This window comes from Phyllostomus discolor, chromosome 4, assembly GCF_004126475.2.
Source record: "Phyllostomus discolor isolate MPI-MPIP mPhyDis1 chromosome 4, mPhyDis1.pri.v3, whole genome shotgun sequence".
NCBI classification, from domain to species: domain Eukaryota; kingdom Metazoa; phylum Chordata; class Mammalia; order Chiroptera; family Phyllostomidae; genus Phyllostomus; species Phyllostomus discolor.
Window position 1 is genome coordinate 93647288 of NC_040906.2, and position 1153433 is coordinate 94800720.

The 1153433-nt window shown below is 35.3% G+C and overlaps 1 protein-coding gene, 1 long non-coding RNA gene and 1 pseudogene across 5 annotated transcripts; all 3 read right to left on the reverse strand.

Moving 5' to 3' along the window:
- Positions 1 to 18747: 18747 nt before the first annotated feature.
- DPP10 (dipeptidyl peptidase like 10) lies at positions 18748 to 733847 on the reverse strand. Of its 4 annotated transcripts, none has more exons than XM_028510436.2 (26): positions 733138 to 733847; positions 567459 to 567573; positions 541061 to 541156; positions 417046 to 417140; positions 387940 to 388014; positions 207944 to 207996; positions 207760 to 207841; positions 138081 to 138201; positions 127909 to 128060; positions 120940 to 121037; positions 109625 to 109748; positions 100051 to 100089; positions 92814 to 92921; positions 67840 to 67931; positions 67199 to 67246; positions 63748 to 63869; positions 62384 to 62431; positions 52399 to 52494; positions 52222 to 52291; positions 38208 to 38402; positions 37488 to 37542; positions 28236 to 28335; positions 27927 to 27985; positions 27741 to 27813; positions 24071 to 24144; positions 18748 to 21903 (listed from the first exon to the last, which is right to left on the reverse strand). In XM_028510436.2, the coding sequence occupies exons 1-26, from the start codon at positions 733207 to 733209 to the stop codon at positions 21769 to 21771; spliced, it is 2397 nt and encodes a 798-aa protein (XP_028366237.1). In that variant the 5' UTR covers positions 733210 to 733847; the 3' UTR covers positions 18748 to 21768. The 4 variants fall into 4 exon arrangements, with proteins under 4 accessions (XP_028366237.1, XP_028366236.1, XP_035879535.1 ...); XM_028510435.2 differs by having other exon boundaries at positions 127909 to 128063; positions 733138 to 733844; XM_036023642.1 differs by lacking the exon at positions 733138 to 733847 and adding an exon at positions 732899 to 733015 and having other exon boundaries at positions 127909 to 128063.
- LOC118500136 lies at positions 295392 to 304606 on the reverse strand. Its single transcript, XR_004902667.1, has 3 exons — positions 304484 to 304606; positions 300939 to 300944; positions 295392 to 295422 (listed from the first exon to the last, which is right to left on the reverse strand). It is a non-coding gene; the product is annotated as an uncharacterized LOC118500136 (long non-coding RNA).
- LOC114495714 lies at positions 375634 to 375745 on the reverse strand (annotated as a pseudogene).
- Positions 733848 to 1153433: the final 419586 nt, after the last annotated feature.

The following is a 1153433-nucleotide window of genomic DNA, read 5'->3' on the forward strand; positions in this document are numbered from 1 at the left end:
AAACATTAAAGATGAATGACATACGTTGACCTGAGCAGCTGGTGATTTGCAATTCACTTTACTGTAAAAGAGAAGATAGGAGTAGAAAAAGATTGAGGGACAGCATCAGATCTTGCTTCAGGCATGTTAACTAGGAGAGGCTCATGAGATATCTCAGTAGATACATTAAATAAGCAGTTGGCATATAAGCACTCAATTAGAGGCTATGGAGTAGGATTTGTGACAATTAACACTGTAGGAGGCAGGTATGTATTACCGTATGTAGACATATATACCATAATGGTATAAAATAATAGCAAGAATAATAAAATATTACCTTGCATTTCCATACCATTTCATAATTTTGTAATAAGTAGTCAAAACAATATTTTATTCTTATAAAAATTATATCTAAAGGTAGGGCAGTTATTATAATATTTTTATATGAAGAGACTAAAATACCAGCTGTTAAAGTTACTTGTTCACAGATATATACAAGTGTAGGCCATAGGAAATCTGGGATAGTTGGATTGTTCCCACAAGCCTATACTTGCTACTTCTACATTTTACACTAATATAAAAATTGACACTAAGAGAAGGGCACAAATACATTACCAAACTTTACCAAGACTTCATATCCTATAAAAATGAAAAAAAATGATTTCCCTAATAGTTTCCTGCTAAGAGTAATGGTGATGACATGAGAAACCCCTTAAACCCTTTAACCTGGAAAAGACTTCTATGAGGAACAGAAGTCTGTCTATTAAGCAGCTTGAGAAGGTATGATATTTGCTTAGACATAGGTTATATTCTCTTTGTTTCTATAATTGATTCTATACTAGCATATATTACCAGGATTTCTCCCCTCCTCAAATGGACAATCCAATTCTTATAACATGTACACTAATGATACAAAGCCACAAGGCAAATATTAGAAAAGATAAAAGATAAATCCTTAACTTCTGATTTAAGGAGACCCAGGCCTACTCATTAATGGCATACCGTTTCTTTGGTCACTAGAAATACTCAGCATATGACATTAATAAAAGATAGGAACAATTAAATTTGTTAAGCTCCTATAGAAATCAATATCTTGGTTAGAAAACAAACATAAGAATCTATCATATTTATAAAACTTGGAGTGAAGTGATTATCTTTGACACCTGATCTGTTTGGTAAATTCTGTACTTTTACTAATCTATTTTTTAAAAAAGATGGCCACCTATCATATTTTTCAGGCTAAAGTGCTTCATTTGGAAATTGAGAGAGTTGGGAAGTTACTCATTTTACTTATAGTCAATTAGCTCAATTGCATTACCAATGACATTTTTAAGAGGCAGGATAAAACTATCCTGTGGCAAATTACTAATTTATTCCATTTCAAATGTCTAACTGCACATGAAATTATAAATTATATTTTCAATATATGTGTTTGAATGTAATTTTCCCTATTTCAAGTAGGTCTCTCATTGCAGAAAATCAAAACATCTTTATAGAGTACCTTCTGAATGTCTATTTATACTAAATTCCAGGGGTTCAAAGATGTATAAGGATGGCATCTTTACTCAAGGATCTCAGAGATTATATTTACATATTTATGTTTTCTTTTGAGATCTGGGGAATAAATATGCTCTCACAATTTAAGATTTATACTGCAAATTGAGTAGTTGTTTCATAAAGTCTAATTGAATAATGCTATTTTTCCAAACAACTTCTGCTATCATACAAAATTTGTTGAAAAGGCAAAGTTCTGATAGTAATTTTATCTCATTAACAATAAAGGAAAATACTCATTTATAGATAGCAACAAGTAAGGCTACCTTCAGTTCTTTCATATTGACTCTCTTTTTATGTCTACTTCTGGGGTTTAAAATTATCAAAATTAAAAATATATAAAGCCAGGTTTTATAGTAATAATATTCACAGTATTTAATCACAAGTAAGGTATGCTTACTAACTAGTCAGAACTTTCTCCTCAACAAAAACAAAGCAGATACAATTTATAAGTAGTACTACTTACCAGCTAAATATAGTTCCATTTAAACATAGTAAATGGAGTTTGGGCTATCAATACACCATCGTTGACATTAAACAGCAGAGTCTCACAGCAAGAGTTATATTTTCTAATCAATGCTACTTTGGGAAGGAAAATTTTGGGGAGATGGCAGTAACATAGTTTTAGAATATCTCTGAACATTTGTGTAAGGATAGCAAAACAATAAACATATTGCCAGCCTCTAGAACAGATTTAAGTGATGAGGTACATTTGTAGTCCCCCAAATACAAATGGAACAAATAACCAATTAGAAAAGACCTGTGTGGTGTTAGCAAAAGAATGGAAGGAAGCAGAAGGAAGAAAAAGAGAGTGCAGAGTTCCCTTTAGAAAGCTTAATGAAGCAACATGAGAGCTGCTGCAGACAATGAGATATGATTTCAAACCTCCAGTGAGTGGCTAAATTGACTGCTCTGACATAAAGTCAAGTAGTCCTCAAGTATTTTGGAATCTCTGAACTACTGAAATGAGTCACTAAATTTTTCCTTTCAAAACAAAACTTCCAAATTAAGATAAACCACTGGGATCTACTTGTCATGGCTTGATCCACGGATGATTCTGTAGCATTATGAATTGGTAATTTGAAGATATGGACTCATTAAATTAGGCAATTCTTCCAATTATTTATACATTTCATATAATATCAAAAAATTGTATTATTAATGCATCACTAATGTCACCCCTAAGTTGTTAAATGTTGGGAAGCTGTCAAAATTATGGTGGTGTACTAAGTTTTCCTACATTTTAATGTTTACTTGAAAATAAATACATTTTATGGGTAACAAATGCAATTAGTTTTTTTCCTTGAAATAATAGGCTTCATTAATTTTAAAAGTTTAAAAAATATCCAAGTTTAAATACCCATAACGGGTCATTTTCTTCAAGTAAAAGTAATGTTTACTTGAAGAAGTAAACATTGATGTGCCAATGTGTAACACAATGGCACAAGACAAATACTTTTCCTAAAGACAACCTTTATACTTTGGTATGCAGAAAAAGTGCTTTATACATGTTGCTCATTGTGTCACTTCAAATATTAAGAAGGAATTTCCTCATTGGTTAATATTTAAAATATTGATTTTTCTTCATCAAAAACGTCCTTTAATTGGAACTGGTTTTGTTTGTTTGTTTTCCTATAAATGTATAGTAAGGGAAAATATAATGACTACTTGTTTGGTTTTACTGCCCTAGTTATGATAAATAACCACCCTTTTAATGCTCCAATCTCATTGATTTTACATCATCAGTACAAATGTTAACAAAATTATTGTTGGACAGATTATGAAGTGAATGTAGATGTCCCCTATCTTCAGCACATGCCAACAGGCTACAGAAAGTGATTAGAGGTGTAAGGACTGGAGAAAAATAAGTATAAATACTTTTATTTGTGTATGATATTATATATCTGATAACTTTCTAAAGGAATCAAAGAAAGCCTATCCTAAAAACTAAGTATATTTTGTAAAATAGCTGATTTAGAAAACAACATAGAAAAATCAATAACTTTCATGTATACAAAGAAAAACCAGTTATAAGAAAGAGAAGAACTGCCCTAGCAGGTGGCCCAGTTGCTTGGAGTGTCATCCTATGCATCAAAAGTTGTGATTTACTCAGGGCACATTCCCAGGTTGCAGGTGGGTTTGATTTTCAGTCAGGGTGCATATGGGAGGCAAGTAGTCAATGTTTCTCACATTAATGTTCCCCTCTCTCTCTCTCTTCCCTCCTATCTCTCTAATATTAATAAACATCTCCTCAAGTGAGTACTAAAGAAGAGAGAGAGAGAAGAAATAATTTATCATAACATTCAAAATAGAACAAAAATAAAAATATCCAGGTTAAAATAAGACATGCAAATCCATATAAGATAAACTAAAAACACTTCTGAATGAAACATATATCCAAACATATGTTGTGTTCTTTCTCAAGAAGGCTCAACATTATACAGATATTACTTCAGAAAATAATTTATAAATTTAATACAATGCCTCAAAAAGGTAGATATTATTATTGTAATATTTTTATACTATGCACCAGTAAAAAGTATGAGAAACACATTCTGATAATCCTATGGATTGATTACCAGGATTTATTTTTGAGTAAAAAAAAAATAGGTGGAGATAAGTCTTAATGCAACACTATTTATTTAAGAAGTGAGATATGAATATCAATCTATGTATACTGTCAAATCATTCTGTTTAAAATTAATACCTAAACAATATTTTTAAGTGCTAGGTATGGGAGGGATAATGGGTTTATAGATGAGGAATAGGATCTAGTTCATATTCTGTTTTATATCTTTAACTTTGAATATGGAGATATTTTAGATTACTATACAACAAAATTGAGAGTAATAAGCAGAGCTTACTACGTTATATTGAGTATAAAGCATAATTATATTGAAAGTTTCTTTCCTAAGCGATTTTTAAATCTAGTAATTTGTCATCATACTCCCAGGATTGAAAAAAAATCAAATAATATAATTTACTAATCCTATTATTAGTGGTAAGGTGGGCAGGTTTTCCCTGAGACTATAAAATTATCAGTTAAAATACATAATTATCTAGATGCATTAAAAACTAAAGTGATTACCAAACTCATAACATGTATAAATTTTGTTTTAAATTATAGTTCATAGCTCCGCATTGAAAGAGTTTAGAAACAATTACTACAATCCAGTAAAAATAAGCCCTTCTATTGTTCAAATTATAATGTATAAATACAATTTTGTACCGTAAAGAACCAAAGCTCTGAGCCTGAGGAAAGAAATACAAAGAAACAAAACATTTTGTCATACCACAAAAACAAAAAAGTCAACACAGACTACATGGCTTATGCCAAAAGAACTAAGGGACCAACTTAAAGAGGATCCAATTGTGTAACAGAGGCATGCTTTGAGCACCTGTTAAAATAATTACCTTGATGAATTAAAACCCACAAAGCATGTTTAAACTTGTAAGTTCATAACAGTTTTTGAAATAAAATAATTCCTCATTAAATTTAAAAACTGAGTCACTTGTCATACCTTCCTAACATGTACTATGGGAATATCTTTAATGGCAATAATTTTTCTTTATGTACCTTTTTAAATTAACTTAGAAGAATGAGCTATGTGATTTAAAACTTTGGAACACTTGGAACATGTGAATCAAGCTAAGAGTTGTAAAAAGTTTGTAAGTGCACAAGGAGAAAATATTTTATGTTCCTTCCATGAAAAGACCCACATAAAGGGAAACATTATTTGCAAGTTATATGTCTTACAATAGATTAATATCCAGAATTTTAAAAGACTTATAAAATGACGATCCAATTAAAAAAAGGCAAAGATTTTGAGTTGACATTTCTCCAAAGAAGATATACAAATAACCAATAAGTAAATGAAAAGATGTTCAATATTATTATTTATTAGGGAAATGTAAATTAAAATCATGAAATACTTCACACCCAAAGAATGGCTGTAATAAAAGAAACATGGAAAATGTCAAATGTGATCAGGATGTGAAGAAATTAGAATGACTCTACATCACTGGCAGGAGTGAGGTAAGCCAGGTAGTGAAAGACAAATACCATATGATCTCACCTTTAAGTGGAACCTAATCAACAACAACAACAACAAAAAAAAACAAGCAAGTAAAATATAACCAGAGGCATTGAAATTAAGAACAATCTGACAGTACCCAGAGGGGAAATGGGAGGGAATGATTGGGAGAAAGGGAGGAAGAGTTTTCAGGAACAACTATAAAGAACACATGGACAAAACCTAGGGGGTTGGAATCAGGCAAGGATGTGGGGATGGCTGGGGTGGGAGAGAGTGGTGGGGGTAAATGCAGACAACTATACTTGAAGAACAATAAAATAATTTTTAAAATAATTGCTACAATTATTTTAATTGCACTTTATTTTAAAAAAGTGCAGCCACTTTGAAAAACAGTTTGGCTGTTCCTTAAAAGTTAAACAGAGTTCTCATACAACAAAGAAACTTTCCTCCTAGGTACATAGCCAGGAGAGTTGAAAATATGTGCACACAGAAACTTTTACATGAATGTTTATAGCTTCATAATTATAAATAGCCTCAAAATGCCAAAACCCCAAATGTCCACCAAGTGATCAATAAAGAAGTGTGGTATATCCCATATAATAAGATATTGTTTAGCCACAAAAAATAATTAAGTATAAATACATGCTAAATCATGGGTCAACCTTGAAAACATTGTGCTTAGTGAAAGAAGCCCTTCACTAAATCCATACATTGGATGATACCATTTATATTAAAATTTTGGAATAATCAGTAGAAAAAGAAAGGTTAGTGGTTTTCAGGAGATAGGGGCAAGGAGGCATGGAGGGTAATTGCAAAAATTTAAAAGGCTTCTTTCTGAAATGGTAGCAATATTCTGAAATACTGGTGATTTTTGCATTACATTGTGAGTATAGTAAAAATCACAGAATTGTACACTTTAAGAGTGAATTGTATGATTATGTGAATTATAGCTCATTAAAAATAAATTTAATAATAAAATCATAGAAAGCATGTAGATATTAGACTTGATTAAATAAGTCTCAGGATCACAAAGGTCTAGTAAAATCTTTCTTTTGAATAGAGTATCAAGATAAAGATCAAATAAAAAATGTGGTCATTTATTGCTAGAGAAGTTCTTAAATTAGCTACCAATATTTTTAGTATTAGGGAAAGAATCTCTCATACTCTATCCCTCAAAAGAGAGTCTGCATTCTTAAACTGTGTTAAAAACAATTTAGGTTTGGTTACTGGCTATAGACCTGTTTGAAAGTAAATACATAAGAAATGTACTTATTTTTTAATATTAAATATAACAGAGCCTACCTTAACCACCATTTGACTGTTTAAAATTTAATAAGTTATTTGGTTCCCCAACTGTCTATAAGCAAGAGACAGGCTAGGAAAGCTGTGTTACTCCCTAAAGCAGTGTAATCCACTCTTTCTCTTTCAGGTGGGACTATTTAAGTTGATTGTCTCATTATTTTTCCAGTTATATGGAGAGCAAAAACTGATCATTTTACATTTCAAGTGTATTCAGACCAAAAGGAAACTTATGTGGACTAACTATAAAGACCACTGCACAATTCTCAGAAATCTTGGGCTTTGAGCTGGCAGGGACTAGAATTATGTCTCCTGGGGTGAGTCAATTCTGCTCTGTGTATAAAGGAACAAAAGAAGCCAAGAGAAACTATTGATGTCCAGAATGGGTGGGCTGCACCAGTGACAGCTAGTACTCCTTATAGTCTCCACTTGTTCCCCTGTATTTTTCAATCTCTTTACTGTTAGGCTGGGATACAGAGAGCTGTCCTAAAAAATGGACTAAAAAAAGATGCAAAATGGAATACAAACAGATGTGATGAGTGTCATTTAAATGCAAGCTGATATTGTGTAGCTCCTTCAATCTTCTCTTCCCTTGAGGTTACAACATGGAGTTGTATGTTCCAGGTAGCAGTTGAGAGTGAGATAGCTCTCACCAGCCCACAAATGACATCATGTGAGTGAAAAATATAGCTTTACTTTCTTAAAATACTGAAGTTTGTATTTCTTTCATTGTATAAGTGGTATAGCATAATGTAATTAATCCGATGACTTTCAGTAACTCATTTAACTTGAGCTTACAGTCCCTTTGTGTACATATTTATTTTTTCTTGTTTATTCTATTACAGTTTTCCCAATTTCCCCCTTTTCCCTCCTCTGTCCTGCCTCACCCTCACACTCCCATAGTCCATCCTCACACCATTGTCCATGTCCATGGGTCATTCATAGATGTTCTTTGACTACTTTTCTCCTCTTTTTTCCACCATTCCCCCCAGGAACGGTCAGTCTGTTCCCTGTTTCCATGTCTCTGGTTCTTTGTACCTCATTAGTTTATTTTGTTCATTAGATTCCTATTATAAGTAAGATCATGTGGTGTTTGTCTTTCATAAACTGGCTTGTTTCACTTAGCATAATAGTCTTCAGTTCCACCCATGCTGTCTCAAAGAGTAAGAATTACTTTTTTCTTCCTGCTGCATGGTATTCTGTTGTGTAAATATGCCAATTTTTTTTTAATCATTCATCTACTGATGGGCACTTAGGCTGTCTCCAACAATTGGCTAGCGTAAATAGTGTTGCTATGAACATTGGGGTGCAAAAGTTCTTTTGAAATGGTGTTTCAGGATTCTTGGAGTATATTCCCAACAGTTGAATTGCTGGTCAAAAGGCAGTACGATTTTTGTGGGGTTTTTTTGTGGAAATTCCATACAGTTTTCCAATGGCTGCACCAGTCTGCATTCCCACCAATAGCACACTAAGGTTCCCTTTTCTCCACAACCTGGCCAGCACTTGTTATTTGTTCATTTGTTCATGATGGCCATTCTGACCAGTATGAAGTGGTATCTCTTTGTTATTTTAACTTGCATCTCTGTTGACTAGTGATGTTGAGCATTTTTCATATGCCCATGGGCCAATGTTATGCCCCCCTTGGAGAAGTGTCTATCCACGTCCTCCAACCATTTTTTAATTGGATTTTTTTGTCTTCCAGGTGTGGAGTTGTATGAGTTCCTTATATATTTTGGAAATTAAACCCTTGTCCAATGTATCATTGACAGATATGTTTTCCCAGACAGTCAGTTCCTTTTCATTTTGATGATGGTTTCTTTGGCCATGTGGAAGCTTTTTAATGTGATGTAGTCCCATTTGTTTATTTTTTCCTTTATTTCCCTTCCTCTAGGAAATATATCATCAAAAATATTGCTAAATGGCATATCTAAAATTTTACTGCCTATGTTTTTCTCAAGGACTTTTATGGTATCAAAACTTATATTTAAGTATTTTATAGATTTTGAGTTTATTTTGGTGTATGGTATAAGTTGTTGGCCAAGTTTCATTTTTTCGCATGTACTGATCCAGTTCTCCCAACACCATTTATTGAAGAGGCTATTTTTACTCTATTGTGTGGTCATGTCCTCTTTGTCAAATATTAATTGACCATAGAGAAATGGGTTTATTTCTAGGCTTTCTAATCTGTTCCACTGGTGCATGTGTCTGTCTTTATCCCAGTACCAGACTGTTATGATTCCAGTGGATTCCAGTATAGTTTGATATCAGGAATTGTGATCCTTCCAACTTTGCTCTTCATTTTCAAGATTGCTGAGGCTATTTGGGGTCTTTTTTGGTGCCATTAAATATTTGAAATATTTGTTCTAGATCTGTGAAATATGCCATTGGTATTTTAATAGGAATTTCATTGAATCTATAGATTGCTTTTGGTAGTATAGATATTTTAATAGTGTTAATTCTTCCAATCTATAAACAAAGTATAGACTTCCATTTATTTGTATCTTCCTCAATGACTTTCTTCAGTGTTCTATAGTTTTCTGAGTACAGGTCTTTTATCTCCTTGGTTAAATGTATTCCTAGCTATTTATTTATTACTGCTGTAGTAAATGGATTTTTTTCTTAGTTTCCCTTTCTGATAGTTCATTATTGATGTACAAAAATGCCATTTGACTTCTGAATATTGACTTTATATCCTGCTACTTTGCTGAATTCACTTATTAGGTCTAGTAGTTTTGGTGGAGCCTATAAGGTTTTTTGTGTAAATTATAATGTTGTCTGCAAATAATGACAGTTTTACTTCCTCTTTTCCAATTTGGATGCCTTTTATTTCTTCTTTATGGTTGCTGTGGCTAGGACCTCCAGTACTTTGTTGAAGACACAGTGGTGAAAGTGGGTGCCCTTGTCTTGTTCCTGATCTTAATGAAAATATTTTTAGTTTTTGTGCATTGAATATGTTGGCAATAGGTTTTTGGCATATGGCCTTTATTATATTGAGCTTTGTTCCTTCTATTCCCACTTTGCTGAGCATTTTTATTATAAATGGGTACTGCATTTTATCAAATGCTTTTTCCGCATCTAATGATATGATCATGTGATTTTTGCCTTTCATTTTGTGTATGTTATGTATCACATTTATTGATTTGAAAATATTGTATGATCTTTGCATTCCTGGAATAAATCCCACTTGATCATGGTGTATGATCTTTTTACTGTATTTTGGGGTCTGGTTTGCAGAATTTTGTTGAGGATTTTTGCATCTATGTTCATCAGAGATATCGGCCTATATCTTTCATTGTTGTGTCTTTATCTTGTTTTGGGATTAGGATAATACTGGCTTCATAAAAGAGTTTGAGAGTTTTCCCGAACTCTTCTTGTATTTTGGAATAGTTTGTGAAGGATCAGTATTAGTTCTTTAATTGTTTGGTAAATTTTGCCGATGTTGTATGTGGTTTCCAATTATTACTGGCCCATTCATTGGTGGGAGTTTCCCTCTGTCTGGTTGGCTAAGAGGCTCAACCCCTATTACGTGTTGTATGCTGTTGAATAGGTGCTGGCAGAACATAGCAAAATGACACCAGAGCAAGCAAACCCCATTTCCTACCACAGCAATATCAACAACAAGAGAGGAAGAATAATAAAAGTAAAGGAAGAAATGGAATAGTGGAGAGAGGGGAAAGGGAAAAAGGATATGAGAAGACCTAAAGAACAAAAAGTGATTATTAGAGGAGAAAGGGGAAGAGAAATACTACTTATAATAATTTGAAAGAGGAAATGGGGAAAAATACTGTAATGGTAACAAAAACAATACATGGAGAGAAAAAGGGAACAGCGGAGTACTCAAAGATAAGAGAATAGCATATATTAAAGAAAAATTAGAGTAGGAAAATGTGAGAAAAATTTAAAAAATAGATAATAAAATACACAAGAAGTCTATGGAAAAGAAAAAAAATAGCTAATATAATGCCAAAAGAATCTAGTGTATTTTTCTCAGCACAGTTTAGGTCTTGCCTTCTGGTTTCTCCATTGGATATTTCTCTGATGCCTGAGTCTGGTGTAAACCACTGTCATGGGCTATCCGTGTCTGGTCCTCAGCCACCTTTTCAAAGCTACTAGTGATCTACTGTTTGTGGTTGATTACTCCGGACTTGGGTACTCCCAGGGTGGGCCAAACTACTCTGCAAAGCTGGCTTTTATCAACATTGGGTTCAGGGGTATCTCAGCAAATATCCCAAGTAGCCACAGGATTTACCTCTGCCAGTGTCTGTCTGCTGGCCTGCTATCACTCTGAGACTCGTTGCAGACCAGAATATTTCTGGGAGGGCTTCCAGCAAAACAAGGGGCTGTGATTCCTAGATCAACCATGGCAGGTGATCTTCAGACTTCAGAGAAGATGATGGGTTTGTCCCCCCTCCCCTGAGCCACTAGACTGACTGTCCAGGATTATCTATCTGTATTCAGCAGCTCAAGGCCTCTATCAGAGTTCCAGAGTCCAGATTTTGGGTCTACCAGATATTTGAAGGGTGTTTCCATGGGTTTTCCATGAGAGAGAAGTACCAGTCTGTTTCCCAGGTTAGCATATGGGTTCATTGTACCCTACTGCCAGTCTCTATTGATCCCTGGGTCTATTTATGTTGCTATCTCTTCAGTAAGGGTTAAGATGCATGATGGTAGAAAAGAAAGAAAACAAACAAAGCAGAACACCAAGACAGAGCAAAACTGAAAAAAGAGCAACAAAAAAAATGTGCTGAGTAGAGTGAACAGGTTTTCAGGGTTTGTGGTGAGGGGATTTCCAGAGGGTGTGGTGAGCAGTATCCCACAGGGCAAGGTGATTGATTTCCTCCTGGAAGGGGTTAGCTCTTAAAAAAGATGGCTATTTTGGAGCCCAGGTATATAGGGGCTCTGTAAACCCCACAGCCACACCTCCAAGACTCTCCTCAGTGCCTCCCACTGCAGACTTTCCTTGTGCGACTCCAAACTATACCACCCTCCCTTCTCTGGGGCCCAAGGTCAGTAGCCATTAACAAACTGCTTGTACCACTCCCTCCAGTGAGTGTCAGCCTCAGTCTCCCACTGTTACCCTGCCACTTAGCTACTATATTCCTGGTGTGGTCTCCCCAGTCAGCCCTGCCTTGGCCACCTCTCTGCCCAGGCACTCCCAGCTCCTGGACCGATTTGCAGCCTCCTCAGTCTGTATCTACAGGAACTGTATGTGGTTCCTGTAGTATCTGGGATCTGGGAGGCGACAGCTCCTCCTCTGTAGGTACTGCAGTCTCCAGACCCTGGTTCCTTTCAGCAGCTGGGTACACAGCCCAGCACAGGGCAGGGGGCAGAGAAACAAGTTTGACCACCCAGGTGCAGACATTTTGGAGGCTTCTTTCTGAGGGAGATATTTTACACTCCTCAAAATGGCTCTGCTCCAGAACTGCAAAGCCAGAAGCACCAGGTTGGGCAGCAGCAGTGGCAGCTGTTCCACCAGGAGAGCCCAGGGCATCTGTTCACACACACCCACCCACTCACTGGTGTACATGCTCACTTGTGTGCTCACTCACATTCAGCTGGATTTTTTAGTTGATCGTTCTAGGGTTTATCTGTAACACCTGTCCCATCTGGGGGCAGGAGGATGATGCTTCCAGCTACTCTGCAGCCAACTTGGACCCCCACCCCACCATGTAAATATTTAGTTAGTGATTATACTAAATTTATGTAAATGTTTTAAAAGTAAAGTACATAAGTCTATTAATGAGCTGATCCTAGGCCCAGGTACAAATTAAGCCACTAGTTAGTTTTAGCTGTTATTATTATTATCGTTATTACTATTAGCTTTTATTTCCCTAGAAAAATTACAGATTAAGGTATAAAATAAATTACATACATTAAAAATGTGTACCTTATTGGAAGCATTTATTCAGTGAAATAGGAAAATTTGGCGTTTCAGAATTAAAAGTAACTAAGAGATGTATTAGAATTTGATAACATTAATAAGGATAAAATAAAGAAAATTTCCACCATTGTACAGAGTTTAGATTAAGTTAAAAAATAAAATTTCATACACCAAAACTTTTAACTCCTTTCACTAATACCTATCAACCTGGAGGAAAAAGAAAACTATGCAAGTAATGTTTTTTCCTGGGCCTGGGGAATGAGGTAAGTATACTGGAAAAAAAAAAGTTAGTAAAGAACAAAAAAAGAGACCAGTTTGGGGTCTAACCTGATAGAGACTAAACTGAGTTCTGAAGTCAGGTAGTATGCTACAAGCAGTAAGTCATTTTAGTTTTTATTTTCTGGAAAATAAAAACTAAATCTTTCAATAGAATATGAATTCTTTCAATAGAATTCATATTCATCTTTCAATAGAATATGAATTCTTCTTTCAGTTAAAACAAAGCTAACACAATACAAAATAAGAAAACTAAACTAAACTAATTAAAAAAAATCAATATATCTCTGCCAGGGGTGATTTAGATTGAGAAATAATTGTCAGAAAATATCAGGGCTTTACTACAAATTTTCCTAAAATTAGGAGTGAGACAGGAAGCTGCATACAGACCAACTGCTGTTCAGTGTAACAGTGGGCCATAGAGGCCTTTGAACTTGGATAAAACAAGTGCATTCATTATGGGCTATTTATTCAAGTGAGATGGGGCCAAGGAAATAGCCAATGCAATATGGGGAACATTATAAATGACTTCCTGGAAATCAAAACATAATTGATTATGCAAGTACATTTTTGTAAATAATGACTCAGCTACAACACTTAAACTAAAATATCCATTTATACATTAGATGTGTTAATTGGATTAAGAGTTTTAAAAAAAGGATCATGAGGGTGTGCACATTTCCTGGCATATTGCAAGCACAAAATATCTTTGAGTTATTTCACGATTTGAAGCCATCTACGAAGCTGAAGTTTTCCATTTGTCTTGGCAGGAAAACTGGCAATTTGTTCTCCCTAAAGGCCTAAAATCCAATTATACCATACAGATCATTAAAAGTCACACATGCTGTCCTAAAGGGATGGCAAGTTGGAGTGTAATGAGAACTACAGCATTGAAAGTGCCTATGAAAGGGAAGGCTCTGTTACCTGTGTTTCCTTAGCCAATATTTTTCTTTCATGGAACTAGGCCTTGTGCAATCCATCAGTCAGGAGAATTAATGGTGTGACAGGCAATTCAGGCCTTACAGAGATAATCAAGCCCTCATAAATTGTGTAAGAGCAAATAAAGCCTGCAAAATGGGACAGTTAACAGAGCAATCAAATTTCAAAACTGCCTGCCTGCAGTAGAAAGTGTGCCAATAATGAGGAGAGGTAAAATGAGAAAATATCAGCTAGGTACAAGTGTACTAACTCTTAGGAACAAAGGGTGTGTCTGATGTTCCAGATGTTCAGGTCTTTTGGGAGGAAAAGTTTAGACACCATCACATGAAGGGTCTGTATAAAACACCCAGTCCTCACTGTTCAATGTTTTGAGCTGTGCATCTAGCCAAAATGTCAGCAGTAACGCGTACCTGTCTCTTCTAGGCCCTACATCCATTTTTCTACCATTCCTACTTATTTCATCCTCACTAAAGAGGTCTAAATTTCAGTTATATAACTTCCCAGTCTTCTTTATATCTAGGATAGGAGTTTGCATCAAAGCTTGGAATTCTGCTTGAGACCTCTGGAGAAAATTATCTGTTTTTGATAAAAAGAAAATAGTCATACATTGCCTCTCTGTCATTGGACATTGCTTTGGATGGACATATTTCCTGGGCTACCTGCAGTTATATTGAGCCAATTGAAGGGGACAGGCAACAAATGGAAGCTAGAGAAGTGGAAAGGTAGTATAACAGGAGTACAGAGTATGGGTCCCCTGAAAATGGGGCCACCCCACCAACCCTGCAAAATGGGCAGGGAATGCCCACAGAGTGAAAAGTTCATGTGGTACAACAAAAGCAGTTTAACAGCTTGACCCCTTCCTGAAGGGAAGATCTTTGGAAGGAGGCGGCTACTTCCTGTGGCAAATTGTGTATGTGACTGTGTCCTGGCAGAGTGACTCATAACATAGCCAAGGGGAAGCTCATACAGAGCTGTGTGAGCTGTGAGGGCAGATGCCCCCTGGGTGCATGTGCATGGCTGGGAACTCTTGCCCTAACTAAAGATGGCAGCTGAAAGAAGGTCAGAGACACTGGGGAACTGACAAAGATGGTGGACACTAAAGCTCCATAGGAAAATCTGGATGTTTGGCCATGCAAGAAGTTCTGAGACAAGCATTAAAAATTTGGGTATAGCAAGTAACACAAGGTCTGCCACAAGGTCTGGAGGTCTGCCTAGGGGTCTACCTGTTAGTCAGTCGGTCTGTCTGTGGTTCTGTCTGTAGGCCCTTTGGAAACATCCCCAGCATCCTACCTACATAGAAGATAATAGCAGAGCTGGCAGATCTGCAGGGAACCTGCCTGGCCAAGCACAGAGACACACTGGTGAGCTGATGGCTAGAATAAAGGCAGTTCTACAGGAGAGAAACAGACACTGTGAGAAGGACCCAGGTTCATGCATCTAGACTCATGAAAGATGCTTGCAACTCTACTGGGACTGAGGATGCTAATCTTCAGTCTTCTGCATTTCTGAAGGATGGTACCTCTGAGTGGTTTATTCAGAAACTGGTCTGGCTTGGCAGAGGGAGGGCAGGGCTGTTTATTTTGGGGTGTTGTAAAGGGAGCGGGACTTAGCAGCAGAAATCTGTCATTCTGTGTGACCTTTAACTAAACAACCCCTTTCCTTTTTCACTAGACTCTTGCCTTGGGAGTCACATTTCTTGGCAGCAGACAATCAAACCCCATAGCTATTATAGAACATCAATGGTTGGTTCTATAATAGTAGGAGAAGGCTGGGATTCGATTCCTTCATTTATCTGTTAAACTACCCCTAAGAGCACCCAAGTTTAGCTTTTTTTTATGTGAACAAATAAAGGTTCTTGTCATTTAAGCCAGTGCTTATCAAATTTCACTGTACACACAAACCACTTAGGGATCTTGTTACCATTCAGTTTCTCATTTAGGAGGTGCAGGGTGTTACCTAAGAGTCTGTGTTTCTAATAAACTCTCAGGTGATGTCCAAGCTTCTCACATATTGGGTCACTAGTATTTAAACTACTTTTAAGTTTACATTGAGTTACTTGAAAGCCAGATGTATAATATGTGATGATGCAGAAGAGTGAAGGATTTGAATGTTGAAACCAACTTAAAGGTATGTACAATGAATCTTAGAAATTCACCAGCTAAAAAATTCATATATGTAATCACTTGTGAATGAGGGCTTTGAGGTCACCATTATCTGTGTTCAAATCCTGATTCTGTCATTTATACACTATTTGACCTCTCTGGATCTTGATTACTTCATCAGAGATCACCACAATGTATCTCACATAGTTGCTTTAAGGTTTAGTTGAGATAACGTGATAAGAAGCCTAGACCTTTAACAAATATGAGTTCTTTTTCTATGATGGGATTGGCAGTATGGAATTCTTTATTATCAAGCTGCACTAATTCCAAAGATTACTTATTTAAAATGGTACTAAGCATGATAATGTGAGAGCAGGGCAAACAAAATGACATTGGTTTGGTCAAGATAGGATAAAGTGTATAAAATTAAATGACATCACTCGTGCCGGCCAAGATGGCTGCCAGTCAGTCATGACACTTTGGTTCAACAAGGAAACCACCTAAATCATGCTAGACATATCTGGCAAGGATGCATGCTTAACATATCTGTACATATGAACAGAAGAACTGTTTCTACAAGGAAGGACCACCCAGAGACAGGCTCCTATGAAAATTCCCCACTCACCATCAGGGGTCCCAAGACACTTATCAAGAGACCCAGAGGGGTGGAGTATACAACCCTCAAGGATGTAACTGAGGTAGACTTCAGATCATTTGCTTGGACATTTGAGTTCCACACACCAAGGTGTTGCTCCACACTATGCTGATGTCCTGACTGCCGTGCTGCCAGAGGCTGTGCTCTGGTGGACCAAGGGCTTCCTTTGCCCTATTGCTGTCTGTGCTCTGGGCTCCAAAGATTCTGCCTATAAGATACTGATAGCTCCCCTGCCTACTGTGCTGTCTCTTGGACATGCAGACTGGGACTTTGGGACTTGGATTTTTTATCCCCCAGTTCTCTTGTGTGATGTTATTAGTGATTATTTCTATTACTTAGATATAATTATTTATTTATTTATTATTGCTATTAAGTTATTATAGGTTTTGATTAAATCTGCATTAATAAAAGCTGAGTGAACCTGCGTTAATAAAAGGTGACTGAGTAGCACAGTAGCCTGTGTAGGCTCCCTGTTATTTATCGGTGTCAGTGTCACCTGTAGGCTTGGTGGTCACACAGGTGGTTACTGGTCACACAGATGGTTACTGGTTGGTCACACAGGTGGTTACTCAGTTCTTAAGACCCAGATCAGATGACCTGAGTGGGAACCAGAGTCTGGCTTATAGGAAAGACTATATTGTGAAACATACATTTGTGACGGATAGAATAGGACAGGTTGTAGTTGTCAGCACAAACTTTCTTTGTATTCAACATACTATACCATAAGCCTGTGATGCTCATATCAGACTATCTTACATTTAATTGAAAGTCTGATAAAATATTCAAAATTGGACTTTAGTATGATATTTCTTCTAAAAAACCGGCCTACATTGCCTTTGATGAGAAAAAAGGTTTTTGAATTTGCAGGCTCTCTTTTGCAAAATTGCTGAAATATTGCCAAATGAGTGTTGTTAGTAGATGTGATCAGTGGTAAATAAAAATCTATTGCCTATAGTGATAGGAAACTAGGTGGTAATTCAATTCTCTTAAGTCAGATAGTAAATAGGATTGTGGACATCAGCAGTGCATTTAAATATTTCAACATGCTTTCTGGATTTGCAGTGCTTGAAGACTAGGTGATCTTTTTGTGTTTACAAGCCTGGGTGCTTTGAAAAATACAATGGTTTGAATGCCCCTGAGAATGATTTGGAATGCCCTTGGCATAATACCAGAGCAAGAGATTTGACTAATGACTTCCCAGACATAGGGTAGTTGTGGTCAGCTGGGCAAGGGTCCCCAGGAATAGGAAGAGCTCTTACATATGTCCAACAGATATGTTCTCTTGACACTAGGAGATTCATGTTAACTTCCATGCAACTACAGTGATATCATTTACCTTTTAGTATTACTGCTATCAAATAATTCTCAAATATGTCTGGAACTATATGTTTACATATTTGGAATTTATTCTCATATGGGGTGAACAATGGTTAAAAATCTCTGTATCGAAGGAGTACTGTGGAGGAGAATGGTTGACAATATGGGCTTCTAAGTTAGCTAGAGCTAGGTTTTAGGCTATTCACTCATTAGTTATGTAAATATGTACATGTTCCATACTTATCTGAGATTCAATTTCATTATCTAAAAAATGGGAATCATAATACCCAGAGTATGTTGAGAGCATGTTAGAGCATGTTGAGAAAATATAGAGCATTTAACACATGTTTGGTACTTAGTAAGAGTATAATAAATTTTAGATAGAAACAGCTTGTTTGAACCTGAATGAAAGCACTTCTTCATTCTCATTTTATTTCTTCATCCTATAATATTCATAATGGTCAGTTTTTGTGTAAAGAAAGGGTTTCTCCAGAAAGTAAAGCCAAGTCAACAGCTGATATACTTGGAGTTTGTTTAGGTACATGATTTTAGGAAATAGGAATGGGGCACTGAGAAGAGTAAAATGCAAAATAGGGAAATAAGAGGGTATGCAGGTGTGGGCAGCTGAGTTTCACAGGCCTTCCAAGGAGAGTGTAGAATGTCTGAGAGAATGGAAAAAAAGGCATATATAGTCTTCTGCTCCTGTCTTCCATTAATTGTATTTTAATGGGAATATTAACATCCTCATATGGGTTTGCCTGTGTAAGTGATGAGTCTGTTGGTTCCAACAGACAGACATTATTGTGAGAGGATCCCCAGGACAGGAAGTGAAAGGTAAAGCACAGCTGAGGAGTCAGGTTTTATTTATGCTGCAGAACATGAAGGTGAAGAGCTTGTGAGGAAGGACAAAAGAAGTAGTTCATATGTGATTTTAGAAGCCATGTGTCCTTAATGAGATTTGAGAGCAAATCAATCCTGGGTACCCACTGTTTGAGGACAATAACTTAAGTAATTCTCCTTATAGTAAAGACCAATATTTAAGTCACCTTATTCTAGTAGATCTATAGTTAGAATCAGCAAGACCCTCACTGGTGGTGTTTATGCTAAACATCCAATCAAAAAAGACACATTTAGGGTGAGCTGAGATTCAGGTTTTGAAGGACACCCTTTCCCTTGCTTATATCAGAAAACACTAACAGATCAACATCATCTTCTTAGTTCCTAAGTGTTGTGTCAGGGGCCTCAGTGGAGGAAATTAGTGACAAAAATACTTTTCTCTTTCAAAATAGTTTCAAAAGTTATGTGTTTATCTCTGTGGAAGATTTTATACAGGCAACCTATTTTATTTTATCATTTACCTTGATTTTTTTTTTAATTTAAGGGGGAAATATCACTTGGACAACTTGCTACTGGGTTCCCAGAAACTATTAGAATGCATAAATACATATAAACTGGTGGAATTATGATCAAAGGCAAATGTATAAAAGGGAAATCCCACTGGCATTATTCCTCTAAAAACTGGTGTTTAAATGGACCAATTATTAAACTCAAAACATGAGTTTATGAAAATGAAAAATTTCCACCTTCCTACTAAACAGTATGTGTTCATTTGAGCCCTATTGGGCCTTGAAGGCAAAAGCGGGTTCCAGACAAATGTCTTTCACATTATAAACTGTATTAAATTAATTGACAAATAGATAAACATTGATAATAATAAGAAGACAAGAGAAATAATGAACAATAAAAGGTAAATACGTTTTAAATGTCACTCAAAGAGACATTCAATAAAACCACATCTTTCAGACAACATAATTATTTTCATCATAAAAATCTCTAGTGGTTGCAATTCAAAAACGTTGATTTAAAAGCTTCAGTTGGACTTCAAATCAGCCTAAAAAGAAATTTCCATTTTAATAAAATAGGAAAAATTTTCCTTTGAAACATTGCAACGTATTTTTTTAAATGTGTTTACTATCCTTGAAAGGACCTAAAATGGGTCGTTCAGAAAAGAGAGCCTTTCCCATTTGAAAATAAATTCAATGGAGCAGTAAAGACACAACTGCAAAGCATTCAGAACAACAGAATATCCCCATAATGAGTGAGTCATACATTCTCAAATACCCAGATCTGATGGTTGATCCTTTGACTAAATAGGAAGGTATGCTAAGAAATTCTGTGACATTTTAAAATTTCTTCCTGGTGTTATGATGTCATGATTATCCAGCCTATCATAAGGAATTTTAAAACCACTAAAATACATTATGTTGCCTAGATTTACATGAACTTTTACAGACTTTTAGACATCTTGAAAATCCCTTATATGAAGGGAGAAGATACTCTTATTTTAATCACCAAATTTAATGTTTTCATGACTTAAATTGATTTCATACAGTTAAGTTTATTTTACACTCTCCATTACTTAGTAGTTTACTTACTACTGTAAATCAACACAGCATAGGAATTAAGGCATTTTGTGCCTTAATCTCAAATTAAACAGCAAACATTGCTGTCTGTGAATTTTTGGCCTATGAATGAAAAATTTCAGTTTTAATTCTCACCAGAAGTATTTAAATTAAACAGTAAAAGGTGAATTGGGCAGACACAGAATACTGAATAGGAACTGGGAAAAGAAATAATCCAGCTCTTTGCTTTTACAAATGAAAATGAGAATTGATTCTGCATTGAGAGAGAGAAGTAAAAGGACCTAGTATTTTTAAAAAAGCCTTCTCCACCAAAAGAGCAAAATAGCACTCAGTGGCATTGCATTGTTAACAAAAGTTCTTTATCAGAAACTATAATTTAATATTTAAGTATCTAATTTACATGTGACAAGGTATCATATCCAAAAAATTAAATTGCAACTAGAAAACTATTAACCACTAAAAACGATACCAAACACAACCCAAATAGTTATAGGAAAGCAATAGCTAGAATTTGAATAGGAAAAAAATGTTTCATCATATTTGGCTCATTAAACAAAGCATCCATTATAGCCTGTAAAAGAGCATTTCTTCTAATTCAGCAAAAGTTTATCCTTTGTAGCATGAATAACATGTAAAGATAGATTTATTGAGTGTGTATATATATATTGTGAGACACACACTCATGCGTTGATTTAAAGATATCATATCTACTGATAACTGGTTGAATTTTGGAAGGTGCCAAAATCCATATTTCTACATGACCTTTGACCCACTTAATAATGCCTTTTTGTAAACAGAAATTACATAAAATACTCTGATTTTATTAACTGAATATTTTCTTAAGCATAATAATAGACAATGAAGGATTTGCACTTATTCTACAGGTACAGTAAAGTGTTAGACTGCAGCTCAGCCATCAAAGATCAGGGTCTGTAGTGCTGATAAGTTGTGCATTATACGCAAAGATGATGGTGGACATTGAAATTAAACTGAGAACAACTAGTTATAGAACAAATAAGGGATAACAGAAGAAAACATGCACTATTCCTACTTCGATGCAAAACTAACTTCTCCCAAGAAACCAACCCTCTGACCTTTCTTACACAAAGAAATAGGTTCTGCACCCTTGGCAAAACAGTAGACTTGGACTTCTTTATTCAAATTCTAGTTTATCGTCTCTGAGTGTGCTGTTCCAGTGTCATCTCCGTAAGCTGCCCTTGAAATTCTGGAGCATCTATAATATTACAGTCTCTAGGTTAGATTTCATTGATCCTCAATATCCCCCTCAGTTCTATATAAATAGAGTCCATTATTCATCTTCTTCTGGTTCCTGTGGTATCACAGATATTTCTTCCTTTAAACAATCACTGAAGAATCTGAGGATTGTGCTGTAGAGATGATACTTGCTCTTCTCAGAAATGTTATGACCTTCATCTGGATAGACCTACAATGTTGAGGGGAAAGGAGATTTAAAGTTACAAAAGCAAGTATTGTCCCTCAGGATTTATTCTTTTAGCCCCAAATGGCAAAGGGACTTCAGGAAATGATATCTAATGAAAATATCACTTAATTCAACTCTGAGTTTTTCATATTAAACTTTCCCTGTTTATTATACTCGTAAAGAACATTTGAGACAAAGTACAATTTTTATGTATTTAAATTAAGATTTGTTAACAAAAAAAAATTTAGACAGTTTCTTTAAACTTTAAGCCCCTGGCCTCCCTTTTCTTAGAGCCTTTCATTTGGAAAATTTAAGATTGTAAATTCATTCACTGTCCCTTTGAAATGTATGTAAATCTTCTTTCAGCCTATTGCCAGTTTTACAACCCAGGAAATGTCTTTTTCAAGGGCTAGAAACAATCTCTTTGATACACAAACATTGAAAGAGACAGAGCCCTTATCTCCCAGTCTCTGTGGAAGGGAAAAAGCCTTGATCCAAGTTGTAAAACTACCTCTGTCATAAAGATACAAGAAAGTTTATGTTACCTTTTGGAAAAGACAATTACTAGAGGCAGGTGGACTATGAATTCCTCCACCCCAGCTTCAAAACTTTTACAGGCCTTTGTTTCAACAATGTTGAATTTAGCCTCTCTCCTTTATTGGAAGGGTCTTGAATAAAGTCCTGTTTGTCTGTTTAATCTTATGTAGTGCCATTTTTACTTGGACGATATAAAAGACGTTAGTGACTTCTACAATATAAATACAAATATTGTCACATCAATTCCTTAGTATAAAGTTTTTAAACCCTCAGATTATTAATGGTGTTGATGCAGGAACCCAAGAGTTGGAAATTTTTCATTTTAAGTAATAGTTAATAAGCTTAGTAGTTAATACTTGTAAAAAGCTATTGTCACAGAACTGAAGGTGCAGCCCACCCTGAGTCCAGGAGACCACCAGGGACCTTAAGCAATCAAGACGGTATGTGAGCCATTGTGTTCCAGGGAGACATTCCTCTGCCTAAGACACAGATAAAGAGAATCATCCAGGACTCAGGATGAGATAGAAAATCAACGGTGAGTGAATGAAAGGATGTTAGGGAAATTGCCAGACTGCAGCTTTTATCTGATTAGCCTCTTTCCTGAATTCCAAATCCCTTACCAACACTTTTTCCCCACTTGAATTCCAATCCTTTACCTACACTTTTTCCTCCTTATTAAAGCTGGCTTCACTGGCTGGCGTAGCTCAGTGGATTGAGTGCGGGCTGGGAACCAAAGTGTCCCAGGTTCGATTCCCAGCCAGGGTACATTCCTGGGTTGCAGGCCATAACCCCCAGCAACCGCACATTGATGTTTCTCTCTCTCTCTATCTCCCTCCCTAAAAATAAAATAAATACAATCTTTAAAAAAAAAAAAAAAAGAAAAGCTGGTTTCAAAGGAAATGTAAGACAGTCTGTTAGAGTACGAACCCGCCATCTTCTCAGATTGCCGGCCATCTGAATAAAGCTCCCATAATGATCCAATCCCTGTCTCTGCTTATTGGGTCTGGTAAGGACAGGCAGCAGGAACGCTGGCTTGTCTGGTTTCAGTCTGACCCACTATCTGCTTATCTATACATCTTAATCAGTCACCATCCTAACCGTGGTTCCTGTGTTTGAGATATGTTGAACTACTTTTAGTTCTTCCACATGTTGAGAAATCATTTTCCCCCTTTTTCATACCTTCTTCAGACTTTGTTAAGTCCTTAATAAATATTTATTAAATATGGTTAAAAACACAGATATAAAAGGTGTTTTAAGTTCTCCTTTTTTCTCATAACATTTACTCAAACTACTTTTCACCACTTTCTAGTGTAAGAGTGATGAAAAATGAGAAAAAAACAAAGGTACTAGGAGAGAAATAGAGAATTGTTCTTTTTTAAAAAAAATAGTTATCAGTAATGAGAATAAAAGCCTAAGGAGCAAAAGACATTGCAAAGAGTATTATGCAATTGTAAAGCATGAGCTGATCCACATTCTCAGTGTATTTAAGAAAGAAAATGCAATCTTTGGTAGCTAAAAACACAGTAAAAATAACAGCATAGAAGATGGAGCAGCACTGAAGCTGTGTTTTAATCTCATAACAAAAAACATAGGTAGAAAAACATAAACACATTCTTTTGAAAAAGTGGCTTACCTGCATAGTATAATTCACCCCAGCTTTTATTAGGTGTTTGATTAATTCTGCAGAATGCTGGAAATGAACTTTTGCTGCAAGAAATCATGATATTTGAAGGAAATATGTTTATAAGGATCAGAACATTTTATGTCATGTTTTTCAAAGACATTAAGTCTTTTACTTTATGTGTATTACGCATTTAAAAGACATATATCTGGCTTTAACTAGGAAGCCAGTATATACAATAATGATACAAATTTGAGCATTACATTAGTTAAAAAGCTAAAACAGGGTCTATAGTATTAAGTCTCTACTTATTGTACAGGTGTTACTTAGATTTACATCATTCACTATTATTCATCAATTTTAGTTGTTCACACTTTATACCATTATAGCAATTTTAACAGTAAATGCTTATCTGGGTAATAATTCAGCAAACTAGTTACTATTCTTTTGTGAGGATTACCAGGGCCCAATCTCAGTTAGACAGCAACATTCTGTTTTATTTTAAATTTGAAAAGAATACTGCATGTTGAGAAAAGAAAGTACACGTCTTATTATTCAAAGGCTAAATATTTAATGTGGATCGTGCTGGTTTTTTCTGTTTCCTTCCAGCTTCTTCCTGCCTGAACCTAAGGTCTAAATATCTGAAATGAGCACTGCAGCAGGCCGGGGTTGAGTGGCAGCACTGGCCCTAACTAGCTTTGAAAACTTGACGGATCACTCAGATCTCTGGACAACAGTTGGCTCACAGGCTGCCTGAGCTATTTACTCCTATACTACATACATCTTCACATTTTTGTAAATACCTTTTAAGCTAGCATTTTCAAACTGTATTGGTAAAACTGGTACAGGTTCATCAATAATTTAGGAACCTTCACTGCTTTAACTCTATGATACTGATTAATACTACTACATAGCAGACAATATAGGCTTTCTTTTCAACATCTTGGACAATGACCATGTTCTCTCTTTAGAAGTTTATGACTTGCTATATAAATTTAAGCTACTAAAAATGCTAATGAATAGAAGCAATAACTGAGGTGAAATGATCTTCATAATGCTCATTTGTTTACTGTAGGAAAACATTTTGGAAAGGCCTCCATCATTGCTTGTTGTGGATACAGCTGCAAAGATAAATGTATTAACGGATTTTCAAAATGGATTATCTTCCTGTTTAGTTTCTAGTTCAAAGCCTGTTCACATTTGTTATTTGTCCCCTTCCTAAAACTAAACAGGGATATTAAGGTCAAATTGACTGAGTTAACTGATTTGCTGGTAATTTTTGAAGAAAATAGTCATGATGGTTTATTGTAGTGTCATTGACTGAGCCACCAGGTACATATGGGGGTGCGTGTATAGTGTATGCATAAGTGTGTATGTGTGCACATATTTGTGTGCATATGCAAAGATATAGGTTCATTTCCTTTAACATGACCAGCACTGAACCTCTGGTGGCATTTCTTCAGACGTATGAAGCACCAGACCCATGACTGAGTCAGATAGGAAAAATTATTTACCTTAATAGCTGCAACATATTGACAGAGGAACTTGAATAGCACTAATATATCCTACAGTGAATGCTAGGTGTAAAATTATTTAATCTTGAATATAGTTCTTTCCTACAACTAAAGCTTCAGAGCATAATAGGCAAGACTCTCAATGTCAGATTGAAATCTTCCTTCTATGAATCAGTAGTTGTGTGGTTTTCATCACGTTATATAATTACTTATTTTCCCAATTTGTTAAATCAGAAAAATAGAAATACCTATAGTATTTTTGTGGAAAATAAGTAAGATAATATTCAAAGTTTTTGGCACACATGGCGACATATAGTCTGCACTTAATAATTGCTACTTGTTATGATTACTAATATACATCTTATATCTTAATATCTTACAGCAAAATTCTAATGTCCTTCAAAATGTTTGTGTTCTCTTTCATTATTGTTTACCAAGAATAAGTAAGATATCATCTATGGTGTTTTTTTTTTAAGGTTTCAAAGTAATTTTAGATTTTCAGAAGTGTTATGCAGACAGTACCAAGAGTTCTGTATATCCCTTACCGAGTTTCCCCTGTTGTTAAGATTTTACATTATTATGGCACATTTGTCACAAGTTGGAAGCATTTAGACATCATGTCTTTTTGACCTCTGTTGGTCTGTCAGAATTTGTCAGATTTTCTTTGTTTTTGATGATTTTGACAGTTCTGAGGAGTATTGACTTATTTGGTAGACTGCCTTTTATTTGGGTTTGTCTGATTTTTTTCTCATTGTTAGACTGGGGTTATGTTGTTTTATTTCTTGGACTACAGAGTGGATGTAGAGTGCCATTCTCATGAAATCACATCAAGGGCACACACTATCATTGTGAATTGTCACTGTGGATATTAACATTGACCACTTGGCTGAATGGTATTTGTTAGTTTCTCTGCTTAAAGTTACTCTTTCTCCAAACCCCATAATCACTAGTTTCAACCCACTCCAAAGTGGAGAAGGAGGAGAGTTAAGTTTGCCTATTTGAGGGGGGGAATACTTACATAAATTATTCAGAATTCTAGCTCAGGAAGAAAGAGATTGGTCTCATCTTGTCCCACATTTAACTATTTACCTATTTACATATATATATATATATATATATATGTATATGTTTATATATATACATATATATATGATGTACATATGTACATATGTATATGAGACTTCATATACAGTATCATATATAGTATCATATATAGACATATATAGTATCATATATACTGACTTAACATTGGCCTGACATGCTTGAAATTTAAACTCTAGACCTGCTATGATCTTTGCTATAACACCTTTTTGGCTATATACTTTGCAAAATAGAGTAAAAATACTGAGACAGGACAGAGTGAAATAACAAAAACAAGTTCAAAATTCAGGGAATTGACTCAAGGCTTTGACTATTTTTGCTCAATTGCTAGGTAACCTTAAATAAATTCTTTTCCTCCTTGAAATTGATTTTTCTCATCTATGAATGGGAGGATAAAATAGCTGGCCCTCTGTTGTAAAGTTTTACACAGAATAATAAAATATAAATTTTTTGAGTCCTGAACAATTTGTGTAAATATAAAATGATATTATTTATTACTGGTAATATCAGTCACATACATCTCCAATATTTAATGTGATAAAAAATGAGAGTTGATATGAAAGATTTTGTTTTAACTTTTTAAGTGCATAGCTTCTTCAGAATCTCATGTCAGTGTTGGTAACTTCTTCCTATCTTGATGTTTTAGTTCAGTTTCTTTTTGAAGTATATTGAATAACAACATAGTAGTGGTCACTAGCCTCATGTGGTTATTTAAATTTAAATTAATTTTAATTAATTAAAATTCAAAATCCATTTTCTTAATCATTCTAAACTCATCTCAAGTGCTTATGAACCATATGTGGCCAGTGGCTACTGTGTTCAACAGCAAAGATTAAACATTTCTATTATGCAGGATGTTGATTGTCCAGTGCTGCCACTGAGACTCATAACTTCCTCTATTCTTAGTCCTGACTTCCTTCTCCCCACTTCCCATCATAAATTAGATTTTGTGTAACTCTACTCTCTTCTTCAGTTGGTTTATAGGAACCCCGTAAGCAAGTCTTTGGATGTACCTCTTTGCTCAAGTTCAAACACCATCAATGACTAGCAGCAAATATAATACTTACTGTCAGCAGTCCCATGAATTATTAATATATTTTCTTCTTTTAAGCCATGGATATTATGTAACACACTTGATGCCTATTAAAAAACAAACAGAAAAATCTTTGTACTTAGACCTATGTAATTTTCCATTTTGACTGAGTTTTTAGAACAAAAATACTCTTCTTTCTTCATTATTTTTAAATAGTTACCTGGTATGTGCTTTCTTCTTTTGATGGCATGCCAAGGTATCTTTCAGAGAAAGCTGAGGCTGTGACCCAAGAGAACAGAAATTTAAGAATAAACTGGAAACCACTGGAATAGAATATTTAATTATTTAATTTTTACATTTCACATTTAACTTTTATGTCCAGTAAAACAGAATGAATCAGAGAAAAGAAAAACAGCTGAAAACATCTCTGATAATACATAAGTGAGTTGAATTGAGCTTCTTGGCATTAGGACTTTTTTTTTCTACAAATCAATGTGCTATATTAGGTCATTCTATAGGAAGTACTCACCATACAACTTCAGGTCTGTGATGGGTGCAATCACTGATCCACATTTAAAAAGCTTTTCATCTGATTTTAAAATCATCGATGCAACATAGCCACCATACCCCTGAAAAAATATACATGTATCAATTATTCCTGGAGATGATTTTAGCTTTGATCACTTTGTTTGCTAATATGCACATCAGAATACCTCCTGTCCCAAATGTGAACAAAGACTATATACTAAGGTCGCTTTGTACAGATAAAATTTTTGATAAGAGTTTACACTTTTATACAATGAGTTATTTTAATAATTTTAGGTAAAATACAAAATCACCAACTGTCAAAGCTCTGCTCTTTGATTTCATAACAAATATCACCAAAGCACCGCAAACAATTTTAACCTAGGTAAACTCAGTACTTATTAAATCATGTGTCATTTGGGAAAAATCAGATATTATATTTAGAATCATTTAATATTAATGATAGTTATGTAGTTTTAAGAAGGGAGAATTAAATATTTTGTATCCATCCTCATAAATATAGATTCTGCTGTAAATTTCATACAATTAAATATTTGAAGGAAAGATATGGTAAATAATGTTGTTAATTAGATGAGTTGTGTTATTGTTTAAATTTAATTTAAAAATATCCTCTTGAAGTGTTTTGAATTAATTTAATTATATATTCCTAACAAATGAATCAAGATGTTTAGTTTTCTGTTGCAGCTCATGAGCTTGCCAGAAAAATTTCACTGGAGACTTTAACAATTACAGTAACAGTAGCCTAAGGGAACGACATACTGGTTTATCTATTCATTTTAGAAAGTAAGTTTAAACTGTGTCTAGACAATGTTCTTCATCTTGCTGGACATTATAGTATTCTAGGAGGTATTAAAAAATATTAACACCCAAGCATTAGCACCAGAAATTCTGAAGTGATTCATGTATGATAAAGTCTACTTTTGAAAGATTTCCAGATGAATCTAGTATGGTTTACTGCTATAGGAATATGCCATTCTCACCAAACACATGAGATAATACATACAGAATTGTATATGCTTATTTGGAGCATCATTTAAATATTGGTACATAAAAGTCCAAAATGAAGTCAGACATTACCAAAGTGACAGAGAACTTATGTAAAGAGTAGCAGAATATTCCACTCCAAAGTATTGCAATGTGGCATATAGATTATTTTGAGCTAGAGGTACATAAAAAACAGCAAATTCAGGGAGAACCTTTCTCTGAACTCCCCTAAAGGCAGATCCTCTAACGAGCACTCAATTGTCAGAGGTCCCTTCCCCAGGATTTACATAATCCAGGGAGAACAGATTCTTGGGAATAGAAGTCAACAACCTACCCCCCAAAAAATGGTCACAAATTGCATCTCCTATTCATTCTGCTAAGGTCCCATTCATCTTGTGTAACAAGCATTTATCTCTCCTAAAAGGCCCACATCTATTCTCTTATTTCCCTATTAAGATGGTAATTTAAGCCTGAATTCTAAGCCACCTCACAGAGCTATTCATTTTGCCCTGGATATCTCCCCTGTAGACAGGAGTTATATATGTCAATAAACATGTTTTCATTTTTCTCTTTTTAATCTGTTTTTACTACACACAGTCCTCAGACAAGAACTTAGAAGAGTACAGGGAAAATTAATTTTTATACCCTACATATATCAGTTCTGTATGGGAATATTCAGCTAGTACCCAGAAGTTTGAGCAAATCTCCCCCAACAATTAGGAGATAAGTGAAATAAAATTATCTTTTATAGTGTAGTTTTTATATAAAGTCATCAAGAAATTCTTTGCTCAATCTCATTAAGAGAGACAAAAATAACCTTTGATTAGCAAAACTTAAAAATAACAGGCTTAATTTTCCTAACACATCTAAAGAAAGAAGTGGAGGGGAGAAAAACAATTTCCTTCTACCTTTCTGAGTCCTTGGTTGAAATGCCTTGTAATAGACAAATCAATAAAAGAAAAACAAACAGGAGTTTATTAACATGTGTACCTCAGGTACATATCAGAAATAACCAGATAAACTGAGCAATTCTGTGAGGTAGCTCAAGACACCACCTTAAATACTACCTTCAACTAAACAAAAATGTACAAGGAGGTCTATTACACGAGGTTACCCAGAAAAGAACATAAACAAGGCTTGTTATGCACACTGAAGTCAGTGCCTTCTCCATTACTAAGAGTCTCCTATGATTTTAGAGTCATCCTTCTCTTTCTGATACAGAGAGACACACAAATGGAGACTGCCTTTATAAATGTAAATGTCTCATAAAAAAGTGACTTCAACTCTGAGTAAAAGTGTCTGCTGTTTCTTAAATTAATCAGCTCAAAATAATTTTTCTGCCAAAGAGGCATATTCTGTTGTGGCATATTCTGTTCCCCTTCGGAAGTATGAAAGGGGCATGGTGAATCATGCAAATTAAGTAAATAAATAGTATAGAGTGAAAGCATGCTGAGCCCTTAAAATTTCTGCCCCTAGAATGAGAATTTTTAGTGTATTGTTTCTACTTCTCTAAAATAGAGATGAAACAAAGGTGTCACATTCAAATGATTTCAAGTATTTCCCACAGAGTAATACTATTCCCATTGTGAGAAATGCATTTTATTTTATTTATTTTTTATGTATGTATGTATTTATTTATTTATTTTTTAATATATTTTATTGATTTTGCTATTACAGTTGTCCCATTTCCCCCTTCTCTCCCCTCCCCCCGTACCCCCCTCCTGCCCACTTTTCCCCCCTTTAGTTCATGTCCATGTGTCATACTTGTGAGTTCTTTAGTTTCTACATTTCCCGTACTATTCTTGCCCTCCCCCTATCTATTTTCAACCTACATTCTGTGCTACTTATTCTCTATACCTTTTCCCTCTCTCTCCTCCTCCCACCCCCCTGATGCTAACCCTCCATGTGCCCTCCATTTCTGTGGTTCTGTTCCTGTTCTAATTGTTTACATAGTTTCTATTGGTTTTGCTTTAGGTGTGGTTGTTAATATTTGTGAGTTTGCTGTCCTTTTACTATACATGTCTTTTCTTTATCTTCTTTTCTTAGATAAGTCCCTTTAGCATTTCATAAAATAAGGGCTTGGTGATGATGAACTCCTTTAACTTGACCTTATCTGAGAAGCACTTTATCTGCCCTTCCATTCTAAATGAGAGCTTTGCTGGATAGAGCAATCTGGGATGTAGGTCCTTGTCTTTCATGACTTGGAATATTTCTTTCCAGCCCCTTCTTGCCTGTAAGGTCTCTTTGGAGAAATCAGCTGACAGTCTGATGGGAACTCCTTTGTAGGTGACTGTCCCCTTATCTCTTGCTGCTTCTAGGATTCTCTCCTTCGTTTTTACCTTGGCTAATGTAATGATGATGTGCCTTGGTGTGTTTCTTCTTGGGTCCAACTTCTTTGGGGCTCTCTGAGCTTCTTGGATTTCTTGGAAGTCTATTTCCTTTGCCAGATTGGGGAAGTTCTCCTTTATTATTTGTTCAAATACGTGCTCAATCTGTTGCTTTTCCCCTTCCGATTCTGGTACCCCTATAATTCGGATATTGGAACGTTTAAAGGTGTCTTGGATGCTCTTAATCTTTTCCTCAATTTTTTGAATTCTTATTTCATGATGCTTTCCTGCTTGGTTGATTCTATCTTCCTTCTGGTCCACTGTATTGTTTTGAGACTCAGGTTCCTTCCTTTCACTATTGGCTCTCCTCCTCATATCTTCCTGCATCTCTTTTATGGTAACCTGCATCCTTTCATCTAGATTTCATCCAAAATCTACCAGTTCCGTGAGCTTTCTGATCACCAGTGTTTTGAACTACGCATCTGATAGATTGGCTAATTCTTGGTTGCTCAAAAGGATGAGTCCTGGGGGACTGATCTGCTCTGTTGAAAACATTTTTTTCTCCTGTCTCTCCTTTTTTTTTTTTTTTCCCCCGGCCTGGTTGCTCCTGTTATGGTGGGGGGTGGAGCCTTAGGTGCTCACCAGTCGCTAAATTGTGACGTTATATGTGGGGGTGGGGTGGGAGCGGGAGCAGGAACGGGAGAAAACAATGGCGATAGTTCTGTTCTCCTGGACTCAGACCCTTGTCTGGGCTTCCGGGCCACGAGTTCTGCCCTGGTCCACAATCGCTACCCCTCTGAGTCTGCCAGCCGCAGCTTGCGTACTCAGGGACCACCGCTGCCTTCTTGTGCCCCCGGATGGCTTTTGCGCCGAGTTCGTGCCAAACTTTCCCCCCGACCTCCGCGCGCTGCCTACCCTAGCCAGCCCCGCACCCGCCCGGCTCGTCTTCTCCTACCAGTCCGGATGAACGCGTCTACTTCAACTTCTTGGCTGCCCGACTACCATTCAGATAAATCCTCTGCCGGATCTGGGTGTTATTCTGATAGTAAATTATTGTTGTAAATTATTGTTTTACTAATCTTGGTTGTATGAGGAGGTACGGTGTATCCACCTATTCCTCCATATTGCCGGAAGTCCCGAGAAATGCATTTTAGATTATTACAATTTAGGTAATAACTTTTCTGGTTCTAATTCCACAAATGCCAAAGCAAACTTCAACTGATTATATATCATATATATGTATATGATATATGTATATCATGTATATCATATATATCATATATCATTTATTTATGATATATATGACTACTTTGAGAGAATAGCTGAGTATTCCAACCCTCAGAACAACTGTATTATCACATATATAAATAATGTAAATTAATAAATTGGCATTATGTTTTTTCCCTCAGTTTAACGTGATTCTTAGAGGTTAATTATCTCCAGGACTAAGAATATGGTGCCTCTAAGGCCCTGGCTGGTGTAGCTCAGTGGATTGAGCATGGGCTGCAAACCAAAGTGTTGCAGGTTGAAAGAGAAGCAGATCCTAGAAGAATGCTTCTCAACTTGAATGTCCATTCAAAGTACTTGGGAATCTTGTTAAAATAAATATTCTAATTTAGCAGGTCTGGTGAGGGCCCCAACATTTGATATTTTTAGAAACTCCTAGGGCATACCTATGCTGCTGGCCCGCAGTTTGAATAGCAAGTTCTTTTTTTTTTTTACATTTTTTTAAAAGATTTTATTTATTTATTTTTAGAGAGGGAAGGGAGAGAGATAGAGAGAGCGAGAAACATCAATGTGTGGTTGCTGGGGGTTATGGCCTACAACCCAGGCACATACCCTGGCTGGGAATCAAACCTGCGACATTTTGGTTTGCAGCCCATGCTCAATCCACTGACCTACACCAGCCAGGGCTGGAATAGCAAGTTCTTACAGCATAATAACATAGTAAAGAACAAACCAGAACATCTTCCTAGCTTTAGTGAGCATTCCCTAGACCAGTGGACCTTTAAAAATATATCAATACCCTTGAAAATAATTCAATCTATGAAAATAGGCTGTGGAGCTCTCTGTGTGATTCTAAAGTGAAAGTAGGGTTATAAATCATTGCTGCTACACATGGAGCTGTATTTTAATATTTTTTTAAATATAAAATTTTGATATTAATGAAGCTAAATACTCTTTAAAAGAATGATAGTGAAAGCTGTTGAATATTATTTTCTCTGTACCATTTAAGAACCTAATCCAAAATGCTGCTTTAATTTAATTTATTTTAGAGAAATGACTTCTATTTTTAAATGAAAATCAATACTGGTATTAATTAGAATAAATTAAATTTTTGCTCACCTTTCTCACCACCATTTCATATTTATTCACTGAATGCAAAAGTGAATAATAGAAATGTTTCTGGAAAATATATCCCAGAAGAGGGTAAGCTAGATAGAAAGATAGTGATTTTAATTCTGAAAACACTTCAGATCTATCAGAAAGATGCCAAAACTGGTCGACATCGTATTGATCCCCAACCTTTTTGACACCAGTGACCAGTTTCGTAGAAGACAATTTTTCCATGGACTGGGGGTGGGAGTGTTTTCAGGATGATTCAATCACAGTATATTCAAGCTCACCTCCTGTTCTGTGGCTCCTGTCATAACAGGTCATGCATCCTTACAAGTCCATGGCCTAGAGGTTGGGGACCCCTGAGTTAGAGAATGTTTCCAATTTCATTTAAATAAAAAATAATCAGTACTATAGTCTGCTCTGTTTCAACTGTGCTGCTTTTATACTGGTTGCTCAATGATCATATTTTTCCATTCATTACAGTTATTATGTCTATTCCATTTGCAAATCATTTTTGCATTATTTATATAATTTTAACAACTTTATTTTATTTTTATAAAATATTGCTTACCTATAGAGAACTTATAAAATATTGAAATGAAATTGAATAGAAAAAGCCAAAGTTTCCTATGCTGGCTGAAGTTTTTATCTTCTCTTTTCCTCTAATACCCATGCGATAGTTTTAGAATGCAATGTGTTTATTAATCATTGTTTTCCTGGTGTTTATAAGCTTAACATTACAACAAGTAAAAAAGTCGGAAAGAGTATTTTCTAAATATATATATATTATTTCACACAAATGGCATTCTTAGAAATACTATCATTCTATTTTTTAATCAGCTTGCATGCCTGGAGAGCATAGATTAGAACTGCTTTCCAATTCTTCAAGTTTGAACTAGAATAAATTACATGCAAAACAAAAAATATTAACCAGTTTTTTGCAGTTTACTCTTTTAGCATTATGAAGATCAACAGTGAAATGTACTGCAGAACATTTAGTTTCTACTGGCAAAATTAATTATACTGGAAGGAGTTAGAGGTAGATGCAGATATACATGTAGATGTAGATACAGATGTAGACAGGGATGCAGATGCAGATGCAGATGTACTAGATGTAGATGTAGGTAAAGATGTAGATAAACAGACCATTAAAAATAAATTTTAGATCAAAAAGACAAAAAATAATAACTGGTATTTCAATCAAATATTGCTGAATATCAAGAAAGAAGTTGATCAAAGATGGTGAATTCCTGGCCCTAGTGCTGACATTTGCCCACCTTTCCCAGTAATTATAATTGACTATAATTAATTATAATCAATTTCTTTCAGGGTTTTCCAAACGTTCTCTTTCCTGAAACTGGCATCTACACGAGACTGTTCTCTTTGCCCTCTATTTGCTGAATGATTTTTACCATCCAGTTCATGTTTCACTTTCTCCATGAGGTTGTTTACAACCTTGTGAACTTGTTCTAAATATCCATAGTAGTAAATGTTCGTACTACTCATTTGGTCCTTTGTGCCTGTTTATGTGTACAGTAAGTACAGTGCTGAAATACATAAGCCTTAAGTCATTTGTAACTTATTACATATATCAGGATCATTAAGTACTGAAATGTTCTCCATTATGTGCTTTTTTGTGAGGATAGAGTAAAAAGTAATATAACATAAAATTTACTATTTTACCACTTTTATTTTTTATTTAATCTTTACTGCATTTTTTTCACTTACCATTTAGTCCCCTTATACCTCCTGCCCCCAGCAATCACCACACTGTTATCTTAACCACTTTTAAATGCATAGTTCAGCAGCATCAAGTGTATTCACATTGCAGTAAAACTAGTATCCAGGAACATTTTTATCTTGTGAATCTGAAATTCTAAGCCCATTAAATACTGCTCTTCTTTTCTTCCACCCAGCTGCCCAGGCCCTGACAACCATAATTTAACTCTCTGTCCCCATGAACTTGACTACTCTGGTACCTCACATAAGGGGAACCACACAGTATCTATCCCTCTGCACCTGGCTCATTTCACTCACTACAATGTCCTCATTGCACAGTCTCTTCCATGGTCTTCCATGTTGGAGCACAGGGCAAGGTTTCACTACATGCACATTTTAAAGTCTCTGGAGGTCCATTTCTTTGAAGTGATTACTTTCTTAGATATCTTTGTGTTTTTTCCTGCTAATATCCTTACCATTAACTATGGTCTTTCATTTATTTACTTGCTTGCATTTATGTTGTGGTAACTGTCAGGATGGGCAGGGTAGGACAAGTGGGGATCTAGTTACAATTAGCATTTTGGACTACAAATATGGTCACCGTTTGGACTACAAGTAATATGGCAACTGAACTCTGAACCAGAAGAGGTGACTGACATCAGACCAGGAGCCACCAATGCTAAGTTGCTTCTTTGTTCACCAAGAACCAATCCTTGGCTCCAGAGAAGTCAAGCCATATAAAATTCCCAGCCTTTCCCTTCTCCCGAGCTGTCTTTTCTTAGCCCCTTCTCCTGGTGGGGAAGATGTCGCCCGGGAGCACAAACTTCCAAAATAAAGCTCATCTGCCTGTTTCCATAGCTAATTGGCTGTTTATTTCCTCAGCGGGGTCTCAGAAAACCTTACAGTAACATTGTTCACAAGTATTTTTATTGACACCTTGAATATTACTGGTGGCCAGAATTAAATACAGCAAACAGTGGTGCACTGCAGATATTCGAGTTAATTAGGGAAGAATGGGAGTAAACGGTGCTGATTTACATTTTGCTCATTTGTTAAGTATCTTTTTATGTACCTATTGTCAGTGTACACTACCAAAATGTATGCCCCAGAAAAATTACCAGTTATTTCATGTCACATGTCTCTCAGTTCACTTACAAATAGTAGAAAATATTTCATATTTAAATCTATAAGCACCAAGAGTTTGCTTCATCTCAAACAGTACAAGATTGTCTTCCATTCATCTTTCTGTCCTTATAGTGTCTAGCCCAGTGATATATATAAACTAAGTGTTTAATAAATATCTACATGAGGTTGATTTTATTACCTTAAAATGGTATTGAACATGAAATAAAAATTATTACAATAAGAAATAAATACTGTGCAGAAAACATAGAGGACATAACTATGCACGTGGTCATCTTTCAGTTGCTAAGCCATGTTAGACTTCCTAATAGACTTGCTCTTCCTGCTGTGCCTTAAGTGATTTCTATGACTGGCTCCCTTTGATTATTTATGTCTCAGTTTAAATATCACTTAATCAGAGGGCCCACTAAATCTAATGACATTGGCCTTTCCTGCAGTTAATTTTTATCCATTGATTTTTTAATGTTTTTTATAAGACTCTACCATATGAAACTATTTTTCATTTATTTGTTTGCCATCACTTTTCCTCTAGAAGGTAAGCTTCATGAAAAGAGATCCCTTTTTTGCCCTGTTATTCTAACAGTAGGCATTAATTACTCAACAAATAGTTGTTAAATTAATAAATTATTGAATGCATATATTTTAAAGGATAATACAGATAATTTATAGCAAGATGAGGAAACTAATTACACACACACAAACACAATATTTCTACTATTTACCTTTCCAAAAATGCTTAATCTTTTGGAGTCAATGTATGGCAGTTTCAGTAAAAATCTGCAATGAAAAAGAAAAAAGAACTACAGTTATATCTCTTTAGTTAAACGCACATGGGAATTCTTTCTTGGTGTGCACACACACACAACACAAGGCAAACCAGAAATACTTTTGTGGTTGTAGCTCTGTTCATATATTAGGGTCACAAATTTCAAAATCTTGCTAGTTGAGTGATGGTCCAGTAGTTTAGATATCACCTGGCAACTTGTTAGCAAATGCATATTCTTGGATATCGTTTCAGACCCACTGAATGAATGTCTACATTTTAATAATATTCTCACCAATTTCTACATGCCATTTCAAAGAACCTATTAGATTTCTCAGGCCACACTTTTATGCCAGTGTGGTAATGGTAACTGTGAAATCTCAGAAATTATTAATTAACTAGGGGAATAATAGCCATTGTGGATTATGTTAAATAAATAATATAGTGGTATAATAAAGATCTATTTTATTTTCATAAATCCAAAGTGAACTCTAATTCCACAGAAGAAGTATGACAATTCTTTTTTTATGGAGCTGAGAGAGAAAGGTACTTGAAAAATATGCAATACTATCTTATCACTAAAATACAAATCTCTGAGTCAGCATCAGTCATATTATATATGATATACTTAACTCCTGTCACAATAGGAAAAACAATAAAAATATGTGCAGCCACTTACTTCACAGCTGCTATTTGGTCCTTCACTTCCACTGAACCTAACCTTTGATGGATCTCCTGTAAAATTTTCAGGCCCTGGAATCCACTTCCTCTGCCATCAAATCGTGCAATGATGATGTTATCTGTGTCAACAAGTACTGAATCCCAGTCAATACGGAACTTATCTGTAACCTGCTGGCTTCCTGGTTCTTCATCCCTGCAACACCGACACATTGGACCAAAACAAGAGCAATTGAAACTTTGGAAGAAATTTTGGCTTTCACCCTTATTACTTAACAAAAATTATGAAAAAGAGGTATGGTGGCTATTAATTAGTTTTATTAATTCTTGATGATAACTTCAAACATTAAATTCCATTTTCCCTTTGAAATTTTTAAATGAAAATTTCTCTGAATAAAATGAAAATGCAAAACTAGATTTAAAACTATGTATAAGAGAGTAATTTAACTCATTTTTTCCAAATGGAATAAATGAGGAAAAATACATGCATTTTCCATTGGCCTTTCTATAGAATGATCATCAAGTTTACATTAAAGCTCCTACTTCATTGTGTTTCTTCCAGACAGTGTTTTAGGAATGTCTTTCAAATGGCATACAAGGGCTAATGATTTTGATAGAGAGAGGAATCAGTTATGGAATCTCAGCAATAATAATTTAACAAGAGATGTACAACCCTAAACAATGTCAGACTCAAAAAGAAAAACTACACTCATGGTGCCTAAATTTTTGTTGTTATTGTTGCTGTGGTGGGGGTGGAACTTGCACTGAGAAGAATTTAAACAGTGAAGAAATCTTTTTCATCACTAAAACTGACAGCAGGAAAAGAAAGCAGAGATACATAAATTTGAAAAACTTGAAGTTAAAAGTAAAGAAGGACTCAAATTATAAAGCATGAACGTTCCCTCTGTAAGGAAAAGGTGATAACATTTTAAATTGTCCAGTGGTATTTAATATTTTATTTGCCAAATATAAAATAGGTAAAACAATACAATAAAATAAAGCAGACACTCATAAAATCATACAGATTATCTACATTCAAACCTTAGTATGAGCACACTGTCAGTGATCGATGTGATAGTTTTGAAGAGCATCAAAACATCTAACTCTCTGAAAAGATTTTCATTTTTAGTTGGACTACATACCAGGTATCTTTACCCTATTCAGTCTCGTATAAAGATGTCAATCAAACTCTTTTGCCTTCATATTTATGCAAATGTGTTACCTAGGAGCACTACTACACAAACAAGTTCTTAGGTTACCACACTTGTAAAGGAAAACAACTCTTGGGAGTAAATGGAACTGAGCAGATACAGCAGTTTTTTGGGACCAGTGAGTTAAATAAAGGAGGAAGAAGTAGGAAACAGGATGAAACTTTGGACAACTATAATTTATGGAATGCTGTTATGGACTGAATTGTGTCTCCCAAAATGTATGTGTGGAAACTCTAATGTCCTTTACCTTAGAATGTGATTATATTTGGAGACAGTGTCTTAAAAAATGTGTCCCTTAGGGTGGGCCCTAATCCAATCTGATTAGGCTACAGGAAGAGCCCCCAAGGGCATGCATGCACAGAGAAAAGACTGTGAAGAGACAGCAAAAGGGCAATCATCTGCAAAGAAACCAAACTTGCTGACAACTTGATCTTGGATTTCTAACCTCCAAAACTATGAGAAAATACATTTATGTTGTTTAAAATAGCCAGTCTGTGATATTTCCTTCTTAGCGCTAGCCCTGTTGAGGTTGTGGCTGATCTGAGATATACAAACAAACTCTTTTTTAAATATCGTTACACACGTTGTGTGCATAGGTTCAAGGTCATAACTAGCTGTGCATTTGTACATTACTAATGTTAAGCCATAACATTTAAGCTGTCAATTTTGTTATAACACGTGTTTCATAAGGTTGTGTTGTATTTGATAGTAAATTGTATGTGAAATATACTGCAAACTCTGAAGTCAGTGTTAGTGCAGTTGTTTTCTTTCACAAACTTCGAAGTCAGTATTGTGTGTGTGTTTTTTACATTTACCATTGAAAATGGCTGGAAAAATATATCAATTCAATAATTCAAGAGATGTTGAAGACGTTCAGTTAATGTTACTGAGTTGCTTATCAAAATATTTTTGCAAGTGCTGTGAAAAGTGTTTATGCCTTGAGCATAGCAATATTGTCTGTGATGACTGTTACAAATGTTTTGCAAAGCCACCTTATTGAAGATTGTGATTAATTAATGTTAAAGGCATTTTTGGTTATATTTTTATCCATGTCCAAGTTTCTGTTACTTGAGAACAAAAATTGTTATTCTCTATATTTTTATATGTCTTTGCTTAATAATTTCTAGATTATAACTTAAAATAAATAAAAATTGTGTATTTTATTATATAAATATTATAAATACACATTTGCGGTATTTTTATTTTTATTTTTTTGCATTTCGGCATATACTAGTAATGAATATATCTCTCAGATACATGTAACGTACACTTTAATACTTTTGACCATGACCTCTGTAGGCTAGAAAACTCACATAAGTGTTTTCTGTTTTCCAAGTACTTAAGAGTACTTGAGATTATTACCTTATTACTATACACTACCAACATTTATTTAACCTTTTAAAAAAGAAAGTTACCTGTTCCATAGTTTATTACATGTAGTATGTAGGATTCTGACACCATAAATAAGGAAAGTGTGCTATGGAAGTTATTTAATCACAACCCACCCCGGCCCCACCCCCCACATTCACTCCTAAATCACAGTGGTGATCCTGTGTTCAAAATCCAAATCTGCTTTGTCCTTCCATAGTGTTTGCAATCTTAGCTTTCTTTTTAAATTTAATTTTTAATTTTTAATTTTATTTTAGTTTTGGCAACCTTAGCTCTGCTCAGTTTGTTTGGAATTCTTCCCATACATACCCACATCCTTTAACATTGAATTCTAATTGCCTATTTCACAGTGAAGCCGGGAATTGTTTTTTTTTTTTTCCCAGTCTCCTAGGTGACAGTGATATAACCTGTTTACCATTGAGAGATAGCATGAATCACTATGCCTAGCACAGTTTCTGGTACACAGAGAACACAGCAAATGCTTGTTGCACTAGACCCTTTCAGGGAATGTAGGCTCAGGTGTTTAAAGTGGAAAGCCCTTAAAAAGCATTGAGTTTAAATAGTGACACTATATTTTAAAGCCTGGATATTTAGTGCAAATATTAGAAAGCAAGGCATGATTCCCTGAAGACAAGATACAAGGATTAATTTCACTTTTTAAGCTGGGTAAAAATATCACAATTTGAGGCCTAATATCACTCTGACTATAAGCAATATACTAAAACTCTAAGACTCAGTTTCCTTATTTTTAACAATAGTAAATTTCTGTTTTTGTCTCTCTCAAAGAATTTTGCAAACATTAAATAGCATATTTGAAAATATTTTATGAAATACAGCACAGTAGGTAATGTAAAAGCATTGTTAGATTCATCAAACAGTAAGAACTGTTATTACTTTTTTGTTGGAAGCCACTCTTGCTGTACTGAGCATATTTCCTTACAGGTCAAACTAAAGAACTGTATAAAGGATTTTGGCCAGTTGTGCAGAAATTAAACTGGAAAATATTTACAGATAAAGATACTGTACCATGTCATATGACCTATTATGTCAGAAGGACTTCCATTTTCTGGATGGACTAATGATATTTCAATACAAGAAAATTAAAAAGTTAATTAGATCTTTTGTAGTGATTATGACAGTGTTGTTAATTATTAAGACAGAATTGTCCAAATTTAACCACTGGCAGCAGCTCTAAGATAATGTAAATGTTTCATTAATCTGGAAGACATGCCCATTGCATTGTTCACAGCTATTTTAGGAATTCACAACTAAGTTAAGTTTAGACAAAATGTAAGTAGTCACAGACACTTTATGGCAGGAAAAGAAATCATTTTAAAATATTTATAGTAAGGCACATTCTTAAACTTTTATGATCAATGAACAGTTGCCAATTTTTTTAAACAAAAGCCTTCAATCCTTTATTCATACTTGCAAAACCCACATAAAGCATTACAATTTCACTCCTTTGCTCTTTTCTCTAAATTGTCATTGTTTAAGTTTTATTCATTTTTTAAAGATTTTATTTATTTATTTTTAGAGAGAAGGGAAGGGAAGGAGGGAGAGAGAGACATCAATGTGTGGTTGTCTTTCACACACCCCCTACTGGGGACCTTACCTGCAACCCAGGCATGTGCCCTGACTGGGAATCGCACTGGTGATACTTTGGTTCGCAGGCCAGCAGTCAATCCACTGTGCCACGCTAGCCAGGGCTCTAAACTGCCATTTCTAACTTCAGCCTTGTCTTCATGATGTTTCAATGTCAGAGCAAAATATTATCTTAACACATTACCAGCCAATGATTTTAACACATTTCTCTGTCTAGTTGAGTTTGTTCTCCTTTCATGTTTTTCTTATATAATACAGGTTTCCTTATATATATTATATAATATATAATATTTCAAAGTGAGTTATAAGAGAACATGAATTACGGTGCTAATGTGATCATTAAAAGGACTAGCCCAGACACTTGTGGGAACAGGGTGGAGATTATAAATATGGTATAGAACAAAAAATATCAGATTATTTTTCCTACAAATAACAAGAAGAAAATACTACTTATTAGGTGAGGTAGAGATAGCAAGATATTTAGTAGTAGACATGACTATAAGGCATGTACTATAGAGCATGTCACTTTCCACACAATAAATTGGTAACAAAACTCATGTGTGTATTGGCCAAATACACTTTGTAAGCTTCAGTTCTCTTTTTCTCTGAGTTTCTCCCTAACCTTTTTTTTCTACATTATTTTGCTTTAGTATCTTGTTTCAGAAACCCATGGGGACCCATAATGGAGGGTTGAAAATGGGAATATGCAATTTGGTTGAAAGTCGTGAAAAGAACAGTTCTATCTTTTTTAAGCATTGGAAACACCACCATGATATGAAACTTGACTATTTCCTAACATAGGCAGTGAAATTGAATTAAGATGGTAAACTTTTCTTAGAAGTTAAGATATTCAAGAGCACAGTCCTTGTCTATTTTTGTACCTTCAACGCTGAACGTGTCTATATGAGTGAAGAGTTCAGGATGTGAAAATTTAATAAAATGAAGAAAAAAATAGATGAGTAAAATGCACAATATCTAATAGATCATTAAAATAACAGAACAAACCACCTTTTATGATATAAAAGAATATCATCTAAACTACAGCTTAATATAAGATACTTGTTTAGATTACATATTCGGTCAGATTCACAAAATGGTATTTGATTTCATGAAAAGAGGGTTGAATTTAGGTTCAGAAGTCATAGGTTTTAGTCCTGATTTTATTGCCAGTATGCTGAGTTCCCTTCAGCAATTATATGTTCTTTTTATCTTCATTTTTTGTTTTCATTATTAAGTTTACAATGTGTTGTAAATAGTTAAGATTCTGATCAGTTCATTTTAGAAAGTTTTCTCCTAACCAGTAAAATTGTGATGAAAATAAATAGAACAAAATTCCATGAATGATCTATTGCATGGCATTTTTTTTTTATTCTTAATGGAAGCCTTTTCTAAATTGCCATATTATATTGCGGATGAACCTTAAAGACTTTATACTAAGTGAAATAAACTGGTCACAAAAGGACAAACACTGTTATTCCACTTATATGAAGTACCTACAGTAGCCAAATTATGGAGACCAAGAGCAGAAAGGAGGGTGTCAGGGGCTGTGGGTAGGGAATAGAGAGTCATTGCTTAATGGGAACATGTTTTCTATTAGGGAAGATGAGATTCTGGGGTGGCAGTGATGGTTGCAAAACAAAGTGAATGTACTTAATGCCACTGAACTAGATACTTAAAAGTAGTTTAGATGGTAAATTTTATGTTCTCTGCATTTTTCCACAAAAAAATTTTTAAAAATACAAGAAATAAAAAATAAAAACAAAATTTCAATTCTGAGAGCTACATATCTCTGTCCATTGGAAAGTGGAAGGAAGGAACATAGACTCAATTATAATCAATATCCATTCTTTGCTCTTTCTAGGCCTAGAATAGATTGACTTTAGCTTCACAAGTGCTAGATTAGGGCTAGAGTCATTGAGAACAAAGAGTTGCAATTTTATTTCAGATATACTAAACTCAAAGAAGAGTGTGAAAGGAAGGGTGAAGAACACAATGGAAGGCAAGGTAAGAGCCACATCACACTACATTCTTAAGGAAAATCAATGGTCAGCACTTCTGATGTTGTTCTTTAGAACATATTCATTTCACCATAGAACATGAGTTTGACATAAGACAGTGGTAGCCTTAAACAGCATTTGTCTTGCCTTAGTCAAGTAAATTAGGAAATTTACTTTATAAAAATGTATAAGCAGAGATCATTTAGTTCTAACATATGTACATCTAAAGCCTAATGAAGATATACACATTAGTTAAGGGCATTTTAGGCCAATTCCTTCTCTTCATTTCTCATTTTACTAACCTAACATTTCTTCTCATGGATGACTTGTCTTAACACACAGACTGGCAGAATGAGTTTTCTCATATATTTACTACACCAAATGAGAAGTAACATTATTTTTCCTGTCAGAGAACTGCTTCTTGCCCATTTCCCTATCTTCTTCCATTAGAAATATCTAATTTTTGGCTGACCTACTTTTCTTCTGAGTTATAACTGGGGAAGTGTCTGTTATGGTCAAGGTTATTTATATCTCTACCCAAGACCTTATCTTACAGTTCCTAAGCCTGGGTTTCTAGTGGCAAGACCTACCTAATAATGACAAGACCTACCTAATTATGACAAGGCCTACCTAATAATACATCAAAATTTATGCTTATTGACTAAATTCTAAAATTGTATTACTCTCCATCACTTGTGTTCACATATGTGCATTCATAAATCTTGTCCATGTTAAACTTTTTAGAAAAATTGCCTGTGTTAATGGCCTGAACTTTATAGGTATGTGGTGGTGTCATTGTGCATACAGGTGATATATTGATAAAACCACATTGACTTATGCACCTTTAAATGAGTCACCTTGTCTATGCTTAAGTTTGCTTATCTTTGCTATTTAACATGGTAACAATAGTGTTCACCTAGTAGAGTTATAGCAAGGATTAAATTAAATAATATATATAAATTGCTTATCAAACGTATGGTTCTTATTAGGTTTCAGATATTAACTCAGTTCTAGTTAATGCTATGAAACTTGACCTATTCATTTTCCATTTTCCTATTAGAAGCAGAGCTCCCAAATTTGACCAACCCTAGGCAGCCCTACATTAATAATTCCTGAGCCTTTATATAACAATAGCCATTTACTTTTTATAATTTGGCATAACCCAAGCAAATGACAATTCAATTGCATTAAATTTTTTCCACTTTTCACAGTGTGTGGGTCTTTAAGTTAATTTAGAATGAAAAGTAGTATTTATGTATTTCTATCCTTTTGTTTGTGTACTTGATTTCTTTACACACATAGTCATGTGTGTTTTGCATTTGAGCATAATTTATGTGACTCTATATTTGTAAGTTCTTTCTTCTTCTGCTTCCACAGATATATACTTATTCCAGCACTGTCAAAGCAAAAGAATTCTATCCTAAAATACCTCCTAGATTATAGAAGTTGTGACAGAATTTAGACCTTCTTTTTGAGGCTTTTTTAAAAAATGTTTTCTTTATATTCAAAAATTGCCCAGACAAATTTTTTTTCCTGATCAGAATTTGGATCCCTGGGCACTTTGCATTAATAAAACTGAATCTTCTTAAATCCTTTCTCTACTCTTCTTCTAAATTCTCCCTCTTTCCTCCTTCTACTTTTAATAGGATAGCCTTCTGCATATCAGGGTCAATTTCTGTCTACTAAAGGCATTCTTTCTGTTCTTGTTCTTTTGGTTTCTCTTGAATAGGAGACAGAGATTGTCTCCTTAGAGTTATACAAAAACTGCATAACTAATTGAAAACCAAATAATAAAAAGCTTATCAGAACACAGACTAAAATACTGAACAGCATGGATATTAAGAAGCCAGCTATAAAATTCAAAAAGGGATTGTTAGTATTAGCCACACAAAATTAACCTCAGATACACATTTTAGCACATGGAAATAGCAGAAGAGAACCAATAGAAAGGGGCTAAGGAATAGGTTCCAGACAGAAATTGTACAATAAAATGGGAAGAAGCACCACTACCCTTTGATCACCTCTGCTATTGAAGCCCTACTACATTAATTCTTATCCATGGGCCAATTTCCATTTAGAATAATTTTAACACAGTGAGTGAGGAGATAGAAAGAGAAAAGGGTTTAATGATCTTTACTTTCAGTTGCTGAGAATGGTTATGTAAGCAGGCAGTATTGGGTAATAGAAAGGACATAATTTTTTAATCCCCCTTGAAAATAATAGAGGTATGCATAGGATTATGTGTAATGCAAACATATCATGAAGTATTACTAGAACTTTTTCAGTTGAAAACAAAATTAAGGTACTAGAAGACTGTGTAACAAATTCAGAGGAATGATTGAGAAGCCGGTATTTCCCAGGAGGAAAAAAAAAGCATTTTTTAAAAAATAACTAGAACATCTGGGTAAAGTCAGATGAAGACAAAGAAGAAGGAAACAGATGAAGACTTTTGTATGTTGTGTTAGGGAATGTGAATTTCTAATCATTGGAGAAAAAAAAAAAATGAGAGGATTTTACCTAGGAAACTCTCATTTTCAGATATGAATCTCACAAAGTTTAACCTAGCAGCAGAGTGGAAAAGCAACTGAAAATACAGGATAAAAAAAATAAACCATAACCAAAGGGATATGGGGAGAGAGTCACTAGAGATCAGGTTGGCAAATTAGAATTGCATCATCCAGATATGATGGCTGCCTGGAATGGTACTTGAAGAAGAAGAGTGTAGATCTTGAACAACCCCAGAGGTCCAAAGATCAAGGCAAGACACTATGATCCCATGGCATAAAGTTATTCACAATTTTCAACAATACCTATATTGTTTTTGAAAGGGAAGCCTGTGTATGAAAACCATGTGGATGTTATTTGACAATTGGAGATGAGTGGCTATTGATTTCATTCATTAGGAAATTCTATAGGAAAAAGATGACAGCTCAATTTCATCAATATGGCCAAGTTGTAGGATTTTGATATGAATACCATTGATTGAGTGATGAAATATCTAGAGAAAAGTGAATAATGATCTCCAGTTAGAACTGCAATAGTAATGATGTTCACCTGGTTTCTCGACATCATCATTTATTCCCTCCACGTATATTTGTGGAGTGACTCTTATGGCAAAAGCTGTTGCTATAAAAAAAGTACATGATTAATTGGGTATTGTTTAATATATAGAATACATAAATAAAGATTTTAACATTTGTATTTTCTTAAGCTTTGAAATATTCCATAAGCTAATCCATTAATTAGTTTTCTAAACAGTCACACCTAGCCTGTAGGTTTTCCTTCATAAACATTGGTTCAAAATGTAGTGGGAATCAGAAATTCTGTAAATAACATTTAAAAACATTCTCACAAATATTTGGGTAAAATGGTAAAGTGACTCATGTGGTTTAAAATATATGGACAGCTTTCAGATAGAAGGTTATATGAGTATAGTTGTACAGAAAGGCATGAATATAGGATTGTAATAGGATAATATAGATGATCTAATGAGGTGAGTGGAAATCAGCTTAAGATAAGACTTGATGGATAATCAAGAATTCATTAGACTTTCAAGAAAGTTGAATTCAAGGATAGGGAAGAAGGTCAAAGGACAAGCTAGAGTACATTGCATTCCATAAACCAATTGTTGAACAGTCACTGCCTCCCTGGCTTAGACCTTTATCAAGTGTGGCAGACATAAGTTAAACACAAAAGAGTAGAAAATGGAAAACATATGATGATTCCTTGGCCCTGAATGAAACTTCCCAGCTCAACAGTGCTTTTCTGAATGGTTACATCAAACAAAGAAATAAACAACCTTTATCTTTAATAACAGCACATATGCCTAAACTGCTTCCTACCAGGGTCTAGACATTTAGATTTATAGTTATGTATTTATCAAATAAGCATGTATAACTGTAGGTTATCTCACATAATCTTCAGTATTGCACTATTAACAAAATTACATGTTAGTCAGTAGGTTTTCATAAGGCTCCTCTATGTGTGCTTAGGCATTGGGGGTATATCCTTAACTAATCTAAAAGATTTCAAGATTCTTGTCATCTTTCTGTCTCTTTACAGCCATTAATACAGCTTCTTACACATAAAAGCAATGTGTAAATGTGCATTGCATTAAATTACATACACATGAGTAGAAAATAAGAATAAAATAAACAATAACAGTTCAAGGTAATAAATGCTAAAATGAATATAGGTGTATATCCATTTCATGCATATAAATGTATAAAGATGAATATGGACTGTTGGGTCCTGGAGACTCCCTGTAATGTTAAACAGAAAGACTGGAAACAGACAAGTAGGCATCTGGAAGGAAAACAGAAGTAGGAAAGGAAAAGGGGGTCACTATCTCATAGAGACCACTACTAACAGAAACCACTGAGATACATTCATAGCGGCAATGCTCCTTGGGTTGTCTATTACAGTAAAATGTCCTGTTGCCATTGATTCACTAGCCCTTTCAATATCGTGAAGTTAGTTTTGGGTTTCAGATAACATGGACACAGAAGGGTACTCAGAGGGCCATTTCTTCTGAAGTTCAACAATGAATATTTAACAGAAAGGAGTTTGCTAATTTCCAGTGGTCACTTCTTCAAGGGAAATCTTCCATCCAGCTACTCAGGTATTTGCTGCAGCCTGTCTCCCACTCATGTATTTATTTTGGAGTTTCCTGGTTATAAACCCACCTGTGTATGTGACATTAGAGGCTGATTCTCTTGGGAACTAGATGCACTGCACAGAGTAACATTAAAGTACAGACACCAAAATCACAAAATCATCTCTTAGCCTCATTTAAATAAGAATCACTTTATTATTCTTCACTAATTGACCATTTATGGAAAAAAATCAATTATCATTATTTTCTTTTGTAGGGTCAGAAATCCACTTGTCACTGAAAACATGGCTTAACCTTAGGAGAAAAATGCCTTTAAATTATAAGCAATCTAAAGAAACAGTTACAAAACACTTCACACTTAAGCCATTCTGACACATAAAGATTTCCAAGCATAAAGATTTTAGAAATGATCATGCGGTTTAAAACAATAGGTCATTTCTTAAAATTTAAAAAAATCTTCTGTTTAGTTTTTTTAAAGGCTTTATTTATTTATTTTTAGAGAGGAAGGGAAGTACAGAAGGAGAGAAACAAATGTGTGGCTGCCTCTCACATGCCCCCTACTGGGGACCTGGCTGGCAACCCAAGCATGTGCCCTGACTGGGAATCAAACTGGTGACTCCTTGCTTCACAGGCCAGCACTCAATCCACTGAGCCACACCAGCTAGGTTCAGTTTAGTTTTGTAAGTCATGTTCTGCTAAACTGAGAATTTACATCTGAAAACCAAGGGGTTTAGATAAAGTACATTAATATTTACTGTAATCAGCTTATAGACACTAATGAACTAATACTTACTTTCATCAACAAAAAACTAACAAAGTAAATTCTATAGACCTGAGAAAATTATTTTATATGTTTTAGTAATGAATGTCTATTAAATAACTTTATGGATGCTAATTTTATATTACATATAAATACTAAAAATACTACTAATAATAATTATGGTTACAATGATTATGGTTACAATTTATTAATACTGAGCAGAAGTGTTTATGCTCTACCAAACACTATGGCAACAGGTTTAAATAAATTATGCCATGTTATTATCTCCCATTTATTTATAAGGGAATGGAAGATATTGGAAAATCTTTGAACTATGATTTGAATACAGGTGTACCTGACTCCTAAGCCAGTACCTTTACTCAACCATTCTGGCTCTAAAGAGGACCTGAATACCTCTTCTAATAAGAGAAATTGAGTCTTGTACTAGTTTTTACATTCCCCTTACAAACTGAAAATCACCCACATCAAAGCACAAATCTAATGCCAGAACACACCAGTTGGCTTCTCTGAGTCCAGGCTGCAGAGAATCTGGAGCTCTTGTCTACTTTTTCTCCCAACTGTGATGCTGCTCTGGAGCCCTCTGATATGTTAGAGCAAGGATGCCTAGTAGGATTCCTTTCCCTGAGAAACCATATTTTTTAGTGAATGTAAAGAACAATCCTTTTTTCCCAAGGCAGCCATGACTGAAACAGAAAATGAGGGTGATTTTTTTTCTTTTTGTGTCTTATTTTTAGGCCCTAACTATGTCCTCAATATATTAGACATGTAACTCAACAGGAATTGAGTACAACTAGGTGAAAGAGAAGAGACAAAAGAAGAAGTTAAGATAAAAAGAACACATACGAACTTGCCCAGAGAGATTCCAGGAGCTTTGGGGACCTTCTGGGTATTAAGGAAAAAGGAGAAAAGTCTGATCTTAAGAAACAAAATGAGGCTAAGGGACTATAGGTAGGAATAAATGCTAGACTAAGGGAAAATATTATGAATTGAATATTTCACATTATTTGACTTATTAAAATGAAGTGGAGGATTGTTTCTACTTATTAAAATACCTAAATAAAATCAATATAATCTAAATAAAAGAATGAATTAATCACATTAAGTATAATAATCATGTATACCAAGTACTTCATATGATGTATTTTGTTTAATTTAAAAGCAACCTTTAGATACAGGCTGTATTGCAATGTTTGTTTACCTTTGGAAAAACTGAGCCTTATGGGAGGTTAAATACCTTGCTAGAGGACATGCCACTCATAAGTGACAAAACTGGAATTTGAAGCTAGACGGTGTGATTCCACAGAATGAATACTGTTCTCTACATCCAGTAGTCATAACAAGTAGTGTTATTTTCATTTCTACTATTTCTACTGAGACTCTGATGCAATTCTAGACTGTCATAGCAATATGCTGGCTGGACTCTTAATATGGTAAATAACTTACTACTCTCAGGAACACAACACTACATCAATATCAAGTTAGTTAACCATAACCTCTTAGGGTCCCCTGTGCCCAATACCATAGAGTCACAATACAGTCTCATCGAAAGTATGGATTAATTTAACTCTAAAGTAAATTCTATGTTGAAAATATGGAAGAGCCCAAGTTTTATGAGTGTGAGAGCTGCTTTCTGGGCCATGAATCCAGGAAGGAAAATTGATAGCAGTGATGTAAATGTAACCAAAAGTTTCAGCATTGGAAATAAATGTTTCCTCAATGTTACCTAAACAACTGATAAAGAACATAAGGCTCATGTGTTGCATTATGTATGTACCTTAAGGAAGTTATGCTAAGTGAAATAGCCCAGTCACAGAAGGACAAAAATGCATGATTCCAATTACACGAGGTTCCAGGAGCATTAAAACACATAGAAGCAGAAGTAGATCCCAGTGGCTGCAGGAAGAGAACTGGGGAGTTCCTATTCAGTGGATAGAGTGCCGGACATGCGAACCAAAACACTGTTCCTGTATTTAATATACTGGGTTGTAAACACACAGATTTAACAGGTAGATCTCATGTTAAGTGGTCCTACCACAATAAAAAATGTTTTTATGAAACTAGCATAACTTTGATATGACAAATATATCCCCAAGAAAGAAAATTACAGACAAATCAATATATTAAAAAAAAAAAGAGCATAGGGATAAACAGACATAAACCAAATTATATATTTCATGATACCCAGTGGTAACATTGAGTTCAATTTGGGATATAAGAAGTATACATAGTTATACATCCTTCTATGTTATCAATGGCAGTGCCTTTGAGGAACTCATACAAGCTGAAGCTGCCCAGTCGACTACACTTCCTCTGTCCTCATTATGGTTGTTTGTAATCAGGATGTTGTCATGTGAGGCATAATAAAAATTATAAAATCTTTAGATTCCTTTTCCCCAAAAAACAAATAAAATACTTACATTATTAACAGTAGAGCATACTTGTTTCGGTCCATAAAGTCTTTGGGAAAGGACAACTGTAAAGGAAGTTCTTTTAAAGAAAGAGCAAAATATTAAAGATGTATAGTCATTTACATGTAAAACTATAAGATGAAGAGAAAGTTGTTCTTAAATAACATAGCATGCACAAAACTTTACCATAGTCATCAATATGAAGCGTTTTAATTTCTGACTTTACTATCTTCTTCAGGATAGCTTCCTTCAGCATAGAATTGCTTTCCAATATAAAATATTCTACAAATCAAAAAATGTAGTGTAAATTACTAACTGCTATGTGTTGATCAAGAATCAGTGCAAAACAAGAAATAATTATGCAGCTGTTACATTTGGCAGGCGCTGTGCTAAAAGCAGTGATTAAATGCTTGTAATTCTTCTCCTGGATAACCACAACAGTTTTCTAACTGAATTCCAGTGACATTTTCTCCAGTTGCCCCTATACTTAGAATTAGCATTTACATTTTCAAATGCAAGTCTGATCATGTTACTACTCTGCTTATGAATATTTAAAAGAATACAAAATTATCAAGCATGCAATGAAATGAAATTCATGAAGCCAGGATTCCAATACAAAATGACTAAGCATGCAAAAAATCATAAAAAAATGCTACATATAATCAGTTCAAAATTTAATCAATAGAAACCAGAAATGATACAAATGATATAATGGATAGAAAAGTATATTAAAAAGAGATTTTAATTCTATTTCATGTGTTCAGCAAGATAGAAAAAGCATGAGGATGTTAAGGTGAAATATGAAAGAAATTTAAAAAGGACATGTTAAATTTCTAAAAGTAAAAACTGCAAAATCTGAGGTACATGAAAACTATGAGATCTAGGGTACAGAAATCCTGAGTAGGATTAAGAGCATATTAGACAGCACAGAAAACAATGAATGTATCTGGCAATATAATCACAGAGAGTATAAAATTTAAAACACCAAAAAAAGTGAAAGGAATAATCAACAAATATGGAGAGAGCATCAGTAACTCTCTATATTTTTAAGTGATATATTAAATCTTTAGATTTATTGGGGAAATTATACATACTTTAAATTGCGATCTTTCTAGTCCATAAATATGTGTGTGTGTGTGTGTGTGTGTACCCATTTTCATCTTTAATTTCTCCCCAAAGTATTTTTTTTATATCTTAGGAGACTTGTACTTTTTTAAAATTAATTTTTGAGTATTATATGATTTCTGATATTATTTCAAATAGTATTTTGAGCTACTTTTAAATTTTGCATTGTATCATAGCTTATAAAGTAGTTGATTTTCTATATTGGTCTATAGCCAAGATAAATTCATTCATTATTTCTAATAGTGGGTGTGGATTTCATATTTTTATTTGTTTTCTGTTTTATTTACAACTATATCCTCTGCAAATAAAGACAGTTTTTCTACTTAAATATTTTTTTCCTCATTTCACTGGCTAAGTCCTCTAACACAAAGTTGAATACAGGGTAGGAGAGCAAATATTCTTTTTCCCAATCTTGGGTAAAAGCACTGTGTTTCAATATTAAGTTTAATGTTAGTTGTGGTGTTTTTGTAGATACCATTATCAAGTTAAGGAACTTCCTGTCTTTTCTGAGTTGTTAATATTTGTTATTATTATTATTGCTAAAACTAATCAAATGCTGTCTTCTGAAATATTTGGGTTTACAACATACTGTACTGAATTATATTGATTGATTGTTGAATATTATAGATATCATGGATTCTTCAGTTAAACCCCATATAATCATAATATGTTATCCTCTTATAAAATGCTGGATTTTACTTGTTAGTATTTAGTTAAGAAGATGTGTATCTATATTCACAAAAATTTAATTGTTCTGTCTGTATAATATAAATGTCGGATTTGGAATCTGGTTAGTACTGGCATTATATTTTCTAAATGTTTATGTAAGCTTAGTATTCATACATTAAATATTGCACAACATGTACCAGTGATGCTAACTAAAGTGGGAGTTTTCTTTGTGGAAAGAATGTTAACAGAATTAATAATTTTAGTAGATAACAGGATATTAAATATCATGTCTTTTCCTTTTTGAATGTTTAACACTTTATGCATTTAAAGAAATTTATCTGTTTCATATAAGATGTCAAATTTACTGCTATAAAATCACTTATAAGGTTCCATTACTAACATTCTAATATCTGTAGAATCTGTTGTTGGCATCACCTATTTCTTTAATAAAAATGGTAATGATAGTGTACTCTTAATGTTGTGAATCCATCTAGAATTGTATTGATCTTTTCAAAGAAAAATCTTTTGGTTTTTATATATATCCCCCTACTGTTTGTCTATTTTCTATAGAATTTATTTCTACTCCTGTCTGTATTATTTTATTCCCTTAATTTACTTTTCATTTATTTGCTCTTCTTTTTCTAGTTTTTTTTTAAGATGGAATCTCAAATTATTGATTTTAAAGTTTTCCTTTCTTATAAAGTAACAATTTAGAGCCATAAATTTATCTCTAACCACAATGTTAAGTTTCCCCATATTTGGATTAGTTTTGTTTTCATTTTCACTTGACTCAAAATATCTTTAAGTTATTTTTCTCAATTCTTCTCTAATCACGCCATTTGTGTCCTTCCAGGACAGGCTTATGTCCTTCACATATTGTCTTTAAGGTGCATATATTATTGCATATAAGCTGTATCTGTGCTCTTTACTAGTTCTTTCAAGTTGTGAGTCTCATGACAAAGCATTCTCAGCCTCTTGATTTTTTATTTTGGTTTCACTTTTGTCATTCTAGTTTGAGGACTTTGTTTCATTTTTCATCTGTATGTATTTTTTACATTTCTTTATTGTTCAAGTACAGTTGTCTCCATTTTCCCTTTCAGGGATCATTTCTGTAGTTCATTCCATCTGTATTTTAAACATTTTGGCTCTATTATATTTTGGTTTGCTTTCTTCTGATAAGTCCACAGTCATTCTTGGCTTTGTTGCTATGTATATAATATTTGGATGCAATGTGTTTCTATTTTGCTGGTTTAACTTTTTTTTATCACTGTTTTTCTATTGGGATTTATCCTGTTTGAGGTTTGTTGAGCATTTTTTCACAAGGGATTAAGCAAAGAAAAAAATCATAGACACAGACAACAGTATGGTGATTAAAAGAGGGAAAGGGGGCTGGGGAAGTAGAAGAGGGTAGAGGAGGGATAAATGAGACATTACTTGGGGTGGTACACAGTACAATATTACAATGATGTATGATAAAACTATACAACTGAAACCCATATAATTTTGGATGTGGCCAGTATTTCATCAAATATTTTTCCATGCATCTCCTTTCTGATTCCAATTTAAAAATATAAATTAAGTTGGGCTATGTTCATTTCTTTCATTCATTTTTTGTCCTCTGTGACTCAAGTTTTCTTTGATAATGTTTAAAATTCACTGATCTTCTACAAGATTTAATCTAATTTTGGTACTTAGGAATTAAGTTTCTTTCAAATATATTAAGTTTATAATATTGCCTTAAATAACATATTCTGTTATTTCTTTCCATCTTAATTTTTCTTGATCTTTTAAATATATTTATAGTAGCAGGTTTTTCATATTTGTCACTGGGTTCCATCATCTCTGTCATTTCTGAGTCTGTCTCTATTCACTGTCTTTTTTTTCCTGCTAGTAATGAGTCGTATTTTCTGGTTTCTTCACACAGCCAGTAATGTTTTATTAGATTATGGCTGTTGCGATATTAATGTTGGTGAGTTCTGGATTTTGTTCTCTTATTTTAAAAATATTAGACTTTGTTTTTCCCCACAGATGTTTTAGGCTATTTGCAGGTCAGCTTAATCATTTCAAAGTTTTTAAAAATATCTTTCTTAGTGTAGATTTAAGTGACCTTTGCTGTATGGATAGTTCATTTCTGCTGAAGTCCAGCTCTCCCCAGATCTCTCCTAAACATCACAGTATCCTGTGTTGTGCAGGTCTGCATTTCCTAGGCTCAAAGAGTGTCTTCCTATAATATTTACATTATACGTTTTTAGGTATTTTCAACAATAGACTCAAGATGAATCTCCAGTGTCTTTTCCCCTTCCCAATATTCTAAAAGCTTCACTCTTTCTGAAGTCCAATTACTGTCTCTATTCTGACTCCACAATAACATACTTTAGTTACCTCTTGATATCCAAAGGGGACTGCTTTCAGAACCCCTGAAGAATCCACAATCAGAGGATGTTCAATTCCTTTATATAAAATGGCATAGTATTTGCATTATAACTTTTCATACACCCTCCTGTATACTTTGAATAATCTCTAAATTATGTATATTACCTAATAGAATGTAAATGTTATGAAAATAGTTGTTACACTGGGAATAATCATGGAAAAAGAAGTCTATAAATATTCAATACAACTGCGACCATCCATAGGTCTAACTACATATTGCACATCAGCAACAATGTAACATTTTTCCTTGTATGTTTTCTATCCACATTTGATTGGACCCAAGGATACAGAACTTGCAGATACAGAGGGGCAATGTGTACTCTTTTTGGATTCCTCCTCATTTTACTAGAATTCAGAAAATGAATCCAGCCAGAAAGTCAGAGCAATTACAATTAAATTTCACTTGTTTCTCTTCTTTCAGAGATGTCCAACCTATCCTGTTGTTCCATGCTTGGAAATTGTTGTTTTGTATATTTTATCCAGTTTTAATTTTATTTTTTCTTTTCTCCTTCTTTCTCCCTTTTTTCTTCTCTCCTTGTTTCTCTTTCTTTTTGGCAAGAGGCCATGTCTACTAGTTACTCCATGGACAGATTAAGAATTCTTTAAATTGTCAGTGTTTATCACTGATAATTTATTGTTAAATTCAAACTCCTTCGAATGAGACATAAGACTTTTATGATGTCTCTAGTCTATCCATATAATTTCTATATCTTTGCTTTTTAAAATATGCTTTGTCCCATTCATATTGAACCAGCTTTTCTTGAAAGTCCGAGCATTTTCATGCTTCGTTATGTTTGTACATTCACAGTCCTTCTTCCTGAAATGCCTTTGCACAAACTTCTTTTTTTTAATTTATGCTTCTTTTACCAGGAAAATTATCATGTTCTATTATAATCATTTAACTTTCTGTTACCTGCATTGGACTTTGAATTCTATGTGTAATTTCAGGCCTATCAATCCTGAAATTTGGCTCTTATAAACCTGGCTCTTATAAATAAATGCCATTCTTTATAATACAAATTAGAGAAAATAGGTATTCTCAGATTTTTTCCTATCCTCAACATATAAAAAAGTTCAGATTATTTATTTATTTTAATTAATTTATTTTATTATTTTATTTTTTAAAAGATTTTATTTATTTATTTTTTAGAGAGGGAAGGGAGGGAGAAAGAGAGAGAGAGAGAGAGAGGCATCAATGTGCGGTTGCTGGGGGCCATGGCCTGCAACCCAGGCATGTGCCCTGACTAGGAATCGAACCTGTGACACTTTGGTTCACAGCCCAAGTTCCATCCACTGAGCTACACCAGTCAGGGTTATTTCATTATTTTATTTTTTAAAAATATTTTTATTTTAGTTGTTGCAGTACAATTTTCTTTTACTCCCATCCCAACCCACCCACCCAGCCCTCCCCTCCTCCCTCCCATTTCCACCCACCCCTAGTTTTTATCCATGTGCCCTTTATACTTCTCCCTATAAACCCTTCATTTAAATAACAGTATATATTTCAAGAAAGCTATCCCAAACATTCAATTATAAAGTTTAAAATGTACTCTCTAAACATTCATCATGGATTCAGGATTTAAAATCTAAGAACTATCATAAAAATGATCTTAATGTACTTACTTGTGGAAAATAACATTCATTTTTATATTTAGAGGAAGCCAATATTACTTGGCATTTGCTAGCTACAAAGGGGACAATTTTTAAAAACTAAAGCCCATTAAATGTTTAAATTTAAGTACAGATCATCTTCCTAAAAAAGTTTTTTATGAGCCCTGGCTGGCATAGCTCAGTGGATTGAGCGTGGGCTGAGAACCAAAGTGTCACAGGTTCTATTCCCAGTCAGGGTACATGCCTGGGTTGCAGGCCATGGCCCCAGCAACTGCACATTGATGTTTCTCTCTCTCTCTTTCTCCCTCCCTTCCCTCTCTAAAAATAAATAAATACAATCTTTAAAAAAATTAATTTTTTTTATAAATAAACAATGGTTTATTGTAGTAAATGGTTAATTGATTAAAGGAATGAATAAATAAATAGATACAGCTAGAGGCCAAAATATGAGGGTAAAATATTAATAAGTATTCACTTTCTCCTTGCTATCAAATGTCAGTGGGAAAAATAGGCCCATTATATTAGTGTATGGACAGTTGAGAATTTTTTACCTCTAAGTCAAAGGCCATTCATTTACTTGTGAAATAAAAGTAATCCATGGTCACAAGAAAATAAATTCCATTTAAGAAAAAGAAGTATAGAAAATATAAAAGCCATTTTAAAAATATTAAGAGCAGATAGCATTTTATCATGATAAATTCAGAAAATAAGCTTAATAAATTTTTTTTGGAAAGTGCTGTGGAGTGAAGAATGTGTTAAAACATAATTTTAAGTGTAGGACTGAGGAGAAAAGAGAATAAAATAAGAACAGAAAATTGTGAAGGTGAAAAAAAGGAGATAAGAAAGTAGAAGTATAAAGTGGCATGACAGGAAAGGAATGGGGTGGGGAGAAAAGAAAAAGAGAGAAAAGACTAAAAACAGAGAAAAAGGAAAAAATATTATATATACAAACTAAAGAGCAAATAAAAAATATAAAAGGAGTAGAGGGAACAATAGTAATGTGATACAAAGCACTTTTGAAATGTTAAAGTAAAATTTTACATATTTATACCTTGTCTCAAGTCACTGAGCATTTCATTGAAGTGTTTTTTGTCATTGTAAAAATAATATATGTCTACTGTAGAGCACTGGGAGAGCACTCAAGAAGAAAAGAAAAAAATCACCTGGATTGCTGCCAGGTAGATGGAAGAATTATATTTATCATTTGCAAATATTTTCTTCCTGTCATTTTCTATTCATTTCCAAATAGTTTTGTTCAAGTGGCATAAACATTTTGACTCTAATTACTTAGAAATATAGCTGAAACATTTTTGAAGAAATGACTTTAGTAAATCTATTTTTATTTTGTATTATTTTTTAATTTTCCAATTACAGTTCACATTCAATATTATATAATTTCAGGTGTACAGTATAGTGGTTAGACACATAATTTAATAAGTGATCTCCCCAATAATTCTAGTACCCACTGGCACCATTCATAGCTATTACAATACTATTGTTTACAATTCCCAGGGCGCACATCAGTTTGTACTCCATCCCCTCATCTTTTTCACCCAGCCTCCCAACACCCTTCCCAACACATTCGTATCTTTAATCCTAGTGGGAAGCTAATGGCAACTTTGTTAGGAAAATTTGATGACAATTTAATAAAGGACTATTTACAACTATATGGACAATATGTGGGGGATCACAAAAAATAGCGCAATAACCCAGTTTGTATGACAGTAGCTAGGCCTATAGGCCAAGGGGAGAGAGCAGCTACTTGGAGATGTTTGTGTGAAAGTTCAACCGTGTCCTCAAGCCAGGACCTGTAGCAACCTGGATGACTGCACAGGGATAAGGCCAGGAGTTTAGCTACTGCAAAATGACTTTCACTTGTCTCCAGCCACCTACACGATTTACTTCAGACAAATCCAAGTGACAGCCAAATGACAACAGAACGTAAGTCATCCATACACACTACAGGGGCAGAGACTGGGGCAGAGAAAATTAGAGTTAAGACTGGTTCTGGAAGGACAAATGAAAAATATCCAGCAGAATATTTATATTCCACTAAAGTTTTTTTACAAATTACCCTTGTTTAAAGTTATATTATGCTTTTTCACTATTATCAGTAACTCTATTATAATTTTCTCTAGAATTATTTCCTCAGTATAAACTATTACAAGGAAAAACACTAAATAAATAAATATACAACATTTAAGGCTTATTACTTATTCAAAATGTTTGATATAATTTATATTTCTACCATGAAGTTGAGGTTCTCATTATATCCTCATTAGCAATGCAAATTTTGATGTCATTAATTTTTTAGAAAAAAATTACATGGCAGTATTTTACTTTGTATTTCTTCAGTAATTAGAGGGTTAAAGGTTTGCCATGTTTATTAAATAATTTCATTTTTTTTTCAGTTTTATTTTCATGCCTTGTTCTACTTCATGTGGCCCCAAAATGAGTTGTGACTGCCTGAGTAGTATATCAATATTTAATGAAAGATCCACTGGCCCAAAGGTTTGGTTGCAATTAAATGTATATTTCTTCTTAATAGTTGCCTATTGGAAGGAAATACAGGCACAAAACCACTGTTCACAGCCCCCTTTTATTTTTCTTGACCCTACAAAGATCAGAATTTGCTTATAAATTGGGAAATCAGAAAGATTTCCTTTGACAAAGGAAATGTTTTGTGATTTGCAGTAAAATATCTTAGAAAACAATATTGCCTTGTGAACATAGAATAATATTTATTAACATTTTTAATGATTTTTAAATAGTAAGTTTTACAGAATATACAATGTACACAAATAGCTGCCTTTTATTGAGTGCATCTTATGTTACAAATACATCTCATCTCAGATCCCACAAAGATATGTAATGAACTCATTATATACAATGATTTTGCTATCTATACAATTGAACCTACTTTCTATTTTATCAAATATACCATTTTTATTATCATAATTGCTGCTGTTAGTGTTAATATTGAATAGATTTAACTTGTTTACCATAACCTTTTAAAGATTTATACTAATAAGTAGAAACTGAAGGTGTGCTAAAATTTTTACAACCATATAAAGCTCAATTAAAAATCTAGAAATTTTGAGTTTTTCTGGAATAGGCAAGAAGTCTTCACATGGTGGTATGTGAAGGGTATAAAAGGTCTCCCTCTATACTTTAAAATTGACCTTTATAATTCAACATTGCACTTTTATACCTGCATTTCTTTTAAGTCTAGGCATCTCAGTAAAACTCCTACCTAAATATAAGCATGTAATGTGAGAGACAAAAGCACAACAGAATCAGGTGCCATCAATGCAGTACTGATTACAAAGCCTGTTCTGGAACCAGACTGTCATCTGATTCCTGGCTCTGTCGCCTGTTAGTATGACTCTAGCTGAGTTATTTAAATTTTCAGACTATGTCTCCTCATCTATAAAATAGGTTAATAAAATGAACAATCTCAGGGTGTGTTCTGAGGATTAAATAAGTTAATAAATATAAGCCTGACTTATTATGTTATAGTATCCTACAGTAAATCATTAGAACATAAGAATACTAATTAAATATTTTTTTAAATTGTAAGAAGGAAAAGAAACATGGAAAAAAAAGTAAGAAGAAAGGGTGGCAGGAAGCAGCCTGGCTATTCACTGTTAAAATTAACTCAGCCATGTATTTAATCACTCTACTATAAGTTCTTAAAAATATTGACCATATCTTGCCAGCGATGTACATCACTCTATGTCATATTGCTTGATAAGTAAGTGCTCACTCAGTAGATGAAGGACAGTTGAATAAATATATAAAAAAACTAAATGTATATATATGTAAATAGAAAGTCCTGAATATCTGGAAAAGACAGGGTGTGTGTGTGTGTGTGTGTATAAGAATTATATATATATATATATATATATATATATATATATATATATATATAAAATGATCTTTATAATGTTCCCAGAAGTACACAAAATGTGTTGCTTTAGAGGAATAATTTATATGAGGCCCAGGGAAGAATAATCCAAGGGCACAAAGGGATCAGTCAACTGAAATATACCTAAATGAGCCTCATCAATCGCTCCTCATTTAATACAGACACAGTAGACATGTTATTTTAGACATATAAGACCCAACTCCGGCTGTAACATGACTAAAATCATTTGCTTTACTGTTTCTCTTACATACACAAGGTCAAGTTGATGGTGCCTACACAGTTTTCCTTGTGCCGGGGACTCTTTTGAAAAAGGTTCTAAAGAGTATGACACACAGAATAGATAATAAAACACTTAAGACCAATACTAATTGTGATTCTTCTGCATTGCTGTGTTCATGTACTTACTTGCTGGGTTGTCCGTGGTATGTAGGCTGACCACTGGGACTCCTGGACCTGGATTTTAAAAATATATGTACAGACATTTTAAAGAAATCTAAATAATAATCACTGTAAAGGCTACACGATAGAGTTCTCTTTTTTCTCAAATGGAAGCATTTCATAGTTAAAGCATAATGAAACAGAAACCAGACCACTAGATTCTATTCCCTTCTATGGATATTTTATTCAGAAAAATAAGAATATATGGGGAAAGAAACTGTTTGCATAGAAGGATGTTAAGATCCTTTTTTTCCAAAATCCTATGTTTCTATAAGTCTATGGTTTTAGCCAATATGGTACAACTTACTCTTTCTTTCTCTAGTCTTTTATAGAACAGTCACAGATATTCAGAAAGTGATTCATGACTCTGTGCCCCTGCCCTCATCTGCACAAGCAAGATTAAATTATATTTACCACTCAGCCAAGAAAAAAATGCATGCATATTAGAATTGTTTCATTAACAACACAGCTAACAATGAGGGCTAATTATATTTTAATTTTAAAAATATGTTACTGAAATCACTAATTATTTTAAATATACTAGTTAATTCAGGTGTAGTAACCATAAGAAACTTCACTTCTCTAGGGAGCTCTATATAGAGATCTAATTATTTTCCCCTGGTGTCATCAAACGAGTACTTTCTTTTTTTGATTACTTCATTTCAGATGACAAGAGGAAAAATAATTTCAATGAGTAAGTATTGGTTTATTCTTCATGGTGTGTTAACACAGGATGTACCAGCTGAAGTTGTAGCACTCAATTTATCACATTACAGGAGGACATATATCTTATTTCAACTCTGGGAAATGCAGTATCTTATTAAAGGGGCAATGATTTCTATCACTATAACCTAGAGATACCACACCCCTGTGTATGACTATACTATTTACAGAGAGAAGAAATAACTGGAGTAAGTGTAATTTGTCTGAATTGAATGGGACTAGACCCAGAAAATTAAATTTCTGTATATCCTATCTTTTAGCAACCAAACCATTATTTTAATGACTATTGCTTTTCTGAAATATAGCTAAATTAGTGTATTATTGTAGCATGACTTTGCTGATATAAATATATTTATTCACTTTTTTAAAAGGTCCATATTCAAATAGCCCTTGTTGACTCCTGTGTACTTACTCCCAATGCCTACTTATAAATGAAGTATGTAAATATAACTTGTACCTTAGTAAATACATCACTTATAACTTTTAACAAAAATTTATAACTTAAAATATTAAATCATGTAGCTAGAGAGTAACAGTTACTAATGATAGTAATAGATGTTGATCAGAAAAAAACAGTAAAACAAACTTCATTAGAAATCATCTATTACCTTTACAGAATAATAAGAAATGTTGATTCATGGGACTAAAACTGGCACCAAAATATGTACATCGTTCTTTCATAAAATTACATGAAATGCACTGACGATTCAGTAATCCTTCAGTAGAGGCACTGGGAAAAGAAAGAAAGTTAGAAATACTACCATTCCAGGTATTTGAATATAAGTCATGAAAATTTAAGTGTGAACATTAACAGAAGAACTACAGCATTACTTACATGGAGTGTTCTTATAAATCATGACTTACCATAAAAATGCAAAATCAACTTATATTTCTAATGTTAAGGCATACATAGTTTCCTTCTATTTAATGGAATTAAAATTATGTATGTATACCTCTATGTATGTAATATGTATATATACTTATAAATAGATTGATTTCCACAGAACTCAATAAATCTTATTTTTAACTGCATTTTTGTATAGATATTTCTTTGTAAAATATTGAAAGGACTTACCCACAGAGACTAGCATAAAGTCCTCATCAATACATATTAATTGTAAGAGTAATAAATGTTTTCACAAGTCACACACACAGAAAAAAAACATATTATTTAGTCAACTCAACATTCTAAGCATTAGAATTTGATATTAATGTTGAATATTTCCCACTAAACATTTGCACTGATATGATAATGTACATAATGTTAGTAATCATACACACTTTGAGACATCAGAGAGGTAAAAAAGAAAACAATCATCTCTTTAGTTACAAAAATAGTGGTGCTTAGGGTCAGAGAGGCTGAAATATATCCCCAAAGTTAAGTTTCATATTTAGATTCATTTATTTTTAAAAAAAGGGTGTCATAAATTATCTATGTTGATAGATAAAAAAACTACTAATAATACATTTAATAAATGTTGATTTGACAAAAGATTCTCACTTTTGCTTTTAAATGAAACATGATTTGGTCTGTATATTCGGAAATGACTCATGGTCATGCTGGTTTTGATGAGCTGCAGGCACAGACATGGGGGCAGGGGTTTTGATTTCAGCATCAGAAGCACCAGAAATAATAAAGTATGATTTAAAAGTTACAATTTCATATTTGGAACATCCTGAGTTCAATTTTTTTTTTACTAGTAAATGTGATTAATATACAGTAGTCACTGAAGCCCATTAGCCAAACTAGGTAATGTTTGGCTAATGGACTTAAGTGTCTGGTTTATATGTATATGTAATAGTGTCTAGTGTATATACACACACACACACACACAAAACATTTGACATTTTAGCCATTCCAGGTATACAGTCCAATATCATTCATTATATTCACAATATGTGCAACCATCACCACAGGAAAATTAAGAATACATACTAATTACATGATAATATTTAGTGACATAACTAGAATTGAAAACATTTACTCTCTTTACTCCATGTAACTTTTCAGATCCAACCTCCCTAGAAGTTAATGTTGGTAATTTATCATAATTTAGACTATGAAATTACTGAAATAATAATGCAAATTTTGAAGCAAAAGTGTAACATTGAATATGGGAGCAGTTCTGATTCTGCAGGGGTATCTAAATTGTAAGCCAATGATTATTTTTATGGCCTTGACAAGACATTGATTGGGTTTTCTGGATTAAACACTAACATTACCTTACAGTCAAGCCAACTGGCATTTGATGAGCTATTTAAAGAGAAATTTATTGGTACTATGTTAACTTTATAGCGCAGACTGTTATGCTAGCCCCAGTCACAGAATAATTGACTCTTCTGCTGCATTCACTAAGGAAAAAGTCAAGTACACAAATCTAAGAAGTCATTGGGATTCAAATCACATTTTAGGCTAATAGAGGGAAGAGAAATTGGGGAGTGCCATTGACTCAACCTGGCCAAGTCTAATCTTCAGACACTAATTTCCCTTTAAGAATTTTATAAAAACAAGAGAAATAAAATTTTGGTCAAGTATTTCCACATCTTAAAATGTCATGACTGCCATTTTCAATCATAGTATAAGTTTCAAGGAAGATAAGCTTCAGGTATCAAAAAAAAAAAAAAAAGAAACCCCAATAAAACAGTGACAAATACTTTAATGAAGACCTCTAAACCAAAGTTAGAATCAGTCTTTAAATAAAAAGGTGTTCTTCTTTTGGAAGTCATTAGGATAGAGAATGTGGGTTCCAGACTCTCAGAGAAAAGACAAAGAATATGAAAATGACATATTGGAAGGGGCGATTAAAAGGAGAGGCTTCAGATAAAAGCAACTTATGTATAAATATAAATATAAATATAAATCTATGGATGAATTGGAGGGAGTTAGGGCACTTTAAACACACATTTTCACTTATAAAAGAAAGTCTAGGCTACTTGGTAAGACTCAGTGGTGATACTTCTTCAAACAAGATGAATTTCCAATGAGGATATCCCATGGCAGTTTTGACACTTTAAAATTGGGAAATGGAAATTAAACATGCATTTAAAGTCCAGAATTAATAAATTGCTTGCCAGATGAAAACAAAAATCATTCTTGTGAAGTTCTATTGAAACCGAGTGAGGAGACATTTTAATACTAAATAGGATTGACCTTAAGCCTTTTTTATGAATTTAACTTTCCACCTGGGAAAATTGGACAGATGAAAATGTTCCCCATCCACTGCTTTATTTAAATAAACAAGCATTACTGGCTCTAATAACAAACTTAATGGATTTTAAACACTATGGAGGCGGGTGGAAAGAGATACTTCCACTTGATCCAGTCTACTAAGCATTCACAATGCTTTTATTTTTTCAGAAATAAGCTGCATGTGTACAATATTACTGCCCTGAAAATTCAAAATGAGGCTTAGCAGAAGAAAAGGCCACTGTGGAAAATATGTGAATGCATATGATCTAGGTAGTTAAGAAAAGCAAGTCTCATTGTGGCAGGAAAAGAAAAACTCCAAAAGTTCCTGTGTAACTGTAACACTTGCAAAATTTCACACAGGACTGTAGAAGCTGACCAGTCGACACCAAGGCAACGGCTGGTTATCTCAAAGCCACTGACCTTGCTGCTGTTTCTGAATGCTTGCTTTCAGCAGCTGGTTCCCCCTCCCTTTCTGCCTGTGTAACTGGTATATAAAAAGGACTCCTAACCTAGCTTTTTTGGCTCAGAATTTGGAATTCCCCTCTGAGCCCCCTGGGGTAATAAAGTTGGTGCTTCATCATCTTCCCTGCGTGTGAGTGACTTTTCCACAACATCATAAAAATGTTTTGAGATTATAAATATAGGTGAAAAAAAAGAGCAGCAAGATGGTCTTAATTCTGATTCAAACCTTTGAGGATCACAAAGGTTTGAGCTGAGGGACTCGACCAAGAGTGTGAGGTTCTGCCATGCAAGGTTGGCTCTTCCCTAGCTATGTCAAAAACAACTTCAGATTTTCCCACCCCATTATTAAGCTGTGTAGATGACCATTGAGAAATCACCCTGTGCAGAGAGATATGTGCATGGCTTACCTGTACAACTGCCTCCCTCTGGGAGAAGACTCAGTGCTCAGAAAGTAACTGCCCAGGAAAGAAAACAACAGAAACCAAATGCAATATGTAAGCATTGACTGGGTGCAGCATTTTAAAAATATACTGTAAAGCATTGTGAAAACAACACAAATACATTTTTGCTACACTCTTTTTATTTGAATTTTTACAGTGTAGGATCAAGGGTAGGAAGTAGTGATGGCTGGGGTGGGGGGAGTGGTGGAGGGAAATGGAGACAACTGTTCTTGAACAACAATAAAAATAATTTTAAAAAAGAATATAGAAAAGTTTTTCTATTATTTATTTACAGCACTTTGACCCTTTTAGGATACATTTATCTTAAAATATTATTATAATATTTTATAATATTTATAATAGTTATAATATTGTAATTTTATAATATTTATAATATTATACTTTTTATTATCTCAATCTCTCTGAATGTGTGTGCATGTGTCTGTGTAAGTGTGTGCCTGGGTGAAGGATAGAGTCTTTAAAGTAAATGCTATTAGGTGGTCATGTTGTTTGGACTAGGACCATGGTAAGCAAAACATAAACCTGACAGAAAATATTGCAACTGACAACCTGACTTCCCACCTGACCTTAGAACCAAAAATGCTCACATTTTTTGTGTAGTCTCATCATATGCCAAGATCTTTATCACTTCCCAGTTTCCTGATGTTAAGTGGCGTATGGTAATTTGATCATTTTTACTCTGCAAAGAAATAGAAAATATTAATTTAAAAAAATTTAAACAGCATCTCTCTGGTCAAAACAAATGTAGTAACTGCTTATGTCACTTTTAATTCTTTAATTCTCACCTAATGTTCAGTTTCTTATTTTCCATCTCAGTGATGCATGCACATTTATATAAACATAGATTCAGGGAAGGAAGACAGTGCCTTTATTAATATGCTGTTGGAAAACCATTCAGAAGTTACATCTAGGTGAGGATCTCCTGTGCATCATCTGGTAAAGGATGTCATCTTGGCATTTGGTGCAGACATAGAACTTTGGTAAGTCTCATCTAAATAACTGGCAGCTGTGCAGTTTTGACAGACTTAAAACATTTCAGAACAAACTTTATTCCAAATAAATATTAAGGATTATTTACTTTCAAACTTTATACTATGTGCATAACTATAAGAGTAGTTATTTTCAATGAATAATTTGTTTGAGGTTAATCCATGTCAATGCATGAGGCCATAGTTTTATTGTTATATGGTATTTTGTTATATAAATATGTCATTACTTATCTTCTTCTTGACATTTGAGTGTTTCCAAATTTTTGCTTTTTAAAAATGTTGTCTATGAACAGTTTTACTAATGTCTCTTGATGGCCATGGCAGGGTTTTCTTGAGACAAACAACAAAAAGTGGGGGAATGCTTAGTTAGAGTGTATACATGTCTTCCACTTAACTAGATGGTGACAAAATGCTTTCCCAAGTTAAATATAGTCTAATAGCAAGATGAGTTTCTATTGCTCAACATCTTTCTCACTTCCTCATCAATAGTTAATTTCATCAGGCTATTTAAATTTTTGTCAAACTAATGACTATGAAATTGTATCTCTTTTGTTTGCTTTTTGTTGATAAAATAATCAAGCCTATAAAAAGGCTGAATGATTAATACACTAGTACTCATACAATCCTTACCTAGATTCACCAAAAAATATCCAACATTTTGAATATCTGTCCTCCCTTCTTTTATTGTTTACTGGATCATTTGGAAATAAGCAATAAGTATCAGGCTATTTCACCACTAAATACTTTAATATACATATCTTAAGGTTAAAAACAGTTTATCATATAAACAAATTGCATATCATACCTGTGAATATTCATATTAATATCATCTAAATATATGGTCTATACTCTAATGTCCATAACTTCTCATATAGTATATTTTTAAAATGCTGAACCCAATCAATGTTTACATATTGCATTTGGCTTATCATCTATTTATTATTTTTTTAAGATTTTATTTATTTATTTTTAGACAGAGTGGAAGGGAAGGAGAAAGAGGGAGCAAAACATCAATGTGTGGTTGTCTCTAGCTCATCCCCTACCAGGGACCTGGCTTGCAACCCAGGCATGTGTCCTGACAGGGAATCAAACCGGCGACCCTATGGTTCACAGGCTAGTTCTCAATCCACTGAGCCACATCGTCCAGGGTCTTTATTATCTCTTTAAGTAGAACAATTATCCATCTTTTTTATTTCTACATTGACCATTTGTAAGCTTCTTAATCTTACAGAACAGTAATTTTCAATTGGTGTTCCATAAGAATTTTTAAAACATACAATATCTGATTATTTACTCAGGGGCACTTAACTCTTTTTCCTCAGATTGTCAAATTAAAAAATTACAACAGCCAACACTACAATAGCCATTTGATGTGCATGAATCAAAATTATACTTATTTTTTAGCCATAGAGATATAAAGTACAGTAGAGGAAATAGGGTAGCTAAAGAACTTACACGCATGACCCACAGACATGAACAATGATGGGAGCATTGCCTGAGGGAGTAGGGGGCACTAGATGGAGGGAAGCAAAAGTAGGAAAATTGGGGTAATTATAATAGTATCATCAATAAAATATAATTTTTTAAAATTTATATTACTAGTAAAGATTTAGGGAAAAAGCTGAGGATATGCACTCAAGGAAAATTAATATAAATGGATGTGATTTGGGAAAAGAAAAAGTATGTACTCATGAATAAATCACTTTGATAGCTCTGAAAAAATTATACATATTTTTTGTCAGGTCAACAAAAAATAAATATTTTTGGTGTGCTGAAGACTTTTAGTAATTATGTGTGTCATGAGATGAAAAAGGTTGAAAATTGATGTTATAGAATATTTAGCATTTTGGATTTCTCTGATTGTTTTCTAATTATTTAATCTAGGCCAAACTTTTTAGGCAAGTGTATTATATAGGTGATTGAATACCTCTGCTTCATGTAAGGACACAAACACAATTACATACCTTCACACTCATGATAATATTATTTATATAACTGTGAGATACATTCATTGTGAAAGTACACTTCACTTTATAATTGAAAGCAGAATAATACTTGCAAATTATGTAAACAGCTTGTTCTCCATAAACTTTTCATTCAGTAGCTATGGGTCATTCATTTATGACCTTTACATGAATAATTATTATTTCAAAAAGTGATTTTTGGATTCTAATACTGCTTCTATTATTTATTTATTAAGTATTATATTTTTCAATAAAAAGAACATCTATTTTTTTCTCTCACATATTTTAACTCTCTTTCCCTTCTTATATTATTACAGACTTAAACATTTTAAATATTATTTTCCATTACTGTTCTTATTCTTTAAAATAATTAAATTTTTAAAAATTGGTTAGTGGAAATTCTTTGAATTCAATCCCTCTATTCTTTGAACTTGATTATATTAGTCTTTGAGCATGTCTTTTTTTCTTCACAATAAGATGTTGTAAGAACATTTTACTTCCTATGTACCATATCTGTAATCAGTCATTTATACAAGGAGTTTTCTTCTATTGGATTATGGTATTTAGGTATCAAAATTTGGGGTTAGGTATGTCCAGTGTTTAAAACATTATTAATTCTGGGCATTTTCAGAGGCTAAAATATATAGATGGTGATAGATAAATAGGTAGATAGATAGTAGATTTTCATGCTTTCTTTCTATATGTATACGTTGTATATGTTTGGGTTCTAATAATATCTTCAATTAAAATTCATATCAGTGTACTTTATTTTTTTTAAATATATTTTATTGATTATGCTATTACAGTTGTCCCATTTCCCCCCTTCTCTCCCCTCCACCCTGTACCCCCCTCCCACCCACATTTCCCCCTTTAGTTCATGTCCATGTGTCATACTTATGAGTTCTTTAGTTTCTACATTTCCCGTACTATTCTTGCCCTCCCCCTATCTATTTTCAACCTACATTCTATGCTACTTATTCTCTGTACCTTTTCCCCCTCTCTCCTCCTCCCACCCCCCTGCTACTAACCCTCCATGTGCCCTCCATTTCTGTGGTTCTGTTCCTGTTCTAATTGTTTACTTAGTTTCTTTTGGTTTTGCTTTAGGTGTGGTTGTTAATATTTGTGAGTTTGCTGTCCTTTTACTATACATGTCTTTTCTTTATCTTCTTTTCTTAGATAAGTCCCTTTAGCATTTCATAAAATAAGGGCTTGGTGATGATGAACTCCTTTAACTTGACCTTATCTGAGAAGCACTTTATCTGCCCTTCCATTCTAAATGAGAGCTTTGCTGGATAGAGCAATCTGGGATGTAGGTCCTTGTCTTTCATGACTTGGAATATTTCTTTCCAGCCCCTTCTTGCCTGTAAGGTCTCTTTGGAGAAATCAGCTGACAGTCTGATGGGAACTCCTTTGTAGGTGACTGTCCCCTTATCTCTTGCTGCTTCTAGGATTCTCTCCTTCGTTTTTACCTTGGCTAATGTAATTATGATGTGCCTTGGTGTGTTTCTTCTTGGGTCCAACTTCTTTGGGGCTCTCTGAGCTTCTTGGATTTCTTGGAAGTCTATTTCCTTTGCCAGATTGGGGAAGTTCTCCTTTATTATTTGTTCAAATACGTGCTCAATCTGTTGCTTTTCCCCTTCCGATTCTGGTACCCCTATAATTCGGATATTGGAACGTTTAAAGGTGTCTTGGATGCTCTTAATCTTTTCCTCAATTTTTTGAATTCTTATTTCATCTTGCTTTCCTGCTTGGTTGATTCTATCTTCCTTCTGGTCCACTGTATTGTTTTGAGACTCAGGTTCCTTCCTTTCACTATTGGCTCTCCTCCTCATATCTTCCTGCATCTCTTTTATGGTAACCTGCATCCTTTCATCTAGATTTCATCCAAAATCTACCAGTTCCATGAGCTTTCTGATCACCAGTGTTTTGAACTACGCATCTGATAGATTGGCTAATTCTTGGTCGCTCAAAAGGATGAGTCCTGGGGGACTGATCTGCTCTGTTGAAAACATATTTTTTTCTCCTATCTCTCCTTTTTTTTTTTTTTTTTTTCCCCCTGGCCTGGTTGCTCCTGTTATGGTGGGGGGTGGAGCCTTAGGTGCTCACCAGTCGCTAGATTGTGACGTTATATGTGGGGGTGGGGTGGGAGCGGGAGCAGGGACGGGAGAAAACGATGGCGATAGTTCCATTCTCCTGGACTCAGACCCTTGTCTGGGCTTCCGGGCCACGAGTTCTGCCCTGGTCCACAATCGCTACCCCTCTGAGTCTGCCAGCTGCAGCTTGCGTACTCAGGGATCACCGCTGCCCTCTTGTGCCCCTGGATGGCTTTTGCGCCAAGTTCGCGCCAAACTTTCCCCCGACCTCGGCGCACCGCCTACCCTAGCCAGCCCCGCACCCGCCCGGCTCGTCTTCTCCTACCAGTCCGGATGAACGCGTCTACTTCAACTTCTTGGCTGCCCGACTTCCATTCAGATAAATCCTCTGCCGGATCTGGGTGTTATTCTGATAGTAAATTATTGTTGTAAATTATTGGTTTTCTAATCTTGGTTGTACGAGGAGGAACGGTGCGTCCACCTATTCCTCCATCTTGCCGGAAGTCCGTAAAATGTTTTCAAAATTCATATCAGTGTACTTTAAATTTTGGTATTGTGGGAGCTTGATTCACATTCTCCCTCACACATATAAAAATTTTTATCATTCTTTTTGACCAGGGAAACTCTATAAATAAAAATTAACATTTTTATCACTATAAATATAAGTGTAAACCTAATTACACACATATAAATTAGAGATAATGCAGGGCATGCTGTATATTCCTTATAGATTTTTTTTTCTTTTTATTATTATGAAGTTCTTCATTGTGTAGGTATACCACAATTAATTCAACTAGCCTCCAGTGAGGCACGTTTCAAATAATGCTGTAGTGATTAACCCTATATATATGTTTGGTTGTTGCTTAATGTACAGGGAAATATTTTCAGGATATCCAAGGTCTGTCCATAAGGTATCTAGCCATGTCATATGAAAAATAGAGGCAGTTAATGAAGAAGATACAAGAAACATTGTACATAGGACAATGATGTCTCAGTTCCCCTTTAAAGTAGGGACTTTGAGACCTCATATAGTTCTCCCAATTGGCAGCTGCCCTGTTGTATTTTTCTGAATCTCGCTGAAATTTCTTCCCTTTCAAAGGTGATTTTAGTTTTGGGAGAAGCCAGAAGTCACAGGTCCCAAATCTATGCTGTAAGGGGGCTGAGTCACCTGGGTGATTTGATGTTTTGCCAAAAAACTGCCCAAAACATGATACATGTGTGGTGCATTGTCATGATAAAGCTGCCAATCACGACTTGCCTATAGTTGTGGCCTTCTGAATTATCTGAATAATTTCCACAGAAGAATGTTCAAGCTTAACACAAAATCTGATACAGATTTGTTGCTCTACTCACTCAGTCATTTTGAATGCTACAGCTACACAGTTCACATGTTCACTCAACAGTGTTTATGGCCCTGCTGACTAGTACAGTGACATCATCATTGTTTACACATGCACATTCCAGTTGTCTCTCCTTGGCTGCCAGGTTACCTCAATGTCTTGCAAACTGTTCTCATTGTATTAATAATGGCTGGACTTTTTCCAGATAGACCTCATCATATTCTTCCATAAGGGAAGTATTTTTCACATCTACTGGCAATATATGTGATACCTGTTTTCCTATGGACATGTTACAGATATGTTCTTCAGGGTTTGAATTGTTACCAGTGTGATAGGTCATAAATGGTGCTGTGGTAGACACTATGCCAACGAGAACACTCATCTGAAAGGAAGGACCTACTCCCTTAGTGGCCAGCAGTGCTTCTGGAAGAAGGCCCTCTGCTGACAGTCTTCTTTGGGAATTGCCTAAACTGAATAAAATAGCCTCACCCAAGTTCATTCCTCTTTTGAAGGGCAGCTCCAATCCCAAGGCAGCCTGATCAATATTGGAGCACAGAAACCCAACATTCTTGCCCTAACTTGGGACGTCTCTGAAGGGCCATGCCAGTCCAGAACTCTGAATGGTCAGCTGAGACCTTCATTCAGATGACACTGCAGCTCCAACTCTTCTGCCCAATCTTGCTTCTTTCTCCCCTTTTCTAAAGTTACTAAATTTCTCTGTAATAATTGCCCTACAATCTTCATTTCACAGTTGGCTTCCAGTGAAACTCAACTTGAAAAAGGTATGTTGGTATAATTTCACTAAAAAATTTGAGCATCTTTGTATATATATATATATATATATATATAATAACATAGATGTAATATTCCATTCACATGTGTCTAACTCTTAATGTTTATCTATGCTATCAAATTTTTTTAGTGTTTTGGATTTTTAATTTTAAAAAATATTTTTGATTGTTGTTCAGTTACAGTTGTCCTGTTGTTTTCCCCATTGCTCTCCCCTGCCCTATCCCCAACTCCCACAGTCATCCTTTCCCATTGTCCATGCCCGTGAGCCCTCTATTCATGTTCCTTGCCTTGTTCCTTCCACTTTAATTTTTAACAGCTCATTATGTCTATCATTTTATGTGAAATATAAGCTGAAAACTGTCTTTGTTTATCATTTTATGTTTACATTGGTTATGATGTTGTATTTTTTCCAAAAAGTTTTTTTCTAATCTTTATATAATCAAATTTACCATAATAATTTTATTGCTACTAAGTGATGGTGTATAGTTTAAAAGGTTTTATTTAAGCCAAAGTAACAAAGAATTTATTGATGTTTTTCTCTAAGTACTTGTAAGGTTTTATTTTTTAATATTAGAGCTTTGATCATTTTAGAGTTACAGTGGTAGTATAGAACTACTCTTATTTTTTCCTAACAGATAGTCAGTTTTAGCAAAACTATTTCATTCAAAATTCATCTTTCCCTGGTGGTTTTCAAATGCCATCTTTATTACATGTTAGATTTCCAAACCCAACTTAATCTGTTTCTCTCTTTATTATTTATTTATTTATTTACATTATGTGATATATATATCTTCATACACATTCATAAAACCTTCAAGTCAAACTCCTTTCCCCAACCCCATATCTTTTTTTAAAATTTTACTTAAATTGTTGTTGCAGTACAATTTTCTATCTTTTACTCCCATCCCAACCCACTCACCCAACTCTCCCCTCCTCCCTCCCATTTCCACCTGCCCCTAGTTTTTATCCATGTGTCCTTATACTCGTTCCTGGAAACCCTTCCTCCTTTCCCCTGAAATTCCCCTGAAATTCCCTCTCCTCTCCCCTCTGAACTCTGTCAGTCTGTTCTTTATTTCAGTGTCTTTGGTTATATTTTGGTTGTTTCTTTGTTTTGTTCTTTAGGTTCCTGTTAAAGGTGAGATCATATGGTATTTGCCTTTCACTACCTGGCTTATTTCGCTTAGCCTAATGCTTTCCAGCTCCATACATGCTGTTGCAAAGGGTAGGAGCTCCTTCTTTCTTTCTGCTGCATAGAATTCCATTGTGTAAATGTACCATAGTTTTTTGATCCATTCATTTACTGATGGGCACCTAGGTTGCTTCCAACACTTGGCTACTGTAAATTGTGCTGCTATGAACATTGGGGTGCATAGGTTCTTTTGTGTCTCTCTTATCTGTGATGTTCCATTAGTCTCTGTTTCTTCATGTCTCAGTACCATACAGTTTTAATTACAGATTTATTTATTATCTGTATTATTATACCTTTTATTGTTACTTCTATTTAGTTATTATTTATATAAATAAAATTATTGATTTCTGTATAATAAATATTTTTCCTGCTATTTCACTAAATATTTTCCCAAATCTTATGATTGGCTTCTTATTCTTATCTAATTTACATTAACTAATACCTCCAAAACAATACATGGCAGTGGGGGCATTGTGCATCCTTTCTTGTTCCAAACTTGGGAATGTTATTCCCAAGTTTGGAACAGTTATTCCCATGGGAATGTTATTATCTTGGCTTTCGGTTTGAAGTATAAATGTTTTATCATGTTAAGCAATTTATACACACACGCACACACACACACACACACACACACACATATATATATTTAAAAACAATAATTGGAATTGCATTTTGTAAAAGGCTTTAAGGCAACTATGAAGAAATTCATGCTGTAGGACAATTTAAATTGTGTTGGCATTGCCTTTCAAAGTCTGGTTTCACCCATAAAAGCATGTGGGCCTATTGCTCCTTTTTGGTGAAGGTCTTTGTAATACCATTCTATTTTTTCAGTCATTAGTCAGTTTAAGCTCTTTATCTCTCATGGAGATAATTTTGGTTGTGTATTTTCTCATGAAATTGTTCACTTCATCTCAGTTTTCAAATGAATTGACACAGGCTTCTGAAAAATAGTCTCTTATGACCTATTGAAATGTCCTTTGTTTAATTTCCCATGGCCATTTCTTTTTTTATTTTTTATACAATTAGTATTATTTATTCCATAAATGTTGTATAAAATGTATTGATGAAGCTCTATGGGCCTCAAGTTTTCCAGGGAGTTCTTGGATATATCTGAGGGTTTTTTTAAGTGTATTATATTGATTATGCTACTACATTTGTCCATTTTTTTTTCTCTCCTTTATGCCCCTCCACTCTGCACCACACTCATACCAGCATTGGGCCACCTTAGTTCATGCCCATGGGTCAGATATGGCCCAAATGAAAGAACAGATCAAAACTCCAGAAAAACAACTAAGCAACAAGGAAATAACCAACCTATCACATGCAGAGTTCAAAACACTGACAATCAGGATGCTCACAGAAGTGACGGAGCATGGATGTAAAAATAGAGAAAGAAGTGAAGGCTGTGCACAGTGAAATAAAGAAAAATATACAGAGAACCAACAGTGAAGGGAAGGGAACCAGTGCTCAAATCAACAATTTGGAGCAGAAGGAAGAAATAAACATTCAACCAGAGCACAATGAAGAAATAAGATTTCAAAAAAAATGAGGAGAGGCTTAGGAATCTTTGGGACAACTTTAAATATTCCAACATCTGAATCATAGGGGTGCCAGAAGGAGAAGAGAAAGAGCAAGAAATTAAAAACTTATTTGAAAAAATAATGAGGGAAAACTTCCCAAATCTGGTGAAGGAAACAGATTTCCAGGAAGTCCAGGAGCTCAGAGAGTCCCAAAGAAATTGGACTCAAGGAGGAACACACCAAGACACATTATAATTAAATTACCCAAGATTAAAGATAAGGAAAGAATCTTAAAAGCTGCAAGAGAAAAGGAGACAGTTACCTTGTAGGGTAAATGGAGGCAGTCTGGCTTCCTCACTCAGGTGTCTAGGTAACTAAGGGAAGAAGTTTTCCCATAACCTTGAATGGGCATGATAAGTAGTGTTCTCATAGCCTTAAGCCTGGGTCAGATAAATTGTTCCCATAACATGAAGTGAGCTTGCATGTGCAGAATTATGCTATGTTACAGATTTTTTTTTGTCTTGAAGTCAGCTTTGTTTGCCTCTAGTACTTAAGTAGGGGGGTTCTCACCCCCTCTTAAGAGGCAGAACTTGCAGTGTGTGTGGCTCCACCACCCATGAACACAGGCATGTCAAGCATCCCCATTGCTCTATGCACTTTCTTTTGTCTGCCTGAATACCATGATCTTGTCAGGTCTTGAATGATTGAAATACATACCTACAAAGGAGCTCCCATAGGAATATCAGCTAATTTATCAATAGAAACCTTATGGACAGGAAGGAGCTGGGAAGAAGTACCCACTAGCCATTCCTATTTTGTATGTTTGTTTGTTTTCTTCTTTTTCCTTCTCTGGGTCACCATGTATTCTCATTCTCTCTCTCTCCCCCCACCCCCATGTTGTCTCTCTCTCTCTCCCCTCTACACCCATGTGTGTGTTTTCAAAGAGTAAGCATTTTTTTCATTTATTCTACATTTTTCTGTGTATAACCTACTTTATTTGTGCTTCAAATTTGTTTACATCTTTTATATTTCTGTTGTGTTTTTTTTTTTTTGCTAAAATTTTATAGTTATTTGTCTTGGAAATTCAATGCATTTAGTTTCATTCTTCCACTTTCATCTTTAAGTTTGTAGAGCTATTTTTATTCTGACAACCAATTCTGATATAAAGGCTTGTTATTCTTTTCTAAATATATTTTATTGATTATGCTATTACAGTTGTCCCATTTTCCCCTTTATTCCCCTCCATCCTGTACTCCCCATCCCACCATTATTCGCCTACCTTAGTTCATGTCCATGGATTATAATCACAAATTCTTTGGCTTCTCCATTTCCCATATAATTCTTAACCTCTCCCTGTCTATTTTGTACCTACTATATATGCTGCTTATTCCCTGTACCTATTCCCCCATTCTCCTCCCAGTCCCTCCTCACCGAATACCCCTCCATGTGATCTCTCTTTCTGTGAGAGAGATCTAGTTTGCTTAGCTTGTTTTTGTTTTTGTTTTTGTTTTCAGGTTCAGTTGTAGATATTTGTGAGTTTGTTGTCATTTTGTAACAGGGTGCAGCCAAGAGGGTAGCCTCAAATAGGGATCTGTAATAAGATCCAGAAGAGCCTGGAGATAATTGGCTCCACACCACAGGGCCACACCTGCCCGGAATCTGGCAGCTGTAGCCCATTGTGAGAGGAGCCGGAAATGGGGCTTCAGAGGAAGATTGGTGCCGGGATTTAAACCAAGACGCAGCAGCCATTGGGGGGGGGGAGAGTCATGCACAGCCCTGCAAGAGAGAACCCCACAGCTTTGGCAGAGTGAAGACTCCCTTGGCCCTGAGAGGAGAAGGAGAAGCACGCAGACTTGATGGAGTGTAGACTCCTGCAGCCCTGAGAAGAGAACCACACAGCAGCCCTGAGGAGAGATCCACGCAGCCTGGCAGAGTGGGGCCCCCACAGCTTTAGAAGGGGGAACCACCACCTGGTTTTAACAGAGATCCCAGTGACTCAGCCGAGGGTGCCGGAACCCAGGGAGGTCTCCCAGTCGAGAGGGAGTACTAACTGAGAAGAACCAGAGGACTACCTAAGCCATGGACTTCTATTTCCTTCCCTGAGATACGGTACTCTGGACTGGGCAAAGGGGGAAGGAAGGAAGGACTGTGTGTTTGTGGGTATTTTAAGCAACTTTGGGATTTTGGTGAAGACATTAGGTCACTACTTTAAGTTTGTATATAGCATTAAATAAACGTTTCCTTTCCTTTTCACAAATCTCTGGCATTGAGAGACGTCTTTCCTCTGGCGGCGGACATAACGGACCCTTCTTTCAATAATAGTATATCATCCCAGGCCCCCCTTGTTGTGTGTTCTGTAACAGTTTTACTGTTCGTATTTTTGATCACCTTGTTTTTCTTAGATAAGTCCCTTAAACATTTCATATAATAAGGGCTTGGTGATAATGAGCTCCTTTTCCTTCTTACCTGGAAAGCACTTTATCTGCCCTACCATTCTAAATTATAGCTTTGCTGGATAGAGTAATCTTGCATGTAGGTCGTTGTCTTTAATGACTCCAAGTACTTGTTTCCAGCTGCTTCTTGCCTGTAAGGATTCTTCTAAGAAATCAGCTTCTAATCCTATGGGCACTCCTTTGTAGGTAACTCTCTCATTTCTTCTTGTTGATTTTAAGATTCTCTTTATCATTAATCTTGGCTAATGTAATGATGATGTGCCTTGGTGTGTGCTTCCTTGCGTCCAACTTTTTTGGGACTCTCTAGGCTCCCTGGACTTCCTGGGAGTCTATTTCCTTTGCTAGATTAGGGAGGTTCTCCTTCATTATGTTTTCAAGTAAGTTTTTAATTTCTTGCTCTTTCTCTTCTCTTTCTGGCACCCTATGATTTGGATGTTGGGATGTTTAAAGTTATCCAGGATCTTCCTAAGCCTCTCCTGATTTTTTTGAATTCTTCTTTCTTCATTGTGTTCTGGTTAAATGTTTATTTCTTCCTTCTGCTCCAAATTGTTGATTTGAGTCCTGGTTTCCTTCTCTTCACTGTTGGTTCCCCGTACTTTTTCCTTTATTTCACTTTGCATAGCCTTCACTTTTTCCTCTGTTTTCCAACCATACTCAACCATTTCCATGAGTATCCTGATTGTCAGTGTTTTGAACTCTGCATCTGATTGGTTGGCTGTCTCTTCATTGCTTAGGTGTATTTTTTTCTGGAGCTTAGATCTATTCTTTCATTTGGTCCATATTTTTTTTTTGTCATGTCTTGCCTGTTAAGTAGTAAGAAGTGGGGCCTTGTGTATTCACCAGGGTGGGGCAAACCACCTCATTGGGCTGTGGTGCTGTATGTGGGGAGCATTCTGAGAGGGAGTAGTACCACTTGTTCAGCTCTCCATTGGCTTTCAGTCACTTCTCCCCACTACCCATAAGCTTATCGGGGCCTTCTGGTGCTGATTCTCAGGTGAGTGGGTTTGTGCATTTTCTAGGATGCTGTGTGTCTCTCCAATGAACTCACCTGTGAGGCTGGGAATTTCTCCTACAGGTATTTTCACTCACAGGTTTTGAGGCTTTATTTCCTTTCACTGGAACCCTGAGTTGCACAGTTTGTCTCGCTCCCAAGTTGTTCCTCCCAGTTTATCTGCATGGAAATGTGGGTCACCCAACCCCACCAGCTGCTGCCTCACCCAGTCTGCCAGCTGCCACCTTGCCTTGAGTCCTCTCTGCCCTGGCTTCCCATCTCCCACCCTCCTACCAGTCTAGATGAATGTTTCTTTTTTAACTCCTTGGTTGTCAGAGTTCCACACAGTTAGATTTTCCAGTTAGATTTTCTGGCAGTTCTAGTTATTTTGTGTTTTTAAATTTGTTGTTGTCCTTTTTTGGTTGTGTGAGGCCATAAAGTATATGGCTACCTACACCTCCATCTTGGCCAGAAGTATATCACTATTTTATAAAGCTTGAATTTTTTATTTAAATTCTCCAAAGATTTGTTTAATTGGTTTATTTTCCAAAAATTTCCAGTTAGAAGCTCATTAAAGAAATCTATTATTGATTTCTAGACTTGTTACATTGTGATTATAGCATGCTTTTATATGATTTCTAATTGGTAGAACATGAGCTCTTTTAGTGATCTAATGTATGTTCAACTTTTGTCAGTGTTCCATATACGCTAAAAAGGTCATATATTTCCTTTTATTTAGATGTGTTTGGACATACATATGTGTGTATTTATATTATGTGATGCTATATGTATAGCTTTACTTAATTTTTGTCCAGTTGACTCACTTTGGACTAAGAATGGAAAAATAAGATCTCATGTACAAAGTAGTTTCTGTGCATAGCTTCATAAAGCTAGGTACTGTGCTTTTTGGGGTGTAGATATTATATCTTCCTTGTAACTTGTGCCCTTGGGCACTATAAAGTTTCTTCTTTTGGTCTTCTTGTTATTTTGGTGAATGAAAGCTCTCTTCTCTGGTATCAAGATTTTAGCCTTTCTGTCTCATTTTGTTTTAGAAGCATATTTTGCATGAATGATTGAATTGTATAGTTTCCTGAGCCAATCTAAAAATATTTTTTAAGTTTTTTGAATATATAAGCCAATTTAAATGTATTGCTATAACTGATACCTTTTTAAAAATTAAGATATTTTTCTATTTATCATGGATGTTATGTTTAATAAATTGTTTTTGCAGGCAGTCTTTTAATAATTTTTTAAAATATTTAAAATGCTCTCTTAGGTTTTTATTTTAGTTTTACTTGTTATTATCATATTAATAACTTTAATAATGTTCTTACCCCCCTCCTAAAGTTATCTTTCTTTTCTTGAATATTTTTATTGTTCTGGTTTGCTGTCATTGGTTTATAGAGCTTTTTTAAAAATAATTTTTCATTTTTATATTATAGTTGACATACTATTATAATAGTTTCAGGTGTATATGTACAACACAGTCCTTAAACATTTATATAACTTATAAAGTGATCCTCCAATAAACCTAGTGCCCATCTGACACCATACATAGTTATTGTAATATTATTGACTATATTTCTTATGCTGTACTTTATATCCCCATTACTATTCTGTAAATGCCAATTTGTACTTCTTAATCCCTTCACCTTTTTCAGCCATCCTCCCACTCTACTTCTCAAATAGCAACCATCAAAATGTTCTCTGTATCTATGAGTTTCTTTCAGTTCTATTAATTCATTTATTTGGTTGTTAAGATTCCACATATAAGTGAATTATATGGCATTTGTATTTCTCTGTCTGACTTATTTCATTCAGCACAATATCCATTAGGCCCATTCATGTTGTTGCAGATGGTAAGATTTCATACTGGTTGATCCATATTCCATTTTATATATGTACCATTTCTTTATTTATCTATTGAGGGACACTTAGGTTACTTCCTTATCTTGGTTATTGCAAATAATGCTGCAATAAACACAACACATATGACTTTTTAATTTATTGTTTTAGTTTTCTTCAGATAAATACCCAGAAGTGAAGTTCCTGGGTCTCTCATTGTTTCTTATTATATAGATTCTGATTTGAAGTCCATTTTTGTCTGGTATAAGTATCGTTATCCCAGATTATTTTATTATTTCCATTACTATAAAGTATCTTTTTTCATCCCGTTACTTTCGGTCTGTGTGTGTTTTTTGATTCAAAGTTAGTCTGTTGTAGACAGCATATATAAGCATCTTTTTTTTTTTATTCATTCAGCCACAGTGTATCTCTTGATTAAATTATTTAATTTATTTGCATTTAAAGTAATTGTCGATAGACTATGTATTTATTGCCATTTTATTATTCTTATTTTCTATTTTTCTTCTTTTCTTAAAGGGGACCCTGTAACATTTTTTGTAATACTGATTTAGTGATGATGAACTCCTTTAGCTTTCTCTTATCTGTGAAGCTCTTTATCTGTCCTTTGATTCTAAATGATATTTTTATTGGCTAGAATAATCTTGGTTGCAGGTCCTCACTTTATCACTTTGAATATTTCATGCTGGTCCCTTCTGGCCTGCAAAATTTCTGTTGAGAAATCAGCTGACAGTCTAATGGGAGCTCCCTTATATGGAACTAACTGCTTTCTTCTTGCTGCTTTTAAGGTTCTCTTTTTGTCTCTAACCTTTGTCATTTTAATTATGATATGTCTTGGTGTGGTACTCTTTGGGTTCATCTTGATAGGGACTCTTGTGCTTCCTAACTTGTATGTGTATTTCCTTCACCAGGTTAGGAAACTTTTCTGTAAATATTTTTTTTTTCAAATAGGTTTTCAATTCCTTGCTCTCTTTCTTTTCTTTCTGGCACCCCTATGTTGGCTCTCTTAAACTTGCCCCAGAGGCTCCTTAAACCATCTTTATATTTTTTAAAATTTTTTTCTCTTTGCTATACTGATTGGGTATTTTCTGTTTCCTTATTTTACAAACCACTAATTTGATTCTCTGCTTCATCTATTGTACTGTTGATTTCTGGTAACATATACTTCACTACAGCTATATTATTTTTTATTCCTGCTTGTTCTTTTTTTCAGTTTTCTATCTCTTTGTTGAACTTCCTACTAAGTTCATCTACTCTTTTCCTAAGTTCATTGACCATCCTTATAACCAGTGTTTTGAACTCTGAATCTGGTAGATTTTCTTGTTTCCATTTTGTTTAGTTCTTTCTCTGGATTGTTGCTGTGCTCTTTCATTGGGTCATATTTCTCTGTCTCACAATTCTGGCTGCCACCCTGTGTTTGTTTTTGTGTATTAGGTGGAGCTGCTATTTCTTCTGGTCTTGGTAGAGTGGCCTTATATTATGGGTGTCCTGTGGGGTCCAATGACACAGCCTTCCTTTTCATCTGAGCTTGGTGCTTCAGGCACATCTCTATGTAGGCACCCTCTATGTGTGCACCTTCCTGTTTTAGTTGAGCTGTATTTGTTGTTGGCACGTCAATGTGCCCCCTGTCTTGTTGTCTCTTAGGACTGGAAGAAACCACTATGGAGGTTCTGCTTTGCAGTGGCTGACCCCACAAAGTAGGATTCACTTCATCAGGGCCCTGGTGCCTGCTGAGTTCACTTCTTGAGTGTGTTGCTCATGGAAGTAGTGGTTTGTGATGCAGAATATGCTGAAGCTGTCCACTTGGTATACTGGCTCTGGGGCCTCCCAGGGGGTACAGGCCAGGATCAGGCAGACATAAACTACAAAGGGCTACTACTCGTGCTGTGATGGGGTGCTCGAGAAAGACCAAGCTGCAAAGCCAGGCCAGATGCCACTAGTGCCAGGCCTGGGGCCATTTAACAAGAGGTATTAGGCACACCAAGGCCAGGCATTGCTTGTTTGAAAGATTTTAGGAAAGACTGCAGCATGAACCAAGACAGGCCATTTATATGGAAAAGCCACTGGGAACAGCTTGAGTGGGTCCAAACGTTGGATGGTATGGGGTCCTGGGGAATCACTAGGGTGGGGCAAACTTTATTAGCCAGATTGATAGAGACTCAGATACAGTACCTGTGTATGTGTGTGGGGAGGCCTCAGCAAAGGAACAGTGGCTTTTATCGGCATTTTTCTCTAGGTGAAAGCTGCTTCTATAACCCTTGCTCTGATGCCAGAAAATTCATTTTCTCTCTGTATGTTCCTGGTGCCTTTCCAGCTGCTGCCCCAGTGAATCAGAGTAAACCCATGTGTAGTCCCTTTGAGAGGAACTTCTGGGACTCCAGCAGTCCTCCTTTTCATTCAAGCCATAACCCAACTAATTTTCAGAGCCAGACATTTTGGGGACTCCTCTTCCTAGCACCATTAGGGTTCTGGTATGGAGCTGGGACACCTCATTCCTCAGGGTCTACCCTGCAGCTGATATACCCCTCCCAATTTTTAACAGCTAAATGCAGGTATAGGTCCAACACATTCCACATCTCTATCCTTCTGACCAATCTCTTCATGTGGCATCTTCTTTATATCCTTAATTAAAGGACATTTGTTCAGATAGATTTTAGGTGTTTCTGAATGACAGTTGTTCTGTAGTTGTAATTTTGATGAGGTTGTGTGAGAAGGTGAGCACTGCATTTACCTATTTCATCATCTGGACTGGAAGTTGCATTATGGTTTCAAATGCTGCCTCTACACCACTGTTTTATTTATCTTCTTTAAGAATTCCAATAAAATATCAGGTGTATCTTTTTTCTTCCTGTCTTCCCTATATAACTCTGAACCTCCTACTTTTAGTTCACTTCATTCTATTAGCTAATATAATTTCTTTTCTTGATAGCCATTAGGATATTTTCAGCAATGTCTGTTTATCCTTGGTCACCTTTCAATTAATTTATTTTTGTTAATATATTTTTCAATTTTATTCCTGAACTTTGTCAATTTTTGGTTTACAACTTTTATTTCTACAATATAAAGCTATTCTTAAGTTTTAAATATCCCATTTGATAATTTTATATCTTCAAATGAATATTTAACAATATTTAATTCTTTTTGGAATATTATTTTACTTTATTCTTCTGCTTCATAGTTTCTTGAAGAGAGAAATAAATATATTTATTTACTGAGTATTTTTATTCTACATTCTGTTTTCCTCATATAGTAAGTTTGTGTATTTATTGACTGCCATATTTTGAGATTTATCAATATCATAGATTTTTCAGGATATATATATTCATGAGGATGATGAATGATTAGGTGGCTCACTAGAGTTCAATTACTAGTATTCTAAGGAGCAGTGTCACTAAACATATTACTAGTACTAATAATAGTACTAGTACTATAAAAATAGTGCCTCAAAGTGTACCTTAAGAAGACACCATAGGAGTGAATTTGTGTATTCTGATACTTAATGTTTTTCTTGGTAGGGTCCTTAATTTCTGTCATTAATTTCCACATTTCCCTTTGCAAGAATATTCTAACAGAACATTCTGTCCAAGTTTTTTCTCTTGTTCTTAGGTGGTAATTTTTTAAAAACAATTCATATTTTAATGGTTTTGTGCACATTCAACATACCTTATTTTGATTGCTTGTTTCAATGTTGATTTTAAAATGTATGCTACTAATGCTCCCTATAGATGATACTATATTAGCTAAGCTTTTGGTGAGTGACTTTCTCAGCTTAAGGATGTTGCCTTTATTCTTAAATTTCTAAGTTTTTTAATATGGATTTTGATGAATTTATTGAACCTTGTTTCCACAGCTATTCAAATGATTATAATTTTTGCATGTAGATGCAAATGTAGTAAACTATAGCACAGGTACTTAATATGAAACAAATTTGGAACTTTTGTGTTGGAAAATAACTTAGTAAATTTTTAATCCATTGAAAAATTAGTTTGACAATATTTGGTTTAGGAATTTTTAGCTGACCTGGAGTTGGCATTTCTCATATAGTCTTTATGTGGTTAGGTTATAAGATAATACATATGTTATAAAATGAATTGAAACATTTTTTTCTCTTTTCTGAATGAGTTTCTACAAAATTGTATGTTCTTCTTAGATATTTGGCAGAACCCACATTTAAAATCTATCTGTGCCTGATGTGAAGAAATGTTGAAACACTGACTCCATTTCCCTTATAGTATAGGACAACTCATATGATATGTTTCTAAAACCAGGTCAGGGATTTTTTCTAGAATTTATCTATCTCTCAAGTTGTAAAATGTATTGACATGAGATATTCATAGCATTTTAAAATGCATTTTTAAATATGAAATTATACACCCTCTTTTCCATTATTTACATTTTGGGGCTGTCCAGTTTTTAAATTAACATTGATAGACATTAGGTTTAATTATTTTTGCAAAGAACCAGTTTTACCACACATTTTTGCTTTATCTTTGCTTTCTAGAACATTAAATTCTATGATTGCACCTCTAATATCCTTCCTTCCTTTAATATACATTGTCTTCAGAGAATGTAATTATTAGCTGAGTAACACTTCAAATCCATTTTTTATATATTTAGAGTCTAGTGTTTGATGTGAGAACATTTTATTAAATTGTCTATTTTCCTACACTATTGGAAGCAGAAACTGAAAGGACATTCTATTTTCTACTATGTATATGTAGTATTAGAATTTTTCTTCAACAATTTCCCTGTCTTAGTACCCAGGTTTATTTTGACATCTCTCTAAATTTTCTATTCCTTACTCTAAAAATGTATCTGTTCAAGGTCAACAAATGGTATATTACTTCTTTAATTTTTATATACTTTCTGATGCATTGTAGAATTTTACAAGTATTTGCTGAATAAAATAAGTGCAAAGATGAAACATAATTTCTGAGACACGAAGCAAGCACTTCCCAAAGGGTCATGGAGTTCAAAAGTCATTTACAGATCCTACTTTGAAAGAGCCAGTGGTGGATACTAAGATCTTAAGGTTTTAATACATATTATGTGCCCAAGTGTCAAGATGAAAACTATCTCAAAGCATTAAAAAGTATACTTTGCTTGATAGTTGTACATATCTGGGAATGCTTTTGGCTCACAGATTTCTTGGTTGTTTATATTTTCTGTTTTTCAGGGAATTGTGTTTGTGTGTATGTTTTAAACACAGAAGAGTGGCCACATTAAAAGTGATCATGAACAAAAGTCCAACACATTGAAAAATGTCTCAACATAATGTTTGCAAGAAAAACAATCTGCACATTATTCACTTCAATGATGCATTTAGAATCAAAATGATGCTTCTAGGTATGGAACCCCAAGAACTCTTGCTGAAAGCCATTATAACAACCTTTGAATTTTACATCAAATATTTGTAAGTTCCTTGCTCAAACATTTGTACGTTCTCTCTACCAGGACACATCTGGAATGGGGGATAACTTCGAACATTTCACATATAAGAGCATAGACTGCCTTTTATAGTTATATAATTACAGTTATGAGAACCAAGATATTTTCCATTAATATACAAAGGATTATTTCATAACAGTGAGCATATTAAGTTTGATCTTGATTCTAGGTACATAATCCCAGTACCAGTCAGAACATGGTAGACAACCAGTGAATTCCAAATCAATATCAAGGGACTTGAGTATCTTTATGAGGGGCTATCAGTACTTCAATTTGTTTTCCATCAACCTGCAGCAGATATACAATCACAGGCAAGGGAATTTAATAAAGCAGGGAAGAATAATCATTTTCAATCCAAAGTAATACTCTTTCTGTACTACCATGATCTTTATCATATTTCCTTGTTTGAATAGAAACACTGATTATGATATGAAACCTCAGCGAACTTTTAACAAGGACAAGAGGGCAATAAACTTTAAATTGAACTCATTTCACTTCTAGTTTTAGAATAAACAGCAATAAAACTAGTGATTTCATTCATTCTCGATGGATGGCTGAAAATCTAGGATACACAAAGGGAGTATTTTTATTTAAGATATTAGACATCAGACTTCTCACTTTCAATTGGTACAGGTTATATCTTGCTAAAATTAAAAACTTATTTCATATTTCTATATATTATCAGTAAAATTTTAACAATGCATGTGATTTTTAACTGTTTCCACAGTTCATTCATTGTTTTATATTGTATTCTATTTAACTTTTAGAGCTCCTAGATAAGGGAAATATTGTAGTGCTTAAAAATAGCATGCTTTAATTTACTGTCTATTCACCAGATGAGGTGAACTAATTGTTTTCAGACAATGTCCTAATTAAATACAGTGGTGAAATTTAATGAAAAATTGTATTGGGTTGATTAGGTGGTAAAATTATGGACAAAGGCATGTTATTTTCTGTAGTATTTGTAATCGATAATGGCATGCAAAATTATTTCAAGTGAATTCTTCATTTATGAGCAAATTTTGGTGTTGCCACATATAGAAAATGAATGGATTCACCAACATACATAATTTTTCATTTAACACAGGTTTAGAAAATGACAGGGCAGTTGTATATGCTTGTGAATCTGAACCACTTAACAAGATTGAAACAATACTTCTTATCCCATATTTGAGAAAAAAGGTGGCCATGTCTTTGAGAAAATAACTTTTCTGCTAACCGTGGGCTGCACTGAAAGACATAGGATTGAACAGTTTCAGAAAGTAGTTAGGCATCTACAGGAAGCAGGCTTTGGTGGAAACAGATGGGAATAATATCTGAAGTGATCAAAAGTTTAACAGCCTGAGGTAAAAGAAGTTTTGCATTATTATTTGATTCAGGAATGACATAAATTGATATTAACACTGCATATTTTACTCAAAAGAATAATTAAATTAGCTACATAGATTTTTGAAAGAGCCATTTTAATTTTTATTACTATCATCTTTATGAAATATATAATAGAGAAAATGCTCACAAATTCTGCTTACACATATTTAATTGAAAGTAATCTAGAAATATTTATAACTATATACATATTAAGGAGTATTAACTTTTAAAACTAGAAATTCCAGTTATCTTAATCAAAACTAAATAAATGATTCATAATATAAATAAATTTGATATAGAGTGACATCTATAATTACAACAAATTGCTACTGAATGAAACATGGAGTAATAATGAATAAATATGTCAACTAAATATTAATATTCTAAAAATTATTTTTCAAAACTATTTAGCATTAGGGAAAAAGTAGGCTTTAGTTTAAAATTTAAATTTAAAATAAAAGGGTGAAGTGCTGTAGTTTGCATAAAATTATAATTACAGTGTAAGAATACTGGAGGAGAATATATACATTCCTTCTATTTTTATTTTTTTGGAGTTAATTGAACAACAATCACTTTTGTAATTGGGAAAAAAACTCTAAAATATTTCTAATGTAAGCCATCACTGTCTGTAACAAAAACAGACTAAAACTGAGAAGCTCTCAAAGCTAAAGCATGAAGTACTTATAGCTGAAGCATCATGGGGGTCTTCCTGACTCCCGGCTGCCAAGTTCTATTCCTGTCATTTCTCACTTTCTGAGCACATCAATTTTAAGTGGAATCCCCTAGCATGTCAAGGGAAGAAAGAGAGGATAAAAGCCATCAACATTGGTATGCATTGCTTTTTAGATTGAAAGTTATTATACTGTTTTTGAAGAGCTAATTTGGCACTCTATCTAAACTTCAGCAAATTTCTATGTACACATATGCTTTGTCTGGGTATCTTTTGACATCTACAGATATATTTTTGTGGGAATTCTTATAAATAGAAATAAGTATTTATGTGTAAAATTGTTTATGTCTGAATAAATTATAATGTTAAATATTAGAAATGATTTAATGATGATTAAAGTGGTTTCATTTAAATACAGTATAGTATATTTACTTGATGAAGTGTTGAACAACTATGAAATCACATTTAAGAATAACATTAAAATAAAATTACAAACAAGTAAATGATGTGAGAAAATGCTCATTATTTTAATGATGCAATCCTAGATATATGCTTTGACTATAATCTTTAAGAGAAAATAATATATAATTTAATGTAAAAAGATATTAGAAATATATAAACCAACTGACAGTGTGAGAGTGTGGAGTGTAAGATTGTGTTTGATTTTACTTCTTTGTTCAGTTTTTTAGAATTTTACAAATTTTTAGCTTATATATGTCAATATAGTAATCATATACAATTCATAAGAGTTTTTTAATAAACTATTAAAAATTGAGGCAAGGGGATTCAAACTATTTACTAAATTTTTTTTGCATGCATGCATGCATGTGTATGTAAGCATAGTTATAAATTGTATTTACCTAAGCACTAACCTCCAATTCATTAATGAAGTAAATTAATTTTAGTCATATTGCCAAAATATTCATAAATGATTGTGCAGTCATTTTATTTTTCATTGATACAAAGCACACATTCTCTGAACTGTAACTAGAATATGTCAAAATATTTTTTATTTTAATTAAAGCTTTGCTATAATCTTCATATAGAAGAAGAACAAAGTAAACATATTTGCTCTATTAAGTTGTTATGAACATTTCAGAAATAATGAGTTAGACTCATATCAGTATGGTTAGATTGAGAAACATAAGCTATTTATTCCCAAGATTTACAAAGAAACTTCTGTTAGGGGCATAAATATCTCAATTTCTACATGCCAACATCAACAGCTTCCCTCAATTCCACACTATCTAAGACACTATATTTCTTGTAAGTTGTTGAATAGGTTGTATATCTTGGAATTGTATATAGTATAAAGATGTATTATACACTTTCTGCATCATTTGTCATATCTTAAAACATTCACAATTTCTATGTAATTTTGACCACCTGGGCTTTTAAAAAGTTTCTTGAACATAAAATACTGGGATTTAAGGATTCAATAAGATGTTACAGTCAATTGTAAGGCTTGGAAAGTGGGATTTATTTTTTAGGCCAAATATCTGTCTGGTATTTATAATGATAAAATTTATTATTAGTTAGCAAAAGTGAATCAGATAAAGCAATTTGCTACTGAAGCTTTTACTAGTTCACGTAAAAGGAAAAGTTTCCTTAATCTCGTCAGCCTGACATAAATATTTAATAGTTGAATATTGAATCACCAAAATTTTTATTCTTGTATAAATGCATACGTTTATTTAGAACATAAATAAGAGCACATTAAAAATTAGTCTTCAGCCTGTTTTCCAAATTTAATGATACACTATGAAAATTAGTCTACATTTCTTCTGTGAAGATTATATGTTCCAAATTATTGTTTTAGCTTCAATTAAAATAAAAGTTAAAACATGACAATTATTTTAACAGTCCAGACTTTGGAAACATTTTAAATATTAAGCTATGAACACAAGTTTTTGAGAATTCTAGGCACTGAACCTTGCAGTATATATACATATTGATCATTATAAAAGGTTGAGGTACACACAAGATTTGAAGATTCTAAGAACATAAAAGTGTCTAGTCTGCTTAGAGACCTTTTGTGACGTTGATATTTACTCTATATATTATAGGTATGAAATTGATTCTTGGCTAGTTTGTTTGTACAACTTTCATAGAAGATTCCAATTTATTCACAATGCTTTATCTTTATAAATTGTCTTTTCACTATGAGACTATGATGTTAACTTATTTGGACTTTAAAAGAAACTTGATTTCTCATGAATATTTGTAATTGCCAATTTTATTTAAATGGATTTGTTAACCTTGTCACATTTAAACAACCACTTGTTAATTCACTAATTTTTTAATAATCAAATTGTATAAACTATTCATATTCCATCGAAGTTTAAAGAAAAAAATAATATTTTCTTCTCTTTTATCAGAAAGTCCATAAAAATAAATCTGCATTCTATTCCCTTGTGTGGGTGTAACATACTTTATTCAACTATTCAATTTTTGATGGACATTTATATTTATTCAAGTAAGTGAAAAATTTATAAAATCTTGAAAATATTACTTGTACAAAATAGGTAATGTGTATTTGTTGATGAACAACAACAACAAAAATCTAATCTAGATTTTTCTCTGGCCTTGAGTAGGGATTGAGTACTTTTATTAAATTCTATATCCCAAGGTCTTCAACTCACAGCATATATATGTAGCTCACTAAGTTTTGTTGAATGGTGAGGTTGTATTTTGAAGAAAAGACAGAGAGGAAAAGCCTGAATTAAGGTTATAGATGAGGATTTTTTTTTCTAGAGTGTCCTCGAGTTGGGTATATGGCTGGACTTCCAGACATTAACTGCAGATTCAGAGTGCCACAATAATCAGGACTTCATAAATGAACATGTCAATAAAACCAAATCATAGAAAAAGAAGCACTTACCTGGACAAAGAACATAGCTATGTGGTGGAATTCTCCACGGCCCCCTTGCTTAACAGGAACTGTCATAAAGAATTTGCTGCCATCTCTTGAAAACACCGGCTCCTCATTCTAAAATACAAAAGTGATATAACAATCTCAGAATGACATATGAAATTTGTATTACCAACTATTGCTAATTCATGCAGAGATTAGACCAATTATTTATTTAGAATTAGTTTAGGAAATGGACAAATTAATTTTAAAAAGTATATGATCATATTTTTTAAAGTGAACTGAATGCATTATATATATTTAAGTGATGGGAAAGATTGGGAAGTTCCTTAGATACTGGATGAAAATATTTTACAATTAAACTACAGCTTTTAAATTGGTTCAAGAAAAAAGCTAATTTTTCCATAAGATATGATAATTTTTAGCAATTTATATTTTAAAAATAAGGAAAATACGAGCATCTTCACCAGTTTATCAAAATAACTTGTTTTTAATATAGGAAATTTGATAACACAACATTTAATATATTTTTTCTAAAATCTTTCACTCAGGAACTCTACTTACTTGCAAATAGATTTCTAATGATTTACAGATTAATTTATTAAAAATATGAAAATCAAAAGGCCACAAAATTGTACAGAGTTTATTAAAAAACCTTTAATTCATATTTTCCATCCTCACTTCTCACCCTTTCACAAACACACAAACACAAATGCCCAGTTTATGATTTTTTAAAATTAAACTCTAGTGGCATGTTAAATCAATAGAACTATTTTTGATATTTAAATGATGGAAACTAGACATATAGATTACTTTCTCTTGTTTCAGGGGAAACATTAAGAAAATGGATTTACCTGAAAAAATATTGAATTCTTTTTTGTTGGATTATTGAGAGTGATTACACATATGGTATAATGAAAGTCTTTGATATGGTTTCTTCTCTAGACCTTTAAATTGGTTGCAAACCCTTGTAGATGATTTGGACCTCGACTATTTCTGATCTCATCTTCTTCCATTTTTCTACTTCTTCATTATGTATTTCAGGGCCTTTGCACTATTTATCCCCCTAGTTTGGTTCTTTCTCTTATTATTTGAATTATTGCTGTATTTCACCTTGTCAGTGAGGTGTTTCCTGATTACCCTATATAAAGGGTGATCAAGGAAGCCAGATGATCCAACTCTATGTGAATCTATAATTCTCTTTCACTTACCTTTCATTTTTCCCCATAATCCCTAACAACATGGAATATATTATATTTTGTGTTTGTACACATTTTATGTATATGAATGTATGTGTGTATGTGTGGATTTAGGGACATAGGTAGGTAGTTTCCTATAGAATATAAGCACCAGAGACAGCATACCTCAACATAATATAGGCTATATATGAAAAACTTACAACCAACATCATACTCAGGGGCCAAAAACTAAAAGTTTTCCCACTAAGATCAGGAACAAGACAAGGATGTTCACTTTCACCACTTTTATTCAACTTAGTATTGGAAGTCCTAGCCAGAGAAAGCAGGCAAGAAAAAGAAATAAAAGCCATCCAAATTGGAAAGGAGGAAGCAAAGCTGTCAGTGTTTGCAGATGACAGAATAATGTACATAGAAAACCCCGTACACTCCACCAAAAAACTACTTGACCTAATAAGTGAATTTGGCAAAACAGTGGGATATGAAGTCAATATTCAGAAATCAAAGGCATTTTTGTACACCAAAACTGAAATATCAGAAACAGAAATCAGGAAAAAAGTACCTAGGAATAAACTTTACCAAGGAGGTAGAAGACCTGTACTCAGAAAACTACACAACACTGAAGGAAGAAATTAAGGAAGACACAAACAAATAGAAGCCTATACCTTGTTCTTGGCTTGGAAGGATTAATATCTTAAAAATGTCCATACTACCCAAAGCAATTTATAGAGTCAATGCAATTCCTATTAAAGTTCCAATGGCACAATTCACAGCTATAGAACAAACACTTCAAAAATTTATATGGAATCATAAATGGCCCTGAATAGCTGCAGCAATTATGAGAAAGAAGAACAAAGTAGGAGGGATCACAATATCTGATATCAAACTGTACTACAAGGCCACTGTAATCAAAACAGCCTGGTACTGGCATAAGAACAGACACATGGACCAATGGAACAGAATAGAGAGCCCAGAAATAAACCCAAGTCTCTATGGACAATTAATATTCGGCAAAGGGGGGCAGCAGCAGAAAATGAAGTAAAAATAGCCTCTTCAACAAATGGTGTTGGGACATCTAGACAGCTACATGCAAAAAAAAAAAAAAAAAAAAAGAAACTCGACCACCAGATTACATCATACATAAAAATAAACTCAAGGTGAATAAAAGACTTAAATATAAGTTGTGACACCATAAAATTCCTAGAGGAGAACATAGGCAGGAAAATATCAGATGTTCCATGCAGCAATATTTTCACTGGTATGTCCCCTTAAGTAAGGGACATAAAGGAAAGAATAAACAAATGGAACCTCATCAAAATAAAAAGCTTCTGCACAGCTAAAAAAAAAAGTGAGCAAAATGAAAAGAGAACCAATCGTATGGGAAAATGTATTTTCAAATGATACCCCCGACAAGGGTTTGATCTCCAAAATATATAAAGAACTCACACAACTCTACTCTAGGAAGACAAACAACCTGATTAAAAATATGATAAAAGGACTTGAACATGCACTTCTCCAAGGGGGACATACAGAGGGCCTAGAGACATATGAAAAGATGCTCAGTATCACTATCCATGAGAGAGATGCAAATTAAAACCACAATGAGATACCACTTTACACCAGTCAGAATGACCATCATAAACAAATCAACAAACAAGTGGTAGCAAGGTTGTGGAGAAAAGGAACCCTAGTACACCGTTGTTGGGAATGCAAACTGATGCAGCCACTGTGGAAAACAGTATGGAATTACCTCAGAAAACTAAAAATGGAACTGCTTTTCGACCCAGAAATTCCACTGCTGGGATTATACCCTACAGATTCTGAAACACCAATTCAAAGAACCTATGCACCCCAATGTTCATAGCAGCACAGTTTACAATAGCTAAGTGCTGGAAGCAATTTAAGTGCTAATCAGTAAATGAGTGGATTAAAAAACTGTGGTACATTTACACAATATAATACTATCCAGCAGAAGGAATGAAGGAGATCCTACCCTTCACAACAGCATGGATAAAACTTGAGAGCATTTTGTTAAGTGACCTAAGCCCAGCATGAAACACAAATACTATATGATCTCACCTATAAGTGGAAACTAATCAACTAAATAAACAAGCAAACAAAATATAACCAGAGTCACTGAAGTAAAGAAGAAACTGACAGTAACCAGAGGGGAGGGAGGAGGAGAATAATGGGGAAAGAAGGGGAAGGGTCATCAAGGACATGTATATAGGGCCCATGGGCAAAGACACAGGGGAGAAGGATTGAGATGAGAAGTGGTGATGGGTGGGGAGGGGGAAGTGGTTGTGGGAAAATGGAGACAGCTGTACTTGAAAAACACCAGTAACAACAAAAAGAATGTAAGCATTATGATGCAGGATCCTTGAATTCTTCATTGCTGTATCTCCAGAACCTGGGACAGTGACTATCATAAATTGTACTTAATAATAATTATTTATTGAATGGATAAGTAAATCTATTTTAATGATATTGAGTCTGATTCTAGCTTTATTAGTAAGAACATCCATTGATAGAAATATAAGAATAATATTTTACTTATCAAGTTCATGAACATTCATTAAATTATACAATGATATATGTAAATAATTTTAAACTGTGAAGTAATATACAATTTAAGGATTGGAATATTGTATTACTGGGAATATAATAATACTGAAAAGATATGTGATTGTAAAAATCACATCTTTCAACTCTGAGAGAATGAATAATTCTTATATTCCATCTTTTTCTCCTAGGATATTTCTCTCTTTGACTTTGTACATGGTGTTTCTTGTGTTTGGAACAACTTCTCATCATTCTTCCTTCTTCTTCCTTCCTCCTCCCTCCTTCTCCTTTTCCTTCTCCTTCTTCTCCTTCTCCTCCCCCTTCTTTCCCTTCTTTTTCTGCTAAATCTTATTTATTTGCTTAAATGCATAAAACAAAAAACATTTTCAAATTTCCCTACTTAAAGAGTCTCTCCTAGTTAAGAAATCTCTTCTCAGAGATTCAAAAAAGGCCCCTGTATTCATTTCTTCATGGCTTGCAATGCATTCTATTACATGCTTGACTTCTTTCACTAGACAAATAACAATTAAGTTTGCAATTTTGATTTTTTAGTTATATTGCCTAGGACACAGTAGGTGTACACCCATAAATGAATAGATAAATGCACATATACAATAGACATAAATATTTGTTATACAAATAATTCAGTCACATTTAGTCCAACCTATTAGTCCTCCCTTAACACTCTCCATTTGCGTTCTACTACAAAAACAATTTTTTTAAATGTTATGGATACGTCTGAGTATTCTCCTTTTTACTGAGTTCTCCAAACCTGGTGCCTTATCAACAGATCAGTAAAAGAACAGATAGGGACTATAATCTTAAATTCATAGTCGGATTTAAAAACCTTCAGCATGAGTCAATATCTGGCTATAAATGTATTACTCTCAGCAGAACCCTTTCCTAAAATCAAATAAAAGAAGTGGACCCAATAATACACTTTCCATTCCCATGAACTTAAGCAAGTCAGTATTTATGACATACTGGGTAATGAATTGGAGATAACAAATCTTAGTCCTGACCAAATTGGTAGTAAACTGATTATCCCAACTCTAAGTCTCTTGAAATTTGGGCAAACATGCCCACTTCTCTCTGTTCTTCCTCCTGTCCAGAAAGTAAGCATATGTTGATTATAGTAAATATCTAAAAAAATTTGTCTTAGAAATTTGCTTCATCTCATAACTACTACCATTTTCATATTTTAGATTCCTTCAGATTCTAAGTATTTCATGACATTTTCTTAGAGCACCTGGAGAAGAAGTCAACTGTGACAAACTGCCACTTGCATTTTTTTTTACTAAATAATTGATAACTGGTTTCTTTGCTTAAAATGGTTCTATTAAACATTCATAAGTTTGGTATTTAAATTGTAGATAAAATAATGCCAAAAGACCATACATTGTATGTTAGCCTATAATGAATGTCACTGGCTATAAAAATGATAACAAAATAGATTTAATAAGGCAGGATAATTCAGAATACATCAATATCCATATATTATATTTTTCACTGTTTTTATATTCAGTATTTAAATTAATTTTTAAGAGTCCATTCCTGGCCACAAAAATCAAGTTTTTTCTCCAATTTCATTTTGCACATGACTAAGATTAAATAATTCATATTAATATAGATAGATGATATATAGATAATATATATGTATGCCTATGTGCCTATTATTCAAATGAGCAAAAGTTTAGACTATTTACAGTCCTCCTTACATATTTTCTTTATTCAGCAAATATTTATGGAGCTTTTCTTCAACCAGACTCTATATTAAGCATTTAGTTTACAATAGAGAACAGGAATGAGTATCCTTCCTGTCTTTGCAAATTCAGTTAAAAAAAAAAGAAGAAAATCACAGAAATAATTGTATAAGTATTATACAAAAATTACACTTGACTTTAAAATAACTTGTATTACGGGACTTTATTTAGCGTGGCTGGAGAAGGTGACTTCTTAAGTAGGTGATTTCAGGTAAGGTTTGCAATGAGCAGCCTTCACATACGAAAGTAGTCGAGGGACTCCTTTTTAGAGGAAAGGGTTCATACAATGGCCTTGTGGAAATGAGAGCTAATGTGCCTAGAATGAAGAAAACATTGAAAGAGTGGTATGGCACAAGCTGAAAATGCTTTCAATTTAATTCCTTGTAGACCCATTAAGAATGTTGGTCTCTATATGCAGAACAAAAGGATATAAAAAACTGTTTTAGTTGTAAGAGTGAAGCATGAGATTGATATGGGTAGTGAGCAAATAAATACTCCAAAAAGTTCACTCAGTTAGCCTGTAGTATGAACAATTTGAAGGTTCTGTAGGGGTTGAGGGTGCATAAGTGAAGGAGGTTCTGCATTACCTGTGGTTTGATCCTGGACAATGCTTATGAACTGTAAAATGACATGAGAAAGGGTTCAAAAATAACTACTAGGTTTATGATTTTAATAGCTGGATGTATAATTCTGTCTTCAACTCCTATGATAAGAAGACATAAAACTGACTAGAAAAGAGATGTGTTTGGTGTGGAACTATGGAGTGTACAATTACTTTTATAGATTTAGAAGGAAATGCCAAGAATGAATATGGATGTTTTAAAAGTCAGAGAAGTGAGATGCCTGAGGCTATACATTCAGAGGTCTCAGTATATTTGTGGTCAATGAAACCATAGATATGTATGATAAGTAGGGAAAGAATATAAAAGATGACTACAAAGAAAAAAAATCAAAACCAAAACAAACACTTGTCTTCACAAAAAGTAGTGGAGTTATTAATAAAATTTGTACAAGCATATATGAATAATCTACTTGTGTTTTCTTCGGAAATGTCCAATATGAGACCATGTTGTAGAGACATTTGGTTGTTTTCCATTGTGATCATTTGGATTCCATACTCATTGTGTCACATGGCTAGCACTGACACTGGGATCTAGGATGTACCTAACAAATGAAGTGTTCATCTGAATAATCTTTACAACAATAATTTATTGGACAATCTAAAGAATGTTGATTATTTCTAGTTTCAATGGATTGCAACTTTTTCTGTCATCTGCACAAACATTTATTTACATGAATCACACTGAAAATGGATCATTGTTATTCTATGAACTATATTCTATAAAAAACAGAAGCAATTTTTTTCATAAAGATGTCATAGAAAGGGCAAGTTATAAATATTTTCATAGAGAAGACTCAGTTAAACATGCAAAGGAACAGGTACACATGACCCATGGTCATGGACAATAGGGTGGAGATTGTGGGAGCAGGGGGTGGGTGGGGCAGGGGAGAGCAGTGGGGGAATAGTGAGACAACTGCAATAGAACAACAATAAAAAATGGGGAAAATGGGGAAAAAATAAAGTAAATAGTTTTCGATCTCAAAAAAACATGCAAATCCTTTCATATTACTAAAATAACTTTTGAAAGTTATCACATAACAAATGGCTAAAAAGGATGAACACAGTGGCCAAAATGTGAAATAAAGAAACAACCTATACTATACCTGTTTGGAGAGCCATGTATCTGATGTCATCTCATATTTCTGAAACAAAACAATTGACTTCATGAAGCATCTAAAGGCCAAAATAAACACACATCAATTTAACAATTGTTACAGTGTTATTCTCTAGTATTTTCCCCTTTCCTCAACTGGTGAAATACCACCAGAGATGCCATTGCAATTGTTGATTTAAACAAAAATGAATGATTATAAAATTGGGATTAAATAACAATTTAATTATAAAGTCTTTTTTGTGTGTGTGAACTATTCAGAATTCCCAGTAGTATATCACTAGGATAAAAGATCATTTTCCAGTTCTGTTTTCTTACCTCAAACTGTTTTCAATCACTAGACACTTTCTCTTTTCACTTTTACTTATCAACAGGAAAAGAAAATTATTAAGTCTTTCAAAAGAACTGGGCTAACAGCTTGGAATAAAATTAAAAGGTGGACATTGTTTCAACATTCAATCCACTCCAACATAGTCATTAGCATTTGAAATGACAAAATGTTAAGTTCTTTTAAAATAATCTTGAAAAGACCAAAACCAAAATATGTTTCAAAAAGCAAAATTAGCCTAATTTAATCTTGAGTTAAATACGTGTAGATAAAAACTTCAGTAACACTGTTTATATGTAATAATTTAGGAAACATCTTATAGTTTTCTGGAAAAATATTCCGAAGAAAAATTTCATTCATAAAGTTTCAACTCAAAGCATTTCTCCCTGTCAATTTTTTTTATTTGTAAAACAGAGACACAAAACATGTCAATTTCCATTGCTCATTATTATTACTGTTTTATTAGAATTCATGAGATTCCAAAATTTCACATATAATTACTTGTCTTATTATTTCATTTATAATGCAAAGGAAAATATTTTAACTCCATAAAGGGATTTAAATATAATTGAATACCAATAAGGTATCAAATCATATCAAACCTATCAAATAATATGATAGGTTTCCTATGTTTATTTTTATTGAAGCATTTTAATATATCTTTGCAGTTACCTGTATAGATTTTCCTTCTATAGAAGAGATGATATGCAAGTTCTAGAAAAAGTGAATTCCAATGTTTTACATTTATTTTTACCTTATTTTGTAATTATTTTATCTTTTAAAAATTCGAAACATATACAAAAATCATGACAACCATAATAATCTCCCATGGACCCATCACCTAGCTTCAAAAATTATCAAAAATCCACCATTTTTTATTTTGTTGACTCTCGAACACTTTATCAATGAACTACCTAAAAGCAAGACTCATATATATTATTTTACCTGTAAATTTATTGCCATATATTTCTAATATGTATCTTTAAATAGCCACATTTATCACATTTAACAAAATTAACACATATCTAATAATAAAGCCTGTTATCCAAACTATGTCAGTTTTTCTTGCTCTCAAAAATTCTCTTTTTTGTACTTTATTTTACTTTTAAATTATAGATGACATACAATATTATATTAGTTTCAGATGTCATCAGATGCCCAGTTATTAGAAATTTTATAATTTACTAATTGATCATCTTGGCTAATCTCACACCCATCTGACACCTTACATATTCCCTATGCTGTATTTTACATCCTCGTAACTATTCTGCAACAACCAATTTGTACTTCTTAATTTCTTGACTTTTTTTGCCCATCCTCCAAAACCCTCTCATCTGGCAATTGTCATAATGCTTCCTATATTTATGAGTGTGTTTTTGTGTTCTGCTTTTTCATTTACTTTGTACTTCAGATTCAATTGTTGATAGATATGTATTTGTTGTCATTTTATTTTATATATTTTTTCTTTTTCTTCTTAAAGAAGACCCTTTAACATTTCATGTAATATTGGTTTAGTGGTGAACTCCTTTAGTTATTACTTGTCTGGGAAGCTCTTTTAATTTTAAATGATACGTCCTTTAATTCTAAATGATAGCATGCTGAGTAGAGTAACCTTGGTTGTAGGTCCTTGCTTTACATCACTTTGAATATTTCTTGCCAATCCCTTCTGGCCTGAAATGTTTCTTTTGAGAAATCAGCAGACTCTCTGTCTTTTTTAAATAGTATATATATACTATATATATATATGTATATATATATATATACATATATATATAGTATAAATATATATATATGTTTTTATTTGACTTCTTTCTTTATTTTTTATTGTTATACTAGTACAGTTGTCTCCATTTAAAAAAAAATCAGCAGACTTTTTTATGGGCACTCCCTTGCACTTAACTGCTTTTCTTTTGCTGCTTTCAGGAATCTCTCTTTGTCTTTAACCTTTGGAATTTTAATTATGATGCATATCAGGGTGGCCTCTTTGGGTTCATCTTGTCTGGGACTCTCTGTGCTTCCTAGACTTGTATGACTATTTCCTTCACCAGTTTAAGGAAGTTTTCTGTTATTATTTTTTCACATGTGTTTTCTATTCATTGCTTTCTGACTTCTCCTTCCAGCACTCCCACGATGCAAATGTTATCAAAGAAGCTCCTAACAGTATTCTCATGTTTTTGGATTCTTTTTCATTTTGCTTTTCTGCTTAGGTGTGTTCTGCTTCTTTATCTTCCAAATCTCAAGTTTGATCCTCTGCTTCATTTATGTAATATATTCTTCATTTCAGTTAATGTGTTCTTCATTTCTGACTAGTTCTTTTTTTTTATGTTTTTTAGTTTCACTTTTCTGTTTCTTATTTTTTATTGAAGTTCCCATTTTGTTTATCTGCTCTTTCCCTGAGTTCATTGGGCACTCTTATAACTACTGTTTTGAACTCTGGATCTAGTAGTTTGCTTGTCTCCATTTTTCTGGAGTTTTGTGTTCTTTCATTTGGGACATGTTTCTTTCTCCTGATTTTGTCTGCCTCCCTGTGTTTGTTTTTCTTTATTAGGTGGAGCTGCTATATCTCCCAGGCTTGGTACAATGGCCTCACGTAACAGGTATCCTGTAGGATCTAGTAACACAGCATCCCTGTTCAACTGAGGTGGGCCTTCCAGGTGTAACACCCATATCCATGTGGGCTTTATACACATTTTTGTTGTAGTTGAGCTTGGATTGTTGTTAGCACATCAGTGGAAGAGATTTATCCCCAACCAATCAGCTACAAAGACTGGTTGTGATCATCATGGAAGATCAGCTGTGCTGGGGCCCACCCCACAGAACAGGACATGCTTCAGTGGGGCTCTGGCACCTACTATTTGGCAGCAGACAATGGTGCTTTGTCTGGTGTTTGTCCCTTGAGTGTGTCCCATATGGAGATGGTCAAATTGTGTTCCAGCATGTTTTGAACCTGTCCACTTGTTGCACTTGGCTGGGGACCTCCTGGGAAGTGCATACAAAGGTCAGCCACAACCTGGGTTCTGCTTGGTGCTACCTACTATGAGCTACAAAGTGATATGCAGATAGCTTCTCTTTGTGCTGGGCTTGCAGTTGCCCAGGAGAGGCCAACTTCTGAACCAGGTCCAGCTACCACTAGTGCTGGGCCTGGGGCCACTTAGTGAGAGATACAGGGAATGAAGAGGACAGATGCTGCTTATTTGAGAGATTTTAGGAAAGCCTAAAGCATGAGACAAGATGAATCCTTTATATGGAAAAGACATTGGAAACAGCTTCGGTAGCCCTGCATGTTGGGTGGGGCAGTGTCTCGGGCAATCACCAGGGTAAGCAAACCAGTGTGAGTCAGGTTGGTGAAGATTCATATAGGGGGCCCACTCACTGTAAGGGGACAGCTCAGAATAGGAAAAATGGGATCTGCCAGCACTTTTGTCAGAGAGAACTCTGTCCTCAACAGTTCTCTTCTTAATATCGGACCATTCAGATCCTCCCCATATGTGTCTGTAGTTTAGACTTTTTTCTGACATGGTTGTAGGAGCATGTGAATACTGCATTAACCTATGCTGCCATCTTGACAGAAGTGTTGCTATATTAAATGTCAGTAGCCATTCCTTGAAGGCTTCTTCTCACTTGGTTTGAGGCTTCGTTAAAAAATTCACATACAACTGACATTATCATCCTCTTTGTCTTGACTGCAGCTTTTGCCACCCCCATGCCTGCAGCTCTACTTCCAGCATACTTTCCACTTCCTGGCCCCCGCATTCCAATTTTTAAATGACTTATTAATCAGCTACATAAGAAAGCCTCCAGAACACTTTAACAAATGAATGGTTAAGTCCTAATCACTCTAAGCTATCAAGGTAAAAAAGGATGATTGAAATAAATTTTCTAATAAATACAAGCTAAATTTAAAGAGCATTGGTCAATCCAAATAGTGAATAGCTGATTCACATACCTCATTTCCACACATACCATCATCATTTTAATTAGAGCAATCTCTTTCTCTTCATTTCTCTCTGTTATAGGCCATTAAAATGATGTTTTAGAAGTACTGTAGTATAAATTGTATATAGTGAATGTACAGATTGGAAATGTATGAGATGAATTTTGACAAACTTATTTACATGCCATGAAGATTAAGACCTTTATATTTCCTCACTCATTCCCTCATGCCTCTTCCCATAGTTTCCAAAAAGGCAACCACCCTTCTGAACTCTTCTTCATATTTTTCCTGTTTTAGAAATTCATAAAATTGAAATAATGTATTATGTGCTGATTTATGTGGGGCTTATTTCACACTACATGTTTTTGAGATCCATTCATATTTTTGAGTGTATCACTATTCTGTTTCTGTTTCTTCTTAGATTGCTGAGTACAATGCACTCTGTAGATATTTTGTTTATTCACTTGTTTCTCTCATTTTGTTTATCCATTCCTTGTTAACAAACAATTAGATAGTTTCAAGTGTTTAGCTATTGTCAGTGTAGTTTCTCTAAAGAGTTACTTTTTTTTGTAAATCCTTTGGTAGACACATGATTTTATTTCTCATGCAAATATATAGAAATGAAATTTTGTGATATATATGTATGTGTGTATATGTGTGTGTACATATATACATAAGATTTGCCTCACTCTCTACATAACTTTGTCAGATACATATCTTGCAAATCATTTTCTCTCAGTTTGTGAATAGTTCTATAATTTCTTAATAGTACCTTAATGAACAGTTTTTAATTTGGATGATGTCTATTGTATTTTTTTTTACTTAATGATTTTTGCCTATCTAACATAGTAAAAATATCCCATATTTTCATCTAGAAGATTGGCAATGTAAGTTTTAGATAAGGCTGGAATTTATCTTAAATTAATTTTAAAATATGGTATGAGATAAATGTCAAACAGGCTTTGTTTTTTGTTTTTTTGTTTTTTTCCATTTGGTTATTGATTTTTCCAGCACCATTTTCCCATACTGAATTGTTTTGGCACCAGTGTTGAAAATCAATTGATCATACAAATATGAATCTCTTTCTGGAAATTATGTTCTGTTCATTTGATATATTTGTGTGTCCTTATGTATCTGCTACATTCTTTCAGTTTCTGGGGCTTTCTAGTTATTCTTCAAATCAGGTAGTACAATTCCTCCAACATTTTCTTTTCCACAAGATTGTTTTGGCTCATCAGGTTTTTTGCATTTCCATGTGCTCTTTTTAAATTTTTAATTAAATTTATTGGATGACATTGGTTAATACAATTATATAGGTTTCTTGTGTATAATTCTATAATAAATCAACTAAATATTGCATTGGATGTTTACCACACAAAGTCATGCCACACTGAAGGTACCTGACCTTGTCCATATACATTTTAGTATCAGCCTGTCCTTTCTTCAAAATATAAATTTTGCTTTTAATCAATACTATATTAAAAGTACAGTTCAATTTGAGTAGAACAGAAATCTGCAACACTAAGACTTTCAATTCAAGAATGTAGCATTAAGTTTCTATTTATTTTAATGGTATTTTTATTTTCCATCATAATATTACAAGTATATAAAATATATTTTCATTTCTTAATTATTTAGTTGGAAATAAGTACAAAGTTACAGAGAAGTTAAAGACAATTTCAAGAAGTATCTATATATCCTTTATACATAGTTCTCATTTATATTGTGTTTTATTATTATATCTTATATACACAGTTTCTAACCATTTGAGAGGAAGATAGAAGTATAAGTCTTTAAAAGCAATTAAAGGTTAGAAATATTATTTTATCCTTAAAAATTTCTACACAAATTTTGAGACACTAGATCTATTTACCCATAAGTAATTCAGTAATACTTTCTTAAGAAAATTATTGTATTCTACATATTTATAAATTCTTAATAGTAAAATAATCAAAATTATCAAATGGAACAAACAAATGAAGTTAGTTCCTTGATGTAGGAATTTTGGCCTGTTTTTGTAGATTTCTTACACTTTATTTATACAATAATGCCGTGCTCAAATAAAGACACTTTTACTTGTTCCTTAACAATCAGACATTTTCACTTCTTCCTTAACAATCATATTTATTCCTTGCCAAGTTGCTATGATTAGAGCTATAATAAGTTTGTATAATAGTTAGAATTTATATTCTTAGCTTATTGAGAATCTTAAGGTGAATAAGAAAAGTGTTTCAACATTGAATATGGTCTTTATTTGGGTATTTAGGGTACTTTTATCAGATTAGGGATACTAATTTATATTCACTCATGTTGCAAACTATGAATAAGCATTGCATTTTATCAATTGTTTTTTTAATCTTATGAAATATTTTTTTTCTGTTAAATATGAGATATTGATTGATTTTTAATATCATTCTGAAACTCACAGGATAAACCCCATTTAGTCATGACTGCTATTTTCTATATTGCCAGGGATGACATATTAATATGTTTAAGGATTTTTAAATGTATGTGTGTTTGTGAGAGGTATCAGTCAAAAATATTCTCTCTTGTAATGTCCTTGTTTATAAGAGTAGCATAATCCTGTCTTTGGTAACAGGATCATGCTACTACCCTCAAAAAGTTAATTGAAAAGTTAGCTTTTTTCTCTACCCTTTAGAGCACAGGTGGCAAACACAAGGCCCATGGGCCTCCTCTACCTTGTTTTATCTGGCCAGGCACCTTATTTCTACCCAGGGGCAGTGCCAAATTCTTGCTTAACTGTTAAGGAGTAGTTACATTTATACCATCCTAAAGTTACATTCGGCCCTCTGAAGGCAACCATGAGGCTGATGTGGCCCCCCGTGAAAATGAGTTTGATACCCCTGCTCTAGAGAGTGTAGAACTCAAATTATTCTTTTGTCCCCAGTTTTATTTAGGTATACATGACATATAGTATTGTATAATTTAGGGTATATAACATAATGGTTTGATATATGTGTATACTATGAAATGATTACTACCAGAAGTTTAGTTAACATCCATCACCTCACAAGGAATATTTCCCCTTGTGATGAGGACTTAAGATTTATCTTCATAGAAACTTTCAAATTTATTATACAGTATTGATAACTATAGCCATCATATTGATATTACATGCCCAGAATTTATTTATCTTGTAACTGGAAGTTCATACCTTTTTAATCAGCTTTATCCAATTACCCCATGTCCCCCTAGCCCCACCCACCCACTTCCAGGAAACACAAATCTAATCTCTGTTTCTATAAATATGATGGGTTTTTTTTTCAGATTCCACAAATAAGTGAGATCATATAGTATCTGTCTTTCCCTATCTGACTTATTTCTCTTAGCATAAATGTCCTGAAGGTCCACCCATATTGTCACAAATATTAGGATTTCCTTTTTTTATAGCAGAATAGTGTTACATTGTGTGTATGTGTAACTTTAAAAAAATCTATTCATCCATTATTATAAATTTGATTATCTTTCCATGTCTTGGCTATTGTAAATAACATTGCAATAAACATGAGGCTATAAATATCTTTTCTGATAGTGATTTTGTTTCCTTTCTATTACTAGAGTTTGAATTGTTGAATCTCAGGGAAGTTCTATTTTTTTCTTTATTTTTTAAGTATGTGCCATACTGTTTCCCTCAATGTCTGTAGTAGCATACACTCCCACCATAGTCTGCAAGGGATCCCTGTTATCTACTTCCTTGACAGCATGTTACTTCTTGTCTTTTTGATAATAGCCAGTTTAAGACATGTAAGGTGATATGTCATTGTGATTTTGATTTGCATTTACTTAATTATTAATGATGTTGAGTACTTTTCATATACTTATTGGCTATTTGATTATTATCTCTTGGAAAACTGTTTATTCAGATTCTTTGCTCACTTTTAAATGTGATTATTTATTTCTTTTTCTATTGAGTTATATGACTTTTTAAAAATATTTTAGATACTGACATCTTATCAGTTATATGTTTTGCAAATATTTTAACGTTCTTTTTAAAGAGTAAACATTTTTCTGTCAGACAGCTAATTTATGGGCAGATGAGTTTGATTCCTTCAAGGTTTGACTTAAAAATTTATGAAAAGTCATCTAAAACAGCCCTATTCCTAATGCATTTTCTTTGTGGGCCCTGAGTTGAATGAATTGGGTTTTTAGTGAGAGCTTTCTCTATTTTTGCTCTTCAGAACTCCAAAGTTTCCAAGCATTGTGCAACCTGCAGTTTCTCTCTCTGATTCTCTCTCTAAGGTATGTCTTGTACTTACACAGCTAATCAGCTAAAGACCTCAGTGATCCTTCACAGATAACTGGATAACAGGATTTTTTCTTTTTAAAGCCCCAAATTCTGCATTACCTGTCTTGCAAATTTCAGCCACCAAAAGTCTAAAACTCTGATTCATCCTGCCTCCTTGAAGCAGTGATACCACTGTGTCTTTCTTAGGTAACATCTCCTTGCATTGTGATCTCAAAAATGTCACAATAAGAAGTTATACAGGGGCCCATCTTATGTATTTACACTATTTCACAATTAATTTCCTAATCGTTCTGATATTCCACATCTGAAAATAAGTTTTTAATATCTTTTGTAATTTTAGAATTCATGATAGCAGAGATGTTAGTCTGATAACATTTACTCCATCTTCTCCAAAAACAGAAATTTGAAATGTGTGTTATTAAATAATTGAGAATCCTTTACCTAGTACCAAGAATATACCATAATAATTTGAAATGATTACAGTATTTCTTCTACTAGGAACCTTAAAATGACACATATAGAATTTATTGCAGTTTATGAAAACTGATTACAGAAATATAATTACAACTTAATTTCAAAGTGCAGTGGTTCCAAAACCATTTTTTTTTTACTCCTTTTACTTAATTTAAGGACAGTGATACTCTGTGTTCTTTAAAAAGACTAATCTAAACTATAAAAACTTGAATTTTTGGAATGTGTTTAAGGAAAACAGGAAAGGAACAGTCTATATTCTCAACTTAATCAAAATCAAAATATAAAGGGACATTCCATTGTTGAGAATGACACTAACATGGCTCAGACAACCTAGTAAACTACACAAGAATTTATTTTTTTAAAGTTAGTGTTTTCTCTTCTGCTTATCATCTATATTTCTTACTTCACATTTTGGAAGCTTTATGGATTAAAGTATATACTAATAGAATGACTCTTCCTACTACTATTTGAAGGTAAATATTGAAGTCTTTGCACAAAGGATTTTCTGATATCTCTATAAACTACTTCATTTTAAGCATATAAGGAAAGTAAATTATACTCACTCTACTGCAAGCACCAGTTGTGGTCTCACAGACTGTGAGAATGGAGATGTTCTGAGGTCGGTTTAACCATCTGACCACCGTCTTGGTATTGCTTACCCATTTAACCATTGTGATATAGTATTCTCTAGTTGGAAACAAAATTAAAATTTACATTTAGAGCCAGAAGACTTGTAAAGTACCAATAATGTACACTGTTATATGCAAGAATAAATGAAATATTATTAGGCTATAAGAATGCCACATCAAAAGAATTTCTATTTATGAATATATACACATCGCATTTTCAAATAGTCACTATATAAATGCAAATATGTTTATGCATGTATGTGTATGTATGTAAACACATGCATATACATATAAATGCAGCCACAGATATATAGAAAACTTAAGGACAAAATTGAAAGTGAATGATTTCCCAGAAGAAAATCCTTGGAAAGGATTTAATCAAGACGTAAAAATAATCAAGATGCTAGATATTTTTGAATAATTTGTTATCCTCTATTTCTTAATAATAACATATATGCAAAGTAAGTATAATTTTTCTAAGCTTTTTATATTCTACTTCATTTCTTTAAAATATAGTCAATAATCAATTAAAAGGTAAAACTTATTATAGGCTTAATTATTTTTTATGCATGGCCTTGATGTTATTTCACATTATGCAGGAGAACTTAGCCTATAAACCTACGAAAGGTTTGGTTTGGTGCTTGTCAGTTGTGGGTAAAGGGCCACTTCCAGTCTTATTCATATTATATGTTACAGTATTTTTTAAACTCTTATTTATTTAAAACAGTTTAAAAAAAAAAGAAGAAATCAAAATGAAGGAGATGAAGGGTTACTGAATATTTAGACCAGAGGGTTTATTAATTTATGTGGCCTATCATGTCTTTAGGCTGGCTGTAAATTGGGAGTTTATATTTTTTCCTTTATAGTTTATAAGTCTTTCATTGTGTATTCTTATATTTGGAAATTTACATAACATAGCACAAAACCTCACCCCAAACAGAACAGAATGCAATCATCAACATTGATTCAATCAATTAATAACAAAAAATCACAATTTTCCAACAAATTTGCCCAGTTTCAGAATAGACGAGATGTTTTAGAAATGGCTTGAAAGAACTTACACACACATACCATGGACAGAGACTAAAGTGGGGTTATAACTGGAGGGAAGGGGGGCACCTGGAGGAGGGGGAGAAAGGGAAAATAGTTGGGACAACTGTAACAGCATAATCAATAAAATATACTTAAAAAAGAAATGGCTTGAAAAATGCCATCCATAAGTATCATCTTAAAGTTCATCCACTCAGTTTTAATAGGACTTACAAAAAAAATCACCTGTGGAAGAAAAAGCTTGTGAGACAAATCACCTGTTCTTGTACACATCCGTGTTAGACATTCAGCTACTTGAATCTTACATTTCTAACATCACTGACTACTACTTTCTCTAGCAAACCTATTAGCCCATCAAAGCTAATATGTCAGTAATAGGGTAAGCAAAACTTATCATACAGTGAAGCCTGCCATATTGTTACAGGGTGCAGCCAAGAGGGGGGCCCCAAATAGGCATTTGAAATGGGGTCCAGAACTTAAGGTGTCCAGGAGATTTTAAGATGTCTCCATCCCCCACCCCAGGGTGTGGGTTGGGGGAAGGGACAAATGGAGCAGGGCCATTGAGAGCTGTTTTGCATAGCAACAGCCTTGCAGCTAACCTCTGGCTTGGCCACCACCCTTTAACATATCTATAGCCTTTGGCTGGTCGCTTAGATATGTTAAATAGCTGTGATCAGCTCTAAGCCAGGGGAATGGAAGTAACTTCCCCACCCAGATGTAACTGGGGGAGGGGGGTGGGTCCCCTGAGTTACAGCACCTGCGTGGGAGCTCAGAGAGGATTGGCTCCAGGACATGGGGCCACACCTGCCCAGACTCATGATGGCAGCCCAGTAAAGCTGGAAGGATACGAGTTCCATCATGTGAAGCCGAGTGTGGGAGGAGTCGGAAATGGGGCTGCAGAGGAAGATTGGCCGCGGGGATTTAAAAACCCAGATTTGGCGGCCATTGAGGAGGAGAGCCATGCTGCTTTAGGAGGGTGAACCATGCTGCTTTAGAAGGAGAGCCATGCACAGCCCTGAGGAGGAGAACCATGCTGCTTTAGAGAGGAGAGCCATGCACAGCCCTGAGGAAGAGAACCATGCTGCTTTAGGAAGGAGAGCCATACGCAGCCCTGGGAGGAGAGCCACACGGACTTGACGGAGTGGAGACTCCTGCAGCCCTGAGAGAGGGAACCACGCAGCCTGGCAGAGTGGGGACCCCCACAGCTTTAGAAGGGGGAACCACCACCTGGTTTTAGCAGAGATCCCAGTGACTCAGCCGAGGGTGCCGGAACCCAGGGAGGTCTCCCAGTCGAGATCAAGTACTAACTGGGAAGAACCAGAGGACTACCTAAGCCATGGACTTCTATTTCCTTTCCTGAGATACGGTACTCTGGACTGGGTGAAGGGGGAAGGAAGGAAGGACTGTGTGTTTGTGGGTGTTTTTAGGGACTTTGGGATTTTGGTGAAGACATTAGGTCACTACTTTAAGTTAGTATAGCATTAAATAAACATTTCCTTTCCTTTTCACGAATCTCTGGCATTGAGAGATGTCTTTCCTCTGGCCCCGGGTGGACATAACGGACCCGGGGCCTTCTTTCAATAATAGTATATCATCCCAGGCCCCCCCTTGTTGTGTTCTGTAACAATATTTTCTTCAATCTTTTTAAGACATTTGGCAGCTTTCACAACCCAGTTGAGTCCCACTTGAAAACTGCCTGGAAATTCATGGAAATTATAGTGTCATGTTCCCCAGACAGAGTTAATAAGGCAAGATTACTTCAAATCAAATATGCAACTGGTTTAGGATTAATCTTTAGCCAAATTAATGTTCTTCATTAATGAAGAAGTTCTTCAGAGAATGATGTCCTATTCATTTTCACTGCACTTTGTTTAAACTGCTTTACTTTTTATGCATTGTTATATTTGTCACTGTGAAAAAAGGGGAAATATAGGTATTAGACTTTAATAGGTTTATCTAGAAGTTTTAACATGGATAAAATAATAGTGGTAACTATAATCAATCAGGAAAGAAAATGCTAAATTCTGACAATACATATTTCTGATTTATTGGCATACATATTGGTTGAATTGAAGTAAAAATAGTACAACTATTATAAACAACTGACCAAGGACTATAAAATCAAAGTCATATTTATGGAAAATATAAATAAAAGAGGTATACAAAATATTTTCAAACCAAATCAGATATTTGTCTCAATTAGCGAAAGTGAGTAATATCTTTTGTGGCAAGTAAGATAAATGAACATAAAAGATTTTAAAATAAATACCAACACATAATTTAAATATTAATCATGAATGGTTTCCCTTTTACAGTGGCCCTCAAGTAAAATGTTACAGGGCCATATTTTTATAATGTCTTCCCAGACATTGACACATTACAGGGATTATTACCTATGATGAAAAGTCTTGATTTAAAAAAAAAATTTCATATTTGAAAAGCAATTAAAATTCAGCAAGTGAAAATATGGTAAATAAGTGGTTTTTATAAGGGGCACTAACTTAAGTGTTAAGTTTAAATTATTATAGCCATGCCACTAATACTTATTTTTGATTAATGTGATTACTTTGTTATTTCATGGGTAATATATCTATGTTCATGAGCAAAATTTAATTTGATGCAAGATATCTTAGTATATATCTTATTTATAATTTGAAGAATGACAGTTATCAGGAAAATTGAATTGCGAAGACCTCCAGGGGTAATTTCAAACCACTGAAATTTCATGATAAAGTGTTAGGAATGTCTAAAATGTAAGTTAAAGTAGAGCTTAACACTTAAGAAGTGAGGAAAGATATATTTACTAACTAAATCACACTCTATGTCCTTTCTTTCTTTTGTACCAAGATCCTAGGTGCATATTTCTTTATGATTCATATCTACCTCATATGATTCATATGATTCAGTTTGCTCCTAAGTATCCAGGCATCCTCTGAATGAAGGATCAGGAAAGCACTTTTACCTGCAAATGTTATACTCCTTGGCCTGCCTGCAGCAAATGTGGCTGTCCTCTGGAATTCTATTTTATGAACACATTAGATCAGGTACCCCGTGACCAGTTGTCAGCGGTGTCCCTTCCTTATAACTATTTTTTCCCTTCTTGTTCCTAGTCTCTATGGCTATGGATTACCCAAGAAGTCCTAGAGAATCTAGTCTTTTTGAACCACAGGGACAGACACACAATCAGGTCACAGGGATTGCACTCAAGTCAAGAAAGACCTTATATCAGTGGTGTGGTCTGTCATGAGAGATCTAATTATTCACAAGGGTGTGTGGAATGGAGGCCTCTGCATCACCAGCAGACAGGTGTGTTAGAAGCTGCATCGGTTTTTTCACTGGTTTCCTGTCCAATCACTGCTCTTTATTCATAACATAATCTTTACATATATAGTTATACTGAACTCATTTTCTTCCAGGTAATCCAGTATCTTTGTCCATAAGTGTATTGTGATAGCATTCAGGACCAATTCATATCTACTGTCCTTCAAAGACCTCTGTTAATAACTATGTATTATGAGCAATAGGGGACATTTAGGACACTTCCATGAAGATTGATAAATTTATTAATTAGACTATCTAGGAAGGCACAGACATTCCTTGTCAATAAGAAATGTAGACTAGACATACACAAATGAAAGTAAATGAATGGATCAAAAAAACTATGGTACATTTACATGATGGAATACTACACAGAAGAAAGAAAGAAAGAGCTCCTACCCTTTGTGACAGTGTGGATGGAACTGGAAAGAATTATGCTAAGTGAAATAAGCCAGGCGGTGAAAAACAAATACCATACAATCTCACCTATAAATGGAACCTAATCAACAAAACAAACAAGGAAGCAAAATATAACCAGAGACATTGAAATTAAGAACAAACTGACAGTAAGTAACCAGAAGGGAAGTAGAAGAGGATAATGGGGGAATAAAAGCAAAGGGTTTTCAGGAACATTTACAAAGAGCACACGGACAAAACCAAAGGGGGATTGGATTGAGGGTGGGGGGGGATGAAAACAACTGTACTTGAACAACAATAAGAAAATAAAAATTACAATAAAAAAAGAAATAAAGAAAGCACAGTACTATCAAGACCAGAGTGACAGGGCAATGTAACACTGTCACATCAATGACACAGGCTGAGAACAATGGTTCACAAAGGCTGGGTGACTAAAATAAAAATTCAAATAAGTAAAAAATGTCAAATAATGTCAAATAAGTAAAAATAATGTCAAAGACACAGAGTAAGGAGAAGCCAAAAACAAACCACTGCCATTATTCTGTTCAGACTGCAGGTTTCTGAACATAAAGAATAATAATTATCCCACCAAAAGAAAAGTGACAACATTCTGTAGAAAAATCTGCATTTTTCATTATCATAAACATATTTTCACAGGAATTTAATTATTTTAAATTCATACTTGTAAATTCCAATAAAGATACTAAGTACTTCCAATACCCTGAACTCATAGTGTAAAAATTTACAAAATGTTTCTTCTTCAGATGAGATTAATTGTCTAAATTCCACTGGGTCTGAAAATATTTGAGAAGGGTCATTATCTTAGTTCCTACCATGTTACATTCTGAAGAATCAACACAGACCATAATTCAAATAAAAATAAAAGTCTGAATTGAATTAGTATTAAAGAAAAGTTGCATTCATGATCTGAATTTGATGAAAAGTTTTTAGCTGAGTCACTATTTTTTTTTTAATGATGGGAGTGTGGGGCAAGTAATTATAAACATAAATTATGCATTTCTCTGATAAACTTATCCCTTTAATTTCTTTTTATAACCATACAAATAAATTGATATTTATTTTACATTCTTTAGGCTATAAGTATCTGGTTAAAGGGAAATTCTATTCAATGATAAGACTAGCAAAAGGACTTTTTTCTGTCATAATTGTAAACATTAGTTGTTATAACTAATTAATTCAACTAACCAAAAGATCAACAGATCAAACAAAAATGACCTAATACCTTCAAATTAATAGCAAATCTTGTGCTTTGCGGGTAGATAGAGGTCGGGGATACAGTTTATAAAGTAGCTAAAGTCATAAGAAAATATTTTTCTATATGCTTCTTAATCTTCCTCTCTATATAGATACATATATATTCAATTATTATTATCATTGTGGTGATTTTATTAGAAATACAAAAGCTATAGAGATTGGTATACATGAAGTTTAATTTTAGTGAAAAAAGTAAAAAAACAGAAAAAGTTTATAACTAGAATGAGTAATAGAATATGGTTCACTTATTTGTTGGCATTGTATAGGTCATGTGAAGATAAAATAAAAATACAGTAGATGCCCAGGTAATACAAAAAATAAGCATATAAATTATTATTTGGTGAATTAATTATTTAGGTATTCTGTTATTGTGAATTTGAGCAGCATCTCAAATGATACTAGTAGCTATACTATGAATACAGTACAAACTCCAAAAAGAAGAGTGGGCATTTGAAGTCTTAATAGGGCATAGGGAAAATATATTACTAATAAAATAAGTTGGTATTGCTTGGGATTTATAGAAATACTAATAAATATGAGAGTCACTAATAAGTATGGGAATATTATTAATATACTGGTATCAAAAATAATATATTTGAACTGTTCAAAAACATAAAGAATTTGAGTTAGCTTAGAAAAATTTAATAATGGGGTAAAGAAAATTAGGAAGACAGGTAAAAGGAAATAAGTTACAGAGGCAAGCAAATATTACCATGAGTAAATTTTATGTCCAGCAGACACTAATGCAAACAATTAAAACATAATCAGTTTTATGACTCATAGGCACATAAGAAAAATATGGCAGGCCCTGACCAGCTAGCTGGGTTGGTTGGAGCATCATCCCAATATACCAAGGTTGTGGTTTGATCTCTGGCCAGAGCACATATAAGAAGCCAACAATAAATACATAAATGAATGGAACAACAAACTGAGGTCTCTCTCACTTTCTCTAAATATAAATAAATGAATTTTTTTAAAGAAAAAAATATGGCAGGTTTTCAGGAGAAGCACAAGTATTGCCTAGCTAAATCATAGATGTATGTGTATATATACATACAATTCAATTTCTCTGTTTTTATACACACACACACACAAAGATAGAGACAGACTGAGAAAGAGGAAGACAGAGAGACAAGAGAAAAAGAAACAGAAACAGAAACAGAGAAAGAACACTTCTCCCATGGATTCAGAAAGATCACTGTGTGTTCTTGTGAGTCTGCTCCTTACTCCTGCAATCCTGAGACAGTAATAACTTTCTGCTTTTACAGATTCGATGTTTTCCTGTCCTTTGTGAGTTTCTCTTTAATCCTGGCCATATCTTTATTTTTGGGGGGGGGGATTAAGATTGTATTTATTTATTCATTTTTAGAGAGAAGGGAAGGAAGAGAGAAAGAGAAGGAGAGAAACATCAATGTATGGTTGCCCCTCACATGCCCCCGACTGAGGACCTGGACGGCAACCCAGGCATGTGCCCTGACTGGGAATCAAACTGGTGACTCTTTGGTTCACAGTCTGGTGCTCAGTCCACTGAGCCACACCAGCCAGAGCCATATCTGTGTTAGTAGTCCTTTAATTACCTACACTTTATTATCCCTTGAGTGTGCTGCCTTTTTTAATTTCTAGGACACTGATCAATAAATTATAAAAAAAAGATATGTTCTGTTAGATCTCAAGTACATAATGAGGGAGGGAATAATAATTTTCAGACAAATTCCTCTATGGAATTTGTTAGAACTCCTCTATGAAATTGCCTCTATGGAAACTTAGAATACTAAGTATTGAATATTAGAGATATTGGTACTCCCAAAACAAATTCAAGAAAGTAAGAGTTTAGATTCCCTCTGATGTGCATCAAGATGAATGCAGCCTTCTTTAATTCACACCATGGATCTCTCTCTCTCTCTCTCTCTCATGTTTCTGTATATGTGGGTCCATTAGGTAGTAACTGGACTCACAGTGGCTAAATGCAGATGACATAAATTTCAGTAATTACCTTTTTTCTTTTCTCCAAAAACAACTAAAAAATACATTTCTGTAAAACAAGCTTGGAAAACATTTGAAAATAACAGTTTTGAAGTAAATTTTGATCTTGATTTGTGGAAACAAAAGAGTAAATCACACACTTTGGTGCATTTCCTATGGCACAGTTAGCACTCACATAAAACCAAGAGGCATAAAAAGCAAAACTGTAATGTACATTGTATAGATATTACATGACTCTCTCCAAATTGTAGACCAACATCACTGCTAAACCAATATGTCGGAATTACATTTAAGTACTTTTTCTTCACAGGAATTTCACTCCCTGTCGGTAGGATATAGTATTATTTTGTTGGGAACTGCCCTGCCTGGTATCAGAAGCTGTAACCTCCCCCCACACCCCCCCCCCCAAGGCTAAGGCGAGGGAGTGACCTTGGACAGTAAACCAGCAAGGAGACAAAAGCTTATCTCCCTGGCAGGAGTGCTGCTTCTGCTGCTTCATTCATAACTGAACCCCAATGCTTGGTTGGTTAGCCAATGACGGGTAAGATTCTCCAAGAGGGGGAATGACCTAAGACAGGCACCATCAGGTGGGAGGCCTCCCAGAAAGGACTTTGGGGGCTACAGCAAAAAGGGGTGATGGACACTGGCTCCTCAGCTGTGATATAGCCTGAGTCCTCATTGTCTGGGAGAAAATCTCCTTATCTCTTGGTTGCCTTAGTTCCCTTGCTCCACTGAAACAATGACAGGGTGGTGCAGCTCTGTGCTGAAAAGGGCAGGTTCCCTGGGTGATCAGGCCTAAGAAAGAATATGTAAAATCCTGTGAAACCTGCTTTGTTTAGAATGCTCTCAGTTGAATGATAAGGGTCCAAGGAAGAAGTAAGTTTGTTCTTTAAAGTTTTACAGCTCTTTGATCCTGACGCAAAATAGGCCCTCAGACTTCCTTGTTATCTGTTACTTCCTTACTTCCTTACTTCCTTACTTCCTAGCAATGACTAATGAGCTTTACCTGAATTCTTATGCAAACGAAACCAATAAAAAGCCTCTCTGGAGGGGGAACAGCGTGCTCCCCACAAGAGGGAGTGACCATGATGCCCTCCAGGAGAGAGGGTGGCCAAGCAGCGCTCTCCCCACCAGAGAGAGTGGCCATTTTGTTCCTACTTCCCCACAGGACTTGGTTGTCTCTGTGTATGTTTTTCTCGAGTGTTGACTAACCATCCACAGCGTTCCACACTCACTGCAGGCAGGTGGGCACGCATCATTATTCTGTGTTTTGGACTTCCAACAACTAAGATATGTGATATCTCTTTGCAATTGGTGACTAATTTTATCATTTGTACATCAAATATCAAAGATATGCACACTTAACTAATACTCCAATATGTGATAATTGTTTTGTTTCATTTTTTTAGAAAATGTTGTGTTTGATGATACTCTGCTGTAGCCTAGTGAACTCATTAGAAACATTTTCAGGTAACACATCAAGGTCAGGAATCACTACGTCTTATTAAAAAGGAATGTGGATATTTTAAAATTGACCTCCACCCTGGCTGGTGCAGCTCAGTGAATTGAACACTGGCCTGCAAACCATAGCATCACCAGTTTGATTCCCAATCAGGGCACATGCCTGGGTTGCAGGCCAGGTCTCCAGTGAGGGGCACATCAGAGGCAATCACACATTGATGTTTCTCTCCCTCTCTTTCTCTTTCCTTTCTCCTCTCTCTCTAAAAATAAATTTAAAATATTAAAAAAAATAAAATTGACCTCCATTTAAAAAACTTAAAAATAATGAAAATTATAAACTATCCTTTCAAGGTTAGGGTAGTCAGACCCAGAGAGAGAGTGAACTACCCAAGGTGACATAATGAGATGGTAGTAGGGATGTGCCTCAAATAATCTAGTCTACTACTCTTTTCTGTTAATTCACAGTATCAAACAAACCAAAGACAAAAATAAGAGTTAAGAATCACACAAAACATCATTACTTTTTCTGTTTCATTTGCATCTAAATCTTTCACATCTGGTAGACTGAGCACAAAAGTAGTTTTTATCTTATTAGGTCAACCCTACTGCATTGTATATGTCAGTTCAGGTGGTCTTTAAGGTCCCCATTACAACCTGGATGCAGTGTTCTGTAACTTTATGAAGCAGGCTTTAACTCATTTTCTAACTCAGCTAAAAACTAATCCTGAAGGTCTATCTGAACATTTTTTTATCTGTGGATCTTATCTTTTCCACTAATAAAAGGAGCAGATTATATTAGGTAGTTAATGAGAAACCTTCCAGTGTAAACATTCCATAAATTTTTATTACCCTTCAAGTGGGAAAATTTTCCACACAGCAGGTTGCACTCTCTGTGAAAATCCCCAACTGTGATGAAATTTTTCCAAATATATCAATGTGACAACATTTGAGTGCAATTTCTTTTTGCATCAGTTGCTCTGCTTTGTTTGTTGATATCATCAAAATAAACTTTGAGCTGAGCCCCACAGCATTCAATATAGTGTGAAACCATTTTCCTATATAGCAGCTGCCTATCATATCCCATTTATAGGGTTGCTTTAAATTTTCAAAGTGCTGCATATTTGAAAGAATCACCATTGAAGTTTGAGACCACTCTGGATTTCAAAATGCAAATGGCTATTTGATCAGTTGTTCATTACTGGAGATTTTGCTAATATTAAAATTATGCTTCTGACATATAAAATGTGTTTCTTTTTTCCCTTCACTTAAAATTTCTTAGATAAGAAGGCTTTTATGTTGGATATTGAAAAACAAAATCTCATTAAATTTCTCTGCTTAGAAATGAATGCTAGAGAATCATTGATAAGCTGTGGGGGAAAAGTTGAAGAAACTGCACAAATTTTAGAGTACAATAAAAAAAATGGAAGGGGTGTTTTCAGGAAGCAAAATCAGTAGAAAAGTATCCTTTGTTCCCTTCTCTCTGTCACATATCCTGAAAAAGGCCTAACCCTCAGTATCAGCATATTTAGTCATTTTGTGGTAGGTACTGCTAATCACCTTGAAATTGTAAATGCTTTCTGGGAACAGAAACTCAGAATGACTTCATTCCTGCACTAATGGAGGCAACCTCAGCCTAGTTTCAAGTGGATTTGTTGAGGTGATCACATCGCTCTCCAAACTGAAACAAAATGATAATGGTGTTAAACTATATAGTCCCTGGTAAAAGTGAAACTGAAATCGCATACCTTGATTTAAAGCTGTCAGGTGGCATGAGTTCCAAAGTATGAGTTGGTCCGTATAGGTTTACAACATATAATTTGATTGTTGGGTTCACTTGACCTGCCTTTGAGAAAATAAAAGTTGTAATGCAAATACATTAAGCATTAGAATATATTGAGGAAAGAAAGAAAATGCAATTGATTGTTTTATAATTTTGTGTTAGGATGAAGTTTAATTTCTCTGGAGTAGAAATTATTTTAAATTCAACAACTTGATTGCTTTCAATTTTTTAAAGATAGCTGCTTCTAAAAGCATTTTAGTCAGACAATTAAAGGTGATAGAAAATTATGATGACTTTGTTTACTAGGTAGTGCTACTGTGCTCTTTTCTTAGAATGACACTGGAGGGCTGACTTTACAAAAAAAAATTATAGTTCAAGTAGCTAGTCATGTTATAGGATATAAAATGTAATGGGAAAAAGTTGGCTAATTTTAACAAAAAGGAAGAAAAAAGGGGAAAAATACCAGTTTAGGTGCCACATCCTTATAATTCCATAGTATCTAATCTATCCCATGCATTAATCACCCTAAGTTGTCTTTTAAGTTTATGAACACCAGATGGAGTGTAAGTGACCCTTAGGAGGTGGGCTATGAACAGGCTCTCACTCAGTGCTTGGCATGAGGAGTAGAGACACAGTGGTAAGAACATGGAATTTGAATTTAATAATTCAAAAAGAAATTATCGCCCTGGCTGGAATAGCTAGGTGTATTGAACACAGGCTGCGAACCAAAGCATTGCAGGTTCGATTCCCAGTTGGATCACATGCCTGGGTTGCAGGCCACGGCCCCCAGCAACCACACATTGATGTCTCGCTCTCTCTTTCTCCATGCCTTCCCTCTCTAAAAATAAATAAATAAAATCTTAAAAAAAAGAATTATCAAATAACAACTAGATGTTTAGCAGTTACTAACTATATTTCTGGTTAATAATATCTGTTAAACATTACATAAATTTTCTCATTAAATGTTTTACTGCAGTACTAAGATATAATTGGAACCACTTCCAGATGAAAATGAAGAAGCTAAGCAAACCATACGAGGTGAAATACAGTGACTGAGGGAAGCAGTCTGTTTAAACCCAGGATGCTCTTAACTACTGTAGTTTTGCTTGAGTTCAGTTTTAGGCAATGGCCATCAAAGTTTTTCTAAATATACTCACAACTCTTGGGGGCAGAAATAGGAACTCACACTGAATATCTCACACATGTTGAATGAATGAATGCAATCATGTTTATGAGAATAAATATTTAACAGAATCAGTTGACTACCTGTGGTTTAATGTGTTGTACCATTGTGCCATGGCAGATCATATGAGCTATACAGAGGAGAATGAGGAAATTGAATTAAAAGTGATTTGAATTCAAAGACCTGACAAAAGTCTAAAAAGAACAATAAAACTGATTTAATGATAACAAAGAAAAATCCATGTTCAAGGAATTGGCATCAACAACACCCAGAGTTAAATCAGGACAAGAAGCAATATATTTCATTCCTTCAATAGTCAGTAATAACTCAAGAACTGTTTTGTTAGGTTATTAATAATAACTAGCAAGAAAGGAAGGGAAGAAGGGTAAATAAATGGAGTAAGAGAATTTGTAGGACAGTGAAAACACTCTGTACATTATCATGAAGAAGGATATATGACATTCTATATTTGTCCAAAACCCATGGAATATACAGCACCAAAAACAAACCATTATGTAATTATGGATGTTTGGTCACTATCATGTGTCAGTAAGTGCTCCATCAGTTGAACCAAATGCACAGTTCTGGTGGGGGATGTTGATAATGGGAGTGGCTATAAATGTGGGGAGCTGGAACTTTATGGCAAATATCTGCTATCTCCTCAATTTTGTTGTGAACATTAAGCAGCTTTTTTTAAGCCTATAAAGAAAAATAATTAGTGCACAGTTTGAGTCAAAGAAAGAAGTCAAGAAAGGCTGTCACTGAAGAAATGCAGTGACTAGTGATTCAGGAGAGATCATGGAAATGGTTCCTATAGTAAAGGGCTTCCTGGAAGGTAAATTGTGAACCTGTGCCTCACAAAGAAAACTCCTGTGTCAGATTTTATAAAGCTGAATCATTGCTCTAAAACCCTCTAGTGTCTGGGAGTATCTGTCTTGGGCAATTGTGAGTAGTGTTCTACCACACTTAGCAGCTATCTTTCACATCACTTTTGATTTTTTAAATTGAAATTTTCCTCCCTGAAAATGTTGGCCTTATTCATATATTTTTGATCTAACCATTTCTTTAGCTTGATCAGGTATGTTAAAACTTAGAGCTGAGACATAGTATTTAGTAGCTCCATCCAATATGTTGTTCTGTAACCAAGAGCATCAGTAGGTATCCTCTGGAAAATTAGGCACTCAAATTTGTGTGCCTCACCCAGACCTGTATTCAGATCCATAATCAGAATCTCAGGGTGTGAGCCTTAGAAATCAATTTTAACAAGATTCAGAAAACTATAACCAATATGCAAATTTTAATAAAAATTGATATGTAAATATCAATACATAAATATTAGTATTTTTATCAAAATGTGCATATTGATTATACTTATGCAGGAATCTCATTAAAGCCCACATATAACAGTTCAGTGGTTATCCAAAGTTAATGCATTTCAGAATCACCAGTGAGCCTGAAGGGCTTGTTTGACCACAGACTGCTGAGGTGGCCCTCCTCCAAGGGGCAGAAGAAATTTGCATTTCTAAAAAATCCCCAAATGAGGTTGATGCCACTGGTAAAAGAACCACATTTTGAGAAATGGTCTAGCTCTATCTGTGAGTCAGAGAACTTTGGCTTCAAATTTGACTGTTATTTACTGGAGATGGACCATGGGCAAGATGTTAATGGTCCTCAAGGATTATTTTACTTGGTTATCAAAAGTGAGACAAAACTCTAAGAATAAAATCAGAAGTCAAAAGTTTTGAGTCAAAGTAGATTTTTTTTCTGTAGATAAAAATATCTCATTGTTTTGTTATATGAACTAACAAAAAATGATTTATAAAAGTACCTAAATAGTATATGGTAGTTAATTTTAAAAAGTCATTATTAAAATACCAACTTTTCTAGTTAGAGAAAAACTATGCTTATATATCTCTTTCAATAAACTCATTAAAGAAAAAAGAAATTAAATTTGATCTTTTTGTGATTTCTTATCAATGCTATATAATTTTATGACACACTTTGTCAGACACATATGGTTATTACCACAAGTTAAGGCATTTTTTTTCATGTCCTTAGCACTGTAAAGCTTTTCCTTGCAAAGAATCAATGATATCCCAATTAGCTTCTATATGAAAACAAATCAAAAGTTGTGTACCTATGTGGCCAATTTTAGGCGAAAGCCAAACATCAGGCTGTCTCAAAAATTCAGCTGTTTTAGCATTTATTTTATAATCTAAGATTTTTATCTATCCATGGAGTTTAGAAATTAAGTTTCCATTGCAAGTTCATCTGTACCTTTTAATATTTGAATTGTTTCAATAGGTTGGAAATTAGAGGAGTTTATGTGCTTTTCACTGTCACATTTGTGACAAAGACTGCAAATTCCCAGAATCTTTCCCTCTATGATTCTGAAACACAAGCCTCAATAATAATTAACCTTATTTTACTGGCAACTAAGTTGTCATTAAACAAGATAATGTTTTAATTAAGAACATTAACCTGAGGTTACTGAGATAGAACTGCACATCTCTTTTGTGCTGAATTGCTAATGAAGAGTATTTTATGAGTTCTGAATCATGCTGAATTAAGTAAAATAAAAATACATGTGTTTAGTGTAAGTATTTCATTAGTAAATCTGACTACTTTGGGTATTTTCTGTACTCGTTTTAATCTGGTTTAATTTGAAGCACAACTTAGTGTGAACTCTATGCATTACTTCAATGTCTAAAGTACCACTTTTGAAAGTTTATTGCATAAGTAAGAGCAAATTAAAATAATATATCTGTTAGTGAAAAAAAAACACTTTTAAAGAAACCTGAGTAGAAAATTAGAGTTAGAAAATTCAAGTAGTACACCCCACATAATACTGAAATTTAATATGAGAACAAGGGAATAAAACCTCAGACTTAGTTTCTTTGAGGCCTATTATCTTAATTACTTAGGCAGGTATTCCTACTGACAACCTCTTGAGGACTTGGGATTCTTTCTCTCAGCTTTGGCCATTAGAATATCTTTTGATTTTTAATAATCCTAAGTTGTAGTCATTAAACCACACTCAGGACCTTCACTATGTATTAAATATATTCATATATTATAGATATCACTTATTACATCTGAATATATAAATACATATATATGGCAGGTGTAAGGCTTTCTAAGAATACTATACACATTGGATGGGGGAAAAGTAGGTTTATAGTTAGTTGTTCAGATAAAAAATAATACAATAATAAATAATAATATAAGAATAAACTCTGTGTTTTGCATATTCACAACAGTAAACCTACTTTTGTCCCACTCTGCACACAGCTAAGTCAAAAATAGTAAATGGAGTAAGAGTTCTGCACATATTTGTTAACTTGACAAGGCGATATTTTGATTCCAGGTATGTCGTCTGTGATATGTTGACCTTTTGTAGTTTTATAGAGTGGGACAGAATCAATATACTTGAGTTATTTCACTGTTCTTAAAGTAACTGTGACTTTCATCAAAGGACTTGGCTTTTTAGAAGCTCAGTTTCTTTATTGGTAAAATAGAGCCAATTGTGAAAAAGATTAAAAGAGGAAAAAACATGAAAAATCTCTCTGAAAGCATAAAGTATATTAATCGCACATATGATTTATATAATTAATAAACATTAGTATTACTTTATGCTTAACTTACTATTAATAAATATTAGATAACTAAATGATAATAAAGTGTCTAGGTCTGTCATCTTCATAACTTCTGAATTACTGCTGATATATTTAAATTTCTTCAGGTGCTTCTGTTTGTTCATTTGTTTGCATCAGTCTTGTTAAAATTATGAGCCCTAGGAAAGTCCAAGTTCAAGCATCAAAGGTCCATAACTGAGAAGGCAATTTAAAAATGCAGCTATTGCATATAGCCCTTATGTGTGAATCTTAAAATAGCCCACTTTGGGGGGAAAATGAATTACAAAACTGTCCCTTCTCAGGAGCCGATTTGATTCTCTTTGCCAGGGCACACAATGGACCATTCTGCCTGAACACCTTATGTACTGACATAAACTTTTTACAATATGCCACAAAATAAGCCACTACTTATTATTTTATGTCTAAATTATCAGATGATCTTTCAGCATAATAAATAAATCAAATTGTGTGAGAATTAATGTATTGAGAAGTCTTTTCAATTTTTCTTTGGAAAAAAGCAGGTGCAAGCATGCTGTGTGGGCACAAACTGAGTCACAAAACATGGCTAAATCTATAACTGGAAAATTCCCAAATACTTCTCTTGGAGTACAATAAAAATCTCTTAGTGAATATGTTCATTTTGTTGTTAGGTCCAATTGCTGTTTTCTGCTGAAGAGCACTGAGTATATGTGATTTCCAATCCCTGTTCAAAGAAGACCCTAAAATAATATTTCAAAATTCTGGGATCTGGTCCCTCTCGCTCTTGCTGTCCTCCTTAGTGTCACTCAGTTATTTAATGATACACCCTATGGAAGGAAGACAGGCTGGAGAAAAAAACACAGCACAGAGTCTCACTGAGGAAACACTCTTCTTATTCTTCACTCTTCACATTTAAGCCATATTTCTTTTCTGACCATGGAAAAGTTGAGTCTGGCTGATGACAGAAAAATAAGGGATGTCACCTCCATCCTGACCACACCTTCATTGCAGCTGTAAAGTAATATGTGTTATAGATAATTTGTCCAGTGCTTTGTCCAGCTAATGTAATGCACAGATTGAAAAGTATAAAATCTATCATGCTGGGAAATACAAAATAAAACTCACTAAAGAAATGGCTTAAAAATAGTTTCTAAATGAAATCAGTGGCCATGTCTTGCCTAGTTAAGAGGTAAAATGTGTAAAGTGGAATTAAAATATTTGCTATAAGATATCTTTACATGCTTAATGCATAGGGGCTATCCCTTATGAGGCTTTTTCTTTCTTAAACAAACATGGGGAAAATAAACTGTAGTAAAAGTCCTTAAGTAATTAAGCATAATATATACTAGAAAAATCAATATTCTTCAGGTGTTTTTGCAACCTGCTCCAGAAGCCTCATCCAACACTTGAAAATAGTTATGCTCTCTTGGCAGGTTTTCCATATTTGCTTCACTTAGTAAAACATTTCCATCTATTCTAGCTATGCCTAGCCATGACTCTACCCCAGTGTTTTATAAAGTATGTTCCAGAGTCTGCTCTGCCAAAACAGTACTGAAGTTAATACTAATAAATCCTTTATGCTTAGTCTATTCTTTATTGGTGACTTTTTATGCTTCTGGAGATTCTTTATGCTTATTCTACTTTTTTTACAGGAGATTTATAATGTACATTAAGATATAGTACATTAAGTGCTCTAAGAAATCATGTGAAAGAAGCTAGATTTTTTTTTTCAACTAAGCATTTCCAATGTATTTGACCATGGTACTTTTTCCTCTTTATCACATCTATTGACCACTCACAGAGTGTACCTTGGAGAAGAAGCCCTTGCCATGGCATTGGTGCTGCACACTCTCTATTCTCACAATCTTTCATGCAGGGAGGTGAGAGAAAACAAGAATGAGAACATCAAAGGAAAAGAAATGCAGAAAAACAAAAGTTCTTACACCCTGAATTTTATTCATATCCTCCTACCCAAGTACTCTGTACAGACTACTGTGAGCTCTAAAATGATGACTCTGTGGACAAGGGGAGCTTCTTGTATTCTCCAAAGACAACTTGTTTGTGAGCCAAAAATATGATCAGTCAAGTCACTGGTGCAGAGAGAAGGGCAGCAACCTAGCACTACCATGTTACTTACCTTTGGATACGGATACTGCTTTCCTTTGGGATACAATGCTCCAGTAAACCGAGGAATAACCATGTTAGGCACCAATGAATCATTTATCATCAGGAAGGCAAGTCTTTCTCCATCTGGCGACCACCAGTGGGCGATGTGAGAATGAAGAAGTTCTTCTAGAATAAATGAGTGTTATTTGAAACCCACTGTAGAGATGTGGGCTCAGTGACCCACATACGTCTGTCCTTGAAATATCCGTTTTACATAAACATATATTTATTCAGTGTGTGGATTTTTATCAACTTCATGAAGAATTTTCTATTTCTGAGTTAGTCCTCTAACACCAGGAAAAGCATATGCAAAGGAAGGAAGGAAGTCAAGATATCATGCCTTGTCAGCAATGTGAACAGAGACAATGAAAGTACTATCAGAGTGAAAAGAATGATGACAGTAATTGAAGACTGAAATACAGCACAAAACCATATCCATGTTACAATTCATTCATATTTGCATTTAGTCTTGCTGTGTGCTTTAAATGATGTCACTATTCTTGACAACACAACCACCTCTCCACAACATTCTCCTTTTGTACCTGCTAATGGTTCAACTCTATGGCCATAGGCTGCTACTAGTTCAGGTGGTAGCTCTGTCCTTTATATTTCCTCTACAATTTCAATTTTGTAAATGGTCTCTTTGTAAATGCTTTCTAAATTATTGAAGTGCCATCTCTTTCATTTTGGGACCCTAACTAATGTAGTGATTAATATCAAAAGATACTCAGGAAATATAATTTCAAAATTATATTTTAAGATTAAGTGGGAGATATATCCATCTCTATAACTATATCTATATTTTTAATTTAATAATAACCTTTCTGGGGAAGGATGAGAGCATAGACAATTCATAGCAAGGGGTGGAACCATGAGTAATCAATTGCCACTGTTAATGACATACAATGAAATGCAAAAAGAGAGGTAAGGCATTATTGGGGACAAGTGGTTGTGACATTTAGTTGCTAAAACAATGGCAACTGTAAAGATTATAAAGTTTACATGGTTCTTGTGACACCTCAGAGAGATTACATAGGAAAAATAAAAAATAATATTATTACTGCAAAATTAGGAATACAGAAAAGTTCATTAAGACATCTTTGAAAGAGCCCCTTCCTTCTGTACTTGTAGGGAAGGTGTGGCTGAGGTCCAAGAGAGCATAGTAAGGGTTGCAGAATGCAATACAAATCAGGGACTCGATTGTACTTGATTTTTAAAGTTAATACACAAATATTGGTGGAGAAGTGTTAAGACCCTAACACATACCATAAGGATGCTTGTGTAAACATGTACATTATGCTTTCTGAGTCAGTCTCATAAATACCACATTTCATAGTGGAATACTGCTACATGTGTCTAATTTTATGGCTGAAGATTTTGAACCTCAAAAATTCCCACAAGTCTCCTTGTTAACAGAGGCAACCTCTATGTATAAAGGCATTAAGGTGGAGTGGAAGAAGAATCCCTGTAAAGTTTATGAGTCTGCATCCTTAGGGAAGAGTAGAGATCTAGTAGACTGGGATATACTGGGCTATGTTTTCTAAAGTGAGAGAAAGTTGGTTGGAACTGTACTTATGCAAAAGTAAAGAGGGACTGAATTCTGGACTTTGAAGAAAATATAAACCACATTCACATGTGCTGCCTTGTTCTATTTCCCAGGTAAACTGTAAAATGGCCAGTTCTGGTAGAACTTGAGCAAGAGAGAGCTATACAGCTGGAAAAGGTCATGACACAACATTCCCTACCATCTTTATCCTGTGACTTAGCAGACACCATGGCAATGCAAGTATCCAAGGCAAAGAGAGATGCTTTGGAGCTTTTGACACTCACTATATCATAATCAAAGCATAGGCATTAAAAGCTTCACAGAAAAGCCAAGTTCTCCTGTGACGATAAATAGTCTCTATTTCAAAAGCAGTTCTCTATTGGGCTCTGGCAAAAGCAATTAGCCTGACCATAGGATAGCAAGTGACTATGCAACCCAAACTGCCCATCATGAGCTGATTATTATCTGATTCATACCATAAAACTAAACAAAAGCAGCAACATTTCACTATAATATAGAATTGGTACATATGGGATTGGTCCAGAACACATTAGTTAATGCCCATGGCATTACATCCACAGCTTTATCCTCCCTTCTTATCTCATATCTATGCCTCAAGATGTGTTTCTAACATAAACTGGCAGAGGAGGAAAACAATGCAGGTTGGGTATGTGGATAGGTTTGCACAACATACTTGAAACACACTGGAGTTGGGTAGGCTGTACACTGCAGTCTGATTCAGTAACGGATTACAAGCCAAATATAAAAACATAAATCTTCTGAGTTGGCAGTCCTTTGAACTGTGTGTAGGCTATGTGTGGAAGGAGATTTGGCTTGAAGCATGGATCTCTGACTTATGAACAATATCTAATAAATGGCTACCTGATTAGGGATCTGAGAAAAGTAACATTAGAAAATCAGTAAAAACAAAGTTTAGGGAAAAATAAGTGAACAGACTTATCAGAAGAGGTAAAAATGTGAAGTAAAAGTGTTTTGTTTAATGTCCATCAGAGCACATCCACAGTAGAAGGTGTACTCAATAATCCAATAAACAAGGTGTATAGCAAGTGCACATCAGTTTGTCTTTGGCTGCCACCATTACCTGATAATAATAATAGTTGTCACTAAACTGTTGATACGGCATCATTTCCCAGCAGTTCCAGCTGACTATCTGGTGGCCGCTGGCTTACATGGTTGTAACATGGGAAGCTGGCTTCTATCAGGAAAGGTAGCATTTAGTTATTACTGACATAGACACATATTCTAGGTTTGGCTATGCCTTTGCCACCTGCAGCTTTATCAGCACTGGTATTCATATACTTACAGAATAACTTATCTGTTATTATGATAACCCATATTATGTGACTTCCAAACAATAAATACATTATAGCAAAAAGAAGTGTAGTGGGTTCAGACTCTTGGTATTCACTGTTCTCATCAGGTTCCCCATTGGCCAGGTGAACTTGGCTTGTTAGAAAAGTGACAAAGCATGCTCTTTCTGGTTTTGGCACTTTTTTTTTTTTACAATGACCTTATAGCTGGGTAATCATCTTACAGCATGCAAGTGTCCCTCCTGCATAGCCAGGAACTAAGTGATGGAAGTATAATGCTCTCTCTCAATATCACATCAATGACCCACTGCATACATTTTGTTTTTTGTACTCATTATAATGAGTTTGGCGGGTTTAGAAGTTCTAATGCCTACAGGAGGATTATCTCCTACAAAGAATATAGTCGTAATTATGTTTCTCTGAACTGGAAGCTGAAATTTCCTCCTGACCATTTCGGCTCAACATGACTGAGAAAAAATTAACTGACAGAAAGCATAGTCACTGGGCTGGGCTTGATAATTAATCTCATCTCCCAGGAAGAAAATGATTCTTTCTTCTACAAGGAGGGCAAGGAAGACTGTATTTGGAACTCAGCTAATACACAAATATTCCTGTGTTCAATTCCATCTCACTTTCCAACTTCACATTTCTATATTGCAATTTCCATTTCAATAGAAAATGGATATTGTAGCATCCCCATTAAGAAAAAAGAAACAAAGGAATACGGTTTGGCAGAAATAAAGTTTTGGTTTGTTCCACTGTGTAAATAATCTGTGTAGTCAGAATGCTGGCAGATGGTAAAAGAATAAAATAAAGAAATGCCTGATTACCAATTAAAGTCACATGATAATGCTTATTTCTTTACTTAATTGGAGAATTTTCCCCAAAACCTTATATAAAAAGTGAGAGTGTTGGCTGTAGTTACAAATTTCAAGCAGGTGTATATAACTGGACTAATACCACTCTACAGTGAAACAACAGCAGGAGGGACCTTGTGTGCTCCTTTTGGGGGGACATAAACTTTTTATTTAATAAAAAATTTTATTAACTGGCTGATATACTAAAAGTTATAACTGCCTTTTTGTTAGCTATAGCTATCATGAAAGTAAATAAAATCAAATAAGAGAAAAAAGTTAGTGCATGTTGTTTATTATTTGGTCCCTACCCATTAAATTCATGTAGGCCTGGCTGGGTCTCCCAACCAATGCTCACTGCTCTTATTACTATGAAAACTATAGAATTTTCTCCTCCTAGGTTCTGGTAATAGCTTCTTCCCCTTCCCACCTCAGGTATTAATGGATAAGCCATTGTTAGCCACAGGATGCTGTATATCCCTCCTATTTATCAAGTGCCCTTCTTCATAGATAAAACTTTGAATACTACTTTGAATGTACCATCTTTTATTCCAGTTGTGGTCTTTACCCCAATTCATACAAGTAACTTACAATTCAGATGAGGAGACATGAGTCATCACATGAAAAAAAAGAGTTAAATGTCAATTGAGTGTAAATTCCAAGTCTTATGGGACTTGAAGGTATATGAAAATGAAAATCATGTTATCTGAATCAACACTTAGGGTTTTTAAGAAGCAATGAGGGTTCCATCCTGGGTGCTGTAGCTGTGTACACAAATACTTCTCAGGAATTAGAATGGCCCAGGTTCTAGAGCATCATTAATTCAAAACTTTGTATTATCATTTATTTGGAGTAATCTATGACTAAAGTTGTTCCTCATAACAATGTTAAAATAGTACAAATAAACAGTTATTTGACTTCCTCCAGGTACAAAAACAAAGCTAACTGAAATGGAAAGAATATGAATAAAAGAACATTAAAAATGCATTTTCTTAAGAGCCCTGTTGTATAAGTCACAAATTTTACTCCTGGGTTGAAATTTCCTGTGTTGATTATATTATATTATTTATAAACAAAGTATTTTTAAGAATTCTATTTTAATGTAGGTTGGGTTGTTCATTGTCTTTATTACACAGATTTGGAAAATCTCACTGCAAAGCAGATGGAATTTTCAACACATGTTGTTTTATATCACAGACACTTAAAAACAACCTCAACAGAAAGCATTTAGGAAAAAAAACTAATATATAACCACTGTGTTCTGAAAAGGAAGCTGATTTTATCCACTTCTTCCTTATCAACTTAGACAGGATTTCCTGAGGATCTTATTGCCATCTCTGTGGAACTGTGGTTGGTTATTTTTCTCTAATTTTTAGTATCTCACTGTCAATTTTCTTGAAAGAATTTTTTATATTCATAACTTTCTCACTTCCTATTTATACCTCCATCCACTGCAATCTTCTTTCTGGTAAACAATTGACTGATTTTGCTGTTGTCAAGTTCTAGTAGCAAATACAAAGGCAACTTCGGTGTCCTTAGCTTGTTTGCCCTCCAAAGATTCAGCAATGCCCATTATCCTGTCTTCCTCTTGCTTCCACAGGTGCATCTCTAATTTTTTTTTGTTTATCTGTCACAGTGCAGTTTTACTGGAATTTAGTAAGTACTCAATAAATCTTTGTTGAATCAGTGAATAAATAAATATAACTCTGTGTCCAAAAGAAAGCAAAATAAATGGTGAAAATGGGCACTTTCCATTTTCTCATTAAACAATAAGAAAGTAACAATCACATTTTGTGGAAAAAGATACTGTTTTTTTCCCCTGTAATTTCTTTCTCTTAAGTGTCTGTTCCTGTCATTCTTAAAGCTCAGCACAATGATCATTTCCTCTATGACGCCACCTATATTTCCCTATGTCACCAGACTCAATTCTGTTCATACTTTTATTTATTATGCTGACATGTAGTTCTATTTATACTTCTATTTACCACGCTCCAACATAATAGTATACAGATTTTCACTTCAGTATGTTGGAAGTACTCAAAACATAGAAACCCTTACTCCTCATTTTATTGCTCTCAGATAAGGCTTGACAGATATATGGGCTCAATAACTGTTGAACTCAATTTCAAAGAATTTCTTAAAAATATGAGTGATATTTTAATATGCTTAAATGTAAATCATTAAACATATTTGTTCTATAACTTTATATGCTTAAATGGTTGAAAGTGAAAGTCGTTTTTTGTTTCTACTTATATATTCAATACTATGGAAAAATTTAAAGTTGTAAATAAAAATGTGAATTTTACACTTTTTAAGAAAACACTAATCAGATACTTTATTCAGTTAAGTTACCATGCTAAATACACTAATTTATATAAATAGCATTAGATGTACTTTGTGTGCATTACATTTAAAATAATGTTTAATTTTGAGAATAATGCTTTGTTTTTTCTTCTGAATGTCACTAACTCTTAAAAGACACTATATTTTATTTGTTTTCCTTCTCTTAAGAATGAAATAATACTAAAAATAAAAGAAAAAGGGCTTTAAGATTTTAAATAACACTTTTAAAGACTTTTAAAGCCTTGACATTAGTGACTATAGTTACACAATTACAGATTGGTGAGGTCCTCAAAGATTAAGTTATGCCCTTAAAATTTGCCACAAAACATTTTATTATCTTTTTATGTGATTCCTTATCTATTTTTCCTCTTCTATGACATTTACAGAAGGCAAATTTCAATTACAAAAGTAAGTTGAATTGTTATATATTACTTCTGGAGTCTCCTACATATACTAATTCAGATTGTAATTGATTTCTATAACATAATAAAAAGGAAATCTCCACACTAGATTATCACACACATACTGTTGAAGATCAGATGCATTCCTAGTAGAAATCACTGTGTTTTGGTGAGTACTTTAAAGGAAAAGAGAAGCACTGGATTCTGGATGCTCTTGGCACACAAGACAAGCAAATGATAGTGGGAGATTAAGGTATGTGGGGGACTCTTGAAGCACAGGTTGGGATGACAGGCAAAATGTTGAAGTGAAAACAATGACAGGAATTTGAGGTCCTAAAATATATTCCTAAATCCCTCTACCATACCTTAACATTGATTCCTGTGGTAGGGTCCCTTATCTTTGAACTAAAGCAAAATGACTTAAATCAATGGATAGTAGGTTTCAGAGTCTTTGGCTGGTAAAGAGACCAATGAAATCCAACATCTTAGGTGCATAACATATGTCATCCTTTAGGGAACAATGAAAGGCACCGTACTGTGACAAGTATAGCTAATTAGGACTAAGCCCTGATTCTGAAGATACACATTCAAGTGTGAGCTCTGCTTCTCATGAGTTCTGGGGCTGTGTCCATGATCTGGGTTTCCTCCATGTGTATCCTCCATTATCTGGGTTTCTTCAGTAAATGATTAGACATATTAGCAAGGTAAGGTTAAATCACATAGTACATCTAGTTTCCTAGTATACTTAAAACATAAAAGCCCAAAGGATTGAATTTAATTTGAATGGCAAAAACTATAATTTTTCCACTTCCCCTTTGGAATGTGCCAGACCTGCACATATCATCACAAAAGTTTCTGTTACCTGTTTGTCCTCGCTATCCACCAATGCAATTTTCACTCTTAGCCCAGATATATACATTTTTATTTTCTAATTAAGAAAAAAAACCATAATCCATCAGAAAATGGTCTCTTTGTCTTTTATAAATTTCTTAAAAATGTAATACCATATGCTGTATGAAGCCTTCCCTAAAGGACAGAGGCCCAAGCCATCTTGATCATTGGTCAAGTCAGTACAGTTTACATTGAGTATACCCCCATTTGACCGAAAGTTCTTTAATGTTAGGGATCACTATTTGTCAGACAATGTAGAATGGCAGCACACCAAGAAGCATCAATGTTCTTTCTAAACTACTCCTCTCCTCTCTGAAGTCCACTAGTCCTAAAGAATGCCTGCTCACTGTTTTGTCACCACTATCTACTAGTGATCCAAACCAGAAGCCAAGGAGTTATTCTTGTCTTCCATTTTCCCAAACTATTTAACCATGAAATCTATCTATTTTACTGGCTCATCAGTTTTAGAATTGTCCTTCCTTCTTCCTGCTTTAACCATAGTCCTATTGCTCATTAGCTCTTTACAGAACATAAAAACTTTTGTGGCAGTATGAATGGAACTGGAAACTACAATGCTAAGTGAAATAAGTCAGTAGGGGAAAGACAAATACCATATGACCTCACTTATAACTAGAATATTGAACAAAATAAACTATTGAGAAAAATAGAAGCAGAGTCATGGAAACATGGAATAGACTGATAATTGTACGAAGGTGGAAGGGAGGGGGTAATGGTAGTAGGAAGGGGAAGGAACTAGTCAAAGAACAAATATGAATGACCTATGACCATGAACAATGAAGAGGGGATTGATCATGGGCTAGAGGGGTGGATTGCGTAGAGGGGCAAAAGGGAAGAAGTTGGGACAACTTTAATAGAATAAATAATAAAAAAATAAGAAACGACACCTTATGGATACTCACTAGTTCTTTCTGCTATTCAATCCCAGCTTCACTGTAGCCAACTGATCTGTTTATATGAAAGAATTGATACACTCCCTTACTTGAAAAGCTCTATTAGTCCTCCCATTTACTAGAAAAAAATAATTGAAATCTCAGATTATTTTTAAGGTCACTATACCTTGTTTCTTGTTGCCTTCTTTTTCTTCAAGTGTTATGCCTCAATAATAACAAGCAGATTTCAGTTCCCTATGCACTCACTATGCTATTTAACCCTACTGTGTTTTTACAAGCTTTTAACTCTTGCTTACATTTTTCTTCCTAGTTTCTTCTTATGTGTCCCACTTAATATTTTAGACTCAACTCAGAGGGTTTCTTTTTTAGGAAATAGTTGCCAATCCCTAAGGATGAGATAAATTTCTCCCCTTTGTTCTTTCATAGAATTTTGTGCTTACTGTGATTTGACTACTTAAAACACTGAATTGATCTTTTTTGTCTGTCAGAGTCTCACATAGTCCAACAATTTTAAAGATAAAGGGCATATCTTACCTAGTTCCTGCAGTTAAGATATGGTTTGCTCTGGCTACCTAGTTTACCAGAAATATCCAAGTTTTATATTTGTTCTCCAGTTGTTTCTTCAATTTACTGGGCCACCCCAGGTACTTTAAATAAATTATCTTTTTGAAATAAGAAAGCCAGAATTAGCTTCTAACACTTTTAAACAGAGAACCCTATCTATCCACTTTGGTATTTCAATTTTTAAAAAAAATTTCCATAGCATAATAATAGTTATTTTCATAGTAGCTACCTCTGGACCTTGGGATAAACTGTAGCCTCTCAAATCTCCTATTATTTGATGCTGGCATATCCACAAAAATATCTTACAGATATAAATATACATGCAAACATACACATATAAATATCAAGGGCCACACACAACATTACTTTCTTGATAAAAAAGCTCCATCCAGCAAAACTTGTCTCTTAATGTAAGGTTCTGCGAGCAGTAATTTATTTTGTTCCCTGATATATCTAAGACCCAGAAAAGTATTTAGAACATAACAGATCTTTAGTGATATCTGTTGAATGAAAGAATAAATAAATAAAAAACTGAGCTAAATAATTTACTTCTTTACAGAATTAAAAATATTGACTCTGAGGCAGAGAAATTGCATTTGCCAATGTTGCTCCAGAAAATGCATTTTCTGAGTGATACTTAGCCTAATCATTTCTAATAAAATAGACTAACTTAGTTTAAATCTTGACATATTTTGCCAAAATCAGTTTCAGAGCCTGAAATCTAGGTATTAAAGTCAAGCTTTGAGTTTCCCCAGGAAATCGGTACCTATAACTCAGCTGACTATTGGTACATAATCAAACTGGACAGAAGTTTTCCTCATCTAATTTCTTTTTATATTCTAAGTTATTATTAAAACTTAATTCAATAGTTATTGCAAAGAGTTCTTTAGGTTGGTTTTATTTTCTTCCTTATGCAATGGCTTTCCAAATGTGACATAATGTTCTTAACAGGAATGATTAAAATCAAGTGGCTTTATTGAGCAGTAGAGGTTTTTTTCTTCTTTTCCAGAAGTCAGAAAAATTCAACATCTAATTCCTGAGTGATACAACGTAATCGTTCACTTTCATATTTTTTATACACACACACACAATGTCAAATGTGAAATCATATAAGTAGATGTAAATCACAACCAGTCTAAATATGACTATATGCAAAGATATGAAAGCATGAAGGAAATGTTGAAAGGAAATGTAGAGAAATAGTGCTATATGTGTTGTTTTAAAATGAACAGATTTTTCTTAAAGATATTGTATTCAAATATGACATTTGCATTATTTTGAAACTAAATCTATTCAACTCACCTTCATATAACCAGTCAGCAATCCCATTGAAAATAATTCCTTCTTTCCCAGAAGATGTCAGTCTCAATGAACTGCTCTTTATATCAGGTTGATAGTAGATATTGTTTTCAAAAATATAAATCTGGATCAGGAAACATGTAAAACACACAAACCAAAGACCCAACATATTAGGAAACCTTTTAAGAAAATGTTCTTATTATAGAAAAATAGTTGAAGAGCTAAGAGTTTTATTTGCCAGCCATCAATTTCTCTTTATTTAATGCATATATTTGTATTGCTTTTTTATTGTTCTTCAGTTACAGTTGTCCCACATTCTCCCCCATTGCTCTCCCCTGCCCCACCCATGCCCCTGTTGCTCCCTCAGTCAATTCTCAACCTGTTATCCTTGCCCATGGGGCATTTATATATGTTCCTTGACTTTCCCCATCCCCTACTTTCTCCCATTATGCCTCTCTCTCCTCCCCTCTGGTAACAGTCAGTTTGTCCCTTATTTCCATGTCTCTGGTTCTATTTTGCTAATTTCTTTTGTTGATTAGATTACACTTATAGGTGAAATCGCATGGTATTTGTCTTTCACCACTTGTGAACAATTGGGGAGCATGATACTCCCCAGTTCCATCCATGCCATTGTGAAGGATAGGAGTTCCTTCTTTCTGCTGTGTAGTATTCTATTGTGTAAATTTACCACAGTTTTTTGATCCATTAATTTACTGAAGGGCACTCAGGCTGTTTCCAGCACTTTGTGATTATAAATAATGGTGCAAACGATACCTCCAAAAAGGGTTTGATCTCCAAAATATATAAAGGACTACGATGACATCACTCTAAGAAGACAAACAATCCAATTGAAAAATGGGCAAAGGACCTGAACAGATACTTCTCCAAGGAGGACACACAGAAGGCCCAGAGACATATGAAAAGATGTTCAACATCAGTAGCTATCAGAGACATACAAATTAAAACCACAATGAGATACCACTTCACACCAGTCAGAATGGCCATCATTAACAAATCAAAAAACAAGTACTGGCAAGGATGTGAAGAAAGAGGAACCCTAGTGCATTGTTGGTGGGAATGCAGACTGATGCTGCCACTCTAAAAATTTTATGGAATTTCCTCAAAAAACTAAACATGGAACTTTCCTTTGATCCAGTTATTCCACTGCTGGGATTATACCCTAAGAAACCTGAAACAGCAAAAGGACCTATGCACCCCAATGTTCATAGCAGCATTATTTACAGTATTGCTTTTAATTATTAATTGTTTCTTTCTCTATCATATCAGTATCAAATTATCATTTGGAAATCACATTTCTCAGTGTTGAAACTTTTAAATCTGTATTTTCAACAAAAATTTTTCATCTATTTAATAATCTCTTTTTGCTACCTCAAAATTGGTTTGTGTTCGGGATAACATTTTTCATGCTTAAGAGACTGATAAATATACTAGACACCATTTTAGTGACAGCCAACTGACTGATTGAAAGGCTTCAATTTTGGGTCTTTACTGATATAAAAATGCATTTTGTGATCAATGAAGTAATCTTGATAGAATCTCTCTTATTTTATCTGCCTCAACACACAAATCCACCAATGAAAGGAAAGGAAAGCAAAATTCCTTTTAATTGATAAGTGAACACATCTCACTATGCATATCATCTGGCAATTCTTTCCCAAAAAGCATGGCAGTAATAACTATCTTGTGCTTGAGGGCTCAAGAAGGAATTTTAATTTGAACACATCACAGAGACTTCCAAAATAATATCAGCAGCAACAATGGGTCCAACAATAGGACAAAATTATTTATAACCCAGTTTAAAATATTCTTAATGATAAACATTTTAAACTACCAGCCTATGTGATAGTATAACCTTCACAGAACCATGTTTCATCCACATGTTGGAGGAAACAGAATATTGTCCACTGTATGCCAAATTGCTATTTCAATTGATCATTCTATTAAGAATGTGAAAGCTGGACTAGTGCCCATGTGTTCCAGCATGCTATGGGATAATTATATAAGAGGAAATGCAGTAAACATAGAAACTTCTGAAACAATTGTCTGATTAATTATGAAGTCCTAGATTTAGAATCTTGGTGTGCACAATGAGAAAACAATGTTAATATCCAGAAAATTTCATTGATATTCTATTTTGATTTTAGTCATTTGGCAAATGTTTAACAGTTACAGTATTTAATTAATCATTCTACCACTATCTGAGATTTATATTACCAGTGAGAGTGCTGATAGAAAAAATAATTTGGCAGGGAAAAAGAAAGAAATATATATCAGGGTATTTAAAAATATGGGGTTCATAATCAGGCAGTGTAAATTGAAAATATCAGTGACTTGAACAATTTTCCTTTATTCTGTATTGCTGTTCCAGTACAGTTGTCTCCATTTTCACCCCACCACATCTATCTCTGCCTCCCACCCTTGAACCTACCTCTTTGGCTTTGTCCATGTGTCTTTTATACATATTCCTTGATGGCCCTTCCCCTATTATCTCTCATTATCCGTCTCCCCCCTCCTCTTTGGTTGAACAATTTTCTTAATTTTTGTAAATCTTGGTCCTCTCCTTTAATAAATGTCCATGTCTCACTCCTACCTTAGACATCTGTTCTGAAAAATAAATCAGGTGATAAATATAGAGCATATAGCACATGTGGCTATTAGCGGAAGCAAAGCTGACCTCACGCAGGATAATTTGGCTCAAAATCCTGAACTTTACTGAGGTTACAAACCCTAAACCAAAACAAACCTATATGCCTTCAGCCAATGTGTAAATTATCCCAAACTATTGACCAGTACTCATATTATACTGGTGTATAAATTATTTATTAAGAGTAGTAGAATAATAATACCAGTATTAGTAATAGTCCTATATGGAGAAGGAGAAGAAAGAGGTATTAACAAATAATATTTACTGCTTTCTCTTCATTTAAGAAGTCTTCAAGTGATAACAGAAAATAGGAAATAAGATTATTATTGGAAGCACATGGGTTACATTTAGGCAAAAGTTTAAGAACTATATCTTAAGTGTCTTAAAATCGGATGGAAGTTTATTTTAATGACTTTCATAGTCCGTCATAACCAAAAAAATTAACTTTATTCCAGCCATTTAGAGCTTAAATTTTATACCCTTGGTATACAAGCTCCATTTGCCCTTCACAAACGATATAGGAGATAGGCACACAAAGTATTCCTTTCTTGGAGGGAATCCCTGTTTTGGATCTGAAGCTTCTGATTAGGACTTGTGAGTAAAAATCTACAGCAAGGCTACTTAAACACATGTGACTATTACTAGACGTAGGAGTGACTTAACTCAAAGTAATATTGTTTCAAATCCTCCTTCTTAAGGGGACAAACTCTAAGTCAAAATAATTAAGAAAACCTCCATGATTTCATCAGATGTATAAATTATCCAAAATCATTGACCAGTAATTACATTTATATTTGAAGAACAGATTGGATGATATTCAGAATCCATATGTAGCTGACATCTGAAAAGAACAAGCAATATGGGATCAGAATTTTAATGATATTTATTCAAAGCTGCAATATCAGAGATTGTCCAAAAGATTATTTTTCTGTGGACAAAAATTACTTGCTGCCTTCATGAAGATGTACATTTATAATCTCCTAACCCCTTTCAATTACTAAGGTTTTTCCATGAATTATATAGTTTCAGATAACAATCACAAACTCTAAGCACTACCTTAGCAATTCAAGAGCTGCAAGTATTCTCAGGTACTATATGGGTGCTCTGATGAAATTAAACTGCATCCAAATGGCAATCATCAGCAGCTGCAGCTAGTTTTCAATCACAATGAAAATATGACAAACACTGATGCCATTTATTTTAATGCTGCTGATTAAACTGTCACAATATTTTGATGCCATTTATCAATTCTTTCAATGAGCTACCTGAGCATTATAACAAATACAAATGGGTAGCTATTTGACCATTTAACTCTCCAATCTATAGACCAAGCTAACTACCAAGGTTTTTTCAAAACTAATGATGTTAACACACTTACAAAATAAGTAAAAACTGGTAAAGTCACCACTAAGGGAACAGGAAGACAACTGAAATACTATGTGCTAAACCATGACAAGTTGAGAAATGTCTAATACGTGTTCCAAGAAATCATTCTAATAAATATGTTAGTCAATATTGCTAATTACCAAGTGATTGGGCACAATATATGTCATTGATGGGAAGAAGTTCCTCAGGGCTAATGTTCAACTTTCAGCCTTTTCTCTCCCTGCCGCAACCACCAGCAATGCTTCAGCAGGTGGTAAATAGCCATGGAGTAAACTATTCCTAATCCAGCCAACTTGTAATGGACATATAGCAGGAACTGAACACTTGATGTTAAAAGTCGTTAAGATTTTGAGATTGAGAGTAATCACAATATAAATTAGCTTACTGTGACTGATTCAACCAGGGACAATACCTGATACAAACACTACAGACTCTCCCAAGCTTTTAGCCATCTTAGAAAAAACACAGCAAAATAAAACAAAAACATAATTGAACATTGTATCTGTCTTAGCTGAAATATTACTGAAAAGCTACTCCACCTCTATGGGATTAAGTCATTTTCATAATAATTTTACACTAGAAAACTGTAATTATTCAAAAATCCCCAAGCATTGTAATGATGCATGATAATCTGTAAAGTTGCAGTCTAGTTGAGATAGTATTTTAGGTTATCTTCTGCTGTGACTTGTTTTCTTGGGGGGAAAAGAAAAAAAGAAATGCAAAAGACTATCCCAGATAATATGTCACTAGCAGAGATTTGATGAAAGGGGTGCTTTCTTATGTTGATAGCAAAATATAAAGTATATGGTCATATGGGAAAGCAACACAGCAACTGAAAACAAAACCTATTCCATCTCAACAGTGATCCCAAACTTGGGTCATTGTCCTAATAGGGAAAATAAGTACCAATATATAGAGAAGGATGAAGAGTGAAATTTATTTCATCAGTGTTAATGATGGTCAAAAAGAAGAGTCAAAGTGAAAATCCATTAAAATGAATGGCTGGATGGATCATGACTCATCCACATCATGTGATAATGTTCAGGCTTAAAGAGCATAAATTAATGCCATATGAGCTGACTTCAAGAAGTTTCATTCAGATATTGTCAAGTGACAAAGGCACAAAATGAACAAAATAATTTCAACATGAACTCATTTTTGTGCACAAGACAATGATAATAGTAATACAAAATCTTATCCTAGCATGAGTCTCACTAACATTGGATATTATCTATTGGTACTCGAGCCCTTGCCTGCCCTCTATAGTCTTCTATTACTGTGGGTCATTACAAGCCTGAAATGTACATTTCCAAGACTCATTTGGAAACTAGTCTTCTGATCTTCTTTGTTAGATGGGTTCTAGTCTGGAAAAAGGAGAGAGTTGTTAGTTAGAAATTGAAAAGACCTTTGCCTCTGGCAGTGGCTCTAGAATGGAGACCTTGGAGACCTCAGCAATAGTGGCTCACCAGCAATTTATAAATAGATGAGGAAACTATAGTAATATATATTTGTATAATATATATGAGGAAATTATAACTATGGAAGAATAAATGCTTGTCTTTTAATATAGGTATATGTTTTGGAAGGTAGATATCCAATGAAAGAGACAGAAAAAATACCTAGTCAAACATAAAAGACTGGGAAAATAAACTAAGTATAAAATATACTAAAAAAATTTGATCACATTTATGCTTGCATGTAAATTACACAAATTAGTAGATTTATAAGTAAGGTACCAGTATTCATTTCAATGGTAATGAAAATGATGACAGTTATGCAGAAGTTAGTCTCACATGTGGGTTACATAAATAGTATTGTTAATTTTTTTAAAAAATTGAAACAAATAATAATAAGAGTGTTTTTTGTAACTTAGAGTATGGTTTTTCAACATGGATACTATTATCATAGAGACTGGATATTTCTTTGTTGTGGAGGACTGCCCTGACTTTGTAGGATGATTAGCAGAACTCCTCATTTCTACAGACTTGATGTTGGTAGCAGCCCCTTTCCTCAATGTGACAACCAAAAATGTCTCCAGACTTTATCTAAAGTTCCCTGGAGAGGGGAGAGGCAACATCACCTCCAGTTAAGAACTAATAACTTTGAGTTAAATAAGTTTATTTTCTTTAGCTTAAAAAAATAAATGTCATGGATATACAATATATTAGCTATATTAGTTTCAGGAGTACCATGTACTGATTTGACATTTTTATACGTTATTATGTGAACACTCCACTGATTCTAGCAATAATCTATAATTGTGAAAACTTATCACGATATCATTGACTATATTCCTTTTCACTTTGTTCACCCATTTGCCATCACCTCTCTTTTTTGACATGCTTATATTCCAAAAACAAAATATTTGTTTTATTTCTCTAAATCTTTAAAAGCCAATTTTCCATTTGTTGTTAAAAAGTACTCTGCTAAATGTGTCTGTATTACAATGATTTTTAATGTATAGTCCCTGACTTTAATTAGGTTATAATTTCATGTGAGAGACAGGTAGAAAAAATTCTATAACCCAGTAATGGGGATGGGAACACACATTACAGGGCTTAGCCATTAGTGGTAGGGCTCAAATCATGGAAATCTAGTCTAAATTGTGTCATAGAGGACAAGGAGTGATGCCATGGAATAAGGAAGGTAGAGAGGAAGAAACTCCCGGTGAGAAAACAGAATGAGCTAAAGCAAAAGTTGTACAACTATGGAAACATTAGGAGAACTGTTAGATTTAGAAACAAACAAACAAGATTCACATACATCTCTCTATATAAATGGTTACTGTCAAAATTAAGATGGTGCTGAACCATACTGCAGCATGAATATCGGACCAAATAGTTTGAGCCCCACTTTTTTTTTTCAGTAATTATGTTGTTTATGAGCAGGTGAGTAATTAGGAAAATAATTGGTGCCAGTAAAAGAACAGAAGGTAAATTGGGGAACTGCGGGCAGCAAAATAATTCAAATATTATTCTTAATAAAGATAATAATGATCAAAATGGAGTTATTATTCTTAATTTATGGCTTTCAGCTTATGTCTAAAATGTTTATATATTCAAATGCCAATGTTTTAGTATCTCTTACTTGGATCCTTTTAAGTCTTACTCTTCAGAATCAGTCATTACAGTTTTTAATACCAGATTCATACCCTTCAAATCATATGCAGACTTATATTTGCCCCTGCTCTTACAGGCTTTGAATATTCATATAACCATATGCTTGCCTCCTTTTGGCCCATCAACCATACTCCAACCTCATTATACTCTCTGATCCAACATTGGCACCAAAATTTGTGTGGAACCTTTACTTTTACTTTACCAAAAACAGATTTTAAATTCTAATCATGGCAGCTTATCAATTTCTTTAAAAAATTAATCTAAATATTTGTCATTAAAATTAATTTAATATTATATTATTTTGAAAATAACTGACAAAAAGATTTTTGGTGACTTAGAGTGATTCAGTAAATAAGTGATCAGGGACAGATGTTATCATGTTTCAATAAATAAGAGAGTTTCATTATATGAATAGTATTAAACCATAATTTCACATATAGTTGTTTTTATCAAGACAGTGTAAGAATAAGACATTTTAAGCTCCATCAGATACATAAGATGTTGCATGACATTTAAAATTTTTAATAAATACAAAAGACTGAACTATCTAAGCCATATTCTATTAATGGATCTGGTTCCATTGAAGTTGAAGAAAAATTTTCCTCTTTTAGCAATGTGCTCCCCTGCTACATTTCAGTATAGAAAACATTTTGAACAATTCTTTAAATCCTTTAAACATAAACTTATACAGAAAGATTCTTTTTTGATTAATATTACTTTGATTCTTTTGATAACCTGAAAGAATATAAGTAGACACATTTTCAGAGCATTTTATTTTTACACTTAGAATGGCAAAAATGAGAGCCAATAATAGGTACTGCCAAAGATCTAAAGTAACTGGAACTTCCAGCCAAGATGGAGGCACAGGTGGATTCACTTTGCCTCCTGATACAATGAAAAGAAGGACAACAACAAATTTGAAAACAAAAAATAATCAGAACTGTCAGAAAATTGAATTGTCCAGCAACCAAGGGGTTAAAGAAGAAACATTCATTGAGACCAGTAGGAGGAGCAGAGACAGGCAGCCAGAGGGAGACTATTCAAGACAAGGTGATGGCTGGCAGACCAGGGAGGGCAAAACAGCAGCTGGTAGACTAGGCAAGGTGGTGGCTGATAGAGTAGGTGGTACCACATTTGTGAGCTGAAAAACTCAGAGGAGCAACTGGGGAGTGAGGCAGACCGAGTAACCCAGGGTTTCAGTGAAGGGGAAAAAAGCCTCAAAACCTCTGACTGAAAAAATCTGTGGGGCTTGAGGTGGTGGGAGAAACTCCCAGCCTCACAGGAGAGTTCTTTGGAGAAACCCACAGAGTTCTAGAATGTACACAAACTGACGTACCTGGAAATCAGCACCAGAAGGGGCTAATTTGCTTGTGGGTAGCAGAGGAAGTGACTGAAAGTTTGCCAAGAGCTGATCAAACAGCACTGTTCCCTCTCTGACCGTTTCCCCACATACAGAGCCAGGACGCAGTAAAATGGGTTGCCCCACCCTGATGAATAACTAAGGCTCCGCCCCTTATTACATAACAGGCAACAGAGAAAAAAGCATATGGCCCAAATAAAAGAACAAATCAAAGCTCCAGAAAAAATGCAATGAAGAGATAGCCAACCTATCAGATGCACAGTTCAAAACACTGGTAATCAGGATGCTCACAGAAATGGTTGAGTATAATAGCAACATAGAGGAAAAAGTGAAGGCTATGAAAAGTGCAATAAAGCAAAATATACACGGAAGCAACAGTGAAGAGAAGGAAACCAGGTCTCAGATCAACATTTTGCAGCAGAAAGAAAAAAATAAACTCAGAGCAGAATGAAGAAACAGGAATTCAAAAAGTGACAAGAGGCTTAGGAACATCTGGGACAACTTTAAGCATTCCAACATCTGAAGCATAGGGGTGACAGAAGGAGAAGAGGAAGAGCAAGAAATGCAAAACTTATTTGAAAACATAATGAATGAGAAACTCCCTAATCTGGCAAAGAAAATAGACTTCCAGGAAGACCAGGAAGCTCAGAGTGTCCCAAAAAAGTTGGACCCAAGGAAACACACACCAAGGCATACCATAATTACACTACTTAAGATTAAAGATAAGGAGAGAATCTTAAAAGGAGCAAGAGAAAAGGAGACAGTTACCTACAAATGAGTGCCCATAGGACTAGAAGCTGATTTCTCAAAAGAAGCCTTACAAGCAAGAAGAAGTTGGAAAGAAGTATTCAAAATCATGAAAGGCAAGGACCTACATTCAAGATTACTCCATCCAGCAAAGCTTTCATTTAGAATAGAAGGGCAGATAAAGTGCTTCCCAGATAAGGTCAAGTTAAAGGAGTTCATCATTCCCAAGCCCCTTGGGAATTAACATTTCATATGTGAAATGTTAAAGGGACTTATGTAAGAAAAAGAAGATCAAAAATACAAACAGTAAAATGACAACAAACTCACAACTATCAACAACTGAACCTAAAAAAAAATAAAAACAAACTAAGTGAACAAGTAGAACAGGAGCAGAATCACAGAAATGGAGACCACCTGGAGGGTTATCAGTGGGGAGGGGCCAAGGGAGTGGGGAGAATGGGTTAAAAGATACAGGGAATAAGAAGCATAAATGGTAGGTATAAAACAGACAGGGGGGTGTTAAGAATAATATAGGAAATGGAGAAGCCAAAGAACTTACATGTACAACCCATGGATATGAACTAAGGGATGGGAGTAATATGGGTGGGAGGACGGTACAGGGAAGATGGGAATAAAGGGGAAAAATGGGTCAACTGTAATAGCATAATCAACAAAATATATTTAAAAATATCTAAAGTAACTGGAACTTTCATGTACATCTGGTGGGACAGTAAATTGGTGCAATCACTTTTTAAATCTCTGTAACAGTTTTTACCAAAGCAGAACATACGTATAACTACATAACTCAGCAAATCCATGTAAGATACAATACCTCTTCACTTATGATGGAGTTTTGCCCAGAAAAAAACATCATAAGTTGTAAATATCATAAGTCAAAATGTACCTTTTCCACCAAATGGCATAGCTTAGCCTAAGCTACCTTAAATGTGCACAAAATACAATATCCAGAAATCGCTAGCAACACAGTACATAGTAGAGTATTGGATGTTTACTCTCATGATCATGTGCTTGACTGAAGCTGTGTCTTGGTGCATCATGAGAGAGTATTGTAACCAGAAAAAGTTCAAAATTCAAAATAATGTTTCTACTGAAAGGGAGTCACTTTTGCACCACTGTAAATTGAAAATTTGCAAACCAGACATTGTATGTCAGGGGACTGTCTGTATATACCTAACACAAATGTATATGAATATATGTCTAAATATCCATATAGATATCCATACTGTCTATTCCTAACACAGATGTATGTGGGTAAGTATTGACATATATCTATCAGGGGGCATACATATGAATTCTCATAGCAGCAGTGTTATTTATATTAGCCAGTTGATGTTACAAGTCAGGATAATGACTACCCTTGGAAGGGAGTAGTGACAGATAAAGGGCAGAACAAGGGCCTCTGGGATTTGAACAAACTTCTGTTTCTTCTCTGGGCATTGTGTAGAAGGCAGCATTCACAAAAATTAGTTCAATATATTTGGCAGATGCATATTAAAATAAGAGAAAATGTTATGTTGAATTTTATTAGTAATCATAATTCCTTTAAAATATCACTATAAAGACTATCAATATGTTACTGAAAGCCACAGCGCATCCTTCAACTTCATAAAAATTCTGTTTCCTTAATTTACCAGTATGCAATAAATTCTGAGTATCCACTTGTATAATTCAAAGTAAAGCTATGAACACAAGTTAAATAGTTTGATTACCTCTGACATTTTGACTTTGAATAAATCTCTCCGTGGGTTATTAAATACTGCTTTCATTTCTCTGCAGGACCATCACTGGGATATAGAACAACTCACTCAAATCATTTATGTCACCTTTGCTCCAGCACCTGACATTCTTGAAACAGAATTACTATAAGAGAACTCTCATCCCTTGACATTTGCAATTATTCATCTCAGGAAGTCCTTTTAAATAGATATTTCTTAAAACCTTTATAGAACATTGTGAATTTTCAAAGAAGTGAAAGATAACCCTTTGTCTTAAATTCATAGTTATGTTAAGTCACTTCCCAGTTCTAAAACCCTTTTATGCATACTTTAATTTTAGAGGAAACTGGATACCAGATAAAAGTTAGCATAGAGATAACCGAAGACTAACTCCAATCATTGAAGTGTAACAGCAAATTCTCTTGACCACATCAGTCCAAAAATTTTCTTTAGAATAAGAGAACATCTTATGAAAAATAGATCATGTTGATAATTAAAAAATACTAAAAATTTTTATGGGCCCTGAGTAATAAAATTATACCCACAAAAGATAGTCATCAACATTATTATATCATTAAAATATTATTATCATGTACTGATGTATATGTGTTAAAATGCTAGGAGACGGTATTATCTAGCCCCTGTAAGATGGTCTTATCCAGCTCTTGTATATCCATTTCCTCTTCTACTCCACTTTCTTTTCTTTCATTTTTCCTTCACCACCCCATTTTCTTGCATTATTTCTCTTCTTTCAGTCTTCCATCATAAACTGACTTTGTATCTGGCATTATTTATGTGCTAGGCACTGTGCTAAACCTGGAATATATAAGTACAAGGCCTTATAGTCTATTGAGATTTCTAATGCAAGAACATACAAATCATTGTCAACATAGCTGATAAAGAAGGAAATAAAACAATGTATGAGAACATTAATCTAGGGGAACATATTACTGCCTAATATGTGTCATGACAGTATAACTTGAAATGAAAAATAAAAGCAAAAATGTAGAAAAATGAGATCTCTATCATAGAGACATGGACCCTAACCCTGACAGTGCTCTTGGTAAATTTGGGCAATTAACTTACTTAAACTTTCTGATACTTAGTATTCTTGTTTATAAAATGGTGGTATTAACACCCTCATGGTGGTCTACAGGATTAAAGAAACCTGGTCATGGATGTTTTCTAGATACCTGTACATAGATGCTCAATATTTAAACAAAATAATTGATGATAATATTGTAATTGGCCATTAAAGATATTATCATAATTTGAGGAGAATCAAACATTCTTATGTTATCCTAAAAAATTTAAGCATTTAAGATGGTAGGTTAATAACTTTACCTCCTATTTCTCCATATCAGCAACCTAGTGTATGTATTTTCACTTATCTGACCATTCACATCTAATTTTCCCTTCTTATTTTGGAGGGTTCTTGCACTATGCGTGTATTAAGGGAAAAGTAGAACCTAGTCTCTAATCATAAAGACAAAAAAGCCAAATAAAACATCCCTAAGTCATGACCACACCTTTAACTCAGATTCTGTTTTTTAATTATATTTTAATTGCTGTTCAAGGACAGTTTTCTGCCTTTTTGTCCCCATCCCAGCCCACCCCACCAGCCCTCCCCACCTCCCTCCTGTTTTCACCTGCCCCCTTGTTATTCTCCATGTGTCCTTTATACTTGTTCCTGCAAACCCTTCCCCTTTTCTCCTGAAATTCCCTCCCCTCTCCCCTCTGGTCACTGTCAGCCTGTTCTCAATTTCAGTCTCTTTGGTTATATTTTGCTTGTTTGCTTGTTTTGTTGGTTAGATTCCTGTTAAAGGTGAGATCATATGGTATTTGTCTCTCACTGCCTGGCTTATTTTGCTTAGCATAATGCTTTCTAGTTCCATCCATGCACAATGAGATACCACCTCATGCCAGTGAGGATGGCCATCATAAACAAAGCAACAAAAAACAAGTGTTGGAGAGGTATGGAGAAAAGGGAACACTAGTGCACTGTTGGTGGGATTGCAGACTGGCACAACCCCTATGGAAAACAGTATGGAATTTTCTCAGATAACTCAGATTCTTAAGGGAATGAAGTTGAGTTTGAGAAACTATTTACAAAAGCAACTGTGAACCCTCAAGGATCCAGAAAGTGTGGAACTCAAATGCCCACTGAAGTAGTTGCCAGATGCAACATCACCAAATTTTACTGAATACATTCCTGTGTCAACAATGCCTGGCTCTTCACGACTCCTTTTTATTTTCCAGTCCTAGAGTTTCAAACTTCCATTGATTCTGAGAACTTTCAGTTATATTATTAATTAGTTCATTTTCTCCTGAAATAAGCCTAAGCCAATCCTCTTGCTTCTTCCAGGAATCTTACTTGCTGGATGGCATGCAACTGTCTAACCTTCAAATGCTCATAAGTAAGAAACTGCTTCATTGTTATCTATGTTGGAAGAAAGCTAAGTTGACCTCTCTTTTTCTAGGTAGCTCCCCTCCCTTTAATCCATCCAAAGTTTAGCAAAATGCATGGTGCATATGCACTTTAGCTTCTGATATTAAAACAATGTTTTATATTTTTATTGTAACTCCTTTCATTTCAAATGGTGAACATTATAAAAGAGATTCCATAAAGGAAGGTTGAGAAATACTGGAAGAAATTATCACATGCTTATCAATGGTTCGGGTACCTAATGCTTTCCAGTTTATAGGCACGCTGATAAGAAAACAAATTGAAAAATGCAGAAGGTGAAACCAGCCTTGGCTATCTCCCATACACATTTTCCCCACAGCTCTAGACTCTTTAATCCACTTCATGCAGTTTCAAGATATCCTTGGCTGCAGATGAAATATATATACACACATATACATCCTTGGCCACAAATGAAATGTATATACACACATATGTGTATATACATTTATATACACACATATATAAAACATTTACATTTACATTTATATGTATATTATACTTATATTTATATTTATTTTTTGGTTTTGTGTTTTCAATGCAGAAACATTCAAACATGGTTTATTTTTCAAAAATATTGGATATCAGTAGAATAACTATAGAAACATACAATTAGTAATGAAATGTCTATGTCTAGAATCAATGTGTTTATTCTAATTAATGTTTTTATGAACTTAAATTTAATTAAACCAACGATGAACTAAGGATAAGCATCACTTAAATTCAAGCATAACTTGAAATTCTAGGGGGACTAAATGGTGATGAATGGAGACTTTAGTTGTGATGGTGAACATACAATATAGTATACAGATGAAGTTTTCTAGAATTCTGTGACTAATACCTGTATAATTTTTTTATCTATATAATTTTGTTCACCTCAATACAATCAATAAAAAGGGAAAAAAGTTGAGATATGTCACTGTTATTTCCCATCCTGTGAGACACTATAGAAATTGCTATCCCTTGGGCTTCAGTTTTCTGTCTGCTACAATGGGGCATAATTAAAGCCTGCCTGTGAAGATGTGTAGCTGCAACGCCGTCTGCTTTAATAACCTTTTCTTTTGTAGATGAAAGCATGGGAGATGGTATTTAAAAGAGTCATTTTTGATTCTTAGGAATTCATGTTTGGGGTGGGCCACAGATTATTCACTGTTGTTCCTCCCTTTATTCTCCTTATTTGCATCTTTCCAATAAAATGACAAATCAAAACCTTTCTGTCAGTAGTTTCACTGTGACATTGTCCAATTAAAGAACTATTGTATTACCATATCATAAAGAATCAACTTATTTAGATCATATTTCTAAGCAAAGTGGACAGTTCAGTAATTACATATTAATTCCTTTTTAAGGCAACCTCTGCCTCAGCAAATCTCATCTACTTGCAATCACATATATATATTTTTTTTTCCTGTATTTGTTTTATTTAGTTCTACCTTGCTTATACATTAACACACAAAACAGAAAAATCTTACTTGGACAGAGCAGTTATATAGACTTCTCGGTGAAATAACACTATTTTCAAATGCTAATGTCAGATGATATTATACATTTCATAATATTTAAAGAAACATTAAGTATATATTTACCACTGGGAAAATTTTTTCAAGTTTCTTAAAGAAGAAGCCTTTAAAATGGAAAAAAGAGAGATCTGGCCAAGATGAAGCATAGGTAGAAATGCTTTGTTTCCTTGCACAACCAAAAGAAGGATAGCAACCAATTTAAAAACAATAAACAACCAGAACTGCCAGAATAGGAAACTCCATGAAGCCCTGACAACCAAGGAGTTAAAGAAATATTCACCCAGACCAGTAGGATGGAGTGGAGACAGGAAGCCAAGCAGGCAGAGAGGACCCACAGCAAGGCTGTGGACCACATGGGTGAGGAGTGGCTGGCTCATCAGGAAACTAAAGACTCAAAACATCTAGCAGTAAACTACTGTGGGTGGGGGTTGCAAAGTTAGGATAACTCTCACAGGAGAGTTCCTTGGAAAGGGTAGCTAGAGTAGAGTAAGCAAGCAGCATTGTTCACTCTCCGACCCCACGCTACAGACAGCACCACAACGTAGCCAAGAGAGTTTCACCACCTCCTTACAACTTAACAGGTGTGCTGAGACAAAGAAATATGGCCCAAATGAGAGAACAGGTCAAAATTGCAAAAAAAAAGAGCTAAGCCATGAGGATAGACAACCTATTTGATACAGAGTTCAAAACACTGGTAATTAGGATGCTCATAGAATTGATTGAGTTCGGTCGCAAAATGAAATAATAAATGAAGGCTACACAAAGTGAAATACAGCAAAATATACAGGTAACCAACAGTGAAGGGAAGGAAACTAGGACTCAAGTCAATGATTTGGAACAAAGGGAAGAAATAAATATCCAACCAGAACAGAATGAAGAAACAAGAATTCAAGAATATGAGGAGAGGCTTCAGGACCTCTAGGACAACTTTAAAGACCACAATATCTGAATCATAGAGCTGTCAGAAGGAGAAGAGGAAGACCAAGAAATTGAAAACTTAGTTGAAAAAATAATGAAGGAAACATCCCCAATCTGGTGAAGGAAATAGACTTCCAGGAAGTCCAGGAAGTCCAGAGTCCCAAAGAAAGTGGACCTGAGAAGGAACACATCAAGGCACAATTAAGTTACCCAAGATTAAAGATAAGTAGAGAATCATAAAAGCAGCAAGGGAAAAGGAGACAGTTACCTACAAAGGGGTGCCCATAAGACTATCAGCTGATTTCTCAAAAGAAACTTTGCAGCAAGAAAGAGCTGGAAAGAAGTATTTCAAGTCATGAAAGACATCCAAGATTATTCCACCCAGCAAAGCTATAATTTAGAATGGAAGGTCTGATAAAGTGCTTCCCAGATAAGATCAAGTTAAAAGAGTTCATCATCACCAAGCTCTTATATGAAATGTTAAAGGGACTTATCTAAGAACTAGAAGAAGGTCAAAAACTATGAACAATAAAATGACAACAAACTCACAACTATCAACAAAACCTAAATAACATAAACAAAAACTAAGCAAACAACCAGACAGCAACAGAATCACAGAAATGGAGTTTGCATAGAAGATTATCAGTGGGGAGAGCAAGGAGGAAAATGCAGGGGGAAAGTTCTTACGGGAAATAAAAAGCATAATTGGTAGGCATAAAATAGACAGGGGGAGTTTAAGAATAGTATAGGAAATGGAGAAGCCAAAGAACTTACACATACAACCCATGGACATGAACTAAGTGGAGGGATGCTGGAAGGTGAGGGGGCAAGGGTGAAGGGTGTGGGTATAAAGGGGAAAAAACAATTGGGATAACTGTAATAGCATAATGAATAAAATATAGTTTAAAAAATAAAAATAAAATGGTAAAAGATAACAAATGATCGGGATATACACAGATACATGATAGTTATATGTTAAATCATTCTAATATGCTCCTAATATGTACCATGTCTATGAGATAACATTGTCTAAATCTTAGTTATTGTTCAATTCATAATTGAAAATAATAAAGAAAAATAATTTATAAAATATGGTATTCTTATAATACAGTCATGCACAAAAGTTTTAGAATGTGAGTGAAAGACATGTGATACCCTGAGTCTGATAATTGGATGATGAAATCTCATGTATAAACAAAAAAAACAGAAAGACGCCCTGGCTGGCATAGCTCAGTGGATTGAGCGCGGGCGGGCTGTGAACCAAAGTGTCACAGGTTCGATTCCCAGCCAGGGTACATGCTTGGGTTGCAGGCCATAACCCCCAGCAACCGCACACTGATGTTTCTCTCCCTCTCTCTCTCTCTCTCTCCCTCCCTCCTCCCTCTCCTCTCTAAAAGTGAATACATTACAAAAAAAAGAAATAAAAAACAGAAAGAAAAGGAAGAAAAATGACAAGGTTAGGGACACGTGTTAGACAATAAGATGGGCCAGACTATAAGTATCAAAGAATCATTCGGTAATGGGAGAAAAATGGGAAAATCATGAAGCTATGGAGGTGCTTTCTGAACAATTTTTCTTTTACTGGTTTTAATGATCATTCTAAAATCCAGTTCCATCTAAAAACTGATTAGAAGAATATTAATCCATTTGTGGAGCTATGAGGATGAATCAAGTGACTTGAAATAAATTTATGGTGAGCCTAGATAGTTTCATTTAATTTTGAATTAATTTGAGAAATTATTTCCCTCTTCTCTGATATTTTATTTCTTTTTTTAAAAAATATTTTATTGTTGTTCAATTATTTCTGTACCCTCTGTTCTAGTTTAGAGACAAAAACTGAAATTGTATCTCAGTGATTTCAATGATACTGTAATATTAATAGCTAAGGCAAATGATATCTCATAGTGAATCTCCAAATACCTTTCCTATGTGGGTTTTCTGATTCCACCAGAATTCATACTGCAAACATTTACCCTCCATTATTACAGACTGTTTTTCATATTAGCCTTTGGTGGATAATAGTTGTGTTTCAAATTTGATGCATATTATACTTTAATGTTAGATCACAGAACACACAGACTAATAGAAATAGAAGAAACAGATGTGACAGATAGCAGCATACTTTTAGAGAGAGTCCAAATTTAGTTTCCACTGATGACTTGGTATCATAACTCTTGAAGAGACATAATATGATTAATAAGCTAAAGAGCATTTGGGTTCTGGAGGAATATCACAGTGCATATATATTTCAGGGCTTATAAGTGGAGAATGGGTTAGAAGGGAGATGATGGCTTGATTTTAACTAACTTTCAGAACAGTCTTTCTGAAAATTTTCTGGGAATTTAAAGGTAGTAAGAAGGAGAATGAATGAAAGGAGAGAAGCAAAGGGAGAAAGAGAATGAAAATTGAGGAACTACACCCAGTACTTATATCCTCCAAATCATTTAGGCTACATATACTGCAAGTCTGTTGTCCAGAATCCTTCATCACACAGTTCAAGCAATAGGATGTCTTGTATTAGCATTTATCCTACTGGTGAAGACTATCAAGCTGCCTATGGATCCCATCATCATAGAAGTTAAGTCTCCTTGCCCCAGGCTTAGTGTCTGCCTTCCTCACACAGACTCTATGGAGTAAATCTCTCATGTCACTTATTCCTACTTGCATCACTCACTCCAAGATTGCAATTATTTTCATTAACAATTGTTGCTCCACCACACCATCATTCCTAGAGTAATGGTCAGTATTCCTTGGCCCCTTATTAACTCAACCTTCCATTCTCTTTCATTCTGCAGTTGAAAGCTGGCAATCCAAAACCAACCAATTTCCCCCTACTCCATACCTTCTTTGAAGGTTTTTTCTCCCTCTTTGCCATAACTGAACCCTGGTTTCCCTTGAAGACATCATTACCCAGCAGCCCTTTCTAGTGACTCTTGCTTCTACCTTATACCTCAAGATGCTCATTGATCCCTTGTGTTTCCTTAGAACATAACTTTTTCACCCCATTGTTAAAAATCCTTCTTATATGAGGTTCATGCCAGTCAGCTTTACCATTCGCTGCTTTATGTTGAGGAGAAATGGTATTATAAAATACTAGTTCTAAAATAACTGGCAGTATATTTAAAAAGAAATTCCACCATGTAGGTCAGGGGGCAACAAATTATTGTGCATGAGTAACACCTAGCCTGCCCCTATTTTTGTATGGTTCATAAACTAAGAAGTGTTTTCACTGACCAACATTTATCATAGTTTTTTTAAGATTTTATTTATTTATTTTTAGAGAGGGAAGGGAGGGAAAAAGAGAGAGAGAGAGAAACATCAATGTGCGGTTGCTGGGGTTCATGGCCTGCAACCCAGGCATGTGCCCTGACTGGGAATCAAACCTGCGACACTTTGGTTCACAGCTCGCGCTCAATCCACTGAGCTACATCAGCCAGGGCTCATTTATAATAGTTTTGATGAGAGGAGCACTTACTTGGAAACTCAATTAAGTAAAAAGTTTACCCACAAAATAGTGTCATTCCTCACATTAGTAGAGATACATTACAAAATATTGTACTTATTATTATTTTATTTTGAATTATATTAATAAAATTTTGTGGCAATTTGTTTTCTGTCATGTTATTTAAGTACCTACATAATACCCTCAATTTTGCCTCCTGTCCTGCAAACCCCAAAATATTCACTATCTGGCACTTTACAGAATGAGTTTCTAACCCTTGGTCTAGGATGAAACAACTAAGAAATATTGAGTTAAACAAATTTAGACTTTCTTGCTTTCTCCGTTCCTTTCTCTCTCTCTCTCTCTCTCTCTCTCTCTCTCTCTGTCTGTCTCTTAGATTCAGGATTCTTCAAAGGTTTTACTATGGGTTGGCCAAAAAATTTATTTAGGTTTTTTTTTTTTCCCATACAGTGGCTCTAGTAGCACTTAGTTGTCTTTAACATCATAAAAACAATTTTGTTAGAATGTGTTGTGACAGCTGTCATATCATCATGCATTTACAAAACACATCAAAATTGGTGAAGTTTTGTGTGGCCATTTTAATATTGAAGATGGAAGAAAATATGCAACATTTTTTGTACATTATGCTTTATTATGTCAAGAAAGGTAAAAACACAACTGAAATGCAAAACAAGATTTGTGCAGTGTATAGAGAAGGTGCTATGACTGATCGAACATGACAAGACTAGTTTATGAAATTTCTTGGTAGTATTGACATTTTGGCCAAATAATTCTTTGCTGTGGGGCTGTCTTATACACTGAAAAATGTTTAGCAGGACCCATGGACTCTACCCACTAGAAATTAATAGCAGGAGAGAGCTGACATACTCAAAATATCCAAATCAATAAAGTTATTGGTGGAAATTAAAAATAATGTGTTATTCTACAGAAAAAAAACTAAACAGACTTTTTAGCCAACACAATAATTTCATTGTGAATTATTGAGATCCATGATATTATATCACATTTCCTAAATGCATTTTACCATGCCATTTTTAAATCACAACATCTTATAGGCCAAATATTCTAAAGAAAGCTTTAAAAATGTATTTTAAAATAGGTCCTATTTTTTAAATAAAATGAATTGTTATATGGATCATTATTTGCATGATTAAGGGCCAATGATTTTCACAGCTTTCAAACTGCATAATGCTTCTAGACATGGGTCAATTCTTTGTCAGCAAAGTTCAGTAGCAACAACCAAACTTATCTTGAAGAAAAAATATTAAGGATTGACTAAAATTAATATGATCAATTTAGAGCAAGATTTTCACATTTTCCTTAAGCATTGGGTTGGGATCTCCCAAACCAATTGATTGATACTTGCACATAATCCTTACATTAAGTGTATGTCTACTTAAAACAGGTGATACTGAACACAGACCAACACATTATTCATAAACCAGCTTCATTTATCAACTTCTCATTATCTCCCCCTTGTATCTACAATTTCTGTATTGTTTTCATATCACACATAAGAAATTAATTCTGATCCTTTTTATAATCTAGGCCTCTTCACATGACCATGTTTTCATTTAACTCCACAAAAATAATTCTTACACACACCATTTATAAACTATGCAGCTTTTCTTTTCATACCCACAAGTATAATGGGTTTATATTTCAAATCCTTATTAAAGGGAGAGTCACTTCAGTGTACAGCATTCCATTCAGTCTCCCCCCACACTGAAATAAGTCCATCATACATACATTTGTTGGAGTAATCTTAAACTCCATTTGAAATGCATAAGAGTCTACAATGGCTCTCAATTTACAAACCCACTTAATGTATAGTCAAAATAGTGCTCCAGGACAATGAAGCTAACCAAGCCAATCTCATTTTATCCAGCATTCCCTACTTTTTCAACTTCATATTCTCTGAAATAAGCCAGACATCCAGAGCAAATACTACACATCCTCTTTGAAAATAACTTTTCCTTTTTAAAGTCTGTTTTTATTTTCTGAGAATAGATGCATATCAGTTACACTGCAAATAAAAAAATGACTATTCCAAGAAAACAATCCCACTATTACCCCCCTTGAAACACTATGCATTCAACTTGCCTTATCTGCATGTGATTGTGCTATATCCATTGCAATTTTGCCCAAGTATTTATCACCTGCTTCTCAATTTTGAAAGTCTCAGCAACTCTCCAGTTTCACTACCTCTGAGTTATTAAAAACTTCCTATTCTTTAAAAATTTATGTGCCTTTTTTTTCTACAGGGAATGTTTTCCACATTTTACTAAGTTCTTGATGGTCATGATGTTTGAGAGGAATACGTGCTACCAAGAAAACTTAGTTACTTAATAAATATTTTATTAATCATATGATTAAAGCCAAATTAGCTTCTCAGAAAATACATCTGAAGTTTGGGGAAATAAGACCAAATTGAATCAAAATCTCAAAAGTTTACAATGTTCTAGAAAAAAGTTGAAATGATTATATATTATTAATCATTAGAATGCACTTTTGGACTGACTAGTTTTAACTTTTGAAATATATTGGGCACAAAAATGTTTAAAAATGAATATTGTTTATGAATACAGGATTTCACCTACCATTTGACCTAACACATAGCCTTAAATTCTAAATTATTTAACAGACAATTTGAGTTTTATTATTCATACACACAAACACACACACACACAGGCCTATCTGGAAAAAGTCCAGCCATTATTAATATAACGAGAATGTTTTGCATGACACCAATGTAACCTGGCAGCCAAGGAGAGTGGACTGGAATGTGCATGCATGAACAATGATAACTTCACTGGTGGTGGTCGATGCCACTGAGTGAGCATGTGCACTGTGTGGCTCTCACATTCAAAATGACTGAATGAGTAGAGGAATGAATCTGCATCAAATTTTGCATTAAGCTTGAACATGCCTTTGTGGAAACTATTCAGATTCAGAAGGCCACAGCTATGGCCAACTGGTAATCAGCAGCTTCACGACGATAGCATGCCAGCTCATGCATCACATCTCATGCAGAGCTCTTTTGGGAAACATTAAACCACCCAGGTTATTCAGCCCCCCTACAGCCCAGATTTGGTGCCCTGTGACTTCTGGCTTTTCCCAGAACTAAAATCCCCTTTGAGAAGGAAGAGATTTCAGACCATCAGTAACATTCAGGAACATATGACAGGGAAGCTGATGGCAATTGGGAGAAGTGTGTGAGGTGTCTTAAAAGGGGACTGAGGTGTCATTGTCCTATGTACAATGTTTCTTGTATCTTATACCTTCTTCAATAAACATCTCTATTTTTCATATTACATGGCTGGATACATTCTAAACAGACCTTGAAAAAATATATCAACATTATATAAATATGTATATTGGTATATAACATTTCTATCTTGTCATTACTTTATGCATTTATTTTCCTGACTCTCAAGGAACAAAGAATAACAACTTTAAAGACCTTGCTTGAAATTTGAAGTAGCTGTATTTTAGGTTCTGTCACAGACTTAACTAAGTTGATTCACACAACTGATTATACCTTTCATTTGACTCCCCCAGAGTTTTCCCCTCACCATTTGGCAGTCATGGCCACCCAGGTGGCTCTCCCACTTGCTCCTGAGAGAGTGGGTTTTTCTTTCATAGATTCAGTATCCAATGCATCCACTTCTACTTCAGGTATATCAGGCTGTAGGATTAAATCCTAAAGAAACCAAATGGAGGACTTGTACCTAGCTGTTCAACTTACTGTTAACTTTGACTCCCTCCCAAAATCTGTCTGTCTTTCTTCAGGCTTCGGTATTATTAGGTAGTTTTTGTTTTCCTTTTTTCACGTGTATTTTTAAAGTTTTGTCCAAAGGTTAGAACTAAATTTTCATAAAGACTGCTTCGTTAGCAGCTTACTCCTCCATCTCAGATTCGAGAAACAATTTATTCAACTTTACTTGAAGCTCTTTTAATTGTAGATTGCTATGGAAGTAGAAGGTTATTTTCTAGTATAAAATTTATCATATTCTTAAAGTAATATTTTACTTTTATCCTTTTCAAATTGAATTTCTTGATATCAAGTAAATTACAATTTTAAAAAAGTGATAGTGGATCAGAATGCGAAGCAACTTTATTTCTAAGAATTTATGTAAAGACATGATATATCAGTAGGTATACGTCATTATGTTTCCAGGGACAAAATAGTGTTTTTTTGAGAGACATAAAACAAGTTAAAATAAAACGATTACAAGTGGTGTAATTTTTCCAAGGAAAAGTCATTTGGAAGACAGTGAATTTAGATAACACAAAGAGAAGTCAAAGAAATTAGTGAACAGCTAAAGTTGGCTATGTTTACCCCAATGTTTAGTTTTAGGACATAAAATGTAATTATTAGAATGATCTTAATGGGTAAAGTTTTGCATACCAATTTGTAAAATAATTATCTCCATTCTGATTTTCACATTTGTGCACATCAGAAACAACAGAATACTAGAGTTTTTAACATTTATTTTAAATATTACCTGCTTTTCTCTAACAAATACAATTGAAGGTACAAGCCATGATTGATTTTTATTGAACTTCAAGAATTTTTATGTTCTTTGTATCTTCTCAAGTATGATTCTTCTTCTAACAAACAATATAACAATATATTGTTATATAACAATATAACAAACTATAACATCGGATATTTTTTAAGAACTACTAAATTATCTATTATTCTACTACTCTCAGATAGTAATTATTTGTTTAGTAGACAGGGTGGGACATAAGTAGGTTTCAAGATGTTCATATGGAAAATAATACAATAATTAACAAATAATAATACAAGAATAAACTCTGTGTTTAGCATATTCACAACTCCAAACCTACTTTTGCCCTACCCTGTATTTTCTTGGCACTTTTTCCTTGATTGTATTTGATATTTGAAACACAGGTGTTTCTCATGCCATTGTATATGACCATTGCTGACATATAGTTCAGAGAACAAGACATATATAAACTTGTCACCTTATTCAATTTTTGAAAGTCCCTGATGCACTTTGGTTTTCACATTCTCCATTAAAAGTAATTAATTTTGTGTTTTAAATTTTGTTTTATTATTCTTAATAACTTTTAAAATACATCTTTTGAAATATAAAACATGTTCATAAAAATATTAAATTAAATACTGTGAAATATCTCTCTCATACCTCAGTTCTGTGCCAGGAAAAAATTATTCTTAACAGTATCTTGTAAAATCTACAATTTAAATTATATATCTCTAATATATTTAATATATAATATTTGTTCTTATATTGCATGTAATAACATCATACTAATTAATCTTACAGACTTTTGTAACCTGAGGGCATTGCACATCTGCACATATAGGAGAATCACCTTAATTTTCATGTCTTCTTAATGTTTTATTGTTTTATGCACCCTAATTTATTTTACTGGTCTTTTAATAATGATTTATGTGTTTCTAGTCTTTTATTTTTATTTTTAAATTACAAAAAATATTTCAATGAATTTACTTTTTAAACATCCTTAAGCATATGTCCAATATTATCTACAGGATAAATTCTACATTTGAAATTGCTAGATATATAATTTCATGTTTCTAATTGGACATATTCTTTAGCCAATAAAAATGTGTGAGTGTGTAATTTGCTTATTTTTTATTTCTAATTTAATTCCTTTGTGCTTGAAGACATTCTCTCTGTGACTCCATTCTCTCACATTTATTGAGATTTGTTTTATAAACCAGTGTGTACACTTAAAAATGCCATGCATTCTGTAATTGTTGGGTATAGTGTTGTATAAATGTCATTTATGTCATGCTGGTTGATTGTGTTGATCAAATTTTTTATATCTTTACTGATTTTCTATCTACTTGATCTATTTTACTGTAAGTAAAGTGTTGAAATACCAGCTAAAATTGTTAATTTGTCTATTTCTTTGTTTCTCAAATTCCACTAAAATATATATTTGCTTTCAATCTATTCCTGGATCCAGAAGAATTTTTATTTCATGTTCCTTAGAAATTACATTTTTGGCTGTGATTAATTGTATCACAAATGAAAGAGTTTCTTTTCACGTTTTAATCTCTTTGTTCTTAAGGAGGAGAGTGAGGAGAGAGCTCCTCTTCTAAACACATCATATAAAGGATGTTGAGTTACCTCTATCATGAAGAATCTTGACATTAATGCAGACTACAGTTCCCCTGTGGGAGTTCTCTTCAAGCCATTTAATAAAACACAGTAAGTTACTAGAATACAGAACTTTTCCTAATTGGAATCTCTTTACCTCCAGGGCTGTGCAGGATCCTTTTCATCTTACAATAAACAATATTATAATGTTATATTTAAGTTTTATTTAGATTGCTGATAGAATATAACTTGACATTACTGTAGAATACCCTGTATAGTTAAAAGTAAGAATAATAGATATGCAAAGTTTAGTTTTAATGAAACATAAAGAATCTTATATTTAGGAACTGTCACTGATTCTTCTCTCCCTTCTTATTCCACACCAGTGGTTTGCTTAGCAGGAGCTGTCTAAACTGTTCTGTAAATTTCATTATTCATGACTCAGATTTATAGTTTAAAAATCTATAATCCTGGAACTTCCATGGTTGTTTCCCACAATTTGTTATTTAATTTAATGTTAGAAAAAAACATGAGACAAGATGTATCAGATAAGCTGTTATTTATGCTGGACAACAAAGAGGAAACAAATATATGATTGTTGCATTTACTTCATTATTACTAAACTCAAAATTGTTTAACTATATGTTAAGGGAAATATGAATTGTCATTGGAAATAGGACATAATGGCCATTTTTTCTAGTACAACTCAGCTGACATTTTATATTTCTGATTTATTTTAGATTTTTGTATTTTCATATTTGGATGCCATATCTAAGTTATAGTTTTCTGTTATTAAAAATACAAACAAAAGAATTAAAGCATATGACTCCAGGTAAGTCTACCCTATTTATTTCTATACTGAGAACTTCAGTATAGTTCAGAAGGATGCCTTAAATAAAAGTCCAAACTTTGCCCTGGCATGTAACTTCAAATTTAGCTTACAGGTCACTTCCTCCAGGAAACTTTCCTCTATCCCCTGCACAGTGAAGTCTATATCAAGACTCTCTTGTTTTAGGTGTTCTAAGTGGTGGGTATTCTCACCTTTAACACTGTTTTCTATGAGTGAGTTCCTGGAATACAGAGATCATATATATTCTATATTCCTAATGAGTATCATGTTCAGAAGATAGAACCTATAAGAAAAATAATAACCCATGTTGGATAAACCAACTGAAATACTTTATGTAGCAGCAAAAGTATCAACCACATCCTTCCTAAAGAGATGAGTGGATTTCAGATGTCCCAACATTAATGTAGGTACTACTTATAATAAAATAATGGTTTCCATTTTGTTTTCCTAAATGTTGAAGAACCATTATAAGCATAGCATAGATAAAAGATATTTTCAGATAGCCCACAGGAGATCAATGATTTTCTTTTCTTTTTTCTCTTTTGCTTTTATTGTTGCTGTTTTCTTTTGATATAAGCCTGGTGATATTTCTACCCAGTCTCTAAATCTCGAGGGTTGGTCTGACCTAGAAACTGTCAGCATCTAAATATATTCCATTTCTGCATGCTGGCACAAGTTACAATATTTTGCCCTTGCAGCTTCTTTTATTATATTCTATGGGAAATCCATGCTTGTTGCCTCTGTAGCTCAGTACACATTTGCATATGCTATCACGATTACAGAATTTGAGCTCAAGCCATGAGAGAGTTTATAGTCCAAGGCAGTCAGCAATGTTAAGTCAATACAGACTCATCAAGTGACTTCTAAAATTGCCAAAACAAGCACTTTAAAACCACTAAGAGTACAGCTAACAGTATGGAAGTTGCTCAGTTTCCTCCTTACATTGAAATGTACAATACTTAACCAGAAGAAAATAATCTAATGTGTGTCTATGAAAAACCAAACTTTGGGTAGGAGGATGGTGGTGAGATAGGTGGGAGTGGAGTCTACTTGTCCTTGAACACAGATGAAACACCTAGCCAATCTTCTGAGCAACACAGTGAACAGCCAACAGTACCTCATATATGAAGATTGGAGACCAAAAATTGTACAGACATAGAAAAATCAGATGCCTCACAGTGTCCCCGAGGTGGTGCAAAGGTCCTGCTACTAAATGAATACTAAGAAAGGTCCTGAGCTCACAACCGAAGACCTGGGAACCATGTGCACCCTAACCTGCTAGACAGCAAGCTGATTATCCTGCCACACCCGCAGGCTTGGGTCTGAGTGTGCCTGACCCCGCCACCCAGAGGCACTGACCACCCAATCTCTGTGCCCCCAGAGAAACCACAGAGGAGGCATGCACCAGCATCCATGGTGGCACCCCTGCCCTGTTGGGCTGACTGGCTCTTTAAGAGGAAGGCAGAGATGCCCCTGCAGAAGAGCACTGCAGGGCTCAGGGAATCAGCAATCTCCAGAAACACTTAACACAGTGGGCAGGGGAGGGGGCAATGAACTAGCCTGAAGGGGCACCTAGAGTCCCTAGCATCTAGGACAGCAATGAGGGAAAAGGCAGTGTATGAATTGCCTCTAATTGGTGCACCTCAAGGACAGCACAACTGGTGGACTGAAGGCCTACGCTGGGAGCAGAAGGGCTCTGGGGGCCCAGCAGCGACCTGAAGGAACTGAGCTGGAGGCAGGTCGAGTGCTACTCAGGAAGGGAGAAAAGTGAAATGAATTCCCTCTCAGCCTGCTACAGCCAGGAAGACCACCAGAACTGGCTTGGATAGTTTGAAGCCAACAGAAGGCTTTTTTTGATTATTATTTTTTCTTTTAACTCCTACTTCCTTTCTTTCCTTCTTACTTTTTTTATTCCTTCTTCCTTTCTGTCCTTTTTTAAACTCTCCTTCCTTTTTTAAAAAAAAGAATTCCCATAACTGAGACAACAAAACCTGGAACTGTGAAAAAAACCAGAGTTGGACACAAAGAGCTCACCCTAACAGCTCAGACAGTGAGACAAATTTCACTTTGCTACTCCAGAGAACTTTCAAGTTATTGTATACTTACATTATTTTTTCATTATTCTTACATCTTTCATTTTATTAGTATTTTTGTATTTCTCTTCTTTCTGTTTAGTCTTCTTAGCCTGGCTGCTTAAATTGCATTTTTTGACTGGTTTCCCTTGTTCTCTCTTTCATAGTGTATTTTTAATTTACTGTCTTTCACTTCACTTGTGTTCCATTAGAACACTACTCGAGGTCCTATACTTCCTGTTCTGGTTATCCAGATCACATAGATTCTGTCATATGATTGTTGTTTCATTATTATTGTAAATAATTGCTGTTCCCATACAACTGTAAATACTACACAGCACCCCTTCTAAGTCTTAGCCCACTTCACTGTTTCCTGAACTTTATTACTTTAATGGCTAACTCTATTCTCTCACACCTGTGAGAGAAACTACACCTATTTTCTATCTTTTACTTTCACTTACCTCATAATCTGACTTCCCACAAGCTCCCTGCTTTCCAGATCCAACTCCCAATCCTTCCCCCGCCAACAAGAGACTTATCTACTTCCCACCCTTTCTTAAAAGTTGATAGTTGGGTGACATATCACAGTTAACAGTATACATATCCAAAGGATCCCCTATCTCTCCTCTATGGGTTGGTACTTTAAATATCATAGAATATACTCCTGCTGTCTTAAACCATTTTTCCCTCCACCTCCAACTGATCCCCCAAAAAGAGGAGGTGGAAGCTGTGAACACAAGTATACCTGCTAGAAGAGGTAACCCACCAACAAAGAAACCACCATCAGACAACAACAAAATAAAGTGAAGGAGGAAGTGGAAGCCACACTAACTCAACCCAGGATCTATCTGGAAATACAATTACTATCTGGAGAAATTACTCAGAGCAAACAACTGAACAAGAGAATGAGGGAATGCTCAAAACCTTGTACACATGTAAGAACCAGCTTCAACACAACCTGCCCAAACCTGCACAACATAATACCAGAGATGGTGGACAGAGTGACCCTCAGTTAACCAGCAGAAGGGAAGGACTCACCAAAGAAACACCCAATAACAATGAAAGCTCAAAGACATACAGAGAGCCAACATAAATGACAGCCCAAGACCAGAGAGCTCAGGAGACCAAGGAGACTGCACCACTAAATCTTACACAATCTTACAGGTGTTCTACCATAGAAGTTCACATCATAAACCCAGGGAGTCAGAACAGATCAATTTGACAAGCAGAGGATAACAAGAAGAGTCTCACAAACAATGGAAAGACAAAGAAACAAACCCAAAACAAAAGGAAAGGAGGAAGCCTCAGAGAGAATGCTAAATGAAATAGAGGCAAGTCAACTATAAGATATTAAGTTCAAAGCAATGGTTATCAGGAAGTTCAATGAGCTCACAGAGAATTACCAAAAACTACAGGAATGCTACAATGAACTCACTTCAAACTATATTAACATGAAAAAGAAAATAGAAACTATCAACAAAGGACAAGAGAAAATGAAGAACACAATATTGGAACTGAAGAACACCTCCCTGAAGAAGGAATCAAAAGCAGACTCAATGAAGCAGAGGATTGGATCAGTGAGCTGGAGGACAATGTAGAAAAAAACACTCAGAATGAGGAAGAAAAGGAAAACAGTCTCAGAAAGAATGAAGAGGGGTTAAGGGAAATGCAGGACAACATGAAACATAATAATATCCAAATAATAGGGATACTAGAAGGAGAAGAAGAAGGGCAAGGGATAGAAAACCTGTTTGAAAAAGTAATGATGGAAAACTTCCATAATTTGAGGAGAGAAAAAATCACACAAATCCAGGAAACACAGAAAGTCCCAATCAAGAGGAACCCAAGGAGGCCACTTCAAGACACATAATAATTAAAATGGCAAAATTCCAAGATAGAGAATCTTAAAGGCAGCAAGGGAAAAGCAAGAAGTAACATACAACAGAACCCCTATAAGACTAGCAGCTGACTTCTCAATGGAAATGCTCTGAGCCAGAAGGGAATGGCAAAAATTATTCCAAATAATGAGAACCAGCGTCCTGCAACCAAGACTACATTATCCAGCAAGGCTCTCAATTAAAAACTGAAGCCAAATAAGGAGCTTCCCAGACAAAAGAAGTCTCAAAGCATATATCTCCTCCAAACCAGCTCTGCAACAGATGCTAAATGATTTCCTTTAAGAACAATAAGAAAAACAGTAAAAGAGAGAGGAACACAGGTATGAAAAAATGACAATGAATAAGTACCTATCAATAATACCTTAAACATAAATGGATTAAATGACCCAATCAAAAGACACAGAATATCTGGATGGATAAAAAAAAAAAAAACAAAAAAAAAAAAATGACCCACACATATGCTGCCTACAAGAGACCCACCTCAGAATAAAAGACCTACACAGACTGAAAGTGAAGGGCTGAGAACAAATATTGCAAGCAAATGGACAGGAGAAAAAAGCTGGGGTAGCAATACTCATATCAGAAAAAAAATAGACTTCAAAAGGAGAGCCATAAAAAGAGACCCAGAAAGTCACTTCATAATACTCAAGGGAAGAGTCCATCAAAAATACATAAACACTATAAATATATATGCACCCAACATAGGAGCACCCAAATACATAAAGAAAATCTTGGAGGACTTCAAAAAGATATTGACAGAAACATGATCATAGTAGGAGATTTTAAAACGCCACTGTCAAAAATGGAAAGATCTTCCAAACAAAATATCGACAAAGACATCATGACATTGAACAATGCCCTAGAAGAAATGGACTTAACTGATATATATGGAGCCTTTCATCCTAAAGAAGTAAAATACACATGCTTTTCAAATGCACATGGAATATTTTCAAAGATAGGCCACATGACAGGACACAGAACAAGCCTCAACAAATTTAAGAAAATTTACATCATAGAAAGCATTTTCTCTGATCACAAGGGACTGAAAGTAAAAACCAACTGAAGGGAGAAAAACCCAAATACTCAAACTCATGGAGATTGAATAGCATGCTATTAAACAATGAATGGGTCAAGAATGTAATTAGGGAAGAAATCAAAAAGTTCCTGGAAACAAACAAAAATGAACTCACAGCTATCCAAAACATATTGGACACAGTGAAGGCAGTCCTGAGAGAGAAGTTCATAGTCATACAGGCCTACCTATAAAAGATAGAAACATTTCAAATAAACAACCTAAGCATATGCCTAAAAGAACTCGAGGAACAACAACAAAGGCAACCCATAACAAATAGAAGGAAAGAAATAACCACGATTAGAGCAGAATTAAATGACATAGAAACTAAAAGCACAATTCTAAGGATTAATGAATCCAGGAGCTGGTTCATTGAAAAGGTAAACAAAATCGACAAGCCTTTAAGCAGGCTCATCAAGAAAAAAAGAGAGCGGACCCAAATAAATACAATCAGAAATGAAAGAGGAGAGATTACAATGGATATCACAGAAATACAAAGGATTCTAAGAAATTACTATGAAAAAATATATGCCATGAAATTTGAATCCCTAGGTGAAATGAACAAATTTCTAGAAAAATATAATCTTCCAAAACTCAATAAAGAAGAAGCAGAAAGCCTGAACAGACAAATAACTGCTGATGAAATTGAAACAGTAATCAAAAAGCTTCCAACACACAAAATCCCTGGACCAGATGGTTTCACAGGAGAATTTTAAAAGCATTTAAAGGAAAGCTAACCCCCATCCCCCACAGATTATTCCAAAACATTCAAGAAGATGAAAAACTCCCAAACTCTTTATGAAGCCAGGATCATCCTAATCCCAAAACCAGATAAAGACATAACAAAGAAAGAAAACTTCAAGGCAATATCACTGATGAACATAGATGCTAAAATACTCAACAAAATATTGGCAAATTGCATCCAGCAATATGTTAAAAAGGTCATACACCATGATCAAGTGGGATTCATCTCAGGGATGCAAGGATGGTACAATATTCAAAAATCAATTAACATAATATACCACATAAACAAAATGAAACACAAAAATCACATGATCATATCAATTGATGCAGAAAAAGCATTTGATAAGGTACAAGACCCATTTATGATAAAACATTCAGCAAAGTGGGAATAGGGGGAACATTTCTCAACATAATAAAGGCCCTATATGAGAAACCTACAACCAACATCATACTCAGGGGGCAAAAACTGAAAGCTTTCCCAGTAAAATCAGGAACAAAACAAGGATGTCTGCTTTCACCACTCTTATTCAACATAGTATTGGAAGTTTTAGACACAGAGATAAGACAAGAAAAGGAAATAAAAGAAGTCCAAATTGGAAGGGAGGAAGTAAAACTGTCATTGTTTGCAGATGATATGATAGTGTACATAGAAAATCCTACAGAATCCACCAAAAACCTGTTTGACCTAATAAATGAATTTGGCAAAACAGTGGGATACAAAGTCAATATTCAGAAATCAAAGGCATTTATGTATGCCAACAATGAAATATCAGAAACAGAAATCATGGAAAAAAATCTCATTTGATATAGCAAAAAGAAAAATAAATTACCTAGGAATAAACCTCACCAAGGAAGTAAAAGACCTGTACTCAGAAAATTATACAACACTGAAGAAAGAAATTAAGGAAGGCACAAACAAATGGAAGTATGTACCATGCTCATGAATTGGAAGAATTAACATTATCAAAATGGCCATACTACCTAAAGCAATTTATAGATTTAATAAAATCCCTATTAAAGTACCCATGACATACTTCACAGATATAGAATAAACATTTCAGAAATTAATATGGAACCATAAATGACCCAGAATAGGTACAGCAATTTTGAGAAAGAAGAATAAAGTAGGAGGGACCACAATACCTGATATCAAACTGTATTACAAGGCCACTGTAATCAAAACAGCCTGGTACTCCATAAAAACAGGCACACAGACCAATGGAACAGAACAGAGAGCCCAGAAATAAACCCAAGTATCTACAGTCAACTAATATTGTACGATGGGTGAAGAACCATAGAATGGAGTATAAATAGCCTCTTCAACAAATGGTGTTGGGAGAATTGGACAGCTACATGCAAAAAAAAAAATGAAACTTGATCACCAAATCACACCATACACAAAAATAAATTCAAGGTGGATAAAAGACTTAAATATAAGTTGTGATACCATAAAAGTCCTAGAGGAAAACATTGGCAGGAAAATTATAGACATTCCATGTAGCAGCATCTTTACTGATATGTCCCCCTTAAGCAAGGGACATAAAGGAAAGAATAAACAAACGGGACCTCATCAAATTAAAAAGCTTCTTTGTAGCTAGAGAAAACAGCATTAAAATGAAAAGAAAACCAGCTATATGGAAAAACATATTTGCCAATGATACCTCAGACATGGTTTTGATCCTCCAAAATATATAAAGTACTCACACCACTCCACTCCAGGAAGACAAAAAACCCAATTAAAAAATGGGCAAAGGACCTGAACAGACGCTTCTCCAAGGGGGACATACAGAGAGCCCAGAGACATATGAAAAGATGCTCAGTATCACTATCCATGAGAAAGATGCAAATTAAAACCACAATGAGTTACCACTTCACACAAGTCAGAATGGCCATCACAAACAAATCAACAAACAAGTGTTGGAGAGGATGCAGAGAAAAGGGAACCCTAGTGCACTGTTGGTGGGAATGCAGACTGGTGCAGCCACTGGAAAACAGTATGGAATTTCCTCAGAAAACTAAAAATGGAGCTGTATTTTGACCCAACAATCCCAATGCTGGGATTTTACCCTAAGAGCCCTGAAACACCAATCCAAAAGAACTTATGCACCCCAATGTTCATAGCAGCACAATTTATAATAGCCAAGTGCTAGAAGCAACCTAAGTGCCCATAAGCAAATGAGTGGATCAGAAAACTATGGTACATTTGCACAATGGAATTCTATACAGCAGAGAAAAATCCCTTTGCAACAACATGGATGGAACTGGAGAGCATTATGTTAAGTGAACTAAGCCAGGTAGTGAGGGACAAATACCATATGATCTTACCTATAAGTGGAACCTAATCAACAAAACAAACAAGCAAACAAAATATAACCAGAGATATTGAGATTAAAAACAATTTAACAATAGTCAGAGGGGAGCAGGGAGGGGACTGTGGGGAGAAGGGTTTTCAGGAACATGGACATGGTCATGGACAAAACCAATAGGGAGAGTGGAAGCAAAGGAAGGAGGTGACTTTGGCTGGGCTGGGGGGGAATGGTGGGGAAAAATGCAGACAACTGCAATTGAACAACGATATAGTAATTTATGAAAAGAAAAAAAAGATGAAAGCAATAAAACAGAACATATGGGAAAATGTAGAAAAAAAAACAGTAAGATGTGTTACAATAGACCTTAAAAATACAAAAAACAGAGAGAAGAAAAACCAAAATTTATTTTTTATATTTCTTTTGAAAAGCTCTGAGTTTATAAAGAAAATTGTAAATATGCTATCTACATAATTATAAGACACTAAGAGGTTTATGGGAGTACTTACCTTGTGTTTGATTTTTACACGGTAATGCAAGGTAATTTTCTTTTAAATTGTAGATGATTGTAATTGCATAGGTTTGTTTCCTTTCTACACATACATATACATTGTTATAAAATTTTACTTATATGAAAATGTATTTCATGTCACATTTACATACATAATATGTTAATATAAATATGTAACTTAATACACTGCAAATTTTATCAAGCAAAATGGTTGAGATATTTAAAGGGTGTTTTGTTGTCATTTTTGCTAAGCTGAAACATAATTATCCTATTAGGGTTCATCATATATTTTCAATCTAAATATTAAGAAAATAAATTATAGGAAGTTCTTGATATTGGTTTTCCTGATGTCAAATTTGAATTGAGACACAACAGACTTTAGGCATATACAGTACTATAATATGGTAAGAGGATTGCTTTTATTTCCTGGAACTAAACACAAACATGAGATTTTACCAAAAGGGTAACCTGTTCAATTATCTCCACTAATGAAGATGAATAAGGTTTTAAAAAGTCCAAATTCATTTATATGGAAAACAGTAATTATGAAAAACCCTTTAGGATGCTAATGATGTCTGTTTTTTGGCTTTATTCCCTAGAAGTTTTCCTGCACAAGTGTGCTAGCTGGGAATGAACACCATACACTACTGTAGTGAAGGGCTCACTTGGAATAGAACTTGACTCTTACTGGCCTCTTTCTTTTTTATATACTTCTAGAAAACTGTGGTATGCTAGGACTTCCATGTAGATAGCACCAACAACAGTGTGTCTGTGGGAATGAGTGAGTGTGTGTGCTTTGTGTATGAATATATGAATACGTGATCTTATGTTTGCATATGTTTATTATATATTTATTGACTATACCTTAATGATAAAATAATTAGTTTATGCTAAAATATTTACATAATGGGATATAAAGAAAATAATATTGATTTTTAGTAAGAAATATGAGATTTCAATGGCATGAAAAATGCTATCTATAACACCTTCCAATAAACCAACAAAGACTAAATTCATACTGGAAAAGTCAATGAAATTGTTCAAAATTTCTATTAATAAAAACTAAGCAATTACATCAAGAAAATATAAGGTCTTAGAGACACTAACCACTGCCCATTACTTAAGATTTTAGTAAAATTTTAAGTTAAAAATCTAGTACTAGTTCTGGCCACGATGAAGGCATGGGTAGAAACCCTTTGCTTCCTTGCACAACCAAAAGGAGGATAACAACAAATCTAAAATCAATAAACAACCAGAAGTGCCAGAAAATCAAACTGCATGGATCTCCAACAACCAAGGAATTAAACAGTCAACCAGACCAACCAGACTGGCAAGGCAGCAGACCTGAGGGCAGGGCTGACTGACTGGGAAACTGAGACTCAGAGCTGACTGAAGACTATAGAGGACTACAGTGGGAGACACTCCCAGTCTCACCAGAGAGCTCTTTGGAAAGTGGGCTAGAGCAAAGCAGTCAAGCTATATTGTTCCCTCTCTGGCTCCTCCCCCACAGGCGGTGTCACAGCACAGCAAGGAGGGTTGCCCTGCCTTAGTGAATACCTAAGGCCCACCCCTTAAAAACTTGACAGGTGCCCAAGACAAAGAAATAGGGTTCAAATGAAAGAACAGAGCAAAACTTCAGAAAACAGAGCTAAACAATGAGGAAACACTCAACCTATCTGATGGAGAATTTGAAGCCCTGGTAATCAAAATGCTCACAGAACAGATTGAGTTTGGTCAAAAAATGAAACAAAACAAAACAAAACAAAACAAATGAAGATGCCCAAAATAAAATAAATCAAAATATTCAGGGAACCAACAGTGACAGGAAGGAAACCAGGACTCAAAGCAATGATTTGGAACAAAGAAAGAAATAAACATACAACTGGAACAGGATAAAAAAATAAGAAATCAAAAAATGAAGACTTATGAACCTCTGGGGCAACCTAAAACATTCCAATGTCTGAATTATAGGTGTGACAGAAGGAGAAAAACAATAGTAAGAAACTGAAAACTTATTTGAACAAATAATGAAGGAAAACTTCGCCAATCTGGCAAAGGAAATAGACTTCCAGGAAGTCCACAAAGCCCAGAGAGTCCCAAAGAGGTCGGACCCAAGGAGGAACAAACTAAAACACATCATCATTAAATTACCCAAGATTAAAGACAAAGAGAGAATCTTAAAAGCAGCAAGAGGAAAGGAAAGAGTTACCTACAAAGGAGTGCCCATATGGCTATCAGTTGATTTCTCAAAAAAAGAAAATCTTGCAGGCAAGAAGGGGCCAGAAAGAAGTATTTGGAGTCATGAATGGCGAGGAACTACATGCAAGATTACTCTATCCAGCAAAGCTATCATGTAGAATGGAAGGGCAGATAAAGTGCCTCCCAGATAAGGTGAAAAAGGAGTTCATCATCACCAAACCATTATTATATGATATGTTAAAGGGACTTATCTAAGGAAAAGAAGATGAAAAATATGAAAAATAAAATGACAACAAACTCACAACTATCAAGAAATAAACCTAAAAAAAGGAAAACAATGAAAACAAAAACTAAGCAAACAACTAGACGAGGAACAGAATCAGAGAAATGGACATCACGGGGAGGGGGAAGGGAGGAATGGGGGGGGAAGGTACAAGGAAGGAGAAGGATAATTGGTAGGCATAAAATAAATGGGGAGAGGTCAAAAAATGGTACAGAAAACAGAGGACTCAAAGAACTTATATGTACAATCCATGGACATGAAGCATGGGGGGGGAATGTTGGAGGTTTTGGGGGTGCAGGGATGAGTGGGAATTAAAGGGGAAAAATTGGGAAAACTAATAGCATAATCAATAAAGTATACTTAAAACCTAGTAATAGTAAAAATGAAGGCAATAGGAAAGTTTCATAGTTTTCTTTTTATTTTAAGAAGTATTCATAAACTTATTTTGGCACAGGGAAAAATGTAGTTTTAATAGGTATCTGGTTGCATTGAGATTAATGAAAGGCTGGCTATTACTTCAACGGATAACAGCATACCAAAGAAGTTTTGATGATGGCATACTGTGCAAAAAAGTCAAACCAGTGTGGATCAGTTGATTGCACATCATCACACAAATTGAAAAGTTGCCGGTTTTATTGCTGGCCATTTGGTTATGAGTTTGGTCGGCATGTATGAGAGGCAGTGATTGATGTTTTTCTCTCACATCAATGTGTATCTCTTTCTTTTTCTCCCTCTGCTTCCGTCTCTAAAAATAAAAACATAAAATCTTTTTTTTTGGAGACAGCTGTCCTTAACCAACAATAAAAAAATATTCAAAAGGTCTTAAATACATGAAATCTTTAAAATACTGGATATTTAAAATTTTTATGCCACTGGAAGGATGAGTATAGTGATTATATTTGACTCTGAATAGTGTAAAACATATTAACAATAACAAAGGAGTACATTTTATGTTGTATTGTAATCACAAAAAAATAAAGAGTGTGGTAGGAAACTTTTGGAGGTGATGGATATGTTTCCGGCATTGAATGTAGTGATAATTCCACAGGAGAGATACTTACCTTCATCTTATCAAGTTTTATACATTGAATATGTACAGTCACTTGTATGTACTCAAGGCAAAGTATAGCCTTCTGTATGTACCAAATTTTTATCTGCACTTAATAAACTGGTTTTAAAAATTAGGAGTCTAAAATGATTTTTTGTAAAATAGTGTAGAAATACACATATAATATCTGTATAATTTAAATTGCCTGAATGTGTATTTATAAAGCAATTTTTATATTTGGACTGCAGTAAAATTTTAGATCTGTGTTTAAAATTTATTTATCTCAAATGTATTGTTATTTATCAACTCAGTTATAGGTTTAAATAATACTCTCTAAACCTAGCTCTCTCCTTCTAGACTCAATTTCTCACCATCTGCCATGACCTCTTCTACCAGACTTGTTTTTTCATGCCTGACTTCACTTCATAGTATGCCATTCTCAAAACTGTCTTTGGGATCCTGTTTTCCATGGATATAATAGTCAGCTTTTCATCACTTTCTCGATGTACCCAGATAATTATTAAAACTACATCTTTCCCTGTGCTGAAATAAGTTTACGAATAAAAAAGAGGAGGAGGGAAAGAGAGAAAGGAGAGAGATATTTAGCACATTCTGTATTATGTCTGCTCTGGAAGTAACTGTAGGTTGGTGGTGGAACATAGCAACATAAATAACTAACAAAATTATTAAATAATTTGAGATAAAATAGAAGAATGCTAGGATCCTGAGTAGGCAATTTACTTAGCTTGTAGGAATGTTGGGAAAAAATATTAGAAGAAGCAAAGGTATTTGACAAAATTCTGCTGAAAACAGTGTGCAAAGGAGCAGTGTGTCACCCTCTGGAAATTATAAAGTTTAGTTTAGGTAGAGGAAATCTGTGCTTCTGCTCTGTGATGGAGTGGCAGCAGCCAGACGATGCATCACCTTAGTCACATCTTGTATGTCACATCAGTGACATTGTGTGTTCCTTCAATGACATTTCATAACCTTGTGGGAACCATTAAGAATTTGCATTTTTAATACATATTGCAGGTGGTGGATGGATTAGAGTTACTAACAGTTGGAAAAGGGATATTAGAAAATAAGCTACTAAAATATTTCAGTGAAAGAGGATGAGACAATTAAATGTACTATTTTAAGAAAGTATTAGGGATCAAATTAATAGTTATAATTTATTGAGCACTTGCTATGCTGTGATGGCTAATTTTAAGTTTTGACTTGGCTAGGTTATGTTAACCATTGGTTCAAAATCTAGTCTTATTGTTCAAAGATGTGATCAATATTTAAAATCAGTTGATTTTAAGTTTAAAAAAATGAGTGTGGTCCTTATACAGTCAGATGAAGGCCTGAGCAGCCAAAACAGGTTACCAAAGAAGGATTTCTGCCTAGAAAACTATAGCTCAAGGCTGCAACATTAACTCTCAGCTGAGTTTCCAGCTTGCCAGACTGCCTCATAACTGTATGAGACAATTCCTCAGAACTATTTTCTCTCCCTCTCTTCCTCCACTCACATTTCCCTCTTCCTCTCTCTCTCTAAAAATGCACCATACAGACACATATTTTTTATTCTGTTTTTGGAGCATCTTGACCGATGCACATGCCCTAGCTCATTTAAACCTCAAAAAGCTGGGAGTAGTTATGATTTTCTTTCATTTTTAACATAAATAAACCTTCCCTAAGTCACACAAAAAGAAACTAGACACGAGCTGAGTTTTAATGACTCTAGGTAAAAATTTCTAATCACTGAAATGTTTTCTCTTCTCAAATTCAAACTTTAAATCTGTTCTTCAATTCTTATGGTAGAATTATGAATAAGTATATTTTATATGAATTTAAATGAATTCATATAACTATGCAAATTTTTAAATTGTTATACATGAATGATTTTAATTTTGTAAGACAAATTTATATTTGAAAATAAAAAGAACATGCCCTCATAAACCAGAAGGCTTTTCATTATTTTTCCTTTTTTATTTAATATTTATTGCATTTTTTCATCACCACTTAGTCCCTTTACATACCCTTCTTGCCAGCAATCACCACACTGTTGTCTATGTCCATCAGTCCTTTATTCTTTTTGTTCAGTCCCTCAAGTCCCTAATTTCCCTTTCCCCCACTAGCTGTTATCTACTCTCCATCTATGAGTCTGTCTCTGTTTGGCTTGTTAGTTCAGTTTGTTCATTAGATTCCACATATGAGTGAAATCATATGGTATTTGTGTTTCTCTGACTGGCTTATTTCACATAGCATAATGTTCTCTAGGTCGATCCATACTGTTGCAAATGGTAAAATTTTATTATTTTTTATGGCTGAGTAGTATTCCATTGTGTAAATGTCTGATAGTTGTTTTATCCATTTATGTATTGATGGAGAAGGGCTGCTTCCATATCTTGTTGATTGTAAATAACATTGAAGCAAACATAAGGGTGCTATGTTCTTTTGAATTAGTGTTTTGGGTTCCTTTGGATATACTCCTAGAAGTAAAATCACTGGGTCAAAAGGTATATCTACTTTTAATTTTTTGAAGTATCCCCATACTGCTTTCCATAGTGGCTGACCCAGTCTGCATTCCCACCAACAGTGCAAAAGTGTTCCCCATTCTCCATATCCTCCCCAGCACTTGTTATTTGATGATTTATTGATGATAGCCATTCTGACATGTGTGATATGATATCTCATTGTGGTTTTAATTTGTATTTTTCTGATGGTTAGTGACATTAAGCATCTTTTTCATATGTCCATTGGTCATCTGTATGTCCTTTTTGGAGAAGTGTCTATTCAGGTTCTTTGCCCACTTTTTTCATTGGGTTGGTTATTTATTTATTTATTTATTTATTTATTGGTATTGAGTTTTGTAAGTACTTTATAAATTTTGGATATTAACCCCTTATCCGATATATCAGTGCATATGTTCTTCCATTCTGTGGGATGTCTTTTTATTTTGTTGATGATATCCTTTGCTGTGCAAAAACTTTTTAGTTTGATGTAGACCCATTTGTTTATTTTTTCTTTTGTTTCCCTTGTCTAAGGAGATATGTCTGATAAAGAATTGCTACAAGCAATATCTGAGATTTTGCTGCCTATGTTTTCTTCTAGGATCTTTATGGTTTCAGGTCTAACATTTAAGTCTTTAGTCCATTTTGACTTTATTCTTGTGTGTGTGTAAGAATGTGGTCGTTTCATTTTTCTGCACGTATTTTTTCCAATTTTCCAATACCATTTAGTGAATAAACTATCTTTAGTCCACTGTATGTGCTTGCTTCCTGTGTTGAATATTAATTAACTATAATGGTGTACATTTATTTCTGGGCTTTTGATTCCTTTCTATTCATCTATGCATCTGTTTTTATGCCAGTACCAGACTGTTTTGATTACTGTGGCTTTGTAGTATAGTTTAATATTAGGTAGCATGATTCCTCCAACGTTGTTCTTCTTTCTAAGGATCATTGTTGCTGTGCAGGGCCTTTTGTAGTTCTGTACAAGTTTTTGAAGTATTTTCCCTGTTTGGCATGGCTCAATGGATTGAGTGCCAGCCTAAGAACCAAAGGGTCACTGGTTCAATTATCAGTCAGGGCACATGCCTGGGTTGTGGGCCAGATCCCCAGTAGGGGGCTCACAGGAGACAATCACACGTTGATATTTCTTTCCGTCTCTCCATCCCTTCCCCTTTCTAAAAATAAATAAATAAATAAATAAATAAATAAATAAATAAATAAAAAACCTGATGAGTAGCTGCAAAAAATTTTTTGAAGCTTTTGTTCCAGTTCTGTGAATTAGATTGTTGGAGTCTTCATAGAAATTGTGTTGAATACATAAATTGCTTTGGTAGTATGGAAATTTCAATAATGTAAATTCTTCCTACCCATCAACAAGGTATGTGCTTCCACTTATTTATATCTTCTTCAGTTTCTTTCCTGAGTGTCTTGTAATTTTAGATGTACAGGTATTTTACATCCTTGGTTAGGTTTATTCCTACATATTTCGTTTTTTGTAGTAATTGTGAATGGAAATGTTTTCTTAATTTCTCTTTCTGCTAGTTTATTATTGGCATATAAATATCCAACTGACTTCTGGATATTAATTTTGTATCCTGACACTTTGCTGAATTCCTTTAACAGTTCGAGTCATTTCTTGGTTGAATCTTTGGGGCACTCTATGTACAGTATCATGTCATCTGCAAATAAAGACTGTTTTTCTTCTTCCTTTCCAATTTAGATGCCTTTTATTTCTTCTTTTTGCCTGATTACTGTGCCTAGGACTTTCAGTACTATGTTGAATAAGGGAGGTAAAAGTAGACATCCTTGTCCTATTCCCAATCTTAAGGGGAATGCTTGTAATTTTTGCCCATTGAGTATGATTCTGGCAGTGGGTTTGTCATAAATGGCCTTTATTATGTTTAAGTATGTCCCCTCTGCTCCCACTTTTCTGTGAGTTTTTATCATAAATGGGCACTGGACTTTATCAAAAGCTTTTTCTGCATCTACTGATATAATATTGTGGTTTTTATCCTTGCTTCTGTTTATGTGGTGTATCACATTTATTAATTTGTGAATGTTGTATTAACCTTGTATTCCTGGAATAAATCCCACTTGATCATGGTGTATGATCTTTTTGATGAATTACTGGATCAGGTGTGCCAATATTTTGTTGAAGATTTTAGTTATCTATGTTACTCATGGATATTCGCCTGTACTTTTCTTTCTTTGTAGTGTCTTTATCTAGTTTTAGAATTAGGAAAGTGCTCATAATATTAGTTCAGGAGCTTTCCCTCTTTTTGAATTTTATGAAATAGTTTGAGAAGGAGAGGTGTTAATTTTTCTTGGAATGTTTGATAAAATTCACCTGTGAAGCCATGGGGTCCAGGGTTTGTTTTTTGTTTGTTTGTTTTTGGAAGATTTTTGATTAGTGCTTAAATTTATTTAGGTGTAATCTGTCTATTCAAATATGCTGACTCTTCTTCATTTAGTTTTGGAAGACTGTATGTTCCTAGGAATTTATCAATTTTGCCTAGGTTGTCCAGTTTTGGGCATACAATTGTTCATAATATTTTTTTACAATCCTTTGTATTTCTTTGGTGTGAACTGTTATTTCTTCCCTTTCGTTTCTGATTTTACTGATTCATGCATTTTCTCCTTTTTTTCTTGATGAATCTGTTTAAAGTTCTGTTGATCTTATTTATCTTGTTAAAGAACCAGTTCTTGGATTCACTGATTTTTTTCTATCAGTCTTTAGACTCTATTTCATTTATTTCTGCTCTTATCTTTATCGTTTCCTTCCTTCTACACATTGCGGGCTTTGTTTGTTCTTTTTCTAGTCCCACTAAATGTAAAGTTAGATTGTTTATTTGTGCTTTCTCTCTCTTTCTCTCTTTTTTTTGAGATAGGCCAGTAATGTTATGGATTTTCCTTTTAGGATTGCTTTCCCAGTGTCCCATAGAATATGGATTGTTTTGCCCTCATTTTCATTTGTTTCAAGGTATCTTCTGATTTCTTCCTTGATCTCATTGTTGACCCATTCATTGCTTAATAACATGTTATTTAGCTTCCATGTCTTTGTGTCTTTTTTTAGTGTTCTTGTGATTGATTTCTAGTTCCACAGCATTGTGGTCAGAGAAGATGCTTCGTATGATTTCAATATTCTTATATTTACTAAGATTTGTTTTATGTCTTGGATAATGTGATTTATCCTAGAAAATATTCAATTTTCACTTGAAAAGTATGTATATTCCACTGCTTTGGGGTGAAATGCTCTGAAGATATCAATGAAATCCATTTGGTTTAGTGTGTCATTTAAGGCTGCTGTCTCCTTGTTGACTGTGCCTGGAAGGTCTATGCACCGAAGTCAATGGGGTGTTAAAATCCCAAAGTATGACTGTGTGTCTGTCAATCTCTTTCTTTATGTCCATCAAGATTTACTTCACATATTCAGGTGCTCCTATGTTGGGTGCATAAATGTTTACTAAGCTAAACACCCTCTTGTTGAATTGCTCCCTTTATCGTTATGTAGTATCCTTCTTTGTGTCTTACTACAGCCATTGTTTTAAAGCCTCTTTTGTCAGATAAAAGTATGGGTATCCTAGTTTTTTCTATTTCGTTGGAATGAAATATCTTTTTACAATCCTTTACTTTTCTTGTTTTCTTATCTATTCAGCTATTCTCTGTCTTTGGGTTGGTGTAGTTAAGCCATTTACATTTAAGGTGATTATTATCCAGATGTAGTGCCATTTTATTGTTAGACTGCTTTCCTCTATTTTTTTCCTTTCTCTTTTTCTTCTTCATAAAGCAAGTCTTTTAACATTTATTGCAATATTGGTTTGATGTTAACAAACTCCTTTAGCTTTTTCTTTTGTCTTTATAGTTTCTTGTTTTTCCTTACATTTTAAATGATAAGCTTGTTGGGTAAAGTAGTCTTGGTTGTACACCTTCACTTTTTATCACCTTGAATATTTCATGCCACTCCTTTCTGGCCTAAAATATTTCTGTTGGGAAATCAGATGACAGTTTATTTGGTGCTCCCTTGTAGGTAACTATCTGCTTTTCTCTTGTAGCTTTTAGGATTCTCTCCTTGCTTTTAAGCATTTTCATTTTAATTATGATGTGTCTCAGTGAAGGCCTCTTTGGGTCCAACTTGTTTGAGACTCACTGAGCTTCTGGGACTTATGTGCCTTTTTCCTTCACCAGATTAGGAAAATTTTCAGTCATTATTTCTTCAAATGGGTTCTTAACCCCTTGCTCACTCTCTTTTCTTTCTGGCATTCCCATTATGTGGATGTTGTTTCATGTCATGTTGTCCAGAATATTTCTTAAGCTGTCCTCACTGTTTTAAAATTCTTTTTTTCTTTTTACTGCTGTACCTGGGATTTTATTTTCTACCTTTTCCCAAATCACTGATCCAAGCCTCTGCTTTATCTAACTTATTGTTTATTCCTTCCAGTGGATTATTTATTTCAGATATTGCATTCTTTATTTGTTGTTTCTATATATTTTTTCATACTGTTGTGTATTATAATTATTACTCTAAAATCTATATCTGATGAATTGCTTGCCTCCATTTAATCTAGTTTTTCTCTAGAATTCTATCATTCTTCCACTTTCGGGTCTATCTCTTTGTCTTCCTATTTTAGTTGCTTTGTATTTTCTGCCTTAGCTGTTAAACTAATCAGGCATTCAAGCTTATTGGCTGTTAATCTAATCACACTGTAATCAGCATCCTGGTTTAAGCACCCCAAGGTTCAGCAGAGTAATTCCTGTGGGTGAAGGTATTATTTCCCCTCAGGCTGATGTCATTATATTTTATTCTGCTTGAGAGTAATGGTTCCTGCAGTATGGGGAATGACTCAGCACAAGGGTGCTGGTGGCTGTTCCCTCACTTCTCTCCCCAAAGCTACCAGCCCCAGATTCTTCTCATGTGTCTCTAGTCTACTCTGCCATCTCTTTGTTGGAGCCCAGGGTAAGTGGCTGCAAATGAGATTTTGTGCATTTGCTCTCTGTGTCTCCACCTGTCTCTCCCTGAAAGACAAAATCCCTGATGCTTTTCACAGCTGGATGTTATCTAGGTTCCTTCCCAGCTCTGTTGCTATAGGCTAGGGAGCCCAGTTTGGGGTTTAGACCCCACACATCTCAGGGGAACCCCCCAGCCCTGAAATATACCTCTGGCACTTCAACTGATTCCTTTGGAAGCCTAGCCAGCCCTCTCAGACCTCCTCCATAATCCCTACTGGTAATGTTGTGGTGAAGTGGTTTCTTTTGTCTGTCCATGGTTATAAGGCTTCTCTCCAGTTAGTGTTCAGTTGGTTATTCTGTATGTTTTCTCTCCAATTTAATTGTAGTTCTATATTGGTCCTGGGAGGAGGTTAGTGTAGCTTCCACTTACTCCTCTGCCATCTTGGATACTTGAAGCTTTTCAATTGAATGAATAACATCATTTTTCTGTCTTAGAAACTCCCATTTCTTTTTAAAAAGCATTTCTTACACATAGAGCCATTTACTCACCTTTTCTAGATAATGTGTGCTATATTGTATCAGTTTTCCTTCTACAAAGTGTCACATCCAAATTGCCTTCTCCCATACCAAATGCTACTGAACAATCCCCCATTCTCTGAGTTCTAACTCAGACTCTCTTCTGTAAATTACGTCAATTTTTACCTCTCTTATATACAGCCAGAAATTCCTTTTGCAGCAGATAAAATTGGAAACTGAAGTTAAGGATGATAAATTACTTGTGCTTAGTTTATAAACAAACAGGACTCTAATTACATTTAACACAAAACTAATCAAAGTATTGCAATGACTCTTCTTTATTAAATTCATATTGCTGAGTTTGCTGATGGCTTCAAATATTGACAAAGCTTGTCATATTCATATGAAATGGACTGCAGGGGAACTTGCTTTAAATGCTTTATGGCTCCAGGAGCAAAGGCATGTGGGAAATGTTGGACTCTCTGTTTAACTATCTGTGACTGTTTAATGCTCTATAGCCTCAGGATTGGCTGAGTACCCAGAAAACCAGAATGCAGCCCAAAGATAAACATATCCCCAGGAAGGCAGTTAACAAATGTATACAGTGTGATAACTACCTGATGGTTTCTTTTACCCCAGGAATGCACTGTTTTTTTCTGGTGGTCTACATGACTACCCACTATATGGTTTTACTATTAACCCCCTATATAAAGGGATTCTGTCCTGGGAGGGATGTGTATTTTTTTCCAGCCTGCCACCACTGGGAGCAGCTGCCTTCCTGGTATATGTAAGTTTCTCCTATTAAAGCTCTTATGAATTTGAATAAGGCTACATGCCAGTTCTTTGGAATCAATCCTGAATTTAGACTTTTGGGACTCTCCCTCTAATTGGATCACTAGCCATTTGTAAAGATGCATCCTTAATTTATATAGAATTGTATGTTAATATTCACAGAAAAGATAACCTTGACAAATATAGAATTTATCTCAAAACTCCCAAAGATTTTAGAAATTTTCATTACAAAAAACAGGCTTAGTTATTTATAAAACTCATGAAATTAAAATTCCTGAGGAAGGTAAAACTATATTTTACCTTATTTAATTATATTAAAATTATATTTTAAAAAATATTTTAAAAATTAAAATGAACATTTCTGAAATACTATATGCCAGATACTTTACAAAGTGCTTTATAATTATACATTAAACACGAGGGTAGCACTGTTAGTAAAGTACTGTTATTGTCACTGTTTTAATGATGATGAAACTAAGGCACTTAGAGATGAAGTAATATTCTCAAGTCAACAGCTAGTATGAAATGGATCCAATCACTTGCAAATTAACTTCAATGAGATCTATGATTTTTATAAACTTCCAGTATGCTTTATGATTTTCTCAGATATATTTAAGAATAAGAAAATAATAATGTATAGGAACAATTAAAGAAAGTAAAGTTTTAATATTAATTATTTAAAAATATCAAAATATTACTTTGACATAGTTGTAGGCTCCTTTCAGACTTGGAGAATAAGAAAGTCATTTAAAACAAATCAAAGTTTTAAAGAATTTCTGAAAGACTCCTCAGTGAGACAAACATACATTTATATGGGGTTTTCTAAGTTCTGGAGTTTTGTGTGTTTGTAATTTGCCTCTGGATTAATAGATCAACTCTATTAAGAGCATCAGAATAAAACAGGTAAGATGAGAGTGCATACCCATATCTTGGTGCCATTTTAGCCCTGTCTGCAAATATATAGATTCATGCCTTCTCTGAATCAGTCCTGGCATCTTCACATACAACAGCTTCTGCTGCCACTCTTCAGGAGTATTGTAATTGAATTGATCTAGAAACAATCCTACATAGGTATATTAAATACATCATTTTAAAATTTCTCTAAATGTACACATGATAAAGGAAAACATACTATATATAATCTATGGTAGCTGAACCCTTGAATTTCTTTCACTTTTAATCATTGACTTATTTTCTTCATAATGATTAAATCAATTATTCAGCCATTTAGTATGGATATGGATGGCAGCAAATACAGTGTTACACAGAATTTCATTGTGAAACAGAACTATAAGGGTGTTTAAGCAATTTCAAGTACAATGTCTGGCAATTTTATGTATGCTTCTCTCAATATTTTTGGTAAATCATTTTTTTCTCAATGTCCCTATAATCTGAATTGATAAAATCACATTGAGCATATGGGAAATTAAAGACTAGGGATAATCATTTATTTTACTGTTGATACTTTATTATATTATAATTAGTTTCTTATTTTATTTTTTAAAGATTTTATTTATTTATTTTTAGACAGAGGGGAAGGGAAGGAGGAAGAGAGGAAGAGAAACATCAATGTGTGCTTGCATTCATGCACCCATTACTGGAGACCTGGCCTGAAGCCCAGGAATGTGCCATGACTGGGAATTGAACTGGTGACCCTTTGGTTTGCAGGCTGGCAGTCAATCCACTGAGCCACACCAGACAGGGCAGTTTTTTATTTTAATATTACATTTAACACATAGTTTATATGTTTAAAAAACATTCACCAAGACACAATGAAAATTGTTTTTGCATTTGAAAAAAATGTTTTTCCCATTTCAAAATGCTAATCTATTGCACAGTTGACCTTGGAAATATTTCTGAGGCAAGCTATAATTTAAAAGAAAAAGAAGAAATTCTGTTATGACAACCACTCCTTTTCTCTACTTTCATATTTCCCCTTCTTTATCTCAGTCATTTAGAATTACTAAAAAAATTAAGATAATCCCAGTTTTTAAAAATTATAAAATAATGCTTAGAATTATATTGTGGAATGCAATAGAAATGAGGGCAAGAAGCACACTCAAATGCTCTCATTTTACTGCTGATAAAAATGAAGTTCCAAGAGGAAAAATGACTTGGTAACAATCATATGATGATGAATCATTAGCAGAGATTCTATCTTAGGTGCATTCATTTCAAGGATATTTCAGGTCCAAAGGTTTTTCAATGAAAAGAAATGTCATTTAGTAATAGTATAGTATTCTGCAGCCTTCTTGTGATGTGGAATTTCTAATACTAGTTCCATATTATCACACTGTTCTGCTTAACAAAATGTTTATTAGATTTATAAAATGAAATAAAAATAACAGGATCTAAGATGGCGTCAGAGTAGGAAGGAGCAGATTCGGCTTTCCTCTGCTCAGGGGAGAAAATCCTGACCGATCTATGGAGTAGAAAGGCAAGCAACCAACATATTTCAGCATTTTTGAAAACAGAGGACCAAGGATTGTGGCAGAACTGAAAGAACAAAGAACAGATCCTAAGGGGAGTGCTGCAACAAGGTAGGGTCCCAGGACAAGTGTGTGGGCCCGGGGCTGCAGCCCCAGGCCCGGGTCGCTGCTGGGTTTACCATAGGGTTCTTGCAAGAGAGCCAGGTCAACTGCTCCCTCTCCAGCCAAGCAAGGTCTGAGCGGCTCTGGGAGGAATCCAGGTGCTGGCAAACACCGGGGGCGGTGAGCGCCTTTGGAGGCGGTGGTGGACACCAGAGGGGCCCAGTCGCGCAGCAGACCCGGACTCCCAGGGTAACTGGTCTGGCTGGAGCTTTGGAACTGGGAGAAGCCAGGCCATGGTGGGAGAAGCCAGGCCACTGTGGGGAGCGGTGGGCTTGAAAGGGAGGAATTTCTCAAGAGGAAGGAGTGAATAGACACAGACACTGTTTGGGGAATTCTCCTAAAGTGATCAGTGGCTCCAGCCTGTCTGCATCCCAGCTGTGTGGGTGCGCCTGCAGGGAGAGCATCCCCGCACCCCAGCCCACAGCAGTAACCCTGGGGAAAGACCTGATTCCCACACCCAGGGCCCAAAGCTGAGGAGCCAGTGCGAACTCCACTGGCCAAGGAAGAAAAGCCAAACAAATCATCCTTCAGCCTGTCTCAACCAGCAAGAGCAGAAAAACCGGTTTGGACACTTTGAAATCAAGAGACTTTTTAATTTGATTCTATTTTTTTAAACAATTTTTAATTTTTTAAGTTTTATTGTTTTTATTCTCTTTTGATTTCTTTTTCCTCTCTTACCTGATTTCTTGTTTTATTCCTTCCTCCTTCCTGTCCTCCAATTTTATCTCTTCTTCCTTCCTTCGTCTGCCTTTTCTATTTTTTACTTTTTAAAATTTTTTCCTAAATACCTAAAAGTGAGACAAAATCCTGGATCTGTGAAAAGACCAAAGTTGAACCCAAAGAAGGGGCATCACAACAGCTGGGACAGTGAGATAAATGTCACTCTGCTATAACAGAGAACCTGCAAGTTATTGCATATTTGTATCATTATTATTTTTCCAGTGTTCCTACATCTTTTTTTAACAGTATTTTTATATCCCTCTTCTTTTTGTATAGCCTGCTTTGCTAGGCTGGATATATTGTGTGACCTGACAGCTTTCCCCTGATATCTCTTTCTATACTGTATTACTAATCTACTGTCCTTTAACTCACCTGTGTCCCATCAGCACACTACTCGATGTTCTGTACTCCCTATTCTTGTTACCTAGATCTCATAGACTCTGTCATATGAATGTTACCATAATATTATTGTAAATAACCGCTGTTCCATGCAATTGTAATTACTTCACAACACCACCACCCCCCCCCCCTCCCCGATCTTAGCCCATTTCAAAGTTTCCTGAACTCTATTACTGTAGTGGTTAACTCTATTCTCTCACACACTACACCTATTTACTATCCTATACTCTCACCTTACACCAGAATCTGACCGCCCACAACCTCCCTGCTTTATAGATCCAACTCACAATCCTTCCTCCCCAAACAAGAGTCTTATCTTCTTTCCATCCTTTCTAGAAATCAGCTAGCTGGGTGGAAGACCACGGTTAACACTACACATAGTGAAAGGATCTCCTATATCTTCCATACTTGCTACTACTGTAAATAGCATAGAATTCTCTGTTGCTGTCTTAAACCATTTTGCCTTCCCCCTCCAACTGATGACAAAAAAGAATAGGTGGAGGAGGTGAACACCAGGATACCCACTGGAAGAGGAAACCCAACAACAAAGGAACCACTAACAGATAGCAGCAGAAGAAGGTGAAGGAGGGAGTAGTAACCACACAAACCTCAATCCAGGACTTATCTGGAAATACAACTAAACAGTAGAGACAGTACCCAATACAAGCAACTGAACAAGATTTCTTTAAACCTTGTACACACAGAAGAACCAGCTTCAACACAACCTGCCCTCACCAGCACAACAAAATACAGAAGGTGGTGGACAGAGTGACCCACATTTAACCAGCTGGTTGGAAGGAACCACCAAAGAAAGACTCAACAACAATCAAAATGCAAAGGCAAACACAAAGCCAACTTAAACGACAGCCCAAGACCAGTGAGCTTGGGAGATCAAGGAAACAGCACCACTGAAACTCACTGCTATTCTACTAAAGAAGTTCACAACATAAACCCAGGGAGCCAGAACAGATCAATATAAGAAGCTGAGGCGAACAAGAAGAGTCTCACAAACAATGGGAAGACAAAGAAATAATCCCCAAAGGAAAGGAAAGGAGGAAACATCAAAAAGAATGCTAAATGAAACAGAGGCAATTCAACCATCAGATATTGAATTCAAAGCAGTGATTGTCAGGAAGCTCAATGAGCTCACAATGAGTTACGAGAAACTACAGGGAAGCTACAATGAACTCAGTGAAAACTACATCAGCATAAAAAAGGAAATAGAAACTCTCAACAAGGGCCAAGAGGAAATGGAGAATACAATTTCTGAACTGAAGAACACAGTAGAAGGAATGAAACGCAGGATTGATGAAGCAGAAGATTGGATCAGCGAGCTAGAGGACAAAGTAGAAGAAAACACCCAGAAAGAGCAAGAAAAGGAAAAGAGGCTCAGAAAAAATGAAGAGGGATTGAGAGAAATGCAAGACAATATGAAATGTAATAATATCCGTATAATAGGGATACCAGAAGGAGAAGAAGAAGAACAAGGGATAGAAAACCTAGTTGAACAAGTGATGATGGAAAACTTCCCTAATTTGATGAGACAAAAAGTCACACAAATCCAGGAAACACAGAGAGTCCCAATCAAGAGGAACCCAGAGAGGCCCACCTCAAGACACATCATAATTAAAATGGCAAAATTGCAAGACAAAGAGAGAATCTTAAAGGCAGCAAGGGAGAAACAGGAAGTAACATACAAGGGGGCCCCAATAAGGCTAACAGCTGACTTCTCAATGGAAACACTCCAAGCCAGAAGAGAATGGCAAGAAATAATCCAAGTAATGAGAACCAGAGGCCTGCAACCACGACTACTTTACCCAGCAAGGCTCTCAACTAAGATCGAAGGCCAAATAAGAAGCTTCTCAGACAAAAGAAGTCTAAAAGAATACACCTCCACTAAACCAGCTCTGCAAGAGATGCTGAAGGGACTGCTTTAAGGAAAGAAAGGAAAAGAGAGAGTGAGAGAGGATCACACGTACATAAAAGGCAATGAATAAGTACTTATCAATAATAACCTTAAACGTAAATGGATTAAACGCTCCAATCAAAAGATATGGAATAGCTGATTGGATAAGAAAACATGACCCACACATATGCTGTCTACAAGAGACCCACCTCAGGATAAAAGATCTGCACAGGTTGAAAGTGAAGGGTTGGAAACAAATTCTCCAAGCAAATGGACAGGAAAAAAAAAGCCAGGGTAGCAATACTCATATCTGACAAAATAGACTTCCAAAGAAGGACGATAAAGAGAGACCCAGAAGGTCATTTCATAATACTCAAGGGAAGAATCCATCAAGAAGACATAAATATTGTAAATATATATGCACCCAACATAGGAGCACCCAAATACATAAAGAAAATCTTAGAGGACTTCAAGAAAGATATGGACAGCAACACAATTATTGTGGGGGATTTTAACACCCCACTATCAAAAATGGACAGATCTTCCAAACAAAATATCAACAAAGATATTGTGGCATTGGACAATACCCTAAACGAAATGGGCCTTACTGATATTTACAGAACCCTCCATCCCAAAGAAGCTAAATACACATTGTTTTCAAATGTACATGGAACATTTTCAAAGACTGACCACATGATAGGACACAAAACAAGCCTCAACAAGTTCAAAAAAATTGAAATCATGCCAAGCAATTTCTCAGATCACAAGGGACTGAAACTAGAAACCAACCCCAAGGAAAAAAACCCAAAACACTCAAATTCATGGAGATTAAACAGCATGCTATTAAACAATGAATGGGTCAAGAATGATATTAGGGAAGAAATCAAACGGTTTTTGGAAACAAATGAAAACGAACTCACAACAACCCAAAACTTATGGGACACAGCCAAGGCAGTCCTGAGAGGGAAGTTCATAGCAATACAGGCCCACCTAAAAAAGTTAGAAACATTTCAAACAAACAACCTAACCCTATGTCTACAAGAATTTGAGGAACAACAACAAAGACAGCCTAGAGCAAGCAGAAGGAAGAAAATAACCAAGATCAGAGCAGAATTAAATGACATAGAGACTAAAAGCACAATTCTAAAGATCAATGAATCCAAGAGTTGGTTCTTTGAAAAGATAAATAAAATCGACAAGCCTTTAAGCAGACTCATCAAGAAAAAAAGAGAGAAAACCGAAATAAACAAAATCAGAAATGAAAGAGGAGAGATTACAACAGATACCACAGAAATACAAAGGATTGTAACAAATTACTACAAAGAGCTGTATGCCAAGAAATTTGAAAACCTAGATGAAATGGACAAATTTCTAGAAAAATTAAATCTTCCAAAACTCAATAAAATGGAAGCAGAAAGCATGAACAAATCTTAACAGCAAAAGAAATTGAAGCAGTAATCAAAAAACTCCCAACACACAAAAGCCCTGGACCATATGGTTTCACAGGAGAATTCTACAAAGCATTTAAGGAAGAACTAACACCTATCCTTCACAGACTATTCCAAAAAATCCAAAAAGATGGGAGTCTCCCAAACTCTTTTTATGAGGCCAACATCATCTTAATTCCAAAACCAGATAAAGACACAACAAAGAAAGAAAACTACAGGCCAATACCACTGATGAACATTGACGCTAAAATCCTCAACAAGATACTGGCAAACCGCATCCAACAGTACATTAAGAAGATCATACACCATGACCAAGTGGGATTCATTCCAGGTATGCAAGGATGGTACAATATTCGCAAATCAGTAAATGTAATACATCACATAAACAAAAGCAAAGACAAAAACCACATGATCTTATCAATAGATGCAGAAAAAGCATTTGATAAGGTACAGCACCCATTTATGATAAAAACACTCAGTAAAGTGGGAATAGAGGGTGCATTCCTCAACATAATAAAGGCCATATATGAGAAACCTACAGCCAACATTATACTCAATGGGCAAAAATTAAAATCTTTTCCACTAAGAACAGGAACAAGACAAGGATGTCCACTTTCACCACTTCTATTCAATATAGTACTGGAAGTTCTAGCCACAGCAATCAGACAAGAAAAAGAAATAAAAGGAATCCAAATCGGAAAGGAGGAAACAAAACTGTCACTGTTCGCAGATGACATGATAGTGTACATAGAAAATCCTATAGACTCCACCAAAAAACTGCTTGACCTAATAAATGAATTTGGCAAAACAGCAGGATACAAAGTCAATATCCAGAAATCAAAGGCATTTCTGTACATCAACAATGAAACAGCAGAAGCAGAAATCAAGAAAAAAATCCCATTTGGAATAGTAAAAAAGAAAAATAAAATACCTAGGAATAAACCTAACCAAAGAGGTAAAAGACCTGTATTCAGAAAACTACATAACACTGAGGACAGAAATCAAGGAAGACACAAACAAATGGAAACATATACCGTGTTCATGGATTGGAAGAATTAATATCATCCAAATGTCCATACTACCAAGAGCAATTTACACATTCAATGCAATACCTATTAAAGTACCAATGGCATATTTCACAGACATAGAACAAACACTTCAACAATTTATATGGAATCATAAACGACCCCGAATAGCTGCTGCAATTTTGAGAAAGAAGAGTAAAGTAGGAGGGGTCACAATACCTGACCCTAAACTATACTACAAGGCCACTGTAATCAAAACTGCCTGGTACTGGCATAAAAACAGGCACATGGACCAATGGAACAGAACAGAGAGCCCAGAAATAAACCCAAGCCTCTACGGTCAATTAATATTTGACAAAGGAAGCAGCAACATAAAATGGAATAAAAATAGCCTCTTCAACAAATGGTGTTGGGAGAACTGGACAGCTACGTGCAAAAAAATGAAACTCGAGCACCAACTTACACCTTATACAAAAATAGATTCAAGTTGGATAAAAGACTTAAATATAAAGCGTGACACCATTAAAGTCCTAGAAGAGAACGTAGGTAGGAAAATCTCAGATATTTCACGCAGAAACTTTTTTACTGACTTGTCTCCTAGAGCAAGGGACATAAAGGAAAGAATAAACAAATGGGACCTCATCAAAATTAAAAGCTTTTGCACAGCTAAAGAAAACAGTATCAAAATAAAAAGAGGACCAACTGTATGGGAAAACATATTTGCCAATGATGCCTCAGACAAGGGTTTAAACTCCAAAATATATAAAGAACTTACACGACTCCACTCTAAGAAGACAAGTAACCCAATTAAAAAATGGGCAAAGGACTTGAACAGACACTTCTCCAAGGAGGACATACAGAAAATCCAAAGACACATGAAACGATGCTCAATATCGCTAGCCATCAGAGAGATGCAGATTAAAACCACAATGAGATACCACTTGACACCAGTCAGAATGGCCATCATAAACAAAGCAACAAACAACAAATGTTGGAGAGGCTGTGGAGAAAGGGGGTCCCTAGTGCACTGTTGGTGGGACTGCAGACTGGTACAACCACTATGGAAAGCAGTTTGGAACTTCCTCAGAAAACTAAAAATGGATCTGCCTTTTGACCCGGCAATTCCACTGCCGGGACTCTATCCTAAGAATAGTAAAACACCAATTCAAAAGAACCTGTGCATCCCAATGTTCATAGCAGCACAATTTACAATAGCTAGGTGCTGGAAGCAACCTAGATGCCCATCAGTAAATGAATGGATCAAAAAACTATGGTACATTTACACAATGGAATTCTATGCAGCAGAAAGAAAGAAGGAGCTCCTACCCTTTGCAACAACATGGATGGAACTGGAAAGCATTATGCTAAGTGAAATAAGCCAGGCAGTGAAAGACAAATACCACATGATATCACCTTTAACAGGAATCTAAACAACAAAACAAAACAAAACAAAAACTAGCAAAATATAACCAAAGACACTGAAATAGGGGATAGTCTGACAGTGACCAGAGGGGAGAGAAGAGGGAATTTCAGGGGGGAATGGGTAGGGTTTACAGGAACAAATTCGGAGGACACATGGACAAAAACTAGGGGTGGGGGGTAATGAGGGGGAAGGGCAGAGGGTTGGGTGGGTGGGCTGGAATGGGAGTAGGGGGGAGAAAACTGTACTTGAACAATGATTAAAATAAAAAAAATAAAAATAACAATATTTACCTAATTAAGAGAAATACTTATATTTATACAATAATTATCATAAAGATACTGGTATAGATATTTCTATTTTACATAGTTGAAATTGTGGCTTGTGGGTAAAAATAAACATACCTCAGCCTGCCAAGTTGTTCTTTATGCAGCAATTCTAATTTTAAAAAATTTAGATGATTTTAACTTCTGTTAAAAGGTTCTGTTAAAGGTAAGAGTTAGGCTTAGTCAATTAGAACTTTTAAAGGTAAGTAGAGCAAACATATCAATAAGGGATTGAGAAACTCAACTGAAAAATTTATTTAACATTAAAACCACCCATTCTTCAAAATGTCGTTCAACTTATATAATGCAAAACTGATAGGGCACTAAGGGAAAAGATTATATACCAACTACCACTGGTTAAAAACAGGCTTAAAATGGTTATTAAGAGACCTAATAGGCATTTATAAAATATTGTTTATATGACATAGAAAACATTTATAAAAGCTATATTAAGCTATAAATCAAGTCCAATCAATTTCAAAGTGACTATTCTAAAGATTTGTTTCTTCACTCTACAAATTGTTTTAACAACAATTCTACATGATTGTAATTTAAATAAAAAACATCAGAGGATGCAAGATGGTGAAAGAGTAGGTGAAAGTTACACTCATCTCCTCCTAGGACCAAACTGGAATTACAACTAAAATATAGGGGAAAAAATTCCTATAACCAACTAAAGACTAGCTTAACAGAAGTCTTAAAAACAAGGATTCACAGAAACCACACACACACTGGTGGGAAAGGCAGACACTTAAAATGGGTTTGACCCTCCCTCCTACTCACACGTGGCAGCTGAGAATCCAGAGGGGTATCTCAGCTGCAAAAGGTTTCCTCCAATGAGTATGGGGCCCTAACCCAATGCCAGGGTCCCTAGTCCAGACACCAAAGCCAGGAAGAGGTCCCCACATAACATCTGGCTGTTAAAATTAGCAGAATTTTGACTGTCAGTGAGAGATAAGTGTCTGCTAGAAACCCAGGCACCTTCTTAAAGGACCAACACAAGTCTCCTTTACAGCCTGGGCTCCAGCCGAAGTAAGGTAGAGCAGATGGGAGCTATATGAGAGAAAGCAGGTTTTGTGGCTCTGAGGAGAGAACAGACAGAACACCCACCAGGGTCCCCGTGTTGAGTCTCTCTCCCACACCACAGATCTTTCTTGGGTTGCACACTCTCCTCCATTTAGCATCAGTCTACAGGAATGAAATAACCCTACCTTCCAGATACCCTGTCAAACTGCCCTCCAGAGTTCATGCCCTGTGGAGGTCCAGATTGACTCAGGGGTGTCAGTGACTGAGTTGTGTGGCTGTGGAAAACTGGGCCACTGACTCCACTTACTTGACCAGAACCCCTTCCTCATGGGAGTTTTACTAACCCCATATTCCTGACTCCCAGTGACTGGCCTCACCAAGCTGAGGCTCCCCAGGAGGTTCTGGGCAGAATCTGGAACATACTAAGTTGTCTAGTTCTGGGACAGAGGCCCAATTTCCCTTCCACATGCAAATGGTACAAAGCCCTACATTCAAAAGCCAAATCTTGGTTAGTGTGGGCCTGATAAATTCTGCTGATTTCCCCCAGTTATTCTGAGACTCCACATTACTACAAAGGTTTGCAGGAACCTAGCAGGGGTGGCAGCTAGTCCTGGTGTTCTCTGGGACTTTTGCTGAATGGACTCAGATCCAGAACTGGCACCAAGTTTAAATCCATATCAATCTGGTTAACACCACAATGCCCTATTTGGTGACTCACTGAGAACCTACCTCACACAAATAGCATATAGCCAGAAGCTCTTTCAGTGACTGAATCTAGCAGGCAGCTAACAAGCAATTAACAGGCAGAAGCAGATAGAGGTGAATCTTGTGGAGTTTCTTAGGTCTTTTGCTGACCTGTTCCCGGGCTCAGTGATGGTACAGACAAACATTTGTGGAAAGCCTTGTATTTCCCACACATAACCAGACCCAGCAGAGGCATCTGCAAACTATGGGTTTTTCTGTAACTTCAAGCATTTAGCTAGTCACTGTCAGACATGGACCTGCATCAGATCCCCCCAAAAGCCCCCCGAAACAACACACTGAGTGGCAGGCTTACAACCACATCAGAACAGGACCCAACAGTAATACAAGTGGAAAATTCAAAGGGAGACCTTGGCAGGAACCAGACCCTGATGGGTGGGACAAATTTCAATTTATGTGGTCAGCACCAGCACAGCAGCTTATACACCATGGTCAAGGTTGATCCTCACAGTGAGCCAGCCTGAGGATTAATCACATGGATGGGCCAACAGTAATCAAGATTCAACTATAACAGGAAGGCTCACATAACCCAACTGTGCAGGAGCTGTGATGCATGAATGGGAATGTTGTTGTGATGAAGCTGCCAATCACCAGTTGCCCATATATGCATACTTCAGAATCATCTGAATAGTTTCTGTAGGGGAATGCTCAAGCTTAACACAAAATTTGATGCAGATTTTTTTGCTCTACTTGTTAAGTCATTTTGAATGTGATGGCCACACAGGAAAAATGCTCACTCAACAGTGTCAACCACCCCTACTAACTAGCATAGTGAAGTCATCATTGTTCATGCATGCACATTCCATCCCACTCTCCTTGACTGCCAGATTACATCAAAGTCACAAAATCATTCTCATTATATTAACAATGGTTGGACTTTTTCTGGACAGCCTCATATATGCAGTTTACAAGAGACCCACACCAGAAACAAAACACATGCACACTATAAGTAAAAATATTGAAAAATATATTTCATGCAAATAGAAATTTATAAAAAGGCTGGGTATGAATGTGTCAATACCTATGTCTGATAAAATGGACTTTAAAACAAAGGCTATCATAAGAGACAAAGAAGGACATTATGTAATGATAAAAGGATCAATCAATAATAGGATATAACCCTTGTAAGTATTTATGAACCCAACATAGGAGCACATAAATATATAAAGTATTTTTGATGGACATAAAGGGAGAGATCAACAGTTATACAGTTATACTAAGTGGATTTTAACATCCCATTGACATCAATGGGTAGATCTTCCAGAGAATTGAAAAGAAAACATCAGCCTTAAATGACACACTAGAATCAGATAATTTAATTGATATCTTCAGACTATATCATCCCAAATAGCAGATTACACATTTTTTAAGTCCACATGGAACACTTTTTTAGGATAAATCATATGTTAAGACACAAACCAAGTCTCTTAAATTTAAGAACATTGAAATTGTATCAAACATCTCTGACCATAATGGTATAAAAATAGAAATCACTCTTAAGAAGAAAATTGAAAACACACAAAGACATGGAGTTTGAATAACATGTTATTAAATAATGAATGGGTTAACACTGACATAAGGAAAGAAATCAAAAGATACCACGAGCCAAAAAAAAAAGACAGGAAACAACTCAAAATTTAGGGAACACAGCTAGAGCAGTCCTAAGAGGAAAATCCATAGCATTACAGGCTTACCTTAATAAATAACAACAACCTCAAATACACAATTTACCCTTATATTTAATGGGACTAGACAAGAACAACAAACAGGTCAAAGTAAGCAGAAAAAAAGAAATAATAAAAATCAGAGTAGATATAGATTAAATAGAGACTAAAATTAATAGAAAAGATCAATGAAACTAAGAGCTCATTCTTTGAAAAGATTAAAAGATCGATGAACCTTTAACCGAACTCATCAAGAGAAAAGGGACAAGGACACAAATAAAATCAGGAATGAGAGAGAGAAGCAACATAAGCAAAAAAATCCACTTATTTTTGCTTGTGTTTCTGATACCACAGAAACACAAATTATTATAAGAAAAATGTACAAAGAACTATATGCCAACAAATTTGAGTATAAGGAAGAGACAAATTCTTAGATAAACACATTCTTTTAAAACTAAATGAAGAAGAAACAGAAAATATGAACTGAATCATGACAACTACTAGAATAGAAGTATTATTTAAAATTAAAAAAAAACTCATAACAAACAAAAGCACTAGGCTTACTGGCTTCACAGGTGGATTTTACCAAATGTTCAAAGAACACCTAATTTTACCAAACCATTCCAAGAATTTCAGAGGAAAGAAGACTCCTAAGCCATTTTATGAGGCAACATTACTGTAATTCTAAAACCAGATAAAGACACTACAGATAAAGAAAATTATAAGCTAATATCTCTGGACAACACAGATGTGAACATCTTCAACAAAATATTAGCAAAACAAATCCTACAATACATTAAATAGGTCATACACCATAATCAAATGGGACTTATTCCTGGGATACAGGATTGGTACAATATCCACAAATCAATTAACATGGGACACCATATAAATAAAATGAAGGAAAAAATTATATGATCATATCAATAAATGAAGAAAAGCATTGGACAAAATCTTGTACCTATTTATGACAAGAACTCAGCAAAGTAAGAATAGAGGGAACTTGACTCAACATAATAAAGACCATATGTGACAAACTCAGAGCTAACATCATACTCAGCTGGGGACAATTAAAAGTATTCCCCTTAAGATAAGGAACAGAACATGGGTGTTCAATTTCACTACACTAACACAACATAGTATAGAAAGTCTTAGCCACAGCAATTAGGCAGTAAGAAGAAATAAAAGACATCAGAATTTTTTAAAAAATGGAAGTAAAAGAGTCACTATTTGCAAATGACATTATAGTGTACAGAGAGAACCCTAAAGATTCCACCAAAAAACTACTAGAACTGATAAATGAAAGTGAACTAGGAGGATATAAAATTAATACTCAGATACAGCTGCATTTTGGAACACCAGTGATGAACTATCAGAAAAGTGAACTAAGTAAACAATCCCATTAACAATTGCATAAAAAATTAAATATGTAGAAATAAATTTAACCAACAATATAAAAGACCAGTACTCAAAAAATTATGACACTCAAAAAAAAATTAAGAAAATATAAATAAGAGAAAGATATAGAATGGAAGAATTAACATCTTTAAAATGTTCATAATACCCAAAGCAATCTATATAGAGAATGCAAATTCTATCAAAATACTGATGGTATACTTCACAAAACTAGAATTAATAATCCAAAAATTTATATGTACCACAAAAAACAGTGAAAAGTCACAGCAGCCTTGATAAAGAATGAAGTTGGAGGTAACATGCTACCTGATATCAAACTGTACTATAAGCTTATAGTAATCAAAATAGTATGTTACTAGCATAAAAGCAGACATATTGATCAATAAATGAGATTAGAAAGCCCAGGAAAAAAGCATACTGTAAGGGCAATTAGTATTTGACACAGGATCAAAAACAAGCAATGTGGTAAACACAGTTTATTCAATAAATGGTGTTAAGAAAATTGGTCACATACAGGTCAAAAAAGTAACAAGAACACCTTCTTATACCATATACAATAATAAACTCAAAATAGAGTAATGATTTAAATTTAAGCCTCAAAACTGTAGAACTTTTAGAAGAAAACATAGGCAGTAAAATCTTAAACAATCCTCTTAGCAATAACTTTTTCTGATATATCCCCTTGGGCAACAAAAACAAAGAAAAAATAAACAGCATTATATCAAACTAAAAATGTTTTGCACAGCAAAAGAAACCATCAACAAAACAAAAAGTTAACATACTGATATATTATAGAATTTTACACTACAACCAATATAATTGTATTAACTAATGTCACCCCAATAAATTCAATAAAAAAGAAAAAGGAAAGGAAAAGTCAACTTACTGAGTGGGAAAAGATATTTGTCAATGAAATATCTGATTAGGGGGTAATACCCAAAATTTATAGAGAACTTATATAACTCAACATCCAGAAAACAGTCAAATTATACTCCTGGCCAAGATGGAGGTGTAGGTAGACACACTCTGCCTCCTTAAACAACCATAACAAGGACAACAAGAATTTTAAAACAAAAATCAACAATAACTGACAAAAAATTGAACTGTATGGAAGTCTGCCAACCAAGGAGTTAAAAAAGAAACGTTCATCCAGACTGGTAGGAGGGGTGGAAATGGGCAGCCAGGCTGAGAGGACTAGGCAAGGAAGGGGCTAGAGGACTGGGGTGGGCAAGATGGTGGCTTGTGGACTGGGTGGTCCCACATTCCAATGCAGATAAACCAAGAGGAACAACTGGGGAGTGAGACAGACCATGCAACCCAGGATTCTAGTATGGGAAAATAAAGCCTCAAAGCCTCTAACAGAAAACACCTGTGGAGGTTGAAGAGGCAGTGGGAGAAACTTCTGGCCTCACAGGAGAGTTCATTGGAGACACCCAGAGAGTCCTAGAACATATACAAACCCAGCTAACAGGGAATCAGCACCAGAAGGACCCAATTTGATTGTGGTTATTGGGGAAAGTGACTGAAAACTGGCAGAGAGTTGAGCAAATGGTACTGTTATCTCTTGGACCCCTTCCCCACATACAGCATCACAACTCAGTGACATGGGTTGCCTGCCATGGTGACCACCTAACGCTCTGCCCCTTACTATGTAACAAGCATACTAAGACAAAAAAAATGGCCGAAATGAAAGAACTGATCAAAGCTCCAGAAAAAATACAATTAAGTGATGAAGAGATAGCCAATCTATCAGATACACAGTTCAAAACACTGGTAATCAGGATGCTCACAGAATTTGTTGAATATGGTCACAAAGTAGAGGGAAAAATGAAGGCTATGAAAAATGAAATAAAGGAAAATGTACAGGGAACCAACAGTGACGGGAAGGAAACCAGGACTCAAATTAACGGTTTGGAGCAGAAGGAAGAAATAATATTCAACCAGAACAAAATGAAGAAACAATAATTAAAAAAAATGAGGAGAGGCTTAGGAATCTCTAGGACATGTTTAAATGTTCCAACATCTGAATCATAGGGGTGCCAAAAGAAGAGGAAGAGCAAGAAATTGAAAACTTATTTGAAAACATAATGAAGGAGAATATCCCTTATCTGGCAGAGGAATATCTTCCTGGTAGAGTTCCAGGAAGTCCAGGAAGTCCAGGCTCATAGAGTCCCAAAGAGGTTGGACCCAAGGAAGCACACACCAAGGCACATAATTAGATTAGCCAAGATTAAGGATAAGGAAAAAATCTTCAAAGCAGCAAGAGAAAAGGAGACAGTTACCTACAAAGGGGTTCTCATAATAGTGTCAGTTCATTTCTCAAAAGAAATCTTGCAGGCAAGAAGGAGCTGGAAAGAAGTGTTCCAAGTCACGAAAAGCAAGGACTGACATCCAAGATTACTCTATCCAGCAAAGCTATCATTTAAAATGGAAGGGTAGGTAAAGTGCTTCCCAGATAAGGTCAAGTTCAAGGAGTTCATCCTCACCCAACTCTTCTTATATGAAATGTTAAAGGGATTTAACCAAGAAAAAGAAGATCAAAACTATGAACAGTAAAATTACAACAAACTCAGTTATCAACAACAGAACCCAAGGAAAAAAAAAATAAACTAAGCAAACAACTAGAACAGGAACAGAATCACAGAAATGGAGATTACATGGAGGGTTGTCAGTGGAGGTATGGGAGGGGGAGAGAAAAGGGAAAGGGAATAAGTAGCATAAATAGTAAGTAGAAAATAGGGAAGGTTAAGAATAGTATAGGAAATGTAGAAACCGAAGAACTTATATGTATGATCCATGGACATGAACAAAAGGGGACAATGCAGGTTGGAGAGGGTGAGCAGTGCAGAGGGGAATAAAGGGGGGATGGGACAGCTGTAATAGCATAATCAATAAAATATATTAAAAAAAGAAAACAATCAAATTAAAGAAGCAAATGGTCAGAAGACCTGAATAGACACTTTTTAAAAGAGGACATACAGATGGCAAATAGACATATAAAAAGATGCTGAACGTCACTAATCATAAGAGAAATGCAAATTGAAACCACAATGAGATATCACCGCACACCTGCCAGAATTCTGTCATCAATAAATAAACATGTTGCCCTGGCTGGCGTAGCTCAGTGGATTGAGTGTGGGCTGTGAACCAAAGCATTGCAGATTCAATTCCCAGTCAGGGCACATGCCTGGGTTGCAGGCCATGCCCCCGGCAACCGCACATGGATGTTTCTCTCTCTTTCTCCCTCCCTTCCATCTCTAAAAAATAAATAAATGAAATCTTTTAAAAATAAATAAATAAATAAATAAACACAAAATGCTGGGGTGGATGAAGAGAAAAGGGAACCCTAGGACATTATTAGAGGGAATACTGATTGGTGCAGCCACTGTGGAAATCAGTATGAAGTTTCCTTCAAAAATGAAAAATGTACTTCTTTCTCAAAATTGCTGTAGATATTCAGTGTCATTTATGGTTAAATATAAATTTTTGAAATGTTCTATGCCTGTGAAATATGTCATTGGCAACTTAATAGGGATTGAATTGAATCTATAAATTGCTTTGGGTAGTATGGACAATTTGATGATGTTTATTCTTACAACCCATGAACACAGTATATGTTTCCACTTATTTATGTTTTTCTTAATTTCTTCAATGTTCTGTAGTTTTCTGAGTACAAGTCTTTTACCTACTTGGTTAGGTTTTTTTCCTAAGTACTTTACTTTTCATGTTGCTATAGAAAATGGGGACATCAAACTATATTACAAGGCCATTGTAATCAAGGTAGTCTGGTACTGGCATAAGAACAGATATATAGGTCAATGGAACAGAAGAGAGAGCCCAGAAAACAACTCAAGTCTTTATTTTCAATTAATATTTGACAAAGGTAGAAGAAGCAAAAAATGGTGTAAAAGTAGCCTCTTCAACAAATGGTATTGGGAGGTCTAGACAGCTACATGCAAAAACATGAAACTTGACCACCAGCTTATACCACACACAAAAATAAACTCAAGATGGATAAAAGACAAATATAAATCACAACACCATAAAAGTCCTAGAGGAGAACACAGGCAGAAAAATCTCAGATATTCCACACAGCAATAGTTTCACCAATGTATTCCCTAGAGCAAGGGACACAAAGGAAAGAATAAACAAATGGGACTTCATCAAAATAAAAAGCTTCTGCACAGCTAAAGAAAACATGAGGAAAATGTAAAGAGAACCAACCATATGGGAAAATATAGTTATATATGATACCTTGGACAAGGGTATAATCTCCAAAATATATAAAGTACTTACACAACTCCACTCCAGGAAGACAAACAATCCAGTTAAAAAACGGGCAAAGGACTAAACAGACAGTTCTCCAAGGAGGACACACAGAGGACCCAGAGACACATGAAAAGATGCTCAGCATCACTAGCCATCAGAGAGATGTAAATTAAAACCACAATGAGATACCACTTCACACTAGTCAGAATGGCCATCATAAACAAATCAAGCAAAATATAACCTAAGATACTGATATAGAGAATAGGCTGGCAGTGACCAGAGGAGGAGAGGGGAGGGAATGTCAAGGGAATTTCAGGGGAAAAGGGGAAGGGTATATAGGAACAGGTATAAAGGACACTTGGACAAAAACTGGGGTGGGGGGTGGAAATGGGAAGGAGGTGGGGAGGGATGGGTGGGTGGGCTGGGATGGGAGTAAAAGACAGAAAACTGTACTTGAACAATGATTAAAGTTAAAAAAAAATCAACAAATAAGTGCTGGCAAAGTTATGGAGAAAAGGGGACCCTAGTGCGTTGTTGTTGGGAATGCAGACTGGTGCAGCCACTGTGGAAATCAGTATGGAATTTCCTTAAAAAACTAAAAATGGAACTGCTTGGACTGGCAATTCCACTGCTGGGATTATACCCTAAAAATCCTGAGATGCTAATTCAAAAGAACCTTTGCAACCTAATGTTCAAAGCAGCACAATTTACAATTGCCAAGTGCTAGAAGCAACTTAAGTGTCCATCAGTAAACCAGTGGCTGAAAAAAAACTATAGTTTTAGTTTTCTGTATAAAACTACATTTACACAATGGAATACTACACAGCAGAAAGAGACAAGGTGCTCCTACTCTTTGTGACAGCATGGATGGAACTGGAGACCATTGTGGTAAGTAAAATAAGCCAGGTTGTGAAAGACAAATACCATATGATCCTGACCTATAAGTGTAACCTAATCCACAAAACAAACTAACAAGCAAAACATAATCAGACAATGAAATAGAGAGCAAATTGACAGTAACCAGAAGGAGGGAGGAGGGGGATAATGGGTGAAAGAAATGGAATGGTCACAAGGAAACATCTATAAAGGACACATGGACAATACGAAAGGGGGGCAGGATTGAAAGTGGGAGGTGAGATTGGTTGGGGTGGGGGAGAATAGTGGGGAGCAAATGGAGACAACTTTACTTGAACAATAATTTAAAAAGTTAAACAAAAAAAAGAAAAGAAAAATGTAAATGTTTTATAACCCAGAGATTCTACTCTGGGTATATGTCCAAAGAAACCCAAAACACTAATTCAAAAAAATATGTGCTCCCCTATGTTTATTGCAGCATTATTTACAAACAGCCAAAATTTGGATTAACCCCAGTGCCCATCAAAAATGAATGAATAAAAATTCGGTGGTACATATATATAATGGAATATTATTCAGCCATAAAAGAGAATGAAATCTTACCATTTCCAACAGCATGGGTGGACCTACAGGGCATTATGCTAAGTGAAATAAGCCAGAGAAAGTCAAATAACACATGATTTCACTTATATGTGGGATCCAAACAATAATATAAATGAACAAACAGAACAGAAACAGTTTCACAGATACAGAGTAGAAATTGATGGCTGCCAGAGGGGAGGGTGATACGGGAACTTGGTGAAAAAAAAATGAAAGGATTATAAAGTACAGATGGTTATTTACACAATAGTCACAGGGATATAAAGTACAGCATAAGAAACATAGTATGTATGTATGTGTGGTGCCAGGTGGGTACTAAGTATATTAAGGGAACACTCTGCAAAGTATATTAATGTCTAACGAGTATGCTGTACACCTGAAACTAATACAAAATGGTATTTAAAAAAGGAAACATCAAAATAACCCACCTAAAATTAGAACATACAATAACAATTTTTAAATGTTCAAATTAAATACTATTAAAATATTAGCATTAAACATGTTGAATGAAGATTAAGCAAAATTTAGAAAAAATTACAGTCTTCAGTGTTTGTATTAGAAAGGGAAAATAAAACACTAACACAATAATAGCAAGGATTGAATACATATAAAATTTAGCTTCTTGAGAAAACAGATATAAGATTTACAAATATTCACCAAAGTTGATCATGGAAAATAGAGAAAAATACTTATAAACAATATTAGGGAAAATAAAAATATAACAAATGCAAATATTAACACTTAAAACCTTACCTAATACCTAAAAATAGTGTTTAAAATTGAAAATTTAGGTGAGATTGGTTTTTAGAATTGTATAAGTTACCAAAATTTATTTTTTAAAAAATGTAAAACTTAACCCTGAAACCATAATAAAATAAGTTTTTTAAAACTTTTTTTAGTAAGAAGGGGAAGGGTTATCAAGGAACATGTATAAAGGATCCATGGACAAAGCTAAAGAGGGGTGTATGATGTATGAGTGAGGGTGGGTGGTGGGGTGGGTGGGGCATGGGAGAGTGGTGGGGGGAAAATGTAGACAACTGTACTTGAACAACAATAAAATACAAAAATAAATAAAAACTTTTTTAAAATAACATTTATTTTTCAAAAGTTAACGCACAAATAATAGGAAACTCAAAATCACAAGAAGCAAAGAACAAAGTCATCCACAACCACAAGCAGCGTTCAGTTTAATAAACAACATGTACCTGGACACATTCATAGTATAGCCAGTGCAAGATTATAATAAAATAGACAGTATAAAACTTGGAATGGAAGGAACAATACTGTCCCTATTAACACAATAAAGTAGTCTGAAAAAGACAGGTGTTGGTAAGGATAGGGAAAAAAGGAACTTCTCACATTTTTGCCTGTAGACATATGAACCCTCACATAACAGAAATCATTTTGCACTGAGTAAGTACATCTGAGCATGAGCCTGTCGTACAAGCAAGCAACACCATTTCCAGAGCAGTATTCATCTGAAGTCTTTATATGGGCATCTTGAGACATGTGCACAAATATAATGTTGCTCAAACTGCTTAATACATCAATAATTCTCTTTTTGAGCTTGTGATAATTTTAAAATACTATTTAAAAATTCTCTCTTAAGAGAACATTGTCAAATCTAGACTTCTGTCTAGAATTTTTACCCTGAACGATGTTTAAGAAAAAATTAAATAGGCAACATTACATAATGTAAATGTCACAAAACTAGACACTAATATTCTTGACTCTCCTTTAGGTTTTACTATTAACTAGCACTATAAACTTGTAAAGCTATAATAATAAATTAACAACTAGCATGATTAACTAATAATCATGCATTAATCTATAAGATCTTTTTAATTAAATGAGGAAATAATACTAGTGTTATTTAATATGTTCTTAAAACACTAGATAAAAAATATAAAAAGGAAAAGGAAGCCTCACATATAATGACAATCTTTATAAGGCAGTGGTTTGTGTAAACATTCTCCCCAGGGCCCAGGCTGACAGTACTTGGTTCATTCCAATGCCTGTGCTTACCAGCTGCTGTCCCTGGACCCCCCAGGCCGCATACTGCAAGACAGAGTCCTCTACTTCTGGAGGGTTTAACTCCCAAACTTCCCTTGAAAAAAGGTAAACATTTTACATGAAAAAAAAATTGACATCTACAACAATAATTTAGTTGGACTATATCTCATGAAAACCAGAAAATCAAAGATCTTACCTAGTGTGTATGTTGTAAATCACATATGAAGCAGTATATGAATAACGAAACACCTGAAATAATAAAAAAGAGTTATTGACCATTTAAAATATTCTATCTTAATATGTATATATGTTCTTATTAAGTTCCAGCAAATCCAATAATTGGTTTTAAAGAAAAATCAAAATGTGAAATACCCCAGTTCTTTAGTTTATTACCTTCTCTGAGCCTTCCTGCAATAGCCTTCTAATTTTTTCCCAACCAGCAGTCATGTCCCTTACTAAATCCACTCTGCACTTAGTAAAATTGTGATTATAATTCAATCTTGTTTAAAATATTTAGTGATTCCTCATTACCCATAAAATAAAGTTCACACCACTTAATCAATGCTCAAGGATTTTGGTATTTGTAGTCTATTTCTCCACCTTTATCATCCTTTACCTAGTCTATTCCTCAATCACATTAGACAAAATTTCTTCATGTATTCTTAACTGCTCCCCCCACCCCTTTTTAAAGGTCTTCCCACCCCAACTCAGGTGGATATATTCCTCCTTCTATTCTATCTCTCTCACAGTTTATTCTGACTCTCAGGACATTCTCACTCTGCAGCATAAAGTATATAACTATTTTAATTATATGTCTCCTTTTCTTACTATAATATTGTCAGGTGCAGTTGTGTGCTACCTGTGCATCCTCCACATTACCTAATACAGTGCCATGTTTGCATGCAACATGCAATAGATATTTGTTGAGTAATGATTCTGATGGACAAAAACTCACTTAACTTGAAGTGTTTTTTGGTTGAAACAAAATGGGATAAACTGCTCCCCAAATCCTTCATAGCTAGAGTTGAAAATCATATGTCAAATAGTTGGTTACAAGCATATGATCTTCAAGAGATTTTAGTACAATCTTATAAAGAACTCTGTTTCTTTTTAAAGCCCATCTTCCCAGGATCACAGGCCCCATGATGGGTGATATTAAATCCCACAGACATGACCATAGTGGATAATGCAAAGCTATCTCTACATTTTGGTTCTTAGTAATTAAAGTTGCAATAGTGGAATAGAGTAAATGTCCTTGAAAAACTGCAACAGATTGGTTAGCAAAAGAGATGATAAATATGTTACATTTCAGTGAAAATTATTTTTCTCTAAGCTATGTGGTCTAGTGAAGAACATTTCTATCTAGCCATATTAACTTGTATTATTATTTTTAGGATTTACAGAACTTATATTTCTATTTTCAGCATGCGATTATAAAAAGCTTATTTTATTCCTGTAGTGGATGTACATTGCACAAATACAATGCTGCCAATTAAAACTCCCTAGAAGTCAAACTGTTATTTCTTCTTAGTGCAGTAATAGCTTCAATTAAACATAGTTGGCCACATAACTAGTAAAGCACTAGTGTTTTCTCTTCAGTGCAATGACAATCCTCCCCCTATTTGTTATAATATTGTGTTTTACAAGGAAGCTTTATTCCTTTTGAAATAACTATTAAATTTGAGATTGCCTTCACTATAGAGTTGCAGAAGTAAAAATAATTTTTCCTGGTGTCTATTCAGACATTCACATTGTGTTCTATACAATTCCATATTGAATACAAATTTTGAACCTTGAATTTGCTACTGTAGCTGACAGAGGTGAGAAATGTGACCACCTCTATAAATTTAAAAGTCCTGTTGCTAAAGCAAACTGCTGGGTGAACACTTGGAATTCAAAGCCAACAAATGTGTAAATGAAATTATGGGTAAAAGGAGACTACTCATTCCACCTGTTAATTACCTAACACACTGTACCTGAATTCTAGGCTCACATCCACCTAGAGAGAAAAAATGTTACTGTGCTTTACTTTTAGTCAAGCTGGCCAAAACAGCTAGTGAGACCAAACTGGATATAGCCATTAAATTTGGCATCTTTCTATGTTTGTTACACAACCTCTTCTCAACATATAAATCCAAAGAACTTAGATGTCCTCTAAATGATGTGATTTGGAGAGGGAGATACATAAATCCACTTTTTGTTTTGTTATTCTTAGCCTGATACAGCATTTGCTTCTCTCAGCTGGTGTGCTCAGGTAGAAGACCACAATAAAGTGGCTTGCTTGCAAACCCGTAGCAGGTTTAAGTAACAATTTGAAGAGTTTTGGCCTCATCTGTAGATGTCATACAAAGCCACAGATGACACAAACACAAAGCCAGCAGTTTCCCATTTGCAGATAGTTAGAACCTAGCCTTTATTTCTAGCTCAGAGCTCTTTCCTGTAAGTCCACTGTCTTTGGTGTGTATAAGTGTGAGTACACTCCAAGCATGTTTCAAACAGTTCTTGTTTTGTAACTTTTCCATAATTAAAATAACATTCTATGCACACAATAGAATAAAACGAGTATAGGGTAGGAGGAATCTTGAACAGGGTTAGAGACAGAGGTTTCTTTTTGTTTGTTTACTTAGTGTTGCAGTCATTTTAAAAGAGTTTTCAGTGAGAACTGAATTTAGCTTTAGTAAACATCAGTATTAAGATACACTGGTCTAAATGTTAATTTGCATCTCTCACTCTCTTTCTTCTCCTCCTCCTTCTTCTTCTTTGGATAGCATTTCTCACCCCCCCCCCCCCCCCCGCCCCATATTCCTCATTCCCTCTTATCCTGGGTGTTTCTATGAGAAGGGCTAGATAAACCTTGTTTCATGATGCAACATTGAGAATAACATTGAAGTCACTAACGTTAGAGACAGTCTTTTTCCTCTAGAGTTTCGTTGTTGTATAATGGGAGGCAAACTGAGACTCTGATGAGATACTTGGGGACATAGGCATTTCACAGTCAGAACATGTTCATCCCACCTTTGCAGATAGTATGTCACTGATTGTTACAGAGTGTGAGTAGTTATGGCAAAGATAATGGAAATGGGGCAAAACTCCCATATACTATGTAAAATCTTGATCAAAGCTTACTCTTGAAATGCCCAGTCATTCAATCTTGCAATGCCAAAGGCATTCATTGGGAAATACAGAAAGTCTCATTACAGAAAGTATCATAAGATCCTGCAATGCAATCCGATCCCCATCATCTCTACATTACTTGAGAATTCCCCCAAAGAGGTTGATTGACAAATAATAATTACTAAGAATTGTATAATAAATTGTTATTATTTGCTGTAGTTATGTTTTATAAGTCATTGCAAACATTGAACTAGCAAATACTGAACCATGGCTTTGGATAAATACAGGGTTAGGTTGCTGTGAGCCTCTGGTTATAACAGTTTCATCAACCAATCAACACATAACCTTGTTTCATGCATGTTTACTTATTTTTTTATTTTAATTGTTGTTCAAATACAATTTTCTGCCTTTTATTGCCATCGCAGCCCACCCCCCGAGCCCTCCCCACCTCCCTCCTGTTTCCGGTGCCCCCTTGTTTTTGTCCATGCATCCTTTATACTTGTTCCTATAAATGTTTCTTTATGAAGTCACTGTATCTAATATTTAATATTGTTAATTTATTACCATGGAACTCATGGACAACAAAGAGCATTATAACTCACGCCTCAGCAAAGCTTATCTTTGCCAAGTACTTTCTCTGTAGAGCACAACAAAGACTTCTTGTGCTTAGGAACACTAAATAACACCTCAGCACTTGTTCAAGGGGTATTTTAAACAGCAAAACCATCAACAAAAAGCATCAACATGTGGGAAACATAGTACAAACAAGATCATGAAAAGCACACAGTTTTACAGTATGAAAGCTGAAATAAGAAGGCACAGTGTTGCCCTGTATGATCCCAGCTGGGAAAGTGTGCACCATGCATCTCCAATGTTCTGCTGCTCTGTACACACTGATGATAAGACACAGTGAGTGTTGATTTTCAGGTTACAAATAAATTTTAGAAATTAGGCAAATTTGCAAATCCAGAATCCACAAATAATGAAGTTTGACTATATTACTACAAACACATAGCCTTAGATATTATTGGAAGAAAGAAAAAAGAGGCCTATTTAAGGCCTGCCAGAACATGAATAAGGAAAGTATAGATGTTATCCAGAGTGGTGAAATTCATGCTGTCTAATAAAAAGTAGCTGCATTCATTTATCACTCTTTATTAAGCAACCTTTTTGACGCAAGCATTGCACTGGTAGTATTAAAAACATTGTGATAATAAAAGTTATCTTTAAAACAGAATAAAATAAAAAGAAGTATCAGTTGATAACTTTTATCTTCTCTTATATGTAGTCTGTCAGTTTATAAACACTTATGGAATACTAATTATGTGCAAAGTCATATGTTAAGTATGTTACCAAATAAAAAGACTATAATAAATTTGCTTTCTGTCCCCAAAAAACTCTTGATGCAATGGGAGTGACAAGGTTAAGAAACATTCTATTAGCCATGGGGTGCTGTTACTGGTCATAGTTAAATTAACACTCATGCAGTATAAACCTATAGGCTTTCCAAGAGGCAATTATTCTGTTCAGCTTCAAGATTGCATCATAAAGAATACAGCAGTTATTTAGACATTGAAGGGGCTACTATAGCTGAGAAAAACGGAGCTACTGTACCAAACTTAAGTTAACCCTATAAAGTAATCCTATAAATGTTGATTCTTGAAATCGGCATTTACTATATACTGAACTCTTCTGAGTGCTTTATACATGTCATTTAATATTTAAAGTGACCTTAAGAAGTAGATACAGTAATTCATAAATAACATGATAGGCTCTGGAAACACTGAAAATTTAAGTAGGAAACTGAGCCACAACTAAGCCCATGTCTGTCTGATTACAACTCATAGTGTGACTTTCTCTCTGCATAATCTTTCAGGGAGCTCAGATAGGAAGCATGACTGCAGCTTTGCAAAAGATTCATTTCTGAAAGACCTATTAAGCCACCATCCAAAGATTTATTGACAGGAGTAGGCATAAATTAATTGTGATTACTACAGTTAAGAGAGATCTCATTTTGGAAAAATGATCTAACATAGCAGATTAAAAATGTAAATCTCCTTCTCCTTTAGTGTTTTTCACAATTTTTTCTTGGAATATCAGTTACTGCCTAAGACATCTGTAGGGATTCATGTCAAGAAGAGTTACACTTACAAGGAAAAAGAATAGGGTACTTTAGTAATTTATGCTTAAACCAGATGTTTATAACTCTGAGTGCCAAACTGTTTTCTGCACTGCAGTTCAACTGCCAAATTGGTATAAATAGCATGCATTTTCATAGCCTGGAGAACATTTAAAGTAGGATTATGTTTTGCTATGGATTAAAACAGTTAGGAAGATTAACCTATGGGGAAGCAAGTATCTGAGCAAATAGCATTTATGAGAGAATGCCAGTGAGAGAAAAGACAACAAAGGCAAAAGGGCATTTGTTTCTTCTGGAAGTGTTATAGTGATGCCAAGCTTGCTCTAGAATAATGAAATACCTTGCAAGATGAGTGAGCAGTAATTCTATTGTTCAAAAAAGTTATCTTTTTTATGTAGTAGAGAACTAGATTATCAGGTAGGATATTGCAATGTAGTAAAAGCAAGTCACAAAATTACAAGCTTCTCTTTACCAATTTTTTTAAACATAAAAAGGCTTTCTGAACAGTGAGCATTATTCATTAAAAGGGAAAAGAAATATGAAAGGGAATTAAAGGTATAATTAATACTTGTCAGTGTTTTAATCTACTTTCATTTATTTTCTCACTTAATGTTCACCATAAATTTCAAGGTATTATTTATTCAGGATACACAACTAGTAAAACAGAGATTCTAACCAAGTATTTGATAACTCATTGTTTTAATGTGTTGTCACACAGAAGAAGCAGGTAGGATTCTTTCATCTTATCACCATTATGTTAAGTGGCAGACAGTAAAACATAAATGTTGCTGAAGAACATAAGGTTTGTGTTGCTTAAATTTGGTTTTATTTATGCCAAAATATATATAAAACAGATAAAAATGAACCTGATAATAACAAAGAAAATCAGATTATCTGCCACAAAAAAGCAACAAGTTATTCTGTCAGCCTGCAGGTGTCATGATGCCATCATCACACAGAATATAGTAAAGTAACATTTTTACTTTCTCTTGCTTTATTTATGTCTAGTAGGCTTTCCATTTGGAAAAAAATAGGATTTTTGTGATATTTTACCATTTACAGTTTACTCTGAATTGAAGTGTATCCACTCTGAATTAAAATATGATACTGTCAGCATACTATGAAAGCAGACAACCTAATAAAAGATTGCATGAGATAAACATGTTTTCATTTAATAAAATTATTTTAAGAAAATGGATAGCTGATGACTCAAGTCTTAAAAGCAGACAGACACCAAATATTACCTCAGCATCATTTTTTATAGAAAACGACTGTGTCCAAGATATACTCTAACTGTCCTGTCATACATATTAACAACTGGCCAGCAAAGAATATACTTTATGATGTAATAGAAGACCTTTGAGTTACCAGAATAAATTGTTTTCTGATTTATTCTTTGTTAAATAAATTAACAACCATCTTAGTCAAAACCCCTTCAAGTTGTTCTTAGAATTCAATGTTGTCCAGAATGCCAAATTCCACTTCAAAGACAGTCCATTGTGTTAGTTTTTCTATGATTTAGCCCTGGCCAGTGTGGCTTCATTGGAGCACCATTCCACAAACTGAAGGGTTGTGGGTTTGATTCCCAGTCAGGGCACATCTGTAGGTTACATGTTCAGCTGCCAGTTGGGGCATGTAAGAGTGGCAACTGATGGATGGTTCTCTTTTACATCTCTGTATCTGTCTATTATCTATCTATCTATTTATCTATCTATCATCTATCTAATCTATCTCTTTCTCTCTCCTCCTCCCTCACTCCCTTCCCCTTTCTCTAAAACCAATAAGCATGTCCTTGGGTGAGGATAAGGAAAAATAAAAATAACATATATAACATGTAACCTTTCCCATAATATAGTAGTGACTAGCATACTAGACCTCAATGACAATGCCACTCTTTACAATTTTTTTCATGTGCCAGGCTTTTGCAGTAATTATTGAAAATAAGCTACTTTTATATCAGTTGGTGTTAAACTATGTCCTATGTGTCATCATTGAAAATGTCTGGCTTGGTAACCTGAATAGCACTTAAAGGTCTATTGCTACCAGTGGAGCAAGAAGGCTATGAATTACACATTGAAATAAATTTAAACACCATTTAACTACCTATAAACTAGTTTTCTTTCTAGCATGTCAATGCAGAAATAAATATTGCAATGGAACAGAATGAGAGATAAACTCTCAATCTTTAGTGCTAGAACTAGGAAAAGAAGGTCATTTCTGTGGGATCAAGTCTTAGCTTGTGTTTTCTTGAGCAGGTTATTTAAACATTTTAATTTACTCATCAGGAAAATGGAAAAAATTAAAATATTTCCAACTGTATTATTACAAAGATTAGAGGACACATTATATGGAAATTATTTAATTATTAATAAAGCTATGCCAAGAGAATGGAGCTAGAAATACAAGTTTATTTCAATTGCAGCTTTTTGATTTCTTTAATAAAATCTTACTATCAAGCAGGAAAAACACATAATACTTAAAATTAGTTGTATGGTTGTATTAGTCATTTTTCACAACACTATATTCCCACAGAAAATTAAGACTCAAATGTGCTGAATTTTTAAATATTGAAAAAGGTTATAATAAACTGAATTTTCAATAGTGTAAAATTTGTGTCCATGTTTACATATTACAGCTATTTATGTTGATTATATATTTCATATGTTATACAAAATGCTGGGATTATTTTCATCACATATTTATGCATACTTTTAGGAAGTATATATTCTTAGAAGTAAATTTTATAGGTTTGAAGATAGGCATATTTTACAGTTTGATTCATATTACCAAGTAATTTTCCAAAAAAGGTTAAAAACAATTTATGCTGCTGAGTGCTTCACAAGTATCCTTTTTCTTCAATGACACAAAAAAGTAATATAACCTATTGTGCTGATCTGAATTGTTTGGCAAAAACAAAAACACAAACACTTCATTATTTAGACTTGCACTTTGTGATTAAGCTTAAATATATCGTCAGAAGCTTTTAATGCTTTGTATTTCTCCACTTGTGACTGGTCTATCAATGGTTTCCACAGGATTATTCATCTTTTTCTTGTTCATCTCTAAAAGCTCTTTTTATGTTATGAATTATAGCTTTGTTTACATGAATGCAACAAGTACTTTACCCAATTGATACTTGTCTTTTACTTTGTATGTATGTTCTATAAAGAAATTTTAAATCTGTATATGGTTATTTTAAAAAGTTCTTTTCTTTTTGGGGGTCCTAGAATAGCATGCCAAGAGATGCTTCAGTCACAACTATATGAACTTTAATTATTTTTTCTAGTACTTTTAAAATCCATGATCTCTTAAATTCACCTAAAATTATTTTTTGTTTAAGATGTGAAGTATTGAGGCTAGCCATTGTTAATATAATGAGAATGTTTTTTGTGACATTGATGTAACCTGGCAGCCAAGGAGAATGGACTGGAATGCACATGTGAGAGCAATGACGACATCACTGTACTAGTCAGTGGGGGTGGTAGACACCATTGAGTGAGCATGTGTACTGTGTGGCTGTCACATTCAAAATGACTGACAAAGTAGAGCAACAAATCTGCATCAAATTTTGCATTAAACTTGTGCATTCCTCTGTGGAAACTATTCAGATGATAGAGAAGGCTGAGCTATGGGCAACTGGTAATTGGCAGCTTCATCATGACAATGCACACATTCATGCCTCACATCCCATGCAGAGTTTTTTGGTGAAACATTAAATCACCCAGGTGACTTAGCCCCACTATAGCCCAGATTTGGCACACTGTGACTTCTGGCTTTTCCCAAAACTAATATCACCTTTTAAAAAGAAAAGATTTGAGACCATCAATGAAATGCAGGGAAATATGACAAGGGTAGAGGGGGCTGCTGATGGTGATTAGAACTTTGTGAGGTCCCAAGGTGCCTACTTTGACGGGGACTGAGGTGTCACCTTCCTATATACAATGTTTCTTGTATCTTGTATCTTTTTCAACAAATGTCTCAATTTTTCATATTGCATGGCTGGATACTTTATGGGAAGACCGATTTTTTTTAAATATGTCAATTTTTAATGCATATTCCATGGCAATTCATGAAGAAAGGATAAACTTTTTAAAAATGTTGCTAGAATAATTGGCGATCCATATGAAAAAAATAAACCTTTATCTTTTGCAGCTTATGTTAATATTAACAAAAACAAATCAGAGTTCTCAATGTGAAAGGTGAATTGTGTAGAAGAAAATAGTACTAGGTAAAATATTTGTGACTTTTGGTTAGGCAATATTTTTTTAGGTACAAAGCTAATAGCGCCATAAACAAATGAAAAACTGAATTTGATTTCATCAAAATGAAGGCTGTCTCATTTTCAAAAAAAATTTCACTAATTTCAAAATGAAATTTTGGCCACAGACTGGGAGAAAGATATTTGCAAATTATATATGATAAAGGGTTTTTGTCCAAAGTAAATAAAGAACTCATAGTTCAAGAATAACAAAACTAACAATTGTTCCCTTTCAAAACGTGGTAATATTTGGACAAGCATTTATTCAAAGATATATTGATAGCAATCAAAGCTATTAACCCATTTTTTAATAGCTTTACTTTCATTATTGACGGCCCTGCACTGTGAGACCCCTGATGACCCTAGACCTGGTTATTTTTTTTAAGATTTTATTTATTTATTTTTTGAGAGGGGAGGGAGGGAGATAGAGAGACACATCAATGTGCCGTTGCTGGGGGTTACGGCCTGCAACCCAGGTGTGTGCCCTGGCTGGGAATCGAATCTGAGACACTTTGGTTCACAGCCCGCTCTCAATCCACTGAGCTATGCCAGCCAGGCTGCTATTAACCCATTTTAAAGAACATTTCATTAGGAAAGCTCAAATATCACTATACGCTATTAGAATGGAAAAATAATTATACTGATAAGAAAAACACTGACTATAAGGAGCAACTGGAAGTTTCTAATACTCCTGATGGGACTATCAACTGGCACTTCAGAAAATAGTTTCACAGTTTTTTATAAAGTTAGATTACACTTAACATATGATTCAGCAATTTACATTCTTAAGGATTTATTAAAGTAAAATGTAAATCTATGTTTATACAAAAAGCTGTGTTCTGATGTACTGATATATAAGGGGAACCCCCAAAACCCTGGACTTATCTTCAGGTGGGTGAGTCCCTTCTAGTACAGGCTTCCCCTGCTAGATGAGTGTTCTAGGAACCCATCTGTATCAGTGTACCAACTGGAATTGTTGTGAGAGGCTGCATGTGGCTTCAGTGAATATATTTTGAAGACTCTTTCAATATACTTGCCCATTTCATGATAGGGGATTTATAAGCACACCTGCCCACACCATGCTGAATATTCAGCAGTTTTTGACCAAAAACTTCATGATCCCAATGCCCCACCCCCTATTCACCCAATCTTGCCCCAAGTGATTTTTTTGGTTTGTTTCTCCAGATGATAACAGCCCTCAAAAGAATATGTTTTGCTCATGTGGAAGAAGTGAAACAAAAAACAGCAGAAGCATTTAAAGGCTCCAAAACTGATGAGTTAAAAAACTGTTTTGAGCAGTGGAAAAAAAATATCTCAATAGGCGTATTGCATCAAATGGAGAGTACTTTGAAGGTGACTAAAGTTTGAACATGTAAGAATAAATACACAATTTTTAATAAATAAATTCTGTGTTTTTGTATACCTGGTTTTTAGACAATCATCATCAACTTGAAATCATCCAAATGTCCCTCGACTGGGAAATGGATAAATAAAGAGTGGTATATCAATACAATTAAATACTAGTCTGTAATAAAGTGGAGTAGACTACTGATACATACAATAGCACGTGTGGACCTCAATGAATTATGTAAAAGTAAATAAACTTAAAAGGTTACATACTGTATGATTCCATTTATATAACTTATTAGAAAATGCAAAACTACAGAACAAAACAAATCAGTAGTATCATGGGTTGAGATTTAAAAGCAGGGATGAGTACAATGTGACATGGGGTAATTTTTCGTGTTATAGCACTATTCTATATCTTGATTGTAGTGGTGGGTCCATGACTACATGTACCTATCAGAAATTGCAGACCTACACACTAAAAACAAATACATTTTCTTGTACTTAAGAATGCCTTAATATAGAAAAAACAAATATGAGTACTTGTCATCTGAGATTAAAGCCAAATTCATACAAATAATAAAGAGATAGAGGGATATTTTAAGAAAACACTAAATCCATTAACACACTGGCAAGTATAATTTTATGTACTTAAGTTGTCTTATTCTATGTTGCAAGATATGGTTTTGCAGACAAATGGAGACCTAGCTTTTAATTTTACTGTTTTTCAATAAATCTAAGATGTGCATTTTTCACATTTTAAGTGCTCTGAAATTGAGTTGACTAAAACAATGGAATGTCATAATTTAATTACTTCCTGGAACACAAAATGATGGTGTATCTTTTAATTGATGACATCCAGATTAGATGAAATACAGTAATTAATCTACTTTAGCAAACAAGTTGTGAGAAAGAGAAGTATGTATGTCTTTGTCAAAGGGTTAAAGGCTAAAATGCTGTGACTGCTGTGCTTTGATGAGTTTCACCCCACAAGACAGCCCTAATTACCTAGTGGCAACTGCTAACGGGAAAGGACAAAATCAATATGGGAATGTGGCTTTTAGGATGTCATTGGAGTATTTAAAGCATGATTCAATAGGATTGTAAGTTCAAATGAAAATGTCTAAGTGTTTATGCCAGCATGATCAAAAGAACTTTCTGCAATGATGGGTATGTTTAATCTGCCATGGCCACAGTCCCCAGGGACCATAAAAGAATTGAAATGTGTTTAGCATAGCTAAGGAACTAAACATCTCATTTTATTTAATATTAATTTAAATTTAAGTGTCCACAAGTGATTAGTAGCCTTGTATAGATTGACAGGCTTAGAAACTGGGTTCCATCAGTTTTAGAATTAGCAAAGAAGGACCAGGCAGTTGGTGGCCCTACTACACAGCTCTGGCAATATCAGTGTTTATTTGGCCTTAATGGTCCTACATCATCAACCTAGTTGGGATTGGGAAGAAACCACAGTTAAGACGGTGACTAGCACAGGAGACAGGTCAGCAACAGGAACACTAGCCGTTTCTTCTTTCTCAGTTCCTGCATAAAGCTTCCAGGTTTTTCATGAACTGAAGCATTCAACGTCCTAACAGATTTATCTTTATTAACTCCAATTTTATTTTCAATTTTTTCCTCAATGTTAGTAGAAAGAATAACAAAATTGGGAGCTACAAAGTAAGCATTATCATTAGTTACATTTTCTAAATATATAACAAGTAATGGCAAAAATAATAAGATTCAGGACCTTAACTCAGCTCTGTACTGAGATTAATCAGAGATTCAAATTTTCCCTGCTGATGAACTAAAACTTTATAATCAATCATATTTTATATAATTTTTGATAATTCTACTTTGCCATTTTTCCAATATATTTTTGTATCTCATATTCTATATTCTTTTGGATAAAAAAGTTGGTAAGTTAAAAATATTTTTTCAGTATAAAATAATTACTAAATTCAGATTATTTCTGAAGTATCTTAACATGTTTATGTTGTAGAGTAATTTGAATCCCAGTAAAACTAAATGACCTTTAAGTTAAGTTAAATGTCTCCTTTTAATACCATCACTGGCATACTCTATGCTTGTATATAAATACACACATGTATACAATATATGTAGATATACCAAGGTTATTTCATAGGGTTGTTCAACTTGTTCTCTACACAAAACAACATAACTGAGAGGAAAAGAAGCTGAAAGCCAGTCTATATTGTGGCTATCCTATGGCACAGAGCTGTGTTCAACCAGAGGAGAAAACATCTTCCTCATCACACAACTGCTGAGTGCTGGCCAAACAGTGTCTCCTTGGATGCAAGTGCTCGGAAGAGACAGGTTGTCATAATTTGTCCATCTGGAGGAAGAGTTCCATTTTAACACAAAAATGCAGTAGCTCTGATGTTTTAGCTCTACATGTTCCATGCATTTATCATGCTGTTTGTATATATTTAGGTCTTCATTATTTAAATAAAGTCTTAAGAAAAGCTCTATCAGAATTCTTTAATATGAGTAACAAATTGGCTTTTAGATAATTAAACATAAAAAGAATGTATCAAAATTTTATTATGGATCTCAGAATAGCTGGGAGGACTAAGAAACTCAAGGGTGGGGCTAACTAAGAATGTTGGCTCAAACTATACCATGAAATTGGCTGGTCAAAAAATAAATAAGTAAAAACAACAGAACATTGCTACTGAATGGAACCCAACAGAAAACTTCCCATTCATTCACTTCACAAAAGGCATTTCAGTACTGGGAACATGATTTGTAACAACTGAGGTCAGTGAAGATAGACACTTCTGTGACTTAGACACGACACAGAAAGCCTTTCCCCTCCCTCTGATTCACATCAAACTAAAGTTCAGTAGATTGGTGGTCTAGGTTACATGCCTAGATCCTACCTCTATGAGATTTATATGCAAGAACATAGAAATATGGGAACTATAGAGAGGCCAATCAGAAGATGATGGGAAGACAATGGAATTATGTAACCCAATGCAAAACCAATTAAAAATGTAACATTTTATGTAAAAAAATAGCGTATAGCAAATGAATCATGAACTAATTGCACATTTATATTTCATTATGATTATTTTTTGATTTTCATATTTTGACAGAAAACTCCTGGTTTTTAGGAATCATCTCAGAACTCATCTTGGTCCAACAGTTAGTCAGAAAATTAGTCTACAAATGTGGCACATGAAGGATATTATTATTTATTTAATATAAGGTACAATTTACTAATTCAAAATAGTCTTGTGATTGAAATAAAGCAAAACAGAAAATAACAAAAATACCTAGTGCAACTATGAAAATAAAATTAAAAACATACATACTATCAGATAAAATGAAAGAAAAATATAAAAAAAACCCCAAACTTATAATGGGACCTCAATTAAAATTGTACTTTCAATTAGTGTATTTGACTTCACATTGATTGAAAAGATGTTTTACAAAGGATTCATATCAAGCAATCTGAATTATTAGGCCCCAAATAGTCTGTTTTCAACAAAAGACTCCCCATCTTCCAGAGATATTTGTATAATAAAATGTTGGACTAAGAAAGGATGTTTGAGCTTATTTAGCTTAAGCCTCTCATTTTATGTCCAAATATTTGATTACTTTATTTTACAGTGACTATATCAATAGCCACAGAAATGTAAAGAATAATCCAAGTATCTCAAAAAAATGCAACTTGACTGAGTTAAACATTGGGGAGGTGGAAGAGAAAGAAGGTACAATTGTCATAGTTGGTTTTCATAGTCAAGAAGTATGTGACATAGCTGCGAATGTGAGAAACAGACATTTGGAGTAGATAATGATGTAAGAATCATATAAATAAATGATAAAGTAAAAAGTGTTGATTCAGGAAAAAAAAAAAAAAAACAAGACTAGTGTACACTGCAGAAAGCAGTGAGCGTCCCATGGAACCCTTTCCCCAGGACCACAAAACAGATTTCTAAAATATATTTCTGATTTCCTTTTGAACAATTTCCTGTTTGGGGGTTAGAATTTTCTGTGGTTTGATTCTTTCCTTGCAATTTTGAACAACACATCATGAAATCTTAAGGATTTTTGTTTTATTTTGTTTCCCCAGTTTGTTTTTATCTTTGGCAGTACTTTGAAAGGCTCTAATATATATGGTCCTAGTTTTGATTTCTCTTCCAAAGTCATTTTTTTAAAATTGTTAAAGTATATTTTATTGAGCATGCTATTACATTTGTCCCAATTTTTCCCCTTTGTCCCCTTCTACCAAGTCCCCCCCTTTCCTCCAGCAATTCCTTTTAGTTCATGTCAATGGGTTATACATTTTTTAACCTTCAAACATATTAATTATATTTTCCTTCAAGCGTCACAGGATATCTCCAGAATTTTTTTAAAAAATAGCTAGCATTTTAGAATATGTTGTGACAAATGTCAAATTCATCTGGGAGCTATGATTAGACCTTTCTCTATATTGAGTTTGTTCTCAGAAACCTCCAAGAGATGGGCCCGGTCATCCTCATTTTATGGGTGAAGTTATATAACTTGCCTATATTTACATATCTATCAAGTAGAAGTGTAGATTTTCTGATTCTAAAGTCCATGTGTGTTTTTCTCCCCAGAAGCAATACAGCCTAAATTTCAATCTAGTTTAAAGGCAATCAAGCCACCCAGTAGAGAGATGTTATAATTGGTACATTGTCTAATTAGCCAGTTTTTTTAACAGTTCCCTGACTTCTCCAATTATTCAAATTCCAAAAGGACATTCTCACTCTGTAACCACTATGATGAAAATGTTGGTACACTTGAAGTTATCCCAGAGGCACCTTACACTACCCTCATTTCTTAATCTATTTTTTCTTTTTCTTTGCTGATTGGGTGTTTTATGTTTCCTTTTATTGCAAATTACTTATGTGATTCTCAGCTTCATCTTCTCTACTATTGATTCCCTGTTAATTATTCTTCATTTCAGTTAGTGTGTCCTTCATTTCTGACCAGGTCTTTTTTATGATTTCCATGTCCTTTTTTATGCTGTTGTTCTTACTAAGTTCATCTACTCTTCCACTAAGATCATTGAGAATCCTTATAACCAACGTTTTGAACTCTGCATTTAGCGCATTTCTCATTTCCATTTTATGTAGTTCCTTTTCTTTAGTTTTGCTCTGGTCTTTCATTTGAGACATGTTTATTTGTCTCTTAGTTTTGGCAGCATCCTCTTGTTGTTTTTATGTATTAAGTAGAGCTTCTTCAAGATCTTGGGCTTGGTAGTGTGGCCTTATTTAGTAGGTGTCCTGTAGGGTCCAGTGGCACAGCCTCCTGAATCACCCAGGCTGGGCACTCCAGGTGTGTCTCCCTTGTGGGCTGCATAGACCTTTCTGTTGTAGTTGAGCCTTGATTGATGTTGGCATGTAAATGGGAGGTATTTATCCCCAGGCCAGTTGGCTGCAAGGACTGGCTGCAACTACCAGCTGAAGGGTCAGCTGTCCAGGAACTGACTCAACAGAGCAGGACTTACATCAGTGGGGCTCTGGTGCCCATTAAGTTAGCCCCTTAAGTGCGTCCCATGTGCAGGGGGTTGAGTGGTACTTCTACATGCTCTGAAGCTGCCCACTGACTGTGCTGGCTTACCTGTGCCTGGGCTACCTGACATGAACTACAAAGTGATCTGCCAATGGCTGTTACTTGTGCTGGGGTTGGAGGTACCCAGGAGAAGTCAGGCTTTAAATGAGAGCCAGCTGCAGCTAGCACCAGACCTGGTGCCATTTAATGAGAGGTATGTGGCAAGCCCAAGCCAGATGCTGCTTGTTTGAGAGATTTTAGGAAAGCCTAAAGCATGAGCCAAGATAAGGCATTCATAGGAAAAGCTGCTGGGAACAACTTAAGTGTACCTGCAAATTGGGTGCAATGAGGGAAACACTAGGACAGGGTGAATAGTGATAGCCAGGTTGACGGAGACTCAGATATGGTACCTGCCTGTTGGCTCTGTGGGAGGAGGGCTTGGAAAAGAAATAATGGCCTCTGCAGCAGTTCTCTCTGGCAGAAAGCTGTCCTTCTAGCTCTCACTTGGTGCCAGTTTCTTCTGACATGTGTCTGGCACATCTTTCAAGCTTCTGTCCCATTTCTGAAACTCAGAGACTGTGAGTCAATAAATCATGAGAGGTCTTTTTAAGAGAATGCCTGGGACTTTAGCAACCCTCTCTCTCCCTCAGCCATAAATTTCTGCTGGTTTTAGCCAGAAGTTAAGGGAAATTCTCTTCCTGGCTTAGAACCCTGGGCTGGGGGGCCTGGTGTGAGGCTGGGATGCCTGACTCCTCAGGGGGAAACCTCTGCATACAAGATACCCCTCCCAATTTTTTTCCATCACATACCAGCCTGTTCCACCTCTCTGTCTCTCCTACCAGTCTCAATGTGGTTTCTTTTGTATATCCTTAGTTCTAGGACTTTTGTTCAGCTAGATTTCAGGTGGTTCTGAATGATGGCTGTTTTGTAGTTTAGCTGAAATTTTGAAGTGATGTGGAAGGATTAGAGTACTTCATTTACTTATACCATTGTCTTGAACAAAACCCCTATTTTTGTATTTTAATGGTATTTTCCTCCTGCTTGGACAAGTGATCTCACATTTTCATTCTGTTCTAGGCCCCACAATTTATGTACCTGATCCGAGTATCACCCTGAAAGTTAAATTTTGTTAGTATTATTTACTCTGGTGTACTTCTCATATCATTTTTTTTCAGGTATTTAATTAAATTCCATTTCAAACCATGTGAACAGAAAATCAGCTTTGACATCAAAACTCTGTCAACAATAAAGAAAAATCTGACATTCAGGGATGATCATGCTATCTACTGATGTGGTTTCTCATTAGTCCAATTGTTTCTGTCAACTGATGATGACCAGAAAGTTTAAAGTCATTGCCTGTAAATTCTCAGATTTACAAAGTCAGACTGGAAAGAGCTAAAAACATAAGATTTGGAATCCAGAGTCCAATAACTATTTTTGGCTTTTCTATTCAGTCATTAACCCTTGACAATATGCCTAAATTTGCTCACATAGTTTGTCATTGTGTAAAGAGGAGAATTTCAATTAGATAATCCTTAAGTGCTTTCCAATTACAAATTGGAAACAATATATGGTAAATGCCTACCATACCAAATGGACACAGCTGCAGTTCAGTAAATGAAAGCTATTTTAAAATTCTAGGATAACCTATTTCATAAATTAACTTCCAAGCCATGGATTTTTATCCTTAGATGACATTATGACTAATTCACTTTTTGCTTGTCTGTGAGAACAAACTGGAAAAACTAGAAATAATGACATAGAAAAATAAATAAATGTATTTTTTAAAATGACTCATGGCTTTTAGCACTTATGGTATGGTTAATTAATAAAAACTTAAAACTGAAAGACATTTGCCTGGGGTTGGTAGAAGTTAAAACTGAATGAAAACTGAGGAATTCTTCCTTGGAACAGTTGTTGACTGAATTTTTATGTCAAATAGGCAAAGACTCAGTTTCTTTGGAAATCTCTTTTTTATAGTAAATATGCAAAAAAACTATCTTGTTATAATGATTATATTATTATTAAGGCCATCATACACCTTCATGCACACTATGCAGATACTGTCTAAATATTGAATTCATAGTCATTTGGGGAAAATGTGACTAAACCAAAGTACTGACTTGTGATACAAATTTTATGTATTCTAATATTTAAATGCAGCTTTAAGACCTTAGCTAAATTGAAGCTTTTTACAGATGCATATTAAAGTAGACTTTATTTGCATTTTGTAGCTAATTGGAAATAAGTTTTAAACTAGACCATGCTTTTCAAATAATTTTTATTGCAGAGTAAAAAAAAAAAGCCCTATGTGGGAGGTGGGATGGAAAGTTGGTCAGGAAAACAGTTTTGATCTCATGTTTGCTAAAGATTCACTGTACAACCTGGGACAATTTCCCCTGTCTAGACCTTTCATTTATGTTATTTATTTATAAAATGGGAAGATGGGCAAATTTTCTTTTGCACTTAATATTCCCAGGTACTTTCATTTAGTATGTGATTCTACATAGGGAAATTAGTGATGGTTTTTTCTAGTTTCCTTAGACTGTCTCATGTTATGAAGAAAGGAATATTCAAAGACAAAAATAACTAGTTTTTTAAATTCATAGTGACCTGTCTTCTTCAGTTATTTTAAGATTCAGTTCCTATAGCTCTAACAGATTTGGTGCACACATGTTAACTAACAAGGTCATAACTCTGTAAACATCACATTGATTTGACTCAATCGGCATCAGTTACTTCCTGGCGATTGATCACAACCAGTGCCACCACAGGTCACAATTATAGATGAAATCAACAATTGGAGGAGTGAAATACAAGTCATAACTCAGGATTACTGTTAAACTAAAATAAATGTAAAAAGAGAGAGATGTTAAGACATCTAATTCATCCAAGGAAAAAAAAGGCTGTGAAGTAGAACTAAACCTGTCAGGGGAAGAGATTGGGGCTTGGAAGGACAAGTGAATGATTCAAACCTGAGACATTACACTGCATTAATAAAAAAGATCCATATGGGATAGTGGAAAGGAACCTATGCAGAGTGTACATCAACTGTTAATCAACTGTTTTCATTTTAAGCAGTTACTATAGCCATCTTCAGATTGCTGCTACATTTTCTAAGCTTTCAGGTTAGAAAATGACCCATGTATTGCTGGCACATAAAATCATATCAACTGGTAGCATTTTAGTTAATTTTATGTTTTCATTTAATTTTAAATTTAGATATTACATAAAATGATGTCAACAGGTAGCAATTTAGTTAATTTTAAGTTTTTTTATATTATTTTCCCTCTAAATTTTCAATATAAACATAGGTAATGCTAAAAAATGGCAATATTGAAATAAGAAAACAATAAAGAAAAAATCCCTAACTAGAACTTATAATTTCCTTCTATCATATACATAGATTTATGTTTCTCCTTTTTATGCAAAGATGCAAGATGAGGGGGAAGCAAACTTTTTCATATCTTCAGAACATAATAAAAGCTGCTTCAGTCTCTAGTTTTTTATTAGCTCAGAATTTTAAACAAATGTTTAAGCTCTAAATGTACATTTAGGCCTAAGAAAAAACAATTCAAAACAGAAACAATATCTTCCAATACATCACTGTCTTATTGCATTTCCCATAGTTAATTAACATCCATCTTTAAGGCTGTGTGTGTGTGTATGTGTGTTTTGCCTTCTCTCTCAGTCTTCTTCTAGAAACATATTTGTCTTGAATAAACAGCTAATTCTCTGATGATTATAATGAACTCAGTTGCTCAGATGTTGAGCAATTTTATGATCAACCTCCTAAAATTATTAATAATTTGAAATTATATTAAAACAATAACATGTTTATTAATTGTCTTGTGTTATTGACTTAAGTGAATGATAAGAATTGTACATTTGAAAGGGATTTGCCAGAAGTAGAAAAGGATAAGAATCTATATAACATCACTTCTGGCCAAGATGGAGGTATATAAAGATACACTTTGCCTCCTCGCAATAACCAGAACTGCCAGAAAATCAAACTGTATGGAACTCTGACAACAAAGGAGTTAAAGAAGAAATATTCATCCACACTTGTAGGAGGGGCAGAGACGGGCAGCTGGGATAGAAAGGACTTATGGTAAGGTGCTGGCTGGAGGACTGTGGCAGGCAAGGTGGCAGCTGAAGGATCAGGTGAGGCAGTGTCTGGCAGAGTGGGTCATCTCATATTTGTGTGCAGATAAGCTGGGAGGAAAAACTGGGAAATGAGACAGACCACTCAACCCAGGGTTCCAGAGCAGGGAAATAAAGCCTCAAAACCTCTGACTGAAAAAACCTGTAGGGGTTGAGGCAGCAGGAGAAACTCAGCCTAACAGGAGAGTTTGTAGGCGAGACCCACAGGGTCCTAGAATATACACAAACTGCCCACCAGGGAATCAGCACCAGAAGGGCCCAGTTCACTTGTGGGTAGTAGAGGAAGTGACTGAAAGCTGGTGGAGAGCTGAGCAAGTGGCATTGTTCCCTCTCAGGCCCCTGCCCCATGTACACTGCCAGGACACAGCAAAGTGGGTTGCCCTGTCCTGATGAATACCTAAATGCTCTGCCCTGTACTACATAACAGGTATACTGAGAGAAAAAAAAATATGGCCCAAGTGAAAGAACAAATCAAAGCTCTAGAAAAAAATACAACTAAGCAATTAAGAGATAGCCAACCTATCAGATGCAGAGTTAGAAACACTGGTAATGAGGATGCTCACAGAAATGATTGAGTATGGTCTCAAAATAAAGGAAAAAGTGAAGACTATGAGAAGTGAAATAAAGGAAAATTTACAGGGAACCAACAGTGAAGGGAAGGACACTGGGACTCACATCAATGGTTTGGAGCAGAAGGAAGAAATGACATTCAACCAGAACAGAATGAGGAAACAAAAATTCAAAAAAATGAGGAGAGGCTTAGGAACCTCCAGGATAACCTTAAACATTCCAACATCTGAATCATGGGGGTGCCAGTAAAAGAGGAAAAGCAAGAAATTGAAAACTTATTTGAAAACATAATGAAAGAGGACTTCCTCATCTGGCAAAGGAAATTGATTCCAGAAAGTCCAGGAAGCTCAGAGAGTACCAAAGAAGTTGGACCCAAGGAAGCACACACCAAGGCACATAATAATTATGTTATCCAAGATTAAAGATAAGGAGAGAATCTTAAAAGCAGCAAGAGGAAAGGAGACAGCTACCTACAAATGAGTTCCCATAAGACTGTGAGCTGATTCCTCAAAAGAAACCTTGCAGGCAAGAAGGAGCTGGATAGAGGTATTCCAAGTCATGAAAGGCAAGGACCTATATCCAAGATTGCTCTATCCAGCAAAGCTTTCATTTAGAATGGAAGGGTAGATAAAGTGCTTCCTAGATAATGTCAAGTTAAAGGAGTTCATCATCAACAAACCCTTATTATATGAAATGTTAAAAGGACTTATCTAGGAAAAAGAAGAAGATCAAAACTACGAACAGTAAAATGACAACAAACTCACAACTATCAACTGAATATTAAAAAATAGTGAAAACAAAAATGAACTAAGCAAACAACTAGAACAGGAAGAGATTCACAGAAATAGAGATCACATGCAAGGTTATCAGAGGGGATGGGGTAGGGGAAGAGGCAAAAGGCACAGGGATTAAGAAGCATGATTGGCAGGTACAAAATAGACAGGGGGAGGTTAAGAATAGTATGGGAAATGTAGAAACTGAAGAAATTACATGTAAGTATAACCCATAAATTTGAACTAAGGTTGGGGAATGCTGGTGGGAAGGGTGGTGCAGGGTGGAGGGGAATAAAGGGGAGACAAAAATGAGACAACTGTAATAGCATAATCAATCAAACATATTTTAAAAAGAACCTATATAACTTGAGAATTTCTCTCTATATTCCTGAACCAGTAATTCAGTAGAACCATCAACAAGGAAATAGGATGGTGTAGACAATATGTAAATAAATATAATTGATGAACAAAACACAAATTGTGGTTTCACTCAGTCTAAATTTATACAATATAACTTTTATCATTCAATGAGAAAAATTTCTGAAAGATGATATAATCTGATCAAAGCAAAAAATATTCTGGTACATGTATGTACACTATGTATAAGTGCTTTCTTAAAAATAGCACAGAAAGAATACCTACTATAGGGGCTGTTGTTATTGTTCTTTTTCTTTAAATTTGAGTTTTTAAATCCCAATTACAACTTTCAAGAATGTTTATTTGGCCAAATACTTACAACTAAAGACATCTAAAGAAGTTATATATTTGGGATACCATAAACATTACAAAAGGCAATCTATACTTTCATATAAAATGCTACTGAAATCTAAAATTCATCCCACCTTTACTTACAATTGATGGATTTACTGATAGCCAAAGGGTAAAATTAGAAAATACAAAATTAAATTACTCTCTAAAAGCCTACTTGGAGGAATATTTACAAGGAAAATAAGAAATGGAAAACTGTAGAATATACAATTTTTTATTTTTACTTATTTATTTATTTATTTAATATTTTATTTATTTATTTTTAGAGAGAAGGGAAGGGAGGGAGAAAGAGGAAGAGAGAAAAATCAATGTGTGGTTGCCTCTTGTGTAGCCCCCACTGAACCCTTGGCCTGCAAACCAGGCATGTGCCCTGACTGGGAATCGAACCAGCAACCCTTTACTTCACAGGTCTATGCTCAATCCACTGAGCTACACCAGCCAGGGCAGAAAATACAATTTTTAAAAATTAGAAAAATTGGAGATAATTCCATGAAGAAATCCAATTTAAAAGTCAAACTTGTGAGAGTTAACACCAAATGACAGCTTTCTCTACCCTTATAATTATTCTAATGAGTCTGTGACCTACTTTGTCTCCTCCATGCTAACATTTATTGTACCTCCTTTGCCATTTGTTATCTTAATGGTGACAAAGAAGTTACACATTAGGATCAAAATATATTGGTTTGTCTGTAAACAATAAAGACCATTATCCTGACTCTTAATGGGAAAACATACAAGGAATTCATTAAAAAGAATGCAGGAAGACAATGTTCTTTTTCCTTATGACAAGATTATTTAAAGCAGATTATTTAATTTTCATGCTTTCTGACTAAAGCAAGAACAAGCTCCAACCCCAAATGATGATTTATAGACTGTTTTGTTTGCTTAGGCAATCATTGTTAATTTTTTTAATTCTTGATCTTTCTATATGTATATCTTATTTTAAGAGAAGGAGAATAAAGGGGGAGAGGGAGGGAGAGAAACATCAATGCAAGAGAGAAACATTAATTGGTTGCCTCTCATATGTGCCCCAACTGAGGACTAAACCAGCAATCTAGGCCTGCGCCCCGATGAAGGATGATGCCTAACCAACCAAGGTACACTAGCTAAGGTTATATTTACATCTTTTGGTAATTCTCTTTTTAAACACTTTCTCCAAATAATTATTAACAAAAATAATATTTTGTGCTTATTTTAGTCTAATGTATGTATCTATTGACATTGTAGTAAGAGGGAATTTTAATGAGATTTTATGTCTTCTGAACTAGGTGTGTCTTGAAAGAACAATTCACAAAACCTTGTTTTTAGCTGCTCACTCTGGGCTCTGGCAGAGGGAGGGTGAAGTAGACAAGAGTCATATGAGGCCAGACTGGGGTTTGTGGTTCCCTGAGTAGAACTAAAGGGAGAGCCACCAGGAACCCCGTGCTGAGTCACTCACTCACACTTCATATGCCATCTTTCTTCGGTGGAGAAGTCCTCTCCTTATAGCATCAGCCTAGGGGTATACAATAGCCCAAACTTCCATACTCCCAATTGTCCCACCTTGCGAAGCTCATGCCCTATGGAAGAGTCAGCTAACAGGGACCTAGATATAGAGGTATGGAAAGCCTCAGAGGGTGTTAACAACTGAGTTGTGTAGCTCTGGAGTGAAGACCATTACACTCACCTTCCCCTGAGCCTGATTGGGTCCTCCCCTTTGCAGGAAACCCAATACCCCCACCCTGCAAATTACCAGGGCCCCCATCCTTATGACTTCAAATTCTTTTGCAGGTCTGGGTAGAATTTAGGACAGACTGTGTTGTGTAGCTGTAGGATAGGGACTATTTTTATCTCTCACACCCCACTGATGCAGAGTCCTCTCCTCACATAACCAAATATTGGTCTGTTTGGACCTGATAAACTCTACTGGATTCACTCTGACAACTCACTGAGACTAAGCCTGATCCAAGTGTATGGGCACCAGCACATGGCAGATAGCTTTAGGATTACCTGGAATTTTGCCTAGTGGTTTCAGACCCAGCACTGACATAGTGTTCGAATATGTATCAACATGGTGAGCATGATTGACCTCTACCTGGTAACTCACTGGAAACCTATTTCATGCGACTTGAGTACTGCTAGGGGCTCTTTCCATGACTGAGCCTAACAAGTAGTCAGCAGGTGAAGGCAGATGGAGCTGGATCTTGGGGTGCCTTGAGCCTTTTGCTAGTCTGCACCTGGGATTGGTGCTGGTATAAATCAGCCTTTGTACATAGTGTGGTCCTTATTACACACACCCAAGCTAAGCAGAGAAGCTACAAACTATGGATCATTTGGCAGCCCCAAACAGATAGGTCTAGTCATAGACAATATCTGACATTGACCTTCACTAGAGACCTTCCCAAGAGAATCCAGAACCAAACAATTCAGTGGCCAGCTTCAAACAACATCAGAGCAGTATCCAATTAGCTTCATAAGTTTCATATCCAAAGGTAGAGCTTGGCAGGCACCAGACCCTGCTGAAGCAAATTCTACTTTGTGTGGTCAGCAACTGCCAGCAACTCATACATTGTGGCTGGGTTTGATTCTAAAATTCAGAAACCCTAACCCACACATGAATGAGCCAACATCAATCACGACTCAATTAAAACAGGAGAACCTACATAACCCACACAAGGGACATTCCTGGAGCACCAAGTCAGGTGATCAAGGAGATTGTTCTACTGGGTCCAAGGACAATTAAGTACACAGAGACATTCTACCAAGACTGAGAGATATAGCATTCTACCTAATACACAGAAACAAACATAGAGAGTCAGTCAAAGTGAGGAACAAAGAAACATGCCCCCTCCCTGGGAAAGAACCATAGAAATCTCAGGAAAAATAATGAAATGGAGGCAAGCAATCTACCAGGTACAGAGGTCATAAATATGGTCATAAGATTGCTTAAGGAACTCAGAAAATCAACAAAGAAATAGCAAGCAAAAAAATACATGTAAACAATAATAAAAAATAGTCAGAGATGAAGAATACAATTGAAATGAAGAATACACTAGGAGAAAACAGTAGGTTAAATGAAACAGAGGATCAAATCATTGATTTAGAAAAAGTAGTAAAAACAGCTAATCAAAGCAGCAAAGAGAAAAAAGAAATCCAAAAATATGAAGACAGTGTAAGGAACATTTGAGGTAATATGAAGCATAAAAACATCTGCATCATAGAGTATCAGAAAGAGGAGAGACAGAGCAAGGAATTGAGAAAATATTTGAAAACATAATGACTGAACTTTCCTAACCTGATAAAGAAAAGAGATATACATGTTCAGCAAGTGCAGAGGATGCAGCACAAGATATATCCAAAGAAGCCCAAACCAAGGTGCATTATAATTTTTTAATTAAAACTAATTTATTTCTATTTATTTTTATGTTTTACTTCTTTTTTATTTTAATTGTTAAGTACAGTTTTCTGTCTTTTATTCCCATTCCAGCCCACCCCCCTAGTCCTCCCTATCTCCTTCCCATTCCCACTCCCTCCTAGTTTTTGTCCATGTGTCCTTTATACTTATTCCTGTAAACCCTTACCCTTTTCCCCTGAAATTCCCTCCTCTCCCCACTCTGGTCACTGTTAGCCTGTTCTCTATTTCAGTGTCTTTGGTTATATTTTGCTGGTTTGCACTGTTGGTGGGATTGCAGACTGGTACAACCACCATGGAAAACAGTATAGAATTTTCTAAGAAAACTAAAAATGGATCTACCTTTTGACCCAGCAATTCCACTGCTAGGATTATATCCTAAGAACCCTGAAACACCAGTCCAAAAGAACTTATGCTCCCCAACGTTCATAGCAGCACAATTAACAACATCCAAGTGTGGGAAGCAACCTAGGTGCCCATCAGTAAATGAATGGATCAAAAAACTATAGTACATTTACACAATAGAATTCTATGCAGTAATAAGACAGAAGGAGATCCTACCCTTTGCAACAGCATGGATGGAAGTGGAAAGCATTATGCTAAGTGAAATAAGCCAGGCAGTCAAAGACAAATACCATATGATCTCACCTTTAACAGGAATCTAATCGACAAAACAAACAATCAAGATGCATTATAATTAAGATGGCAAATATTAAAGTCAAAAGGACAATCTTCAAAGCAGCAAAAGAAAAACTGTTAGTACCTATAAGGGAGCTCCCATAACACTGTCAGCTGATTTTTCAGCAGAAACCTTTCAGGCAAGAACCTAATATGAAATTGATGAAAAACAAAGATCTACAACAAAGACTACCCAGAATGTCCATCACTAAAACTGAAGGACAGGACTTCTAGTCAAGATTGAAGCATAAGTAGACACACTTTGCTTCCTTGTGCAACCACAGAGAAAATTACAACTAGATCTCAAAACAAATAACACCCAGAACTGTACGAAAATTGAGCTATATGGAAGTCCAACAACCAAGCATTTAAAGAAGCCACATTCATCCAGATAGGTAGGAGGGGCAGATTCATGGAGATGGCCAGAGAAGTATGGAGATGCTGTGTGGCACAGAGAGGCAGTGGTGGCAGAATGGATGATCCCACATGCCTTATGGTAAATAAAAGTTGGGAGGGATACCTCAGGAGGGAGTGATCCCCCTAGGCTAGACCATACAGCCCAGGTTTCCAGCACTGGGAAGATAAATCCCAATAATTTCTGGGTATAAAAAACAAGGTGGAGGTTGATATGGTAAAAGAAAATGCAGGATTTTTTAGGAGGTTCAGTTTAAAGGGCCCACACAGATTAGAATGTGGGCAAACATACATACTCTGAGATTGTCCACCAGAGCAACAGCTGGAAAGGTGCCAGCTGCATACAGGAAGTGGGTGAAATGACTGAAAATGGGGTGAGTACTGAGCAAACTTCCAAAGCCAGGCAGTGGCACTGCCCCCTCTCTGAGCCCTCCTCTCACAAAGCAGTGAAGTGGGTTGCCCTGTGCTGGCAATTACCTAGGCCTTCACCCAGCACAATTTATGGGTGCCTTTTTTATAATAGGTCACACTACTAAGACAGGGAGTCAAAGCAGCTCTATTTAATACACAGAACAAACATAGAGAGATTGCCAAATTGAGGAGACAAAGTAATATGGCTCAAATGAAAGAATAGAACAAAACCCCAGAAAAAGAATTAAATGAAATGGAGGTAACCAACTTATCAAATTCAGAGGTCAAAACATTGGTGATCAGGATGTTCAAAGAACTCACTGAGTATGACAAAACATAAAGGAATAAATGAAAGTTACACTAAGTGAAATAATGAAAAATTATTTCAGGGAACCATCAGTGGAGGGGAAGAAGCCAGGATTCAAATAACAGTTTGGAACATAAGGAAGAAATAAGCATTCAACCACAAAAGCAAAAAGAAAAAATAATTTAAAAAAATAAGGATAGTATAAAGACCCCCTTGGACATCTCAAAATGTACCAACATCTGAATCATAGTGATACCAGAAGAAGAAGAGGAAGAGTGAGAAACTGAAAAACTTATTTGAAAAAATAATGAAAGAAGGTTTACTTAATTTGGTGAACGAAATACACATACAACTTCAGGAAGCACAGGGAGTTCAAACAAGCTGGACCCAAAGAGGACCACACAAAGGTACATGATAATTAAAATTCCAAAGGTTAAAGATAAAGAGAGAATCTTAAAAGCTGCAAGAGAAAAGCAGAGAGTTACATACAAAGGAGTACCCATAAGACTGTCAGCTGATTTCTCAAAAGAAACTTTGCAGGCAAGAATGGACTGGCAAGAGTATTCAAAGTAATGAAAAAACAAGGACCTACAACATATATTACTCTATCTAGCAAATCTATCATTTAGAATGAAAGGGCAGATAAAGTATTTCCCAGACAAGGTAAAGCTAAAGCACTTCATCATCAAGCCATTATACATAAAATGTTAAAGGGAATTATTTAAGAAAAAGAAGATCAAACTATGAACATTAAAATGGCAACAAATTCACAACTATCAACAAATGCATCTAAAAAACAAACTAAGCAAACAACCAAAACAGGAAGACTCAAAGGTATGGAGATCATTTGGAGGGTTATCAGCTGGAAGGGGAAAGGAGTAGAATGGGGGAAAAGGTGACAGGATTATAAAGCATTGTTTGTAGGTAAAAAAATAGAAAGGGAGAGGTTAAGAATACTATAGGAAATGGAGAAGCCAACTAATTTACATGCATGATCCATGCACATGAACTAAAGAGGGGGATTGCTGGAGGGAAGGTGGGTACCAGTTGGAGTGGGACAAAAAGTAAAAGAATTGGGACAGCTGTAATAGCATAGTCAAAAATATATTAAAAAATAAACAGGAGAAAAAATGAGCTTCCTAGAAAACAAAAAGCTAAAGCAGTTTGTTACCATAAAACCAGCATTACAAGAAATGTTAAAAAGCACTCTTTAAGAAGGAAGATAAAAAGTAAACAACATAATAATAAACAGTAAAATAGCAATAAATATGTATCTATCAATAATCACTTTAAATGTAAAGGACTTAAATATATCAATTAAAAGATGAATAGATGGAGTAGATGAATAAATAAGAAAATAAGGCTGATATATATGTTGTATACAAGACACCCACCTCAGAACAAAAGACACATAGGAATTAAAATAAAGGGATTGAAAAAGACATTTTATGCAAATAGAAATTTAAAAAACTCTGGTTGCAATACTTACATCAGACATAATAAACTTTAAAATGAAAGCTATAGTAAGGGACAAAAAAGGACACTGCATAATGATAAGTGGAGCAATTCAGTAAGAGCATATAAGCCTTGTAAACATTTATGCACTTAACACAGGACACCTTAATATACAAAGCAAATATTAATGGACATGAAGGGAAAGATTGAGAGTAATACAGTCATAGCAGTGGGTTATAACATGCCCCTGACATCAATGGATAAATATTCCAGACAGAAATTCAATGAAAAAACAGTGACCTTAAATGACACACTAAATCAGATTAATTTAATTGATATCTTCAAAACATTTCACTCCAAAGCAGCAGAATATATTCTTCTTGAGTGTACATAAAAGATGATCTAGGATATACAACATGTTAGGAAACAAAACAAGTCTTAATAAATTGAAGAAGTTTGAAATTATCTCTGATAATAGTGATATGAAACTGGGAATCAATCGCAAGAAAAAAAACTGAAAATCACAGAGACACATAGAGGCCCAATAACAAGGTACTAGACAATGAATGGGTTAATAATCACATCAAGGAAGAAATAGAAAGATAACTAGACAAATGAAAATGAGCACACAACAACCCAAAATCTATGGGACAAGCAAAAGTAGTCATAAGAAGGAATTTCATAGCATTACAAGCCTATCTCAAGAAATAAGAAAAATCTGAAAAAAACAATCTAAACTTAAACATAACAGAACTAAAATAAAACAAAAAAGCCCAAAGTGAGTAGAGAAAAATAAATATCAGAGCAGATATAAGCAAAATAGAGTCAAAACAAACATAAGAAGAACAATGAAAGCAAGATCTGATTCTTTGAAAAAATAAAGATTGATAATCCTTTAACCAAATTTATCAACAAAGAAAGAGGATCTATAAACAAAATCAAAAGTGAAATAAAAAGAACACTGACACTGAAAGAATCCAAAGAACCACAAGAAAATGTTATGAACAAGTATGTGCCAATAAATTGGATTATCTTGAAGAAATGGTTACATTTTTAAAACATGCAAAATTAAATCAAAAATAAAGAGAAAGAATGAACAGATTTACAATTTATGGAATTGAAGTAGGAGTCAAAAACTCCCAACAAAGTAAAGTTCTGGACCTGAAGGCTTCATAGCTAAATTTAACCAAACATTTGAAGTATTCCAAAAAATTTAAGAGGAGGGAAGACTCCCAAGCTCATTTTATGAGGTTAGCATTATCAAAAACAGATAAGGGCACTACAAAAAAGAAAATTATAGGCTGGTATGCCTGATAAATCTACATGCAAATATCCTCAACAAAATATTAGAAAGTCAATTCAGAAATACATTAAAAATTCACAAACACTGATCAAATGGAATTTATAACTGGGAAGCAAATTTGTTAAAATATTCACAAATCAATTAACAAATACACAAATAAACACACATAAATAAAACAAACAGTAAAAATTATATGACTATACCAATCAATGCATTACAAATTTTTGACAAAGTCCACAAACCACTTATGAGAAAAACTTCTCAGCATAGAATAGAAGAAACATAACTCAACATAATAGTTGCCACATATATGTGACAAACCCAGAGCTAACACTGTATTCAGTGGTCATTAGTGTTTGACAAAGAAGGCAAGAAGATACAAGAAAGATGCTCTCTTCAATAAATGGTGTTGAGAAAAATGGATAGGTACATGAAAAATATGAATGTAGGCCATCAGCTTGTACCATATGCAAGAATAAACTCAAAATGGATAAAAGAGACTTAAATGTAAGTTATGAAACTATAAAAATCCTAGAAGAAAACAGGCAGTAAAATCTCAGACATCTCTCATAGCAATATTTTTGCAAACATATCTACTAGGGCAAGGAAAACAAACAAAAAAATAATCAAATGAGACTACAAATTGAACAGCAAAAGTCTCTGCACAGCAAAAGAATCCATCAACAAAATGAAAAAGGAGCCTACCACATGGAAGAATATATTCATCAATGATACATCTGATAAGAAGTTAATTTCCAAAATACATAATGAACTTTTATATAACTCAACACCAGGAAAACAAACAATCCAATTAAGAAAATGGGCTCCCTGGCTGGCATAGCTCAGTGAATTGAGCGCAGGCTGCAAACCAAAGCATCGCAGGTTTGATTTCCAGTCAGGGCACATGCCTGGGTTGCAGGCCATGACCCCAGTGGGGGCCACATGAGAGGCAAACACACATTGATGTTTCTCTCTCTCCCTCCCTTCCCCTCTCTAAAAATAAATAAATAAAATCCTTAAAAGAGATGGGTATTATTATTTTAAAAAATGGGCAAAAGACCTGAATACACACTTCTCCAAAGAGGTCATACATATGGACTATGGAAAAAAATTGCTCAATGTCACTAAACATCAGAGAGATGCAAACTGAAACCTCAATGAGATATCACCTCACAGGTACCAGAGTGGCAACCATCAATAAATCAACAAACAAGTGCTGGTAAGGATGTGGAGAAAAGGGAACCCCAGTGCACTCTTGGTGGAAATGCAGACTGGTACAGCCACTGTGGAAAACAGTATGAATTTTCCTCAAAAAATTAAATAAGAAATTGCCTTTTGATACAGTCATTGCACTTCTGGGAACATACCCTAAAACTCCATAAACACCTATTCAAAAGAATTTAGGCACCCCTATGTTTATAGCAGCTTTATTTACAATAGCCAAGATCTGGTAACAGCCCAAGTGCCCATCAGTAGATGAGTGGATAAAACAGCTGTGGTATATTTACACAGTGGAATACTAAGTGGCCATAAAAAAGAAGGAAATCTTGCCTTTTGGGACAGCATGGTTGGACCTGGAGATTATTATGCTGAGTTTTGAAATGACCCAGTCAGAGAAGGGCAAATATCATATGATTTCACTGCTATATGGAATTTAATGAACAAAATAAGCAAATGACCCAAATAGAAATAGGGGCATGGATACATGGAATAGACTGACAGTTTTCAGAGTGGAGGAGGAAGAAGGGGACTAGGTGAAAGAAGGTGAAGGGATTTGCCAAAGAACATACATGCATACCCTATAGACAAAGATAACAATATGGTGGTGGCCAAAAGGAATGGGGGTTGGGGGTTGGGTGCAGGTAGGCAAATGGGGGAGAGATATGGGGACATCTATAATAATGTGAACAATAAAAATAGAGAAAAAATGAGAGCTATGTTCATCACTACTCTCCTCTTCTCTCCTGTGATATTAATATTTCCATTCTTGATGTTATCATCATAAACTTAGGTTCTGCAAAAAATTAAGAATAGAGCTACCATATGACTCAACAATCCTGGGTATCTAATCTCAAAATTTGAAAACACTTCTTCTTACAGATATATGTGCCTTTAGGATCATTACAGCATCATTCACAGTAGCCAAGACATAGAAAAAACCTGTGTCCTCTGATGGATGATTGTATAAAGATGTGTGTATGTGTGTGTGTGTGTGTGTGTGTGTATATATATATATATATATATATATATATGAATGATGGAATGTTATTCAGCCATAAGAAAGGATAAAGTACTGCCATTTGCAACAATGTGAATGGGAATCGAGAGCATCATCCTAAGCAAAATAAGTCAGATGGAAAAGGTCACAAACCATATAAATTGGATTTAAAACAGAAAGGAACAAGTGAACAAATCAAAGGAACAAAAACTTACAGACACAAACAATGATAAGGTGGTTACCAGAGGGCAAAAGCATGGGTGGATGTTGAAGAAGGTAAGATGAGTCAAATATATGTTGACTAACAGAGACTAAACTTTGGGTGGTGAGCACACAACACAATTCACAGATCATGTGTTACAAAACTGTACATTTAAAACATATCTTATTAAACAATGTCACCTCAATACATTAAAATAAACTGAAAAGCCAAGGAATAGAGTTTATGAGTTGGAAAAAAGGAAATCAAGTCATTTAGGGAAGAGATATATAAAGTTAATTATGGATAAAATTTAGTGTATTTAGGGTGATCAGCAGCATAGAATGGGGCTGGAAATAAAAATGAAGGCATATTGTTAGGAGCACCTATGGAATACAAAGGAGTTTGGACTTCATTTACATATTGAAAATTTCCAAAGACCTTTTAAGCACAGGGAGGACAGACTTATAGTTTTAAAAGCAAACTACTGGTACTAATGAGAATGGACTAAAATAGGGTACAAGAGTGGGGATAGTTTTGTATCTGTTCTGTGTACTCTTTTATTACTTTACTACTTTAAAATATTTTTCCAATTTGAATTGGACAGATTATACTTTTTTTGTCCAACTCTCTGATTCCTAAAGCCCATACCTATGTTGCAGATACCTCAAATACTTAAGATAAATAGATACATCTTTATCATCATTCCCTTGATCTGCTTTTCCTATATTGTCTTCCCTTTTGACATTTTTTTAGTACTTAGTCCTTTCAGTTACATGTAACAACATTCTAAATTGGGCATATCTTCCTCTAACTAAATGATGATGTCATTTATTCATTAAATGAACATTTACTGTGTATGAAATATGGACCAGACTCCACTCTTCATTGGTGCTTTCCCACTCCTATATCCCTTGCAAAAAATAATCATAATATTAATTTTGAATATTAATTTTTAAGTAACTATACAAATGTTTCCATCTTTTTTATATTTTTATTATTGTTCAAGTACAGTTGTCTCCATTTCCCCCCACCATGGTCCCCAGCCCACCCATCACTGCCTCCTACCCTTGATCCTACCCCTTTTTGGCTTTGTCCATTGTGCTCTTTATACATGTTCCTTGATGGCCCTTCCCCTATTTTCCACCATTATCCCTCTCTACCCTCCTCTCTGGTGACTGTCAGTTTGTTCTTTATGTCAATGTTATCTGGTTACATTTTTCTTGGTTGTTTGTGATGGTGTTTCTGGAAGAGATGAACATTTTAAGCAACAGACTGAGTAAATTAGATTGTCTTTCTCAATGTGAATAGACCACATTCAATCCACTGAAGACATGAATAGAATAAAAGGCAGAATAAGAAAGAATCTGATATGTCTTTCTGACTATTCCCAAAGTGGGATGTTGGTTTTCCCCTGGCTTTGGATTCAGGCTTCAACTAGAACTTAAACTCTTGACTCTCACGGTACTCAAGCATTTGAACTCAAACTGAAACTACTCTGTTGGTTTTCCTCATACTTCAGTTTGCTGGTTGCAGACATTGGATTTCTCAGTGTTCATAATTGAGTGGCTTTTAATATAAAGAATATCTCTCTTCCTTTCCATGTAGATGTATGAATACATAAATAATATATGAGTAATAGAAATGAGAAATATTTGCTTCCGGCTACTGGATGCCTACTACATGTAATGTTTTATGCTATCTATACACTTTATTTACCAAATAATTTAAAACTTCATTTTTTTCAGTTTCTTCATCTATAAAATAGGTACATTAGTTATACAGAAATAATACATTTATTTGGATAATTAAATACATTAAATTTTATAAAGAACTTGGAGGTATCCTGCATTTACTCTGTACTCTATTAATCCTATTTTTTTATTATTTTATCACTACAAGACTTCACCTATATATTACAGCTGAGAAAACTAATTTTTCCAACATCACAAAGTCAATTTGGGGAAGCCTAGATTTGAATTCACATATGTCTGAGTCTTAGAGTATTCTCACATCCTACAGATATCAGTGACTTGATGTGCTTCTGAGAGGTTTGACAAAGGATCACTAATTTTTATAGCTAGAAGAACCCTAAAATTTAATTTAGTTTGACTCTGATAGATCAAAGAATTGAATATTCCACTATTTGATGATAGAAAGATGGAAAACTAGTAAAACTTAAAAAAGATACCCAACCATAGAGACTGCTCATTCCTATCACAGTAAAATTTTCAGTATAACAAAAGGCTAAAGAATACAGATAAAATAATGCACCATTTCTCATTTCTTCCAAATGCTACACAGTATGGTCAAAGTTGAGGTAGCAAGTAAATATGTCTGACTGACATTATTGCACATCCCATGAATTATTCTTGTCATATTCATCTTTTGTCTTGTTATATACAGGAATCTTTTTGGCTTCCAAGATAGCCATTCTGTCAGTCAGTTCTGCTAATAATCAGTCAGTTCCTCCCTCTACTTCTAATTCTATGACTTGAAAATGAAAATTAGTTTTCTCCCTCTAGTTGCCTAATAAAATTAATTAACTTTCTACTTAGGTGCACCATTTTAGGAGATAATTAAGGGTAGAGAAGGAAAATAAGACAACAGAAGAAGACACAGATCCCAGTTATGTTCTTTATATGGTGACACCCTACCTATATTTTTAGGGTTATTTTCCTTCAACTTACCAACTAGAAAGACTAATTTACATGTCTATTTCTATTATACAAATAATGTTTGGTGAATCAGTTCTTTTTTGTTAGCTTGTTTGTTTTGTTCTTTTATTTAAATAAAAATGTATAGTTTCCATTCAATACTCTGAAAAAAAATTAGCCTTACTTAGTACTAGGTGATAGGGAGATAGAGATAGACCAAACTCAGACCCTTCCTTCAAGTTTTGAATCATCTTTATGAGAGGGGAAAAAACACAAGAGAATACTTTTTAACACCATATGAGTTGCTCTGTGGTGTCAGAGTGCAAGGTATGATAGAATAGGCCCATCTGCCAGAGGTTTCAGAAAGCCTGAGTAGGTGGGGACACCTGAGGTGAGCTTTGAAAAATAAGTAGCAGTTCTCTCTTTCCTACTTGTTTTTCTCTCTTTCTACAGGGGCAAAAACGTGGAAATGTAGGGGAGTAAGGAGTGTGTCAGCATGACACCATGTCAGCATTTTTAGAGCAGGAAATACCTGAGAAGGATGGTAGTTAAAGGAGGAGAGACAGGTACAGGGCCACTACTTGAAAATGTGTAATTCTAAGAAAAAATAATTCTACAAACAATATAAAGACATTCTATTTTTCTCTCAGAAGGTGGGTTATATAACACAATATGAGACAGAACAATAATTTTTGAAGAACCATGCAGAATGGACTTAAAATTGTCATAATCAGGCTTATAAATTAACACTACATTTATTTTTAAAAAGTAACAATACAATTATCCTTATTCCCTTACCACTGTTCCTGTGCTTGTAGGGCTTTTTTAATTAAATTTATTGGGTTGACATTTGTTAGTAAGACTAAATGTTATCAAAGTGTATATTTGTATGATACATGTTCTGTATATTGCATTGTGTGCCAACCACCCAAAGTCATATCACCATCCATCACCATATATTTGGGCCCCTTTACCCTTCTTACCCCTCTTCCCTCCAGTAACCAACATACTGTTGCCTAGGTCTACTAGTTTGTGTTCTTTATTTTTTTGTGTATTCTTGTATATTCTTTGTTACTTTTAGTTTTATAACCCACATGAATGAAATCATATGATTCTTAACTTTTTCTGATTTACTTTGCTTAGCATGATATTCTCAAGGTCTATCCATATACATCTTTATCTTAACACAGATTTTTCACAAGCAAAAAGATAAAAGCTGTAAAGTCAAAAAATTACCACTGAAAATTTTAAGATAGCCTCGGAAATGATCATATTAAATAGGAAAGCTCTCAGCAGCACATGGATTCAAGCTGAAGTGAATAAAAAGCACATCTGTGTATCTAATTACTGCTGATAAAACACTCCAGTGCCTAAAATTCAGTGTGTCTAAGATTTGTTGATTCTTGTGTGTGGTATAAGAAGTTGATCTAGTTTCATTTTTCTGCATGTGTTTGTCCCATTATCCCAACACCATTTATTGAGTAAAATATCCTTAACCCATTGTATGTAATTGTTTCCCCTGTTGAATATTAATTGACAATTAAGTTGTGGGTTTATTTCTGTGCTCTCTATTCTGTTACATTGATTTTTGTGTCTGTTTTATGCCATAGCCATGCTGTGCCAGGCCATGTTTTATGGCCTTATAATATAGTTTGATATTAGGTAGCATGATTCTCCCAACTTTGTTCTTTCTTAGGATCCCTATTGCTATGTGGGACCTTTTCTGCTTCCACGTTAATTTTTTAAATACTTGTTCTACTTCTGTGAAATACATTGTTGGAATCTTGATAAGAATTGCATTGAATCTACAGATTGCTTTCAGTAGTATGGATATTTTAATGATGTTATTTCTTCTTATCCATGAATAAGTATGTGCTTCCACTTATTTGTATCTTCTTCAATTTCTATCTTCAGTTTCTTAAAATTTTCTAAGTATAGTTCTTTTACATCCTTGCTTGGGTTTATTCCTAGGTATATCATTCTTCTTACAGTTATTGTTAATGAGATTGTTTTCTTAATTTCCCTTTCTGTTAGTTTGAAATGTAAAATGCAATTTATTTCTGGATATTAATTTTGTATCCTGATACTTTGCTGAATTCCTTTAACAGTTATAGTCATTCCTTGGTTGAACCTTTGGGGTTCTCTATGTGCAGTATCATGTTATCTGCAAATAATGACAGTTTTACCTCTTCAATTTGGATGCTTTTTGTTTCTTCTTGTCTGTTGGCTGTGGCTACTATACACAAGAATAAATTCAAAATGGATCAGAGACTTAAATTTAGACCTGAAACCATAAAAATAGTAGAAGAAACCACAGGCAGCAAAATCTCACACATTGCTAGTGGCCGTATTTTATTGGATATATCTCCCCAGGCAAGGGAAGTAAGACAAAACAAAAAAAAATAAACAAATGGGACTACATGAAACTAAAAAGTTCTGCACAGCAACGGCTATCATCAACAAAATAAAAATACAGTCCACAGAATGGGAGAACATATTGGTTGATACATCTGATAAGGGGTTAATGTCCAAAATTTATAAAGAACATACAAAACTCAACACCAAAAAACCAAACAACCCAATTAAAAAATGGGCAAATGACCTGAAAAGACACTTCTCCAAAGAGGACATACAGATGGCCAATAGACATGCAAAAAGAGGCTCAACATCACTAATCATCACAGAAATGTAAATTAAAACCACAGTGTCACACCTGTCAGAATGGCTATCATCAATGAATCAACAAACAAGTGCTGGTGAGCATGTGAAGAAAGGGGAACCTTTTTGCACTGTTGGTGGGAATGCTGATTGGTGCAGCTGGTGTGGAAAGCAGTATGGAGTTATATCAAAAAATTAAAAATGGATCTGCTTTTTGACCCAGCAATCCTATTTCTGGAAATATATACAAAGGAACCCAAAACATTAATTCAAAGGACCATAAGCACCTCTCTGTTCATTGCAGCATTTTTTATAATCACCAAGATATGGAAGCAGCCCATATCCATCAGTAGATGAGTGGATAAAACAAATATGGGACATTTACACAATGGAATGCTACTTGGCCATGGACAAGAAGAAAAATGTACCCTTTGCACCAGACCAGATGGACCTGGAGAACATTATGCTAAGTGAAATAAGCAGTCAGAGAGAGAAAAATACTATATGATTTAAATCATGCATGGAATCTAATGAACAAACTGAACTAACAAGGAAAATGGGGACAGACGCATACATGGAGAGCATGATGACAGCTAGCAGTGAGAGGTGTGCGGGTCGGAGGGATTGAGCAAAAAGGGAAAATGGACTCATGGACTTGGATAACAGTGTGGTGATTGCTGGGTACAAGGGAACTAAATGATAATGGATACAAATATAATGAAGGGTTTTTTTGTTTATTTTTTTTACTGCTGTGCAATTACAGTTGTCCCACATTTTTCCCTGTTGCTCTCCCCTTCTTTGCCCATTCCCCACCCCACTCCCACACTCAGTCCCCACAAAATTTTTTTAAAAAAGATTTGTTGTTTCAAGATCTATTCTTAAAGTAAGGCCATCAGAGGAAATTGTGTTATTTTATAATACAGGAATTCTTTGTGCCCATAAATTAGTACTGGCCACATGAAAAAATATCACACACTGTTTTTGTTTCTGTTTTCTGCCAACAAATTCAAGGGATCAATGAGTTGACACATTTGACCTTGCAAACAAAAAAATATGTTTTAGATATTTTGTTTTGGAGAAAATGTGGTATTTGCCAGATAACTTTAATAGCAACCACCCTTCTTTGTGGGAATTTAAGGTGAAAAAAAAATCTCATGGCTGATTAGAAGCCAAATATATGAAAAGATGTAGGAGAAGGAAAGAACATATATTTATTTTTTCACTATTTGAATTAATATAGAAAACTAAGGCATTATATACTCTGAAAGTATAGGATATATTTTCACTCAAATTAAATAGCATAGAGCATAAAACACAGCACACAGTACTTAAGAAATTCACAAGGTTAGGAAATGTAAAATTTAATTTGATTCTTTTTTTTTCACCACAGAAAGCAAAATAGTATTAAGCCTGAAGGTTAATTTTAAGTATCATACAATTAACTTAATCTCATTTTAAAAGGTAATTTGAAAGAATGGAAATATTATAACATTAATCAATAGCTTCTCAAAAAGAAAAAAAAAGTTCCTATAAAAATATCTTGAAGGACTAATAAAGGTTGAAACACAAACATATGAATATAGCAAAATTTAATCTCTAGTTTGTAAAATGTATTTTGTGAAATTAATATTAACAATATCTTATATTATTCTTCCTAATAAACTCCCATCTCACTTTGTTGATTGTCATTAAATCCTGTCAAAACCCACGATAATCTCTTTCATTGTTAATGAACTCAGAAATAGTAAGGTAGCTCATCTCACTTAACATTGAACATTTGATCTGGCACTTGGGTCATTTATAAGCATTGATTAATGTCTCCAATGAAAGATGAATCATTTCCTATCACTAATACTCTCAACCTTGCTGTTACACTATTTGTTTATTCATTTCTCTCCCCATGCCACTGAATTACCTCTAGGCTTTGCTATTTTGTTGGCATCAGTGCTAGAGAAAAACATATTTAGGGGGGAAATCATAACAACATGGACTTGCTCAGAACTCACATGAGCAATAACCTGGTTTCAATTACTGCTTTGCTTTCCAACTGAGCTGGTGCCTCTACTTCATTAATCTGTAAATCTTGGCTCATTCTACCTTTGCTAGGTGCTAAGGAAACAAAGATGAATGGTGAGGACCCCCCATATGATATTAATTAATGCTTTGCTTTCCAACTGGGTTGGAATCTCTACTCCATTATTCTGTAAACTCTCACTTCATTCTACCTTGGCTTTTATAGGTTGTCATTATCATCTTTGATACGGTATAATTAATATAAATTAGTACATCAGTGGCTTCATATAGTTGCTTTAAATTATTTTTTAGTAAAGAAATCATAAAGGCTCACCATTCCTGTAGCTCAAATGGATCCTTCTCATGGTACCTTAAGTGAGCAACTGCTTTTATCTCTCTCGGGAAACTAAATTGGCAGAGGGAGGTCACTTATCCCTCTGGACACACAGGCAAAGCAACAGCATAAAATAAGTTCTTCCTTCCTATTAAGAATAAAAGTGATGAGACAGCCTTCACTGGGTTTATTTGGTTGCATCCTTATCCAAGTTATCACAGTCTTTTGTTTACTAATTTATTGTGTATCATGTATTCTTTCTAACATAGCATTTATACTATTTTATTTTAGTTATTACTCTGTACAGCAAATGTATTGCTTTGTATGATACAATCATGGATTGCTTAATGACAGAGATATATTCTAATGTGTTGTTGGGTGATTTTATCAGTGTGCCAGCATTGCAGAATACACCTATACATACCTAGATGTATAGCCCACTATATACTACAGACGCTATGCACTTGGGCTACACTAAATTTATAAAAAAAATATTTCCTTCTTCAATGGTAAGTTATCTTTAGCTTACTGTAACTTTGTTACTTTATAAACCTTTCATTTTTTAAACACCAATCCAAAAGAACTTACTCACCCCAACATTCAGAGCAGCACAATTTACAATTGACAAGTGCTGGAATCAACCTAAGTGCCTGTTAGTAAATGAGTGGATCAAAACATTATGGTACATTTACACAATGGAATACTATGCAGCAGAAAAAAAGAAGGAGCTCCTACCCTTTGCAGCAGCATGGGTGGAACTGGAGAACATTATGCTTAACAAAATAAGCCAGGCAGTGGAAGACAAATACCATATGATCTCACCTTTAACTAGAGCCTAATTAACAAAACAAACAAGCAAGAAAAATATAACTGAAGACATTGAAATTAAGAACAAACTGACATTAACCAGAGGGGAGAGAGGAGGGGATAATGGGGGCAAAAGGGTCAAGGGTTTACAGAAACAACTATAAAGGACACGTGGATAAAAACAAGGGATGGAAACAGGGGAGGGAGGTGGGGATGTTTGGAGTGGTGAGGAGGGGTGGAAGTAAAGGCAGAAAACCGTATTTGAACAACAATGAAATTCAAAAGTATTTAATGAAAAACTTCATTTTTAAAATTTTCAACTCTTTTATAACACAGCTTAAAACACAAAAGCATTATAGAACTGTAAAAATATTTTCTTCTTTTTAAGATTTTTATTTATTTATTTATTTATTTTTAGAGAGGGAAGGGAGGGAGATAGAGAGAGAGAGAGAAACACCAATGCGCGGTTGCTGGGGGTTATGGCCTGCAACCCAGGCATGTACCCTTGCTGGGAATCGAACCTGCGACATTTTGGTTTGCAGCCCGCGCTCAATCCACTGAGCTATGCCAGCCAGCGCTTTGTAAAAATATTTTCATTCTTTATATCATTTTTCTATAAGTTTATTATTTAAAATTATTATTTTAAAAGTTAAATGTTTTATTAAAAACTACGACACAAACATATTCATTTATACCTACACAGGGTCAGTATCATCAATATCACTGTCTTCCACCTCAACATCCTGTTCCACTGGAAGGTCTTCAGGTATATTAGGCATGGAACTGTCATCTCCTATCATAACAATTCCTTCCTCTGGAATACCTTCTGAAGGACCTGCCTGAGGTCTGGTGGAGGTGTCACTCTTTTCAGAAATATATTAATGGTGGCTTGCTTGTTTTTTTTTCTTTTTTCATCATTGATTTACTTATAAGCAGACAATGTATCATAAACATTCTTCTGTATTAATTAAAACCTTTTGGTGTTGAGGTCCATATTTTCAAATATTTTAAGAAATTTGTTGAGGTCTGCAAAAATTCTGCTAAACCTTTCACTGTAAATATTCTTGGGGTTCTCCTTTATTTTCTTCTGCAGTTTTCTTTTCTCTTGCATCTTTATCATCTATGCATTCCTATTCCAGTTCCAACAACTCTTCTTTAGTCAATTCCTCAGGAACCACCTCTGGGAGCTCCTCAGTGTCATCTTTGTCCACATGTAGGTTAAAGATGCTTGCCATCTCAACCAAGGATTGATTTTTATGACTTCCTCATGTTTGGTAAATCCTTCAAAGTTATGGACAAACCTCTTGAGTGTATGCTTCCAGATGCCATTCATACACTCCTTGGTGACATCTCTCCAAGCCCAACTAAGATTATTAAGATTCTTTTGTTTTTAGAAAGCCCATTTTAAGCTTTTCAAAAAAGATTTTGTTTGTTTGTTTATTTGTTTATTAGTTATTTACTTAGAGGGGAGGGGAAGGTGAAAGAGAGGGAGAGAAATATCAATGTGTGATTGCCTCTTACACAACCCCTACCAGGACCTGGCCTGCAACCCAGCCATGTGCCCTCACTGGGAATTGAATCGGTGACCATTTGGTTTGCAGGCTGGCGCTCAATCCACTGAGCCACACTAGCTGGGGCCCAACTAAGATTCTTAATGCAGTTATAGATTTCATAATCCTTCCATAATTGCATCAGTGTCTTCCTCAGTTGTATCAATAGCCAGCACAAAGGTTCTCCTCAGGTAATAAGCTTTAAAAGCAGCTATTGGAATGAAAATCCCCAATAAAATGAACAATTCTGAGAGTATTATCAACAATGAGCAAAATCATGAAAAGTGTGTTATTCTTTAAACAGTACTTCTCCATTTAGCTGCCATAGCAATTCAAGAGGGTATCTTGGAAGACAGCATGGGTCATCCATGACATTTTGTTGCTCTAATAGTACATTGACAGTGTATGGTCATTATTATGCTTAAAGGTCATGGGGTTCTCACTGTGCCATATCACAAAGGTTTTCAATTTTGCCCCCAAACAAGTCTTGTCTTATCCTTAAAATGCCTTGAAACCTGGCATTGACTTTGCTTCCTTATGGATGAAACTCCTTTTAGGCATCTGTTTCCAGTATAAGGAGGTTTAATCCATACTGAATATTTGCTCTGGCAAGTAATTTTTCTCTATAGTTAGCTTATTTAGAATTTCCAAAAATTATTCAGCTGCCTTCACATCAGCATTTGCAGACTAATTACTCACTTTCATGTTATATAATGACTAATGATTCTTGAATAATTTAAGCCACCCAGAGGGAGCAGCAAATTCAACATCATAGTGAGGTCCAACCTTTTCTTTCGACATTATAAACCACCTTTTTTTGCTTTGGCCATAATCATCATGGTGCTAAGAAAGATATGTTCTGTAGTTGGTCTTCAATCCAGGTTATTAGAAGCTTCCTTCTGTCTCAAAATTGTATTAGTTTTGCTGCCTTCAGTGAAGCAGATCCTTTAACTGCTTCCATCACTTTGCTCTTGTTTTTCAAGATCATAGCTATGGTGGAATAAGACATGCCTGATTGGCAACGAATAACCTTCACTGATTTTCCACTTCATAGATCTAATCACTTTTAATTTTATTTCCATGTCCATCACTTGACATGGCCTCTTACTTGCAATGGTAGCAGTAAATTTTGTAGTTAGGGGTCATGATGAACAAAACAATGTGAGAGTAAATCAAGCACAAGAGACAATGATGCAATCAAGAATCATGTTAAATAGGAAACATATGAGGCTATTGCTGGCATAACATGACATACTGTTTTACAGCAACCTTTTTCTGATATAAGTAGGAAGAACAAACACTAAAATAAAATGTATAGTATGATAAATATGTAAACTAATAACAATCACTTGTTATCATTATCGATTATTATGTACTATACATAGTTGCATGTGCTATACTTTTATACAACTGGAAGTGTAATAGGTTTGACTACACCTGCGTGACCAAAAACATGTGAGTAATGTATTCCACTATGATGTGGTGATGGCTATGGTGTCACTAGGTGATGGGAATTTTTTTGGTTCCATTATAATGTTAAGAGACCACTGTCACATAGGGAGTCCCTGGTTGACTGAAATGCTGCTATGTGGCACTTGACTATAGTTATCTGGAGTCCATATCACAGTGCCTGGCAAATACTAGCCACTAAAGCATTGTCTGTAGAAAGAACTAATGAAGGAGTATAATCATTATACAGCTGCTTGGAGAGGTTTAGAAAGCTTCCTAATTGTGTTGCTATTTCATGTTTTACTGTCTACTTGTAAGCCTGAAGTTCTAGCATTAGAAATGAATTCATTTCTGTGAGGAGTGCTTACAAGGATACTCATTAAATAGGTTATACTGGTGAAACAGTCTTCCTCTCTAATTGCTCCTCACCCAGAAAAGCAAAGGTCTGATGTACCTTCAAATGTCTGTGTTACCTTATTTCTTCCTACTGTTCACACATCTGGAGCCCATAGAAATTGCAAATATAGGAATAAATTCTAGATTTCATGAGAATAAATTTTATGATTACTGTAAAATGAATATATCTTACTTCTTATGCATGACCTACCAAGTCTGATTAATTTATATACAATAATCATTCTCATTTGTTGAGACTGGTTCAGGACCAAGGAGTGCGTACATAATGGCAGAAAAAGAAAATTTATAATGATGTAATTCAACCTCTTCAATTTAGAAAGAAAGAAATTAAGACTCAAGGATATTGACTTTCTCAGACTTGTATGGCAACAATTTTTTAACTTGTCAAAATGAAATATTTTGAAAACAAGTTTCATTTGGAAGACTTAAGAATATTTAACTGATGTCGATGTAGCCATTCACACAATATCATGTTACATATTAGCCAAGGTAGGTAAAAGAAACACTTAAATGTACAGTAAACACACACACACATACTCATAGAAACACACACAACACACTCGTACTGTCTGAATGACCTTGTATCTTACATTCAGTGTATAGGACACTGGTGTTTCAGCAAAAATAATAGAGCAGATGGAACTCATTGAATTACCACAGACCTCCTGAGAAGCAATTTTATTTTTTGTTTGTAAACTTTCATTTTGTTATCTCTTAATTTTATTGATGTGATTATAGAATCTCCCATATGTTAAGTCCTCAGTTTTTTTTCTTAGCAGGAGGCAGGCTGTGTTTCCATTCACAATTCTAATAACTTCATTGAAATAATCCTTAAAGATCTAAGTAGGGTGTGGTGGTTTTCTCTTTCTTGGTCTTCATAAATATATTAGACTCAAGAGTAATCTCTATTACTCCCAGACAGAAGCAGAACAACTATAGTGATTGACTATAATGAGCATTAAGCACTCAATAACATTATTGAATAATAAATAAAAATACACAAATACATAAATAAATAAATAAATAAGAAGAGGGAAAAGAGCAAAGTGTGTGTGCATGTGCATGCTGTCAGGGGATATAAATATCTATATATTTATATTATATATTTATAACGCAATATTCTATATTCTATTAATAGTTATACTATAATAATAGTTATAACTATTAATAGAATAATATTATATATTGTATTAATAATATTGTATATATTTATTTATATAAATATAGGGTTATATTTGGTCCTTTTAACAAAGGCCAAACATAGTGACTTAACATATTTAGGCTTTTCTAATTTTCCTGACTCTGAAGCTTATATTGTGCCTTTGTCCCAATAACTACTGCCTCATGATCATAATATGGCTGTTCCAGCTTCACCTTAATATTTTATGTAGGAAAGAAAGGTATGAAGAGTTGGCCAAACTTTCCCAGAAATCCCCAATAGAGTTCAAATATATAATATTGAAAAATAGTATGACACATAGGCAACCATTTTTGCAAGACAGCTGGAAATTTAATGGTTTTATTTTTCAATTAGACACATAACCATGCAAATAATAAGGTTTATTTGTTTATAAAACACTAAATACATATTCATATCCACACACAATAAAATAATTTCAGCTGAACTATATCATAAATAAAACAATGAAATGAGTAATGTTTATTTGACAACTTGCATACCAAAAATTAAAATAAATCAATTACATCAACTGTAATTAAAAAATAATAAAAGGATTTCAAAAATGAAAACAAAGAAATACAGTGATAAAAACAATTGAAGTCAATCAAATTGGAATGACATAAATACATAAATAAAAATCCAATAGATTGTACCTCTATTATATGTATTGTTGTCTGTCTCAAAGGAAAAAAAGCATACAAAACTGGTAGTATTCTAAATAGTTAATGCCGATTAACAAAAGAACCTTTTGGAGTACAAAGGCTGTGGAGAGTTATGCTATTTTTTATGCATTCACAAATGTGATTAGATAGGAGAACTCTGAAAGCCAAATACATTTAAGCATAACACAAATTGCCTTGTGTTCAAATAGATTTGGTGATTTTTTTAAGATTTTATTTATTTATTTTTAGAGAGGGAAGGGAAGGAGAAAGAGAGAGAGAGAAACATCAATGTGCGGTTGCTGGGGGTCGTGGCCTGCAACCCAGGCATATACCCTGACTGGGAATCGAACCTGCGACACTTTGGTTCACAATCTGCGCTCAATCCACTGAGCTACGCCAGCCAGGGCTAATTTTTTTTAAATACAAGTTTAAATTTCAGGCTTCTATTATCATCTATTCTCTTTTTAAGATGTACATTTATAGTCAGAACAAGCTTTTTTAACACTCATTAGATTGGGCAAGATCAAGTCAATCATCATGCAAATGTGTTAATCTTGCAAAATTATGTTAAGAAAAATCTGGATTATGTACATATAGCTCAGGCTGTGACCAGCAAAAAAGGTAATGTACACTTTTCTGATGCAAAGCATTTTATTGCAATGCCAGCTTGATTTCAAATTAGGTCTTCCTTTAATATGATGCTAAGACTTCTTTATCATGTATGCTTCATGAATCATAATGAAAACAGAAAAACAATCAGGATTCTTTTAGACTTTTGCTCTAATGGAGAAGGGCAGGACAAGAACAATCAAGAGTGAAAATATAGTTTTGAAAATGTGTTTTTAACAAAATTTTTGTGATAAAGATTTTTGTAATAAGGAAGAAAGTCATACAACATGATGACTCAGGTAAGTTTCATTTTCTGTGAATTCAGGCAGATTATTTCCCATTCATAACCCAAATATTTATATAGGGGTGAAAGGGTTTTAAGAGATGGCAAACTCATATAATTACGGAGTCCATGGAGGTGATGTAAAAAGAAAGTGGATGGTGAAGATTGTTAAGCCGTGGGTATTACTTACCTGAAAGGAGAGGAAACTTTTCAGCTCCAGCTAATAATGGTCATGCAAGAATGTGCACCAGATTCAAATTTCCCAAAACGATTACAAATGATTATTTTTTTGTCTAAATTTGCTATTTTCAATATTAGTAACTATAATAAATTTTTTAAAATACAATGCAACAAAGCAAAATACATGTGAAGGTTGGAGCCAGCCTATCATGAAAGAGATTAAGACTTCAAGGTGATATCATTTCTCAAGGCACTTATAGTTGAAACAGCCTGTATCTTGGCTTTCTGTCTTACTCCATTACAGGATACTTTTCATAGCATCACCAGAAAGAACACTTAAAATAATGGGGGATAATGCTGTAAGCCCAAAATGCAAGTTACTGTGTAATTTGCCTTTGGAATCTGATGCCTTTGATATCTGACTTTGCTATTAGATAGATTATCCTCTGACTTGCTCACCATTGTAAAGAAATATAGCACAAAATTATATTGTTTGACATGTTTATGTTTCAACATAAAAAATTAAATCTTTGGTGGGTATAATTTACTCCAACTGCATTAAGTTATGCTAAACTTTACCAAACACAAACACTGCTATTCAAGAAATAACTACACTACAAAAATATTTCTTTTCTGTGGGTTAGACATGGTTAGGCTTTTCTAATTAACATTGTGGTTAACCACAGAGTGGATCTGGATTTAGAAATGTTAAGCGGATTGCATAGAATCAAATTCAATGAGCCTGGTCAGCCAGTCAGGGGTTGAGAACACCAATGGTTATGACAATGACAGGAGAACCTAAAAATGAGCACAAGAACTAATACATATCTAAGTAGACTTTTAATACATTTTTTAAAGATTTTATTTATTTATTTTTAGAGAGGGAAGGCAGGGAGAAAGAGAGAGAGAGAGAGAGAAACATCAATGTGCAGTTGCTGGGGGCTGTGGCCTGCAACCCAGGTATGTGGCCTGACTGAGAATAGAACCTGTGACACTTTGGTTCGCAGCCCACACTCAATCCACTGAGCTACGCCAGCCAGGGCTACTTTTAATACATTTTTTAACCAAATAGTCTAAAATAGTGTTTATAAGATGACTTAATATGTCCCAAACTAACACTAAGCACATGTAAAATAACTGGCTAAGTCCACCAGTACCTGGTACAGAGTAGGAACTCATAAGTATTTGTTCAATCAAGGGCTTAACAAAAGCAAAACCTGTGGACAACACACACACACACACACACACACACACAGACAAAACTATCTCATCAACTTTCTAACAATATGCCGAATATAGGTAATTTGTAAGCCAAAGTATGCTAACAGTACAAGCAATTCTTGAAACTGAAAAAAATTTTGATGAATAATTCTGTTGATACAACTTTATTTGCTCCTACCGTCCTAATCTAATCAAATATTCTGAGTTAGATATCTTACCTTTTATACCAAACCAATGTATCATGGGTTCATTTTAAATTTTTTTGCAGAATATGTATTTCATAATTTGTATAGGTAGATCTCTTGAGCCTTTGGTTTTACTGTCTCTCTGCAATTTTACATCCTACTACTGTTATTAGCAATCATGTTAATTATAAAATACAATGACTTGGTTCTTTAAACTCTATGCAGTCAAACTTGCCAATTTCACAGTGGAGTGTCTTGGGCAATTAAAAAAATTATGCTGAGCATTACTTTGAATGAGAGTGATAACATGTACATGTATTAACAGGTTACATAAGACTAACCAACTAGCTGAACAACTACATGAAAAATAAAATGAAACTCAAGCACCAACTTACACCATACATAAAAGTAAATTCAAGGTGGATAAAAGATTTAAATATAAGTTGGGGCACCATTAAAGTCCTAGAGGAGAACATAGGCAATATTTTCACTGATATGTCCCCTAGAGCAAAGGACATAAAGGAAAGAATAAACAAATGGGATCTCATCAAAACAAAAAGCTTCTGCATGGCTAAAGAAAACAGTATTAAAACAAAAAGAGAGCCAACCATATGGAAAAACATACTTGCCAATGATATATCAGACAAGGGCTTAATCTCCAAAATATATAAAGAACTCACATGACTCCACTCTAAGATGACAAGCAACCCAATTAAAAAATGGGCAAAGGACTTGAACAGACACTTCTCCAAGAAGGACATACAGAGGATCCAGAGATACATGAAAAGATGGTCGGTATTGCTAGCTATTAGAGAGATGCAAATTAAAACCACAATGAGACACCACTTCACACTGATCAGAATAGCCATCATAAACAAAGCAACAAACAACAAGTGTTGGAGAGCTTGTGGAGAAAAGGGAACCCTAGTTCACTGTTGGTGGGATTGCAGACTGGCAAAACCACTATGGAAAACAGTATAGAGTTTTCTAAGAAAACTAAAAATGGATCTGCCTTTTGACCCAGCAATTCCCCTGCTAGGATTACATCCTAAGAACCCTGAAACACCAATCCAAAAGAAACTATACACCCCGATGTTCAGAGCAGCACAATTTACAACAGCAAAGTGTTGGAAGCAACCTAAGTGCCCATCAGTAAGTGAATGGATCAAAAAACTATGGTATATTTACCCAATGGAATTCTATGCAGCAGACAGAAAGAAGGAGCTCCTATCCTTTGCAACAGTATGGATGGAAGTCGAAAGCATTATGCTAAGCAAAATAAACCAGGCAGTGAAAGACAAATACCATATGATCTCACCTTTAACAGGAATCTAACCAACAAAACAAACAAACAAGCAAAATATAACCAAAGATACTGAAAGACAGAACAGGCTGACAGTGACCAGAGGGGAGAGGGGAGAGGGGAGGGAACTTCAGGGGGAAAGGGGAAGTATTTGCAGGAACAAGTATAAAAGACACATGGAGAATAACAAGGGGAATGGAAATGGGAGGGAGGTGGGAAGGCCTGAGGGGTGGACTGGGTTGGGGGTAAAAGGCAGAAAACTCTACTTGAACAACAATAAAAATAAAAATTAAAAAAAAAAAGACTAACCCACTAAAGCCAGCAATTCTCTTGAATAGTAATACTATCACACTTGCTATAACTACCTTTTTTTTCCAGATAATTTTATTGATAGATCCGAGACTGAATTTCATTGTTAAACCAGAGGAAATAAACTAAGTTGTTTATTCCTTCATCTGTCTTTCTTAATGTATGTCAAATAATTGAAATGACTTCATACTTCATAGGCATTACTTATCATCTTTTGATCATTAATAGTAATCTACATATACACTTTCAGAATTGAGAGGTAGGCCAATATATTTGATACTGAATATATAAATAAATAAATAACCAAATAAATATTTAGATATATTATATACATTTTTCTCATTAGTAGATTTTTAGGTTATGGTTCTGTGGAGGCTTAGAAAGTCCAAAATTTGACAAAAAAGGCCAGCATTCTGTGGACTTAGGGAAGAGATGCAGTTTTAGTCCAAAGACAGTCTGATGGCAGAATTCTTTCCTGCTCAGGGGAGGTCAATCTTTGTTCTATTAAGATTTTCAACTGATTGGATGAGGCCCACCCATATTACGAAGGGTAATCTGCTTTTTCAAAGTTCACTCATTTAAATATTAATCTCATTTAAAAAACAAACCAAAACCAAAACAAAATACCTTCATAGAAATATCCAGAAAGACGTTTAACCAAATATCTGGGCATTACCTCATTTCCATTTAAATATGTATCCATTGTGAAAACATAAACTGTATTTTGACAAGTTACAGCAACATATAACATGAAAATAACATTTATAATTTTTTTATTTAACCATTCTAAATCCCATGACTTGAAATCTAGTGCCTTACTCACCCTGTCTGTGTGTTGTTTTTTTTTTTTCTTTTGAAGTGATCAACTTAAATTCTACATGAGCTTTCTTCTCATTGCTCCATCTGCCTTAGGAAGAAGTTTGTTCCAAGCCTAAGTAGTATGCCCTGTTTCATTATTTCAGAAACTGTGGCTGAAATGCATAATATGCTTTAAATCCATGATATATAGAATAACATAAAAAAGATTTCCTTTGGAGCCATCTGTATCCCATAATTTGTCTGAATCTGGCCACTTGCTGAGCTATCACATATAAGAGAATGCCTTTCATTCATTCATTCATTCATGTATTTAGCATGTGCAGTGAACCCAGTATGTGACAGATACACTTCAAGGAATTACAAATACATGACAAAGATATTACCATTATTAAGCAAGCACTTTAGCACCAGAAAACTAATAATACACATATAATCCAGTAAATAAATAAATTTAGATAGTGAGTGCTATGGAAAAAATACAATGGATAATGGTAGAGGGAGAAAATTTAGGATATTCAATTTAGGCCAGGGTGTCAAACTCATTTCCAAGAGGGGCAACATTTCCTTCAAAGGGCTGAATGTAATTTTAGGACTGTATAAATGTAACTACTCCTTAACAGTTAAGGAGTTGAAATTACTTTTGGCCCTTTGAAGGCACCTATGAGGTCAATGTGGCTGCCAGTGAAAATGAGTTTGACATCCCTGAGATAGGCTGATTTTAAAAGGTTTCTCTGAAGAAGTAATATAGGGTGGGGCAAAAGTATATTTGTAATGGGGTTTACAGCTAGAGGTCCCCCCAAATGGGAAAACCCTCACTAACATGGCTGGGAGAAGGGGAAGCTGAGCAGGGCCATTGAGAGTTACTTAGCATATCTAAGGAACTTGGCCAGTATTTTAGTAATGTTAATAGCTGTGCCTGAGGGAGGTAAAGAGATGGACCAAAATCTAACCCTTGATGTAGCTGGGAGGCAGCCCCCCAGCTACAGAGCTTTCACAAGAGGCTTGGATGTGGTTCCTACATCATGGGATCAAATTTGCCTGGACTAAGAATGGCAGGCAGAAGAGACCAGAGTACTGACAGCAGTAATCCTTTGTGGCAGGAGTTGGAAATGGGGTTACAGAGGAAGATCTGCCCCAAAATTTAAAGTCAAGCTTGGCAGCCACCCTAGGGCTTCACTATGTGGCTTGTGAAGGCGAAGCATCTCTTGACCATGTGGCTTGGAAGCAGTCTTGGCGATGCAGTATGAAAGGATGCAGAAGGACCCCCACCATCACCATTAGGAGGGGCCTGCGGTTTTGGATTAAGAGGAGGAGCCTAGCCGAGCAAGGATTACTGGGAGAAGCCAGGAATGCTGAACTGGGACCAGGGCAATGCTCAGCTGCAGACGTCTGTTTCTTTGCCTGAGAGACCATACCTCTCATTGGCCTGTTTTGGTAAGGGGAGGCAGGACTGTGTGTGTTTATGGGTGTTTTTTGTTTCTAAAGAGAGTGGGATTTAACAGCACAATTCCACCACTATTCTTAATCTGTATAACTGTTGAATAAATAGTTCCTTTTCTATTCATAAGACTCTGGCATTGGGAATCATGGTGTTTTGATAGAAGGCAGTAGAACCCAGAAGAAAATAACTCAGAGTAGTTCTGTTTCAGATTTACAGTTGTGAGTATGCAAAACACAGTTTTTCTTGTATTATTTATTAATTATTGTATTATTTTCCACATGAACAACTGTAAACCTACTTTTGCCCCACCCTGTATTTGAGGAAAATTTGAAAAACAAAAATAAAGATGGAGATAAGCATGTTTGATGATTACAAAGCAAGCCTGTGATGCTGGAATATAGAAAACTAAAGGAACACATAGCATTTGTGGCCTGGAAAACCAGGTGAGGACAAATTACATGGGGCTTTGAAGCTATCAAAGCTATCACAAAGTTTACACTTATTGCAAAGGAATAACAAGATCAAAACAACTTGAGGAAGCAGATAGGCACAGGGGAGATAATTTAGGAAACTTGTGGCCAGAGAAAGATGATGGTTTAGGCTAGTCGAGATAGTAGAAAGCATCAGATTGGGAATGTTGGAACGAACAGATTTGTTGCTGATTCAGGATTATTTTTCTCTATGCTGTATGTACATCATATAATACATATTGCTTTACATATTTTCCAAGCTATTTTACAATTTTTATCTTGTTAGTTTTAAGAGTTCATCAAAATGTAGGAAGAAGTATAGCTTTACTCTCATTTGGTGATAAATAGCTAAAAGAATTAATGTTGAGGGACTGAAACTTCATGTTTTATAAATTAATGGTTCATAATAACCCTGTATAAAGACCAGGCCCTTAACAATGACTTTAATGTAGAAAAAATATCTAATTCTCAAGGCAACTCTAACCAGCAGGGCCAGGTCTGATTGTCATAAAGGAACCCAGCAATCTAGTTGTCCTTGGAACTCTTGCAGTAATGTTGAAGTTTGAAGGCAATGAGTCTGGGTCAGAGCCCAACTGCCAGAGCTAGGCGTACCTTTACAGGTGATACCTGAGTTCACGGCATTCTTATACTTCATGTTTCTTCAAAACATGGTTAAATAAACTTGACTAATGTGAGTCAATAGCATTGCTCTTAAAAAGATACACAAAGAAAGTCAGATTTTGTTTATTATCTACAAAACTAACATCACATATAAAAGCCAGAGACTCTTTTCTGAGAATAAGTAGGAACATTCAGTATTCGAAGGATACACCACGATGAGGTGCTTCCACAGAGACAGAGGAGGAGGTACATCAGAAAACAGGACAAGTGTGAAGTTCTCATTTTCTTGGGAGGGATTTTCTCAGCCCTTCACATTGTCCATCACTTGTTTGGTAGTTTTGTTTTGTTTTGTTTTGTTTTGTTTTCTGGGGGGTTGGTGGGGACCTCAGCCTCTAGGAGTTTTCTTAGAAATCCACACACACAGTTTAATGGGCCATAGGTACTACTTTTACTTCCCTGAGGGCTCTCACTGATATTTATTAAACAAATAGGTGAGTGATTCAGCAAGCCTGGCCATTTTACCACATTTAATAGCCTTAGGATACCCTTTGGAGCCAAACAAACATGAATTAGAACAGAAACCCAACCAGTGCCTTACTAGATATGACATGAATATTTGTCATTTCTAGCTTTAGTTTTATCTTCCCAAAAAATATCACCTTATAGGTTTCACCCCAGTAAATTTAATAAAAAATAGCAACATGTATTCTACTAGTTAGTTTTGTTTTGTGTTTTAAATTTTCATTTATTCCTCTGTTCCTCTAATTCAGTCCTGTGCTCAGTGCTGAAATACAGTAGTGCCTCAAGGACCTGACCTGCACTTGTCATGAATTAGTCACTGTACAAGTTCTAAATCTCCAAACTGTACTGCACAGAAGAATAACATGAGGATCTTATTAAAATGCAGATTCCACCCTGGCTGGAGTAGCTCAGTGGATTGAGCGCGGGCTGCGAACCAAAGTGTTGCAGGTTCGATTCCCAGTCAGGGTACATGCCTGGGTTGCAGGCCATGAACCCCAGCAACCGCACATTGATGTTTCTCTCTTTCTCTCTATCTCCCTCCCTTCCCTATCTAAAAATAAATAAATAAAATCTTTTAAAAAATGCAGATTCTTCAGACCAAACTCACAGTCTGAAAGGAGGTTCCAGGAATCTACATTTATAACAAGCATATCAAAAGTTGCTATAATTCATTTTCTCATAGCTTTATTTGGAGAAAAAGAAATCCACAATGAATTTGAGCTTCATTCACCTATGGCCCCCCTAGTCATTTCAGAGGTAAGTACATCTTGCTTCAGTCTGCATCCTGGTGCAAACCTTCTGACCCTTGACCTCCTACCTGCTGTCATAGCATTTACCACCAGGACAGAAGCAATCTGTCTGGACTCTTTTCTTTTCTGTCTGCCCTCAACTGGGTGATTTTTTTATATACAGCACCTGACTTATTTCCTTATTTTTTTATATACAGCACCTGACTTATTTCCTATTAGTTGCCTCAATTCCTAGTTTACAATCTACTTTAGTCTCCTGATTGTCCTAAGTGACATCTGGTTTGTGTGCCAGGCTAGTACTGAGTATTACATTGCCCAAATACCATTTTCTTTATGGGTACTAGTTAGAGTTGGCCAGAAGAGAAAGTTTGGTTAGGTATGGAAGACAGAGAAACAGAAGCCACTACTTTCAAAAGGTGATCAAAGAAAAAGCACATCCATGGGCAGACACAGTTTTATGGCATGTCCCAGTTTATTCTCATTCTTCTCTTCTTTGAATCCAGTGCATCTTTCCATCTGTCAGCTCTGCTAACCAATGGTGGCCCCAGACCTATCACGTGTCTGTGAACCTACAGTGGTTGCAGCTCCTCAAGGCAACATTTTCTTATACAAACTGCCTCAAGTTCCCTTGGCGAGTTCCACTTTGGTGACATTTTTCTTTTATTTCTGTGAAAGCTTTTACATGTCTACCTGAATTGATGCTTCAGACAAACCTGTTAGTGATCCTTTTTCTAATCTCCCCACTCCCAGTTCAAGACCTTTGGTTAATCTGCTGCTCCCATATTTGTTTCAGGCTTAATTCCTATAATAAATACCTATGCCCACAATGATTTAAGTAATTCCATTTTGTTGATAAAAATCAAATATACTCACTAAACCAACTCAACTCTCAGTTCAGTCCCTTTATATTTTTTAGTCCAGTGGAGGACATCAAAGGAAAATTCAGTAGGACAACTGATACCTAACCTAGGCTTTTTTAAAGCATACCAGATTATTTTAAGTGACCTATGGGGAAACATGAAGAATTCTTCACACATTCCTATTCTATTTCTAGAGATCAGTATTAGTATTTTAGGCACAGCACTTTTACCTGACATTTTGACTTAGAATCCAAGAATGAAGAAATGAAAAAGCCAAATTTTGTCTCCTGAAGACTCTGATTTAGCTACTTGAATCTAGTCTTAGTGATAAATGCCAAGGTTGACTGAAATATGCACTGATGAAGGAGCGATTACCATTGCAAATTGTGTTAACATACTTCCTGCATGGTTGACCATCACCAAATGAGTTTGTCCTTCTAGATTGCAATCACATATAATATCAGAGAATTAAATCACCCATTACCAACTCATTAAGTACAGTCTTAGTAAATGTACACTGAGACTTCTAAGTAAGTTTTGACTGAACAATAAATGTGCAATCAACTGATAGACTTCAAACTCATGATACTTTTCTTTCCAAATAATCACAAAGCATTGAAATTAGACAGAACCACAGGTGAATATGAAACTGTATATATCAGAGATTTTTACAAAGCTTATTCTGAAGAAGAGTGAGCTTTGCATTCTAAAGGTTTTATTAATCCTCAGATTTCTCTTCTATTCCTTATAGTTAAACCTAACATGGAAACAAAATTTGGGGCTATTATGCTACATGTCACCTTCTTATTTTACACAATTCAATGCTCTTACTCTTAACCTTCATTTGAATTATACCAAGTGAATGTCATATATGCAGCAGTCATAAGAATTATACAAGTCACAGACTTGTAACGTTTAGGCCTAATGGGACTTCACACAAATTTGGTTTGACTGGCATCATCAGCATTCATGCCAGCTGGTGAAAGCTGTGTGCAGACATGCCTTAGTAAGTACTATAGGCCTCGACCTGATAAAATGGAAATTTAATCAAAGCCTTGTGCCTATAAAACACATCCTAATTCTGGACTTACTAGTAATTTGAATGATATTGTTAGTCTTGGTTCTCACAAAATAACCTGTATTCATAATTTGGAGCTGCTAAATGAAATGCTTCGGGGCTTAGAAATCCTCTCCTAATAATATACTGCATTGATTCTCCCAAACTCTGCTTTGTTACCCTGCCATTATTGCCCAGTCTTCCTCTATCACTTGCATTGGATTTTTCACATTTCTTAAGGCTCAATATTCTGCCTCTTATTTTATTATTTTGTATTTTCTCCTCTAGTTTTTTATATTTGTGCCTTATGTCTACCTTTTTAATACTTATTCTAGTTTAATTTAACAAATGTAAAGATAATTAAGTTACCCAATTCCAAACCATACAAAAACTATGGTATACTACTACCTTACTCACCTCCCTACAGCTGATTTTGTGATCAGGTTTTTGTTTTGTTTTTCAAGTTCCAAGAAATATTTTTCTCATTTTCATAAAATTTCAAAGTATTATTATCTCATAGTTATTTGTCTAGCTTTAATCACATATTTACCGATATAATTCCTCCTAATTTATTCTTGCTTCTGAGGTAGCATTTCCTTCTGCCTAAATTATACCTTTAGCCTTACTTTTATTGATACTTTTTTGGTTCATCTCAGCTTGTGTGTTTGAAAATTTCTTTTTTCATCTTTGCTAATGAAAAATATATTACTCAGCATATAATTTTAAGCTATTTTAGCCCACTGAAGATAGTATATAGACAGTATATTTGGGTTTGTCCTTGTTATTAATGAGATACCTGATTATAGTCCACCATTCCTTCTCAGTCATAACAATATCATGATATCTGCATTCATTAATTCCTTTGCATTTCTCTTATTTATCTAGCTGATAACTTACATAATAAGGCAACTGAATCATGCTTCAGGACACTATTAGTATTTTCACCAAAAAAATTTGTCTTTCTAACACAACTTCCTCATTTGTTAGACCAATGTTATGGATCAGTAGTTATATTTACTGCATGACAATTATCTATTATGTATCTCACAACAAGCTGAGATAAGTATCATCGACTTCCTAGATTACATAAGTGAAGAAAGTGAGTAGCACAGGAAGGTAGTTATTGATGAAAAGCACAGCTACTAAATGGAATTGTGGAATATTGACCTTGGGTTTCACACAGTTCAGAACTGTAATTGACTGAGCCAAACATTTTAGGTGATCTCCTAGATTGTTTTCTAGTTTCAATTCTAACCTAGTTGAACCTCCTTAGCAGTGCTTGCTTTAGATTTTGAGGGGCTGTTTCTGAGAGGTTCAATAAAAACATGGCAAGGGGACTGTGATAGCACTTTTAAAAATATTGTCCAACCATTAATTCATAAAGGAAGAAAAGCATTAGAAAGAAAAAAGAAGGGGGTGTGTGAAAAGATAGTATTGGTCTTTAAGAACCAAACACTTTACTTGGAAAAATTTGTCTCCAAGTCAATTAAAAAAAAGTAAGATGAAGTAATCCTTTTAAAAGTGTTAGAACCCAAGGAACAATAATGTATTATATTATCTTTCTTTTTAAAATAATTTTTTATTGTTATTGTATTACAATTGTCCCAATTTTCCCCCTTTGCACTCCTTCACCCATTCAACCCCTCACTCCCACAGTCATTGAACTCTCTCCTCCATGATCTTAAAGTGCTTTAGAACAATTCATATGAAAGACAGGTATTAAATAAAGGAAAAACTTAACTTTAAAGATCCTGTGAAAGAGATATTACCATACTAATTGATAGGCTTAGTATCTACACAAGGGAATGTTTTAAGATCCGAAAGTTCACATTGTACTAGAAAATCACAGGTGTTGAGTATGTTATCTCATTTTGCTTCCAGGAGCTTTTACAATTTTTTCCATCTTTAACTCAATTTTTGAGTAGCAAAAATCTAAATAATTTTTTTCCAGAAAATGTTTCATAAAACCTTACTCCTGTAAAATTCTCTGTAGAACTAAATGGTGATAAGTAATTTTGGGGAATCCAATGAAAAATTTTTGATATACATGTCATGTATTAAAGACTCTGGAACATGACATAGAGAGGGAAATCTATTCCTTAGACACGAAGCCTGAAGGTCATTGTACCAGAGATTGTTTTCTCTCTCATTCACTCACAACACTGAGAAATACTGTCACACTTTGGGAAATACTGTTCTAACAGTTCCTCAGACTAGTCCTTATCAACTCTTATTCCCCATCTTCCCTCCAGCTGTCAACTCCACTGTGCATCCTGAACCTCATCACTTCCACTCAGTAAGAGGCAGTTTTTCCATAAATTATGAGCTTTGTTACAGCAAAGGTCTTGCCCATTCTCACTGCAATATCCTCAGGGTCTAACATATCTATAGGCACATAGTAAGACTTTAATAAGTATATGGAATCAATGACTATTTGATAAACATGTTGGATGAATGTCAGTGAGTGAACAAATAGAAAAACACCAACTACAAGTTCATAGTGTATCCAAAGTCATTTCAGCCATTCTCTCCTTATATAATTACATACACTTGTAGCTCTTTTTAAGCACCCTGTTGTATGAAAATTCACATGTAAATAAAACATATTTGAGGATGTGAATTTTTTATTTGTGAAAGAAGGACTGGAAAACTTCTTCTGTAAGGGGATAGACAGTACATATTTTAGGCTCTGGACTTTTAGATATAATTCTAAAATAGAGAAATGAAAACACTTTCCAACAAACAGAAAATATTGGTATGAATAGCAGCTTAAATGTCAAAAGCAAAAACAACCCAAATTTCCATGAACTGATAAAATGTGGTATCACCTATGTAATGGAATATTATTAGACAGTAAAAAGGAATGAGGTATCAATACACAATGCAACATACATGAACTTAAAATAATTGCACTAAGTGAAAGGAGGAAACACAAAACACCACATATTGTACTTATGCTATTTATATGAACTATACAGAGTAAACAAATATACAGAGACATAAAGTAGATGAGTGTTGTCTATGGCAGGGTTGGCGGTTTTGGTTAGAGGTAGTAAAGGAATGAGGAATGATTGCTAAGGTATTGAAGGTTTCTTTTGTGGGGGATGATAAAAATGTTCTATAATTAGATGATGATGATGGATGTGCAAGTCTATAAATAGGCTAGAAATTATTGAATTGTATATTTTAAATAAATGAGCTTTTTGGCATGTGAATTATATTTACATGAAGCTGTTAAAAAACACAGATTTTTTTATGTGTCAAAGAGTTTCCAATCTAACTGATTCACAAGGCTTACTTTTACTAAAGAAATAATTCAGTTTGTCAAAATCTGAGTTATGGCCCTGGCTGGTGTGGTTCAATGGTTTGAGTGTCAGCTTCCAAACTGAAAGGTTGCCAGTTTGGTTCCCAGTCAGAGCATGTGCCTGGGTTGTGGGCCACATCACTAGTGGGGTGTGCTAGAGGCAACTGATCAATTCATCTCCCACCCATTGATGTTTCTCTCCCTCTAAGATCCTGACCTTTGGCATGTAGCTGATTCCATTTGAGCCTCAGTCAGAAAAAAACAGAATGTAATAATAAAAATTGTACCTCCCTTCCCCTCTCTCTAAAAATAAATAAATAAAATCTAAAAAAATCTAAAAATCTGAGTTATGCATAGTCTTCCAGAACCCATATATTGAATGACAATGTATACCTGCATAGACATAGAAGTAGATGTTCTCCATTTCAGAGGAATTATAGGCATGCATTCAGGAAAATATTTAGATGCAAATGAACACATCTCCCTGCCCCTTCAAAATGGAAAAATTGATGTGATTTTCATTAGCCTGAATTAGCCACGGCCTCTGATATCCATTTTGTATTTGTATTTGTGTCCTTCTGGAGATTTTCTGGATTGGCCTCTAGATTCTCAGCACAAAGGATTCTGCCTCATTGGTTCATTGATGCAGTCTCCAGAAATTTACCTGGTACCTTAAAAAACTTCACTCTTAATTTTGAAACCAGGGAGATAAAAAGTGCATAGAATTCAGAATTAGAAAGACCAACTTTAAAATGTCTAGGATTCTGACCTTTGGAATGCGGCTGATCCAATTTGAGCCTCAGTCAGAAAAAAACAGAATATAATAATAAAAATTCTCTTACCCAAATCACAAATTCCATGTGAGACATGTGTAAGCCTTTAAAGAGTACTATATAAATATCCAGAGTGATGATTATCATGATTACTTTAGGCAGATACGTCTTTGATCTTTTAAGTTTATTGTATTTTTTATGCAACATAAGAATGAGCTGCATAATTACTCACACAAGTAAGTAAAATAAATGCATTCAAGAGAAATTTACAGACCTACCTGAATGTGGGTGGAAATCCAATATATGAAAAAATTCAGTTATATTTAAATTATATATGTATAGTGACTTACTAAAGGCAGGTGTTCCAGCACAGTAATCTTTGTAACTACATTGCTAGAATGATGTTTGAATATGTGATGCTCCATAAATATTTCTTGAACAGTTTGTGCTCTTGTATTATTAAAATAAATGCATTTTTAAAAATGACATTAACTCTTTAGATTGTGACTTTAAAACATCAAAAACTAGAACATGTCACTGGTTCATAAAGGCATGTTTGATCAGAAATGGCAAACTTGGTAATATCAGATCCTATCAAATAAGTGAAAATCATTTTTATGAAATTCTAATTTCATGTAATGATTTATAGACATATCATAGAAAGGATTCTTGAAGAAAAAAATCCTCAAGGCTTAAGTAGCAGCCTTACTCAGAAGACTATGGGCTGAAAGATAAGAGACAGGTGTTGTTAGCCCTGAAATCTTTTGCAAATATGCTTGTTCAAGTGCCTCTTCACATTTTTCTGGGTCCATGGTTTGATCAGATTTGCAAAGTAGTCCACAATGTTGAGAATCATTTTACCAAGCCTATATAACCTCATCAACATGAAGAAAAAAGGGACTCATTCTTTTCTGATACCAATTACAAGACAGAGACTTAACTGAAGAAAGTAATCATTACACACCAACTGGATGATAATAGATCATGTTATATGAACATATAGAGAGTATGCTCTTATACCCAATAGCCACTGGACATTTTCTTTTCCTGTAGTAAAAATGGATTTTCTTTTAGTTGACTTGATGATCAATGGGAAATATATGCCAGTAAGTTATTCTAGAATGACTTAAGTGAAGGATTCAAGTGAGAACTGGATCCATTACTCCCAAACTTAATGACATTTGGCCATAACAAGTCTTTATAAAGCTCTATGTACTAATTTAACAATAGTATTAAATTCATGGTTTGTTGGTGTTTCCTTTATGAGATATTTTTGATAATGTTCCCAATCACTTTAACCCAGTATTTTTGCAAAAGTTTTCTGTTTTATATCTCTTCCAAGCATCATTAATAGGTATTATGAAAAAAACACATTTAACATTTTCTAAGTGTGATTGACCTTGAGAGACAGTTATTTTCCATTACACTTTGAAAAGCACAGCTTTATCTCAAAGATGAAGAATGCACATTTATTCACAGATCAACTAAGAAAGTTAAAATTATTTTGTCCTTAATAGAGATAAAGTAATGTAATAAAAATCACCTGAATGAAAAAAGAAAAATGACAACAAAAATCTTCAACATTTAAAAAATCCACTCATTTTTAAAGGTATTCACTATCTTCATCTATAATAATTTTCCTCTAGACTAAAGTTTACAGAATAAAAAGAAAAATATACCCTAACAAATAGAATACATGATCTTGTCTCCAAAGAGTGTCAGTGCCATGCATGATAGAAGTATAAAGAAATATAAGGAAAATACTCATTCCTGCTCAAGAGCCAATTCTGGAAGAAAAAAATAGGAACCCACTGATCTCCAGTATTTCCCAAGTGACTACTATAGATGGCCCTCCATATGGTACCAGCCTACTTAAGAAGCTATGTTGAGATTGAGAATATAACCCAAGAATTAAATTTTCCATTATAACATTTGCATTACAGATTTTACATTGTGGAATTCTAGTATAGAAATATCCCTTATGTGTTTAAAACCCTCTTTTTACTATCCGTGAAGCTTATAATCTATAGGAATAGAAAGTAAAGTCAATGAAAAAACAATCTACCTCCAAAATTAATGGGCTCATCTTTCTTTTTTTTCCAATTTATAAATGCTTTGCATTAACTATGTATCATACAGCCTTGCCTATTTATTTTCGAAGACAAGTAAAACATTGTGCATTAAAATATATATAGCTAGAAATAATTATCATAAGTTTAACATTTTCTAATAGAAGGTTAGTTGTAAATAAAGTATTTATGCTTATTTCTACTTTTTTGAACACTGATATTTAAATTAAAAAGATGCCCAAAATAAAAAAAAAAAATGTATTGGAAGTAGTGTCTAAAATTGTTCAAGGTTTAACATTACTCTATAATTCAAAAAGACATGCTCAAGCACCATAGTTCTTGGCATCGTGCTTTCTTCTTTTGATATTTGATTCCAACAATCAGATATAAGTACAGAAGGGATTTAGTGTAATACATTACTATTGTCACCATCTCTCTACACATGGATGATAATCATATCATTTCAAAATATAAAGGGCAAATTGTGTTTTGAGAATGAGCTTAAAGTCTCTGGTTTAAGATTTGTGTTATTGGAAAATATCTCCTCTTATTAAAAATGATCTAGGTTGACCACACATTCAAATTTATGCCTACCATACTGGTGTAATTACAAATGGAGCTTTCTTTATTATCAGAGAATGGCCTGACTTAAACAATAAATTATATGATCATTCTACACTAGTACCATATTTATCATGGAATTACCTAAATAATAGCAAAGATCTTATTTGAGTTGAAATTTATGGAAATAAGACATTACCGATCTTTATCACATATTAAGAAATATAATTTTTTTTTTCGATTTTATTTATTTATTTTTAGGGAGGGAAGGGAGGGAGATAGAGATAGAGATAGAGAGAAACATCAATGTGTGGTTGCTGGGGGTTATGGCCTGCAACCCAGAAACGTACCCTGGCTGGGAATCGAACCTGGGACACTTTGGTTCCCAGCCTGCGCTCCATCCACTGAGCTATGACAGCCAGGGCTAAGAAATATAAATTTTAAAAAGGCATATATTTAGCAATTAGATAGAGTAATATGACTCTTTAAGCTATCCAAAAGTATCACCAGCCAGAATTGTTAGTATGGACAGGCAAGAATGATAGTTTCTCCATAAAATATGACAAAGTTTCTGTCTAGTTGACAGAGTTTTGCAGGCTTAATTTCTAACCATAACATTTTATCTTTGTCTTGCTTTACTTTTCTAGGTGACCTTATAAGACTTTTTAATCTGAAAAGAGTGACAAACATATGTTCTATAAATCCCACTCCATACTTCCAGTAGAGAAAATAAAAGTTGGTAGCTACAGCTTCTGAAAAAGGGCAGTCTGATCTCTTTAAACTAAAACATCACTATGTGTGCTAGGATTTACCATCATTCATTTGAACATAAATAATATGTGGGTGTTTGTGGAGAAAATAAAAAGAGATACAGGGAAAGGCAGGGTAGTTCAGCACACAATGGAGTCTAGATTACAAGTTTGAACCTGGACCAGTACTCTGTTTGGGAAGCAAGGCTTGGTTTTCAGGTGAACTTATATCCTCTTTCCTGAAGGATAGCTGATATATATTAATAGTAGTGAGGAAAGATTCAGGAGATGGAATGCCCATTTGTAAATCAGAATGTTCCAATATGTTACATAGGAGATATGGAGATATTTGAATTTGAGGGTAAAATTGAACTCATGAAATAAATCTTCTTTCATACTTTATGTTTATTAAAATATGGTTTCAGTGGAGCCCATTTCAATATCCTTTCCAAATTTTTTAAATTATTCTTTCATCTACTCATATAGTAATCAATTCTCAGGTGTCGACACTATTCATTTTTGGAAGACACAGTTAGAAAAAGTACCATACTCACTGAGTTTCTTAAAGGAAATAAAATAGTAAATGACTGAACTCAATAAATGATAAGCAGGTGTTGTGATCAATGTTTAACACAGAGTAAAGCAGGGACATTGAGAAAGTTATATGCCTAGTTCAGAAAAAGGCTCACAGTGTGGCATTTGACCGAGCCTTGAGAAAAGGGTGGGTGACTAGAATAGCAAAGCATTATACAAAGGAATCAGCATGGGGGAATAGCAGAAGTGTTAGATATAGCTGAGCCTATTCAGAAAACTGTGAGTCTAAGCTGAGTATTGATCTTTTATGAAAAAGGTGAGAGCACTTTAAGTAAATAGCCATGCCAAAGATATTAGACTTATTATTATAGGTAATAAAGACATACAAATATGTTAAGCAAGGAGTTAATATGTGCAGACATGAATTTAAGAACTATAATTAAGATAAAAAATTCAAAAAACAAATAAGGAGGATTGCAATACATATTTAATCTAGACTTAGGAAGGCTATTCTATGTAGGTGATATCTGACATAAAGTTCAAAGAATGAACAGAAGGTACTGAGACAAAGAAGGAAATTGTAGATAGAAAATTGTGAGAAATAGGACTACAAGAATTGATACAACTAGATCAAGAAGAAAATAGATTGTCATACAGGACTTCTACCTCCCTTTTACTACTGACGGCACAAAACTCAGGGCCACCAGGTCATACCCCTCTAGGGAGTACTGTTCAAATCACAGTCTCAGTGAATGATAGCCTTTCCTGTTTTGAGGTACACAGCTGTACACAGAAATCTTCAAAAGTTTTAAAAACTAAATTCATATAATTAATTTGGATGTTAGAGAAATAAGTAACTTTGGCTGCACAGTGAATAGAAGATTGCCAGGAAGAAAGATCAGAGCCTCGAGTTGCTGGTCTCCAGGAGAGACCAGCAATAGTGGAGAGAAAACTATTTCATACATTAAATCTTACAATAAGTGAAACCAAGAGATGCAGAACAATGACAGGTGGCAACTAGGACCTTTGAACTTGCTCTTCAGATAAGTCAGATTCTATGAGCTTGTTCTTCCCGCTGTGGCCTATTATATACTCTTTCTCTAACTCTTCATAAATTCCACCATTTCATCATTCATAAGTCTGACCAAATATCACCTTCTCAGAAAAGACTTTCTTTACTCCTGACAACCTCAATGGCAGCGCACAACAAAGATAATTTCCTTAACTGCCACATTTCATTCAATGTATATTTTAGATAAAGCATTACCTCCCTTCATTCTTTAACCATTTATCTGTTTAATGGCTTTTTGAAACACTCATCCCTAGTAGAAAGCATATTATTTATCTGTTCTTCAGATTTATTGTTTTATCAATGCCAACCTCTTAACAAGGACATATAAGCCTCATGAAGGCAGTACTTTATCATATCCAAAATTTATAGCCCCATCAAATGAAAAATAATTAATATAAAAATATTTTCAAAATATTTTAAAATAATTATTTTGTGTTTATGTGGATACTTGTGTGATATAGTATACTCAATCTTAGTTTCTCAAAAGGTCTTGCTTTTGTCATTGTCATGTACTACATTAATCATAACTGTATTAAATATATTTCATATGTAAATAAATATGAGATATTTACAAAAAGAATTAATACATGCATTAAGATTATATAATAATATTTAATATTGGGGGAGTCACATAGGACTTTCTGGGTTCTAGTATGGTGGATTCGGTATAAGAAAAGTTTCAAAGGAAAATAATTTACTATTGTACATAAATTTCTTGGATCAAGTTTATGTACATCAAGCTTTTAATGGTGGTGTCCAGTTGAATGTATGAGCTAAAATTCTGGAGCAGTCTGGACTGAAGTTAATAGCATGAGATGGTGTTTGAACATGTGTAATGTCCCAAGAAGAGTGTATATCATAAATATGAGACACTATACAACACCAACCGTTTACAGAAAGGCAGAAGAGAAGTCTGTAAAAGAGACAGAGAAGTAACCATTAGAAGTATAAGAGGTCAACCAGAAGAGTGCAGGTGTCTGGGAAAACAGGAGCATAATAGGGTCCAGACAAAGGTGGTGGCCACCTTTATCAAAAGGGTCAATAAAAAATATGAAAAATATTTTTCACTAGTAGTGGAAATTGTGACATATTTTTATAGATAAATAACTGCTGATTGAAGGTTAGGAATCTGCTTCAAAAACAATTTTGAGGTAGAAATACATTTGTGCTGAACAGAATATAGTATATATTCTGACAGGTTAGGGAAGGGACTCTGGAGGGCTAAAAAGCAGCTTTTCTACATATCAGCTAAATAGTCATGGCCATGATTCTTAATCTTCTCTGATTCACTTATCATATTTAGAAAATGGAAAAATATAACAGTGTCTATCACATATATTTTATGAGAATTAAATGACATAATGTACAAAGTACTTATCAAACAATTATCACAAATATATCTTTGCCTTATATAGAGAGTGATATTTTCATTATTATAATTGTCTAATCCCATTCCATAGCATAATATACCCTGTTGCACTGAATATGAGCTTCAAAGCTATCTTGTCTTGCATAGATAAGATATACAAAGATGGAAGCCCTGGGTTAGAATCCCTAAGGTAATTTACACAGTTTTAACAAAGTTACTTTTCTATTTCATCTAAATAAGAATTTATTGAATTTAAGCAGGTTTGAATTTTTAGAAATTTTTAGAATTTTAAAAAGTTTTACAACTCTTATATTAGAAAGAAAAGATTTCTAATTTTTGAAATGGTCAGCTTAACAACTCAGGCTATATCCAGGTATTTTTCACATCTCTTTAACTGATATACTCATGATATTACATTTTTCTAAATGTACTATCAAACTCAATTCTCTAATATAATCTCCATTTCAATTCCTTTTGGAAAGAAAAATGAAAAGGAATTCAAGATAAAATGTTTAACTTTGTGTAAATAATTAATTCAGCTATTGTTACAAAATATTACTTTTGGCACTCATGTTCTTAATCCCATAAACAAATGCAAAGGTCTTAAACAGATACAACTTCCTAATTTTAAGCAGGAATTAATTATATTTTTAAATAAGTCACTCTATCATTTTCTTTGGCAATTATTCTTCTAGAGTTTACATTCATAGACGATTTCAACAACTTGAGAATATGTTTATTTTGTAATGATAAAATATTATAAATAGAATTTGTATTTGCCTAGTCTGTGGAGTCCCAGGTGATGCAGTTGATAAGTCCACACAATTCTCGAATTTATAATCAGTTAATCAAATGAGATACACAATGTCCTTTATAAAACACATATGATTCTATTTTAAAGATAAAATCATCTAAAATAAGACCAAAAATGTTTGTGTGTATGCATGTTTGAGCACATGTTTAAAATTGACTAACAGTCAATATAGTACTATATGTTATAGTACTTGGCCAGCAAATTTTCAGATAAAATAAAAATATAACTAGATTTTTTACTTATAGTAACTATGAGCTTGCCATTAACTGTTTTGTTTTTTTTTTTTTTAGTTTGTATTGCTTTCATGGTCGTTTTTGTTAATTTCAGTACTTACTAAAATCAATCTGATTTATTCCTTCTTACAGAGAAAAAAACATTTAATTTTTTATTCTCGTTGTTCTTATTTGTTTAACATCAAAGTTACTTGATTTTCCTTTTTTGATCCCAAAATGTTTTCAATTCCTCCTTTATTCTTGATTTTCTGCAGCCATTTTGGGGGTTATTTTTCTATTCTGATGGCTCTTAGCCATTTAAAAAAAATCTTACAGACCCAAAAGATCTTCATCTAAGCTTCTGTCTATAGAATGGGTAGGAAATAACAACAAGCCACAGAATGGGGAAATATAATCTACACTCAAGGAGGAGGGACGTGTTCTTTTAAAATGGCCTCCTTCTCAGTATTTCACTTTCTCTTCCGACTATATATTATCCTCCTTAACAATACATAAACACAAAAATTATCCACTTATTCAGTTGGACAAAACTAAGCACTGGGATAGTGTATGGCTAAAGAGAGGAAGTTACTCAGGTGAGTAATCATTTCATTTGTAATGACATCCTCAAATGACAACAGGTATTAAATAAGTTTCAGTGGTCACAATAACAAGGGAGTTTACCAAAATATATGTTTTTAAATATGCAAGTATTTTGGCAACTTGTAATAATTTTCAGTGGAGACTCTTTTTTCTCTTCCTCTCCATTGTGCATATTTATTTACAATTAAGAAGGGAGGTGAAAAAAATCAGTGAGAGAATTGTAGGGCTACTTGGTCGACATAATAATTTAATATTATTCACTCAAGTTTTATTTTATTCTTAAATCTCTCCAGTATTCCAGTATTTATTGCTGTCCAAGCACAGTAAATAAGGCAAGGTCATCCTCAAAGAGGGGATCTCTGTCCTCACTTCAGGGGACTCAGGAGATGAGCACTACTGTAGCTGAGTGCCTTAAGAAAGTCATTTCACCTCTTCAAAATAGAATTCCTGCCCCTATAAAATTGTGGATTTCAGAGAAATGTTTAACCAACAGTCATGCTACTGTCAGGAGGTAACTAAAAATGTGCTGTGGTAATGTGTACAGTCAGAACACCTGGGTGCCTGACTGACAGGAAATGGACAGGTCAAAATGGACAGATCATGTGTATGCACAGCTCCACCCAATGAAGAAGTTTCTTACTCAAATGTTCTCAACAACCTATTTAGGAAACATAGTTGAGGACTGATCTAAAATTCCCACATTTATAAACATTTTTTGGCTAAATGACCTCAAGCCTAAAGTTATATATTTTAGTGAAATCCACTAGGTTACTATTATAACCTTATTTCATCCCTCCCTCCCTCCCTCCCTTTCTCTCTTTCTTTTTTTCTTCCACACATATAGTGAAGTAGATGATATCACTCTGATTGCCATCCACAGATTTTTCTTTAACATTTTTTATTGTTGTTCAAGAACAGTTTTCTGTCTTTTCCTCCCACCCCTCCCCACTACCCCAGCCCTCCCCACCTCCCTCCCATTTCCACCCCTTGTTATTGTCCATGTGTCCTTCATAATTATTCCTGCAAACCCTTCACCCTTTTCCCGTGAAATTCCCTCCCCTCTCTCTTCTGGTCACTGTCAGCCTGTTCTCAATTTCAGTGTCTTTGGTTATATTTTGCTTGCTTTTTCATTTTGTTGATTCCACTGCTAGGACTACATCCTAAGAACCCTCAAACACCAATCCAAAAGAACCTATGCACCCCAATGTTTATAGCAGCACAATTACAATAGCCAAGTGCTAGAAGAAACCTAAATGCCCATCAGTAAATAAATGAATACAAAAACTATGGTACATTTATGCAATGGGATTCTATGCAACAGAAAGAAAGAAAGAAAGAGCTCCTACCCTTTGTGACAGCATGTATGGAACTGCAGAGCATTATGCTAAGTGAAATAAGCCAGGTGGTGAAAGACAAATACCATATGATCTCACCATCCACAGACTTTTAATGTGCTGATATCCTCTGCCAAAACGTAGCAAGTGATATTCTTTGCATATTATTTGCAGGCAGAAAGACCTGGTTGGAATCTCATGTCTGTACTTTACAGTTAAAGTGATCCTGGGAAAATTAATAATCCTGCCATTCTAAAATTGCCTAAGGGAATTGTTTTAAAGAAGATAATGGTAGGCACTTCATTTTCTTCTCATATCCCTTTGGCCCTTAACATATCAGTACATGCTCTGAATTCCATCTGATATTATCTTTGTTGCTCTGATCCAGTGACTTCTTGGGCCTTCCTTTCAATAGCCTACAGAATGGCTGGTAATTAATGTCCCTAGGTTTACCTTTGAATCAAGGACTGAGTCCACCCTTCTCCCTCCTTTTGGCGGGGGTACCACAGTATCTCTGAAGCATGTGTTCTATACCATTTCCCAGAGTTCCTCAGAGGGATTGAACTCCAGCTTCCCACAGTGTTAATATGCTTGACTATGTACCTTTTAGTGTGCCTTTTCTTTCCTGTTCCACTTTCTCACTGGGGTTTCTAAGATCATCCTAGATCCACTTAAATCCATGCTCAGAGTCTGCTTTTGAAGAAATGCAAAATGACAATAATGTACTGTCTCTCAGTGTTAAAAAATGGTTCTGGGAAGGAAGGTATGTTAGCAAGAATCTGTTCAAATTGTTGGGAAAAAATTTTCTGAAGATTGAGGTTTGTGATAGGACAATTAAGTGGAAAATAGGGAGTAGAACATTGGAACACAGTCTGCTCTATGCATGGGTGCCTTTGAAAAACAGTTCAGAGTTTATATGATGGGCAGGCAGTGGTTACTCTAGATTAAAAAGGTTGGAGGCACTTAGCCATAAAAAACTTATGGATACTGAGGCACAGAACTGATCTGATGAAACAATGACATAAGAATTTTTATCCAACAAGGACTAAAAGGTATTCTATCAGCATATATGAATCAGAAACACAGATATATTATGCAAATATGAGCCCTTGAATATTCCCTGGGTGCTTATTAAATACTGGGCTAAGCACTGGAATTGACTGAACTTCATTCAGAAGTATGAAACTCTCACCTGGTCAACTACCAAAATAAAAAGCACCATTCCAAGAACTTCCAAAAAATGGAGAGATTCCTTTCCCAGCTAAATAAAAATAGCATCCAAGCATTTGGCTTTCCTAGAAATCTCTTTAGCTTCAAGTCACAGAAACAAACCACCAAACACCATGAGAACAAAATTCCTTAATATCTTGGCTAAATATGAATTATCTTAATAGCAAAGTATAAAAGTCATGAAGCAGTCATGATTACAATCATTAAAAAATTGAACACAAGCCCTGGCTGGCATAGCTCAGTGGATTGAGTGCGGGCTGCGAACCAGTGTCGCAGGTTCCATTCCCAGTCAGGGTACATGCCTGGGTTGCAGGCCATGACCCCCAGCAACCTCATATTGATGTTTCTCTTTCTCTCTCTCTATCTCCCTCCCTTCTTTCTCTAAAAAATATAAAAAAATAAAATAAATCTTTAAAAAATAGTTAAAAATAAAAAAATAAAAAAAAACATTGAACACATTCTTTGCTTTATGTCCTATTTTACACAGCTGATTTATTAAGTTCTCCCTGCCTTGTAGTAATATTATCTCTAAAATTAACACCTATGATACTGTTATTGTGATTGAATGAAAGTGATAGATGTGGCAAAACAAAACAAAAATGCATCTAACTTTGTTAGGCATACCAATATCTCTATTGTATAATTTCATATAAATTCACAAATATAGTTAGAATATGTATCAATGCACACAGCTTTATGAAAGAAGCACTGGTAGTTCTATTTTACAAAAGAGGCAACTGAGGTTCAGAGAAATTAAGTAACTTTCCCAGGATCACTATAACTTTGAAGTGCAGACATGAGATTCTATGCCAGGTCTTTCTGCCAGCAAAGCACATGACTCTCACATGCTATATTTTGGCAGAAGCTACCTGTAGATTAAAAGTCTGTTGATGGAAACTAGAGATTCAATCTACTTAATTATAAATGTGGAAGAAATAAATAATATTATGGTTATAATGATGCATTTTCCAGTAAATTTCACAAAATTTACAACTTTAGTCTTGAGATTGGTTAGCCAAAACACATTTGTAAAATAATCCTGCAAACAGATATCTAGAAACACAGAAGGATGATCATCACACTAAACTAAAGTACTGCTATATTGTAATTAAACCCCCATGTTTGCAGAATGACTTTCCATCTTTAATCCAGGAGGAAAAATCATGTCAGTCACCAAATGCTATGAGTACTGGTCTTATTTTTATAAATGAGATTCTGTTGGAATATTTTATGCCTCATCAAGATGTCAATTTGGTCATATTAAAAGCAACTCAAGTCAAGCACATAGTTAGAAGTTAATGGGGATATAAAATATGAATTTTGGTTAAACACATGTCTCGCTACATATGTATTGTTAGTTCCCTGTTTAAGGCCTCGGGAAAGTGTCACAGTGGGCATCATTTTCCTTCCTTATTTTAATCTATCTCATATGCCTAGGAAGACATTAAGGAAAGTTACATTTTCTCTAACCACATGATCCAGTATCCCATTTCTGGTATTTAATTAAAAATAATGAAATCAGGATCTTAAAATAGATATTAGCACCCCCACATTCATAGTAGTTCTGATCACAATAGCCATGATCCTAAAACAACCTAAAAGTCCATTGGTGGGCAAGTGGATAAAGAAAACATAGTATACACAAAATGGAATGTTTTTCAACCTTAAAAAAAGGAAGTAATTCTGCATTATGTGATAATACGGATGAAGCCTGATGACATTATGCTGAGTGAAATAAACCAGTCACAGAAAGAGAGATTCTGTATGATTCTGTGTAGTATCTAAAATACTCAAGTTCACTGAATTGAAGAGTGGAAAGGCAGTTTCCAGGGGTTGGGTATAGGAGGAAATGGGAAATTACTATTCAACAGGCATAACATTTCAGTGAATCAAGATAAATATATTCTAGAGATCTACTGTATAATATTGTACTTATAGTAAACAACACTGTATTGTAAACTTAAACATTTAAGAGGGTCAACCTTATGTTAAGTGTTCTTGCTATGATAATATAAAATTAGTAAAATAAAGAAAGAAAAAAATGGAACAAATCAAAAAATCATAAATCTGATATCTGTGAAGATACCAAACTGAGAGCCAGGACATATATACTCAAGGTTTGGTTCAAATCTTACTCTTTATTCAATCTTGAGTAATGTTATACCCAAAGATATTTTGGAGATTATCAAGTTCACTGTTCTGATTTTACAGATTGAAGAGAGAAAGAGAGGGAGAGAGGGGAAAGGGGGAGGGAGGGAGGTAGAAAGGGAGGGAACGAGGGAGAGAGAGAGATAAAGAGAGAGAGAGAGACACTCCTGAATGTAAGGTGAATGACTTGAGGCAATGAATAAAATAAATGTCTATGTTAACACAGGACTTCCAACTCTAAGATTACTATGTTTTAAACATTATCATATGGCTTCTGCAACATGATTCCAAAGTGTGATTCTAAAATCAGATCATTCTCTGATATCTTCATATCTGCAAACTTAATAGATGAAGCATGAGAGAAGTCTGGAATTGTAAATATTTTCTTTGAAGAAGTTGGAAAGTTGTATTGTTATAAAGGAGTATCACTTGAAGAAGGAAAAAATGTATCAGCCATGCACTCAAAGCCTGGGATAAGCACTCAATTCTGCTATTAATAGGCTATGAGGGTAGGGGAAATAAAGTTTCACAATTGGGCTTTGCACAGAAATGTTGGCAAAGCTGTAAGTACTGTGGCACTGGAGTGACTCCCTAACATAGTATATTTCATTCCTTTGAAGATATTAATTTACTTTTTGAAATGTTCATTGCTTACATTAAGGTTCAGTTTTTGAAATGTGTTTTCACATAAACACATTTTGTATGTTTTCACATACACAGGAAAAAATATACTCTTCCCCCAAAGTGCAGAGTACTGATTTGAAAATGATCTATATTCTATAATCATTTTACATTTCATTCCCCAATGAAAAGTAAGGATACTGCTTACTTATTTTCCTCTTTAATTTCCTGCATGAAGGTTTTTATGCACCACAATTCAAGAATATTAGTCATACAACCCAGCTTTATTAAAGTTCTTTTATTTTTACTCTGAGGATATAAGCTACATTGATTTGATATAATATAGATACGGAGAAGGAAAGATCTATGTCTTAAGATGCCAATTCCCAGCCATTATCAAGTGGGTAGATTCATTTCCTGACATCCTGAGGGATATCAATGTTCTACTAAGATGTATGCTTTCTAAAGACATTCATTTGGCCACTATTCATTTATTTATTTTACTCTCTTTCTTTCTTTTTCTTTTTTTCCTTTCTTTATTTGCTTTTTTTCTATTAGCTTTTCTCTACCATCCTACTCAGTGCTTATAGTTTTGCAGTTCTCTTTAAGATATTCATACAAAACAGCCAATTCCAAGTACTCACATCTTGCTTGCACCATATTAGTGGTTCTGGGAAGCAGATACAAAGAACTTACAGGAGGTGTATACCTCATTCTCAGTAACTCAAGATCCCCCTCAATAATTAAGCTGCTAAATATTTATAAGCATTTTAGGAGGAGACCTAAGACTTGTTTCATTTACATGAATACTTACAAAATTTAATATTTTTCAAATACTGGGGCTTCTCCTCTGGAGTTCCTTGTTAGCTGTTTTGAGATTGCTTCTAGAATTTATCTCATATAACACACACACACACACACAGTTTGTAGCAGCTAGCCTCCAAGACAGCTCCATATCACATCTTCTCCAATCCTGAATTTAGTTTATCTCGATAAATAATTTGTGAAAATAATTTGTGATGTCTCAGACTAGACATAGTGACCTTCCTCTACAGCAGCTTTCTTTTGAATTACTCACTCTGGAGAAATGGGAGCTGCCATACTGTTAGTCTCAAACACCCTTCAGAAGAGGCCCATGTGGGGGAGACTGAAGCCCCCCTCCTATAGGCTGCCTGCCATTCACATGAGTGAATAATATTGGAAACCAATCCTTGAGCACCATTCAAACCTTAATGACTGTAGGTCTGGCTAGCATCTTGACTCTAACCTCATGGGAAATCCCATCCACACACTTAAGCCACACCCACATTCCTGATCCACAGAAATTATGTAAAATAAAACTTTAATGCTGTTTAAGCTACTAAATTTGTGGATAATTGGTTATGTAGCAACTGATAACTATTACACAACATTTTCTTGATTTAAAAATTTCACATATTCTCTACTGATAGTCCAATAAATATTGACTGTAGCTCTCAAACTCATCCCACATGATTCCCCATCCATTTATGCAATATAAGTCAATAATTTGACTTCAGTAGTTTTACTATTAATGAGTAGTTTTACTAGTAATCAGTAGTTTTACTATTAATGATTGCATAAATACTATCTAGAAACTGAACCATTAAATATATTTTACTACTTGAGAAAACTTTGGTTTTGCTGAAGTAAATAATTTGCTTTTTAAATTTATTTTACTATTCCATGTAAAAAAAAAACCCTCAATTTATGTCCATACTCCCCACATGGATTTTCTTTTTCCAAGTATATTTTATTGATTATGCTATTACAGTTGTTCCATTTTTTCTCTCCTTTATCCCCCTCTGCCCTGCATCCTCCCTGCTCCAGCACCACCCCCTTAGTTCATGCCATTGATTATACATATAAATTCTTTGGCTTCTCCATTTCCTATACTATTCTTAACCTTCCTAAGTATATTTTGTGCCTACCAATTATGCTTCTTCTTCCCTGTACCTTTTTCTCCCTGTCCCTCCTTTTTCCCTCCCTACTGAAAACCCCCCATGTGATCTCCATTTCTGTCATTCTATTCCTGTTCTAGTTGTTTGCTTAGTTTGTTTTTGTTTTTAGGTTCAGTTGTTGATAGTTGCAAGTTTGTCATCATTTTACTGTTCAGTTTTGATCTTCTTTTTCTTAGACAAGTCCCTTTCACATTTCATATAATAAGGTCTGGGTGATGATGAACTCCTTTAACTGGACCTTATCTGGGAAGCACTTTATCTGCCCTTCCATTCTAAATGATAGCTTTGCTGAATAGAGTAATCTTGGATGTAGGTCCTTTCCTTTCATAAGTTGGAATACTTCTTTCCAGCCCCTTTTTGCTTGTAAGGTTTCTTTTGAGCAATCAGCTGATAATCTTATGGCACGTCTTTGTAGGTAACTGTCTCCTTTTCTCTTGCTGCTTTTAAGATTCTCTCCTTATTTTTAATCTTGGGTAATATAATTATGATGTGTCTTGGTGTGTTTCTCCTTGGATCTAACTTCTTTGGGTCTCTCTGAGCTTCCCAGACTTGCATGTCTAGTTCTTTTACCAGATTGGGGAATTTTTCCTTTATTATTTTTTTTGAGTAAGTTTTCAATTTCTTGCTCTCCCACTTCTCTTTCTGGCACCCCTATGATTTGGATGTTGAAATACTTAAAGTTGTCCCGGGGTTCCTAAGTCTCTCCTTTTTTAAAAAAAATTCTTATTTCTTCTTTCTGTTCTTGTTGAATGTTTATTTCTTCTTTTACTTCCAAACAATTAATATGAGTTTTGGTTTCCTTCCCTTCACTGTTTGTTCCCTGTATATTTTTCTTTATTTCACTTTCTATAGATTCACTTCTTCCTTTATTTTGTGACCATACTCAATCATTTCTCTGAACATCCTGATTACCAGCTTTTTTAACTCTGCATCCGATAGGTTGGCTATCTTCTCATCACTTAGTTCTTTTTCTGGAGCTTTGATCTGGAGCTTTGATTTGGTGCTGTATGTGTGGGAGGGGTCAGAGAGGGAACAATGTCACTTGTTTAGCTCTCACCTGACTTGCAGTCACTTCTATTTCCAAAAAGCAAATTGTGACATTTCAGGTCTGATTCCCAGGTGGCTGGGCTTGTATACATTCAAGGATCCCATTGGCCTCTCCAAAAGACTCACTTGTGAGGCTAGGGGTTTCTCCCACTGCCACACCCACAGGCTTTCAGGAACAGAGGTTGTGAGGCTTTATTTCCCTGCATTGGAACCCTGGGTTGTGCAGTCTGTCTTGCTCCCCAGTGGTTCCTCCTAGCTTATCTGCACATGAATGTGAGATAACTCTTTCACCAGCTGCTGTCTTTCTGTGTATCCTAGCCAACCTGACTACCTGTCTCTGCCCCTCCTACTGATGTGGATGAATGTTCTTCTTTAACTCCTTGGTGGTTGGACTTCTGTACCATTTGATTTTCCGGCAGTTCTGGTTGTTTTTGTTTTTAAATAGGTTGCTTTCCTTGTTTTGGTTGTGCAAGGAAGCAAAGCATATCTACCTAAGCCTCCTTCTTGGCTGGAAGCCCCCAGATGGTTTTTCAATGTTACATTAGGCTCTGGCATTCTGTAAGTGTTTGCTTGCTTGCTTGTTTGTTTGTGCATTTGTCTATATGTTTATATCCATCATTGCTGAATCAAGAAAGGGACACTAAAGGCTGATTAGAAATTCTTATTACACATGTAGTTTGAGGAATGATGATCCTTACTGTACAGTAACCTGATAGAGTCATTTTATTTGGGATGACTATGTGGAGATATTTGTATATCTTTTCTCCTTTTCTAGATGAGAGATTTCCAAATTCCTTCTTGAGGGAGTACGAGTAGGATTTTTGGATCACAGCAGAAGAAAAAAGTTGGGGATCTCTCATCATGCAGAATAAAAACTTTAGCTATTACTTTTCTGTTTAATAAGCACTGGTGCCCTCAGCTGAATTATATTCCAGACAAGATATACAAATGTGTTTCTAATCCACCAGACCACTCTATTTGGAATATCATTAAGTTCAAGTACGTATAATAAAATATTCCAAATTTAATTAGTCTCTGCAAGAATTCTATATATTGATTCTGGGACCTTATCCTGGGCTTCCATACATGATTTACCAACCAGGGCTCCAACTTTCTATATTACACCCACTGAATGTGCTTCAGATACCATGTATCAGATACTTTGAAGATCTACCTTGGGCCATGTACTATACTAGGCATAAGATGAACATGTGTTACTGAATAAAACAGGTGTGATGTGGAGTTTACAAGCTAGTGGAAAGATATAAAATAAAGAAGAAATTAGTTGGTAATATTAAGTTCTAATAAATACTAATGGATGTAAAAAGGGTAGAATGCAATGGAAGCACTATTTGCTTTTACTTTTATACATTGCTTCTAAACATGCTACCTAAAATGACTTGAGAATGTTTTCAACAGCCACATCATGCTATCTGGCTCATGTTGTGCTAAAAATGCTCATGTACCTTTTTTTCAGATAAACAGTTGTTAAATAGCATTTCTCCCCATATATTTGTGTAAATGTTTGTTTTCATTTGTGTGTGTTTACTAAATGTGAGCTTCTATCCACATTCATTTTCGTCCTGTGAGAAAATATTTAATTTCTTACACTATTGAGATACATACGAATTATTTGTATTTCTTCAAATATGTTGGCCAAGTGTCCCATCGGTATATCATCACCAAGCATAGGCATACCTTCTTTGACATTAGTATCCAAATCATTAACAAGATGGTAAAACCATAAGAGTGTATCATTTCATTAATCAACTTTAGCCTTTAGGATTCTTTTATTAAAATATTTTCAGTGAATCCTTGGTTTTCCTTCTTATACCTATTTTATTTCTCACTTTTAGATAGTTTGGAGTCACAGACAATTTAAGAGCTCTCCCAGCCTGAGATGGTCAAGGGCACTGAATTGCATTGGACCAGTTTTAACTGAGGCAGAGAAGGGACATTAAAAGCTCTCAATCTTTCTCTTCTTTTTTGCCTGATATGCTGTTCACCACTTCTTATCTCCCAAAGTAGTAAAGAACAAAGATTTTTATGGATTTAGAAAATAGGAACAGAGATCTTATTTTTATTGTGGAAGCACTTATATCTGTCTCTCACCAGGCAAGTGAAACCTCCTTGAGAAACAGCTCAGGAAATCAGCGCTGGCACTCACATCCTGCATTTTTAACTTTTTAATGGCATCTGTAGAGCAGGAATGAGTGAATAGATGAACCACCACTCCTCTCTACTGGAGGAGAATCGCTTCAGAAATTCTGGGCTCAATTGAACTCAAAGTCCTTTGCTATTTGAGAAGTTGAGAATCCTTCAGCCTCTGGGTTTCAAGGGTTTATAAGTATCTGTGGATGTGCTGCTAGATCCAACATTTCAACTCTCAAGAGGATAGTGAGAGAAACAATTCAAAGGAAATTAATCAGTATGCAGTGACAAGTTACACAGGATGAAGTAGACCAAAAAAAAAAAAAAAAAAAAAAAAAAAAAGGAGAGAGAGAGAGGTAAGTACAAGTATTGGCTTATTTATATTTTTAAAAGTGTTTTTGGTTTAGCAAGGTTTTGTCTTCTACACCCACAGTTTCAACTTGAATCTACTTTTTATTTTTTTATAAACCACAACCAAGTGGAATTTATTCCATTTTGGAAATCTGGGTCAACATTTTAAGAAATCAATCAGTATAATCTAGAACATCGACAGGTCAAAGAGGAAAAGTCACATACCATATCAACCAATGCAGAAAAAGCATTTGACAAAATCCTACATCCACTCATGATAAAAATTCCCAGCAAACTATAAATAGAGGGGAACATTTTCAGCTTGATAAACACCATCTACAAAAAAACATTACATTTAATGTTAACACACTGGACACTTTTCCCCAAAGCAAAAGAATGTGAAAAAAAGGACATAGATTAATGAAACTATAGTGGGTTCAGGAACAGATACACTAAAATATATTCAACTGATTTTTGACAAAAACAAAGGCAATTCAATGAAAAAAAAGTTTTTTAATAAATGATAGCTTATAAATTGGAAATAAAAAAGAATCTAGACAAAGACCTTATACCTTACAAAAATATTTTATTATTATTATTCTATTACAGTTGTCCCAATTTCTCCCCTTTGCTCTCTGCAGCCCAGACTACCCCCTACTCACAGAGCTAATTCCCGCCCTGTTGTCCATGTTCATAGGTCATTTATACTTGTTCTTTAATTAGACCCTGCCCCTTCTTTTTTCCCTTACCTGCCTCCCACCTTCCCTATGTCCTAGTCAATTTGTTTCCATGCCTCTGGTTCTATTTTTTTTCTTTGTTTTGTACATTAGTTTCCTGTTAGAGGTGAGATCATATGGTATTTGTCTTTTGCTGCCTGGCTTATTTCACTTACTATAATCCTCTCCAGTTCTATCCATATTGTGGCAAAAGGTAAAAGCTCCTCTTTCTTTCTGCTGCATTGTATTCCATTATGTAAATGTACCACAGTTTTTTTTGATCCACTCATTTGCTGATTATCACTTGGGCTGTTTCCAGCACTTGGCTATTGTAAATAACACTGCTATGAACATTGGGGTGCATAGGTTCTTTTGAATTGGTGTTTCAGGGCTCTTAGGGTATAATCCCAGCACTGGAATAATTGGGTCTAAAGAAGTTGCATTTTTAGTTTTTTAAGGAAATCCCATCCTGTTTTCCACAGTGGTTGCACCACTCTGCATTCCCACCAATAGTGCATAAGGGTTTCCTTTTCTCCACATCCTCTCCAACACTTGTTCATTGATTTATGATGGCCATTCTGACCAGTGTGAAGTGGTATCTCACTGTGGTTTTAATTTGCATCTCTCTAAGGGCTAGTGATGCTGAGCATCCTTTCATATGTCTCTGGGCCCTCTGTATGCCCACCTTGTTAAAATGTTTGTTTAGGTCCTTTGCCCATTTTTTAACTGGATTGTTTGTTTTCCTGGCATTGAGTTGTATGAGTTTTTTTATATATTTTGGCGATCAAACCCTTGTTCGAGGTACCACTGGCAAATACATTTTCCCATACAGCTTGTTTCCTTTTCATTTTGATGAGGTATTCTTAAGCCGTGGAGGAGCTTTTTAATTTGATATAGTCCTATTTGTTTGTTTTTTACTTTATTTCTTTTGCCCTAGAGGATGTATTGGCAAAAATATTACTGCATGGGATATCTGAAATTTTACTGCCTAAGTTTTCCTCCAAGATTTTTATGTGTAAGTCTTTTATCCATTTTGAGTTTATTCTGGTGCATAGTATAAGCTGGTGGTCTAAATTCATTTTTTTTTCACGTACCATTCCAGATCTCCCAGCCCCAATTTTGAGGAGTCTCTCCCAGCCCCATTTTTGAGGAGGCTCTTTTTACTCCATTGTATGTTCATGCCCCCATTGTCAAATATTAATTGGCCAAAGAGACATCGGTTTATCTCTGGGCTCTCTATTCTGTTCCACTGATCTATGTGTTCATTCTTATGCCAGTACCAGACTGTTTTGATTATAGTGGCCTTGTAATATAGTTTGATACAAGTTATTGTGAGCACTCTTACTTTGTTCTTTTCTCAAGAATTCTGAGGCTATTTCTGGTCATTTTTGGTTTCATATAAATTGTTGAAATATTTGTTCTATATCTGTGAAATATATCATTGGTATTTTCATAGGGATTGCATTGAAAATATAGACTGCTTTGGATTGTATGGACATTTTAATGATGGTGATTCTTCCAATCGATGAAAATGGTCATGTTTCCATTTATTTGTATCTTTAAATAAATGGAAATTTATTTGTAATGGAAATTTATCTTGTAATTTCTTTCTTCAATTTCTTTTACTTGTCTGATTGCTAGGGCTAGAAATTCCAACTATGTTGAACAAAAGTGGTGAAAGCAGACATGCTTGTGTTTTTCCTGATTTTAGAGGGAAACCTTTTAATTTGATGTTGGCTGTAGGTTTGGTGTATATGACCTTTATTATGTTGAGATATATTCCCCCCATCCCCACTTTTTTGAGCATTCTTATCATACATGGATACTGGGCTTTACCAAATGCTTTTTCAGATTCTATGGATAAGATAATATGATTTTAAGTTTCATTTTGTTTATGTAGTGTATTACATTTATTGATTTGTGAATATTGCACTACCCTTGCATCCCTGGGATGTATCCCATTTGATCATAGTGTATGATTTTTATAATGTATTGCTGGATCTGGATTGCCAATATTTAGTTGAGTATTTCAGTATCAATATTCATCAGTGATATTGGCCTACAGTTCTCTTTCTTTGTTGTGTCTTTACCTGGTTTTGGAATTAGGACAATACTGGCCTCATGAAAAGAGTTTTGGAGTATTCCCTCTTCTTGAGTTTTTTGGAATAGTTTGAGAGGGTTAGAGGTTAGTTCTTTACTAAATGTTTACTAAAATTCACCTGTGAAGCTGTTTGGTCTAGCACTTTCGTGTGCTGGGAGTTTTTTGATACTGCTTCAATTTCACTAATTGTTATTGGTCTGTTCCAGCTTTTTGCTTCTTCTTGATTTGGTTTTGGGAGATTATATGTTTCTAAAAAATTGCCCATTTCACCCAGGTTTTCAACTTTCTTGGCAAATAGTTGTTTGTAGTAATGTCTTACAATCATTGTATTTATATGGTCTCAGTTACAATTTCTCTTTCATTTCTTCTTTTATTTGAGTTTTCTCTCTTTTATCTTTATGAGTCCAGTTAAAGGCTTGCTGATTTTGTTTAACTTACAAAGAATCAGCTCTTGGATCTTTTGAATTGTTCTTTTAGTCTCTATGTCATTTAATTTTGCTCTAATCCTCATTGTTTCCTTCCTTCTAGTAGCTCTGGGGTTTGTTTGTTGTTGTTCCTCTTTACATGAATCTAGTTTTTAGATAAAATAATGCTTGGAAAATGGAGACAACTGTATTTAAACAACAACAAAAATATTTTTTTTAAAAAAGAGAAACCCCAAAAGGCTAGTAAACAATGAAAAGGTGAAAAAATAATGCTTGAGATGTTAATGAAAACTTCTTTTAATTATTAATTATATTCTGTTTTTATAGTTTTTAAAAATAAAAAAGTTAAAAGCACATATTGAGATGTGAATGTCTGATGTTTCAGTTTACTTTGTGGAATCTGAAAAAGGTATTTTCTTCTTTCATGAGTTAAGATTTCATCTAAAATTGTTATCAGTGATTAAAATAAACTTTACTCAACAACTCTTTGTTAGACAATAAAATTTTCATTTTGTGAGTGAACATCCATAGGTATATAATTTAAAATGATTAATAAACTTTTGAATTAGAAATCAGTTCATTTTTATTAACTTGTCAATTTTAATTTTAGCCAGAGAGCTTCATATTACCAACAACTCTATACCACAAATCACATCATCTAATGATATACAATGAGGTCTGTCCTTAAAAAGTCCAGCCGTTGTTCATACAATGAGAACTGTTTGTGTGACATCAATGCAACCTGGAAGCCAAGGGGAGTGGACTGGAATGAACATGCATGAATAATGATGACTTTACTGCACTAGTCAGTGGGTATGGTAGATGTTGTTGAGTGAGCATATGTACTGTGTAATCAATGCATTCAAAATGACTGAGCAAGTAGAGCAACAAATCTGCTTCAAATTTTGCAGTAAGCTTGAACATTCCTCCACAGAAACTACATGGATGCAACTATTTGGATGATTCAGAAGGCCATCACTATGGGCAAATGGTGATTGGCATCTCCATCATAACAATGTACCTGGTCATGTATCACTTTTCATGCAGAGATTTTTGATGAAACATCAAATCACCCAGGTGACTTAGCTTCCCTATAGCCTAGATTTGTCACCCTATGACTTCTGACTTTTCCTAAAACTAAAATCACCTTTGATGGAAGAGATTTCAGACCATTGATGAGATTCAGGAAAATACATGGGGCAACTGATGGTGATTGGGAGAACTGTGTGAGGTCCCAAGATGCCTACTTTGAAGGGCACTATTGCGTTTGAAAAGCATTATTGTCCCATGTACAATGTTTCTTTTATCTTGTATCTTCTTCAATAAATGTTTCAATTTCATATTACATGGCTGGATACCTTCTGGACAGACCTTCTATAAAACAGCAAAGGCATTCAATGTGATGTCTTGAGATCTGGTTTGAATCTCTGTGTGATTTTTAATAAAATTTAACCTATCAGAGCTTAGTTTCTGATTCTCCATAATATGCATAATAATTTTTATTCACAGTGTTATTTTTAAAATGAAAGAAAAGTTGATTTTATCATCACAATGTAGGTAACCTATAAATAGTGCTTGAGCTTCAGTTTTAAAAACAAGATACAAGTTTCTTTTCTTAAACTAATTTACTTTGGCAAATTTACTTTCTTTGATCACATAATGGGAATAATCTTGGCTGGAATATGTCATAATTTGGCACTAGGTAGGAACTTTGCTTATCTGTTGGCTTTTTCTCTCCTCCTTTTCATTTCTCTCATTCAAAGTTCAATCCATACTGAGGTTAAAGAGAAAGGTCAAATGCCAACTCCTTTATTTAAATTTGAGAGGAAATATACTTCTCTTTAGCTTAGCATGGACAGAATCAGAATGAGAATACCTAGAACTTTTTGCAAAACTAAGAAAATATTTACCAAAGGAAAAAAATTAAAACCTAAGAATACTGGAATAAAGGCTCTTGATTAAAGCAAGAGAAAAATAGCTCACAGTTTAGAAGGTTATTCAGTTACTATGCAGTGTCATCAAGTCAATGAATTTTGTATGACCTCAGTGACAGTCCAACTTAATTACCCTGATGGGCAAAGATCCTCCTAAAAACCATGCATTAATAAATAACAAACCAAGTAATACATAACCTATTTTCTAGAAGCAAAGAATGACTAAGAGGAAAATGTAGGTACAAGGTGAGAGTCAAAAATGTATTACAAATCCTCTAACATTTATGAAGATTCTTGGCAATAAAAAGGGATTTAAGAAATTATAAATCCAAAATTATGTATTTTAAAATAATTTTCAATTATATACATCAACTTCAGTTTCTATAAATGCATTCAGGAAAGAAATAAAAAGTGGGATTTTATTCTGGGAAATGGAGCATGTGTGAAAGGATGGCATATGCAGATTTTTATCTATTTGTTTACTTTCACAGGTGTCTTGCACCACCCATCAGTTAGGACCTAGTATGCTTACCTTTGGATGTGTAATAGTGAAATAATTTTAACATAGGAGAGCCCAAAATTTTGCTTGTGTGCTGTGACATTGAAACACATTTTCTTTCTTTTTTCCCCTCTCTTCCTTATTTCCTCTTTCTTTCCATCTTTTCTCTTCTCGTTTCTTTCGTCTACCTCTTCTTATTTTTTTCTCCCAGGTTACACAATTTAAATATATAAAAGGTTTGGACTGCTCTGGTTTGGAAACATCACTGGAGAAGTTCAACAGAAAGTTACTTAGGTGCAAACAAAATCTATTTATTATATCTCAATATGTTTGTAAATACTGAAACATATACTATATAGTTAAATGCAATATTTAAAATAATGTAAGTGTTTAAGATTTCAGGAGTGAGCAATAAATGAGGATTTGGCTATCTTATAAAATAAAATTTATTACAGAAGCAATGATTCCCACATAAACTTTTATCTTCTTCATTCAGAGAGACCACATGGGGTAATAAAAACATTTTGATATCCCTACTCAAAAAACGTGTCCTCTTCTAAGCATCAAAATGGTAGAAACAATGCAATTAGTGTGTCTCTTACTAGCATTAACTGATACAACATATTTGGGATCTCCAACAGTGATTACACCCAATTAATGTCTGTTAACTGTCATCTGCCCAAAAAAAGAGAATCCCAAATTCTGTTTATTTTCCAAAAGTATATTTATGACCTAATCCTGAATAGTAGGTGAATACCGGTGATTATTTTTCTCTCTTATTTTATAATCATTTGTTCATCCTCATATTCTTTTGTAAGATCAAGAAAATATCTCTAGAATTCACCTTTAAGCAATGTTATAAAAATCAGTGGCTCATCAAGTCACTTATTAAATTACAACAAACATTTTAAAAAGTAGAATTAAATACAATAAAATGTATCATAATTGCTTGTGCAATTAATGTTTCCTAAAATCTTTGTGGTAAGAATATGAGATGAAATAGAAGACTTTCAGATTTTAACTGACTTTAACAGTCTCATTTTGAAAATTTTGATAAGAAGGAGATGCTTACTCATTGTTTTCAAAAACAAAATGATCTGATGGAAAAGTTGGGCAATAATATTGATATTAGCACATTGGGACAGAGTGGGATGATATTTAAGAGTCTCTGTCAGATGTAGAGTCATGGAATGAAAAAGGCTTGGATTTAGGTGATGGTGTTCAAGGTGAATTATGTAGCCTAAATCTGAGTGACATTTCCTTGAAGGAAACAGAGAGCAGCTGTGAATCATGATAGCAATTACCTAGACAGAACAGAGCTATAGTGGCCAATTCAGGCTCAGAGAGTGTTATGTTGCATTGGGCAAGTGGTCTAGGTTAAGAAAGTTCTTCTATGGTCAAAGAAGAAATGACAGGTGTCAGAATTGCATTTAGGCAGTTTAATTTTAAATCAGAAGTAGGACAGTTCTTTATGTAATATATATTGTGCTAAGTCTGATGCCAAGACACTGAAGTTCCTGAGAGACATTGAGGGAACACCAGAATTGACTGATTCAGAAAACAGAGTTCCAGGCAACCTTGTGAGGAAGACAATCTTGAGAATCAGCTATTATCACTGCATTTTGTTAAAAAATAGTCAATTTCCAGTCAAGATGGAGGCATAGGTTAGAAACTCTTTGCTTCCTCGCACAACCAAAAGGAGGATAACAAACAATCTAAAATCAATAAACAACATGAAGCACCAGAAAATCAAACTACATGGAACTCCAACAACCATGAAATTAAAGAAACAGTCAAACAGAACAACCAGACTGGTAAGGCAGCGGATGAAGAGAACCAAGATGAAGCAGCATACTCTGTGGGTGGGCTGACTTAAGGGGAATCTAAGACTCAAAGTTGACTGTGGACTGTGTGGTTGCCATGGTAGGAGAAACTCCCAGTCTCACAGGAGACTTCATTGGAAAGTGTGCTAGAGATGAGCAGGGGAATTGCATTGTTCCCTCTCGAGCCCCTCTCCCATAGGCAGCACGGCAAAAGAGCAAGGAGGGTTGCCCTGCCCTGGTAAATACCTAAGGCCCCAACCCCTTACAACTTAACAGGTGCCCCAAACAAAGAAATAGGGCCCAGGTGAAAGAACAGAGCAACACTTCAGGAAAGAGACCTAAACGATAGCCAGTCTATCTGATGGAGAATTTAAAGCCCTGGTAATCTAAATACAGAACTGATTGAGCTTAGTCAAAAAATGAAAGAACAATGAAAGATACCTAAAATGAAAAAAAGCAAAATATTCAAAGAACCAACAGTAATAGGAAGGAAACCAGGTCTCAAAGCAACAATTTGGAACAAAAGAAAGAAATAAATATCCAACAGGAAAAGAATGAAGAAAAAAAGAATTCAAAAAAATGAAGAGAGACTTAGAAACCTCTGAAACAACTTTAAATGTACCAACATCTGAATCATAGGGGTGACAGAAGGAGAGGAACAAGAAATTGAAAACTTATTTGAACAAACAATGAAGGAAAAGTTCCCCAATCTGGCAAAGGAAATAGACTTCCAGGAAGTCCAGGAAGCCCAGAAAGTCCCAAAGTTGGACCCAAAGAGGAACACACCAAGGCACATCATCATTAAGTTACCAAGATTAAAGACAAAGAGACAATCTTAAAAGCAGCAAGAGGAAAGGAAAGAGTTACCTACAAAGGAGTGCCCATGAGGCTATCAGATGATTTCTCAAAAGAAATCTTGCAGGCAAGAAGGGGCTGGAAAGAAGTATTTGAAGTCATGAAAGTCAAGGACCTATATCCAAGATTACTCTCTCCAGCAAAGCTACCATTTAGAATGGAAGGGCAGATAAAGTGTTTCTCAGATAAGGTCAAGTTAAAAGAGTTCATCATCACCAAGCCATTATTACATGAAATGTTAAAGGGACTTATCCAAGAAAAAAGAAGATAACAAATATGAACAGTAAAATGACAACAAACTCACAACTATCAACAAATGAACCTAAAAGAAAGAAAAACAATGAAAGCAAAAACTAAGCAAACAACTAGAACAGAAACAGAATCAGGGAAATGGACATCATATAGAGGGCTTTCAGTAGGAGGGGGAAAGGAAAAATAGGGGAAGAGAGGTACAGGGAAGAAGAAGCATAATTGGTAGGCATTAAATAGATGGGGAGAGGTAAAAAATGGTACAGGAAACAGAGAACTCAAAGAATTTATATGTACAATCCATGGACATGAACTAAGGGGAGGGAAATGCTGGAGGGTTGGGGAGGTTGCAGGGTGGAGGGGGAATAAAAAGACAAAAATTGGGAAAATTGTAATAGCATAATCAATAAAATATACTTTAAAAAATAAAATAAAGTCAGTCAGGTCACAAAATATCAATTTATTTGAAAGGGTATCTGTAGATCCTGAAGGATTTTGAGCTACTATAGTGAAATAAAATAATGTGAAGAGAGGTTTATTCTAATTATGGCTTGTCCCTAACTTAATGTTTTCTCTACCAACCCAAAATACATTTACCTCTGTGTTTTTATAAAGCGAGTTACTATAAAGGCATGTCCTTATTCAGCATTCAGTTGTTGATATTCTTTTTGTCTTTTTTAAGAATGAAGTTTTTAGGTTTATACTTAAGTTTGCATAGATGGCTCTGCACCAAGCATATAGTCTGCAAGTCTGTTGCTTAATAAGTGCCTCCTAACAAAAATCACCTCAGAAATATTTTACATTACTGAAAAAATTAACCCTCTGTTTATTACACCATTTGGTCAGTGGACCAAATTTGCTCACTGATACAAATTCTGATGAAGAAACATTACTGGTCTGAGATGTCTAAGATTTATTTTACACAAAGTGCAGCTTTAAAAAAATCAGCATTGCCCACAGCAAAACTGATGCTTTTTCTCCTTGTCTATGTTAGGCTGACATGTTAAAAGCTGTCAAGAAACCCAAGGAAAAACAAAGCTGAAGGGAGGCCCAGTTCTTCCAGCCAAGTTGTGTTATTGTTATGCCCAAAGGTTACATAGGAACAGCCAACACAGTCTTACCTGTCTCTTCAGACACAGGGGAGAGCAGAGAAAGCTGAGAAAACATTTCATATCTATTATATTGGTCACTGCCATTGTCAGAATTGAGACTGAACTCCTTCAGGGGCCTTTTCCAAGTCACAGTTCAGAAACAACCTAGCACCTTCGTCACCAATTGAAGAAGGTACAAGACAACGATAGGGTGTATCTTGACCAGAACGTTTTGATGCAAATCCAGACTATTTTTTTTCCCATTAGAATCTATTCAACTATCAGATGGGAAAAATATACATGAATTTATCTAGAATGTTGAATAAGATGAAAGGGAATAGGATTCAAACATTCCAGGTAGAATAATAAATGTACCAACTTTCTGGAAAGTACTGTGTCAATATAAATTAAGATCCTTCAAATAACCATATCTTTTTAATTATATACATGTAAGCCAGTTAATAATTCTAGCTCTTGGAAACTTTTCAGGGAAGTAAAAAGTGAGCCATAGGTTGATTTATGTAAATGTAAACATTACAATATTACTTAAAATTGCCAGTGACTAGCTGGCTTTTTTCAGGACACTAAATTAACCTCTGGCAGATAATATTAGAGAAATTTGCAAAGCCCTGTCTTCTCCACAGATTCTGTTATCTGGCCTGTGTATGACCAGCTGTGAAATAGGTGATCCCTGGAAAAACTGCTGCCTTACAAACAGATACATTTTTTTCCTTCCCACACAAAATATTTGTCTATGAGGAAGGCCCTTATTTCCTTTCATAAAAATCTCAGTCTTCTAAGATCAGCAACTTCACATGAAATAGTAGAAAGAAAAAATATGGGAAAAATCTATATGGCTCAAAATTCAAGACACTACAGAAAGTACTTTGAAAATATGCTTTCAGATGTAGATTGAGATAATATTTTTCACTAGACACAGAACTAAAAAAATAACAAAAAATAAGAAGCTAAGAATAAATTATTTAATGTGATGAATATTTGATTATAAGGTTTTTAGAAGATATTATGTTAAAATGAATGTTGACTTTGGAAAGAATATATTCTTGTAGCACTCTTTGACCTATTCATTACATTTTCATATGTATAACCTTGCCATTCTATAGAAATAGACCTTCCCAATAAACACCATGTCTAATAATTCTTTGAGACTTCAAAATATATGCAGATGAATAAGATTAAAAAAAATGTCACTGCTTAGAGCCTCCCATCCATTGACAAGCAGACTTTTACCTAAAGGCTGTTATATTCCTGCTTGCATTCTGGGGTATTATTCATGGAAATGTTCATTTTTGAGGAAAAAGAAAACTACAATGTGATTTAATACAAAATAAGTCTAACTTCACCATTGAAGAAACAGAAGCTGTGAGAGGTGATTTGCCTAAAGTTGTACAACTGGTTAGTGTGGTCCAACTAGTTAAGAATTAGGCTTTCTCTCTCCCTACCTAATGCTCATTAATCCAAGCAATAATTTCTTCTTTTGCTACTATAGTGTCCTATTTAAAATGAGATAGAACTTCTGTCAAATGATCAAATTTTATCATCATGATCAACTTTAATAGAAACACACTTATGTAACTTATCTTCATTACAGATAAATCCTAGACATGGCAGTATTTAATATGAAAAAAAGACATAGCCTTTAATTATTGATTTATATGTAGGTAGTTGGTTATATTGCTGCTGTTATAAGAGTAATAGGAATGTTAAACCATTCTGAAGTCCAGATAATGGGAAAAATGAAATACATAGTATTTTACATGGAACTAATTTTATCTGACCAAGTTCTGTGCTCAATCCTTGAGAACACTTTCAGATGATCTTTGGCAAGTTGGAACACTTCCCATAAAAATCAGCTAAGTTCAAAGAGTTCAAATAAATGAATGATCTTTTTTAAGAAGTAGGTAACTGGGCTAAATAGAGAAATAGTCTAACCTTCCCTTGTGATAGAATATCTTCTTTCGGTTTGAGTCATTATTGTAAATTTATGAAATCTGACAATACTGTTTTTACCTAGCCATAGACATATGAGTCAAATTGGTGGGTGAGACATTGCAGGGGTAGAATAACTTGACTAACTGAATGTGGGGTGGTGGTGGTGAAGAAGGTTTACCTGGACATGGGAGAGAGTTACAGAAATAAATGCGAGGAGATGAGACACAGACGGCAAGTTTCACAGCCTTTACAATTTTGCCTGACAATTGAGTTCACAGATGCCCAAGGCTATAGAATATAATCCTTCAATAATCTTTGGAATTAGCCTAGAAAAGGTTTCTTGTAGCCAAGTCCATGGTTCTGAAATCAAGACCACAGATCTGTTTAATTGGGATTTCTATATTTCTCTACCATGTACATCACCCATTTTCTTTAATTAGTAATGACAGTCATCTTGGACGTAATTTTTTGTTTTATTTTCCCCTATTTTTACTGACATTATACAAGGGATGAGATTTCCTGTGCTGCTGGAGTCTGAGAGCTTATGGAAGCCAGTACTAGGGGAAGCTGCTCTCCTTGGCTCTCACAGAGAATGCATTGTTGTCAGCCTAAGGGGCTCTAGCTGGGGAAGTCCACAGCTGCGAATGCAGTTATTCACAAAAACATAGATCTACCAGAGACATTGAAATCATGAACAAACTGACAGTAACCAGAGGGGAGGTGGAAGAGGATAATGGGGAGAAAGGAGGAACAGTTTTCAGGAAGCCATGGACAAAATCAAAGGGGTGTAGGATCAAGGGAGGGAAGTGGGAATGGCTGGGGCTGGGGAAGCAATGGGGGGAAATGGAGACAACTGTACTTCAAAAACAATAAAAAATGTGGAAAAACACATATCTATAAACTGCAATGACATCTTTTTAAATGTATCCTATATTTGTAAGGCAAGATGATAATTTACAGGCAGGGTAGGATGGTGCTTAAAGCAGATGTACATGTCTTCAATGTGTCATGGTATGGTGTAAAGTGTGAGAATGGCTAATTCTATCATAAAATAATAAAATCTACAAAAAAGAAATATTCTAACCTCATAGGTACTGAAAAAAGGACATGGAGAATATAAATAAGTGAATGAACGTGAAATAGAATGACTTAATGTTTTTATTTTATTTCCATGCACTAAGTCTTAATTTTAAAAGACCTCTTCACATCCAAGTGACTGCAAGCTTTGCCTATAATCAGAGAATGGGAGAAAGAGACTCAGATTGGTGTCACTTAAATTGTAGCAATTTTTCAACAACAGTTAAAATTTGTGTAATTTCAAGTTTGATGGTATCTTCTATAGATTATTGATCAAACAGAAATATTCAACTATGGTTTTCCCTCATAATTAAATTTTTATTTTGCATAATATGCCATTCACACTTCATCTGCAGCTGCAATCTCACTGATATAAAAGAAATGTCAACTTCAAAGTTGCCATCTCTTACAAATTAGAAATTCATCTTGGTAGATTAATGTTATAAGTGGCCTACTCTTATGATAATTAAATGTGAAGAAACCTCACTTTAGAGGCAATCAAGCAGAAACTGTTTTCCCAATGGTGTACAAAAATAGATTACCTGAGCAACTCAGTCCTGTGCATCTTAATACATATATTGAAATTAAGAAAACACAATTTTATTCTGTTTTTTAAAAAATATATGTATGTTAATGAATCTGATAAAATTTATTAAAATTTGTATTATACATGTGAGGAAAATTTATTTCATTATTCCTTTCATTATTAAAATATTATTGAATATAAAGTTTATATTTCTAGCGGAAGAAGTGAGCTGCTAAAAAACTTATCTTCACCCGAATAACAGCCATGAATGCTGGAAAAAATATAAAAAGCAACTAGCTAAGGGTTTTGGAGATTGAACAAAGCAGGAGATTTCTGAGGCACAATAGTGAAACTCTAGGAAAATTCCTCAGTAAATAGAATGGAGTAACTGAGACAGGTAGCTGATTCACACAGGCGTCCTCCAGCACCTGCCTTATCTGCCTCCTTTTCCCTTGCATGACCACTCCCATAAGCATTAAGCTCTCACAGGGCAATAAGGTTCATATCAGTGTCAAGTAATCTTAGGAACAAAGCCTGGAGTCTGTTGACCACATAGACAGAGCATTGGTCAAATGAAAGATAACATCTAGGCCTCTATTGTGTTTCAGCTGCACACCTAGAAAAGCAGCAAAACTAGAGACAGTCATGCCATGGCTGACATCAGGACCTGATGCAGTGGCTAACGAACTTTTGTTCTAGTACTGATCAATCAGTAGAGACCATGACCTTGAAATGACACACCTGAAAAGATGATGAATATTCTATTGAGATCCTCCCCTGAAACCTCTCCTAAAATTCCTGTTTTTAGGAATCAAATAAATACCCTTAAGACAAAGGACCCAGTGCATGCCATTACTCTTTAGAGCTCACCCTGCACATTTCCCCCCTTCTTTCCTAAGGTGAGTAGTTTTGTTTACTTTCTCCAAGAACACCCCCCCCCCTTTTTTTTTGGCCTCTGTAACTTTTTTCCTGAGTCCATGCAGCCCAGCGTGGCTCATTTCTTCTGCCTCTGTGACTTTCTTTCTAGAGGATCAAGGCAGCCTTGTCTAGGCTCAACTCTTCCTCATGTTTCAAAAGGGCTAAGACATTTTCATTTAGGTTCACTCATGTTTCTATGATCCTGCTTCTTCTTTCTTAAGCCCTTTTATTTTATTTACTGTCCCCAGCATTAATAAGCACACTCTCAGTTGCTTGGATTTGTGTTATGAAACCTTTCCTGTACAAAGTCAAGAACTAAGAATCCATATTGTCACTAACATTTCTAGAAATGAGGCAAAACTTGGAGAAAATTATCAGCTTATAGTAGATCCTTATTTTCTTGGTGGTTTACCCTTTGGCAAATTCAGAGGAGACAGGCTACAATGACTTCTGGTTAAAGGAATCAGGAGAAGGACTACTGGGATAACAAGGCTGCTGAAGAATAAGGGCTTAAATGGAGACACCCAGAATGAAAACCATTAATTTAGTTCATAAACTCAACTCAAGATTCTGACTGACTACTAAACCACTAAAGATGGAGTGAGGAATGGTGAGCAGAATTAAAGTAACTTACAACTAAAAATTACAAGATAAGAAAATATGAGTCATTTTGCACTGCAGGGATGGCAGTCTGCAATCTGAGTTTGAACAAGAAAATTCCCTACTAAAATCAAAAGTATAAATGATCTTCAGAAAAATATAGAACAAAACATAGACTCTGCACAGAATAGCACTCACAATTTCCAGAATGTAATCCAAAATTGTTAGGTATAGGAAGGCAAAGAATGTGGCTAAATTCCAAAGTAAAAGATATTCAGTAGATACCAACCTGGATGGCTCAGAGGCTAGAATGATCACATTAGGATGGTAAAGCAGCTATGTAATTATTTTTGTGGGGTAAATAAAAATGTACTCATAAGGAATGAAAATAGGATATTTCACAAAGATACAGACAACATAAAAAAGAAATAAAAGGTAATGTTAGAATAAAAATAAACATATGAAATGAAACCACTAGATGAACTTAATAGTAGGGTGGAGAGAACATGAAAAAGAACGAGTACACCTGAAAATCTATCAATAGATTTCATTAAATCAAAAGATTAGGGTAAACTAAAAAAAAAAAAAGTAGACTGAGTCTGTGGTAATTATAGGATATTTTGTATATTTAAATGCCTCCAAAAAGATATAGAAAAAAAGAGCAATATAAACCCAAAGTAAATTAAAAAAGACATAATTATAAGAGCAAAAGAAACACAATAGAAAAGATGCAAACAGTAGAGAAAATTTATGTTATCAAATTTTGTTTGTTAAAAATGAAGATTAATTTTTTAGCAACAAATACAAATGCTAGAAATGGCTAGCCTTAAAAAAAGCTAGTCTTAAAAATAAAAGTTTTTTCAGAAATTAAAATAATTAAGTATATTACAAATAACTTCATGCCAAATATTGTCATTTGAGATGCAATAAAAATTCCTTGAAAGATAAGAATGAAAGAAGATTTGATGATGGGAACAAAATGCAATATATAGATGATATACCATGGACATGTACACTTGAAATCTATATGGTTGTGTTAACCAATGTCAGTAAATTTAATTATAAAGAAAGCAATACACATAACCCAATGATCTGGTTGGCAGGCATCAGGTGTTTTAAAAGTCAAAGTATTTTATCTTTAAAGAAATATAAGAACTGTGAGAGCCCACTCAGAAAAAAGTAAACAACCTGGATAGCTCTGTAATAACTATAAAAATTGAAATAATAGTTAAACACCTTCTTACAAGTAAAATTACAGGCAAAGATGGCTTCATGAGTGGATTTAGCCAAACATATAAGGAAAAAAAAACAAATTGTGCACGTATCTTGCATAAAATAGAGAACAGTTCTCAACTCATTTTACATCTTTGATATTACTTAAAAACTGAAAGAAGCATTGGGTTAGAAGATATAACAAATGATAAGTGTGATTTTTCAGATCAGTATAGAAGATAAACTTTTAAACATGGTATAGGAATAACTGGAATACCAAATTAAAAACTGAAGTATCATAAACTACTCTCATGTTACATAACAAAATAAATACCCAACAAATCAAATATATAAAATAAAGCTAAAATTATTCAAGTATTAAAGAAATAGAAGGTTGTCCAGATAGTGGCCTCAGTAAACACACCTCACCTTCTTACACAACCACACCAAAATTACAACAAAACTACAGAACAACCATCACTCAGAACCATCAAAAATAAAGCTGAATAGAAGTCCCACAACTATACAATTAAAGAGGAAACCACATCCATCCAGACTGGTAAGAGGGTTGGAATGGGCTGGTCCCACACCCACATCTAGTGAATAACAATTGGGAGGGATATCTCAGGAGCAAGGGGTCCAAGCCCCACACCAGACCCTCTAGCCCAGGGTTCCAGTACCAGGAAGATAAGTCCTATAACATTGGGCTGTGTAAACAGTGGGGATTGAATGAGTGGAAAAAACTTTTGGATTCCCAAGCATTTCCATTTAAATGGCAAATGCACAGACTCACTCAGACTAACTCCCTCTGAGCTTCAGCACAAAGCAGTAGCTTGAAAGGTGCTAAGGCATATGGGAGGAATTGAAGTGTCTGGCATCAAGCAAAGAGCTGGGAGATAGCTTTCCCCTAGGCATAATTGCTAGAAGAGTCCATTATTCCTTTTCTGAGTCCTTCCCCCATAGAGCCATAGAGTGGCAGCCACCATATCTGAGACTCCATCAACCTGGCTCACACTGTTTGCTCCACTCTGGTGATTCCTTTAGGCTCTACCCCACCTAACTTACAGGGCCAACACAAGCTGATAACAGTGGCTTTTCCACACCAATGGTTTGTCTTGGCTTGTGCTTTAGATATTCCTAAATCTTCTCAAACAATCAGAAGCTGGCCTCAGCAAGCTCCTGTATTTCTCATAAGTGGTTACAGACCAAGCACTAGCAGCAGCTAACCTTGGGTCATAGCCTGGCCACACTTGGGCACCTCAAAACCCAGCACAAGTAGCAACCATCTGCAGATCACTTTATAGCTTATGTTAAGTTGCCCCAGACAGAACATAGGCAGTGGATGACTTTCATTTGCACCTGCTATGATACCTCAGAACCTGCACATTCAGTGGACAGCTACAGACCATATTGGAACACCACCATCCAACCACCTCCATGAGTGACACACTTAATGGGCAGATTCAGTGGGCTCCACAGACCTGCTGAAGTAAGTCCTATGCTGTAAGGTAGCCCCAGCACAGCTGATCCCCCAGAGAGGGCAAAGGTTGATGGTCAGTGGTCACAACCAGTCCTTGCAGTTGATTGGACTGGGTAAATCCCTCTCATTGACCTGTCAACAGCAATCAAGGCTCAACTATAAGAGAAGGGTGTAGTCAGCCTACCTGGAGGGCAAACCTCAAGCACTCAGCTTCGATGATAGAGGAAGCTGTGCCACTGGGCCCTCTAGGACAGCTACTACATTAGGCCATGCAATCAAGACAGGGAGTTATAGTAGCTCTACCTAATACAACAAACAAACAAACAAACAAACAAACAAGCACAGGAGTCCATCAAAATGAGGAGAAAAATAAACATGTCCCAAATGAAAGAACCAAATAAAACTCCAGAAAAAGAACTAAGCAAAATGGAGATAAGCAATCTATCAGATGTAGAGTTTGACATGCTGGTTATAAGGATGATAAGGAACTCAGTGAGAGCCTCAACAGCATAAAAAGATCCAATCAGAAACAAATGATACACTAATTGAAATAAAGAACAATTTATAGGGAATCAAAAATAGGGTGAACAGAGTATAAGGAAGCAAAAAAAAAAAAAAAAAAGAATCAGATCAGCAAGAATAAGAGTCCAAAAAAATGAGGATAGTGTAACAAACCTCTGAGACAACTTCAAGCACTCCAACATTTGCATCATAGGGGTGCCAGAAAGAGAAGAGAAAGAACAAGAAATTGGAAATCTATTTGAAGCAATAATGAAAGAACATTTCCCTAATTTGGTGAAGGAAATAGATATACTAGTTCAGAAAGCACAGAGTATCCCAAACAAGATGGATGCAAAGAGGACCACATCATGACACATTATAATTAAAATGCCAAAGGTTAAAGATGAAGAGAGAATCTTAAAAGTAGCAAGAGAAAAGAAGTTAGTTGTCTACAAGGGAACTCACATAATACTGTCACCCAAATCTCAAAAGAAACTTTACAGGCTAGGAGAGATTGGCAAGAAATATTCAGTCATGAAAAGCAGGGACCTACAGCCAAGACTGTTCTACCGAGCAAAGCTATCATTTAGAATTGAAGGGCAGATGAAGAGCTTGACAGACAAGAAAAATTTAAAGGTTTGCATAATCATCAAGCCATTAGTGTATGAAATGTTAAAGAAACTTATTTTTTAAAAAAAGTTTCAAACTATGAACAGTAAAATGTAATATTTACACATCTATCCACAACTGAATCTAAAAAACAAACTAAGCAAACAAGCAGAGCAGAAACAGAAGCATAGATACAGAGAACATTTTGATTGTTGCCAGAGAGGAAGAGGCTCTGGAGGAAGGTATGAAAATGTGAAACAGTTTTTGAAGTACAAATTGGTTGTTACAGAATAGTCAAGGAGATGTAAATTATAGTAGAAATATGGAAACAGCCAAAAATCTTATATGCACAGTCAATAAACATGAATAAAGGTGTGGAGAATGCCTGAGGGAGTATGGGGTGCTGGGTGGTGGGGCAGCAAGGGAAATATTGGGACAACAGTAAATGCATAATCAAAAATATAATTAAAAAAAGAAAGTGGTTTATTTTCTTTATATCCTTAGAGATGAGAAATTCCCTGTGTCTTACTTCAAAAATGTTAATGGAAAAACCAAAGTTGGCTGAACAAATTTTAAAATGCTTATACGTGTCAAAATTACCTAAGCAAAATATGACAAACTGGGACTAATATTTGCATTTTATATAATATATTAATAATGGTAAAATATATAAAAATGCTTTAAAATTACATAATAAACACAATTTTAATATACTTAATACATGATGAACTTCAGTGAATTGAGAGGTAAATTCAGCAAATGGAAAGAAAAATGCACACAAGATGTGACCAGTTGCAGAAATAAATAAACTTCCAAATGTGCTTCAAACATATAAATTTCTGCTTAATTTCTTATAAGAACAGAGTGACTGAAATGTTGATAAGCCTGAGGAAATACTACCTTCCATAACTGCAGGGAGTGCAATATAGAATGAAATTAGACATTTCTCAACTAAATCATATATTTATTTAGCTTTTGACCCAGAATTCCTATACCTCAGAATCACTAAAAAATGCATGAAAATGTAAGATAACCTATGTCATTGGCTATTTTTGACATTATTTTTAAGAGCAAGAGATCAGAAACAACCCAAGAGGTGATTAGATAGATAAACTATATTACATCATCATAATGAATTAGTATGTAATTGCAAAAAAGCATGGAGTTATCTTTACATATTGCTATGCAGTGATCTCTAGGTTATATTGTAAGGTATAAAATAAACAAAGACAAGATGCAGAAGAGTGTTTAGAATGCTATCTGTTGTTTTAAGAAAGTGGGAACATGGAGAGACAGGTAGCTTTATACACATGAATTTGCTTATGTATCAAAAGGAAACACTACGTGTCTCTGTGCGCCTCTGCCTCAGCAGGACCACACCCTGCTGCTGCCAGGAACCAGGATCTGGAGATTGCAGTACTTACTGGGGAAGGGCTAGTCACATCCCTGACTGGTGGGCACCACGTAAACTATGGACAGAATCTGGCTGATAAGGTTGTGGTTTGGCTCAGGAGCCAGGAGCTCTGAGGTCACAGAGAGATGGCTGGGGTCGTGCTGGCTACAGAAACAGCATAGCAGCAACAGGCCCATCTGGGGCTGAGAATCACTGCAGGGAGCAGTGAGAGCATACCCCGCCCCCCCATATGCCCACCCTGTGTGCTATAGTACTATTCTGGGACTCTTCCCAGTACCACCACCCGGGAGAGATGCAGAGAGAAACTTTATCTAAAACTGTCAGAGGCTCTGGCACGCTGTGGCAAGTCCAGACCTAGGGAGACTTTGGGTTTTGTGGGGAAGGTGTGTGTATGAAGAACAGGTCTCCCCAGGGCTTGGTGCTGCAGTGAAGAGCCTATACAAAAACTCTTTTAAAAGACAAGCTGAGGCAAGACTCAGTACTTGGAAGGACACTGTGCTCACTTGTGCTTACACATGCACATAGCGGCTCTACCAACAAAGAACACAGAGGGATAGAGTCACACAGAAGGGACTGTGAGACCCTACTCAACATGGCTGGAAAGCAGGGGACTGTGCAGTGTGGAGAGTTCAGGCCCAAGATTCTGATGAGAGTGACAGGGTGGGGATTGCACAGCCAGGAGCTGAATGTCTGCGATTTGCTATAGTCAAGCAGATCTCCTCACAGACAGGCATGCTCAATTCCCAGAGTACTGGCTCTGTAGATCAGTGAAGCCAGGTTCAGGAGTCCCTTGCTGGGCACATTTTAACAGGGGAAAGCTACAAGCTCTGAAAGTGCTCTTTCTATCAGACACTGCAAGTTACATGGTCATGCAGACCCTGATCCACTGAAACCAGCAAAGCAGAGAAATTAGAGACAGTCACAACAAGGGGGTGCTCAGGGCCCTGCCCAACCTCTGTGCCTAGACAGAACTGCTGCTATCAGTGTCACACAGGAAACAGCTGCCCCTTTTACATAGTTTGGCCCCTCAGAAAATGAATAGCAAATTCACCAGAAACTATACATTATTGGAAAGAATCTGAGACAGACCAAGTCCTGTAGCAAGGGGGCAGGGAAACACTTCCACCATCTTCCCTGAAAACTGAACAGCACCACCCAGGGGAAACCCAGGGTTTCCATCCTCCTGACTACACCAGAGGCCCCTCTGGAGACAGTTGGAGAAGGTACTGGCAGTCCTCTAGTGTCATTAAATGAAGCACTCCTGGGCCCTGGGCTGAGGGACAATCAGCAGGGCAGAACAGTCAGGACCAGCCAAATCTGAAGGGTACAGCCAGACTGTGTATCACTTGTAGTCTCAAACTGGCTATCTAGTGCCATACCAGGATAACATTTGACATTACCAGGATGGATCCAGAAAGAGAAGACAGTGGTAAACACTAGATTGGATGGAGACAAATTACACCATGGTCTTCTTCAATATTTGTGTTATTTTTTTCTTGTGTATAGCATTTTAACCTTTGTTTCTTCACTTTCAAATTTGTGCCTATTATTCACTAGTTTATATATTCACTAGATTTTTATATTTTAGTTTATTTCAAAACTCATGTTTTGCCCTTCCCTTCTTTTATTCCATTTTGCCTTCTTCCTTCCTCTTCTTGTTTTTGTTTTACATTTTTTCTCATCTACAACTAGTTCCGTTCCACACTCTTTCTATTTCTACTCCTTCCAGCCTCTCAAAACCATTTTTTTGTGTTATTAGTCATCTCACATTGTTTTTCCTGTTCTTAAAAAACCCTTATTCTCTCTTCACCTTTATCAGTGTTCATTCATTGGTTGTTGGTATAGTGATTGATGTTGTATTTCCTCAATTTAATTACTAGACCTTCACTATTTTTCTATTTCAAATATCAAATTTTACCATTCTCCTCTCCTACTCCATTTACCTTCCTCTTGCCATTTTTAATTTTTCTTTTTTGTTTTAAATTTTACTTTTCCCCTGTCTACTTTTTAGCCTGGTTTTCATTACTCATTCTCAGTATTTCTCCCTCTAACCTTTCCAAATCAATTGTCTTTCTTCTAGACATCTTATAAACCTTTCCTTCCTTTTTTCCCCCTTTTCTTCCCATTCCATCTACATTAATCTCTCCTCATTTCTTGTTGATATTGCTGCGGTGGATCTTTTTCTCTAACTTGGTTCCTAATTATTGGTGAAAAATAATTTTTAAACCTCATACTATACTCTTCCTTTTTCTTACTCCACTTTGCCTTCTTCCCCCCTTTTATAAATTATGATGTAAATTCTGTTTGCTTTCTTCACCTTATTTCCATTCCCTACTCTTATTACTTCTCCTCCTTCCACCATCTCAAAAACATATTTATTTCAATTACTGATCTCATATTTGTTTCTCCTTTCTTATAATACTCTTAATCTCCTTACATCTTTATTAATATATGCATATCTGCTGTTGATAGTGTGGTTTTGGGTGGGGGTTACTGCTGTAAATGTAAATTTTGATTCCTGGGTTGTTTTGTTTTGTTCTGGCAGCACCTGTGCAACAGCATACGAGATGTGATTGATGGTGTGACACTTAGACAGTCAGCTGGAGGGAAGAACCCACCAAAGAATGACCCAACAACAACCCTAACCCAATTACAACAAGAAAGCCCACATAAATGGCATAAAGGACATCCCAAGAGCATCCAGCTCAGAAGATAAAGGAGATTGCACCACTGAGTCCCACAGGTCTCCTACTACAGATGGTCACACAATGAAGACAGGGAATCAAAGCAGATAAATCTAATATGCCGAAACAAACAAGAAATGGGGACACAAATAACAACCCCAATTGAAAGGAAAGGAGGAATCCCCAGAAAGTGTGCTAAATGAAATTGAGGCAAGAAATCTATCAGACTGAGTTTAAAATAATCGTTATAAGGATGTTCAAGGTGCTCATTAAGAACTACAAGGGACTCTATGGAAGCTACAAGGAACTTACTAGAAACTACATCAGCATGAAAAAGGACATAAAAATTATCTATAAGAGCCAAAAGAAAATGAAGAACACAATATCTAAAATGAAGAATACACTAGAAGGAATTAAAACCAGGCTAGATGAAGCAGAGGCTTGAATCAACAAGCTGGAGGACAAAGTAGAAAAAAGAAAAAAAAAACTCCTAGAGCAACAAAATGAAAAAGACTTATAAAGAACAAATAGTGTTTAAGGGAGCTTCAAGACAACATCAAATGTAATAATATGTGGATCATTAGGATACCAGAAGGAGAAGAGGAACGTGGGATAGAATGTGTGAAAAAAATAACAGAATACTTCCCTAACTAGATGAGTGAAAAATGTTACATAAGACCAGGTATCACAGATGTTCCCAATCTAGATGAACCCAAAGAGGCCTATTCCAAGACACATCATAATAGAAATGACAAAATTTAAAGACATAGAGAACATCTTAGAGGTAGCAAGGAAGAAATAGCTAGTAACATACAAGGGTGATCCAGTAAGGCTATCAGCTGGTTTCTCAACAGAAACACTGTAAGACCAAAGGGAATGGAAAATGGGATTCCAAATAATGAAAGGCAAAGGCCTGAAAACAAGACTATGCTATCCAGCAAGACTCACATTTAAAATGGAAAGCAAAATAAGGTATTTCCCAGCTTAAAAAAAAGCTAAAAGAATACAACTCTATCAAACCAGCATTGCAAGAGATGCTAAAGAAATGCTTTAAGAAAATGAAGAAAAAGAGAGAGAAAATGATAAACACAGGCACACAGGGAAAAAGTGGCAATGAATAAGTACCTATCAATAATAACCTTAAACGTAAATGGGATAAATGCTCTAATCAAAAGGCAAAGAGTACCTGAATGGATGAGAAAATGTGACCTACATATATGTTGTCTACAAGAGACCTACCTCAGAACAAAATATCTACACAGACTGAAAGTGAAGGGATGAAAAAAATCCAAGAAAACAGACATAAAAAACGCTGGTGTAGCAATACTTACATCAGACCAAAAAAAAAAAGAAAAAAAAAAAAAAAAAAACAACCCTTCAAAACAAAAGCCATAAAAAGAGACAAAAAAGGTCACTGAATAATACTTAAGAGTCCATCAAGAAGATATAACCCCTGTAAATATGTATGCACCTAAATAGGTGCATCTAAATATATAAGGAAAATCCTGAAGGACTTCAAAAGATATTGGCAGCAACACACTCATGGTAGGGGGGTGATTAATACCCCATTGTCAATAATTACCAACTATATGAAAAGAAATTGGACAATTTGGATGAAATGGACAAATTTCTAGAAACATACAATCCTTCAAAACTGAATCAATAAGAAGCAGAAAGCCTGAGTAGACCAATAGCAACTAGTGAAGTTGAAGCAGTAATAAAAAAATTTCCAGCACAAAAAAAACCCTGGACCAGATGGCTTCACAGCTGATTATTACCAAACATATAATGCAAAACTAACTCCTATACTTCTCAAACTATTCCAAAAAATGCAAGAAGAAGGAAGACTCTCAAATTCTTTTTAAAAGGACAGTATCATCCTAGTTCCAAAACCAGGTAAAGATACAACAAAGAAAGAAAACTACAGGCCAATATCACTGATGAACATAGATGCTAAAATTCTCAATCAAATAGTTGCAATCCAGATCCAGCAATACATTAAACAGATCATACACCACAATCAAGAGGGATTTATCCTGGGGATGCAAGGATGGTATAATATTTGCAAATCAATAAATATAATAAACCACATAAACAAAATGAAAGGCAAAAATCACATGATTATATCAATAAATGGGGAAAAAGCATTTAATAAAGTCCAGCACCCATTAATGATAAACACTCAGCAAAGTGGAAATAGAGGGAATTACATAAACCTATTAAAGGCCATATATGAGAAACCTACAGCCAACATTATAATCAATGGGCAAAAATTAAAAGCTTTCCTTTTAAGATAAGGAATAAGAATAGTGTGTCTGTTTTCATCACTTTATTCAACATAGTATTGCAAGTTTTAGCCACAACAATCAGACAAGAAAAATAAATAAAAGACATCCAAATTGGAAAGAAGGAAATAAAACTGTTATTATTTACACATTTCATGATTGTGTGTATAGAACACTATAGGGAACTGGTCCACATGGCAATAGTAAATGTAGTTCAGCCCTGGTTTGGAAAACTGATAGGTGTGAGGCAGCACACAGGAGCCAGGCTCACAGATCAGCTTTCCCACGGGGAACCAGCCTGCATTATATCTAGGCTGCTTTGAAGCTTGCTTTTGCTAAAATTACCTCATCCTGAGTTAAGGCAGCAAATGTTCAATGCATATCTTTGAAGTAATTTCCTAAAGTCTGTGCTAAACCATTCCAAGGGTGGAGTGTAACCAGTTCAACTACTTTTTCCCTCGCATTTGCAACATCATTTTCTTTGTTATCAGTAAGAAGTAATCAGCAACATCCTTTTCTTTGTCATCTGTGAAAGATAATCACCTAAAGCAAACCTGAGCATAATGAATGAGGACCTTCCTTGATGTAATGCTCCCAGAAAAGTAATAAAAATGTCCAGGCAAGGGTCAGGGTGCTCTCTCACTCAAGAGAGTGGCCGTGCTGTCCCTTTTCTCCACAGGACTTCTGTAGTCTGTGTAAATTTGTTCATCACATCCATAACATCAAGGACCCCACTGGTCAGAGCCTGCATCAGGAAACTATACAGTCGCCACTAAAAAAGTAAGTGATTTTGCCAAAATAGGATACAAAGTCAATATTCAGAAATTTAAGGCAATTTTGCACACCAACAATGAAATCAAACCAGGAAAAAAATCCTATTTACTCTAGCAACAAGAAAAATAAAATACCTAGAAATAAAGTTAACCAAGGAGGTAAAAGACCTGTACTCAGATTACTACAGAACACTGAAGAAAGAAATTAAGGAAGACAGATAAATGGAAGCATATACTGTGTTCATGGATTGGAAGAAATAACATCATTAAAATGGGCATACTACCCAAACCAATCTATAGATCCAATGCAATCCCAATTAAAATAGAAAAGGGGTATTTCACAGATATAGGACAAATATTTTAAAAATGTATGTGGAACTGAAAATGACCACAAACGTTCTCAGCAATCTTGAGAAAAAAGAACAAAGTAGGTGGGATGATAACACCTGATATCAAACTATACTACAAGGCCACTATAAATAAAATAGTCTGGTACTGGCATAAGAATAAATACATAGATCAACAGAATAGTACATAGAGCCCAGAAATAAACCCATATCTTTATGGTCAATTAATATTTAACAAAAGGGGCAAAAGCATAAAATGGGGTAAAAATAGCCTCTTTAACAAATAGTGTTGGGAGATCAGGACAGCTACATGCAAAAAAAATGAAACTAGACCCCCAACTTATACCATATACCAGAACAAACTCAAGATGGATAAAAGACTTAAATGTAAGTGGTGACATCATACAAATCCTAGAGGAAAATAAAGGCACTAGATTTCCAGATATCCCACACAGCAATATTTTTGCTGATATATCTCCTAGGGTAATGGAAATAAAGAAAAACAAACAAACAAATGGTACTGCATCAAATTAAAAAGCTTCTGTATTGTCAAAGAATATATCATCAAAATGAAAAGGAAACCAATCATATGTGAAAACATATTTGCCAATGATACCTCTGACAAGGATTACATAAAGAACTCATATGACTCAACACCAGGAAGAAAATTAATCCAATTATAAAATGAGTGAAGGACCTGAATAGACACTTCTCCAAAGAGGGCATACAGAGGGTCCATAAATATATGAAAGGATGCTCAACATCACTAGCCACCAGGAAGATGCAAATTAAATCCACAATGAAATACCACTTCACACCTTTCAGAATGGCCATCATTAACAATTCAACAAACAAGTGCTGGCAAGGATGTGGAGAAAAGAGAACCCTACTGCACTGTTGGTGGGAACACAGACTGGTGCAGTCACTGTGGAAAACATGAATTTCCTCAAAAAACTAAAAATGGAACTATTTTTTGACCCAGCAATTCCAATGCTGGGATGATACCCTAAGAATTCCAAAACACTAAAGAACTTATGCACCCCTATGATGACAGCAGTGTTATGTATAATAGCGGAGTACTGGAAACAGTGTAAGTGCCCATCAGTAAGTAAGTGGATCAAAAAATTGTGGCACATTTACATAATGGAATACTATGCAGCAGAAAAAAAGAAGGAACTCCTACCCTTCATGATTGCATGGATGGAACTGGAAAATATTTTGCTAAATGAAATAAGCCAGGCTCTGAAATACAAATACCATATGATCTCACCTATTAGAAGAACCTAATGAAAAAAACAAACAAATGAGCAAAATACAAGCAGAGCCATGGAAACAAGGAACAGACTGACAGCAACCAGAGAGGGGGTCAGAGGGGGATAAGAATATAAAGAATAGGAAGGAACTAGTTAAGGAATATGTATGAATGACTCATGGACATGGACAACAGGGTGATGATTAACTGTGGGAGTGGGGTTGGGCTGGGCAGAGGAGGGCAAAGGGGGAAAATTGGGACAATTATAATAGAACAATAAAATATTTAAGAAAAACTAAAATAAAAAGGAATCACTAGACTAGACTTACAAACCAAAATTCAATGAAAATGTTAACCAATTAAGGGAGAAAGAAAAGTTTGTGGAAGATAGTGTTAAATTCTAGAATTTCTTACGTGACTATAGATGAACTACTTTATAGCAATATATCTTGTTACTTTGGAAAAAAAGAAAAAGTAAAAAATTGAGAAAGGCAGAGAAAAGAGTAGGAAGGTGATGTAGATAAAATTTCATGTATTTTACTTTGGTTTTGTTGTGAAGCTCAAATGATATCAAACATGAGAAATTGCAATGTTCAGAAGCCACTGTAATTACTAATAATAAACAAGGATCTTGATAAATTGCTAAGTAAGAAAAGATATTCCTATTTTTTTCAGTGCTGCTTATGTTATTTTTTATTATGTCTCTTAACGATGTTATTTATGTGTATTACCCAAGATTGCAACTGGATTGATCTCTGGGTTAGTCGCTGTAATTTATTAAAATGGAAATCATTGGAATTTGGTTAATAGTAATCTTAACTGATTAATTTACTTTTTGGCTACAAGTGCTTTGAGGACTTGAATAATATTCCCTAAATGAATTCAAAAACTAATACGTTGCCTCTAGAGCCATCAAATGAGGAATTTTTCTTAAATATTAATTTCCATGGCAAGCAGGCCCATATAACAGTTACTCTCTGTTAAGCCTGTTGCTACTGTATCTCTGTCAGTGTGGATATTTGGTATAAACATGGTCAATGGACACAATAAAAATTAACAGCTATGCATTTATAAAGCTCACAACTGCATATCAGACCCCACCATGTCGGCTGAAAAATCTCTTACTTGCTTAAGCATTGTATTATGCAACTGGTAGACAAAGTCAACACATGAAAAAAGACTGTGAAAGATCATATAACTAGTACCTAACTACCTTGAACCCAAAATGAACACACATCACTCTTGCTTATCTTCTGTTAGTGTGAACTATATGCATAGTCTCACTAGATTCCAGGGCAAGTCTTAGAATTGTAATCACTAGCCTGGATTGCTCATGCATAGCGAAAACTCTATACCACCAAATGGGGAAATGATATGTTATTAGTCACCGAATAGAGTCAAATACATCTATTTAAACAGGCAGCAAACACAAGTTCATAACAGTGCACTAAAAAGACAAACAAGAAGAAAGTGTGTGTTGTAAATTGGGTCAGCAAACATTTTCTGTATAGTGCCAGATGACAAGCACTTCAGGTTTTCCTGGTCATATATAGTCTCTGACTTGTCCTTCCACCTTTCCTTCTTCTCTCTCCCTCACTTCCTTTCACTTCCTCTCCACCCCTCATTTTCTCTCTCTCACTTTTTAAAAATGTTGGCAATCATCTTTGTTTGAAAGTCATTTAAAAGCAGCCTACAATCTAATTTGGCCAATGAACCATAATCTGCTAACTCCTCCTCTAGATCAAGGCTGTCTAACAGAACCAGCTATGAAAACTGAAGAGTTTTATTCTGCATTATCCATTACAGTAGTCATAGAGACATATGGCTATAGAGTACCATATGTGACTGAAATGTGACTAGTACTAAAGAGGCACTGAATTTTTGCATTTATTTAATTTTAGTTAATTTTAAATAGCCACAGATGGCTAGATGCTACTCTCTTGGACAGCACAGGTAACTCAACATTTCCAAACAATATTCTAATTTTATTTCTTGAAATTACATGTAGACTGTAGTTTATACCAATAAGTTTTCTCTCATCTAGTTGTTTGTTTCTGACTAAATTAGATCTTAAAATGTTATATAATACTCAGGAGATTTCATTCATAAAATTTTCATTCTTAATATATGTATTTTATTAATATGGTCATCTTGGCAACATTTGGCTCTCTTACTATGTTGTATAGAAGAGGGAAGTGCTGATTTCTGATTTGGTAACTGCTCCAGTCCCAAAGTCTAGTGCAGAACTTGGCACATCATGGGCATGCATTTGTTGACTAAAACATGGAAGATCCATAATAAAATGATACTATGGTCAAACAGTATGGAAAACACTGAGTAAAACTGGTTTTCTCTATGACTTTTATATATTAATATGAACATTGTATATTCACAAAATGGTTGTTAATTATAGCATTCTCCAAAATATTGGGAACTTTTGTATTTTGTGTTTATTTTTAAAATATTCATTAAGACCTAGTGGAATACTAATTCATGATAAACTGCAACTTGATAAATGGTGTTCTAGGTCTTATACTAGAGGGAAAATGTAGTTCTTGCAACTCACAGATTTTCTAGCCTAGTGCCAGCCTTAAAGCTAAAGCTTTATAATGGTAAATAGTGTGTTTTTCTAAAATGGGTTCATTTCAAGTTAAAATAAGTTAAAACTACTACTAGAAAGACTCTTCTATGGTTTAAAAATAATCATCACAAAATAGCGATTTGGAAATTGTTGACTTAGGAAACCTCATAGATAACAGGGGTGGCAGGAGTTGGTTTCCAGAAAAGAATTCAGTTATTCAATATATTTGCCCCAAATTACATGTCCACAACAGACAAGTGAAATAGCAAAAATGTTAGAATAGCAAAGACCAGTTTTAACTATTTTTCCACTTTTTTTCCTAGGGAAATAGCTTTTTCTCATAGGCGAGATACATCTTCTAATGCTTACCATTCTCCACATTTCACATATCCCCTTTACTATGCTGCACAGCATAAATTATCATGTCAGATGTTAGTATGCTGACCATAATGCAGTAAAAATAAATACAATGCGAAGGTTAAATATGGCCACAAATTTTGTGCCATTTTCCCCATTGAGAGGTGTTGTCCATACCTCTATACCTTGAATTTGGACAGGCCCTGACAGCTTTGACCATTAGCATATAATAGAAGTGTTGCTACTAGTTTCCACAAGACTCTTATGGCACTAGCAGCTTGGTATCTTTTGGAACACTCTTTATCTGAACCCTGAACAACCATGTCAGAAATCTAACTATCCTGAGACTGTCATATGTGACATTTAGTCAATAGTCCCAGGAGAGCACAGTCTTGCAGCCATCTATTCTAAGGCACTACCCACTCCAAGAGACTATCTCCTCCAAAGCAACAATGAGAAGTCTTTTTAGACCTTTCAGGTCAGCATATTTGTGACTGAATACCATCAAGTTATCTGTGTTGATGTTCAGTGGAAAAGAACAATCTCAACCAAAACCCTGACTCATAAAACCATGACATATATAATGCAATCATGCTGATTTAGGTCAGTAATCATAGAGATGGCTATGGTTTGCAACAATAAACAACAAGAATAGAATGAAAGAGTCCTCAGTGAACATGATTCTGAAAGGGCCAAAGAGAAACTAATATCCTTGTAGTCCTGACAGCAAATAAATCTGAGAAAAGTCCTTTTGTTTGGAATGTGATCTAGAACATATAAACCTAAAGTGTGTGTGTGTATGTGTGTGTGTGTGTATGTGTGTGTACACACACACACACACACACACACACACATATATATGTGTGTGTTTCTAACCAGAAAAAGTCCAGTCATGATTAATACACAAGAACAGTCTGTGTGACATCAATGTAACCTGGCAGCCAAGGAAAGTGGACTGGGATATACATGCGTGAATAAAGACAACTTCAATGTAGTAGTCAGTGAGGGCAGTAGACATCATTGAGTGAGTGTGTGTACTGCGTGGCTGTCTCATTCAAAATGACTAGAAAATGGAGACAACTGTTATTTGAACAACAATTTAAAAAATGTGAAAAAACAGAAGAAACAAAGGCATCAAAATCAACAAGTTCAAAAACTGTTTTTGAGCAGTGGAAAAAGTCTAGATAAGTACATTGCATCAAAACAGGAGTACTTTAAAGGTGACTGAAGTTTAAACATATAAGAATAAATACATGTTTTATAAAAAATAAGATAAAATAAAATATTGAAAATTCACAAAAATGCTCAAAGATAATCCCAAACAAACAGTATTCAGAGTGCCCTAGCCAAAAGATAAAATATTTTGTCCCTGAGGCAAATACATCCTTATTATAAGAGTGCAATTAAATAGAAAGCCTAGTAAACTCTTTTTATTGTAAGTCTAGATTCACTAAATAAAGTGGGAAGAGAATGAAAAAAAATGACTGAGAAAGTAGAACAATGAATCTGCATCTAATTTTGCATTAAGCTTGAACATTCCTCTACACAAACTATTTGGATGATTCTCAGAAGGCCACAGCTATGGGCAACTGGTGATTGGCAGCTTCATCACGACAACGTGCCTGCTCATGCATCATGTCTTCTGCAGAGTTTTTCGGCTAAACATCAAATCACTCAGGTGACTCAGTCCCCCTACAGCCCATATTTGGCATCCTGTGATTTCTGGCTTTTCCCAAAACTGAAATAGTCTTTGAAAGGGAAGAGATTTCAGACCATGGGTGAGATTCAGGAAAATATAATGGGGGAACTGATGATAATTGGGAGAGCTGAATGAGGCCCCAAGGTACCTACTTTGAAGGGGAATGGAGTGCCATTACCCTGTGTATAATGTTTCTTGTATCTTATATCTTTTCCAATAAATATCTCTATCTTTCATATTACATGGCTGTATAACTGGATACCTTCTGGATAAAAGTATATATATATATTTTTTTTTATATACTTTTATATATAAAAAGTACATACACACACACACACACACACACACACACACACACATATATATATATATATATATATATATATATATATGAATCTCTTTTCTATTTAGGTTCAGCTACAAAAGCTTCCTGAGCCTCAATTGAGAATTTGAGATTATAATACCTGATCATCTTACAGAGCTGCAAGATGATAAAATAATATAATGGCATAGCAGGAATAACAAACAACAGAAAACTAATGTGAACTGAGTGTCTAGTCTAGTATATGGCAGGTTTGTACCAGTTATTCTTCTTCCCATTGTAGACTGGTGACAAGTGGACAGGCTTGAGAGATCAAGTAATGATAACATTGAGATATTAGATAAACCATTAATATCTCTGAAAAATTCTGTTAGAATTTGACAATGAGGGAGAGTGTTATTTTACCTACTAATCTCATTAGGTCATTTATATTGAGATTCAAATATATCAGTTGCTATTAACGGACTTTATGAAGTTAAAAACTCCTGGGAGATATGACATAATAATGTTGGCCATGGAGGATGAAAAGGAATCCATTATTTTTTCTTGACTGAAAACCTTTAGATCCATGTTTCAGTTGCAAGTGCGTGTGATTTGCAGTGAGCACCATGGTGACACATACAGAAAATAACCTTGTTCCTTCAATTCGACTTCCCCTCAGTCACTCAGGAAGCCAGGTTCTTGGATCACAGTAAAATTCAGACCAACTTTTCACTAAATGCCCATCCTTGAATAACCAGATGACCTTGTTGAACTTCCTAGAACATTTTAGCACTGCTGAGTAAAATTAACTTCGAGTAATGGGGTCATTAACAGGTACCATTGAAAGCCCTGTCCTTATCATACTTACAATTTTGTATGAGTCTATGGTTAGTTTAATCTGTTGAACAGGGTTATTTTGTACAAAAGCTTAGTCATATAAATGGCTAAGCAAAAAAAAATTTGGTAGTGAAAATTCAGGTCAGAAATTGGAAATCTGTACCTGAGTTCTAACTCAGTCACTTTTTTGCTGTGTGACCTTCAAAAAAAATCACTAAACCCTTGAGATTCAATCTTCCCATCCATAGAAAGGTGAAAATAAGCCCTGATTCATTGGTTCAATAATATGTAAAATAACATAAAGTGTATAACAGTATAGGGCAATAGTAAAGAGATCTGCAAATAGAAGTTACTTCTTTAATACCACTACTAAGAGTACTTGTGAATCAAACTATTTCTTTAGTTGAGCTAGGCACAGTACACAGGAAGAAAGAGTCATTTATAAATGAACACTCAACTCTTCTACTAAGATAGAAACTCCACTAAAGACTCTAAAGCATGAGCCTTGGTTATGATACTTTTGTTTCTCTTAGGTGAATAGATGCACAGTAAGACTTTAAGTAAGACTACATATGACAAAACCAGTTTTACCACAGACTAATTAATATAAACAAAAGTTAAGAAACTATGGTATATTTCTGGTGACAAAAAATCACCAAACTTTTAAATAGAGACCCAAAACACTTCTAATATTAAACACTGAAATAATTGTGAGCTATACATTCATTTAAGGAAGATTGATAAGAGCAAGTAAGTCATTCTTTTCCGACCAATTTATTCCAGCTCAGGGCACAGGGCAGGACCCCACCCTGGACAGGATGTCCCTACATCACAGGGCTCCTTGCACAAGGAGCAAAAACTAGAAAAATTAAGAACTAATTCAGGGAAGGGAGGCTTTATACAATGTAGGTTTCTAGATCCTACTCATGACTGGAAAAATCACAGTTTCTTGAGCCTATGACATTTCAACAAGATCTCCAGATAATTCTTAAAAACACTGAATTTTGAAAGCCCCTGCTTTAGTTATTAGGAGTCTTGATTAACTAATTCCACAGGGGCAGCTAATATAGTAAAATCCAACTTTATTTTTTATGTCAGAGGCTTAGGTGTGAAAAATCCTCAAATCCTTGTGGGAGATTTCTCCCCACATCGATTAAATGGATCTATAAAACAGGCTTCTGGAATGATTAGCATCTCAAACTATGATTCTGTGTATGCAGGTTTCCTTGAATTGTTTTTTTCCAGGTGGCTTCTCTTCCTTGCTCAGTTTTCCTGAGCAATGAAACAACATTTCGGATAAATGTTGTTCACTGTCCATTTATTTGCTTGTCTGAGGACAGTGTAAATGGTGATCCTGAGAGTCTCAGATATAGCCCGTCACTATAGATTACTCATTGTAGTTTGTGGTTAAATGCAGGGAGGCTCTAATTGGAAATGACAATTATGCATGACAATTTTGGCAGTGTTTTTATTTTCCAAGAATGGAATTTAGAATTGCTGTTAAAAAGTTGCTGCTTTCAAACAAAATACAACCAGAGACACTGAAATTAAGAACAAACTGGCTGTAACCAGAGTGGAGGTGGGAGGGGTAATGTGGGGAAAAGGAGGAAGGGTTTTCAGGAACAAGTACACAATGACACATGGACAAAACCAAGAGGATATGTGGAATCAGGGGAGGGAGGTGGGGATGGCTGGGATGGGGGAGGGGTGGTGTTGGGAAAATGCAGACAACCATACTTGAGCAACGATTAAATTTTTTAAAAAGTTGCTGCTTTCCATGACTCTTCTGTCATCAGAGTCCATTTTCATAGGTAAACTGGGTACCTTTATGTAGTATGAATGGGACCATAATTGGAGTACAGTTTTTTATGTAAAGGTGACAAAGCTCACAGAAGCCAAGGCACCATCTTGAATGGCTAGTTGGGCAAAAAAAGGCACTCACTGCAGCCTTATTGACAATTCTTGTTGTCCTTGAGAAGTGGTGATTTTGTGACTCTAAGGCCTGAAAAGAACCTGAAATAGGCATTCACTATTTTTGTAGATAAAGTTCACTTAACACAAAAATATAATTTAACCACTGAACTGGCATTAACCATCATAGTGATTGCTATAGGCTGAATTGTGCCCCCCAACCCAAATTTCATACATTGAAATCTTAGCCGCCCCCCACCCCAGTTCTTCGTAATGTACTGTATTTGGTGATAGGGTTTTTAGTGAGATAAATAAGCCAAAACTAAATCACTGTGGTATGTTCTAATTCAATATGACTGTTGCCTTAAAATGGAGAGGAAACATGAATACATATAGTCAAAGAGAAAAGACCACGTGAAGACACAGGAAGAAAATGGCTATCAGCAAGCCAAGCATCTAGGCTGCCTATATTCTCTGGCTCATGTTCTCCCTCCATCAATGTGGCCTCACTTCAAATGACTTTTCTGCCTTCCTCTCCTGCTTTAAAGGCCAATATGATCACACTAGATTTACAAGAGTAATAGTATCACCTGGATAATTCAGTATACTTTCTATTTTAAAATCAACCAATTTGCAGCCTCAATTTCTTTTTGCCATGTAATGCAATGTATTCACAGGTTCTGTAGTTAAACCTGTGGACATTTTGGGATCATTATTATGCCCACCAAAATCATCAACCATGGGTGATTGCATGGGTACTACAGAAGTCTAAAAATTCTGTTTTAGGCAATTCTGAAAATGCACTGAATTCAGCCACAGAGTGAGCACTTTCTGAGAAAGTAGGAAGCTCCTACCTAGTGTGTATGTACAAGAAAAACCTACTCTTGATCATTTAGCAACAAGGACAATGAAAATTAAAGGAGACTACCAGCTGATTCAGTTGACACTAATGATGATGCCTGTGAAATGCCTCCCTGAACACTGACTCCTTACACTTGAAATCCTTTTTAAGATGAAAGTCTATTCAGGTCCTTTGACCTTTTTTAAATTGGATTGTTTGGTTTTTTGGTGTTGAGTTGTATATGTCTATCATAAATTTTGGATATTAACCTCTTACAGATGTATCATTAGCACATATGTTCTCCCATTCAGTTGGTTGTCTTTTCATTTTGTTGATGGTTTCCTTTGCTGTACAAAACCTTTTTAGTTTGATGTGGTTCCATTTGTTTATTTTTTCTTTTGTTTCCCTTGCCCAAGGAGACATATCAGAAAAAATATTGCTGAGGGAAATGTCCAAGAATGTACTGCTTATGTTCTCTTGTAGAATTTTTACAGTTTCAAGTCTTACATTTAAGTCTTTAATCAATTTTGAATTTATGGTTATGTATGGTGTAAGAAGATGGTCTACTTTCATTTCTCTTGTACAGTTTGTCCAATTTTCCCAATACCTTTTATTGAATAAACTGTCTTTGCCCCATTGCATGTTCTTGCCTCCTTTGTTGAATATTAACTGACCATAAAGGTATAGGTTTATTTCTGGGCTCTCTATTATGTTCCATTGATCTATACGTCCATTTTTATGCCAGTACCATGCCATTGTGATTACTATGACTTTAGAGTATAGTTTGATATCAGGTAGTCTGATTTCTCCAGTGTTGTTTTTTTTCCTCAAAACTGCTGTGGTTATTCAGGGTCTTTTGTGGTTCCATATAATTTTATAGTGTTATTTACAATAGATGGATTTGGAAACAGCCTAAGTGCCTGTCACTAGATGAGTGGATACAAAAGCTGTGGTACATTTACATAATGGAATACTACTTGACCATTAAAAAAGGAAATCTTACTGTTTGCAACAGAATGGATAGACCTGGAGAGTATTATACTAAGTGAAATAATTTAGTCAGAGAAAGACAAGTACCATACAATTCCACTCATATGAGGAATCTGATGAACCAAATAAACAAACAAAATAGAAACAGGCTCATAGGCACAGAAAACAGACTGATAGCTGTCAGAGGGAAGGGGGTTTGGAGATCTGGATGAAAAAGGTGACAGGATTAAGAAAGAAAAAAAAAACAACTCAGAGAAATAGACCACAGTATGGTGATTACCAGACGGGAAGGGGTTAGAGAGACGTAGCAGGGTGTGAAGGGGAGATAAATGGTGATGGAAGGAGACTTGATTTTGAGTGATGAACACACAATACAATGTATACATGATATATTATAAAATTGTACACCTGAAGCATGTAGTTTTGTTAACCAATGTTATCCAAATAAATTCAATAATAATTAAATTTAAAAATGAATTCTAAAAGAGTGCCTAACTCTCATTTCCATATGATGGTAGTTAAAGATATATTTTATCAAAAAAATTCAAATCCAAATATAGTGAAAAGCAAGAGATATTCATTCATTCATTCATTCATTCATTTGTTGTTGTTTTTATACCATATGTAACTATGCAGTCTGATCCCCAATGTGCCTCTTGTTTATGTGCATTGTGCCTTGGCTGCCAATCCCCTTCTAGTAATGTCAAAACACATCTTTCTAAAAAAGAAGATTTTCTTATCACAGGGCAAAGATAACAAGCAACAACTGAAGAGTTCTTCTAGATGTATGGTCAATCAAGGAAGGAAAAATTGAGGTTCTTTAAAATAAAACTGAGGAGTAAAAAAGATAATTTTAGCAAAGCCAGCTCTCAGGAACTCGAGCTTATTTCTAAGCCTCTCTGAGGTACAGTGGCAGCCACACAGGGTTAAGCACAGCAGGCAAGTAAGCTGCCATTAACAATCCAGAGAAGATTGAGATCATGTGGACTCTGGAGGTCATTTAAATCGAAGGGCCTGCAATGTCAATTAGTTTATTGGAAAAAGATGTATTGGTCACTGGCATTTTCCAGGCACTGTTCCAAGTGTAATAATAAGCAGTCCCCATGATCAACAAGCTTACAGCTTGGTGAAAAAACAATTAAGATACTGGTTTGTTGGAGGTATCATAGCTATGGAAGCTCACAGGAGGATCCAAACAACTTGTTTAAGAAAGTCTTTCTAGAGAAAATAACTATTTAATTAAACATTGAATAACAGTGGGAGATGCCATAGCAAGTAAAATGAGATGGGTGTTTGAATCTGAGGCAATGGGGCAGGAAGTGTGAAAGAGGTAAGGGTGGAGAGATAGAAAGAACCAAGACATAGAGAACTTAGTATAAGGGCAAGAAGCTTATGACAAGGCTCTAATCATAAGAAAAGTAAATAGTCATATTTATGTCTCATATCAATTACCTTAAATAAAATGTTAAGGATGATAAGGAAATAAGATCAGTGTGAAGGAAATAGTTCCTAGACTCTCACAACAGCACAGGGAAGAGATATTACTCTGGTGAGAGAATAGTATTAAAGAGGAAGGGGGTTCATTATTCCTGAGAATTAGGTGGCAGGACTGGAGTGAGGTGTGAATGGAGATGAGGGAAGAGAGGGTGTTGGTGAATAGAAGAGAAGAGTGAAGTATGATTTCCAAGTTCTTGAATTACATGATTGGATGGTAACTATATTAGCTTACAATAGCTCTAGAAAATCATGGTACCTGCCATGAATTGTGCTTAGGAAGTATATAGATTTAATTAAGGGTCAAGTCAAGGAACTTGTATAAGGGACCCATGGAAAAATACAACAGGGATGGGGAGGGTGGCAGGGTGGGGAGAATTGAATGTAGAAGGAGGGGGGTGGGTAGGGCAAGGGAGAGTAATGGGGGGGAAATGGGGACAACTGTACTCAAAGAACAATAAAAAACTTTAACAACAAAAAAGTTTTAATGGTTCAAGGTGTAGAGACAAGGCTAGATAAAGAAAGGGGTTATTATAAGATACATACAGAACAATAAAAAGATGAGTGTCACACTGGAAATTTAGAAGCTTATAATTCCCAGAGGTCTGGGGCTTCATGAAAGCTGTATGTCAGGCTGGGCTGGCACTTCAGCAGTAAGAGTTTATAGATATTCACTTTATAGCTCTGCTCATTAATATGATGACTTCACTGTATCTGATGGCATTATCCACCAGTCAGTGAAATGGTCTATAGACTGGTCTATTTCCCATTTCCTACTAATAGCTTTTTTTTTCACTCTCTACCAGGCATGATTTTAGTATTCTAACATTTCTGCTTTCTTAGGGATCTGCTTAACACATTCTGCGAAATGTACCTCCAAGGGACCATGAGTACAATACCAGCCTTTTTTCTTCAGGACTGTGACAGAGTATTTAGCTTAGGCAATAATCAGTATATTTGTAGTACATTGTTATTACAGATAAAATTCTAGATCTATTATTTTCTTCACTCTCTTTCCAGCCAATGAAACATGAAATACTCATGGTTCACGCAAGTCAGTTATTTCACATGAGACCCAAAGGTACTCCCAAAGCTTTCAAAGATAGTTTAAAGAAAACAGAATAACAATGGTAAAATTTGGATTCATTAATAATTGAATGATTTATTAAACACTCTGTCAAACCCACAACTCCAACCTATGCTAGGGTCCTAAGTCCCTAGAGAAATATTGTCTTCAAACTCTAAGGCAATTAAAAAAAATCTGTATGGTATCTCTTACATAGGTTAAATGACCTTGATTCTTTCCCAAGAACACTATAAGAATTTTTATTCTAGCTCTATGTTCACAAATACATAAAGAGAGAAGACACAACATGGATGCATAAGTACATTTAGATACACACATCATGCCTTTGTGTGTTTATAAATGTTTATAAACATATATACATATGTACACACAAACACACTTCACATTATCAATTTGGCAAGCCAAGTCTGAAAATTTGCAAATTATAACTTTTTTACTGATAATTCCAATTTAAATAAATATATTTGTAGAGAGAATATGTCAGAAGAATATGAGATATGAAATAGAAAAGTATAACTCATTAAAGGGCACATAATATCTTACACCTGTATTTGTCCCACAGAAAATAAAAGGCATGTTTGTGGGTATTTAAGTTATGGTTAAAATCTTTAGCATACTTATAAAACAAATGCATTTATTGTTCCCTTTTTTAAAATTCTGATATAATTTAGATATTTGTATAGCAACCCAGCTGTTTTGTTACATGTTTTGATGGGTAAATATATCAAGCATATTAAAGAGTACAATATATTAATACTGTATTAAATTAGCTTTGTTCAGACAATAGCATGGTAAAATTTTCTATTTAAATTGAGTGATATGATTGTCCAATAGAAGAATCACCTTTATAGTTTAGATTGGAAAGGTGAAGATGATTTACTTTGTATCCCCTTTGGGAGTGTATTTTTTTATTTTATAAAACACATATAATCACATACATGCACATGTGAATGTGCAAAGCTTTTGCAGAAAAGATATAAAAACTGTTCAAGACGTTCTTTCTGGGTTTTGAAATTATAAATGATTCTTTATTTTAAAAGATTTCCCCATTTTTTATGTCTTCCCTAATGAGTACATTTTTCTTCTAAAATCAGGGGAAAAAACAACAAACAAGTATATACACTGTTTTAAAACAAAAGAGGACTAAGCTCTCTTAGGTAGGGTCCTTAAGATTAAGGGATGGCAGTGTTATGATATCAGTGACCATTTTCAATATGCTGCTATTCCTAGCATATATTTCCACACATTGCAAATTTCATTAAATATATCTGCAACATTCAAGGTGATGTAATGACTGAATGCTTTGATAGTTTTTTGCATTTTACTGACTGGTGGTTAATGCCTTAACAGATCTAATTATTTCACTTCTTTAGTGAGTTGAGTAAAAAGAACTAGGCTGAGAGTGCAGTGACATGGGAATTATTCCTGGCTTCTGCAATCAATAATTATGTTTGCCAGTGCCTAGGACAACAGACTGAATCTTCACATCCTGATTTATATTGTGGCTGACACCCAAGGACTCCCCTGTTGGTTTGGTGGGGGCTGGTTAATGAGTCAACATAGACCGTGTGAAATGCTTCAATAATAGCAAAGACTGACCCAAGGCAGTATGTGAGACACAAATATCTTGAGGAACAATTTTGTCTCATTATATATTTATATTTATATTATCTGTTCAAATTATTTAGAGTCTTCTATCATGCAGAATTACTGTAACCCATTTTAGTAGTTTAACAAGTATAACTAAGAAAATAATTTCTAAATCTATGCTGTTAACAAAACAACTTTATTTTCAGCCCTTTCCCCCAATAAATTGGCATTTATTTTCCTGTTTGGTGATTAGAATAATTATACTTCAGCATTAAATTGGAACAGATATTTTGTCATGCCTCTGAAGATGACAAAGCAAGAATTGGAGGTATGATTTCTTTAAGAAGACATTCCTACAAAAATTCCTTAAGTTTTCATCAAACATGCGGCCAAAGATGGAGAACTGTAGGTACAGATTCTATGTGTGACCTGAAGCAGAAACTCCATTTGAAATACCAAAGCTTTTGCTGCTAGAAGTTTCAATAAAATATTTACTCTTAGTAAAATATATGAAAATATTCTATCACAGCATAAGAATAACATTTTTAACATGTGTTTTTGAAACCATTGAGCCAATTTAGGTAAATATGGGTTTAAGATTTTCTTCCCTTATTTTGACTTTACTAAGTTCATGGAATTATTTAAAAGACTTCTGCTCATTTTGGTTCAGCAGATGTAGTCTCAGAACCTTACTGATTGTTCAGTTTCTATCAACTAACCTATGATAAATATCACCTGCACAAAACAAGAAAAGAGCAGGTATGAAAGGCAAAATTTTTCCAGGTGTCTTGATTTCTCTGCAGTATGAGGACTCTTCCTCACCAACACTTAAATGCTAGAAGAAATATAATTACATAATATTTTCTCAGACAATGACTTCAGTCTTTATTTCACACAGATAATTGCAAGGTAATCGCAAATGCAGTGAAATGAATTTAGACAAAATATTTTGATATCAAAATTTGTTCTTTGATTATCATTTAAGTTTGAACAATTAGTACTCCATATGGTACATTATTATTTTATTTGAAATTAATTTTAGTTGATATTTGTGATAAAATTGATTCATAATACTGCTACTTATAACAAACTGGGTTGTGATCATGAGCTTGTATCAACTGAATCTCTTGGGTTCTTTCTGATTTCTGATTCTGATGACTTCAAAATGCTCTTAGCATGGGGAGGTGTTTATACAATCTGCACATGGATGTAGCCATGAACACATATTCACAGAGGTCTGTGACAGCTATATTTAGTTATGTTAAGAAAATTCATTAGGCGAAAGTATATTCCCCACTGATCATTTCTTGTTAGATATGTCTTCCACCAAATAAACCAATAATATCATTCAAACTTGTAGACATGACCTAAGTGTATTTTAAAATCAATCAGTGCAATTTCATATTAATGAATTCTATATTAATACTTCTCCCTCTACAAAGTGTAATTAAATTCTGGATCTATCTCATTAAGAACAAATTAATTTTCAAAACCACTGACACTATAGAATAGCAATTATATAATATATGAAGTACAGCATACTATTGCCCTTCTAATTAAAATTAGATATCTCATTTACATTATGTTTATCAAGCAAACATTTGACATTTTAGAGCTTAGGATACAGTATTGCATATCTTAAAAATTTCAAAACCAATGAAATATATTTGTCCTATGCAACATACCAATTTGAGTTCAGATTCTGAAAGTAGACTACCTGTGTCCCAAACCTGGCTGTATCAATTACTAGTTTGTTTTTTCTTTTTTAGTTTCTTGAAGTATATGGTTAGTTTGTTTATATGAGATCTTTCTTTATTCTTAGTGTAGACATTTATCATATAGATATCTTTATTAGACTACTTTTGCTTCATTCTATAGTATGTTGTGTTTCCATTTTCACTTGTCTTCCCATATTTTTCATTTCCCTTTTGATATATTTTGATGCATTAGCTGTTCATTTGTGTGTTAATTTCCAGCTTTCTTCCAATTCCTTATTTTAAGTTTCATATATTGTAGTCAGAAAAGATACTTGGAATGAGATGAATCCTCTTAAATTTGTTAAGCTTGTTTTGTTGCTTAATATATGATCTATACTGGAGAAAGTCTCATGTGCATTTGAGAAGAATGTGTATTCTGTTGTTGGATATTGTCATTTATGACAATTGCTTTAAAGGATAGTTCAAGTCTATTATTTCATTATTGATTTTTTGTCTGGATGATCTTATCCATTGTTGATGCTTGGGTTAAAGTCCCCTACTATCATCATGTTCCTGTCTATTTTAGCCTTCAGATCTGTTAAAAATTGCTTAAGATATTTAGTTGATGTAATATTAGGTGCATATATTTGTAACTGTTATATCCTCTTAAAGAACTGACACATTTATTACTATATAATGACCTGTTTTTGTCTCTTGTTATAGCTTTTAGTCTATTTTGTCTGGTATAAGTATAGCTACCCCTGTTTCTTTTGGTTTCCATTTTCATGGAATAGCTTTTTCATCCCTTTACTTTAAACCTGTGAGTGTCCTTAAAACTTATGCGAGCCTCTTGTCCTATGTTTTTGCCTTTCTGAATTCTTATTTAGTTGTACTTGTTGTCTTGGGTCTGAAAGGGCTATTGCTTTTTCTCTATCAGAAGACATATATGATACATTATTTTTTGATATATATCAGATAACTTAATGAATACAAGAATTTTGTAGATGCACTGTCTTAGAACACTAATATAGAGTAATATTTATAAAATCAGCAGAATAAAATATACACTTCAAATGAAGACAAATTGAGAATTTTTTAAAATTTTATTTTAATCATTGTTCAAATACAGTTTTCTCCCTTTTACTCCCATTCCAGCTCACCCACACATGCCTCCCCACTTCCCTCCCATTACCACCCTCCCCCTAGTTTGTGTCCATGTGTCCATTAAATTTGTTCCTGTAAACCCTTCCCATTCTCCCCTAAAATTCCCTCTTCTCTTCCTCCTGGTCACTGTCAGCCTGTCCTCTATTTCAGTGTCTTTGGTTATATTTTGCTTGTTTCTTTGTTTGGTTGTTTAGGTTCTTATTAAAGGTGAGATCATATGGTATTTGTCTTTCACTGCCTGATTTATTTCACTTAGCATAATGCTTTCCAGTTCCATCCTTGCTGTTGCAAAGGGTAGGAGCTCCTTCTTTCTTTCTGCTGCACAGAATTCCATTGTGTAAATGTATCATAGTTTTTTGATCCATTCATTTACTGATGGGCATCTTGGTTGCTTCCAGCATCTAGCTATTGTAAATTGTGCTATGAACATTGGGGGTGCAAAGGTTCTTTTCAATTGGTGTTTCAGGGTTCTTAGGATATAGTCCCAGCAGTGGAATTGCTGGGTCAAAGGCAGATCCATTTTTAATTTTCTGAGGAAGTTCCATACTGTTTTCCATAGTGGTTCTACCAGTCTGCAGTCCCACCAACAGTGCACTAGGGATCCCTTTTCTCCACAACCTCTCCAACACTTGTTGTTTGTTGCTTTGTTTATAATGGCCATTCTGACCAGTGTGAAGTGGTATCTCATTGTGGTTTTAATTTGCATCTCTCTGATAGCTAGCAATATTGAACATCATTTCGTGTGTCTTTGGATCTTCTGTGTGCTATCCTTGGAGAAGTGTCTGTTCAAGTCCTTTGCCCATTTTTTAATTGGGTTTCTTGTCTTCTTAGAGTGGAGTCATGTAAGTTCTTTATATAGTTTGGAGATTAAACCCTTGTCTGAGGTATCATGGGCAAATATGTTTTCCCATATGGTTGGTACTCTTTATTTTGATACGGTTTTCTTTAGCTGTGCAGAAGCTTTTAATTTTGATGAGGTCCCATTTGTTTATTCTTTCCTTCATGTCCCTTGCTCTAAGGTACATGTCAGTAAAGTTTCTGCATGAAATATCTGAGATTTTCCTACCTACATTCTCCTCTACGACTTTAATGGTGTCATGGTTTATATTTAAGTCTTTTATCCACCTTGAATTTATTTTTGTATAAGGTGTAAGTTGGTGCTCTAGTTTCATTTTTTTGCACGTAGCTGTCCAGTTCTCCCAACACCATTCGTTGAAGAGGCTATTTTTACTCCATTCTATGTTGCTGCCTCCTTTGTCAAATATCAATTGACCATAGAGACTTGGGTTTATTTCTGGGCTCTCTGTTCTGTTCCATTGGCCCATGTGGCTGTTTTTATAACGCTACCAGGCTGTTTTAATTACAGTGGCCTTGTAATACAGTTCGGTATCAGGTATTGTGATCCCTCCTACTTTACTCTTCTTTCTCAAAATTGCAGCAGCTATTTGGGGTCATTTCTGATTCCATATAAATTTTTGAAGTATTTGTTCTATGTCTGTGAAATAAGCCACTGGTACTTTAATAGGTATTGCATTTAATGTGTAAATTGCTTTGGGTAGTATGGACATTTGGATGATATTAATTCTTCCAATCCATGAACACAGTATGTTTCCATTTGTTTGTGTCTTCCTTGATTGCTTTCCTCAGTGTTATGTAGTTTTCTGAATACCGGTCTTTTACCTCTTTGGTTAGGTTTTTTCTTGGGTATTTTATTTTTCTTTTTGCTATTTCAAGTGGGATTTTTTTTCTTGATTTCTGCTTCTACTGTTTCATTGTTGGTGTACATAAATACCTTTGCTTTCTGGATATTGACTTTGTATCCCACTGTTTTGACAAATTCATTTATTAGGTCAGTCAGCTTTTTGCCCAAGTCTATAGGATTTTCTATGTACACTATCATGTCATCTGCAAACAGTGACAGTTTTGTTTCCTCCTTTCCTATTTGGATTCCTTTTATTTCTTTTTCTTGTCTGATTGCTGTGGCTAAAACTTCCAGTACTATATTGAATAGAAGTGGTGAAAATGGACAGCCTTGTCTTGTTCCTGATCTCAGTGGAAAAGATTTTAATTTTTGCCCATTGAAAATGATGTTGGCTGTAGGTCTCTCATATATGACCTTTACTATGTTGAAGAATGTTCCCTCTATTCCCACTTTGCTGAGTGTTTTTATCATAAACGGTTGCTGTACCTTATCAAATGCTTTTTCTGCATCTATTGATATGATCATGTGGTTTTTGTCTTTGCTTTTGTTTATGTGATGTATTACATTTACTGATTTGTGAATATTGTACCATCCTTGCATCCCTGGAATGAATCCCACTTGGCCATGGTTTATGATCTTTTTAATGTATTGTTGAATGCAGTTTGCCAGTATTTTGTTGAGGATTTTAGCGTCAATGTTCATCAGCGATATTGGCCTGAAGTTTTCTTTCTCTGTTGTGTCTTTAACTGGTTTTGGAATTAGGATGATGTTGGCCTCAAAAAAAAGAGTTTGGGAGTCGTCCATCTTTTTGGATTTTTTGGAATAGTCTGTGAAGGATAGGTGTTAGTTCTTCCTTAAATGCTTTGTAGAATTCTCCTGTGAAACCATCTGGTCCAGGGCTTTTGTGTGTTGGGAGTTTTTTGATTACTGCTTCAATTTCTTTAGCTGTTATTGGGCTGTTCAGGCTTTCTCCTTCTTTTTCATTGAGTTTTGGAAGATTATGTTTTTCTAGAAATTTGTCCATTTCACCTAGGTTTTCAAATTTCTTGGCATACTGTTCTTCATAGTAATTTCTTACAATCCTATATATTTCTGTGGTATCAGTTATAATCTTTCCTCTTTCATTTCTGATTGTGTTTATTTGGATCTTCTCTCTTTTTTTCTTGATGAGTTTGCATAAAGGCTTGTAGATTTTGTCTGTTTTTTCAAGAACCAGCTCCTGGATTCATTGATCCTTAGAATTTTGCTCTTAGTCTCTATGTCATTTAATTATGCTCTGATCTTGGTTATTTTCTTCCTTCTGCTTGCTCTGGGCTGTCTTTGTTGTTGTTCCGAGTTCTTGTAGACATAGGGTTAGGTTGTTTGTTTGAAATATTTCTATCTTTTTTAGGTATGCCGGTATTGCTATGAACTTCCCTCTCAGGGCTGTCTTGGCTGTGTCCCATAAGTTTTGGGTTGTTGTGAGTTCATTTTCATTTGTTTCCAGAAACCTTTTGACTTCTTCCCTAATATCATTCTTGACCCATTCATTGTTTAATAGCATGCTATTTAATCTCCATAATTTTGAGTGTTTTGTTTTTTTTTCCTTGGGGTTGGTTTCTAGCTTCAGTCCCTTGTGGTCCGAGAAAATGCTTGGTATGATTTCATTTTTTTTTGAAATTGTTGAGGCTTGTTTTGTGTCCTATCATGTGGTCTATCTTTGAAAATATTCCATGTACATTTGAAAAGAATGTGTATTTAGCTTCTTTTGGATGGAGGGATATATATATATATACACACACACACACACACACACACATTAGTTAAGTCCATTTCATCTAGGATATTGTTCAATGCCATGATATCTTTGTTGATATTTTGTTTGGAAGATCTGTCCATTTTTGACAGTGGAGTATTAAAATCCCCCAGTATAATTGTGTTGCTGTTCATATCTTTCTTGAAGTCCACTAAGATTTTCTTTATGTATTTGCGTTCTTCTATGTTGGGTGCATACATATTTGCAATGTTTATGTCTTCTTGGAGGATTCTTCCCTTGAATATTATGAAGTGACCTTCTAGGTCTCTCTTTATGGCCCTTTTTTGGAAGTCTGTTTTGTCTGATATGAATATTGGTACCCCAGCTTTTTTTTTTCCTGTCCATTTGCTTGGAAAATTTGTTTCCAGCCCTTCACTTTCAGCCTGTGCAGGTTTTTTATCCTAAGGTGGGTCTCTTGTAGGCAGCATATTTGTGGGTCATGTTTTCTTAACCATTCAGCTATTCTATGTCTTTTGATTGGAGTCTTTAATCCATTTACGTTTAATATTATTATTGATAGGTACTTATTCATTGCCTTTTATGTACATGTGTCCCTCTCTCTCTCTCTCTTTTCCTTCCTTTCCTTAAAGCAGTCCTTTTAGCATCTCTTGCAGAGCTGGTTTAGTGGAGGTGTATTCTTTTAGAGTTCTTTTGTCTGGGAAGCTTCTTATTTGGCTTTCTATCTTGATTGAGAGCCTTGCTGGGTAAAGTAGCCTTGGTTGCAGACCTCTGGCTCTCATTACTTGGGATATTTCTTGCCATTCTCTTTTGGCTTGGAGTGTTTCCATTGAGAAGTCAGCTGTTAGCCTTATTGGGGCTCCCTTGTATATTACTTCCTGTTTTTCCCTTGCTGCCTTTAATACTCTCTTTGTCTTGAAATTTTGCCATTTTAATTATGATGTGTCTTGAGGTGGGCCTCTTTGGGTTCCTCTTGATTGGGACTCTCTGTGTTTCCTGGATTTATGTGACTTTTTCTCTCATCAAATTAGGGAAGTTTTCCTTCATTACTTTTTCAAATAGGTTTTCTATCTCTTGCTCTTCTCCTTCTGGTATCCCTATTATATGGTATTACTATGTTTCATATTGTCTTGCATTTCTCTTAATCTCTCTTCATTCTTTCTGAGCCTCTTTTCCTTTTGTTGCTCTTTCTGGGTGTTTTTTCTACTTTGTCCTCCAATTCGCTAATCCAGCTTTCTGCTTCAGTGATCTTGCTTTTCATTCCTTCTACTGTGTTCTTCAGTTCAGAAATTGTATTCTTCATTTCCTCTTGACCTTTGTTGGTAGTTTCTATTTCCTTTTTCATGTTGATATAGTTTCCAGCGAGATCATTGTAGCTTCCCTCTAGTTTCTGGTAGCTCAGTGTGAGTTCATTGAGCTTCCTGATAATCATTGTTTTGAGCTCAATATCTGATAGTTGAGTCATCTCTATTTCATTTAGCATTCTTTCTGAGGCTTCCTCCTTTTCCTTCAATTGGGGATTGTTTCTTTTTCTTTTTTTTTAAATATTTTATTTATTTATTTTTAGAGAGGGAAGGGAGGGAGGGAGGGAGGGAGGGGGAGAGAGAGAGAGAGAGAGAGAGAGAGAAACAGAGAGAGAAACATCAATGTACGGTTGCTGGGGGTTATGGCCTGCAACTCAGGAATGTACCCTGGCTGGGAATCGAACCTGGGACACTTTGGTTCCCAGCCCGCGCTCAATCCACTGAGCTATGCCAGCCAGGGTTCTTTTTCTTCTCATTGTTTGTGAGACTCTTCTTGTTAGCTTCTGTTTCTTAAATTGATCTGTCCTGATTCCCTGTGATTATGCTGTGAACTTCTGTGGTAGAATACCTGTGAGATTCAGTGGTGCAGTCTCCTTCATGTATCCTGGTGTTCACAACTTCCCCCTACTCTTTTTTATGATTGGTTGGAGGCGTAAGGAAAAATGGTTTAAGACATCAAGACAGTATTCTATGATATTCACAGTAGCAGCCAGTAAAGAAGAGATGGGAGAGCCTTTGGTTACATATAATGTTAACCATAATCTTCCACCCCACTAGCCACATTTTAGAAAGGATGGAAAGAAGATAAGACTCTTACTGGGGGGAAAAGGATTGTTAGTTAGATCTAGAAAGCTGTGAGGCTGTGGGAGGTCAGATTTGAGGTAGGGTGGCAATAAAGAATAGTAAATAGGAGTAGTGTGTAAAAGAATATAGGCAGCTCCCACAATAATAGAGTTCAGGAAATTGCAAAGTGGGCTGAGATCTGGGAGGGGTGTTGTGTAGTATTTACAATTGTATGAACTAAGTCTTATTTATAGTAATATTATAGGAACAATCATGTGGCAGGATCTATGAGATCTAGATAATAAGAATAAGGAGTATAGAACCTTGAGTGGTGTTCTAATGGAACACAAATTAAGGACAGTAAATTATCAGCACATTGTGAATGAGATAACAGGGGGAACATGTCAAACGATAGTATAACCAGCCCAGCAAAGAAGATTTTATACAGAAGAAAAAGAATACCAAAATACTATTAAAATAAAAAATGTCAGAAAAAGATAATACAAATTTGCAGTAACTTGCAGGCTCAAAAAAAAAGGAAAAAAAAGCAGAAGATGGAAAGCAGGAGAGATAAATTTGGAGTGGAAGGAATAACACTAGGATGAAAGGGAGAGAAACAGGAGGAATTGAGAGATATAAAAATAATAAGAATTAAAAAATAAAGTCACTTAAAAACAAGATAAAATCAAACCATCAAACAACAACAGCCCCCCCCCCCAAAAAAAAACAACCAACCAAACAACCAAACAAACAAAAAACTCTTGTTGGTTTCTAGCTGGCCAAACCAGTTTTTCTGGTCCTGCTGGCTTCAGCAGGCTGAGGGGTGTTTGGAATGCTTTTCACTCTTCCCAGTCAGTACTTAGTCAGTCTCTAGTGTACTGACCCCAGTGCTAGCAGTGCGCCCTCGCCAGAGCTGATCTGATGCTTTCCTGCAGGACCCTGGGTTTGGGTTTGGGTGCTCCCAAGCATGTTCTCTGGGCTCCGGTTGCCCTGCAGAGTGCCTGCGTCTTTTCCAGGTTCACGATGTATTCTCCAGGGATCGCAAGGGGTTGTGCCCTTCCCCCAACTTCCCTGCTGCGGGCTCCAGGAACCTGCGAAGTGCTGAATCTTTTCCGGGTTCACAATGTGAGAGTCAGGAATCCCGAAGGGGTCCGCACTCCCCGGAGTTCACCACCGCAGGCTCCAGAAACACGTGAACACCTGTGCCCTTTCCTTGTTCAGGGTTGTAGGTTCTGGGTCTTCCACAGAACCACACTCTCACCGGGTTGAGGACACGGGCGCAGGGCCAGGCTGCCCTTGGTCTGGCAGGCTGGGGCACTCACTCTTCCCAGGGCTATGCGTGGGTGCTCTCAGCCCCTGTGCGACTGTCTCTCAGTCTCACTCCCCTCTCTGTGCCTTCAAGCAACAAGGCCTTCCCTGGTGCTGCTCAATCCTTGTTGTCCGGGAGGGAGCGATGACTCCACACTCAGGTGCCCAGAGGCAGACCTGGGAGTACCAGGCATGAGGGCTGCAACCTCCTTGGTCCCAGCGCTAATCCCTGGGTCCTTATTATCCTGAAGCAGCCTCCTTACCATCTGGTTTCTCAATGCCCGCTATAATTTTTGATGTCCTGTTTTCATAAATGTTGTGATATCCTAGGCCCCTTGCTCTGTTCCTCTGTAGATCTGAGAATTTCTCTCCCCTGCATAGAAGAAGGGGATTACACTCCCTCCAACAAAACTGTCATCTTCCAAGTCCCAAATTGAGAATTTTTACTATGGTTCAGGAACAGGAAAAATGCTGAGGGTACAATGATGAATAACAAATAGCTCCTGCTCCAGAAGCAGTCATAATGCCATAGTTCACATGAGTATGATTGGCATGGTTAAAAGATGACTGTTTTATGTTTTTGTGTTTTGCATTCAATGTTCACTAAAAGAGAAACAGGTTAGTCCTGACACATGCACAATATTAAAGATACACAAAAGATAAAAGATAGTTGAATATGTTATGACTTTATGCATGAATAACTGTCATATAGAAAGACAGATAGCCAACTAACTTCATATATTCATGACTTGGAAAATTTTATTAGTTTATCACTGATCACTCAGCTTTCTGATGGTCAACTCATTACTAATGAGTTGAAATTGACAGTTATGGGACGTATTTGATTGTTCAGATCAAATGCTTTTCAGAAAGACAACTTAAAATTACATAGATAGTAGAAGGCCTAAAATCTTAAAAAAATGAAAAAAATGAACTAGTCCTGTTCAGTAATATGAGTGTACATTGGGGAAATTTTATTTAAGGTGAAACTCAGCAAATGCTTAAGTAAAATCCAGATCTGATAGCTAAAATTCAGCAAGGAAGACACAAATAGATAAGGTTGTTTGCAAGGAAGTTGTTATTATTTTAGACTTAGGAATCTATGCTGGTTTAAGAGAGGTATAAACAGAAGGAAATGATGGACAGTGAAAACAGAACAGAATGGTGGTGTAAAGAGACCACAATTGTTCAAGTGTGGAATTTTTAGAATCATGATTGATTATAAAGGAGTGCTGTTAAATGGTGACAAAGTGTAGGGTTTGAACCTTGGAATGATAAACCAAGTTAAGGTAGAGGAAAAGATTTTTGAGACAAGTAAATCAAGGGATTGAAAGCCTAAGGTTTTAAAAGCATTTTGATGCTGAAGTCAAGTAGAATAGAGACAGGAGCAGGAATGAAGATAAATAGTGGGTCAAAATTTAAAGCCATAAATACCTGGAAGTGAAAGACAAATATGTTAGTAGATAGCAAATATGGGAAGGGGGAATTTGCACAACTAGCTGACTTGAGCTTTAAAAAACCTGAATTCGTCAAAGAGAAAAAGAGAAAACTGATTTAAAAATGGCAGTGCGGGGCAAGTAAATTATCTCTTGTACATTCTGGCTCTCTAACACATGGGGAATGAAAAAAAAATGTCATTCCAACAGAAGCTTTAGAGATTGTGTTTTCAACAAACAACTGACAGAGTTTACAGAAATAAAGGAGATGAAGGGGATATTCAGAGAAGAATTTAAAGACAGAGGGCAGCCTTGCAGATCAAAGAAGAATAATTCTAAAATACCCCATACAATGTTTTTATTTCTTTTGTGTTGTTTAGGAAAGTTTGAGAAGTGGCAAAGTGATTTGAAGCATATATGTAAACCCCAAAAGTAAGAAACTCTACATCTGAACATTTAGTTTTTCAAAATTATTTCAAAAGCATTTTAAACGATTAAGAAAGAGACCAACATGTATTTGTATATTATCTTCCTATAAGAAAATTTAATATCCATGGCCAAATTTAGATAATTGTTTTTATTATCTCAAATAGCTGAATGATTTTATTTCCAAAAATTGTTTACTTTATATGAAAGAATTATATTCTTATTTAATTCTTATTTGTTTCTATAATTATTCTATAACTATAATTATTTTATAATTATTTCTATAATTATTACTTCTTAATTATTTCTATATTAAAAACTTCTTACACATACTATAATAAATTTCTCATAACATTAACTTAATTCCCTTAAAACAAAGTGTGAATATGTCCACTATTTTTGGACATGATAACTTGGTTCTGGGTCAAACCTTCAGTTCTTGTGATTTAAGTAGGCAAATTATGTCAGTTCAGTATAGATGATGAGTTAGTTTCAGTCCAACTTTGTTATAAAAGACTAACAAAATCCTGAAATCCCTATTCTCTCTTTCCTAGAAGAAACTGCCTCCAGTGACAATCTGTTTTTACTTCTGTTCACTTTCAGTGGCAGGTGTGAAGGGGAGAAAATCTAAATAAACAGAGGTGTCCATAGTGTGACTCAAAGAGGGCTGGTGATGTATCTAAAAATTCCTGCCCTTTCAGAATGGAAGAGTAAGTGATAATAATGGTTAGATGAACTTAACAATGAACATTAAAACATTAATTTCTTATTTGTTCTTTCCTTCTTTCCTTTAAATGTTCAATGTGTGATTTTGCTTGATTTTTTTCCTATACAATCCTAAGTTTCAGCAGATCACCACCTACAGACCTGGACTGAGGATAGGTAATACACTATTCTAAACAAAACTACCTGGAGGGCTTTTCTGGTTTCTCCAAGAAACCTGAAGATTTCTGTGAGCTCTTCTTTTTAGGTTCTTGGCAACAACAAAACACTACTTGAAGACTGTATATACATTTCCAAAAAGACAATTTGTAGCGTGTCTTATTATCTTACAAAGCATGAAGACATTGTGAGATCTTTTGTAGCAGTGAGTTTCTGAATAGAGACCTCGAGTGTAAAGGGAAGGATTCAAAGCATGCAGTATCTATCAGTTCACACAGAAGAAATGACTAATTTTCTTTAGATTCATGTGTATTTGTCCACAGACAGATCAAAGAATTCTAAAACAATAAAAAAATGTATTCTTTGTAGACACTATATCTAACAGAAAATCACCACAGACTTATGTAAGAACCTTAGAAATAATGTGAGCCCTGGCTGGTATGGCTCAGTGGATTGAGTACCAGCCTGTGAACAGAAAGGTCGCTGGTTTGAATCCCAGTTAGGGAATGTGCCTGAGTTGTGGGCCAGTCCCTGGCTGGGGGAGTGTAAGAGGTAACCTTCAATGTATCTCTCACACATTGATGTTTCTCTCTTTCCTTTCCCCTCTCTCCAAAAATAAATAAATAAAATCTTTAAAAGTAATATGTATGTTGTATTGTGTTTTTACCACCCCACATCAAATCTCCTTCCATCACCATTTATCCCCACTATGCCTCCTCCTCAAACCCCTTTCCCTCTGGAAATCACCATACAGTTGTCTGTGTCTATGCATTTTCTTTAAATCCCTTCACCTTTTTCACCAAGACACCCTCCAGCCCCCCTCCACTCTGACAGTTGTCAGTCTGTTCTCTACCTATGAATCTGTTTCTATTTTGTTTGTTATTTTATTCATTAGAGTCCACATACAAGTGACACTTTTTAAAAAAATGTTTTGTTCACATTAAATTAGTCACTTTTTAGAGTATTTTGCAATATTTCTAGAAAGCAATTTTTATTTATACTAAATCTACTTTTCATATACTTTCATATTTCCATTGGAACTTGTATCCATCCCACTTGAATATATTTTTGTGAGTTTTAACAGCAGGAAAATGAGGAAGTTCAAAAAGGTAGTGAATGTTCCAAGATATAGTTATCCATAATGAATCCAACCAGCAGTTAAACAACAAATCAAGAACACAAATACTACTTAAAATTCTACATAAAATCATATGCTCTAATGATTTTCTCTTTGTTTCCCAAGAGATTTATCTTGTTTCTCAGTCTTATCTAGGAAAAATGCCCTTTTTGACCTGGAAATCTTGATCAACTAAACTAGCTCAGTGTGGGAAATTCATTTGCATTAGTATCTGTCTTTCACAAATACAGTGATTCATTATGATGAGAGTAGATAATGGCACTTAGTGTATATAACACAGAGATACTGGCTGAGAAGGGAAAAATGAAGACCTCCAAATGGCTGTCAGTCCTTACTCTCACTTGTGAACTTCCATAAAAACTGCTAATCTAGATGTCTCAGTTGCATTACATTTTGCACCAAATACAATTTTCTGGATAAATAAAAAACACTCTTAATTCCCAGAGTAGGTTTTTAAAATATGAAAACCTAGTACATCTAATTTTCTTAAATAGAGTATTTTTAAGTAAAAGCTTTGTGTGTTCTCTATGACTTAGGTGGGTCAGTGTTTTTCACTGTGCAATAGACACCTGAATCCACTTAGTTGTTCCTTATTAACTGTGCATCAAATGCTCAAGACTGAAACCAGCATTTTAGCCAGTATTTGAGGTTTATTTGAAAACATCTGACTGATGGTTCTCATCAATAATGGCTTCTGCCATCATTCAATCATTATTGAATCTTCTATCCCACTGAACCCACTGTCAGGTTTACACTGGGTTTCCCAAAGGATGCTCTTGGAAGGGTACAAGGACAAGTCCATTTCTGCAGGAGGTAGAATTCCCTGAAGGTTAACTGTTGGAGAGCATTCCCCAAGTTAAGCCTGACTGAAGATTTCTCATATCTCCCCTACAGTCTGAAATACTACCTAACCCTAAGTTCTTTGTTCCCTTTCCTTCTACAAGTGTCGAAACTTCAGTGGGGTGTGAGAACCCTCCCTGCCTATTCCTGCTCTTTCCTTTTTACCCTTCTCAAGCTTTTCCTTAATAAACCTCTTGCATATCTAATCCAATCTTGGATTGAGATTGATTTTTGAAAAAATACACACTATAAAATATGTATAATATACACAATATAATGTCTTATATAGTAAATATATTATCTTCATTTAAGCAAATTGTTCAAGGCCCAAAATGTTAAGTAGTGATGGAATGAAGAACAAAGTGAATCTGATTTATAAGTCTCTAAGGTCATACTTTTTTTTCACTAGACAATGTTGCTTCCTTCTTTTGAGCATCAATCAGGTTGACACTTAAAAACTTCACAATAAATAAAGTCCTGAGTTCTCTCAGCACATGAAAATGTCTTCCTCAGAAAGAGCCCATGCATTTCAGAATAAGTGACAAAACAAATCTGATCAGATTATTCTCTGTTTTTCTCTGACCTTGGTCTTTCCTGCCCTCCCTCCGCCCCCAAGGCCTTACAATCCATGATGAATCTGACACCTCTGGAATATCTATAATAAAAAAAAATGTTTTGGGTATATCTGAGCTTTCTACAATATGCCTACAAATCTTGAACCCAGTTCAATAAATTAAAGAATATTCTGCTCTGAGGAAAGTGTTCCTATAAAATTTAGAAGGGTAATTTCAAGAAGTCAGGGTTAAGGTGATGGAGAAGATACTAAGTGAGGTAGTGCTTCAGTTTGAAAACTCTGTAGAGGTAGAGGGCAGGGTTCTTGATAGAAGAATTCTCAATGATGCCTAATTCAATGGTTGTCCTATGAAGAATCAAAATGGCAGCTGGTTTGGTAGTCTGTTTGCAAAGGTGCTTCAGTTTTCATTCAATAAGGTGTCAAAGTAGGTGGAAGGTACACTCACCTCCACCCAGGATCCAACTGGAATTACAACTAAAACATAGACCAAGCAACCTGAATAACCAACTGAAGTCTAGCTGAAAAGAAGACTTAAACCAGGGGCTTACAGAAGAAGCCACACGGAAGCTGGTAGGAAGGTCAGAACTGTGAACAGGGCTGACTCAGCTCCCATAGAGCTGAAATTCTGGAGTGATATCTCAAATACAAAGGTTTCCCCTGAGGAGCATGAGGTTTCAACCCCATGCCTGGCTCACTAGCCTAGAGCACCAGAGATGGGAAGAGACACTTACATAACTAATACAGCTGTGAACATCAGTGAGGATTCTGTGCACCAGGGAGAAACAGCAGTATGCTAGAGACAGAGGTGCCCTCATAAAGGGCCAATGTACAAAAGAGCATACACAGCCACTTAGTCTGGGCTGTGATGGAAGAAGGTCAGAGCAAACTAGAATCATGTAAGGAGAGACTGAAATTGGTGGCTCTGGGGAGCCACCTGAAATTGGTGGCTCTGGGGACCAGCTGAAGAGATAGCTCCCATGATCCCTGTGCAGAGTCCCTCTTCTATACTCAAGACATCATCTTTCTTGCATAAAGCATTCCCTTCCTTAAGCCTTCAGGCTGGGGGAATACAATAGCCCCAACCTGTGAAACTCACATCCTGCTGAGGTGTCAGATTCCTCTTTCAGGGTACAGAGGTCTGGGCAGACTCTGGGGGTGCCAGTGACTGAGTTGTGTGGCTTTGGTGCAGGGGCCATTTCCCCCACTTTCCTGTGAACCTGATCCATGCGTGATACAGACAGAGGTATGTGACTTTAGTACTAGGCCATTTTTCCCTCACACAGCTGACTGATGCAGAGCTTTCCCTTCACAATGCTATATCTTGATCATCTGGGCCTGATAAACTCTGCTGGCCTCATCCTGATAACTGAGACCCTATCACACCACAGAGTCTGCAGGTACCTAGTAAGGTACAGCTAGACTTGGTATACTCTGGTGGGATTTTTGCTGAATGGTCTTACATCCAGCACTAACACCTATTATGAATCTATATCAATCAGATGAACACCATTTGCCCCTACCTGGTGACTCACTGAAAACTTACCTCATGAAACTCCATTGTCACCAGAGCTCTTTCAGGTACTAGGCCTAATAGGCAACCAGAAAGAGAAGGCAGGAAGAGGGAGATCTCAAGGTTGCTTGGGGCTTTTGTTGAATGTATCTGCACTCAGTGCTGGTGAAAGCCAACCTTGGTGTGCAGCTTGGTTCTACCCAATGCATGCCAAGGTCCAGAAGAGGAAGCTATAAATTGTGAATTGCTCTGAAGCTCCAAACAAGTTTCCCAGGGTCAATCACAGTCATTATCTAACACTGACTTGCAACAGAGTCCCTCCCAAAATGCCCCAGAAGAGATACACCAAGTAGCCAGCTTCAGACAATATCAGAGAAGGATTTGATTAGCTTTACCAGGGGCATGTCCAAAGAGATATCTTTGGCAGGCACCAGACCCTGTTGAGGAGAATACTATTTCATGAGGTTAGCGCCTGCACAGCAAGTTGTGGTCAGGATTGATATAGCCAGCTAATCTGAGGGTTGACCCCATGCATGAATAGGCCAGTAGCTATCAAAACTCAATTACTACTCACATAAATCACACTAGAGACATTCTTAGAGCACCTGGCTCAGGTGATGAACAAGACTGTGTCACTGGGTCCCACAGGATACCGTTTATGTAAGGTCACCCTAACAAGACTGGGAGATATAGCAGTTCTACCTTATACATAGAAACAAACACAAAGATACAATAAAAGGGGGGAGACAAAGAAATATGCCCCAAGTGAAAGACCAGAAGGAATCTCCTATAAAATAGCAAATAGCAAAAGGTAAATGCAAGCAATGTAAAGATACAGAGTTCAAAAAATGGTTATAAGGATGATCAAGGAACTTAGAACTTCAAGGAACTTAGAACTTAAACATCATTAAAAATGAGATAGATACCAAGAAAAAAAATAGTCAGAAAGGAAGAATACAATATCTGAAATGAAGAATACACTGAAAGGAATAAACAGAAGGTTAGATGATGCAGAGGATCAAATGAGTGATTTGGAAGACAAGGTAGCAAAAAACAACCAGTGAAAGCAGCATAAAAATTAATTAATAAAATAAAGGTAGTTTAAAGGATCTTTGGGACAACATGAAGAGTAACGACATCCACATTATAGGTGTACCAGGAGGAGTAGAGAGAAAGTAAGGGATTGAGAGCCTATTTGAAGAAATAATGGGGAAAAATTTTCCATTCCCTAACCTGATGAAGAAAAAACATATATAACTCCAAGAAGTACAGCAAGTCACAAACAAGATGAACCCAAACAGACCCATAGCAAGACACATCACAATTAGGCCCTGGCTGGTGTGGCTCAGTGGACTGAGCTCCAGTCTGTGAACCAAAGGGTGGCCAGTTGGATTCCCAGTCAGGACACATGCCTGGGTTGTGGGCCAGGTCCCAAGTAGGGAGCATGTGAGCGACAACCACACACTGATTTCTCTCTCCCTCTCTTTCTCCCTCCCTTACCCTCTCTCTAGAAATAAATGAATAAATCTTTTAAAAAGGCACATCATAATTAAAATGCCTAAAGACAAAGAGGGACTCTTAAAAGTGGCAAGAGAAAGCAGTTAGTACCTACAAGAAAGATCTCATAAGACTGTCAGCTGATTTCTCAACAGACATTTCAGGTCAGAAATAACTGGAATGAATAGTCAAAGTGATAAAAAGTGAGGACCTAGAAGTAAGTCTTCTTTACCCAGGAAGCCTATCATTTAAAATTGAAGGAGAAATAGTTTGCCAGACAAGAAAAAGCTAACGGAGTTAATTATCACCAAACCAGTATAACAAGCATTATTAAAGGGTCTTCTTTAAAAGAAGAAGAAAATACAAATGAACATAGTTATAAAGAATAAAATGGCAGTAAATGCATACTTACTAAAAATCACTTTAAATGTAAATAGCTTAAATGCTGTAATCAAAAGACATAAGGCAGCCAAATGGATAAGAAAATGAGACCCATAAATATGCTGGTTTAGAAGAGATCCACCACAGAACCAAAGACACAGGCACACTAAAAGTAAAAGGATTGAAAAGGATACTTCTCACAAATAGAAAAAAAGAAAAAGCTGGGGTAGCAATACTTGTAATATGACAAAATAGACTTTAAAATAAGAATACTACATAATGATGAAAGAAGCAATGCAACAAGAGGATATAATTCTTGTAAATATTTATATAGTCAACATAGGAGCACCTGAATATATAAAGCAAAACCTGATGACCATAAAAGGAGATACTGACAGTAATAGAGCCATGTTAGAGGATTTTAACACCCCATAAACATCAACAAATAGAGCTTTCAGACAGAAAATCAACAAGAAAAGAGTAGCCTTAAATAACACACTAGATCAGATAGATTTAATTGATATCTTCAGAGCATTTCATCCCAAATCAGCAGAATATACATTCTTTTCAATTGTACATGAAACATTGTTTTTAGGATAGGCCACATGCTAGGGAACAAAACAAGTCTCAATAAATTTAAGAAAACTAAAATCATATTAAGTGTCTTCTTTGCCCATAATGGTATGAAAAGAAAAATCAATCAGAAGAAAATACGAAAAACACACAAAGACAAGAAGGCTGAATAACATGTTACTAAACAATGAAAGTATTAACAATGGGATGGAGGAAAATAATGAAAGATACCTTAAAACAAATGAAAAAGAGAACACAACAACCCAAAGTCTAGGGGACACAGAAAAAGTAGTTATAAAATGGAAATTCATAGTATTCTAGGCTTACCTCAAGAAACAAGGAAAATCTCTAATGAACAATCTAACTTTATACTTAAAGAAACTAGAAAAAGAATAACAAACAAAGCCCAAAGTGAGTAGAAGAAAGGAAATAATAAAAATTATAGCAACAATAAACAAAATATAAGCTAAAAACCAAATTAATCATCAATAAAATTAAGGGGTATTTCTTTGAAAAGATAAACATTGCTGACAAACTTTTAATCACACTAATCAGAAAACAGAGAGGACTCAGATAAATAAAATCAGATTTAAAGAGAAGTAACAATTGACACCAAAGAAATACACAGATTTGTAAGAAAATATTATGAAAACTAATCTGCCAACAAGTTGGACAATCTGGATGAAATGGATAAATGAATTCCTAGAATGATACAATCTTCCAAAACTGAATTAGGATGAATCAGAAAATCTGAATAAACCAATAAAAACTAATAAAATCAAAGGAGATCAAAAAGCTCCCTAAAAACAAAAGTCTCATATCAATGGTTTCACAGGTGAATTTTGCCAAACATTAAAAAAAGAACTAATGTATCTTTCTCAAGCTATTCCAAAAAAATTCAAGAGCAGGAAAGAGCTCCGATTTCATTTCATCTGCTCACCATTATTATATTTCCAAAGCCAGGAAAAGACACTATGAAGAAAGAAAATTATAGGCCAATATCCCTGATAAACATAGTTGCTAAAATCCTTAACCAAATATTAGCAAACCAGATCCAGCAATAGATTAAAAAAGATCATACACCATGATCAAGTGGGATTTATTCCAGGGATGCAAGATTGGTAAACTAGCACTAATCAGTAATTGTGATATACCACATAAACAAAATGAAGCATAAAAATCATATGATCACATCAATAGATGCACATAAAGCATTTGATAAAATCTAGCATCCATTTATGATAAAAACTCTCAGCACACTCTGTGGAGGTATATAGAGGGACCTATATACCTCCACATAATAAAGGCCATGTATGACAAACCAACAGCTACCATCATATTACTCAATGGGCAAAAACTAAAAGCAGTTCTCTTAATATCAGGAATAAAATAGGTATGTTCATATCATCACTCTTAGTATAGTACTGGAAGTCCTAATCATAGCAATTAGACAAGAAGAAATAAAAGGCAACCAAATTGGAAAGAAAGAAGTCAAACTGTCTTTATCTGTAGATGACATGAGACTGTATAGAGAACCCTAAAGATTCTACCAGATAACTACTAGAACTGATAAGTGAATATGGTAAATTAACAGCATACAAAATAAATATCTAGAAATCAGTCATTTTTATACAACAGAAAGAGAAACTAAAAAAACAATTATGCTTACCATTGCACAAAAAATTATATATGTACATATGATATAAAAGACCTGTACTCAGAAAATTATAAGACACTGAAAAAAACCCCTGAAGTATATACAAATAAGTGGAAACATGTATTGTGTTAATGGATAAAAAAACATTAACATCATTAAAGTATCCATACACCACAGCTCTGGGCTGTGTCACTCAGTTAGTTGGAGCATCATCCCACACATGAAAAGGTTGTGAGTTTGATTCTCCATCAGGGCACATACCTAGGTTGTGGGTTTGCTACCCAGCTGAGGTGCATATGGGAGGCAATGATGTTTCTCTTACCTCAATGTCTCTCTCTTCTCTCCATCCTTTCTCTCTCTCTCTCTCTCTCTCTCTCTCTCTCTCAATATCAATGGCATATTTCACAGAACTAGAACAAAAATTCCAAAAATGTATATGGAACCTACAAAGACCCTGTATAACCATAGCTATCTTGAAAAAAGAAGAAGATAGCTAGAGGAATCACACTACCTGATATCAAATTATACTACAAGGACATAGTAATCAAAACAGTACAGTACTGGAATATAAACAGAGATATAGATCAATGGAACAGAATGAAGAGCCCAGAAATAAACCCATGCTTTTATGGTCAGTTAATATTTGACAAGGAGGCAAGAGTATACAATGGAGAAAGACAGTCTATTCAATAAGTTGTATTAGGAAAATTGGCAGCACAGAAAAAAACGAAACTAGACCATTTACTTCTACCATACACAAATAAACTCAAAATGGACTAAAGGCTTAAGTGTAAGACTCCAAACCATAAAAATCCTGGAAGAAAACATAGATGGTCAAATCTGTGATGTTTCTGAGTGCAACATTTGTTCTGATATATCTCCTTAGGTAAGGGAAACAAAAGAAAAATTAAAATGGCACCACCTCATAATAAAAAGGTTTTGCAAAGCAAAGGAAACCATCAACAAAATGAAAACACAACCTATGGAATGGAAGAAATATTTGCCAGTGATACATCTAGTAAGGAGTAAAGGGTTAATATCCAAAATTTATAAGGAACTTATAAAACTCAAAACCAGAAAAAAACAAACCGAAACAAACAATCTAATTCAAAAATGGGCAATGGAGAGGAATAGACAACTCTCCAAAGAGGACATACAGATGGCTAACAGATGTATAAAAAAATACTCAGCATCAGTAATCATTAGAGAAATGCAAACTGAAAGTGCAATGAACTATCCCATCACAACTGTCAGAAAGGCTATCATCAATAAATCAGCAAAAAATGTTGATGAGGGTGTGGAAAAAAGTAAACCCTTCCGTACTGTTGTGTACTGTGGGATGCAAATTGGTACAGCCACTGTGGAAAACATTAAAGGGTTTCGTCAAAAAATTAAAAATAAAACTACCTTATGACCCAGCAATTCCAGTTCTGGGAATATATCTGAAGAAACATGAAACACAGATTTGAAAGAATGTATGTACCTCTGTGTTCATTGAAGGGCTATTTTCAAATCAAGATTTGAAAACAGCCCAAATTCACATCAGTAAATGAGGAGATAAAAAATGCTGTCAAAGGAATACTATTCAGTGGTAAAAGAGGGAAAAAAGGAAACCTTACCTTTTGTGGTAACATAAATGACTGTAGAACATTATGCTAAGTGAAATAAGCTCATCAGAGTAAAACAAGTGCTATATGATTTCATTCACATGTGGAATCTCGTGTACAAAATAAACAAACAAAATAGTAACAAGCTCACAGATAAAAGAGACAGACAGCTACCAGAGAAAACAGGGCTTGGGGGTTGCTGGGTGAAAAAGTTTAAGAAATTAAGTAAAAAAAATAATAATGCTCATAGACATGGACAGTGTGATTACCAGAGGAAAAGTGAGATGGGGGAGGTAGAAGAAGGTAAAAAGGTGATAAACAGTGGCAGAAAGAGACTTTATTTTGGTTGGTAAGCATATAATATAATATACAGATGATGTATTGTAGAATTGTACACTTAAATCCTGCATAATTGTGTCAATTGATGTCACCCCAATGAATTTAATAAAAAATTAAAAAATTAAAAGGAAATAATAAAAAATAAAATAAAATGTGCTTCAACCTCTTCTTGCTACAGAAAAAAAAAAAAACATCAATTTCTCATCATAAGTGACATGTTGAAAAAAATTGTCATCCAACTAGAATTCTTTTGACAACATTTTATTACATTAGGTAATTAAGCACACTTGCAGCACACATTTCATGTGGTTAAGTTTTAATTTTTAATATAATATAATTCCTGGTCTACTTCCAAGTTGCAACTGTAAAGCTTCTATAAAGCTTTGATTGTTTACTTAGCAAAGTGGAAATAGAATGGTTATCACAATAGAAAATGTTTGAAACTTGAGTTTAGCACTGCTCTGTGACCTTGGGCAAGAGGTACAATATTTTATTATCCTCACCTGAAAATGGAGTAAACATGTCTGTATTACAAGGCTGTGAAAGCTTTATGTGCTATAACTTCATAGTAGCTTATAAAGTGTAAGCATGAAGTTATTCTATCAATTTTTGACCACTTTCAGACAGTGAAAGTAGCTCTTAAATACATGTTACCCTTGAGGAGAAAACACTAGATATTAGCACCTTTGTTGAGCTAATTTAAATAGAATGACCCTGTAGAAGTGGATATAGGATAGATATATCCATTGGTTAAACAATATAAGAGTGTATATAATGCGTGGAATGAGTGCTTGAAAGTGAGCACTAAACTAAAGACTTTGTACAAGCAGACAAATTCTAATAATATTCTTATTTGGCACGCAATGAAGATTGTGCTGTTGCTGTCATTCATAAGCAAGGCACATTTGTAAATGTAATTGTACCTCTTCTCTCACCTTCTAGCTAGTTTTTTCTTTCTTATTTTTCCTATATATTCATATTGATAGTAAAAACAGTGTCTGCTTGTCTAATTAAGACATGTTTTCTCATCTTTTATAAAACTGAGTAAAAGGTATAAGAAAGAAATAAACTAAGAGTTAACCTTAGGTTATACTTTTAATACTCAGAAAATTCATTTTCCAATATATAAAACACTGTGAAGGTTCTCAAGTGACCATTCAAGATTTAGTGCACACTAATGACACTGACTCAAAACATGCACAGAAAGAAAAATAGGCATTGGCAGAAGATTTGGAGAAACTAGAAAAAATTCTCCCAGGTACCCTACCCCACTCCCTCAAACACACACATTCAACACAAGCACAAAAATACACTTTATCATTATCAGTATTCAAACATCAGCATTTTCACCATGTCCTCAAATGCTAATATACAATAAGGTAGAAAAAGGTCAAGAATAATTTAGGGGATATAGTTTTTAAATAAGAAAAGACAACATAATCATGTGTTTCAAATTTCTAGGGAATAGTACATAAAAAGGAAGTAATGCCTTTGAGAACACTCATTTTTGCCTCTTATTTTTTAGATTGGGAATTAATTCCTACATGAATGTCCATATTGAGCATGAGACTCCAAACTAAGGGAAGCAAGAATGAGACACCGATGTCGGGACAGGCCAGTCAGTCACCTTATCTTTGGTTTCAGAGGTGTGAAAATCTGGGTATTAGGGCAGAGATTAGGCATTTTCTCCCTGCACCAAACAGGAGCTGAAGAGTTAGACCTGCAGCTTTATTAGAGAGGAATGTTTCTGGAAAGAATAACAAAAAGTTTAATCCAGTGGCTGGTGAGTGATTTATGTAGTAAAATAGTCAGAATTTTCACAAGGGACTAAGGCTATAATAAAAACCAAAGGGATAATTGTTTTTAATTGTTGTTCAAGTACAATTGTCTCCATTTTCACCCCAGGACCACCCCCACACCACCCATCCCCACCTTGACCCTCAAACCCACCCCCTTTGGCCTTGTCCATGTGTCCTTCACACAAGTTCCTTGATGCGCCCCCCCATTATCCCTCTCCCTCCTCTTCTCTGGTTAAATGGGTGGATAAAAAAACAGTGGTACATGTACACAATGGAATACCATGCAGCACAAAGAAAAAGGAGCTCCTACTCTTCACGGCAGCATGGATGAAACTAAAAAGCATTATGCTAAGTGAATAATTTTTAAAAGATGATTTAATGTAAAAAAGGGCCTGTATTTGTGTTATATAAGGATATTTTATAAAATTATTTAAATATAAATAAGGGCTTCTGCTGTACAGCATAGTATACTAGTCCTTTTGTATAAAGACTATGTGTGTATGTCTTTATGAAGAGAGAATTTCCTGGAAGGACCCATGAGGAACCATTAACAATAGTTATCTCTGGGGTATGAGATTATATTAAGCTGCTGAGATATTAGGATTGATTTGTGAACATAGCATGGACTAGGATGACTGTGACAAATGAATAAAATAATTAGTGTGGGAAACAAATGCATTTATTTATTTCATCTCCCCATCATACAGTAGGTGCTCAAATTTCTGTTGCCTATGAATAAATAGTGGTCTTCAGTGTATTTTTAAACCCAAGGAATAACATCTGTGGTGGTGTCCTCAAAAATGATAAATGGCTCTCTTAGTGGAAAGAGCATGATAATGTAACTGAAAACAGAAATTTGAATCTCTTAGTGGAAAGAGCGTGATATAACAGAAAACAGTAAATTTTGCCCAAATCATTTGCTTTTCTTATAGTGAACTCATTTGAGGGCATATCTGTAATTTATATCTTACTTTTCTCACATGAGATAACATTTCAGAAATTATGACAAATTTTATCTCCCCAAGTTTTGCTGAATATAATGTCAAAATTACATGCAGATAATATCTTGTAGTAGGTTTGGGAGGACACATAAATAATCATAGCTTTAAACCAAGAGAGTTTTTCAGTGAGTGTCTTTATAAACGTGGAGAAAGCTGCTCGTGTGTGTGTGTGTGTGTGTGAGAGACAGAGAGAGGGAGAGAAAGAAAGAGGTGTCAGAGCTAAAGTTACTCTGGATCTGTTCTCTCCAACTACCTGCTCCAGCTGAAACATTGAATAATTCAGTTTCTAGTGGCTTACTTACAAAGTTGCTTAAGTAGTATAATAACAATAAAAATCAACTAAGGCAAAGTGCACCTGACATAATTGTAGAAGGTGAAAGAGCGTCTGTAATAGCATCTTCCCAGCACAGTCATGAATCCAAATCGAGTACTTATACAAAAGAGTCAGAATGAATTATTTTGCTATAAAGGAAATAGAACCAATAAAGTAAAATATGCTTTTTTTGTTTTTATAAATACTACCTTTATTTTCTCAATAATGCATTTAATCAATGTTTTAATCCAGTTAGGATCCTTTCTTTCTTCCTATAAAAAGCACATGCAATGTATTATACTGAATAATCAAAGTATTTAATTCTAATTCAATATACCATCTATTTATCCACTCAAGGTTAAAATAAGTTATACATTCTTGAGGAAGAACTATAAATGTGTGCAATGAGAGATTTGAAATTGTTTATAAATATATGTTAATATACTTATTAGTCTTGAAAATAGTGATAATTCCCACTTATGAATTTAATTTATATTGGCTTTGTATTATTTAGAAGAGCAAGAGGAATTACTATATGGAGAGACAATACATTTGAATATAAAAAGTAATGGTAATGTTATTGTGTAATTTCATAATTAATACCAACTATATCAAACTATATCAGGGCATGCTTTAAATGTCAGATGACTACAAGCTTGCATATAAATGGTAATATCTGAGTAGCACACGGATAATGTAAGAGTTTACACGACAAAACTTATTTGAATTGCTTTTGGCATAGTGAGTTCCTTTAAATACACTCATTTCCTAGGCCATGCAACATGACTCTATGTAAGTTTTAGTTTGCACCCTCAATACTTTCTATCTTCTGATTCACTACAGGTGGATCAACCTAGTTTCAAAATTTAGACCTCCAAATGTAGAAATTTAAAGTGTAAGTAAATTTTGCACAAATCATATAATTTTATCTTCTCTAAAATCAAAGGAGAAAGAATGTTTTAAAAAGATAGAAGTCATAAATAAATTTTGGCTTTCCCTCTGGATAATCTATTCTTTAATACTTTCCCTGCCTAGAAATCATGATCTTGAATTTTCTTCATAATATTTTCATCAATTATTATTCAATATACATATTACATGGTAACCTTTAAATCAACAAAAGTGCTTGTTAAAATTATTTTTGGACCACTGACTTTATCACCCCCTGTAATATACACTGCCTGAGAAACACCTTCCACCATCCTCCACACAGGTATCACTTGCCAAAGCCAATACATTCCAAGCTGAAAATGAAAAGCATGAAAACTACACAGTAAACATTTCAGCAGCCTAATTTATGAGAAATATTGATTGGTTTAAATATCCTGGAGGTAGCCCTCCTAAAGTAAAGACAAATTTTTAGTAAAGTTCTTTGAATTTGGAGGCAGAGGAGGGTTGTATAGCAGGACTATTCCACTGCCTATAAAATAATCTCCTCCTCCTCCTATACAATATGCTAAGAGAATTCTAGAAGAAACATCTATCTCAGGGAATAAAAAAACACTATGTTTTCCCATGGGAATAAATTAGGATTGTTCTATATGAACCATTATAATCTCACTTATCTTGACCATAGATTTTGCCTTAATTAAAGTCAGCTAGATAGGATTTATGTAATAGACTGTTTCATTAATTAAAAAAAAAGATGCAAACAGAACTGACATAGCCCTTTACCTTTAACAAAACTTGAAATTTTATTTTTTATCACTTTCATCTCTATGCTTAGAATAGATATGAAACACCTTTTACTGTAGCAGCCCTCTTATAACAAGAGGACAAATATAAGGGAAAGGTAATGAGCACTTAAAGATGCCAGTCCTGCCACTGTGGAGTCACAGGGACCTCTACTTTCGTGAAACTAATAACTCACAATTTTTATTAAATAGCTATATTTGAATTTTCTTTTACTTGTAGCTGAAAGCATTTCAGGTGGTTCAGTTTGCAATGCATAAGTCACTTGAATGATTTGTTTTTAAGCTTGAGATTGATATTGCACATTAAGCATCTTACATTGTTCCTTTTGTTCAAATTCTTTGATTTATGGGTTCACATTGTGATAAGGAACTGTTATAATCTGAAAGATCTACAAAAGTTTGACAGGTAGTATAAACAAGTGAAGTGTACATGAATGAGAATATATTAAAAATGATGAGCACCAAGGTTAACTATAGAGGGAATGACCTATTTCATGAGCCATTGTTTGCCTGAAAAAATGTCATCTCATATGCCAATATTGCCAGATCTTTCAAGTTTTTAAGATGGAAAAAAAAGAGAAATATGGATTTCTGTGTAAAATTTTGCACTTTTTAAAATATTTAAATAATGACAACTAATTCTTTTTTGAAATTTTTGGTCAGTAGTTGAACCAACACCACAAGGGTCAATCTGAACACATCTTTGTGGGGAATGGATTAATATTTTGGAGTTAAATTCTTTAAACACAAAGACCAAGGCAATGTCTTTTCGATCTATCTCACTTTGGCAAAATGATGCAGCTTTCTTTGATTGTTTTTCCTACTTCACAATAACATAAATAGATCTTAAATTATCCCAGGACATAAGCATTTCAATAGTAAGTCTGAACCAGCTGCAACACCATATTTAGCTTTTCACATTTCTTTCCATAAGCTTTAAAGATGATTCTTCAACTGAAAAGTTGAGAAAGATTGAAAATAGGTCACATCCTAAGCAGATGGTTACAGAGTACTTCATGCAAATACCAAAAACTGCGGGTCAGTTTCTGCATGAAAAATAAAAATATTAAGTCGATATTCTTGTGTTTTGGGAGTACACTGGGGACTCTCTCATCATCTCTTTCAGTTATGTGCTATTCCTGTGAGCACAGTGTTGTGCATGTTTTGTATCATATATTTCATTATAGCCATCAGGTAGGAAAAATATTTTAGACATGCAGTGACAATGACGATGTTAAAGAGATTGCTATTATGAGAATGAAAACTTCTAACTGGACTGAAGAAACAAGTCAGCTACATTAGCCATTGGACTGATATGCCCAATATATAATCATGACTTTTCTCCATTTTTCACTCATAGCTCACGAATTCAGTATAAGGCTGTATTACATAAGCCATTATTAATTGTAGAGAAGTTTCACTGTTGCCTAACTAGCATCTGTTCTCTTTTTTAAATGTTCTTAATAGCATTTTGACTTTTCTTAGGTGTTTTTCTCTACTTCCTTTTGCATGACTAAAATGATTTGAGTGAGATTAATTCCACCCAAGCTGCATAGATGGAGTTGATCTTTATATACTGAGCAATATAGAGAATCTCATCTTCATAGTAATCATCTCAGGAATGTTGTGAGGTAGGAAAGAGAGTATAACAGTTTGGGGAGTAGGAGGTAAGGTTGAGGTAAGAAGAATTATGGTATGTAAAAAAGTGAATTCTGTCCAATATGATTGGAATACATATAGTAAAGAACAGTGAAACAAAACAAAACTAGAGCTATAGACACAACCTAGAACTTGCAAATCATTGCAGACAAGGAAAAAAAAAGATTGAGACTTTATCCTAATGTGGTATAATTGATTAATTTCAAGCAAGTGACTGGCATAGTCATATTTGTGTTTTTAAAACATCATCTTGTTTCTGTGTGGAGAATGAACGAGAGGGGAGGGGAGGTGCCTTGGCTGTAGACAGACCAATTAAGAGGCTATTGCAGCAATCCAGGTGAAAGATGATAAAGATTCTGACTTGTGTGGTTGTAGAGATGGAATTAATAGGCATGATCAAGTGGCATACAGATGTTTTGACTCCCACAAGTCAATACTTATAAAAGTATCACAGGGGTGGTAGATAGGTTTGTAAGATTTCAGTGACAGAAAAGACCATCTTTAAGTGAAGGGATAAGGAGCCAATGTATAGGAATTGAGATTTTGGGGCTGGCTAAACTTTGAAGAATAAACAATATGATTAAAAAAGATGGAGGTCAGAGAAGCAACATCTGTGAGCAGTTAGTAAAACTGGAAAAGACAAAAACTACTGGGCAGGGTAAAGAGTAATCACACACATTTGGACACAAAAGGAACACTTAATACAAATATAAAAAACAATGTCAGAAATCCTCAGTTGTGGGTTTATTGTGTTGGTTTTGATACAAGGTAGACTCATTTGTACATTATTCAACAGAAGACACTGGACCATGCAAGGTTTTCAGGATATCAGTTTATTCAAAGTTATACTTTACTAGTATGGATCTGCAGTAGTAAGGACATGGCTTGTAGAGTCCCAGCTGAGAAGGGGACTAACAGGGCCTGAGTAAGTCTGTGTAGTGGAAATGCAGAGGAAGCATTAGCTGGGTTTGTTGATATCAAAACATAACTAGATAAGTGGTAGTGATGACAGGACAAAGATTAACTGTGGCTTTTCATTTTGTTAGTAATATGGATATTGATAACATTAATTAAAAAAGAGAAAGCCAAAGAACTTATGCATACATATGACCAATGGGCATGAACAATGGTGTGGAAATCACCTGAGGGAGTGGGAGGTGCTCAGTGGAGGAACCGCAAATGGGGGAAACTTGGGACAACTGTAATAGCATAGTCAATAAAATATAATTTAAAAATAAAAAGAAAAATCAAGCCCTGGCTGGTGTGGCTTAGTATATTGAATGCCAGCCTGTGAACCAAAAGGTTGCTGGTTCTATTCCCAGTCAGGACACATGCCTGGGTTGCAGGCCAGGTCCCCAGTAGGGGGTGTGAAAGGTAACCACACATTGATGTTTCTCTCCCTTTCTATTTTCCTCCTTTTTTCCTCTCTCTAAAAATAAATAAATACAATTAAAAAAGAAAGATCAAGAAAATATTATATTTTGGTGAAAGAATAATAATTGTATAAATACTTTAAATGCTATGCTGTCATTGCCATATTTCCATAGAATCAAGTAAAACTAATTGTGACTGAGATGGGAACAGATATTATTTCCAAATGAGTATACAAGTTCTTCAAAGTGCAAATGTGTTTATACTGTGGACACATCAAACCTGGGTATGCTATTTATTGATGGCTATTTTTACATGTTAATTACTGACCTCCCTCCACCATCCACCATTAGATGGTATATTTATGGAGGCCAGGAATTGTGTCTTCTTTATAATGATTAATGTTTGAAAATTTAAAGGGTCTTCAGATCTGTTGAATAAGTAGCAAAAGCCTCTGATACAAAGTTCCTCATGACATCATTGACTTTTCTATACTGGGGTTTGAAGAAGATCCCCTCACATAATGTCTCTCTCTGTGCTTCAGATCCTATTTTGTCTACTTCACTGACTCCCTCATCACCTCACCCTTGCATGTATTTTCAGCATAATGCCAGCAAAAGCAGTTCTGCTGGACTCCGGTTAACTAAGGAGTCATCAGAAACCTTTCTTTCATTCTCTATTGATTATGCTTTATTCCACTTTCTTGGTTTCTAAGAAGAATCTAATGTATAGAAGATCCAAGAAAATTTAAACATCTAAATTGTGATTTTAAAAAAAAGCATGAAAAACAAAGGAACTAGAATAGACGATTATAACCTTCAGCACATTTCCTCCAGATTTTCTATTGTAGCTTTCTAAATTTCAGGTACTTTTGAACTTATAATTTAATTCTTCCTGCATAACTGATATTTTTGTTAGCTTTGCTCAAACTAATCAAGATTTTATTGTATAAAAGTTAAAATGACATTTATTTGAGTACTATTTTCAAGTCTAATTGGGTTAGTAAGTAAAATGCATTTAAACAATGAAACAGAGAGATTTTATTTTAATAAGCAAAGATTTCAACTCTACTCAAGACTATTAGAAAAGTGCTTTTCTTACCTGTAAAGAAATATAAAACATGCCCAATTGTCTAACATTTTGCCATAATAAAACTATTTGTAAGTCATTTTACCATATATATATATATATATATATATATATATATATATATATAAGAGAGAGAGAGAAAATTATATATGATATGGACTTATGAAGCATTAAAAATGTCAAATAAGACACCATTTTTTTTTAATATAAGCTACCACTATACCATGGAAGCCTTAAATAGTCCCATGTACAAAGGGATTTTTCAAAGATCCTGAAGTTCTAATAAAAAAAGATTTCAGTGCTATAACTCTTCAAAAGCATCCTTCCAAATTGGCTTTATACATTGAAGCCAGAGAGCTTTTATAATAGTTCTCCAATTATTTAACAAAATGAAAGATAAAGAATGACTTCACTGAGAATTTTATAGTAAGTTATCATTCATGTTTTATTTAGATTTTTTTTTCCTTTGGGACAATACTGGGATGGAAATGAATACAAGATGACACTTGGTGTCAGGGATAAAGGGTAGAACGGAGAGCTTAAAATGAGTCAAGGAAAGAATACCAGATTACAAGCTTCTCAAAGGTTAGGATCATGGCTTTTAAAGATTTCATGTTGATTCTTCATCAAGCTTAGCAGATATTGCTTCTATTAGTGAGACCCCCATAATCAATGTTCAAACTAAATTGCACTTATACATCTGTTGAAGCCACAATGTTGTAAGTGGAAAAGGAGGACTTGAAAAAAACCTGTAGTCCAACAATAGTGAAAGATGCAAAATGTCTGTCTTCCCTGACATATTCATATTGTCCAGTATGCCATCCAACTTTGCCAGGTCTTTCAAAGGTTTTAGACTTTTAGTTCCTCATGTTACACTCCCCAGTGCTTAACTATCTCCAAAGAAAGGAGCTGAATACAGGTGTTAGAGTTAGTCTTTGAGAGGTTCATTATCAGTGTTTTTCTTTTTATCCTATCCCACACCCATATTTTATCAGGGCCATGATTATTTAATTCATACTAGTGATACTAGCTAATCTTCTTTGTTACAACTTCCAGAATGCAAAACAAAAAAAGGATTTGGAGTGTTGAAGGAAAAACAGAATATGGAGAACAGGAAAGGAATGAAATACATCCATTCCATTACAAAGGAACTATGGATTTGTTAAAGATTTTGCTTTATCCAGATTGAAGACACCTACAAAATGATCTACATATATGAAGAAAATGTATATAAATACACATATGTACACACAATATACATACTTAACATTGGATTAGAGCAGAACTTAATAATCAATGTACATGTTACATCTTAACCAAAGAAATGTTCATCTGACTGTAACCAGCCTCTATGGTAGGTCCTGGCCATTTTACCTTGAATAGAAGATAGGTAAGGGAGGGAATGGAACCCATCTGTGCCACAGCTTCCCAAAGTGAAAACTTAAAGAAAATGTTACCAAACCCCAGTGCAGACTACCTTAGGTCCAAGAGGTGACTCATATCTCTAGGGGTTGCTCAGAACTTCTTCTTGCCCCCTTTTCTACTTCCTCATATAAAGGGTATTAGCAAGGTCAAGAAAGGATTGGAAAAGCTCTGAGTACCAAACAGGAAAACATAGAAAATATAGGACCAGGCACCAACTTTTACTGCTGGTCTTGAGTTGAAGAGTGGAAAGCAGACTGTAGTTTCCTGTCATCTTGAAAAGCTCTTTGGAAATACAGGTGCCATGCCAAGGCAAACAATCTCAAATAATATGCAGCTTTGCCTGCTATAAAAAAATTCATGCACTCTTTGCAAATCTGTTAAGTGATTGAGGATTTGCTTTGCTTGGTATAAAAATCTCACATACTAGCATATGAAATATAGTCGATAACATTGTAATAACTATGTATGGTGTCAGGGGAGTACTAAATTTATCAAGGAGGAATTACTTCATAAGTTATATAAATTACTGACAACTATGTTGTACACTTGAAACTAATACAATACTGAATGTCGACTATAATTTAAAGAATTAAAAAAACGCTCATGTACTCTTTGTGAGCCTTTAAGTGATTGAGGATTTGGGTATTCGTGATTTTATTTTATCACAATTAACTTCAAAGATGGAAAATATTTAGCAAGCAGATGAACTAAAACCATTTCCACACCTTATTTCCAGAATCCCTGCCACCCTAAATATCTCACTGCTCCATACACATGATGGGGCCTTCTGGGACTCTGGTTCTGTAGAAGCCATGAGACATCTTCCTACTTTATATTTTTAATCCTAGACAATTCCTATTTAGTTATCCACATAAAGTGTTTATGTTTTCTTCTGGGTATTTTCAGCTTTCTCTGACTCTTGAAAACCTTGCTTCCATGTACTATAAATCTTTTATTTATATGAATTTCCCTACTAGAGTGTAAACCTTGCAAGTGAAAGCCAGGAATTATATGTAACTATTTTTATTTATACTTCCTAGCACATTTCCTGATGTTCGATTATACTAAAATGATGAGTAGGTGGAAAAAATGCTATTAGTTTTTGAAATGGATTAAGACACATGTGGCTTTTTCAAACTCCTTTGGGGGGAATTTTCCTTCTTTTCTTGATATGGAATATTTTAAAAAATAATGTTGAGTAAAGTCTTTACTTGAGAATTCAAAAACCCACTATCTAGGTCAAACTCTGCCACTGCCTAGCTTTATGTCATTTGATTTCTCTGAGCCTCATCTTCCTTGGCAATAAATCAAAGTGTTCTCAAGACCCTTCAAACATAAAAATTTTGTCATTTCTTCGTAACTCTACCAGAGCACCTTTTTTTTTTTTTTATCGGAAGGGAAGGCAACAAACATTCATGACAAACTTTCAGTGAACATTCTCTTTTTTATCAAACAGAAAATATGAGATGAAATAAACCAAAAGGAAATAACCCAAAACTCTAACTTCATTTCCAACATTCAATTCACCTCTGGCAGCAAGTGAGGAACATTTTGCACCTGTTCCTATGTTAAGTTCCAACTTATAAGCAGCATATGCTTGAATGTCATATGTTTTGTTGCCCTTAAGGACAGCAAATACAAGTGAAAAATGGGTCTAAATATAATTGGCCTAATTTGGCTTTGACCCTTAAAATGAGCCAGACCTAAACTGAGCCAGACTAAAAGTTTTTAATCAGAGTTCTACTCTTGATCAGAATGAAGTTCTGCTCTTGATCAATTGAATATGAAGTGATAGGATTACAGTTAGATTTTGTGCTGTAATGAATACTGGGGCAGATACAATATAATCCCCTGACGTTTACAACCTTGACCAAACTGTCTTGTATTTCCTATGGCTTCTATCAAGATTATACTTTCACACCTAATTTTTAAAGACTTGTGTTCATAGAAATTAATACAAAGTAAATGGGAAAATTGGCTGCAGTATAAAAGGACCTGAAGAAATAGCAACTGTTCATCTTCATCATATTGTTCATGGATACCTATGTGGCAGGTAGCCTAGTAAATTTAACTATAAAAACAAGATATTAAAACAATAATATCAAACACCTGTAATTCCAGAAAACTGACTATTAATATTGACAATTTCTGAAGAATACTTTAATATTCTAAAATTGAACACCATAAACTAATTTTTATTTTTATTATTGTTTTGTGACATTATAAATGGTTAAGGCACATTTTAATTTGTCAGTTTTCACTGTCTCACACTTTGAGAAAGAAAATGGCATGTGAGAGTGTTCCTTCAGTTTTTGTTTTCTTTAACTATACAGTGGGAGGAAATACTTTGAATTCTTTCAATAATTAATTTTCCTGTTTGAAGATACAATTGTTAAATAAAAAGCCATTTAATATTAATGCCACTCTCACAGCAAGCATTCAAATCAACCTAACTACTACTTTTGCCTACTGACTATTGCTAGGTTTTATCTCTTAATTCTTTGCTATAAGCAGGGAGATAATAATCAGGTGTTGGTTCCCATTGATGATATTGTCTAGAATTGTTTACAGCAGTAGGCACAGTTTCACGCACACCTGCAAGTCATAACTCGTGTTCTTTGATGTACAAGAAATGTGTTCTTTTCACAAAGAGTGACTGAATACCCACTGCTTTCTACTACATCCTAACCATGGTAGGGAAAATAAATGAAAGAAAATAGTGCCTGCTCTCTGGGAGCTTATTCTCAATGGTGGAAATACAGCATATTATGACACTGGCAGGCTTCCAATTACATATTACAGGCCAGATCAGACAGAATTTGTATAGAGAAGCTAGTCTTTAGCTGAAATAAATGAATTTCTATGTATTTGGCTATCTTTTTACCTAAAAGTTTATTGTTATCAGCATGTTCATGACTGAAATTAGGACTCCTGGCTTTTCCTAGCACCAGTTCAATTCAGTTTTCGTGAATAGACACAACTTTAACTGACAAAGCTGTTCATTTACTGAACTGCTTTTGGGCCCTTTCGAAGGAACTCACACCCTTTATTCTTAGACAGAATGAAAGGCTAAGACTAAGCTAAAGTCACATAATTTCCTAAATGAACTGGATTTTCTGACAGGCCCACTTAGTGCTTGCCATTTATCACAATCTAAAAGAACCACAGATATTGTCCAATAAGACTTCATCTCCATTTTCCCTGTCTTCCATGAGACTTTTCTGTGCTGAAGACCTCACCCTGGTACAATGCCCTGTGACTCAGAGGAGACCCCATCTCTGTTCTTCCAGTAAATTGTTAAGACATCTGTGTCCCCTGAGAGAGGTCTGCAGGAATCAGTAGCTCATGGATGATAAAAAAAATTGAATCTGTTTGCTCCCCGCTCATGCCAAATATACATAAAGAGTTGATAAAATCAACACATTTTATAAATGGAGTACAAAATTCATTTACTTGTTTTTAAAGATAAAATTCCAAGATAATTCAAGATAATTTCTATTATGAAGTATTGATTTTTACTAGATACCCACAGAGAAAAGAAACCTTTCAGTCTTCCCTGCTTTTGAAAGTAACGTTATGGGAAACTGTTGAGTGACTATAGTTCTATAACCATTAGAGTTACACTATCACTCCAATTATACTATCTGCGGAGGATAACAGAGGCTTACAAGATCTGTTCCTCTGTTAACCCTAATGCCATCTCATCATGCTTGCTGCCTCCCCCCGCCACAGCCCTAGCCACACTGGGCTTCTGTGCAGCTCCAGACTTCTACTCAGGGCAAATGTCTCCATATTCCCTCCACCTAGGGAGCACTTCCCCAGATACACATGCAATTCTAACATCCTTAACTGTTTGGTCATTTCCTCAAAAATGATTTCAGAAATCACCTCACTGAAAACACACCCTCTTAATTGCATTTCCTTTTGTGTTTTATATTTCCCTGTATACCACTCAGTAACAAAAAGGAACAAACTATTGATAACACATGGCAATTTGGGTGGATCTTAATGGTATTCTACTCAATGAAAAAACAAGTTTATAAACTATATGGTCCCATGTACATACCATCCTGAAAGTAACAAAATTATAGAGATTATAGGAGGGGAGGGAAGGTATGACTATAAAGAAGTAGCCTAAGAGATTTCCTTTGTGGTGACAGAACAGACCTATACCTTAATTACACTGGTGGTGTTGGCCATATGTGAGAAAATTAAATAGAATTATATACAAAGGCATGGCAAAAACGAGTGTATGCAAAAACTGGTAAAATCTGAATAAGATCTATAGTTAACTTAATTTTATTGTGCTGGCAATTTTTGATAAATGTACTATTCCTGGTTTTGATAATGCACTGTTATGCAAGTGCTTACTACCAGGGGAAGCTTGGAGATGGGGGGCTGCAACTTTGTGAGTTTGTATTTAAAAGTAAAAGTAACTAAAAGGTGAAATTAAAAAGTTATCTCTAGCACTTAGCACTATCTAACATGCTATATAATATATTTTTAAATTCTCTACCTCTCAGTATGCAAGCTCCACGTGGACAATGAATTCTCACTGGTTTTTTTTCATGCTATAATCATGGCACATAGACCAATTATGAGCACACAGTAAGCTTTCTATGAATAGTTACTGAATAAGTTTATGATTAATGAATATACCTTACTGTTAAAATGATTTTAACATTGTGATTAATATCATGACCTTTGATTTTGATCCCAGTTCTGCTATTATCTAGAAGGTCTTAATCAAATCTCTTGAACTTTTTATTCAATTTTTTCATCCAAAAAGTAATAATGTTTAAAAGGTTAAATTAAAAAAAAACAGTAATATAGAGCTGCAGGAAGTATTACTTGAGATAAATTCTTGGAAACAAATACAGTAATATGCCTCAGTAACCCTTAACAATTAATATCATTTGACATAGTGATTTATCAGAAATGTGGACATACTTTTAAGTGCAAGGATGTTCATCATGACATTATTATATAGTAGGGAAATATGAAATAACCTAAATGTACAACAATAGAATAAAGGTCTCTATGTCTCGACATACTGTACATACTAGGAGCATTTTTCTGAAAACACAGACCTCCTTCTATTTTATAAATGAGTAAGAACTACAGATCTAATCCACAAGTCAGTTACTCAGATTTTAAATTTCTATTCTTTTTTAACATTGTGACTATCAACAACATTCATTATTTAGAATAATTCCCCTTTCACACTATCTTTTGCAAGTGGTTGCATTTTGTATTACATCTATAAATGCAAAAATAATTGTCAATTAAAAGGGAGAGTAAGTGAGCATTCATTCCATTATTTTGGTCTCAATGCATTATTTAATATGCAAATAAAGTTTTTTTTAAATTATTAATAAAATGCCCCACTCCCAGCATGTGTTATTATATATGATAGGCATATATATTGGGTAAAATTAAATTGCAAAGAAAAAAATTTAAAAAAGATTGTTTTTGAACTCCATGTATAAGGAAAAGTAATAATGAAAAATCATACCCCTATATCAAAAATTATTAATGCTTTTGCATTGGAAATATTGTAGGAAGAATTTTTTCTATTCAGAAAGAAAAATGATTAAAATCATTATCAATGAGACACTTCATAAATTTAAGAGCATAATTATAGGTGCAAAAACTAATTTAAGGTGAAAAATTATACATGAAGAACCTTAATTATTTAATTTGCCTCTTTTATGAAGATCAAATTTCACATAAATACACTGGCTTTTTATCATCTCTGAAAAGTATGATGACATTCTTATTTTGAAACAGGATATTGAAAGGATGTTAATAAGAACCAGGGTTGATACATACGAGGTCTACCTGGAAAAAGTCCAACCATTGTTAATATAAAGAGAGCAGTTTGGGTGACATGACTGTAACCTGGCACCTAAGGAGAGTGAACTGGAATGTGCATGCATGAATAATGACACCTTCATGGTACTAGTCAGTGGGGGTGGTAGACGCCAGTGAGTGAGCGTGTACTGTGTATCCACCACATTCAAAATGACTGAGCAAATAGAATAATGAATATGCATCTAATTTTGCATTAAGCTTGAACATCCCTCCTCAGAAATCATTCGGATGATTCTCAGAAGGTCACATCTATGGGCAACTGGTGATTGGCAGCTTTGTCACGACGATGTGCTTGCTCATGCACCATTTCTCCTGCAGAGTTGTTTGGTTAAACATCAAATCACCCAAGTGACTTAGGCCCCCTACAGCCCATATTTGGCATCCTGTGACTTCTTCTGGCTTTTCCCAAAACTAAAATCACCTTTGAAAGGGGAGAGATTTCAGATATCAATGAGATTCAAGAAAATAGGATGTAGCAGCTTATGGTGATTGGGAAAACTGTGTGAGGTCCCCAGGTGCCTACTTTGAAGGGGACTGAGGCACCATTTGTCCTATGTACAATGTTTCTTGTATCTTGTATCTTCTTCAATAAGATACAAGATACATGTTACTTGCCTCTATTTTTCATAGTACATGGCTATTTACTTTCTGGGCAGACCTCTTATATCTTTTCAAAATAGTGTTTTTGGGTTTCTGCAGATATATACCCAGAAGTGGGATTGCTGGATCATAAGGTAGTTGTATTTAAAAAAAAATTTGAGGACACTTCATACTGTTTTTCATAGTGACTACACCAATTTGGAATCCCATCAACTGTCCACAAAGGTCTGCTTTCGTCCTCATCCTCACCAACAAGTTTGTTAATTTATTGGTGATAGCCATTCTGACAGGTATGACAGGATATCTCATTGTGGTTTTTATTTACATTTCTCTGATGATTAGTCACATTGCCATTTTTTCATATGTCTATTGGTCATCTATGCCATCTGTATGTCCTCTTTGGAGAAGTGTCTATTCAAGTCCTCTGCCCATTTTTTAAATTAAGTCTTTTATTTTTTCAGTGTTGAGTTATATGTGTTCTCTATAAATTTTGATATTATCCAATCCCTAATTGAATTTAATATTACTGAATATTTTCTCTTACTCAGTACTTTTTTCATTTTGTTGATGCCTTTCTTTGCTGGGAAAAAAAAACATTTAGCTTGATGTAGTTTCATTTATTTTTTATTTTGTTTTCCTTACCCAAGGAGATATATAAAAATCTTGATAAGAAGAAAGTCAGAGATTTTACTGCCTATGTTTTCTTTTAGAAATTTTATGTTATCATGTCTTACATTAAAGCTTTAATCTATTTTGAGATTATATTAATTACAGCATTATCTATAATAGCCAAGATGTGGAAGCAATTCAAGTGTCCATCAGTTAACTAGTGGATAAAGAAAATGCAGTACATATATACATGGAATATTCCTCAATCAGAAAAAATTAAATCTTACCAGTTGTGACAACATAGATATACCTATGCAGAATTATGTTCGGTAAAATAAGTCAGAGAAAAAAAATACTATGTAGTTTCACTTATATGTGGAATCTAAAGAACAAAGTATATAAACAAAGAAAACAGAAACAGACTCGTAGATACAGAGAACAAACTGCAGGTTGCCAGATGAGAGGGGAGTTGAGGGCTTGGGTAATAAATGTGTAAGGTTTAAGAAATACTTATCAGTAGTTACAAAATAGTCACAGGGATGTAAAATACAGCTTATGAAATACAGTTAATTATATTGTAATCACTATGTATAGTGCCAGGTGGGCAAAGAATTATCAAGGGGAACACTAAAAATTTTATGCTTGCCTAACCACTATCATGTACAACTGAAATGGATACAGAATAATATTGATTATTAACTGTAATTTAAAAAATAAAATCAAAAATAAAAATTTTTAAAAAGCAGGGAAGTAGTGAAGTTTTGCCTCTCACCCCCCCAAACATTCTCTTATTGGAAAAACAAACAAATGACAATAGTGTGCACCTGCATGCTTCTTTGTGTCAGGGATGCTACGCAGATTAAGCTCCAGTTAGAGTATTAAATGAACTAAAAGGCACAAGGGTAGAAAACTGTGTACAAATTTAAAATAAATATAATTAAACATAAATAAAACTAAGTATTATTGTGCTATATTCCATTATGTTTCAGATACACTGGATTAAATCTCATATAAACAAAAATTTTGCTCTTAAAAATGAAGTCTCAGTTTGTTTACCATAAGCCTTGGTCATTTTCTGCCTGAGTTTTTTAAAAATATTTTATACATTTATTTTTAGAGAGAGAGGAAGGGAAAGAAAAGGAGAGGGAGAGAAACATCAATGTGTAGTCTCTCACGTGGCCTTCACTAGGGATTCGGCCCACAACAAAAGCATGTGTCCTGACTGGCAATTGAACCTGTGACTCTGGTTCACAGCCCACACTCAATCCACTGAGCTACACCAGCTAGGGCTCTGGCTGAGATCTTTTAAAGAGTCATAGCTTCAGCCCTGGTTGGGTAGCTCAGTTCGTTAGAGCACTGTCCCAGTACACCAAGGTTGCACATACAATCCCTGGTCAGGGCACAGACAAGAGTCAACCAATAAATGCATAAATAAATGGAGCAACAAATCCATGTTTCTCTCCCTTCCCATCTCTCTCTCTCAAAAAATAGTGAGAAAAAATTAAAAAATTCACTACTACAGATATAGTGCCAACAATAAAAATATAATTAAGAAAAATAGAGACTGCCCTGGCTGGCATAGCTCAGTGGATTGAGTGAGGGCTGCGAACCAAAATGCCGCAGGTTCGATTCCCAGTTAGGGTACATGCCTGGGTTGCAGGCCATGACCCCCAGCAACCGCACATTGATGTTTCTCTCTCTTTCTCTTTCTCCCTCCCTTCCCTCTCTAAAAATAAATGGATAAAATCTTTAAAAAAAATAGAGACTGAAAAGAAGTCTTACCATGAAAAATAAATAAATAAATGGAAAGTCATGCTTCATTATTGCAATTATATTCTCTACTCCCTCTTTCTTCAGAAATGCTAAAGTCTTTTCCATTTGGCTAATCATGAGGCAACTTACGCCACACATTATCTTTGAGCTGGTTAAATACCAACACACAAAGTCTAACTGCTTTTCTTTTTAAAATAGGCAACACAAAAACAATTGTAAGTTGATTGGTGTAAACACCATTTAGAAGCCATACGTTATTTCTTGCCATAATCAGAAAATACTACTTCTGAATTTCTTTTTATGTGTGCATATTATATGTGCTTATTTGTTTCCTCTTGAAGTTTTCTATTTCAGTGAGAATTATCATTGTTACTGTTCCCTGAAAAGTTACCTTGTATTTGATCCTTTTCAAAATGTTTACAATTAAATAAAGCAAATTCCACTGCTCTTGTTTGAAATCTCTAGCAAGAATAGTCAGAGACTGTATATTCTGCAAGATTTCAAACTTGACATATTAGTTGGAGAGTTATACATCTCTTCCTGTGTTTATGGTATAATGTGTTTCAGGGGGAAAACTGTTATCTTTCTTGGATTAATGAAAGGCTTTGAAATATAACTTATCCTAACACAATGCCTCTGATGAACAGTTATCCATTTACCTTTTGGAAATTTCTAAAGAAAGTAGATGCTGCCCTCACAGGGGCCTCTGACTTGTTGAACAAGGGATTGTTAGAAAGGCCTTTTTCATGCTGAAACAAAATCTGACTTCATGATGCCATTTAATACCATTGGCCTTAGTTTTACTTAGAGAAATACATCTAATTTCTATTTGCTATGATAGCTCTACAATACTCAACATACCTATAATTCTCCCTATATTTTTCCAAGTTTTCTCTTCCCATAACTACATATCTAACTGCTTCATTATCATTTCTAAATATTTGAGAATTATTCTTGTCTCCTATACCATACTCCAGTTGGGTACAGGATCTCAGGTGTTTTCCAGTTACCACTCAGGGTGCTGGGCATTGATGAACACGCTGAGCACACCAGCAACAGAAATATAATGTTAGCCCTACATAGTTAGGTTTAAATTTTGTAGGCATAGTAATACAAAACAAAACAGGTTAAAACAATTACTAATATATTTACTTAATATATACAAATGCATATTATAAATTATTCATTATTAATATTTTACATTTTTTACTAAGCCTTCAAAATCCAGAGTATTTATTTTTATACTTACAGAACAACTCAAATTAAACTAACCATATTTCAAGGATTCAACAGCCACATGTGGCCAGTGGCTGCAGTTCTAGATAATTTAATTTTATTAAGTTGGCCTAGAAACATTTCAGTGTTTTTAAGGTCCACACAACAGTCTAAGTTTACACTGAGTTTATAGTCAATAAAATAGGTTGGCATAGCAGTGATTATCCCAAGAACCATGTTTTATATGCAACACAGGTGTTGGCTTGAACCAGCATTCCTGTCCCTAGATTGTTTGGAATTTTGATTCTGTAGTCTACTAATTCAACTCTTGATTCCAATTTGCTCATTCAAAACTTTTAAAGTATTCTTTATTTATTTAAAATAGGATTAATCCTACTGAACAGGAAAGAACCATGAAAATAATAAAAGTTGTGATATATTGATAGAGACTCATACATCATATTAATTAATTAATCACTGGCTAGTTAGCCAACTTTAAAGCCACCTAACTTCATGGGCACTCAGCATGTAATCACTTACTACCATGTTTTCATGATGTACTATCCAAAGAGTTCATGCAATTCAATTCCTTCATTTCAGGCTCTGTGACAGCCAATGACTCAATTCCTGGTTTTCATGGCCTAGTGTCCTCCCCTCCAACCTGGAATCACAGCAGCCCCTGTGTGACTAGAAAACCATAGTGGCAGTGAAGGTTTATGAGTCCCAACCTTGTGTCAAAAAAAGGCACTGAAGAATACTCCTGCTTCTTTCTGTCACACACTCTAGGAGAATCTAGCTGCTGTGCCATAAGGACATCAACAGCCTCATGGAGAGGTTCGCCTGGAGAAACACTGACGCTGTCTGCACCAGCCAGAATTAACTCACCCGCTGTATGAGTGAGCCACCTTGGGAGCAAATATTCCAGCTTCAGTGAGGTCTCAGACGACTGCAGCTCCAGTGGACACCTGAGAGCAATCATGTAGGGGACCACAGGTGGCAGATGTACACCTAAGTCCTTCCAGAATGCCTGACACACAGAATCCATGATGATGATGGTATTGCTATATGTCACTAAGTTTTGAAGTAATTACACAAGACCTTAACACTATGACAGTATTTTGCTAATATAGTGATTCTCAAAGCATTCTAATGAATCTTATAGACCATTTATCTATAAATGGAACGATATACATATTTCTGACATAAACAAGGCTTGAGTGAGATAATTCAATATATTAACAGTGATTTTTCTCTGAAAGATAAATACAGGTATTCTAATTATCTTCATATTTTTCAGCACTTTCAGATTCTCTATAATAAACATATTGTTTTCAAAATCAAAAGAAAATAAATGCCATGTGTGTGAAATAGTAATAATCTGAGAAATACATTAATAGCTCCTACAAATTGTAAATACTATCTTTCAAAACTTAAGTTTTCTTCCTTCCACTTTTTTTTCTCCTAGGATTCTCCTGCTTTAACAAAAACAAAATTCCAAAATTAATATTAATATCTTTTTTATGCTTTATTACTCCTCTTTAGTAACAAGGAAGTTAACTAGGAAGGCAGTTTAGCAGCAGTTACATAGAACATATAAGTGCATTTGATGGGCTCTGGAAGGCAGGTGGCTCTCAGAGTCAACTTCAAGTTCCATACATTTAAATATAGTCCCTTTGCTATACTTCAGTTTCCCTGAGTTTATTATTAATAGGATTATTTGAAATATTAGTGTACCCAAGTGTATGAATCTTAATAGCTTAGGCAATCCCATGACCAGATCGTCCACACCCTCAGACTTTTTAAATACGTGTCTGTAATTGTAAAGCACTGAAGTATTAAGACCCAGACTTTAATTAGATAATTCACTAGAGAAGAGTTACATTTTCAGGCAGTAATGCATTCAAGATTCATTTTACTGTGATTACTTCTTAGTTAGAATAGATATTTATCATAAGAAGGGGTTGTCTACAGAGCTCAGACCAGTAAAAACATAATCTGAAATGCACACATTTAACGTGAGAGAATATCAGAGCATTAGCTCTGGAGGACATACACTGATACTGCAACTCCAGTATACGTATCATTGATTTGTTCCTTCTATTACACACAATTATTTTTTTAAAGATTTTATTTTTATTTATTTTTAGAGAGGGAAGGAAGGGAGAGGGAGAGAGAAACATCAATCTGCAGTTGCTGGGGACCTGGCCTGCAACCCAGGCATGTGCCCTAACTGGTAATTGAACCTGCGACACTTTGGTTCACAGCCCACGCTCAATCCACTGAGCTATGCCAGCCAGGGTTTATTACACACAATTTTAAAAATTCATTCAGTTTCCACTTTTTATTCAGATAAAGGTTACTCTCATGAAAATTTATGTCTAATTATGCCAAAATAACAGCTAATTTAATTAAAATATCTGATCCCAAACCTAAGACATAAGGAAGTTGACAATGTAAAATAGTTAATTAAACTATTCATTAGTTTATTTATGTATATTGTTAATTTAAATAACAAAAACCAATAAATGACTATTATTTAAATAGTTTGTTTTTAAATACTTGTTTCTACTTGTTCAGCTATAATAAAGAAATGTATATGTAAAACAAAATTGACTTCAAGGATGGTTTAAAATGCAATTGTTAAATATTTCAAATTAACTAATAATTTCCAACATATTAGGATAATATATAAAGTAAACTGGATTTAAATAGCAAATACTATTTATGATTTCACATAACTCAGAATTACAGAAAAATAACTTTTTTCTGATATGGAAAATGTCATATACTAGATTATGATTCTCAACCACAAATATTCTGGCCATCAAGATGTATAATGTCTATACTTCCTCATATTTGAAATGTATATTTTCTTCCTTAAAATATTTTTAAATTTATAGTATTGCCATGCATTCTACAATAATTCAGTTGGCTATTACTGAGAAGTTATGAGAAACAACTTCTAAGAAGGAAATGTAAAAATAAAATGTATAACTAAGTCTGGAGAAATATAATAAGTGCTACCTGAGCATTGAAAATAATAATATGCAATATAAATTACATTTGTTTTGCAGTTAATTAGAACATAGTTGATATTATTTGAAATGAATGGAAAAATAAATATGCCAATATACAGAATAAATGTATGAAGACATGTAAAAGATCTTTCAAAATGACAATATGATCAAAGACTAGGGGCTTTGGCATCAGAACAATGGGATTGTGTCTCAGCTCTGCAACTGTGAATGGGGTCCTTACCTTAGCATCTCTAAGTCTCCTACCTCTGCAAAAATATCACTAACAAAGAAGCAAAGACTTGGGAGGTTTAAATTGACAATCGCATTTCCCACATAAGAAATATGATATGAGTATTCAACAAAGGCTTGCTCCCTCTACTACAGTCTCTTTTTAAAATAATTGCTAAAGGAGAAACAAGGTAATGATAGAAATGGGATAATTAAATAAATAATCCAAAGCCTAAATCTTTTATTTATATAAATCCACACATTTTTTTTACAGTCCAATCAGCAGTAGAATGGATAAACTGTGGAATAGGTAGTGGAATTTCTTATAGTAGGAAAAGTGAGTTAGGGACTATTCAACTATTAAACTGATAAGAACAGATACTACACTTGCTCTTAGCCAAAAGGTTGAGACACAGTATCCAGCTATGGAGCAATATGGATATATTTCACAAACTTATGCTGACAAGAAGACATAAAATAATATATACTATATGAATCCAACTATCTTTCTATGTATGTATGTATGTATGTATGTATCCATCTATCTAAACTATGTAAACAGACAAAACTAATCTAAGCTGTTAAAAGCTTGACCAGTGTTAGCCCTGTGGTAAGTGGTGACTGGAAAGTAATGTTTTGTTTCTTCATCTGGATGATGGTTACAGGGATATATTCAGTTTTTAAATATTCATAAGGCATTCTTCATAATATGTGCATTTGTATGCGTGTTAACACTTCAACCATAAATTTAAGTATGAATAGCTTAAACATAAACTCACATATTTGGCTCCAAATTCCATTCACTACTCACTAAATCACATATAATTATAACATGACAGATTAAGCATCAATCTGAAAGGGCAAATGAGGCCAGACCTGTGTCCAAGTCCAGAAAGGAACAGTTGGACATTAAATCCAGGATCAACTTATTTTGAAACACTAAAGAAAAATATTAAATAACATATGATCTCAATTTCAACTGGAACCTAATCAACAAAAGAAAACAGCAAGCAAAATATAACCAGAGTCACTGAAATTAAGAACCTGACAGTAACCAGAGAGGATGTGGGAGGGGATAATGGGGGAAGGGGGGAAGGGTTTTCAGAAACAACTATAAAGAACACATGGACAAAACCAAGGGGGGATGGAAGCAAGAGAGGGAGGTGGAGATGGCGGGGTAGGGGAAAGTGGTGGGGGATAAATGCAGACAACTGCAATTGAATAAAAATAAAATAATTTTATTTATTTTTCTTTCTTAAATTTTATTTTAATTGTTGTTCAAGTACAATTTTCTATCCTTTACTCCCATCCTAGACCACCCACCCAGCCCTCCCCACCTCCCTCTCACTTCAATCCCCCCTAGTTTTTGTCCATGTGTCCTTTATACTTGTTCCCATAAACCCTTTCCCTTTTCCCCTGAAATTCCCTCCCCTCTCCCCTCTGGACACTGTCAGCCTGTTCTCTATTTCAGTGTCTTTGGTTATATTTCGCTTGTTTCTTTGTTTTGTTGTTTAGATTCCTGTTAAAGGTGTACATTTACACAATGGAATTCTATGCAGCAGAAAGAAAGAAGGAGCTCCTACCCTTGTGACAGCATGGATGGAACTGGAAAGCATTATGCTAAGTGAAAATAAAATAATTTTTAAAAAGAAAGAAAAATACTAGTATATCATTTGCCTTATATGGTATTGTTTTTCTAAATCATTGTCATACACATAGTTCATTCAGTTCTGGCCACTTAGGTCTTTTGTCAGATAAAACACTTGGATTTTACGAAGGCAGACCCTCAGCCCTGGCTAGTGTGACTCAATAGATTGAGTGCCAGCCTGGGAACCAAAGGGTTGCTGGTTAGGTTCCCAATCAGGACACATGCCTGGGTTGTGGGCCAGGTCTCCAGTAAGGAGTGCATGAAGGCAACCACACAATGATGTTTCTCTCCCTCTCTTCCTCCCTCCCTTCCCCTCTGTAAAAAATAAATAAAATAAATTGAAAAAAAAAAGTATATAAGGGAGTTACAACTTCCTGCTTTGCAACACATGGTTTGCACCGTGCGTGGATCACCCTACCTTTGAATAAAGGCGCGTCAGACATCCCCACAGCTCCACAAAGTTTCTTCCATCTGCCTGAATCCTGTGTGAATTTGTCCGCCCTTGAACGGTGGTAACACAGTGCTGGTTGCCAGGAATGCTAGAATGGTGGATCCCCAAGACTGTGAGAATCAACCTCACATGCATGCTGGGGATTGGGCACTGTGCCTTGTAAGTGCTCCACCACTTTGGGTGGGTTACATGAGTACTCTGTCACGGGGAATGACTGGAATGAGTGGTCCACCATAGGAGATGAGTCATGTGGTTGTTACGCCATTTTGGCTCTAGGCAATTTGGTGGGCTATATGCACCCTCTGAGCTATGTACCACATAGGCACCATACCAGTCAGGTTCTCTGCATAACTTTTGATAGGGACAGCTCTGGTTCTGAGGGCCATGAATTAGGGTTCAAGGGGGACCATGTGAGTTCTAAACTGGGGTCCAATGATGGGCATTTGAGCTTGGAAGGCCACGGACCAATGTCTGACAGGAACAGCTCTGGTAGCCAGGAACAGCACTTTAAGTGTGAGCTGTCTGAGCTCAAGAGAACCAGTGAGGAAATGGATCTGGAAAAGAGACAGACTCTAAGAGGGGGTGGGGATCACCCAAGCTTTAAGAGGCTACTGTGCAGAGGTCACTGTTTGGTCCTTCAGCCCCACATATGGTTCCCCAAAGAAGCTCTATGGCTAGGATTGAGTGAAGAGCAGCAGAGTTCTAAAGTGCCATAGCACCAGTTGGCAGAAGATGAGATCCCAATACATGCTTGGGAGATGAAGCTGTGGGTTCAAGTGTTGCTTGTATGTTTCCAATTAGCCAACACTTTTCTGGTTATACCATGTAGCCTATACTGGTCTGGTAAAAGTTATCCTGTGTTGGCTCCTAAAGGGGACCCTCCGGGTAAAATTTTAGAGGACTGAGTAGGTACAGCCATTTTCCAATGTTAGGAAAAATTGGCTTTCTATTGCAACATTGTATGGCCCATGTATATTTTGGACTATGGGGAAAGATGGATGGACCATGTATGGTTCCCTAAATTGCAATACCATCATGGAGTTGGAACTATATTGCATATCATTAGGGAAGTGGAATGAGATCCCACATGTTGAGGCATTCAGATCATTGCACAATAAGATGTTTGCAGGGTCTAGATTTCAGCAGTTGCAGGATGTCATTGGAGACCTAGGGACTTTTAGCTGCCAGATATTGAGTTCGAGTATGGTTCTTCCTATTGTTGAAGAGAACAAGGACTGAAAATGAGTTATAGCTAAATGTGGAAAAATAGAAGGTGGTGAAAATTTTAAAGCTGGAAGAAAAGCAAAAGTCAGTTCTTGGGAACAGCATTCTTTGTTTGCTTTATTCTTTGCTTGTTTGTTTTCTTTTCTTGCTTTCTGATTTTAGGGGATGTGGTTTGAACTTTGCTGTTTTGTATACATTAGAAATCCTGTCTCTGTTGTTTGGCCATTGGTAAATAGTTGAGATCATCTGTGAGGCTGGTAGTAGAGAGAGTGCCTCAGCCATTGGGACCTAGGAAAGGCCGTTTGGTGCCAGTGCAGTACAGCTGGGGGCAAGAGAGCATGTCTCTGCCACAGGACAGGCTTGTGGGGGGTCATGTCTCAGCTAGACCAGGGGATGCACTTGTAGGCAAGACAATGTCTCTACCATTGGGGCTTCAGGCCAGTTGGGACCTAGGAAAGGTTGTCTGTGTGACCAACTGGTAAGAGTGGTGGGTGTGAGACAAGATTGGAAGGCTAGTATTTAGTCCCTTCTCCTTTTCAACTCTGTCTTTGCTTTACATTTTGTTTTGTTTGTGTTTGGAAGGTAGTTGAGGTTTATGGGAGTTTGTTAAAAATTCACTCTAAGTAAGAAAGTAAGCAGTGCAAGATATAAGGCATGGAGATGTAATTTTGGTGGATATTGGGTAGATAGGATTTTCCTTTTTGCTTTGTATTTTTCTCCCTTACCTGATCCCTTAAGAATTTGGCATAATTAATGAGTGAGTGATGGCATAAAGTTTCTTTGAATAAAACCATTAAAACCAAGTTCCACTTGTGGTTTTATTAACCAAGACATTGACTGAAATGTCATGCCTGAAGGAGCCATACATAGGCTCTGGTTGTTACCAGAAAGCCCTGAGGGACTGAGATGGAATTTCAAAGCTAATATAAGCCCACTGGAGAAGTACCCTGCTACCTTATTTGGTCTTTTGGTTCATGGCATAGCAGTCTTTCCAGGGAAGGGATCAGGGCTGCTTTTCTGAGAGACAGCAAGGAGGGGCCCTAATACACAATGGGAACCTCAAGAACTTGAGGGGTGTAGGTACTGCAGGAAAAGCCTGATAGCAGTTGTGGGGCTTGGATTCTGTGCCCTGAAGGACACAATAAAGATCAGTCTAAAGTTTCCTTGTGTAAGTTCCAGCGAAGCAAATTTAAAAAGTCTATGTGATTAGTTGTTGTTTTTTTTGTGTTTATGCAAATGAATGGGTAAAAACGAAACTGGACTTAATATAGTCCCTTTTGAGGACAATTAGGGTGACCATGAGAAAAATTAGGCTTCAAGGAAAATCACAATGCTCAGTGGTGGACACTAGAATCTAATGCAGCTAACTGTCTTCAAAGTTTTGTTTTCACTTGGACCATGAACTGAGTTTGTGACATCATCAGAGATGTTCAATTTATAGTCGGGAAGAGTTTGTCAGATTGTGACTGTTTAATGTCATTCCAGCAAAGGCCTTGCAACTGGATATCTTCTCAAAAGGCAGTTTTGTGGGCTCACAGACTGATTTGTAATTTGTTTTGTGAATTAACCTGTATGTTCTCACTTCTTTTTTAATAAAATATATACCTATGATCTCATTTACCTGGGTAATTGTTTATAGAGTATAAGCCTCACTTTTAGAAGCCTGTCTGCATCACATTGTCCTGAGACTCAATTGGTTGGTTGGAATAAGTGGACTTAGTTTGGTTGGACTAAGTGGTTAAGTTGGTAAAGTATGGGACAGTCTGTCAGCTTAGCTTAAAGCTACTTTCTTTTTCTGCCCTGAGGGTTTAGACAGAAAGGGCCCAGATGTGTTAAAGGGGGAATCTCAGAATATTTCCTTTGGCCAAAGGTAAATATAGTAGGCAAAAGGGCTTCAGAGAGTTGTGACAAACCTTGCACACATTCCTGTAAGGATGCCACAACTTTCCTAACATTGGACATTGTAGAATTGGTCCCTATCTTTGTCATTTAGTCATTAAGGTTTGATTGGGCCTTCTAACACTCTCTCAAATTTGTCATCTCTTGAGTATGACAAGAGTGCCAATTTGTCCAGTAGAGCCATCTTTTAGACATTGAGCACACCACTTTCCAGGGACAGCCAACTGACCTGGACTCTGCAAGATCTTTCCCTGTGTGTGAAGTCCACCCTACATTATAATCCACTCTCCATTTTTTAGGGATCTCTGAACCTAGGAGACAGGTAGGACTATGCCCATGGCCAGCAGAAGACTTAAACTATCACCCATTGTCTCTGTAATATTACAAAGTCCTGAGCATCTTAAAAGGGGAAATTTTAACAGAGGGGTTATGCCCAATCACCAAGACAAGGCAAGGGATGAGGGGAAAAACCCAAAGGCAGAACTGAAGGTTAATAGTGGGTTATCCTCCCTATGAAGGGAGGAGCCACTGGAGGAGGGAGATTGCCCAAGGCAGGCAAGCAGCTGGTGACTTAGCAGCAGGGAGCTTATACAGAGCATGTGGTTTAAGACTGCTGTCCCCTTATCCAACATGTTGTTTGATGTAGAAAACTCTATGTGAATTAATATGAATGAAGCAAAGTTCTCAACTGTAAGGGTCTTATAACAGTTTCATCAAGGTGATATACTGATAAATGTACATGTACAGTATAATGACAGAAATATTAAGATGCAAATATGGGACTTCTGGCTAAGATGGGGGCATAGGTAGGCACATTGTGCCTCCTCGCACAACCAGAAGAAGGACAATAACAATTTAAAAACAAAAAACAACCAGAACTGACAGAACATTCAACTGTATGAAAGTCCAACAACCAAGGAGTTAAAGAAGAAAAATTCATCCAGACCGGTAGGAGGGGTAGAGACAGGTGGCTGGGCAGAGAAGACCTGTGACATGGAGGACCTGGGCGGACAAGGCAGTGGCTGGTGGGCCCAGTGAGGCAGCAGGTTGTGTGGGGTGCACAAGGTAGCCGACAAGGCAGCACTGCAGACTGGGCAGTCCCACATTTGCATGCAAATAAACCAGGAGAAAAAACTGGGGAGTGGGATGGACTATGCAACCAGGGCTCCAGCTTGGGGAAATAAAGCTTCAAACCACTGACTGAAAACACTTGTGGGGGGTGAGACAGAAGGAGAAACTCCCACATCACAGAATTCATTGGGGAGATCCACAGGGTCCTAGAATATATATAACCCACCCACAGACGAATCAGCACCAGAGGGCCTAATTTGCTTGTGGGAAGTGGGGAAAGTGACTGAAATCTGGCAGAGAGTGGAGCAAACACCATTGTTCCCTCTCAGACCCCTTCCCCACATACAGCATCACAACAGAGTGATGTGGGTTACCCTGCCCTTTTGAACACCTAAGGCTATGTCCCTCACTACATAACAGGCGCGTCAAGGTGAAAGAAAAAAATGGCCCAAATGAAAGAATAGATCAAAGCTCCAGAAAAAATACAACTAAGCAACGAAGAGATAGCCAACCTATCAGATGCACAGTTCAAAACACTGGTAATCTGGATGTTCATAGAATTGATTGAATTTGGTCACAAATTAGATGAAAAAATGAAGGCTATGCTAAGTGAAATAAAGGAAAATGTACAGGAAACCAATAGTTATGGGAAGGAAACTGGAACTCAGATCAATGGTGTGAACCAGAAGGAAGAAAGAAACATTCAACCAGAAAAGAATGAAGAAATAAGAATTCAAAAAAAATGAGGAGAGGCTTAGGAACCTCCAGGACATCTTTAAATGTTTCAACATCCAAATTATAGGGGTACCAGAAGGAGAAGAGGAAGAGCAACAAATTGAAAACTTATTTGAACAAATAATAAAGGAGAACTCCCTCAATCTGGCAAAAGAGAAATAGACTTTCAGGAAGTCCAGGAAGCTCAGAGAGTCCCAAAGAAGGTGGATCCAAGGAGGAACACACCAAGGCACATCATAATTACATCAGCCAAGATTAAAATTAAGGAGAGAATCCTAGAAACAGAAAGAGAAAAGGAGACAGTTACCTACAAAGGAGTTCCCATCGGACTGTCAGCTGATTTCTCAAAGACCTTACAGACAAGAAGGGGCTGGAAAGAAGTATTCCAAGTTGTGAAAGGCAAGGACCTACATTCAAGATTACTCTAGCCAGCAAAGCTTTAGTTTAGAATGGAAGAACAGATAAAGCGCTTCTCAGATAAGGTCAAGTTAAAGGAGTTCACAAAGCCCTTATTATATGAAATGTCAAAAGGACTTATCTAAGAAAAACAAGAAGATGAAAAATATGGACAGTAAAATGACAACAAACTCACAGTTATTAACAACCACACCAAAAACAAAAGCAAACTAAGCAAATAACTAGAACAGGAAGGGAAGCACAGAAGTGGAGACCACATGGAGGGTTAACAACAGGAGAGTGGGAGGAGAAGAGCGGGGGGAAAGGTACAGAGAATAAATAGCATAGATAGTAGGTAGAAAATAGAAAGGGGAAGGGTAAAAATGTATAGGAAATGTAGAAGCCAAAGAACTTATATGTACAACCCATGAACATGAACTAAAGGGGATGCGTGCAGGGTAGAGGGGAGCGAAGGGGGGAAAATGGGACAACTATAATAGCATAATCAATAAAATATATTTAAAACATTGCTTAAAACGTACAAAAGTGATTGAAGGAAAACCTGCAAGCAAGCCACCACCTTCTCTCTGAGATAATGTAAGCATTTTATCACTCCATACCCAGAATTCTGTTTCTTAAATAACTGAAATATATTTGACATATAACATTGTGTAAATTTAAGGTGTACAACTTGTTAATGTGATACATTTATATATCATAATGTGATTGCCATTGTAGGGATAATTAGCACCTCTACCATGTTACATAATTATCCTTTCTTTTAAGTAATTGGAATAATTAAGTTCTAGCCTCTTAGCGAGTTTGATAAGAATAATATAATATTGTTATCTAAACTCATTGTATTACGCATTATTTCTCTAGCACTTATTTTTTTGTTATTTTAATCATCGTTCAAGTACAGTTTTCTCCCTTTTACTCCCAATTAGAACTTATTTTTTTTTTAAGATTTTATTTATTTATTTTTAGAGAAAGAAGGGAGAGAGAGAGAGAGAAAGAGAGAGAGAGAAACATCAATGTGTGGTTGCTGGGGGTCATGGCCTGCAACCCAGGAATGTACCCTGGCTGGGAATCGAACCTGGGGCACTTTAGTTCCCAGCCCGCACTCAATCCACTGAGCTATGCCAGCCAGGGCTAGAACTTATTTTTTTTAATGGAATTGCCATCTTTTTTTAATCTCTTTTTTTATTTTATTTATTTTTAGAGAGGGAAGGGAGGGGGAGAGAGAAGCATCAATGTGCGCTTGCTGGGGGTTGTGGCCTGCAACTCAGGCATATGCCCTGACTGGGAATCAAACCTGCGATGCTTTGGTTCACAGCCTGCGCTCAATCCACTGAGCTATGCCAGCCAGGGCATTTCTCTAGGACTTATTTGGTACTTCTTATAGGTTTGAACCCTAAGAAAATACCTGTCCTGTTCCCCCACCATCCATACCCTGGTAACCACCATTTAATTCTCTGTTTTCACAAGTTTGACATTTTAAAATACACATGTAAGTGACATCATATAGTATTTGTCTTTCTCCCTGGAACTGTTTATTCACCCTTCCTCCATCCTTTAGATAAGGGTACGGATGTGAGAAAGCAGGCAGGAAAAATCCCACTGAATTACTAAAAATTAATCAGTGTTCATACTGATGGCCACAAACCAGAGAGAAAAGCAGTGGATTCTCTCTCCTTGATCAAATAATATACTGTTAATTTTAAAGATATTTTTCTCAAATATTTGTCTTAAAAAACAGTTGGATAAACTCAACAATGTGGATAGATGAGATGGAACTTACTTGCTTTTTAATATTTATTTGACCTTTGATCATGAAAATTTGGTATCTAAAAAAAGAGGGAAATGTTAAGGATTATCTGATTTCTTGTTACTTTTTCCAATATTTCAGGGGCATCTACCTACAGGTTTCTGTTTGCTTTGCTTTCCAGTCTGTTTCTGTGTAAGAAGTCACCAACTGAAATGCCTAGAAAGTTCAAACAAGTACTTCAATTGAGAAGAAGCCTGGGCATAAAAGGATTGAATTATCAGAGATACTTCCTTCCACCACTAGGGCACTTCAGCAGAGGCAGCCAGGTTTAAGCACTAGGAACACCAGTAGACTATCTGCAAGTTGGAATCCAACCTTTATTTTGAGCTTTTCTAGTTCAGCTCATTTGCCTTGTAATAAAGGTAAAGACAAATCGTACACAGCCAATTTGCTAGAGTGCAGCTGTTTTTTCCTACTTGAAAGCCCTTGGTTAAATATTCAAATCTGTCTAATACTGCATTTTCCAGCTTTTCAAGGATATTGACTTTTCTCTTGTGGAAACCAGGATAACAGCATCTACTTAAAATAATGCTTAACACATGATAATTCCTCTTTCTCTACTTTTATGTTATGTAGAAAGGGGGATAAGAGGAGTAAAACAAAATAATTTGAGAGGATGAATTTGAATGGTTGGATTTTGTAAAAAAATGTTTTTTCCAACTTTGTTAATAGACATTATACACGTGTGTGCAGATACACACACTCACACCCTCCCACATGGTAAACATGGTATTTAATTACTCTAAACTCATCAATAACCCCAATTTGCTATCTCAGTATAATCTATATAGAATAAAATGAGATTCAAGTTCCTCTATAATTTGGACTTAACAAGACTTACAGGTTTGTTTCTTTTCTCACTAAATTGTCAACCTATGGGCAAGTTTGAATTGACTGCTATCCTTCAGAACCTTAATGCTGCTTCTGTGAAGTACTATGCTATCTGCCCACCTGGAATGGTTTTCATTCATCTGCATTTATTTGATCTGCAAAGTCCAGCATATGCTTCTCTCTCCAACAAGATTATCTCATTGTATGTGATGGATACGTTTGGTCATACTACTTCTACTGAATTGTTTCTTAGATGATTCAGCCAGCACACACCATGCACGTACACATAGACTTAAATAATGTCAATTCCAGTAGTTTATACCTGACATGATGAATAAATAAAATGAGTAATAAATAAATTAATATAAGATTGTGATATTTAGTTTGATTATTTTTTCATATTAAAATAATCCAGGATTAATGTATCAAACTATTTTTCTTGAAGATAAACTGAAGAGAGAGTGAAAGAAATTAAGAGAGAGACAATAACAAGATTTTCTTAATATGTTAATGGTGTTAATTTACATTTTTGATATTAAGCATATTCTCAAATAATCATGACATATTTAGCCCAAATATCCAAAGTTAGTCTAATTTTATAGGTTATATTCCAGAGTTGCTCTCCATTACACATTCTCTATGGCAATGTGTATGAGTGATCCAGTTTCCCTGCATGCTTGCCATCATTTGGTAGAGTTATTTTTTCTCATTCTAGCCACTCTGATATAAGTGTAGTGACATTGCTTGTTGTTTTAAATTGCATTTATTTAATGGTTAATGATGTTAACCATATTTTGTGTTCTTATTTGTCATCTGTATGTCCTCTTCAAGAACATGTCTCATGGCTGTCCATTTTCTAATTTTATGAGGTTTTTTTGGGAACTCTGAAATTTGAGTATTGATATATTCTAGATATTAGTCTTTCCTTGAATACCCAAGTTGCAAATATTCTCTCCCACTTTATACCTTATATTTTAATTTTCACAACAGGGTCTTTCACAGAGCAATACTTTTTCCTTGTATATACTATAAATTTGATATAGGAAGAACTATTTTCATAGGTATAGATCCCAAAGATTTTTTGCTTTTTTTCTAAAAGTTTTATAGATTTACATTTCTACATTTAAATTCATAACTCATTTTGAGTTTTTTATAGTGTAAAACTTAGTTCAATGTGTTTTTGTTTCTTTTGCCTGTGCAAGTCCAATTTGGCCCAGAAACCATTTTTTGAAAAAGATATCTTCCCTCCATTAAATTGCTTTTGCACATTTGTCAAAAGTCAGTTAGGCATATCTATATGGGACTATTTCTGGGTTCATTATTCTGTTCTATTGATTTATGCATCTATCCCTCTGTCAGTTCAACTTAGCCTTAATTACCGTAGCTTCCGAGGCTTGTTTTTACAGTGTATTATCAGTTTATTATAGCACTCATTTTAAGTTAAAACTGTTTAGATAAATAATATTATTTTTAAAATAGGGGGATGTTGTAACATTTCTGTTTACAAAAGTCAAGTAGTTTGCTTACTATTACATGTGGTTTTTAAAATGTCATTAGAGATAACACAGCAAAAGTTGATATAAAAGGCCAAGCAAGGTATGTTATAGGAAAAAAATATCTTTGATTGCAATCTCCCTGACATTTTTCAGTGTAAATTAATTATCTGAAATAGAAAACATAAACAACTCATCTAAAAACATAGCACATATGTATTCCAAATGACTAAAGCCATTAAACAGAAGGTCCTTTGAACTGTGAAATTTCATGTGCTCAAAACCTTTCAATGAATTATATGAGGCTTTCTGTCCTGTCTATAAATTTTTATTGTCCGTCCTAAAGCACATAAAACTTTCCTGAATGATTTCAATCATTTTCCACAGAAACTAATCTGCTGATCTGGCTTTTCTGCATTTACTTTGCTTTTTAACAGTGTGAATTACGTCTAAGTACAAAAGACTCAGTAACCATACATACTGCTGTATTTGTGCTGTAGAGCTGACATGGAATAATGAAACCCTATTACAATAAGAATATTTTTTTTGTTTGGTATGAATTTCTTGGCTTGTCCCACTTTCAGAATTTTCTACAACCTTGAGGCTTATGCTTAAATACTACCAAAGAACTCATTCCCCATAACTTAAATAAATGTTTTCACCAGTCCTTTCCCACTATCCACACTGCCATTCAGGACCCAGCCATTAAGGAAATCTGTACTCAAGTACAGACTAAAGCTAACTCGAAAATGTCAGAATCCCCCATTTGTAAGATTGTTATCCTGAAACAGTCCCCTCTGAAAGAGGTGGACTTGGACTAGCACCAGTACCTGGCAAATTGCCTCCTTTATTTGATAGCCAGGTATGGAAGAAAGGACATTGCCTACAAATTTCTCTTGTATAGCACTGACCATCAGTGAACCCTGTGGCTATTGATATGCCAAGTTTTATTTAGGTGAGTAGATGGCTAAGGAAAACTGTGAAATATCACCGGAATTTATCACATAGAAAAGTTTACAAGGAAGATAACTTTACCTGTTTGACATCATATGCCAGGAGAACATATTTCAAATCTGGTGAAACTGAATGTCTTGATGCTTTGAAGGTTACCTAAAAACAAAACAAAATAACTATCTTTAAAATCTTGACAACAGAGAGAGTAATGTACATTTGGAGATTACATTAATTAATGATATTTTTTAAAAATCTCAATTTTCATAACCCTGTTAAATAGATATCCACATAATTGTATTAAATATGCACAGGCAACCATATATGTGTGATTATACAGATAGATATAAAATTAAATTATATTAGACATTTTATTAAGAAAAAATGTGCTACCATATCTTTTCTACATCTTACCACTTTAAAACTATGTTAATATTTTCATTATAAGAAATAAAAAGCAAAAACTCTTTGAACTTTGTAAGTAACCATCATGCTTTTATATTTGCATGTTCATCAAAATGAAAAGAAATACACACTCTGTGATATCACGATTTTATGACTTTACTTTTCTTATAGGTTGTAAATTTATATTTGGAGAAGACACCTATATTAAAGACAGAATCTCTTTAAAGTAAACTCTGAGAGTGAAATAGTTTAAAACACAAATACATAATTGTTATATACATAAAACTCTATGTAAAACAACACAATACCTGATTAATTTTGACCCTATAATCTTATCATTGGATAGACCTGATATCAGAAGAAAAATTGAAAATAAAATGAGGAAGAAATACATTGAAAGTGGAAAAATAACTTTATTTACAATAAAGATTATATTTAACTTCCTATCTCAAGCAAAGGCAAGCAAATTGAGTTGATTTATCAAAAGCCTGAAAAATACAAAGAAAATAAAGTACATATGAATTTTGGGCAACCTCCTTCATCTAGTTTTACAGAGATATACATCTACAATAATTTTGTACACCTTACATCAAGGTAGTTTTCACAATACTTTTCCCCTTGAAGACTAGAAGTGGTTGAAGCCAACATCTTCTTACTTAGAAATCCCTAAAACACAATGGAGAAAATAAGAAACTCTGGCTAATATACATTTGGTAAAGTTTGTGTGGATTAACAAAAAATATATTAGCCTTTTTTTCCCCTAGCTTCTGGGCACAGAGCTCTTAAAACCCTTGGAATTTCCTGAACAATAGGAGTGCCTTTTGTTACTAATAAGTAATTCCCTTTGAACATTCTAGGTTTATGCTAATGAATGACTTTAGGTTCAGGGTGTGGGGAGAGGGCTTGATGCATTCTGAGGGGGCTGGCCTCCAGGGTATCCAAATCCCTGATTAGATAGTTGGAATTTTCAAACCTGTGTAGAGGTCAGGGTGGGTGGAAGGTCTGGAAATGAAGTTCAGTCACCTGCCCAAAGATTTAATCATTCATGCCTAGGTAATGAAACCTAGAGATTAAAAAACTCTGAATGATAATATTTGAAGACTACCTTGTTACTAAACATCTCAATGTATAAGGAGGATGGTACACCCCAACTCCACAGAGACAAAGACTTGGGACCCTTCTGAATTCACTCTATTTACCTCTCCCTCTGGCTCTTCATTTGTATCCTTTTTAAACCAGTAATTACAGACACAAATTGACCCTTGAACAAAACTGCTTGAACTGTGCCAGTCCACTTATATGTGGATTTTTTAAAATAAATACAGTCTGTCCTCTGTATCCACGCGTTTAACATCTACAGATTTAACCGACCAAGATGGAAAAAAGTATGTTCACCATCACAACTGCAGTTTTTGACCTGTGGATTCCCAACTAGGGATTAAAATTTTTGTTTTCAATCTCCAACTTGGTTGAATCCTGTAATGTGAGGGACCTACTGCAGAGTCAGAAATTACACAAGAATATTCCACTGTGTAGGGCCTGGGACCCCTAATTCCCCATGTTGTACAAGGATCAACTGCATAGCACTTTCTGTGAGTTATTCTGGTGAATAATCAAACTTGAAGGAAGATTGTGGAAACTGCCAAGCTAAAGAAATGCAGGTTACCTGGGAACTAGAGGCTTAAAGATCATATCTAAGTGGGAACAATAATTGTGTCCTTAATCTGTGTTGTCTGCACTAAATCTGGGTAGGATAGAATAGGATAGAATAGAATAGAATAGAAAAGTCACCTATTTAGGGGGTCAAAGAATTATGGTTAAAATAACATAATTTAATCTCTGAACCAAATTTGCAATAGAGTAGAGTGGTCTGGGAGAAAATACTATTATATAGAATGCTAAAATTTAGAGATTTTGCCTATATATAGGGTGGGGCAAAAGTAGATTTACAGATGTGTGTATGCAAAACAGTTTATTTTATGTTATTTTTTATTTATTATTGTATTATTTTTCATACAAACAACTGTAAACCTACTTTTGCCACACCCTGTACACCCATCTTGTACAGCCCATGTATAAGATGCTTTAGGAGAAGGGCAGAATAATCACTAGCAATAATCCATATGATTTTTAAATTTTTTCAAAAATCCATTTCAATGACAATAAAAATGATAAAAACAACAATGGAGCTACTATTGATCTATCATTTATCATGACCTCTATAAATTGCTTAGATTTTCATAGTTCTCAGTAATCCTCAGTCCTCATGACAACACTGTGAGGTAGGCATGCTCATTCTTATTTTCTTTCTTTCTCTTATTAATTTATTGTATATTGAAACTCGATAGACATTAGCCAGTGGGGAAGTTCGGGTCACATTGAAAACTCAAGGCCATCTCTCTCAACCTTACTGTAACAGTAAGGGGAGGTTCACTGCTATTTTAAATCAGCTAAGAGGGCAATGCCATCATTCTGTCCTGCGGGGATTAGAAAACTCTAATGCCACAGTTCTTAAACTTTTCTGAAGATCACAGAACAACACAGAGAACAAAAGAATACAGGAGTAATTCCTTTCATAAATCCTGCACTATCTCACCAGCAGGAGTTTCTTTCTTTCTAACCTCTGCCCCCACCTCACAAGAACTTCCAGGTCCGAAGTCTGAATTATTTAATGAAAACCTCACCTCTCTAGTCCCCATCCACTCTCATGTGGTATTCTTCACACAAATTAACTTCATGCGTTCACAGGTGCATCTGTACCTCCAGTAACAATGTCTTAGTATCTTTTACAGTTCCTACAATTATCCAGTCTGACACTTTATTAATTATCACTATGCTGCCTCTAGCTTATGCAGCATTCACATACTGGGAAACTTTCCAAATACCTTTCTAGGGGCCAAGCTGCTGAACCTTCTCTGAATTTAAAAAGTTTTATGCAAGTCACTGGTGCTACAGAGATGTGCTAAAGATAACACATATAAGAAATACATCCTTGCAGCTTAGTCAAGGAACATTTGAAGTCTCAGGCAAGACCCTCCTAGTGTAAGCCATTAATGTCATCATTGACTGCACTGGAAATTAATTCCTTATAGCAGCCACAGGAAACCCCTGGGTCTACATTGACCCTAATTACAGAAATAAATATGGTTTGGTTGAATTTCAATTTTACATGGCTTCAAATTAGGATTTTGGGAAATTCATGGTAGCTAATAATGCTATTTTGTTACCTATGTATTTAATCATTACTGAAATAAATGAATGAAGAAATATTTCTACATATTTTTATTGGTATTATTTAGCAGTGATGCCTACCAGTGTATTTTTGACACTGAACATGATACAAAGCACATTAAAAAGCATGAACTCTGCCATCTAAGAATGTTCAATGAAAGTCAAACAAGGTACAGAAAAAAAAGATTAAGATGCAGGTGGTTAACTAAACCAATTAAACAAGGAAGACAAGGCATTTGATCAAGTTGAGAAACTAATGCATATTTTCAATAAGCTTAGGAAGATTTTGTAGTACCTCTTCTGTATATATCATTCTGTTAAGCTAAAACTCATTTATTGAACATTCACAATATGACAAGCACCATGGTAGACACTGATACTGCTACAAAGTTAAGAAACAATGTCCATTAGAATCCACTTCTTTATCTCATATTGGGAAGAAGATTAGACAAGTACTATGTTTCCAGATAGTTCGAGGTAGAGCAGGGGCTCAAAACCCTAATGTCTTAATGGATTGAGTATGTACTGGAAGAATTAAGCTGTCTGGGTAAACTGGGGACAAATGGAATAGTAAGACTGCCTTAAAGAGGCAGGGATCCCTCTGTTCTCAATAACCATTATTTTACAGGAAAAGTATACAAATAATTTTTATTTTTCCAAGTTTTCAAGATAATCTAGGAATCATTTTAATTTAGAATCTCATGACTTTTAAATTATAGCCCAATACTTTAAAATTTATACATGGGGGCCATATTCTGCCTAGGGGCTGCCAGCTGCTAATTTCTGATAAAGCAATAACTACCATAAGAATGAAGGAGGGGAAAGAAGATGATATTAGATTTAAAGAATTAAATGGTATCTTATTCACATATTTCATAGTAATGTATATGAAAACTTCATGACCTGGTGTTTTCCAGTTAAATAAAAATATAGAGACAACATTATGAAAATAACTTTCACAAAATGCACAAGCAGCTTTAAAAGATTCCTGTAGAGATGGTGGACTGGCCCATGGATTACATGCATTATTACCATCATCAATATAGCAGAACTGTTCACTGTTTTCATGAAATTTAAGGCCAAGAAAACAACAGAATCAGATTTGAATTTACAACAGTTACTCTTTTAGGTGAGTGGAGAATGAATTGAATCTGTTGACTTCTTGAGGTCATGAGATATGGTAAGAGGCTCTTGTGGCAATTCAGGTAAGCAATGTCAAGATATTGAGGAAGAAGCAAGGGCACAGAGAAGATGATATATGCAAGTGACAAAGCAATTTAATTATTAGATTTGAAGATTGAGAAATGTGTGTACAAAACCATTTCTGGGTTTGCAAGTGTTTATCACTAGGTGGATGTTGCTAAGACAAGCTAAGCTGGAAAAAAGCAAAAAAAAATTTTGAGGAAAGTTTCAGACATGCACATTTTAGATGTGTTATGGTTATAGTCCCTTAATGATATCTGATAGGGATGTACATGATTTTTATATAAAAACCTGCAGTTTCCTTGGCTGGCATAGCTCAGTGTATTGAGTGCGGCCTGCAAACCAAAGTGTCACAGGTTCAATTCCCAGTCAGGGCACATGCCTGGGTTGCAGGCCATGACCCCCAGCAACTGCACATTGATCATTGATGTCTCTCTCTCTCTCTCTCTTTCTCTCTCTCTCTCCCCCTTCCCTCTCTAAAAATAAATAAATAAAATCTTGAAAAAGAAAACCCTGCAGTTTAAGAGATATCTGGGAGCATCATCATTACTTTTGTAGAGTTTTTCAATAAAAGTTGATGTTCAATGTAAACCCATCCTTAACAGATAAGGGGGGCTCTCAAATAATATGTTCCACTTGGCATGGATCAGTAACAATGTAGTTATTATGAGTATTGTTTACTACTACTTTTATCCCTTTTTTAATGTTTCTTTTTTTAAGATTTATTTATTTATTTTATTTTTAGAGAGGGAAGGGAGGGAGAACGAGAGAGAGAGAGAAATATCAATGTGCAGTTGCTAGGGGGCATGGCCTGCAACCCAAGCATGTGGCCTGGCTGGGAATCGAACCTGCGATGCTTTGGTTCACAGCCCGTGCTCAGTCCACTGAGCTATGCCAGCCAGGGCTATTACTTTCATTCTTTAGAGGTGTATGTTTTCTTTCTCTGGTAGCTTTTTTCAACATGCTCAACTCTAGTAATACTTTTACCTCTGCCTGTTCCTTACTCAAATTGCATTTCTCTAAAATATCATTTTAATTCTCCCTGGTTACCCTCCCCTGTCCTTTTCAGCTCAAGTGATTCGTGTGACTTCATATGCATATAATTATATGTTCAGTTCATCTGACATTGATCACTGCTTCATGATTCCTCTTCTAGGTTGTTTGGAACTGCAATTGACATTTTTCATTGCCACAGTGATGTCCCTGTTAAGAGGCTCCATTGCAATGATTCACTCTTGCTAGTAACATTATAATTAGAAAAAGAAATAAGATAATGATGGTGGTCCAAGATGTCAGACATTGAAGATCATGGCAAGAAATCATTAAACATAAACTTAAATGTCAGAAGTGCCAAAAATGTAAAATATGCACTTGTATGACTTGAAGCTGAGAAAGGACTGAGCAAAGGAGAAGAAATAAGAGATGGAATCTAAAGAACAAAATAACAAACACAGAAAACAAACAAACGAAAAAAGAGATGGGACTAAAATTAACACAATTTTGCAAGAAAGATTTGGTTGTCTTAACACTGAGAAATGACAGAAGCATGAGAACTGTGCAGTTCAGCAGAGTATTGTTCTAGATCCTGTAACAAGCTGGTGATAAAAAAAAATAGATATAGGCATATATATTTTCCCCTCCCACCAAAAAATGCTAGTCCAGAAACCTGCCTGGGCTGGATAATCCTGTCAGCCTTAGAGTGTAAATGAACACATTTTCAACAGTTAGAAAATGATGAAAACAAGAAGTTAGGTCTTACTGGACCCTATGGTCTTTTCTTCCTGTTCTCTCCACTTCCACCCCACCAAACTCCTTACACACAAACACACGCTCCCCTCTTATGCTTAATTTATTTGGGCCATAACTTCTCTCATTACCTAATTTCATTATTAATTTATTAATACCTGACAAGAATGTTTGGAAAAGGCACATCTTATTCTATAAAGGTAAATATTATTTTTTCAAATCTATGATTAAGTATATATTATGAATATGTTTCTTTTACAGTACAGCCTATACGTGATCATGAAATAAGCATGAGGAAGGGTTTCAGGAAGCCAGCTGACCTTAAGTGGATGGGGAGAGGGAGAATGGGTAATATGAAGTGGATAGAGAGGAAAAGAGGATCAAGAGAAGACAAAAAAGAAACCAAATTGTTTGTGGTTTATGCAAAAGAGCTCCTTTTCTCTGCCTGGATTCAAATAAAAGGAAAGAGGAAGAGACAAACAGATTCTTTTTTATTGTGCATCTCTAACCAAAGCCATAACTGTGTTTATATACAAGAAACTTTAAAGTTAAATATTCTTTAAATTTTTTCCATGTTCTTGCTTCTTTGTTAAAAAAGATTTTATTTATTTATTTTTAGAGAGGGAAGGGAGGGAAAGAGAGAGAGAGAGGAACATTGATGTGCGGTTGCTGGGGGTCATGGCCTGCAACCCAGGCATGTGCCCTGACTGGGAATTGAACCTGCAACACTTTGGTTTGCAGGCTGCGCTCAATCCACTGAGCTACGCCAGCCAGGGCCCCATGTTCTTGCTTCTTAGTAGCCTAGTTACTTAGTATAGGGCTTAAATAATATTTCTTTGTAAAACCCACAATATTCAAATAGCATAAACATAGTACAGGGCTTATTTTTTTTCTTGGCACCAGGCATCTTATTGATGCTAGAATATTTTCTAAAACAACTGAGTGCAGAAAATGCCATAGTACAAGTAGTGTTGAAGACTATTGAATCTGTACCTACTAACCTATGTAGAGTGGCTCATATGTATGCTTATTTACTCAATAAATGTGAACAGCCATATTAATAGTTTATTGATTTGGGTCATAGGCCATACACTAAAACATTTAAAAAACAATCTTTATTTTTAATAGAAAGGAAAAACTAATGACCTCTGAATTCTATTAACTTTAGGAAAAGGGGACAGACAAGGTGACTTTGAGAAGAGTGCCAATATTTTTTCACCAAAAAGTCAATAAATTAGAAAACTCTAGCTGAAAAAGGAAGGAAAGAAGTTGCAAATTTACACAAATCATATCTTTGAAGTTCAGTTTTTGCTAATCTACTGATTCTTCAAATTGTCTTAATGATTTCTAATCATATTTCAAATATTTTCCTCTTCAGTGATGCTGCTACATTCTTCATTAAACAACTGCATTAAAGAATACACCATATATAAAGAATTGAAAAATTATGGAAGTTCTAAAAATATCACATTGGAGTTCCCAGATCAGTTTTTTCATCCTAGCCTAATACAATGCTTCAGTATAATGCTCAAAAGTTAAGATGGATGGAGTAGAGTTCTCCAGCAGCCAATCATTAAGTTCATTTTTGTTATGAGAGCCCATCAAGTAAATATTAGTATTATTTCTTAAACTTAAGTAATAGAGTTACTATTTTAAAAGACATCATTAGTTCAGTATTACCACTAATAATTCCCTCAAAATAAGAAAAAAAGAAGACAGTAACTAACCAGTACCTTATTTTTACAGATTTGATGTATTCTAGTATATTCCTCACAATATCATGTTTGCTATCTATGTGTTCTCTATTTTCTTTCTTTGATTAAATATTGTATATAGATAGTATAATAGTTATTGTGTGTTTTCTTTTATCTTAATGGACCTTAGGTGCATACAGTTAGATCGATCATAACTTCCTTTTGACATAAATCCATTTATGATACATTTAGCAAATAAAAATACAGGAGTTAGTAAACTTTTAATATCTGATAAATAACAAACATGTGGTAATTAATTAAAATAATGAAATACCATATAACCTTGAAAATAACATGAAAAGAATGAAATATCCTATAGCCATCATGAATAAAAGTGAGCTACAGCTAAAATCAAATATGCATGAATCAGTAACTGAATGCTGAGTGACAAAAAAAAATGAGATCACTGACTGCTTAATATGCCTATTACAAGTTCAAGGCCAACTAAGATAAAATATGAGGAAGGAACACCCAGAAAATGGAATTATCTCCTGGAGGGTGGGCTGCTTATAACATGGGCTTCCCCCACTAGGCGAGTGTTCTAGCAACCCATCTGTATCAGTGTACTAGCCAGTGTTGTTGTGAGAGGTTGTGTTTAGCTTCAGTGAATTTTTTTTAAGATGCTTTCCATGTTCTTGCCCATTTCATGATGGGGTGATTTAGGAGTGCACCTGCCCATACCACACTGAGTGTTCAGCAGTTGCTGACCAAACATGGTGCCTCACCCTCCCTATTCATTTGATCTCTCCCTGAGCAACTTTTTTTGTTTGTTTTCCCTGATGAAAAAAGGTTCTAAAAGGGAAACATTTTTTGATGTGGAAGAGGAGAAAAAAACAGCAGAAGCACTAAAATGCATCAAAATGATGAGTTCAAAAAGTGTTTTGAGCAGTGGACAAAAGGTCTTGATAGATGCATTGCATCAAATGGAGAGTGCTTTGATGGTAGCTGAAGTTTAAACATGTAAGTGTAAATATGCCATTTTTTATAAATAAATTCTGTTTTGGGGGGCCCTCCTTTGTAATATGGTAGACAAACATACACATACATATAAATATATAAATTTATATATAAATGCATGAGTGCACATATTTATATATTATTCAGTATGATATATATGTGTAAAAGAGTATATGCATGTGTGTGTGTATATGAATATAGTTTTCTGGTGTGTACATATGTGTGGGTGCAACCATCTCCTTACAGTATATGTTGAGGGAGGAATACATGGGTAGCAGGACATTTCAATGTCCTACTTCACACAATTACAAACTCTTACAAAAGTGAAAATGCACATGACACTCCAGCTAGCAATTAAGTTTTGATAATATCAGAATTAAGTTTTACCAGTGGGAGAGGTGCAAAATATTATCTCTTTTTGATCACCATATTTCTAGGTATAAGTTATGTTAAACATCTAGTTATTAATTTATCAATAATGTGGTTCTTTTGTGAAAAGCCTATTTATATTACATTTTTGCTAATTTTTCAACTGAATTATATGCCCTTGTTCTTACATTAAATATATAAGCCCTTTTCAGTGAACTATGCTTTTCACCATATATTTCTCATTTACTACTTTGCATTCTTTTAGTCTGCACAGTCTAATTTTAATGTGATTATAATAGATATAGGATGCAAACAACAATATATGAACACTAAGAAGATTCTGAATATACAACTAATTTGAAACACCAGAGAATAACAAAGCTCAGGTTATAAGCCTTGAACTCAGTACTTTTTTTAGTATATTAACAGGTAGACTTTTACTCTGATCCTCAAGATGCATAATAAAAAAAGATTTTCTACTTCTTTCTTATCTGTCAGTATCCATTTGATTTGATAAGCAGTTATTATAAATGTTCCTTGTCTACCAAAGCAAAGAGCAATCATAAAGGGAAAATTATTTTCCCATTTACTCCCTGGTGGTATAGCACTTGCTATTTAGTTGGGGGAAGAAACAGGGCCTATAAAATCAAGTCTAATCCAATGAAATGGCAATAAAAATCATTTCCATAGTGAATTATTTTGAGTTGAATTGTTATTCACTAACCTTGCATTTTAGAGGCCCAAAGTCCAGAGCCATTTCTTGCATTGTTCCCTTTCTATGAAATGTTCATGAAAAAGTTTCAATAATTTTACAAAATGCTAAGATCAATACATTTTCTGCACATTTCTAAATGTCCAAATGAAGACTGCATTAAGCCTAAAGCATAAAAAAAATGTTCAGTTTGCATGTTTCTTTTTCCCTATATTAATTTATTCATATTTCACTTGAAACACTGAGAGAAATTTTAAGGGATACATTCTAACACCTTTTGGGGCAAATGACTCCTCTAACTTTTATTAAGTGAGTATTTATATCCAAATGAGTTTACTATACATATTTACTCATAACTTCTCCCATTGTTCCACCTTTCTTTACACTTATCATGCATTCTTTATTTCATCTGTTAATACAAGATACTGGTCTAGTAAGAGATTTGAAATATAAACAAAATCGTTTCATTGGAATTAACAAATGGTGAATTCCATTAAGGTTCAAGCTAAGTAGAAATACATAAAAGAAAATTTTGCCGCGCATAAGCATCACTTGCTAAATCCAAATTGTAAAAGCTAATGCAAAAAAACTCATACAAATAACTAATCCAATTGCCATTGCACATATGGCAAGATGATGATTGACCTCACTCAAAATTAGATAATTGCAAATCAATACAACAATTAAGTGTCATTTTTCATCAGCCAAATTGAAAATAATTAAAATGTTAACAATGCTCAGTGACAGCAAGAGTAGACTAACAGGCAATACCAAATACTATTGATGGACCTTATTAATGCAATTTCATACTGTCTATTAAATTTCATATTGACCTTTTCTTTGACCCAGCAATACTACTGTTATGAATTTAGCCCACAAATATATTTCAAAAATATTTGCCTGGTGTATTTATAGTTATATAATAGGAAATAAATGGTAGTGCAAGGAAATTCTGTGTAGCCATTGAATGATGTTACAGGGAAATAAGAAGTGGATAAAAGTGTTCAACACCTTTTTATCTGTTGAAATTAAATACACATATGATTGCACATATTTATATTTTATTTATTTTTAATTAAATACTTTTGAATTTTATTGTTGTTCAAGTACAATTTTCTGCCTTTCCCCCTCACCTTCCTCCCTCCCAGCCATCCCTACTTTTTTCCTGTTTCCACACCCCCTTGTTTTTATCCATATGTCCTTGATATCCATATGTCCTGTAGTCCCTTCACCCTTTTCCCTCCATTATCCCTCCTACATCCTCTCTGGTTACTGTCAGTTTGTTCTTAATTTCAATGTCTGTACTTATATTGACTGTGTATATTTTTAAATATATTGTGTATATACAAATGCAGCAAGACATATAGACATATTTCTGGGGAATTTTCAATGGTACAAATATGCACAGGACTACCTTCTAAAGGTGTACTGAGTGACATGGAAGGACATTTTTGTTTTCATTATTTATGCATATGTACATGCTCTGTCCAACAGAATTTTCGTGATAATGAAAATGTTTTATGTGTATATTTCCAATGTGGTAGCCACTGATTTCATTCAGCTGCTGAACACTTGAAACGTGGATGGTGTGACTAAAATATGGAATTTCTAATTTTATGTTATTTTAATGAATTTAATAATGATTTAGCCACTTGTAGTTAGTATCACTCATATTGGATAGTTCAATATACTATTTATATTTCCTAACCATATGTTTTCAATATCTTATTCTTAATAATGGCAATAAGGGATATAAAGAAAAAAATTTAATTCTTATTTTACTATATTTTATTAAAATATCAATTAAATGTTAATTTTTAAGGGACACATAAAAAGTTATGGGTAGAATGGGATATAACCAAAGATAAAAAAGAAAAACACCATAGAATTGTATAAGTGGTATTTAATAAGGAAGCTCTGATTTATTTAAAACATGAAAATAAATGTTTTTTTCCCAATAAAAAATAATTACAATGTAAACGTGTTTGTTTTTTTTCTAGAAAAAATTACTAAATAATGGTATGTGTGTATATATATATATATATATATATAAAAATATATAAAGATGTAAGATGACTTTGTGTATTTGTATGAATTAAATCTCTATTTAGTTAATCACAGTTAACAATCACAGTTGATTATTTAGCCACAGTGATCAGACAAGAAAAAGAAATAAAAGGCATCCAAACTGGAAAGGAGAAAGCAAAACTGTCATTGTTTGCAGATGATATGATAGTGTACAGAGAAAATCCTATAGACTCCACCAAAACACTACTTGACCTAATAAATGAATTCGGCAAAACAGTGGGATACAAAGTCAATACTCAGAAATCAAAGGCATTTTTGTACACCAACAATGAAATATCAGAAACAGAAATCAGGAAAAAAATCCCATTTGCTATAGCAACAAGAAAAATAAAGTACCTGGGAATAAACCTCACCAAGGAGGTAAAAGACTTGTACTCAGAAAACTATACAAAACTGAAGAAAAAAACTTAAGGAAGACACAAACAAATGGAAGCATGTACCATGCTCATAGATTGGAAGAATTAACATCATCAGAATGGCCATACAACCCAAAGAGATTTATAGATTCAATGCAATCCCTATTAAAGTACCAATGACATGTTTCACAGATAAAAAACAGAAATTTCAGAAATGTATATGGAACCATAAATAACCTGATTAGCTGCAGTAATTTTTGAGAAAGAAGAACAAAGTAGGAGGGATCACAAAACCCAATATCAAACTGTATTACAAGGCCACAGTCATCAAAACAGCCTGGTACTGGCATAAGAACAGACATGTAGACCAATGGAGCAAAACAGAGGGCCCAGAAATAAACCCAAGTATCTATGGTCAATTAATGTTTGACAAAGGGGGAAGAAGCATAAAATAGAGAAAAATATCCTCTTCAACAAATGGTGTTGGGAGATCTGGACAGCTACATGCAAAAAAAAAAAAATGAAACTCAATCACCAACTTACTCCATACACAAAATAAATTTAAGGTTGATAAAAGACTTAAATATAAGTCATGATACCACAAAAGTTTTAAAGGAAAACATGGGTAGGATAATCTCAGACATTCTACACAGCAACATCGTTACTGATATATTCCCTAAAGAAAGGGAAATAAAGCAAAGAATAAACACATCAAATTAAAATGCTTCTGCATGACTAATGAAAATAGAAATAAATCACAAGAATACTGAAAAGCATGAAAAGGCATGGAAGGTAAATAACATGTTTTTTTTAAAGATTTTATTTATTTATTTTTAGAGAGGGAAGGGAGGGAGAAAGAGAGAGAGAGAGAGAGAGAGAGAGGAACATCAATGTGTGGTTGCTGGGGGCCGTGGCCTGTAACCCAGGCATGTGCCCTGACTGGGAATCGAACCTGCGATGCTTTGGTTTGCAGCCTGCGCTCAATCCACTGAGCTATGCCAGCCAGGGCTATCACATGTTTTTAAACAATGAATGGGTCAGCAATGAGATTAAGGGAGAAATCAAAAGATACCTTGAAACAAATGAATATGAGAACACAACTATCCAAAACCTGTGGGACATTGGGAAAGCAATTTTAAGAGAGAAATTCATTGCATTACAGGCCTATCTCAAAAAGTAAGAAAAAGCTCAAATAAACAAGTACCTTTACACTTAAAGGAACTTGAAAAAGAACAACAACAAAAAGCCTAAAGTGAGTAGAAGGAAGGAAATAATAAAGATCAGAGCAGAAATAAATGGAAAGAAGCTTAAAGGAATGATACAAAAGATCAATGGATCCAAAAGCTGATTCTTTGAAAACATAAACAAGACTGACAAACTTTTAACCAGACTTATAAAGAAAATAACAGAGAGGGCCCAAATAAATATAATCAGAAATGAAAGAGAATAAATGACGAGTGACACTAAGGAAATTCAAAGGATTTTAAGAAAATATTATGAACAACTATATGCCAATAAACTGAACTTGGATGAAATTAATAAATTCCTAGAAACATACAATCTTCCAAAACTAAATCAGGAAAAAATCACAGAACCCGAATAGACAGATATACCTAGTGAAACTGAAGCAGTAAAAAACAAAACAAAACAAACAAAAAACCTCTCAGCAATCAAAAGCCCTTTATTGGATGACTTCACAGGTGAATTTTATCAAATATTCTGAGAAGAATTAACACCACTCCTCCAACTATTTCATAAATTTCAAGAGAAGGGAAGGCTCCCAAACTCATTATATGAGGCCAGTTTTATCCTAAATAAAAACACTACAAAGAAAGAAAATTACAGGCCAATATCCCTGGTGAACATAGGTGCTAAAATTCTCAACAAAACATTAGCAAACTGAGTACTGAAACTCATCGAAAGCATCATATACCACAATCAAGTCGGGTTTGCCCCAGGAATGCAAGGTTGGTACAACAAGAATAAATCAATAAATGTGATTCACTACATAAAAATTAAAGGACAAAAAACACATGATCATATCAACAGAGGCAGATGAAGCATTTGATAAAATCCAGCACCCATTTATGATCAAAACTGTCAGCAAAGTGGAAACAGGGGGAACATATCTCAACATAATAAAGGCCATAAATGACAAACCCACTGCCAGCATTATACTCAACAGGCAAAACTACAAGCATTCAATAAAAGGCATCCAAATGAAAGGAAATAATAAAGCTGTCTTTATTTGCATATTACATGATACTGTACATAGAGAACCCCAAAGAATCCACCAAGAAACTACTAGAACTGATAAAGGAATTCAGCAAAGTAGCAGGATACAAAGTTAATATCCTGAAATCAGTTGCATTTTTAAAAATATTTTATTTATTTATTTTTAGAGAAGGAAGGGAGGGAGACAGAGAGAGAGAAACATCAATGTGCAGTTGCTGGGGGTCATGGCCTGCAACCTAGGCATGTACCCCAACTGGGAATCAAACCTGCAACACTTTGGTTTGCAGCCCACACTCAATCCACTGAGCTAAGCCAGCCAGGGCTTCAGTTGCATTTTTATATGCCAAAAAAAGAACTAACAGAAAGGGAAATTAAGAAAACAATCCCATTCACAATTGCTTCAAAAAGAATGAAGTGCCTAGGAATAAACCTAACCAAGATGCAAAAGACCTGTACTTGGAAAACTATAAGACACTGAAGAAAAAATTGAAGTAGATACAAATAAGTGAAAGGACATACCGTGTTCATGGATAGGAAAAATTAAGATCATCAGAATGCGCATATTACTCAAAGCAATCTATAGATTCAATGCAATTCCTATCAAGATTCCAATGACATATTTCACAGAACTAGAGCAAATATTTCAAAATTTTTATGGAAAAACCAAAGGGCTGCATGGCAACAGCAATCCTGAGAAAGAACAAAGTTGGAGGAATCACCCTACCTAATATCAAACTATACTAAAACTCCATAGTAATCAGAAACAGAAGGGCATGTCATAAAAACAAACACATAGACCAATGGAACAGAATAGAGAGCTCAGAAATAAACCCACACTTTTCAATCAATTAATATTTGACAGAGAAAACAAGTACATACAATCGGCTAAAGATAGTTAATTCAATAAATGGTGTTGGGAAAACTGGACAAATACATGTAGAGAAATGAAACTAGACCGCCTTCTTATACCACACACAAGAATAAATTCAAAGTGAATCAAACACTTAAATGTTAGACCTGAAAGTCTAAAAAAATCATAGAAGAAAACATAGGCAGCAAAATCTTGGGCATTGCTTGTAGCAATATTGTATCTGATATATCTCCCCAGGCAAGGGAAACAAAAGGAAAAATAAGCAAGTGGGATTACATCAAACTAAAAAGGTTTTGCACAACAAAGGAAATCATCAACAAAATAAAAAGACAACACACAGAATGGGAGAACATATTTGCCAATACATCAGATAAGGGGTTAATATCTAAAATTTATCCAGTAGTTACAAAAATCAACAGTAAAAAAAAAAAAAAAACAACAATTACAAAATGGTCAAAAGACCTGAATAGATACTCCTCCAAAAAAGACACAGGTGGCCAACAGACATATGAAAAAATGCTCAATGTCACTAATCATTAGAGGAATGCAAATTAAAAGTACAATGATATGTAATTTCATACCTGTCAGAACAAGTGGCTATCATCAATAAACCAACAAACAGCAAGTACAGGTGAGGATGTGGAGAAAGGGGAATGCTTTTGCACTGTTGGTAGGACTGTAGCTTGGTATAACCACTGTGGAAAGCAGTATGGAGATACCACAAAAAATTACAAATGGATCTGCCTTTTGACCCAGTATTTCTATTTCTGGAAATACATGCAAAGGAATTCAAAACACTAACTCAAGAGAACCTAATCACCCCTATGTTCACTGCAGCATTATTCACAATCACCAAGATATAGAAGCAGCCCAAGTGTCCATTAGTACATGAGTGGATAAAAATAGTATAGGACATTTACACAATGAAATACTACTCAGCTGTAAAAAAAGAAAATTTTACCCTTTGCAACAGTATGGATAGACCTGAGAACATTATGCTAAGTGAAATAAGCCAGTCACAGAAAGAAAAATGCTGTATATTTTCCCTCATATGTAGAATCTACTGAATAAACTGAACAAGAAAAACACAATATAAATGGTATATCCATGTGCTGGAATACTATTTAGTAATACAAAATGAAGTTGTTATATTCCTAAAAATGTATAAAACTTGGATATATTATACTAAGTGCATGAATACAGACATAAACATCACCTATTGCACATTGCATTTATCTGAAATTTACAGGATATTGAAATCCATAATGACACAAAGTAGATTAGTAGTTTCCTGGCTATAGAGGGGAAAGCAGGAATGGAGACAGTTTACTTGTGTACAGGTTTCCTTTTGGGCATCATTAAATGTTTTAAAATTAGACTGCAGTGATGGTTGTACAACTCTGTGAATATACTAAAAAATACTTTGAATGAGTGAAAAGTATGGTATGTAAAATGTACTTCAATAAAGCTGTTGAGAGAGAGAGAGAGGAGATAAAACAAATTTCAAGAGTAGTATGATACACTGTGGTGCATAGATTCTTCTGAATTGGTGTTTCAGGATTCTTAGGGTTTAATTCCAAGAGTGGAATTGCAGGATCCAAAAGCAGTTCCATCTTTAGTTTTCTGAGGAAATTCCATACTGTTTCCCACAGTGGCTGCATCAGTCTGCATTTCCACCAACAGTGTACTAGGGTTCCTTTTCTCCACAACTTGCCAGCGCTTGTTTGATTTAGTTATGATGGCCATTCTGACTGGTGTGAAGTGGTATCTCATGGTGGTTTTAATTTGCATCTGTCTGATGGCTACTGGTGCTGTGCATTCTTTAATATGACTCTTGGTCCTCCTTGGAGAAGTGTCTGTTCTGGTCCTTTTCTCATTTTTAATGGGATTGTTACAATTTACAATAGCCAAGTGCTAGAAGCAGCCTAAGTGCTCATCAGTAAATGATTGGACAAAAAGACTATGCTACATTTACACAATGGAATATTACTCAGCAGAAAGAAAGAAGGAGCTCCTTCCCTTCATGACAGCAAGGATGGAATTGGAGAGCATTATTCTAAATGAAATAAGCCAACGAAAGACAAATACCATATGATCTCACCTATAAGTGGAACCTAAACAACAAAACAAACAAGCAAGCAAAATATGACCAGAGACATTGAAACAAAGAACTGACACTAACCAGAGGGGAGGGGGAGGGGGGAAGAAGGGGAAGGTTAGTCAAGGAACATGTATAAAGGACCCATTGACAAAGCCAAAAGGGGGAAGGAGTGAGGGTGGGGCAGAGGAAAGTGGTGGAGGAAATGGAGACAACTGTGCTTGAACAACAATTAAAAAAAAAAAAAAGTAGTGTAATACAGTCAGAGTTAGGGTATATCCACACTCTAATTTCTTTCCCAAAAGTTAAGCATAAACTTTTATTCAGCTCCGATTTTCACTTTAGTCATAAACTAGACAAATATCAATTAAGAAAGTCATTTTAGTTATTATATAAATGTAAGTTAATTAACATGTGTAGAGTTTACGGACTTGATTAATGTGTAAGAAACCTTTCAATATCTAGTAAACAACATGAGGTTGAAGAGAAGCTTCTTCTTGCACTTACATGATTTTTAAATATCCTGCAAATTAACAGTGTTTCCAAAAATGTAGTTCCTGAAAACCCTTCTTCCTATTGTCCCCTCACTCCTCCCCCCTGGTTATTGTTAGTTATTCTTAATTTCAATGTCTCTGGTTATATTTTGTTTGCTTCTTTCTTTTGTTGATTATGTTCCAGTTAAAGGCGAGATCATATGGTATTTGTCCCTTACCACCTGGCTTATTTCACTTAGCATAATGCTCTCCAGTTTCATCCATTCAGGAACTACTATAAAGGATACATGGACAAAAGCAAGGGGGAGGGTGGAAGCAAGGGAGGGAGGTGGGTTTGGCTCGGGTGGGGGGCATGGTGGGGGAAAAACACAGACAACTCTAATTGAACAACAATAAAATAATTAAAAAATAGTTTATGCTATTCACAAGTTAAATGCTTAAATGTGTTGATAAACATTAAAAATAACAGAGATAGTTATGAAGAATCAAGTATTTTTTTTGTTTTTGATCTTTGCTAAAAATAAGTATTATTCATTTCAAACCAGAAGCTCTCTTTACTTGCTTGCAGTCTGATGGGCTCACACTTTTAGTAGTTAGGGATAATAATTAATTTGGTATATAAATCATTGAAGGTGATTCAAATTTTAAGAGAGTAAATTGAATCCCTTTTTTTCTCCTGTGCTCTCTCATGGGAGCCTCTGAATGAAATATTTAAATAAATGATGCTGTGTGAAAAAGAAAATAAATATGATTAATTCATAAAATGTTCACTAGGTGCCTAACTTACACTATGCCATCATTACACTAGTCACTGAAGACACAAAGTTGACTAAGGCTTGGTTAGCCTCTTTTAAATAATTTATAAACTAGTAAGAATTTTAATTAAAGATGTAAAAATGCATCATAACTGCTTAATCAAAATATAGTAAAGTTGTCTGAATAAGGTTACTTATTTTCAGATTTCTAAATCAATAAAGACTTTATTAATTATATCAACTATTTTCTCTCTTAAAATTTTTATTTTTAACATTTCAATAAAGGAACTACGCTCATTTGATATCCCACTTATTTCCTAAGTATTGTATAACAGGTATTTTCATCCAACCACATCCTCAACTTCATTCTTCTTCAGCATTCCCCACCTCAATGGTTAACTAAGTCCCAGACCCAAAATCCTAGGAATCACTACCCTTGATACCTCCCCATTGTAATCTTCCCCATCACCACAATCACCACCATACTTATTCTGTTATCTTGCTTTATTTCACTTCATATTACCTTCAAATATTTTCACTTATCTCAATCCTTACTGCCACTGCCTAAATCCATCTACTTATGATCTCAAGCATAATTCACTTCAATAGTGCCTTTGTCTTCTAAACCACACCTTTTAATTTATTCTCCAACCACAACAGAGAGATCTTTGTTTCAAAAACAGAGATCTCTGTTCAAACAAGAAAGCAAAATATAACCACAGACATTGTACTTTAGAACGGTAACTACAGGGGAGGTGGGAGGGTATAACAGGGTGGGAGAAGAGGAAAGGTTTTCAGGAACAACTATAAAGGACACTTGGACAAAATTAAAGGGGGTTAGGATCATGGGTGGGAAGTGGGGATGGCAGGGGTGGGGGTGGGGAAAATGGAGACAACTATACTAGAACAATAAAAAATACATTAAAAATCCACTATTTATGATCTGAATGATCTGGCATCCACCTTCTTTACCATGCTCATCTGGCTTCTATTTCCTTGTGAGGCTCCAGCCACACTGGCATTCTCTCAGGGTTTTTAATGTTCCTTGTCTCATAATATTTCCACTACCTCAAAGCTCTATTTTCACCTAGTTAATCTCTCCTCACTCATCTTCACTTCATTAGGAAGCTTCTTATGATTTCTTCAAAGTACATCACATCAATATATTAGAAATTCTAAAATGAATGCAATATTTCCCTTCAGTCTTTTATTCCCATGCTTCCTTTTCATTCCATAACATAGCTTATAAATGTTCATGTATCTGATTATCTAATTAGTGCACTTCTTGCTCACTATACCATGAGATCATTAGGGCCAGGACTATTCTATTTTCTCACAATCATGTCTTCAGCAGTATTACAATATGTAAGATAAAATAAAGACATAATAAAGGTATTGAATGATTCAATCAAATGATCACAAATAAAAGAGTACATTTTTAACCCTCAAGGATGATGGATTGTATTGCTACATCCTATGTTAATTTCTTCATTTCACTGCAAGTCTTTTCCAACCAGGCCGGTAAAACTTCCTTTATTGTACTGGTATATACAGAAAATGCATATAAATATACACATAAAACAATTAAATACTACAACTATTCTATTGTCAAGTTTAATTGGAATATATTAAAACAGAATTACTGATTTAATGTCATTTAAAAATCTGACAATGTTGATTGATCTATTTCTGTCCAAAATGAAGCAGTTAGTCAACAAGGACCTGTTCATTTTATCTTCAGACAAACCCTTGTATACCTGCTTTTCATCTTCTTCATTAGTACCATTTTAGTGGAAACTCTGAATCTTCTCTTATCTGTTACAATGCTGTGGCCTTCAAAGGGTCTTCCAGTTTCTACTTTAATTGCCCTAAAATATATTGCTCATTCTGTAGACAGAGTGTTCTTCTAAAATATGACTCAGACATTGTGACTTCCTTCAAATTGTGCTTGTTGCTCAGAAAATAAAGCCTACACCTATAAAACTCAACATAATATTCTTCCTAGTTATCCCACTGGGTTCATTTTGTACCATTCTCCACATCCTCTTCTACATGTGTATTTTCTGTTCTTGGAATAGATGGATGCAATTCCCACACAAAGTTCTTTGTAATTATTGTTCTTTCAGCTGATAAAACTCTTCAGCCTGACCTTAAAAGTTTGCCTCTGTAGTGATCCTTTCCTAAACACATAATCCTTCTCTAGCCTCCACCTTATGCTATTTTCTTTGGCAAGGACTCAATGCTAGATATAACTTGTAATTTTACTTGATATTTGTTTATGGTTGGATTACCAGCCTGTCTTGCTCACTATGTATCCCCAGAACCTGGAATATTATCTGACACATAGCAGGGTCTCAGTAAGCATCTGGCAAACATATGAACAAACTAAGACATATGGGTCATCTCAACAATAATGCAGAAAAATTATAATGGTGGTGAGGGAGGAAAAGCTCTACAAGATTTTAAAGAAGGAAGAATATATAATATAAATAAGAGTATTTCAGACAAATCTACCATGGGAAAGAAGGAAAAGCATAGTGGTGTATGACTTGGTGATATGAGCGTGCATGTGTAATGCAGCCAAGGTTGGTTCTCTTTGTTAACATAGGCAGTATTCTCACAAGAACTGAAAATATTTGTATGGAAAGAAAAAAAATATATATATACACACAAACACACAGGCTCATATACTAATCATATATGTTTAATTTAATCAAATTTTATAAAATGCTTAAGATATACACAAATATATAAACATTTTATACATATAACATGAAATCATTTGTCTTTATTTATAAGGGATTTTGAATGGAATACTCATCTTGTTGTATTAGAAGCAATACTAGACTAATAGTCCAGAAATTTGTACTCTATCCTCAGGACTACCCTAGATGTTTTAAGTCACTTTATTCCTCTGGGTCTCAGTTTCATTTTATTTGAACTGAAATGGGAGACAGGGAGAATGTTTTCTAGCTCTATAATGTGCTGCCATTATCATTTAAGATTTGCTGAAAATTAAACTTCTTTAAATGCTCATTCATGTACCATGAGCAAACTAAAACACTAATCTGTTTCTGTTGTAGTATGAAAAGTCTGTACTCTATAGAATTGATACTTTACAAAAGTTCTGCTAATGCATGCTTGTCCCTCAATAAAGCTACACAGACCAAAGTTCTCTCAACCTCAAAAACAGGGGGCAGTAACATATCTCTAGGTCATCATATTCAAAGCCTTCAAAATTCTCTTGAACATGTATTAATTTTTGCTTAAATTCCACCAAAATTAATAGAATAGTGTTTTTTAATTTATAACTGACTTCCCATTACTGGGAGATAACCCAATATAAAACTGTTCATAAAAATTGAAAGGCAGAAACATTCATCACATGCTCAAAGGCATCTAACTTGTCTTGAATTAGTCAAAATGAACTGACTGGGCCTGGACAGAATCCAGAGCATTGATGTCTCAGGAAGCTGAATTCCAATACAAATGTAATTAAATGCAGTAAAAATCTGGCTGTCTGTTAGCTTCCATCATCCTATCTGACACATACTAAAGCAATGTACACCTCTAAGGAGATTAATGAGAACCTTTAAAGAAGGAAATACTGGAATTGTAATAATTTTATTGTTCATTTCTAACAGGATAAATCAGACACAATTGAAATAAGCTCTGTTGAAATAATGAAGCAGATGATGTCTAATAAAAGGTTACATTTATATCAGTGTTTTATCCCTATTCAAAGGAGACCTTTAGATATACTACTCAGGTAATTTTTGTTTTTCTCAAAAATGACTTATTTAAGAATCTGCATAATCATTTATATAGCTGATAATATGGTTTTATTAGCAGCAATTTACACTCTTGCAGAAAAATGTTACCCATCTAAAATACTTTGTCCCAGTGAATGAATCTGTTGGTAGCATCTCTTTCCTGGATTATTCACAGTGGTACTTTAAGGTGAAACATAATATAGAGTGGTTTCTTGTAAAACCTTCTTCATTTAGGGGGAAATGCATAAATAAATGTATGGAATTATAGGGTAATCATATCATAGTTTCAAACATAAGGAAACAAGGGTATCTCTTCTCAAATTTTGAATTTTTACACAAATAGACTTCCAGGGTGAAGATCATAACTTTCTTAATTTTCCTGTTTTGGAAAATTGCCCATCACTTCAAAAACTATGGTAGAATTCATGTTTACATCTGCCTAACTTACAGAAAAATTTAAACAAGCTAAATATCTATGGTATATTCAAGATTTTCCTTCCTAAATGATTTAATATAAAAGAAATACTCCAATCTTTGCTGAAATATGTAAAACTTCATTTCTATTTACCTAAATATAACTATTTATTCATAGTTATATGAATCAAATTATATCCTTCTTTGATGACTAAGAGTTGGAAATTATATAATGTAAATAAATATAATAATTTTCAAAATGAATAATGTGACTAAAATTATCTTTATATTTTAAGATGAATAACAACAATGAAGGAAATATAAATGTATCTAACAATATGAAGTGATGCTTGTTATTGGAAAGGGCAGAGATATACCCAATCTAAAAACAAGTACATTTAATTATTTATAAATAAAGTGCAACAATGGAAATAATTATGCTCGCTGGAGTCCTTAATACTCATAAGATTTTTATCCTCTAACTTAGCAGATGAACACTTGCTTCCTGGTCAAAGAAGCTGACAGTAGTAAAAAAAGTGATATTAATTTATCTGAACAACAATCAAAGTCTCAATTAGAAGTATTCCCCCCAAAACTATAAGAAAACTGGGGTTATTCTTTTGGTCTGTATCCTGCACTATGCAAAAGAAAGAAATTCAAGACCAAATGATTCTACTCATGCATGCTGGTCTTTGAAGAATGGAAGAAAGAAAAGAAAGAGGAAAGGAAAGAAAAGAAAGGGAAAGGGAAAGGGAAGGGGAAGGGAAGGGAAGGGAAGGGAAGGGAAGGGAAGGGAAGGGAAGGGAAGGGAAGGGAAGGGAAGGGAGGAAATATAAGGATACTGTCTACAGATAAGGAAGCTATAAACCACACTTTAAGATTTTCCCTGTTAATTTCTCATTGGAGAGCTATTGCTCTGAATCCACCTTGAAAAAGTACCTTCTAACCATCATGGTTTCCTTTGTGTCTCAGTCTAAAGCAGGATTTCTCAAACTTGGCACCACTGACATTTTCAGTTGTTTAATTCTTTGTCATGAGGAGCTGTCTTGAGCATTGTAGAATACTTCATGGAATCCCTGATGTCTACTCATTAGATTCCCTTAACCCCTTCCTTCCAGCCATAACAACCAAGAATGTCTCCCAAGTGGCCAAATATCTCCTAGGGGCAAAGATATCCAGACTGAGAACCACAGATCTAGAGAAAGAAAAAAACTGTACTGTCATGGGCATAGCAACATGCATATGTGTACTGTTCCAGTGACTTCAATGGTTAATCAATATTCATTACATTACTAATGTCAATCACTACTGGGTTACTAATATATACTGCTAAGTCTAGGTCTTTTGAAAAACAGCAAATTTTCTATGACTATAGCATGTGAGGCCATTGATTAGTCAGAAATATGTAATAATCTTTCTTTATTTCAAATTTTAAAAGATGAAATTTTAGGTGCCTTTATCCAGCAATTCTTTACTTGTGCTCCTATAATATTTCATAGGTACCTATTTATTTAAATGCGAATTAGAAAATAAGTTCCTTAATTTTGTGGTTGTACAGAGAGTTGGATATACCCCCTAACCTGCATATATGCAGTGGCAGGACAAATAAAAAATGAACAAATAAAAATATTATGATGGCCTGCAAGCCACCTAATGCTATGACTGCATGGTAAGTCAATAAATATCTCCTGGTTATAGTTAAACCTACTATCATGTAATGACCTATAAATAGAGAGTTGGACCAAAAAAATATGTAGCTAACATTTTCCTTGGAATCCTTTTGCTGCCATACATAAATTTCCCCCCTCTATTTTAGGATATTTATATATATCATGTTTTTAAAGCTTACAGATTTTCAGAATCAAAGAGATGTATGATTCTCATCTATTGTTACAAGGTCTGTCCAGAAAAAAACCCAACCATTATTAACATAAACAGAATGGTGTTCGTGACATCGATGTAACCTAGCAGCCAAAGATAGGGGGCTGGAGTGTACACACATAATCAGTGACGACTTCACTGTAAGAGTCAGTAAGGAGGGTAGACAACATTGAGTGAGCATTTGTACTGTGTGACTGTTGCATTCTAAATGACTCAGTGAGTAGAGCAATCAATCTGCCTCAAATTTTGTGTTAAGCTTGAACATTCCTCCTCAGAAACTATTCTCATAATTCAGAAGTCCACAGCTATGGGCAACTGGTGATTGGCATCTTCATCAGAACAATGCACCTACTCATACACCAATTCTCACGTAGAATTTTTTGGCAAAACAGAAAATCACCCAGATGACTCAGGCCCTCTACAGCCCAGGTTTGGTGCTCTGTGACTTCTGGCTTTTCCCAAAACTACAATCACCTTTGAAAGGAAATATATTTCAGGCCATTGATGAGATTCACAAAAATATGATGGGGCAGTTGATGACGACTGGGAGAACCGTGTTAAGTCCCCAGGTGCCTACTTGAAGGGGACTGAAGCATCACTGTCATATGTACAATGTTCCTTGTATCTTGTATGTTCTTCAATAAAGGTCTCTATTTTTTATATTACGTGGCTGTATACCTTCTGGACTGACCTTGTATATCTTTCCATATTAGCACACAAACTTTTTTTTTGTATCATGGACAAAGCTTAAGTACATGGCTTGAGCTCATGTTTCCAATTTCATTTTAATTTGAAAAAGTGATTTGATACAATTATTTATGGCTGCTTGTATGTTCTGCCAAGACAACTGGTGAAATTCAATTTACTGACAGCAGAAAGAGAACAACAGTTAATACTTGTGAAACATTTCCTCATTATGTCATTGTGAGTGCGATTTTGTTTGAAATAGCTCTGGCTGTAAGAGACAGCATTTTCAAACTGTTAGAAAAGACTAGAGCAGTTTTGGAGCTAAGTCACTTCTTTTATATAATCCCCTTTCAAAAAGTTATATAGCCTTTAATTTCCTCCTTCATTAGAAATCCACCTATGGTTAATCCCAAAGAATGTCTTATGAAAATTATTTCAAGAAAATACTTTACTTGTGTTTTATTTTTGACAACCATGGCTATTATTGTTTCAGAGTCTGCTAACCACAATTACATAGCTAAAAGTACCCACTATATTTAAAATATGTTTAAGCATGGAAATGACAATGTGATGTTATCTTCATTTCTGAAATAAATTGACAGCAAAATATGTCTTGTTAATAATAGACAATCTGTTATCACATTTTTATCAATAATGTGATTTTTTGCAGGTAACTTGGCACACTTTCATTATAAAGCTTTTTAGAATAATCAGATTCAATTAACTATGATTACAATTAGAATATTGATAATTGTTCAATGAAAAACTGCAGTGCAAATAAAGCTCTTAAGCTGTGACAAGAGATTTTTTCTAAAAGAAAGGGCTCAGATAAAACATAAATCCAGACTTTAGCCTAACATACGCTGTAAAAACACAACTCTATTTAATAATGCTATCTTAGAATTGGGAGGAAATGATTAAATGAGTTCCTCAGAAATCATCAGGAATCATGGTAATTTTTATTTTGGTTTACAGTTTTGGGTTAAGTGGTTGCAAATATATGTCACACTTATCTGTTTACCCTCCCATTGAAGTCTGACACTTCTAGGACTTAGAAATTGCTTAATTATCTGTGTTGTGAGATAAATGTCTTTAGGGAGCCTATGGATCTTAGAATATCAGTGAATTAGAATATTTGCTAAATAAGACTTTGTGGTAATTAAGAGTCATAACCCACATAGAAGAGAAAAGAAAAATCTTAAAAGGATTTAAGAAGATTAAACACACAGGCTCAAAAATAAAATGGTGTTAATCAGCATTATGAAGAAAACTACAATGAGATGATGTGAGGGTGGTGTGAAGGACCAATAATAAAACTATGATACTAAAATAATAAGCAAAAGTTTTGTTTTTGTTTCTTTTGATGGTCACATAAATTGTGACCACAGGGAAGACCTCATTAACCTGTGTAAGGGGAATAATCACTAAAGAACAGTCACATAACCAAATATTCAGTGAGGTACTGAGTGTTTATACCTACCTTAAATGCTTGGCCACTGGCAGCATACACTACCCCCTAAAAGTGATACTTTATAATAAAGGGCACAAAGTTGAAAATGCATTTATTTTTTTCTCTTAACAAATTTTATTGAAAATCAACTCACAGTGACTTTAACCAGCAAACAATTACTATACCCTCTACTCATTACCAACTCTTCTGTTATGCCTCCTGTCCACTGAGCTCAGCAACTCTCAGTGATTCCTTAGCTTCTTCTTTAGTATCACTGAGGACCATCTAAGACATAATAGACACTGCTCTATACTGCTTATTAAACTTTTTCATGAGGGTTAGTATTATCTCCCATAAGGAAAATAATATTCTTAAAAAGTTAGCAAATGCCTTATATGCACTCAGCATTCCACAAATGCTATAAAGAGTTGCATCCAGAATAGGTGTTCCTTTAATATCCATGAATTACTTTATTAGTTTAAAAATAAAAATGTCATTACCCTCTGTTAGTAATAACCTAATTGCTAAAGTATATGAACCATATAATCACTTCACGATTTACAAAGACTGTTTTCTCTTAACACATAAAAACAATAAACAGCAGAATGTTTTAGTCCAGGGTGTCTAACACACAGCTTGTGGGCCACTTGCAACCCTGGATGGCTGTGAACACTAACCCAAAACAAAATCATAAATTACTTAAAACATAAGATTTTTTTGTTTTGATTAGGGTTTTTATATTTAATGTGTGGCATAAGACAACCCTTTTTCCAGTGTGGCCAGAGACGCCAAAAGGTTGGACACCCCTCTTAAGTCCATCTCTTCCACCTGGCCATGGAAATACACATGACGACTAAGTGTTGATTTCCAAATGTACAAGAAGAAATAAGTTTTAAAAATGATTTACACATTGCTTTTATTTGTAGTCTCCTGAGGCCTTGTACAATGTTTTGTGTATATCACAAATTTATCTAATAGGCAATATATTGAACCTTTAGTTATATAGAAAAGTGAGCAAATAACTGTTCAGTGGTATTTTATGGCTAGATTTTGAAGATCTGCTACAGATCATTATCATTTACTCTCAGGTAATTATAACTAAACCTAATTTTAAGATGACCAAATTTAACAGAAATGGCAACATTTATATTTCTTTCTAAGAAAAAATACATACATTCATTTGTTTGAACAATTACACTAAATAATGATTCTGGAGTAGGAAATAATATTGACAGAATATTGAATTTTAAAAGTAAACCATTCATCTCCTACAGAAGGTCAATTTTAGAAAGGCTTCCTTTTGCTTCATCCAGAAAACCACAACAGAGTAGAAAGAATTCAGACAGAAGGAAAAGTAGAGGGAGAGAAAAAGCTAATAATAACTTTTTGGACTAGACATTTTAAAAAAATCTTGGAATTTATATGACTAATTTTACATGAAAATATTGGAGGAAGTATTAATTATAAGGAATTATTATTCCTGGAAATATTGACTTATTTACTAAAAAGGCTCAACAGGAAGAAAATGAAGCAGATGGTCCCCTGGGTATTTTCCATCAATACATATACTGATTCTAATGAGATCCCAGCCCTAACTATTCACCTAAATTTCTTTGCAAAGGATACAGCTGAAGAAAATAAAGATATGAACACCTAGAGAACATTCTAAACAATACCAAAATGCATAAATAATTAATTGTTCATTACTTACAAAAGTTGTGTTTTCCAATAATAATGTGGTAGCATTTGTTTCTATATTCAGTTTAATGACATGTCCATTCTCGCTTTTATACACCACATCTGTATCTGCAACAATAAAGATATTAACAATAGACAAATACATTGAGTAGCTAATATAATAGCTGTAGAGGAAAAATGTGTGTAATAAACAGACACATTAAAATGATCATTGTTAGCTTTTAATAACCTGAGCAGATTTCTAAACTTGGTCCAAATTAATCATTTTCGATGATATGGAAGCCCACCTAATCTGTGGTCTATTGTGCAATGAAAATAAGGTTAGTGAGAGAGCCACTCAGATTCCTGGTTTAACAAATAAAAAATAATTAAAATATGGGCAGTTGGCTTCCTGTTCTGAGATGACAAAGACGGAACAATAAGTGCCTCCAGTTTTCTATGTAAGCTATTACTAATTAATGATCACACTAAACTTTCAGAAAGTGCTGCCAGTTAGCTATAAGTACACAGTTCTAAATCAACTCACATTGAATCACCATCATGTAGGCTTTTTCAAGTACCCAGTCTTACTACTATCAATTCCTACTCAACCTCTTTCTCCTTTGGGTTGAAATTTTGTCTCTGGCATTTTATCTGGTTTGTGTGATCACAGATAAAACATTTCTAATGATAAGGCTCTTCTTGTGCATAACATTCTAAAATGAAGACATTTCAAGCTACACTAATTACTTCCAAATTTTTATGATGATGGGATTTTCAATAAATGTATTATATTCATGTACTACATGCTAAACAGAGATGCCTCCTTTTAAAAATCTTTAAAAAGTTTTTTTATATTCATATAGTTTACCAGCATATCAGTATAATGAAACTTCCCTTATTTTAAAAGCCAAATAAAGATACAACCACTGATGTACAGATGGCTAATAGACATATGAAAAGATGCTCAACAACACTAATCCTCAGAGAAATGCAAATTAAAAACCACAATGAGGTAACATCTCACACCTGTCAGAAAGGCTATCATCAATAAATCAACAAACGACAAGTGCTGGTGAGGATGTAGAGAAAGGGGGACCTTTTTGCACTGTTGGTGGGAATAGAGCCACTGTGGAAAACAACATGGAGATACCTCAAAAAATTAAAAATGGATCTGCATTTTGACCTAGCAATGTCACTTTTGGGAATATAGCTGAAGGAACCCAAAACACTAATTTGAAAGAACATATGCATCCCTATGTTCACTGAAGCACTATTTACAATCACCAAGATATGGAAATAGCCCAAGTGTCCATCAGTAGATGAGTGGATAAAACAACTATGGGACATTTACATAATAGAATACTACTCAGCAGTACAAACACAGAAAAGTTTAACATTTGTAACAATGTGGATGGACCTGGAGAACATTATGCTAAATGAAATAAGCCAGTCAGAGAAAGAAAAGTACCATATGATTCCACTCTTATGTGGAATCTAATGAACAAACTGAACTAACAAGGAAAATGGGACAGACTCATAGACTGACAGCAGGATGGCAGCCAGTGGTGAGGAGTGGTGAGGGCGGTGGAGGGATTGAGCAAAAAGAACAAAGGACTCATGGACATGGACAACAGTGTAGTGATTGCTGGGGATGGAGATATAAAGGGACTAAATGATAGTAGAAAAAATACAATAAAGATCAAATAAAAAATAATACTGATAAAATGTGATAAACATCAGGATTATGAAAACACAAAATTTCTGAAACAGCATACCATTGTATCTACTTTGTCAACTTTAGAAGAATGATGTTTTCATTTAAAATAATTAAATTGTTTCTGGACAGCTGTTGATTATATATATATATTTTGAGTTAAATTCAATCACATTCATCAGCAAATTAAATCTTAGGAATACCTCAGTCTAAAAATATCAAACTGAGGGAAAACTTCCAGAAAGCAATCTTGAGTTGTTTTCTTTCTAATAATTATAATATCTTTCCAGGCTTACCTACTAACCTTCTCTATGGTATTAAACATCCCAATACCCCTGCTCTTCTTAGAAGAAAGGCAGTATTGAAGAGGATTTAGTATACTATTGGTAATGAATCAGGTTACATAAATTACAGCCACTCAGATCCTGAATGTCTTCATCTGTGTAATGATACAAGTATACTGCAACGGAGGGTTATAAATATTATATAGAAATATCTGACACCTTGGCAAAGCAAGATTTTCTGACCTGTTTTCCAGTTATTTCAATATTATAAATAGTAACACCTACAAATTATATGGTGAGAAGAAATCAGTACTAGAAAAAATAAAGCTTGTTTTTCTTTCTGTTTCATTCAGAAGACTGAAAGTTCAGTATGACTCTCCTATTATTAGAGTCAAGGATGGCACAGAAAGCCAATAGTTCTTGACCTTAATCACATAGGGACAGTGACATGTTTGAACCAGGGACTGGTACACAGAAAAACAAATGGTGTTTTAAGAAAGGAGTAAAAGAAACAATGCTTCCAAGTTACTCTCAGAGACATGTATAGACTGTATAGACTGAAAGATAGTCCTATGTGGTCTTTAAAATAAGGCCTTGTAAAAAAATTTAAGATTGATTTATTGATTGATTGATCATTTTTGGAGAGAGGGGAAAGGAGAGAGAAAGAAAGGGACAAAAACATCAATGCATGGTTGCGCGTTGCACACCCTGAACTGGAACACCTGGCCTGCAACCCAGGCATGTGCCTTGACTGGGAATTAAATCAGCGACCCTTTGGTTCACAGGCGGGCACTCAATCCACTGAGCCATACCAGCCAGGGCAAAAAGAAATTTTAAATTGGAAAAATGCCCTGGCTTGTGTGGCTCAGTGGATTGAACGTCGATCTGTGAACTAAAGGGTCACTGGCTCAATTCCCAATCAAGGCACATGCCTGGGTTGTGGAGCAGGTCCCTAGTGTGAGGTGTGTGAGAGGCAACCACACATTGATGTTTCTCTTCCTCTATTTCTCTCTCCCTTCCCCTTTCTAAAAATAAATAAATAAACTATAAAAAAATAAAATAAAATAAAATAAAATGAGTCTTTTTAAAAATTATTGTTCAAGTAAAGTTGTCTCCATTTTCCTGCTACCACTTTCCCCTGCCCCACCTGTCCCCACCTCCCACCCTCAATCCTTCCCCTCTTTGGCTTTGTCCATGGGTCCTTTATACATGTTCCTTGATGTCCCTTTTCCTTCTTTGTACAACCTTCTGAATGCCTGTTGTCAGCTATACGTGCATTTCATTACTTTTATTATTAATTTTACCTGTTGTCCTTTCTGGTGATGCTGAAGAAATAACAGGTTTACACACATCATAAAATTTATTTTGATTCATATTTATTTCCTATATTTACTTTGTTTTCTATCTCAAATATATGATCACAGCCTAAAACCAATTCCAGTCATCAAAGCTACTTGATCTAGTCAGCTGGTTCTGGTCTGCTGCCTTCTTGATCTCCATTAATGCTTGCTTGAATGAATAGTACACCCAAACCAATCCTGTCTGTTATTTTTCTTGATATTCTCAATTCTGTATCATTTCTTGGTATTTATGAACATTACCATCATAGATTAGCAAGAAGAAACAAATAGCATGACTTAAGAAATCATCACTATAATAGTTTTCAATAAATGAAGAGAAAAAGGCTTTCCCTTCTTCTACTGCACAATGGAGATGAATATAGCAAAAAGTCACTAGATGAGTGCCCCCCCCCCCACCCACACACAGGGGAGAAGTATACTGAAGAATTCTAAATGGTGCTGAAGTCCATAGACTTAAGGAGAAAGAAGAGATTAGAGAATATTTTTAGTATGAATGGTATCTCTCCTACAATGGAAGAGACAGAGTAACATGTGGCCCCATTGTCTCTCATAGCAAGAGAAAACTCCAGGCAGCTGGGAGGTTGTACAAGATGTTGAACAAGGAAAATTAGTTTACATTTTAAAGTGAAGCTTGTTTGAGAGAACAAAAATTACCCTTACTATATTTTAAAGGTAAACTTTGTTAGACTTGGAGTAAATCTACAGAAGTTGAGATTTTGTAAATGCCTTTAGATCTACTCTCTTGTGAACTTTACTGTCAATGTTACATTAGTAGGAGATTTTTTAAAAAATTCAAATGTAACTCTCTAGCTAATATTTAATACAGATCTATGCATAAATTATTTTAAAAACATCTAATGTCTGCCATTATTAATCTTAATTTTTCTGGTTTTTCAAATCTGGTCTTTTGGGTGTCATATTTATCCTACTTTATTGATTTATAATCACTCGTGGAAAATCCCAGTTTTAAAATTCCCATAATTCTATTTAATTAATTACTTTCAGGAAGTGTATTTCAAAACTGTCACCTCATATTTTGTTTAATATTAGGTAATGACATATGAGTGAACCAGGTCAAGGAGTGAAGTACATTAACAAAGGAAGGTTAAGGTAGGAATACTTGAAATATTTTAAAAACACAATATTATGCACATCTATATAGTACTTTGATTGAATATACTATCTTCCTTTTGAGCTCAATGAAAGTTAAGAGTCAATTATCCAAAATACATATTCAATTTAGTCCGTTTTTTTTTTCATGAAAAGGTGTCTTTTCATGAAACCATCACTGTCTAGCCTCTCTATCCTAAGCTCTAAGAATGTATTTTTTTATTTTTGTTCCCCTATATTTTTGTCATTTCTCTCTAATCCCTTTTCTAACAAAGGGAAAACAGTAGTATAGCCTAGTTCAAGATCTTGTCAAGTAAATGCAACCTTTTAATTTATACCTCTTCCACACAAAGCCACAAGTCAAACATTCCCCATTGCATCCCTTTGTGCCTACACCTCAACTGTCAGGACAATGAACCAAAGCAGACTACATCCATAAGATTGAACCATATTTTGCTAAAACTGAACAAATTTCTTAATTATCAAACAACTGTTTACTTAATACTCACTTCAAGATGCTTACCTCTCTGTGTCCCCCAATCTTAAACTATTATATTCTGAAATGTGCCCAGCTCCGACCAGAACCTCACCAAAAGACCTGTCTTAACCAGCCGTATACAGACCTATCTCCCCTAACCATGCCATGCCCTTTTTCTGCATATTGTGAACTGACAAAATGCTGTCATCCCTGATTGCAATAGGTAATAACTTAGCTTTTCTTAGCAGGTTATTTTAGAGGTCTTCCAGGAAGTTGACAGTTGACAAAATTTACCTCCCATGTATATCAGTAAAAAACACCTTATTGGTTATTGTTAATGTTTTTGATAATTTGACATAATTTGCTTCTAATGTTTCAAAATCAAATCTATCTATATATTGAATCAATCATCTACCTAACAGGCGGAGTTTTCAAAAAGAGGGAAAAAACTATTTGAGACACTTTCATACAAATATAACCTTCATCTTTTTAAAAGTCCATTTTGTTATATCTAAAATAAAATTTGCATAACTTCATTTTTAAAATTTACACTCAATAAACTGAGCATTTTAAAAAAAACAGTATAACAAAATGATGAAATAGTTGTCACAGAAAATATTCTAATGAATGTAGCAAGGATTTGTTAAATATTAAATTAATAGTTGACAATTAACTAAATATATCAATGGTAAATCTAGAATACTGAGCTAACACAGCAGGTCCCTTAATTCTCTCTCCTAAAACACTGGTCACAACTATGGAAAACTTTCCTCACTTTTTAAAGACACCCAAGTTCCACATATTTACATGAGAAAATTAAGGCCATCAAAAATGGCTTTGTCACTTTCATTTACCTCAAAATCTTGCTCCATACACACTCTTCTTTCCACCCAGACTTCTGATTTTTCTCCTTAACTAAACAAAAAACTGCTGTGTAACCAAATCACTATGCTCCAAGTGCTTAGATACATATATTTTTGGTTTGCTTGGCACTTTATTTTTTTAAGTATATTTTATTGATTATGCTATTACAGTTTTCCCAACCTTTCCCCTTTACCCCCAATGCCCTGCACCCCCCCAAACTTCCAACCCCCCTTAGTTCATGTCCATGTGTTGTACATATAAGTTCTTTGAGTTCTGTTTCCTATACCATTTTTGATCTCTCCCTATCTATTTAATGCCTACCAATTATGCTTATTCTTCCCTGCCCCTTTTCCCCCTATTCCTTCCTTTCCATTGAAAACCCTCCATGTGATGCTCATTTCTCTGTTTTTGTTCCTGATCTACTTGTGTTTGCCTACTTTTTGTTTTCATCATTTGTCTTTTCTTTTAGGTTGATTTGTTGATAGTTGTGAGTTTGTTGTCATTTTACTGTTCATAGTTTTTATCTTTGTCTTTCATGTAATAAGGGCTTGGTGATGATGAACTCCTTTAACTTGACCATATCTGGGAAGCACTTGATCTGCACTTCCATTCCAAATGAAAGCTTTGCTGGATAGAGCAATCTTGTGTATAGGTCCTTGCTTTTCATGACTTCAAATACTTCTTTCCAGCCCTTTCTTGCCTGCACATTTCTTTTGAGAAATCAGCTGATAGCCATATGGGCACTCCTTTCTAGGCAACTCTCACCTTTCATCTTGGTGCTTTTAAGATTCTCTCTTTATCGTTAATCTTGGGTAACTTAATGATGATGTGCCTTGGTGTGTTCCTCTTTGGGTCCAACTTCTTTGGACTCTTTAGGCTTCCTAGACTTCCTAGAAGTCTATTTCCTTCACCAGACTGGGAAAATTTTCCTTCATTATTTGTTCAAATAAGTTTTCAATTTCTTCCTGTTGTTCTCCTTCTGGCACACCTATAATTCAGATATTGGAACATTTCAGGTTGTCTCAGAGGTTCTTAAGTCTCTCTTCATTTGTTTTGCATTCTTGTTTCTTCATTCTGTTCTGCTTGGATGTTTATTCCTTCCTTTTGTTCCAAATCATTGTTTTGAGTCCTGGTTTCCTCCCTGTCACTGTTGGTTCCCTGAATATTCTGCTTTATTTCATTTTGGGTATCTTTCATTTTTCAGCCAAGCTCAATCAGATCCGTGAGCATCTGGATTACCAGGACTTTAAATTCTCTATTAGATAGGTTGGCTATCTCCTCATTGCTTAGCTCTCTTTCTAAGGTTTTGCTCTGTTCTTTAATTTGGGCCATATTTCTTAGTCTTGGCACACCTGTTAGGTTGTAAGGGGGGAGGGTCTTAGTTATTCACCAGGGCAGGGCAACCCTCTTTGCTACCTGTGGGGGAGGGAGCAGAGAGGAAACAATGCAGGTTGCCTGCTCAGCTCTAGCCTACTTTCCAACAAACTCTTGTGTGAGACTGGGAGTTTCTCTGGCCATGGCAACCGCCATAGTCCACAGTCAGCTCTGAGTCTCAGATTCCCATTCAGCCAGCCTGCCCTCACAACCTTGTCATGGATTCTTACTGGTCTGGTTGTTCTGGTTGACTGTTTCTTTAATTCCCTGGTTGTCAGAGTTCCATGCAGTTTAATTTTCTGGCACTTTTGGTTGTTTATTGATTTTAGATTGTTTGTTATTCTCCTTTTGGTTGTGCGAGGAAGGGAAGGGTTTCTACCTATGCCTCCATCTTGGCCAGAACTCTTGCTTCTGCTTAGATATTTTTGATTTTTGCTTCTTCTTATTAGCTTATTGTACTTTCCATGATGTATGTATTGCTTCTCTATAATAATAATAGTCACCACAATCATCTTCATTCTGTTTTGTGCTCTCTCCCAGTCTATTTTTCTTTCACAGTAAGTCTCAATAAACATTTTGTGTATGGGGTGTCTGCCTTTTTCTGTGTGTTTGCCATACATGTTATTCTCTGTATCTCCCTGAAGTGCAACTTCAGTCCTCACTCTCCTGAAGTTGCAAACTTCCAATATCATCCATGACCTGCAATAACCAAATCCATTGTGCACTCCCCTCATACTTAGATGTGCCTCATTTGATTTCAAGATATGTGACAATAATGAACAGTAGGGCTTTTAAATCTCTTCTGTTGATTTTGAAACATTGATTTTCCCTGAAATTCTTTCTTCAAAAATAGCTTTTACCTATCCAACTGCCATCTAAAAAGAGACACCCTTCAAAACTCAGTTCTGAACTTTAATTTTTTTTTTCCCAGACAGTATTCCCTGAGTGGTTCTTTCTACTCAGACCTTCTATATTCATTTTTAAACTTTCAACTCAAGTTCTGACCTCTCCCATATGCCAGTTTTATATTTCCAGTTTTCTGCTAAATCACATAAATGTCTTCCAGATACATAAAACTTGGTAGACTAAAATTAAACTCCTCATACTTTGGGATACACCATCTCTCAAAGTTATACACACACATTTATGTTCATTACACCTTCTTTATCTCTTCATTTCCTATTTTAATATGGTTCTTTAAATACTCTCAATTGGAAAATTTAGTTTTTTCTTTCTATTTTAATGTTTGCTATGCCTCTAGCTAATTTTTATTACACAGCTTAACATTCTATGTAACATTTCATATTCTCTCATATGCTCCAAAGACACTCATAGAGCCCTAGTAAAAATAAACTATACAATTAAAGACTGTCATTAGGTTACTGACTGTGTGACTTCAACATACATTTTCATAGTTATCATCACCCAATAGCCTGTAAAACAGTCCAAATCATCTGCCGTTTACAGTTGTGCACATACCTCATTTTTGCTTATGACATCCACTAATAAACATGCAGGTCTGGTCTAGATATTTTTTCTTTTTCAAAGCATTGTTATTCCCAATAATTCTAAAGTTCTCACTTAATCTCTCTCTTTTCTGAACTCGTATACCAGTCATTTAATATTTAATCATAAAATTCTGTTAAAAATGCTTACTATTTCTATTTAGTTTTGATGTGTTTGTTCTTGGTTTTCAATTACTTTATACATTCAAGAAAGGGCCTATTTCTTGTTCCATTCAGAACTGAAACTATTCACATCCATACATCTTATTGCCTACATTAATATGAGTTTATTATTCAATTATCTGCAATAACATGATTTTAATATTTTAGGAAACTCTGGCCAGAGAAATGAGTTTGCAAACAACTTTATTTTTTTCTTTTTTAAAATTTATTTATTTATTTATTTTTAAAGATTTTATTTGTTTATTTTTTAGAGAGGAAAGGAAGGGAGAAAGAAAGAGAGAGAGAAACATCAGTGTGCGATTGCTGGGGGTCATGGCCTGCAACCCAGGCGTGTGCCCTGACTGGGAATCGACCCTGCGATGCTTTGGTTTGCAGCCTGCATTCAATCCACTGAGCTATGCCAGCCAGGGCTTATTATTTTTTTTCTTCAGGAACTTTCTGAAAATGCATTTGCTTGAAAAATGAACTCCTTAACTAACTCTCACTAAAGTCAATCTCTCTCTAAGAACAATATACAGCTCAATCAAATAACTGTTCACTATTCAAGAGCTTCTTCCAAACCCTCACCTCTCTAAATTCACTAATGCTAACCTCTTACAAAACAAACTTCACACAATCCTGATCAACACTGCTTACTGAAATACCTGTCAAACAGATCCAAACAAACAAATGAACAAAAACCTTATAAGCACCCCTCTTATATCCTCCCTCTCCATATACTTCTCACTCTTGATAGAGACAGTGATATCCTGTACCACAGTGAGCAATAAACTCAGATATGCTTTCTCATGTTTGACAGGTTATTTGGTTGGTATTTTGGAGGAAGCAGCATTTAGTAGTTTGTAATTTCTATAGTACACAATGTAGACACCTATCCCATTGATGAAGGACTGCACAAATATTTTTCTTTGCTACAAGATTAAATTATTTTCACTATATTTATCATTCATATTTCATTTTTCCACTACATTGACTTTATATAGAGATACATTTAGCACTACTGACAAAGACTCCCTCAATTGAAATTTAGTGTTTTCTCTGATCCTTCTTCTAGAACAGGCTTTCTTCTTGACCTGCCTTTAGCAAGAATCCTGCTAAGTCATTTCAGTGGGAATCCCCCTACCCTTGATATGTCTGTCCTCTTAGTAATTTTTCAGCCATTGTTCCCCTCTCTCTATCCTTTGGCTATAAATACCCAGGAGTCTTTGCTGTATTCATTGTTGAGTTCAGTTTCTGAACCATTATTGCAACAGTCTCTCGTCTGTTGTAATAATCTTAAATGAAGGCTTCCTTACTATTTCAACAAGAGTCAGGATAATTTTTCTCTAAAACAATCATGCAAACCTAAAATTAGGTAACCTACTTCCATTATGTACTAAAATTAAATTTAAATTATATATTATAAGCCTATATAAATAAATATTAATTAGACCTGGATGGTGAGGCTCAGTGGATTGAGCACTGGCCTGTGAACCAAAGGATCACTGGTTTGATTCTCAGTCAGGGCACATGCCTGGGTTGCAGGCAAGGTCCCCAGTAGGGGGTGCACGAGTGTCAACCACACATTGATGTTTCTCTCCTTCTCTTTCTCCCTCCCTTCCCCTCTGTCTAAAAATAAATTTAAAAAAATCTTTAAAATAGTAAAAATAAATAAATATTAATTAAATTAATGTAAATAATAGATGTTTTCAATTTAGTTAAAATATTTTGATTTATATTAATTAAATATAATGGATTGCATTACATTATATATAATCAATTACATATAACTTTATATACTCCTGGAGTGAGAGAGAAAGAGAGTTAGTTTAGTATGTTAGACCAGGATATGACAAACTCTGGCTCTGCCTGTTGTCCAAATCGATGCCCACCAAACTTGGCCCATAGCCACATTTATTCATTTACATACGTCTATGGCTGCCCTCACATGAAAATGCAGATTGGAATAGTTGCAACAGAGACTTTATGACTCAAGAGGCCTGAAATATTTACTGTCTGGTCCTTTAAAGAAAAAGTTCACTGACCTCTGTTTTAGGTTATTAATTGTTTGCATTCAAGAACATATTTTTAGTTACTTTACTTATGATAGTGATTAATCATTGTAATGTCAGTAAAAGAATGCTCTTTATCCCCCAAAATACCCATATACTCAAAAGTTTTTATTTTCCAACCTGGTATAAGAAATATATTTGCCTTAAAATGATTTCAAATCCTGATAAGTATTAGAAAAGTAGGTGTGCAAAATAAATGCATTTTTGTAGAAAAGTAACCAGAATAAAGGCTATCTTCATTTAAAAGTCATCATAATCATAAGTAATCATCATTAATTCATATGGAAGTATCAATCCTGTGAATGACACTTCCTGTGATAAAGAGCCCTTTTTAGGCTCAATAATGACTCAGTTGATGGCCACTCAACTAAATGATGTTGTTTTGATTGTAGCCAAACTAAGTGTGAATAGCAGCAATTTTCACTTGATCATGTCATTCTTCATATTATTTGCAAAAAAAAGTTCAAATAAGAGGAAAATAAAACAACCCTCTCTAGAAATTTCAAATATCTTTTCTCACCAGAAACTGCACAGAAATAGCTTAAGTACTGTTTTAAACTGCTTTTCAACTTCCTTTAGCTAAAACCTTCAGAAGTCACTAGGGCTTTATTAAAAGCTGTATTAACTTCAGACTCATATATGCAACCAACTTTATTGGTCTAGTCTATTGAAGTTAGCAGGCAAAGGGAAGACATAAACAGATTCATGCCTTCTTCTCATTGAACATATCATATAAAATGAATATACACTTTGATTGGATTTCCACAGTCCTAAAGGTCTAGGTGCCTAAACTGCAGAGATACATGCAGAGAATAGAATTTATTTTAAAGTAATAGGTAAACTGCAATATGCAGAGAAAAAAAGAGGCTGGGAAAATATGTAAATCACTCTCCTGTCCCTTAATTTTGTTTTTGTTTTTGACAGGCAGTAAATTGTCACCATTTTCCCCTCATTCTGAAATTGTAATAGGGTGAAAAGGGGATCGTCCCCCAAAACAGCAAAAAATATTCCCCACAGTCAATGGTTAGGGGATGTGGGAAGGAGCTGATACAAGGTGAAGATCCTTTTCATAACAATGGTAAGTGGATAGCAAATTAATAGTTGTGTCACTGCCCTGGGCAAAAGGTCTACTTTCAGATCAAATAGTGACTCATGACATAGCTGGGGGAACTTATAGTGCAGGAGAGGCAGAGAGCCAGAGGCTCTGGTGTCATGGGGCACTCTTGCCCTAAAGATGGCAGCCAAAGGAAGGTAAATGTACAAGAGAAATGGCAAATGTAGCATGTTGTAGGAGGAGCTGGATATGAGGTCATGTAGGAAGGTCTGAGAAAGCATTTAAAATAAGGGCAGGCAAAGAGAGAAGGGGGCTGGTCTACTATGGGGTAGTGAGGAAACAACAAGCAATTGGTCTGCTTATTGAAGAGCTGGTCTGCGGTGAAGAGGCCACCATGTGAGAAGAACTCTACTATGCTGCATGTAGTGAGGGAGGAGCTATATCTGGTCATCTGAGGATTAAGCCATGCAGCCTTGGTGTAGAAATGAAACAGGCATGCTGTCTGTGGTGAAGTAGCAGTGATGCAGGAGGAAAGGGTACAAGGAAAGAGCTGATAGAGCTGTGCAGGGATATGAAGCTGATGGAGCTATGTGAGAACCTGCCTAACCAAGCATGGACTCATGGGAAATGCCTAGAATGCTGAATTGTATAGCGAATGCTGACTTCTGCTTCTCAGGAGGGCATACAGAGAAGCCATTCTCTTTGGATGTGTTTATTCCTGGACTTCACCATGATTCAGTGCAACATGGCACATCTTTTCCTGGACTATTATTACATGGAGGCTGAAGACAACATACCCCAGATTCTGAAGGAGAGAGCTGCTGCAAGAGCAATTCTGAAACCCATGAGTACAGATTACAGAGGGGATGCAGCCGGCTTAAGAAGAGATAAGGATAGGGGGAACTTTTGGGCATGTTTTTGGCTTATAGCCTAGAGGGGAGTAAGGTAAGTGCTGGGTCTTGTGGGAGAACAGGGCTTCAAGCAGAAGTGCTCCCAGCCCACCCACGGCTGAAATCCAGTAAATGAAAACCTGTTTTCCTCAACATTAATTACTGGGTCATGTATCAAGGCACCGCATGCATGAGCCCTGATTTGCTTGGTTACAAAATTATACAACTGGGCTGATTTCTCAGCCTCCAAATGAACTTTTGAAAGATAAGCAGGTCACCAAGAATCCTATACAAGATGAGGGTTTTGTAATTTTTTTTTTTTTTTTTTACTTTTACTGCTGTAAAGCATCTTACTGGATGTGAAGATACCATCTGGCCCTCACCACATTGTGCAATGGTGATTTGTGTTGCGATGAATAATAAATTCTCTTTGTCACTGATTAAAAGGCTGTACATTTATATATATAGATAGATAGATAGATAGATAGAGATATAGATAGAGATATAGATATATATAGTCTATCCAGAAAAAGTCCAGCCATTGCTAATGTAAGAAGAGTAGTTTGCACAATATCAATGTGACCTGGTATCCAAGGAGAATGGACTGGAATATGCATATGTAAACAATGATGACTTCACTGTACTAGCTGGTAGGGGTGGTAGACTACATTGAGTGAGCATGTATACTGTGTGACCGTCATATTCTAAATGACTGAGAGAGTAGAGAAATGAATCTGCATCACATTTTGCATTAGCTTGAACATTCTTCTGCAGAAACTATTTGGATGATTCAGAAGGCTACAGCTATGGGAAACTGGTGATTGGTGGATCATCACAACAATATGCCCACTCATGCATCACATCTTGTGTAGAGTTTTTTGGCAAAACATCAAATCACCCAGGTGACTCAGCCCCTCTACAGCCTAGATTTGGTGCCCAGCAACTTCTGGCCTTTCTCAAAACTAAAATCACCTTTAAAAGGGAAGAGATTTCAGACCATCAATGAGATTCCAGAAAATATGATGGGGCAGCCTCTGGCAACTGGGAGAACTGTGTGAGGTTCCAAGATGCCTGCTTTGAAGGTACTAAGGTGTCATTGTCCTATGTACATCACTTGTATCTTGCATCTTCAGTAATGGCTCTATTTGTCATATTACATGGTTGGATACCTTCTTAAAGACCTTGCATATGGTACTTTGCAAGCAGGATGAAAGACCAGCTTCTTCACAACTACTTATTTAAAAGCTGTTCTTTCTCATTTCTCATTGTTCTCTCAAGGTTTCAATTTTTATATTTGTCTATAATCATTAAAAAAGGGCCTCAAAGTGTTTAGTAGAATTTCATTAACTTAATTATACATCAAATAATCTTTCATAAGACTTGTAAATTAGAAACTCAAAATAAACATTAACTCATCACATCAAATTTGTGCTTTCATGCTGCATCCCTGACAACCATTTAGAACTCTTAATTCCACTATTTAAATACCTACATACATAGACTTAACCATTAATCCCTTAGCTATTTACTACTTTCCCTGGATCCTTCCTGGCCCAACCATGTACTGTATTTAGTAAGTATCCATTAACTATTGACAATGTTTCACTAACAAACATGTTTACTCTTCAATATCTTTGATAAGGCTGTGTCCTAAGATGCAATTTCTTGCTGCAATGAACATAGGTGTATATATATCTTTGTAAATAAATATTTCAAAAATTTTCAGGTAGATAACCTGATGAGGTGTTGCTGAATCACATGGTAACCTATTCTTAATTTTTGGAGGAACCACCATATTGCTTATCACAGTCGCGGTACCAATTTACATTTCTACCATCAGTAAGTGAGGGTTCTTTTTTTCCACAACCTCTCCAAAACTTGTTATTACTTTTCCTTCTGATAATAGCCATTCTAACAGGTGTAAAGTAGCATCTTATTGTAATTTTGACTGAATTTCCCTAATAGTTCACTGCAGCATTATTTGCAATGGCCAAGACATGGAAATAATTGAAAAGTCCTCTGTTAGATGATTGGATAGAGAAAATGTGGTACATATATACAATGAAATACTACACAGTCATAAGAAAAGATAAAATACTGCCAGTTGAGATAACATGGATGGATCCTGAGAATATCACGCTAAGCGAAGACAGAAAAAGAAAACAATATGATTTTGCTTATATGTGCAATATAAAACTGAAAGCAACAAATGAACAAGTGAGACAAACAAACAATTCATAGAAACAGACAACAGTATGGTGGTTATCAGGGAGAAAAGGGAGTGGAGAAAAGCAAAGGGTAAAGGGTCAAATATACAGTGATGGAAGATTTGACTTTGAATTGATACATCATAGAATTGTACACTTGAAATCTCTATAACTCTATTAATCAATGTCACTTCAATAGATTTAATTAAAAATAAAAAAATAATAAAAATAAATATAATTTGTTGTTATTGTTCTTTTGGCTCAATGGACAGGTGAAGCCATTACCTTTGTCTGTCCAATGCCAGCTTATCTTATACATATTTTCTTATCCTATGAAATATTTTTCTAGTCATGCTTAGTATCAGCACACTGAAGATGACAAAAGAAAAAAAATGGAATTCAAGACAGCATCTTTCTTCTGATTACAAATCAATTTATGTCATTGAAAAATCTAACATTATATAAAACTAACATCAATAAAAATAACTGAAAATTTAAATGTGTTTTCTAATAGAACATACATTTGAGATATCAATGTACATTATAGTTTGCATCACTTTTTCTTCTCTTAAAAGTATAGATTAGGCATTATACCATATTATTAAAAATTTTCCATTGACTATTTCAAATGCCTAACATTTTCAGCCCAAACTGATGTCATGGAAAGAAAAATAAATTAAAACATGAAAATTTCAAATACAGAAGAGAAAAAGTACCAATATTTAAAATGTCAAAAAAGGAAATTTAGATGTTGTGGCCCTAAACATAATTTTAGAAAGTAGCACTGAGGAATTTTGTTGCTTGACAAACTAATTCAAACATCTAAACAGCAGATGCTGTGACTCGTCAATTGCATTATGGCATACCTTTATCAGTTTTTGCATTTTCATTAAATGTCTAGAGACTAAATTGATCACTGTACTCCAAGAAGTATATAATTGAACCATAAGGTAAGACTCAATTGAAAAGAAAATTGACTTGGTTGAATAAAATAGAAGTGTTGCATTGATTTAAACAGGAACAACACTGAAATAACTGACAAATATAACAATTAAAAATTCATATACTTGAAGACAATCAGACCCTGAGATGAATAATGTAAATATAAAGTAGATGAAAATACTTACAAGATGATTATCAGCATCAAAAAACTGGAGTTAGTTCTATGAGTAAGTTTAGTAGAAATGAGGTAATAACTTTGTGCAATGGGTTTTTGTTTTTGAATTTGGATGGATTTGCATTTAAAGCATAAGGAAGCTTTTAAAATTGTTAAAGTTCAGGAGAAAAACAGTGTTAAATTTCATTAAAGAAAAATGCTGCTGAGTCCAAGTTATATAATGGGTTTACTCATATCTGTCATATGCCTACGATATAACATACTAAACTATAAATAGCTATTTTACAAATTGATGATTTTAGAAGATTGATCACATAAGGATACATAAGTTATTGTTATCATTTTCTATTTCAGAGTAGGAGGTGTATGAAAAGTAAAGTATCATTTCTATTTCAAGTATCAGAAGCCCCAATTCAAATGGACTTCAACAAAGGAGTGCATAGTACAATGGGCTTTAGGTACTTGATGCAGGGTCTCAAATGAAGTTATCATGATCATGAGTACTATCTTACAGTTTTCTTTCTGATGGCTCTATTCAGAAAGGCTTGCCCTTCATGATCAGAGGATGGCTGGAGCACTTAGGAGCCTTACAGCCTCTCACTTTCAAGCCCAATAGGAAAAATTAAGGTTGTTTTAATCAGAGATTCATTGCTCTCATTGGCTCTGATTGGGCAAGGTAAGCATTCTTATCCTGGGTGTTATGTATATACAATGTACTAATAAGCACAGAAATAATACTCATGCCCACACCTGCTGAGGACTGGATGTGTGTTGAATTTTAGTAAGAAAAAAATACTTTATGAATACCAGAAAAGGGTCAAGATTGTCTAGTGAAAGAGACAATAGATCTATTACATAGTGTGTGTACATTAATGATGACTGATTTTAACTATGGTGTTATTTATAACAAAAATAATGCCTCTCCAAACAACATAAGTCACGTTTTATCATGCAATAACATGTAGCACATTTAATTATATACATTCATTTGTGTGTATATGTGTAAACACAAGTGTGTATCTGTGTATACACACTTACACAGATACACACTTAGATACACACTTAGCTGCTAAGATACACACCTAGTAGCAGAAGAATGGGTCCATATAAGGAAATATATTTTAGTAATTATTAAAATTCTGAGAAAACTTTCCAGTTTGTCTGTGGTGCTGCCATATTCCTGAGTTATGCTTCCCATACAGAAAAGTAACTTTGCCTGAAATAGTAAGACTTTTGTGGCCCATTAGGGAAGTTTGCCAGGAGGAATACATGCTTCTTCCAGGATATGTAGTCAGAGATCCAGTCTCCTGAAAGGGGAAAAATATCTTGGCAGCAGGTCAGTCTGGGACTGCTGAGGAGATTAGCTATATGCCTAGGAAAAACCTCATATCTGCATCAAAGGTTTAAGTCTACCATTGAGTTGTTTGAGTTATCAGTTTTGCCAAGAAACAGACTGAATTTACAAATAAGTCTCGTCAATCATTTTGTGCCTTGACTGGTGAGGGTCAGTTGGTTGAAGCATTGTCCTGTGGACCAAAAGGTGGTGGTTGGATTCCCAGTCAGGGCATGTACCTAGTCTGTGGGTTCAGCCCCTGGCCAGGGTGCATGTAAGAGGCAATCAATTGATGTTTCTCACCCTCTCTCTCCCTCCCTTCTACTCTCTTTAAAATCAAAGGACATGCCTTTAAGTGAGTAAAAAAAAACCAAAACCAATCATTTTGTATTATAATGTCATTGTTGTAAAAGTTTTTTTTGCTGTCACTATCTTTCTCAAATTACTGACACCATTCCCCCATTTCTAACTCTGATTACCATTAAACAAATCATGAATACTTGGACACTAAACCACATCAGTAAGTTGAAGTTCCACCCATCCCATCCATCATGATTCCATTCTAAATTAAAAAATGTGTGTGCATATATGTGTGTATATATACATATACACACATACATAGTTGTATATATGATTTATGTGTGTATGTAGATATACACACATATACAGTGCAATGCATATAATAATAAAAAAACCAGTATGTTTTAGAAATTTAAGATGAAATCCAAGCCATACTTCCTAAGAAGTTATTTTTGGCATGGTTATATTTGTTATCTGCAATTTACTTTTAACATCTGAAATAGAAAATAAAAAATAAAAAGCATGTCCCAAATAAGTTGTATGAATACAAAATACCCTAATGCATGTAAAAAAATGCAGTATCTCATACAGAGCATGGGCCCAATAAATAATCCTGTATTTGTTGATGATGGAGGGAGCAATGATGATTATGGTTATATATTTAAAATTTTAAAAAATTCTTCACATGACCTCTATTCCATCCTTATTGTCATTAGACATTGTCATCAGTCTCTAAAAAGGACATATATTCATTCTAGAAGAAAATAATCAAATTTTCTAATTTACCACATTACTTAGACTAGAACTGAGTATATACCAAGTATTTATGTGTCTCACTGAATTAATGTCTTTCTATTTTGAGCACTGTGTAATCACTCTATACTTTTGATGATAACTCAGCAAGAAAAACAGAGTGAATTCCTAAGGGTTAATTACCCAACCAATAATGGTAAGGGGGAAAAAAGAGGAGATTAAGGTCCAAAGCAATTGATGAATTAAAATAAACTCCAAGTCATGAACTGATGAATAGATAAACAAAATGTAGTATATCCTTACAATAAAATACTATTTGTCAATAAAAAGAAATGAATTAATGACACTTGCTACAAGAAGTATAAACCTTGAAAACAATCTAACTGAAAGCTGTATATTGTATAATTCAATATACAGGAAATATCTAAACAAGAAAATCCATATAAGTAGAATAAAGATTAGTGGTTGCCAGGGCTGGAGACACAGGGGGTGGGGAGTGAGTGGTAATGAGTATTGGGCTTATTTTGGAAGGCAATTAAATTAAAACATTTTGGACATAGTTGTGATGATTGGATGGATAACTCTGAACATACATAAAAACCAATACATTATCCTGGAAAGGGTGAATTTTATGGTATGTGAATTTTATCTTAGTAAAGTTGTCATTAAAAATACATAATCAAAACAATGCTGAAAATTAAAAGAGAGGGCTGAGATGCCAAAAGTTTAAAATACAAAACTTTTTTTTAGATTATTTTGGTCATAAAGTGAAACTATTGACAGAATAAGAAAAGAAACGCATGTGCTATTTACCTGTTATGTGTCCCAGCTACTCAAAGTAAAGCTAAATACACAGTGTGCTTTTGTGTTAGGGTTGTTATCTGTAATAGCAACCATGTCTTTTCCTTTACTTTGAACCTTCTTATCCTTCTATTAATGCAAAGCTCTACACAGGAATCAACTTTGAATATTTAAGACATTAATCATACAGATCTACTACTGAGTTGGTCAAAAAGTTCATTTTTTTTTTCATAAGATTGCTCTGGTAGCACTTAGTTGTCTTGAACTTCATTTGAAACAATTTTGTTAGATTATATTGTGACAGCAGTCATATCAGTGTACATTTTTTTAAGATTTTATTTATTTATTTTTAGAGAGGGAAGGGAGGGAGATAGAGATAGAGAGAGAGAAACATCAATGTGCGGTTGCTGGGGGTCATGGCCTGCAACCCAGGCATGTACCCTGGCTGGGAATCGAACCTGGGACACTTTGGTTCCCAGCCCGCGCTCAATCCACTGAGCTATGCCAGCCGGGATATCAGTGTACATTTAAAAAAGTTATCAAAATTGGTGAATTTTTATGTAGCCATTTTAACACTGGAGGTGGAAGAAAGTAAGCAACATTTTTGGTATATTATGCTTTATTATTTCAAGAAAGGTAAAATGCAACAGAAACACACACACAAAAAGACTTGTGCAGTGTATACAGAAAGTGCTGTGACTGATCAAATGTGTCAAAGGTGATTTGAGAAGTTTTGTGCTGGAGATTTCTTGCTGGATGATGATACTCCATGGTTGGGTAGGTAAGAACCTCGACTTTTAGTTCCTGTATCACTTCACTTGCATTTACTGTCATCATAATTGCTCTAGGGCACAGCTAAAAGCAGAAATACAATAAACTAGTAGAAAACTATGTTCACGAATGTAGATATGATAAAAAAATAAGTACAATTTTTGTCCTTATCAAAATATCCTGCTATATGATAAGATAATACACAGCATTTTTCAATCTATGGTTAGAATAGTCATTCAACTAGTTTTAAGTGATCACCATGTTCCTGGGAAAAATGAAGGGAAAGATAAAGGCACCTAAAATCTAGTTGGTAAAATAAAATGAACTTATGTGGTACATAAAAACAAACAACCATTTATTAATATTTGCAATAGGAAAGGCATTTTGTTAGGTATTTATACTTAGGACATTTAATTCTCACAATAAGGTCCCCTTCACATAAGAGAATGATTTAGCCTCAGGGAACTTAATTAACTGGCCTAACATTTTATATAATTAAGGGAATGGTTGAGCCAACATTCTGATTGGAGACAGACTTTAAACACAATTTGGCAATAAGAGTTGAAATAGTTGTCCCAGGGGATGCTATTACCCGATCTCTATCCTGGTCTAGCACACACCCTGCCCAGTGCTGACTTGTGCTCTGATGTGCAGTACACAGAGGCACTAGTTGACAGCTCTAGAAAATCCTTGCAATGCCCCCCTATGGGAAATAATTGAGGTCTGAACATGATGTGTGCTCACCAGCCTGCACTGAGCACGTAACACGGTGGATGGCTCGTTGAAACATGAGAAAAACATACACAGAGACAACCAGGTCCTGTGGGGAAGTAGGAATGGAATGGCCACTCTCTCTAGTGGGGAGTGTTCCGTTTCCATTCCAAAGCAGATATTTATTGAGAATACAGACTTAGTTTGTGGATTCACAGTCTGGCAGAAAAGATCAAAAGAAGTAGGTGACTTACAAAGGTGCAGACAGAACCCCTGCTGTGATTCTGGGCAGAGCTTGGAATTTTAACATGTGGCTCAAAGGGCTAGTTTTGGTTTCCTGTCTGTGCCTTCAAATTCTAATCTAACAGCATCCTCCAGAAAACAGATCTCACAGGATCTTGCATATTCTATGTCCCAGGCCTGATTACCCCGGGGGTCCACTGTTTCTGGTCTGGGCTGCACCGCCCCTGCTATTCCCGCAGGCCTGAGTTAACAGAGAAGACAAAGGCAGCCAGGAGACTTGGATTACTCACTTCTAAGAACTAGGATTCAGGCTTTGACAAAGCTGAGGGGGCAGGGGTTGATGTCCATCACTCCTTCATTTCCACAGCCCCGAGTCTCTTCCCAGAGGCCTCCACGTGATCATGCTTGTCTAAAGTGATTCCCTCTGTGGGAAATTGGCTAACTGTCATTGGCTAACTGATCAAGCTTAGGAGGTCAGGCACAGAACAGGCAGCGTTCATGCCAGGGAAATAAGTTTTGTCTCCTTAGTGGCTCCTAGTCCGGAGGTCTCTCACTCAGCATAAGTTATGGGGGTTACAGCTTCCTGAGACCAGGCAGGCTGGTCCCCAACATGAACATGGCAAATTCAGGACAGTATGCCTCCACATCTATTCTGTCAGCATCGGACACCAGAATCACATTAAAAAGTGAGGAGAGTAGCACATTAACATTTGGCTAATAGTGGAGCTAGTTCCTGCTTGCCTGGTATACATAGACCCACCTCTGAATCTCAGCAAGGATGGGGTGCTAACCTCTATCCAATAATCTTGAAGTAGGGTGAGCTCAAAGAGACCCCTTAAAACACATTATAAACAACCTGTCAAAAGCCTAAGGCAAGAGAGAAGCAACTCATCACATAAAAAAGACACTCCATATGATTATTATCAAATTTCTCATCAGAACCTTGGTGGACTCAAGACTGATATATTTAAAATGCTAAAATAGATAGATAGATAGATAGATAGATAGATAGATGAATGAATGAATCTGTCAAGACAGAAGTCTATATTCAGCAAAACTGTCCTTCAAAGAAGAAACACAAATTTCACTAAAAATGGGCTACAGGTAAAAGGGCTAAGATATTGTTAAGCAAAGTTAAACTTATTTGCCTGTGGTATTCAGATTTATGTCTGTGATGGAATAGTTTGCATAAAATCTATTGTCATTCCTTCTATATACTTTATTCTAGTAATAAGGAGATTTATTAACATGTCATAAAATGATGGCACACTATTCTTTGGACATATTGCCAAATATAATTTGTATTTATGGAAAGAGCTGTGTTAGCTTCTTGAGGGCACTCGATATTTAATAACTACATTTGTATAAATGAAAATGAATGATTACCAATGTGAGGGGTCATTGTATTCAAAGGTAATTATTGGAGTATGGTTATGTTTTATGCTTCCAGAATCTCTGTAGCTGATTCCTAACAAGGACAAGTTTTTAAAGATTTTATTTATTTACTCTTAGAGAGAGGGGAAAGGAATGAGAAAAACAGAGAGAGAGAAACACTGATGTGTGGTTGCTTCTCATGCACCTCCTACTGGGCACCTGGCCCACAACCCAGGCATGTGCCCTGACTGGAATTCGAACGAGTGACCCTTTAATTTACAGGGCCTTGCTCAATACACTGAATGACACCAGCCAGGGCTCTGGTATCTTTTTAAATGCCTGCCTTCATGGCTTTAAACCATTTGAGCCTGGCCGAGAGGCAAGAGGACCCTTACGCTTTCTCAACCTCCTCTCTTATATGAAGTTTTTGCTTTAGTTTTTAGCAGTGTGGTGCTCAGGTTTAGAATTTTGAGAGAAAAAAAGATTCCAGTTAAATCTTGAGAAAAATATATTGCTATTTAAAGAAGAATTTCACTTTTGTGGTTATAGACACTCAGTGAATAATAGAGTAGTATGTGTTTATAATTGGTACTCCCCTTGTATAATGATCTACCTGAGGTCACAAGGTGGAGCAAATGCTAGATAATGACAGGGTTTAGTCATTCCTGGGTTCAAGTACTTAATATTTCATAGCTCTCTGAATTCCATTTCCATTCCTCATAGAAACTTTAATCCCAGTACACACACAGAAGCCCATGGGAATCCAAAGTTCTCGGTCTTTAGTGAGTCTAAAAGCTGTAAGTAAAATGCTTTCTCTTTCTTTCCCAATAGTTTTATGAGAGAGTCAATGATATGCTAGCCTCAAAGCATTGCTAGATATTGTTCACACACACACACACACACACACACACACACACACACACACACAGCTGTGGGCCTGTACATAAAATATCACAGGGAAATAATCATTTTTCATATCTCACAAAAAGTTACCAGAACAACATCAAATAGTTAATTGAAACTGAAAATGTCTTTACACTAAGTAGACATAAAGTTAAACGATTTCTACAGTGTTACATAAAAACTTCACTCTTTATATTCCTACATATTCTCCATGGCAGTTAGCCAGAGAGAACCTTTAAAGACAGAAAACTCATCCCGGAGACTTTGAGCCATTGAAGTTTATTCTTGTCCATTCTGAAAAATTGGCTGATATTGATAACTGTCATAAAAAATTTACCCCATGAGTCCCATAGGTTGCCAAGAATGTAATTGGGCTGAATGGAAGGTTAGTATTAAGCTTGCATCTGGTTCTGAGTCAAGGAGCCCTCATTCTCTGACTAGCATCAAGGGAAGCTTCTTTCACTTAGGGAAAACAGATGGAACATTTTGACTATAATGGAGTTCATTTTGAGGAACTGGCCCAACTTGTCCAAACCTGTGGCAATTTGGATAGTTTACTACTCAATTCCTACTGGCTCAAATACATAAAATTAGCATTTATTATGTGCCTACTATGTATGAGGCATAAGTCCACTCATGATTTGACCAAACACAATGGTGCAGTGCTAATTTGACCCCCTTTTTTTGCTAAACAATTATAACTAAGAGAGCACAGTATTCTATAATAGTAAAGAAACTTTAGAATATCTTTAGACCATGTTTTCATTTATTATATTTATAATATAATGGTTTGACCTGGCTGGCGTAGCTCAGTGGATTGAGCGCAGGCTGCAAACCAAAGCATTGCAGGTTCGATTCCTAGTCAGGGCGCACATGCCTGGGTTGCAGGCCATGGCCCCCAGCAACCGCACATTGATGCTTCTCTCTCTCTTTCTCCCTCCCTTCCCTCTCTAAAAATAAATACATAAAATCTTTAAAATACCCTTCATAAATAATGGTTTTAGCAGAACTCAGCATTACATACACTAATCAAGTGGAACTTTAAAATATATACTGTTGTTCCTGAGAGCTACAACCATCTTCTTGAATGTCTTCTTAACATTCTTGCATCTATTTTGATTGCAATATCGCCACAATAAAATTCAACAGACATTTGTTATGTTTCTATTACATATCAGGCACGAGTCTATGTGCTAGGGAAAAAATATGAATAATACATCCTTGTTCAGTAAAGAAGCTCATGGTTCAATGGTGAAAACAGGCAAATAAAACTCTTTCAATACAAAGTGGAGTGCTGAGATTAAGAGCAAACACATGCGTTATAAACTAAAGGCAGTGATTAGCCACCACAGGTTTGTTAAAACACTAGTTTGAACTGAAATATACTGTAAGTATAAAATAGACAATGTATTTTGAAAGCCTTGTATAAAAATAAAACATCTCATGTTTAAATACTGATTTTATATATATATGATATTTGGGATATGTTGTATCAAATAAAATATATTAATGGAGTTAATTTCACAGTGACTTTTCACTTTTATAAAGTATCCTATATAAAATTTAGAAATTATACTGCATCTGTAACTCACATTAGATTTCAATAGGACAGCACTATTATGGCCTCTGATGTTAGACCTCTTATTTTTAAAACCCATTCTGTCACTTATTAGCTGGAAGACTTTAGGCAAGTTACTTAACTTGTATTGCTTCAGTTTACTCATGTATAAAAAGAGGCTGGTAATAATTATAGTAGTTTACTGAACAGGGCTGTTGGGTAAGTAAATGAAGTAAAGCATGTGAAATGCTATTATTATTAAATAAGAAAGCACAGAGCATTAAGTAGGCACAGAGTGCCCATCTCAGGCCAGGAGAAGGAAACTCAAGGAAAAATTCAAGAAATATAAAATATAATGGTTTCAAATGATGTTACAAGAATGTCAAAAAATTGTCCAAATGTAATAGGAGGGGAAGAGTATTCCAAGAACAAGGAGAAATGAATAAAGTCATCAAAACTTAAAAGGAACAAAGAACCATAGTCCATTCCACAGGCTAAAAGAAGTTTTCTAGGTATAATGCTCTGCTCTGAACTTCATTGAACCAGTGGCTGGAAGAGAGACTAGAGAGAGGGCAAAAATCCAGGTCACTGTACTGTACCCTCTGTACTATTCTAGGGAATTTATGGAATTAGGAATTTTTTCTATAAAATTAATCACACTGTCCAGGAGAGTCAAAGGAAATATACAATGAGAAAAAACAAAGTGGGAATAAGTGATATCATGTAGGAGATATCATGTAAAATATTAATTTAAGCATTTCTAGGAAGTCAGGTTTCCTCCCCCACTTCGCAAATTCTCAAGGCAGGAGGGTAGCCAGCTATCCTTTTCTACCAACTGAGACTATTAGGTCTCCAGAAAGTTACCCACTGTATGCTAGGCTATAAAAATGAATTTTGGATTTTGTAAGTATCCAACTAAATAACCATGCTCAGATTCTACTGTGATAATGAATAGACACCAACATGTATACATTACTTCTAGCTTATAAAGAAAAAAAAGACTACCTCCCAGGTCAAAGAGAAAAGGTTGGAAACTTCCAAAAAAGTGTTCCTTTTGTCTTAGAGATATAATTAGCATTATAAGATAAACTAATACACATTAAAATTTTTAAGAGTTTATTTGAGTAAACCCATTCAAATTGGACAGCACAAGACAGGCAGGCGTCAAGAGCTCCCTGCTGACAGAGGCTTGTGGAAAGATCTTTACAGAGAAGACACAGAAGTAAAACAAAAAAACTATTTGATTAAAATTAATAAAACCATAGCTTAACCATTCACACTATTTGCAAAAGCCTATTTGGCTGTTTGTGATTAGTGTTTATTAAATTTGTTTTTCTTAAATTCTAGTGCATTGACTATGTCTTAGCTATTGGTTTGCTTACTGGGCTGCCAAAACATTAGATCTACCTCTGTAGGCCTCCTTGTCTAATTACTTTAACAGCAGTTACAATGGTATGTCATGAAGGAAATAAATAAGAAGAAAGGTGACTTCTGGAAGAATTATGATAGACTAAATTTTAAATATATTAATACAACGTAACATTATAGAAGTAAAATAGACAAAACAAGTATGCATATTCATTTATTCAATAGACTAAATTTGTGATAGGAGAACCTATAAAAATAACAACCAAAAATATCTGAAATAAATTTTAATTTCAAGTCATTTTGTTGTCTTGTCTCAATGTCTTAAGCAGCTAGATTATAAAAATAGCAGGTCTGTGTTAACATTCTATGACAGTACTGAAATGCACTTTCCTAGATGATAATGTCACAATCGATACCGCCCCATCAATATTCCTTGGTAGCGTGTTGTTAGCATACTTCTCAGAGTTTTCCTGTGACCCCTCTCTGTTGCACCCCACTTCCATGATAAATGTGCTCTGTCCATGTGTGTGGCACGCTCTCCCTCTTAGGGCAGAGTATCATCCTGTTCAATCTCACTCACACACCGTATCTACCACTCATTCATGGACCAGCATTACAACTTTCTTCCATTTATGTGTTTTCATGTTCGATTTCTCCATGTATTATCCTTCAGGTTTAAAAATGAATGGCAGTAATTTTAGAAAGAATAAAACTATAAGACTGAGATGCATCTTCAAATAAATGATAAATAAAATGAAAAAAAGAGTAAATACTACACTAAATTACCTCTAATATTATTTCAGAACTTAAGCTCCTTAGGGGATCTATATTTTTACTATTTACTAAACAGCAAATCTGAGACTGTTTTACAAAGAAGAGTAGAGAAAAAACAATTTTTGAAAACAATGAGCAACTCAGAGAAAAAAAAAGATGCAAAAATAATGGCATTGGTTTGGGGAGAGCAGATTGGGAAATGCTCAAAGCGAAGAGTGATGGAATGTAACAGAAGGTATTAAAAATCCAAATCCATAAAAACATTCAAAACGCTCCTCCTCTGGACAGTTTTTTTTTCTCTTAGTCTGAACTGCAATTTCAACTAATGGGCTTCAAACTTCTCAACCAGTGCCCAGCGAAACAGGTCTGTTTATGCTCCATAACATTTGGGCTGTCTTTGTGTTCATATGTTATGGTTTGATGCCCAGGTTTCTTTCTGTGCCATGAAATCCTGGTTCAGGATGAAACTGGAAAAAGATGGCACCCTGACAGGATGATAAATGAGGTTCACCACAGTAAAGGTGGGCATACTTTTATATTGTTGGCATCAGAAACAGATTTACCAACATGTCTGCCCAGAATCACATTCTTCTATAAAGCTTTAAAGTCAAGTAGCCAATAGCCATGTTATATCAGAAACGAACAGGCAAATCTTCTTTTTGTTAGATACCCAAGTTGTAAATTCTTGCTTTAGGACAGGGACTTGTATAGATGAGTATTTTATTTGCTGTAATTCTAACCAAACTCATATTTTAAAAATTACAAATTGAAAGGATGTATCAGGGTACAACAATTGTATTTAGTGAGAACTCTCCCCCTTAAAACAAGATTTGTCAAGTTTCATTTTAAAAATGAATTTATCCAATGCACTTACATGCAATAAAATGTACAGAAGTAAACTATTATCCAAAATTTTAATAAACTGGTCCTTTAAATAAAACCTAGAGAAGCATTTGTAAAAAGTAGTTAATTTGAAAGGAGGTTAGTTCTTTGAACAGAGATCAAATTGAAGTGAAAAATGTTTTAGTCATAATAGTAGAGAGGCAACACCTTCTAAATACCAGACCTTTAAAGCTAGCTGCAAGCTAAAATCACAAAGTAAAAAATGATTCAGTAAATCCATCATGTGGTTTCATTATCTCAGTCAGATACTTTATATATTGTCATCTAAACTTTAATAAACATGTTATGAGATGAAACTGCATTTGAAAATCAATTTAGTTTCCCTCACCCCCTTCTAAATAATTTTAAAAATAATTTTATATTTTATTTTTTTACATTATTTTCTTGATTCTCCTTATTCCTTCAAATTTTCTAACACACATTTAGCAAAGCCGGAATACAGTGTTTAAATAAGGCACTAATTCTGTTATCACATTTTATGTTTGTAATCTCTCCTGATCAGTAAGGGTTATAATTTTTGTTTATTAACAAGGTAAACAAATTTTGTTATTGTTTTAGAGCTTGCCACAGAATAATAGAGCTTGCCACAGAAGCTAAAAGTGAATACTTCATGTGGTATTACTGTAAAAATAATTTTTAAAATGTCATTAAAATGTCTTGTGCTCTGGCTGGTGCCAAGTGCTGGCCTGTGAACCAAAGGGTGGTCAGTTCAATTCCCAGTTATGGCACATTCCTAGGTTGTGGGTCAGCAACCACACATTGATGTTTCTTTCTCTCTCTTTCTCCCTCCTTTTCCCTCTCTCTAAAAACAAATAAACAAAATCTTTTAAAAATGTCTTCTCTCTTTAAGTTTGCCATAGTAAGTAGTAGTGCAGTTGAGTTAATTCCAAAATAGTAAATATCATAGTCTATTCTCTCCAGTTTTTTCCCTTGGTTGATTTTTTAACCTTTTTATAACATTTTATTGATTATGCTATTACAGTTGTCCCATCCCCCCCCTTTATTCCCCTTGACCCTGCACACCCCCTCCCACCCTCATTCCCCTCCTTTAGTTCATGCCCATGGGTTGTACATATAAGTTCTTTGGCTTCTACATTTCCTACACTATTCTTAACTTCTCCATGTCTATTTGCTACCTACCATTTATGCTACTTATTCTCTGTACCTTTTCTACCTCTGTCTCCCTCCCACTCCCCTGCTGATAACCCTCCATGTGTTCTTCATTTCTGTGATTCTGTTTCTATTCTAGTTGTTTGCTTAGTTTGTTTTTGTTTTCTTTTGTTTTGTTTTCAGGTTTGGTTGTTAATAGCTGAGTGTGTTGTCGTTTACTGTTCATATATATATATATATATATATATACACACTAATTTTCTTTTTCTTAGATAAGTCCCTTTAACATTTTGTATAATAAGGGCTGGGTGATGATGAACTCCTTTGACTTGACCTTATCTGGGAAACACTTGACCTGCCCTTCCATTCTAAATGAGAGCTTTGCTGCAGAGAGCAATCTTGGATGTAGGCTCTTGCCTTTTATGATTTTGAATACTTTTTTCCCAGCTCCTTCTTGCCTGCAAAGTTCCTTTTGATAAATCAGCAGATAGCCTTATGGAAACTACTTTGTGGATAACTGTCTCCTTTTCTCTTGCTGATTTTAAAAGATTATCTCCTTATTTTTAATCTTGTCTAACATAATTATGGTGTTCCTTAGTGTGGCCTTCCTTGAGTCCAACTTCTTTGGGACTCTCTGAATTTCCTGGACTTCCTGAAAGTCTATTTCCTTTGCCAGAGTGGGGAAGTTCTCCTTCATTATATTTTCAAATAACTTTTCAATTTCTTGCTCTCCCATTTCTCCTTCTGGCACCTCTATGATTCAGATGTTGGAATCTTTAAAGATGTCCTGGAGGTTCCTCAGCCTCTACTCATTTTTATGAAGTCTTGTTTCTTTATTACCTTCTGGTCGAATGTTTCTTTCTTCCTTATGCTCCAAACCATTGATTTGAGTCCTGGTTTCATTCCCATCACTGTTGCTTCTCTGTATATTTTTCTTCATTTCACATAATGCAACCTTCATTGTTTCCTGTGTCTTTTTTATGCTGTTGAAGTACCCAGTGAGTTCCTGGAGCATTCTGATTACCAGTGTTTTGAATTGTGTATCTGATAGGTTGGCTATCTCTTTGTCACTTAGTTGTATTTTTTCTGGGGCTTTGATCTGTTCTTTCATGTGGGCCAATTTTTTTTTTTTTTTGTCTGAGCATGCCTGTTATGTAGTAAGGGGCGGAGCCTGAGGTGTTCACCAGAACAGGCAAAGTGGCCGCGTTGTGACACTGTATGTGGGGGAGGGGTCTGAGAGAGAGCAGTGCTGTTTGCTCTGTTCTGCTGGTTTTCAGTCACTTCCTCTGCTAACCACAAGCAAATTGGGTCCTTCTGGTGTTGATTCCCTGGTAGGTGGGTTTGTGTACATTTTAGGACCATGTGGGTCTCTCCAGTGAACTATCCTGTGAGGCTGGGAGTTGCTCCCGCTGCGACCTCAACCCCCACAGGTGTTTTCAGTCAGAGGTTCTGAGGCTTTATTTCCCTGCACTGGAACCCTGGGTTGTGTGGTCTGCCTCACTGCCCAGTTGTTTTTGCCAGTTTATCTGTACATGAATGTGGGACTGTCCAGTCTGCAAGCCACCAACTTGCCTGTTCTGCTCCTCCAGCTGCCGAGAGTCCTCTCCACCTGACTTCTGGTCTCTGCCCCTCCTACAGGTCTGGATGAATGTTTCTTTAACTCCTTGGTTTTTGGACTTCCATACAGTTTGATTTTCTGGCAGGCTGGTTGTTTTTGTTTTTAAATTTGTTGTTGTCCTTCTTCTGGCTGTGCAAGGAGGCACAGTGTGTCTACTTACATCTCCATCTTGGCTGAAAGTCCTATTCTCTCCTGTTTTTAATCACATTTCATTTGTATGTTTGTGGGTATATGCACATGCATGTATTAACATGCATACATGTATTTATATATTCTCTTTATTGTCACCAGTGAAGTTTATGCTTTGGCTGTTTTTCTTTGGCACTACCCCAATTTCCCCTAGGCTTTCCAAGTTTCTGAGGAAACTTTAACCTTTTATAATAAGCCTAGGTACTTTCTCAGAATAATATTTAAATTTTAAGAAAATGGATGGAGAAGAGAGATAAACTGTAACCAATGTTCCCACCATGGGACACGTTTTTACCATACAACATGTCATCTCTTTAATAATACAACTTTTTAGGAAAATAATATTATTACCACCATTTTATCTATGAGTGTGCATAACTAGTAACCTGCACTTAGTCGTACTGATAATGAGTAAAGAGCCCAACACTAAACTACACTTCTGATGAGAACATCTAGGCTTTAAGGCTACATCATAGTATTTCAAAGTCCTATGTAGATTAGTAGTTATATAAATAGTTAGAAAGCCAAATTTTAGAAAACTAAGGTTTTATTCTGTAGCTTTTTGAATTTTTCACAAATGTAATACAATTTACATATTTTTGTCACTGCAATTGTTAATTCATTATAAAACATTAGCACTATAGATGGACTAATTTCATTAAGTTTATTATAGGATATTTTATGGGAAATACATATTGGTAATGATCTTCTAAAACTGAAATAAATTACTAGTGATACAAAAATAAGAGTAAGTGTCTAGTATAATTTGGAAAGTATTACTTTTCCTAGAGATATTGTACTTGTAAAAATTGTTTCCATTAAAGCATTTTTCAATGTGTTTTCTGAAGAATACTACTGTGCAAAATATTACTTCATGCTCCAAACTATGGGTTCCATGACTTCAAATACAGAAACACTGTATTACCTATAATTTTAATCTTTAACATTTCAAAATGAATTTTAAAGAATCAGAAAGGTCCCTGATTAAAGGCATGAGGATAGAAATTTATATGGATTAATATTCCCACGTGAGTTTGAAAAGTATAGGGCCATTATTTTTTAGAGAGAGAAGATAATCAGAGATCTGTGGATAAGCATCTTGGTGAAATTGCTCCAAAACTATGTCTTTCATACTTTTAAATTAGTATTTACTTAAATAGTAATGGTAATTAAAAAATATCATTAACCATAGTTATCTTTAATGGAATTTTACAACACGTCTTTAAAAAGGTAAATTATTATAAAAATAAATTAATTTGGGAACCTCTAGTGTTTGACTCATGGCACACTCAAAACCTATGAACATATCAGCTAAATGACCAAAATGTCCTGTTTGTTACCTTGCATTTTCTAATTAAGTACATTTAGCATTTCCTCAAATCTTAAAATATAATGTTCTAAAGTTGAGCAAGTACTATTGACTATTACCATTAATCTTTATATTCTGTACTAAATATTTTACAAAGTACATTTATTTCAAGTTTTTTACCCTCATTGAGCAAATATATTAATCTTTTAAATGTATTACTTATAGTGTTTTTAAAATGTTCTCATTTTTAGTCACATTTTAATATAAAATTTTATTCCAAAGTTCACATGGCACAATAGAATACAATATTCTTTAAAGAAATAATGGACAGCATTATTTGCAGAGTTAGAGGAGTTAACTGATAAATGTGAGTGAATGTTACTGCAACCCTAGAGTCAAGGGAGATATTATAGATAACAGGGAAATGTACTGTAAATATTAAACAATACCCATTGATTTTACCTTTGTATTGTTGCTTATTTAAATCTATTCTTTTCTAAGATGGCACCAAAAATGTATTGTTCCTAGGAAGAGTGTGCTGCTGATTTGTCCTTGTTGGGGATATAAAAGGTGAACTAAAGTATGGGATGGTTAAGAGAAGACCACAGAGTATTAAATAAGGACAGTGGTGGGTAGGGGCACAGGGCTTTTCCATTTGAGTTTATAGAAATAAACAACTCTATGCTATCCAAGTACTGCTCTTAGATGAAGAACACTTGCCCATGAATTTTGCAGGATTCTCTATCCCTCCTCCAGCTGCATACCTTCCTACTCATGGGGCAAGGATTCCATGAGGCATAGAGGATGTCAGAGTTTCCTACTGGTAATATACCCATCCAGAATCCATAGCTTCTCAGGACCCAAGAAATTCCTACCTGAGCCCTCTTTCAGAGCCTACAAGAGTCCAGTCCTTGGGTCTTTCATCCTTACAGTATATTGATCCATCTGTGTTGACATCTCTGGATATAATGGGTAGCTCGGAATAAATGTTTGCGAGAGGGTGTCAACATCTTCAACATGCAGGCTGGGGTATCCACACATGTTTGTTTGAAGTTCCTCAAGGCACTAAGAGACATGGGTTAGACACAAGGCCAGATGCCAGATGCTAGTTCACCTGTGCCACTGAGTTTTGGTGCAGAACTCTAAGGAGTCAGACAATTCCATTCCAAGATTGACTTTCCACATTGTTAAGGAAGAATCTTTGTCAAGGTGAAAGGATGGAATGCACTTCATTTCACAGTACACCTCTTTGATTCACATTAAATATTTAATGTGAAAAAGTATATCCATTTGTATTCTTGCTCTGGTTCCAAAGACATGACTGATCCTGTTCTCATTTCATCCCCCTTGATAATGGTGAGAGGCACACCATATCATTTAAATCATTTGGGATAGATGATGAGTAGAACTGGATAAGCAAAGTCCTGGAGGTCGAATGGTGAAGTCCTGATGGAGGCTGAAGCCATGATTAAGAATGTCTATAGAACCATCATGAGCCAAGGGAAGGCTAAATAGACAAAAGAGTACCATTCAATGCAGATGCCAGCCTGAGCTCCCCCACTTTAGGAACTCAGCTGTTAAGAGAAAGCAGCAACTATGGGGTGGAAGATAAGATGAAGACAGGTGAATCCAGAAATACTGGAGGGCATTGGAATGCATGGATCCTATGTCAGCACCATGAGATTAAAAAACCAACCCTTCCCAGATGCCACTTTAAGGTAAGAGTCATGAGAGGGGATTAGCTGAGAGACTGAGCATATTTAACCAGGAGACTCAGCATGGCATAAAGGGACAATTGAATCTAGTGTATTACAGGTTGTGCAATAGATTAGACATAAATGGACCAAAATAGAGTGTTGCCCACTACTCAGTAGGTAGTGGCTTGTAAAGAAGACCAAATCAGTTAAAGAAAAGATAAATTACAATTTATGTGTATGTTTAAGGTAAAATATTAGCAATTCTGTGTGTTCATAGACAAATATTTATTGATACATCACTCCTGTCCATTTAAACAGGTGGATGATGACAGTATTATGACCATTTACCCAAGTTCTTTCCCTTCGAAAAACCTCAAAACTAATTCTTCAAGTATCTGTTTTGTCTTTCATTGATCTTAAAAGCCTAGAATTAAAACCTTGGAAGCATTCTAATTCTTTCAGCTTAAATGAATCACACAAAATATGAACAACTATCAGTACTTTGCCAAGGTTTGGTATTTACTAAGTGTCAGATGCCAGGCTATGTCTGGAAACCTCTGAGATGAATCAGTTCTTGATGTTGTTTTCAAGTATCTTACAAGGAAAAGCATAAGAACAGAATGTTCAGTGCTGCTTCAGACAAATATAAATAATTTCCAAATGTGGTGGACACTTGGGCTGAGTTGCTGTTTGACCTCTTTGGGTAAAGCCATTCAAGGTAGAGGAAGCAGCTTAAACACAAATGCAGAGGAGTTAGACAATATATCATGACTTAGGAACTTAGTTCAAGCTGCTATAACAAATCATAATGGACTGGGTGGATTAAGCATCGAACATGTATTTCAGTTCTGGAAGCTAGGAAATCAAAGGTTAGGCACCAAGGTTTGATGAGCACCCACTTCCTAGTTTGCAGATGGCTGTCTTCTCCTTTTATCCTCACACAGCATAAAGCAAAGAGAGAGTGCAAACAATTTCTCCAGGCTCTTTTTATAAGAGTACTAACCCTATTCATGAGGGCAAAACCCTCATGACCTAATTACCTCCCCAAGGCCCACCTCCTAACGCCATTACATTATTATGATTTCAACATAGTAATTTTCAAGGAACACAAGCATTTGGCCTATATCAGGGACCAAACTATTAAACATGATAGGGTTCTGTGTGGATAGGTGGACAAATTGCACATTGTGGAGGACTTTGTGTGTCATACTAAGGGATTTGGATTCTAACCTACAAGGGCAATGAGAAGCCAGTAAAAGGAGATTAAACCAGGAACTGACATAACCAATATATTATATTGATCATGTTGCTGCCTTAGGGTTCATAGATTAGAGGAAGAAAAAGGCTCAGAAAGCATATGCAGAACAAGTAGTAGGCTAGGCAAAAAATGAGTGGAGTCTGAATTCAAGTGAAGGAAAGATAATGAATACAAGGAGGTAGAACAGACTGAAACTGAATGTCATTTAGATATAAGGGATTAGGAAAAAGGAGTGAAGGAGGAATTCATGATTGACAGGTGATATCATTATTCACCGTAGTTTGGAAAACTGTAGAATTAGTGGGGGACAATGGTGAGTTTGACTTTGAATGTGTTGAATTTGAGGTATCAATGGATAGTTAAAAATCTGAAATTTTTAGTGGAAACTTAGTAAAGTAAGGTGTTAATTCTCAAAATAGTATTTCGGTTTCTGAAAGATATAATTGAATAAAAGAAATTCAAAGTACCATGGGTCATAGAGACCTACAGGAAAGGGCATTGTAGAATGCCAATTGTTTATTTTGCTTAAAACAGAAAGAAGAAAGAGGGAACGAAGGAAGAAAGGAAAGAAAGGAGAATGAAATTACTTTTTTGATCTATAATTATTCCACAATCAGAGCATAAAAGCAAAGGGAAGTAATCTTAGTGCATTAATAAATATTGACAATATTCTTTATAATAATACTTCTACCTGAAGTAAATATTACACATAATTGTCTATGAGAGAAAGATAAAAAAACACTTTTGAAATTAGCTTTCTTTGGGTGTAATTTACATGTAGTAAAATTCACCCAGTTTAACATTATAAATGAATAAGTTTTGAAAAATATAAATAAGCATATAATTACCATCACAGTGAAAATATAGAATTAATTTCAACTACTCTAGGGCTTTCCTGTTTAGTGACTACATTTTAAGTTTTACTGAAAAAGAAAGACATATATGCATATATGACCATGTTTAAACCCCATATTTGGGGCTTTTAAGATGACAAAATATAAGAACACACTTGTTTTAGTCACCTTTTGTCCTCCTGAATAAAAGACATAGATGAGCTAATCAGTAAAAATGGTTAATAATGAATTTTGCATCATGAATATATCCCTATTGCATTTAATTTCATCTTTCCCTTAGGATATATACTCAAAACACACTCTATAGTTATTCCCCCATAACTGATTCTTTAATCTGAAATGGTCTTTTTCTTTTACCCGTTTTGTGAACGGTCCCTGCTCTCAAATGGAATCACCCTAGGTATAAGCTGACTTTGATCAAGCTAGACAATATCTCTCAATCAGATTCATTTTATAATTTATTTACTCATCATGCACATCACCTCTTGCCTCTTTTCATTCATAAATCTAGCAGTGGCTAACTCAGACTTATATTCATTACAACCCTGGTGTGACCTTTCTGTGACATTCCCCAGGATTCTGACAGGGCAGCATGAGAGAGACCCAGAATCAGTGTAACCACTATTATGTGTCTAGTACCTTGACAAAATGATACAAATTTCTAGAGACATGTACGGACAACTGGGCATGTAAAAAGCTAATTTAAGAACCAAAGTCTGGATATATTTATAAAGATAAATTATTAACTTTATGCTATGCATGTTTAAACTCCTGCAAGAACAGCACCACCTAAATCTAGATCTAAATTAGTTTGTTTTGAAACATACAACCAAGAAGACTACATGTTTAGCCATGGAATGTCACCTTGGGAGATATTACTTGAGTTCAAAGCGATAAAACTCTTGGTACTTCAATATGTCTCTTCCACTTATGTTCCAAAAGAGAATAACTAATAGAAAGAGAAAGAAGGTTTTACATGGTCAGGTTGTTATGAAAAAATCCATTCATTCACACAACAGAATGTGTGATTACTTATGTGGACAACAGACAAAGTTAATGGGCCTCTGAAACCCTTCTGTCAGTCACCAGAAAGTGAACTACTCAAGCTAAAATTTGAACCCCCATCACCACTAAATATTCAGATGGAATACTATGGTTACTAATTCTAAAAAGGAAAATTACTACATTTACTGCTGTATGCTGAGAAAAAAGAAAAAAAATAAATGTAGTTTTGCATCCTGAGGACAAATTCCACATCCTACTTGGCTTTATTTCTGTACCATCTAGCATAGAGAAAGTGACAAAGATGCTCAATATATATGTTTCCGTACATAAGCCTACAATCTAAAGGTGGCCTGATGGCATGATCAACCATTCACATTTTAAAATCTCTATTCATAGGACTAAATTCAATCTCAGAAGTTGAAAATTATCCCAAGTATTCATTGTTGGAAATTGAGAACAGTTTATTTGGGATAGCCTTATTAATTTGAATTTGTATTAGTTTTTATCCCTCAAAACATTATTTTTGTTGATCTCTTTACAGGGCACTTCAGGCCCACCTTTCCTTTGGTTGCTCTTTCATCCCTACAGAGCACTCATAAGTGCAGACCAGGAGACATTCTTGGAAAGTAAGCTGCTACATTTTTTTAAAATTTTGTAATGCTAGCACTACCTTTAAGGAAGACTAAAATATTCAATTATTGCCATGATAATAAACCCATGGAAACTGCATGTGGTTTAAAACTTTAAAATCAAACTTGTAAAATAAAAACTGGCTTATTCCAAATTTTGACAACTGTCTGCTGTATGTCCACCCAAGTTAGCAAGGTGGCCTGCAAGGAATTTAACACGGGTCCTTGTCAGTGCTCACAGTCTGCAGTGGCAATTATCACTTGTCATCTTCTACCACAAAATACACCTCCTCACACAGATGTCTCTTTAGGTGCCTCTGCTGTTATAATGTAGACATAATGGAAAGAGCTATGTCTTAATTAGGTTACTACTCAATGAGACTAGAGGGAACTCAGCAATATATAAACTAAGTATTGATTATTTGCATGTATATTTTACATTTAATATTATTAGGGTTTCATATTATATATTCAATAAAAATAGAAACACAAGTGGTATATATGTAGACAGGCTACACATATATAGGGGTCACATAGTACAAATACATTTTGCCCCACCCCTTTCACTTCAGAAAGTTATTTTTCTTTTATTGGTCCTCTATATCATAATTTATTTTAATATACTTGATAACTCCAAAAGCCTCAATATTATAACAATGTTCAGAATAGTATGTGAGAGCTTGATTAAGCACATATACCCAGAAGTCATGGATGCTTAGTTAATACAGTTTGAATATGGTTTGTCTCTCTAAGGATATCTCAGATTTCACTCTCCATGACAAGAGAAAATAAGCCTAAATAAAACATAGAGCTGAGACCTTAAAATGACAGTTACCTATGTAGTTTTAAATTGCAAATGTTGAGATTAATGGGAGACAAGTTAAATTTTTAACAACTTTACAGAGACAGTAATATAGTCTCTGTGCTGGGGTAAACATTTTGTATTTTATTATTATTTATTATTTTTATGGTAAAACATCCAACATTTATTGTTTGACCCACAATTTTGAAAAAGTGCAAATGTTTAGAGAAGTTTACAAAGGAAGGCATCTATGGGGATAACAACTGCGGAGGCAGGTGCAGGAACTCTCCAAAAGATGCTCTTGAATTGCATACACTGCTCTAAAACACTGTCTTGAGCTGTCCTTCTCTCTGCCTCTGAGTGTCCTCTAGCTCTTTTCTTTTGTCTTGGCTCCTCTGGATGTTTCTGTCAGTCTCTAGATGTTTCTTCCCTATGTGTCTCTCCCTGCTCTTTTCTCTGCCCGCTTTTTATCTTGCCACGTCCACTTGTCTCCTTCTGACTGTCTCTGATCCTCCAGCTGTCTTCTGACTCTGGATTCACTAGGACATGAGATTTTATTTTCGTGAGTAAGCCTGAGGGATCATAGATCGTTATAACCTGTGCCTTTGAGAACTCTAGGAATTGGTATGAGACTGTGATCAGGCCCTACCTCTGCTGATCGTAAATATTAAATCCCCAACCTCCCATCCCATGCTGCATCTGTGACTCTCTTCTTATATTCTGCACCTGCCCTGAGAAGCTGAGGTTGGCTGACACTGAGCCTCTACCCTCCCTCCATGATACTGTACTGTCACCAATAGAAATCTCTTGGGAAAAAAAAATCAGATGATACTATGTCCTAAAATCTTCTGTCCAAAATCTAAATGATGTGTTTATCCTATACCAGCCATATCCTACAACCTTCTGTTTTCTTTAAAACACATCTGTCTATAGCTTGTTCCAAATACATATTATTATCTTCATAGCATCATCATCATCATCATCATATCTACCATCTTTTACTGTATAGCAGTATTATTACCACCCTGGTCTAGAATCTATTAATAGAGAAACATACATATTATTTATCATTGTATTGTTGTCATTATCATCATTATCATCCTATCTATCATCTTTTAGTATAAAATGGTATTATTACCATACTGCTCCAGAATTTGTTAATAGAGAAAAAATATCCTTGACCCTCTCTGACCCTTATTGGTAAGTATCAGCCAAATGTTAATGAGAATCAAATCCTGTTAAGGACCTGCTAGCATAATAAACCTGTGGGAACATCCAAGTCTTCATAACTATTTTAGCAAAAGTACAAAGGTTTATGCACCTATCACAATGCATTACTGCCACACTTGTAGTCATCTTGGCTTTTTAATTGAAACTAGTTTTATCTACGTGGTTCCTAGCAATCTGTTCTCAAACAGTACATCCTGTACTATGAAAACCAGAAAACTGAAACACTTTACACAGTTTGCTTCAAAGACAGAAGATACTGGAACATCTTCCTACACCATAACTAGGGCTTAGGAAAAAGGTTTTGAAATACAATGGATGAGTAACTACATAAAAGACGTGAGGAGGAATAAATTTACAAGGTAATCTATGATCGACAGAGAATGTTATATAACTTAATCAATGAGAATATTTTGATGTATTATTAATACAATACAAAGTGAAAATTACAGCCTTCACTTTCTTAATTACATTCAAAGAGCAGGAAAGATCAAGTCACTCAGTCTAGTTTATATAAAAATAAATCCCATTTTAATTACATGAGATTCCTCAAATTGCTAGAATATGTTGAGTTTAGAATATAAACAGGATGAATTATTAAGTTCAAAACAGTACTAATCTGAGAGCATTCATTCAGTCACTACTTGAAAATGAGAGGGGAAAGAAAAATACAATTAGGGAGTGGGGGAAAAGTGAGAAGAAAAAAAAGTTGAACACAAGAAAAATTAAGTAATATGTGAAACTAAAAGTGGTCACAATTTAAATCTTGTCCGTTTAAACTTGAGATCAAATTTCTTTAGGACTCCTATGTTGAATAAACATGGCGGCATCCCTTTTTACTTGCTTCAGAGAACTTTACCATGTGCTATAACAAAATAAAGGACAGAGTATGTTGTGTGAACATTATATGAGGTGTGTGTGTGTGTGTGTGTGTGTGTACAGGGCAATTGGTGGGGGAGGAAATTGATGACAAGGATTTGTGCGTAGGAGATAGTTGGCAATATCTGGTAACATTTATATTTGACACAACTGGCAGATGCTGCCTGCATAGTGGTAAGAGGCCAGGAATGTGGCTAAACAGACTACAGTGACAACCATAAATCCCCACACCCAAAAATTTCCTGTTCCAAATATCAAGAGTGCCCAAGTGAGGAATCATGACATGAGTTAGTTGTTCTCAAACTTTAGCCACCAGAATCACATGGTGGGCTTGTTAAATACATAGATTGCTGCCCTGGCTGGTACAGCTCAGTGGATTGAGCTTGGGACAGCGAATCAAAGGGTCACTGGTTTAATGCCCAGTCAGGACACAGCGTGGGTTGCAGGCCAGGTCCTCAGTAGGGGGCACGTGAGAGGCAACCACACATTGATGTTTCTCTTCCTCTTTCTCTCTGCCTTCCCTTCTCTCTAAAAATAAATAAATAAAATCTTAAAAAAAAACAGATTGCTTTAATATTTCTGACCCATTAGGTCTGAGATGGGGCTCTAGAATTTGCATTTCTCAGAAATGCCTTGGTGTAGCTAATGCCACTTGTCTGGGAATCACATTTTGAGAACTATCATCTTGACTTACATTGCATTGATATAACCACTCATAAAACCCCATACTTCCCTTTATATAAGATTGATATATCTACAGCCACAAATGTGATTTCCATCTTCCCTTTTAAATTCTGCACTCAATGCCTGTTTGGTTCATCACCGCTTTATTTGCATAGCAGCACTCAAATTTCCAGTGCATAAAAAGTTCTTGAATGTAAGTGCTTAGCATAGTACCACAACATGTCAAAGTCAAAGAGTTTGAAGACTATTTCCTTTATAGAACAACAACAATTGCTTGTTAACCATAAAATTTTGACATCAAGAGATAAAAGTCTTTGAGGATAGCATTTACTACTGCTTGTAAATCTTCTGACTTGAATACTGAAAGCATCAACAAACTGTGCTCAAATTGTTTTAAACCTTGAAGAGACGCTTTAAAATATTTATACAAGTCATTGATACTAATGAAAGAAATTTGAATATCTCATAACTCAGGCTGACCAAATCAAAGGAATGACTTACTAGAATATATTGTTAGGTTTTTAAACATTTCATTAGCATGAATGTAAAACAAAAAAGATAAACTAAAAAAAGGATAAATAATAAAATAGTTTATAATACAGACCAGTAGCCTCAACCTTTGTTAGAGTCTCACTTTTTTATCCAGACATTGCCCCTAGTTTTCTATCCCTGTATTCTCAGACAAAACTAAAGCCACACAATATACAGAGCTGTGAGAGACAACTCTTCTTTTACAGCTCATGAACCAAACATTGATAATTCCACCAAGTGTTAAAGGTTCAATTTTCTCCCCTTATATTTCTCTGAATTATAAAAGCCTTTGAGGGGAAAATAAGTCTGTGATAGCAGTTTCTAATACAGTTGGAAGAAATGCATTCAAACAAGACAGACTTCATTTAGTGTTTTTTAGATTTGTGTTCAGTTTAAAACTTGATATATCTCATTAATCATCAAAGGCATTACATAAATAATATCTTGATATACTGTCTTCTACTTTGTAATCTACTCATATGTGAGTAATCCAAAAAGTCTTCCAAAAGCACTTAAATCTCCATCCTCTCTTACAAATCTTAAGCAATGTTCCACTGAATACCGAATACTGAAAAAATATGACTCCAGAAAATCAATATTGTTGGGAACCGCCCTGACTGGTATCAGAAGCTGTAACCCCCGCCTAGGCTAAGGCTAAGGGAACACCCTTGGAACTCTAAGCCAGCAAGGAGACAAAAGCTTATCTCCCTGGCAGGAGTGCTGCTTCATTCATAACTGAACCCCAAAGCTTGGTCGGTTAGCCAAAGACGGGTAAGATTCCCCAAGGGGGGAACGACCTAAGACAGGCATGATCACTTGGGAGGTCCCCCAAAAGAAGGACTTTGGGGGCTGCAGCAAAAGGGGGTGATGGACCCTCGCTCCTCAGCTTTGACATAACCTGAGTTCTCATCATCTGGGAGAAAATCTCCTTATCTCTTGGTTGCCTTAGTTCCTGTGCTCCACCTAAGCCTGAAACAATGACAGGGTAGTGCAGCTCTGTGCTGAAAAGGGCGGATTCCCCGGGTGATCAGGCCTAAGAAAGAATATGTAAATTACTGTGAAGCCTGCTTTGTTTAGAATGCTCTCAGTTGAATGAGAAGGGTCCAAGGAGGAAGTTAGTTTGTTCCTCAAAGTCTTACAGCTCTTTGACCCCAACTCAAAATAGACCGGCAGAGTTCCTTGTTTTCTATGGTTCCTTACTTCCTCCTAATGAGTACTGTACTTGAATTATTATGCAAAACGAGCCCAATAAAAGCAAGTGTGGACGGTAAATCAGTGCGAAAGAAAAATGTGAAAGAACTCATGGACATGAACATCAGTGTGGTGATTTGAGGGGGCAGGGGGTAGGTAGGAGTGGAAGAGGGTAGAGGGGGCATAAATTGTAATGGAAAATATACAATAAAATAAAATTTTTCAAAAGATTTTATTTTATTTAATTTTAGAGAGGGAATGGAGGGAGAAAGAGAGAGAGAGAGAGAAACATCAATGTGTGGTTGCTGGGGGTCATGGCCTGAAACCCAGGCCTGTACCCTGACTGGGACTTGAACCTGTGACACTTTAGTTGGCAACCTGCGCTCAATTCACTGAGCTATGCCAGCCAGGGCTCAATAAAATAAATTTTAAAAGAAAGAATGAATTTGCAAATAGACATATATTGATCATATGGAATGGCCCTTCCCAACTTCATCCTTCAAAATTTTATATAGCAAAGTCTTTATCTCTGGATTCACAAAACACAATTAGTTAACCACACTTTTGGCCCTTAACATTACATTGATTTATTTTCTTTTTTTTTCTGGTGACTTACTTTATAATTTTATTTTATTAGATTTGACTTTTCTAGTTATCTCAAATTATTATTAGAGTTAAAATAATAAACTAAACTGTGAAATCATAAAATATGCATAACACTAAATTATAAAGAAGATTACAGATAAAAGGAGAATTTTTTTTAAAAAAAGAAATACAATAGATAAATGGAGTGCTTATATGGCTCATTCAGTTGAATATGTCATTGAACTTACTGAAAATTAATGTAAGAGAAAAAAAAAAGTCCTTCCAATAAACTTCATTTTTTAATGAAAGAACACTTTTTTAGAAAGTAAAAATTTTTAAATGAAATAACTTTTCTTGTCTTATAAAAAATATCACACACATAGACAAACACAATTAGCTATCTTTTTCTAAGTGACAGATTCCTCCAGGGCAGGTGGTTTATTTCCTGAGCATAATACTAAGAAAAAAAATGATGTTCAAGTGAAACAGTTGATTCACAAAATGAAGAGTCAGAATAAATAGCACTTAAATTATTTCTTTTTGAATGTGCACAATTACTACTGGAAAAATCCAAACCAGCGACTCTGCAATTTGATAGTGGTAACTCAGCATAAACTAGAATTTAAAGGGGTAGAATATGTTTTCTAATATGTTCTAAAATGTTTAACAAGCTTCATCTCGTTTCTCTTATTATACAATTTGGTTTACAGATTTTATATGTTTATTTTATTTATTTTTAAAAATTTTTTTAATTAATTTATTTTTTAGAGAGGGAAGGGAGGGAGATAGAGAGAGAGAGAGAGAGAAACATCAATGTGCGGTTGCTGGGGGTTATGGCCTGCAACCCAGGAATGTAGCCTGGCTGGGAATCGAACTTGGGACACTTTGGTTCCCAGCCCACGCTCAATCCACTGAGCTATGCCAGCCAGGGGTAGATTTTATATGTTTAAATTGAATATATCCCAGATCCTCAATAAGAGTCCTGTTTTGCACTCAACTTAAAACAGTGATCCAGATAAATATATACATCATAGTTTTGATTTTATTTAATGTTAGCAAATAAAATCTTACTGCCCAAGTGTTTGAAAAACCAGATAACATTTTAATAAGAATTTAACTTATTTCTAAAAACTGCCACCTAGGAGGAAGATAAAGGTATCTAGACTCAGGGAAATTGAATCACACTCCCTAAACTCCAAATAAAACTAAATTTATTCATATGCCCTAAAAGTTTCTAAAATTCTGTTTTGTATTGTACATTTTTCAAGCAAAAATATTTCAATGTTTTTATTATGGTAAAATATACAAAACATAAACTTTCCGATTTTAACAATTTTAGTGTACAGCTTGGTAACATTAAATACCATCACATCATTGGCAACCACAATCACTACCCATCTCCAGAAGATTTCCATCATCCCAAAGTAAAACTATGTACCTATTAAACAAATCTTCCCCATTGCCCCGTCTGCAGGACCTGGTAAATACTACCTGACTTCTGTCCTATGAATTTGACTGTTATAGATACCTTGTATAAATAGCATCATTCAATAATTTTCTGTTTGTATCTGGTTTAATTCTAGCATTTTTTTTCAAAATCCATCCATGTTGTAGCATGTATCAGAATGTCATTTTTTAAGGCTGCATAATATTCCATGTATCATTTTTGTCCTTTCTTAATGATAGCTTTTACAATACTACCAACACAGTCATTTGGTTCCTTCAAACTTCACACCTATTTCCTACAGAATGAACTTAAACATATTAGTAATATTCTTAGTATGTTCCATATGCTATAGTGCAAACTGTTGTTTACTACATGATTAAGGTAAAGGGCAGTTATGAATAGTTAAGTTGCAATCTGCTTTCTTGTCCAGCATCATTTCTATTTCTAAAAACACCACAGAGATATTTACCTGTGAGATTATTGTAGTCATAAATAGCTTCATACTGATGCCTTGTTTATCAATCTGAACTTTTGGAGGATAAAATTATGCTCTGCTCTCTTAGACTCAACCTACATCTATAAACACACTCCATTTCACTTACAGAATGAATGTGACTGAGGAAGGTCCTCTCTTACTCACTTCCACTACACCTGGAATTCACAGGCTCCCTTTTCCAGATCTGTGTCACAATTCACAATCTCCAGGGAAGAACTGAGATGGATTTCAACTACCTGGGCCAATAAATATTGTACTACAAATAAGTACGGGCTGCAGAAGCAAGTCTTTGGGCAGGAGATCAGGCTGGGTAGAGTTTAGGGCAGCTCAGTCTGCCCTAAAATGTGTAGAAATCAGCCATTTATATTTCTTCCTAACAGCTGGAAACATAATTGGTTAAATCAAAGGGTGGTTTGCATTTGCAAAGGGGCTACACAGCAGAAACAGAGTTAAGTCCACTGCCTTTTACACACTAGAAAATTGTAATTCACCAAGCATCTCCATGGTAATAGGGGATGTCTTACCAGAACTTAGAGTCAATTTAAACATCATCTTGACTGTGGAAATTTCTGTTCAGATGGAATCATGTAGGGGACTGTATTAGATGACACATATCATTCTAAAAGTATACATTCTTGGTACATAGTTATCAGCAAATATATTCTGATTCAGTTCATGCAGCCATGTGTTTCATCACCAATGTGACCTTATGCTTCCTTTAGAGGAAGTATCTTATACTTTGTGAAATTGTTCCATTTTACAGATTATTAAATCTAAAATTTGAATTAACTGTTGGTTTAGGGGAATAAATTACTGTTATTTTGAGAGAAAAAAATTATTAATTGAACTGAATGAAGTTCATTTGGAAAGTGTTTCATGTAGGGCCCAGTCTTCACATTAGCAGTTGTGCACACAAACTGAATAAAAGTTCAGAACCAGGAACCTTTAAACAAGCAGCTTTCCATGGTTTTAAAACTTCTCAAGTTTCAGTTTTTTCTCTTTTCCACTCTTGTTATTGTCTTTTTTAGGTACTCCCTCTCTCTCATTCACTCTATATCCCGATATCAATAACATGCCAAGGCTCCAAATAGGTTTCAATGAATGGCATAAGTGGCATTTGGAGTGGTTGATATACTATATCTAATATTTGATCACTGGTGAGTATGCAGAAGAATCCATTAATTATCTAAAATCAGGTGTTTTCATTCTTTCTCTTAGTTATAGATTTTTAGAGGGAGAGGAAGGGTGGGAGAGAGAGAGATTGAGATTTGTTGTTCCACTTACTGATGCATTCGTCAGTGTCAGTTGATTCTTATATGTGCCCTAGTAGGGGATCAAACCTGCAACCTTGGCATATGCGGACAATGCTCTAATCAACTGAGCTACCCAGCCAGGGATGAAATTGGATGTTTTCTAATTGAGACCTACAACCTATCATCATTATACCACACAAGCATTTGATGTAGTGTTTAATTAGGTTATATTCAGTAATGTTTAATAAAAATATATGGGAATCATCTATTTATAATTTGTGTCAGGATCAAAAACAGTTAATCATATCAAACCCCTAAGCATTTAGACCTAAATTTGTAGATAGTAATTTAAACCAAATACCATTAATTTTGTCTACTGCACTTAGTTTATATATAGTTTATATGTGATGTTGAACATATAGGTAGGCTTATAGAATGAGTTCAACATATCATTGTAGAGTGAACACTTTTTTGTCATTATTGTAATTATTTTATTTTGTTAATTATTTTATTGTTGTTCAAGTACAGTTGTCTGCATTTACTCCCCCCCGCACTCTAGCCATACCCACCTCCTTCCCCTGCTTCCACTCTCCTCTTTGGTTTTGTCCATGTGTGTTTTATAGTGGTTCCTGAAAACCCTTTTCCCCTTTCCCCCATTATCCCCTCCCACCCCCTCTCTGGTTACTGTCAGATTGTTCTTTTTTTAAATAATTTTTAAAAAAGATTTTACTTATTTATTTATTTTTAGAGAGGGAAGGGGGGGATAGGGAGAGAGAGAAACATCAATGTGTGGTTGTTGGGGGTCATGGCCTGCAACCCAGGCATGTGCCCTGACTGGGAATCAAACCTGCGACACTTTGGTTCGCAGCCCGTGCTCAATCCACTGAGCTATGCCAGCTAGGGCAGATTGTTCTTAATTTCAGTGCCTCTGGTTATATTTTGGTTGCTTATTTATTTTGTTGATTAGATCCCCCTTGTAGGTGAGAGCACATGGTATTTGTCTTTCACTGCCTGGATTATTTCATTTAGCATAAGGCTCTCCAGTTCCATTCATGCTGTCACAGAGGGTAGGAGCTTCTCCTTTCTTTCTGCTGCTTATTATTACATTTGTCAGTGTACCATAGTTTTTTGATCCATTTATTTACTGATGGGCACTTAGGTTGCTTCCAGCACTTGGCTATTGTAAATTGTAGTGCTAGTGCACTGTTGGTGGGAATGCAGACTGGTGCCTCCACTGTGGTAAAAAGTATGGAATTTCCTCAGAAAATTAAAAACGGAGTTTGTCTTTTGACCCAGCAATTCCTCTGCTGGGATTATACCCTAAAAACCCTAAAACACTAATCCAAAAGAACCTATGCACCCCAATATTCATAGCAAAATAGTTTATAATGGAGTAATCACTTCTTAACTGTGATTTCAGATTTTTATAATAATTCCATACTCAATATATTCATTTTACTTTTCATTTCAAGAGTTTTTTTTAAGGTTTTATTTATTTATTTTTAGAGAAAGGGGAAGAGAGGGAGAAAGAGAGGGAGGGAAACATCAAATATGTGGTTTTCTCTCATGGGGTCCCCACTGGGGACCTGGCCTGCAACCCAGGCATGTGCCCAGAGTGGGAATTGAACCAGCAACCCTTTGGTTCACACCCCACGCTCAATCTACTGAACTACACCAGCCAGGGCTGCAAGAGTTTTTTAACTGATCTTTTTGAAGAAATTAGTTTCTGTCCTAATCTTTCAGCAAAACAAAAAATAATACTGTCACTTCCAATAATATCTGCCCAATTGCTTTTATTTAAAAAAAATAAAATGCATCTGCTAAAAAAAGAACCCTAGAATTTCATCCCTTTTAACATTTCACATCTTATTTTTTATGACTTTGTCCATCAAGGTTCTCTTTGCTCAAGCAAGCTTTCTCATTTCTCTCCATCTGCCTAGAACGTCTGTGTCCCAAAATAATTCAAAGTTTAGGATCACTGCTAACATGTCTGGCACTTGTGTTTTTCACTGGTCAAAGAACTTCCTTTACTTTCTTGCAAACTCAGTTACATCATATAAAGAATGTGCAGACAATCCTTGCTTTACACAGTATGTGTGAATGCAGAAATGTTTATGATATAAAAAACTACACAAAGATCTTAGTAACCAATAGGAAAATTATGATTGCTGTGTGGCCTTTGGAAAAAAAATTCAAAACCTTAAGAACACTCTTATCATTGGTTATAAATATATGAGGAAATGAAAAAGTAGTAAAGCTAATATTTATGTAGGACAATGTAATTTTAAAAATTAGAAACGTTGAGGTATAAAGATTTTTATTTTTTATAAGAAACTCACTAAGAATATTCTGAACAATGCTTGTCATTTTTTTCATTGTATAATTTAATGGTACAAAATATCTTCTCTATATCTTGATGAATTACCATACTCCTTTCTATTTGGATCTGTCTCTCACACTTTAACTTTTGTGCCTTAAAGATCTTGAAAAATCTTCGAAAGTTCCTTTAATATGAAGTTTTTTAGGCCCTGTGTCACTTCCACAGGGACACCTTCATCTGTTTTTTCAAATCCGCTTTCCTCATCTATGTCAACATGTTCCCCTTCACTGAGTTCCTCATATTTAGACTCTTGAATGGCAGTGATGTCAACATTCCCCCATCAGCAATTTATTGTACAATTCCATTTATATTGCACAGAATTTTCACTTTAGCCATTATCACTTTTCACTTGTTTCATGCACTTCTGTCTTTGTTGTCATTTCCTTCTTTTGATTATTCATTTTTGTAAAACGCCATATGGGTTTATCAATTTGCCACAAGGGGGGGCAAGACCACTACATGCCTTGCTGTCTCCCTGAGAACTGAATAAGAGATATGCATTGACCACTCACAGACAAAATATGAAGAAGTAATGTGATTGATCATTGATCATGATGCACATCTTTTATTTACATAGTGATCTGAGGACTAAAGAGCTAGAAGTAAAATATGTATGTTATGCAAATTATACACAGTTACCATGTTAACTAAAATTTGAACCAGACTTCCCTGTCCAGGTGGCTTAGTTGGTCGGAGCATTGTCTGGTACACTGAAGGATGTGGGTTCAATTCCTGGTCAGGGCACATACTTGGGCTATGGGTTCTATCACCAGTTGGCCCATGTACAGTAGGCAACTGATCAATATTTCTTTTTCATATCGATGTTTTTTCTCTCTCTCTCTCACCCTTCCTATCTCCCCCCTTTCTCTCTCTAAAATCAATGAACATGTCCTTGGGTGAAGATTAAAAAAAATTGAACCATGCTGTTTAGCTAATCCATGGTAACTACATTCATGCATATCAGAGCTATACAGAAGGAGGACTCTATGTGTATGTACATGCATTTTATGTGTTTTCTGCTAGAACAATTAGCCAGTCTCACTTTTGGAAATAGAACTTACAGGGTTTTTCTGTCTCTTGCCTCATACTTCCTTAGCTGATCCAAAACAATGGCAGTGAGGCTGCTTTCCTCTTATTTACTTCATCTAATAACACTTGTTTCTAATAGGTGCCTCACCTTAAAAACTAAAGTTGTATTTTTTCTTTTGTCAAATTAAAGTATAAACAGTAATAAAATAGTAATAAACAGTAATTCAAAAAATTATGTCCTTAAGATCAACTTAATTCAAAATACTTTAGTTATTTATTGCCCTGTTTTTGAGATAAGAATGTAGTATATAGCCTAAAACTCAAGGAGTTTCCAGTATCTCTTAAATGAAATCACCAAAAAATGAAATCAATTGAACCAATGTACAATTAAACTATATTATATGAAAGAAGCCAGTATTTAGCTAGAAAATATATAATTAAAATATAACATATAATACATAAAATATTTTATATGCATATATATTTCTGATCATCATCTCAACTGACCATCAAAACCACTTAGAGCCTAGATGTAAGGAGGAGTGGCTAGCTTTACATGGCTGGGGATAAAAGAAAGATGCAAGAGGATGTAAGGTTATAACCAAGAAAATGACTCTGAACAGAATCATGAAAAATGAATTGGTGCCTATAAAGTAGCTAAAGAGAAGTGGGCCATTTCAGGGAGAGGAAGCTGTTAGAACTAAAGTTTAGCCTGCTTTTTCAAATATAGGCAACTAACCACTCATCCCCCTTTCTGCATACCTCTTGGATAGCATGTCATTTTTATTTTTGCACACCATTCCCTTCAAGGTCATCCTGGATATTCATTTCAACCAACTGACATTTGTATAATCTACAGGAGAGAATGAGAAATCTTCACAATATATTACTGCTGCCAAAATATATATTATTGATAACAATGAAACAATAATAAGATAACAATAGCTAACACTAATCAAGCAGTCCTTCCATTATGCCTACTGGCACATGCACACGCACAGAGAATCTTATTGGATTACCTCAACAACTCTTTTAAAAGGTATTATTTTTAATTTGACAATACTGAATAACTTACTGAAGATTTAGAAGCTAAGTAACATGCCAGCACATAGTTAATTATAGACATGGCAGGAATTCAACCCTATATCTTTATACCTTCAGAGTCTCAGCTCTAAAGGCTTTGCCAACTGCCACTGAAATAGACTGAGATTTGAAATTCAATCAATGCTCTTGGCTCTGAATAGAACAATGTCCCAAATACTTTGAGTAATACTTGGATAGCATGTTTTCTTATTTTAAATGATCATCAAAGAGCTTCTATCTGCTAAAAATATCAATTTATATACCTTATTTTTTACAATAAATTAAAAATGAGTTTCTTTTTCTCTATAACCTTTCCAATACTTGTTATCATCTGTCTTTTTTATAGTAGCCATTCTACCAGGTGCAAGGTGGTATTTCATTGTAGTTTTGATTTGCATTTCCCTAATAGCTAGTGAAATTCAGCATCTTTTCATATATCTATTGGCCATTTTTATGTCTCCTTGGAAGGAGTATCTGTTCAGGTCTTCTGCCCATTTTAATGTTGAGTTGCATGAGTTCTTTATATATTCTGAATATTAACACCTTGTCAGAGCTGTTGTTTGCAAGTATCTTCTTCCATTTTGTTGGTTGACTTTTTGTTTTGTTGGTGGTTTCTTTGCTGTACAGAAGCTTTTTGTTTGATATAGTCCTATTTATTTGTTTTTGCCTTTACTTCCCTTGCCTTTGAGTCAAATTTATAAAATGTTCTCTAAGACCAAGGTCCATAAGTTTAGCACATATCTTTTCTATGTAATTTATTCTTTCATATGCAATATTTAGGTCTTTAATATATTTTGAATTAATTTTTGTACATGGGGAAAACTGTATCTACTTTAATTCTTTCCCATGTGACATTCTAGTTTTCCCAGCACCATTTATTGAAGAAGTTTTATTTTCTCCACTGTATGTTTTTGGCTCCTTTGTCAAAAATTATCATGCTAGGTGAAATAAGTCAAGTCATAAAAAGCTAAGAACCATATGAATTCACTCATATGGGGGATAAAACACTGAAACTCATAGACACAGACAACAGTATGGTGGTTACCAGAGAAAGGGGGTAGGAGGGTAGTGAAGAGTGAAGTGGCCCAGATATATGCTAACATAAGATGGTTTAATTTGGGTGGTGGGCACACAATAAAATAAACAGATCATGTATCATAAATATGTACACTTGAAACCTGTATAATCTTATTAACCAATGTCACAACCCACATTTAAAGAAGTTAAAAAAATATTCTATACTTTTGAAGTTGATAGAACATTTATTCAGAAACTTGGAAAATAAATTTAGCATAAAATTATAAGAGATACACATATCCAAAGAATGCAGTGGTTTAGAGAAGTGCATATGGGAAAAACTCCAGTTGGCAAAATTTGTTACACTTCCACACATATCATTAACTACCTTAAAAAAAAAAAGAAATAACTAAAATTTCCTCAAAATATAGAACATAAATCTATTCTTACCAAAGTGTGTGTGTATAATAGCAAATCATCTTTTCTTGGTGAATAAAATATTCCTCCAGAAAAAAAATAATTAATTTGGTATTAAACATAAAGATATTCATACTTTCTAATCCAATGAAAACACTTAATTACTTTTTGTACAGCTTTTCGAATTGAGGATAATCTTAATGATGGTCTAGGGAAACCTACAGTCCAGGATATTGGCAGGTGTCATTCTTGAGACAAGTCAGTGGTAGCAATATCACCCTTGTCTCCATAATAGTTTCTAAAGCATTTACCAAAGACCTTTGCTTGTAAACAGACCAGAGCTTCAAAGCAAAAATTGTCCCTAAATATTTGTTTGTTCTTGAATATAAGTACAGACACATAAAATACCAATTAACTTATTTCCTCCAGAGTTCTGGCCAAGATGAAGGTGTAGGTAGAAACCCTTTGCTTCCTTGCACAACCAAAAGGAGGATAACAACCAATATAAAATCAATAAACAACAAACAGCGCCAGAAAATCAAACTGCATGGAACTCTGACAACCAAGGAATTAAGGAAAAAATCATCCAGAACAACCAGACCTATAAGTTGAACCACATGGGCCAACTCAGAAAAACCTTGGCGAGGCAGCTGAGGGGGGTGGCTGGCTGCCGAGCTCAGTGGGCTGCATGGGGAGGGGCTGACTTAAGGGGAAAACTGAGACTCAGAGCTGACTGTGGGCTAAGGCTGGGGTTGCCAGGGTGAGAGTTCCTCTCAGTCTGACACGGACACTTTGTTGAAAAGTGGGCTAGAGACCAGCAGGTGAGCCACACCATTCTCTCTCTGGCTCCTCCCCCACAGGCAGCATCACAGAACAGCAAAGAGGATTGCCCTGCTCAGATGAAAACCTAAGGCCCTGCCCCCTTACCACTTATCAGCTGCGCCAAGACAAAGAAATATGATCCAAATGAAAGAACACAGCAAAACCTCAGAACTAAGTGATAAGGAGATTGCCAACCTATCTGATAGAGAATTTAAAGCTCTGCTAAGCAAAATGCTCAGACCTGATTGAGCTTAGTCGGAAAATGAAAAACAAATAAACAAATGAAAAATATCCAAAATGAAATAAAGCAAAATATTCAAGGAACCAAGAGTGACAGGAAGAAAACCAGGACTCAAAACAATGATTTGGAACAAAAGGAAGAAACAAACATCCAACTGGATCAGAATGAAGAAACAAGAATCAAAAAAAAAAAGGAAGAGAGGCTGAGGATTCTCTGGGACAACCTGAAATGTTTCAATATCTGCCAGAACGGGAAGAACAACAATAAGAAATTGAAACTTACTTGAACAAATAATTAAGGAAAATTTCCCCAATCTGGCAAAGGAAATAGACTTTCAAGAAGTCCAGTAAGCTCAGAGAGTCCCAAAGAAGTTGGACCCAAAGAGGAACACACCAAGGCACATCATTATTAAGTTACCCAAGATTAAAGACAAAGAGAAAATCCTAAAAGCAGCAAGAGAAAAGGAGTCAGTTACCTACAAAGGGGTTCCCATTAGACTATCAGCTGATTTCTCAAAATAAGCCTTGCAGGTAAGAAGATGGAAAGTAGTATTTGAAATCATGAAAGAAAAGGAACTACATCCAAGATTAGTCTATCCAGCAAAGCTTTCATTTAGAACAGAAGGACAGATAAAGTACTTCTCAGATAAGGTCAAGTTAAAGGAGTTCATCATCACTAAGCCATTATTATATGAAATGTTAAAGGGACTTATCTAAGAAAAAGATTAAAATATGAACAGTAAAATGACAACAAAGTCACAACTATCAGTAAGTGGACCTAAAAGAAAAGAAAAACAATGAAAACAAAAACTAAGCAAACAACCAGAAAAGGAACAGAATCAGAGAAATAGACATCACACAGAGGGAATTCAGTGGGGGAGGGGAAAGGAGGAATGGGGGGGAAATGTACAGGGAAGAAAAAGCATAATTAGCAGGCATAAAATAGACAGAGAGAGATAAAAATGGTATATGAAACAGGACACAAAGAACTTCTATGTACAACCCATGCACATGAACTAAGGGGGGAATGAAGGAGGGTTCAGGGGTAGGATGGAGGGAGGATAAAGGGGGAAAATTGGTTAAACCATAATAACACAATCAATAAAAATAATAAATAAACAAACAAACAAACAAATAAATAAATAAATAAATTTCTCCACTCTGAGTTTTGTCTTGAGCCATCCTACCAAGAGTGGTTTATCAGTGTATCTGTTTGCTCTACTCTGTTGTACGTGGTTCTATTACAGCATCTATCACAGCATTTGTCACTCCTCTTCAACAGAACTGGCTGCTTTCTTTAAAAATGATTTTATTTATTTACTCTTAGAGAAAGGGGAAGACAGGGAGAGAAACATCAATGTGTGAGAGATAAATTGATCAGTTGCCTCTCACACACCCCTACTGGGGACCTGGCCCACCACCCAGGCATGTGTCCTGATTGGGAATGGAACCAGTGACATTTTAGTTCACAAGCCAGCAGTCAGTCCACTGAGCCACAACAGCCAGAGTTGAAGTGGCTTCTTTTTGAGGACAAAGAATGAATGTGACCCATTCTGGTATTTCCCAGGACATATTTTAATGTATAATAAGTAATAAGTGTTCAATCAGCTTTGTTAAATGCAAAAGGACACATTTAACTCAGCCTTAAAATAAGCCAGTGTTTCAAAGCTTTGGTGATAAAGATTGAAATAATTATGGAAATTCCCAATTATCAATAAATAATATGGTCTACATGTATAATTACCCAGGAAATTTTATACCAAAGGTTTTTATTTGCTCTGGTCAATTTTATGGTTTTTTTTGGTCTTGCTACTGCTGTCTAATATCTACATTATTATATAATAGATACATTATACTACCACTGTCACATATATATGACATTAATATTTTTCAGAGTTCCCATAAATATTATTATGATTGCTCCTTATTTATGAGACACATTGAACAAAAAGCTATGACCATATGATTAAAAAAAAAAGGAGCCACCATATACAGATGGCATTTATTTAGAGATGCATGGGAAAAAACTGTTATAGCCAGGCTGGAATTCAAGTCTCTAGAAACTTATAAAATCTTGTATAGCAGAAATATGAATATGGATATGAGCAAGTCTGTCATGGTACCTAAATGATATCTGAAGAATTACTTGTAGTTATATAAAGTTAAATGAGAAGCTCACTTAGAAAACTTCCTTAAAAAATATACCAGTCCCTTTTTTTAAGGGGAATAAAGAAATAAGGGAAATTAATAAAGAAAAAAGGAGAAAAGGAGATATATTCAATTTGTGAGGCCTTGTGGGTAGATACGGTGTGTAGGATAGCCACATATTAGCTTGATGTTCTGATTTTAAAGTGAAATCAAGGGAATATAAAATATTTAGTAAATGTGATCTTAACTAGAAAAAAACTGTTTTATGTAGAAAAGAAAGGATCTTACTAATAGATTAATGAAATTAAGGGAATAGAAAATTTAGTATTTTGTTTATAGATACACTTTTGCTTTTCTATTTGTGTGTCTTCCCACAGACACACAAAAATAGCCACATCAGTCCTGCACAAATAAAATCATTAAGATTACAGAAGTCAATGAAAGTTTTTTTTACTGGTTATTAATTAGCTATAAATATACAGAAAACCTAAGTGGCAATCCTTCGTATCAATTGTATTCATAAATTTCCAATGCAATAACATGAAAATGGAGAATGCATACCTTTCATAGCTCAGAAAGTACTTATAAAAATATACATTAGGACACAAAGGATATTTTTTATAATAAAAAGAAATGCACAGAGGGAATTCTCTAATCTTGTCTGTAAACCTCATAATTAGGTGGGATCTCAAACATGTGAACAAATATGGTCTCCAACCTTTGGTGCTTCAGACAAAAAATACAGATATCCTTTCCTTATACAGGAAAAAGAATCAGCTGTGTCTGATTTAGCCACTTCAGAACTGACCACAGTTTCCAGAGCTGGTTGAAGAATTTCTCAACTTTGACACTATTAAAATTTTGAATAAATACCCTTTGCAACAGCATGCATGGAACTTGAGAGTGTTATGCTAAATGAAAGAAGATAGGTGGTAAAAGACAAATACCATATGATCTCACAAATAAGTGGAACCTAATCAACAAATCTAACAAATGAGCAAAACAGAACCAGAGACATGGAAGAACAAATTGACAATGATCAGAGGGAAAGGGGGAGGGTGATAACAGGGGAAAGAAAGGGAAGGGTCATCAAGGAATATGTATAAGGGACCCATGGACATGGGCAACAGGGTGGGGATTGACTGTGGGAGCAGAGGGCAGTGCAGGGGAGAGCAATAGGGGAAAATCTGGGAGAACTATAACTGAATAACAATAAAAAATATATACAATTTTGAATAAATATTATTTGTGGAAGGGCTGCATATTAGGATATTTAGCAGCCCCTTGTGTCCTCTGCCAACTAGAACCCAGTAGCACCTCCATCTCTGACAGTCAAAAATGGCTCCCAACATTGCTCAAAGTTCCCTCAAATGCAAAATTGTTCCCCCATTAAGAAACAATAACTTAAAAGATACACACACACACACACCAACCACACTCACTTGCACATGCCTTTTAAACAAGGACCCCTCAAGAGCAAGTCAAATGATTTCAAGTACACAAAATTAAACTACAAACAGCCATTTTGTGTGTTCATTGGTGATTTATTGTATACTAAAAAAAAATGATCTTTCTATATTATCAAGTCTAGTACCCTGATGTCACAGAGGACGAAGCAAAGGCCCATATTAGTTCAATGGCTTTCCTAAAGTCTCTGATAGAGGTAGAACATAGCAAAAGCAGCCAGCCAAACTTTTCTATTTACATATCTTTCTCATTTAAAATCAAGTCTTTAATTATAAGAATCGTTTCCTAGAAGAAGACTGTCCATTCGTTGATTCAGATTCTAGCAAAATCTATAATGGTTTATATAAAAGACTTGTGCACTAGTGAGGCCTGTCCTGAAGCTGAACATTACAGCTAACGTAATTAAGGGTACATATCCAGAGACTTGAAGTTTTCAGAGGAAAGGCAACTGACAGACAACAATGAACTCCAGAGTAGCAAACTGAGTACAAATGGAGAATACATGATCTCAAATCCTTTTTTCAATGGTATTTTGTCTGCTTTTCTATTTGGAGTATTGTAATTTATACAGCTTTGATTAGCCTGATTTTCTCAGATAAACTATATGGGTTTCCTGCTCAGCTTTGAAAACAGCTTATTTGCCTTATTAGCAATAATTCTGATAGTATTCTAATCAAATTCCAAATCAGCCTCATAAACATCCTGCAGTAGTGAAGATTCAGAAAACTAGTGTTCAAAATGCAGTTCATGGGGATATTTAGGCAGATACAAGTCTTCTTGTCATATTTTTTATTCATTTTTGTTGCCACCATAATCAAATTTATTATTCAAATGGCACTAATACAGCTGGAAGTGCTCATGGTGACAATGCACAAGAGTTCCTGCCTTCTAATGCCTATACTATGTTTAAATTCAGGTCTCCAAGAAGAGAAGAGATAGTGTTCAGCTGAGAATGGAAGGTATGGTCTGGGTATATATTCAGAGCATTTGGAGCTAGTGGGGTCACAGACACAAGGAAGTGATCAGATGGACCACCAAAGTGTTAGAGACCAGCAATAAATATGATTAGCACCAGGAAGAGGTCAGATCCTGTGGAAGAGTAAAGAATTTGCTGTGATTCTTTTATATCATTTAGATTCCCTGTCCTAAAGCTGTGTCTTTTTTTTTTCTTTTTTTGGTCTATTCACCATCCAGACACCCCTGGTCTTAGGCAGAGTGGTTTAGGTAGCACCTACCCTACATAACTTCAGTATCATATTTCATTCTTCCAACCCAAGTGTACTTTGTATGTAATCAAGATCCTGACCTGCTAATATTTAGAATGTTTTCTTCAGACTCCTGATTCCATGACAGTAATCCTGTGCTAGGGTCACTAACCACTGTAGTCACGGACCTTTTATCCCTGGGTCCCTTCATGTCTACTCCTTGCCACCTGAATCCATGCCCAGGTGCCAGTGCTCACATTTCTCTAGGATGTGACATTCATGAACCTGTCTCTAGGCTCCTGAAAGCCTCTCTTGCCTAACTTGATCCCATAGAACTCTCACAGGACAGGCTGTCTAATACTATCACAGCATCACTGGATCCTCTTCTTTTGCAAGATACTAGTTCATGAAGAATCACTGTGCATTGGCATGAATAATAGCCCTGAATCCCTACTTTGATGTCATCTAATTTCTATTACCTTTAAAAAGCTAGTACATATCTGTTTAACCAACCCAATATAATGTGCCTGGCAGAGTTTGCACGCAGATTGGATCTTAATAAATGAGGAGGAAAATTTATGCCAACTTACCTCAGTATGTTTCACTTAAGTTTTCAGAGTAACTGCCCCATGTAAGAAAAAAAATATATATAGTGTTTCATTTAAGGCCTACCTTTAAAATACTATGAATGCAGGAGTCAAGTGAGCAGTAAAACACAGAGTAATTTGTTCATCTACCATTCGGGGATCTTGGCAGTGTGCTGTCTTTATTAAGTCATAGCTCAAAACAGCACCATTCTGGCAACAGTACTGCCCAAGGCTGTTCAGTTAGAACATTCACTGGAAAGCAAAAATGTTGGGTTATCAACTCAGCTGTTTCTTCCTCTATGTTGTAAAAGGAATGCTATTTTCTAATGTGTTTCTATTGGAATGTATTAAATTGTTTTACTTGTTCATTGTCTTATTTTTTGGTAAATAGCTGAATTCCACAAGTATTTGAAAACTTTGATTATTACTATTTTTCATTTTTTAAAGCTAAATAATTTCATTTTCCCTATCCTACATTAATAGATAAAAACACTGTGCTTGTGATTATGTGTGGTTTATAATAGTTCACATAAATTTCCTATCTGTCAATTACTAAGCATGGAGAAAAGAAAATCTAACCATAGATCTGATACTATTTGAAAGATTTTAGGATTGTCTAGTCCAGGAACTCTTCCAGTATTTGAGCCCTAATCTGTAATCATTCAGTTAAAGCTAAATAGTAAGCATCACTTTGTGAGACAAATAACTTCACTAGTGGATTGGTCTGCTCATTATTATGATACCTTTTCTTAAACCAAACACAAATCTACGAACAACCCTCTAGCCTCCAACTGCAATTCCTAGTTTCTTCATGGCAATACATTTTTAAATCTTGAAAATGGATATATGCAGCCCTTGGGTCCATCCTTTTTTTCCCCTAGACCTCTCCAACAAAATGCTTTCTTCAACCTGTTGTCACATATAGTGCCTTTACTGTTCCACACACCAGCCCCTAAACATGATCCAGGTGGTTTATATATATATTTTAAAAATAGAAAGGATTGAACACAGTACTACAAGCATGGCTTCTTCAACAGAGTAGTGTGATAATCGTAAGAGTCATTCTAGATCCTATATGACTGAGTGAATACCTGCACCGCCACCTTCCTTACATTGTTAATGATCTCAACATAATTGTTTACTTGTTTTTTCTGAGGGGAAGGTAATGCCAATGTGGGCTGAGTAAACGTTCCAGACAATACTTGATGTTGGACAAGTGAGCATATAAGAGAGTTGCTTAGTTAATACTTATTCTAATGATAAAATATGCATGAGTTTTTAAAAGTCCTGGAGACACTATGAATATTGTGTCTGGGAAGTGTCATCTGAATTCTATTAATATGATTACAAGTTAAATATCTCCTTTGTTGAGCTCTTCCTATATGCCAGGCAGCATGGAACTATATTTTTGGACATCATTTTATGTTGGGGAATGCCCTGCCTGGTCTCAGGAAGCTGTAACCCCCCGTAACTTATGCTGAGTGAGAGACCTCCGGACCAGGAGCCAGTAAGGAGACAAAACTTATTTCCCTGGCATGAACGCTGCCTGTTCTGTGCCTGACCTCCTAGGCTTGATCAGGTAGCCAATGACAGGTAAGATTTCCCATGGAGGGAATCACTTCAGACAGGCATGATCACGTGGAGGCTTCTGGGAAGAGACTTGGGGCTGTGGAAATGAAGGGGTGATGGACATCAACCCCTGCCCCCTCAGCTTTGTCAAAGCCTGAGTCCTTGTTCTTAGAAGTGAGTAACCCAAGTCTCCTGGCTGCCTTTGTCTCTCTGTTAACTCAGGCCTGCAGGAATAGCAGGGGCAGTGCAGCCCAGACCAGAAACAGTGGACCCCCGGGGTAATCAGGCCTGGGACATAGAATATGCAAGATCCTGTGAGGTCTGTTTTCTGGAGGATGTTATTAGATTAGAATTTGAAGGCACAGACAGGAAACCAAAACTAGCCCTTTGATCCCTGTTAGACCTTTCAAATGATAAAATTCCAAGCTCTGCCCAGAATCACAGGGGGTTCTGTCTGCACCTTTACAAGTTACCTACTTCTTTGATCTTTTCTGCCAGACTATGAATCCACAAACTAAGTCTGTATTCTCAATAAAAATCTGCTTGGGAATGGAAACAGGGAGCTCCCCACTAGAGAGAGTGGCCATTCTGTTCCTATTTCCCCACAGGACCTGGTTGTCTTTGTGTATGTTTTTCTCGTGTTTTGACGAGCATCTGCAGCAGAGATGGATACTGCTGGCCGGTATCTGCCTCAATTTTATGCATTTTAAGCTTCATTATTGCTCTATTTTATGATCACTCATCCTGTATTATTATTTATTTTTCCAAACATTATATTCACGCTAGGTTGTTGAATTTTATTATCCTTGTAAACTTTTTTTCAATAAGGTGAGAGAATATACTAATAAAACAATTCAGTTTAAATATCATAGTAGTCACAAGTAAGTAAAGCATATTCATGTATAAAATATTTATTTTATTTAATATATTCTAAAAGTAATGTTAAGATTTGGGAGGGGGACACCTTAAGTGTATAAAGAAAAAAAAGGAAATTTACTCCCTTTTTCACAAGAGTTTAATACACACAAATCACTACTAAGTTTAGCATGTGTCATTTCAGTTTCTTTTTAAGCATATTTCCTTTCTTCCTTCCATACATTCTTCAACCCTTCCTACCTTTACCTTTTCCTTTTACTTTGTGGGCAATCAATTATCTATCTTTTTTAAATCTCCCTATATACATGTGCTTCTTTTATTTTAAGCAGAATAACATTCTATTATAAGAAAGTACATAATATTTTAGCCACTTTCTTATTTACAGAACATTAGTTAATTTCATTGCTATAAATAATGTAAGAAATCTTTTGAATGTTCCTAGAAATGACATTGTTAGTCCAAAGCTTGCATGTTCAAATGAACGGAAATATTAGGTCATCCACACTCCTCAAAAACAAAACAAAACAAAACAAAACAAAACAAAACAAAACACCAGCCCTAGCTGGTATGCCTCAGTGGACTGAGTGCCAGCCTTGGAACCAAAGGGTCACCGGTTCTCCTATTCTAGGGCACATGCCTGGGTTGTGGGTCAGGTTCCCACGTGGGGGCATGTGAGAGGCAACCACACACTGATGTTTCTCTCTCTTTCTCTTTCTCTCCTCCTCTCTAAAAATAAATAGATAAAATCTTTAAAAAAACATAAAAATTAAACTTACAAAGAGTACACAATAGTGTCTTTATCATATGCATTCTATATTTACTCTATATTCTTAATTAGTCTTAAATCACTCACCTTTTTGGATAATATTTATCCCCTTAACTTCTCCTATAATTCGTTATATGGATGAGCAAATTCAGATCCTTCCCATATGTATTGCTTACTCTAGTCAGTCTCAGAGAAAGATGTTGCCTGTAGCAAGCCTTGGTGATGAAATAATTCCCCCCTCCTTCACCATGATCCCTCTTTTTCGAACACTTAAGGAAGAGCAAAATCAGTTTTTGGTAAAAAAAAAAATTAAGAGAAAGTGTAAATAATCTTGGAGGAATTATGTAATTTCCAGAGGTTTTAGCAGGAAAAGATATTCTTTAATAATATTCACCATGTCAGGTATTTATTATCACAAGAACTTGACAGCTGTTCTAAGGGAGTTGGGAGGGAGCACTGGAGGAAAGAAGGTGAAGGAATTAGCCAGAGAACATATATTAATGACCCACAGACAGAGACAATGGTGTGGGGATGGCCTGAGGGAGGGGGAGCAGGGACTAGGGTGAAGTGGGAAAAGGGAGAAAAAGTGGGGACAACTGTAATAGCATAAACAATAAAAAATAAAGAAAAATATAGTAAACAAAAAATAATTTGAATTTACCTTCAAAATCATGTTTAATACCTAGAGTAGTTTCTGGTCAAACACATATTCCCTTAACTACCATTTCCTCACGTCACGAACTGTCTCATTTAATAACGCAAACTCATTACTCGTCTCCAGCTGGTTACATAATAGAATATGCCTCTTAGGTGCCTGCACCTGCTATCGAATGTCTGTTTCTTCTAAAGCCCTTCATCCATGGTGTCCTTTGCTCTCCTAAGAAATTAGTGATGGGAGTCTTTCCCCACAAAGCACTTGTGTATATCAAAAAGCAAATTCTTTATCCTCCATCCCCCAGCTGCAACACTTGCCCTTTCCAGTCAGCTGAATATATGCATATTTTGCCTTCCAGACATGTTAGGCAATCTAGAGTGCCCCTTACAAATAGCCCTTTAGAGCAAACTCAACACAATCTCCTTCCTCAGACAAATGATTATATAACCTATTGATCAGACCTTCAAATAATTTAAATTGACTTTAGCAATAAATATTATGACTTTTTGTCTTAATGACTGATGCCAATGAAGCCAAGACCCATGTCTTAATTATTATATGAATCACCTGCCTCTTTTCTGTCATTAACACAGTTCTGTAATCTCCAGCATTATACATACATAATGAATCTCACTTGATCATGCTCTACAATCCATTTAATGTGTTCTTGAATTGTTTGCTAATGTTATTTTTAGAATATTTGCATCCGTATTTATCAGGGATATTGGCCTATAATACTCTTTTCTTATAGTATTCTTATCTGAGTGAGTATCAGGTTATGCTGGCCTCATAAAATTAATTTGGAATTGTTTTTCGTTCTACTTTTTGGAAGATCTTTAGAGGTATTGACATTAATTCTTCTTCAAAGGTTTGCTAGCATTCACTTGTGAAACCATCTGGTACTGGGTTTTATTGTTTTGAAGATTTTGATTACATATTTGGTCACTTTGCTTGTTATTTGTCTTCATATTTTCTATTACATAATGATTTACTCCTGGTAAGTTGTATGTTTGTAAGAATTTGTCCAAATTCTTCTATGTTATCCAAGTTGTTGCTGCATTATTGTTCACAGAAGTCTCTTAAGATCTTTTGTATTTCTGAGGTGACAGTTATAATATTTCCTCTTTCATTTATAATTTAATTATTTTGAGTCATCTCTCTTTTTTTCTTTGTTTAACTATGGTATGTCAATTTTTTTTCACCTTTTCAAAAAAAATCCTGGAGAATGCTCCATATGCAGTTGAGAAAGAATGTATATTTTGCTGCTGTTTGGTGAAATGTTTGTATATGTCTGTTAAGTCCATTTGCTTCAAAGTATAGTTCAATCTATTGTTTCCTTTTTTATTTTCTGTCCAGATGATCATTCCATTGTTGAAAGTGGGGTATTAAAGTCTCTCTATATCATTGTGATGCTCCCTATATCATTTTTGATTTGAGATCTGTTAATAATTGTTTAATGTATTTAGGTGCCTGATATTTGGTGTGCATATATTTATAATTGTTTTATTCTGTTGATGAATTTGACCCCTTAATCATTATATAATGACCTTCCTTGTCTCTTGTTACAGCTTCTGACTTAAAGTTTATTTTGTCTGATAGAAATATAGCTAACCCTACTTTCTATTGATTTCCATTTGTTTGGAATCTGTTTTGTAATACCTTCATTTTTACCCTAAGTGTGTCCTTAAAGCTTAAGCAAATCTCTTGTAGACAGCATATAGTCTGGGCTTATTCTTTAATCCATTCAGCCACTCTGCTTTTGATTAGAGAATTTGAAACCATTTACAGTTAGGGTGATTATTGACAGGTAAGGGTTTACTGTAACCATTTTCTTCATTGCTTTCTGATTTTTTTTGGTAGTTCCTTTGTCCTTTTCCTCTTTTGCTGTCTTTCTTTGTGTGTGAGTTGGTGATTTTTTATAGCTATATACTTTGATTCTTTTCTCTTTATCTTTTGTGTATGTATTAAAGATTTCAGCTTTTGTATACCACATGCTTCTACAAGTTATAATTGTCTGTTTTAAGCATATAATAACTTAATTTCAATTGTAAAAATAGTTCTACATATTTTTCTTCCACCCAATTATGTTGTTGATGTCCCAAATTATGTATTTTATGTTTGTATCCATTAACAAAATATTTTAGCTATAGCTATTTTGAACAATTTTGTCTTTTAACATATAGTACAAAGTGATTTCACATCACTATTGCAGTAAAATATTGTAAATTTGAAATACATATCTACTTTTGTAGTGAATTTTATACTTTCATATGTTTTCATACTACTATTGTCTTTTCATTTCAGCCTGAAGAGCTCCTTTTTAGAATTCCAGTAACACATGTCTAGTAGTAATAAATTACCACAGCTTCTGTTTATCTAGGAAAGTCTTTATCTGTTTTTCATGTCTGAAAGATAACTTTGCTGGTCAAAGTATTCTGTTGACATTTTTGTTTTGTTTTGTTTAATTTGTTTGTTTTATTCCTGTGAGTGTTTTGAGTATATTCTATCCTGATCTGCAATTTTTCTGCTGATACATTTGTTAAATATCTTATCAGGAATCTCTTGCATGTGAAGAATGCAGCTTTCAAAATTTTCTCTTTGACTTTGATTGTTGAGAGCTGGATTATAAGGAGTCTTGGTGAAATTTTCTTTAGGTTGAATCTGTTTGGTGGTCTTTGAGCTTCATGTTATGTGGTGGCCACATCTCTGACCAGATTTGGGAAATTTCCAGCCATTATTTTAATTAAATATGTTTTTTGTACTTTTCTATCTCCTCTTCTTTTAGGACTGCATAATGACAATATTATTTTGTTTGATTGTATTGCATAATTCACACAGTCTTTCTACACTCTTTTTGATTCTAATTTATTTTTTCTCATCTGGTTGGATAATATCTAGACATCTGTTTTCAACTTTGTAGATTCTTCCTTTTGCCTTTTTGATACTCTTATTAAAACTTTCTATTGAATTTTTTTAATTTTAGTCATAGTATTCTCCAGCACAATGAAACAATGAGACAGTGTTGGAATATATTGGAAAATTCCAATTTGTAAGGACATTCTCTGATTTGTAAGGAATTTGGTTCTTTTTTATGATTTCATAAACAATACAACCTGTATTGTTCATATATTGTTATTCCATGCACTCTCTTGAATCTCACTGAGCTTCCTTAAAATATTCATTTAAAATCTTTTCCAGGTACCTCACAGATCACCAGTTCTTTGGAGTTTGGTACTAAAAGAATATCGCATTAATTTTATGGTGTCATGTTTACTTGCTTTCTTCATTTTCCTAATTTAGCGTTGATGTTTGTACATTTGAGAAAACGTTTATTTCTTCTGAAATTTTCAGACTGCCTTTAGTGTGGAAAGATTTACCTAACGTATATGAAAAGGCATCAGATGGGTGGGGAGTAGTAGTGTTTGAAAATCCCTGAGAACACTCAGCAGCATTGTCTCTATGAAAGTTTATCAGCCAAGGTCAACCTCAGTGCAGACTGTGGGGGTCTTCTGTAGTCAAAACCAGAGATCCTGTGAATGGCAATGCTGTGAACAGATCAGCAAAGCACCATGGCATCCTGATTTTAGAGAATTTGGCTGGGCACCCTGGAGGCAGGTCTCACTATATCTGTGGCACAAAGCATGTAGAATTGTAAAATAATTGATAATACTTTATTTTGATTACATGATGAAATGCTAAAATTTATGAGTTTACATTATTTATTAAAGTTAATTTTGCCTGTTTCTCTTCTACTGTGGCTCTGACCAATTTCAACATCATATGTTTATATTAGTATCTTTCATTATATTTCAAGTGGAGTGCAAGGTTCTACAGAGAACTCACCTAGGGATTACTTTTAGGACAGTGGCTACACAATATAAGGGAGTGGCCATTTGAAGGAATTTCATTGTCTCAAAACTAAATGATTAAAAAGTCTACCATATACACAATGAATCTGAGCAAATGGCCCTAACATTGAGAAGTCATGGAACATGAACAAATTATAAAGTTGAGTTTCATTCTCCTTAATTGAACTAACTCAATATCTGAATCAATGCATCACTGGAGATTATTGTATTCTTCTCACTAAATAACCAGTTTATTTAGAATTAAAAAGTAAAGAAGGTAAGGCATATAAAATATAAAATGTGGTTATTTACTAAAAGTATATCAAGTAATTCTTTGATTGTAAGGACAGAATGAAAGTCATGGGAATCACCATCCATGGGTGGTGCAACTTCATCATTTGCAATTTCAGTCTTCCAGCATATTGCTCATCTGAATCAGATTGTCCTTTGCTTTGCGGAAAGATGCATATTCTTATCACAAAGAAATATGCTATGGACGTAGTCACACAGACTTCTAACCTAAACTGTCAAGCTAATATCGTCCCCCACCAAATGGAACTGCTTTCGGAAACACCAATGATTGAAATAAATAATAGTAAAATAGGGGAGGGTTGGGTGGGTGGGCTGGAATGGGAGTAAAAGGGAGAAAACTGTACTTGAACAATGATTAAAATAAAATTAAAAAAAAAGAAATAAATAATACTAAAATATATTAAGTAGGAAGGGAAAAAAACGAAACTGAACTAAAGAATTTATATTGTCTGCTCTATAAATATCACTATAACAATGAAGTTTCCATTTGGCCTCACACAGTGAACAATCCTGGGGTGGACTGACCTCACCCAAAAGTAACAGAACTTATTTAACAACTTTGTTGATTTGAGAAAATCAACAATTTTCTACCTTGAATTTATTTGAGTTCACTAAGATATCTCCTGTGGAAACTCATCATAGGGCAGTCAGTTCTCATCTGTGTCAGGAAGAAAAACCTAGGAAGATGAAGGTCCTATTTACATCACCTATTCTATAAAGGGCCTTGGGGCGGAGGCAGGGTTTTAATTGATGAGAGATAGAAGAGAACTTTGAAATAGAAAGCAGTCACTGAATTTGACACGCTTACATTTTAAGAGATGTGAAAAAAATAGGCATGTATATTTAACTTAGTCCCCTCATGGAATTCCCTTCTATACTTTTCACTATCTGCTTAAGTCTAATTGATTCAGATAAATATAAATAAATTGATGTTGCTGAAGATCATTTTCAAGTTTGACATTCTATGTATACAAACAAGTATAAAGTTCTTAATGGTAAGAACATAATAAGGGTTTATAATAATCGGTGTATTAAATGCAATTCAGAAAGACTGACCAAAAAGTAACAAATTTAGTAGGGCTACTACATTATAGACTAGAAATGAGACTGCTGTCCCCTGGTGTTGAGGCAGCAGCAGGCCTGTGTGTTGCCATCAGATCCAATTTTAGATGAGCCCTGGGAAAAACGTTACAAATTGGGTCATGCTAACAGTGAAATTAATGATGTATTCTGTCTTCCTTTTCCACATATCATTGTGACATCTCAGTACTCGCTGACTCACTTCAGCCATCTGATATTTCTCCCAAGCTCTGTCCTAATCCTCCCCCTGATATCTTCCCATAAAGTTTCGTGGTGCCACAGAGCTGCTAGCAGATGCCTCCTGATGCATACTGCTGCCTCTGAGATCGAGAAGGGACTGGGAACCCTCCTTCTTTTGTGTCACAGATGAGGTTTTTGCCTCAGAGAAGGGATTTACACCAGTCCGTGCTTCCAGGAGCTCTTGATTCCCTCATCCATAAACCTAAGTTATAAACCTGCACTGTATTTTTGGAAACCTTCAGCATATCCAAGTAACACAATGCCTTGCACCAAAGAGAAGAGAATCCCACTCTGTATTTATTGAACTGTTGACAGAGACCCAAAAGTATAGCTTTTGAACCCTGTGTCTTACACTCTTTATAGTGAAAACAGTTCTTTGTCACTGTTTACACATAATTTCTATTACACATAGTTTCTAATTACTTGTGGGATATGACTGAGAAATAAATGGGAATTGTAGATATTCAACTATTTGGACAATTTACTTCCAGACCTCACCCCACCCCCCTTTTACAAAAGGCTCAATGAAACTCAGATTTAGTTATTGGACAAAGCTACAAAAGAACTAACCTTAGGTACAGAGCTCAACCAGGACTCATCTCATTCATCATGTGAATAGGTTCCTGGTGGTATATTCCCACCAACTGGTCAGGCATTTTAAAATCTAGAACAGTAGTCAGAGATTTTATATATAAACTGTATGAACAAGAAAAATACACAAGGGAAAGGTTGAATTCTGGTTATGGTTCTATAAAATTTCTTTGAAACTCTAAACAAGTCATGTAAGCCTTGTGGATTCCTATTACCCTCTTTGATTCAATCAGAGAATTAAAGTAGATTCCTATAACCTAATTGCTGTCTCCCAAATATCTCAATTCAGGTGAAAATGCAAAGAGGCTCAAAATCTTGAAGAACATTATATTTGGCTTCCAGAATACTTATCAAACTAGTCCTGGCTCCACACAGCCCTTTCCACATCTTTATCTGAAGGATGAGTTGCAAATCTTATTGGTCAGAGTCTAAGGCATTTATTGGAATACAATAGTGCTATAATAAGCAATGTTCCATGACTCATTCCCTCCTTGCCCTTGCATTTCCATTTCAACTCTATTTTGTGCTATCTGCATAAATGAATTCTTTTGTTTCAGTTATAGTTCTCTCTTCCCTGAAAACATGTTGTGTATACCAGTAACAAGTCACATACTAGGGGAAAATAGAAAGTTCTCCCAGGCCTCAAGTCGAGGTCAGTTTGCCAACTCATTCTTTGCTATATCTGACTTGCAGGATAGGACATTGGCATGGCTGTTGTTAAGGTGACACTTGGATACTAAAATGTACACCTTCTCCAAATACACCAGAACTCCACAACACAATTCATCATTAGAAGGACAGAGTGGGGTTTTTTGATATATTAGACCAAAATAACCTGGAAAAAACATCAAGTCTCACCTTTACCCCTAATAATTGCATTTGATATTTTTACATAAAGTATGTTCACCTGAGTCAACAGTACTTTATAAACATCTTTGATCACTCAATTAACAAACAGACATGTCATCTATGGGTATATACAATTTCAACAGGAAAGTTAAGAACCCCAAGTGAGAAGATTCAACACATTTCCACATTATTAATACACTACTTAAATATGCAGTGTCCTATTTCTCATTTTAAATATCACTAGGGAATATTTTAATGGCTCTAGATATTTTAAAAATATATTTTCGTATTTTCTTTTCTACAGAATTCAAGCAACACATACATTTTTGAGAAAAAATGGATTCATTTAAGTCATAAAACAGGGAAGAAATGGCCTATTTAAATTCACATTTGAAAGCTTACTTTAATAATTTGGATAGGGTGATAATTGGGGAAAAGATTAAATGATGAAACTGGTGATGGGCTTTATCTCTTAATCCCACTCCTAATATGGTATACCTCAAAAAAGTAATTGTAAGTATAACCTTTGTGACTCATTTCAATTTAAATAGATCTCATTAGTTTCCTTTCAGGAGAATTATCTTCTTTATATTAATTCACTCAGCAAATGAATACTAGGCTCTCTTAATATATTTTCCTAGCACTGGAATCAACAGGTATTTGTAGGGCACCCCTTAGCTACAGAGGGCATCCTTTACATTCACAGTCATTGTGGATTCTGTATTTAAAAATGTGTCCTTTTGCTCTTAGGTATTTAATTCTTTTTGAAGAAATTTGTTAATGGGTTATTTTTTTAATCAATGCAATTCCTGTCAAGATTCCAATGACACATTTCATAGAACTAGAATATTTCAAAAATTTATATGGAACCACAAAAGGCCCCGCAAAGAAACAATGATCCTGACAAAGAACAAAAAATGGAGGAATCACCCTACCTAATATCAAACTATATTATAAGGCCATAGTATTCAAAACAGCATGCACTGGCATAAAAATAGACATATAGATCAATGGAACAGAGTAGAGAGCCAAGAAATAAACCCATACCTTCATAGTCAATTAATATTCAACAAAGGAAGTTGAACAAACAAATGGGAGTACATTCCACTAAAAGTTCTGCACAGCAAGGAAACCAACGAAATTAAAGGAAAACCTGCTGCATGGGAGAATATATTTGCCAATACTCCTGATAAGGGGTAAATATCCAAAATTTGTAAAGAACTTACAAAACTGAACAGCCAAACAAACAAACAAACAAACAAAAAACCTCACATTCAATTAAAAAATGGTCAAATTACCTGAATAGACACTTATCCAAAGAATACATACAGATGGCTGATAGGTATTTGAAAAGATGCTTAATGTCACAAATCATTGAAAAATGCTAATTAAAACGATAATGAGATATCATTTCATACCTGTCAGAATGGCTATTATCAATGAATCAACAACAACTGCTGGTGAGGATGTGGAAAAAGGGGAACCCTAGTACATTGTTGGTGGGAACGCAGACTGGTGCAGACACTGTGGAAAGCAGTATGGGGATACATGCAATAATTAAAAATGGATTTTCCTTTTGATTCAGTGATTCCACCTCTATGAATATGCCAAAGGAACCCAAAACACTAATTTGAAAGAATGTAAGCACCCTGTGTTTATTACAGAATTATTTACAGTTGCCAAGATTTGGAATCAGCCCAAATGCCCATCAGAAGATGAGTGAATTAATCAAATATGTGGCATTTACACAATGGAATTCTACTCAACCATAAAATAGAAGAAAATCTTACCCTTTGTGACAATATGAGAGGACCTGGAGAACATTATGCTAAATGAAATAAGTAAGTCAATGAAATACAAATACCATATGATTTACTCATATGTAGAACCTAATGAACAAACTGAACTAACAAGGAAAATAGAGACAGACTCTCAGGTAGAGAGCAGGAAGATGGCTAGTGTTGGGGAGAGGTTAGGGGGTGGGTGGATTGAGCAAAAACGTAAAAGGACACACGGACAACAGTGTGGTGATTGATTGGGGAAAGGCCTATAAAGGGATTAAGCAGTAATGGAAAAAAAAATACAAAAAAAAAACCCTGTGGAAAAAACACTAATCTGGGAAGCAATAAAAAATGTGTCATTTTGTAAAATAGCTCTTTCTAAATTGTACAAGTGCACCACTCTCACAGACAGTCAATTCTGATACTCCCTCTCTCCTCAAATGTTGCCTCTCTTCTCTTTTATTTTCACCAGATGTCATCGTTTCACAGGGAATACAGAAGCCATCAGGAAGGACAGCCCTATCTCATTCTTCCAGCACCTTATATATATGCACCTGCTTGTTTCATTGCTCTCTGCCTTCACTATTACTGAGGATTAACTATGTTACTCCATGCTCTAAAAATACCTCCTGTTGAGACCTAAATCCTAATCTTTCCACCTTCTTGAGTACAAACCTCTAGGAATTAATTAATTGATTTGTGGAATGTTCATCATCCAATGTCTAGAGAAGATTTCCCAAGCACCTCTTCTTTATTATAAGCTTAAATTAGTAGTTAAGTATTGACATAAGGATTAGTAAACACAAGATTAGTAAACACAAGGAATGCTACACAATAGTGAGGATCTTCCAGAATGTGGATCAGTCTTTCAGGCTGCTTTGTCTAGACTCAGCTATGATTTCAATATTATTTATCCAACTGCATTAGTTACACAATGACAATGCTACCAATTTAAAACTGATTACTTTTTACTTGAAATGGGCATGATATTAGTATCAGCAAACTGTAAGACCATAGAGAGGAATTGCCTGATTAACCCTTCTCCAAAAACCCAAAGTGCACTGGACTACACACCAGGGGACTGGGAAATATGGATTGGCTTTTGAATTCCATCAACATTGTATCTACCTTGTTACTTCCCCCTGTGACTTGGCTAAGAAAATTACTGGGTAGTCATCAGAGTGGTCATTCTATGGTAACATATATATTGCAATACAGCTGCAAGCAGCGAAATACTATTTTAATTTTGGAAAGATACATGGCCATCTAATCAGCTTGATAATCTCAGAAGATAGAATAAACACAAAACACTTCAAGTTTACTGTTTTGCTTTCAGATTTTGTAAAGATTCCATTTGAAGCTGTACAAGAAATGCAACAATCCTAGAATGAGAATACTACTATATTAAAAACATAGAACATATTCTCAAATATTTTTTCATTAAAATATATGTGAATGCACATATATTGTGTTTACATAACCTTATCAGGTAAACAGACAGACCCATTAGAATTATTTCTCTCCTGCATCAGGTCAGGAACCCTACCTTTTAACAGGCATATATGCAAACTCCACTCACAGCACATTCATATCTATTCTGTAAATGGTAAGTACAAGATAAGCAGGGTGCTCGTTTTATGCATTAGCACAAAATTAAGGGAAGGTCATGTGTTTGAGAACTACAGTCAACAGAACCTTTGCTAAAGCAAGGTGCAATTAAGATTCAGGCCCTGTGTACCCCACAAGCTTTCATCTATACAGCTTTTGGCATGGGACCCTTAATGGGCCTTTTAATTAATACAGACCTTGTTGCTTCCTATTTTCATTTTTAGCAGAGATCATATACACAAGGGTAGATTTTAGACATTAGAAATTTAGAAGCAACTACTGATAGAATATTAATGCACACGGACATAGATACCAAAGTTAGATAGATATGCAGCTGTTAGTGCAAATATCTTGTCTATGGCGGGGCTATGGAATTTTCTAGCAGAGCTCAGACTTGAACTGAAGAAACAGGCAAGCATCAAAAATGAACAATCTTAAGCAAAGGAATTGGCCAAAGTACAGCCATACAAACAAGTGCTGATGAGATGAGGTGCAAAGCAAAAGAGACCCAGATAGAGAACGGTTCCCCTACAGCCCATGATTGGGGAAGGTGAGAAGCAGATAATATGTCTTAAGATACTTTTCATAACAATGGCAAGTTGATAGCCATATCCTTCCTTAAGGGAGGTGGTGTTGCTACCTGGGTAAAGGCCTATGTTACCTTCAGTATGTATAGTGCTGGGCATGAGGTCTCATAGGAAGACCCAGGTCAGCATTTAAAATTAGGGCAGCCAGCCATAATGGGACAGCCATGCCATTTGAAAGGGTATAGCAGGGCCCTCACTGATCTTCCATGTGGTCTACTGTGTAAGGAGGTGTCACACATTTTGGAGTAAGGAGATGCCATGTGTTTTGGATTTAGAGCTGGAGAAAGAAAGAGAAGATATACTCAGAAACCTGCCTGGAAGAACATGGCAGGACAGTTGATGGAAACTGCAGAAACCTGACCAGCCAAGCACAATTATGGGAGATGCCTGGAATGCTGAACTGTGGCTGGGAATGTTGAGCCATGGACTTCTGTTTTTCTGAAATACAGTTTCTCTGAGTGGCACATTCTGAAACTGGCCTGGTTTGGCAAAGGGAAGCAGGACTGTGTATGTGGGTGTTTTAAAGGGAGTGGGACTTAATGGCAGAATTCCACCATTATTCTAAATCTGTATAACTTTTACATAAACAATAGCTTCTTTTTCACCATGCTCTGGCATTGGGAGGAAAGCTTCTTGGCCACAGCAAACGGACCCCACAGCTGTTCCAGAATAGCCACAGGCTAGGGTTCTGTAAACACTGAGACAGAATAATATAGACAAAGGAAGATTAAAGCCAGTTGGTGAATCAAAAGGAGAATTTAAGCAAAAGTAACAGCTCTTTTACTTGGCAAAAAGACTAGTAAATCTAAATTAACAACAGACCACACTTTACAGGCACAAATGTAGGATTTCAAGAATAGAAAAGGGCACAGATATGCTAAGATATGAAATAATAAGGAAGCCTAACAATGACACAGGAAGGCTCTAGGATGGATCTTGCCAATAATAGCACTCAGAGAATCTGTCCCGCATCATTAACAAACATACATTGGCTTATCAGTGGGAATCTGGAGATTGTGATTCAATGGTCCGTGTTTTCCTTCCAAGGTTCTTCCTAAAGAGTGGATCATGCCTGATGTATGAAATAGTGTTCTATATTTTTACCTTTGATAAAATGGCTTACCCCAAGGTATTTTTCAAGATCTCAGCAGTTTTTCTTGCAGTTTCTCCTCTCTTTCCCTCCCTCTCTCTCTCTCTTGCTCTTTCTCTCTCTCTCTCTCTCTCTGATTCTTGCTCCCTCTTTGAGTGAAGCATTAATGGCATTGAACGTTAGAAAAGTCAGGCTATTTTATAATATCTTTTTGGACAAATCCTGCAGAGTCCCAGGTCCCTTGCATATATATTGAATGAATGCTATTTGAATGTTAAAATATACATCTGTCTCAAAATTGCCATGACAACATAATTGTGGAAATAAAATCTTATCCCCAAACAAGTAATAAACTAATATATGAATCTGGCATGTGCTAAAAATGTACTCAGTATTCAATGAGACATTAATTGATTATCCTAACTGTGTGTCAGGGATTATATTAAGTGTTGAGATAAAATATGAATGCATGGGAACTGTGCCAGACTTGGTCAGAACTAGCACATGGCTAGAAATAGGAAGATATAGATGCAGGCTATGCTCAGTCATTGAAATTTGTGTATAATCTTAGCAAGTGGGCTGCTTCTCTTAGACTACAACCTACTCATCTCTTCAATAATATAGTTAGATTACATTATTTTTAAATCTAACTTTGAAATAAGGTACTAAAAATCTGATCCCATCTTGTAGATTTGGCAATGCTAATTGTATGTTTGCATTAATCCCCCAGGTGGCACCTGGATAAACCTGGCATGAGCTTAGTTTATACTAATTGAAGAAGAAGCTCAAACTCTTCCTCAGAATAAAATACGTACCTCTAACACCATTAACTACTGAATTAAAAGCATATATCAAATCCTTAAGCTCTAGTCAGAATGTCCAAAGACATCTGTTATGACAGGGAAATCTAAGTGGACAAAAACCACCTGAGAGCTGTAAAAATTACCTGCTTTAGACAAGTCAGCTGATTAAAAATGGTCAGCTGGAGACTTCAACTTTGAATGACTAATATGCTGAAAATCCCCATCAATCTACAACTGACTCCTCTGAACTGAAACATAAGGTAGAAATCTATGCCTGGCTTTTATTCAGAAACTAGGCTTTTTTACAGTAACCCCCTAAATATGAGGTCTGAAAACTACATTGTGCCTTGAACCAATCATATTCATTCACAAAGCAGCAGATGCAGTAGCTTTTACAGAGTCCTGATTATAAACAAAGGAAAATTTAGTTCAATCAAGTTGGTGATTATTTTCAAAATTTTAGATGCATTTATGTTATTTAAATATATTGTCCTGATTATACAAATAATGTTTTCTTATCATAGACCATCTAAAAATAGAGAAATTTTTTAAAAAAATTAAATCTAATTTATAAAAGTCTCACTATACACAGATAAACTATTGGGGCTCTGCCTCTATTTTCTGCTTTCTGACATTTACTTCACTCTATTTTATGAATTTTACTGACTCATGGTCTCTGTTTACTGAAATTTTCTTGTTTCCCTTTGCATCTGTTTTCTGCATGCTTTACATTCAGATACATAAGAAAGAGTTGCTGAATAGCTGTCAGTAACTACTCATCATCTTAACTGTTGAGCACCAGAGCTAGTGGACTAGGCCACTTTGTGACTTCCTGGTCAGCCTACTGGAAATATCTTCCTTCAAAACTTTCCCTGGTACAATTAGCTGTGTTCCGAATGGGACAGCTCCATAGCACAAAGCTGGGTGGCCCTTTACAAAGTTGAATGTGGCCATGGCATACAGAGTGACACATTTCAGAAAAGAGAACTTGCATGTGATAAAACACTCCATGGCATAAGAATTTTAAGGGCAATTATTTATAGTAGTAATACAAAGAAATAAATCAACAATCATGCATATTCCACTGGGCCCTCTTAGTAAAATAGGGACCCTTTAATGAATCCCCCTAAATAACACAGTGGAAGCACCCACATCTATTTTATTTACATCAAAAGGCTCTATACTAGGATTGGAATTCATGTTTGCTCCCAATAAACATTAAGGGTTTTGTTTTTCCAAAACAATATGTTAAAATGTGGGAGAGGAAAAGCTGCTCAATACATTAAGGAGATAAGAATGAATAATCCTGGGCAATTATATTCCATTGAATGGATCAAAATACCTTAGTTCTGTGCCAAAAAAAACCCCTAATATAGTCACCCAGAGTCACTATAAAGGAAACAAAGATTGTATAAAACTGTATGTCAGCCCTGGATTAATAATGCTACAAGTATCAAGATGAAAATACGTCTCCGAATTCATTGTGAAGAATTCAGAACAAATTTATATTTCAAATACTCTACAAATACACATCTGTCTCTATAGAGTGTTTTGATTGTTGTTGTTTCTCAAAATCTGCCCATTTTAGTCAAATGTCCACCAAAGATGATTGATTCTCCATGAATCTAGAATTTATACTAATAGGTGATTTAAAGTTATGTATTGGGTTGACCAAAAAGTTCTTTTTTTTTTTTGGTTTGTTTGTTGTTGTTGTAAGATGGCTCTGGTGGCACTTAGCTGTCTTCAACTTCATTTGAAACAATTTTGATAGATTGTACTGTGACAGTTTACATATCAGCTTGCATTAAAAAACATCAAAATTGGTGAATTTTTGTGTACCCATTTTAATATTGAAGATGGAATACACAATGCCTTTGGCATGTTATGCTTTATTATGTTAAGAAAGGTAAAAATGCAACTGAAATGCAAAACAGAAAAAAAAAGATTGCTGCAGTGTATAGAGAAGGTACTGTAACTGAATGAATGTGTCAAAGGTGGTTTGGGTAATTTTGTACTGGAGATTTCTCACTGGACAATGCTCCATGGTCAGGTAGACCAGTTGAAAGTTGAGAGCGATCAAATCAAGACATTGAATGAAAGCAAGCAATGTTATACAATGCAGTAGATAGCCAACATACTTAAAATATCCAAATCAATAAAGTTATTGGTAAAAATTAAAAACGTGTCTTTTAGTTTAGGAAGAAAACTAAGCAAACACTTTGGCCAACCCAATAAATATTATATATGATCCTTTTTAACTTTTCCAGTGTACTGATAAAGTGTTACAAGTAGTCATTTGATCAAGCAAGCAGCAGCTCTCACACTGACTTAAATGTGAACAGTGTAGGCAGATGCTTCTGTCTCCTACCAAATCCTTACCAGTCCCCGACAATTCCTATCATTCAATTTACGTGCCTTTGGAAATCTAATTTGCTACTTAAAATGAGTTTGTATTTGGAACAAGAGGCCAGGTTTTCTTCTTAAATCAGTTTTGACTCTTAAGGCCCACACCATGCATGGTTTATAGTTTATCAGTATTTCTGTTATAGTAGGTGCTCAGGGAAATGTGTGGTGAGCCTTAGTGAATATCAAAAAGTAATGCTAATCCTACATTTAAAAATACAATAAATGTTTTATGGATAGTTTAGACACTACTAAAAATTATAACCTACAGGAATCAGGGAAGAATAGAGTAGATGGTGAGAAGCAAAACTATCTACTCCCACACAGCTTCCTGTCTACATTTTCATGGTATCACTATTTGACTGCTGGTATCCTGATTTCATTCTCCCTTTTCCAAGACTCTATTAACATTCTGTCAAGGTAATGCATTCCTTTACCACAGTGAGAATGCTCACAACATTTTCCAATCAACCACCTTTTGTTAGGAGAATTCACAGGAGCTATCATTTGACACAAAATATAATTAAATGAATCTTTTCTGCATTTATTTTTTTAATTTAATATAGTCTTTAAAATTTGAAACATGTAAAAGTCATATAAATTAAAATGAAAATAATTAAATAAAAAGAAGTAAACTTATAAGATGAAAGACAAATTAGGCCCTGGCTGGTGTGGCTCAGTGGACTGAGTGCAGGCCTGAAAACCAAAGGGTTGCCAGTTCAATTCTCAGGCAGGACACATGCTGGGGCTGAGGGCAAGGTCCCCAGTTTGGGCCACACAAGAGGCAACCATACACTGCTGTTTCTCTCCCTCTCTTTCTCACTCTCTTCCCCTCTCTCTAAAAACAAATAAATAAATAAATAAAATATTTTAAAAACATTAAATACAAATTAGCCCAATTCTATATCAAAATGTTAATGTGACCACTGATAAAAATGATTTATTTAATTGACTTTTTAAAAATATTTATTTTTAGAGAGAGGGGAAAGAAGAAATAAAGAAAGGGAAAAAATATCAATGTGTGGTTGACTCTTGTGCACCCTCTATGGGGGATCTGGCCCATAACTCAGGCGTGTGCCCTGACTGGGAATCTAGCCAGCCATTCTCTGGTTCCCAGTCAGGCACTCAATCTACTGAGCCACACCAGCAATAACTGTTTAGTTGACATTTGAGCAAGAGTACTCACTGAACTTACTTACATTCTTATGTTTTGAGGCCAAAAAGAACTACAAAAAGTGCTGTATTTCACTAAGAGATTTATTGTGATTACTATATTGTATCGCAATTTTGAAGCTGGCATGAATGTCATAGGATTAAAAATATGAGTAAATATGTCAATGCTTTAGGAACTAAAGTTTTCAGTGTAAAAAATATGCATACAAAATGTGTATTATTTGTTAGTTTTTGTTACTACACAAAAACCCCAAGGAAGTAAGTAAATAAGTGGGCAAGGAAGACAGTTCTTGATTAAAAAGGAGTAGCAAGATATAACTAAATATAATGAGGGAACATAGATTTAAGCAAAACTGTAATAAGTTGAAGTGTGGATATTAACTATTGTTATTAACTTACAGATTATTTATTTATTTGTTTTTAAAGATTTTATTTATTTATTTTTAGGGGGAGAGAAAGAGAAGGAGAGAAACATCAGTGGGTGGTTGCCTCTCATGAGATCCCCACTGGGGATCTGGCCTGCAACCCAGTGACCTAGACTGGGGATAGAACCAGCAACCCTGTGGTTTGCAGGGAATCATTCAGTTTACTAAACCACACCTGTCAGGGCTATTTATTTTTAATAGTTCATTTTTATTGTAAATTTTCATTGCTATTTATCCCCATGCCCTCTTCCACACACCCCCACCAAAATCACTACACTGTTGTCCATGCCCATGAGTTCTTATTCTTTTTTGTTCATCCCTCCATCCCCAACCCCACCCCAGAGCTGTCAGCCTGGTCTCTATCCACAACTCTGTCTCTATTTTTCTGGATAGTTGAGTTTGTGCGTTAGCTTCCACATATGACTGAAATCATATTGTACTTGTATTTCCCTGACTGGCTTATTTCACTTAGCATAATATTCTCCAGTTCCGTCCATGCTGTCACAAAGGGTAAAATTTTCTTCTTTTTTATGTTGGGGCAGTATTCCATTGTGCAAATGTACCATAACTGTTTTATCCACTCATCTACAGATGGACACTTGGGCTGCTTCCAAATCTTGGTAATTGTAAATAATGCTGCAATGAACATAGGGGTGAATATAGTCTACTGAATCAGTGTTTCTGTTTTCCTCAGATAAATTCCCAGACATGAAATTGCTGGGTTGTAAGTCTGTTCCATTTTTAACTTTTTGAGTTAACTCCATACTGCTTTCCATGGTGGCTGCACCAGTCTACATTCCCACCGACAGTGTACAAGCATTCTCCTTTCTTCACATCCTCACCAGCACTTGTTTGTTGTTGATTTATTGATGATAGACATTCTGACTGGTGTGAGGCACTACCTCATTGTGGATTTAATTTGCATGTGATGATTAGTGATGTTGAGAATTTTTCATGTGTCTATTGGCCATCTGTATGTCCTCCTTGGAGAGGTGTCTATTCAGGTCCTTTGCCCCATTTTTACTGGATTATTTTTGGTGTTAAGTTTTATAAATTCTTTATAATTTTGGATATTGATGCTTTATCAGATGTATCAGTGAACATGGTCTCCCATGCAGTTGGTTGTCTTTTAATTATGTTGATGGTTTTCTTTGCTGTGCAAAAACATTTTAGTTTAATGTAGTCCCATTGTTTATTTTCTTTATGTTTCCCTTGCCTGAAAAGATACATCAGAAAAAATAATGCTATAAGCAATGTATAAATTTTTACTGCATATGTTTTCTTCTTGATATCTCTCTATATCTTGCTTTTTAAATGTTCCTTCCTATCCCCTACTAAAAGCAACCAGGAATTTTTGAGAAAGGGCTAATTCCTTGTGAGCCTGGCACTGTGGATGATAGTAAAACATCAAATATCCAGAGAGAAGGATAGGGGAAGAAAGGAAGGGAGAAAAATGGTGAAGAAGAGAGAGAGACCCATTTTTAATTATTATACCCTCTTAATAGAATAACAATTACAGAAAAAGGAGAGGATGAAGTTTTTCCCATTATTTTTAAAGGGAAATGTGTTTATTGTCATCTGTTGAGGAAAAGCTCATTTTATAAAATGACAGGTAATAAATATAATATGATTATTAGAATATGAAAACAATTACTATTTGTAACTCAAATTAAAAATTAGCTCCCTGACTAGTGTAGCTCAGTGGATTAAGTGCAGGCCTATGAACCAAAGGGTCACTGGTTGGACTCTCAGTCAGGGCACATGACTGGGTAGCCTCCTGGTCCCCAGTAGAGGGTACACTAGAGGCAACCACACACTTATGTTTCTCTCCCTTTCTTTCCCCTCTCTCTAAAAATAAATAAATAAATAAATAAATAAATAAATAAATAAATAAAATCTTTAAACAAATTGGCTTGTGTATATGTTGCAAATATATGCAAACTATATTCTAAAACCCTTAGATCAGCGGTGTCAAACTCATTTTCACCAGGGGCCACATCAGATTCCTGGTTGCCTTCAAAGGGCCAAATGTACTTTTAGGACTGTATAAATGTAACTACTCCTTAACAGTTAAGCAAGAGCTTTGCACTGCCCCCAGGTAGAAACAAGGTGCTGGGCCAGATAAAACAAGGTGGAGGGCTGGATTCAACCCGCGGGCCTTGTGTTTGCCACCTGTGCCTTAGATGAAAGGTTGTGGGAGAACAACATAGTACTAACGTAAACTGCCACTTGAGCGATGGCTTGCTAATTGCAAAAGAATATTCTTTCCAATGGAGAGATCTGTGGATCACTCTCTTAATCAAATGATCAAACTCATCATCCTTAATAAATGAATCACCTGATAAGCGCTTTTGATATGCTACAAAATGAAGTCTGTAAACTCTGACTTATTCTTACCAAAACCAAGAATAATTAAAAAACAATTATGTCCTTAAACCTAACTTCAAGTACACACATTTTTAGGAGATATGGGAACAAAGCAAAGAACAAAAATGAGAATAAATTAAACCTATAACAGAGAACATTCTCAAGAACAATTACTCAGGTTACTATAAAAAATAAGCAATAAATAAACAAATAAACAAATAACTAAGCAGGGAAGACTGTTCTTGATTAAAGGAGAAAAGCAAGAAAACTTATATAATGTGTAAATTTTGAATACAGTTCATGTAAATTATTTAAGAAAGTTATGCTATGATGTCTCCAACTTAATTTTAAATAATACAGAAAAATATTGTATATATCAACAAGCAAATATGGAGAAACATGGTCAATTTTTATAGTTGACAGTAGGTATAGTATTCCTTGTACCTTTCAATTTTCAATATGTTTGAACATTTCAGAATACAATTTTGGGAAAAAAGATTGTTATATATAAAATTATCATAATTACTGTGTTTTAGTTTTACCGTGGTTTGTTTACTTTATTTGAAAAGTCAGATTATCATATTAGCCCAATTAAAAAATGACAGTCATTTTGACAAAGTATGAGAAGTTGCTCTCTCTTTCTCTCGTTAACAAATATGGGGTAACAAAGCTGTCAGTTTTCTTTTTTCATTTGTTGCCATCAATGTTATCACTTTTGCTAAAACCAAAGATTTTCACTTATTTCTGCAAACTGAGTTAGTTCCCTATGACCTTAAAGCTGTTGGTTTCAATGCCAACTGTAAAAACAACTGCTGATACTTTCGGGATGTGGAATAAAGATGAGTCACCCAGGCAACATGGCCACAGATTTTTAGTCTTCTAACTGCAGCTCTTGCATTTATTACAAGAGTAAATTCTTATTAATCTGTCGTCTGATTTTGGTTGGCATCCAGTACCCTGAAATGTTTTCTTTTTGACAATTTTTTAACATTATACTTGTTTCTTTTGAGAATTTGACACCTTCATGCTGTCATAACTGAAAGTCCATTTGCTTCTAGTTTCTTAAAAGTATTAATTTCAAATCTACCTCTTTCCTGGGATTGATACACTTCTTTTCATTCACAGTTTATCTGGTAAATTCAGCCACTTAAGAAAATGATTTGAGAATTTACATTAAGAAATTAGATAGAATTGTGATAAAATGATTTTCTCTCCTGATTTCAAGATACATTTCTACTCAAAAATAAGATGGTATATAAACAGACATTTAAGCATGTAAGTTAATATATCACAAACTGCAGAAATAAAAGATGAAATGCATGAAACTGCAGCAAGTAGTACATGGGCTGAGACTAAAGCCAAATTTCAGGAATATTTCAGATATAAATGACGTAACTTGGAAAATCAGAGAACAATTTTAAGATTAACCAAATAACTTACATAAATTATAAATAGCACAAATGAAATATATTCCTACTGCATTGTAAGTATCCATTAATCAGAGTTGGGACAGTAGTTTATAATACTGTCATTGTGTGTTCTTGGGTTACATATGTGAATTACCAAGAAAAAGAATTATCCTCCCAATAAATTCCCTTTGTGTCTTCTTGCATGTTATTTTATTTATTTTTTATTAATATTTTGTTATTCTCATTACAGTTGTTCCCAATTTTACTCCCTTTGCCCTCCATCTGCTCAGTGCATCCCCACCCCCCACTCCCAGTCAGTCCCCACTTGCTGTCCATGCCCATGGGTCACTCATACATGTTCCTTGCCTAGTCCCTTGCATGTTATTTTAAATTACTGGGTCTCTGTTTCTCTATCTATCACATGGCTAAAATAATAAAGTGATTTTCTTGGAGTCAATCCCAGTATGAGTACTCAAATTATCATTTTAGGAGATGATAGCACTAATAAGAGTTGTAGTAAGTCAAGGAGTGTCCTTGATTGCAAAGAAAGAGAAAGAAAAAAAGATGTGATTGTACATCAGTCCCTAGATTGGGTAAAGGAAAATTGAGAAACTTATATCTGGTTTCTCTCAGGAGGCTGAAACATGTGTGTTTGATTACTTCTGATGTGACCCCAAGTTGCTTACAAACATTCAAGGGTTAAAAAAAGCATTAAAGTTACTATAGCACCTAATTATATATTATATATAACATATCTATGATATATAACAATTCATAGCATACAATTTGCCTTACATATACTATTGTATATATTGGGTGATGTATATAATATGTATTATCTTATAATAAATCATATATAAAATTGCCATGATTACATATATCATATATAGTTTGGTTATTAATTAACAGAATTACAGAAGCCAAACTCTTTGAAAAACATTTATGGAATATGAAGCAAATGCCCATTAACTTAATTCTCTGCAAAATGTTTCAGCACTAAATATGAACATGATGATGTAAATAACACATTTTCTTTCTGTCCTCAAGTGGTTTACAGTGTGGTAGGCAAGAAAACAACATAACCAGGAACTTCAGCCTGTTATGTGCTGTGGCATTTGTTCACTCAAGACACTATTGGACGTGTGAAGAAAGAAGCAAGTAGAGCTATCTGAATTATCCTGGAGGGTCATAAAGTATGAGTTCAAGCAGTTGTCAGAATAGGTGCCCATCTCTGTTTCCACAGCTACAGCTCTAGTCTGAACAATTTTTTAAAGTATGTTTTACTCATTATGCTATTACAGTTGTCTAATTTTTTTCTCCCCTTTATCCCCCACTTCCCTGAAGCACCCCACCCTCCAGCATTTCCCCCCTTAGTTCAGGACCATGGGTTGTACCTATAAGTTCTTTGGCTTCTCTACTTCCTATACTATTCTTCAACTCCCTCATCTATTTTCTGAACCAATTATGCTTCCTAATCCCTGTACCTTTTCCCTCCATTCTCCCCCTCCCATGCCCCAATGATAAACTCTATGTGATCTCCATTTCTGAGATTCTGCTCCTGGTCTAGTTGTTTCCTTACTTTTGTTTTTGTTTTTGGGTCCAGTTGTTGATAGTTGTGAGTTTATTGTCCTTTCATCACTGTTCATAGTTTTTGATCTTCTTCTTCTTAGATAAGTGCCTTTAACATTTTATGTAATATGGGCTTGGTAATGATGAACTCCTTAACTTGACCTTATCTGGGAAATATTTTACTTGCCCTTCCATTCTCAATGATAGCTTTGCTGGATAGAGTAATCTTGGATGTAGGTCCTTGCCTTTCATGACTTTGAATACTTCTTTCCAGTCCCTTCTTGCCTACAAGGACTCTTTTGAGAAATCAGCTGACAGTCTGATGGGCACTCCTTTGCAGGTAACTGTCTCCTCTTCTCTTGCTCCTTTTAAGATTCTCTCTTTATCCTTGATCTTGGGTAATGTAATTATGATGTGCCTTGGTGTGTTCCTTCTTGGGTATAATTTCCTTGGGACACTCTGAGATTCCTGGACTTCCTGGATGTCCATTTCCTTCACCAGATTGGGGAAGTTCTCCTTCATTATTTGTTCAAATAAATTTTCAATATCTTGCTCTTCCTGTTCTCCTTCTACTACCCCTGTGATTCAGATGTTGGAATATTTAAAGTTGTCCCAGAGGTTCCTAAGACACTCCTTTTTTTTTTTTTTTGAATTCTTGTTTATTCATTCTATTCTAGCTGGATGTTTGTTTCTTCCTTTTGTTCCAAATTGTTGATTTGAGCCCTGGTTTCCTTGCTTTCACTGTTGTTTCCCTGTATATTTTGCTTTATTTCACTTTGTATAGCCTTCATTTCTTCCTTAATTTTTCATTTGAACTCAATTATTTCTGTGAGCATCCTGATTACCAGTGTTTTGAACTCTGCATTGGATAGGTCATCCATCTCCTCAACATTTAATTCTTTTTCTGGAGTTTGATATGTTATTTCACTTGGGCCATATTTCTTTGTCTCAGTGCACCTATAGCTTTGTAACAGGTGGAGCTTTAGGTATTTGCCAGGGTGAGGCAACCCATGTTGTTGTAGTGCTGTAGGTGGGGGAGGGGTCAGAGAGGGAACAATACTGCTTGCTGGGCTTAGCCCCACTTTCTGTCATTTGCTTCACTTCCCAAGCAGATTGTGCCCTTGCAGGTGCTGATTCTCAGGTGGGTGGCTCTGTGTACATTCTAGGATCCTATGAACTTGTCCAATGGACTCTTCAGTGAGACTGAGAGTTTCTCCCTCCTTCCAAGCCCTACAGGGGGGGTTATACAGCCAGAGGTTTTGAGTCTTCAGTTTCCTGGTTAGCCAGCCCCATGCCCTGCTCATGTGATCCGCTGCCTAACTGCATATCCTCTCTGCCTGGCTGCCCATCTCCATCTCTCCTCCTGGTCAGTATGAATGTTTTCTTAACTCCTTGGTTGTCAGAATTCCACACAGTTTGATTTGCTGACGGTTCTGGTTGCTTTTTGTTTTTAAATTGGTTGTTATTCTTCCTTTGGTTGTGCTAGGAAGCAAAGCATTTCTTCCTGCTTCTCCATCTTCGCTGGAACTCCTGCACTGTTTATATCTCCTACCTGATCTACCACAATTACTTTCTGCTAACCAGTCCAAAATTCTACCCTTGCCCTCAGACAATCTTCTGAAGCCAAACTGATATCTTTGCACAGGACATAATTTCATGCTGTTATCTTACATTAAAGCTTCCCTTCATACTTAAAATCCAAATGTTATTCCACAACATAAAAACTGTTAAATAACATGAAACCTATCTACCTCTTTCATTTTGTCTCAAAATACCCTCAAGACACCCCAGAGACTAATACCACATTTCAGTCTTCAAAAAAAATTACATTTACTCCCATCTTAGAAAGTTCAAATCTTTAACCCTTTCTTCTTAAAACAACATGTCTTAATATTTCCAAATGTATGGATATTTGCATTATTTCATTGTCAGGTCCATCTGCTTCCTTAGAGAAGTCGTCCTTAGTGTCCCTGGCCTTTATCAACATCTTATTCATTTACCTCTTTATTGACTTTACCATCCTCAATTATATAATGTAAAGTTCACAAAAGCTTGACTATCTCATTCTACTTACTACTGGCAACTTAACCAGAGCTTGCTAAATATCTGTCATGATAAAAATATAATAACCAAATGAAATACCACTATGACTGCTATATTTGTCAAATAACACCATGAAACATCTAGTTAAGCTTTAAATTCAGGTTTAAAAATACATAATTTTAGTATTGATATGCCCCAAGTATCATATAAAATATGCTAAAATGTGAAAATCTTCATTGGTGCATGGTTCAAACATATCAATTATAAAGGACATTTTAGGACAATTAGGGATATTAAAAACTAAAATAAGGGCATTATGAGATTATTGCTAATTTGAGTAGATGTGATAATGATGGTTCAGTTGTGAGGAAATGTCTTTGCTTTCCAGATGCACACTGAGGTATTTATAGGTAAAATAGCATGTCAGTGACTTATTTTAAACTATTTAAAAAAAAAGTTAATGAATCAAATATGACAATGTGTTAACATGTCTAAAGCCAAAAGTATGAAGGAGGGGCCCTGCTGGGGTTCTCTTATCCCATCCCTTTTGTCTCCCATGCAGCCTTCCACCACTAGAATCAAGAAGGACAGTCCTAGGATGCAAAAAGCCACAGTAGAGAGAGTCGGCCTCCCTCAGCAGAGCACAGAGGTGAGCAGGCAAAGAGGTGCAATGAATGTAAGTACAGAACTTATGGACTGAAGAAATTTCACTATACTCTTATTTCTACTTCTTCATAACTTAAAAATTGTTTGTAATAAAAAGAACATAAATATACCTATATTTATATTGGTCTACAGGTGAATTTAAACCTTTTAAAATTATACTTTCTCTATGTTCCTGTAAGAAGTAGAATTTTTCATTAAAATGAAAATAAAGATATATAATATGTATATTATATATGTGTTATATATCAAGATATGATTGTGTGTGCAAGTGCATACATACATGTGGGCATGCATATACACATACACAAACATGTGTGCATATGTTAACATGTTTATATACATATACATGTATGTATACATATATATGATCTGCAAGTGCATTTGAAACTTTTTAAAGAATCTGTACAGTGCTCTTCACATTTTTGTATTCTTACGCAGCATTTTTGAGAACTTAAAATGTAATCAATAAAGACTTATTGATTGGTAAAAATATATTAAAATATGTGAAACAGAATTTTCTACTTTTACTTGAGGCAGAAAAGACAAAGAAGCCTGCTTATCTTGCTCACATGATCTTTTAATTAATAGTATATCAATTACTCTTGCCTCCTTTATAAAGTTTAACTAATACAATTAATTTTCTAAGAGATTTTTAGTAATAAATATAATGTATATAAATTGTGTAACCACTAATTATTCCACATTATGACATACATTTCAAAATAAATTTAATAAATCCTAATACTCATTAGGATTCATGTCCCTCCTTTCTCCTCTCTCCCAAAAAAAAAAAACTTTTAAAGGAGTGGTGATAGGAGACATTCTAGCTTTGTTCACTATCTTAGTGAGAAAGCTTCTAGATTCACACCATTAAGTATCATTTTAGCTATAGGTTTTTTAAAAAGATATTTTAAAAATCAAATTGAGGAATTCTCCTTCTATTACTAGCTTACTGAGCATTATCATGAATGGGTGTTGGATTTTTGTGAAATGCTTTTTCTGTGTCTATTGATATTCTTATGTGATTTTTCTTTTGTAGCCTATTGATGTGATGGATTACATTAAATCAGTCTAGTCTTGCATTCCTGGTAGAAATTCCACTTGGTCACGATATATTATTCTTTTTATATATTGTTGCATTTGACTTGTTAATGTTTTGTTGAGGATTTTTCCATTTATGTTCATAAAAGATATTGGTGTGTAGTTTTCTTTTCTTATAATGCCTTTGTCTGGCTTTGGTATTAGGGTAACGCCAGGCTCAAGGAATAAGTCATGAAGTATTCCTTCTGTTTCTATCCTCTGAAAGGGATTGTAAAGAATTGACATAATCTGGCCTTTAATTTGATAAAATTCAGTAGGCCTGTGGTTGTTTTCTTTTTGATTTGGAGATTATTAAATATTAATTCAATTTCTTTCAAATAGACCTTATCTAGATTGCTTGTATCTTAATCTGTGAGTTTTGTCAGATTGTGTCTTTCAAGGAATTAGTTTATTTCACCTGTTTTATCAAATTTGTGGGCAAAAAGTTGTTCCTTGTTTTCCTGTATTATCTTTTCAATGACCATCAAATCTATAGTGATGCATCTCTTCAATTTGTTATTAGTGATTTGTCTCCTCTCTCACTTATTCTTAGCCTGGATGGAGAATTATATATTTTATTAGTGTTTTCATATGAGCACCTTTGGTTTTGTTAGTTTTTCTATTAATTTCCTATTTTTAATTTTATTCATTTATGCTCTATTTCATATTATTATTTTTTCAGATTTTGAGGGGAATTTAAATTGGTCTTCTCCTTTTCATTTCTTATGATGGAAACTTATATTGTTGATTTTTCAACATTTTTGCCTTTATTCTCCTTACTTCTCAATTATTTTCTATTGTCCCCTTTAAAAGTATAACTGAATGGGTGGAGATAAATGTGGACAGAAAGTGAAAGTGGAACATAAACTATTACAGCTCATATTTGTTTTCAAGATTTTATTTATTTTTAGAGGAAGGGGAAGGGAAGGAGAAAGAGAGGGAGAGAAACATCAATGTGTGGTTGCCTCCTAAGTGCCCCCTACTGGGAACCTGGCTTGCAACCCAGACATATGCCCTGACTGGGAATCGAATTAGAGATGCTTTGCTTCATAGTCCCATGCTCAATCCAGTGAGCCACACTAGCCAGGGACAGCTCATACTTTTTTTTTTTTTTTACATCTAACCTACACTCTGCTTGACAGTGAAATATCCATAATTTTACTTCATACCTTTTCTTCATTCAAAAGAATTTAAATGGAAGAAGAGATCTAATAATATGAAACTAACAGAGATAGAATGGAAATAAGACCATTATAACCAATGAGAGCTCATTACAGAAATTCAGGTGCTGAATGTCAGTCTGAAAGAGCAAAGCTAGAAAATAATAGAAAGCAGAGAAAAAAAATGTGATAGGCTATCACCCTAGTAATATTCTGAATGCCAGTCTTTACTGGCATTCTTACTGATTCTTAAAAGGAATACTGAGAAACCACACCTTTTCCTAACACTAAGGATAAACTCAAAATAGTTTTATGTGCTCATACAAAAAATTCACATATTGTATGTTTAAATTCAGAATTTATATTGTAGGCAAAACATCCCCATTCCTCAAATCTCAAAAAATTAGGACAAAATTGTATAAGAGTAACAAAAGACAAGCAATTTTCTTTAGAAGTCTTCAATCTGCACACAAACAAGCAAACAAAGAAGTATGTATTTTGCATGTCCTGTGACACCTCCACCAGTATATCTTTAGCAAGAACACCTCCCCTTTCTGCATTTACTCCCTCTCTCAACATTCACCCACCAATGACATATTTTCAGCATTTTCCCTCAACAGTGTAATGAATTTCTTCTATGAGATACTATTAGTAAGTACCAGTAAGTAAATAGTAGTGCATAGTACTATTTACTAGTAAATAGTGCTACTACTAAATATATGCACCAGTAACTAGTATTTACTAAGTAACTAAGTATTTCCTAGTAGGATATATGCACAAAGTGCTATATCCACGATAATTTTAAGTTACCCTTTTGATGACATGTTTTTGTAACATTCTTCCTATTTCTAATGTCTTCACTTATTTTTCTGGCTCCTTTTTCCTATTCTTATAAACTGTGGCAGGGAGTTCCCTGGCACAACACTCAGATCTCTTTCTCCCTCATTCTATTATTGATTAGAATTTTAATCCATTTACTTAACTTTAATATGACCTTTATAGGAAAGACTTGTAAGTGCATTTGTCTAACATTCTGCCCAGTATTGCCCAGGGACTGACAGCATTAACATTTTGACTCTCAGCTGAATATTGCTATATGTAATCAATGATTTTGTATCACCTCCCCAAACATCTGTGTTCTCATCTGCAGATGGAGAAATAATAATATTTCCTATTTCATTGGATGGTCCTACTAAACTACATAGTTAATTTACATTGTTATTATCTGAGTGTTTGACACAAAGGGACAAGCCCTCAAATATTTACTAAGGACAACAGTGTGGTGATTGTGGGGTGGGGGAGGAGAGGGGTGAGTGGAAGTGGAAGAGAATGTAAGGGGGATAAATGGCAATGGAAAAAATACAACAAATACTTTTTTTTTAAAGAGTCACTTCTACTTTTCCTTCTGGTTTTAGCTAAGTTGTTCCACCCTCCAGGAAGCTTTCCCTGTTCTCCTTAAATAATCAGGCAACAAGGGCTGACTGTACTACCCCTATCAATGCATTTTTACTTTTCTATAGTACAGGTCACATATTTTAATATCAATAAATTGACCACCAGCAACTCTGTTGATTGTAAATTTCTTGAGGGCAGGAAGATACTATGTGTTTCTTGTGTTTATATCTCTACTACTTAGTCTACATTAAATAATTGGCATAAGGTCAAAGTAAAGGTCTAAGCTAGGATTCCCATACAAGCCTAATTACTTTGACTTCAATAATGGTTGTATATTTACTTCATATGCCAGATTATAAACTCCAGCGACTCATCAACTAATCTAGTTTCTGATCAGCATTTATTAACAACTTTTTCCTCTGGTTCAGAGTTGAGTCAATAACCAGTAATCACAACTAATGCCCTCTGGCTGTGTGATAGTTAACACTACTGAAAGGATGTGGGCCAGTTAAGAGGGTTTCATACTTGCTAAGAGTTTCATCCTGCTGAGCTCACACCAGAATCAATCTTGTCTTTACATTGAATATGGAATACTACAAAATTACAAAACCTTTTACACTTACTGAAATCAAGTAGGTGCTATAAAGCCTGCAGAGATTTTCTTACTTCTGAAGGGTATGATTACCTTGTCATTCACTGTCTTAAGTAATACCCAGAAGCTAAAGAAATAGCAAAACAAGAATTTCAATTTTCAAAAACTACCACCAGAAAATGATTGTTCATATTTCTAAATCCAAAGATCTTACATGCACTGTCTTTCTTCTTTCTAAAGTCTTTAATTCAATGGTTTTTCTTCCATAATTCATGTTGAGAATAACATTTCCCTAATTTATGTAGCTCCATAATTTGAATATGATCAAAAAATTACATGCATTAACGAAAAATATTTTCATAATGCAAGATCCCAATTTAAAAAAAAAAACTTTAAAACTAGTTATATTACAAGGAAATAAGCATTAGAAAAAGTTAGCATAAATTATGATAGGGCCATTGTTAGAGCCATAAGGAAAGAAAGACCCAACATGCATCCCGTTCAAGCACTTCTTGTACAATATTTCTTATAAGAATCCACTCATAATTTGAAGAAATTTGTGGAAAGTAGTAACATTACTTAATCATTCTATCACCCTGTTTGTTTAAATGTTTTTTTATAATTTATTAGGGTGAAATATGGTTTCCTATAATTTTTCTCCATTGATGCTAGGTAAAATAAAAATGTACCTGTTTTCAAATGGTATTTCTTAAAATATTTGAATATCAGAATTATTCCCTCTTTAGTACTTTTCTCTTCCACTATAAGAATCACACAATCTTAGTAAGTTTGGATTTGTGTCCAAATAATAATATTCAGCAAAATAACACTCAGAAAGAAAAAACATTAATTAAGTCTGAATAGGTTTATGCAGTCACAACAGCAAAATGCTATAAAAAACAGCAAAACAACCTATAGCATTGAAAATCATTAAGAAAAGGAAAAGGAATATGATAAGGTAAAATTAGTTTCTAAACCATTCATCGTTAAATAGTGTTTGATGAAAGAGCTCTACATTCATGTATTTTCACACACAAAAAAGCTTGGTTTGTTGTATTTAAAAAGACGAGTCTGGAAATATTTTCATGAGAGTTAATCTAAGAGATCACTTTTGCCATCTGATTGAAATATGTTCAAATTACCAGCAAAGTGTTTGAGGGACAGGAAGAGTTCAACTTGAGAGTTCATCTTGAAAATCTAAACAGAATTCACATGGCAGGCATGCTATAGCAGCAAAAGGTGTAGAATACATTAAAATGACAAAATGATCAAACACAGCTCAAATTTTGTGAAAAATATTAATAAGTAGGGCCTATGTGATTCAAAAAATTGAGTTAAAAATCATAGTACCATATTTTGCCATGTATAATGTATACTTTTTGACCCACGTTTTTGAGGGAAAAATAGGAATGCACATTATATATGGGTAGTACCTGAAATAATTTGTATCTGTTCTTGTGTTTTTTAATTATTTGTTACATAAAATTTATTTTACCATAACAAGTACAAAAATAAATGCCAAAATTCCTTGATAATACAAAAAACAAGTATCTAAATACCAATAAGTAAAACTTTGAATTAAAAAATTAAAACAAAGGATTTTTGTCCTGAAAGTTTGAGCCAAAACATTGGGTGCACATTATACATGGCAAAATACAGTAATATTGCCATACTCATTTCGAGTATGTTCATGATGTTGCCCAAATGTCATAAACATTTGATTTTCAAAAACACATTAATTTAATTTGTTCAATAACAAAGAATAACAAATATAAAATAACAAACAACTCTTTAAGGAGAACCGTCATGGCGTCATTCTAACAGGATATTTAGAATATATAGATTAGTTAAGAGATGATATTGCTAAGGGAGAAGATGACAGATTAGAAAGACTAAGAGTAAACAGTTATCTTAAGCATTATAGATGTCTTTGGGCAACAAATAAGATAATTCTATTATCAAGTGTCACTTCTCAGCAAAATCCCAGGCACTGACTCCCAATCACTGTTTGTGTCCTCTTCCTTTAAACTTGACCTTTTAGATGGCAAGGAATCAATAAATCTATAATCAGAAATTTTCATTATAGAAGGTCAGAAAAGCTGGTGATATATTAATGCTAATTTATAACAAAAATAAGAATCACTTGGTTGATCTTAAATATAGCTGTGTGCCTTTGTGACCTTGAAAAATATAATAGTAACTGTACAATTCACCTCCTCTAATTGTACAATAGGGCTTGTGATGATGACAGTGAATGGTGGCAGTTAATGGTTAGGGACCCATTTTAGCTATAAATAAATAAATAAATAAATACCTAAAGGGTGGTGAGTACTGAGCTGGGAGTTACAGGAGTAAAATAAAAATAAACAACATGGTTCTCATTGTCAAAGACCTTATAGCTAACTGAAGAACATCTCCCAGGATCTAAAATCTCTCTCAGTATCCTCCCAATATTGGCTTTCTTAAATTAACTGCCATTGCATTGAGGTTTGAAAAATCAAGGAAGGGAAAAAAAGCTAAGTAACATACATAAACTCAGTATTAAAAACAAAATAAATTTATAAACATGGAAATTCTATAGCAGGGATGTCAAACTCATTTTCACCAGGGGCCACTTAAGTCTCGAGGTTGTTTTCAAAGGGCCAAATATAATTTTAGGACTGTATAAATGTAACTACTCTTTAACAGTTAAGAGGTCAGAGCTACCACTGGGTAGAAAAAAGGTGCTGGGCCAGATAAAACAAGGTGGATGGCCTGAGGGCCTTGTGTTTGCCACCTCTGTTCTATAGGTACTCATGAAGATATGGTGTGTTCTGAGTAACCCACCTACTTTCTGCCTACTTTGATCATCCCCAGCTGATATCTGAAGGATTTTCCAGTTCTTGGTGTCAAGTACATTTCTAAGGAGCTAACCTACACCATAATTTGAAACTTCCCTCTTTAAAGTTTGCAAATGATTCTTATTTTAAAGTCTCCATGTTGCATTTTGTCTTTTATGGCACATCTGGGGCTAGATAAAGACGGGCTTGAGCAAAATCCACTGCCTTACTGGCATGCAAAATGTCTCCAACAGTACATTAGAGCCAGCACCATTTGTCTATTCCAAAGTTGTGGTTTGCTCGAGTGCATACAGTTCCATGACAAGAATGGTTATTTCAGAGTTCCCAACAGAAAAAATATTTTTACTCCTTAGAACTTTTCCCAACAGTTATAGAGAAACAGTATAGTCATCCCTCACTATATCGCGGTTCACTTATTGCAGTTTCACTGTATCTCGGGTTTTTAAAAAAATACATCTAATTCTGTATCATGGAGTTTTCACTATATTGCGGGATTTCACAGTATATAGGTATTTATATAATATTTATAATTTTATTTTTCCTAAGAAATTTAAGACATAAGAAATATTAAAATGTTAATTCAAACATATTAAAAGAATATTAAATCAAAATAAAATACAGTATGTATTTCATCAGCGGATGAATACCATACTGTACACAATGGAAATGCTGTATGCCACTACTGCTTTTGCAAGTTTGCCAATGTGAGATTGTACACGGCACACTATTGGCTGATGGAATGGAAGGTGACCAACCACAGCACTGTGTTCTGTATCCTGGGCGCTTATTGGCTCAGTGACTGTAGCATCGGTCTGTTTGCTCTCCCACACTGTGCCTATGCATTCAGCATCTCTCTTTGTCCACTTCACATTGATGTCTGATCACTGTGCATAGTATTGCTCTGTGGTGTTATGTTTTTGTGAAATTTTTGTAAAAGTTTGAATTTATTTCAAGCCCTACGATGCCACCCAAATGTTCTGTGCCTTCTAAGGCTTCTGGTAGTGAACCCAAGCACCAGAGGAATATGCTTACCATCAAAGTAAAGGTGGAACTTCTTAACATATTAAAGGAAGGCAAAAGCTATGCAGTTGTAGGCCCCCATTATGAGAACAGTGAATCTACTGTTCACTACATAAAGACAAATGAGAAGAATATTAGGTCTATAGCAACAATGACTTTTAACAAGACTGCAAAGAGGGTGGTCACTTCCCGCAATAAGGCTTGTGAGGATGAGCCTCTGTTGGCCCTGTTGGTAAATGACTGCAGGAAGAAGAATATCTCACTGGATACCAACACCATCTGGACGAAGGCCAAGGAACTTTATGATAGTTTTGCGGAAAGCAGACATTCATAATGGTGATGAGGATGAAGACTAGGACGATGACACAGAAGCAGGACCATGAGTGCTTCTCCCACCAGACCAACCCCATTTAGTGCCAGCAAGGGCTGGTTTGACAAATTTCAGAGATGCTTTGGACTCAAGAGCAGTTCTCTGCATGGAGAAGCTGCTTCTGTGGATAAAAAGCAGTGCCGGCATCTCCTCATAACTATGTTCATCACTCGGATGAAGAGATCAGTTACGCCTACGCCTTTAACAGAAATAGAAGTTATGGCCCAGGGCGAAGATACTGTACCACCTGATGAAGTGCCTGATGAAGTGGTGCCTTCAGAAGAGCTGTAATGCTTTTCTTGGCTGTGCAGTACATTCATCTCATCGTTGCCACCTTCATCGTCATCAGTACTGCACAGCTACATAATTCATGATCTTCATCATTCAAGTTGTAGTATACTTCACTGGTGAGAAGCCATACAGAATTTTCTATGTTGTTAAAATTACATAGGTTTCAGAGTGTAGAAAGTGTTTAAGAGCATATGAAGTGTTTATAAGTGTGGGAAAGGTTAATAAGAGAGTGGGAAAGGTTTATAGGAGTGTGGGAAGGGTTTATAAAGCCTTAAATATATATAAATAATAAAATAAATATAACACCACTACTGCTCGGATTTTCACCTATCATGGGGGTCTTTGGAACATAACTCCTGCAATAGGTGAGGGATCACTGTATTACTCTTATTATACAGATGTTACTTGATACAGGAGTTTGCCCATCAGTAATTATACCACACCCTGTAATATGTTGGTAATAATTTAGTTTTCATTAAGCTTTAAACAAATTGAAGGCTATCCTTTCTTTTAATCATTGAAAGGAGAAATAATATCCACTACTATAGATATTTATGTAAGACTGCAAGGAAACATTGCAAAGATAACCACAATTTTGCCTGTTTTTTAATTAAAATGAGGGTCTGTGGAACCAAAGTACTAATTCATTGGTTGAAGTAACTACATGCATAGACATTGTTTTTGATTCTGGATATATTGTGTTGGCCAAAAAGTTTACTTAGTTTTTTCCCATAAAAGACACCTTTTTTTCACCAATAACTTGATTGGTTTGGATATTTTGAATATGTTGGTTACCTCCTGTAGGGTAAAATATTGATAATGTTCTCAATATCTTTATTTGATGGCTATCAATTTAAACTGGTCTACCTGACTGTGTAGCATCATCCAGAGAGAAGTTTCCAGCATGAAATTTCACAAACTACTTTTGACACGTTCGATCAGTCACAGCACCTTCTCCATACACTGCACAAATCTTTTGTGTGTGTGTTTCAGTTGAATTTTTACCTTTCTTGAAATAATAAAGCATAATATGCCAAAAATGCTGTTTATTTTCTTCCATGTTCAACATTATGGTTACACAAAAATTCACCAATTTTTATTTTTTAATGCATGCTTATATAACAGCTGTCACAATAAAATCTAACAAAATAGTTTCAAATGAAATCAAAGACAAATAAGTGCTACTGCAGCCATCTTACAAAAAACAAACAAATTTTGTGGCCAACTCAATACAAGGACAAAATGTAACGTCCCTGGCTCTGAGAAAACCTAGGTTAGTAGTGTGGGGGGCCAACATGGCTGAGCATAAGTTTGGTAGTCCAGGAAGCGTTTTTAAAACACATAGATGCCTGGAAGAGTCACAGCTGAATTGGAGCAGAACTGACATTTCCTAATGCAAAGCAGGAATCTGTTTCTGGTACAAAGGGAAAGTTTGGGGACATAATAAAAAGAATTAAAAAAAAATAAATGTTTCATTCTCTGTTACTTTCTTCCAACACATATCTCATCTAGGCAAACTCTTTTGGAATAATTTTTAAGTAATTTAAAAAAAATTTTCAAGCCCTGGCTGGCGTAGCTCAGTGGATTGAGCGTGGAATGGGAACCAAAGTGTCCCAGGTTCGATTCCCAGCCAGGGTACATTCCTGGGTTGCAGGCCATAACCCCCAGCAACCTCACATTGATGTTTCTCTCTCTCTCTCTCCCTCTCTCTCTCCCTGCCTTCCCTCCCTAAAAATAAATAAATAAATAAATAAATCTTGAAAAAAATTTTCTTTTTCCTTCAGTTTTGAGACATAATTGAAAAATAAAATGTGGTATATATATATATAAGGTACACTACTTGATATTTTCCATACATGTATACATTGTGAAGTAATCACCACAAACTAATTAGCACATTGATTACCTAACAAAGTTACTACATTCCTACTGTGCATGTGTGTGTGTGTGTGGTGAAAACACTTAAGACTGGCCTTCTACTGAATTTCAAATATAACAGTACAATATTACTAACTATAATCACAGTGTTGTGCATTAGATTCTGTGATGAGAAAACAGCTATTTTGAGTTGTTGCATAGGCATTTCAGTGTGACAACCCTGCCCACACCCAGAGTCCAGACATTTAGATAAGGACCTGAGCTCAGGATGCTTTCCATGAGTTCCAGATATGCTTTTTCTGGGGCTCCTTTTAAAATAACCACTTAGAACTGAGCCTATGAAGTTAGTGACCTCTGCCAAAACCACCTTATAAATTACAGGTGCTTGTTACCCAGTTCTCTGTGACCTAGGGCAGAAGACAGCTCTTCCTAAGGCTCTTTGTAGCCAACCCCTTCTTGGTTCTGTCATGCAGGATCTATAAGTAATAAATCTTGTGACTTTACTTGCTTTGTGTGCATGCTGACACTGAGCCTTTAACCAAAATGACCCCGGGGTTCTCACTTCCCTGTGGGGGGAGGTCTGGTGCCGTAGAACAGTGTGGGTACCTTGTGCCTTCTCATTCAGCTGGTCACAGTCTGCATGTAATTCGATATACCAGCTATGGCTCCACATACAGACTGCCAGAATTTCTTTAACTAGCATAACTTAAACTTCATACACTTAATCTCTCTTCATTGAATAACCTAAGAAGTCTTTCTCCAGCTCTGCATTTTTCTCTCTGGAAAAATTACTAAACTCTCCAAGTTCAGTTTCTTCAACTGTAAATTGAATATCATAAATGTAACTCATATGGTTTTTGTGAAGATTAAATAACATTATACATTACAAGCAGTTAGCCCAGTGCCTGGCATATACTGCACACCCAACAATTAGTTATTATTGCTGTTGCGATTCTCACTGTGGTGCTTGAACAAAAGTAATGCCCAGAAATATTAGTTGACTTGCCCAGAGCTATACAGTCTAAGAAGTGAAAATCATTTCTCAATCAATAAGCACAGAGACAAAAATGTATAAATAACTTAAAATTTTTAGAGAACCTGTATCCCTTGTGATGCTCACAATGACTTTAGAAGGAAGGAATAAGAGAAATTAGCCCCTCAGTTTAATGGGTGGAGACATGGCCACTAAGGGAGGTCAAGGGGGGACTCACCCACTATGTCAATCAGTCCTAACTTCTAGAGGTCTAACTCTTCCCTTGTTAGATACACCATCTGACATACAGAGAGGCTGCTTTTTTGCTTCTATATTGGGAAGGCCTTAAAGAGCAATACATCTAAATGGTTCCAAGCATCGGCCAAGAAGATTAAGCAGTACTTCTGCTATACAAGTCCACCCTCACTTTTCTAATTTAGAGATTTAATAATGTCTTAATTATTTGAATATAATAGGATTTAGATGGCATTCAACTCCAAGGAGTACAATAGAAAATATATTTTGTCACGGGTGTGGGGTGACAGTAGAAAAATTAAACAAGTAGTATGACTGGTATTGTCAGAAAACAAAACAAACATTCATGTTTCTATAAAAGGGGGAAATGTACACATATAATTAATTAATATGTGTAATTTTTCACTTACAAGTTGAATATTATCAGAGACCAGGTAAGTGCAAACTACCTGCTTTCAGAGGCTATTTGCAAGTACGTGGTAGTGACAGGTTAACGGCTAAGGTGTACAGCCCCTTTATGGTACATTCAAGCTCATTCAAACTGCCAAAGGTACTGACAGCACAGAGAAGCATACCAAAGCGTTATTAACTGGAAGTGCAAAATGAGGTTGATTTCAAATTATTAAGTTTTAAATCAGCAATTCTACAGGACCAGTCAAAACAGACAAGCACCTCATGTCATATAATGGAGGTTTCTTGTGTGGAAAAAGGAAGCAGAGAAATTTCTGTGAAGGCTGACAACATTCCTTGGGAACTCTTTTAGGTAAATGTATCAATAGTTTCCTAAACCAATAGTTTTTATTTTTTTATTTTATTTTAATTGTTGTTGCAGTGCAATCTTCTATCTTTTACTCCTATCCCAACCCACCTAAACCAATAGTTTTTAAACCAGTAGTTTAAATTATACCTTTATGTTGTCTTTATATGAATGCCATTAAAGCACCGTTATCACATGATCATCCAACCTGTCTAAGCAGGGATGGAGAACACACTACTTTCTCCCCAGTCTAACCAAAAGTTGTAAACCTACACTCACCAGATATGACTTATGTTAGATGAGCAGACATGTATTCCCACTGACTTCCAGTTCAGTTAATTCTGAAGTCTACATTATAAATCTAACCCCTTACTCACAGGATGGCTTTGCATATCCAGTGGTATTTTAATAACAACTCTCTTAATTCCTTGCTTCTCTAGGTTTAACTTTCTTCAGCCATTTATCAGGATTTCTAGTTCATAATTCTGGTTTACCTCTTTGCTTACACTCTTAATGGTAAATGATGTCATTCAGAATTAGCCCAATTCAAGACAAGAGCTATGATCAGCACAGAATCTTCCCTTTGACCACATCTCAAATAACCGTTCTATTTCTGCACTCTGCTTGAATTAGATTTATTCCTTTAGCTGTTCCAACACTTAGAATTCCACACTTATACTTGTAACCTTCTAAGAAACAAAATTTATAAGACGTTCATAATCACTGACAAACTTAGAGGTGATGATTACTTGGAGGTTCATCATACTGTTACTCTACTTTTATGATTAATGGACAAAGTTCCACTGAGAAGTTCCATAAAAGATGCCATGACCAGAATATCTCCTTCTCATACTTTCCATGCTGCCTCAAATGTTCAATTATCATTTGAAACAAGGCATAATTAGTATTAAACTCATAAATAGATGTGTAGGGCATTAAGTACATTGTCATTAGGGATGATAAAATAATGTTTGCATCTTAGCAACATAAATTGAATTATCAACTTCTCTCATGTCACTTAAGAAGTCTGTCAGAAGTTGAAAAAGAATAGAATCTAGTTTTAAAAGTAATAGCAGAGAATTGCAAAAATACTGATATTAATAGCACTATTATTAATAACATTCTCAAAATTACACTAAAACCAGGCATTATGATATTAGTATTTGTAAATATACTAATACCAGGTGTTATGATGTAATAACATTGCCAAAATTATATAATACCAGGATTTAAGGTCTATTTTTCTACAATACCCAAATTTAGATAATTCTCAAATAAGACAACAGAAGAAATTTCAGGTGTCATTCAGTCAAACCCCCTAATTATGAAGATGAAGGATATGAGGTTCTGGAAGGTGATGAAGTTTACCCAAGGTGAATATTCAACTATTAAGCTAGGATTCCTGAATTCCAGCACAATACTATGTTTTCTAGTCCACCCTAAGTTTCAAATTCCAGTTCTGTGTGTACCTTATTTCAGAGTTCTTATATAAATTGGTTTGAGAAGTTTCATTTGTTCCTACATTAATTATATAGCATATGCTTAACCTCATATTAAAAATTAATTTCTCTTCATATTATTTGTCTTTCTCTTAATATTATTTTCCTTAATTTATATTTGTTTACAGTTACTATGTTTATTTATTACCTAAAGTAACAGAATATGTGAACTTAAATTCTAATTCTGACACCTTCTAGCTATGTGGCCTTGCACCTATGTGCTCTAAACCTCTGGTTCCTTATTTATAATATGAACATATCTCTACTTAAATTAAATAACTATAAGTATTAGATGTAATAAATTAAAAATGCAAAGCATGCTTCCAGGCAACTATTAGATGACTCCCAAACATAATTTTTATTAGGAGTGTTAATCATAAATTTATGAAGGCAGATATTACAACTTCATGTATTTTTTGCATCTCTAGAGCATGATACAAATAGTATTTAATTCTCATCAGGAACAAAAATAAAAGGTAAATATAGAAAAGAAGTAGAATTAGATCTCCTAGATCTACTATTATGTGTGCCTCTATGAACACATGGCACCAAATAACTGTGAACAAGATGGAAAGTTTCAGTTGAGTAAATGCTTGTGCATGGATGATTTACCATAGAGAATCTCACCCATTTAATGATAAAAAAATTATCACTAGCAATGCATCTACCCAAATATTTTCTGAAATGTACCTACATGCTTAGTGCTTATTTATCTTATGTAAAAATTGCAATTATTGATTGTGTTTCATCTAAATATCTCAATGGCTCATTTAAACTAACTACATGACAAACGTGATTAGGTAAAATTAGTCTGTCAGAGTGACACACATGCACACACAAACACAGAAAACATGACTCAAGGACAGCAATTTCAAAGTTTATATTCAAATTTTAACATGTAAATATGAGTTTGTTATTATGGTTAGCTTCACAACTTTTTTTTACAGTTCCAATCAATGATATAAAATAATTACATTATCTCAAAACCACCTAAGAATTCTAGTCACAAACAATCCAATATAAGTAAAATAAAATCTTCCTTTATTATTATCTGCCTTTTCTTTAATATTTATTTACATCATAGATGTGTTTTATTAATTAATTTATAAACATTATTAAATGTTAATTCAACTACAACACAAAACATTCACTCCAGACATTTTCTGCACTTCAGTGTGCCCTACCCAACACTGAACATGAAAGACCTGGATTCTAGTCAGAGTGAATTACCTCTTGATTGGAAAGACATGAGTAAAACCTTTTGCATTGGAGGACAGTGACCAGAGGGGAGAGGGCAGGGAATTTCAGGGGGAAAGGGGAAGGGTTTACAGGAACAAGTATAAAGGATATATGGACAGAAGCTAGGGGGGGTTGGAAATGGGAGGGAGGTGGGAAGGGCTGGGGGGATGGGCTGGGATGGGAGTAAAGGCAGAAAACTGTACTTGAGCAACAATTAAAATAAAATAAATAAAATAAAATAAATCTTTTGTATATCTACTCATCTATAACACAAAATTAGTACCCATCCTCTCTCCCAAATAAGGTTTTTCAAAGTAATGCAAATATACATGTTGAAAAGTAAATGTGAATTCTGTTTATATAAAGTGAAGTTCCTATTACCAAATATCTCCCATTTTAACTCTATGGAAAATAAGAGTTGACAATCATCAGAGCAATTGCAAGTGTTTACATCCAAATTATGAAGTAATAAAAGGGTGAATCTGCTAAAAGAGATCAAAGTTTAATTAGTACAGCAAAATAAGCAAGTATTAACATACTAAGTATATGCCAATACTGAGTTGATGGACTTTTTTCACCATTAATTTTACACACAAACATGCATACACACAGCATTTTTATTAGTTAACCTATATGCTATGCTAATTCCTATGACTTGTTCTCCCAAAGATATCCTTTTCCTTCTCCTAGGTTCCTGTGCTCTCTACAATGAAACTGAGCTTCATTTCTTCCACAAAGACCATTTTAATTATTCTTGAACTGATCTCTTACAGTTCCAATGTACTTTTTAAAAAAAATAATACTTCACAAATGCATCGCCTAATTGTTATCTAATGTTTCAGGTCTGTTATTTGTAAATAATTTCTAAATTCTTTAGGTCCCATAGTTATATGTTACTTTTTTAGCCATGTCAGTGGTCTATGCCTGTATTAGTCATGTATATAAGTGAAAAGTGTATTAAATAAAGGAGAGGCATAAAAAATAAAAATAATTTCATAAAACAAAATGTGCTGATGTATGCCCTCCATTGTAGTGAATATGGTAAGGGAGAGCAACATGTGTTTTTGATTCTGGGGAAAAGAAAATTAAACCTCATCATAGTTCAGAATAAATATTTATTGTACCTCTCGACTTGTCTCTACTTCCTGTCTGATTACTAATTTAATTGCTTTAACACATACATATGAGTAAAGATACTATGCACAATGGAGTAAGAACCTTTAAATTCAGAATTTCCTTGAGCACAATGATTGCATTTATTCATCTTTATATCTACAAAATGTTTGCTATTCTCAATAAATACTTGTCAAGTGAATAAAAGGATAGTGGACATGTTGATGGAAAGACAGATGTCAATGTCAAAAGCCTACTGAATCGACATTCATGTTGACAAACCTAGTTCCTGGGCCCACAAAGACAAGACCAACCATAAGTTTGTACAATTTATTATGGTATGAGAACACCATTCATTTCACTGCAAATATTCCAAATGTAACAAATTTCACTTGACATACACAAAACTGTGTGCAGGGAACATAGCTGGAACTCAGTAAGGCTTGTAGATAAACTCTAAGCATAACTCTTTCCTCTCTCAGAAATTTTTCCTTCTTTTAAAAAAATATAGGTTCCTTTTCTAAAAGTAGAGTTTAACATGAAAGTTTTTCTCTCCTAATCTAATGTTTATTTTCTATTTCCAACTACCTTTAAATACTTTAAATAATCATTGAATTTCTAGAACATAAAAATATTCTTTTCCTGAAAATGTTTTCAGCTGACATGTTAAGACTCAATTTTATGGTTAGATATTTTTCCGTATTCTCTCTGGTGTTTAGTATAAATACTGTCATTTTAAAACAAGCTGGAATCTTAAAAAAACATTTCCTTTAAGGAAACTATTTAAATTTAAATTTCAACATAAGGATTTGACCTCCAAAGTATATAAAAAATGCACACAACTCCACTCTAGGAAGACAAACAACCCAATTAAAAAATGGGCCAAGGACCTGGTCAGACATTTCTCCAAGGAGGACATACAGAAGGCCCAGAGACATATGAAAAGATGCTCAACATCGCTAGCCATCAGAGAGATGCAAATTAAAACCACAATGAGATACCACTTCACACCAGTCTGAGTGGCCATCATAAACAAATCAACAAACAAGTACTGGTGAGGTTGTGGAGAAAAGGGAACCCTAGTACACTGTTGGTGGGAATGCAGACTGGTGCAGCCACTATGGAAAATAGTACGGAATTTCCTCAGAAAACTAAAAACGGAACTTGTTTTTTGGCCCAGCAATTCCACTGCTGGTACTATATCCTAAGAATCCTGAAACACCAATTCAAAAGAACCTATTCACCCCAATGTTCTTAGTAGCACAATTTACAATAGCCAAGTGCTGTAAGCAGTTTAAGTGCCTATCAGTAAATGAGTGGATCTAAAAACTGTTGTACATTTACACAATGGAATACTATGCAGCAAAAAGAAAGAAAGAGCCCCTATTCTTTGCAACAGTGTGGATGGAACTGAAGGGCATTATGCTAAATAAAGTAAGCCAGCTGGTGAAAGACAAATACCATACAATTTCATCTTTAAGTGGAACCAAATCAACAAAACAAGCAAGCGAAGTATAACCAGATACACTGAAATAAAAAACAAACTGACAGTAAACAAAGGGTAGGGGCGAGGAAGATAACAGTAGAAAGAAGGGGAAGGGTCATGAAGGAACATGTATAAAGGACCCATGGACAAATCCAAAAGGACAAGGGACTGAGGGTGGGAGGTTGGAGTGGGTTGGGTGGGGGCAAGTTGGTGGGAAAATGGAGACAACTGTATTCAAACAACAATAAAAATTATAGAAAAGATTAAAAAAGAAGCAGAAAACAAACCCTGCTTGGTATCAAATAACCTTAGTATAAAGTAGTCTTGAAGTGTTGCAATACTTCACTATAGTTTTCTCAGAAGGAAATGCACACTGAAGACTATACATAGACTCATGTTTATATTCACTTTGATATTTACAAACCTGTAGAGTACAAGTCATGTAGTAGACTGCACATGCATGTCCTACGTGGAATACATTTTTATAATTGAAAAACTACTTTACAGAAAAAATAAATATATAAATAAGTTTGTATATTTGCAATTAGTATATAAGGTTGCCATAGTATAATTTTAAGTATTCGGTTGACCAAAAAAGTCCATTTTGTTTTTTCTGTAAAATAAAAGACATCGTTTTCATTTTCACCAACAACTTTATTGATTTGGATATTTTGAGCATTTTGGCTATTTCCTGCATGATATGACATTGATTGTTCTCATTTAATGTCTCAGTTTGATTGCTATCAACTTCAACTGCTCTACAGTGGAGCACTATCCAGTGAGAAACCTCCAGCATGCAACTTTGTAAACCACTTTTGACATATTCAATCATCGAAGCACCTTCTCCTTATACTGCACAAATCTTTTTTTGCATTTTGGTACATTTTTATATTTCTTGAAATAATAAAGTATACTTTTCCATAAATGTTGCCTATATTCTTCCATCTTCAATATTAAAATGGTTACACAAAAATTCACCAGTTTTGATGAGTTTGTTTTCAAATGCATGCTAATATGACAACTGCCACAATACCATCCAACAAAATTGTTTAGAATGAAATTAAAAACACCTGAGCACTACTAGAGATATCTTGCAGGGGAAAAAAAAACTGGCCAACCCAATACTTTTAATATAGATTAAACTTAATTTAAACTTTGATAAAAGTACAATGTAACATATAAATCATATAGAAATAAAAAACATTTTTGGTAATTTGGAGAACAGATACTCTAATGGAATACTTTTGTAAGCACTTCTCTAATTTTGGCAGAAATGATACATTTTTAACAGTATAATACTTTGAAATATAATACTCTAAAAAAAGGGGTCAGCCATAGTAGCCACAGTAATGATTAATTATATTTTTAACCTACCCTGGCTGGTGTAGCCCAGTAGATTGAGTGCAGGCTGCGAACCAAAGGGTCACTGGTTTGATTCCCAGTCAGCGCACATGCCTGGGTTGCAGACCAGGTCCCTAGTGGGGGGGCCATGTGAGAGGCAACCACACATGTTTCTCTTCCTCTCTTTCTCCCTCCCTTCCCCTCTTTCTAAAATAAATAAATAAATAAGTAAAATATATTTTAACCTAATTTTCAATTCTCTAAGGTATGAATCAGGAATAAGAGATGTCAGAATTTCAATAGCCCTTTCTGTGTATATATTACTGGGAGGAGAAAAAAACATAAAATACACGGAATAATTTGTCTCAACGTTACAGGGAACATGGGTGTAAAGCAGTTATCATAACACCCCACCCATCACTGAACTGAGAGTGTTCTCATTCTCCAGGGGTTAGTACCAAGCCTTTGTTTCTCTCTGGCCCTCTATCTCCTTTTGACCTTGAACAAAAGGAGCATTGTCTGTCTTTCATCCCAGTAATGGCCAAGATGATGGGGGAAGGCTCCTTTTTTAGGGCCAATATAGAAAAAATTAAAAACATTAACTCCAGCCCTGGCTGATGTAGCTTAATGGATTGAGGGCAGACTGCTAACTAAAGTGTCGCAGGTTTGATTCCTAGTCAGGGTACATACCTGGGTTGCAGGCCACAGCCCCCAGCAACCACACACTGATGTCTCTCTCTCTCTCTCTCCCTCCCTTCCCTCTCTAAGAATAAATAAATAAAATATTAAAAAAACATTAACTCCATCGTTCTATAAGAAAATTCATTGATATGTTGGCATACTTAACTTTGATATTTTTGTACATACATGCAAAGCAATTGTGCATATACCATGCCTTTAATTCTGCATTCTACTAATTTTGCTTAACATTTAATTCTGAGCATGTTCATACGTCATTAAGTTTTTTTAAAACATCTGTTTTAGAGTTTATAGTATTTCACTAAATAGATACAAAATAATTTATTTACTACATATCTACTTTTGGACATTTAGTATTTATTCAGTACTCTGTCCTCCTAAATTATGTTACAATAAAAAATAATTATCTTCTAAAAATTTCTTAGTTATGAATTTATCTGCATCTTATTTAAATATCAGCTTTGTTTATGATTATAAAAACAAAAAATATGAACTAGAAAATAAAATGTAAGTGTTAAAAGTCTGATTCTGAGCAGAGTACAGACTAATAGGTGAGTAATAACACTATCAGAGTCACAACCAGCTCCCTGTGCACAGATGTCCAACAGCTTCGGCAACACATCCACTCTGAATTAATAGACAAAAATCCTAACATGAAAAGTAGTGTCAAACAAACAAACAAGGTGAAAATAACAAGCTGAGTTCACTTGATTTCCTAATTTTGAGTCTAATTCCCTAGGTTATAAGTCCCTTTAAATATTGTAAATGTTAATATTAATATATCATTTGCAATTATTTGTTTTATATTTATTTCATGAAAAAACAACAGTGAATTTTCACTTTCAATGTCCTAGTTACAGTTCATCAAAATGAGACTGCCAAAGGCATTTAAATAAAATATCAGGTGTCCACAGCATTTCTAAAAACAGTATGTAGGATCCCTATGATTTGAGTACCATAAGTTTCCAGACTTTTGCTTTTTAAAATTTACATACTTTATCTTTACTTTTTTTACCCTTATTGTTTTTAACTTTGCTTTTTACATATTTTGCTTAATTAATTTTCACTGTACTTCTAACTATAGGAACTATTATTCTCAGTTTACATGAAGAAACCAAGCCTCAGAGGGCTTAAAAAATTGCTGGAAGGCCTTGGCTTTTCTCACCTTAATGTGTTTCTATTCCCCCACATCATAGTGTCACACATTATTTAAAGATAACAGGTTTAAATATCTATGTCAGGATATCAGGTGGAAGATAAGTCCAATTAGTTCCAACATCAGAGCAATAAGAACACTATTAAATCCAGAGCTTCACACATTGTAAGTCATCCCAGTTAGCCATTTTTACAAAGGCATGTGCAACTCCCATGCTGGGGGACATTGAAAAGGGCAGGTTTGTAGAGATCAGAGAAAATCTAAGCACACTATGACAAAAAGAACTAAAATGAATCCTCTGCTGATTATGGATCACTCGAACTCATCTTTATACATCAAAAAATATATAATAGCTTATCTCATTTGCTAACTAAACTGTTGAGCATTAGCTGGGTCTAGACAGGGTGCTGATTGCTGGGGTGACACAAATGTGAATGTAATATGATCCCTATTCCTCCGGGTGTACTTAAGAGGAGCTGGGCTAAGAGTGATGTTGGCACCCTACAGCCAGCTGAGAGGTATTGACCACTGGTACACAGTGGTGTGAGTTAAATGGAGAGTAAGAACTTAGAAACTCTCATAGCAATTTAACATCATTACATGATCCAAACCCATGGCAAATAGACTACGTGCACTGAGCAGATGAACAAGTGGAAGAGCCAGTAACAGACTATACACAGTAGAACCTTGTTACATGATGTTATAATTTAACATTCATATGTCCTCTGTAAACCAGATGCATTTAAAATCCAAAATCTATTTTTGATCAAAAAATAACTTAAATAGGATGACAGCTAAAGTGGGGTAGGTTAGGGGTTAGAGGGATTGCGCAAAAAGGAAAAAGGACTCATGGACATGGACAACAGTGCAGTGACTGCAGAAGGTAGTATAAAGGGAATAAATGGTAATAGAAAAAATATAATAAAAAGAAAAAAGAAATGGTCTACAGGATAAATTTTGAAATTGGCTACTGATAAATAGTTGAAACTAAGATTTAAAATACAGTGTTACTAGATTCATTTTTGAATAAAAGCCTAAAATGGACATCCTGCGATTACTAAAATTGCTTTACAATCTCTTCTTCCATTACTATCTTCTTTATATTGGAGACTGATTTCTTGTCTACCAAGAGTGTTATTAACATAAAAATAGAAGCAGCTAGATAGATGTTATCCTCTGTGAGTAGTGCTATCATCAATCTAACCTGGATATATTACCTAAAAACTTAATCAGTAAACTCACTTATTATATTAAAACCTTTAAATATTGATATTCCAGTTCCTGGTCAAAATCTGAGAATTGGCATTTAATGTGAATAATCACTATTTCAATATTTGTTTAATTCTTATTAGGAAAAAATGTTTATGAGCATAATAGCAATCTCATTTAATTGCCTATAAACACTTTCAAAGTAATATTTGAAATCCTTTTATTATTTCCTTAAATTATGTTTCAACTTAGTATATTTTTGAAATATAATTTTAGATCTGTTGAACAGAGTAAGATACAATGTGGGCTATATTTGGAATATGTTATTTTATCTTTTTAGTAATTCATTTTTACTGTATTTTTTAAAGTATTGATTTATTACTCTCACTTTACTTTATACTCTCACCTCCCACAAGCTCACTGCTTTCTAGATCCAACTCACAATCCTCCCTCCCCCCAACAAGACTCTTATCTTTTTTCTACACCTTCTAAAAACTGGCTAGTTGTGTGAAATATCCCAGTTAAAACTATACTTATCCAAAGGATCTCCTATCTCTTCTCTGTGGGTTGGTACTTTAAATACCATAGAATACACTCACACTGTCTTAAACCATTTACCTTCCAACTGATCACAAAAAAGAGTAGGTGTGACCCGTGACCATCAGTATTCCTGCTGGAAGAGGAAACCTACCAACAAAAGAACCACCAACAGATAGCAATGGAAGAAGGTGAAGGAGGGAGTGGAAGCAACAGTAACCTCAACCAAGAATACATCTGGAAATACAACTAAAGTGTACAGAAATTACTCAGAACAAACAACTGAATAAGTGCAAGAGAGAATACTCAAAACCTCATACGCACAGAAGAATCAGCTTAAAAACAACCTGTCCACACATGCACAACAGAATACAACATGTGGTAGACAGAGTGACCCTCAGTTAATAAGCTGGAGGGGAGGACCCACCAAAGAAAGACCCAACAACAATCAAAGCCCAAAGACATACAGAGAGCAAACATAAATGACAGCCCAAGACCAGAGAGCTAAGGAGATCAAGGAGCTGCACCACTGAATCTCACAGGTCTTCTGCCACAGAAGTTCACACCATAAACCCAGGGAGTCAGAATAGATCAATTTAAGAAGCAGCACCTAACAAAAAGAGTCTCAGAAACAATGGGAAGACAAAGAAACAATCCCCAAATGAAAGTATGAAGCCTCAAAAAGAATGGGTGGGCTGGGATCAGAGTAAAGGACAGAAAACTGTACATGAACAATGATTAAAATAAAAAATAAAAAAAATGAAACAAAAAATGCTAAATAAAATATATTCAAAGCAATGGTTATCAGGAAGCTCAATGAGTTCACAATGAATTACCAGAAACTACAGGGGAACTACAATGAACTCACTGCAAACTATATCAACATGAAAAAGGAAATAGAAACTATCAAAACAAGGGCCAACAGGAAATGAAGATGCAATTTCTGAAATTATGCAATTTCTTAAATTATGTTTCAACTTAGAACACAATAGAAGGAATCAAAAGCAGGCTAGATGAAGCAGAGGATCCGATCAGCAAGCTGGAGGACAAGGTAGAAAAAAAACATCCAGAAAGAGCAAGAAAAGGAAAGGAGACTCAGAAAGAATGAAAAGGGGTTAAAGAAAATGCAGGACAACATGAAATATAATAATATCCATATAATAGAGACACCAGAAGGAAAAGAAGTGCAAGGGACAGAAAACCTGTTTGAAAAAGTAATGAGGAAAACTTCCCTAATTTGATGAGAGATAAAGTCACACAAATCCAGGAAACACAAAGAGTCCCAATCAAGAGGAACCCAAAGAGGCCCACCTTAAGACACATCATAATTAAAATGGCAAAATTACAAGACAGATAATGGCAGCAAGAGAAAAAACAGGAAGATAAAAGGTAGCCCCAATAAGACTAGCAGCTGACTTCTGAAATGGAAAGATTCCACACCAGAAGGGAATGACAAGAAATATTCCATGTAATGAGAACCAGAGGCCTGAAACCAAGACTACTTTATCCAGCAAGGCTCTCAATTAAAATGGAAGACCAAATAAGGAGCTTTCTAGACAAAAGAAGCATCAAAAAGCATATCTCCACCAAACCAGCCCTGCAGGAGATGCTAAAGGATCTGCTTTAAGAACAGGAAGAAAAACAATGAGAGTGAGAGAAACACAGGTATGAAAAAACACCAATGAGTAAGTACCTATCGATAATAACCTTAAACATAAATGGATTAAATGCACCAATCAAAAGACATAGAATAGCTGAACAGATGAGGAATCATGACCCACACATATGCTGCCTACAAGAGACCCACCTCAAGATAAAAGACCTAATGAAACTGAAGGGCTGGAAACAAACATTCCAAGCAAATGGACAGGAAAAAGAAGCTGGAGTAGCAATACTCATATCAGACAAAATGGACTTCCAAAAAAGAGCCATAAACAGAGAACCGGAAGGTCACTTCATAATACTCAAGGGAAGAATCCATCAAGAAGACATAAACACTGTAAATATATATGCACCCAACATAGGAGCACCCAAATACATAAAGAAAATCTTGGAGGACTTCAAGAAAGATATTGACAGCAACTCAATTATAGTAAGGGATTTTAACATCCCACTGTCAAAAATGGATAGATCTTCCAAACAAAATATCAATGAAGATATTGGCACATTGAACAATGTCCTAGAGGAAATGGACTTAACTGATATATAGAGGGCCTTTCATTTCAAAGCAGCAAAATACACATTCTTTTCAAATGCACATGGAATTCTCAAAGATAGACCACATGATAAGACACAAAACAAAACAAATTCTTTTCAAATGCACATGGAATTCTCAAAGATAGACCACATGATAAGACACAAAACAAAACAAATTCTTTTCAAATGCACATGGAATTCTCAAAGATAGACCACATGATAAGACACAAAACAAAACTGATTCAAGACTGATTCAAAACTGATTCATTGAGTTTTGGAAGATTCTATTTTTCAACAAATAGATTCAACAAATTCAAGAAAACTGAACTCTTATCAAGCATTTTCTCTGATCACAAGGAACTGAAACTTGAAACCAACTTCAAGGAAAAAAAAAACCCAAACGCTGAAACTCATGGAGATTGAATAGCATGTGATTAAACAATGAATGGGTCAAGAACGAAATTAAGGAAGAAATCAAAAAGTTTCTGGAAACAAATGAAAATGAACTCACAACAATCCAAAATTTATGGGACACAGTGAAGGCAGTCCTGAGAAGGACATTCATAGTGGTACAGGCCTACGTATAAAGACAGAAACATTTTGAAAATCAACCCAACCTTACACCTACAAGAAATTGAGGAACGACAACAAACACAGTCCAGAGCAAGTAGAAAGAAGGAAATAATCAAGATTAGAGCAGAATTAAATGGCATAAAGACTAAAAGCACAATTTTAAGGGTCAATGAACCCAGGAGCTTGTTTTTTGAAAAGATAAACAAAATCTATAAGCTTTTAAGTAGGCTCATCACAATAAAAGAGAGAGGACCCAAATAAACACAATCAGAAATGAAAGAGGACAGATTACAATTGATATCACAGAAATACAAAGGATTATAAGAAATTACTACAAAGAACTATATGCCAAGAAATTGGAAAACTTAGGTGAAATGGACAAATTTCTAGAAAAATAGAATCTCCCAAAACTCAATGAAGAAGAAGCAGAAAGCCGGAACAGACCAATAACAGCTGTTGAAATTGAAGCAGTAATCAAAAAACCCCACACACAAAAGTCCTGGACCAGACAGTTTCACAAGAGAACTTTACAAAGCATTTAAGGAAGAGCTAACACTCACCATTCACATATTATTCTAAAAAATTCAAGAAGATGAAAGACTCCCAAACTCTTTTCATGAAGATGGCATCATCCTAATCCCCAAAACAGATAAAGCTATAACAAAGAAAGAAAACTTCAGGCCAATATCACTGATGAACATAGATGCTAAAATCCTCAACAAAATATTGAGAAACCGCATCCAGCAATATGTTAAAAAGATCGTACACCATGATCAAGTGGGATTCATCCTAGGGATGCAAGGATAGTACAATATTTACAAATCAATAAATGTAATACATCACATAAACAAAATGAAAGACAGATATCATGTGATCATATCAATAGATGCAGAAAAAGCATTTGATTAGGTACAGCACTCATTTATGATATAAACACTTAGCAAAGTGGGAATAGAGGGAGCATTCTTCAACATAATAAAGGTCATATATGAGAGACGTACAGCTAACCTCATACTCAGTGGGCAAAACTTAGAGCTTTCCCACTAAGATCAGGAATAAGACAAGGATGCCTGCTTTCAACACCCCTATTCAACTTACTATTGGAAGTTCTTGCCGCAGCAATCAGAAAAGAAAAAAATAAATAAAAGGTATCCAAATTGGAAAGGAGGAAGTAAAACTCATTCTTTGTAGATGACATGATAGTGTACATAAGGAATCCTATAGGCTCCACCAAAAAACTACTTGACCTAAAAAGTGAATTTGCCAAAACAGTGGGATACAAAATCAGTATTCAGAAATCAAGACATTTTTGTGCACCAACAATGAAATATCAGAAACAGAAATTGGGGGGAGGGAACTATTTGATATAGCAACAGGAAAAATAAAGTACCTAGGAATAAACCTAACCAAGGAGGTAAAAGTCCTATACTTAGAAAACTATACAACACTTAAAAAAGAAATTAAGGAAGACACAAACAAATGGAACTGTGTTCCATGTTCATGGTTTGGAAGAATTAATATCATCAAAGTGGCCACTCTATACAAAGAGATTTATACATTCAATGCAATCCCTATTAAAGTACCAATGACATATTTCACAGATATAGAAACAACATTTCAGAAATTTATATGGAACTATAAATGGCCCTTAATAGCTGCAGCAATTTTGAGAAAGATGAACAAAGTAGGAGGGATAACAATACCTGATATCAAACTGTATTACAAATCCACAGTAATTAAAACAGCCTGGTACTGATATAAGAACAGATACATAGACCAATGAAACAGAAGAGAGAGCCTAGAAATAAACCCAAGTTTCTATGGTCAATTAATATTTGACAAAGGGGGAAGAACCATAAAATGGAGTAAAAATAGACTCTTCAACAAATGGTGTTGGGAGAACTGGACAGCTATATTCAAAAAAATGAAACCCGATCACCAACTTACACCATAGACAAAAATAAATTCAAGGTAGATAAAAGACTTAAATATAAGTTGTGACACCATAAAAATCCTAGAGGAAAACATCAGCAGGAAAATCTCAGACACTCCATGCAGCAACATCTTCACAAATATGTCCCCTAAGATAAAGGAAAGAATAAACAAATGGGACCTCATCAAATTAAAAAGTTTGCATGGCTAAAGAAAACAGTAGTAAAAAGAAAAGAGAGCCAACTACATAGTAAAACATATTTGCCAATGATATCTTGGACAAGGCTTTGATCCCCAAAATATATAAGGAACTCACACAACTCCACTCCAGGAAGACAAAAATAAAAAATAAAAATGGGCAAAGGACCTGAACAGACACTTCTCCAAGGGGGGCATACAGAGAGCCTGGAGACATATGAAAAGATGCTCAGCATCACTAGCTATCAGAGAGATGCAAATTAAAACCACAATGAGATACCACTTCACACACATCAGAATGGACAGCATAAACAAATCAACAAACGTGGTGGAGAGGATGTGGAGAAAAGGGAACCCTAGTGCATTGTTGGTGGGAATGTAGACTGGTGCAGCCACTGTGAAAAACAGTATGGAATTTCCTCAGGAAACTAAAAATGGAACTGCCTTTTGACCCAACAATCCCACTGCTGGAATTATATCCTAAGAGCCCTGAAACACCAATCCAAAAGAACATATGCAACCCCAATATTCATGACAGTACAATTTATAATAGCTAAGAAAAATATGCCTATACATCTTTCTTTTAGGGAGTGTATATGTTACCATTATATGGATGTACATGGGGAGATAAAGGCATTATTGAACTATTCAGGATGAAATTATAGCAATGAGATCTGTGACAGTGAGATGTAAGAAGCAGTTGATATATGTATTAGATATTGAGAAAGAAATCTGAAAGTGAAAGAAGGAAAGAAGGTAGATTTTATACTTAACCATAGTGATTAAAGCAGGCTCCACCTCTTATCAGTTGTGCCTTTGGACAAGTATTTTGTTTAAGAATCAATTTTCTGGGGTTAATAATTTTAACATTGTATGCTTATCATATGAGTTATGTACATAAAACATCTAGGACAAAGTCTAACATAGAATGATTTGATTAGTTAATCATCAAATGTACGTAGGGGAGGTGGACCTCAGGGATCCTTGGAAATTTTGTAGATCTCCCCCAGCTCTAAACAGGAGGAAGCCGACTCTTTTACACAGATTGGCCCTTCCTATGCACACTCAGTCTCAGGAGATGGAGCCATAAACAGTGAATTGTTTGGTACCTCCAGACAGGTAGCCTGATGCCAGTTACATACATCTGACATTGACCTATACCTGGACCACACTCAAGTGGACCCAGAACCAACACAAAGAGTGGTATGCTTCAGATCACACCAGAGTCTGACCCAACTAGTCACACAAGCAGCAGACCCAAAGTAAGAGTGTGGCAGACAACAGGTCCTGCTGGGAACATCTCTTTCTTGGGATGCACCCCCAGAGCAGCCAACTCATACATGATTATCAAGGTTTATCCTTAGAGTCATCCAGCCTGAAGGGTTAACTCCACCCATGAGATAAACCAACATTTAAGACTCAGCTATTACAGGAAGGTGCACATAACCCACAAGAAACATTCTTGGAGAATTGGGGTCAGGTGATATGAAAGATTGTGCCATTGAGCCCAACAAGACACCTTTATCACAAAACCATCATGATAAATGTGTAAGTCATAGCAGGTCTACCTAATAAACAGATGAAATACACAAAGAAATATGCCCCAAATGTAAGAAAAAGAGAAATCCCAGATAAAGCATTAAATGAAATGGAAGCAATCAAGATACCAAATGCAGACTTTAAAATAATGTTTATAAGGATGCTGAAGGACCTTAGGAGAAGAATGAATGATGTCAGTGAAAACTTAAGCAAAGAGATAGTAAGTGTTAAAGAGGACATAAAACCCTAAAAAAGAACCAGTCAGACATGAAGAATATCTAAAATGAAGAATACACTAGAAAGAATCAATGGTAGGTTAAATGAAGTAAAGGATTCAATCAGTGATTTAAAGGACAAGATAACAGCAATCACCAAAGGAGAGCATCAAAAAGAAAATAAAAATATATTTTTTTAAATAGGAGAGTCTAAGGGGCCCCTTGGATAACATTGAGCATAAAAAGACCTGCATTACAAAGTTCCCAGAAGAAGAGAGTAAGCATGGGAAGAATGACCTGTGTGGTGATTGTGAAGGGAGGGTGGTAGGTGGAGGTGGAAGAGGGTACAGGGAGGATAAATGGTAATGGAGAAAACACAATACAAATTAAAATTTAAAAAAGTAATTGTTGATGTTTTAAAAAAACATTAAAAAAGGTGGAAAACTTCTCTAATCTGGTGAAGGAAAATGTCACAGAAGTTCATAAAGTACAAAGAGTCCCAATCAAGATGAACCCAAAGAGGCCCAGAGCAAGACACATAATTAAAATGGAAAAGGTTATAAACAAATAGAGAACCTTAACAGCAGCAAGGGAAAGAGAGTTATGTACAAGAAAGTTCCCATAAAGTCATCAGCTGATTTCTCAACAGAAACACTTCATGCCAGAAAGGACTAGCATCAGTAATTCAAAGTGATGAAAAGCAAGGACCTACAACTAAGACAACTGTATCTATCAAGGCTATCATTTAAAAAAGAAAGTAACACAACAGTTAGGAGTGCAAAAGTACTTTGATTACCAAGGCAGGGTAACTGTGAAAGTGAGAAATCATTTGCTGTCTAGGATGTGTTTCAGTTCTGGGAGTAAAGTCTTTAAAATAATTAATTTATCAGTTAATTAAGTAAGCAAATTGCAGGCAAAATAAAGAGCTTCCATGGCAAAAAAAAAAATCTTAAAGGTGTTCATTATCCAACCAAACCAGTATTGCAAAAAAATGTTAAAAGGCTTGATTTAAAAAGAAGAAAGAAAGAAATATATATAGAGAGAAACATAGGCATAAAGATTAACTGGCAATAAATAAGTAACTATAAATAATCTTAAATATAAAAAGATTAAAGTTTCCAATAAAAAGACATTGGTAGCTTAATGAATGAGAAACCATGACCCATGTACATGTTGCATAGAAGAGACCCACCACAGAACAAAAGATTCACGCAGGCTGAAAGTGAAGGAGTGGAAGAAAATATTTCATGGAAATAGAAGCAAAAAAAAAAAAACTGGATTAGCAATACTTATATCATAAAAAATAGACTTCAAAACAAAGGCCATAAAAGGAGACCAAAAAGGTCACTATACAATATTATATAAATCAATCCAATAAAAGGATATAACCCTTGTAAACATATATGCACTGATACAGGAGCACCTAAATATATACAGAAAAACTTGATGGAGATTAAGGGAAAGATAGACAACAATACAATCATAGTGGGGGATTTTAACACCCCACTGACATCAATGGATAGATCTTTCAGACAAAAAAATCAACAAGGCAACAGCGGCCTTAAATAACACATATCAGATGGATTTTATTGATACTTACAGAACATTACATCCAAAAAAAGCAGAACATACATTCTCCTCAGGTGTACATGGAACGGTCTCAAAAATAGATAACATGTTAGTACCCAAAATAAATCTTAATAAATTCAAGAAGACTGAAATCATACCAAGAATCTTTTCCAATCACAAAGGTGTAAAACTAAAAATCAATTAAAATTTTTAAAAAACATTCAAACACATGGAGGTTAAATAACAAGCTATTAAACAATGAATGAGTTAACAATGAGATCAAAGAAAAAGAAATTAAAAGTTACCTGGAGACAAGTGAAAAGGAACACACAACAACCCCAAATCTGTAAGACAAGTGAAAGCAATCCTGAGAGGGAAGTTCACAGCATTGCAGGTCTGCTTCAAGAAGCAAGAAAAATCACAAATAAAGATCTAACCCTGCCCTGGCTGGCATAGCTCAGTGGATTGAGCGCGGGCTGTGAACCAATGTGTCGCAGGTTCGATTCCCAGTCAGGGTACATGCCTGGGTTGCAGGCCATGAGCAACGGCACATTGATATCTCTCTCTCTTTCTTTCTCCCTCCCTTCCCTCTCTAAAAATAAATAAATAAAATTTAAAAAACAAACAAAAAAAAACCTTTTCTATAAAAAAAAAGATTTAACCTTACACTCTAAAGAATAAGAGCAACAAAGCCCAGCGTGAGCAGACAAAAAGAAATAATAAAGGTTAAAGTGGAAATAAATGACATAAAGACGAAAAAACTACAAAGATCTATGAATTCAAGAGGTAGTTCTTTGAAAAGATAAACAAGATCGACAAAATTTTAACCAAACTCATCAATAGAAAAAAAAGAGAAAGGACTCAAATAAATAAAATCAGAAATGAAGGAGGAGAAGGAACAACTAACACCACAGAAATACAAAGCATGGGAAGAAAATACTATGAAGAAATATCAGGTCTGTTCAGAAAGTATCCAGCCATGTAATATGAAATACACACACACACACACACACACACACACACATACACACACACTGAAGAAGATACAAGAAGCATTGCACATAGAATAATGACACCTCAGTCCCGTTAAAAGTAAGCATCTTGGAACCTCACACAGTCCTCCCAATTGCCATCAGCTGTCCCATCATATTTTCCTGAACTTCATCAAAGTTCTGAAATCTCTTCCTTTTCAAAGGTGATTTTAGTTTTGGTAAAAGCCAGAAGTTGCATAGTGCCAAATCTGGGCTATAGGGGGACTGAGTCACTTGAGTGATTGATGTTTTGCCAAAAAACTCTCTACAAGATGTGATGCATGAGCAGGCACACTGTTGTGATGAAGCTGCCCATCACCACTTGCCCATACCTGTGTTCTTCTGAATCATCCAAATAGTTTCTGTGGAGGAATGATCAAGCTTAATACAAAATTCGAGGCAGATTCGTTGCTCTACTCACTCAGTCATGTTGAATGCCATAGCCACACACTACACATGCTCACTCAACAGCATCTACTGCCCCCACTGACTAGTATAGTGAAGTCATCATTATTCACAGATGCACAATCCAGTCCACTCTCCTTGGCTGCCAGCTCAAATAGATGTCATGCAAATTACTATTGTTATATTAATACTTGCTGGATTTTTTCTGACATACTGCATATATGCCAATGCTGGACAAGCTGAGTAAAATGGATAAACTCCTAGAAACATACACTCTTTCAAAACTGAATCAGGAAGAATCAGAAAATGAATAGACTAATTATAACTAATAAAATGAAGCAGTAATCAAAAAACTCCCAGCAAACAGCAGTTATGGATCAGTAAACGTAAGTTGTGAAACCATAAAACTCCTAGAAGAAAACACAGACAAAAATTCAGACATTTCTCATAGCAATACTTTTGCCAATGTATCTCCTTGGGCAAGAGAAACAAAGGGGGAAAAACACATGAGACTACATCAAACTAAAAATCTTTCCACATCAAAAGAAACCATCAACAAAAGCAAAGGGATTAAACTAAGAGACATACACACCGAGACAAAGACAACACTGTTGTCACAGCCAGAGAGAAAAGGGTGTGGGGGTAGGGAGATGTAGGCAAAGGTGGGATAAATGAAGATGGAAAGAGACTGCTTTGGGCAATGGACGTGGAATGCAGTATGCAGCTATTTTGTTGAGTTGTACAATTGAAACCTGCATGGCTTTGTGAACCTATGTCATGCCAATAAATTCAATTACAAAAAATATATGTGGGGAAATGACTAATTCTAAACAAGATGGACTTTCAGGTTTCAAGGTGACATAACTAGAAGATGCTATAAAGGTGGAGATTGAAGCATATGAACAGATATGGGGGCAGACAGTTTTTTTGCTAACCATGAACGTGAGTATTCATCAAAGGCTGCAATGACATTCACAAGTATTTTATTTAAGAATCAGCATAATAAATGACATCTCTGCACTGCCATCTACCTATGGTGACTTCCAAGAAGTAAACAAAGCTTCCAAATAAGCTTAACTTAGACTTTCTCAAGAGACTTACGTACTAAGAAAACCTGGTGGGACATCTCACGAGAAGGAAGAAAGACCTCACGTTTTGTATTGAGATACAATCTGTGATAATGAGGCCAAAGTTACACATTCTATTCATATAGTTCTCCTGCATTTCCTGGCTATGTGAGGGACCTGTAAACTTTCCAAGTATCTATCTAGTCACTGCTAGGAAACTGATCTGGGTTGGATAAGAGGAGCTAATAAGCATAAATCTATACCCCACTGGAAAAGCAGCCCAGTGCACACAATGTGCTGACAGTGAGTCGATTTCTTCAGTGGTATTTATAAAGACTGCAAGCCTCTGAGAGCTAAGATTCCATTTATGCTGTTTACAGGGTTGTTTTTATGTAATATTTTAAATAAATAATATAGTTCCTATGTTTCACCTAGAATGTAATGATAACACTGTGGCTTTTCCCCAGGATGTTTTCACAAGGCCAGGATTACCAATAGTTAATAAAGAAATTGTTTAAAAATGATTAAAATTATTAACTCCAAATATATGATTTTGGTATCTTGTGAGGTATTAGAGTAGAATGTGTGTCCTAGATAATGGAATGGCTTAATATAGCATGCAGTTCACTGCTTAAATACCCATGCAGTTCTTTGGCATTTCAATGCCAAAGTGTCATTTATACACAAGAGTAAATGTCTCCTTAAATAATCCAAGCTAACCTGAGAAGCGAGAGGAGGCCCATGATTTTTGCTTGCTTTCCAAAGTCAAAGACAACACATTTCTATAGCTTGGCCAAAATCATGGTGAACAAAACAGAATGTTATTCAGCATTTCAAATCTAATGGCTCACATTTTTGCGCACTTTTGTTGTCCTCTTCTCCAACAGAAAATAATTGTTAGCAAGTTAAAAGATGACTTACTAAATTACTATAGCACATTAGGAGAATGATTGATGAGAGGTCTGATTATTAGAACAATGTTTGGTAATGATATCTCCTTTTTATTAGCCTTCCTTAGCCATAGTGCTCATCTGAAATAATTTTAGTGCAAAGGTAACATGGAAGCGCCTCAATTTATAAATGATTCCAATGAAAATATACAAATAAATTAATAAAATTGCTATCTTGCTTTCTCTACCTATAACACCAGTGATTTTCAACTTTTTTCATCTCATGGTGCACATAAACTAATTACTAAAACTCTGTGGCACACCAAAATATATACTTTTTGCCAATCTGACAAAAATAGGTATAATTTTGATTTATTCACACCAAATGACTACTGTTGTGTTGGCTGTTGTTGTCATATTTTATTTCACAATCTAAGGGAAATGAGGTCAGAGCCCCTGACTAAATAATCAGGTATTGCATGTTTTAAACATTCTTGTGGCAAACTGGTTGAAAAATCCTGCATAATGCCATCACCACAATACACACTTATCCCCAGCTGATTTCAACTGAAACTTAGTTTATTGAAGAACACCATAGAGCTTCAATTAAATGCATTCATTCATTTATTAAAAAAAAATCCTGAGTACCTGCTTATCTCCAGGAACTGTAACAATGCTAAGTAAACAGTATGATTTGTCTCCTGCCCTCATGAATTAAGTTGCTTTCTTTTTATAGCTTCCATAAATTACCATTTAATTTGCAGGCATAAATGCACTAATTAGAGTATTAGGGAAGAATGGACTGTAAGTGTGATAATCATTATTAGATAAAAGGCAAAGCTCCTTTTATCTATCATAAAATAATCTACTCTGTGCCTTGAAAACAAGCAAATATATTATGCCTAAATAAATTGAAGGGCAAAGATTAATAGCTATCTGACTACAGTGATTAAATGGTCAGGCAAATTGCAACAGTCAAGGAATTAAAACCTGACTTTCTGTTCACCAACACATTGCTTCTGACTGGATTACTTAATCACTTTCCCTACCTACCATCTTCCACAAACACAAACCAAAGTTCATGGAGATACTCAGTTATTATATTTTTGGTTATTTCTTTAGTAATCAAATTCTTTTTAAAACTATTTTAAAATAATAAAATCAAAAATAACCTGAAGAAAGCTGAGGTGGTTTCTTCAGCATGGCAGAAAAAGACAAAGTGTAATATACTTCCATGGCTTTTCTAAATCATTTCAACTTTGCAAAGAGTCTCTATAATCTATAGCACTAGGATTGAAAGTCAAAGCCACCAAGAAAGAAATAATAATAATTTGTTCGCTAAATTTGAACCACATACATAGGCAGTCTCTCAAAAATCTATTACTTTACACAGAGAAATGCTGAAGATGTAACACATGTTTAAAGTCACAAGACTAATAACATTCATGAAGGAACCCCCAATACTGAAGCAACTGGTCTGATGTTTGTAGAATATTTCCATTGATGACCTATCTTAGGAAATGGTTTCCTCTCACGTGAGCCTAGATATTCATTTCTGATTAAATGGTATACGTAATCTTTGAAGAATAATGTTTACTAAAATATTAACTACAAATACCATTATTTACTTTGATTTTAATTATGCAGAACTCAGAATAAATATAACATATAGAAAGGTACACACATACCATTGATCCATCGAGCTTCTGGATCATGAAGCACAAAGTCTTTCCTGAAAAGGTCTTCTAAAGATAATCGGGTTTCTGATGAATTTGTTAGTTCATCTAAAATGAAAATAAATCTTATATTAGGCAGGTATTTCATGTAGAATTTTTAAAACTGACGAATCACAAAACTTCAAATATTTAGCTTCAAAATATGTTAAGTAGATAAGAATACAAAGTGATCATTTAAACATGGGTTTTGGCATTTGAAGTCTGCCTGTTTGATAATACTTTTCAAACATTATTTTTTTACATTGAAATTGCCTTGAGCCCTGGCTGGCGTAGCTCAGTGGACTGAGCGTGGGCTGGGAACCAAAGTGTCCCAGGTTCGATTCCCAGCCAGGGTACATTCCTGGGTTGCAACCCATAACCCCCAACAACCGCACATTGATGTGTCTGTCTGTCTGTCTGTCTGTCTGTCTGTCTCTCTCTCCCCTCCCCCTCCCTCCCTCCCTTCCCTCTCTAAAAATAAATAAATAAATAAAAATCTTTAAAAAAATTGCCTTGATGCAGTACAAACATAATAGATTGATCCCTGGTTACATATTGATGAATAATGTGAAAGCACTTAAAAATTCCTTTTGCATATTGTGTTCCCAAGGGCATAATTTTCACTGTTTTATCATAATCCAGGTAATTAGTTTTAAAAATCACTTTGACATATTCTCTTTAATGATAAATTCACATTGTAAATACCAAGTGTGAGAGAGTTGAGGACTCTGAATATATACAATTAAGAAAACTTCCAATCTCAGAAGAAAGTTCACCAAATTAATAGAATAAATATCAGTTCCACCAAATACCAGCCAATAAATAAGTCAATTTAAAGGATAAAAATATAAAATGCAAATAATGCAATACCAGAAAATTCATGAAAAGCACACATTTGTCTTATCCCTGACATATAAACTAGGTGTACTCCCCTTTTAATTCCAAAATCTAGGGTATGGAAAGAAAATACTGTTTAAGTATCAAAAGTAGGCATAGCAAATAATTTTAGACAGCAAGAAGCTATGGACAGGTTAGCAATATTTCATTTTCTTTGAAAAATAATAGCATTGTTTATTTACTGTACAAAATCTTTGTTACCTTCAGTTCTGACCTTCACTCTGATTGAAAATAAAATGTCAAAGGTACATACTAACCTCATTAGGAATTGTTTTTTAAAAGCTCAGCACGTATTACAGCAAGCGCTTTGTTTCTTCCAGCTTGAAAGCTGGGCCAAAGAATCAAATGAAATTTCTTCTAACATCAATCAACCATGTATGTAACCCACAAATTAAATGCTAAGGATCAAATAAAAAATGTTACTAGTAGATATAGTGCAAATTGTTTGATTCCGAGCTAGTAAAAGACCTTGTGATCATTTATTGATTTGTAAAACAAAATGCTCCATTTATCAGTCTGACGCACCAAAATTTGTACTTTCTTCATTAATTGAACAAATACCAGAACACTTAATTTTCAAGATATTAAATGAAGTACTGTAAGGTGCTGGAGACATATATATGTCCTGCTCTTAGGGGTTCACACTTGCAAAGCGTGGGAGAGTATGACAGGTGTTAGAATAGGGATACAAAGGGCTGGATGAGTTCAGAGAAAGGGAGGGAAATATGTTGCAAAGGCAATTTAAAAAAGCACTAGATAAAAATAAAATGACTAACTTTCATCCACTGCTGTTAGCAATAAAAACTAGTACACACACTTTGGAAGACAGTTTGACAGTTTGTTACAAAGTAGACATAAAAGCCAGCAATTGCACTCCTCTGTATTTTCCCAAATGAGTTGAAAACTTATGGCCACATATAAATCTGCATACAGATATTTAGATCAGCTTTATCCATAATTGTGAACATTTAGAAGCAAACAAGATGTCCTTTAATAGGTGAATGGGTAAATGGTGGTATATTCAAACAATGCAATGTTATGCAGTAACAAGAAATGAGCTATCAACTACAAAAAGACATGGAACAACCTTAAATGCATATTGCTAAATGAAAGAAACCAATTTGGAAAAATATATGCAGTGTATGACTTCAATTATATGACATTCTGTACAAGGCAAACTATAAAGCACTAACAACAGCAGTGATTGTAATAGTTAACACATGTCAGGATAGATTTTTCCAAATTCATAGAAAATACAACAGCAAAAGTGAACTCTAATGTGAGGTATGGACCCTGGCAGATAATGATGTGTCAGTGCAGTTTATTTGATTGTAACAAACATGTAATTCTGGTTTGGGACATCAATAGTGCCAGAGGTCTTGCCTTGTGTGAGGGCGAGGGGTGAATGGAAAACCTCTATCTTCATCTCTATTTTTCTGTGAACCTAAAGTTTTCTAGAATATAAAGTCTATGATTTTGTTAAAATTAAATGGCTTGGACATTACAGGTTTCAAAAGAAAGATAATGGAAATTGTAGGGACAAGAGAAGAAACATTTTAGATAAAATAATGAGTAGTTGTTATTTTAACAAACAAAAAACACTTGATTCTAGACTTCATTTTTCTGTCATAGTAGTTTGGGATTTTAATCAAAAGAGCTAATTTCATTAGAGTTTCAGAAATATAGTTATTATATGAGGTATCTTAATAAAAGCAGTTTTTGGTATAGACAAGTTTCAAAATTTTAAGTTTCCTGAGATTATATGTAATGTGTCATCATTTTGTCTAATCCAACCCTTTCAACACTTAGAGAATAATTCACCATATCTACTTGAGATAGACTCATTTATATACACAAAAGTGAGAGGTAAGAATATAACTTTATTTCAGGGGGAATATATTATGTTAACACAATCTATTACACAAATGATTCTTGCCTACTGAAATTAAAAATCAACTGTATGTAGTATATATAAATATCCCTTATATACATATATCTGTTTCTCTTTCAAAATTTTTTTCTATATCTAGGTAAATTTCACATATTTTGTTTCCTGTATATTTTAGGCAGATATAAGCATTAAAAATTACTTTGTAAGGCAAATGCACCACAGCAAACAATATTATTTTCAAATAAAATTTCAAATTACATTTCAGTAATTCTCAAACATGAATAATTTCATTTGAGCTTTAAAGTCAACTTCAAGTGATCAAAGTAATAATTTTATAAAACAGCACAATATATACATGGTAAATTGGAAAATTTTAAACATTTTATTATATTAAGGTATTTCATGCAGAATTACTTATTCCACTCCCATTTTATGTTCATTAATATATTTAATCTTCAATTATCACATAGATCCCTTATATTTTTCTATTAAATACAATCTTAAGAATATGTTTTAATTGTAAACAGAACATTTTCCATTCTCATTTTAAATGATAAGCAGCTAATGATTGTTTATCATATAAGACTTTCTTTAAAACTGCAATGGTAATTAATTGACCCTTCTATTTTTTATATATTCAATTATATCATCTAAAATATTTATTCCTTCCTCCCCAGTATTTAAGAATTCATGTATGTATAACATATATATAAAACACTCAGGTAACTGTAAGTTCACATGCAGTTGTGAAAAGATCCTTGATACCCTTCATTCAATTTCTCTCAACAATGTGCATTTCTTGAATAATTATATCACAAAAAGAAATTGATACTCTGTATCAACTTTCTCCAAATTTCACCAGTTTTACATATATGTATTTGTATATGTATGAGCATGCATGTGTGTGTGTTTAGCTCTATGTACTTGTATCTCATATGACAAGCAACAGACAGGACACAGCAAAGTTCCATCCCCAGCTCTCCTGTGCTGCACTTGTACCACCACAGCCTCCTTCCTCAACCCTTGACAATGACTGATCTGTTTTCCATCTCACCATTTTGTAAATTCAAGAATGATATGTAAATGAAATAAAATGCCACTTTTTGAGACTGGCATTTTTTAACCAGTATAACTCTCTTTGAGATCCATCCTGGTTGTCGAGTGTATCAATGCTTCACTCCTCCACTATTGCTTAGTAACATTTCAGGGTGTACATGCAGCAGTTTGTTGAACCACTCACTGTTGAAGGGCATCTGTGTTATCACTTGTCCTTTTGGGTTGTTATGAATAAAGCTGCTATGAACACTTTTATAGATTTTTTTGTGAACATAAATTTTCCTTTCTTTGGGATAAATGCCAATGTATGCAATTACTGTGTCACATGGTAAGCACATGGTTAGTTTTGTAAGAAAATGTTATATGTTTTTTTAGAGTAGTTGTACCATTTTACATTATCACCAGCAATGTAGAAATATTCCAGTTTCTCTTCATTCTTGACATAATTTGTTTTATTTTTTAAAATATTTTATTACTTTTTAGACAGAGGGGAAGGGAAAGAGAAAGAGAGGGAGAGAAACATCAATGTGTGGTTGCCTCTTGCACTTCCCACACTGGGAACCTGGCCTGCAACCCAGGCATGTGCCCTGACTGGGGATCGAACCAGCGACCCTCTGCTTCACAGTCTGGTGCTCAATCCACTGAGCCAGGGAAATTTGTGTTATTTTTTTAATTTAAATATTCTGATATTCATGTAACAATATTCCATGTGTTTTTAATTTAAAATTCCCTAGTTAATGAACATCTTTCAATGTGCTGATTTGTGATCTACATATCATCTTCAGTGAATTGTTTGTTTATGTCATTTGCCAAATTTCTAATTGGATTGTTTCTGTTGGTGTGTTCATTTGCTTGTTTACCTTCTGAGTTTGGAGAGTTCTTTATTCCATACACAAATAATTTGTCATACATGTCAGTTTTTTAAATCTTCACTTAAGGATATTTTTCCCACTGCTTTTACACAGAGAGGAAAAGAGGGAGGAAGGAAGAGAAAGAAACATTAATGAAAGGGGGAGAAACATCGATTGGTTGTCTGCTGTACATGCCAAACCAGGAGGGGTATGTACCTGGTCAGGGGATTAAAACTGCAACCTTGGTATGTGCCCTGAATAGGAATCAAACCCACAAACTTTTAGTTACAGGAAGCTGATCTTACCAGTTGAGCCACACAGGCCAGGGCTAAATTATGCATTTGATGACAAAAGAAAAATGCTTTACCCAATTCTACATGCTGAACATTTTCTCCTGTATTTCTTATTTCTAAATGGGTCAAATTTTGTATTTTATGTATTAAGTCCCTGATCCATTTTGAGCTACTTTTGTATATAGTGTCAGGGTTAATTTTAGGTTCATACATTATTTTATTTTATTGACTATTGGATAGCCAATTGCTCTAGTACCAGCTGTTGACAAGTATTTATTTCATTTTAGTGAATGATTTCATTAGCTTAAATGTCAAAACAGTATTCAATAATAATAGTGTTAGTATTTTTCCTCTATTATGGCAGCATGTTTACTACTTCATTATTTAATAAGATTTTTTTCACAATTTGGGGAAGAGATTACTTGCCATGCTAATGTAAATTCTTTTTAAACCAACCTTAATTTAACTTTATCTTTTTTTATTGTTCAAGTACAGTTGTCTCCATTTTTCCTCCATCATTTTCCCCCATATAAATTGTTTTTATTCCTGTGTTACTTAAATATCTACTTGAAGTTATTACTATGTCATAATACACTTTCAGCTGCTTTTATATAAACATATTTCTCCTCTACAGTGCTCATGTAAAAATTGTATAAGTGAAATTTCCAATTCTAACCACCCTGTACTTACATACATAATACAACTGTGCATGGTGACTTATGATTATTTTTATATTGCTATATTAATATGCTAAATGGTTGTTTAGCTAAACATTTATTTAGCATTTGTACCTGTGTTGATGAATGAATTACATGATCCATGGTTTTTCCACTTTGCATTTTATTGATCTGTTAACATTTTAATATTTTTAAATTTTTATTTATTTTCTGTTATCTGACATTGTTTAATAATTTTAATAATGAGGATTTTTATTTTAACTCCAATTGTCCCCAGAACTTACTTTAAAATAACTCATTTAAGTAATTATTGTAATTAAATATGTCCTTTAAATAATAATCAGAGAGAGGGATACATAGTTAAGGATATGTTTCCTAAGCTTCGTTTATTACTCAGAGAGTGAGCTATATACCACACTTTTTTCTCTTTTTCTCCTTTTCTTCTTTTTAAAAAGATTTTATTTGGTTTTAGAGAGAGGGGAAGGGAAGGAAAAAGAGAGGGAGAGAAATATCAATGTGTGGTTGCTTTTGGAGTGCCCCCCACTGGGGAACTGGCCTGTAACCCAAGCAAGCGCTCTGACTGGGAATTGAGCCTGCATCACTTTAGTTCTCAGCCTGCACTGAATCCACTGAGTTATACTGGCCAGGGCTCTTCTTTTTTCTTTGTTCTTGTTTTCTTTCTTTAGCTGCCAGGTGCTATCTCTGAGGTCTCTTGAAATTTTCAGTCCTAGAATAAAGACTTCCTCCTACATATAATAAATATGTAGGCCTCTCTTTTAAGAGTCTCCCAGGCTTGCTTCTAATCCCTTACTCATCATAATATTTTTGGATGTTCATCCATTGCAGTTAATTCTCTTTTTTCCAAACACCTGCCAAACCTTACTGGATACTAGTATCTTTATTTCACAGAAAAAAAAAAAAAAACTTAGGATCAGCAAAGTTAAATATCATGACAAAGTTCAACTGGTTAGTAAAAGGACTGGAACTAGAACCTTTATCTCCCTGAAAATTAAATTATACGGTCACTCAAAATGTTCTCATTCCTCATTTTCTTTAATACTGATTTAATTATATCTTTTAAAAAATATACAATTTTATAAGCTATGTTTCAGAATAGTCTTCATCCAGCAAACCCTTCATCCAACTGAACTATGTTCCTCAGTGCACCCCTCTCCAGACTGTACTGGAGCCCATTCTGTCCCAAATTGCCCACGTGGTGACATTGCCACTGCCCTTCTCTTCCTCTCAAGTAGAGCAGTGTCACAGCATTCACTAAAAAGTGAGGGTTCTAGTTTGTTTTCTTCAAGAAAATTATGTAGAACATGCAGCCTAAAATTCCCAAATTTACCCTCTGATAACTGTTGCACACAACTGAGTATCGGAACTTCAGGATCATTCCCTGCCACGTGTTATCAGCAAACATTTACAACTCACATTACAACCTGATGACTCAGGAAATGTATGTTGGGATCTTATTATTTGATGCATTTTAATAATGTTCTTAATATTTTAACTCCAAAGCTGCACATATCAAACAGAGAATCCTGGATTATCACTCATTCATGCCAATAACTCACATTGAACACAGAGAAGGTAGCTCAGAATAAAACTGGTATCAGATTGTAAATAATTTTAAGAGACAATCCCTCATGCCCTAGTAGGGTGGATCAGATGGTTGGAGCACCATGCCATATACCAGCAGGTTGCGGGTCTGATTCCTGGTCAGAGTATATACCAAGATTACGGGTTCAATCCCTGGCAGGGGCACATATGGGAGGAAACTGATCAATGTTTCTCTCTCTTCCCCCACACCCCAACTCTCTCTCCCTAAAATCAAGAACATATCCTTGAGTGAAGAAGAAAAAAGAGAGAGAGAGAGAGATATTTCTCATTTAAAGTTCCTTTGTGATACATCTTCCAAGAAAGAAGTTCTGAAATTAATATCTATTCCCTAATATTAAAGTATAGCTTAAATTTAATATTCATCTCTCATAGGCCCTATTCTTCCCTACTAAGGTACTTAGTAATATATCTCTGGTTTGTTTATAACTAAATATGAGATAACTCTCTGAAGTGTTTAAGTGTGAAAGCCTGAAAACTTAATATATATTAATAGTTGCTATTTAAAGGATAAATATTTGTTAATCAAACAGGGCCCTATAATTATGGTTTTAGTTATGAATAGCAGCACAAAAATCCAATGAGATGTACAATACAACCATAATCACAAGTATTTAAAGAACCTGAAGCAGAGTAATTATTTGTTAAACAGTTACAAGACACAGAATCTATAGCTAAAACATTTAGTTTTTGATACATAAATATATTGACAGAACAGAAATTAAATAATGGACTACATGCTCTTTTCCCTGTTCCTGCCTGTCATTTAAGATCACAGACTGCTCTTTGGTATTTTTTCTTTCATCTAAAAATCCCCATCTTCTTTTTAAGTGGTATTTTGAAGTAAGTTAATTGCATAATCTTTAAAGAAAAAAAATTTTCTTGGGTAAGACTTTCAATTCTTGGTTTCTCTTTACTAAAAATAATTGGGTTACTTTTTATCTAGTTTACACTTGACTTCAGAGGTTCAGAAGTATTTCTTTTAATTTAAATCCTATTTGAAATAATTTCCTGTTAAGAGAACAATAAAAAGAAAAATGTGTTCAAGTATTTATTCAAAATTTCCAACAAGAAGAACCAAACCATCTCCCTTTTCTGCTAAGGTGATTCTCTCTTCTGTCTGCACGTGCAATACACCACCATCTCAATCCCCTGCTGTCATACTGAAATATCTATTTATTCTTAAAGGTTACTTCCATTTTCCATGTTCAGTGTCAGTATGGACTAAGTCCTCTAGTGCATTTCCATTTGAAACATTATTAGAGCTTTAAGTTCACTGAAAGGGTATCATCCCTTTTACCCCTCTTTATGTAACCAGTTGAAAATACAGAATGCAAATCATAGCTGTCAAGGCTAAGTTCCAGACTTTTCAAGGTATTTGTTGTTTGTACGTTCTCTAACTGGTCAACAGACAAACTCTGAAGTTTTATTTTACTTCTTAATAGCTGCAACATTAATTGCCTTCTTATTTTAATCCTTTTCCCTATTCTTTTCTTTCACTAGGATGCTGAAACACTACACAGCAGCCTAAATATTGTCAAAATTTACATCTCTTGAAACAAATACAAGATCTCAAGCTCTTTTTAATGTTTCTTATTTATTACCTAGACAATAAACAAAGGTTTGTTATTTACCAGTTAAGAAATTACATAGTTTGTAATATAAAATTGAGAAATAAAAATACATATTATTGAAACATAATAAATCACAAGCTATGTCCTGGTACAAATACATCTTTTTTTTTAAAAAATGAAGACATATACAAAAATCATTAGGCAAAGTACTCAGCTCACCAAATGCCAGCCGTTGTCATTATTATCATAAAACCATTAAAGTGCATAAATCAATATGAAGCACCTTTGAATTTTATAACTCCAGAATCATAAAAATTGTTCTTTCTTCCTTTGGAATATTCACCTCCTTCATACTTATTCCCTTCAGCCAAAACATATCCATATGTTCAGAGTTTTACCCTACCAGAAGCACAGTACTGAGTTGTATCATATAGTTAATGAAAAAATTTCTTCATAAGTCTCTTTTTGAAGGAAGGGTATTTGACCATATTGAATTTGTTAGGTCAGAAATATGATTAAAGCAAATACTAAATTATTAATCAGCCCTGTCAATGAAATAAACTGCAAGCAGCTTGTCACTTGATATTGCCACGAACAACAATTCATCCATTCAAACAAAAGCACAGAAAGAATGAGTGCATCGCATAACACCCGTTCTATAAACCCAGAAAATTACCTTTGTTCCTCTTGGTATACTAGATATTTCCTTTTTGTATTTCCTTATCCTTTCCTTACTTTATCTAATATCTTATTGTGGCCATAGTTAAGTTTCTTGAACAAAGAGGCCAGTCAATTCCTCATCAAATCTACTAAGGAGAACTAGTTTTGATTCAGATTAACTCTGTATTTTATAAAATGTATAATAGGTAGGAATCTAATTAAATTTGTTTCCTCAGATTACTTTCCAATTGATGTTCTTTCTTTCTTTTCTTTTTTTGAAAGATTTTATTCATCCATTTTTAGAGAGGGAAAGGAGGGAAAAAGAGAGAGAGAGAAACATCAATGTGCAGTTGCTGGGGGCCATGGCCTGCAACCCAGGCATGTGCCCTGACTGGGAATCGAACCTGCAACACTTTGGTTCGCAGCCCACACTCACTCCACTGAGCTACGCCAGCCAGGGCTGATGTTCTTTATTTCTTGAGTACATTTCCAGCTTGTGACTTTTATAGAGACATTTTAATATAAAGAAATGCATTTAAAAAATTTAACTATGTGGGAAGTCACTAAATTCTGAACAAAGCTCTGTCTCCACTGAGTACAATGAAGAGGACAGCTGTCAGGTAAGTTATTACATAATTATTTATGTGTCTGTTTCTCCCTCTCCCTACCCTTCCCTTTTTTACCACACATGAGGATAATATTTTAAATGTTTGTGTTAAATATGAAGTTTGCCTCCTACAATGCATTAATCTTATGTAAGGTTGCAAACACACAGTAATATTTGTAAGCCTATTTTCCCATTCTCTATTCTCAAAAAGGAACAAGTGATAAGACTGAATGAAGTTAACAGTGATCAGAGATAGAAAGTCAGATTCTAGTCCTAATTGAAACTTGAACTAACATATATGCCCTTAGCTAGTTCACTCTGTCTGTTTAGGCATCAATTTCCTCATTTCTAAAGAGAGGTTTGAACAAAGTTACACTATTGCCAGCTCTGTTCTAGGGACTCTAACAGCTCTCTCAGGACACAGGAGGGAGGAGGAAAGATGGCGGTTTTTGGTTAGTACTCCTCTTTAGTGTGTTTGACTTTTTCATGTAGAGTTTTGTTGAAGCACTCTGCACACACTGTAGTGCACACACACTGTAAAATAAGTAGCTTGCCTTTCCAAGACCCCCTAGTTTCTGTTACAGGTCCCCTTGCCTTCAGAAGACACTCGAAGTGCTCATCAAATAAAAAATTCACTTTCAGGTTCTGAAGGGTTTATTAAATTCTACCTCAAACTTGTCATTTCTTCAATAAATAAATCAAGAACTTTATAATTCATTCATAGTCTTAGTCAAATTGATTAATTATGCAAAATACTAATCATTCTTAAACTTCTTTCTAGACCTTCACTCAAATCAAAGCTCCTGAATTTGAGTAGAAAACTTAAATATAAGAATCGTACTTACACAAAAGTTTTTCACATTCTGAGAATTAAAGGAAAGTTATACAATCACACACACACAAACAATGGAACAATAAGCAGGATGGCCTATGCTGAGCCTTTGAGTTCTTACATATCCATGTTTAAGTTGCTTCCTTAGGTATATTCTTTGTTTCAATCACATCACCATAAGCAAATTTTTGTATCATATCTTTATAGTTTGCAGCAGAGTTTTGCATAGAATGGTTCATGGGAAAATGGTAAATGTGGGTCCAGGAAGTCAAAATTTTATTAATAATAATACAATTAATTTTAATGATACTACCTTTTTACACTGGGTTAAAATGTTCACTCTAGTAAAAACCAATCGCAGATACAATTCCAGGCACCTTATAGTCAGCATCTGTACATCAAACTATACCACTGTCATTCTATTCTTACTGCCATACACAATCAATTAAAAAATATAGTTTATTGACCAGGCCCTTGCCCTTCTTTCCCCCTTAGGAATGTGTACAAGGGACCCATGGTAATGGATAACAGAGTGGGGACTGACTGACAAGACTGGGGGGTGGGTGGGCAGGGGAGAGCAATGGGGGGAAATTTGGGACAGCTGTAATTGAATAATAATAATATGTATTTATATATATATGTATATATACATATAGTTTCACTTAAGAATTTCCTTGATACAGTTCTAAAAATTGTTAACTGTAGTAAATATCAATAGTTGAGATATTTTTGATATCTGTGCAGTGAAATTTGAAGCATGCCAAGAAACAAACATGGAACACCACTTCCACTGCACACCAATGTGATGGTTTCCTCAAGGAAAAGTATATGGGCAATTTTTTGAGTAATAACCTGAACTCTTTTGCATGAAAGACAATATTTAATGGAAAGAATGACTAACAAACTATAATTATTAGATTTATGTATTTGGCAAATGGTTTATGTCAAAATGAGTAAGATGAGACTTTAATGGTATAAAAACACAAGTGACTATGTTTTAGAAATTATAAAATTCAAACTATCAAGCAAAACTGTGAACTTTGGAAACTTTGTGTTCAGCTTGAATTTGACTGCTTCCCAAAATTTTTCTAGTCAAACTCTTCTAGTGATGTCATAGGCAAATTTTATTTGGTGCTGTTGTATAGTAAACTCTGCCACCAGGTGGGAGATCTGCATAACTCAGTGAACTCGTATCTTACCAGTGACCAATGATGAGGTTAGGAAGTCATGCACAGGTAAAAGATGCTGTCAAAGTAAAATAGGAACAATTTGATTTTAATGTAGCAGAGTGTTAATATTTTACTAACATGGTTTCAGATTAAAAATTACAACTAACCTTTGAGAATCTAACACCTGTATGGTTTTAAGGAAGTATTAAGAAAGGGCATCCACAATTATTTGCAAAAACATATTAAAATACATCTTACATTTTTAACTACATATATTTATAAGGCAAGAATTCCTTCATATAATACTTCAACTAAAACAATCTATTATGAAACAGTTAACACAGGAGTATGTATGAGAATGCTGATGTCTCCCATTCAGTCAGACATTAAACAGTTGTGCAAAAATGTAAAATTATGACATTATTTTCATTAACTTCTTTTTATTTTGGAAAACATAGTTTTTTTGTTATATGTTATGTATATTTACACATGATTGTTTTATTATTGCCATTCCAAATGAATTAATAAACATTTTAGAAAAAGTCTCAGAAATTATTTTTTTTAAATTTATAACCCAGTAAATATTAATGTATATAATTCAAATCCCCCTCAAATCACTTTTGGGTCCTCAATAATTTGTTACAGTACCTCATATTAGGGTCTGCTGTGCATGCTTCATGATGTATTGTATTGTCTACCAACATTTCAAACAGCTAAGTTTATAGTGAATATTATTCTAGGTCTGTAATGATGAAGACTCTGTGATTGGTTTGGTAACATCATAAGATTAAAGGGTCATTCTCCATTACATTATTAAGTGCATCATTAAGAACTTACACAAAATATTTCCCTGAGACTCTAATTTTTAATACAATAGTGAATAACTGGATAATTTTTCAATGGTCAATATTTACTAGTAGTAACTACCATGCAAGGTATAATAAGCATAGGGAATTGCGATGACAGTGAAAATATAAGTCCTATGCTTGAGAACTTAAAATACAATGAAGGACTCAATTTGATCACAAAAGAGAGAAGGCAGTATACAGTTTGTAACAGAATGCTATCAGTGAAAATGAGGAGCAGGCAACTACGTGAGTGGCCATTTCCACACAGAAACATCAAAAAGTCAATTAAAACTCTCAGAATAAACTTTTTCAAAACTCTGGAAAACAGACAAAAGTGTACAATAATTGAGTAAACAATGAAAAAAAAAGTCAACTTAAAAACAGTAGCAAAAGGTTTAAGGAATTTTTATTTATTACTCCAATAACCTTCATGGTACAGTGGTGATTTTTATGCCAGCAACCTGCATTCACATTATGGGATCCTGGTTCCTGCTTTCTGGAGGAAACAGAGCGTATATTATTTTCAAAGAATTGTGTTCACATTGCCCAAACTGTCTGGGGGATGTCAAGGAACTGGCACAAGTTACTAATCTTGGATACACATGAATCAGGACAGTCAGGAAGGAAAAGTAATGGGTATTCAAAAAAACTGTAAAGCAAATAAAAAAAAAAGTCTTATGAGGAAAAATATAAAGTTATGGCATAAAATAGAGCACACAGCTTGAGAGAAAGAGCTGAGAAAATTTTTTCTTTGGGAAATTAGACATTCAAAATTCTAATATATATTGGGGAACTTAGGAAGCCACATGCATGCCCAGAGAAAGATGCATACTGATAAAAGACCTGAGGGAACAATGGCTGAACTCCAGGCTTAACTCTCTGCTCAGTAAAAGCAGGACACAAAGGCAAAGGCAGAATTATAATAACCTGGTTAAGTGTTGACTAAGCATCCCAGCACACAACTAACCTGAAAAGAATGTGTTTATTTCCTATTTTTCCTTGTTGTTTTGTTTTTCCTTTGCCTTTTTCCTGCCTCTTTTTTTACTCCTAGCATTCAGAGAATTAATCTTTTTTTTTTTTTTTTTTAAAGCAGCTGAATACAATCTAAAGGAACACAGGCTTTGGAGACTGCATGGGAAAAAAATATTTACTTTCCAAAATATGCCAGTAAACTCAACTATACAAACACAACAAAAATACATATAGCCTACAGTGAGGAACTAAAACACACTCTGAAGAGATGGAAAAATCCAATTTTCAGGGTTACCACATAATATGTACATGTACCTATATGTACAGTTTTCAGCCAAAAATTAAAAACTTGCCAAAAATCCAAAAAGTTGGTCCATTCACAAAAGAGACTAACAGAACTGACCCTGAGGACACACAGAAAATGTATTTATTAGACAAAAACTTGGAATCTATTGTCTCAAATATACTCAAATAGCTAAACCATGAACAAAGAACTAAATGAAAAGAACGTATGAAAAAATAGATAACATTATTAAAGAGATAAAAATTATCCTTTTTAACCTCATATATATTCTGGAGCTGAAATGTATAATAATGGAAATAAAAACCTAACTAGAGTACTTAAGTAATGCAGTTGAACAGACAGAAGAAATAATCAATGGACAGGTCAATTTAAATTATCTGGCAGCAAAAAACAAAAACAATGGAGCAAATAAACAGAGCTTTGGAGAAATATCAAGTATATCAACATAAGAGTAATGCAAATTCAAAGAGGAAAAAAAAGACAGAAGGGGCATAAGAAAAGTTTGTATAAATAATGACCAAATACCTGCCATATGTGATAAAAGACATAAATCCCTGTTTTCAGGAATCTCAAAAAAAAATACAAAAAGAATAAACACAGAGAGATCCATACTGAGACACATTATAATCTAATTGCTAAAAGCTAAGGCCATATATACAATCTTGAAAGCAGCAAGACATAATCAGTTTCACCCATACCAGGAATTCTCAATAGGTTTAACAGCAGATTTCTTATCAAAAGTATGAGGCCAGAAGTATATAAGGCATGAATTTTATTTTAAAGTGCTGAAAGAAGAAAAGTGAAAAATTCTATAGCTGGCTAATCTATCCTTCAAAAATGAGGGACCAACTAGAATCTTCCCAGATAAAAAAAGTGGAGGGGGTTTATTACAGAATAATGTGTCTGTTTTCCAAGAAATGTCAGAGTCAGGATGAACTAAAAGAACATTAGACAGTAACTTAAAGCAATGTGAAAAAATCAAGAATTTTATAAAAGACTACTACATGGGTAAGTATAAAAGCCAATGTTACTATTCATTTGGTTCATAACTCCTTATATTTCCCATATGATTTAAAAAACAAAGGCATAAAGAAATAATTATAAATCTATGTTAAATATGCACAGCCATCCAAAACTTATGGGATGCAGTAAAAGCATTACTCAAAGAGACATTTGTAGCTTTAAACATCTCCATTAAAAAAATAAAGATTTCAAATCAATGTCCTAAGCTTACACATAAAAAGGTAAATAAAAAAGCAATGAAGTAAAATCTAAAAGAACAAAGAAAATAATAAAGATAGAATGATAATAAATAGAGTGATGATTAATGAAATGGAGAATAGAAATCAATAGAGAGAACAAGATAAAAAGGTTCTATAAAAAGATCAACAAAATTCACAAGCTTGTTGCTAAGATAAAAATGAAAGAGATGCAGTCAGATATGAAACTAGAAGCATTACTAAAAAAATCTTACAGAAATACAATGGACTTTTTAAAATATTTTATTTACTTATTTTTAGACAGAGAGGAAGGGAGAGAGAAAGAGAGGGAGAAAATCATTAATGTGTGGTTGCCTCTTGCACACCCCCTACTGGGGACTTTGCTCACAACCCAGGCATATGCCCTGACTGGGAATTGAATCAGCAACCCTTTGGTTCACAGGCCGACAATCAATCCACTGAGCCACAACAGCCAGGGCAGAAATACAATAGATTTTGAGAGAAGATCATGAACAACTCTATCCCTACAAATTAGATAACCTAATAAAATGGGCACATTTTGAGAAATGAACAAACTACCAAACCAACTATAGAGGAAATAGAAAATCTGAACAGACATATAACAAGAAATTAGATCATTAAAAAAAACTTCCAAAACAACAACAAACATTCATGAGCAGATGATTGTACTTTTAAATTCTATCAAGTATATAAAGAAGAACTAACACTAATCTTTCTCAAATTCTTCCAAAAACAAAAGAGCTGGTAATACTTAATAAACTCTACTAATTTAAAAATTATCCTGATCCAAATCTAGATAAAGACAAAAATTAAAAAAATATTAATTATCCTTAGGAATATGGATTCAAAACTCAATGAAGTATTAGAAGAGAATCTCTGAATACTTTTAAATTATCACACCAAATTTTTCAGGATATGAAAAAGATTATCTGCCATTAACAAGAGCCCTTTTCCACAGGAATGTAAGGGTAGCTCAGCAAAAGAAAATCAACCAATGTACCAATACAATAGAAGAAAGAGAAAAGACACATGATCATTGCATTTGATAAAACACATGTGAGAAAATGCATCAGACTTTTTTTTTACAACATTCAAAAACCTGGGATGAAAAGGAAATTTCCTTGATATAATTTAGAGCATTTACTGTAAAAAATTACAGTTAAGATGACTATCATTTATGAAAGACTAAAAGCTTTCATCTTGTGATCATGAACAAGACAATGATGCCTACTTTCACCATTTCTATTCAATATTTTATTGGAAATTCTAGTCAGAACAATTAGGCAAGAAAAAGAAATAAACTGTAGCCAAACTGGAAATAAAGACTTGAAACTATCTTTATTCAGATAAGCAGTATCCTCTCTGTACAGAAAAGTCCAAATAATCTACAAAAATCTACTATGATATATCTAGTAAGTAAATTTAGCACAGTTAAGTGTACACACTCAACACCCAAAAATCTGCTGTATTTCTATATGCCAGTAGTGAGCAATCAAAAAAGATATTTAGGAATCAATTTTATTTACAATGGCATTCAAAAGAATAAAATAATTAGGAATAAATTTAACCAAGGAAGTAAAGACTCTTAAATATACAAACATTACTGAAATGTCACAATGTGGATGAACCTCTAAAACATTACGCTAAGTGAAAGAAGTCAGACCCAAATGTCACATATCACTTAATCCTATCTGTATCAAATATTCAGAGTAGGTGAATCTGTACAGAGAGGAGACTTGTAATTGTCAGGAGCTGAGGGAAGGGGAAAACTGGGAGTAACTGCTAATGGGCTTCCTATTAGGATGATGAAAATGTTTTGGAGATGATAGAGGTGGTGGTTGCACACAGAGGAAATGTACTAAATGCCACTGAATTGTTTACTTTAAAATGGATAATTTCATGATATATGAATTTCATTTTAATAAAATTGTTATTGGCACCATGCTGATAACAGAGAACAAAGATAATGAATATAATGAATCTAATCTGAGTAATTAGAACTTCTGAATGCTGAATTGTGATACATAAAAAAGTAAATTCATTGGCCTTGTTCCCCTAATATTATATAATTATAGAGGATGCCCCAGAAAAAGCAAAGTGAGCTGCAAGTCTAGGGTCAGGGATATTCTACACCCCAAGCAAAAGCTAAATTGTGATGCACAGAGTTAGGCACATTTTCCGTGTAAGTAGGTGTGTTTCCCAAGGCTAGTTTCACTGATTCCAGTTTTTCTAGAGTTTGCTCATTTGAACTTTACAATCACTTGAATAATCTTAGACTAAGAGAAGAACTGTGGAAAAACAGATCATAATATTATGTTTTTTCAGCATTTTTTAAATTTTCCAGAAAAAAGGTGCTACCACAGAAATCAAAGTGCCAGGGTGTCTCCCACATTGGCTAAGATGGCAGAGAGGGAGGTTCTTGCACTGAGTGCATCCAAAGCTACCAAGATAAATGGACGGGAGTCCAGCCACCAAAAGTTAGCAAGGTAATTGGATAGAAAAAAAAAAAAAGCCCTCCCCTCTCTATCCCTATAAGAACCACGGGCTTGAGCAGGAAGGAGAGATGCTTTGTGGGGGGGTCTTTGAGGCACTTAAATGATCCTCTTTCCTTTTGCACCAACACCTATGTTTCTCACAAGCTCAGAAGTTCAGGAGTCAGTGTGGCAGGCAGCCAAACCTGCGTTTTTGGTTGCAAAGGCAGAAAATGGCATATTATTTAGTTAAAATTGTTGTTTATCTAAGGGTATTTTTGTTTGTTTTACAAATAGTGTCTCTTCTTGTATTTTATAAACAAACTCTGGAATGGAGTTTCTAAGTTATAGTTCAAAGCCAAAGAACTGGATGTTAAAATCTCTGGCAAATAACTGTATATGAAAATATCCCATTCCACAAACATGGGGGCAAATGTATGTTAAAAACACATTTTCTCCCATGAAAATGTAACTTCTCCTTTTAAGGAAATTTTGCCTCTCAAAGATTAGATTATCTTGTTTCCCCATTAACTAGAGGCCAAGCTATCATATTTCTTTTTTATTTTTTTACTTATTTTATTGTTGTTCAAGTGTAGTTGTGTGCATTTAACCCACACCACTCCAGGGTAAATAAAAATATGACAATAATTAAAGTAAAATGACAAGTAATTTTTATACAATTTGATATAGGAAAAAATGTATACTTATATTTTATCATGGACATTTGTTGTCTCACTCAAAAATATGATAGCTGGAATAAAAATTCATATAGAATTTTCAGGCATAGTTTTCAATTTCCCATTCTTCTCATTTCCTCCCAGTTAATCTCTTGTCTACCCTGGCTTAATTCCTTTTCTTCTGTTCATTCCCTTTAAGAAATATACAGAATTAATTCACTCATTTAGAGAAAAATAATAGGCAGAATAAATCAGAGCTAATTTTGTTTTTTTAATGAAATGTTTCATGCCCATAATTTCCTTTGTTGTAATCATGCACCTTGACCTATATTTCAGAAGATACATGCTAAAGCCAAAAAAGCCTGGGACAGTGACCCAGCTTCTGTGTTCCAGTTGTGTGACAGGCAATGTACTATAACTGTAAGATTCAACTGAGTAACACAGATTATGAATAAAGTAATAATAGCTATTCATATTCCTGGTGTGAGGATAAATAAAACAGTAAAAAATATCATTTGGTACAAAATCTGGCATGTGACACATAGTTAATCAATAAATGTTACTCATTAAAACAGGTTCTCTTCTCTAAACACTTTATAATGTAAACTAAATCTATTTTTTATCTAATTGGAAAATATAAAAAATGAGAATAAATAAGGAATTCAAATCTGAGTAATAATTGAAATGTAACTGTAAAGCAAAGACAAAAAACTACTCTTTCTTTATTAATGCCAGAAAAATTATTTTTCATTCAGAGATAAATCTATTAGAAAAGTAACAACAATGAATGTTATCTGGGGAAACCATTAGAATCTGTCATCATTTCTCTTTGGCAGCCTGCATATGTCTGGCTAATGCCATACTCAAATGTGTTCATCTGTGCTGTTCTTGGAAGAACAAGCAGACACTATTTAGCTATGTCTATCAATATAACATGCCTCATTTTTTAATTTAACAAAATAAACAATATGCATCTTGGTTGATGTTGATGTTTATAAGTGAGTAGTACAAATCTCACAATCTATAAAATATTTTCCTTTCATAAAAGGATAATGGGATAGTTTAATTGTTACTTTGGCATTTTAAAACACAGGTCAGATACTTAAATAACACCTTTTAAATTACAGCTGCCAAGAGATTGCTTGTAATGTAATTTAACATGACATTTTAAGTAACCATAACCAGGAGCTGTTATTTTGGTAAAACATATTAGTAAACGGAACAAATGCATTTTGAGTTCCTGCATACCAGTAACAAATCAGCTGTCACCAGTCTAATAAAGTATTTTATTTTACCAACTGCTTTCTGGAAAATTATCTCTTTTCTATAAATGTTTACAGATTAATCTTTTTTAAGCCTTGTGAAAAATCTGGGATCTAAGACAATAGGAATAGATAATTCTTCACTTCAAATTCACATTTGCAGGCACACATTTAGGAGAGGACATGAACTGCAGTCAGTCTGATATCAAGGTCAGCTAAATCACTTTCTCTGCCATACTTTCTCCACAAACTAGCAGCCTAAGTCATTTAGATTTTCCAGGCCTTAGCTCTATTATCTAGAAAAGTATAATTTTTTAGATAGGTGTTTTAGGAAGAGATAATTCTGTACTCTCTTTACAAATACAGATACCATATTTTTCAGACTATAAGATGCAACATTTACCTCCCCCCTCCAAATTTGGGAAGAATAATGGTTGTTAATGCTGTTGTTGAGTTCTGTTTACATTTACATTGGTGAAATACCATGTTATTTATGTTATTAAATATTTATCACATTTTTGCTTCAATATTTTTTTTTCCTATTTTCTGCCTCTAAAACACTTAGGTGCATCTTATGGTCCAAAAAATACAGGTAAGTTTTTTTTTCAAGGCATACATCCTTAAATGTTAACTTCTACGGGTTTTTTTGTTTATTTTTCTGCATAGAATTGGCTAAATGTCCCTAGTTCCATCCACTTCATTAGTTCTAAATCTTGGCTCAAATGAACTCTTTGAGCATAATTTCATGGATCAAATCCTTAACTCACATAAAGATTTACTTAGACAATATCACAGTAGCAATCTCAACCAATGTAAACCCTTTTCCAAAATAGCATCTGAACCTTGAGCAAAATTATCACTATTACAGATATTTCTAAAAGTGAAAATAAAGGCATTTATATAGTGAAACTGAATTATCCTTATTCAATTCTTGTTTGACTATGATCATGCAGAATTCTCATGGCTTATACATGAAAGCTTTGCTTATTTTGTATACTGATAAACTGGTAAACACCAACCCAGAATTGTCACCTAGAAAGGAGAGTGAAAGAATGAGAAATTGCCTAAAGAAGCAAGAGCTAGAACTAATGATAACAATTTCACTGCTTTACAACTTTGCTTTTAGTCAGCCATGACAGTAAATTAACCTGATGACTTTGCTTTGACACTGACTGATCACACACATCAATCAAAGGGCAGCAGGCCACTGTTGCTGAAGAACTGGTGGAATATGAGATTCACCTGTGGCTATTTCAATACGGCAATGAAATGGAAGATTGTGATCTATACTTTCTATCAAACACTTTGCCACTCATAAAAGAAACATCTTTCTTCTCAAGCAGGTACAACTAGGTAGCTGTATTGTGCATGAACTGTTTCCTGACCATGTTCATTCTCATTCTACATATTCCTGACCATGTTCATTCTCATTCTACATATTCTTGACCATGTTCATTCTCATTCTACATATTAAATAAAAGTATGAGACTAAAAAGTAAATGCATAGCTGCCTAAGATTTGTCTCTAACTCTGGCTTCTGTGACTCAGTTGGTTGGAGTATTGCCCTACAGACATAAGACTAGTTTCCACAAATTTTAGCATAAAAGTGCTCTCATATATTTGTAGACTATAATTATTGATCTCATATGTGTATGTTATGAAAATAAATTCAGGTACTCTGTGTTCTTTAAACAAATTCAATACAAACAAAAATGGGCTTGATCAATACATCTAAAAATGTCTGTTTTTTTAATCAGAAAAACATAGAGTGAAAAATTTGTTCCTTTCAGAAATAGACACTTATTAAAGAAATACCTGAATGGTTAACCCAGTCTTCAAAAATAATTAGGACTTCTCCTCACAAGTCAGGGAAGTTGCAGACAAATTAAGACAGCCATGTCAAATTACTTCTGTAATAAAATTGGCAATCAAACCAAAATTACAATGAACATGTGTTTTCTGGTTATAGGCTTGCATTCCTTAGCACTTACCTGCAAAATGTGATGCTATTTTGGGCAAAATAGTTTCTAAATCATGTCTTAGACTAGGTAACTTCTTGTATGCTTTCCTCACCACCCCCAAACAAAATAAAACAACACAAAACTAAACTAAACTAACCTAAACTAAATACATTTTCAAGGAATAAGAGGCTTAACGAAAGAGCTCACCAGATTTATTTGTTGCTGTATTTGTTATCAAACAAGCCAGTATTATTGCTGTTCTTGTTGTTATTATATTAGATCATCAACATTAGAGCTGTAATCAGCTTTCCGAGATCACTTCCCATCCTGGAAAGCAAAGATGCCCTTTTCTTCAACAAAAAAAGTTGAGGTCAAAGGTGGTGACTGATTTGCCCAAGGTCAAATACCTTGGTATTTGAATAGCTATAAAATACATAAGAATTTCTGACCTCCATCCTTTACTGGAAGGATTGTTCTAGAGTCAGCATTTTTTCCTGAGGGCTAGTTATTTTTTTCCTTTTTTTTATTATATTTTAATCATTGTTCAAATACAGTTTTCTCCTTTTTAATCCCAATCCATTCCCCCCTCCCACCCTCCCCACTTCCCTCCCATTACCACCCTCCCCTTAGTTTATGACCATGTGCCCTTTAAGTTTGTTCCTGTGAGCCCTTCCCACTGACCCCTTAAATTCCCTCTTCTCTCCCCTCCGGTCACCGTGAGCCTATCCTCTATTTCAGTGTCTTTGGTTATATTTTGCTTGCTTCTTTGTGTTGTTATTTACGTTCCTGTTAAAGGTGAGATCATATGGTATTTGTCTTTCACTGCCTGGCTTGTTTCGCTAAGCATAATGTTTTCCAGCTCCATCCATGCTGTTGCAAAGGGTAGGAGCTCCTTCTTTCTTTCTGCTGCATAGAATTCCATTGTGTAAATGTACCATAGTTTTTTGATCCATTCATTTACTGATGGGCATCTTGGTTGCTTCCAGCATCTAGCTATTGTAAATTGTGCTGCTATGAACATTGGGATGCATAGGTTCTTTTGAATTGGTGTTTTAGTATTCTTAGGATAGAGTCCCAGCAGTGGAATTGCTGGGTCAAAAGGCAGATCCATTTTTATTTTTCTGAGGAAGTTCCATACTGCTTTCCATAGTGGTTGTACCAGTCTGCAGTCCCACCAGCAGTGCACTAGGGTCCCCTTTTCTCCACAACCTCTCCAACACTTGTTGTTTGTTACTTTGTTTATGATGGCCATTTACCTTGCTGAATATGTTCCAAGCACCTGCTGAGCTTGGGAACATATTGGTATGCAAAAGGTAAATAAGAAGAGAGAGGGGAGGTGTGGTATATTACCTTCCCAGTTGGAAGTTTTCCCTGGTGTATCTATCCTAGCACAACTGAGGGAATTAAACCTGAGGGCAAGCAGAGGAAGTCTTGGTGCAATCAGAGTGCTAGAGTCTGACTGCAGACAAGCACAGGCACAAATGCTAAATCAAAAGTATACAGTAATGGTCTTGATGCACATTCCAGTCCTCAGAACTACAAGTTAAACAAACTCAGTTTTTTATTCCTTTCTAATTCGATAACTTAAGTGTGACTCCAGGCTTATGACTCAAGTCTTGAGCCACAAACTATTAGGGTTCCTGCCTTATATTTCCCTCTGATACATTTGGTTTGAACCCTTCATAAAGGCCATGTAACTGGGCCAATATATGTTTGTTCATAACTCAAGCATATTTCCAACCACTTTCACTACACCAATCCACTTCAATTTTCTAATCTTCCAGATACCCAGTGACATTGAGTTTATAAACAGAGAGTATAGAACACAAGTTATCTGCTTCCAATAATAATACATTTTCCACTCCAGCATACTGACTTCTATGTTTTTCACTTCATAATATCCCTGCCAAAATTAATAGTGAAACCTAAAGACTTTTAGAAGTGGCATGTGAAATGCACTTAGTAAACTGTAACTCTTTCCACTTCTATTTATATAATTAATCTAATATAAAATTAAGCCCTGAAGTTGGGGATACAGTGGTTGCTGTGTGTTTGTGTAGTTGAGAAAGAAGAGAATTGGAGGTCAAAGATACAAAGCAAGGGGGTATCAGCCAACTACCATAACACCTAGAAAGTTGTAAGAATCCCACAATTATCTACTGATTAAGGAATAAATGAATGAACAAAGAGACAACCGAAAGACTGACTCCAGATTTCTACCTGTCATAATTTAACATGAAATCACAGATGATCTATATTCCTGAGAGACTTTATACCTTTATTTGGAAATCTCCCTCATGAATACAGTGCTTGGCATTGTGTCTAATGGTCAATAAGTTCTGAATAGTAGCAGTTTTAAGAGGAATAGCAGCAGCAACACTAGACACTATACTAAACACTTGAAGTTTATTATTATATTTATTCCTCATAACAATACTGTAAAGTTGGCAATATATATTATACCCATAATACAGATGAGTGAGGTAAAAGACAAGGACAAATAACTGGCAAGTTCCCAAAGCCAGTAAATCATAGAACTCAAATGGAGGTGTGAGTCTTGCCTGAGTCCTTCCTTTGATAAATGAATAAGTGTATGGCAAACTGAGTGCAACAATACTGTGTTTTCATATGGGAACACCCTGAAAAGGGTTGAACAGAGGAAGTTTAATTTAGCAAATGGCCAACTCTGTAAGGTCTCTGTAATACCAACATGCAAGAACCCTAAGGTATCAGTATGGCCTCAGAGAATAACAAGAAAATCTGAGAAAGAATCACCAGGAAAAGTTATAGAATCAGGATGGAAGCTTAAGAGAAACACACAGGTATCATGGCACTAATTTCCTCCATCTGGAGGAAATAACCATCACCTATAGAAAGCAGTAACTCTGAGTCATTCATTTTTTTTAATAATTATGCCAGGCCCTGGCTGGTGTAGATCAGTGGATTGAGCACCAGCTGTGAACCAAAGTGTTGCAGGTTTGATTCCCAGTCAGGGCACATATCTGGGTTGCATGCCACGGTCCTCAACAACCGCGCATTGATGTTTCTCTCTCTCTCTTTCTCTCTCCCTTCCCTCTCTAAAAATAAATAAATAAAATATTTTTTTAAATTATGCCAAAATTCTTAGTTTTAAGTGAAACACTATTCTGAACATGAGCTCATTTTTCATTAACAAAAATTCTTGGCATTTTGAAGCAACTTAGACCCACCACGTTGCTCAACTGCACTGTAACTGCAGGAGTACAAATAAGGCAATTATAGGAGAGGTCCTAAAGACAATGATGGATGTGCCAACTCTTACCAAGAATTTTTTCTGTTCTCTTTTTAAATTATTTTTCTTCCCTTTTGTTCCATCCTAACTCTCTTAATTTCTCAATATCTTATGTTAAATAACAACTACAAACTGTATTTTTGAGGAGTTATAAATTTCAAGTCTATAGTTTGACAAAGATGGCATATTTCACAAAGTACCATATTGAAACAATTGATATTGCCATTTGTATAATTGGCCATCATAATTAGTTGACTAAATGACTCCAAAGTAGATCTATTGTTAATCATATTTTGTAGTTAAGGAAACAAGTTAACAAACTCCAAAATAACCAGCTGGGACTACATAATACAAACATGATATAACAGAACAGAAACACATTCAACAATAGGCTACAACTTCATAATACCTGTTGAGTTTTGAGCCAACTCAGTCTTATCCCAGAAATGACTACATTTTATAATTCTGAGTTGTATATGGGTGTCCAGTCTTCATGGAACCTAGTAGGTGGGTATAGCAGCATGCCAAGTTTATTGGTTCCTAGTAGGCAGTTTGGGGAGTTTAAAAAGTGAGCAGACTTTCTCTGCCTTCCATATTAGCACCTGCTAAATAGTGCTGAAACTTCCATGTACTGAAATAATCCCCATATAAGAACTGAGCCTACTGAAAATTTGTATATTTATGTTAAGCACTGCAAACTAAAGCACATAGTCCAAACATCATTGTGCAGGCAATTTGGAGTTGTTCTTTACACAGAGAGAAACTTAGAATGTAAACAGTACAGGACAAGACAGGAAAAGGTGAAAAAACATTTAGTGACTTAACTCATTCTCTTTTGATCTAATCCTTTTTGTCCCTCAAAGCCTCCTTACCACTGTCACTATAATTGGTACATCAACTACATATGGGAACCTTCAGACCCCACTCTTATCTTCAAACCACAATAAAGTCAAATGTACCCTGAATTTATTAAACTAGCAAAGATAAATTTCTAAGTAGCAATGGAGACCAAAGATCTCCTTGACATTCTCACTGTTCATTTCAGCTTCCCCGAAATATTTTGCATGATATTTAAATAAAATTACTGTGTCATTTGCAAAATGTTTGGTTATACATTTTTTATTCCAACCAATGCTAATGCGCCCTAAGATATCACATATGGCTACCCTCTTAAGGCATTAGAATGTGAAATTATCATCCACAATACCATCATAAGAGAGGAATAAAGACCAATTACCTGGGGTTAAGAGGATGACTGACATAGTGATGAGTGAACATACAACTAAAATCACCAGCAGGGCAATAGCAATTCCCTTCCAGTTTCTCTGTGGAGGGCTGTTACTTCCCAGTTCCTACCGAGATAGAAAAAAAAGTTTCATAATTATAAATGCTCCAGGAAAAATGTATTCATAAAGAAATGATTCTGTGCATGATACAATCACAGTTTGAATGCTGATTAGAATCCTTTTCCTCTTCAGTACCTCATTTAATTATGCAAAGGTGCATGCATTATAAATGGCTATCTTTTGGGGGGCAACCTTATTTCTCTAAGAGAGAAACTAGGAGAGCTGTAGTCCTATCATCCCAAATGTAGGGGATTTTAAATGCATTGACTATAAACATGAGAATGGCAGCTAAAATACTCTAAAAAATAATTATGGAAATAAACTGTGTCCATTTACATCCTTTTCTTGCAACAATAGAACTTAAAATAAAGATTTAAATACAAATACTCCCAAAGCACTACAGACTACATTTCTAACTGGATGGGGGAAAAAGATGAAAGATAGGGAAACCATTCAAAACACCACCACTGCAGAGCCGTGCACAGTTGTCCACACAACAGGGCCTTTTAAACAGCTCCCCAACCACTCATAAAAATCAACAGGGTGTAGTAACTAAATTAAATGAGTGCTTCTATATCAATGTTTAGCAGCATCCTCTCCCTGGGAAGCGTGCATGATATTGTCAGGGAGTTAAGATGGATGGGAAAGGATAAACTTGAGATCTCTCACAAAGCACAGAGTAAAGCTCTTCATTTCAGATGATCTACTTTCTTGACTAGAAATGTGCAAACATATTTCACCAAAGCACAGCACAGACCACACTGGTTTGAAATGTATGCCGGATTTTCTTTGCAATAAAATTTATAAAAACAGGGAGCTTCCTGTTTCTTCTTACTCCATTCCCCAACATCTTTCCCTTCGTCTCCAATAGAACCTTCTTTATTCAGAAATATTTAAGTGATTTGAGAAAAAATAAACAAAATATAAAGTTCACTGTGTGTGCATAAATCATTCAAGGAGCCAAAGAGCAGCCATGATTTAAACAAAGATAAATAGTATACAAAACATTTAATAAGCTATAAATGAGTTCCTGTGACTCACAGATTAAAAAGCATTGAAGCCAATTTTCATATAGTGAAGTTGGCATTTACTCCTGCTAAACACTTTGGACTTGAATTAGGCTCTAAGTAAATTCAAGAAGATAATCTATGTAGGAGGTATTTTGTTCTTATTTGTTTTACCCCATCTGAGATTAACCACTTTCACTTTTTCTTTCAGTCTAATGACCCAAATCCAACAGAAGGCAATTCCACTTTTTAAAATGACTGGCTTTACACTTCTTTTTCATGCTTCTAAATGCTTATAATTCAACATCTGTATTCTTCTTGTATTTTGCTTAGAATTTCAATTCATATTTTCCACATAAATCAAGAGAGTAGGTCCTAAAATCATCAGTGTCAGAGTAACAACGTCAAGACAAGAAATAGTTGGATTAAGACCATAAACCAACCATTTTCTGGAATTCAATGTTACTACAGTTTTCTAGGTGTGATGTGAAGTTACTCTTCTATATAAAAGCTCTACTTCAAGACTACTTGGGGGTCAGAGTGACAGAGTAGAGAGATCAATGCTGTAAATCAAAGCCTAGGATGGTCAAAAAGTTCTGAAACACTCTAATGAAAGAAGGGACAGCAAATAGGAAGTGGTTGTGGGCCACAAATCATAAACTTGTTTGCATTTGTTGACTGAAAGGGAAGTTAGCCAAGTAATATCACTTCTCAATGTAAGGAAGAGATTAAGAAAGGGTAATTGACTTCTCAGTTTAGTAAAAGAATTAAGAGTAAACAAGAATTTAAATAAACTAATTCTGACTTGATTTACTGTCACTTAAATTTAATGCAAATTGTTAGAGAAATGGCTTCAGATTTTGTTTTGTTTTGTTTTTCACTATGTGTAATCACCATGTGCTGTCCTACATTGTCTAAGACTAACAATAGCTTCAATATCTTACTATGTGTATTTATTATACTGAGTACCTCATATTCATAATCTCATATAATCCTCATAAAGATCAGGGGAAATTACTATTAATTTGACAGATTTACAAATGAGAAAAAATGGGATTTAAAAAGAAATTTTAAAACAATCCACTCACTGATAATAAGTGGAGATATCAGGGCCCAGATCATAAGCTGGGCTTCAGAGGACATATTCTTAACCATTGTACTATGCTGCTCTAAAAGTAAATATTTCTAGGATAAATTCATGAATCAATCAATACATCAATGAATCAAGGAATGACTGGTGCCCCAACATAATAATAGTTGCACTTTAATACTTTTTCTTTAAGAAATCCATAGTTATATAAAAGCTTTCCTGAATTCTGTAATGCTTTCAAATAAATTTGTTTTCCTTGTCACAGCAAACTAAGAAAATACACCATTTTTAAAGTAATAAAACATGTCACAGATAATTTTTTCTTCTTAGAAGGAACACATAAGAATATGCAGCTACTCTGAAGTGACTCATCAATGCCCATGGTGCCTATGCACCCCTGTTCAGGAACAAGCAGACTTAATGAACACCTACTGTAATTCTCCCCTGTCTGTCCACCACACATCCTATTACCTAATTTCCCTCCACCCCACCCTTTTCATGTGCATCCAATTATAGACATTGTCAGCATCCAACATCCTGCTCAAATGTCTCTTCTTTGGGGAATTTTCCCTAATTATGAAGGCCAGATATGATTTTCCTTCCACTAGGAAAACAATGCATGAAATACATTGTATCAATAGGTTATATCTGTTCCTCAATAGAGATGAGATGGCAAATATTCTTAATTTTTCAAGCCTCAGATTCTTTAAAAAATGTTAACTGTAATACTAATGATAATTATTCTAAAATCTTACAAGAATTAAAACAAATTATTTAAACAAAATTCTTACTTAAATGTACAAGAGAGTTCATACTAAGTGTACTGCTTGGGATGTTCTCCCTCCACACCCTCGCATTCATTGTCCAAGTCTCATCTCAAATACTCCTTCCACAGGGAACCTTACCTGACCATCTTCTCTCTAAAACAACATAACATACCCCCTACTATTCCCTTCACTCAGCTAAAATTTTCTTCATAAAGCTATCATTTTTTGTATATCAAATTCCACTCATACAAATGAGTGGCAAGCTCATTCCACTCATGAGCTTGCCACTCATCCATTTTCTTTATTAGTTTCTTCTTAGGCTTACCTCTAAACTATGGAGTTCCCCCAGACTGTGGCCCTGGCCCACATTTTTGCTCTACATGAACACTATTTCTAGTGATATCACCCAATGCCTCTTTTTATCATACAAAATTTTAATCAGATGTATATATTACTACTAAAAAGAATTCATTCACAAGCTATTTTAAAAATAATCCTAAGTAGACAGCTGGAGGTATAACCATATCTTTCCAGAAACCTATTTTCTCCCTCTGTATGTGTGTCTTCCTTATGTGTACATTATCAACAGTTACCTACAGTGCCTACAACTTCTTAATGTTGACCATTAAATTCATGCCATTCACTATTCCCTTCATGGTTCCTGCTTCTCTCATAAGAAGATTCTGTGTTAAGTAGAGTACATATTTTGATCAAATATCTTACATTTTTCAAAACTGGGTTTCTTATTAGGTTGCTTCTATCAACCTATTCAGACAGTTGCTTAGCTCAGTGCAGTCCATGAACAAGCAGAGTCTAAAACTGACCTTTAGAGGCTGAGAAATCTCATCCTCTGATGGCTTGTTTGAAATGAAAATTATTTCATCTTCATCCATCCCAGACCTTATGCATCTCCATGGCCAGGGCAGTCTCAGCATCCTTTAATAAGCTCTCCAGGTGATTCATCGTATGCTAAAGTTTGATGCACATTCACCTAAATCAGTGATCCTCAAAGAATGGCAATACTACCTCTGAGATCATGGGAATACGAATAATTCAGCCTCACCAGAGAACTCCTGAGTTTTTAGGGAAAGGCTGAGAGCAATCTCTGTTTTTACATGCTTTCAGATGATTCCTGTGCACACTAAATTTGAGAACCTCAACACAGAAATTACGTCCTATAGTGACACAGTTCTGGAACTGCTAAAATGACCCATCTCAGACTTGAGGAATTTAGTAAACAAGTGGCTTAGTGTCTTTGGAGTCAGTATATCTGGATTTTAATATCCAACTATCTACTTACTAGATTTATTACATGTAAAATTGGTATAATATTTTATAGCTATAAACCCAACAACTAATGTCTGGGACATAATGGTCGCTTTGATTATATTCTTCTGTGTTTGCTATTCACCAAATTGAGGTTTAGTCTCAATAGCATTCCACTCAGTCAAAGAATATTTCACACTATTATTTATATCCAAAATACATAGTGCAGCATACAGTAAGTGTTCACAAACATTTGGACTGAAGCACTACACTCAGCTTTTTGCTTTATTAGGTACAAATAGAGTCTTTAATGTTGACAGATGCATCCCAGCCATGTGAGAACTAGACGATGAACTCTGTTCTGCCTCTGAAATCTAAAAACACATGCCAGGAGTGTAGTTGCCAATTAATTTCAGGAGCAGTATGTTTGTTGTTTAAAGTGAAATAGGTCACACGGAAAAGGATAAGATTTTACTCATACGTGGTATATGATGCAAAAAACAAGAAATTAACAAATGAAATAAATTCATAGACACAGACAAATAGTACAGTGGTTACCAGATGTGAAGAGGATTACGTGAAGGATGAAGAGGGTAGAGCAGGTCAAATACATGGTGGCTGCAGACTACACACAATGCAATATACAGATGGTATAATATAAAACTGTACACCAAAAACTTACATAATGTTCTTAACCAACATTACCCCAATAAATTTAATTTATTTTTAAAAAGTATCTCAGTGGATGCAAACTGGATCAACAGCCCTAAGTTTCTGGAGTTGGTTTGCCACCAAACATGAGTTGCTAACAAGCCAAATAATCATCTTTGAGCTTGATTTCAGGAATGAGAGAACAGCAAACATAATCTGCTAAGTCTTTCCAAAGTTATAATATTTTATGTAGCACACTTACCTTACACCTATGACAGGAGCAAGGATTGTAGTCATTTAACATTGTGTCTACAATGTCCAACACAGGTTTTGGTACATAATGCATCCACCTTTATTGATTACATATGTGAATGTAACAAACTAAGAAACCATTATTTTTACTTTTATACTGTTGAATCTTTATATTTACCCTGCAGTTACTCAGAATTTTAGTTTCCAATTATCAATACATATAGTTGACTTTGTAGCAAGATGTGATGCAAAACTAAATTGAAAACAGACTATCCAAGTCTAATGTGGAATATTCATTGTAGAGAGATAGGAAATAGTAAACAGTAGCTTGGTCTGCCTATATTAATTGTGTGATATAAGGTGAGGCTTTTGTTGTCTTGGGCATCAAACAGAAATAGCAGTATATGCACAAATAATGCCATAAGGCATTGTCAGATGCAGCAATAATGTCACAAAACCCGTCCTCATTTTCCACCTACTAGGTAAAACACAGCCTTGCTTGGTTCACAGACAAAATAGGGATGATATTATCAAATCACATATGATGATATTTGTGAGTCTTCTAAAAAATGTGGGTGAAAACTGTCATAAACTCTTTATTCTATATAAATTTAACTTCTGTAACCATGCATCTCAAATTTGAAGAATAACAATACTATATGTAATTGTTCATGAGTCCTGTCATTGAGTCAGGAAAAGCAGTTCCTCTGAGACAGTTTCATAAGACTTTTCTAAACTTGTAATGACATACATGTTTTTAAAGCCTAAATATGACCTCAGACTGTTACTAACATAGACATCAATTTACAAGGTGGGGCAAAAGTAGATTTACAGTTTTATGTGACACAGTTTATTCTTGTATTAATATGTACCATATGAACTACTGTAAAGATGATAAACATGACAGGAATCCAAAATAGAGAAAAGTTCCTGATGGTGTTAAATGTTAAAGATGCTAAGGACCATATCTATTTTAATCATTTCCTAAGTTAAAAAAAATGATTTCAGCCAGGAAAAACTTAAATATGAAAGAAAAAGGAAACTTCATTCCTGGCTATCTGTTTAAGTTGAACAATGTGTGTTTAATTTGCTTTCTTTTCTAGTGGTCAAAGGTTGCAGCTGCCCAGGAGTCAAATAAGATTCCAAACAAAGGTTAAGAAAATACCAAAGCCATTGTCAAAGGAGGACTTCCTGAAAAGAACAAGTGGTGCTATAGCTTCAAGCCAAGTTCAAAGCCAACATTAGTAACTGCTTGTACATTAGTAACAGCTGACCTTTAGATGCTGAGCATCTGGGGAAAATTTAGGCAATTCATCAGATCTCCTTATTTTAACTAACTGCATGTCTACACCACCACCACAAAATCGCAAGCCAAAAACCTTCCCAATAGGTAAGTATTGGGTCACATCTGGAAATCTCTCTTTCCTCCAAACCAAGTGCCATTTCTCAGAAAGGCTCACCAGAGGGAACTTCTATGGCTAAGAAGAATTCATCCCTTTTAATAGAAAGACCTTTGGTTTCTCAGGAGTAGAAACCAATATTGAAATAGAAACAGACACATTTGATGTAGCTCAAAACAATATTTTGTAAACATTTATATATTGAACACCTATTACTTACTAACTTTAAAAATAAAAGCTCCTAAACTTTAAAAGTTAAGCATTTGCTTTTTTATAGAAATTTTCAACTCCAACTTTTAAATATTAGGTATGGAGGTGTAGTCACTTATTTCAAGTTTAAAGATAGCATGAATGTAGGTAAAAATATATATTTCTAATTCCTTCTTCACATACAAAAATGTAATATTAAAAGGCAGCTATAGCTAAGACACCAATTTCATTACTTTTACTTCAACAGAAAAAAAAGCCGAAAGTAATGAAATGAGGCAAAACAGGAACTAAATGTGCTTTTAATTATTTTTATTGCTTTTGACATTAAAATGTTAATAAGTATCATATAGGTATTAAAAAGAAAAGAAGTAACAAATTATGTTCCCACTGCAATAATTAATATTCCTATGTTCCTTTTAATTTGAAATGCTAAGAGTATGTGTGTATTAAATCTTCTACTACTTTGCAATGCTTGTAACCACTTCACTATGCATGCTGTACTATACATGCACACTACACAATGAAAAAAAAAGCAAACAAGATTTAGACTTTTTAAAAATCTGCAGTAAGGTAGCACCCTGGCTATTTGTCAGAAACCAACTGGACCAGGAATAATTAAGTAAACCCTAGGTAAGCTACACTTTGTACACACCATGCATCATTCGTGCTATGCTTAAAGGAGGATTTCTCTGACTGATGTGTTTTTGTATTTATTAGTAAGGCAATTACTTGTCTCAAAGCCAATCAATGTTTCCATTCATCTGCTGAAGACAGTCTTCTTTTTCCCTAGTCTCTGTGAATACAGTAGCCAGTATCCGCAGCAATTCTCAGAATGTCCCCCTAGTCTGCTAGTTAAAAACAAACTATCCCTCATACACTTTCAAAAGAGGTCTGCTCTAACTGTTCATTTTGCCTGAATTATTAGATTATGGGTAGTTTTAAATCTAAATTAGAATTTTTTTTTTTAATTTTGCAGGTCTTACATTTTCATTCTGCAAAAAAGAATAATAAAATTCAATGGTCAACCTTATGTCTGAGTGGAAGAGGAGACCGGGAGTGAAAACCCACCTGTCAGGAAGAAATAACCAACTTCATGTCTCTCTCACTCTTGTAAAATCATCACTGCTTTGGCTACATGATATACATTGGCTTATTTTCTGGGGATACTTATTAGCATGATAGCATTCTGAGACTTTGGGTTGTTTAATACAATAGTTGTCTCAAGCCAATAGAAAACTGTCTCCTCATAAAATACATTGATATAAAGATTCCATATTAATAGTCACAGTGATGAGCTTACCAACACAGAACTTGTCATTTTTCATTTTGTTAAGCTTTTCATAAGAGATTTCTGAAGATAAATTTAAGACAGTCCTTCAAAGAAAAAAGCTATAAATAGTTTTTTGGAAACTCCCTTCCTCAAAAAAAAAATAAATAAACAAACAAACAAACAAACAAATAAATAAAGTGGAGTGATTGGGGGGAAGGCACAGAGAGAGAGAACAAAACAAAGCAATAATTCTTTCAGATACAGCTTTGTAAAACTTAATTCAAAAATTAACAAAATCTACCAATTACCATATGAACTCCATGAATGCTGAACATTTATTTCCTTTACTTTTTCCTTACCAGAAGCTTTCCTGTGCTACATGGTGGCACCAAAGTGAATTTGGGGGATAAAAATGGAATCACCACTTTCTCAGTTGAATCATAACACATAGAACTGGTCCCAGTCTACAGAGACAGACACCCCTATATCCTGATTCCACTTCCCTACCCCTAGAAGCCATGCAGCACTCAGAAGAGGGCAAATGCCAGCAGTGCCCTCCAAGTTCTTGACCACTCTGATTCCTGAGGCAAATAAATTCCTACTGAAGAATGAATGTATTAGGAAATATTAGGCTCAACCTACTAAATATTATAATTGTAAAACTGATTTTCCTTACTCTGATTCCATGTTCACCAAGCAACTTCTAGATATTCACCCAGCTTCCCTGAAATGCCTATCAATAGGGATAGACGGCCAGACCAGACTGGTGCAAGTCCCGCGGGCTGCAGGTCATTTTTTCTTTTCTTTATCAAGTTACAGCTCAGCACTATGTTTTTTTTAATGCGTCTTTTTTTTTTCTAAGATTTCATTTATTTATTTTTAGAGAGGGAAGGGAGGGAGATAGAAAGAGAGAAACATCAATGTATGGTTGCTGGGGGTCATGCCTGCAACCCAGGCATGTACTCTGACTGGGAATCGAACCTGCGACACTTTGGTTCACAGCCCTTGCTCAATCCACTGAGCTACGCCAGCCAGGGCAGCACTATGGTTTATTTGCCAGTCTCTGTTCCCTCAACTAATGTGCATCTGCATGAAAGAGATTGACCCAATTAGTGTGAATATAAACACCAAAGTATCTCAAACCTGTGCCCCAAGCCCGAGGGACAGATCTTGTACCTAGGTGACTCAATCTATAAAATAAATGGAATATTATCAGAAATGTGGACAACAAGCCAGTTGACTCTGTTGAGTGGTAGCCTGAACTTGATAGTCACCTGTTTTTCAAACTTTCACAGCAGACACATTTCTGGGATTCAGTCTACCATCCCCAGTGAGATACTTAACAGCAGCACATCCTAATATGCCATGTGACAATGCTCAGACTTACAGTCAAAATATATACTTCAATTTGATGCCTACTTCAGCTTGATACCTATATGTGTAGTGGTCACAGGGAACAATTTTTGGTAATACAACAACAACACTAAATATATTATACCTGTGATCTACTAAGGCTACACTCCCCAGGTCTGTATGCACACTGGTCTGAAGGACACAGAAGCATGGAAAGAATATAAACTGCAGAATAAACTCAAAGGCCACTCACAGAGATGTTATTCTACCTGGACATTTGATGTGTAGAAGTGTTCTATCAAATTAATAAAATAAGATACTGTGTTTCAAAGTAAGTATAGATTAAGTATGGAGTAGTAAGAAAAAAGTTATGTTTTAAAGACAAATCATTTAGATCCCAAAGATATTCCAAGAAGTAGTTTTTATGAGTTCTTAAGCTTCCTAATAATTATTTAGCAGGAAAGTTTGAAGAATGCTGCTCTAAAGTAAGATCAAATGAGTTTAAATTGGACAATATAGATTATATATATATGTGTGTGTGTGTATATATATATCTGTATACACACATATGTATATAGGTTTATAGGCAGTTATTTAGTTTTATATTACACAAACTCTATATACTGTATGAAGGACACTACCAGGAGGGAGTCATTCCTATGGAGGTAAAATTTAGATTAATAAAGGCTTAAACAGCACTCAAGAATATTAGACTGGACATAGTAAAAGATTGCATAGATATATGGCATTGTTTAAATGGAATAAAGATTTTTTCCAAAAATATTTTGCAACAGAAAGTGATGCTGCCTGTTCTGAATAGTGTAAAGGGAATTCTATAAGCAAGCAAATGTTTCACCTGAATGACCGCTTAAAACAGTTAACAGTTCTAGAATTTTTTGATTACATAAACTTATAGGGAAAGCAATCAATTTTCCTAGTCTTAGTATGGAAACACATAGTCTATCTGTGTAATGGATTTTTGGGTACTGCATATTGGCACAGTGCTACAGGTCTGTAAGTCCAATTACTATCAAATTCTTAGCGTTGATGAATGTTTTGAAAACTAATGAGTCAATGATGAAGATTAGGTTACTGACCATTTCATTGTGATAAAAAATCAGTTCTGAAATTCTTATGCCTGTATAATGCACAAAAGTTTCCAAGTGGTAGTAATATCATTCTTATTGGTAAATGGACTCAAAAGTCAACACATCTGTTATTCACATAAAGCAGGGGTATCAAACTCATTTTCACCAGGGACCACAACAGCTTCGTGGTTGCCTTCAAAGGGCTGAATGTAATTTTAGGACTGTATACATGTAACTACTCCTTAACAGTTAAGGTGTAGAAATTACATTTGGTCCTTTGAAGGCAACTGCAAGGTTGACATGGCCCCTGTTGAAAATGAGTTTGAAATCTCTGACATAAAGGCAGTGATGGAAAAATATGGGAATAAATAAAATATATTGATACAGTGGCCATATAAATGTTCAGGAGACGAGTATGATACCTGTATACAGGAATACTGTTCATCCAATATTTAAAGAGGAAAAACAAAATACACTTTAATTTACCAGCTATTGGAAATGTGTGGTGAGTATAAATTCAATGTTATATTGGTTAGTAAAGCTCAAGGTCAGAATTTTTATGTGTCCAAATTTAACAACATTCTAGTAATGACGTTGAATATTTATTCTGGGAAATACTGAAGAAGTGGGAAGAGATAAAGAGGCAGAGCCTAATCTGTGATCCTATAAAAAGCATTAGCCTCTCCCTTATGGAAGAATGGAGGTATAAAGATAGGGCAGATCAGCAATGATTATCCAGTCTCAGAGACTGTAAAGTTAATCTGCTTTACCTTCATCTCCTTTACAAAGAAAAAGAATTTGTCTTTGCTGGCTAGAAGAGTTTCTCGTACAAATAACATGGGAGCACTGGAGTAATCAGAGACAATTTTATTGCATGTGCAGTGTTTTTCCCCAAAACACATAATGTAACATCTCAGAGATATTTTTAGGGTTAAGACAAAGGTCTCTGAATCTGATCTGCAGTAGACCGTGTGACTGAAGGAAATGTTCTCCCAAATATTTTATTATTCCTTTTGTACCAAAAATATACCAAAACTAGATAACTCTTGACTAAACACACTGTTTATCCAGTCTAGGATTTCAACAAGGTCACAAGAACATTGGAGACTTCATAGAGGTGAACATTGTTTACATAGTCCATGTCCATCAAAAGTCTTTGTTTGAAAAATTTCATTTCTAACTGTCATTAGCTGAACAGGCATTATGGATGTTTGCACCATTGTCTCAGGGAGCTTTATTTTAGCTTTACATTTTCCCCAACATTTCATTATGAAAATTGTCAAACACAGAAAAGTTGAGGGAAATGCACTATGAACAGCTATGTACTCAGCAGCTGAATTCCACAGGACTCTTATTTTGCTATGTAAAGTATTAACTTTTTGCAGGTAAAAATTACATTGAATAAAATGCACAAATCCCCCCAATAAATCCAGTATTGTTATTTTTCATATGCATTGATATTTGTCCCTTTCAAATTTCAGGGACGTCTGCACTGGCTCAGATCCTGCTCCATTTCTGGTAGACTGGGGCAGGCTCTATGCATTGCTCAGCTTATCCACATCCTCAGTCACTGCATGAGTGCTGACTATACAGCCCTACATTTTCTGTCATTCCACAGTTAAGAAATCCATCTATTAAACTCTCAATTATGCTGGATCACTAATACTTGAATTTGTACCCTGGAAAGTTTCAGTGACATTTTAGCCAAGTCACACACACAGAAGCAGGAAGCTTGGATGTGATAGACTGTTACTTCTTATCGGGTTTGTAGCATATCAGTGTAATGTGAATTAAAAAACTTCCTGAAAAGAACTTTCATACTATAATTCCTTTAGTATCACAAGCACATCAAAATTGACTACTTTCTTAATGATCTTATTCTTGTTTTTTAAAATGTATTGGGGTGACATTGGTTAATTAAATTATACAAAATTCAAGTGCACAATTCTATAACACATCATTTGTATATTGCATTGTGTGTTCACCACACAACATCAAGTCTCCTTGAATCACTACATATTTGACCACCTATCTTTAACCTCTTCCAACCTCACTAGTCCTCTGACAACCACCATCTGTTGTGTGTCTAAGAGGATTTCTTGTTTGTTTGTTCATTTGTTGTTTTTTGTTTTATATCCCACCTGAGTGAAATCATAGGGTTCTTGTCTTCCATAATAGTAAAAACAACAGCAAAATGATCATTCAAGATAATAAGCCTTTTTATAGAGAAGAGTTTAATAATAAACTTCACTTCCCTCTTCTCTAGTATCTCATTCCCCAAAACCCCTAATCTGCACCCACACCTCATTCCTCTACAAACACTTTCTGTTCCCTTTCCCAAAGTCCTTTCCAATTTGCATTGCCAAGAATGAGTCATATCAGTGCAATTCTTAACTTCTGTGTGTGTGTATGTATATATGGTGTGTATGTGTGTGTGTGTTATATTTATATATAATTTTTACTTTAAATTTTATAGACTGACACAAGAAAATAAATCATATTCTAATATGTCAAAGTGAAAAAGATGTTACTATATATGTATATCCTTACAAAATTTTGTTAAATGAGTCTAAATATAGTTTATGAATAATATCAGCATTTCCCAACATTCTCAAAGGATTAAATCCAATTTCTCTTATTTTGAAGCAGAAACATTAGAACAAAAACTGCATCAGCAAAAATCGCTCCAAATGTTATTAAAAACTATTACTATGTAAACTTTAATGATATTTGCATACCAGTAATAGGACCCATAATAACTCTTTCTCAGAGTGTTTTAATACAAAAATAAAACACTGGGGCTTTTTTCCCCTGTGGTAATGAAAAAGAGTAAATATAAATAAATTAAGTATAGCAAAGATTGTGATTTAAAACATAAGTTTATTTGTTAGAGCTAATGTAAAACTTTCCATAATAATATACCGAAACAAAACTGCAGCATGCATAATAATTAATATAAAGATGTTAACCTGTAAGAAAAAAAATAAAGACAAAGGAAAAACAACATATAGAGAAATTGCCTCATTAACTACAATATACCATTACTTATTTCCACTAATACTTTAATCACAAATTGAAAATGTAACTACAGGGCAAAGAGAAATAGCTATAATATAATTACATGTGGAAACCACAACCCAAATTGTTCTTGGGTTTTATTTGCAGCAATTGTATCCCAAGGTACAAGACTCTGAGACAACAGAGAGTAAGGCTTTCTCTTTTTTCTATTCTTAGAAAAAAGTAAGAACCAGAAAGGACTGACCAATTTAACAATGCTTTTTGCTGCTGAAATCAATCGATCTTTAATCCACCAAGTGCAGAGCTTCTTACATGCTTGAAATGAAAAGTGTTTCATCTAACAATGGAATGCCTTTCCTCACTGGAGTTCTAGGTAGAAAGGTCATCAGTGTGTAACTTACACACATTCCAAAGTGCTACTATATAATTAAAGAGATTTTAAAATAAATCAACACGTATTTAATTATCCTTCCTAATATACCCTCACTTTTACTTATATGTTTATTCTTCCCGGCACTGGGATATATGGCAATTTGTGTTGGGAACCACCCTGCCTAGCTTCAGGAGCTGCAACCCCCAATGGCTAAGACTGAGTGAGAGACCTCTGGACCAGAAGTTACTAAGGAGACAAAGCTTATCTTCCTGGCCAGAGGGAGCACGGCTTCTGGTCCTTGCCTGGCCCCTATTGCTTGATCAGTTAGCCAATGACGGGTAAGATTCCCTAAGGGGGGAGCCACCTAAGACAGGTATGATCATGTGGAGGCCCCAGGGAAGGACTTGGGGGGCTGTGGATAAAGGGGGTGATCAACCTTCGCCCCTAGGCTTTGACAAAGCCTTGGTCCTCATTCTGTCTGTGAGAAGTCTCCAGTTTCTCGGCTGCCTTGTTTCCTCTGTCTGACTCAAGCCTGTAACAATGACAAGGGGTGGTGCAACCCTGCACTGGAAAACGGTGGGCTTCCTGGGGTGATTAGGCCTGAGAAAAGATATGTAAAATCCTGTGAAACCTGCTTTGATGAGGATGCTCTGAATTAGCTTATAAAGGCCCGGGCAGGAAATGAGTTTAATCCCTTAAGTTTTGTAACTTTTTAGGTGGTAGACCCTGACTCAGTGTGAACCTTTTTAGCTTTTTGAACACTATCTATTTGTTTGATCCTTGCTGCCTGACAACAAGTAATGAACTTAACCTGTATTCCTGTGCAATTTAAAAGCCAATAAAAACCCTGTGAAGGAAAGGATCGGGGTGCTCTCCTTTGAGAGAGTTGCCAGGCCGCTCCAAGGCACCCTCCCCTTGAGAGGGTAGCTGTGCTGCCCCTGTTCCTCCACAGGACTTGGTAGTCCATGTGAATTTATCTCATGTCTCATCCATGATGCCAAGGACACTGTGGGCCAGTATCTGCATCAAATTTATATCACAGTTCCAATACTATAGGCAATATATCTTTCATCTTACAAAATAGCAGGCATTTACTCTTTTTTAAAAGACAAATAGCACCATAATGAATTCACAGTTGATATGTGAAGAAAGCAATGGTTAAGGACCCAAGGGTCACTGCGGAAAGACATGAGCCCTGGACCTGCCCTGCCACTTGCCTAAATTTATGTCTAAATTCCTAAAGCCTTAGTTTCTTAATTCTTGAACAGAGTTCATAAGAGAACCAACCTCAGTGATGCTGAGAAGCTTAAATGAGATCGAGTTTTACGACCTTCAGAAAGCCGGACATACTATGGTCATACAGTTAATGTTAGTTAGCTATTATGATAAGTAGTCACAAATCCACACTTCAGATATTAAAACACAATGGATAGACACCATTGAGAAGCTGGGAATTTGATATAATTATGGGCAATGGTTGCTGTTTTAGAGAATATTAAAATTTAAAGGAAATATCTAGAGGGTAAAGTAGAAAGTAATCTGATGATGACATAAATCCCTTTATCCCTTTGGTTCTCTTCCTATACATGGTACCTTATATGTATACTAAGCCACACATTTTAACTCATGTTTCTTCTTTCCTGCATGTATTTCAGAAGCATCTCATTTTTCTGTAGCATTATTATAACCTAGGTCATTTTTGAACAACAAGAAGTACATTTACTTTTCCTTTCCCCAATGAGCCAAAGGCTAGTTTTTCCCAATTTTATCATAACTGTTTAACATAGCTGCTTCACAAGTAACATTCTGTGCCATTAATTAAAAGTGCAGGAAAAATTTCTTGATGCCTAAATATCTGACAATTTTGAATATGAGGCCTAGTTTTGACTTACTGGAGCTACTCAGAGATTATAAACAAAAAAATTAATAGGGTTTGAAAGATAATGATGCATTATTCATCAGTGGATGGGCCCTCTGTTTTCAACTGGTTGAATAGAAACATGACTGGGTTAAAGAAATCAGAGTGTTAACAGAGAGCAGGCATATTGTAAAAGTAATTTTCATCTGCCTCTAACAATTAACAGGATATGTCATTAAATCACAATTTCATAGAAACTACACAGGGTTTTTCAGCATGTTGATGTAGAGTCTCCTTCTTTGAATTCTAGATGTAGAACTGCTTAAGTTTGATATTGTGAAGAAAACTGATAGTATTTTCCTTATAGTTAATACTCAAAACTTATTATCATATACACTCAGGAAAGCACATTTTTAGCAATGGTTAGATAGATTAGAAACCAATGCTAGTTATTTAGCTCCTCTCCTACATGATAGCACACCCATTAGACTGAGTTTAAATACTGAGATTAAAGTAAAAACCAGTAATTAAACCACCAATAAGATTATATTATATATGTCAAAAGTAAGGTAAACAAGCAATAGTTATTGAAAGTAATTACTTATTATTTGGACTTAAAAAACTTGAATGATATAAAGCAATAAATAATAAGCACAGTTGTAATAAGTATGAACAAGGTAAGTCCACATTCTCCTTCTGAAGATATCACTTACTACTTGCTAAAATTTCAATAAAGTTGTCAATCTAAAAATATAATGCTATGTCACAGTTTAAAATTGACATAGTACAAGCAGGAAGTGAAATTTGTTTTTAACATAGTGCCATTATTATGCTATGCTTCAAAAAGACTATTTCTTTTCTTTTTTTTTATATTTTAATCATTGTTCAAATACAGTTTTCTCCTTTTTAATCCCAATCCTTTCCCCCGTCCCACCCTCCCCACTTCCCTCCCATTACCACCCTCCCCTTAGTTTATGACCATGTGCCCTTTAAGTTTGTTCCTGTGAGCCCTTCCCACCGACCCCTTAAATTCCCTCTTCTCTCCCGTCCAAAAAGACTATTTCTAAAACTGTAATTGAGTGGTCTGCATCAGCCCTGGGAAGCCCTAAGGTATAGGGCTATAATACACTATTGTAGTGTAGGTATACCTACACTACCTACACTACCTACACTACACTATAATACCTCTGCATTTGGGAAGAAGCCTAGGACCAGAAATGAAATTAGGAGAGGAAAAAGTGAGCTAGTAAGAGGGCTGAGGGAAAATCCAAGCCAGATTACAGGATTCAAGTAACTGGAATTCATCAGAAGTTAAATAATATCCAAATGTCCAAATTAGAATGTCAACACACATATATGTATGGAGAGGTAGAAAAAAGTGGCAGTAATTAAATATTGAGTCAAGACTCCACTGCTCAAAGCAAGAAATAGGACATAAAAATAAAATTTTGCTAAAGAGACTTAAAACAGCCCTGGCAGTGGTTCAGCTGGTTGGGGTGTTGTCCCGTCCACCAAAAGGTCGTGGGTTCAATCCTTGGTTAGACACATACAAGAAGCAACTCAGTGATGTTCCTCTCTTACATCATTCTCTCTCTCTCTCTGTCTCTCTTTCTCTCTCCCCCACCCTCTCAAATTAATAAACATATCCTCGGGTGAGGATTATAATTTAATTAATTAATTAAAGAGACTTAAACAGACAAAAAAAGAAATCTCAAAATCTGCAAATACTGTTCACTTAAAACACTAGCTTAAAGGTCAACATTATCTTCTATCCTCAAACAAAAGGTTTCAACCTCTTGCTTGATATTTAACCAGGCTCTGAACCATTTTGAGGAAAGTTAGCAGGTGAAATACTAGAGCAGGGATTAGAATGTTACCTGTATTTGGTGCTCAGAGGAGCAAATCTTCTCACTCTAAATACCAAATGCACAAACTGGTCTTTTGAAAGGCCAACTCCATAAATTTTTGTAGATTAGACACTACAAACATAAAATGTAATACATATAACTCTATAATATTAGCTGGAATGGGATTCACAGCAAAAAAAAGTGTCATAAGTTTTTAATTCTACTTTTTCTACTTTCAGAAAACCAAGAGCAAATACCATGCATGGGATAAAAAATATTAATACTAGCCATTCAGATATCAGAACAAAAAATATAAAGTGGTCTCTATTTACAGAAGACATGTTTATCTACACAGAATAATCATCCCAGTGAATATAAAAAAAAGTCCATCCTAGAACTAGTAACTAGGTCTAGCAAGGTTATAGGATACTCACCATATAAGAATCTAAATAAGAGAGATGAAAGTGGACATCCCTGTATTGTTCCCAATCTTAATGGGAACACTTATAGTTTTTGCTTATTGAGTATGATGCTGGCAGTGGGCTTGTCATATATAGTCTTTATTATATTTAGGTATGTTCCCTCTATTCCCAATTTTCTGAGAGTTTTTATCATAAATGGGTGCTGGATTTTATTAAAAGCTATGTTTGCATCTATTGATATAATCATATGCTTTTTATCCTTCCTTTTGTTTATATGATGAATCACATTTATGGATTTGCAAAGGTTGCCCCATAGTACTAGAAGTCTTAGCCATGGCAATCAGAAAAAAAGAAGAAATAAAAGGCAACCAAATTGGAAAGGAATAAGTAAAACTGTCTTTATTTACAGACAACATGATACTTTATACAGAAAACTCCAAAGATTCCTCCAAGAAACTACTAGAACTGATAAATGAATTCAGCAAAGTAGGAGGATACAAAATAAATATTCAGAAACCACTTGCATTTTTATAAGTCAATAATGACCTAATAGAAAGGAAAATTAAGAAAACAATCCCAGTCACAATTGTTTCAGAAAGAATAAAATACATCAGAATAACCCTAATCAAAGATGTAAAAGATCTGTACTTGGAAAATGATAAGACACTGAATAAAGAAGTCAAAGAAGATATAAATAAGTGGACTCACATATCATGTTCATCGATAGGACAAATTAATATAATTAAAATGGCCATACTACCCAAGGCAATCTATAGATTCAATGTAATTCCTATCAAAATTCCAATGACATATTTCTCAGAACTAGAACAAATATTTCAAAAATTTATATGGAACCAAAAAATTCCCTGCATACAACAGCTATCCTGAAAAAGAAGTTGGAGAAATTACACTACGTAATAGCAAACTATGTTACAAAGCCAAAGTAGTCAAAACAGCCTGGCATAAAAAACAGACACCTAGATCAATGGAACAGAATAGACAGCCCAGAAATAAACCCAGAGCTTTACAGTCAATTAATATTCAACAGAGGAAGCAAGCACATACAGTGGGATAAAGATAGTTTATTAAATAAATGGTGTTGGAAAATTAGACATATACATGCAGCAAAATGAAACTAGACCACCTTCTTACACCATGCACAAAAATAAATTCAAAATGGATAAAAGACTTAAATGTTAGACTCAAAAACATAAAAATCCTAGAAGAAAACACAGGCAGCAAAATCTCAGATGTTGCTTGTAGAAATTTTTTATCAGATGTATTTTCCCAGGCAAGGGAAACAAAGGAAAAAATAAACAAATGGGCTTCCTCGAATTAAAAGTTTTTGCACAGCAAAGGAAATCATCAACAAAATAAAAAGACAACCCAAAGAATGGGAAAACATATTTGCCTATACATGATAAGGAATTAATATCCAAAATTTATAAAGTAGTTCTAAAACTCCACACACACACACACACACACACACACACACACACAGAACAACTCAATTGAAAAGCAAACAAGGGACCTGAATAGCTAATAGACATTTGAAAAGGTGTTCAATGTCACTAATCATCAGAGAAATGCAAATAAAAATTACAAATTCTATTTCACACCCGTCACAATGGCTATTATCAATAAATCAGGAAACAAAAAGTACTTGCAAAGATGTGGAGAAAGGGGAACCCTTTTGCACTGTTGGTGGGAATTCAGACAGGTATAGCCACTGTGGAAAGCAGTATGGAGATACCTCAAAAAAGTTTAAAAAGATTCACCTTTTGACACAGCAATCCTACTCCTGGGAAGATATCCAAAGGTACCCAAAACACTAATTCTAAAGAACACAAGCACCTCTATGTTCATTGCAGCATTATTTACAATCTCTAAGATATGGAAGCAGCCCAAGTGTCCATCAGTAGATGAGTGGACTAAAACAACTATGGGACATTTACACAATTAAATTCCTCTCACTCACAAAAAAACAAGAAAATTTTACACTTTGCAACAGTATGGATGGACCTGAAGTACAATATGCTAAGTGCAATAATCTAGTCAGAGAAAGACAAACACCATATGGTTGCATTCATATGTGGAATGAACAATCTAATGAACAAATTGAACTAACAAGGAAAATAGAGACATATTCATAGATGGAGAAGAGATAACAGCCAGTGTGGGGGAGGTTATGGGGTGGAAGGATTGAGCAAAAAAGAAAAAGAACACATGGACAAGGAGAACGTGGTGATGATTGCTGGAGAGAGGAGAGTATAAGGGGACTAAATGGTAATGGAAAAAATGTAATAAAGATTATATATTTAAAAAATCAATTGTGTGTATATATATTATATTTAAATGTAAAAATATTGACATTTGTAATAGCATAAAATATAAAGTACTTAGAAATACACTTAATGAAATATGTGTAATACTTATGTAATGAAAACTACTGACTGATAAAAAATTAATGGAAATCAAATAACTGAGATATATAATTAGATACATCTCATGTTTATCATCTGGGAAGACTCAATATTACTAAGACATTGTTTCTTCCCACAGTGACCTATAGATGCAATGGAATCATCATCAAATTACTTGCAGGATATGTTATAGAAATTGACAAGTTGATTTTAAACTTTTTATTTATTTTATTAATTTTGTTTTACTGTTCTCCTATTACAGATCTCCCAGCTTTTCTTCATTTGCACTCACTGCTCAGCCCACTGCCCACAGTAAATCTGCACCCTGTTCTCTATGACCATGGGCTATTGATACATGTTCCTTGAGTAGACCCTTCACTTTCTTTCCTCCCTTCTCACACTCCACCCTTCCCTCAGGTCACTGTCAGACTGTTCCTGGTTTCTATACCTCTGGTACTATTTTGCTTATCTGTTCAATTTTGTTGATTGGGTTCCTCCTATAGGTGAGATCATATGGCATTTGTCTTTTGCCACCTGGCTTATTTCACTTAGCATAATGCTCTCCAGTTTCATCCATGCTGTGATGAAAGGTAGAAGTTCTTTATTTCTGCAATGTAGTACTCCATTGGATAAATGTACCGTAATTTGATCCACTCATTGCTGATGGACACTGCCTATTTGCAGAACTTGGCTATTGTAAATAATGCTGCTATGAGCATAGGGGTGCATAGGTTCTTTTGAATGGGTGTTCAAAGACTCTTTGGGTATAATCTGAGTGAAATTGCCAGATCAAAAGGCAATTCCATTTTTAGTCTTTTAAGGAAATTCCATAGTTTTCCACAGTGAAACACCAGTCTGCATTCCCACCAACAGTGCATTAGGGTTCCCTTTTCTCCACATCCTCACCCACACTTCTTGTTTGCTGATTTGTTAACAGTGGTCACACTGACCAGTGAGAGTATCTCACTATAGTATTAATTTACATTTTTCTGATGGCTAGTGATGTTGAGCATTTTTTCATGTGTCTCTAGGCCCTCTGTAAGTCCTCCTTGGAGAAGTGTCTGTTCAGGTTCTTTGCTCAGTTTTTAACTGGATTGTTTGTCTTCCTGGTGTGGAGTCATGTGAGTTCTTTATATATTTTGGAAATCAAACCCTTGTCCGAGGTATCATTAGCAAATGTTTTCCCATAGAGTCGGTTCCCCTTCCATTTTGTTGATGTTTTCTTTAGCCATGCAGAAGATTTTTAATTTGATGTTGTCCCTTTGTTTATTCTTTTCTTTATTTTCTTTGCCCTAGGGAACATATTGGTGAAAATATTGTTGCATGGGATACTGGAAACTTCACTGACTATGTTTTCCTCTAGGACTTTAATGGTGTTGTGATCCATGTTTAAGTCATTTATCCATATTGAACTTATTCTAGTGTATTGTGTAGGCTAGTGGTCTAGTTTCATTTTTTTGCATGTAACTGTTCATATCTCACAACACCATTTATTGAAGAGGGTGTTTTTACTCCACTTTATGTTCCTGTCCCCTTTGTCAAATATTAATTGACTGTAAAGGCATGGGTTTATTTTTGGGAACTCTATTCTGTTCCACTGTTCTATGTGTCTGTTCTTATTCCAGTACCAGATCACTTTGAATACAGTGACCTTAATAGTTTGATATTAGATATTATGATGCCTCCTACTTTGTTCTTCTTCCTCAATATTTCTGAGGATATTCTGGGTTGTTTTTGGTTCTATGTGAATTTTTGAAATATTTATTCTAAATCTGTAAAATATGTCATTAGCATTTTAATACGCATTGCACTGGATCTACAGATTGCTTTGAGTAGTATGGACATTTTAATGAAGTGAATTCTTCCAATCCATGAACACAGTATATGCTTCCATTTATTAGTGTCTTTCTTAATTTCTTTCTTCAGTGTTCTGTAGTTTCCTCAATGCAGGGTCTTTTACCTCCTTGGTTAAGTTTATTCCAAGTACTTTATTTTCCTTGTTGCTACAGTAGGTGGGATTTTCCCCCTAATTTCTGTTTCTGACATTTCACTGTTGTCATACAAAAATGCCTTTGATTTCTGAACGTTAACTTTGTATAATGCTATTTTGCCAAATTCACTTATTAGGTTGAATAGTTTTTTGGTTGGGCCTGTAGGGTTTTCTATGTATACTATCATGTCATCTACACAGAATGACAGTTTTACTTCCTCCTTTCCAATTTGCATGCCTTTTACTTCTTGTAGTCTGATCACTGTGGCTAGAAATGCCAATGCTATGCTGAATAAAAGTGGTGAAAGTGGACACCCTTGTCTTGTGTCTGATCTTAGGGGGAAAGATTTAGTTTTTGCCCATTGAGTATGATGTTGGCTGTATGTTTCTCATATATGCCCTTTATTATGTTGAGGTATGCTCCTCTACTTCCACTTTGCTGAGTGTTTTTAGCATAATTGGGTGCTATAATTTATCTAATGTTTTTTTAGCATCTATTGATATGTTCATGTGCTTTTTGTCTTTCATATTATGTGGCATATTGCATTTATTTATTTGCAAATATTATATCATCCTTGTATACCAGGGATGAATCCCACTTGATCACAGTATATGATCTTTTATGATCTTTTTAATGTATCACTGAATACAGCTTGCCAATATTTTGTTGAGGATTTTAGCATCTATGTTTATCAGAGTTATTGGTCTGTAGTTTTCTTTCTTTGTTGTGATTTACTTGGTTTTGGAATTAGGATAATACTAGCCTCATAAAAAGTTTCAGAGTCTTCCCTCTTCTAAAATTTTTCAAAATAATTTGAGCAGGATAGGAGTTATCTCTTCCCTCAATATTTGGTAAAATTCACCTGTGAAGCCTTCCAGTGCAGGGTTTTTGTGTGCTGGGAGTTTTTTGATTACTGCTTCGATTTCACTAGTTGTTATCTGTCTATTCAGGCTTTTTGCTTTTTCTTCATTCAGTTTTGGGAGATTATATGTTTATAAAATGTGTCTATTTCACCCAGGTTGTCCCATTTCTTGGCATATAGACGTTCATAGTAATTGCTTACAACCCTTTGTACTTCTGTGGTATCAGTTGTAATTTCTCCTCTTTCATTTCTTATTTTATTTATTTGGATTCTCTCTCACTCTCTCTTTCTCTTTTTTTTTTTTTTTTTTGTTGTTGTTGATGAATCTGGTTAAAGGCTTGTACATTTTGTTTATCTTTTCAAAGACCCAGCTTCTGGATTTATTAATCCTTTGAATTGTTCTTGTAGTCTCTATGTCATTTAACTCTGCTCTGAACTTGATTATTTACTTCTTTCTACTCACTTTGGGCATTGTTTGTTGTTGTTCCTCTAGTTCTTGCAGATGTAGGGTTAGGTTTTTTTATTTGAGATTTTTCTGTCTTTTTTTAGATAGGCCTGTCTTGCTATTAACTTCCTTCTCAGGACTGCCTTCATGGTGGCCATAGGTTTTGGGCTGTTTTGTGTTCATTCTCATTTGTTCCAAAAATTTTTTGATATCTTTCTTGATCTCATTGTTAGTCCATTCATTATTTAATAGCATGTTATTCAGTCTCCATGAATTTGAGTGTGTTTGAGTTTTCATTGAGGTTGGTTTCTAGTTTCAAGCCACTGTGATACAAGAAGATGCTTGATACGATTTCAATTTTTGAGTTTCTTGAGGCTTGCTTTGTGTCCTACCAGATGGTCTACCTTTGAAAATGGTCCATTGTGCATTTTAAAAGAATGCATATTTTGCTTCTTTGGGGTGAAAGGTTCTGTACATGTCAATTAAGATTGTTGTGCAATGCCATGATATCCTTTTTGATTTTTTGCTTGGAAGATCTATCCATTTTTGACAATAGGGTGTTACAACCCCATATGATGAGTGTGTTCCTGTCAGTATCATTCTTGAAGTCCTTCATGATTTTCCTTATATACTTCTATATTGGGTGCATACATGTTTACAAAGGTTATGTACTCTTGATGAATTATTCCCTTTAGTATTATGAAGTGTTCTTCTTTGTCTCTTTTTATGACCTTTGTTTTGAAATCTATTTTGTCTGATATAAGTATTGCTACCCCCACTTTTTTTAATTTTCATGTCTGTTTCCTTGGAGCATTTTTTCCACGCCTTCACTTTCAGTCTGTGTAGATCTTCTGTTCTCAGGTGGGCCTCCTGTAGACAGAATATATGCATGTCATGTTTTCCTGTCCATTCAACTACCCTATATCTTTTGATTGGAGAATTTAATACATTTACATTTATGGTTATTATTGATAGGTACTTATTCATTGCCAATTTTTCCCTTTGTACCTGTGCCCTCCCACCCTCATTCTTAAAGTAGTCTTTTTAAAATCTCTTATAAGGCAGGATTGGTAGAGATGCATTCTTTTAGCCATTTCTTTTGTCTGTAAAACTCTTTATTTTGCCTTCCATTTTAAACAGAACCTTGTGGAGTAGTCTTTAAATGAGTAGTATTGGTTGCAGGCCTTTGCTTTCCATTTCTTGGAATATTTCTTGCCATTCCCCCCTGGCTTGTAGAGTATCTATTGAGAAACCAGCTGATATACTAGCTGTTTCTCCCTTGTTGCCTTTATGATTCTTTCCTTGTATTTAAATTTTGCCACTTTAATTATGATGTGTCTTTGAGTGGACCTCTTTGGGTTCATCTTCATTGGGACACTCTTTGCTTTCTGGACTTGTATGACTGTTTCTCTCATCAAGTTAGGGAAGTTTTCTGTCATTAGTTTTCCAAACAGGTTTTCTATCCCTGGCTTCTTTTGTTCTCCTCCTTCTGGTATTCCTGTGATATAGATATTATTATATTTCATGTTCCTCTGAAACTCTCCTAAATCCTCTTCATTCTTTCTGAGTCTTCTTTTTTTATTTCATTGCTCTGTCTGAGAATGTTTTTCTATCTTTTCCTCCAGCTTGCTCATTCGATCTTCAACTTCATCAAGCCTGCTTTTAATTACTTCTACTGTGTTCTTCATTTCAGATATTGTATTCTTCATTTCCTCCTCATTCTTATTGACAGTTTCTATGTCCTTTTTCATGCTGGTGCAGCTCCCAGTAAGTTCCATGTAGCACCCTTGGAGTTCTTTGTAGTTCTACTGAGCTCTTTGAACATCCTTATAACCATTATTTTGAACTCAATGTCTGATAGTCCGCTTGCATCAATTTCAATTAACACTTTTTCTAGGGATTCCTTCTTTTCTTTCAATTGGGGGTTGTTTCTTAATCTCTATATTTAAATGCAATGATCCGATATAGACAAACCAACTTGAAAAGAAAAAAAAATCTGTAGGACTTGCACTACCTGATTGTAAGATTTGCTATAAAAGCAAAGAAGTGGAGACACTACAGTACTAGGGTCAAGTCAGGTACATAGATGAGTGGAAGAGAATGTATTTGAAAAAATAAACCCACATAGAAATAGCCAGCTAGTTTTAAATAAAGTGCAAAAATAATCAATGGCTAAAGGATAGTCTCTTCAAACAAATTGTGTTAGAATAATTGGCTATCCATATGCAAAACAGTGAGCCATACTCATAACTATATACCATGTAACAATAATTTGGAAGGAGAGAGTTAAATATTAGAAATAAATCATAAAAGTTTTAGAATCCACTGCATGATGAAAATACTTTGTAAATGATATTATTATGGTTATATATTACATACATTTGTCAATACTAATGAAATTGTGTTTTCAAAATTGGTGAATTTTATTGTATGTAAATTACACATCAATACATTTAACCATAACTGCATCATGCAATTCTGTTTGATGTGTGTTTATCTTTTTAAACTGACTTACTAAATTATATGCTACAAATTGACATATCTCTTTCTTAATAAGCACTAAGGTTATTCAGTTATTGATTGCTCATACAAACTCCTTAGCATCAGATAAATTATAAAAATGGATTATTTTTTTCCTTCTCTTAGCAACTTACCCATATCCAACTCAAAAGAAAAATATACTGTAAATGGTCAAATTTTATAAATGTAATAATAACAACAGTATTTTAAGTGCACATATAAAAAGTAATAAACTTAAAGATAATCCTGGGTTAGATTCTAGCATTCCTAAAATGTTAGATTACCCTATATAATCATTTTAGCATTTTTTGCATATGGTATTGTGTTATAATCATAAAGCTCAACAAAAAGTTGCCACATTTAACCTAATGTCTTAATATGTCCCGAGGTTTTTCTTTGAAGTGGAATATTGATCATTTTATTATAACCTATGCTTTTACCATGTGGACTAAAGTATTCATTAATTCACTAATGTTTATTGAGTACTTTCTCTTGCTAGGCATTGATAGAGACAAAATATCATTAATAAGAATCTTAAAAACAAGACAACAGAAGTTGTAAGATCATATGCAATTTTAAAATAAGTTATATTACTCCTACAGGTATATCCTATTCTGGTGGGCTCATGTGATTTTACCAAGAAGGACAGCAACACTGAGGATGGCATTGCAGACCAGGACTGATTGTGCAACAAACATTTATTAGCAAGTGAGCTCCACTGAAAAAGAAGCATAGTTTTCTGTGAAGTGTCCGTGTTTGTGGTGTCTCAGATACAATTACCCCACAGGACTATCTCACTTCTAACTAGAAGAAACAGGGGGAAAAGAGAAGAAAATAAAAACAAAGAAAAACACACACCAGCAATCACAGGGGCTTAGCTTGTGAAACTAGAAAATCAAAGCTTTACTCAGTTATGAAGTGAAATCAGGAGTTGCCTAATTAAGGTACCTATTTCAAGTTTTTAATTGAAATAATGTAAGGATTCCACTGTGCAGGAACAACTGTAAGGGACACATGGACAAAACCAAGGCAGAGGGGTGTGGAAGCAGGGGAGGGAGGTGGGGTGGGGTAGAGTGGTGGAGGGTAAATGCAGACAACTGTACTTGGACAACAATAAAATAATTTAAAAAAAAAGAATTCCACTGTGTTCTAATAGTGAACAGTAAAAGAAAACTGAAGTGAAGCTTAGCAGTAGTGGTGGAATTATGTTCAGAAGCAACCAGATAAAGAGTGAAAAACCCCTTGTTCATTGTCTATCTGATAAAAAGAAAAAGTAAACACATAAAGTATGTGTAATATTGTTCATGAGCACCAAATTCAGATCCATCTCCATGTGATTAACTATTCCACATTTTATGGATACAGATTTTATGGATGCCATTTTATGGCATTTCCATTTTAGTTTTTGCAGAGGGTAAGAGAGAATCCTCATGTTTAAATGAGTATAAACAAATCAGAGGAGAACAAAGACACAAAGTTAGTTGTAGAAACTGATTTAGGATTTTCAAAGTCATTCCCTCATACGACCTTTCCTAGATAAATAAGAGAATCCATTGATTAGAGGAAATGAAGAATTTTTCAGATCTTGTAACATACTCTCATTATTTAAGGTTAACTAATGAAATCACCAAGAAATATAATTTCTCAACATATGGGGAGTACAAAACAAAAGTAGCATCTTGCTTTTTTAGTGGATTAGTTTCTCAATACAAACTATTTCAGGAGTGTCCATCTAGTTAGAATAATGTTGCTCATATACAAAAAATTGTAAAAGGCGACCAATGAACTATAAGACTGAAATGTAACTTACTGTTTATAGCATGTATCTCAAGACAATCATAGTTCTCCTAGGAAAAGCCTGAATCCCTAAGACTCAAGAATTCTGAGGTATAAGTTTTTGTTTTTTAACACAGATAAAATGCCTTTCTATATTTTTACCAATATTTTCACCTACATGTCTGAATGTAAATGATATAGATTTTATTATTTTTCATATTTTGGTAAAATAAAAATAAAGTTTGCATTATTAGTTCCTATATCTAAGACAATTATAAATGTCAGTTTCTACACAGAATCTGAACTTATCCACTGATAACATGTCTTTCGTTATTACTTTTTTTACTCAAAAACCATATAATCCCAAATTCAAAATTGTTCATTCTATCCACTCTTCCACAATTAATTCAATCAATACACAGTACTATTAGAACAAGCAACTTGCTGCTGGGTAAAAAACTGTGGAAATACCTTAAAAAAAGATGAATTGTTCTAATAATCTATAAGAATGCTACAAAAAAAGCTAGTCCGTAATTTAAAAATCATATAAAATGTCAGTCAAAAAGTGATTTTTAAAGTGGAAAAATAATGCTACCAAAAGTAGTCTGCTAAACTATTATATTCCAGCACATACTCCTTGAAGAAACCAGCAACAAGCAGTTCATGGTCTGATTCTGATTCATACTCAACATCTTCATTAGCAACTCTTCTATACCAGACTCTTTTCTCCTTCTTCTCCTCTTTCGCCATTGACTTCGTGATTCTTTATTCCACAGAATAAGTAAAGTATGGTGGTGCAGGTTTCTAAAATTTACAAAATCACATATCTACAAAATTTGTCTCCCTGTGTTTGTCTCAAATTCCTACATGAGAAAAACTGTGTCAGACTACCATGGGTTAAATGTTATTTCCAATCTAATCAATTATGACCATCACCATGGAAAATTCACATGGTAAAAGAATGGCTTATGATGGTGTTGTTTACAGCAGGAAAATTTTTAATTTTGATAAAATCAATCCTATTTTTTACTGCTGGTACTTCTGACCTTAAATCTTTGAAATCATTGTATAACCCAATGTAAGAGATCTATCTACTCTTATATTTCCTCTATGGAGTTTATAGTTTCATTATAGGAAAAGAATCACACTCTGTAAATTTGCTATTATAAAACACAATGAACAATGCCCTAGATCAAATGTACTTGCCTGATATATATATAACCATTCATCACAAAGAAGCAAATTACACATTCTTTTCAAATTCACATGGAACATTTTCAAAGATAGACCACATGATGGGACACTGAACAAGTCCCAACAAATTTAAGAAAACTGAAATCATATCAAGCATTTTCTTGGACCACAAGGACCTAAAACTAGAAACCAACCACAGGGGGAAAACTCAAAATCACTCAAATTCATGGAAACTGAATAACACGCTATTTGATAATGAATGGATTAACAATGAGATCAAGGAAAAATCAAAAAGTTTCTGGAAACAAATGAAAATGAACACACAACAACCCAAAACTATGTGACACAGCAAAGGCAGTCCTGAGAGGGAAGTTCATACCAATTCAGACCTATCTAAAAAAGACAGAAACATTTCAAATAAACAACCTAACACTACATCTTCAAGAACTGAAGGGACAACAACAAACAAAGCTCAGAGTAAGTAGAAGGAAGGAAATAACCAATACCATAGCAAAATTAAACAACATAGAGACTAAAAGAACAATTCTAAGGATCAATAAATCCAGGACCCGGTTCTTTGAAAAGATAGAAAATTTTGACAAACCTTTAAGAAGACTATTAAGAAAAAAAAAAGAGATGACCCAAATAAATAAAATCAGAAATGAAAGAGGAGAGATTATGACTCATACCACGGAAATACAAAGGATTGTAAGAAATTACTATGAACAACTATATGCCAAAAATTTGAAAGCCTGGGTGAAATGGACAAATTTCTAGAAAACTATAATCTCCCAAAACTCTCCCAAAAGCAGCAGAAAGCCTGAACAGACTGATAACAGCTGGTGAAATTGAAGAAGTGATAAAAAAAACTCACAACATTGAAAAGCCCTGCACCCAATGTTTTCACAGGAAAATTTTACAAAACAATCAAGGAAGAGCTAATCCCTATCCCTCCAGACTATTCCAAAAAATCTGAGAAGAGAGAGAATCTCAACCCTTTTTATGAAGCCAGTATCATGCTAATTCCAAAACCAGATAAAGACACCACAAAGAAAGAAAACTACAGGCCAATATTGCTAATGAACATAGGCACTAAAATATTCAACAAAATATTGGCAAACTGTATCTAGCAATACATCAAAAAGATCATACACTATGATCAAGTGGGAGTCACCCCAGGGATGCAAGGATGGTACAGTGTTCACAAATCAATACATGTGATGCATCACACAAATTAAAGGAAAGACAAAAACAAATGATCATATCAAAAATACAAAAAAGCATTTGATAGGGAACAGCACCCATTTATGATAAAAACACTTAGCAAAGTGAGAATAGAGGGAGCATTCCTCAACATAAGAAAGGCCATGTATGAAAAACCTACAGAGAACATCATATTCAATGGGCAAAAACTAAAAGCTTCCCCACTAAGATCAAGAACAAGACACTGTTGTCGGCTTTCACTACTATTCAACACAGTATGGGAAGTCAGCCACAGTGATCAGACAAGAAAAAGAAATAAAAGGCATCCAAATGGAAAGGGAGGAAGTTAAACTGTCACGTTTGCGGATGACAAGGAGGATGAAAACCTGTAGACTGCACCAAAAAAAAAAAAAAAACTACCCTAACCTAATAAGTGAAGGCAAAACAGCAGCAGACAAAGGCAGACAGATAAGTAAAGACATGATACACCAACAAAGAAGCAGAATCAACAACAGGGAAAAGATACCAGAGCCGAGACAAGAAGAAAAAAGAAGACGAAGAAGAAAGGGTACAAGGAGGACAAGACCTGTATTCAGAAATCTACACAATGCTAACGAAAGAAATTAAGGAAGACACAAACAAATGGAAGCATATACCGTGTTCATGGATTGGAAGAATTAACATCAGAAATGTCTATATTACCAAAGCAATTTAGATTCAGTGCAATCACTATGAAAATACCAACAACATATTTCACAGACATAGAACAAAAATTCAAAAATTTATGGAACCATAAATGACACTGAATAGCCACAGCAATTTTGAGAAAGAAGAACAAAGTAGGAGGGATCATAATACATGGTATCAAACTATATTATAAAGCCACTGTAATCTCAACAGTCTGGTACTGGCATAAGAACAGACACATAGACCAATGGAACAGAACAGAAAACCCAGAAATAAACCCATGTGTCTATGGTCAATTAATATCCAACAAAAGGGGCAGAAGCATAAAATGAAATAAAAATAACCTTTTCAACAAATAGTGTCAGGAGATCTGGACAGCTACATGCAAAAAAAAAGAAACTTGATCACCACCTTATACCATACAGAAAAACAAATTCAAGGCGGATAAAAGAATTAAAAGTAAGACTTGACACAATGAAAGTCCTAGAGGAAACATAGGCAGGAAAATCTCAGATATTCCATGCGAAATATTTTCACCAATATGTCCCCTAGATCAAGGGACATAAAGGAAAGAACAAACAAATGTGACCTCATCAAAATAAAAGTTTCTGCAGAGGTAAAGAAAATAGCAGTAAAGTGAAAATGGAACTAAAATGGGAAAACATATTTGCAAATGATACCTCAGACAAGGGTTTGATCTCCAAAATATATAAAGAACTCACACAACTCCACTCCAGGAAGACAAACAACCTAATTAAAAAATGGGCAAAGGACTTGAACAGACACTTCTCCAAGGAGGGCGCACAGAGGACCCAGGGATACATCAAAGGATGCTCAGCATCACTAGCCATTAGAGAGATGAAAATCAGAAGCACAATGAGGTACCTCTTCACACTGGTCAGAATGGTCATCATAAACAAATCGAGATACAATAAGTGCTAGAGAGGTTGTGAAGAAAAGGGAACCCTAATGCACTGTCGGTGGGTGGCAGCCTGGGCCAGTCACTGTGGAAAACAGTATGGAATTTCCTCAGAAAACTACAAATGGAACTGTCTTTTAACCTGGCAATTCCTTGCTGGGATTATACCCTAAGAATCCTGAAAAACTAATTCAAAGGAACCTATGCACCCCAATGTTCATAGCAGCACAATTTATAATAGCTAAGTGTTTGGAGTAACCTAAGTGCCCATCTGTAATGAGTGGATAAAAAACTATGGTACATTTACACTGCTGAATACTACAAAGGAGAAAGAAGGAAGGAGCTCCTACCCTTTGCAACAGCATGGATGGAACTGGAGATCATTATTCTAAGTGAAATAAGTCAGGTGGTGAAATACAAATACCATATTATCTCATCTATAAATGGAACCTAATCAACAAAACAAACAAGCAAGCAAAATATAACCAAAGACACTGAAATAAAAACAAACTGACAGTAACCAGAGGGTCAGGGTGAAGAGATAATGGGGGAAAATAGGGGACGGGCCATATAGGAACATGTATAAAGGACACATAGACAATGTCAAAGGGGGTAGGTTCAAGGGTGGGAGGCAGGGACGGGTTGTGTGGGGGGTGCCTGATAGGGAGAAAATCGTGACAACTGTACTTGTACAACAAAAAAAAATACATGGAACTGTACACTATGAACTTGTTAAACATATGGCATGCAAATTACCTCTAAAGCTATTTTGAAAATGGCTTCTGAGTAATCAGACTCAGAAATGCATCTTTACAATGAGTTAACAGGCAAACAAATTGTATAATCAATAATTGTTCCAGAAATGAAGGAAAAGCTGAGCCTCCAGACAGAACACACAAGAACAGCTTCACATCAAGGATAGTCAATAGATGGGTTTGAAAGACATTATCATAAGAAAGAAGTCATACTTAGATTTTCAGAATATTTTATTATGCACATAGTTTGTTATGCATACATTTAATAAAAATAGTAAATACATTTAGAAAGAAATACTGTCATGTATGGTTCTCATTATATTATAATTAAGCTTAAATTACTGAAAGAAAAAAGTATGGAGAATCCAATAAAGTATACATTTATCACTAAAATGACCTTTGTTACAAAACTAGTTTTTTAAATATATATCCAAGAGGACATAGTACTGAAATGCCCAAATGACTTCGTTATAAAACATTTTATCCTATAAAATAATGTCACATATGTAGTAGAATGAAAGTGCTATTGAATACAGAAAAGGTAAATAAAAATAAAAAACAAACTGGCAGGATTTGTTTTGTCATCTTTCTCTTAGATTCCTAGAAGAACATCAGACAGTACATTGTGCCAAAAGATGTGTAGTAGTCCAATCTAAGCACCCTTAAAGGCTAGAAGTTTTAAGGTTATTCATTACCATTTTGCTTTACTGTATGCCTAGTTCATGGATTTAACTGGTCTCCAAGAAATGGAGGGTCAGGAAATCCAGAATCACCTAGTGGCAGAGAGAATTGAGGATGCATTAGCTACTTTAGTTTAGAGTGGCTGTGTATTCCAGTTATGAGACAGAAAAAGGTGAAAAATACTATCTTTTTTAGGAAATGACTTCCTATTTCTCTTAATATCTAATCTGTATATACTATTAAAAATTCACTTTGTATAAATTTCTTGTGTAAAAACACAAGATTTGTATTTTTTAATCTTACTGAAACTGTAAAAATTTTACTCTAGAATCTCTTTTGGGAAAACAAAATGAATATGACTTTTTAAAAATTTAAACTGTAAACTTTTGTTGGCAAGTATTTCTGGGCTGAAACGTCTTTTGGATCAACCTATAGTTGGAGGAGCACAGGCCAATAGCAGGACCTCTTAGCCAAGAGCTTCATGAAAATCATCCTATTAGTACAAGCCTCAGAGTATAACAGCAGTGAACCAGAAACATTATTAGCACCTACTTAATAAAGGAGGGCAAAAGGAAAATGAAATGTGTCTCTAAAAAAAAAGATAATCTTGCCCAAATATCTCATGCTTGCCTTTACAGTGCCACCAATAAAGGTGATTGTATCTCACTGACTATCTTACAAAATTCTCAGAGCAATCCATCTAACTGAGGCTGCTTCAGAGTACCAGGAAATAAATGGCATCATTAAGTTGCTCTGAAGTAATGTCTCCTTTCTTGCTAATGTCCCAACTCCTGTGACAGTCTCCCCTTGGACACTCAACTTAGCATTGTTCTCTCCCTAGTAGGAGTAGCTATAAATTCTTAGATGTAACCCATATTTAGAAAAAATGCATTTGCCTGTGGAATTATAAAAGCATATTTTAACATAAAAAATAAAGAGAAAATTAGCTCAGTAAAACATGTTTTCTGCTCTTCAGAGAAGAAAGTTTATTCTGGCCTGTGATTCCACCAGACATTTATTAATTATCATTTTGAATGATGCAAGTGGCACCCTTACTGAAATCTCCCTTTCTCTAAAGATAATTGTCTCAAATTTGGGTTGGCCAGGTGCTGTGTATCTTTATTCCCTCTTCTCCACCTGGCAACTTGACATTTGAGTGTCTTCTCATTATCAATCACTATGCTGAAGCCAAGAGAAAAGTAGAGCTATAAGTGGCTTCTCCAAACATCTATTAAGAAAAAGAGGTGAGCATACAATTCATTTCCTGGTGAGGCTTAAGAAACATGTTTTTGTGTCACAAAATGTGATGGAAACTGAGGAAATGTTCTTATGGCATGTCATGGGTTTATAAAGAAATTTGTCTACATTATTTTTATATAACATTCAGGGAAAGAAGAAAGGCTGGCATTTGATGTTAAAATGATGATACAGTAACTTTTTCCCCCTTACTATGTTGATATTAAAAAAGCCCTTAACTCTTTGAACTTTGGCTTGTCATATAAAAAAATATTAACAATATTATCTTTAATAGATTTTTACAAAGTGTATATACAATATCATGCCCTAAGCGGGTGCTAGATACATAGTAGTTACTTATTAATATTCATCAAGAGACAAATCATGTAAAATAAATATATTTGAGTGTGTATATACATATACACACACATATAGAAGGGTGGTTATATAAAGATTATTGTTTAATTAGGGAACCCAATATAGGTAGTGCATGATTTATCCCAGAGTACTTCTCAAAGGCACAAAGCAACTCTATTTCTGCAGGAGAGGTCAACCTGCAATTTTCTAATGCTCTTTTGTGAAGTGCCTTGCATGAGTGCTTTCAATTATGGATGGCTGTTAAAATCTCAAAAGCCAAGAACAACACTACACACACACATACATACACACACATATGTACACACATGCACATATATATATATACACACACACACAATGCATGTGCTTTTACTAAAGCTTTTTAAATCATTGACCTTCCTCTTTGGTTCATAACACCTTGACAAGATGCAATAGACCATTTCTAATATAAAATAAAACAAAATAGGATTCTCTTCTGGAAATACAGCTCTGCCTTCCTGAAATGCTGAGGACTAAAAATCTTCTAGAGTAATATTTAAGTTAGAAACCAAACATACTGATTTTTACACATATCATTATGTTTCACAGGTGAGGGAGAAGACAAGAAGAAATGCACTACAACAAATTGGAATCCAATTATATATTTATCAAACTAATGAGATGCATAAACTTTTTGCACGTCTCTCTGCAATATTCTGTATTGCGTTGGGGTAAAATTGTCTGAATTTTGACTTTCCATTTAAAAAGCTGATGATGGGTAATATTTCTTTCTTTTCCACAGCTCATAATGTCATAAACTTCTAATTCCCTGATAGATAGTTTTCAATGAATAATCCATTCAACCAAAGCCTTCATTGTATGAATTTTGTATTAGATCTTTAGCAGGGGATACACTCTACCATTCTTCCCATGAGAGTTCTGGAGGGTCCCAGAATTTCTCTGTAGATTAAACAAAAATGAAAAAATGAAAAAAGAAAAAAAGTGCTCGGCCATACATCCAGAGCAGTAACAAACCAGATCTCAAATTTCACTGAAGAATTAGGGAAAAAGAGAGAGAGGTTATATATCAGAGTTCTAACACAGAGTTAGAATTAATCCTGCAGGTCTAGTGTTAAAGAACTTCAACATGAAGTTGCAGGGTTCATATATCATGTAATTTTTAAATAAGCTTTAAAAATAAAATGGAGAGATGAGACAATTAGGCTTGTATTTTAAGTATAATTATATAATTACATATAATGGAATATAATGCAAATGTAAGACTGATGTAGATAGTGACTATTACCTACACATGTTATATACAAGAGGATCCCAAATGTATACACAAGAAATCCAGTGACTTGGGGTGCTCTCCAAAGCTGAGTGTGAATTCTGTGCCCAATCCAATCAACTGACAGTACCATGGTACACTGCCTTTGTAAGAGGCATATGCATGATGCATCTCAGCACAGTAGAGACAATGAGAAATCTTCCACATGACAGCTACACTTGGTTTAACTCTGTAACCCCCAAATTTATTGGTCATGGAATCCTAATCAGCACTAGTGTTCAATGCACAACAGGTTAGAGAAACTACTAAATTGACTCCGTGTTTCAAATTCAGTCTTCAGGATAAATGTTCACTATTATGCTTCAGAAAAACATCAATAAGTTTAATGATTTTTAAGAACATTATTTCAAATCTCTAGTAATATGTCCTGAAAAATGACATTCAGATCACAAGGCAATCACTCATAAAATGCTAGCTGTCTGTGAGAGCTCTTTAAAAGGCAGATAGTCTAAAATGACTGTAGGAGAAAAAGACAAATAATCTTGGTGGAACCAGAAAGTAGTAAGAGTAAATTCAAGTGGATATTCAGACAGAATAAATAAAAAACTAAAACCTGAAAAAAGTTATCTCTTTTAGAAAACAAATGTACTATACTCTGGAACATCCAAGCAACTTACACTAAAAGGGAAAAATGACCATTTCTAGAGATCAAGGAAAAACTAACATTCATCCAGGTCCTTTCTCTATCATTTCTCTGTCTCTCCACATCTATCTATCTATCTATCTATCTATCTATCTATCTATCTATCTATCCATCCATATATTATGTTAAAATATTACCTTATATAAAAGAAAAAATGTTTTAATATAGGATTTGTTTCTTCATTTTTACCAAATAAAACTAATCAATAACAGTAGGTCAGCACAGAGCAAGCCTACTGTTCCATATAGTTCAGCCCCACAGTATTCTCATTTCCTATCATCTTGGGTTCATCTAAGAAAGATTTTGATCATGAAGCATTTCACATGTATAAGAACTTTGATTTTTTGTTTCTTTTTAAATTATTTTATTGTTGTTGAATTGTAGTTGTCTGTATTTTCTCCCCCTCCCTCCTCCCTCCCCCTCCAAGTCCCCCCTCCCTCCCTTGTTTCCACCCTCCCCCTTGGTCTTGCCCATGTGTCCTTTATAGTAGTTTCTGAAAACCCTTCTCCCCACGTCCCTACCCCCCCTCCCCTCTGGCTATTGTTAGCTTGTTCTTAATTTCAATGACTCTGTTTATATTTCTTATATATTTTCCTTTCAGCAGGTCAAAGAACAAACTTCAAATTAGATTAAATTTGGCATACATATCTTTAATGTATTCATATGTTATAGGTCAAAATTAGAGTGTTTATATTAATTTTTAACATTTCTACAAACCATACAAATAGATTTCTTTTCTAAGAAAAAACTGGAATGTTCCATTTTAGGCATGAAGAGCTTAGGTCAACATTTCTGTCATTCTAACAGTAGCTACCACTAGGCAGCACCAGATATTCATTTCTCCATCCAGTAGCCCAAAATCAAATTCCTACTATATATTCTAGGCACTGAAGTTGAATTATTACACAGATAACAATTATAATATTATCTGAAGAATGATTTATAAAAATCATGCACAACAACCTGTCTGTCTGATGTTATGGCTGTCCATATAACCATAACATCAATTTACTTTAGAATGTTTTTTTGTTCAATTTTATTATGTAAGTAATAATAAATAACACTTCATAATTTACAGATTATTTCAAGGACATATGAATATAAACAATTGGTTGAACATATATGCTTACATTGATTATATCTATTATTAAACTCCAAAAGCATTATTAAATTAACATTTTGTATACATATATAATTAAATCAAAATATTGTTCTCAGCACAGAAGGAACAGTTGTTTCTTGAAAAGTTTTTTTAAAACAAAGTTTTTAAAAATGGCCAACTTTATCTTCCTCAATTATAAAATAAAAATACTAGAAGTATAAAAATATATATCCCTATTTTTATGTTTACATTTGTTAATATTTTTCAAATTTTAATTAAAAAATCTACACTATGAATTCTTTTCCTGGAGCCATCAAATTGTCATCCAAAGTTTCTGCAATTGTTTTTTATTTTTTCCTACTCAAATGTTTTTTACCTATGGTTTATTTAAAACTTTTTTTTGCTTTTCACCTTATATTTTAGCTGTTAGGTAGATTTTGAAGTTTCTAGTTCAGCAGAATACATATTTTCAAAAGACATCACAGCTGTTCAGTTGAACTTAGTATCTCTACTGCTTTTTTTTTCTGTGAGAATTCAGAGATTGCCACCACATTTCTAAAAGCAGTAAGGAAAAAAATAATGAACAAGAAAGTGTTCAATAGTAAAGAAAATATGCAAAAACTTCAGAACAAAGACTTCAGAAGTCGATTTTCATTCTTACCCCTTCTGTGACTTTAAAATCTACTCTTAGGAAATGGTTCCACAGTTTGGAAAAATGAAGAATACGCTGTTCAAAACTTCTGTCAAGATCTCCTTATCCTAAAACTTCATCAGCTAATAAAATACCCAGCTACCTTAAAACTGTCACTGATCATTCATAAGCATACAATATAATTAATGTTTCTTTTAATTCTGACCAAATCTACACAATCGAATCAAATTCCTCTAAGTAAAATGTTGGCTGTACTTGTAATACTAATTTGTTGATATTTTACACATACCAAAAATGCAAAATTCTTTAAGTTACTAAAAAGTGATAATGGAAGCACCATATGTAGTGGAATGGGTTGGAGCATTTTTCAGTATGCTGAGCTTGGTTAAAGAAGAAAGAATGGCAGGGTAAGTCCTATGGGAGGTAGCCTCTGAGATGGTCCCCAAAGTCATCCTCCTGGTAATTATGCCTTTGATAATCCTCTCTCGTTGAATGTGTGTTAAACTTCGTGACTCGCTTCAAAACAACAGAATGTACCAGAAACGATGAAATGTCACTTCTAATTTACCTTTTAAAATGATCTGGCTCCCATTTTTGGTCTTTCCCACTCTGTCTTCACCCCTGCCCGCCCCCCACCACTCTGGTTGTTCACCTGGCGAAACCAACCAGGTGCCATGTCTCAAGAAAGCCTTGTAAAGCAAACTGACATGGCAAGCGACTGACAGAAGGCTGTCAGCCACAACCAGCAAGAAACTGAAAATCACATGAGTGAATTTGGAAGTAATTCTCCTCTAGTCTTCTGATGAAACTGCAGCCACTTTCAACAGCTTTACTAAACATTCATTAGAGATCTTAAATCTGAGGCCCTAGATTCCTAACTGAAGAAATGACAATAAATGTGGGCTGTTTGAAGCCTTAAGTTTTGGCTTAATGTTTAATGAAACCATAGATAACTCATACAGGTGCCCTATATTCGTAGTCCTTGTATACTACACACTTTAATAGGAACTCAATCTATTATTTTTAAAAACACAACCTGAGCTGTTCAAAATCTTGAGCTTTAAACCAGCTAATGCTTTTTTCCTAAAATAAAATGTATTGATGATCTATTTCATATATGACATTGTGTACAAGCCTAATAAGTATGAAGATGAATAAGTGTCTTGTCATTATGATTATATCTAATAAAATTGCCATGAAATGGAAATTGAAAAATTAACAGGAAAATAAAAATGTAACTATCCACAGCATAGAAATAATAATAAATCACTTAAATCACAATAAAAACAGACCCACTGCCTCTCTCCCACTCCATTTTTCACTAACATCTTTATCACTGATTCCAATACTTATTGAATAGAATTAAAGTATTGTCTTTTAGGGGGTTACATGATGGCTTCTCTCTCCAATTGGACAAGCATCATTAACTATGAAGTCATGCTTGTTTATGAATTAAATTGTTCAGGGGTTAAAGATGATGAAGTTTTCAAATCAGAATTCTCTGTTTTACTCCTAGTTCTGTCACTTACTAGCTCTAAAGACCTTACAAAGTAAATTAATGACGGAGCCATAATTTGCTTTCCCTATAAGTTTGAGATACTAATGCCCACCTATTTCAGAGGACTATTCTGGAGACAAAATAAGATGAGTCCATCAAAAAGCAAATAACCTATTAGTGAGTCTGTAACACAATTAGAACTCAATCAATGTTGGCTAACACATGGTAATACAAAGGTGAGAGAGACTATCAACACCAAGGCACACACAGTTTTTAAAAGACTTCTAAACAAATGACAACATCAATAAAGTATGACTAAAGCCACATATATGATTGGAAAATGATTCATAGTCAAAATCCAACTTAAATATCTATTGAGTGCCAATTTTGTGCAACTATGTGTCAATGCCTAAGATGTGTGTAAGCAAGACACAGACCTTGACCTACAGTAGAAAATTAGGAGAAGAATAGGTGGACCTGCACTAGTTACTGTCAAATAAGCCACAGAAGGATAACTAAAATTTTAAAAGCACAGGCTAGAGTGAAAATGGGGGCATACTATTTAATTTGATGGAAGCTTTGGAAAACTTCTTGAAGGCTCTATGATTTCAAATGGATTTTTTTAAAAATGGGTAAGAATTTTATTTGCACATAGGAAGAAAAGAGCCATGCAGAGAGAGGAAACAATATGACCAAACCTCCTGAAGATAAATAAGAAGCACATGAAGGCAATTCTAACAAGATGGGAACACATACAGAGGAGAGTGGGAGAAAGGGGAAGAAGAGGGAGAGGCAAAGAGGGAGGAGGAATGGGAGAAAAAAGAGTGAGAGAGAGAGATGAGAAAGATAATTCCCTGGGCATGTATCACAGAGTGCTATAAAACACTGTTGAAATGCAGTTATATGATAATGAAAGTGCCCACATTTTCAAGAATTTGATCCTTTATGTGCCTGAAGATACTACTTTTATATATAATAGTGTTTGCTAAAGTATAGGAGATTTTCTTCCTAAAGAAAATTCTCTGCTACCTCAACATATTCCTATTTGTAAAATTAGAAAATTCTTCAATAATTATCTCTAAAGGCACAGAGCCATACAATTATTCTTTAGTATATAAATAACATATGCATGTATATATTAGAAATGAGTTTAGCTAAATTCCTCCAGAGTCAGCCCCATGAGAACACAGCCTTGTAATCTGTCTGATACAGCACTGTGGGATATCGCACAGAAATATGATTTGCTTCTAAGATGATAATCTAAAAAATATAGGAACAGTTCACCCAAACATCTCTTGATTCCCTCTAGTGTATAAACAGTACTTTTTTATGCTCTAGTAAAGCATATTAAAGTCATATAGTATCTTTGGTGTTTCTAGGTAGTAAAGTCCTAGGGGTGCATATGGAAACAGTGAGAATCAGGAGCCCTGGGGCATCGACAGTGACCAACCCTTAGAAGAGTGAATACATTTTTATCTACAGTAAAGCAAAAACCAGTACCTTAAAGAATAGCATAATCAATTTACTTATCCCTCAGAAAGAATCACAATTATAAGGGCTTTGTTTATACCCTCTGCAAAATACTTTATGAGAAGAGAAAAATATCCTTGGCTGGTGTGGCCTGGTAGGCTGAGTGCTGGCCTGCAAACTGAAAGGCTGCAGGTTCTATTTTCGGTCAGGGCACATGCCTGGGTTGAGGGTCAGGTCGCCAGTTAGGGGCATGTGAGAGGCAACTGTACATTGATGTTTCTCTCCCTCCCTTTCTCCCTACATTCCCCTCTCTCTAAATATGTTTTAAAAAAAGTCCCTAGCCAGGTAGCTCAGTTGGTTAGAGCATCGTCCCAATACACCAAGGTTGCTGGTTCAATACCTGGTCAGGGCACATTCAGGAATCAACCAATAATGTATAAATACATAAATAAGTGGAATGAATAGATGTTTCTCTTTCACTCTCTTCCTTTCTCTAAATTCAATAAAAAGTTTTTTAAAAACCAAGTAAAAAAATCTCGCTTCTTTTACTATATGGCCCATAGTAATATTTCATTCTACTTAGTATTTGTTAATTACTTTCTTAGACCATAAAGGTTGATAAAAGTATTATCATTCCCAAATCTGAAGCTCATTTGAATAGTCCTTAAAAAGATTAGGACCACAGACAAAAATAAAACTATTCTAGACACTAATGGGCAGAATAAACATACACTGGTTATTGGAATAATGCTTTTAAAAAATTTATTTTTTAAGGCTTCATTTATTTATTTTTAGAGATAGAGGAGAGGGAGAGAAACATCAAGGGAGAGAGAAGGAGAGGGAGAGAAACATCAGTATGTGGTTGCCTCTCACGTGGCCCCCACTGGGACCTGGCCTGAAATCCAGGTATATGGCCTGACTGGGAATCAAACTGGTGACTCTTTAGTTCAAAGCCTGAGCTCCATCCACTGAGCTATACCAGCCAGGGCAGAACATTTAAAATTCGCAGCATAAACTTATGATCTGAAAGCTGAATACACCATATCCCCATGAATACTTTTTCAATATTGTACCTAGTTTCTCTTCACCAGAGTAAAAACTACTCAATTTAATTCTTGTTAAAATGCTATAAGTCTAAGAATGCTGTGGCAGATTAATCTTGTTCAGCAATTAACAACTTCAACACCAAAGAGTTTATCAGAAAATCTAATAAAATATACAAAAATACAAAAGCAGGTAAGTTGACCATACTATAAGTCACCTACCAAATTCTGCTTTTTAAACATTTTTTTTTACATCATTCCAGCCTCCAAATCAGAAACTCAAAGAAATTCCCATTGCCCAAGGAATAAATTTTAAGGTCCTTGACCTGAAACTCATGTTCAGACATAGTTGGCAACAATCCTTTACTTCATGTTTATTTTATACTAATTCACAAAAAGAACCACTGTATCTAATCCATCTCATAAAATCATAGGCTGTCTCCAAAGACGTCTTGCTGAAAGCCGTGCCAATCAAACAAAATTCTTTCTCCTGTTAATCCTCTTGAAACACCAATTAGAAATCCAAGTCCTACCTCTTTATCTTTAATGAGGTCTGGTATTACTATTTTTACCAAAATTAGCTTCTTCATTTTATAAACATATTTAGTACATATGGTATGAGTCATCTGTTTAGTATTTGATGATATCAGAGTATATATGATATGTATGGATTCTTCTTCCTCTGTCTTTTAATTCTGGCCATCAGCTGGACCTAAAAATGTTAAAGTAGCATTTTAGAGTGAGTTGAGACATACTAGTAGGATTTAGTGAGCTTCTACCAGTATTTATGCACAAGGAAATAGACTAGATCAGAATGTACCATGTGTACTAAGGGTAACTATCATTTGTAGAAATTTTGTTTTATGTATGTGTATAGATGTATGTGTTTCATGGGTTGCAATGAATATCTATTTCTTATAGTGCTACAAGATTAAAACTAATTGAAATCCACCATCATCTTCTACTTATTAAAAGAGTGTTCAATAAAACTTTCTATATAAAATAAAGGTTTAAAATGGATAGGATGGGAGACTAAATAAAGGTAAGAGAGAATCAGGTACACCTAGGGGAAGCCAAAACTAAAGAACAGAGTGAAGGCTTTGGGAGCATCAGTGGATATGTACTGAATGAGAGAAATGGGCAATGTGAAACTGCCAAGGCTGAATTTTGCTTTCAGTGTTGCCTAGAGTTGGCTCTAATTTGGCACAGGACTATGTGGCACACTCACTACAGTGCTCCGTGAGTGCATCTTTGTGCACGGTCATAATACTCAAGTGTAATTTACAGCACGTAAATTCCAATATGCAATTATAATAAGCATATGAAAGGAGGGCTTATTTTTGTTCAATGTGTAAGATGGAACATTTGGCACCCAATAAATCTCATAAATGGTGTTTTCTAAATTCATAATTTTCTTATACCCTTTCTTTTTTTGTTCTGTTACACAGCCTAGAATTGGGTATCCACATTTTAAAATACATTAAGTAAATAGAGCTTCACACCTTAAAACAAAGACTACATATGAATAAACATTAAATAGCTTACAGACTGAAATAGCACCATCTGCCTGAATAATCATTTTCAAATACATGGCTTCTTCATCTACTATACTTCTTAAAGTACATTTTGAGTTTGTTTATGTAAAGCATCCAAAAATGATACAAAATATAACCAACTGTATACCATGTGGCAGGTAGTATCATCTATTCACAATTCTTTCCTTCCCCATCTTGAAACTTCCCCCTCTTGAATTGGCTTTATTGTGGTATGTATACAACATATGTATACCTCTCCTCATTACTGACTTTGGGATTGATCTGGTGACTTGCTTTGATGATTAAATGTGACTTGATATAATGAACCACATCAAACTAGGCTTTATATGTGCAAATATCACTCCCCAGGTAAGCATCAGGCCCCAAATGCAACTTACATGGAGAATACATAAACCCAAAAAACAGGAACAAAGCCACACATGCAGTCATTTCATTGAATACATTGTGTTGTTGTTAGTCATTGAGTTTTTGATGGCTTGTTATGTCATGCAGCATTATTTTTAGCAAAAACTGACTAATATATTTCATTGCTCAGAATATCATAATAATCAAATTACAGTTCTAAAAATTTATCACAAATATCCATTAGCACTCTTGAAAAGCCTCAGTAGTTCAAGGTTTTAAGCATAATTTTCTTGGTGTATATACTCTTTTTAGTTTATAATCTTGTTGACTATTTAATATAAAAATCATTTTTTGCCCTGGCTGGTGTAGCTCAGTGGATTGAACACAGGCTGCGAACCAAAGTGTCGCAGGTTCTATTCCCAGTCAGGTTACATTCCTGGGTTGCAAGCCATGACCCCCAGCAACTGTACATTGATGTTTCTCTCTCTCTCTCTCTTTCTCCCTCCCTTCCCTCTCTAAAAATAAATAAATACAATCTTAAAAAAACATTAAAAAATCATTTTTTACTACTTGCAATTCTCTACTTATGAATTAAGATCCATTCTCCTGATCATTTCAAATGAAGCCTAGTATAATTTATAATTACTTGAATTTTGGCATATAACAATGATTAAAATACGGAAATCAATATAAACTTATTGGCCACCATCTAATGTATAAAATAATGTGTGTGTGTGCATTCTGAATATCTTCAGAATTTTTGTACTGCCATTTTTCAAATAAAAAATAAAGTTTCAAAAGTAATATCACAGAACAGAACTATTTAGCATGTACAGAAGAAAGGCATGTGGAAGTAAATACTAAATCAATGAAGAAATTCCTGATTTATTAGTAAATAACTCTACTAAAATAGAATATTTTTGGAATGACTTTTATACAAGAGTAAGGCTTTTATGGATCTGTAGTTTTTAAGAAGATAAAGTCTTTTATTTTCATTGTTCAGTAACAGGTGGCCCTGTTTTCCCCCCATTACTCTCCCCTGCCCTACCCAGCCCCCACCACCCACATTCAATCCTGCTGCCCCCACCCCACCCCCCGTTGTCTTTGTCCATGGGTCCTTTATATGTGTTCCTTGACTTGACCTTTCCCCTTCCCCCCACCCTCCCCTCACCCCTGTGGTCACTGTCAGTTAGTTCTTTATTTCCATGTCTCTGGTTCTATTTTGCTCACTTATTTGTTTTGTTGTTTAGATTCCACTTATAGGTGAGATCATATAGTATTTGTCTTTCATTGTCTGGCTTATCCAACTATCATTTTCTTTTTTAGATTTTATTTGTTTATTTTTAGAGAGAGGGGAAGGTAAGGAGAAAGATAGGGAGAAAAACATCAATGTGTGGTTGCCTCTCACGTAACCCCCACCAGGGACCTGGCCCGTAACCCAGGCATGTGCCCAAACTGGGAATCAAACCTGCCACCCTTTAGTTCTCAGGCCAACACTCAATCCACTGAGCCACACCAGCTGAGGTTATCCAACTATCATTTTTAAAGGTGCCAAAGTTGTCCTTGAGAAAACCTTCAAAAGATAGACTCTCACATATTGTCATGTACTTAACTAAAAGAACAATGCTTGATCAGGTAAGCTCTGTGAAAAAGTCAAGGCAAAGCAGCTTTAAAGCATGCCTGAGATAAAGGATCAGAGATACCTTGCCTAAATATACCCTTAAAGATATCCTAGGTCAAGGACCAAAGGCTGGGCTTCTTACTAAAATGACCATTTCAGTAAGGCAAGAGGTATGTGACCTCTATAGCTTGTAGATAAGCTATATGTAATATTTTATAGAACATAAACTATGTCCAGGGAATTGAAATGACTGCTTTAGGACACAGCTATTATTTCCAGAGTCTGGGAAATGCTAATATTTTATTGGTTCCTATAATCATTACTGTGGAAGGCACAATCTACAAGCTGAAACTTCATGGGGAATGAGATAAAAATGTAAGACAGTTCTGTTTCCTTAGAAAGTACCATGACTTTGGTTTATATTTCCCCCCTGTGGAATCCAAGGTATTGGGGATTAATAGACAATATATTGTAGTAAGTTTGTCTTCGTTATAGGGACCTTGAGAAAAAAAAAGTACTTCCTGAGAGCAAAGCATATGGAGATGTTTGCCCAGTAAAAGGATGATAAATTACATATTGGCAGAAAAGCTCTATTATGTTCAAGTGAAATTTCTATGCATACAATTTATCTATGCAAGAAGCACTACTTCTTCTGATATTAAGATTAACTTATCTGATTTCACTATGTGTAATTTTTGTTAAAATATTGGATCTTTGTTCATATCGATTACTGATCAAAACGTTAGGAAGAGAAAAAAATGCTGTTTTTAATTTTATGTTAAAGTTTAAATGTAGATATACAGTTGACCCTTGAACAACATGGGGTTAGGTGCACCAACTCTTATGCAGTGAAAAAGCTATGTGTAAATTTTGACTCCCCCCAAAACTTTACTAATACCTGGATCGTGTGGATCCGTGGATTGAGTGCCGGCCTGTGAACCAAAAAGTTGCTGGTTCCATTTCCAGTCCCGGCACATGCCTCGGTTGCAGGCCAGGTCCCTAGTTGGGGGCATGCAAAAGGCAACCACATACTGATTTTTCTCCCTCCCTTCTCCTTTCTCTAAAAATAAGTAAGTAAAATCTTTAAAAAATGTTTTATTGATAGCCTGCTATTAAATAGAAGCCTTATTAATAACATAGTCAATCAGCACATAGTTTTTGTTGTATTATGTATTATATTCTTACAAAAAAGTGAGCTAGAGAAAAGAAAAAGTAATTAAGAATATCATAAGGAAAAGATACTTACATTATTACCTTAAATATTTATTGAAAAAATCTGTGTGTAAGTGCACCTGCACATTTCAAATCCATGTTGTTCAAAGGCCTGCTGTATGTATCACAATCAACAGTGGCTTTAGGTCATATGACTATCTGTGCACAGTCACAATAAACCAGCACTGAGCTGTAGCCATGGACATTTTACATTTCTGAGAAAATAATTTTAAAAATGAAAATAAAATAGTGTCAAATGTAAAAATGATGATAGAAAATAACTGTCATGACATAAATAAAATCTGGAGATAGAAGACAAGAAGAAAATGGGAGAAACTGGTGACAAAAGATGAAGTACTAAACTAAAAATGACAGATTGATAATGATGTGACCATTAAGTTAAAGAAATAATAGTCCAGGGTTTTTGACTTGTGGCAAATTGACATACTGAACTAATACGAACTTTTGTGTTTTTCCTGCTAAGAAACACAACCATGGAACATAAATTATGTTATCAGATATTTTGAAAATACATAATTGTGTTATAAAGAAATAAATAAAACAAGCAAGAAAAATATAACCAGAGACATTGAAATAAAGAACAAACTGACAGTAACCAGAGGGGAGAGGGGAGGGAGATAATGGGGGAAAGAAGGGGAAGGGTTCTCAAAGAACATATATAAAGGACACATGGGTAAAGCCAAAGTGGGGTAGGATTGAGGGTGGTGGGTGGTAGTGGGTGGAGTGGGGGAAGGTGGTAGAGAGAAAATGGAAAAAACTGTTCTTGAACAACAATAAAAAAATCTGAAAAAAATAAACTAGGAAAAAATAGACAAAATTTCCATGTGCTAAAAATATAAAGTCAGCTTCAAAATGATAAGCACGGGACTTAAGGACTCTTTTTAGAGGGGGCTGAGATGGTATGTGGAAACTATGTGAATATGCTATAATGGGTTTCAACATTACTTTTATTAAGTATTGTTTAGTAAAGGCCTACCTAAAACATAGGAACAAGAAAGAGAACAAAGTAAAATATTGGAAAGTGAGTTAACCACCAAGGAGGAGAACAACCAAAAGTTAGCACTGACATAATATTATGAGGTGAAAAAGTCCTTCAGGCAATAAACAGTTCTAGATACAGATGGAGCATCATTTACTTAGTAACACAAGGATTGAATAGTACTGCATTAATTAAACAAGCCCATTAGGAGATTTAAAATATCCCCATGGTCACTTATTCCAGACAGTTTTACATGTAAATTCAACCAAACTTTGAAGAAATAGGATAGGTAATTACAGCCATACACAAACTCTTTCAAAGAATGCAAAAAATAATAATAATGAGAACATAAACAATAACTCATTTGATGAAGAGAGTATAATATTAATACCAAACACTAACAACAGAAGAGAATGAGATAATTAAAGGCCAACTTCACACATAAACAGATTTAAAAACAAACAAAATACTAGTAAAATAAATCTAGAGTTCAATTTAGGAAAGCAAGATTGGTTTAATGTTAAAAGTTCCATTAAATTAATGCATTTTGCAAGTAAGTAACATTTTTCTAAAAAATAAAAAATCATTCCACATCATTTGCCTTCTTTAGCAGTTAAGCCTCTGGCAAAGTTGCTTGCTGCTCTTGATAGACTTTGCTCCTAACTTTGAACTTTTTAGCATATAAACAGCACCAGGACTTTCTCAAATCTCCTACAGTTAAACCCACTTTTTCCTTAATTCATTTGTGTATCTCTGGAAATTAAATAACTTCCACTGAAGTCAGTAGTGAACTTTTAATGGAGGGAAAAAATCACTCCAAAAATAAATAAAAGTATCTGATGGAATTAAATTTATTTTTTAATGGAAATACGGCTTTTATCACACACCTACAGCAAATGTTACACTTAACAGTGAAATGCTTAAGTAATTCCCCTTAAGACCAGGAATAAATAAGAATTTAATTTATTGACACTTCTATATTATAAAACATGTAAAATAGTTAAAGGGATTAAAAAGAAATGAACAAAATGTCACTATCAATAAATAAAATTCCTTTATATATAGAAAAACACAAACCAGAAATAACAAAATCTATGAGACTCTAGCTATATTTTGGATTGTATACAAAAACAAAGCAATTTCTATAAATCAGCAACCGATAAAAAGAATTTAAAATAATATATATGTATGTGTGTGTATATATAAATAAATTTTGAAACAAGTATCTGGACTTTTAAAAATTACAGTGACCCTGGCTGGTGGAGCTCAGTGGATTAAGCACGGGCTGCGAACCAGGCATCCCAGGTTCGATTCCCAGTCAGGGCACATGCCTAGGTTGCAGGCCACGGCCCCCAGTAACTGCACATTGATGTCTCTCTCTCTCTTTCTCCTTCCCTTCCCTCTCTAAAAATAAATAAACAAAATCTTAAAAAAAACATTACAGTGAGCCCTGGCTGGTGTGGCTCAGTGGATTAAGTGCTGGCCTGCAAACCAAACGGGTCATGGGTTCAATTCCCAGTCAGGGCACATGCCTGAGTTCTAGGCCTGGTCCCCAGTATGGTGCATGAGAGGCAACCACACAATGACATTTCTCTCCTTCTCTTTCTCCCCCCCTCCCCTCTATCTAATAATAAATAAATGAATAAATCTCTAAAAAATTACAATGCTTTATCTTGTCATTTAAGCATAGTTTAAATAAAGTAAAAGTTGTATTTTTAATTCTTACCAGTTTATATGAAAATCTCAGTAGTTATTTTAATTTGAAAAGTATTATTGATATTCACATGAAAGAACAGATGACAATTAATTACCAAATTACGTATAAGCCAAAATAAGAACAGGACAAGGAGGGAACTATATTATAATATTATGAAAATCTGACATAGCTATAACAATAAATACTATATGATTTTGGACAAAAGAAAAATAGAGCAAGTGAATGGAACAGAAATCCCAGCACCAGACCTACTCATGTATGAAAATGCAATTTATTATGGTGCTAGTAGGATTTATTCATGAAGGTGAGTTATTCAATTAATTATTCTACATATCTATATGAAGAAAGTTATCCCTATATCCCTATATCACTCTCTAAACAATTAAATTCATGCCAATTAAAACATAAATGTAAAGATAAAATTATAAAAGTTTTAAAAGACAATTAGGTGACATCTTAAGGATTTCAAGGCAGGGAAATTACATAAACAAAATATAAATAAATTAAGTGAAATATTAAAGAAATCTGATCAAATTAGGATTACCTTACATTGGTCAAATAACACTACAAAGAACATGAAAAGGCAAGCTACAAATTGAGAAGAGACATTTTTAAGCCATATAATTAAAAAATATTAGGATCTTAACTACATATAATGCTCTTACAATAAAATTCAATGGAAACCATTCTGAATGAATGCTTCACTCAAGAGGAGAGTAGAAACTGGACAGCTACAAACAAAAAAATAATATTGGACCACTATATCACACCATATACAAAAATTAACTCAAATGCATTAAAGGCTTTAACATTAGACCTGAAACCATAAAGCCATAAAACTCCTTAAACAAATCATAGGCAGTAAGCTCTTTGATGCAGGTCCCAAATCTGAGATTAAAAGCAAAAGCAACAAAAGCAAAAATAAATAAGCTGACCTCATGAAACTAAATAGCTTCTGCATCCAAAGAAAATCATCAACAATATGTAAAGGCAATCTACTAAATGGGAGAAAATATTTATATACATATATATAATCAGATATCAGATAAGAGGTTAACGCCCAAAATATAAAAACTAATATAACTCAAAAGAAAATAAAATCCAATTAAAAAATGAGCAGATAACTTGAGTAGAGATTTTAACAAAGAATACATCCAGATAGCTATATGAAAAGATGCTCAACATCATTAATCATCAGGAAAGTACACATCAAAACCACAATGAGATATGACCTCACACTTGTTACATTGGCTATTATCAAAGTGACAAAGTATAACAAGTGTTGGCCAGGATAAGGAGAAAGGGGAAACTCCCACACTAGCTGGGCATGGAACTGGGGTAGACACTATGGAAAACAGTCTCGAGGGTCCTCAAAATATTAAAAGTAGGACCGTATGACCCAGCAATTCCACATCCAGATATTTATCCCGAGTAAATGAAAACACTAACTCAAAAAAAAATAATGCACTTCGTGTTCACTGGAGCATTATTTACAATAGGCAAGATATGGAAACAACCTCAGTGTCTATTGATGGATGAATGAATGAATAAAGAAAACTGTGGTATGGTATGTGTACATGATGGAATTATTCAGCCATAACAGAGAAGAATTCTTGCCATGTGCAATGACATGAATGTACCTTGAGGGCATTATGGTGAGTGAAACAAGTCAGAGAGACAAAGACAAATACCATACAATATAACTAATTTGTAGGGTTATAAAAACAAAAATAAAACAAACAAAAAAACCCAATCATAATAAAGACAACAGACTGGTTGTTGCCAGAGAGGGGTAGGGGATGGGAGAAATGGGTGTAGGAGACAAAATGGGTGTACACACTTCCAGTTATAAAATAAATAAGTCATGGGGATATAATATACAACATTGTGACTATAGTTAATAACATTATATTGCTTACTTAAAAGTTGCTAATAAAATAGATCTTAAAAGTTCTCATCATAAGAAAAATAATGTTTTCTGTAAGAAACTACATAAGATGACATAAGTTAAAGGGACTACAGTAACCAAAGGAAAAGCCCATAAAACAAGTCTGGTTAACTGCCTGCCTCCTGTCATATATACAAAATGAACAAGATAAGGATTCAGGCTAACAGACCGCCACACACACCTGCATTTGAGTAGCCACATCTCCTGGGGGAAGCTGACACCACCTTTACATGTCAATCAATATGTAACTTCACTCCCATCTTGCCAGCTATGTAAGTCCTCTAAACAAGACTCACTCACTTGGCCTCTTGGCTGTCTTGCCACATGGGGGACTCCACTCCTGGCCAGCTGGCCTCTGGCCAGTGGGCCCCTGGCAACCCAGCCTCTGGCTGTGGGGGGAGCTCTGACCACCTTTTTTGGCCACATGGATTCTAGTCCCTTGGCCTCTGGCCACCTGGATGCTGGTCAACCTTGCTCTAGCCACCCTTGCTTTGCTTTCCTATTAGAAGTTAGCATTAATAAATTTTGTGTGCATGATGCTAATGGGCTCGCTAGCCTGTAATTATTTACTGTGTCTGCTAGCAGAGCCAAGTTTCTGGGAGTTTCTCCTGTAACAATTACAAATACATGCAGACAAAAGAAAACATAATAACAGGAATTTACAAATATTTAGAACTGAATGAAAATAAAAATACCACATATCAAACATTATAAACACAGCCAAAGAGGTATGCAGAGATAAATTTAGTACTTTAAGTACATATGTTAAAAATTATGAAAATTGAAAATTTGTAATTTAAATATTTAATTCAAGAAGTTAATGAAAAAAAGAAATTAAAAAAACAAAGGTAAGGGTTGCTTCTTTTGTATCATAGCATCAATAAAATAAATCTTGTCTCTTCACTAATGCTCTGCTATAAATACATCACAAATTATATAAATGAGATATCAGAAACTATTTTGACAAGTTGATGAACAAAATGTGCTACTGAATAATAAATTTGAAGGCCACTGCTTTCAATCTGCTTAATAATGAGGTAGATTATTACTCTCTCATTTATCTAAACTCTTATTCCAAGGATTTTTATTGTTAAAGAATATCATTTAAGTAAAATTTAATTAAATAAAATACAGAGAACTGATAATGTGATTCTACTGAGTATCATCTGGCTAACTCCATCATTTCAACATTCCTAACGTAGGGACCAAAGTGATGTGAAGTGTTTGAAAGGGATTCGCATCTGAATCTCATTTAAAATAAGAAATACAGCTTCTCCTATTTTCTCAGAAATATGACCAAATAGACCATCATTTTCTAGAATATAAAAGGAACAATATAAGCTCTTTAATGACTTTGAACACTTTCTAAATTTAACAGGGTTTTGTGAGTTCCAGTGAACATCAATGTGATCCATCTACTGCCTCACTATAGTGGTTACCTACATCATATAGATTTCCTCTGAGTATTTAGTTTCCAATTAAGGTTAGATGGCAGAATGCTACTACAGCCCAAAGATTGCAATATCCCCAAATAAAAGACTGAAATCAACTAACTCAGTGACCCTAAGATTTTCCTTTCCATTAGGTGAGGCTGGGGCTCTACTATATAAAACACATTATGCTATTTAAGCAAGGCACTAAAGGAAAGCATCCTAGTTCCAGGTTATTAATTTATGTTCCAAACCTGTCTTACTCTGTCTTGGTTCAATTGCCACATACCTGATTTCTTTCTACCTTACTGCTCAACACGTTCAGATCAATGTTTCCATAAAACAGTTTATTTCAGTTTCAGCACTGAAGCTCTCCTAAGGATTTCCCAAGCATTAGTTCTTCAGGCTGCTTGCTATTTCCTCTAATCTCTCATCAATTGCTTAAAGCTGAAATCCCAAACTGATAAGACATCTGAAGACCCTGTTTATCTGAGGTCAAGTTAAGACAGCCACTACCTATTTAGTAAAACCTGACTGGGAAGCTGCATGTTCCTTCTGAGAAGAATCACAATAATGTAGTTAAATATTGGAAAAGACTTGACAATATGGAGATAAGTAAATACTTCTGCCATACAGTTGGTAGGATGTGAGAAAGGTTAAAAAGAGATAGAAAAACTTTATATAACCACTGGATGTAGTACATAAAACCACATGCTTTTCAAACCATGCATCACCTGTAAACATTTTCTTCTGATTTTACAAAGACACAAAATGCTGGCTTCCATACAAATAAACTCTATTTGTCCTTTGCAACATATGTACAAAAGAAATATCTGACAATTTTATTTTCCTTTAATAAAGAAAAAAAGGAAGTGATAAATTAGAGTACAAAAATGTTGGAACAGGAAAGCCAACAAAGTTAAAAAAGTTCAAGGCTAATGGAATTCCTCATGATGCCAAACGTGGAGAATGGGGCCAATAAAATGGCATTGGTCTGGTCAAGAGAGCATAAAGTATATAAAACAAAATGGAGTCACTCATGTCAACCAAGATGGCTCCCAGTCAGCCATGACACTTTGGTCCAGGAGAGAAACTACCCTACCTATATCAGGCTACATAGATCTGGCAAGGAGACATGTTCAAAATAGCCATGGTATTTGCACACTTAATCAGGACAGCAACAGCTGCAGAGTGGGACTTCCTACAGATAGGCTCCTGGACAAATTCCCCACTTGCCATCATGGGTGCCAAGACACTTATCAAGAGACCCAGAAGGGTGGAGTATACCACTCTCAAGGTATAACTGAGGCAGGCTCCAGACCACTGCTGAGACAGCCAAGCTCCACACACCAGTGTGCTGATCTATGCCACGCTGACCTCCCTTGGCATTGGCTACCACAGGCTCTGCCCTGCTGGACTGTGAGGACTTTGTCTGCCCTGCTGCCCACCCAACTCCAAGAGATCCTTCCTTACGAGATGCTGACAACTCCCTTGCCCACTGTGCTGTTTCCCAGACCTGCAGACTGAGGCTCTGGGACTTGGGTACGTAATTCCCCATTGATTGTTCTGTGTGCGTTATATTTCTCTTAGATTGTTACAGAGTGTGAGTAGAATATTAATATATGTTGATGTTCTACTTTGAGTGAACCTGCATTCAATAAAAGCTGAGTGAATAGCATAGTTATCTTGTGTGACTTTTGTCTATTTCATGGTGTGGAGTTGCTCAGTAGTTAACTAGCTGAGAATTGTCCAGCTGAACACTTTCTATAGGAAAGACTATATCATAAACATACATTTGTGACACCAAAACAAATTTCTGACCTTCAGGTATGTGTAGTCCCACTTCTTCAACAAGGGTTCCTTATAATAGTCATAGGGGCTCACTCTAGAAATATTCAAAGTGGAAATTACCCACCAAAGTAACTGCATGACCCACTGCTTTCTAGGCTTACCAAAATTGTGTCATCCAGAAAATTTTTTGAAAATGTAGTTTTTATCCAACTTTTAATTAGTTGCAATGAAATCCTGAATGGTATAGCTTCTTCAACTGATTCCCTGATGCAAGTCAGAAATGTAGAACAAGATGTGCTCTGCTTTTTTTCAAACACAAAGATTATAGACTCTCCTCTTAATTATATTCCACTAAAGTGGTTGGGATTTATTGGCTAGGAAATGCACTATTTCCAGCCAATGGTTCTATGCAGTATTTTCCACTGTTCCACTTCTGCTAACAAAGACAGTTCAAGGGCAAATACTAATTATGATTTTGACACAGTTTTACTTTCCTGTTTAGCTTTCAAAGTAATTCCATGGTATGCCCCAATTCCCTTGTCAACTTTCTCTTCTACTAATTTCTAAGTTAACAAACTCGTGAACTCAAGGAGAGGCTCTGACTTTTAAAGTATTTTCCCTTCCCAAAATTTTAGTTTCACTTTTCAAAAGAACACTTCCAATGAAGATTTATTATAAAAAAAGCAAATTAAGAAAATTTAAAACTTTAAAGAAGAGCACTACAAAAGGTGTCTAAAAAATTGTACATTTATCACTTTTGTCTCAGTGACCACTCACTAATTAAGATACACATTTGAGGTCCAGTTCTGTAAACTACACAATGTGTTCATGAACAAGAGTACCTTATACTCAAGAATGCAATGGTGTTTGTCACTGAGATTCTGAGAAACTCATAAATCTACTCTCTTGAGATCTAGCAGATATTTATGGGATCATTTCATAGTACATAGATTTATTTCATGCCTAGCCTTTGTTGAGTTGAAATCTGACCCTCAGCTGAAAGCAAGCATATTTACATAATCTTCATGTGTCTTGGTTCAGAAATGATAAAAATAAACAGTAAAACAAAAACTACCATAACATAAAAGAGAAAGCAAGTCCAAATTACCACCAACAGAATGATTGGATCCCATTTACAACTTCCTAACTGCTGTACAGGATATTCTGATATTTAAAAACCTGAAAATATACATGATTTTAAAACCCTGACTCATATGTATTATTTATAATAGTAACTAATGCTAGTTAGTTAATTTAGGGGAAAACACTAAAGTAACATTTTGAATTTTCAAACTCATACTTGTTTTTCTTAAAAAAATATATAAATAAGTTTAAATTATACATTTAAAAGATGTTCCACTGAAAATTACTGTTGAATATACTAAAGTATAACTAGATGAAACATTTCTAAATATAGAAATATGCACATAGATAATACATATCTATATCATATATCATTTAGATTTTGTATATATGTGTATGTGTATTGTATATATGCGTATGTTTTTTAAAATTGTACATTCAATGCCAATAAGCCAGGGTAAGGACTGCTATTTGACCACACAATTATACTTAGGTAGATTAATTCTATGTAAGCCCATTAAATAAACCTTGTTAGTTGCATTATTCTCACCAATTTCATACCTACTGCATAAGACAATAATTGAGAGAAGTATACTGAAAAATTACATGTACTTTAATCAAGTATTTTCCAATATTCTTATTTTGAGGAATAGAATATTGTGACTATTTATGCATATAACTATTGTTATATTTAACAACATACATTTTAAGTTTATTATTAAACATACAATGTCTGGTAAAAATGAAATTTTCATCTTTACTCAGTTACCTTTATCACTAATGATCATTTTTGCCTTAAATTCTAATGTCTCATGTGATACAACCAAAAGTGATGTTTTCATTGTTGCATTTAATATTTGCTTGATGTATCTACCCATTCTTTTACACATCTTTTCTGAGATATAATTGACAGTCACAACACTGCAGCTATTTAAAATTCTAAAATGGGGAAAAAGAAAAACTATTACTTAGGGCACCAATATGTCCAAGTACTGACTATGTATTTCCTAGTACCTCTTCTAAGTGGTGCCATGTCATAAAGAACTCAGCCAATGAAGAGTAAGCAAAAGTTTTTTGAAGTTGACTCTGAAAGCTCAAGGATGCTTCTTTTGTACTCCCTCCCTTCTGCTACCTGGAATGCAGGCACAATGAATGGAACTCCAGCAGCAAGTTGGAAGATAAGTGTTAGCAGGATCAGGGAATAGACCACCTCTGCCTATTCCTGCTCTGGAATGACGAGCTCTGGATTTCTTTGAGAAAGAAGATCTACTTTGCTAAAGACACTGATTTTCATGGTGTTCTGACAAATGTAGCTAAACCTAATTTCTATTGGTGACATATATAAAATATATATACACATATACACATATAAAATATATATACATATATATTTAAATAGAATACTTTTACCTTCAGGATGAAATCTGCTTTTTCTTACTTTAAATACTGAGTACATGTTTAATTACTATTAAATGTTATTATTTATATAATTTAACTTCATCTTTAATTATAATTTAACTAAATATTATAGAAATTTAATTTGCCAAATTGAATTTTGGAGTTTTAGTTTGAACATTATTCAAATTTGATCTATTCCTAGATTTTTCTATTTATTCTCTTGCTTTCCAGTCAATTATTCTAGATCAGAATAGTCTGAGAGAGTACCTACTTGGTGGGATGCTGTGAAAATTAAGAGACAAAAATGCATGTAGCTGGCACATAATGGGTATTCACTTAACACCAGCTAGTGTCAGCAGGTTGACTGTAGACTTACGTCTCATTTCTAGTCTTTTTGCATAATACAGTAATTTCAGATTCATTAAATGGAAAAAATCTATTTCAGTGTACCACTACAATAACAAAATTACCTTGAAAGCACTATGATGTTACTAATGTTTCTAGTATCGATAAATCATATTTACTTTTTTCCTTTTAATTGAATTTCTTGGGGTAACACTGGTTAATAAAATTATACTGGTTCCAGTGCACAATTCCAGAATACATTATCTGTACACTGTATTGTATGTTCACTAACCCAAGTCAAATCTCTCCGTCTGTCCATCACCATTTATCCCTCCTATACCCTCCTCCACCTCTCCCCCTCCCCGCATCTCCATGCCCCAGCAGTCACCACACTGTTCTCCACATCCATGAGTTTTCTTCCTTTTTTACTTAACCCCTCCACCGCCACAACACCTGTCAGTCTGCTCTCTATCTCTGCGTCTGTCTCTATTTTACTTGTTAGCTCATTCTACTCATTAGATTCCACATGTAATTGAAATCAGATGGTCCTTGACTTTCTCTGACTGGCTGATTTCACTTAGCCTCATGTGCTCCATATCCATTCATGCTGTTGCAAAGTGTAAAATTTCACTTTAAATAGAAATAGTTTCAAGTTTTAATGGCAGCTGTTTCCACTTAAAAATTAGGAATAACAATTGAGTGAACAGAAAAAGAAAAATCAGAGTTTCCTCTCTTTTCATAGTTTTACTCTTTCCCTAAACAGAAACTTCTTCTAGAACTCTTTGTAACTTTAAATTCAATTCCACTGACATTATTATATTGAAAACACCCTATTAAATAATTTTAAAACTGAATACCAGATAGGATATATCATAAAAACAAATGTGTATATGAACAAATTAATGTAACAAAAATGCCAAAATATTTGGTTCTCGATGTTGTAGCATTAGTCTATGTGTCTGTTTTATGCTAGAAACATACTATTTTGAATACTGTAGACTTGTCATAAAGTTTGAAATGAGGACATGCCATGCATCCAGCTTTGGTTTCCTTCTGTATGACAGCTTTGGCTATTCAGGGATCTTCTGTGATTCCACAGGAACTTTAAAATCTCTATTTTTGTGAAAAATGCCACTGGGATTTTAATAGGGATTGTATTGGATCCATAAATGTTTTGACACTTGAACAACATTAATTCTTCTCATTGATGAACATATTTCCATTTATTTGTATCTTCTATTTCTCTCATCAATGTCTCATGATTTTCAGTGTATATCCTTTTCACTGTCTTATATAAAAGTATTCCACATATTTATTACTTTCAATGTTACTGTAAATGGGAATGATTTCTTAATTTTTTTCTGATAGTGCATTGTTAGTGTATAAAATGTAACTAAACTGTGTATAATAATTTTGAATCCTGCAACTTCCTAAGTTTGTATATTTTTTAACACTTTTTTAGTGGAGTCCTTAAGATTTTCTATATAAGATCATATCTCATCTGCAAACACAAATGATTTCATGTCTTCCTTTCCAATTTGGATGCATTTTCTTTCTTTCTCTTGCCTAATTTCTCTAGCTGGGACTTCCATTACAATGTTGAGTAGAAGTGTGAGAGTGGGCACCCTTATCCTGATCCTAAACTTAACAGAAAGCTTTCAAACTTTCACTGTTGAAAATGGTACTAATTGTAAGCTTATCATATATGTCCTTTATTCTTATGAGGTATATTTATTTTATACCCATTTAGTTGAGATGATATTTTTGATCTCTCATCCTATTAATGTGGTATATCACATTTTTTGATTTGCATATGATGAACCATCTGGTTTCCCATTTAGTTATGGTATATGATCCTTCCAGTGTGCTCTTGAGTTTGATTTGCTAATATTTTATAGAGAAAATTTGCATCTATATTCAGGATACTCTCATGGAGTTCTCTTGTAGTGTCCATATCTGGCTTTGGTAGCAGGGTAACCATGTCCCCATAAAATGAGGTTGGGAAGGGTCCCTTTCTCTAATTCCTTTAATTTTTTGGAAGAGTATGAGAAGAGTGGGTATTAATTTTCTTTACATGGTAGAATTCACTGGTGGAATCATCTGCTCTTCAACTTTTATTTATTGGGAGGTTTTTAATTACTGTTTCAATTTCCATACATATTATTGGTTTATTCAAATTTTTGATTACATCATAATTCAGTCTTGGTAGATTGTATGTTCCTGGCATTTTTTCATTTTTTCAGGTTATTCATTTTTTTATAGGTGTTCATAGTAATCTCCTGATCCTTTTTATTTTTGTGGTGTCAGTTGGAATGTCTCCTCTTTCATTTCTGATTTTATTTATTTAAAACTTCTCTCTTTTTTCTTAGACTAGCTGAAGGCAGTCAAGATTATAATTTTAAAAAGCCAGCTCATAGTTTTGTTCATCTTTTCTATGGTTTTCTGGTCTTTATTTCATTTATTTGTGATCTGATCTTTGTTTACTGCCTTCCATCTGCTAACTTTGGTCTTAGTTTGTTCTTTGGTTAAAATGTAATGTTAGATTGTTTAATTGTGACCTTTTTTTACCTCATGTTGGTATTATGTCTTTATACTCCCCTCTTAGCACTGCTGCAGCTGTGTCCCATAAGTGTAGGTATGTTATATTTCCATTTTCATCTGTTTCAAGACACATGGAGGGATCCAAAAATTGAGTTTATTTACAAAAAAATTGTGTATTCATTCTTACATGTTTACACTTCAGTTACCTTAAAATTACTCTCCATTTCATGCAACACACTTATCAAGACATTTTTCCCACTGCTTAATACAGTTTTTAAACTCATTGATTTTGATGCCTTTTAGTTCTGCTGTTTTTTATTTCACCTCTTCCACACTGGCAAAACACTTCCCTTTGAGGACTTTCTTCATCCAGGGAAACAAACAAAAAAAGTGACCTAGAGAGAGATTGAGTGAATAGGGAGGTGGGGCACAGGGGTCATGTTGTTTTTGGTCAAGAAATGCTGAACACTCCACGTCATGCGGACAGGTGCACTTATAAATCACCCATCATGAAATGGGCAAATGTGTTAGAGTCTTCAGAAAGATTCACAGAGGCTAAACACAGCTTGTCACAACAGTGCCAGCTGGTGCACTGATACAGATTTTTTCCTAGGACACTCACCTAGCAGGGGAAGCCTGTACTACAAGAGGCCTACCCTCCAGAAGCTAATTTTAGTTTATTTTGTGTCTGTCATATATTTCTATTTCTCTTTTATTTTCTTCTTTGATCCTTGGTTGTTCAGGAGTGTGTTGCTTAATTTCTACACATTTGTGAATTTTCCAGTCTTCTTCTTGCTATTGAATTCTAGGTGCATACCACTGTAGTCAGAAAAGATACTTCCTGTGCTTTAACCTTCTTATATTTGCTAAGGCTTGTTTTGTGACCTAACATGATGTATCCTGGAGTATGTTCCATGTGTACTTGAGAAGAATGCTTATTGTGTTTGTTCAATATAATATTCTACATATGCATGTTAAGTTCATTGGTCTAAAGTACAATTGAAGCCCATTATTTCCTTATAGATTTTCTGACTGGTGGGTCTACCCATTGTTGAAAGTGGTATATCGAAATCCCCTGTAATTATTGTAATGTTGTCTGTTTCTTCCTTCAGATCTGTTAGTATTTGCTAATATTTTTTAATTGCTCCAATTTGGGTGCACCCATATTTGTGTTATGTTTTTCATATAGTAATTGTTTTATTATTATTTAATGACCTCTTTTGTCTCGTTATAATTTTTGAGTGAAAAATCTGTTCTGTCTGAGATAAGCATAGCTATCCTTATTCTTTTCTGGGGAGAGGGGTTCATTAACATAGAATATATTTTCAGCCCTTCACATGGAGCCTAAATTGGTCCTTAAAGTGGAAGTAAGTCTCTTTTTGGCTGCACATAGTTTGGGTGTTTTTTAATCAATTCAGCTACTGTATGTCTTTTGATTGATAATTTAATCCCTTACATTTAAAGTAATTATTGATGAGGAGATTTACAAATGTTACTTTATTTGCTGTTTTTTTTTACTGTTTTGTGGTTTCTGTGTTTAGTTCTTCCTATTTAATTCTCTTTCTTTGTGAATAGATGATTTTTTATAGTGATAGACTTTTACTCCCTTCTCTTTATCTTTTGTGTATTGGTTGTATATTACTGCTTTATGGTTACCACAAAGCTTATAGAGAACATCATATCAATTCATCTAATATACAGAACAGAACATCATATCAATTGGTCTATTTTTTTAATTTAAAAAAAATTTATTGTACTTTTCCCATGACCGTGCAGTCCTTGTTCACCCACTTCCCTCCCCAATCACCTGTTGTATAAAAGCTGTTGTATATGTTCATGAGTCCTTTTTCCTTTTTTAAAACTGATAACAACGTACATTTGATCGCATACAAAAATTCAATCCTTTTACTGTTCTCCTGATAGTTTATGTTTTTGATGTCAACATTTCCCTCTTTCTATATTGTATATCACTTAATGTATATAATTATATAGTTATGTTTTAGATGTCTTATCCTTTAAACCCTCACATTAGAGTTAAGTAAACATACCATGATATTACATTATTAGAATATTTCTAATCTGACTATATGCTTGCCTTTACTAGTATGTTATATGATATCTTTTCTTTTCTTTTTGCCTCTTTAATTGAATGTTTTCACATTCCAAGATTATGGTTTACCAATTCTTCCTTCTATTTGGCAAAGTATGCAGTTGAAGTTTTCTGTTAAATTCTGCAGTTCAGTCCCTGTATTTTTCAACTTTAGAATCTTTTTTTACGATTTCTTCTCATTAAACGTCTCATTTTGTTCATGCACTATTTGCCTAATTTCTTTTAGTTGTCATTGTTTCTTTAGTTCACTGAATTTAATAGAATAATTATTTTTAAAATATTTTATTGTTTATGCTTTTACAGTTTTTTGAATTTCCACCTTCTACCACCCTTCCACCCAGACCACCTCTGACTTCCATAGTCAATCCCCACATAATTGTCCATATCCAGGGGTCCCTTCATATGTGTTCTTTGACTAATCCCTTTACCTTCTGTCAATCATTTTCCCCTCCCCTCTTACAGCTGTCAGTTTGTTCCATGATTCCATGCCTCTGGTACTTTTTATTCATGAGCTTATTTTGCTCATTTGATTCCTCTTATGAGATCATATGGTATTTGCCTTTCACTGGCTTATTTCACTTAGCATACTAGTCTACAGTTCCATCCATGCTGTCATAAAAGGTAATAATTCCTTCTTAATTTATGCTGCACAGTATTCTATTGTATAGGTACTACTGTTTCTTACCCACTCATCTACTGATTGGCACTTAGGCTGTTTCCAAATTTTGACTATTGTAAATAGCACTGTTATAAACATGGGGGTGCATAAATTCTTTCAAATTGATGTTTCAGGATTCTTAGTGTATAATCCCAGCAGTGGAATCACTGGGTCAAAATGCAATTCCACTTTCAGTGTTTTTGAGGAAATTCTATACTGTTTCCCACAGTGGCTACACCAGTTTGCATTCCCACCAACAGTGCACTATGGTTCCTTTTTTCTCTAGATCCTTTCCAGCACCTGTTGTTTATTGATTTATTAATGACAGCCATTTTGGCAGGTGTGAGGTGACATTTCGTTTTGGTTTTAATTTCCTACATCCATATTTTGATTGAATTGTTTGCCTTCCTGGTGTTGAGTTGTATAATCTCTTTTTTATATTTTGGAGATTAAACCTTTGTCTGATGTATCATTGGCAAATATGTTCTCCCATGCAGTCAATTCCTTTTTCATTTTGATGGTAGCTTCTTTAGCAGTGCAGAAGATTTTGATTCTTTGTCAGATAGCTCATAGATCCCATTTTTTCAAGTCAGTCACTGGTATTTTATGTTTTCTTTATTGGTGTCATGCTTCCTTAATTATTCATGATTTTTGTGTGTTTTTGTTGGTGCCTGTGCATTTGAAGAAGTGTCTCTTCCAGTATTTAAAGACTGGCTTCAGCAGGTAAATTCCTTCATAGTCAGTTCATCCAGAAACTAAGGATGGGCTTCCTGCTCGAGTCCTTGAAAATGTAGGTGTGGTGGCTGGATCAGCAGGTGGGCAGATTTGATGCTTGGGTGCATGGAAATCAGCATAGTGTCTGGATATGTGGACTTAGAGCCTGGGCTTACTAGGGCAGGCCTGGTGCTGTGTCTGTAGTGATGTGCCCATGACCTGCATCTGGTTGAATCTAAATCCTGGATCTGAGAGGCCATCCATGTGCTAGAGACCACGTGGGTGGCTTGATGTCTGGGTGGGTAGGTCTAGTTTGGTACTAGGATGGACTGGGAGCCTAGTTCCATGAGGCTGGGACCACAGGGGCTGGTCTGGCCCTAGGGAAAGCCTAGAACTTAGGACCATGGAAATAGGCTTATAAATTAGAGTTGGAAGAGTGGCCTGATGGTTGGTTCTGCAGAAGCCAGTCTGGCTAAGGAGCAGGCGGGGAGCCTAGGTCTGTGGGAGTTGGCCTCAATGGTGGGGCCATGGAAACTAGCCTGGATTTGAGGTAGGCCAGGCTCCCTACCTCATGGCTCCCATGTCTGTGGGAGCCAGTCTAGGAAAATGAAGGCTGTCCTTTTGCTGGGGTGGCTTGAGGGCCTGATGCTATACATGCTGGGTTGGTGCTGGGATAGGTCAAAAGTTTGTGCATGTTGTGTCTGGCATGGTGCTGGTCCTAAGAGCCTGGGTTCATAGGTGCCCAAAAAGACCCTTAGATAATGGGACTGATTGGGGCCACAGAAGCCACGTAGGGCTGTGGGAACTAGCCACCACTGGATTGTGCTAGGAGCCTGGATTTGTAGAAGTCCACTGGGAGCCTGGTACCATGGTAGTCAAATGAAGCCATACGAACACCCTGGAGTAAATGGAGCTGGCAGGCATCTGGGTGAGCCAAGAGTCTGAGTTTGTGGGAGCCTAGAGGGAGTCACCCAAGGCAAGGCCTCAGACTTGGTCTAGTGCTAAGATGGGCCTGCTCTGGGTTTTGCAGCAGACATGGGCATTCTATTCTCTCAGGGAGGCTATCTCTTCTGAGTTGGGCTACCTGAGATTGGGTGAGAGGTGATGCAATACTGTGAGTCTATCTTTCCTGCATGCCTCAAGGCATCCTTTGCTTTATTTCTATGCATCCTCAGTGTTATAATCCTTCACCTAGAATCCTTAGCTCTTATAAAAAGTATTTTCATATTTATTTGCTTTGGGAGGGCATGAACACTAGAAATAGCTGTGCTGCCAGTTCAGAGACATCACTGCTCTCTTTGTCATCTTTGTTTCCATCCCACCCTTGCACTTCTGTTAGCCTCTATAGATATTTGGTGAAATGATTTAAAGCTAAGAATCAAGGATTTGGTGTTCAAGTAAAAGCTTTCTAATAAGATTATATATTAAGCTCATTCTTCCCTAGTGACTGACATTATAAATCATTGGAAACACTGGAAACAGGAAGAAAGGTGGCAGAAAAGTGACACATGAGTGTACATGTGTGAGCAACAGTGTTTAGAGAAGAGAGGTTTGTGTTTAGCAGCAATAGCCTCAATCTCAATATGCCTTAAAAGCATCATTAATAAAATTAGGCCAGTCACACCTAATTGTGAAAATTTCCTTAGGGAAAGCTATGGATTTTTCTTAGTAAAGCTTTGGGAAATGAGGTAAAAGTGTTTCAAAAGGCTGTGGACCCCAATCAGGATAAAGGAATAGGATAAAGGATACAAGTACTCCAGTTCCTAAAGTACACAGACCTGCCCTGTATAGCTGCCTTGGATAGTATTATCTCTAATTCTATTCCCAACAGTAACTGCAGTGACATTTCTACCCAAAGCCACTGGGAAAGAAATCCATGCAACACTTTTCCAGACTAGATCCCTGCCTTTCTCTCACCTTCACTCTCTGGCCCACTGCTGCTGGAAAGGAGCCACAGCCTGTGGAACTTTCTCCAAGAGTACACAAGTGTCATAATTTGGACAAAAGTATGTTGACAATTCATTACAGTTTATTATATATTTCCCCATGGAAACCATGCTTGAAGTAGCAAATTACAACTGTTCATTAATATAATTCTAAAAGTAAGTTACAGTGAAGTCTCAGTTCTCAAACTTCAATCATTCACCAAGGCTGTTCATGACATGATTTGTTCAAAAACCATTTTCCCATTAGAAACAATGTAAATTGAATTAATAATTCCAGGCCCTCCAAATGACTCCTTATTTTCACCTTTCTTATACATAGTATATGTTTAATGTACTGTTTTCTATAAATACACATTTTAAAAACAAAAAGTCCATAAAATATAAATGAAAATTTAACAAAAAGGTAATGAAATGGTATGCAAAAAATGAAAATTTATGTACACACTAGAACTTACCTTTAATGTTGAGAGCTACTGATGCCTAAATATCAAGTAAAGGGATGGAGGGATGTTACTGTTTGGAAGGGGAGTTCCCTTCTATAAAAATTTCAGGTAGCTCTTTCTTAGAGGTTCTTTCTCTCTTTTGTTTATTTGCTCCACTAGACTTGCTTCACATTCACTGGGCCTCTGTCTCACTAAAAACATATTCAGTGATACTTGTTTTTGCTTACATTTTAACAGTTCCTGAAGTGAAGTACTGCATTACCATTGAAAAGCTTATCTCAAGGTTTGCTACTTCTTTGTCAGGGTGATATTTCTCAATAAAACTTTGCATTTCTCCCCATTTACCAAGCATCTCCTTGATTAGTGAAGTAAGCATATCCTCTATTTTTTTCTACCTCTTCAATTGCAAATTGAAGTAATTAAGTTAATTAAGTTCAAGAACCAAGTTTCCACTATATCAGCATGAAAGGGTTGTCAGGTAGAGAACTGAAGTTTTGTTTGACAACTGAGACATTTTTTTTCTGTGAACAACTTGGTCAAGAACCAAATTGTTTGTGATGGGAGATGTTTAAGAGCTGAGGATTGACTGTATAAGAGAAGATTTTGATGTGTCAGAGTGGGAACCTCAAGACCACACAGTGCTTTTTCTCAAGTAAAGATTTTCTTAGCTGCCAATAATCATCAAAAGCAATTTTGGAACATAAGCTGTTATTAAGTTATCATCCATAACAACATATTTTTCTTCTGGGTAAGTTTTCCAGGAATCTAAGAAGAGTGCAAGGTATAAATGTCCTGAGAGCTGACACTATCATCACAATACCCTATGGCTTCATACTTCTCCCTAGTCTTCACACACTTTGATCCCCTATTCCCTGCAGGCCCATCCAAGGACATTTTTTTCATTGCTTTTAGAGAGAAAGGGAGAGAGAGAGAAACATCAATGTTAGAAACATCAATTGTCTGTCTCCTATATGTGCTATATGTGTCAGGGATTGTACACATCTGAACCAGGGATTGGACCCTCAACCTAGGTATGTGTCCTAACCAGGAATCAAACTGACAACCTTTCAGTTATAGGACAATGCTCCAGCCAATTGAGTCTTACCAGCCAGGGCATGAATTTCTCACTTTGACACAACTTTCAATTTCAACCTTCACCATAAAAGGAAAGATCTGTGTGTTGGATCAGATTCATGGTCGGCAAGCTGTCTCATCAATTGGATGCAATGGATCCACTTATCTTGGGTAAATGATCTGCTACACCATTCTCTCAGTACACATATATTCTACAAAAGAATTAAACAATTGAAAGCTTCCAGCACACAAAAGCCCTGGACCAGATGGTTTCAGAGGAGAATTTTACAAAGCACTTAAGGGAGAGCTAACCACCATTCTCCACGGATTATTGAAAACAGTCAAGAAGATGGAAGACACCCAAACTTTTTTTATGAAGCCAACATCATCCTAATCCCAAAATCAGATAAAGACATAACAAAGAAAGAAAATTTCAGGTCAATATCACTCATCAACATAGATGCTAAAATCCTCAACAAAATATTGACAAACTGCATCCAGCAATACGTTAAAAAGATCATACACCATGACCAAGTGGGATTCATCCCAGGGATACAAGGATGGTACAATATTCACAAATCAATAAACATAATACACCACATAAACAAAATGAAAGACAAAAATCACATAATCATATCAATAGATGCAGAAAAAGCATTTGATAAGGCACAGCACCCATTTATGATAAAAACACTCAGCAAAGTGGAAAGAGAGGGAGCATTCCTCAACATAATAAAGGTCATATATGAGAGACATACAGCTAACCTCAAACTCAACGGGCAAAACTTAGAGCTTTCCCATTAAGATCAGGAATAAGACAAGGATGCCTGCTTTCAACACTCCTATTCAACTTACTATTGGAAGTTCTCGCCACAACAATCAGACAAGAAAAAGAAATAAAAGGCATCCAAATTGGAAAAGAGGAAGTAAAACTGTCATTCTTTGTAGATGGCATGATAGTGTACATAAAAAATCCTATAGACTCCACCAAAAAACTACTCGACCTAATTAGTGAATTTGGCAAAACAGCAGGATACAAAGTCAGTATTCAGAAATCAAAGGCATTTTTGTACACCACAATGAAACATCAGGAACAGAAATCAAGAAAAAAAATCCCATTTCGTATAGCAACAAGAATAATAAAGTACCTGGGAATAAACCTAACCAAGGAGGTAAAAGACCTCTACTCACAAAACTATATAACATGAAAGAAAGAAATTAAGGAAGACACAAACAAATGGAAGCATGTACCATGCTCATAGATTGGAAGAATTAACATCATCAAAATGGCCATACTACCCAAAGAGATTTATAGATTCAATGCAATACCTATTAAAATGCCCATGACATATTTTACAGATATAGAACAAACATTTCAGAAATTTACATGGAACCATAAATGATCCTGAATAGCTGTAGCAATTTTGAAAAAGAAGAACAAAGCAGGAGAAATCACAATACCTGATATCAAACTGTACTACAAGGCCGCTGTAATCAAAACAGCCTGGTACTGGCATAAAAACAGGCACATAGACCAATGAAACAGAATAGAGAGCCCAGAAATAAACCCAAGTCTCTATGGTCAATTAATATTTGACAAAGGAGAAAGAAGCACAAAATGGAGCAAAAATAGCCTCTTCAACAAATGGTGTTGGGAGAATTAGACAGCTGCATGCAAAAAAATGAAAGTTGACTGCCAACTTATACCATGCAGAAAGATAAATTCAAGGTGGATAAAAGATTTAAATATAAGTTGTGACACCATAAAAGTCCTAGGGGAAACATTGGCAGGAAAATCTCAGACATTCCATGCAGCAACATCTTCACGAATATGTCCACTAAGGCAAAGAACATAAAGGAAAGAATAAACAAATGGGACCTCATCAAATTAAAAAGCTTCTGCATCACTAAAGGAAACAGCGTTAAAATAAAAAGGGAGTCAACCATATGGGAAAGCACAGTTGCCAATGACATCTCGGACAAGAGCTTCATCTCCAAATATATAAGGTACTCACACCATTCCACTCTACTCCAGGAGGACAAGAAACCCAATTAAAAATGTGCAAAAGACTTGAACAGACACTTTTCCTAGGAGGAAATACAGAGGGCCCAGAGACACATGAAAAGATGCTCAGCATCACTAGCCATCAGAGAGATGCAAATTAAAACCACAATGAGATACCACCTCATACCTGTCAGAATGGCCAACACAAACAAATCAACAAACAAGTGTTGGAGAGGATGCAGAGAAAAGGGAACCCTAGTGCATTGTTGGTGTGAATGCAGACTGGTGCGGCCACTGTGGAAAACAGTATGGAATTTCCTCAGAAAACTAAAAATGAAACTACCTTTTGACCCAGCAATTCCACTACTGGGATTATACCCTAAAAGCTCTGAAACACCAATCCAAAAGAACCTATGCACCTCAATGTTCATAGCAGCACACTTTACAATAGCCAAGTGCTGGAAGCAACCTAAGTGCCCATCAGCAAATGAGTGAATCAAAAAACTATGGTACATTTACACAATGGAATTCTACACAGCAGAAAGAAAGAAGGAGCTTATGCCCTTTGCAACAGCATGGATGGAACTGGAGGGCATTATTGTAAGTAAAATAAGCCAGGCAGTGAGGGACAAGTACCATATGATCCCACCTTTAACTGGAACATAATCAAGAAAAGAAAAAGCAAACAAATATAAACAGAGTCATTGAAAATAAGAACAATCTAACAACAGCCAGAGGGGAGGAGGAGGGGACAGAGGAGAGAAGCGTTTTCAGGAACTACTATAAAGGACACATGGACAAAACCAAGGGTGAGGGTGGAAGCAAGGGTGAGAGGTGGGATTGGAGGGGGTGGGGACAAAATACAGACAGCTGTAATTGAACAACAATAAAATAATTAAAAAATTAAAAAATGATAAAAAAAGAAAAGAATTAAACAATGGACCTTGTCTGTAGACTCAGACCTTGCCAGGAAGGTGTGTAAGTTAAAGATCTGGATTGTGTGGTATACTCTAACATAAACAACTATCCTATCCAAGGACAGTGAGCAGAAAAAAAAAAGTAGGGCCCTTGGAGAATACTTGACTACTGAATTTAAAAGCCAAAAGCATCATACTTCTGTCAACATTTTAGTATTTGATCAGTTTACTGAAAAAATCCTTTATATACTGGTTGGTCACACACTATAAAATACAATAAATACAAGAGTTATAGTAATACACCATAGCTATAATCACTATCATTCAGGACTGTTTGATCATTTTTCTGGACCAGGCTGACCTTTTTCATTTCCACTAGGGGAGAAAAGCAAAGTTTCTTTTTCTTTGACAGTTTGTCCATGGACTTTCTTTCTTTCTCTCTCTGTAAAAGAGGTTTTAAAAAAATACATACATCAAATGTCTTGGTATCAGCAGTATTTTTATTTTAAATTTAAAGTCCCTGATTGGATTTTTTAACAACTTGGCATTAAAATACCCAAAGAAATTCTTTAAGATATAACCCAAACTCATTAGTATGGCATAAATGACTTGAGTTCAAACATACTTTCTGCCTTATTTCTCTTAACTCAGTCCCATAAACCACTTGACCCACTAAAAATAAGTCACACTTCCTATGCTCACTGCTCACTGACTTTTGCCACTTTGTTTAGTTTCCTCTACTTGGAATTCCTCTCCTGGGTTTGCTAAGTGCTACCCATTATTGAGGTCCAGTTAAAATGTCATCTTTCACAAGGTTTTATGCAATCACATTTTACAGACATAATTTGATTGAATCCACCCCCAAAACTTATTTCTTGTAATACCTAATATGTCTCACAGTGTGTTTTACGTCAAGATACTAGTTAATATAAAAAAATCTCAAATTTATCTGTGTATCACTTCAGTTCAATCTATTTTAATATTAAATTCAGAAAATCTATTTATTCTCTGAGAAAAAAATAAATTTATGATCAACTAGGTTGCATTTCTAGCATATTAAGTACCAAGAATTACCAATTAATTCTCAGTAAAATATTGGTAATTGATTGGTAATTTTTGGTACTAGCAAAGTTCCAATGTGATTTGGAAAAACTTCCATTTTCAAATTATGTCTTTTTCTGTGATGTTCATATGTATGTAGCAAACCTTTTTTATATAGTTATTTTAATATCCTTTAGCTCCAAATGTCACCCAATTGACTATTGTGATTTTCTACTGGTCTTTCCACTGATTGAATCATATCTATGGTATTTTTTCATCTTCTCAAATCATGGTGCAGGAACAGAAGTATGTGTATACTTGTGTCCTATAGTATTAACATTCATCATATTGTCTACCCACTTACTTACAGCACAGGGAAATTACATATGCTCTTATTTTTAGATATTCATGATAGTAACACCATTCTTCTTTTTCATTATTATTAGGACTTTGCTCAGTTCTTAATATAATTCTGAGCCTTATTTTCTGTCAAACACAAGTTAGGCAAGGTGAATTTTACCCACTTCACCATTAGTTCTGTAATGACTGATATAGCCTAATCTGTACACACTGTAATTCATTCATGTCTGCATACTTGTGATGGAAAGTGGGACTGATCCACAAGCGAGACATCTGCAAGTGGTCAGAGAAGCTCCTAATAAAAAAACTCATTCTAAGGAAGATGGAGAGAATCTCCAACTGTAGTTTGAAACCATGATTCTGACTGGAAGAATAATAAACCACAGCTCATGGTCTAGCACTTAATAAAACCATTCTCCTGTGGGACTCATGCCTGAGTCCTAGAAAGAGGGAATAGCATTAAACCAGAAAAGAACATATGGAAACTAAGAGCTGCTTTGAGGAAATATCTATCAGACTCTGAAAGTGCAAGACAATCTGAACAGTGACTGAAGTGAGATCATGCAGAAACCCCTCCTATGGAGACAGCATCATGGGTTCAGCAAGTATTAGTACTTTGGGGGAAGCACATTTCCATCTTTGATACCTTTACTGCAGATAATGATAGAAAACATTACAACCCCTAAACTAGAATACAGAAAATGATTTGCCACATAATACCCTGCTTGGGGACAACCTAAACTGACTGATGAAGCCTAGAAGGAGGCTAAGAGCCCCGCTTAGTTCACTAGATGGGGACCATGGGAAAAACAAAACAGTATAGTACTTTGCTGTCTGCATGCAAAACCTACATGGACTCAGTTTTCTTCTCAAACTCTATATGCTCTTTCTTTCATCAGCAAACTTTATGAAAGAGTAAACTACACTTCTGTTTCTTTATTCTTACCCCATGCAATGTCCAACCTCCTACAACATGATTTTGTCTCTTACCACTCCACAGAAGTACTCAAACCAAGGCACCATCAGGTCTTTGAAGGCAAAATCAATCTCTTCTTGTCAGCTCTCATTCTACTCATTTCCTATGCGGTATACAAACCATGACTCTTTTAAAATTTATTTTCCCTTCTTCTTCTTTGGCTCCCTTTAGTTGCTGGTCAACCTCATTTAGTTTATTTCAGTGTCTTAAGGTTCTCTGAGGGAGATATTGTTCATGAATTTACTTGACACCATTTATTTGCTTTCAACATTCAATATTTAAGGTTCTAACATATGTCAGCACAAATTCTTGGACAAAACCATCACCTCCCATGAGTATAACTGTCTCTCATGCATAGATGACACTCAAAATTATGTACCTCATTTGCATGTCTGAGTTGACTTCAAAACAAAATTTCAGCCCTGGCTGGTATAGCTCAGTGCATTGAGTGTAGGCTGCAAACCAAAAGGTTGCTAGTTCGATTCCCATTCAGGATACATGTTTGGGTTGCAGGCCATGTTCCCTGTAGGGGGTATACAAGAGGCAACCACACACCAAAAAAATATAAAATCTTTTTAAAAATTGAAAAAATTTTCAGCTCTCTGGTGAGGGTGCAAACACTTCACACTCAAACTTTCAACATGCAAACTTAGACCCTATCTGAAATTGCTGCCATCCTTCTCTTGATTTTCCTCCTCCATCCTTTATCTGGTTCACAGCGTTACCATCTAATAACAATTTAATTTAAAAACTAAGGAAATTCTCAATATTTTCCTCCCTTTTTCTTAATTCTGGTCACCCATTCCCATGAGTAATCACAAATTTACATTTCTCCACCTTTTGTCATTTTTTATTCATTTATTGTTTAGTCATAGTTGTCCTACCTTTTTCCCCATTGTTCTCCCCTGCCCCAACCACCCCATTCCTACAGTCAATCCCCACTTTGTCCCTGCAAATAACTTCTATATTTGTGCTCCTCTGCTTTCCCCTTCCCCTTTTTCCCCTGTTATGTCTCTGCCTCTGCACCCCTAGTCACTGTCATTTTCTTCTTTATACCCAAGTCCTGGTTCAACTTTGCTCACTTGTTTATTTTATTGATTAGGTTATACTTAAAGGTGAGATCATATGGTGTTTGTCTTTTCTTGCCTAGCTTATTTCACTTAGCATAATGTTCTCCAGTTCCATCCATGCTGTTGTGAGTGGTAGGAGTTCCTTTGTTCTTTCTTCTGTATAGTATTCCATTATGTAAATGTAACATAGTTTTTTAATTCACTTATTTACTGATGGGCACTTAGGCTTTTTCCAGCAGTTGGCTATTGTAAATAATGAAGCTATGAACGTTGTGGTGCATAGGTTTTTTTGAATGATTGACTCAGGATTCTTAGGGTATGGTCACAGAAGAGGGATTATTGGATGAAAAGGCAGTTCCATCTTTAGTTTTCTGAGAAAATTCCATACTGTTTTCCACAGTGGCTGCACCAGTCTTCATTTCTGCCAACAGTGCACTAGGGTTCCCTTTTGTCCACAATTTCGCCTGTGCTTGTTTGTTGATTTATTAATGATGGCCATACTGAATGATGTGAGGTGGTATGTCATTGTGGTATCTGATTGTGGTTTTAATTTGGATCTATCTAGTGGCTAGTGATGTTGAGCATTTTTTCATGTGTCTACAGACCCTCTGTATGTCCTCCTTGGACAAATGTCTGTTCAGGTCCTGCGTCCAGTTCTGAATTGGTTTGTTTGTCTTCCTGTTGTTGTCCTGTGAGTTCTTTACATATTTTGAAGATCAAACTTTTGTCCAAGGTATCATTAGCAAATGTTTTCCCATAGTTGGTTCCCTTTCCATTTCGTTGATGTTTTCTTCATCCATGCAGAAGCTTTTTAGTTTGATGTAGCCCCATTTGCTTATTCCTTACTTTATATCCTTTGCCCTAGGGGGTGTATCAGTGAAAATACTGCTATGTGAGATATCTGAAATTTTCCTGCCTATACTTTCCTCTAGGACTTTTATGGTTTCATGACTTACATTTAAGTCGTTTATCCATCTTCACCTTATTTCAGTGAATGGTGTAAGTTGGTGATTGAGTTTCATTTTTTTTTCATGTACTTGTCCAGGTGTCCCAACACCATTTATTGAAGAGGCTATTTTTACTCCATTTTACATTCCTACCCTTCTTGTGAAATATTAACTGCCCATATGGGCATTGGTTTATTTCTGGGCTCTCTATTCTGTTCCATTGGTCTATGTGTCTGTTCTTATGCCAGTACCAGACTGTTCTTTCCATCAGTATAGTTTGAAATGAGGTATTGTGATCCCTCCTACTTTCTTCTTCTTTCTCAAGATTGCTGAGGATATTCAGGACCATTTGTAGTTCCATATCAATTACTGAAATGTTTATTCTATATCTGTGAAATATGTTTTGGCATTTTGACAGTGATTGCATTAAATCTATAGATGACTTTGGGCAATATGGACATTTTAATGATATTAATTCTTCCAATCCATGAACATGGAATATACTTCCATTTATTTGTGTCTTCCTTAATTTCTTTCCTCAATGATGTGTAATTTTCTGAGTACAGGTCATTTTCCTCCTTGGTTAAGTTTATTCCTAAGTATTTTATTTTGCATGTTGCTATAGTAAATAGGATTTTTTCCCAATTTATCTTTGTGATATTTCATTGTTGGTGTACAAAAATGCCTTTGATTTCTGAATGTTGACTTTGTATCCCCTTGTTTTGCCAAATTCACTTATTAGGTCAAGAAATTTTTTGGTGGTGTCTATAGGGTTTTCTATGTACACTATCATGTCATCTGCAAACAGTGACAGTTTTGCTTCCTCTTTTCCAATTTGGATGCCTTTTATTATTTTTTTTTTCTTGTGTGATCACTGTGGCTAGAAAGTCCAGTACTATGTTGAATAGAAGTGGTTAAAGTGGACACCCTTATCTTGCTCCTGATCTTAGTGGGAAAGATTTTAGGTTTTGCCCACTGAGTATGATGTTGGCTGCAGGTTTTTCATATATGGGTTTTATTATGTTGGGGTATGATCCCTCTATTACCACTTTGCTGAGTGTTTTTATCATAAGTGGGTGTTGTATCTCATCAAATGCTTTTCAGCATCTATTGATATGATCATGTGGTTTTTGTCTTTTGTATTGTTTATAGTTGTTTTACATTTATTGATTTATGTATATTGTACCATCTTTGCATGCCTGGGATGAATCCCACTGGATCATGTATGATCCATTTTTGTTTAAAGATGCCTTTTTAAAAAAAGATTTTAATTATTTGTTTTTAGAGAGAGGGGAAGAGAGGGAAAGAAACATCGATGGGTGATTGCATCTGGCATGCCCCCAATAGAACAGGGGACTCAGCCCTCAAGCAAGGCATGTGCCCTGACTGGAAATCCAACTGGTGACCCTCTAGTCCATAGGTCAGCTCTCAATCCACTGAGCCACAACAGCTTTGGCTATATGATGGATTTGGCTTGGTCTCAAATATTAGCTTTATTACTAATAAAAACTTATTTGATAAAACTGGCTTAGGTCTTTACAATGGCAGGCCACCTAGTTCTCTTTTCTCACCTATCCCTTCACCTGTACAACTGGACAAAGGCAGCCTCCCTCATTGACCAACATACATCTGGTTTAGTTTACATCATGGCTCAGAGGAAGCTCTTATGTAGGTCATAAAATCTTTGTACCTCTCTCCATTATATAAGCATGCTGGATAGTGTTATAATCATTTTGCTCTCAGATTGCATAGCATTATATAATAGTAAGTGGTGTGAGTGTGTGTGTGTGTGTGTGTGTGTAAACAAGAATTCAAATCCAGATGGCCCAGGTCCAACATCCTATGCGTCAACCAGGAACACCTGTGTGTGTGTCCCAAGCATCAAATTCGCTCTACCCCTGGTTTGAATTCACCTCACCTCCCTCCTCCTTGCAACTCTTCTAGGTCAGCTTTTATTCATTGTTCAACCCAGATAATTAGAATAGGGTCCTAACTCCTGGCCATTTCTCCTATCTCTGCTGGGCCACATACTGTTCATACATTTTTTTCACACTGATCACTCAGTTTAGAGAACTCTCAGTAAAATCTCTACTTGGAAAAATTCACCAACTTTTTCAAACCTTACACCAAGAGTTACCTATTCTTGAAAACCCTGCTAATTTCTCCAGGCATAATAAAATCTGTATTTCTCTTTACTATCGCGACACTTTGGTAATTCCACTGGTAAATTGTTCAGCAAGCTATCTATGTCCCTAATTAAACTGTGAATAAACTTTATTATCTTTACATAGTTAATATGTAGCATAATGTGTGACACGTAGTGAAGGCTTCCTAACTATGTAATGAATTGTAACAAATCTTACCAGTTCTGTGGTTAACTGGCTAGGAATTGTGACCTACACAGCTGTTAACCTCAACAAAATATTCAGTGAAAGGTGGGCTTTGAAAGCTATTAATGTAAAAAAAATTGGATCTCTATTCCAAAACTGGTTTACTTTAAGTGCACATATTTCATTTCAATATTCTATATTTAATATCCAGATTTTTCTCACAAGACATATAAGCATAACTCTTAGTTTCAACGAATGTTTCCCTGATAAAAATAACATCAGTACAAAATTTAAAAAAAGAAAGCATACAAGCTACATATTAACAATTAATACATTTTAGACCAACATTCAGTTAATACTGAAATTCTATCATTGATCTAATTAAGATACATATGAGTTCATAAGAATCAACACTTTTGTGACTGATTTTTTTAAAGATTTTATTTATTTATTTTTTAGAGAGGGAAGGGAGGGCGATAGAGAGAGAGAGAGAGAGAGAGAAACATCAATGTGCAGTTGCTGGGGGTCACGGCCTGCAACCCAGGCATGTGACCTGACTGGGAATCAAACCTGCGACACTGGTTTGCAGCCTGTACTCAATCCACTGAGCTACACCAGCCGGGGGTGACTGATTTTTACATAAGAGGAAAACTACTATGTATTATTATGGCAACTATTTCTATTGCATCACAGAAGTTTACAATTCTGTTCAATAAAATCTGAAAGCAATGATAAAGACAGGCAATCTGGGGAAATAGACTAAAGAAAAGAGCACATATATAATTACGCTAATACTTCCTTTTTATTTTATTCCCATTAAAATGCATACAGTAGTTCCAAAATAAAAATTTATTCTGAGAAAATGTTTTTATTTACTCCTCAGATTTTAAGTATATGTCTCTCACAGTATCATTTTATGAAGTGTTTGCAACTATTACTTTTAAGAATTAAGAAATACTTTACCAGGCCAAATACTTATCACAAAATTCTGTTTTAATTCTGCAAGCTATTTATTTTGGCTTTAAATTCTGACTTCTCCATTGCAATTGCCAGAAACATTTTTATATGTCTTTTACCTTACTGAAATATTTTGCTATGCCTATGGGCTTAATTAGAACAATTGTAGAACTAATTTTAAAAAGTCAGTATATCATATTGGATATTCATATATATATACTATAGTTACACATTAATAGATTGCTAGGGCTTTATTTTCAAATATCATAATAATGTACACAAAAATAAATGTCACACACCTTTCTTTTATAGTTAAATGATTTCTTGATTTATTTGCTGTGATGGCCATTTATTTTCTCATTTTAATTTGGTACTTTCTCTAGATGTTTTGCACAAATCCTTCTATCAGGCTTATGTATTATTTGAAAATACTGTGTAATATTTCAACTGCCCGTAAGCATTCTCTGATGGCTATGAGGAAAGAAATGGTTAAAAGACAAATAACAAGAAGAAAAAAAAAAGAAGATAAATCAATACCTTGAGTCAATGGACATTATTATACAATTTGGATAAATCAAATATTTGGTTGCCTGGCTTAAGGCCTTTTAATTTATATAAATTGTTTTCCATACTTAACATTAACTAAGTCAAAGACCAGGGTGAGATTTTCCATTCACTTATTTTTGCTATTTTTAGCAGTGACTAGTATTATAGTTTTTATAATTCTTACAAATATATAATTAGACAAAAATGTGAGAAAATAAAAACATAGAAAAATAGTTCTTTTGCAGAGCCTTTTTTAAAACATAAGCATTTTAGTTTTAGACTTTGAAAGAATATCTGACCTTTGTGGGTTCAGCCACTGAAATAAATTATCGGCCACTAGGGTTAATGGGCATGTCATAGTGACCTTATACTGAAACTGTTACCAAAAGTGGTATATTGCCAAAATTAAATACAAACAGTTGTCTAGTCTTAGCAGTCAGGCAGCTGGTGCCAAGACACTATGATTGGAGGCTGGCAAGACAATTCTTCATATTATGCCAAAGCAAAATTTGGGAAAATTCTTAATGTGCTATCAATTGAAAGTCAAAATATATGCCCAGTACTTAGTAAATAAAACACAAGAAACATTATGCAGGCACACACATGTACAAATATGGAAATATACATATTTATATATAACCATTATCATAATTTATTTGAGAAATAAGGGAAGTTTATGTGGGGTGATAGAAACATCACTAAATACTATTAAGATTTACATAACAATACTGTTCACTTTTTTTATTAAATATTTTCTCTTCAAGCTTGTTTTCAATATATGGGGCTAAAGTATGGTAGAGTGTGGCTTCTTCATAAACAACTATTTAAAAATTGTAGATACAAGTGTTGTCTACTTTAAATTAGTCCCTGTAGTATTACTAACAGTCAGAATACTCATAATTTCAAAGGAATTGTTTATGAGTATGTTAAAATATTTATGACAACCCTCTTACTTAAATTTGTCCCTGTTTTCAAGATAAAATTCTCAAGCACAGAAGGGTTGACTGATTTGACCAAAGTCAAATAGTTAACAGTGAAGAATAAACTCTAGTCAGTGCAGTTCTATTTCAAATTATAAGGTATTTCTGTATTATATGAAGCCAAGATGAATCTAATGAAAACTCAGAGATAATTATGAGTGGCTGATTGGCAGCAGAAGACCTCCTTGAATACCTGTCTTCATGATGCCCATGGCTTATGAATTCCTAGCACAGGCATCGCCAAGACCAGTGGAGAAGGAGGGAGACCAATGTGCTATTACTGATTCATTGCCAATTCCAATATCTAAGAGTATATCTTATGTGTAGATTCATTACTGTTTTATATCAATAATCTGTCTAAAACAAGATCTAAGGATGATGAAAGTAAGATGGATTGTATTCTTTGAGAGAAAGACTAAAGAAAGAAGATGTAGAAAACTTAACAACCACCAAGAACAATTAAAATATTAGTCTAGCCCTAGCTGGTGTGGCTCAGTGGATTAAGTGCCCAAAACAAAGCATCACTGGTCCAATTCCCAGTCTAGAGCACATGACTGCATTTCAGGCCAGGCACCCACTAGGGGTGCATGAGAGACAACCACACATTGATGTTTCTTTCCCTCTTTTTCTCCTCCCCCCCCTAAAATAAATAAAATCTTTTAAAAAGATATTAGTGTAGCAAAACATTTAAACAGGCAGTTTATGAAATGTTAGTCTTAGGAATACTAGAAACACTGCTTATTTTTATGTTTTCTATGAAAAGCTGTGGCTATCATTAAGTTCTCTGTTGTAACACAAGATTTAAAAATGGAAAGACAGACCTGGTATTCAATGCAGGGCTTGACAGTTAATATCTGTGTTGTCAATGTTCAAGTTACTGAAGGGTGAACCACAGTTATTTTGTTTCTATTTATAGAGGACACTATTTTACAATTTTTTGTAGAAACTACATTTTAGTGTGTAGGAAGAACCTGATACAGAGCTGAGCTTCAAAATAGGAGTGAGGAAAATTTTATTATTACCTTGGTGGTTTGCTATATATTAAGGGGCTTCAAGGAAAACAATATTTTAAAATCCTTATCTTGAATATAAGTTGTCCATATCTAATTCTAAAATCTAGTGTGAAAATGTGATGCCTTTCCCTGAAATCCTTAACTCACTGTAACATTGAGATGTTAAAGTTCTTCTCCTTGATAGGAAAAGCCAGCTTACTTAGTTCCAAGACAGAGCACCCTATGCATCAACTAGCTTAATCCACATAGTGCATACTAAGTGCCTCTTGCATATCAACACACAGCCATACCTTAGTACTCCTTGGCTTCAGAACTTCTCAAACCCTGTATTCATAGCATTTTGATGAAAAAAAAAAATGTTTCAGCACCCAATGTTTGCTTGGGACTCATTGCACTTGCTAGAACATGTATGAGTCAGGATGCTGCTCCGCAAGAGGAAATGTTTCATCATTCATTACTTGTAGGTTTTGGCACTTGTCATGAATTCCAGAACAAATTAACAAATAGTACCAAGGTACTACATTACTTTTTTTACCAACTTGAGTTAAAAAATCAAAATTGTCTTTTCACTCATCACAGTAGAAGAATGGAAGAAAGCCAGAATGGCACAAGTATTTTAATTTTGATGTCATCAACAACTAATTAGCCCTCACTGGTGTGGCTCAGTGAATTAAGTGCTGGCCTGCAAACCAAAGGATTGCCTGTTCGATTCACAGTCAGGGGACATGCCTGGGTTGTGGGCCAGGTCCCCAGTGGGGGGGCGCTCCAGAGGCAACCACACTTGGATGTTTCAGTCCCTCTATCTCTCTCCCTCCCCCTCTCTAAAATAAATAAATATAAAATATTAAAACACCCCCACACACAGAATTGATTGGTGGTGGCTGGGTAGAGTGCTGCTGGTGAAGCATTTTGTTCACCACTTTTGTTCCGCTGAAAAGAATGGTATGATCAGTCAGTATGTCTTGATGTTTGATTTGGGAGCTTATCAGTAATACAAAAAAATGTTGTTCGGATATAAAGGGACAAAAATACTCTGCTCCCCACTTTGATATTTATTATTAGTAGACAAGACATCTACTGGATTTCCATTAGATGTCTGAAAGGGACCCTCCCAAGAACTAAAAAGGGCAACTCTTCCCTCGTGCACATGTCTGGCAAACATGTAAGAGCATGGGTTAAAAGCATGATGTTAAATCAGTAAGAAATTTCATGAACCTTTTTTATTTTACATTTAAAGTGTAGATAAATGTACCTCAAAGTTTTGTTTTGAGAATTTAAAGATATTTAGCATAGCATCTGACTCACATACACATGAATTGCCTGATGTATCACCAGGAACATTCCAAGACAGTTCTGAGTGTGTGTGTGGGCAGAAGGGTATATATAAAGGTTTCTGATTGGTTGGCTGTTTCCTGCACTCTATAGGCAAGTATAAAGCTTTAATATTAACATAAGACAAGGAAGGAGAGTTGGGACTTAAAGAGCAATTTAAACATTTCACTGAGAAACTGCCCATGATGCAGATTCAAGCAAATAGCTTATAGCCCAATAATTTAGATGGCAAATACTTAACAAATAATTGAGAAAAAGTCTTTACTATTGCTTCCTCCACTGTTCTCTTGGTGCGTGCACAATTTTGTGTCCCAGCAAAGCATTTCCAACCCATATTATTTTTACAAAAAGAAGTCTATTTTTTTAACTTTCTTGCACATAGCTTTTCCAGAGTAATTTGCCTTTCCCTGTAGAAACCTGAGAGGTCACATTGAGAATAAAACTAGCAAGTATAAAATAAAACCTAAAAAAGAGAGAAAAACCTAAGCATTTTCATGTTAAACGAGTAGATGGCAAAAATCTAACAGTTTCTAAAGATCATGTTCTCATCCCAGAGAGATCATAAATTTACCCTTCAAGGAAAGAGGGAGGTATCAGTTTAAACTTTCAAGCAAGAGCTGATTTCCATGCCAAGGTCATATTGTCTATGACGATCAACATCTGAAGGCCTTGCAGAAATGAAAAGGCTACTAAAATGTAAGTATGCATGAGTATGTATGCGTACTATGTAGGGCCTGAAAAAAAAATCAGAAATAGAGATTACTCAGCAGGAGTGAGAAAGAGTGGGTAATTTTTTTACTTTTGTATTTTAGAATAGCATATGCTATTTTCATAGTTAGTGAAAGCAGTAAAATTGGTCTAATAAACATAAGTGCATGCGTGCACACACATAGCTATTCTGTATTCAAAGCATACACAATGAGCAGTTGGCATGACATATTGACTGCTATTTTTCTTGCCTCCAAACATTCCCCAGTAGTGCAGGAATTATAGCAGAGAAAATTCCTGTTGAGAATAAAGATTCTAAAATTATCAGAGCTAACTTTAGGAGAGTCCATCTATTGATCTGAGAATCCATTGTACTGGGGAGGGGGGGTGGGGGGAGAAGGCCAACAAGTTTATTAGTCTTTACCTTCTGTAACAGTGTTTGATGAACTGTGATACTTGATCCCTCCATAGGTTAGGTAATCATTTGGTGGGTTGTAAGTCCTAAAAATTGATAGGACTGAACAGACAAAATAGAAATCAGAGTGTGAGGTATGTGGTATGGAAAAGTATTCGTTTTTTTCAGGGATGCGTGTGCTAGAGAGGAGAAGGAGAAGAGAGGGAAGGGAGAGGGAGAGGAGAGGGAGAGGGAGGGGAGAACAGAGAACTTGACTATGATGCAAAATGTATTTCTTATTGTGGATTGGAGGGGAAATGACAAATATTGATTTAGATAATAAAAGTTGGGAATAATTGAATTTAGTAGAAAACTGCATTTTCTTCACCTTCATCCCACCACTTACTAGAATTCTCCTTTCTTTAAGATCTAAGTGTCCTAAAAAGCATTCCCCCTACTCTTGTCTCTCAAATCCCTACTGATTTGAGGACTAGTTTATATCTCCCATCTGGAATGTTCTGTTATAAAGTCACTTGATACTGCTGTGGCAGGAGAAGAGTCAAGAGAGAGATGGCAGAGAGGTGGGGTGTATGTGTGGGTGTAGGAGACAGCTTGCAATCCTTATCTGGTGTAGCAGATAAATGCATTTTGCGTGAGTCAGTAGATGTTGTAAGCATTAAGCGGGGATTGACACCTGGTACAAATCCACAAGAGGACAGCTAACTGGAGGAGCAGTCCCCATCTGTGACAAAAGTTCCCATATCTGCTCTCTACTTTTCACACCAGAAGGAAAAGTAGGGAACAGAAGAGGGTGGGCACATAACAGACCTCAAATCCCAAAGTTGCCAGTGGAGTCTAGCCTGTACTGAGAAGGTTAGAAGGAAAGAAGACATTTAATAATCACTAACAATCACACATGAGACTGCATCTATAGTCTACATTTCAGAGCCAGGTCTTAAAAAAAATAAATAACAGATGGCATCCTGGCCTGGTAGCTCAGTTGGTTAAATGGTCTTCCTGCTATGCCAAGGTTGAGGGTTTGATTCCTGGTCAGAGTATATATAGGAATCAACCAATAAATACAAAAATGAATGGAACAATAAGTCAATCTCTCTCTCTCTCTCTCTCTCTCTCTCTCTCTCCCCCCCCCTCTTTCTTGTCCCTTTTGTTTTCTTTCTAAAATCTTTAAATAACAAAAAGTGACTAAAATATGGAATCAGACTTTCCTTTCAGAAAGCAGTGGAAACAGTACTGGGGAAGATAATGCCACCTACCTAGCGTCAACTGAACTGCATGTAAACACAAACAGAAACACACCCATAGACATGCACAGCTGACCTGCACAATTACAAAACTTCTCTAAATTGGATGAATGATCACCTTCGATTTGTACAACAAAAGAAATTCTGTCATTGCAAGCCTTTAAAATACAACAAAGTTGTCACCTATTTGCATTGCACTTTAAAAAATACATTGAAAATACATTGTACAATCAAGATTAATCTGTTGATGGATGCTATCAATAAAGTCACTAAGATTGTTCTATTAATGACTCAGCTCTGGCTTCTACTAGCTGTTGCAACACATTAAGTTATTTAACTTTCCTGAGTCTCAAGTTGCCCGATACATGAAATGAATTTAACAAACCTACATCTCAGGATGGTTGTTTTAAAGACATCTAATAATAATAATATGCATCAAATACTTAGCAAGGAGAGGACATGTTAACTACTGAATAAACAGCAGCTGTTACGATTAGTAGAAAATATCAATGCCATATAGATTAACAACTCAAAATGAATATATTCACTACATTCAATATGTACTTTAGGGAGCTTGTCATGTGCAGTGATTATGAAAGGAATCAAATCAGCTCCTTTGTTTTGTGTGAGGATAATGCAAAATCCACACTGACCCTCACTTATGGCAGAACATCTTTCATGGCAGTGGCTGCATGATAATTTGCACTCATGTGCAGACAAATAAGAAAGTGCCTAACACTGGAGAAATAAAAGAAGGTTCGGGCAGTCTGAAAACAAAACTGAAGAGTGAAATATGCACAAGTTCAAACAGAGGGTCAGTGGAAATGATGTAAGCAAAATAATTATCCTCTCATATTAGCATCCCCAAGTATATGCAGTAACTTCATGTTTTATATATATATATATTATAAATAAAGCTTATAAAGAGTTTTTTGTGTTTTGGTTATTTCCCCAAAAAAAAGGTAAGGCCTGGAAAACATTTATTGGGAGTAATTATTAGTTTAGCTCAAGTTTCTCAGAGAAGAAGCCACACTTTCAACATTGCTAGCCAAAGAGAGGTTCAGTCATACTGGAGTAACAGACACACTATTGGAAAGCTGGGCTGGACTTGAATGTTAAGGTAGCAAGTGTCACTTAGTCCAGTGGAGCCCCATGACATAGGCTTAGAACGATAATGAAAAAATGGGTTAGAAAATAAGAAGACTTGTGCTAGCCTAAGTATGTTGTGTTGATTAGAGTGAAGTGAGAAAGTGGAGGTGGGGGTCCCTATGGATACACAAGCAGGAATCCTAGACCAGCTATTCTTAACTTTACCAGGTATCAATATCACACAGGGGAATTAGATAAAAATCTACTGACCCAAGCCCTAATTTACTCTAACAAACCTAGGCCTCTGTGTGCATTATTAACTCACCAGATGATTCTCATCCCTACCACAGTGTGAGAACCACTGGCCTGACAAGAGGTAATGTGGGCCTGATCTAGAGGAAAAGCTGTGGGCTTATGAGGAGAGAACATGGAGAGAGTCTAAAAAGAGTGACTTACAAGACTGGATTTAATTCACATATCTCCACTTTTGGATAAAATAGTTTGGGGTTACAGTTTATTCCAAACAGAAAGTATAGAAGATTATTCCTAGTGGGTTTCATTGCATATTAATGATGCAATGAAGAATAGTGGAAACTCTCCTGAATTAAAACTTGTAGTCTTGAATCTCTACAATTCATGTATTTACACATGTAATGAGAGGGATGTCTTCAGAAAAGCAAGGTGCTGGGATGGGACTTGGATGATTTCCAAGGGCACTTCAAACTCCAAATGTAGCTCTAACTTGTACAGAAAACTTAATATTAATATAAATCATACTGTGAGATAAGTACTTAAAATTCTTCATGGGAAAATGTAATAAATATAATGACAACAAAAAGATTACAAACATATGTACCATAAAATAAACATACACATTTAAAAGTAAAATGCTATTATATTTTCACATAGAATGGAATAAAGGTAAAATATTATGTCCATTCTTGCTTTAAGCTGTTAAGTTTAGAATTACTTTTCTATACTTCATAATCACAGATTGGTAATTTTGTGTAATTCATTTCTGAGTTTTTGAATATACTACTTTTTCTCTGCTAGAGAAATTAAAATATCTCAATTTTAACTGTATTTGAAACACAGTTTATATAGAATAGTGAAAGTAGAGAAGCCTCTCGTAGGATATGGGCTAGTTCAAATAATAAATGACAGTTGTCATTCTTCTTTTCTTTTTGTTTCATTTTGAATATTAAACCTCCTTTTTCATCCAAACTCCATAGCCTCAGCTTGCTTCCCCTAATTCAGTTAATGAAATTAACTAATTATGGTATTACTTTTAAAGCTTCCAAGTTGAGTATCATTACTTTTCAATCTTTGAGACTGAATTCAGATATTATGTATTAAAAAATATTTCTTCTCCAGGAAACTCTAGGCAAAGTTAGAGCTCCAAAACTGCCTCTTGATTTTCTTTTATATGTGTCTACAGTTTCAAATTTTTCACAACTAATATGATACTTTTTTTAAAAAAGCACTCCCTAAAAGTATAACAGAATAAATTGTTATCAGATCTTCGGGGTTTTAAAAGAATTTTTATATGATTTGTTTTTCATTAAATTCAAAAGATACTAAAATTCCAATGTTTCCACATAATATAAACATTAAAACAATAACAATAGCTCTCACTTTCCAAATACTAAAATCATGAGAGCTTATTGGAAAAATCATAAAAAATGAAAGTACACAAAGTGATAATTAGTCAAAATGCTAATAAAATGCAGGAGCACCATCTATAACATAAAAATAAATTATAAAATGACTGAATAAATAGTGGCATATCCATATAATGGGATGCTACTCAACTATAAAAACTAATAGACTACTGATATACACAACATCATGAATGAATCTCAAATACATGTTAAGAAGCCAGTCCTTAAAGACTGCATATTATATGATTTAATCGATATGACAATCTGAAAGAAGTAAAACCATATAGACAAAAACATATCAGTGCCCTTGGAAAACTGACAGTTCAGTAGGGGTGAATAAAGACAGGCAAGGGAACAGTTTTGGGAGCTCTTCCTTATCTTAATTATGATAGTAGTTATATGGATGCAGGTACTTGTCAAAACTCTGAACTACTTACTAAAAATAATGAATTACGTTGCATGTAAATTATATCTCAATACATTTGAAAAACTAAAAAGAGAAAAACAAAGTTTGAATTCCAACTGGAAGAATAAGCATATTCCTGTACTGAAATATAAATGATTTCACATACTCTGTAAACTAACCTCATGTTAAAAATAATTTATTACTAAAAAGAGTCTGTACTGAAATGAAAGATACAGTGTCATTATTTCATTAAGTTCCTAGAATCTTACCTGATCACATAATTCAAACCTTTCAAAATATTTTATTTTATGTAACTTGAAATAGAAGCATATACATTCTTTGGATATAATTCTAAGCAACAATTTAAAATTAAATCTTGAGAAGATCACTTCTTATCCAAATGTCTTGATGTCAGAATAGTGCAAAATGCAGGATTTGCTTACATTCACAGACTATAAGAGTGTCCTAGGGCCATGACTATTTACAAAGAGTTTCCAGCTTTTTATTTGAAATGTGCCTTGATGTCAACAGTCAATGCTAATGTGCCTGTGTTTGGTGGTTTCTTGTTTCCATTTACTTGAAATTTGCAGGTCTTCAGACAGGACCACACTCAATTATATTACATGGAAAGCTTAACCTATCACTATTGGTTATAAAAAGATAACTCCATTAAGAAGAAAAATCTGAGGCCCAAATAAGTAATGTGAAATAGTAACTTTTGCCCTGAAAACAATCTTTTTCTTCCAGATATTTAATTAAATTGTGTTTCCTCTAACTACTATTGGAAAAACTAAATTATAAACTGTTATAAGTAGTCAAAATGAGTATTTTAATAAACTCTATTATAGATAGAAGTGTTCAATGTACCATTCCAAAAGTATTAAGTATTTCATAGCTAAATGTGATTACCTGACACCATATTATACGACAGCTGAAAGATTTTGTTCACTTTTTAATGATTTTATTTATTTATTTATAGAGAGGGAAGGGAGGGGGAAAGAGAAAGAGAGAGAAACATCAATGTGCGGTTGCTGGGGGCCATGGCCTGCAACCCAGGCATGTGCCCTGACTGGGAATCGAACCTGCGAGGCTTTGGTTTGCAGCCCGTGCTCAATCCACTGAGCTATGCCAGCCAGGGATTTTGTTCATGTTTGTGATTTGATTTTGCTATGTGGATAACTGACAGCATATTCATAAGTATTAAATTTTAAAAATATTAATTTACTAAATCTCAAGTAATTTTTATGTAAATAGAGAACAGTAGCACATGGTGACTAAGTTGCAACTTTTCTGACACAAAACTCAAGTAGAAGAACTTATTAACTAATTTTTCTCATAGTATCTTTGTAGAAATTCACCAGATTTACCAAAACAGTGCAACACACATTCATTTGTATAACTCATAAAGTATATATGAAGAGAGTGCTCAGTAATTAAGTTTCTTAATAGGATGCACCAAACAGGGCATGATAAACATATTGTGATAGAAAATAATACTTAGAGGGAGTTCAGCCAAGATGGAGGCATGGGTAGAAATGCATCGCTTCCTTGAACAACCAAAAGAAGAATAACAACAAATTTAAAAACAATAAACAACCAGAAGTTCCAGAAAATCAAACTGCATGAAACTCTGACAAGCAAGAAATTAAGGAAACATTCATCCAGACCAGTAGGAATGGGGAGATGGACAGCTGATCAGAGAGGATGAATAGCAAGGTGGAGGACTGCACAGATGAGGCAGAGCCAGCTGAATGGGAAACTAAAGACTCAAAACCTCTGGCTGTAAAACACTCTGGGGATTGCCACAGCAGGAGAAACTCCCAATCTCACAGGAAAATTCACTGGAAAGTAGGGCTAGAGTGGAGCCAGCCAATGGCATTGTTCTATCTCTGACCCCTCCCCCACAGACAGCAGCACAATGCATCAGACAGTTGTCATGCCCTGGTGAAATACCTAAGGACCTGCCCCCTTACAACATAACAGTTGTGCCAGACAAAGAACTATGACCCAAATGAAAGAACAGATCAAAACTCCAGAGAAAGAGCTAAGCGGTGAGGAGATAGACAACCTATCTGATGCAGAATTCAAAACACTGGTAATCAGGATGCTCACAGAACTGATTGAGCTCAGTTGCAAAATGAAAGAAGAAATGAAGGCTACACAAAATGAAATAAAGCAAAATATACAGGGAACCAACAGTGAAGGGAAGAAAACCAGGACTCAAATCAATGATTTGGAATACAAGGAGTAAATAAACATCCAACTGCAACAGGATGAAGAAATGAGAATTCATAAAAATGAGGAGTGGCTTAGGAACTTATGAGACAACTTTAAGTGCTCTAACATCCGAATCATTGGGGTACCAGGAGAAGAAGAATAAGAGCAAGAACTTGAAAACTTATTTGAACAAATAATGAAGGAAAATGTCCCTAATCTGGCAAAGGAGATAGATTTCCAGAAAGTCCAAGAAGCTCAGAGAGTCCCAAAGAAGGTGGACCCAAGGAGGAACACACCAAGGCACATCATCATTGAGTTACCTAAGATTAAAGATAAAGAGAGAATCTTAAAAGCAGCAAGAAGAAAGGCAAGAACTACCTACAAATGAGTCTCCATAAGACTGTTAGTTGATTTCTCAAAAGAAACCTTACAGGCAAGAAAGGGCTGGAAAGAAGTATCCCAAGTCATGAAAGACAAGGACCTACATCCAGGATTTCTCTATCTAGCAAAGCTATCATTTAGAATGAAAGGAAAGATAAAGTGCTTCCCAGATAAGGTCAAGTTAAAGGAGTTCATCATCACCAAGCCCTTATTATATGAAACGTTAAAGGGACATATCTAAGAAATAGAAGATCAAAAACTACAAGCAGTAAAATGACAACGAACTCATAACTATAACAACTGAACCTAAAAAACAAAAACAAATACTAAGTAAACAATTAGAACAGGAGCGGAATCAGAGAAATGGAGATCACATGGAGGACTATCTTTGGGGAGTAGGAGGGGTATAATGGGGGGGAATTTACAGGGAATAAGAAGCATAATTGGTAGGCATAAAATAGATGGGGTTAGCTTATGAATAGTATAGGAAATAGAGGAGCCAAGAACTTATATGTACAACCCATGGACATCAGCTAAGGTGGGGAGGTAATGCTGGATGTTGGGATGTACAGGGTGGAGAGGGAATAAAGGGTAGAAAAAAATGAGAGACAACTGTAACTGTATAATCAGTAAAATATACTAAAAAAAGGAAATAATACTTAGAGAGTCTAGCTCATCCACTGCCAGAATTTGTTCAACACATCATGACAAGAAAATCTGCAAACCAGACAAATGACAACAGTATTCTAAGTGATGAGATGTTTAGCATACACACTCTTTTGAAGAGTAAGTAAAATTGAATTCAAGTTTTGTTGACAACTTCTGACAACAGTTTGCATTTCTGTCAGATAAAATAATTGACAAATAGAATTTTGATGGTGATGATACTACCAGAGAATATAAGAGAAAATGATCATCAGCTGTGTGTGGCAAGCAGTATAAAGAAATGAGATGAAAAGGCATCTTTATCCTAACATGAAACCCTGGGTCCGGCTTTGATCTTTCACCTCTTCTAGTTGCAACATGTACAATGTTATGTATTCTATTATTACAAGTTTAAAGCTTTCCCCAATATTTTTAAATTTACTTACCTAGAATAAATGTATTTACCTGGATAAATTATATAAATTACTGGAAACATATAAACTACCAAGAGTGAATCATGAAGAAATACAAAATATGAAAAGAATAATTACTATTAAATATATAAAATCAGTAATCAAAAACCTCCAAACAATGAAAAGTCCAGGACTGAATGGCTTAATTGGTGAATTCTACCAGACATTTAAAGAATAATTAATAACAATTTTTCTCTAATTCTTCCAAAAAATAGAAGAGAAGGTATTATTTCCAAACTAATTTTATGAAGTTATTATTACCCCAATACCAAAGCCAGACGAGAAAATTAATGGAAAAACAAAACCCTCAGGCCAACATCTCTGATGAGCATAGGAGCAAAATTTCTCCACAAAAATTAGCAAACCAAATTCAACAGCACATTAAAAGAATCATATACCATGATCAATTGGGACTTATTCCTGAGATGTATACTTCAACACACAAAAATAAATAAATGTGATACATAGCATAAACAAAAGAATAAAATTATATGACCATTTCAATATATGCTGAAAAACATTAGACAAAATTCAGTAAACTTTCAGGATAAAAACACTAAAATGAAATGCATGTAGAAGGAATATGCCTCAGCAATATAAAGGCCATATATGACAAGTTAACTGCTAACATTATGTTCATTGATGAAAACTGTACACTGTTCCTCTAAGATCCAGATTAAGCCAAGGATTTCTACTGTTACCACTTCTATTCAACAGAGTACTGTCAGTCTTAGCCAGAGCAATTAGACAAGATAACAAAATAAAAGGCAACTATGTCAGAAATAAAAAAAGTAATATTGTCTCTGTTTGGGGATGACATGTTGTTATACACAGAAAACCCTAAACCTTCTACCAAAATTAGAATATATAAATTCAGTAAATTTGCACGATACAAAATCTACATGCATAAATCAGCTGCATTTCTACATACTAACAGTGAACTATAAGAAATAGAATTTTAAAAAAAATCCCACTTAGAGTAGTATCAAAATAATAAAATCTTATAATAAATTTTGCCAAAGAGGTGAAAGATCTACACACTGAAAATCAAAAGATTGATGAGAGAAACAGAAAAAGAATACAAATAGATAAGAAGTTATTCCATGGTCATGGATTAAAAGAAAAAAGATAGCTAAAATGTTCATGCTGTACCAAAGTGATCTACAGATTCAATGAACTCTCCATCAAAATTCCGATGCATTTTTCAAAAAAAAAAAAACAACAACAACCCTAAAACTCATATGGAGCCATATAAGGCTACAAATAATTATAGCAATCTTGAAAAGAAAGAATACAGTTGGAGATACCACACTTTCTGACTTTGAACTATATTACACAATTATAGTAATCAAAACAGTATGGTACTAGCAATAAAAATAGACACATAAATCAATTGAACAGAATACAGGGCCCAAAAATAAACCCATGCCTATATGGCCAATTAATTTTAAAAAAAGAACCAAAAATGTAAAATGGGGGAAATAAATGGTGTTGGGAAAATGGGATACTCATGTGAAAGTGAATGCAGATAGACCCTTATTTTACACCTTACACAAAAATCAACTTAAAATGGATTAAATACTAAACATAAGACCTGAAACCTAAAGCTCCTAGAAAGAAACTTACGGGGTAAGCTCCTTGACATTGGTCTTAGAAATGAATTTTGACATTTGACACCAAAAAACACCAAATAAATAAATAAATAAATAGGACTACATCTAACAACACAACAAATGAAACTATGAACAAACTGATGCCCTATCCTTATGGAGATGGAAGAATATATTTGCAAACCACATATACAATAAGGTGTTAATATCCAAAAAACAAGAAACACAAGGAGCTCAACAGCAAAAAAAAAAAAAAAAAGAATTGGACATTTTTGCAAAGACATGTAAGTGGCCAATGGGTACATTAAAAGATGAAATGCAAATCAAAACCACAATGAGATTTCTCCTCAAAATGAAAAATGCAAAATACAAAAATACAAAGCCTTGTTAGAATGGCTATTATCAAAAAGACAGGAGAGCCATGGCTAGTGTGGCTCAGTGGATTGACACCAGAGTGGAAACCAAAGGGTCTCTGGTTTGATTCCCAGTCAGGGCTCATTCCTGGGTTGTGGGCCAGGTCCCCAGTAAGGGACACTCAAGAGGCAACCACAAATTGATGTTTCTCTCCCTTTCTCCTGCCCTTTCCCTCTCTAAAAATAAATAAGTAAAATATTTAAAAAATAAAAAGATGAGATAAATGATGTTGAGAGTGTGAAGAAAAGGGAACCATTTTTAAAAATAGAACTACAATAGGATCTAGAAATCCCACTTCTGAGTATATAAACAAAAGAAACTAAATTATCTAAAAGAGATATCTTTACCACCATGTTCACTGTAGCATCATTCACAATAGCCAAGGTATGAAAGAAACCTAACGTACACTGATAAATGAAAGGATAAAGAAAATGTGGCATATATATGTGTATATATGTATATATATATGTGTGTATGTGTATACAATAGAATATTATTTAGCATTAGAAAAGGAAATCTACTTGTGACAACATGGATGAACCTGGAAGGCATTATATTAAATGAAAATAAATCAGAGAAAGATATATGTTGTATAGTCTCACTTATGTGCAAAATAGAAAAAAAATTAAGTCCATCTCAAAGAAACAGATAGTAGAATATTGCTTCCCAGAGTCCAAAGAGTAGGGAAAATAGCAAGTTGATAAGAGGGTACAAACTTTAAGTTATAAAATAAATAAGGTCTGAATACCTAAGGTATAACACAGGGACTATGTTATACCTCTGCATTGTATAATTGAAATCTGTACTCCTTAATATAATGTTGAGAATCCTTTCACATAATGTATATGTGTGTCACATTATCATGTTGTACTCTGTACACTTCAAATACATATATTACAATTTTACTTGTCAACTACATCTAAATAAACCTGAAGAAAATATTCAATTTTGTCCCACATAAAGCAATACATGCTGCTTAAATTTAAAAAATACATACAGGTAAGAAGTAAAGCATATGGAATACTTAAAATACAGCAACAGAAAAGTAATTACTGTTAGTATTTGGTTTACATTCATTCAAATCCATTGCTGTATTTCCCTTAAGTAATTTCATTCATGCCCAAGTGTGAATTGCCAAATATTTTGACAGTTGACTCATGAATCTATATCTCCATTCCAGTAATACTCTTTGATTTTCAGGTCTATATATTCATTTTCTTTGGTTTCAACATTTACATGTTTTGAAAGTACTCAACAAGACAACAATGAAACTCATGGTCATTATCCCCCCTGGGTCCTTGTTCAGTGTCACCTATCTTAGGGAGGGATATCAGCTTCCACATAGTTATCAGTCAAAATCTGAGACCTCCTAAACGCCTCATTCTCTTCTCTCTTCAAAAGATCCACATATTGGACTATCTTATTTGCATGTTAAGCATCTCTGAAATCTGTCTCCTTTTCTCCATCTCTACTATGCTCATCTTAGTTCACGCTAACATATTCTATCTTCTGCACTACTGTATAGCCTTCTAACTGCTTCCCTGCTGTCTCTCTTGCTCCTCTTGAAGATTCCTCCCCACAAATGCCAGAGGAATTTATCCAAAATGCCAACATACCAATGGGTTTTATCTTTTAGGATAAAGTTCAAAGTCTAAAATGTCATAAATAGACTTGGGATCTGCCTCTTACCTAAAAGGTGATGTAACTCAGTGATTAGCTCTGGGGTAAGGGTGATGGGGGTAGAGTGACTGAACAACAAAGAGAAAGAATTCATAGACACCGACACCGTATGGTAATTGCAGGGAGTGAGGAGGATGAGTGGAGGTGGAAAATGGTATGGGGAGGTAAATGGTAATGGAAAAATACAATAAAAATGAACTATTCAGAAAAAAAGATTCAGTTTGAATTCAAATCCTAGTTCTGCCAGGATTGTGTGACCTGAGATACATTTCTTTAGTTTAGTGTTTTCATCTGTAGAAATGCAAATGATAATCATATCAAAAGATACTGAGAGTTTTTCATGTAATTGTAGAGTGCTTGATATACAGAAGGCATTCAATATATGTTACCTAGCATTTTTCATATTACTTTTCTAATTCAACCTCTCTGTTAACTTCTAAAGTTTTGCCACATGTCTTATTTCTGCTGCTAAGTGAAAACAAAGCTGTATGACCATTTTTCTTTCTTCTCTCCTAAATTCCTACCCCAACTTGTACATAGTTAACTATTTTCTTCTTCAATACAGTTTACATTAGATATTACTCCATATTAGTTTGAGATGTACAGCAAAACAGTTAGAAAATCATGTACTTTACAAATTGGTCACCTGCCACTTCAAGTACTCACCTGGCCCATTACATACAAGGGTGTGTAAAAGTAGGTTTACAGTTATAAGTACACTAAACAGTTTCTTCAGGTTTTATTATTTATTAAGTATTGTATTACTTGTTTACTTTTTCCCATCTCATATTTATTATGGACTATATTCCCTATGCTGCAATCTACATCTCTGTGACTATTCTGTAACTATCAATTTGTACTGCTTCTTTCCCCTTTTTCGCCCATTCTTCCACACCCTCCCCTCTGAGCATATAGTTAACTCTTAATTTTCTCTTGTTCTTAATTCAGATTTCAGGAAAGCCAGAACCAACTCCCAGTTAGATTAGATTCCCTTTTAGCATACTTTCCTAAGAACACACTTCTATTTTCATAGCGTTTTTACAACTGTGACTTTGAATATAATTACTTCACTTGCATGGTTACTTGATTGATGTCTTTCATTAATAAACCATACATATAAAGGGAGCTGAAATCATGCTAGTCTGGGTTCATCATGGGATATAATATTATCTATGCATAGTAGGAGCTAAATAAATGTCTATTGAGTAAATTAAATGTGACTTTTTTAGCTCTCACATTGTTACAGTTCTACAAGAATGGTTTCATAATGTCCCAACATATTTAAATGGCATGGTTTATTAAACAACACATTTTGATGAAAGTAGAGTTTGGTTCCAAATTCTATGACTAACATTTGGAGCAACTCTGGTATGTTATTAAACGTTTTCTTAGAGAAATATTCATTTCCCCTACAGTTTTTTTTACCTATCAGTCTAACCCAAACAATTTTCTCTTTCTAAGCATTTCCTCACACCTTCTAAGTATATTGCTGCTGCTAGACTACATTATTATTTACCAGCATTTTTTTATTTTTCACTTAATATTTTTTGCCAGTCAGTGCTCAGTTATCATCTTGAATGTAGTCTTTTACAACTACTCTTTTGGTTTCTCAAAATGGTATTTTATGAATTGTCTAATTATTAGTTTCCCATATACTTCGTGGAATATACTTAGGACAGCTAGTTTACCCATTTAATTGAGTCTAGATGGATTTTAAATTTAAAGTACTTCTCAAAGCCTCTAAACAAGCAATTACCACAGCACTGATTAAGCCCATGGTTTCTAGCTCTTTCACTGGGCCTTGTGTCTCTCCTCTGTACTCTGTGACAAAGTTAACATGTATCTTAACCTAATTCTGTGTGTTAGAAAAATATACACACACTTATATACCAGAGATAGATATTATACACACACCACTTTAATTTTAATGAATGCATTTGATTTTTAAGGTCACTGAGGCACCATATTTTTATTGAAACAATCACTGATTAATTCATTATTTTTCCACATAGTTGAAAGCATTCCAAGGAACACACACACACTGTTGTTATTATGCAGCCCACTATTGACAGATAACTGTTACTTCAAAAGATTACAAATCCAGGTTTCTTTGTTATATCTCCTAATTTTTAACTGTTTGCAACAAAATTCTAACCACCACAGGATCTATGTTTCTGGACAACAAAACACACATGCTAGAATACAATTGCAGTATGTAATGAATTTGAACTAGGTCAGACATTGAAAACTTTTGACAGAGTAAATAATTGTGAGGTGTTAGAAACAAAATAAATAGTGCAATTTTGGCTCTATCATTTATTAACTGATTGATATTTTAGTTACATATAAATAACTAAATTATACATGTATATAGCTATGATATGCACATGTATGTACATACATATACATGTATAAACATACCTACATACCAGCCACTACAATATGTATTTCATATAATTTACTTCTAATTATCATATTTATTCTCCTATAGATAGGTAAACATAGGTATAAAAATGTATAGATAATTTTCTATTTAGCTATCTTGCTTGAAGAATGGACAAAATAAGTAGACGTAAATTATATGAACTACATAGAACAGTACCAGGTACATCAATAGTGGCCTATTGTTATTATTTACTTTTTAACCTTCTCAAGAATCATGAAAAGCACACTATGTTTGCTTTGTTTTGTTTGTGGAAATATCAATGAAATGAACTCCCTGTTAAAGCAGATCTCAAGATCATTTGTGTTGGTGACATAAGGTGGCATATTGCTCCCTTATCAAGCGTTGGTATGTCTAACCATACATAATCATCAGAAAACAGATGACTTTATAGCACAATTCTTCCTGAATGCATTTTTCTCAGAATAATATTAAACTCAAGGTATCCTTTATAAGATCACATGGGAAATCCACACAAGGTAACTAATTGGAAATACACTATATTTTTCTCATCACTCTCTCAACAACCTAGTAAAGGCAGTATTTGGTATTAGTGATACCTACAATTGTGATGGTTACCAATAGATTCAGTGATATATTAAAAAGCAGGCAATAAAAAATGATTAAAATATAGACTTTGGTGCTGGATAACCTGGCTTCAAGCATTTACCTTGTAACAAGGCTAAGGAAAATGTTCAATTAAACCTCCTTGAATATTAGGATCCCCATCTTCACAGCAGGAATTTTAGTTCTTACAGGGTTGAAGTAAAGATTAAATTGGATGATGCTTATGAAAAGCATAGTGAACAATCAGTGAATCCTGATCATTAGTAATATTATTATCACTGCTGCCACTCTTCCACAGCTAGCAGATAAGCTAACTGGTTCATATGTCTCTAATTGTTGATGTCAGATAATATATTCTAACACAAAATTCAAACATTCATATTTTCCATGAAAATTTTTCTCTATATTAACATAAGAGCAAAGGCAAAGTAGCAACATTAAACGGCCATCAGAGTAAGGCAGTATATTTGTATTTTCCTACAAGCTCAACTGCAAGTTAACTGTGAGACTTTGGCCAGTTTCTTAACTTTTCTTAACTTTTAAATACTAAGTTTTCACAACTTCTATTTTAAGAGTTTAAGGTTAGGTTTAAGAAATGCATACAGCCCTTTGTTATGTGTCTTGTATATAAACATCTTGTATCAATCATCTTGTCCTGTATCAATCATCTTGATGGCTGGTGAATACAGCATCTTTTTGTTGTTATTGTTGATATTACTCTCTTTATGAAACAGTTTCTTAACTTCAATACCATGGTCAGAGACCGATCAGTAATAAGAACAAAAAGTGTGTATTTGTAGCCTGAAACAGAAGTAAAATCAATATAGAAAAATACTTAGAATCAGAGCTGAAAATCTTAAACCATAAAAATATAACCACATTCTCAATAATCATTTACAAAAATTAACTGCATCCCTACTATGTGATAAATAGTGGAGAAATAAATGCAATAAAATTGTGCTCATTTTCAAGGAAGCATGTTGTCTAGAAATCAGAATTATTCAACCTAAAATCTCATACAAACAGGTAAATGCAAGCTTGTGTTATGAGTGTTTATTATCTTAGGCTAAAGTATTAGCATCTACCTCTATTATCTCAAGCTATGTAACTTTGTAGTCTGTGCTCCTGATTATCATCTATAAAACAGGAATAATAACAGTTGCTTAGATACATTGATAAATAAGACAGTGTATATTCTCACTTAACACAGAGCCTCTTTTATAATAAGCACACAACGTGATTTGGTTTACAATGATCATGGGCACTAGGATATGTAATATTAATGCTTCTAACACTAATACGTTAACAGACAATGTTGGTCTTCTGTAGTGAAATAAAACATACTTTAAAAACTACATGTGTTTCCCTCAATTAAAACATAATTTAAATCAGTAGTATTTATTTATTTTATTAAATTTATTGGGGTGACATTGGTTAATGGCATTATATAGGTTTCAAGCATACATTTCTATGCTACACAATCTTTATACTGCACTGTGTAGCCACCACCCAAAGTCAAACCATCTTCCATCGCCATATGTTAGATGCCCTCCACCTACCTCCACCACCTTCCCCTTCCCTCTAGTAACAACCACATTGCTGTCTGTGTCCCTGAGATTTAGTTTTATATCCCACATATGAGTGAAACTATGTGGCTCTTAGCTTGTTCTGACTGGCTTATTTCTTTTAGCATAATATTCTCAAGGTCCATACATGGTGATGCAAATGGTAGTACTTCATCCTTTCATAATTATGGCTGAGTAGTATTCCACTGTAATTGTGATCAGAAACACAATCATCACAAGAATGATTTTTAGCTCATAATCACTAGAGAAACGAATATTGCATATGAGAAATCAGTTCATAATTTGTTACAATTATTTCCAGTATATGCTACTCTATAGAATATTTCCTTAGAATGGCTAAAAAGTCAAGGAAATTTTACTTAACAGCATTCTCAAAGAAAAAACTTAGCTGAGGTATATATGGGTTGAAAAAAAAACACAAAATATTGCTGTCTCCAATTAATATTAAAAGAAACTAAAATCTTTATAGTATCAAAATTATTTATTTTATGCTGATTTTTGGTAGGGGAGTAACGAAGTTTCTTGGGAAAATACTCTAAGAAATCAATTTGTTTCTTGGTTTATTAAAGTACATTGTCATTCTTTACAAAATATGATATGGCTACTGTTTGACTCTTATGTCAGTACAATAACTGGAAATTATATAGCTTAAGATAAATATATTTATCTTAAGGTACATATTTAATTCAAATGTCATACTCTAAGAAAGCTATGTATAAGTGGAAGGAATTAAAAGGTTTTTTTTCTGGAAAATGCAAGGAACCAGCAGAATTTTCTTGCTGCATACTGACTAAACTCACAGAAAGCTAAAAATCACACTTCAAGAAGAACCAAATCCTTTTCTCTCTCCTTTCCCCAAACCTTAAATCTTATATCTTGAGTTTAATATTTTACATACACTTAATAGTTAATATACAAAGGCCCTGAAGTAACCTTTTACACAGGTAAGTGCAAAAATATGAATTATATTCTTTTAAATGCAAGCAAGTCAAGAAGCTATATTGATAAAGTAAAACTCTATATAAAATATTCAATTCTGCTCAATACATGTTTACAAAGTCCTTCAAAAGAACTAAAAGCTAAATCTCTGACAAAACATTCATAACTAATTACAACACTGAAATTGTGACTGTCCTTGAAAAGAATACAATCTCCTAGAAAACAAAGACAATTACAACTATAAAGGTTAAGTGACATATGACAATTAGGCAAAGCAGAGCATAAAGGAAGTGTACCTAAGCCAAGGAAGAGGTATAAGAGAAAGTGATAGTGATACTTGAGTCTTGAAATAAGTAGTTTAAACAAATAAATAAGGCAACGACACTTGTAGACATAAGTAACCAATAACTGTGCAAGCAAAGGCAAAACATATTTGAATCGGTAGTGCATTTTAGGAGTCCAATTACTTCAGTATAAAGACTATTGGCAAAGTAATCCAGAGCCAACCTCAGTGATGCACTTCTCAGAAATGCTTGGTTTTCATGGGCAAGAGATTAGATGCTTTGGGATGGGTGATTGGTGACAGTGAAATAAAATAAGATCAAAGGTGTATCTGGTAAGTCCTTCTGGCAGCATTTTGTAAAGGAAGGACTTTCTTTATTCACATTAAATTAATTAAGTATATATAATGTTTAGGACACATGTTAAACTACTGAGGAAAGACCAATACTTAACAGGTCACTGCTATCTGGAAAGAGTTCTAGTATAATAAGGGAAGTAGTAATAAAAATAAATTAAAATGTCATAGTCTTAAATAAATAATAATAATAACCACCATTCACAGAAAAAAAACAATTCTTAAATGAATCTTATATGACCAACTCTTTATATATACTGATAATGGAGAACATAAAATGGAATAAGAATCGCTCAGAGACTGTTCAAAGAGAGTCAGGAGGCTATGAAGGAAGTGCGGTCTGTGCACATCTTATGCCTCAGCTCTCACAGCTGCTATTAAGTTGGCAAATCTGTAACTACACTCAGCTTAAGACCTATACATAAACATTCCGGAACTGCTGTATGGACAAATATAGACTTTATTGCCCTTCTTATAGATTTTGTCACCCTCATTTGCATTCTGGAACTAGCAAATCCCTGTTAGCCTATCCAGCAATCTTTTATTTGCAAGAAAGGACTGCATTTTGTGGTTTTTGCCTTTATAAACGCCGCTTTTCTTTGTTTTCTCCAGAGCCCAGTTTGGGCAGCTACCTCAATCTGCATTTCTTAGATTATAATCGTTTTGCTCAAATAAATGTTTTTTATGGTTTATTACAGCCAAAAGTTTTTTAAATTCACATTGCTTGCCATGCAAATATCTTTTATCATTCAAAAAAGGGGTACAGAAGAGAAGATTGAGGCCAAGAAAGTGAAAGCTGAATCCACTTGCTCTTGCCCCCAACACAGATTCTCAGTTGATCTTCCAACAAATAATCTGATCAATGGAATCTTAGCTGATATGAACTTTGCAAGCCAAAAAGTACAGAATACATTTCACAATGGGTGGTAAGGAGATTTTATAAATCGAAGGGAGAAATATCCCTTGCATAGTGCCATAGTGGAAAGATTATCAGAAATCACAGCTTTGTGGCTCCCTCCCCTCCCCATGCAGGGAACCCCCAGGCCTGGGCCAGGAGTGACTTGGGAAGATACACGAAGTCAAGGAGATCCAAGCTATATATACACACACAGTGAGCAGTACATCCATAGATGCAGTGCCAAATGCCAACTGGGAGAGTACCAGAGAGAGAGAGGGACTCTATCTCCCAAAAGGATAGGGGGCCTCACCTGGGTCAGGCAAAGGCAGACCACAGCCAGCCATGACCTTGAGAGACTTCTGAGTTTTTGGAGAGGTAGTAAGCGCAGAAATCTGGACAGCGATTTGGTACTTCAGGGAGTATGCCACAGAGAAACCTTTTAAAAGGGGAGCTGCAGTATGCTTGGCAGGGACCCCAAGTGCAGCTGTCCTATCAACAAAGGGGAAAGACTGAAAGTACAGTTTGCTCCCACTGAATACAACTTGGAAGAGAGATCAGAAAGTTGCATAGCAAAGGGGTTTCTGGCTCCAGCCCAGCACGGCTAGCACGTTGGGGGCTACACGAAACAGAATTCTGAACTTTGTCTACTGAGTGGTCAGTGGACTGGGAATTAGATGGGCAAGAGTGGTGCACCTGAGATTATTTACAGTCAGGCAGAAGCCCCTTCCCTGGGAAAGTTGAAACCTCTGGGAAGGGAAGGATGTACCCAACCCCCATCTCCTGCAGAAGAGCAAGCACTGCATCCAACTGGGAAGCTCTGCAGTCAGGACAGGCTCAAGAACCCCCTGTAGGGGGCAAATCTGCAAAGAAAGACAGGAAGAGAAATGCCAGAAAAGCCCATTTTGTACTTCTCTCAGAGAGACAAAATACACAGGTTCCTAGGGCCCTATTCCACTGAGGCCAGTAAGGCAGGGAGATCAGAAATCAGTGCAGAAAGGGGAATCAGAGCCCCACCCAGCCTCAGCTCACACACAGAGCTGTTATCAGCACGAAGCAGGAAAGAGCTGAACCCCACACACAGATTGACCCCTCCCATGAAACAGACACCTAGTTCATCAGAAACTACACACTATTGGAAATAAGATGGGACAGACAAGGATAGGTGGTGCATGGGGCGGTAAAATAGACCCACGATGTTCCCAGGAGACTGAACAGTGCCTCCCAGGAAAAAACCAGGGCTCTCACACTCCCAATAGTAATGGAAGCCCCCCCTAGAGGCAGGTGAAGGAGGTACATGCAGTGCTACCAGAAGTTGGATAACTCACCCTAGGACATTGAACTGATAAAAAGCCAGAGGCAGACCCAAGGAGAAGACAGAAGGAAAATACCAAACTCTGCTGAGATAAATTCTACCTCATTCTTCTTCAGAATTTGTGTTATTTTTTTCTCTCACATAGCCTTTTAACATTTCTTCTTTTCTTCTGTTGTATCTCAACTAATTCACTATTTTTGTCTAATTGTTTATTCTTTTTTATATTTTTATATGTTTTAATTTGAATTTTATTTCAAATCTCACATTATACCCTTCTCTTGTTTTACCCCATATTTGTCTTCTTCCTGCCCATTTATATGTTTGTTTTAAATTTTTATTTCCTCCTTTCTATGCCTTGTTACTATTTCTTTTTCTTACTATTTCTCTTCTATCTTCTCAAAATCATATTCCTTTCCTTTAGTCAGTGTTGGGAATAAGGAAATTAAGAACTAAATTTCCTCTAATAGACAAGAACCACATTGTAGCTAAAAGGAAATGATAAGGGAGACACAGTGCAGTTAAGCAAACATCCCGTGTCTAGCAGACGCTCTCCCCTGGGTAGGCTAGATAAGCAGTGCTTTGTAGTTTTTAATGAGAAAATAGAAAACTAGCTAGCTAGAGCCAGGAGATTACTAGGTTAATGAACAAACAGCCTGCCTTCCCGCCTTATGCAAGAATGCTTGGTTTGAAATTCCCGCGCGCGGTCTTTGTAAGCAAATTGCTAACCGCCATGTCTGCTTCTGTAAAACGCTTGCTTGCCCTCCCCTATATAAGAACATAGTTGTAAGCGCTCATGCGGCTCTCGTTTGCAGCTCCTTGTGGGCACTGTGTCGCTGGACACTTTGAGAGTCTGCCCCTGCGCAGGTTAAACTTGGCCAATAAAATAACACCTTTGAACCCCTGAAAGTCTCCGATGCTCATTCCTCGCGGGTATTGAATGCAACAGTCAGCTCACCTTCTTTTTCCCTTTCTTATAATACTCTTGTTTGATTTCTATATTTATTAATTGTTGCTTGTTTGGCATGGATGTTGCAGTTATTGCTGTTTTTCTCCAATTTATTCCTATTTGTTCACTTTTTTTTTTACTTCAAGCCTCATAGGTTACTCTCCCCTTGTCTTACTCCATTTTGCTTTCCTCCAGCCCTTGCTTATTAGAGTTAGGAATTTTATTTTTTCCTTTCTTACCCTGGATTCCATTCCTTACCATTGTTATTTCTCTTCCCTCTATCCTCTCAAAATAATTGTTCTTTACAAAAGACACCTCATATTCTCTTTCTTATAATATTCTTATTCCCTTTCCACCTTTATTAATCATTGTTCATCTATTGCTGTTACTGACTTTGTTGTGATTTTTCTTCAACTTTGTTTCCTTTGGTTCACTATTTTTATTATATTTTAAACCTCATAATACAATATTTCCTTTTCTTACTCCATTTTGCCATTGAACTTCCTTGTTTTACTTATGTTTTAAATTTTATTTTCTCTCTTTCTTCACCTTGTTTCTATTCCCTACTATTTCTGTTTCTCCTCACTCTTGCCTCACAAAATCATTTTTTCTCCTTTAGTCATCTCATATTCTTTTTTTCCTATTGTATAATATTCTTAATTTCTTTCCACCTTTATTAATCTTTGCTCATTTGCTGTTGATATTGCTGATGTGGTTGGGAGCTATTTTTGCTCGCATGGGATTGGTTTTCTGGGTAGTTTTGCTTTGTTTTGTCAGCACTGTGCAAGAGTATACAAGATATGGTGGGGGCTGGGATTCTCAGTCATCCAGCTGGAGGGGAAAACCCACCAATAAATGAGCCATCAATAATCAAAGCCCAAGTACAACAAGGGAGCCCACATAAACTGAATAAAAGGCATCCCTAGAGCATCCAGATCAGGAGGTGAAAGAGCCGGCACCACTGAGTCCCACATAACTACTACCACAAAAGGCCATGCCACAAAGACAGAAAGTCAAAGCACAGCAAAATGAGATGAAGAAACAATCAAAAAGAGTCACCAAAACTGGGGAAACAAAGAAACAATTCCAACTAAAAAGAAAGGAGTCTCCAGAAAAAAAGCTAAATGGAATTGAGGCAAGCAATCTATCAGACACATAGAGTTAAAAAAATGGTTATAAGGATGCTCAAAGAAATCAGCGAGGACAAGGAACTTTATGAGAGCTACAAAGAACTTAGTCATAACTACAGCAGCATGAAAAAGGACATAGAAACTATGAATAAGAATGAAATAGAAATGAAGAATACAATATCTAAGTGAAGAATACACTAGAAGTAATTAACAGCAGTCTAGATGAAGCAAAGGATCAAATCAATGAGCTGGAAGACAAGGTAGAAAAAAATTCCCAGGCAGAGCAATGAAACAAAAAAAGACTCAGAAAGAATGAAGAGGGTTTAAGGGAGCTTCAGGACAACAAGAAACATAATAATATCCGTATCATAGGGACACCAGAAGGAAGAGAACAGAAACAAGAGATAGAAAACCTCTTTGAAAAAGTAATGACAGAAAAATTCCCTAACCTGATAAGAGAAAAAGTCATGCAAATCCAAGAAGCAAAAGGGATCCCAATCAAGATGAACCCAAAGAGGCCCACTCTAAGGCACATCATATTAAAATGGCAAAATTTAAAGGTAAAGAGAGAATCTTAAAGGCAGCAAAGGAGAAACAGCTAGTAGCATACAAAGTTGTTCCATAAAGGCTATCAGCTGTTATCTCAACCAAAACACTATAAGCCAGAAGGGACTGGCAAGAAGTACTCCAAGTAATGGAAAGCTAGGACCTACAATCAAGACTACTCTATCCAGCAAGGCTTCATTTAAAATGAAAGGCAAAATAATGAGCTTCCCAGACAAAAGAAAGCTAAAAGAGTCCATCACCAAGCCACTACTTCAAAAGATGCTAATGCGACTGCTTTAAGAAGAAGAAATAGAGAGAGGAGGGAGAGATAGAGGAACACAGGTACAAAAGAAAAAATGGCAATGAACAAGTACCTATCAATAATAACCTTAAATGTAAATGGATTAATGTTCCCATCAAAAGGTATAGGGTAGCTGAGTGGATAAGAAAACATGATCCTCATGTATGCTGTCTATAAGAGGCCCATCTCAGAACAAAAGATCTACAAAGGCTGAAAGTGAAAGGATGAAAAACATGTTCCAAGGAAATGGACATGAAAAAAATCTAGGGTAGCAACACTTACATGAGACAAAACAGATTTTTTTTTTAAAAAAAAGGCCTTTAACCCTGGCTGGTGTAGCTCAGTGGATTGAGCGTGGGCTGTGAACCAAGGTGTCGCAGGTTCGATTCCCAGTCAGGCCACATGCCTGGGTTGCAGGCCACAGCCCCTAGCAACCACACATTGACGTTTCTCTCTCTCTCTTTCTCCTTCCCTTCCCTCTCTAAAAATAAGTAAGTAAAATCTTTTTAAAAAGGCCTTTAAAAGACAAAAAAAGTCACTACATAATACTTAAGGGAGTTGTTCAGCAAGCGGATACAATCTTTATAAATGTATATATACCCAACATAGCAGCAACTAAATACATAAGGAAAATCTTGGAGTACATTAAAACAGACATTAATAGTAATAAAGTCATTTAGGGGATTTTAACAACCCATAATCAACAATGGATAGAGCTTCCAAGCAAAGAATCAACAAGAATATTGTGGAAATGAACACACTCTACGTCAAAAGGACTTAATTGATATATATAAAACATTTCACCCCAAATAAGCAAAGTAGACATTCTTTTTACACAAACATGGATCATTTTCAAAGACAGGCCACATGGTAGAAAACAAAACAAACTTTCACAAATTCACAAAAATTGAAGTAATATGAAGCACCAACTTGGATTACAATGGCTTGAAACTAGAAAAAAACCTCAAAGAGAAAAACTCAAAAACATTCAAATACACGGAGACTGAATAACATGTTATTAAATAATGAATGGGTTAACAATGAGATCAAAGAAGAAACCAAAAAGTATCTGTAAACAAATGAAAATAAACACACAACAACACAAAACCTATGGGACACAGAGAAGGCAGTCTTAAGGGGGAAGTTCATAACAATACAGGCCTACCAAAAGAAGATAGAAAGATCTCAAATAAACAGCCTAATCCTACATGCATAAAAACTAGAACACCAACAAACAAAGCCCAGAGTGAGTAGAAGAAAGGAAATCAAGATCAGAGTAGAATTAAATGACATAAAAACTAAAAATACACCCAAAGAATCAATGAATCCAGGAGCTGGTTCTTTGAAAAGACAAACAAAATTGACAAACTTTTAACCAGACTCATGGAGAAAAAAAGAGAGAGGAACCAAATAAATTCAGAAACAAAAGATAAGTAAAAACCAATACCACAGAAATACAACACTGTAAGAAATCACTATAAACAACTATATGCCAAGAAACTGGACAACCTAGACAAAATGGACAAATGTCTGGAAACATACAATCTCCCAAAACAGAATCAAAAAGCCTGAACAAACAATAACAACTAGCAATATTGAAGCAGTAATTGAAACCTCCCAGCACACAAAAGCCCTGGACTGAATGGCTTCACAAGGGAATTTTGCCAAACATTCAAAGAAGAACCAACACCTATCCTTCTCAAACTATTCAAAAAAATTCATGAAGAAGGAGGTCTCCCAAACTCTTTTTATGAGGCCAGTATTATCCCAATTCTAAAACCAGGGAAAGACAAAACAAATGAAAAAAATTACAGGCCAGTATCTCTGAACAACCTAGATGCTAAAATCCTCAACAAAATATTGGCAATCCAGATCCAGCAATACAATAAACAGATCATACACCACAATCAAGTGGGATTGATTCCAGGGATACAAGGATGGTATAATATTCACAAATCATTAAACTAATATATCACGTACACAAAATGAAAGACAAAAATCACATGATCACATCAAGAGATGCTGAAAAGCATTTGATGAAATCGAACACACATGTATAATAAAAACACTGAGCAAAGTGAGAATAGCAGTGGCATTCCTCAATGTAAGAAATTCCACATATGAGAAATGTACCTCCAACACCATATTCAAAGGACAAAAACTAAAAGCATGCCCCTTAACATCAGGACCAGATAATGGTAGCCACTTTCACCACTCTTATTCAAGATAGCACTTGAAGTTCTAGCCACAGTATTTCCAACAGAAGAAAAAAAAAGGCATCCAATTTGGAACGGAGGAAGTAAAATTGTCATTATTCACGGACAATGTGATAGTATACCTAGAAAATCCTATAATCTCCACCAAAAAACTAACAAGTAAATTCAGCAAAGTAGCAGGATATACAGTCAATATTCAGAAATGGATTGCATTTTTGTACACCAACAATGAATTGTCAGAAAGAGAAACTAAGAACAATATCCCATTTACTATAGCAACAACAACTAAAATAAAATACTGAGGAATAAATTTAGCCAAGGATATAAAAGACCTGTACTTGGAAAACTACAGAACACTGAGAAAGAAATTGAGGAAGATACATATAAATGGAAACGTACCATGTTCATGGATTGGAAAGATTAACATCATTAAAATGTCAATACTCCTCCAAACAATCTATAGTTTCAATGCAATTCCTATTAAAATATGTATGGCATCTATAAGCTCAGAGAGTCCCAAAGAAGTTGGACCCAAGGAAGCACACACCAAGGCACATTATAATTACATTACCCAAGATTAAAGATAAAGAGAGAATCTTAAAAGAAGCAAGAAAAAAGGAGACAGTCACCTGCAAAGGAGTTCTCATAATACTATAAGCTGATTTCTCAAAAGAAACCTTGCAGGCAAGAAGGGTATAGAAAGATGTATTCAAAGTCATGAAAGGCAAGGACCTACATCCAGGATTACTCTATCCAGCAAAGCTATCAAATAGAATGGAAGTGCAGATAAAGTGCTTTCCAGATAAGGTCAAGTTAAAAGAGTTCATAATCACCAAGTCATTATTATAGGAAATGTTAAAGGGACTTATCTAAGACAAAGAAGATCAAAACTATGAATAATAAAATGACAACAACTCACAACTATTAACAACTGAACCTAAAAAAAAAAAAAAAAACCTAAGCAAACAACTAGAACAAGAACAGAATCACAGAAATGGAGATCATGTGGAAGGTTATCAGCAGGGGAGTAGGACGGGGAGAGAGGGGGAAAAGGTACAGGGAATAAGTGGCATAAATGGTAGATAGAAATTAGACAGGGGGAGGCTAAGGATAGTATAGGAAGTATAGAGGCCAAGAAACTTATATGTACCACCCATGGACATGAACTAAAGATGGGGGGGATGTGGATAGGAATGGGTGTGCAGGGCAGAGGAAAATAAAGGGGGAAAACAGAACAACTGTAATAGCATAATCAATGAAATATATTTAAAATAAATAAATGTCCAAAATCTAAAAAAATAAAGTTAATTAATTAAATAAAAATAAAATACATATGGTATATTTCACAGATCTAGAACAAATATTCCAAAATTTTATATGAAACCCAAAAAGAATTCAAATCACCTCAGTAATCCTGAGAAAGCAGAAGAAAGTTGGGGGGATCACAATACCTGATATTAACCTATACCACAAGGCCGCTGTAATTAAGACAGTCTGGTTGGCATAAGAATAGACACACAGATTAACCGGAATACAATAGAGAGCCCAGAAATAAACCCATGTCTCTATGGTCAATTAATGTTTGATAGAGGGGTATTGAACATACAATGGAGTAAAAATACCCTGTTCGATAAATGGTGTTGGGAGATCTGGACTGGTACATGTAAAAAAAAAATGAAGCTAGACACCAACTTATCCTTACAACAAAATAAACCCAAAATGGATAAGTGACTTAAATATAAGTATGACACCATAAAAATCCTCAGCAGAAAACACAGGCAGTAAAATTTCAGATATCCCACATAGCAATATTTTTGCCAATATATCTCCTATGGTAAGGAAAATAAAGGAATAAATAAATGAATGGGAATACATCAAATTAAAATGTTTCTGCAGGGTTAAAGAAACCATCACCAAAATGAAAATGAAACCAACTGTGTGGGAGAATATATTTGAAAACAATACATTAGACAAGGTTTACTGTATTTTGAAAGGTATAATGCACACTTATTTGCCCAAATTTTTGAGGGAAAAATAAGAATGCACATTATACATGGGTAGAATTACACACCATGATTACATACCATGGGTATAATAATACCATGTATAATGCACACAAAAAATGTGGAAGTACATTATACATAGCAAAATACAGTAATATCCAAAATAAATAAAGAAATCATAGGACTCAACAAAAGGAAGACAAACAACTCTATTAAAAAGTGGGCAAAGGACCTGAACAGACACTTCTCCAAGGAGGACTTACAGATGGTCCATAGACATATGAAAAGATGCTCAACATCTCAGAGATGCAAATTAAATCCACAATGAGATATCACCACACACCTGTCAGAAGGGCTAACATTAATAAATCAACAAACAACAAGTGTTGGAGAGGATGTGGAGAAAAGGGAAGGCTAGTGCACTGTTGGTGAGAATGAAGACTGGTGTGGCCACTGTGGAAAGTTGTATGGAATTTCCTCAAGAAATTAAAAATGGAACTCTCTTATGACCCAGTGATTCCACTGCTGGGAATATACCCTAAGAATCCTGAAACATGAATTCAAAAGAACATATGCACCCCAACATTCATAGCAGCACTATTTATAATAGCTAAGTGTGGGAAACAGATCAAGTGCGCATCAGTAGATGAGTGTATTAAGACACTGTGGTACATTTACACAATGGAATAATACACAGCATAAAGAAAGAAGTGCTACCTCTTTCAACAGCATGGATGGAACTGGGGAATATTATGCTAAGTAAAATAATAAGCCAGTCAGTGAAAGATAAATACCATATGACCTCACTTATAACTCAAATCTAATGAACAAAATAAACTAATGAGAAAAATAGAACCAGGGACATGGAACAGACTGGTAGATGTAGGGTGGAAGAAAGGGGAATGGAGTAGTCAAAGAACATGTATGAATGGCTCACAGACATGGACAGTACAAAGTGGATTGACTATGGACTAGACGGATAGACTGGGTGTAGGGGGTCAAAAGGGAAGAAAATTGAGACAACTGTAATAGAATAAACAATAAAAAATAAAAATGGAGCCAGTTACTAGTAATAAATAGGTACTATTGTACCAGTTTACATAAGAATGTACACAATTATTCCAAGGTCAAACAGCACATAATTAGCAGATCTAGATTTTAAAATAAAGGGTTTTTTGTTTGTTTGTTTCACTAGTCCTAATTATGAAATATCTTGGTAAAGCCCTTAAGTGAAAATGATTCACTTGGAAGATGATGGGCAATTAATGGGTGAATCAGGTCCTAAACATGAACGGAAGTGTATCACATAAAGGGATAAATCCCAGCTGATGACATTATAGAAATTTGAAAGGTATATTGCAATTAAATTCAAATATATAATACTTTTGATTATGCTAAATTAGCCATGTGTGTATTTATAAAATCACTCTTTGCAAGTTCTAAGTTCCATGGTCTCTCCATAAAATTGCAGGATTTAAATTTTTCCATGTGCACATCCATGGCAACAACACGTGGCCCATTTTAAAATTTAAGATTCTTCAATGAACTCCTCAGATGTAAAGTCATATGATATATTTTATAAAAGCCTTCTTTTCAGGGTTAAAATCAAAACTTAATTTGTTAGCCACATTGTTCTAATAATTTAAAATTTTCACTATTGGAAGAAATTATGTGAGTCCTTATTACGTAGGAATAAAAAATGTTTCTTAATTTGTGCCAATATAATAAGTCACTCTTTGATACCACATAGGTAGGGGCATAGTGTATGTACCATACCAGAAAATAACACCAATGCTTTTGTTCTGAGACAAAACTCTGAATAAACAACACCAGAAATGTCAGTGAAATTCTTACCATATATGTATATCATAACACAAACTGTCTCATGTGGAACAAAGCACAGGTTTTTAAAACCAAACCTACTAGGTAATTAAGCAAGTTAAAAGTTTTACTCCATTTTCCAGTTTGCATCATGTTTACACCACGGATAGCAGTTGGCTATCAACAGGGCAGTGACATTAGTACAATGACAAGAGTACAGAGAAAACAAGTAAGGGCCAGGTAGGGAAACAGTCAGAGTGGATTGGAAACTGAGGTCACAGGGAAGTAAGGGTGGTCACAATTCTGTCAAGCAAGACTGCAGTCAGGAGGCAGGTATGGGAATGATAGTTCTAGTGATGAGGTGACACAGCAAATCAGGCAAACCCCTTAGATTTCTCCAGAGCCAGAGGACAACCTCACATTAAGACCCATGTAGGCCCACTGATTGTTATTGAATAAAGAAAGAAGAGAGAAGTCAAAGGAAGGACAGATTGTTACGGTCTCATATAACATGTTCAGTGACATAAATAATTATTTCGTATAGAAAATGCACACCGCAAGACAATATTGATCAATATTTCTCTCTGCTTCCTCTCAAAGTAAGCTGAAGTAAAAATTAATTTAAAAAAACTATCAGTGCATCTTAAAATCACTTCTGTTGATACAGATGATTTCAAAAGGCCTTTCAAAATCCACAGAGTTTAACAATTTCATACCATCCATCAGAACCTGGTACTTAGACTTGGAAATGAGGTAATACTCTTGGATAAGCTTAAACCCAAAGGATTCCTGCCACCAATGCAGAATTGGAATAATAAAGCTTTTCATCAACTTGCTGAAAGCCAGGGTTGTCACTAAACCATCCCCATGGGACGTAGCTTTCATTCCTTACATTGACTTGGCACCCAGACCAAACCCCCATTCATTCCACATCCACAAATGTTCTCAATTTGCATGGCACTCTCCAACCCACTGGCCACATTTGCCAGGATATTATGTTATATTCCCAAGTCTGCTTCCCAACTCCAGACCATGGAAGGCTTGCTTCTCAAACACAGAATTTCTCTACACAACTAATGCTTATGTTTTAAATGCTGCTTGAAAAAATTACTTTTTAACTTTTGATTAAAAAAATATTTTGTGATTTTTTTAAATCTGTAAATCCTGCCTTCATTTCAGTATAATACAAGATAGGGCAAAAGTAGGATTATAGTTGTAAGTATGTAAAACACAGAGTTAATTCCTGCATTGTTTTTTATTAATTACTGTATTATTTTTCATAAGAACACTGTAAACCTACTTTTCCCCCACCCTGTAAAGAGTACCTTAAGGACCTGAGTCAATGTATTAGGCACATAAATATGCCCAAAAATGTATTGATTATAGTAAGTACTGAAATATATACCACCTATAGCAGTATAGGTGGTATAGATCTAAACTTAATAGTATAGAACTTAGGACTCAGGACCTGCTAATCATATTGCCATACTGTGCACTGGAATGCATCATACTAGTGTCCACTTAGAATTAAGCATATGTATGTTAGCAAAAAAAAAAAATACTAACTGTGGCAATACAATCAAAACAAAATCAAGGAATAATCAGGAAGAGATTATAAACAGAAATGTATACCTTATATCTCCTGCTAAAAACCATCCAACAACAAAATTGCACAGAACAGGAATGTAAGAGAAGCACTTGTGAGCAACAAGTATTAAATAAGTAAGTTAATAAGTAAATAAATAAATAACTTTTAGTCTTAAAACAAGAAAGGTAAGCAATACATTACGGGTCAAGATGGGTACAGATTAAACATATACAGATCGATGAAGACCTGATATAAGCCATGAGACAAGTACTGAGCACCCTTGTCACCCCTTCACAGTGTGAGCAGGCGAGGCAGGGTAAAACTGTGGGAAGTTTCTTAAGAGCAAGAGATTTGTAAAATGGGTCTATAATATGTTTGAGTGTACAATCTCCATCTTTTCTAAATTAATGCTAGTCAAGAGTACTGCTTCCCACTCCAAGATATCTCACTGACTCTGAGACAAAATATATGAAATAAAAAAGCATTGCATCTGACAGGGGCAAGGTGGATATACCCCACCCCAGCTATCTAAAATGAGTCTTCAGTGAAAACTTTCTTATCTTCCTCTTGGAAATTCTATTCGTCTATAATCGCTGATCATCCCTTTTACTGTACTCTGTAGACTTTACCAGGGTTATTTTTAAGAACTCATTTAAAGGATAAAGGAATGATGAAAATTAAATATTAATGGTCATGGCTAGTAATGTAGTTGAGTCTTTATTTTATACTTACATAAATGAACTATTGACTGATTCCACAAAAAAAGTAATATTGACTCTTTCAATTTCATGTGTAATAAGCCCAAAGTAAATAACTCCAGGACTTTTCATAATGAAATACTGAACTCACTTAAGACAGAGCATCTATGGTCATGTTATTTTAAAAACTTGTGGACAAATAAACCCAAATATGTATATACATACTGATATAAGTTATATTGCAATAAGAATATGTCATTGTAAAAGGCATCTTAGCATACTTGTGTGTGCTTCAGGCAGATAGCAATTGAAAAAAATTGGTTTGACAGTATTGTTACATAGACCATTCCCCCAAACACAAAGAAATAATTTCACCTCATGTGTTAAAAGAACATGCAACCATATAGTGACCCCTGAGTCAGCATGGACTTTTTAAAGGCATGCTTCACAAAAGTTTATGTCAAATCTAATTAGATACAGATCAAAGTGAGGATTTTGGTTTTAACAACTACAGGCAGTCTCTGATCTGAATGATTAGTGTGTGCCTTCTGGCAAAGGAAAACACTGGTACATGTAATATTTGCTGGGCTGAATCTTTCTGTAATAAAGCAGGCTGCTTTGGCTATCTTTGCTTAATGTAAAACTGTCTCACATCTTCCAAAGGGTCTGTAATAAAGGGTCATGACATCACAGATTCAGGCAAGGAAATTCACTCCAGTCTGTTTTCTGAGTACTAAAGTGCTTAGGGAACAGTAAGTATTTAGTTTAAAGGTAGCATAGATAAAGATTAACCTCACACCTTGAAAATTAGCTAATTTGTAGATAAAGTACAAAGGCATCAGCAGAGCTTTATGGAGAAGTAATTGCAGGTTAAGGTCAGAGCTAAGCCATGCATCATTGGTTATTACTTTTGCATAATGCTGATTGCACAGTTAACAAATCAAATGGTTTTGACCTATCTTTTGCTTAAGGAGCTAAACAATCATAGCATCAAATAACTTTAACTAGCACTTAATTGTTAATCAAGAAAAAAATAATAAGCTCTGGCCAGTGTGTCTCAGTTGGCTGGGGGTCATCCAGCAAAGCAAGAGGTCTCCAGTTCAATTCCTGGTCAGGGCACATGCCTAGGTTGTGGGTTCAGTTCTCATTCAGGGCACATAGGAAAACGCAATCAATCGATGTTCATCTCTCACATAGATGTTTGTTTCTGTCTCTTTCTCCCTCCCTTCCCCTCTCTCTAAAATAAAAATAAATGAAATAAAATATTTTTAAAATATAAATTGACTAAGAAAATATGTCAGCTATTGAAATGAAGTATTGTTGCCTCCTACACACACACACACACACACACACACACAACCCTAGAAGTTTCTCTCTAACCCCATTTATCATTGGCATTATTTGTTTCATAAAGATATTATAAACAATATGTGGACAAAATATTTCAATATATGAATGCACTAAAGTGGTATTAATTTTATTACTTCGGATGCCATATATGACTATCAATTGCATATTACTACTGTATTAAATAAAATAACATACTTTCATGTGTCAATATTCTAAGGAGAAAAGAAAAACCTAGGAAGGAGTTCCTTGAATTATATGTTATATAATATATAAATACTAGGTATATTATATATTAAATATAATTCAGTAGTCAAAACAAGCCAATGTTATTAAATCCAAAATTTATCTGCATTGATATTATTGCATGGCTAATCTCATAGGCAGGAACTAGTAGAACTTAGAGAAATGATAATGATACTATTAGCCAATGGCAATTTATTCAGTCCTTCCTAGGGGCTGACAATGCTAAATGATTTTTATATCTTATCTCATAACTGTCTTCTCAGGTGGGCACTGGTTTGGGGACATTTTACATATAAGGAGCCTGATACCTACTTGTCTGTTATCATTATTCTTACCAATCTAATGTCACACACTTAGGAAGGGGCTGGCCAGGTCTCTAAGTCTTGGCTGGCACATTGGAAAGCCTCTCTTCTCAGTCACCACACCTGGTTGTTCTTTGTTCCAGCAAATCCAGTGGTGTCAGCAGCAATTTAGAAAAATTCCAGACACGCCCATAGAAATCTTTCTTTTTCTTGTCCAAACTGGTTCTTTCTGCCTGATATATCCACATGCATTCAAAGTTTAAAACAAGTAAGACAACTTAAAGAAAACAATTGATTGGCTCTAATTATTCCACTGCAGTTATTGTTCCATCATTCCATTATAGATATGTTACTCAAATGTAAAGGATAATAATGAATTCTAAAAATAATAATGATATTAATAATGTGAGGAAATAAAACTACTGCTTTAGGAAAAGTCAAATACAGTGTCAAATTTTCCATGTCAAATAAACAGAAATAGAGCATTGTTTCTTTAGTCAAACATTTTTAATATGTTAGCAAATTGAGTGTTTTTGTGGCCCATTAATAAATTATCATTTCAAAAATTCATTCTCACAGCAAAATAAAATCAAACAAAATGGCAACAAAACATTAATAAAATAAACAAAAGAAACTAAACAAGCAACTCATCTTTCTGAAAAGCACACACAAATTTAGCAAAACAATGCTCAGTTTAATGAATAGTACTATTCACAGCAAGGTATATATTAACCCTTATAGTACAAAAATGGTTTCAGATTTATATCAGTGCTCAAATGGTTGTGGATTGCTATCTGCAAAATGAGCAAACTGCCATAAAATATAAATGTTTTAAATATGTCTTTTTTGTGTTGCTTGGATTTATTTAATCTTCTCTCTATATTGTTAGTATCTGTGATAAATCTATTGCAGAAATTCAGTGCCTTTTTTCTTTGTTTCTATCATGTCACTAAATCTAGGAAGTATACACTGTGAGACATCTGTAGTTCTTCCCTGTCCCTGCCAGAGCAGCTTCTTCTTGCATCTGCTTTGGCACAAATTCATCTCCAGGAAACACAGTTTCTTCTTTACAGTTAGTGTGTTATTTATTTTTTCTTTGTTGTTCTGAGCAGCAAGACCACATTGCCCAGAGGTCTGTTTGCTTGCTCAGAAGATGAGCAAGAGCAAAAGAATGATGATAAAAGCAAGGAATAAAAGAAGAAAGTTAAACCAGACAGAAAGTGATAAGAAAGCAAAGGCTGAGAAGCAAAACCCACAGAATTAAGTTGACTTTATCAAGAAGGCAAATGAATGAGATTACTACCATTTCACATGCCTATTTTCATGTTTAAACACACACACGCAGATGGGCATATCTTAAGTTTTGCAAAATAAATTTGTCCAGTGAAAGCAATGAAGGAATGAGTTATTACAGAACATAAAATGTGTAAACACCATTTTCTGCCAAGATTTAGGCACTTGAACAGAATGAGGGTATAATGAGGGCAGTAACATATTCCTTAAAATGAAAATGTTAGATTTTTATAATTTGGTCACTAAAGTCAGAGTTATTAAAAAATTAAAGGTATTAAAGACCAAGGACCTCTCCTTGGGGTCGAGCATAGTCAAAAAACAGAAAAGACTGCCGCAGAGGTGAGTACCCTTGTCATACAACTAACTACAAGGTGAGGGCAGGCCTAAGACTGAACACAGTACCAGTTTACAGTGATTCTCTGGTTTGAGAACTGACCTGCAGTCAGCACCCATGGCCAACCCTAGAAAGAGTTTTAGAGTAAACATGTCAAAGCAAATCAGAGGGATCAAAGACAAATATGAAATATGAATATTATTTTTATATCTTGGTAAATGTTTTCCTAAACTTCCACTTCCTGAAATTTAAGATTACAATGTCAGCACTGCCTTTAATCAAATCTCAACCCAGGGAGCCATTCTTAACTCCCAGAAAGGTCTGGATGTCCTGCTGCTGAGTATGTGGACGGCCTGTGCTCCCATCGCCTGCCACCCTGTGTGCTGCTCCCATTACTCCCACACTGCATGAGCTCAAGCACAGAGTTTTACTCAGATGTACACCCAACACCAATTACAATCCCAGGAACACAGGTGGTGATCAATACTTGCTCACTGAGTAATGGAGAAAAGTGAGACTGATAGGGTAAATATACACAGCAGATTGTGGGGCTCAATGCATGCACTGCTCAAAGTCAGGTAGCAAGAGGCAGAGGGAGCTGCCTTTAAACATTTCTCCTATGCTCTAGGACCTCATTTTAGCAATTTGTAATCATATTAAAAGACATTAATCTTTTACTCAATACTATTGCTAAGGTTAAATTAAGGTAATAAAATGGAAAACAAATAAAAATGGAGAGGCATCTATGCTAAGTGAAATAAGCCAGGCAGTGAAAGACAAAAAAACCATATGGTCTCACCTGCAAGTGAAACCTAATCAACAAAACAAACAAGCAAGCAAAACAGAACCAGAGACAAGGAAATTAAAAACAAATTGACAGTAACCAGAGGGGGTGGGGAAGGGGATAATGGGAAAAAGGGGAAGGGTGATCAAGGAACTCTGTAAAGGACTCAAGGACAGAGTCAAAGGTGGGTAGGATTAGGGTGGGAGGTAGTGATGGGTGGGGCAGGGGTAGTGGTGGGGGAAACTGGAGACAACTGTACTTGAACAACAGTAAGAAATAATAATAAAATAAAATAAAATAAAATAGGAATAGAAAAATAAACAAATAAAGCAGGAAAAAAAATTAAATTTGGAGAGGCAATTTAAAGCAGTTTCCCTAGAGACTTGGATTCTAATCCCAGCTTTGCCACTAACTAGTTTTGCCATTAACTAGCTTTAAAAGTTTTAGCACGGTGGTTTAATTGTCATGAAAGTTAGTTTCCACATTTTAAACCAAGGGCTTAAATTAGTGGATCTTCCAGCCCTAAAATTCTATCATCCACCCTCTAGCTCATAATTGTATATATCAGTTAAGGTGCACATCAGACAACAACTGGGACTCTCCACTTCCACTGCCCCTCTCTTGCCTATCCACTGTTTTTTTTTAACATTTGGAGATCATTACCTAACTTCTTTTGTTATATACATATATACACACATATATAAAATGCATACAAGACATGCTGACAATCTTGTTTCCTAATTATATTAACACATATACAAATATATGAAATTATGCTAAAGAAAATAATATTTTGAAAGAATATCATTAACATTTTCCTACTATCTTCTCTCTGCTCCTAGAAGTCATTTTTATTGAGATAACATTTGTCTTTCCATTGTTTCCTTTTAAAATGTTAACAAATACTCATATTTTTCCTATTTGATACAAAACTGATAGCATACTACATATACTTTTAGCCACATTGCATTCTTTATTTAACAGTGTTCTTCAGAGATAAATTCTTAACAAATTATAGCATACTTTTTCAATTTTCCAATGACATAACATTTTGGGGGGTGATTTTCACAGTTTACTCAATAAGTTTTCTAAGCAACATAATTTTTTTCAACCATTTGACTTAAACTGAACTTAAGTTATCTCTGGTCTTTTACTATTTCAAATAATAATGTTAAATAAGTAAACTTGTTCATAAGTCATTTAACATATTTTGATAATTTATCTTTAAATAGTAGGAAATAGCATACTACAGTTTCCCTGCATCCAGTCTGACTCTCTGTAATGTATTCTCCATACTATACTGAGTCATCTTTGCCTAGAAACACAAATCTGACCTTGGTACTCCCTGCTGAAAACCTCTAAAGCCTTTCCATTACCTCAGGCTCAATTCCAAGAACATGGCCTGTCACAGTCTACCTGCTATGTTTCAAGTTTTACCTTATGATATTCTGATTTTGGACTCATTGCTCTGACTTCACTGGGTTTCCTTCAAATGTGTTAAAGTAATGTGCTATCTTTCCTCTCCGGAATTTTGGTGTTCCTTAGAACAACCTTCCTTTTTAAACTTTATTCAACTAACTTATACTATTTTTATACTATTTACTGTCCCATGGCTGAAAACATTTAGCAGAGTAGTCTTAAACACAATAGGCACTCAAGTATTTGTTGAGTAAATAATTTTAAAGTGACTTAAGCCAGGACAAGTAATTCCCTGGTTTGTAAATGGTCCACAATACAGGGTACCTACTGCACTGAAGAAAAACTGGAGCTAGAAAAAGCACTAATTGCCAAGACTGTTGAAGGAAAACAAATCCTCTTCTGTAACTGTGCACAAGTTACTCTGCAAAAAGCAAAGCAAGGCTAACTGAAGAGACAGCTGCAAAACACACAATGATATAATGTGTTCGTCGATCTGCAAAATCATTTGAAAGTTGCTGCTTCAACAGCTGGTATCTGGAAAGTGTAAGCATCATTCAGTCTAGTTAAAATTAAACAGAGCAAGAATGTTTGTTATGCACACAAAAAGGAGGTTCGAATGTTGAAGTTACAGCACTTTCAAAAGTCTGAAACAGTCAACAAAACACTTGTTGGCAGTTAGAGAAATTTCCCATAGTCATATTTGTTCAGTCATCTTCTCTTTCTAATTTACAAACCTTATGATTACATCTTTCATAGCTCCTTCAACCTGGCTCATGTTGCAAAATCCTTTGAGCCTAACCAGTGTATAGATTGAGCAAATAACATGCACATGCTTAACCTTAGAATTATTTAATATTGGTTACCATTAGAGTATTAAAAAAATGGTTCCATTACCACAGAAAACCAAACATTTGTATCCTCTCAGTACCAGACCACCGCTAAATAGAAGGGTAAACCTAGCTAAAGAGAGTAACAAAATGGTTCCATACAGCCTACTCTCTTCCAAAACTGTTCCCCTAATCCCACTATCATGCCTGAATTGCCTGAATTTTCTAAATCACTCATATTTCTTAAGTTTAATGAAACTTCGGCAAATGTGTTCTGCAGAACAGGTGTTCACTTTAGAAGAAGAAAACAATGGCTGCATTTTAAGTGTAGGAAGAATTGTTTTAAACAAAATCACATGTTTTCTCTACTGAAGTACTTCTCAGAGCACTGAACAAGAATGATCTAGTAGGCAGTTTCTCCCTCATATAACTGTAAATAGAACACTTTGTTTATGAAATTCTCTTTCAGAGAATACTTATTAACACCATGTGGAAGACGTATTTTTGCCCACTTTTACGCATCCCCCACTCCTCCTTCTCTCTGGCTGTCACCACACTGTTGTCTGTGTCTATGGGATATGCATATCTGTTGTTTGACTAATCCCTTCACCTTCTTACATTTAGTCCCCATCTCCCCCCTCCCCTCTGACAGTTATCAGTCTGTTCCATGTGTCCATGCCTCTGTTTCCATTTTGTCTGTCAACTGATTGTGTTCATTAGATTTCACATATAAGTGAGAGTCTATGGTATCTATCAGTCTTTTCTAACTGGCTTATTTCACTTAGCATAATATTCTCCTATGTTCATCCATGTCATCACAAAAGGTAAGATTATCTTCTATATGTCCACAGAGTATTCCATTGTAGAAATGTACTAGAGTTTTTTTTTTATTATTTAAAAATGCCAATTTTAGTTGTCACAGAGTCTTTTAAGTCAATAAAATTTTATGGCCCAGGGGAAAAAAATGAAATTGGTTTCCTTAGGTATCTACTAAAATATTCATAGTAACATATTTCCCTAATTAATTCACCCAGTAAGCAGCACAAGTCACCTGTGAGGGGGAAACATTTTCTCATCCTCATATTGCCTTAAGAAAGTCTGTACCCTGGTCTCTACAGGAATGGCAAACTCCTTCTTCCCTTTTCCAATTTCGCTCACTGACCTAGTCACTGCTCCCCAGCAGAGGCGCTGTCACTCTCTGACAGGAGAGGGAAGGAGAAGAAACCAAACTGCTTCCTCTTTCTTTTATGCTGTCTTTACCCTGAGAGTGCAGATACTGTGTTCTCTGTCCATGAGAGAACAAGGCCAGGGTCCAAGATTTCATCCAGATAGGCCACTTTTGTGAGCCTTACTGTCCACATTTGAAAAATGTACATAATACCTGCTTTGTGGGTTGCTTGCAGATTAGAGTTTATGTGAGAGGGGAAAAAATTCCTGGCATTGTCTTAAAAAAAGCTCATCAGATTTTTCTGCCATTATCATAAAATTCACCACAATTGCATGCTGAATTTACACAGTCTGCATAGTACCTATTGTTCCTGTGAGCTCTAAGAGTTAGAGGCTTCGTCATTTTCATTTGGTGATTGCTGAGGCCGATGTCTAATGTATGGTCAGGTCTTGGTATGTGTGCAGAAAGTGACTTCCCTAGGACTAGTTAAATTAACTTCTTTGCTTCTTGTGTTTTTATATTTTGCCTACATTAGAAGTAGTCGTTTTGTGTTTTAAGAGACCACCCACTTATGTTTACCTTTGTATTAAAGACAGGCAGACAAGCATAATGGATTTTTAACTGTAGAATTTCACTAATTAGCTTTCTTTTTCTTTACAAAATCAGGTCAAATCAAGACAACTGAAGAAACTTCATAGTAGTCCAGAGATATCTTTTCTGCTCAAAGTCACCTAGCCCTACCTTATCCTATCATTTAGATATTCACTTGAATATGGAATTTTTCAATGATATTTGTTAACCTGAGTATGATTTGCTTTAATATGCTAAATAGGTAAACTTCTACAGGCAGGAAAATAATTTTGATTAGACAGCAAGGAGGAAAAAAAATTAACCATAAACAAACATAATAAAATATATTGTAGAGTATAAACAGTACTATGTTGGACAGGGATGTTAAAATAAATCATAGAGTTGAAAAAGAGAAATGGGAAGCCAAAGATAAAGTGCCAGCTTCAGCGTGTGTGTGTGTGCATGTGCACATGCGCACGCACACGTTTTCTTTTTCCAGAATGGGAAAATCACTACATTAGGTTAATGAGGCTAAAAATAAAATACTGTAGAAGTTTGAGAGTACACTACCCTAGCTTTCATCAATTCAGCTCAGCCCAATATAATGTGAGTCAGCATCTCCCTCTCTGTTCTATTCACCCTAGAATAATGAATTGGAAAAAAACCACCTAACTATAAAAGACAAGCATATATGTGCATGGCCCTTCATTTCCTCATCTTAATAACATTTCTACATTTACACAGTTAACTCTTCTCTAGAGATTTGAGAAATGCCAAGGATCCTTTGAATCTATACACAGTGGATATAACTCGGGGAAAAAAATAAGAATGACTCGAAGAAAATTAAGATTAGACTGCAAGTCAATCCTATTTCTTGTACTGAAGACCCATCCATTCTTGCAGAAAACATGAACTTGGTCACTGCAGTCCAATTCTTGCTACAGTTTGGTAGCCCTAATACCCTCTCTATCCCCCACATTCCATACCATCCCTACCAGTCTTTCCCTTGATCAATTACCATACAGGACTGCCTATGTTCTAAACTTGAGTTGACCAAATACTGCAATTTTCCTTATGCTTTAATTTCTATGCAGAAAGAATCATTAACATCATTTTTTTCTCAAAAGTTTGTGAAAGAAAATTTTGCGAGGTAGTAATGTAAGAAAATGTTTTCTTCTTTCTACCCTTTATGGATACAGTATTTCTAGAACCATACTACTCTAATGTGCAGCCACTAGCCATGTGTGACCACTTTTTGTTTTTTTAATCATTTTTATTGTTGTTCAAATACAGTTGTCTCCATTTTTCCACCACCACTTCCTCCCATCCCACCCACCCCCACCTCCCAGCCTCCATCCATCACCCCTTTGGCTTTGTCCATGGGTCCTTCATACATGTTTTTGTTACAACCTTTTCCCTTCTTTCCCTTGTTATCTCCCTCCCCTTTCCCCTCTGGTTACTGTCAATGTGTGAATATTTAAAAAACAGTATGGAATTGCCTCAAAAAACTAAAAATGCAACCGCCTTTTGACCCAGTGGTTCCAATGTTGGGAATATTCCCTAAGGATCCTGAAACACCCATTCATAAGAAACTATATACCCCTGTGTTCAAAGCAACATTATTTACAATAGTCAAGTGTAGGAAACAGCCTAAGTGCCCATCAGTAAATGAATGGATCAAAAAAATGTGGTACATTTACACAATGGAATACTACGCAGCAAAAAGAAAGAAGGAGCTCTTACCTTTTGCAACAGCATGGATGGAGCTAGAGATCATTATGCTAAGTGAAATAAGACAGGTGGTGAAAGACAAATATGATATGATCTCACCTATAATAGTAACCTAGTCAACAAATCAAATGAGCAAAGTAGAACCAGAGACATGTAAACAAGGAACAAATTGACAGGGATCAGAGGGGAGGAAGCAGGTGGATGAGGGAGGAAAGAAGGGGAAGGGCCTAGTGAAAGAACCAATATAAATGACCTATGGACATGGACAACAGGGTGGGGATTCACTGTGGGAGCAGGGGATGGGCAGAGCAGGGAAGAGCAATGGGGGGAAATTGAGACAACCTTAAAAGAACAATAAAAAAATAAAATTGCAAAATGTTCAAAAAGAATTGACTTAAAACTTTAATTATTCAGTCACACAAGCTACATTAAAACTGCTCAATCACCACATGTCAATACTGGATAGGTAGAGAATACTTCATCATCAGAGAAAGTGCTAATATACACTGCTGGTGTAATGTTTAAAAAAGTCTTGCTCTAATTAGAGAAATAGAAATGTAAGCAAAATTATAAGTATTCCAATTTAGATTTAAAGTTAGGAAACCTTCCTAAATAAATGCAACTGTCAGAGATACACATTTTCCAGGAAAAAAAAAAAGAGGCAAATAGGTCCACTGAGAAGTATTTAAACCAAAGCCATGCAATTTTTAAAAATCCTCTATAAGAAGCTGAATTAAATAAGTTTACAATTCTAAAGGCATTTCATCAAAAAAAATGAGTTCAGTTCAATTCCACAAAACCACAATTCCCCCTTTCTTAATTAGCAGGTAGTTTTCATTTAGTTACAAACCAGGGAAAGTTAGACTTTAAGTTGCCAGGTCATAGAAAATTTCTCAAGCTTAAAACCAGCAGTTCATATTTTTTAATTAAGAATGGAAATGGATTATGAATCTGTGGCTGGGTTTTAATCAAATGTTAAATAATCTTGGTAACTAGCATTTTAAGATTGCACAAACACTAATTTAACATAAAACTTTAAATCCTTTTTAAAATTTGTTGCTATTCTATTGCAGTTGTCCCATTTTGCCCCACTTTACTCTCCTCTGCCCAACCCATCCCACCCCAACTCCCACAGTCAATCCCCATACTGTTGTCCATGTCCACGGGTCATTTATACTTGTTCTTTGACTAGTCCCTTCTCCTTCTTTCCACCATTATCTTCTCCCCTCCCCTCTGGCTGCTGTAAGTCTGTTCCATGTTTCTATGCCTCTGGTTCTATTTTGCTTGTTAGTTTATTTTTGTTCATTAGGTTCTTCTTATAGGTGAGGTCATATGGCATTTTTCTTTTACTGACAGGCTTATTTTACTTAGCATAATGCTCTCTAGTTCCATCCATGCTGTCATGAAAAGCAGGAGTTCTTTCTTTCTGCTGTGTAGCATTCCATCTTGTAAATGTACCACAGTTTTTTGATCCATTCATTTACTGATGGGCACTTGGGCTGTTTCCAGTACTTGCCTATTGTAAATAATGTTGCTATGCATAGGGGTGCATACGTTCTGTTGAACTGGTGTTCTGGGATTCTAGGGAATATTCCCAACATCGGAACCACTGGGTCAAAAGGCGGTTTTATTTTTAGGTTTTTGAGAAAATTCCATACTGTTTTCCACAGTGGTTTCACCAGTCTGCATTCCCACCAGTAGTGAACTAGGGTTCCCTTTTCTCCTCATCCTCTCCAGCACTTGTTGTTTGTTGATATATTAATGATACATTAATGATGCAGGTGAGGTGATATCTTATTGTGGTTTTATTTAGCATTTTATTGGTGGCTAGTGATGTTGAGCATCTTTTCATATGTCTATGGGCCATCTGCATGACATCCTTGGAGAAGCGTCTATTCAGGTTCTTTGTCCATTTTTTACTTGGATTATTTGTCTTCCTGGTGTTGAGTCAGATGAGTTTTAATATGTTTTGGTGATCATACCCTTGTCTATGTATCATTGTCAAATATATTTTCCCATACAGTCAGTTCCTTTTTCATTTTGATGGTGGTTTCTTTAGCTATGCAGAAGCTTTTTAATTTGATGTAGTCTCATTTGTTTATTTTTTCCTTTATTTCCTTTGGCCTAGGAGATATATAGCCAAAAATATTGCTATGTGGGATATCTGAAATGTTCCTGCCTATTTTTTCCTCTAGGATTTTTATAGTGACACAGTTTATATTTAATTTGTTTATCCATTTTGAGTTTATTCTGGTGCATGGTCTAAGTTGGTGGTCTAGTTCCATTTTTTTTCATGTACCAATTCTCCCACCACCAGTTAAAGAGGTGATTTTTACTCCATTGTATGCTCATGCCTCCTTTGTCAATATTTACTCTCATTATTTGCAGGCAACATGATAGTGGAACTAGAAAACCTTATAGTCTCCACCAAAAAACTATTCAACCTAATAAGTGAATGTGGCAAAATAGTGGGATACAAAGTCGATATTCAGAAACTGAGGGCAATTCATACACCAACAATGAAACATTAGAAAGGGAAATGGGGAGGGAGAAATCACATTTACCATAGCAACAAGAAAAATAAAGTACCTGAGAATAAACTTAACCAAGGAGGTTATAGACCTTTATTCAGAAAACCACAGAACACTAAAGAAAGAAATTAAGAAAGACACAAATAAATGGAAGCATATACCATGTTAATAGATTGGAAGAATTAATATCATTAAAATGTCCACACAACCCAAAGCAAGGCAGTCTACAAATTCAACACAATTCCTGCTAAAATACCAATGTAATATTTCACAGATCTAGAACAAAAATGTATATGGAACCCAGAAAGACTCCAATTAGCCTCAGCAATCTTGAGAAAGAACAATGTTGGAGGGATCATAGTACCTGATATCAAACTATACTACAAACTATACCTTTTTATATAAAAGTCTGATATTGGCATAAGAGCAGATGTATTGATCAATGGAACAGAATAGAGAGCCCAGAAATAAATCCAAGTCTCTCTGGTCAAAATTTAGAATCCTTACAAACACGAAAGCTGCAACCAAAAACACAAGGGCATTACATTTTAAAGAATAATACTAATGTAAGGGGATGTGAAAGACATTTAAATACTATAATTCCTTGATGTTTTTCTTCTTTAAATTAAGATTTCTTAACCTTTAGTTTTCTTGATGGAGTGGCAACTGTGAGTATATAGAAATATTGCTCCTGAGAACACATCAAGCTCCCACTCTCCTCTTACTGATCCACTGTGAGGGACAGGGCTGGGACTGAGTACATAGAGGAAGACGAAACCATTATATACAAATTTTAAAAAGGAGAATTTTCAAACATCTCGAGGATAAATGGTTTCTTCAGAAGAAATGGTCTACTTGCTAAAGAACCATTCTTGTTTCATTTTCTTGGACTGCCTTCCTATGCTGTTTATGCATAGACATAATTAGTAGATCCTACTTTAAGACTTCATTAATTTAGATGTGTATGAAAAAATCTGAACCATCTTCAAAAATCTTTTAGATTTTTTTAATTGTTGTAACTGGTTCAGAATTAACTGTTCCCTTTAGGAGATAATTTTCCACTAGATTTATGTATTTATTTATTTATTTTTAGAGATAGGGGAAGGAAGGGAGAAAAGGGAGAGAAACACCAATGTATGGTTGCCTCTCACATGGCCTCCACTGGGGACCTGGCCCCCAAACCAGGCATGTGCCCTGACTGGGAATTGAACCAATGACCCTTTGGTTCTCAGCCCATGCTCAACCCACTGAGCTATACCAGCTAGGGCTAGATTTTTTATTATTTTAGATTTTTTTTTACTTTAAACAAAATTTTATTACACAAAGGTCACATAATATTTTTCTACTTTCTACACAATTACTCTTACTGTCCACAGAAAGGCTGCTTATCAGGTGATGGCAAACACTGAAATCCTGATTTTAACAGAATAGTAATAAAAATGCCTCAGTGATTTAAGCCAATAGCAGTATATTGGTACATGGCTCTAGCACTTACCGGAAATACACAAATGTATTTTTACTTATCTTGTACTTATCAGAAAGATACAGATGTGTTTTTATTCAAAAATACAAAATTAATTATCTGTAGACATGGACAATGACAGCAGTATACCACTGTATGTTGTCATCTGAAACCAGCAACTGACAGTTATAGTGATTTTTTCTTAAACATCGGCCACTCTCTTCTTCAGTCACTTCCTTTAATGGACTTCTCTGAAGTTATAGGTGAGAAGCACTACCTTGAGCTTCCTCTCACAGTTCTCATTAACAATGGTAAAACACTGTCCTGGGATTAGAACATGCCGCCTCCCGCACCACCTCCCATTCTACCCACCCCATCCATCTCAGGTTCTTTCCATTCTTTAGGAATTTCTGTGACTACAACTTCTGCTGTCGTTAACAGAGAGGCCATTCCAACAGCACCCAATAATGCAGTTCTTACAAACTTAGTTGGATTAATGATTCCTTTTTCCAACATATTCACAAAATCTCCAAGCATAATGTCATAGCTTCCGAGAAACTTGGCATAATTTTCTCATCAATAATCCCTCAACACCTACATTCTTAGCAATGATTACTTCAAGAATGGCTGAGGTCCCATTATTTTCTTTAAATATTTGGTTTTTATTTCTAGAGACAGAAGAAGAAAGGGAGAGAAACATTGATGTGAAAGAGAAACATCAATTAGCTGCCTCTTGAATATGCCCCAACCAGGGTCCAAATTCACAACCCAGGCATGGGCCCTGACTGAGAATCAAAGAGGCAATCTTCCACTTTTCTGGATGATTCCCAACCAAGTGAATCACACCAGTCAGGGCCCATTATTTTCTTAATAGGATTAATAGAATTAATTAAAATAGAGCAAGGAAAGAGTAAGTACTATGAATTGAGGGACAAATAAGTTTTTCTTGTTTCCAAATATCAACATCCTGCTTTCTCTCTTTCTTAATGAATGACAAGTATGTCCACTTACCCTCTCTTAGGGTTATCTCTTGGGGATAAAACTGAAGTCCTTAAGAAAATGCAAATATATTAGGCAAGTCAGTCAGTAGCATTTTAATTTAAATTAGTATAAAAAGTAAGCTCATATTATGTGGAATGGCTCAGGTAGACAAACATAAAGAATAATGAAGTCATGGTACATGAGAACAGGATTTGGAAGACTCTAGATCCTGACATCTACTCAGCAGGGTAGTCCCAGATAGTGTTGTATGCCAAATTGCAAAAAGCATTGATGAGAAAAATGGGCAGAGAATTAGTCTAGCAGTGTAAACAGATAGGTATTTCATAACCTTCCTAAGTGCTGTACCTGCTCAGGAAAGTAATAGTCTTATAAAGTCTTACTTTTGTGTAAAATAAATTATTTCCACCAAAGACACCAATGAGTATGACAGTTTTCTTCTAAATGATTCTTCCTTTGTTGTTAATCAACCTTCATTGTTAATCTGCATATGGAAAAATTAAATGCTATGTGCTTAATGACTTTGGAAAAAACTATTAGCTGAATGTTTTATCTCACCACAGGGCTTCTTGTACACCTATGCGAAAATGCAAGAATTACAGCAGAGATTGGCCCAGGTAATGGTTATTTGAAACTGCTTCTATACAACAAATGATCTCTCTCAATGCTTTCATTCTTCAAATATAGCACTGCTCTAGATGGAAAAGACACCCAACCAAACCATCTGTCAGAGATGATAGAGTTCAGCTGGAAAAGGCCGTTTGTTTTGTTGCACTCTTACACTGCTTGCTTCAAACTAGATGAACTGTGGGGGAACATAAAGTACTCGATGCTCAGATGCAACACACTGGTGGACAGAAATAGTGATGAGACTCGGAGTTGGTGTAATTTCTGTAAAATCTAAATATAATTGTTCCCCTCTAGAGATATTTTATTATGTGCTTCCTGTTGAATAAAGGTCAACTATGTAAGAGGCTGGCCTCCTGCCTCATTTTAAAATACTGTAGGTATTTAAATATATATTATGTGTTGTGTATTTTGTACTCTGACAATGTTTGATCTCAAAAGTGTCAACTAGAAAATTTCAGATATTGTTTAGCATGTACTCAAACACAAATCTACAACCTGTAAATTGTAACTTATAAAATCAAGATTTTTTAACCATCCCATGAAGACAATGAATAAAAGGGAAACCATAACACAATGACTATCTTCTTTAAAGCATCTTTCCGTCTAAATTAAAGTTTAAAATAATATGGTGCTATGAATAAAAATAATGAATAAGAAAGTGTCCAAGGAGAACAACAACAACAACAACAAAACACCAAAACCAAAAAATATAAAATCCTAAATGAATCACAGATTTCCTCTCAAATACACTTGGGAATTAAGTATGAAACTAAAATAAAAACAGCATGGCTCTGTGGAGACAAAAAGATCCTCTCGGGTATATGCTGCATTCAAAGTTCAAATACCTGAAGGATTCTTAGTGTAGACATCGAAAATATAAATCAACTGACAACAACTTAATAGTTATTTATAAATGATTTTGATTCCCAGTGCTTAAAAAACAAGACATTCCAAAAGAAATAACAGGATTCATCTGATCCTGATATTCTCCACACTACCTGGGGCTATTGTAAAAGCCACATACAAATATCCAACAAATCCTAAGTAGAAAAACTACATCTATACACATAAGCAAATGAATAAATGAATACATACATAAATATATAAATACATAAAATATTAAAGAGTCCTGTGCAATTTCACTGCTAGACTCCATTAAACACAGCAGTGGTTAACAGTGGTCTATAGCAGCGATTTCCAACCATTTTTATCTCATGGCACACATAAATTAATTACTAAAATTCTGCAGCACACCAAAAAGTATTTTACTTTTTGCCAATCTGACAAAAAATCATAGGTATAATTTTGATTCATTCACACGGGACAGCTGTTGTTGTGTTGGCTGCTGTCATTTTTTTATTTGACAATCTAAGAGCAAAGAGATCAGTGCCCCTGACTAAATAGTCAGGTGGCAATGGGGGGAAAAATGAGGACAGCTGTAATTAAACAATAATAAAAAAATTTAAAAATAAAATTCTTGTGGCACAACAGTGTGCCTTGGCATAAGGGTGCACAGCATGTTGGTTAAAATGTGGACTCCTTGTCTGGTATCTGGAACCTCCTCTTTACAAACTGCCTAGCCTTAGGCAAATTACTTTCAATCTCTATGGCTGATTTCCATTATATTGAAAATGGGCATAATAAGATTATCACCTAAATTGCTTATTAAAGTTTTAAGTTTGTTAAAAATTAAATTTTATTAAATATTTTAATAAAATTAATAAGAACTTTAATAAAAATTGTGCCTGAGATTTAATAACACTTCAATAAGCATTAGCTATTATTTCTACTACTGTTAATATTATTATCTACATCATAAGTAGCCTCTGGCATATTTTAAGACAGATTGCAATGTTGCTTAGAGATGTAAATAGGTTCCACTTAATATTACAAATATGAAAAATTCTTAGTATTTGAGAAAAAAGTAAGAGCTTTTCTCTCCTCTATCATAAGATCTACTTCTTAAGAGGTGATACTGTAGGCGCTTGCTTAGAAGAAGCTTCCATTCATTCATTTCACATGCATTTATTAAATACCTATTCCACACCAGACTTTCTAAAGTGGATGACAGAGATTTAGTACTGAAAAGGAACAGGAAACTCCGTGTTCTCACTAAACTTATGTTCTGCAGTTCGTGGGAGGGGATGCAAAATAACAAAGATAGTTAATAAAAACAGAGCATATTAGAGGGTGGTATGAGCTATAGAGAAAAATAAAGAGTGCTTGGAAATAAAGTGGTATAAATTTTAGGTAAATGCTTCTAGAGAAAGAATTACTGAGAAGTAATTTGATCTAAGTCTTTAAGAAACTGAAAGAATATATTACATGAAGATATCTGAGAGACAATAATTCCAGACTAACTGAACAGCAAGGGAAAAGACATGAATGAGGAACAGCAAGAATTCCAGAGTGTACATAGAGAGTGATATACAGTTATATAAAGCAATAAATATATCAGTATTTTCCAGATGTGAGACCACACAGTTACACACACAAACAATCCAGACTGAAGACAGTTAATTGGATACCTTTGCCACAATCCAGTATTTGCCACAATACAATAGTACCATAGGCTGAATGGCATGAGTAACAGAGTTTGAGAAGATGAGTTCAAGGGTGTATATTTTATATGTCCCTGTAAATTATTAAAAGAGCTTTGACTTCTACTCTAAGTGAAATAAGGAAAATATGGAGAATTTTAAGCTGAGAATTGCTCTTTTACGTCTCAGCCTAATCATCTAGGACAGATATCCTGTTAGTCTTGATGCAGTTATATGAAGCATTTCCAAGAAAAACAAGGCTGATTAGATCACTAAGTTGTGATGAAAAGGTAATAAATTAAAAATACAGAAAAAGATGTTGAGAGGAAATGCACTAAATTAGCAAACCTCAGTAAGTATTTCAAAGAGAAATGCATTGCATAGAGGAGCTACTATACAAAGTATAACACATCCAAAGTGGTATAGTCAAGATACTCTCACTGGAATTCAGTCAACTTCAACCATTTTTAGTCACTAATAATAAAAAATAACACCCCTTTCAATTACAAACTCTTTTATTAAAAATCATAACCATGTAATTCTGTAACATAACAATATCACACACAAGCATACCATATGACATTTTAGGTGAAATGTTCAAATTAAAACTATAAATTATTACACCCATATTATTACCCTATCAACCATATTCAAGCAGGCCTTACTCCTGCCAGGCCCTGTATATTACAGAAACAGAAGAGCGTTTATCATGACTATTACTAAAATTACCATTTTAGGACTGCTACAAAATTTGGTGATAAGACCTTAAAGAATATAGACACCTACTATGCAGTTTACCCAGTTGAATTCTGAATCACACTAACTAAAACTGTTGTAGTATATTCATTTTCTTGAACATTCTTCAAGAACCTAATCTCCTGCTGCTTCATCCAAATGGCATGTGGATTAACCCAACTCTCAAATTTTATGGCCAAGATTTTCCAGCATCCCAAATTCTGGTGATGAATTTGATCATCTATTAGAGTTTATGGTATATTTTTAAAGAGAGTATAGAAAAAAGATATTAATACCCAAAAAACCTGAAAATAGAGTCAATAAGATCTCTTACCCTAAAATTTGAATTCTGAGCTGAATTAGTGACCATGGTAAAATGGTTAAAATTGATTGACTACCAGTGGGAGTATCTTGACTATACCACTTTTGATAAGAAATTGTTCTGGTAACTCCTGAAGGTAAGTTTACAAATCCATATTACCAACCTCACTTATTCAAATCTTCTCTGTTTCCTCAGTACTTCATAATTAAACCTTTGTCCCTGTCACATTGATCTGTCAGAACTGCCCACCATCTCACCACTACCAGGTTAAACCTTACCAATCCATGTTAAAGATGTGACTTAAGGTTCAATGTTAATATAAGGCAGCTTCTGAGAGGAAGCTCTCTCTTACAGCTTCACATATTTTGTCATAGTATGTGATTCTACTCAAACTTATGCTTCACTTTGACTGTGTTTTGTCATCCAAATGTTCTCTGACAAGCCCCTTCGGGACAGTTATCTTGCATGCCACACTCATGCCTCCTTCAAAACTGAGAGGTGAAGGAAGAGCTCAATAAAGATTCATAAATACCTCAACAATTTCCAAGAGGAAATGGTCAGAAGTCTTGTCTGATTTTGCTTATAGTATAATAAATGTAAAATTCAAGCTTTTAAAAAGTGTTCTATTTCATGGGAATAGCTACCCACTAAAAGGACAGAAAATACAAGTTTTTAAACATAGCTTCAGTTTTAGCTATTGTAGATTAACACAATTAAAACAAAATTACTATATATTCCAAAATAGGAAACTTTAAAACCCCAATTATTTGGAAAGTGTCTAAAATAAATAAAAATTTATAAAAATAACTTTAAAATATGAATTCAGAAGAGAGAAGAGAGGAATAACTGTTGGGGCAGGTCACTGCTGACATACAAAGCCCAGCTAAGAGAAGCAGGTAGATCCAAGAGTCCAGTAAGGCAGACGTTATTATGTTCCATTAAATATCTGAGACCTGAGGGAAGAATATGCTCCAATGATCAAATATATGTAAGATGAACACTGATTCTTCTCCTCCAGCTGAAATCTCTTCTATTTCAAATAAATTAGAAACCCACTGGGAAAAATCTCTCAGAAATATTACTGTGTTTTATGAATTTTCCACAATTAATAAATAAAATGAACATCAGGTTCCCTAAAAAATGGTGCTTCAATAACATACATTTTTTCCTCAATACTAAAAATACCTTGGGTTGACATGAAACACTGTTCCTATTTATTCCTCTTGTAATGTATTCTTTATCTATGCTCTTGTTCCATTAAATACTTGGATGTCATGGCAAATCTACTTTTTCACCAAACCATAAGTAATAAAGTAAGTGCTGTACTGCATATTGGTATACAAGTGAATGTGGAAAAGATGTGAGAGAAAATCAGTGTATCCATTTTAGAGTTGCCCTTTTGCTTTGTTGAGGGTGGAGCGCCACAAATTATACTGCCATTGGCATTAGAGGAAGAAATATTGTGCAGCTACTCTAAGGGAGAATTGGGTGTTAAGAATTCTGGAAAAGCATCAGAAAGATTCTACTACTTCTAAATGACCAAAGTCCCACAATTTCGGATTGTTAGCTAATGCAGGGGTCCCTAACCCCCCGCCTCCCCAACTGTGTACACATCTTGCATTACTGCCTCCACCTCCTATCTCCCAACCCTCCTCCCTGGCCTGAACTCCACTTCCTGTCTCCCCACCCCAACCCCAATCCGTCGAAAAATTGTCTTCCATAAAACTGGTCACTGGTGCAAAAGAGGTTGGGGACTGTTGATCTAACTTAGAGTAACAACAACAGCAGCAGTAACTTCTGGGAACACATAGCCAAAGTAGTATCAATCGTGACAAAATAATCAAATAAACTTATTAACACAAGTAGATATGAGAGTGTGAACATATGCAGACACCTTGAGTGCAGAAGTAAATAAGTGGTTAGATTTTAAAGCAAAAGCTCATACTAACATCTGAAAATATATACACACTTTTACAAGACAAATGTCTAAGGTAAGCCTCTTCCTTCTGCATTTGCAAAACCAACAAAATATCCATCTATTCATCTTTACAGGTGTGCAGGAGTGTGTATGTATGGTGTTTTTCATCATATTAGAACATAAATAACATTTACACTTAGCATCATTAGGAGTACACAACCATAATAAAACATAAGAGGAACAATAATCACATCATCTTAAAGTTACATCTTTCTTGAAGGTTTCCATGAAGCAGAATTAGAATACTCTATCTCATGAGTATAAAAAAAAAGGCTTTTGAATTAAAGGGCATCCTTCATCTTAAAATTACATGCTGCTCTCCAATATAAGTTTGCCCAGTCAGTGACAGTGCTTAACATGTATTAATGTCCAAAATATACCCCTAAATCTCCAACAGACACAGTCCCAATTTAGAATTATCAGACAGGTAAAATGTAACACTGAGAAGTTGACCAACACAGTTCTTCAATGCATAGCACAGGGAAAATTATTCAGTTAGTGCTGTGTCACTAAGGGGACCTAAGATACTGTGTCTACCAAGACTAACTGACAAGTATATGAAGCACTGAGTAATTTCCTGTTGAATTCACATCTTGTATTAATATATTAAACTTCACACATAGATGTTCTTTCTGGTCCTCTGACATCTAGATCACAGCAAGTGATCTAGACTGTTGCAAGGTAGGTTACAATGACTTGAAAATCACTCCAGCTTCTTACAAGAGCAGCAGGAAGAATGAAGAGTACTAGTTAGAAAGTCAGATCACCGTTTGAAGGTGGATCTTAGCAGTATATTGTAATTGACAGGTTTACAAACTCCCCTAAACCCCATTTTCTCATCCATACATCAGAATTTGCAATGTCTGGTTCACATTACACACAGAATCACAGAATAACAAGAGCACTACTCAAATATAAGACAATTAAAGTAAGTTATTTTTCTGGAAGTTCTTTTTTCAATCTAACAATATGCCACCAGGCATATAATATTCAAATTAAATTTTTTAAAGTTACTTGAAATAACTCCTTTCTGTATGACTATGTTACCTACTAAATATATGTTTAGTCTATTTGTATCTCTTATTTTTAATACTTAGGGATTCCTTTATTAATTTAGTTTGTCATGATTAAATTATGTAAATTAGTTATTGAAGTCCAAAATCACTTCTACAAGATAATGTATATTCTTGGAAGAATATACTTTTTATCTTATCACCAACTACATTTTCCTCTTCCTGTTACTGGTAAATATTTTCAAATGTTATAGAAATGAAAAAGTAAACGTGTCACTTTTTGCAAATGACATCATTCTTTATATGTAAAATACTAAAGACTCCACCAAAAAATTATTAGAAACCATAAACAAATACAATAAAGTGGCAGAATACAAAATTAATATACAAAAATTCACTGCATCTCTATATACTAACAAATAAAATGTCAGAAAAAAATGAAAAGAAATCATTTTGCAATTTCAATGGAAAGAATAAAATACCTAGGAGTAAATTGAACAAAGGATGTGGAGAACATATATACTAAAAAGTAAACAGCATTATTAAAAGAGATTGAAAAAACATGATAAAATGGAAAGATATTTGTGTTCATAGATTGGAAGAAGCAACATTGTCAAAATGTCTATATTTCCCAAAGCAATATACAAATTTAATTCAATTTCCATCAAAATCCCAATGACATTTTTAGAGAAATAAACAAAAAATGAATCAGAATTGTATGGAACTACAAAAGACACCAAATAGCCAAAGCAATCATGAAAAAAAAAAGAATGAAGCTGAAGTTATCACACTCCCTGACTTTAAATTATACTACAAAGTGACAATAATCAAATCAGCATGGTATTGGGAGAAAAATAGACACACAAACCAATAGAACAGAATTGAGGGACCAGAAATAAACCCACATGTATATGGACAAATAATTTTTGACAAAGGAGCCAAAAACATTCCACAGAGAAAAGAAAGGCGTTTCTATAAATGCTGTCGGAAAATTGGAAAGCCACATTAAGAAAGAAAAAGAAAGAAACTAGACTACTGTTTGTCCCCATACATAAAAATTAACTAAAATGAATCAAAGATATAAACATAAGATCGGAAACAATAAATTACTTAGAAGGAAACATAGGTACTAAACCTATGGACCTCAGTCTTAGAGAGGATTTTATGAATTTGATCCCAAAAGCAAGGGAAGTAAAGGCAAAAATTAATGGGTCTATATCAAACTAAAAAGCCTCTGTGCAGGAAAAAAAATACATGCCAACAAAACAAAATGGCAACCAACCAGATGGGAGAAGATATTTGCAAACAATAGCTCTGACAAGGGATTGATACTCAAAATACATAAAGAATTCATACAATTCAACACCAAATAAAGAAACAATCCAATTAAAAAATTGGCAGAGGACCTGAACTTATGCTTCTCCCAAGAAGACATACATGTGGCCAACAGATATGTGAAAAGGTGCTCAAATTCACTAGTTATTACGGAAATTCAAATAAAAGCTACAATGAGATTCCACCTCACACCTGTTACAATGGCTACTATCAACAAGACAGGTAGTAACAAATGTTGGAGAGGTTCTGGAGGAAAAGGAACCCTCAGTCGCTGCCAGTGGAAATGTAAACTGGTACAACCACTATAGAAATAGTATGGTGGTTCTTCAAAAAATTAAGTCTGAGTTAGCATATGATTCAGCAAACCCTCTTCTGGGTATCTACTGGAAACTTTGAAAACATTTATTCACAGTAATAGTAAAAGAAATTTGGATTATTTCCAATCTTTGTGATAAACAGACATACAGTGAATAGCCTTGGGTTTACTTTTTTTTTTCATATTTTGCTAACATAGTTTGAAACAGGTTTCTAAGAATGTAGTTGCTAGGTCAAAGGGCAAAATAATACATAATTTTATTAGGCACAGCCAAATTTGTCTTGATATGAAATTGCACCATTACACATTTCCACCAGCAATTCTCACAGACACATCAACAGTATATATTACGAAACTTTCTGATTTTTGTTGACCCAAAAGGTGATAATTGGTATTAAAGTATAGATTAAATTTTTTCTCTTTTTATGAGAAAATATGAGCATCTTTATGTATGGTTAGAAAGTACTTGCATTTGCTTTTCTAACCAATTTTCTATTATTGACCCTTCTTGGGTTTCCTACATTTTATAACTCTGTCTATGAATTTTTAAATACTTTTATTGATTTTAGAGAGAGAAAGAATGGGAAAAAGAGAGAAAGAGACAGATGGAGAGACATCAGTTTGTTATTCCACTCATTTATGCATTCATTGGCTGATTTTTGTATGTGCCCTGATGGGGGTCAAATCTGCAAACATTTTTCAATTCTTTTCATATTAAAAAATAAGGGAAACCTCACAAATAATGTAAAACAAAATTGAGAAAATGGGAAGTCTTCTGAGTTCTGTGCCACCTCCACTCTTAGCCTTTCTCCTTCCTTGCTGAACAAAACTCTTGAAATTTTACTTCCCATCTGCTCTTTTTCATGCTTCACCCCACTGAATTGTTTTTCAGTTCCCAAAATGCTACAAAAATATATTGATTCCAATTCAAATCATTTCTGCTGCTTCATTGAAATACCCCCTTGAACACCCTAGCTGGCATAGCTCAGTGGATTGAGTGTGGGCTGCGAACCAACGTGTCGCAGGTTCAATTCCTAGTCAGGGTACATGCCTGGGTTGCAGGCCGTGACCCCCAGCAACTGCACATTGATGTCTCTCTCTCTCTTTCTCCCTCCCTTCCCTCTCTGAAAATAAATAAATAAAATCTAAAAAAAAGAAATACCCCCTTGAATTTTCTCTTCATAATTTTTAATGATTTTATTTACTTCTTTGTAGAGAGAGGGGAAACAAAGGAGAAAGAGAAGAAAAGAAACACCAATGTGAGAGAGAAACATCAATCTGCTGCCTCTCAAATATACCCCAACTGGGAACCAAACCCACAAACCACGCATGTGCCCTGACCGGGAATCAACCCAGCAAAATTTTACCTTGCAGGAGGACATCCAACCAACTGAGCCATAGTGGTCCAGTTTCCCCCTTGAAATCTCCTATTTCTTTGGGTTGCTTGATGCCTTTATCTTGATTTTCCTTCTACTGCTCTGGCCACTTGATGTCTGTGGTCTTCATGGACTTCTCTTCCCCCACATGCCCATTAGTTGTTTTATTTTCCTTAAGCCTGTTTCATTGACCACCACTTCTCCATCATACACACTAAGTCCAAAAAGTATATCTACTTTCATAGTCTTCACAAATAGATACAATGGGACCCAAAGTAAAAACAACAACAACAACAACAACAGATTATCTTTTGGAAGGTGGACCCTTTGTAGTACAAGCTTGCACCACTAGGAGTTTGTTCTAGGAACCCATCTGTATCAGTGTACCAGGTGGTGGTACTTTCAGAGGTTGCTTTGGGCTTCAGTGAATTTTTAAAAAGACTTTTTCAACATATTTGCCCATTTCATGATGGGTGATTTAGGAGCACACCTGCCCACACTGTGCTGGGTAAGCAGCAGTTTTCTGACCAAAAAGGGCATGACCCCTGTGTCCCACACTTCCTGTTCACCCCATATCACCCAAAACATTTTTTTTTGTTTCCCTGAATGAAAAAAGTCCTCTAAGGGAAAAATTTGCCTATGTTGAAGAGTTGAAACTAAAAACATCAGAAGCACTAAAAGGCATCAAAATCAGCGAGTTCAAAAACTGGTTTGAGCAGTAGAAAAAAAATGCCTCAATAGATGTATTGCATCAAATGGAGAGTACTTTGAAAGTGACTGAAGTTTAAATATATTAGAATAAATACCCAAATTTTAATAAATAAATTCCATTTTTGGGGGGTCCCCCTCATATGCTGATGGCTCGCAAATTCATGTCATCTTCCCTCTCTTTTCAAGACTGAGTCTCAGATCCACAATGTTTGCATTTCAAGCTTCATATATCAAAAATTAACTTCTCTTCAGCTGGATTTATTGCTCCTTATATATTTTAGGAGTTTCACACCATCATCACCCTAAATCAACAGAGCAGGAAACATAGAGGCATTCTGGACTCATGCTACTCCCTCAAAATAGATCCGTAGTCAAATATCCAGCCCTCATGATGAATCACTCAACTTGATTAGCAAGCTCTGATGAATTAAAGCTACACTTTCATTTCTTTTACTTCTACCCTTTCCTTAAAACCACAATTTTAGTCTACGTACATTGTTCTGTCATCTGAACTTTTCTGTAGGCCTCTGGCTAGACTCTCTACAATAATGTATTACAACTTTAAGTTCATCATATAAAATGGAGTCAACATGCAACATAATTCATCATGTCAGTCACCTGTTTAAAGCCTTCCAATAGGCTTCTCATCTTCCAGGGTAGATAGCCCAAGCTGCTGCAAATATTCCACAGGGCCAATGATTTGTATGACATTGTTTCTCCAAATTCATCACATACCACTTCCTGGAACTTTATATGACATTCACACAAAATTGCTTGTAATACCATTATAAGTATCAAATGACTAGGATCTATACAACTTGTACATGATACTGCCTACTTCTTGAAATAACTACCATTACACCTTATTTATCCTGTTTTCTGCTCATGTTTCAAGTCTCAAGTCAAAAGGTCAAAGGTCACCTCCTCCAGGAAGTCTCCTTTGACTCCCCTACTTCTACTACCAAGGATGAGCTAAGCAAGGCTCTTACAAGAGACCTATAGCATTCATTGCAAACATTATTACATTCACCAAATCATTACACTGATCTATTTCTGCCTATATTCCACTTCAGGCTGTGAGAGCTATATCATGTCTTGTTCAACAATATAAACCCAGTAAATAGCAGAAGTCTTGGTATATAGCATAACTTTCAATCTGTAAATGCTTGTTGCTTCAAGCATATAAAATATCTTCTTATTCTCTCTACATAGAAAAACTTCCATGTAAAATATGTTTATAATAAAAATACAATAGAATCAAGAAAAGAGAACTAAATCCAGGAATAAAGAAAATAATAAAAACAATGGAGTGACTGAGTGGTGAGAAGTAGAGAGAGAATACAGAAAGAAATAAAAGAAACATTCAATTGCAAAAGAGTTGAAATAATTAAGTTCATATAACAGATTTTTTAAAAATTCAGCCAATTAATGAATTTTGTGAAATTTATAGTACAATTTCACAATATTGTGAAATGCACAACTAACACAATAGGGTATATTTTTTGTAAGGTAGAGGTGGCGAGGAATTGTTCTGTTATATTTTAATCAGCTTTATTATTTTAAGTGGTTTTAATATTTCTCACCACAGAAGAGAGGATAATTCCTAGAGAAACCCAGTATAACACACCTGCATTACAATCTATACTAATAGGTTGATAATGATAGTAATCACCTCTAAATATAGTGTCCATATGTAATATTGTCTAGAGTATATCTTTTTGTTAAAATTAGCTTCCTAGAATTTCCACTACGCTGAGTTAGATCCACATCCACTTTACTATCTATGCCCAATTTGATAACATTAAATATAGGAGGCCGTTCTGCATGGCGTGGGCCCAGCTCCCACTCAGAGATGCACAGGACGCACGCCCGTGAATAGGTTCTCCCGTGAGGAATCAGGCCTGCAATGCGCCTAGGCTGCTTTGAGTCTTGCTCTTGCTAAAAACTCCCTCACCCTGAATTGAGGACATTTATTGCAAAGTAACTTCCTAAAATCCATGCTAAACCTTCCAAGGATGAGTGTAACTGGTTCAACCACTTTTGCCTTTTCATTTACAAATATCCCTCTTCTGTGATGTGATTAGCAGCACTGCCTCCTTTGTTTTCTGTAAAAGGTAACCACCTAAAGGGAACCTGTGCATAGTAAATGAGGGCCATCCTGTAATGTGCCCAGAAACCCAATAAAGGTCATCACAGCAAGGGCCAAGGCTTTTGCTCCCCTTGAGAGAAAAGCTATGCTGTCCCTTTTCCTCCACCGGACTCAGTAGTCTGTGTGAATGTCTCATTTCATCCATAATGATGTGAACACTGCAGGCCGGTGTCTGCATCAATTAAATATATATTTATGACATTTTTCTCTTGGTTTGTGAATCATAACTCTAAAATGTCCATACATTCTTAATGCAATTTTCTTCAGAAATTAACACACTTGCAGTTTCAATATACACTGACACAAAATAAAAATATTTCTGATTAATTACATAAATATTACATACTTTTTATTTTTTAAATATTCATCATTTTTAGGACTCTAGTAATAATTTTGCTACATAATAAATTTGGTAAAATGCCTAGTTAATATTACCTGAGTTCCTTTTTAGTACAGACTGCATCATACTTTAAAACTTTTGTCAGTACATTTATTTTCTTATTGGAATGTCCAAAGTATATGTTAATGGTCATTGAAATTTTAAGTACCTGACTTTAACTTCTCCCTCATTATACAATGCAGTTCAGCCTCCAAAACATTTTAACAGGTCAGAGGCTCCTGTAATTCATTGTATGCTTAGTCCAAAAGTTTAAAAAAATTCATATTAATAAAAGCAAACTCTTGGAAAAAGGCAGTTAACCTGCTATGAATTCTAAGCATGAGATACTTTCAAAACAATGTCATAGCATTCATAAGAGTTGAGAACTCAAAAATCATAATCCAACTGTGGTCTACCTCATTTTATAGTCCTGATATAATTCTAAAAATGAAAATATCAAGCAATGTTATTTTCATACAATTTAACATTTGATTATTTTATGAACATAAAAAAGACTGCTATAATGTTTTTCTCATGCAATGATGAAACTTGGCAATGAAATATCCTTTAAGGTTTTGAATATCCTCTTTGACCTTCACATTATGTTTTACTAAAAATTAGTATTTATTTTTCTTAGCTATATTTAGCAGAATGCTATTATTTAAGGTAACAATAGCTTCTACTAGATTATAGTTTTGCTGCAATTACTCTAGGCAAGCTGCTGTCACCAGTCACAATTCAGAAATTGTGAGACCAACAATATGTGAGGTTGCAAATGTTTACATTAGGACAGCTACCACTTGTACAGATGCTTGAAGTGTACTGGATAAAGAGATAAATAGCTGCCTTTCTTATCTAACATTTATCAATACCCAACTACTTCAAAAGACCAATATTGGCCTGGGCCATTAATTACAGTTGGCTTAGCTTTGCCAGTTCCAGCTCTCCCACGTATGACCTCTGTACAGTTGTGATAAATGGAAACATTCCTCCAGGGCAGCATCCAAAGGGAATGCTACTCATCAAGTCCCTGGTTGCTGCTGCCATCATCTTGTAAAAGTTCAAGAAACAGAAGAAATCTCCAGGTGCTCATGAAAGCTTTATCTCTTTTGTCCCTTTGGAAATTTCCTCTTCTTCTACCCTACCCAATGCAGGCTAAGCATAGGCAGCTCAGGCGCAGTTAACCCTCATTAGGCAGCACAGAATTCCTGCCAACAAACTATAGTATGGTTAAAAACAAAACAGCCAAAACTCACATCATTCACATGATTGGACATGAGTTTAAAATACTGTGTCCTTTTTGACCCATGATGCCCCTTAGGACAGTTACTACTATCCTTGGGGCCATTACTCTTCTTCTTAGGTTTTATAGACTTCCTTGCAATTGTTTATTCAGAAAAGTAATTGAGTGGTCTATTCCTTCCCCTGCCTGGGCCTCAAGTCCTTAGTTTCGAAGTTAAAACTAAGGTTGCAATACTGTCCCCATCAGTTTAGCTTGTGCTCATTGCTGCCTGACCCCAAAGGAAGTCTCCAGCTAGCATTGCTCCGTAGACCACATTAGAGACTCACAGGAAACACAGTCCCTGCCAAGCTTAGCAACTTCAGGATTCTGTGTGTCTCCTGTTTGCTCTTCTTTCTTTTTTCCTTTTTTTAGCATATCTTATTGATTATGCTATTGCAGTTTTCCCAATTTCCCCCCCTTTATCCTCCCTCCACCCTGGACCCCCCAACCCTCCAGCATCTCCCCCTTAGTTCATGTCCATGGGTTGCACATATAAGTTGAGTTCTCTGTTTCCTACACCACTTTTGACCTCTCCCCATCTATTTCATGCCTACCAATTATGCTTCTTCTTCCCTGTACCTTACCGCCCTTCTTCCCACGCCCCTCCCCACTGAAAATCCTCTATGTGATGTCCATTTCTCTGATTCTGTTCCTGTTCTAGTTGTTTGCTTAGTTTTTGTTTTCTTTGTTTTTCCTTATTTTTTTAGGTTCATTTGTTGATAGTTGTGAGTTTGCTGTCATTTTATTGTTCATATTTTTGATCTCCATTTTTTTAGATAAGTCCCTCTAACATTTCATATAATAAGGGTTTGGTAATGATGAATTCCTTTAACTTGAGCTTATCTGGGAAGCACATCATCTGAACTTCCATTCTAAATATAGCTTTGCTGGATAGAGTAATCTTGGATGGAGGTCCTTGCCTTTCATGACTTGGAATACTTCTTTCCAGCCCCTTCTTGACTGCAAGATTTCTTTTGAGAAATCAGCTGATAGTCTTATGGGAACTCCTTTGTAGGTTACTGTCCCCTTTCCTCTTGCTGCTTTTAGGGTTCTTTGTCTTTAATCTTGGGTAACTTAATGATGATGTGCATTGGTGTGTTCCTCTTTGGGTCCAACTTCTTTGGGACTCTCTGGGCTTCCTAGATTTCTTGGAAGTCTATTTCTTTCATCGGATTAAGAAAGGTTTCCTTCATTATTTGTTCAAATATGCTTTCAATTTCTTGCTGTTGTTCTTCTCCTTCTGGTGCCCCTATAATTTGGATATTGGAACATTTCAAGTCATCCTAGAGGTTTGTAAGACTCTCTTCACTTTTTTGAATTCTTATTTCTTCATTCTGTTCTGGTCAGATGTTTATTTCTTCCTTTTGTTCCAAATCACTGCTTTGAGTCCGGGTTTCCTTCCTGTCACTGTTGGTTCCCTGAATATTTTGCTTTATTTCATTTTGAGTAACTTTCATTTGTTCTTTCATTTTTTGACCAAGCTCAATCAGTTCTGTGAGCATTTGATTGCCAGGGATTTAAATTCTCCATCAGAAATGTTGGCCATCTCCTCAACATTTAGGTCTCTTTCTGAAGTTTTGCTCTGTTCTTTCATTTGGGCCCTATACTTTGTTAAGAGCGCCTGTTAAGTTCTAAGGGGGTGGGGCCTTAGGTATTCACCAGGGCAGAGCAACCTTCCTTGCTGTGCTGCAGTACTGCCTGTGGGGGAGGGGCCAGAGAGGGAACAATGTGGCTCCCCTGCTCATCTCTAGCCCACTTTTCAATGAACTCTTGTGTGAGACTGGGAGTTTCTCCCAGTGCAGCAACCACCATAGTCTATGGTCACCTCTGAGTCTCAGTTTCCCCTTAAGTCAGCCCCACCCACACAACCTGCCACCTCACCATGGCTAGCCCTGTCCACATGGTCCATCGCCTTGCCCCTGGTTCTCTCTGTCCACCACCTTACTGGTCTGGTTGTTCTGTTTTATTGATTCTTTAATTCTGTGGTTGTCAGAGTTCCATGCAGTTTGATTTTCTGGTACTTCTGGTTGTTTATCGATTTAGATTGGTTGTTATCCTCCTTCTGGTTATGCCAGGAAGCAAAGGGTTTCTACCTACACCTCCATCTTGGCTGGACCCCAGCTTTCTTTAAAACCCATTTGATCTAGCTTTTGGAATTCTTGTCTTTATGCTGTGCATCAACTCATTCTAGATTTTTTTTCTGTAAGATTGTATGCCAAAAGGCTAAATATTCATTCCACCTGTCAAAATTAATTCACCCAGGCCTTATCAGTTCAGCTTGCCTAGTACCCATAAATTAATGCACAGACTGAGAGCCATTTTATTTTATATTTTTAAAGGGTTTTATTTATTTATTTTTTAGAGGGGGGGAAGGGAAGGAGAAAGAGAGGGAGAGAAATATCAATGTGTGGTTGCCTCTTGTATGCCCCCCATGGGAGACCTGAGGCATGTGCCTTGACTGGGAGTTTAACTGGCAACACTTTGGTTTGCAGGCGGGCATTCAATCCACTGAGCCACACCAGTCAGGGCCCATTTTAAATGCTAATCAACTTAACAAAGGTTTTGATAGGTCTTTCTCCAAAATGCTGGACTCCTATTTATTTAAATTATTTCTCCTACAATCACAAATTTATAAATATTTCTTTAAAGTATCTTCATTGATAATTCAAATTTAACAAAGCCCTGTCTGAGATACAGCTTCCCTGAACAGGTACAGTGATTTAAAGAGAGAACAGAAAACAGGCAATTACAAAGTATGATGGAGCTGAGAAAAGGGACCTCATATGGGATTACGGTGGAGGGCACTTGGCCCAAACCACCAGGTTAGGAATGCTTAAAATGCTACAGAGGACTTTATAGCTAAGTATCACAAATCAGAATCAATTTGGAATAATGGGATTATTTTTCATAGAGTTTGGAATGTTAATAGAAGTACCCATCTATTGATGTGCCATTTTAGGGTACAATGAGACCATGTGATAGCAGTGAATAATTCTCCTCTGTGTTTTTTGTGCTTTGAGTAAGGGAAAGTAAATTAAACTATGGTCACAACTAGTTCTGCAGGACTTAGTTATTGTACCAAGAGATATCTTCAAGTAAATTATTATTTTTTTCCTTAGTTGATATGTGTGCATGTGTGTGTGACTATGTATAAGTTTTCCATGCTCCAAAAAGAACTGGTGGCATGGTCCATGTGGTATACAGCACACCAGTCTTCTGAGGTGGTAGAGCAAAGTTTACCACTTGGGACATCATTGTATCTACATACCTATCAACCATGAAAATGAGGGAAGATCAAGGTATGGTGCAGTATTTTAAGCAGAACAGACAGTATGGAGGCCTGGGGAGCACAAGAAAGGGATGTCCCATCACTCAGTTTATATAAGGGTCTTCATTCTGAGATGGTTCCCTACTCCCCCCTTGGTTAAAAATGTTTGCTTGACCCAAAGGACAAATGAAGGAGAAAATTATCATAAATAGGGATATACATGAAAGACAGTGTTATCTACATTTTGTACTGCAGTCTACTTTAAAAGGTTGTATCACTGACAGTGGAATACTTTCCATGTACTGTTGATGTCTAAGAAGGGACAAGATCAATTTTAAAAGATATCTCATAGAGAATATACTACATTCCTGAGAAACCCAAAGCTTTTTTTGAGATAATTTTCTCCCCATCTGAAAAAGCTGACTTTATGTGAAATCTTTGGAACCCCACCAATCCCAGCATAGCACTTTCTTCCAGAATGAGATGTGACCACATAAAATATTTCACAGTGGAAGAATTCATTAAGTACTTATACCTAAGAATTAAAGTATCCTCATAGCCATAATAACCAAATTCTGAGTAAAATATTATCTCTTCCTTCATAATGAATGAATACCTTCTAAGAAGTTTAAATCTATGTCTTCCTTCACGGCACCACATGACTCTAGGTGGTCATAATTTCTCTGAAGTTAAGAGTTTATTTAGAATATATTTTCAACTAAGCAATACATTAAATTTATTCACAAATAATTAAGAATCATTACTATGCCTAGATAAAAGTGATTGTCTTATATCTATTGCTATTTTACAATAAAAATAAAAATTCTTGTCTGTTAGACATCATTGCATTTGAAGGACTATTTTCTGTCAATTACAACCTGCCTTCACTTTCCAAAGGGGCATACATTGATGGAGTACAGCCAACGGCCACTTTTATCCTTACAATATTTTCATCATCAAAAACACCTTGGAATTCTCCACATGCTCATTTGGGGAATATTTATACTCAGATATAGGTCTGCTGTTTGAGTCTGTGGTGTATTTGAATGATTAAAAATTATTTACCACATGTTTTATGCAGACAAAGAGTCCCTTTTCCCTCCTTTTGTGATTAGGCCGAGTTGTGTCTTGCTTTAGCCAATAATATGTGACAGAAAAGACATTCTATAACTTCTAAGGTTGATTCTAAGAGATCTGCAATTTTCCCCTCACTGTTTTGAATGTTCCCTTTTGGAAGGCAAGTGCATGATAAGAAGTCCTAAGAGTCATGTTATGAAGAAGCCAATCTATTAGTGTGGAGAGAGTGAAAGGCCATATGAAGGATTACCAAGGGACCCGACATGAATGAAGACCTCCTGGCCTTTCAGCCTAGCTTAGCTACTACTGAATGCAGCTGAGTTAATGTACCACATGGAACAGAAGAACTGCTACGAAGGCCTGCCTGAATCCTGGCCATGAAAATCATGAGAAAATAAAACAGTTGTTGGCTTAAGACATCAAATTATGGAATAATGGGTTATGAAGTAATAGTTGAAACAATCTACCTAAGATACTTTCTGAATGGCTATAGGCTAGCATGATAATTTACCAGACTTCCCCTTGTGGCTTCTTAACAGCAATGCAAGCTGCTCATTTTAAGTATTTTTGTGCAAACTCTGTGTTAAAATCATTTTTCAAGGTTCAGGATAAAAGGAACAAATTTTCCTTGCAAGGCCTTAGTGGAATGCAGTTTAGTGTCATGTTAAAACCTGGCTTTTAAGTGTTCATTATTCACAAGTCAAAACAAAGCTGAGGTGTTTTTTTTGTTAATTGATACACATTTTCTGGAAAAAAAATAAAGATTTTCACTTATTTCTTTATTTCTTCTGTCTCCTTAATTGAAAAGAAAGAAAATGAGAGAAGAAAGGAGGGAAAGGAGGGAGGGAGGGAGGGAGGGAGGGAAGGAGGGAGGAAGAAAATTGTAATAAAGATAAAGACTGCCTGGAGATACCCTTAGTCTTTCTAATGCAAACACTTACCTCTGCAAATATCAAGATGATAGGAAGAATTTAGAAGAGATTTTTGAAGCAGAAGCCTGAGTCTGGGTGTGTGTGTGTGTGTGTGTGTGTGTGCATATATATACCTATTTCTATTAACAGGATAATAAAGTTAGATTTTGCTGGGGCAAACTTATAATTCATCCATTATGTCATGAGACTCAAATAGTACTGGGAAAACAAAGGTTTGCAGTGCTACAGCACACAGGAGCATTCCAGGGGCGAGGGGAATCCTGACTTCCTGATCAAGTCCTCTGTCTCACAACCACTGCATTCTCTGATCTGAGATCTCCATGTTAATTTGGGAAAGCAATAGCGCTAGCCTAAGAGACACTGGATTAGAATACGCAGGAGGGCTGATTCCTCCTAATAAAATCAAATAGCGCCTTTGTGGGTGAATATGTAAGTATTAAGTTAAAACTCATTTTAAGTCATATTCACTCAGTATTTATAATATAAAATCAGGAATTCTTCAGGTGTCATTTCATATACCTTTTCTGTCTAGGTCATTTGAAGATATCAAGTAAAAGAAACTATGAAAACTGTACTTGATTTCTATTAATGTACCCCCCGCAACCTGTTTCCCCATTCTTCTCCTAATATCCCAACTCAAACAGTGGTGGAATTCCAGATACATGCAGATATACATATACTCCATGATGGATGCGATGAGCTGTTTCTTGAATGGCAGTCAAAAACACTGAGTGACAGCAAAGAAAACCCTATGACATGTCTTAAATGAGACTGTGTGGGAGGCTGCGCCATCTCTCTCCTATAGGCAGCTGTAACAGCACCAACTCCATGGATAGCTACCATGAAACTAGATCTGAAACCTTATTTTGCTAGGTCCTGAAGAACAGCTTTTCACCTCCTTCTGTGCAATTACTCCATTTCATCTTCTCCACAAAGAGCCATCTGAAATTACCAAGTTGTTCTCTTCTGTCATTCAAAAACACCTGGACCAATTTGTGGAAAGGAGCCTGACAGGCAGAGTTGGCTGACTGGCTGCATTCCAGAATCTCACTGTTGGGGAATCAGACCTGACACTGGGAGCTCCACAGAAAGCTTTGATAAATTTGCTTAAGAAGGTGGCTGTGACATCAAATGTAGGCCTAGACTGTACCATTTTGGTGAGGTTGGGAAGTTTAAGAAGGTTTTTAAGAACTTGGAAATAAAACTTAATTACAACCACATATCCATCTTTTTCAGTATCAGACTGAGGGGCTTGTCTAATCAGCCCATACAAGCATCAAATTCTCCTTGGAGATTGTACCTTTCTTGGATTTACCATTTACAATCGACATAGGCCCACAGTCTGTAAAGTTTGATGTGAATTGTATAATATAGATATATTACAAAAATTTTTTGTTTGCTATAAGAAATAACCTCGAAGGTTGAATGTTGGATATTCACTAGGTTATACCCAATTTTGAAAACACTGTGTGCTGTTCCTGCCCTGATTACAAAAACCTCTCTTCCTCAAGTGCTCTTTAAAACAGGCTCTCCCATCCTGATGTTTGTAACCTGGCTAGTAAGTTAAGTCCTTAACATATGTTCACTATATATCCACGTGAGAGCCAGGATTTTTTATTTATAAACATATGATTTGATAGTGATCAGTGAGGTCTTGCAGAACTTCATATATGATCTGCAGCAGGTCTTCCTATTCTCTGCCACTTCCTTAGACAAATAAGAAGCTTCAGGAAATTTAGGCTTCACCCCAAACATTACACATGGGAAAACTTGCTCCTTGATGATTCCAGGCAGGATCTACATAATAGTTCTAATCCTATTAAACCTACTGCCTACAAAAAAATTAAAAACTAAATATAAAAACAATAAAAACATCTTTTAAACCAGTTAGAACCTTCCCATTGTAACATTCAACCACTTTTTCTTTTTATACATCAATACCAACAACAACAACAACAACAAAATGGGTTTCCATGAGCCCACTGAATGAGGCTCCTTCCACCAACCCCAACCTAGGGACAAAGAGCTCTGGTTTCCAATTTACCAAATTCATTGGCTTTATAACCTGGAGTAAATCAGCATTTATCATTCTCAGATGTCTTATCAGTAAAACAGTTGACTGGATCACCATAGTTATTTCTAATATCCTTTTTTACAAGTTTTTTAATAGTTCATTTTTTGTTTTATTTATTCCATTAGCATTTATCCCTAAAACCTCTCCCACCTCCACCTATGCCCGTCCACCCCCACCCCTGCAATCACCACACTATTGTCTCTGTCCATGGGTTTCTTTTTTGCTGGACCACTCCACCCCCCAAATCCACCCCAAGAGCCGTCAGCCTGAAAAGAATTGCATCTCTTAAGGGGCAAAACTGAAAGAAGATTAGATTCTACTGTTATTAAATCTCTCAGTTGGAAAAAAGGGAAACAACCCACATTACTAATAAGCACCGTCTACGGATTTTTATGCTAGCAGGTTGACCATTATTTCTGATGCTCAGGTCATTTAATATGTGCCTACCTGCAGCACATCCTTAAGAATGGACATTTTATCCTTAAAATTTTAAATGGAAGTCAGCAGATGGTACTATACAGCAGTTCCATGTTATGATAACTATTTTATTTTTATCCCCTATATAACCTCTTGGTACTCTGTGACCTCTCTGAAGCACCTTTACCTTGTTACAGAGTGACTCACTTTGGAGTTTATGTAACAATCATGGGCTTATGTCGCATAACTCCAAAGCAGCAATTTTATAGGATGATGCTTTTGTTCTGAGTTTTCCCTTAACTAAAATCACCTTGTGTGACCAATAAGCAATGCAAAGCTGACATTTCAGAGCCCAGGCAGCTAATCCTAGACTGCATTTACTTATTTTCAAATATTTGCACCATCTGTGATTCTATATTATATATTTTTTGGATTCTTTGTTACAGCTCAAGGACTCTAGCTCTGAGTAGAAATGAAGCAGCACTCCAAATGTAGAATGTATTACATTCATGAGATGGAATTTAACTATGGGATGGGGAAAGAAAAATAAATTCAGAAAAAGCAAATCCATATTGAGTTATCCAACTTCAAAATACAAACTGTTGATTTTCTGAATTTATAGGAAATATAAAAACAGATGCCATATATTTTCTTGACCAACCCCTAATCCATATTTTTTTTGGAGCCAGGATAATGTCATATAATCTCTATATCAACAAAAATAAAAGCTCAATATTAAGGTCCTCTTAAATTTTTTTCGAAGTAACAGAGAAAGGAGCTTTAAAGCTCATATTTCTAAAATCTGGGAACCTCTACATAAAGCATAGTTTGTTTTCCATCACTTCACCCAATTCACATTAGTAACAGAAAGAGAGAGAGAGAAAAGAAGGAAGGAAGGGAGGGAAGAAGGAAGAAAACAAGCATCACCATTTTCAAATGGTGATCCAGCCCCTGGATAACAAACTATCTCATTACTAATGCTTACAATTCTTGAAGGTGAGTGCCATCCCATTTCCAGATATAGTATTAGATTCAGACATCGAAAAACTTGCTCAGACTAAGGTTAACTGAATAGAAAGCCATAAATCTATCCACTAGAAAGAATATTGTATGACTCAAATTTTTTTCTTCTTGATTTATTTAGCATGTAAAAGTTTCACATATCTGATCCTGGATCTTGGTACTCTGACAAAACTATCACAGCATCTAGAAATGGTCTTACTTTCCATGAAATTCAGTGAATCAAAAAAGCTGTTGTTTCTCTCAACTGTCCAAGGGAGCTCTAATATTTACCTTCCTGCTTTCCAAAGTCCCCACGTGCATGTTTCCTTTCTTAAGAAGGGATCCATCCACTAGCCCATGGGCTACTGAATGGTGATTTCAAATGATGATGTGGAGATCAATGGGTGCTCATTCCTGCTGAGGGGAAGGCAGGGGGCTGAAGAATGCTAGTGTCTGCATGGATGGTGAGATGTGCTATCACTTCCTTGGAACAGTGAACTCAAGGTTTACTTTCAGAATGGCTTTGTGGCTCTGGGTTGGCATCTTGCCATGGTTACTTGGAAAGGAAGCACAGGTGGTTCAATAAAGTCTTGTGGCCAAAGATGCCAAAAATCTAAGGACCACTAGCCTAGAACCAATATATCACGAAGGAAAAACCAAGAAATGTCAAGTGAGTTTTGCCTGCAGATTCAAAGCTCTTAAGGATATAAACGCTTTTAAAAGATACTCTAATGTCAAGTGTTAAGGAAGGCAGATGTGCCACCAAGACCCCAACAAAGGCTCCGTATCAACAGTTGAATCTGGCAGCAAGACACACAGGAAATGGACTTAAGTGAAGAGACAAATGCATTACATTTAACAATTGGAACAATTTCTAAAAAATGTTATCATCTATGGCTGAAGGAAGCAATTTGAAAGACAAGGTCACTGTGGACATCACAATAGTCTAAATGTCAGGGCCTCAATCTTGGACAGAGACCAGATTTCAGAAATGTAAAGAGATAAAAGGAACTAGATTTGGATTTGAAGGAAAAACAGAGGTAAGGGAGACCAAGGAACCACAAGAACCATCCTGTAACACAGAGGTGCTGAATCTGTGAGCAAACAGACATTTCAAGAAGTGGCAGGTACAAAAGAGCCTCTCATAATGCCACCGTGGCAGTAAGGTTGGGCAAACCTCATTTTAGAGTAATTGTAAGCAACCTCCATCCATGTGAATGATGGTGGGTCTCTCCCATTACAACTGTAAGCTCAGTTCACACCCACCTATCACTGTTGATATGATTGCCAAGAAATGGAATACATGTATTTCCTAGTATTATAGGAAAGGAATAGATCTGAAGAAAGGAGATATTGGATACAGCTTCAAAATATGTGCTTCTTGGAACACTTATGTTTTATAGTAGTCTGAAAAGAAAAAAACAAAACCAAAAAACTATACGATTTCACTTATATGTGGAATATAAAAAACAAAATAAATATACAAAACAAAAGTAGACGCATATATACAGAGAACAGACTGACGGTTGCCAGAGGGGAGGAAAGTTGGGATTCTGGGTGAAAAGGGTAAAGGGATTAAGAAGTACAAACTGGTAGCCACAAAATAGTCACAGGGATGTAAAGTACAGCCCAGAGGAGATCATCAATACTATCATAATAACTATGTATGGTGTTAGATGGGCACGTGAAATATCAGGGCACCACTTTGTAAAGTATGTGATTGTCTAACCACTATGCTGTAAACCTGAAACTAACACAAAATACTATTGAATGCAAACTGAAAATCTAAAAAAAGACCAAAAGTAGTGAAAATGTAGAATCTTTCCCTTGAAATCCCTAAAAGCTGATAAAATGGAAAATCTATTCACAAAGTAGGATTCTAAGAAATGTAAATTATATATTAACCTAGCCAAACAAGTTATGTACTTCTATATTTGAGAAATTCTTTATAAATTTCAGAGTTTTACTCTTGAAAAGGTGTTTTGACCTCTATTTAAAAGATGTCTTGATTTCTAACCTCTGATTTTGTGTCTAGGGGAGAAAAATTATTATGCAAGTTTGTGAAACATTGGTTTAAAAAGTTGCTTCATTAAAAAACCTTTCTAGTACTTGTTTAAAACATGCAAATGGAAAAAAAATATGGCCATGTCTTGCATTCATTAACTCATTAAAACGTTTCATAGGGGTAAGATGTGATTAATGGAAGTGTCAGTATCTGAGTTTCGTTTACCCCATTCCTTTTGCCAGAAGTAAATCCAAGTACCAATAAGAGAAAAGATTTACTTCTACCCTGTACAAGGATTATTAATGCAACTTCAAGTGGTCTCTCTGGTCCATCATCTGAAAATAAATCACAAGAAAGCCTGCCATTCAAGTTCTCAATTATATAATTCAGATTTGTCATATTTGTTTTCCAAACACAGACTTTCAGATGGAATAAGAAATGGAATCTTCATTCAGATTTCAAAAAGGGGGTAGGGAAAAAGACAATAAAAATGACTCTTTTCCTCACTTTTCTTCATTTTCTACCTTGTAACCTGAAACATGAGGTTTTGTATTGACCTGAGAAAATCAGTAAGTATGATATTACAATAATGTTAAAGTCAGATAATATACAGCTTGGCTTGGCTCTGCTCTCCCAGACATAAATAAGTTTTCATTTTACATTTAAGTAACTTCTCTTAAAATTCAACTCAACATATCATAAGCTCCAATATGCAAGTAATTTCTAAGTCAATCATTTATGGAAACCAAATTTCCATAAAGAGAATGTTAAACCATGAACACTTCAAAGAAGATCTTAAGTCTTTTGAAAAAACAGGTATCTGAAAATATAAAAACCAGTCAGGTTGTTATAAATTTATGTTTACTTGATGCCCTATAACAATCCAATTGTGAGATACTCATTATGTTTAGATCATAACTGGTATGTGTACATTTGGGTTGTATTAGTAGGGCAACTAAATTAATTATAAAACCAACGCAAATATCAACCAGGGATAGTTACCACCATTTTACATTTATAGATTGTTTACAGTCTTACCCAGATATTTTAAATCTAGTATACCAAGTATCTGTTAGCACTATTGCACATCTAGCAGATTTTACCACTATTTCAGTGCTAATCATTATTGATTACATCTTGACTCCACTGTTTACTTCTTGCTACATGTTTTATCTCAGAAGGCAAAAATTTGACTTTATTTTTGCTAATGAGTAGACCAAGTGCTCTGTGTTCATGTTCCTTCATTTTTCTTACTCTCTTACCTTGTCTCACATGTGCCAAGAGATAGATGGTGATATTTTAGGCCAGAAGTATACTTTGGTATAGCTTAAGCATGCCCTCTTCATTCTCCCATTCTGTGTGTCTTAAGATTTTTCCAAATGAACACTTAATTCCCATTATCCTAGATATGACCTCCTCAAACTATAAAATGTACATAATTTACATGCCCTTTGCTCTTACTGTCTAGAGTTTATAGAACACTGGTGGTGTTGACAGGTATTCTCTGTACATTTTGAAATATATATATATATATATATATGTGTGTGTGTGTGTGTGTGTGTGTGTACCTATGTGTGTACATGTGTATATGAGATCTGTCCGGAAAAAATCCAGCCATGGTTAATATAATGAGAACTGTTTGTGAGACACTGATGTAACCTGGCAACCAAGGAGAGTGGGCTGAAATGTGCATGTATGAACAATGATGACTTCACTGTACTTGTAAGCAGGGGCTATAGGTGCTATTGAGTGAGCATGTGTACTATGTGGCTATGTATTCAAATTGACTGAGTGAGTGGAGTAACAAATCTGCATCAAATTTTGCATTGAGTTTGAAAATTCTTTCACTGAAACTATTCAGATGATTCAGAAGGCCACAGCTATGGGCAGCTAGAGATTGGCAGCTTCATCAGAACAATGCACCACTCATGCACCACATCTCCTACAGAGTTTTTTGGCAAAACATCAAATCACCCAGGTGACTCAGCCTCTCTATATCCTAGATTTGGCACCCTACAACTTCTGGCTCTTCCCAAATGTAAAATCACCTTTGAAAGAGACCAGATTTTAGACTGTTGATGAGATTCACAAAAAGACAACAGGGCAGCTGACAGCAATTGGGAGAACTGTGTGAGGTCCTAAGGTGCCTACTTTGAAGGGGACTGAGACATCATTGTCTTATATACAGTGTTTCTTGTATCTTGTATCTTCTTCAATAAATATCTTTATTTTTCATATTATATGGCTGAATACTTTCTGGATAGACCTCATATATACGTATATAGGTATATACAAGTATATATGTATATACATACACACATATACAGCATTTTAATTAATTTAATTGTGAAGAATAAAATAATATCAAATGATTTAGAAGCATAGTAGCAATAAAGATAAAAATACTAAGTTTTATCATGGGCTAGATGTTATACAAACACATTCACTTAGACTGTCTCTAACCCTTGTAACATTCTCACCATCCTCTTCCATTAAAGATGATGGAGTGATTTTAGAGGTGTTAATCAGGGGTGTCCAACCTACAGCCCTTAGGCCACTTGCAGCTCAGGACAGCTATGAATACAGTCCAACACAAAATCGTAAATTCACTTAAAGCATTATGAAATATTTTGTGATTACGTATCACAGTGTATTTAATGTGTGGCGAGGACAATTATTTTTCTTCCAGTGTAGCCCAGAGATGCCAAAAGGCTGGACACCCCTGCAAATAGTTTGCTCTAGATTGTATAGTAAATGGTAGAAGAAGGATTCAGTCTGAAATCTGGCTCTGCCCTCAACATACGCATCATGTTGCCTCTCCCCAAAATATAATTAAATCTGAAACTCCTTTGGTAATTCCAAAAATATTGTAAAATGTATTGTACTAACTATTCTGGTTAACTGAATAAGCGTGTTACATAAAAGTTGATTTTGAAAAGCTTATTCCCATATTAGCAATTTTCAAATGGTCTATAGCATAACAAACTTAAAAAGAAAATGAAAACTTATGTTTTATTATGTAGAAGACACTATTAAGAATACTATTAGCATCAATTACTAAACAGAAAAGTTCAAAATAAGATATTTATTTTATCAGTTTTGGATAAAAGCATGGTTTCTCTATTTAGCCTGGTGTATATTTACCGGTAACATATGGGTATGTCTCAAACTCTGAGGCTGAGGACACCTTAACAAAAATGAGACTACAATAGAGCTCCTTAAGAACCTGCTTTACAGCTTTCTCTACCATCCTGGGAGTAACAAGCATTCCTTAAGTTAACACTTAATAAATAGGAATCTCTATCAGGTAGAGGGGAAGGCAGAAGGAACGAACATGTGCTGTCTAGATTGAGAAAAGTAAGCAGGTCAGTTATTAATCAAAAAGCTTTTGGATCACATCACTACACTCTTTAAAGCAACAATGTCATAAAATAATTAATACTGAACTGTACAACTTTCAAGGCAGCAGCATACACTACGGCAGAAATGCTCCAAACTTTATGTAACATGTTTATGAGACGTTTACATTCCCTCCATCATTTATTTGCCCTTTTTGGAACTTTTACAGGTCTGCAGACAGGAAAACTTCCAAACTTTCTTCACTGATTTATGCCTCAGTGTATGCCCCTACTGTAATATTTTGGTAATACATAAATTTGATAAAAACACATAAAATGTCACTCAGCACCTATGAAAATATATGGAGGCTCTACCATGGATAAAATGCTAAAGACAGCATCACATGCCACAGAGTAATTGTTTGTGAAAGGAAGAATCAGCCTGTGCTGCAAACTTCATTGTTGCCTTATATTAAGAAATTGTCATCTCCGGCCACCACCACCCGAGTTAGTGAGCAGCCATCAACATCAGGGCAAGAGGATTCTGATGACCCATGGGTAAAATGGTTATGGCCACTGATAGCTCAGATGATGGTTAGCATTTTTAACAATAAAGTATTTTTAATTAAGATACATGTTTTAGGCATAATGCTATTGCACACTCAAAAGACTACAGTATAGTAAACATATAACTTTTGTGTGTACTGGAAAACCAAAATAATTGTATGACTTGCTTCTTTGCAATATTCACTTTATTGTGGTGGTCTGGAACTGAACCGCAATATTTCCAAGGTATGCATGTAGTTAAAATGAAATCAAGAAATCAAGAAATGACATTTGTATTTGGATACTGAATAGGAATAGCTGTAGAAAAAGTTGTGTGAAAAAAAGGTGTTACGAATTTTGCTGAGCCCAAAGCTGGATCACTCACTCGCACCCCCCACCCCATGGTAGCAGGCACAGCCAGCCTGGGGGTGCTGAGGGTTCCTTTGCTATGCACATTCTCCTGCCACACTGACTGAAATCTCACTTTCTGAGATAATCTTATAAATTACACCTCCCTTCTGCAAACATTCTCCTTCTCCAAGCTAATTAATTACCTTATGAAGTGCATTGCACTGAAAACAATATGCAACTTATTTGGCAACTAATTCACCTGTTAGTGAAAATTAGCCAATGTTTACTTTCAGCCTGGCCCTTGCAGCACAGGCCAGTGAAGAAGTGGGTTTGCCCTGGCTAGAGTTGCTCGGTGGACTGAGCACTGACCAACCTGCAGACCAAAAGGCTGTTAGTTCAATTCCCAGTCAGGGCGCATGCCTTGGTTTTGGGCCAGGCCCCCAGTTCAGGGCGTGAGAGAAGCAACTGATTGCTGTTTTTCTCACACATCATGTTTCTCTCCCTCCCTCTCCTTCCTTTCCCAGCTCTCTAAAAATAACTAAATAAAATCTTAAAAAAAAAAAAGAAATGGGTTTGGACTGAATGGGAGTAAAGATGTAACACAATATTCTAAAGTCTGCACGTATGCAAAATCAGGTCTAATGTCCAAACCAAATGATACATATTATATCATTAATATATTTGTATATGCAAGAACACAAATATATATATTGTATAATGTAATGTTCTATAAATGTTAAAATAATACACAACCTATAGGTGTCTCAGTGATCCTCTAAGCTTTTTATTCTTCCTCTCTTTCTAGGCTACTATTCCTATACTATGCATTTAAAAGCGCACTTGGTATGAGACATGCATTATTCAAAACCATTTTCAGAGTATTTCATTTAATCCATACCGCATGAAAGAGATCTACAATCACCTCCATTTACAGATGAAATATAGAAAATGAGTTATCCTGTCCAAGAAAACAGTGATGACAGGTGGATCTAGGATATAAACTTCAATCTGTGGTTTCCAGTGCACAACCCAAAGACAGCAGTAAACAATAATTTGTGGTCGATAGCACAAAAGTTCACAGTCCTTGCAGCAACATTCAAGTATTGAGTATGCTACATGGCACACTGTAAATAAATTAACAATATGCCCATAAACTAAGGCTTATAATATTATGTAATCATAAATGATTTTTTTAAAACCCCCAATTTTTAAAAAATTTATTTTTACTCAGACTGAGAGAAATGTGGTGTCAGTGTTCTGTTTCCAATGTAATGCACTTCATAAGATAATGTAGCATTAGTATTTAATGATACAATTTTCTTTAACTTGTTTTTATATAATTTAATCTTTCTTAAATGTGCAATTTGCTCAGTCTATAAAATAAACATATAGAGATTAGAAGCATATAAGCAAGGGATGTTCCATGATATGTTCTAAACTCAGTATATTAAATGCCATATATATGAAGATATAGTGTATATATATAAAGGGTTAGTACAGAATCCATAATGTCTCCTAAGTCATAAGGACTTCTGCATGATGCCTACAGCCAATCTAAATTATCTTTTATAATCACATCAGATAGAACTCTCTCAGTAATTAGATACCATATATTTTATGTTGAATGCTTAGAAAAAAAGTAATGAATCTTCTATTAAATAAAGATTTTCAACATGATTTCTAAACGTTATTTTTGAAATTCTGTGATGAAAACAATAATTTATAGACTAAATAATGGCATATTTATATATTAGTCAGGGAAACATGAAAGGATAACTTTTTGGTAAGCTGTATTAAGTATATATTTGACATTTCAATCAGATTTGCTAGGCCAAAGTTGAAGTAAAATTACTGAATCCTAATTTCTGTATAGAAACATTTTAGGTTAATATTACTTAAAGGTAAAAAGTACAATAAAAAAGGCATTTTATACATTACATATTTAATCACAATTTTGTCCATGAATGATTTGATCAAGAGGCTGCTACATGTTCCATTGTAATTGGTTGTCTACCAGAATTATTTAAAGAAAAATGCATAACTATCTCTGCAGCATAAATAGTTGCTTATAAAATATAATTTTTTAGTTATATTTCAGACAGTAGTGTGGATTTTTCTTTATTTATTAATTTGTTTTTGTTTTGTTTCTGGTTTTGTTTGGTTTGGTTTGGCTTGGGTTTTGAAGCTGAAAGGACAAACATTTCAGGAACTATTTTTACCCACTGGATTCAGCAGAAGGGTGCCACCTGGTGGAAATGTGGGCAAATTCTAAACCAAATCTGATTATAAGTTGTACTCATTCAACAAACCTTACAAGTCTCATTGTTATGAAGGGCAAATGAGTATACAAACATATTTACAAAAAAAAAAAAAAAACAATTTCCTGTGCACTCATCAAGATCTGTGGGGTTCTTTATATGTTATTCCTATCAAAAGAAAAAAGTGTTAACTTTAAAATTCTGAGAGCTATTATTATTTGTTAAAGCTTTAAAACAAATTCTTCATCCATTTTACATTCAAGGTAAAACTGTACACACAAACACTATTTGCAATTGTTTTGCATTCTTCTAATAGTAATGTGATGAATAGTGGTTTTGTAAAAATTAGAAAGTTGAGCTTTACACTTAAATACACTTATTTTTTAATTTATTTTACTTAAATGTCACAGACTAAGACTAAGTTTCATTGCCACCGCTTGTGAAGACATGCTTGATCAAATTGCTTAGTCCATTTGGTCCTCTATATTCTCATTTCTAAAATGGAATAACAATAGGACCTACTTCAAAAAAGTTGCTTTGAAGGTCAAGTAGGAAAATGCATTCAATAGATGTTACCTTACCAACCTGGATGACAGAACTGTGCACATGGCAAGCATTTTTAAAATGTGAGTTAAAAAAATAAGTTACATGCCCTGGCTGGTGTGACCCAGTGGATTGAATGCCAGCCTGAGAACCAAAGGGTTGCAGTTCAATTCCCAGTCAGGGCACATGCCTGGGTTGCAGGCCGGGATCCCAATAGGGGGTGAACATAAGCAATCACACATTGATAGTCTCTCCCTCTCTTTCTCCCTCCCTTCCCTTCTCTCTAGAAAATAAATTAAAAATAAAATCTTTAAAAACAAGTTATAACTAGCAACTCACGATTTTGGGTCCCTCAATGTAAAATGGGATATTGAGCAGATTAAACAGGAATTACTGTATCTAACCTTACCAATGCATTTATTTTTAGACATTTGTAAATGTGAAGTGTCACGAAAACAACAAAAGTGATTGTAGTAAACATTTATTTTAATCAATGAAGCTTTACAGGAAATACTACTAAGATGATAAAAAATATTTCCAATGATTCAGAATATTAGTAAAAGTATACAATCCCTTCTATTCTTGCTGCTGCTCCTGGGGAAAGGGTGCCTCCCATGGCGCCCTGTGCCAGAACACAGCAACAGATAAGATAGAACAGGGAGATCAGCTCTCTAAAGGACTGGAACAACAGCCAATTTAAATATATGGTCCTAACCATTCCAAGCAGACAGAAGACTAAGCAAGGCCTTCTATTGTGCTGTAAATAAAAATAGGTGTCTAATAGCTTCAGGACAAGGCGTTTTTGAGGTTTCATAAAAACCTCTCCCTTGGAAAACAAAAAAAACCTTTCTGGCAGCATTCAAAAGCTTGAATCACTCAAAATCAATACACAGTGAGTGATTAGCTGGAACACGCCCTCTATTAACCATTAAGTAGGACTTCATAAAGCTACATTTTAATTTAAATTTGTGAATTTTTTTTTCAGAAATATCACAAGAGCCTGAATAATCAATCACGTCTATATGGAAGTGTTATATCTAGTATCACATGGGAGTTGTGTGGCAATTGCAAAATTAGACCACAATGACTAATACTGTTAATAAAAACTTAGTAATCTTACAGCAAGTAGTTTAAGCATCCACAGCAATTGTCCACATTATCTGCCTATCACTTTACATATATGTCAAGCTTTAGACAAAGACTATACAAGATACAAGTCTTTTCTGGGAGTGCTTGGAAACCTCCGAATAGGTGCTGCCATGTACATTTCAATCTGACTTTGCTTCTCCTCACAAAATTAATCTCCTTCATTTTAATTCAAGCATAATATACATACCATTGACATTTTAAAATCACATAAATACTCAGAAAGGGACTTTAAAAACTCAATTAAAACAGGAGTTCTACAAATGGCCACTCCCTGCATATTTGGAATATGTATGCTAACAAGAAAAATGGATTCAAGCTTGAATTTGAAGTACCAGATTAGATGTGACAAAAGGTTTTGCTATGCACTATTTACACCTACATGCTCAGCTTCCCTCTGCACTGCTAGGCTTCTTCCTCCTCACCTCCGCCAACACAACTGTTTGCAGCCCTTCAAGTAACCAGCTGGTGTCACAGGTTAGTGAGCAAAGAATTTCATGTGGGAACTCTCACCTGACTAATCATTCTTATTGGTAGCATCATTCCAAGAGCAATAGAGAAGCTCAGTGATGTGTTAATGAAATTTAGGGGCTGAAAGAGGATGTTAAATCCCTGCTCCTCTCCTGAAATGATTTTTATAATCTGCTCACCAGTTGCTACCTTGTAGTGTGTGTTGGAGGGAGCAGGGAAATGAGATGTAAGGGGGAGAAACATACAATATAATATAAACGTGTTAATCCTTTCATACTTATGAAAGGGAGCAAAGAGGATGGTTTAAGAAAACAAATTCTTTGTAAAAACTAAAACATTCACCCCAGGAAACTAGGGGAGGGGCCTCTAATACCCCCTGAGTAATACCACCTGTGTGAAACAAACATGAAGGAACTGAGAAGGGGAGGGGAAGGGAGAAGAGAGAAATCACAAGCCAGGAGAGACGACCAAGACTAGAATATAAATAACAGTAGTCCCGGAATTGCCTCCTCTGCCTGGGAGCCACTCCTGGACAATTTAAACAGCTCTCCCCCACTTGCTCCTCAGTGCTGGCAATATGCAAAGGGCAGAGCCGCTACTGGAGCTTAGCTGCTTGCACCCCCCTCACCCCACTTCTAGCAATTAATTAGCTGGGAGTGTATCTGACAGTAACATAGGGTAGCCTTCAACAGTGCACTCGGGGCAGAGGGCCCATCCTGTACCCCAGCACCTCTGTGCTCTAGCTTCGTGGTTATCTGCTGACATAACTAAGTGTAGCCTTCTCAGCTCACAATCTCTAATTGATGTAACGTGACAGCACCTGGAGGCAACGCATCACAGCCTCCCTTCTCCCAGACAAGGCACCTTAGCGCTCCAAACCCTACAACTTTGGAAAAAAGCGACAGCGGACTCACCACTCACCCCAACCCAGGGCCAGAGGCGTGATGGAGATCCACCGTATGGTTATGCTACAGATCCGTAAAGACTGAAACAAAAAGGGGGTGGCCAGCGCGGAAAGACGTTGAGGGGCCAGAAACGATCCTCAGCTAGCACAGGACACCTCATCTCTGTAAACACAGTACATCTGGACCCAACAAATCACCAAAGCCAGTGTCTTCCCAGCTCCCCACAATAACTGTCTTTTTGCTCCCAATCTCCGCTCCACTCAGCAGACTACAGATTACCTGATATATTCTCTTCCCCCATTTAGTCTTCTGTCCCAGCTGCCTCAAAAGAAAAAAGAAAAAAAGGAGACGAAAGGAAAAACTCTACCGGCCTAAAGGTCATTTGCCTCCTCGGGTAGCTTTGGCCAGCGCTTGTCTCAACTACACGGGCTCGAACCCTGCAAGTGAGCACCCCCAGGAGCGCACCAATTCCTCCACTGTGCGTTACTAGGAGCCAAGAGACCCCCCTTTCTTTGCCCCGGCTATCTCTCCCGCCTTCGGTCGTCTGCCCCCCCGGAATCCTCCGGCCATCCCCTGCCTTTACCTCTTTCCCCCCTTCCCCGTGGCTCTCCACCTTGCGCATCCTCTCGCCCGGCCCCAGAGCGCACTCGGAAGCTCTAACTTCCTGCAGAGTCCATGTACAGGGAAGGAGAGCTTGGAACTGGGGCCGGGAGGGAGGGTGGGGAGAGGGAGGCGTGGGAGCCGAGCGGGGGAGGAGGGGCCGAAGGCGCGCAGACCCAAGCCACCCTTCCCTGGAGGGCCTGGCCGCGACTGCCAACTCACCTGGTCCGCTGGCTGCGCCTGGCTCGCCCTGGCCCCAGTTGTGGGCTGCTGCTCCTGCTTCATGGCTGTCATCGCTGGCGGCCCGCGTTGGCGCTCACTTCCTCGCGGGCACTTCAGACTCGGGGACTGTCACTTGGCAGCGATCGCATTTCACAGGCGCCCGAAGCTCTCCGAATTGGCGGAAGGGAAAGAGGCAGCGATGGGGTGGGGGGAGGGGAGCTAGGGAGGGGAAGACGAGCTGCACTAAGCAGGCTCCCCTTTTCAGGATCCCTCCTTCTGCTACCGCAGACCCTTTAACTCCCCACTCTCCCCGCCCCCCACCACCACAAAGCCTGGAAAGCTTCGGAGACCAGTCACTAGCAAGTATCAAGTTAGTGGAGCGGCGAACGGCCGGCGAGCAGCACCTGACCGCGCTCGAGAAACGTCGCGCGGCGCCAGAGGTGCCAGGCTCGCATTCTACCGCAGTCTGCGCCCCCCGCCCTCCCTCGGGCTCCCCGCACAGAGCTCAGTGAGCAAGGTGGAGCAGCAGGGCATCGCGCTCCAGCATCTCCTGAGCCACTGCAACGCTAAAGAGCCCTGTGCGGCGCGGGAGCTCCCCACAGTTGTGGCAAAGGCATCGGGGCTCCGCGGGGCTCCTCTGGCCCCCCTACCCGCCCCCCACCCGGACCCCGCGGGCTCTTCCTAAAACCCGGAAAATAGGAGTGCGCCTATGCAAAGCCCTCTGTGATTCCAGCGCTCCCAGAAGGCAGCGGGCCTCGAGGAATAGGGGACCCAGAGCCCCACGGAAGCCACCAGCATATCTGTCAAGAAGTTGTTCCAGTTTTTGACCTGAGGCTCTGTGTCTCCTGATTCGGGGCAATGGACAGCCTGCAGTCTGGATTTCTTGCTGCCTGCCTGATTGGTGCCAGTGGAAATCTGAAAAGGTTGATTTAAAACAGTAATTACTAATAATGATATTCCGAAACTTACATTTTTAGTCTTTTTTCATGGACACATAAGAAAACCTTCAAATTTTAAGTCCCTTTCCAGCCTTTTCTTTGCTTAATACAATCCTCTCTTCTTCAAAGTTTGTTTATTGAACACTTATCACGTGCCAAACACACTGTAAAGCTTGGAGGGATTGCTGGAAGGGAAACTAAAACCAGGCCAAATCTGCCAAATTCCCTGCCTGCAAGGAGTCTATGTTACATTGTATAGGTACTGGGAGCCTGGAACCAGAATACAAATCAATGAGTCACTGTAGCTCCTTGGAACTTGAATTCATGTAGGTATAATAGATAAATTCCACCAGTCTCATGAAGGTGAACTAGTGGTGGCTTCCCCTGGTGTTGGCAAGGACCTACCGAAAGCTGATGGGCGATGAGCAGTCTCCAACAACTTAGGTCCAAGTTGTTGGACCTAAGGATTGCTCAGGAGAGAAAAAGCAGGAGGAAGTTCAATATCTAGATGGATTCAGCACAAGATTTGTGAAGAAGTTTCAGCCGAAGGGACAGAGAACACAGATGGGAAAGAGGAGAGGAGTAGACTTGAGTTGTTTTATTGGCCAAGGACCAGCTCCCTCCTTGTCTGAGTTACTTAGTTCATGCTAGCCACTTCCCCAAGGAGGGGCTGCTGTGGGTTAGCAGGAGTTGTGCTTCTGCCTGGTTAATTCCTGAAACACTTGTCCTACACATTAATTGTAACAATAGTTTATCTAGAATACATATTTGTTTTAAAAATCTGTTCACAAGATCTAATTAAATTGGAGAAGAAAAATAGAATGATTTTTCTCTTTAGAAAGGTGGGATGAGAGCTTTTCAGAATTAGGTAGTCAAGTGAATATTATAAGTGACCTATAATAGTGTGTTGGTCCATTTCAAGAGAAATACTTTTTGATAGAAGTAACTTTGCTAATCGAAAAAAGTGCAAAGAAAGTTTTAAAATGAAACACTGGTAAAAAAAAATAGCTTTGGGGAAGTGTATCTAGCAAATATGACTATGTGGATTTTGCCTCACATGCAATTTTGAGGGACGAAGGGTTCTACATTATTCAAAAAATATTTCTGTTTTTATGTTGCTCTTTTATTCATTATTTTAGTATGTCCATCCTTTGAATGTGTTTCTATTTTAGACAATTGACTTCAAGGAATTTACTTTATGTGCAAAAGATTTCTGCTGACATTGGATGAGTATAGACAAGAGAGAATTGTCCTCATCTATTCAAATGACTTATTTGAATGAATTCAGCTGTACAACTTGCATCTATTTTCAGCATTCAGTATAAAATCTACTTTATTTAAAAATCAAGATATATGTTTCTATATGTTTCATATATAACATGTATATGCATGTATTTTTTTTTAAAGGAAAGCTTTTTTGATTTGAGTCTTTATCTTCTGTTGGGTGTTACTTTTGTCTAAGCTAAGATTATTTTATAGCTGTTGGGATCTAAGTTAAGGGCATTAATTAAAACTTAATCACATGTAAACTGATTTTTCCAACTTTTTTAATGTAATGAAATTTAGTTACAATGTAGGATTTTCTACTTCATTTCTTATTGAACAAAAGGTGCTAACATTCAAGAAAAAAATAAAGGAGTACCTTACATTTTAAGAGAGAATGTCACCACTCAGATTTCTATGGTTTCTGATTATGTTATCATTTAAAAAAACTAAAACATCAATTTGCAATGAAACATCTACAAAGATTTAAAACTACTCTAGTTGCTATCACCCTAGTGCAGTGTAGATAAGGGGACCTGAGTATAAGTCAGTAGATTAGCTGTCTTGCTCTAGCTCCATCATAGCATGGAGGTGCAAACCAGTGTAAAGTCACATATCCTGCTTCTGCCTCCTTACCTGATAAAATTGAAGAATTTATACTAGGTGACTATTAACATGCTTTCTATTTCTAAATATCTATGTTTATATATTGATTTTATGAATCAAAAGACTATCATCTGAATGGCAAATTACTTATATATCTTTAAAATTTGGTGGGAGAGTCAATTAATTGCTTAGAAAAATACAAAGTAAAATCAATAGATAAGTTAATTACTTCACAAAGGATCCTTAATACCCACCAAACCTCCTTATGCTCTCTAGTTATACATAAGTGTAGAGTAGCAATTCTTGTCTCAATGTACAGAGTATCTTTTATCAAATTTAAAGATCTATTAAAGGAGAATGTTATAGAGATTTATAGAATATTTTGATTACTTTTCTCATATTGTCTTTGATGAGCTAACTCATGGACAACCATACATTTTATAACACTTATACAATGATAAAGGAAGCTTTCCTGAGTTTTCTGGAATGAAATTGTACTCTCATAACTGCAAAAGACCCAGAGAGATTATGAATTTTGGATTATAAATGTCTAAACCTTGCTTGCAATATGTGGCAATATCACTCAAGAAGATTTCTAGGATTAGAGTCCACCTCTCCCTTCTGAAAAATGTTATTGCCTCAGATCCTAGTTTCAAGTCCCCACGTAGATATCACCCATCATGTTGCTTCCGCAATATGTTGATTTGTGTTTCTGATGGACTGAAAATTTTCTTACATGCAACTTTGTGGATATGTACAATGTCTTCCTTTTCTTGATATTTGATTCTTTAAAAGTGAGATGCCAATGCAGTACACTTCATTTCACCTGGAATTATCAATATGAATAATTGAGGATAGCTTAGGAAATTTTGATAACAATTAATTCATTCAAAATTGTCATTAAAATGTTCAAGTATCAGGAGTAAATATAGGTTGTTCCAGAATATTTGTCATGTGAGCTGCATGTCATCTTCATTATCAAATACTAACCCCAGAACCAAAAAATTCCAAATTTATTTCAACAAAAATGAGTAACAGATAAGCCCTGGGAAAACTCTGATATGTTTGAGCAAGACAAAAGTCCCTTGAGATTTTGTGCAGGGTAGACTTTAGAGACTAATTCCTCAGTTTCAGATAAATTAGATAAGGCAAAAGGGAATCTATAAGCAGGTAGTCACCTGGAATTTCCCCCTACCTTTTTTCTTCTCTTCTCTCCTTCCTGAGGTAAATCTGCAGTGTCTTCTTGTAAAGGCCACCTTGATGGGATTTCCCTAGCATTAGCTGGTCCTCTATTGAGTGTCTGTAATGAGCACAGCATCAGGAAGACAGAGTTCATGAGCTGCGCCTTCAGAGACCTGGCCTGAAATGTGCCCAATTAGCTTTTCGCAGATCAGGAAATAGCTTTAGTTCACATCTTTTGCCATCATTTGCTTTCGATTTATAAATCACCTCCACTCACCTCAATTGGCTTCTTGAATTCCCCAAAGTATATATCATGTCACTGGGCAGAAAACCAGAATGCTGAGAAATCCTCAGAAACAAGTTATATTTGAGAAGCTCTAACCAGTAAACCATATTGGAAATCTATTTTAAAGAAAGTAAAAGAAGTACAGACACTACATATTTAAGTGATGTCCTTGTATACTACTCATACTGTGCTGAGATTTTTTGGCATTAATTTATCTAAACTTTTTGTTAGTCTCTGCCTATGGCAGGAAGACCTTCCTGCTCTAAAACTTCATAGCCCAATTATGATCTCTGGTGGAAGCAGACAGAGTTGCAACATCCTGAGAGCCATTCTTGTTGCTCACTGGAGACCTGAGGATATTGACAAAGTCTTGTTCACACCGAGCTTGTGCTATACAGTCTCTTTGACTGTTATATTAACACCCCTCACATCTTCCTTAACCCTACAGCCCGTCTATGACATATATAAATAAGGGTATTAACAGGAAAACGAGTCATATGATTTTCCCATGTAATATTTTCTTTTCATCTACATAGCTGAATTGCAACACCAAAGAGCTTGAGAATGTGGGGATTTTACCTATTATCATTATTAATTTTTATCTACTAGATGCTTCACATGCTTGACAAAGGGTCTGTGTTTGTGTTTATTTATTTGATTTTCTAAGACTAATTGTTTAATGAATTGGTTAATTAGCATAGTGAAAATAAAGAATTTCTGTCTCTTTTTGCTGATATTAGTGGATATTGTTCACCTGATCTTCACATCTCCTCAGAAATACAATCAAGATTTCTGAATCAGATTCTGTCCACAAATGTCAGAAAGATTGTCAGATGTAGAAGAATTATATAACCACTGGCATAACACTTGCTCTTTTCAGGTAATGTGGTAGTGAGTCCTTTTTTTAATGAACAAATTTATTTGAACCTGATAGTTCTTGTTTCCATAAGCAAGACTAGATTTTGTAATAATTCAAAAAAACCTCTTTATCTTTGTTCTTGGAAAGTACATTATTACTGAGATTTCTCTTGCACTAGTACATCATAATGGATACCTTACTTCTTTCCTCATATAATTCCCAAAAGAGAACAAAGTACATTTCCCATTCAGGGAAATCTTTTAAGAATTGAAAGACAAAACTCTACTGTGAGATCTTGACTAATTTTGGGAGTGAAGGAAAGATTTTCATTTTTTGTAACAACTTCAACATGCTTAATATATTTTGAAGAACTTCGTATTAGGTTCAGAGTCCCCCAAGAATTTTCTGTGTAAAAACAAGAGAAAGTCTAGTCTAAAATTCAGGTGAAACAGTTCCCAATCATCCATTCACATCAAAGGGCCCTGGCATTTTTGTCCACCAATTGACTTTTTACCATTGGGCATTATTCTTCTACCATCTCCAAACAAAATTGAGGCCAAGTCCTTGGATTCACAGCCAGTCCTTTCAGCATACAGAGTCATCTGTTCAGATTATACAAATATAGTTTCAGGACATCTTGGAATATGACCGCTATTGAAATGAGACCCATTAAAATACATCTCTCACTACTCTCATTACTGAACACTGTTTAACTTTGTTTATCCTATTAGCCTAGATAGGTTGTTCGCTAGTGATGTAAATCACTTCTTAGTCTTATATTCATCTATATGGCCATCTGTTATCTATATGTATTTGGAAGAATAATTGAGTTACTCAATATCTATCTTCTAAATCTAAATATTTACTAAAATCATGTATATTTATTCAAATCAAGAAAGGAAGAGAAAAAGATTAAGGAGAAGTAGAAGGATAAAAAGAGGGTCAAAAAAGCCAAAAGAATGCATTCTGAAGCCATTAGTGATATTAAAGTATATTGCCTTTTATTAATGCTTTCATAAACATTATTGGATACCTGAATTCATATTAGTTCAGTGCTAACTATAGCTCTTGCCATTGGTTATATTCTATGTATTCATAAATTTCATAAAGCATAGTCCAAATTTTAATTTCATTATTCCTCTCTTGGTTGATTTATATTTGATACTTTTCATCAATATTAAACTTACATTTTCTTATAATGCTTTCTCATTTTTGCACTTAATAATTAATTGTAAGATCAGTGGAGGAAGTGGAAAAAATCTACAACAACTATCACAGTATATACAAATCAATGGTTAGAGAAATATTCTTTAATTTGCTATTTTATTAAGTCATCAGTGTTTGTGTGAGCATTTAATCCTAGTTGATAGGACACCCACACAGCCTGAAAGAATGGGTGAACAATTTTCTTCAGTGGTCCCCTTCCCTTTTCTGTGGAGAGACCATGAACTCTTCTTGTAGTATATACCTCCCTGCACAATGTGTGTCTCTTTTCTGTACTAGTTTGTTCAGTATCCTAATTGTCACAAGTGACATCTTACCTTTCCTATTAAACTGTAAATTCTTGAGGAGAGAAAACCTGTTGGAAACTGAGGTGCAATTTGTGTGTGTGCAGTGGTGTGGGTAGGGACCTATATCAGTCTCCTTGCTTAAGCAGAGCTCTTGGAGGATATATACTTTGAAAAAAAAAAGTTCTTCTTACTCCCTCAACATTAACTCCTCTCAGAATCTCCTGTGAACCTGTATTTTTATTTCTTTTAATTAATTGAACAGGGTAACCCAGGAGAAATATCTGTCTTTTCTCTGTCTCTCTATTGTAGTAGAATGCTTCACTTTTCTCTATTTGACATGTGGAAATTACATAATTTGATATTACTCTGATTTACTAATGCTGGATTAGGTAAAAGGAGCACCAGATTTTGAGGGGTTCCAAAACATTAAGTAAAGTCCAGATAAACTTGGGCTTTGTTATGCTTATGAACAATAATAGCACATGTTATAAAATACTAATCCTTTAGTGCTAAAAACTCACAGGGAAAAATAAATTTGGAGATAATGGTTGTATTGGCAACACCACTCCTGATGCATTCTTTTCCTCTCTAATATATAAATTGTATCCTGAGTTTGAGGGAGGAGGAGCTATACTGGGTAAAATGATGAGGAAATTTTTAAGTTGAATATGATCTTTTGTTGTCTTAAATAGAGCTTATCTGATAAGTTTGCACAGTGACATGATTACTAGAATCAGTGGGGTGGTCACATTGTAAGGTATAAAAATGTTGAGTCGCTATATTGTACACATGAAACTACTATAACTAATACAATATAATATACCAACTATACTTAAATAAAAATATAAATAAATAAGTAGAACTTAAATTTCTATAACCTAATGGCTTTCTATATAATGCCAAAAATATCACAAGATCAAGAGTCTTCTAGGACTATGTCCAATTTCAGAGCACAGTTATGTTTGCTTTTCATCCTTGATACATATTTTAAATAAGCTTATTTATCTGATTTACTAGTCATTGGACTACGATATTCAAAAATAGGGTAAGAGAAATTGCTATTGGATAGGATGCACAAATAACAACAAGAAAAACAAATATATAATCTTATAGAAAGAAAAGAAAGAAAAAAATTGGACCACCACTTAAAACAATAGATCACCTTAGTACCATTTAGAGGGCAGTAGGGAGAGGCAAACATCCCTGTGAGCTCAACCCTATTAAGTACTCAATTCCTATGAATACAACCATATTATAGTGAATTTGATATTCAAGATGAAGACTTTCTGGAAAGTAAAATTGCTTAGTAAACTTTCTTTAAAAGATAGGGTTATTTTGGAAAGATGGACAATGATGATGTCAGCATGGGTTTAGGCTAGATAGAGAACTAGAAATCAAAACTAAAAGCACAGCATTCACAATATATCTAGATAACAAAATAGATCTAGAAATCCACATAGCTTGAGTGTCCTTGGTATCTATGTGGGAGAAAGCAGAGGGAGGCAATAGTGCAAATGACAGAACTGGCAATTCCAAAATATGCAAAAAAAGAACCACAAATAGTGGATATTCTCTGAAAAGCACTGTGGATCAATACTTTGGTGGAAGTAGAAGAGGTTTGTGCATTCCTATAGTGAGTGAAAGGAGCCCTGTTGAAAGCTGATTTTCCATTGATCTGTCACATTTCTGCATGTCTTATTAGCAAGAAATGGTGTTTTGTTCTAGAATACCTTTAAAGAAGGCGTATAGCAGTTATCCTGGACAGAGAGAATAATGTCTCACACTGGAGCAAAGAAAGTTTTTAACAGGCTTGGAAGATAGATATTGTGCCCCCTCCAGGGCAAAGGGCAGACATCCTTACTCTCCAATATAAATAGGATAATGTCTCCCTCTGGAACAAAAGGAGGCATGCTTACTTCCCATTGTAAAATATTTGGGTTTCTTTAAGCACAGGGATCCTTTTCTATACACCAACCCACTATGTGAGCAGGCATCAATCTGGGTTCAATCATTCACCCCCATGGGACTTGGAGACAAGGAGAGCTTACACAAATATGGTGATGTTTACACTATTTGCCATACCACGAGTAATCATGTTCCTTGTTTCTGAGCCAAGAGTTTCGTGTCTTTTGAAAATATTCATTGGCGGTTAACATGTTAGCTTGTAAGCCTCATAAAATATCAAGCAATTCATAGTTCTTAATACACCAATATGAAGGCCTAAGTTGGCTGGAGCAGTCTAGATTCTGTGAACTCTTGAAATTGACCTACTAGGGCTTCTCTCCAACACAGGACCCCATACTGAGGAAAAACTAAATGTGAATCAAAAGTGAGCAGAACAGAGTTAAGAGAGATAAAGGGAAAAGAATATCCAGACAAAAGGTGAACAGATCCAGGATATCTAAGCACACAGGCCATCATATTTTTGATACTACATAAAAACAAAAAAAATTCTCTTTGAAGTTGAAAAGCCTACCTGCACTTTTAACCACCCAAAAGTTTAAGAAAACTAAATTCACATAAAAATGAACAACAGGAAACTGTCACAGTCAAATACCACATATAGTTTAGCTTTAGAAACACCCAAGAAGATAGCCAAGCCTCCTACTAAACACTATCCTCCTTTTCCAACCCAAAGAAAACACTCTCCTGGTTTCTAACACAATATATAAGCTTTTCCTATATTTGAACCCTATGTAAATGGAATAATAAATTATATTTTTTCTTTTAGTCTAGATATTTGACCATTATTTCCATTGCAGTTTATGACATTGTATGAATATAACATGATAAACTTCACCATGTTGCTCATAATATATATTTATTCAGTTTCCCATAGGGGCTATTAAACCTCTATGATCATTTCTGTACATGCCTTTTGGTTATAGAGGTACTCATTTCCACTGGGGATATCAATGAGTATGTTACAATTTAATAGATAATACTAATATTTTTTCAAAAGAATTGTACCAATAACCTACCACAATAGTAAGTGAGAATTTATGCTATTTCATGTTTCATAATCATAGATTTTCCATCTTTTAAAATTTAACCATCCTGATTGTTATGTAGTGGTATCTCATTATGTCTTTTTTTCTTATTTTTGTCTAATCAATAACTAATGAAACAGAAAGTTATTATTTATTTGACAAAACATATCAATTTGAAAATTAATGACATTGAAAATTGTGCCTCTGAATGTACATTTAAGTGATAAACTATAAAGAAATACAAGAAATGATTACTAGAAAAAGTCAGGTCAATGTTTACTTTTGGAAGGAGAAAGAACATAATGTATGAAGGAGGCTTCTGGCAGAGTTTTGTTCTTTTACATGGGTGGTGGTTAAAATGGTACTTGCTTTATAATAATTTTGTGTGATTTCCTGTTATCTGTGTTTTAAATAAAATAAGTTTAAAGAACGCCTAACAGAGGTCTGGGCTATTAGTAAACACTCAATAAAGAATGGCTATTGAATAAAAAATAGGGACTGTGTTTAGAACAATGTCTTCCAAATTTTTTTTATAAGGGATGATAAACCTTCAGCTCAAGGTCATGTTCTCTCTCCAATGTATGTATTACTACAAAATTGTTCCTGCCTTTCCAAAATATGTTTATAGCATTGGAAGTGGAATGCTAACCTTGTTTATGCATTTAGAGCTCCTCATAGTTAGCAAACACCCAGAAAGATAATAAGAGGTTATAAGGAGAAAGGCATTTATGTTTTGCTGGAGCTCTTCATGGCAAGGCCATTAACTCATTTACATTTGGTTATATACTGCACAGACTTAGTTTGCATTAATATCATGGATAAAATTGTAGATAGTAGTCTATTGTTCAATTACAAATTTACATGGAAAAGCAATGAGTCCCAGTTGGAGCCCACTCTCCCTCATTGACTACAGAACTACACAGGCTGTGTGATATACAGAACAATTAATGCTCCTCCTAGCAGGATTTGTGGCTTCAGGAGGCTATATCTCTTGCCTTCTTAAACTCAGTGACATGCTTCTTTATAGGGCTATAGTCCTCAGTCTGCAATTTTCTAGCTATAAATGGACATGCAGTTGCAATTCAAGCTGAGCTTCAATTAGTATTAGAAGGATGCCTTCACCTCACTTGTGTACAAACTTCTGTCTTATGTAGCACCTGTCTTGAAACTACCTTTGCTCACATTGTGAAATTTTGGCACAGTGGGCTGTGTCTCAGGTCCATTGGGTTCTTTTACCTGCCAAGGACTGATAAAAATATCTGAAATTGTGCATCCCTGTAAGACACTCCCTCCAAATGCACATTTTCTCCACCTAAAAATGTTTGCAAATTAAGCTACACTACCCATTGAAGCCATTCCTGCTAACTTCAGTGAAAAGTGATTTCCTCTGTTTTCTATTCCTAGAGTACTTAATTTCTACATCATGCATTTGTCACATATCATTTATTTTCTTGTACCATTATCTATCACACTAGCATCTAGCATTCTTTCCAGTCTACCACTCTTTTGAGTCCATTCCCATCTTTGAATTTTTCCTGTGAATAATAATAGTGAAAATAATAGCTCACATTTATTGACTGCTTAATGTGAACCAGGCACTGTCTAATGCTTTTAATGCAGTACTTCTATAGGGTAGATGTTATTCCTACCTCCATTTAGAATCATGTAAGCCAAGGCTTAAAAGGTAATATCAAACTTTCCACACCTATTTGGATGCATAATAGGGATTTGAACTCAATCCTATTGCAAATATCCTTAATAATGCCTTGTCTTGGATCAAAAGCTACAAAGAACAGGTGTCTATTTCATTTAATCCCTAAGGTTTCATAGAGTACCTGCTATGTTGATTTCACCCAGCTTGAAATTTTTGTCTAATTTACAATAAACTTGTGTGTGTATGTGTGTGTAATTTGAATGAAGACTGCAGCCAAGAAATCAAGAGAAGGCTGAGTCTCAGAAGGGCAGCAATAGAAGACTTGGGGAAGTTCATCAAGAGCAAAGATATGTCACTAGAGACCAACGATAAAATCTTCCACCCTCATATTCCTAATTATTATGTACAAATGCAAAAGTTGGAGAGTGAAGGCTGTTAGGGAAAATAATGATTCATTTGAAATATGGCATTGGAGGAGAGAGCTCTACAAAAACCCTGTTCCAGCAAAAAGATGAACAAGTGTTTACTAAGACTAAAACATTGCTGTAGGCAACAATGACAAACCCAAAGCTGTCTTACTTTGTAAATATCATGAGAAGGCAGGGTTCTTTAGAAAAGACAATGATGCTGGTAAAAGAAAAGGCATCAGGAAAAAGGAAGACCAAATATGAGTTGGACTGACTTCATTAAAAGAGCCACAGGCATGAATTTACAGGAGTTGAGTAAGGATGTTGGGGACAGGACATGGTAAATGTCACTAAATCATAGGGTCACCAATAGTCAGAGCTGTTTTAACAGTAGGTAACACACACACCATATGCATATTTATATGTACATAAATTTTGTATATATATAAAGTTTAAAAAGTGATGAATGGATTTATGGAAGTAGATAAATCTATTATAACACCAGTAGTATTTTCTATGATCTTTGTCCAATTTGTCCAGTACAGAGGGATTCATAGTAATTGTTCAATAAGATATATTTTCTTGTTATCAAAATTATACCTATGATTTTTATTATAAATATTAGTTTCATTCATTTTCCTCATTCAGATACATTATTTTAAAATCTATATCTGAGCATGTTTTTTATAAATGATACCCAAATGCTTACACTACTAATAAGAATCTTTTGTAGAAACTTTAAGATAAAAGTGTGAAAAATGTAGGGAAAGATTTTATAGTAGTCTCTAATCAGGGGACACAGTGAACTGCCTATTCATCTATACTTAAGTTATTATCTAATTGTATCCAGTATAATTTATTTTATATAAATAATTGTGTTTTTATAAATATGCTTCAAAGAGAAATATGTGAAACAATATGCACACAAAATATGGAAACTTCTACTTGGACTTTGAGTAATCCTATTATGATACTGTGGTGGTTCTCTAACCTTGGATGTGCCTCAGAATCTTCTACTCCAGAACCTCATTGCCAAGATTCTGATGTAATAGTGTGGTATCCAGGAGTCTGGCTTTTTATCAACATACTGATTGGTTCTGGAATAAGAGATTAAAGGATCACACATGGAGAAAAAAAGATATAGTAATTCAGAGATGGGATGAGATTTTGAGTCAGAAAAATCAGAGAATCGCAGATTCACCATTTATTTGCAATGTACTAACTTCTCTAAACTTTGCCCTCCCTTCCTGCAAAATGCCTAATAATAATGGCATCTGACTCATTCTGTTGTGAGAAAATACATCAAAAGCATTTGGCCTGGTACACAGAGAATAATAATACTGTTAGCAAGTAATGGTAGTGGTGGTATCAGCAGTTGTTAAAATGTAGGTGTCTCAACATCTTATAACATTGGGGATTTACAAATTAAAAGTGAAATGAGATACTACTACATACCTCATAAAATGGCAACAATCCAAAATCCTGACAAGGACCAATACTAACAAGTTGGAGCAACAGGAATTCTCACTCATTGCTGGTGGGAATACAAAATGGTACAACTTCTCTGGGAGACAGTTTGACAGTTTCCTACAAAACTAAACATACTCTTACCATACAATTCAATAATCACACTTTTTGGTGCTTACTCAAATGATCTGAAAACATGTGTATACAAAACCCTGCACGTAGATGATTATAGCAGCTTTACTCATAATTGCCACAACTAGCAAACAACCAAGATGCTGTGTATAGGAAATGGATGAATAAACTTTGGTGTTTTCATATATTGAATACTATTCAGTGATAAACAGAAGTCAGCTATCAAGCCATGAAAACACATTGAGGAACCTGAATTACATATTGGTAAGTGAAATATAATCCAGTAAGAAAAATCTACACAGTGTATAATTCCATCTACATGGCACTCTGGAAAAGACAAAGCTATGGAGGCAGCACAAAGATCCATGGTTGTTGGAGGTTTGGGGAAGATGGGCAGAGAAATGAATAACTGGGGCAACAGATATTTAGGGTAGAGAAACTATTCTGTATGTACAAACAGTGGACATAGGTCATTATACATTGTCAAAATCCATAGGATATACAACATAAAGAGTAACCCCTAATATCAACTATAGAATCTAGTTAATAATAATATATCAATATTGGCTCATTAATTTTAACAAATATACCCTATCCAAATATTAATATGAGGAACTGTGGATGTTTGGGGCAGGTGTGGGTCATATGGGAGCTCTCTGTAGTTTCCTATCAATTTTTCTGTAAACCTAAAATTGCTTTTTAGAATAAAGTCATCAATTATAAAACAAAATAAAAATTAGATGTTATTTGATTGCCTAATATCAAAATGTAAAATTGAAGAAGGAAGCCTGGCTTCAAAGTAGACCATGCTTCCTTTAGGTGAAACATAGACAGCTGGATTTTGGAGAGAGAGAGGGTTGGGGGAGGGAGGGAGGGAGGAAGGGAGGAAGGAAAAAGAGAGGGAGGAAGAAAAGGAAAGAAAAGAAAGAAAAGGAGGGAGAAAGGGAGAAAGAGAGGGAGGAAGGAAAATAAGAAGAAAGGAAAGGAAACTCTGTCATTAATACATTTTACATTGATCACCAGTTGAAATAATAATGTGTTGGCTTACATTAAATATACTATTAATATTAACATCACACCTTTTCTTTTACTTAATTGTGTTAATACTAAAAGTTTTAAAATTATAAATGGCTCACATTGTATTTCTATTGGAAAATGCTGATCTACAAAATATTTAGCAAAATTTCTGGCATATAGTAGTCTTTCCAAATGTCTCTTAGACACTCAACAATATCCTGTCTTTCTTGTAATTATCTGTCATTATTTTCTTAATTACAGTCAAAGTTTCTTTTCTATTATTACTCTTTTCTTTTGATGAATTTAGTAAAAATAATAATAATAATAAGATTAGTTTAATCCTCTGGACTTCACACCAATTGTCCAACCACTCTTACAACTGAGCTTTCCCAATCACCACCTCCGTACTGAAGTCACCTATGGAGCCCCTGCTGGTAATGTGCCAGCATAATCTTGAGTCAGAGTCAGTGTTGCTGGGTGTTTCTGAAGTGTTTATTTTTTCTCCTATTCCTGGATATTCTAATCAGATAGCCATGTCCCTTTGAGATACTCAAATTTCAAGAACAATTTTTTAGTTTTATTTTTGCCTTATACCTATATCAGTGTCCTATGCTATGCAATAAATTACTAAAAATTTAGGGGCTAAAACACATTTATCTCAGTTTTCACGGATTTGAGGTCCAGCTATGTTTTTTCTGGGTCTTCAGCTGTGGATCTTAAATACTGATATCGAGATATTGTCTGAGCTGTGTTAACACTAAACTAGGGGAAAATCTGCTTCTGAGTTGACTCAATTTGTGGTGGTTCACTTCATTGTAGCTGGTGTATGAGGGCATTGTTTCTTATTCATTCTTGGATAAAGGCTGCCCTCAGGTCCTAGAGGCCACCACAGTTATTCCCTGGCACATGATCCTATTCTTAAGCAGTTTGCAGCACTGCTGCTTGCTTCTTCAAGGTCAGCAAGGGAGTATCTCAGTCTGATTTGCTGAACTGAAGTCTAATATAATGGGACATCAATAAGGGAGTCACATCCCATCACCCTAGCCATATTCTATATCAGTTGGAAACAAGTAATGGATTCCGCCTGCACTCAACAGGTAAGGGTTACTTAAGGGAGTGATTACTTGAAGTTGTGGTTGTGTGTCTATCACATACTTCTTAGTAGTGCCTTTCCCACTCTATCTTCTCACTTTTTTTTCTGGCTCAAACCCATATAAGCTGGTTGTTCTTTGTCTTCATGTCGTTTGTCTAGAAAGGCAGGATATCAGGCATCTGCTGTTAGGTCTTTCCAACGTGCTCACTGTTGGCTTGGAAAACTTCCTCTCTTTTTTTCTTTTTCCCTTCCTTTCAATTTTCTTCCCCCTTCCATCTCATTTTTGTTCCTACCTTTCTTGTATTTCTTGAATAAGCTTCTATCATATTATTCTTCCCAAATATAATAACTATATACTTTGTACAAACTACAAAAAAACAACTACCTGCAGGAAATGGAGAGTGACAAAAGCAGGCACATTCTGGAAGGAAGTCAACACTTGGAACAAGAGAGCAGGGCTGGGTGAGTTATCTATTTCAGAGTGTCTGGCCTGAGGTAAGACAGCTTGCACTTTGCAAAGCAGTTAAAATATCATTTAAAAATTCTGCTTAATGAAATGCACACATATAAAGAAGATTCCAAACAGGTGACATAAGAATGTAAAAACTTAACTGAATTTTGAGTTCCACCACAAAAAAATTGCATTTTGAATCCAATCAAGTTACTTGCTTCATAAAATAAACAAGATATCAACACTCAGTAGAGTAATATAATAGGCTCCAAAGTCTCCATTAGGTAACATCCAGAATGTCCAAAATACAATAGAAAGTTATTTGGTATGCAAAAAGAGAAAAATATATGTAATATTTTGAGGATAACAAACGATCAATACTGACCAACCACATCAAGAATTATAGTAAATGTGAATGGACTAAACATTTTGATTAAAAGACAGAGTCAAAATGGATTTTTAAAATCTCTAACTATATTATATCTATTAAAAATATATTTCAAATATAAAGACACATATAGGTTGAAAGTAACAGCAAGCATAAGAAGGTTGGAATACTAAGATTAATATCAGATAAAATATATTTTAAGGCAAAAAGTACTATCAGAGATAAAGGGGGAATTTGATATTTATAAAGTTAATTCACCAAAAGCATAACAATCATAAATTTATATATGCCTATATTTGTTTGTTAGAGCTAACATAAAATACTAAAGACTGAGTGGTTTAAACCAGTGAAAATTATTTTTCTCACAGTTCTGAAAGCTAGAAGTCCATGATTAAGGTGACAGCAGGTTTGATTTCTTCTGAGGTCTCTGTCCTTTGTCTTCATATGGCCTTCTTTAGTGTCTGCCTGTGTCCTCATCTCCTCTTCTTATAAAGATATCAGTCACATTGGATTAGAGTCCACCCACATGACATAATTTCTTTCACTTTGATGACCTCCGTTAGGGCTCTACCTCCAAATACAGGCACATTTTGAGGTACTGGGGTTAGGACTTCAAAATATGAAATTGAGGGGACACAATTCGGCCTAACACAATGCCTCATATCTTAAAAAAATACTTGAAGCAAAAAATGAAAAAATTCAAGGGAGAAATATATAATTCTAGTTGGAGATTATACCAGTATACCAGTCCTCTTTCAGAAACTGATTAAACTAGACAAAAAAAATCAGTAAAGACCTTGATGAGCTGAAAAATGGCATCAACATTTTGACCTATTAGTATACATAGGATATATACTCAACAACTGCATATTACTTACCCCTTCTGTATGTAAAAAGTCAAAATTGCTTTTTAAAAACTCAAATTTAAATTGGCCATGCTTTTAACAAAAAGCTTACATAGGAATGTTGAGCCAGGGAGGGTGAAATTAAAGTTTAAAAAATATTAAGATTCTGGACTGTAACCATTCCCCATAATTAGAGCTAAGTGACTCCTTGTTCTAAATCCTAACTTGTACATGGGGAGGGAACAGTCTACCCATGTGGGAGTGGTCAAGGGATTAGATACAAATTTTAGTAAAGAGGAATCCTAGAAAGAGGGAAGGTGGTAACACCAACATTAGAAGTATGGGTCAGAGTGTGATATAGTGGTTCCAGAGTAATAACAGTTAATAATGCTTTTTTTTTTTGCATTTTTATTACTAAGAAAATAATTGAATTTCCAGGTCTCAGAATTGTGGAGGCTGAGTTTGCACATTATTTCAGGGGCATCCCAACCTTCCTGCAACTAAGTGAGTGGGCCTATCAAATAGTTTACATTAAAAAGTTTTACTGTTTTAAATATTGTAAAATACACTATGTGAATGGTACTGCTATGATTCTCTGACATAGTGCAAGATAGAGAATCTCAGCATAAAAGCACCTGCATTTTCTTCCACATTTTGTTTCATACAATGCAAAATGGACGTGGAAGGAGGCTATGGAGAAACAAGACCATCCCCTTGAGACTACTGGAAGATCTGTTGAAGAAATCTACAGACTGACAAAAGCTGCATCTGAGGGGCTCACTGCCCTCTACTGGTACTCTGATAAAAGAACAGAATGAGATCTGTTTGGGTACCCTTGAGTGGGACAGATTTTTCAAAACTTTGCTTATTCTACAATGTCACATACCTTTATGCCATCAGATCATATAAATGATTGGAACTTCAGAAGACTAACTCTATAATGAGGCATGACCACCCTCAGAAAGAGCAAGACTATTGGAATCTACAATACACACAGCATAGTCAGAACCTCTATGCATTTTAAACCTATTGTGCTTTCTGGCCATAAGAATTCATAGTCTTGTAGAAATTATTCAATAGCTTAGATAGTGCTCCATTCACTGATCAGATCCATTCATTCTCAGCCATTTATTTCATCTCATATTTTATAAATGTTTCAGGTGCATTAAGCAAGTCTGTTTTACCTAGGCATCCTACAATACCTTAAATATATCCTTAGCCTGAGAAGTATCGTTGCTGCTGCTTTAATAATAATTATAATGAATCATCACTTCCAGTTGGCTATGTATTTCCTTTACTTTCATAATTAATGCCTCAACCTTCAGCCTCTGCAAGGAGCTTCAGTTTATCTTCCCAGCCATGAGCTAGCAAAAAGCTATCCCACTAGGTATAAACAATGCACCCTTCTGCCTATTGTTTCTCTGCTTTGTCCAGGGCAACTCCAGCCAGCCTCACAGCACCACGCTCATTCATTGCTGTCAAAGGATGACCAGCTGTCCCTCTCAAGCAATATTCTAAGGGAAGTGAATCCAGCAGGAAAAACTCACGTCAGTATCTCCAGAGATATCAAACCCAAATACTGAGAGCTCAACCTGGATTTTGTCCAGAAGTACTCAAGAAAAGTGAGTCAAGATACCCGCCCCTTAATAAAAACTCAAGTTTGACTCTACATTCTAGCCCTCAAATTCACATAACTAGTCAGATTTAGGATATCCCACCACCACCAGCAAAGATGACACACCCTTATTGGAAGGAGAAAAGACTACTCAGAGGGAAGAAGCTTTAAAAGAATAATTGAAGTAGACCTGAGGCTCTCAAGAATCTCTGGGGCAAGAGAACTGGGGGGACTGTAGTGTTGTCTCTTACTCCTGGTGCAGCAGTGAGAACCCTCAAGAAGTAGTTCCTTTTTCCCTGAGTGCTAAGACCTAAGCAGATCCACAGAGGATCTCTCTCTGGGAGCTTCTGGGACCTGCCACAACCTCCCTGCTTTTTACTTCATTTGTTTCAACAATAACTCTCCTCTTTGAAGTAGTTGAAATTCTGAGACAGAATTTCTAAACTTAGTCTGCCTCTATTTAGACCAGCAGTGTTGGCTCCCATCACATTTCTGTCCCCCTGGCTAACTTTCTGGGTCCCAGTTACCTATGAGCCATATTGTTTTGTTCTCGGAGTCTCTGATTTTGTCTGTATTTAGAACCTTGGACTCTGGCTAGCAGAAGCCTTCCATGAATTTCAGAACCCAGACTTTTACCACCCTTGCTTGAGCCCTTTTGTGGCTCTGCTTGATTAACTGATCACTGCAGAAAGCAGTGAATGATTTCTGCAAACCCAGGATTATAGACAGCACATGAATTTTAAACAGGCAAAAGGAGTTCAGCCTTTAAAGCAGAAACAGTGTGCTATTATCTGACTATCTTGGTAGAATAGGAAATCCTTAGAGAACAAGAACTTTGTGTCTTATTTAGCTATGGGATATATAGCTCCTTACCTATCATAAGCATTCAATGAATTTTGGATGAATGAATGAATACAAGACATCTGTCTACAGGTCAGTATGGACTTTATCCTCATGAAACTTACAATTTTAAAGTGCTTCTTTCCACAATCTAGTATATTATTGTATAGGTAGTATGTTCTCAAACAAGTTATAAAACCCCTACTTATGCTCAAATACTTGGATACTTCTTTTCAACTTATTCAGATAGAAATGACTGTAAGGAAGGCAAAATCTTACCTCTATGCTACTCATGTTATCTAGGTATAAGTATTAACCTTATTTTCCTCATTTCTAAATATAGTTAAGAGTCTCAATCTCAAAATTATGCTAGAAAGATCAACTAAGCTAATATGTGTAAAACAGGAAATCCAATGTCTGGATATAACATGCATTTTGTGAATTTTACTTTGCCTCCCTTCATAAATTTCAAATTTCCTGGCATTATTTTAAATATGTTCCTTGAAGAAGCTAGAAAACAATTTTGGTGATTGTGTTTATGTTACTGATTTGCAAGTTGGAAAGAAACTATGAGAATTAACTAAGGAACTTTTTCAAGTCACCCAGTATGTGCCCCACTCATTACCTCCACTATAATTAGTGTAGATGGTAGAATATTTTCAGTGATTTTGATAGCCTTAACCACTCTATCAAACATCCATTCCTTCTTGCTCTGCTCAACAGTTTTAATTCTTGGCTGCATATTAGAATTCCTTGGGGAAAGTGATAATCTCTGATAAATTTTAGGGCTATCTGGTAATCTTACAAAATTCCTCTATTTCATTCATTTTCCTACTTTCCAAGATAAATACTTATCTTCTTCTCTGTCCTTGAATGTTCAATAGGCACCTCAAAGTTCTCATGCCTAAATATGGACTCCTGATTTATCTCCCTCCCATAACTTATGCCACTGCATGAAATGAAAGCTCCATCCTTTTAATTACTTGGATTAGAAAATTTAGGGGCATCAATTACTCCTCTCTTTACTTCTCTTCTCTCAAACACCATGTCCAATCCATCAGCAAATCCTGTTGACCACATTTCAAAACAGGTCCTGGATTCAGCAGTTTCTCACTACTTCCACTACTAGAAACTTAGTCCAAGTTGCAACATCTTTTGTCTGGATAGTTGCAAAAGCTTGCTGTTATCCTTTACTTCCCTTCCACTTCCTCAAAACAGCCAAAGTGGGCTATTTAAAAGAGAAGCTCAGTGACATCATCTTCTGCCCAAAAGTGTGCAACGGCCTCTTGTCTCAGTGAAGGCAAAGGCCAAGTTTTTTACAGTTGCCCCACAGGCTCTCATTGATTTGGCCCCTTTGCTGTCACTATCTCTGAACCATGATCTCCCATCATTCCCCTGCTCTCATCCTTGCAGTCTTCCTGGCCACCTTGTTGATCTTTAAATAGAAACTCTCCATGCTTCTCTTCCAGGAGCACAATTGTTTCTAAAATCCAAATAACCCATTGTTCACTTCCTCCAACTCTTTGTCAAATGCCTCTGTGTCAGAATGCTCTCTCCTACCTTCTCTAAAACACTCTCCATGTTCCTTACTCTGATTTATTTTGATGAAATCCATCACCAGTGGGATCCAGTATACTAAAGCTTAGATTTTGTGGCCTGGAACTATTTGTCTGGGGCAAAGAGGTTCTTATTAGGGCCAGTTCACTGACCAAGTTCACTCTCTTGATGGTGGGAGATTAATTGATTAGCAGAATCATCAACTTATTTTATAACAAAACAGTCTCAAATGTTTGTGTATTATTTTCACTTCTCAGATTTATCTTCCAAATATAGGATGTTATGTTAGATCCCTAATGCATCCCAGCAGTACCTTCCCATGCTTGATTTTCACTCTGGGCTGCATTGAAATTCAATTTCCTCTCTTGCCTGACAAAGTTTAACTTATTAAACCTTTGATACTTGGCCCAAAATGTCCATTTTATAACCAATCTTTCTAGATGATTATTGTTAGATTTACAACCAGATGCTTTCTATATATTTCACTGCCTTAGTAGTGGAATATACTTAAGGGGAGGGGGTGTTTGGAGAGTAAGAAATTAAGAATCTCTTTCCATAGTCCTTTGCTAATTACCACTAAATAAGTTAAATTGAAAACAATATTTATACATTTCCCTGTTATTTTTACCTCTGACACTATCTTATAACACAAGTTCTAAAGCAGCAATATATTTTTCACTTATGTGATTAAAATCTTTGAATCCCAAGACTCCTCAGTCCTGTTTTTAATATAATATACTATAAATTAAATAAGATAGCTATCCTGTTCTTTTTGTATATATTTTCAAATTCCCTGTTATAATTTATATCATTACTACTTTAATATTACTACAATGTCTTTGCAAATATCTTCTTGGCATATAGAATTTTTTAGAAGGAATATAACTCCCAATCATATTTGAAGGAGGAAGAAAGCCATTTAGATAATAAGTCTGTATGTCTCACACATAGAAGTTTGTTTTATTTTACTATCAACTTAAAATTTATTTTTTCTACTACTTGGAAGTTGTTAATAATTCTAAAGATATTTTATTCAGATCTAAGCAATAAGAGTTTACTGTAGATAGTGAATCAAGAAAATACATATAGTTTAAACATAATACAACAAAGTCATGGAGTTTAAATGCTAATAAACAGATATTGATCAAGGATTCTGGTAACATCTTCAAATGTAATAGTTAATGTGAAAATTATTAATATTTATTGTTTCCTATTGCTTTATAAAACTGTCAATTAAAAAATATTAAATCATTTTGGTCTTTACTGTGATATTGCTTGTATTCTAATTAATAAAAAATACATTTGTGTTTTATTTTCCCAAATGAAATATTTAGCAATCATTCTCACTCATAACAACTATTTTCCTTGTGAGTAATTATATCCATGTTCATCCTACCTTTTAAAATTATGTTCAGTAAATACACTGAGTTTATATAAATTAATGCAAGCTATAAATGTATTCTGGAAGAAAAATGCTATTTTTGTTAAATGTATACACAACTATTTCAACACAAATGAAAACCAGCCCTAATTTTATTCTCTGAATTCCACTCTTTAACCAATATAATGCACAATCAATTTTAAGTATCAGTCTGGGTGCTTTATAATGCTGCTCTAGAGAAGGCACAATTTTTCATTTCATCATCAGCTCATTTTAAGTTGTATCCTGAAATAACCTATGAACCTCTGATTAACCAGATGTCATTTTCTACTCTCTGTCCCAGATTAAAATGTAATCATGTGTTCAATAGGGTACTAAAAAAAAACTGATAAGCTTTTTTCTTTTTCTTCCAGATATTCACCCTAACCTGCCATGTAGAGTGTTAATGAACCATGGCTAATATTTATGTACATAACTTTTGAAAAAACAAATTTGAATAAAAATTGTATCTGTTCCAGGTTTTATAAGATTCATCTTAAATACAGTGTATTGCAGAGCAGAGCCTCTGCCAGCCCTGCATCATATCCTTTACTGCTTCCTTCTCAAGCTCTGAATATCTACACCTCTGTGCTGCTGCTGCAGTGGTGACCCTCACTTCTCATTGTACATCTGGGCTAGCCACATGTGACACTGCGGGAAGTACTGGCAGCCTGGCTACCACAACTGACTAGAATTTTGAACTAGTTCTTTGTTTAATAATCTAATAACACTTGTGTCTGGATTATAGTTGGCATATGAATTCCAACTCATAAACCCTGTCTTATTTACCTATATAGCTAGTCCGTCCTTGACAGGCTTCCTTAATTGGAGCCCTGACAAACTTTTAGCCATTCCTCCCACTGAGGAAAGGTTTCTGCCTCACCCCTTAGATGGGTCTGATGAGGGAGGTTGTTGGAAGGTGGCAGGAGGGGACGAAATGGAGGAAAAATAGGAAGGATATAACCTCTTCTATCACTTTAAAAATAGTTTTTTAAAATTTTATTTAATTATTTTTAGAGAGAGGGGAAGGGAGAAAGATAGGGAAAGAAATATCAATGTGTGGTTGCCGCTCAAGCACTCCCTACTGGTAACCTGGCCTGAAACCCAGGCATATGCTGTGACTAGGAGTTGAACTGTCGTATCTTTGGTTTTCAGGTCGGTGCTCAATCCACTGAGCCACACCAGCCAGGGTGGAGGAAAGAGTTTTGGTGGCAGCAACCTCCCTGTCCCTATCACTGTTAGAGACCTAATTTTTTTATCTATAAATATATTAAAAAGCAACTCAAACCACAGTGCTAGTCAGTGTCTTCTTAACTAGAGCCTGACTTCCATTATTGCCTGGTCCACCTGCTGTTAGACATTCCTTTGTATTAAGCCTGGACACCTTCCTCACAAGGCCTTTCTCACAAACTGCAGAAAGTGTTGCAGATCACTCACTTCCTTTCTTGGATTAGTAGCTTCTGCAGTTTGGGTAATTGACCAGCCTTGTCCTGCCACATCTTGCATGTATTCCTACCAGCCTGTTTGCTAAGGAGCTGTCCTATCTCTGGCTCTACCCATTGCTGTGCTGATACCCTGGTTCCCTGCCAGATGGCTCAATCAGATAGATGTGTTAGACAAATTGAATCAATGGCCAGGTTTGGATTCTTTTGCTGCACTCCCTAAAGCTTTATTTATTTATTGTATTAGTTGTAATTATGTCATTCCCTACCAGAAAATGAAAACCCAAATAAATGACCTTCACATACCAAAGGTGATGCCAGATGTGCACTTTAAGTTGATTTTCTCATTAGCATAGATGACCTGTCCTTCCCACCCAGTGCTCTCTCCCTCCACCACACAACATACATGGTTTGCATGCTAACTGCTCAAGCATTCCTTGTTAAAAGGGAGTGAAGTCATCTGGATCATATAAGGGAGAAGCCACCACCTGTACCTAATGCTAAAATCAAAGAACTAACTAAATCTTGGCTCCAAATGGAATAACATTTAATTTGTCCCACATTGGTTGATAAAGGGAATATTCTCTTTAAGTGAAATTATTTTTTAAATCTATATTGGGTGGACAATTTTCTAAAATTATAACATTTTTCTTTGTTTTTGTTTTGTTTTGTTTTTGTTTTGTTTTGTATCCTGGGGATTGGAAATAGGGTGTTTGGTCAGCATTTGGAATGCCGGTTTCTGTGCTATAACCCTGAAGATTATTAGCATAGGTGTAACTGTTAGCTCCTAAAACAGGCATCCTCACGCAGCTTGACTCCCTAAATTTCTATGTCTGCTTTATGGTTTTTCCATCTATCACTTCTCATTTTTGCCTTTGCTGATTGCTAGCTGCATTTCCCCTTTTAATTTGTTTTGACCTGGGAGATGAGAGAGCTGTGTTTGGTTGAATAGGTCTTAACATAATAATACACTGATTCTGACGGAGGGCCTAACAATATCTCTTGAGAACATACACATGAGCTTTTAAGGAGAACAATTTTTGAAATACTACAGCCTTATTCTTTCTTATAGCTGCAGCTCTTCTCAGTTGATATGTCCCTGCAAATACTATGAAAATACATAATAACTAGGAAAACATTGCCATTTGTTCCAAATATCTTTACAGCACATCCACTTTGTCACAGAAATACTGGGACAGAACTCAAACAGGTTCACTCTTCTGGTCATGAACTCCCACACATTTTCTCTAATAGATAATTTAATACACATAGGTATGCTTACAAGGATCTACGTGTATATAGAATCCTCCTCAGAGTTTCTGCTGTAGCGTGATTTGCATTTACAATTGTTTCTTTTCAGGATAAACCAAGTAGCTGTTGTTTTGTACTTTCAAGTTTCATACACAAAAGCCTCCTCAAAGACACAAGGCATCTCTTTTTTCTTCCAAGTTTTTTCTGCTCCTTAAAAAATAAAAAATTAAAACAGTCTCCTTACCTAAGTTTCTGCCTCTTGCTTTCTAAAATATTCTCCAGGTGGAAGATTCTGAATGACAGAGGGAGGCCAAATTAGCATGCCTGCCCGCACAAGTTAAAGAGGGAAGTGAGATAAACCTTGTGACTTTCTGAGCACATTCATTTACTGCATGAGAATAAAAACTTGAGAAAACTTGCCTTCAGTTCTTGAGATGGAAGTCAAGAAAACCCTGCAGAATGGTTTGGGATTTTTGCAAAACATGAAACATTGCCTCAAAGATTCACAGGAAATTACCTCTAAGTCTAGCCTGGTGATTTGCTATCACCACACATGTTCCCTAGGGGAACTAAAGAGATCCCAATTTACCATGTTCAGGTCAATATCCTCAGAAGAGAGGGAACAAAAGTTCATTGTACTGAGGACCACAAATAATCTCACTGAGCTTTAAAATGCTCCATTTTAAATCATGAGCAGTGTTTTAACTGGGAGGTCTTTCAGTCTAGCTACACACCACAATGCTGGTGCCTTCTTTCCTTTGGGGTACTAAATCTGGAATGTAAAACCGGAGTTGTTTTTAATAAAACAGATGAATTGGATGTTGTTGATAAAGACAGATATAATCAATATATTCTCTAAACTTGGCCAATATACAAGGAGGTAAGTGGAAAATCCATGCAGGATGCACATATTTGGAAAGAAGGAGGGAGGGACTAAAATCTGTGCAAAAGGATGAATAAAAACTGCTCAGTTCTATTTGCGGTCATTACCATTCACTCTCCTTTTCACAATCTCAGGATTGTGCTCCATCACCAAAATTGTAGGGTGAAGGTACCTTTCTCAGGGGATCTGCAAAGAAATATAACCCTATCCATAGGAGTAGAACCATCTGCCCATGGCATGCCCAAGGCATGTTGACCTTACATCACTGTTTACCTTTTTATCCCCAATATTTAACATACTGCCTGCCTGATCCGTGAAGTACCTGTCTGCCTATTTGAGATAGTAAGTACAAGTCTACCACTGTTCTCTTCTTCAGTGTTTTCACCCAGCCAAGGCTACTGCTCCTGCCCTGGGTTGGAAATAAAAGTGTAATTTCACAAATTAATGCTAACTGCCCCGTTTTCTGTTTAATCAGAGCAGTAGTATGCAGGGTTAGGCCAGACATGGCATTGTAAGGCTCTTCTCCCAGAATTCTTCTTCAAGCTGGTGTAAAGCTTTGTCCTAAGATGTGTCTACCCTGCTTTTTTATGAGTGTAAATTTTTCCATTTACTAAAATAACAAAATGTAACATAGCACAATAAAACCACTGGTCGCATTGTGGTGTTTCCTTCCAGTCATTTTTTTTCCTCCAAAAATGCACTTATCCTTGACTCTGTAGATATTGTAAATATTTTATTATCCATTATGCTTTTACTTTGATCCTTTTGGATGGAAGCTCTATTTGTATCTCTGTGTCTGCCTTGTATTCTGAGTTTTTGGAGATAGCCTACTGTAAGTAGGGTAGAAACAGACTTTGGAATCAGATGGGCAAGTTTAAATTCTGAACTTAACAAGTAAGGTGTATGAGTTGACCTTTCCCTGATTCAGTTTCCTCACTGTGATTATAGTCAAACATTGTTTTGAATATCAAATAGTCTATGTGCACCACCTCACCACTGCCTAATGCAGAACAGATCTAATAAATACCATCTCTTTTCCTCATGTCTACAGGATATGGTCCAAATTGTTATACTAGTTTGGCATTCACTGATGAGTAGCATATATATTAAATAATCTACCAAGAGATGTTTTATTGGATACCCAAGCATAGGACAGTGTATCAGTTACTTCTTTATAAGTATTTCTGTGGATTTGTGCCTGAATCTATATATCTAAGAGTAATTATTCTTTATTAAGTCTCATAAAGAAAGTTTTTCTAATTCTGTAAGTATAGAAGTTAAGTATATTAAGTATAACAAGTATAGAATTATCTCAAATGAACTTAAGTATATTTGAGATAAATACCCTAAAAATCAAACCAAGTAATAATAAAATTCTCATATTTACTAAATGTGTTTTAGGAGATTAGTTTAATTTTATTTAAAAGGTTCATCATAAGCAGTTGTTTATTCACATGGGGATAAAACTGTTCCTGGAATTTAGTGAATGTTCATTAACAACACATTAAAAAATCTTCCATCGATGCAGCAAATATTTATCAATTGCCAAGCATGATAGAACATAGTACTAGGTATTGTGGGGCAAATACAAAACAGCTAGAAAACATCTTTGCAGACAGACCTGAATAAAAAACAAATTGATAAGCAGTTCAGTTCACTAGTCTCCAAAATGCTTTCCATACAACATAAAGATTATAGGTGCTTGTAATGAAAGCAGCCCAGGCCTTGAAGTCAAGTAGGCAAATCTTCAGAATCCCCCTTTACCAACTTAGAGTGGCATTTCTGTAGTTACTTATCATTTCTGAGCAGCATAGCTCATCCACAAAAAGGGCTTTAGGTAACGCATACCTCACATGTCTAATAAAGTTCTTGGCATTAAGTACTTAGTTGCTACTGTTTTCATTTATTTTTTTCTCATTTTTATTTATTGATCACACCTACTTATAGAACTTTTTTAATAAAGATCCATTTGTACAATTTTCATATTTATTCTATTTATTTCATCTATGTGGTCATTCGTATTGGTTTCAATACTTATTCTATGTTTGTAAATTGCCAATTACAGAAACATGTAATTGGTCATTGCAAAAGATACTCTCACATGCTAATGCTTTTAGATGGTCTACTGTATGATAGGCCCTGGGGACATGGATTTAAATAAGGCAGTTGCTCACCTCATATAATTGCTGTTACCCTTATTATTAGATTGGAGAACCCCCTATACTTCCTCATTTATGTGAACTTTCTCACATAGTCACTTTTCTAATGTAAAATAAGGCATACAGGGTAATAAAAAATATTTGTTCCACATAGCAAGGGTATAGGGAATGGGCCCTGACCAATCCAGGTTCTCTAAACATGGCAGAATGCCTTGCATTCACCAAGTCTTAAACATGAACACCAACCTCAAATAGCAAGGCCTGTTCCAGGTAGTGTCCCATAGGAATTACAAGAGGATGCCACTGGTATTTTTCCCCATGAATGCTCTTGTATAGCAGCATCTTAGCTTGTTACCGACATTATGGAGAGTCTTTCCAATGATCCTGATCCCCTTTTTTGGATATTAAAATAGTGATTTTTAAGTGTTCTCTATGTTCATATTTTGGAGTTTCCCACAAACTCCTGAATAATTCCCCTTTTTTCCTTAATCTAGCACATGACTTCAGACTATAATACACTTCCCTAGACTTTTTTTCAGAAGAGGTAGGTTTAGGACAAGAAAACAGAAATTGAGCATGGAGAATGCAGGAAGAGAGAAGCTTGTCCCTGGGCAGATTTTAGGTGTCAGTCAAATAAGTAAATGGGGAAGATGTTTCACACACGGCATATGAATGAATAATACTTACATTAGATGGGAGATTAGTAGAGTTTATTCCAATACTCATAAGTGAAGTTTTAAGGTAGGAAGTATTAAGAACAATTTACAAACATATATTTGACCCAGAATCAATTTAAACTTTTGTTTTCACTTGTTTTTATTTGTTAAGAGGGATTGTTTGAGAAACAGCATCTCTTTGGCTGATTTACCTTCCTGTCCCTTTCACATTGGTGAAACCTTAGGAGATCTTCCTTGCATGTTGTGGATTTGCAGGGAGAAACTCATTGAGGCAACTACAGTTTGAAGAAGGAAGCTTTTTCACTTTGGAGGATGTTGAAAGATTAATTAGAAAGAACATTTCAGGTAAAGAGCAAGAAAATCTAGTCGGGGACAATTATTATAGTGAAGAGATAGTTTGAGATAATGAAAAAATACTGAAGTAAGTCACTAACAATGTGATAAGAGAGGTAATATAGAGAGTTGTCAAGACAGTGGTATTGGCAGAACTCAGAGATAATTAAATATGGAGCCTAATGGCAAGGAGGAGTTGAGAAAGATCTTTTAGTTCTATTGGCTCACTAAGGAATATAGAATGGAATAAGGGAGGAGAAAATAAGTTTAGTTTGGGGCACAAGGAGAGATATATAACTGTAGAGAAAGATAAGCCTTGAGCTCAGGAAGAAAGGCAGGGGAGAAGGAGGGAAGCTGTAGATAACATTCAATAAGATGCAGAGATAGGAAAATGAGAACAAAAGACCTGAACCTTTCTAGAATCAGAAGAGGATTATGCCACAGAAGCTGAGGGAAAAGAAAATTTTAAGAAGAAAAACATTAACTAAAACTAAAAAAAAGCACTTGCTATGCTAAGCAATTTTAAATAATTTTGATTTCAAGAAATTTCAGGAGCATAATGGAGCAGAAAGCCAGATCATGAGCCAAAGAATGCCTAGAAAGTGGGGTACGCTGCCCTTCAGAGAATCTTGAAGGAGAAGGGAATTCTATTTGAACTAGCTATCCATAGGGAAGATGCCTTCAAATATATTTTTTAATTTTTGGAGTGGTAGTGAAGAATATATGAATAAGAGGGTTTTAATTGGGAGAAAGATTAATTTTAAAGGTGATTTGGAGAGTTTCAAGAAGGTTGACTTGCTAAAAGTAAGAGAGAGAAGTGTTGAAGAAATTTCCCAAGATATTAGGAAAAGTTGAGGAGGAGAGGAGTTTATAAGCCACTTGCCTGACCACAGTGGAAATCCAGAAGAGACTTAGAGCAAATTTTCAAACTTTAATAAGCAATCAAATTACCAAAAGATTTTGTTTAAATGTGTATTCTGATTCACTTTGTCTAGGGTTGAACCTAAGATTTTACCCTTCAGATAAGTTCTTGGGTTATGCCCATGCTACTGGTTCTCACCCCAATCTGAGAATAAGGGCATAGCGGGAAGCAGATGAATAAGGCAAGTAGGTTTTTGGATATAATAAGTATGAGTACAAAATGAGGACGTAATTCAACAAAAGACAGAAAACGTGGTGGTAAGACTGGCAAAGAACAAGAATGCCATCCTATAAATGAGTCATGTATTCATCAGGAATGTTCTAAAAGTTTGATCCCCATTTGCTTTTCCTTTGCAGAACATAAAACAAGGCATATTAAGTCAAGTCTCAGAGTTTAAGGATTTCATAGTGTCCATAAGAAAATATTTGAAAGGCTATTGATTAATGAATAGATACATAAGAACTTCAGAAATAAACAATGGTCAACCCCTGTGAGAGATGGTAAGTAGAGAGCTCAAATATTAATTTGAATTAATTTCTTTGGATCAAGGCTTTTTGAGGGATATTCAACTCACCATTCATTTTGAAATTGAATCAATGTTGAGTGCACTATCATCTGCTTTTCCTATGTTCATCTTTAAAAGAAGGTATGACAGATGTAAAGTTCCTATCAATTTGAGAATAATAGAGAGAAAAATGAAACTTCACCTTGAATTGAATGACCCTTTAAGCTTCTTTCACAGTGGAGAAATACATGAAGTGTGAATTTGAAATCATTTCGTCCAAACAGGAAAGACACAAGCAGCAAGTGTCATGAAGTGAGAAAAGATGTTAGAACCTCAGAGATTACCTAGGGCTCTTTCAGGCACTTCGTCTTGTTTGTAGAATCTGGGACACCCTCCATTCTGCTACTGTTCCACTGTCTTACCAATGGATAGTACATTGTTATTGCCATTCTTACCTCCTCTTGGTTATTGTGCATGCACCATATGTTCATAGCTGTTTGGGGAGTTTGAAGCATACAAACATGAGGAAGAAGAAAGTTCAAGGTCCTCAGAAATTTGCTAGCTGGCTTGGAAGAATGGAATAAACATGTAACTACAATATGAACTAACATCACCCACATAGCCCTCTGCAGAATGATATTTCATAAAATTCTACTAGAAAATATGAACAAAAAAGTTTGATGCTGATAAGCATTGGTAAAATACTGTTTATTATTTTAATAATAAAAGCTTCTCCTGCACTATGAATAGGAAAGCATGTGCATTTTAATGGTTTTGAGAATTACTGCAATAAATAAATCTGGTCAACTTTGTTTAAAGTAAAATATTCTGAACACTTTGTTTTTAAACCACTGAACTTTTCTATCAAAATAATTATTAATACATCAAGAATTTAGTATTTATCAGAGGGTAAATAGGAGAATATTAGTAGTAGTTAATCATTATATATAGCAGTTAATCATTATAATCAGTTTAGTGAGGTTGTAATTAGGGAGGCCAGTGATTATTTCAGAAATCTAGGAAAGACATTAATGAATGATATGAGCATTGAATGAGTATTTTGAGCACTGACAAAGTAAGATATTCTAAGTTGGGATGGAAGTCGAGATGGTTAACAAAAATAAATAAAAAGATAGAGGAGGAAACAGTTCAGGATTCAGGTGTGTTTAAACGACAATGAGAAAATCAATATGCCTTGGAAGGAGGGTTTTGATTGAGTGAAAATCAATTTGGCAAGGCTGATTGTAAAGACCGTTGCATTTTGGGTTAGGTTCTGTGAAGATTGAAGTATGGATTAATTGCATCCAGAGGGGAACAAATAGAAAATATGTCGTCAGTATTCTGACCAAACCATTTCATTAATATTTTGAAAAGATTTCATTGTTGTTTTTGTTTTTAAAATAACAGGTATGTGGTAAAAAAAGTCATAAAAAGTAAACAAAGGAAAGTTAAAATCACTCATAACCCCACTGACCAGATATAATGCTGTTGACATTGGGAATATCCTTTGCCAATTTTTCCTAAGTGTACACATGTATACATGCTTATTTTACAAAAGTCAGCTCACACTATGTCATAGTGGCTGTAAACTAAATTCCTAAGAAGCAAGTGAGTTAAAATAAAAGTGTGTAGCAGGGTAGAGTGGTCTTTCACACAGACACCATTCCACAGTAAATATGTGAAATTTTCTTTGCTTCCAAACAGAAGAAACATACCACCTCCTTGCACTATGTCCCTTTTTATTTGACACATACAGCCATCTAGGTCTATTTTTAATTTTGTCACACATGATACAAATTCAGGTATAAAAGATTTAATTTCTTTAACTTTAACAGTAGGAAAACAATAGATAACTGGTACCTAATTTTAGTCCTCAATGTGTGGGAGGGAAAGACAAATAGGAAGGTGCTGAACTGGGGTGCCCACCATCTTCTGAGGGTGCAGCCACCACTCAGTAACGCCTATGCTACCAAGCAGGAATGGGGCCCAGAATTGGCAGATTGTCCTAGTTTCCAAGATGAGATAGAAAGCCAGCACGTATGGGATATTTTCTGATTTTAGAAAATATTTTATTTATTTATTTTTAGAGAGGGGAAGGGAGGGAGAAAGAGAGGAACAGAAATAACAATGCGTGATTGCTTCTTACACACTGCCCCACTGGGCACCTGGCCTCCAACCAAAGCATGTGCCTTAACTGGGAATAGAACCAGAGACCCTTCAGTTTGCAGGCTAGCACTCAATCTACTGTACTACACCAGCCAGGGTGGATATTTTCTGATTTTTAAAAAATAGAAATTATTTTAAAATTTTAACAAAACAGAATTTCATAGGGAGGCAAAAAACACTCAGGACTCTGTAATTTGTGTCTTCTGCTTATACAAACCCACAGAAAAAAACAAAGGAACAATCAAACTTCTTGGTTCTTTACCATTAGGGAATGATGCTACAGTGCATCCACTATGGCAAAAAATCCTAAAGCCCCAGAGTAATGGGCATTTTTACTCACTAGATTTTTCATTCTTTAGATGTGACCTGGCATCATATTTATATTTTATTAGCATATTATGAAACTGTTATTGTAAAAAAGACTCATTTGGAAAGTGTGTAACATTTCAAAAATGTGGTTATAAATGTATATTTTTCAGATTTGAATAGGTATTTACCCACTGGAGGAAGATCTGTTCCCAAATGCCACTTAGGTTATTTTTGACAACTTTATACTGAATATCGATGCAGCTGTGTGCCTTCACAGAAGTGGGAACAAAGCCACTGTGTCAGACCCTGGGATCATAGTGAGTAATTAGCACAATGCCTGTAATCAGGCAAAGGTCAGGTTAGAAAATGAGGAATATAAATGTCTGTGACACAGAGCAATGTTGTCTGAGCAACAAGAAAAAAAAGAACAGTTGATCTTTAAATAAGTATATATGTGTGTATTCTCCACTTAAAACAAACTTTTCTCTCACCTGAACATTTCAATCCAGGTGATAGCATGTTTTTATCTATTTATATCATTAGTATTGCTTTTAAGTACGTATGCTTCAACTACTTCAGGTTAACAGAGAGTATTTACATTCAGTCAAGGTTGCCTCAGCACAGAAACTGTAAAATAACTTGAACTGTATGCAATGTTAGATAATGTTAATCAGTAGCAATAATGGTGTAGACTAGAACAATTATTACATAATATAGAAACATTCAACAAATGAAGCTCTCTCAACAAAATTGTGTCTTTGGTCATTATGAAAATACAGATAAAGTTTCAGGATGAAACAAGAATGGTTTACTTAACCTAATAATATGTCTTTTTAAAGATCTAACTGAAATACTTTTAAAATCCAACTATGGATCTAATGCTGTTAATGGCTCACTATTTGAAGAAATGCAAAAGTGAAATATTTTTAAAAAAATTTATATTGACACTCAGTTTTTCTGATTTCCAAGTTTACATTTTATGTGTTTGTTTTCTTTGAATTAGAAGTGTTCTTTTTTTACCCAAATTGTCAGGACAAGAACAGGTTAGGTTGTAAGACATTTGTCAAAATCCAAGTTTCTGCCTTTTATTTATTTTTTCCTATTTAGAATTCATTTGAGAAATTTTTAACAATATCTAGCACAATTTATGTGTCATGCACAGGGATTATTTTAATCATATGAGGTAGGGGAAATACTTGTTTATGGTCTTAGACCTTTTTTATCCTAGTATTTTACTGATGCTACTACATGTCCAATTCATCTTTTGAATTGGGATCTCTAGATTAACACTCTTGTTAATGTACAACTTTAAAAATTGGCCAACTGGTCTCCACTAATGCCCCAGTTAATGTTTGGAGTGCCTTGCATAGTGACAGGAGGAAAGTGGAAAGAGCCTTTTCTTACTGCTGCATAGACTTGGTGGATTTATCTGTAGAATGGGGGGGTTAGGTCAGACTATCTCTAAGGTGTCCCTGGTTTTCCTCTTGGCAAGTAGATTCAAAATAAAGCCCCTAAAAAGTCAAAGAACAGAATCAGAGTAACACTACAGTTATGTTTTAACTCATTGAGTTATTAATTTCATAAAGACTTATTAAAAACAGGTAGATGTTAGTTTAGACACTGTTTTAGACACTAGTGATACAATGGGTAACATTCAGACATTGCCTGTTTCACTACAAACTTAATATAATGATATTTACATGATAGAAAGGAACAAAAACATATAATAACACAGGTAATTCATTAGTTCTAATCCTAGTTATTATGAAATTGCATATAAATGGAGACTCCATGTAGTCTTGAATAGTCACAAAATAATGGCACATCATAAGTGTCTCCAAGGAAGTGTTTTGCAGCTTGGGTTCTCAAAGAACATCAGGAATTAAAGGAAGATAAAAGATGGTACAGCCCCAAAATGGTGGAATAAAATTGCATGTATGAAGGCTTAAACCAAACAAGTTTTGTATGTCTAATATGAATAAACAAGTAGTGGTAGAGATCAGACAGTAAATACATAAATGGTAAACACATGGCTGGAGAGATTGGTAGGGGTGAATCAAGCAAGCTAATATGGAGCTACATTCAGAATTTTAGAATTCATTTGGGATATAAGGTTAAGTTATTGAATTGTTTTAAGCTAGAAGAGGAAATGATCAGATGTTTATATATCATTGGGTCTTTTGGGTGCAATAATAATGATCAATATTTAGTGAGGACTTCCTATACAGCAGTTCTTTTTATTAGTATTCATAACAACTCAATGAGCTAGGTATCATTAATTTCTCCACTTTACAAAAAGTTTAAGCAATTTGCTCAATGTGACAGAGCTAATCAGTGAGCAGTGTGACTTGAAAGTCAGCAATCTTAACCTCTATTCTTATTTGATGGTAAAAAGGGATAAAAATTTGTTTGAAGGACTAAGTAGTCTAGGTAAGAGATGGCTTTATCAACATTGGAACCTCTCCCAGAGAAGAAATAGGTTTAGATGAAGAAGGCTTTTGCTAAGGCAAAAGTTACTATCAAGCAAAATCATCCCTGAAAAGCCACCCTAGAGGATCTTTACATTTGGTTCTTTAGTGTTACTTAACACTTCAAAATTTCCTCCCTTCTCCATGTTCTTCCACCCTCCCTTCAACATAGTTACTCTGAAGGTGTTTGAGGCAATCATTACACACACAATAGGACCAAGAAGACAGAGGGCATTCGGTTCTTTTTCTCTCTTAAGCTACCTTGCCTAATTGTCCTTATTTATTTTTATCCTGCTATAATTTTTTAACAACATCAGACCAGTCCCCATCATCTTCCTTTTTGTCATATATTGAACTTACAAAACCAGGAATCTATGCACAGGTTAGTGCCCCAAAGCATATGTGAAATATGGATACATTTTGAAATATAAACACTAGCAGTTATTTTTAGGCAGTTTATGTTAAAATAGTGACTTCTGTTGTCTAGAAACACGCAAAAGGAAAAGCTGGCTGGTGAAATTGCTATTTTGACTTTCCACATCCATGGTAGCAGGCAGTGAATTTCCAACTTCAGTAATTCTTTTTTTTCCTTTTTCAATAATAAAAACTCATTTTATTTCATTTGCTATGCCTTATAAGTGATCATTCACTCTCTTTGACCAATCATCAATCGAGCAATCACTGTAAACTGCTTGAATGCCTACATGGCAAAATCAACACACTGGGAAGAGTGAGGAGGTAGAAGGAGATGTACAAGTTTCCCCTGCAGAACTTTCTGTACAGCTGGAGGGATAAGATATGATCATGTTTAGAAGGGGCGAGTGGTTACAGGAAGGAGAAATTAAAAAGATACAGCAAGTAAAAAAAATTAATTGTACCATGTATATGTTCTGTTGTTTATGAGAAAATACAAAATCTTGTACATTGGAAATTTGATAAGGATTTATGAAGATGCAGTCTTTCAGCTCAGTTTTACAATATGTATAGATTTTAGCTTAAAAAGGGAAAAAAGAAAGAAAATGATGGCATAGTGTTCATTGTGTGCAGTTCAAGAGGAATGTGTAGTGTAGGAAATATATCAACAAGATTAAAAGTTAGGAAATACATGTTTTTCACTCAACTTTAACAATAACTATAGGTATGGGCAAAGCAGTAGTTTTCTCTGGACCTTTGTTTTCTCATATTTAAAATAAGGGAATTGAATTAAGTGGTCTCTGAGCAAACTTTGAAGTTTAACAGCAGTTTAACTTTAGTTTTTATAACTTAAAGAAAGAATAAATTCTTCTTACTTGCCCAGCATTATATGAAATTAACAAAAAACAGTGTTTGTAATCATGCACATTATAGTTTAAAACAGACAGACCTGGATTCCAATCTTGGCAGACTATTTGCTATCTAGGAAACTTGAACAAGACACTTAACCCTGATGAACTTGTTTTTCTCATCAATAGATGATAATAGATAAATAGATAGGTAGAAAATAAATACCTATTATATATGTAAATATAAATATAAGTAAATAATTAGGCTTTTCAATAGTAAAGCTAGTATGTAATCATACTGTGTACAGTAACTGGTTATGTGGGAGGTGCTGAACACTTTTTGGTTATATCCCTTCCTATCCATGGGTGAACTAGTCCTGGGCTTCAATCATGAAACTTTACTTGAAATCTCTGCTGAGCAATAGACTCTCTAAGCATCTTTGAAAAAATGGGGTTTGAATTGGGTTATTATTTACATCTACTTTAGTACTACTCAAACATCTTAAAGGAAAACAAGTCAAAATATATATGGGGCAATATAAATTGTATAAAACACAGCAATTGAGGATGCTAAACAGCTATCAAATATTATAGTTTATCCCTGATTTCACATTAATTTTATCTTTTCACTAGGCAAATATCCCCCTCACACCATTCCCTGCCTGATACTTTTGATAACTTACAATTTCTTTCCAATGGGCTTTGCAATTCTTAGATACTGTTTAGGTTGCACAACATTTTCACTCTACTGTGTCGATTAACATCACAATAAATAATTATCAGTAGCTTCAATATTGTTTCCAGCATACTGGTTTTATTTTATTATTTTTACAGTTTATAAAGAAAGCAACATAAATCACACTACCAGTTTTCATGCCAAGAACATTTCACCTAAGAAATGCCATGCGGCAAATTTCAGAGACAAATGCCACTTATAAACATGGCATTCTAATGTGTATTGAAGTTTCATGTACTAAAGATTGGAGTAGCTATCTGTAGTCAATGAATAATGGGGAGGAATGATTAATGACTTTGTGAGATAAGGCATAATTAGATTTGGCATGTGCATCCACCATTTAAGCAAATTGATATGTGGAATGCATAGCTGAAAGAGATACAGACAAATGACATTAAGCTTCAATGATTCAAATGTGTCTCCTGAGAATAGATGATCCAAATTCTTTTCTAATTTTTCTCCAATTCAACACAACCATAAAGGTAACCATGGATCTTATTTTTATGTTGCAATGGTTGCCTCAGCAACAGAATGACAGACTCTGAAGCCCAGTTAAGTCTCTTCACACCTTTCTGCCTTTTGGTCATTTACTCTTTTCCCAGAGCTCTGTCACTTACTCAAATAGTACTCTACAGTTATACCATCTCTGGACACAGTGATGTTGGAAGAAAACAAAAGCTCTTAGCAAAACTGTGGAGAAGGGACAGTTACCTACAATATGCTCTATAAATCTCCTTCTCTCACCCCAGCTCCCCAATGCACACATGCAACCACACACCAAGGCAAGTGTACCTGCACCCTCATAGGTACTAAACCAATCTAGTACCTTATGGCTGCCCACCTTTCTCAAAGTGGCACATTAATAAAGACTATCTTTTGCAGGTAATGATTTTTTTGAATCCTCTTTATTCCTAACAAAACATTTATATTACACCTTCCTTATTTGACTTTCCTTGGTAAATTAAGACACTTTTCCAAGGAGGATACATAGTGGTGCCAGAGACATATGAAAAGATGCCCAACATTACTGGCCAGCCATCAGAAAGATGCAAATTAAAACCACAATGAGATACCACCTCACATTAGTCAGAATGGCCATCATTAACAAATCAACAAAAGACAAGTGCTTGTGAGGATGTGGAGAAAAGGGAACCCTAGTGCACTGGTGGTGGGAATGCAGACTGGGGCAGCTACTGTGGAAAACAGTATGAACTTTCCTAAAAAAACAAACAAACAAACAAACAAACAAAACACCTAAAAATGGAATTGCCTTTTGATCCAGTGATTCACTGCTGGAATTGTACCCTAAGAATCCTGAAACACCAATTCAAAAGAACATATGCACTCCTATGTTCATAGCAGCATTATTTACAAAAGCCAAGTGCTGGATACAGCCTAAGTTCCCATCGGTAAATGAGTGGATGAAAAATGGTGGTACATTTTCACAATGGAATACCGTGCAGCAGAAAGAAAGAACAACTACTTTTTGCGACAGCATGGATGGAACTGGAGACTATTATGCTAAGTGAAAAAAGCCAGGCAGTGAAAGGCAAATACCATGTGAACTCACCTATAAGCGGAACCTAATGAATAAAACAAATGAGCAAAACAGAACCCAAGGCATTGAAACAAGGAACAGACTGACAGGAACCAGAGGGGATTGGGGAGGGGGCTAAGGGAGGAAAGAGGGGAAGGGCCTAGCTAAAGAACAAGTATAAGTGACCCATGGACATAGATAATAGGGTGGTGATTGACTGTGGGGGTGGGGGTTGGGGGAGAGTAGCCAGGGAAAATTGGGACAACTGTAATAGAACAACAATTAATAAAAAGAAATTAACCTATGAAAATATGTTAATGCTACACTTCTGAATCTCAAAGTAGAAACGTATTGGTATGTCATAATTAGGAAAAAAGCATGTCAGAAGTAATGTGTTACTAATTTTAGTATTAGTTACTAATATTAGATAAAATATAAAAATTATGTGAAGGAAATGTTATTATTTAAATTAGACTTTTTTCAATGTTATTAGGATAAAAAATTACTTGTACTCAAATGTGTCTTTATTTTTATTTTCTCCACCAGGATTTAAGTAGCTGAGGTTACAATTAAAATTCAGTATCCTGAACAGTCTGGGGAGTGAAGCTGCAGGTAGTCTGGTGGAACAAAAAGAGGGTCTAGACTGTGAATATAATCCTTTGAGGAAAAATGTTGGTGGGTGCTAATTGATACATGGGTTTTATTTGTCATAGATGTTTATAATTTTAAATGAACTCATGTAGACATAGAATATATGAATGGGTGTTACTAGGAATAAGGGTAAGGTGTTCAGTAAGTCAAAGGCCTGACCATCATACTTCCTTTTCTCTTGTTTTCAATCGGGCAATACAAAAAAGGAACGAGTGAAATAAGAACCACAACACAATATTAAGGGTTTCACAAAAGCCTGATGTATTAATACATAGCTCTGGGGAAAGCTAGTTTTGAGTAGCCTATGTGGAACCTTATATATTGCCCAAATATCTTTACATCAAGAACTAATCACCTTCAGACTGGTCACAGAGATAAAGGAAGTAGAGATAAGATGAAGCATGAGATGGCTAGTTCTGGAAACCTGGCCCTTGTGAGCTCTTTCACCTGCATATAAGCACAGGGAATAAAGAAGAGATAGAAAAGGAATAAAGAAGATGGATGTGTATAATTTAATGAACGCACATACGTGAGAAAAAAACTTCATTATTGTTTGATAACTACATAATCAGAATAGAAGTGTCTTCCTTTGGGGTGGGGTGTGGGATTGTGAATGAAGAGTAAAAGCTAGGATGGTTATGGGAAGAAAGGAGCAAAAACCATGACTAAAAACATGCCTTATAAAATATTAAAATTTCTGAGATTTGAGTCTAACAGAGGAGACATTTGTGGGCAAAGTAACCATTCAGGGTGTTTAGACAAAAATAAAACAGAATGTAAAATATGAAACATAGAACCTTTTATATATATTTAAAATATAACTATATATTAATTACCTAGAAATATAAATATATTCTATAAGCTGAGCCCTAAACAATGTGAGGTGTTAGGGACACCAGTCTCTCCACATGGTGGAAAGTCCTTGTATAATTTAAGTCAACCCCTGCCCCAACACACGGATTTCCAACTACCAACTGAAAATTTAAAAATACACGTATAAGGGGAACTTCAAACCTGTGTTGTTGAAGGGTCAACTTTATAGATACAAATTTCTTCCAGTATCTGAATGTAGAGCATTCCTATGAAAGCTTTTGTAAACTGAAATGGCATGAAGCAATGAAGCAATTACCTTAGGACACATCTTGCTAAAGAATGCACAAAATAAATCAAGACAGAGCACAGATGCTCACAGACACAGTTCAAAGCTCTGGTGCTTGATTCTGAGATGCCTCAGGGAAGGAGCTTGGTGTGGCCACTCTGGCTGCTGGGGGCGTGCAGTGCCTCTGTAAGGGATCATTGGAAAACAGGTGCTGGATGCTATTTTAGCTTTCCCCTTTTTTCATAAAAGCAAAAATCCTATTTAGATATCTTTCGGTTAGCAAAAACATTATATAAGTTATATATACGTATAATTTAGTACGCAGCGATACATATACACAAACACTCTATGCATATATATAACTTAATCCCTAGAGAAACAGATTTATACATATCTGCACAGTAAACCTATGAAAACAACCTATACTAATCCAAACTAGTTGTGTTTGAATTTACAAAATAATGAATCAGTAATCACAGATAAACAAAATATTAAAGAAAATACCAGAGTGAGGAAACATACAGCTGACTAGGCAGAAATAAAAATGACACAGAGAATAATGAACATCTTCAAAATAGATTTAGTGTATTCAGAAGAAAATGAGCATTTATTGCATTTGTTTAAGAGACTGCTGTCAAAAAAAGTATTAAAAGAAAAAAGTCTCTAGAAATTTTTTAGAAGTCAGCATATGGAGGGAAAAGTAAAATGAACAAAGCTGAGGATCTAGCTGATGATCTGAAAGATAAAATTGGAGAAAATGTCCCAGAAGACAAAAAGGCAAAGATAAAAGGATAGATAGTAAAAGGAAAGATTCTTTTACAAGGAAAAAATCCAGGATTCTAGATCTTATTGAATAGGAGTCAGATGAAAAGAACTGTGATGATGAATGCAAACAATTAAACTAATAATAATTAAAAAGATTATCTTCAGCTAAAGAAAACACATCTTTGTATTAAGACACATAGAAATGTTGATTAGAATGAAAAAACCATATCCTGTGAAGTTTCAGAATTTCAAGGATAAAGAGAAATTCTGCAATCTTCTGTACAGAGAAAGGTAGGCACAACATACAATAAGAATTTTGTTAACAGATGGACTTCTCATTAGAACACTGTGTGCTTAGAAGACAATAAAGAAACAACCCGAGGAAATTAATACCTACTCAGACAAATTATCAGTGAGGTGTAAAGGAAGAAAAAATCAGCTTTTCAAATGACCTAGAAAAATGACTCCTTAGGGAGTGTTTTGCATCCTGTTGTGTGCTGCCCAGGTTACTTTCCTCACTGTCACCCCTTTGAGATCTGAAAAGTTCATCCCCCATCTGCTGGGAGTGTTGTTTTGCAGCTGATGTTCTTCCTACTCACCACCCAAATATTGTCCTGTTGATGAGAGTCAACTGATCAACATCATACTTGGTGTAAACTATGCCTAACACCTACTGCCTTGTCCCAACCTTGGGCAGTTCTGCAGAGGCACCCAGCTCAAGAGAGTCTCATGGGCTCTCATAGTCCTGCTTTCTTTCTTTAAGCCACCTCCTCTCCATCATCCACACCAGTTAATCCCTAGGAGCAAGGCTTATACTCCTGAACGTGACTCTCTGTCCCAGGAACCTACAGAGCAGAATTTTTTTAAAAAATCAAGAAAAAAATGGTAAGACGATTATGAATTACTGGTCAGTAAAGATGCATGAAAAATGTAAGTGCAAAAGAAGAAAAAGGGAAAGTCACTAATGCTAATGTTTAGGACACTCTCCTTCGAGCATTAGAATTTCAGTGCCATGGGACTGCATTTCCTTCTGTAGAGTTTTAGTTTCAGTATTCGAGTTACATAATTACATAAATTAAAATAGTTACATCAAGCCCTGGCTGGTGTAGCTCAGTGGATTGAGCGCGGGCTGGGAACCAAAGTGTCCCAGGTTCGATTCCCAGCCAGGGTACATTCCTGGGTTGCAGGCCAGAACCCCCAGCAACCGCACAGTGATGTTTCTCTCTCTCTCTCTCTCTCTCTCTCTCTCTCTCTCTCTATCTCCCTCCCTTCCCTCTCTAAAAAAATAAATAAAATCTTAAAAAAAATAGTTACATCATTTAAAATCTCCAAATGTTGTTTTTATTGTGCTTATACCTTTGGAATCGACCCATAGGAAACTTGAAACAAAACTAGTTACATATTAAGTATAAATTTTATAAGCTAGAAATTTTAAAATAATAATATAAACAATGTACTTTAGGAGAGAAAGGAGAAGAGACACATAGTTGCATTAGTCACTATATGATTTTTTGAAGAGGAGAATCAAACAATACTCTCTAAAATTAGTAAATCATATAAAAATATTTGAAGAGTGAAACTCAGAAACTATGAAAAGAAATTAACTATCCAGAGTGAAATGGATAAGAGTGTGTGCGAGTTTTGTCCTCTTAATTTGAGACACATCTATACCTAGTTTTAAAAATGTGTACATAGTTCTTTAATTTAAAATATAACTTTAAAATATTAAAGAGCACTCTTATCAATAAAACACTGGGTAAATAAATTATGGTGGAATGAATTTTAATAGTCAACTTAAATTCCTCAATTCAGATACTGCTCATAACTTCTGAAAGTGCTTCTACATGTCGAACTAAAAATTATTTATTGATCCCTTCTTCTGGACAAATCATTGCTTTCCCTATTAACGCATTTATTTTTATCCCTGAAACAGGTGAGGGAAAATATCTTTTTGTCCTTTCAGTGGTTAAGAAAACTAAAATGCAGAGAAAGTTGCTTTTCCTAAGGTCATAAAGCTAACCCAGGTGATTCTAAAGCTCTCTTCTCTGTAGTCCTTCCAAACCCAGATTTGTGTGGTTTGCCTCTCCTCCTGATCACTGGGAAATGGGTGATTGCCAAAAACAGTTAGTCCAGAGAGACAATGTGAGAAATAGATAAAAGTAGATACAAGGAGAATTAGGAAATAGATACATAATTGATGTTTTCTATGAGTTTTTTATGTCAGGCACTGTGGTAGGTGCTTACATAGATTTTGTGTCATTGATATTCACAATTTAATAATATTGCACTCAGCAAATAAAGAAACAGGCTTAAACTATCTAAGCTACTTATGAGCATCCACATAGCCAAAATATGATAGAGAATTTTCCAGTTCTCAAACTTGTATCTTGTCCCCTAAGCAGAGTTTTTCATCCTTGGCATTATTGCAAATTTGGGCTGGATAATTCTTCCTTGTGGGGCTGTTGTGTATGTTGAAAGATGTTTAGCAGTATCCCTGGTTTCTACACACTAGATGCAAGTAGCATCTTCATCTCCATATGTCACAACCAAAAATGTTTCCGGGTGTCCCAGAGAAGGAGAGACGGCATCAGCCACAGCTGGGCACCACTGCCCTACAGCTATGGGATATCTTTTTGAGCTGTATAACAGAACATTCCGCACCTGTGCCCAGTGGGATTCTGGTTCCTTGAACTAGGGTTCTCTGTAGATTTTTTTACTATAACTCACGGTAAATTTGTTACTGACAATGTTCAATTTTAATTTTGCCCTGTGATTCTGGAAAGTAACAATGGTAAAGAAATTGCCCTACCTTTTTGTGTTCAGGAAAAGGCTTACTGCAAGGAACCTATCTCTTCCATACTACTTTTATATGACTAAGGATTTTCCTCTTGTTCACTTCTGACAGGGCCAGACACATTCTCTAAATTCTCAATATTTGCCTCATAAATGAATAGTTGAACTGTTTTGTCCCCACTGATCAATAAGAATGAAATGCTTGTAACCAAAGCTTGGTTTAGTTTTTCTCCCTTTCCCAGCCCTCTGGACTTTGATCCACCCTCCATATGATCCCTTCTTAAGGTCCTGTCTGAAGAATAAAAGCACCTCAAGATGTAACATTTTCTGGTCTACAGGCCTACCACCTCACCCCTGCTCATCTACTTCCTCAAGTCTGGTGTGTGGTAGCTTTGCTTACTCTTGCATGTCAAGAAAAGAACTTTTCTGGTTAACTTTTGGGAAGCTGGCAAATCTGATAGTTATATGTTTTTCCCATTACAATAGTTTTCCTCCTGCTATAATAATTCTCCTCTCTTGACTCTTTTGCAATAATTTTGTGAATAAAGTTTTTCTTTACCTAGACCGAGACTTATCTTTTTGACAGTATAGTAACATAAACAAAAAGAGAATGACAATTTCTTGATATCTCTGTCATTTAGGACACAAAATAATCCATTTAACCTAAAATAGAATTTTAATTTTAAAAAAGTATGTGGAATATAATTGTAAATATATAACTGAGTAAAAAGAAATAAAGGCATTGCTTGTAATGACTTCAAAGGTCACTATAGACACAACTTTCTAAGTGGGCTAGTTTGGAACCCACAGGCCAGAAGCAAGAGAAAATAGCTGCCCCAGAACTAACATCTATGCATTTGTCAGCATGGGCCAAAATTGACATGTCAGTTGAGTATTAAAATGGTCAAGGCAGTACTGGCAGGACTGGGTGACTCAATGAGAAACTGGTGAGATGAGATTCATTGCCTAAAGCACAGAACTTTTGCTTAAACTGCCTCCCCAAAGTCTGCATTTATGAGGACCCAACTTGTCTCTAAGAACAATCCCAGGGACTAAAAAATGGCTCCCTACTGACAAGGTTAGTTCAAGGGAGCAGAGATGAAACAGAAATAAAGCCAAGTGTGATCTGTGATGCAGAGGTTACCTTTTGTGGCCATGTTAGATCCCCTGAGTGTGTTTCATCCACCCCCAAAACCAGTTTTATTCATTCTATAACACAACGGGAAGCATAGCTGGTATGGAAGTGGGGTTGAGGGAAAAAGAAATAGAGGAGCAAAAATAGTGCTACCAGCAGCAGAATTTTGTCTGTAATGGTTTTCTAGCTATATTCCACTTACCCACTCTGCTAATAACTGCTTTCAAAATTTTTAGTTTTTCAAGCCAAATTTTGGGTTTGGACCCATGTTTTTTTCAATTTCTAAGAACTGATGTTCTAGATTAAAATTTTCTGTAGCTATTTGGACACAAAACACACTTAATTAAGCAAAATAATGTTTTATTTTTTGCATGACTATCTGAGCTAGTGATAAATGAATGAAAAGGTCCCACAAGTGACAGAGAAGAGGAATTGCCTCTGTTCCCTGATGCAAGCTGTAGACCAGTCTCCTAAATTTTTCATGCTATTTCTTAACCATACATCCTCCCTTCCTTCCACTGATGAATAACCACACTGACACTGTTACTGAAGCTTTTGGACCAACATTGATTATAATCTCAAGGGGATTCAGAGGTCTAAAATCTAATAGATGATTAAAGTGAACCAGTATGAGATATAAAAAATGGTAGAGCCAATGACTAAGTAATATTGAAAGATATTAAAATTTGATTTAAAGATTTTGTAGAATTCTGTTATAGTAAATTAGCAATTCCTACATAAAACCCATATATAAGTTAAAACTGGCTATCGAAAGGCCAGAAAGATGTGTTTTGTATAATTTATATGTTGTTCAAAAGTTTGACATATCAATAGACACTTACATTTAATTTCTGACTTGTCTTCCTATGCTGGTAATACCTAGACCACATTTTCAGCAAGGAAATGATCCTCTGATCTTTAGAGATGTCCTTTGTTTTGAGGGGAGCAAAGGATTTTATGTTCACCACAGTCTATTGGATTACACCTCTTTGTCCAATCCATTTTTACTACCTGCCAAACCTCTGTTGGCATCAAATTTTGAACACTCATGTCTATAAATGCTGTAATTCCTTGGTTATATTCCAGATTCATAAATTCACAATCTCCTTTTTCTGCACATTTAATCTATACTAGTTAATATTCATATATATTGAAAATGGGTAGATTATTTTCCCAGGAATAAATATTCAAAAAGGATCATAGGTCACCCTGGGAAATAGCCTGGGGACAGAGAAAACCAGGACCATGAAAAATAATCAGTGAATCAGTGTTATCCTAAATGGTCAACAAAAATAAGTATGAAAATATTAATTTTGTTGAAACCTCAAAAGCTTAAGTTAATAAGATATTCACATTCAATAATTTGCAATTAAAATAAATATTCTTCAGTTTTCTTTCTCCTCCAAGAAAGATGAGAATATTCTAATATATGCTTTTTAAAAAGAAAATGCCCTTTAAAAAATGTTTCATATTCAGGTTTATTTTTAAAAACTAACTAGAAATGTTCTATAAATATTTTGAAATTATTATAAGTAAGACCTTAATGGCACAAAACATGAGTACTATAAAATTGACTTAGGCATTATATGTTCTAGAAATTAACATTTTAAAGTAAATTTTGAATTTATGATCAAACAGTTTTAATTATGAGCAGTTTTAATTAAATTGAAAAAGATGTTACACTATATGTATATACACGTACAAATATACCATACTGTAGAGGTGTCTGTCTATCTATCATTAATTAATCATTTATTTGCCTATCTTATCTGAGTCATTGTTAGAACAGTATCTGTCCAAATTTGCTGTCCTGGCTTTAAAGTATGGATTTTAAGTTTCTTACAATCTAACATATGGTCAACCTTAAGAATAGCAGTTAAAAATGAAATAAAATAAAAATAAAACTGTAACCTATACAGAAATGTTTTAATGTTACTTCTTATTTTATTTCACCAGATCCCTTGTTTCTTCTTTTTCTTAGTAAACCTATAGTTTTAATAATTTAAGGACATTTAATTTTGTAAACAATTAGACTAAGCAGTAGATATTCAAAATGGTGTTTTCTATTCCCTTCAAATTGTAATGCAAAGAAGAAGTAATATAAAATTTACCAAGAAAAAAGACTTTTACATGTCTGTTACATCAAAAAAATTCTATGTTTATATTTATGATAATCTTTGTTAGAGTTTATAGAAGAATTTGTTAAAAGATAATGCATCTTCTGATGCAGTCTTATTTTAAGAAACTTCTTTCATCCATTTCTAATCTGTGCATACAGTTTTCTCCTGGGAGTAGAGTCCTTGAGTTGGATGCCAAGAAAGCCATCTTGTAGGAGATCAGTCACTGTAAGACACTTGCACAGAATAGAGAAATATTCTCTTACTATGTCACTACAAGATGCTGCCTGTGGAAATTATCAGTAATTCTAAGCATTCACACAATCACTGTTCAAAATGACACTATCAGAGACATGGCATTGACAGGAAGAATTGCAAAGCAGTAAAAAAGATAAAGTAATTTGCAGAAGTACTGTAGTCCATCACAATAATGCCAAAACAGCTTTAGGTGATGGAAATTATATGTATGTTCATGTCTTTAGAATTAGAAAACAAAATTTAAGGAAGTAGTTTATGTGAGGAGTTAATCTGACCCATATGTTAAAATATCAAAGTTATACTAAGAAATAAAAGTATAAATAAAAAATAAATAGAATTAAGTTCATGTTGCCAATAGTAATATGTTTTCCAATAATTTTCACTTGTTGTTTTGAAATTTTTCCTGGATATTTTCAATATAATCACTGAAAAGTTGTATAATTAAAAGGAAGCAAAACAGTAAATAATTCACCAGATGTGTGTCCTTAACTTCAGTACATATTTTGTTAGAACATATAAATATTTTGTTTGCCTAGGGTTGATATTAATTTAATAGACTGTAAACCTATTTAATAATCTGTAACTGTATTAACAATTTTTGTGTTGTATAATATGGATTTGTAAAATCACAATGTGGCCATATAAGAGACAAGTTATAAGAAAGCACAGTGAATAGAAAAGTAGATTTAGACCTGAGTAGATGCTAGAGACAAATGGCAACAAACAAATCATTTCTAAGTCATTTTTGGAGATAGATGCTTTCTTTGTATCCATGGAGGAATTCAATCAATTCAAGCAAATACTCATTTCATAAAACAGTTTTTCTTCCTAACAAAAAAGAAAATTGAGTATATTTTTTCTTAGTTGATCAGACATTTTTTGTGTCATGTAAAAATGTTAGAGGGCAATGGTCTCTCACTGAATTATTGGCAAATTTAAAAAAAAAAGAATACCACTACACCACACTGATGAGATTTTTCCCTTAGTATGAAGAACTGCAGAGATCATATTTTGTTACTAAAAAATTTGTAGATTGCTCCAGTTACACAAACACACACACACATTCTCCAAGATCTCAGACAGTGGTCATATAAAACATCAGCAAGACATGTATTTAGTTCTAGAAATACAATCTTGGCTGTGAAACAGAGCAAAGAAAACTACTTATTTATTCATATATTAAACAGCTATGTATTGAGTTTGTACTGTAAGCTAGGACTTGTTCTAGATACAGGGAATAAAGTAATGAAAGATAGAATACACATTCATAAACTTTAGGTATTAGTAGGAAAGGGCAGATAAAAATAAGCAAAAACAAGAATGTAAATATAATTATTTTTGATAAGGAGTAGAAGCCCTGACAAACCTAAAGCAGAGGTTAATACCAGGAAATAGAGTACTATTATAACATCTTTAAAATACACTGTGGTGCAAAAAGTTTAACCTGTAGCTGTAGAGAAAATGATTAGAAAGGGTGAGAGTAGGTGTGTATATTGAGATAGTAATATAATAAAAAGTTTATCTGGGGAAGAATTAACTAAATAGCTGAAAGAAATAAAAAAAAGAATTAAATAAAGAGTTTAGGTTTGAGATTGCCAAGTGGTTACCGAAGTTTACTGCTTTGAGAACTAGTATAAACAGATAAGGGCAGATAAGACACTGAGAAAGGTCAATTCTTTTGTAGCTCTCAACCAATGCAGATCAGATTAGGGCTGTGGCTATATCACTCAAAACTATTATGCCAGAAAGCCCCAATATCATCATCATTAATTGAAATATAAAGTATGAAGGAGTTCACAATTAAAGAAATCAATCAGGCTTGAGAAATGTGTCTGGGAAAACTTGGGAATGTGATTACAAGTATATACAACATGCCTGGAATAATGTAGACATGCATCCTACATTTCTGAAGGAATGTACAGGCAAAACTTCCATAAACTTAGCCTTTTAAAAAGCTTTTGATGTTTGAAGTCTTAAAACTACTCCTGGACTCAATCTTCTGGAAGCAGGAAGCATGTGGTGAGAGTAGTTTTCCTCCTAGGGGTATTTTTAGAAAAATACTGGATATGTCACCATGGAGACTGGAATTAGGGGTCACAGAAAGCAAAGGACAAAATAAAGTTCTGAAGAAAAGCAGAATCTGATGAAAAATCTCTCCCAATTTATGACTCCTTCATGACTCATACAATGAGATTTCATAAATGCTATGGACCAAGGATTGCTTTGTGTATCTTTCTGGAATGAGATCATCACTTTAGTTATTATCTGAGGGTCCATTATTGTATATTAGGTAAGGATACGATTAAATTTTACTTTGGTTGACAGTTTGCTACATCAAAAAGGCACACATCTGGATCTCATAGAAAATTTTGCAACTCACCTGATAGTTTTAAAATTTCAGCTGCAAGCAGTAGCTGGACAGGACTTGGGGTTATATCTCTTCAGAGGGAATGAATGTGTTTAATATGTGGAAGAAGGGAGTAAAATGATATTTCAGGCACATGAAAATGGACTGTGATGTTTGAGCTAATCATCATATCCTTTTCTAATATTGGTTCTGGAAAAAATAAGGTCTCATTTTTGTTTGCAGTTAAGATAACTACATGCTCTAGAAAATGTAGACAATATGATGTATTTTGGTTCTAGGTCTAATTTACTAAAAATTCTTATGTAAGAATTTGCATGTTCTTTCTCCCATTCCCAAGGCTGGAAATGAGACAATCTGTATGGCAATTTTGAAAGCCAAAGGTTGAAGGTTGATGGAAGCAAAATTTGAAAGAACCTTATTTTGAGAATCATTATTTGGAAGAGAGTCACCCAACTGCAAACACTGTGTTTTAACAGTTATATGAAGGAAGAATAATTTTTATGATGTCAAGTTATTGATGTTTTAAAGTTTATTTTTATAGTAGTAATCTAAATGGATAGAGCTTTAAATAAAAAAAATCTTCACGTAATAAAAACTGTAGGAAGATTTTGTAATTGAAGGATATCATCACTATTCCAAGAGATTATTATCTTTTCATCATTTTCAGCACATTGCCTTTTTTGTCTTTGTACTTATGGGTACATGGCCACAAAGTGGTTGTCATAGCTTCAAACACTATGATAGTAGGTGAGGAAAAATGTGGAGGGAGCAGGATGTAGAGGGGTGGTGACTCTGGCACAAAAGTACCATTTTCTTTATGAACTCTCTCTTTTAGACAACAAACAAAATTTTTACCAGAATCCTCCCACCCCAGTTCATATGTTGAAGCCCTTCTCCCCAAGATAATGCTATTTAGAAGTACAGTAGGTCCTTTGAGAACTGAGTAAATTTAGATGAGATCATAAGGGTAGGGCCTTAATGATGAGGTTAACGTGAGAAAGCAGCCATATGTAAACCAGAAAGGGAAACATCACCCGGAACCAAATTTTCTGGCATCTTAATCTTGGACTTCCAATTCTCCAGAACTGTGAGAAATCAATGTCTGTTGTTTAAGCTTTTCAGTCTATGGTACTTTGTTTAGTAGCCTAAACAGATTAACACACCCCACCATATATTTACCATCTTGACCCAAGGCTATGCTAAATTCCCCTTTCCACCTATTCATAATTAGTTGAAAGAAATCTGGACCATGCAGATATTCTGCAGAATTGGTTCAGGTATCCACACATGTTGTATATTAGTTCAATATATCAATGTCATTATGTTAATTGGACCAAAGTAGCAAGAACTCACAAGTGCATTGGGGGTCTTATAAAGACATATGTTTCCCAGAAAATGGAAAATAAACCTCTTGGAGATTTAGGGCCCAGCTGTCTCATTGATATTCTTAAGATTCCAATGGTCTGGGTCATGTGGGAACAATTCAATAAAATTTAAAAGACAAAGTATTGCACCACTTTGGATTAGAGAAGCAGCATATTTCACACTTGGGAACACTTTTGTGATACATTAACTGGGTGACAGTAAAGGCTGCCTGTTTTCTCTATGGTGCAGAGCATAAAATAGTTCTGTAGTTGGTCCAAAAGACAAGTGGTTCTACTGCTTGAACCACATGGCCCACTGGGTTCTATATTATTATACTTACTAGTGATGGGAGATGATGCCATGTGGAGTTTATCATTAGCTCTAACAGGAGAATCACAACAGTGACCCTAAGGGTTCTGATTCAAGCTTATGCTATCTACAGTGAAGAATTATGCTTTATTCAAAAAATATTTTCCCAAAAAATATAGATCAGTTTATTATGAGATATTCAAATAATCATTTATCCAGGTCTTTCCATTGTCAGCTGATTTCTGAGAGACTGGTAAATTCATAAGGGGGATGGGCCCAGAAGAAATTCATAATAAGATGGGATTGTACACTTGGATTGAGTAAGAGCAGAGACAGAACACACATAAGATACTCAAGCTGTCACCCATCACTAGTGCACTTATTTCCTTCCTCAGCTCACACCTGTAGCTCACAGCTACATGAGGGGGACCATTAGGATTAGCTGATAGAGAAAAATTATTGAGTTCAGCCATAGATGGTTGGTTCATTATGTGGGTACAAGCTAAAAATGACCATGAAAAACAATTGTATGAGTAAATCTTCCCAGTGGAAAGAGCTGCAGGTAGTGCATTTGGTTTTCTACTTGGTGTGGAAAGAGAAGTGGCATAAGAAGAGACTATGTCTCAGACTCATGGGTTGTGGTGAATGGTCTAATTGGTCAGGAACCTGGAAGGAGAACAATTCAATGACTGGGATAAATGGTGTGAGGAATAGGTATATGGATAGATCTATGGAGTAGTAACAAAGTATGAAATTCTTTTTGTGTCATATGTTAAAATTCAACAGAGAGAATCCAACATAGAAGGGGCACTAATCATCCAAGCTGAAGTGATTCAGTTCGTGTCAGTAGACTCTCTCATTGCCATCTCAATGCTTGCACAATAAGCAAGTAAATAGAGTGGTCATGGTGGTAGGGATAGAACTATGCCCAATAGTATGGGCTTATATTCACTAAGTTTGATTGAGTTAGGGCCACTTTCAAATACCAGCCTACCAAAAATAGAGACCAATAGTGTACCTCCAATATGGTACCATCTTTTGAGAAGACCAACCTGCTACTTGGTGGCACATTGATTGCAATAGATCCCTTTCACGCTGGAAGAATAAATTTTTCATCTTGATGGAAATTGGTCATATACCAAAAAGTGGATTTGCCTTTCCTACCCACAGGGGCTCAGTCAACATCATTATACAAAAGATTAAATTGTGTTTGTTCCTTAATTTTTTATTATAGTATAGCTGGCTTACAATATTGCATGTGTGTCAGGTGTATAACATAGTGACTTGACATTTATTTACTCTGTGATGTGATCACCACAGTAAGGCTATTAACCATCTATCATCATTCAAAGTTATTAAAATATTTTTCTATATTCCCTGCACTGTAGACTAAATCAGTTGCTTATTTATTTTGTTACCAGCAGTTTTTACTTCTTTTTTAATTAATTAATTTATTTTTTAATCATTGTTGAAATACAGTTTTCTCCTTTTTACTCCCAATCCAGTCCCCCCTCCCACCCCTCCCCACTTCCCTTCCATTACCACCCTCCCCTTAGTTTATGACCATGTGTCCTTTAAGTTTGTTCCTGTGAACCCTTCCCACTGTTCCCTTAAATTCCTTCTACTCTCCCCTGTGGTCACTGTCAGCCTGTCCCCTATTTCAGTGTCTTTGGTTACATTTTGTTTGTTTCTTTGTTTTGTTATTTAGGTTCCTGTTAAAGGTGAGATCATATGGTATTTGTCTTTCACTGCCTGGCTTGCTTCGCTTAGCATATTTTCTGGCTCCATCCACTCTGTTGCATAGGGTAGGAGCTCCTTCTTTCTTTCTGCTGCATAGAATTCCATTGTGTAAATGTACCATAGTTTTTTGATCCATTCATTTACTGATGGGTATCTTGGTTGCTTCCAGCATCTAGCTATTGTAAATTGTGCTGCTATGAACATTGGGATGCATAGGTTCTTTTGAATTGGTGTTTTAGTATTCTTAGGATAGAGTCCCAGCAGTGGAATTGCTGGCTCAAAAGGCAGATCCATTTTTAGTTTTCTGAGGAAGTCCCATACTGCTTTCCATAGCAGTTGTATCAGTCTGCAGTCCCACCAGCAGTGCACTAGGGATCCCTTTTCTCCACAACCTCTCCAACACTTGTTGTTTGTTGCTTTGTTTATGAAGGCCATTCTATCTGGTGTGAAGTGGTATCTCATTGTGGTTTTAATTTGCATCTCTCTGATAGCTAGCGATATTGAACATCGTTTCATGTGTCTTTGGATTTTCTGTATGTCCTCCTTGGAGAAGTGTCTGTTCAAGTCCTTTGCCCACTTTTTAATTGGATTCCTTGTCTTCTTAGAGTACAGTCTTGTAAGTTCTTTATATATTTTGGAGATTAAACCCTTGCCTGAGGTATCATTGGCAAATATGTTGCCCCATACAGTTGGTTCTCTTTTAATTTTGATACTGTTTTCTTTGGCTGTGCAGAAGCTTTTAATTTTGATGAGGTCCCATTTATTTATTCTTTCCTTTATGTCCCTTGCTCTAGAAGACATGTCAGTAAAAAAGTTTCTGCGTGAAATATCTGAGATTTCCTACCTACATTCTCTTCTAGGACTTTAATGGTGTCACACTTTATATTTAAGTCTTTTATCCACCTTGAATTTATTTTTGCATATGGTGTAATTTGGTGCTCAAGTTTCATTTTTTTGCACGTGGCTGTCCAGTTTTCCCAACACCATTTGTTAAAGAGGCTATTTTTACTCCATTTTATATTGCTGCCTCCTTTGTCAAATATTAATTGACCATAGAGACTTGGGCTTATTTCTGGGCTCTCTGTTCTGTTCCATTGATCTATGTGTCTGTTTTTATGCCAATACCAGGCTGTTTTGATTACAGTGGCATTGTAGTATAGTTTAGTGTCGGGTATTGTGATCCCTCCTACTTTACTCTTCTTTCTCAAAATTGCAGCAGCTATTCGGGGTCATTTATGGTTCCATATAAGTTTTTGAAGTGTTTGTTCTATGTCTGTGAAATATGCCATTGGTACTTTAATAGGAATTGCATTGAATGTGTAAATTGCTTTGGGTAGTATGGACATTTGGATGATATTAATTCTTCCAATCCATGAACACGGTATATGTTTCCATTTATGTCTTCCTTGATTTCTTTCCTGAGTGTTCTATAGTTTTCCGAATACAGGTCTTTTACCTCTTTGGTTAGGTTTATTCCTAGATATTTTATTTTTCTTTTTGCTATTTCAAATGGAATTTTTTCCTTGATCTCTGCTTCTGCTGTTTCATTGTTGGTGTACAGAAATGCCTTTGATTTCTGGATATTGACTTTGTATCCCACTGTTTTGCCAAATTCAGTTATTAGGTCAAGCAGTTTTTTGGTAGAGTCTATAGGATTTTCTATGTATACTATCATGTCATCTGCAAACAGTGAGAGTTTTGTTTCCTCCTTTCTGATTTGGATGCCTTTTATTTCTTTTTCTTGTCTGATTGCTGTGGCTAAAACTTCCAGTACTATATTGAATAGAAGTGGTGAAAGTGGACAGCCTTGCCTTGTTCCTGATATTAGTGGAAAAGATTTTAATTTTCGCCCATTGAGTATGATACTGGCTGTAGGTCTCTCATATATGGCCTTTATTATGTTGAGGAATGTTCCCTCTATTCCCACTTTGCCGAGTGTGTTTATCATGAATGGGTGCTGTACCTTATCAAATGCTTTTTCTGCATCTATTGATATGATCATGTGGTTTTTGTCTTTGCTTTTGTTTATGTGATGTATTGTATTTACTGACTTGGGAATATTGAACCGTCCTTGCATCCCTGGAATGAATCCCTCTTGGTCATGGTGTATGATCTTTTTAATGTATTGTTGGATGCAGTTTGCCAGTATTTTGTTGAGGATTTTAGCATCAATGTTCATCAATGATATTGGCCTGAAGTTTTCTTTCTTTGTTGTGTCTTTATCTGGTTTTGGAATTAGGATGATGTTGGCCTCATAAAAAGAGTTTGGGAGACTCCCATCTTTTTGGATTTTTTGGAATAGTCTGTGAAGGATAGGGATTAGCTCTTCCTTAAATGCTTTGTAGAATTCTCCTGTGAAACCATCTGGTCCAGGGCTTTTGTGTGTTGGGAGTTTTTTGATTACTGCTTCAATTTCTTTTGCTGTTATTGGTCTGTTCAGGCTTTCTGCTTCTTTTTCATTGAGTTTTGGAAGATTTTATTTTTCTAGAAATTTGTCCATTTCACCTAGGTTTTCAAATTTCTTGGCATAAAGTTCTTTGTAGTAATTTCCTATAATCCTTTGTATTTCTGTGGTATCTGTTGTAATCTCTCCTCTTTCATTTCTGATTGTGTTTATTTGGGTCTTCTCTCCTTTTTTTCTTGATGATTCTGCTTAAAGGCTTGTCGATTTTGTTTATCTTTTCAAAGAACCAGCTCTTGGATTCATTGATCCTTAGAATTGGGCTTTTAGTCTCTATGTCATTTAATTATGCTCTGATCTTGGTTATTTCCTTCCTTCTGCTTGCTCTGGGCTGCCTTTGTTGTTGTTCCTCGAGTTCTTGTAGACGTACGGTTAGATTGTTTGTTTGGAATGTTTCTAACCTTTTTAGGTATGCCTGTATCGCTATGAACTTCCCTCTCAGGGCTGCCTTGGCTGTGTCCCATAAGTTTTGGGTTGTTGTGAGTTAGTTTTCATTTGTTTCCAGAAACCTTTTGATTTCTTCCCTAATATCATTCTTGACCCATTCATTGTTTAATAGCATGCTATTTAATCTCCATGATTTTGAGTGTTTTTGTTTTTTTTCCTTTGGGTTGGTTTCTAGCTTCAGTCTCTTGTGGTCTGAGAAAATGCTTGGTATGATTTCAATTTTCTTGAAATTCTTGAGGCTTGTTTTGTGTCCTATCATGTGGTCTATCTTTGAGAATGTTCCGTGTACATTTGAAAAGAATGTATATTTAGCTTCTTTTGGATGGAGGGCTCTGTATATATCAGTAAAGTCCGTTTCATCAAGGGTATTGTTCAATGCCACAATATCTTTGTTGATATTTTGTTTAGAAGATCTTTCCATTTTTGATAGTGGGGTGTTAAAATCTCCCACTATAATTGTGTTGCTGTCCATATCTTTCTTGAAGTCCTCTAAGGTTTTCTTTATGTATTTGGGTGCTCCTATGTTGGGTGCATATATATTTACAATATTTATGTCTTCTTGATGGATTCTTCCCTTGAGTATTATGAAGTGACCTTCTGGGTCTCTCTTTATGGACCTTTTTTGGAAGTCTATTTTGTCTGATATGAGTATTGCTACCCTGGCTTTTTTTTCCCGTCCATTTGCTTGGAAGATTTGTTTCCAGCCCTTCACTTTCAGCCTGTGTAGGTCTTTTATCCTGAGGTGGGTCTCTTGTAGACAGCAGATATGTGGGTCATTTTTTCTTATTCATTCAGCTATTCTGTGTCTTTTGAATGGAGCATTTAATCCATTTACGTTTAAGGTTATTATTGATAGGTACTTATTCATTTTATTTTATGTATGTGTGTTCCTCTCTCTCTCTCTCTCTCTCTTCCTTCCCTTCCTTAAAGCAGTCCCTTTAGGATCTGATGCAGAGCTCTTTTGGTCGAGGTGTATTCTTTTAGACTTCTTTTGTCTGGGAAGCTTCTTATTTGGCCTTCTATCTTGATCGAGAGCCTTGCTGGATATAGCAGCCTTGGTTGCAGACCTCTGGTTCTCATTACCTGGAGTATTTCTTACCATTCTCTTCTGGCTTGAAGTGTTTCCATTGAGAAGTCAGCTGTTAGCCTTATTGGGGCTCCCTTGTATGTTACTTCCTTTTTCTCCCTTGCTGCCTTTAAGATTCTCTCTTTGTCCTGAAATTTTTTCATTTTAATTATGATGTGTCTTGAGGTGGGCCTCTTTGGGTTCCTCTTGATTGGGACTCTCTGTATTTCCTGGATTTGTGTGACTTTTTCTCTCATCAAATTAGGGAAGTTCTCCTTCATTACTTGTTCAACTAGGTTTTCGATCCCTTGATCTTCTTCTTCTCCTTCTGGTATCCCTATTATATGGATATTATTACGTTTCATATTGTCTTGCATTTCTCTTAATCCCTCTTCATTCTTTCTGAGCCTCTTTTCCTTTTCTTGCTCTTTCTGGATGTTGTTTTCTACTTTGTCCTCCACCTCGCTAATCCAATCTTCTGCTTCATCAATCCTGCTTTTCATTCCTTCTACTGTGTTCTTCAGTTCAGAAATTGTATTCTTCATTTTCTCTTGACCTTTGTTGAGAGTTTCTATTTCCTTTTTCATGTTTATATAGTTTGCCGTGAGATTGATGTAGTTTCCCTCTAATTTCTGAAAACTCAATGTGAGTTCATTGAACTTCCTGGTAATCATTGTTTTGAACCCACTGTCTGATAGTTGAGTTGCCTCTATTTCATTTAGCATTTTTCCTGAGGCTTCCTCATTTCCCTTCAGTTGGGGGTTGTTTCTTTGTTTTCTCATTGTTGTGTGTTTCTTCTTTTTTCTTCTTGTTTGTTAATTTGATCTGTTCTGATTCCCTGTAATTATGGTGTGAACTTCTATGGTAGAATATTTGTGAGATTCAGTGGTGCAATCTCCTTCGTGTATCTTGGTGTTCACGCAGTTTTTACTTCTTTGTCCCCTTCACCCTTTTCACCCATTCATCCCCCATTTTTAACAGTAGCCCTACATTCTCCTGAAGATCAAAGTAAACTATCTTCCCATGATAATGACAATTTATAAGGATAACTTATTTATCTGCTGGGGTATTTGTATAGGAAGCCCAAAGTAATCCATTAGTTACTGTAGCTTAAACTTCAATGAGGCTTTTGTGATTTTCTATGATGTAGATCTTTACAACTATGGAGTCAAGATTTGTGGGAACAAGAAGGAAGAATTCCCTAAATGGGTCACTGGGACTAATGTATAATGAAATTATACAACTCAACATCAAAAACAATCATATTTAAAAATAAGAGGATGACCTGAATAAACATTTCTTCAAAGAAGACACACAGATAGACAATAGATATACAAAAAAAATGCTCCAACATCACTAATCATCAGGGAAATGCAAATCAAAACCACAATAAGATACCATTTTACACGTGTTAGAATTGATATCAAAAAGTCAAAAAGTAGCAAATGTTGGCATGATGTGGAGGAAAGCTAACATTTGCATATTCTTGGTAGGATTATAAATTGGTATGGCCACTGTATGGAAAACAGTATGAAAATACCTCAAAAAATTAAAAATTGAACTACCATATGGCCCAATAATTTCACTTTTGTATATAATATAAAGAAAACAAACACAATAATCCAAAAAGACAATATATGTAGGTCCTGGGCAAGAAGCTTAGTTGGTTAGAGCATTATCCTGATACTCCGAGGTTGTGGGTTTGATCCCTGGTCAGGGCACATATAAGAATCAAGTAATGAATGCATAAATAAGTGGAAAAACAAATTGACATCTCTCTCTCTCTTCCTTCTTCCTTTCTCTAAAAATACATTTTAAGAAAATATATATGCACTCTTATTCTCATTGCAACATTAATTACAATAGCCAAGAGGTGCCCATTAACAGATAAATGGATGAAGATGTGCTGGAATATTTCCATTTACTATGAGATAAATGTACCTAGAGGATATTATGCTAAGTGAAAAAATCCAGACAAAGACAAAAACAGTGATTTCACTTGCAAATGGATTCTAAAAAAATAAAACTAACAAAAGAAAATAGAAATACACACACAGACACAGAGAACAAACTGATGGTTGCCAAGGGAGTGAGAGTATGTAATTTTGGCTGACAGCTCCAGACCAGAATCTTCCTCTGAGAATCATCCTAAAGCAAGGAGAGCTGACACACCCACTATCATGCCCCCACCTCTCATTCAATGACTGACTGATAAGGAGGTGTAAATGTCTACTCCTCTGCTCCAAGTTGGGATTATTCTATAAAAACATCCTGACATCAGAGCTCTTAGTGGGAAAGACAGTTTTACTGAGGCCTGAATTTTGACTGCATTTCTTTGTGCAGTCCAGTTCCCTTAACTCTTCTATGGGTGTTCATGTGAAGGATATTGCCCAGTGAACTTCTTCTATGAACACCTCTGTCCTGTGGTCTAATTTCTGGAGAGTCCTACATAAAACACTGGTCAAAAATATAACATGAGTCTCCAGACATGGTATTTGAACTAAGATTTGAGTGACAAGAGGGATTCATACATAAAAAGAACTATCTGAAAACAAAATAAAACAAAACTGTACCACCATGTATGAGGATACACTTTATTTTTCTATTCTCCCCTTGGAGTGACCCAATTTTTCATACCTCCATTTCTTATTCTAGGAAAATCAAATAAGATTACTAAGAAGTTTTCAAGCCTTATTGTGCCTTAAACATTATGCCCATGTGAAGTTTCAGCAAGGATTGGACATATCACTAATGTCATAATTTATTCAATCATAGGTAGATAGCAAAGTGAGACTTTTCTCATTTAGAGATTTCAGTTCATGTTTATGGAGAGATTAATGTATTAAATTTTCATGGTATATATTTTTAACTAGGAAATAGTGGTCTTTAGCTAAAGAAATTCTTCATTACTGAAATTTTGGTGATCTAAGAGTACTTAAATAAGAATCAATATTTGTAATCTCTTTCAAAAGCATTCCACTGAAGATCTTCACATTAGGATTCAATAGATACAGATCTGAAGTATCTATATTTTAAAAATTTGATCTTTAACTGAGATTGAGACACATGAAGTTAAGAGAACATTTGTTTAGTAGAAAACATTTTTTATGATATCTGCTAGCTAGATTACAACAGTCTTATTACTATTATCACCTTTAATTTTATAAAGAAATTATTAAATTATCTTGGGTTTTGATAATGTGGCCAATTGAATGTCAGCCACACAGTTACATAGTTACACTCTGGTAGCTTAATCTCTACCAGAGTGGCTATCTCTTTATAGCAAAGTGGTTATTTTCACTAATATAATGTCTAGATTAAGCAGGCTTTCAGCTTCAGCAAAACCTTTTATTACTATTTAAGACATAGTACCAATGAAATGAGTTTAAACTTGAGAAATAGTTTTAAAATGGACCTTTATTGATTTCTTTATTCTAAACACTTAAAAGTTTCAGAGTAATATAAACTAGTTATCATATCTAAAATGAACTACTGCACAGCTTATTGAAATGTTTTTTAGAGAAACTAACATTAATACATACATGTATATATGTGTGTATTTATAAATATATATGTATATAGAATATACACACACACACACACACACATACATATGTAACTTAATCTGTTTATTCTGGCTAGTGGTCTTCATTCTTTTTGACCCTTTGACCCAAGCTATCACTAACATACTATCTTCCTTCTCCCCTTTCTTCACTTTTGAGTCTACTTTATTTACCAGTTTAAAACATTTCATTTATATATAAATTTCTTGAAAGCATATAGACACACATATTCAATATGCACATATGAATATACACCAAAGCTCAGCAAACTACAACTTTGTGATTGCCACCTCTTTTTGTGAATTATGTTTTATCAAACACAGCCATTTGTTTACATATTATCTATGGCTGCTTTTGTTCTACAATAGCAAAGTGGAGTCATTGTACAAGAAACTATATGACCCACAAGCCTGAAGGAGATTAATTACTATTTTACTATTTAAGAAAATCTTATCTGACCTCTGTTCCATACACATTATATTGGTTTTGTTTTGTAATGAACCATCCTGAAACTTCATAGATTAAAACAATAGTCATTTATTAAGGTTCTGAGGTTCTGAGTGTTGGCAATTTAGGCTGAGTCTGTTTGAATAGTTCTTCAGGTCTCCCTTGAGCTTAATGGCATGCAGTCAGTTGCTCAGCCGAGGGTCAGTGGTCCACAAGAACCACACTCCTGGGTGTAGTAGTCAGTGTTCTGTCCTCTGGGACCTCTACCACTTGGTCTCTATTCTTAAGAAGGTTAATGCCAACTTTTTGTTCACAGAGCTGTCAGGGCAGAGTTCTAAGAAAGTGAGAACAGAAGCTGGAAGGTAGCTTAGAGTTCTACATTTGAAATATCACAACCATCAAGTATGGCAAAATTAAATCACAAGATCAATCAACTTTCCAAGGGTTGTGGAAATTTACTTAGTGGGAGGACTGGCAATATCACCATTTAAAATGGTATTATGCCTGGCTGGCGTAGCTCAGTGGATTGAGCTCAGGCTGCGAACCAAAGTGTCGCAGGTTCGATTCCCAGTCAGGGTACATACCTGGGTTGCAGGCCATGACCCCCAGCAACCACACATTGATGTTTCTCTCTCTCTCTCTCTCTTTCTCCCTCCCTTCCCTCTCTAGAAATAAATAAATAAAATCTTAAAAAAAATAAAAAAATAAAATGGTATTATGTAGAAATTGGAGGGATTTATGAACATTTTTTTCAATGTCCCACTGTCATATATACCTTATATTGCATTAAGACCATACTGTCTGGCAATTGTAAGAAATAAACTGTTTCATATAAAAATACTTTTCAGGACTTTAAATATAAATCTATGAAAATTTGGAAATATTGATACTGTAAAATGTTTACCTTTTTCTGGCATTTTATCCTGTCTTCCTGTTTAGAATATGTTGATTATAACAACCTATACTGATGGATAGTTCGTCATTCTCTAGTGTTATCTATGCAGGCCTTTAATACAGCAGAGACCTTAGTGGGTATTGATGATTTCAGTTATTATATTTTGCTGTGTATAATGTGCACCCACATCTTTGTGTAATCATTATACCCATGTGTAATGTATATACTTGTTTTTCCTTCAAAAATTTTGGGAAAAAAGTGCACATTATACATGGCAAAATATGGAACAGTGTTTGCTAAACCAAATGATCAAATAATATTTTTATATTCTATAATTATTTAACTATATCTTCTGATTTTATTTCCCCTTTCTAATTTTCTGCTTCCAGGTATTGGGTAAAAAGGGATTTTAAAATAATATAAGGATTGCCTCTAAAGCAAAAAAATACATTTTTATGTAATACTTCTCCAAACAATTTTAAATTTTAATGCAATTTAATTTGATTAAGACACCAGAAATTCTCAGATAAGACCTGGTCCAGGTTTGGTGGTCAACTGTGAAACTGATGTCTCTAACTAACATGTAGCTTAAAAAACATTTGGAAAAACACCCCAAAACCTTATAAGTGCTATGACCTGAATGTTTGCGTCTCCTCACCAGCCCCACCCCCCATTTTATATGTCAAATCCCACTGTTCCATGTTATGGTATTAGGTGGTGGGGCCTTTGAGCGGTGATTCGGTCATTGGGCTGGACCCCTTATGATTGGAATTATTGCTCTTATAAAAGAGATCGTATAGAGCTCTCTAATTCCTTCCATCCTGTGAAGACATAGCAAGAAGTCAGTAGTCTGCAACCTAAAAGAGGGCCTTCACCAAAACCTAACCAGGCTGACACCTGATCTTGAACTTCTAGCCTCAAGAAAAGTAAGTTTCAGTTGTTTATAAGCCACCACGTCTGTGGTGTTTTGTTACGACAGATCAAACAGATGAAGACAATAAGTATTAGTGATGAACTGGTAACTGTATTCTCTACATACATACACACAAACACACAATTATGTCTTACATAATACAAAACCTGTTTATCAAAGAACCACTTCTTTTTGCATACTAGTATTGGTGAAGTCTTTTAGTAAAAAAATATGCAAAATCAAAATTTCACTTCAGTTTTCACATTTGTTTGATCTCTATGGAATTCAAAATTTTCTTTTTAATTAGTTGTCAATACATTAAGATCTATAGATTTCACATAAAATGTAAATATCTAGCCTATATAAAGTTAGAAGATCTGATAATAACAGTACCTCTTCTCCACCTGATAATCATCCCCAAAAGATGGAAAGTTACTGACCCATTCTGACAAGGTAACATTCTCTAGTTTACTGTCCTGTCCTATAACTCATTCAACCCATGTCCCCTCGTTCCTGTTGCCCATCCTGTCCATACGGAATTCAAACTTAGAGCTCAGCTTCATATTAACCTTCCTTTGGATCTGTATTTGTCCTTGTTGGACTGGGTATATTTACTCACAGTAATGCCCTAGAAATTTACCTCCTATGGGGCTTTTCTGACTCTGCACACAGTTAAGATCAATTCTTAAAACACGGGACTTTCTCCTGGTGTTAATTTTCTGTTTCTGTGGCTTATTATGGTTGAACATCTGTTCATTTGTACCTGTGTACTGCATCACATCATGATGCTGAAAAAAAGATATTTTTCTCTGTCTACCTAAGGAAAGCAATGACATTTTTAATTTTTTTTATTGTTGTATTTATTACTTGGTCTATACTTTAATTTGGGCTGAATTCAGTTTCCCATGTATACTAGGAAGAATTACTTATGATATTAAATTTTTCTCTGCAGGAAGTCCCAGTTTGTCTTTGATAACTGGTACATTAAAATAAGTCTGAAGTTTCCATTTAAAGGATGGCCTATATCTTCATGGAAATGCCAGCTTATTTCCTCATCAGATTTGTTTTCTCATCTCAATGATCAACTGACCAGGACTCATATTCACTAACATGATCTCACTTTGACAATTTCATGTAGATAGCCTGCTCAGGTGTTTAATCCCCATGATTCCCCTCTGCTCAATTTCTTTTCCCATTCACCTCCAGTGCCATGCTTCTGAATTCTCATCGTATACATAGAAATACACAAAAATATAATGTAGCATTTAAAATATTATAATGAATGTAATAAGTTTTCTCTCTTTCTGTTCAACTGTTAGCATATTATTAAGGAAAAACTGTGTTTTAGAGTTGCACATGGTTCTGTAAGAACCATTCCCTTTCCTGGGCCAGTAGTTGTTTTGTCTGCGTGTGTGGCCTTGTGGTTAGCACACTGCAAGTTAAAGGTGAACATGGTTGACATGTCCAATCACAATTACTATGACAGATATACTTAATATTTACATTAATTATCTTCATAGAAATCACATGTACTAGAAAGACATGACCCTGAAATAATTTGTAGATAACCTCAGAGCTTCCCAAACTTTCTTGTTCACAACATCCTTACAGTCTTAGTAAGATTTTCACAAAGGTACCAGGGAAAAGGAAATATTTCACATCCTTTTATTAAGTAGTTAAGTTAAAAAAAAACAAGCAATAATTGTTTATATACTAACAACTTATTGATCATTGTGCAGCTTCTCAAACTTTGGAATCCTATTAGGCCTAACAGTCTCATTTCCTGACCGCACTGATTTCCACATGGTACCTCTGGCTGTGACAGTGACTGCCACAGCACCAGTTCCTAAAAGGTAGGACACAGAGAAAAGAATCAAAATGAGCTGAAACTGAATGACCTCTATGTAAGTTTGTCTAGTGTCTGATAGATGGCATGTGTGGTCACTGTGGTGCCCTAGGGTACCCTGACACACAGTTTGAGAACCATAACTCTAAGTATTGATGAGTACACAGATGTATACCTGTGTACGTTGGGTAGTTTGGTGAGTTTTTTCACTTTGGCTATTTAAATTAAAGAAAGATCATAAGTGCCTGGTATTTTGAAGATATATAAGTCTTTATAGTAACCATTAGATAAAAATCTCTTCACCTGGCCCATGAGTAAGCTAAAGCTCACAAAGTCTAAGGGCCTTGCCCATTCCTCATGATTTTTGTTTTATTGTTTTTTGCTTTGCTTTTTTTTTTTTTTAGAAGTTTTACTACTCAGAGGTACTCTATGTAAAATATTTTACAGTTTGGAAAATGACATGTGACTCCTTTTATAATTCAACACTAATGGACAACTGTCTAATCTCATTTAAAATACAGAAATGAACTGATTAAATTTTTAATTGTACATATGTGTTTTATTACATATTTTGTTCTAAGTGCAGAATTCTCTTTGGCAAAGGATAGCACAGTTTCCTGAGTAGATCTCACTGTGTCTAACATTTCCTAGTATTAGATGCTTGTATGTCAAAAGTGAGACCTTGGGAATAATGGCCTGGTGTGTCTGTAGAGGGAGCAACCACTGCTGCCCCACAGAACACCCCTACATTGTGCCCAACCTCACATTTTTATGAACTTCTTTGTACTGCCAGGGAAAAATATTTCCTATTACCTTCTTTTTTATGGTGCACTTTAAACTCCATTGATTTTTTTCCTCTTCCAATATTTTTCTCAGTAGAATCTGCATGCTATTTAAGGCTTATTATCCATATCACCCACTTGGCTCCTAGAATTTGCTAACCTACATGGAGAAATAAAGGCATAATTCAAAACTAATTTCAATTGTTTATTCCAAATTCACAAGAATCTGATTTCAATCCATCACTTGGATTCCCTTTCATTTCTAAACTTGCATCATGAAAGACCAAATCTATAAAAATATTTAGTTTAACTATGTGAACAAAATCTTCACATTTATTGCACAAAGGTCTACTTAGGGGTCAGCAAAGTATAGCCCATGGATCCAATGTGTCTACTTGTTTTAAGCCTGTGAGCCAAGAAATATTTTATATTCTTAAATGATTACATTCTATTTATTTTCATCTTTATATTTATTGTTGACAGTATTACAGATGATTACATTATAAACAATTATGAAAGTACCACTTAATATTTTCAATTTTGCTTCTTGATAATCTAAACTTAAAATATTCACCATCTTATCCTTTATAGAAAATGCTTGAAGACTTTGGTATACTGATTTCTGTGCCCATTTTAATATTTTGTTTTCATTGTCTGCTAAATAAAACTGCTTAAGCTAAATCAATTGATTAAGTAATTCAACTGCATTTAAATTCAGATAATCAAATTTTGTTAACTTCAGTAAACCCATTGAGCTCCTATTTCAAAATAGGTATTATGCTAGGTCCAGAGTGTATAAAATTTGTTAAGACAAGGAACCCACAATTCTATTGAACCTCCTCATTTTATTTCTAAAAAATCACCTTAAATCTAATTATATATGACAATTGAACTCAGAGTTGTACACTGGAGAATTTAAAAGATTGAGGATCACTTTTTGAATCTTTTGATCAATGAGGAAGTATGCTGAAGGTCAGAAAGCAATTTTTCTGTCTCCCAAAATATATACCCCAGTCAGATATTTGACTTCTTTTATCACCTTCAGTCAATTCACACTAGAAATTGAATAATATCCACAGAGCTTTCATTGTAGTAAAGCGTAACAATAAAGGTCACCAGCTGCCATATTTCTAACTCTGACTTGTGTAAGACTATTTAAATGACATGTTCTCAATTTTAGTTTACATAATATTGTGCAAAGTAACAGCAATTAAACCTACTATAGAAATTTTTTTCTTTATATTTAACTTTTAACAGGGACATAAACTCCACCATTTATGATTCACTACCTAGTATTTTAAAGTTTCTTGATACCCACCAAAAACCAAAAGTGACTCTGAAATGCTTCTCACTTAGTTTTAAAAGAAATCACACTATGATATATATGACAATTTTTATCCTTAAATTATGCATTCAGTTTCACAAAATATTTTTCAAACTGTTTATTTGATGGATACAAAAAAATAACTTCTCTGTTGTAAGAAAATTAAAAAGAAATAAATGTGTCTACACAGAGACAAGATATAATAATTACACTTTAATAAATGAGAATAAATTCATTTAGTAGAACTATGAAATATTAGGTGACATTTTATGCATTTCCTTAAAGTTTCAATTTTTAAGGGCCTATTTTTAAAATATAATTAATGTTCCAACATTATAGGTCAAGAGAATTATTGTTTTGGACATATTTTTAACCCACAGGAGCTGTTCAGCTTGTATGCCAAAGACTGCCATTCATTGATTCACTCAACAAATATTTATTAAGTAAGCACTATTCCTACATGTTATGTGACACCAAATTATGATTATGTTGGCAAACTTGGTTTCCCTCCAAAGCAATTAAATTAACTTTTTTATAACAATCTATTGTAAAATCTGGATTAAAATATTTTAAAATTTTCTTTTAAAATTTTAACTATTTTTATAATGGCAAATAATAATATATAGTGTGGTCATTCCCTGTAGTATATTCTTCAATTAGTTGAACCAACATATAACTCATTGTTGATATTTACAATATTGTTTTGTGGTGCATGTATATGTGATTGATTTCACCTTAGATGATATGGGTGGAAGCACCTGTATTTTATATGTTTTAGGCTCTCTTTATTTCTTAGGTTAGCTTGTCACTTTAACAGTTCTCACAAATCTTCTACCCCACCTCCAATATGGTCTTATCTTGATTTGCTGTATTTTATTCCAGCTAGACTTTTACCTTACCTCTACAGTTTTTCCTGTTTTTTTTTTTTTTTTATCTTATAGCCTTTTACCTTAATGGGTGGTAAAAAAAATCCCCAAGGCAATGCACAATAGGTAACTTCAGCTAAAGGAAGAACAGTATCAATAGCCTCCACAACTGTAGTTTTGGTTTTCAATCTCAGCTTTGAATTTTTTTACTGCTCACTATAAATCTGCCTAAAAGCCAGTTAAGTAATCAATCAACTTTTTTATTAGCAATGATAAAATAGAGTCACATAGCACTTATAGTTATAAAACACCTCTATATCCATTATTGTATTTTATTCTTTCTTAAAATCTCAATGAAAGGTAAAACAAGTAGCTTTATTGTTATTACCATTTTTCTGGATGACAATACTGAGGTCCGGTGGTTACCTGTCCCATTTTCTATTACTATACAGCTAGTAAATGCTAAAACTTGATTTTTTTTACATCAAAGGCTACATTATGTTGGGAACCACCCTGCCTGGTTTCAGGAGCTGTAACCCCCCCATGGCTAGGGCTGAGTGAGTGACCTTCAGACCATAAGCCACTAAGGAGACAAAGTTTATCTCCTTGGCAAGAGTGCTGCTTCTGCTCCTTTACTTCATCCATAACTGGCCCCCAATGCTTGATCAGTTAGCCAATGATGGGTAAGATTCCCCAAGGGGGGAACGATCTAAGACAGGCATGATCACATGGGAGGCCCCCAAGAAAGGACTTGGGAGGCTACAGCAAAAGGGGGTGATGGACCCTTGCCTCTCGGCTTTGACAAGGCCTGAGTCCTGTCTCTTGGCTGCCTTACTTCCCCTTCCTGACTTATTTCCCTGCCTGACTTAATCCTGGAACAATGGCAGAGGGCCGTGGAGCCCTATGCTAGAAAGGGCTGGTTCCCCCCCAGGTGATCAGGCCTGAGAAAGAATACATAAACTCCTGTGAAACCTGGTTTGCTAAGAATGCTCTTAATTAAATGATAAAGGTCCAGGCACGAAATGAGTTTGTTTCCCAAAAAGTTTTGTAGCCCTTTAGCTAATAGACCCTGACTCAGAATAGGCCCTCAGAGTTCTTTGTATGTTATCTATTGTTTGATCCTTACTGCCTGACAATGATTAATGAAATTTACTTGTATTCCTGAGCAAATTAAAAGCCAATAAAATCCCTGTGAGGGAAGGATCAGGACGCTCTCCTTTGAGAGAGTGGCCAGGCCGCTCCGAGGCACCCTTCCCTTGAGAGGGTAGCCGGGCTGTCCCTTTACCTACACACAGGACTTGGTAGTCCATGTGAATGTCTCATGTCTCATCCATGATGCCGAGGACACTGCGAGCTGGTGTCTGCATCAACATTATATATATATATTTTTTCATTTTATCATGTCTCTTCTTTTCATACTATTTATGAAAATCAAGTACTGAAAACAAAAACAAAAACAACAGCAACAACAACAAAAACTGTCCTGTGCCAGATCGGGTGGGAAATGCTAAGTACCACTCTGAGACCTAAAGGTAGTAAGTATATTTCTAAAATCAACTAATACAGTAAAGAGAAGAGTTACAAACACACATACCTTAGCAGTATAGAAGAAGAGACATTTCTGCATGTGGATATAATCAGGGGGAGGATAAGTTACAAGATGAGATATAAACTGGCTCTTTAAGACTAGAAGGAATATTTATATTAAAAGGAATGGTAAGAATATTCTATAAATGAGTGATAAAAAGAACAAATTAATGAGGTGATAATGCATAAATCATGACAATGGACACAAATTGGAAAGTGAGTTATTTAGTATTTAGTTTGGGTAGTGTTCAAAATTATAGACCAGAGTCAAACAGAGAAAGCCTACTAATAAATTTCATGAAGTAGCACAAATTCTTTAAGCTTTCTGAGGGTCAGTTTCTTCATTTTAAAAAGTGGCTATAGTAGACAAGTTCTAGAAAGCTGACATGATTAAAATGTATAGAAACCCTTAGCAGAGCGCCTGGCAAGAGGCAGCACTCCATGACAGCAGCAGTTCACATTAGCAGTAGCACCTGCATAAGATCTTGGAGTCAGGATGGTTATTTAATGACTTTTTCCAGAAAGTATCAGAGCACCTTTGTGACTATTTTCAGCTCCCACTTCTAACAGGATGTTATCCCAATGAAATAATTTATTATAATTTTGAAAAATGGTTTGACATTACCACTTCTATTTTTTTTTCTGGGAAAAAAAAAAAGCTTTTCTGAACCTATTAGTATTTATGGGGAGACATTTGACCTGATCTAGCAAATGAGATGCTTTCATTTGTCATAACAGAATAAATGTGAACATAACACATGCATACGCAAACACATACATATCCCAAAATTATATACAGAAGAAACCAGGTTATCTTTCTATATAGAACATGCCTCTTTTAATAAGCTAATTAGAAATGAGTGTCATGAATGTATTAAAACTAGTTTTTACCCTGTTAGGTTCTCTATTTACATGTGATCTATCTAGATGAGAATAAAACTACTTTTAGAAATCATTAAATATTTAATCAGAATATTTTCTAATTCCAAACATTCTTTATTGTTAATCTATTAGTATAACTAAAGATGTGATATTCATATAACACCATTCCTCTTAATAGAAACTTAGCAAAAACGTTTTTTCCTTTTTAAATATGCTGTTTTCCCTAGCTTTCTATATCCCTTTTACTATTGCCTATATTTCCTTAAAACTTCCTTCCCTAGGTACATAATAGTCACAAGTTTACTGACTTATCTTTCTCTGAGAAGTACTAGAAAGCTACTTTCACTCTTCTGTCTGGAAGGAATCTGAGTGTATAAAATTCAAGTCTTAAGGTCTGTTGTATTCATTAACCAGAGAATCTGTTTTATTTTGAATATGCATATGTGCAAATGGTGTGTTTGTGTATATTTACATATCAATTAAATATATGTTTAGTATGCATTTAATATATATTTAATTGATATAATACATAAATATATAAATATTTGGTTTATATATAAATATTTATATATTTAATTGATATCTATAAAATATATATTTAATTCAGAGGAAAGCAGGGAGAGATGGAATGAAAGAGGCAGGAGCAGAGGGAAGGGAAGGAGGAGGAGAGAGAAGGGTGGGGAAGGGTCAGGAAAGTGGGAGAAGAGATTGCTTGAGTAGACAAAGTAAATATTTCCAGGGAGCACATAAAACAATTCAAGTAAGATTTTTTTTTAATTTCCTAGGCAATTTATTGACTTAAATTCAGTCTATTATAATTAAATAATAAATTATAGGGTGAATATAGACTGAACTTTCAGTATGTTATTCATTTCAGGTACTCTCAGCCCCATTGCAAACTCATCTTCAACAGGTAAACCAAAAGACAGTGAGCATTTTCTCTATTACCACATCTTGTGCCATGTGCTCTCCCTAGAATAAATATTGCACTCATTGAATGACTGAACTCATTCTGAACAAGCCAACTTGCAACTCTGTAACCAGGGTGAATAAAAATAAACTCTTTTCTTAGAAATGCTAATCTATTTTTCTCAGGCTGTGTTTTCTAACTGTGTATTTAGGCATGCTTGAAGCTGTGAGCCCTCTAGGGGAATATCAGCTCCACGCAACTTGAGGCAATCATGATTAGAAGTGAAGCAGCTCTCTGGGTTCAGCATATGGACCAGGAACTGGCAGAGAGCCTGTGTTCTCCAAGGAAGGACGCCAGTGCCCCTCCATCGTTTCCTTCGCTGTTGGGAAAGATTTCAGCTCTTCAGCTTTTCCCAAGATAAATCTGAGCTAGCACCATATGTTTTCAGAATAAAAAACAGCTTCCAAATTATTACAGCATACTGTACTCTTGCCCAGGAAATTCAACCTGCTTCGGCACTGTAATTATAGTACCAGAATTTGAGAGAGCAGTAAACCCAATCTCAGAACCGTTTGTCAAACATTTGTTGCCCACAGCCTTAGTTATTTTGGAATTATAATTGTGACTGATCTTCAGATGATATTGAGTTGTCCAGTATTGTTAGAGTTTGGGGAGCTCAGTGTTTTCTTTTATGTGTGTGTGTGTGCGTGTGTGTGTGTGTGTGTGTGCTTTAATTAAAACCACTGTGTAGCTGTAATTCTCAGGTACTGCATTACATGCTGAGGTATTTAAGATACATTTAAGATTTCATAGAATTCTAATGAGGTAGAATGGGCATATCATTAAAAAACTGCAAAATGGCAGGTATATTTATAGGGAAGCTCATAGTGTTTGGCAGGATCACAAAGGGGGAGCATCTAGATGTTTCATAAAAAGATGCTTGGGAAAAAAACTGAGTTTATTCTTAAAAGAGGTGTAGTGGTATATAGAATGAACAGTAGTAGAATGGATGGCCATTGTGGGTTGAGAACATAGCATCAATAGAGACACAGAAGCAAAGAAAGTAAAATGGAAAAGAAGGACAATTAGTTGCATTTTGTGTATAAAATATTCAGATAGGAATGGAAAAAAGTAATTCAGAAGATATTACTTCAGACAGGAGGCAGCTAATAAATAATCTTTCATTGATTTCATTCATTGAGGGACTCAGCATTGTAGATTAAAAAGGACACATTTTCTTTGACATTTTTCTCATCAACAAGTAGAATCTCTTCCTCTTAAATCTTGGCTGTTTTAACACTTGCTTGGCCAATAAAGTAGGATGAAAATTACTTTTTGGGACTTCTGAGATTGTGTTATCAGAACAGTTTTTTAGTCTGGACCTCTCAGAATTTTTGCTTTTAAATTGTAGCTACCATGCTGAGAGGAAGCCCAAACAGCGCTATGCAGAGACTCAAAGAGACATGGAAGTTCCTTGGCAACTTCCCTGGCCAGACTCCTGGCATACTGTCAGGATCATCTTGCTAGACACATGAATGACCCACCTTGGAGGCAAATCCTCCAGCCCTAACTGAGCTGTCCCACCTAATGATGCATGGAGCAGAGATGAGCCTTCTCTTCTGAGCCCTGGCCAAATTACAACTCCAAGTGTAGCAAATTATTATTATAGTTATAAGCCACTTATTTGGGGAGTTAATTGCTAGACAGTAATATGGTTCACTGGAACAATCATTAAGTATTTACTGGGTTCTGATTTGTATAGTTTAGACTTTATTTCTGAGAAAGATTCTCTCCTTGGCCAACCTATAGCCAGATTCCTCTCAGCCCTCTTATTGACTAGGTCTCAACCTTGGCCTATAAAACCTATCAACATGTCATCTCTCCTCCTCCCACATTAAAAGAATTACATACTGGCCCTGGCTGGCGTAGCTCAGTGGATTGAGCGTGGGCTGCAAACCAAAGTGTCGCAGGTTCAATTCCCAGTCAGGGCACATGCCTGGGTTGCAGGCCATGACCCCCAGCAACCACACATTGATGTTTCTCTCTCTCTTTCTCCCTCTCTCTCTCTCTCTCTCTCTCTCTCTTTCTCTCTCTCTCTCTCTCTCTCTCTCTCTCTGTCTCTCTCCCTTCCCTCTCTAAAAGTGAATAAATAAAAAATCTTTAAAAAAAAAGAATTACATACTAACATAGTTTCTGACAATTCAAGGCCTCATCCCTAGCATGACTGTAGCCTGCCTTAAAGTCCCTGCCTGAGAAAAGTCAAGGCTCCTAAAGAATTTACTATTTGTTCTAGCCAATGTCTGTAGATAGACCCTGAACTCCCTTTCTCACAGCATTTACTGAAAAAAGTTGTCAACTGTGAATTTTCCTCTATCCTTTGGAGATATGTGTGTAACACCTACAATTCAGGAGTGTCTTTCTAAAGGACCTGACCTACCTGAAAGGCATTCCTTTCAAATGTTATCATCAGGAAGGATATTGCCTCAGTCTTCAGTCTTGGTGAAAGGATGCACTCATAACTTCCAAATTTGTCCCCTGGAAGATACAACATTTACACTGACCAACCCTTTGTCATTTTTTACATCCCAGACTCTCCTGAGTCCCTGTTTGCCTCTTTTCCAACTTTCTCATTCTCCCTTTAAAATGCTTAGTTACGGCTGTACCGATCAAAATTGAGTTCAGTTCATGCTAGACTCTCTTTCCTATTGCAATAGGATATTACTGATTAAAATCTGTTTTTACCATTTTAGTGCCAGGTTTTGTTTTTATTTGACAATCCTAAGGCAAGTAGATTTCAGCTTTAAAGCTATCTTCTGTCCAATAGCAACCACTTACTGTGTAGAGTTGGATTCTAGACTTAACATGAAAATAATGTATTACTTAGTGGTGACTGTCAGAGGCAGAAAAATAACTATGGTAGCATATGTATTTATCATTGATCAAAGCTGCAACAGTGGATGCTAAGCCACTGAAAAATGTTATTTTTAATAACATTTTCACAGTTAAGTTTACAATAGCCATAAGAGAAACAGAGCTAACAAGACTAGTCAAAAAGCTATTCCTGTTTCAGGAGAGAGGAAAGGAAGGCTGACCTGGGGCAGTGTAATAGAAATAGAGAGGACACAAATATGAAAGGAATGGAATCTAGCAGGGTCCAGTGGTATGCCTTGGTTTCTCTAGCAGGTGGCTAGGACAGTACTTGTGACACTATGCGAAATGGAGGTGTAACCAGCCAGCCAGTAGGTGGCAGAAAACGTGTTTCCACAGTTGAATCTTAGGGCCTAGGGGCATGTAGACATCAGCTGTCAGATTAGATATTCAAGTTTCTAATGCAGGAAGAGGTTTTGTATGCTACAGAAGGTACAGATTATGTCATCATAGTCACACAGATGGTAGTTGAAAGAAAGAAAAGAAGAGTCAACAGGAGAGTTTGTTGATGGAGAGGAAGTGGAAAGAATGTTATATTTTGGCAAACACACTCAGGAGAAAGGAAGAAAGGAAGAAAGGAAGAAAGGAAGAAAGGAAGAAAGGAAGAAAGAAAGAAAGAAAGAAAGAAAGAAAGAAAGAAAGGAGAGAGAGAGAAAAGAAGGAAGGAAGGAAGGAAGGAAGGAAGGAAGGAAGGAAGGAAGGAAGGAAGGAAGGAAAGAAGGAAGGAAGGGAGGGAGGAAGTCCATAAGGGAAATGGAAGTAGAATAGCCAGAAGTTCTGGTAGAACCAAGAAGGTAGAGTGTCACAAAACTCAATATAACATAGAGTTTTAAATGGTTATTAGGTGATACAAAATGGTCTCATTAGATAAGGACTGAAAAATACTCATTGATTTGATGATTAGGAGGTGATTGGTGACTTATAAGAATAATTTAAATAAATTAATATAGCTATATGAGTTAGCTTTTTCTGCAAGCCAAACTTCTTATAGATTTACCTCAATACAACCATGAATCCACAGGTTAGAAATCTTGGCTGGATTTGAATAAGTGGTTCTTCTAGTCTGGGTCAGATTTCACTGATCTCAGCTGCTCTTAGGTGAATTGTTCATGAATCAGTAGTCACTGGTAGGATCTCTGGCTTGAGTGAGGGGGGCATCTTCCCACGTAGTCTCAAATCCTCTACTAATCTATCACTGGCTTCCTCATGTGAAGTTTGCAGAGCTCCAAAATAAGAGTAGATATGCCCACAGATTTTTGAGACCCTGTTCAAAACACATATGATATCCTTTCTGTAGCATTGTACCTACCTAAATAGGATATAAGGCAGCCCAGATTCAAAGGGTGAGAAAATAGACTCCACATCCTAATGGCAGAAACTGCAACAAATTGCTATTTTCACAGTCTATTACAGAATCAGCAACAAATTCTTGGAATTTTAGTTAACTGCTATAGTCATAGTGCTTTGTGTACAAAAATGGCTTCAAGTAGTTATTTTACCACAAGTTTTGTATAGTGTCAGAGCAAAAAAAGCACAAAGCCTTAATACTGTCTTCTGTACAGTGAAAGAGTGAGTAACCTCACCCTGCTCTACCAAGACAGCAGAGGACACTGCTCCCTAGCAGAAAGCTAAGTCCTCATTAAACTTAATGTTCTCACTTTTAAAATGATTGATCAGAATATGTTTTGATTTTAGCAATGAGAAGGCCAGGTCATTAGTTTAGACCCTCCTGTTGAAAATGACTTTAAAAAGCTACATAAAATACTACAAAACAGCTTCTTAAGAGCATGGCATAGACAACATAACAGTAAGGAATTACCAGGCAAAAAAGGGAAGGAATAACAAAAACTCAAGAGATTTATGCCAGCACAGAAACCGATTCTGCCCTGGAGGTATTTGACTTTCTGGCAGAGGCCTTCTGAGAGTCTCACCAGAATCAAAGCCCGGAAATCAACTGAACAGGAAGGTCTAATAGGGCTCTTTCTTGGTAAGCTGAGATTCTAAGAGTTTACCCTGAGGCTAAGGGTGAACAGGAAGTGGTAGAGCCCGCATAGAATTATATAATATATTGAATTATCTGTATCAAGTCTTGTGCTTGCTGCAACAATGAACTTTCTCTTTGAAAAAGTGTTTGTCAGATTTGTTCTAAAACAGTTTTTCAGGTAGAATTTTCTTTGCATTGAAAATAATAACTAGGTGTATATACATGATAGATGTATAAAGGTAAACAGAAAAGGCATAACTGAAAACCAAAAACACAAGGAAAACATGTCACATATTAAAACAATTGGACACCAACCACAAAACTAGTATACTGACAATTTTTAAGCAGAAGAAGATGCAATTTAACGATGTCTGCAGAGGGCTGGGAAATGTAAAAAGTGACATAGTAGGATCCTAGCCAGTGTGGCTCAGTTGGTTGGAGCATCCTCTAGACTGAAAGGTAGCCATTTCAATTCCTGGTGCGTTCAGTCCCTGGTTGAAGTGTGTGTGAAAAAGCAACCAGTAGATGCTTCTCTCTCACACTGATGTTTCTCTCTCTCTCTCTCTGTCTCTCTCTTTTTTAAAGCAATGAAAAAATACCCTTGGTTGAAGGTTAAAAAATGAGTGATATTGGATTTGGTCTGTATGGAGATCAGTTGAAAAGAATTATCTAGTGTTCCACACAGAAAGACCAAAGGAAGGCTATATATGAGAGAGGCTAACAAACACAGATTATACCATGATGTGCAGTGTGTAGTCAGAGTGCTGGAAGGAGAGAAGAGAGACTATGGAAATGGTAGGAATTCTGGTCAAGATGGTGGTGTTGGCTGACATGCCTCACTTCTTTGCACAACCACATCAAAATTACAACTAAAACATAGAACAACCATCACTCAGAACTCTCAGAAATTGAGTTGAATGGAAGCCTGACAACTACAGAATTAAAGAAACCACATTCATTCCGACTGGTAGGAGGGGTGCAGTTGCAGAATGGACCAGTCTCTCACCCATATATGGTGGATAAAAATTTGGAAGGGATATCTTGGGAGTGAGGAGTCTCAGCCCCACACCAGGCCTCCAGTGCAGGGTTCCAGTGACAGGAAGATTAGTCCCCACAACTGTTGACTGCAAAAACCAGTGGGGATTGAGTTGGTAGAAGAAACTGTTGGTGTCTCAAGCAGTTCTTCTTAAAGAACCCACACACAGACTTACCTACTCAGACACACTCCCTCTGAGCTCCAGCAGTTTGAAAGCTAATGACATACAGGGAGGAACTGAAGTGTTTGGCATCAAGGCAAGCAGAGGGCATTGCCCCTTTTCTAAACACTCCTCTCACAAAGCTGGCAAGCTGGTGCCATATCTGAGACTCCACCAACCTGGCTAACACTGTTGACCTGCCTTGGAGATCCCCAGAGACTCTACTCACCTAACTTGCCCATCCACCCAAACTGCTTTTCCATATGAATGGCTGATCTTGACCCCTGCTTCACAACTTCCTAAATACTATCAAACAAAGCAATAGGTGGCCTCAGTGAGCCCTAGCACAACAGTAGCAGCAGCCAGCCTAGACTCACAGCTTGGGAATCTCCCACACCAGCACAAGTAGAAGCTATCTCAGATTGCTTTATAGCTCAGGCAGGGTGTCCCTAGGCAAAACAAAGGTGGGTGCTGACCTTGCACCAGTCAGAAAATTCCAGGACCAGAGCACCCAATGAACAGCTACAGACTACATCAGAGTACCACTACCTTTCCCATGAACAGCTGATCCCCTATGGAAGGAGGAGGTTGGTAGTATGTGGTGACAGCCAATCCTTGCAGTTGACTGGCCTGAGTAAATCTCTCCCATTGATCTGCCAAAAGCAGCCAAGGTATAACTACAAGATGGTGGGTGTAAGCCCACATAAAGGGCACACTTCGAGTAAGCAGCTTGGGTGATAGGGGAGGCTGTGCCACTGGATCCTACAAGACACCTACTACATTAGGCCATGCTATCAAGACATGGAATCAAAGTAGCTCTATCTAATACATAGAAACAAATATGGGGACCCTGCCAAAATTAGGAGACAAAGAAACCTGGCTCAACTGAAAGAACAGATCAAAACTCCACAAAAAGAGCTAAACAGAATGGAGATAAGCAATCTATTGGATACAGAGTTCAAAACCATCATAAGGATGCTCAAGGAATTTAGTGAAGACCTCAGCAATATAAAAAAAGATCCAGTCAGAAACAAAGGATAAACTAATTTAAATAAAGAACAATTTACAAGGAAACAACAGTAGAGTGGATGAAGCTGAGAATCAAATCAATGATTTCGAACAAAAGGAAGCAAAAAACAACCAATTAGAGCAGCAAGTAAAAAAAAAAAAAAGAATCCCCAAAAATGAGGGAAGTTAAAGCAGCATGTAGGACAACTTCAAGCGGTCCAACATTCACATCATGGGGGTGCCAGAAAGAGAAGAGAAAGAACAAGAAATTGGAAATCTACTTGAAACAATAATGAAAGAAAACTTCCCTAATTTGGTGAAGGAATAGACGTGCAAGTCCAGGAAGCACAGAGTACCTAACAAGATGGATTCAAAGAGACTTACTCCAAGGCACATCATCATTAAAATGTCAAAGGTTAAAGATAAAGAGAGAATCTTAAAAGCATCAAGAGAAAAGAAGTTAGTTACTTATAGGGGAGTTCCCAAAATTCTACCAGCTGATTTCTCAGAAGAAAGTTTGCAGGCTAGAAAGGATTGACAAGAACTATTCAAAGTCATGAAAAGCAGAGACCTACAGAAAAGATTGCTCTACCCAGAAAAGCTATAATTCAGAATTAAAGGGCAGATAAACAACTTCCTAGACAAGAAAAAACTAAGGAGTTCATCATCATGAAACCATTATTATATGAAATGTTAAAGGGACTTAAGAAAAAGAAGATCAAGAGTATGAACTGAAAAAATGGCAAACCCCCCACCCCCACATATTAACAATTGAATCTAAAGAAACAAAGCAAATAAGAACAGAGACAGACATGGATACAGACAGCATTTTGATGGTTGCTAGATGGGATAGAGTGGGGGGGAATAGGTGAAGAGGTGAGGGGATTAAGAAGTACAAATATGTAGTTACAGAATAGCTATATGGATAAAGTACAGTATAGAAAATGGAATAGCCAAAGAACCTATATGCACGATCCATGGACATGAACTATGGTGGGGGGTTTGCCTGAGGGAATTGGGAGTGCTGGGTTGAAAGGGGCAAAGAGGAAAAGGTTGGAAGAGCTGTAATAGCATAATCAATAAAATATAATTTTTTTAAAGAAGGAGATATATCTGAAGAGATAGTGGTTGAAAATTTTCTAGGTCTGTAGAACAGTAATCTGCAGGCTCAAGAAGCCCATAGATCCTGTGGAGTTTAAGCAATTAGAAAGAAATCTGCAACTAGATATATAACATTGAAATTACAAAATACAAAGAAATAGACTGAGAGAAAAATCTAAAGAGAGGCCAGTGGCAAACAAAAAAAAAAAAAAGAAAAATTACCTTCAAAGGAGCAAGTGTGTTTGACTGACAGTTGACATCTTAATGGCAGCAAAATAAAACAATGATAGAAGAATAATCTCCTTCATGCATAAAAGAAAATAATTACAGCCCAGAAAGCATTTCAAGAACAATTGGTAGGAAAAAAAGGATGTTTTTAGTCAAACACAAATGAGGGGGTTCATCATGGCAGACTTTCACTAAGAAAATCTAAAGGTTGTACTTCAGGTCTGAGACTGAGTGACCTCAAATCAGGGGTTAGCAAGTTTTTCTCTACAGAGCCAGACTGGCAAATTTTTCTCTGCAGGGCCAGACTGTCATAGGGTCTTTTATGTGAGCCTTCTGCTGCTATAATGGAAAAATAATCATAGACAATAGATAAAAAATGGAGAATGGGGCTGGTTCCAATTAACTCTATGTAGAGAAACAGCAGTGAGGCTGGTATGGCCCACAGGCCCTAGTGCAGACCCCTAACTTTAGTGAACTTCCAGGTCTATTCCTGAGCCCTTTTGGTTACTTCCATGTTTAGGAGAAAGATACAAAGGGCTAAACAAGTTCACATCCTTTCCTTAACTGTGGTAGTATAGTATGCATTCACTACAGGGCAGTATCCATAAAATTGGCATAGGCTCTGACTCCTTCCACACAGTCATAGGTGAAGCCCTTAGAGATTATCACAAAACTTCCTTTTATGTCCACCTAACTCTACTAAATTTTAGGAAATATCAACAACAACGAGGCAACTAGAATGAGCTCTATGAAACACAGATCTGAGAATGTCATTTCCCTCTTTACATTTTTTTAAAAATGTCTGATCACCAAGCTCTAATTCCTTATAACAATGTGAGGGTCCTTATGATCTGGTGTTTACCCCCCTCTCTAGCTACTTGTCTCACACTACATCCGAGCCCACCTCTCTCTCCTTAAGTTGAGCAGCATAATCACCTGAGTGTGTTGGATTGGCTGCTGCTGTGCAGTTACATGGGCTGTTGTTACTTTCCCCTTCATTCCCACTTTGTCCAGCTGGCAATTATTAGTCTTTTAAGTCTAGGACCAAGCAACGCTTCCTCCAGAGAGTCGAGGATGCCCCAAATTCAGCCCACACATTTCCTCTGGGCTCCTTATGCTTTGCTAATATCCCCAAGCACAGCATGACACATAGTATACCCTTGTTTGCCAGTTTCCCACAATGAGCTGTGATTTCCTTGAGGATCTCTTATTTCTGTGCCCCAGGTTGGTATAGAATGTGCACTAAATTAATGGTATGGTGCTTTAAACACTTCTTAGATTAAAAAAAACCAATAAGAATAACAATGACACAAAACCCCACCAAAATTGGATAACCTTATCACATAATTAAATAAAATCACCCATTAATCAAGTAGTCCATAAATATCTATTGAGTATAATTATTAAGAAGCCAAATTAATGAAAATATTATTGTATGGCAATTATGGTATTACTCTTTCAGCAATCTAACAAATCAGTGATTTAAACTATCTGTAATTTTAAGTATGTCCTTAATTCAAATGAACATCTGGAAATAATGGGAATGGGTATAGCGACAAAGGAAACCTTTTTTTTTTAAAATCAAGCCCATAATTTCAAACAATTAAATGTTCATATCAGTTGACCAATTAAATGTGTGTAGTATTACAAATTCAGGACTGCCTAGTTTAGTAATCCCTTCAGTTAATTATGCTAACTTTAAATTTTGACACATAATTCTAAAAGTTACCATTTATAAACTCTATATGTTGTTTAAATTTTCAGTATACAATTTAAATAACCTTTAGTATGCATTGCATTCTACAAATTGCAACTCGTTCATGCCTGCTTACATTTCTGTGTGTTTCATTTGCTTATTGATTTAAAACACATGATGGAACTGCTGGTATGATGCTATTTTTCTTTAATTATTTTTAAAGTAAAAGACTTTAAAACAGTTTTACAATATTTACCCTATGTTTAATAACAAGTTTCCAACCAAGATGTTTGTAAGATTACAGAATAATTTTCTTTTATTGCTTATTTCAGTAATGTTTAACATTTTCATGTAATGTAGAGTTAATTTAATATTGATTAGTGTGAAATAAAATCATTTTAGTGTTCATTTGAATGTCATATATATTTTCTTAACTGTTTCATTATAATTTAACAATATTTAATAGGCACTGGAAACAGACTGTTGTCTTCATATTGGCCTTAGTTCCATTAGGAAGCTGTGCTTATGTCTTTGAATGTAAATGGTGAGTGATTGTCTCAGGCCTTTAGGGTTAGATCTGGTAAGGGAGTTTTCTTAAGGGCACCTAAATGAATTAAAATGAAATAGTAAGATTATTCCTGTGCTTCCTTCTCCAAACTCCACATTTAAAATGCTTAGTTTGATGCATATAGAGTAATATTTTGAGAGGCTAAAAAAGGAAACTAATGTAAAAGTTCTCTCTAGGGCACATGTTTTCAAGGGTCAATAGGACATCAAGCCACTGTTAATACTGGTTAGCTTACAAGATTGTTTACAAAGGAGGAAAGTGCTGAAATAATAGACAAGTAATAGGTGGTGTAGCAAAATCTTGGTCACTTGAACTGTTCTTCAGGGCCTGAAGGTCAGCATGTTCTAGCAGGACACCAGCCTGCAGGATACTAGGTTGCCAAAGTGTCAGGTAAAAAGTGTTAAAAGTTCAAGGCTGTTATGTAACTTCATTAAGGCATTTTTACCTCTCTAAACTTCATAATTTAGAAAATCATGTATGAAGTTTAAATAAGCAATTTGGGTATAATTGTTAGTAATTATGTTTAATTCTAAAATTATATGACATTAAGAGGTTTGATAAGGGGATAAAGAGAGCTCAAGAATGGTTTGATAATTGATCAAGTTCCTAGTTTACCAGTGCAGTCAGATGCCATGTACCTGACTCAAGCAGGAGCAGAATTTTGTGCATGCCTTCTTGAAATTCATAGTGAATCCAGTATGTTCTCATCAATGCTAGCATAATCATTTTATTGTATTATTATTGAATCAGCATTAGAATTACTCTTACTATCACTAGCTAATAAATGGTAAAAGAAATAGATTAAATGTTTTTTTCATGCTGTTTTAATTATTCAGTTATATATTAGATTATAGCAGCCAATTACTTCACATAGTATTTCCTCATTCCATTGTATATAAGTGTGTAAGAACTGCTTATGTGAAAAGAATGAGGGAGTTGGTGGGGTTTATGGATGATGGAGAGGATGACAGTGATGATGGTGGTAGAACCAAGACCCTTCACAGACTGAGCTATGCAATTCTGAGACAAAATTGTGCCAACCTAGAAAAAAAATACTAGATTTAGTAAAGAAATGGAAGAAAATGAGCACTTCCACTGTTACTGGAGTATACATTTTTTATAACCACTCCAGAAAGCAATTTGGCAATGTGACAGTAAAGATTAACAATTTTTTTTAAATAATTTTTTTAAAGATTTTATTTATTTATTTTTTTAGAGAGGGAAGGGAAGGAGAGAGAGAAAGAGAGAGAGAGAGAGGGAGAGAGGGAGAGAAACATCAATGTGCGGTTGCTGGGGGTTATGGCCTGCAACCCAGGAATGTACCCTGGCTGGGAATCGAACCTGGGACACTTTGGTTCCCAGCCCGTGCTCAATCCACTGAGCTACGCCAGCCAGGGCAAGATTAACAATTTTATAACACATATCAAAAATAGATATCCTATATTTAAAACTTTCATATGTAAACACAGGGAGGCATGTATCAGAACCATAATGCTCATTGCTTCATCATTTATAATAATAAAATTATAAACAGCCTAATGCTCATCCACAGGAACATGAAATAATATACTGGGATGTATTTATAAATGGAATACCAATGTACAGGAACACTATTTCCCTGACCCTCTTAGGGTTCCTTACTGGGTATGTTAATTAAACTAACAAAAACAGACTACCAAGATATAAGCAGACAAATTTACTTAATATAAGTTTTCAGTGACATAGGAGCCTTCTTTGAGGGGAAACAAACCTCAAAGATACAGTTAAATCAGGTTTTTTATACTAGATTTGATAAAGAGTTAATAGTCTTTGAGAAATCTGACATCAAAGACCATGAGGAAGTGTAGTAAATGGGGAGAAACAGCAAAGCCTGCTCATTAGGGTTCTGTCAGCATCGCCTTGTCTTCCGAAATAAAGGTCCTCCTATGTTTGTGGGTGCAAGGCAGGCATATCTCACTGGGAGCTTTATAACCTGCTTCAGGGAAGAATAATAGGGTGAAGGTCAGACTGACCTACCTGCTTCCGTTTTTTCAAACTCCTTTAGCTTAAAATATTCAATATGTCAACTGACTATATTTTGGGGTAGTGTGTCCTGAATGCCATAACTATGCACTAGTTGGAATAAGTTAGAGTTACCTCGACCAACATAGATAAAACTCAAACCATTGAGTAAAAGCAAGGTTTAAATGTTTTATGTAATATTCTACTTAAGTAAATGTTATAAAAACTCAAAAAACACTACATACATTTATGGATACATAATTATGCAATGGAAGTATAGAATACCTATAGAAATTGTAGTTTTAACATACACAGGACCAGTACCAAAAGATTTAGTATACTCTGACACTCTTTCTCCATAGTGACAGGTAAGGATATGGGAGACCTTCATTTCAAGAAAGGAAGGAAGGGAGAGAGAGAGGGAGGGAGGGAGGGAGGAAGGGAGGGAGAGAAAAAGAGCTTTTCTTTTACGTGCACCAAATTTCTAATTGTGATTATATTGGAGGAGGAAGCAAAGGAAATTATATAGGAGAAGAGCAGAAAAAGGACCTCAACCTCAACTTTATCTGTCATGTTTACTTTCTTTTAAAAATATGAAACAACTATTTCCTTAATTTGATGAAAGCTGATGTTCATTATAATATTTTATAACACTTTGTTCTTACCTCACTGTCTGAAATATTTCACAATAAAATTAAAAACCCCAACAGTAAAAGAAACAACACAAAATACTAAACCTTTCTAAGGAAAATATGGAGTTATAAAAGTTGAGAAATTTCTGTCACCCTTGGGCTGGGTAGCTCAGTTGGTTAGAGCATTGTCCTGATACACTAAGGTTGAGGGTTCAATCCCTGGTCAGGGCACATACAAGAATCAACATGCATACATAAGTAGAATAAATTGATGTTTCACTCCCTTCCTCTTTCTCTCTCTAAAAATCAATAAACGAAAATTAAAAAAAAAAAAGAAATTTCTGTTACCACAGTTTACAAACACATAGTGTAAGCTGCATGGGGTGAATGGAAACCTGGGTTTTTAACACTGAGTTTGGTACATGATTCACAACAGCACCCTCCTTTGACTGCTTCCTGTGCTCTATTGAAATCCAGATTATCAAAGCTATCTTGACCTGGAAAGTTAAGATTAAATTTAAGAAATGGACTGAATTTACATTAGAGTTTAAAATTGACTCCTTGTCCTGAAATAGTGAGCATTCAACCAGTCTGGGTAAAGTGGGTAGGAATAGAATTTTAACTAAAGAGCAGGTGTTTTCTTCATTATTCTGTAGAGTGAGTTGCTTAACATGGAAAAAAAAATGCTTCTTTGCTTTTTCATTCTTTCCCTGCAGTAAAATGGACAGAACTAGTGAGCCTTAAATGCCATTAAAGCTGCTAAGATTATTAGAGATTCAGAAAGATTTAGAATTCCTAATTAAATTTTAATTACAGACTGCAGCTGACAAACATGAAAATTATTTTTTTAAAGGAAACTGTTTTAGCACAGCCTCTATGGGCAACTATTTCTTTAGGGACTAAAAACAATCTCAGGATTCTGGACTGGATACTAATCTGAAATGACAAAACAATCTTAAAATTCTCAGTCTTGGATTTCTAGTGATTATTTTACACACTGATTGTTTTGAAAGACCATTTGGGAATTTTGGCTTTTCTTGCTAGGACTTCCAGGTATATGCAAGAGACATTTCTTGAAGAGCAATCTTGCTTTCACTTGTAAAGAACTTCTAAGAAAAAGGACCTGTGGGTTAGATTATGCTATTTTACACAAAGCACCAGCATGACTGGAAGTCAGCATTATCACGGGAAGTCCTTAATAAAAATATGCACACTCTTCTCACTGCCTGTTTTCTGTGAATATGATCCCCCACACTCATGGCTGCATTTGTCCATACATGCCTAATTGCTTCCTACACCTCTCCTCTATAGGACTGAGGCATCTCTCTAACTGCTTACCTGACACCATGTCTTGGATAGTCAAAAGGAATTATAAACTCAATGTGTTCAAAACATGATCTTCCACCCCAAATAAGTAGTATGCTAGTACACACGATTATATTGAATAATAGCATCATTCTTCTGGCTGCTCAAGTAAGATATGTAGGTGTCACATACTGGGTTCTCTTTCAAATCATTTTGACTTTACATCTAAAATAATACATATATGAATCCTCCTTACAGACAAATCCTGCTGGTTCTCTCCCCCACACAGTCCATATGTGTCATTGTTCTCTACCACCCATCCAGAGTGCTAGTCCTGGGAACTGTCATCTCTCTCACCTGGACAACTTCCATTATCTGGTAAATGGTCTATTGTTATTTGTGTTTGCTTCCCTCCTATCTGTAGCCATTTTTATTTGTTCCAGATATCTATGCATTACTTGATAAATATCTGTCTTCCTCTAAAGGTAAATTTTATGGAGTCCAGAAACGTGCTTGTTTATCTCAAAGTCATATCCATACTGTCCTACAATTGGATTGTATTGTCATCCTGCCTTATGTGCTCTACATTCTGGAAAACAATTGCACTTGTGTAGTTGTGATTTTTTAGCAGCAGAATCTTGGGAATAACTTCATAACTCTCTTAGATAACTCTTTTAAGTTTAATAGCATTTTTAAGACAAAAATATTTGCCTTGTGTGTTTAAAACAGTAATTCTCTCTCTTAAAACTTAAAGCACCAAACTTTTCTCTAGCCTTTACAGAGATATTGCTAATGTAGTAAATAAGCTGATTTGCTTTTGATCATTTTTACTTGACTTTGCATATTTTACACTAAAGAAGTGTCAGAGTGTATAAAAGGGTATTCTTCAGTAGGAAGAAAAAAGGAAATGCACACTGAATTTTCCTGTGTGTTAATTTCTACACATATTATCTTAATTGGAACAGTCTCTGGATTGTTGAATCTATTTTTTAATTACCTGTTTTTCATAGATGAGGAAACATATGTTGTAAGACATTCAGTCATTTCCCACAGTATCTCAGCAGGTAAATGGCAGAGACAACACCCCAGTTGAAGTCTCTGGTAGCAAAATACCTATTTTTATTCCATCAAATGTCCTATCTTATTGATAGGCAGGTTTGGAGAAGAAATTTGTTTTTCAGCCATAGACAGGCCTTAATAGAATGGTTTTCTACTTTCAGTATGCATGAGAGTAAACATGAGGAATTTAAAAAATCAGAATATCTAGGGTGGAATTCAAGTTCCAGTACTTTTAAGGCTCTCCAGAGGATTCTGATAGGTAAATAATGTTGGAAAGCACAACTCAAATATTTTTTAGGAATGTGTCATTATGTCTTTAAATTTAGTGTACACATGAACATTAAATTTTAGACAGAAAACAATGATTCTTTAATATGGGAGGTAGAATAAGGAAATTATGCTTACTATTTATCAACACATTTGAAAGAAAACATATAGTTTTACTTTCTATTATATTTAATATATGTTATGCCAATGCATGATTAATAAACCTGCACTCCCATTCCCCACTAGGAGAAATAGGAGGTCTTAGACACTGTAAATGCTCTTCATGGGGTATGCCTTTTTGCTCTTCTTGAGTTGCTTACACGTTCTCTGCAAGATGTGTGTGTGAGTATGTGTATGAGTATATACATTTAAATAAAGTGCTAATTCAATAATAGCACACAAACAGAGTTTTCTGAAAAGAGAAGGTTCTTAATATGCTCACAAAGAAGGCAGGAGAGGAGCCGTCAGTGTAACTATGTGGAATGCACCACAGGCTGCTGTTTCAAGGACACAGTGAATTTAAACCTGCTATACTCACATCTACACACAGCCAAAATCACTCAAGGCAATAAAGAATGGCTTCTATGAATAAAATATAAGCCAAGATTGTTTCTTTTAAGAAAAAAGACATATCTATGCTAAATCATAAAACTTGTTTCTAAGACTGTTCCCTCTAGCCACGTACTTGTCCGCTTGGCTTAGTTTGATTGTCATCCTCTTCAGCAGGGCTCTCATTCAGATAACCATCAGGTGATATATGTGCTTTTTAAAAAAACAGCTGGCAGAGAATGCATAAAGATGCATTTATTCCATTTCCAATCTGTGAATCATTTCTTTCCTTTCTCCGTTTGCTAAATTCTACAGTGTCTCTTTATATTCCCTCTATCTTCCCATTCTTTTCCAGATCCGCTCCTATTATCTCAACTTGTGGCTAAACTCCTCTCCTGTGCACAACTGGATGGTCCTTCTTGGTGTTCTTATTCTTTCTAGCTCCTCACCCTGTGGCCTTGCCTCAGTGTCACTGGTAATGACAATAGAGCAATTTGAACATGTGATCTTCTGTTCATCTGAGAAAAACCTATGGAAAACTTCTTGTTGAGTCACCAGATTATGGACAAGGAAAATTCCTTCCTCTCACCCTCTCAGCTTCTAAATGTTTTAAACCAAGGCCCAGACTGTGACTGGGCTTTATGAACATCGTTTCCCTCCTCTGCCTCAGCCATGCCCTTGCCCACTGCTCCCCGCAGTGCTCTACTTGAGTCCATCACTGTTCCTCACTGTCAGGGAGACAGAGGAGGGTGAAGATAAGGAAAGAGCAAGCAATATGGGACAGAGGACAAAAAATATAGATAAGGATGAAGAATAAGGGAAAAGAAGATGGAGTAAAGTTTATTTATTTATTTTTAAAAGTATTTTTATTGATTATGCTATTACAGTTTTCCCAATTTCCCTCCCTTATACCCCCTCTGCTTTGCCACCCCAACCCTCCAGCATTCCTTCCCCTTAGTTCATGTCCATGGGTTGTACATATAAGTTATTTGAGTCCTCTGTTTCCTATACCATTTTTATCTTTCCCTATTTTGTGCCTACTAATTATGCTTCTTCTTCCCTGTACCTTGTCCCCCCATTCCTCCCTTCTGCCTGCCCACTGAAATCCCTCTGTGTGATGTCCATTTCTTTGATTCTGTTCCTGTTCTGGTTGTTTGCTTAGTTTTTGTTTTTGTTATTTTTCTTTTTTTTTAGGTTCATTTATTGATAGTTGTGAGTTTGTTGTCATTTTACTGTTCATATTTTTTATCTTCTTTTTTTTAGATAAGTTCCTTTAACATTTCATATAATAAGAGCTTGGTGATGATGAACTCCTTTACCTTGACCTTATCTGGGAAGCACTTTATCTGCCCCTCCATTCTAAATGAAAGCTTTGCTGGATAGAGTAATCTTGGATGTAGGTCCTTGCTTTTCATGACTTGGAATACTTCTTTTCAGCCCCTTCTTGCCTGTAAGGTTTCTTTTGAGAAATCAGCTGATAGCCTTATGGGAACTCCTTTGTAGGTAACTCTTGCCTTTCCTCTTGATTCTTTTAGGATTCTCTCTTTATATTTAATCTTGAGTAACTTAATGATGATGTGCCTTGGTGTGTCCCTTTTTGGGTCCAACTTCTTTGGGACTCTCTGGGCTTTCTAGACTTCCTGGAAGTCTATTTCCTTCACCAGATTGGGGAAGTTTTCCTTCATTATTTGTTCAAATATGCTTTCAATTTATTGCTGTTGTTCTTCTCCTTCTGGTGCCCCTATAATTCAGATATTGGAACATTTCGAGCCATCCCAGAGGTTTGTAAGACTCTCTTCACTTTTCTGAATTCTTGTTTCTTCATTTTGTTCTGGTCAGATGTTTATTTCTTCCTTTTGTTCCAAATTGTTGCTTTGACTCCTGGCTTCCTTCCTGCCACTGTTGGTACCCTAAATATTTTGCTTTATTTCACTTTGGGTATCCTTCATTTATTTTTTTTTTTCATTTTTTGACCAAGCTCAATCAGATCTGTGAGCATTTGGGTTACCAGGGCTTTAAATTCTCCATCAGATAGGTTGGCTATGTCCTCATCGTTCAGTTTTCTTTCCGAGGTTTTGCTCTGTTCTTTCATTTTGGCCATATTTCTTTGTCTTGCTGCACCTGTTAAGTTGTAAAGGAGCAGGGCCTTAGCTTTCACCTGGGCAGGGCAACCCTCTTTGCTGCACTGAGGTGCTGCCTGTGGAGGAGGGGATAGAGAGGGAAGAGTACAGCTTGCCTGCTCAACTGCTAGTCTCTAGCGCACTTTTCAACTGACTCTCATGTAGCAACTGCCATAGTCCACAGCCACCTCTCAGTCTCAGTTTCACCTTCAGTCAGCCCTGCCTATGCAGCCCACCACCTTGCAGCATCCAGCCCCATGGTCCCCTTGCCTCCCCTTGGGTTTTCTGAGTCAGGGAGTAGGGCCTTACCAGTCTGGTTGTTCTGGGTGATTTTTTCTTTAATTCCTTGGTTGTCAGGGTCACACGCAGTTTGATTTTCTGGTGCCTTCAGTCGTTTATTGATTTTAGATTGGTTGCTATCCTCCTTATAGTTGTGTGAGGAAGTGAAGGGTTTCTATCTATACCTCCATCTTGGCTGGAACTTCAGAAAAATACTTAAAAGGGAAAAAAGAATGAGTTCTCTACTGTTGAATTTTTGAAGTACAAGGATATTTATAAATTCTATGTGTTTAATTGGGAGGCCTACAATTGCATAAATAATAATTTATTAATTTCTATTTATGAATAGAAAATAGTCATTTAATTTCAAATTTAGGAAAGTAGCATTTTGTCCTGTATAAATATTAATTGGCAAAATACTTAGAAACTTAATGGCATTGATTTGGCACATCTGCTTTTGACTATCTGGAAAATTTTATGCCTGAAGCCAAATATACACTTTTTAGGTGAAGGCTAAGTTCACTGACAAATTAATTTTAGAAATTTATGTTATTTAATGTATTTTTATGTAAAACCCAGGTAGGCAATGCAAATCAGCCAGCCAGTATATACAGCTGTGAATTTAAAGTACAGTTAATTAACAAATTAGTATTTCTACACTTATCTTTATACATATTATTCTTAGACTAAATTAATGCATATGCTGTAAAGAATGTATATATGTTTTTTAATAATTGTATAGTGTTACCACTTTGATACTCAACACTAGGGTAATCAATGGGTTAGCTTACTAATAAATGTAACTGGTTGATGATAGTTAACACTGTTGTACACCCATTAGAATTCAGGGACAAAACATCGGCATGATTTTTTATTGTAATTTATCATGTATGAATAAGCATATGTGATTTGACATGGTACTAAATAATCTATTGCCCTCTGGAAAGAATGCTTGAGGTACTGTTTAATAATTCTCTGCTATATATTTGTTCTGAACATTGATCAAAGATGGTAGTGTGAGCTAGTTCTTTTCAATTTTATCTAAAAAGTTACAATACTATAATGTATTAATTGAGGGAAAAAAACTTGCTTCTCTGCAGTTTAAGGACCAGAGGCTGTTGAGAAATAATGGCTAGCATTTGCATAGTTGACAAGCATATTCCCAAACACAAAGAGATATGTAATGCCACATTTGCATGAAGTATTATCTCTTATCACCACATAATGTATTTCTCATTATACTTTTATGAGCCTGTGGGGTTTCATTGTATGTGTTTGTCTTAGAACATCCACATATTAACCTAATAGATTATGATGATGTAAATCTACCTACTAGGGTATTAAATTCAAATCTATTTTATTGAAATTTGGACACTGTATAAACACACACAGATTTGTTAACAATATCACTATATATAATATTGTAAGTATAATTGTAAATATAATTACATATATAATTGTAATATGTATAAATTTATACATAAAATTTGATTACTTTTGTCAAATTATATATACTTATATACACATATAATTCAAAATAAAATAAACATATAATATATTTCTATATATAATATGTATGTGTCCATGTATATATTCCTCAAAATAATGATTAGATTGCTCTGATTATTATGTTTATTTGCCAAATAAGAAAAAAAGATTCACGGAGAGGTTTAGTACTTTGCCTAAATTCACCATCATGTAATTTAAGGGATCAGAATAGGAATTTGGGTCTGTCTAATGTCAAAGCTTGTACCCTTACCACTATCCTAAACTGAGTAAAGCCTGAGTTAATATGTTAAAATAAAAAAACAGAGCCCTGGCTGGCGTAGCTCAGTGGATTGAGCATGAGCTGGGAACCCAAGTGTCCCAGGTTTGAGTCCCAGACAGGGTACATGTCTGGGTTGCAGGCCATAACCCCCAGCAACCGCACATTGATGTTTCTCTCTCTCTCTCTCTCTCTCTCTCTCCCTCTCTCTCTCTCTATCTCCCTCCCTTCCCTCTCTAGAAATAAGTAAATAAAATCTTAAAAAAATAAATAAAAAACAAAGAAGTCCTGCCTCTTTTGTCTTTGTAATCTTATTGAGGACACTGCAAGTAAAACTATGATTTCTGTGAAGAAATGACAACAGTTGGAGGATGCCTGTTCTGATGTTCACAGGTCCCTGAGATATCAGGGCCTGGTTGAAAACTCATTTTCAGACTTCTGTTAATTACTTAGATACTTTCTTATTTTATTTGGATCATGACACCCAACGATGAACAGAATAACAGTACTACTACCATTATTTCTTATCTTGCTAAATTTTTTGAGAAATGCAATAATACGAATCATTCAGGTTGTTTTTGTCTTTTATTCATTTCATACTTTTAATGTTTAACACAGTGCTAAGCAGCAGGTACCCAATAATTATCTGCTGAGGAAATGATGGATATTAGGAACAGGTGCCCATTTAGAATCAGTTTGGTTAGTGTCATGTTATTCGAATGTTATGTTTCTACCATTTGCTTAAAGTTGAAGATAAATTTTAATTTTCAAAATCTGACAGACTTTATATTTTTAAACCAATTGTGCCACATGATGAACCCCATGATCCCACTAGATCCCTAAAGCATGTTCTAATTCTATATTTAGGCTATGGAAATGAGTACATTAGCCCTTTTATCTTTGTATTTCCTCATATTTTGAGTACCCTTGCATTATCCCTTACTAATGAAATAATGCACAAAAATAAAGATGTAAATGTGTACCTATGCATGTATAGGGCATGCACACATACAGCTATGTGTGTAAAAAAAACCCTGTAATTTGTATTCAACCTTAATGCATATAATCTGTAACATGATTGGTAAGAAATGAGGCATATATATAGCATATATATTAATATGTATTTATTTGTAATGTTTTTACTAGCAAAGACTAATGCAAGCAGTTTATACTTGATAATGTTTACATATTAATGTTTATCTTAGGCTATAATGCACAACTTGTCAGGTAACATAATTTAGAATGATGGTAAATCTAAATATTTTGCTGTTTGTTAATGTATCACTTACAGTGTTTTTCTGATTCAGAAACTGAGTAAATTGCAGAATGACAGGCAATATCTGTGCATATGCCAAGGTACCATAAGTTAAGATTAAAAAGACTATCTACTAAATAAACTCAAATACACTAAATTAATCTAGGGTGTTTTTTGTTTTTTTTTTACTTTTGGTAAATTTGTTTTACTGAAAAACAAGAGTAACAGTTATGTATACTTAATTGGAAAGTGTACTGGAGATTGAACCAAAAGAGTAGACTGGATACTCAATTCTACTCTCCTATTTTTCAAAATCTTCTAAAATGAGAAAAACACAGAGAACAAAGTAGGATGGGGGAGAGAAAGAGGGGAAGAAGAGAGAGCAGGAGGGTGGAGTGTACCCCTAAAAAAAGAAAAGGTTACACACACACATACATCTTCAAAATGAACATCAGAAAATTGAAAAGTACAATCAGCGAATCAGAAATTTTGAGGAATCCCTAAAAATAGGAAAGGACATTAAAAATAACAGGGGAAAGGGGAAGGGTTAAGTCAAGGAACATGTATAGAGGACCCATGGACAAAGACAACAAGGAGGGGGGATTGAATGTGGAAAGTCGGGGTGGATAGGGCAAGGAGAGTAATGGGGGAAAAATGGGGACAACTCTAAGTAATAAAAAACATTTTTAGCCCTTTAGCTCACTGGCATAGCTCAGTGGATTGAGCTTGGGCTGAGAACTAAAGTGTCGCAGGTTCAATTCTCAGTCAGGGTACATGCCTTGGTTGCAGGCCATGACTCCCAGCAACCGCACATTGATGTTTCTCTCTCGCTATCTCCCTCCCTTCCCTCTCTAAAAATAAATACGTAAAATCTTTAAAAAAATGTAAAGAAAAGAAAAGATCCATGAAGATGATAAAGTAAACATAAGAAACCAGATTTCTGTACTGGAAGATTTTCTGCTAACTTTGTCCAGCAGACCTTCAGGATCAGAGTCAATGGACAATAAGCAAGGAAGCAGCCACGTGGTCATTCACCAGGGTAACCATTTGAGCAGATGGGTTCCTTCTTCCTGCTCCTTTCCCAAGTTATACCAATCGCTTGCCATAAAAAATGTGTGTTTGCTTTATATTTTTAATTTCCAACTGAAATAGAATAAAAAATTTTACTTGACAGGAATTGAAAAGTGAATAAAGTTATAAAGGAAATTAGCTTAGAAATGGATTTTTCCAGGCATTCAGGAAATAAATATGTGAAACAGTTATGTGTAATAATCCAAGAATATTACAAAAATGTAATATACAAAATTAAACTTTGAGAATGTCACCATAGGGGTGACTGGTGACGATTGAGCACAGAGGTTACTGAGTGAAAATATGATATGGTCATTATGGTCATTTCTGAGTAGATACTGTTCAATACAGTTCAATTCAATACTTTAAATTATCCTTAAAACTTATAGTATAAACACATATATTAAACATTTATGAATACCTGTTAGGCATATGATTCATAATCAAAACCAAAAAAAAAAATAAAAAGGAAAAGTATTTAAGTGCAGCAAAGTCAAAAACTCCAAATCAGATGTCAGGTAGAAGACCGTATTAAAAAAATTTCTTATGCACTATTCATTTACCTGTTCTTCTCTCAGCCATATCTATGATGACCAGCTCTCATTATATTCTGACCAGTTTCTACAGGAATGATGCACAGCATGTCATCTTAATGTCCTTGCCTAGTGCCTCATCATGCCTCCTGTTTCCAGTGTTTGTCTTCCACATGTAAGTGCAGGAAGCTAAGGATCCTTGCTCAGTGCATATCTATAAACAACTAGAATAAGGGGTGGGGGATTTATATCCCATCAGCCAGAATATGAGCAGTGGAAAATAGGAGTGGGTGGATAAATTCTCACTCCTTTCCCTGAAGCATACCGTTTTGAGTAACACAGCTTCTAGGAAAGTGGTTCTGAAGGTCAAGCATCAGTTTACTTTGTGGCAGGCAGCTCAGTAACAAATTCTCTGCTGGCTCTCCCTCCTTCCCTCCACGTGACCTTGCTGCTTCTCCCTCTTTCATAAAGCAGAAGCCTGGACCCTTTGCCTTTGGATCTCTTTTGTGAACCCCAACCTAAGAAATGTTCAGTTAGTAGAAACAATAAACAGAAATATATTATAGACAATGGGGGCAAAATAGGTTTATAGTTCATATGGAAAAATAGTACAATAATTAATAACTAATAATAGAAGAATAAATTGTTTTCTGTACTCACAACTGTAAACCAACTTTTGCCCACCCTGTATTCCCCTCTTTGACTAAGGTCAAAGAGGGAAACTAAGGTCAAAGAGGGAAAGAGAGAGAGAGTGAGAGAGAGAGAAAAGAAATCAAATTAAATACAATCCCAAATCTAGCTATATGTTATATGACAGTGAAAGGGTTAAAAACATGATAACATAAAGTATGATAACAAAATAATGAAAAAGCATTTGGGACAAAATTTAACAACAAAAAAGCATTGCACCAATTCTATGAAGCCAGTTATAACAGCAGAAAATAAAATGACAAATAGGACAAGCTAAACATATTCTATTGGTAAAAGTAAATCATGAAAATTTAGATGTGTATCAAACTATATGAAACTAAGCTAATAAAAATATAAGGAGAAATGTACTAATACTTAAATATTAGGTAATTTATGATACTTTATTCCAAATGTATTTGGTAGTAATATTATATTCAAAATAAATAGAAATAACAAAATTCAAAAAATAATGATTTGATATAGAAGCTATACATATGTAATGTATATTCCATATATAATATTCAAGTACAGAGAGAAAATGAACTCAAGATAATATGATTTTTTAAATAGTCATGAAAAAATATTTTAAATATCTCTTTTTAAAAATATTTTATTTATTTATTTTTTTTTTAGAGAGGGAAGGGAGGAAGATAGAGAGATAGAGAGAGAGAGAGAGAGAAACATCAATGTGCGGTTGCTGGGGGTTATGGCCTGCAACCCAGGAATGTACCCTGGCTGGGAGTCGATAAATATCTCTTAATGGATCACAATTAAAATCTGAACAAATGATATACCTGAAGGTCACATTCTCTGAGCAAAATATTTAAAAAGTAAAATTAAAAATAAAAGCCCTGGCTGGCATAGCTCAGTGGATTAAGTGTGGGCTGCGAACCAAAGTGTCGCAGGTTCCATTCCCAGTCAGGGTACATGCCTGGGTTACAGGCCACGACTCCCAACAACTGCACATTGATGTTTCTCTCTCTCTCTCTTTCTCCCTCCCTTCCCTCTCTAAAAATAAATAAATAAAATCTTTAAAAAAATAAGAAAATAAAAAAATAAAAGCCAAAAGTAGCCAATAAGAATAAAACATAGCATTTTGCTTTGAAACTTTAATATATTCAAAAATAAATCTGGTATTAGAATAAAATTATAAATGGAAATTGTAAAATATAGTTTTTTAAAAAATTTAATGACCAGCACCTGACTCTCATTTGGGTCCTCCAACAAGCTGTGCTCATTCTCACCTCAGACCCTTGGCACCTGCTGTTTACTGCCTAATCTGTGTATTATTTTTCCCAGTTCTCAACTAGAATAATTATTCTACCTGCCTCAAATGGTATTTGGGAAGATTAAGTGAGTTAATTTGTAAAGAGAAATTATACAAGTGTGTGCCACACTTGTAATTCTAAAAAACAATTTTATAAATGCTATTAGCTATCATCATTACTATTATTATTTTTAATTATAGATATTGCACACTTTATTTAATTAGCATGCATTCACAAATTTTTTAAGTTTGAACTCAATATAAGTCTATATTTACAAACTGCAAATGGCTTAGCTTTGACATAGAAAGTAACAAATGTGTTATCAGTGTGTAAATTGTTGCTTAAATCATATTATTGAATACCACCACAATGCATCCCCCTCCAAAACCTGGTAAAATTTTCCATTGCAAAGAACAACTAGAAGCTGTCACATCCAAAAGCCATTTGGCTAATTTTGGCATAATCAAAAATAAGGAAATGATTCACTTTTATTTGCATTTATCTATGAATTTTTAATAACAAGCAGATAAAATACAAAATTTTTCCCAGAAGCTCTTGTAGAGGTCAGATGTTTCTTAAATAAATACCTCAATAGGAGGGGGATCTCTGTGTTCTCTCTTCTATTATTTTTATCAAGTTGAATAATGGTTTCTGTCATTTAACAATATTGTTAATTGTGGTATTTCATAGGAGGCTGGGGAGAAGGAAAATCAATTTAAAGAGTTTTAAAAGAGTCTCCAAAGTAACCAAAATCTCTGTAAATTGCTTTAAAGGGAGTAAGGTATCAAGGATATTTAAGTTCACTTTGAGATACAACAGGAAGTATACTTTGTCTATTCTCCAAAATGGGATGAGCACGATCTCATACATTACCAAGAACATTTTCTAAGCTTTCAAGAGTTTGAGGGACATCTCTCCCAGCTCAGCTTATTATTAAAATAAAGTGAACATTCCTTCCACAGGAAAATTAATACTTCAGGATAAAATCAGAGGGAGGAAAAAGATCTCAGGAGTATGCGTGATCAGAAGATGAAACCTATTAGAAAATACAGGACATTGTGAATGAATTCCCAAAGCACACACTACTGAACTATTAAGAACTGGAGAGAATGGGAGAATTAACAGAAAGTTCATCTCATCCTTTTTTTCTCTATTTATCTACCTCTATATACCTATAAAGCTAGCAATCATCTATTTCCTCAATATTTATGGTGTGCTGAGTGCCTGGCACTGTGCTAGATATGTAAAGTCAATGGAAAAAATGTTTCTTGCTCTCCTATAACTTACAATAGTGGGAGAGAGAGCAGTTAAAGAAGTAATTAGACATCACATTACAACACACTACATTAAGGGTAAAGATAGAAAAAATACATAGTGATAAAGATGGGCATAAAACATCTTCATATTTTAAATTTTGTTGGGAACTGCCCTACCTGGTACCAGAAGCTGTAACCCCCGCCAAGGCTAAGGCTGAGGGAGTGGCCTTGGACCATTAGCCAGCCAGGAGACAAAAGCTTATCTCCCTGGCAGGAGCGCTACTTCTGCTGCTTCATTCATAACTGAAGCCCAATGCTTGGTCAGTTAGCCAATGATGGGTAAGATTCCCCAAGGGGGGAATGATCTAAGACAGGCACAATCACGTGGGAGGCCCCCAAAAGAAGGACTTTGGGGGCTACAGCAAAAGGGGGTGATGGACCCTTGCTCCTCGGCTGTGATATAGCCTGAGTCCTCATTGTCTGGGGAAAATCTCCTTATCCCTTGGCTGCCTTACTTCCCTTGCTCCACCTAAGCCTGAAACAATGACAGAGTGGTGCAGCTCTGTGCTGAAAAGGGCGGGTTCCCCAGGTGATCAGGCCTAAGAAAGAATATGTAAAATCCTGTGAAACCTGCTTTGTTTAGAATGCTCTCAGTTGAAAGATAAGGGTCCAAGGAAGAAGTAAGTTTGTTCTTTAAAGTTTTACAGCTCTTTGACCCTAACTCAAAATAGGCCCTCAGACTTCCTTGTTATCTATTGTTTGATCCTTACTTCCTAGCAATGAGTAATGAGCTTTTACCTGAATTCTTATTCAAATGAAACCAATAAAAAGCCTCTCTTGGGGGGGCGCTCTCCCAACCATGGAGGGTGGCCAAGGTGCTCCCCACGTGAGGAGTGGCCCTTCTGTTCCTATTCCCCCACAGGACCTGGTTGTCTCTGTGTATGTTTTTAGCATGTTTTGATGAACATCCATAGCCAAGATGGATACTGCAGGCTGGTATCCATTACAAAATTTGAAATAATTGATTTTGGAATCTCTAGTAAAATTTTATGTCTATTTTAAAAAATAAATGTTACTTATCATGCCTCTCTATCACAAATAAAAGAAATAGATCCAAGTGGCTTAAACAAAAAGTGTCAGTAACTGAAAAGTTCACTGGCATAAATGACTCTATGACTGTGTTGTGGTGTGCTCCCTTGTGCTCCCTGTATGACTGGGTCATCAGGACATCTGGTCATTTGGGTCAACTGTTTCTATCTCCTGGCTCCTTTTTTTGCCTGAGGGTTTTTTCCCTTCAGATCTGCTTTCTCTTCCCCCCTACAGGAGCCTCTACTTGCCCCAACCTGTCTTATAAATCATGTTGAAGTAAAATTTATTTTCTTGTCTTTTTAGTAAATATCTTAAAGTTAGTTCTGATTAGCTCTGAATGGATCAGATGCTCATCTCTGAACCAGTCATCATGGGTAGAGGAATAAAGTGTTTTCATTGGTCAGAATAGAACCAATGAAAACCTTGTTCTCAAGTTCACACTGAACAGAGCTTTCCCAAACTACTCCTTCTGGAGATAAGAGAGCATGAACCCCCTGACAATTAGGGCAGTGCTATTAGAAAAGAAAGAATTGGTATTAGGTAAGCAAACATCGAATAACTACCACAATATTTATCAGATATCTAGTTTGTGAGAACTTAAGAGAAAAGAAGGGAACTCTTTAAAATGTATATGACATTAAAAACATACCATACCAAAATATACTATTTTTAAAATATTTTTGTTTTTTCTTTCCCTCCCTCCTTTTCCCTCCCCCCTCCTTCTTTCTATGTTATGTCTCTCTTCCAAACTTCCTCCCTCCCTCCCTACCTACACACTTCATTTCTTCCTTCTATCTTCCTTCCTTCCTTCATGCCTTCCTCCATCACCAATATTAGATGGAGTAACAGGTGGAATTTCCAATCTAGATATAAATGAATCCCTGGTAGAAATGTAATATCCTCAGAAAATAACTGGGGCTCGGCTGGGGTCTACTAGAATTTCTACATACCTCCAAAAATTAAAAATGGATCTGCCTTTTGACTCAGTGATCCTGTTACAGAGCACAACAAGGGGGGCCTGGGACGATATACTATTACTGAAAGAAGCCTCCAGGTCTGTTATGTCTGCCGCCCAAGGAAAGACGTCTCTCAATGCCAGAGATTCGTGAAAAGGAAAGGAAATGTTTATTTAATGCTGTACAAACTTAAAGTAGTGACCTAATGTCTTCATCAGAAATCCTAAAGTCCCTTAAAACACTCACAAACAGACACAGTCCTTCCTTCTTTCCCCCTTTGCCCAGTCCAGGGTACTGTATCTCAGGAAAGGAAATAGAAGTCCATGGCTCAGGCAGTCCTCTAGTTATTCCCAGTTAGTACTCCATCTCGACTGGGAGACCTCCCTGGGTTCCTGGCACCCTCAGCTGAGTCACCAGGATCTCTGCTAAAACCAGGTGGCGGTTCGCCCTTCTAAAGCTGTGGGGGTCCCCACTCTGGCAAAGGCACATGGTTCTCTCTCCCAGGGCTGCGGGAGTCTCCACTCTGTCAAGGCCGCGTGGTTCTCTCCCCCTCAGGGCCGCGGGAGTCTTCACTCTGCTAAAGCTGTGTCATTCTCTCCTCAATAGCTGCTGCATCTTGGTTTAAATCCTGGCGCCAATCTTCCTCTGCAGCCCCGTTTCCGACTCCTCCCACACTCAGCTTCACATGCCAGAACTCATGCCCTTCCAGCTTTACTGGACTGCCATCAAGAGTCTGAGCAGGTGTGGCCCCAAGTCCTGGAGCCAATCATCTCCAAGCTCCCTTGCAGGCGCTGTAACTCGGGGGACCTGCCCCCCAGTTACGTCTTGGTGGGGAAGTTACTTCCATTCTGTTGGTTCTGAGCATGGCCACAGCTATGTAACATATCTAAATGACCAGCCAAAGGCTATAGATATTAAATGACCACACCAGAGGTTAGCTGCAAGGTTGTTGCTATGCAAAACAGCTCTCAATGGCCCTGCTCCATTTGTCCCTTCCCCCAACCCACACCTGGAGAGTGGGAGTGAGGACATCCAAAAATCTCCTGGACACCTTGAGTTCTGGACCCCATTTTAAATGCCTATTTGGGGTCCCCCGTCTTGGCTGTACCCTGTAACAATCCCACTTCTGGTAATATATCTGAAGGAACCCAAAACACTAATTCAAAAGAACATAAGAACCCCTGTGTTCATTGTATCAGTATTTATAATTGCCAAGATATGGAAGTAGCCCAAGTTCCCATCAGTAGATGAGTGGATAAAACAACTATGGGACATTTACACAATGGAATTCTACTCGTCCATAAAAAGAAGACAATTTTACCCTTTGTGACAGTGTGGAAGGACCTGGAGAACATTATGCTAAGTGAAATAAACCAGTCAGAGGGAGACAAATACCATATACTTTCTCTCATATGTGAAATCTAATGAACAAATTGAACTAACAAGCAAAACAGAGACAGACTCATAGATGGAGAGAACATGATAGCTAGTGAGGGGTGGAGGTCAGGTGGTAGAGGGATTGAACAAGAAGGCAAAAGGCCTCATGGACATGGCCAACAGTGTGGTGATTGCTGGGGGGAGGGGGACTAAATGGTAATGGGAAAAATACAATAGAGATTAAATAAAATATTTTTAAAAATCTAGAAATGACACATTGAAAGTGTTGTAGAGAGAACACACAAAGGCAAGAGAGTTTGTTTTATGGGAACAGATGTATGCTATTTTGGGCTAGAAAAACAAAAACTACCCTTCCTGGTATATCTCAGTGGATTGAGCAAGCGCTGCGAACCAAAGGGTTGCACGTTCGATTCCCAGTCAGGGCACATGCCTGGATTGTGGGCCAGATCCCCAAAATGGGGCACCCATGCATTGATGTTTCTCTCCCTTTCTGTCTCCTTCCCTTCTCTGTCTCTAAAAATAAATAAATAAAATCTTTATAAAAAGAAAAACAAAGACTATGGTCAGGGGCAGCTGTGGAGGGGAGGTAATTCACTGAATTATTTGAAGAGTTGTCCTGGAGAAAAGATTGCTGATATTTTCTGTGCTGCTTGCTCTGAGTCCAAGTCAAAATTTTCATACAATCTTGAACCAAAACCAGGCTAAGAGGCCTAGTCTATTTTACCATTTCTTGGAGATATTGGGACAAATCACCCCTTGAGAGGCATTTCCCTGAATGACCTCACACACCCTGTTCAACTCCTAAATACTATGACTCTTACTTATGCCCATTATCTATTGATCTGAGGTCACTATCCATAAAGCAGAAGCTTTTTGAAATCATAAAGTGAATAATTTAGCACATCCTGTGTACTTGCTGTTTTGCTCTTTGTCATTACTTTCACATTTATTAAAAACAAGCAAACAAAACCTCTGTCCCTTCCACCCCTCACAGAAAGATAATTTCACCCAGTAAAAATAGCAACTCCACATCTTTTTAGAAGTCACTGAGTCCTCGGTTTCCTCATCTCATAAATGGTTCTGGTATATCTCACTACTCTTATAAGTTTGCTGTAATAGTTAAAATATTGAATGTGAAAAAGCAAGAAACTTTAAAATCCTTAGTTACTGGTAAAGCTTTGGTTGTATAATTCCTCCATCCCACCATTCAATGCTAAAACCTTTTTTTTTTTTGTCATGGAAGAAGAACACACTTACAATCAAAACTTCCCATCTCAGGCAGCAGAACAAGTAGGCTGGCACGTGGAATGGGTAAGGGGATAAGGGTATATACTGCTGGGATAAGGGTGCCCTGTTGTTTTCTCTTTTGGCTTATGTGTAAGGGAATCAAGAAAGGTCTGAGCAGAAAATAGTAGCTTCAGAAGTGAAACTATTTCCAGGTGTCAGCTTTGATAAAAAACATTTAAGGAACACATAATTTGTTGTTATTGTCCTTGTTGTTGTTTTCTGGTGCTTGTTCTCTTTTAAACTTAAATTAAGAAAATAAAACTTGTGACTGAAGTGATCTCTCTTACCAATATGCTTTTATTTGTGGATATATCATGTTAGATGCCATAGTGGTAAGAAAAGAAATGAAAACTTTTCCCCTGTTCTTTGTCATAAAAAGTTGTAAGCAAGTGTGTTGCAGGCATAAAAGAGGGAGGCCACTTTGATGAGCCGGGATATTGTAAAGATAGATATGACTCTGAGTACATACCTTGTTTTGGCTGCCTCTGCTTCTCCTCTTCTTTCCATTTATCCTATTCTGTCTTGGTGTCCCACTTTTTCTCTTTCATTTTGGGCTATTTGGAGAGAGAAGATCATGGTGTTCTTCCATGACCCACATTTTTCAGACTCTGGACATAACAGTACCTCCATGTACCTTGGGCCTATTCTGCTCATGCTGGTCTGCATACTACTCTTCTTCACTCTTACATCCTTTCTGTAAATTGTAGCCTATAGACCCCACCCCCAGCATCAGGTTGTTATTTATAGATCCACACATATGCACTAAACATATAGGGAAATTCAAGGGAGTCATCTACAGAATCATGTTTACCTCTGGGGGTGATGTTCATGAAGCAAGAAATAAAGGAGATTTGACTTCAGCAATATTTTATTTAAGTGGAGCAGTAGATATTGCTATTTATTAAGTTCTTTGTAAATTTTATGTCTTAGATGCTACATGATGAATTAATTTTCAAAAGAATGAGTCTAATATGGTACATTTTAATATTATATCAGCAAAACTTTACATTTTTATGTGGCAGGAGATGCTAAACAGTAACAAATGTTTATGAGTAAACATCATAAAATATTAAAATATAAAATTGTGAACAAATTCCCATACAGTGGCTTGGGTGAAACAAGATTTGGTGAGCCCTAAATTCTAGAAGTGAAAGTTAGAAAAATTGTGCCTGTTCTACTTCTGCCAGTTATTATAAGGAGTCACCCTCAAATCACTCTTTGACAACTGGCTGAAAATAAACATTTGTCAGATAGTTTGCTCATAATATATTCTTTTTATTTTTGAGGTTTAGTATAAAACTTAGAAACTTGAGAGAACAATAGAATTTCAAGCTTGAAAAGCTCCTTAAGAGTTACCCGTTCAAGTAGTTCTTAGTCTGCTGTTTATCTTCTACAAAATACTTTGTCCAAGAAAGTGAGTTCTAGCATCATCAAAAAAGAAAGCCACTCTGTCCAAGAATGACATTGATAAGTTATTTGGAGTTGTGTTGTATTTATCACTTACAGAAAGTATCAAAACAATAAGAAGTTTCCAGTGTTAGTTTTTCAATCAGTTTGATTTGTATGACCACCTGTATTGAGTTGCATAGCTCTACCACTTATAAAACATAGATTAAAACCAGGACAAGCTGTATGGAAATTCAAGAGAAAAGAGGAAAACAGTTTACAGGGGTCTAGGATAGTTGAGATATTAGTAGTTTGTGTCTATGTTTTGTTTTACTAAAATCCAGACTCACTGAAAGAAAACAAGCTCCTTGAGAAACAGCATATGAAACAGACCCATAGCACAGTTCTATTTCAAGCACCACAAAAAATATGTAGCAGAAAAGTGGGTAATTCAGAATGAATGCTGACATAAAATAATAATGTATAAGCAAATCAAATATGATAAAAGGTTAAGCATATTATATCTTGAAAAATAGTATATAACAAGTATGGTACATATTTCTAATAAAAAATAAGGTGTTAGAATATCATAGAACAAAAGCTAAATTAATGAAGTGAATTTTAATTTTAGTTGTTTAGTTAAAACTTTAGTTGAGATTAGGTTGCTATAAGAAACTACAAAAATCAACCCAACAGTGCATTTTCCCCAAGAATATTACTAGGTACTTCACTGTGTCACTTGCCATAAAACACCATGGATGAAAATGATGCTAGAGCTGAGTTCGACAGACTTAAGCTTTTAAAAATGGCTGTTAGGAAGCAAGTGTCAAATATGACTTTCATATTCATCAACTAAATAAAAACTTGAAATTCTCTGACTGGACAGGGGACCATTTCTCTATCTTTTTTTTTTTTTTTTAACATTATTCTAGGACTCTGAAAAGCCACACTGCATTTAGTATGGAAACCAAAGATAATAAATGATCATACTGTATAAAGTGAAGTTTACAGAAATTTCATTATTTCACATAAGTTAATGTACCAGGAAATTAAGTTACAAAAATTTTAGTATTATGTTTACCAACTGAATGATCTCTATGACCCTAGCATGTATTGTCTGTTCCAGCCTACTAACTATGACAGGAAACCATGTTCTTTCTGTGTTTGACAAAAGGCAAGAATTGGACATAGCACTGCCAATAATAATCTATTAGTTTTTTCTAAACCAGATATCAATTAATTTATTCAACAACCATTTTTTTGCACATATCAGTTGCAAGTGACTGAGCAATTGCAAACATTACACCAATTGAACAAAAATGTTTTTTCTCCTGAAGGCGTATATAGTCTAATAGAAAAGATATTATATCTTGTGCTTCTGGCATTGTATTTAAGAAACCACTGTCTACCAGTTTAGAGAAGATTTATAGCAATATTCTTCTCAGAGATTCATAGTTTAGGTCTTCCATTTAGGTCTTTAATTCAGTTTGAGTTAATTATTGTATGTAATGTGAAATGAGAGTCCAAAATCATTTTTTCCTTGTGGGCATCCAGTCATCTTAGCACTATTTATTAATAAGGTTATTCTTTTCCCATTGAGTAATCTTGGCATCCTTGTTGAAAATCAATTAGCCACTGATGTATGAATTTACTTTTTGATTCTCAATTATATTCCATTTGTATGTATATTTCATGCCAGTACCACACTATTCTGAAAACTATATCTTTGTACTAACATTCGAAATCCAGAAGAGTCAATTCTTCAACTTCGTTTACAAGATTGTTTTAGCTCTTTGGGAATTACTTGCAAGCACGTACAAATTTCAGAATGAAATTATCCATTTTTTAAAATAAAAAGAATGGTGGAATTTTGATAGCAATTGCATTAAATCTATACACCAATTTGGAGAGTATTACTACTTTAACAATATTATATCTTAAAATCCATAAACAAAATCTCCTTTGTTTTATTTACATCTGTAACTTATTTCAACAAGGTTTGTAGTTTTCAGTGCACAATATTATACTTCCTTGTTTAAATTTATCCTTAAGTATTTTATCCTTTAAGATGCTTTTATATATGGAGATGTTCTCTTAGTTTTATTTTGAATTATTTATTCTAAGTATGTAGAAATATAACTGAGTTTTTATATATTGCTTTTGTATCTTGCAATGTTTCTGAACTCATTTATTAGCTCTAATAGGTGTTTTTGTAGGTTATGTAGATTTTTTGTAAAAAAGATAAATTTACTTTATTCATTTAAATTAAAACAAAACAAAACAGCTCACCTATTTTTACATAGAAGATCATGTCATCTGTGAATTGAGATAGTTTTGTTCTTTCTTTCCAACTGCATGACTTTTATCTTATTTTACTTTTTATTCATTTTTTTACCAATTTCTTCCGGCTAAAACTGAAAGTAGACATCCTTGTCTTGCTTCTGACTTTAGCAATAAAGCTTTTGGTCATTGACCATTAGTGTGACATCAGCTGTGGGTTATTCATAAATTATTTTTATCAAGATAGAAAAGTTTCATTATATTCCTATTTTGCTGAATATTTTTATCATAAAAGTAATGTTGGTTTTTGCCAAAATTTTTTGGATCTTTTGAAATGATGGTGTTTTTCCCCCCTATGCTATATTCTATTTATATAGTATATTGTGCTAATTTATTTTCAAATGTTGAAGCACCTTTGGTTTCCTAAGATAAATCTTACTTGGTCCTTGCATGTAATTCTTTAATATGCTACTAGATTCAGTTTGTTAGCATTTTATTGAAGATATTTTATCTATATTTACAAAAATATTTATATGCAGATTACTGCATTGCCTTTATCTAAATTGGTATCTGCATAGTAAGTTCAATATAATGAGTAAAGAAGTGTTCATAGGTATTGCATTTTTTAAGAGAATTTGAGAAGTAATGGTATTCTTCTTTAAATGTTTTGTGGAATTCACCACTAGTCCTGGGATATTCTTTGTTGGGAGGTTTTAAATTACTAACTCAATCTCTTCATTTGTTGTAAGTCTATTCAGATTTTCTATCTCCTTTAATCAATTTGATAATTGGTGTGTTTCTAGGTCTTATTTTATTTCATCTAAGTTATCTAAATTTTTGTAATAACATTTTGATAATTATTCTATTTCTGTAAGATCAGTAGTAATAACCTCACTTTGACTTTTGATTTTAGTAATTTGACTCTGGTCAGTCTAGCTAAAGATTTGTCAATTTTGTTGATCTTTTTAAAGAATGGACATTTGGTTTCATAAATTCTCAGGTTTTCCCTTATTTCCATTTCATGTATCTCTACTTGAATATTTATTGTTTACTTCCTTCTTCTGGCCTTGGAGTGAGTTTGTTCTTTTTTTTCTAATTTGTTAAGGTGGAGTTTAAGTTATTACATGAGATTTTTAAAGGCATATGTTGTTAGCTATGAATTTCCCTCTGAGCACTGGTTCTACTGCATCGTATAAATTTTAGTATGTTGTGTTTTTGTTAATTAAAGTATTTTCGTATTGTTCTTGTGATTCTTTGACTCACTTGTTATTTAAGAGCATGTTGTTTAATTTCGATATATATGTGAATTCTCCATATGTCTATCATTTTTCAGTTTTCTAATTTTATTCTATTGTTTCCAGGGAACATGTTTGTATGATTTATTATATTTAAATTTGTTGAAACTCCTTTTCTGACCTAATGGTGGTCTTCCTGGAGAATACCCCACATGAGTTTGAGAATAGTGTATATTCTGCTGTTGTTGGATGGAGTGTTCTACACATTTCTGGTAGGACTAGCTGGTTTGTAATGTGTTCAGGTACTCTATGTCCATCCTGATTGTCTATCTTTGTCTACCTGTTGTTAAAGTTTGGGTTGAATTCTCCAACTATTATTGTTGAACTATTTTTCTCTACACTTACGACAGTGTGTGCTTTATGTACTTTGGGGCTCTTTTTCTAGATGCATATGTTTTTATAATTGTTACGTCTTCTTGAAGGATTGGCCCTTTATCATTTACATAATGACCCTGATTATTCCCTATACAATTTTTGTCTTAAAATGATTTTTTCTGATATTAGGATAGCCACTCTTGTTCTGTTTGCATGACATATCTTTTTCTATTCTATTACTTTCAACTTATTTGTATTTTTAAATCTAAATGTATCTTTTGCAGCCAGCATATAGCTGGATCATGCTTTATTATGTATTTTTCAATCTCTGATTTTTAATTGGTGGATTTATTCTTTTATATTTAGTGCAATTACTACTGGTAAAGAAAAATTTTTCTCCCTTTTTAGTATTTATTACTAAATAGTAATATTTTAGTAATGTCCGTATGTCTTATCTATTTGTATTCCTCAGGTTCCCTATTACTGCCTTCTCTTATGCTAAATACATATTTTGTAGTGTACCATTTTAATTCTCTATTGTGTCTTTTGCCATATACTTTTGAGTTATTATCTTAGTGGTTTCCCTGAGAATTAACAATTAACATCTTAATTTTTAACAATATAGTTTGCATAAATACCAACTTAATTTCAATAACATACAAAACTTTGGTCTTATTCTCCTTCTACCATCTTTATGTAGTTATTGTTATAAATTATATCTTTATAAAGTGTGTGCCCATGAACATAGATTTATAATTATTTTTTATGCTAGCTATTGTGTTTTAAGTCAGAAGAGTTACAAACAATAAATACATTTATACTTTTGTAATTACCTATTAATTAACTTTTACAAGTGTTCTTTATTTTGTTAACGTGGATTCAAGTTACTGTCTAATGTCCATTGATTTCAATCTGAATGACTCATTTTATAATTTTTCTGTAAGGTAAATATATTTGTGAAAAACTCTATTTATCCTAGGATACCTTATTTTCTCCTTTATTTTTGAAGAATAGATTTGCCAGGTGTAGAATTCTTGGTGAACAGGTTGGCTATTTTTTTTAATATTTACTTTTTAGTACTTTGAATTGTCATCCCACTGCCTTCTGACCTCAGTGGTTTCTTAGGAGAAATCAACTCCTAATGTTACTTGTACATGGGAAAGTACTTCTTTCTTGTTACTTTCAAGATTTTCTCTTTTCTCTTTGTCTTTGTTTTTTGACAGTGTGATTATAATGTCTCAGTGTGGATCTTTTTAGGATTATCTTATTAGGAATTTGTTGAGCTTCTTAAAGATTCAACTACTGCATAACAATGTTTTGGTCAACACTTCGTGGTTCCTTGAGGTTATAATGTAGCTAAAATTTCCTATTGTCTAATGATGTTGTGGCCATCTTAAGGTTGTAGTGTAATGCATTATTCATGTGTTTGTGATAATGCTGCTGTAAACAAAACTACTTTGTGGCCATCATATAAAAGTGTAACATAGAGTTATATACAGTACATATACTTGAAATGCTAATAACTGTTGCTTGTTCATATATAAACTACACTATACTTTTTACTGTTATTTTAGAGTAAACACTTCCTACTTATAAAAAAATTTGCCTTAAAATAGTATGCCCTGTATGCTGGCAGCAGCCTCATACATTTGTGTTTACCACATCACTTCATTGAATCATTTTCTCTTGTGCTTGATTTAATATTGTATTGATTTGTTGCATAGTATTCCATCATGTGTGGAACTGGAGAGCATTATGCTAAATGAAATAAGCTAGGCAGTGAAAGATAAATACCATATGATCTCACCTATAAGTGGAACCTAATCAACAAAACAAACCAAGCAAAACAGAACCAGAGACACTGAAATAAAGAACAAAGTGACAGTAACCAGAGGGGAGGGTTGAGGAAGATAATGGGAGAAAAGGAGGGAAGGGTTGTGAAGGAATATGTATGAAGGACCCATGCACAAACCAAAGGGGAGTAGGATCGAGGATGGGAGGTGGGGATCACTAGGGCAGTGGTAAAGAACAGTGTGGGGAAAATGGATACAAGTGTACTTGAACAATAATAAAAAAAATATTGTGTTGATTTGTATGGTAACATGCTGTATAGACTTGTATGACAGTAATAAGAGGCTGCAACATTTGGCTTAAGTAGTAAAAGGCTGTAACATTTGGATAGTAGGTTATACTATCTAGGTTATTGCAAATGTACTACATGATGTCCACACAACAACAAAATCATTTAACAATGCATTTCTCATAATGAATCCATTGTTAAGCAGTGAATGACTGCAACTGCATTTGTAGATTAATATTTTTCATTGTATAAAGTTTTTGACTATTATTTCTTCTAATATTGTTTCTCCATTTTTATTTTTCTCATTTTCTTCTGGGACTCACATTATGTATATGTTAGTATGCTTGCAGGTGTCTTCAGCTCTGTTTATTTTACTTCAATCATTTTTCTTTCTGTTTCCCAACTTTATAAGCTCAATTGACCTGTATTCATGTTTGTTGATTATTGTTCTGCCTGCTCGAGTCTGCTGTTGAGTGACTTGAGTGAGTTTTTTTTAATTGTTACTTTTCTGCTCCAGAATTTCTATTTGATTCCTTTTTACAATTTCTATCTTTTTTCTGATATTCTCTATTTAGCAAGACATTGTTCCCTTTAGTGCTTCAGACATGATTTCTTTTAGCTCTTTCAAAACAATTAAAATAGCTAATTTAAAGGGTTTATCTACTAATATCATTGTCTGAGATTATCCAGGGACTATTTATATTAACTATTCTTTTCCTATACATGGACCAATGCCATCTTCATTATTTGCATATCAAATATTTTTGTTGTTAAAAACTGTACACTTTGAATATCATAATGTGGCAACTATGGAAATCAGATATATCCCCTTCCCTAGGGTTTATTGTTGCCACTTGTTATAGTAGTTGTTTTTGCTTGTTTAGTGACTTTTCTAAAATAATGTTAAAAAGTTTGTATGTTTGTCATGTGTAAGTTTGTACTGGTCAGTTAATGGTTGGATAAAGCTTTTCTTACTTGTCTGGAACCAAAAACTCTCCCAGGCTTTAGAGATGGACTCTGTATGTGTTGGGGCACAACTCCAACACTAGCCAGACTTTTTACATCTCAGGCTTAGTATTTACTACTGGCAGGTACAGAGACTGAGGGTAGCTAGAGGTGAGAGATTACAGCCTTTTTAGGCCCTGTGCCTTTTGGTAGCCTTCTTGATTTCCTGGACTAAGTTGAAGCTTTTCAAAGTCTTTGTTTCTCCCAAACATTTCATTCCCTAATTTTTTATTCCAAGCATTTAATTAGTCTTTTTTTTTTTTTGCCTCAACTGTTACTCATCACCCTAGGCAACAGTGAATAATATATTTTTCTGAAATATTTTTGACAAATGTCTCTTTAATAGCCACCAGAAGAATTCTGAGTTATGAGATTATGGAAAATCTTTTGAACTAGTCCTTCAGGGAGCTACTAGTCAGGTCAAACAGGAACCCCAGTTCTTTGTGAATGGAGTCTAATCTGCTCCCTCCAGTACTGATGTCTGTTCTGGAAACACAGGATGTCTTCATTTTTGCTACCACTAATGTGAGGAGTAAGGGGTGAGATGAGGGCAAATTAAAGCATCACAAAGCTCACTGTCCTTACCAATTCACCTGGTGTTTCTTGATTAAGGGTTCACCTATCTGCAGGATTTTGGTCAATTCAAATAGCGTTTGCCAGCTTTTTGATTGTTTTTATGGGTAGGTGGAATTTTAGAGTTCTGTCCTTTGCCATTTTTGTTCTGTTGGAAATTTCTTTTGAAATAAGTCACTCTATAGACTTATTGGAATCCTGATGTGGTGGTTAAACACATTATATTATCTGACAGCTGAGATAATCCTCATTCCTTTCCAGTTAGCCCATAACTCACATTTTATTTTCATGATTGCTGGCTCAGTTTTTCCCTTGCTTTCTCTGAAAAAGATTTCAGGTAACTTACATATATCCATATGTCACTTAAACATTTTATTAAAAAAAGATGTCAGAAAAGGGAAACTATCAGAGCTAAATTGCCACTTGAAATAAGGAAGACAAGCACAGAAATGCCCAACATAATGCACATGACATCTGGAACTATTTAGAATACAGAGAGTATACCAGATTGACTGAAGTACAAGATTCAGATGTGGAGTGCTTTCGATATGTGTGAGGATAACATGATTTTCTGATGTTGAAGAAATATAAATTATAATTAAGCAAATAAATGGCTTTATATAGTCTAAGAGTTTAAAATTATTTCTAACATCTTGTTTCACTTTTTATAACTATAGTGTTATAAAGTCAGCAAATATTGTCTCCACTGTGTAGATAAGGACAAAGAGTGAAAAACTATAAGTAGGTAGTTTTGGCAATGAAATAGAAACCTGACCTAGATTTCTATAGTCTGATATACAATGGTTCCTAAAGCTTAGTAAGAAAACCAGCAATTAAGAGTGGCACATATGATGTTTGTATAAATGAGCATAGTATCAAACATAAAGTAAATGTTTAATAATGTTATTTCTTATGATCTTTGATGCATGACTTCATCATTATTATCATTTCTTTCATACTAAAACGAATGAATTATTAAGTGGATTTAAAATACTATTTTAAAAAGTAAATAATGTTATTGTATGTGTTGTATAAATTTTATCACTCACACATTTGACACATATATATAGATTATGTATTAAAACTTATTTATCTAACCATGTATCTATCCAATCATCCATTTGCTCATTAAAATACTTATTAAACTTATTTTTTAATGGTTAGAGATAAAACTGGAAAATATATAGCTCTCTGAACTTAATTTACTTACAGACAACTGTAGGAAATAGAAAACTTCAAGTACACTAGATAAATCATACTGATTCAATGGGACTAGGGAAGATGGCTTTCCTTATCTGGTTTAGCCAATGACAGGCATGCTGGAGCTAATCAGTTGAGAAAAATCCAAAAAAGCAAAGAGATGCTGATGATGGGTAGAATTTTAGATATGTTGGGAACATCCAAGTGTAGACATACAATAGGTTGTTAGTCATAACACAGATGTCATGGGCAGTCCATAATAATAATACATGTTCCCAGTCCTCAATAGCTTTACACTCTGGTTAAGGGAGCAAGACATTTATATGTAAAAGTAAATTAAAAGGATGGGATTTCACCAGAAAGTAAGAAAATCATGCAACTGAGCTATATGCACAGAGTCAATTACTTTTTTCAAGGGATACAGCAAAATGTGGGTACAGTAGATGAGGAAATAATTCATGAAGAATAGAAGATTAAAAAGAAGAGTGAGCAGGAAGTTAGACTTGGCTAAGTTGGTGGGCAGTAGTTTGAGAATAAATAAATTTATTGGAGCTTGTAGGGATATTTGTGGTAGGTAAGGCTTAGCAAGAAATATTCCAGGCTCTCTTTCAAAGCTGATACTTATAATAGGTATTACTTTCAGATTTTCTAATCTTAGAAACTTATTAAGATTTTAAATTCTATCTTACTTGGAAAATAAAACTGTTTATTTTCATGTCTAATATTTCTTCATTATTAATTTACTGCTCAGGTGTCAAGGTTGTTTCCCTTCATTTACATATTAAAATTGGTGTATGAATCACATTGATTACTGTTATTCTACAATATTTAGAATCTTATAAAACAAGAAAAGAGGAAAATATTGAAGTTTTACTCATTTAAAAGAATAAAAGAGAAATGGTTAAAATCCGATTGGAAATAATTTTTACTAATGACAATATGACCATAGGAAAATTTTTTTCTGAAGTTTAAAAACATTGGATTGCACTGAATAGATAGTGCTTTTTCCAATTATAATGTAACAGTGATTAATGTAGTGAAAATTTACTTAACGTATATTTAATACTCAGCAAAGAGCAATAGCATTATGAATGGACTTGAAAGGGTACAGTGTGAATATATCTGTGGGAATCAGATAAGTCATTAGAAAAATTGAGAGAATGATGAAACATCTGATTTATTCAACATTAATGTGAGAGTCACTCATTTATTCAACATTCATAGTTTATAAAGATTCATTGTGTTTTGTGGACCAGAAATTATTTTAATTGTTTAATGAAATGGCATATAGATATAGTAGTATTAAAATTGTTAATTCTCAAATGTTTGTAAAAAACAAATCACTTAAAAATCTCACAGTGGGACATCTCTTCAACTTTGGCTTTTGAACATCCACCAGAGTACGTATGTACCAGATATTGTTTTGCTGATAAAGTTTACATAATAAAAACAAAATTAAAATATAAATCAACCCTTTTTTAATCTGTAATAACATTAAGGGAATTCTGATTTTTGAAAAGGATCACAGCAGACAAGAAAGTATAAACTAAAATTATTAAAATGCATGTATAGTAAATATTAAAAAGAACTGGGGAAATAATAACAATAGTAAAGTGTCACCATATGTTTAAGTTAATTATACTTGTATACATCCTTCTCTCCAAAATAATTTTTGACAATTCAGTGCTTTGGTCCTCTGGCTTTACAAGGTATTTTTTCATGTTTCCTATATCAAAATAAGTTATAACTGCCAAGCATTGACTATTCAAGCTATAATCTAGGGTGGATTCTCCAGTTGGAAATTGCAAACTATTATCACCCACTCTGATTTAGGATGACTTCATGTAGCCAGCACAGGCCTAACTGAGTGTAATATACCTAAGGGTCCTCTAAAGAGAGATATTAATTTTATTTCCTTACCTGAGCAGAGAATCCTACTTTGTGACATATTAAAAATGCCCATTGGTCTATGGGTAAGAATCTGTTTAAGCTTTAAAGATTCCAAAAATTCAAATGGTGTGATTTGGAGTAATCTTTATTTCATTAGATAACAATTTACATCTTTTGTAACCAGAGCTAGATTCTGCCATTGTTTTAAAACAGTATCACTTGTAAAAATCATGGTTTTATAGATGAAAACAATTTTAAAATCCTTATACCCTGATTAATTGCTAGGACCTTCAGTTCTCTTTTTATCTCACCAAAATGCTATTATCATTACTTCTACCTAAAAATAGCAGGCCAATTCAAAATTACCAATAGTTTGAATGTATTTGACTTTCAGCAAAATACACATATGTGCATACTCACAAATTGCCTCTCAGCACACACAATTGTGTCTATGCAAATATAAACTTGAGAATGGGTAAAACAAAACAAAACAAAACAAAAACCATGAACTCCCAGAACTGAGAAATTAAAATTGTCATCCGTGCCATCCTTTATCTTGTCAAAGTATATCTTTGATGACAGAAATAGAGAAGAACTTTAATATACAGAACATGCATGCAAACCAAATAAAAACCACTGTTTTAAATATTTTTCCAAAGTTTTTAAATTAAAAAAGATAATTTACTAATAAATCATAATAGTTTAATTTGAATTTTGTTTAGTTTCTTTTTCTTAATTTCTGAGTGAATCATTAGTGAGTTCTGATATGGTCATTAGACATGTAGGAAGGAGAGAGAAAGAAAACTCAAGAACCTGGTTAATATTACCAGTTGACTGGTCCGTCCCTGAATTATTGACAGTTTCCTATCTTATCTTAGATAGTTCACATGTGATAAGTGTTAGCCACCAAAAATTATGAAGCTTGACATGGCTTCTGGAGAAGATATTTTAAATAATGGCTACCCAAATTGTTAATATTCCTATGTCTCCATATTGTGACAAAGAATCTTACAAATAACATCTTAGCAAAACCATGAGTTCTCTTAGCAAGAGAACCATGGCTAAACCATGGCTTAGCAAAACTGTGTCACATTGGAAAGTGAGTTCATTAAAATTCAATCAACTGATTTTTCAAATAAATCCGACATTTTTAGGATTCATTGATTATGTTTCATTATCTAATATTCAAAACTGCCTAGGTCAATCATGTAACATCACATTATATTTTAAGAAGAAAAAATAGACACAATAAAATTTTCCCTATCAACACATGAAGAGATTCTCAAGAAAATTGTTTGGTCTTCAGAACTTTTTTAATGAATTACTTAAATTAGTTTGGCCCAGAAAGGCTTCAATGTATTCCAGCATCACTGAGCCAGGGAAACTACTCTGCCTCTGTGCTGAAAGTTTAGGTTTACTCAGACAATACTCCTAGGAAAGTAACATTGCATGTGCCAATTCTAAAACAAACTATTACAATCATGAAATGATTTAATATGCAACATATCACAAACCCAAGGTTTTCATAGGAAACATTAGATGGAGTCTAGTGAATTAAACAGAGTTCCTGATTACTAAGTTCAAATTCAAAATGGTCTACAAGTGCATGATATGAACTGAGAACAGGAATAATGCCGTTTGTAGGAAAATATTAGCATGGGGCAGATATTGTAAAATAGACACGTCATGAATTCAAATTAAAGTTTTAAGAGGTTTTGAGGGGAGCTCATTCTATTTGGGCACCCTGCTCTGTGAGCAACACCTTTGTCCTTCCTATGCCTTTCTTTCTGTTCTGCAATGCGAAGGGACAAAATCAAGAAATGTTTCAGTTCTAACACTCCATGAATCAACAATCAAGAGTAAAATGTATTTAAAATATTACAATAGCAACTACACTGAGTATTTATGAGAACCTAGCTTATGACAAATAAAAATACCAGCATTTTACTGATATTGCATAATTTGAAATCCACAGCCATCCTTTGAGGTTTTTTTTTTTGTTTTTTTTTTTTTTACCATTTCACAGTTGTGGAAACTGAGAATCACTTAGCAGGTTGGTAACCAAGACAGTATTCAAACCTGCATTTTTTTAACTTCAGGTGTTCATTTTGCTAAGTCATAGTTTCTTAATGAAGAGAAAAATAATAAGAAAGCAAGAAAAATACAACTTAAGTTGAAATAAGGAGGTGGTAGCTTCATAATGACAACTCTACTAGTAGAAAACCAAGCAATAGAATGGCTTATTGGTAAAGAGCCAGTAAGTCTATGGCATCCTTTGTGTAACAAAGAGCAGCACCTATTTATACAGTGTGCCTTCTTAAAACACACCATTACTCAAAGTCATCCAAAATTCTCATGCAAAAATGATGAAAAATAAAGTCAGGAAAATATTTCCAAGTATGTGGACAATGTAGATTTGTAACTCTCATTAAAATTCTTGATGTGGCAACGGTGTGACCTAGAAAGATGTAATACATGGAAGAAACAGCATGAAGGAATGCCACTGTGATACACAAAGAAGAAAAAGTAAAGAAGAAACAAACAAAACAAAAAACAAAAAAATACTGTTACTGTAAAACATGTACGAAGAATATAGCTCATCAACACAAAAGGCCAGAAATCCTAAGTGGGTATTCTTACTGGGTCATAAAAAATCACTAAGCTGCAGATCTTTTCTATTTTATTCTATTGCAAAAGCAACATCTTGTGGTTAGAAAGAATGATGAATGAGCTACCTCTCCTCGTTGAATGCCAGACCAAATTCAAAGCAAGAATCCAATGATTATTTGTCTCATATGATACAAGTGCCAGTTACTGGAAATCATATCAATGGGACCAGAACTGGTATTCCTTGAAATTTTCTTAATTAAAAAAATGATTGCATCTATAAGTATTTTATTCTACTGGCCAATGATCACAGAATACAAAAAAAAAAAAAGAAAAGAGAAAGAAAGAAAGAAAGAAAGAAAGAAAGAAAGAAAGAAAGAAAGAAAGAAAGAAAGAGAAAGAAAGAAAGAAAGGGAGAAAGAAAGAAAGTGTCTGGTATTGACATAGCTATCTAAAATCTCCTTTCTCTTTGGATTGTACAAAATTGTGACTAAATTTACTCAATTAAAAAGTTAGTAAATTTTAAGTAAAGCCATTTTTAAATTAAATTGGAATCAGAACCTTTAAAAATATTTGTTTTTATTTTTTAATTATTTTTTATTGTTTATGCTATTACAGTAGTCCCAGCTTTCCCCTTTGCCCTCCTTCACCCAGCATTCTCCCCCATCAGGCAATCCCCCCCACTGTTGTTCATGTCCATGGGCCATGTACATAAGTTCTTTAATTACTCCATTTCCTATACTGTACTTTACAACTCCATGGCTATTCTATAACTGCCTATGTGTGTTTTTTTCTCAGTTTTATTCTTTTAAATTCATATTCTTATTCTATTAGAATTGACCCAATTTTCCCCTTTGCCCTCTTCTGCCCAGCCCACCCCATACTCCCACTGTCAATCACATCCTGTTGTCCATGTCCATGGGTCATTCATATATATTCTATGAGTACCCCCTACCCCTTCTTTCCACCATTCCCTTCTCCACTCCCTTCTGGTCACTGTCAAGCTGCTCTATGTTTCTATTCTATAGCTTCTGGTTCTATTTTGCTCATTAGTTTATTTTTGTATATTAGGTTCCCCTTATAGGTGAGATATATGGTATTTTTCTTTCACTAGCTGGCTTATTTCACTTAGCATAATATTCTCCAGTTCCATCCATGCTGTTGCAAAGAGTAGGAGCTCCTTCTTTCTTTCTTCTGTGTAGTATCCTGTTGTATAAATGTACCACAGTTTTGTGATCCACTCACTTACTGATGGGCACTTAGGTGGTTTCCAGCACTTGGATACAAATTAAAACCACAATGAGTTATCATTTCCCACTAGTCAGAATGGCCATCATTAGTAAATCAACAAACAAGTGATGGTGAAGATGTGGAGAAAAGGGAACTCTTTTGCACTGTTGGCGGGAATGCAGACTGGTGCAGCCACTGTGGAAAGCAGTATGGAATTATCTCAAAAAGTTAAAATTGGAACTTCCTTTTGACGCAGTGATTCCACTGCTGGAATATACCCTAAGAACTTGAATCGCCAATTTAAAAGGACTAATGCACCCCAATGTTCATAGTAGTGCTACTTGCACTTAATCCTCTCACATCTTCACCCCATCCTCAACAACCCTTGTGCCATCTGAAAACTATCAAAACAATTTCCATATCCATGATTCTGTCTCTGTCCTTCTTGCTTGCTTAGTTTGTTTTTTAGATTCAATTGTTGATAAGTACATATTTATTGCCATTTTATGGTTCATAGTTTTTATCTTCTTTTTCTTAGGTAAGTCCTTTTAGCATTTTATATAATAATGGTTTGGTGAGGATAAACTCTTTTCGTTTTTTTCTTCTCTAGGAAGTGCTTTATCTTCTCTTTGATTTTATATGATAGCTTTGCTGGGTAGAGCAATACTGGCTGTAGGTCCCTGCTTATCACGACTTTGAATATTTCTTGCCAATACTTTCTAGCCTGGAAAGTTTCTTTTGAGAAATTAGCTGTGTCTCAAATGGACCTGAGGGAGCTTGAAGAAAGAAGATTCTAGCATTTTCTATGTTTATATTTATATGAGCTTTGAATGGTTAGTTAGATGTCTTCATCAGGTAAAGGTCTGTAAGCATCATGTTACTGAACAATAGCAATTGGTATTGTAGTAAGGCATTATTTGAAAAGTGACCTATAGATACTTGCTAATGGATATGTACATTTGGACATCAGTAGCGACTGGCACTGTTACTTTTTGTGCCCAATAATATGTACTCTCAAGGACCCCAAAGTACCAAACAACCTAGGCATTGTTAATAAAATGATGGCCTAAAAAACAGCCATGTTCATGAAGGTAAATACAAAATAATTTAAAAAAATGCAATGGACCTACAAGAGTAACAACTTAATTTCTTAACCTATGGGGAGAAATGTGTGCATAATACAGAGAGATCTGGTCAGATTACTGAGTAGGATAGAGAAGCACCAAGGAGGAGGCAATGATAAACAATCTAGGACGGGATTGGCTGACAAGCTGAATGCCTCCAGAATTCATGGAATTATCTAGGAGTTTCCAACCCACAGCCCATGGACAACATGTTGCCCAGGATGCTATGGATACGGCCCAACACAAAATCATAAATTTACTTAAAATGTTTTTTTCCATCAGTTTTGTTAGTGTTTGTGTATTTAGCATGTGGCTTAAGACAACTGTTCTTCTTCCAGTGTAGCCCAGAGACACCAAAAGTTTGGACACCCCAAAAGAAGTGTTCTCAGGCCCCTGGACTCCCTGGATCTTTCATTTCTTCCTTGAGGATGACTTGATGATCATGCTGCAGCTGCCTGTATTTCCCAGCGGACAATATTTTGGATGGAAGGGAGCTCTGGACACAGCCTAGGATCAGGCAGGCCTAGAAAGGAGTGGCAGAGTTATTCTCTTTTAGGGTGAGGGAATGGACTCTGAGGCAGAAGCCTGCCATTCTCCCAAAACTGTGTAGCTTTTTTATCTTGGGTTGTTTTAGTTTGTAAACTAATATAGAAATGAGAGAACAAAAAACCACCAGGAGGAATGATAGGAATACTCGAGTGTTAAAGAGTTTAGCCTTAATTGATAGACTTAAGTCACTAATGCATGTGGAAAGCTGTTATTCCAAGATTGTGAAGTTTTTGAATAAAGACTCCTTTCCTTTGTTGCCAAACATTTGCCTCTGGAGGGGACAGTGGGCAGCAGGACCCCAGTTGATGTTTGGTAACATGCACATATAATTTGCTAGTTCAGAAAACTGCTATGAGGGTATTTCCCTCTGATATAAAAAATCATGTCATGCTTACCTTTCCCTCAGGGTGAGAGTGCCTAAAAACTCTCTTCACAATACAGCTATTTCATTTACACATGACTCTAAGTACTAAAAGGTGCTGGAACATATGAAAAGGTGCTCAGCATCGCTGACCATCAGAGAGATGCAAATTAAAACTACAGTGAGATGCCACTTCACACAAGTCAGAATGGTCATCATAAACAAAGCAACAAACAAAAGTGTTGGAGAAGTTGTGGAGAAAAGAGAACCCTAGTACACTGTTGGTGGGATTGCAGACTGGTACGGTCACTATGGAAAACAGTATGAAATTTCCTCAGAAAACTAAAAATGGAAGTGCCTTTTGACCCAGCAATTCCACTGCTAGGATTATATCCTAAGAACCCTAAAACACCAATCCAAAAGAACCTATGCACCCCAATGTTCATAGCAGTACAATTTACAGTAGTCAAGTGCTGGAAGCAATCTAAGTGCCCATCAGTAAATGAATGTATCAAAAAACTGTGGTATATTTACACAATGGAATACTATGCAGCAGAAAGAAAGAAGGGCTCCTACCCTTTGCTATAGCATGAATGGAACTGGAGAGCATTATGCTAAGCGAAATAAACCAGTTGGTGAAAGACAAACACCATATGGCCTCACCTTTAAGTGGAACCTAATCAATAAAAGAAACAAGCAAGCAAAATACAACTAGAGATATTGAAATTAAGAACAGATGGACAGTAACCAGAGAAGAGATGAGAGGGATAATGGGGGGGAAAGAGTGAAGGGTTTTCAGGAACAACTATAAAGGACGCATGGACAAAACCAAGTCAGGGTGGAACCAGGGGAAGGAGGTGGGGATGGCTGGGGTCAGGGGGAGAGGTGGAAGGAAAAGGAAGACAACTGTACTTGAACAACAATAAAATTTAAAAAAGAAAAAAAAGTGCTGTAACATCACTTGGATTCATTATTTTATATTACTTTACACCACTAATTACCATTTTTGTAAAAGGGAAAAGATTTATTCATTCTGAAGAGAAACCAGAGTATACATTTTTATTAGTATTCTTTAAAAAATAATTTCTTTAAAGTGGACTCAATGATTTATTATGTAGAAGATATAAATCTTCTTGGCATGGTATGCAATTCTCTTTGATATCTGGCCTATTGCATCTTTTTCTGTCATCTTCTACTTCTCCTCCGTCTTAAAACTTATACTCCAAGAGAACCAAAAAAACCCTGTAGTTGTCTAAACATTGTCATGTTCTTGCATGTTTTATGATATTGTACATGCTGCTCCCTATACTCTTCTTTCTCCATGCATATGACGAGAAAATATCTTCTGACATTCTCCAACCCCTCCAGGTAGACCCAAGAATCACTGCTTCTATGCTTTCCCTGAATCTCTTCTATGTCTCATAGGTAGCATGTTTACCATTTATATATATTTTGATCCTGTGTGTCTAATTAAAAGCTTTGATGTTCTAATCCCCAGCACCTTAATCAGTACAATAGTGTAGAGGTTAAAAAGGAAGGGCTCTGATTAAAGAGAGATGGATTCAACTTCCAAATAAAATGTATAGTAGCTGGATGACTTTGAGCAAGGTATTCTTACCTCTGTGGGCTTAGGCTTCCTCACTTGTAAGACAGTCACTCCATTACAGGGTTGTGGTAATTAAATGCAATAACACATATGATAATTAAGAATAGTCACAGAAGTGACATCAGAAAAATGGCAGCATGAGAGTACCCCCTGCTCACTCCCCTTGCAGTTTTAACCATTTGAACAGCTTTAATTCAACAAAGGATTCCATGTTCAATGTACAAACACTCCTGAGAGATCCACACATTGAAACTCCTAAAGGTGGACAAGTAGGAGTGAACTATTAAGACAAGAAGGGAGAAAAGCTGAGATAAGCCAGGGAGAGAACCCTTCAGGTGGTAGCTAACAGTGGAGCTCAGCCCGGAAAGGAGAAGAATCAGGTTGTGACTGGCAATCCCTTCAGCTGGGAGGAGAAAGAGATTTGGTAGGCATTCCTACAGGAATAAGAAGTATGAACTGCAGCTGAGCCCAGAGACCTGGGCAAGGACAGAGCAACTTGCAACCATGTCAAACATTCCAGATGGAGAAACAAAAATACAGAGCCTGGACACCTTGCAACCACCCAGGGCTCACCTTCCTTTACCTTTGATATTGGTGCAAAGCACATTATCTGCAAACCTGAGAATCAGTACTACAGAGTCACTTTTATTTCTGAGGAAAAGGTGCACACTGTAAGTGGTCCTGGGGTTGGGTGACAAGGGGAACTCCTCAAATGTCTGAGATCACCATTACAAGGAAGGCAAAACAATGAAAAAGCCAGCTGGGTTCCCCCCACCAACATACCCAACCCCATACATTATTATACCAACAGCACTGTCTGGTTATGGAGGTCAGCACTAGGATTTCATAGGTTTGGAACCCCAAACCTGCATTCCCCTGCAGTGTTGGTCCCCTAAGACCTAGGTTATCAGAGCACAAAAGAAACCACCTGCCCAGGTAATCACCATCCCACAGAGATCTGAATAGCCAGAGAAATGAAACAAAGCTAAGAATTTCTGATTCAGCACTTCCTACTAGAAAATAATAGAAAGTCTTCTTCATATTAATGTGCTAGAAAAATGCCAATTATACATATATGCCTAGACAAAGAAGGAATCCATGAAATACCATGAATAATCAAGATAGTGAGGAGGCTGAGCAAAAAAAATAAAAAGTGTCCAGAAAACAGACTTAAAGACATGGACATATCTGGTATAAATAACAGAGAATTCAAGACTACTCTTTGAAAATACTCAACAAGATACAAGAAAATATAAACAGGCAATTAAATGCATCAGAAGGCAATCAATGAACAAAATGGGTGCTATAACAAAGAGACTGAAACATTAAAAAAAAAATCAAACAACCCTTGATGGTGGGATCAGTGGATTGAGTGTTGGCTTGCAAACTAAAGGGTCACCAGTTTCATTCCCAGTCAGGGCACATGCCTGGGTTGTGGGCCAGGTCCCCAGCTCGGGGCATGCAAGAGGCAACCACACATTGATGTTTCTCTCCCTGCCTTTCTCCTTCCCCTCTCTTCTGTCTAAAAATGAATAAGTAAAATCTTAGAGATATTCTGGAGATAAATAATTCAACAAATGAAATCAAGAATAAACTAGTGAGCAGGAAATAGAGTCAACCAGATTGAGGAAAGGATTAGTAATAGCGAAGATAGAAATCTATTCAATAAAAATGATGCAGAAGAAAGATGACAGAGACTTAATCACAAAAAAATGAAAAAAAAACTCCATGAGAACTATCTTACTCCATCAGAAAGAGAATATAAAAATAATAAACATACCGGAAGGAGAAAAAAAGGAGAAGGAAATAAAGAGCCTACTCAAAGAAATAGTTGAGGAGAACTTTCCAAACCTATTGTAAGAGCTAGACCCTTGAATCCAAGAAGCAAACAAAATACCTAATTACCTCAATTCAAAAAGGCCTTCTCCAAGGCACATTGAATTAAAACTGTCAAAAAGTAATGACAAAGAAAGAATTCTTGAGGCAGCCAGAGAAAAGAAGAATGTAACCTATAAAGAAAAATCCATTAGGCCCTGGCTGATGTGTCTCAGTGGATTGAGTACCATCCTGCAAACCAAAGGGTCTCTGGTTCAATTCCTAGTCTAGGGCACATGCCTGGGTTGTGGGCCAGGTTCCTAGTAGGGGGTGTGGATGAGGCAACCACACTTTGATGTTTCTCTCTCTCACTTTCTTCCTACCTTCCCCTCTCTAAAAATAATAAAATCTTTAAAACAAAAAGAAAGAAAAGTACATTAGGTTATTATCAGACTTCCCAGAGAAACTCTACAAACTAGAAGACAGTAGAACCAGATATTCAAATGACTAGAAAAGAATAATTGCAATCCAAGGATAACATATTCAGCAAAGTTATCCTTCAGATATGGAGAAATACTTTTCCAGATATATAGAAGCTGAGGGAATTTATAACCAGAAAACTTCCATTGTAGGAAATACTCAAGGGGATTATTCTATCTTAAAGAAAGAAAAAAAGTCACAAAAATACAAGACCACCAACAAAATTACAGAATAAACAGGATAATTTGTGACAACAAAAACGTAAAAAGGGTCGGGTTAAAGGTGTGAATTTGCAGAGGATGTAGGTCAGATGCATTTACTTTAATTATATTTCATTGTTATTAAACTTATTGGGTGACATGGATTAATAAAATTATACAGATTATACATGTACAATTCTATAATACATCATCTCTACATGATATGGTGTGTGCACCACCCCAAGTCTCCTTCCATCACCATTTTCTCTCCTTGCCCTCTTCTACCTTTACCTTTTCCCCCTTTCCTTTGGATAATCCACCATACTATTGTCAGTGTCTATGACATTTTTTTTGCTTAGTCCCTTTAACTTTTTCACCCAGCTCCCCAACCCCCCACTGCTCTGACAGGTGTCAACCTGTTCTCTGTATCTATGAGTCTGTTTCTATGTTGTTTGTTAGTTTATTTTGTTCATTAGATTCCACATATAAGTGAAATGATACGGTACTAATCTTTCTCTGATTGGCTTATTTCACTCAGCATAATACTCTCCAGATCTGTCCATGATGTCATGAAACATAAGATTTCCTTCTTTTTTTATGGCTGCCGAGTACTCCATTGTGTAAAATGTACAGTACCTGTTTTATCCACTTATCTACTGATGGGCACTTGGGCTGCTTCAAAATCTTGGCTATTGCATGCTGGGGACCACCCTGCCTGATCTCAGGAAGCTATAACCCCTCGTTACTTAGGCTGAGTGAAAGACCTCTGGACCAGGAGCCACTGAAGGAGACAAAACTTATTTCCCTGGCTTGAACGGCAGTTAATGACGGGTAACAATTCTCTTGGATAGAGAATGAATCTAAGACAGATGCATTCATGAAGGAATGACAGGAACAAGACTCACGGGGCTGTGGAAATGAAGGGGTGATTGACATCAACCCCTGCCCTGTTTGGCTTTGTCAAAGCCTGAGTCTTTGTTCTTGGATGTGAGAAATCCAAGTCTCCTGGCTACCTCTGTCTCCTGCCTGCTAAGGCAAAACAGCCCAGACCAGAAACATCGGACCCCTGGGGTAGTCAGTCCTGGGACATAGAATATGCAAGATCCTGTGAGATCTGTTTGCTGGAGGATGTTATTAATTCGGAATTTCAAAGCACAGACAGGAAACCAAAACTAGCCCTTTAAGCAATATGTTAAAAACCCCAAACCTTGCCTGGAATCTCAGCAGGAGTGCTGTCCCCCCCAACCTTTGTAAGTTGTTTACATCTTTTGACCTTTTCTGCCAGACTGTGAATACACAAACTAAGTCTGTTTTCTCAATAAAAATCTGCTTGGGTATGGACACGGGGCACTCCCCCTGTGAAGAGTGGCCATGGCACCCTCCAGGAGAGAGGGTGGCCAAGGTGCTCCCCACGTGAGGAGTGGCCATTCTGTTCCTATTCCCCCACAGTACCTGGTTGTCTCTGTGTATATTTTTAGCATGTTTTGACGAACATCTGCAGCTGAGATGGATACTGCAGGCTGGTATCCTCCTCAATTGTAAATAATGCTACAATGAACATATAGATGCATATATTCTTCTGAATTAGTGTTTCAGGTTTCTTTGGCTATATTCCCAGAAACAGAATTGCTGGGTCATAAGACTGTTCCAATTTTAATTTTCTGAAGCCATAGTGCTTTCAAGAATGGCTGCACCAGTCTGCATTCCCATGAACAGTGCATGAGGGCTCCCTTTTCTCCACATCCTCACTAACACTCATTGTTGATATATTGATGATGGACATCCTGATAGGTGTGAGGTAATATCTCATTGTGGTTTTAATTTGCATTTTTGTGATGATTAGTGATGCTGAGCATCCTTTCATATATCTATCAGCCATGTATGTGTCCTCTTTGGAGAAGTGTTTATTCAGGTCCTTTGTCCACATTTTAATTGGAATTTTTTTTGGTGTTGATTTGTACAAGTTTTTTTTTTATAAATTTTGGATATTACCTCCTTATCTGATGTACCGTTGACAAATATGTTCTCCCATTTAATGGGTTGTCTCTTCATTTTGTTGTAGGTTTCCTTTGCTATGCAAAAACTTTTTAGTTTGATGTAGTCACACTTCATTATATTTTCTTTTGTTTCCCTTGTCTGAAGAGATGTATTTGAAATAATATAGCTATGAAGAATGTCTGAGATTTTATTCCCTGTTTTTTATCTAGGATTTTTATGGTTTCAAGTTTAATAGTTAAGTCTTTAATCCACTTTGAGTTTATTATTATGTATGGTGTAAGAACATGGATTAATTTTATTTTTGCACATGTTTTTCCAATTTTCTCAATGCCATTTTTTGAATAGACTATCTTTACCCTATTGTATATTCTTGCCTCATTTTATTAATATTTTAAATGTTATTTAAATCCCTAGCTCAGAGAAAAAGCTTAATACATATTTGCTGAATAAAATGTATGAATGGATGATTAAAGACAAGCTACAGTAATATAGACTTCTGCTATTTCTCTGATTCTTGAAATGCAGACTTTCTGTCTATATTCATTATCCATATGCTCCTGCACCAAGTTGATAACAGGTATCCAGACACTAAGTGACCAGCTCAAGAAGCACATTACTGCTCCTCAAATTTTCTTTGCACATTGAAACTTATAAAACAAACAAATAATCAAGAAGCCCAAGCACAGTACTTTAGTCACACTCACATGAGAAATGTTAAAAATAGAATAATGGGTGATGGTGGAATTAAAGCTCTGGAGAACATTTTCCATGGTGTCTCCCACATTACTCTTTAATCATATCACATAGCTTTGTCATATGGTTGAATTAAAAAGTCATATGGATGACTTCAAAAATCATAGGGACTAGACTACTACTTTGACTTTAAAGTACATATGAACCACTTGGTAACAAGTTAAAATGACTCTGATTCAGAAAGTATTAAAATGAGCACTTACTGGTTACAAAATGTATATTTATTTTATAAATAAAATAAAAAATAAATGAAACAGTAATTCACTTGAAATTTTAAAAAGCAAAACGAAAAATTTGTCACATGGATGTATATGCAATATATTGTACGTGAGACTACAAAAAATTTTCATAACCAGTTAAGAATATTCAGTATTTACCTCTTTTTTCATAATCCCCTAGTTCTTCATTATAGGTAAATACTAATATTTAAAAAGTACAAACTAAATGATAAGGATAAGCATTAAGAAAATTTGTAATCAAACAGGGTGTTTTAAGCTGCTCAGCAAAAATTCTTCCATATGCTGCTTACTGACTCTCACATGGAAGGTGTTCAGCTAACGAGTTCTGGCCTGTGTTTGGTTGACAGATGACTCTTGGCAGCTAAATCCACTTGGAAAATGAGAAGAATTGTAATGACTCCCATTACTACTCTCCCTCAGAAAAACATCATGTTTTCTTTAGGAGCCAGTTTGATCCTGAGGCCTGAGAAAAAAATGAGTGATGAGAGGTGGTTGTTCATGTCTTACAGGTGTGGGGAAGCTCAGAGATAGATATTTTTCTACACTTTATGTGTTTTCGTTATAGAAGATTAGGGATTTTCTTTAATTCTTCCCAAAACACTTGCAAAAAATAAAGAGTTTGTGATTAAAAACCTAGTGGGAGTTTTTCAGAAAGAGAAAGCATGGAATAAATGTATAAAAAGGGCAAGATGTATTAGGATGTGGAGAGGTTAGTCTCAGGGCTGAGAAGCATTTCTGGCTAGTGCACAGTATAGAATGTGTTATGGGGTAAATGGCAACTAGTATGTTTAGCATGGTGACTTGTGTTTATTGTTTATTGTTTGTTTTATTTAATTTTTTTCTTTTATTGATTTTAGAGAGAGGGAAAGGGAGGGAGAAAGAGAAGGAAAAAAACACTGAAGTGAGAAAGAAACATCAATCAGTTGTGTCTTGCATGCATCCTGATTGGGGATGAACCTGCAACCTAAGCATGTGCTTCACCTGGAATCAAGCTCTCAAAATTTTGGTTTTGGAATAATGCCCAGCTACCTGGATCCACATTGGCCAGGGTGGTAGCTTGTGTTTATATTTTAAAAGGCCTTACATAGTATGATTACATGAAGTTATTACATACAGTAAGTGATGCCACTTAACATTTAGCCAGGTAACTCTGTAGTCCATGGGAAAATGGGATGGGATGGGATAGTCTAAAGTCAGGAAGAGCAGTTCAGTTGTTTTAAAACAGGGAGTACAAAAAAGCGAAGTCAGTGGCAATGAAAATGAGGGAGAAGGGGAGTTTCCAGAGACTAACTAGTTATAGAATTGTCATGACTGGAGATCAGTTGGATATAGGAAGTGAGAAAGAATGACAAATTAAGGGTAATACAGCTAAAAGAATTTTAAAAATTGAGAAGAACTTAAGATACATTTTGGACAACATGAAGCATAACAATATCCACATGATGGGAATACCAGAAGGAGAAGAGAGAAGCAAGGGATCAAGAATGTACAAGGTCTCACACAAATAAAGCCCTTTTTAAAATTATCAAATCTTTTATTATAATATCATAAGCATGTGATTCTATAATATAACAATATCACACTCAAGCACACTATATGAAATTTTAAGTGAAATGTTCAAATTAAAACTAAATTATTACACCTATATTATGACCCTACCAACCACATTCAAGCAAGTATTTCTCTGCCAGATCCCGTATTTGAAAAAATAGTGACCAAAAATTTCCCTAATCTGGTGAAGGAAAAATTCACACAAGTTCAGGAGTCTTGGAGAGCCCAAAACAAGTTGGACTCAATGAGGCATACATTGAGACACATCATAATTAAAATCACAAGGCTTAAATATAAGGAGAGAATCATAAAAGCTGCAAGTGAAAAGCAGGGAATTATCTACAAGGGAATACCAATTAAACTGGCATCTGATTACTCAACAGAAACATTTCAGGACAGAAGGGAGTGGAATGTAATCTTCAAGGTGATAAAAAGCTAGGACCTACAACAAAGTCTACTTTCCAGCAAGGGCTATCATTTAAAATTAAAGGAGAAATAAGGAGCTTCCCAGACAAGAAAAAGCTAAAGGAGTTTGTCAACACAAAATCAGTACTGAAACAAATTTTAAAGGGATTGCTTTAAGAAGAAGAAAAAGAAAAAGAGAAAGAAAAAAGAGGAAAACAGTCTAACAATAAAATGGCACTACATAAACATCTATCAATAATCACCTTAAATGTAAATGGCTTAAAAGTTCCAACCAAAATACATAGGGTAGCTGAATGGATAAGAAAACAAGGAGCATATATGTGCTGTCTCCAAGAGACCCATCTGAGTTAGAAAGATACACAGACTAAAAGTAAGAGGTTGGAAAAAGATATTTCATGCAAATGGAAAAGAAAAGAAACCTGGGGTAGCAGTACTTATATCTGGCAAAATAAACTTTAAAAGCAAAGCTATAGCAAAAGACAAGGAAGGATACTACATAATGATCCAACAAGAGGGTATAACCCTAGTAAATCTTTACACGACCAACATAGGAGCACCTAAATATGTAAAGCAAATTTTGATGAACATGAAGGGAGAGATTGACAGAAATACAATCAATACTGGGGATTTTAACACCCCATTGACTTAAATGGATAGATCTACCAGGCAAAAAAATCAACAAGGACACAGGGGCCTTAAACAACAAAGATTAAATGGGTTTAATTAATATCTTCAGAGCATTTTACCCTAAAGCAGCAGAATATACATATTTTTCAAGTGCACAGGGAACATTTTCTAGGATAGACCACATGTTAGGACATAAAACAAGTCTCAATAAATTTAAGAAGATTGAAATCATATCAAGCATTTTCTCTGACCACAATGCTATGAAACTAGAAATGAATCACCAGAAGAACACTGAAAAACATGCAAAGACATGGAAGCTAAATAACTTGTTAATAAACAAAGAATGGGTTAGCAATGAGATGAGGAAGAAGTCACAAGATACCTTGAAACAAATGAAAATGAGGACATGGCAATCCAAAATCTATGGGACACTGGGAAAATAATCCTCAGAGGGAAATTCATAGCATTACAAGCCTATCTCAAAAAAATAAATAAATAAATGATCTAATTTCACACTTAAAGGAACTTGAAAAAGAACAACAAAGTCCAAAGTGAGTAGAAGGAGGGAAATAATAAAGATAAGAGTAGAAATAAATGAAATATAGTCTAAAAATCAATACAAAAGATCAATGAATCCAAGAGCTGGTTCTTTGAAAATATAAACAAGATTGACAAACTTTTAAACAGGCTCATCAAGAAAAAAAGGAAAAAGGCCCAAATAAATAAAATCAGAACTGAAAGAGGGGAAATAACAGCTGACACCAAATAATACAAATGATTGTAAGAAAAAATATGAATAATTATGTCAACAAACTAGGCAACCTGGAAAAATGGATAAATTCCTAGAAACATACAATCTTCCAAAAACAAACCAGGAAGATTCAGAGAATCTGAATAGATGGATTAGCCCTAATGAAATTGAAGTAGTAAAAGGAAAACAAAAACACCTCCCTGAAAACAAAAGCCTTGGACCATATGGCTTTGCAGGTGAATTTCACAAAACATTCCAAAAAGAATTAATACCTCTCCTTCTCAAACGATTTCATAAAATTCAAGAGGAAGGAAGGCTCCTAAACTCATTTTATGGAGCTAGCAATATCTTAATTTCAAAACCCAATAAAAGCACTACAAAAAAAGAAAAAGTATAGACCAATATCCCTGATGAACATAGATGCTAAAATCCTCAACAAAATATATCCTAAACCAAAACCAGCAATGCTTCAAAAAGATCACATGCCACAATCAAGTGGGATTTATTCCAGGAATGTAAGTCTGGAACAACATTTAAAAATAAAGAAATGTGATTAAGTATATAAACAAAATGAAGGAAAAAAGCCACATGATCATATCAATAGATACAGGAAAAGCTTTTGATAAAATCCTCCACCCATTTATGATCAAAACTCAGCAGAGTGGGAATAGAGGGAACATATCTAAACATAATAAAAGCCATATGTGAAAAACCCACCATCACCATCATACTCAATGGGCAAAAACTACAATCATTCCCCCTAAGATCAGGAACAAGACATGGATGTCTGCTTTCACCTGTCCTATTCAACATAGTACTGGAAGTCCTAGCCATAGCAATGAGACAAGAAGAAGAAACAAAAGGCATCCAAATTAGAAAGAAAGATGTAAAGTGGTCTTTATTTTCATGACACTGTACATAGACAACCCCAAAGATTCCACCAAGAAACTACTAGAACTGAGAAATGAATTCTGCTAAGTAGCAGGATGCAAAATTAATATCCGGAAATTAGTTGCATTTTAATATGCCACTAACCAACTAACAGAAATGGAAATCAAGAAAACAATCACAGTCACATTGCTTCAAAAAGAATAAAATACCTGGGAATAAACCTAACCAAGGATGTAAAAGACCTATACTCAGAAAATTATAAGACACTGAAGAAAGAAATTGAAGAAGATACAAATAAGTGGAAGCATATACCATGTTCATGGATAAGAAGAATTAACATCATTAAAATATCCATACTACCCAAAGTAAACTATAGACTCAATGCAATTCCTGTCAAGATTCTAATGATGCATTTCACAGAGCTAAAACAAGTATTTCAAACATTTTATGGAACTACAATGTGCCCTGAATAGCAACACTGATCCTAAGAAAGAAGAACAAAGTTGGAGGAATTATGCTAGCTAATCTCAAATTATACTACAAGATCATAGTAATCAAAACAGCCTGGTACTGTCATAAAAATAGACACATAGAGAAATGGAACAGAATAGGGATCCCACAAATAAACCCACACCTTTATAGTTAATTAACATTTGACAGAGTAAGCAAGTACATACAATGGGCTAAAGAGAGTTTATTCAATAACTGGTATAAGGAAAATTGGACAGATACATGCAGAAAAATGAAACTGGACCACCTTCTTACACTATACACAACAATAAAATCAAAATGGATCAAAGACTTAAATGTTAGACCTGAAACCATAAAAATCCTGGAAGAAAACATAGGCAGCAAAGTCTCTGACATTGCTTGTAGAAATTTTTTATTGGATATTTCAACCCAGGCAAGAGAAACAACAGAAAAAAATAAATGGGACTACATCAAACCAAAAGTTTTTGCACAGCAAAAGAAATCATCAACAAAATAAAAAGACAACCCACAGAATGGGAGAACATATTTGCTGATACATCTGATAAAGGGTTAACAGCCAAGATTTTTAAAGTACTTACAAAACTCAACACCAAAACAAACACACACAATTAAAAAATGGGCAAAGGACATGAATAGACACTTCTCCAAAGAGGACATACAAATGGATAATAGACATATGAAGAGATACTCAACATCACTAATCATCAGAGAAATGCAAATTAAAAGCACAATGAGATGTCATCTTACACCTGTCAGAATGGTTATCATCAATAAATCAACAAACAACAAGTGCTGGCGAGGATGTGGAGAAAGGGGAACCCTTTTACACCATTGGTGGGAATGCAGATGGGTGCAGCTACTATGGAAAACAATGTGGAAAATATCTCAAAAATTAAAAATAGATCTGCCTTTTGACACAGTGATACCACTTCTGGGAATATATATTCAAAGGAACACAAAACACTAATTCAAAAGAATATAAGGACCCCTATGTTCATTGCAGCATTATTTAAATTATCATGTTATGGAAGCAGCCCAGTGTACATCAGTATATGAGTGGATAAAACAACTATGGAGCATTTATAAAATGAAATTTTACAGTATACAATTGGCATAAAAGAGTAGAAAATTTTACCTTTGCAACAGTAAGGTTGGATCTGCAGAACATTATGCTAAGCAAAATAAGCCAGTCAGAAAAAGACAATTACCATGTGATTTCAGTCACATGTGGCATCTAACAAAGAAACTGAGCTAAGAAACAAAATAGAGACAGACACATAGGTAGCAGGATGATGGCTAAGGGGTGGGAGGTTAAAGGTGGAGGAATTGAACAAAAAGGAAAAAGGACTCATGGACATGGGCAATAGTGTGGTGACTGCCGGGGGGAAGGGGATGTAAGGCAATACATGGTAATGAAAAAATACAATAAATTTTAAATTTTAAAAAGTAATAGTTATATTATTTAATAAATATCAAGACTTAGCAATGTAACGGGACTCTTAAATATTTTAAATATTTAAGTCCCTTAGAAGGGTCTTTAGATTTAAGATTGGATAACTGAATAATAATCTGCATTTTATATGTACAAAGTAGAGGAGAAGAGAGAAATATTGAAGGTAATGGGAAAATAATGGGTTTGGTCTTGGAAATGTCTGAGAAGCCTACATAGCATCCAGGTTGTTACCACTACCTTGCCATTGCAACATGGATCCCAAGTTAAAGAAACAGATCAGGTCTGCAGTTATAAAAATGAGGACTTCTTGTTCATAGATAAATTATGATTCGTAGTACATCGAGAAAGAGAGTAAAGGCTGCAATTATTGAAACATAAATACTTAAGGAAGGTAAGAGAGGACAAAAAATTAAAATGACCAAAATGAAATAGAAAGAAAATCAGGAGGAAAATGTTGAGAAAGCAGAATGTTTAAAGAAGAATATTATGGTAAAAATCCCCATTTTTGCATATGATCTAAGTAAGATTAAACTGGAAACAAAAATTTGGGAATTAGGAAGTAAATGTCAAGAGTACAATTTCAGTTGCATTATGAGTGTGATAAAGTGAATGAGTGCTGTGGAATTGGAGGTCAAGTGGAGTACTGCTTTGAGGATTTTGTTACAGAGAGCAGTTGGAGTAAGAAAAGGAAATTATTGTTTTGAAAAAGGAAAAACTCTGATGTACATATAATCACAATGGAAAAAGACATTCCAGATGGAGAAATGACAGGTACTGCTAGTAGCAGAAAATCAGTAGGGCACGGAGAGTGATTATTGGTGGAGCAAAGTCCTATGGGAGACCACAAAGTGAGAGATTGTGTTTATCTAACAAACACATTATCTGATAGTGTTTGTGACTTCAGGGTTTGATGCCAAGTGTCCAGTTTTATCCTAACTCTCCCACTTATCAACCTTTATAAGCCTTAGTTTCATGTCTATTAGTTGTGAAAAAAAAATTGTACATACCCTCTACATTACTGGAAGGATTAAATGAGATAAGTTTTATAAAAATGCACTGGTTAAGAATGCTCCATGGACCAATTGTTCTGTTCAAGAGAGAAGTGCAAGGAGCCATTCTGGAAGGGAGCAGGAACACTAATTTTTGCCATAAAGCAAAACGGGTTACAAAACAAAAAACCTCATAAAGGCTACCTAAAAATGAACCTTTATTCTAAATAGACATGGAGCACTCTTTTATTATTTTTATATTTTATAATTTTTATATAAAGAAACATAAACATTCTATATACCTAAGGATAATTAAGTCTCAGTTATTTGTTGCAAAGGTAAAGAAATAAAGAAATAAAGAAATAAAGAAATTGCACCTTATTTGGAATAACACTAATCACAACTACTTAATTTCAAAACTTTTTTTACTGTTTGTCTATGTTACAGTTTAAGGCACAGATTTACAGTATCATAATTAACTCTTTTCTAATAAGGGCTACATATAAATGTATAATATTAAAATTTTAGTTTTTTATTTCATCTCTTTCTGAAAAATGCCAGCTGTAGTGATAAATTCTGGGAATTATTTCTCAGCTTTGCCTGGTCTCTGCTCTGTTGTACAAATACTCTTGGCATTTTAATAGGAAGAAAAGCAAGTTCAGAATGAGTATGGCTTGAAGTCCTCTGCACATTGCTAAGATAAATGAATTCCATATTTTTTTTCTGTCGTTAGTAAATACTGCCTATTTGTTTTACTTTTGAACCACTTTATTCTTGCTCTCGTGCAGACCACACTGAAGTCAAAGAGTAATTTGTTTCCCTATCTTAACTCTTCTTTAAGAGGGCTTTACAAGAAAATTATATATGATAAACTCAAATTTTGCATTCTTCCTTTATAGTAAGCATTTATAAAGAATTTGGCAATGGCACATATTACAGTTGTATTTTATGTATATAATGGGTAGTCTCTCTTTCAAAGTGGTTTTTCAACTATTATCTTAAGTTGCCTACACAGGAGCACATTATAGCTATATTTCAGGTGAGAAACCTGCGATGAAGAAAGCAAAGACATTTTTCCCCAAGTCAGATAGCAAGGTTTGAAATGCTAAACTGCTAAAAGCTGCAGTGTTCACATTATAAAAAGCCATTCTTAAGGCATTTTTAATGCTTTTATAAGATTTACACTTCCATGAAATCACTAGAGAACAGAATAAATGGAAAAATTCTCACCTTTTCTATTTTTTTCTTCAGCATTCTAAACATCTATACACTGCTTGTACAGGGTCTGGCACAACTAACACCCTTTATTACATAAAAATCTTTTATTACAAAATCATAAGCATGTAATTCTGTAAAGTAACAATATCACACTCAAGCATACCATATGACATTTTAGGTGAAATATTCAAATTGCTGCCCATCTCATGCGAATCATTCACATACCCTACCAACCACACTAAATGGTGTTATGTCTGTCAGACCCTGTATTTAATATGTAACCTGCTTTCAGAAAAATGACTTCAGTTTAGAGAAAGCAATAATTCAGTGATCTAGGAAGTTTCTCATGTTTATGTTCTTAAAGTTCAACACAGGTAAAATAAATATATTAATTAATTAGACTGTAATTGCATCCCGATTAGACAGGCACATCTAAGCCAAGCAAACTAGGTATCTTTTCTGGTAAAGCAATTAGAAATGCTGTAAGATTCATTCACTATAAAAAACAAAACATAGAGACATCAATTCCATAGATGCTGTCCAGAGTTTGTATTTCATCAAATTATTCAGACTATTTTTCCTACCTCTGAATACACATAAGATTGCAAGATGAATTATTTCCCCTAAAACATTGGTTTAGTCTAAGGTTGTGGGAAATAATATTCTGGAGAAAAAAGTTATGAGACATCTGGAGACAAACACTTTTGAGACATAAAGCCTATACATGGTGTTTCAACTGCTTCCAAGTGACAAACATCTAGGTGAAAAGAGGGCCGATTTCTTTAAGCCAAAGGGACCTCCAGACAGAGACCACATATCAGAAGATTTGTATTAACAGTGGAATCCCCAGAATTGTTAGGCTACACTATGAAATGATAATCACAAGAAGTGTGAATAAAACAGTACCAAGGCACGCTATAAGTAAATTGCTTAAAACCACTGATAAATATAAAATCTTAAAAGCAACCAGAATGATGAATAACCCCTCAGCAGAAGCAATGAAAGTTAGATGACAGTTGAGTCATATCTTTAAAGTGCTGACCAAAGAAAAAAATATTGTCAACTTAGAGTTCTAGATAAAGTGAAAATATTTTTCAAAAATTATGATGAAATAAACAGAACTTTTTATTACATACCAACACTGAATTTTATAACCAGCAGACTTATACTACAAGAACCACTAGAGGAAGCCCTTTAGGCAGGAGGAAAATGATACTAGATAGAATCCTGGATCTGCACAAGTGAATTAAAAATACCCCAGACTGGTAACTATATGAGCAACTAGCCTCATTTAAATTATTTAATTCTCCTTAAATGGCAGTTAACTGTTTGAAGTCAAGTAGCAACGATGTCCTAAAAAATTTAAATTAGTGTCAAAACAAAAAATATGGCAGCAATAGTGCAAATGCTGGGATGGTATAAATAGAAATATACACTTGGATGATTTTTATACTCTATGTAAATAGGTATATCACTTGAATTAATTTAAATTATAGATATGTGAATATTATAAATCATAAACCAATAAAAATAAATTAAAGCTGTAAAGTTTATAAGCCTAAAAGGAATATAAATTGAAATAATGTTAAAAATTATTTAATCCAAAAGAAGGCAGAAAAGAGGAAAACAGGAAAGAGGGAGAAAGGGATAAATAGAAATTAAATAAGGAAATTAATATTCACATTACATATAAATGAGCTCAAAATCCCAACTGAAAATAAGAGATTGTCAGATGAGATTAAAACAATGACTCAACTATAGATAATGCTTTCATGAAACCCACTTGAAATATAAATATGAAAGTAAGTTAAAAGTAAAATAAAAGTTCTATTATGCTAACACTACATCAAAGAACACTGGAAGAATTATATTAATATTAAACAAAGTAGATTTCAGAGCAAAGCATATTAGCAAGAATGGGGTCAATTTATTAACATGACATAAGCATCTTGAATGCTTATATGCCTAATAATGAAGCAAAATGCAAAAAGTAAGAATCACAGAACTATCATGAGAAATAGACAAATCTGCAATTATGGTTGGAAATTTTAAGGCTCTTCTTTCAATAAATGTCAGAACAGAAAAAAATCAGTAAAGATATAAAAGGTGTGAATAATGCTATCAATAGATATAACCTAATTGGCATTTATAGAACACTTCACTGTACAAAATCAGAATGTACATTCTTATTAAATGTACACAAATCATTTAATAAGATAGATCGTACTCTGAGCCACAAAATAAGTCTCAATACATTTAATGTTTAAAATTATGCAATGTATGCTGACCACAATATATTAAATTAGAAATCATAACACAATATGTGCATAAAATCTCCAAATATCTGAAACTAAATAAAATGTATCTAAATAACCTGTTAATCAAATCAGAAATCAAAAGGGAAATAAGAAAGGATTTTGAACTGATTGAAAATGGAAGTACAACATACCAATGAAACCTGGCCCACATTTGCCTTCAGGGACACTACATTAATTATGTTCCTTGTAATGGCCATCTTTTCATCTTCCTCCCCATTAATTATATTTCTCTCCTTCAATTTTTCAGGTGTTTCTTCATGTCTGGCTACTACTGCTATAATGGTAGAAAGCATATGGGACACTGAGGGGCCAAATTTATTGCCATGTAATTGCTAAACATACCTGTACATTGTGTTGATGATCACGTTCTACAGATAGCAGTATATATCAATTTGACCATTTAATGTACCATCCATTCACATTAGATACTGAAAAATAATAATGCTTTGTGACTGACACCTGGGCATTGTCACATTTGTTTTTATTCTCTGCAATAAAAAATGCATGTTTAAACTATACCCATATTTTCAAAAAATGTTGCATCTGATTTACATGATTAACTTATTTAATGAGGCAGAAAGAAGGTCTCGGGCATTGTGCTTAGTTACAATGTGAGACTGGATAAACAGCAATTGCACATCAGTCCTCCTGACTTCCCATTATTATCTACTAGCAGGAATAAATTAAAACTCAATTCAGTTGGTACATTCATGTGTACACATTGTCACAGTGTGTCACCATCTATTACAAATTTTGTGTTTAGTTTTCTAGATTACCTTTACTTGATTGGCCACAGAACTTTAAAAATAGAATTTATGGGAATCATAACATTATATACTTTATAGAAATTGAATGTGAACAGCAAAATCACCAAGGACAACAAAAATACTCAACTATATTTTATTTTAACAAAATAAGGGGAACTGAATATCCATTTTAACTAATGGGTGGGAACTGAAGATAAACTGGAAAGTTTCAGAATGCCTACCCGTCTGCCATCAAGTAATTATCATACTGTAAGTTAAATATCTATATTATTTTATTTAAAATATAATTACTATAGGGATAAAACTGGCCTTACTAAGTTTATATACTCAGAAAATAGAATACAGTGTGGGATAAGTAAATATGTCTTAGACTGATGAATAAACTAATTAAGTATTATATATTAATAATATTATAATTATGTAATAAATCAAGTCTATAGCTTTGGAAAGGTCTAAAATTGCTATTAAAATTAAATTTTCCATTGATACCCACATGTATAAGAAATGTGGGTAAATATCTACATTAATGTAAAATATTTATTTTTAATAATTTGTGGTTGAAAGTTATATATGCTTTGAGATTAATTTATTATTTATATTATATAAATAATGTATTGTACTAAACCCTATATATCCCTATTTAAATATTTAACTTACAAGTCAAAAATTTCACACGGTTCACTTTATAATGACATTAAAAAAATTCTTCAAAGTAAGTCAAATATCAAAATCTAACATTACTTATTTAGATATAAATTGTTAGTACTGAAAATAAGAAAAGGCAGATCTTGAACATAAATAGGAATAACATTTTTATGGATATAACACTACAAAGAATGTTAATTTAGCTCTACAGAAAAGGTTAGAATTAGAGTAGGACAAATTAATGAATCTCAAAGTTTATGTGATGGGTTCTACTTATTTTCTTGCTCCCCAAAAATCATAGATGTCACAGAATCAAGATCTGAAATGTGCATCCATTTCCTTAGCTCTGACACAATGTATAGTAGAGGAAGCAATCATGCATTATTTTCTTCTAGAATAATAGCAATGGCTTGATTGGTTTCAGAATTACTCATAGAAAAATTTGGGATATTTTCATGTGTGAGGGTTTTACTTACTTTAATGCTTTTAGAAATATTCAACATATGGGTAAGAAGTTAAATAATTTTGGCTCAACATTAATATTGTTTAAATATCCACCAAAGGTACTGTTTTATGGTGTTACTGTGTTTAAGAACTGTTATGGTAGTACATTTTATAACCAACCACAGTAGCAACAAACAGAAATGAAGAGCTACTTATAGAGCAAGTGATAAACACAGATCAAATGGATTTTATGAGCAATAGAGTGGGTTATAACTATCCAAGTTTATTTACTATAATGACATAAGTAACCAATATAAAAGATACATATTTATTCTTAACTACAGGTAGTGAAAAAGCTTCTGAAAGAATTAACTAGATTTGGTTTTCTTTTCCACATTACAGAATACAGTTATTTTAGAAGGATTTTTTAATTGTTAATCCTCCAAAAGGTGAAGTTTTTTGATAACAATCCTTCTAAGACTTATGTCTCCTAATTTGTGCAAGCATGTTTATTTCTTTCTCTGTATGTCCCAACTAGTCCTGGATGTACAAAAACATGACTTTAGAGGTAGATGCATTAGATTTTTAAATTGTGTGTTTGTACTTTCTACAAAATATTTTAGGCAACTTTTTTACATTTAATATTATTCTATATTAGTTTCAAGTGTATAACATAGTGATTAGACAATTGTGTACTTTAGAGAGTGTTTCCCACAATATTTCAAGTACTCACCTGAACCCATACAATTATTAAAATATTATTGACTATATTCCCTACACTGTAATTTACATCTCTGTGACTATTCTGTAACTACAAATTTTCACTTCTGCTTTTTTAAGATGTTATTTATTTTTAGAGAGAGGGGAAGGGATGGAGGAAGAGAGGGAGAGAAACATCAGTGTGTGGTTGCCTCTAGTGTACCCCCTGCTGGGGACCTGGCCCACAGTCCAGGCATGTGTCCTGCCTGGGAATCAAACCAGACACCATTTGGTTCACAGGCACTCAATCCACTGAGTCACACCAGCCAGGACTCAATTTTAACTTCTAAATCCATTCCCATTTTTTACCCAACCTCCTAAAGCCCCCTTCCTTTGTCAATTTTCACTCCGATCTCTGTATCTATGAGTCTGTTTCCATTTTGTTTGTTTTTTAGTTTTGTTCTTTAAATTGCATATATGAGTGAAATAATACGATACTTATTTTCTCTGACTGGTTTATTTCTCATGGCTTAATGCCCTATAGGTCCATCCATGCTGTCACAAATGGTAGGACTTCACATTTTTTTTAAATGGCAAAGTAGTATTCATTGTGTAAATGTACCACAGTTTTTTTTATCCAGTCATCTACCAATGGGCAGTTGGGCCATTTCCACATCTTGGCTACTCTAAATAATGCTGCAATGAACATGGGAAGTGCATATATTCTTTCAAATTAGTGTTTTAGGTTTCTTTGGATATAATCCCAGAAGCAGAAATTCTGGGTCATAAGGCAATTTCATTTTTAATTATTTGAGGAAACTCCATACTGTTTTCCACAGTGCTTGAGCCAATATGCATTCCAATCAACAGTGCACAAGGGTCCCCTTTCCTCAGCAGCCTTGCCAATACTTGTTCGTTGATTTATTGATGATAGCCATTCTGACACGTGTGAGATTTTGATTTGCATTTCTCTGATGATTAGTGCATGGTACCGGCATAAAAACAGGTGCGTAGATCAATGAAACCAAACAGAGAGCTCAGAAATAAACCCACATCTACACAGTCAATTGATCTAGAACAAAGGAAGCAAAAACATAAAATGGGGTAAAGACAGTCTATTCAATAAATGGTGTTGGGAAAACTGGGCAGGTACAGGCAAAAAATAAATAATCTAGACCAGCTTTTTATACCTAATACAAGAATAAGCTGAAAAAAATGGATTAAAGACTTAATGTAAGGCCTGAAACCACAAAAGTCCTAGAAGAAAATGTAGGCACTAAAATCTTGAACATTTTTGTAGCAATATTTTTTTCTGACACATCTTCTTGGACAAGGGAAACAAAACAAAACATTTTTGAAAAAGTAAGTTATTTTCCCAAAAGTATATGACCATAATGAATTAGTAAAAAAATTCATTTAAATTGAGGTTCAGTGCTAGGTCTTTGTATAGAAGAGATGAAGATGTAGGAAAAGAAAACACAAATGTGAAAACCAGAAAATATATTAGAGAAAATATAATTGAGCAGTAACCTGCCTCTGGGTTTAGGAATAATCAAGAAAGAAAAACAGACTGATCAATTACAAAAAAAGAGTCTCATTGAAAATAACAATAGGAAAAAATATACATGCACACATACTTATGCACATACACACATAAATAGCATGTCATCAGGGAAAATTGTATTGTGTTAGTAAGAAGAGTGATAACCTTTTGATCACTCTTTTATTAGCACTGAAATGGTTCAAAACCAAGAGAATAATACTTTCAATAGTTCTTGAAACACTTGTAAGTATGAGTGTGAAAGATAAAAATAATAAGTCCTTCTATAACTCCTTCCCATTTTATTTTAAGAATCTACTTCATTTAGACATATATGCATATCATAAAATGCATTAAAGCTATAGTGTGATGAGTTTCAATATATATCATGTAGATTCTACCACAATATAAAGAACACTTCTCTTATCCCCCAATAATTTTCTTATTCTTTTTGCAATCAATACTCCAATGCTCCCACCTGACACAAGTTTTGCCATTTTAAACTTTTTTTTAGAGCTTTATTATATTTTTTATCAAAAAATATTATATGCCTTTGAAATTGAAAGATATAATGACTGAATTATTTTAAGGTTAATATTTCCTCTAATATTCTACTTACGTTACTCACTGAGGTAACACAAATTAGAAGCTTAATGCACACAATTTTCCATACCATTTTTGTTTACTCAAACATTTATTACATATATTAAACTTATATTTCTTTAAATGTAATTTTAAAATTTGCATTACTTTGCCACTTGCTTTTGTTTTTTGTTCTTTACTCTTTCTATTTCTCTCAATTGCATACCATAGATATCTCTCTGGATTAATGCTCAGACATTCTAATTTCTTTAAACACATACAACTATGTCAGTTTATCAGTCTTTTTATTATTGATGAAATATGCTTGATTTAAGTTTTTTGTCTTTAAAGAATACTGCAGCAAATGTCATTTTATGTAATATGACTAATTTATACTTGCATTGTCATGAATAGATTCCCTAAATTAGAATTGCTGGGTAAAATAGTCTGTACATTTTTTATTATAACTGATATGCCAGGTTATAGGAATTTATATTTCTGCCTGAAGCTAGAAGAGACTTTGGACTCTAAGTACTAAAAATCTTATAATATACCTTTATTCTCATATATGTAATTTAAATAAAAACAAAAAGTAACAATACAACAAATGTAAGGATATCCATTATAAGTTTGATTTCTCATGATGATAACTCTGTACATCTTTTAAATGTTAAGTAATGGAACTTTTTAAATACAATTTTGAAACTTCTCTTTCTTTTAGAAACATCACAATACTGTTCCCACCAGCAATAAATACCTGCTTTTGGTATAGTTTTCCTACTAGCTCTGGATGCCAATCTTCAAAAATATTTAATATCTGAAGAACCAGCAATATATATCTCCTATATTTCTTAAATTTACATTTTTTCTGACTTCTAGGTAAGTTTGAGAATCTTTTCATAGATTTATTGGCAATTTTCATTTATTCACTTGTGAATTTGCTGTTTAAAAATACACTTCAAGGGCTATCTGTATATCTTATGAAGCTATAGTTAAATAGGATTTCTTGATTTTCTAAAGTATACTATCCTATCACAATTTTGTGCAGTTTAATTTTATTAGTGTTGTTTGGCAAATTAGAATACCAAAGCTTAGAACATTTACCAAATTTGCTCAAACTAACACTATAAATTAATGATCTTTCTGCACCTAGAGTTTATTCTCAGGGAATCCTGGATCACTGAACAAATATACCCTGACTTCCAGCTCTGAGGCAGGCATATGTTAGGCCCCGAGGCAGCAGAGATGAACAAAAACAACTATCTGCGTTTAAGGATCTCACAGTCTCAGACCATATTGTGTTTTCTACTAGAACTAGCTTACTCTCCTACCTTTGTCAAATTTTCTGATTTCATAGAAACCCATCAGGCTTCTTCCCCATAAGGGAAAGGGTGCTGAATGGGAGAGAGGAAAGAAACATTTGCTGCTAGACTGTTCCCTGCCAGTTAACATCTTACATACATTAAAGAGATAGGAGCTCAAAGTTAAGTACGGCTTGTGGGTGTCTCAAAAATTTGTAATGTAGGGAACATAAACTTATATTTATCACTCTTTCCCCACTTATGTATGCTGGGGTAATTAGTAGAAATATGTTCTTTAAGTTTCTATGTTTTAATGTATAGCTATCTTCATGCTATAGTGGGATATCTATTGTGTGGTAGTTTCTACCCCATTTATTGTTCAGGCTCTTCTTATGGGCTAAGTAGAAAGTGACAAAGGGAATACAAAAGAATAGAATAGAATAGAATAGAATAGAATAGAATAGAATAGAATAGAATAGAATAGAATAGAATAGAATAGAATAGAATAGAAAAGAAATGTTCCCTGCAAGGAGTTGATAGGCAAGAGAGCCAAATAACTAGACACATATCCTCTGGGCAAGAGAATGCTATACCAAGGCTGTTATAAGAACAACCTTAGAGTTCAGTTGGGGAAACTTCTTGGAGGATGAGACACTTGTATTGAGAATTAAAACCAAAACAAAGACGCTAGAAAGTGGCATCTTTATATGGAGGGCAATGCACATAAAGCAGAGGATTTCCATGACAAGGTTTTCAAGGAAAGTAGGGACAAGAGGTGAACCAGGGAAAAGCAAACTTTTCATGCAGCTGCAAAGTGTGAGGAAAATAGTGGTGAGGGCCAGTAATCTTCAAAGGTGTTGCAGGAACTTGGTTTTATACAACAGGCAAAAGGAAACCCCAAACCCCAACTGAAATTTAATCAGGAAGTGAATGATGAGATTTGGCTAGAGAAATCTCATTCTAGTTGTAAAGTGACTACTGGATCAGAGAGGAGTGCAATTCAGAACTCCAAGGGACTTATGGAAGCAATCTGGGAGAGAGGTAAAGAGAGCCTTAAGAATATGGCAGCAGCTATATTGTTGAAGCCTGACTCTCTCTTACCACATAAACTGCATAGCTAGTTTTAGATTATTCTCCCCATGCATTAACTTACACATTCACTCACTCACTCACTCACTCACTCATTCACTCATTCATTCATTTGTTTGTTCAACTAATATTTATTTTGCTCCATTTATAAACAGTGGGATTCAACAGTAAGCAAAAGGAAGTCTGTGCTCTCATAAAAGGTACATCCTCACAGTACAGCATCCACAAACTTTATGAAATGTCTGCTTCAGTCTTTAGTTATACTAGTATGATTTGCATTTTTCAGCACACAAAAGAAAAACCTGACTTTTGGTGGCATTTCAAGCACTAAGATAAAGGGTGAGGTATTTTGGATAAAAGAAACAAACAAACAAACCCAAAACACTTCATTTTCTTGAAATTATATCACACAGGTAACTAACTGCTTTCCTACTTGTAACATGTTCTGTCACAGTTTCAATACTTATGGGCAATCTATATTCTGCAAAGCTCTATTCTGAATATTTTACATGCATTATCTCATTTAACCTCTATAATGCATAATAAATTCAGAATTGAAATAGCAAGAATAGTGATTCCTCAAAAGATGCTCCTGTCCTAATCCCCAGAATCAATAAATATGTTACATTACATTACAAAAGTGATTTTGCAGATATAATTAAGCTAAAGATACTAAGATGGCAGATTATCATGGGTTATCCAGGTGGGCCTAATGTAATCACATGTACCTTTAAAAGTGGAGAACTTTTCACAACTGTGGTCAGAGACACAGATGTGAGAACAATAGAAAGTTCTAAAAAAAATGGCAGCCTGGACAGGGTTCTCCTTGTTGGTTATGAGTGTAGGGAGCAATGTGCTAGGATGACAGAGAAGTCCCTGAAGGCTTTCCAAGCTAACAGCTAACAAGGAAACACAAACTTCAGTTCTACAACTACATGGTCTACTCCTGCTAAGAACCTGAATGAACAGGAAATGCATTCTGCCTTAAAGCTTTCAGAAAAAGGTGCAGTCTTTCCAGCATGTGGATTTCAGGTTACTGACAACTCCTGGCTCTGTACCTGGCTCTGTCTTTCAAAAGCTCCAATGATGACATCCTTCACAAACTGGTGCATGAGTTTCATTACATTACATAATCTACTCAGTCAAGGTGCAGGTGCACCAGATGGACACCACATCCAGCAATGGCCTCAGATGAGAGCTGGGCCTGATATTCTCCACACCCAGGAACTCAAGGTGTCCTGAGAAAGTGAAGAATCTAGTCTCATCACACTGTGCCTTCTCACACAACCAAAACAAGGACAACAATTTACAAAACAAAAAACAACCAGAGCTGACAGAAAATTGAACTGTATGGAATTCTGACAACCAAGGAGTTAAAGAAGGAACATTCGTGCTGAAGGCACATTCAGCATGTGGAGACCCATAATGAACTCTGACCTACAGAATAGAACATTATGTTGCTTAAGCACCTACATTTATGGTAATTGTTTCACAGCATTAATAAGAACCTAATACGGGAACGATGATGACTTTGTTTTTAAGTAAATAAGGAAACAGCCTCAGTGATTTAAGTTATTGTACTCATTTAAGGCAGTGAAATGACTGAGTTGGATTTGAACACAGTGTACTCTGATTTCAGTATTCATACTATTTTTTATCATAGACTTTACTTGAGTTTGAGAAACTGATTTGTAGACATTGTGTCTAGGAAACAATGAGATAGATGTGTTTCATGGAGATAGAATAATTCTGAAATCAAATATAATTCCCAGATCCTAGATTCAGGAACCAAAAAAGGGAAAGGAAACCCCATGCCTGAAAAATAAATTAGAGGGTGATTAGTTCATTAAATGAAAGAGGATTTCTCCTTGCATATGAGAGAAAATTGAAGCCTAAATTTTAAATGACTTCTTTTTAGTCATTGAACAATTTGGCAGAACTGGGACTAGAATTCAAATTTTCTGTAAAGCAGAGTTCTCTCTTAAGAAGAGATGAGTCCCAGCTGGTGCGGCTCATGGGACTGAGTGCCATTCTGCAAACCAAAGGGTGGCCTGTTTGATTCCCAGTCAGGGCACATGCCTGGGTTGTGGGTCAGGCCCCCAGAAGGGGGTACACAGGAGGCAGCCACATATTGCTGTTTCTCTCCCTCTCTTTCTCCTTCCTTTCCACTCTCTAAAAATAAATAATAGAGTCTTTTAAAAAAGAACAGATGAGAAGATGAGAGATGTGCAGGAGATGTTGGCTGGTGAAATGTGAAGAACACACAGAATTCTACTTGTCCCTGTGTGCACATGCATGTGTTCTGTGTTCACACTCAATCCAGGATAATTAAAAAAGTATTTTTTCCACTTGATTGTAAAATTAATATGTGTTTTATATAGAATAGTTGGAAAATACAAATAACTATAAAATATAAAAGAATAAAAACAATATCTATAAGCTATTAAATTTTTGTTTTTAACTTCTAAATCACCAGATACTCTTTTCCCCTTAATTCTATGCCCCAGGAAGTTGACTCTTACCAATGTACTGTTAGAATCCCAGGTCCACTGACTCCTAATAGGTTTCATTCAATAGGAGGAATGGGCAGGAGATAGGAAGGTGGTTATAAGGAGAATGAGGTCTGAAGAGCTGGGTCCCTCTGTCTTCTGGGCGTCTTCCCCATGCAGCTTCTTTTGAGATTTCCCTGCTCTGTTCTTGTTTCTGCAGGGTAGATGAGGTGACACCCCCTGCTCTTACTAGTGCTAGGGTGCTTCACTGTCCTTGTTAGCACCACCAATTAGCTTTCTGTATTTTGCTAGCAACTAAAGTATGCAAGAAATCCCATTAAAGATGAAAGAAAATTTCATAAAATCTAGACATTAATAAGTTACAAGAGTCTTGATGCAATAGTCTGAGGCAAAGTATCAATAAATACTATGAATAATCAAGAAATGAAGTTGGTAGTACTCAGTGAAGTAAAGCACCAATGATTCAAACAAAGTTATTTTGAAAGTCCTGTGTCCTTTACTATGTTTATAAATTTTTTTATTCTAACAACATAAATGTTAGGTCAGAATCAATATGAAAGAGAAGTATTTATTAGAACTGAAAATACTATGGACCTCTCCAGTGGGGCACAATGAAGGATAATATTCTGGTATATGCCCTGGAAACAAATGCATTATCCATGGAAAATGTTGTACTCTTCAAGAAAACAGGAAACTGATTCTTTTGCTGACAATTATTAGTTCAGGATTCTCTTGCAATCCACCATTAAAGATATTGGCTGGCAATACTCTTCCAATTAAATGTCGACAAGGACGGGAGAAGGGCATTATTCAACAGAGCCTTGACAATAGAGTGAAGAACAACTTCTGACCTTGGTCAAGGCATTTGACTCCTCCAGCTAAGTTTTCTCAGCTGAAAAACATCTGTAATTTCATGTGTCCTAATTACTACCCTATTAAATTCTAGCAAAGCTGAAAAGAGAAAAAACACAGGCTACTACCTCGTTACTAGGTTTTCTTAAAATAAGACATGTATGAAAGACAACAGATTTTGGATTGGATTATGAATTTGCCTACTGCCCTACATGGGTATCAATAAAATCTTAGAGGCCCAGACTGGAGTTAAAGTGGCTTTCATATCATGAGTTCAAAAAGAACTCCTGCTCAAGTTGGGGCAGCATTTGGCTACTGAACAGTCAAGTACATTTCATGAAAACATGTCAGGCATGAAGATCTCAGATTGACTCCTTTCATGGTTTCCAAGGATGGTACTGCCAACCATACAAGTAATAAATAGAAATTCTCAGACCAAGTTTTTGATAAACACATGCATGTGGTTGCCTTCCAAAACCAGGACTTGATTAAATTGACAACTTCACTTGGCTCATTGTAAATACAGACACAGTGCAGCCTGATATTGCCAAATATTAAAAATTAACAAAGTTGCTCCATGTTACTCTTCCTATGTAATTTTGTTGGTTTGGATCAAGTTACAGGGTTTTTTTTCCCTAAACGCTCATAAATTAGTTGTTTTGAAATCAATTAAAACTTAGAATTTCTGCCAGTGATTATTGCTCCTATTAGAGAGAAGCAAGTTGTGACTTGAGAAGAAACCCCAGCATTTAAAATCATTCAGCAGGGCGCTACCAACCAAGTTCAAGAACTTTTGCCCTCAACATTGTATTAATAGAAGCAGATAATGATTGTATACATACCACTTTTCTTTTCCTCTCCAGACCTCCTCCCTCATATAAATGTGATCCCTTCCATTCCACCAGTCCTGTTTCCAGAATGTCTGATTTATTTTTCTCAGGCTGTCTTTATATGGATTTTTTTTGCCATTTTACCAGGTTTTGGTTCTTTGTAAAATATATATAAAATTAGGTATTGCTATAATTATAAGGTTACAGTTTTTCAAAGGTGAGGTTTCTCAGAAATGTATGTGACCCATTTATAACCTTCATCCAAGTTGATATCTTTTTTAATATTTAAATTTCTTAGAAACTATTTAATGATAATAGTGACTAGGGTAAGCAAAGTAACCCTTTTATATTGGAGTAACACAATTTTTTCTACCTATTACTTTTTTGGTGGTACATACTGTACCTAGTGACTCCCTTAAAAAATGTGTGGCAAAATAAGAAATGCTACTATAAATAAAAATATTCAGGTAGGGTATATCTGGAACAATTCTGTTGGTACTATGGCTCTTCCCAATTATAATTTGAATATTAAACTTGTGTATTTAGGACCTTAGAGTTATAGATTTAAGATACCAACATGACATAAAATATAAAGTCAGTACAAAAATAAAATGCCTGGTGTCTTTTCAATTAAAGAAATTAAAAATTATCTTCAACTTTTATTTTATATAGTTTTTATATTCTGGTAAATATCAGAGAAGAAAAAAATAAAGTAGATATTAGAGCTAATATCTGCATGTGTTTTATCTCTCAATCATCTGTTAAATAGATATATTCCCCACCTTCTTGGGCAATTTATAATGTCATTATTATATCTATACATTCTAGCTTATGACAAAGAAAATAGAATGTGATTTACAGGTAGGAAGATAAAAGAATATTTCAGAAGTGAGGGGATATGATTAAACTGAGGAGTGACAGATGATTACACTTTGCCTCAAGCCACCTGTGATATTAAAAATAAATTAAATCCCTGGAAGAAAAGCAAACCCATTCAGTTTCCACAACTGTCCATAAGCTTGATGTTTATTACTTTTGCACTAGCAGCTTAGAGAAATATCCCTACATAGATTGATTCTTTCAAAGCTTGAAAGAAAAGTCCTTTGTGAAGGGGATCAATGCAATCTTTCTAAATAGCAGAATCCTAGAATTTCTCATTTTTCCACATTCTTACTCTAAATGTATGGTTTTCATTATTTACAAAAAAAGTGAAATCTTTAGGTATTTGGTTACACCTGCCAGATTTGCAAATTTACAGGTCATTTTTATTCTAAAACTGCATATGAAAAATAACACCTTATCAAGCACACAGAATAGGAAAGATAGTTTATATGTGCAGTTTACATTGAAAACAGACAGAACCTAATATATTCATTAGAGGGAAGATGAGAAAAGAAAACTGATGATGTTCCCAAAGTTTGTTTCCCCTTTTCCCTTGAACAGGCACAAGTTCACAATCAGTTTTAGAAGAATGCAAAACATTACATGAAGCCCACTGAGAAAAAATATATATCTTTGACTCTTTTTGACAGTTTTAAGATTGGTCATAGAGATCATTGAATTTAGTCATCTGCATATTTTATTACTTGGGAGATTATGTATTTCTTTTCTCAATATCTCTATTTTTGTTTAGAATCTCTTTAAGCAGGAAATCCAATTTTTCAATTACTTCTTTGAAATAAGATATAGAACTCACTATTTTTACGAAAGGGGAAATAATGGCTTTTAACAAGTTCAATTTAACAAGACATATACATCAACTACTATTCAATATATGAAAGGAACAGAATTAATCAAAGCTTAGAGTTTTCATTGCCTAGTATTTCACAATGGAGAATCAAAGTAATCATTTTTGGACACAGGACTCTAAGATGGCGTCGGAGTAGGAAGGAGCAGATTCGGCTTCCATCTGCACAAGGGAGAAAATCCTGGCCAGTCTATGGAGTAGAGGAACAAGCAACCAACATACTTCAGCATATGTGAAAATAGGGGACCAAGGAGTGTGGTGGAACTGAAAAACTGGACCCTAAGAGGAGTGCTGCAACACGGTAGGGTCCCAGGGACCAACACAGGGTGGCGGGGGGGAGGGGTCCGGGGGCTGCAGCCCCAGCCCCAGTGCCCGCTGCTGGATTTGCCACAGAGTCCTTGGGAGAGAGCCAGGACAACTGCTCCCTCCCCAGCCAAACAAAGTCTGAGCAGCATTGGGAGGAACCCAGTTACTAGCAAACACACAACGGATGTGAACACCTTGGAGGCTGTGGACACCAGTGGGGTTGGGTCAAGCAGAAGGCCCTGATCCCCACGGTCATTGGTCTGGCTGGAGAGTTGGGCTGCGGGAGAAGCTAGGCCAGTGTATGGAGTGGCAGTCTTGAATAGGAGGAATTTCTCAAGAGGAAGCAGTGAAAAGACAGACTCTGTTTGGGGAATTCTCCTAAAGTGATCAGTTGCTCCAGCCTCCCTGCCACCCAGCCAAGGGCACCTGGCCCCTTGCGCAGGAGAGCATCCCCACACCCGAGTCCACAGCAGTAACCCTGGGGAAAGGCCTGACTCCCACACCCAGGGCACAGGGCTGCGGAGCCATAGTAGCTTCCCAGACAGTGCACCCACAGCTGACCAAGGAAGTAAAGCCATACCAATCACACCTCAGCCTGCCACAGCCAGCAAGAGTAGAAAAACCGGTTTGACCACTTTGAAACCAAGAGACTTTTAAATTTTATTCTATTTTTTAACAATGCTTAAATTTTTAATTTTTATTATTTTTATTCTCTTTTAATTTCTTTTTTCCTCTCTTTCCTGCTTTCTTGTTTTATTCCTTCCTCCTTTCATTCCTCCAATGTTATCTCTTCTTCCTTCCTTTGTCTGCGTTTTCTATTTTTACTTTTTTAAATTTTTTCTAAATACCTAGTGAGACAAATCCTGGATCTGTGAAAAGACCAAAGTTGAACCCAAAGACAGGGCATCACAACAGCTGGGACAGTGAGATAAATTTCACTCTGCTATTACAGAGAACCTGCAAGTTATTGCATATTTGTATTATTATTATTTTTCCAGTATTCTTACCTCTTTTTTAATAGTATTTTTGTATCCCTCTTCTTTTTGTATAGTCTTCTTTGCTAGGCTGCTTATATTGTATGACCCGACAGCTTTCCCCTGATATCTCTGTCATAGTGTGTTGATAATCTACTGTCCTTTAACTCACCTGTGTCCCATTAACACACTACTTGAGGTTCTGTACTCCCTATTCTTGTTATCTAGATCTCATAGATTCTGTCATATGATTGTTGCCATAATATTATTGTAAATACTTGCTTTTCCATGCAATTGTAATTACTTCACAACACTCCTCCCAGATCTTAGCCCATTTCAAAGTTTCCTGAACTCTATTACTGTAGTGGTTAATTATATTCTCTCACACAGTACACCTATTCACTATCCTTTACTCTCACCTTACCTCAGAATCTGACATCCCACAATCTTCCTGCTTTGTAGATCCAACTCACAATCCTTCCTTCCCCAACAAGAGTCTTATCTTCTTTCCATGCTTTCTAAAAATCAGCTATCTGGGTAGAAGATCACGGTTAACACTTGCATAGTCAAAGGATCTCCTATCTTTTCTCTACTGGGTGCTACTGCAAATATCATAGAATACTCTCTTGCTATCTTAAACCATTTTGCCTTCCCCCTCCAACTGATCACAAAAAAGAGTAGGTGGAAATGGTGAACACCAGGATACCCACTGGAAGAGGAAACCCAACAACAAAGGAACCACTAACAGATAACAACAGAAGAAGGTGAAGGAGGGAGTAGTAACCACACAAACCTCAATCCAGGACCTATCTGGAAATACAACTAAACAGTAGAGATAGTACCCAATACAAACAACTGAACAAGAGCAAGAGAGAATCCTTAAAATCTTATACACATGGAAGAACCAGCTTCAACACAACCTGCCCTTACCAGCACAACAAAATACAAGAGGTAGTGGACAGAGTGACCCTCATTTAACCAGCTGGTGGGAAGGAACCACTGAAGAAAGACTCAAAAACAATCAAAACCCAAAGGCAAACATAAAGCCAACTTAAATGACAGCCCAAAACCAGTGAGCTTGGGAGATCAAGGAAACTGCACCACTGAAACTCACTGCTATTCTACTACGGAAGTTCACATCACAAACCCAGGGAGCCAGAACAGATCAATTTAAGAAGCTGAGGCGAACAAGAAGAGTCTCACAAACAATGGGAAGACAAAGAAACAATCCCCAAATGAAAGGAAAGGAGGAAGCCTCAGAAAGAATGCTAAATGAAATAGAGGCAATTCAACTATCAGATATTGAGTTCAAAGCAATGATTTTCAGGAAGCTAAATGAGCTCACTATACTACAGTGAAGCTACATCAGAAACTACAGTGAAGCTACATCACTGAAAACTACATCAACATGAAAAAGGAAATAGAAACTATCAACAAGGGCCAAGAGGAAATGAAGAATACACTTTCTGAACTGAAGAACACAGTAGAAGGAACGAAAAGCAGGATTGATGAAACAGAAGATCAGATCAGGAGCTAGAGGACAAAGTAGAAGAAAACATCTGGAAAGAGCAAGAAAAGGAAAAGAGGCTCAGAAAGAATGAAGAGGGATAAAGAGAAATGCGAGACAATATGAAACATAATAATATCCACATAATAGGGATATCAGAAGGAGAAGAAGAAGAACAAGAAATAGAACACCTATTTGAAAAAGTAATGATGGAAAACTTCCCTAATCTGACGAGAGAAAAAGTCACACAAATCCAGGAAACACAGAGAGTTCCAATCAAGAGGAACCCAAAGAAGGTCACTTCAAGACATATCATAATTAAAATGACAAAATACCAAAGCAAAGAGAGAATCTTAAAAGCAGCAAGGGAGAAACAGGAAGTAACATATAAGGGAGCCCCAATAATGTTAGCAGCTGATTTCTCAATGGAAACACTCCAAGCCAGAAGAGAATGACAAGAAATATTCCAAGTAATGAGAACCAGAGTTCTGCAACCAAGGCTACTTTATCCAGCAAGGCTCTCAATCAAGATAGAAGGCCAAATAAGAAGCTTCCCAGACAAAAGAAGTCTAAAAAAATACACCTACTCCAAACCAGCTCTACAAGAGATGCTAAAGGGAGTGCTTTAAGGAAAGGAAGGAAAAGAGATAGAGACAGGAACACAGGTACATAAATGACAAAGAATAAGTACCTATCAATAATAACCTTAAATGTAAATGGATTAAATGCTCCAATCAAAAGACATAGAATGGCTGAGTGGATAAGAAAGCATGACCCACACTTATATTGCCTACAAGAGACCCACCTCAGGACAAAAAATCTACACAGACTAAAAGTGAAGTGCTGGAAACCAATTTTCCAAGCAAATGGACAGGAAAAAAAAAAAAGCCGGGGTAGCAATACTCATATTAGACAAAATAGACTTCCAACAAAGGGCCATAAAAAGAGACCCAGAAGGTCACTTCATAATAAGCAAGGGAAGAATCCACCAAGATATAAATGGGATATAAATGAACCCAACATAGGAGCGCCCAAATACATAAAGAAAATCTTAGAGGACTTCAAGAAGGATATTGACAGCAACACAATTATAGTAGGGGATTTTAACACCCCATTGTCAAAAATGGACAGATCTTCCAAACAAAATATCAACAGATATTGTGGCATTGAACAATACCCTAGAGGAAATGTAACTTAACTGATATATATGAGCCCTTCATCCCAAAGAAGCAAAATACACATTCTTTTCAAATGCACATGGAACATTTTCAAAGATAGACCACATGATAGGACACAAAGCAAGCTTCAACAAATTTAAGAAAATTGAAATCATACCAAGCATTTTCTCTGACCACAAGGGACTGAAACTAGAAACCAACCCCAAGGGAAGAAACCCAAAACACTCAAAATCATGGAGATTGAATAGTATGCTATTAAACAATGAATGGGTCAAGAATGAAATAAAGGAAGAAATCATAAAGTTTCTGGAAACAAACGAAAATGAACTCACGACAACCCAAAATTTATGGGACATAGCCAAAGCAGTCCTGAGAGGAAAGTTCATAGTGATACAGGCATACCTAAAAAAGATAGAAACATTTCAAACAAACAACATGACCCTATATCTACAAGAACTCAAGGAAAAGCAACAAAGACAGCCCAGAGCAAGCAGAAGGAAGGAAATAACCAAGATCAGAGCAGAATTAAATGACATAGAGACTAAAAGCACAATTCTAAGGATCAATGAATGCAGGAGATGGTTCTTTGAAAAGATAAACAAAATTGACAAGCCTTTAAGCAGGCTCATCAACAACAACAACAAAAAAGATCCAAATAAACACAATCAGAAATGAAAGAGGAGAGATTACAACTGACACCACAGAAATGCAAAGGATTGTAAGAAACTACTATGAAGAACTGTATGCCAAGAAATTTGAAAACTTATGTGAAATGGACAAATTTTTAGAAAACTATAATCTTCCAAAACTCAATAAAAAAAGAAGCAGAAAGCCTAAACACACCAATAACAGCAGATGAAATTGAAGCAGCAATCAAAAAATCTCCTGACACACAATAGTCTGGGACCAGATGATTTCACCGGTGAATTCTACAAAGCACTTAAGGAAGAGCTAATCCCTATCCTTCACAGAGTATTCCAAAAAATCCAGTAATGATGGAAAACTCCCAAACTCCTTTTATGAAGCCGTCATGATCCTAATCCCAAAAACAGATAAAGACACAAAAAAGAAAGAAAACTTCAGGCCAATATCACTGATGAACACAGACACTAAAACCCTCAACAAAATATTGGTGAACCGCATCCAACAATACACTAAAAAGATCATACACCATGACCAAGTGGGATTCATCCCAGGGATGCAAGGATGGCTCAATATTCACAAATCAGTAAATGTAATACATAACATAAACAAAAGCAAAGACAAAAATCACATGATCATATCAATAGATGCAGAAAAAGCATTTGATAAGGTACAGCACCAAATTTTGATAAAAACATTCTGCAAAGTGGGAATAGAGGGAGAATTCCTCAACATAATAAAGGCCATATATGAGAGACCTACAGCCAACATCATACTCAATGGGCAAAAATTAAAATATTTTCCACTAAGATCAGGAACAAGACAAGATTGTCCACTTTCACCACTTCTATTCAATATAGTACTGGAAGTTTTAGCCACAGGGATCAGACAAGAAAAGAAAATAAAAGGAATCCAAATCAGAAAGGAGGAAACAAAATTGTCACTGTTTGCAGATGACATGATAGTATATATAGAAAATCCTGTAGACTCTGCTAAAAAACTGCTTAACCTTATAAACGAATTTGGTAAAACTGTGGGGTACAAAGATAATATCCAGAAACCAAAGGCATTTGTGTATACCAACAATGAAACAGCAGAAACAGAAATCATGAAAAAAAATCCCATTTGACATAGCAAAAAGAAAAATAAAATACCTAGGAATAAATCTAACCAAGGACATAAAAGACCTGTATAAAGAAAACTACACAACAATGAAGAAAGAAATTAAGGAAGACACAAACAAATGGAAACATATACCATGTTCATGGATTGGAAGAATTAACATCATCAAAATGTCCATACTAACCAAAGGGATTTACACATGCAATGCAATACCTATTAAAGTACCAATGGCTTATATCACAGGCATAGAACAAACACTTCAGAAATTTATATGGGACCATAAACGACCCCGAATAGCTGCTGCAATTTTGAGAAAGAAAAGCAAAGTAGAAGGGATCACAATACCTGATACCATACTGTATTACAAGGCCACTGTAATCAGAATAGCCTGGTACTGGCATAAAAACAGGCACACGGACCAATGGAACAGAACAGAGAGAGCCCAGAAATAAGCCCAACTCTCTACGGTTCATTAATATTTGACAAAGGGGGCAGCAACATAAGATGGAGTAAAAACAGTCTCTCCAACAAGTGGTGCTGGGAAAACTGGACAGCTACATGCAAAAAAATGGAACTCGAGCACCAACTTACACAATACACAAAAATAAATTCAAGGTGGATAAAAGACTTAAATATAAGTTGTGATACCATAAAAGTCCTAGAGGAAAACATAGGCAGAAAAATCTCAGATATTTCACGCAGCAACATTTTTACTGATATGTCCCCCAGAGCAAGGGACATAAAGGAAATAATAAAAAAAATGGGACCTCATCAAAATAAAAAGCTTTGAACAGCTAAAGAAAACAGTATCAAAATAAAAAGAGAATCAACTGTATGGGGAAACATATTTGCCAATGATACCTCAGACAAGGGTTTAATCTTCAAAATATATAAAGAACTTACACGACTCCACTCTAAGAAGACAAGCAACCCAATTAAAAAATGGGCAAAGGATTTGAACAGACACTTCTCCAAGGAGGACATACAGAGGTTCCAGAAACACATGAAAAGATGCTCAATATCACTAGCTATCAGAGAGATGCAAATTAAAACCACAATGAGATACCACTTTACACCAGTCAGAATGTCCATCATAAACAAAGCAACAAACAAGAAGTGTTGGAGAGGTTGTGGAGAAAAGGGGAGCCTAGTGCCCTGTTGGTGGGACTGCAGACTAGTACAACCACTATGGAAAACAGTATGGAACTTCCTCAGAAAACTAAAAATGGATCTGCCTTTTGACCCAGCAATTCCACTGCTAGGACAATATCCTAAGAACCCTAAAACACCAATCCAAAAGAACCTATGCACCCCAATGTTCATAGCAGCATAATTTACAATAGCCAAGTGTTGGAAGCAACCTAAATGCCCATCAGTAAATGAATGTATCAAAAATCTATGGTACATTTACACAATGGAATTCTATGCAGCAGAAAGAAAGAAGGCGCTCCTACCCTTTGCAACAGCATGGATGCAACTGGAAAGTATTATGCTAAGCAAAATAAGCCAGGCAGTGAAAGACAAATACCATAGGATCTCACCTTTAACAGGAACCTAAACAACAAAACAAAGAAACAAGCAAAATATAACCAAAGACACTGAAATAAAGAACAGACTGACAGAGTTCAGAGGGGAGAGGAGAGGGAATTTTAGGGGAATTTCAGGGGAAAAGGGGAAGGGTTTACAGGAACGAGTATAAAGGACACATGGATAAAAACTAGGGGCAGGTGGAAAAGGGAGGGAGGACAGGAGGGCTGGGTGGGTGGGTTGGGATGGGAGTAAAAGATAGAAAATTGTACTGCAACAACAATTAAAATACAATTTAAAAAATAAAAATTAAAAAAAGTAATCATTTTGGTTATGCTTGCCACAGTAGTGTTTTATACCTAGCAAACATATCTGCTGCTCAGCTGGTTGTCAGTTGGTCTAAAATGGCCACAACAGAGGTCACCAAACACTGTGAGTCTCTGCTCCATGTGTCTTTCATTTTCCAGCAGGCTAGTCTAGGCAGTTCCACATGGCAATGACAAAAGGCAAGAGCAAATAAGATTCCATGTGCAAGTACATTCAACCTCACTTTGCATTGTATTTGCTAAAATTCCATTGGCCAAAGTGATTCATATAGTCAAGGTCAGAGTCAAAGTGAGCAGATGATGCAAAAGAACATTGAAAAAGGAAATGAAAGGTTGATGAATTTCAATCTCACATTTTTTCACACAAACATAAAAATTGCATATAGAAATAAATACAGTGTTCTGATTACAATATTAAAATAGATGTAATTCAATTTATAAAACTGTTGTTTTTTCAAGAGTTTTTTCTTTCTTTTTTATTGTTGATCAAATACAGTTGTCTCCATTTTCCCCCCTACCAATCCCCCTACTCCAGCCATCCCCACCTCCCACCCTCAATCCTACCTTCTTTGTGCTTTGTCCATGTGTCTTTTATATATGTTCCTGACACATTTACCCTTTTCATCCCATTAACTACTTCCACCTGGTTACTGTCAATTTGTTCTTTATTTCAGTGTCTCTGGTTGTAGTTTGCTTGCTTGTTTGTTTTGTTAATTAGTTTCTACTTATGGGTGAGATCATATGGTATTAGTCTTTCACCACCTGGCTTATTTCACTTAGCATAATGCTCTTTAGTTCCATCCATGCTGTGGCAAAATGTAGATGCTCCTTCTTTCCTTCTAAAGCAGGTAATCTCAGAGGAACTGAATGGTCCTTTGCCATGCCGCCAAGGGAGATAAGGGCATTTTAAACATTGTGAATATGTGGAAAGTGAGCACATGGAGAGGGTTCAATGAGTAAGTGAAACTATAGAGATAGCATACAATAGTATGTTAAGTGCAGATGTGAGTGGCAAGGATAGTGTGGGTGTTGGAGAGTGGCAGCTGTAAATCTGAGAGACAGGAAATTGGGAGCCATACTCTTGAGGGTATACAAACCATGGTGGATAATTTTCACCTTGGTTTGTATTCTAAACTTATTAGAATAAGTTTTAATCAGATGGGAATACAGGAAAGAAGTGAGATACCCAGGGGGCAGCACTTGAACAGAATGGCAGGAATGGATGTAAAGAGGGCAACCATGAATGTTCCCAATATAAATTCTACTGCTTCACACTATTTTTGAGGTGTACTCTTGATCATGGCTATTTAAGTATATGTATAGCAGTAGAATATATATATATATATATATATATATATATATATATATAATATTTATATATATAATTGTATATATATATACATATATATATAAATTTATAATGTGTATCAATATATATAAAGGATTTTTCCTAGGTGATTTTCTCATGTGATTTCAGAATACTGTGTTACTTTACTCAGTAATTACCTGTATTTCACATCTTCTACTCTGAGTTTTAATGCACTTTTTAAAATGCATTAAAAATACCCTTTTATATTTCATACATATATGCTTACCACTAGATTGTGTGCAGCCAAAACAAAAGCATAAAACTATAAGTTAACAACAAGAACAAAAATAAAAAATCATGAGAGAACTGGGTTTTATAACTTGTTGTAACAGAAATGAAAATACTGTTCTAAACAAAAGCCTAAATTAATTCCATGAAGAGTGCATTTAGTGGAAAGAAGATGAGAGAATAAAGGTGCAGGTCAGAAACATGGAGTAATACTTGAAAAGATGGGGATGAATAAGGCTAATCAAAGGAGAAATGGTGAGACTGATGATTCTGCTCTCATGGGAATATTTGGAGAGTCAATCTGGTCTTCATTGTGCTTAGCACTTGCTTTGTAAATCTGTTCATGTGTGTAGACCCATGTGACTCATGCCCGGTACACATACACTCAGAAACATATGCATGTGATTAGTTAGTCATGGAACCAGTGAGCAAATTAAAAGGAAGATAAATGAATTATTTGCAAGCACATGCATGCTATGCAAATTATATGCATAAGATAAAATCTGGCTTTATGTAAAAAGGAATAGATATTTACATAAAAGCATTAATTGCATTGTATAAATACATAGCAAGAATTCATCCAATATTTACTTTGAATTTAAAGTCTAAATAGAACAGTACCATTTTCAGTTTGTTGGTACTACTTAAATTTGATTTTTTACTTGATTCTTTAAGGTTTTAATATCTGTGTGCAGACATTATCAAATTTTGATATGGGGAAACTTAGGGTAATCACTGATTTATTTATTCATGCATGTAAAAAATAAAAAAAAATAAAAAGCATAATTCTGGTTGTACTAAGTACCAGATATGTGATGAAGAATAAGACACAGTCCCACTCCTAGAAACTCACTTTGAAGTAAGAAAGAATAGATGCAATTAAATGTTAGACTGTTATTTGACAAATGGAATGTTAGGAGCAGAGTCCAGGAACTGTAGAAAGAAAGTAGGTGGTGAAAGATGCCTTCTGCAGTTGTTCTTGTTGATTGTAAGGTTTCAGAGTGACACCAATTGAAGAAATAAAGGACAAAGGAGGGAGAAAAAGATACTCCAACAAAGAAGAAATAGCTTGGATACATGGTAAAGGGCATGAAATATTCAGAGAACTGCAAATGGCTGAATGTAGTTGAAATAGTGTCCATGAAGAAGGTAATATAGAAGAGGTGCCTATTTTCTTGAGAAATTGTTGTGAAACTACCACCCAAGTTTATAGACTAACCTAATGATGCATGGACACCCCTGGCTATCCAGAAACAGTTCACAGACTAACTCTCTGTAACTATTGATGGTTCCACACCCTCTAATGTCCTCAGTTTAAATACTCTTTGTAGTTACTTTTGATTTCTCTCTTTTTTATTGTTTCCTCCACTAAAATATTTTAGTCATCAAACCCTGCTCATTTCTCATTTAAATGTGTCTTGGATCTGCTGTCAACATTAGGGTCTGAAACCTGCTATTTATTTTCAGTTGCTTCTCAGTTACAGATATCTCATTTTTATGGGTGTAAAATCTCAGCTGTTTGTGTAGTGGGGAAGGCAGTCTTAATTGTGTTTTCAATGTAAGCACTAGAGATTGCTTCTGACTAACATAACCCCCAAAAGTATTTATTGGAAGTAATAAATAAGAGTGTTGGATCTGGAAGCCATAACAGCAGGAGTTTTTAATAGTTTTTTTTTGTAGAAACCTGACATAATTGTATTTCAGTTTCAACAATTTCTCACTGGGGAGCTCTGAACAGAGAGACAGGAGTGGCTGGTTTGTGAACCAGGCAGATGTCTAAAATTTTATTGGCTATCGACCAGAAAAAAATGGTTTTCCAAAGAATGAATTTTCACTCTGGGCACTAGAGGTGGTCCTGTTAGGACCTTAAAAAGTACCTCCTCTTTGATACTTCTTTATTTCTTTGATCATGACTCCATTTTCAGCCCAGCTCCCACAGTAGCCCAATGAGGCAAGAATCAGTTTTCTGGCCATCAACTTCGAGTTCTTATCTGTTATAGTTGACCTGGTTTCCACACCACACAGGTGCTGGTGGTCTGTTGCTATATACCTCCACAGACCACTCCTTGTTTTGGCTCCAGCTAGGCCCCTGCCAATCTGTGCCTACCCAAACATAAGCACATTCATATACTATCTTTTGGAGTTTTTGATAGTCATCAGCAAGCCTCCAAACAATTTCTCTCACTTGTTAACTTTTTCTCTATTCTTTCCATGTTTATCTTCAAAAGTCCTCAAAATGATTCCTGTCATCTAGTTGATATAGTCTATTATTCTTCTTGTATTTGCATTATTGATTCTAGTTCCATATAATTTATTTATATTTATCAATACTGGAATACCTCATCCTTAATAAATTTTCTCTTTCTTCCTTTAATACTTGCTAATAATTCAATCTACAATCTGAGATTTGTAGCAATGTAGTCAGTCAAACAAAGGTAATATGACATTAGCACTAATATAGAGGTCCATTTCTGATTCTCAATTTCTATGGCTATTTGAGTAAGTTATCCTTCCTTGTCCTTTTTGCTATTTACTTAAGAGTAAAGACCCATGAATAATTGTAGCTAATGGTTTTTCAAGGGAAGTAACTTTTATCACTTTAGGGCAATACCCTAAATTATGGTGTGACTACTGCTCTCTAACTTTCCATTTTTCTCTTGATGATTATGGAGTCTTGACTACTTGAGCCACAGCTGAGAAGACAGCTGCCCTGGACAAGTTGGCCAGGCTTCTGGGCAGACATTGTGATAGAAGTAAAATTGTCTTGCTTTAATCAGTCATATTTTGGGGTTGATATTTTACCGTAGTATAACCAAAATTACATTTACTGACAAAAATATAAAACATTCTAAAGCTTCTAAATTGTCTATAATATAATTGTGATTTTTTCTTATCTGCTATTCACTTATAGAAACATCATAAAAATTTATTCTTTAACAAATGTATTCTTTGATATATAGAAAGTTTATTATATAGCATACACAACAGACATGCCATTGATTGTTTGTCAGTATAGATGTCAAAGGTTAATAAAATCCCACTAAAATGTTTTGAGAATTACTAAGAGTTTGAATCCCCACAGAGCAAGCGAAACAGCAGTGGAATTATATTAGCAGCAGCAATACTAGAGACAGTAAGTTCAATGCATTATTGAAGGCTGGTTTGAGGTCAAAGAATATGAGGAATGAGGAGAAACTACCTTCAGCAACAAACAAAACATTAACTTCAAAGTCTGAACTATGACCAGAAAGATTCTCAGATCAAAAATAGTCAAGACTCTTCCACAGATAAATGCTGGGAGGAAAAGTAAAAACGCTACTCCTTCAAATACTCGAATGGGGAACAGGATTTTAGTAGAAAGAAGTTATCTTGTAAGTGTGTTTAGAATAATAAAGAAATCAGAGCTCTGTTAATAAATATAATGTATGGAAGAAAAAGAAACTGGGGAATTGCAAATAAATTTAAAGTAAAAAGGCAGTAAAATGTACAGATGATAGATAAATAGACATAATTATTTAAGTAATTTTTCTTACATTTTAATTTTAATAAAATGTCATCACAGAAGATTTGGAATCTCCCTGTTTCCAGTTTCTTTATGCTATTTTGTTAAAAATGACATTGTTGATATGTCCAAACTATGATTATATGTTCACATGTGTGTTAGTTTTACAAAGAACAAAAGCTGTTTCTTTTTATAAGACTTCAGTCTATTTAAATTATGCAACAAAGGAAGACTAATTAGCCTTGGTACAAGCAGAACTAATAATTAGTGTAGGTTTTTTCAGCTATTCACCTTGATAACAACTAATTCAGAGAAAGAAAAAAACACAGTTTACAAGAAAATGAACATCAGGGAAATACATTGCTAGTGAAAATGAAAATAATTTTGATCAGATAAAGAAGAGGAAGGGAAGGAGGAGGAAGAGAAACAAGTCATAGAAGATACATGGCAAGTTAAGGAATCTTTCACTCTATAACTTGATTCAATCTGGTTTAGTACTAGGAATAAAGAATCTGATAAACTTCACTCTTACATTTCTGAAGGCAACCAAAAATTCTGGTAGCAGTAAATGTTTATAGAGAAAACACAAACGTTTAAAATGAGATTTAGTATAAAGCCTAACAGGGGTCTCCAACCCATGGCCCCTGGGTTGCATGCAGCCCAAGATGACTATGAATGTGGTCCAACACAAAGTCATAAATTTATCTAAAACCTTTTTTTTGCTCATCAGTTTTAATTAATGTTTGTGTATTTAATGTGTGGCCCAAGACACTCTTCTTCCACTGTGGCCCAGAGACATCAAAAAAAGTTGGATACCCCTAGCCCTATAGAATAAATGTGTGAGAAATGACTAATTGCAAGTAGACTTCCATTTTAGTTTAAACTACTGTGCCAGTGGGAAATATTACTTCACATTTCAATTGTTATTTGATTTAAATAAAAGATCACCTAAACACTAATGTCCCTAGTTCAGTTTCTCATGTAGGTTTTATACACTGCTGTTAGAATAATCTGATATATAAATCTTATCTAGTAACGTATATGCTTTGATGATGCTATTTGTTATATTAACTTGGGGTATAGAGTCTTTTACCACTTGGCTGCAACAGTCTTTCCAAACACAAATGCCATTCCTGCTCCAGACTTACACAACAATCAATTCTTAGTTCTATATTCAGCTTCTTTCTGCTTCTGGAGCATCCGTCACTTCCTCTGACTGTGGGCTTCCAATTCATCCACCCACATGCAGATCATAAATGATCTCCTTTACAAAACTTTTGTGCAGTGAGAGTGAAGTTACAAGGAGTAAATAATATGTAAAGTATCAGAGAGCCTTGCATAGATCCATGATGATAATGTTCCATAAACTGAGATATGTGATTAACTCAAACCTCAACAATGCTTGAAAGGAAATATATATATAAAGGAGAAAAAGAAATATAAAACACCTTCTGCAAACACCAGTCTTCACAGTCAGAATCAATGCTTCTCTCTGAAACATGGCTCTCTGCCTTCTGTCATCACAGTCTGGTTTGTAATATATTAGTTTGTGTTTGTTTTTACCACTATATAATGATCTTTGGGGGAAAATGCTGCTTGGTTTATTGGTTTACGACTGTATTTATGCTACATCTTTTATATAGCAGGTGTTCAAAAATGCCTTTGAATTTGAATTGACTAATTCACTGTCAACTCAGACTGAAGTTTTCTTGCCAAACAAAATGAGCAGGTCCAAAAATGTCACAGAGATTTTTAGTTCTATCTCAATTATTGCAAATTCAAAAAATATTTCAATTCAAACGAAATATAAGGAAAATGTATATTCAGAGAAAGGTTGCTTATAAACTATACAATTTAATTGTAAAGAGGTCATATGTGACCTTTTCATAATAAGGATGTAGAAAAGTCCAGATTGAAGCTGATAGATGAGAAAATTAGATAAGCTGATAGATGAGAAAATTAGATAATATTGGTGGTATGTTATTTATAAAGGCAAGCAAATTAAAAGAACTGTTTCATGGGGAAAGGAGTCAAAGAAAAATTTTTAATTAAGAAGCAAATTTTTGAGTATGAATCCATGTTTAAAAGATGAATCAAGTAGAAGTGTATGAGAAAAAAATATGATAATCTATGGTATAAAGATCCTGAACAACCTGGGACCAACATAGTAAGGGACAGGCTTGGCCTTTTTGCATCTCCTCTTTCTCACATATATGGTCAGCTTATGTGCTCTTCCTGGTAAAGGGACAGTGATGCTAATGTTATACACAAAATAGCCATTTTTTGCCTCATTAGCTATAATTAACTAAGTGAGAGATAGGGTTATGTGTTGTCATTTAGAATTATTATCTCAGTGAACAACTGCAACAAAAACAAAACAACAACAACAAAAAAGCCTTCTCTGGAACAGCTGAGTTCATGAATATTGGTGAGAACTGCTTTCTGGGTGCCATGTCAAGACATTCAATTATGGGAGATGGCTGTGATAAATAAGACCCAGCCTCTTCACTCAAGGAGTGTAGTCTTGAACTAGAAGTGAGAGACAACAACCCAATAAGATCCAGTATATATCTGACTCTTTCTGAATGAGCAAGATTATTGGAAGTCCTACTAATTTCAGTATTAAGAAAGCCCTTAATAACTCTGATTTCTATTCATTAGTAAGGATAACTTCAAAGAAGCACACCCTTTTACAATTTATATAGGTTAGGAAGGGTAACATTCTGAGGGAAGGAATGGATTACATAGCAAGAAACAAAATAATAGAGAAGTGGGAAGGAGGGAGGGAGCTAGGGAGGAGGTGGGGAAGGAGAGTGAATGGAAAAAAAGGAAAAATAGAGAAAGGAATGGGAGGGGAAGAGACAAAAATCAAGAAGTAAAGTTCCACAAACTTACAGCTTAGAAAAACTTGCTCAGTAGTGGAGAGACTATATCAAGTGTAAGAACTTAAAATAGAATTATTTAAAAAGTTGGAGAAATGTGGGGTCAGGAGGTTAGAAAGTAAAAGAGATGGTGAGTATAGGAGAAAATGTCTGTGACACAGAGTGAACAAAGTTGAAATTGTGGACTAATGATGGAGCAGGAAAAATGTTGCGTTATGTAATTTTTGTAGCAGCTTCACTGAAGTACAATTTGCATACCATAAAATTCATCCAGATATGTGTACACTTCAATGAGTTTTTGACATGCATTTTTTTCAAATATATTCAAAGAAAATTAGGAAATCTGTTCAGTAGCAATGAATTTAGAAAAGTCATCTTTAACCTTTTGCAGACACCCTCAGATGTCCAGATTCTCATTGCCTCATACTATTTCATTATGCTATTGTTTTGTATTATTTACCACTTTTTTTACTATTAAATAATGAATTTGGTAGTTTCATTATCATTTTTACAGACTTGTATTCATTAAATTAGTTGCTCTTTAAATCTGATTGGTTAAAGTGGTTAAAATAAAGTCATTATCATGCCCTTGGGGTAATTTGCAAAGATTTTTTTACTCCCTACATAATTCCTTCTAGGAGGAATTTCTAAGATGGAACCTCAGAGAAGGGGCTATAAATGATATTGCTGAGAATTCTGGAAAAAACATGAATTTACTGACCTGTTCATTAGAAGCTTGCTAAGCCTTAGTTAAGTTTTGTGATTATTACCATTCAAGGCCCACCCCTAATTGAAAAGAAGACCTACACTTATAAACAATGGTCATTTTGTTACCAGTTTTTCATATTCCAATGCTTTTAAAGGTTTCTGGAATAAGTTTACTAAATTTTAAATGAAAGAAAAATTTTAAAATATATTACATTTACTAAAAGCGTAATATTTTATTATTTAATATCATTAACTTCTAAAAAGATAGGTTTACTTTAATGAAATTTATTTTAATTGCTGCTGTAGGTTTATCAACTCAAACTATGACACACAAATTATGTACAAACATTTCAATTACAGAGATTGCTTAACCATGTAATTTGACAGACATCACAAAGCATCTCTTTAGTTGATCTGATGCTGAGGATCAAAGCATCCTTTCTAAATTTTGAACATCTGAACACTCAGAAGGGTATGCATTTATTTTAAAAATTAAGTTTATATATCTGTTTTCCTATTTTAATGATGGCCATGTCACAACTAAATTTGAATATTATTAAATATGATGTACATTTTCATGAAAGGATAAAGCTACATATCTATATTAAACACACCAATGTACATATCTGTGTGTATACACATATGTGTGTGTACAATATATACAGTAATATATATATATATATACACACACACACACACACATATAAATGACAGTCATTCTTCACTATGTCCTCATCATTTAATACATTTGGGAGAAATCACTCCAATGTGACTTCCTCCAGACTGTTTTTCTATTCTAGCCAATGTGCAAAGAACACGTTCATCATCTGTGGTCTTAGTTCTGGACTATTACTCTTGACACAAAACACCACCAATCACAAAATTGCTGTGAAAAATGTAAACAGGATGATGAAATAGGAAGTAATTTAGGGTCCCTCTTTTAAATAGCTGATCAGCAAAGCTTTCTCTGAGAGGGTGAGATTGAAGTGCTAGTTTCTGAATAGTTTTCTATAGGTCTATCTGGAAAAAGTCCAGCCATTGTTAATATAATAACAGTTTGCGCCACATTAATGTAACCTTGCAGCCAAGGAGAGTGTACTGGAATGTGCATATATGAACAATGATGATTTCACTGTACTAGTCAGTGGGGGTGTTAGACAATGTTGAGTGAGCATGTGTACTGTGTGGCCATCACATTTAAAATGACTGAGTAGAGCAACAAATATGCATCAAATTTTTCATTAAGCTTGAACATCCCTCCTCAGAAACTATTCTGATGATTCTCAGAAGGCCGCAGCTATGGGCATCTGGTGACTGGCAGCTTCATCAGGACAAAGCAACACTCATGTATCACATCTCCTGAAACTCTTTGGCAAAACATCAACTCACCCAGGTGACTCAATCCCCCTACAGCTCAGATTTGGCACCCTGTGACTTCAGGCTTTTCCCAAAACTAAAATTACCTTTGAAAGGGGAGGGATTTCAGATTATCAATGAGATTCAGGAAAATACAACAGGGCAGCTGATGGCAATTGGGAGAACTGTGTGAGGTCCCAAGGTGCTGACTTTGAAGAGGACTCATGTGTCATTGTCTTATATACAATGTTTCTTATATCTTGCATCTTCTTCAATAAATGTCTGTATTTTTCATATTACATATCTGGGTACCTTTGGACAGACCTCTTATACATACTTAAGATAAAGTTTACTTATTAGAGTAGGAGATTGATAACAGTAAATAATAAAATAGAACAATTATAAGAGTTTACTGTAATAAAAGTTTTGTGAATGTAGTCTTTTTTCTCTCTCAAAATATCTTATTTTACTATGTGTCACCTTTTCACCTAAAGGAAGCACCTCTCATGAGGTGCATGAGAATTCAAGCACCTCATGAATTCTCTTTGGTGTAACTGTATTGTGAGCATCACTGCACTTTGGAACATTACTAAGTTAAACAAGGGTGACTTGAACCCAAGCACTGCCATTCCACAACAGTCACTCTGATAACCGAGAGACAGCTAAGTGACAAACAGGCAGGGAGTGTCTATAGCAGGAAATGCTGGATGAAGGGATGAGACACATTCTAGGCTGGAGGAAAGGGGACTAATGAGATTTCATTAAGTTACTCAGCATGACACAGAATTGAACATTTATGAATTGTTTGTTTTGGGAATTTTCCTTTTAGTATTTTAAGACTATGGAGGATGGCAGTACCTTAAACCACAGATAAAGGGAAAGTGCTGCAACTAAAAATAAATAAGCATAGGGCAGGAAGAGGGAATGAGGGAAAAATGAGATGGGTAAGACAGAAAGGCAATTCAGAGGCATGGGGCTTTAAAAAGAAGTTTGCATTTTATTCTCAGATCTATGGAAATGTACTGATTTTTTTTTCCCACTAAAAGTAGGTTTTAAGCAAGGGAGTAATATGATCTCATTTCTAATTTAAAATTCTCTGGAGTGTGTCATGGAGCATAATGTGGGGGAAGACAAACGTGGGAGCTGTGATATATACATAGTGGCATGTGGTGCATGACATAAACAAGGGCCACAACTCAGACCTGGAGGCTGGGAGGGAAATTGAGAGAGGTGGCTACATTTTCACTTTATTTTCAAAGTGAACCTGGGGGTCTTCCTAATGGCTCTGATGCCAGAGTAAGGAAATGAGGAAAAGAAGAAACTAAAAAAAGGCTAGGGTTTTGATAGAGCAATGCTGCCTGATTGTTTTTTATATTTTTTCCTTTTCTACCTTCCATTTTTGTTGTCCATAAAGAAGAATATTAGCAGAAAAAAGTCCTGGACAATACAAATATTATTTAAAATGGATTTGATATTACTAGCAATTCAGAGGTCTTTACATTACAATTAAGGCATTTTATATTTATGAACTGATGGGGGGTTTTCCTTAGTAATTTTCATATCATTCTTAACATGCTTGTGGGATTGATATACTGCTGACTTTCAGCTATGATAATTTTTTCCTTTTATTTATTTATTTTTATTTTCTCTTCTTTCTCAGATATAAGTTACAGTCACCTAAGTAATTTTCTTCCTAGTTTAATATGGCCTTTTTACACCAAACCAGGATCAGGCTCAGCCTATATCAGGCTCACCACACCACACAATCCAGTGTTCAGATTTTAAATGAAATATACATATTCTCACAAAAATGTGAGAAAAACTAGACTCTTTTTTAAAAGACTATATTTATTTATTTTTAGAGAGGGAAGGTAGGGAGAAAGAGAGAGAGAGAGAGAGAAACATCAATGTGTGGTTGCTGGGGGCCATGGCCTGCAACCCAGGCATGTGCCCTGACTGGGAATCAAACCTGCGCTCAATCCACTGAGCTATGCCAGCCAGGGTTTGTTCTTTTTTTTTTTTAACTCAACTCTCAAAAGAAGACTTCAGTCATTTTGGTAAGAAAGCTTATCTTTTTTTTTGCATTAATTGTCTGGCAGGAGTTTAGAAGCAACCAACTATATATCTCTTTAGAATTTAATGTTCGGTGGCAGCAAAATGGAACTAAATCACATTTATTGGTGTGGCCTATAAAAATGTTAATAAGTAAGCCCTGGCTGGCGTAGCTCAGTGGACTGAGTGTGGGCTGGGAACCAAAGTGTCCCAGGTTCGATTCCCAGCCAGGGTACATGCCTGGGTTGCAGGCCATAACCCCCAGCAACCGCACATTGATGTTTCTCTCTCTCTCTTTCCTCCCCCTCCCTTCCCTCTCTAAAAATAAATGAATAAAATCTTTAAAAAAAAATGTTAATAAGTAGAGAAACCAGAACTTCCAAGTTCTGGCAAGTGGATTTGTGGTAGAAAACTAAAGTTATGAAATCTTGAGTCCATTTGTGTAGCTTCATATGTCACTTCATTTCAACTATTTATTTCAATGACCCAGATTTTATGTGTACAAAGAAGGTATGTAGCTTAGTTGTTAAGTCAGAGTGTGGCTTGTGGAGCTACATTACCAGGGCTTAAATTCTAGCTTAATTTTTTCTACCTCTGTGTGGCACCATGTAAATTACCTAAGCTCCCTGAGCCTCAATTTCTTCAACTCTAATATGAGCATGAAAATAAGATCAAACTCTTAGATTATTATGAGAATTGAATGATTTATTAATGGTAAGAATTTTGAAAGTGCATGATTAATATAAGCTCTGTAGAACTTCTAACTACTTTTAGAATTATTTGCTGTTTCCTCCACTTTTTTAGTTATTCAGTCTACTAGGCAGGCTCCTACTTAATAGCAAAATTCATTGACAGCACTCAATTGTATATAACCGATGAAAGCCTTTAACCATGTGTAAAGGCTAAAATGACCTTAGGGGAATGCAATTTATATTATTATAATGGCTTAATGGAACCAATTACATTATATTGGCATAAAAAGTTTTAAATAGAAAATGTACTTACTAGAAAAATGTCCTATATTTCAATAAGGATGTTCATATGCCAACTGTTTATCAGTCAAGATTCAAGGAATATTCACCACTTATACTAATTTTATGATTTTAAATTCAATATACACTAATAAGTTAATTCGGAAGCAAGAAGAATTTTATAATATGATATTTAATTCTAAAATAGTATTAACTATAAAGCAGCTAAGAACTAGGTCAACTTTGGAACAAATATAACTAATTAAATCTTTCTAGGGAAAAATTGGATCTTCTGGTAACTGATTTAAATCATAAAATGAAGTCTTAACAGTGATGAAGACCATTGGTATTCTCTTCATATACATTTTTTTTTTGCATTCATTTAAAATAACACAAAGTTAGTAATCTAATGTATAATGCATCATTAGGTTTGAATAGTGTAATTAATATTGTTCAAAGGCAATGAGTTTTGCTATCAAACTTAAAATCACTGGAGGGTAGTTAATATACAGAAATAATAATTTTGTAGGATAATAATGCTTAAGCTATAAAAATAACCTTTCCAATTTGAAAGTTCAATTTGAAAAATTGTATTATATTTGAAGTAAAAAAACAATTTGGATTTTCCTAATTATTTCATTTTACTAAAATTTTATTTTTTTAAAGAGAATGTTTGTACTTACTACAATTACTCATTTTCACTACAACTACCCCTATTACTACAGCAATAAAATGTGTGGGATTAGTACAATAGGAAATATATAAAGGATTTTATCACAATTTACTGGATCTTTTCCTGTGGGACATTTATAGACCATTATAAACTTTGTGTTGAGAAGGAACAGTTAAAGAATCTCTAAAATAAATTAGCATAACTGGTTGAAATAGACAGTAGAAAACATTAATGCTCTACAATGGTCTAAAATAAAATCTATTTTAGTTATAATGCATAAAAAGTTAATAATTTAAATTAACATATTGCCCTCCCTTGCAAGAAAAAGCTTGCTGCATGTCACTGAAAGTTTTCTTAATATGACATATATAATAAACTTAACCACCAATGTTATTCAGTTCACACAAAAAAATCTTACATTTACATAAAATTGCATTTACTTAAAAAATAAAAAATAAAATAACTATTGTTCTATATTACAGAAAATAAAATAATATTGGCATCAAGTTAAATTAAAAATTATACATATAATATATGCTTATTGTAAAAAAAATCAAACAAAAGAAATTGATAAAAACTTCTGGCCAAGATGGAGGCATAGGTAGATGCACTTTGCCTCCTCATGCAAACAAAAGAAGGACAACAATAAATTCAAAACAAAAAAGAAACAGAACTGACAGAAAATCCAAATGTATGGAAGTCCAACAAGGACTTCTTTAACAAGTTAAAGAAGAAACACTCATCTAGACAGATACGAGGGATAGAGACAGCCTCCGGGACACAGAGGACTTGTGGCAAGGTAGCGGCTGGCAGACCAGGCAAGGTGACAGCTGGTAGAGTAGGTGGTACTATGTTGGCATACAGATAAACAGGGAGGAACAACTGGGGAGTGAGACAGACCACGCAACCCAGGGTTCCAGCATAGGTAAATAAAGCCTCAAAACCTCTGACTGGAAAAATCTGTGGGGGTTGAGGCAGCAGGAGAAACCCCTCCCTCACAGGAGAGTTCACGGAGAGACCCACAGGGTCCTAGAACATTGACAAAACCACCCACCTGGGAATCAGCACTGTGACTAAAAGCCAGCTGAGAGCTGAGCAAGTGGCATTGTTCTCTCTTGGACCCCTCCCCCACATACAATGCCACAACGCAACAATATGGGTTACCCTGTCCTGTCAAATACTTAAGGCTGGCCTCTTACTATATAATAGGCACACCAAGACTTTTTTAAAAATGGCCCAAATGAAAGAAGAGATCAAATCTCCAGAAAAAATCATGACTAAGCGATAAAGAGATAGCCAACCTATAAGATGCAGAGTTCAAAACACTGGTAATCAGGATGCTCACAGAAATGGTTGAGTATGGTAAAAAAATAGAGGAAAAAGTAAAGTCTATGCAAAGTGAAATAAAGGGAACCAACAATGAAGGGAAGGAAACTGGGACTCAGATCAATGGTTTGGACATTCAACCAAAACAGAATGAAGAAACAAGAATTAAAAAAAAATGAAGAGAGGCTTAGGAATCTCCAGGACAACTTTAAACATTCCAGCATCTGAATCATAGGTGTGCCAGAAGGAGAAGTGGAAGAGTGAGAAATTGAAAACTTATTTGAAAACATAATGAAGGAGAACTTCCCTACTCTGGCAAAGGAAATAAACTTCTAGGAAGTCCAAAAGCCCAGAAACTCCCAAAAATTTGGACCCAAGAAGCATATACCAAGGTATATCATAATTACATTACCCAAGATGAAAGAGGAGAAAATCTTCAAAGCAGCAAGAGAAAAGGAAACAGTTGCCTACCAGAAGTGCCTATAAGACTATCAGCTGATTTCTCAAAAAGAAACCTTGTAGGCAAGAAGGGCTGGAAAGAAGTATTTGAAGTCATGAAAGGCAAGGACCTACATCCAGGATTACTCTATCCAGCAAAGCTAGCATTTGGAATGGAAAGGCATATAAAGTGCTTCCCAGATAAGGTCAAGTTAAAGGAGTTCATCATCACCAAGCCCTTATTATAAGAAATATTGCAGGATTTATCTAAGAAAAAGAAGATAAAAAATATGAACAGTAAAATGACAACAAAGTCACAACTATCAACAACCAAACCTCAAAAAACAAAAACAAAAGTGAACTAAACCAACAAGTAGAATAGAAACAGATTCACAGAAATAGAGATCACATGGAGGGTTATCAGTGGAGTGTGGGAGGATGGAGAATGGGGGGAATGATACAGGGAATAAGAAGCATAAATGGTAGGTACAAAGTACACAGGTGGAGGTGAAGAATATTATGGGAAATGGAGAAGCCAAAGAACTTACATGTATGACCCATGGACATGAACTAAGGTGGTGGGGGAATGACGGTGGGCACAGGGCAGAGGGGAATAAAGGGAAGTAAAAAATGCGACAACCATAAAACATAATCAATAAAATATATTAAAAAATAAATTAAAAAATAAAAAGTCAAAGTCTTTCACTTAGCTACTCAGTCTCAATTCCTAGAGGCTATCATAGTTGAAAAATAGGAATATACCATTTTAGCCTTTTTCCATATATTTATTTAAAAATATGGCTTCATACATATATTTATACATGAATATGTATTTTCTATAAAAATGAATTACAAATTCATTTGTACAAAGATCTGTTGTCTCTCAATTTTTTTATTTTAGTAAAAGATACATTTTCTTAATTTTAATGGTTACAAGTAATCCATTCCATTGATTTTATATAATTTATTTTACCCAAGATTGACACTGAGGTTGTTTAGAATATTTCACTGTTATGTATAAAATTGCACAGACATGTTTGAGCACCAGTTGATGGCTTTGTGGGACTGATTTTTATAAGTAGAATTAACCAGTTAATGGATTTGAGCATTCAAGTTTTTGAGAATAGACAAATTCCTTTCTGAAATGGTTGGGCCAGTTCACTCTCGTATCAACAGCACATGATGGTGCCTGTCTTTCTCATACTCTCTGAAACACTAGATATTATTCATCTTTACATTTTGTCAATTTTATTGATTAAAAATTGCTGTGTCCTCATTATTAGGACTTTTATTGAATTGGGACTGAAATTGGGTTTGGGTCATTTGGATTTCTATTTTAGAGAATTTTATGATTATATTGTGCTTATTTTTCTATAGCATCCTCTTGTTCTTTCAAATTCCAGAAGCTCTTTATAAAGTGTGGCATTTTATTTTTTGTATTTTATACAGGTTACAAATATTTTTTTCCAAATTTATCACTTGTCCTTGAAATTTGTTTATAGAATCTTGGTAAGTGTAGATTGTAATGCCTCTTAACCATATTCTTCAGTATCAATATATTTTAACAGTGATATTTAAGATATACTCTAAGTTATTTGTAAATTTCATAAGCTTGTGACTATATTAATTATTACAAGATAAATAAGATCAAATTTACAGTAATTTATATAATATTACTCTTTACACTTACTTCAATATATTTTTCTAGATACTGGAGATAAAGAAATAAAACAGACACACAGACACACTGCATTCACATCACTGGCCTCAGAGAGGTGCAGTCTGATTGAGGAATTATGAAAAATAATCAAAGTTAAGGGAATAAAGTTTTTTTAAAAAATCTACAAGAGATCATCTTCATTATAGTTGGATAATGGAGAGTTAACACATGCACAAAAATCACTGGGTTATATATATTAGTGGTTACAAACACTATACACTATAAAACCTGGCAAATGTTTTTAGGAAGAAACCAATTGATATTTGTGCCAGAAGACAGAAAATCAATATGCTTGATTGTGCCATTGTATATTATAAAATAAATGTAAACACATAGTTTACATAATCAAAATTATATTCATAATTTTAAATAATTCTCTAATTTTCTAACATATTTACTAATGTAGCTAATTCATTTTTATTGCTTATCATTTGTTCTTTAAAATAGTTCATGCATGCATGGGAAAAACATTTAGAATTATTTCTAAATAAATCTCACTTGATGACCCTTTTCAGGGCTAGACATGTATCCTTTGTAATGAAAAGTTTTCAAACTATGAGATTATATATCCATAATATCTTCAGGTTATTAAGCATGACCGACTGTCCAGTAATCACTACCAAATATCAAGTAGCTTCATTCAACAGGCACTTTCACTCAATTTGTGATAGAAATCTAACCTGAGTGTAAATCCATAAGTGGAACAGGAAACACTTATAAACTCAATACACTTAATAATAAATATTATAGGAAACAAAACAATAAAAACATCAAAACTGACCCTCAAAGTGTTGGAATCTATCATAAATTAAGTATAAAAATTTCTAAATAAGGCCCTGGCTGGCATAGCTCAGTGGATTGAGCGCGGGCTGCAAACCAAAGTGTCGCAGGTTCGATTCCCAGTCAGGGTACATGCCTGGGTTGCAGGCCATGACCCCCAGCAACCACACATTGATGTTTCTCTTTCTCTCTCTATCCCTAAAAATAAATAAATAAAATCTTTAAAAAAAATTTCTAAATAAAACATTCAAAATAGTTGCCCTGACATATTGGTTCTTTCCCCATGAGCATTGTTAACACTTTAATAAACTCAGGTACAGGAATTTCCTACTTTAAACATTAGAGCTGCAGTGAATCTCTGTGCTACACTACTGAAAAATGGTTCTCAAATCTAATCAATTTATGAAAAATGACAATCTGTTGGACTAATAAAACTACATGATGAGATTATATCAATGGAAGAAAACGCTGCCAATTTTATTTACCTAGGAAATACCAGGCTGTGTTTTTCTCTGTGCAAGAATGTGACAGAGTGTCCTAATTTATGTGAGATGAACCATACTACATTTTAGGGTCTAGCATCATGGAAATGTCAACAGTGTATTAAGTAAGGATAGATATGCAGGGAGGAAATGATTACAATCCCTACAGTGTTGTTGATGACAGGCATGTATGAAATAAGAGATTCCCCATCCTCCAAAGATTTGCCTTCACGAAAAAATAGTCTAGCAATGTCATGGAGGAATCATTTGAATATATTGAAGGGAAGCAGAATTTGCCTTCCTAAAATATGCCTTTTGGGATCTTGACTGTTACAAGCTGGTTATTAAAAAAAAAAAGGCTTAGGAAAAAACATTGACCTTCCCCTTGACTGCCTAAAATAATTTAGATGAAGGACCTGCTCCAGGAAGAGAGATATTATCATAGATAATATAGTTTAACATGAACTAAGTGTGATAGGGAGGAACCCAGCAAGGTCCCCTTGATGAAAATCATTTCTGTGTTCTGTTTTTAAAGATTGTCCCACACTTATTTAAGAGATTCCTGTTGGGTGAGCAAATAAGTTTTGTGTGTCTGTGTGTGTTAAGCTGGGTTGGCAGAACACCTGAATCACCCTCATCTACAATCCTTCATATTACATAAATAACACACAATAATCAAATATGTGCTTGAGTATAATTATATACTACTGGGACCATGTATCTTCATGAATCTTGAAAACTGAATGCTAAATTTGTGAAAATCAGAGGTCTACACTAATGGAATGTTTTCCTAACTTCAAATTAATTTAGTCAGATTGTTTGTGAGTGTGGACCTAACCATTTCCATGTAAACACTTGTTAGAAAAAGGAAAATGAGAAAAAATTTAAAGCTGATGACTCTAAAGGACAATAATAAAGAGTGAAGTCCAAAGAGTGATTGGCAATTAGAAATGAGTTATGATTACCTATCAATCTGTTCTAAGTGGGTTTTAACAAAACAGTGAATAAACTTATTTGTGGAGTATAACTTGACCTTTAATTGTGCTCCCATAATGAATGATACTGTTGAATTCAAGTATGCTGTCTTGATTTTCAAATAAGTTGATGCTTAAACCAAAAAATGCCCCTCAGCCATTATATTACTGAAATTATTAGTCTGGAGGTAAATTCGAGAAACCTCATTGTCTTAATATGAAAAATAGATATATTAATAACTTGGAAAAATAAATATTTTAAAGGTTGTTTATTTTCTTTAATAATGAAATATTAAACATCTGAACAGGTTGTGCCTTGGGGAAGATGGGCATTAGTCTCACATTTTTGTTCAGGGCCACTGGCCTCTTTTTTCTTGCGTTTCTTGTAAAACTTTATGGTATCTTTATGTCAGTTTCTTTACTGTCTACTTGCTCCCTCCAACTTTTACTTTTATTCACAATATTGCTAATGTATAATTTTGTTTATGCCACAGAAAACTAAATGAAAATTCATGTAAATCAATTTTAATGAGTCTCATCTTCCAATGATGTTTTTACAGCAAAAGCCAAGCTCTAATAATAGAAAGATTTATTCTTTCTGAAGCAGATTTAAAATATGTCACAGCAGCTAGTGGTTGTTAAGAAGATATGAACATTATTTTCTGAGAGACTAATGATGACACCATGTGATTATAATCTAGTAATCTTTTTGCCAAACAGTAGGTAAATTGGGAGATAAAGTAAGTTACCAAGTTCAATTATGTCTGTAAAGATTGACCTTCTTAAAGTGGCTAGCATGCCATAAATTATGGCATCAAGATGTGACCTCAAATTTTAAATCAATTTTCTCATCTCTCAAATTGAGTGTCAATTTTGTGGAACTGTGGTGAGTTCTGAATGTGTTAACGCCAGTGAAACATCCAGTTTAGCACCTGACAGACAGGAAGTGCTCACATTTTATTCTTTTATTCTAATTGAATAAGTATTGAGCCCCAAGTCTGATTTACATTTACAAAATACATGTTATAATATACATTTGTCTGAATTATCTGTTTGGGTCATCTCTGTACACTCAATCTCCAAAACAAATCCTCCCCTTTGCTCTCCTTCAACTGCCTAGTCTAGGTTAGATGCACATCCTGTTTGCTATCTTAATAACCTGTGTTCAACTCAGTCATCCATCACTTCCCTATCTGCCCCATTAAGTTCTGAATCCCCTGAGGGCTGAGATCTAGTTACTAGAGATCAATAATTTTGGGATTAGATGGCAGAATAAACAAATTAAACTTATTTATTTCTAAATCCTGATTTAATTTAGTGTGAAGTAAACAAAGCTACATTAATGCTATGTTACTAAGAACTATTATGTGTAATATGTGTAATTAGGAGAAAAAACTTTGGATTTCCGGCCAAGATGGAGGCATAGGTAGACACACTGTGCCTTCTCACACAACCAAAATAAGGACAACAAAAAATCAGAAACAAAAAAACCAACCAGTACTGACAGAAAACTGAACTGTATGGAAGTCCAACAACCAAGGAGTTAAAGTAGACACATCCATCCAGACTGGTAGACTGGCAGAGTTGGGTGGCTGGTCGGAGAGGGGTCACCACAAAAAAAAGCAGCTGTGGGTGAACCCAGCAAGGAAGCGGATTGTGGACAGGCCTGGTATACAAGGTGGCTGGAAGACCAGGTGGTCCCACATTTGTGTGCAGATAAACCAGGCAAAACTGGGGAGTGAGAAAGACCACAACCCAGGGTTCCAGTGCTGGGAAATAAAGCACTGATTGAAAACACCTGTGGGGGTTGAGGTGCTGGGAGAGACTCCCAGCCTCACAGGAGAGTTTACTGGAGAGACTCACAGGGTCCTGGAACGTACACAAAAACACCCACCTGGAAACCAGCACCAGAAGGGCCCAATTTGCTTATGGGAAGCGGCAGAGGGGATTAAAATCCAACAGAGAACGAGCGAGCACCATTGTTCCCTCTCTGACCCCACCCCCACATACAGTGTCACAACACAGCAACTGGGTTGCTCCACCTGGACGAATACCTAAGGCTCTGCCCCTCATTACATAACAGGTGCGTGAAGACAAAAAAAAAATGGCCCAAATGGAAGAACAGATCAAAGCTCCACAGCAAATACAACTAAGTGACAAAGAAATAGCCAACCTATCAAATGCACATTTCAAAGCACTGGTGATCAGGAGGCTCACAGAATTGGTTGAAGAAGGAAAATGTACAGGGAACCAATAGTGATGAGAAGGAAACTAGGGCTCTAATCAATGGAGTGGACCAGAAGGAAGAAAGAAACAACCAAACAGAAAAGAAGAAACAAGAATTAAAAAAACTGAGGAGAGGCTAAGGAACCTCCAGGACATCTTTAAACAATCCAACATCCAAATTATAGCAGTACCAGAAGGAGAAGGGGAAGAGCAACAAGTGGAAAATTATTTGAACAAATAATAAAGGAGAACTTCCCCAATCTGGCAAAGGAAATAGACCTCTAGGAAGTCCAGGAAGCTCAGAGAGTCCCAAAGAAATTGGACCCAAGGAGGAACACACCAAGGCACATCATAATTACATTAGCCAAGACTAAAATGAAGGAAAGAATCCTAGAAGCAGCAAGAGATAAGGAGACAGTTACCTACAAAGGAGTTCCCATTAGACTATCAGCTGGTTTCTCAAAAGAAACTGTGCAGGCAAGAAAGAGCTGGAAAGAAGTATTCCAAGTCATAAAAGGCAAGGACTTACATCCAAGAATGCTCTATCCAGCAAAGTTTTCATTTAGAATGGAAGGGCAGTACTTTTCAGATAAGGTTAAGTTAAAGGAGTTCATCATCACCACACCCTTATTATATGAAATGTTAAAGAGACTTATCTAAGAAAAAGAAGATAAAAAAACATGTACAGTAAAATGACAGCAAACTCACAATTGTTAACAACCACACCTAAAACAAAAACAAACTAAGCAATCAACTAGAACAGGAACAGAACCAGGAAAATGGAGATCACATGGAGGGTTAGCAACAGAGGAGTGTGAAGAGGAGAGAGGGGGAAAAGGTACAGAGAATAAATAGCATAGACGGTAGGTAGAAAATAGACAGGGGGACGGTAAGAATAGTATGGGAAATGTAGAAGCTAAAGAACTTGTAAGTATGACACATGGACATGAACTAAAGTGGGGGAATGTGAGTGGAAGAGGGTATGCAGGGTAAAGGGGAGTGAAGGGGGGGAAATGGGATAACTGTAATAGCATAACTGATAAAATATATTTAAAAAAGACAAAAACTTTGGATATGAGTTCTGTTTATTTTCCATGGCTTTAGGGAAAACTTAGATGTTCGGACTTTATCCCTTCTCTAGAGAAAATAATGTGATGATGATAAACTGATAGATTAGGCACTATTGGGTTTGCCCTATGAAATATCCCTATTGCCATCTTCTCTTCAATTTTCCAAGACAGCCCATAATTTTCATCAAATGCATGTTGGAAGAAAGAATGGATAGATGAGAACACTCCCAATATAGGAAACAGTTGTCACCCTTACACGGAGGGCAGGGCTTTTAAAATTTGGTTAAGTTACATTAGGATCTAAACTACTAAAATATTGCTTTGATCAGTAAATCCCTGTAGTACAAAATCTCTCAAAAAAATTTTCATCATTCCGTCTGTGATCTTGTGACATAATAAGAAACATACTCATATATTTGGTCTTTGTTTCTAGATCCTAACACTCAGCTTCTAAAACCCTTATAATTTCCCAAGTAATAAAGGAGAAAGGGGAATCTTTTATTATTCATAGCAAGCCCTTCTCAACCATACCTGAGTTTATTGTAATGAATGATTCTTGATGGGCTCCCAGATAGCTTAGGGTGGGGGCTGGTTGACAGAGGAAACAACTGTGTGATTAGAGGAGGAATGGAACTTTTGGCCCCTCTCCCCAGGGGAGAGACTAAAGGTTAATTATCAAGGGTCAATAGTTCAATTAACCATGCCTATGTAATGAAGCCTCTGTAAAAATCCCAAACAAAGGTGTTTGGAGAGCTTCCAGGATGGGGAGCACAACCACACAAGCCAGGATGGTGACACGTGGGTCAACTCCAGACCTCAGTCCGTGTACCTTTTCATGTGGTTGTTCATTTGTATTTTTATAATGTCCTGTATAACAAACATCCATGCTATAGTAAGTAAAGCATTTCCCTGAGTTTCATGGACATGACAGAAGTTTCAAACCTCAGAGGGGTCATGAGAATCCTGGATTTGTAGCAAATTTGGACAGACGAATGGGAAGCCTGGGGACCCTCTATTTGAAATTGGCATCTAAAGTGGGGGATAACCTTGTGGGAACGATCCCTTCACCTGTGGACTCTGGCTAAGTCTGAGTCATTAGTGTCAAAATTTCTTAATGTAAGGAGAAAACCCACACAGTTGAGTAAGGTGTATTGAGTAGAGAAATAGTTTTTCCTTTTAGCCTCTGACTTTACCTTCATGTAAGCCATGTCTAGACTTTTAAATCCTGATTTATTTCCCTATTTTAACCTTCTACTCATTTCATCACAATGCTATAACGAAGCCGGTCAGCAGTCATGTTGGAAAGTTATTCATGCTCCGAGATGAGCTTGGCCATGCTCTGTCTTAATCCCTGCTCTTCTATTGGCTAAATCATTTTGTCAAGTAGGGTCTGGATATTCAACCACACTTGAGAAAGAATCAAGAGTGGAAGAAGACTAACTTTTAGCTATAGATAGTACATTTCAGCAATATTAATTAAGGCAAATAATACTAGCTTCTATAAAATATAAAGCCTGAAATCTGAGTGACATAACAATTCAAATTTCTCAATCACTTTGTAATTTCATGAGGGTTGATGGTCATGAAGGCAGGGGGAATTTCTGTTCCATGAAACCAGTTCAGAGCCAGGTCCTTCTCTAGATCCTTAGAGTCCTGTACAGTCACAGCTAAATCACAGGAAAAGAAAACTAAGGATTGTTGGGACCTTGTCTGGAAGAGGCACATATCACTTCCACTCACATGGCATTGAGCAGAACTCAGTCATATGGTCACACATTGCTGTAAGGATTCTGGATGATGCAGTGAAGCTTGTGCTCAGGAAGAGGGAGGACCCAGATATCAGTGAGCACTGACATAATCTGTCACAAGGGAGGTCTCAAAAAGTCCGATAACCCTCAGAAGTATCAACTCAGGGGTATGTAACTTTGTAAAAAGACCCTCCAAAGGTTCATTTAATTAGTGTGTACATGTATGTATCATATATCCTGGCTGTGATCTCTGATTCCTGACCTCGGGAAAAAAGTCCCTTTATTTTTAACTTAAAAAAACACATTTTTTAAAATAATTATTTTATTGTTGTTCAATTACAATTGTCTGCATTTTCCCCCCACCACTCCCCCAACCCCATTGGAGCCAAACCCACTTCCCTTCCTTGCTTCTACCCTCCCCCTTGGTTTTGTCTGTGTCCTTTTTTTTATTCAATTTTATTTTTTTTCTTTTCATTTTTTTATTTTAATCATTGTTCAAGTACAGTTTTCTCCCTTTTACTCCCAATCCAGCCCACCCACCCAACCCTCCTTCATAGTAGTTCCTGAAAACCCTTCCCCTCATTATCCCCTCCTACTTCCCCTCTGGTTACTGTCAAATTGTTTGTTCTTAATTTCTATGTCTCTGGTTACATTTTGCTTGCTTGTTTCTTTTATTGACAACATTTCAGTTGAAGGTGAGATCATATGGTATTTGTTCCTCACCACTTGCCTTATTTCACTTAGCATAATGATCTCCAGTTCCATTCATGCTCTTGTAAAGGGTAGAAGCTCCTTCTTTCTCTCTGCTGCATAGTATTCCATTGTGTAAATGTACCATAGTTTTTGGATCCACTCATTTACTGATGGGCACCTAGGTTTTTCCAACACTTGGCTATTGTAAATTGTGCTGCTATAAACATTGGGGAGCATAGGTTCTTTTGGATTGGTGTTTCAGGGTTCTTGGGATATAATCCCAGCAGTGGAATTGCTGGGTCAAAAGGCAGTCCCATTGTTAGTTTTCTGAGGGAATTCCATACTGTTTTCCACAGTAGCTGTACCAGTCTGCATTCCTACCAACAATGCACTGGGGTTCCCTTTTCTCCAAATCCTCCCCAACAATTGTTTGTTGATTTGTTTATGATGGTCATCTGACCAGTGTGAGGTGGTATCTTGTTGTGATTTTAATTTGCATCGTTCTGATGGCTAATGATGCTGAACATCTTTTCATATGTCTGTGGGCCCTCTGTATGTCCTCCTTAGAGAAGTGTCCAGTGAAGTCTTTTGCCCATTTTTTAATTGGGTTTTGTGTGTTCCTGGAGTGGAGTCCTGTGAGTTATTTATATATTTTTGGAGATCAAACCCTTGTCTGAGGTATCATTGGCAAATATGTTTTCCCATATAGTTGATTCCCCTTTCATTTTAATGCTGTTTTCTTTGGCCATGCAGAAGCTTTTTAATTTGATGAGGTCCCATTTGTTTATTGTTTCCTTTATGCCTCTTGCTCTAGGGGACATATCAGTGAAGGTGTTGCTGTTTGGAATGTCTGAGATTTTCCTGCTGATGTTTTCCTCTAGGACTTTTATGGTGTCACGACTTATATTTAAGTCTTTTATCCACCTTGAATTTATTTTTGTGTATGGTGTGAGTTGGTGATCAAGTTTCATTTTTTTGCATGTAGCTGTCCAGTTCTCCCAACATCATTTGTTGAATAGGCTATTTTTCTCCATTTTATGCTTCTCCCTCCTTTGTCAAACATTAATTGGCCATAGAGACTTGGGTTTATTTCTGGGATCTCTGTTCTGTTCCATTGGTCCATGTGCCTGTTTTTATGCCAGTACCAGGCTGTTTTGATTACAGTGGCCTTGTAATACAGTTTGATATCAGGTATTGTGATCCCTCCTGCTTTGTTCTTCTTTCTCAAAATTGCTGCAGCTATTCAAGGTGATTTATCATTCCATATAGATCTCTAAAATATTTGTTATATATCTGTGAAATATGTCATCAGCACTTTAATAGGGATTTCATTGAATGTATAAATTGCTTTAGATAGTATGGACATTTTAATGATGTTTATTCTTCCAATCCATGAACACGGTACATTCTTCCATTTGTTTGTGTCTTTCTTAATTTCTTTCTTCAGTGTTGTGTAGTTTTCTGAGTACAGGTCTTTTACCTCATTGGTTAGGTTTATTCTTAGGTACTTTATTTTCCTTTTTGCTATATCAAATGGGATTTTTTTCTGAGATCAGGAATCACATGAGATCACAGCCAGGATACATGACACATAGATGTACACACTAATTAAGTGAACCTGTAGAAGGTTCTTTGACAGGGATTTTTGATCTCTGTGATCTCTGTGATGGCTGATGATTGAAGAAATTTAAACAAAAATTTAAGAAAGTTGGGCAAAAGTAGGTTTACAATTGTTAGTATGCAATGTACAGTTATTCTTGTATTATTTATTAATTATTGTATTATTGGTATTACAGCTGTAAACCTTGTATTGTAAAAGCACTGTTTAAAGAAGCTTTGTAAATTCCTTTGTGAAGTTAGTTGTTCCATAATTTACATATGCCTTTAAGACAACAGTATTATGTAAATAGTTTAATTTCTTAGAGAAGTCACACTTTTGCCACAATAGTTCAAGGCTAATATGAGTTTGGAGTATTTGAAAACTACATTTTATGAGCCAGAAGTATTGAAACTAAACAAAAACCTTTAGTGATTTACTTGTCAGAGGGAGATCATTCTATTAATCCCACAATAAATGAAGTCTTCATTAAAGCTATGTTATTGAATATAGGTATCACCAAATTATTATTATTTTTTTCATTTTAAATCTCCACTGCCAAGAATATCTTCTCATTAATTTAAATGTGTTCACTTGTCCTGGCTATTGGAGATTAACACTAAAGTGATTGCTTGGTATGGTCCTGTGAAATGAACTGTGTAACAAATCAGGATGGGCCTGGTTGGCTCAGTGTCCAGAATTCGAAATTCATGAGGTCATTATCAAGATTTCAGTTATTGCTCAAATTGGAAAACCTTGCTACAAAACCACCAGACTAACCATATTGTCCTCATAAAGTAATAGATAAATATTTCCAGGAACCACAACGTACTCTTAGAGAAAGAATTTGAATACTGAAAAACATTCCACAAAGTTCAAGAAAAACAACTCATATCACAAAGTCTTACTGAAAAATTAGCAAATGTTGGATTTACCAAATAAGAATGGAAGCATTACAGATATTTTATTGTTTAATATACACATAAATGACCTTGTGCAAAGAAATGTCTTCTATACACAAATTGCTCATTATTTTCAGCAGTTTACAACATATAAATTGTTGTGAATCAGATTTGGACATGGCATATTATCTGCATTCAGAAACCCTTTCACTCTGCAATGTGTTATTCAGATGGAATAACTCATCCTCCAAGATTATATAATGAATGCTTAATAACTAGTTTAGATGCCAGACTACAAAGACAAAAGAAAAAAATGTCCTTACCCTCCAGAACACTTCTTCCTAGTGGAGAGTAATAAATGCAAAAATAATGAGATTGTAAGACGCCTATTAAAACAGAAGTCTGTGTAAAGTTCAATGAAAGCAAAGAGTGAAGGTCACCTATGCTGACTAGGGGAACTAGGAAAGGTCTCAGCTTAAAGTCTCTGCAGACTGAGTAATATTTATTTCTCTGTGTGTAGCAAGACAGGAAAGAACATTCAGAACAAACAAAATAGCAGAGGTTAAAGGCATGAAAATACAAAAAACAATAGAGAGTAAGGTAGAGGCTAAGGGAATAGAGTAAGTAAAAATTTTTAGATATGCTTTAGGTTAAGAGGACCCAATGAAATATTTTGAGAGGCAGAACTACATCATGCTTATTTGGAAAGTTTGCTTATTTGGAAAATTCCTTGTGTAGCAAGAATAAATTGCAGCAAAGATAGTATATATTTCACATGCTTTTTGAATAAAGAGTCATGTAAGCCCCACTCCTAGAGATTCTTACTGTGCCTAAGTTGAGGCCAGAGAATTTGAATTTCTATGCAGCTCTCAAGGGGCGCTCATGCTGCTGGTCTGTGAACCATACTTTGATTAGTACTGGATTAGAGGCCAGGGAAATGTCCCAGGAGTAATGATAATGGTAATCTGAAATAAGATACTGGCAATACGGATTTAAAAATAGCTGAAGACATGTTAACAAATGAAATAATTAAGACTGATAGGTCTTAGAACAAATAAACAGCTTTGAAAACATAGAGATAATTCTTCCTCATCACTTGGATATACAAATGCGTCAGCTTTTATTAGCCTTCACTTTCACCCCCACTCCCTCTCTTACTCCCTTTCCTTCTTATCTTGCTTAAATAATCAGTCATAATCAGTTCTTTGCACATAGTCTCACTGTCTTTCCCACCTCCCACCCTTTGTATTTTGATATACAAGTCTCCTGGTTAAACCCAGACCCCTGACTACACTTTATCTGCATCTCATAGCTGAGAGTAGATAACTGGAGAAAAACACAAAGCAGTGATGGTGGACCCATGCACCAAATGTACTAACTTCCACTGGATCCACAGTGCAGTCTGGTAACCATACTATATTCTCATAGTCCAGAGGTAGTCAACCAGCATGCTACAAAAAAATTTAAAACACACAATACCTGACTATTTAGTCAGGAACACTGACCTCTTTTCACATAGAATGTCAAGTAAAAAAATGGCAACAGCCAACTTAACAATAGCCGTTTGCTGTGAATGAATCAAAATTACACCTATCTTATTTTTGTCAGATCAGCAAAAAAATTATATATATATATATATATATATATATATATATATATACATTTGTTTTATTGCATTGCAGAATTTTAGGTAATTAGTTTATGTGTTGCATGATATGAAAAAGGTTGAAAATTGCTGTTCTAGTTCATTTTTTTTCAGTCATACTCTCTACTCTTTCCTTAGGCACTCAGTACCAACATTATTCTCAGTTCCATATTCCACTGAGAGCCTAAAATCACTCCACTCCACCCTAAGTGCCTCTGTGCCCATTCACTGTCCTGCTTCCATGAAGCATGGAACACAGCAAAAATGTGGTCATGTCTGATCCAGGAAGTGGGCCTTCAGGAGACATGGAATCTGCTGGTGCTTTGATCCTAGACATCCCATTCTCAAGAACTGACAAATAAACTTCTGTCATTTCCAAGACACCCAGTCTATGGTAGTTTGTTACAGCAGCTGGAACTAAGGCACACGGTTATCTGAAGATCCGCCCCTGCAACTGCCTGCCCTCATTCAGCTCCTCTAGGTCTCTGAAACACTCCACTTCTCATATGGAGCTCTGCTGGGTCCTTAGGACTTGATCTTCCAGAAATTCTCTGCAACTAGAATGGCTGATGAAGTCCTCCCCACTCGCTACTTTCTGGGAAGCCTCAAGTCAGTCCGGAAGACCCTCAAGCCCAGTTTGTCCAGGCAGCCAGGGTGAGAGCTGAGGGCAGCATTGACCCTTAAGCCTTTTGCTTTTTGTTGCACCAAGAACTTTATTAACAGCATATTTATGTTGGCACAGAGCATCAGCCTGGCTATGGAGAAAAGGGAATCTATGATGTGTGTTTTGGTGTCCCACATAAATTGTATATCTCCGTTTTATGTGTGTTATAAACTTTTCCCCCAACTTCTTGTATAATCTAACAATCAAAACAGTGGGTGTTGTCTTTTTCTTTAGGCATTTTTCTTACAACAAATTATCCTTATTATTTATTTATTTCAGAAAAGATAAATCTGGATTCTTTCAATGGACACTAAGTTGTGATTTGAAACACCATTTCCAAAAATATTTGGATATTTTTTTCATATTAAAAAAATTCTCATCTGACATTTTACTAAAAAGTTAAAATTTTTGAAAACTGAGATACCTTAAGAGTATTAGGAATATTTTACTCCAGTTTACATGTTGTTTGTAAAAGTATTATTTTATTATGAAAAGGTTAGCTAAGAAATAAATTATGTTCATTGATTTTTAATAGGAATGAAAAAAGTCACTGTTTTTACTTGTCAGATTCAGTCAGACATTGGTCTAATATGTTTGTTTAACACACAGCATCTATGTTAATGTTCACAACTACACATTATTAATTGTATTTTACACATTGAGGAAATAAACACAGAGTGTTTATATGACTCCATGCAAATCCTAGTTAATGATAGAGCTCAGACTTGAGGCTAATTCCTATGCTGTTGGTTCCATATGCTAGAACTATATTTGTGGTGACTGGGCTGAACTATGTTTTCCAGAATTGTCTTTCCTATATGTTTCCAGTTAGAAGGGACTCTAGAGAGATTCTTGTGGGGTATTTAGGGAGCAAGAGTGAAGAAACAGCCCTGTTGCAGCTCCATACATTGTCTCTAGACTGCTGGTTTACCAAGTTGGTGAGACATCGGTAGGGTGGCAACTGCTCCACCTTCTCTCAAACACTCCTTCAGCCTTCCTGACCCCTTGGGAAGTTGTGTGTTTAGTTGTTTTAAAGGACTTCTGCTTCTGCAAAGATGATAGCTATAGATGATAGATAGATAATAGATAAATAGATAGATATAGATTCTATTTACAGATTCCATATCTGTAAATGGAATATGTATATATATATATATTCCATATACATTGATCCCATAAATATATACATTCCACATATGGAATATATACCTATCCATCTATCTATCTACATATATAAATAGCATATATAAAGATAAAAGCCTTTTACTGGTTCTTTTTCTCTAATTGAACACTGAGCAATCTATCACTACATTATACATCTGATTCCATTACGATAATAAACGCAGTGTGGACATTTATTCATTCTTTGAATACTTCCCAAAGATACTTTTATTATGTAACCAAGCTTATTTTCTGTAGTCCTTATTTTAAAAGAAAAAGTTAATGAATAAATGAACTTATGAAAAATTTTGACATTCAAAACAAATATGTTTTGCTAATATATGAAATACTATTACTTTGTTATCTTGATACATCATGGACAAAACAAGTCCTTTCAATCTAGAAGAGTTATTTAAATTTAAACTACAGTCTCTTTTTCTCCATTTTCCTTACTAATACAACTTCAATGAGAAGTCAAGCATCGAAGTATTGATAAATTTCATATAACTTTTCCCTCATCTTCTCAACATCTAATCTCATGTATCTCTAGGACCCTTATTCTGCCATAAATTCATTTTTCTCAAGGGAACCATATGATAAAACATTCACCTCTGTGGTGGCAGTAGTCTCTTGGCTTTCCCTTCTTTTATGTAGGCACCATAAAAACCCATGAGCTACCAGAATGATCTTCTTGTGCAACATTGCACATTGCCCCTTTTAATATACTGAAAATAGAATCAGTATACCATAACTCAGTCTTCCTGAAGCAATCTTAACCTGCGCAATAATCTATGGCTATAATCTATACAGCCATTTGCAAAGTCATGTTTGTAGCCACAACCTGAAGCACTTAGATGTAAGCTGAAGAGTGAAAATAAAATATACACATATCAGACTATCTGGACACTTATCATCATATGGAATACATCTTGGTTTTGATTTAAATAGAATAATTCACACTGGAAGTTTAATGGAAATTATATATAAAGTGAGTTGAAAATGAAGAAAGCATATTATTCTTGATTCTTTGCATAATTGGCTTGATCTGTGCTCAAATTTATTATCTCTACTGTCAAAGCATATGGGCAACATGATTTGCTTCTCACTACTTGCACTGTTACTACCCTGGTCTAAGCCACCATGTTCTCTTAACCTGAAGATCTTCTCTTACTGTGGGTAGCCTCCTAGCTCCTCCCTTGTTCTGTGCTCCACAAATCAGCCATAGAATGCTTATTAAAACCCAGTCACATTGTTTCACTCCTCTTTTAAAAGTGCTTTAACACAGCATCTGCTCATCTCACTTGGAGAAAAGGCAAAATATTGGGCAGTAATTTTCTTATCTTGTCTCTACTAGAAACTAATCTCCAAGAGGGCAAGAACCTTTGTATTTTTTTGGTTGTTTGTGTGTATATTGCTGTACTCTCAGAACCTAGATCACTGCCTGGAACACTATAGATTATTGATAAAAAAGCAACAAATAAATGAAGGAATTTATAAGTTAAAGTGAAATGAGACAGAGAGGGTACAATACATTATGTATTTCTAAAGATGATGGGTCAGCAAAATCTAAATGTTCAGTGAAGCACATAGAAGAGTGCCTGGCTCTAGGTGCCTTTGCCACTGACAGTTCTACATATGATAGAGCTAGTACTTCTTTCCTTGCATGCTAATCTAAATGCCTTTATTTAGAGAAGAACGCCATTTAATAAAAGTCTTTCTTTGACATAAAACTTTCTCTCTTATGAACAAAAACTGATTCTACCAACAGTTATTAGGATATGCATTCTGAATTGTATTGTTTTTGATAAATACTGAAACTTGTATCCTTCCTTGTCGAGTTTACCCAGAGACTCATAGCATCACTTCACCCTTGCTGTTTAAAACTACAGTGCCCTGGTGAATATGGTGAAATATTTGTTTCTACATAAAGCAATCATGCTTAAAATGAACCTGGAAGCCAAGTCTCATTATTATCAGGTGTTAAGCAATAGTTCCAGGAATACCATTCAGTCCTCATATGTAAATAAATGCAAAGATAATACACTGGTTTTGTTTAAAAAATACTGTGCTTAAGAATGTTTTTAAATGTTAAGGTTGTTATACTCAGAAATACGTCTTGTGGCATTTTGATTCTTTCTGTTACACAAATTTGTAACAGCATTGCTCAAAGAAAGTTAACAAGACTCAAAGTAATTGTTCTCATCCATCTCACTGAAGATATATAAATCTTACATTAAAGATTTTGCAAGTTATGAAAATATATTGTCCCTGTAAAGTACATTTAGCATTAGAAGGATTCAGATGAGGCTTTAGAATAATAATTGAGAAAACCAAGTAATTTATATTAGGGCTCGACAATAAGGCCCTGCTTATCATTTTGAAGGCCTTTTGCTCCACATTTATGTCTCTTCCATAAGTATATTATGCTAATAGGTGCCAGGAGATTCATATCTCCAGCAGGCGAAAATAGGTTGTGGGTACTTTAAAGGTTCTTTCTCTCAAAGGGCAGACGTGATAACCCAAAGTATTTTCATTATGATTCACTTACAAAGATGATGTGTGGCAGGTAGACTGCCTATCAATACTATTTAGTGAGTATTCATTTTGAACCACCTTTGCAATGTGGGTTTGTAGCAGAAAGACACATAAAAGATGTGATCTTTCCTCTCAGATGGCTTGAACTAAAGAATGGTGTGTACATCCCCACTCTCCTTTCCCTAGCAGCACACATGAGAGACAGAGTAAATCCTCCTGTGCTCAAATCCCACTAAGTTAACTTAGTCCTGGAACACATGCTAGATCCTAACTCCTTACCTCCACATTTTCTGAAGAAACTGTGTATGAAAGCATGTAAATTAATAAACAAACACAAAATCAAACCAAAATATCCATCTTGACAAAATAGTATTTAACTTCTTCCCAGCATTATTTTCTGAGTCCATTTTTTAAATTAGTATAATTAGGGTATAAAGGTGCTGATAGTAAATGAAACACAGTGCAAAGATCAAAGCATATGATATAGCAACAGCAATGGTGCTTCTAACAACAGCAGCCTTAGTTATCAATTTATGAACTAGGATTGAGTGCCTTTTATATGCCTGATACTATACTAGGCGCTGGCAAAATGAAGATAAACAACATATCTCATAGCTTTAATTATTTCTTAGTTTTTTTATAAATGAAACATACACATACAGACACACAGACACTCAAACATACAGACACACACACAAACATAATGTGATAAATGTTCTGATTACATTTTATAGCGAGTTATAAGAGATCATACAGGAGCATTGCCTGGCAGATGCCACGTATTTTCTGGTAATTCAATTCTGTCTGCTGAAATCTAAATGAAACTTTAATTAGAATTTATTCCTGTCTGTTTCTGACAAACTACCAACCACAGGTACCCAGCAAGTTTATATGAACTGAATAGCTAGCAAACACATTGGTCAACTGCCATGTACAGAACCTTTCTCAAAGTCGCCTGTTCTCTAACATACGTCCTCTTGACAGAAGATTACAATTCATATTGCTGATACAAATGACATTCCACTACAATGAATGTCCAGTGAGTGGATAGCATATAATATTTTCTTAAAATGGGATCTCACTGAAGCAGAAACGATATGGATATAACCCACCACCATTGTGCAATGTTATGATTGTAACTGGTTTTCCACTTAAATGGTCTTGAGGCTGGAAAATGAAATTCCACTTGTATAAACTAAAATTTTTAAATCATATTTTAGTTTGCTTGTGGTCCAGGTACTTGAAATAAATGCATGAAAAAATTGTTTATGTTTTCTTAAATGAATAAAATTAATAGGTATAAATTATTAACTTCACAAAGAATATTCTACTACCTGAATTTTCCATCAGTTACTCCCACAAATAACTTGTCATATCCCATTCAACAAAAGTGTATATGAATAAAATAAACTCTGCACACTCAGAGACAGTGGAAATATTTACCAAATAAATATTCCTCTATTATCCATTGTCAACAAAATTTTTTTGAAAACAGGCTTTTGTTAATAAGAGCCATAGTAGTAACACACTTTTGCTTTCATTGCCTTTTTCTTTAGAGTGAAAGTTTATAAAACAATAATCACCTTGCTTTTGGGAAGACACAAATATCAGCTGGAAATTTGGTAGGAGATGGAGTTATATATCTTCAATTAGTATTATCGGCAATTGGTATATTCTTGCTGAGTATTCACATATATGATGAACATTGCTTAGCACCAGAGGCCGGGTTAGCTTTTTAATTCTAATTCAAAATGGTAGAAATGTGATACACAGATCCAAAAAAATTACAACCATGCTTTAAACTAGTCTGCAGAAAATTATCATACACTGCTGATCTTGCAACTCAATAATAGAAAGATAAATTATCTGATTTAAAAAATTGGAAAAGGATCTGAACAGACATTTCTTTAAAGAAGTGACCGATAAAAATATGAAAAGCTATTTGTATAATTAGTAATTAGGAAAATGCATATCAAAGCTATGATGTCATTGCCTTGTATACATCCTGGAATGGTTATAATGATAATACAAAATTAAAAAACAAAACATAACAGAATAACATGTGTTGATAAAGATGTGGAGAAAGTGGAATCCTCACACATTGTTAGTGGGAATGTAAATCTAACAGCCAGTGTGTAAAACAGCTTACCTATTCCTCAAAATGTTAAATGTAGAGTTATCATAACACCCAGCAACTCTGCTCCTAAGTATACACCTCCCCAAATGATACCATGGGACCAAATAAAACATACATAAGTGTTCATAACAGTGTCATTCATAATAGGCAAAATAGAGAAACAACCCTAGATACCCAACAATTTATAAATACAGAAATAAAATGTGTATAAAGTAACAATGGAGTATTATTTGACAATAAAAAAGAATAAAGTATTGATACATGCTGCACTGGTGGACCCTGAAAAATCTTATGCTGGAAATCTAGATACAACATGTCACATATCGTGGAATTCCATTTATATGAAATGCTCAGAATAGGTAGATCCATAGAGGAGAAAGTAGACTAGTGATTGTGAATATAATAAAACTTATTAGATAATATACTTTAAAGTGGTGAATTGTATGGGATGTAATTTGTATCTTAATAAAAGTAAAGCATCAAAAAATAACTACATAACTAACTAAGTTAAAAAAAAAAACTCAGTCTGTAGAAGTCTGGGTGACAGTTTTATCCCCAACTGAACATTAACTGCTTTACCTCTAATGTACTTGGGGTAAAGAATAGGGTTATCTAGCTCAGAGATTTACAAATTTTTTAATTGTACCAATTACCAAAAGAAACATTTTTATAACATTTTAAAACTACAAGTTTACCTCAATGTCAAATTTATTGCTTCTCTTTATTTAAAATATTCAATCAAACCATGAAGTTATTCTGTTAAACAAAATTTAAAAAGTTGTAGATTGCAAGTATTCAAAACTGAAAGTTGAGAATCACAGTGTCAGTCATATCAGCATCAGAAAATATTTTTTTCTATGTTTCATTTTGGATTTCAAGAACAATTCTTGAAATCCTGACTTTTACAAATAAGTAGTTGCAAATGGTTTAAACAATTTTATTTGTAATTAGTATAACTTTTCAACTAGATGATTCTCAAATTTAAATTTTATTGCTTCAAATTTCTAAAAACAAATTGCATTATTTATTATAGACACAAAAGTTGAATCAAAGTACATCAAATAAGCATAAAAATTTCTGGTATATAGTCTTATTAAGATGATCAATGCTTTGTATTTACTTAATGAACAATTTACTACTAACAGTAATTATAGCACATATCAAAAATTTGTGTCCAAACTTTTCCTAGAATTCATTTATGTGTTACTCGTCCATGATATATGAGAATATTTATCTTCATAAGTTTATGGGAGTAGGCATGTGTAGGCCTTTTTTTTGGCATAAAGCCAGTACTGAGTTGCAACCTATCTAAGTAAACGTTAGCACTAAACATGACACACCTGTCCACGTGTGCATACTCGGGCACACAGGGGAGAGTAGGAAAAGCTGTATATTCTGCATCCTCACACTCAAAAAATAAGTCAAACTGGAGCAAAGAATTATATTGATAGTGTCCAATATGTTAAAATTTGTGTTCAAAATTCATTTGAAATTGTGTCATTTTTAAATTACAATTTTAAATGCAATGAAAAAGATAGATTGTATTAATGTAATTTTAACTAAGTGCCTTGTGGGTTCACTACACGGAGCCTGAGGGTTCCTTAGAGCAGACTTTGAACACCACTGGGCTACAATTGATGCAGATGTTAATTGCAGGTCTAAAATTCTATTGTTTTATTATCTTAAGTAAGAGGAGAGTGTTTTTGAAAGTGTGAATTAATTATTTAACATTTTAATGCTTTTTATAAAAGACTTTTGAATTACTGGTCTCTGATGCATTTTCTCCCAATAGCCTACAGAGACACAGAACAAAGCACCCACCAACAAAACAACCCAGCAAGCTCTATTCTGCCCCCTACACATGTAGTTTCTGTTTCATTTGCCAGAAAGGCTTTACCTGGTGCCCAGGAATGACTCCTTTTAGTAACAGTTTAGGTGGCAGGCACTTCTCCCACAGATTATGCATCACCAGAGAAGTAAAGGCCTTTCAACAATTTATTGGGCAGGTACTATGCACCTCGACTTATGCCAACAAAATGGTAGTTCCTTAAGGAGAAAGTGTATTTTGTGTGCATTTCCTATCTCACCATCCCCTTCCCTATTCTGTACTTACATGCAGACACCAGAAGCTCCTAGAACAATGTTAATACCATGGTAGCCTTAGAGACATAGTCAGGAACAGCCCAGACTTTTCCATTTGGCATAGCTATTTTGCAGGTCAGAGAGTTTCATACATGAATTTTACAAGGCAAAATATCTAAGACAAGAGAAAATAAATTATTTTCTAAATGACTATTGTTATAGCTGAGCCTAGAACTCAATTCTCAAATCTTATGGCTATTATATCACCACATCATACTATCTTAAAACATGGTTATGTTTTATCATGGAAACAATATAGGAATGATGTGTTTATGTGTGTCGGCATGGGATATATTGCTGAATATAAAAAAGATGTGTTGTATGTGTTTCTTATAAATGCATTCTGTTATTTCTATATATGTATGTGTGCTTATGAGGCAGGAGATAGGAAGGAGGAAACTCTGGAGGTGCCCCAGGACTAAGATAAAGGACATCCATACAAGACAGAGACCCTGTTCTAAGACTGGTTGTTCCTGTTTTCTGGAAAAGAACTGAATCATGGTGACTCATGAATGCACCTGCACAGAAGATGCTACATGACCTCTGCTTCATTATAATAGCATTATAATAAATTAACATGGTGTGACCCTCTTCCCTGGTGGCCGATCAAGGAAAATCATGGGAGACCCACATGCGCAGTAGCTTTAAAATACAACTACTTGTACATGCGCAGTAAAAGCCTGCCAAAACTAGCCAGGAAGGATCGCCGTATAAGATAGAGTCCCTCCAGCCCATGAGGTCAATCTCAGTTCAGAGTTGGCCTGCTCCCATGTTCTGTCGAGTGTACTATTGCTTAATAAATCTGCTCTCTCTTTCTCTATGCTATAAACTCTGTGTATTTGGTTCAATTCTTTGTCTGTGATCACCAAGAACCTGGTTACCTGTGCCCATCTGTGACACTTATATACTAATGTGAGATATATATATATATATATACACACACACACTTATTTTATAAATTTATGCATGGGAACTTTATCATATGCAATGTATATATATGTGTGTGTGTGTATATAATTTATACATATGTAATTTATTTAGATTATTTTATAATAACCCCAAATATCTTCCATTGAGATATTAGTATGTTACTTTGGTAACTAGTATGTTCATATTCTAAACACAGTAAACTACTTATATCATTTAATATTTAAAGCATAAAGTTCTAATGTAATTATTACTGCAAAGATAAATGTGCATTTGATAACATTTAAATTCCTTATTTAATATCAGATAAATATTAATTTACTTTAGAAATACATTGAGAATTTAAATATCTGTTAGTGTATTAGGGGAAAATAAAAGAAGGTATTCAAATTAATCAAACATGCTTCTTACTCTCAACAGGCAAACAGACAGTAGAGGAGAAAGGTAAGGAAAAACTCCAATATGAGCCAAATGACTTAAGAGCTTTATTAAATATAAAGCAAAGTAATAAAATCTAAAAGAATGATGTTAATTCAGATTGGCAGGACTGGAAAAGACTTGAAAAAAGAAGACCATATTTGACCTAGAATAATACAAAAAAATAAAATTGTTATTTTATTACTTAAAAAAATCTGTCCTCTCATTATTAAAAAATCCTTTATTTTCTATCTTCCTTTAGGGTATTTTACAATAATTATATTTACTTCTAATAACTGAGAGTAATTAGTTATAGAAAAACCTTGGGAAATAAATGGAAAATTGGTTGATAACAATCATTTTTTAGGTACATATAATTAAAAGTCAAAAATACTATTTACCAAGCACAGAGAAAATTCAATAGAAATCTTCAGGGATCATCTTTTTATTATTCAATTATCATGTTCATCTTCCTTATAAAGTTTTTTATATAAGAGCCAAATATAACAAGGATGACAATAGCATGAAGAAAATCATAAAAATAAAATACTAACTCAACTATGAATGGACATTTAGTTTTTTGAGCTAAACCTTATAAAAGACACAATTGTTCCTTCCTGTGAGTATTGTGTACTAAATCTTATCTTGATTTATGGTGTTGCAAAGAGAGGAAGGCAGGCTTTCTAATACATACACTCAGTTGCAGCTGAATACCTCACTAATGTACTTTATTCCCTGATGAACCAACCAATTTAATGACTTTGCCAATGCCAGCCTTTGAACAAAGCAGCTCCTCATTGACATTCCAGTGTAACAGCTAATAACAATTAGATTTCATTGTGGCATTGTATCTTGCTATTGTTGTTCCAACAAGAAATGCTTTCCTTATAATCCATAGAATTGACATAAATGTAAATGTTAGTCCAACCCCCAATACAAGTGGTCTATGAACCCTCATTACCAGATATAAATGCACATCTGTCTCATTGTCATATATTGCTTTTCCATGACATTTATTTTCCATTCTCTGAAAAGACTCCAACATTTTTCAGTTTTTGAACCTTGTCACACACTTGGCAAATCTTTCAGTCTCTGGAGAAATATATCTTTGTTAACAATGACCTCTTAGAACCAAAGTAACTAGATAGGGTGCTATAGGCACATTGTATGGATTAAAAAACCCAGAGATGTTTCTAAGTAGCACAGATATTGGAATCTAGAAATTACTCAAAATGCTATATTAAAAAAATAAAATGAGCCCTTCTTGGTTTATGTATAGCAATAATCTTGGCAATTTTTCATTAATGACAAAAGCTTCTAAAGATGTTGAGGGAATAATATTATTGAAATACATCGTTTGGTATAGACAAGGTAGGGCTTCATTTACATTACCCTACCTACAGATAGCTAGGAAAGAGCATCTTAAATTCCAGTGGTTATTAAAGTAATTCAGTAGTATATAGATATGTGAGTGCGAACAAAAAAGAACTTCTGTGATAAATCTGACCAAAAGTAACCTCACAGGGTGATCTCACTGTGAATTCTAGGAATTTACTAGGCATGTCTTGGTGGGTAGTCATGTCCCAGGCCTAGAACCTCTTTAGTAAATGGTTTTCCTTTGACTTAAGTAAGTCCTATCTGTGGTTCTTGTGCATCCAAGTTAACATTTTTGAAATGCCAGAGTAATCCTCTTTTTCAGACCCCTCAGAAGCATAACCACCCTCAAGGGAACACATAAGCTTGTCAATTATTCTATAATTCAATCATAGATATTTCCCCATCTGCTTTCTCCCACCTTTACATAATCTTCTTTATTTTCTCTCTTGAATTCCAAATGTATAAAATAGACTGCAAAACTGTTATTTTTAAAAATAGTTTTCTTCAAGTTATATTAGTCTTCAGATTTCTGAAAAGATGATGAACAAACACAGGCTGCTGAATCTTTACACTGGAATCTACTCTAAAGGGAGATGTCACAGAGAAACAAGGAATTTGATGAAGCATAGACACTAACATTAAAACTGTGAAAAAGCCTTTGGGGAGATTAAAGATAGTTGAGTATAAATTTAGGAGAAACTGTTACAGAGAGATCTGAGCAGATCACTGAGGAGGATTAGGGAGGGGTAGTAGGAAGAGGCAAAGGTAAACAGTCTAGGAAGGGACTGGCTGAAAAGCTGAATGCCTCCAGAGCCCAGAATTATGGGCTAGAAGATTTGAAATAAAGTAAAGGCAGAATCTGGCTCTCAGGATCTCTTTAAGGATGCCTGGATGATTGTGCTGTAGCTGCCTGTATTTCCCAACAGATGGTGTTTTGGATGGGACACTGGGTACAGACTAGGATTGGGCTGGCCTGGCAGGAGGTGGCAGGTTTATTCTTTTTGGGGGGCGGGGGGGTGTTCTAGAGGGGATGAGCTCTGAGGCAGAGGTCTGCCATTCTTCCAAACTGTATAGCTTTCATGTCCTATGTTATTTTAGTTTGTAAACTAACCATATATAAATAAGATAATTAAAATCTAATGGGGAAATAATAGGTGAACCCAGGTGTTAAAGAGCCTAGCCTTAATTGATAGGCTTAACAGACTAATACCTGTGGAAAGCTGTTATTCTAAAATTTTGCAGCTTTTGAAGAAAGACTCCTTTCCTTTATCAGCAATACTTTGCCTCTGGAATTTTGCCCAAAGGTTGGCAGTGGCAGCAGGACCCCAATTCTTGTTCAGTAATTAAACCAACTTGCCATTGCACTAGATGAATTGATGCCTCTGTCATCAGCCCAGAAAGAGAAAGCAAACAGAAAGAAAAACAGTAGGGCCAGTATAACTCAAACTAGAGAATTTTGGGCAATATTTTAATATGCAGTTGTGTGGGACCCCAACTATTTGGGCCTTTGTGAATCATAACTTTTGAAGACAGGGCTAAAATGTCCTGTATATGCGAGCTCTAGATTGGGAAGTAATGAAGAGACACAGGTATGCATCTAGCAATACTTTTTCCTTCCACAGAAAGAACTATAGTACTTGAGAACTGTAGTATTTACATGATAATGTACCACAAAGAGAGAGAGAGAGAGAGAGAGAGAAGAAAAAAGGACAGAAAAGAAGAGGAGAGAAGAGAAGAGGAAAGAAAAGATAGAGAGAAACAAGATATCCCTGAGGGAAAAGGATGGTCAATGATGTGTGGAGAGAAAAAAAATGTAAATGATTTAGCTCTCATTTTGATATTCTAGGCTCTCTGTCTTGAAGTGTTTAACTCTTCTTATAAAATCACCAGAAGCATTATAAATATCCACATAAAAATAAGAAGTAATATTGGAAATATAAGATAAAAACACAATTTTAAAGAATAAAACAAACCAAAACATTGGGTATAAAAATATGAAATTAATGAATTAATTAAAGGGCTAAATAGCCAGGTGGATTCAACTAAAAAACAAACTAGTGAACTGAACAATTAACTCTAGGAACTCTTCCAGGAGGCAACTGGAAGAGATAAAGAAATAGAAATAATGAGAGAAAAGGTAAGTTAAGACATATATAGGGTAATTAGAAATGTTAACATTTATTTAATAATCCTCATAGAGAAATGCATAAAGAAATAATGACCAAGAATTTTCAGAACTGAGATGTCAGACTAAAAGATAATGTAGACATGTGGACATACTAAATTGATTTTAATAATATTTGTTAAATACAAAGCAACAGGCCCAAAGTGGAGTTACTCATGCCAAGCCCCATGTCACCAAACTGAAACTCAATACTTTCAGTTTCTCTCAGGAATAGAATTTTAAACCACTCAGTTTGAAATTACTTGGCCAGTGCTAGTGAGGTGATCTGACTGTAGACTCCTGCTATCCCCTAAGGAAGATGTTCTTGCCACAACTAATCCACTCTTTGCTAGTATCACTTCCTTGCCTGACTCCCTTCTGCCTGTAAAAGTCTTTTCATTTTGTTCAGCTCCTAGGCACTCCTTTCTATTTACCAGATGAGATGCTGCCAGATTAGACCTTTAAAGCCAGCAGATCTTTAAATTTTGCTCAATGGAATTTTTTTAACACATTGAAAGACAAAAATCCTAAAAGCTTCCTAATGGGAAAAGTTTACATCTACAAAGATAAAGTTCATGTTAGAAAAAGAAAAAAAAGAATTATCATTTTTTAAAAATAAAGAAGTGTTTTCAAAGTATGCAGGCTTAGAAACTTCATCTAATTAAAGTATTTTTAAATAAATTGTTGCAGTAGTAATAAAGAAATATGAGAACATAAAAAGTAAATAATTTAAATTTTAATGTTAACCAAAGCAATGACAAGAAGAAGATATCCAACAAAACTTATTTTGGGATGAAGATGGCAGTCAAAAAATGAGGATGAGTATAGCAAATGCTAACAAATTTTCCTTATCTGGAGAGAAAAAGATAACAGATAGATAGATAGTAGATATACAGATATAGATAGATAATATGTTTATAAACAGATTACAAAAATTTAAAGAAAAATTTTGGGCCTGTAAATGTTGAGACAATAAGAGGAAGATAATATAAACTGAATATATAAATTGAAAGTAACAGAGAGAGATTTGTTTTAACAAAGCAAATACAGAGAAGATAAATGGAAAAAAACCTACAGAACAGAAAATATAATATTTGAAATAAGCTAACAGAAATACATATGACTATGCAATTTTAACGGAACTGAGATCTAGGCTCACAAATATAAAGATTGGCTTTCAGATAATTTTATAAAACATTCAATAAAATAATATTCGAGATATTCATTGATTGGAAAAATGTATATCAGCTCAATGTTATAGAAGAAAATGTTAGGTGATCAACATTCTTATTAGGAAAAATAGAAATTAAAGTTCGCATTATCAAACTAGATATTATATTCTGATAAATGGGGCTAACAAAGGAAAGAAGGATAATAATGAAAATATATTGAGATCACTAAGTTGTTTTGAGAAATATAAAACAGCAACTGATGAACTAAAGGATCATATTTCAAAAATTTCCTTAAATAGTTTGGCACTCTCAGAAAGTAATTAAACAGCCATGTAATACATTGGAAAACTTAAATGAAATGTTCATACTCCTTGGAAAATACCACTTACAAAAACTGGCACTAGAAACAGAGAACCTGAATATTCCTAGATTTAAGAAATTTAACTCATATATAGAGTCTTTATAGTAATAACACTACATACTTGTAAGTCTTCATTGGAAATTTCTTCTAAACATTTAATGAGGAAATCATACCAATTCTATAAAACCCTTGCAGCAAAAGAAAGTGGAGGAAACGCTTGCCAACACAATTGAAGAGGCTAGAGAAAGCCCCACACAAATAAATGCCTGATAAGACACTTAAAAGAAATGAGAAGACAATCTTTTATATCTCGCTAATATAGATACAAAAAACCCCACTTAAATATTAGCAAACTTAAATGCATCGATATACAAAAGGCTAATAAAACATGGATTTACTTCAGAATTTAAGATTGGCTTAATGCTCAAAAATCAATGTAAACCAGTGTCACCCCAATAAATTCAATTAAAAAAAGAAAATACAAAAAATGTCAATCAATGCAATTCACTGTATTAATACTAAAAAAGAGAAAAACTGTATAACTTGTGGTTTTCTAAATCATTTGAGTAGCTGGTACACATTGATTTGAAAACAGGATAAGAAAAACAGAAAAAAACTAACAAAATATCCAGTAGTTACTAAACATCCTTCAACCTCAGAATCTGTTACACAGTGTTGAGGCCTATACAAGATAGTATATGAAAAGTGCCTAGTAAAAACCTGAGTGCTTATACAGTGGTAAGCTTTATTACATCCCATTTTTCCAATGAAAAAAGGAGCATCTACAATGCTTCTTAGGTTCATGAAAACGTCAGGTAATGAGATAAACGATCCCTGGTACAGAGTATAATGACCATATATTTCCCATGGTTGGGTAAGAGAAAATGTTATTTAAAAAACTTAGCAAGAAAGAAAAAGAATGCCTAAAGTGTAGGTAAAAAAGTAGGCTATGTGAACAATAATGGATTTAAAATGAGATATAAATGTTTAATAAACATGCTCATGAAGCAGATTCACTGCTATCAGAGGGAAAAAATGCTTATGAAATGGGAGTATCATTATTCTCTTGACCAATTAGACAAGTTGTCCAAAGCTGGTAAAAGTTTAAGAGAAATTGGAATCTATATGCAGTGCTACATGCTCATCATTATACTGATGTTATAATGAATCACATTATTAGTAGTAGAGCATCAAGAAATGTGATTAAAATTACATTATTAATAATACCAAAAAAATGTTTCCTAAGTCTACATACCCAGGGAAAACAACTTGTTACTCTGTGACCAAGAATATTTTTGCTATACAGATAAAAATATTCTACTTATGAAAAACTCTTACACAGAAATTCAAATTAATATACCATATTTTATTCTAAGATATTTATCATGATTTAAAAAATCCCTAAATAAGTTATAGCACACTAACACAATGGAATGTTGTATAGTTATAACATCTTATGTTGAAACAAAATAATAACATGGGAAACTATTTGTGTAGTAAGGAAATTTTCCTCATTTGTCTCAACAATTTTTAAAAACAATGAAAAGAAATATACCAAGATATTAATGATGGTTTTCTCTGGAGTGATGGCTATTTTTAAAATATGTTAGAAAAATCTATATTTTTTATTATATATAAGATTTTAATTACATTCAGAAAAAAGTTTATTTTACAAAAAGTGCAAAAGATACTTCAATTTAATTATCTCCCTATTTTTTTAGAAAGCTTTACTTACAATGATGTTTTAGAATAAATGCCTATCAAAAGACAAATACCATATGACCTTACCTATAAGTGGAACCTAATGAACAGAAAACAAATGAGCAAAATAGAACCAGAGACACAGAAATAAAGAACAAACTGACAGTAACCAGAGGGGTGAGGGGAAGGGAATCACCGGGGAGAGGAGAAGGGTCAAGTCAAGAAACATGTGTAAAGGACCCCTGGACATGGGCAACAGGATGCAGATTGACTGTCAGAGTAGGACAGTGGACAGGGCAAGGGAGAGCAGTGGGAGAAAACTGGAACAACTATAAAAGAATAACAATAAATATAAATAAATAAATAAATAAAATGTCCACAAATACCTTGCTTTGTAGCATATGCAATTTGTGTTACATAAAATTAGCACATTTATTATAATAAATAATAAATATATTTATTATAAAAGGTAATGATGAGAACAATAGACATTGAAGCTGTAAAAAACTAAATCAATAAATAAATGTTTTGGAAAAGAATGCTGCAATCAGGGCATAAAAAAGTGGTTTGACTATAGCAACAGTTTTTAATGTAGCTGTTGAGGCACAGCACCAGCAAAACATAAAAGTTTAAGTATTAATTAATCCATTTAATCAGAAGAAATACATGTCTTCTTTCTCTTGGACCCAGTTCTCCAGCCTTTGGGATTGGCTAATTGAACTGGTCAAAATATTTGATGGCATTGTGATCTTTGATTTGACAAAATGTCTGGGACCAATGTCATTTGAACTACACTTATCAACACATTATATTTATTTCACTTTGTCTCCAAAGCTGTTCTCTATAAGTCTTAAAAATTCCACCACTTTCTCACATTTCTCTGCTCCCCCATGAGTGTGACAGAGTGAACACAAATTTAATAATTAATGGCAACTAGGGATGTGCCCTTTCAGGCACCTAGAGATGTGTTTGTCAACACTGAATCTAATAGTTGGTGAAGATATTAAGTGAATAACAGCTAATTATCATTTAAGAGTGTATTTTCATGACATTGAATTAATCTCTAGAATTTAGCATCTGCTGCAATACAATATAGGAATTTTAGGACCACTGAACCATATTCTCCTTATATAAAAAGGTCAAGAATTATCTGGAGCACCATGAAATGCTCTAGACATTATAAATAGTATTATGATGATGCTTATGATTCGTGCATCCCCTATAGTGTCATACCTAAAAAATAGTATTTCCCCTAACTTGCAATAACCAGTGACTAACTAATTTCCTGGGAACATCTGGTTCATTTATGGAATAAATACTCATGGAAAGGACCCTGTGAGTAGCTCTTTGATCTTCAGATTTTAGAACTGAATGATATTTAATTGAGGCAAAAGAAAATAGCAACGGAGTCATTAAAGAAAATCGACACTGGAGCTAATACTCAGGGAGTGGAGGGTAAACAACAAGAGTGGCATCTATGTATTGTTTGATACCGTGCACACTGCAGGCTCCAGGACATGCTTTTATGCAAAGTAGCTGTAAATTTGCTTAAGAGAAAGGAACATATTCTTTGGATTCCCATTTAGCACCTTTACAATTAAACCTTTCTCAAGTGGTCAATAAAACAAGTTCCAAGAAAAAAGTACTTAGTGACATTATTTAACTTGGGAATGCGTGGGCTTTCCTGGGAAGTACAGCTAGATTGTTGAGCTGACAACAGTCTCATTGTAAAAATACAAGGAGTCGTCACATGAATAAGGTTGTAAGAGTCCAGAGAATGTAGTTAGTGACTTAGGAGATATATTTAAGGAAAAATTACAGTGTTTAATCATTTTAAGAGTCCAGAGACTTAGGAAGCACCGGCAGAATAAAATGTGTGTGGCACAGAAGTAAACACAAGTCATAGTAATGCACAATACTGTTAACATAATGGCTTTGCTGTCTTGGCAGTTCAGTTTATCATTTAATGCTATATTACCAAGGTCTGACATTTTAATTTCTTTTCTACCTAATTGAGATTCCTTTTACACAAGGTAAAGACAAACCTTGTTCTCGTGTTTGCTATGCTGCGTATTGGCTTAGCCAATGCAAACATGCAAAAATCTTATTAAAATGTCACTTTTTCCTGAGTGGTCTCTGATGGAGATTCTGATATTTAGTTGTAAACTGTGGCAATGCGAACTGCTGTAGCTCACAAAAATTTTCATTTCAGATCAGTCTGGGTTTAGAAGTCTATGGCTGTAAGATCTTGAATCTTTCTCTAATCTCTAGAGAAGATGCACTCTGCTTGCTCTTATAATAAAACATGTTTCTGGCCTCTAACTGATTACTGTACCAACTGGAATATAACAAGGTAGTCAGACTACCCAAAGGGTTATGTGTCAAAGAGCAATTTCAGCTTCTTGGTGGAACAGAGCAATTTCTGAGAGTTTAACAATATAATATTTATAGGCTTGATCCAGAAAGGACAATTTTAGATTGTACACAAAACTTTTGATTACTCATTCTTTAGAAGGAAGGCATTTCAGAAATATTTGTTTATACATATGTTATGAATGTTTAACCAACTGCCGGAGATCAAAATAAGCTTAAATATGTTGGCAGAATGCATAAGCAAGGTGAGTAATTAAGGGTCATGAGACCTCACTGGTGAGTCTCTTACCATGGATGCCAATTAAAATATATTGCATATATTTTCCATGACCTGCTGTAGATCCACCTGCCACAATTTGTGCAATAACACATTTCAGAAAATTTTGCTATGAATTACATTTTGTATATAAAGTAATATATTGATTTCACTAAGAATTCTCTGGTGTTATGGACTAAATATTTGTGTGCTCCTCCCTGCCAAATGCATATGTTGAAAACCTAACCTTCTGTGGGAATGTAACTGGAGATAGAGTCTCCTAGGAAGTGAAGTTAAATAAGATCAAAAATGTTAGGGGCCTGAGCCTATACTATCAGTGTCTAACATAAAAAGAGACACCAGCAAGCTCATTCTCATCCACACTCACTGAGCAAACACTCACTGTACCTCATAGGTACAGCAAGAAGGTGGCCTCCTCAGAACCCAACTGTGCTGTCACCCTGCATGACCCTGGACTTCCAGCCTTCAAAATGGTGGAAAATTTCTTTTGTTTCAGACATTCACTCTATGCTATATTGTTATGGCAGCCTGAGCTAACTTATACTTCTGTTATGAGCCATAGATGAAAATAAAATATTTTGTAAAGTTAACCATAAACCCCTAAGCAGAGAACATGGAAAATGGATGAAATTATCTTATGATAACACAATATCCAGGGTATTCATATAATGTGAGTAGGAGAAAGTGAAATACTTTTCTCCTAAATTAAAAGGAAAATCTGAATTAGATTTAATACTATTGAATATGAATTAAAATATATTTTGGATTTTATCTATATTAGGTTAAACTTTCATTAACCTTGACAATAAGTAGCACTTTAAATGTAGTGTAAAATTTTAAAATTTATTATAAAAAGGCATAGATAGAGTTTATACTGCATGATATTCATGTGTGTTATGGAATTGAAATGATTTAATGTGACATGAGTGTAAGGATAGACTGATAGAAATTATGCAAATTAGAAAATGAAAGAAAAAAACAAGTATAAAAATTCAATATATGGTAAAAGAAGTACACACATTAGAATAATTAAAAATAATTGAAGCTAAACAAAATGGATCAGGATTTCTAGAATTAAAAAGGATGCCTAGCTTATTTATTACAACATATTCTTGACAAATTAAAAAATACATTCATATATCTATGTATATTACTGATGTGCAAAGATATTATATTCTACATAGAAAGCCACAAGGGAATTAAAAGTTAAATGAAAAAATAATTAACTTGTATTAGGAAAGACAAGTATAGCATTAAAATCAAGAACCTCAAAATAAATTGTTGATAGTTTTGATTAAATAAGTTTTTAAAAAATCATAAAAAATTAAAAACAATATAGAAGAGAAAAGGATAATGAGAGGGAAAAGAGAATGATGAACTTATGTACATTTGCCATTATAAAAATCTCACATGAATGAGTTAAAAAAAACTCTCTTTCGGGCCCCCACTGCCTGCCTCTCCAGAAAAGGAGAAAGTGTAAATACTGCAGTTCTCAAAAGAAAGAAATAGACAAATGCCCAGGGGAAAAGATATACAGAGTTACTACTCCTTAATCATGCAAATTAAATCAACTAGATACAACAGTGTGGGATTGCAAGGGTGATGGAAGGTATAAGGGAGTGAAATGGTAATGAAAAAAATATAATAAAATTTAAAAAATAAATAAAAAGACAAGTACAAATATAAAAACTAAAACAGCTATGAACAAATTTCACCTGGAAAATCTGCCACTTAAAGATGTTTTAAAGAACTGCATTTTTTTTGTAAGCCACTATCATATTTATGGAGGGAAATGCAGAGTCATATGGTCACCTTTTAACTCAGAAATCCACTTCTAGTTACTTGGGAAATACTCACATGTCTTATTATGTAATAGAGGAAGAGGTTATATTATACAGAAGAGGTAAGAAATTCCATAACACTAGAAAATGATCAGTAGTGTGTACAAAGTAGTACATATAAAACATTTATAGTGGGATATTTCCCATTTATAATGGGAAAACATATGGGAACAAAAGATTTCAGATAAACAATTTATTATACCCTTAATGGTGGGCATTCTTTAAATTTATATTTAGTCAAGTGCTGGAAGCAATCTAAGTGCCCATTAATAAATGAATGGATCGCCCTGGCTGGCGTAGCTCAGTGGATTGAGCACGGGCTGTGAACCAGGCATCACAGGTTCGATTCCCAGTCAGGGCACATGCCTAGGTTGCAGGTCATGACCCCCAGCAACCGCACATTGATGTTTCTCTCTCTCTCTCCCTCTCTCTCTCCTTCCCTTCCCTGTCTAAAATAAATAAATAAATAAATAAATAAATAAATAAATAAATAAAAAGATTTAAAAAATAAATGAGTGGATCAAAAAACTATGGTACATTTACATGATGGAATACTATGCAGAGGAAGAAGCTCATACCTTTTGTCACAGCATGGATGGAACTGGAGAGCATTATGCTAAGTGAAATAAGCCAGGTGGTAAAAAACAAATATCATATGATCTCACCTATGAGTGGAACCTAATCAACAAAACAAACAAGCAAGCAAAATATAATAAGAGACATTGAAATAAAGAACACACTGACAGTAACCAGAGGGGTGGGGGGAGAAGGATAATGGAGAAATGAAGGGGAAGGGTCATCAAGGAACATGTATAAAGGACCCATGGACAAAGCCAAAGGTGGGTGGGAGTTGGGAGGTAGGGGTCAGTGGGGCAGGAGAGAGTGGTGGGGGAAAATGGAGACAACTGTACTTGAACAACAATAAAAAAGAAGTTACTAGGACTATAGAAAAAAGAAAATATAACTAAATATAAACATACATACTTTACATTAACAGAAAAGGCATACTTAAATAATATGTAAAAATAAAACTAATTTTGCTGCTACCATCTAATAGAGCAAACTATCTCTTTATTTTTCTATCTATGAAATATATCATATTTTGCTGTATATAATGGGCACTTTTTTCCCCAAATTTTGAGGGAAAAATAAGGGTGCATTTTATGCATGAGTAGTACCTGAAATACCTTGTATCTATTCTTGTGTTTTGTAATTATTTGTTACATAAAATTCCTTGTACTGTAATATGTTCAAAAACAAATACTAAAATTTCTTTATAATACAAAAAACAAGTGTCTAAATACAAATAAATAAAAGTTAAATTAAAAAATTTTAAAAAAGGATTTTTTTCCCAGAAAGTTTGGTCCAAAAATGTGGGTGTGCTTTATACACGGCAAAATACAGTAAAAGGAAACAGGCTAAAATGAAATAACTCTCAGTGTTGAACATTGACATGATGAGGGACTTTATTTACTTTCCTATACTTGTCTGTATTTTCCAAAATGAATATTTATTACTTATATGATTAGAATTAAATTGACAATTAGTATTCTTTTAGTTTAAGGTTTCTTTCCCTATATCCTCTGTGGGGAAACATGTGTGACTAGATTCCTTTCCAGTCCCTCTTGTTTTCACTGACTGTGCAGTTGTTCTCAACCCTGGCTGCCCATTAGCAATACTGAGAGAGCTGACAAAAAATACATATGCCAAGGGAACTTCCTGCAGATATACTTAGTTAATTATCCTGGGATATACATGTCTTTTAAAAACTCCCTAAATGTTTCTAATATACAGCACAGAAGTTCTCCAACATTTCTTTGTAACAATCATTGGAAGCTCTTGGTTAAAATACAGATTCTCTTGCCCTGGCTGGTGTGGCTCAGTGAATTCAGTGCCAGCCTGCAAACCAGAGGGTCACAGGTCTGATTTCCAGTCAGGGCACATGCATGGGTTGCAGGCCAGGTCCCCTGTAGAGGGTGCTCAAGAGGCAACCATGCATAGATGTTTCTCTCCCTCTCTTTCTCCCTGCTTTCCCCCCTCTCTAAAAATAAATAAATAAAATCTGAAAAAAATAAAAAATAGATTCTCTCAAGCTATATTATTTGGAAATTTTGAGATATTTGGTCTTGAGTTAGGATTTGAAAACACACATACACAACTCATGATTACTTCCTATCAGTAATGAGTTTGGAAATGACCAAATTACAATCTTAGTGCCTATGAGGAATTATTTAACCTAAATGACACCACTGTGGAAAGACAATTATATGAAGGGATAGCAAATATTATCCATAATTCTATTTAATTAAATCTAAAGGGAAGGTATCACTTACACATAGTATAGATCGATAAAAACTTAATACTTCATACATTTGGTGCCTAATGTGAGCATTAAGTCCTAAAGAAATTGAGAAAGATAGAGTGCTGAGGTTGGACTGGAGTGGAGGTAAGAAGCTTCAGTAAAAACACAGATTCATAGATGGTGACCAGGATGACAGTTATTGGGGTGGGGGGAGATAAGCGGGGGAGCAACTGAACAAAAAGGAAAAAGAACTCATGGACATGGACAACTGTAGGAGACTGTTCTGCATGGCGCGGGCCCAGCTCCCACTTGGAGATGCACAGGACCCACGCCCATGGATAGGTTCTCCCATGGGGAATCAGGCCTGCAATGTGCCTAGGCTGCTTTGAGTATTGCTCTTGCTAAAAAACTCCCTCACCCTGAATTGAGGACATTTACTGCAAAGTAACTTCCTAAAATCCATGCTAAACCTTCCAAGGATGAGTGTAACTGGTTCAACCACTTTTGCCTTTTCATTTGCAAATATCCCTTTTCTGTGATGCGATTAGCAGCATTAGGTCCTTTGTTTTCTGTAAAAGGTAGCCACCTAAAGAGAACCTGTGCATAGTAAATGAGGACCATCAAGTAATGGGCGGAGAAACCCAATAAAGGCCAGTCACGGCAAGGGCCAAGGCTTTTGCTCCCCTTGAGAGAAAAGCTGTGCTGTCCCTTTTCCTCCACCAGACTCGGTAGTCCATGTGAATGTCTCATTTCATCCATAATGACGTGGGTACTTCGGGCCAGTGTCTGCATCAGATAACAGTGTGGTGATTGCTGAGGGGGGAATAGGGACATAAGGGGACTACATGCTAATGGCAAAAATACAATAAAGATTAAATAAAAATAGTAATAAAATTGTGATATGGAGAATAGCACAAAAAATAAGGCAGTTGGTTGATATGGAATCTTAAAAGATGGGTATTGGTAAATTAGGCTTAAAAGCAATGAGAGAAACTTTCTTTTCAACAGCAGGGAACAAATGAACAAAGAACAAGCAACGTGGCATATTGATCAGGAGAGTGGGAAGAAGTAAGAGGAGAACGTGGGCTATAATCAAATGCCCCAAAATGAGAGGCAATGGGGTAGGATGACAGCAGAATGGGAACCATGATAAAAGACCGTAGTTAAAATAAATCTCCCTATAAGTATCTCTGGTAGACATACTTCATTTATTAGTGTAGATCAAAAATCTGTATCAGTGACTTGCACTTATTAAAGGTTCAATAAATATCTTCTCAGAAATGAATATGATTATAATAATAATGTGATAGTTTATCAGTTGTTTAGGACTAATGGAAAAATACAGTAAAGTATTATTTTATAAGGGCTTTGAGAAAGGATATTTGCAATGTGAAAATGATTGCCATGATATCATTTACTACTTTAGTTCCATTCTTTCACTAACTTCCCATCCTCACCACTAGAGGGTCCTCACTTCTACTACAGGAGGTCCTCCATAAGCACCTCCTTTGTGTGACCCAGAATAAATAAGAAAATAGCAGATAATTTAATGTTGTCAGAGTAGACTCAAGCAAGACCCGGAACAGTATAAGACGTTTTACTGCCACTATATTCCTACATCTTTTTTTTAAAAGATTTTATTTATTTATTTATTTTAGAGAGGGAAGGGAGAGAGAGAGAGAGAGAGAGAAATATCAATGTGTGGTTGCTGGGGGCCATGGCCTGCAACCCAGACATGTACCCTGGCTGGGAATCGAACCTGCGACACCTTGGTTCGCAGCCCGCACTCAATCCACTGAGCCACACCAGCCGGGGTTTATATCCCTACATCTTAATGGTGGGGTTTGGGACAATAGTGGCAGTAGCAGGCAGGAATTCAAAATTTTCTGTTTCAGAGTAAAGGCAGCTTGTTCAGCTGAAGTGAGAGTAGTTTGATTTTACATTTTTTTCTTCTAGGTCAACAGTTCTCAAAGTATGTCTAAGGATTAACAGAATCGCATGACCTGAGAATTACTTAAAATGCAAAGCCTTTGTCCCTTATCTGGATCTACTGAATCAGAAACTCTGCATATAGGGCTCAGTAACCTAGGCAAACAGCCCTTCAGGCAATTCTGGTGCAGAGTCAAGTTTGAGAAGCTCCCCCTTCCAGAAGTTTGATAGTTTTCTCACTACTTTCTATCTTGCAGGTTTCTTTCTTTGATACTTTTTATGGTTATGGTTTTTTGTTTGTTTGTTTTCTTACCTTAATATTTCTCTATCTCTACTCTTACAAATTTAGTAAATTCTCTAAAATATTTAGTTGGATTGTCAGCTTTTCAGCAGTGAATATTAAGCCCTATGTGACTTTCTTGTGCCTGCCCAGTTATTCTGAACTTTGCATTCAGCTCCTAATGCAATTTAGAATACTCTTCTCTAAATACTGGCTTGGGCAGTTGTACTATTTATGCTATCTGTGGAGTTGCTGGCGATTTATGGAGCTGCTGAGGTGTTGTCAGCTTTGGAAAGGATGGTTTGGAATGTGTCCTTCAAACTTCAGCTGGTGTGGCCTGATTCCAAAAAACTACCACCAAGTAGTTGGTGGTAGTAGTTCCACTTGGTGGAACTACCACCAAGTTCCAAAGAAAATGTTGAGGGTGGCCAAAGTGCCACTGCATCTATCACAATTCTAATTAATTATTTAAAAATGTATTTGTATTTTTTGTCTAACTAGAATATAAGCTCCATAAGACCAAGATCATTCTTTCTTATCAAAAAATTAACAAAGGCCTAACAAAATGCTTGTTCATTATAAGTAATCAGTATATATTGAATAAATGCATAAGAGAATGAATGAATGAAAGTACATCAGTTGCACAGAACTCCAAGAAGGAGGTAGTTTGAAGTTACTAGGTTTGCTCACAAGTGGTTTACTCTCACTCTCTCCCTCCAGTAATGATGCATTTCTCTGCCCATTTGAAGCAGGTGTGGCCACATGACAGGGCCAAGTTAGGTGAGTGGCAGCTTTAAAAGTGCATAGTAGGAATGAGGTATGAATTTTTGTTTTAGCCATCAAGATTTATGTTAATTATATATATTTTCTCTTTTTTAGGTTTAACACACATAAAGTGCATCAATCATAAGCATACACATCTATAAATTTATAGGCATGAAAGCACCTGTATAACCACAATGATATCAAGATACAGGGTATTTCCAGTATGTCAGAAGGTTCCTTCATGTCCCTTTAGAGTCCAATAACTTCCTACTTGCACTTCACTGACCACTATGCTGATTTCTATCATTGTAGAGCAGATTTACCTGATTTAGGAACTTTATATAAACAAAGTCATATAGAACTTTTTTTGTGTGTTTTATAGTTTCACTCAAAATGAAGTCTGTGAGATTTGTTTCATATCTTATCAACTGTTCTTTTTATTGCTGTGTTATAAATACCACAATTTATCCATTCTCCTGTTGATGGATATTTTTGTTTCACCTTTAAACTATTATGTATAAAGTTCTCTTGGTATAATCTTAGTAATGGAAGTGTTGAGTCACATGACAGGCATATACCGAGCCTTGGGAATCTGCACAAATGTGCTGTGGTTCTGTTAAGGAGCAGTCAGGAATGAGCAGCCAGAGAGGAAACAAGGCAGGGCCCCTGACCAGTGCACTGTAATGAAGAACTGAGAATAGACAGCTAGAAACAAAATGGAGACACATCTCACCTGTTGATTCAGCAGTCCTGAGCCTGGTCTGATAAGATTGCTGGGCATTCCGAGAGTCACAACTATAACTGTGATGGCACAAGAGGAGGGGAGCCCTTGAATTTCTGTGTATGTTGCTTCCATGGGAAAGGAAGCCTCTGTGGGAATTTCATTAGCTGAGAAAGAAAGCCTTTATATTAATCCCAACATCTGGAAGGGAGAGAAGGAGGAGGAACCTCAAAGCTGACTAAAGTATATAACCCCTTACTTGTAGCCTCAGCTCAAGTATATAGAATAAACTTATTAACAAACTTACTACCTTATTTCCTCTATATTTCATAAATAAACCTGTTTCTGTCTCATTTGAGTTCATCTCTTGCAAGCAAGGCAAAGCCTGAGGATGGGAAGGCCCTGACTCGGGTCTCCCCAGTAACTGTTCTCTGTACACTTTTACTGTCAGAATCACCGGGAGAGCTTGGTGTTGACAACAGCACAAATTGCTTGGCCCCATCATAAAGTCTATGCTTCATGGGTCCTACTAGATGAAAGGCTTGGCATTTCTGAAATTCTTAGGTCAAGTTGAAGCTGCTGGCCCAGGGGTCATACTTAGAGAACCATAAGTTGTTTAATAAATTTGAAGTTGAGATTTTAGAGTTATATATTACTATAGCTTATACTAGTCTCCCTTGACTAATTCTAACATCAAGTTTAACAAATAAAAATACAGGATTCAAGTTAAACTTGAATATTATATAGACAACAAATAGATTTTAGTATCACTATGCAGCATGTGACATATTTATACTAAAAGTTATTTATTGTTTATCTAAAATTCCATCTTAACTAAGGTTTAGTAGTTTATTGAGTAATCCTAACTGACACAAATATTACCTTCTTTTTTTTTTTTTCACAGAAAACCCTGACATGCAGTTTGGTTATTATTTAAGGACACACATTTTTAAAATGGTGGCAGCAATTCTCTAACCTCAGTCAATCTAACTACAGCCCATAGCCCTTCTACTCCAAACATACCATCTTCTATGCTACCCAGTAGCTGAGTCTTGAGTGAGAAACAATCTCAGTGTCCAGGGATACTAATATAGCATCAGATAAAGTATCAAATTCATGTATTCACACTTTAGTCTGGGATGCTGCTTAGACATTTATCTTCCCCAGGCTGAAGAAGAAAATCATCATGACCAGATGCTCCTTTAAGCTCCCACCTGCCCTTGTATCTAGATCCCGCTGCCTTTCAGGCCTGACATTGGTATTATAGAGTTGATCTTTCTGTTCCAGGGGTGTGATTCCACACTAAGTCACCTGCTGGGGAATCCATGCAGGAGACACATGGCTTACCTTTCTCCCCCAGAAGAGTAAAGTACCTGTCACTTCTACAGATTGCTCATCTGTTGTTGGACAGAGGGAAATATGCAGTTAGTATTTCCCTGATGCTTGTCTCCATTCCTGAAATCCAAGGCAGGCCAACGAAAATGAGCTCAGATGTGGAGGAGACCTCTTGCTTCAGGTAAGGACTTACATGGTCTGCTGTGGGTTCCAGTACATGTCAGCAATCATCCCAGGACTGTGATTTTACATTTCTAGGGTAGCCCTTATATTCTCCCTTCATAACAGATGAAGTTCTATTATTATTAATTTATCCTTTGATTTTAAGAGTGGTGGTAAAAGCCTTGGGAAATTCAAGTTCATTATCTGGACCAAATATGAGAGGATATGCCACTAGCAACTATACCAAGGAAAGGGGATTCCTCAGGCTCCCTCTTCTTCCTGACAGGAAAATTCTTGGGCTCCATAAAAGCACTTGGAAGAACATACAAAAAGGAAGAGATAAATTCAAGTGTAATGGAGTACAGAACAAGGGTCCCCTGAAAATAGCAGAGCATATCACCCACAATTCTTGATTGGGGGAATGGAAGAGTAGATAGTATGGCATTTGAGATTCACCATATAACAATGGCAAGTTAATATCCGTGCCTTACTAAAGGGAAGAGGGCTGCCGCCTAGGGCAAATTGTGTATGCATATGACTATGAAAACACTCAGGGACTCATGACATAATTGTGGAAGCTCATATAGCACCTGTGCAAGAGGCAGGGAGTGGATGCCAACCCCAGATGTCTATATGGCACTGGGAATTTTTCCCTGACTAAAGATGGCAGCCAAAAAGGTAAAAGATACAGGGAACTGGCAAAAATGGCGAACATTAACACATCATAGGAGGGGCCAGATATGAGTTCATGCAGGAAGTTCCTGGCCAAGCATTAATTAAATGAGGGTGGGCTGAGAGCAGGTAGGTGAGAGACTGCCTCTACCAGTGAGGCTTTGGGCCATGAGGAACCTAAGAAATGTCACCTCTGTGACCGGTAAGTGGGATCAGCAAGAAATGAGACAAAATTCTAAAGCTAGTTCTAGTCCCTCTTCTTCATTTGGAACTCTGTCTTTGCTTTTGCTTTGTTTCTGTTCTGGAAGGAAATTTAGTTTTCCCAGGAAGAGTTAACACTTCATACCAAATGGGAAAGTATAAAGCATGGAAATGCAATTTTAGTGAATATTAGAAGGACTTTTTTGTCATACTTTGTATTTTTCTTTCTACCTGATCCCTCCAGAATTTGACATTATGAAGGAAGTTTCTTTGCATAAAACCAACAAGACCAGTTATCACTGGTGGCTTTATTAATCAAGGGTTTGATTAGAATGTCATGCCTGAAGGAGGAATGCCTGGGCTCTGGTTGTTACTTGAGGAACTGAGAGTGAATTTTGTGTGAATTAACATGAATTTTGGAGCTAGTGAAAGCCCACTAGAGAAAAGCCTGATACCGTGGTTGGTTGTGCAGTTCATGTCATTCTTTCCAGGGAAGGAAATGGAAGGATTCTTTGCTGAAAGATGACAGGGAGGAAACTTAAAGCACAATGGAAACCTCAAGAACTTGAGAGAAGCAGGTGCTACAGGTGAAGCTGGATGGCAGTTTATGGTTTGGCTTCTGTGCCCTGCAGGGCAGACTAAGGGGTTAATCTAAAGGTTCTTTGTGTGAGTTCCAAGAAAGCAGACTTAAAAATCATATGTCATCAGTTGATGCTCTTGTGTTTATAAAAACGAACAGGCAAAATAAAAATTGGACTTAATGCAGTCCCTTTAATGACAATGACAGTGATCCTAAGGAGAAAAATTGTGATTCAAGGATAATCACTGTGCTTAGTGGTGGGCATTAGACTAGTACAGCTAACTGTCTTCAAATTTTGGTTTCATTTGGGTGTTGAAACTGGGTTCTTGACATCGTCAAAGATGCCCAATTTAGAGGCAAGAAGGATCTCTCAAACTGTCACTGTTAAATGACATTCCAGAAAGGCCTTGCAGATGGAAGTCTTCCCAAAAGACAATCTCACAGACTCAGAGACTGGTTTGTGGTTTGTTGTGTGAATTAATATGTATGTTCTTCCTTCTGTTTCCATAGGGCATAAGCCTATGATCTCATTACCTGAGTGATTATTTACACATTATAGGCCTCACTTAAGAAGCCCATCTTCATTGCTGCTTCTGGAATCTCAACTGTTTAGCTGAACTAAGTGGTTGGGTAGTGAAGTATGAGGCAGTATATGGGCTACACTTTAATACTGGTTCCCTTTTCTGCCTTAATAGTATGGACAGAAAGGGCCCAAAGGTGTTAAAAAGGGGAAGAATCCTAGAACATTACCTTCAGCCCAAGCTAAGTGGGCAAAAGGGCTTTGGACAGGTGCGACATGCCTTACACACCTTCCTCCAAAGAAACCATTGTTTTCCTAATGTGGGACATTGTAAAATTGGTCCCTACCTTTGTCATTCAGTTGTTATTGTTTTAATTGTGCCTTCTAACACTCTTCGAAAATTCGTTGCCTCTAGAATATGAAAAGGATGCTAACTTGTTCAGCAGTTCCAACCTTTGGACACTGAGCATACCATTCTCCAGGGGCAGCCAACTGACCTGGACTCTGCGAAGTCCTTCCCCTTACATGAAGACCACCCTCCACTCCACATCCCCACTCTTTTAGGGATATCTGGACCTAAGGGTAGATAGGACTACATCCATAGACAGCAGGAAGTAGCTCCAGAAGATTATGAGATCTTTGCCCATTGTCCTTTGTAAGATCACAAAGGGTCCAGAGGACTAGAAGTGGGGATTTTAATGGGGTGCAGAATAAGGATCCCCTGAAAATCCCAGTGTGTAACCCCCACGATTCTTGATTGGGGGAAGGGAAGAATGGATGGTATGGCATTTGAGATACACCACATAATGAAGGCAAGTTAATAGCCATGCCTTCCTGAAGGGAAGACGCCTACTGACCAAGGTGAATTGTGTATATGACTGTGAAAACACTCAGGGACTCATGACATAACTTGGATATAGCACCTGTGTGAGAGTCAGGGGGCAGATGCCCAAAATGATGTCCATGAATCACTGGAACTTTTGCTCTGACTAAAGATGGCAGCCCCAAATAGTAAAACATACAGGGGAACTAGCAAAAAATGGCAGACACTAACATATCATGGGATGGGCCGGATATAAGTTCACATAGGAAATTCCAGGCCAAGCATTTAAATGAGGGCAGGAGTAAAGAGAAGAGGATCTGCCATGAGCTATGGAGTGTGACAGAGGAGGTCCACCAGGAAAAGCCACGCAATCTGGAGTAAGAGAGTAAAGGTCTAGAAAGCCAGAAGTCTAGTGAGTCACCAGAGTTGGCAGTACAGCAGCAGGCGATCTGCCTCATCACCCAAATTCAAGCCTACCTGGAGAAGACGGGGGCAGACCTGCCTACCCACCCGGATTTGTGAGGGATGCTTGAAGCTGACTGGGAACCAGGAATGCTGAGCTGCAGACTTCTGCTTTTCTGAAAGGTGGTACCTCCTAGTGGTGTATCCTGGAGCTGGCCAGATTTGGCAAAAGGAGATAGGACTATGTTTTGGGGGGTAGTTTTTAAAGGAAATGGGACTTAACAGCAGAAATCTGCCATTATTCTAAATCTGTGTAACTTTTAAATACAAATCCATTTCCTTTTTCACCAAACTCTTGCTTCTTGGCAGTGGGCAATCGAGCCCCATGTCTGTTCAGAACAGGATTGGTGCAGTTCTGTAAGAAGCAGTACATTGAGAAATTATGCCTGAGATTTCTGACTCTGGAGGCCAAATTAGACATCTCTTCAACCTGTGCTTACCTCTATTTTACCACCCTAATTACTATGTTGCACTTGTTTGATTGACAGTCCTCCTATCAAGGTGTGCTGCTTTTGAGAGAAAAAAAAAAAACTGGTTAATCTCTGTCCTTCAGGACATCAGCAGTATGCTTAGTGTATGCAAGACATTTAGGACAGTTTGTCAGATTATCTACTTGAGCAGGCACCAAGGACAGACTTCTTTGATTTTACATCTTGAGCCTTAGACTAGCCAATGGATACCTTTAGGAGCCCTTTCAAGAATAGCCTTCTCCCTAGAGGGAGCTTTAGTATTAGTGTCAGGGTCTAAAATCTACCTTTCTAATGGACCAGAGATGCAATCTGAAGTTGTCTTTGAAAACTTTCTTCTCCTGAATTGTTTTGAAGCCTTGAGTGCAGGATACTTTTGGAAAGGGTATTCTCCAGGCTATTTTGTAGCTTTTCGGTTCTCTTAGGTAATCAAACCCTACACAGAAATTGCAAGATGAACAATTCCCACACAGCTGCTGAGAAGGAAACAGATCTGACCTTTAAATCTGAACTGATGAAAAAAAAAACAACAACAGAGCCTGATTGAAAAGTGAAACATTCCTCCCTACTGAAAGAGTGAATTAACTCTTTGTTCCCTTTTGTCTTTTAGAGCTTGGATAAAGCAGCATCAGCATTGGGTAGTGACTGTTAAAAATGTAGGATTCCAAGACTTAGCCCCAGGCCTGCTGAATCAAAACCTGTATTTTTGTTCGATTCCCAGTCAGGGTACATACCTGGGTTGCAGGCCATGACCCCCAGCAACCGCACATTGATGTTTCTCTCTCTTTCTCCCTCCCTTTCCTCTCTAAAAATAAATAAATAAATAAAATCTTAAAAAAAAAAACAAAAAACCTGTATTTTTAATAGGTGATCTGTGCATGCATAAAAACATGAACAGCCTCCTTTTTGGAGACAAACTATTGCAATTAATTTTACTCTTGTTGATTTCTTTTTTGATGTATTTTGTTTGGTTACCCTGAGGGAGTAGAATGCATTCAGCCAATTGAGAATCCCCTCCCAAAAATAATAAGGGAGATCCTTGCCTGCAAACCAGTGACCCCTCAGGGAAACACACACACCCACACACACACACACACACACCCTGGATTACTTTCCATCAGAGACTAGCCATATTTCCCCCCAGCCACACTATGCTTTCTAATGTCCTTGGGTTTATTTTAGTATAGGTATTCTCTGCTTGTTTTTTTCTCTCATCTTGTTCACATTTAACCTTTCTTTCTTTTGTTCTCTCTTTCTTCCTCTCTTTTCTTTTCTTTCTTTTTTTTTCTCCTTTCCTTCCCTTCCCTTCCCTTCCCTTCCCTTCCCTTCCCTTCCCTTCCCTTCCCTTTCCTTTCCTTCTTTCCTCCTTCCTCCCTCCCCTCCCCTCCCCTCCCTTTATCTAGCCTTCCCTTCACTTTCCTTTCCTTTATTTAAAGCAAAAACCCAATTACAAAGTGCTTGCACATCTCAAGTGAACAGTGGGAATGAGATTTCTGGTGAGCCCAGCTCTGTTAGGGACTGGCAGCTTGTTTTGAAGAAAACACATGGCAGTTCCTGCTAAGGGTCTAGAATGGTCTGCAGGATTTGCACTGTAAGTGAAGGAGCCACAGAGTGATGTGAATTAGGACAGGAGTGATTTATACTGATTTTTGGTAGGTCTAATTAAGGTCAAATAGTGTTCTCAGATATGACACCAAAAGCAAAAGTGCTTAATAATAATTAATAATAATAATAAACAATTTGGGTTTTATCCTAATTTTTTAAAACTACACCACTAACAAAGTGAAAAACAATCCAAAGAGTGGAAGAATATATTTGCAAATCATATATTTGATGAGTGACTTGTATCCAGAATACAAAAAGAACCCTTACAACTTAATAATAAAAAGACAACTAACACAATTTTTTAATATAATCAAGGGATTTGACTAGATAGTTATTTTTTTTTCAAATAAGGTGCCTTGGTTAGTGTGGTTCAGTGGATGGAGTGCTGGCCTACAAACCAGTGTTGCCTGCTGGATTCCCAGTCTAGAGCACACACCTGGGGTCCAGGCCAGGTTCCCAGTAAGAAGTGTTTGAGAGGCAACCACACACTGATGTTTTTCTCCCTCTCTTTCTCCCTCCCTTCCCCTCTCTCTAAAAATAAATAAATAAAACAAACTTAAAGGACACATGGACAAAAACTAGGGGGAGGGTGGTAATGAGAGGGAAGTGGGGAGGGTTGGGAAGGGAGGCTGGATTGGGAGTAAAAGGGAGAAAACTGTATTTGAATAATGATTAAAATAAAATTAAAAAAAAAGAAAGATGTTTGATAAGATCAGATAGTCCAGAAAAAATGTTCATCATCACTAGTGATTAGGGAAATGTAAATTAAACCACAAATCCACTAGGATGGCTATAATCAGAAAGGAAGGCAATAACAAGTTTTGGTGAGGATGCAGAGAAAATAGAACCCTTGTATGCTGCTGGTGGGATTATTAAATGGTACATCCACTTTAGAAACAGTAGTCTCTCAAAGTGTTAAACACAGAGTCACCATATGACTCAACAATTCTGCCCCTTGCTATATAGTTAAGAAAAATGAAAAATATATTAAATTTGTACATAAGTGCTTAGAGCAACTTATTCTTAATACCCAGAAAAGTGGAAACAACTCAAATGTCTATTAACTGATGGATGGATAAACAAAAGGTAGTAAGTCCATACAACAGGATGTCATTCAACAATTTTTTAAATTTTATTTTAATTGTCGTTCAAGTACAATTTTCTATCTTTTACTCCCATCCCAGTCCACCCACCCAGCCCTCCCTACCTCCGTCCCATTTCCACCTGCCCCTAGTTTTTGTCAATGTGTCCTTTATACTTGTTCCTATAAACCCTCCCTCTTTTCCCCTGAAATTCCCCTGAAATTCCCTCCCCTCCCCCTCTGAACACTGTCAGCCTATTCTCTGTTGCAGTGTCTTTGGTCATTCAACAGTTTTTAAAAATAAAATACTGATACATGTTATGATATGGGTAAGTCTTGGAAATATCATGCTAGATGAGAGAAGCCAATCACAAAATATGTTGTATGATTCCATTTATATAACATCCAGAATAGACGAATCTAAAGAAACAAAAAGAGGTCAGTGATTACTTAGGGTGAGAGGAGAAATTATTGCTACTGGGTATGGGGTTTCTTTTCAGGGTGTTGAAGTATTACAAAATTTATCATAACAATTATACAATTCTGTGAATACAGTAAAACAACACTAAATTTTACAATGAAAATGAAAAGAGTTAATTTTATGCTATGTAAATTATATCTCAATAAACCTGTTATTAAAAATCAAATAGTAAATAACATGTAACATATACACTATTTGGCTATTATGTTTCTAGAACTTTGGAAAAATGGGTAACACCTTTATGATAAAGGCATTAAACCTCAAAAAGTACTACATATGTGCCTCAGATAAGAATCCATAAAAGTTTAAATAAGGAAGAGACAACTGCATCCTTTGCTTATTTATTTATTCATTTATACATGCATTTTATGTGTTCACTGCATGTCTACTAAATGTGAAGCATGGTAGCTGTCTTCTGGGATAACAGGCAGACATCACCCCTGCTGTACCTGTGGCAGTCCAGAGGTAAAGTCAAAGTAACAACAAATAATTCAACAAAGCCTGTTAGTTAAAATGATAGGGAATAGAGCAAAGTTAGTCATACTTATTTTGCTTGTATAACCCCTAAAAGAATTTTTATAAACTGTGTATTCTCTACACATTTTAAGTTGACATATAAATACTTACATTATAAGGATAAATTAATATACCTTATTTATAATAGCTAGAAACAATTATAAGATGAAATAGTATTAATGAATATAACTGGGATAAATATTTCATGATATGATTTGATAAAATAGGTTTCAACAATGTATTAAATCAATGATATCTGAAATACATTATGTAGCAGTTTTGCCCATGTGTTCTATATAATATGCTTTGAAGAGCATATGGAGGACTGGCAGTCCTCCAGTGCATTCCAACAACATTTCAGCTTCACTAACCAACAGCTCTGGCTGTATGCATTTAGTGCATCCCAAATAAGCTGAAACATATTTCTAACAGCAGTATGACTTCTTCCTCTTTTTCCTGCTTTGGAAAAAGCAGGGAAAGACAAGAAACTTTATGAATTTATGTTCCCAAAGTTAAATATGAAAATATACTTTTTTAAAGCCAATATTTTAATTTCTCCTATTTGCTGCACTGCTGTATTTTACAACTTGATGAAGATTTTAAAACATCACATAAGATTTGGTATGGGTGAATTTTGTTTGTTTATTACTTACTTGTTTATCATTGATAAATCATGGAAGAGAGAACATTGTTAATGCTGGTTCATTCTCAAGCATATCAGTTGTAGCAACTGAAAGGCATATCTGAAAGTTCAAGATCTGAAAACGATGCTTAAAATTGTGGTGCAAGTACATCAGTGGGCAGTGTTTCTGTGTTACCATAGGTTCATGTAGCACCACAGGTACTCAAACCACTACTCTAGAATAGACTGGGGAGTTTCAGAGTCCTGTGGAATTACCAAAACTACAGTGTAGATTTGAGGAAACAAACAGGAAGTGAGGAAGGAATTATAAGTGTGGTAGAGTTTATATTTCTTGCAGCCTGCAGGTGATAGTATACATGAACCTGGAAGAAGGTATGGCCAAAGTAGGATGGCACCACATATGCCAGCTTTTTAGGACTTTAAGGACTATGAATTAGAGGTGAGTGACAGCATAAGCCTATACATTGTTACTTAGAAGTTCTGCTCTATCAGATTATTATTATTTTTATATGGTCAGCATCTCAATTGGGAGTTGAAGTTTGGAAAACAATATTCTTTTCAATTCAAATTAGGCTGTGCTCAGGGAGTGGAGTAGATTATTTCAAGATGGGTGCTACTGATCCTTTCCATCCTTCTATATGCTAACCATTCTACCCTTGAGAGATGGAGTCTAGTTCTTCAGTCCCTTGAATCCAGGGTGCCCTATGATTGAATTAATACTGTCCGACTTTTGTAATTAGATCAGAAGAAATATTCCAGTCTCCTCCTAGGTCTCTTGGACCATGAGCTCTGAAGAAAGCTACCTGCCATGAAGGAAATCTCTACCCTGAGATCTCTATGCTGTTGGAAAGCCCAGCCTATTTAGATGAAAGCTAAAGCAGAGTAAGATCAAGGGTGGACAATGGGGATGGCTGGGGTTTTGGGGAATGATGAAGGGGAAATAGGAGACAACTGCACTTGAACAACAATAAAAATAAAAACAAAAAATAAAATTAACAAAGCTACTACAAAAAAAAAGAAAAGAAAGGCTATAAAGAGGGGTGTCCAGCTAACATTTATCTCTTATAGCCATCTAAGATTCTGATCACCAATCCCAATGTGTGGGAGTTTTCCCCCACATATTGAAGTGATTCTTCAATACTTGCTTGTGTCTTACAATTCAACTCAAATTTGACACTTTCTATCTAGAGATAGCAACAGATCCTGCAGGTCAAAACCTCCATCCTACAAGATTTCCCTTCTCCCAACTTCAGTTGTCAATCACAAGTACAGGTTTTCACTTGTGCTTCTGACTAACTGTTATAAGGTAAAAGATCCCATGACCCCCTTCTAGGGTTCAATTAATTTTCTGGAATTACTCACAGAAGTCAGAGAAGCATTTTACTTACTAGATTATCAGGTTATTATAAAAGGATATGACTCAGGAACAGCCAGATAGAACAGATGCTTAGGGCAAGGCAGTGAGTGTCCATGCTCTCTGAGTACATCAATTTCCCACATCACGATTTGTTCATCAACCCACAAGCTTTCCAAAGCCAATCCTTTGTTGGGGGAAGAGTTTATGGAGGTTTCAATACATAGGCATGATAGATTAAATTATTGGCCATTGGTGTTTGAATCAACCTCCAGTCCCACCTACTGAGAGTCATCACCATCCTTATTGAGGCTAGCCTAAGTCTTTCTGCTTGCTCACTGCCTCCTCCCATCCATTCTCCACAAAGCAGAAAACTTGTTTATATAAACATTAGTGCCATTGTCACTAACCTGCTTAAAATACTTCAGACACTTCCCACTGTCATAGAAGTCCAGCCAGCTTACCAAGACTCACAAAGCCTTGCCTTCTTTCTCTCAGTTACTTCACCACTAAGCTTAGTCCCCACACAGGGCCTTTGGGATGGTTGTTCCCTCTGCTGGTTCTGGTGAAAGGTCCAGTGTGGCTGTTTTCTTCTCTGTATTTGGGCCTCAGGTTAATGTTCTAGAGATGACTTTTCTGAACATTCTGTCCAAAGTAGCTGCTCACCATTCTCTTACTCTTTATCATGTTACCCAGTTTATAACCTTCACAATGATGGTTCAGTTGTGTTATGTACCACCTGCTTATTGTTTATCTTCCTCCCTATGATCTAGGAGAACAAAAACCTTCTTTGTCTTTTTCTATGTTTTATTCTTAGTGCTAAGTACTACACATGGCAGAGAGTGGGTATTCCATAAATTTCTACGGAGAAACAGAATAGATGAGTAAATGGACTCATTGGGGCTAGGCACAGAAAAACATTTAAAAACATATCACATGTCCTCTTGGAGGTTATTATTTGTCACTGTGACACTGAAAGGACATACAAAACAATTTTTAAAAAGATAAATTCAAATGAAATAGAGAACATAAAATTTTCCATTCAAAAGTGAGGATTTTCTATAAATGGAGGATAAAGGGAAGTCTCCTGATATCAAATTTTTATTTGACATAGAGCATGTGCTTAGACCCATGCTAGCTATTTGAATGAATGAAAATAACATTTTAGGCATCATATTTGATTTATAAGAGCTTATCATATACTCATTGAGGCATATATATGTATATAAATATTTGTGTATAGTCCAGATAGTAATCACATTTGCATACTAAAGAACAAGAAAGAGCCATACATTTCTTCAAAGGACTGCTTCCCTTCATGGAGTGAAGAAGAAAAGGGAAATGATTTTCTAGATTACCTTAGAAAACAAAGATCAAACAAAGTAAAATAAACTTATTAAATTTTAAGTATATATTTAAAATAGTTCTTTTTATTAATGTGAACCATTATATCTTAAGGGATACATTGAAAGACTATTTTTTAGAGATTTCCTAGGCACAAAGTTCTTTTTGTGGGTTTCCAAATTGAAGGGAATACACACATATGTATACTGTGTGGGGCAAAAGGAGGTTTACAGTTGTGAGTACGTGAAGCACCGAGTTTATTCTTGTATTATTATTTATTAATTATTGTATTATTTTCCACATGAATGACTGTAAACCTACTTTTGTCCCATGCTGTATTTTCTTTTGTATTGGCTCATACTATACAGCACAGCTCTAGGTGCAAAATAAGTTGCCAATGCTTACAAATTGCCCAGAAAATAAAATGAAATAAAATATAAAATAAAACAAAATAAATAAAGTAATAAAATAAAAATGTAGTGGAAATATTAGTAGGTTGGAAATAAAAACATGTGTTTTAAGTGTGAATATACCCCCAAAATACTAGATAACCTTAAACCTCAGTATTTATTTTATCAGCTATGAAGTGAGAAAGCTAAACTAAGTTATTTCTAATTTACAATTTTACAAATAGGTAAAATTATACAAAAAGCAACGGATTCTTTGAACACTTTTGACTTTTAAAGAAATTAACAGTGTTGAAGCAAATAAGTCTTTCTGGAGCCTTAGTGATTGACAAAAGGATAAAGAAGTCAGATGCAAAAAAAAAAAAAAAAGATGTTCTCTGCTAAAAATAACAAGAAAATATTTAATTCTAGAATAAAGGGCAGATAGTTTACTCAGAGGCTTTGGTAAATATGAGGAGATGCTTTAAGCAAAATACAGCTTTCCACCATCCAAAACAGGCAACAGATGAGAGTATATATTGAATCTAACTCAGCCAAGGAAAATATCATGACTCAGATATCAAACATTTAAATTTATATAAACATAGAAGAGATTTCAAGAAAACATGGCAAAATAAATCATCTCAGTTTTCACTCAAATAAATCATAATTAATATGTCTTATTTTCTCTAAAGGCAGTCATCAATACTACCTTACATTATGTCCAGTCCATGGTTATTATCTATTAATAATTATGTAATTAATTGTGCCATGTTCACTCTTTAATTCTAAATATTATGGATTATTCATGTAGTTGGCCAATAGATTATCAAATTGTACTTGTAACTGTGGGCAATTTATGTATCCATTTAGGGTCCATGAGAATACTAGGGATATCATTCCCATTTGGTTTTTAATTATTTTTTTATTTTAAGAAATTCAATTTGCCATTTATTTTGAAAGCATTATCTCTATCTTAATTGAGGTCTTCTTGTACATCTGAGGGATTCATTTTTCACTATAGGGATTTATATCATTAATTCATTCTAGAAAATTCTCAGCCATTGTTTAGCCCTATTCACTCTAGTCTCTCCTTTTGGAACTTTGTTTAGATGTACATTAGACATTCTTACACTTTCCTCCATGTCTCTTAATTTCCCATTCATATTTTCTTATTTTTTCTTTTTCTTTGTTGCACTTTAGATATTTAAAAAATCTTCATTTCATTTTCCTCTAGTAATTCTTTCTTTAGTTGTATCTGATTTATGTTAGGTTATCTATTAAGATTCTAAATTTTATAACTGAATGTTTTCAAATCTAGACTTTCTATTTGGTTCTTTTCTAAATCTGGCTATTGATGGATTCTTGTTGCCTCCTCAGGAATATCCATTGGATATAGTAGGCATAGTGCCTACAGCACATGACACTTGCAGACCTACTAAAATGTTTCACTTTATTTTAAAATACAAAGGAAAATAGAGCACTTTTAGGTTGAAGAAAATATTTTGATACACATGATTAATATGTTTGTCTTTACACCAGCATAGTCATAAAATATAAGTTTTTATATGTGTGTATATGTGTGTATACATACAAATGTGGAAAAGAGCAAAAGCAAATGCCCAGGGTCCACCAAAATTATAACATTGTTCTGGCTTCCTCATATGGTCTTCTAATTTTTAAAAAATATATTTTATTGGCTATGCTATTAAAGTTATCCCATTCCCCCCCTCCCCTTTATTTCTCTCTGCCCTGTATACCCTCTTCTACCAGCATTCCTACCCTCCTCTTAGCTCATGTCCATGGGTCGTACATATAAGTTCTTTGGTTTCTGAAATTCCTATACTATTCTTAACCTCCCCCTGTCTATTTTCTACCTACCATTTATGTTACTTATTCCCTGTACCTTTTCCCTCATTCCCTGCCTCCCCTCCCATGTTCACATGGGAGATCACATAACCCTTCATGTGATCTCCATTTCTGTGATTCTGTTACTGTTCTAGTTGTGTGCTTAGTTAGGTTTTGTTTTTGTTTTGTTTTCTTAGGTTTGGTTGTTGATAGTTGTGCATTTATTGTCACTTTACTGTTCATATTTTTATCTTCTTTTTCTTAGATAAGTCCCTTTAACATTTCATATAATAAGGGCTTGGTGATAATGAATTCCTTTATATGAATTCCTCTGGGAAGCACTTTATTTTCATTTCCACTCTAAATGATCACTCTGAATGATAGCTTTGGTGGATAGAGTAATCTTGGATGTAGGTCTTTGCCTTTCATGTTCAAATACTTCTTTCCAGCCATATCTTGCTTGCAATATTTCTTTTGAGAAATCAGCCAATAGTCTTATGGGCACTCCTTTGTAGATAACTGTGTCCTTTTCTCTTGCTGTTTTGAAGATTCTTTCCTTCTCTTTCATCTTGGGTAATGTAATTATGATGTGCCTTGGTGTGTGCTTCCTTGGGCTCAATTTCTTTGGAACTCTCTTAGCTTCCTGGGCTTCCTGGGAGTGTATTGCCTTGGCCAGATTGGCGAATTTCTCCTTCATTATGCTTTTAATAAGTTTTTGATTTCTTGTTCTTCCTCTTCTTCTGGCATCCCCTATAATTCAGATGTTGGAACATTTAAAGTTATTCTGGAGGTTTCTAAGCCTCTCCTCATTGTTTTGAATTCTTGTTTCTTTACTCTGTTCTGGTTGAATGTTATTCTTCCTTCTGGTCCAAACTGTTGATTTCAGTCCCAGTTTCCTTCCCATCACTGTTGGTTCCCTGTTTCCTTCCCATCACTGTTGGTTTCCTTTATTTCACTTTTCATAGCCTTCACTTTTCCCTCTATTTTGTAACCATATTTAACCATTTCTGTGAGCATCCTGATTACCAGTGTTTTGAACTCTGCATCTGATAGGCTGGCTATCTCTTCGTCTCTTAGTTGTATTTTTTTCTGGAGCTTTGACTTCTTTCATTTGGGCCATTTTTTTTTTGTCTCAGTGCACCTGTTATGTAATAAGGGACAGAGCCTTAGGTGTTCACTGGGGCAGAGCCACCTACACCCTGCAATGTGGCACTGTCAGTAAGGGAGGAGTCCAAGAAGGAACAATGTGGCTTGTTCAGCTCTGGGACAGCTTTCAGTCACTTCCTCTGCTATCCACAAGCAAGTTGGGCCTTTCTGGTGCCAATTCCCAGGTGGGTGGGTGTGTACATTCTAGCAGCCTGTGGGCCTCTTCAATGAGCTTTCCTATGAGGTTGGGAGATTTTCCCGTAACTTCAGCCCCCACAGGTTGTTTTTTCAATCAGAGGTTTTGAGGCCTTATTTCCCCAAACTGGAAACCTGGGTTGTATGATCTGTCTAGTCCCTAGTTGTTCCTCCCAGTTTATCCCCACGCAAATGTGGAACCACCCGCTCTGCCAGTCACTGCCTTGATGCAAGTCCTTTCTGCCCTGGCTTCCCATCTCCACTTCTCCTACTGGTCTGGATGAAAGTTTCTTCTTTAACTCCTTGTTCATCAGACATCCATACAGTTCCATTTTCTGGCAGTTCTGGTTGTTTTTTGTTTTTAAACTTGTCGTTGTCCTTCTTTTGTTTGTGTGAGGAGGCACAATGTATCTACCTATGCCTTCATCTTGGTAGGAATCAGTCTTCTAATTCTTTAAGAAAATATATTTTATTTTAATATGGGATGATTCTATGAAGTTCTAGTCTATGCAGCTTCTACACTCTGTGCTTCAGATTCTCTCACTTATTGTGTCTGCTGACCCTTGCTCATGGTGACTTATTATTTCCTTAGGTATTTCCCAGTGGATGTGTGTATGTTTCTAAATTTATTTTCTTTAGAACATTCTAGGACTGAATGTTTTTCAATAACTTCAGGAACAAGACAAGGATGTTCACTCTCAATACTTCCATTCAAGATTGTATTTGAAGATCTAATGAGGACAATATGGCATGAAAACAAAATAGGAGGCATGTAGATAAAGAAACATGTGAATTTTGTACAGCAAATAATATGGTCTTATATATAGAAAACCCTGAGAAATCCATCAAAAACCATTAGAATTAATGAACAAGTTTAACAAAGTTGCAAGATACACCATCAATATTTAAAAATGTACTATATATCTATACATTAAAATAGAAAATCCAAAAATATAAACAATTCTATTTAAAACATCATCAAAAGAACATAATACTTGAAAGTAACTTTAACCAAAGAGGTGAAGATGTGTAAACTTCTATAAGCAAAAAAAAAAAAAAGTGAAGATATATTGCAGAGTATCAGCTTAGACATTTCTTTAGCAAAGAAATGGAAATGGTCACTAAGTGCATGAAAAGATGCTCAACATAATTAGTTACTGAAAGAATTCATGTAAAAACTATGATGACATATCATTTCATACACTTTAGATTGCTTATACTAAAAAAAAAAACAAAGAATAGCAAGTGTTGGTGAGGATGTAGAGAAATTTGAACACATATGGAATATTGGTAGGAATGTAAATGAGCGCAACCTCTTTGGAAAACATTTCGGCAGTTTGTTAAATACATGGGATTATTTTATTACCCAGAAATTCTGCTCTTTCATTTTGTATCCAAGAAAAATGAAAACCTATATCTTGATTAAAAATTGCACACAAATATTTATAACAGTAAAATCCAAAATAGGCAGAGTGGAGTCAACCCAAATATCCATCATTCATGAATGGATAAAAAAAGTGGGTCTGTCCATAGCATTGAACATTATTCAGCAATAAAAAAGAAACAGAGTACTGATATTTGCTGCAAAACAGATGAACACTAAAAATGTTATGCTAAGCGAAAGACGCCAATCATACAACAGAGAATACATGATTCTGTTTATAAGAAATATCCAGAATAGGCAAATCTATAGAGATAGAAATTAGGTAAGTGGTTGGCCAGGGTGAGAGGGGAAATGACTGTTAATGAGTATTGAGTTTCTTTGAGGGATGCTAAAAATGTTCTAAAATTAGATTACTTTGATGTTTAAATAACTATGAGTTTTACACTTTATTTTAAAATTTATTTTCTATTAAAATATATTTGAAATACAATTAGTAGTTTTTAAATACAGGAGGTTGAAATACAAATATTAGTTTTCAGCGGTACAACATAGTAATTTGACATTCTTATACTTTATGATGTGATTACTACAATAAGCTCAGTAACCATCTGTCACATACAAAGTTAAGATATTATTGACTATTTTTCCTATGATGTACATTTTATCTTTATTATTTGTTATCTTACAGCTAGAAGTTTGTGTCTCTTATTCCCCTTCACCTTTTTTGCACACATCTTCCTACCCCCTGAATTGTACACTTTAAATGTGTGAATTATATGATATATGACATATGCATCAATAAAGCAATTTAAAAAATAGAAAGGGACTTTATGTATGTTTTTGTAAGGAAAAAAGCATAGTAGGTATTATACTTGATGAAATGTTAAATGCTTGCATTTTGAAATTTAAAAATAATGACACCTTCTAGGACTCTTTTTTTTCAAAATTTTACTGGAGGCTTTTGTCAGAAAGTGAAAGCCATAAAAATGAAAGAAAAATAAAACTAGTTATTATTATAAGATGATAAAATTATTTGCATATGAAATGTAAAACAACCTCAGATAAATTATTATAACTAATGAGAATTTTTCAAGGTTGCTGGGTATTAAGTGAACAAAATTCCATTTTTATATTTCAGCAATAAACAGAAAAAAGATGTTACCATATATATTATATATAAATTATATACATAATATATATGTATATATATATATATAAAGATATAATATCCAATATCCATAAAGGTAAACTCCTGGGTGATCCCATATCCATGGCTCTAGGAGGAGGCCATTTGGCCTGTTGAAACTGAAGCAGTGGCCCTATGATATTTGAATCACCATTGAGGTCATTTTACCCTTCTTTTGAAGAATAGCATCCTTCAGAGCCAAATAGTTCTATCAGCCAGTCCTATCAACTCTAAGGAGTTTGGCAGTTTTTCTTCATTTTCTGGCAGTGTCCCTGCTTGTATACTCCTATAATCAAGTGATAGTCCACCCACACCCTTAGTGTTCTCTTGAGAACATGCTTTCTCATTTTTTGCAATAGGGATAAGCTGAGCATTTTTTTAAACCAAGTTCTGATTCCTTTCTGCTTAATAGTTTCTTCTTCAATTAAGCTCTCTCTTCTTACATTTCACTCTAATCAGCCAGGAGAAATAATTTTTCTTTCAACAACACTTAGCTTAGACATATCCTTAGCTAAATATCTAATTTCATTGCTTACAAATTTTACCTCCCACAAAACACTAGGAAAAAAAACACAACTTAACAAAATTCTTTGCCACTTTGTAACAAGGGTCATCTTTCTTTCAGTTTCCAGTAATATGTTCCTCCTTTCTATTTGAGACCTCAACAAATTGACCTATAAGTTCCATAATTCTACCAACATTCTATTTAAGATTACTTATATATTATTTAAGAAGATAAAAACATCCTCCTCAGGTCTCCTCTTTCCCTTAATCCCCATATTTCTGCCATGCACCTCAAAACTCCCTCAGCCTCTATACATTATATGGTTCCAAAGTCACTTCCACAATTTTAGATACTTGTTACATCATCCCATGTCTAGTACCAAAATCTGTCAACTATGGCTGTGATTATATAACATAGTCTGGGGGCTAAAAAACAGATTTTTATTTTTCACAGTTCTGGATACTGGAAGTCCAAGATCAAGGTGCCAACTAGATAGATTTATTTCTTTTTTACAAATTAAAAAATTTCATTAGAGTTGACATTCAATATTATCTTAGTTGCAGGTGTATAGCATAATGGTTAGACATTGATATAACTTTTGAAGGGATCTCCCTGTAAGTGTAGTAAGCACTTAGCAGCATACATAGTTATTAAAACACAATATTACTGACTATATTCCCTATGCTATATTTAAATCTCAATTTGTACTTCTTTTTTAAAAATTTATATTTATTTGTTAAGTATATTTTATTGATTATGCTATTACAGTTATCCCATTTTTTCGCCCCTGTATCTTCTTCCTACACCCTGTATACCCTTCCCTCCAGCATTCATCCTCCATTAGTTCATGTCCATGGGTCATACATATAAGTTTTTTGGCTTCTTCATTTCCTATACTTTTCTTCACCTCTTCCTGCCTATTTTGTACCTACTAATTATGCTTCTTATTCTCTGTACCAATTTGTACTTCTTAATCTCTTTCCTTTTTCATCCATTCTTCCAACCCTTCTTATATCAAAACGTTTTTTATATCACCCAGGCTAGTGTAGTTCAGTGGATTGAGTGTGGGCCTGTGAACCAAAATGCTGCCAGTTTGATTCTTTGTCAGGGTACATACCTGGGTTTAGGGCCAGGTCCCCATTTGGGGGCATGCAAGAGGCAACCAATAGATGCTTCTCTCCTCTCTTTTACCCTCCCTCTCTGTCTCTCTAAAAATAAATAAATAAATTTAAAAAAATTCTCTGTATCTATGTTTGTTTTTGTTTTGTTCACTTGTTTATTTTGTGTGGACAGCAGAAACAATAAAATGGCATTGGTCCAGTCAAGATAGCATGAAGTATTTAAAACAAAGTGGAGTCACTCATGTCAACCAAAATAGCTATCACTCAGCCATGACACTTTGGTTCAAGAGGGAAACTATCTAAGCTAGAGCAGATGTGTCTGGCAAGGAGACACACCTAAGATATCTGCACACATGATCAGAACAGCCATGTCTGCAGAGTGGGACCACCCATAGATAGGCTCCTGGGCAAATACCCTACTTGGCATGATGGGTGTCAAGACATTTATTGAAAAGACACAAAAGGGTAGAGTACACCACTTTTAAGGTATAACTGAGGCAGGCTCCAGACCACTGCTAAAATAGCTGAGCTCCACACACCAGAGTGCTGCTCTATGCCACACTGATCTACCTTGGCATCAGCTGCCAGAGACTCTGCCCTGCTCTTCACCTGGCTCTGGAGATCCTTCCTTGCAAAACGCTGACAACTCCCTTGCCTACCATGCTGACTCACAGACCTGTCGACTGAGATTCTGGGACTTGGGCTCGTTATTCCCCATTGATTGCTGTGTGTATGATATTACTCTTAGATTGTTGAGAGTGCGAGTAGTATATTAATGTATGTTGATGTTCTACTTTGAATGAACCTGCATTCAATAAAAGCTGAGTGAACAGCGTAGTTACTGTGTGTGACTCTTGTCTATCCCTTGGTGCTGGGCTGCTCAGCAGGCAGCTACCTGAGCAGTTGCCTGGCTAACTTATAGGAAAGACTACATCACAAACATATGCTTGTGACATTTTGATTTCTAGATTCTATATGTAAGTAAAATCATATAGTATTTGTTTTTCTCTCTCTAACTTATTTTACTTCTATGTCTATCCACGTTTTTGCAAATGGTAAGATTTCATCCCTTTTTATGGCCAAATATTATACTATTTCATTACATATACATAGATCTTATTTATCCAATCCATTAATGGACACTTAAGTTGCTCTTATATATTGTCCATTATATATAAAATGTCCTTCTTTGTCACTTGTTATAGCCTTTGCTTTAAAGTTTATTTTGTCTAAGTATTGCTACCTTTTGCACAAAATATCCTTTTTCAACCCTTACTTTCAGGCTGTGGTGGTGTTTTTTGACCTGAAGTATGTCTCTGGTAGGCAGCATATGCATGAGTTTTGATTTTTCTCTATTCAGCCACCGTATGTCTTGATTGAAGCATTTAATCCATTTACATTTAAGGTAATTATTGATAGATATGTAGTTAAAGCCATTTTATTATTCATTTTGTTTATTTATTTTTTCTTCTTCTTAAAGAAGTAATAAGGGTTTCGTGGTGATTAACACCTTTAGTTTTTTTATTACCTGGGAAGCTCCTTTGATTCTAAATGATAGCTTTACTGGGTAGAATGATTTTGGTCATAAGTCCTTGCATTTCATCACTTTGCATATTTTGTAGTGGTCCCTTCTGGTTTGTAAAATTTCTGTCAAGAAATCTTATGTGAACTCCCTTATAGGTAATTAACTGCTTTTTCTGGATGTTTTTAAGATTCTCTCTGTGTCTTTAGCCTTTGAGAGATTTTAGGAAAGCCTGCAGCACAGGCTGAGGCCAGTACCTTGTGGGGAACAGCCACCACACGTGGGTTCCTGGTGAGACTGTTTCAGATCTCTGTCTTTCATGCCCATCTCCACATGATTTTCTTCTGTATATTACTAGTTAAATGACTTTTGTTCAGCTTTGCAAGTGTGACTTTTCTGTAATTTAGTTGGAATATTGATGTAGTCATGGGAGGAGGTGAGCACAGCATTTACTTACCCTGCCATCTTGACTAGAAGTGGGAGGGTTCTTCCTGAGGCCTGTATTCTGGGACTGGAGATCGAAGCCTTCTTGTTTGCTCACATGGCCTTTCCTCAGTGTATGTGTGTGAGGACAGCAATCTCTCTCTTCTTAAAAGTTTTCCAATCCTACTGGATTAGGGCTGCATTCTTATGACCTCATTTAACCAAATATACCTCCTAAAGACTATCTCCAAATACAGTCACATTGGAGGTTAGGGCTTCAACATATGAAATTTGAGGAAACATGTAGTCTATAACATATGATTATTAATTAAATGGTTTAATAATATAAAGACCACATTTTCCTCCAAATTCATGTAGAGACAATGCAGTCAAATCTAAAATATAAGCATATTTTTTATTTGGTAATGGAGTGGAACTTAACAAGAAAATTCTAAAATTTTCTGAAAATAACAGATCAATAATAGCCAAAAATTAAAAAGAAGAACATAGGAAGAGGTTCTCAGCTTGATATCAAGACTTGTTTTGAAGAAATGTCAATCAACAAAATATGGCATTAGTGCACGGATTGAATCTTGACAGCTGAATAGTTAGAGTCTAGAAGTACACCCTTTCATCTGTGTACACTTAATTTATGACAAAGGTAACACTGCAGAGCAATGGATAAAAAACAGGGTTTTTTTTCCAATAAATGGTATGAGAACAATTGGATATCCATTTGAAAATATTCAATTTGTTACCCATATCACATCATATAAATAAATCAACTTAAAGTATATTATAGGCCTAAATTCAAAAGGCATTTTCTGCAAAGCTTCTATAAGATTATATAACAAAATAGCTTTTTACATTCAAGTTTGAAAAAGACGTATTAAAAAGATCTCAAAAAGTAATCACCATAAATGATAGGTTAAGTCATATATCACAATTAGTGACTTTTGTTGATCATATAAAATGAGGAAAATTTAAAAATAAGCCACAAATGAGGTAATATTTGAAAGAGATAAAGAAACAAAAATTGTGTTCAAATAGGTATAGCCCTTACACCAATGGCTACATTCTTATTTTATACAGATGCCCATGTAGAAGGGAAAGGTAATCAACCTAGTCAGAAAAGAGAAAAAACTTAAATAGGTACCTCATAAATGAGAAACTCCAAATTTTTAATAAATATGTGAAAATGTGATCAACTTTATTCATAATCTGGTGAGTGAAAATTAAAACCACAGTCAGATATTATGAGACACTCACCAGATTGCCAAAATACAAAGATTGACAATAACATGTACTTCTAAGCCAACAGTGCTTCTTTTAGGTACATATCCAATATAAGGTATACACATGGCCACTAAGAGACATGCGCAGAATTTCAATGGCAACACAATCCTAACAGACCCAAATTGAAACAACCAAAATGTTCATCAATAGTAAAACACGTATAAAAATTGTTACATTTTCAACAATGAAAATGCATGAACTAAGGTTACATAAATTAACATAGATAAATATTATAAATATATTATTGAGATAAAAAGAAAATTATAAAAGAATAATAGAGATGATTCCATTGTATAAGCTTCAGAAATCTATAACAATTAAAGTACAGTATATAAGGATGCATTTTTAGGTGGTAAAAGTATAATGAAAGTGAATAATTCATTACCATAAAGGTCAAGAGTGTGGTTCTATCTGGGAGAGAGGGAGGGATTTTAACTGGGGAAAGGCACATGAAGGACCTCTGAGGGTCTAGCACTATTGTATTTCTTTTTCCATGTGATAGTCACACAATACCTTATTTAATTGAAAACTGTTAAGCTTTACATCAATATTTAATGCATTTTTTTCTGGTTGTATATTTTATTTCCCAATAAAAAGTTTAAATGAGTCAAAAAACTAAGCTTGCCTTTACCATTATTTAGCTGACTCTAGAAAACACATGTTAATCATCTGTGAAATGTACTTATGCATGAAAGTATTTTCATATGTAGAATTTTAATATTGACTAAACTACTATGTATAGTCTTCCTTGGGTAGCTATCTGCCCATGACTGTTTTAAAAAATCCTGAAAGAAGAAAAAGGTATTCATCTAAATAGCTAATATGCATTTTTCCTCTGTCATACCTCTCTCTGTGTAATAAATTAGGTGAGATTCTCAACCACCAAAACTACATTAAGATTCTAGTCCACATCCAGAGGATTGATTTAGAAGAGACTTAGAGAATTAATGACCTGCAGTTGCTGTGCATATTAAGTACAGGCCACTCTATTAGAGAAGAGATTAGGCAAATTGTTGCAGAGACATCAGGAGAAAAATAAAACCTTGTTCTTTTCTTCAGTTTGTTGATACTGCAGTTTGAGAGCTGCATATATGTAAAACCAACATATACCTTACTACTGAAAAGTAAAACCTTCTGCAAACTAAATAGTTGCATTACTTTTTAAAAACATGATTTAAGCAATTGTCCTATGAAGTACAGACATCTGAGTGCTGTGTTAAGTATTGACTAAGTTACTATTAAAGTTAGATTTAACTGTCATTTATAGGGTCCTCACTCTTTTCCAAGGCTGGTAACAATACTCTTTAATTCTTACAACTTGTATGATGGTAATTTTACAGCCAGAAAAGTAAATGAAAAGAGATTAAATAATTACCTAAGGTAATACAGCTAGTAAATGTTAGAGGTACAGATTGAACAAAAGTATTCTAACTCCTTTTGGAATAGGTTTTCACTCTTGTATCAGTTACAGTAGGAGTTAGCCTAGTTATAATAGGACAATCTTTAAACCTAAGTGGCTGCAAATAATAATATTCATTTTTATTACACAATTCAACATTCTGGATGCCAAGTTGAGGAATAGGGCTGTGCATTTACAATCATTAAGGAATCCTCCAGCTCCTATCTCCACAATGCCAGTGAAGCCTTCCAGTGGGCCCTTTGTCATCTGTACACCATATGGAAGATGAGAAAGACATTAAAGGTTCTATGGAAGGGTTTGAAGTTCTCCATTTGGAAACAGCCTACATATATCTCTTATTTACATTCCAGTGTCCCGAACTCATCAACTGGACTCACCTTACTGCAATTACACTGAGAAATGAAATCCTCTAATACATACACCCATGAAGAAGAGAGAGGGATTTTGTGAATTTTTGCATACAACCTAAAGCCTCTTTTCTTGAGACTATGGCCAGCCACATTTGTGTAATTCCTCATTGATTATGGATTTTTCACATTTGACATTTTGGCATTCACACTTCATTATTTCATTTTCAACCAATATGCTAATACTCATAGCTCTCATTTTCAGGCCCTTTAGTGAAATGATAATAGACAGTACTTTGGTTCATATTATATGTTAAGAATTTAGTATTTAATAATTATTAATCAGTTTTAGCTTCTCAACATGTGTATATGAAGTAAGAACCATTATCATCTGTTATAATTAGCAAACTGAGGTATAGAATTTAAGTAGCTTGCTTAATTGTCATATTTCTAGTAAGTGCAACAAGGAACAATGGGATTTTTATAGTTGGTATCACATTAATCCTTTTCTATATTTAATTTTCTTGCCATCATTCATGTACTTTTCCAGTTTTTACATATTATTACTTACTCATTTTGTCTTTTTACATCTTTTATGAAGGATGAGGAAAATGGTAGATAGCCATTGAGAAGTTGCATGAGGGTAGCAAAGATTATTGGGCAGAAGGGAGCTAAATTAGTATCTGGTCAGAATTTACCCTGCTGAGGTTACAGATATGGAGAAAAGGGAAATGCCTAAGATATACTTTTTTTTCTGTTTCACAACTTTAACTGGAAGGTTGACTTTATATTACTTATGAACAAAAAGAATAATACTTTTATCATCAATATGTTAATTTGATGAAATTAAATTTAAGCTTTAATTTGCTTATAAACTTGAAATGAGTCATTATTATTTTTATAGATTGAAGATTTGCTTCTCGTTCTTGAAATCATGACTCTCCCAACCACCCTTTTTCACCTTGATAACTCTGTTAATCTGTCTGAGTTTCTCATTCCACCGCAAAGATAAGTTACTTACTCTTTCTCTCTACCATGGCTGTGTCTCATCTGCTATTTCTTCATCATAGCATTATTTCTCTCTGCACCCCCTACACATGCCCAAAAGCTGTCTGATTTCTAAGACCAATCCTAAATGCTGTGTCCCTGAAATCTCCCCCATCTAGAATTAGATTTTTCTCCTTTGGACCATAATAGCATTTGATCTGAATCTCTGTTAAGGCTCATATTTCTTTCCTGTTTGTTATTTTTATTCATATTAACCCATAGTATATGTGCAATATATTTAATGATATATACATGGCTTGGAAACTGTATTACATGAAGCATTAGTATACTGGGAGAATGATGTATTTTCAAAAAGAATCCTGATTATTTATCTTTGGGAAAGTGTACCTTTTCCTTAATACATACTTCTTGAAACCCTGCAACATTCAAGAAGTTATTTAGAATATAAAGTATTTGAAACCTTGTTTAACTCTGGAGATCATGTTTTAATAAGGAGTCTTTGATCTTGTGGTATATTGGTTTTCCATGGAATACACCTAATACTCATGTCCAATGGGCAATGGTTTTACCATTGCCTTAGCTCAGTGGAAGATTTGTAGTTAGCTCTGCTAAATCCCATCTTCCCTAGTTGTGGGAATTCATTCCTTTTTATCACTGCCATTTTTCTTGACTCCATCTTCTGTCCTACGCTTTGGAAAGGAGCCTTGTCCACATGGGAAGGATATGGTAACGGAAGGCGGGGCTAATAGCAACTGCAGTAATTAAAGAGCTACAGGCTGCTATTGGTTGGCAGTGTTCAACAAACAGCAAGAAGAACAACTCATTTAACTCCTTGCCTCAGGCAATGTACAGGGTTTATCTGCTTGAAGACAAGAGGTTCTCAAGTTGCTTAACAGCTCCACTGGCTCTCTGGGGCCAGTTACTAAGTGTGCCCATGTAACAGAGCTCAGAAGGCTGTCTTTATTGACCCCATTTCAGTTTGTGTGGTCCTTGACCTCATTCTCTCACCTGCCCTGTAGATCATTAGTGTCAAAAGAAAAGAAATTATATCATAGATTTTTCTTTTCTTTTTAGAATTTTGGCTAATAACTCAGTGGTTCATATCGTTTAAACTTAAGAGCCAAGACTTTCACTTTGTTCTTCTTTGAGAAAACACTCATGTCCAATGGGCATTGATTTTACTACTGTCTCATCTCAGTGGAAGATCAGCTCCAAGGTAATTGATATAGGAAATCTAACTGATTGCATTGATTGGGAGGGGAAGATGTCAGGACAAGGCTTTAGGGTACCAGAAAGACTGAAGGGTTATCAGTAGTAGATGGTTAACATAAAATAGCATTTTAAAACACCAATATACATATATCATGTCCCTTACCCAGCTGAAAAATTCCTTGAGATTTATCCTTGGTAGTGTCACATTCATATTACTCAGAAAAGATAGTGTCTTGTGAATGTTTGTTAAATTATTGTGAAGATTTTAAGACATCAGTTGTGGGGAGTATTTGCAACCACCTCTGATGTTTTTGGTGGGATTATTAAGTTTCTAGCTCACAACAATGGTAGGGAATTCTTCTTCTAAAGGTGGTTAAGGATTCTGCCTTATGGAGAACTGATACTATGTCCAGATAAAAAAAAAGCAAGAGTTATTTCTACAGACTGACAGACATCCTCAGCAGAGGGCACATTCTTCCAAGAAGGACTAGGTTATAAATCATCATTTGATGCACAATGTGATATTGAAAGTAACGTGCAGATTTCTTCTTCTCTAAATTATAATTTTGACTCAGTGCAATTCAATCACTCTTAGCAAAAGAGGATTAGTGCCTATTTAATCATCCACCAGGAAAAAATACATTTTAAAAATGTTACCAAATGATTCTTCAATAAGGTCACATGATGTTCTTGCAGTGATTTGAAATTGTTTGCTAATGACTGATTATGCTTCTTTTTTATAGAAGTGCTGCTCATGGCAATGGCTCTATGTGTGAGCACAATTAAGACAACATTTTCCACTTGGTTCACTCTCCATAACCACATACTTGGACTTCTGCACTTCTGTCTACTTGTGGCATTTCTTGATGCAGTTAAGCTGAATTTTTAATAATAAACCTTTCCATTTATCTGATGTTTAACATTTTTAAGCTACTTAACACTTGTATGCCATATCAAATTAGCAATAGCCCCAAGAGGTAAAGAGAGTGAGAATTAGGTTTCTAATTGCATATTAACTACATATGGCAAATATCATTTGTCACAAAGTTTGTAACAAGGCTTAGTCTACTTTGATATATCCTTAAAATATCTTTCACCTGTGACAGTTGCCTCTTCCCATGCTCAGCTTGCATCATCATCTCACAGTTGCTTGGACACTTGGCTGTCAATCACTCTCACAGATATTCTTTTCACAGAATTTGTTGGGATGGGTATTTCTGAGGGCCTTGGAATTTGCCTAGGACTTTTTTTCCCCTCTGTCTTTTTAAAACATCAGTTTTGATTTTTACACAGTAGCATCTTTCATCAGGATTTGATTTTCCAGAACTACTGGCAACTAAAAACATGTATCAGATCTAAATTTTTGTATTTTCTCAAGTAGGGTGACAGCAACCACCTATATTGTGCCCTGCTCCAGAGCTCCCACATGGCATATACTCAATAAATATGAGAAACTAAAATATTGTTATTTCTAAGTTGATATGCATTGTCAATGCCTCACTTAGCTCCAAGCTTGATTTAGTCATTCATTGAATTATTAGAACAGAGTAGACCCTAGGTTTTACTTCAAGAATAAATGATACTAATAAGTATCCAAATATTGAGTGCAAAAACAAGTGGTAATAATTTAAATTGCTCTAGTTGTGGTTTATTTTTATAAAATTTTGAGAAGCTGGCTTCAGGATATTAAGGACTATTCTGCATTTGTGGGTCAAATTCAACTTTGCCCCTTTGTATATGTTCCATTTTAAGCTCTCCTCTTTCTGAAGTTCCTGCTCGGTACCCTTTTTGGCAGGGGGTAATTTTATACTTTATTTCTAATCCCCATTTTCCCCTCAATATTTCTTCTTGTCCCTTCCATGATTAAATTGCTTTTTCCTAACTCTTTCCCATTTCTTGAGCAACACATTTTCTCTTTGCCTTGCAGTGCACAAAATCATCTAGAAAACATGCTCCAGACTCAAATCTATTTTACTACCTGCTAATGCATCAGTCAACCTGAGATCGCTTCTTGCTTGTTCATCAGCACTGGAAAATACAGGTATATCTCATAATACATCTTGTACTAACTGGCATTAAACCATGTTTGTCTCTCGTCTCCATCAGCCCGTATCTCCAAAATTTTAAGGTGCTAAAGGTTAAGATTTCAACATAAGAATTTCGGAGAAACACAATTTGGCCCTCAATAAAGAATACAAAATACCTCCAGAAGTTGACCTTCCTGAGGTGGGGCTGTAGAGCAGTTAGTAAATGAAGAGCTTCCAGGCAAAGTTATCTCTGATGGACTGTCTCATGATGACACCTCCATTATAAGAAGGGAAGGAGAAGAGGTCCTTTGTCAGGTTTAACCCAAAGAAGAATGATCTTTTCAGTTTTCCAGTACATTATTACACTCTTTAAGCAGGGAGGTTTTTGTTCTTTGAGTTTCATCTTGAAGACTTTAATCCAGTCTTAAATCACTCTCAAAATGAAATTCAAGTTCTATCTATAAACCAATTTCAATCCTTAACTAGACCTCCCTTGATCATAGTTTATTTTCTATTAGTTACCAAACTTAGTTTTCAAAGTAAAACTTTTTTTAGTCTTAATCATTATATAGACATAACATTTTGAAACTTGTCACTCTGTGACATCTTTATTAAATGTATCTTTCTTTTACCCAATACAGTCTAATGACCTAGTTAGTATTTTTTTAATGACATGTTCAAAGATATAGTGATTAATCAATTAACACGTTTGGTGTGTCTTACTCTGTACTGGAAAATTTTGCTCAAAATGAGAACTAGAGGATGTCACTCTGTGCTGAGCACTGGTATCGATGTCTTACAATTCAGAGACAACTATTATGATTGTCACTTTTTATATGAGTAGCCTGGTAACATGGTACAAGTGACACATGTGATCAGACCACTAGAATGTCCCAGGACTAACACTCAAACCCAAGCTTTCACTGACTCCAATACGTATGCTTTGTAATACGCCATACAATATATTTTTCCAAATGGTGAAATAGAAAAGGCAATCATATTTATGGCAGTCTTCTGATTTCAATGCTGTCATCCTTAGAAGCCTCTCTGAAATACATACAATTATCACCGCTTTAAAAAGGAATGATTTCCACTGTAGGGGAGGTGAGCAAACTGCTACTCACGATGGCACGTGCTAAAAGAAGATGAAACAAACCTCAAGTCAAATGTCTTAAGACATTTTAAATTAATGGAATAGTTGTAAAACTATAAAACTAGGGAAAATCCATATTTAAGCCTAAATGGTGCCCTGGGAAAAGTGAATATGTTCTAAGAGGACACAATCCCAGAGCAGACTTTTTATGGTTAGGTTTATAACTCTTCCCCTTGAGCCCATCTTGAGTAGCCTAAATTTTAGTCTTCACTGAGTCACTAACCTAATCACTTGAGCTGATTCATGTATACATAATCATACAATAAATTCTCTTTAACTGGAAGTCCCCAAACCCAAAGTGTTCATGGGCACCAGACATTACTGAGAAGACCAATAGTTCAAAACACTTAAGTGCCCTAGCAAAGTAAGGGAGAGCCTGAGGAATCTGTGCACTGGCAGAGATTTGGGAAACAGGTAGAAACAATGAAGACAGAAAGAAAGAAATTGAGGAAGATAAAAAAACAAACAAACAGAGACTACTATGGATGGCAATTGAAACAAATAAAACAAATAACCCATATTAATGGAGAGAGCAGGAGGGAAAATGAGTCGACCCTGGGAATGCCAGGTTGGAGGAAATGACAAGTGGTATGATAAAAGGAGGAAAGTTAGTGAGAAAGCATTCATTAAAACAGATCAGTGTCACATGTGATCAAATAACTGTTTATATGCAGGGCGGGACAAAAGTAGGTTTGCAGCTGTGAATATGTGAAACAGAATTTATTATTTAATTATTATTTGTTAATTATTGTATTATTTTCCATAGGAACAACTGTAAACATATTTTCCCCCACCCTCTATTGTCTGTCAATATATGCAGGGCAATGTGTCTGACTACATGACTGAAAATTTTGTGTTGCCCAGTGAAAGGGAGAAAAATAGTCACAAGGATTCCCAGAGAGAAGTGTTTATACATGTAGACACAATATATACATGCAGACTTGATAATCTGAGTAAATAAAATAATATTTGAAAATTTAAGGAAGAACAGACACAACAACATAAGTAATAGATATATCTGAGCTTATGTTTTCAAAAAGTAAATACTTTTACAATCACTGACAAGTTATTTCATCCTATAGATAATGATTTGTTTTTCAGAATATAAACTGCTATACATACAGACTCCATGAGAAAGTTAATCTATCTTGTAGGCACCATTATGGGGTCTTCTATATCATTATGTTAATAAAAATATATGATGTTCAGTGGCAAAATGAGATTTAAATTTATATATTATAAAGTAGCAAATAAAGCATAGAAGAGGTTTTATTGCTAATGTTTTTTTAAGAAAGGGTGCCTATAATACATTTTTTTTTCTTTATATGTGAGAAAGAGTTGAAATGAAAGGTAAGTTGAAGGAAAAGAACAAAGTTGGAGGAGTGATGCTATCTGATTTCAAGACTCACTATAAAGCTATAGTGATCAAGAAAGTGTGAGTGGACAAAAAGATCAATGGAACAGAAAAGAGCTCAGAAACAGACCCACATAAATGATGTCAGCTGATCTTTGACAAAGGGGCAAAGGCAATAATACAACAGAGCAAAGGTCATCTCTTCAACAAATGATGCTGGACATGAAAAAAATAATTGATATGCTGACTTCATTAAAATTATTTTAAAAACTCTGCTCTGTGAAAGATAATATCAAGAAAATGAGAAGATAAGCCACAGACTGAGAGAATATTTGCAAGAGACACATATGATAAAGACCATTATCCAAAATATATAAAGATCTTGTAAAACTCAACAATAAGGAATCTAACAGTCCAATCTGATTTAAAAATGGGCCAAAGATCTTGAGAGACACCTCAACAAAGAAGATATACAGATGACTAATAAATATATGCAAGAATGCTCCACATTTTAAGTCATTGGGAATTGTAAATCAAAACAACAGTGAGATACCACTGTATGCATACACCTATTAAAATGGCCAAATTCTGGAACACTGAAAACATCAAATGCTGATAAGGATATGGAGCACAATAAATCCTCATACTTTAGGGCTGAGAATGCAAAATTGTATAGGCCCCTGGAAAACAATTTTGTGTCGTTTTACAAAAGTAAACAGTCTTACCATACAATCCAATAATCATGCTCCTTGGTATATTCACAAAGGAGTTAAGAACTTATGTCCAAAAACACCTGGCACGTGGATGCCCATGTGAAGGAAAGCAAAGTCTACATACTGAGTAATTTTAACTGTATGATCTTTGAAAAAGGCAAAATTGTGGAGGCAACAAAAAGATTAGTGTTTTCCTGGGGTGAAAGGGGGTGGGATGAATAGATATAAGCCAGACAAATGATTTTTAGAGCAGGGAAAGTACTCTGTATGATATTATAATGATATTTAGGTGATATAATGATAAATGTCAATATAAATTTTTCAAAACTCATTAAATATGCAACACTAACAGCGAACCCTAAGGTAAACTATGGACTTTAGGGTTTTTATGTGTCAATGTGAGTTCATCCTTAGAAAAAAAAATGGCCCATTCTGGTGATGTTGATAATAGGGGTGCTGTGTGAGTGCAGGGGCTGGGAGTGTTTGGGCTGTCTCTGCACCTCCTTCTTCATTTTGTTTTAAGCCTAAAACTTCTTTAAACCAATAAAGCCTTAAAAAATTGAAGATAGGAGTCCAAACTTCAGTATAACCTGAGGAATATATTTATTCAGATATTGGTAATTTTTCCTGAAGATTTTCATATAAAATGTTTTAAAAGTAAAAGTGTATGTCTTTCTAGAAATATTTTATCTCTCTTTTATCTTATCTTTAACTTTTTTCAACAAACAAAAATAATTTTATTACACTTAAAAGCTTAAAGAAATTTAAGCTTATAATGGCTGGGACATTGTCATAAATAACACTAAACACATATAATAGTTCTAATTTATTGAGTGCTAAAAATATGTGAAAACATCATATATATATTTTAAATTTTTATTTGAATGCTTTGAGGTTAACACTATCATCCTTATTTTTCAGATAAGGAGTTTGATGCTTAATATGTTAAATAATTTGTTGTGTGATACAAAGGGCAAGTGGAAAGGTTGGGTTGTAAGTAGGGAATCAAATTTCTGTTCTATGTGCCAAACCACCACCTGAATTCTACAGTCTTTATTTATAATGTACTTTTGAATGCATTTTACACCTCCTCTGTGTTTATAAAGGATCTATATGTTTAGACATCAGAGTGTCAGTGATGAACACTATCAATTTGTGACCAATAAGGAAGAGTACAATGAAGGCAAATCAAATAAGTTAAAAGATTATATTAAACTGAATATGCAGGTAAATCCCTCATATTTTAATAAAAATATTCTAATAAAATCAGTTTTTTCTTATGACCGCTGAATGTTAAATGGTTGAAAACTATAAGCATGAAGGGGAGGCCACAGGTGGAACATGTTTTTGTTGTAGATCCCAGGCTCCAGCTCCCTCTAGCAGCGGCACTGGGTTTGCATCGCTGAGTTATCAACATGCTCTTGCTTTATCCTTTCAATAAGCAATGACCATCCAGCTCTGAAAGGACTCTTAGGAGCAGTAGTGTTTCTCTTTTACAAAATATGCCCTACCTGTAATGAAATTAATCTGGACAAGGAGACCACCACAGTAAAAACTAGCCTCCTAGTTTATAGCCTACTAGCGCAGAGCCCTAAATATAATAACTCCTCAACACAGCCTTATTAATTTGCTTTACATGAGATCTTTAATACAGTGGCAGTAAAAAATGCCATGTCAATAATATAACTCATCTGTATTTTATAATATAATTCAAAACATATGAAATGACTAACAAATATCATGCATACAGAGGGTTGTAAAGTACTTGATTTTGTTTTACCTTATGATTTTTACTCTCTAGATTTTAATGAAATCCAAATGCCATGTGAAGAAGTCTAAACTATATGCTAGATGTTTGAGAATGGGGTCACAATCACTTCCATTACCCCAACCACATGTCAGACATGTGAGTAAGGCCATCTGAGACCTTATCCTGAGCTCAGGTGGGATCAGGCTGGCTTTTGGTATATCTTAAGGCACTTTTTGGTTTTCAGTTGCTTTATAATACCAGGGTTAGCATTGTAGGTATGTATTTATTTATTTTTTAATTTTCCACCAAAATATTGCTCTCAAGAACTCAAGCAAATAAGGAAAAATTTTACTAATATTTTGAATGATACCGAGTAAAAGGAACAAGGACATGTCCAAGTGAACTAAAATGAACATATTTAAATAATTGACACTATGTTTATTCATATTTACTTCTAGTTCACTGAGAATGAAAGTCTAACTGCTCCTGGAAAGAATCCTATTATCCTTTTGTGGTATTTCACCCTCCTAATTTGTATTGAAAATGATGATTGCTGTAGAAGAAAAACTATATTTAATCACGAACAAACACTTGTGCACCACTATCTTCTGTATAAGCACAAGCTCTTGTAACTTGTCCATCTCTGTACACTTGACCTTTGGGAAACAAAACTAGGTTCCTCTACCCCAGGCAACATGTGGGTCTTCCTCATCATATCCTCAAAGAAGGAATGATCCTGGGACATTAGAATATGCTTTATCAAAAACCAATATAGTCTGTCTCAGTCACAAATTTCAGTAAGAATTGTGTGATTCTGGATTCGGATTTTAATTTTTCTGAGCCTCCACTTTTTTCACTTAAAACATGAAAAGAATCTGCCTTCCTAGTCTCAAAGAGTGATATCACAATGAAAGTTAGCATTTTAGAACTGAACAGCACAACTGAATTTTATTAACTGGAAAAATAGTTGTTTCATCTTGTATACATAAAGGGGAGACATAGATTGGATTGTTCTTCTCTTTTAGCTTCACCCATCAGGAAAGTAAACTATACCAACCGGTGGATTTGACACACTTGAATCAGTTTTTATTTTCTCCTTTATTTTACTTGGTTTCTGACTAAAATTCATAACTTTCCTGATTTGATTTTTACATACTTTTCATTTTATTTTAGGTATTAGTTATATTTGTATTTTAATTATTTATATGCATTTATTACAGATGACTATATCTTTTGTGAAAAAATATAGTATAGTTTTATTTATTTTTAACTCACATTTATTTGTATTTTAAAAATTAAAAAATATTTCCCCAATTACAGTTTACATTCAATACTATTTTGTATTAGTATAGGAAGAGCTTCAGGTGTACAGCATAAGAGTTAAGAAAATCACATATTTTACAGAGTGTTCCCCCTGATATGTCCAGGACCCAAATGGCAGCATGCATAGTTATTAAAATCTTATTGACTATATTTCTTTTTTCTTTTTAAAAATATTTTATTGATTATGCTATTACAGTTGCCATTACCCCCATCCCCTTCCACGCTGCACACCCTCCCCAACCCACATTTCCCCCCTCTAGTTCATGTCCATGTGTCATAAGTTCTTTAGCTTCTATATTTCCCATACTGTTCTTACCCTCCCCTTGTCTATTTTCTACCTACCATCTATGCTACTTATTCTCCATATCTTTTACCCCTCTCTCCTCCTCCCACTCCCCTGTTGGTAACCCTCCATGTGCCCTCCATTTCTGTGGTTCTGTTCCTGTTCAAGTTGTTTGCTTAGTTTGTTTTTGTTTTAGGTGTAATTGTTAATAATTGTGAGTTTGCTGTCATTTTACTATACATATTTTTTACCTCCTTTTTCTCAGATAAGCCCCTTTAACATTGCATAAAATAAGGGCTTGGTGATGATGAACTCCTTTAACTTGACCTTATCTGAGAAGCACTTTATCTGCCCTTCCATTCTAAATGAAAGCTTTGCTGGATAGAGAAATCTCGGAGTAGATCCTTGCCTTTCATGACTTGGAATACTTCCTTCCAGCCCCTTCTTGCCTGCAAGGTCTCCTTTGAGAAATCAGCTGACAGTCTGATGGGAACTCCTTTGTAGGTTACTGTCTCCTTATCTCTTGCTGCTTCTAGGATTCTCTCCTTCATTTTTACCTTGGCTAATGTAATTATGATGTGCCTTGGTGTGTTTCTTCTTGGGTCCAACTTCTTTGGGACTCTATGAGCTTCTTGGACTTCCCGGAAGTCTATTTCCTTTGCCAGATTGGGAAAGTTCTCCTTTATTATTTGTTCAAATATCTTTCCCGCTTGTTGCTCTTCCTCTTCTTCTGGTACCCCTATAATTTGGACATTGGAATATTTAAAGATGTCCTGGAGGTTCCTAAGCCTCTCCTCATTTTTTGAATTCTTATTTCTTCATTCTTTTCTGTTTGGTTGTTTCTTTCTTCCCTCTGGTCCACTCCATTGATGTGAGACCCAGCTTTCTTTCCATCACTATTAGTTCTCTGTGTATTTTTCTTCATTTCACTTATTGTAGCCTTCATTTTTTTCATTTAATTTGTGACCAAAATCAACCAGTTCTGTGAACATCCTGATCACCAGTGTTTTGTACTGTGCATTTGAGAGGTTGGCTATCTCTTAGTCACTTAAAAGGATGGGTTCTGGGGCTTTCATTTGTTCTTCTGTTTGAGCCATCTTTTTTTTTTTTTGGTCTGGTCACACCTGTTACATATGAGGGGCGGAGCCTTAGCTATTCACCAGGGTGGGGCAACCCAGTCGCTGGGTTGTGATGCTATAAGTGGGGACATGGGCTGAGAGGGAACAATGGTGCTTGCTCTGCTCTCTGCCAATTTCAGTCCCTTCCGCTGCTTCCCCCAAGCAAACTGGACCTTTCTAGTGCTGATTCCTGTGTGGGTGGGTCTTCCAACGACCTCCCCTGTGAGGCCGGGAGTCTCTCCCTGTGCCTCAACCTCCACAGGTGTTTTCAATCAGTGCCCCAAGGCTCTATCTCCCAGCACTGGGATCCTGGGTTGCATGTAGTGCCTTGCTTCACAACTGCCACCTCACTGGGTCTGCCAGTTGCCACCCCTTGGCCTGTGTTTGACAGCTGCCGCTTGTGTGCCCATGGTCTTCCCGCTGCAGTCTTACATTCCTGGTCCCAACGCTCTTTGTGCCATGCAACTCTTATCTGCCTGGCTTCCCTACTCCGCCTCTCCTACCGGTCTGGATGAAGGTATCTATTTTAACTCCTTGGTTGTCCGACTTCCACACAGTTCAGTTTTCTGTCAGTTCTGATTGTTATTCCATTTCTAAATTGTTGTTGTCTCTATCTTGGTTGTGTGAGGAGGCACAGTGTGTCTACCTATGCCTCCATCTTGGCCAGAAGTCTCAGGACTTGGTATATTTCTGACTATATTTCTTATGCTACTTTACATCCCAATGACTATTTTATAATTACCAATTTATCAATCTGTACTTCTTAACCCCTTTACCTTTTACATCCAGTTTCGATTCTCCTCCTCTCTGGAAACTATCAGTCTTTTATCTGTATCTATGAGTCTGTTTCTGTTTTGTTTGTTTATATTGTTCTTTAGATTTTACATATAACTGAAATCATATGGTATTTGTCTTACTCTGCCTGACTTATTTCACTTAGCATAATACCTTCTAAAGTCCATCCATGCTTAAAAAAAAAAACGAAATAAAGAAGTTTATTACTCATAGGGAGTAGAAGTACACTGCATGCTTTCAGAGGCTAGAGGTTTTGCTCTTTTTTTCTGGCCATTTATTATTCATATTTTTTGTCTTTCTTTTTATTTTTCTTCTTAATAAGACCCTTTAACATTTCTCATAATACTGGTTTGATGGTGATGAACTCCTTTAATATTTTCTTGTCTGGGAAACTCTGTTCTTTGATTCTAAATGATAGCTTCACTGGGTAAAGTAATCTTGGTTTTAGGTCCTTGTTTTTCATTACTTTGAATATTTCATGCCAATCCCTTTTGGCCTACAAAGTTTCTGTTAAAAATCAGCTGACAGTCTTATGGGAGCTCCTTTCTAGGTAACTAACTGTTCTCTTGCTGCTTTTAAGGTTCTCTGTCTTTAATCTTTGGTATTTAAATTATGATGTGTCTTTGTGTGGGCCTCTTTGGGTTAATCTTTTTGGGGATCATCTGCACTTCCTGGACTTGCATGGACTTCCTGGAATTTTCTTCACCAGATTAGGGAAGTTTTTCATCATTATTTTCTCAAATAGGTTTTTAGTTTCTTGTTCTCTCTCTTCTCATTTTGGCATCTCTATTCTCTCTCTCTCACCTATCCAGCACCCCCATGATGTGAATGTTAGTATGTTTGAAGTTGTCTCAGAGGCTCCTTATTCTCTTCTAGGGTTTTTTAAATTCTTTTTTCCCTTTACTGTTTTGACTGGTTGTTTTATCCGTACTTATATTCCATATCATTAATTTGATTTTCTACTTCATGTACTCTACTGTTGATTCTCTGTAATTTATCCTTCATTTCAATTAGTGTATTCTTCATTTTCTGGCTGGTTCTTTGTTATAGTTCTCATGTCATTTTTCATGTTGTTTAAGGCCTCACTAAGTTCCTTGAGCATCCTTTTAACCATTGTTTTGAACTCTGTATCTGGTAGTTTGCTTGCCTCTATTTCATTTAGTTCTTTTTAGTTCATTTAGTTCAGGAGAGTTCTTCTTTTCTTTCATTTGGGACTTATTTCTTTGTCTCCTCCTTTTGGCTGTTCTCCTCTGTTTATATCTATGTACTAGGTAAAGTTGTTCCATCTTCCAGGACTGGTAGAGTGGCTTTGTGTAGTAGGTATCTTATAAGGCCCAATGGCACAGCCTCCCCAGTCACCCAAGCTGGGTTCTCCAAGTGTGCCCCCTGTGTGGGCTATGTATACTATGTATCAGAGTTGAACCTTGATTGCTGTTGGCATGTAACTGAGAGGAATTGACCCCCAAGCTGATTGATTGTAAGGACCAGCTGCTACTATAGAAGAGGACCTGCTGTGCAGCAGCCAACTCTATGGAACAGGACTTGCTTCAGTGAAGTTTTGGTGCCCACCAAGTCTTCCCCTTATATGTGTCACTTGTGGAGGAGAGAGGGTTGTAATGTGGTGTGGTCTGAAGCTCTCCATCTGGTGCACTGGATTTGGGGCCTCTTGGGAGGTACAAGGTCCATCACTATCTGTGACCTGACTGGGGCCACGTGGCATGAGCTACAGAATGATCTGCAGATGGCTGATATTTGTGCTGGGCTTGCAGGTGTCCATGGGAGGCTAAGCTGTGAACCAAGGCCAGCTATTGATAGTACCAGGCTTGGAGCCATTTAGCAAGAGGTGTGCTTGCAGAGGCCAAATGTTGCTTGTTTGAGAGATTTTTAAACAGTACAAAACATAAAGCAAGAGAAGCCATTTGTATGGAAAAGCCACTGGAAACAGCTTGAGTGAGCCCACAAGCTGGTTTGGTGGAGTCTCAGGAAATCACTACAGTGGGGTGAACAGTGTGAGCCAGTTTTATGGACTCAGGTATGTTGCCCATCTACTGGTTCTGTGGGAAAGAGCTCAGCAAAACAGCAATGACCTTTGCCAGCACTTCTGTCTGGGAGAAAGTGGCCACTCAGCCTTCATCCTGAAGCCAGACAATTTAGTTCTTGCCCTTTTGTCCCTGGTGCCTTTCATGCTACTGCCCCAGTGCTGGAGCTCAGAGGGAGTGAGTCTGAGTAAGTTTGTTAGTGGGCCCTTTAAGAGGAATTCCTGGGACTATAGCAGCCCTGGGTCTTACGCAGCCACACTCCTCAATGATATATACAGCCAGAAGTTATCAGAATTTCTCTTCCTGGCACCGGAACACTGAGCTAAGGGCTCATATGTGGGACTGACACCCCTCAGTCCTTGGTGGGTAGCTCTGTAGCTGAGATATCTCTCCTGGTTTTTAACTGCCAAACATCAAGGTGGCACCATCTGTTCCTGGTCTCCACTCCTTCTACCTCCTACCTGTCTTGATGTGGCTTCTTCTTTATAGCTTAGTTTAGAACTTCTGTTCAGCTGTATTTCAGGCAGTTATGTATGATGGTTGTTGTAATTCAGTTGTAATTTTGATGTGATTGTGGGAGGTTCTGAGTACCATGTCTACCTACATTGGTATCTTGACTGGAGCCCCAGTAAATAAAATTTTGAAACAAATATGCATATAACAAATAGTTGTTTTAGGGGGAAAATGGGCCACATGATACAACTTTAGGACACATGAACTATCTGGTCAGTTTTTGGATTTTAGTAATAATTATATATACTGACTTGATGTTTGCTCTCAGCATATGTAACGGACTGTTAATGTGCTGTGGAGGTACTCTGGTGCTTCTCTGAGTTTCCCTGAAGAAAGACTATTTCCCAGAAAATCTGTGACATAATAACCAATGACAAAAGGGCTGGTTTCATAATCTCTATAGTTTTATTTGTTCATAGCCTAGGTCACTCAATTACTCCTCAGTGTTTATTAAGTTTCCCTCACTGATTGAATTGATTAGTTCATTGATAGATAGGTAGATAGATGGGCAGAGAGAAAGATAGATGATAGATAACCTGTTCAAATGCTTTGAAACAGATTCAATATAATCAATCACAGCAAATGTACCAAAGTACTATGAGTTTTTAGAATCCAAATGCCATGTGAAGGAGCCTAAGCTTCACTAAATATTGGAGACAAGATGTCTGCTAAATATTAAAGACAAAGGTTCTCAGTTTTTCTCATTACTCCAGACAAATTCCAGATATATATGTGAAGCATGTTACCAGTTTAGGTTTCTGATTTAATTTGAAGTTAAAATAAGTTATTGTTTAGGATATTTAAGTCTATGAATACAGACACATGGATCGTCCACAAAATATACAGATAATATCTGCTCCATTTCCAAAATAAATGGTCAAATGTGAAGTAAAACTAAGGTGAACTAAATAATATCTGTATCAGAATAGCAGTCACACGAACACCAAAAGATAAGTAAAGGATGACCTTCAGAGAGCTGTTAGTGCACATTTCTGCTCAGGTCTCGTACTTTGCCTAACTATTGTTTGAGAAATCAGAGTTTCTGAATTTCTCACTTTCATATTTTTTCCAATATGAATGTATGCAATTCTACAACATTTGCATTATATCTGGTTTTGACCAAACTGACTTGTCTTATTCATATCTCTATATCTATTACTTTTAAAAGTAAATATTTAAAATTTCATTTTTGCATAAGTTTTATAGACTTTCTTGCCTTTTTATATAATTATATTCAGTGAAAATCAGTCTTTGAAAAGTTCCTTAAATGATATTGCTCATTGATGACTGATCATAGCACTTAAAATTCAAACAACAAATTACAGTGTAAGTACTTTTTCCCTTTTAGTAAAAAAACTAATTTATTTTAAAGAGAATATTTTCATTAATCTCATCTGGCATGTTTCTTTGTGTATATATTTCCCATAGTTAAAACTAAACTCTGCCCCCCTAGATAATGCCCACCAAATTATATGACAGTGCTGATGCAGCTCCTCATTGGCATGCTTTAACCTGCTTCCTTAATGAATATTTTTTAAGCTTCTTTGAAGCATTGAATATGAAAATAGAATAAAAATGTGATTACTGTCACTAAAACACTGCCAAACTTGTTAATGAGGCAATATTCTTTATTTTGTCTTGAGCCAAATTTGACGGCTGTTGTGCAAACAACACAAAGCAATGATTAACATGTAAGCTAAGTTCCTCAGCTTTATGTTGCGGATGTCTTTTATGCAAATTTTTTTTCCACATTCCCCTTAGTATTTGGGAGGAATCAAATTTCACAGCTTCAATTACTTCACTTATTCAGTACAGATCCTAAAAGTACATAAAATGGAGGTGAAAAGCTCCTCAGGGAATAAGTATAATCTCTTATACGTTGCCATAAAATACTTTATTCGGTGGCATTTGTCATCTAAACTGTGGTTACTAAAATCCTGAAATCCCATTACTACAATAATTTTCCTCTTTATAAGTGCTAACTTCTGTGAGTTACTGAGCGTGGTCTCTTCTGCTGAACTCAAAAGACTGCAGTGTCCTAAAGCTTGTGGTAAAGCCCATTGTAGGAGACCATTCTGCGTGGTGTGGGCCCAGCTCCCACTCGGAGATGCACAGCACCCACGCCCATGGATAGGTTCTCCCATGGGGAATCAGGCCTGCAATGTGCCTAGGCTGCTTTAAGTCTTACTCTTGCTAAAAAACTCCCTCACTCTGAATTGAGGACATTTACTGCAAAGTAACTTCCTAAAATCCACGCTAAACCTTCCAAGGATGAGTGTAACTGGTTCAACCACTTTTGCCTTTTCATTTGCAAATATCCATTTTCTGTGATGTGATTAGCAGCATGGGGTCCTTTGTTTTCTGTAAAAGGTAGCCACCTAAAGCAAACCTGTGCATAATAAATGAGGACCATCATGTAATGGGTGGAGAAACCCAATAAAGGCCTGTCATGGTGGAGGCCGTGGCTTTTGCTCCCCTTGAGAGAAAAGCCATGCTGTCCCTTTTCTTCCACGGGACTCAGTAGTCTGTGTGAATGTTTCATTTCACCCATAATGATGTGGACACTGAAGGGTGGTGTCTGTCTCAGCCCATGAACAGTACAGGGAACTCCTGCTGATGAAGGACATAGTCACTATAACAATTTTTTTACATAATATTATTTAAAAGTCTTCTTGATCTATTTATCTATAAACTCCATTTTTTTGTTTTGCTATCTTTCTGTCAAGTATTTCAGTTACCACAAAGACAGCCCACTCCCACACCCCACCCAGGCCCATGGAGGCTATATTGGGTTACCATATTTGGAATGATGTTTAATTTTTTACTCTCAATTTCAGCTTTCTGATTGTATTTTGAAATTATTTGAGAATTATGCAAATTGCTTTCTTTTATAGTAAGAGAAAAAGTACATTGCTCATGTAAAGACTGGAAGAAAAGGGGCCATGTAGTAAAACTGACAAGTTCAGGGGAGAACTGCATGGTGGTCTTACAAACTCAGAGACCCAAAGTAACCACACAGGATCGGCTGAAATTAAAACTTTCTTTTTTTTTTTTTTTTTTAGTTTTTTAAGTATATTTTATTGATTATGCTATTACAGCTGCCCCAATTTTTTCCTCCCATCCAACCCTCCCCCTTCCCCCCATTACCCCCCACCCCTAGTTTTTGTCCATGTGTCCTCCAAATTTGTTCTTGTAATCCCTACCCATTCCCCCCTGAAATTCCCTCTTCTGTCCCCTCTGGCCACTGTCAGACTATCCCCTATTTCAGTGTCTTTGGAATAAAAATAGCCTCTTCAACAAATGGTGTTGGGAGAACTGGACAGCTACGTGCAAAAAAATGAAACTCGAGCACCAACTTACACCTTATACAAAAATAGATTCAAGGTGGATAAAAGACTTAAATATAAAGTGTGACACCATTAAAGTCCTAGAAGAGAACGTAGGTAGGAAAATGTCAGATATTTCACGCAGAAACTTTTTTACTGACTTGTTTCCTAGAGCAAGGGACATAAAGGAAAGAATAAACAATTGGGACCTCATCAAAATTAAAAGCTTTTGCACAGCTAAGGAAAACAGTATCAAAATAAAAAGAGAACCAACTGTATGGGAAAACATATTTGCCAATGATACTTCAGACAAGGGTTTAATCTCCAAAATATATAAAGAACTTACACGACTCCACTGTAAGAAGACAAGTAACCCAATTAAAAAATGGGCAAAGGACTTGAACAGACACTTCTCCAAGGAGGACATACAGAAAATCCAAAGACACATGAAGCGATGCTCAATATCGCTAGCCATCAGAGAGATGCAGATTAAAACCACAATGAGATACCACTTTACACCAGTCAGAATGGCCATCATAAACAAAGCAACAAACAACAAGTGTTGGAGAGGATGTGGAGAAAGGGGGTCCCTGGTGCACTGTTGGTGGGACTGCAGACTGGTATAACCACTATGGAAAGCAGTTTGGAACTTCCTCAGAAAACTAAAAATGGATCTGCCTTTTGACCCAGCAATTCCATTTCTGGGACTCTATCCTAAGAACACTAAAACACCAATCCAAAAGAACCTTTGCACCCCGATGTTCATAGCAGCACAATTTACAATAGCTAGGTGCTGGAAGCAACCTAGATGCCCATCAGTAAATGAATGTATCAAAAAACTATGGTACATTTACACAATGGAATTCTATGCAGCAGAAAGAAAGAAGGAGCTCATACCCTTTGCAACAGCATAGATGGAGCTGGAAAGCATTATGCTAAGTGAAACAAGCCAGGCAGTGAAAGACAAATACCACATGATATCACCTTTAACAGGAATCTAAACAACAAAACAAAACAAAACAAAAAAACTTTCTAACTAAAAGTAGGTCATGTTAGGTAGTCATGTCCTAGGCTGGTATTTTTCCCTAACAAAGGTCAAACTTTAACTTAACTGAGCCTGTCTCTTCTTGTCTTTTGGCATCTATGATAATATGTTGGGAACCACCCTGCCTTGTATCAGAAGCTGTAAGCCCCACCAAGGCTAAGGCTGAGGACCATAAGCCAGCAAAGAGACAAAGCTTATCTCCCTGGCAGGAGTGCCACTTCTGCTCCTTTTACTTCACCCTGCCTGGCCCCCAATGCTTGGTTGGTTAGCCAATGACCAGTAAGATTCCCCAAGGGGGGAATGATGTAAGACAGGCACGATCATGTAGGAGGCCCCCAAGGAAGGACTTTGGGGGCTACAGCAAAAGGGGGTGATGGACCCTCAGTCCTAGGCTTTGACATAGCCTGAGTCCTCATTGTTTGGGGGAAAATCTCCTAATCTCTTGGCTGCCTTACTTCCCTTGCTCCACCTAAGCCTGAAACAATGACAGAGGGTGGTACAGCCTCTTGCTGGAAAGGGCAGGTTCCCCAGGTGATCAGGCCTAAGAAAGAATATGTAAAATCCTGCAAACCTGCTTTGTTTAGAATGCTCTCAGTTAAATGATAAGGGTTCAAGGAAGAAGTAAGTTCTTCCCTGGACTCAAAATAGGCCCTCAAAGTTCCTTGTTATTTGATCCTTACTTCCTTGCATTGAGTAATGAGCTTTACCTGAATTCCTGTGTAAATGAACCCAATAAAAGCCATTGAGGAAAAGGCTCTTGGTCCTTCTTCTGTGAGAGATCAGCCACCTTTCCTCCCCAGGCAGATCGTGTCTTGGTAGACTTATTCTCATCCATGGCGGACAGGGGTGCTCTGCAGACAAAGCCCCCCCACAATAATATACCTTTGGAATGTCAAATTTCCCTTTTCCAGACCTCTTGAAGCACAGGGACCACACCAGGGGGAGTTCACAAATCCCCTCACTGTTATTGTGATCATGTTAACTGTTGACTATTATTATCCTGTACCCACCTATGTAAAAGATGTATCTATCATTTTATTTTTTATTGAACCCCAGAGCTTTCCTCACTTTGCTCCCTCCTGCTTCCCTATTACCCTGGATTTCATGTAACCCAGTTACACCTTCTCTTTTGATAGGAATGTATGAAATAAGATGCAGAACTGCCATTCTCCAGAGCATTTTCTCACCTTGTTGAGGTTTTGCTTCTTAGCAATTGTCCTTAGTTTGTCTCAAATAAGTTCACAAAAATTCTCTACAGGTTTGAATGTTTTTTACATTGACAAAAGTAATTTTTATTCTTTTCAACTTCTAATATTCCTCTGAGACTGCTAGGTTAAATAATTTTTAGAGCCTAGATAAATTTGTCAGATAGGTTTTTAATGGAGTACTAACAGGAAAGGAGGCTATCTGTGAGATGTTGATAATAAAGATAATAACAAAGGCATACCATTTTTTGAGCAGAAAACTAGTGAAATAACAAAAACATTAACTATTACTATAAATTCCTTGAAGACAGAGACTGCATCTTCTAAAACCTTTAGCACACAAACCCTGCCCATTCTACGGTTAAATGAACCTGAGTTTAATGGTTAGAGAAAAGGTAAAAAAGAAAGACAAATGTAGAAAAAAGTGATAAAACAATTTACTTATAAAGTCATCTACTTATTTTAATCATCTTTGAAACACAAAGGATATGAATAATTGAGTGCTTAAGGCAAGAAAATTATTTGCTCAATTGCCAATAACTCCTGGAAAAGAGAATGATTCACCTTCATGGTAAATTGTGTTCCTTCCAAGTGGACATATCAGGCATATATGACACAAATGAAGGGATACCTGGCTAAATAAATGTATTTTGTCTTTAAGAGAATGGGTATACAATTGATCTTCTGCATTGTGTCTGCAAAGAGATATATTCAACAGTCTTAAATACATCCAGGTAATCAATCAGTGTAAGTGACTCTTCCAATGTAGCAAATGTTTTCATTTTCATAGCAAATGATGAAATCATTTCACTTATTTATTTTTTATTTACATTTTTATTGTGCTTTTCCATTACCATTTATCCTCCCTTATGCTCCCTCTGCTCCACAATCACCACGCTGATGCCCATGAGTCATTTTTCCTTTTTGCTCAATCCCCCCCTTCTAACCCCCCCCCCCCAGAGCTGTCAGCCTGCACTGTATGAATCTGTCTCTATCTTGCTTGCTAGTTCAGTTTGTTCATTCGATACCACATATAAGTGAAATCATACAGTATTTTCTTTCTCTGACTGGCCTATTTCACTCAGTGTAATATTCTGTAGGTCCATCCATACTCTCACAAAGGGCAAAATTTTCTGCTTTTTTATGGCCAAATAGTATTCCATTGGGTAAGTGTACCATAATTGTTTTAGCCACTCAGCTACTGATGGATACTTGGATTGCTTCCAGATCCTGGAAATTGTCAATAATGTTGCAATGAACATAGCAGTCTGACTAAATCATTTTAAAGTCACCTTAATGTTGTTTCCTTCTGAAGTCTTTATTGATTAATTTATAAAAGGTACTTTTTGGCTTACCTGTTGAGTTTCTTAGTAATGACAATTTCATTTATTTCCTAATCTGTGCACAAAGAGAGAGAAATACCGAGATAACTATCAGCTTTCTCTCTCCAGATCTTTTACTATTTCACTATTAAATATGGCCAAATAACCACTGGAGTTCTAATGCTTTTCTCCTTAAATGTTTACCTCGAGTCAGAGATATACATGAACAAATAGGGTGGGGAGACCAGACAAAAAAAAGTTGCACATACGTAGAAAGGAGGAAGGAAAGAAACAGCCTAGTCATTAAAGAGTTAGACATTAAAAGAATAAATCTGATTTTGTTAAACTTGTCAGCAAGTTCTTAGCAACTACAGTACATGTAGTAGCAACTCTTAAGTACATGTTAAATAACATACAAAGAGCAGGGACTATGATACCAAAAGTCTGGACTTTAAGGAAATTTTACAATTAATCAGCTAATAATAATCATAAGAACAATGATAATGATTTTGTTAATGACGATGACAATAATGATAATTTTCTCAGTCAGGCACAGGCAATTCTACATACTTTAAATTGATCAATTTAATTTAAATGTCACTAAACTCCCATTAGGTTAAGTGATTGGGGTACAGGTAATAGTACTCACTGATTATGGCTCAGTTGCTTAACTTTTTTTTTTTAAATCCTGTCTGAGCTCTTACCTTGTTAAACTGCGACTGAGGCTGTGGGCTGTGAGCTATGAGCCCAAGAAGTTAGGAAACATGTGCAGCCTGAGTTTACTGTCTCATGTGAACACCATGGAGGATCTAATACAAATAGTTCAAAACCTGAACTACCCTTTAGATGGACTAGATAAAGAAATGAATCAAAAAATGTGCAGCTAAATGGGTCTGAGATGAGGGTTGTCACCGGGGGTGTCAATGTCAAGGGGTTCAGGGGAAAGGGAAAGAAGCTGAATCTGGAAGATGTTCATGAGTCAGAATCCAGATACTTGGATTGTTTTATATACAGGGCAATACTGTGGCCATAAGGAGAAGAGTTTTTGAAAAAAGGATAAAGCAAAACCCAAAGCAAAATAAGGGTATCAATGGCACTTATTCTACCTACCCAATGGTTTACTGTATGAATCAAATAAAGATATGTGAAAGCAAGTTTTACACATAGATTCATAGTATACAAATATTCACGGCTTTTTACTAGAATTATTCAGACAAAATTATAATGGGATCTTAAGGCTAACGTTGTGTGTTTTAAAATGCATCACTGAAAGTTGTCAGCACTTCAATGAGGAAATTTTTTACTCTCCCTCCCTTATACTTTGCTTTCATTTTATAAATATTAAATACATTGTACATATGTTTGATAGGTTGATCTTACATGTGATATAGTCATTTCTTCCTCTAACACTTTTAAAGGCACTTTTTGCTCTTCCCACTCTTATTCTCAATGACAAAGACATTCATTCAACAAAGTAAAATCATATAACAGCCTCTGTCAGAGTGGAAAGTCTAATCAGTAGTCTTTATCATGTTCACAGCACCATGTTCCCCATGAAATCTCAAATTCACATTATGTAAAAGCATTCAAATACATTTAATTCTATATGGCTGCAAATTCTTTCACATATCATGAATTTTATCAATTGTTTTTATCATCAGTACAACTCTTCTTCTCTTTAAGACTATTCATATAAGAACATAAAAGAAAGTACATGTGGACTTACCAAAACCTCTTTGTCTATACAAATTTTTCTGTCTCCTTTCAAGAACTTTCAATTCTGAACTTATAGACAAATGTTGAAGAAAATATATTTAACATAGGAAAGACATAATTTGGCTTACATGTCATAAACACATAGAGTGCATAGGCAGGAAGCATCAACGAATGGGGAGGCTAGAAAATACAGAAGCATAATTTAAATTGAGGCAAGCTACACAGTCCTTTTCTCCATCTAAATTTGGAGACTGGCCCTTCCTGTAGTTTTCTTGCCTTATGGAACTGTGAGCTCAGTATAACTAAAATATCTAAAGCAAAAGTCCAGATTACAATGTAGAAGTGCAGCATAACATTCTGACTAAGGAGATCAGGAGCTCTATAGCCAGTTTTCCTCAGTTGAATCCCAGCAACACTACTGAGTTGTTTGTCCCTCAGTTTTCTGATTACTAAAAATGGAGTAGTAATAGGATAACAATCCCCTATTTTATAGAGCTCATATGAATAGCAAATCATTTGTAGAACATTTTTTAAAATGACTGACTCACAGTAAGCACAATGTAATAACAATTAAAGAAAAACAAGTCTAGTAAAGTTTAAAATACAGAGCAAGGGCATCATTGCATAAACCAAAATGTAATTGTAAATTTCACTCAAGCTGCATAATATGACTTTTGAACCCCTGATTTAGGGGAACATGATAAATAACCTGATAACTAACCTAGGGGGAAAAAGTAATATTATTCTGTGTTGCTTCAGATGAGATAGAACTGAAATCTATGAGTGGAAGTCAGAGAAAGGTCTAATTTCCGTGAAGATCAGAAGCTGTATTTTACCAATTAGATGTATCTAACAGAATGAACTGCCTAAAAAGTTAGTGAGTTCCCTGTTTCTAATTTTTGTGATTCAAGCAAAAACTATAGAATAGATTATCTTTTGGAGATATGATAAAGAGAATTTCTGTAATGGGTAAGGCTTTAGAAAAATGAACTCTAAAATGCTGTCCATTTCTAAAGTCATGAATCTAAGATGACAGATATAAGAGAACCCTGATGAGCAAATAGAATGCACAACAACCAGGGGCACAGCAACCATCCATAACCCACAAGCAGTGGGTAGTTACATCAGTGATCAAGACGGTAGAGTGGAGGGAGATGGCAAAGGATAACCATAGGTGTTTGTTAGGACTCAACAAATGTCCACTCTGGGCTACAAAAAAAAACATAGGCCAAGAAGGGTGATGATATCAGAACCTGGTGCACTGTCAGGTGAGGGGAAAGAAGAGTGAGATAACCAGAATGGCAACTTCCCAAATAATGCCAATCATCTCGTCTGTCCGCTTGAGCCCCTACTAATGTGATGGTTATAGCCCTGAAATATCTTAAAGAGCCTGCTCAGCTTCTGACAATTATAAATCTTTTCTTCAAGTAAAATTTATAGTGGGTGAACAGAAGGTAGATTGGCTTGATAAAGAATTGACACCAAGATGAATGACCAACCACAATTTTGCCAAGGGCAAGTACTACATCTTGTCTTCATTAAGGGTCGAAGGAATCTATTTGTATACAAACTCCCTTGCACCTTCCCCTCCACACTTACAGAAATTGGAGAACTACACTAGAGACAGGATTTTGCTTGTTGAATTTTCAAAGTTTAGCAAGACCAGTCCTTTTCAAATAGCCGTTCTTAAAAATGTGGACATTAAAAAGATTATTTTTAAAGCCAATTATTTGCTTTTACTCTGACATGTCTGACACACTTTAATTAATGTTTTTATCCAAGTAAAAGTTTTTTTTAGTCTCCCAAAGGTTTAATTTTAAGAAGGTTATGTACCAACCCTAGTGAGTTTTATAAAACAAATATATTACCAGAGAATATTTCCTATTATTTATATGCCATAGCCTTTTTCTGATAATTTTACAAATTTTCTTATTCTCAAACAATAGTCACTAGTTTTGTAAATGGTGTAGAATTTTAGAATTTAGAGAATTTAAAGATTCACTGCATGCTTAAAGATGAAAACAAGACAAAACAAAAGAGGTGAAAGTCAGAGAACAAGCTAGTCCAAATTTTAATGGCTAATAAGTGGTAAAAACCAAGAATTTGATCCTATATTTTATAGTTTCCATCTAGTATTCTTTCTATGCCACAGTTAAAAACAAAAATATCTCTAATGACACAAACATCAGCTGAGTTTCCAGTAGAGAGTCTGCACCACTGAATTCAGTGTTGGGGGCACACTAGAGTAGCTTCCTGTTGCCACGCTTTGTCAAAGCCAAAAGTTAAAACAAAAAAGCCTTCAAAGGAATTAATAAAACATGTGAAAAATGGCTAGCATAGTCCATTAAATAGAAAGGCACTCTTAGATAGGCGGGGTTTAAATTTCAAAGTGGTGAATCTTCTATTTGTTCATTGTTTTTTTTGTTCCCAGGTGCAAGGAGATACATCAGAAAAAAAAATATTGCTATGAGAAATGTTTGAGATTTTGTTGTCTATGCTTTCTTCTAGGATTTTTATGGTTTTGAATCCATTTAAGTTTTTAATCTATTTTGGGTTTATTCTAGTATATGGTGTAAAGTGGTGGTCTATTTTCATTTTTGGCATGTATGTGTCCAATTTTTCATTGAATAGGCTATCTTTACCCCATTGTATGTTCTTGCCTTTTTTGTCAAATATTAATTAACCATAAAGATATAAGTTTATTTATGGGCTCTCTATTCTGTTCCATTGATCTATATGTCTGTTTTTATGACAGTACCATTCTGCTTTGATTACTATAGCTTTGTGGCATAGTTTGATATCAGGCAGTATGCTTTCTCCTAAAAAGTTTTGCAAAGCAAAGGAAATCATTGAAAAATAAAAGGATAGACCACTGAATGGGAGCACATATTTGCCATTGATACATGGGATATGGTTAATACCCAAAATTTATAAAGAAATAAAACAACTGAATGCCAAAAATACAAACAATCTGATTAAAAATGGGCAAAGGACCTGAGTGGACACTCCCCCAAAGAGGACCCACAGATGACCAATAGACATATAAAAAAATGCTCAACAAAGATGCTCAACATCACTAATCATCAGAGAAATACAACTTAAAACCGCAATGTAATATAACCTCATACAAGCCAGGATGGCTATCATCAGTATATTAACAAACAAGTGTTAGCAAGGATATGGAGAAAAGGGAACCCTTGTATACTGTTGGCGGGAATGAAGATTAGGGTAACCACTTTGGAAAGGAGTATGAAGATACCTTTAAAAATTAAAAATGTAACTGCCTTATGACTCAGGGGTTTCACTTCTTGGAATATGTCTGAAGAAATCCAAAACACTAACTGAAAAGAATATATATACTCCTATGTTGTGGATGAAATGTGAGATAAAAATCTTGAGAACCAGGGTGGCTGTTTAAGAGCAAGAGACAAGAATGACTTGATTTAGGGCAGTGATTCTCAGTGGGAGGGAAGGGCATTGCCCTCAGGAGACATATGCAGTGTCTGGATGATCATGACCAGGAAAGGGAAGGTTGTTATTAACATCTAATGGGTAGATATCAAGGCAGGTGGTCAACATCCTACAGGGCACAGAACAGACCCCACAAAAAGAGTTTTCCTGTGTTCACTGGGATAGCTTTGAGGGCTTACGACCTGTGCAGTCTCATGGCTCCCCACCCACATATCAGAATGTAGCCACACTAGATTCGTTGCTCTCCTGTCACTCCCTTGAAATTCTTAATAATTTTATCTTTGAATTTTGATTTGTGAGTGAAGTCTATTGGGACCATGAAACATGCCTGTAGATTAGGGAAGTATGTACAATAGACTGTTCTCCCATTTCTTGCTGACATAATGACACATAGTGTTGCCATACTTGATGAGCACAGAGTTCTGGTGGACCTGTGGAATTTTAATACAACTCAAAGTGAGCATAAGGTAACCACATCACATCTACAACTGAGTAAGCAGGACCTGAGAGCCTCAAGTGTTGCATGTTTTATTGGAAAGTATTTCTGATGCAGAAAGAAGGCAATGACTTTCCAAGTAACATTCATGACCAAGGGACCTTATATACCCTTTCTTATGTTGCTCATGTTTCACCCAACAACTTATTTGAAAATGATGTTATTAATGGACAGTAAAAGAAAGATAAGACCATCATTCTCTTTTTTTATTCAGAATTAATTTAGATTGTGCACATATCAAGCAGTGAAATAAAAGTGATTGATACAGTTTTTTTCAGTATTTCCATTGTTCTGATAAAAGTAAAATGCATATGTATACACAGGCTATGAAATACTAATTGTATAGTTTCAAGGATTCTGCTTATGAGTTAGATGTTCTTATATTTTCATTTAAAACTGGCATTGTACAATATAAAGATGAATGTCAGAATTCATGCTAATAATTTAATATTTTAATTTTCCCTTAGAAGAAAGGCATTAACTAGAAAATTGACACCATGACAAGAAAGAGAGAGACTGCAGAAGAAGGGAAAAAGCTTTATACTTTAAGCATCTTTCATGTCACATCGTTTTTGCATTTAGAACAAAGGACTCCAAGTTTTCATTTTGCAATAAGCTCTGCAAATTCAGTATCTGATTCTAGCTCCAAATATTAATACTGTAAAGTTTTAGAATTCCCAGTTTAGAGGGTGTTAAAGAAGACAAAAAAAAGTAAACAGAGGCAAGATTTGTTCTGGAGTTAAAGTGGAATGCACTGGACAAAGGTGAGGGGCCAAGGATAGCTAGTTTAGGGCTTGAGTAACATGGTAAAGTAGGGGGAAATCATGTGATGATGTGTATCATCTAATTATGTCCTTATATCACTAATATTAAATATATAGCATTTTTCTCATTTTATGTTATAAATTAAGGATGAAACTGGTTGTTCGAAATCCCAAAACTAATAAAAGTAAAATCCAAAGCTCTTGGAGTTCAGAAATCATGTTTTACTGGTTTTTCTGCTTCCCATAATTAGAGGGAAACAAGAAGGCTGAATGAAACTCATCTACAAATCACAGAACAAATTGTGAATGGAAGCCTGTGGAACAGACCTTAGAACTTCTTTTCTGTCTATTCTGATCTTGGATTTTGTGCTCTGCTAGCAATGCCAATAACGAATATTCCTTTAACCATATCTTCTCAATTCATCTTTCTTTCAAGATTGCATAATATCTTAGAGGATAGTTATAGAAATTGAAAAATATGAGTGTATAAAACAGAAAGTATTTGCTGTGGCTTTTCATTATATTATGTTCTGTATTTTATATCATTCATATTTTTCTTTATAAACTCCTTGTCAAATATTTGAACAGTCATTTACTTGATCTGTGCTTTGCAAGAATACTGAATATAGTATCAAAACCCTAAAAAATCACCCAGACATTCTTCTCAATAGAAATTCAAAGTACATAAATATATTGGAACTTCTGAAAACTCATTTTAAAATGTCACTTCTGTTAGACATACAACTATACTGAAATCTACAGCTTTAAAGGCACCCTTGTCAATTTTTTATTATTTATATATATTTGAAATCATTGATATGCTAATTAAAATATTTCTTTAAATTATACATGGAACCCTTCTATTAGAAACAATAAAATAGCATATGAAATTGAAATGTGTTTATGCCAAGAATTTCAGTAATTCAATTATGAATTGAATTACTGAATGTTTCATTATTTAACTTATGCTAATTTCTTAACTGTCTCCACCTGCTTATTTAGATAACTGGAGTCTGAATTTTTCTCTGAATATTTGGATCAACTGCTAGCAAGCTGAACTGCCTTTTCCTTTTCTTCTCAAAATTTGTTGTTTCTCATCAAGCACACTGCTGAGAATTTGGGCTGAACTTATTAGTTTCTCAACAGAGCTTTCACTGTCCCAGAAGGCAAAGCAAGATTTACTCCAAGTCAGAGCCAAAATAAAGATATTAGTTTTAGTTCTGAAATAAGCTGAAGCAAGAAAAAAATCTAGCAACTTGTGTTAATGGTACTCACCATGTTATGTTGTAATTTATTCATTTTACTTTTTGGCTAACCCAGTAGACTGTGAGGTCTTTGTAAGTATGTATCATGTCTTATGCCTCTCACTCTGTTCCCTCTCCTTTATAACAGCCTTCTCTTTACAGGGTTTCAATAAATGTCTGATAAATCAATGGATATTGAAGAAAATCCTCACTGACTTAAATAATTCCAAAACCTTTGACAGTTACTTCTTCTGACTCAGGGTGATTGAGATTAAAATAAATTAAAGGCAAACTACAAAATTTTGATTTGTAACATAAAGCCATTCTTTCTAACAATGCTCTCAAGGAAGAATAAAACTGGACATCTAGATTATAAGCTACTTGTGTATCAATGTTTTTGTATTTGTTGGTATTGATTTATGAAGATATTACTTTGGGAACTATTGACTTGGCATATCTGAATAGCACAGAAACCGTCTGTCTTCTCTCCAGTAGTATAAGAACAGATTAATAACAGCTTTTCTGGAGTCAAAGTGCACAAGATCAAGAGCCTGTTCCTCCATTTACAAGCTGAGTGGGAGTGGATAAATTGACAATTCTAAGCCTCAGTTTTCTTACCTGCAAAATATAGGCAATAATAAAATATATATCACAGAAATGTGTGATTTCCAAAATTTAAAAATGAGTCCTGAGTACAATTTCAAACATACAAAGAACTCAGTAAATATTAACTCGTTAGTTTAGCGTGATGACTAGCTTTCCTTTAATCTTTCAAGTTTCAAAGTGAACTCTACCACCTTTATTAGATCTTCCTTAGGACTATTCCATTCACTTTTAATTTCTCTCTCTCCATATGTGAATAGAATATTTTGATTGGAAAAGGACTTGGACACTTTAGAATTTTCATATCTTGAATTTCTTTGTAATTATTTAATGAGCAGAAGTCATATTTCTTCAATATTCTTTCCCTATTATAAGGAATGATGGATTTTTCCCCCAAAGGGCTTATGACAGCAACTTCTCCAAAACAGAAAAAGAGCTAGGTTCCATGAAGTGATTATATGACATCATCCAGCAATGAAAAGCTGGAGGGTAAATATCAGCCTTCTCCTAGGGAGCATCAGTGACTATAACTAGGGAAGCCATAACCATATATTTATCATCTTGCAGAAGGCAACAAATGAAAGAAAAGTGATGTGTGTTGCTTAAATTAAAAAAAAGAAAGAAAAAAAAAGAAAGGGAAGGAAAAGAAAACACAAGGAGAGGAGATATTGCTGACATTCACTGTTTTCTCTGATCCTGTGGATGCTACCTCTGCACTTGAGGGTTACAATCTTGTAATCAATAAATTCCACAATAAACCTAACTAAGCTTTGCTAAATGCCTCATCCCCCTGCCCACCCCAGCTATAAGTTCATGAAAAGATCCTGATGAATACCCTATGGTAAGAGAAAAATGTATTTAACATAAACATTTCTTTTGAGATTAATATGCACTTGACATTAGTTCCATGAGTTAATAAATGTTTCATTATCTCTAAGATCTATCTTTACATGATCATTGATATCCATTTTTAGCAAAAAATGGAGATCAGTCCTCTGTTGTAATAATTATCAAAATCTCATATTTTCTTGAGATTCCGTAACACTCACACTTAGGGAGATATCTTCATCTTTCAGTGTCTCATCAGCCTTTTGTATATTTCCTCCAGTTGAAAGTTTCCCTTCCACTTTCCTATGTTCTGTAGTTTCTGTTGCTTAAACAAGAGACTTTTTTCCCATGTCAAATATTCTATTGCTATATGAAGTAAATTTTTTAAACTACTTTCGAGACATTCTCATCTCTATGTAGAATCACTGTTGTGTGTCCTGTATTAAAACAGGGAATAAAAAATAGGAAATAAAATTCATTGAGTGTTTACTCCACGTCAAGTATTATTTAGTGTTTTTCCTAGTACCATTTACTTCTCACACACACACAAATATCCTATGAAGGAGGCTTATTGTTAAAGATTTACCATTATAAACATTTTATTAAAAAGAAAACTGAGGCTTTAAGAAGTTTGCCCTTTAATAAGGTCACATATTAATAAAATAGAACTGGATATTAAACTGAAGTTTTCTACTATACTATATTTCTATTGTAAAGAATAGAAATATATTAGGTGTTAAGGATGTCAAGGGTGACAATGTTGTTTGCTGAAAATCATGTCCAAGATTAGAAGAAGAACTAGGAAGCAATAAATTTGAATTAAGATTCACTTAGATTACTACAAAGATCAGGTATAAGTTTTATTCTAACTGTTCTTATATAACTGTGACTTTTTACCTCTTTCCCATTATTGAAAGCATTCAAAAAACTGTATACTTTCTTCAGAGGAGTTGGGAAAATTTGTGTAAAACCACACTGCCTCTCTGTAGTTAGATAAAAATGAAAGGATCATTCTTTAAAAACAATAGGTGAAGGTCCAAAAAGGTCAGGTCAGTCACCTTCTCATATCCACAGAAGAAAGTCCTGTACATGGGAAAAGAGAGTAGCCTGGGGACCATCTGGGTCCCTACAATATGCCTGAGTGTGAGAAAGTAGCACAAGGTCTTACCTTCTCTCACCATTTCCTTCCCTGATTCCCAGCAACTCTCTCACTCAGTCTGGGTTAGGCTCCCATATTAATATAAGCTTATTCTATCTTTATACTTATCACATATCATATGATAATTACCCTTATATTAGTCAGGTTATGAAATGAGTTGTCTTCCAAAAATTGTTGAAGTTCTAATTTCCAGTATGTGAGAAAGTTACTTTATTTAGAGAGAGTCTTTAGCTGTGGTTGGTGTGGCTCAGTGGATTGAGTGCTGGCCTGCAAACCAAAGGGTTGTTGGTTCCATTCCCAGTCTAGGGCACATGCCTGGGTTACAGGTCCCTAGTAGGGGTTGCAGGAGAGGCAACCACACACTGATGTTTCTCTCCCTCTCCTTTTCCCTTTCCTAGCTTCTCTAAAACTAAATAACTAAAATATTTAGCAGGGTCTTTAAAGAGATAATCAAGTTAAAATGAGATCATTAGGATGAGCTAATATAATCTAATATAGCTGGTGTCCTCATAAGAAAAGGAACTTTGGACACAGGCAGGTACAGAGGGAAGACCATATGAAGACACAGGAAGAAGCAACTATCTATAAATCAAGAAGAGAGGCCTCAAAAAAATCCAGCCCTGCAGACATGTGGATCTTGGACTTCTCTCCTCTGGAATTGTGGACAAATACATTTCTATTCTTTAAGACTCAGAGACTATGGCACTGTTATGACAGCCCTGGAGAACTAATATAGTCAGTCCCCATCACTAGAGTTGGAGCATCTCCAGCAAAAAAGAGTGAACTTTTCTCTATCATTCATGAGCCAACTAATGTAGGCTCTGGAAGGAGATCAGTGTTTCAGCAGGTGACATTTGCTGAATAAATGATTGAATAAATATCACAGATATTACTCTATCCTCCACCACTTCCCTAACAACTAGTGAACCCACAGACATACCTAGCTATCAGCCCTGGAGCTTGGCAATTTTCTCCTTGTATTTGCTTATTCTTTCCCACTCATCCTTTCTCTTTCTTCTTTTCTTTTCTTTTATTTATTTATTTTTTTTAAATTTTATTTAGATTGTTGTTGCAGTACAATTTTCTATGTTTTACTCCCATCCTAACCCACCCACCCAGCCATCCCATCCTCCCTCCCTTTTCCACCTGCCCCTAGTTTTTATCCATGTGCCCTTTATACTCGTTCCTGTAAACTCTTCCACTTTTCCCCTGAAAATTCCCTCTCCTCTCCCCTCTGAACTCTGTCAGTCTGTTCTTTATTTCAGTGTCTTTGTTTATATTTTGCTTGTTTCTTTGTTTTGTTATTTAGGTTCCTGTTAAAGGTGAGATCATATGGTATTTGTCTTTCACTGCCTGGCTTATTTTGCTTAGCATAATACTTTCCAGTTGCATCCATGCTGTTGCAAAGGGTAGGAGCTCCTTCTTTTTTTCTGCTGCATAGAATTCCATTGTGTAAATGTACCATAGATTTTTGAGCCATTCATTTACTGATGGGCATCTTGGTTGCTTCCAACACTTGGCTATTGTAAATTGTGCTGCTATGAACATTGGGGTGCATAGGTTCTTTTGGATTGGTGTTTTAGGGTTCTTAGGATATAATCCTAGCAGAGGAATTGCTGGGTCAAAAGGCAGATCCATGTTTAGTTTTCTGAGGAAGTTCCATACTGTTTTCCTTAGTGGTTGTACTAGTCTGCAGTCCCACCAACAGGGCACTAGGGTCCCCTTTTCACCACACCCTCTCCAACACTTGTTGTTTGTTGCTTTGTTTATGATGGCCATTCTGACTGGTGTAAAGTGGTATCTCATTGTGGTTTTAATTTGCATCTCTCTGATAGCTAGTGATATTTAGCATCTTTTCATGTGTTTCTGGATCCTCTGTACGACCTCCTTGGAGAAGTGTCTGTTCAAGTCCTTTGCCCATTTTTTAATTGGGTTGCTTGTCTTCTTAGAGTCGTGTGGAGTTGTGTAAGTTCTTTATATATTTTGGAGATTAAACCCTTGCCTGAGGTATCATTGGCAAATATGTTTTCCCATACAGTTGGTTCTCTTTTTATTTTAATACTGTTTTCTTTAGCTGTGCAGAAGCTTTTTATTTTGATGAGATCCCATTTGTTTATTCTTTCCTTTATTTCCCTTGCTCTGGGAAGTAAAAATGCTGCTGCGTGAAATGTCTGAGACTTTCCTGCCTATGTTTTCCTCTAGGACTTTTATGGTGACATGGCTTATATTTAAGTCTTTTATCCACCTTGAATTTACTTTTGTGATTGTGCAAGCTTGTGCTTGAGTTTCATTTTTTTGCATGTAGCTGTCCAGTTTTCCCAACACCATTTGTTGAAGAGATTGTTTTTACTTCATTTTATGTTGCTGCCCCTTTTGTCAAATACTAATTGATCGTAGAGACTTGGGCTTATTTCTGGGCTCTCTGTTCTGTTCCATTGGTCCATATGCCTGTTTTTAAGCCAGTACTAGGCTCTTTTGATTATAATGGCCTTGTAATACAGTTTGGTATCAGGTATTGTGATCCCTCCTACTTTCCTTTTCTTTCTCAAAATTGCAGCAGCTATTTGGGGTCCTTTATGGTTCCATATAAAATTTTGAAGTGTTTGTTCTATGTCTGTGAAATATGCCATTGGTACTTTAATAGGAATTGCATTGAATGTGTAAATTGCTTTGGGTAGTATGGACATTTTGATGATATTAATTCTTCCAATCCATGAACATGGTATATGTTTCCATTTGTTTGTGTCTTCCTTAATTTCTTCCTTCGGTTTTGTGTAGTTTTCTTTATACAGGTCTTTTACTTCCTTGGTTAGATTTATTCCTAGGTATTTTATTTTTCTTTTTGCTATATTGAATGGGATTTTTTTCCTGATTTCTGTTTCTGCTGTTTCATTGTTGGTATAAAAAAATGCCTTTGATTTCTGGATATTGACTTTGTATCCTGCTGTTTTGCCAAATTCATTTGTTAGGTCAAGCAGGTTTTTAGCAGAGTCTATAGGATTTTCTAGGTACACTATCATGTCATCTGTAAACATTGACAGTTTTGTTTCTTCCTTCCCAATTTGGATGCCTTTTATTTCCTTTTCTTGTCTGATCATTGTGGCTAAAACTTCCAAAACTATATTGAATAGAAGTGGTGAAAGTGGACAATCTTGTTTTGTTCCTGATCTTAGTGGAAAAGATTTTAGTTTTTGCCCATTGAGTATGATGTTGGCTGTAGGTCTCTCATATATATGGCCTTTATCTTTCTTCTTTTCTTTAGATGAAAAAACAGGTTCTTACATTGACAACTATAGTGCAGGGGTTGGGTCCTGAAGCCTAAAGAATTTCTTATTCCTTCTCTGCTTGTGATTGTAATGTTTTAGTGGAAAAGCAACTTAGAAAATGAAACAAAAGCAACTTGGAAAATCTCATGGACACAGTAGAAATATGAGAAATTCTGTTTTGGCTAGAAGAGGAAATAAGACTTAAGAGTTGGAGGTATAATGAAGATCCACTTTATAGTAAAAACTGATGTCTACATGCTGTCATTTTTATTTAAAACTAACCCTATGATAATTGGTTCCCTATGTGGTGCTTACTGTAGACTAGGTAATCTTTATGGTGCTTATATTTGTTAGTCTATTTAATTCTCACAACCCTTAAAAATTACAAACATTATTTTTATTACCATTGTAATTACAAGGAGGATATATAACTTCCAAAGTCCACACAGCTAACAAGGAGAGAAGACTGCATTAAAATGTAGGCATTTGGATTCCAGAGTCTGCACTCTTAGCTGCTTCATCTCTATGGAATGTATGTTTGTTACAGCTAGTCTTGCCTTTCAATCAAGAAAAATATTCTTAGATTTCAAATTAAGTATGAAAATATATATATGTGTATGGAATATATATATATATGTATGGAATATACACATATATACATAAAATCACATAGTCCAATAAAAGCCTAAATGTATACTTTATTGCATATACTTATTTATAAATAAAAAGTGTTCCTCTTAAGCAATAAATCAATAATCCTCAAATAAAATGAAACAAACTGCTAAATCTAATAAATATAACAGAGCCTTTCATCTGCTCAGCTTTCTCTATGGTGCAAATGCTGATCTAAATCTTTTCAAGAATGTTGTTCTCTAACCTTCCCAGAACTGTGAAGTAGGCATTATTTTCCCAGTTTTGCAGCTGAGGAAGCAGAGAGACTCAGATAGGTTAAGTTAACCAAATTCACCCAGCTAAAAAAGTGGTAGGGCCAGCTCTGGCTAATACTATAACTCATGATCTTAAACACTGCACAAGATTCATCTAGTGATTCTTTTCAGTTTACAATTTAGAGTTTCTATTTTCCATTTTAGAGTTTTAGTTCTGATCAAGTGCCCCTGAAATTTCTGTGAGATACACATGTAGGTTTCTTTTTTTCCAGATGGTTCATCATCCAGATGTACATTAGTCCTAGAAATCATCCCAACTTAACTTAATAAGTAGTCATATGTTCTGTCATTTGTCTGACAATACTAAGAATGTGCCTTTGGCCTATTTCTTGTCTCTTGGTGTTGGCCTCATGACTTCTATGTGATAAAATAACAATTTCCAGCACTCCATCATGGATTGAACTAAAGGTGAAAGCAGTACAGTTGAGAATATAAAATTGTCCTTGGAGGATTAACCTACAAATCTATACTTTATAAATGAGGTCACAATCATCTCAAGATATAATGTGTTTTACAAAAACCTCTTACAACATAATGACCCCAAGGCTACCAATATTTAACTATTACCACATTGAAGGCTGTATTTTTTAAATCAAGTGTCTATCAGAAAAATGGATTAGTTCATAATAGAGCATGGGAATAATAAGTAGGCAGTGATAAATTCTGGCAAAGTTCAAGCAGTACCCTGAGAGAAGGAGTCCTAATTAACGACTCCTCCATATGATCTGGGAAACAAGTAGTTCTTTAGATAAATCAAGTTCTAATATCTTGAGGTACTTGATTATTCAAATCAAAATGAATTTACCATTTTTTAAAAAATAGAGGTGTAATTGACATACAACATCATATTAATTTCAGGTGTATGGCATAATGATTCGATATTTGTATACACTGTGAAATGATCACTATGATACATCTAAGTATCATTTGTTACTGTACTTAGCACAGAATTTTTTCTTGTGAAGAGAACTTTTAAAATGTACTATCTAAGCAACTTTCAAATGTGAAATACAGCATTATTAGCTATAGTCACCTTGCTGCATATTATATCCCCATAACTTATTTTAAAGCTGGAAGTTTGTAACTTTTACTCCATTTATACATTCTGTCCATACCTTGCCACAACCTCTGGCAACCACCCATTTGTTCTCTGTGTTGTGTGTAAGTGTGTGTGTTCTTAGAGTGCACATATAAGTAAGATTATGTGGCATTTGTCATTCTCTGACTTATTTCACTTAGCATTATACCTTCAAGGTCCATACATGTCACAAACATTAACATTTTATTTTTTTATGTGGTCTCACAATATTCCATGGTGTGTGTATATACATGGCTCAATTTCTTTAGCCATGTATTTGTTGATAAACACTTAGATTGTTTTAATATCTTGGCTATTATAAATAATACAGAAGGGAACACTGGAGTGCATATTATTACAGTTAGTGTTTTCATTTTCTTCAGATAAATACCCAGAAGTAGAGTTATTGGATCATAGAGCAGTCTCCTTTTCATTATTTTGAGGAATCCTCATACTGTTTTCAAGCGGCTGCACCAATATAAATTCCTACCACCAGTGCACAAGGGTTGCATTTTCTCCACATCCTCAGCTACACTTGTTATCTCTTGTCTTTTTTGATAATAGTCATTGTAACAGGTGTGAGGTAACATCTCATGGTTTTGATTTGCATTTCCTGGAAAATTAGTAAGGTTGAACATTTTTTCATGTACTTTTTGGCCATTTGTATGTCTTCTTCAGAAAAATGTCTATATACAGATGGCCAATAGACATATGAAACAGTGCTCAACATCATTAATGATCCAAGAAATGTAAATTAAAACCACAATGAGATATCACCTCACACCTGTCAGAATAGCTATTATCAATAAATCAACAAACAACAAGTGCTGATGAGGACTGGAGAGAAGGGAACTCTTTTGCACTATTTGTGGGAATGCAGTCTGGTACAACCACTGTGAAAAGCAGTATGGAGATACCTCAAAAAATTAAAAATGGATCTGCCTTTTGTCCCAGCAATCCCATTTCTGGCAATACAAGGTCTGTCTGGAGAAAGTCCAGCCAGTGTTAATATAATGAGAGTGGTTTGCATGACATCAATGTTATCCACCAGCCAAGGAGAGTAGACTGGAATTCAAGTGCATGAACAATGATGACTCCACTGTACTGGTCCCTGGGGGTGGTAGATGCTTTTGAGTGAACATGTGTACCATGTGACTGTTACATTCAAAATACTGAGTAAGTAGACCATCTAATCTGCATCAAATTTTTCATTAAGCTTTGCCCATAGCTTAATGAACATTCTTATGCAGAAACTATTTGGATTATTTATAAAACTGCAGCTATGGGCAACTGGTGATTGGCAGCCTCATCATGACAATGCACCTACTCATGCATCATATCTCATGCAGAGTTTTTGGCAAAACATCAAATGACCTGGGTGACTCAGCCCTCCTACAGCCCAGATTTGGCACCCTGCGGCTTCTGACTTTTCCCAAAACTAAAGTCACCTTTGAAAAGGAAGAGATTTCAGACCATTGATGAGATTCACAAAAATATGATGAGGCAGCTGATGGTGATTGGAAGAACTGTTTGAAGTCCCAAGGTGTCTACTTTAAAGGGGACTGAGGCATCATTACCCTGTGTACATTTCTTGTATCTTGTATTTTTTCAATAAATGTCTCTATTTTTAATAGTATATGACTAGATACTTTCTGGAAAGATTTCATATATCTTAAGACAGCCAAAACACTAATTCAAAAGAACACAAACACCTCTATGTTCATTGCAGCATTATTTACAATCACCAAGCTATGGAAGCCACCCTAGAGTCTATCAGTAGATGAATGGATGAAACAACTATGGGACATTTGCACAGTGGAATACTACTAGGCCATAAAAAAACAAGAACATTTTACACTTTGCAACAGCATGGATGGACCTGGAGAACATTATGCTAATTGAAATAATCCAGTCAGAGAAAGACAAATACCATATGATCTCACTCACATGTGGACTCCACACACACTGAACTAACAAGCAAAATAGAGACAGACTCATAGAGAGCAGGCTGACAGCTCTTTTGGGGAGGTGTTGGTGGAGGGGTCAAGAAAAAGGAAAAAGAACTTATGGACATGGACAACAGGGTGGTGATTGCAGGGTATAGGGGAGCATTAGGGGGATAAATGGTAATGAAAAAAATACAATATTTTTTTAAATAAAGAAAAAGAGAAAAAATATAATGGCTGAAAATGTTTCTAACTTAGGGAAGGAAACAAACATCCATCTGCAGACAGCTCAGAGAATTCCAAATAAGATGAACACAAAGATACACCAAATCACACATAATTAAAATGTCAAAAGTTAAAGACAAGGAGATAATCTCAAAAGCAGTAAGAAAAAAAGCAACTTGTTATGTATAAGGGAACTCCCATAAAACTATCAGCAGATTATGTGTCAGATATATGCAGCCTAGAGGAGAGTGGCAGGATATATTCAAAGTAATAAGAAAAAAATATTTCAAACCAAAAATACTTTAACCAGCAAAGCTGTCATTCAGCTGGGAATGTGCTATGTGGTACTTTGGGAATGGTAGTCTGGTGAGAGTTGTGTCTCTGATTGGTATCCAGGGAGGCAAGGTCCCTGACCACAAGATCCAGATGATCAAGGCATATTTCCTGGGTGGCAGTCATAAAAAACTAGGGCACCACCCTGGCTGGCGTAGCTCAGTGGATTGAGCGTGGGCTGGGAACCAAAGCATCGCAGGTTCGATTCCCAGTCAGGGCACATGCCTGGGTTGCAGGCCATGGTCCCCAGCAACCACACATTGATGTTTCTTTCTGTCTCTCTTTCTCCCTCCTTTCCCTCTCTAAAAATAAATAAATAAAATCTTTAAAAAAAAAAACAACAACTAGGGCACCAGGAATGAAAGCCTCTAGGTTTCCAGAGCCACGAGAGTAAGGGGTGCTGCCTGGGTGGCAGCAGCAAACACTGAATCACCAAACTTCAAAACTGGCATACCAAATAGATATAACTTTCCCTAAGAGAGATTCTGGTGTTCTGCAGTTCAGCAGAGAAAGAACGAGAAGAAAGTGCCCATCCTCTAAAGTCTCATAAAAGGTTTGCAGTCAGCCCTTAGATGTGTGTTTAATTAGAAGCCTGTTTCTCAAGCTACAGTTATTATAATAAGCTAATAGTCCTCTTTCACAGCAATATTGAGCTCCTGGGTCTGTTGCCTCATGTTCAGCCTTGTGAGTAGTAGTAGCTGTTTAAGAGGCTTCTCTCCATTGTATGTAGTCCTGGGGATCCTGCTATATAAGCTTTGCTGGTCACCAGAACCAGGCAATGTAGATGTGTCCCCCAGCAGCAACCACAAAAATAAGGGAACCGAACAGAGGTATAAGCACCTTCCTGGAAGATACCAGTGAGTGGAGCAAGGCAGAGGGAGAGTACCAAGATTGCATCTACTATTCTCCATTCCCGAAAACACCGTCACAGGCTTCTACAGGTGTGCCAATCTAGAAGTTTGTCTCTCAGGCCAAACCTCCTAGAAGGCAAATAGGACTCATTACCAGAAAAACTAGAGGTGTGTTTCAGTCTGCTATCTATGTTATGCCCTGGGAGTGGTAATTTACCCAGAGCTGTCTCTCTACTTATGATAGTCCCATGGGACCCAGGAATGAAAGACCCCCTAGTTCCCAGAACCAGGAGATCAAGGGGTGTCCCCTGGGTGGCAGCTGCTTGCAGGGAGTTCCCAAATGTAAAAAACAGGGCCCCAGAGGTGTGCTGCAGCTCCCATCTGAGAGCTAGCAGTGCTCTGGAGTGAAGTAGGGGGATAGCCTGGAAGATGGTGCTCACGGGCTGGCGCAGGCAGAGGGAGAGTACAAACACTGCACTGACTAAAACAAGGGAAAAAAGAGAAATAAATGGGAGAAAATGCTTAAAGGGATGGGAAAAAATGTTTAAGGGGTAAAAAAAAAAGAAAAAGAAAAATGGTGCCTGCCAGCTTTAGCAAGGCAGAAGGCATTCAGGAAAATTCAGTCTATCTAGGGCCTCCAGCCCTAGAGAGTATCCCAGCAGGCCCCTTCCCCTCAGACCAAATCTTTAAAATTAGGAAATAAGTTTCATTCATGTAAAGTCTGGGTGTTCTTCAGTTGACTTCTTCAGAGCTGGGCTTTAGGATGGGTGAGTTTGCATGTGGGTAAGGAATTAATTGAACTAGTCCTCGGTTCAACAAGCCAAGCAGGTCTTGTGGGCAAGAGTCCCATTGGTCTCTAAGTGTCAGTCTTAAAAGTCAGGATGTCCAGTGTGAATCATGAACACTTTGTCCTAAGAGAGAAACTTTGGGCTATGAGTTTCTTCCTGACTGCAGGCCACTGTGTAGGAGGTGGGTTTATGGCAAGATTGTGTCTAAGTCTTTCATACACACCTTGATGTGATTTCCCTCTCATTTGCTCCATGTGAAAGGGTTATTCCACCCATTTTTAGTTTTTGTTTCCCCAGAGGAAACTGTTTTGTATATAACTACAGACAAAGTGTACCTCTGACAGAAGATGAGTTCAGAATCTTCATATGTCACTATCTTAAATTGGAACTTGAATTCATCCTGTTTAAAGGCTAATCACATTTTGACTATAATTTGGCTTTAATGTATTGGTCCATAATGAGGGATTGTTGACTAGTGGATGTATTAGATTCCTCTGGTAGTAGTCTCTTTAATTGCAAATTAATACCTACTTATTCTTGTTTTTAATATCATTCAATGGGAGCTATGTTAATTTGATGCAGTCTTCAGACCTAATCAAGTCTGAGATACTCTCCACAAGATTGTTTTTGAGCCTGGGGAGCTAAGGGTCAGATGTGAAGCCTGGGAGAACCCAATCCAAGGGTCTTTACTGGTGGTACAAGTGACCTCCCTTTCCTTTGGATGCCTTCAGTAACATCTTGGACTTCTTTAGAAGGAAAAAGAGAAAGCTGTTAGGAAAGCCTTCCTTCTTTCCATGACATAGTGTAGGCATAAAAATGGTTTCAGTTTTAGCAAGCTGTAGGATGGAGCATAATGAGACACACAGTCATAAATAAATACTCTCAAAGTTTGGGCAAGATTATATTAAGACAGATGTCAGAGCTTATAATTGCAATATACTACACATTACTAAAACTTTTCATAAAATCTAATGAGATTCTAACTTATAAGAAAGAGGCAGAAGAAAACTTGTAGCAACATAATTGAATGACACTTTCTGCCCACAGGGTAAAAGAAGCTAAAAAGCGTTAACTGGTATTTGTGTTTCTAAATGGGAGGGACGCAGGAGGACACTTAAAATCCTGTAAGTCTAGTTAAATGGCATTGTTTTTTGAAAACTAGAAAAATTTTTGAATGAGAGTTCCATAAACAATAAAAAGATCCCATCAATCAAATTGTATTGAATGAAATAATTTCAAAGATGAAGATATGTGATGGAAATGAGAACCAGAAGTGAACTAAAGAGACTTTCTAACCTTGATTTCTAACTCCATGCCTGAACTGTCTGAAAAATCATCTTGTTTTAGATATGGCACCAGGACCTTGGAAAACAATTCACTTTGATTTAAACCAGAAACACACAAAGATCTTGAAGGAAACAAAGACATTTAGTGAGTTGTGCATTTCATCTTCTGTACCTTTTTTGTTCATTAATACAGAACATAAAATTCTCATGAAAATGAGTGGCAGTTACATGTCAGGTCAAGAAGGAACCAGTAACAACCTCCCCTAACCTGACAGCTGCTTAAAGTGAATATTAATAAGCCAGTGAAGACTAAAGCCTGCCTAAGTGAATGTGATGATATGTGAGCTATTAGGGAGCCTTCAATTCACTTAGGGCAGTCCCCAGTATTTTTTTATAGCAAAATATCAAAGGTAAAGTCATAGACTTTTTGTGTAGTATATTTCCCCTTCTTTAGGTCACAGGCTACTAAATGCTAGGTGAGAAATTTACTGAAGGAAACACTTGTTCTATTTTTTGTATATATAACTAAATTATAGACTTTAAATTTTGCTTTACAACTTCACAACTTATTAGTTGTGCAAGTTACTCAACACCTCTAAACCTCAGCTGCCTTGACTATTAAATAGAGATAAAAACATTTACTTCCTAGGGTCCTTGTGAGAATTAAACAATATCAAGTTTCCAACACATTATCATTAGTATTTCATAAAGCTTCAAATTTACTAATAATAAGCTATTTAATCTTACAACAGGCAACCTAAACATTGCAAATTACATAGTGCCTTTCTTATATATTCTACATAAAATTTCTTAGCATATTATATATAGTACATAAGGGATGTTTTACATGTATATTAATTTATTAGATTACAGTATAAAAAAGTAAGTACAGGGTCTAGCACAAGACCTTAATATAAATAGTTGTTTTCTTTTTTCTTCATTAGCTAACATATGCCTCAAAACTGAAAATCTAGAATAAAATGAGTGATCATTCTTTCTTTGCCATGATTTATAAGTATAATTATATTTTGAATAAGCAAGCATAAGCTTTTGAATAAAAGAGGTTTTATTTACTAGAACTGGGCAGATGTCAAGAACTGGAACTAGAACTGGGCTCTGGTTGAGTTTTCCTAATGGTTCAGAAAAGACTTCTGCAATAATGAAGTAGAAATAGGTGTATCAGAGAGTTAATCTTCCTTTCTGTTTCCTACCCATCATGTCTAAGGCAATGCCCAGCCAAATGGAAATGCTATTTGGAATGGAAAATGTCTCAGCACCTTCCTTCTCACTAGAATATTAATATTAAATGATTAATGAATTTGTTGCTCAACATGTTAAATAACAATGAAGAGATTAAGAATATCATTATCATTATTGAGTGTGTCATTTTAAGTACTAATGTGTAAACTAAAGCATTATTTTTCAGTCAGGCTTGGTAATAGATTTATTTATGAACTTACCTTCCTCGCAAGAAAATCAGGCAGCAAATATCTTTTTTTCACATCCTGCATAAAGAATTGAAAAGCTTGCTCCACTAGTAAATAATGCAGATCTTTGTCCCTGAAATTTTTACATAAGTATAATTTTCAGCCTGATTAGTGTGGATAACTAAAAGTTGGGGGACTTAATGTATAACCCTTACTTCTGAGACTTCTGCAGCAAAACTGCACTCTCCCAAGATGTGTAAAAACCTAGAGGCCCTCAATATGAAAATGTAATTTATACTCATAGCATGACTTTAATAGCATCTGTCACTGTCTCCACAGTATCAGGTATTCAGTAACTTCTGCTTACAATTAGAACAGATATAAAAAGTGCCCATCCCAATCCTCAAGTTTAGGATGAATTATTGTTCTTTTTATATATTCCTAGGTTTTATTATATTTAGTCTGATCTCTCACATTAGAAAAAAAATCCTTCTTTTTGTAGAAAAATAATATCTTATATTACTGCTTTGAATGGCGAGTTGTATCCAAAAAAAAAAAAAAGAAAGAAAGAAAGAAAAAGAAACTGTGATATTTGTTTTGTGAAGATTAGGGAAAGAAGTTACCCATAGAAAAGTAAATCTAGAGACCTGTCATTTATTTTACATTATTTATAGGAATCTAAAATATTTATAAATTATTGTAAAATATTTATAAGAAATCTAGTAAAAATAAAATGTATTAGGTATGTTAGATGCTTCTCAACATATTGTAACTAAAGAAGGTATAAATAAGACTAGTAAATATGTTGTCAGAATATGTGTTTGAGAGAAAAAGAGAGAATATGAGACATTGATAATATCATTCAGAGGAATTTTAAAAATTTTTTCAGATAATGTTTTTTAAATTAAGTACTAAGTACTTGCCACTTAAATGAGCTTTTTCAGTAAATTTTTGTCAATAATTTATTTAACAAGTTGCAATGTGTGGAAAACCTGGCACTGGCTTAGAGCTGCAGTGGTAGCTCCCAGAGACATTTTTTTCAAAAGGGGAACTGAGGTATGCTGGGAAGGGACCTTGTATACACACAGCTGCCCAAGGAGGGAGGTTTGTGGGCATGATCTGCTCTCAATCAGTATACCAGTATACCTGGGCAGATTGATCAAAGGGGTAGAAAATAAGGTGGTACCTTGGTCCCAGCTTAGTGCAGTGGCACAGAGAGCAGAGTGTAGGATGCAGAGTGCTGTGAGGGCAGTGGGCTGGGAACTGTGTACCTGAGATTAAGTGAAGTCAGACTGGGCCCCCTATCTTGGTGGAAGCTCTGGGAAGGGAAGATTGAGCCCAGCCTCCAAACTCAGGCAGAAGCACGGAACATCCTCAAAGCTGGCTGGGAAGGCTTAACAACCTACAGAGGGCTATGCTGCGAGAGTAAGACAGCAAGACAAATGCCTAACAAGGCCTATTTTGAACTCCCTACTGGGAGACAAAGTACACTGGGTCCTAGTGTACTTTGACCATCAAAGTACAGGAAGTTCCATCAAAACAGGAAGACCATCAAAACAGAAAGTTGCCAGAGGGAATGGGGGGTACCAGGTGGAGGGGTGCAAAGAGGGAAAAAGCATGACAACTGTAATACCATAATCAATAAACTATATTTAAAAAAGACAAAAAACAGTAAGTTAAGAAAGGGGACAACAAGGGATTCAGAGTGATGCCCAGACTGGGCTCACACTCAGAGCTGCAGTCTACACCAAGCAGGAGAGACCTGATGCTCTTACACAGATTGTCTCCCCATTGCTCTGTGAAACTGACAACTATTTAAACAGAAACTATACATTATGGGAAATAAACTGGGACAGACTAAGATGAGAGATGTAGGAGCAGGGGGAATACACCCACAATTTTCCCAGAAGACTGACCAGTATTTCCCAGAGGAGACACAGAGACCTCACCTTCTTGATCACAACAAAACCTCTCTCGAGAGGCAAGGGAAGGAGATACAGGCAGTGTTGCCAGAAATGGATGACACACCGGGGACCTTGAGCTGATAGAAAACCAGAGATGGATCTAGAAAAAAGTCAGAAGGTAAATACCAATACCTGAAATGAATTTCACCTTGCTCTTCATCAGAACTTGCGTGTTTTCCCTTTCTTCTTTTTTTCTTCCTTTCCTATAGCATTTTAATAATTCTCCTTTAACCGCACTCTTACTCCAACTAGCTCACTAATCACGGTCTTTTACTTTTTATTCTTTTTATTCAGATTATATATATTTTTTCATATTATTGTTATTCCAAATCCCACACAGCACCCTGTCCTGGTCTTACTCTATTTTGTCATCTTGGTGACCTTCCCTACTGTTGTTGTAATCTTATGTCCCTCACACTGCGCCATGTTTCTATCCCTTATTCTTTCTATTTTTCCTCTATCTAACCTCACATAAGTGCTCTCCTTTCTTAAGTCAGCTCACATTCTTTTCCCCCTCATATAATAATCTTATTTCCTTTGTACCTTTATGAATTGTGGCTAGTTGGGCAAAATATCACAAATATTGCTGTACTTCTCTAGTGGATCTCCTACTTGTTCCCTATTTGTTTGTGCTTTAAGACCTATAAGATGCTATCCCCCATCTTATTCCATTATACCTTCCCCCTGCCCTTGATCAATTGAGTGAGGAATTTTATTTTACAACTTTTTCCTCTCTTAGCCTGGGCTTTACTTCTTATTCTTTTCAGTTTGCCCCACATCCCTTCAAAATAATTTTTCTTTACTACAGACATCTCATATTCACATAGTTTTTGTACAGTATTCTCATTCCCTTTCCACTTTTACTAAATTTCATTCAGCTGTCATTGCTACTGACACTGCTGTGGCTCTACTGCAATTTCTCTCCTATTGATCCAATACCTTTTTAATTTTACTTCAAACCTCATAGCATATGCTTCCCTCTTATTTCATTTTTACTGTTGCCCTTCTGTGTTTACCTATATTTTAAATGTTGTCCTCTCCCTTTCTTTGTCTCAGTTCTGTTTTTACTCTTATCAATTCTCCCCCATCATCCCACTCAAAAACAGTTTCTGGTCTTCCAGTCATCTCATATTCCCTATGTCCTATCTTATAATACTCTTTATCTGTCTTAAACTTTATTAGTCTTTGCTCAATTGTGGTTGATATAGCTGATGTGGTAAGAGGATTATCTTTGCTGGCATGGGTTTGGTTGTCTGGTAATACTGCTTTGTTAACCAACACCTGTACAACAGCATAAAAACAAGGTGGGAGTTATGACTACCAGTAAGCCAGCTGGAGGGGAGAAACCACCGAGGAAGAAGCCATCAACAAACAAAGCCCAAGTACAACAAGAGAGCCCACACAAACTGAAGAAAGGACAACCCCAGAGCATCCATACAAGGAGATCAGGGAGGCTGCACCACTGAATCCCACAGAACTTCTACCACAGAAGTCCACTCCATGAAGACAGGCAGACAAAGTAGAGCACCTTGAGATGCAGAAGCAAACAAAAGAAAGAACCCCCAAACTAAAGGAATGGAAGAATCCCAAGAAAAAAGAGCTAAATGAAATTGAGGCAAGAAATCGAAAAGATGTAGAATTAAAAAGCAGTAGTTATGAGGATGGGATTGACTATGCATGTAGGGGTGATCGGGACAGGGGAGCACAACAGGGAAAAAGTGGGACAACTGTAAGTGAACAACAATAAAAAAAAGAATACTGCAAGCAACTCCATAAAAATCTCTATTGGTTATTTCTACTCTTCTATATTTCTCTTTGAGCATTTCTCTCATCCTTTTTTTTAGTCCATTTTTTCTAAAACACTATTTCCAATATTCTCCATTATTTTAGTAGTTTAGCTCTGTTCCCAAATTCTTTGTCCTCTGAGCAAAATAAAAGTCCTTCAAGGACTGAACTCACATTTCCTAGAAAGCCAATGAACAACCAGCTGCATGATGCCTTCATGATTTTGACACATTCAGCCACTGCCCCAAGCAGTTTAACAATTTTTTCATTCACATCTTTCTCTTAGTGTGCAAAAGACATGCATGGGATGAGTTAGTCTTGGGAGAGATTGCACTGCTAGGAATAATATTTTCTCTTTTTAATTATAAACAAATGAGTGAAAATGCAAATGTGGTATCCTCGGGCATGGCCACAGCCTTCTGTTATCTAAAGAAGTAGTTGAGCTTCAAGTTAGTTTTGTCCTAAATCAAATCACACAGTTTTATAGACCATATGGCCCATATTCATAAGTGTTAATTCATGGGAGAAGGGCCACCATGATTACCATGAAATTATGAATTTATTTTACTAATTCAACATTAGGAAGTTGTGGAAAAAACAGTGGAAGTTAAGGCCCTGAAAGGGGAGTAGGATTACTAACCAGTGCAAATGTTGGTGACCAAGTTGGAGCTTGCAGATAAAATACTTGTACTAGCATCATAAAAGGGGCTAATGAAAAAGTCTGTAACAGGTTTTGGTGCTTTTTGTCTGTGAGTTTGTATCCATGTGTCTAGTGTTAGACCTGAAGTCAATCACTGTTGATCAGTAGGGATGATAATTGGGGAGGGGAGCTAGGAGTGGGGAAGGGAAGAGTGAAGATAAATCAAAACCCCCAACACATCCCTGTCTGTATCTCACCACTAACTAACAGGCATCTTCAGAGCATGATGGTATCTGTTGCACTTTGCCTCCCCAATCTCATGCAACTTTACTTTCAATCAACTTCAACCTTTGAAATAAAGGAAATCATACAGGAAAGGGCTCTCCAGAAATGTAGCTCCCAGAATAACCAAGTTCAAGAATGACCTAGAAAACTTCCCTGTGAAGAATCAGATTCTGGATAATCTAGACCTTGCCATTTATCCAGGAAGCTGGCCAATTACCTTAAACTGACAGTTGGAAAGGAAAAGGAAAAGAATCAAGGAAAAGAATACCTGTTGCATCTTGGCTGGTGTAGCTCAGTGGATTGAGCACAGGCCTGCAAACCAAATTGCCAGTTGCCAGTTCAATTCCCAGTCAGGGCACATGCCTGGGTTGTGGGCCAGGTCCCCAGTAGAGAGTGTGTGAGAAGCAACCACACCTCTCTTTCTCCTTCTCTTCCCCTATCTCTATAAATAAATAAATAAAAATATTTTTAAAACATATCTGTTTTAAGAGAAAACATGGAGAACTGAGAATGCCAAGCCATCCCAGAGACCAGAGAATTAAGACAGGTATGGTGATTTCAAAATGCTCTTTAGATGCCTGTTCATTCTCTCTCTCTCTCTCTCTCCCTCTCTCTCTCTCTCTTTTAACACCCCCCCCCCCACACCCACACATACCATCACTGGTAAACCTACCTACTATAGATCCTACCACAGAGTATTTGGTACATGCAAGGTGCTTAATTCATGTTTATTGAATAACTGAAGGAACCACACAGCAAATCTATAAAAGTAGAATTGTAGGGTTTTTTGGTCCTAAAAGAAATACTCTCAATGCATACTTTCAAATGACTGGGTTGAAAGCAGCAGCAAAATGAGAAATTTTTTAATTGCAAAGAGTAAATAAACTTCATATATCACAGACAGACTTTTGTCAAATATTATTGATTCTTCTACATTGCTCCTGTCCACATAATCTTCAGCCTACATTTCTCCTTTACTATTTTCATTTGAATGGCTGCTTTATCACTTTCAGATTTATTTTTGATATACTTTTCTCACCTGAATCTTTCTCTTTACCTTTTGCTCTTTTTCTGTTTTGTTTTAACTTTTCTGTTTGCTCCTCATGTAGCTTCTTTTTCCTTTTATCATTGCCCTATAATCAAAGAATTATTTTAATTGGAATGTTTGATTTCACAGGAGAGAAAAATCACAGTCTGTCTTTCTAAAAGTTTGTCAGTATCTGGTTCATGAGTATGAGTTTAGGTTTTTTTCCACTATGCTAGCATACACATTGTCAATATTGTATCACAGTGTTCTAACATTGGGGGAAAATATCAAAAAGCAATTCCAGCATCTTATAAGGAAGAGCAAAAAATTTTTTATCTTACATAAACTGTGAGTTCTTATTATTTTTGCATTTAATTTTGTTACTTGGACAGTTGTATGTGATAGCTTTCCAGATGAAGTTGTATCTGCAAAGTTAAGGTCTATTTTGTTTGTCTTTCTTTAATGAACTTTGCAGTCTCTGCCTCATGATGCCGTCTGTACCAGTGCTACACTGAGAAGAGGAATTTCAAAATGAATAATAAAACTCTGGATTTGACAGTCTATGGATTTGTATTTTTTTATCACAGATTCAAAGGTTGTTAGTCCTAGAATGAAAATATTAATCAAACCCTCAGCTTCATGCTACATACACATAACACTGAATTGATGAATTTTGTCAATTGCAATTGATATTCAATATTATTTTATAGTAGTTTCCTGTATACAGTACAGTGATTAGAAATTTATGTAATTTACAAAGTAATTTCCAAAATAAGTCCAGAACCTACTTGGTACCATATATAGTTATTCAAATATATTGAGTATATTTCTTATGCTGTACTTTATATCCCTATGATGATTTGTTAACTATCAATTGTACTTCTTAATTCCTTCACATTTTTCACCCAGTCCCTCAAAACCCCACCCATCTGGAAACACTTACTTTGTTCCCTGTATCTTTCAGTCTGTATAGTTTTGTTTGTTCATCTATTTTGTTTTTTTTTTTTTTAGATTCCACATATAAGTAAATTTATATGGCACTTATCTTTCTCTGACTTATTTTACTTGGCATAATACTGTCTAGGTCCATCCATGTTGCCACAAATGGTAAGATTTTATTCTATTTTATGGGTTAGCAATTTCCCTGTGTGTGTGTTTATCACATCTTCTTTATCCAATTGTCTATTGATGGGCACTTAGGTTGCTTCCATATCTTGGCTACTGGAAATAATTCTTCAATGAACATAGGAGTAAATATATCTTTTTGAATTATTATTTTGGATTTTTCAGATAAATACCCAGAAGTGGAATTGTTGGATCAATATGACATAATTATTGCTATCCCAGGTATTTTTTGCTGTTTTCTATTTTTCCATCCTTTACTTTCAGTCAATGTGTGTCCTTTAGATCTGAAGTGGTTCTCTTGTAAACAGCAAATTTATGGGTTTGATTTTTTTCTCCTCTCAGCCACCTTATGTCTTCAGATTGAATCATATAATCTATTCATTTAAGGTAATTATTGGTAGATATGTCATTATTGCCATTTCATTATTTGTATATTTGATCTTTTCCTTCTTTTATTAAGGAAGTCTCTTTAACATTTCTTGTAATGATGGTTTGGTGGTAATGAACTTCCTTCTATTATTTTATTAGGAAGTCTCTTTAAACATTTCTTGTAATGATGGTTTGGTGGTAATGAACTCCTTTGGCTTTTTATTGTCTGGAAAGCTATTCATCTCTCCTTTGATTCTAAATTATAGCTTGCTGGGTATAGAGTAGTCTTGGTTTTCAGTCCTTGTTTTTCATCCCTTTGATATTTTGTGCCAATCCCTTATGGCCTTCAAAGCTTATGTAAGAAATGAACTGATAGTCTCATGGGAGCTTCCTTGTAGGTAACTATCATTCCTCTTGTCACTTTAAGATCCTTTCTCTATCTTAATCCTTGGCGCTCTAACTATGATATGCCTTGGAGTGGTTCTCCTTGTAGTCATCTCATTTGGGGCTCTGCACTTTCTGACTTGAGTGTTCATTTCCATTGCCAGGTTAGGAAAGTTTTCTGCCATTATTTCTTAAACAGGTTCTTAGTCCCTATCAATCTCTCTATTCTCCTTCTGGTACCCCTATGGTGCAGATGTTGTTACACCTGATATTGTCCCCAGAGTTCCTAAAACTATCCTCATTTTTAAAAAATTCTTTTTTCTTTTTGCTGTTCTATTGGGTTTATTCTGCTACCTTGTCTTCCAAATCATTGATTCAATTCTCTGCTTCATCTAATCTACTATTTATTCTTCTAGGGTATTCTTTTTATGATATCTATATCCTTTTTTATGCTTACTATCTCTTTGTTAAAGTTCTCATTAAGTGCCTTAAGCATACTCATAATCAGTGTTTTGAGCTCTATCTACTAGATTGCTTGGTCCCATTTGTTTAGCTGTTTTCTGGAGTTTTCCTGTTCTTTCATGTGGGTCATGTTTCCTTATCTCCTCATTTTGTCTGCCTCTCTGGGTTTGTTTCTATGTATTGCATAAATCTGCTACTTCTCCCCATCTTGGAGTGGTAGCCTTGCTTTCTAGGTGTACTATGAAGCCCAGTGGCATCATCTCCCTGATAATCTGAACCAGATATTCCAGAAATATTTCTTCTGTGGGCTGCCTACGTCCTCCTCCTGTCATAGTTGAAACTAAATTGTTGTTTGTACATTAGTGGGTAGAGTTGGCCCTCAGGCTTACTGGCTGTGAGGATTAGCCATGAGCTGCCATGCCGGGATAACCCCATGGGATTTTCTCCAGTGGGCTCTTCTGGATATCACCCTTTGAGTATACTGGTGTGGATCTAATTAGATAGTGCTCTATTTTTTCCTGAAGATGGCTACCAGGTATTTTGGTTCTAGGGCCTCATGGAAAGGGCTTTGGTACAGGCCAAGGTCAGCTGCTGCCTATGACTGACCAAGCATTACCTAGTAGGAACTACAAAACAATCTTTGGTTGGTAGCTGCCTGTGATGAGGCATGTGGAAGAGTTCATGCTGGAAACTGAGGCTAACTGCCACCAGTACCAGGTCTGAGACCACCTAGCAAAAGACATAGGTCATCTTGAAGCCTACTAAAACCTGCTGGATGCCTATAAGATCTTTGCCCCTGAAAGATCTTTGGCAGTTCACAAGTTGGGTGAGGAAGAGTCTCAGGGAGTCACCAGGGTGGGACAAGTGGTGGTCACCAGGTTAATACAGGTTCAGATTTGGCTGTCTGTGTGGAGGGCTCAACACAGAAAATATGGTGCCTGCTTGCTGCCTGCACTGAAGGAAGCTCAACACAAGGACAACAGCAGCTGTCCCTCCAGCTTTCGCCTTCAAGTCACAAAACTCAGTTTCTTACTATATGTCTCTGCTACCCTCTGAAGCTGCTGTCCCTATGCAAGATGAGTTGCACTGAGCAAGAGTCTCTGCATGGGCCCTTTAAGAATACACCTGGGTTGCCAGCAGCCTTCTATCTCACCCAGAGTATTTCCCTAGCCTGAGTTTGAGAGCCCAGTAAAAACTCAAGTTCTTTCTGATGAAGCAATCATGTTACTTGATGGAGTCTACATAGAGCCTTGCCCCTCAAATGGTGGCTCAGTGTGGAATCTTGGGCCCCACTCAAGATCTACTGAATCAGAAGCTGCATTTTAACAAGATCCCCAGATGATTCATGTGTATAATTAATGTTTTAAGAAGTTTCTTATATAGACTTAAACTAAAATTGTGCTAATTGATGGCAAAAACAAACAAAACAACTTCAGAATTCAGTTAAAAAATCAATAATGTTATGTTAAAACACACTAACAAAGAATTGAAAAATGTCTCCAAATCACTTGTGAGTCTGAGATCCTAGACAGGTGAATGGACGGGATGATGAAGTGGATAAACAGAGAAACAATAAAGACAACACAAGAGGAAAGCCACAGTGAAACATATGTTCTATGTTGTTTGGGAAAGTATTGCACGAATTTTAGAAGATATGAGTCATTTCAAATTAAATAAAATGTTATTGCTATATCTAGATCAAATAATTAGTTTGATTATTTTCTCCTCTTGCATAATCTGTAGAAACAAATTGGTTGTTAGAATATTAACACTTAAACCCTTTTCAATTAGTCAAATATTAAATCTTTCAAAAATATGGTGTGCTCACATGAACAGTTACTAACCTCTGATTTACTAAACAATTCATTTTTTCACCAGTTATTATAATACTGTATAACACAAATTGAATCTCAGATGCTACTCCTGTTGAGATTATAACAAAAGATAGGTTATGTTGATAAACTTTATGTGAGGACAAGAGCAAATGATTCAGAATCACACAACTCAATGATAAATCTCAGCTCTTTCTCTTAGTTGCTATCCGTTCTCTAGAGTCCATTGAAGAGTTTCCTCAGGTTGTGTACTTGAATAAAATAGATATTAAAAAGCACCTCAGAGGTTTTTTTAGAGAAATAGAACTTCCACAGAGTACTTTGTAACATTCTATGACTGGTAGGTGTAATAGGTAATTCTAAATTATTCTATGTCTTATTAAAACTTTAACTGGAACTCCATTCACAATTGTCACATTCATGAAATAACCTGATCATTTTCAGAGTTTCGAACGATAGCGTACATTTCAATCACTGATCTAAGCAAAACATTGGGGAATACTGCTATTTTTGCAAAGCTCTTGTTTTAAAATAAATATCCCTTCTTGTTTTTTTAAGATTTTAATGTATTTATTTTAGAGAGGGAAGGAGGGGAGAAAGAGAAAGAGAGAGAAACATCAATGTGAGGTTGCTGGGGGCTGTGGCCTGCAACCCAGGCATGTGCCCTGACTGGGAATCGAACCTGCGATGTTATGGTTCTCAGCCTGCACTCAATCCACTGAGCTACACCAGCCAGGGCAAAGCTCTTTTTAAGAAAATACAAAATGCTCAGGCCTGATACAGTTGATGTTAGTAACCTATTGGTTAGGAGATAGTGCAGTTAACTTCTGATAAATATGGAGAACTAACTCATAGAAACATAAATGCTCTGAATTTTTTTAAAGAATAAAAATGTGTAAGAAGTGAGGATACAAAAAGCACTTAAAATGTATCATCATATTCTAAAATTCCAAGTGGGGGGAGTATATTTTAAAACTAAATAATAATATTATTCAACCCCTGTATTTTTAGAGTTTTCTATAAGTCACAGAGTGTTTATGTACTTTGCCCGAGTTAAACATCTTTTTATTCCCTATTTTATGTATGAGGAAATTGAGATTCAAGAAGTCAAGTTACTTTCTTGATGTCATGTGGATAATAAGCAAGTAGAATTCACTATCTTGCACTTGCCTCACAAAAGCTCAGGAAGCAGCTCTCACCTAGGGTGTTAACCCAGTGAATGCTGATTAAAATAAAGGACAACTGCCTCTGAGAGACTATTCACCAATTCCTCCTCTAAGTTTTCTTTATGGACTTACTTCAGTCAGGTATCTTATTTTTGGCCCAGTAGTTTACTTCTTACCTGTGAGTCTCATAGTGTGAACACTGCTACTAATACTGATCCAAAATTCACCCCTAGAAAAATTCAAGGAAATTATAGGTCCTGAGATGACTGTGAGGAGGTAGAAGAACTGATTCCCAAAGCATGGAGCCAACATCCACAAAGGGGGAACAGAAATAGAAGAAAACTGAGCCCAGCACACAGCTTCCAAGTATTCATCCACATGTACACACAATCTTACTGACAGCCGCATCTCTGGAACAGGCAGGTTCCTGCTGATTAGTAAGGTTAGGTTTGCAAGAGGCAAGCCAGCAGGTAAGAAGACAGGACACTGACATCCCTTTCCTATTGTGGTGGAAAGATAACTTCTTCAGAAAAAAAAAAAAACAGGATCATTTTTTCTTAGACTACAGTAGTGAAAAGATGCAATATTTTAGATAGTATATAAGTGGATCTTTTATTGTTCTTTTATGTTCTACTGGACATAATAGAAGCTATCATGTTTATTTAAAATCAGGTTCATATAGAAGAAAAAACTTTAGGCTTGGACCTAGGTTAGAATCCTGGTTCTGACAATTTCTAGTTCTGAGAGATACTAGATTGTTCATCCCCTCTCTGACTCTCAGTATCTTTACTATCTTTTTTAAAAGATTTTATTTATTTATTTATTTATTTTAGAAAGGGGGGAAGGAAAGGAGAAAGAAAGGAGCACATCAATGTGTGGATGCCTCTCACATACCCACTACTGGGAACTTGGCCTGCAACCCAGGCATGTGCCCTGACTGGGAATCAAATTGGTGACCCTTTGGTTCACAGGCCTGTGCTCAATCCACTGAGCCACACCAGCCAGGGCTCAGGTTATCTTTACTTTCTAAGGAGGATAATATTTATCTAGCAAAATTATTGTAATAACTGCTATATCATATTTATTATCATGGATAGGCATAAGGCACTCTAAAGTAATAGTTATTACTATTATTATTATTATTATTATTGTTCATTGAGTTTTACAGTTTGAAGTACAGAAAAATGTACAGTTCACAAGCATCAATGAGTTACACTAAATGAGTTATCACACAGGGAACATGTTCACATATCCAATGGTTATATAAACACAAAATTAACTCTCATGCACCCTCCCTACCAACTCAGATGTAATCACAATTCTGACTTTTAACACTCGAGATGTCTTGCATGCTTTTGATATTTTTATAAATGTAGAGATCTGTGCAACTGTCTTCTTTTGTATTTAGCTTCTTTCACAAAACATTACACTTACAAGATAACTGTTATTAGTAACAGTTGCACTGTTACTATGCAGTAAACCATTCTAATGGATTACTAGTCTGTGTTAGCAGTAATCCATTCACTTTTATTGCTATATTTTGTTTTTTATCAAATAGATGTACTGTCAATGAACATTTGAAATATTCTCAGCTTTAAGTTATTTACAAACAGTGTTGACCTGAAAATTTTTCTATTTGTCCCTGTGACATATGTACACGGTTCTGTTCCATACAAACTTAAGAATGATATTGCTGGCAAAGGGTATGTGTATATTTATTTATTTATTTTTAGAGTGAAGGGGTTGGGAGGAAGAAAAAGAGGGAGAGAAAAGTCAATGTGTGGTTGCTTCTTGCACATCCTCTACTGGGGACCTAGTCTGAAACCCAGCATGTGGCTCAGCTGGGAATGCAACTGGCAACCCTTCTGTTTGCAGGCTGGCATTCAATTCACTGAGCTACATGAGCCAAGCAGTATGTATATATTTAATTTTAGGAAATGTTGTAAGGCAATTTAAAAAAGGATTCTTCCCATTTGCTGTCCCACCAACATTTCATGAAAGTCTCAATTTTTCTGTAACCTTGGTATTTTCCATTGTTTTAAGAAGTCAGACATTTCTAGTGGGTGTGTAATCATATCTCATGGGATTTTAATTTGCATTTCACTGGTGGCTAATAATGTTGAGCTCATTTTAATATATTTACTTTTTTAAAATCCTCACCCAAAGGTATGCATATTGATTTTAGAGAGAGAAGAAGAGGGGGGGGGAGAAAGAGACATTAATCAATTGCCTCCCACATGCACCCGAACTGAAGATCAAATCTACAACCTAGGTGTGTGCCCTGACTGGCCATCAAACAGGCAGACTTTTTATGTACATGATGCTCTAAACAACTAAGCCAGCCAGCCAGGTTTTTCTTGATATTTTAATATTTTCTTATATAAAGTATTTATTGAATTATAGTCAGTTATATTTTTCTTTTCTTCTCTTTTTTTGCCTAATTCTCATCAGTTCTTTAAGATATTTTATATATTCAGGTTACGAATAATTTTCCAATTGAAAAAATATTAACAAGGTGGCCTTTTACTACCCTCAGACTTGCCTAAAGATCTGACATTTGTCAAATGCTCCTTGCCAGAATAATATTCCAGAAATTGTCATAAGTATATTTATGTTAGATCTAAGATACCAGAGCATCTCATCCAGGACTATGTAGTAAGATAAGTAATCAAAAAAATAGAAATTTCAACAAGAAAATAGAATTTTTAACTTGCATACAATTTGGAATTTAAAATTTTTCCCTTGTAAATTTTTTTCTGTGTGGTATAAGAAGTTGATCTTTGGGTGTGGTAGTAGTTTAATTCCAACTCGCTTTGTATGTCATATGCATACTAGATGACAGCAACCTTGGTCTCTATATGAGGGAAACAAACATGTTTTGAGATTTATGTTATGTTAATATCATATGGAGAAGAACATTGTGTTCATATATGGGCTATAAATAGTTTGGGGAGGTTTCAAAGAGTATATTTTAATTTGGATAATATATGCCAGAAATTTCTAAAATGTATATCTGTTTTGTGTCAAACAGTGTTTTCAGTGAGGTTCTACAGTGAAGATCTGTATTACTGACATTTACTCTAAAACAAGCATTTTTAAAAATCTCAATTTATCTGCTTTTCTCTTTTCTCCTTTTCACTCTTTCTTTTCTCTCTCTCTCTCTCTTTCTCTTTCTTTCTTTTCTTCTTCTTCTTCTTTCTCCTTCTTCCTTCTTCTTTCCTTCTCTTCCTTCTTTCCTTCTCTTTCTTTCTTTTCTATTCCCTCCCTCGCTCTTCCTTCCTTCCTTCCTACCTTCCTCCTTCCTTCCTTCCTTCCTTCCTTCCTTCCTTCGCTCCCCCTACCTTCCCACTGCCCTTCTTCCTCTTCTATTGCCCCTTCTGACATTTCCTTTCTTTGACTGAATTTCAAATTGATTCTCCCTGGAATGAAAATGAGTTTGTCGTATTATATATCAATAGACACATTTCATCTTTTTCTTTTCTGTGGACTCAGTATAAGGTGGAGGTAGAAGCAGACCAGTGATTCCACACAGAGAGTAATCTTTCTGCATTCATTTTTTTGTGGATTATATGACAGAATATAGAAATGGATTGAAGACTTTAACGTAAGACCTGAAATCATAAGACTTCTAGAAGAAAAACATAGGCAGTAAGCTTCTGATATCAATCTTGTGATGATGTTTTGGATTTGACAATGAAAGTAAGGCAACAAAAGAAAAAATAAATACATGGGACTGCATCAAACTAAAAAGCTTCTGCACAGCAAAGGAAACCATCCACAAAACAAAAAGTCAAAATACTGAATGGTATAAAACATGCAAATCGTATACCTGATAAGGATTTAATATATAAATATATTTAAAAAACTCATTCAACTCAATAACAAAAAACCAACTATCCAGTTTAAAAGTGGGAAGAAGATCTGAATAGACATTTTCCAAAGAAGTCACACACAACAGATACATTAAAAGATGTTCAACATTACTAACAGAGAAATGAAAAATAAATCCTATAAGATATTACTGCACACTTTTTAGAATGGTTATTATCAAAATGACAAGAACTGACAAATGTTGGTGAGAATGTGGAGAAAAAGAAACCCTTCTGCACAATTGGTGGAATTCATTTAGAATGGAAGGGCAGATAAAGTGCTTCCCAGATAAGGTCAAGTTAAAGCAGTTCATCATCACCAAGCTCTTATTATATGAAATGTTAAAGGGACTTATCTAAGAAAAGATAAAAAACTATGAACAGTAAAATGACAACAAACTCATAGCTATTAACAACTGAACCTAAAACAAAACAAAACTAAGCAAACAAGTAGAATAGGAAACAGCATCACAGAAATGTAGATCACATGGAGGGTTATCAGCAAGGAGGGGTAAGAGAAAGAATGGGGGAAAGGTACAGAAAAAGTAGCATAGATGATAGGTACAAAATAGACAAGAGGAGATTAAGAATAGTTTAGGAAATGTGAAGCCAAAGAACTTATATGTATGACCCATGGACATGAACTAAAGGGGGAAATGCGGTGGGAGGGGGTGCAAGTAGAGGAGAATAAGGGGGAGAAATTAGGATAACTGTAATGACATAATCAACAAAATATATTTTAAAAAGTCATGGTGATAAAATAGAATATGGTGACTATAGGTAATATACTGCATTGCATATTTAAACTAAGAGAGTAAATCTTAAAAGTTCTTATCACAAGATAAATGTCTAAGTATGTATGGTAACTGATGTTAACTAGAATTATTGTAGCGATCATTTCTCAATGTATACAAATATTGAATCATGTTTTACACCTAAAACTAATATAATATCAATATTAGTAAACTGTGTGTCAATTTTAAAAAAGAAAAAAATTATAGATTAAGAACAGGTGAACAAAATACACACATACCGAATATGCGCATACTCTCAAACTGTGAAATAGTCAGATATCCTCTCCCAGACTTCTATTGCCAAAATAAAATTTGACAAAGTATAAATATTTTTCAATGAAAATTTAAAAACATAATAGAAATGAAGATGCCATATATCTGATGCCCCCACAGATTAGCTAATACCTAATTCTACTTTCTGACTACTCAATAGCAATATTTAAGAACCCTATCCTTGAAGTCTTTACAATTTCCATAACAAAGGAAAGGACAGCTTTTCTTTTGAAAAAACTTCTTCAAACCTTGTTTTTTTTTACCACTCAAGGTCATATCTGTTTTCCAACTATGGCACTTATTCTTGTTCTCTGGGATTGTAGAGTCTTCTTGAAGCTTTTGAGTATCAACAGGCATCTTTGCCAGAGGTGCTTATGTTTTCAATCAGTACTCATATAAATTGAACAGTCTTAGGCTTTTGAGCACTATAGATAGATCTTTTTATCTGCCTTTCTATGTGAGAACTTAAAAGCAATTTAGTTAAGGCAAAGATATAAGCTCTAACATTTATTTTATTTAGATTATATTTGTAAAGGTCAACTGTGAAGGATAATATTAAACTAAAAAGCTAACATTGTTGATAACTTACTGTGTGTTAAAACTGTTCCAGATGCTTTAAAAATATATTCCTCATAAGATTCACAGTAGCTCTGGAGTTAAGAGAGTAATTTGGATTCTAATCTTAATTTTCATAATCTCCATATATGATCCCCCACAAGAAATAGCCTCTTCAGGCCTTAGTTTCCCAATATGTATTAGTTATCTATTGCTACATAACCGATTTCTCAAAGTTAAGAACTAAACAACAGATACTTATTATCTTACTAATGATGTCTGGTGTCACAAATCTAAGAGTGGCTTAGCTGGCTGGTTTCTGGTGGTTTAATGAGGTTACAGTTAAGATATTGGCCAACACTACATACACCTTGTAAGTTTGCCCTGAACTTGGGGACTCTATTTCAAGCCCATTTATGAGGTTGTTGAAGACAGTTCCTCACAGGTTGCTGTCTTCCTCAGAACAGTTGCTCACCATACTGTCCTCACCATGGGCACTTCACAACAGGGCTGTTGGCTTTTTCCTCAGTGATGGATCCCTGAGAGAATGAATGAGAGAAAACCTTGATGCTTATAGCCTAAAGTCCAAAATTACACTTCACACATTTCTCTCTAGCTTCTTCTTTTCAAATAAGTAAGCCAGTAAGTGCAGATCACAAGTAAGTGAAGGAAAATAAGGCCCTACTCTCGAGGGGTGGCATATCAAGGGATTACACTGTCATACCATATTTGTCAGGTGAAAAACATGTTTTAAGTTTTGTGAGTCTTTAAAACCTCTGGAATTTTGCCAAGAAGAGAGGGTTGAAGCTTCCTAAAGCCAACTACCATGTTCCCGTTTAAAAGTGCTAAATCCTTAGTGGTACCCCTTCTGATATATATCATATTAAAAGTCTTAGAGCCAGGCTTACTTACAAGAATTATTACTAGTAGTTGTAGTGGTAATAATATTTAATTGGCAGCTTGATGAGTTTTCACATATGTATACATCCATGTAACTACCAGGTGGATCAAGTTATAGAACATTCCAGTACCCCAAAAGACCTTCTCGGGCCTCTTAGCAGACACCACTGTTCCTCAGAGAAAACCACTATTCTGATCTCTATCACCACAGATTAGTTTTGCCTACTTTTAAACTACATTTACACAGACATATATAATGAACGCTTATTTATCTGTCCTCTTTAGCTCAATACACTTCACTTTTAAGTGTAGTGGTGTGATTATCCTGAGTCTAGGCAGAAGGTCATTTGATAAAAATACAGCTTGTATAGGTGTTTGGAATTATCACAAATACTCACTTCTCAAGAGATCAGGCAATACTTCCTGGCAATAGTGTAGTGAGTAGTATTTGGGAGCTAAAGCAAACATCTGGGGTTTTTTTAGATAGCCTTGGTCTATATCAATTTATTAAATAAATATGTATTGTGTCCTTCCTCTCTGCCAAGCATTGAAATACATCTTTGAAATATAAATATCAATAGGTATAGTTTGAATTTAAAAGCAGTTCCAGCCTATCAATACAGAGCCAATTATAACACAGTGTTACAACTACTATTACAGAAGTAAGCAGATGAAGAACAAGAACGCTAACTGTCTACACAGGTGAGAGAGTTGATATTGGAACTATGCCCTACTGTCTCAGAGTAACTAGGAGTTCAACAAAGAGATAAGGGTTATACTTAAGGAAAGATGCAGTAATTATAAACATTTGCATAGAAAGAGGCATAACATATTTGGGAGATGGTATGGGTAAAATGATGAGGTTAGAAAATGAGGCTACCAAGGTGAGTGGTGTCCAGATTATGAATCCCAGTGCTCACCAAGGTTACCAGCTTCTCTTTTACCCTGAAGGCCACCAGGAGCTTTTGGAATATTTTGAGAAAGGAAGTGACATGATCAAATTTACATGATAATAACTCCACCAGCAATTTAGATAATGAGTTGGGAAAAGAAGAAAATGGGAGCAGGAGGGCCAGAAGGAGATAAATGATGATATAAATAAGAGACAATAAGGGCTTAGACTTAGCCTGGAAGTGGTCATTGAATGGAGCATAGGCACCTCAGAGACATCCCTGAAGGCTCCACAGTCGGAAGTGAAGGCAGCACCACTGGGATCCTTTGCCTCTTTTCTCCCTGAGAAAGTTTGCTGGCACAACTCTCATGTCTCACAGAGGTCCTTCTCAGCCATCCTTGAACCCTGAGACTTTCCAGATGGCATTTTAGAAGTCCTCAGGTCTCCAGACATTTCCCACAATTGTGTTACTTACAGACATGTGCATTGTGGGGATAGGGGACATGCTTTTCACAGGCTGATGTTTATGACCCACTTTTAAAATCTTTGCCTAAAGGATCATTAATGTAGGCTGAGTCAAAAGACTTATGTAAATTACTGTGTTACCAAGAGTTGTCATTGTTTACCAAACAATTTAGATATAAGAACTAAATTGTATTTGGTTGATATGTCAATAATATGAGGATGTTAAGAGTAGGAATTATACTTTTTTTGTGCTTAGATTCCTAAAGTCTAGCATAGTACCTTGCACATATTTGGTGTTGAACATCTTATCAAGTGCATGAAATTAGGAATCCAAAATACAAAGAGCTCCTAAAGAATGGGCCTATTAATACTCACAGTGTTACACTGAGAGTTCAGTTAAAGTACATTATAGATTTAACATACTTGGTAATTCATGATAGAGTAAAAATTCAGTGCATGGCAGATGTTAATTGTATTAGCTTTGCCTTCAATAACACACATAAATTCTCATCTAACAATATCTATAAGGAAATCATTAAGTACCCTGAATAAGGATCAGGGTAATAATTTTCCAAATATTGATTTTAAAAATGCTACAAATGATATGAGCCAAAATTGCTGTCAGGAATAAATGTTAGAAAGAAAAGTTTTTGATTACTTTTAATTAGCTTTTGATCTTGCCATCACCAGCCTTTTATCCTCTCTATAATAAAAAAATAATGAAGGAAAAATGAGTCAAGGTACTAAATCAAAATGAAGCATTTATATAAAATTCTATCTAAAGAATTCATTCACATTACATAAACATTTATGATTCTAAGTGTTATAAATGGTAAAAGTTCCTTTTCTACAAAACATTCTGAACAAAGCCGTCTCTGGAAGATTTCAAAAAAACTAAAAAAAAAAAAGAAAAATACACTAACATAACACTACTGGTTATAGTTTAGAGAGAAAAATATCCTTAAGACTAAGTACACATTAATATTAAGGGTGTGAGTCTCTGAAATTGTTCTCATTGTAGAGAAAGGAGACCCCTTCACTGTGTGTGGTGGCTCCTTGAACCTCTACAGTGCTATAGAGGAGAGGAGGCCCCCATTCTCAGGTCTGGAAGCAGAAACTGGGGAGATGCAACATGAGCATCTTCCACAAAGTTCCTACCCATCTCCATCTTCTAGTACAAATCTCCAGTATGTGCTGATTCTTTCACCAGCTTAATAAAATGAATCATTACTGAAAACAATGAAATGTCTTCCTCCTATGGTACAATAATAATAATTTTTTAAATGTTTGTTTCTAGCAGTGCAACTTAAAAAAATGAGTCATAGTTTATTTAATTTCCAATATGTGTTATTCATATTAAGGGATTCTGTTTCATTAAAAAATGTTATTTTAAGAGCCTTTCAAGTCATATATTATTTTTTAGTAAATACTTATATAATTTTCTTCAAATATTTTAGGATAAAGCAAATAACCTCCTAAAAATAAAAGGTGCCTGGGCTCAGGGCCAAGGAGAGTAAGAAAAATGGTGTGTTATATGGTTTACTTTGGGGCATGTTGTGATTACATGGAGTATTGTTCCTAAACTACCTATAGATGATTGCTAATATAAAAATATATTTATTTGTGTTTTGATATACATTTTTTAGAATATGGATCTTTTTTAGAAGTGACTTTGGGCAAAAGCTCTTTTAAAAAATGCTGCTGCCCCTCTCTATATACATAAGACCTGGCAGAGACAGTAAAGCAGAAAACAGAGGCGGAGACTGATCATTTCAGTGAGGTGGAGGGCTGGGCCATCACTTAGCCACACAGAGATCTATCAGTGAGAGCCCCATAGTCTGACAAAGTGCACATGTAAAAGAATCAGACTGAAGCCAGGACCAACCAATTTGGTACCAACTGGATCACATGAACATGGGCACCAATAGATTTTCACTAAGTCTCATATTCTGAAGCTACTATTTCAAAATGTCTTTGAGGTCATTCATTACTAGGCACTTTTGCTCTAAAAAACCTTTTCAACTTTTCCCAGAGACACAAACCTTTTCAATTCTCCTCAGATCAAACAGATCTCTGATAAGACAAGACTGATATAGTCATTGTGGCATGCTGTTTATGATAGTGACCTTATTTTCTTCAACTTCACAATGAGTTCATCCTCAGTTGAAAATCTAGTGGTATGTGACCCCATATATTTGAATCTCAGGAATTTTGGAATGTCAAACAATATTCTATTTTTTATAGTCCTTAGGGCATCATTTTCCCATTTTTTTGCATTTTCTGACTCTCCCTTACTGTTACTTATCTTCTTGAGGGGAATGTAATTTTTTATTAGACATCTTTTTTATTATGAGTTAGTTGTTTACATTTAAGCACTATGTGCCATAACTATGAACATGTCCTATAGAATAGTTTTAAATTTCCCTTCATCAGAGCCCCAAGGGTTTCATGAGTCTTGGATCCATCTCTATATTATATTCTTGGCCTTGACAGTGTAAAGTAATCTGATCCCATTTCCATGCACAACACCAGACAAAGAATTGCATTTTCCTGTGGGAAGTTTTTTCTTCACAAACAGAGGGGGAAAACGATAAATTTTTGTCACCTTTTATTTGTAGGCCCTATTTATCTAGGCTCTCTTTTATGGGCTTGGGCTATGCTTTGAATGTACCAAATCTGGGTGCAAGACTATATATTTCACCCTTTTGGGCTTTGACATTCTAGATATATAAGACAATTTCTCAGGTCTGGATACTTTCTGGCAGCATAAGTAAAGTGACTCGACATTCATCTTTACCACAGCACCTATCAATTTCCCTTTCATTGTCTTTAAACTCTTTTAGATGTTTATTATTATTATTAATTATTATTATTATTATATCATGCATTAATGTTTGTGGATACAAATAAGATTGGTTTGCCCTGTTACCTGAAACATGGTTTAGAATCCTTTTCCTAACCATAACATTGGCCTACTATTTATTCTGGGCATTTTAGCTAATGAAACCAATGTTTTTATATAAAGGAATGATTATGGTGTCAGGCCTATTAGAAGATAACTTTTATACAGATGAACTTTTACCAAGACTATCCAATTTACAAACTGCAAATAAGAAGGTAGCTGCTTATTTCACTTATGCAAATGTTGTCCCTAGATACACTCACATAATATCTATTTTCTACAGATGAACTGCTTCTTTGCTCATTCATTTATTAGGAAAAGCTTTCTGGAAATATTTACCCATAGCCATGATTATGTTAGGCATTGTTGCAGAGATTGGAAGTATAAAGATAAATAAGAATGTGTCTCTGTTTTCAAGGGAATGTAACTATTTTGAGTTACAAACTAACTCAAATACAGTAGTTAGGACACAAAGTAGAAGGAGATGGAAGATGTTCAAGAATGTCATTGCCCTTGTACTAGAACATAAAGAAAATAAGCAGGAGTCGATCAGGCTGACAAGTGTTTGGAGGTGGGGAATAGAGACATAGATAATCCAGGTGTGAAACTGTGACAGAATTTACCAATGATATAACTGTTAGAAATTGGTATGCAAGGAGCAAAGTTTAAAGGGAGACCCAGAAATACTCAGTACTGAAAGAAAGTAAGGACCACATCATACTAAGGTTCAGGAAGCAAACAGGGTTAGCATCCTAGTGGAAAATACTAAAGCAGGGGGATTGTGCAGTAAGACTGTGTTTAAGAAAGAATTTTTGGCTCCCATTACAATCAGATCCAAACATATGACCACATAAACAGGTTGCTATCAGTTCCTTTCCTTATCTTGATCCCCATTAAGCAAAATTTTGAAGACCATTTAGCCAGAAAATCACTTAAGGTAGTCAATACAGATTTTTTTTCCTCCTTTATAGTTCTATACACAACTCTGAAATAACAGTGTACTGATAGTGAATGTGGTACTTGATGAAATCAGGAAGCATCCCTGAAGTCTCCTCTATACTCATTTTCGTGTTGGTACAGAAATGATTTCAGAAGACAAAAATTTTGTACATTTGAATCCTTGAAAAAGAGAAACTAGAACCTGACTATGGAGCTTATATTTAAGAAATAGTAATAGCTTTGGCTGGGTAGCCCAGTTGGTCAGAGCATTATCACAATATATCAAGGTTGTGGGTTTGATCCCTGGTGAGGGCACAAAGAAGAATTAACCAATGAATGTGCAAATAAGTAGAACAACAAATCAGTGTCTGTCTGTCTCTCCCCCACCTCCTCTATCTCTTTCTAAAATCAATCATAAAAATTAAACATATATATCCATGCTTAAAAAATATAGTTCATGTCTAAATTATAGAAGAGGAGAGATAGGGACACACTCAAGTTTGCTGAAAATTATTCTGTCATGGACTTTCGGATCTGTTTCCTCAATAGAGATGATTTTTTCTTCTCCAAGACACATATTTCTGGAACTTTTTAATCAAACAGATTTTCAGAGCCTCCCCCTGGGGTAATTCTTGAGTAATTGATCAGCATATTTAAACACATGAAGACAACTTGAATAACAAGGCTTAATATTTTGATTTCTCAAAATAATGTGTGATAGGATTGGGAGAGCTTTAAAGAATGTGGGTTCTTAAACTGTCTCAATTCAAGGTAAACACTTACTATTAAGAATTTTGCAAAATAATGACTAATTTTATTAATATACTATTACTGGCCAGTATATCTATGATATATAATGCTGAAAATAATAGTAGGACACTGAGCTATGATGACCCCACCTTGGTTATGTTAGAAAAGCCTGTTCCTTAAGTTTGTCCTCAGTGAGATCCAATATATAAAAATTGCCCTGATGGGTATGGCTCAGTGGGATGGACACTGTACCACAAACTGAAGGGTAGCTTGTTTGATTCCCCATCAGGGCACATGCCTGGACTGTAGGCCAGGACCCCAGTTCCCCAACTGGGGAATCAATATTTCTCGGGTACATTAATGTTTCTCTCCCCCTCTCTCTCCCTCTGTTACCCTCTCTCTAATAGTAAAAAGTAAAATCTTTTAAAAATTATATTAAAAATATATTGTATTAGAAAAAAATATCTTCAGTGCATCAGAGGAAGATGTCAAATTTTAAAAAAGCAGCTGTCTTGCAGGACCCTCATGATCTATTCTTCAAAGTCTCGGTTAGGGAAAAAACAGGTCCAGATGGAGTTTGTCCCCCCTAATATCTTAAATTATTGCACATTAGCCCTACCAGAAGAGAAAGTGAAAAACAAGAAAGGAAACATGCTTCCTGAAAAAGCGTCCATTTAGAAATGATTGGCAAAGTTCTGATGGATAGATTTTTCACACCTCTTGACAACACAGAGATATTCTTCACACCTTCTGCAGATAGCAACCAGCAAAGCAGTTGCGATTCACTTGATGCCTCACAATACCACCCAGCAGAGTGAGCCAACACTCTGGGGGAATCCACTGATTCAGAAGTTGCTGAGAAACAACTAAAACGCTATTAAAATTTGCTTAAATCCCAGGCCTGTTCTTGGTGGCCTTCAGTGCCTCACAGATACGTGTTATATGCATTGGATTGGATTACTGCTTCTTGTAGGACGCTTATTCTGTGAACTGTAAGAGTTCTAAGGAATTCTCCTGGCTGGCATAGCTCAGTGGATTGAGAGCGGGCTGTGAACCAAAGTGTCGCAGGTTCGATTCCCAGTCAGGGTACATGACTGGGTTGCAGGCCATGACCCCCAGCAACCGCACATTGATGTTTCTCTCTCTCCCTCTTTCTCCCTCCCTTCCCCCTCTAAAAAAAATAAATAAATAAAATCTTTTTAAAAAAGAATTCTAAGGAATTCTCAATTCTGCCCATTTTTTCACTACTATTAAGAAGCTTTATTATTTATAGCAGTTATGTTTTCACAGAAAAATTAAATGTAAGGTATACTCAGTTTCTATATACCCCCTAACCTCTTATATGCACATTATTAAGTTTTTATACAGTGCTTATTAATCATTTCATATTGTTGTTTTTATTTTCCTAGAAAGGTTATAAGTTTCTTGATTATGAAGATCATGTCTGGAGCTTCTCAGGATCCCAAATATGGGAGGAGCGTCTTGTACTGTGGCTGACTGATCTAGATGTCAGGGCCTGTAGAAACCCCTTGAGGTATGGGTGTTTACTGAGATACCTTATCATGTGAATCCACTGGATATAGTGAGAATGGCATTGACTTTGGAAACACACATACCTGAGTTTGAATCCTGCCATTTTTATTTATTAACTAAATTTACTCCTCAGAGTCTCTTTTTGATCTTTATAAAATAAGTAAAATATCACTGCATTGCATGAGTGTTATATAAGAATATTTATACTGAGAATCTGTATATGAATATTTAGTACAGACTTTGGCAGTAACTTAGTGAATATTATCTTCCTCTTATTATTTCCTCCCAACCCTGACCTTATTTAAGATTAATTTTAGATAATTATTTTATAATATTCATTTACTTTTATCTTGCTTCACCAATTAAAATGTATAAATATATCATTGATAGCATATATCACTGAAGTTAGTAGAAAAAAACGAAAGAAGATTGCTAAAGGAGGATCATAGAAAAAGTAGAAGCAGTCATTAGAGTTTCAGACAATGAGAAAGTTCTTGGATACTCCCAAAGTCAACTTTTAAAACAATCATGTAGACCTCAGTATTTTTACTGAATTTCACCTTCTGTTAGTATCCTTTGACGTGATTATGCAAATATATGCAAATCTAGCTGTTCCTGTAGTCACAACAAGGGAATTTCTCTATCTTATCAAGTAAACACATTGCAAAAATATCTCTAGTTTTCATATTATTGTCTTAGTTGGAAAGTTAGGAGTTGAATCCAATAACTATCACTAACCTTGGGCAAAACACTCAGTCTTTGAGAAAGCTACATCGTTTAGGTGTCAGTGGTCATGCTGCCTCCTTCAGAGAGTTGTTCCAAGGATTAAATGTAAAGCATACAACACTGTACAAAGATTATTATGAATAGTATACCAGGGCAAGTGGGCAGTTACCTGCTGTAGGTTACAGGAATATGCCCACTCTAAGGGGTGAAGCAAAGGCAAAATGGAGAAGAAATAGAGGACAAAGGGGACTGAAGGGGGATCAAGCAATATCCACTCTAATAAAAAGTCCAAGAGGAATGATTTTAGAGAACACACAGTGTAAACTAATTTCAATTAGATCATAGCAGCTGAACAGTATTGTTTACTCCAAAGACATATTTTACCCTGGTTGTTGATGAAAGGAGATTGGGTAGTTTCATTGTAAAATTAGGTCTGCCTTTAAGAACAATAAATTTATGAAATAGGCTACAAACATGTCTAGAGAAGCCAGACACTGTAATGGTCTCTGATTAAACACAGTCAGTGACTTACCATTTGAGACAATTTCCCTCAGTAGGAAAAGAAATAATGTCACAGGGAAGACATTGAGGAGGCAGAAAGAATTGATGGGACTAGAATGATAAATGGGGAAGGAAGTCATATGACTTATGAGAGTTAGAAAAACAGATTACAATAGTTGAAGAAAAGACATTGAAGAGCTGAGATATGATTGAAGTTTTTAAGATGTTAAAAAGGATAGTAAAGGTCAATATAGATAAGCTTTGCCAAAGATAATGACAAACACAGAAATTTAAGGATATATTCTAAACATAAGCAGTAGATGGAAGAAGATTACTTTTTTATGTTGTTCAGGAAAACCCTGCAGATTCTGTTCACTCCTAAATTATCTTTATTTTGTTTAACAATCACAGCACAGGAAGGCATGGAGTCAAAAACATTATGCATCATAGTAAAAAAAAAAAAGATGAAGATTCAAACTAGAATTAAAATAGCAATTCATATACTATTCCTGAGGCTAGACACTTATTTCTTCAGAGGACCAAAGACAAACACATGAGTAACATATAGATGTGTTTATAATTCCTATAAATTTTATTCCTTTGACAAAATTTTATGTTAGCTTTGGCCAAGAATCATGTGGATATTGCCATCCTGGGTTTACATTTTAAGTTCACTTATCTTCTTGGAGGGTTCAGAGGCAAGTAAGGGCCTGGTATAAATTAAAAGTACAAAAGCTATGAGGCCACATTTATGACATGAACCTCAAACAACCTTTTGCTTGATTGTTTGTTACCACCCCAACTCAGATATCTTTAATATCTTCCTGATGGGAGCTGATTTTTTTCAAGTCTACCCTGTCACGTTTTCAGGGCTCTGCCTTGACAGCAGCGTTTCACTTCCAGTAGCTGTCCTTTCTCTAGCTCTGGGCCTAGTCTGCTGGGCCTCAGGTTCATCATTACCTTTTCACTTTTGTGTTCAGAGATTTCCCCTCATTTCTAGCATTTTAAAATTGCATTTAAAGGATGTTGTGATATTTTATTCAGCATTTCTAGTTTTGTTAAAAGTGATCTTTCATTTTGCTGAGAAACACATTATTAAACTTCTATGACTGTTCCAGTAAATATGATAAATAATAAAATAAAAATGATAGTTTTACCCATTATATGAATTGAGTAGTAATGATAGAAAATCCACAAATGTCATTTCCTCAAATATGTATACTTAAGATAAAACAGCAACAACGTCAACAAAAACATGTTCTTATGTAGTCACTTCAGAGATTTTGTTGGGAAGGACAGACTTGTATCTATTTGTATTCTGATCTGTATGTATTAGTTGCGTGGGAAGTTGCTTGCCATCTTGGCTGGTCCCTTTCTTCTTATCCCGTAGGGTCAGTTACTTACCTTCCAGCCATCTAATTTTTTATTGATTCAGAAGTTCCAAAGTATATGTTCATGAAGAATTTCCTTTCAGCATTTTTCCCAATGGGCCCACAAGCCTCCAGGATATCACCAGCAGAGTGTAACTAGCACCATCCCATCTAACCTAGTTCTGGGAAGGAAAATCAAATAATTCTCATATGCAGATAAGATATAATTGTTATCATAGCTCACACAATTTGAATAACTTCTATCACCTCGTTTTCTTCAAGAAAAACTTTGAAACTTAGATTACACAACCTTCTATCCACTCTATCCTATAGTAAAAGAGGCAACATGTCCTAGTATGCTTAAGCAAATCCAGGTTTTCCATATGTGGCCCTGACATAATCTAAAGTGCTTCCTTTCACACTCAAAAGTGAACTGGTATGGAAAATAATTTATATGGTTGTTCTAGTTCTAGTCCAATTCATATGCAAAACCTCACTAAATAAATGGCATGACTGTCTTTTTTCTCATGATTAAGTCAATCTTAGAGTGAAGCTATCTTCCTTTTAACTTGGTCTGCTTCAACATGTGTGCTGGGTTCTTTTAATTCTCATCATCTGTCTAAGAAATCTTCACTGCCAGGCAGAACCTCAATCTGAAGCACCACAACAATTCTCATATTTCTGTGTAGCCCCAGCACATGACTTTCCATGTGTACATTCAATACTGCTTTAATTCATAGGATTCAATTTTCTTTGAATTTTAATACTTTGGTGGGTATGTTAACTTGTCTAATATTCTAATTTTTCTTTAATCATGGAAATTGACTTTGCATGCCAGCTAGTACGTATCTTCTTGGGAGAGTCTTGCATCCATAACTTGGTCCCATATGAAAAATATCAAATCAACTCATTATCTATCTCTGACTTTTACGTTGAACCTCATTGAAATAAATTAGTATCCTTTGTTGCACCAAATCTCCTGGAGGCAATCATTGACTGGATCATGTCCAAGTTGGTTTTGTCCAGTGGATGTCTGTCTCAGATAATAGGGACCCTTCAACCTCTAAAACTACCTTCACTGGACCACCTATATTCCTTAATCCTACTTAGTATCATTTTTAGTGGGCTGGCTGAGGCAAGGAATGTGTTATACACCTTCATTGTCAATGATCCAATTTCTCAAGTACAAGCTTGTTTCAATCTCTACAATATTTAAGTTGATAACATCTACAAACCAATTTGAACATAAAGAATACAAAGAATTTAATTTAATTAAACAGTTGTTTTGACTACTTTTCCCTTTTTTGTATACAACTAATTAATAGCTATTGTTGTATGTTAAATGATTGCTTAAACTGTGTTTTTAAAAACATAGTGTATATTGACAACTTACTATTAAATCTCTGCTGTGTGGTTCTGGCTTAGACACAAGAATAAACCTGGCACATACCCTATCCCCAGTAGCTTCCAGTTTGGGAGAGTAGCTTGTCACTCTAATATATTTTGTATATGTAAAGCTGATTTTGTAAGCCCCTGGAGCAAATGCAGATATGGATAAGAAAAGTCCATTTTACAAGAATTCTAGTCATAATTAAATGAGCCTTCCTTGTAAGGCTTAGGAAAAATCACAGTAAAATCAGACTTGTCAAGGAAATTGTTTAATAGTGTGACAATCAAACTCCTCTCCTTTATATTGATGAGTTGGAGAAAAACAACCATGGAGAATAAATACTCTGTGACTGCTGTCATCAAATACAGTTAGAGAATGAAAAAACAACAGTCAACCTCTAACTAAGCAGAGTGACAACTGTTTTGGAATAAATTTATTGAATTAAATCGAAGGCTTTAAGTGTTGAGGTTTTAAAGGAGCTTTTACTTTTCACTTGTTTTCCTATTTTAAATGGATAAAAAGAGAGTGTATTTCTTAAGTGTTGGGGGTTTGAATTTATTTTAAAATGTTAGATCTATTTAGTTAGCTGCAGGAGAATATAGTGGAAAGTGTGGGTTGAAGAGCCAGAAAGTTCTAAATTTGATTCCCAGTGCTGTGACTCAAATTCCACAGCCTATTAGGATAACTGTCTGAACGTAATTCCTCTTACCCTCTCTATGCATACCTTTTTTTTTTTTTTGAGCAATGGTTTCCTTATTTTTCCTGTTTTCTTAATTGTACTTTTTCTTGGTTTCAAAACTTGTTCTCACTACATTTTCAGCTGGAGAAAACCAGGCCAAATCAAACCAAGCCACACACACACAAACATGCAAAATCACATTCTTTCCATTTCCATCCATTTAATTCCTAACTACTCTTCAAGGGTCAGCACACAAGGTATATATGCCTTATGAATATTTTCAAGGTATTTCATTAAAACTGGTACTGGACACTGACTTACTTAGGAAAACATTGCTTTGCTGTTTAACAGGCTTATGTGGATGTCTGAACAAGATTTTCATAGGAGGAGAGATATTATTCTAATTCAGTTTTACATAAACTTAGAGAGAACAAGTAACTTCCTGAAATGCAGTGTAGACCAACAGGAATCTCTTGCATTTTTTTTATGCATGAAATTGCTCAGATACCTTTTTTTGACCATGGGTCCTGAGTTTTCAATGCTACCCAAGTTTATTAAAAGTAATTCTTAAAATCTTATATCTTCTCTGACTCTTTTTAGCTTGATGAGAATATTACATCATTTCTTCTCAACATTTACTATAAACAACTTTAAATCTTTTAAATTTCTCCTATTTAAGTCTCACAGATCTAAAACTGACTTTCTCTCAATTTAGATACAAAGGGAAAAAAAACAAAAATAAGGGGAAAGAGAAGGGGCAACTTTGGACACAAAATTGCAGAATGACAGTGGAATAAAGTATTCTACAAAGTGAATAATATGTATGATAGTTAATAAGCATAAGTATTTCTATGAAAGACATGAAAAGGAAATCTTTCATTAATTAGAAAAATATTATGAAGTGGATAGAGTTTATTTTTTGCATAAAATTGTTAACTCTTAATAAGCAATAATTAGCTTTCTTCATTTTTTATTTTAAATAGAATTTATTAATGTGATATTAGTTAATAAAATTATATAGGTTTCAGCTAAATAACTCTATAATGCATCTGTATATTTTATTGTGTGTTTATCTTCCCAAGTCAAATTTCTTTTCATCACCATTTGTCCCCTCTTCTACCTCTCCCCACATCCCCTTCCTTCTTGTAATCGCCATGCTATTGTTTGTGTCTATGAATTTTTCTTTGTAAAATCCCTTTAACTCTTTCACCGTCTCCCTAAACCCCTGCCCCTTTGACAGCTGTAGGTCTTTTTATATATCTATGATTCTGTTTCGATTTTTTGTTAGATTATTTTGTTCATTAGATTCCACATATGAATGAAATCATCTGGTAATTATCTTACTCTGACTGGCTTATTTCACATAGCATAATACTCTTCAAGCCTACCCTTGCTGTCACAAAGGATAAGATTTCCTTCTTTTTATGGCTGCATAGTATTCCATTATGTAATTATACCACAATTTTCTTATCCACCCATCTACTGATGGGGCCCTTAGACTGCTTTCAAATCTTGCCTATTGTAAATAATGCTATATTGAACATAAAGGTACATAAATTCTTTCAAATTTAGTGTGCAATTAGTGGCATATAAAAGCCCTGGACTGGAAGGTTTCACAGGAGAATTTTACAAAACATTTAAGGAAAAGTTAACCCCTATCATTCTCAGACTATTCAAAAAAATACAAGAAGAGGGACAACCAGCAAATTCTTTTTTATGAAGCCAGCATCATCCTAATCCAAAACCAGATAAAGACACAACAAAGAAAGAAAACTATAGGCCAATATCACTGATGAACATAGATGCTAAAATCCTCAAAATATTGGCAAAATTGCATCCAGCAATGCATTAAAAAAAATCATACACCATGATCAACTAGGATTCATACCAGGAATGCAACAGTGGTACAATATTCACAAATCAATAAACATAACACATTACATAAACAACAAATACAAAAATCACATGATCATATCAGTAGGTGTGGAAAAAGCATTTGCTAAGGTACAGCACCCATTTATGATAAAAACACTCAGCAAAGTGGGAGTAGAAGGGAGCATTCCTCAACATAATAAAGGCCATATTTGAAAAACCTACAGCCAACATTACAGTAATGGGCAAAAACTAAAGGATTTCCCACTAAGATCAGGAATAAGACAAGGATGTCTGCTTTCACCACTTCTATTCAACATAATATTGGAAGTCCTAGCCACAGTGATCAGATAAGAAAAAGAAAAAAAAAGGCATCCAAATTGGAAAGGGGGAAGTAGAACTTTCAGTGTTTGCAGATGACATGATAAGTGTACTTAGAAAATACTATAGACTTCACCAAAAAACTACTTAATTTTGTAAGTGAATTTGGCAAAACAGCAGGACACAAAATCAATATCAGAAATTGGAGGCATTTTTGTACACTTAAAATGAAATATCAGAAACAGAAATCAGGAAAGAAATCCCATTTGATATAGCAGCAAGAAAAATAAAATGCCTAGGAATAAACCTAACTATGGAGGTAAAAGATCTGTACTCAGGAAACTATATAACACTGACAAATAAATTAAGAAAGATACAAATAAATGGAAGCATATACCATGTTCATAGACTGGAAGAATTAACTGTTGGGAGCCTCCCTGCCTGGTATCAGAAGCTGTAACCTGGCCTAGGCCAAGGCTAAGGGAATGCTCTTGGAAGGGTCAGCCAGCAAGGAGACAAAAGCTTATCTCCCTGGCAGGAATGCTGCTTCTGCGGCTTCATTCATAACTGAAGCTTTCACCCAAAGCTTGGTTGGTTAGCCAAAGATGGGTAAGATTCCCCAAGGGGGGAATAATCTAAGACAGGCACGATCACGTGGGAGGCCCCCCAAAGAAGGATTTTGGGGGCTACAGCAAAAGGGGGTGATGGACCCTTGCTCCTCGGCTTTGACATAGCCTGAGTTCTCATGTCTGGGAGAAAATCTCCTTATCTATTGGTTGCCTTAGTTCCCTTGCTCCACCTAAGCCTGAAACAAGGACAGGGTGGTGCAGCTCTGTGCTGAAAAGGGCGGATTCCCCGGGTGATCAGGCCTAAGAAAGAACATGTAAATTACTGTGAAACCTGCTTTGTTTAGAATGCTCTCAGTTGAATGAGAAGGGTCCTAGGAGGAAGTTAGTTTGTTCCTCAAAGTCTTACAGCTCTTTGACCCTGACTCAAAATAAACCCGCAGAGTTCCTTGTTATCTATTGTTCCTTACTTCCCCCTAATGAGTACTGTACTTTACCTGAGTTATTATGCAAAATGAGCCCAATAAAAGCAGGTTTGGATGGTAAATTGGCGCATTCCCTGCTAGAGGGGGTGGCTATTCCGTCCCTACTTCTCCACAGAAACTAGTCTGTCTCTGTGCATGTTTTTTCTCGCCTATCGTCGAGCCATCCACAGCGTTCCATCATCACTGTTGGCCAGTGACCCACGCATCAATTAACATCATTAAAATGCCCATACTACCTAAAGCAGTTTATAGATTCAACACAATCACTATTAAAATAACAATGACATATTTCACAAATACAAAACAATATTTAAAAAATACATATGGAACCATAAATGACTCCATATGGCCACAGCAATTTTGAAAAAGAACAATGTAGGAAGGATCATAATACCTGGTTTCAAACTATATTACAGGGCCACTGTAATCAAAACAGTCTGATACTGACAAAAGAACAGACACATAGATGAATGGAACAGAATAGAGAACCCAGAAATAAAACCAAGTCTCTATGGATAATTAATATTTGACAACGAGGGCAGAAGCAAAAAATAGAGTAAAAATGCCTCTTCAGCAAATGGTGTTGGAAGATCTGGACAGCTACATGCTATAAAATCAAACTTAACCACCAAATTACACCATACACAAAAATAAATTCAAGGTGGATAAAAGACTTAAATATAAGACATAACACCATAATAGTCCTAGAAGAATACATAGGCAGGAAAATTTCAGATATTCCACACAGCAATATTTTTACCAATATGTCCCCTAGAGCAAAGGAAATAAAGGAAGAATAAACAAATGGGACTTTGTCAAAACAAAAAGCTTCTGCATGGCTAAAGAAAACAACAGCAAAAGGAAAAGGGAACCAACAGTATGGGAAAACATATTTGCCAACGATACCTTGGACAAGGGTTTGATCTCCAAAATATATAAACAACTCACGATTCCACTCTAGGAAGACAAACAACCCAATTAAAAAAAAAGGCTAAAGGATCTAACAGACACTTCTCCAAGGAGGACATTCAAAGGGCCCAGAGACATATGAATGGATGCTCAGCATCACCAGCCATCAGAGAGCTGCAAATTAAAACCATGATGAGATATCACTTCACACCAGTCTGAGTGGCCATCATAAACTAAGTGCCTTTTAAAAATCAGTAGATCAGAAATCCCTGATACATTTTCACAATGGAATACAATGCAGCAGAAAGAAAGAAGGAGCTCCTTTACTTTGTGGCATTATGGATGGAACTGGAGACCATTATGCTAAGTGAAATAAGCCAGATGGTAAAAGACAATTACCAAATGATCTCACTTATAAGTGGAACCTAATCAACAAAACAAACAAGCAATCAGAATAGAACCAGAGACTTTGAAATAAAGAACAAACTGTCAGTCACCAGGGTGTAGTGGGGAAAGGAATAATGGGGGGAAATATGGGGAAGGGCATCAGTGAACATGTATAAGAGACACATGGACAAAACCAAAGTGGGTAAGATTGGGGGTGGGAGGCAGGGATGGTTGGGGCATGAGGGTGTGGTAGGGGAAAATTGAGACAACTGTTCTTGAACAACTATAAAAAGATAAATAAGTAAAATAATTGGCAAGAGAGAAAAAAATGTCTATACTACCCAAAGCAATCTATAAATTCAATGTAATTCCTATCAAGATACCAATGGCATATTTCAGAGAACCAGACTAGATATTCCAGAAATTTATATGAATCCACAAAAGACCGTGTATAGCCACAGTGATCCTGAGAAAGAACAAAGTTGGAGGAATCATGCTATGTAATACCAACTGTAGCACAAGACCATAGTAACCAAAACAGCATGGTATGTAAAAATAGATATATAGATTAATGGAGCAGAATAGAGAGGCTAGATATAAACCCACACATTTAGAGTCAGTTAATATTTGACAAGGGAAGCAAAAACATACCATGTGGCAAAGATAATCTATTCAATAAATGGTGTTGGGAAAATTGGACAGATACACGCAAAAACAAATGAAAGTAGACCACCTTTTTATACAACTCACAAGGATAAACTCAAAATGAATCAAAGACTTTAATGTTAGACTTGAAAAAACCCTAGAAGAAAACATAAGCAGTAAAATCTTGGACATTTGTTGTAGCAATATTTTTTTCTTATATATCACCTTGGGCAAGGAAAACAAAAGCAAAAATAAACAAATGGGACTATATCAAACTGAAAACATTTTGTACAATGAAGGATACCATCAACAAAATTAAAAGATAGCCCACTGGATGGGAGAACACATTGGCTGATACATCTGATTAGGGCTTAATAATTAGTTTTCAAAAGGGCTTACTATTTTTGCATTAATGCCTATTTGTTGATGATCACCAATTGAATTTGATACACAGATTAACTCATGGAAAAATGTGCTTTGCTGGATAAAGTCACTTAAATTGATACCATCTTCTATGGGGTCTGTTGGAGACTATGTGAATCTAGAAACTCCCTAAGGTCACGAGGAAGATTTTTTCCAACTTAAGTCTATCTCTGTCACCCCATATTTTAATACATGTATTTACTTAACATTTATCTAGATATTATCCATATGGCAACACAGATTTTACAATATTACCATACTAGATATAATTGCTAAGATAAAGACAAAACCTATTAAATTGCAGTGAAATTAATTAATATCTTTAAGTATAATTTTAATAGTATACTTGTCAAAATTATGTTATTAGAATTATCATGTTGAAGTAGTAAAATATATATTATAATATTAAAAACACAAAATGTTTCCAAAACATAATTGACAGTAACAAAAATATCCTCAAAATATTTGTTAAATTAAAATCCAAAACATACAGTACATTAAAATAAAGAGAAGAAAGGGAGAAGAATGTATAAAATAGGGAACAGTCAACCCAAGCTCAGGGAGATAAATGGTATAGAGAGCAGTGGAGCAATCTATACTGAGGGGACATGACTTGTTCCAGGACCCAGAAGAAATCTGCAGTGATCAGCTGCAAGGATGTCCCATGTATCCCCTGAAATATGCCTCTAACATCTGCTAGATTGCTACAAAGCACAATCTTAGGAAGAAACTGGAGGTGACTTGTAATAATTTTTGATCAGCCTTGTTTTAGGAATTAGGTGAAATTGTTTTGCTGCTGTAGCATCTTGTGTCAGGGGCTATGGTTGCTTACCATGTATTCCTGTGCTCCTCCAGTTTTGCTTAACATTAGCATGCATGTGACTGAGTTATGCCCATGAATTTGGTAGAAGTGTTGGGCCACCTATAGGTCTGGCCCTTAAAAAGTACTCCCTGTGTTCTTTCTGGTCTCTCATTCTACGTATGGTGACCTCAAGTACACATTTTTTCAGATGGCAAAGCCCTTAGAGAAGAGCCGCTGGCTCATTCATGTTGGACTTAATGAGTAAGAAAATCACCTTTAGTGCGTTATACCAGTGAGATTTTAGCATTGATTTGTTACCACAGCACTGAATATCCTATCGGTACTAAATAAATGGATACCATAAGTGAGCAGTTAATTCTAAAACCTGCAATAGGTGGTACTGTTTTGGGGCTTGAACAGCTGGGAATGAAGAAACTGATATCAGAGGCCGAAAATAATGAATTCTTGTGCACTGGTGAAATTGTCTCCTGAAATAATGTGGGTGGCAGATCATGTGAGAAATTAATAACTGTCATTGAGGTTTAGGGTTTATGTGTTACCACAGCAGATTAACCTGATCTGACTACCACTTACTTAGCTACTCATTTTTACCACTTTTTTTTTTTGAGATCTGCATTCCTTTGACAGAAAATAGAGACTTCCATTACACAAGTAGAATTAAAGTATTTCATATTCCAACTTGAAGTACCCACACTATTGAAATGCATTCATGGGTTCACCAACAATTTTAAAATACTTGCTAGCTCTAGGATCCTGATAACTGTTGTGGGGGATAAGGGCAACTGGAAAACTGTAATTATGAAATAACTATAACATGATGTACCATGTGTCACAAACAGACTAGTACCAGGAAGTGCTGAGGAAGCAAAAGAGAAAAATTATTTCTAGGTGAGAATTCAGAAAATTCCTTCTTGAGGGAATATTTAGGTGGCCTTAAATGAAATTTTCAGAGGGTTGAGGAGAAAGTTAGGGTGGGGTAGACAGATAGGCAGCCTTCCAGGTAAGAGCAAAGATACCACGCTCACACAAATATCCAAATCCACAAATGACTAATGACAGTTTTTCATATTTTAATAATAAAAACGTGGCTAAAGAAAAAAAGAAAGTAAAATTACTAGTCACTCAATGAAAGGGGTTATCTCAGTTATCTGAATTCAAAGTAAAAGAACTAGTTTCCTGCTTTATCAGACAACTGACTACTAATTATACACAGACTGTACTTAATTTTTCTTTCTGCCTATGATAGGATTGTAAAAGTCAATGAAAAGGGACGCATTTTTTCTTCTGGAGTTTAATAGCCTACTGGGGACTAGGATTGACATTTTTATTCTTAGAAAGTAATAATAAATCTGTTCCTATGTTCTGTTCACTAACAGTAAACTTGTTCTTCAAGACTAGGATACAACATCTTGACCTCAACTGAACTTGTCTGAATCCATCCAGGGATGATTGGATCAGCTGGATGAACAGAGAAAGTGATCAGCCTGACACCAGAAAAGCCAGAATGTGCTGGCAAGAGCTCAGTAAATGAATGATAAAACAAGCACATATTTACTTTGTCACTAATATGATAAAAATCAGTAAACACATGTATGCATACATTACATGCATACATATACACATTTCTGTATATACACATATACAAATATGTGTGTATATAAATATAAATATTAAGCATATATATGTATACATATGTCTCCTAGTAAGAGTTCTACAAACTTAATCATTGTGCTTTGACAGATAAGTTTGGGGTTATTAATGAGTGGAAAACCTGCATTACATGTCACAGAAATTTCTTGCCTGTATGCTTCCACAGGACAAAAAGGATTTGTAACTCTGAGTATACCAATTCTTGTCTTTCTTTTGTTTTGTCTATAGATACCATTAATGGGATACCTATTATGTGTCCGGCTTTGAGCTAAATGTATTATATGCTGCAGCTCATTTCATCTAATCCTCATTGGAGCATAATGAGATTAGGAACAGTGGTCTCGTTTACTGATGTGAAAGTTGAGGCCTAGAGAGAACTACTGGCAGCATCAAGATGCAAACCTAGAGCTGCCTGACTCTGAAGAGTATAAGTGAGCAAAGTCCAGTGTGCAAAATTATTATGGCACAGAATATTCCTTGATATTATATGCTCTCCATCTATGTATATGGAAAAGAAAAAACTATTTTCACTTATTTCAAGCTTTCCTTATTGATTTTTTTTATTTCTTGGGGAGGGGACTTGTCATTGCCAAGTATGTTTTAGTGTTCAAGAGGAAGAATTTAATTATATAAAAAGATTATCTACTAAGGAAATTATATAAGGTAAAACCTGGGACACATATAGATAATTATTTTTTAAAATTTGACTAACAATCCAAATAAAAATGGGCAAAAGACCGAATAGACACTTCTCCAAAGCGGACATACAGATGTCCAACATCTGTATGCTCAATACTCAATCATCAGAAAAATGCAAATTAAAACGACAAGGAGGTATCACCTCACATCTGTCAGAATGACCACCATCAATATAAATCATCAAACAACAAGATCTGGTGAGGATGTGGGGAAAGGGGAGCCCTGGTGCACTGTAGGTAGGAATGCAGACTGATGCAGCCACTGTGGAAAACAGTATGCGATTTCCTCAAAAAAATTAAAAACGGAACTGCCTTTTGACTCAGCTATCTCATGTCTGGGAATATATCCAATGAAATACAAAACATTAATTCAAAAAGATATATGCAGACCTATGTTCATAGCAATATTATTTACAATAGCCAAGAACAGGCCTAGTGCCCATCAGTAGATGAGTGGATAAAAATGCTGTGGTACATTTGGAGCATGAAATACTATGTGGTGGTAAAAAAGAAGGAACTCTTACCTTTGCAACAGCATCAATGGGCTTTGATATTATTATGCTGAGTCTAATAAGCCAGTCAGAGAAATACAAATACCATGTCATCTCACTTACATTTGAAATCTAATGGACAAAATAAATTGACAAATAAAAAAGAGTCGAAATTTTCTGACAAGTGGTAGATTTTTCTAGCTTGATATGTTTAATATACTTTTTTAAACAACTCATTTAGAATATATAGCACAACCTTTACATCATAGATTATTTCTTCCACAAACTTGATATCTAAAATTTCTTTTAATGGTCTTAGTAAATCACATATCTAATATAATATTGTTACAAAATTTATAGAAAATTATGCCAAATAATAAAGAAAAACCACCCAGAGGAATAGAATGCTAAGACTTCCATTGACAAGTCTAAGAATTAGTCTTCTTTATTTCTACAACTTTAAATATATAAATTTTAGTTATTTTAGTGAGAGTTACAATTAGACTATTATATTCCCCAACATTTCATATGTGTGTGATTGTGTGTATGGAAATTTTATATGTGTATACATATACACATGTGTATATATATAGTATACACAAATTTATTTATTATATATATTTAGAAATAAATATGTCTAAAATGGGAAACATGGTTGGTTGCTCAAAGCATAAATATTTACATTTCTTGAACTTTCTTAGAAAGTTCAGAAATGCCTGGATTAAGGCTGATTCTTAATTCATGTCACCATTTTATCTGGGCAAAAGGTATATACATATAGACTTTTAAGACTCCTCTAGATTACTCTGTTATTCATTTATCCACCTATAAGTACATTTGATTATAACTTTGATTTCAGATATTTCTAGATATCTCTGTAAATAGGAAACTATTTGGTCATTTACCCCAAGGTATATACAAAGTCTCTTGCAATTTCCACAAAAGATTTTACATCAAACCATGATGGGGTTACTAAGTTAAGGGTAAATTTATCATTAGGATTGTCTATCTAAAGCCAAGTCACTCTTAGGCTGAATTACAAACCAAAGAGAGAAAAAAAGGGTTAGCTATCATTGAATAAGATCTCTGTTATAATTGATTAGCTTTAACTGTAAGTGGTGAAGTGATAGAATACCAGGAAATATCTTTTGCAGCCTCTTCCCCCCAACCCCCGGAGACTTTGACAATGATAAGGTGATGCAGTGCATTCTTAAAGTTTTACCCAGAGTAAGATTTTAGAAAATTATATTGTGTTTAAGAACATATCTTTATGTGACTTAATTTTAATAGTGAAATAAAACAGTATTTCAAAATGAACTCCTTTGAATGTTTTATAACCTAGGACCAACTCAGGAAAGTTAGAAAAAAATAAGAAGTGAATCATTTTTAAAAATGTAAGCAAACTATGCATTTAAATGTGCTGTGTCTAAACAAGTTTCTGAAATAATTTGAATCTTGAAAAGTTAAGAATATGTTAAATATAAATATATTTTCTAAAAAAGGGGGAAAGGGGAATAGGTCAGAAAGCATTAACAAGATAGCTTATTTTTGCTTTGTTAAAGTTCCTTGTATATTGAGATTTTTTTTCGGTTTCTTTATTTGATAAAGAAGTTGAGAGAAGTAAACCTTATCTGGATTTTTAGCCTTCTTGCTGACAAACTATTTGAAGTATCGATGTGATATTTTAGCTAAATTATACTTCTTTGCAACTTCTTTCCAATTCCTTTAAATAGAATTTTGATCTCTTCCTTTAGTCAGCTTAAGGTTTTGCAACTTATGTGCAGAATATCAAACTTTACATTTTATGCCTTTTTTTTCTTATGCTTTTTCTGCAAACACAGCTTTCATACTAATATATCACAGACTGGTAGTCTTGGCAAGAGACACTGATTGCCTGAAAACCTGGATTACTTTTCTTTGCCACAAGAAATAAACATTGTTTCTGTAAACTGAGTCATAATTACTTGCTTTCCAAAAGCCCGTATTTCTGAGTTGGTCCTAGGTTATGAACCCAAAGTTAATTTTCAACTTGGTGGCTCTTTGTTCATTAACATGAGATACTGAAATGCTGGGTGTTTGACCGTTTTGTTTTTTTTTTTCTAAAAATATATTACAAACACTCCTTATGGTGAAATATGGAACACAAATGCACAAACCTATTAAAAGAAGAACTATTTTTAAAGGTATATTCTGTTAAGAAAAGTTTAGTATAAAAATTTGAGAAAGAGACAATGATGTACTATAATTATAACACGAATACTTTGTTAATATTTTGTTTTCGCTATTTCTCCTACCATGTAAAATATGTTTTTTTTGCCATATCATCTATTTTTAAGAAAATGTTTCTGATTTCCTTGAAAGTTATAGCAAAAAATATCCTTGCACAGTCTAAGTTTTCCACTGAAGGTTGAAAATTAAAACTTTGTATTCAAACTATGAAGATTGCCAACACTAAACACTTGGTTTAAGTGTTTCCTACTAATTTTTAAAAAATTATAAACTGACTGTAAATGTAAGAAGTGTTTAATTAATTTGGTTAATGCAGTATAAAGATTTAATGCTCAAAACGGTTGCTTATATAACTTAACAAATTGTTTGAGTTCGTTTTTATGATAACAGAGTAAAAATCAATCTCTATTACACCTAATTAAGAATTATGAATAAATCTTTATACAGAACAGAGAAAGATAAGGAAATATCATTTGGATGAAGTTAACAAATGATGATAATAATTTGAAAAATAAGAGGTGTTACATCTGCCTCCATTTTAAGCAATTCCATTCGTCAGCTCACAGGAATGTACTGTGTGCCAGGCATCAAGTGTGCAGGCTGTAATGAGGAGGAGAGGCATATTCATGTAAAATATTCAGTATGGTAACTAGTGTAAATTAGGAAAAGAGGAGTTAAAAGAGTACTATATTGTATAGTGAGTGACTAAACAGAATCTGACATTTTAATTGAATTTCCTAAAGGCAAATAGGAATTTTCCAGCCAAAATAAAGAAAGGAGGATCTTCTAGGCAGGGAAGAAGCATGACTAAATAGCACAGGGCTTGGAAAGCATATGGAGTATTTGGGAAATGAGAATCATTTTGACTGAATCTCAGTGTAAATGGGGTAAATAAACAATGGGGAAGAGTGTAAAAGAGGTGATTGATGGCCACATTATGATGGTTATAAACCCCTTATTAGGGAGTTTGGCATTATCTTCTGGGACAGAGGGGGTGACTAAAGGCCTCTAATAAGGGGCATTATGTAGTCCTATCAAAGTTTATGAAGAAAATTCTGATAGGGCTGTGAAAACTGAGTAAGTAAGAGAAATCTGGCTTGTTTGAGGAAATCACAATGGAGGTGTTTTTCAATAGATAACCCAGGAGAGAGTAGCAGTCAAAACCAGTGAGAGGTTGCAGGTAATAGGTCAAAGACAGTGGGGTTCAGGATACACTGTAATAATGCCTTGAACTCAACTTGACTGTTCAGAAATACAAGTAGGGAAAGGAAGAAGTGATATGTGTGTTCCCAAATGGATGTTTTTATTGAGAAAAGACATTGTTGCTATGTCAATCGGTATAAAACCTTGACTATTTTAAAAGATGCTGAAAAATTTAAAGCAAATAAAATATATTTCTCTATTTAAGAACACATATATAATGATTTCAGTAATTTCTAAACAAGAAAGGATGGGGGTACTCAAAAAAAAAACCCAGACTTATCTTCTGGAGGGAAGGTGACTTGAGGTATAGTCTTTCCCAACTACAAAAGTGTTCTTGGAACCCATCTGTATCAGTGTACCAACTAGCATTGTTGTGAGAGACTGCATTTGGCTTCAGTGAGTTTTTTTGAAGACTCTTTCAATGTGTTTGCCCCTTTCATGATGAGTGATTTACGAGCATACTTGCCCATACTGCACTGAGTGTTCAGTGGATTTTGATAAAAATGGCATGACCCCTTTGCCCTACCATCACTATTCACCTGATTTTACCCTGAACAAGTTTTTTTGTTTGTTTGTTTCCCTAGATGAAAAAAAAGTCTCAAAGGGAAACATTTTGTAGATGTGAAAGAGGTGAAACAAAAAAATAGCAGAAGCACTAAAAGGCATTAAAATCAATGAGTTCAAAATTGTTTTGAACAGCAGAAAAAAAATGCTCAAATAGGTGTATCTCATTGAATGAATAGTGACTGAAGTTTAAACATGTAAGAACAAATATACAATTTTTATAAATAAATTTGGTTTTTGAGTCTCCCTCTTATACTGCAGGTCAATTTGTTAATGGCTACACTCAGTAGTAATTAGTCTATTTCTATGGAAGACCATAGATTATATAGTTTTATATTCTTTTTCTCTATCCACAAGCCCCCTTTTCTAAATGTAGTTTCTTATTTATTTATTTTTTTAGAGAGAGATGGCAAGGGACAGAGAAAGAAAGGGAAAGACATTGATCTGAGAGAGAAATATAGATTAGTTGCCTTTCCTATGTGCCCTGACCTGGGATCAAACCTCAACCCAGGCATGTGGCAGGTTGGTCAACCCTACCTGGAATTGAACCAACAAACTTTAGGCTTGTGGGATGATGCCCAAGCAACAGAGCCAAACCAGCCAGGTTAAGCCCCCTGTTTTTTTCAAGTTTATTTATTGTTTTCCCTTGAACATTTTTTTCACCCTATTGCAGACAAGTTTTCTGCCATGCATTATTTATTCACTGTCTTTCTTTCTTAAAAAAAACAAATGAAAACAAAACACAGACCTCTTTCTTATCTCTCTCTTTGTTCGACCTCCCTGACCCAAACTACATACCTGCATGCTAGTCCATGTGTCCATCCTACTTAACCTTAAGGCATTTCAGTGGCTGACTCTCCTGTGAAAACATCAATGGTTGTGTTGGTCTTCAGGCTTCTTTTATTTTTTTAAAATCTCTTAATTAAACTTCTGAATGTATTTTTAGCTCATCAGACAGTACATAAATATAAATACCTATGTAACAGAATATGACTATACATATATACACACACATGCACTGACACATGGAGGATTAAGTAGACATAAATTTCTCTTGATTTTCTGAGTTTGAGTCAATTAAGAGACTGGAAAAGAGAGACAATGTTATTCTGATGTGCTGATTGAAAAGTAAGGCTATAGATCTTTGGCCAAATGAGTCAGCATACTCTACCCCTGAATTAGACCAGACAACCACCTGGTGGTCTAAATTTTAGGCAATGCTGGAAAACTTCTGTCCTCCCCAATGGGAGCAACATCTTTCACTGTACATGGAGCAGAATGACTTGTCGTCATTTTCAGCCCAGTTCTAAAAGACAAAGAGGAAAAATATCAAAACATTCATGCCAGGCCCCCTCCTCTAAAATGAGCAAATCCTATGAAAGGCTTTCCTTCTTCTCTGGGGAGGCATGAGTGAGGGTGAGGCAGGGAATCAGAGCGCCACTCCAGTGCTGTTTTATGCATCATTTATTTCGCAAATACTCGTTGAGCTGCTTGCTCATTGAAAGCACTATTCTAAGAATTTTATGTGAATTCTAAAGTCACCTCCACCTAAACTACAAGATCATTGAGAGAAAAATTGAGACTACATTTTGTAGTCCCAAATAAGTTAGTAGACTCGATAAATATTGACTCCCTTTTTATGTGAGTGTATAAATACATGTTGTGTTTAGGTGTATGTGAGTGCAGGGAGGCAAAAGTAGGTTTACAGTCACTCACATGGAAAATAATACAATAATTAATAAATGATAATACAAGAAAAAACTGTATTTTGTGCACTCACAACTGTAAGCGTACTTTTGGTCACCCCATATATATATATTATTAACAAGACAACCAGCCCCAAATGGAGTCACTTATGTTAAGCCCCGCATCATCAGAGACTTATATTGTAATTTTGCTCTCCCAGGAATAGAATCTTAAACCTAATGGAATCTCAAGCCAATCAGGAATCACCTTATTAGTGCTAATTTGGTGATCTACCTTATAGTCCTCTGCTATCCCCTACCAGGGACATCAAACCTGCGGCCTGCAGGCTGAGTGCAGTCCTGGATGGTTATGAATTTGGTTCAACACAAAGTCATAAATTTACTTAAAACCTTTTTTTTGCTTGTCAGCTTTCATTAGTGTTTGTGTATTTAATGTGTGGCCCAAGACAACTCTTCTTCTTCTAGTATGGCCTAGAGACACCAAAAGGTTGGACATTTCTGCAAGGAAAGTAACCTTAGAATAAGCACACTGCTTTTTTGCTTAGTATGAGTTCCTTGTTTCTGTTCCTTTCTGCCTCTAATAGTCTCACATTCTGGACAGCTCCTTGGAGCCCTTTTTATTTGCTAGATTGATTGAAATTGATTTTTTGCTGAAATAAAGTAAAATATTTAATATGCCTCAGTTTATCTTATACATTTAATTGTACCACTATACGTTTCTATGATAATTATAGAAAGAAGTGCTGATAAAAATAAATTAACTATAATGAATCTAATGTAGAAACATACAATTGTATACAAAATTTATTTTCTGTCTCTCTTCTATCAAATTTTTCCTTATACTTAGCTTTTTGAGACTATATGGTCACTATCAAAGTACGTCCCTTTCACTATTCTCCATGTTTCTTTCCTTTGTCTCTGAAAGAACTGTTCATAGAAATATGCCATTTTTTTTTAGAAATAGCACATAAGCATTGAAATGTCAAAGTAAATGGAAAAGCAAATTTCATTTTGACTGACAATAAAGAATGAATAAATAAATGTGGCTTTTTCTACAAATGAGACAAAAATTCACTGTATGTGTGAGTAAAAAATCTGTTTTTTATCATTGTAAAATAAGAAAATGGTAAAACTCAAGGTAATTTTTTTTTTCATATCTGAAAGCACTACTGCCAGAGGAGAAAAGTAAAGTTATATGTTGGCCTTTGAAAGGCAGAAAGCCTCACCAGGAAGTAAAAAGTTTGAGCGCTTTACCTACTCACAAAATTCTCAACTGTACTTATTTTCCCTGCCCATCCCCAAGCTAAATAAGTACTTATCTTTTTGAAAACAAACAAACAACCTCTTTGATATGCTAAGAGATCCAAATGGATTTAACGCTTGCAGGCTACACAGATACACACTCAAAAATTAAATTATTAATTAAAGACTAAGTAGTCAAAAAAGATATGGTTTGGGGAGATTACCCAATGCCTAGGTATAAAGAATGTATTTACTGGATGGACACAGTTATTAACCAGCCGATGACCTTTAGTTAGAATTAGACATAGAGCAGCAGTTGTGGCTTTGTCTCTACTAGTCAGGACCACCAACCTAGTGCCCTAATTTCCCTAATGCATCTGTAGAAAAATTAGTATTACAAGTGCTTTTCCCTTATGTAAAGTTTCAGTAATTCAAACATTTCTGAATAATTTCCCATAAACATCTCCTATTACCTGATTGGCATTGATTACAGTTAGGGTAGTTTCAATTCATCATGGTAATGATTACTCACCTCTCCAGAGAACCACATTCTGGTCAACTTCCTGTTCTTTCTCTGCAATCTTTCCATAATTTCAATTCTGATGACTGAACATGTGTTTTTATGTATTTTATGTGGTTTGTTTTTGTTTAAATCAGTTTAATGAAGATCAGGTTTCTACATTTAAAGCCTATTAATTAATTTAAATTTGCTTAACATGTGAATCAAATATGTTAAGATAAATTCCTGAAACATATGCCATTTACCTAGCCTGTCCCTACCCTTCCAGAAACCATAATGCTTACTAGTTAGAGTTTTCCTGGGTCAGATATGCCTCTTATAAAAACATTTCTTAAAGTATGTATGTAAAAGCACATATCACTTGAGGCTTTGAGGAAAAATACTTGCTGGTCTATTAAGTATGGGTACTCCTATATATTTATCTCTACTTCAACATTTTACAGGCCCATTAAAAACTCTGCAACATCATTCATCAACACCATGACTAAATAAAATTTTTATTACATATTGGGCAAGCCTAATGAATGTATTTTATTATCTGGGTTCTGGCAATTTATTTTCCTCCAATGGTTGAATCCACATTCAATCACATATTGCCACTAAGAGAGGTTCCTCAGTCTCTTCTCTGAAATTTCACAGAGGTCAGACTTTGAATACCAAGTTTCACTTACAGTTTCTATGGCCTTTCCGATCTCTCATCTTAATTGCTCATTGCAAAATTTCACTATATACCTTACGTATGTTGCAAAATGTTAGATAGCAGATATTTATTAACTGAAAATGTTTATTTTCTATATTTTTTAAGACAGAATTCTGGTGCTCTTAGTCTGAATTATTATAGGAACTTGAAGGCATTTTATACCTCATTTTGGGGTGAGGAAAAAGCAACTTCTAATGTGTGGCTGAAAACAACTTTATAGATAATTGAAACACCATGATAATTTGTTTTTGTTTTCTGCACTATAAATCATCTCCCTTCCTCGCCAGTACAAGTGTTCACAATGTTACTCTGTTTACCTTCTGTACTCTTCTTAGTTAAGGCTACACCATGTCACATGCTTGCCACATGTTCATTCTTGCCCCTATATACTGTAAGCTCACTGAACTCAATATCTATTCCTTCAGACTTGCCACCTATTAAAAAAAAGGATTATCATACTAAACTGCATATATATATATATATATATATATATATATATATATACACATCTCAAATCCTGGGCCTATGTTTGTGGTGAAGGAAACATGAATTTACAGAATGCTTTAATGGATCATTATTTTAGGCAATATTCAATTGAATATCACTTTCATTTATGCCTAAACTGATTAGAAAGTAACCCTTTAGGAAAGCAGCAGGAGAAATAACCTTTTATTTACATTCAAGAAACAGTATGGAATTTTCTCAGAAAACTAAAAGTGGATCTGCCTTTTGACCCAGCAATTCCACTGCTAGGATTATATCCTAAGAACCCTGAAACACCAGTCCAAAAGAACTTATGCTCCCCAATGTTCATAACAGCACAATTTACAATAGCCAAGTGCTGGAAGCAACCTAACTGCCCATCAGTAAATGAATGTATCAAAAAACTGTGGTACATTTACACAATGGAATACTATGCAGCAGAAAGAAAGAAGGAGCCCCTACCCTTTGCGACAGCATGGATGGAACTGGAAAACATTATGCTAAGCGAAATAAGCCAGATGGTGAAAGACAAATACCATATGATCTCACCTTTAACAGGAACCTAATCAACAAAACAAAGAAACAAGCAAAATATAGTCAAAGACACTGAAATTGAGAATAGGCTTACAGTGACCAGAGACGAGAGAGGAGGGAATTTCCGGGGGAAAAGGGAAGGGTTCACAGGAATGAGTACAAAGGACACATGGGCAACAACAAGGGGGGTGGAAACGGGAGGGAGGTGGGGAGTGCTGGGGGGTGGTCTGGGATGTGGGTAAAAGGAAGATAAACTGTACTTGAACAACAATTAAAATTAAAAAAAAAATGAAAAAAAGAAAAGAAAAGCCTTGGACTGTTATATACATGATTTAAATAAATATATTTGGTTGGGTGGTCATCCTGGGTTTCAATTGGCCAGTGGCTCTCTCAGCCAACAGTACATGAAGGTAAAGGAAACAGAATTAACAGGTGTACAGTTCATAGTGAAGGCAAAGCAGGCTAAATGTATCCTTCTCAACTTTAATATCATTCCTTTCTTAGCTCCCAGTACATTCTCCTTTCATGGCATTTTCTACCTGTGAGGAAGTGCCAGGTACTAAATGTTAAACTAATTATATTCTTGGATGAAGCACTTTGGGGAGGGAGACATGGAGCCACTCTCTGAGCCCACTGGGAAAACCCCTGATAGATTTTATGCCAACAGATTGGCTTACCGAAGCTTCCAGCAGAAAGCGTGCTTCTCTGAAATACTTGATAACTGCAATCCTCTTCATTGGTCTACTGCTGATTTCACAACTTTTATACTTTCCATAGCACTGAGTTAACTACACAGAAAAGATTCTCAATAGCTACTCGTTGAGTGAATCAAACCAAAACCCACTCCCTGAATACATTGCTGGAGGACACCATGGTAGAAGGCTTTCCAAGCTTTCATTCTGCTCATTATCAGAGCATGCTTCTCCTTTGTCTACAACAGCATCTCTATTAGAGAGAATATAGAGATCCTCGAAAAAAGCTACTTTCTCCTAGTCTGAATTTTATTAAATAAGCCTTTTTACATATTTCTCGGGCATTTGGGTTTCAATGTGAAAAGTCAAGGTTTCTTATACAATGATTCATTTTTAACCTGTTAGTGACATTTCTAGAGTCTTCTTGACAATCACATAATGCCTTCATAATTTTTCATGGAACAATATTCAAAGTAAACTTCTTTCTAACAATTAATTCTTAAAATGAAAAAAATAACATAAAACTGTAATTTACCAAATATTTGAAAGAAACAAAACTTACTGACTACATTGACTCCAAAAGCTATCTGAAAATGTCACAGAGTCAGCTTTTGCCTAAACTTTCCTCAGGGGAATCATGTATTCATTTCTTTGCTTTGTAAAGAACTGAATCAAAGTTGGAAACTTTAAAGAATTCTTGTTACCATTGTGTTTTCAAAATCTCATCTTCAATTCTGATGGGCTATCAATATCATGAGACTTTCTTTCAATATTTAAAGGCACATTTGTTATCTACAAATCCATCAACTGTTATATGCTATTATCTTAGTAATTGAAGAAGAATGCAGGATTAGAATTTCTACAACAAAATGAAAAAGGACAATATTTCTTTCATTTCTTACTCTTAATACCTAGGTCATAAACACAGATTGGTTTGAGTTCATCCTATTACCCCTAGTCCCATTTAATTCCCTCAGCATTCCACATGGAGTCCATTTTAGCTAAAAGTCCATAGAGATTTTTGATGTGTAGGAGCTGGGAAAATGAGTCAATTAAAAACTGTGGGCAGTCACTCTCTTTTGAAAAGAATGAAACATGACTTTATTTTTGAGACACATTATTTCTTCACTTTGGAAAGCCATCTGGTTGGTGATTCTACATGCTTTCCATAGTCCATTTTCCATTGTTCCTTGCCTGCCCTGAGTTACCTACCACAGGCTGATTTTTGCAACTTGGGTTTTTAACATGGCTGGTGTATGGTTGGATTCAGTGTCAAAACAGAAGAAAAGAAAGAGAATGAAATATTTCTTCCAACTTTTCTTCTGGCCACAGCACCTCATTTTGAAAGTAGCTTAATCCTCCAGAAATTTTCTTCCTACTGGGTAGCCCTTCATCCACTGTTCTAGTTTTTACTGGGCTCCAGTAACACTATTTTATTACTTTATCTGTTAAGATCTGGAAAGATAGATTAGGTACCAGTGCTCCAAATTTATTGACTTTGCATGTCTCATCATTCCTTATGGGTTCCCTTAACCTTCAGTTGTTATACTTCCATATTGATCTCCTTGAGGCAGGGAATTTGGTCCTGTTCACAACTCTATCTTTATTGGCAACCAAAGAATACGTGGCACCTAATCAGTGCTTAAGAGATATCAATGCTCAAAGTTCAGTCTAGAATAAGACAACATTTTATGTGTTCACTTATGTTTACTGCACACTAGTTATATTTAACAACTTTTAAAACTTAAAGGCTGTGATACTCTCAAAAGTGCATAGATAGACCTTGGTATCCATCATACAGTCCTGTGACTGTGGCTACCTCTCCTTTTTATCTTTGAGTTATTGTGGTAAATTCTCTGCACCCCAATTTCTTCATCTGCTAATGCCATCTCATAAGTGATGTGGTGAGAATTACATGAGCAAAGTCATGTAAAACACCCAGCACTGTCTCTGGCACATTGAAACTAAACCCTACTCCTCCTGCATCAGGATGAATGTACTTTTGAAACCTGGCTAACCTTCGTGTTTCCCAGAGTAATAAAGCAGTTAAAAGGAACAGGCTCAAAATGGCCACTCAATCAAAATTACCAAATATTGAAAAGGTCAAAATAATATAGCATGCCTTTATAATTCATAGATTATTGAATTCATTAACATTCCAATCCCTCATTCTTAAAGAAATGATTATAATAAGGACACAACTAACCACACATTAATCTTCTCCTGTGACAACAGTTGCTCATTTTCTGGGAAAATGTACAAATGTAACCTCTGCTGACACTGAACTTCAATTTGGATGCCACACTGTGCTTCTGGTTTGGATAACAAATGTGTACCAAGAGAACAGTGATAGGTAGAAAATATGCTAGATGCTCACAAAAGAAAAAGGCTTTCAAATATGCTGTGGGTTAATTCCAAACAAACTGCCTGGTCTAGAAAATTATGTAATTGACATCCATGCCGAAGAATATTTTGAGCTTTCACAAGGCTGGGCTGGGCTTTTTACACAGGCTTTAAACAAGCAATCAAGCATCTGCTTCCCAAATTAAACAGCTAAAAGGCTAACTGATGTGAGTTCATGATTACAATGTCAAATGTTTTTTTGTAACTGCTGGATCATTTTCAATTTAATCAGTTTTATTTTTATTTTTCATGATATTTCTAGGGATAACACAGACTCATAATCACTGAGTATTAAAATTATAAAGGGCTTTAGGGAACTATTAGCCCATCTCTCTCATTTTATAGACGAGAAAACTGAGGATTGCAGAGAGGGTGAGAAGTGGCTTGTCTAAGGTCACAAAATTAGTCAGTTGCAAAGCCAGAAGAACACTGAAATCAACTTTAATTTCTAATAGCCAGCTATTAAAATTATTTCATGTGGATTCCTTTCTTTTATAAATTTTTCTTTAAGAGTTTAGGAACATTAACGATGAGAGAATTATAAAACAATTCTTGTTAGAATCACTTGAAGAGAGCTATGAAAAGAAAGTATAAATGCCTTAGTATTGAAAAATTGTGTTCCTGAAATCTTCCAAGGAAATGCCCAGCATTTCCTTTTCTCCCATTTAGCAGCCACTTAAACCAAGACTTTGCAACAAAGTTAGGCAACATGTCACTTAAGTGAATTCAAAGTGCAACTAATTATTTGGAAGAAAGGATTTATCATTTGATAATAAGAATTCAAAAAGTCGTCACTTGAAGAAATGTGGTGCAGAATATACAACATATTTTCACTTATTAAGCATGGCATTGACATAATAAAGGGAGGTGGGAAGGAGTACATATGGTAGAAAAAACATAGGGACAGGTTGATATTTATTCTTAGGCAAACATATAATCTGTAAAAGAGATGCATCAGTGTTTAATCCATGTTCATTCTAGTAGATGTGAAAACAAAATAAATTTCTGTTAAAGATCACAGTCTTAAGACACTGTTTCAAAAATCTATAAGGCAACTTGTAAAAAGGTCTTGTTTTATAATTTTTGTTTTGGCAGAAAAAAAAGATTTTATTTTGTTTGAAAATAGTTCAAAACAAGGAAATATTGTTAACAAGTGATTGACTGTGACTTCTAGGAACATGTCAGAGCTCTCTTCTCTTTTTGGCAACAATGAGGTTTAGTGTTGTTTTGGTGATGCAGGAGTTTACTCTATGGTTTATTCTTCCTAGGCAAAGGATTATACTTAGTTCTGCATATCTCTTCCCCAGGCATCAGGAATAAATGTATTTTTCTAATTGGTCAACATTCTGGTAGCCTTCAAATGCATTGCCTGTCTAAAGTTAGATAAACTCTGCCAATAGTCCTAAAATTATTTTGATTTACTTTCTTGAGTATTAAAAATACATACCCCTAAAGGCTTCTTTGATCTTTACTTTTTTGTTGCATTCCCATATTGATGAGGAAATAAAATAGAGTAAATGTAGATTTCTAAGATGCAATTTCTTGTCACATTGTTTATTAACTCCTATCTGCTATGCAAGTTATTTTTCATTCACTTTCCCTGCTTTCCAGTGCTGGATCCCTCTTGGTCCCATTTGCTGTCCAAGAAGCCTGGCTTCTATAGAACACATTTACCAGCTAGAATACCCTCTGATTTCCTCTTATATTTGGCAGAGGAGAAGGAAAGAAAAATTGTCATGCTGAGGTTCTGGAAAGAACCACATTTCTCTGTGGCCAGAGCTCCTGTTGTCTGGTCTCTACTCCAGTCCTTAGCACTCCCTGAACTCTGCTAATAATTTCTTCCTTAATTCTTTCTGGCCAAAGGGTTGGGGTGACTTCCAAATACTGCTAGTCCCACAGTATGTCACATTTCCCAGACGGTTTCTTTAGCCTTGTCCTCACTTTGATGTATAGTACTGTCATAGCTTTGTTAATTTATCTTTAGTCCTTAGTTTCTTGCCAGGACACTGAATGATACACCACTGTCACAGTGTATCTAACCTTTGTCTGTCTCCTATTGCAGTAATTACTCTTGATGGCTCACTTTGCCAGGGTCCTCAATATCTACTGCAAAACCATGCAAATGGCATTTTATTGAGAATGCTGGTTGATAGCATAGGACATAGACTGACTGGTCTTGTTAAAAAGTACTTTTAAAATTCTTCATCAAAACCATTTCACCACCCACAGCTGCTAATGTGCTAGAATTACTCTCATTTGGACTGCAATGTCCAATGTATTTATTTCATATTATTTTAGGAAAAACATAGTGATATTCACTTCCCATTTTATACTGTACCCAGATACTAACAATAAAAAAGTTAGTTTGTTTCACATAGGTCTGACTTTTATAATATATTTTAATTTTTGGTGAAAAATTGTGTGGAGGAATTCATCCCTGATCTCTACATACCTGTGACTGTCCCAGAAGGATCTTGATTTTCTATCACTAAAATTTGGATTTTACACCTGGAATTTCATTTCTATGAATAACTTATTCATTTTTGCAATGCAGTATTTGGGGTTTACCTATCACCTACCTTGTTCTAGTCCATACTCTAGAAAATGAGATGGTGGTAGGAAAAATGGATGTGTATAATAAATCAACCAACACATAAATAACATAATTTAAGATATAAACACATAGGAGAAAGGCAATAAAATAGAGAAATATAGTAAAGAGATGAGGCAGAGAGACTTTTCATGCTGTGGTCAAGGTAGATCTCAGATCTTACTCTATCTAAGAGACAAAAATAACCAGAACAAGCCAGATATAGAAAGGTATAGGTAAGCCAGGGTTCAGCCCATGGGCCAAATACAGCTCATCACCTGTTTTTGTAAATAAAGTTTTATTGGAACAGAGGAGCAAAGCCTTGCTCACTTGTTTACATTTTACCTATGACAGCTTTTCTGATACAATGGCACAGCTGAATAGTGGTGACAAAAACCACATGGTCTTGAAGATTAAAATATTTACTATCTGACCTTTTACAGTAAAGTTTGTTGACCTTTGATCTTGGGGAAGAACATTCCAAATATAAAGGAGGACTAGTTCAAGGACTTAAGGCAAGAACAAGTTTAGAGGCTTGTGTGACTGGAGTTCAACATGTGAGGTGGAGAGTGGATGGAGATAATGTCTGGGGTGTGCAGGGTTAAGACCATGATTGGCAGACTGGATTTTATTCTACATGGGGGATGAAGACATTTAAGGCTTTTTTTTCCTGACAGTTAAGTAATCTATGTTTACTTTTGAAATGCTGACCACATTCTAGAAATGTGTTTTCATAGATAGCTTTGTCTCTTATTTGTTTCCTACAAATGGCAAGCAAGGTAAAATAATTGGTCTCATATTAGAGGTGAGAAAACTGAAAACTAAGAGAGTTTAAGCAATTGGTCAGAGATCAAAAGACAAGTGGATGAGATGTAACCTGCCCAAATGCAGAGCCTGGTGACTTCATGAAAAGATGAAATACATTTTACTCCCAGTTACTAGTTCTCATATACAGCAGTGATATAATCAGGGGAGCAGAAAGACAGATTCTCCCTCTGAAAGCATCCTCTGTGTGTTTAGTGATGCTTAAAATTCCACAATTAAAAGGTCAACCATTTGCAGATCTACCTAGTTTACAGGATAATTGTTCCTATTCACATGGTTCATTTAGATGTTAACATTTCTGAAGAACAATTAAAGTGCATTGCATTAAAGTAAAAATATGGCAATAAGGCATAGTAACTATAGCCCTTCTGCCCCGAGGGCACCCACAATAAAGTCAGTTCAATGACATCCTAAAAATTCCTGATCAGTGTGGCATAGACCCTTGGGAACAGGGGCCAGCTCCTACTTTTCTTATGTCCCTAGTCTTTGGCTCAGTCCTTGGCAAGGGAATGTTTTTTGAAGAAAATTAATGTCTAGAGAAATAATTCCAGATCAAGCACCAAAAAAGAATTTTTCTTGACTCAGAACTGGTATGCAAAATGTAAGTAGAATTATGTGGTGAAATCGAAAATGCCCAAATCAGACTGTCTCTTCTCTTGACTCTCTGACCCAAGCACCTGCCAGCACCATCCCATGTGGAAGTGGGATTTGGCAGATCATATTAATTGAGCCCTGGAGTGAGAGAGAGCAGAAGGGCAGGAGGACCCTTCTGTTCAGGGTTGCCACCTTCTCCTGTTATGGCATTCCTCTCTCTCCCTCATCTATGGCCCTAATGAAATACCCACCAAGTCCCTTACATATTCTGTGGCCAAAACCTGAGTCTACAAATAACATGTTAACTTCTCCAAGGCATGGCTTTGCACTAGGAAAGCCTGAGAACTATGACAAGGTTCTTGCCTGGACAAATTGAGGAAAAATAAGAAATAAGTAGGCCCTTGGCAGGAGAAGCCCCTCTTGTTGTCATGAAGCTGCACCTCCATTGTGGGAATCAGCTTGGTTTGTAACAAGAGACACAGTGATGCTCAGGTCTCCCTGAGGCTGCTTGGTGGTGATTCTCTAGAAACGCCTTATCTAATATAGTGGCCACTTTTCACATGTGCCTACTGAACACTTACTAGTGCAATATGTTGAAGTGATAGAACTTCAGATTAAATAAAACATATTAAAATTAATTCCATGTGCTTATTTTTACTTTTTTAAAAATGCAGTTATTAGAAAGTGGTATATTACATATCACATATGTGACTTCATACAATAGAGAAGGAAAATAAAGCTGGAGATTAAGAGAGGTGAAGAGACAGAACATAAACAGAAGAGAAATAAAAATCCCTCACTCAATTTCCCAATTTGAACATGGCAAAGGCTCCACATATTATTAATTTATTAATTCTTATTTTCAGAGAGAACAATATGTTAACCCATTACCATCTTCTGAAAGCCCAAATTGCTAAAAATCAACACCATTCCAAAATATTACTTATCTGTAACTGGTATGAAATTTTTCTGTCTTGCTTCCTCAGAAACTCTGTGAGCTCTTTAAAAGCAAAGACCACAACTTAATGTTTTTTCTTTACCTACCATAGTGTCTATCAAACCAATGAAATTCATAAGCACCCAATAAATATTGATATGATTACCCAAAATAAGGGAGTAGACTTTAAGAAGAGGTAGGTATTGAGTTAATAGCCAGCTTGGTGTGTGTGTGTGTGTGTGTGTGTATGCATGTATGCCAGTGTAAGCCATACAATATTTAGCATAAAGTCATTGAACATGACCTCTTCTCCCCAGCTATTGTTGCTAGAAAATATTTAATAGTGATACACTCTAAATGTTATTGCCTGATAAAGACTCCCTATTCAGTTTCTGCTCTAAGTTAAGAAAAGCTTTCCCACTGAAAAATAGTTTTCTTTCCTTCCTACCCTAGAGCTTTATAGTGAAGAATAATGAATCCTACCAATATAATGCTTCTGTGAAAGACACAGGTGAAAATAAATGTTTGGATTCAAGACTTGGAGTGATATAACACCATTCAACTGCCCCTTCCACAAAGACTCAAACTAGAATAAAACTAAAATAAAGCATAATAAGGGCTTAGAAGGAAAAAATGAATAGCATAGCTCATGCTATACACAGATACCAACCAGCAATAACAAACCTATTTACTTAGATACAGAGTCGTCAAAGAGAAACTAGATTCATAGTGGAACCACAGGTATGTAGAGACACTACTGAGTGCTTACTATGTATAGATCCAAGCACCACGTCACAGATATTGTCTATAATTTAAGTATTTCTATTCGTATTTTATAGATTAAGAAAATGAAACTCTAGAAACAAATTCATCAGAGTTTACATATCTAGTTTTTGGTTTGGTAAGGGGTTAAAATCAAATATACCTATAACTATTTTCATAATTCTTTTCTTTGCTTATGTACAAATTTTTAACATGATCATTGGCAATAAATTGTGTATCATTTTCCTTCCAGAGCGTTTGTTCACCCATTATCATAGTATCCTTTCACTTGTTTTAAAAAATCCAGTTAGGAAACAGTATGGAATTTCCTCAGAAAAATGGATCTGCCTTTTGATCCAGCAATTCCACTGCTGGGATTACATCCTAAGAGCCCTGAAACACCAATCTGAAAGAACCTATGTGGCCCAATGTTCATGGCAGCACAATTTACAATAGCCAAGTGCTGGAAGCAACCTAGCTGCCCATGAGTAAATGAATGTATCAAAAAGCTATGGTACATTTACACAATGAAATACTATGCAGCAGAAAGAAAGAAGGAGCTCCTATCCTTTGTGACAGCATGGATGGAACTGGACAGCATTATGCTAAGTGAAATAAGCCAGGCAGTGAGGGACGAATACCATATGATCTCACATTTAACTGGAGCATAATCAACAAAAGAAAAAAAAGCAAAGAAAATAAACCAGATACATTGAAATTAAGAACAATCTAGCAATAGCCAGAGGGGAGGGGGGACAGTGGAGGGAAGGGTTTTTGGGGACTACTATAAAGGACACATGGACAAAACCAAGGGGGAGGGTGGAAGCAAGGGAGGGAGGTGGGTTTATTTGGGGTTGGGAGGAATGGTGGGGGGAAAACACAGACAACTGTAATTGAACAACAATAAAATAATTTTTAAAAATCCACAGTTAAAGATCCTTTCCAGAATTGTTGTATCCAGATTATTTCGATCATGATTTTAACATACAAAATAGGAAAATTTCAGATGAGTAGCTTCTGATATGGACACCGTTGTCATGAGGTTTAATATGATACATGTTACATGCTGCATGAGCACCCTAAAGAAACCAGAGCAACACATGTGCCATTCTGTTACAGAACAAACAAGGGGGGCCTGGGATGATATAAAGAAGCCCCCAGGTCCGTTATGTCCACTGCCAGAGGAAAGGCGTCTCTCAATGCCAGAGATTTGTGAAAAGGAAAGGAAACATTTATTTAATGCTATACAAACTTAAAGTAGGGACCTAATGTCTTCACCAAAAATCCTAAAGTCCCTTAAAGCACCCACAAACAGACACAGTCCTTCCTTCCTTCTCCCTTTGCCCAGTCCAGAGTACTGTATCACAGGAAAGGAAATAGAAGTCCATGGCTCAGGCAGTCCTCTGGTTATTCCCAGTTAGTCCTCCATCTCAACTGGGAGACCTCCCTGGGTTCCTGGCACCCTCAGCTGAGTCGCTGGGATCTCTGCTAAAACCAGGTGATGGTTCCCCCTTCTAAAGCTGCAGGGGTCCCCACTCTGGCAAAGGCACGTGGTCCTCTCTCCCCGGACCATGGGAGTCCCCACTCTGCCAGAGCTGCGTGGTTCTCTCCCTCAGGGCTGAGAGAGTCTGCTAAAGCTGTGTGGTTCTCTCTTGCAGGGCTGCACGTGATTCCCCCCCTCAAATGGCTGCAGCGTCTCAGTTTAAATCCCAGCGCCAATCTTCCTCTGAAGCCCCATTTCTGCCTCCTTTCACAATTGGCTACAGCTGCCAGATTCTGGGCAGGTGTGGACCTGTGGTGTGGAGCCAATTATCTCCAGGCTCTTCGGGATCTTATTACAGATCCCTATTTGAGGCTCCCCTCTTGGCTGCACCCTGTTACAATTCTATCTTGGGGCATTAGCCAATGGACATTCATTTGTTCTATAAACTGGGTATTTGGCCTATGTAACCCTTAAACCATATACTTATGAGAGCAAGCTGTGGACATTTTCATATATTTTTCTTACAATCACCCAGTTTTCATCTTGGAATGTTTGCAACCAAAAAAAAAGTCACCTAAAAACTGTAAGGGTAGAAATGACCATGAAACAGGTTGTAGAAACAGAGAACAAAGACTTTGATGCTGCACTGTTTTTTATATGAGTTATTGTTTTTGAGAAAAGGGCACACACAGTCATTTTGAGAAAAAAAACTAGAGTTTTTAAAATATAGCAAACCAGTCTTGAGGCTTTCTAACTTCAAATTCTCCTCAGTGCTGACCAGTGGTTTTTGTAAACAACAATAGTGCAGAGTAGGTAGATTTGCATGCTTTCCTATAAAATATTTAAAAACTAAAAGGGAGAGTCACCTCTAGGCAAAAAAAAATCCTTTGATATTGTTTCTCTGCAGAGGCTTTGATTTTATTTTAAATAGGTCTGATTTCAGTTTGGAAACCTGCGGAGAGGAACCCAAGGCAAAGCAGCGTGGTTCCCAGAACAGGTTGCACAGGGCTGGGAATATGAGCAGAGATACCAGACCTCTGGATGTCCTCTTCTGTGGAAAGCTTTTGTTCTTGAAAATGTGGCCTGAGAAAAATGGGATATTTGAATCACTCATTGGATCTCTTCTATGTGGTGGTACAGAGAACACATGGGTCAGACTATATGAATCATTTACATTACAGTATTAATGAGGTCCTTTCTTCAGAAGGGGGAATGGGAAGTGAGCAGGAGTGAGCTGGAAAGCTGGGGTTGTCAGAGTAGTGGTGGTAGGGTGAGGGGTGATGGTGGTGACATGGCATGGTAGTAGAATTGGCATTGGAAGTTACTGTAATGACGAAGGTGATGATGATGGTGGGCTGGTGGCACTAGTACTGCTGGAGGGAAGTATGGAGCAAGAAAATGTGCTCAGAGATGGGAATAAATTTGCAGACTTATTGTATTACCCACTCCAAGTCAACCAAAATTTAAATAGGAGATCCTGTCTTATTGTTGTTGTTGGAGAAGAACAGCAGAGAATCTCCCACCATCCTCTTCTGTTCCATGAAACTTCATAATAGGTCACAGAGCACTGGCTTATTTTCCTCCCTGCTGCTCCTGCCTTAGAAGAAATCTCTGAGAAAAAAAAAAGTACATCTAAAGGAAAAACCCAGGGATGAGAAAGACATAACAAGTGGGGACAATCATTTTTCCTGGATAATATTATCTATTCTATTTTTAACATGATGCCCTTTATGTTGTGCCTCTGTGTTATTAGAAAAGTCTTCTGGGGAAAACCTCTGAGCTAGTTTCATTGACGAATAAAGATACGATCAATTACATGAATAAACTGCTATGGCAAGCTTGAAGAATGCTAGCAGAAGAGGCTCAGAGGGAAACCCAAGGTGAGGACCCTTCTCTGTGTCACATCATTATCCATGTTTTTTGCATGCAAAGTTCCAAAGTGGTACCAATAGGGACTAAAGAAAAATAACACCAGTGCAGCAACATAAAACTAACATCCATTTGCACAAACACCAAGGGAATGTTGGATAAAGAAGAGTTGGAAATATTGATATTCCTGGAAAGTGTATCTTTCAACTTAGCCTTTAGAGGTGGGAAATACTTGAAATATACCAGACTTGAGCAAACAGCCTTGAAATACTTTATACCACTATCTAAATTAGTGCTTCGCAAGAGTTGGTCCAAAGGTCTACTTTTCAAAACCACTCATTCTCTGGAATCATCCTTTTGATTTCTGATTCAAAATTCTGAACCTGCAGTAGGGCTTAGAAATCCTTATTTCACTTTAAAGCTCCCTCAGGAGTTTCATCCCACTAAGGTGGTGTATCAGAGTTCAGAAAAAGCTGATGTCTCATGATAAATTTCTTTGTCATCAGTAACTATTACTCCAGCTAGAAATCACTCTTCGTATTTATAATCCAATAAACCAAAAGTAGAGATGAAGAGGAAATAAAACAAGTGGAAAAATATATAAATCTGGATAACTTGAGAAGGGCACATTATTTACCAAAATATGGAACTAGGGGAAGCAGCTCATTTTTAGGGGATATTCCCAAGGTCAAAAAGCCTGAGCTGTCAACATCTCATCCAGTTAGAATGTTTACTGATAACTTAGAAATATGAGCGTATCACTCCAAAAGAAGCTGGGGCTGAGGGTAAAACTGAAGAGTTTTGTATAGGCCTTTGGAGTCTTGGGGAAAGATCAAAGAGTGAGAATTCAGAGACACAGAGAACATAGAACAGCTTATCTTGAAATAGTAGTTCACTTAGTGGGGAGCCCAGATCACAAGTATTTTCTGGGAACTTGTTAGGTAGCTAATTTCTCAGCCCCTACCTTCAACCTATTGAGTAAACTCTGGCCCAGTAAATCTGTGTTTTAACAAGCCCTCTGATGCTTAAGCTTGAGAATCACCACACTGAAGGAAGCACACTTGGCTGAGATGTAACTGCCTCTAACTAAGATGACTCTTTAGATCTTTCTTCAGAGAAACATAATTTCTTCATACAAAGTTTCTCAACCATCTCCATCTCAGAAGTTGTAAATTGACATAACTGATTAATACATTCATGTGACAGTCACATATTATGAACCAATTTCCACCAAAATCTTTTAGCATCTCCACTTATCACAAAACAAAGAGCTGCTTGTATTGAAAAGATAGGGTTTTGCTTTTTTTAGCATCTGCTACTTTTATCACAATTTTAAGAGTCAAATTTCAGCATCTTTTAAAATATATTTTTATTCTTTAATTATACTTAACATACAGTATTGTATGTAACTTACAAAATGATCACTCCAATAAGTCTAGGTAGTACACATCTGACATCATACATAGTTATTACTATCTTATTGACTATATTCCACATGCTATACTTTATGTCTACATGATTGTTTTAATAACTGGTATTTTGTACTTTTTTAAAAAATGATTTTATTTAATTTTAAACAGAGGAGAAGGAGGGAGAAAAAGAGGGAGAGAGGCATCAATGTGTGGTTGCCTTTTATGCACCCGCTACTGGGGACCTGGCCGGCAACCCAGGGTATTTGCCCTGATTGGGAACTAAACCCAGGACTCTTTGTTTGCAGGTTGGCATTTTGTACTTCTTAATTCCTTCACCTTTTTCACAGCCCTTCAAACACTATCCCATTTAGAAACTGTCAAAATGTTCTCTGTATCTATGAGTCTGTTTCTGCTCTGCTTGTTCCTTTATTTTGTTTTTTAGATTCTCCAGTGAACAGGTGGGATTATGTATCTCCTCCCTTTGAACCTAGTGGGGCTTCTAGCAAGTCTGACCAACAGAGTTTGTTGGAAATGTCATGTGTTCTCAGACTGTAGGTCAAAAAAGAGCATGCATTTGTGCCTAGAGCTGAGGGAACCCTCACTCTTGGAGTCCTGAGCTGCCATTTACAGTTTGACTACCCTGACTCTATCGGCCGCAAGCAAGCCCAAGCCTTATTGAGAAGACACTTGCAGGACTTCCGGCAAGATGGAGGAATAGGTGGACGTACCGTACCTCCTCGTACAACCAAGATTAGAAAAACAATAATTTACAACAATAATTTACTATCAGAATAACACCCAGATCTGGCAGAGGATTTATCTGAATGGAAGTCGGGCAGCCAAGAAGCTGAAGTAGACACATTCATCCGGACTGGTAGGAGAAGACGGGTGGGCGCGGGGCGGGCGCGGGGCTGGCTCGGGTCGGCGGCGCGCAGAGGTCGGGGGGAAAGTTTGGCGTGAACTCGATGCAAAAGCCATCCGGGGGCGCAAGAAAGCAGCGGTGATCCCTGAGTACGCAAGCTGCGGCTGGCAGACCCAGAGGGGCAACGATTGTGGACCAGGGCAGAACTCGCGGCCCAGAAGCCCAGACAAGGGTCTGAGTCCAGGGGAACGGAACTACCGCCATTGTTTTCTCCCGCCCCGCTCCCGCTCCCGCTCCCACCCCGCCCCCACATATAACGTCACAATCTAGCGACTGGTGAGCACCTAAGGCTCCGCCCCCCACCGTTACAGGAGCAACCAGACCAGAAAAAAAAAAGGAGAGACAGGAGAAAAAAATTTGTTTTCAACAGAGCAGATTAGTCCCCCAGGACTTATCCTTTTGAGCAACCAAGAATTAGCTAATCTATCAGATGCGCAGTTCAAAACACTGGTGATCAGAAAGCTCACAGAACTGGTAGATTTTGGACGAAATCTAGATGAAAGGATGCAGCTTACCATAAAAGAGATGCAGGAAGATACGAGGAGGAGAGCCAATAGTGAAAGGAAGGAATATGACTCTCAACACAATACAGTGGACCAGAAGGAAGACAGAATCAACCAAACAGGAAAGCAAGATGAAATAAGAATTCAAAAAATTGAGGAAAAGATTAAGAGCATCCAAGACACCTTTAAACATTCCAATATCCGAATTATAGGGGTACCAGAATCGGAAGGGGAAAAGCAACAGATTGAGCATGTATCTGAACAAATAATAAAGGAGAACTTCCCCAATCTGGCAAAGGGAACAGTCTTCCAAGAAATCCAAGAAGCTCAGAGAGCCCCAAAGAAGTTGGACCCAAGGAGAAACACACCAAGGCACATCATCATTACATTAGCCAAGGTAAAAACGAAGGAGAGAATCCTAGAAGCAGCAAGAGATAAGGGGACAGTCACCTACAAAGGAGTTCCCATCAGACTGTCAGCTGATTTCTCAAAAGAGACCTTATAGGCAAGAAGAGGCTGGAAAGAAATATTCCAAGTCATGAAAGACAAGGACCTACATCCTAGATTGCTCTATCCAGCAAAGCTCTCATTTAGAATGGAAGGGCAGATAAAGTGCTTCTCAGATAAGGTCAAGTTAAAGGAGTTCATCATCACCAAGCCCTTATTTTATGAAATGCTAAAGGGACTTACCTAAGAAAAGAAGATAAAGAAAAGACATGTATAGTAAAAGGACAGCAAACTCACAAATATTAACAACCACACCTAAAGCAAAACCAATAGAAACTAAGTAAACAATTAGAACAGGAACAGAACCACAGAAATGGAGGGCACATGGAGGGTTAGCAGCAGGGGGGTGGGAAGAGGAGAGAGGGGGAAAAGGTATAGAGAATAAGTAGCACAGAATGTAGATTGAAAATAGATAGGGGGAGGGCAAGAATAGTACGGGAAATGTAGAAACTAAAGAACTCACAAGTATGACACATGGACATGAACTAAAGGGGGGAAAAGTGGGCAGGAGGGGGGTACAGGGGGGAGGGGAGAGAAGGGGGGAAATGGGACAACTGTAATAGCATAATCAATAAAATATATTAAAAAAAAAAGACACTTGCAGACACTCTGACCTACATTGTGATAACCGAGTCATCTTTGCCCAGCTGCCAGATATGGGAGTGAAGAGCCTGAAGATGATTCTAGTTGCCTCACCTTTGGGTCTTTCCAGCTGAGGCCCCAGATATTATGCATCAGAGGCAAGTCTCCAAGTGGTACCTCATTTAATTTTTTTGTTTGAACCCACAAACTTTATGAGCATAATAAATTATATTTTTATGCACTTTGGAGAGCCATTGGGAGTGGTTTGTTAACAGCAATAGAGAATGGGGACAACTATATCAACATCACCACAGAAACACACAATCAACATAAATAAATATAAAAGAAGCTAGACATAAAAAATATAAACTACATGATATATATATATATATATATATAAAATTCACAAAAATTAGAAAATCTGTATTATTTGAGGATGCATATAAAACAAAGCAAGGATAAAATTCATGAAATTAAGGCCTAGCTGGTGTAGCTCAGTGGATTGAGAGAGGGCTGTGAACCAAAGTGTCACAGGTTCGATTCCCAGTCAGGGCACATGCCTGGGTTGCAGGCCATGGGCCCCAGCAACCGCACATTGATCTTTCTCTCTCTCTCTCTTTCTCCCTCCCTTCCCTCTCTGGAAATGGATAAATAAAATCTTTTAAAAAATTCATAAAAATAGTATAAAATTCAAGATAAATACTGTAGCTAGGGGAGAAATCATAGTGATGCTTCTAGATGTAGATAATGCTCTAGTTATAGATAATGCTCTATTTCTTGGTCACATTGGTAATTGCATGCATGTTTAACTCACAGTAATTATTTAGTGTTGTGATTTTGCTTTATGTACTTTATGTATAACATAGTACATGATGAAAACATGTTTAAAAAAGATTATCATGGCTTTGGAATGAAAAATGACTCCAGTAAGCAAGTGAGTAAAAGGGGAACAAGTTGAAAAACTCTTCTCTATATTCCATGAGAAAGATGCTGAGAGTATGAACAAGCTGTGCAGATAGTGAAAGGAGGTTGATTTTATATATTTTGTAATAACAGCTAATTTAGATGGGGATGAGAGAGTTAAAAAAAAGAAGATGAAGGGAAAGAAGAATCAGGAATGATTATAATTTTTTATTGAATAATTAGTTGTATTGTGATGCTATTAACTGAGATAATTATATACTTCAATATTATTGACTAGCATTTAATTTTCTGGTTTTCCTGATATGTAATTTTGGGATTAGTAAATATGTAAAATTACAAATCTGGTGGACACTTACTCAGATTGTCAAGTAATTAATACCTTTACATCAATTAATTAATATTTAAGAACTAATCCTCCTGCTCAAACTTCCATCCCTCATTCCCAATTATTATGAGAAAAAAGACAATGTAACTAAAATTAAAAAATTCTTTATAGCATCTAGGGTATAATTCCACTTGTTCCATTTTCTTTTTTTTTTTTTTTTTTTTGAGAAGTTAAAATGGATCAGTTAAAAAGAATAGTTAAGCCTGGACTTGTAAATTATAAACTAAACTTGACTATTGTTTAGCTTGGTAGGCTTAAGATCCCTTTCTGTGATTTAGCTTCATATTGTCAGGTAAGCTTACTTTAATCATAAATGTTTTTGTGTGAGTAAAATCAGCTTTTAAATTAGCTTGTAATGGGGATATCTTTCAGAAATAAAAAATACTGTGTTGTATTCAGGTCTCCCAGCAAAGTCCAAATTACATTAGTTAGTGAACCTAGAAAGTGGGGAAACTCTCAAGTTGTCTTTTCACATTAATTGATTTTCTGAGATGGATGAGTGATTTTGTTCATTTCCTGAAGAAGGAGTGGTGTGGTATAGAGGTGCCTGTGAGGGTCATGTGACAATCAGGGCCAATGAATTATAAGTGAAACTGATATGTATCTCTTTTAGATCAAGCATTTACTTGTCTATTAAAAAGTAATCGGCAGAATTTGAGATGGAGAATAACCTTCCTACATTGGTCTCTGAGGGCCTCCAATAAGGAGAGTTTCCTTGCTGATCTGTGACAGACATCTTAGAGAAACAAAGAAATATTTTGGTTTTAAGTCACTAAAATTTGGGAGTAGCATAACTTAGCTAAATCTTGACATGAGAAAAGGGCTTGATAAAGGACAAAAGGAGCTTGTTCAGGTGAGATATTTCAATGTGTCTGGGCCAAGCATCTGTCTCAGGAGATCAGTAATCAATCAAAAATGATCCAATTCACAGGAGGAGTTGCCCAAGCCACATCCCCACCATCCTAAGTGCACAATGTTGCATTGTGCACTTCACCATCACTTTTGGCACTACTGTGCCCAAAGGAAAAAATGGAATGGTTGGAAATTCAGAACCAATGTGTTTGAATTCTCATGAAACTCAAGAAAGACAGGGAGATGGGATATATATTGAGTGGACTTTTCATGTTTCCTGGAAAATCTAAGGAAAATGCTAAGTACCTTAATGATTAACAACTATCATACTTAGAACATTTATGTTAATGTGAACACATTTGAACCCAATAATAAGTGATACTTAGAGTAATTGGATAATGGTATTATCATTTGCCTTTGAAAGAGTTATGGACTCACTTGAAAGGAAAAAAGTAAGAATTAAATATTTATCATTATCTCATTGGTGAGAACACAATGAATGGTTCCAATGAATGGTTTGATGTACAAGAAAAACTAAGAAGAATGTACACAAAGTAAAAACTGAAGCAACTAGCAAATTCCTCAATCCCAAGGTCCTTTTATTTCAGTTATTTTCTTTCAGAGCTCACTGATCACAAATACAGGAGCCATCACTTTTCATTATTGATGCACATGCCACTCAATAGCCCTGAAACCCAACCTCATACAGTCCATCCTGACTGTTAGATTTCTAAATGTTCTGTGGATTATTCCAGATCATGAAAAAAATAGCTAAAAGTTAGGATACAATCTTAATAATGAGGTGATGTTTATATGTTTATTTTTAATACAAGAGACTAATCATCTACTGAGTAGATACATCTTTGATCCTTCAGAATGCAAGGCTATATTTAGTTATACCAGACAACAGGGCAGAAAAAGTTGTTTGAGGATGTAATCAAACCACATTTAAATATTTTAAAAGTATAAATACCTTCATGCCTTTTATTACCTAAATTTATACTTTCCCTCTCATTTTAAATTATGCACAACTATGAAAACATCCTTTTTGAAACCCAGTGCCTGATTATGTTCTCAAGTCATATATTTAAGATATTGGCTATTTGATAATTTAAATTATTTTACCTCTTATTGGATTTACATAAAATATTTGTTTTCAAGATGACACCTCAAATGAGAAATGAATAATGTTGGACTGATTATTGAACTTATTTATTCCTCTATTTCTAACACCATATTGATACCTAGTATTAGGAAAACTGAGTGACCTGACAATATCTGAAGACATTTCCACAAAAATCTCCATACAGCAAGGCAAAAAGTCAGAAATGTACACTAGATCCACGTGAATGAGAAAATCCACTTTGAATATTTCACTCCTTGGTCTTTAAACATCAAGTAACTCCATGGACGTGAATCCAAGCATCTGAACACAAAAAGGGGATAAAACCAAAATTATATGCTTTATTCACATAATGCTGAATAACTGGAAGGATTTTGCAATTCTTTGCCATAGACAGTGCAAGTGATGCCAGTCCTTTGCTGTCAGCTTCCTTTATTCTATTGAAGAAAAAGTTTATCAGATAAGGAGGGAAGAACATTTAAGAGCTTGATATAGCCCAGGTACTATATTCAGGTCTTTACATTCATGACCTTACTTAGTGTTCAAAATGTACTCCGATGATGCCAACGTTCCCTCTCCCACTTCATAAATTAAAAGCTAGAACATAGAGATTTGGGGCAAATTCACACAAATAGCCATATAGGTAGAGTTGGACTCCAAACTACAGGTAGGATGAGTCCAAGGTGTGTTTCTCTTTACATTGCAATGATGCTTCTGAAGGTGTTGGGGTCCACACTTGACCCCCTGCAGTTGCCCATTCTGTTAGGGTCAATTGTACCCTTTGATGTTATTTAGCATTTGTTTTTCTTCTATTTATCTTCTATACTATCACAAGGGCTTTTGAGGAAAAGAATGCAATATGAAAATCCCCAATTTCTTCCTCAGCCTCTAGGTAAGTTACAAATCCTCCCTGAGATTGTTTCGACACCTGTGTTTTCACTGGTAGTCAATAAGGAAAACAGGATCTGCAAAGTGTCATCCAAAGGCAGTAGCTCAGACTCACAGAAGGCCCGGGGTTCAAATTCCAAAGGTGTCCATAGCTGTTTGGGCCTAAAGTTACCTACTTTTTTAGGCTTCAGTTATTCCATATATACAACTGGAAAAGTAACACATGCTTCTCAGCATTATGAGGATAAAATGTGATAATATAGGCACAGTGCCTATTTTCTCTAGAACAATAACCTGTTCCCTTCTCTAATATGAGATGATAAAATACAGATGATGTATCTAAGACACTGTATGTACTTCCATATGCCTGTTAGACTGTCTTGCTCATAAGATTTTTCTGCTCTCATCTTGGTGTTCTTTAACTATTTTTCATCTTAATTTTAACATCCCTTGTATGTGGAGTGTTTGTATTTTTGAGATGTGTGTATTCAGAATGTTAACTGAAAAAAAGGTATAAAATCCATCTTCTGGTAAAATAAAGCACACTTTCTTGGATGTATAAAGAGCAGTTTATGTATTTCTGATGTCAATTAAAATGTTCTTTTTGCATATCATTCCTGAATGATAAACATTACTAGCAGAATAGCTTTATAATTAATGACTATCTTTTAAGCCCAGATTAATTTCCACATTATAATTATTTCCCTTTCAATCAATCACAAATTCAAGATTTTGTTTCTTTCCCCTGTTTCAATAACTTCATTTAATAGTTTAGGACCACATATGCGGCTTAAATCTTGCACTTTGATGCACTGTGCTGATGAGGAATAAACAACTAAAATACCTACACCTCATTTTCTTCTAAGCACAGTGAAGGGAAGTATGTCAAATTGAGCTGTGCAAAATAATAGGGGTTTGTACATTCCTCATATTCAAGGCTTTGCTTTGCCCCTTCAAAGTGTAAGACTATCATCTACCTCATTCAAATTATATTAAATGCAGAATGATTCATATAGTGCCAGCTGCCAATTTAAATTTCAAATGAAAACCTGCTCATTTGCTGACTCTTCTTCATTCTCTCTTCCTCCCCTCCACCTTTCCCCCTCTTCTTTTTCCAATTTACTTTAAAGCTACTTGAGAGTTATTTCTCATGGGAGAGTCTGCTCTAAGTACATAGTGCTTTTGAGTCGTACACTACTTCCACATATTTCCCTGTACAATAGCAATATTTTCTAGTTGCCTGCCACTACTTACGGACAAACTTCAGAAAACCAGATTATGTTAAAAAATGAGTTCCCCATTCCCTATTTAAATTGTTTAGAAAGGGGGCAATGCCTTTTCTCTTATTTTTTCCTGCTTAAGGTAATGGAATTTAAAAATTACTGAGCCATGAAAGAAAGCCTGTGTGGATCCATGCAGGTCGAATTGGCACAGAGTTCTTAGGAACTGTGTTTTTATTGTTCATTAGTGGGTTTTGTCTAAATTCTATGATCTGCTATTACCTGGAGATGACCAAAGCTGACTGTCAGCTTCAGCAGAATTAAAGTATGAGCCAGTGAATGAGGTGGCCCCAAATGTGAATTCTGTTTTCTACCAGGATTTGGAGGGAACATATATGGGTTGTGCTATAGATCACACTGAGAAGAGTTTGGAACCAATTTTAATAAAGTCAGTAGAATACAAGCTGATACTTGGAGGAGAGAGGTGGTTCCATCTGTCGGTGACCTCTAACCCTGTACTCTACATTTCCCTCTGGCATTTATTCTTTAATATAAACTGTAAAAAATATATAATTCAAGTATAGCATACAGACAGAAAAGTGAACAAATCCTAATTGTTCAGTTAAATAAATTTTCACAAAGAGCTTACATCCATATAACCAGCAAGAAAGAGAACATTTCCAGAACCTTCTCATACCCACTCTCTAGCACTATCACCTTTCCCCAAGGGTAAGAGCCATCCTGACTTCCAAACCCTTTGCTTGTTACTATCCTTTATGTAAATTCAATCACACAGTGTATATTTGGCATCTGAGAATAGTTATTCTAAATAAGAGTAAGAAAAAAGGAGAATGAAGTAACTGAATTTTTATTGTTATTCCTCTCCTTCTCCTCATCCTTGCCTTTGTCCTTTCCCTCTTTCTCTTAGTACAATAAACTTTTTATTTTTAAATAAATTTAGATTTACAGAAAAACTGTAAAACTTGTGCAACAATATACCATTCACCCTTTTTCCTAATATTAATATTCTTGATACCTTTGTCAAAACTAAAAAACCAACGTTGGTACATTAACCTGCAAACTTCATTCATATTTCATTAGATTTTCCACTAATGAATTTTTCTCCTATTCTGAGATCCCATCCAGAATACCACATCACATTTAGTCATCAGGTCTCCTTGGACTCCCCTGGTTTATGACAGGATCTTAACCTTACCTTGATTTTCAAGACTGTGACAGATTAAAGAATGCAGGTCAGATATTTTATATGGTGTTTGTCAATTTAATTTTGTCTAATATTTCTCTTTTGATTAGACTTAGGTTATGTGTTTTGGGGAGAAGAATATTAGAAAGGTAAAGCACTCTTCCCAGCATATCGTGTCAGGGCATACATGGTATCATGACTTATACTGGTTACATTAACTTTGATCACTTTGGTAGCTGTAGTATCTACTTGGTTTTTCCACTATAAAAATATTTTCCCTCTGTATATAAAATATGCTTTGGATGCACATCACTAAGTCCACTTCCCACTCAAGGGGGGTGAGACATGGGAATTAGATTCCTCTTCCTGGAGGGGACAATATCCACCTAGGTTGTTGCTTAACATTTTTTTATAAGAACAGTTTGTTACTTCTCTCCCATCTATTCATTTATTTGATCATTTGTTTAAATCAGAATGAACTTATTTACATTTATTTTATACTTTGAATTTCAATCAAATGTGATGTTCTTAAGTTTGTTGTTCAAATTGTTCTGGTTTGGGTCTTTTGGAGCTCATTCAGGTTGGTTTTGTGTCCCTTTGGCATGTCATCAGCCTTTTAAAATTATTTATTTATTTACTCCCCCCTTATTGTCTGGCATAGGGATTTGTTTGAATGTTCCAACATTACCTGGTAGTTCTGACTTTCATTTTAGAAATAGAATTGAGGCTCAGAATACTTGGCCAACAGCACCCAGAGAGTAAACAGTAGAACTATTATTTAAACCCAGACACTCTGATGCCCAAATCCTTAAGTCCTTGGTAATATACTACCTAGCTTACAAAATAAATAGGGCTAACATTTAAGGACAATTCTACCACTGAACACTGCGTAATGGACTCAGAAGGAGCTCCCTGGCCTTGATGCCTCTGAGGAGAGGATGGGGGTTGCTGGGTCCCTGGTGGTACATTAATCATGAAAGCTAAAATCATTAAGGAACTTGGGAATCTCTTGGCTTTGCTAACAACATTATGTTCTTATGGGTATACTGGGGTTACACAAAATTAATCTTAACTTGTTTTTTGGTTTTCATTCTGCTTCATGTTTTTAAGTGTCTGGGTTGTTTAGCTATGTAGCCTTTAAAATATGATTCTATGATCATACCAGCTAAGACTTTGCCCACTTTTGCCACTGCTATATTTTCTAGCCAAGAGAAGGTCCACTACACTTGGATTTTTGTTTCAATAAACATGTATAATACTATGCTGTATTTTTCTTTCTTATGATTTTCTTAATATTTTCTATATTACTTTATTGTAAGACTACAGTATATTATATATATATCATACAAAATATGTTACTTCACTGTTTATATTGGTAATGCTTCTGGTCAACAGTAGGCTATTAATAGTTAAGTTTTGGGGGAGTCAAAAGTTATACACAAATTTTCAACTGTGCAGACACAAGCCTCCTCTAACCCTCTCTTTGTTCAAAGGTCAAGTGTACTTCTAAATGCAGGGGAGAAATACATATTTTGTGGTATGTATATAAAATTGCTGTATTGGTTATAAAGATATGTTTCCAAATTTAGAACAATGTACTGCTTACATTTACACAGGAACGAAGGACACGTAATCAAATTGAGACCATAATTTTAAAAAAATATTTATTTATTTATTTATCTATTTATTTATTTATCTATTTATTTACTTATTTATTAAAGAAAGGGGAAGAGGGGGAGAAAAAAAAGGAAAGAAACATCAATACAGCTGCCTCATACCAAACCTACAACACAGGCATGTGCCCTGGCCAGGAATCAAACCAGCAACATTTTGCTTTGTGGGTCAATGCCCAGCCACATCAGTCAGGGTGAGATCATAGTTCTTTATCATGCTCTCAGTAATTCACTCAATTCTGGATAAAGGATTTTTTATGCAGAAGAAAAAATCACAATTGTGAATCCAATTTTCACTTGATCCATAAACATTGGGGCAAGTTGTGAAAAATAAATTTAAAAAAATTTCAAATCAAGACCAGGAAAGTAAAAGATAAGTAATTGGATAGTATATGAAATACCCTGACAGTATCATAGTATCAAAAATATTAATGACTACTATACAACTCCAGATTATTAATAGTAACACATGCCTCAATGTACTTAGAAATTGTGCTATCATTCTTTGACATATAATTCATTCATTTCATCATTCTGAAGACTAAATGATGTTTAATGATACAAATAAAAAGGTAATTAAAACTATAAATTTGACTTAAGACTGAGAATGTGTTTGTATATGTAACCCAGTAAAGCATTGATTGATCTATTTGTCCTGTTCTAAAATACACTCATCTCATTTCTCACCCAATGACATGGAATTACTGGAAAAGGGAGGCAGTACCTGAAATCATAATCTTTTGTTTGGGGATTGATTGCTGTAATAAAGAAACAAATTATTCAATTATTGACAAAGACACTTTACCCATTCATTGTGACAAGTGATTGAAAGTTTAAATTCCCTCTCAGACCTCCCCTCTCAGACCTCCCCTCTCCAAATGCTCTGTTATGCACTGCTGTCTCTTGGTTTCTTGGTCTAAAATTATTTTTGGATTAAGGGGGATATGAACAAGCAGCTCCAATGAAACAGAACACCTATCCACTCTTTAAACCTCTAAGATCTGTGAAATTTGTGTGATATGTGCTCATGAGCTGTGTCTCAACTTTTTACACTGAAGGGATACACAGTGAAATCAACAAAGGAAAAGACACACAGACTGAAGCCCAGAAAAAACTAAGTGAAAGCTTCTCAATGTCCTCTCCCAGGGGAGTCACATAGGATACACTTAATTCCTCCAGTAAGGAGTTGTGAGAACGTGTAGGAAATGCTTTCTACTAGGAAAACTCATTAGGTACCCATCCTGGGGGTTTACTGGGGCCAGGTCACATAGGCACCTGCTGCTTAACATCTACCAAAATTCCAGACACCCAGAAGGAAAGCATGGGTTCAGACTAAAATATATATACATATTTTTGGATGCAGATATATATATATGCAAAATACATATAATTTTGCATAAGTAGTTTAGGCACAATGAGAAGTTCTTTCTAGGGAATAACCCTCTCAAAATCTGTGTTTCCAGAAGCTGGCCAACCTTACAAGCAGGCCCAAGGATAGCAGACACAAGCCTGCTATGTTAACGCTTTTGCATGTTAGTTTTACCTATTTCACTTTTAGGAACATCTGATTTTCTGTACAGATGACAAATCTAGAGAGAAATTTGCTGGATTCCTGATTAATGTCACTGTGTATAATTTTTCAAAGTGAGAAGACTTCAGAGAGGTGCCTTATTTATAAAGTCATCTTACTATCTCCATCATCACCCAGTTCAAGTCCTGTGTTAATTGCTAATGTACATTGAGTTCAAATGGTGCCCCATGTGTTGTATTCTCACATGGAAGCAACAACCTAAAGATTTGATTCATTTGTTTACTCACAATTATATAGTCATAGCTCTTGTTTTGTATATATAATGAAAACAAAATATAAAGCAAAAATAGATAACAGTTACTAATATATGTAAAGTTATCTAAAATGCCAGGGAAATAGGCTATATCAACTTAAAATTGTCACTCTTTTGCTGACACATTACTAACAGAGACATAATAACTTAAAGACGTGATGGGATGTCATTAAATGCCACATGAAAAGAAGAACATTAATTCAATGATATAAGTATTCAGATATCCTGACATTTAACATTTTATGAGAGGGATTGTTGTCTCATTTTTAAGTAACAGTTATGATACTAAACACTTTTGCATTTTACAGCAAATATGTCTGATGCCTATATATATTTGAATGTTGCAGCAAGTTTCTGGTGCTTTCTTCCACTTTACTGCAACTGTTATTTCTTATTCCCCATTGACCATGTTCACTGGTCATTAACCTAAAACCTATTCAGTATCTACAGACACCTCTTCTCAGTGAAGACAGAGAGTGGGTCTATTCAAAAGCATTGAGGACCTAGGGTATTTTCTTGTGTAAGATGTTAAGATAGGTACTGTAGTTTTTAATTACTTTTTTAGAGGAAGTATATTTTCAAGCAAATGGTCATGTGGTGGTCCAAGTAAGAAGTAAAAATCAGAGGTGCTGAAATGCAAAAAATGGGGGAAGCCCAAAGCTGTACCTGCTTCTTCTCTTTACTTTCCTGTCCTAGCACTTCCTGAGGTTCAACGACAGCTTTCTAGAAAGTAATCTCAGCACTATTTACTCTCTTTGGTTTAGCATTTTATTGTTTACTAAAATGCAAAGACATTAATTTGATCACAGACACAGAGCTAATTCAGTGGCTTGACCAGATCAAAGTTGACATCAAAACTCTTGCTCTTACAGAACATGAGGATATTAAATTTTACTATTTCTGAAGTGAGTTGAACCTGTCCCGTTTCCCAATTCAGAAATAGAGAAAAAGAGAGGTTACATGTAGAAGAGACTTCTTTGCTGTTTGGTGTGATCTCACACGTGAGTTTAGGTTTCTTTACTCCCAGGACACCAACTGGCTTCTATACCAGACCAGTGTTTTTATTCCTCTTCATTCTCCTTAAATATATCTTTTTTCTCATCCTATTTTTTTCCTTATATTCTATACTATACTTAAATCTTTTGTTTATAAATTTCAATCACCAGCATCATTATGTAAATCAGCAAGTCCTTTTGTAGAATATGAATTAATACTCACAAAATAGTATAAGGAGAAAAAGATCCTCCTCTTATCTGTACTTTAGTCCGATAAATATATGTTATAGTGAATTACCTAATTAAGCATAACATGAAAATTAGATGTTTGTTTCTATAAATCTTTGAGAAAGCAACAGGCTTTCTTTCTGTGCTATTTATTATCCCTTTGATTTGCAAAAGCTGAGTAATCAGGAATTCCACACCATGGTTTTAATTGCAGGCACATCCACTAAGTAAGTGCTGATGTAGCGTATTCTATTGCTGAGCTTTTGAAAAGTGACAACTTTTTCTTTTCCTTTTTATATTTTTAGTAATTAAGGTGGCTTATATAATCATACCACACCCTTATCAGCACAGTATTGTTCTCTAATATGTGTACTTTTCTTTAATAGTCCAATTACTTGACCGAAAATAAAGATGATGACAATGATAATAACCATAACAAATGAAGATGATGACAATGATGATAATTGTAATGATAGGTAAAGTTAGTTGTCCACATAAGGTTGTAAGTACTTGAAATGCATTGTTTCATTTAAGAATATCAAGAAAATTATTTCATCATTTCTGAATGCTTCGGAGGCAAACTAATCCAAACTAATCATGGGCAACTGCTCTTCTCTGTAGTTCTGCATCACAGAACCTGGACTGCACACTCATTTCCTGTACATGACACTACCCTGGGCTGCTCTCTGACCACTTATCTCCAGCCACTTGTGCACTAATTATTAAGCATGCCTTTCTTGGTCAGTAACACAACCTCAATGGTGTCTTTTTCCATGGTCTCTCTCATTTTCGACATCTGCAAATTTCATCTCCTAAATCAGGCTTCTCACACTTTGAGATGCATATGAATGCCCTGGGAATCATGTAAAATGCAGATTCTAAATTAGCAAGTAAGGAGAATGTTCAGAGTTTCTGCATTTTTCAGAAGTATCCAGGTGTCCATGTAACAGAGTGCAGCCAAGAGGGCAGATGCAAATAGGGATTTGGAATGGGGTCCAGAACTCAAGGTGTCCAGGAAATATTAGAAAATATATAGGATGTCCTATATATAGGATGTCCTCCCCCCTCCCTGCCACAGGTGTGAGTTGGGGGAAGGGACACGTGGAGCAGGACCATGCAAAGCTATTTTGTACTGCCACAGCTTTTCAGCTAACTTCTGGCATAGTCATTTAACATATCTATAATGTTTAACTGGTTTCATAGATATGTTAAATAGCTGTGGCCATGCTTTGAGCCAGGGGGTTGGAAGTAACTTCCACCCAAAATGTAACTAGGGGGCAGCTCCCCCTGGTTGCAGCACCTGCTTGAGAGCTTGGAGAAGATTGGATCTATGCCATGGGGCCACACCTGCCCAGACCTATGATGGCAGCCCAGTAAACCTGGAAGAATACAGGAATGCTGGCAGATGTAACTGATTGTAGGAGGAGTCAGAAATGAGGCTGCAGAGGAAGATTGGTGTGGGTATTTAAACCCAGATGCAGTAGCCATACGGAGGAGAACCATGCAGCTTTGACAGAGTGGGGACCCTCGCAGCTTTGGCCAGAGAGGACCACGTGGTTGTGACAGTAGAAAGGAGAGAACCACATGACTTTGGCAGAGACCACGTGGCTTTGGGGTGCTTCCTTTTGCCATGTACTTAGGAAGCAGGAGAGACTTTGCCTGGAAGAAAAGGACTCTTGCTGGGGAGCCATGAGAAGGTGCCATATGGTTTCAATTAAGTAGAGATCCTGGGAGCGATGCAGCTGATGGTGCTGGGAGCCTGAATCATGGGCTTCTACTTCTTTTGCTGAGATATGGTACCCCAAATTAGGGCAGAGGGAGAAGGAAGAACAGTGTGCGTCTGTGGGTATCCTAAAGAACTTTAATATTTTAATGAAGACATTAAGTCACTACTCTAAGTCTATATAGCTTTAAATAAATCTTTCCTTTTCACAAATCTCTGGCATTGAGAATCGTCTTTCCTCTGGTGGCAGCGGTCATAGCAAACCTAGTGAGGGGTCCTTTCGGTTATAGTATATCGTACACCCGCCACCCTGGGCCTGTTCTCTGACATCCAGATACTGCACTGCTAATCCAAGAAGCTCACTTTAAGTAGCAAAGTGAGCAATTGCAGAACTGATCATTGACCCTCCATCCTCACTTACTCCCTTGACTATGTGAGAGGAAGTGATGCCCTGATCTGTGGCAGAGTTCATGAAAATCCAAACTTTTCTCATTTCGCTCAGCAAACAATTACCATTACTCTTCCTTGTTTTCTTCCCTATAAAGCTTATAAAGCTCTAGTCAAGCAAAAATGTCTTCTTCCAATACTCTAGCAAGAAAGAGAGTATAGATTTCCAAGTTCTTGCTTTTGGGTAGATGATCATGAATTTTGTGTTTTACAAGTAAACTACTGTATTTTTCTGTGTATAATGTGCACCACGTTTTGGTGCACAATATACACAGGATTATTATAGCCATGTATAATGCACATCCCAAATATTCATATCTGATGTCCCTTAACCCAAATGTTTTAAAGTCTAAACCTGGCGAAGAATTTATTCCCAGAAAATCTCTGAGGAGCTTCTAGACAAGAGCCTGATAAAATATTTATTGTGGGCTGGGCAAATTTGTGATGCTAAAACCACAGCTAATTTTCCAGAAGCATGATGGGGAACCTCCTCTGACCACCACAGTTTATCTCATATCCCATAACATCTCCTTAACCCATTTTCTTATCCTTAGGAATGAACTGCCTGAAAACACTTTGTGAGTGGAACAATGTGTGTGGATCTATGGGAGCCTGTGGAGAAATGCCACCAAGGCAGAGTCGAGGGCCAGGTGTGGTGAAAGAAACATTACAAAAAATGCTTAACTCTTCTAATTACTAAGTTAAACAAATGTTAATGAAAAGATATTTTGTCTCTATCTATAAGATTGGCCAGTAAAAGAATAATACTCAGTATTGCTGAGGATATGAGCAATGTCATATATTCCTGGTATATAAATAAATTAAGAAAAAAAAATGTATATCACATGTATTAAGAATGTGTTTGTTCTTTACCATGTCCACCTGTTTAACTGTTGGGAATTTATCCTAAAGAAATTATTAAGCAAATGTGCAAATATAATTTACATATATATTATATGTAATATATATGTAAATATATATTGTGTATTTACACACATAATATATATCTATGCATTATATATGTGTACATAATATATATTTATACATTTATACAATATATACATATATATGTATATATATACATATATATATTTAGGTGAAGACAAAAATGTGTACAAATGGCATTTTTCAAGATATTGAAAATTAAAGACATTGAAAATGGTTACATTATTACGTAGAACCATATTGCAATAATTGTGTTTTTTAAGATTTTATTTATTTATTTTTAGAGAGGGAAGGGAAGGAGAAAGAGAGAGAGAGAAACATCAATGTGCGGTTGCTGGGGGTCATGGCCTGCAACCCAGGCATGTACCCTGACTGGGAATTGAACCTGCGACACTTTGGTTTGCAGCCCACGCTCAATCCACTAAACTACTCCAGCTGGGGAAATAATTGTTTTTTTATTATCTATGATCTAATAAAAAGGAACTTTTGTATGGTTCAATTTAATAATTACAGTACATATAAATAATAGAATACCAACATACAATAAAAATGTACTTACATGTGTATATGTATATACATAGATAGAAAACATACGGAAGGCTTGCAACCAAATGTTAATAGTTCTTTTATCTGAGTGTTAGGATTATATTTACTTTTTCACTACATTTTTATAACCTTTAGGGAAAGTGGGAAAATGTGTAATTTTGAAATAAATAAGTTAAAAGGCCAGTGTTTTTATAACAAATTATCAATTTTCCTGCAGTGACAATTTTGAGCTCATTTTCAGTAAGCTAAAGTTGGGGATACTTCAAAGTATTTTCTGCTGATGGTGATGTGATAATATATGTTATTAGAAAAAGTAATTTCCAGTTATTGTATTGAAATTCAGTAATTACTTTTTCAATAAAGAAAGTGAAAACTATTAAAAGCAAAAATGTGAACTAAATTAGCTTTATATCGTATACTTAATTAAACTATCATAGCAAGAAGGTAATGAATTAAGATAATTTGAGGATAGGAAGAAGGCTTCACAAAGCAGAGATTTAACATTCTTCTAAAATCCATTAAAATACTCCAAAAGAAGATCACACCAAAGTGAGTAGTCCACAAGATACTTCAGAGAAATTACACTGTGCATGCTAAGTAGGTAGGGGAGTTTTTGGTCTTGGGAGTTTTAGAGGCTCATGCACAGAGGTGCTCAAGCATGCAAAGGATGGTTTGGTGACAGTGGCCTGAACAAGAAAGGTGAGTTTTCCACAGGCTTCACCACTTTAGAAAATAGTGAGATAGTACTCTCCTTTAGGAATGTGTTCTTTCAAGAAATCCACACAATTTATGAGCAGTAACTGATATCTAAGCATTTCATTTATTATAAAGGGTATTCACAAAAATAGCAGGCTCTTGCTACACCCCTGCTAAAAGTTCTGCAAAGACTTCCCACTGCATCTCGAATAAAACTGAGTTCCCTTACTGCAGCCTGCAGGGTGCTGTGGGCACTAGGTGTTGCCTGTCTCTGTGTAGGCACTGCCCATCATTCACATTGGCTTTCTCTCTATTTCTAGAATCAGCCAAACTTATTTCTGTCCTATGCCTTTGTGCTTGCTGTTCCTCTTATCAGGAATATTCATTCTTCTGTTCTTTGCAAGGTTAGGAGCTAGTCATGGGATCAAAAGCCACCTCCTTGGAGCTCTCCAACCATCAGCCAAATCAAAATAATCCCCTATTCTTACGCCAATCATTTCCTGTCATATCACTTGTTTAGGTACAGTTTTCATTATAGTATGTCCTACCATCTAACACTCCTTTTTATCTGTGGCCTCCATAAGGGAAAGTAGGATGCATCCCAAGCTCTTAAAACCATCTATCAATACCAAGGCCATCGTGGGAGTGGCTGGAATTGATTCATTTGTGTATAGTTAGATTTTTCATTCTAACTACAATGGTTGAGGTGGGCAGAGGCAAAAGCTGGAGAGCCCATGGACCCCAGCTTTCTACAGAGTCCCAAGTAGACCTGACCTAAGTAGCTTTCTTGAAAAAACACCACATTGATTTGGTTCCTGTTTTTGTTTGTTTGTTTCACCTTACTTTTATGTGAACTAAATTGTCAGTAATCAGATAATTGACACAATTCAATATTAACTTGTGTCAATTTTGATACATCAAACATCTGGAGATTCTGGAATAAACACCTAAAGAGTCATTTACCGACCTAAGAATTATTGTATTTTTGCATTATTCTCAATGATTTTTAAAAATTTAATCTTTATGTTTTTTCCTCATTATCATTTAGTGCCCTTATATCTCCCTCTCCCCAGCTCAATGATTTTCTAAAGTAAAAATTTACTTTATGTAATAGGGATTATAGAAAATGTTTTTCATTGTCTACTACACTTTAATATTATTTTAATTATTTTCAAAATACATTCTAGCCCAACTGCAACATGCTATACCATCTGCAGCCATCTTCCTACAGCCCTTCACTCCTGGGCCCTGAGAACCACTGGAATGGAGCAGAGTCTCAGCAGTCATTATCCTCTTACCCTCGAGGGTGCATAGATGTATTTTCAGGAGTCCTTGAAAATGTGTTTCCCCCTAAGGAGTGTGATGCAGCAAACACAAGTTTGAGAATCATTGAGGGAAAAGTTAAATGAAGGAGGACTTACATTTAAAATGCTAATATCTCTAGGAGAACAAAGTTTCCATCAGTTGTTTATGTTATAGAGTGATTTTGCTTAATCACCTTATTTTTCCTAATGCATAGCTGAGGCTAGCTACTTTGTGAGAATAGAAGCTTTGCTAGAAAGAAGAAAGAAAACAGTAATTTTACATCATGAAGCTACTACTCTTATTCTTCAAACAGAAGTGCCAGGGCAGGGGATGTTGACATAAGAAGGAGGTAGGTGACGATGAAACTGGGAATTTGTATGCTGAGATAAGCTATTATTTTAAATTTTGCTCATTGGCCTTGAATTCAGAAAAAGCAACTGAAATTACCCGTTTTCACCTTTACTGTTGACGTGATCTATAATTTAGACCATACCCCTCAGGCCCTGGCTGGTGTGGCTCAGAGGGTTAGGTGTCGTAATGCAAACCAAAAGGTCACCAGTTTGATTCCCAGTCAGGGCACATGCCTGGATTGTGAGCCAGGCCCCCGGTTGGGAGCGTCCAGAAGGCAACTGATCAATGTGTTTTTTATACGTCAATGTTTCCCTCCCTCTCTTTTTCCCTCCCTTTCCCACTCTCTGAGAATAAATAAATAAAATCTTTGACTATATCCTTCAGTGTTTTATTTAATTTCTTACAGTTTCAGACAACTTTTATTGGTTAACTTGGAAAACTAGTCTCCAAACCATAATGTATTCCGAATTTTAAATCTGGTATATGAATTCTTTAGCTCCTTAGACTGTACCCTTTCAAGTGTTGGACTCCATTTAATTCATTGCTGAAATTCCAGGGCCCTGTCTATAGCCTCTGGAGTAAATTTTCAGGGAATACTTTTGAGCACAATTATTGCAATTTAGGGACACAGTTGTTCATAATTTGGGAACTGTATTACAGGTTTTCCAATTTAAAAGATGTTCATCTCTGATCAATTTATATGGCTCAAAGATGGTATCTGACATTCTTTTCTAAGGCCCTTTCTATGCTGAAAAACATAGGGTCTCGCTGTGCATCAGCCTCCCAGCAGGTAACAGTAGGGCTTCATCAGGGGCAGAGCTGCCAACAACAACTTACTTGACTGCTTTTTACTTCTTATTTGACTTCTGCTGGCAGAAGGTCACCTAAGAGAGTGAGAGACAGCTACTTCTCGCCTCAAATCAGGTGGCAACTAGGCATGAAAAGCTTCAGGGGAAAACATACACACACAAACACCATGCCCTATTTTCATTGCCTCTGCTAAATGACCAGCATGCTCTCTATTTTATGAACTTTATAAAACACATAGGACTCAGAATACAACAGGGGGACAAACAAAATTTGAGTAAAGAGTTTAGTTATATATTTCTTTCAGTCGTTTAGGGACCAGAAAAGAATCCCACCCTACTTTCCCTAGAGAGTCATCAAGTTATTGCACTGGCAAAGTGATTGGATGCAGGGAGAATAAATGAAGCCAAAATGCAACTACGAGTGGAAAAGACTTGAAACAAGTTTAGAAATGTGGAGGAAAAAAAGTACTGACATTTCAGCTTCTTATGCATATAGTAAGGGCAGAGAAGAATAATGTGAATATCTTCCCTTTACAGCTCAGACTAATTTGGCATGCCATTATAATTTCTGGCTCAGTTAGCAAATGACTGGAAACACTGCTTTCTGCAATTTTCCATAAAATATGACAATTCTATAAGTTGTTCTATTGATGTACTTGAAACCAACCCAAGACAGGAGTGACTATTATTCTTAATTTTTATTACTAGGGAGGTTTTATAAGTGCCTGTGTGGAATTACCATCTACATACTGTGATTATGAATTTGGGGAAAGATCTCACCAATTGCAGGAATGAAGATGCTTAGAATTCCACTATTAGGGATGAGTTCCTTTGGATCAATATTTTGACCTCTGGAATAAATTTTTTTCATATGAATATATTTGAGGAGCTTATAATAAGAAATCACTACTGATATCTTCATATCAGCAGGATCATGAATGTCTTGAAGTCCCTGGAGGAGCAAGAGAAGAGAAAATAGGTTTAAGAAAAGATACAGGAAGAAAATGTTTTCAAACCTGGCTCAAGTTCTGTAGCAAGGCACTTGAGATAGGTGTTATTTTTCCTTACACACATGGTAGCCTTGGTAAATTTACTCTTTGAAATTTTATGAGTCATATTTGTAAAGTGAGTGATAGAAGAGGAAGTTGAAAAGGATAAGACAGAAAGACAAATTAACACTACATTATCAGGTTGCCCATCTAGGTTTTTGATCACAGTGGGTCTTCTGAGAAACCTTGTATGATATATGAGTTTGCACATCAGCTCCAGACTACCATTGGTCAAGGACCACCCCACAGACATCAACTTCCCTGTACAAGGTTATGCAAATACAAGTGCAAGGTCCTGTCAGTTTGACCTGAAAGTGACTAGTGGAAGTCTTTGTACAACAGAGATTGGAGTAAAAGGTAGGATGGGGGATATTTTAAATGTTACAAAAGAAATGCCCAATGCATACTTTTCTTAGTTATAAATCAAGATAGTATCTACTTGGGACTACTTATAGAAGGTTGTTGTAAAAATGATGCACTTGTGAATTTTATATTTATTTGTTTAGTTGTTTTATAAGTTTTCTCTCTATATAAAGTAAACTCTATGAGAGCAGACAATTGGTTTGACTCATTTGTCACACTTGTTCTTACTTAATATTTGTTGAATAATTGAAAGAACAAAAATAGTTGCTTTTATATTTTAATGAAGAAATTTTTTGCTCATATTTTAAATCTGAACTGCCTACTTTTGTTGTTTTGTTGTGTTTATCATTGGCTTTTAGTTTAGTTCTCTTTAAGCACCTTTCCTTTTTCAATTACCTCTGTTTTTACTATTTTTGCTTTGATGTAATTTTATACATTCAATAAATGAGTTACTGGTCTTTTCAAGTCTTGTTTACTTTTAGATGTTTTAATTTATTTTTGTATTCTATCATTGATTTCTTTAAATCCTAACTAAAATTGCCTTTAATTTTAATGATTTTGCTCAGAGATTATTCTTGTTTCCAATCTACTTTATTTTTCTTGCAAATGGAATGGTTTGTGTATTTGGATTAGCATGTTTTATCTCTGTTGTCTTATTTGATCATCAGATAGACACCACCGACTGGCAGAAATGATAAGGGAGAATTATACTCTCTCCCTGTTCTTGGGGCCAGAAGGCTGAGGAGTGTTTTCAAACTGATGTCCACTGATCCTCTCACTTCGTGTTCTTTCCACTACACCATGTGGGGTACACTGTATAAAATTACTGAAACAAGCTAATTTGAAATCACTGAAATTATTCTCAAGAAAAGCTGGAATATAGCAACATTTATTTTAGGGATTCAGTTAACATAAAATGCTACTATAGTCACTACCCACTTAATTACTTGTTTTTGCACAATTTGTTTACTATGTTCTGAATGTTTTAAGTCTATAAATGTGATAATAAAATGAAAAAAAGTTAAGCTGATATTGATGATTACACTTAATTGACCATTTGGTTTCAATGTCTCCTCAGAAGCGGTCAGTATAACTCATTTTTCTCCCTTATTCAAACAGTTGCCTTCAAATTCTATAAACCCAATATTCTAATTCTATGAAATTTCCTTTGTCTGACTTTCTGCAAGTCAAATGTAAATATAAGGAACTGTAACATGGTTAAATATATAGAATTACAATATGTATATATGTCAAAATAAACACACATATATATAACTCAACCATCTCTACTCACCTACAAAATGAGAAGAATAAAATACTAGTAATTCTCATTATTAGTATAAAGATTCAATGGAAATTGTGGAACACACGCATAATTTTAATTTAGTAGGCTGAGACTCAGCGTCAATATCTGACTTTGAGAAACTGAGGGACTTTAAGTCACTATAATTCCTTTACTTTCCTTAGTTATAAATTAAGACAGTATCTGCTTGGGACTACTTTAGAAGGTTGTAAAAATAAAATGAGATGATGCATTTGTGAAAGAAGTTAAAATAATAAAAATGGTATAATAAAATTTATGTACCTTGTAAAAACAAGAAAATATATATGTTTTCTTGTGAAGAAAATGATACATGAGGATTATGGAGAATTTGGAGGGTGCAGGTTAGGAGAGACCAAGGTCTGAACACTCATCCACTTCCCCTTTTCAATAGTTGAGCAAGAAGCTGGCTCTGCAGATCTGGGATAGCTCAGTGGAAAGACAGGCAGATTCCAGAAGTTGAGTTCGTGACATCTGACTCTTTTTGAAAGACTATTTTCTCTATCAAGATGATTCTGTTATTACATATTTACCTGGATATTTCCTGCATTTCTTTATTACACAGGTAACTGCACAGCAGTGGGGTTCTCTCTACCAGCTTACTTTTCACAGCATGTCAAGCTCTACTGGTTCCAGAATGTCTCTTGATGGAAAAGCAATATGGGTTTCTGTATCATCTGCTCTGACACTGCTATCAATGAATCTTTTCATGTGCCTGTACAATGTGTCACAAAGAGTGGGTATAGTTGTACTTTTTAGCACAAAAATAAATTAACAGATGCATAAATAAAAATTAAGCCAACAATTCCATACTCCATGGCTGATCACTTATTGATGTTTTAACAGCATTTTGAAATTATTTGTAAGCATTCAAGTATTTGGAGATTCACAGGTAAAAGAACTCACCTGTGTGAGCTTTTCCAATCATCACCAGGGCAAACTGAATAACAGTGATGTAACAAGGAGATTTAGAAAAAAACATAGCTTTTTTGCCTCTGAACGCTGTGTGTGGAGAGATTTCACTGGTTGAATGGGAGTTTCCTGATATTGTTATGCCCTCTCTGTAAAAATTAGTTTGTGTATACTCATTTATGTGTTTCATTTTATTCAACTATGTTTTGTTAACTATAAATATATAGCACTTTGTGAGAATCCAAGAGTGGTTAAATTCTCTTGAATCTAAATTGTCTCCCATCCCCTAGGGAATGAAAATAATAACATGAATTTATGAAATTACATTGGTACTTAGGTTGTTGCTAACTTTGACTAATTAGAAGTCATTAAGATTTTCCAAAGAATATACAGTTCACACATAAAGGAGATTCCATCAAGGAGAAAATGAAGTAAATCAGTTGCCCCTTATTTGTAGTTTTGTTTCTCACTGTTTCATTTGCCCTGATCAATTAAGGTCTGAGGATATTAAAAGGAAAATTTCAGAAAGAATACATAAGTTTCAAATTGCATGACATCTGGGTCGTGTGATGAGATTCAGAGCTATATGCTCTGCCCCACCCAGAACATAAATCGTTCCTTTGTCCAGCATTTCCACCCTGTATACACTACTCACCTGCTAGTCAGTAGCTCTCTTGGTTATTAGATTGACTGTCATAGTATTGCAGTGCTTGTGTTCAAGTCACCCTTATTACTTAATAATGTCACATTCATGTAAGTTTTATGATAATATATTGTTATAATTTTTCTATTTTATTATTAGTTATTAATCTCTTACTGTGCCTAATTTATAAATTAAACTTTATCATATGTATGTACATATAGGAAAAAACATGGTTCAGTACTATCTGTGGATTCAGGCATCCACTGGGGGTCTTGAAATATCCCCTGCACATCAGAGGGGATTACTATATGATAATTTGTCACTTCCTTATTTCCTCAAAGCAAAGCTATAATAATGGTTGATAGATTTAGCCATCAACTATTGTCATCCTACATTATCCTACATCCAATAAAACCATCCTACATTATCACAAGTGTATCATCTGCATTGTCTCATATGATCCTGTGATTTAGACAGGGCAGATGAAGTATTCCTCCCTCCCTCCCTCCCTCCCTCCCTCCTTGCCTTCCTCCTTCCCCTTATCTTCTTATCTTTCTCTTATCTTTCTCATGTTTTTCTCATTAAAACACTTTTGGAATTTTTGATAACCATGGTCACAGAAGTGTGAATGGTTAAATTTCACTTATTGAAATAAAAATACTGGCAGAATTCCAGGGTGCTATAAAATGATTTTAGTACAGTTCTGGATACCCCTAATGCCAGAATATGGTAAGGGAGATGTTATCACAGATCAGGGCATGTCATAAACAAGCCAGGGAATCAAATGGGATGTAAGGTCAAGTTGGACTTTTGCAGAGATATAAACTATGAATGAACTGATATCAGATTAGATTGATATCAACTTGAAAGGATTCAATCATGAGTCAAGTTTTATAGAATATAAAGGAAATGGGTTCTCTAAAAAAAAATGAGAACTTTCTGATGCCCTAGTTATGATGTAACTTAGATAAGAAACTGTTTATGACCTTAGCTAGCTCCCAGAGAGAGGGCTCTTATTTTGTTAACATTAAAAGTCATCTTGGAACATTTGTATCCATATTTAAATATTCAGAAGAGTTTGGCTGCCTAAAATGGTTTTTCTTGTGAGTACTTAACTAAATATTTATGAAACAAAGAGTTCCTCATTCACAAGAAGAATATTTAGTCTTCACATCCATATTAAGAAGACAAACCAAGACTTTTGTCTTGTCTACAAGTTTCAAAGGGATATATACTAACCATCATCCTAGAACTCTGTACTCTGTAACACTGGATGTCTCAAGTCCTGAGGTTTCAACTCTGTTGGACCAAAGATTAAGGCCCAGAATATTCATGCACTCCAAGATAGCTACTTCCTGCCATTGAATCAACCAACATGTTTAAGAAGGGAGTATAGATTATACATTAGTTTTATAAATTCTAGAAGTAATTGTAACACCATTAAACTGTGTGTGCATTGTCTTTCATTCAATTAAGTTCATTATTTGTTTTAATATGTTAGAAAGTTGTAACAGAGACTGGGAAGACCCAAATCTCCATTTCATCTTCCACCTAAGCATATAGGTAAACTTTGTGTTCCAACCTTTTCTGGGATCAGGTGCTGCCATGTGACCATGTTTGGACCAATAGTACTTGCACGAAGGGGTTATATACCACTTCCAGGCCTGCTTTATGCATTCTCCTGTGTTATCTTCCATGATTTCTCTTCTAACATCTTTTTTAACATCTCAGTTTGATTAATAAAGGTGCAGTGTAATATTCCAAGATTTTAGATCTTAACAAAGCCATTAGATGGAATAAGTATGGAACTCTAAATAATTACATGGAGAAGAAACAACTTTCACCCCACCCAACTTAAACTGAGTATAATATGAATAGGAAGTGAAACTTTATTGCATTAAGACACCAAAACTCAGGATTGTTACAGATTTATGCACTGCAGCTAAGGTATGACTCAATAGATATTTAAAAATGTGGTATATATAATCAGATCATATTATATGAAAGTGAAGGTTTCAACCATGACCAATGACACTTGTATTTTAATAAGCCAAAATTTTTGTATATATAATACATTATCATCTTATATTTTAAAAATCAACTCTGATCTTCTGAACCCGAGGGGAAGGCTTAGTCTACTATTGCAAACATAAACCTTTAATATTACTTAAATATAATGATGATGATGATGATGATGATAGATGGTGATAATGATGACGGTACCAATGAGGTTATTGAATTAGTCACTTTTTAAAATCCTCACCTAAATAATTTTTTTTTGAATTTGAGAGAGAGAGAAACATCAGTGTGAGAAACATCAATCGGTTGTCTCCCATATGTACCCCAACTGGGGACTGAACCTGCAATGTAGGTATGTGCCCTGACTGGGAATAGTCGTAACTTTTTGGTATATGGGACAATGCTCTAACAAACTGAGCCACTCAGCCAGGGCTGAATTAGCCACCTTTATAGTGTATCTTTTTTAATTATCTCTTTCTCAATCATATTCAGTATGAACACAATTATTCCCATTTTAAAGGTATTGAAACCGAAACCCAGACTATGTTAAGTAACTAATAAAATTAAAATTCAGGTCTTGAAACTGTTGTCTCTAAAGTCCATGCTTTACCATTACCCTTCAATTTTTAGGCAGATCCTCTCACCAAACTGTGGGTATGTATGAGTCTACTTAAAGTCTACAAGCTCTTTGGGAATGTCACTTGACAGCTGTTACTATAAAGCATCTTGTTACTGCAGATCAAGGCATTTCTGTTTAATGATGTCATTAGCATAGCCAGGACATTATATTGCATTTAAGAGATATATAGTCATCATTTAAATATTTACTGCTTTTGGCCTCAAATTTATTATTGATAGCAGCTTTGAGATGAGGATTTAAAGACTACATTTCTTTCTTATTCCCTGTCATAAAGAATTTTTGCACAAGACAATCAGCATTTCTGAAATGGCTGCTTCTTCCTAACCAATTATATCTGATCAAACTTCTTTTTTTTACTTGCTGTTAATGACTGTAATAAGTGGCTTCATATTAGGAATTAAAATAGGACAATTGCCAACTTTCCAAAACTTTTTCTAGAAGAAATATAATTTTATAGGAATGATATATTCAAATGCAATGCTAAAAAAGGGGATCTGAAAAACTGCTATAGACTGGATGTTTGTGTCCCCCAAAATTCATATGTTGAAACCTAACACCCATTGTAGTGGTATTTGGAGGTGGGCCTGTGGGAGGTGATTACATTAGGAAAGTGGAGCCTCCATATTATAGAACTCAGAGAATGCCCTTCCCCTCCACATGGGGACACAGTGAGAAGGTGACAGCCATCTATAAGCCAGGAAGTGGACCTTCACCACACACCAAATTCAGCAGCATTTTAATCTTGGACTTCCAAAAATTGTGAGAAATAAATAGTTGTTTAAACCATTCAGTATATGACTGAGTTTTGTTCTACAGCCTATGAAGACGAAGACAGAAATTGGTACTGAGAAGTGGAAGGCTGCTATAAGACATATCTAAACATGTGGAAGCATCTTTGGAACTTGGTAATGGATAAAGACTGGGGGCTTTTTGAGGTGCATGCTAAAAAGAGCTTCCATTATTGTTGATGGACCTTTAAAGGTGATTCTGGTGAGAACTCAGAAAGAAAAGAGGAAGAGTATAAAGGAAGTTTTTTTTCTTAGGGAATACCTGCATAACCATGAACAAAATATTGGTTGACATGTGGACCATTCTGATAATTTCTCAGGTGGAAATGAACCACAGATTATTGGAAACAGGAGGAAAGGCAATCCTTGTTATAGAATGACAAAGAACATTGCTGAATTGTGTTTGTGTTTTATAAAAGATAGAACATTTAAGGGATAAAGTTTGACATTCAGAAGACATTATTTAGCAAAAATCTTGAAATAGAGGCTAGGCTCCTTCTGACAACTTGTACTAAAATGCCAGAAGAAAGAAATAACCTAAAGATTGAATTATTAAGCAAAAAGAAAGCAGAACTTAAAAGTTAAAAAAATATTTTTCAGCATATCCATATTGCCAACAATGAAAACACCAAGGGTGTGACCAGGAGACCGTTAGATTAGGAGATTAGTATTGATAAACCATCTCCATAGAAGCCAGGCACCGTCTATAAGACACTGAAAGAAGGACCATATGACCAATGAATGAATGATCATCAGGGCTGCCATACCCATTGTACCCAGAGGGCATGGCCTCCTCTTAGATTTCACAGGACAAGGCTGCCTGAAGCTGCAGGGCTATGATCTCACCCCAGAAAAATCACAGGTGCAGGATGCCAGCTCAGCAGAGCCTCAAGGACCAGGCAGAGAGCTGCTGCGAAGTCTTCCTACAAAGTCTTGAGGAGATGATGGTGTCACCTTGGTGGACTTGGATTTCAGAAGATTAAGCCAAAGAGGGTTACTTTAGAAGCTTTGGGTTAAATTTTGTTTGCCTTCTTAGGTTTTATACTTAGTTAAGACTCACTTCCCCTTTCTTCTTTCTTCTTTCTCCATTTTGGAATGGGAGTGTTTTTCTTATGCCTGAGCTACCATTGTATTTTAGAAGCTCATAGCTTGTTCAGCTTCAAAGGTTCACAGCTGCAGTAGATTTTGCCTTGGGATAAATTGTACCTTGAGTTTCACCTATATGTGATTTAGATGATATTTACATGAGACTTTGGACTCTGACTTTAAAGTGGTGCTGGAACAAGTTAAGAATTTGGGGGATACTAGGGTGAAATAAAAGTACTTTTCATGTAAAAAGACACCTGAATGTTGAAAGGCCAAGGCTGTCTCCTTGTTATAGACTCAATGTTTGTCTCCTACCCCTCAATTCATATGTAGAAACTGAATGAATTCTCAGTGTAATAGTATTTGGAGGTTGTGCCTGTGGGAGGTGATTAGGAAATGAGTGTAGTACCCTCATGAATGGGATTAGCACCCTTATACATAGTCTTCAGGGAGCTTTCTACTGGCACCTTGACCTTGGACATCCTAGTCAGCAGAACTATAAAATAAGTGTTTGTTGTTTAAGTCTTCTTGTCTATATTGTTTTACTTACAGCAGCCTGAACAGACTAAGACAAATCACTTCAAAGATGTCTGTGGGTAACATATTCCTAAGGTCATGATTTGTAAGCTGCAAAACCCATGGGAAGTCCTAGGGAGAGCTTGGGGAGGCGAGAAGCATCATTTCTAGCACAGGGCAGTATTGCCTAGGGCACAGAATTACAGGGTTTGAATACGACTTGTTGATCTTTTCTTTTTTGTATTAAAAAGAATAGATGAGGATATGGTCATTCGAAATAATATAATTTGCCTGTTCTCAAAGAGTATGTTTTCTTTGATTTAGAAAAAAAGAACAACTTTACATATTGTATAAAGCCTGCATGAACTGTTTGTAATGCAATAATTGCAAATTTTTGTATGGTAAGAATTATTACACCTATTGTTTATAATTATGTAAAAACAGACCCTTAAATATTCTTTTTGACTACCACCATGTTCTCTATAATTATTACTTTATCTCCTCTCTGATAATTTGGATTCCTTTTCCAGAATTCTCAATGCCCCAAAAGGTTTGTTTTTCTACTCACTTCTCTCTCTAATACTTATTATTCTCATGTTTTACACTAACTTTATTTAATTCAAACAACTGAAACTTGAATACATTACTTTAAAACTTGCTCTAATATCATTCACTTTGTTTATTCAACAAACATTTTTAAACATTTTTCTATTTATCATAATGAGCAAGACTTAGGAAATGCAGTTATTGATTGCTGGTAAAGTGAATCTCTTAAAAAAAATGATTCTGATTTGTAGTGTTTGCCACTTTCCATGGTATAAATAGTTCCATCACAATGATTTCAACTGCCAAAGATTTAGCAAATGGCTCACCAACTTTTCGTACATATAAATCAGTACTCCTGAGTTTATACATGCCAACTGCATTACACCACTGGAAGCGTGAATTAAAATTCAGTGCCAGCAGAGCTTAAGGCATGGTAGGGAAGATAGGCGTTCAACTTAAGAAAATTATTAACTGTTGGGTAACAATTGCTGTAATGAAAGTGTTTACTAGAAAGACATCACAAAGGAAGAAATTATCAATTATTTGGGGGATGGAAGTCAGGAGAGTTTTCTTTGAAAAAGTTGCTTGAATCTGTAACCTTGAGGATGAGTGTGGGTTTTTTTCCTGGACATAAGCAGCTAAGGTCATTTAAACAGATGGAGTGGTGTGTTCAAAGGCACTGATGTATGACTTTCCATGGCATGATTGTTTACTCTTGGTGCAACAGGGGAAGCCACCAAAACAGGTGAGGTAGCTGGACGTCAGATCCTGGAGGATTTTTGGTTCTCTCTCTAATTGCTGTTTAGTTTTTCACTCAATTAGATAAACTCCATGACAACTAAGATGTACCTGCATCTAATTTTTTCTCTGAAACTTTGTTTAGCTCTATGCTATATCTAAAATCAGTGTGTTTTCTTTTCCCATCCTGTCTTCGAAACTCGTCTCATTCATCAACCCCTCTGGGAAGATATTCCTGACCCCTTCTCCTTGCACTCCCATTCTCTCCTGGTTTGTGCATTCAATCCCAGTGAACTTCCTCCCCTTCACAGTAATTCTCATGTGCCTTTGTGCATTTATTAAATGGTATCTCCCTCTCTGTCACCCAGAGTGGTAGTTCCTTCAGGTCTTGGAACCTTGTTTTTATTGCCAGAGCTTAGAATAGTGTAAGATATATGAGGTGACAAGCAATATTTATGAATTGTGTTAAATTAGTGCTATGCTTGATTGTAATTCAAAAGTAAAGCAGAGAGTACTTGGATTCTAGTTGTTGGGAACGTGAATATTCTCTGCATTTTGGCTTTACCATTCCAATTAATGCTAACATCTACTCAGGGGGAATACTTTCTAAGAGTTCAGAATAACATTGCTTAGAGAATAAAAATTTACGAGGCCCTTCAGTTTGCTAAAACTTTCCCTCAGGCTGAAGTCCATCTACCTTAAATTTAGCTCAAGCAAGATTATATCATAGCTGATAAGAAAAAGGAAGAATTCCATGGTACCCAGAAATGTGATAGAAATGCTGATTCTCTGATTTCTGTATATGGCTTTAGGACATGTCTAAACTTGACACCAACATAAGTCTACCCCCAATGACCAGAAACCAAAAATTTCGTTTTAAAATCAGTGAATTTCAGGGCTGTAAATGACCTTTAAATGTCTACATTGACACTTCTTAACTTGAACAGTACACTGGAGTCTACTGGACATATGACATTTGGCTGTTGCATAATATAACTAGGATAATAAGAACGAGTAAATTATGGAGTTACTGTGAAGACTAAACAAGATGATGTATATATGGTGTCTTCCTTCTAGTCACACCTATATTCATGCTCTTATGGAATCATTGTATCATCTGGAGTCAAGGTGGGAATCAGGACCCAGACTGGTTGAGTCCAAATTCCATTTTTCCTACTTACTGGTTGTATCATCTTAGGTAGATGGTAGGTTACTTGGGCTTCAGATTTCCTATCCCTATAGTGGGAATAATAATGGTAACTACTACAAAGGATTGTTGTGAGAGTTAAAGAATATGATATGAAGTTTAAAACATGGTCTGGCCCACAACTAATTGAAGATGAAGTTGAGCAGTGGGCTAACATTAGATCAAATAAGTAATCGAATATCATGCTTCAGGAAAAGAAGTTAACTCCTGTAGGGTTCTTACTTTATGTTTTTAAATTCTTGTGAAGCTTTGGCCCAATGATATTACTCATTCATGACCATTCTAATGCACTTATACAGCCTATATTATCATTTACAATCATGATAAATATAGTCATTTCTGCTTCACAGCTAACTTCTGAACATCAAAACTATGTCCAACATTTTATAACAGTTTCTTAAATTTTCTTTTAAAATATTAAGCAAGTGTTAGAGTGTAAATTTGTTTTTCTTAAAATTCAATTATCTGACACTAACAGAGTCCCCTAAAACCTCCTGCATTTTTATTTTATTTGTTTCTCTAATAGGCAAACATGCCTTCGAATTACTTTTTTTTTTCTGTCAGAGGTCCAAATATGTTGCTCTTTAATAAACATAGTCTCAAGTCTAATAAAAACAAAGTCTCAAGGTCCCACTCACTCACTGTCATACTTAGGTGGGTTATGGGATGCTGTGTATGAAGAACAGTTGCTTGCCTAGGATATTTGCAGGCCCTCATAAGGGCCTCAATTTCACTATACATCTATTGTTCATTATAAAGTATAGGCTCCCTGAGGGCAGGAGTTGTATTTAATCAGCCCTAATTCCCTAACCTCCAGCACAGAATATGACCCACACTGGGTATGTTGAATAAATAAACATAAATAAATATAAATATTTGATATTTCTTAGCCACTAGGTTACTGTGGGTTACTGATGTTCTCTTTTTTATTTGATTGTGTATGTGTGTGAATCCTGGCATATGACTATTTAAAGAGCAGGCAATACAAACAGGGATTATATTTATATGAATCACTCTATGAGTTGATTGTATATGGATTTCAGTACATTTTAGATCTAGGCTCTTGCAGTGATTTTCTAGGGCCTAGTAGGTTCAGATTCCTAAAATCTGATACCAAGTCTACATTGGTTCTTTATGGAAATGAAAACACCTTAAAAATGTTCTAGGAATAAAAATTCTTGCTTTAATTTTTAATTATACCATGCAAGATAAAAGACATTAATTTAAAACCTGTTATGCTTAGCTCCTATGGGAAGTGGGTATAGAAAGAACAAATGTTTATTGACTCTACATTACATATGAAATCCATTGTATATGTTTTGGGAAAACAAACCAAATTTGTTGAGTTATAATCTACATAAAATAGAAGTCCGTGATGTAGTCTGACAAATGTGACAAATCACAGCAATGATTGAGAGAGACAATTACATCACCCCCCAAATTTCATTTGTGGCCTGTGTAGGTAATCTCTTTCTCATACTGCCAGCCACTGGAAACCATCAATCTGATTTGTGTCTAAGAGTTTGCTTTTTCAGGAATGTTATATAAAAAAGTTAAAGAGCCCTGGCCAGTGTAGCTCAGCTGGTTGGGGTGTTATACCATACACCAAAAGGTTGGAGTTTGATTCCTAATCATGCCTAAGTTGCAGGTTTGATCCCCATTCAGGAGGTATGTGGGAGGCAACCTATTGATGTTTCTCTCTCACATCAATGTTTCTCTCTCTACGTCTCTCCCTTCTTCTCTCTCAGAAATCAATGAACATATATAAAAATTTATACCTTATGAAGGCTTTTTGTCTGCCTTCTTCTGTAATATGGTCTAATTTAATTATTACTAAGAACATTGTTAGGTATGGGTTGTTATTCCCATTTTATAGATTAAAAATTGAGGCTCAGTTAAGAAACACATTGAGATAGGAAAAAATTAATCTACAAAGTATGATGTTTATAGAGAAACTCTCATACTGTGAATGAGAGTGATATAATTTTTTGTCAGTCAAGGCATGTGAACTCCTACATCTGACAAAATTCTAAGACAAATACATGTTGTGTTTTGAATTCTAAAGAAGATAATAAAAGGGACAGAGATTTGGAGCAATATACTATACAAAATAATTTTAAGTTCTTTCGCTCTAAAAGATGATGTTATATCCCAGAAAAGAATATTAGGGTAATCCCGATATAATGTGAGAATTGGGGAGAAAAACTTCTACCAGGAGAAATAATTTAGAGTTTACAATAAAGAGTTTTCTTCAATAGTTAGTCTTCCTTGATACATATTATTGATGCTACTGTACTGGCCTGAGGATGAAGGGTGTTATGACAAGTAATCTATCTTCCTTGGAAAAAACAGTGGTGCTTATTAAATGCTTGCTATATTCTTAGGTTGTAGGATTTTTATATATTTTTTATAAGCTAGAAATGTTTAATGTTTAATTAGCCTTAGATAAGATTAAGATTATGCATGACTATAGAAAAATATGCAATTTTTGGAAGTGTTCTAAAGATTAAAAATAACGTGTCCCCCTTTCCAGTTCAGCTCAGAAGGTCATATGAGTTTCCCCTGCACTAGGATGTGGCCTCCTTTCCTATTTCCATATCAATTGACATATGGATGCTATCTCTAAGACAAAAGGAGATTCTTTAGGAAATAATTACTCTGTTTTTGTGTCCAGGTTATTGTCTTCAAGAATCTATTGTATTCTTTGAAGAAGACACCACACACTGACTTTGTTTTTCTCAAGTCATTCATTCTTCTGAGGATGAACTCTTTCTGGGGACTCTGGCTGCTGAATCAGGAGAGTGATGAGGAACCAGACATGCAGAAAAAATGAGGGGCATTCTGGTGGCTTAGTTATGAAGATGCAGTTCAGGTAAGGATGGATTTACTTCTATGAAGAAGGGACTACTGCCTACCTGAGCACTGGCATGTGTGCGTCACCCTGAACACTACTGTGGCTGGACAAATGTCCTGAGCAACCAAAATCTTCACTGAAATAAGTTTAGGATGTAACAAGTTGTCAGCTTCTTCTTGGTTAATATATAATAAGATATGTGGAGCCAATTCTCTGACAAAATTTCAGGAATTCAATTTCCTCTGCTCACAGATTTTTTTCCTCAACATATTCTAAATGAATTAGCTTTGAAGAATGACACTTACCAGCCACAATCACCACAAAGTGGGTAAGTGTTTAGACTAATACATAAATTAAACATAACAGTGATATCCAAAGTTCTCTAGTGTATCTGACACTAAAACATCTTCCCTATTGCACTGATTATTTTTCATTTAACTTTATAACTCTTCCTTGCTAAGGTTATCAAAGAGACAATGCTGAGGCAGAACATTTTTTTTTTTACAGTTTTTGAATATGTGAGTAGTTCCTGGAAATCCTGCTTATTCTTGGTAGAGAAATGACCTACAGATGAAATAAAACAGCCAAATCTCTGTAAGTGGAACCTAGGTTATAAAATAAATTCAGAGCTAAAGACTAGCCTTGCCGTTCAAGGCCAAAGTTAAGCTTTTTATAAAAGATTTTTCTATTTCTTACAGTCCATGTGCTTCCTTCCTTCTTCTTTCAATTACATAAATGCGCAAATATTTTGTCTTCTTTTTATATTTATTTGTTATTTAAATATCAAATTCATTTAAGTAGGATTACTAAATCAAGGGGAATGTACATTTGGGGGTGTTAAAATATACTGCCCTTTGTTTTTTGCAAAAGTCAGGATTGATCCAACCTGTCACCAATACTGTGTGAACATTGTTTCTCATGTGTTTCATGTCTCCACATAGTTGAAATATTAAGACTAGTATGTATGCAGACTTCTATGCTAATGTAAAAACCACTTTTGCTCCTAAAAATAAATTAGAATAAAACTACACTAGTAATGTTGGGACTTTTCCCTTCAATGACGTAAATGCCCCCTTTCCTGTATTGTGAGGGAGCCTCCTAGGACCTGTGTAGGGGCACTGCACTAGACTGGCACTCTGACTCTCCGCCTCACCCTCACTCACCTCTCCCCAGAGAAGAAGGAAGGCCTTCCACGGGATATGCTTATTTTAGAGGAGGGGACCTGGCATGAGTATTGTAGAATTTTTCCTCTTTGTCTTTTAGAAATGGCTGAAAACAAAGACAAGTCATTCTGCTCCATGTACGGTGAAAAATGTTGCTCCCATTGGGGAGGTTGGAAGTTTTCCAGCATCGCCTAAAATTTAGACCACCAGGTGGTTGTCTGGTCTAATTCAGGGGTAGAGTATGCTGACTCCTTTGGCCAAAGATCTATAGCCTTACTTTTCAGTTAGTACATCACAATAACATTGTCTCTCTTTTCCAGTCTCTTAATTGACTCTAAATGCAAAAAGATCAATAAAAAGTTATGTCCCTTAATCCTATGTGTGTCAGTACATGTGCATGTATATATGTGTAGAGCCATGTTCTGTTACATAGGTATTCATACTTCTATTTTTAATTATTCAAATGACTCTTACTCTCATGATGAGAATACATTTGAGCTACTGAAAATTATTAGTGACATAAAATTTAACCTCTGTTCTTTTCATAGGATCCTGCTACTAATACTATTTTTCTTTGACTACAAAAACATCAAAGCAAAATTTAACAATTTCTGACCACCTACTCCCGCATGCATAGTATCTCCTTTTCATCTTGAGCCTTAAAACAACTTTATGAAATGATGAGCAATGAAATTAGTTTCCCTGTTTAAAAAAGGAGGTTAAGGAGGTTTTTTTCCATATTGCTGTATCAGTGGTTTCTGGGAATCCAGCTCTGGGAGAGTCGGGATTGAGAGAGAGGGAGAGAGAGAGAGAGAGTGAGAGAGAGAGGGAGAGAGAGAGAAAGCGTTTGTAGATTTTCTGGAGTAACTGCTCCCACCAGAGCTAATTTCAAATTGCCAACAGTTTATCATTCAGGCCGCAGAATTCCCAAATATGTAATAAGCAGCACTTCACTGCAAAACAACCACTAATCCAAACCAAGTTTCTGTCTCTGACCCTATGTTTTATTCTTCCATGCTTCTTTGCCTCTTCATGCAGTTCTCTTTTGTTTAATCTACCCTAATTTAAATCTTCAAACCCAATGTCTTAATTCTGTCATCTAGATTCCCCCCATTCAATCATTCTCTGAGTGGCAAGCTGAGAGAAGGTTCCAATCTGCAATTCTGATTTGATCTTGTTCTTGATGCATAAAATTATGTCAGAAGCCCCCCATTGCACTTATGAAAAAATTCAGACTTTTAAAGCAGCTTGTAATGCCTGCCAGGATCTGGAATGTGATTCCCACTACAATCTTGTACCATTGATCTGATTCAGATAAAGTTAGCTTATTCAAACATTGAAACAAATCATTATCTTACCCATTTTGGAGACTCATTCAAGACAGAGCCAGGTGAATTTGTATTATGCTACATCCTTTAAATCAGACCCTGTGTCTCTGCCAGATGTCCCTGTAGTAGGCAGAATAATAGCCCTGATGATGTCCCTAGAAGATGTGAATATATTACCTGACTTTGTGAAAGGGACTTCGCAGATGTGATTAAGATTATGAACCTTGAGATGGGAGAATATCTTGGATTATCTGTGTGGGTCCAATCCAATAATATAAACCATTAAAATTAGAGAATCCGTCCTGATGCTGTCAGGGAAATGCAATTTAAAATGACACAAACCACTTGCTTTGCTATTGGAGGAGGAGGCCAGGAGCTAACTAACATGACATTCTCTAGAAGGTGGGAATGGTTTTCACTTTACAGCCAGCAAAATAATGGGAACAGGGACCCCTACAGCAGCAAAGAACTGAATTCTACAATAACCATAATAAGCAGGAAATGAATTCTCTCTTTGAGTCTTTAGAAAAGAATGCAGCCCTGCTGATAGTTTGATTTTAGCCCAGAGATTTCTGGACTTCTGACCTCTGAAACTGCAAGATAATACATTTGTGTGGTTTATGCTGCCAAATTTGTGGTTATTTGGTATGGCAGTAATAGAAAACGAATATGGGCACCTTCAGCAGGTGCCAAAAGTCAGCTCTAGGCAGTTTACATAAATCCCATTCTATTCAAATTCAACTCATTCTTCTGACCCTGCCCCCAAACCACAGTTCCAAAGATTAACTCTGTCCTCCATCCCACAGGGACAGCACTGCTACCTGAATTTGTTATCTCTGTCATTCATTTAAGCAATTCTTGAAGTTAATTGTTAATTAGAATATGCTTTCCCAAGATGAAGTATAAAATTAACAAAACATTGTACTATAATTCATAGTTTGTCTTTATTTTGCAATGTTTCACTATTTTGTATTTCTTGTTACATCCTTACTGCACAAATCATTTTTCTCTTTTATTTCTATTCTGTTAGATGGTGTTATGAACTGAATTTTTTTGTGCCCTCCTCTCCCAAATTCAGACATCAAAGCCCTACTGTCCAGTGTGATGAAATTGGATCTGGGGCCTTTGGGCTGCAATTAGGGTTAAATGAGGTCAAGAGGGTGTGTTACAGGGTGCAGCCAAGGGGGCGGTGGCAAATAGGGATTTGGAATGGGGTCCAGAACTCAAGGTGTTCAGGAAATATTAGGATGTCCTCACGCCCCTCCCCCACCCCGCACACACACAGGTGTGGGTTGGGGGAAGGGACACATGGAGCAGGGCCATTGAGAGCTGTTTTGAATAGCAACAGCTTTGCAGCTAACCTCAGGTGTGGTCATTTAACATATCTATAACCTTTAACTGGTTGCACAGATATGTTAAATAGCTGTGGCCATGCTTTGAACCAGGGGGATAGAAGTAACTTCCCCACCATGATGTAACTGGGGAACTGGGGGACAGGTCCCCTGAGTTACAGTGCCTGCATGGGAACTTGGAGAAGATTGGCTCCATGACATGGGGCCACACTTGCCCAGACTCACGATGGCAGTTCAGTAAAGCTGGAAGGGTATGGGAGTGCTGGCGAGTGTAGCCAATTGTGGGAGGAGTCGGAAATGGGGCTGCAGAGGAAGAATGGCATGGGGATTTAAACCCAGATGTGGCAGCCATTGAGGAGAGAACCATGTGGTTCTGGCTGAGTGGGGACTCCCTGGGCCCTGGGAGAGAGAACCACATGGCTTTGCCAGAGTGGGGACCCCCGCAGCCATTGTGCAGAGAGGACCACTCAGCTATGGCAATAGAAGAGAGAACTACACAACTTGGCCAGAGTGGGGACTCCCGCAGCCTTGTGAGAGAGAATCAACATGTGGCTTTAGCAGAGAACCACCACTTGGCTTTGGCAGAGTGACGATCCCCCTCCCTGCAGTCCTGGGAAAGAGAGCCATGCAGCTTTGCTAGAGTGGGGATCCCCACAGCTTTAGAAGGGGGGACCACCACCCAGCTTTTGCAGAGATCCCAGTGACACAGCGGGTGGTGCCTGGAACTGAGGGAGGCCTACCAGCCAAGACAGATTACTGGGAAGAACTGGGGGCTGCCTGAGCAACGGACTTCTATTTCTTTTCCTGAGATACGGTACCCCAGGCTGGGCCAAGGCGGGAAGGAAGAACTGTGTGTGTTTGTGGGTGTTTTAAGGGACTTTGGGGTTTTGATGAAGACATTAGGTCACTACTTTAAGTTTGTATAGCATTAAATAAACATTTCCTTTCCTTTTCATTGAGAGATGTCTTTCCTCTGTCAGAAGACATAACAAACCTGGGGGGTTCCTTTCAGGTATATTGCCCTTTGCCCCCACCCCTTGGCCCCCTGTGTTCTGTAATAGGTGGAGCCCTCATAATGGGATCAGTGCCCTAATAAGAAGAGACCCCAGAGAGCCAGCTTTCTCTATCCACGGAGAGAGGATAAAGAGAGAAGGCAGTTGTATAGAAGCCAGGAAGACAGACCTTATCAGAAAGTGACCATCCTGACACCTTGGTCTATCCTGCAGCATGGAGAGAAAGTAAATTACTCTTGGACATTTTTCATGGCAACACAAATAAACAGAGATAGTGAGTAATCCTAGGGATTATCATACAGATTTATTACTGCCTCAGGTCAGTTAATATGTTATCGTCTGTGACCACAAGTGATTTGAATACTTTAAAAGACTTTAAAACTGATCAGCCCTTTCTCACTTATATAAAATATTATTTAGCATATATGTTTTTATTTATTTTTGTAATTTTTATTGTTTTCTCCATTACTGTTTATCCCCCTTATTTTATACATTCCTTCCCTCTACAATCACCACACTGTTGTCCATGCCCATGAGTCCTTTTTCCTTTTTGTTCAGTCTCTCCACCCCACAATGCCACCTGCAAGAGCTGTCATCCTGCTCTCTATCTATGAGTCTGTCTCTATTTTGCTTGTTAGTTCAGTTTGTTCATTACATTCTACATAGGAGTGAAATCATATGGAGATTTAGACAAAGAAATCCAAAACACTAATCCAAAAGAACATAAGTGTCCCTATGTTCATTGTAGCATTATTTGTAATTGTTGAGAGAAGGAAGCAGGCCAAGTGTCCATCAGTAGATTATGGATAAAACAACTATGGGATATTTACCCGATGGAATACTACTCAGATATAACAAAGAGAAGGAAACCATTGCCCTTTGCAGCAGCACAATGGACCTGGAGAATATTATGCTAAGGGAAGTAAGCCAGTCAGATCATATATATATTTTTAAACCTTACATAGAGATTATTATTGTGGTGGTGGTCATTTATTTTTAAAGGTAATGCTACATTTTGCCATGTGTAATCTGTACCTTTTTGCCCAAATTTTTGAGGGAAAATTAAGAAGGCACATTATACATGGGTAATACATGAAATACCTTGTATCTGTTCTTGTGTTTTGTGATTATTTGTTACATAAAATTTCTTACACTATAATTGTTCAAACATAAATCCCAAAATTCCTTTATAATACAAAAAACAAGTATTTAAATATTAATTAATTAAAAAATTAAAACAAAATCTTTTTTCCTGAAAGTTTGGGCCAAAAACATGGGTGAGTATTATACATGGCAAAATATGGTACATGTTATATTTATGTACATGCTTACCAATTTCTCTACTTGCCAATCTTATTTAACTTTCAAGCCTTTTTGGAGTCATTTTCATCCTTTTATATATACTATATCCCTTAGAAATGTATTTGATAAAAGTCTGCTGTGTTAAATACGCAGGGTTTTTTTTTCTACCTGGTAGTGTCTTTATTTCAGTCTAATTTTGTTTGGTGTAATTCAGGATTGATTTTATTTTCTCTCAGAATTTTGAAGATAGCATTCCACTGGTTTCTGTCTTACCTGTTTACATTAGAAAAGCTTGGCCCTGGCTGCTGTAGTTCAGTGGATCGAGTGCAGACTGTGAAGCAAAAGATCTCTGGTTCAATTCTCAGGGCACATGCCTATTTGCTGGCCAGGTCCCCAGTGGGGGCCACATGAGAGGCAACCACAGACTGATGTTTCTCTCCCTCTCTTTCTCCCTCCCTTCCCCCTCTCTAAAAATAAATAAATAAAATTAAAAAGAAAAAGAAAAGCTTGCTCTCAGGCCAAATCAATGGCTCTGAAACACATGAGGAATATTAAACTGCTGATGCCTAGACCCACTCAGTTGATTAAAATGTCCAATCCCCCCTCTTTAAAAACCATGGGTCTAAATGTTCTTGCTTTTTCAGTGATCTTTATTTTTATATCTTCTTTTTATGACCTCACTTTTAATATCTTCTCTCCCTCCCTTTGGTATTCTACAATTTTCCTACAACATGCTCTATCATGAACATCCTTCTACTCTTATCTGTGGATTCATATCATTCATCATTTTTTTAACTTACCACACACACACACACACACACACACACACACACATTTAATATTGCCTCTCCTTCATGCTCCCTACTCACTTCTCTAGTACAGCAATTAGACTTACGTCACACCTTTTCATTCCATTTTATATTTCTAACATTACTTTCATATTCTTTAACTTCTTTTTAGTTATTTTTTCTAGACTAGCAATGTTTTAATTTACAAAATTTGTAGCTGCTTTCATCCCACCCATGGAGGATTTTTTAATTTTTATTTTTATATAATTTTAGATCCATATGTTTCCAAACAGCAAGCAGGGTCATGCTGCTCACCACCACCCTCTAGACAAAATTCCAGAGGCAAAGGTTTGGTGATAAAGGAAAGGAGTCTTTATTCCAAAGCTACACAATTTTGAAATGACAGCTTTCCACATTTATTAGTCACTTAAGCCTATTAATTAAGGCTAAAATCTTAAATCTTTAGTTGCAGCTTTAACCACTTAAGCCTTTGAAATAAGGCTAAACTTTTTATTCCCGGGCCAAGTAGCTCAGTTGGCTAGAGCATTTTCCCCATATGTCAAGGTTGTGGGTTCAATCCCCTATCAGAGTACATACAAGAAGCAACCAATGAATGCATAAATAAGTAGAACAACAAATTTATGTTTCTCTCTCTCCCTCTCTCTCTAAAATCTATCAATAGTTAAAAAGTAGAGGCTAAACTCTTTAACTCTTTAGTTACAGCTTTAATCACTTAAACCTAACAATTAAGGTTAAAGCCTTTAACACGTGAGTTGTATCATTTTGCCTGTTAGTTTTTATCTTATTTCTATAGGGTTAGCTTACAAACTAAAACAACATAAGGTGAAAAGCTACACAATTTTGGAAGAATGGCAGACTTCTGACTCGCAGCCCATCCCCTCCAGAGCACCCAAGGAAGAATAACCCTTCCACTCTGCCAGGCCCGCCTGATCCTAGATTGCAGCCGGAGTCTCTTCCCATCCAAAGGACTGTCCATTTGGTAACACAGGCAGCCGAACCACTATTATCCAGACATCCTCAAGGACAAAGAGACTGAGCCAGTTTCTGCCCTCTTTTTGTTTTAAATCTTCTGACCCATGATTCCATGCACTGTGGAGGCATTCAGCTTCTCAGCCTGTCCCATCCTAGACTGTTTACTGTCGCCTCAGGCAACATTCTCCTATGGCTTCTCCCTACTCCTCCCCAGTGATCTGATCAGCTCTCTTTGTATCACTTAGAGAACTGCAATAAAGGTACACAGGATCCCATAAAACTCTGAACAGTGTTCCTCAAAAGTGATATGATATATAACATGTATAAGTGTACATGTGTATATAGTGTTTGCTGTTTTATCCCATATTCTGATTCAAGATATAGGACTGTTGAGGAAGGAACTCTGTGATATTCAAATCTTACTTCATGCCTGTGCCTTGTCATCCACTAATTTGTTCTCTCTCTATATATAGTTATTATTATTATTATTTCCAGAATATTATAGAAATGCAAATCATATGGTATATACTTTTTTAAAAATTGGCCTTTTTCAAAAAGCATAATACCCTTGTAACCCACCTAGGTTGTTGCATGTAGTAACAGCTTATTCCTTTTTATTGGTGAACAGTGTTGCATTATTTGAACCACAAACCATTCAACCATTTGCCTATAGAAGAATAGTTGGATTCTTTCCAGTAAAACTGCTGTGACCATGTGTGTGCAGGTTTTGTATAGAAATAAATGCTCAAATTGTGATTCTTTGGTCAAATGATAATTGTATGTTTTATAAGAGTGAACAGTTTTCTAGCATAGCTGTATCATTCTAAAACCCTATCAAAAATGCACAAGAAATCCAGTTTCTCTGCATTCTTAAAAGCATCAGGTATTGATAATACTACTTTTTATTTAAGCTGTTCTGACAGGTACGCAGTGACCAACAGAGTTATGTTTAATATTTTCAGTTTCTTAAGTCCTTGGAAGTCTAGACATGTTTGTTATTTATACACACTCTCAGTTGTGGTGGTTTATATCTTAATATGTTTTATTACTTTGATTTTTTTCTTTTTTGTGAGCTCACATTTGATTAAATTTAATCTTTGTAATTCCTGAGAACCAAAAACGGAGATTTCTTCCAGCTAGGATTTGGACTGCTCATACCGGTGGGCACAGGTTGCTGAGGACCTGGAATTTATTTCGGACCACATGGAGGGTCTGAACCAAATGCAAGAGTCTCAGTTTCACATGCAACATTTTAAGTGAGACCCTCATACTAGTTTCCCTGTGTTACCATTTATAGCACAAATCCCCAAAAGTAAATTTCAACTTCTAAACTGCTTAAGATTATTTTTTTAAGTATTAGCTATCTATTGTTGTTATATATTTGGGGCCATTGGAGAATTCCTTGTCTGTCTTGAAATTTTATAAATTTAGTAAAATGTATTTTACCAACAATACCATTATTGTTGTGGTGAAAATAGAGCAAAACTATAGAATATAATTTGTATAGGCCAAATTTGTATGGTCGGAGGTTAGCTCACCTCTGAAACAATAAAAAATCAAAAGTAAAAATGTGCCATGTTACAGGCCACTAACCTGAATATATAGAGTTGGTGATTCCTGATTGAAATAACTGACCCAATATAGAAAAATCATTTCAAAACATGTTCATTCAAAAGCTAGAATTGTACCTCTACTGTCTAGACTGTGTATTTGTTATATTACAAAAGCCTAACCTCTCGAGGTCAGAGCAGATAGGGTTTTTTTCTTCCAGTAGTCCTGTTATACTCAGTATAAGTTAAATCTTTTCTTCTCTAGAATCATATACATAAAAAAATTGAAACAGAACAGTACATTGGTAGGTATAGGATTGAAATACTTTCTTACTAAATCTAATTGGTGATTTATTTAAATGTCATTTCCTTTCGTAGGAATTTTTATGCACTAATCACCTTCATGGGGACAAACATCATTAACTAAATAAACCTTTACATCGTAAAGAAATGTCAGCACTTCTAATTTACTGACCTCAACACATTAGTTTGTTGATAAATTTAAGCAATGGTATAGACTAAAGGAAATTTGGTCCTATAGAAAGTCTAAAAGCATCTGAATTCCTCACTAGGCATAAACTTTAACTTTGTTTAATTGCACAGATGAATCTTCATGTCAGTAAAATTCAGATCAAAATTGTTTTCCTCCCCTCAGAATAACTCAACTAGAAAGAAATGTAAATGTAATAGAAACTTGATCAAAAGAAAGCAATTTAAGAAGCTGGTAATTTCAAGGAAGTGAAAACAGTGAGATATGTCAAACATTGCAGAATAAATAATATAAAATATGCAGTTTTCAGACTCAATAAACTATCTTTCTACTTTCTGATGTTCACTGCAATACCTTTTAGTAATACAGTGTGAGGCATTCAAGTAACTATTTAAGTAGTATTTACCAAAAGCAGTTGTACAAAGAAGCAAACCTTTGATTCTCACAAAACACAGTGTTTAGTATTTGATGTGCTCTTTGGAGTGTTCCAGATTTTAAAATGTCTTTCTGCAAAAGAGTCAGTTCCATGGAGACAATAAAAAAGAAAGAGCACACTGACTAAAATTTTCACCGGCATCCAAGCTCTTATCAGAGAAGTGACAATGATGAGACCACCTGAAAGGATAGTCTGTCTGCAGGAGAAGGAGGATGAAGAAAGGGGTTGCCAGGGCTGCTGTACTCAGACTGGGCTGAAGTTCAGTCGTTTGCATGAGGCTGGAGTCCACATATGCCAAATCCTAAGATATCTGCTGCCAATTTTCCCTTTCCCATTTCCACTGCCATTGTGATATGTGGGACTATAAATGTACCACTTAAACACAATTCTTTCTTTGGTTTTTCAGGATTCTTTATTAACACTACCAAATTTTTCCTGACTGGGACTTATCATCATTTATAATTGACCATGCAGTCTTCTTTCATTAGTTTTCTTAATCTTTGTAAAATACAAAAAAAACTATTATCTTTACTTCTAGGAACATAATTTAAATAAGAAAAGTATAAATTAGATCAAGATACATAAACACTATATCCAGAAAAGGTTTAACCAAGTTTAGAATTTATTTTATCAGAAGTAAATACTTTGATCTATCAATTCTGAATTGGCTGCTTAGCTAACCAGTGTTAGAGCCCTCTGGAGAGAAGAGAGAGAGCGAGAGAGAGGGAAGAGTGGTACCTGATTTTTGCCTGCCAATCTGTCAATCATGTCAGTGGTTCCATTCTAACCTTCAGGATGAAATCCAAATCCCACAGCATCACACAAAAGACCTTCCATGATTTTGCCTCTTCTTGATCCCCAGATTCATTCTCAGTCTGTCCTTATATGTTCTGAACACTCCATGCAGACTGGCCTGCAGTATCTCCAAAAGTGTCAGCCCTTTCATAGCCCAGCGCCCTTGAACATACCACTACATCTTCCTAGAATCTCTAGTCTCTATTTTTTTTTAACCTGGAAAGTTTCTACTGATCCAGAAAGACTCACATCATGAACATCAGGAATCAACCCCTTCATCGCCTCCATATCTGGGTGAAATGCTTTTCTCTCTAATCACCCAACTGCACATATATATTGCCTTCCTAAGCCTTACCAAGCCAGATTGTATATTCTACTTTACTCCTCTGTCATAGAGTCCAGATTTGGGGAAAATCTGTCTCTCATCTCAGCACCCATAGTGCACACGAGATCATCAGGTACATCTGAGATGCTCAATAAAGAAATACATTTTGCAGAGTTGTTCTGCTATTTTGCCCTGGTCAGAAATAGTCTCTTGTGCTTGCACCATTTTTATTCAGACAATGGTTAAGGCTCACCTCATAATGTTATGTTATGGATCTGTTCTCATACTGCCTCATAGCATCTAATTGTTCGATTTGTCTGTCTGATTATTGGCAGCCTGCTGGGTGTTAGGATGGAAAGTCACAGCTATTTTAAGAGCTAATTATTGTCAGCCCTGAAAGTTTTATTTATCCTTTCCTGTATTCTTCTTCCTTTTATATTCCTTGGGACCACTCAAAAGCATTTAAAGCCATCTTTATATTTATTTTTCCAATGTATATTTCCAGCTGAGTTATTTTTTATTACTTGGTAGTTCATCTTGCAGAATTCTCAGACCATCTTTGAGAAAAGTTTACATTATATCATTTCGGCTTCTTGGTTGTTTATACCATTATATGGAGGAGAGCAACAGGAGGGAGAAGAAAGGCAGATTCTCTTTTAGAAGAGAATTGAAAAGAGAATTGCTACACTACTGTGTAGCAATTAGGGTATGCTGACTAAAAGATGTAGAAGCAACAGAGACATCCAGGTGGATTCTTGATCTGAAGTTTAGAGCTTTCTCCAGACTGCTGTTTCAAAGGAGGTCTGTGTTACAAATTTATCCTTACTTCAAGAATGTGCCAAGACTTGTAATTAAAGTTAGGAAGGTGGTTGGTATAGGAAAAGCAAATAAAAGCAGTGACTAAGAGGAGGTGTAGCATCTGCCCCATGAATTCTATTTGCGCTTGGAAAGGGAAGAATCAGCCATCAAGTGAGACAGAGAAAAGTAGCAGCTAGCACAATGTTTCTGAGCCCTAAGCAGCTCTCCTATCTGCCTTTCTGTCGCTGCAGGGCTACATTGCATGCCAATGTGCAGTAGAGGAAAACAAGTCACATTAGGCAAAATAGAAAATGAATGTGTTTCCTGGTTAGAAGACTTCTTAAAGGCCTTCCCTTGAGCTTTGAATTCCTAGGAGGGGAAATGTCAACTGGTCAGGCAATGCTAAGCAGTAGCATGGCCGGAAGTCCCGAGGCTGGCTTTCAAACTTCCACTGATTTGGCTGAGGAAACAATGGGCTAAAATGGATTTAGAGAGTTTATTATTCCCATCACAGCAGGCAACAGGAGCTCCATGCTTTCCTTTGTTCCTCTTGCCCCACAAGTCCCATGGGGGTGATACATGGAGGGCTCAGAAGCCTGTGTCACATCTGAGGGACACAGAGCTTAAAAAATCCCCCATCTTGTGAGAGAAATACTAGCATAACCATATATCCTCCTCTCCTCTGTAGAGAGTGGCATTCTGTTTATTTCCCAGGAATACAAGCAAGTGTCTCCAGGAAAGGACAGGAAGTACTTCTGCTTTAATATCCTGGAATGTCTCCTTATACAAACATTCTTAAATTGGTATTCTTAAATTTTTTAAATGCTTTTGCACAGAAGAGTGTATAAAAACATGAGAGATCTAGTGAGAATTGCTTCTCAATAGGGATATAATATCCAGTGTTTTTCAACTTTACTTAAATCACTAAAACCACCTATTCTCCCTTTCTTTCTTTTTTTCTTCTGTTCCCCCCAGCGTAAGTATTTTGCTCAATTAGTATATTTTAGAGAGCTCTTTGAAATACACTGGTGGATTGTACAAAGGGCTTGAAGTCAAATACCTTGTTTCAAAGGACAATTTAAGACTACTAGTTATGTGATGTTGACCAAGATTCATTAAGTCACATTAACCTCAATGTTTTCAGTTATGAGAAAAAAATAATAAAAAGCTGAAATATGGAACAATTTATTTATGTATGCAATGTATCCAATAACCAAAGTAGCCAATAACAATTGTTAGTTTCTCTTGCTTTAGTTCTTTTTAAAAAAACTTTGTTTCTAAAATACCTTCATTTTCTCAGAGTTGTATGCATTGGTTCATTTTCAGAGACTTCCTCAAACATTTTTCAAATACATCTAGTAGGAAACAATGGGATATTCAACCTATATGCATCAGAAACTGAATTGGATCCTTTTTTAATTTTAATATAATTTTTTCTCATTTTAATGACAAAATTTCTTCTCACTAGAATGAAGTTAAAAATACAGTTTCAATAAATCATGTCATTACTCTAAGTTAAAGAATAATATATACTTGTTTTGTTTGTGTGTCTTATATCAGATTACCCAGAAGCAGGGCCTCAGAAAAAGGAATTTGTTTAGGTAGGAGAAAGCTCAGAAGAAAATCCTGTAAGAAATTGAGGACATTGAAATACTGCCAGGTTAAAAGCTCAATGAAGACCTGGTTTCCCTGATATCTAGTCTCACTCAGCCTGATCCCACAGGGAGCTCTGGATATGAATAGCACTACAGATTTATCTCAGCTCCAGGGCAAGGGAGCGGGCTTTTTAAGTGTTAGTATCAGTGTCATTTAGACATTGACTGCAGGATACATTCAGAGGTTAGGGTGCCCTCTCCCAGGTGTTTCCCTGTACATTGAGGATAGTTTTTACAGGAAGGATGCAACTGCAGACCATTCGCCGCCAGTTCTCACAGCTGCTGGGGGTGGGTACACCTGCCTGATAAAGGGCATCTAGGTGGGCCAGCATCTTCTGCTTGGGGGGACCAGTTAAAGAGAGCTGGATAGTAGTAGAATGTATGGATGAGATATGACACCTCAGATTAGGAGGATGCACATGGTGAGAAACGGATGGAGGCAGGATTTAAAAAGGAATGAATGTGAAGCTAAGGCATATCACCTGGGTCTTTGTTAGTGTCCTTTCCTTATATCTGATTCCAAATATTATTTTTCCTTTTTAAATTATTCTACGGCTTCAATTTTCACTAATCTTTTAGTTGCTAACTCTTTTGCCTGGCACTTTGACTTTTCATTTTGTTCTCACCCTCCAATTCTTGGCAGTTCCCCAGGTGCTAATTACATGGTCTTTAGAGATCTCATTTCCCACTCTTGATCTCAACTTATTTCTTTGGCCTCTGACCCACTGTTGCCTAAACACTTATAAATCTGTGCTCTGCTTTTCTGGTCAAAATTACTTGCCTTGTCCCCACAACCTTCTATTTGCAAAGTTGGCTAGGTAAAGCCACTTTCAGGTTAGGGTCCAAGGAACTTTGTAGAAAATCTTACTCCAGACCACAGTGGCACTGTGAGACAGTAGGAAGTACAGAAAAAGCTAAAAAATTTACTTCCATTTCCATCTTTTCCCTCCCCTCCCCTCCCCCCTCCCCTCCCCTCCCCTCCCCTCCCCTCCCCTCCCCTTCCTTCCCCTCCCTTCCCCTCCCCTCCCCTCCCCTTCCCTTTCCTTCCCTTCATTCTAGGTCTCTGTCTCTTTCAAGATTACAGAGCACTAGTCTGGAGCCATTTAGTATAGATAAGAAACAAAGAATTACACTGAGTTTTACTGTTGGAATGTTGGGAGAATAAGACTGTTTTATTGCCTAGTTACTACTCTATTAACTGCTCTCATGAATGATACCAATGGCATGAGGTACCTCAAAAGGCAGTCATTGTCCTGTGTAATGAGTCTATAAACAATTTGATCACAGCTAAAAGCATTCATTTACAAATGTTTTGGTACTTAATAAGGAAATCATCAGTTTTCTGGAAGCAATATTTCTGGGTGACTCCCTCTTTCTTCTAAGTATGATCAGTATATACAGTTACTATAATAAATGTTTGATTAAATAGAACACTTACAAAGTGGTTTTTTGATAACTTCAAAATTAACCCAATTTGTCTCAATAGGTCTGGTAAAAATCCTTTGAAACTGCATGATTCCATAAATATCTTGCAAATGGAGACTTTGAAAATATCAAACTTTTTGTTTCATAACTAAAAATCTTACTGAATTACAAAATTATCTGAACAATTTTCATTTAACTAGATTTACAGATGTGAATGGCATGAGGTTGCTTTGAATTGTTTGAAAATTATTTTTTTAATTTTATAAAACTTTATTGTCCTATCCTTTATACCATTTCGCAACAAGTTAAATGCAGATGACATACAGTTATTTGAGATTTCTGCTACTTTCCAGATTGATTAATCAAGATTTTCCTATAAAATAGTTTATTTTTCATACATTGAGACAACTCTAGTTTAGTTTTATTTTATACAGGAGTAGAAGGAAAAATTGAGTCTGTATATTTACTTGAAATACAGTTAGAATAATGGAAACATTTATATCTTCTTAGCATTAAAAACTGTAGAATAGAGACAATTAAAAGCTATCCCAGATTAATACTATTAAAATGTCATGAGTAATATAGGCCTGGCTATCTGATTTATCATTCATCATTACTATATAACTTACTCAGAAGCTATGTAATAAGGAGGGACACTAAATTCACACAGCTATGAATTCTTAAGTAGAGCAGAAAAAAATTCAAATTCCTAAGATTAGATTGCTTCTCAGAATAACAGCTTCAAATGTCAAATATGTGACTCATTGGAATGGTAGCTTGGGAATCTATTCAGCATATGCTGTATCAATAGCACCTGGAGAAGTGTGCATGGCCAGTCATGAAGGTTACAATGTTCTGAATGAATTACTTGGTAACAAGTGCAGAGGGATGCACTGACTGCACACATCAAACTGGTAACTGCTTTAAATGTTTTTTTCAGGCAAAAGTTCAGGTAATCATTAGATATGTAGTTGTGTGAATTGACTAAAGTCTGGATCTAAACTGATCAATAGAAATAACTCCTGTTGAAGTACACATGTAGAGAACCATGTGAACTTTGGAGTCAAGGAACATTGAGAAATGTGCTTGAAAAAAAATGGGGACCCAAATCTGCAAAACCAGCTTATTAGATCTTATTCTGTGAGAACCTAGGACCTCTGCAGAGAGAACCCCACAGAACTGTGTTTGAGGCGTGTGGCTTGGATTGGGTGTAGGGGTTGTTGGCTATTGATCAGCCATGTTTGAACCAAAGTAACTCTACTTATGTCTCTGCCAGTGGTTTTCAGACCTTGAGCACACATCTGCAACACCTGAAAAGCATACAAAAACAGGATGCTTGGTGCCATCCCCAGGTCTGTAGATCTGGGGCAAGTTGTGAGAATTTGCATTTCTAATAAGTTCTACACATGTTGGTCTGGGAAACACACTTGGAGAATTACAAAATTCAATTATATATGTTGGCCAGCTAATAAGAGTTCATTTGAAGAAAGCATTCTAAAGCTGGAAGGATTAAGTAATATGTTAAAAATCTTGAAAGCACTTATATAAGTAAATTCTCTCTGACAGGCCTATTTTTGTTTCTTACACCCTTTTTCAGAGGTCACTGGTACCTGTGAACTTCTGGCTGCCAGAAGTACCTGGTATACAAACTAGTTTATTCATTCTTTCTCTCTTTTCCTCCTCATGTACTCAGGACCTAACATACTGTAGACCCCAGGTCAGGTGCTATGCATTGTACTATAACTAAGCCTGTGAGAAACTTACAATCTGATATGTAACATAGTTACATGATGACCAGTGTGAGAGGTTATTTAATGGAGGTTTCCTCATACTATTTTGCCAAGAAATAATTCCTTTTTCCTAGGAGTATGAATAAATGTTTGACTTAAAAGATACTAATATTCTTAATTTTTTATTGACTGATTTGAGAGAGAGAGAGAGAGAGGGATAGAGTCATGGGTTTGTTGTTCCATTTATTTATGCATTCATTGGTTGATTTCTGTATGGGCTCTGACTGGGGATTGAACCTGCAACCTTGGCTTATTGGGACAATACTCTAACTAACTGAGCTACCTGGTCAGGGCAAGAGATAGATAATATTTGAAATGATTCTTAAAGAATGTGTAGACTTTTCCCAGTCAGGAAAACAACCAACCAAAGAACCAAACAAACAAACAAATGTGTTGTTTTAAGCAAGGAAAATGACATCATAAGTATTTGTCTGACAGTTAAGGATGGAAAGAGCTGAGGAAAGGAGAGCTCAAGGGAGACACTGTGATTTTGCCATGTTGAGTTGACACTTTGTGAAAATTGATGCCCCGTTGGGGCAGGGACGGTGATTTACAATCTTCTTTAGATATATTCCCAGTTCTCAGTGTTATTCTCTGGCCCTACCCCATAGAAATTCAGATTTATTTGTCTGTTGTGTAGCTTAGACCCGAGGGTATTGAAGCTCCCAATGTTACTGTAATATGCAGCCAGAGCTGAGAACCCTGTAAAATAAGCTTTGATTGTAAACTATGTTAGAAGCACTCAGATGGGTTGACAAACGTGGAGAATTGAACTGGGTTGGTTCTCTCATTTTCTTATCTAGGTGCACACACTTTTTTCTATTGAAATGCATGTGCTCTCCCCTCCAACTTCAATTGTTGCCAACCAAAGGACCTTGAACCATGACCATGATTCTCCATAATCTACAAGGCCCTTCTCATGGATAAGTTCCTGCCTAATTCTCCCAACTCCTAGTTGTGCTAGACACCCACCTTCCTTTGCTTTTTTCCTGAACCAAGAGATTCCTTCATGTCGTGTATGTAATGTCTCTCTTACAACATAATTCTGGGGCCTACCATTTTTTTTTCCTTTATTCCTTGCATCCTCATAGCCTATTTTAACTCCTGCCATATAGGAAATAATCAATAACTAATGAGTTCAATGATGCTAAAAGGGAAAAAGGGAGCATAAAAGATGTAAAAAATACAATTGGAAAATAAAATAAATAGCAACGAATGGATGTTTGTGACAACTCTCTATTTTGGCATGTATATCTTTCCCGGTCTGGAACACCCTAGGCTCTTTCTTGCCTCAGTGCTCTCTGCCTCACTGCTCCCCCTGCCTTGCCACTGGCCCCACCTCATCCTGCAGTCTTGGCTCAGAGGGAGGACAAGACCTGCAGGTTCTATTGCAATAGAGCCTCCCTTCCCCCCAAACACACACAATTTTCCCCAATCAATAAATTGTATGTTTTCTTCATTGCGCTTTGTACAACCTGTCATTTGTTTTGTCTCCACTGTCTTTCTTCCATTAGATTCTAAGTACCAAGAGGTCAGAAACCAAATGTGCTTAATCACAAATATTGTAACTATTTCCTGGTCCAGTGCTGGGTAACCAAAGGAGATGATTTAATAAATGTTTGTGAAAAAAAAATGAATGAACGAATGAATTGAAAATAAGAGTCTGGGCACTAACACAGATTTATTTGCCAGTCCTGCAAAATTAAATAAACTTTGCCATATATGTATTTAAACTACTAATTTTAGCAACAAAAACATCCAATCTGAGAGCTATTAATCATGAAAGAAGATAAATCTGCATTAAATTGCATCATCAAACTCAAGCATATTGATGTTGTTAAGATGTTACTATATCCCCAATTTTTTTTGTTGCAAAATAACTTGCATAATTTACTAACATCAAATTTAATCATTTATTTAAAGTCACTTTGTTTGCCAGACCATTTATTTTGCATACAGATCAGAATCCCCATTTATATTTGAAAACATGTTGTATTTTAAATTTTATTTCCTAATTCCATGTAGGTATTGTTCTTATCTATGGGGATACTCACAGTCTGGTTAAATGTTGTTAATTGTTTCATAATTATTCCTGAGAAAAATCAGTCACTGAATTGCCATCTCCATACAAGGGAGCAGGCTCCCTTGGCCTCTAGCAGACTTTCCTAACCAGGCTGTAAATTAGAATCACCTGGGGAGCTTTTAAACCAACTACGGAGGGCACACTTCACCCTCTGATTTGAATTTCATTGATTTGGGGAGAAGTCAAGGAATTTGTACTATTTTTAATACTCCTGGGTGATTTTAATGTATAGCCAAAGTTGTGAATCTATGATTTAAAGAAAGAAAAATAACTACACTCAAGCAGAGAATGTACTGCTTGCTCTCCAGACTTTGAGAGTTGCCCTGACATTCAAGTCAATTGAGTCATTATACATAAAAGGCCGAGAAATTACTGCTACTTGTGCCTTCATTGCTGGCACACTAAGTGGATATAAAAGACTGGCACTGGGAACCTGTTAAGTCTGATGATTGGCTAAGGACTGAAACTGGTTGTGATCACCTCATTTAAGTCTGGCCTCTTGTTTCACTGGCCCTTGAACCTCTGTGCTAAGTCTCTGTCCATGTAATCCTCTGTCCCTGAAATGTCCTTCCTTCTCCTGCTGTTATCAAGCTGTATCTCCCCCTGAAGCCAACCGAAGCAGCAATTCTCCTATGGAACCACTCCAGGACAGCTCCAGATCCCTTCCCCATTTGGTAGTCTGAACTATATATGTGTATTTAAAATCTTGAACAGAGAAACTACTATGTGTTAAGCATTCCATCAGGCATTTTACATATTTCCTTTAGTCTTCCCACTAATTTCTTTTTAGGCCATCTATATATTGTCTTTACTGTATTTAAATTTTGATATTTGTGACCCTTTCTTCAAGATAATGAGTTCTTCAAGCTCAGATAAAATATGAAATATTTCATTGTTTTAAGTCAAAAGGCTAATGGATAAAAAAGGAAGAGAAGAAAAACTGCTATAAGGGTCCCTCCTAGAAATAAAGTGATACATTCTTTAATTCTCACAGTAATTTTTTGTAGACTTTACTTCTTATCCCAATTGTGTAGATATAAAACTGAAGCTTAGATAGGTTGACTAATTAGTCTAAGATAGGTCACAATTTGAAATCAATTTAGTTACTAATGATTCATTGTGGGGGAAACATTACCTGGAATCCAAGGGGAAAGTGTGTTGGCAAGCTTGACCATTAGGTACTTTTTTAGAGGGGATACAAATTGATCACCCACTTCTGTTTCCAGAGGAAGGAGGGCTACTAGCTCATCATTTCTGTTCTCTTTCTAGGCCCTCATTTCTTGCTTTTTTGGGTGAGTGAGAAATGATTTACCTAATTGGTGGGCTTGGCAGAGGAACTGAGCTTGCTCACCCCTGTTTGTCCCTTGTCTTCATTTTCTTCAGGAGCTAACTGCATGTTAGGAATATACACTCCTCTCTGTTTCTCCACACCATGAGTTTGCCAGGGGCAGGTCTCTAGAAGGGGATGATGGTGGCTTCCATGCTGTCTGTGAATGGGTATACATGCCTATCTAATTCTGAGTCAGCCTTGAGAAAGCCATAGTTGATTTATGCCTAAGACATATTCTCCAATATCAGCTTCATCAGCACAGGTAACATTTTAGTTTTAGCTTCTCTCTTAATTGGCAGAAAATGTAAGCAAGTAAAACAGCGGTATCCTGTGATCCCTTAAAAAATGGTTCTCCAAGTTGTCCAGGACCAGAAGCTTTAGTAACCTGGGAACGTTTTAGAAATACAAATTCTCAGGACCCACTCCAGACCAAAACCTGTGCTTGAACAGATTTCCAGAGAATTCTAATGCCTGCAGAAATATGAGAAGCATGACTATAGACCTTAACTGGCTCTTTAGGCTCTGTGACAGTGGTGGACAGTGGGTAACAAATGCTCTTGAATGTGCAGTCCAGGCAGCAGTTGGAGTCTGAGATCAGGTACAAGTGGGTATGGGATGAGGAGCACTAATGGTGTGTGAAGACTGAGAGACAGTAGGTAGAGACATGTTACCTACCAGTTTTTCTTCCAGGCTCTGATCAGAGAGGTTGCATGACTTTATTTTGCTCTGTTTCATCTTATTTTTCTTCTCTATTGCTATAAAATTTCAGTGTCTAAAAGGCTGGGAGGCTTTTTTTTACTTTCTATTTTACAGATAGCTGAAAAGTAAAAAGATGCATCTAAAAGATGACTTTCCATTGTCATCCCTGAATAAACTGCCAAAAGAGGAGGAGGGATTGGTACATGTTCAGCAGAAGGGGTTCATTCTGTCTTCCTGAACAGTTACAGCTGACTTCAGCTGGGAGCAGCATAGTCTAAGGCAGTGGTTCTCAAAGTGTGGACCCCAAGCATTAGCATTATTGTGGAACTTACTAGAAATGCAGATTTTGGGTTCTATCTCAGACTGCTGAATCACAAATTCTGGGGATAGGATCCAGCAGTCTGAATTTTATCAAGCTTCCCAGGTAGTTTTGATTCACTAATATTTGAAAACCACTGCTAAGGCCCTGTTTTTATGTTATTTTATTTATTTTAATTATATTTTAGTATTTATTATTTATGGTATTATGGTTGTCCCACTTTTCCCTCCTTTGCCCTCCTCCACCCATCCTGCCCCCACTTCCATAGTCAATCCCCACATTGTTGTCCATGTTCATGGGTCCTTCATATATGTTCTTTCACTAAGCCCTTCATCTTTCTTATTTAGTCTGCACCTCCCCTTGCCCCTCTTACAACTGTCAATCTATTCCCTGATTCTATGCCTCTGGTTCTGTTTTGCTCATTAGTTTATTTTGTTCATTATATTCCACTTATAAGAGAGATCATATGATATTTGGATAGAGGCCTTGTTACTCACATTCTGGTCTGTCACAACAGTAGAGGAATCATCTGGAACTTTCTTAGAAGTTCAGATCTCAGGTCAGCGCAAGACCCACTGACCTATTCACAGTCTGCATTTTGACAGAATTCCCTGGTAAATGGTAAGCACATGCACAGTGAAATTTTAGAACTAATGTAGAGTGAAGTATGCAAATGTGAGTCATGGAACAGAAAAGTGAACAGGATTTTAATGAGGTTTTCAGACTAAACTACAAATATATAAATTACAGTCTGGGGAGTGTGGTTAGAAGGAGGAAATGGATTGAAATTTGGGGAGAGGTAGCTGTGTGGAAACCTCCTTGGAACTTGAGGCAGCTACTTCAGTCTGGTTGGCCTCATTACCTCATGCTTGCTTTTTTGTTATTGCTGTTCTGCCAAGTACACATGTGGGCCTAGACTACCTCCAAAGACTTTATTGTATCTCATACCACTATATGAATCTTTATGAGCCACCATTTTAGTTCTGCATTAAACTTCCAACCAAGCTTTTTTTGGAATTCTTTTGACAGCAGGGCAGGCCTCTCTAGATGTCCACAGGAGGTAGTTTCTCAGCACAAACAGGTAGTGGCCTGGGATCATGGGTGGCCAATGCTGGGCATGGCCCTTCTACCCCCCATGATGGAAGGCTTACCAGAGGGCCCTTGGCCAGAGGGAATGTCTATTGTTTTGTAAAAGAAAAAAAAATGTAGCTTCCTCTTTATCTCCCCTGGGGGACCATTTTTTAAAAAATATTTTGCCTAGTGACTTCTTGACCTTTTCCTTCTGCACTTACATACTGATATAATGTGTAAGTGCTCTGGGCCACACTGTAGGTTTATGCAACCTAGATCCATCCTGCCTTTGTCTGGGGCCCCTTATCACCAGCCTCAGATTGGAGGAGGTGTGGTCTATCTCATGCCAATCTGCTACCATCAGTGTACTCAGTTATATGAGTAATAAACAGCATGTCCACATCTGCTTGTCCTCTGGGTGGTTTCTTTGTAATATCATGAACACTTAGGAAGCTCCTGCATTACAGATCAATAAGATCCAAGTCAACTCTGAGCATTTAAACATGTGGCTAGAGTCTGAATAAGTAGTTGGAGAAATTGTAAAAAGGTCAGGTAGCAAGTACCACTAGCTTTGTAATGAGCAATAGTGCTTGCAAAAAGATTTGGCATTTCACAGTACCTGCAGGCTGAGTTTGATTAGTTATTAAAATTATGGGTGGCTGGTGGGGAGAATCATGATAATTGGTATAGGTCATAGATAATCAAAAGTGTCTCTCCCAGTGGGATGAAACTTATTAAATTTGTTATTTAAATCTCTTTGTCATTTCCACATTTTGCTCTCATGCAAAATGGCTTGTGCCAATCTTGGTCTCTAAGGAAGCAAGCAAACATCTTCCATTGTTCTTTGTTTGGTGTTAATTAACATTTTCAAGAGGATTGACTTAGATGCATCTCTGTATATCCTGAAGCAATCTCCCCATTCAACTTCTAGATCATAGTTTTACCTCATTAAATAATAAGCTTTTAATATTCAGAATGCTTAGATTATTTCAACTGGCATTTCCAAAAATCATAATCACACACAAATAATCTTCATCTTTAACCCACCAGCACTGAGGTAAGGAAATGCTTTTGTGAGAGGGAAAAATCCCTTATTTCTAGTCGTAAACTTGTGCTTTGGAATAATGCAATTCCAGTTCCTGGAAGCCAGCCAACATGACTAATTTGGTAGAATAGGCGAATTGTCATCCACCCCAGTGGCTCTGAAACCTGGTGGGACATTGGAATCACTTGGGGATGTGTTAAAAATATTGATGCCTGACTCTCCCTCCAAAAAACTAGTCCATCTGGTCTGAAGTTGGGACCAGTTATCTCTTTTCTTTAAACAGCTTCCAAATTTCTGGTGTTATTGCACAGATTAGTTTTGTGTTCTGCAATTAGCCTCCCACATACTTTGCCTTCATCATATCCTTGTCTTGGATTATTTAACTCCTCATCTTTCTCAGGGTCCTATTACTTTCATCATAAAATTTCCTAGCTACTCCATCCATTCAATTTCTTTCCTACACATTAAACAAAAATAAAAAATACATATTTGATATAAAACACAGAAAAACCTAAAAGGAAAATAAATGATCCTATCAGTCAAGGATACTTACTGAGAACAGTTCCATGTACATGTCTTTTTACAGGTGAATACACATGTTTCTTTACCAAAATTTTTATACTAAATATATACTTCATTTTATCTTACATTGTCCCCGTAGCACATTATATAGGGTGTCCATGACAAATAATGATTCTTTTACCACAAGCATTTTGGATGATTGAGGGTATGCCGTCATTGCATGCACCATAATTTAGTACACTAACCCTTGTTATTTTGCACTGAAATATTTTTTAAATTTTTTCTGTTAAAAACAATGCTGGATGTCTCCTTGTTTTGATATATCAATATAAATCTCATAATTCGTAACCACCACATATGGGTTGGTTGTTATGGGCACAGAAGACACTGATCAAACAAATAAAGTCAAACAAATAAAGCAGCCCATTCTTACTATAATCTATCTTCAAAAAATACCTGGTTTGAATGCCAAGTTCTTCTGATCAGTTTAAGAGACTCCTGTTGTCCCAACTGAAGAACTTCAGATGACCAAGGTGTCTATATCTCACAGGATCCACTAAGTGAACAGTATTGAAAAGTATTAGATTATTCTATAAGCAGTTTCTATGCCTTTGCAGCAGTGCCTCCCAAATTACTCTGGTGAAAGGAGAAATTTTTGCTCTTTTCATTTTGTTTTACTTCCAATTTTTCATGAAAAATTGGAAGTAAAACATGGATATTTTACTTTTGTAAAATAGTATAAAAATAAATTTCTGGAAAAATGAAATAAAATAACAAAATACAAAACCCATTTTTTTTACTACTAGATTCAAGAGTCATAAAATTTCTTTGACAAATTGCCATAAATATTTTAAGAGCTTGCTCTCAAACTCTACACTCAATTTCATAGCAGTCCAGTAACTAATGGTTTTATAGCTCAGCATTGATGGACCATAATTTGAGTGGCACTGGTTTAGAACAAATTCTCAAGGATCAGTGTTAGTTAAGTGAGTTAGTCCAGTGTTGGAATGGGAAAAATGTTTTGCCAAGGTATGACAGAAATGCAAAGTCAAAGTAAGTATTTTTGGTAACAGTGCAATAAACAAGGGGGACTGTAAAGGCTAAGACCAACACTAAACAGACACAGGGCTAGAAAGCTTCTGATCTACAATTGGAATTATCCAGAGAAGAGAGAAAAACTGTACCACGTTGACATGCAAAGTCACAAAGTGTGATGTATTTTTCCAAAAATGTTCTATTTCTTGACCTAGCAATGGTTTTACAGGTTTTCTCCTTAGACCCATTTATTAAAGTATACCTGTAAGTTTTGTGCATTTTCATATAGTTTATCATTAAACAATGCTACACATACACCTATGTGCTAATGCTTTCTAAAGCTGTGACAAATGCTTCTGTATCAACACAACTGAATTCATCTAAGTGATAGAAAATGGACATTGTAGGTGACTTTGGCAAGACATATTAAAAAATATAGTATTTGTATCTAAAATTCGTTTCAATAGCCCTTAAATAAAGGATCTCATTCTTATCTTCCTTACAAAGAATAAACAACTGATAAAAGCAAAGACAGACAAAAGACTCATTTTTACTAGTGAAAGGCAGAATTTATTATTCTTTTTTTTTCTTTTTTTTAATTATATTTTAATCATTGTTCAAATACAGTTTTCTCCTTTTTATTATTCTTAAAGGAATGTTGTCAGGTAAGATACATCCTAAAGCAATAATTGTGTGTGTGTGTGTCTTACATCTAATAGCCAGGACTGAGAGTGGGAAAGGTCTTTCTTACTACCATCCCACTCTTACTTAAATTCAGTTTCTTAATGAGAGAAAGAGGAAACATTCCTTCATTTACCCTTAAGATGGCAAGGCAAATTTTTCAGAAATAACTTTATGATGTTTAGAGGATATTCTCATTAAGATTATATACACATGTATGTATATAAACATGCACATATTGAGATTAGCCTAGGGAGTCTCTTTTCTTTTTCAACCTGAATTTTCAGACCAGTGTTTTGTGAGTGAAGCTTTGCTTTTCTGATTTTTACTTGTTTCATGCTCAAGTGATGAGGGGGCATGAGGCAGCTGGAGAGAGATAATGACACCTTGGTATTTGTCATATTTGTTCCAATTTCCATTTCCATTTTATTACAAAATTCCTACAGCAGTTTTCTCTAATTCCTTACCCAGAGTTCTAAACAACGTCTCTCCTGGCTCCTTTGGGTCTGCTCATCAAATATAAAGGAGTATAGAAGCTTGAGACACTTTCTCTAACATGATTCTCAGGTAACCCTCCAGAACCCTCTGCAAGCCTTCGTCCTCTTCTCTGCAGATGGTGGGGCCCCAGAATCAAGTCCAGAACCACTGGCTTCTCTCTCCTGAGGAGAGATTATTCATGACTAAATTCTGTAGCTATGGGCAGATTGATTATCCATTTGGGGCTTTAGTTCTCTCATTTTTTGACCGATTTTTAAATTATCTTTTAAAATTGTTAAAAAAACATTGATTTTTTCCCCTGCCCTAGGAGTAGATGAAAGAAAGAAAAAAGAGAGATAATGAGGCCAGAGCAAATAAGTTTATGACTTAAATGGCTCAGCAGAAATAGGACCCAGAGGATGAAGCCAAAGAAGAGGGTCTCTCTGCACCTGTGGGGCATCTTTTGAGCTCTGTGTCGCCATGGTTATCTTTATGGGCATTCCACAAAACATTTGGGTAAAGGATCAGAACAAGAGAAACAGGATGAAAGAGAAGGAAAGGGAAAAGAAATGGATACTGGGAAGACAGACAATTATCTAATTATTTCTTATTAAACTTCCTGTTGGTGGGAAATAAGGGACAGATATAAAACAAAATAAAAATGTGAGTGCAATGGAGATTGCATAAAAGTAGCCAAAAATGAGAGTAGGGCACATTGTCAGAGGCCCCCTTCTCTCTGGCTAGTCACCAATCAGAAGTCTACTTGCTTCCAAGTCAAGGATTGCAAATTGATTGCTTTGAAAGACAAAAGGGTAGTGTAAGTGAAGATAGCTCAGCATGAGACAAAAAGGGATGATAAAAATTGTCTGAATACAGGGTAGGACAAAAACAGATTTATAGTTGTTTGCATGGAAAATAATACCATAATTAATAAATAATAATACAAGAATAAACTGTGTTTCATGTACTCACACCTGTACCCCTACTTTGGCCCCACCCTGTAGAAGAGCATATTTCCCATGTGAGGGGAAGCTACCACCCAACTCCAGGGTGTCAGCAAGCACAGTGTTGTCAGATCTTCAGATATTTCAAGAAAAAAAAGACATATGTAGTATAAACCCCAGATATCATCTAAAATGTCCTGATTTTCAAAACATTTAGTTTTTATGGACACTTGCCTTTGTTCCTAACTCTAAGGAAAAAAGAAAAGGTAGGGAAAAAATTAATTCTCACATTAATTCCCCTTCAGTAGAGTCAATGTTGCTTTATATTGTTTTCATTTATGAACATTTGCTTAAGGGGATTTAAAGATTCCTAAAGGGCAGTCATGTATTTCCTTATGTTCTCTGTACACTCACCCACATGAACTGGAGCTCAGGGTTGATTAAAAAATTCTGTGACTGAATTAAAACAATCTGGTAATGCATTCCTTTTATTTTCCTCTCCATAGTAGAATGAAACAAAACCTATCATTGCATATGTTAATGTGGCAGCCTTTTGTCAATAAAACAGAAAATGCTGGTATGAAGCAGATGTATTCTCTTGCCATGTTTTTCTTCTAAAAAATGCTAGTTCCCAAGCTTCTAATTAAAGCCTTTGAAATTCAGAAGACTTCTAAAAAGAATAGCAAGGTGGTTACATAAACTAACTCAAAAAATTTCTGAAATTTATCCCAATATAAAGATGCTCCTGATGAGAGCCCAGCAAAGGTTTTCTGCAAAGGTCCAGAGAGGGAACACTTTATGTTTTGGGGCCATATGATCACAGCTACTCAGTTTTGTACTTGTTGCACAAAAGCAGCCATAGACAAAAATATAAAATAATGTTAGTGGCTGTGTTCCAATATAACTTTACAAAAACAGACAGCAGACAGGATATGGTTAGTTGGCCATAGTTTGCCCAACCCTCCCCACATGAAAATTCTTTCCTTAGCCTGCATTCACTAGATAACTGCTTCTATTTCATATTTATTTCTAGCATTAACAATTCTCTTTATTTAACATTTTCTCCTATTTCCAGATCATAATGATCCCTTTTTTGATCTTTATGTGCCAATCTAACAAGGTCATTCCTACTTCTGACACTTGAAAATCATTATTCCATCCATTGCCAAGTTCAAGTGTGATTTGGTATTTACTAATTTTGTATCTAATTTGATTGTTGAAAATAGCTTCCAAATTGTCCTCTCTTTCTGTAGCCTCCCATTCTTTCAATATAGTCTATTAGGATATTTTGATTTTTACAACTGAAACTATAATCTTGTCACTCTTGATTCAACATTTCCTACAGCTCCCCGTTGCCCATTAAAATAAGGTCCAGGCTCCTTAGCAAGGATATGACTGCCATTAGAACTTTTTAGCTATGAGCAAATCCAATTATTGATCCCTATGTATCCTATGCTCAGCCATCTTCAAACCTTGACACTGTTCTGTGTCCCTGAACAGTGCTTGGTTAAATCTCAGTTTGCTTCAAGACCACTTCAAATGCCATCATCTCTAGGAAGTATCCTAGGTTTTCCCCAGCCAGAGTACCCTTTCCTGTATCTGTAGTCTAGAATTACTTTCAGTCTTAAACTACCTGAGGGCAAGAACAAAACGCCATCACTACTATCAAATTCTAGACCAGCAATCATACTCATAGAAAACACCATTAATAAATATGATTTTACTCATATGTGGGATCTAATAAACAAACTGAACTAACAAGGAAAATAGAGACAGACTCACAGATGGAGAGCAGGAGGACAGCTAAAGGTGTGGGGATGGTGTGGAGATTGGAGGGTAGAGGGATTGAGCAAAAAGGAAAAAGGACTCATTGGATATAGGCAACTGTATGGTGATTGTGGGATGGAGTGGTATATAAGGGAACTAAATGGTAATGGTAAAAAACATAATAAAAAAATTAAAATAAAAGAAATATTCTATTCTTCCTTTAAAAAGTTAAAATTTATCTAGCACCTTCTATGAGCAACTATAAAAATTTTGTGATTTATATATTTTAATGGTATTAGATTATTTAATCCTTATAACTACATATTTACAGATGAGCAAACTGAGTTGCCTATATGATATTTATTTTATAGATGGGGAAGTAGACATAGAGAGATTACACAACTACTTGATTGCAGAGCTGACATCTGAACCCAGCTGTGAAGTTTAGGAACTGTGCTCTTAGTTTCTATAATGGACCACCTTTCAGTACATTTTTACAGAATTTACGTTTTGCAGAATTTGGAATATACCATGCTCTTTTCACTTACAGAATTTATAATAATTGCATCTATGCCTTAATGAATTTCCTTGATGAAAATTATGATGTATTTGATACTGAGTACACTGTGTATAAACAAAACCCCTAGGCATAGGATTGTTTTTTAAAATTAAAATCTGTTTTACAGTATTCTGCTTGATTATTACTGGAATAGTGATACCTTCTCAGGATTTAAATTCCATTTATTTGCCTTTACTCTTTTACCTTTTCAAATTAAATCAAGTATTTTTTTCATTTTTATGCAATTTTCAGGTTTAGCTATGAAAAAATTAATATTAAAGCAAATTCAACTTTCTTTTGTTTTCTCCTGTTTATTCATAAATTCACAACATGGCATTGCCCGCTTCTTGCAGAGACGTAGGAAAATCACTAGCAAGTAACTTAGAAAACCTCTATAAGCACTGGCTGCTTTTGCCATGTTTCTAAACACAAATCTGCTGAGTTTTGGTGGGCAATATCAACTCACCTGCATTTGATATATCATATCTTGTCACAGAGACCTCTGGAGCAAGTTCCAAAAAAATTCACTTGTAGAGTCAGCACGCTCGCCTTGATTTGTATGTTATTGGACTGGCTGAATCAGTTGTGTTTCTAATATTCTTTCTGTAGCCAAAATAGTCTTTGGTTTGGTGGTTGCTAGAACTCGTTCTTTCCTCCCTTTTGACCTTGGACTACTTATGCCTCCTTAATACTTTAGTAGGCACAGTAAGGGGTCTAGAATTAATAACAGATGAGACGCAAATGTTGATGAGGAGCATATCAGCTTCCTAGGGTTGTGTAACAGAGGAGAACAGAATGAGTGGCTTCAAACAAGAGATATGTATTCTCTCACAGTTCTAACAGCTAGAGGGTCAAAATCAAGGTGTCTGCAGGGGCATGCTCTCTCTGAAACCTCTAGGGGAGGACCATTTCTTTCCTCTTGTATTGTGGCACGATAGAAAGAACTTAGGGGAAAATCCTGACAAGTGGGATGAGGAGGTAGGAGAAAACCCCCTCTCACCAGAGTGCCTACTTCCATACCTGATTAAAGAGAAAACGCCAGATGGCAGGAAACCCCTGCAGTGGTCATGGAAACCACCACAACAAGGCCCTGTCCCAACCAGAAGGTGAAGTCAGAGTTTGGCATCACAAAGCTTGGAGAAAACCTTTCCTTGGAAACACATAAAACCCCCAAAATTAAATGACTAAGTGAGCAATTCACTCTGAGTTGCCACCCATGTCCACACAGACGTGTACCTTTTGCTTCTTTCACAGCAGTGTCAGCACCTTGGCCTCTTCCTTTTTCTCTAGTGGAATAAATATTGCTTTATACTCACTGTGGTTCATCCTTGAAGCCTTTCTTGGGCCAGCCAAGGACCTGAAGCCTCCCAACATGTGAAAGGTCCTGAACTCTCCTGGGGCAGGGCCAACCCCCAGTGCAGAAGCAGTTGGGTCACATGCTTTGTGGTGAAACCAGCCAGGAGGTCTTCACCTTTCTCTATTTCAGTCCCTTTTCCTGTCACTATAGTGGGTGTACAGTTGAATCCTCTAACTGAGAGGAGTAAACCCAATGTCAAAGTGTCTAGCCACTGCCTTGACTGTTGGTTAATCTGCCTTCAGGATACAGGGTAAGCATGTCCAAGGACAATGCTGGTGGTTCCCTGTGACAGGTGGGTACAACTGCAAGCTAGGAACTTATCACCTAGCAACCAAATGAACCTGCCTGTTCTGCTTCTGTTTTCTACAAGCACACTTTCTTTTTGTATTTCTCCCTTATTTTGAGGACCAGATATTCTCAACTGGGTAGAACACCTAACCTCCCATTCAACTCCTTGAGATGTTACATATGTGTTGCAATTATTTGATTGGAGCCCAGACTTTTTTTGTTTGCACCATTCATTCTCATCTTTTGAAACCTTCATTGAGAGTCTCAACAGGTCTTCCTGCTGGGTAATTAGGACTGTAAACAAGGCTTAGGTAATTGAAGAAAAATAAAGTGACACATTTAAAATTCAAATGGCTAAAGTCACCCATTCCTGATACCTTCCCAACAACTTTCTCCAGCCTCTTTAAAAGTTGTCAAGGGCAAATGAAAAGTCTTGTGTATTCTCTACAAAAATTAATGATTCTGGTTATGTGTATGATCCCTTTTGTTATATGTGTTTGTCTGTGTATTGTATGTGGTGCCCATTAGGCCTCTGGATGGCATTACCAGGATGTGATATTGTATTGGCTAAAAGGAATTAATTTATTATATAAATTAAAAATAAAAAGTTATCCCAAATTTTTTTTCTCAGAGTCATATGGTCCAGGAAAATATTTGATATTAAAGGTGGTTGACGTTTTGTTAAGTCTTTTTTTTATTTCATTATTTTTCCCATTACCATTCATCCCCCTTATACCCCTCCCCCCAACATTCACCACCCTGTTGTCTATGCCTATGAGTCTTTGTCCTTTTTGTTTAATCTTTCCACCCCCTAAACACACCCTCATCCTGCTATTTATGAGTCTGTCTCTATTTTGCTTAATTCAGTTTGTTCACTAGATTCCACGTATGACTTAAATCATATGGTATTTTTATTTTTCTGACTTGTTTATTTCATTTAGGATAATATTCTCCAGGTCCATCCATGCTATCACAAAGGGTAACAATTTTCTTCTTTTTTATGGTTGAATAGTATCCCATTGTGTAAATGCCCTATAGTTGTTTTATCCACTCATCTGCTAATGTCTTTTAGAGTTATTAACATAAAATATATGTTTGTTTTACCAGTGTTAAAAGAAGTTTATGTTATCTCTGTTACAAAATCTGTCAAAAAATGGCTTGGATAATAATTGGCTTCAAAATCTTTAGAGTTGTTAAGAATTAATAAATAGATGAAGCTAAAAGGAAAAAGTTTAAATAAAGCTTTTGTAATAATTTTGTGTATGTATATATGTATATGTCTAAACATAGTTTTCTGAAGTATCAAATCTGGAAAATTTAGAGTTTTACAAAGTTAAGTTAAATAATAAAAATTATTGAATATCTAGATATTTTGAAATAACATAAAATATTGAAACACTGATTGCTAGGTAAGTCTTAAGTTCATTTACTTTTGTATTTTTATTGCAGAGAAGGTAGAAAATAGATCTGGAGCTGTTAATGACTGCTTTATACTTTATTAGAAGTACGTCTCTTGAAAGTGTGAGGAGTGTGGTTGTCAATGGAGGAACCTATGTTTCTAGAAGTTAGAAAATGTATTTGCCAGTTTAAAGAATGCTAATTGATTAAATTTTAATTATCACTAAAAATGAAGGTTTCTTAAAGTTAAGAATTCTAATTAAGTCAGAAAGAAATTGTACGATTTTGATAGCAGAAGGTATAAGGTATGGAGATACATTTTCTAAGGAAATAGAAAGAAGACTGTTGCTGTAAAGTTGGCTCTTACTGAATGAAATAAGAAGAGTTTAACTAGAAGGGATTAGGAAAGTTGTAGAAAGCCTGTAAAGAGAAATCTTGAGAGGAAATTATATAATTAAGCTGAACAATACATTTAGTTAAGTAAGTGACTTTAAACTAATACAGAGTTGGAATTTGGTTCTGTTTTACTCTGTTAAAAAGCAAGGGTTTTTCTGTATTGATTGTTCTACTCCAGATAAAATATTATAAATTCTTTTCTACTGGGGAATCAAATATTCCAATTTTAAAAATAATTGCATCATATTGTATTAATCAGATGTTGATTACTTAAAAAATTATTTCAGTCCTAAGAAACAAAGTTGTGCTGGCCTGTATTTATGTTTGATACTTTTTATTGTCACTTTGGATAAATAAACAATTTAACATTATTAGACATTAAAGATCATAAAGATATATGATCTTTAGGCCAAGTACGTTTTGCAACATTACCAAGGTTTAAATTTTAAGACTTTTTCTTAACATAGAAATGACTTTGAGTTATTCCAAAGGGACCTTGTAATAGCTCCAGAATTTGTTCTCTCTCCTTACAGAAGACAAATTTTAAACTAACCAGGACTATTCAATATGCTTGAAGTACATGGGAAGTTTGTCAAATAAAAAATAAATAAATAACTGTGTTCTATATGTATACATACATTTTTATTAAAGTGGATATTCTAGAGATTATATAGAAGATCTTGAAGAGTCTACAAATTTCTGATATAGTTTCATTTGTAATTCTAATTATTATCTTAAAACTTGTTCCAGAAAAGCCAAGTTCTTTATCAACTGTATTATAATCATATTTATATCCATGTCATTTTAAGTTTTTGTCATTTAGAGAAAGTCATTGTTTTACTCTCATGCATATGCAAATATGTTACATTTGTAGAAAAATTCATGGAAAAATATTACTTATTTTAAATTATAAATTTCTAAAAATAAATTTTCAGATCATACCTTCAAAATGATGAAGATTAATAGAACTCTAAGAAATAACTAGATTCATGGAAATACTGGTGAATAATCAAGATAAACAAAACTTGATTATGAGACTAATTGAACCACATGTGATTTTAGTTTTTATGGCTTTGTTAAAATATGACTAATTTTTATAATTTTTTGCTTTCTAGATATAAGAAAACTTTGTTTCTTAAGTAATATGGTAAATTATGTCTTTATAAGCAATATTGAATTTTTATATTTTTCTCCCTACCTGATCCCTCCAGAATTTGGAAACTCTTAATGGATGAGTATTAATATTTTCATGGCAATATAGTCATTTGCATGAATCCAATAAAAATCTGGTCTCTTCATAATCAGAGGAAGAAGAGAGTAGCCTACAGAATGAGGAATTGTTGAATGACCAAATCGTAGAAAGGGTAGGAACATAGCTATGAATAAGCAGCAAAAACAGATGTATATCCAAATCTTAATGCTGAATGAACAACTGAGTGTCATTTTGACTCAAAACACTGAGGAATTATAAGAAGAGATAATCTGACTGAGCTCTCTTTACCCTAGAAATATAGGGCCCTTAGTTTGACAGACTCAAAAGAACTGCATGCCCTGAGAAGTTCCCCAGAGGACAATCTAAAAGTATTGTCACTAGAGGAATGTAAATGAATGGTTGACAGGTAAAATTGACAGATGTCTACTATGTTGTCATTTTAAGAAGAGAGATTTACCTTGACTTTCAATCGTCATTCAACAATTAATCAAATATATCAACTGAAAGAGTGACAGATTGCCTTGTTCCTAAAAGACTTATGAATAGGTGGAAAATGTAGTGGAAAGGATGTTAGGAAAGAAAGACTCCTACAGCTAAATGTCTCAAAGAATTTCTCTTATGAAAAATATTTTATTTTGATCAATGTACATCTTCCGAACACATAGAAAAAATCTTTGTTGCATAACAACCATTTATCAGATGTCGACAAAGGATTACATTACTTTGATGTTTTAATCTTGCTGGCAAATTGAGATTCTGAAACCTCAAACTAGGAAACAGGGACACTAAACTAGAGATGAGTTGGAGGGGAGCTTGTATTTCTAAGGACTGGAATTGTGGGAGGTCCATGTCTTGCCTCAGGATAAGTAAAAGCTGCAGGGTGAGCTTCTGAGCTTCCAAGTACATGCTGAGCATCTCATACATACAGAAAAAGAACAGACTCAGAAAAAAAGAGAGGAAGGAATAGTGCAGAGATTCCAAGACAATTACAATAAATACCACAAACACTTATGAGACAGTGCCTCCTATCAGAGGTCATAAACATGGGCTTCATGGGAAGAGCAGCCACTGAAAGGGTCAGGGATCAGTGTGCTAACTACCTGTCCTTCTCCTTTTCCATCATACTCCAGTTCAAATCTTTTACCCCAAAACTTTATCCCCTTCATTTACAGATAAGGAAACTAAGCCTTGAAAAAAAAATAAACTCACCTGCAAGTCCCTACAGCTGGACTGAGGTGGAACAGCTTGAGAATCCCTTTTAACCTGATGATATATGGCCACCTGTTTCCCAGCCTTAATTTTTTCCACTAGGGATGTAATAAAGAGTTTTCCCCTTATTAAGACAATTAAACAATCACCTGAGAAACTCTGTTTTGTTGGTGTACCATAGCAGTGAAACCATCTAGGCAAATAGCCAGTTGAAGCATGAGAAAGGTCTTAAGCTATGATTGTGGTTTTAATTCTTACTATGTGCCAAGAACTGAATGTGGTGTTTTTACATATTTTATATCATTCTATTATCAAAAAAGCTTTATCAAGTAGATAGAACAATATGCATCATAGAGCTGAGGAAACAGACTTAAGTGTCTTGCTCAAGGTTATAGATGAGTCCTTGGCAGGAAAAAGAGTAGACCCCCATATTACTTGCTTCTCAGTCTCATGGAGGATGCTCCATGCTGTCCTTTGGGGCTTCAGTAATTGTAAGTCAGTATGTAACTTTTTTGGATGCTAACCTTCTGAAATAAGAACACGCTGATCTCTGACTTTCCTGATGTAGGAATAAGGTTGCCTCCTATTGATTGTATCTCTCCCATGTTTCTTCTTGAAGTCTTAAAGATTTTCATCAAGCTTACTTTACAAATGGGGCTTAGAAAAGGCTAGAGGGGTGTTTATCTGTCAGGCAGATTTCTCTCTACCACAAATAGGTTAGCCTTTTGATTAAAGGGGGCAAGATGGCAGTGGAATAGGAGGATCTGTCTTGCACTACCTCCCAGAAACAAACAGGAAATGAAAATGAAGACGGAAACAGCTACCTTAAATAACCAAATTAATTCTACATGAGGAAGAGACTCTTAACCAAGGATGGGCAGAAACCACCATGAGACAGTAAGGAAAGGGATGGGACACAAAAGGGGCTGGTGCCACTCCCACACTTGGCAGCCTGACCTTACAGCACAAATTGGCAGCCAACCACCAAATGGAGTGAAGGTTGAACCCTGGACTATGATCCAGAGCACAAAGAGTCAGTGCTGGGATCAGCTGCCCATCTAGTGTTAGCAACTAGTGGGGAAAGGCTGTGGGGCTCTCGTCTGCTGGGAGGAGATGAAACCTGATAAGGGGACACGAAGCCCACTGGAGACAAAGCCACTTTTCCCCCTAAGGGTCTAAAGGACAGGTTTCTCATTAGCAGGCACTCATCTTGGACTCAGGCAAAGGGAGGGCAGTGTGGACTGAAGACAGCTGAGAAGATTTGGGAGTGAGAAGCCTAGGGGAGAGAGAGACATGAAGGAACAGCCACTGGCTCCCTGTGCTGGGACATATCTCAATACTGCAGGAGCCATTTTTCTAGAGAAGAGCAAGCCCCTCCCAAAGTAAGAACAATTACCTCACTCTGTGGGAAACTGCTCTCCCTACCCGCTGAAATCCTGCCCACCCCATCCTTTGGAATCCCACTTGCCCCACCCTCTGGAAATCTGTTCACCCAATCCTCCATCTTTTGTTTTTCTTTACTTTCCCTCACCTTGCATTTTAAACCCCCTGAGGAGGCAGCACAATGGACAGACTCAAAGGGTGTCAGAGTCTGGCTATGGGTGTACCCTTTTCATGCCCTTTCTCAGGAACCAGACTGGCACTTCCCCCTCATGGGAGAGCCATAAAAATAGCCTCCAGGTTTCCAGCAGACCCATACTCTAGGCTCTGGAGGTTCTATTTGCTTTCCCACTAGGGGCTTCACCCTGCCAAGTTCAGGGAAACAATCCAAGACATACTCAGATGTATACTAAGGGGACAGGCATGTATGCCACCATCTTCTCTAAAGGCTGAACAGTACCTCCTATGGGAAATTCAGAGCTGCCATCCTCTCAATTCTACCAGAAACCCTTTCAAAAACAGTCAGTCCCTGGCTAGATGAAAACTGACAGCAGTCCAGTAGGTGGGTGGAAGTGGAGCCCTCAGAGCCTAGGGTCATTTGCTAA

Coding starts and splice junctions, on each gene's coding strand:
- DPP10 (XM_028510435.2), bottom strand. CDS start 733,209: ATGACAGCCATGAAGCAGGAGCAGCAGCCCACAACTGGGGCCAGGGCG. Junction 138,202..207,759: donor GGGTCCAGGGACAGCAGCTG/GTAAGCACAGGC, acceptor TTCCTGATCCAG/ATTTATATTTTTGAAAACAA. Junction 37,543..38,207: donor GACCAAATAGCAGCTGTGAA/GTAAGTGGCTGC, acceptor TTTTCATTGCAG/ATTTTTACTGAAACTGCCAT.